This window comes from Micromys minutus, assembly GCF_963924665.1.
Source record: "Micromys minutus genome assembly, chromosome: 25".
NCBI classification, from domain to species: Eukaryota; Metazoa; Chordata; class Mammalia; order Rodentia; family Muridae; genus Micromys; species Micromys minutus.
This window is the reverse complement of record NC_137960.1, coordinates 31,886,345-33,039,777: the sequence shown is the minus strand read 5'-3', so window position 1 is coordinate 33,039,777 and position 1,153,433 is coordinate 31,886,345. Positions and strand designations below refer to the sequence as shown.

Sequence of the window (1,153,433 nt, the reverse complement as noted above, 5' to 3'; positions counted from 1 at the left end):
CTATAGATATACCTTAAAATGTATTAAAAAAAGATGTTTAGTTTGGGTATATAAGATATCAGCTAATGAGAATTTGATACTTTAAGTTAGTAAAGTAAAATTCATTTGGTTTCTAAATGACACAAATGTTAAGTATCTGTATATATTTCAAGATGTACATATAAAATCATTAGGAAGATCTCCAAAACTCTTCAGTATACTATATGAATGATGGTTTATCACCATAAGAGCTGGTTATGCAAAAGATTATATGACTTTTCGTGAGGGTGGTATCCATTTGCATTTGCTCTAGATAGAGAAAACAGTATCACAATGAAGTTACAGTATACCCAGGTACTGTTTTTGAAACAATGGGTTTATCCGGGGGCATAGAAACGGGTGACTCAAAAGTCACTAAAATTAGGCAAGAGTCCATATAAGCAAAGATAATGACTAAAAACTACATCTCTCAACTTGTATTATACAAGTAACATGCACTATTCCCTACAAGTATCCTGTGGTTGTTGAAATGAGAAATGTTCCCATTGGTGGTGTTATTTGAGCAGAGTTAGCTAATGTGGCCATGTTGAGGAAAGATTTCACTGGGAGAAGGCTTTGAAATCCCAAGGCTTTGCCTTTCTCTCAGTCCATATGCTGCTTCATACTTCTTGAAACTATGCTAACTGTTACTCTGTCACACCAATTTCAGAATAGCATGCCTCTTCTCTGCCATCTTGGACACATCTCTCTAGAACCGTATGCACATATAAATTCTTCTTTTATTTGCTTCTGTATATTAATAAAAAGTAATTAATGGTCTTAGTCACTATTCTATTGTTAATGAACACACCAGGATCAAGACAACTCTCATAAAACAAAGAATTTAATTAGGGGTTTGTTTGGAGTTTCAAAGATTTATTCCATCAATTATTATCTTAGGAAGCCTGGCAGTGTGCTAGCAGGTAAAGCAGTAGCTGAGGGCTAGCAGCCTATGGAAAGAGATATAGCCCTCCAAGCATTAGGTGTCTCCTAGAAAGCCCCATGCAAGTGTTGGAGGAAGAACAGAGGGACAAGAATAGGACAGAGATTCCATAGGAAAACCAGGAGTCAACTAACCTGAATGTTTTGGGGTTCCTAGAGACTGACTTCCAGCCAAAGAGTATTCATGGGCTGGCTGGATCTAAGACTCCTGCACATATGTAGCACATGTGCAGCCTGTTCTTCATTTGGGTCCCCCAACAACTTTTGGTTGGTGGTTTAGTCCCTCTGAATTCTATGAATACTCATGAGTTTATGTAGTTAAGTGAAGGTTATCAGAGGCAGTTGAAGCATGAAAATAAGAAGCCAGTATATTAGAATAAATTACCAAGCTTAGGTTAAAACCATGCAGAACAATTCAGTGAAAAGCAAAGAGAAGCCAAATTGAATTAGTCAGCTTGGAGAGGAGTTTGGGCCAGAACAGCTGAGTTGAATGAGCCTTTCTGAATTCAGAAAGAACTAGAAAAGATGAACCTCTAGTAAGTAAATGTCCCAAAATGACATTTACATCAGGCAAACAAAAAGTACTTTTACAAAATTAGTTTTATAACCATTGTTAACAATTGCTTTTAATATTAGTATTTTCTTAAATTAAACTATTGATATTTACTCTGCTTTCAATATTTCATATCTATAATAAACAAAGTTAAAGAAAACTAACAATGTATATATTTAATATGGTATTGTTCAACACTGTTGAAAAATTATACAAGTATTAGTTAATCATAAAGTCCATCCAAATGTTTTGAATATCAATACAAATTAAAATAGTAGTAAATTACATATTATATCAAAATTTCGTCAAATGCCAATTGATGATTTTATACTATATACTAAAAATAGGTGCTTTTAGGACTTTCCCTCCACTCTGTCATTTGACAGAAAGACACCTTTTTGGTGGTGTTGTTCTTATATCAGTCAGGGAAAGAACGGATTGCAGTACATTGTTCATTCTAGCTTGATGCCTCACTTTTTGGCCAATGTTTTCTTAAGACTAGGACTTATACTCACACCACATCACATCAAGTCAAATCCAGGTAGTGCATCATAAGAATTGGGGGACAGATCAAGGTATGTCTTCCCTACAGAGCCCCAATTTCCACCTTGAAACACAGCGCTGGGGAGCAAAACAGTTCTTTAGAATGCCTTAGAACCTAGTGACCCACTTTCCATCACATGCCCTAATTTTCTTGAAGGATGATGTCACCCTGGAGCCTGCCGGCCACATGACCAGCCTATAGCAGGAGGCAACACAGTGTGTGAGTATGTAGAGGTTATATGGGAAAGAATGAGAAGTAGAATAGCTTGAGCATTATAAAGAGAGAAGGAACTAAAGAGTTGGGGGTTCAAAACAGTATCCTATTATAAGTGGCCATTCCTGACACCTGGAGCCATGATGAGGTCTCCTCATCACAAGCTGCCACTGAAGGCGATGTCTAGGTTCATGGTTATGTAGCAGCAGGAGTTGTTACCACTAAAAACATGGTAACATCCCTGGACAGGGCAGCCACCAGGGACCACATAGATGTCCAGGGGCTGTGCAGAACTAGCCTTACCACTCACTGGTTGCTGTGCTCTGAAGACGTGGCCCCACCTTTTGCCAATGGCAGTATTCAGGAAAATTAAACCTGTACTTCATTCAAACAGTACAGAGTAGCTAACACTGGTGACAGAGGTATCAGTAAACTTACCAAGGGCATGAGAGCTGACAACCCCACCCCATCTTTTGTGTGGTGCCAAGAGTAAGAAGTTGAGGCCCTACCCCTACCCCTGACCACCTGTGGTAGTTGGGAGAACTGGTTTCAACATAGTGAGAGCAGAGCTAGCTGTATATGAGTCAATCCCAAGGGCATAAGGGTGGGAGAGCTAACCATGTGTCCTGCCAATAGTAGTGACCTAGCAAGCATGGTGACAAGAAGAACTATTACTCAAGCCTAAATCTAGGGCTCTCAATGGCCACACACACACAAACACACCCACACCCACACAAACACACACACACACACACACACACACACACAATCATATCATCTGCAAACACATAGGGAATGAGAACAGGTCAGTCCAGCTGATGAAGTGTTGTAGGCTTGCTATGAGAAGCACAACAACAGAACAATTGAGAGGATTCAGAGTAGTGTTTCTGTTACTGATGGTGTCACAAAAGACAGAAACCTGAACCAGAGCAAAGACTCACTGCAAAGAACATTTAGAAGTGAAGATGTGTGGACAGATGGATACTGTGGGAACAAATTGTGACATACTGTAGCTTCCATGAAGAGATATTTTTTCTATGCTTTTTGTTTGGTGTGTGTGTGTGTGTGTGTGTGTGTGTGTGTGTGTGTGTGTGTGTGATTCTGAGGAAAGGTTGCAAATGTGAAGTGTATATCTGAGTAGAGGATATAGGTCTGGTTCTTCCAGAACCATTCTTGCAGAAAACAGATACAGACTCAACTTATACTTATAATATATATAATTATATAGAGAGCATACCTTAGCCATAAAGCTATACTCTACTCTGGTGAGATCATAACTAAAATAAACAAATTATTTCTACAAAACATTTTGTCACATGGCTAATTACCTGAGCTCAGATACCATGGATCTGTCTTTTTCGCATTTTCTGGGGACAGAATTCTCACCATACTCTATACCAAACTTTTCTCTCTTCCCAGATATCTGGTCTCCTTTTTCCTACATAAGCCTCGGGATTTATTAGTGGCAAGTATAATGTAAGATATTCTCTCTACAGATGAGAAGATTAGATGAGTGAGAGTGTGTTACAAGATGTGAATTCACAAAAAGAAAAAAAAAGAAAAAGCAATAAAAGATATTAAAGCAGTAGAAGAGGAGGAAGAGGGAAAGGAAAAGGGTGAAGAGGAAGAAGAGGAGGTGGAGAAAGAGGAAGAGGAGGAGGGCAATATTTCTGAGCATCAATGAGGTGAAATCCAGGAAATTTCTAGTAAATCATAGAAAAGTTACATTCCAGACACAACCAAAGAGTTGGTTTTGAAGGCATGGGTAGAGTCATGGAGATCAGCTGAGGCTTGGCACTGTGAAAGGCAGAAAAGCCCACTGGTGAAGGTGCACCCTCAGTGCCAATTGATGGTTCAGGAATGAGGAAGTCATTCAATAAAGTAGTCTTAGCATCAGAAAGAGATAGTGTTGATGAAAGGGAGGCCCAGTTGTACAAAGGTACTTTAGTGATTTTAGAAATACCAGTACCATGGGATAACCATCAAGACCAGCAGCAGCAGTGGGTGGAGCCAATCAGCTCCTAGATGGGAAGCTCTATGTGTGCTACAGAGAGCAAAGCTGGAGAAATATCTCAAACTTTGAAGAAGTCCAGATGGCACCGAGTAGATGCCAGACATTGGACAGTTGGAGTTTGTTTTTTCTTAGTTCAGTTTGTGACTGTGCCCTGATTTTTCCCTCCTGAAGAAATAAAGTCTTTAGTTTATTTTTTTATTTTCCTGGAGTCCAAATTGAAAGACTTTGGATATGAACAGTCTTTTGACTTTAAACAAGATTGTCTCATTTTGAAGGACTAAAATTTTATTAAGTTTGAATTTGTAAGAATGTATATCTTTTAAAGATATTTATGTTTTTAATGTGAAATCTTGGTGATGAATATAAAAGGTAGAAAGAGTTAGGCTTAATAGTGATGTGTTTGTGTGTCAAGGTGACAAGGGTTTGGCTGTACTGGTTTGTTTTGTGTCAACTTGACTATCTAGAGACATAGAAAAAGAAGGAGCTTAAGATGAGGAAATATCTCTAGGAAACCTGACTAAGGCATTTTCTCAATGGGGGAGGGTCTAACCCATTCTCTTTAGTACTTTTGCTGAGATAGTAGTCCTGGGTTCTATATAAAAGCAGACTAAGAAAACCAGGGGAAGCAGGCCAGTAAGGACTACCTCTCTACAGCAACTGCTTCCAGGATCATTCTGTGTTTGAAATTCTGTCTTGCTGTTTTCAAAATGGACTACAGCGAAAGTACAAGTTAAATTAACACTTTCCTCTACAACTTACTTTCATTTATAGTGTTTCATCTTAGCAATAGTAAACAAGGTCTCATGGGTTTTTTTCCCCAATTACCTTGACACATTCCTTAGTGTCTTCCTTATTCAGCTTCCATTTTGGTGGTCATGTTGATAATACTTCAAGAATATAGCTTCTAATGTTACTAGGACACACAATCATTTAACAAGGTTAAGATCTTCTGGATCCTGTAATCTGTCCACTCCCTATTCCAAACTGTTTCCTAAGCCTTATGTGTGGAAGTGTTTTGGGATTGAACTCTACAACTCTTGTACTTCTTGGTTGTGGTTTTCTCTAGTGCTCTCTATCTGATGACAATAACAGATTCCTCAGGAGGGGTAAGAACAGGAAAATTTTTTTTAAAGATTCAATATATTAGTAAAATTTGAAAATTCTGCCCATTACCTAATATCAAATTACCCAATCCATGTATTTTGAGAAAAGTCCATTTTTAGCTTTCTGGTTTTCAATCTTTTTCATAACAGAGAAGTGTTTATGCTAAGAAAGAAATAAAGTATGAATTAAAGATTTGCTGTTCTCATTAAGCACTTTCAATATGCTCTGTTTGAGATGTGAGACAATGCCCATCAATAGTGGAACGAAATGCTGTAAGTCTGTGCTTCTTCAATGTGGTAGGGCCATTGATTATCGGCTGCTGGTTTCATTAGTTGTTACTGTTACCAGAATTCTTAAACTAGACTTCTAAGCAAATTTCTGTAGGGAAGGATTTGTGTTTAATTAACTTTCATAGATTTTAAGGTTTAGATGACAAATCAATTTCCATAATATGCAGAAGTAAAATTGAAGGAAAACACACACACACACACACACACACACACACACCCACAAGATACCTCATCTAGTCTATTGATCTCTTTTAAGTTTTCACTGTTTTATGTTTGTTTGGTTTTTCTTTTATCTTTACTGTCATACTTGGATTGCAGCTTAAGCTTGCAGCCACAGTTGCTCCAGTCTAGCCCTAAAAGTGAAAGAAAAGAAGTACTTTCCTCTTGCTGACCTTTGCGGCCTCAGCTAGAATTAAACAACTTCTTTCTGCCTTTACACCAACGACCTAGCTGCTCCCATCCTGAAAAGTCAGTGCATCCATATGTATTAGACAGAGCACGGAGCACAGGCTGCTCAGTAATGCTTTTCAAGCTCACAACGCTTGCTCACTGTTTATATCTCAACTCACGAAAGAAACAAAAGGCTTAAGACAGCTTCTATTTGTTCTGAGGTCTTAGTCTATTTTTCCAAGTAGAACTACAAGGGGATTTATGTTTCTGTATCTCTTTTGATGGTAAGTCCACAAAGGAAATAAATTATAATGTTTCGCTCCTGATATACTGCCTCTTACCAGAAGAAATATGCTTAAAATTATAGATACTACGAGATTAAATAAACATTCAAATATACTCCCAGTCTCTAGTCAGTCCTTTATAGAGTAGCTATCAGAATTTCATGATTGCTCACCATAAATAAATATTACTTTCCAAATGGAAATAGAAACAAATGAGAATGCAGCCAGGCATTTCCCTCTTGTCAGACCTCATTATTCCAGGACTGAGGAACAGCAGCAGAGCTATGCTGGCCCAACCTCATAGAGTCCAATTCAAAACAACACTAAAGCTGTGAACTTTGCTGCGTTCTTTCACTTTGAACTGGTAAGAAAAGGATCCAATGATGTGTATACGTATTTCATTTTATATTTGCCAAGACTACTACTGAGAGACATCTTGGGTCAAGTACTTTCTTCGTGTTAAGCAAGCCACTAATGAAATGATAATTCATTCATAATCCAGATTCACATTTCTAGAAACTGTATGTTATACATTTTAAAGCTGGATGTTGTGAAGTCTCTTTCCCCCAGATTATAGTGCATTTACTTGTTTATCAAATTTGATCAATTAACATCTGTGCAAATTTCACCACTTACTTCAACCTCTGTGCTTCTGTTTTCTCATAAGCTTATTTGTGATTTGCACGGGTCATTATTAGAAACTTCTACACAATTGATAGATCATGTGCTAGTTAGAAATAGTCAGCACTTGCTATCTGTTTCTCTGTGTGTACACAGTGCTGTGTGTTTGTGTGCCTATTTGTGTACACAACACACTTTTATTAGATTGTGTGTATTTGGGTTTGCTTTATGCTGTGTTTCTTTATTTCACAACAGTCCTCAGAACTGTCCACAGAGACTACTGGATAGAACTGGCTTTCTTCCACATCCTACAAAGCATGTAGCTTGATGCAGCACAGGCATATTTGGTCAGGATTTGGGCAGAAGCAGTGCGGAGACAGCATGATTTATTTAGGTTCACTGTCCATGTGCAGTGGGACATGACAGCTGTCATTTATTAAGAACACATTACTAAGAAAAATTACTTTATACAAGTCATCTTCAAATTCAAATATATGAATAAAACAATAGCAAGAATAACAAAATAGAAATATAGAGCAGGATTTTCTTCTCATCGTTTTAGAGATGTCTTATTTCTCTTCTCTTAAAGTTCTCTATGCAAACTAGAACGGGATATTTGTCATCAAAATTCACATGTGGTAGTTACATTATGATGAAGGTGCTACACTTCATTTTCTCTTCAACATTTTTTTAATTCTTTTCATCATTTACTTATGCAATTTAGATTTTCCGACTGTACTTATTCCAAAGCACATATAAACTTTTCTATAGTAATTTCAATTGTAGGCTTCTTTTCTTATGGCAGCACTATATTACAGCAACAATCTCCTTAGAACAAAAATCTCAAAAGATTATTCTTTTAATTGTTTAATATGTTAAGAATTGAATAGTTGCATCATGTTTTTGACTCAGAGACTCCTACTTACAGTCTCAGGTCAGTTGTGATTTTAATCATCTAAGGGCTCAACTAGCCTGGATTACTATGATGAGTTGCTCATATGAACAGCAGAATATAAAGTGAAAGCTAATCTGTAGTTGTTAGCTGTTATGATTTGTACATGCTTGGCCCCTTGGAGTCCTATTCTTAGAGGTATGGCCCTGTTGGAGTACGTGTGTTCTTGTTGAAATAGTTGTGTCACTCTAGGTGTGGGCTTTAAGACCCTCGTCCTAGCTCCCTGGAAGCCAGTATTCTGCTAGCAGCCTTCAGATGAAGATGTATAACTTTCGGATCCAGTTAAATGTACTATGCCTGCATGGATGGTGCCATGACCCCGCCTTGTTGATAATGTACTGAACCTCTGAACCTGTAAGCTAGCCCTAATTAAATGTAGTCCTTATAAGAGTTGCCTTTGTCATGGTGTCTGTTCATAGCAGTAAAATCCTAACTAAGACATTAGACAAGAGGAATCAAATGTTACCTCTAGTCAGAGTTTGAGCATAAGCTCTGAGATACAGCAAGTGAACACAGTCGAAACTGCAATGCACATTAGAAATCCCAAGTCCAATTTATTTATGATTCAGACGTTATACATGTCTTCTTCTCCAATATGCAAATAAGAAAACATGATTGACTATGTGGTGGAAAGTAAGAAAGTCTAACTATGAAATAATATGTAGGGACTTTGTGGTAGTTTGAATATGTTTGGCTATGTGAATTGGCAATTTTAGGAAGTGTGGCCTTATTAGATTAAGTGTAACCTTGTTAAACAGTCTTTAAGATCTTCTACTGCTCAACTGCCACCCAGTACAGAATAGATACTTCTTCTGGCTGTCTTTACACAAGTTCTTGTCTCCACCTGAAATTCCAGATTTGTACTCCATTGCAAGGACCACAACTCTGCCTGGACACCTAGAGGCCTGTTGCTATTCAGGAAAACAAGGCTTGGAACCCGTTGGGATTCTGTAAACCCCGTCCCTTAATTACCCAACAGTAGTCAGGTATGCTCCGCCCCAGTGATCTGACACAATAAAAGGAGCTGCTTGACCCCTCCTCTCTCTCTAGCTCTTGTGCTCTTGCACCCTTGTTCTCCCACTCCTACCCCTCCTCTTCCCTTCCCTTCCCCCCTCTCCCTCCACCTGCTCATCGCCGGACTCTACTCCTCTATACACTCTCTATATCTATATATATATATATATATATATATATATATATATATATATATATATATATATATATCTGCCTATATCACACTCTTAACTCTCCCATGACCTGAATAAATTCTATTCTGTACTATACCATTGTGTGGCTGGTCCCTCAGGGGGAAGGGATTCCAAACATGGGTCCCACAGAGGCATCTCCCTTGCTTCCCACTCTCTTCATCCTTCCCCTAACAGAACCTCCAACCTGACCTGCAGCTAGAGGCCTTCTAACATTAAGTAATGCCAGATTAGTCAACACTAGGGTCATCCAAATGGTTAAAGACCAGCTTAAGAACACAATTAACAAAAGCCAGAACATTGTGGTACAACTAGATGCCAGCTATCCTACAAGAGCAAATCCTACCTACCCTAACACACCTGAAAGGTAAAATTCTGACCTAAAATCCTCCAATCTCATGAAGATTATAGAGCACATTAAAAGGAATAAAAATAACTCTCATAAAGAAGTCCAGAAAAATACAATTAAATAGGTATCAGCCTTTGACAAGAAAATTAATAAATATAAAGTAATACAGAAGAATACAATCAAATAGATGAAGAGAGTGAATAAAACTGCTCATGGCCTGAAAATAGACAAAGAAGCAATAACGAAAACACAAACTGTGGCAACACTAGAGATTGAAAAAATAACAAAGAAAATAGAAACTACACAAGCATCAACAATGGAATACAAAAGATAGAAAATAGAAAATCAGGCATAAAAGATAAAATAGAAAAAATTGATATAACTGTGAAAATACTAAATCTAAAACATTCACAACAGAAAACATCTAGCGAACTTGCGATACTCTGAACAAACCAAATGTAAGAAGAATACTAATAGAAGGAGAAAATTCTAAGTTCAATGGCCCATAAAGCATCTTCAACAAATCATTGAAGAAAATTATCCTACCCTAAATAAATAGATGCAAATAAATATACAAGAAGTTAAAAGAACATCAAATATAGTGGAAAAAAAAGAAAATTTTTCTGCCACATAAAATCAAAATGCTAAAGGTACAGAACAAAGAAAGAATATTAAAAGCTGCAAAGAGGGAACGGCCAAATAACAGATGAATGCAGGCCAAACAGAATTACAACTGACTTCTCAATAGAGACAGAAGGTCCTATACAGATGTTTTATATACCCAAAGGCACCATAGATGTGGGCCCAGACTACTATACCTGACAAACTTCTAAGTCTTCATAAAGAGAGAAAACAAGATATTCCATGATAAAACCATATTTGAACAATAACTTTCCACTAATCTAGTCTTACAGGGTGTACTAGAAATAAAACTCCAAGGGTAATTCACATATACACAAATGTGCACACACACACATACACACACACACACACACACACACACACACACACACACAGTACCAACACTAAAATAGCAGGAATTGACAACCATTGTTTATTAATATCTCTCAAAATCAATGGATTCAGTTCACCAATAAAAAGACACAGGCTAATCAAAATGTATAAACAGGATCCATCATTCTGCTACAAACATTAAACATACTTTAGCACCAGAGAAAGTCACTAAATCAGAATACAGGGTTGGAAAAAAGGCTTTCTCAATAAATAGCCCCAAGGAACAAGGTGAAGTAACCCGTCTAATTTCCAATAAAATATACTTTCAATCAAAAGAGATGGGAATGGTCACTGCATAGTTATCACAGGAGAAATCCACCAAGATGACATCTCAATTCAGGAAATGTACCCCTAACCCTATGCAAGGGAACCCAAATTCATGAAAGAAATATTACTAAAGTTTATATTACAACTTGGACCGCAATCATTAATAGTGTGAATCTTCACCATTCTACTCCCACTAACAGGCATGTCGTTGAAACAGAAATTAACAGAGAAGTGATATAACTAGTAGACATTATGAATCAAATGGACCTAATAAAGATCTACTGAACACAAATAGAAAAGAATATACTTTCGTTTCAGTGCCTGACAGCACCTGCTCCAAAACTGACCTTATGATCAGTGACACAGCAAGGCTCAACAGATTCAAATAACCATTTATATCTCATCACATCACCACTGATTAAAGCTGGACATCAACAACAACAAAGTGTTTAGATACAAAATTAACTCAAACAAAAAATAAAATAACCGTGCATTATACAATCTCTAAATGGGCTGAAAAAGTAATCAGGGAAATAGTAACCTTCCATAAGTAGTATAAAATATCTTGGCTTAACTATGAACAAGTAAGTGAAACACCCATATGACCAGAACTTTATGTCTTCAAAGAAAGAAATTAAAGCAGATATTAAAAGTCGAAATGATCTCTCATGCTTCTAGGGTATAGAATTAACTCAGGGAAAATGGCTATCTTACCAAAAGAAGCTGCTGACTCAATCAATTCTCCTGAAAATTCCAATATAGTTCTTTACAGACTTCAAAAGAAAAAAAAATCTCAACTTCAGATGTAAAAACAAAAAGTCTGAGATAACTTAAGCAGTTCTGTACAATGAAAGCACCTTTTTGCGCATCACCATCCCAGATTGCAAGCTGTACTACAGAGAAATGGTGCTGAAAACTGAATGATATTGTTATAGAAACAGTCAGGTCGATCAAGAAAATTTAATTGAAGACATAGAAATAAACCTACACACCTAAGGACACTTGATTTTTTACAAAAAAAAAAAAAAAAAAAAAAAAAAAAAAAAAAAAAAAAAAAACTTCAACAGATGGTATTGGTCGTACTGGATATCTGCGTGAAAACAAATACAAATAAACCCATATTTATCACCTTGTACAAAATTCAAGTCCAAATGTATCAAAGACCTCAACATTAAGCCAGATTCACTAAATTTAGTGGAACAGAATAAATGCAGCAGTATAAAAAACCAATAGCTCAGGATCAAATGTCAACAATTAATAAATGAGTCTCATGAAACTGAAAAGAACTGTAAGGCAAAGGACACCATTAATAAGACAAAATGGAAACCCACAGAATGGAGAAAAACTTTTCCCTGACTTTACATCTAACAGAGGGTTAACATCCAAAATGTATAGAAAATACAAGAAGTTAGATAACACAAATAACCCAATCAAAAAATAAGTTATGCTACTAGAGAATTTTCAACAGAGGAATCTCTAATAGAAGAGAAACATTTAAAAATATTTTACATTTTTAGTCATCAGGGAAATTCAAATCTAAATAACATGAGAATCTACCATATACTCAATGGCTAAGATAAAATCCTACAGTATGTGCTGGTGAGGATGTGGAGTAAGGAGAACACTCCTTCATTGTTGTTGGAAGTGAAATTGAACAACAACTTTGGAAATCAATCTTGTTGTTTTTCAGATAATTGGGAAGAATTCTACCAAATGATCCAGCTGTACTATTTCTGGGAATATAATCAAAAAATGCTCCACAAAACCACAATGTTCCACTGTGTTCATAGCAGCTTTTTCTGTAATAGTCAGAAAAGGGAAACAACATAGATGGTCATATGAGTCATAAAGTGCAGGATACCCATGCTACAATGCACAGAGCAAATGATGCCAAGTAACAAGAAAGCCCAAAACATGATACTTGATTTTCCCTCAGAATGGGAAATAAAATTGTCATCAGAGTCAGAAGGAAGAAGAGAAGAAGGTGGAAAAGGGAATGTAATTTTGAAGAGTACTGGAGGATCAGGATCAGGTTGTGTCAAGGAAGGAGAGAGGACCTGGAGAATGAATGGAAATCATCAGCTGGCTGGAGTGGTTGGTAGGAAAAGACATGCCAAAGACCTGGAATGGGATAGGTTCCTGGGAGTCCTCTAAAAGGCTCCACATAACAGTTGACTGAAATAGATGCAGACACCCACAGCCAAATATTGCTCAGATCTACAGAACTCTTGTGGAAGAACAGTGGGAAGAATTGAGGAACCCACAGGGGTCAGAAACTCCACTGGAAGACGAAAAGTCAACTGATCTGTATCTGGGGAACTTTCCAGAGACTGAATTACAAACCAAAGAGCATCCGTGTGAACCTAGGCTTCTGGCACATAGGCAGCAGATGTGCAGCTTAGTTTTCATGAAGGTCCTCCAACAACTAAAGTGGGGGCTGGCCCTAAATTCAATGATTACCTGAGGAAGAATCCTGTTCCCCTTTGTCCCCTTTCTGACATCAGTAGGAAAGGGTTTAATCCTGCAGTGTCTTGATGTGTAAAGAAGAGTAATACCTGGGGGAAGTGTCTCTCCTTTCTCACAGAGGATAGGGAGGAGGGAATGGGGTAGGGCTGTTAGGGGGTCTGACTGGGGTCCAGGGTAGAGTATTGGGACATACAGTAAATAAATTAACAAATGAATGAAAAATGCCTAACAACAAAAACCCAGGATAGGTAAGACAATTCTATACAATAAAAGAACATCTTAAAGGTATCACTATCCTGATTTCAAACTGTCGTAATAAAAACTGTATGGTATTCGCATGAAATTAGAAAAAGATCTTCTATGTAACTGATTAAAAATAAATACACACATCCCTGAAACAAAATTTTTGTTTTATAAAGAAGCCAAAAATAAATAGTGGAAAGAAGAAAGCATATTTAACAAATGGTGCTAGCCAATTATAATGAGTTACAAGGTAGTAAAAAAGTAAGAATATGCCCAAGCTGATGGACCTAGGCAATTATTTATTATTCATTAATCTCAGAGTTTTTAATTCTGGAACTTACATGCAAGTGGAAAAGCTGAGACAACAACTCATCTCTACCTCCCCGTAAGACATGAGTCAAGTATCATATTACTGTCCCAAAGAAACAAAGATTCTAAAAGAACCCATTTATAAATTCTGTCAAGATGAAAAATATTTGAAAAAGCTATCTATCCCTTTCCATGTCCTTGAAGAGTTCTATCAGTTAAATAATATCTATCACTAAGTAAGTGTGATCTGTTTTATAGCACAGATTCTTTACAAGTATAACTATTTTCAAAGCCACAATAACTAAAGAACACAGTGTAAATGCTCAATAGACACTGATTAGATAGCTGATCTTGTTATGTAACAAAGGCAAATGGTCATCCTGAAAACTTATATACAGGTAACATTATAAAATCATATAGACAAAAATATTTTATTTCGAAAACACACACACACACACACACATACAAATCAACAAGAATTGTAAAAAGAGTACATGTATTTGAAAAGAGAGCTGAAAGGTATGGATGAGATTATTTGAAGAAAGGAACCGAGAAAAAAAATATAATTATATTATTATAGTGTCAAAATAAAAGAAATAATAAAATAAAGCATTTGGATTATTTATTATACTCACATTCTCTCATTAAAATACTTTTAAAATGTTCATCATGGGCATGTTAAGTTTAATGTTTGTTAAAAAAGATAGTATATATCTACACATTCATAATGGCTGTAAAAATATGATGAGCATCTATTTAAAAATGTTTTATTCAGTTATTAGATAAAGTTTAATTTTAAAAACAAAGTTATAGAATACAGAATTTACATGTGACAAAAAAGGTGATAATTCCCCTGATTTGTCAGTAAAATTGGAAGCAGAGATTTGCTGAAGGCTGAGAAGCTTCGGAAAAGACTAAAGCAATCTCTGTAAATATGAAGCCATAGAGGCTAGAGACAGTAGTGTGACACTCCGACAGAAATTTGAGAGCACCTTGCATTGGAAAAAGAAACCACAGAGGTAAAAGTATTTCAGCCAGAACCTAGATGGTCTCTCACAATACTGGGTGAACAAAAGTGTTATAAGTTCAGCTAGGTCCTTGGTGAGCACATCACCATGATAGAGGCAAAGAGCTATGAGACACTGTCTGTTCACTACAACTGGACACTGTATTTGGAATTGAACAAATACCTACATATTTACCACTTATACATTTCCCACACATATCAATTCAACATACCTGAATCTAAAAATAAATCAAATCTCCAGTGCCACAGATATCATGATAATACATTTTCATAGACAATTCATCATTCCAAATTCCCAAAACAATTTTTGTTTTGCTTATGAAACAATATACAGTTGCCATCTGAATGATGAACATCTCCTGACAGATATTAATAGTATAGCCTAAAAATCCTTGTAAAATAGGGGTTACAGTAGAAGTGCTTAAGCAATCTTAATTATAGCGCTGGGGAAAGTAACGCTCTAAATGTCTAAATAGTAGATTGTATTTCAAGTGAAGAAACAATAAAACCATCAGCCATGACATACAAATTAAAAAATGAGACATATGTCATATGCATTCAGCCTTGTCTGTAGTATCAATTTTCAGACACAATTGGATTTTGAATCAGATAACTATAGCAGGTACAGAAACCAGTAAAACACAGCTTTAGTGAGGTAAAGGAGACTCATAGGGAAGTTTTCTTAAGGGGTAGCTAAGGCACATGAATTTCCAAACTGTACCTCTATGACAGTACATTAGCACAGTCTTTTTACTTGCCTATATATATATATATTCATATTTGATGCAAGTTACAAATACTAAATCATTTAGACTACTTAGAAATTAAAGAATGAGATGATATATTGATAATCTTGTTTCTTCAATAAGTAAATTACTTGGTTTCTTTAAAAGACTAACTTGCTGGTTTGAATGTAATTGCACTTAAGATAGTTGTACAAAAATATAATTATGCTCACGTATTAGAACTGTGAATCTGATCAAACAAAATATTCAACATTTTGTTTTCATGTCATTTAATGATTCCATTAAAAGAGAAATATTCTGGTTCTCTTATGAAGTTTTATTTATCATGTGACACATAAAACACAAAATAAATTAAATGTACAAAAAGAATGTAACATGTTAAATGCATTATAATATATCTCCAGTAAGATTTATCTAAAGGGTTACAAATACAGAATCAGGTGAGATGCTGGCCACAATTGATTATAGTTTAGTTAAAGTGCCACATAATTTTGAACATAAATTTATCTTTTTGGCATATGTTAACATTTTGTGATTTGTAGCTGAATAATAACTTGCATGGGCAAGGTATATTTGACTTAACCCTTCATTTGTTGCGAGACCATGCATTGTTTCACAACTATTTATTACTTCTTTAATTTTTAAAAGATGTACTATAATTACATCATTTTTTTTTTATTTTCTCCTTCCAATTCTATTTTTTCTTTGTCCTAAACTCTTAGTATATATTTGAAAACAAGCCTCTGATATTTCATTTTTTATTTGCCTTTTCTTGTTCAGCCAGAGATATTTTTATTTAGTACACGAACTATAAGAATAAAAGAAGAAAATGAATAAATACATCTGTATAAAACAAATGCAAACACTTATATGGAGGTGAGTATATTTACAAACATTTTGTAAGTATGGATAGGTTGCACATGCATCACATATATAATGCTTATTTGACATGCACAAATAGAGAATTCAAATAAATGCATACATTTTATATATTACATATTTACACACATCTTATTTACAATTACACAAATAGAGACTATGTGTCTGTGCTCATTACACAATTATGAAAAATGGAAAGATGGCTTAACTTCTATTCAGCATCAGAAAAGCCTTCTTTTTGTTTCACAGTATAAAAGAAGACATATCATGGTGAGACAAAGCAAACACATACTTAAAACTAGAGAAATTTTTATTTATTTTTAGTGACAGGTGAGCACACAAAGGCTTCAAATTGCCTGTGGATATAAAAATATGTGGTATCAGCTTCTCTTTTTCTGCTTTTGTTTTTTATTTTTTTAAATTCTTATATCTTTTTTTATTGTCTAATGGCTATCTCCCTCCCATTCCACCCTCTGACTGTTCCTCATCCCATTCTTTATGACCCTTCTTCAAGATGTCCCCATATTCCCCAGCACTCTACCACATTTTTCCACTCCCTGAGGCCTCAAGTATCTCTAAGCGTAGGTGGTGCTTCTCTCACTGAGGCCACACCAGCCCTCAGTATATATGTGTCAGGGGGTGGGGGTTTTCCTATCAGCTAATGTATGCTTCCTAGTTGGGGGCTTGGTATCTGAGAGATCTCCAGAGTCCAGGCTAGTTGAGATTGCTAGTCTTCCTATGGGGTTCCCCTCCTTCTCAGCTTTTTCCACCCTTTCCCTAAATCAAAAACAGGGATCTCAAGCTTCTGTCCATTGATTGGGTGATAGTATCTGCATCTAACACTTTTAGCTATTTGTTGGGCATCTCTGAGAACTGTCATGCTAGGCTCCTCTCTGTAATCACAACACAGCAACAGTAATAGTGCCAGGCCTTGGAGCCTCCGCTTGAGCTAGATCAAAATGAGGGCCAGTCACTGAACATACTTTCCTGAGTCTCTTTTACATTTTTGATTTTGCAGTTTTTTTAGACAGTAACAAATCTGAGTTAGAAGTTTTGATTCTGGGATTGCAACCCCATCCCACCACTTAATGCCCTGTCTTTTAACTGCAAGTGGATTCTACATGTTCCCTGTACCCACTGTTGGGCATTTTGTCTAAGCTCCCTGCCCTCTTTAAGTCCAAAGAGTGTCTCACCTGCCTAGTCTCTGGTACATTCTAGAGGGCCCATCCCCATATCCTACCTCCCAAGGTTGCCTGTTTTCATTCTTTCTGCTGGTCCTAATTTCTTCAGTCATACACTCACACACACCCAATAACAGATCTGTTTCCCTTTTCCCCTCCCTGTACCCCTCCCTTCCAGGTCCCTCTCTTAATCCCACCCTCACCCCTGTGATTTCCTTCTTTTCTCGTCCAAGTAAAATTGAGGCAACCTTACTTGGGTTCTTCTGCTTGTTAAACTTCTTGAGTTTTCTGGATTGCATCCTGGATATTTGGTACTAGTTTTGGCTATTATCCATTTATAGTTTTGTACCAAAGTCCTGGGCCCCTGGAACATTATAGCAGAGGTCTGCCTGGTATGGCCACAGTGAGAGAACATGCACTCAGTCCTCATGAGATTTGAGACCCCAGGGAAGGGAGAGTCCTGGGAAATGGGAGAAACCTTTCAGAGGCAGGGCAGAGAAGGAATTGGATGTGAAACTGGGGGTCAAGCTGGAAACAAGAGGGTAATGATTGGAATGTAAGTAAATAAAATAACTTATAAAAATGATTATCTGTAAAATAATTTGCATTTAATAATAAATAGGTTTCCTCCTATCAGATAACGATAATGTGTGTCAAGTTAACCTAAAACTATGTATACATAGTAGAATGTTAATTCATGAATATTCTAATAGTTATGTGCAAATAATATTTCTTTCATTATAGAGACTAAAAAAAGTCACAAGAATAATGATGATTATAAATTTATACTAGATATATACTATAAAATGTGCATATTTAAACATTAGTAATTAATAATAAATTGATAGAGAAAATGTATGCAGTTCTGGCATGTGCTTGGAGTTGTCATTTTATAAAATCCTGAGTATTTTTTAAGCTTTATAGTAACCATTAAAAGCATACTCACAGACTAGAAACCGATGACACAGGAAATGTGAGAAACAAAAGAAGTGAGAAAGAATGGTGACAAGATACATTATAAGCAATTAATGAGGTAGCAGTCAGATTTCAATAGTAATAGTTTGACATAAATGTAAATGGGTTAAATTCTTAAATACATATTGAACAACCTATATTTTCACACACACACACACACACACACACACAGAGGCAAACACACACATAGACACATACAACCCCCACACACACAGAGTGAGAGAGAGAGAAAGTGAGAGAAAGAGAGAAAGTGTGAGAAAGAGAGAAAGAGAGGATTTTCCCAATAATATGCTATTAAACATATTAAAGATGAAGGAAAAGTAAAATATTTATGTTATTGATAATCCAAAAGAAAATAATTAGGAACAGTTTTTCATTAGACAAAATATAAAATAGTTCTCACAAATGGCAAACTGTATTATATTAAAAATAATTTATCATAAATGATAACATTTGTAAATGAGTACATAAAGCCACTAATATATGTGTGCATAAAATATAAACATGAAAAACATAAAGCAATTAAAGAATCCAAGTTATAAAAATCAATATGAAATTAATGACAACTTTCGCTTTTTTATTTCAAAGATGACTAGAACATACAGACAGAAAAGAAGTAAGGAATTAGAGATAAAACTATAGACTAAATGAACCTCATAATAAATACAAAATAATTATCACTAGGATTACTAAATTGCTTTATATTTGTGTGCATACATGAAACCTTCTTTAAAAAAACAATGTGATAAGTCACAAAATAACTCTCAAAACCAACCCAAGTGTATTTTCCGCACAATACACTGGAGCTTTATATCCATCATCCTCATAAAAGCCACAGAGCTCAAATTCAGTGCAAATTAAATAATGCCTTCCCAAACACCAATTTCCCAAAGAAGAAATCAAACGAAAATCAATAATAAATATCACTTACTAAAGAAGTCTTATAGAAAGATTAAATGTGATGATTTTGGATGTAAATCTCTTGGAGTTCTAAAGTTCTCTAATGTACAGTTCAGCTTACAAAGAATGTCAGACTTGGCCTATGGAATGAATAATATCTGGCTGAACTTTGAAGGCTTATTGCGTTACATCTTCTCAAGTATATTGCAGGCTGTAGAAATGGTTCATTGGTTAAGAACATTGTTGTTTTTCTAGAGCACCTAGGTTCAATTGACAGCAACCCTATGATAGCTTTTGCCAATGTGTAACTTCAGTCCAAGCGAGATCCAGTTTCCTCTCTGGCCTCTTACTGAATCAGGTGCACAAGCAGTACAGACATACCAGCAAAAAAAATTACTAAATTAAAAATATTATTAATTCTTATAAATAATCTAATACTTAAAAGCAAATGTTTTGCTTCTCAGCATTTTCTTTCTTACTGGTATTAACTCAAGATGAAGTAATTTAAAATATTTGACTTATGGTCAAATATTCAAAAGTGACAAAGAGATAAATGCAATACAATATTAATCTTTTAAAAAGTTCTGCTTAATTTATTTTAACTTAATTTATAGTCTATGTTAATTTACAAGTTAGAAGGTCCACCTTTTTTCTTCAAATTATTTTTACCCAGACTAACAGCAGACTATATCTTTACTTTATCATCAAATATAGGGCCTGGGGAGGTTGAAAAGAGTAGAAAAAACACAACTCTCATAATAACATGAATTTTAAGACAATGTTAATGCATTTGTCCTAATAACCACCCAGAAATATTAAAGCATAACAACAAATTTTATAAGACAAGTGTTTGGAAAGCTTCAAGCAGAGATAGGAATAGAGAGAACTCTTATGAGGGTGAGGATTATAGAAGCACCCAAAGGCTTCCTGTAATTGGCCATATGATTTAAAAATTTCTTCCTTTAGATTTTTCCTTGAGTATGGTGAAGCCAAATTGTAATCCAATAGTGAAAAAAAACAAAACCAAAAAAGAAAAGAAGTCTCTTGGTACAGCCCATAGCTTCATGAATATTAATAGTAAGCTAAACTTAGTACATACAACTACATTTTTATATTATTCTTTTTTCCTATGTATACATTTCATTTGTAAACTTCTATTACATGCTTTGTAACATTTCATTGTTACAAATTATGTGGACTTTTTTTTGAGAAGATATAAACTAATGTGTCCTCACTCCAGGTAAAGTACTAACAGAAGAAATAAAGGTCTAATCACACAGCAGTGCAGCCTGATGAAACAATAAGTTTAATTTAGGCTTTATCCAGGGCTACTGTGAATCAACTACACCACTGAACATAAATATGACTGATATGATATCATTATTATCTCTGGTTCCTCTCCAGGACTTGATTTAAAGACCCTATTGTTAAAAATATCATGACTTAATTTTTTTTAAAAAAAGGAGAAACTAAGTGGGTACTGACCAGAAAATTTTACACTTATTATTTAGCATTCAAGGTGCTATGGATACAACAGAAAAAAAATAGTGATAATCAGTCTTACACAGTTGTGTTATTTGTTATCTACAATAAAGATTGGAGTGGTAAGTTATGTCCATTGGTACCACAGTGACAAAAATATTATGGGAGTTACCAGCCGCTTTCTGAAGGACATAAGTGATACTGCAGGCGATAATACCCATAATGGTGAAGGTTCTCAAGGTCAAATATCTGATGGTAGATAGGTCATAGATCCCAGGGAAAACTCTTACTATTATTATGCTAAGTGAACATAGTACTAAATAATTTCTAGTAGCTTACTGCTATAAATAATCAATTAATGTTTCAGCCTTCATCAGAGAAGTTTCTTCTTGCCATAGATGAAAATTTACAGTGAACCCATAACTGCTCAACACACATAGAGTAAGAGGCTATAGAGTGTTCATCCCTGAATGGAACATACATATCATATTTCTTCTACACAGCTCAGGAAACTTCATGGAAGAGGGAGTGAAAAGAATGTAAGAGCAGAGGTAGTGGACAGGTGCAAGAGAACTGTTTTCTGTCCACAAAGATTAGTTGAACATAACAACTTTCTTGACATCAAGAATACACATTCCCGCAAACAAAACATTAGTTTGGAGTGGGGAATTGCACATAATGTTCAACTTCTAATTGAGAAGCTACTAGGAATTGATAGATGCTAGAAGAGAAAGGATCAGTTTTTGTTCTGGACATGACTCTTCTTATGTTAACAATGCTCCCAAGAGGAGCTCATAGTCAAGTGTACTTGATTAACAGAAATATGAGGATTTAAAAAAGAACACAAAGTTCTATAGGTAAGGTGAGTTGGGGGTTAATCCTGTAGCAGTTGAGGTTGTAAACATGATTAAAATCTATGATATAAAATTATCAAGTAATAAATAAAATACTCTAAAACTTTAGTAGGCTAAATGTCTCCGATTGGTGACTGCTCAGCCATAAATACAGGTATATAACATCAAATGGATTCACTAAGTATACTGATATATAATCACATATATACCTTAATGAATCTATACATTATGTAGTGAATATAATATATATAACATATATATTTATATGTATTCATACATGTGCATATGTGTATACACAGCAAGAAATTGAAGAAAGAAGAGTGAGTGCTAGAAATAATGTAAATTCAGATAATTGTGTGAAAATCTCAAAAAGTAAAAGTTTAAATTTAAAAAAATGATCTTTTAAATATGACTACTATATCCCTATGGGAAGTCTAAGTTCTTTTGAACTCTTCCCAAAGCCTTACAGAGGAGGCAGTTCATTGGGCCAATTTTGCACTGGTATCCTTAGGAAAATCAGCTACTTACAACAAGAAAGGTGCCATGTTGTGCCAAGAAGAGATGGCTTCAGAGGGCTACACTTCTCTTGACTATCCCTTCTCCTGCCTGCTTAGTGAGTAAATGTGAATTCTGGGTTCTAGCTTAGTAGTCACTGGAGTCTCACAACTTTATACTTAAGTAGGAATAGATGGGCATAATGAGTAAGTTGTCACTTAACTAGTGGATTGGAACTAAAGGATGAGCTTATTCACATGAGCTGATGAGTGGAATCAGAAAGATGATGACTACTGACAGAGGATGTATGCTCAAGAGTTTTCATGACCCTTGAATCCAAAGAAAGATCTGAACTAAGAAGGTTAATTGACGTGTATACCAATAACCCTGTAGATTCCCAAACAGAAGAAAATCTTTTGAAGTTGTAAAGCCTGAGTGTATACCACAGTGAGAGTTTGCTTCATAGACTTTATAAAGTCTGAGCTTCAAGAAACAGTGCCACACTGATTATTCAAGTAATGGGGAAAGTTTAATATAGTAGCATGCCTGTAAGGGATTATCATGATTAATTTAATCAGGTAGGAAATCTATATAGTGTAGATGGCACAATTACATGGAAACAAAATTAGCTATGTAAATGGCAAAAGTATAGAAGAAGTATCACACATTTAGTGTCCTATTCCTAATGAATGTGAATACTGATTCCTGTTCCTTCAGACTTTATTTTCCTGCCATTGTAGACTGATGAACTGTAATGATGAGCTGTGAAACAAGTAAACCCTTTCTATCATATATTTCTATTCTAAACATATTTGAACAGAGCTACACTTCGTTTGGGTTTGAATATGTGCCTGGAGTAGACCTGGGGCGCTGACTCCCCACCCATTCCTACAAAACCCAGAGGAAGCTGGAATTCCAAGTACTCTGAGCCACCCAAGATCACAGAACAATCTTGAATACCAGGATATCTGACAATCATTGGAGCTCTGACACACCCAAAATAACAGTTGAGTCCACAACATCTGTTTAGAAATCATGAATATCTGGGATCTCCCATTGCATCCAGAGAAGCAAAAACACCAGTTCAGCCAGAGGCATAGGTACCTTCTTACTGTACCTGTGCCTGAAGTGGACCCAGGGCTCTGGCTCCCCACATACTACTGTAATACCCATAGGCAGCTTGACTTTCAGGAGCTCTGCTATATACACGCTCTCAGGATCATTTGATTCCAGAATCACAGGATTACAGAAACAGATGGACTCCAAGGAGTTTTGACACAGCCAGGTTCATAAAAGAGATAGGCTTCAGTCAGAGATCGTAAAGGCAGTTAGCACTAAAGATAACCAGATGGCTAGGAGCAAGCTCAAGACCATAAGCAAAAGAAACCATGGCTACTTGACAATATCAGGACCCATTACTCCCATCACACCACATCAAGTCCTGAATACCCCAAGACACCTGAAAAGCAATATTCAGATCTAAAAATTACATCTCATTATGATGATAGAGGACTTTAAGAAGGACATAAATAACTTTCTTAAAGAAATACAGGAGAATACAGATAAACAATTAGAAGCCCTAAAACAGAAAAACAAATCTCTTTAAAAAATACAGGAAAATGGGAAGAAACAGGTGAATAAATTGAGCAAAACCATTCCATATCTAAAAGTAGAAATAGAAACATTAAAGAAAACACAAAGGGAAACAACTCTGGAGATAGAAACCTAGGAATGAGATCAGGAGTCACAAATGGAAGCTTCTCTAACAGAATACAAGAGATAGAAAAGAGAATCTCAGGTGTAGAAGATACCTTAGAACAACAGTCAAAGAAAATACAAAAAGCAAAAAACTTTCTCAAAATATTCAAGAAATCCAGGACACAATGAAAAGACTGAACCTAAGAATAATAGTTAAAATAAAAGAGAGTGAATATTCCCAAGTTAAAGGCCAGCAAGCATCTTCAACAAAATTATAGAAGAAAATGTCTCTATCCTAAAGAAAGTTATGTCTATAAACATATAAGAAGCCTGTAGAGATGGGACCAAAAATAAAAATAAAAATCCTCCTGTCACATATTAATCAAAATACCAAATGTACAGAACAAGAAAAAAATATAAAAGGTAGTAAGAGAAAAAGGTCACGAAACATATAAAGGCAGACCTATCAAAATCATAGCAGACTTTTCAACAGAGAGTATAAAAGCCAGAAGACTTGAGCAGATGTCATATAAACCCTAAAAGAACAAAAATGCAAGCCCAAACTACCATACCCAGCAAAATTTTCAATCCCCATACAGGAAGAAGCCAATATATTCTATGACAAAAAAATTAAACAAAATCTTTCTACCAATCCAACCCTACAGAGGATAATAAAAGGAAAACTCCAACACAAGGAGGGGAATTACACACAAGAAAATTCAAGAAACTAACTAACCTCCTCACAACAGATTCAAAAGAAGAGAAACACACAAACATAATTCCACCTCTACCAACAAAAATAACAGGTCCTTAATATCTCTCAACATTAATAGACTCTGTTTCCCCAATCAAGAGAAATCAACTAACAGGCTGGATACATAAACAGGACCCAGCATTTTACAGCATGCAAGAGACACACCTCAGTTTCAAAGACAGACACTACTTTAAACTAAAAGGCTAAGGAAATTTTTTTAAACAAACCGTCCCAAGAACCAAGCTGAAGTAGCAATTCTAGTATCCAGTAATATAGACTTTCAACCAAAAGTTATCAAAAAAGATGGAAAATGACACTACACACTCATTGAAGAAAAAGTTCACCAAGAGGAACTCTCAAAGCACCACTATACATATGTTTTCTGATGCTGTGCTGTATTATTTTATTATATCACTACTTCGGAAAAGTATATGGAAGATCATGGGTTGTAACTCATAACTACATATGCATTTAAAATTATAAAAGAATTTTCTAATAAATATTAAAAATTTAACAGTTAAGTGGGTTTTATTTTTAACCAATAAATTAGGTAAAGCACATCTGTTCATGAAGAATGTATCATAGGTCTCCAGTATCTTAAATCAGAAGTTATCAATGTCTATGTCATTACAGATCAGCTGATAATGGAAGGCAGAAAGATAGAAACAGCCATAACTGAAACATTATTACAAGTATTACATGTTGCTACCATTTCCAAACAATGCCTGACTACACCTTATGAATAAAAATTAATTACACATTAAAATGTGACATTAACCACATTCGTATCGGCTGGATCTTCAACATTGAAAAAACCAACACAGAGTTTCTTTTCTTTGACCATTATGAATTGAAATTTACTTTCACCTTCTTAATGAGGTGCTAATCCTCTTATTATTCATATTTGTATATTACTAGTTACTTTTGGCATTAAGTTATATTCTATTACATGCATAGACACTACTTGTTTTAGAAAGAATTGAAGAAGATTTAATCAAGCAAACATTTTTCAATAAGGTAAAGTTAATATCTTTCTGATTCTAAGGAAGCACTAAGAAAAGTGAAAATAATACAGCATACCTAATAATTAGGAGAGATAAGATGAGTAGAATTCGAGGGGTAGGCTGAAAATTTAGTTATTATACAAATGAGTAAAATTATGCTTGGAATCACAAACAAGGAATGTAGAAAACCACTGATTCTATATGGGGTTTTCAAAGGGATTTTATATATACTATGAAGTCATCATAACTGGCATTCAGAGGAAATGTTTTCTTCAAGCTGGATTTGCCTGTCTTAAGCATTTTACCTTCCTAAGCACTTCAAAATAGATATGTCACAAGTATATTCCTTCATGCATTTATGTATGCCTCCCATTTGAGAAGAGGCAGATTACATGACATTTTCAATTTCAGAATGAAAGAACACTCCTTCAACATTTAGTCACACTTAGGAGGAGGAGGAAAGAAAAAATTCAAATCTATGCATATTTTTCTATAATTTTGCTATAATTATATAAAAAAATCAAAATTTTACAAACTTCTGAGAATAAAACACAGATGTATATTTTTCACCATAAATATTCCAAAGAAATAAAAAAGAAATTATTGCTCAAAATTCTAAAAATGCTGAGCACTTTGAGCTATAAATCTATAATTTATGCATGATAGTCCATGGAAAAGTACCATTTCATCATTACATTAATAGCTAAAGACATATAATGTTTAAGATATGATGAAAAATAAAATGTAACTAATTTATATTATCATCTTACCTATAGGTTTCTTGTTCAAATAGCATAATGTTAATGTGTAAAAAGTTCCATAATATCAAAATATAACATAAAAGTATGTGCATATTATCTCTTTATCTAGATAATGTTACTATCCGAAGAGATTTTATATTAATTTTAAATTAGATATTCTGCATCTATGTAAATTTTAAAGACATTTCATAATACCAAATAAGAAACATAATTCTTATCTCATTGACAAAGTGGTAAAGAATCATCAGATAATTTACAGAAGAGTTAACCATGAAACTGGCCTGAATTATGATTAAAGCTTGTTTATTTTGTTATCTAAACCTGTGTTTAGTGAGAATCCTACACAGTTTAAATTTTTATATCGTTTATAGTCCCAGTAAATAAAATAAAACTGCACTCATATACAACAGATTCTGCTATGAATTAGATCTTTGTTTAATATGATAAAGATGTTTTAAGGTGATAAAAGTATCATATAAACAATAATTAAGTGTTTGTGTTTGAATTTTATTATCCAAATAATTTATTACCAGAAATTACAAGTCTAAATATTTTCCCTTGATAATTCATTGATATGAAAGAATATTTTCAAATATAAAAATGGAAGCATCAATTTACCAAAAAAATATTAGTTGACTTGAAGCTTCAAAATGTAGGTTTTGCATTGCCAAATATTGGATCAGAGTCATGTGGAATTTTAGAAATTATAAACTGGAGAACGGATTGTCAGAAAATGACTATTTCTCATAGAACACCACAAAGACTTCCTTCATTTCTGCTCAGTTTAAATTAAGAATGCTTAACCAAGTTCTATTCTCCACTCAGAACTTGAGATCACATATAATCTTACAGAAAATTTTTTGAATGTCTGAGAAATTTGAAATCAGTAATACTGTATTTATACAATGTGTGCATGAGGTATAATACACAGAACATCCTTTGTTCCTGTATTTTTCCTTTTCCTTTTTGTATAAGTGGCTATGAATTGGAACCAACATAATAATAGTTTTTTGTTACCTGTGTTCACATTTGCACACTTGCTTGAAAAAAAAACAAAAAACAAATAGTTATTGTCGTATAAATTTAGAGTAAAATAGTAATTACAAAGGGAAATAGGTTGTGGGATGTATAAAGATATTGGTCAGTGCACACAAGTAATAAATGATATAGAATCAATAATCAGGAGAGATTTGTTTTAACTCATGATTATAATATATATGTTAGACTTATGCAAGTGTGGTAAAATATCCCATAGAAAACCTCTAAGAAATAACTTATTTTCTTTTGTCTCACATTTTTATAGAGGTATATTCATGGGTCTTGGTTCCATGGATTCTGTGTCCATAGATAGGCAACACATCATGGAAATGTACAACATGGCCAAGGGTATGAGCTTTCTGGAAGACTGGAAGCAGGGAAAAAATAGGATCAAAATGAATCCTGAGCAGTTATGGATGTTTCCACTACATGCTAACTAATCAGGACCTATATTCTAAATTAGTTACTACTTCCTAAGACATACAAATAGCTTATAACCAGAAGCCAACAAATAACCTTGAGACGGACTTTTAGTATTCAATCAATAATATTTAACAGTACTTTGTGCTCTTAAAGAATACTAAAGAGAAAGAGAATATTATATGCCTTGGCTTATAATAACTATATGGTGTGATTCATGTGTCAGTTAGCTAGGTTTTATCACTCAATATTGTGTCCACATTTCCAGACAGTATTCTGCACTTAAGAAATGCATACAATTTTATCTGCCAACTTAAAGTAATTTCTGAGGACACATGAATTCTAACTATTCTACTGTGTATTAGCTGCAATACTGCACTTTTAAAAAATATACAAAAAACAAAATTCTAAATAGAATATTCACATAATTACATCAATAACATTTGAAGAATATATAAATTTCTTTGTGAATTTGCCAATTGTTGCTTCTCATTTTATTGATGTTCTCTTAAGTATACCTTGCTTTGCTGGAGGGTAGCTTTCATGTACCAAAACACTGTTCTTTGTAAAGCCTTTAGCTGTTTACTTTCAGTCTGATGTGATTACCATTCTCCTGTGTAGTGTTATTTATTGTGGTGCATCTAGATTTGAGTCCAAGTACTTCTTAGTTTTGTGCTTCTTCGCTCCTCACACTACTCCATCTCTGTTTCAATTAATTGGCTTCTTAATACCATTGTATTTTTCTCTTCATTTTTCTCTTTAATCAAAAACTTCATCGTTTGATTTTTTAAGCATCTAAATCTCACTAAGTTTTCAACAATCAAGATTAATTTCTCCCATTTTAGAAAAAACACTATATTTAAATAGATCCTCTAGTACCAGTATGTATCTTACCAATGGTTTTAAAAATAAATTTTATAGTCTAAAATTTGAATAATTTGGAGTGTACTTATTAAAGATTACAAATGTGAATATGTAAATGCCCTACTCAGATATTCTGCTGTAAGGAGCAGAGATGACACAAAATACGAGCCCTAAAAATTGGCTTCCATTATTTGCAACAGAACCACGGGAGTATCAGATTGATTTTTGTAGATGGTAGACAGAGAATACAAGTGAATACATACACATTTACTAGGGAGCAGTTTCTCACCATGTGATATGAAACATGTTGGCAAGAACCTCTAGGGATGATGTAAGGTGCTCAGTAGGATGCTTCTATCTTAGAAGCTCAAAAAGATTGATGATCAATGCTGAGCAAAATAGAAATGCAGAAGCTTCCTAGCAGATGGTGCAAGATAAAATATATGTAAGTGAAGATGCGGCATAACCATTTTTTATGGTTCCAAATATATAAGAAAGGTTGTCTTCTCTGTAAGTTCAAAAAGGACATGTAACTCACAAAGAACTTCAGTGATATGTTGGAATATATTTAATCAAAATCCACTAAAATGTCACTGGTTTCTTCTTAATGCCTGGTGAAGTAGTTGCTAGACTGGTTTCTTAATGTCCAGGTAAAAGACAATGTGCTAATATTATAAAGGCTGTATGCCAGTATTTCAGGTCCATACTTAGAAGCCTACAGCTCCCTTATGAGTGATGAGTTGAGATGACCAAATGGCCTGAAAAATTTTTTAGATGTGATTTATATATAAGAGTCTCCCCCTAATACATCTTAGAAAGACTATCCTAGCCACAAAAGGAAAAAAGTGGCTACAACCAAGTCATCCCACATAATCTGCCATAAATGTTTCCATCAATTCCCAGACAAAAACTAACTTTTAGATTCAACATTAAAACTAGAACTGCATTATTTGTATTGAAATAATAGAAATGTAGTCAAGATAAAAATCAACAAAATAATTATTATTTAAAATATCACATATCAACAGCCTTTTCCCAAAGATAAAATCTATAATGGATGATAATATATAAGACAGAAAGAGGATACAATGATTCTCTGTGGTTATTTAGATATTCTGCAAAGAGTCTATCACCATGATCTACTTCTCAGAGTGTGGATATGTATGGACCAAATAATGGACTTTGTAAAATCCTATCATAATCAGCCTTTGGATTCACCCTGCGATAATTTTCCCAGCAAAATTGAGAATAAAATTGGAAATTGTGTACTTTGCAGTCTAGTAACTACAGTTTCTTTTCAGCATAGGTTATTACAATGAGAAAGGCACCATAGAAACCCCAGAGACTAAGTCAAAATCACTTATAATCTAGGGGTAGGGAAGAAACCAGCACCATTATTAAACTTTCAAAAATGGGAGAGCAGAGGCCTGTGCGATAGCAATGTTCAGTCATCAGTTCTGTTCTTGGCAGAAGCAGAATCAATGTCCTGGAGAAGCACTGTTCTCTAAGACAAGATAAACCAAGTGGAAGCTGTAATTACAGCCATTGTACCACACACACCATAATTGCTAGAAACAATTATATATCATATATAAAGTATGACATACACAAGTGGCTTAACAAGTATTCTGTTTTCTATTTTACTTTTGAAGAGTCTTATAAAGGCTTTTCTTTTTTCAATTTAGATAGCCAAAACAATAGCCATTTACCATTTGTCTGAGAGGTTTCTTGCACTAGCATGCAGTTAGAGCCCATATGTCTTTTCATAGTGTATCTATTTCTAGTTATATTGATGGCAATGTTTTGATCCAATAGATCCTTTAAAAGGAGGCCAGAAAAATTCAGATCATTAAGAGAAATACATGATACATGAGAAACCCTAAACACATCGTTGAGGTTTTAAAACCTTGTACTTGGGAACATGCCAAAGCACCTTCATAAACCGGAAAAATGAAATGTAGCATGCTTCATTATCTATTACAATAAAACAGAGTGTAAAAATTTCATGAAAATAAATAATCTTTGTGAACATTAAAATAGATAGGAATATATCTGTTCCAGATTCCAAATTAGCTATTCCATTCTGGTTGTTCTGGATTGTTGTATTCGAAAAATTAGCAACAAAATTAATTCTGAATCAATATCAATATAGTGTTACTTCCTGAGAGCACTGTATAACTTGGGGTCAAGCTGTTTCTCTTGAGCACAATCTTTCCTGGAATGGACAATGTTTGGCTTTACAAGATTATATAAATTCCCTGAGCATAGCTAGCATTCCTTCCTTCAGAGCCTAAGACAGAGCCAATATCTGGAAATATTCACTTTGCTTCATCCACATAGGGAACATGGTATTGAAACTGGCTACAGAATCCAGAGTGAAACACATGTTCCTATTAACCTTGCCATGGTCAGTGGATGCCATTCAGGTCTTTGAAATGAACCCCTCAAAGAATACCTATAGTCACAACTTGGAAGACATTTTTGAGAGTAAGTCAAAACTGGCACATTTCCAGATGTTTGATATGCACCAAGTAAAAAATTTTATTGATCCTATATCACCAGTGTATGTTTACTTGCTATTTTTGTCCCTACTTTTTATATGTTTTTGTTTCTTGTTGTCAATAACATCCACCTTAATAACTTAAGGTATAGCTTTATTTTATGACTTACAACTATCATCATAGGTAACAGATAACATATTTCTCAATATCTATGAATCTAATGTTAAATAAACTCATACACATTTCCTTAATTCTCTTTTAATTTACTTGACCATACTTATTTGCCCTATCAGATACTTTGGAATAATTTTGATATTTTATATAAAAGTTGAATTTTATTTAGTTCCTTTCTAAAATACTAATTATAGTATCATTCTAAGATACTAGTATATGTAGCTGTCATTAGAAGAGATTATTCTTTAAGTGTAATATTAATTCATTTGACAACACAAAATATATTGACAAGTTTTTACTGTGTGAGCAAACTGTTCATGAAAGAAATTCCATTCCCCAAATGGAAGGGCAAGAACTCTGGTTGCTTAAACACTGGTTAACAGCATCTTGAAGGAAGCAGTCTCTTAGCAACACTGCAGAACCTAATTAGAGAGATGGCCTTCACTGTTATCAGTTTACCATGTCTTTCAAAGTAACAAAAGCTCATCTTGATTTATCACATGATCCAGAATTTGAGAGGGATAGGTGGTCTGAGATAAGCCCTTCCTTTGTCAGGAAGGAAGTGAAGTTCTGTTTCTTTATGGATAGAAGAAGCTATTTTACCAGAAAGCATCTGAATGTCTGTCTTAGTCTTCCATTTGTTTTTCTCTGCATCTATTGTATGAAAGCAATCGGAATAAATTATACCTTAAATTCTAACAACTTTTTCTTTTGATGACTGCACTGGCTAGTTTTGTGTCAACTTGACACAGCTGGAATTATCACAGATAAAGGAGCCTCATTTGAGGAAATGCCTCCATGAGATCCAGGTGTAAGGCATTTTCTCAACTAGTAATGAAGGAGGTCAGGACCCCCATTTTAGGTGGTGCCATCCCTGGGCTAGTAGACCTGGGTTCTATAAGAATGCAGGCTGAGCAAAGGAATTAAGCCAGTAAGTAATATCCCTTGTGGCCTTTGCATCAGCTCCTGTTTCCTGACCTGTTTGGGTACAAGTCCTGACTTTCTTTGTTGATGAACAGTGATATGGAAGTGTAAGCTGAATGAATCCTTTCCTCCCCAACTTGCTTACTGGTCATGATGTTGTGCAGGAATAGAAACCCTAACTAAACAATAACTTTTAGGGTGGTAGAATCTGAAGTATCCTGGTAGATCCCATAGCTTATTTTTCACTAACACATTTGTTCCATATTGAAGATTCTGAAACCCAAGATAGGTGGCTTTCTAGGCCTGTAGATCTCAGTTCTAGTGAGTTAGTATTTCCTACATATTTAATTGTAAACAGTAGATTCCTACTTGGTTCTGCTCCTGTTTGGAAAATCATATTTGTTGAGCCTTTTACTAATGTATCTCCTGACAATCTTACACAAAACTCTCTATTCATCATTATTAATCTCAGGAAGTTTAACTTAAAGTAGATGGTCAAAAGTATGAAATAGATCATAGAGTAACAAGGAAGAGAAATAAATCAAGCTAAGAGCAAAAGAAAAGACAGAAAAACAAACAAAACCACATATTGTCATATTTCAGTTGTTCCTGATTTAACATATAATAACATTATCCACATATGTTATTATGTTATATTTATGTAGGCTACAACACTCTTAGCTCTCAAATTTCATCATACTCACTGCGTATCCTAGGAATTCCTACTTGCTATAATCTGGGGAACAAGTTTATTGTAATGAATGAATAAAGTAAACACATTAATGGGTTCATTTTCCTAGAGAATCTTGAATAACACTGTGACTTTACTTAGTAATTTTTTAGATGCTCCAAAATTCTTTTAAGGTTTTCATTTGTTCAGTGAGAAGATAAATATCTGAAAACAACTAGAGAATATGGTTACAGTTACTAATTAGAAGTCTTTATAATTTTTACTGCTTTGTGTTTATATAATTTTAAACAAAAAGCCTTGTCTTCAGAGCTAGAAAGCACTTGCTACCCAACATGAGGACTGGAATTCCTGATTTGATTTCCAAGGCATATGCACATCTGTAACATCAGAACTCATAAGGTTATAAGACTATTGCTGGAATTTCCTATTTGTGAGTCTAGGCAAAATCTTGAGCTCCATGTTCAGTGAAAGACATCATCTCAAAGTATAACACAGTGAGTCATAAGGACATCCAGTGTTCATTTCATAGCTTCTGTGCACACAGGACAAAGTCTGTGCATATAAACATGAGTGTATATTTCAAAGCATAAGGATGTAGATGGAATGTTTGAACATGTAAGTGTAAAAGTGTGGTCTCTGTATTCATCTTTATTTAATATCTGATTATAACTTTGGATTTGGTCAATCTGAAAATAAATGCCTAAAAACTTAGCCTATTGCTTTGAAAGTTATTACTATTATTATCATCAAAGCTATTACTTTTGCATTACAAATCATATAGTTACCTCTCTAAGTCATGAAGATGATAAACCATTATAGTCTATAAAACAGCACTTATCTCAAGTACAAGAATGAATATAATATTCAGATATTCTCATATTATTATTTTTAAAAGTAAAAGTGGGATATTTTTTCTCTTCTATAGGTTGTACTCTTTGATCTTCTTATTCCAAAAATGAGTAGGCTATATTCTTCTCAGCTTTTCTCTCGGTTCTGTATAATCTCTAGAGGAGCTGTGAATATGTTATGCCATATCCTCATCACTGTCTTTATTTTGCCTGTTAGGTTATTATAATTTTTAAGGTAATCATACACTATTCATTTGTAGAAACATGACATAATCTCTATGTATATTTTACCTTTATATTCTTTTCCTCCAGAATGCAGATTATTAAGAGCCAGACAACTGCTTTCTCAGCCAATGATGATGAAGCTCTCCTTTATCTTGATGGCACTATATACATGCCCCACCAGGGGATCCATCCCAGATACAGTCTCCTCAGAGGTTCTGCTATTGCCTGACAAATACAAAGGTGGATACTCATAGCCAACCACTGAACTGAGAACAGAATCCCTCAATGGAGGGTTTAGTAAAAGGACTTAAGGAGCTAGAGGAATTTGCAACCTCAAAAGCAAACAATAATATCAACCAAGCAGACCTCCCAGAGTTCCCAGGGACTAAAGCACCACCCAAAGAGATCACATGGAAGAAACCATGGCCCCAGTCTCACTTGTAGCAGAGGATGATGGCCTTGTCCAGTATCAATGGGAGCGGAGGCCTTGAGTTTTGTGGATGCCTGAGTGTAGGGGAATGCCACAGCAGTGAATCAGGAGGGAGTGGGTTGGTGGGTAGGAGAGCACCCTCATAAAAGCAGGGGGAGGTACAATGAGATAGAGGCTTTCTGGATGGGAAACGGGGAAAGGGAATAACATTTGAAATGTAAATAAAAATATCCAATAAAACATGAATTTGTAGTAGGGTACATTTTATTGTAGGCAAAAATAGTCCCAAAATTTGATTTTTAAGAACCAAAGTCACTTGTGTTGGAACATTCTAACAATGCAAAATAAAATGAAACTAGAGTAATACTACCTTAATTGTGAGACTAACTTATGTTAGAAAAAAATACTGTCTCACATAAGTGAATAAAGTAATAAAATTACATGTATAATACATTGTAATGATAATAGGATCCTGTTAGTTGAATAGTCTATTACCTGTCACTGTGATGTGTGATAAATATTAGGTGTTAAGACACTTTTCTTGAACAGAAGGTTTTAATTATGCATAGATTCCAGTCCTTACTTAAAGTCTATAATAAACTGTATACATTTTTTTTCTTTTTACTAGCTGTATTTTCAGAATACAGAGTCCAATTCTGAGAGGGAATAAAAATTAGTTTAACGACAGATCCCTCATATTTTAAATTATGTCAAATATGACCATTAAATTCCAATATGAACTTCAAGGATGTTCATCCCCTTAGAAGCTTTTTAGTCTGCTTCAGGCTGTGAATACAGAGGCAGTGGTAACGTGATAATAATAGTGATCGAGGGAATGCGCACACTGCTGCAGCCTGCAGAAGAGCGAAATGCTTTACACTGATGCACCTACAGTAATTGGTTTGTTCTGCTCTGAGTTCAATTTAAAATGGCAATTATTTCTTGAATGTGTGATTTAAACCTTCCAAGACATATTACAGTGGAAAGGAAAGAGCTTTAGAATTGAAATGTGGACTCACACAACCAGTTATGGAGGAGGAAATTAGTGCCCACGAGATAACATTTAAACCTCATGTTGTGACTTCAATCAAGAATGAATTTGAATTTTTAGAATGTATTATGAGAGCACATGAATACATAAGACTACCCATCTAAAAATGACTTTCAAACTAGCAGTTAGGCTGTAATTAAAGATAGTCAATGAGGTCTCATTCAATACAGCTGCTGTGCCCCACTCTGAATTTAAAAATATTCATTGATGCCTAATCCCCATGTTTTACATTGTTTCAGCAATTATGTAACCTTATCATGCAGATAAGGTTGTCTATGTTGTGTAGATTAAATGATCTCAAGTTCATTGCTTTCATCTCAAATATGTCTCTGTAAATAAATGAGTAGAAATGAACACTTCAGAAAGAAAACACATGTAGTTTGCCAAAGTGATGAAGCCTGCCAACAAAACTCACAGTGTAAGTTACAAAAAAAAAAAAAAAAAAAAAAAAAAAAAAGTACTGTCATGCTCAGAATACAGTAAGGCAAAAGTGTGGAAGGTCTTTGGCTATATAGTGTGAAAGTTAAAGGGAAAGGAGACTAATGTTGGGAAGTAATAAGGACAAGGAATATTGATAATTATAAAACATACCAAAGATTATTTTATGCATGAAATCAGAGAACTGGTGTGTGGACACTATACAAGAGGCTTAAATAAACACATATTCATATTGTTGTGATTGTATTCCCTAGACCTCCCACCATTTCTCCTTTACACTTTTCAGGAATGTGTCTGCTGTACTATCAAGATTACCAATGTTGATAATATAAACGTATTGTTGGCTCTGGTACTTCTACTAATATTATGTCCTACATTTATACAGAAGTATGAAAAGATTATCTATTTTATGCCATTTTTTTGCATATCGAACATCAACCCTTCAAAGGTATTTAAATTCTATATTTAAAATCCATATGTTTAAATAGCATAAACATAGAACAAAGATACTGCTTAACAGAGCTACAGAACATCTAGAAAAAACAACAAAAAAATGACAGGTGATATTTTTTCACAAATTAAAATGTAATTAAAGACAAAAATATTGAAAGGAATTGCTTTCTATAACATTGTATTCCTATTAAAACATACTTTTGTTTTATTTATTTTTAGATAACAATTGAAAACATTGATTAAAAGTGTAATGTTTAAGAAATGCTTTAGGATTGGCATGCTGGTTCCCACTCTTATTCCCAGAACTTGAGAGAATCAGATAGATCTCAGTGAGTTCATGCCCATTTCAGTCTTCATAGGGAGATTGATGCAGGCCAGCAAGAGCTGCAATCTGAGATCAGTATTTTGAAAACTGCTTTACCATTAGTGTGAAATATCAGAATTTCACACAATTCATGTTTTTATAAATTAGTTTTTGGGATGTATTACCTTTTTAAATTTTGTAAAAACTTCAAGTAGCTTAAAAATACTTAACAAAATATTCAGCATTCCTAGCTAACAGAAAAATGCAAATCACAATTATTTTTAGATTTCATCTTACACATCATAATAGCCACACTCAAATACAAGCAACAACAACAAAACCCAAATTAACAAAACAAAACAAACAAACTAAAGGCCATGATAGAATATCTTTAATCCTAACTTTCAAGAGACAAAGGTGGGGAGATCTCTCTGATTTCAAGGCCAGCCTGTCAACAAAGCCAGGTTTTACAGATTTAGGACACCAATGCTTTTAACACAGAGAAACCCTGTCTTGAAGAGAGAGAGAGAGAGAGAGAGAGAGAGAGAGAGAGAGAGAGAGAGAGAGAGAGAGAGAGAGAGAAAGAATAGTTCAAATTGAATAAATGTGAGGAAACAAAAAGGCTTATTCATTGCTGGAGGAACTAAAAATTTGCACACCCATTAGAGAAATTGGTTTGGTAGTTTCTCAGGAAATCTGGAATAGATCTACCTCTAAGATCAAGGTATGTCCTTCCTGTAAATATATCCAAGGACTAGACATTCTAATACAGAGATATTAGTTTATCAGTTACTACTGCTCTACTCACAATAGGTAGAAAAATGAGCCAAACTATATCTTCAACAACTGCTGAATGTATAATGAATATGTGGTACTTGTACAGAGTAAATTATTATACATCCATATGTTTTAAAAACTTGAAGGTAAATAGATTGGAGAAAAATATTCTAATTGGGTTAACCCATAGTTTCAAAACTATACTCATTCCTCTCAAACTCTTGTTTCAGGTTTGCCAAGTCAAAAAACTGCTGCTCAAACAACACCACGTATTTTCTATATCAAATACTGGGAACTTTTTTTTGCTGCTATCAAGTAAACAATATCACAACTAGCTATGTAGTATTCACATTATATTTGTTATTAGAACATTTTTGGAGATGTGTTTGTGCAATTAGAGTAAGTTATATTTTTATAAAGACTCTGGAAACCAAAATAAAATATATTAAAGAGAATAATGACTAAATTCTCAATTGCTAAATGTGGATCAAACACCAGCAGAATTTGCATATACATTCACTAAAAGTGTCCATGCTTACAAATCTAAATCTGAAGTCATATTTAGGTGCAGTTACATTTGGAAAAACCCAGTCACTATTGCTGATGCCAAGAAGTTCTAGCTGACTGTAGACTGATATGGATGTTTCCTGAGAAGCTCTGCCAGAGTCTTACCAATACAGATGAAGATATTTGCACCTCACCATCTGACTGAGCAGAGGAACCCCAATGGAGGAGTTAGAGAAAAGAATGAAGGAGCTGAAGTGTTTTGCAACTCTATAGGAAGAACAATATCAACCAACCAGACTGCCCTCCACCCAGATTTCTTAGGAACTAAACCAAAGACTACACATTGAGTGACCCATAGATCCAGCTGCATATGTAGCAGAGCATGGGATTGTCTGGCATGATTAGAAAGAGTAACCCTTGGTCCTGTGTAGGCTTAGTTCCCCAGTGTAGGGGAGTGCCAGTTCTGTGAGTTGAGAGTGGGTAAGTGGGAAGGGGAGCATCCTCATAGAAGTAGGGTAAGGGGGGATAGACAAAGAAGGAACCAGAATAGGGAATAACATTTGAAATGCAAATACATAGGGTATTACACTGACTGCATCTTTTATGTATATGTCCAGGAGTGAAATAGCTGGGTCGTCAGGTAGTACTATGTCCAGTTTTCTGAGGAACTGCCAGACTGATTTCCAGAGTGGTTGTACCAGCTTGCAATCTTACCAACAAGGTCAAATAGAGGACCATGGATTGAAGAAAAGATCATTCAGAGACTTCTCACCTTGGGATCCAAACCATATGCAGCCACCAATCCCAATCACTACTGCTGATGTCAAGAAGTATTTATTGTCAGGAACAAGATATGGATGCCTCCTCAGGGTTTTTGCCAGAGTCAGACAAATACAGCTGAGCTTGATTGCAGCTAATCATTGGACTGACATTGGAACCCCATTGAAGGTGGTAGATAAAAGACTAAAGGTGCTGAAAGGATTGGCAACTTCATGGGAAGAACAACATTATCAACCAAACAAACCCTCAAGAACTACTATGGACTAAAACACCAACCATTGAGCACACATGGAAAAATCAATGACACTAGTTGCATATGTAGCAGAAGATAGCAGTATCTGGCATTAAAGGGAGAAGAGGCCTTTGGTCCAGTGTGGGCATATTTTCCCAATATAGGGGAATGCCAAGGCAATGAAGTGTAGAAAGTCAGTAGGAGAGGGTGCACCTTAATGGAAATAAGTAGAACTGGAGGAGAGATGAGAGCAGGGAGTTGGGGGGGGGAGTAATTGGATAACATTTGAAATGTAAATGCAGGGAGTATCCAATAAAAATAAAAAAAATGCACTGACTGCTCTCCCAGAGATCCTGATCTCAATTCTCAGAAAGCACATGGTGGGTAGCAATCATCTGTAATGGGATCAGATGTTTTCTTCTGTTCTGTCAGAAGAGAGTAGCAGCAGTGAATGCACATACATAAAATAAATAAATCATAAAATAGAAATAAATATAAATACATAAAATATCCAATTAAAAATGGAAGAAAAGATTTAGAGAAATTTTTAAGTAGAAGAAGGGTCAGAGGTAAAAGAGTTTATTTACCAGTGTTGACTTACTTTTGATTTTTAGGGTTTTCTTTTTTTTTTCTTTTCTTTTCTTTTTTAACCTTAGAACTACTTAACCTCATAAACATTTTAAAATACATTTAATAGATTTTGTATGTACATCCTAGTGCAAATTGTTCTGATTATAAGGATGCCATTGCTGTTATTTTAATAGAAATTTACAGAATTACTTCTGCAATTATCAGGATTAAAATTTATTACAAGAAAACAAATTATGCATTCCATAAGTTTGTTTGAACAGTTTTTTTTCAAGTATAATTTAAATTTAATAAAACAAAATCAGCAAAAGCACCAGACTGAATAATTTTCCAAATATTTTAAATTGCAGTTAGAAGAGATTACTTCTGTAGATGTGTGTGAAATGAGAGTAACATAAAAGCTAAAATTGGAAAATTCATACACAGTACATTTCTGCACTTGTTCAATGAACCACAACTCATAATCAGAATTAAAAAAAAACAGTGAGAGAGATAATTCTTGACCTTATTTTAAAAATATGACTTTAACATATAATTAAGTCTGATTTTTCTTTAATACATATTTAAAATGGCAAAGATATATAACATAAATTTGAGAACGATCACTGTATATTTTATTTAAAATAAATTTTTTATGTATAAATGCATATAAATCTTTATGGGGTACATACATTCATATTTGATGTTTTTATTATAAATAAAAGTAAATAAAAGTCTATGTGTTTTAAGTATCCTCTTGTATCAGTCAAATTGAGATAACAAAAGCTTAAATACGACTACAGCTTTATCTTTCTTCAACATAAAGGATGTATCTCTTTTTTTAAACTTCATTTTAAAAAACAAAGATAAAAGAAAAAAATTTTAACATTTTTTGCATAAATATATACAAATACATTTTTGTCAGTGCTTGGCTTTTTTTTTTTTAATGTTTGATACTCTGCATTAAGGTCTTACTAGTTACAATGAGCAAAAAGTACATGTAAAACAGGATGTAACCCGGAATTAGTCAACGTTTTCTTGGTGTGTAAGGATTGAGCATAATGTTTTTGTTTGTTTATTTTGTTTTTTTTTTTTCTTTTTTTCTTGAACTTCACACAGTCTGTGAGTTGTTTCTGGGGCAGTCCGAGCCTCTGGGGTTAGCATTCCATTATCAGTGACTACATATTATGTCTGTTCTTTTGTTACCGGGTTATCTCACTCAGGAAGATATTCTCTAGATGCAACCATTTTCTTAAGAATTTGGTTAAGTCATTGTTTCTGATGGCTGAATAGTACTCCATTGTGTAAATGTACCACAATTTTTGTATCCATTCATCTTCTGAAGGACATCTGGGTTCTTTCCAGCTTCTGGCTATTATAAATAGAGCTGCTATGAACATTGTGGTGCATGTATCTTTGTTGTATATTGGAGTGTCTCTGGGGTATATGCCCAGAAGTAGAATAGCTGGATATGAAGGTAGTACTATGTCCAATTTTCTGAGGAATCGCCAGACTGATTTCCAGAGTGGTTGTATCAGTTTACAACCCCACCAACAGTGGAGAAGTGAAGTTTGAACAGTTTTGGATATTATGTTCTACTGACCTGTGGACTGTATGCATTGCTTACACACTTTGAAATTTGCAGTAGCAAAATCACATTTGTGATGTCTTTCAAGGCATTTCTTCCCCACCCTTTTTTTTCTTTTGACTCATACCAATCTGAACTTGAACCAAGGAGAGCAATGCAATTAACTGTGTGTTTAGACTCTGCTGTGATACTTTGCCACTATAAATTTCTGTTGAATATCATAGATATATGGGTAACAGAGTCAAGTCCTGGATTCCTCACAATTAGATAGAAAACATTCTTATTCACTCTGTCCATTTTAGAAGATGTACAAAGACAAATCAAATTCCTAATTATGTGTTGAGTCATTCCTTGAAAGTGTCCTACAGGAAAGCAAACTACAGGAAGAGATGAAAAGAAAAACTTGGTACAGATTAACTTCATCAACCTCATTCAAACTTCAGGGAGTTTAATCACAAGTACATCTCACAGCAGATTCTGACCATCTTGTGACTTACACTGATCCCCTCTTTTCAATTTCAGATAGTCTGGAATCTTGGGTAAAACAAGAGTGGGCCTAAAAGCCTGAAATGACATCACACACATGCTTTTACTGCCTGGATATGAAAATAGAAGCAATAAAGAAAATGGAAACTGAGAGAATTCTGGAGATAAAATGAATAGGAATTCAAACAGGAACTCCAGACGCAGCTTTACTAACAGATCATAAGAAATGGAAGGAAAAATCTGAGGCGTTGAAGACAAATTTTAATGCTTTTTAAATTATTGAAATATTAGATTACAGTACCTACAGCCTGAAAGTGAGCACCTATCACATTCTGATGAAGTATGTTCAAATTCTTTATATGTCCCCCAATAGAGTGCTTAATATTTCTTTAACATAATTTCTTTGATCAAAGTATGTTTTTTATACTTTTGGTAATTGGATGAAGCATGGTTAATATTGTTTTGCTAGATTCACTATCTTTTATATACAGTATTTTATAAATGTATTTTAAGCACCTTTGCTCTCTATTTTGTTTGTTAATTTTTAAATTAGGTAGAAAGTCATGTTATTAAATTACTAAATATTATAATTCTTTTTTATTCGATACATCTTATGTACATTTAAAATATTAATATTTTCTCGGTTTTCCCTCCTTAAAACCCTTATTCCATTATATTCCAAGGATGTTAACATAAATCATGACAGGGTACACAATAAAAACTGAAGTGGAAATTTCTGGTTTCTCTAACCCCTCAGTTGTCTCATATGATGTTTCTGAAAGTCTTATGAGAGAGAATGTGATGTTTTCCTGAAAACTGAGACCTGAAAGCATACATGATTTTCAAAAAGCATATGAGTGGAACCCCACAAACAATGAGATGTTCTTACATTGCTATACCATGAGTACTTTGGAGATAGTAGCAGGCCTTTGCTGGTCTTCATTGGTCTTCACCTCAAAGAGAGAAATGCCCAAAGAATTTATTCATGAATTCCTGCTGATTCTGACTACTAAAATTAACATAGGCAGATTTGGCAGGGTTTTGCTGTTTCTGCTGGATTGTATTGCCACTACTGCTTCATGTTTGGTGTTTGCTATTGGACTGCTTGTATCCTGACAAGGAAAACTGGAATCATGCCAAGGAACTAGTTATAAACATGCCCACAATACCTGTTTTTTATTAACCTATTTTCCCCCCACCTCTGGTCAGCGTATTAGAAAAGAGGTTAACACATTTAAGAACCCTAAATAAAGTAGATTTTCAAGAAACAAATCTAAGCCTACAGAAAAGAGTGACTTAAAAAAAGTTCATAGCACTAAGCTCTACATAAATAAGTTGGAAAAAAATCTCATACTAGCAAATTAATAGCATATTGCTGGAAAGTGTAAGAACAAAACCAAACAAGCATACCCAGGAAGAATAGCTGGCAGGAAATAGTCAAACTCAGGACTGAAAGAATAGAATAGAAACAATGTGAACAATACAAAGAACCAGTTAAAGAAGAATTGTTTCTTTGAGAAAACCAATGATACTGGAACTCCAGGAGTCTTCCCTCACTATAATGGGTTGAAGTAGTACACAGTTCTGGATATAAAGGCAGCTTTAGTGACTGATGATCTCTAGCCTTCTAACTCTCTACACTGATTTCTAAGGCTTCTGTAAAAGTCTAACTTATGTATCCTGTAGTTAAAAACTCCTGGCTTGGAGGATTCACACCTGTTGTTTAACAGTGGGGGATTAAGTTACAGATTAATTGCTAGGATTTTTTTTTCTCTATTGGCAAGAAGCCTCACCTCTCTCTTGTTAGCCCACAGGAGGTTTGGAGCGATAATTTTCGGGGTGGGGCAATGGAACTTTATTGATAGCATTCAAGGGATTAGGGAGAGCTCCCTAGGTCCCTCTTATTATGGGGGTCTGGGATGGGAATTGTGAGGGAGATGCTCAGTGTTGGGGGCGTATCTGGGATGAGGACTCCTCAGCAACTGAGGGAAACTTTCTTGCTCTAAGTGTACTTGCTGAAGCATGGATGGTCTAGAGTTTGTTATTCCTGGAAGGCCATGTAGGTCATGATGTCCACCACCCTGGTGCTGTATCTGTATTCATTCTCATACCAGGAAATGAGCTTCACAAAGTTGTCACTGAGAGCATTGCCAGCATCAAAAGTGGAAGAGTGGGAGTTGCTATTGAAATTGTCCTTTAGTAGCCCCTCAGCTGCCTGCTTCACCACCTTCTTGATGTCATCATACTTAGCATGTTTCTCCAGGTGGTGTGTCAGATTCACAACAGAAGCATTGGGAGTAGCAGCAGAAAAGGCCATTCCAACAAACTTCCCATTCAGCTCTAGGATGACCTTGCCCACAGCCTTATCATCACCAGTAGATTCAGGGATGATGTTCTCGGCTGCCCCACAGTCATCATGCCACAGCTTTCTAGAGGGGTCATCCACAGTCTTCTGAGTGGAAGTGATGGCATGAACTGTGTTCATGAGTCCTCTCACAATATCAAAGTTGTCATGAATGACATTAGCCAGATGGGCTAAGCAGTTGGTGGTGCAGGATACATTGCTGACAATATTGAGTGAGTTGTCATATTTTTCATGGTCCACACTCATCACAAACATGGGGGAACTGATGGAAGAAGCAGAGATGATGACCCTTTTTGCCTCAACCTTCAAGTAGTCCCTAGCTGTCTCCATGGTGGTGAAGATGCCAGTAGACTCCATGATATACTCAGAACCAGCATCACCCCACTTGATGTTAGCGGGATCCTACTCCTGGAAGATGGTAATGGGTTTCCTGTTGATGGAAAGCTTATTATAAAAAGCATGATATTTATTAGTAGAATTTTTGGAATTTTTATAGGATCATCAATATAAATTAAGAAATTATCTATTTGTCTATATAGCATCATAACAAATCAGAACATCTACATTTATTCACGGAAACCTACACAAAAAGTATTTAAAGTAGAAATTTTTCCTAAAATGTAGTCCCTTTTGGCTTTGCCTAGATAGGGCTCATTCATCACGCTTTACATTCCGCAGTGAAACCAGCTCGGGAAGATCACTTGCTAGCTTTAGTCTCCTCTAGATCACTCCTGGAACTAATTCAAACTAACTAAAAGATAGAGATCATCCAAATTACCAAAGTCTCAACTAAAAGGGTGAACAATACAAGAGGTCCCAAAGAAATGCACAGAATGACTCGATCATACTTTAAAATTCTATAATCAGCCAAAGTGTAAAATGAAAAAGAAATGGATGGTATTCTCAATAGGTACCACTTACCAGCATAAAACAAAATCAGATAAGCAACTTAAATAGACCTATAAACCCTAAGAAAAGACCAGCAGTCAATAAAAGTTTTTTTTTTCCCTTTTTTAACAACAGCAGCAACAACAACATAAAGGCACAAAGTCAGAAAGTTTTAGTGTAGACTTCTACCAGACTGTCAAAAAGGGTTAATGCCAATTCTTCTTATATTACTCCACAAGAAAAGAACATTGAGATATTCTATTTGAGTCCAGAGTCCCCTTGCTACCCAAACCACACAAAGATTCAAAGAAAGACAACTTACACACCAATTTTCTTTACAAACATAGATGTAAAATTACTAAACCAAAGACTAGCATACAAAATTCAAGAATACATCAAAAAAATCATCTACCATGATCTACCAGTTTTTATGCCTGATATGCAGGGATAGGTCAACAAATGAAAATTAGTCACTATAATAGACCATATACACAAACTGAAAGAAAAATAATCAAACAAACAAAAAAATAAAACAAAAAGCATTATCATCTCAGTATGTTTACAAATGCCACAATCATTCATGATATAAGTTTTTCTGTGATTAGGAATACAAGGGATTTATGTAAATGTAGAAAAGACAATTTTCAGCAAACCTATAGCAAACATCAAATTAAATGAAGAGAAAGCCAAGGCATTCCACCAAAATCAGGAACAAGAGAAGACTGTCCAATTGTTTTATATCAATCCAATATAGTAATTAAAGTTCTAGGTAGAGCAATATGACAACTGAATGAGAGCAAGAGGAGAGAGATTGTAAAGGAATAAGTCAAAAGTATAACTATTCACAAATGATATGATAGTACCCATCAGCAATCCCAAAAATTTTATCAGGAAACTTCTCCAGCTGATAAAGACCTTTGGAGAGGTGGCTAGATACAATAATATTAAAACAAAACAAAACAAAAATGATAAAAAAACAAAAGCAGTGGTCCTCGTATATATAAATGGCAACCAGACTAAAAATGAAATCCAGAACAACACCTCAATCAATATAAAATATCTTTGGCTAACGCGACCATGAAAGATTTATATGACTAAAACATTAGGGTCTTAGATAGTGAATTTGAAAAAGATAACAAGTCAAATGATTTCCCATGTTCATTAACCAAGAGAATTAACATAGTAAGACATGGCTGAATCCCAAAACAATTTACAGATTCAATGTAATCCCAGTCAATATTCCAATGCAATTCTTTATAAATTGTGGAAAAACAATATTCCAAAATTATATTAATAAAAATCATAAGACATTAGCAGAAAAACAAATATGTTCACCATCAGAATCAAACTGGAGACATGGGCATAAATCCATACACCTATATATTCCTTCATTTTTTATAAAGAAAACAGAAATACACATTGCTTAGAATATATGGAGAATAATACATAAAAAAAGTTCTTGTTATCACACTACTATCAACCCTAAATTCTAAGTTTGTCTTAGTCGGGGTTTGTACTGCACAAAACATTATGACCAAGAAGCAAGGTGGGGAGTAAAAGGTTTATTAAGCTTACACTTCCACGTTGTTATTTCACCACCAAAGGAATTCAAGACAGGAACTCAAACAAGGCAGGAACCTGGAGGCAAGAAGTGATGTAGAGGTCATGGAGGACTGCTGCTTACTGGATTGTTTCCCCTGGCTTGCTCTGTTTGTTTTCTTATAGAACCCAGGACTACCAGCCAAGGGATGGCACTACCAACAATGGATCCTTGCACCATTACTAATTGAGACAATGCCTTACATCTGGATCTCATGGAGGCATTTCCTGAAAAGAGGTTCCTTTCTCTGTGATAATTTATGTTTGTGCCAAGTTGACACATAAAACTAGTAATGTTGATCACAAATCAATATGTAGATATACTTCATTTTAATCATCAAATATAATTAGTCAATATCAAGATTTTTCTGTTTCTGCTATTTGCATCATATTGAATCCAGAGTATTTCTCAAAATAAATAGTTCTTATCTATTAAAGGACCTATGGATATATTCATTCTTATATTCTTCAATGAACATACTATCAATGTTACCAGAATTAGACTAAAAATTAATAATGATAATTAACTAGATATAAAGAGAATGAAACAATTTAGACAAAGAGACAATACTATGCAATGCTGCCTCATGATAGAGAGAAGATGGGTCAAGAAATTATTAATGTAAAAAAAGTAAAGTTTACCTTTACAATTCTTGGGTATATTCCACCATGTCTAACATCAAAGTTGTCAATTTTTTTTCTGTTTCATGCCTAAGCAAGCTACACTTGGGTTAAAAACTTGGCCATATCATGTATTAATTCTAAAGTCTCCCAGAAAAGAACAGCATCAAACTCCATGATGTAGAGATGGGAAATAGTGATTTTCTTGTTATTTTGTTCTGCAGAATTTTTGCCTTAGTTCTAAGAATAGATATTCTTTTAAGATTTGTTCTAATGTATTATCCACAGATCTCTCAGTGTTTGTTAATATTGTTCCTTATAGATGTATGTACTACTTTGTTGTATATTAATATTTTGTACTTAATAAATTCATACTAAATATTGCATGTTTAATTTAGTAATTTTCCCCTGATTACTGAATCTTAAATGATAATAAATACAAATGACATTAAAATATTGTTGTGATAATAGTTGTTTAGGTTTTTTTATCCGTTTTGTTACATTCCATGATCATTTAATTAGCCTTTATTCTCTTCCCTAGACAGTGAGCTCAAGAGAAAACATAAGATAAAAATAAAATTTATGACCCCAAGAAAATAATGAAAAGGAGAGAATTGTGTTATGACTCAAACCTGTCATCTTACTGATTAAAAGTGCTTGCTCACTGGTACACTGTATTTTATTATTTTACTAATTTTCTTTGAGAATTCCATGTAGAATTTGTGTTGTGGATGAAACTATTTAAATTTGTACCACACAGTCCCTTATACTCTATTAGTCTATGTGTACTATAAGAGATTATTTGATGATAAATGAGTTGCAACACATATTTATGGGCACATTTATAGCATATTGCTTTAACTTACAGTGGTTTTAGGAGTTGGGATGGAAGAACAGCAAAATCTGAATGACCAGGATATCTTCTGAATGTTAGTCTTGTAATCTCTTCTATATGTGATAGAAAATGTGTCCATTAAGTTTCAATAATATGGTTTTAAAAAAGCTTAGAAAAGTGATACCACAAATTCAATCCAAATATGGACTTGAAAAAATGTCTCACAAGATCCCATCAATAAATGAAGATCACTAGGAAGTTATTAAGCCCAAAGAATTGTAGAGAATCAATTTGCTGCAGAGAAAACACCATACCAAGCTCATATGGTCAAATCTAAATGTAAAACTAAATATTTAAATGAGCAATACTCAATTAATTCAGCCTTTTGTGTTTTTAAACCTATGTGTGTGAATTATATACATTGTGTTGTGGTGTGTGTGTGTGTGTGTGTGTGTGTAAACTAAGATTAATTAAACAACAAGAGTTCATACATATGAGACAGGAAGAAAGTTAAGGAGAGATGACATAAGAAGTAATTATATGTATGGGAGTATGAAAAAATACTGCTTCAGTCATCTTAATTTATGTATGTATATAGAATATTATGCCACTTGGCACTTTCTTTTATACAACTGAGTTTTATTCAGTGATGTTTCTAATAGACAAAATTTAAGGAATATTTATTGAATTGGATACAAAGATAAACTTCAACCTAGCACAATATGTTACATTAATTTTCAAAATGTATTATTTCTTCACTTAAGAAAGTTAATTTATTGTATTTTACATTGTTATTCTAAACTCCATCAGCATTTCACTTATAAAACACTAGCAACAGTTTTTTTTTTTTTTTTTTTTTTTTTTTTTTGCCAATCTACATTTTCTATTTCCTTATAGTAGTATCTTCTCATGCTTATCTCTTGATAGACTTCTAGCTCTAGGTTGCATTAAACAAAAATATTACCATTCTTCCACCACGTTTTTTAGAGTATAGTCCAAGGTTTGTGTGACTGTGAGCTAGATTTCCATCCCTGGGTCACTTTATGATTTTTTTGTTAATTCTAAAGTTTTCATCATTTTTAATTTAAACTTTTCTTTGGTACACAACTGATTTTATTTCCTTCTTTGCTATTTTTTCCCATTGTACCAAGATGGAAGGACTCATGAGATAGGTAAAAATATTTTCTTTCTAGCTAATGGATGGGAGAGAGGAAGGATTTTTTTTTTTTTTTTTTTTTTTTTTTTTTTTTTTTTTTTTGCTTATTTTCTCAGGGTGTGCTCACTGTCTCATTGAAGCAAATAAATAATTTTGCTCAACACTTTTTTAAATTGAAGCTGAAGATTGAAATATATTTCAGATTTAGAATATAGAACAGTAAGAAAGAATGTGTTTAGCTTGTATTGGGGTCTGGATTTAATCCAGAGCAATATGTAAAGAAGAAAATATTGAGAAAGGGAGGATGTTTGTGCCTCCACTTTCTATTATATATATATATATATATATATATAATTTTGCGTCTTCTTTCAAGACAAAATTTTATATGTAACACAGTCTGGACTTAATTGAGGTTGCTCATCCTTATTCTTGAATGCTTCTGTTGAGGGTATGCACAACAATACGTTACTCTTTTTGCTTCCATTGTGCTGTTTTGATTTATTATATCAGTTGGATATAAAAATTAATCACTAATGGTGTGTCTGAAGACAGTGATAATGTAGTGTACTCACTTATATGAAATTAATTTTTAAAAATTAATAATTAAAACAATTAAATTAGTAATAAAATAAATTAATAATAAAAATAATTAAAAATCATTAATATTATTTTGATATTTTTAGTAAACATTTCTAAATTATTATGAGCCTGTCAAATTGGTTTGTTGTGGTATGTGTCTTCTGTTTTCACAGGCATACTTTGCTATAGACTCAAATCTGTCACTCTCTCATTTTAATGTTAATTACTCTTGTTAACTACACCTATGAATTTACACATAAGTTCTCTTCTACTTGACATTTTGTAGAGATTTATATATCTGTAAATTATTTGCACTGATGAGCTAATATCTATTTTCTTTTCAGGTAATTCTTCTTTTGATTATTCAATAATTATTCTTATTGTCATGAAAAAAAAAATTTCTGACAATTAATTTGTATTTCCAGAAAATTAAGTCATATTTTGCTGCCTGTGTTACTGAATGACCAGATACATCTTAATATCAGTTTTTATTTATTGGAAATCTGTTTCCATTATTTCCTTTTCTTGTGATTGCTCAAAAGAATATTTAGTAATACATATGTATGTGATTTACATATAAGTAGGTAATAACAAGTAGTAGTAAAATGATCCATAAATTTAAAAAAAAAGTAGTATGAGGGAGGGTATTAACAGAAGACAAGGAAGTGTTGGATGATATAACTGTATTATAGTCCAAAATATAAATAATTTTTAAAAGGACAGTGGCAATATCAATGTTAACTTCATATAATTATAGATTTCACATTTTCACAAATACATATTAACGTGTGTATACATTATTTATCCTAACTTCAACCAACGTATACATTTCACTGAAATCTGAATACAGTTTTATAGTATTTGCAAAAGACTTTGGCATTCCAATTTCATTTTATTATGCAGTATGACTAAAATGAACTAGTATTTCACAAAACTTAAATAATAAATTCCTAAAGAAAATGAATCAGTTTCATGTCAAAGTAAATGATTAGAGATAACATAAAAAATATAGTGTTTTTTTCTTATTAGATGTGATAAATATTATGAACATCCAAAAAAAAAAAAAAAAAGGAAACCTTAGGGTACATGACAGTTTACAAGGTAAATGATTTTCAAGCACCACAGTAAGTAGATATATACAATTTTAAGAGAGCCACATTATGTTTTAAATGACTCTTATGATGCAAATTTTGAGGCACATGATCAACTCCCCTCTGCTTATATTTTTCTGCAGTTAGAATCTCTTTTCTCCAGGTGGTATGATATTATACACAGCATTTTAAGTATATTCTCAGTCTTGGTCTAGACAGAAGGGTCATCACCCAAAGTTTCATAACATAATGTCTTTGTGTACCCAAGGGGGTATTTCTTTACTCAAATCTGTTTCTTTGATTGTTGCAACAAAGTCAATGTGTTTTGCCAGGGTTCATCTATCATAAAACAATTTACAGTGCATCACAAAAACCTGCTACCTGGGAAAAATGTTTTTATGTTTTCCTTGACACAGAGTGAACAGCTTAGGTAGTACCATATCCCTAAGGCCTCATCATTCAGACTCACTCCATTTCAGGGAAATTCAGGTAGGTCAGAAACTAAAGAAAAGAAGGACTGTGCTTACATAGCTCAAAGACCTAGTCAAAAACTGCCTGACCAGCAAACCATCTTAGGGATCTAAAGTTAAAAGTATTAGAGTATAAAGGCCTACACTGTAAATCCTATATTATTTAGAATTGTTAAATAAATTTTGTTAAATTTTGAAAAAAAATAACTAATAACATGATAAAATGTATGATCTGTGACTTGTGCCAATATCTACAGAGACAAACATAGCAGTTTTCATGCACATTACATATCAAAATTTACTCTATTATATACTTCTTACATGCAGACAGCATGGGAAGTAAAGGAAGACTTCAGAACTACTTCTTCTTTTAAACCAGCACATCTGTCGTAAAAGCCAATTCAGAACAGCATTGTTGAAAATGTATAGGAAGACATGTCTTTGGAAATATAATTCATTTGCTGATATATTAAAGGTAAGTCAAAACTATATCATTTTCAATTAATTTTTATGTCTTATAGTTTTCTTTGTTAGAATTTCAACCAAGAGAAATAGGAAACACATGTAGAATACAGAAAGAAATAATAACCCACTTTTAAACAATCACTACAGAAAAAAAAAAAAAAAAAAAAACATTTTCCCTTCTTGTTCCAACTCCGAACATTCCCATGTACCCCTCTACTGTCAAAATTATGGCCTCTCTTCTTAACTAATTATTATTACATTCATAATTGGTGAATGTATGTACATATATATTCTTATATATAATCTGTTCAGTCCACATAATATTGTTAGTGTGTATTCTGGACTGACTGTTTTGCCCTTGTTAACCAAGCAGTGTGGTCTTCCCAATTCCATCTTTCTTCAGTTGCCTTCCCAGCTTTTCTCAGTTTCCGTGGGTTCTTTGTGTAAAGGTCAAGTTTTATGGCTTTTATCACCACTTAGTTCGGCATAATTGGTGACAAAAACCTTGTTGGGTCATATTTGGGAATTCACGTTTTTCATGTTTTTATGGGTTTAGCTTCTAATTTTATCAGGCAACACAATCTCAGAACAAACTTTTATATCCTCTGGTTGTTACAATATTTGCATATAGTCCTCTGCATTAATTGAACTTTAGATGTGGAAGTGTTCTGTAGATATATTTCTTGGACCTGAGCAAGACAACTGCATTTTAATTGGTTGTAGTTTCCTTTAGTGGTTTCCCTCATTTGTAAATATAAGCTTCCTTGATGAGGTGTGAAGACTACACATATCATTACTTATAAAGACAAATGTTTATAGCTTGTTGTTAAGAATTCTGCTGACTTACAATATTAGACAATGCATTGTCTCCTTCAATAACCATGACTTCACTTTCTTTGAGTAGTTAATAATGTTTCATATACCAGACACAGTTTCCCACATCTTAAATCCAATAAGAAAGATATACGTATATAGTATGTATGCTACTGCCCTTACTATATACATAGTGCTCTTGACATAGTTATTAAGTGTTAGAATTGGGTAAGATTTTTACTTGCTTCCCTGTTTAAAGAGTTTGAACGGTGCCTTCTAGTAAAATGGATGTCAATACTCAGTGTCCAGATATTCAGTTCAGTTTCAGCCCAGTGTTTTCTGGGATGCAACACTTGTATTTCTTTTTCAAAATATTTTAATTTTAAATCTATTTATGTTTTAGTTGTATGCAGGTCTTTGAACTAAATGTTTACCTAGTTCCTACAGAGACCAGAAAAAGAGTATCAGATGCCCTGGAACTAAAGGTACAGAACATTGCGAGCTGTGATATGGATGCTAGGAATTGAATTAGATCCTCTGGAAGAATATCCAATTCTTTTAACTGTTGAGCTATCTCTTTAGCTCTGTATCTTTAAGAACTATATGAACTATATTTTAGTTAATTAGCTTCTTTTTTGATCGACATAGGATTTTTGTTAGTCTTTGTTGTTTTCTTTCCTATTTTGTTTTGGTTTTTAAATTTGTTGTTCTTTATACATTTTAGAGTTAGCCCTGCTTGTAAAATAGTTATCAAAGAAGTTGTCTTTCCTGCAATCTTTCTTATTACTTTGTTGGTCAGTTCTTCAGTTGCATTAAACATTTATATTTTTTATTCATTTTTCTTTCATATATACACCCTGAGCACAGTTTTGTTTCCCTCGTTCCCTTGCAGTGCCTGTATTTCTCCCCTTTTCCATTCTTCCTCTGCTTCCCTTCAATAAAGGGCATTTTAATATTTTTCTAATTCCTTTTTTTAAATATTGTGTTATTTTTTAAGTACTCAGAGAGTTATTTACAGTGCCAATAGCCTGAAGTAGTTTTCTCTGTCTTTTAACACTTCAGTGTCTCAGACATTAAGTAAAGGTCTTTGATCTCCTTTGAATTTATTTTCACTCAAATTGAAAGATACTGATCTAATTTTATTTTTCTACGGTTAGATGTGAAATTTTGCAAGCATAATTTATTTAATAGGGTGGTATCTTTCAAGTGTATGTACTTGATATTCTACCAAATAAAAAGAGTATCTGGGCTGCGTGGTTTTTATCTGGAATTCTACTGTGTTTTGTTCTCTATATTTCTACATTGTAAGATTAATAAATAATCAGAAAATTCAGTATATGTACATAATAAAATTTTCTCAGCCATAAGAATTACAAATAGGAAAATGTCAAGAATTCATGGATAGAATTGTAATGTATTAAGTGAGGCAGCACCAGATCACTAAAATAGGGAGTCTATGTCATAAGTATCACATATGAATATTTATGAAGACAGATGTTATGAAAATAGAAAAGAAGAAGATGATTCAAGAAAAGATGCTGGGAAATATAGGGAAAAAATGTGATGGAAAGTGGAAATTGCCATAACAGCAGATAAGGCATAAGGAGGTAGAAAATGAAAAGAGATGAATGGCTGGTAGAATTAAGCATGTGAAGTACCCTCCCTAACACATTGGTATGATTCATCGAAGAAAGCCTAACACTACTCTGCTCAGTACTGTTCACACTGCTTGAGATGTGGCGCTTGTTGTACAGTCTGGTGTTCGGGGTCCCTTCAGAGTCCTCTGCTCAAGTCAGAAGCATGCCAGGGTCCAAAGACCTCATGCAGGACTCAGACCTGGCTCACTGGATCCCGAGGAAAGCCTGGAAAGATGAGAGCAGAAACCAGTTTCCTTTAAAAGTGTGTCTGGAGCAATCCTGTTTCCTCCCAGTTGGCAGAGCTACTCTAGAGTTTCTTAAGCCTTGAGAATCTTTAAGAGGATTGCTGGCTGTCGAAAAAGAAATACATCCCTCCCTCCCTCCCTCGCCACCTAGGGAGTAGGAAATGCTGCAGGGTTGTGTGGGAGGCAGGTAGGTTGGTGGTATGTTGGGTGGAAAAGCAAGTTGACCAAGTTCCCTTGAAGATGCTGATTCCTGGAGTCAGTTGGCTATGAGTGGTGTAAGGGATTCACACAACAAATGCACTGTTCTCGTCTCAGAGCAAACTGTACTTCCCAACAGTGCATGTGTCACCAGAACATGTCTACTCCAGAAACTGAGGCCTCTCTTATAGGAAGAGGCAAGGACCTCTCCTGAAGAGACTGTAACCTTCCCGAAGCTTCCCTTCAGGCCTCTTTGGAGCTTGGCTAGATTGGGAGACTTGGGGTCACTTTACCCTGTATCTGCTCTCCTTGGCCCAAGTGTGTGTGTCTCTGTCGAAAGCTGAAGTACAGAGGGCAGGGAAGCAAACACACCAGAGCTCTTTCTGGTCAGATTCCAAGTGTTTGTCCCCAGCCTGGTCCGTATTGTGAAGCTTGGAATGCTGGAGCCAGGTGTGGGAGGGAAAAGCTGTCCCAAGAATGCTTATTTTCTTGTTCTTGTTGGGATCTGTTGTTGGGGAGGGTGGGGTTTGGGGAGCCTTTACCTTGTGTATTCATCAATAAACTCATTTACACAAAATAAAAAAAAAGAATTAAGCATGAGGAAACTTGCAGTTGTTTATTATTAAATATACATAAAAATAGCAAGGTAGAAATAGTGACATATAAAAATATATTTTTGATCAACATGTATTGCCATGATTATTAGCTAAATATTTAGAAAGAAAAACATGTGCATCTTACCCCATTCCAAAAGTAACTCTAATATTGATAAAAACATATGTCTAAATACATACATATTAGACCAAAAACAAAAAAATGTAGATTATACAAGTACCCAAAATATATCAATATAGAATAATTTATCTAAACTCATGATCTGCCTGAGGAAGGCTGAGCTCCCAGAACAGTTTCACAGGTACTCTTCCACCTGAACCAAGGGTGAGCCTAAGGCACAGACCGCGGGGGGTGGAGGATGAGGGCGGTCACACCAGGAATTCTCTGTGTAGAGGAAGTTGCTCTCTGAAAAGGGGTCCTTTCTGGCCTACAGTGAGGGCCAGGTCTCCATTACCAGAACTCAGGATTTGTCCCCAGGAGGCCGAACTCCCAGGTCAGCTGTACATGTACATTTCCACATGGACCTAGGGATATTCTGACACACAGACCCACCAGCTGTCCAGCAAGGAAATGCAGGGAATTCTCAGACTGCAGAGAGTGTGGTGAACTCTGGTCCTTACTGCCGTAGAGAGAGAGCTGGGTCTCTCCCATTAGGAATCTGGACCTGTGGGCAAAGAGCTGAGCTCTCAAAACAGCCTCACAAGAGTTCTCACACCAGAGCCTACAAAGACAGAACTGAGCCACTGCCATCAGAACTCAATACTTGCTCACAAAAGCTGATCACCAAGGAGCAATCTCCCTTCAGACCTACGGGAGAGAAAAGCACCAGACAGAAACAAAAAGATCACCTACAATCACAGACAGCAAGATGACAAGAAGAAAGCACAAGAACCAAAGCAATGGAAACAGGCTGGCAACACCAAAACCCAGGTCTCCCACAACAGCAAGTAGTGGATTTCTCAAAACATCAGAAAAACAGAATCTAGACTTAAAATCATACATCATGATGATGGAGAATTTTGTGAAGCACATTAAGTACTCCTTTAAACAATTACAGGAGAACCAGGAGTAATCACTCAAAGAACTACAGGAAAACACAAACAAAGATGTGAAAGAAGTGAAAAAGGAAATAGATATAGAAATCACAAAAAGAGACAACCCTGGAGATAGAAAACCTAAAAAAGAAATCAGGAGTCAAAGATACAAGCATCATAAACATACTACAAAAGATGAAAGAGAGGATTTCAGGGGCTGAAGACAACATAGAAAACATAGACAAAACAGTCAGAGAAGATGCCAAAACCAAAATGCTCCTAACCCAAAATGTTCAGGAAATTCAGGACACAATAATAATGCCAAACCTAAGGATGATACAATAAGTGTAGAAGAGGGAGAGGAATATTAACTAAAAGGCACAATAAAAATCTTCAACAAAATTGTAGAAGAAAACTTCCCTACTCTTAAGAATATGATGACCATGAATGTACAAGAAACCCACAGAACTCCAAAGAGATTGGACCAGAAAAGAAATTCTTCCCAACATATTAGAGTAAAACCACGAAGTTTTCATAATAAAGAGAGAATACTAAAAACAGTAAGGGAAAAATAAAAACATGTAACATATAAAGGGAGACCAATCAGAGTTACACCAGACCCCTGAACAAAAATTATGAAACCTAGAAGATCCTGGACAGACATCATATAGACTCTAAGAGAACACAAATGCAGCTTAAGTTACTATATCCAGCAAAATTCTCAAATACCATAGATGAGAGATCAAGATATTCCAGATCAAAACCAAATTTACACAGTATTTGTTTATAAACACAGCCCTACAAAGAATAATAGATGGAAAACCCAACAAAAGTAGAGAAACAACACGCTAGAAAAGGCAAGAAAATTACTATACAAGAAAACCAAAAAAAAAAAAAAAAAGTGCAAACATACTTCTATATCTAACACCATATAATGAAAATAATAAGAAACAACAATCATTATTCCTTAATATCTGTTAACATCATAGGACTAAATTCCCCAATAAAGAGACATGGACTATCAGACTGGATACATAAACAGGATCCAGCATTTTACTACATACAGGAACTCATCTCAGAGACAAAGACAAACACTACCTAAGAGTAAAAGGCTGGGAAAAATTCTTCCAAGCAAATGGTCTCAAGAAGCCCTCTGGAGTAGCCATACTAATCTAACTATATCAAATATAATAGATTTTCAAACAAAAGTTATCAAAAAGCATAAAGAAGAAAAGTTTTTACTGATCAGAGAAAATATCTATCAAGATGAAATCTCAATTCTAAACACCTATGCTCCAAATACAAAAGAACAGAAATTCAAAAAAGAAACCCTACTAAAGCTCAAATCACATACTGCACCATCCTCAATAATAGTGGGAGACTTCAACACCTCAATCTCATCAATGGACAGATCATGGGAGCAGAATCTTAAAAGAGAAAAGGCAAAACTAGCAGAAGTTATGAACAAATTGGAATTGACGAATATCTACAGGCATTTCATCCTAAAAAAAAGAATATACATTATTTTTAGCACGTCACAGTACCTTCTCTAAAATTGATGACATAGTTGGTCACAACATAAGCCTCAATAGATGTAAGAAGTTTGAAATACTCCCATGCAACCTATCAAAACACCATGGACTAAGGCCAGTCTTAAATAACAGCAAAGAAAACAAGACGCCCACATTTACATGGAGCTGAACAATTAAATGACAACTTTTTTTTTTATTGAAGAACTTTATTTAAGAAAAAACAAAGATAAATGTACAAATTTTAAGCATTTTTAAAAGGTTTGATACTCTGCATTAAGTGCATTAAGGTCTTACTAGTTACAATGAGCAAAAAGTACATGTAAAGCAGGATGTAACCCGGAATTAGTGAAGGTTTCCTTGGTGTGTAAGGCTTGAGCATAATGTTTTTTTTTTTTTTTTTCTTGAACTTCACACAGTTTATGAGTTGTTTCTGGGGCAGTCCAAGCTTCTGGAGTTAGCATCCCACTATCAGTGACTGCATATTATGTCTGTTCTTTTGTGACTGGGTTATCTCACTAAGGATGATATTCTCTAGATGCAACCATTTTCTTAAGAATTTGGTTAAGTGATTGTTTCTGTAGCTGAGTATTACTCCATTGTGTAAATGTACCACAATTTTTGTATCCATTCATCTACTGAAGGACATCTGGGTTCTTTCCAGCTTCTGACTATTATAAATAGAGCTGCAGTGAACATTGTGGTGCATGTATTTTTGTTATATATTGGAGTGTCTCTGGGGTATATGCCCAGAAGTGGAATACCTGGAACCTCAGAGAGAACTAAGTCCAATTTTCTGAGGAATTGCCAGACTGATTTCCAGAGTGGTTGTATCAGTTTACAACCCCACCAACAGTGGAGAAGTGTTCCTCTTTCTCCACAACCTCGCCAGCATCTGCTGTCATCTGAGTTTTGGATGTTGACCAATCTGACTGGTGTGAGGTAGAATCTCAGGGTTTTTTTTTTTATTTGTATTTCCTTGAGGGCTGAGGATGTTGAGCACTTCCTCAGATGTTTCACAGCCATTCCATATTCCTCAGTTGAGAACATTTTGTTTAGCTCTGTACCCCATTTTTTTAATAGGGTTGTTTGATTCTCTGGTGTCTAGCTTTGTGAGTTCTTTGTATACCTTGAATATTAGGCCTCTATCTGATGTGGAGTTGGTAAAGATCTTTTCCCATTCTGTTAGCTGCCATTTGGTTTTCTTGACAATGTTCTTAGCTTTACAGAAACTTTGCAATCTCATTAGGTCCCATTTGTTAATCTTTGACCTTAGAGCTTGAGCCATTGGTGTTTGGTTCAAAAAATTTTCTCCTGCACCTATGTGTTCTAAGGTTTTCCCTACTTTCTCTTCCAATAGTTTCAGTGTATCTGGTTTAAAGTGGAGATCTTTGATCCACTTACACTTGAGCTTTGTACAAGGAGATAAGAAAGGGTCTATTTTCATTTTTCTGCATGCTGAGTGCCAGTTTGACCAACACCATTTGTTGAATAGGCTGTCCTTTTTTCATTGAATGTTTAAAGCTCCTTTGTCAAAAATCAGGTGACCATATACATGAGGGCTCATTTTTGGATCTTCTATTCTATTCCATTGATCCACGTGCCTATTTCTGTACCAGTACCATGCAGTTTTCAGCACAATTGCCTTGTAATATAGCTTGAGGTCCGGGATAGTGATTCCCACAGGTGTTTCCTTGTTGTTGAGGATGGATTTCGCTATTTTAGGTCTTTTGCTATTCCAGATGAAATTGCATATTGATCTTTCCAACTCAATGATGAACTGGGTTGGAATTTTGATGAGGATTGCATTGAATCTGTAGATTGCTTTTGGTAAGATGGCCATTTTTAAATGTAGATCCTGCCAATACATGAGCATAGGAGATCTTCCTCTATTTCCTTCTTTAGAGGTTTAAAGTTCTTGTCATACAGGTCATTCACTTGCTTAGTTAAAGTCACACCATGGTATTTCATAGTTTTTGAGACTCTTGTGAAAGGTATCTTTTCCCTAATTTCTTTCTCCACTTGATTGTCCTTTGAATATAGGAAGGCTACTAATTTGTTTGAGTTAATTTTATATCCTGCCACTTTGCTGAACTTGTTTATCAGCTGTTCTTCTCTGGTGAAATTTGCGGGGTTGCTTAAGTACACTATCATGCCATCTGCAAAAAGTGAAGTTTTTACTACTTCCTTTCTGATTTGTATCACTTTGATTTCATTTTGCTGTCTAATTGCTTCAGCCAGGACTTCCAGTACTATATTGAATAGGTAGGGGGAGAACAAGTAGCCTTGTCGAGTCCCTGATTTTAGTGGGATTGGTTTAATTTTTTTCACCGTTAAGTTTGATTTTGGCTATTGGATTGCTGTTTATTTCTTTTAGTATGATTAGGCATAGACTTTGGATTCCTGTTTTTTCCAAGACTTTTAACATGAAGGGGTGTTGAATTTTGTCAAATACTTTCTCAGCATTTAGTGAGATGACCATTTGGTTTTTTTTTCTTTGAGTTTGTTTATATGGTGGACTACATTGATGGATTTCCTTATATTAAACCATCCCTGCATCCCAGGGATGAAGCCTACTTGGTCATGGTGAATGATCGTTTTGATGTGTTCTTGGAATCGGTTTGCAAGGTTTTTGTTGAGTATTTTTGCATCAATGTTCATAAGTGAGACTGGTCTGAATTTCTCTTTCCTTGTAGGGTCTTTGTGTGGTTTAGGAATGAGGGTTATTGTAGCCTCAAAAAATGAGTTAGGTAGTATTCCATCTGATTATATTTTGGAATATTTTGAAGAGTATTTGTATTATGTCAGCAATAAATGTCTGATAAAATTCTGCACTGAACCCATCTGGACTTGGGCTTTTTTTGGTTGGGATGCTTTTAATGACTTCTTATATTTCTTTTGGTGTTAATGGGATTATTTAGATGGTTTACCTGGTCCTGGTTTTTCTTTAGAATCTTGTATCTGTCTAGGAATTCATACATTTCCTTCAAATTTTCCAACATTGTGCAGTATAGGCTTTTGTAGTAGGATCTCATGATTTCTTGAATTTCCTCAGTTTCAGTTGTTATGTCTCCTCTTTCCTTTCTGATTTTGTTAATTTGGATACTCTCTCTTTGCCCTCTAGTTAGTCTGGCTAAGGGTTTATCAATCTTGTTGATATTCTCAAAAAAAAACCAGCTCTTGGTTTTGTTGATTCTTTCGATGGTTCTTTTTGTCTCTATTTGGTCTATTTCTGCCCTTAGTTTGATTATTTCTTGCCCTCTACATCTCTTAGGTGTATCTGTTGCCTTTAGTTCTAGAGCTTTCAGCTGTGCTGTCAATGTACTGATATGTTCTCTCCAGTTTGCTATTGGAAGCGCTCAGAACTATGAGTTTTCCTCTCGGTACTGCTTTCATTGCATCCTATAGGTTTGGGTATGTTGTGTTTTTGTTTTCATTGAATTCTAGAAAATCCTTAATTTCTTTATTTATTTCTTCTTTGACCCTGCTATAGTTTAACAAAGCTTTGTTTAGATTCCATGTGTATGTGGGCTTTTTGTTGTCTTTGTTGTTCTTAAAGACTAGCCTTAGACCATGGTGATCTGAGAGGATGCATGGGAGACTTCCAATCTTAATATATCGATTGAGACTCATTCTGTGTCCAATTATGTGGTCAGTTTTCAAGAAGGTACCATGAGGTGCTGAGAAGTAGTTGTATTCTTTTACTTTAGGATGATATGTTTTGTAGATATCTATTAATTCCAGTTGGTTCATAGTCTTTGCTAGTTTTACAGTGTCCTTATTCAGTTTCTGTTTTCATGATCTGTCCCTTGGTGAGAGTGGGATATTAAAGTCTCCCACTATTATTGTGTGGGGTGAAATGTATTTCTTGAGCATTAGTAGGGTTTCTTATATGAATGTGGGCGCTTTTGCATTTGGAGCATATATGTTAAAGATTGAGATGTCCTTCTGACAGATTTCCCCTGTAATAGTAAAAAGTGTTCTTCCTTATCTTTTTTGATAACTTTTGGTTGGAAATTTACTTTATTCGATATTAGAATAACCAATCCAGCTTGCTTTTTGGGGCTGTTTGCTTGGAAGTTTTTTTCCCAACCTTTTACTCTGAGATAGTGTCTGTCTTTGTCTCTGAACTGAGTTTCCTGTATGTAGGAAAATGCTGGATTTTGTTTATGTATTCACTCTGATAGCCTATGTCTTTTTATTGTGGAGTTGAGTCCATATATGTTAATATTTATCAAGGAATAGTGGTTGCTGTTTTCTGCTATTATTGCTTTTGTAGGTTGAGTTATTTAAGTGTCTGTTTTTTTCTTTTGGTTTTCTTGCTTAGGAGTTTTCTTGTTTTTACTAGGATGTAGTTCCCCTCATTTTATTGGGTTTTCCTCCTATAATTCACTGTAGTGCTGTGTTTGTGGTCAGATATTGTGTAAATTTAGATTTGTCTTGAAATATCTTCATCTCTCCATCTATGGTGATTGTTAGTTTTGATGGGTATAGCAACGTGGGCTGACACTTGTGCTCTCTTAGGGTGTGCATGATGTCTGTCCAGGCTCTTCTAGCTTTCATAGTCTCTGTTGAGAAATCGTGTGTGTTTCTGATTGGTCTGCCTTTATATGTTACCTGACCTTTTTCCCTTACTGCTTTTAGTATTCTTTCTTTGGTTTGGGCACTTGTTGTTTTGACTATTATGTGTCGGGAGGAATTTCTTTTCTGGCCCAAACTATTTGGAGTTCTGAAGGCTTCTTTTATGCTCGTGGTCTTCTCATTCTTAAGGGTACGGAAGTTTTCTTCTACAATTTTGTTGAATATATTTAGTGTGCCTCTTAGTTGATATTCTTCTCCCTCTTCTTTTCCTATTATCCTTAGGTTTGGTCTTCTCATTGTGTCCTGGATCTCCTGGACATTATGGGTTAAGAGTTTGTTGGATTTTACATCTTCTCTGACTGTTTTGTCTATGTTTTCAATGTTGTCTTCGGCTCCCGAGATTCTCTCTTCCATCTCTTCTAGTTTGTTGGAAATGTTTGCATCTGTGACTCCTGATTTCTTTTTTAGATTTCTAAAATCCTAAAAATCTCTTTTAGTGTTTTTTTTTTATTGTGTCTATTTCTGTTTTAAATTTCTTCTTCCATTCCTTCATCTCTTTGGTTCTGTTTTCTTATAGTTCTTTGAGTTCTTTGAGTGTTTTTCTTCTTTCTTCTTTAAGAGCTTCTAATTCATTATTCTTTTCCTCCTGTACTTGTTTAAGGATCTCCATCATCATCTTGAAGCAGGATTTCATGTCTGAGTCTTCTTTTTCTGGAGTGTTTTGCATTCTGCTGTTTTCTGTGATGGGAGAGCTGGGTTCTAGTGTTGCCAGGTTGTCTTGGTTTCCCTGGGATATGCTCTTTCACTTTCCTCTTGCCATCTTGTTGTCAGTGATATGTTCTTGCCTTTTCCTTGTACCTGGCCTGTGTCCCTGGATCTCTGCTGGTCCAGATGGTCGATGGTCTGAGACCTTTTCTTTGTCCCAAAGCCTTTGGTTGGGATCAGAGGTCCCAATGATGGGTTTCTGGTCCCTGGGTCAGGCAGGACAGGGGCATGCTTTCTGTGAGCGCTTGGCAGAGATCTCTGAAGAAGAAAATTGAAGATCTTGAAAGATGAAAAGATTTCTCAGGCTCATGGATTGGAAAGAACAACATTGTAAAAAATGGCCATCTTACCAAAAACAATCTACATATTTAATGCAATCCCCATCAAAATCCCAACTCATTTCTTCATAGAGTTAGAAAGAGCAATTTGAAAATTTATCTGGAATGAAAAAAAGTTAGGATAGCAAAATCTACTCTCAACAACAAGAAATCGTCTGCAGGAATCACCATCTCTGACCTCTAGCTACATTATAAAACAATGGTGTTGAAAACCAAATATTATTAATAAAGAGACAGACAGGTTGATCAGTGGAACAAAATTGAAATCCCAGAAATGAACCCTCACACATATGGTCACTTGATCTTTGACAAAGGAGCTAAATACTTTCAGTGGAATAAAGGACAGTCTCTTCAACAATTGGTGTTGGTTCAATTGGCAATCAGAATGCAGAAGAATGTAAATCGATCCTTTCTTATCTCCTGTAAACTTCTCAAGTGGAAGTGGATCAAAAATATCCACAAAAAAACTAGGTACACTGAAACTATTAGAAGACAAAATGGGGAAAAGCTTAGAACACATAGGTACAGGGTAAGATTTCCTGAGCAAAACAACAATGGCCTATACTCTATGATCAAGAATCAATAAATGAGATATCATGATATTGTTAAGTTTCTGTAAGGCTAAGGACACTGTCAAGAAAACAAAATGGCAGCCAACAGGGTGGGAAGATATCTTTACCAATCCCACATCAGATGGAGGTCTAATATCCAATATATACAAAGAACTCATGAAGTCAGATTTCAGATAATCAAACAATCCTATTAAAAATGGGGTACAGAGCTAAACAAAGAACTCTCAACTGAGTAATACTGAATGTCCAATAAACACCTAAAGAAATGCTCAACATCCTGAGTCACCAGGAAAATGCAAATCACAACAACCCTGATATTCCACCTCATACCAGTCCTAATGGCTAAGTTTAAAAACTCAGAGGACAGGAGATGCTGACAAGGATGTGGAGAAAGAGGAACATTCCTCCACTGTAGGTGGGGTTGTAAACTGATACAACAACTCTGGAAATCAGTCTGTGCCTTTGTCAGAAAATTGGACTACCTGAATATCCAACTATTCCACATCTGGACATATACCCCAAAGTTGCTCCAACATAAAACAAGGACACATATTCCACCATGTTCATAGAAGCCTTATTTATAATAGCCAGAAGCTGGATAGAATTCAGTTGTCCATCAACAGAGGAATGGATACAGAAATTGTGGTACATATACACAAGGAGTACTACTCAGCCATTAAAAGCAATGACTTCATGAAATGCCTAGGCAAATGAATAGAACTTGAAGCTATCATCCTGACTGAGGTAACCTATTTAAAAAAGAACACACATGGTATGTACTCACTGATAAGCAGATACTAGCCCGAAAAGCTCAGAATATCCAAGAAACAGTTAACAGAACTTATGAAACTTAAAGAGAAGGAAGGCCAGAAGGTGGATGCCTCAGTCTCTCTTAGAAGGGAGAACAAAACACTTGTTGAAGGACATAATGGGACAAATGGAGGAGCAGGGATTAGAGAAAAGATCATCCAAAGACTCCCTCACCTGGGGCTTCATCCCATTAGCAGCCACTAACCTAAAGCACTAGTGTTGATGCCAAGAAGTGCTAATTAGCAGAAACCTGACATGGATGCCTCCTCAGAGTCTATGCCATAGACATACTCATACAATGGACGATACTTACAGCTAATCCTCAGACTGAACATGAGGACCCCAATGAAGGAAACAGAAAACACTGAAGGAGCTCACAGGGTCTGCAACTTCATGGGATGAACAAAATTATCAACTAACCAAACCCTCCACAAATTTCAGGAACTAAAACATCAACCAATGAGTTCTCATGGAGAGACTGTGGCACCAAATGCATATGCAGCAAAGGATAGCATCTTTTGGCATCAATGGAAGGGGAGGCCTTTGGTCCAGTGATGGCTGGTTTCTCAAGTGTAGGGGAATGCCAAGATGGAGAGAGGGTGGTTGGGAGAGGAAGTACCTTCATGGAGGTGGCAATGGGGGTGGGAGGAAACTGGGAGAAGGGAATAACATCTGAAATGTAAATACAGAGAATATCCAATAAAAATAGGAACAAAAATGTTGAGAAACATTAAGAATATTATAATGCCAAGATTAAATGATAGAGGTAGTAAGAAGAAAAAGAGAAATAAAAGAAAGAGACAGACAAAATTAGGTTTTGGGAAATTAAGCAAACTTATGAGAAATGATCTTTTTTTTTTAAATGACTTTATTTTACAAAACAAAGATAAATGTACAGATTTTAAACATTTTTTTGCTTAAAATTATGCATTTTTGTCAGTACTGTTTTTTCAGACATTGAAATAATTTTTACATAAAACCATGTGAATATACTTTTTTAGTCAGTACTTGATTTTTTTCAAGGGCTTGACAGTATGCATTGAAAACCTAATAGTTACAATAAGTGTAAAGTACGAGAAAGGATCTTTAATGCTACCTTTTTATTCTTTTGGCAAGTATCTTATATATTAATAAACTTAAATAATATTTGAATGTTGTTTTATACAAATTTCACCCAGTAAGAGCACAAGATTTGTAGAGTTAGAATTTCTAACTTTTATTCCTGGATTTACTAATAAAAACATTCTCAAGTTTTGCATTGTATTTCACAGAAAATTTAAAGTATGTTTTGCATCTAAACCAAACCACTCAGTTCTCCTAAAGAAATTCTTCAAAAAGCTTACCCTTATACATGGAAATAGTTTTCTAATATTTCATTGAAATGGAGTCCATAACTACATATAATAAAACTAAACCCAGAAATGGTTTCCTAGACATTCTGAAGATAAACTCAATATGCTACTAGTAAAAAAAATAATTAAACCCTTAATCAAAACACATAGATTTCATATGTTTAAGCATAAGTCTAGCATGGGGATAGGTATTAACTAGGGGATATAAGATAGGGGATTGCTATTAACTAAGATGATGTGAATGAGCTCACAGGCTCAATTTAAACAGAATAGGGGAATTCCTGGGAGGTAGTTATTCTTTATCTTGATGGGTTGGCTCAATCTTTGTAGGTATTGAGATCTTCGGGATTGGCTAGAGCTCTGAGGACATTCCAGAACCTTTGTCCTGGGTGGAGGGTGGATGCAAACTGTTGTTAACTCCTGCTCTTACCTCAAGCCAAGTGGCTTTTCCAATTAAGTAGCTCAGAAACAGAAATTTAAGATCGGTCTCCTGAATTGCCAATTTGAAGCCTGTCAGGGAATCAGACTGTCTCAGTCTTCTCAAAACTATGAGTTTACTTGTACCAATATATTTTAAACAAAATTTAACTAAACTAACCTCATGTGCAGAAATATAAATGCTTATTTTCCTCACATAACTTATAGAAACAGAGTAGAATAGTAGCTATTAGGGAAAGGACTCTGAGTGGACTTATATATAAATACAGAGTGGACTTATGTTCAAATAGGGACAAAAGAAGTGGCATAAAATGAAAAAAAAAACAACTAAAATTTATACTACTATAGGATAGTTGTAGTTACCAATTTACTATATTTGGGATTTCAAAGGCTCTCAACACAAAAAAATGAACATTTGAGACTATGCATATACTAATCACTATAACAAATATATAGATTATACATATATCAAATGATGACAATGAAGACAATAAATATATTTATATATTGCTACAACATACACCATATATATACATATACATATACATATACATATACATATACATACAAATACACATATGCATACACATACGCATATGCATAAGCATAAGCATAAGCATAACCATACATATACATATACATATACATATACATATACATATACATATACATATACATATATATTTATATATACATATATATATGTATACACACACACACACACACACACACACACATATCAATGCCTTCCACTTAAAAGTAGTAAGAGACAAAACATCCAATTTCTCATGTGGGTATTAATTTAAAGTTTTATGACATTATAGAGACTTTTCCAGGTTTTGCGGCTATGTTATCATGTGCAATTTTCCAAGCAATTTCCTTCTCATCATTTTCTTGACATTTCAGTCATTTCTCCCCATCTCCTCCCCCCAAAAAAGCAGAGGATCACTTTGATAGATAAAAGCTGTTTTCTCCCTGCCTAAAATAAAATAAAATGCCTTCATAACTGACAATGATTTTAAAATCTGAAGAGTCATAAAATGTGTTTAACAATATAAATACAACATGGTCTTCTATGATGTAATTTGCTTCTCTTAACAGTGACAGTAGAAAAATTTCATCTTATTTGTGTCCTCAATTGCAAAATTTGAGAATTTATATATTGACATTTACTAGATCACATTAAGAATGAGTATAATAGACAGGTTTCTCCAATATGTATACTGATGGAAATATATTCATTTCTATTACTTTAATCATAGTTACATGGGTCATTTCAAGAGTATCTAATATTTTACTATTATACACTGTAATATTATATAATGTGCATATTAAATCATGGAGTGTTATATATTAGGTTTTTTTAAGTTGCTCAAATAAAGTTGAGTTTTGAGTAAAGCATAATTACACAAAAATTGAAAAATAAAAATCTTGATATATAACTTAGTTTTTAGAGTACTTGCTTAATAGAGTCCTGAGTTCAGTCTCCAGCAAAGCATAAACCATACGTAGGGGTTACCTGTGTGAGGTAGAAAAAAAATGACCTGAAGTTCAGGTCCATAAAGAGTTTGTTATTTTTGGCATTGATTGACTGCATAGTATGCCCAAATTCTTATGCAAATATAGGGTCATGTTGAGAAAATAATTTGATAGAAGGCAGTTATAAATGTGAGATTATAAAGCTTAACCTTTATTAGACTTTTAATAAATTATAGAGAAATATAATATAGAGAGTTAAATAGATGAACTAGATATAATGGGGTGATAGCAAGACAGTTTATTGGGTAAAATATTTGCCTTACAAGGCTAAGGAACAGAGTTTGCATTCCCAGAACATAAATAAAATATGAGTTGGCATGACTGCCAACATGTAAATCCATCTTTACAGGAGGACACATAGAATCTCTAGAACAAGATGGTTAATAAGACTAGATAGGAAAGCAAAATCCAGCTCCAGCAAAAGTCCTTTCCACAGCATATAATGTCAGATATATCAAAGAAGACACTTCATATTATCCTCAAAGATACACAGTCATATACACACACACACACAGAGACACACAAACATACCCCCCCACACATATGTGCACCAAACACATATGTGCTAACACACAGATTTTGGAACACACAGATGAACACATGTGCATGAATACCATAGACACAAGCATATGCTTGTTTAAAGGTCTGCCTTAGAACCTATGATTGAATAGTGTTAGAATATTAAGGAAATAAAGTCAACCTGTATGGCTAGAGTAGATTCTACTTTAAGATTATGGTCAATAAGTTTAAATAAACACTATAGAAATTTTATTCTATATAGGTCATGTATGTAGATTGATGTCTTTTTACAAGGTAAGCTGGCACAAGGCCTGTGATAGTACAGTTTGTCTTATCTAGGTGAAGACAAAATTTTAGAAATGAGGGAGAAGTGAGTGAAGGGAGAAGCAAAATTGAAAAAGTTAAGGATGACTCTCTCTGCATGGCTTTGAAAAGCTACAGGTTGTTATGATTATTTTTAAGTGATGGATTTGTGTAGGGTGATTTTTCTTGTCTCAGTGAGCAAATTATATCATAATATTTAGCTCTGAGTTTATGGTGTGGATGTTTCATGGAGTGTAAAATTTACTGAGAAAATCTGAGATAAAACCATTTTTAAATTACAGGTTTCTGGTTTTAAATTTGTCAGGCTGGTTGGAGTGTGGGTAGAGTTAACAGCTGGCCCTCTGTAGGGAAAGAGATTAATCATAGGGTAGCCACAGATGAGATAAATATGTTAGTTCTATATGGCCTGCTGTTGCTGTAACTAACATGGGGGAGACTGAGTTTGCCCCAGTGTTGTTTTGTTTAAGGTCCTTGTGTTTGAGTCAGCACATTACAACGTCTTCTCAGAGAAACCACCTCTCCCCTTCACTCACTAAGAACTAAATCCATAACTCTCAGGCTAAAATCTAACATTTCTAATAGATTCTTGCCTGCCACTTTGAATTGCCACCAGTTACATAAAATAGAAAGAATAAAACCATCCATGAAATGTTAGCTGCATGTATCCAGCCTGGCCGACAGGCTAATGTGGTCAAATTCTTTGGTTTTAATCAGGGCTGTTTTCTCCTGTCTGACTAAATTCCCATTGGTGTCTGCTGCCATGCATGCCTGGTGTCTCCAAATTCCTGTGACTGGATGCCATGCTCTGGCTTTGCTGTACCTTTCTCTCTGAAACCCAGCTGAGTCACTGTGTGAAGGAAAAACACCACACAATCTTAGTTTAGGATCAACCGCTGGCACAGAACCTAGCATCCTAATTTTGTAAACTAACTTGGTATAAATTCTCCACTCAAACTGACAGCTTCTAGCTTCCTACATTATATTGGCCTCCCTTGTTCCAGCTGTACAAGAGAAAAAACCTTCTGCTTCCCTTTTCCTCTCTCTCACCAGGATGTCCCACCTACTCACCCACAGATTGGTCCCTTGAAATGTTTATTTATTAGGAGATCCTACCACAATGTTCCATGGCTTAATGTGAATAAAAACGCAATTTGTGATTTTTTTCCCTATGCACAAATATGTACATAGATGTTTTTCAAAGATTAACAGTTTAGTATTGAAACGTTGAACTATCTTTTACAGAAGTCAGATGTAGTCACAAGGATAACTTACTAGAGAAAGTTTGCAACCTCAAATTCAAGGAACTGAAAACAGCAAATGAAGAAGCAGACGAATACCTATGAGTATTATTGGGAAGCTGAATATATGTGAGTTTTAAAAAATGCTTGTCTACAACAATGTAAACAAACCAACCCCTCTCCCAGAGCTCCCTGATACTAAAACACCAGCCAATGACTACAAATGGAGTGGGCCATGGCTCTAGTTGCATAAGTAGCAGAGGATGGCAGTGTCTGGAATCAATGGAAGGAGAGGACTTTGGTACCATTAAGGCACGTTTTCCCAGTGTAGAAGAATGGAAAGACACTGAGATGGGAGTGGGTGGTTGAAAGTGGGGAAATCTTCATGAAAGCAAGGGGAGGGAGAGGCAGATGGAAAGAGGGAAAAAGGGAATAACATTTCAAATGTAAATACAGAGAATAGCCAATAAAAATGTACTTGTCTTAAAAGAAGAATGAATAAAAATAATGAAAACACACACACACACACAAAATAAAATAATTCAACCAATTCAAGAAAACATAGTTTCAAGTACAAATGAGAATTTGGAGACTAAGAAATTAATAATTTCCTGAATGAACTTTTGCATAAATAAGCAATCAAAAGCTGTGAGTCCAGGATCACAGTTGTTCAAGTGGGACAACTATCTGTGTAAACACACACACACACACACACACACACACATACACACAGTCATTTTCATGGAGATGACAATGGAGGCAAGAAATATGATAAAAATGTGAAATAATAATTTACTGTGTGAGTTCCTGAGAAGAAAGTAATATAAAGCAATAGTAATAAAATGAAAAGGAGAAAAAGAGTGAAAAGTATAGAATAGAATGGCAAGAATAAGGACAGGCAGACAGAGTGGGAAAGGGACAATGAGAAAACATAGTATATTAAATCATTCTCGGTTTGTCTCTATTTTTTTATTAAAACACTTGAGTTGTGATGACATGTAGCAGTAAACAGAACAAGTGGTAACCTTTTATTCGCCACTAGTTCTGAAACCAGTAGGGCCACATGGCACATGGGTATCTTTATCTCAGTGGCTCCATGCCATCTCCAAGTACTGGCAGAACCCAGGCTTCCTTTGGCCCAGGTGGTCTGCTATACCCGCCCTGGCTGCTTCTGACCTGACTGTTTCTCTAACAGCTGAGAATTTAGCTTACATTCCCAACAGCCCAGTAAAAACATGACTCAACAATAAATAACTTATCAAAGAGATTTATATGTTAATTTCTCCAATTACAATGTATTCACAAAAAAAAAAAAAAAAAAAAAAAAAAAAAAAAAAAAAAACTTACAACCAGTTGACAAAAATATAAATCACACACCTAGGTAAGATAACTTGACCTCTTGAAATCCATACCTTAGACAGGATGCATAACCTATGGCTACTCAGAGCTGCGTGAATGGAGATGGATCATCTTTGTCTTCCATCTTGAATCTCCCACTTTTCCTTCTCCTCCCCTCCTTCCTAGACTTTCCCATCTACCCTTCATTCTTATCCAATGATAGGCTTCACCTTATACTAGATCTGCCTTGTTACATAATAACATCTTCTTATAATAACATACTTTTCTTTTTTCTTTTTACTTCTTTGTTTTTGCTCTAATTGGGGAATTTAAATATCCAGCTTGATAGATCACTCACAATGTATTTTACATATAATTATTTTTATTTCCACTTAGTGAACTAATCAAGTTTGATTAAGCATACCAGGCTTCTTATTTTTTACCACATGACAGTTGATTTCTACTTTTAAATACCTTCTTTTCTCTGTGGAATAAAACATTGTTAAACAATTAATTTAATAATTGTTCATGTAGATTCATATTTTAGGGTAGGTTAAGTAGAAAATATCTCTAAGCAAAAGAGGGATTAGATATAGTGAGAAAAATGAGCAACAATTGACTATAGTGATCTTGGAGAAATTCCAAGACCCAGTGGTACCAGCAAAGCCAATAAGAACTCAGGAAAAGTAGCAAGAATAACAGTTACAGACTGATGTGTTTAGTGACTTGAAATAGAATAGATTGTGCAATCTTTCTAGACATGGGTTACTTTTAATCTCTTAGCTTACTGCTGTGCAGTACTATGACAGTTTTATCTACATCCTTGCTGTTACTGAATAGGAAGATTGAATATGCTTGCTTACACACTTGTAGCACATTCATATTGAAGTTAGTTCTGTTAGTTCTGGAGCCAGTTATTCTTTCTTGTTTCCTCTTGAAGGGTCAGAAATGGAAGAACATTATAGAGTGGTGTTTGGGGAGGGAGATAACTTTGTCTTAAGAAATATTTAAAGTTTCTGTTTTAACAGCAAAACATTTACCTATCTTAAGTCCATCCTTTTACTACTGTAACAAACCTGCCTGGCTTCCTTTGAGACCACAAACTACAATCTCTGGTATTTAGCACCTCATCTTAAAACATCAGGGGATTAAGTAAGGGAGTAATTGCTAGAGCTTTTTCACTTTAGTACAGATGCCTCTGGCTTGTCAGTCTAGGGTCAGGGTTAGAGCAATAAACTTCTTTTGAACCAGTAATAGAGTCACACATCCCCAAGGAAAAACTTTTACATAAACAAATATGGATTAAACTCATATAAATTCATATACAGAGTCATGCACACACATTTATCTATTTCTATTCAAACCAGTTGAGCTCAGCTTATACACTTTCTCATAATTACATACTTACACACACATCAATGCTTACATATGGTATGGAGCAAAAGACAAAGTGCCAATGCAGAAAGAACTCATGCATTCTGGATGAAAAATAAGATACAATCTTTATTGTAAAGAGAAAAAAAAGTGTCTACCATTTTATTGTAAAACAAATTAACACAAGTTTGTAAGAAGAAAGAATTGTTCACTTTAAAAGACCTGTTATGTTCCATAGTAAGGAGAAGCCTGCCCACTCCTCTGTTCTCTCTACAGATTTTTCTTTATTCCTCTTCTCTACCTTTGGCATGTTAATCTCTTAATTTTTTTACCTTGCCTTATAAATTCTAAGTTATTCCACTCTGCATTCTTCTTATAATATTGCTTTCTCCTCCTGATCTGATATAACAATACCCTTCCAATGCCTTACTTCCAAGGCCTTTACTCTCAAAGCCTTTATTCTCAATGCTATGTTCACATTGGTCCCTCTCTCCAATGTTATCCTTGCCAATGTAATCTTGCATTGTCATTTTGTACCTTTTTGAGGATACTAGATCACATGTTATTTCTTTTTTTTAAACAACTTTATTTTATAAAACAAAGATAAATGTACAGATTTTAAACATTTTTTGCTTAAAATTATACATTTTTGTCAGTACTTTTTTTGAGATTTTAACATAATTTTTACATAAAACTATATGAATATATTTTTTAGTCAGTACTTGATTTTTTTCAAGGTTTGATAGTATGCCTTGAAAACTTAATAGTTACAATGAGCATAAAGTACATGTAAAACAAAATGTAACATGGAAATAGTTAAAGTTTTCTTGTTTTGTAAATATTTTTTGTTTTGTTTAGTTTTCTTAATTTCTTGGACTTCATACAGTCTGTGAGTTATTTCTGGGGGAGTGCAAGCCTCTGGGGTTAGCATACCACTATCAGTGACTGCATATTATGTCTGTTCTTTTGTGACTGGGTTATCTCACTCAGGATGATATTCTCTAGATGCAGCCATTTTCTTAAGAATTTGGTTAAGTCATTGTTTCTGGTGGCTGAGTAGTATTCCATTGTGTATATGTACCACAATTTTTGTATCCATTTATCTTCTGAAGGACATCTGGGTTCCTTCCAGCTTCTGGCTATTATAAATAGAGCCTCTATGAACATTGTGGTGCATATATCTTTGTTGTGTATTAAAGTGTCTCTGGGGTATATACCAAGAAGTGGAATACCTGGGTCTTCAGGTAGTACTATATCCAATTTTCTGAGGTATCGCCAGACAGATTTCCAGAGTGGTTGTATTAGTTTGTAACCCCACCAACAGTGGAGAAGGGTTCTTCTTTCTCCGCAACCTCGCCAGCATCTGTTGTCATCTGAGTTTTGGATCTTGGCCAATCTGACTCATGTGAGGTGGAATCTCAGGGTTGTTTTGATTTGCATTTCCCTGATGGCTAAGGATGTCCAGCACTTCCTCAGATATTTCTTGGCCATTCGGTGTTCCTCAACTGAAAACGTTTTGTTTAGCTCTGTACCCCATTTTTTAATAGGGTTATTTGATTCTCTGGTGTTTAACTTTTTGAGTTCCTTATATACCTTGGATATTAGGCCTCTATCTGATGTGGTGTTGGTAAAGATCTTTTCCCATTCTGTTGGTTGCAGTTTTGTTTTCTTGAGGATGTCCTTGGCCTTACAGAAACTTTGTAATCTCATTAAGTCCCATTTGTTAATCTTTGACCTTAGAGCTTGAGCCATTGGTGTTTTGTTCAGGAAATTTTCTCCTGTGCCTATGTGTTCTAAGGTTTTCCCTACTTTCTCATTTTAATAGTTTCAGTGTATCTGGTTTAATGTGGAGATCTTTGATCCACTTACACTTGATCTTTGTACATGTTATTTCTGAGCTTTCGTTTTTTCAAAAGTTCACTAAAACTTCAAATATACATTTAAATCATAAATTCAGTAAAAAAGGTTACAACACAGAATGTTTACATGAATATCCATGAAAAGTAATTATCTTGTTAAATATTCATTAACAATTAATAATTTCAGAGTATCATGGAGAGGGTAAGACCATTATTAAGTTATCATTCAAGTTTTGTATGGATAAACACAGTTGATAGTTTTTAACTTCTGTCCTTGCAGCTATAGTAAATTCTTTTTAATTTTTATAAACTTTAGTTAATTGTAATAGCCTAAGGAGTGTGTCCCTAAGTTGAAATTCCCTTCTTTCCTTCTCTGAAGCAATCGACTCATGGCACTTGAAGACTAGCAGAGTTATATTTGTAGTTTTCATATCAGAGTGGTCCTATTATAAAGAATTTAATTGTTATTAGTATATTTCTAAAAATTCTTATAGTATCATCATTCAGAACTAAGAAATAATCTATTTATCTGCATAGCACCACTATAAGACTTCTTGGTTATGCAGAGATCTGTTCAAAAGGGTGGATTTATGTATATATCTATTATTAATGGCAGGAATCTTTCCTAAAATTAAATTCTTTTCAGGCTTGCCTAAAGAAACAAAACTGTCATTAACTCTAACAACCCATGGTGGAACTATCTCAGGAAGATTATGTGTTACTTCTTTGCTTCTCTTTGATGACTGCTGGCAAACTACACAAAATTTCCATTCGCTGAAGGTTAGCCTTCCCAATTATTTTTCCATTTACATAGTTTTAATTTTATTCAAATGTAATTGGAGGTAGCCACATGGACCAAGATTACAGTTTTCAGTTGAGTATAAGTACTTCTGAAATTTGGGGTATTATATCAAGGCCCATACTTTGAAAAAAGATGAAAGATAATACTTAAACTTGTTATACTTGAATACATTGAAATATAATTAGTGGACAAAAATAAAAATAGTATGCAGAAATTATAAGATTTTGTTTTTAAATAATCCAAAAGGTACACATGGAGTTCCTTATGATAAATGCTGTCTTTCTTTGGATTGCTTGTTCTTCCATGGGTTTGTGTTTAGATATGTTGTCAGTTGAATGATTAAATTATTAATTGCAGAAACTAGAACATTCTACCTTCTTCTTAATCCATTTACTTATACAGTTACTGGTTCATTATAAAGTCATAATGGTGTTGCATTATAGTCTGGTTGCCAATGTTTCTGTATAAACAAAGTGAACTACAGTTCTAATTTTAGTTCAGCATCTACATAAAATAAATGAAATATTTTATACATCACTAATGATTATCTTTTAAAACACTTATTTTGTTATTCTTATATATGTGAATATATGATTCAGTGTGCATATGTCATGTGGTGCAGGTTATATAGGAGATATAACAGAATAAAGGGTTGCCAGAAACTGGTTTGTGGAGACAGAGAGTATGGGTTTCTTGAATTAATTTTAGTGCTGAGAACTGAACTCCAGTCCTCTAAAAGAATAAAGTCCTTCTAATCACTAAACTGTCTCTTCTGTCCCAACCATCACAATTCTTAGCTGTTCAGTTCCTAAAGCTTCTATAATACCCAACATATTTTTGAAATCACTGCTTGGAAATAGAATCTGTCACATGTTCTATTTCAAATTTGGGTATACTCTTTCATGCCATTTTGAGACTTCTAAAATAGATTTGATGATTTTGCAATTTTCATAGAAAAATAACTCCTAGCTTGCTTCTGAGCTAAAAATGTTCCCATATTGTATGGACACTGCACATATCTACTTGCTTCAAATCTTAACTTTTTAAAAAAATAACTGCCCTGTGCTTTAAAACTTCTATGTTTATCATTTATTGCTTTACTTAAAGATTGAAATAGGACTCTCAAGAAAGCTTTTGCTCAAAACACTGTTAACATGTTTGAATGTCTTGAATTTTTATTAATATCTCCAAGCAATATGCATTTAGCAATTATGTTAATCAAAAATTCCATTTTTATTTAAAAGCAGGAAAGAAAATGATGTTTTTCTGCTTGAAAAAATATCAACTTACTTTTCCACAAGCTTCACAAAGTGACTAGAATGCAAAGTGAGTTATTCTTGATGTATGCAGAATAATGTTCATTGAAAAATTAAGAAATGTTTTAAGCATTATATCATCACAACCTAAGTGGATGTTATTAAGGAAATAATAGCAAGATTATCGTAATCTCTTATGCCAGAATACATTTTAAACATATTGACTATTCTACAAAAAGAATTTATTTGTCCAAGATAGAATCATCACTGAAGTTTAACCTCATATTCTCCGTGCATCGACTGGGGAATTATGAAGCATTCAGTTCCAAAGTTTTGGAACTCTAGAATATGGCACAGTTCACATTGTCTATTACAAACTTAAAACAGCCTCTGGAACACATCATGATACTTAATTACATTGGTATTTCATATCAAACTATACATTGTGAGCTGGAAATTTCAATCTAGATATAGAACAGAGGATTGTAATATTTTGTGTTGTAAACTGAAAAAACAAAGATAACATTTTTAAGTTGGCTTTTTGAAAGTAGATTCTTCTCTCATAAAATACCAACCATGTACATTTTCCCTTTGCAGGTTTCCCTACTTTGCAGGTTTCCCTACTTCTGTCCCAGTATGCACTCTCCTTTTATCTACCTTCTGAAAAGAGGAATCCTTGAAGAAAAACCAAACAGGAGAAAATATATAACAGATTTGTAGCTCAGTCTCTATGTAGGTCCCCAACAACTGGAGCAGGGACTATCTTTAAAAATGTTGCCTGTCAGTGGAATTAGATTTACAACAGGTATGCCTTACCTGACTTCCATGGGAGAAGATTCACCTAACCCTGAAGAGACTTGATAAACCAAAGTGGGGAGATACCTAGAGGAGGCTCATACTCTCAGAAGAGAATGGGAGGAAGGTTTGTGGGAGAGGATACTCTGTGAGGGAGTATCTGGAAGGGAGACAGTGACTGGGACACACACACAAATTATTAGTTAAAAAAATACAAAGTAAGACCCTTCATACTGGGTCTGGCTAAGTAACCAAAAAGGAAAAAAAGAGTCCAAAGTGGAGGCAAATGTCAATAATATCCATTTCCATAAGTAGGAGTCCCACAAAACACCCAGCTAACAGTTACAACACATGGTACAGAAGACCTGTTATAGACCCATGAAGTCCCCATATTTACAAATTAAGTTTATGTGAGCCGATACATGCCTAAATTAATTGATTCGATGGACCATGTACTTCTGGTGTCTTTCATATCTTCTGAATCCTAAAATCTATCTGCCCCTTCTTTCATGAGATTTTCTCTAGCTCTGAGGCAAAGTATAGAGAAATTATCATCTAGTACCATGGCTGTTATGCCAAGGGATTACATCTGAAGACATTCTCAGTATATGTAATCTGGCAAGAATGGTGATACAATCTATATTGCTGTAATATCTACCTGGAATGTAGAAACTTTCTTAGTACATAAACTAAATAACTAACAATGGAAGTAAAGATAGTTTGTAGATGGAAGCAGTCTTGTTTGAAAATAACATCTCATTGAGTGGCAGACAAAGTGACAAAACAAAGATTTGAGAATAAGTGGGAGACAAGATATACCCAACACTTACACAACAAGACATAAAGAAAAAATGGCTTAAGAGAAAAACAGAAGTAAGCCTCCAAGATTACAATTACATGTGGCAGATAATGGGTATTTTTACAGGGAAAGACTAAATGAAGACCTCTTGTCTAGACTCTCCACGTAATGACTGGTGGTGACTCTTTGTTTTTGCTTATATCTGATGTGTGAGGAAGCCTCTCTGTTGATAAATGAACAAGGTACCTATCTATGAGTATTACAGAATATCATTACAACTTATGTTGATTATATTATTGTTGTTGTTGTTGTTAGGCTAATTTCGTTTAATTATGTCTTAGGCCTGTGGAATATTCACAGTTCAGTTTCTGATTACTCAGTGTTCGAAATGGGCTTTCTATCATTTTATGGGCCTCAACTTAAATCATACATTGGTTGACTACCCTCACAAGATCAATACCACTATTGCTGTAACATAGCTTGAAAACAGGAAGGACTTTTTAGGTCAAAGGTTCTGAAGGGTGGGCTTTGTCCACATTTCTAAAGATATCCAGTAGAATAACTTCCTATACCAAAGAGTACAGAACACAAGGTGAAGGATCCAAGCATGAACCAGCTTACCCTCTCTAAATTCAAGAGCTATTATTTAAAAAAAATTCAAACATATGATTTTACCAATAAAGACTCAAGAGCCAGATGCTAAGGTGAGGTGAAAGCCAGGTAAGACTGCTAGCTCAGAGATGCAGAGAAAAAAATATCTAATTGACCTTCCTCCTTAGCAGATGTATGAAAAAGAAAAACAAGTGGAACAATTCCAAGAGAAAGAAGTCTGTTACTGTAAAGAAAGCTGAAAAGGTGGTGATCTGGAGAGCCTGTTGACATCAAACATGAAAAAACATGAAGAAGCAGAATTTGAAGTTTGCCTAACTGTTTTTCTGCCTTGGTTTGGCCCAGTATATTTTCACTATGCTTCTTTCCATAAGTTTTGTAATAGGATGTATTCTGTGACATTGTATTTTGGAAGTATGTGATCTATTTTTTTTTTAATTTTAACATTATAGGTAATTACAATTAAAAGAGTGCATGGATTTTAGAAGAGTGACAAGTTATATGAAAGTTTCTAGATATGGCATTTGATGAAGACTCACATGATATTTTGCTCAAGCAAGACCCATGGGAAGACAAGTGATTTTAGAAAAAGTATAAATAGGGCTTAATGAACAGTGATGGTACACTTGTATACCTGCTTCATTAGTTTTTTGTCTTTGATGATGCTGATCTTCACTAGAACAAGAACAACACAACAGAGAACTTCTCCTAGCATTACAACAAGTTCTGCTTGTTCCCTATTCAGGGGAAGACTAGTCATTTCTTCTTGATTGTATCACTGCTGCTGATTTGTATTTGGTATCCTAACACCACTAAACTGGACTGCTGGCATTCTAGCAGAGATTGACATTTTCTATAAAGAACTAGGTCTATACAGGTCCACATCTTTTAGTACTGTTTACCAGTTTTACTCCCCTATGATTGAACAGTGGGCTAGAAGGGGTCAAAACATTTGAAGTTTCTTATTAAACAGAGGTTTTGAATAAAACCTATGCTTAGAGAGGAGACATTGACATTTGGAATTTAAAGATTGAGACTGATAAATTGGACCAAACACATTTTACATTGTTTTGGCTACAAACTTATGTGAAACAGGAAGTGGATTGTAGTAGTTTAAATAGGTGTGATTCCCATAGACTCATGTGTTTGCATAAATGGTCATGGGGGGCACTATTAGGAGGTATGACATTACTGGAATGAATACTGCCTTGTTGAAAGGCATGTGTCACTAGGAATGTGAGCTCATGCTACTCCCATTGTAGAAGATAACAGTCTGATTCTGTTGCTTGTGAATCAAGATATAGAACTCTCAGATTCTTCTTCAACATTATGTGTATTTGTATGTTGCCATCCTAACAACTGTGATGATATGAAATTAAATTCTGACACTGAAAACTAATCCCAATTTAATATTTTTTGTAAGAGTTGCCTTGTTCATGATGTCTCTCCATAGTAATAAAACCCAAAGACACATAGCAATATACATGGAAATTAAGATTTTATGTTTTTGTTGTTTAACAAACATTTTGCCTGTTTCTTTATATTTCTCTTTTTATTGGATGTTCTCTGAATTGGTATTTCAGATGTTACCCTCTTCCTCCCAATCCTATCCCCCACTCCCCTACCCATTGCTTCCATGACAGTGTTCTCTCTTCAACCACTCTCTCCCCCTCATAGCCATTTCATTTCTTTACAATGAGAAAATGAGGATTCACTAAACCAATGGCCTCTCCTCCCGCTGATGGCAGAGAACACCATCCTTTGCTGCGTGTACACCTGTAGCCATGAGTCTCTCCACGCAAACTCATGGGTTGGTGTTTCACTCCCTGGCAGCTGTGATGGGTTTCATTAGTTGATAATTTTGTTCTTCCCATGGTGTTGCAGACCCTTTAAGCTCCTTTAGTCCTTTCTCTAGCTTCTTCAGTGGGGTGCCCATGTTCTGTACGATGGCAAGCTGCAAGCATCTTTCCTTTTATGAGTATGGCTTTGGAACAGCCTTTGAGAAGGCTTCCATATCAGATTCCTGCCAGTACGCACTACTTGGCATCTGCAGTAGTGCTTGGGTTTAGTGGCTGCATATGGGATGGATCCCCAGATGAAGCAATCACTGAATGGACTTTTCTCCAATCCCTGTTCCTCTGTTTGTCTCATTATTTTATCCCTTTAGTGTTTTGTTCACTTTTTTAAGAAGGACCATGGCATCTACATTCTGGTCTTCCTTCTCTTTGAGCTTTATGAGGTCTGTGAATTGTATTTTTGTTATTCTAAGCCTTTGGGGCTAGTATCTGCTAATGGTGGCAAGGGGATGATAACCTTTGGGGCTAGTGGTAGAATCTCAGGTTGTTTTGATTTGCATTTCCTGATGACCAGTAATGTTGAGCATTTTTTTGGGGGTACTTCTCTGCCATTGTGTATTCCTCAGTTGAGAATTCTTTGCTTAGATCTGTACCCCATTTTTAATAGGATTATTTGATTCTCTAGAGTATAACATTTTGAGTTCTTTGTATATATTGGATACTAGCCCTCTATCAGATGTAGGATTGGTAAAGATCTCTTTCCAATATGTTGATTTCCATTTTGTTCTTATGACAGTGTCCGTTGCCTTACAGCTATGCAATTTCATGTGTTCACATTTGTCGATTCTTGCTCTTAAAGCATAAGCCATTGGTGTTCTGTTCAGGAAAATTTCTCTTGTACCTATGTGTTCTAAGATCATCCCTACTCTCTCTTCTAATAGATTTATTGTACTTGGTTTTATGTGGAGGTCTTTGAACCATCCCTGCATCCCTAGAATGATACCTATTTGATCATGGTCAATGATCATTTGAAGTGTTCTTGGATTCTGTTTGCAAGATTTTTTTTTTTTTTTTGAGTATTTTTACATCAATGTGCATAAGGAAAATTGGTATGAAGTTTTCTTTCTTTGTAGGTTCTTTGTGTGGTTTAGGAATAAGCATAATCATGGCTTCAACAAATTTATTGGGTAGTGTTTCCTCTGTTTCTATTTTGTATGATAGTTTGGAGACTTGTGGTATTAGGTCGTCTATGAAGGTCTGATAGAATTCAGGTCTAAAGCCATCTAGGGCTGGACTTTTTATTTTTGGGAGGCTTTTGATGACTGCTTCTATTTCATTATCCCTAATTATGGGGCTGTTGAGATGGTTTATCTGCTTGGAATTTAATATGGGTACCTGGTATCTGTCTAGAGAATTGTCTATTTCCTCTAGATTTTCCAGTTTTGTTGAGTATAGGCTTTTGTAGTAGGATCTGATGACACTTAGCTCCTTCAGTCTTTTTTTTTTTTTAGCACCTTCACTTGGGTCCCCATGTTCAGTCCAATGGTTAGGTGCATGCATGCTTAACTATGTCTAAATGACTATGGCAAATATCCTTAGGAAGCATCTCTATCTGGTTCCTTCCAGTAAGTACTTCTTGTCATCAGCAATAGTGACTGGGTTTGGTGGCTGTATATAGGGTGAATGCCCAGGTTAGACAACCTCAAAATGATCTTTTCTTCAAACCCTGTTCCTCTATTTGACCTTGTACTTTCTCCCTTGAGGTTTTGTTATCGCATCTAGGAAGGACTGAAACATCCAAATTTTGGCCTTCCTTCTTCTTGAGCTTTATAAGTTGTGTAAATTATTTCTTGGGTATTCAGAACTTTCTGGGGCTAGTATCTGATTTTCAGTGCCTGCACATTAAATGTGTTCTTTTGTGACTAGGTTACCTCAATCTGCATGATAGTTTCTAGTTCCATTACCTTTTCAAGGAATTTTACAAAGTCATTGATTCTAATACATGAATAATAAGTACTCCATTGTGTAATTATACCACAATTTCTGTAACAATACTACTGTGGAAAGAAATCTGGGTTCTTTTCAGCTTCTGGATATAAAAAATAAGGCTGCTATGAACATGGTTAAGATTGTGTCCCTGTTATATGTTGTAGCATAATTGTGATATATGCCCAGGAGTGGAATAACTGGGTGTTCAGGTAGGACTATGTCTTATTTTCTGAGGAACTGATAGACTGGTTTCCAGTGTGGTTATACCAGCTTACAACCCCACCAACAATGGAGGAGTCTTCATTATCCTTCACATCCTTGGCAGCATCTGCTGTCATCTGAGTTTTTGATATTAGCCATTCTGACTGGTATGAGGTGGAATCTCAGGGTTGTTCTAATTTGCATTTCCCTGAACGGGGAATTCTGAGCATTTCTTTTGGTGCCTCTCAGCCATTGTGCATTCCTCATTTAAAGCATTTCAAATATGATTGTTTTATTCTCTGGAGTCTAATATCTTGAATTCTTTATATATACTGATTAGGCCTCTATCAGATGTATAATGGGTAAAATCCTTTCCCAATCTGTTGGTTGCCATTTTATCTTCTTGACAGTGTCCTTAACGTTACAGAAACTTTACAATTTCATTAGGTCCCATTTGTCAATTCTTGATCTTAGAGCATAAGCCATTAGTGTTCTGTTCAGAAAACTTTCCTGTGTACCTATGTGTTCTAAGCTCTTACCCACTTTCTCTTCGTTTCAGTGTATTGGGTTTTATGTGGAAGTCTTTGGCCCACTTGCACTTGAACATTGTAAGAGGAGCTAAGAAAGGATTGATTCACATTTTTCTGCACGCTGACTGCCAGTTGAATGAACATCATTTGTTTAAGAGGCTGTCCTTCTTCCATTGAATGTTTTAGCACCTTTGTCAAAGATCAAGTGACCATAGGTGTATGGGTTAATTTTGGGTCGTCAATTATGTTTCATTGATCTAGCTGCCTATCTCTGTACCATTACCATGTGGTTTTTATCACAATTACTTTGGAAGGTAGCTTGAGGTCAGGTATTTTGATTCCACTAAAAGTACTTTTATTGTTTAAGATAGATTTTGTTATCCTATGTGTTTTTGTTATTCCAAATAAATTTGCAAATTGCTCTTTTCAACTCTATGAAGAATTAAGTTAGAATTTTGATGAAAATTACATTGAATCTGTAGATTGCTTTTTGCAAGATAGCCATTTTTACAATGTTGATTATTCCAATCTATGAGCATGGGAGGTCTTTTCATGTTCTGATATCTTCTTCAATTTCCTTCTCCAGAGAATTGAAGTTCTTGTCATACATCTATTTTTACTCAATATTAGGATGGCTGTTTCTGCTTGTTTCTTTGAACCATTTGCTTGGAAAGTTTTTTCCAGCCTTTTACTCTGAGGTCATACTTGTCTTTGTTCCAGAACTATTTTTCCTGTATGGAGAAAAATGTTGGGTCCTGTTTAAGTACCCAGTCTGATAGTCTATGTCTTTTATTGGTGATTTGAGTCCACTGACGTTAATAGATATTAAGAAATAAGGATTGTTGTTTCCTGTTATTTTTGTTGTTTGAGGTAGAATTATGTTTGTGTGATATTTACTTTTGGTTTTGCTGCAAAGAATTATTATCATGCTTTTTCTAGGGTGAAGTTTTCCTCCTTGTGTTGCAGTTTTCCATCTATTGTTTTTGTAGGGCTGGATATGTGGACAGATATTGTGTAAATTTAGTCTTGTTCTCCAATATCTGGTGTTGTCCACTTATAGTAATTGAGTTTTGCTGATATAGTAACCTGGACTGGCATTTGTGTTTTCTTGTGGTCTGTATGATATCTGTCCAAGATATTCTAGCTTTCATAGACTGTTGAGAAGAGTAGTAATTCTGATCAGTCTGCCTTTGTATGGAAATTTGTCCTTTTTCCCTTGCTGCTTTTAGTATTCTTTCTTTGTTTTGAACATTTTATATTTCAACTATGAAGTGTCAGAGGAATTAATTTTTTGGATCAATGTATTTGGAGTTCTATAGACTTCTTGTATATTCATATTTATCTCTTTCTTTAGGTTAGGGAAGTTTACTTCTAGAATTTTGTTGAAGATATTTAATTGACCTTTAGAGCATTTGCACTCTTCTACACCTATTATCCATAAATTTTGTCTTCTCATCATGTCCTGGATTTCCTGGATGTTTTGGGCTAGGAGCTTTTAAATTTTTACATTTTTGCCTAATGCTGTGTTTATGCTTTTTCTGTTATCTACTGCCTCTGAGCTTCTCTCTTCCACCTTTTTTATTCTGTTAGTGATGCTTGTATCTATGACTCCTGACTTCATTTTTAGGTTTTCTATCTCCAGGGTTGTCTTTCTTTGTGTTTTCTTTATTGTTTCCATTTTCATTTTTATATCCTAGATGGTTTTTTCAATTTCTTCATCTGTTTGCATGTGTTTTTCTGTGTTTTCTAAGGGCTTGTACTTGTTTATCTGTGTTCTTCTGTATTTCTTTATGGGAGTTATTCATGTGCTTCTTGAAGCCCTCTATAATCAACATCGGGCAAAATTTTAAGTCCAAATCTTGTTTTTCTCATGTATTGTGAAATAGACTACTTACTGTGGTGGGAAAAATGGGTTCTGATGATGCCAGATTGTGTTGATTTCTGTTGCTTAGATTCTTGTGCTTGCCTCTTGTCATCTTCTTATCTTTGATGTTAGTTGATCCTGTTGTCTCTTAATGAAGCTTGTCTCTTCAGTGTGTCTGTAGGACGTGGGCTCCAGAGGTAAATTTTTCCTGGGTGTTCAGCTATCTATGAACAGGTTGTCAGTTCCTATGGCGGTGAGCTGGCTCTAGTTGTGATTGCATATATGGATGTATGTACAGTTCCAAGTGGTATCATGATACCTATGCCCTAAGAGTTTCCAGAGGTCTCTCCCCAGATAGTCAGTGCAGAGAGAGTGTGGCCTCACCTGTGTGCTCTGGAAGGAAAATGCTGTTGCCTATTATCTGGGTTGTCAGCTCTCTCTGGGGAGTCCACGAGTTCTGATGGTTGTGTGCGAGCACCACCTTGGCTATGAGTACAGGTGAATGCTGGACCAGTCTGATCTCAGACTGCACTGCCAGAAATTTCATATTTAATTTACAGAAATTAAAGGGCAGAAAAAAAGATATTGTAAACATCTTGTGTTCCATGAAAATTTGTATAGTAAAAAAAAAAAATAGCATATGTTATAAAAGTTAATGTAATTACAAAAGTCCACAACTGTATCTACCTTTCTATATGTCCAAAACCTCTATCACATGGTTTGGAAAGGGTTATAGAAAACTTTGTTTCAGGCCTGTAAGATACTTTCAACTTGGTTGTCAACAGTTGGGTTTCAAGTATTTAAAAGCAATTATTCTGTAGTAAATCCAAAGTCTCTAATGCAAAACACTTTTACTGTTAAGGATAAACCCTAGGTAACAAATTAAAATAAAAATAAAACATTTGAGAACATATTTAATATTAAGAACAATATTAGGGAATAAAACTAAACATTTTTATATGTTCATATAATGATGACTAGGAAATAAAAATGAAGCTTTTCATATGTCCAAAGAATGGCTTTAATGAAAAATGTTTGAAAAGTTTGTGAAGGGCCAGACAATCTCTTAATAGGGCAGAATATCTTGATTGATACTTTTTTCTTACCACAATATTTCATCCAAAGCAACTTTTAATTAGCTTCAGTTTTTTCGATGTTGGGTTTGTTTGTCTTATTTATTATTTTATGGTTGTTACTATTATTGTTTACATAAGTTCTTTATTTGGAAACAGAGTATTATGTTACTACAACTAGTTTAGAATTACTTCCAGGCCATATTGTCTTCAACTCACAATCATCATGCCTCAGTGTCTCAGGTATTGGAAGTGTAAGTATATATTACTATGTCTGGGACCAAAATTGCATTTATAGCTTTTTCTTTTTTAATGTCATTAAAGAGTTCCTAATGATCATACATTGAGACAATGAGAATTACACTATTATAGTAGTATTGTGCCATTTGTCCTCTGTAAATCAGTGAGTTTATGGTAGTTTGGGACAGTAAAGAGAAATATATTTTCATATGTTTTCTTCATGTGTACATTGTGTTTAGAGGCACTGATAATTTTTTATGATCTTCCTTCCTGGGAATTGAATTTCTATATACATCTCACTGAACATTGAGTAATTGAAAAAATGTAATTAAATAATATTTTCAATGTACAGGAGTTATTTCTCTACATGAACAACTGTAGGGTAGTAGGCTCTCATGTATCCCACCACAGATAACGATTTTTATGGGAATCAGAATGCTGGTAGTTTGACTTTACTTACTTCAAATGGCTGCTGCTGGGTATGGTGCTGGACTGTGGGGAAGTACCAAGGCATAGTTGGGCATGAGAGAGATAAGTTTTTGGTGTAAGAAAGCTAGAGTTGATTCAGTGGAGGTCTCTGGGCCTGTTATGAGGACAGGGCTGTGGAGTTTTCTGACTTTTGGATATCCAGGAATCACTGGAAATCACTGAAAAGCAGAGAATAGGACCTATGATCTTCCGCTATCCTAGTGAGGGGGTATGGATGGTGAACAGGGTTGGGGAAGCTGGTGAATACAAGCTTGGTGTCAGTTGTGCCTGGGAACTCTGTGAGACCTTCTATGGGATATTAGGCAGTGGCTTTGTTTTAGAAGGCTTTCTTCCTGCCTCTGTATTTCAAATCTTGGTGAAAAAGACAGTCAGTCATTCTAAACAATTTATTGTCATGGAAGACAGTGGTTGCCTAAAACCATAGCCCATTTCTCAGGGCTTTTGTAGGAAGAAGTGTCTAGAAAGCAAAACTTATTGGCTAAGCCTTCTGGGCCTCTAGCTACCTCATTAGCATGGAGAACTCTGTATCAATATTAGATGACTTGTGGTCTTATCACTTTCATGTGAAAAGCACCCCATATGTTCCAATTCAGGAGTCTGGCAGGGAGCTAGGAGTCACCCAAGCTTCAGGTGTGTGCCCATTGAGTCTCCGGGTCTCTACCTGCTAGACCTTACCAAACTTGCTGGCATAGTTTCGCGTCCCACAGACACCCATAAATCTAATGCTCAGACTCACTAGGAAGCAATATAAATGAGTAAAAGCCCAAGTAGAAATAACTATGAGAAGGACAGCATAGACACTTAAAATTTTTAATTATTGTTGTTTTAAATTTATTAGGAAATGAAATGATTTGGTTATATCCATACTGTGTATAGGCTTTGCTTTCTACATTGGGTTTCAGAAAAAGATCGCTATGGGTTGTGGGGTAGGAGGAGGTTAGGAGAGAGTAAGCACAACCATCTGGGAAATAAAAGAAGAAATGAATAATGTAATTCTCTTTTATCCAAAAATAATTAGTTGTTATTGCTTTTATGATATATATATATATATGTGTATATATATATATATATATATATATATATATATATATATATATATATATATATATGGTGATATATATCACAAAGTGAACACTGAATTATACTACATACATACATGCATTGAACATGTCAATGAGATGGATGACACATATAACTTCCAGGAAAAAAAAAAAAAAAAAAAACTTCAATGAAGAAAAGAGTTTTGTTAGGTCTCATTTGACTGATTCTATCTGTAAAAACTACTTTGCTGATAGACTATGGAAAGAAGTACAAAGCTACAGACACATTCACAAATCCAAAGGTAGAAGGCAGACTTTTAGTAAATCTGTTTTTTAGAACAGTTCATAAAATAATAAATGTGCCCAAGGCAAGGCTTAAATTTGTCCAATAATATTGTCTCCATATACTGAAGGAAAATCAAATAAAAATATGTAAAGTTAGAATACATGAAGGATAGGATACTCAGGTCCCAGAGGATAAAGTCCTTTTATTAAATGTTACTAAAAAAAACAGGTACATTATGGGCAATATTTTTTCTAATAAGAAAAATTAATTGTGCAGTAAAGAAATAGATGCTGAGAGTTAAATAATCTAATAAAACTAAGTAAATAAGTGTATTACAGAAAAAAGTATGGTCATATATAATACTTGCAATACAGTCCTTGCTGTTGAATACAAGAAGAGACCCCTTAACTCTAAAATTAGAAAGAACAAAAAAGTAAATGTTAAGTCCTAACCCTGTGAACTCTGACTTGTAAATGACTTTTTTAATGGCCTCTTGGTTGAGTATGAGTGTGCTGCCAAGGGGCGAATAGAAAGTGAAGATATAATCCTTCATGGTCCAAAGTGCTTGTAGTTAAAAAACAAATATCACAACAAAAACACATTTCAATCAAGAAATAGTATAGTGTATGCTTGGCTCAGAGAGTGGCACTATTTGTAGGTGTGGCCTCGTTGGAGGAAATGTGTTATTGTGGGCATGGACGTTAAGTCCCTCTCTTCCTAGTCAGATGAAAGCCAGTTGTCTCCTGCTGGCCTACAAATGAAGATGTAGAACACTAAACTCCCCTGGACCATGTTTGTCTGGATGCAGCAGTACTCCTGCCTTGAAATAAATTGGAGCTATGAACCAGCCCCAATGTTTTTAGAAGATTTACCTTGATCATGGCGTCTTTTCACAGCCGTAAAACCCTAACTAAGGCAAAAGTAATCTTAAGTTAATATATAAACATAATATAATAAAAGGAGATTAAAATTTAAAAAATTAATAGCTATTAACATTTCTCTTTGGCTATTGCTCTATATATCATCCTCATGATCAGCATGTTAATTTCTTGCATACATAAAAATGGAAAAATAATTAGTACAAAATATACATAGCATATAGTGTGTGTGTGTGTGTGTGTGTGTGTATGTGTGTGTAGAAATGTATGTATCAAACATATTTCAATGAAATGTCAAAATATATATAAAATTGTTATCCTAAATATTTTATTTGCATATGGTGAAACAATTCTGCCATGTCTTTTCTTTTTTTAGTAGAATAACATAATTATTTCTCTATTTTATTTATTTTCTTACAACATTATTTAAAGAAAAGAGATACATGTACAGAATTTTAAAAGTATTTTGGCAATTCTTTTAGAGATTTAATAGCATGCATTTAAATCCCACTAGCTACCATAATCATAAAGTACATGTAGGACAGAATGTAACATGGAAACAATCAGGGTTTTCTTGGTGTGTATAAAGTAAACATAAAGAACTTGGATAAGAAAAATTGTCACAAGGCTAAATTCCTAGATCTTGTATTATGAATGATATAAGGACAAGGTGTACCACACTCTGTGAGGGTGCTATACACTTTTTTTCCTAAGAAATACTGAAGCTTTCACTATTCGGCCTTTGATATTCTTGAGCTTCATATGGCCTGAGAGTTGTTTCTGGGGTATTCAGAGCTTTCTGGGGCTAGTAACCAATTATCAGTGACTGCATATTAAGTCTGCTGTTTTGTGACTGAGTTATCTCACTCAGGATGATATTTTCTAGATGTATCCATTTTCCTAGGAATTTCATAAAGTCATTGTTTCTAATATCTGAGTAGTACACCATTGTGTAAATAGATCATAATTTTTGTGTCCATTCATCTACTGAAGGACATCTGGGTTCTTTTCAGCTTCTGGCTATTATAAATAGTACTGCTATGAACATTGTGGTGCATGTGTCTTTGTTGTATGTTGGAGAATCTCTGGGGTAAATGCCCATAAGTGGAATAACTGGGTCTTCAGGTAGTACTATGTCCAATTTTCTGAGGAATTGCCAGAATGATTTCCAGAGTGGTTGTACCAATTTACAACCTTACCAGCAGTGGAGAAGTATTCCTCTTTATCCACATGCTACCAGCTGCTGCTGTCATCTGAGTTTTGGATCTTGGCCAATCTGACTGGTGTGAGGTGGAATCTCAGGGTTGTTTTGATTTGCATTTCCCTGATGACTAGGGATGTTGAGCACTTCCTTAGATGCTTCTCAGCCATTCAATTCTCCTCAGTTGAGAATTTTTTGTTTAGCTCTGTACCCCATTTTTAATAGGATTGTTTGATTCTCTGGAGTCTAACTTCTTAAATTCTTTGTATATATTGGAAATTATACCTCTATCAGATGTGGTTGGTAAAGATCTTTTCCCAATCTGTTGGCCACCATTTTGTTTTATTGACAGTGTCCTTAGCTTTACAGAAACTTTGCAATCTCATTAAGTCCCATTGGTTTTCTGTTCAGGAAATTTTCTCCTGTGCCTATGTGTTCTAAGGTTTTCTTTACTTTCTCTTCTAATAGTTTTCAGGTACCTGGTTTTATGTGGAGATATTTGATCCATTTGCACTTGAACTTTGTACAAGTATATAGATAGGCTCTATTTTGTGGAATAATTCGTAGAGTATTAGTATTAGTTTGTCAATAAATGTCTGATAAAATTCTGCACTTAACCCATCAGCTCCTTTGCTTATTTTGTTGGGAGGCTTTTGATGATTGCTTCTATTCCTTTAGATGTTATGGGATTATTTAGATGGTTTATCTGGTTCTGCTTTAAATTTACTATCTTTTATCTGGCTAGATATTAAGCCATTTCCTCCAGATTTTCCAGTCTGTTGGAGATGCTTGCATCTGTGGATTCTGTTTTTTTTTTTTTTTTTTTTTACCCCCAGCGTTTTCTCTTTTATTGTTTCGTTTATTGTTTCTATTTCCATTTTCAATTCCTTCTTCTCTTTGATTCTGTTTTCCTCTATTTCTTTGAATGATTTTTGTGTTTTCTCTTTAAAAGCTTCTATTTGTTTATGGTTGTTCTTTCTTACTTGTTTAATGGAGTTATTCACACTGTTTTAGAAGATCGTCATCATCATCATGAGGTATAATTTCAGGTCTGATTCTGCTTTTTCTAGAGTGTTTTGCAATCCACTGCTTGTTGTGGAGGGAGAGCTGGGTTCTCCTGTTGCCAGGTTGTCTTGGTTTCCATTGTTTAAGTTTTTTCATTTTCCTCTTGACATCTTGTTGTCTGTGATTATATGTTGTTTTGTTGTCAGTGATTGGTACCTGTCTGTCCTGTAGACCTGAGGGCCCGTGGGCTCAGGAAGAAAACCTCTCCTGAGTGTTCATCTTTTAGTGGACAAGTAGTGTGTTCTGCTAGCTGTAAGTCTTCTCTCTCTTTTTGGGCTCAGGTTTGGAAGCTCTTGTGAGGCTATTCTGGTAACTCCGCTACAGGTACAAAGTACTACTGGCAGGAACCTGGTTCTTTCTCTAGGCCAAAACAAACCCTTTTCCAGATAGCAAAATACTTTCTTCTCTCTGAGAATTTCTGGTGTGCTCTCTATGGGCCCAATTCCAGGATCCCCTCTGGTCCAGGCTTAAGAGAGCCTGTCATGTTGAACTTCAAGCACTGCCTTTCCTGGATAGACTCCAGCTCACACTGACAAGAGACTAAGCCTTACTATGGGCCTATGTGTCTAGTCTGTGAACCTAAGATTTCTGGGCAGACCCCTAGTCCCTCTGCCAGAGGTCTGGTGCTACTGTTGGCCACAGGGGTTCATTTTCAGCATGCTCAGCCCTGCCCTCTCTGTTCTCTGGTCACTCACAGTGAAATCTCACCTGGCCTGTGTACCCAAATCCCCACTGTTCCAGGTGGCCAGTGTAGTTACTTTTATGGATGTGGGTGCCCTTGCATTGGAAGCAAGGATGTCGCACGCCCCACGTCCCGCCAGCAGAAACAGGCGTGCAACAACAAGATTCTTCTGTGAACAACCTTTATTATACAGCACTCTGAGCAGGGGACTTCCTGAGCAGGAAACTTCTCTCTGAGCAAGCAATCTCTCTTGGTGCTTGCCTGGTGGGATCTCCCTGGACAGGCAATCTCCCACGTGCTTGCCTGTATAGAGATCTCCTCCTAAACCCGCGATCTCTCATGGTCAGGGCATCTCCCCTACCTGGTCTTCTCTCCCGAATCTCTCTTACCGAGTCTCTCTCCACGTGGGAGAGAAATGCACTGCTATATATGCCTAAGAGACTTGTGTTGCTACCTGATTGGTGCATCCTCCAGTAGCTCATTCACGTGCCCTGAAATTGGGCTATGACTTATGTGGTTGCCAAGCCACACGAGAGGAAAGGTTTTTGTAAGCTGAATAATGGGCAGGAAGCTGGCGCCATCTATTGGCGCCAACAGCTTCCTACATTTCTCCCTTTTCTCTTAAATAAAAAACATAAAACATGGCCGATCAACCATCAGGCTCTTGTTGGACCTTTAGGGTTCAAGACCATGATCAGTAATAATTTTGGGTAAGGCACCTTCCTGCGTGCAATGGGAACAAGCCCTGCAGGGTGTAAAGGCTGCCTTTGTGTAGGACACCCGATCCTGGTGCAATGCCTTGAAGGCTCAGGGTGCAAGGGCTATCCATACACAGACCCAACATTTTTCCTAAAGCATACTAAACCAAACAGAGGGAGAGGTGCCCATTTCGAGTACAGCAAGAGCTTTGCTATAACCACTTTGTCACAATACTGTTGAGTACGGAGTTTGCACACCATCTAGAGCAGAAACACAGTCTCTCTGCACAAAAGCATGCCAAAATTTATTTGATAAGGCAAGAGTTCTATAATCCCCATAACCCTGCTATCTCTGTGTCTAAGGGCAAGTACAGTACATCAAAGGTTACAATGGTGTCAAGCAAACAAGAAAATAGTTATGCATTAATGTATATGGGCATCGGTTTTGGGAACACTGACAGAATCTTCCAACTCGGTTCCACTTGAATCGTCATGCAAAACAGGCTCATCTGAAGCAAGTGGAACAACTTCTTGTTCTGGTAGCACTCGACGTGTTAGACATTCTGGGATCCAAATTGGACTTTCTTCTCCCTGTGGAAAAACAGAAATAGCTCCCCTGGATCATATTAAAATAGGATCCAGGCCTTTCCAATTACCAGTGAGGACATCTTTCCATTTCACTAGCTCTTTAGGTGGCACAGGCCATTGTCCATGGCGCTCGGCAGCTGAATGGCCATGAGCATCCAAATTTAAAAAATTTAAAGTAAGAAGCATAGTAGAAATGGCCATTTTAGGCGTGGGGGGTACCTCTTCAATTCCCCCTGCTTGTTTGTTTAAATAAACCTTTAAGGTTCGATGAGCACGTTCAATGATGCCTTGACCCTGAGGATTATAAGGCAATCCTGTCAGGAGTGAAACTCCCATATGATGGCAAAATTGCTTGAATTTTGCTGAGGTATATGCAGGAGCATTGTCCGTTTATAACACTTTACGAATGCCCCATGCACTCCACGCTTTAAGACAATAAGTAATAACATGAGAAGCCTTTTTTCCTGATAAAGGAGAAGCAAAAATAACTTGAGCAAGTGTCAATGGACACATGTACAAAATATTGAGATAATTGTTTAAAATAATTTGCAGCTTTAGTAAAATTTTTATACTGAATATTGGTCACACATAATCTTAAGAATTTTTATTGGCAGCCCAGCTGGGCAACCTGCCACAATATATCTATCTGTTTTTGAACCAGATCAATTTTTCTTTTAGGTATTATTATAAACAGTTCCTATATTAGGAGAAAAATTAAAGAGGCCATTAACTGCCCAATGTACTCCCAGAGATTGACAGCCAGTCTAAGGCTGCAGGGCTGAATCTCTTTTTCTTGTATAGAAAGGTGACCACTTAGGTTGGGCTGGAATAAACAAATTACCCTTTGGCTGGGAAATAGGCTGGCAACCGGCAATCTAGGCAATCCAGGTGGCATCAGCCTATCTAGGTTTTTTTGAATAATTAGCAGTAACTCTATAAACTCTGACTCCGCCAACTCTTTGACTTGTTTATGTTCTAGAGGGTGATAACTGCGGATGTTGTTATTCTCCTCAAACACCGGAAACATTTGCCTGAGGGCAAGGCATGTCTCTGGCAGATAAAAGGAGAATTTACACTTTCTCCCTGCATGAGGTGGAAAGGCAGAGACTACCTTTTGTTTTGTTAAAATTTTTTCTCCCCTGAAACTGCTCTGCCCCAAATTCTTTTGTCTCTTGTTTTTCTAAAATTTTCTCTTCAGATTGAAAATCAGTTTGTGATCCTTGTTCTGCCAGCTCTAAGGCTTTTTGCTCCTTTAACAGATACAAAGCATTCTCTCTGGGAAACTTGCACTCTGTTTCCCTGGGCGCTTCTGCCATCTCTCCGTTTCTGACTTGTTTTGAACATGTCTCTCGGAGACTACCTCTTTTAATTTTTTCTGGTGTGCTCCCTTCTTCATTATGTCCCATTTCTGACCCACCTTTTTGGTGTTTTGTGATAACCTTTTGTCTAGATAACTTCCACAATAGTAATGTTACAACAATTACCAGAAATGCAAGCAATACTCCTTCTACTGTCGGAGAAAATCCAAGAAGAGACATGCCTAAGTTTATGGCATGCTCTTTGGGCACCCGTAAAATCCAAAAAAAGACATGTCTCTCGGGACTTACCTTTCAATTTTTCCGCAATTCTGAATCTAGTTCAGCGGCCTGAAGGTTCCGCTTAGCGGCGGCGTGGTTCAGGACTCCCGGGTTCCGGCACCAGACGTCGTGCGCCCCACGTCCCGCCGGCAGAAACAGGCGTGCAACAACAAGATTCTTCTGCGAACAACCTTTATTATACAGCACTCTGAGCAGGGGACTTCCTGAGCAGGAAACTTCTCTCCGAGCAGGTGATCTCTCTTGGTGCTTGCCTGGTGGGATCTCCCTGGACAGGCGATCTCCCACGTGCTTGCCTGTATAGAGATCTCCTCCTAAACCCACGATCTCTCCTGGTCAGGGCATCTCCCCTACCTGGTCTTCTCTCCCGAATCTCTCTTACCGAGTCTCTCTCCACGTGGGAGAGAAATGCACTGCTATATATGCCTAAGAGACTTGTGTTGCTATCTGATTGGTGCACCCTCCAGTAGCTCATTCACGTGCCCCGAGATTGGGCTATACTTATATGGTTGCCAAGCAACACGAGGAGAAAGGTTTTTGTAGGCTGAATAATGGGCGGGAAGCTGCCGCCATCTATTGGTGCCAACGGCTTCCTACACCAGGATGTTGAGAATTGAGAGTTCTTGGTAGATTTTTCCTTTGATGAGTATAAAGTTTTATTTATTATCTTCTTTGATAACTTTGGTTGAAAGTTGCTTTTATTTAATATTACTATGGCAACTCCATTTTGTTTCTTGGGACCATTTGCTTGGATTTTTCCCCCATTCTTTTACTAGGAGGTAGTTTCTGTCTTTGTCATTGAGGTGCGTTTCTTCTCTGCACTAAAGTGCTGGGTACTCTTTAAATATGCAGTCTCTTAGTGTGTGTCTATTTACTGTGAAATTGAGTTCATTAAGGTTAACAGATAGTAAGGAATAGTAATTGTTATTTTTGTTGTTAGAGGTGGAATTATATTTGTGTGGCTTCCTTCTTTTGCATTTGTTGCAAGAAGATTACATTCTTGCTTTCTATAGGGTGTAGTTCTTCTCGTGTTGTAAATTCCCATCTACTATCCTTTTTTGGGCTAGAATTATGGGAAGATATTATATAAATTTGCTTTTGTTCTGTAATATTTTTCTTCATATATGGTAATTGAGAGCTTTGTTGGGTATAGTGGCCTGGGCTGGCATTTGTGTTGTCTTATTGTCTATGTGACACGTGTTCAGGATTTCCTAGATTTCATTGTCTCTATTGAGATGACTGATATAATTATGTCTTTAGATGTTACTTGATGATTTCCCTTGCTGCTTTTAATATTTTTTTTTGTTTTGTGCATTTGGTGTTTTGATTATTATGTTACAAGGGAAATGGGGGATATTTCCTTTTTTTTTTTTTTTTCTGGTCCAATTTATTTGGAGTTTTGTATGCTTTTTTAAGTTTATGGGCATCTCATTTTTAAGTTACGAAAAATTTCTTTTCTAATTTTGTCAAAGATATTTTCTGGTCCTTTAGGTTAGAAATTTTTACACTCTTCTATACCTACTATCCTTAGGTTTGATATGCTCATTGTTTCCTGGATTTTTTGGATGTTTTAGGTTAGGAGTTTTTATGTTTTGCTTTTCCTTTTACTCCTGTTTTCTCTGGTATCTTCTGTGGCCAAGGTTCTCTCTTCTATAACTTTTGCTCTGTGGGTGATATCTGTGTCTATGACTCCTGATCTCTTTACTAGGTTTGTTATTTCCAGGACTGTCTACCTTGGCAATTTTATTGTTGTTTCTAATATTGTTTTAATATCCTGGATGGTTTTGCTCAATTTCTGCACCTGTTTTGGTTGTATTTTCCTATATTTTTATTGAGGGAGTTTTATGTTTCCTCTTTAAGGCTTGTGTTGTCCTGCATTTCTTTAAGAATGCTATTAATGTTTTTCTTAAAGTCCTCTTTTATCATCATGAGATGTGATTTTTAAATCAGAATCTGACTTTTCCAGTGTATTGGGGAATCCAGAGCTTGCTGTGGTGGGTTATGATGAAACCTAATAGCCTTCACTTTTGTTGCTTATATTGTTGTATTTGCATTGCCATCTGGTTATCTGTAGTGTTTTATCCCCCTCTGTCTCTGACTGGAGTTTTTTTTCATGCAAGTCTGTGTGTCAGAATTCCTGGTAGACCATGTCTCTGGTCAGAATTTGGTTATTAAGAGCTGTGGCATCAGGTCAGCTGCTGGTCACAGACAGAAAGAGTAAGAACCCTGTTACTGGCTGTTCTTTCATTTCTGTATATTGAGGGCTCTAGGAAGATACCTTTGTGACCAGGCATTTGAACAGAAGTGGTGGGCTTACCTCTGCTCTCAGGTATGTCATCACTCCTGGGAAACCAACATTCTCCAGATAGGATTTACATAATAGAGCTGGTCTCAGGATCAGCTCTGGGGCATAGATAGAAAGCAGAAAATTCTGTTTCAGACTGCTCCTGGATTTCTGTGTCCTTAGTTTGTAAATCTTTTATTAAAAGGGGCAAACAGTTTTGCCTTGCCCAGAAGCTTCATAATAAAGGATAAGTGTTTTAATGTAACTCTCTAACTATTCCTTCATTTAAATGACAGTACTCATTAATCAACTGCCCGTGTCTCACACTGAGCAATTAGATAGAAAAACAAAAGTAAGATTTAAAGTTTATGTAATGTCTAAGAATAAAATTTTGAAAGTCTACAAGATGTTTGAGGTGTTTTTTAATGTAAGTAATAAAATTTAGTGGATAAAAAATAGATAATGTTAAAAAATGATTCAAGGTATATTAGAGGAACAAAAATGCATCAGATGAAAGGTGTTCGAGGTTGGGAAATAAAGGCTAGAGTGTATAAGAAAGTGCTTTATAATTTTGTAATGTCAGTAAATGCCATTTGTAGAGGTATAAAAAGGGATTAAGATACATGGAGGAAAAATGTTTTGTATTTTGCTCTCCCTCTATGTTATTGTTATACCAAGATTTATGAAAATCAATTTACTCTGAGATTTAGCTGTGCAACTCTTCACATATATCCAAAAATCATTTCATCCTACTACAGTGAAACATATTCAACCAAATTCTATTCTACTTTATTTCTAATAAACAATAATTGAAAACAATCTAGGTGCTCTTCAATAGAAGAATAGAAAAAGAAATTGAGGTACATATACATAATGAAGTATCACTCAACCATGGGTTTGGAGGCAAACTTCAACAATATATTGAAACATTCCAGAATTTCTGGGAAGAAGTGTATTTGATTATGGTGGAAGATGTTTATATGGTGTTCTTGGACTCATTTTGAATCATGTTGAGTATATTTGCCTCTATATTCAGAAGGGAAAAAGGTCTGAAGTTTTCTTTCTTTGTTCAATCTTTGTGTAGCTTAGATATCAGGGTGACTGTGGCCTCATAGCATAAGTTTAGCATTGCTCCTTCTCTTCTTATTTTGTTGAGTAATTTGAAGAGTATTGGTATTCACTCTTCATTGAAAGTTGAGTAGATTTTTGAACTAAAAGGCTCTGGTACTGGGAATTTCTTGAGAGATGTTTAATGACTGCTTCAATCTCATTAAATAGGTTATTGGACTGTAAATAGTATATACATGATCTTTATTTAACTTTGGTAAGTGGTACATATGTAATATATCAACATTTTTTCTTTTACATTTTCCAAAATTGTGGTATACAGGCTTTTGAAGAAAGATCTAAGATGCTTTGCATTTTCTCAATGTATGCTTTTTATGTCTCCCTTTTCATTTTTTTATTTTGTTAATTGGGGCATAGTCTCCCTGCCTTTCATTAAATTTGGCTAAGCATTTGTCTATCTTGTTAATTTTCTCAAAGAACCACTTCTTGGCTTCACTGATTCTTTCTATTGTTCCTGTTTCTAATTGATTTATTTCAGCCTGAAGTGTGATTATTTCCTGCCTTCTAATCCTCTTGGGTGTTTATACTTATCATTTTTCTAGAGCATTCAAGTATACTTTTAAGTTGCTAGTAAGTAACTCTCTAATCTTTTTATTAAGAAACTTAGCACTATGAATTTTCCTCTTGGCACTGAATTTATTGTGTCCCATCAGTTTTTGTTATGTTGTGCCTTTGTTCACATTGAATAATAGAAAGTAATTGATGTCTTTTTATTTCTTTCCAGATCCAGTGACCATTGATTAGAAAGATATACAGTTTTCAGGAGTAAGAAGGCTTTCTTTTTTTTTTTCTTTTTTTTTTTTTTTTTTTTTTCTGATGTTGCAGTACAGGTTAAATTCATATTAGTCTGATAAGATACAAAAAGGTGTTTTCATTTTCTTTTTTCTGTTGAGTCTTCCTTTATAACTGAATATAAAATGAGCTTTTAAGAAGATTCTATGAGGTGCTGAAAAGAAGTATACTCTTTTGCATTAGGGTAAAATGTTCTGTAGTTTCCTGTTATGCCCATTTGATTCATAATCTCTGTTAGTTTCATTATGTTTCTGTTTAGTTTTTGTCATTTGGGGGAAGTGGTATGTTGAAATCTCCCTGCTGATGTGTAAGTTCAATATGCAGTTTAAGCTTTAGTAATGTTTCTTTTAAAAATGTGTGTCCTTTCTTTTTTGGACATAGATGTTCAGAATTGAGATATCATCCTGGTAGATTTGTTTATTTGATGAGTATAAAATCTTCCCCTTCTTTTTTGGTTAATATTGGTTGAAAGTCTATTTTTTGGGTATTATAATGGCTATTCCAGCTTGGGCCATGGGTCTGTTTTCTTAAAAAGAAAAAAAAAATGTCCAGCTACTTCATGAGGTAATGTTTATCTTTGCTGCTGAAATATGTTTCTTATATGCAGCAGAGTGATGGGTGCTGTTGTCATATTCACTCTGTTAGCCTGTGTGTTTTTATTGGATAAATCAGTTCATTGAAGTTGAAAGATATTAATGACCAATTATCGTTAATCCATGTTATTTTGATGTTGTTTTTATTAGAGTGGGCATGAGTACTCCTGTGTGTTTCTCTTAATTTTTTTCTAATATGGAATTATTCATTTTCTCTGTTTACTTCTATATAGTTAACTTCCATGTGTTAAATGTTATCAATATGGCTGGATTTGTGGATAGATATTGTTTAAAGTTTGTTCTGTGTTGAAACATTTGATTTTCTCCATCCATGATGATTTAATGAGTTATGTTCAGTATAGCATTGTAGTTTGGCATCTATCATTTCTTATTTTGTTTGAACAACTTTATTTTAAAAAACAAAGATAAGTGTACAAATTTTAAGCATTTTTTTTTCATAAAACTATACGAGTACATTTTTGTCAGTGCTTGGTTTTTTTTTTTTTTTTTATTTCAAAGGTTTGATAGTGTGCATTAAGGTCTTACTAGTTAAAATGAGCATAAAGTACATGTAAAACAGGATGTAACCCATAATTAGTCAAAGTTTTTTTGGTGTGTAACGATTGAGTATAATGTTTTTTTTTTTCTTTTTTGTCTTTTTTTTTTTTCTTGAACCTTACACATTCTGTGAGTTGTTTCTGGGGTGTACAGAGCTTTCTGAGATTAGTATCCCATTATCAGTGACTGCATATTTTGTCCATTCTTTTGTGACTGGGTTATCTCACTCAGGATGATATTCTCTAGACACATCCATTTTCTTAAGAATTTCATTAAGTCATTGTTTCTGATATCTGAGTAGTACTCCGTTGTGTAAATGTACCACAATTTTTGTATCCATTCATCTACTGAAGAACATCTGTGTTATTTCCAGCTTCTGGCTATTATAAATAGAGCTGCAATGAACATTGTGGTACATATATCTTTGTTGTATGTTGGAGCGTCTCTGGGGTAAATGCACAGAAGTGAAATAACTGGGTTTTCAGGTAGTACTATGTTCATTTTTCTGAGGAATCGCCAGACTGATTTCCAGAGTGGTTGTACAACTTTACAACCCCACTAAAAGTGGAGAAGTGTTCCTCTTTCTCCCCATCCTTACCAGCATCTATCATTTCTGAGAGGCTGTAAAACCTATGTCCAAGACCTGATAGTATTTAGAATCATTTTTGTTGAGACATTAGATGTAATTCTGGTAGACCTGTCTTTGTATGTTACTTGCCATTTTCCCTTGTAGATTTCAATTTTTCTTCTTTGTTTTGCAGTTTTGTCTTTGATCATTATGTTTCAAAATGATTTTCTTTTCTGGTCAAATATAATTTGTTTTTTATAAGTTTACTGCAGTTTTACTAGCATCATTTTCTTTAATTTACAGAAATGTTCTTGTATAATTATGTTGAAAATATTTTGGTGTCTTTGGAGCTATGACTTTTAAATTTTTTCTATTTTTATTATTTTAATTAACTCTTTTCATAGTATCCTGAATTTTCTAGATGCTTTGTATCAGAAAGTTTTTAGATTTAATATTTTATTTGACAGATATAACGATCTCTTCTCTAGTATCTTCTATTTCTGAGAGTATCCCTTCTGTCTCTCATAATCTGTTAGTAATGCTTGCATTTACTTTTATTCTATTTCCTAGGTTTTTCATCACCAGGATTCCCTCATATTATGTTTTATTTATGATATTTTTAGTTTAGATGTTTCTTGTGCAGCAAATCTGATGGGGGCTACCAAAAGAGTGGAGAGACAATGGATTTCTAGCGAGAACCAAAAGTTAGCTCAGAGCACCTGGGCACTTCAGGGGCTTGGCCTGGAAGTGAGGGGTAGGGGATCTGACATGGTTATTCTTTGTTTAGTATACCTAGATGGTCCATTTCAGCAGGTCTGATGGAGGTCAACAGAGAAGTAGGTATGTAACATTACTCTAGGGAGAATGCTCAAGGAGGATGGAGAGAGGAAACTGTGTAAGAGAGGAGATAATGAGAGGAAGAGGGATGGTGATCAGGTATGTGAATGGGGCAGGAGAAGGCTGGGGAAAAGAATGGAAATCAACAGCATCTCTGGGACCATCTGGAGAGCTAACATGGTGGTGGATAAGGCTAGGGAATACAAAGAATGAAGTAGCATCTCTTGTATTCAGTCAGGTCTTTCAGGAAAAAGATGGGGACATCAACTTACCTACAAACCATCAACCCAAATGTACAGTGTCGTGCCTACAAATGCACAAGACTGAGAGAACAGACACACTATGATTGTCCCAACTTGTGACCTATTCCATAGGAAGGAGCCAAACCCTCACATTACAACTAATACTCTGCTATACTTAGAAATATTAGTTTAATATTAATCTAACATGACTGTACCCTGAGAGACTTTCTCCATTAGTGGATATAGAAGTTATGGAGACCCACAGCTAAACATCAAGCAGAGCTCAAAGAGTCTTGTGGAAGAAAGGAGAATAGAATGAAGCAAACTAGATGATCCATGGACATCATAAGAAGACCTACAGAGTCAACTAACCAGGGCCCAAAGAGACTGAGCCACTAACTAAGGAGTATACAGAGGCTGCACATTTGTCCCCTATACATTTTTAGCAAATGTTCAGCTGGTTCTTTATGTGGAACATCTACCAAGCAGGGGCTTGGAAGACTATCTCAGTCTCTGGATTGCCTGGTTGGGCTTCAGTGGGAGATGATGTGTGTAATGTTCCTGATACTGATCGCCTAAATTGGGGTGGTACCCATGGATAGCTTTCACTTTTGGAGTAGGAGAAAGGACCATGGAGGATGGCTTTGTAAGGAAGAACAGTAATAGGAGGATAGTAGGAGAGCTGTAAATAGTATGTAAAGTGAATAAAAGAATTAAATTATTGCATAAAAATCTAAAAAGAAATGTGATCATCATGATGTCTCTAAACGTCAATAGACTATTGACTATTTTAAACATCTTTTCCATTGTTCACATATCAGAAAATTTCTCACAGATAAAAAAATAAGAATAATGTAGTTGATATTTTGAAGTTATTATAATTAAGTAGTATTAGAAAAAAAGAAAATTAAGTATTATGATTATTAATCAATGACAACTCAAAGTCAGGCACAATTATTCATGCTTATGATGTCAGGGTTGGAAGTTTGAAACAAGAGGATCTTCAAAGAAAGACTGTCTAAAGTAAAAAATTTGGCAGTTCAGTGATATATACTTTGTCAATCAATCAAGGTTACATTTAAAAAAAGAAAAAAAAAACTTCATATACATATATTAACTTATCTGAATGCACTGATATGACAATTATCTTAGAGGGATATTTAAAAGAGGATTTTATCCCATAAGTCTCAAAACGAGCTGGAACCATGGAACACTAAGTGTCATCCACAGAAGCCACTAGTGAGAAGCATAGCTGGTGAGACCAGATTAGCGGGCACATAATATAAGCACAGAACCAAGAACAGGTAGGAATTATTAAATTACCCAGGTGAGCAAACACTTTCAAACTTCTGTCGTTCCATTCCAGACTGCTATTCATAAGCTCAAAAGAGGAATGTCTGAGAATCATTCTTTATCAAGTACAGATGACAATACTAAATAATGGTAAATACAAAGACTGTACATGATAACAGAAGTTTCAGTGTATAAAAATGTCCACCTCTAAAATCATGATTTATAAAGCATATTTAAATTTATTCTTTCTTTTATTCATTATTTATACACTTATTTTGTATGTGTGCAGGTCTATAAAAAACTGAAGGTCAAAGATGGATTGTCAGTGTCTTCCTCAGTTACTCCTTGACATTTATTTGTTTTTGAAACAAAATCTCTCATTAAATCTAGACCTAACCAAGTGGCTACATTAGCTAGTCCTTTGTTGGCATTGATCAATCTACTGCTGATTCTCATTCAGTTTTGGATATCCAGAATGTTGCCTTGTGAGCAAGAATGTTTATTTTGAACTTGGCTTCTGAACTCAGGATCAAGCTTTTGGAACAAGCCCTTTCCCAGGTGGGGCAATTCTCTGGCCCCAATCCTTAGTTTTCCAACACATATGCAAGGAGATAGATAAAGTTCCATACCAATTTAATATTCCCCAATTGTTGAAATTTATTTTTAAACTTGAGAAATCAGAGAAAAAAATTATAGTTGTAGTCTCTAAATGTGGATATGTATATATTAAATTCTAAAACTTATGCTAAAGGTTTTCAGTATCAAAACTTTCTTTAAGCATTTTTAGATTCATATTTGGATCATGCTTTTTAAAACTGCATTAAGAAAGATCCTAGGCACAAGCACTCCTTTGTCCTCGTCGTGTGTTCTCCCTTCCTCTGTTCTGCCTCTTCTACCCTTTTGCAGTTAAGTACTACTACAAACCATCAATTCTATATGAAAACAAGTCACAGGGTGAGGAAATTTTACAGAAAAACATTGTGTTGCCCTTTCTCTTGAAAGCACACACTCACACACACACACTCACACACACACACACACAGAGAGAGAGAGAGAGAGAGAGAGAGAGAGAGAGAGAGAGAGAGAGAGAGGAGAGAGAGAGACAGAGACAGAGACAGAGGGAGGGAGGGAGGGAGGGAAGGAGGGATAGAGAAAGGGGAATCTGTGTTCTTGAAAGGCAAATAAAAACTCATATATTTAGGACATTTTACAGTGGAAAAGACTCATCTTTTCCAGGAAGTCAAGTTCTATCTGTTTGTCCATGTCTTTATGAACCTTTCATCATGGCTGTAGCACTTAGGGAAAGAGCTGTTCACTTAGGAAATAAAATATTGCCAGCCATTTAAATGGTAATTTGCCCTTCCTTGCTATGTAACTCAGCCAACTTTGTTTTTGCTTAACCTAGCTACTGATGGCAGCAATGTGTTATAATTCAAGTAATGCTTACACATCTACAGCCATCCCTCCTAATATGTCTTGGAAAAAAAAAGAAGCCAAGAAAATATTAATAATTTATAAGCTGAAAAATATTGATAAATCAAAAACCTGTTCCAGTAAGATGACTGAAGAAAGGAAAAATATTTCATCTTTAGAATTCTCACTCTCATTGATTAATATTATATGCAATTATCCCAGTCCTCACTTTGTACATATGTGATAAGACTGACATTTGCTTTTAATCTACTTACACATCTATAAGGAACAAATGTAAAATGATAAATATGCTGAAATTCTGGTTTGAATTGCTATGTAATATAATGGTTAGATGTAATTGTTTGAATAGTATACCCTGGGAATAAAATAATGATTATTTAAAAGAATAAATGGTGTGAGAATAGTACACATATCCAGTTACCCTGCCCATGTTTTCGAGAGTACAAACTTGTTCTTCTCCCATCTGGGCACTAAGGGATGAGAACCCTTTGTGACTCTCCCTACTCTTCTATGTATTCAGTTTCTGGCTGTTCCAGAAGGGACTAGAAAATGTCAGAAAGCTTAAAAGCAGTTTCTGCATTGTCCGGGTTGTTTTTTCCATTCCTTCCTTACTAAATAAGGCAAAATGGCAAAATTTCCCTCCTCAGTACTTCAGGGCCCTTTCAGGCAAAAATGGTCACAGAAGTGGTAAAAAAAAAAAAAAAAAAAAAAAAAATTCATATGTAGGTTGTTATGTAAATCAAGCAGGGGTTTTTTTTGCCCTTAATAACCTATGAAAACAGAATATTAATAAAAATCAAGAAACTGGTGCAGAGTAGGCATTCAGGTCATCTGCCACCTGGAACAGCGGAGATCCAGGGACACAGGCCTGGAGAGATGGTGTTCCGAGTAGCAGGGAAACAGAGAGATCTCTGCGGATCATGCGGAAAGTGCGCTGCCTCCCCACACACACACACTGCTTGGTTCAGGGAAACAGGAACCCTGCATTGGGCTGTCTGTTTCAGGCCAGTAGACCTCAGATACAGAACAGGAGCTCCACCACAAGGAACAGCAGAGATCCAGGAATACAGGCCTAATGAGAAGGCTTTCCAAGTAGCCAGGGAGCAGAGAGATCTCTGTGAAGCATGCGGAAAATGTGCCTACCCTTCCAACTGATTCAGAGGAACAGGAATCTTGCTTTGGAGTTTTATGTTTCTAGCCTGCAGACCGGGCATGCAGAACAGGCACTCAGGCCATCTGCCACCAGGAACAGCAGAGATTGAGGGACATAGGCCTAGTGAGATGGTGCTCTGAGTAGCCAAGGAACCAAGGAACAGAGAGATCTGTGCCTCTCCCACCCCCAGGCTTGGTTCCAATAAGCAGGAACACTGCTTTGGGCTATCTGTTATCAGCTGGAAGCCCATGCATACAGAAAAGACACTCAGGCCATCTGACACCAGAAACACATGGAGATCCAGGGACAGAGGCCAGGTACAAAGGAGAGGTGAGAACCAATCACTGACAACAAGAACACATATAAACAAAGACATCAAGATGACAAAAGAAAAGCAAAAGAACTTACTCCAGAGAAACCAAGACAACTTGGCAATACCAGAAACCAGCTCTCCCATCACAGCAAAGAGCAGAATGCCAAACACTCCAGAAAAAAAAGACTCAGACCGAAAATCCTACCTCAAGATGATGCTTGAGATCCTTAAACAGAACGGGAGGAAAAGCAGAAGGAATTAGAAGCTTTTAAAGAAGAAACAAGAAAAACATGCAAAGAACTCAAAGAACTGGAGGAATACAGCACCAAAGTGATGAAGGAATAGAAGAAGAAATTTAAAACGTAAATGGACAGAATAAAGGAAACACTAAAAGAGACAATGCTAGAGGTAGAAAACCTAAAGAAGAAGTCAGGAGTCACAGATCCAAGCATTTTCAACAGACTAAAATAGATGGAAGAGAGAATCTCAGGGGACGAAGACAATGTTGAAAACATAGACAAAACTGTCAGAGAAGATGCAAAAACCAAAAAGCTCCTAACCCAAAATGTCCAGGAGATCCAGGACACAATGAGGAGACCAAACCCAAGGATAATAGGAATAGAAGAGGGTGAAAAATATCAACTAAGGGGCATAGCAAATATCTTCAACAAAATTGTAGAAGAAAACTTCCCTACCCTTAAGAATGAGATTACCATGAGCGTAAAAAAAAGCCTACAGAACTCCAAATAGGTTGGACCAAAAAAGAAAATTCCTCCCGACACATAATAGTCAAAACACCAAGTGCCTAAAGCAAAGAAAGAATACTAAAAGCAGTAAGGAAAAAAGATCTTGTAACATATAAAGGCAAACCAATCAGAATCACACCAGATTTCTCAACAGAGACTATGAAAGCTAGAAGATTCTGGGCAGAGATCATGAAGATCCTAAGAGAGCACAAGTGCCAGCCCAAACTGTTATACCCAGCAAAACTCTCAATTACCATAAATGGAGAGATTAAGATATTCCATGACAAAACTAAATTTACACAATATCTGATCACAAAGCCAGCACTACAAGGAATTAAATGTGGAAAACCCAATACAACGAGGGTAACTACTTCCTAGTAAAAACAAGAAAACTTCTATGCAAGAAAACCAGAAGAAGAAAGACACACAGACACAATTCTACCTCCAAAAGCAAAAATAGCAGGAAACAGCAATCACTATTCCTTAATAACTGTTAACATAAATGGACTCAATTTCCCAATAATAATATATAGGCTATCAGACTGGATACATAAACAAAACCCAGCACTTTGGTGCATACACTCTGCATATACCCCAGAGAAGTCCCAAGGTACAACAAAGTCATATGCACCACAATGTTCATAGCAGCTCTATTTATAATAGCCAGAAGCTGGAAAAAAAAAAACCCAGATATCCTTCAGTAGATGAATGGATACAAAAATTTTGGTTCATTTACACAATGGAGTACTACTCAGCTATCAGAAACAATGACTTTATGAAATTCTTAAGAAAATGGCTGCATCTAGAGAATATCATCCTGAGTGAGATAACCCAATCACAAAAGAACAGACATAATATGCAGTCACTGATAATTGGATACTAACCCCAGAAAGCTCTGACCACCCCAGAAACAACTCACAGACTATATGAAGTTCAAGAAAAGAAAAGAAAAAAACCATTATGCTTAATCTTTACACACCAAGAAGACTTTGACTAATTCCAAGTCACATCCTGTTTTACATATACTTTATGCTCATTATAACTAGTAAGATCTTAATGCTCACTATCAAACCTTTAAATAAAAATGAAGCACTGACAAAAATGTATTAGTATACTTTTATGAAAAAAATGCTTAACATTTGTACATTTATCTTTGTTTTTTAAATTAAAGTTGATCAAAAAAAAGGGAGAAACTAATATCCATCAACATTGTCATCAAAAACAGTCTGTTTCCCTGTCTGTCGATTCTCTCTCTTCTTTCTGTCTCTCTGTCTCTTTCTGTGTGTTTCTCTCTCTGTCTCTATCTGTCTCTCTGTCTTCCTCTTTGTGTGTTTCTGTGTGTGTTTGTGTGTGTGTATGTGTGTGTGTGTGTGTGTGTGTGTGTGTGTGTGTGTGCATGTGTGTGTGTGTGTGTGTGTGTGTGTTCAGGGATATATAAACCACCATGCCCGTGTCTAAACCTGAGGATTTTGGTTTTCTGTTCACATCTTGTTGTCCCCAGGTCTTAAACTCAGGTTATCTGTATCAATAGTGATTCCCTTTTCCTCTATTGAAAAATGACCCTAAAGTGTAGATTTTAACCGAGTTTCATCAGTGCCTGGATATTTATGTCTTTTGTATTCCAGGATTCAACATTACATTTTTTTATGAAATAAAATATGATGAGAGTACCTTTTGTATTTCCATGTCATAGGGTGCTCCTGGGTTATTATTTTTTTTTACCCATGCAGCAGACCTGGTGTGACAAGGGTTAATTGGGGAAAAGGGGAGTGACCGAGAACCTGGAGCAAGAAGTAGAAGCAGGAAATGGACACATAGACAGGCAGTACATGGGAGCAGAGCCATGATGGCAAACGAAAGGGGAGGTGCTGGGGACAGAGTCAGAGAGAGCTGGTGAGGATATTAGCAATTGTTAAGTCCCTAAGGACAGGCCAGCAGAATAGCTGCATGCTAACCACATTTGTTGTCATGTATGTTTACCTTTCTTTCACCAAGCAGACTGTTTTAAACATTAATTTTTTTATAACGTGATACTTTAGAAATGGAGTGGGCAATTAGTTTCTAGAATGTCTCTAAATCTGTACCCATCTGATGGTTTCTCATGATTATTGAAGATATCCACTGTACCTTTGTCACTGTATTAGAAAAGGTTGTTCTTATTTTGAACATCAATAGTTTTATTAATGGCATTTATTAGGTCACCCCCAGACAGTAAACTTGCTCATCTCACCTTTGTTGTTTTCACATTTCCTAAAGACACTTGACTAAAGACACTTGAGTCTTTATGAAATTATTTTACTTTCATTTTACTTTTTAATTCACTAGTTTCTGAACAAGGAATGGTTTGTTATTTTTCTTGTCCTCTTTTTCTTTTCTTTCTTTGTTTCCTCTTTTTTGTTCACCATTGAAATTCAGAATGTTTCTATAGGGAAAATATTCTGCCCAGCATTGCTTACTGCTTTACTGATATTTTTAATTATCAGATCGGCCATTTAAATTTTAACTTTATTTGGAAGATTATAATTAGATGCCATAAATACTATCACTATTATTCAAGGCTTTTCAAATTTGATTTGGAAATTGTTTTAGGAAGGTGCCTGTATCCTTTGGTATTAAAAACCAGGTTTAAAAAATACTTATTTCTTTAATTCACATATCATAAGATTCTCTAAACTTCTGTTATGTTTCCTTCACTTTATTTTTCATGTTGCCCATTCTCCAGAGAGCCCAAGTATATTTTTCATGTACATCAATACTTAGAAACCAAACTAAGATATGTTAATCATTATTGTTTAGATAATACTGATGGCATCTCAGCACACACACAAATTAAGCAATATATCCTGCTCAGATAGGCCTTTTATTTTTTGGTCCTAAGTCTCAGATGTAGTCAAGTTGAATACCTAGGGTAGTTATTACACTCTCTTTATCAGATGTTATTTGTGCTTTATAAAAATATTTATGTAATTATGCCTTAAACATTATTATACACACATGTTAATATATATAATTTAATTATCACAAAGAAATTATTTTTTTACAAAGTTACTGTGTTAAATATACCTAAAATAAATTGTGATATATCAAAAAAACCAAAAAATAAAACACACACACATACACACACACACACACACACACACACACACACACAAACTCTTCATTCATAAACCTTAGGGAATAAATTTATCAAATAAAGGTTATGTTTTTGTTTTTATCTTATGTAATATGAAATCAAAATTATATGTTTTGAAATAACATATTTGTTACCATAATTACTGTAAAATATTAATAAGTATCGTAGATTAAGTGCAGATGCAGCAATTCTCATTCACCAGCACAGTGCCGCATCTAGAAGCTAGATTATTTTAAAATATTTCCTTAAATGATTCCTTTTTACTTCCCAGTAACATCAGTGTTCAGTTTTATTTCACCCTTTGTGTCATTGTTTCTGAACATAAACCATGGTTTTCAATTTCTTTTCCCTGTTACCAGGACTGCAGCAGTGTTTTCCAATGCCAAGAATATTTTCAACATGAAACCTTTCCTTTACTTTCAAGGTAATTATTTCTGATGACCATATTTTCAGTTTTGACTTAGTGACTCTGTTAAGTATATAGTGAGCCAAAGTAAAAGAATAGTAGATAGCTAGATAAGATAGACAATACAGCTAGATAGGGAAGAAGATAGAGATAGATAGATGATAGATAGATTATAGATAGATGATAGATAGATAGAAAGAAAGAAAGATAGATAGATAGATAGATAGATAGATAGATAGATAGATAGATAGATAGTAGATAGATGATAGATAGGTGGGTGGGTGGGTGGGTTGGTGGGTAGATGGATGAATGGATGGATGACTATATACATAATACATGCATGCATACATAAATAAATAGAAGTTAGATAGAGAGATAGAGATATAGATAGATGATATAACAAAACATCTAATTAGCTGACAAAAAATATCCAAGAGATAATGATTGGAAAAGTCCCATTTAGGTAGCCAGCTGAAGTTTTTGATAGAAAGTGTTTGGTCCAGATCAAAACTTCCCTTTGGGTGATATTTCCAGGTAAAAGAACAAACAGTAAGCAGCCTTCGGATAAGCAGCTTAAAAGTGAGCAGCAGAAATTCACTGGGGAATCTACTTTACACAGCTCCAGATCAGAGCACAGGAGCACATGAAGGTTACAAGAGGACCCTTTCTTAGAAAGCTTCCAAATGAAAACACAAACATCAAGAAACAGAAGTAACATCATTACGGTCTCTCAAACATGCATCCAATGTCAACTGATAAACTTGAGGATGTCTACTGGAGTTCCCTATTTAGTTTATTCTCAGTAAAGGCCCTCCCTTTTTATTTTATTAGATAAAGAATTGTAACTTTAGCTGAAAGTTGTTTAGCTTCAAGTCATTTTCCAGGAGACAATATGTATATCCTTGTGTCAATTTACACTTGTCTATGCAAGTTTGTTTTTGTGTGTGTGTTGTTGTTATGTTTTTCCTGTGAAAACTCTGGCACATGCCAGACAACAGGCTTTGGAAGTCAATTTGAGAAAAATTTCCTTACTCAGAACTAGGTGTCAGGGTTAAACCTTACTTTGAAGTGAAGCTTGGTGGTCAATCTCATTATGAGAGGTAACTTCTCAATGAGCATAAATGACAATTTACCAATATACTACACAATACAGAAGAGTAAAGCTCTTATATATTAGTAAGGTCAAGAACTCAGTGATATACCTGATAAAAAGTTGTCATCACATATTTTTGAAATCTACAGTTTATATTTTACTTTCTCTTTTCAATCTTGCTACAATTTTGTGAGAATTTTGGTGATCTATATAAAATGACAAAACTCACTTAACCATTAAAGATATTCAGATTCAAATTAAAATATTTAATATATCATAAATAATTTTATTTATGGATAAAAATATCAATTACTTGTAAACACATTATTATTTAAAAAATAACTGCATGGAATGTTGGGTGTTCTTATGTAGTTTCCGACATGAATGTAGTGGTGAGTTTAGTTATACCACTTTGTGCTCCAAATAGGTGTTAGGCACACACCCACCCAAGAGCTATTTAGATACAAGAATGAAAGACACACACTCATGCCAATTAATTTTAACATGCTTTAACCAGGTTATTGGCTGAGCGTTTCTAATCCTTCCCACTGCTAGCAAACAATAAACTATCATCTTAACTCTACATCATCTATTTCAGTAATTATGAGAATATAATATAACTAGTCTTCAATACTGTTAAAAATTTGAGAATGAATTAAATATTGCCTGAGTATTTAGGAAACACAAAAATAGCTTCCCAAACTTAAACAAATTGTAGAGATATCTGACTACCTGGACTGTCCCCTATTCCTCAAATCATCAGTGCATCTGTCTTCAGCCTTCTGGCAGACCTTGAAATGAACCAGGAATATGTTGGACTAGCTAAATATGTAGATCCTTGATCCATTTGTACTTGAGCTTTGTACAGGGAGATAAGTATGGATTGATTTGCATTCTTCTACATTCTGACTGCCAGTTAGACCAGTACCATTTTTTAAAGATGCTGTCTTTGTTTGTTGCTTAGGTTTCTAGAATTGCCTTTGGCCATCTGCTTATCTCTGGTCTTAGCTTGTCTTGCTGATTCTGACAAATGTCTGACCATTTCATAACCTTGTGTGTCAGCACTACTGGGGGACCAGTTCTGTTCCAACAGGGTCTGAGTAGAGATATCTGTAGCTACTCTACTCAGGGTCAGCATAGAACACAGACAGAAACCTGAAAGATCTTGTCCTAGACTATTCTTTAGTTTCTGTGTTCTTATGGCTCCAGGCAGGACCCACAGAGCATAAATGGTGGTCTTACCTGTGCTCTCAAGTGTTCCAGCACTGTTGGGGTCCAGCTAGCTTCTAGCAGGGTCTCCGCATAGCGAGCTTTAGCACAGGGTCAGCTCCAGGCGCAGTCTGAAAATAAAAGGAACTTGTCCCAGACTGATCCTTGGTTCCAGTGTCCTGAGTGCTCAGGGTGGGTTCCTCTTGGGCCAGGAATTTGAGCTAGAGTGGTGGTGTCTCCTATGCTCTCAGGCTTTTCGGCACTTCTGGGGAAACTGCTTTCTCCCTGCAGGATTTGGATATAGAGAGGTGTAGCACAAGGTCAACTCCAGGCACAGGTAGAAACCAGATTTCTCAGGTGTCCTGTTAAGTTGCTAGTGTAAGATCTAATTTCTTTACCAGGGTGTTTAGTTCTACAAATTTTCCTCTTAGCACTGCTTTCCCAGAGTCCCTTTAAGTTTTAGTATGATGTGTCAACATTTTTATTAAATTTTAAGAAGTCTTTAATTTCTTCTTATTATTATTCTCATTATTCCTTCCCTAACCACGTTATTGAATAGAAAGTTGTTCAGTTTTCATGTGCATGTGGGCTTTCTGATGTTTTTGCCGTTATTGAAGACCGGCCTTTGTCAATGATCTGATAGGATACATGGGATTATTTCAATCTTCTCGTATTGGTTGAGGGTTGTTTTGTGACCAATTTTACTGTTGGTATTATAGAAGGTACAATGAAGTGCTGAGAAGGTGTATTCTTTTGCTTTAAGATGAAATGTTCTGGAGATATCTTTTAAATTTATTTGATCACTATTTTTGTGTTTCAAATATCTGTCCATTGGTGAGAGTGGGGTACTGAAGTGTCCTACGATTATTGGGTGGGGTTCAAGCTGGGTTTGAGCTTTAATAAAATTTCTTTTCTGAAAGTGGATGCCCTTGCATTGCAGGTTTAAATGTTCAGAATTGAGACTTTCTCTTCCTGGATTTTCCCTTTGATGAATATTAAGTATCCTTTTTCATCATGTTTGATAACTTTTGGTTGAAAGTCTATTTTATTAAATATTAGTATGGCAACTCCAACTTATTTCTTAGGACCATTTGCATGGAAGACCTTTTTCACAACCTTTTATTTTGAGATAGTGTCTGTATTTGTTATTTAAGTGTTTCTTTTATGCAGGAAACTGTTGGATCCTGCTTGCGTATCCAGTCTGTTAGCTTATATCTTTTTATAAGTGACTCAAGTTCATTAATTTTGAGAGATATTAAAGACAGATGACTGTCAGTTTGTTATGTTTGTTTTGTAGGGGGTTTTATGTGCATGTAATTCTCTCCTATTTGCTTTGTTGTGAGATGCTTAATATCTTCTCTTTTCATTGGTGTAGTACCCTCCTTGTGTTGTTTTCTTCTAGAATCCTTTGTAGGGCTAGATGGGTAGATAGATACTATTTTTTTTTTGTTTTGTTCTGGAGCATTTTGAATTCTCCATCTATATTGATTGAGAGATTTGCTAGGTATAGTAGACTGGGCTGGTATTTGTGTTTTCTTAGACTCTGCATGACCTCTGACTAGCCTCTTCTGGCTATTACTCTTTGTTGAGAAGTCTAGTATAATTCTGATAGGTATACTTTATATGTTAGGTGGCCCCTTTTTCTTTAGTATTCTTTCTTTCTTCTGTGCATTTGGTGTTTTGATTATTATGTGAGAGGATTTTCTTTTCTGGTCCCATTTATTTGGTGTTCTATACATTTCCTGCACATTCATTTTCATGTTTTACTTTAGGTTGGGCAAGTTTTCTTCTATGATTTTGTTGAAGATATTTTCAGGTCCTTCAATTTTGTTTTCTTCTATTATTTTTTAAAGAGATTTATCTGTTTCCTCTTTCAGGGCTTCTACCTGTTTATCTGTGTTTTCCTGTATTTCTTTTAGTGAGTTATTTATACCCCACATAGAGCACTCTATTTTCTTTGTGTGATAGGATTTTAGGTAAGCTTTGATTGTCAGGTGTGTTGGTTTATTCAGGGCTTGCTGTGGTGGAATATCTTGGTTCTGATAATGTCCATGTATATTGGCTTCTGTTCATCATAGTCATTGCTTGCCTCTCACCATCTGTCTATCCCTGGTGTATGTTGGTCTGCATTTCTCTGTCTCTAGTCTACCTCTTTTGTCTCTGAGTCATTTTAGGACTTCTGGTAAGCCTGTGGCCCTGGCTATAGCAGACCTCATGTGAAACATTCTAACTGTGGGGTTTTCAGAGTGGCAGAGAAGGTGCCGATCTCTTGCCTTGCTTGCAGCATATCTCCTGGGTGGCCTTCAGACTTTTGAGCCTTCAAAGAGGCAATCAAGCTGTTGTCCTGTTTTCAGCTGTTCACCGGGCAGACTAGGGACCTATGAACTGCAGTTTCGGTTTTGCTGTGTGCACTGGTATTCCAGGGAGGTTTTCAGTCCTTGGGGTCAGTTACCATGCATGCTATGGAGGCACCAGGGGGTCTTTAGACTGTTGTGTTGGTTACCTGGTTGCCCTATGTAACAAAGTACTGGGATGCCTTCAAGTTGTTATGTCTTCAGTTGAGCAAAAAAAGCTGGTGATAAATTTCTCATTTGCCTATGTGCAGCTGATCTCTGGGATGTCTCAGGCTGAGGTGACAGATGTTCTGAATGCAGTGGATCTCCTGAAATGCCTCAAAATGTCTTTAGTGGAACCAATTTCATTTTTTTTAATGGCTTAATAATACCAATTGTGTAAATTTACCAATTTTCTTTATTTATTCTTTTGCCGATAGATATCAATGTTGTCTTCAAATTCTAGCTTCTATCAATAGGATTTTTCTGTATTTAATAAGATGACTATTTGGCTTTTGTCTTCAGTTTCTTTATACAGATGGCATGTATTGGTTTACATATATTGAATCATTCAAGATCTCTGCTATTTGATTGTGGTGACTTTATTTTTTATATGACTTTGGATTTTATTTTATTGGAAGTTTTTGCTTGAATGTTTATGAAAGGAACTGGTTGCAGATCTCTGGTATTTCTTGGTGTCTCTTATTGTCCCTTATTCTCTCTCCAGCTTTAATTTAGTTTGGATAAGGGCTTGTCAATCTTATTGTCTCAAAAAAATAAAAATTCAATTCATTGATACTTTGTATCAGTTATTTATTTGTTTATTTCTACTTTATTGATGAATATATTTGTTTTTACTATTCTCATTAGTTTTAGTTTAGAGTCTATTTTGTCAGACGTTAAAGTTGATAGAGCAATTTATTTTGTGGGTTCATTTGCTTAGAATATCCTTTTCTATTCTCTACCCTGACATGATATCTATCCTTATTATTAAGGTGTGTTTCTTGATTTCAGAAGGACATATCTTGTTTCTATTCTGTTGATCTGTGTATTTTTTTTAAATTGTAGAATTGAAACATGTGGTGTGAGAGATATCAATGAGCAATATCTTTTTTATTTCTTTTATTTCCCCGTTGTATGTGGGCCTGTGTGTACGTGGTTTTTCTAGTTTGCTTTTTAAAGAATATTTATTATTAAAGTGATTAGCCTTTTTAATTTGGATTTTTCTTCTAGTACCTTCTCTGAAACTAGAATTGTAGGTATATATTTCTTATATTTGATGTTATCATTAACTGTCTCATTTTTTCAATGTACTATTTTTGAACTGTTTGCTATGAATTGTATTTTTCACTGGCATCTGTGATTTCTTAATATCTATAAAACATCTTTCCAGTTTCTTCTGCTTTTTAGTGTCTACTTCATGGATTTATTTTTGTGTTGTTTTAATTGTTCTGTCTTTGTATGCTACTTGGTCTTTTCTCTTGCAGCTTTTAATATTCTTTCTTCATTCTTCACTATGTTTAAGTGACTTCTTTATTATGTACCAAGAGACATTTCCTGTCACATCTATGTGTTTTTTATTTTATGTTTCTTGTATCTTGATTGCCATCTTTTTTCTTAACTCAGGGAAATGTTCTTATAGATTTTGTGCAAATTTATTTTTGGCTTTAACCCAGGTTGTTTCTTCTTCTGCTATTCTTATTCTTTTATTAGTTGTTTTTTCATGACATTCTAGATTTTCTATATATTTTGTACTAGGATTTTTTTTTCTTTTATCAAAGTAATGTTTACTATGTCTTCAATGCCTGAAATTCTCTCTTCAATTTCTTGTATTTTGCTTTTGAAAGCTTGCATGTTAAGTTTCACTTTAATTCATACATTTTGTTTCCAGAATTCTTGTGGTTTGTATTTACTTTATTGGTATTATTACCATTTGAGGGTCTCGACTGTTTTCATTTTTCCTTTCATTTGTTGCTTTGTTTGCACAAATTTATTTAAAGACATCATTATTTTCCTCTTTAAAGAGCTCCATCATACCAGTAAAGACTTTTAAAGATATTTTTCTATTGCTTCAGCTTCTTGAAATTTTCAGAGTGTTCTGTTGTAGAGATCTAATTAAAGCATATTTTTGGGCTCTTAATGAGTCTATTTTTATGCTGATATCTGGGTACCTGGGTTTGAGAAGGTTACAGTTCTAGATGCTGATGTCTGGTCTTGTCCTTTATTATGTGAGTATTTTGCTCCTTGCATTCTGTTGCCTTCTACCACTCTTAGAGAGGTTTGTCACTGTGTGTTGCCTGGTAGAAATTTTTGTTGGATCTTTGGTATGTATGTGAAATGGGATATCTAAATAAAACTTGTTTCTAGGTATTTGAAGTTAGGAATAGTTAGGTCCTAATGAAACAAGGAGTGTGTTAAGTTATACAGGATGGAGGAAAGTAAGATGTTCAACTGGGATCTCTTTAGTGTCCTGACTATGGGGCCAGAGAGTAAAGAGAAGCTGCAATATGGAGTTTGCTAAACTGCCCGGGATGAAACTGTAGATTTAGGATTTTTCCACATGCTTCACTGGCCACCTTTATTTCCTGTCAAACATAGGTAAGATGTTTCCAGTGTGTGACTTCTGTTATGGAGCAAGTTGGAGGAAATGTGCTGTGAGATCCACTAGAGATGGAGAGAGGAGAAGAGGCCTCAGCACATTGTCTGCTCCAGAGTTGTAGGTGAGACTGGAACATTAAATTCATAGGACAAAAGAGAGAAGTAAAAATCTTCAGTTAGGCCACCTGGTTTTCTAGGTAGTGTAGTTGTAGACTTCTAGGGAATCATCATTGTACATGTGTAAAATTACAAGGGTTTATTATTTTAAGAATGTCAGAAGCAATAATATAAATTAATAAGTCATTTTGCCATTTTACATTATATCAAACTCAAACCTATTATCTACTAATGGTTCTGAAAGTTTTATTTTTTAAAAAAAAAACATTATAATAGAAATTTTATTGGATGAAAAGATATGTTTCACAACCGAAGAGGTTTCTTTCAGATGATAGCAGAAATTTACAGTTCAATGCTTTTTCAATAATGCACCTTGTGCTTTTATTTCTTGCTTTATTTGGGGGCAAATAATAATAACACATGGAGGTGACAAAGGTTAACTTGCAATGGAGGTGATAAACTACATCTATATAGAAAGAAAAAAAAGTAATAGAAAAGCCATGTGCCTATTTTATTCTGCAGAGAGCAGAACTTTAAAATAAAAACTGTTCACAGTGATCTACAGAAAACTAGATTTTTGTTCTCATAAATTTGCAATCAATTCTTGATTATCTATACTAATTGGAGGAATGGTTGAACATTATCCTCAAACTCATTTGTGTGAGATGACTGATTTAAGGGCACTTGATAATGTTCAGGGCCTGTTGAGAGTCATAGAGGACCATATTTAAATAATCTAACACTAGTGTTCCAAAACCAGTTCTTCATACTTTTAAAGTGTCCTTGAAGAAACTGAAAAATAGTAAGATAGAGAAATGAACATCTCATTGTAGTTTATTAACTGCCGAGCACGGGACAAGCATGGCAATATTAACTAAAATAAAAATTTCCCTGGGTTGTTCGGCATTGTGCCATTGGAAAATACCACCATTGAAATCACCTGAAGATTTTATTTAAATGAACTAAAAAAAACATTTTTATTAAAATATTCACATGAAATAAGTCCCCTTTTAAAATTAATGGACAATAAAGAATTTAAAAGATTTTTTTAAGCTACATAGTTCAAATTTTAAAATCAATCCAATCATTCTATTAATTTCTAAATATGTATAGCAGAGAGTGTAGATATAAACATATCTGAGTGTAAGTGCCCATGGTGCCCAGAGAAGTTTGCCAAATCTAGATTTAAGGCACTTTTGGACCATCAAATGCAAGTGATGGGAACCAAACACAGGATTTCTGGAAGCGTAATAATCATTCTTAATCCCTCCAGCACTCAAATATGCCACAAATTACAAAGCCTTTAAGACAGTACCTAGAGTAAAGAAGCATCTTGCCCCATGAGGCTTTTGCCTAAAGATATTTAACAATACCTTTCTTCTGAATTTAGTATTTATAATTTCTGGCACTGTCTTCATACGGTTGTGACTATTTTGTGTTCATTGAATTTTTAAATGGAAAAATGTTATTTTATTTGAATGAGAAAATCAGATGTCACTGACACCTACCAGGGAATACTAGGAAATGGTAAATATGAATGTTTTATTATAAGTACCACTGCGAGGCTATTTAAAAAAAAATCATGCAACCTATAAATTAGACTTCATTGTTCATTTCCACCATGTATAATAATGGGTCATTTATAAGTCAGGAAACAGAGCCATATCACTAAATCTTTAAGAACACTGATTTTAGATTATCTACTGGATATGTAGAGTGACCAGCTCTAAAAGAGGAAGCCTGTGATCCAACATAAAAGTAGAAATACAAATACATGGAAGCAAATACTGCACAGATGTTAATATAATGGAAGTTTTAATTAGTGTAACTAATGGAATTAATTTTGCTAATAATTGATTACCTATATAATTCACATTTAAAAATTAAAAGAAAATGATACTGAGATACTTTACTGTTAAAAATAAAATAAAAGGATTTAAATTTTCTCTGTGGTATCTAAAATCTCTTGTTTAGATCTATGTACTCCTTTACTTGAACCTGTATGCCCAAAGCTTCACTTCTGACAATTTTTTTTTTAATAAATCAACTTCAAGAGTTCACATCACATTTCTGAACTCCAGACAACATTATACACTTGTACTATCTGGACCTACGTATTAAGTTTATTTTTATTTGTTTTGATGTATTTGCTAATTTAGTGTTGTGCACATCCTGTGACCACACCCCATGTCTACTAATTATCATCTGTATTCCAGCATGATTTTTATCTCATAGGTCTTCCTAGGATAAATCCCTGCACACAGCTTCTGGAACTCCTTTTAAGTATATAAAAGTTATTAATATTTTTTTGCTTGGAAATTCTCTGACGGGTCTCTCTGTCTCCTTCTCATGGAATCCTCTCACGTTTACTTAAAACCATCCTGCTTATGAGTTTTCTGTTCAGATGTTGCAGGGAAGCCTCTGATTCCCTTTAGTGTGTCATCGTATTGTGGACCATGCTCATGCTTTCCCACCTTAAGTCCTGATATGGGCTTCACAATTCTTATGCCATCTCTCTAATAATGTTCATTTCTGAAGACCAGTTGTATGTCAGTTTATTCTTAAAGCAATGAACTGCTACTACTTTCTCCCGTGTTTCTAATAATACCTTCTAATTAACTCGGTAATGACTCCTCTTTATGTGAAAACTTCTGACTTCATAACACTTTTTTAAATTAATTCTTCCATGGTTTCCTATGTCATAATATTTAACGTCTTCACAGACCTTGATCATTTATCTAGTTTTCAAACTCTGTTTGTCAAATGCCAGTACAATGGCTTAGATTCACTTTAATTGTAGGAACATATGAGCTTTGAAGAACTCTGACATTTGCATATTTAAATTAACAGTTGTTTTGCTCTATCTGTACTACTTTCAAATTAGACTTATTCTGTTCCCTCCAAATCTTTGTCATTCCTTTCAGTCTCAGAAGAATTTAGAAAACAGTCAAACCTTCTTTTCCTAAATGGTGAAGAGATCAGAGTGTCCCTGGTGAGAATGAAATGATTTCAATTATCTAAAGACAGACTGAGCTGACATTGGCGTTTACATCCAGTGATGTCCACTATGCAGACCTATTCACCATTAACTCTCTCTGCCAAAAAGTTTTTATTATAATTATTAGAATACTTACCATTCGGAAATGTGATAGTGTTCATAGAGTCTACATTTTCATCAATCTTTAGGTGGTAAACGTAGCTGCATTGCTTCCATTCTGTTACATGTAATACAGTTTATCAACACACAAAGCCTGTCATGTCAGATTCAACTGTACATTTACAACGTGATGAAGGATACATAGCTGATATTATTAATACTTGAATATCTACCCTATGAGAAATGATGGCACTTAAAAAAAAAAAAAACTCATGAAAGTTCCAAAGTTCCAAGCCTTGTTGGTCTTTCTTACTAGATAATTGGCAAGGTCATTAAATTCTCATTTAAATTTACATATTTGAAAAGCAAAAATAATAATGATGTTTGTCTCAGCATTTTTGAAGATAAATATGATATAATCTGATATATAGTTATACCCATTCATTTGTAAATATAATTTGGGACAAAAGTGTTTGTTTTCAGAATTAGGATTACTAGTTGGTATGGCACATACTATATTACTCAAATTACCCTTACACATGATCTAAAAATACTTTCTAGTGTAATTTTATTTCTCTTCTCAATTTATCAAAACACACAAAAAATTAATCAACATTTACAAGTACATACTCTGTTCTATTTCAGTCTTTTTTCTATCTTACTCTTTAAATTACAAATACACACATACTTATTCATGTGTGCATGTTTCTTTCTACCATACTATTTTATAATATAGAAAACATCAAATGAATTTTTTTAGTTATATTTTTGGATTTTTTTTTCAACAGAGTCAACTACAGAGCTTTCTGAAGCTCAATCCTGCAGTTTCTGGTCTACGAATTCAATCTCAAGTATATTTGTTTTTAACTGGTTATCAAGTGATACCCATGTGGATACAAGGCAAAAAAATAGAAAGTGCTACACATGTGGATGGTACACAGAAGAATGGAGCAGAGATTAAGGTCTGAAAGATCTTACATAGTAGGTAAAAAATTATCATAGGAAAAAGCTCTTTGGTTTGGAATGTTGAAAATCCCCTGGAACAAAGCTTGTATATGCAAATAACCCATTAAAATAACTTAAGTCTTTCAGACTGGGAGTATTGGATTTCTGACCTACCTCTTCTTTCATTACTGAACTACTAAGGCTTTGACCATTATTATATGCTTGTCCAATTCTTCATTCTAGAGCATAAGAACATAAAAACCCTTGATGTTTTACATGAAGTCAGGATTTTGCAGCATCAGTAGGTGAGTTAGGCATCCAGTGGGTAAGATTTAAGATTCAATCTGCCACTATTTCTACTCATTCTAGGAATAAGTGAAAAGAACTATTTGAAATTAGTAGTACTAATGGAACACTGAAGATCCCTCAGGAAAAAAAAAAAAAAAAAAAAACAGCTATGCAGGAAAGTGTCTCCAAATCTCTACAATGCCAACAATGGTGATGATGCTGTACTACAAATCTCAGCATATTTGATCTAGTTTCTCTGGTAAAGTCCTATTCCTTTTAAAAAAAATTTAGATATTCTCTGTATTTACAATTCATTTTAATTGTTATCCAGTGTCACTTAATGCACATCACCCCTCCCCCTCAACTTGCTTCCCTGAAGGTGCTCCATCTTACAAACACCCTCTCTCACCTCAGCACCTTGGCATTCCCTTACACTGGGAAAACCAGACTTCACTTGAACAAAAGCCACTCCTCCAAATGACAGATAACCATATCCTGTAATACATATGCAAATGAAACCATGGGTCTCTACATGGTGGGAGGTAGAATCACTGGTAGGTTTTGATTTTAGAGAGTATTGGTATTAGGTCTTCTGTGAAATCTGGTAGAATTCAGCACTAAAACATGTGGTGTTATGGGACTGTTTACAGGGTTTATCTTGGCTTTGGTCCCTGGTAACTGTCTAAAAATTTGTCCATTTCCTCTAGATTTCCCAGTTATGTTGAGTATAGTTTTTTTTTTTTTTTTTTTTTTTTTTTTTTTTTTTTTTTTTTTTTTTTTTTTTTTAGTAACATCTGATGATTTCTTGAATTTCCTCAGTTTCTGTTGGTATGTGACCCTTTTCATTTCTGATTTTATTAATTTGGAAACTCTCTCTGTACCTTAGTCTGGCTAAGGGTTTATCAATCTTGCTGATTTTTTCAAAAAACCAGCTTCTGCTTTTGCTGATTCTTTGTATAGTTCTTTTTGTTCTTACTTCATTAATATTAGCTCGGAGATTATTTCCTGTCAACTACCTCTCTGGAGTGTATCTACTTTTGTTGTTGTTGTTGTTGTTGTTGTTGTTGTTCTAGAGCTTCAAGGTGTACTGTCAAGCGGCTCTGAGTTTGATTATTTCTTGCCATCTATTCTTCTTGGGTGTATCTGCTTCCTTTTGTTCTAGAGCTTTCATCTGTGCTGTCAAGTTGCTAGTGTATGCTCTCTCTAGTTTCTTTTTGGAGGTACTCAGAGGTATGAGTTTTCCTTAGTACAGATTTCATAGCATCCCATAGGTTTCGGTATGTTTTATCTTCATTTTTTATTAAATTCTAAAAAGTCTATGACTTTTCTTTATTTCTTCCTTGACCAAGATATCATTGAGTAGAGCATTGTTCAGCTTCCATGTGTATGTGGGCTTCAGGTTGTTATTGTTTTTATTGAAGACTAGCTATAGTCCAGGGTGATTTGATAGGATGAATGGGACGATTTCCATCATCTTGTATCTGTTGAGCCCTGTATTGTTTCAATAGGGAGTTGTGAAACTACAGCTCCCTTGTTGAGCCCTGTTTTATGAATAACTATATGATTGATTTTGGAGATGGCATGTGGAGGTTCTGAGAAGAAGGTATATTCTTTTGTTTTATAGTAAAATGTTCTATGGATGTTTGTTAAATATATTCAGTTCATCGCTTTGGTTAGTTTACTGTGTCTTTGTTCAGATTTTACTTCCATGATCTGTCCATTGATGAGAATAGGGTATTGAAGTCTCCTACATTTATGTTCTGATAAAATATATTCTCTGAGCTTTAGTAGAGTTTATTTTATTAATGTGGGTATGCTTTTACTTAGAGCATAGATCTTCAGTTTATCTTGACACATTCCTTTCATTTAATGAGTAAAAAGTATCTTTTGTGTATTTTTTGATTACTTTCAGTTGAAAATCTAATTTGTGCAATATTTAAATAGCTACTACACATTTTACTTTAATCCATTTGCTTGGAACTTATATTCTAGCCTTTTACTCTGAGATATTGACTGTTTTGTGTGTGTGTGTGTGTGTGTGTGTGTGTGTGTGTGTGTGTGTGTGTATGTTTTCCACTGAGATAGTTTTTTTTTTCTATACATAAAATGTTGGGTCCTGTTTAAATATCCAGCCTGATAATCTATGTCTTTTTATCAGGGAATTGAGTCCATTGTTGTTAAGAGATATTAAGAAATAGTGATTATTGTTTCCTGTTATTTTTGATGTTAGCGGTAGAATTATGCTTGTGTGTTTTTGTTGGGGGAGTGTTGCAAGAAGATTAATTTCTTGCTTTTCTTAAAGTGTTGTTTCCCTCTTTACATTGGAGTTATCCTTCTATTATCTGTTGTAGGTCTGGATTTGTGGATAGATAATGTGTAAATTTGGTTTTTTTTCCTGGAATATCTTCTTTTCTCCACCTAAGGTGATTGAGAGTTTTGTTGGTTATAGTAATCTGGGCTGGAACGTGTGTTCTTTTAGGGTCTGTATAACATCTGCCCAGTATCTTGCTTTCATAGACTCTGTTGAAAAGTCTGGTGGAATTCTGATCAATATGATATTAATGTTACTTGACCTTTTCCCCTTAATGTGTTTAGTCTTCTTTCTTTGTTTTCAACATTTGATGTTTTGACTAATATCTGTTGGGAGGAATTTCTTTTCTGGTTCAATCCATTTAAAGTTTTGTAGCCTTGTTATATTTTCATGGCCCTCTCTATCCATAGGTTAGGGAAGTTTTCTTCTTTAATTTTGGTGAAGATATTTTCTGGGCCTTTTAGTTGGGAGTCTTTCTTCCTTTCTACACTCATTATCCTTAGGTTTGGTCTTCTCATTGTGTCCTGGATTTCCTGGATGTTTTGGTTTAGGAACTATTTGATTTTGGCATTTTTTCTGACTTTTATGTCAAGGTTTCTTATAGTATCTTCTGCCCCAGAGATTCTTTCCCTTCCATCTCTTGTATTCTGTTGATGATAGTTTAGTCTATTACTCCTAATTTCTCCTAGGTTTTCTATCTCTAGGGTTGACTTTTTTGATTTTTTTATTGTTTCTATCACCATTTTTACATCCTGGATAATTTTGTTTAATTCGTTTACCTATTCTTTTTTTGTTTTGTTTTGGTTTTTTTTTATTATTTCTTTAAGGGGTGGGGGAGAGAAAAACTGTTTTGTCAGTCTCTGTTCTATAGAGAGAGGTTACAGGTGAAAACAGAATAATCCAGACAATTAGAAGGAGCCAAAAGATTAGAATAGCTTGATAGAGTTGATTTTATACCAAGCACAGCAATGCACTCAGAATCCAGGAATAGCCAGTCTGAATCAGTCATGTTGAAAGATTAGACTGTACAGAGACTAGAAGCTTCCAGATCTAGGCCTAGGGTAGTTAGTTAGAACAAAGATGGAAATTTTCAAAGCTTATCCAATGCAGTTAATTTTTCACATCTTGGCTATGGCTCTCAACCCATTATCAGTGAAAATAAAGTGACATAATGTATCTTTTGACATATGAGGGTTGAATAACTTTTATAGTTGTTTTACTTCTGATGGAACTTTCCACTTTTAACATTTTTAGTAATTTGTCCTAAAATAAATATATGATTTAATTGCTCCTGATAAATCATACTTCGGAAATTTAGTGACCACTCTCTAATTAATAGGTTCAAAAAAAAAAGTTTCCTTTTAGGTAGGGAACATATCACCACTTAACATCAGGAAGGAATTATTAAGACTAAGATCCTTGGAATCACAAGGGACTTACTAATCAGGAAAATAGTGAAGAAACAGAAGTTCAAAAGGCCTTACACAAAGACACCAGTGTTAGGAAGTTAAAGGAAACATTTGACAAATAGGACAGTTTTACATCTCTCTTGCCAAAGGTCCCCATATAATAGAAAAGCCTAAGAAAGCCCATCTGCTGCAAATTATCTATTCAAATGTACCAAAATTTTACATATATTACTGTTGAATTCCTTATAATCTGCTGAACTCCTGCCAATGTCTTTTATAAAAGTGTATTTTTTGCTAATTGATCTGCCTTACCTTCTGCTTCTATTCATTGCTCTGCACAATTTCTTGTTCTAGTACAGAAAAACCTAGAGAGCCAAGCATGTACCACCAAACCCTTTTGTATGCTGATAATATCTAGACTTTGGGCTAGTTGTGGGACAACACTAATAGGGAAACATTCACATAACTAATACTTTTAGACAACATTATTCAATTTTTACATTTAGCCTTTGATGTACTTTCTTCTGTTTTAAAAATATCTACTGTTTATGACATTTATTCTGTGCTCATATACTGAATTCACAGATCTTCTTTTTTTAATATTTGGCTTTCCAAAATGTTAATAGTTATATTATTAATCTATATTTCTAGAAATATATGTATTTAATTATTCAAATTTTCTTTTCATGAAGAATATCTAGACATAAAAATTAACCCTATAATGCACACCTTACAGAACCCTGTAAAGGTATTTTATTTGAGATAACTTGAGGGCTAAAAGAAAGGCTCATTTTGCCTTTGTAGTATTTAAAGAGTTGCAATTAAATCTTTAGTTTATCTAGCAAAACATTTTACAAGTGGAGTATGTTTGGAAAAAGATCCTAAAACCCGATTTTATGTTATCTTTATTTTTTTTAACTACTTATAGTAGCTTAAGTTATAGTTAAATTCTAAAAATGACTTTGCTTATGCATAAGATGTATCTGTCATAATCTAGGCTGACTATAAGATGTTTGGATAGAATATGTGTAGGAAAAAGATGAGCACATTGGATTAAGCTATATTGAAATTTATTATAAGTTTTCAAGTTTATTTTTTCATCATAAGTTTATTCCATAACTAAGAATTATTCTTACAAGGCAAAATACTAATCAGAGAGAGGTATAAAATTTTTCATCTAAAAAATTAACACAATTATTTTTTGTGTGCTCCTCCATTCCTCATGCTGCATTGGGTAGGTATAATTACTTAAGCATCCTCAATGTAGATTGCTGTTTATATGTAGGTGAGGGAAAGCACAAGATAAGGTGAGATTCTGTGGTTAGGCAGTGGAAATGGAAGTCAGAGCTGAGAGTTTTAGAGATAAGTACAGAGAGGCAGAAGAGAAGCCAGAGAGAAGCAGACAAGTTAGAACCTATAGGAGAGGAAGAGGAGCCAGAACCACAGAGTTCTGGGAGCCATAAGTATTGGGGCTTTCTTAGATAAATGATTAAATATTAAGTAGGGTGTGTTTGCCCCATCTAGGTGTGTAACTTGTGTTTATATCAATTGAGGTTTTTGTTCATTTCCTGGGCATTTTCTGGATGGATAATTTCCTAATATAAATTTGACTGATAAATTACAATCCTCTAGAGTTTTGATTTTACCTAGTTATGGAAATTTGTAATACCTAACCACATGGAGCAGATTGCTGGAAATGTGAGCAGAATTAACAGCAAGAGAACCAGTAGATGGGTAGTCACAGTATAGGGTTAGCCATGGAGGCAGTGAAACCTCTGGGACCAAAGAGTATCTGGCGTTAGCACAATGGTGCTTTTTTTTTATTATTTCACACAACACCTCAAGCCAAGATGAGCTACAACTCATACTTTGTAACTTAGTCTTGATTTGTGTTTGAAAAATCAATTAATACCCACACCATAGACTCAGATTTAAATTCTGCTGCCTCTTTATACATTATTTTATAAAATAACACACTTCTTTCATACAAAATACCTTCCAGTCTGTTTTTTCATCATTTTCTCTGAATGTAACCTTCAGGTTTGGAAAGGAAGTACAATAAACCTCACAGCTTTTGTCTGAAAACTCAGTTCATGTTGGTCTGAATCTTAAGTCCAAATTCTTTGCTACTTATACTAATGCCTACTATCTAAATCCTTCCTGCCACTTCCCATAACCTAACACCTGACATAGTACCTGACAAGTATGGATGCTTCCAAGTCTCAGCATAAATAGCCAAGGTGAATACATGGGTCAGATATACTTATGACAACCACAAAAAAATGCTTAATGTGTTTCAGTGAAGTAAATAATGTCTATATTGTTTCAGTCTGACACCTTCAGTGAATGCTTAAATCTTTTCACTTGCATCAGTTTCTAAATTTGTTTCCTTGAAACATTTTTCTTGTCTAATTTTACCAGCCTGAGACCATTAATAATGTCAAATGACCCTCAGCTAATTTACAAGATATTAAAATAGCTTTTACAACTTTTAGGTATCATTTGAAAACGGAGACCATAGAAGTAAGCTATTATCAAAGAATCAATGTGTTATAGAAGGGTTTAGATAAAGCCTGTTATCTTAATTTACACAGAGTAACAAAAATGCAGTGACTTTGTGAATTAGGTACCCATATTGAATCAGCCAAATTAAAAATCATAAAATTTTAGACTTCACAATACATATATGTGTGTGTGTGTGTGTGTGTATATATATGATTAATTCTTTGATTTTAATGAAACTGCCCAACAATGTTAAACTACAATAAGAGAAGAAATAACACCGAAATATGTATTATGAAATTGAAATATCAGTATTTAAACATCTTCAAAGCTGTGATTGCACCAATATGGAAGTTTATACAATAGCTATTACTGGTGCTCATGTATAAAGATTATCTTCCAGAGTCATCATGATGTATTCACTGTGCTTTAAAGATGCCAATTTCTAAACTTCTAATTTGATAACAGCAATCTTTTGTCTCTGTGGAGATTAGAGACATCTGTATAAAAGAGATCCAGCTGCCAAGAGGCACAGACAAATAAGGCTATTTGAGATACAACTGCATTTTCAATTAGGTTAATAAAAAAATACTCAAATTTGCTTGGCAGGAATTTGTCCACATCTTTGATGATTATTTAAGAACTTCTCAATTTTTGCAACTCTAAAATACTTGTATTTCTTTTTAACATTTAGTCTGTTTAAGAACTGGCAGTTTTCTCACAGGTTTCACGAACTTTGGATTCTAATGTTGCTTTTTTAAGTTGAAAGTTTACACAAGATAAACATGTCTCATGAGTATCAAATCTTAATTCATATAGCTCATTAGAAAATAAAATATTGGTATTCTTGGAGTTTCTGATTAATAAACTTTTAATAAGCACTGTAAAGAAGTGTTATATGTTGAAAATTATCCATTCTTAAATATAATTCTCAGGTAAAGCAATACAAATCTTAACTTTGGTTCATCCTATTATTTGACCGTAATATCCACAGTGATCTCAAAATAAACACAATTATGTAACTGTGTTAACATACTGTTGTTGTATTGTATTCTTCTCTATAATTTTAACTTTAATTAGATTCTCTACCTATCAAAAGCCTATAAACAAATCAGAAACAATACATTTTTCTATCTCCCTATAAATAAAATGTATTTATATTTATATCAAATTATAAAGATAAATGTAATCATTGTGTGTGTATAGGCTAATTCTCTTTGGAGTAGCAAGAAGATTTAAGACAGACTTTCCATTACTATAAATATTTAATAATAAAGGTATTATTTTAATAAAATATTGAATTTACTTTTAAAAACTAAAAGTAAATTAAGTCACAAGTTATTATATTAGAGACACCTAGTTCACAAAAGTACAAAATTATTCTGTTTTGAATAAAAACATAATATGACATAAATCTAAGATGTATACAATATATTTATAGCAAACATTAATAGAGATATTTTATCTATGTGTCAAATACTATAAAAAAATGGTGCACTATATTATGCATGAAGCAATCAAGAAGAATATTATATTCCAAAGCCATATAAAATATTCTGTATTTTCTATATACAATTAAGCACATTTCTCTATATTAGTTATATTCTTTTTTTTCTTTCTGATGGAATCTGTCTTTGTAGCCTGGGTGCTATAGAACTCCCTGAATAGCAGAGACTGATTCAAACTATGACATTCTATTCTCTGGTCTCTATAGAATTGTGGCCATATTATAATGAAAGATACTGTTTACCCCACTTCAAAGGAACCCATAGTTCTTCACAGTTTAAAATTTCAGTCTCCTCCATGATTCAAGGTAATTTCTTAATTGTAACCCAATGAAACACACACGTGAAATGGCCTTCTTTCAACATACATACAATGGCACAGCATATACATTACTATTTCAAAAAGAAAGAATGGAAAAATTAGTATAGGGGACAGAGCACGCCAGATAGAAGGAGCCTATAGCAAGTAAGGCGTGAGGGATGCTGAAGAACCTGGTAGCTAAATCTACTTTGATATGCTAAATAGGCACCTCAGTGAGTTATTTTCCTGGATTTTCTTTGAGACCTAGTATCTGCTCTTCTAGCTTTGTTGACTTACTCACAATTCTCTCTCTTGATAATCTTCAGATACATACACAACTAAATCAATAAGTCTCTCAAATTGCACAAAGGTTGGTGTTTACTCCACTGGGAGTTTTGGAGGGTCTGGTTGGTTCATAATTTTATCTTCAGATGAGGTTGCAACCCTTTTCAAGTTCTTATATCCTTTCTTTAGCAACCTTATTGGGAACCCCGAGTTCAGACTGAAGTCAGCTGCAAGCACACTCACCTGTATACATATATATATATATATGTATATATATATATGTATATGTATATATGTTTGTGTGTGTTTGTTTGTGTGTGTGTGTGTGTGTGTATGTGTGTGTATGTGTGTATATATATATGTATATATGACTCAAGCATAGTTCCTGGGGGAGCATCTCTGTCTTGTTCCACCCAGTAAATACTTTTGAGAATCAGCTATAGTGGTTGGATTTGGTGACTGCATATATGGTGAATCTCCAGGTAAGGTGGCTTCTGTGTGATCTTTTCTTCAATCCCTGCTCCTCTATTTGACATTGCATGTACTCCCATGAGAGTTTTAGTGTTTTGTTCTCTTTTCTAAGAAAGACTGAGGCATCCCCAATTTGACCTTCCTACTTTTTGAGCTTCATAATGTCTGTGAATTGTTTCTTGGGTATTGGGTATTCAGAGGTTTCTGGGGCTAGTATCTGCTTATCAATGCCATGTCTGTTTTTTTTTTTTTTTTTTTTTTTTTTTTTTTTTTTTTTTTTTTTTTTTTTTTGGTGTGTGTGTGTGATTGGGTTACCTCACTCAGAATGATATTCTCTATTTCCATTCATTTGCCTATGAATTTCATGAACTCATTGTTTCTAATAGCTGAGTAGTATTCCATTGTATACCACAATTTTTGTATTCATTTTTTGTTGATGGACATCTGGGTTCTTTCCAGCCTCTGGTTATTATAAATTACTCTGCTATTAGCATGGTAGAGCATGTGTCTTTGTTATATGTAGGAGCATCTTGAGGTATATATCCAGGAGTAGAATAGCTGGGTTTTCAGGTAATACTATGTTCAATTTTCTGAGGAACCGCCAAATTGATTTCCAGAGTGGTTGTACCAGCTTACAACCCCACGAAGAGTAAAGAAGTGTTCCTTCTTCTCCACATCCTCGCCAGTATCTGCTGTCACCTGAGTTCTTGAACTTAGCCATTCTAACTGGTGTAAGGTGGAATCTCAGGGTTGTTTAAATTTTCATTTCCCTGATGATTACGGATGTTGAACATTTCTTTAGGTGCTTCTCAGACATTCAATGTTCCTCAGCTGAGAATTCTTTGTTTATCTCTGTATGCCATTTTTAGTAGGATTATTTAATTGTCTATAGTCTACCTTTCTGAGTTTTTGTATATATTGGATACCAGTCCTCTATCAGATATAGAATTGGTAAAGATCCTTTCTGAATCTGTAGGCTGCCATTTTGTCTTCTTAACAGTGTCCTTAGCCTTACAGAAGCTTTGCAATTTCATGAGGTCCCATTTGTTGATTCTTGATCTTAGAGCATAAGCCACTGGTATTCTGTTCAGAAATTTTTCTCCTATGCCTATGTGACCTAAGCTCTTCCCCAATTCTCTTCTAATAATTTCAGTGTACCTGGTTTTATGTGGAGGTGTTTGATCCACTTGGACTTGAACTTTGTACAAGGAGATAAGAAAGGATCGATTTGCCTTCTTCTGCATGCTGACTGCCAGTTAAACCAACACCTTTTGTTGAAGAAGCTGTCCTTTTTCCATTGAATGTTTTTAACTCATTTGTCAAAGATCAAGGGACCATAGGTGTGTGATTTCATTTCTGGGTCCTCAATTCTGTTCCATTGATCTACCTGTCTATCTCTGTACAATACCATGCAGGTTTTATCAATTGCTTTGTAATATAGCTTGAGATCAGGGATGGAGTGTTTTTATTCTTGAGAATATATTTTGGTATTCTAGGTTTTTTGTTATTCCAGATGTATTTGCAAGTTGCTTTTTCCAATTCTATGAAAAATTTTGGTGGTATTTTAATGGGGATTGCATTGACTCTGTAGATTATTTTTGGCCAGATGGCTAGTTTCACAATGTTGATCCTGCCAATCCATCAGCATGGGAGATTTTTCCATTTTCTGAGATCTTCTTCAATTTTCTTCTTCAGAGTTTTAAAGTTCTTGTCATACAGATCCTTCACCTGCTTAGTTAGGGTCACCCCAAGGTATTTTTTAATCATTGTGACTATTATGAAGGGTGTTGATTCATTAATTTCTTTCTCAGCCTATTCATTGCATAGAGAAAGGCAGTTGATTTGAGTTAATTTTTAGCCAGCCTCTTTTAGCCCTCCAACTACCTGTTCTTACTCTGCAACCAAACCCTGCCCTTCATATATATATATATATAGGGTGTTCCTATCACATCTTCTGTTTTGGTAGTGTCAATGTGCCCCATCTCCTCATTGGGAAGGGATACTCTAGTCAATGATAGAGTCAATTTTTTTCTTCTACAATTTGCTTGAAATAAAACATGCTTAGCATCCCTCTTTCTCCTTCTTCTAGTTACACTATCTACCAGCTCTAATGTGTCATTTCCATTTTCAGCCTCCCAAGTGAACCCCCAAGCCTGAAATATGTAGAACTTTTCTACTGTTAAATACTATTCCCATTACCATCCAATTACAATGCCCTACACAGTTCATCACCAAGCTCAAAGCCTCACTAGACTGGATCCTATCATTTCTTCCTTCCTAAGAAAAAAAAATCATCCCACTTTTTCCCCTTTTATTACCACTGTACTTGGAGTTAAGAAACCCAACAGAACCTATCATCTCATCCATGATTTCCAGCTTTGTATTTAATTCTACAGTGGTTCCTCTCTGTCCTATTGTGGCCAACCTTTATACACATCTATCCACTATCAACTCAGGGACCTTTAATTTGCCAGTCCTAGATCTCAAAGATTCATTTTTCTCTATCTCCAGTCACAAAACATATTTGCTTTTACCTGGACTGACTCTGACACTCATCCAATTCACCAGGACTGTTTTACCTTATGGTTCCTCAGCAGCCTACAGCTATTGACCTAGTCTGCTTATCAATCCATGAAACTATCATTATTTATTATATTGATCATATTTTCTTTTATAGTCACTCTCTAGAGATTAGCCAAATTAACACTTCTTCCTTTCTAAATTTCCTGTGCAGCTGAGGCTATAGAATCTACCTTCTAAGGTCCAATTGTTCACCACTCAGGTTACCTACATAAGACTAACTACTACTCCAAGCCACAAAGTCATTTCCTTAGATAGAAAACACCTAATCAAATCTCTCTCATCTTCCTCTCATAGAAAGGAAATTCTATCATTCCTAAGAATAGGTGGCTTTTTACATTTTTGGGTTCCATCTTTTCCCCCTTTTCCCACCCTTATATGAAGCAGACATAGGCCCCTCCCAGGAACTTCTGCTGGGAGCCTGACTGGCCTGGAATGGGTTGAAGTAAAACACAGCCATGAATGTAGAAGTAGCTTTAAAAGCTGATGTATTTTTGTCTTTAAACTCTCTAACTATAATGAATGTTGAATCTGCTGACTTCTAAAAAAAAATCCTAATAACTTTCTTGCTTATTCTGATTTTAAAAATATACTGGCTTTGATGGTTATGATCTGTAACCTAAGAGCAGGGGATCAAATTAATGATTAATTTGATTAATAATTAATTAATTGCTAGAGCTTATTTTTTTTGTCTAGAAATTTTGCTTATTATTTGTTAGGTAGAAGAGTGGTTTGGAGCAATAAATTTTATTGAACCAGGACAAGAGTCACTTGCAGAAAGATGAACCAATAAGTATGCATAAACTCATATAATCATATACAAATTCATGCACACATACTCATACACCTTTATGGATTACAGTTGGGCTCACTTGCTAATCTCATAACTACATATTCACACACATACATATATACTTACATATTCATTATGTAGCAAAAGCCCTAGTATCAATCCAGAAAGAATTTACTCATTCTGGGTGAAAAATGGGTTCAAATAAATTAAACCCATGTCTGACCCAGGTAAGACTAAGCCTGACGTGTTTTAAAGACCTATTCTGCCCAATGGTAATAAGAGACCTGCCTATTCTTTCTTTTCTCTCTGCCTCTTTTTTTTTTTATTCCTATTTCTTTGCATTCTTGGTATTGCTCTCTTTTGCTCCTGCTTTAACATCCATTTTACTCCCAAGGGAAAGTAAAAAAAGAAAAAAAATCAAACTATATGATTTCTTAATTTCTAAGATACTCTACTCACCTTCCTCTCTCTCTCTCTCTCTCTCTCTCTCTCTCTCTCTCTCTCTCTCTCTCTCTCTTTCTCTCTCTTTCTTTATCTCTCTTAATAGAAACTTTGCTCATGACACCAGAGAAGCAATCTTTTCTTTTTTTTTTTAAGATTTATGTATTTTTTATATAAGTACACTGTAGCTGCCTTCAGACACACCAGAAGAGGGCATCAGATCTCATTACAAATGGTTGTAAGCCACCATGTGGTTGCTGGGATTTGAATTCAGGACCTCTGGAAGAACGGTCAGTCTTATTACCCGCTGAGCCATCTCTTCACCCTCTTTCTATTTTTGTTAATAGTGCTCTCTCTTTCTCCTCCTTATTTTGCTCTTTCCTTCTTCTGTAATGCAATGCCATGTAATAAAATTGTTCATTTTTGTACCTTTTCTAGGGTAATAGATAACATCATTGTTTCCCACCTTCCTTTTATTCTCAAATGTTCTCAAAAAGTTCAAACATAAATTCAAACCAAATATCTAATGTCAAAAGGTTCAAACATAACTTCCAATCAAATGTTGAATAATTTTGCAACAAAGATATTGAAATATGTTTTCATTTTGACTAGCTTTCTAGACATTCATTGTCTATCACTAGCTCTACCAGTTCACTGAGAGTTAAAAATCATTTTTGTGACTAAGTTATCATTGAAGCTTATTTAGAAGAACACAGTCAATATTTTATCTTCTCTCCTTGGACTTAGCATAAATTAGTTAGTTCCCATTTATAACCATTGGCTAATTATTTTATAACCTCTTAGAATGTGGTGAAAATTGGGAATGTTCTCTTTCTATCTCAGAAACAATTAACTCATGACACAAGGAGACTGGCAGAATTCTAATTTTAGTTTTTATATCAGAGAGGGCTTTAATGAAAGTCCTATTATAAAGGGCTTAATAACAATAAGTATAATTTTAGGACTTTTTATAGGATCATCATTAATAATTAAGAAATCATCTCTTTGTCTATATAGCATCACTTTAATACAGTACATTTGTGTTGATCTGAAGAAATTTGTTAATAGGGTGGACTGATGCCCAGGAATTATTATATTAATTTTATGATTACAGGAACATGCTCAACAGTCCTTGGAATTTTTGTATTCCACACCACTCCCAGTCCTCAAGAAAGCAGAATGAGGACTCATTAATTACTCATTAATTACAAAGCTCAAAAATTACTCTTATCAAACCTAGTTATAGGAAAACTTGGTTGGGTAAAATTTGTAGTGCTTGCTCTTTTTAGCCTACAGTCTTTCCCCAAGAGACCTCTTTTTATCTCACTTTCGAGCTCATATATGGATGACAAGTTCTGATTTCTGATCTTTCAACCAAACTCTCCTCTCTTCTTGACACACTTGACACACCTACTTCATTGTTATACATCCAAATAGTGCCACTCCCTGGGTTAATATACTCAAACCGCTACAACCCCGTTACTCTGTCCTATCTTCTCCATCCTATGGAACTTTACTGACCACCATCTACCATATCCACACACTACTTCCTGTCTACTCTTTGTCAACATTGCAGATCAGATTCTTCTCTCCTCTGCAGACCATTATTCTTCACCCTTACCCTCCATATGTCAGGGCCCCATCAAGATAATTTTGTAACTCCCTCAGCTAATAAGCTTGAGTGATTCCCTCATTGGATTCACCTGTCTTACCTCAAGGCCTTTACCTCTCCATCTCAAAATAGCTTGTCTAACACATAGACCCCAACAGGACACTGCTCCCTTAAGCTTCAGAGGACACCAAGACAAACCATCTTGTCCCCAATCCTAGATGAATAAGGTTCTAATCTGGCAGTTGTACTTGACCCTGTTGGATTAGACATGGGTTTCTCCTCCTCCTTCTCCTGTTTGTTTCTATCCAGGATACCCTTACATACAGAGATTCAAAGTTTGAGAAACTTGTGCTTACTACTGTCTTTAAATGGGGTTGGAGAATTGCTCTATAGCAGGATGCCTGGATCTGAATTCTCATCACTTTTATATTCACCATTCTTTCTACGTATCATGAACTTTTTATTTGCTTCCTTTTTGACCAGAAAAACAGTTATTGTAAGGAATGGCCTGCTTATATTAGTCTTACCAATTACACATGTCACCATCACGGACCAATCTCCTTTTCTGAATATATTGTCAGACCCTTTTCTTCTAAATCCAGGAACCATGGAATCCCAAGTAGGAAATAAACATTATTAGTTACTTCTACTAAACAAACAAATCTGGGCTCCCGATAAGCATAATTTATATTCATAAAAAATATATCCCAATTATTCATACTTCATTCCATCTTTGATATCCTTGCTCAGAAATAGTCTGCTGGTGAGGATCAACTATGCCTCAATATTAATGGCATTCTTAAAAAGCAGAATGCCGTTGAAGATATCAGGCATTCTTATCTCTGCCTCACCATTACCCACCTTGGTTTCTCCTCTTTATGATAAGGAAAAGAGAATTTAGCAATCAGGCACTATACTGACCAGCCCCAAGGGACTCAGCACAACAGTAATACATGTCACCACTAGCTGTCCAAAGGTGACACAGTCTCTTTGTTGCCACTGTGGCATGTCCTCCTGAGCATGTGCCACAGCCCCAATCAAAATCACCAGTTTACTTCCTCCACACCTTCTTCTCTTCCTCCTTCCAAAGGCAGCCTCTGTTTTCCCCTCACCACACCTTCTTCTCCTTCTTAATAAATCACCCATGTGAGACCTGTTGTAACATGTAATTTTGTCAAAATTGTCCCATGCACTATAAATATTCAGTCTTAAAGATGTTACCTTCATAAAGTCAATCATCTACTTGAAAATGAGAAGAGAAACCAGTTTTTTCCTGGCTGTTGTCAGCAAGAACTTAGTAATATTAAATGTTTACAATAGCAAGTAGAAAATAGAAAGTTTTACAAAAATCATTGGATATTACTTTATGCTACTTTCACCCTATAATACCACCCTAGTTTCACAACTTTGATAGCCTATTATAGAAGTAAAAGGTAAGACAAAAATAAGCATATGACACATCATTATGTAGATTTCCCTGACTTCTGCAAAACCTGTATGAGAATAATAGCTGATATTATCACTGTAAAAATAAAATTTGCCTTCTTACTATGCCACGCAGTCCTCCTTAATTCATACACTATATCTGCTCATATTTTGTAAATTGTTATTTCTAAGTCATTATATGAATATACTAATAAAGGAAATGATGTTAATGGGATAAAAGGTACTATAATTCATATATATATATATATATATATATATATATATATATATATATATATATATATATATAAACATAATGTAATACTGGTGTTCATATCTATTTTTATTTATTTATATCTGAACCAATAGCAAACAGGTATGAAACAAACAAACAAACAAAAACCTATCACTTTTTATTAAATTTTAGAAAACAGCAGCCCCATTTACATTGTTGTATATTAATCATGTTGATATTTATACAGCTGTTTATTATCACATTATAGGCCCATCAAACTTATCATTAATAAAATGCATTCAAATGCGATTGATATACATATATTTTTATTTTATTATATTTTTGAACTGCCTTTAACAGAAATTCATCATTATGTTTACTGAAAAATTAAGCTTTTGTATTTAGAACTAGACACATATATACCAACCACAACAACAATAAAACAACAACGACTAAAGAAAAAGATGTCCCAAAATTGAAAAGGGTTTGTGTGTATGTGTTTGGAGAAAGTAAAAGGAAGGGAAAATAATATAATTGCATAATAATCTCAAAAATATTTCAAAAGTAAGACAGTAGTAATTATAGTTGTATATTTAAAAATAACTTACATACAAATTATAGTTTATTATTTCTTCTGTAGAAAGCAAAAGTAACAGAAGGAAGTGTTAATGAGTTATACTGTAAAACCTTTAAGGCTCCCTAAAAGGTTTTTACTTTGATGCTTATTAACACTTTTGCCAGGAATCCATTAATATAATTGGTTTGCATTACACAGTATACAGAAAGACATCTGCATCAACATTAGATGATACAAAACCTGACAGCTCGGTCGATAGGTTAAAGATAGATAATAACTTGAGTTTATGAAGTAGGTTGAGAAATGAAGAAAATAAATAACCTAGAAAAAAAGTCTCTAATATTCCTCTTTTGTACAACTTGGGTGGTCCTCTGTTACATGAGATAAACAAAAGTGCTAAGAGCATATTAGGATTTTCTATGAATCATAATTTTGAAATAAGAAATTCTATGACAGTAGGGTATTGTATATTCATAAGCTAATAGGAAAAAGAAAGGAATCTATACACATTAATTAGTAATTAATAAGCACTCAAAGTACAGACCACATGCTAAGTACTGATTGAAGAACTGTGATATATTTAAGACAGAAGCATTGTTCTTGTACCAGAGAGTTCCTTAGCACCCTGGGACAGGACAATTCAGACAGATAATCATGTTATAGGTAAGAAGTGCTTTTTAATAATAATTCATTTTATTTTCTTTTATACTTTAGTTTATTGTGAACTAAGTAAAAAGATATAGAAAATGTCCTTCTGGAAAGAGTATGTAAGAAAATGTTTCAGATGCTTCAATCCCACTTGGGATGGAGAAGAAAGTATTCATGGGAGAGAGGGGGAGGGAGGAACCTGAATGAGAAGAGGATTAGAAAGGAGGAACATGATCAGATATGTGAGAGGAAAGAGACTGGAAAAAAGCCCTGGGAGGCAGAAGAATGAATGGAAATATGCAAACTCCGGGGGGGGGGGGGGTGTGGGAGGTGAGAGGCCTTTTTAGAAAATACCAGAGACCTGGGAAGCTGAAAGACTCTCAGGTCTCAAACCTTAGATCAAATGCCCAACAGTGGGAAAAGGGAACACATAGAGTTCACCTCCAGTAGAAAGACACAGCATCAAGTGGATGAATAAGGTTGCAGAACCACAGTGAAAAACACCTACCTCAGGGAAAAAACAAACAAACAAAAAACAAAACAAACAAAAACACCCCACCTACCTGGAACAGTTCTTGTCTAAAAGAGCTGGAGGCACAAAAATGGAGAAGAGACTGGGGGAAAGGAGGTCCAGTGACCAGTTCAAATTGGAATCCAGCTTAAGGCGAAGCTCCAAGACCTGACACTATTCCTGATGTTATGGTGTGCTTACAGTAAGAAGTCTAGTATGGTTCCTCTTCAAGAGGCCCAACAACTAACTGACCAAAACAGATGCAGATACTTACACCTAGCCAATGGACTGGAGTAGGAAAACCCTGAGGTTAAATTTTAAAAAGGCTGGAAAAAGTTGAGGAACAGGGAAATCCCATAGGAAGACCAGCAGTTTCTACAAACCTGGACCCCCTGAGATTACTCAGACATGGACACACCAACCAGGCAGTATACATGAGCTGGTACAAGGCCCCCAACACATACACAGTAAAGGACTGTCTAGTCTGGCCTCTGTATGAAAAATCTTGCCTAGCCCTCAATAGTCTTAAGTCCCCAGGGAGTGAGGAGGCATGGTGGGGGAAGGGGGAGACATTTCCTTAGAGACAGGGTGAGGAACAATGAGATGAGAAACTGTAGGAGGGCCATCAGGAGGTTGTAAAAAAAAGTAATTAAAATGAAAAAAGGAAAGGAAAGGAAGAAAGGGAGGGAAGCAGGGAGAAAAGAAAGGAGAAAAGTAGGGAAAGGATGAGGGAGGGAGGAAGGAAGGGAGGGAAGGAGAGAAGGAGGGAGGAAGGAAGGGAGGGTAGAAGGGAGGAAAAGAGGGAGGGGGAAAAAGAAGAAAGGAAGGAAAGAAAAGACCTCACTTGCATGTAATATCTCAAATGCAAACAGTAAGAAACACAGAGCAAGTATTCTTAAAGTGACTATTTACTACATATTTTATGCTGAAGACTAAAAAAACCATTTCAGCATCCAAGGCTCCATTTATGAAAACCCTAACCATTTCACATCATGGACCTGTGAATATTTAATTGAAGCTTCAAAAAAGCAGGTCTCAGAGTTTCAAATACACATGTGCAATACAAAATTGAATCCCATTATAGTATATACCTCACACAAAATTGAATAAAGCAGACTATACTCTAAAATTGTTATTGTCAGATAAATGCCACATGATATCACTGGAAATGTTTCTTTATCTAAACCACATCAAACTAAATATTGGTCGAGATAACTATTAGTACAGAAAATATAATATAGAGTAATGAAAAACTTTGAGAGAAATTAAAAAAAAATTCTGTGTAGTGTATTATGCCCTGAATTGATACCTCTTCAAGGATAAATTGTAGAAGATTTTTAGTCCAGCAACCTGACTGCTCTGGCAAGGGATTCTATCCAAAGCCTCTGGTATGCGTGACCCAGCTGGAATGGAGACATACCACACATCTTTAATCCCTCTGGCTGAAACACAGGCATCCTTACAGTACACACCTTTAAAGGAAATTAGTTTGTAGAAGAAAACAGTCATATTTGAAAGTGACATCTAATGGAGGGACAGATAAAGTGACAAACCAAAGGAGAATTTGATACAACGAGTTAGAGGTAGGATATGCCTAACTCAAGAGAACAGATGGGGAGAGAAGCTAATTAAGAGCAGCACAAGGAAAGAAAGTGAGTGGGAGTCATCCCAGTTTGCACAGTATAGTTGAGTTCATTTAGGAGTTCGGCTCAGTCTGTAGTTCATGAGGTACTGGTCAACAGAGAAAGTTGAAGATCGAAAGTAAGAAGGAACCAGAAGATTAGAACTAATTGCCAGCATTAATTTGTGGCCAAGATGGACAATTCAGGGAGAATCTGAGAGAAGCCAATTTGAATAAATCAGTTTAGAGAGCAAAGTGAGTCAGAAAAGTTGAGTTGAACCAGTCAGCTAGAGTTCAGAGAAAGCTAGAACATGTGTTCTTATTTAATGGTAAGCCTTTTAGAAGGGAATTGCATCAGGTAAATAGAGGAAACATTTACAGTAGATACATTTAAAGATATATCTACATCACAATAATAAGAAATAAAACTAGTTAAAAGACTGAGTTTCTTAAAACCGTTTCAGTGGGAAGGTTGAATAGTTATTAGATTAGACTGTGAGACCTTACAAATCATTGCTCAAACTTCCTACGACTTTTCACCCAGAATAACAAAATAAACTAAACAACAAGAACAAAAGACCTACTTTATCAGACAATTCTTGTTACTAGTAATTTTTATTAAATGGGCTGTATGTGCTAGTTCTTAGTGTAAGCAATTTTTACACACCTATTTTGAATTTGGCATGTAGAATTAAATGTTTCCATTCAGCAGTAAGCATAACTATAATAAACTGAACACAGCCTTATTTTTATATCTCTAAAAGGCAAATCAATGTGCAGCTTCATAGTTTTCTAAGTAGGGGTTAATACTTTCTTCTAAGGTGAAAGAGCTAAAGTCCTAAGAGACTTTTATCTTACTCATGTATCATACAATGACAGGGTCAGAGTTTGAACCTGCCCAGAATGAATAATAGCTTTTTAAAACTGATGATTTTGCAACCCCTTCTGGGTATGCTTTTCTCAGAATCCTTTGCTTTTAATATTGGCAAATGTCTAACCTCCTAATTAAAGACCCTTTGACAGGTAGTTGTGAAGGGATAAACAAACATATTCACATGTCAAACACTCAACATCTCGGTTAATGTCACCTTGCTTCAAGTTTCTTTTTTTTTGGGGGGGGGGGATACATAAAAAGATACACAGATTTTCTTTTGAATTTTAAAAAATGTAAGTGGCAAGTAAAAAGTCATATAATCCTTTAGTGACAAACGCAAGACTGGATATGTAACCCACATTCAGACTGTTTACTGTATTGTTGTTTTGGTCCTTTTCTAAGTTTATGATTTAAACAAAGAAAATACCCAATTCAAAACCAACAATTATTTTGTGTGTGGGAAGGCACACATACTACAGTGTACATAAAGTCAGAGGACAAGTTCTGGGAGGCAATTCTATCAGGTGGGATCCAGGGATCAAACTTAGTGTACCTTAACCTGCTGAGTCATTTTATTGGTCTTGGGTTTGATATTTATAGTAGAAGTTATCTGATATGTGCTAGTACAAAGTACTAATTTGTTAAAGCTATTTTCATTGTAAGCAGCAATGTAAGGCTTCATTCTTTCTCTGTAGCTTTCTTTAAAACCAACCACTATTTTCTATCTTTTAGAATCTCTTTCCCTAGTAAGTTCATTGAGCCTGTATTTGCACATGCTGTATCAGGTACTCTCCTGGGTTCAGCACCCACAGTGGTGTTGGCATTTAAACTAAAACCCATACTCAGGACATGGTGAGAGACTTCACCAGTAAGACATAGAGGTATGTGCTCAAGGAGTTCCAGAACGGTTTCCTCTGTGTGCATGCATCTGTGGGATATCTAAGTGTTGGATGTGAGAAAGACTTTATAGATAGGACTGTCCTTAAACTCATGGTCCTGCCCCAGTCTCTCAAGTCCTGAATTAGGTATGTGCCACCACACCTGACTCAAATAAATGAATGTTTTTAGTTAGAATAGTGGAGGACTTTGCCATTGTTTTTGAGATAAGGCCCCTATGTGTAGCCAAGTTGGCCTCAAACTTACAAGCCTTCTACCTCAGACTCCCAAGTACTAGCATTTTAGGTGTGTGTGCGTGTGTGTGTGTGTGTGTGTGTGTGTGTGTGTGTGTGTGTTTGCGTGCGCATGTGCATGCGCTCGAGCACTCAAGTATGTGTATGCCACTACATTCAGCTTAAGAATACTTATTAAAAACTGAAAATTACATGAGCCAAGGACACTGAATGTAATTAGGTTGCAACTCTTTCTTCCCAAACAAGTGAAGAATCAAGAGAACCCACTTGCTAGGGTGGAATAAGTAACCCAAGGTCATTTAGCATGTGGGTTAGAGAGAGGGTGCTGAAGGTCTTCGGATTCACCTGGAGCCCTAGTACAAGCTATCTCACTGTGCTTAGAATAGCATTTAACAGCACAATGCACAAGACAATGGGCATCAAAGGGTACTTCAGTGTTGAGCTGGAAGAGACTGCAACAAAGCACACTCTTTCAGTACCCTGTGACGAGTGGACAGTAATTAACTTTACATGAGCAGTAGGTTGGACAGGCAATCATAGAGAAGTTCAAAGAACTGTGTCATTGTTAGTGACTCTTGAAGGTAGGGTCCACAGCACCCTTACATTCCCTACTGATATGCTCTTAAGATTCTGCCACTGCAGACAGTCAACAAACAAAGAATGAGGTTTGACTGGCCAAGTTTTCTCACTTCTTTAACAGCATGCTGCTGATGCCTGACTGAGGGAAAACTAACATCATGCCAGTCAAAACTTATCTCTCCATGATCAGTAAGCACTGGACATCAGTCTCCAAACAGGACATTCAAGAAGGAAGACATGCAGTAAGGACACATGCACCACAGTGTTCATCGCAGCCCTATTTATAATAGCCAAAAGCTGGAAAGAACCCAGATGTCCTTCAGTTGATGAATGGATACAAAAATTGTGGTACATTTACACAATGGAATACTACTCAGATATCAGAAACAATGACATGAAATTCCTATGAAAATGAATGCATCTAGAGAATATCATCCTGAGTGAGATAACCCAGTAACAAAAGAACAGACATAATATGCAGTTACTGATAATTGGATACTAGCCCAAGAAAGCTCCAAATACCCCAGAAATAACTCACAGGCCATATGAAACTAAAGAAAAACAAAGGCCCAAAAGTGAAATCTTCAGTCCTTCTTAGGAAAAAATATAAGTGTATAGCTCCCTCTCAGAGTGTGGTACAACTGGACTTTACATCATTAATAATTATAGAGCTAGGAATATAGCCTTGTGACAATTTTAGGTATTCAAAGATCATTATGTTTAATCTATGCACGCCAAGAAAACTCTGACTGTTTTTAGGTTATGTTCTGTTCTACATGTACTTTATGCTTATGGTAACTAGTGGGATTTCAATGCATACTATCAAACCTGTAAAAGAATTAAGTACTGACAAAAATATATTCATATAGTGTTATGTAAAAATGCTTTTAAAATCTGTACATATATCTCTCTTTAGAAAATAAAGTTGTAAGGAAAAAAAAAGACAAAGGTAAACATGTTTGCCAAAGATAGTACATTTCATTTTTCTTCAAATTTGCTATTGCTACCCTTAGCTTCTCATTAAACCATAGTGTTTTAACATGACACCAGCTCCTTGTCAGTGACTACAAATGGCCTATTTTTGGTTTCAAATAAACAGAGGCAACAATAAAATGTTTAAGGACAACAAGACGATCTAAAAAGAAAAAAAAAATCCATGACACATAGGACTGAAATATCAGCACCACTTTTTTTTTTTTTATTTTTTTGTTTGTTTGTTTTTTTTTTTAATTTTACTCTCTCTGCCTGGATGGCCTTGAATTCACTGTGATCCACTAATTTCAGCACTCAACTGCTAGGATTATACGTATGACTCCTGCCCAACCTCTCCTATCAAATTGGGCATTTAAAATATTCTCTTCTTCACATAAAATGACCAAGGTGATTGTTACCTGATTTATGGTTGCTTTATAAGACAATTTATAAACTTAATTTAACTATTCAATGTAAGAATTTAGCATTTCCTATCAATAAAAATGTTTAAAGAATTATAGTATTAATGATATACATTTAGAAGAAAGTATTTTCCTATTAAATAAGATCCCTATCATGTTTATATACTCAAATAATTTATTACTAATATTTCACAACTAATATTATTTCATTACTATAATCACAAAAATCATAATTTCTGTACAGGAATTATAAGTGAACATTAATCAATGCATTGCTAATTTTCTTCATAATGAGGGAAAACGAAGACTATAAAATTTTCTGGCCTTGCAGTGTACATTTTAGTGCAAGTATTTAAGACACAATAGTGTTCAATTCAGCAAAGTTTTGCAGAATGTCAGGCCACAGTCCACTTAATTCAAAGAAGGTCAGGACATGCAGCTTGTAATAAAATGTCAGCACTTATGTTTTTATATATAAAAAAACCCACATGTAATTCATAAAATATATGGTGGTTTATTTAGATGGTTTCTGGATTATCTCACTGAGGAATCCAATGTCTCTGTAACAGGGATAATACTAGACAATGCCTTTGGCTTCAGGTAGAAATGCCTCCCAGTACTTTATCAGCTGTTGCTGTGTTTGTACTAATGATTCCAAGTACTTGATGATAACAGCTTTAAAATCTTACACTTGTTCTTTCTCGAATCTTTCCACTTCTTTTTCAATTGTTTTAGAGATCTGTTCAAAATCTCTCTCTCCTTGTTGTAATGTGCTTCCCACTCTCTTATTTCATTTTTAGTTTGTTGAATTTTATCTGGTTAGTTAGCAGCCATCATTATTGCTTCAGTTCCCCATTTTTTGAGCAAAGTAATTTGAGCATCTTTCCATTTCTGCCAGCATTCCATCTAATGGTCAAACACAATTTTCACTGTAGCAATGAGATGAATGCTGTCACTAAGAAGTTCTGAGAACATGTAAAAGTAGGCAAAAGCTTGTTCTCGATGTAACTGGTCTATCGTCTCCTCAACATCTGCAAGCTGAGACAAAGCTCTAGAGAGAGCAGTACGGTCCTCAGAATTACCTAGCCATCTTTGCTGGCCTTGCTTCAAGTCTTTATGGTCTACTTGAGTAAATGTATGAGTTTCTAAATCCTTTCTGAAATGTTGTTTTTATTCATTAAAAGCTTAGTTCTGTAGCAATGATAAAAAAATTGTAGTATAAAAAATATTCCAGTGATTCATAATATCACAAGCAAAATATAGACCATTTCTTCCATAAAAGTCTACAATTAAGTGGCTAGTTCAAGGTGGGAAAATTAAAGTATTGGTCTGTACATAGTTTTTAAAGTACAGTTTATTTCTCCTTTTGTGCACCTTAATCATGGCTCCGTGTTTTTTGTTTGTTAGTTTCTTTGTTTCTATCCTCATTAAGTACTTATTGAGGCAGAGTTGTAAATGAAACACTGAGCTTACTTGAACATTTAACAAGGATAACCAGACAGATTTAGTCAGAGAAAGAAAGCTTATAGGATATACACATAGCACGATACACATTTGATGTACATACATATTCACTCATTAGGATGATATGTATAGCATACAAAAAGTAAAACTGAACTTGTGAGGATCATATATGTAACTCTATGTTATTTTTGGCAAATGTATATGACATCAAATTCCATGGGCAAGGTGACGAAGATATCAAGAATAGGAGGGCACTTTGTGGATATTTCAGAAAAAAATTGTGTTCCTATTTCTATCATTATCGCTACCACTCAGACCAGGAAGCTTCATCTCTGAAGTAAGGCTACACAACCAGCAGTAGATCACTAAGATTATTCAAGATATTTTCTCTTAATTAAATGATTTAAAGTCTTGGTTTATATGTCATATTAATTTCTTCATAATAATATCAAAATATAGTTTTTAATGTACTTTAAAAAGGATATATTAAAACCACACTACTTTGGCTTTCATTTGGGTATCATCATGTATATGAGTAAATCACCTCCATTAACCTTTTCTATCAACTATTTTGTCCAACCTTCAAACTTCAACTTTCTCTGCTTCCCTTCTTTTAAACCAATTCAGTTTTGACTGAATATGATGTAGTATAAACTGTCAATATAATCAACAGCCCATCAATAAGTAAGTAAGTAAATAAATAAATAAACAAATAAATACATAAATAAACAAACAAACAGCCTGTGACAGCAAGTTCCCTAGAAACTTGTCTGGTCTACATTTTACCAGCAAACATTAGACTGGCGACTGCCATACTGTTGCAAGAAGTCTGAGGATGAACTATAATAAGCACTCACTATCTCCATCTCATTTCACATTGTCTAGATGTAAGTAAATGCTGAAGCACTATTGAATTTTTCTTAAATTTTCTCTTAGAAGTTGTTTACAGTAGATTTTTTTATAGACACATTCCTGGCTCTTTATCTCTATCTTTAACCTTTGCAAAAGAGATTAAAGGAGACAAGACTAATTAATCAAACATCAATTGCATTTTGCTATAAATACATTTAGTATTAACAAGAAATATCTGCGTATTGTATTACTTTACAGTAAACCAAATTAAAGGCTCATAGGTTCCTTTTAAAACAATAAATCTATGGTGATCATTTACCATGACAGTGTGAGGAATTACAATTAGAAAACAAGATTTATTGGTATCTCTTTATAAGAGAATTGACACTTGAGTGTCAGAATAGAACCCAAGAAAATGCTCGGAATACCATGGGACCAAGAAGAAACAAGGGAAAGAAATAGAAACAATGTAAAGTTGTGATAATAAGATATTCCTAAAAGCCTTTCTTGGGTTTATCCTGTCTAAATTAAAAAGGATGTGCTGAAATTGTAAATAAATCATAGTGTTTTTTAACCTTATTCTTATCAACAGTTGCTTACTTGGCCTCTAGTTTGCTAAAATGATAAAATACTAATAATTTCATGAACATATGTCTTTAATAGAGATGGATTGCAATCTTTACAGGACTGCAAACCTTTGTCACCCAGCACCTGACACTACTAAATGTGTCACTTTATTAAATATTTGTTAAATGAATTACTCAATAAGTGCTGTAAGTAAATTTTCTATAGGCAATATTTGGGTAATATTCATCTGTTTATGTAACCTAGTTCAGAGGACACCTCTGATCTCTGTATGGAATTCTCCTAGGTACTCTATATGGAAATTTTATAACATTCACCTTACCTATTATCTCCCAGGAACAAGGGACTATAACTAGTTAGTTTTCATTTTGGTTAGCTCAGTGAACATTTATTCTGTGTTCTCATATATAAGTAAGCAACCCCAGTCTAGTGTCTGCTTCTCTAGTTTTATATAAAAAAGAGAGAGAAAATATTATAGTCACATTTCAAAGTAAATTCATGCTGATTTCTTGAAACCCATGTAAGATCATAAGAGAGAGCAAGGGAAGTACCTGTTTGAGGATGTGGTGTCATTGTAGCTAACTAGCCTTTAGCAGAGTAATATTTTACTCTATGTTTAATGCATTTTACATATTTATGCAATCTCTACTATGAAGAATTACATTAACCTTGATCAGGATTATGAGAAGGCTCATTAGGGAAAGCTAATTCTCTGGCCTAAATTAAGAGCTAATAGTCCAAGCCACCAAAAACATTAAAAAAAAAAAAAGTCTTGTTAAGCTCAGCTGGGCTGGTCATTAGCACAGCTAAGCAAGAAGTCACTCTTCAAAAATGTTGACTTACACAAGATGTAGTCTACATTGTCTCGTTTATAAACTAGTCAGTTTTGCATCTTATAGAAAATAATCTTAGCCCTTCATTTTGTGTTTGTTAAGGGAACATCTTAGCAATAAAATTATTGCATATGGTCTCAACATACTTCTGTCTGGACCAACATAAGATGAGAGTCTTCCAGACACTAATGACCAGTCATGTGTTGATGGAAATGATAAATCTATGTCCACTAAGACTAAACAATCTTTCTAAGTTATGTATGGATAAATTTAAAAGTGAATTAAGACAAGAATATTAACACTGAATAATACAAAGGCCATAGATTTTCTTTAAAACTTCATTATAAAGAAGAATGAAATAACTCTAAAAAAAAGAGGCCAAAGCTATTTATATTTTATGATATAAGAAAGACCATTTCTTCTTTTTTGTTTATTTATTATTTTATGTTATGAGTACACTGTTGCTGTCTTTAGACACACCCAAAGAGGGCATAAAATCCCATTACAGATGGTTGTGAGCCACTATATCGTTTCTGGGAATTGAACTCAGGACCTTTGGCAGACCAGTCAGTGTTCTTAACTGCTTTTCTATAAAATAAAAAGTCAGTAGGTATTTACACTAAGTTCTAAAATAAATATCCACTAATTAAAATTCTTTTAAATCCTTACATGATAAAGTACCAGCAAATACTTCCATAATTGTTACATATTGCCATACTTTATTTTAAAACCAATGGTTAGCCAAGAAGCCATTATTCATTATCTGGAGAAATGTAACTCCTCATAAACTATTAGAAATATGTTCAAGGGTATGGTAAAGGTAATACTAGAAACAATCCTGTAGCAGAGGGAAACAGAGATCTACAGCCATGCATTATTGAGGCAAACAGAGGAAGGGGACACACCACCCTGGATGAGATGCTTCTATTAAATCTCTTCCCCTCAAAATTCACAGAACCCTTTGGAGATGGAGGTGGAAAGAATGTAAGAGACAGGGGTTGGACGACATGAGGAATACAAGACCTTCTAAGTCAACAGAGTAAAGAATAGGTGAGCTCATAGAGACTGAAGTAGCGAGCACAGGGTGGAAAGGTATGCACCAGGTCTCGGCATGTATGGGGGGTGGGAGCGTGTTTCTGTCTAAAACAGTTTTCAGTTTAGCATTTTTATGAAACTTCTATGTGTGTGAATGAGTTGGTCTCAAATTCTTGTGTCTTCTCTTGTTTTCTCTTTTTCTGTTGGTTTTCTTTGTCTCACTTTGATGTGATGGTTTTTGTCTTATCTTCTCCTGTTCTACTTTGTTATGCTTTGTTGTTAATGTTCAAAAGTTCTTTTCTGATCAGTTACAAAAGTGTATGGGTCTGGATGTGAGAGGAGGTAGTAAGAAACTGGGAATTGTAGAGGAAGGGGAAACTCTCATAAAGATAAAGTTTGTGATAAAATAATTTATATTCAATAATATTGTGGGAGAAGATAATGTACTAAAGTTTTTTTATATATATAATAAAATGTTTTAATTATTTTGTAAAATAGAAAAGCTTATGGAAAATAAAATGTTACACATTATCATGTGAAATCAAAGTGATTTCATCTCTTTCATTTTAAAACTATGGAAAGAGCTTATGTTAAGTTGAATAAATGAAGCTCATAAATTAGAAAAGAATATTGAACTGTATTTTTGCCCTACCCACATGTCAGAGTTGAAATATACATTCTTTTTTGTTTTCTCTCTATTTTCTAATGTTTAACTTCAAAACAAAACTGTCTGTACAGTAAACATCAAAGATAAATTCCTTAAGGACATTTTAAAATTAATTTCAGTATCTGTGAACTAAGCACATAAATTCTTCTAGTTATAACATATGCAAATGAATTTGTGTATATCTTTGAAGTTGTTGTTATTAAATTTAAATGTAGATAAGATCTCTGCTTGGAGCTGAGCATTAAAACTCTTTTTTACAAAATAACAAAAGATGCTATATGTTATTTTCTGGTTGGTTTATTTTATGTAATAAACTTCCTCATACAGAAAATGCATAAAGCACTATAACAAATTTCATAAATTATATCCACAAAATGTAAGTCTCTATATGAACAAAAGTAAAATAAATATCTGCAAACTATGAAGAAAAAAGGAATATAATTAATCTTGGACATAATCCATCTTTAATCAAAAGATCTACTCAGGAAATTTGAATTAGTCATATGGTAAAATAAATTACTCCAAATGATGAAGTGTGTGCAGTTTTTGTTTATCAGAGCCATATTTTTAGTTATGTCCCTAAATGATAAAAATAAACATTTTATCTACATAATATCCAATGAAAAATTATAGATAGTTTCATAATAAAATATGCATTCAAATAAAATAAAATGGTTAAACATTGAGCATAACTCTTTTATTAAATAAGCAATCAATAAAATAGTCACCTAGGCCACCTTGAAATCAATAGTCAGTTTGTTTTCCATGCTATCTTTTGGAGTCAAGAACAGTATTATTCTTCCTTACCATTTACATTGTATAATTTTTGTATGCAAGAAGCACACAATCTGTACTTTTGTGTGTGATATTTTCAGTAAGCATAATTATGTTGATCTCCAAAATATCAAATTATATTTTAGTACTTCATTTTTATATTGCTAAGTAATAACCTTCAATAACAATTTCTTTAAATTTATGGTTAATTCAAAATTTGACCAGGCAATAAACATTTTGGTTATTAGTAGATTGTGGCAATAACAATTTAAACGACAACAAACATTTATGGATGAATTTTTGCTTGAAAGAATACATTGCTATTTTTAAAATATATGTTTAGAAAAAGAATAGCTATGTTATATGCCAGGAGTGTGTGAGAAATATGCTGGTTGTTTTCTCGAGTGCCTATAAAATTTCATATTGCCAGTGGTTCCTCAACAATCTTGCCAACCATTTCATAGCTATTCATTTTCATTTCTGCCATTTTGAAACTTGCAAGCTGGGAATGAATTTTGGTTTCAATGATAGATTTTCTAATTATTAATGGTATTGAGCATCTTTGTATTTACATATTTGCCAGTAGCATATCGTTTTTATGAAGGTTATATTTCAGAAAATTGATAAATCTAACATGAAGGTCATTTTTCTTGAGTTAGTACAAATCTTATACTAACATTTAGAGATTTAGCACATACACACAAGTATATAATTTTACATACAATTATATATGTATGTATATTTATAATGTCCATATATCTTATTTGCAGAAAATGTGACAAATATGAGGATAAAATAATTGACAGGATATATTGAAATTGGCAGTTTAAGTGAGTGACATTTCTATCTTGTTTCTCTTTTTTTCCTAATTTTTATGTAATTGGTAATCTTTGATGCAAGGTAGATAATATGACTTTAATGTAAAGTTATTGGATATTTCTGCATGTTTTTAATAACATTAAATTTATTCTCATGATTCAAGTTATTTGAAATAATTTTATCTTCTCAAAAATTGCTTTTCAAATTCTCAAAAAGTGATACATCTGACATTTATTCAACAACATGGAAAATACAGAAAAAATTCTGACTCCATATAGGGGAATAAATGTCAAACTGATCCTTTCTTAGAAATTTTTAGAAGACATACTAACTTTTGTTTATTGTGTACTACAGAGACTACAATTTCTAAAATTTGAAACAGATTTTTTAAATTATTAACTATATAATATATGTATTATATATATGTATACATATATATGAGGAAAGAATTTCATGGTCACTAGTAGATGTTAATTACACAGACTGAAAATTTAATTGTGACACTTTTACACAGACACATAATATATTTTAGTTTTATTACATTTATGATTCCTATTAGCATATGAAAATAAAGTACATTAATTACAATTATAAAGTGTTAAAATGTGTTCTATAATAAATTTTAGACATTTTCACTTAATAAAACTAAGCAAAACAAGAAGCTTTGATGTCAATTGGAATTTGAATTAAAGGCTTAAATACAGTGCTTAAAAAATTCAAAACAATGAGAAAACTATATAACTATGAAGACAAAAATAATGTGGTGGAATGTGTGAAAAACACAATCAACTTATTCGAGAATAAATTATATATTAAATAATATTAAACATAAAATTCATTTATCCATGTTTTTTTAACATACTTACAGCAAAGTAAACAGAAACAATCCCAGAATAACAGTCAGGATAAAAGTAATCATCAGATGTATCACTAATGCACTGATGTAAAACACATGTACAATGTTTTGTAAGTAAGTACAACATTAAAAAATTTTATCTATTCTAGAGGATACTGAAAAATTATATAAAACACCATTTTGATCAAAATAAGAAATCAATAAGTATGATGATATCTCAACATTCAGAAATATATACTGAAGCTAAAAAGAAAGATCCTTAATAGGTTAAGAATTTTTTAAAAATTCATAATATATTGTTAAGTATTCAGAATGAGAATAATTTACTTATCATGTAAGCAGAGAAATTACCACTTGCATAATAAGTACCTAAGAGTGATTAACAGTCCATTTCCTATGCAGAAGGCAATAATATTCTCCCCCTTAATCATCTGAATAGTGTGACAGAAAAGCATACAAAAATCTTTGAACTTTTATGAGTTAAAAAACATACATATATAAGAATCTTTTTTATATTGTGTGGTCAAGTAAAAGATTTTAGAACTGGAGATGAAAATGTTGCCTACAGAAAGCCAATATTTCTAAACCTGATAAACACTTTCATTAAAGTATGTGTATAGACCAGGAACAGCAGAGACCCAGAGACACAGGCCTGGTGAGAACTGGTTCCAACTAGCCAGTGGACAAAGAGATCTCTGTGAAGCACGCAGAAAGTGCACCCTTGCCCGGATTGATCGAGGAACCAGGAACACTGCACATGCCCTAGGTTCCCAGCCAGTGGCTTTAGGTGCACAACAAGCGCTCAGATCATCCAAGACCAGGAAAAACAAAGACCCAGTGAAACAGGCCTGGTGAGAAAGGGTTCTGACTAGCCAGGGGAAAAAGAGATCTCTGCAGAGCTCACAGAAAGTGTACCCTACCCGGCTTGATCCAGGGACCCAGGAACCCAGCATCACGCCCTCTGTTCCATGTTCAGAGCTTTCTGGGGTTAGCATACCACTATCAGTGACTGCATATTATGTCTGTTCTTTTGTGACTGGGTTGTCTCACTCAGGATGATATTCTCTAGATGTAACCATTTTCTTAAGAATTTAGTTAAGTCGTTGTTTCTGATGGCTGAGTAGTACTCCATTGCGTAAATGTACCACAATTTTTTTATCTATTCATCTACTGAAGGACATTGGGTTCTTTCCAGCTTCTGGCTATTATGAATAGAGCTGCTATGAACATTGTGGTACATGTATCTTTGTTGTATATTGGAGTGTCACTGGGGTATATGCCCAGAAATGAAATAGCTGGATCTTCAATTATTACTATGTCCAATTTTCTGAGGAATCGTCAGAATGATTTCCAGAGTGGTTGTATCAGTTTACAACCCACTAACAGTAGAGAAGTATTCACCTTTCTCCTCAACCTAGCCAGCATCTGCTGTCATCTGAGTTTTGGATCTTGGCCAATCTGAATGGTGTGAGGTGGAATCTCAGGGTTGTTTTGATTTGCATTTCCCTGATGGCTAAGGATGTTGAGCATTTCCTTAGATGTTTCTCAGCCATTCAATATTCCTCAATTGAGACCATTTTGTTTAGCTCTATACCCCATTTTTTAATAGGGTTATTTGATTATCTGGTGTCTAGCTTTTTGAGTTCTTTGTATACCTTGGATATTAGGCCTCTATCTGATGTGAAGTTGGTAAAGATCTTTTCCCATTCTATTGGCTGCCATTTTGTTTTCTTGACAATGTCCTTAGCCTTACAGAAACTTTACAATCTCATTAAGTCCCATTTGTTAATCTTTGACCTTAGAGCTTGATCCATTGGTGTTTTGTTCAGAAAATTCTCTTATGTGCCTATGTGTTCTAAGGTTTTCCCTGCTTTCTCAACTAATTGTTTCAGTGTATCTGGTTTAATGTGGAGATCTTTAATCCACTTACATTTGACCTTTGTACAAGGAAATAAAAAAAGGGTCTATTTTCATTCTTTTGCATGTTGAGTGCGAGTTGAACCAGCACAATTTGTTGAATAGGCTGTCCTTTTTCTATTGAATGTTTACAGCTCCTTTGTCAAAATTAAGGTGACCATATATGTGAGGGCTCATTTCTGGACTTCTAATCTATTCCATTGATCCACGTGTCTATTTCTGTAGAAGTACCATGCAGTTTTCAGCACAATTGGCTTGTAATATAGCTTAAGGTCAGGGATAGGGATTCCAGCAGATGTTTTCTTGTTGTTGAGGATGGATTTCACTATTCTAGGTCTTTTGTTATTCCAGATAAAATTGCATATTGATCTTTCCAACTCAATGAAGAACTGGGTTGGAATTTTGTTGGGGATTGCATTGAATCTCTAGATTGCTTTTGGTAGGATGGCCATTTTAAAAATGTTGATCCTTCCAGTCCATGAGCATGGAGATCTTTCCATTTTCTGAGATCTTGGTCAATTTCCTTTTATAGAGTTTTGAAGTTCTTGTCCTACAGGTTCTTCATTGCTTAGTTAGAGTCACAACAAGGTATTTCATACTTTTGTGACTATTGTGAAGGGTATCTTTTCCCTAATTGTTTTCTCCACATGTTTGTCCTTTGAATATAGGAAGACTACTGATTTGTTTGAGTTAATTTTGTATCCAGCCACTTTGCTGAACTTGTTTATGAGCTGTAGGAGTTCTCTGGTGGAATTTGTGGGAGCAATTATGTACACTATCACATCATCTGCAAAGAGTGATGTTTTTACTTCTTTTTTTCCAATTTGAATCCCCTTGATCTCCTTTTGCTGTGTAATTGCTCCAGCCAGGACTTCCAGTACAATGTTGAATAGGTAGCGGGAGAGTGGGCAGTCTTTTCGAGTCCCTGATTTTAGTGGGATTGCCAATGTTTCAAACTGTTAAGTTTGATGTTGGCTGTTGTTTTGCTGTATAGTTCTTTTATTATGTTTAGGTATGGACTTGGATTCCTGTTCTTTGCAGGACTTTTAACATGAAGGGGTGTTGAATTTTTTCAATTGCTTTCTCAGCATCTAGTAAGATGACCATGTGATTTTGTTCTTTGAATTTTTTTAAATGGTGGATTACATTGATGGATTTCCTTATATTAAACTATCCCTGCATCCCAAGGTTGAAGCCTACTTGGTCATATTGAATGATCATTTTGATGTGTTCTTGAATTCGGTTTGCAAGGATGTTGTTGAGTATTTTTGCATCAATGTTCATAAGTAAGATTAGTCTGAACTTCTCTTTCCTTGTAGGGTATTTGTGTGGTTTAGGTACGAGGGTTATTGTAGCCTCAAAAAATGAGTTTAGTAGTATTCCATCTGATTCTATCTTGTGAAATATTTTGGAGAGTATTGGTGTCATTTCTGCAATAAATATCTGATAAAATTCTGTGCTGAACCTGTCTGGACCTAGGCTTTTTTTTGGTTGGGAGGCTTTTGATGTATTCTTCTACTTCTTTAGGTGTTATGGGATAATTTAGATGGTTTACCTGGTCCTGGTTTAACTTTAGGATCTTGTATATGTCCTAGAATTCTTCCTTTTCCTCCAAATTTTCAAACTCTGTGGAATATAGGCTTTTGTAGTAGGATCTGATGTTTTCTTGAATTTCCTCAGTTTCAATTCTCATGTCTCCACTTTCAATTCTGATTTTGATACTTTGTATACTCTGCCTTTCCCCTCTAGTTAGTCTGGCTAGGAGTTTACCAATCTTGTTGGTTTTCTCAAAGAACCAGCTCTTGGTTTTGTTGATTCTTTCAATGTTTCTTTTTGTTTCTATTTAGTCTATTTCTGCCCTAATTTTGATTATTTCTTGCAGTCTACTCCTCTTGGTTGTATCTGCTTCCTTTTGGTCTAGAGCTTTTAGCTCTGCTGTCAAGTTGCTGATGTATGCTCTCTCCAGTTTCTTTTTGGAAGCACTTAGGGCTATGAGTTTTCCTCTCAGTACGGCTTTCATTGCATCCCATAGGTTTGGGTATGTTGTGTTTTCATTTTCATTGAATTCTAGAAAATCCTTAATTTCTTTCTTTCTTTCTTCTTTGACCCTGCTATCGTTTAACCGAGCATTGTTTAGTTTCCATGTGTATGTGGGCTTTTTGTTGTCTTTGTTGTTGTTAAAGACCAGCTTTATACCATGTTGATCTGATAGGATGCATGGGAGTATTTCAATCTTGTCATATTGATTGAGGCTCGTTCTGTGTTCAAATATGTGGTCAATTTTTGAGAAGGTGCCATGGAGTGCTGAGAAGAAGGTATATTCTTTTACTTTAGGATGATATGTTCTGTAGATATCTATTTATTCCAGCTGTTTCATAGTTTCTGCTAGTTTTACAGTGTCCTTGTTCAGTTTCTGTTTCCATGATCTGTCCATTGGTGAGAGTGGGATATTAAAGTCTCCCACTATTATTGTGTGGGATGAAATGTATTTTTTGAGCTTTAGTAGGGTTTCTTTTATGAATGTGGGTGCTTTTGTATTTAGAGCATATATGTTAAGGATTGAAAGTTCCTCCTGACAGATTTCCCCTGTAATGAGTAAAAAGTGTCCTTCCTTGCTTTTTTGATAACTTTTGTTTAGAAATTTGCTAGAATAACCACTCCTGCTTGCTTCTTGGGGCTGTTTGCTTGGAATTGTTTTTCCCAACCTTATACTCTGAGATAGTGTATGTCTTTGTCTCTGAGATGAGTTTCCTGTATGCAGAAAATGTTGGATTTTGTTTATGTATGCAGTCTGATAGCCTATGTCTCTTTATTGGGGAGTTGAATTAAGTTATGTTAATACATATCAAGAAATAGTGGTTGCTGTTTCCTGCTATTACTGCTTTTGTAGGCTGTGTTGTGTCTGTGTCTCTTTCTTCTTTTTGGTTTCTTGATTAGGAGTTTTCTTGTTTTTACTAGGGTGTACTTCCCCTCATTGTATTGGGTTTTCACCTATAATTCATTGTAGTGCTGGGTTTGTGGTCAGATATTGTGTAAATTTTGATTTGTCTTGAAATATCTTCATCTCTCCATCTATGCTGATTGATAGTTTTGCTGGGTATAGCAGCTTGGCTGGCACATCTGCTCTCTTAGGGTCTGCATGATGTCTGTCCAAGCTCTTCTAGCTTTCATAGTCTCTGTTAAGAAATCATGTGTGATTCTGATTGGTCTGCCTTCATATATTACATGACCTTTTTCCCTTACTGCTTTTAGTATTCTTTCTTTGCTTTGGGCACTTGGTGTTTTAACTATTATGTGACTGGAGGAATTTCTTTTCTGGTCCAACCTATTTGTAGTTCTGAAGGCTTCTTTTATGCTCGTGGTCATCTCATTCTTAATGGTACAAAGTTTTCTTCTACAATTTTGTTGAAGATATTTACTGTGCCTCTTAGTTGATATTCTTCTTCCTCTTCTATTCCTATTATCTTTAGGTTCCTTCTTCTCATTGTGTCCTGGATCTGCTGGACATTTTGAGTTAGGAGCTTTTTTGCTTTTTGCATCTTCTCTGGCTGTTTTTTCTGTGTTTACAATGTTGTCTTAAGCCTCTGAGATTCTCTCTTCAATCTCTTGTAGTCTTCTGGAAATGCTTGTTTCTGTGATTCCTAATTTCTTTTTTAGTTGTTCTACCTCTAGGGTTATCTCTTTTAGTGTTTTCTTTATTGTGTCGATTTCTGTTTTAAATTCTTTCTTCCATTCCTTCATCTCTTTGGTTCTGTTTTCCTCTAGTTCTTTGAGTGTTTTTCTTGTTTCCTTATTAAAAGCTTCTGATTCTTTTTGCTTTTCCTCCAGTTCTTGTTTAAGGATCTCTATCATCATCTTGAGGAGTGATTTTAGGTGTGTGTCTTCTATTTCTGGAGTGTTTGGCATTTCGCTGTTTGTTGAGATGGGAGAGCTGGATACTGGTGTTGCCTGGTTGTCTTGGTTTCCCTGGAATATGCTTTTTCCGCTTTCCTCTTGCCATCTTGTGGTCAGTGATATGTTCTTGTACCTGGTCTGTGTCTCTGTATCTCCACTGGTCCAGGTGGTGGATGGACCAAGCCCTATTCTGCAACCCAAAGCTGCCAGATGGGAACAGAGGTCCCAATGCTTGATTCCTGGTCCCTGGGTCAGGCAGGGCAGGTGTGCGCTTTCCGTGCACACTCGGCAGAGATCTCTCTGCTACCTGGCTGCTCAGATACCCTTCTCACCAGGCCTTAACCTTTGGGAACTGCTCTACTTTGAAGTCTTTAAAAAATTAAAACATATATCAGAAGATAGATAGATCTTCTAAGCTCATGAATCAGTAAGAATACCATAAGTAAAAATGGCCAGTTTATGTAATCTATAGATAAAATGCAATTCCATCAAAATGTCAAGAACATTATTTACAGATTTTGAAAAGACAATTCTCAAAATCTTATGAAAAAAATAACAAATAAATAAGAATAAGGCATCCCAGGATAACTAAAGCAGTCTGGTACAATAAAAGAACTGCAAGAGGTCTCACTATATATGTATATATGTATATATGTATATATATATATATATATATATATATATATATATATATATATATATATATATATATACAATAGCTTTTAGATGAGGAATTTTATGAGATTCCTGTCTGTGAAAACAAGTGGGCCTCTGACTCTTGTGTCTGTTCTGTGACTCATCTCCTTCTGTTGCAATTTTTTTTGTCCAACTTCAATATGGTAGCATTTACTTCATTTTATTATGTTTTTCTTCAGTTTAGTTGTTTTTATCATATATATACATACACACGCACACACACACACACACACACACGTATATATATATATATATATATATATATATATATATATATAGAGAGAGAGAGAGAGAGAGAGAGAGAGAGAGAGAAGAATGGGAGTAAATCCAGAGAGGAGGGATAAGGAGTACATGGGATGAATAGATATGGGAAACAATAATCAGGGTATATTGCAAAAGAACAAAATCTATTTCCAATTTTCAAAAACTTTTTAAAAAGAGAGAAAACTAGAGATAAAGAAACAGTGAGTTTCCCTGAAGAACATCAGTTTAAAAAGTCTCTGGTTACTGTATTTTAGGATACAAATCATCCAGATCAAAAGATTTAAATTAGTTGTGATAAGAACAAGGTTGATAGTAGACATACTTAGATTTAAATGATGGAAACTTGATGAATAAAAGGAATTCTGTGGGAGGAAAAAAAAAACAATGAAACCTTCCACTTCCAGATTATAGAAGAACAGAAGCACTATTTTAACATGAAAGTACATGCTTAAAATGTATTAGAGTTTTCCTTGTATTCTGGACAGAAAAGACTAGTTATATAGTGAAAGTTTATGTGGATATATATATACACACACAAAGAAAGCTACCTACCCACAATCTGTATAAATATTTGTGGGTGTGTGTATATGCATGTGTGTGTATGTGTGTGTGTGTGTGTGCGCGTGCACACACGCACTGTGGGTAGTTATCATTCCTTTTTGCTTCCCTTGTATAGAAATGCCAAAGAAAAGGGCAGAAGCAGAGATGAATAGACAGTATTAAGAAACTAATATCTGACTTAATGGAAAATGAAGAGGAATGTTTCTCACAAGCACAAATATATTGTATTGAGTACCATGAGGAAGACGTATTGCCAACTAGACATCAACATTGAACTTGGATAATCACAAATACAACAGATAGGAATTCTTATGATTATAAACATAATTTATAATTTTATGGAGGATATCCAGTCAAGTTCAAAAGAGAGGTCATATTCTCTGTATTTATTTATGATAGCAATTGTTTTAGGCATATATAGTTCTTCACCACTTAAAAGTGTGGTTAATTTAAATCTGGAAAACATTATTTTATATTGTATATTACCTACATCTATAATTATGTAACCATAATGTTTTGAAAGTTAAGCCACTTTTTTCAACAAAGTTATATATTTTTTGACAAAATTATATACATATATGCACACACATATATTTATGGCTTTTGTGAAGTATACCGGGCAGAAGTAATGTATTTATCTATTTCTGCGAATGCCCTTGAAACCTGGAAATAAGAATTCTCACATCTCAATTTTTCAAGAGGTCTGTAAGCCACAAATAGGCTTATGCCTATTGTTCTATAATTATTAATGGTGTAGCACTTAATCTCAAGCATTTTCTGGTTTGGATGATAAAAGTAATAGCTGAAAAATAGGTCCCCTATAATCACTATCAGAAAAATAAAAAGCATAGAATTCATGGAATGTTTCAAACCAAAAATAGAAACACTAAACATACTCATATATACATGTGGGTATCTGTTCGGTAAATGTAACTTTATAATGAAAGACTTAGAGAGCCTTTGATTTTTAGGAAACCCCCTCTCAAAGAGACATGGAGGCAACAATCGATGCAAAAGCAAGAGGTTTATTAGTTTAGTGCACTGGGGTGGCCTACATCCCAAAGAGAGGTGAATCAGAAAACCTGTTGCAAGCAATTTTTATACTTTTTAGGGGTACAGGCTACATCTACAAGGTTATAATTTAAATTCATTGGCTAAGCATATTGATTTTTAAACCTGCTGGTTAGTGAGCATATGTGTCAGATCCCTGTCTGTGATGAGAGGATCAGATGGCTATCAGTCAGTACATTCTATAAGTTTCCCAAGAATTATTTACTCAAGGACGTCCCTTAAGCCAAGGCAGAATGAACTGCAGGGCCATTTTTTCTGCATGGGTCAAGAGAAGAGGGAGAATTTAAGGAATCTGTAAGTCAGTGAAGCCAAGGGTAGAGAATTACCCTTCTTCAATAATGAACCTGTTTCAGCCTCAGAACTGTCTGGAGTCCAGAAAACTTGCCATAGGCTAAATTTCAAAGTAAGGGAGTAAAAATTTCAGTGGAAAAAATATCAGGACAGAATATCATTGGATTTGTAATTTTCCTATTATCAAGTATATATTAGCTCTATGAAAGAAAGAAAAAATGAAAGAAAGAAAGAGATAAAAGGAAAGAAAGAGCAAAGTGTGTAGAATGACAAGGTCAACAGGTTCTCCAGGGCAGGAGCAAGGATTAAGAAGAAAAAATGACAATTAGACATCACTGTAGCAAGACTCCACTATGTTTGTTTGGGGAACCAAACTCAGTTTTACAAACTACAAACAGCTATTTTCAAGTAGTAAGCCATATCTAAACTTTGAAGGATTCTTATACTCAGCCCTTGCATTAACAGAAGAGAGTCATGAAGACTTATATGCTCTCACCTTTAAACTTCATAAATGTTTTATTAAGAATTTTAATAAATATTGCTGGTAAAAAGCTGAGTTCTGTTCTTTGGGGTCACTAAAATATTCTATCATCTGACAATAGTGATATTTTGACTTTTTCCTTTCCAATCTATATTCCTTTAACTTCCATTTATTCTCTAATTACTCGGGCTAGGAATTCCAGTACATATTAAATAGGTAGAAGGAGAGTGGGCAGTCTTATCTAGTACCTGATTTTAGTGTGATTGCTTCAAGATTCTCATCATTTAGCTTGATGTTGGCTACTGGTTTGGTATATATTAATTCTACTAGATTAAGGTATGGGCCTTGAATCCCTGATATTTCCAAGACTTTTAGCATCCCTTTTAATTGAATTTCTGTTTGTGATTTTTTTAACACATGCTTAAATATTTTTTTCTATTGTAAATTTTCTTGTAAGCAAATTTTGTATTGTAATATAAAGTTTGATAATATAAAGTTTGATTTAAAAAAAGAGGTGTTGAATTATGTGAAATGCTTTCTGAGCATCTAATGAGATGATCTTTTTTTTTTCCTTTGAGCTTATTTATATAGTGTCTTACATTGGTGGATTTTTGGATATTGGTTCATCTTTCCATCCCTGGGATGAAGCCTACTTTAATATGGTGAAAAATCATATTGATGTATCTTTTGATTCAGTTTGCATGAGTTTATTGAGTATTTTTTGCATCATTGATCATGAGGGAACTTGGTCTGTTTCTATTTCTTTGTAGGGTCTTTGTGTAGTTTAGGTGTGAGTGTAATTGTAGCTTTGAAGAATGAGTTGGATAGTGTTTCTTTTGTTTCTATTTTGTAGAATATTTTGCAGAGCATTGGTATTTTGATGTCTATGGAGATAAAATTCTGTACTACATTCATCTGTTTTTTTTTTTTTATTTCTTTCTTTTCTCTTTCTTTTTGTTGTTGATGTTGTTGAGAAGATTTCATTACTGCTTTTATTTCTTAAGGGTTATGGGAGTGTTTAAATGGTTTATCTGATTCTGATTTAACTTTGGTACCTGATATCTGTCTAGAAATGTGTCCGTTTTTTTTTTTCTAGATATTCTAGTTTTGGTGAGTATAGGCTTTTGTAGTAGGATCTGATGATTTTGTGAATTTCCTCAGTTTCTTTATTTCTTTCCTTTCATTTCTGATTTTCTTAATTTTTATACTGTCTCTGTCCCCTCAAGTTAGTATGGCTAAATAATTATCAATCTTGTTGATTTTCTGAAAGAACCAGTTCCTAGTCTTGTTGATTCTTCTCATAGTTCTTTTTGATTTTACCTGTTTGATTTTAGCTCTGAGTTTGATTATTTCCAGCTGTCTACTCCTCTTGGGTGTATCTGCTTTCTATTGTTCTTGAACTTTCAGATGTGCTGTCAAGCAGTTAGTGTATACTCTCTCCAGTTTCTTTATGGAGGCAATCAGAAAGGTGAATTTTCCTCTTAGCACTGCTTTCATTGTTCCCCATAAGTTTTGGTATGTTGTGCCTTAATTTTCATTAAATTCCAAAAAGAATTTAGTTCCTTTTTTTATTTCTTACTTAACCAAGTTATCATTGAGTAGAGCATTGTTCAGCTTCCAAGTGTATGTGAGATTTTTGTTGTTTTTGTGGTTATTGAAGATCAGCCTTTTCCATGGTGATCTGATAGGATAGATGGAATTACTTCAATTTTCTTGTATCTGTGGAGGTCTGTTTTGTGACTGATTGATTGTATGCTTAATTTTTGAGAAGGTACAATGATGTGCTAAGATGAAAGTACATTATTTTGTTTTAGGATAAAATTTTCTATAGATATTTGTTAAATCCATTTAGTTCATAACTTCTGTTAGTTTCACTGTATCTCTGTCCAGTTTCTGATTCCATAAACTGTGCATTGATGACAGTGGGGTCTTTGCAGGCTCCTACTATTATTTTGTGTGGTAGAATATGTGCTTTGAGCTTTAGTGAAGTTTCTTTAATGACTGTGAGTACCCTTGCATTTGGACCATAGATGTTCAGGATTGAGAATTGATCTTGATAGATTTTTTTCCTGTAATGAGTAAAATGTGTTCTTTCTTATATTTTTTGTTGACTTTTGATTGAATGTCAATTTTATTTGATATTAGAATGGCTACTCAAGCTTGTTTCTTAGGACCATGTGCTTGGAAAATTTTTCCTGAGCCTTTTGCTCTAAGATGGTGTTTGTCATTGTCACTAAGGTTAAATTGCTGTATTCTGCAAAATACTGGGTCTTTTTTACATATTCAGCCTGATATATATATATATATATATATATATATATATATATATATATATATATATGTGTGTGTGTGTGTGTGTGTGTGTGTGTGTGTGTGTCTTTTTGGGGGGAATTGAGTGCACTGATGTTAAGAGACATTAAGGAATAATGATTGTTATTTCCTTTTATTTTTCTTGTTATAGGGACAATTATGTTTGTTTGCTTTTCTTCTTTTGGGTTTGTTGCCAGATTTACTTACTTTTCTTAGGGTGTATTTTCCCTGCTTGTGTTGGAGTTTTCCATTTATTATCCTTTGTAGGGCTGGTTTTGTGGATAGATATTGTGTAAATTTGGTTTTGTCTTGGAATATTTTGCTTTTTCATATATGGTAATTGAGTGTTTTGCTTGATATAGTAACCTAGACTGACATTTGTGTTCTCTTAGCGTCTGTATGGCATCAGTCCAGGATCTACTAGCTTTCATATACTCTGATGAGTAATTGTGTAATTCTATTCAGTCTGCTTTATGTATTATTTGACCGTTTTCCCCATGCTTCTTTTAATATTCTTTCTTCATTTTGAATATTTGGAGTTATGACAATTATTTGTCAGGAAGAATTTCTTTTCTAGTAAAATCTATTTAGAATTCTTTAGGCTTCTTGTATGTAAATAACCATCTCTTTCTTTTGGTTAGAGAAGTTTTCTTCTATAATTTTGTTGAAGATATTTTCTGGGCCTTTCATTAGGGAGTCTTCAATCTTTTCTACACCTACTGTTCTTAGGCTTAGGCTTCTCATTGTGTCCAGCATTTTCTGGATGGTTTGGGTTAAGATATTTTGTATTTTGTTTGTTTTTGTTCTGCTTTGTTTTTCATTTTCTCTGACTATTGTGTCAATGCTTTGTATGGTATCTTCTGCTCTAGAGATTCTCTCTTCCATTTCTTGTGTTCTGGTAGAGATGCTTCCGTTTATGACTCCTAATCTTTTTTCTAGGTTTTATATCTCCATGGTTGTCTCCTTTTGCGATTTCTTTACTATTTCTATTTCCAATTTTAGATCCTGGTTAGTTTTGTTTAATCCCTTCACATGTTTGTTTGTGTTTTCCTGTAATTCTATAAAGAATTGTGTGTGTGTGTGTGTGTGTGTGTGTGTGTGTGTGTTCTGCTATAAGGGCTTTCACTTGTTTACCTGAGTTCTATATTTTTTAAGGTGTTATTCATGTGCTTCATGAGTCCCTTCATCAACATGTAGTATGATATCTAAGTACAAATATTATTCTGTTGTGCTGGGATGTCCACAAATTGCTGTAGTGAGAGAACTGGTTTGGATATTGCCAGCTTGTCTTGGTTTCTGTTTCTTGGGTTTGTGCACTTGCCTATTGCCATCTTGTTATCATTGATGCTACTTGATGTAGTAGTCTGTGATGGGAGCTTGTCTCTCCTATGGGCCTGTAGACTGTGTGTTTAAAAATGAAAGTGCAAGGAAGAGCAGAAACCCAGAGACACAAGACCGGTGAGAACAGGGTGAGAACAGGTTCTGACTAGCCAGGGGACAGAGAGATCTCAGCAGAGCACTTGGAAAGTGCGGGCCTGTCCTGCTTGATCCAGTGACCCATGAACCCGGCATCAGGCCCTCTGTTAAGAGCCGGCCCCTTCTGGGGTGCAAAACAGGTGCTTGGAACATCCACCACCAGGAAGAAAGGAGACCCAGAGACACAGGGATGGCGAGAACGGGGTGAGAATGGGTTCTGACTAGCCAGGGGGCGGAGAGATCTCAGCGGAGCATGTGGAAAGTGCACACCTGCCGGTTTGATCTGGGAAACCAAAAACCCAGCATTCAGCCCTCTGCCACCAACAGGCAGCATTTGGGGTGCACAACAGGCACTCAAATCATCTGCCACCAGAAAGAGAGAGACCCAGACACACAGGACTGGCGAGAACGGGGAGAGAGAGAGAGCAGGTTCCGCATAGCCAGGAGGCAGAGAGATCTCAGCAGAGCACACGAAAAGTGGCGCCTACTGGCTTGAACCAGGGACCCAGAAACCCGGATTCAGGCCCTCTGTTCCCAGCCGGAAGTTTTGGGGTGCACAACAGGTGCTTGGAACAACCGCTACCAGAAAGAGCAGAGACCCAGACACAGGACTTGTGAGATCGGGGTGAGAACAGGTTCTGACTAGCCAGGGACAGAGAGATCTATGCAGAGCATGAAGAATGTGGGCGCCTGCCCAGCTTGATCCAGGGACCCAGGAACCTGGCATTGGGCCCTCTGTTCCCAGCCACCAGCATTTGGGGTGCACAACAAGCACTCAGACCATCCACAACCAGGAAGAGCAGAGAGCCAGAGACACAGGCCAGGTACAAGAGAAAGGCAAGAGCAGATCACTGAAAACAAGATGGCAAGAGGAGCCTGAAAGAAAGTACCCCAGAGAAAAGAAGACAACCTGGCAACACAAGAACTCAGCTCTCAAATCACAACAAACAGCGGAATGCCAAACACTCCAGAAAAAGAACACTCAGGCCCGAAATCCTACCTCAAGAGGATGATGCAGAACATTAAACAAGAACAGGAGGAAAGCATAAATAATTAGAAGCTTTTAAAGAAGAAACAAGAAAAATACTCAAATAACTCAAAGAACTAGAAGAAAACAGAACCAAAGAGATGAAGGAGTGGAAGAAATAATTTAAAATGGAAATGGACACAATAAAGAAAACAATAAAAGAGACAAACCTAGAGGTAGAAAACCTAAAAAAGAAATCAGGAGTCACAGATGCAAGCATTTCCAACAGACTACAAGAGATGGAAGAGAGAGTCTCGGGGGCCGAAGACAACATTGAAAACATAGACAAAACAATCAGAGAAGATGCAAAAACTAAAATGCTCCAACCGAAAATTTCCAGATCCAGGACACAATGAGAAGACCAAACCTAAGGATAATAGGAATGGAAGAGGGTGAAGAATATCATCTAAGAGGTACAGTAAATATCTTCAACAAAATTCTGGAAGAAAGCTTCCGTACCCTTAAGAATGAGATGACCACGAGCATGAAAGAAGCTTACAGAATTCCAAATAGGTTGGACCTGAAAAGAAATTCCTCCTGACACATAATAGCCAAAATACAAGTGCCCAAAGCAAAGAAAAAATACTAAAGGTAATAAAGGAAAAAGGTAATGTAACCTATAAAGGCAAAATAATCAGAATCACACCGAATTTCTCAACAGAGACTATGAAAGCTAGAAGAGCCTGGAAAGACATCATGCAGACACTAAGAGAGCACAAATGCCAGCTCAAGTTGCTATACCCAGCAAAACAATCAATCACAATATATGGCGAGAGGAAGATATTCCAAGACAAAACTAAATTCACACAATACATGACCACAAACCCAGAACTACAATAAATCATAGGTGGAAAACCCAATACAATAAAGGGAACCACCTCATAGTAAAAACGAGAAAACTTTTAAGCAAGAAAACCAAAACAAAAAAGACACACAGACACAATTCAAACTACCAAACAATAATAGCAGGAAACAGCAACCTTCATATCTATTAACATAAATGGATTCAACTCCACAAAAAAAGATATAGGCTTTCAGACTGAATATAGAAACAAAACCCAGCATGTTGCTGCATACAGAAAACTCATCTCAGAAACAAAGACAGAAACTATCTCAGAGTAAAAGATTGGAAAAAAAACCTTCCAAGAAAATGGCCCCAAGAAGCAAGCTAGAGTGGCCATTCTAATAGTGAATAAATTAGATTTTCAGCCAAAAGTTATCAAAAAAGATAAGGAAGGACACAGGATACTTTTTACTCATTACAGGTAAAATCTGTCAGGAGGAACTCTCAATCCTTAATATATATGCTTCAAATACAAAAGCACCCATATTCCCAAAGGAAAACCTACTAAAGCTCAAAAAATATATTTTACCCCACACAATAATGGTGGGAGAAATTAATACCCAACTATCACCAAAGGACAGATCATGGAAGCAGAAACTAATCAAAGAAACTGTAAAACTAGCAGAGATTATGAACCAACTGGAATTAAAAAATATCTACAGAACATATCATTTTAAAACAAAAGAATATACCTTCTCAGCACCTCAAGGCACCTTCTGTAAAACTGTCCACATAATTGGACACAGAACAAAACTCACTCGATATAAGAAGATTGAAATACTCCCATGCATCCTTTTAGATCACAATGGACTAAGGTTGTTCATTAATAACTACAAAGACAACAAAAATCCCAAAAACACATAGAAACTAAGAATTCTCTATTAAGCGAAAGCAGGGTCAAAGAAGAAAAAAAGATAGAAATTAAGGACTTTCAAAAATTCAATGAAAATCAAAACACAACATATCCAAACCTATCGGATGCAAATAAGGAATACTGAGAAGAAAACTCATAGCCTTGAGTGCTTCCAAAAAAAAAAAAAAAAACCTGCAGAAAGCATTCACTAACAACCTGAGAGCACAGTTGAAAGATATAGAACAAGAGGAAGCAGATACAACCCAAGAGCAGTAGACAGCAAGAAATAATCAAACTTATGGTAAAAATAGACCAAAGAGAAACAAAAAGAACCATTCAAAGAATCACCAAAACCAAGAGCTGATTATTTGAGAAAATTAACAAAATTGATAAACACTTAGCCATACTAAGTAGAGGGCAAAGAGAGAGTATCCAAATTAACAAAATCAGAAAGGAAAGTAGAGAAATAATGACTGAAACTGAGGAAATTCAAGAAATCATCAGATCCTACTACAAAAGCCTATACTCAACAAAGTTGGAAAATCTGGAAGAAATGGATGAATTCCTAGACAGATACAGGATACCATAGTTAAACCAATACCAGGTAAACCATCTAAATAATCCCATAACACCTAAAGAAATAAAGGCAGTCATCAAAAGCCTCCCAACCAAAAAAAAGCCCAGGTCCAGACGGGTTCAGTGCAGAGTATTATCAGACATTTATTGATGACATAATACCAATACTCTCCAAACTATTTCACAAAATAGAATCAGACAGAACACTACCTAACTTGATTTTTGAGGATACAATAACCCTCAATCCTAAACCACACAAAGACCCTACAGGAAAGAGCACTTCAATCCTATCTCACTTTTGAACATTGATGCAAAAATACCCAACAATATCCTTGCAAAACGAATCCAAGAAAACATGAAAACGATCATTCAACATGATCAAGTAGGCTTCATCCCTGGGATGAAAGAATGGTTTAATATACAGAAATCCATCAATTTAATCTAACATATAAACAAACTCAAAGAACAAAACCACATGTTCATATAACTAGATGCTGAGAAAGCATTTGACAAAAATTCAATACCCCTTCATGTTAAAAGTCTTGGAAAGAACAGGAATCCAAGGCCCATACCTAAAAACAATAAAAGCAATATAAGAGAAACCAACAGCCAACATCAAACTTAACAGTGGGAACGTGAAGCAATCCCACTAAAATCAAGGACTTTACAAGGCTGCCCACTCTCCCCCTACATATTCAACATAGTACTGGAATTCCTGGCTGGAGCACTTAGACAGCAAAAGGAAATAAAAGGGATATAAATTGGAAAGGAAGAAGTAAAAACATCACTATTTGCAGATGACATGATAGTGTACTTAAGCGATCCCACAAACTCCACCAGAGAATTCCTAAAGCTGATAAACAAGTTCAGCAAAGTCACTGGATATAAAATTAACTCAAACAAATCAGTAAACTTCCTATATTCAAAGCACAAACATGTGGAAAAATAAATTAGGGAAAACGTACCCTTCACAATCGTTACAAAAACTATGAAATACCTTGGTGTGACTCGAACTAACAAGTGAAGGACCTGTATGACAAGAAATTAAAACCTCTAAAGAAGGAAATTGAAGAAGATAACAGAAAATGAAACGATCTTTCATGCTCATTAATTGGAAGGATCAACATTTTTAAAATGGCCATCTTACCAAAAGCAATCTACAGATTCAATTCAATCCGCATCAAAATTCCAACCCAGTTCTTCATTGAGTTTGAAAGAGGGATGTGCAATTTTATCAAAATAACAAAACACCTAGAATTGCGAAATCCATCCTCAACAAAAGAAAACATCTGCGGGAATCACTGTCCCTGTCCTCTAGCTATATTTCAAGGCAAGTGTGCTGAAATGTGCATGGTACTGGTACAGAAATAGGAATGTGGATAAATGGAATAGAATAGATGATCCAGAAATGAGCCCTCACGTATATGGTCACCTGATTTTTGACAAAGGAGCTGTAAACATTCAATGGAAAACAGACAGCCTATTCAACAAATGGTGTTGGTCCAACTGGCACTCAGCATGCAGAAGAATGAAAATAGACCCTTTCTTATCTCCTTCTACAAAGCTCAAGTGTAACTGGATTAAAGATCCATACATTAAACCAGGTACACCAAAACTATTTACATGAGAAATTAACGAAAACCTTAGAACATGTAGACAAAGGAGAAAATTTCCTGAACAAAACACCAGTGGCTCTTGCTCTAAGGTCAAACATAGACAAATGAGACTTAAAGAAGTTGCAAAGTTTCTGTTAGGCTAAAGACACTGTCAAGAAAACAAAACAACAGCCAACATAGTGGGCAAAGGTCTTTACCATCCCCACATCAGATAGAGGCCTAATATCCAAGGTATACAAAGAACTCAAAAAGCTAGACACCAGAGAATCAAACAAGCCTATTAAAAAATAATGTGGACAGGCTGAGCAACTGTGACTGGGAACAGATCTTAGGAACTTCTGTTCCCACCCGGAGAGGACTTCAGGACGCAGAGCAGAGCCTGGCCCAACCACCAGCCGGAAAGGTGGCTCATACAGGCTGAGCAACTGGTGAGTGGGAGACCTAGGCTGCGGGGGAGCAGAGGGATCTCTGCGGAGTGCACACGGAAAGGGCACCCCCTGCCCTGACCTGCCCTGTCCTCCCCGATCCAGTGACCGTGAACAGATCTTAGAAACTTCTGTTCCCACCCGGAGACGACTTCAGGACACAGAGCAGGGCCTGGCCCAACAGCCAGCCGGAAAGGTGGCTCGGAGAGGCTGAGCATCTGTGACCACGAACAGATCTTAGGAACGTCTGTTCCCACCCAGGGGCGACTTCAGGACGCAGAGCAGAGCCTGTCCCAGCTGCCACCCAGAACCTGGGCTGCTGGGGAGTAGAGAGATCTCTGAGGAGTGCACACGGAAAGTGTACCAGGGACACAGACCAGATACAAGGGAAAGGCAAGAACATATCACTGACAACAAAATGGCAAGAGGAAAGAGAAAGAGTATATCCCAATGAAACCAAGACAATCTAACAACAACAGAACCCAGCTCTCCGATAGTAGCAAACATAGGAATTCCAAACACTCCAGAGAAAGAAGACACAGACCTGAAAACATGCCTCAAGACGCTGATAGAGTTACTTAAACAAGAAAGGGAGGAAAAGAAAAAAGATTCAGAAGCTTTTAAAGAAGAAACAAGAAAACACTCAAAGAACTCAAAGAATGAGACGAAAACAGAATCAAAGAAATAAAGGAATGGAAGAGGGAAATTAAAACAGAAATTGACACAATAAAGAAAGCGCTAAAAGAGATAACCCTAGAATCAGAACACCAAAAAAAGAAATCAGGAGTCACAGAAGCAAGCATTTCCAACAGATTACAAGAGATCGAGGAGGGAATCTCAGGGGCAGAAGACAACATTGCAAACATAGACAAAACAGCCAGAGAAGATGCAAAAAACAAAAAGCTCCTAACCCAAAATGTCCAGGAAATACAAGACACAATGAGAAGACAGAACCTAAGGATAATAGGAATAGAAGAGAAAGAAGAGTATCAACTAAGAGGCACAGTAAATATCTTCAACAAAATCATAGAAGAAAACTTCTCTACCCTCAAGAATGAGATGACCAGGAGCATAAAAGAAGCCTTCAGAACTCTAAATAGGTTGGACCAGAAAAGAAATACCTCCCGACACATAATAGTAAAAACATCAAGTGCCCAAAGTAAAGAAAGAATACTAAAAGCAGTAAGGGAAAAAGGTCAGGTAACATATAAAGGCAGACCAATCAGACTCACACCCGATTTCTCAACAGAGACTATGAAAGCTAGAAGAGCCTGGACAGACATCATGCACTCCTTAAGACAGCACAAGTGCCAGCCCAAGCTGCTATACCCAGCAAAACTATCAATCACCATCGATGGAGAGACAAAGATATTTCAAGACAAATCAAAATTCACACAATATCTGACCACAAACCCAGCACTACAACAAATTATAGGTGGAAAACCCAATACAAGAAGGGAAAATACAGCCTAGTAAAAACAAGAAAACTCCTAAACAAGAAAACTAAAGAAAAAAACACAGACACAACTCAACCCAAAAAAGCAAAAATGGCAGGAAACAGAAACAATTATTCCTTGATATCTATTAACATAAATGGTCTCAACTCCCCAATAAAGAGACATAGGCTATCAGACTTGATACATAAACAAAATCCAGCCTTTTGCTGCATACAGGAAACTCATCTCAGAGACAGAGACAGACACTATCTCAGAGTAAAAGGGTGGGAAAAAAACTTCCAAGCAAACAGCTCCAAGAAGCAAGCTGGAGTGGCTATTCTAATATCGAATAAAGTAAATTTCCAACCAAAAGTTATCAAAAAAGATAAAGAAGGACACTTTTTACTTATTACCGGGGAAATCTGTCAGGAGGAACTCTCAATCCTTAACATATATGCTCCAAATAAAAAATCACCCACATTCATAAAAGAAACTCTACTAAAGCTCAAAAAATACATTTCACCCCACACAATAATAGTGGGAGACTTTAACACCCCACTCTCACCAATGGACAGATCAGGGAAACAGAAACTGAACAAGGACACTGCAAAACTAGCAGAGACTTTGAACCAACTAGATTATTATATATTAATATATATAATATATAATATATAATATATATATATATTATAATTATATATTATATATTAATAGATATACACAGAACATACTATCCTAAAGTAAAAGAATACACCTTCTTCTCACCACCCCATGGCACCTTCTCGAAAATTGACCACATAATTGGACACAGAATGAGCCTTCATCAATATAAGAAGATTGAAATACTCCCATGCATCCTCTCAGATCACCATGGTCTACGGCTGGTTTTTAACAACAACAAAGACAACAAAATGCCCACATACACATGGAAACTAAACAACACTCTGTTAAAGGATAGCAGGGTCAAAGAAGAAATAAAGAAAGAAATTAAGGATTTTCTAGAATTCAACGAAAACGAAAACACAACATACCCAAACCTATGGGATGCAATGAAAGCAGTATTGAGAGGAAAACTCATTGCCCTAAGTGCTTCCAAGAAGAAACTGGAGAGAGCTCACATCAGCAACCTGACAGCACAGCTAAAAGCACTAGAACAAAAGGAAGCATATATACCCAAAAAGAGTAGACGGCAAGAAATAATCAAAATTAGGGCAGAAATAGACCAAATAGAAACAAAAAAAAAAAAAAAAAAAAAAAAAAACCATTGAAAAAATCAACAAAACAAAGAGTTGGTTCTTTGAGAAAATCAACAAGATTGATAAACCCCTGGCCAGACTAACTAAAGGGCAGAGAGAGAGTATCCAAATTAACAAAACCAGAAAGGAAAGTGGTGACATAACAACTGAAACTAAGGAAATTCAAGAAATCATCAGATCCTACTACAAAAACTTATACTCCACAAAATTGGAAAATCTGGAGGAAATGGACGAATTCCTAGACAGATACAAGGTCCCAAAGTTGAACCAGGACCAAGTAAACCATCTAAATAACCCTATAACACCTAAAGAAATAGAAGAAGTCATCAAAAGCCTCCCTACCAAAAAAAGCCCAGGTCCAGACGGGTTCAGTGCAGAATTTTATCAGACTTTATTGGGGATATCACACCAATATTCGCCAAGCTATTCCAAAAGATAGAATCAGATGGAATATTACCCAACTCATTTTTTGAGGCTACAATAACCCTCGTACCTAAGCCACACAAAGACCCTACAAGGAAAGAGAACTTCAGACCAATCTCACTTATGAACATTGATGCAAAAATACTCAACAAAATCCTTGCAAACCGAATCCAAGAACACATCAAAACCATCATTCATCATGACCAAGTAGGCTTAATCCCTGGGATGCAGGGATGGTTTAACATAAGGAAATCCATCAATGTAATCCACCATATAAACAAACTTAAAGACCAAAATCACATTGTCATCTCACTAGATGCTGAGAAAGCATTCGACAAAATCCAACACCCCTTCATGTTAAAAATCCTGGAAAGAACAGGAATCCAAGGCCCATATTTAAACATAATAAAAGCAATATACAGCAAACCAACAGCCAACATCAAACTTAATGGCGAGAAACTTGAAGCAATCCCACTAAAATCAGGGACTCGACAAGGCTGCCCACTCTCTCCCTACCTATTCAACATAGTACTGGAAGTCCTGGCTGGAGCAATTAGACAGCAAAAGGAGATCAAGGGGATACAAATCGGAAAGGAAGAGATAAAAACATCACTCTTTGCCGATGACATGATAGTGTACTTGAGTGACCCCAAAAATTCCACCAGAGAACTCCTACAGCTGATAAACAAGTTCAGCAAAGTGGCCAGATACAAAATTAACTCAAACAAATCAGTAGCCTTCCTATACTCAAAGGACAAACATGTGGAGAAAGAAATTAGGGAAAAGGAACCCTTCACAATAGTTACAAAAACTATGAAATACCTTGGTGTGACTCTAACTAAGGAAGTAAAGGACCTGTATGACAAGAACTTCAAACCTCTAAAGAAAGAAATTGAGGAGGATCTCAGAAAATGGAAAGATCTCCCATGCTCATGGATTGGAAAGATCAACATCTTAAAAATGGCCATCCTACCAAAAGCAATCTACAGATTCAATGCAATCCCCATCAAAATTCCAACCCAGTTCTTCATGGAATTGGAAAGATCAATGTGCAATTTCATATGGAATAACAAAAGACCTAGAATAGCGAAATCCATCCTCAACAACAAAAAAACATCTGCAGGAATCACTATCCCTGACCTCAAGCTATATTACAAGGCAATTGTGCTGAAAACTGCATGGTACTGGTACAGAAATAGGCAAGTGGATCAATGGAATAGAATAGAAGATCCAGAAATGAGCCCTCATGTATATGGTCACCTGATTTTTGACAAAGGAGCAGTAAACATTCAATGGAAAAAGGACAGCCTATTCAACAAATGGTGCTGGTCCAACTGGCACTCAACATGCAAAAGAATGAAAATAGACCCGTTCTTATCTCCTTGTACAAAGCTCAAGTGTAAGTGGATTAAAGATCTCCACATTAAACCAGATACACTGGAACTATTAGATGAGAAAGTAGGGAAAACCTTAGAACACATAGGCACAGGAGAAAATTTCCTGAACAAAACACCAATGGCTCAAGCTCTAAGGTCAAAGATTAACAAATGGGACTTAATGAGATTGCAAAGTTTCTGTAAGGCTAAAGACATCGTCAAGAAAACAAAACGGCAACCAACAGAATGGGAAAAGATCTTTACCAACACCACATCAGATAGAGGCCTAATATCCAAGGTGTACATGGAACTCAAAAAGCTAGACACCAGAGAATCAAATAACCCTATTAAAAAATGGGGTACAGAGCTAAAAAATCATTTTCAGTTGAGGAACACCGAATGGCCGAGAAACATCTGAAGAAGTGCTCGACATCCTTAGCCATCAGGGAAATGCAAATCAAAACAACCCTAAGATTCCACCTCACACCTGTCAGATTGGCCAAGATCCAAAACTCAGATGACAGCAGATGCTGGCGATGCTGCGGAGAAATAGGAACACTTCTTCACTGTTGGTGGGGTTGCAAGCTAATACAACCACTCTGGAAATCTGTCTGGCGATACCTCAGAAAATTGGATATAGTACTACCTAAAGACCCATCTATTCCACTTCTGGGCATATACCCCAGAGACACTTTAATACACAACAAAGATATATGCACCACAATGTTCATAGCGGCTCTATTTATAATAGCCAGAAGCTGGAAGGAACCCAGATGTCCTTCAGAAGACGAATGGATACAAAAATTGTGGTACATATACACAATGGAATACTACTCAGCTACCAGAAACAATGACTTAACCAAATTCTTAAGAAAATGGCTGCATCTAGAGAAGATCATCCTGAGTGAGATAACCCAGTCACAAAAGAACAGACATAATATGCAGTCACTGATAGTGGGATGCTAACCCCAGAGGCTTGCACTCCCCCAGAAACAACTCACAGACTGTATGAAGTCCAAGAGATAAAGAAAACAAAAACTAGACATATATTCACAAAACAAGAAGACTTTGACTATTTCCATGTTGCGTTTTGTTTTGCATGTACTTTACGCTTATTGCAACTAGTACATTTTCAATGCATACTGTCAAGCCCTTGAAAAAAATCAAGTACTGACTAAAAAACATATTCACATGGTTTTATGTAAAATTTATTTTAATGTCTGAAAAAACAGTACTGACAAAAATGTATAATTTTAAGCAAAAAAATGTTTAAAATCTTTAAAAAAAATCATAAGCTGTTAGTCTTTTGTGTAGATGGAAATATCTCAAGAAACACTTCTTGTTATGATTAATAATTTGAGTCTTATTTGTAACAGATAAGAGACCAATGTATTTTCAATGTATTTTCATGTTAAAAAAAAAATAAATCTTGTTTTGAAGACAAAAAAAAATAAATAAATAAAAAGACATTTTCAAAAAAAAAAAATAATGTGGAGACTTAAACAAAAAGTTATCAATTGAGGAATATCAAATGGCTGAGAAACATCTAAGGAAGTGCTCAACATCCTTAGCCATCAAGGAAATGCAAATCAAAACAACCGGGAGATTTGACCTCACACCAGTCCGATTGGGCAAGATCTAAATCTCAGATGACAAGAGAAGCTGGCAAGGATGTTGTGAATGTGGAACACTTCTCCACTGTTGGTGGGGTTGTAAACTGATACAACCACTCTGGAAATCAGTCTGGCGTTTCTTTAGAGAAATGGACATAGTACTACCTGAAGACCCAGTTATTCCACTTCTGGGCATTTACCACAGAGACACTCCAACAGACAGCAAAGACACATGCAACACAATGGTCATTGCAGCTCTATTTATAATTTCCAGAAGCTGGAAAGAACCCAGATGTCCTTCAGTAGATGAATGGATACAAAAATTGTGGTACATTTACACAATGGAGTACTACACAGCTATCAGAAACAATGACTTAAAGATATTCTTAAGAAAATGGATGCATCTAGAGAATATCATCCTGAGTGAGATAACCCAGTCACAAAAGAAAAGACACAATATTCAGTCACTGATAATGGGATAACCCCAGAAAGCTCTGAACTCCCCAAAAACAACTCACAGACTGTGTCAAATTCAAGAAAAAAAAAGAACATATTTTAATTAAAATAGAATTGTATCACATTCCCCTTTTCTTTCTACAGCCCCTCCTATTTTTTCTCCTATCCCCTCAAATTAATAGCCTCTTTTCCTACATTATTGTTACATAAATACATATGTGTATGTATATGTACCCACAAATACTTAATCACAACCTTAAAAACAATGTATTCCTATACTTTTATGCAAAATTCTGAAAATTTGTACATTTATTTTTTCAAATAAAATTTTTCAATAAAAATATACAAAACAATACAAATAAATAAAAATAAATAAAACAATAAAAATGAGAGTTCTCCTGAGTGCTTAACTGTCTGTAGGTAGGCTGTGCTTCCTGATGGTGGTGATCCTGCCCTAGTTCTGTGGACAACTGAAGCTTGACATTTTTTAAAATGTTTTTCTATAATAAAAGAAGTTTAGAAGATTAAGACATAGAATAACTTTTCCCCTACAAAAAGAATTGAAGATGGTCTGCTGTATAGCATAACCTCTGGAAAGCCATCACATTCTATAAATTACTGAAGAGAGGGATCAACATTTGTTTTTAACTAAATATCTGAGGATTCTTGTTTATTCTCCAGGATTGTTTTGTCTGGGGGAAGCACTAATTATTTACTTTTTAAGTTAATTATAACTGGAAGTTTGACATAAATAAATGTGTAAATCATGTACTGTGCAGGCATGAAGACTCGTGTGTCTGGCTCCAACAGTCATGTGAAGCTAGGTATTTTGGCTAAGGTCTTTAATTTCTGTGCTCCTATGTAGAATAAGATGTGGAGACTAGTGCATACAGGAAGACAAAGGCAAGCTCTCTTGACATTTGCAGCTATGTGCTACAAAATTATCCTGTATAAGACAAGATTCATGGCAGAAGACAACATACATGGCTCTATTACCACTAATATGCTATGGCGTGTATATACTGTACTTACTTACACACATACACACAAATAAACAGACACACACATATATGAACATCAGGTACATATACATATCATAAAAACATTTTTAATTTTAAAAAAATCCCCTAATTAAAAATGGTTATTATCTAGCAAGTTGCAGGGTTTATAGGTGCTGGTTCGAACATGGTCTATGATCTATTTGGTTATGTTCAAATAGTAATAATTTACACACAGGACTAGTATAATCAATTTAGATTCATGTTTGTTTTTATGACATTTATTTTTTTTTAGGCAATTTGAAACATGGGAACTTACAATAAGCTGTCTTTATGCTTCTTAATGTTCATGTCACAAACAATCATATCTTCTTCACTAAGCCTGTTTGAGGTGTTCATTTTTCAGTTTTGCCAAACTTTCTTATAATTATTTCCTTTAATTTTTCATTTCATTTTGCTGTTTTTCATAAATACCTTGTTTCTCTTTTAGATTTTCTTTCTAGATATTAATGTTCATAAACCTTTTGTAGTCCACAAACTTACTTTATATTTTTGTTCTATTTTTGGTGATTATATATATGTATAATATATATATATAATATATATAATATAATATATGTGTGTGTGTGTGTGTGTGTATGTATGTATGTATATGTATGTATCATATTTTATCTGCAATTCAAATGCTATTCTCTTTCTCAGCTTCCTCTCTGCAAACCTACTATCACATCTCTCTGTGATACATTACATTGCTTCTGTGAAGGTGCTCACCTATCCACCCACCCACTCCTGCCTTACATCCCTACTACACTGGGGCATCAAGCCTTTACAGGACAAATGGCATCCCCTCCCACTGATGCCAGATATGGCCCCTTCAGCTCCTTCAATTCTTCTCCTATCTTCTCCATTGGAGTCCCTGCTATCATCCTGATGGTTGGCTTCTAACATCCTCAAATGCATTGGTCAGGATCTGGCAGAGACTCTCAGGAGAGAGTTGTGAGAGGCTCCTGACAACAAGCACTTCTTGACACCAATAATAATGTCTGCATGTGGGATGTATACCCAAGTGGAACACTCTCTGAATGGCTTTTCCTTCAGTCTCTGTCCAACTATTTCTCCTATATTATTTTTTAGACAGGAGCAATTCTGGGTTAAAATTTTGGAGATAATGGATGGCCCCATACATCAACTGGGAAGCCTCTAGATATAGTCTCAACCAGTTCTTCAACATTTTGTAAGGTGTTTCATCTAATGTCATCCCCATGGAGTCCTGGAAGGCTCTTGATTTCCTGGTTTCTGGAATTTTCTGGCTGCTATTCCCACTTCCCCTTCTCCCATTGATACATACATCTCTTCAGTTTTCTGACCCTCTGTACATATCGTTCATATACTCCTATATCTACTTCTGCCCATCTCTTTTTTTACCCCGCCTTTCTTTCTTTTAACTTCTTCCCACACTCTATTTCCCTTGATTATTTTGTATCCTCTTCTTAGTAATAATAAACCATCCAATCTTTGATCTTTTTTCCTCATGAGCTTCATGTGGTTAGTGAGTTGTATTGTGCATATTCCAAGCTTTTTGCCTAATATCTGCTTTTCAGTGAGCACATACCATGTGCGTTTCTTTGTGACTGGGTTATCTCACTCAGAGTGATTTTTTTTTTGTTCCATCTATTTGCCTGTGAATTTCATGAAGTCATTGTTCTTAATACTGAGTGGTTTACCATTTTGTAAATATACCACATTTTCTGTATTCTTTCCTCTGGTGAGAGACATCTGGGTGGTTTTCAGTTTCTGGCTATTATAAATAAGGCTGCTATGAACATAGTGAAATATGTGTCTTTATTTAATGTTGGAGCATCTTTTGGGTACATTTACAGAAATGACTTAACTGGGTCCTCAGGTAGTACAATGACCAATTTTCTGAGAAACCATCAGACTGATTTTCAGAGTGAGGGCTTTTGTATTTGGAGCATATATGTTAAGGATTGAGAGATCCTCCTGACAGATTTCCCCTGTAATGAGTAAAAAGTGTCCTTTCTTACCTTTTTTGATAACTTTTGTTTGAAAATCTACTTTATTCGATATTATAATGGCGACTTCAGTTTGCTTCTTGGGGCCATTTGCTTGGAAGGTTTTTTCCCAACCTTTTACTCTGAGATAGTGTCTGTCTTTGTTTCTGAGATGAGTTTCCTGTATGCAGCAAATTGCTGGGTTTTGTTCATGTATCCAATCTGATAGCCTATGTCTCTTTATTGGGGAGTTGAGTCCATTTATGTTAATAGATATCAAGGAATAGTGGTTGGTGTTTTCTGCTATTATTGCTTTGGTAGGTTGAATTGTGCCTGTGTGTCTTTCTTGTTTTGGTTTTTTTGCTTAAAAGTTTTCTTGTTTTTACTATGAGGTGGTTCCTCTCATTGTATTGGGTTTTCCACCTATACTTTGTTGTAGTTTGTGGTTTGTGATCATGTGTTGTGTGAATTTAGTTTTATCTTGGAATATCTTCATCTTGTCATCTATAGTTATTGATAGTTTTGCTGGGTATAAACCCCTGGCTAGTCAGAACCCATTCTCACCCAGTTCTCACCAGTCCTGTGTCTCTGGGTCTCTGCTCTTCCTGGTGGCGGATGTTCTGAGTGTCTGTTGTGCACCCCAGAAGCTGCCGGCTGGGAACAGTGGTCCCAATGCTGGGTTCCTGGGTCTTTGTATCAAGCCGAGCAGGTGCGCACTTTCCATGTGCTCTCGCTGAGATCTCTCTGCCCCCTGGCTAGTCGGAACCTGTTCTCACCCCTTTCTCCCTAGTCCTTTGTGTCCTGGTCTCTGCTCTTCCTCGAGCGCAGCAATTTTATGAGGCCCCATTTGTCGATTTTGATCTTAGAGCTTAAGCTGTTGGTGTTCTATACGGGAAATTTTCTCCTGTGCCCATGTGTTCAAGGCTTTTCCATACTTTCTCCTCTATTAGATTCAGTAAATTAGTTTTATGTGGAGGCTTTTGATTCATTTGGACTTGAGCTTTGTACAGGGAGATAAGAATGGTTTGATTTGAATTACTCTACATGCTGACTATTAGATGAAACAGAAGCATTTGTTAACAATGTCCATTTTCCACATGATATTTTTAGCTTCTTTGTCAAAGACTAAGTGACCATAGGAGTATGAGTTCATTTATGCGTGTTCAGTTCTATTTCATTGATCTACCTGTCTATCACTCTATCAATACCATGCTGTTTTTACGAATATTGCTCTGTAGTACAGCTTCAGGTCAGGGATGGTGATTCCCTCAAATGTTTATTTTTTGCTGAGAATATATTTTGCTATTCTAGAGTGTTTGTTGTTCCAAATGAATTTGAGAATTGCTATGAAGCAATGAGTTGGAATATTGATGGGGATGCTTTGAATCTGTAGATTGCTCTTGGCAAAATGGCCATTTTTTACTATTTTAATCTTTCTAATCAAATTAGAGGTATTTCAATCTTCTGAGATCTTGGATTTCTTTCTTCAGAGACTTGTAGGTCTTGTCATAGAGATGTTTCACTTGTTTGGGTAAAGTCACCACAAGATATTTTATATTACTATGACTATTGTAAAGGCTGACAAATCCATAATTCCTTTTTTAGCTCATTTATTCTTTGAGTAAAGAAGGCTTCTAATTTGTTTGAGCACATTTTATATCCATCCACATTTCCAAAGTTGTTTATCAGCTGTAGAACTTCTCTGGTAAAATTTTTGGGGTCACTTAAATACAATATCATAGCATTTGCAAATAGTGATTTGTTTACTTTTTCCTTTCTAATTTTTATTTTTGACATATTTTTATTGTATAATTGCTTTAGCTGATATTTCAATCACTATATTGAATAGATAGTGAGAGAATAGGCAGCCTTGTCTAGTCTCTAATTTTAGTGCCTTTGCTTCAAGTTTCTCGCCATTTAGTTTGATTCTGGCTACTAGTTAGCTATATATAGTTTTTAATATGTTTAGGTATGAACCTTTGATTAATTATCTTTCTAAGACTTTTAACATAAAGGGATGATGAATTTTATGAAAGTATTTTTCAGCATTTAGTGAAATGATCAATTCTTTTCTTTCTCCGAATAAGTTTATGTGGTGGATCATGTTGATGGATTTTCCTATGTTGAAATATCCTTGCATCCCTGGGATGAAGCCTACTTGATCATGAAGGATGATTATTTTGATGTGTTCTTGGGCTCAGTCTGTAATAGTTTTATTGACTATTTTTGCCTTGATATTAACAAGGAAAATCGTCTAAAGTTCTCTTTCTTGGTTGCATCTTTGTGTACTTAATGTATATGCATAATTACCTGCTTTATAAAACAAAGTGAATAGTGTTCCCTCTGTTTCAATACTGTGGAATAGTTTAAATAGTATTGGTATTAGATTATCTTTGAAAGTCTGATCAAATTCTGCATTAAACCTATGATCTTAGGATGGTGGTGGCGCTTTTACTTACTACTTTCATTTATTTAAGGGTTTGGGGAAAGTTTAGATGAATAACCCAATCCTGATTTAACATTGGCGCTTGGTACCTGTCTAAAATATTGTTCATTTCATGCATATTTTTTAGTTTTTCTGAGTAAAGTATTTTTATGAAATTGAACAAAATTATTTTAAAAAAAACAAAGATAACTGTACAGATTTTATTTTAGTTTATTATTAAATTTTTTAAAATTTATTTTAAAAAACAAAGATAAAAGAAAAAAATTTAAAACATTTTTGCATAAATGTATATAAATACATATTTGTCAGTGCTTGGATTTTTTTTTTTTTTTTTTTTCGTTTTTCTAAGGTTTGATACTCTGCATTAAAGTCTTACTAGTTACAATGAGCAAAAATTACACGTAAAACAAGATGTAACCCAGAATTAGTAAACGATTTATTGGTGTGTAAGGATTGAGCATAATTTTTTTTGTTTGTTTGTTTTGTTTTCTTTTTTTGTTTTTTTTTTTTTTTCTTGAACTTCACACAGGCTGTGAGTTGTTTCTGGGCCAGGCTGAGCGTCTGGGGTTAGCATCCAACTATCAGTGACTGCATATTATGTCTGTTCTTTTGTGACTGGGTTATCTCACTCAGGATGATATTCTCTAGATGCAAACATTTTCTTAAGAATTTGGTTAAGTCATTGTTGCTGATAGCTGAGTAATACTACATTGTGTAAATGTACCACAATTTTTTGTATCCATTCATCTACTGAAGGACATTTGGGATCTTTCCAGCTTTTGGCTATTATAAATAGAGCTGCAATGAACATTGTGGTACATGTATCTTTGTTGTATATTGGAGTGTCCCTGGGGTAAATGCTCAGAAGTGGAATAGCTAAATCTTCAGGTAGTACTATGTCAAATTTTCTGAGAAATTGCCAAACTGATTTCCAGAGCGGTTGTATCAGTTTACAACTCCACCAACAGTGGAGAAGTGTTACTTTTTCCCTGCAACATCGCAGGCATCTGCTGTCATCTGATTTTTGGATCTGGACAATCTGACTGGTGTGAGGTGGAATCTCAGGGTTGTTTTGATTTGCTTTTCCCTGATGGCTAAGGATGTCTAGCATTTCCTTAGTTGTTTCTCAGCCATTCGATATTCCTCAATTGAGAACGTTTTGTTTAGCTCTGTACCCCATTTTTTAATAGGGTTGTTTGATTATCTGGTGTCAAGCTTTTTGAGTTCTTTGTATACCTTGGATATTAGGCCTCTATCTGATGTGGAGTTGGTAAAAAAAAAAAAAAAAAAAAAAAAAATTCCATTCTGTTGGCTGCCTTTTTGTTTTCTTGACAATGTTCTTAGGCCTACTGAAACTTTGAAATCTCATTAAGTCCCATTTGCTAATCTATGGCCTTAAAGCTTAAGCCATTGGTGTTTTGTGCAGAAAAATTTTTCTGTGCCTATGTGTTCTATGATTTTTCCCTACTTTCTCATCTAATGGTTTTACTGTATCTGGTTTAATGTGGAGATCTTTGATCCACTTACACTTGAGCTTTGTACAAGGAGATAAGAAAGGGTTTATTTTGATTCTTCTGCATGCTGAGTGCCAGTTGGACCAACACCATTTGTTGAATAGGCTGTCTTTTTTCCATTGAGTGTTTACAGCTCCTTTGTCAAAAATCAGGTGACCATATATGTGAGGGCTCATTTCTGGATCTTCTATTCTATTCCATTGATACACATGCCTATTTCTGTACCAGTACCATGTAGTTTTCAGCACAATGGACTTTTAATATAGCTTGAGGTAAGGGATAATGATCCCCTCAGACGTTTTCTGGTCGGTGAGGATGGATTTCACTATTCTAGGTCATTTGTTATACCAGATAAAATTTCACATTGATATTTCCAACTCAATGAAGAACTGGGTTGGAATTTTGATGGGAATTGCATTGAATCATTAGATTACTTTTAGTAGGATCGCCATTTTAAAAATGTTGATCCTTCCAATCCATGAGCATGGAGATCTTTCATTTTCTGAGATCTTCCTCGATTTCCTTCTTTAGAGGTTTGAAGTACTTGTTATACAGGTCCTTCACTTGCTTAGTTAGAGTCACACCAAGGTATTTCATAGTTTTTGTGACTATTGTGAAGGGTATCTTTTTCCTGATTTTTTTTCTCCACAAGATTTCCTTTGGATATAGGAAGGCTACTGATTAGTTTGAATTAATTTTGTATCCCACAACTTTGCTGAACTTGTTTATCAGCTGTAAGTGTTCTCTGGTGGAATTTGTGGGGTCACTTAAGAACACTATCATGTCATCTGCAAAGAGTGATGTTTTTACTTCTTCTTTTCTGATTTGAATCCCCTTGATCTCCTTTTGCTGTCTAATTGCTCCAGCCAGGACTTCCAGTACTATGTTGAATAGGTAAGGGGAGAGTGGGCAGCCTGTTTGAGTCCCTGATTTTAGTGGGATTGCTTCATGTTTCTCACTGTTAAGTTTAATGTTGGCTGTTGGTTTGCTGTATATTGCTTTTAGTGTGTTTAGTTATGGACCCTGGATTTCTGTTCTTTCCATGACTTTTAACATTAAGGAGTGTTGAATTTTCTCAAATGCTTTCACAGCATCTAGTGAGATGACCAAGTGATTTTGTTCTTTGAGTTTCTTTATGTGATGGATTACATTGATGGATTTTCTTATATTAAACCATCCCTGCATCCAAAGGATGACCTACTTGGTCATGGTGGATGATCATTTTGATGTATTTTTGGATTCAGTTTGCAAGAGTATTGTTGAGTATTTTTGCATCAATGTTCATAACGGAGATTGGTCTGAAGTTCTCATTCCTTGTAGGGTCTTTGTGTAGTTTAGGAATGAGGATTATTGAATCCTCAAACAATGAGTTAGGTAGTATTCCATCTGATTCTATCTTGTGGAATAGTTTGTAGAGTATAGGTGTTATGTCCGTAATTAATATCAGATAAAATTCTGTACTGAACCCATCTTGACCTGAACTTTTTTTGGTTGGGAGGCTTTTGATAATTTCTTATATTTCTTTAGGTGTTATGGGATTATTTAGATGGTTTATCTGATCCTGGATTAACATCAGGATCTTGTATATGTCTAGGAATTCATTCATTTCTTCCAGATTTTCCAACTTTGTGGAGTATAGATATTTGTAGTAGGATCTGATGATTTCTTGAATTTCCTAAGTTTCATTTGTTATGTCTCCACTTTCTGATTTTGTTAATTTGTATACTCCCTCTTTGCCATCAATTTAGTCTGGTTAGGGGTTTTTCAATCTTGATGATTTTCTTAAAATACCACCTCTTAGTTTTATTGATTCTTTTGATGGTTCTTTTTGTTTCTACTTGGTCTATTTCTGTCCTAATTTTGATTATTTCTTGCAGTCTAGTCCTCTTGGTTGTATCTGCTTCCTTTTGTTCTAGAGTTTTTAGCTGTGCTGTCAATTTGCTTATGTATGCTCTCTCCAGTTTCTTTTTGGAAGCGCTCAGAGCTATAAGTTTTCCTCCCAGTACTGCTTTCATTGCATCTCATAAGTTTGGGTATGTTGTGTTTTCATTTTCATTGAATTCTAGAAAATCCTTAATTTCTTTCTTTATTTCTTCTTTGACCCTGTTATCGTTTAACAGAGCATTGTTTAGTGTCCATGTGTATGTGGGTTTTTTGTTGTCTTTGTTGTTGTTAAAGACCAGCCGTTGACCATGGTGATCTGAGAGGATGCATGGGAGTATTTCAATCTTCTTATATCGATTGAGGTTTGTTCTGTGCCCAATTATGTGGTCAATTTTCGAAAAGGTGCCATGGGGTGGTGAGAAGAAGGTGTATTCTTTCACTTTAGGATAATAAGTTCTGTATATATCTATTAATTCTTGTTGGTTCAAAGTCTCTGCTAGTTTTGCAGTGTCCTTGTTCAGTTTCTGTTTCCATGATCTGTCCATTGATGAGAGTGGGGTATTAAAGTCTCCCACTATTATTGTGTGGGGTGAAATGTGTTTTTTGAGCTTTAGTAGGTTTTCTTTTATGAATATAGGTGCTTTTTTATTTGGAGCATATATGTTAAGGATTGAGAGTTTCTCCTGACAGATTTCTCTGGTAATGAGTAAAAAGTGTCCTTCCTTATCTTTTTTGATAATTTTTGGTTGGAAATTTATTTTATTTGATATTAGAATAGCCTCTCCAGCTTGCTTCTTGAGGCTGTTTCCTTGGAAGTTTTATTCCTACCCTTTTACTCTGAGATAGTGTCTGTCTTTGTCTCTGAGATGAGTTTCCTGTATGCAGCAAAAGGCTGAATTTTGTTTATGTATCCAGTCTGATAGCCTATGTCTCTTTATTGGGGAGTTGAGTCCATTTATGTTAATAGATATCAAGGAATAGTTGTTTCTGTATCCTGCTCTAATTGCTTTTGTGGGTTGAGTTGTGTCTGTGTCTTTTTCTTCTTTTGGTTTTCTTGTTTAGGAGTTCTTTTTTTTTAACTAGGCTGTATTTTCCCTCATTGTATTGGGTTTTCCACCTATAATTCGTTGTAGTGCTGGGTTTGTGGTCAGATATTGTGTAAATTTTGATTTGTCTTGAAATATCTTCATCTCTCCGTCTATGGTGATTGATAGTTTTGCTGGGTATAGCAGCTTGGGCTGGTACTTGATCTCTCTTAGGGTGTGCATGATGTCTGTCCAGGCGCTTCTAGCTTTCATAGTCTCTGTTGAGAAATCGTGTGTGATTCTGATTGGCCTGCCTTTATATGTTACCTGACCTTTTTTCCTTACTGCTTTTAGTATTCTTTCTTTGCTTTGGGCACTTGGTGTTTTGACTATTATGTGTCGTGAGGTATTTCTTTTCTGGTCCAACCTATTTGTAGTTCTGAAGGCTTCTTTTATGCTCGTGGTCATCTCATTCTTGATGGTAGGGAAGTTTTCTTCTAGGATTTTGTTGAAGATATTTAGTGTGCCTCTTAGCTGATACTCTTCTCCCTCTTCTATTCCTATTATCCTTAGGTTCTGTCTTCTCATTGTGTCCTGGATTTCCTGGACATTTTGGGTTAGGAGATTTTTGTTTTCTGCATCTTCTCTGGTTGTTTTGTCTATGTTTACAATGTTGTCTTCTGCCCCCAAGATTCTCTCTTCGATCTCTTGTAATCTATTGGAAATGCTTGCTTCTGTGACTCCTGATTTCTTTTTTAGGTGTTCTACCCCTAGGGTTATCTCTTTTATTGTTTTCTTTATTGTGTCAATTTCTTTTTTAAATTCCCTCTTCCATTCCTTCGTCTCTTTGGTTGTGTTTTCCACTAGTTCTTTGAGTTCTTTGAGTGTTTCTCTTGTTTCCTTATTAAAAGCTTCAGATTCTTTTTGCTTTTTCTCCCGTTCTTGTTTAAGGATCTCTATCCTTGTCTTGAAGTATGATTTTAGGTCTGAGTCTTCTTTTTCTGGAGTGTTTGGCATTCTGCTGTTTGCTGTGATGGGAGAGCTGGGTACTGTTGTTGCCAGGTTGTCTTGGTTTCTTGGAATATGCTCTTTTGCTGTTCTCTTGCCATCTTGTTGTCAGTGATATGTTTTTGCCTTTCCCTTGTACCTTGTCTGTGTCCCTGGATCTCTGCTGGTCCAGGTGGCAGATGGTCTGAGCCCTGTTCTGTGCCCCAGATCTGTTGGGTGTGAAAAAAGGTCCCAATGCTGGGTTCCTGGTTTTTGGATCAGGCAGGGCAGGGGTGAGCTTTCTGGGTGCACTTGGCGGAGATCTCTCTGCCCCCTGGCAACTCAGATCTCCTTCTCACCAGGCCTTTACCTTTGGGAACTCAAGTGTACAGATTTTAAAGGAATTTTTGCATAAAAGTATATGAATCAATTTTTGTCAGTACTTGATTTTTTAAAGTTTGATAGTATGCATTAAAATCTTACTAGTTACAATGAGCATAAAGTACATGAAAACAAGATATAAAATGGAAACAGTCAAAGTTTTCTTGGTGTGTAAAGATTAAGCATAATGGCTTTTCATTTTCTTTTCCTTCTTTCTTTTTTTCTGGCTCTTTGTTTTTCTTGAACTTCATATACTCTGTGAATTGTTTCTGGGGTGTTCAGAGCATTCTTGGATTAGTATCTAATTATCAGTGACTGCATATTATGTCTGTTCTTTTGTGACTAGGTTATGTCACTCAGGATAATATTCTCTAGATGCATCCATTTTCTTAAAAATTTTATAAAGTCATTGTTGCCGATAGCTGAGTAGCACTCCATTGTGTAAATATACCACATGTTTTGTACCTATTCATCTACTGAAGGACATTTGGGTTCTTTCCAGCTTCTGGCTATTATAAATAGGGCTGCTATGAACATTGTGGTACATGTTTCTTTCAAATATGTTGAAGTATCTCTTGGGTATACGGCCAGAGTGGAATAATTTGGTCTTCAGGTAGTACTATGTGCAATTGTGAGGAATCACCAGACTGATTTCTAGAGTGTTTGTATCAGTTTACAACCCCATCAACAGTTGAAAAGTGTTCCTTTCTCTACATCCTCACCAGCATCAGCCGTCATCTGAATTTTTTATCTTAGCTATTCTGACTGTTGTGAGGTGGAATTTCAGGGTTGTTTTGATTTGCATTTCCCTATATGAAGGATGTTGAGTACTTACTTAAATGCTTCTCAGCATTCAGTATTCCTCAGTTGAGAACATTTTGTTTCACTCTGTACCCCATTTTTAATAGGATTGTTAGATTCTCTGGTGTCTACCTCCTGATTTCTTTTTATACCTATGATATTAGGTCTCTATCAGATGTGGGATTGGTAAATATCTTTTCCCATTCTGTTGGCTGCCATTTTGTTTTCTTGACACTGTCCTTAGTCTTATAGAAAGTTTGCAATCTCATTAAGTCCCATTTGTCAATAATTGACCTTAGAACATGATCCATTGGAGTTTTGTTCAGGAAATTTTCCCCTGTGAGTTTGTGTTCTAAGGTTTTCCCCAATTTATCTTCTAATAGTTTCAGTGTACCAGGTTTAATGTGGAGATCTTTGATCCAAGTACACTTGAGCTTTGTACAAGGAGATAAGAAAGGGTCTATTTTTATTCTTTTGCATGTTGAGTGCCAGTTGGACCAGCACAATTTGTTGAATAGGCTGTCCTATTTCCATGGAATGTTTATGGCTCCTTTGTCAAAAATCAGGTGACCATATACATGAGGGCTCATTCCTTGATCTTCTATTCTATTCCATTGATCCATGTTCCTGTCTCTGTACCAGTACCATGCTGTTTTCAGCACAATTGCCTTGTAATATAGTGTGAGGACAGAGATGGTGATACCTGCTTTATTGTAATTTAGATGGTTTACCTGGTACTGTTTTAACTTTATTATCTTTTATCTGTCTAGGAATCCATCCATTTCCTCCAGATTTTCCAGCATTGTTGCATATATGCTTTTGTGGTAAGATCTGATTGTTTCTTGAATTTCCTCAGATTCAGTTGGTATGTCTCCATTTTCATTTCTAATTTTGTTAATTTGGATATTCTCTCTTTGCCCTCTAGTTAGTTTGGTTAATGGCTTATCAATCTTGTTAATTTTCTCAAAGAACCAGCTCTTGGTTTTGTAGATACTTGGAATGTTTTGTTTGTTTGTTTGTTTGTTTGTTTGTTTGTTTCTCTTTGGTCAAATTTCTGCTATGAGTTTATTTCTTGCCGTCTACTCTTCTTGGATGTATCTGCTTCCTTTTGTTCTCGAGCTTTCAACTGTCCTGTCAAATTGCTTGTATATGCTCTCTCCAGTTGCTTTTTGGAAACATTCAGAGCTATGAATTTTCCTCTCAGTACCTCTTTAATTGCATTTCATAGGTTTGAAATGTTGTGTTTTCATTTTCATTAAATCCTAGAAAATCCTTAATTTCTTTATTTCTTTCTTTCTCCTTTAACCATTCTATTGTTCAATAGAGCATTGTTTAGTTTCAATGTGTATATGGTATTTTTGTTGTCTTTGTTGTTATTAAAGACGAGCCTTAGACCATGGTGATCTGATAGGATACAGAGAGTATTTCAAACTTCTTATATTTATTGAGGCTAGTTTTGTGACCAATTGTTTCATCCATATTTGAGAAGGTGCCATGAGGTGCTGAGAAGAAGGTATATTCTTTTGTTTTAGGATGAAATGTAGCATGTCTATTAATTCCAATTGGTACATAACCCCTGTTAGTTTCACTGCATCCTTGTTCAGTTTCTGTTTCCATGATCTGTCCCTTGATGAGAGTGGGGTGCTAAGGTCTCCCATTATTGTTGTGTGGGGTGGAATCTACTTTTTGAGTTTTAGTAGGGTTTCTTTTATGATATGGATGCTCTTTTATTTGGAGCATATATGTTAACAATTCAGAGTTCATCCTAACAAATTTTCCCTATAATGAGTAAAATTTCCCTGCCTTATCTTTTTTGATAACTTTAGGTTGAAAATCTACTTTATTCTACATTACAATGGCTACTCCAGCTGGTTTCTTGTATCCATTTGCTTGAAAGATTCTTTCCCTACCTTTTACTTTGAGATAATGTCTGTCTTTGTCTCTGAAATGAGTTTCCTGTATGCCGCAAAATGATGAATTCTGTTTATGTGTTCGGTCTGATAGCCTATGCCTTTTTTTTTTTTTTTTTTTTTTTTTTTTTTTTTTTTTTCGGAATTGAGTCCTTTTATATTAACAGATATTAAGGAATACTGGTTGCTGATTTCTGTTATTTTTGCTTTAGAGGTAGAATTGTGCCTGTGTGATTTTCTTCTTTTGGTTTTCTTGTTTAGGTATTTTAATTTTTTTACTAGGATGTAGTTTCCTAGTAAAAAAATGTATTGGGTTTTCCACCTATAATTTATTGTAGTGCTGGGTTTGTGGTCAGATATTGTATATATTTAGTTTTATCCTGGAATATTGTGTTCTCTCCAACTGTGGTGATTGAGAGTTTTGCTGTGTATAGCACCTAGGGCTAACACTTGTGTTCTCTTAGGGTCTGTATGATATCTGTCCAGGATCTTCTAGATTTCACAATCTCTGTTGAGAAGTCAGGTGTGAATCGATTGGTCTGCCTTTATATGTTTTATGATCTTTTTCCTTACTGATTTTAGTATTCTTTCTTTGCTTTGGGCACTTGGCATTTTGATTATTATGTGTTGGGAAGAATTTCTTTTCTGGCACACTCTATTTGGAGTTCTGTAGGCTTGTTTTATATTCATGGTCATCTCATTAAGGGTAGGGAAGTTTTTTTTTCTACAATTTTGTTGAAGATATTTGATATTCTTCACTCTCTTCTATTCCTTTTATCCTCAGGTTTGGTCTTCTCCTTGTGTCCTGAATCTCCTGGACATTTTGGGTTAGGAGATTTTTGGCTTTTGCATCTTCTCTTACTGTTTTGTTTATTTTTCGATGTTGACTTCAGCCAATGAAATTCTCTCTTCCATCTCTTGTAGTCTGTTGGATGTGCTTGCATCTGTGACTCCTGATTCCTGTTTTAGGTTCTCTACCTCTAGTGTTGTTGCTTTTAGTGTTTTCTTTATTGTTTCCATTTCCATTTTAAATTTCTTCTTCAATTCCTTCATCTCTTTGTTTCTGTTTTCCTCTAGTTCTTTGATATCTTTGAGTGTTTTTTGTGTTTCCTTTTTAAAAGCTTCCATTTCTTTTTGCCTTTCCTCCTGTTTTTAAGAATCTCCATCATGTTATTGAGGTATGATTTCAGGTTTGAGTCTTCTTTTTCTGGAGTGTTTGGCATTCTGCTGTTTGCTGTGATTGGAGAGCTGGGTTCTGATGTTGCCATGTTGTCTTGGTTTACATTATGTAAGTTCTTTCACTTTCCTCTTGCCATGTTCTTGTCTGTTATTATATGTGGTCTTGTTGTCACTGATTAGTTCCCATCTCTACCATGTACCTGGCCTGTTTCCCTGGATCTCTGCTGTTTTAGGTGGCAAATGGTTGAGCATTTGGTCCACACGCAAGGGCCTTCTGGGTGGAAACTGAATTTCTATGGAAGATTTCCTGCTTCCCTGAAGCAATCCGGGGGACCACACTTTCTTCATGCTCTGACCAGACCTGTGCCCTGGCTACTTTCAGTGCAATCTCACCAGGCATGTGTCCCTTGATCTCTGCTCTTAGCAGTAGTGTTTTCTCATGGTCTGTATGACATCTGCCAGAATCTTCTAGCTTTTAAATTCTCTGTTGAGAAGTCTGGTGTAATTCTGATATATCTGTCTTTATATGTTACTTAACCCTTTTCCTTTACTGGTAGAAAAGCAGGGATTGAAAATCAGATTATCCAGAGACTTTCTTACCTGGTTCCATTCCATATGCAGCCATCAAACACACACATTATTATTGATTCCAAGAAGTGCTTACTGGTAGGAGCCTGATACTGATGCCTCCTCAGATGTTCTGCCAGAGCCATATTGATACACATGAGGATGCTTGTAACTAACCATTAGACTGAGCACAGGGACCCTAATGAAGGAGCTAAGGAAAAGAAAACCTGAAGGAGCTTTAAGGGTTTGTAACCCCATTGGGGGGGGGCAGCCTTATCAAACAAGAAAACTCTCCAGAAATCTCAGGGACTGCAACACCAACTAATGCATACAAATGGAGAGACTCAATGTTCCAGTTGCATATGTTTTAGAGGACAGTATTGTCTGGCATCAATGGGAAGATAGGCTTTGGTCCAGTGAAGGCTCATTTTCCCAGTGTAGAGAAAGACAAGTTGCTGAGTTGGGAGTGGGTTTTTGGGAGCGGGATCACCTTCATTGATGCATGGGGAGGGGAGGAGAGATGGAAATAAGGGATAATGGGATAACATTTGAAATGTAGATACAGAGAATATTCAATAAAAATGAAAAAAAACAAAATAAAACAAATACCTATTAAACTGGAGAGAACCCTAATAATCCCAAGAGCTGAAGATATAAAGGAACAGAAACTGTCAATTATTACTGGTAGAAATGAAAAATAGTATCATTTAATGGTTTTTTACAAAGCTACCTGATTGTTTCACAATGATTGAGCAATTGTACATAATGCCATGTATATCTGAAATGTAATCCAAATGTCTCAAATCTCTGCGGTAGTATGGATAAGGTTCAAATATATTCCCAAGACTCTCCCATGTTGGAACCTTGAATTCATTGTGAAGATGTTAGTTAATATTAGAAACTAAGAAGTAAGGTTAGTATGACATAATTAATCACCAAAGCAACTTCCCACAGAAGACATTTATATACTTTTTGTGGGACCCTGATTAGCGCCCATTAGTGAATTGTCCCAGAAAGGGGACTCACTCAGGCTCTATCTTCCTGTACCTTCCTTTACTTATGTCCCTGCCATGATGTCATCTGACATTCTGTGTATCATATAGACACATGACCCACAGCAGAAGAAATCAGAAGTTCATGCCATATGTTTGGATTTCTACAACTATGAGATAAGTGAATCTACAAACAACCCAACCTCTAGTTTTACAATAGCAATAGAAAAAAGTCTAATGCATTTTCTTGTGGATGTTTTGTGAAATTCTTTTGTGCAATTGAACTGACATTTAAAAGATTATCACGAGAAAAGTATCCACATTTCATACAAATTTATTTATACTTTATGTATTGGAATTCTTGGAAGAAAATATATATCCAATTCTGAAATTAAAATAAAAGATGAAAGATTTTGTTAAGTTGTCTTCTGTCTTAAATTTTATAATTGTACAAGACAAGTCATGCTGCAACCCTGACTCATCATTGTCTTTAATAACATAACACTTTTCCATGACTATTTTATACTATATGCCACTGAGTAATCTGGCAATGTCAACATTTATGTAAGAAAATTATAATACTTATGATTGCCACATACTTTCCTTAACTGTTAATTGATTTTTAATACTTCTCCAAATTATTTTGTTTTATAGTCCACATACTTGGTAAGGTAACCAGTAAAATATCCAGTTTACAAAAGAAGAAAAATAAATTGCATTACACCAAAAAGAAAAAAAAAATGGTCATGCTTTCTGGAAAGTGCTCTTGTAAGCTTGTGCAATAGTCTGGGTTTTTATAAAGAAGATGTCTCTCAGAAGAAAAGTCTGAAATCAGGAGTTTGGGAGACTCTTTAGGAGTCATATCATGCCTGATGAGATTAAGTAACCAGCTAGGCAAGTGGTGACTATGGCAGTTACATGTTCACATTAGAATCCCTTCAAAGACAATGTAAAGAAAAAGAATATGCTTAGTCCTAGAACTCTGAAATCTGAAGTGTAGCCTGAAATTACAGTGGGGGTTTCACATATCAATGTCTGAAGGAAGGCAAGATCCTGTAGAGATTCCTTTAACGGTGGAGAATGCATGATCATTGGAACAGACAGTGATAATCATATGACCATACTTGCATTTAGAAAATTATCAAGTCATTCTTTCAGTTTTCCTGTTTGTTTGTTTCCACTTTAAGGGCTTCCATTGTTTACCTGTGTTCTCCTGTATTTTTTTCAGGGAGTTATTCATGAGCTTCTTGAAGCCCTCCATCATCATCATGAGGTATAATTTTAAGTTCAAATCTTGTTTGTCTGGTGTGTTGGAATATCCACTCCTTGCTGTGCTGAGAAAACTGGGTTCTGATATTGCCAAGTTGTTTTGGTTTCTGTTATTTATGTTCTTGCACTTGCCTCTTGCCTTCTTGTTATCTGTGATGCTAGTTGATGTTATTGTCTCTGATTGGAACTTTTCTCTCCTACGGGCCTGTGAGCCTGTGAGTTTAGGAATGAGAGTGCACCTGGGTGCTCAGCTCTCTGTGGACAGGCTGTGACTACCTCTAGCTCTGAGCCCAGATGGACAACGGAAGGGTCTGATCCCAGGCAGCATGGATACCGGTGCCCTGAGAGTTCCTGGCAATGTCTTCCCTCTCCTTGGATAGTCAGTAGAGAGAAAGTGGAGACTCATCTGTGGACTCAGAAGGAAGATCACTCTGGGTGCTCAGCTCTCTGTGGACAGGCTGTGAGTCCTTTTTTTTTTTATCTTTCCATGTGATCATACTACTGGCTTAGTGATGTTAATGATATTTTTAATATATATTTTAATATTTTTCATTATTTTTTCTTGACGTTTGTCAGGATCCCTTGACATTTTGGCACTTGTGAATGGCATATATCTTTTCTGCAACTGTGAGCATTTCTTTTAGGTCCCACCCCACAGTTACCTGACAATAGCCAGATAATGCCTGACATATAATAAAAAGGGTTATTTGTCTGCTCGTTGTTCTTTTACTCTCTTATTCTCTTACTCTTTGCTCCATTTCTTCCTGGTCCTTCCCCCTCATTTTCTTCTTCATCTGCCTGTCTCTCTACATGTTCCTGGCTGACCTTCCCTCTCCTCTCTTTCTCTTCCTCTTCCTCTTCTTTTTCCTTCTTCTTACCCCTCCAACTCCCCCTACCTTCTTTCCTACTCTGTCTCTGTCTCTCTCTCTGTCTCTCTGTCGCTGTCTCTGTCTCTGTCTCTGTCTCTCTCTCTCTCTCTGTCTGTCTCTCTCTCTCTCTCTCTCTCTCTCTCTCTCTCTCTCTCTCTCTCTCTCTCTCTCTCTCTCTCCCACTCTCTGCCTTTGTCTTTACTTCACCCTCAACTCACCTCCCTATGCTCTAAATAAACTCTACTATATTCTTTTTGTTGCTGCTACCTCAGGGGAAGAAATGGCTCAGCATGGGCCCTCAGAGGCACCCCTTCCTACTTCACCATACCTCACTCTATAGAACATATCCTTGGCTCATTTCTCTTTACAAAAATAAGTACAACAACAACCTCATAACATTTTTTAAAAATTTAAATGACTAGTGGCTTTTGTTTCTCAGAGATGCTATAGTGTGTGTGTGTGTGTGTGTGTGTGTGTGTGTGTATACACTGCTTCAACATCTAGGTTTATATCCATACTGCTTCTTTCAGTATTTATCAAAGAATCTTTTTACAATGTTACAATGACTGTTAGGAATGCAGACACCTTGGGCTACCTCAGGGTTTTAAAATAACAGGGGAGTGTTCAGTCCTAAACAGAACACATGAAAGAATAAGGGAAGAAGGAATATAAGAATAAGAAGTAGTGAGGAAGTCAGGAAATGCATCTTCTGGAAATGATTCAATCACCAACTCACAACACTTTAAATGGCCCACACCAAACTGGACCTGTCAACAGACTATTGTTGGGGTTCAAACTATTGACTACTGATGTGATTGGAAGGCAATAGTCATTTTCTTCATACATGTATCTACTGTGAGCCTTTCAGGGTCTGCTGAATAGTTCCATAAATACTCATGGTCACATGACATGTGCTGTAGCTAATGAAACAAAACAAAAATACGTTAACAAAGGAAAGTGTTGCAGGATATTTAATAACACTGTGAATCTCAAGATTGGGTTTTTTACTAAAAAAAGATGTTATGTCAAGATTATCAATAAGCAGTCCAGCTATTAGTTATCAATCGTCTCCTTCTGTCACATTTTGCTTCATCAGTTCTTTCTAGAAACACAATACTAGCCCACCAACATGTCTCAACTCCTACTGTGGGTATTATCAAGTCCTGACCTTTTTCTTTGTAAGTTTTACTCTATTGTTAAACTTAAACTTGGGTCATAAAACTCAATCCAAGTCACTTAAATGTTGGCAAAATAAAAGGTTACTGAATGAGCAGAGAATAATAATTATTCAAAACTAATTGCTGATTCCATGCTGTTTCTGGCAGGCTCACCAGCACTGTTTTGTGAACTCTCTACAGTGTTCTTTCTGAATTTGCACTGGGCACACTATGCTTCCCACATGCTGTCATGCCTGACAATGCCAACAAATTGTTTATGATCTCTTTGGCTATGATAATATTATAAAGGGTAGTGGCTTTTCTTAGATAGATAGATAGATAGATAGATAGATAGATAGATAGATAGATAGATAGATAGATACATGCAAAAATAGAGATAAAGATAGATTAGAACTAGAAATAGAGACAGAGACAGAGACAGAGATAGAGATAGAAATATAAATGATATAGATATAGATGATTTAGATAGATAAAGATCAGCAACAAATACAAATACAGACATATATCGGCATTTACAAAAAATGAGGAGTTTTTACAAAACAAATACATTAAAGTTTTCTAACCATGACTAAGTGTAGAAGTATCATATTAGTATAAATTTGGTTTATTTCATATTGAAAGCTTTATGTTTAAATATAACTGTTTAAAGTTGTTAAACTTAATTATATAAACCATTTTTAAATGAATTTTGGCTTGATATTAAAGCAGAATTTCTAACACTATATAAAATGACCCTGAATATAGTAGTATAGATTTATATAAAGTCATATTTTAGTATTAAAGTTTTGAGTACAAATATAGCAAACAGTTCTTAAAATTATTGAAGATGTTTTATACATCCTTTTTAAATAAATTTATTTTATTTATTTGTTTGTAATTTTATTTATTTATTTATTGTTAATCCTTTCATATTACTTTCTATTTTATTGAAAATAGATTTTATTCATACAATATATTCTAATTACAACATTTTACCTCGCAAATTCTCTCAATTTCTACCTGCATCCTCTGCCTTCCAAATAAACACCTTTTCTATTTCTCCTTATAAAACACACAAATATCTGGAAAATAATAGTAAAATAAAGCAAAGAGATTAAACCAACAAATAAGAATAGGACAAAAAACAGAAGAGAAAAGATAAATAAAAAGTACAGAAAGCACATACACACGGAGACATAAGCTTTTATATACCCTGGAATCCCAGAAATAAAACACACCCACAAAAATCCATAAATTTTCATAAAGGGGACTATAAGATTAAAAATTAAACAAATAAGATAAAAGTCTTATTGAAGATGTTCTATACATCTTCTACAGTATTTATGAGGAATTAATTCCATAAGCAAAATAAGTGAGCACACCATAACTAAGTCATTAACATGTAAAATCATTTTAACATAAACTGTGCAATTGTGTATTTATACAATAATTGTTTTAACATATATATCAAGATGTACAAAAATTTGGGATAGAGCAAAAGTTTTTAAGAAACCCTGTATTAGTTCAACTTCAGTCTTCATAGAGTAAATTAGTCTTGAATTTTCATTCATTTCTAGCATTAAAGGGAAGATTGTTTACATTCAAAATGTGTAGTGCATTTTGTAGCTGTGTCAAACAATATAATGCCCTGAGCAATTGGAATTTACTTATTGTATTTTCTCATACAGGCAACAACTAGCCTACAGTAAAAAGTTTAATAGGAAATATGAACATTTTGTGGTAGGATGCAACGTCTTTTGGGTTTATTCTCAGAAGTGGTATAACAAGGTCTTGAGGTTGGTTGATTTCTAATTTTGTAAGAAACCACTACAGTGATTTTGAAAGTGCCTGTATAAGTTAGACTTTCTGCCAGTAATGGAGGGATATTCCTGTCGCTCCACATATTAAGCCACATGAACCATGAACAGCATGGTTTTGATAGTAACCATTCTAACAGTTATAAGTTAGACTCTCAAATTCAGTTTGATTTTCATTTCTTTGATTGATAAGTATGGTAAACATTTTTTTCATGTGCTCTGGGCCTTTTGCAATTGCTCTGCTTAGAATTCTCTGTTTAGTTCTGGAACTATTTTTTAAATGTGTTATTTTTCTCCAGTTTCTTGAGTTCTTTATATATTTTGGAAATAGCTCACTGTCACATATAGAATTGGTGAAGATCTTCTCCCATTCTGTAGGCTGCTGTTTTGTCTTATTGACAGTCATTTTCTTCATAGAACCCTTCAGTTTCATAATATCTCATTTATCAATTGCTGATCTTCAGTGACTGTACTATTATTATTGTGCTCAATAAGTTGCCTCCAGTGTCAATAAGTTCAAGATCATTACCCACTTCTTCTTTTATCAGGCTCAGTGTGTCTGGCTTTATGTGGAGGTCAATCACTCAGTTTGATTCAACTTGACCTAACAGGGGTGACAGACCGGTTTGCATTCTTCTCCAGCACCATTTGTTAAAAGACTTTCTTTTGTTCATTGTATAATTTGGCTTCTTCGTCAAAAAACAGATTTCTGTATCTGGAGTTTCTATTTGTTAGTATTGAACAACTTGGTTATGTCAACTTTGTGTGATTTGTATAACTATAGTTCTGTTGTTGAACTTTAAATCATGAATAGTGAGACTTCTGAAAATTCTTTTATTGTACAGCATTGTTTAATTTCTCCTGGGGTCCTAATTTAGCACAAAACACCTGCTCAAGTATGTTCATTAGAGCTTTATTAATAATAACCAGAAACTGGAAACAATCTAGATGTTCCTCAACTGAAGAATGGATAAATAAAAGGTGGTATAGTTACATAATTGAGTAATATTTAGCTTTTAAAAATCTTAAAATTTGCTAGCAAATGGATAAAGCTTGAAAAAATAATCTTGAGTGAAGTAGCTCAGACCCAAAAGAACAAACATGCTATGTACTCATGTATAAGTGACATTCAATCAACAGACTCAGAGAGGCTAAGTTGCAAGGATATTTCAGAGAGGAAATACTTCACATTATTGAAGCTTGATGTGCTATACTTGGTTTATATTCCTTGATGACCTCCACTTTTCAGAATGGGAAAACAGGACAAGTTGATTGGAAGAAAAAATGTGGATGGCATGGAAAATGTGGGGAGCTGAGGAAGAAAAAGCTGTAGTCAGGATATAATATATGATCGAATAAGTTAATTTTAAGAAAAAAAAAATATATATATACATATTCATACTAGAATGCAGGCAATGGAGAGATACACTCATGGAATCAAGCCTCACATACAGCCTTTTTAGCAGAGGCCTTGTGTTTTTTCTTTTTTAAATCTTAATAAAATCTATGTAATTTCTATTTCAGTAAGATCAATACTACCTCCATAAAAGTCTTTGATAATGATGCTGAACATTGCCATTTTTTTGATGCCAGCACCAAATCTGGGAGACCCATGGTTAGACTATACAGTTTATGTACTACAGAAAAATCTGAGTATCTTTTAGTACTGTGCTTTTTATAACAGTGATGGAAAGCCCTTTAACTCTGTTTTCCTACATTAAAAAACATTAATGTTTGAAAAGTAAAACCACAAATCCACTTTTACATAGGTATGAGGTGGACTTCTCCTAAGGATAAAACACTGAAGTGAAACAGATTTTTATGCCAGCCATGGCCCAATCTACCATAACTTCCTCCTTCAAGTTTTCTTCACATTTATACCATAAAAGTAATTTAAAGGCATTAATTAAAGAATTAATAAATAAAAAGAGAATTAAAACATTCTTCTGGCAGTCCGGAGTAGGGACTATTTAATTTTCAGTAGTAAATAATTTAGGGTCCTCAATTTCTAGTATGTATGATATTGTAAGTTGTTTGTCGATTCATCTTTGTATAATATTGAAAATATTAATTCAGAAGTAACACTGTTCCGTTTACTATATATCTACTCTGTCTATCGCCTTACGAGATCACCTTTCCTGCTCATATCAAAGTATGAAATAGTTAAGTTTTTGTTTTTCTTTGTTTGTTTGTTTGGTTGGTTGGTTGCTTGGTTTGGATTCAGAACCCCAATCTCTTCTCATTGGTGGTCTTTACTGAAACAATCTATCTACATTTCTAGATCCAGTGCAATAGTATCTGTGAGGCTAATTTTAAAATCTTTATTTACTTTAGATTTGAACTCTGATTTATATATATGTAATCAATAAAATATAAAATAATTCCACAGCATTTTAGTTGCTTTGAAATATAAATACATCTCATTCTTACACATATAAATTGTTCCAGACTCTATTATTTTTTAACAGATGAGAAGATAAACCAAGAAGACCTTAAAACTGAAAGAAGTTTCAAAGCTCAGCTGGCATTGTTAGAGTTCCTGAGCTTTCATTTCTTTCAAAAGACATAAGGTCCTAACCAGAGAACTCCAAACAACTACAGTTATCTAAATTCAAAAGTTCAGCTCTGAAAACATACACAACTACCATTACATATGTTAAGCAGGTAATATATATGTGCAAAACAGTTATTCATCAAAGAGGCCATGATTTGAAGAAGGGCAAGAAGGTGTCTGTGGGAGGGCTGAGAAGAAAGAAAGTGGATAAACATAACTTTATAATAATCTCAACATTTTAAAGTAAAAAGAAGAGTGTCACAACTAAATGGGCCAGGTGAAATGCTCAGGATCAAGTCACCACATAATCAAACAATTTGCCATATTGGAGCCTATGAAAATGAAGGTTTGATGTAACTTGTATTTTACAATAGAACAGAGAAATCAAAAGTTGTAGATAATACATGCAAAATCAAAAGCAGAATTTCTAAACATAATAAAAAAATAAATATTTACTTTCTAAATACATTGTTTGTTTTGTGATCAAAGACAAGGTTAACACACACTGAGTTTAGACAGCCTTAAGAATAGAAGAATATATATGTATTGCCCCACTAACAGTTTTTCTAATTTTAAAATGATGAACATCTTGCCATTTAGTGTGTTAATTAGAGAATTGGAGAAAGTCAGTCATAAAAATTACAGCATTATAGTTACCAAGACACACTGGCTTTCAGTTCTTCTAGCATATGCCATGCCTATTGATGTTACCTGCCTTTTTATGAAGAATTCCTGAAAAGTTATGACATAACAATATTTTAAAATTTATGTTTGTTTATTTTCCATATATTTATGCCTAGTCCATATTTAAGTTTACCTCTTACTCATAATTTTCAGATCTATCCTATTATAATCTAAAGACCATAGAGACTAAAATCTCATATCCACTCTGATATCTCTTTTAGCCTTTTTTCAAAATTGTATACCCATTTTTTCTTATGAAATGAAAACCTTATGTAAGTGTTTTTCTGTAAGAAATTTCAAGTTTCCCACTACTCTGTGACTAATGGATGACTTTCTGAGTGCAGTGAGGCCTGGCTTTCAGCTCTTTTTTTTAAGTACCCCAGTGCCCTTACACCCTTCTCATGTCCTCAAGCACACTGTGAGCTCTAAGATTACATGACTTATATTTTGACCCAAATGAGTTTTACAGTCTTTCAGTATATCTTTTCAGTGTGTGAAGTTAGGTTTTAGAACATCGCATATAATTCTAGTACTCACAACAGGTGAGAATTTTCAGATGAGAAAGAGCATGGGAAATACTTTCCTTTACCTATGTGAGGTCAAAGGGAAAATGTTCCACAGTGTGAATACTCAGTGTCAGAGACAATGAGATACATTGGGAAGTTCTACTTTAAACATAATGAGAAATTCCCAAAATGGATAGTAAAATATCAACTAACAATATAATCCATATCTGTATACCCAAGAACATATGATTAGGAATAAATACAACAAAAGTTTGGTATTTCTGTCAGTATGTCATTTTTATTTATTAAATTATCTAATTGACCAATTTAACAACTTAGTGAGAGGCATATCATCAAACAACAGAGTTTGACTTAAGGGAGCTCCTCTCGTAAATGCATTTTCTACTTTGTATTTATACTTAGTGTCATATTTTATTTAAGTCTGCCTCCCCTGAAACCATGATAGGCAACATCAAGACTTATCTTAATCATCACTGGTACCAGAAAATCTTGTTTTTAATGTATGTTAACTGTTTTAATGTGTGTTATGTATTTTAATCCTTTGAAAAGTTTACAGATACATACAATGCATTTTGAAGTCATCTATCTCCTTCTTCCCTTTCTCCAACTCTTGTCAGTGTGGAGCCATCCATGACCATATAACTAAAAAGAAGCAACTCCTATTGATGTCAGACAATGTCATCCTCTGCTATATATGCAGCTTGGGCCTGTGAAAATTCATTTCTCCTGGGTAGGGGAATGTCAGGTTGTTGTGGTGGTAGTGAGTAGGTGGGCAGGGGACCATCCTCATAAAATCAGGAGGAGGGAGATGTGAGAGGGGGTAACTGGGAAAGGGAATAACATTTAAAATGTAAATAAGTAAAATATTCAATTAAGAAAATAAGAAAGAAAATTAACTCTGCCTTCCTCAGTAACCATCACTAACTGTCAATAGCTCTTCATCTTGTGGTGGGGCCTTGGAAAGCACTTCTCCCTCCATTCTTGGATTACTAATATAAACTAGCAAGTTTAGAGTTTGTTCATAGTTTGGCCAAATGTCAACTTTCACTGTAGTGGTGAGGTAAAAGATTGGAAAGTATTTCTTAGAAAACCAAGTGAGTAATGCCCACATAGAGTAGACATATATAAATAAACAAAGATACTCAGCAGGGGAGACAACAAACTGAGGGTTTTTCCTCTCTTGTTAGATTTCAAAAGAGTCATAATAATAACTATACCTTTCTGTTATAAAAAGAGCTGCGTGTATAAATAGGAACATTAAAATTAGAAGGTGCTGATTAATTAAAAAGAAATCATCATAAAATTTAGAGTAAGTAAGCAAAGAAAGTTGACTATCAGAACAGTGCAGAGTATACAAACAGAAATTAGATCCTAGAAAAACCAGGGCAATCAAAATCACAACCAATTTCTTCAATTTTCAAAAAATATTCTCAATAACAGAGCCATTGATTATTTTTTGTAGAATATTTCTGCTTGAATTAATGTCTAATTTTCCCAGATTCCCATATATGAAGGTGGAATATAACTAATTTTTATATTGGTATAATGTATAATGTGTTTTCTCTTGGGAAAATAGACATTTCTTTCTTTAGTATTTCCTTTTACACACACAGAGACACTGTCTTGAGTCATAACACCTATCTTAAACTGTCTAAAAGCTTAAAAAACGCTGAAACACATGGTAAACAATAAATGTTGCTTTACAATATATAAATAATATATTTAATAATTTAATTTATAAATTATATCTAAGATAAAATTATTTAATTTTCAGTGACCTTATCACGTTTAAATGATAAAATTAATCCCATTTCTAAATATTGAAAACTGACAGTTACAAATTTAGCATTATGTGAAAAATCTCTATTAAAATGTAGAAAAGCGGGGATTAGTTTTGATATAAGATAGAGATGCATGTTTAAAATCTCTTTTAAATTAGAGATAATAATATGAATGGAAGATAGTGTGAAGATATACATTAACTCTGATTCTTAAAACCTTACAGTCCCCAAAGTAAGCTTACTAACCTACAGTATCTTAACCTTGTAGCACAGTAACCTACATTTCTTAAGCTTTATTAGGTCAAACTTGGAGTTACCTTAGTGCTTTGAATTAGAGATACACCATTAACACATATATCACAGTAGATTTAAAACATCATTATATTACAGATACTAGAATAGAAATATTTATTTTACAAAAATGTTCTTACATTCTTTTTCTCAGTATTTTTATTAAAGTAAAATTTATTTGAATTGCAAAATTATTTTTTACACATAGAGTTATAATATGATTTTTTAAGAACTAAGTAGTAACAAGTATATACTCTTTTTTTTTTCATTTTAAGAACTAGTCTTATTCTGCATGAATGTACTTATACACAGTACATCCATATTTTATTTGCTTCAAAACTAGATATCTAAATAATGTTTTTTTAAAGAAAGAGTTCTTATTGCAGACAAGAGTGAATGCAGACAAGAATACATAATGCAGATCAAATTTTGTTCTGTATACAAAATTATAATAATTAGAAAATTTAAATATAAAAAGGTAAATAAATGAGGAAAAATGCATCAAAATGTTGAAAGTCTAAGATCATGCTAGCAAGTGATACATGCATACAAAGATGTAAAATTCCTCAAAAGGAGCTAAGTAAAAAACTGGGATTACTCAGTTATGTCAGAAAAACCACCAAGGAAACAGAAAACAGTGATAAAGAATCGATTTAATAGTAGTACAAAATAGAACATAAAATAACAAGGAGTCTTTTAATGAAGGTGGACAATTGTAGCTTTTCTTGAACTTTTTAGTTAGGTTTTAACTTAGCACATAAAAAATTTCATGTGTTTACTTTTAAGTACAGTGTACATATTTCTTTGTCCAAAAGCATTGTTTTTGTTTATACAGAGTCCTAAGCAGTTCAGTGGCAGGAGGAGTGGTATAGGCTTTATTTTCAACCCAGAAGCCTCTATGATGTTGGTTTGGATCAAACACACAGGCAAGTGACATCATGGATTTGGTAAATCGATGACAGTGTTCATTCTCTCTGTGTTAGAAAAACAAGGTGAGTGCCAGTCGGCTTCCATAAGAATCCTGACTCTAGTATTTTCAAGTCTAACTTTTCCAATTTCTATTTTAGGAGGTTTGAAATCAACCAACAACACAGTAGACAGGGGTGTAATTGCATTATCTAAATGTTTATTTAAATGTCAAATCCAAATTTTTCTTCACTTTTTCTTTTCAAGGAATTTGGTTGGTTATGTTGGCTTAACTTCTGCTGCCATTGCTGAAAGCCTACAGTACACTTGAGGACCTTGTTTATAATTTGTAACAGTTAAAATCATACAGAAATGAAGCAGCCTCATTTCATTATTCTGTATGCAGACTTGAGAAGCACCAGCAATTCTTTTACGTAGCATGTCCATAGGAAACTGATAGCCATACTTATCTTTCCACTTAGTTTCCTCGTAGTGTGCCTTCTGTACCTGACATCTGCTGTGAGCTGTCACTTCCATCATTATACATCCAATGCTTTCCATTATCTTGAACAACTGTGTTATTGTGCTGGAATCCAGTAATTTGTCATGTACTTTCTTCTATGTGACAATAACTGAGCAGTCTTTTCCTCTGACAGCTACCAACATAAGTCTACCTTGGCTAATAGGTGTAAATGAATATTCTACTTGGTAGAATTGGCCCTTGGGAGAGAAAATAGTAATGTGATGGTTAAAACAGGCACTGGAACCACGGGACAAGGTGTTCCCACTATTTCAAACACAGTCTGTCATGTGTGCAGGTCTATTTTTAAAAGGGAAAAATGTAGATTCCAGTGTGGAATATATGAGATATAATTAAAAGCAAATTTTCAGAATAAAAGAGACAAAATGGCTTTATTCACCCACGCACAGTGCAGAATTTGGGGTCACAAGCTCTTGACTCTCTCTTTGCTGAAATAGTGGTCAGGATTTCAAGGCATTGGGAATAAAGTTAAAAGACACCTCTCAGCAAATCCTAATATACTCAATAAGGAGAAACCAAGCAGAGGTATTTGGAAGGATTATTCATCAAGTATTTACCTACAGTATCCCTCAACTTGGATGAGCATTCTGTCACAACATACCATAAAAAATGCCAGTGTGATGTTTATTCTACTTTACATCATCATAACGGGAACAGTAAGAGTTGACTGATGACATTTGACAAACAGTGGAATGTCTTTATCAAATTCCACATGCAAAAGAGAAGGTGAGAAGAGTAAAAGAGGAAAAGGGGTAGAGGACATCAGGAAGACAAGTCCCTTCATAACTTAGTGGATTTAAACCTTCCTAAGGCTAGAACCATTAAGCATGCTTTTTCAAGTTGTACTGACCCCCAACCATAGAATTAATTTTGCCTCTACTTTATTAAATATTGCTAGTTATAAATCATAATGTAAACATCTATATTGTCTGATTATACTAGGAAACATTTGACAAAGGGTCATTCTACCTCCAAATGGGCCACTACCCACAGGATAAGAATCAATGTTAATTCAGCTGTGGAAAGTGGAAAAAGAGGGTCTTTAATTCTTCTGCCATCTCTTGAGGCTCTTTTTCTTTTGATGGTTTCTCTTGTCTGACTTGGATGTGATAGTTTTTGCTTGTTTGTTGGGATGTTTGTTTTAAGTTAATATATTATATATTGCTACATTTTGTTGTTATCTCTGTTCTTTTGTATGAGAGACAAAGAGAAAGAAGATAAATGCAGGAAAGAAATTAGGGAAGAACTGGGAGGAGTAATGGGAGGGAAAATAGTTAACTGTTGTCTCAATAATACCTCCAACCGAGGCAAGAAAGTAGACAAGAACACTTGCAGAAAATGCCTAATGATGAGAATATAGAACAATTATGGTAATCTATTATTATTCATGAGATGTCATAAACATTAAACAGTAGCTACCAGAAATTAAAACTATCAAAAATAGGAGAAACAAAAAAAATTAGTCTATAGACTTAAAATAACACTATTTTAGAAAAACAGGAAAGTAAATAGACTGAGGATTCAAAGTTGAGCAATTACAAATCATGAGAACAGATTAGATAGAACAAGGGAAAATGAAGAGAAGAATGCAATGGAGTATTATGTCAAGGTCTTTTCTTAAAATTGAAAAATAATAGCTTCATTAAGGAATAGGTAAGGGCTAGAATAAATTCATACAGACCTACATCTGAGACAGACAGATAGACAGAGAGAGAGAGAGAAAGAGAGAGAGAGAGAGAGAGAGAGAGAGAGAGAGAGAGAGAGAGAGAAAGAGAGAGAGAGAGAGACAGAGACAGAGACAGAGACAGAGAGACAGAGACAGAGAAACAGAGAAAGACAGAGAAACAGAGATAGAGACAAAGAGAGAATGATGATGAATAAAAGAGGATCAGCAGAAAAAAGAGGAGGAGGAGGAGGAGGAGGAGGAGGAGGAGAATTCCAAAGAACCATGACTGACTGAATGTCTATGACTTTAGATTTTCCACAGCAGTCTGAACATTAAAGGAGGAAATAAGAAAAAAATAAACACACACACACACACACACACACACACACACACAGAGAGAGAGAGAGAGAGAGAGAGAGAGAGAGAGAGAGAGAGAGAGAGAGAGAATGAAGAGTGGGATAAAGAGATAAAATGGGGGAAAATAAGGCGAAAAATAGATGATGGGGGAAAACAAATAGTGGAAAGCCTTCAAAATTTAAATTTACAATCAAATATTGTTCAATTAAGATTCAATGCATTGCCAAATAATTACAGACTAGAGTAGAATAAATATACATAAAATTCAGGATTTCTATAAAACTACCAAAACTTGAGAAAAAAAAATCAAATAAGCAAATGAAATATTTTAAGAGAAATAGAAGAATCATTATATTTGAATTTGCATTGAGCCAAATACTGTCACCAGAAGACAAGATGAAGGCTTCACAGTTGTACATGCTTGCAGATCTGGTCATCTTTCAGCTCACAGTTGAGAAGAGTGATTCAAATTTTGTATACATTTATGTAGGATGGGTATAACAAAATTTCATATTGCTATGATTCTACATTTAAAAGCTGCCATAAAATGCCAAGACTGTTTCTCTCCAATGCTACACACACTCTATTGGCATAGTAACAGAAGGATTAATTATGCATTTCATTTTCAAAAATTACTGTAACTTCTTTCTTGCAAATTTCACCAACAAGTCAAATGACCTTCATTGAGCCTGGGTTAAATGACACAATGATTGTGTCTAAAACTAAAGGGCCAGCCACAATTGTTTATATGTATGCCTTGTGTATGCACATTTCTACAATCACAGTATGTTTCAAAGTAAACAGACATCAGAAGCTGTCACAATCCTTAAACATTTTGAAAACCATAACATTCTATATATGTATATATATTACTCAAGGATGGTGGCATGGAATTTGGTTTTGATTACATATGCTGCACTTACATACATATATAAGTGAGCAACAAAATATCTGAAATATTGCCATTAATAAACAGTTCCTTTTACATATTTGTAAACGAGACTATATTTCTCCTGTGCTCCCATACAGTTTTGGGTTGTTCCGTAGTAATTGTGTGTTTCTTTGGTGTGCCCACAGAGTAACTGATTATTCAGATGTAGTAAATATGAATATAAAACCCTGGTGTCTCCATTCTTGTTGGTTTCTATAGCTAAAGTCCATTCATCTTCTCAAGTCATAGGTTTTGATGTTGCCTAGAACAGGTATTATTTTCTCTTTGTTTGTAATTAATCCTCTAGAATATGGTGAGGACTCTCATATACTTCCAACGTAGAGGTTTTTATTGTTTAATATTATGTATGTAGGTAATTAGTGTTTTTATTATCATTAAAATTAATATCTACTATGGCAAGATGTTTTGGAATAACGAAGGGATTGTATATAAATGAAAATATTAATTAGAGTTAGAATGTAAAAAAATATACATTATAAATATCTAATATTATTTATAAAGTTAAACTCTAATAAAGTTGTTACATATTTAAGAACTCAATATTTTAAGAAAATCATTATCAAATTTTACTGGAATCCAAAGTCATTTTTCTTCTGGATGCTTAACAATAAAGTTGTAATTTTATGTCCATTGTTTAAGATTATTAAATTCAGTAATAAATTGAAATTAAAACTTTTAAAGTTAAATTGAAATATGACTAATTAAAGGACTCACATATCTACGTATGAGATTTTCAAATGTTTAAAATGATATTTTTAATACATATTAAAAAATTGTTTAGTGAGAGTTTTTATTAAATGAGTTGTTTCAAGTGATCATTTTTGACACAGTTTTTCATTGAATGTACAAATTTTACTTGTGTCAGATTCAGTATATTCATGGAATTTCTCTATAATATTAATAATGAATGTTTTTTAACTTTAAAAATTCATATTTTTGGAAAATTTAAAATTTGCTTATCAAAAAGAGCATCTTTACAATCTGAGTACTTTATATTATCGTGTTATTTAGACTTGCTTACCACTAAAAACACCAGTACTGCTACTTTAGCAGTAATTTTTATAACCACATTTGTACCTTAAACAAAATTACCATTGAAATCTGATAATCATAGCCCCAAAATATTTAAAGTACTCACATGTATAAATCTTAATTAAAATGAGATAACTTGATTGTGTAATATTTACTATTTTAAGAAATACTTTATGAAAACTTTTCCAGTAGTATTCTGTCAGAGGTTCCAATTATAATTACATACTTAGAGTTAATTATTTAATCAGGAAGATCAATTGAATCTTACAGATTTGATATTCAAAACATAAAAGTGTTACAGTTTGTGTTTTAAAGTTTCTATTAATGTGTTAGGATATAAAATTAGTTGTTAATTCTGAACTTTTTTCTTTTTGTCCCTCTGCTGACATTTATTGAATTATCAATGCACTGAGAAAGTCTGAAATTGGATATGAGTTGAACTTCAAATAGATAAGTAACCATTCCATAGCATAATGCAATAAAATGGACTTAGTCAATTTTCAGTTGTAAATGAGAAAAGATAAAGTTTGTCATCTCTACAATAGTAAAGTTTCTCATTCCAGCTACCCTAATTCCAAAAACTATGTTTATGTGTATGTGTTTGTGTGTTTGTGGGAGTATGTAAATGACACAGAGAGGGAGAGAGAGAGAGAGAGAGAGAGAGAGAGAGAGAGAGACAGAGACAGAGACAGAGAGAGAGACAGACAGACAGACAGAGACAGAGACAGACAGAAACTGATATAAAGACAGAGAGAGAAAGAGACAAAGAAAGAGACAGAGAGACAGGGAGGGAGAGAGAAAGAAGCAACTCCAGGCTGCCCATTTTCTTTATGCTGGAAGTTGGAAAGATCACTTTGAGATCCTAAGACCTCCTGCTGTATATTTTCTACACAAAAGCACATGTTAACATTCATTTAAACATGCAAGAGAAAAACCAAAGCCAAAGCTGAAAGTAAAATGGACATAATTTTAATGGATTTTTGTAAAATTTTTGTGCATTGGATTCAAACAGCAAACTGTGTGCACTCAACTGTTTTCACAATGTTGTCAAGAGGTCTGTGTCCTTTACCATTTTACACACAACTGTTCATTACAATATGGTAACCGCCTTGTGGGACTCAGGGGTGTGGCGTGACAAGCCGTGGTGGTAGTGCACCTAGCTTTTATAGTATCTAACTTGAAAATATTTCTCTTCTATGATTCCTTTTTCTTGATAAAAATAGTTTTCACCAAACGTTGGTGGTGCGCACGCACTACCGTTCATGCTTGACATCACACCCCTGACTGGAACACGTGTTCTTATTTTGTTGATAAAAAGTATTACAAAAATTTCCATACAAAAACTATTTTCATAGAAATCTTGCATTTCCACAAATAAACCTGAACATTTTTTTAAAACAAAACAAAACGAAAGAAAACTGCTCAAGAATTTTGTTCTTTTAACATTGTGACTATTGTTAAATGCAGTCCACCTCAAAGTTCTGTCACCTATTGTATAGGTGACTAGTCCCCATTCTCTTATCAATGGAATCTGCCCAGTTCCCATCAAGGTCCTTTACAGGAGACAGGAGAGTTTCAGTTGACATAGCAGAATGTCATAGTGAAAGCGTCAGTCTTCCATATAACTAGTAACAGTGTGCCCTGTTTTCCAATGCATGGCAAGGGTTGCAAAACATCATCTTTTACATCAGAATCTCTGTACCAATGGTTGCTTTATTTCTTACTTCTTGTGTAGATTAGGGTAAGGGTTACTGGCAGCAAGTTGCATAATAAATAATTGTTATGGGTATTTTAAGAAAAAAATTATTGGCTTGAGTATTGCCATCTATATTACAATCCACAACACAGGTTATTGAAAAAGAAAAGTAACTGAAGGTGTCCTGCTTTCTCTTCCACTTCTATTGATACTGGTGTGTTTTGCATTACATTTTTTCACATTCTATGAGCACATATTATCTATTCAGATGACGATTTTACTGAGTACTGGGGACTAGTAACATTATCATCTCTATTGTGTTGGTGACCAAGGGACTGTACTGTTCCTTGTAATACTACAATTCTTGCTGATTTCAGGCATTAAAAAAAAATTATGGCATTTTTGTTGGTTACCCTTTTGGGCACCATCATTCCATCTCCTGACAACAGTCGAGCTTCAGAAGGAACCGGCAGTTTCTCCCTTGGACTGCATTTGAAACCAGCCACAACATTTGCATGTAACATTCACTCAAAGGAAGGGAGGAACCCATGATAAACAGTGTAACCCCGTGTAACTTGGTTGATCCATGGTGCTTGTAAATCAAGTCTGATCACTGAAACTGCTTAGATCACAGAGTCTCTAGTTCATAGACACAGCGGCATGAGGTAACTCATTTTATTTTGCACAGGTTGCATATTTCCACAGGAAACATTCTCGCTAAATTGTTTGGAAAAAAAAAAAAAAAAAAAAAAGACGACAGTTTGTGCTTGGGCGATTGGCCTCCCAGCTTTATGCCATGGTTTCTTTACCTGGCAACCTTCTGTCGTTAAATGTGTGCATGTTGATAACTTCTTCTGTTTTCACAATAACTGGGGCCTGTGGCTTATGTTTGAGCCGACGCTGGCACTTCAGGGACATTCTCAGTTCTTCCACCATAGCGCTACAGAAGGACCTCTACAGAAGAACACAGAGAGATTGACATTACAAACGTTATAAATGGATATAATGTAACAATCATTCTCAGAGGCTGGCCAGCATGCCAGCCTAATACATTTAGATTATTTTATGATGATTCTAACAAAGTATTATTTTTTAATGCAAGACACACAATAATGAGAATATTGCAACATATGAGATAGTTTAACAAAATCTGCCAACTGAATATGAAACAAATTCTCCATTAATAATTGTTATTATTCAAATAGATTGAACTGGGTTTTCTTATGATGATGTGTAATTTTATTAGAATTATATAGATATCTACTTTATAATTCAAACACAAATCTTTACCAGTTGCTCAGTAGTGTTTTCTAAGTAATCATAATATAAAAGACATATTTTTCAGGTCAGAAGATGAGATACACAAAAATTCTCTAAACATTGTTTTTCTACTGTATATCTCAAAACAACAAAGATGGCACTCAGACAAACAAAATATAAACATAAAATGTGGAATTTATTTACAAGTGTTGTTATTATTATACCTATATAACATTGACAGTGACTAGAAACATATATAATACAGTCATGAAATGGGATCTGGTCACATTTTAAACACTTAAACATTATTTGTAACTCATCATCAATGTCTTCATAAAGAAAGATAAATAGTTTATCCCATGTAGATTGGATAGTTCTATGATTTTCATCTTATTGGCAATAGATTTTTCCCAATTCTGCATACATTAAAGATTCATTAGTTCATCGTCTTACTATTCATATTAAACTCATTTTTGCAAAATAATTTTTATCAATTTCTTTCCTTACTTGATTAAGAGACACAGAGAGCAGTCCCTGTTCCAGCTACATACTATAGATGGAAATTCAGATGGAATGAGTCTATACTTAGAGTCTTCTATACAAAAAATGTACACAAGATACAAAGTTGAACATTTATGAATATTTACTACTCTAAAAATGATATGAAACATGATGAGATAAAAATAGGTATTTTGAGAAATACTATTGAGTTAACCATTGCTGCTTTGCAGTTTATCATGTTAGGATACAGGAAAGAAAGAATGTAATATATGTTTCTGATGTTTTAAAACCTTTCGAGTGTGAAATTGTTTGTGTCACTCAAAGTGTTGTCTCAGTGTCTTGGTGTAAAATAGCTCAGAGGGAATGCAGATTGCAACTCCCCACACACAATCAAACAGCCTGTTTATATTTCTGAAACCTTTTTTTTTTTTTTTTTTTTTTTTTGTACTTCATGGCCACATTCTTGTTTTCTTATAGGTTCTTTAACCTGTTTCTCTTCTGTTGAAACTTTAGTAGAAGAACTGAGGTCTTTAATGTCAATGTTTTTCATCACATAAGAAACAGTTCAAACCTTTCCCTCCTGTTTTCTATCATGAAGAATTCTCTGAGTCAGTCTTCTTCTCATGACTTATGCTCCTGCTGTTTGTCTGCACTCTTTTTCTCCTTTTCATACATTACTTTCTGCTTGGGTGACCATCCCCATGTTCTCTGACTTCTCCTTGTACTTAAACACCCTGTGCTGAGTACTTTAAACCTTAATGTGGATCTAACTTATTTTTTGCCTCACCATAAAAATTCAAGTTTCATTCAGAAAACTCCTTCCACAGCCTACATTATCCTTATTCAGTTGTGATTTATTCCCTCAGTGTGTTGCTCTAATTCTTATTCATTTGTCTCTAGCCTCTGGGTTTCAGTGTCCCATTCTCACTGAAGTGAAAAAATACTGAGTTCTTGTTGCTGGTGCCCATGTATGATTGTCAAACAGCAACATAGTTAACCATAGCTACCTAAGACTCCAGTGCCTTTGTATTGTGCTTCCAAATGAACTGCATAAGGTTTGCTTGCAATTTAGAAGCTTCATAAAATACAATTGAAAATTTCAAGACTTTAATATGTAAAGCAATTGATATATTAGCACTTGTTATACGTGAAGATGATATGCTAGTAAAGATTTCCTCATGGAATACAGAATTATTACTTGGCATTTTTAATATGTGTTAAATTATAGCTTTGAGTTCATGACACGCTTTAATTCAAATCTACAGATACTACTTCCAGCTGGTACATGGGACTGGTTGTGCTTGTTGCTTAATACCTTCTATTAGATGTATGTATTAACAACATGATGATAATGATGATGAAGATGGTGATGATGACAACACGGTAGAAATGGAAAAATCTGATTCCAAAAGGGGAAGGAATACATTGTCTTGAGGTAAGATAGTCTTGACTTTCTGTTGAAACATTTAATAAAAGAATCAATTAATATAATACAGTTATTATAACAAAGTTAGAAGTTGATCCCATTGACATTTAAAAATGGTTTAAAAGGTGAATGTATTTAAGTTGTTTGAAAGATGGCTTTATTTAATACAGAGTTTCTAAATATCAATTAATGGTTAATAGCATTTGCAATCTTAACCTCAGTCTATTTGATCATATACATTTTATAACAAAACAAAATGGAAACATTCATTTTTATATTAAAAGAATAGGCTAAGTAGCTTGATTTCTAGGGAAAAACATCAATGTACATGTAACTTCTACTAGAAAAAAATTTAATCTCCTTGATAATAAGATATTTAATTCCTCATATTTAGTGCTTGCTTCAGACTATACATTAAAACATATGAAAAATTCTGAAGTAATATCATAAAGAGTCAAATATAGGATGCTAACATAAAGCATAAATAAACTATGTAAATAAAATATTCAATTTTTATTTTTATCTCATAATATTAAATAATCTTAATTAATATTTATATATTTTAGGATCATATTAAAACTGTAAACTGTAACCCTCATTTCCAATGGAAGTCAAGTATAAATTAGAAAAAAAATTATCAAATAACTTTTAATTAATCTGTGGTATTTATTACATAATTTCAAAATACCACTATAGTTAATTTTTCTCTCTGAATGAGCTGAAACTTGCCAGTACTTTTTTACCTAGCAGTGTGCCATTACCAATAAGATAGTTTTGTTTCTGAAAAAAAATCACTGCGAGATGAAAGGTTTTCTTCTCCTTTTTTTTTTCATTTCAATGTCTGCTAACCATAAATTTGGAACTATATTTCTGGTTAATTTTTCTTCATTTCTTGACATTTTGAACCATCCTTATCTACCTTAGTTCTGAATCACAAATTTTTCAAGTAGATCTCTTTGTCTCCAGTAAAAACCACACAGTTTTTATGAGCCTTTATTCTTTTAGTCTGTGCTGAAAAAAATTATGAGGAGGTTTAAATATAGCTTTAATTTCATATCATTCAAGAGAGACAGTTCTAAATACGGATTGGGTTTTTTTTTATTTTAATTTGAAATGTCTTTAAAATACTCGTGTGCACTTAATATGACTTTCTTATAATGTCATTTAAAAACAAGAGAAAGAATGACTGGAAAGAGAAGTATGGCTGGAGGTTAAGAGGAAGAAAAAGAGCCAGGAAGAGGGACAGAAAAGTACCTTGCCTTTAACACCCTTTAATGGGGTGAACCCATGTGGTGTGTTCTTCAGTGTGGGAAGTTCCTTAGAGGGCAAAAAACAGTGAAATGTTTCTCCACATTAAAGTAACAGACTACATAAAGGAAAAGAAAGGCACAAGGATACTAACCATTATTAAAAACCTCTTTTAGAAAGTTTCAAAAGTTTACTAAACAGTGTCTGGATGGTATGGTGGCACTAACCAAATAGAAGATTCCTGAAAATGAAAATTTAAATCTTTGAGCTGTTAGCATGTATAATTGCATTAAAATAAGTAAAACTCTTCATAAAATTCACTAAAAACGCAACCTGTTATTTGCACATCCCTGGAAATAAAGAAGGCTTTGATCTACCTCTAAATATGCTCGACACAGAACATTGACATATTTAAAGTTTACTCTATGTTAAAACCAGAAACTGATAAAAAGTAATTAGTTCCTCAGTTTTCAAATTAAAGTTTATTAATCTTTGTTGAATAAATGTATTTGCCCTCTGAGTAAGAGTAATCATACATACATTGACTAACAAACTATATTTTATGTGGCCTGCTGTCCTATTCATGAAATGTAATAATGGAACTCAACATTATTCTACTTTTCATTGAAAAGTGTTTACAATCACTTTGCCTCAAAGGATTGAACATCTATAGATAGATGGTTGAGCATCTATGAGACACTGAAGATCAATCAGAATGTTTTGTTTGTGTTTGTCACTTAAATTATAGGACGGCAAATTATAGATACACAATTTATCCATTGGCATTTCCAGTTACTTTCTGGGTTTATTAGGCATTTACTCAAGAATGGTGAGTCATGTACAGTCCAAATGGTCATTGAGATCAGTCACAGGGAAATCTATCACATTAAGTAATAAGTAATAAAACATGTAAATGTTATATAATATTGATATAAATTTTGGTGTTGTAAGAAAAATAAATGTGTTTAATGTGACTAATTAAAAATATTCTCCTAATTTATCTGACTACAATGGACAGCCCTTAAAGATATATCAAACATCTAATATCTTATATTCCACAAGTGAAGTGACCTAAGGTATAATATAACATAACATGACAGAGAAGCCAAAAACAGCAATGCTCAAACCGTACAGCAACTTTGATGTTAATATTTATTGTTATTTCAACATTTTGAAAATATTTAAATATGTACAAAAGCTTTGTCAGAAGAAAATTCACACATCGGTTTCTGAGAGATTTTTTTTTTTTTTTTTTTTTTTTTTTTGCACAACTGCTATAATTTTAGAGAAAATAAAACTAAGCCTTGAAAAGTCAAGTTTTAGATCTCAGGTTGACACATAATAGTTTCAGAGATCTGCAAATCCTAAAATATACAAGTAGCCTCCTTTTTCGTGAGTTCATAGCCAAGTGAATATTTTCCTAGATTTTCTTCTTAGTAATCTTTTATTCTTGTACACTGTAGTTATAAATCAAACAAAAATATACAAAAAAAAACTGTCAGGACATTAAACAATATAGCATACTACACTCAGCCTAGGTTGTTCTATAATAATAAGCATATTAAGAAATACAAAAATAAAAATAAAGTATTCTCAGAATTTTTTTACTTCAAAGTTTACACATTTTTATAATAAAATTTTGAAATATAACCAGAGTGATAAAAAATACACCATACCACATTTTGTTAAACTTTCTTTACATAAACATGAACATCCAATAAATAAAGGTAGGAAGTTACAGATGCCTTTTAGTTAACACAGTAGTGGATGCTTTTTAAGAAGAAAAGTGCTGATCATCACATTCCTGCTAATAGTCCCCATTCACACAGCCAGGATGCAGGCTCAGGAAGCTTTCATTATTAGCTGAAGTAGATAAGATGTGCCAACTTTATCATTGTTAACCATAATATTAACAGAACAATTGAATCTCATATCACAGCTAAATAAAAATGCTTGATTCTAATTAAGTATGATCTTTTTTTTACTTTAAAACTCTTAACTTTTAAGCCACAAAAACAATTGGGAGACCCAAGAACTGACATAAACTGCTGGCCAGTGTTCATCACACCCTCACTTTCCCCAGGCTCTACTCCCCAACTTCTGAGACTCTAGTTCTAACCTATCAGTAACTTTAGCTATTACACGTGAGTGAGATCATTCTTAACATAAGGGTCTTTCTTTGCAAGTCTGTAAGAAATGACAATCTCAAATCACATCCTTTGAAGCATTTTATGTATAAGTTCATAACTCTATATATTGATTCATTTTTGCAATAAAGGTAGCCTAAGCAATTATAAACCCAGTTACAAATATGATTTGTCTTTCTATGTTTTTGTTTAATTTCTAAAATCAGTGCTTAAAACATTGGTGACCAAAATAATTAAAAATGGAGTATGATCAAAGGCTTTAACATGTTTTTCAGTTTAACAATCTAACTCATAAATGTTCTAAATGCAACTTCAGGGGAAAAGAAACAATCAAAAAACATGTTAACAGAGTCTATAGAGATGACTCAGAAGCTAAGAGTGCTTCCTGCTCTTACAAAGGACCTGAATTCCGTTCCCAGGACCCACATAAGGTGGTCAAATGTCTGACCTCCACAAATACTTGTATTCACATTCAAGGGTCCACAGATACATACACACATAAATGAAATGAAAAGAAACCACTAAATATATATATTTATGTAATTTCAAATAATGAAAAAAAAAGGTCATGAATTTGAAAAAGAGTAATATGAAATTGGGGCAATTGGATAAAGGAAAGAGAGGAATGTAATGAACTTACAATGCCCCCACACCCCCCCACACACATTTTCCAAAGGAGGCAATTGCTTAAACATGTCAGGTTGTGGAAAGCATTAGTAACCCAGAAGATGCATGTTTTCATTTTGCAAATAATAGGTTAAATGGTCTTGGTATTTTTTTTTTTTTAATCTAAAGGAGGAACTATGTCTTAAAACTCCAAAACCACTTATAAAAATAAGATAGAATAATTATTTATCAAGGTACAGCCTTAATTTTAGGATATAGTTTGAAGTGATAAAGAAAATGGGTTATTCCTATCAATTGACAAGAATACATTAACTGATTTGTAATATTAGAGAGGAACATGAAGGCAGGTGCCCTGTTTTAATATAACTGGTGTTTACATAAAAGGCAGTTTTAAATTCATCCATTAGTTTCAATGTCTGTCAATGGGGAAACAAAAGAACACCCTACTCCTAGACTTGACAGAAAAATAATGCCAAGTTAACCATTTACCCAGTTTTACTCACAGTTTGAACTTGAGTTCTAAAGAACTGTATATCTTACCACTAAAATATTTCTATTGACATTCATCCTAGAATTTGTAACTTTTGAACATTTAAATTCAGTTGAATATTGATCATCAAATGTAGCTGTTTAGTCTGCCTTTGGATCTCTTTCCCCTAACCAGTCTGCCTTGCTTCTCCACAATAGATGAGCCTAGTCCTATAGCAATGTGGCATGCCAAATCAGATTAATATCCATGGGACATAGCCTTTTCTGAGGAGAAAGAGAGGAAGGGATAGCTGCCAGAATGTAAGATGAGAGGGAAAGACTGAGAGTAGAGACTATGATAGGGTTGTCAAGTAAATTAATAAATTAGAATTAATTTAAAAGTATAGATACAAAATTAAAAGCATAGTTACTTGCATTTTATTTAGGTATAACTTGTAAAATGTAAATGCAGGATTAAAATCTTTGTGAACAATTTCTGTACTGCTAGACTTTTTATAAATATGGAAATTTTTTAAAAGCGTTACTTCTGTCACATTAATCCTTCAAAATTCTGAAAGTAACACATAAGAAGATATGAGAACAGCCCGTTTTTAGGTTTTGATGTTGATAAAATGTAATTCCCTCAGTTTGAAATGTGTTGTTTTGTTAATAACTCATGATCTTTTGTCCTGCACGTTTAAACCAAATAACTCCAATTTCCCCTTAACAGATATTACACTGAGCAGTTTACTATCTTGGACATCTACCCTTATGTTTACAGCAGTCTTATATATATTTTAAAAACTATAAATAAAGCATTTCTATGTATAGACAAACACTTTGTTTTGATTTACTGAAAAAATATAACATAAATTTCTTGTTTGAAACTGGCCAGTATTTTCTTAGCAACAACTACTTTGACGTACGTGGGCATAACTAAAAAAACTGTCTCTAGTAGTTCTAAGATACTACATTCTTTAAACATGTCTGGAAAAGTTTAAAGAACTTTTCAGGACTGAATAAACACATTATAATTTGAATATCTGAGCATGCAGTTTTACTCTTTAGATTTCAAACACACTAATATCATCTACGTTTTGTACTAAAAAATGATAAAGCTAATATTTTCAGCACCGTTTTATATTTTTATTTCAAGGAATTCAGTATGTTCTATACAGAGTTCAAAATAAAACAATGTGTACAGGAATTTCTTTAGCTTCATAATGAAATGTGTTTTCCTTATATAAGCCAAATAATTGAGAAACTGTTATTCTATTTTTCTAGCTAAAAAGCAAAATAAGGCTGAATTATGCCTTCTCTTGAAAGAAAGACAATGTCAAAATTGCTAAAAAGTGTATTTATGCTTGAGATAAGAAACAGGAAAAGGGGTAACATTTGAAATGTAAGTTAAAAAATCTAATAATAATAATAATAATAATAAATGAATAAAAAATTAACATTATGTTAGAAACAATTTTATGATAATTTAGTGTCTCACAATTTTTTTTAAGTCATCACAATTAAAAGAGTCAAAATTCTTTCAAAATACTATGTAGTCATTATTATATGTGTGGGTATATTTTATGTTATAAATCTGTGCCTTATATTGGTGGCACCCATGAAGAACAGAAGAAGTTATTGGGTCCTTCTAAAAGTAAAGTTATAGATGAAAGAGAGTTACTAGGTAGGTGCTGATATCTGAATCCAGTTTCATTTTGAGACCAACAATAATCTTAACTGTTGAATTATCTTTTCTGAGAATCAACATTCTCTGTTAAGCATTTGCCTTTAAATATGAGGAGTTTTGTAAGGAGTGATTCATTGATCTAATAAAAATAAACATTTTCAGAAATGGGCAATAGTTTCTTTGAATTTTTAATCACATTTAATAGTTACTAAAATCTCAGACAACATATAAAAAGTGAAAAAAAGGCAAAATTAAGTTGAAAATCAAATACACTTACTTATAAATTATTTATCCAGGTAAAACATTTTTATGCCATTCTAAATGGCCAAATAAAATACTGGAATATTAAAAAGAAATAAAGATTTATCTTTATCAAAAGTTAAAATAAATAAACTTACTATTTATATTTATATTAAATTAGTTATTTTGAAAATTATACCATTGAGTTGTTATTTAAAAATACAATTTATAAATTTTAGATCATTAATGTCCACATTCTCTGTTTCATCTTTTATTTTTAACATGCCTCTTTTGTTTAATGTTAAAACATCAGTGATACAAAGAAGGTTTACTTCCAAATTAGTTTCAATTTAATTTTTAGAATATAAGATATCAAAGGCATTTAATTTTTATATTTAAATGGTGTATCTATCATTATAATTTTATTATTATTTCTATAGATCTTAATATACATATACTATTAGCTGTTCACAAAATTTTGATTTATGCATATTATTTATTACAGCTCATTCAAATAAGTATAATTCACTAATTCTTGATAAAATACTAAAATATTGTAGAGTGAATGAAGATGAAGGGAAAATTGACAATGAAGCATTTAAGAGCTGATTATAGAATAACAACTTCTTTTCTGTTTTAACATGTAAAATAACTCACTGCAGATTTCTTAAAAAAATATTCTTTTCTAAAAAAAATTAACTAAGAAACTTTTCAACATTATTAATAAAATCTAAGCTAAAGGAATGACAAATATATAATAAATTAATTTATGTCGAAATATATATATTGATATAGTGATATAGTTCACAGTAAAATCAAGAAGTATGCTTAATAATAGTATTAGCTTTTGCATGATCTAGCCAGACACTTTTTCCAGGAAATAAATAAATAAATAAAATCAAAATCAAAATTATCACAATAAACAGGAGAAATCAATACTAATAAATCAATAATTTTAGTCTAATATATTAAATTATATAAAAACAGTGTTAACTCCCATTTTATATTTTTAAAAATGGGTTCCTATAATGATCTACATTAATAATTTAAATAATAAAAATAAGATAGCTATATTTGAAATACCAGATTGATAGAAGTATAAAAAATATATATATATGAAAGAGAGATGATAGATAGATAGATAGATAGATAGATAGATAGATAGATAGATAGATAGACAGTCAGACAGACAGATAGATGATAGATAAAATTTAACATCGGGTACTGCTTAAGGTTTTGAAGATTTCAAAAGGGTGGTGTGAATTAGGGTTTTAATTCTAAAGGAAAGAATCATATTGAAATTAGAAATGTTAATGCAACTATATTAAAAAGTAAGAAGATGTAATTGGGTAGCTTAATAGACAGGCATAATATTTGAGTACATTTTAGTATGAGAAAAATCACCTTCAAACTATCATAATGTGGGGGTGAATATCTTAAATGGTGCAACATACAGCTACCTCAGCATAAAACAATACCCAGGTCACCTTCTTTTCTATTACAAAGCACCTATATCTTGCAGAAGCAAGCTTATGCCAAGAGACCAGACACATTATTTTTTATTGTGATAAAACTGTTCTGCTCAATATAATGACTAATCTAACGTCCTGGTCTAAAACTACTGGTAGAGATAAATATTCAAGGAAGGAGGAAGGGCAATGGTCACTCCTGTTAAAATAAAAGGTAAGACCTTGGTAACCTGAGGATATTATAAAGTGATAAGAGCACTGAGAAAACTGGAAATAAACTAAAACTACAACTATGGCCGAGGACATTTGCTGCAGGTTCTTATACAGAGTTAGAGAAACCTGGGTTCATTATAAAATTAACATAGATACTGTGAGAATTCACGATCTGGCCAAATATTGTTCACTTTCAATTAGCACAGTCATTCTCCAGCACATATCAATAAATATGAACCTATTTCATCATTTTTTAAAAGTCATAATAAGGCCACAAAATTCTGAAGCTGGGCATTTTGAAGGGTCCAACTGAACCAGTTAGAGTTGATAACAACCATGTAGATTTGTTTTCAAAATTAAATAACCACACTCTTTGAGTTTTAATGGAAAGAAATGATCTTTTTTTTTTAATTATTGAGAACACAGCTCAGGTAAATCAAATGAAGAAACATCTAGACATAATGACAATACAATCCAGTAGTGTCTACATTCAATTTGTTTTATTTTAATATTAAGAGACTTAAGAGAATTATTACATATGGATAGTTAGACATTCTCACTAGAAAACTTAATATTACTTCATAAATATGTGATTTATTTTAAAGTATCCAAAAACCAGTTTTGGCAAATTATTGAAAAATGTCTATTGATATCTTGATGATTTTTTTAAAATTTGGCTAGCCATTTTAATTTGCTTTCCAACCCATTTTCACATCATAGAATAGACCAGAATAACAAAAGTGTACTTATATGTAGCTAATATTAACATAACAGAATTTGGCTTAGCCATGATACCAGAAATATAAAACCTTAATGGTGTGAGAAGATAAGTTCTATCAATGTCTGAAATTTTCAAAATTTACACATGACAATGTCAGATTTTTTTCAAAATATTCATTTGTGAAAGATGAGTAAAAAGGTGTCAAGTATTATAATCAAGTAAAATTTTAAGACATTTTATATACAAATTTCAGGCTCAAGAGTTGGTAAAAATTTATAACATTAAATCATCCAAACTAAAGGAAGATATTTGTCAACTATACTTTTACAAAAATAATTTCTGGTATGTACATTTCAAAGATTATTAGCAGAATGCATTTTACATGTCTTACCATTTCCTACTATATTTTTAAATTCCATTTTCTGCATTGTATTTCTAACAATAAAACTTGATAAACTTTCTAATACTAAAGAGACAAGCTCAATCTCATACATGGAATAAATATCAAAAACTTATATGTTTATTAAAAAAAAAGACGGCTATATACAGAAAACTAAACCCAGCACTGGAAGATAGAAAAATTGCTGCTCACTTCAATGCAGTGATGTAAATGAGCACACAGAGGCAATGTGTCCAATCTGTGGTTTTCATGTTTTTCATAATACTTAGAAAACCAAAGAGATTGTAGAACTAGAAATATGGACGTTAAAAGATCACAAAATTTTTACACTAGAATACAAAGGTATTTGTACAAGTGACTTATTAAAGTACAGAGAAAAATCATGTAGACAATTTTGTGGTTTTACATATTTTCATAAAGATTGTGAATATAGTAATTAAAGAACTAATTGAGAAAAATGTGCAGTGGCAAACTACAATATTTGCATATATATATTAATTTGGAAAATCAAGAATAGTTTTCATAATGCAAAATAAATTGTTCAAACAAAAAATCTGAGAGTAATTCTACTGAAGTTAAACTGTATTTACTATTTAGCTTCAAATGGCTGTTTCTTAAAACCTGAGATTAATTGGGCAGAGCATTTCTACTTTTATAATACCATTTCTGATTTTTCTTTTCTCAGTAACAATATCCTTCCATTAATTTAAGAGCACTGAATGTCAAGTAAATATGTATTTCTCTTAATATATATATATGTATATAAATATATATATATATATATATATATATATATTTGCTCTTTACTTAGTCCTAAATTAGACAAATTTCCATTTTTCTTGCAACTCACAATTAAACATATCAATAAATTTAAATATTATGATGATGATCATGAGTTTTTGTGAAATATACTGATATATTTCACAAAATATACACTTTAGTTATAGAATGAATAATATGAGACAACTAACAGCCACAGTTCAAAGCATTTCTTGTGGTTGGAAATAGCATAAAACAAATTACTTGTGTTTTATCAGAAGAAAAATCAGTGTTTTAAATTGCAAAAATGTGACATTTACCTTTTCCAATTGAGCGTTTTTTTTGGATTTGTATAAAAACTCTCCCACCGCCACAAAAACTGAGAGCACCAAGCCGGCTGCCAGGACAATGAAGATACCACCAATATTCTGCACCCCTAGAGCGCTGGCCTCTTTGCTCTCCTCCTCTGGGCAGCCATTGCCCCGCCACCATTTCTCCTTCATCATGTGCAGCTTGCCTTCTTCCTGCAGCTGAAGAATTGCTATGGTGATTTTGTCTCGATATGGAGAACCTAAGAAAAGAGCATGCCCATTAACTATTTCAAGGAGATCAGCGTTGTACGAATACAGATCATGACTGGAGAACAGAAAATTCACAAATGCTTCCTAATATCAATAAACAGAGTAGAAAAACACAAGAATCAGAATTTTATAAGGCAAGTAAAGCCAGTGATTTCTAGACTTTTTAGTGTGTGTGTATGTTTGTGTGTGTGTGTGTGTGTGTGTGTGTGTGTGTGCGTGTGTGTGTGTGTGTGTATTACAGAATGATGGATTTTTTGATCACAAAGACAAGCAAATACATTTTTTTGGATGACAAAAAAATGACTTCATCAAAAATAAAGACTCGGAGTATTGGCTAATTAATAGGATATTAACTAGAAAGACACTAAAAGAAATGGATAGTGTACAGAGTTTTGTCAAGAAACACCCAGGCAAGTAAAAATGAACACTGCTTTCATTCAGCATTCTCTACTTCTAGGAAAGTTGGGGGAAATCTGACCTCTAGTTTAAACCAGTATGTTAAGCTTGCCATGATTATCAGCAGGTGTCAATGACATGTCATACTCTGTAGACACTAGGCATTTGCTTTCTTCTATTTGATGTCAATAAAATGTCACTGGTTGCTTAACGTGAGATTATAAAAACTATTATGGCAATGTTATTTATAATTTTAGGTGCCTATGGCCCAATAATGTTAATATATCTTAATTGCTGTTAAGTTTTAAGTTTTAGATAGTATTCCTTACAATTAAGATAACAATAATTCTGAAATTTAGTATTTGTGGTTATGAAGATAGAGAGACATAAGCCACTGCATGGTAAGTATGATCTTGCTAACAGAATGGTCAGCCAGAGCATAGACAGAAATATCAAACTCCCTGTACCTTTCAAGATTTGCCACAAAGGACTGGTCTTGTTTATTCCTACAGAAAGAGTTTGTTTTTAAACTTTCTTCTCAGAACACTATATTATATGTTCTTTGGGGTAGGGGTACAAACTACCATGTATAGCTTTTCTGCTTGTAGAAAAACATTAAACCTTTAAAGTTTAATTCAGTGCTGCAAATGATAATATAATAAAGATGTCTCTACTTATAGACCACTTAGCAAAATAAAGAAAAAGGTAAATCTTAGACACAATCCTCTCAGATTCTGTTAAAAATGATAAAGTAGGCACAGAGGTACTCAATTGTGGTTCTAGCACATAGGAAGTGAAGACAAGCAAATCAGAAATGTATGATCATTTCAGGATATAGAGTAAATTCAAGGCCAGCCTTACCTCTCTGAATTCTTTTATCAAGATTTGATTCCAAATCCAGAAAGATAAACATTGCATTTTTTCCTGTGTGTGGATGTTAGCTTTTATGCTTTAGATATTTATGTTTTATTTAGAATACGGAGAGAGGTTATATGACCATTTAGGAGTGAGGATGAGGGAAGAGATCTTCCAAGGAAGAGAAAGGACGTTGGCAGGGCAGGATGGAGAAGAGAATATGGGAAGGGATAACTAACACACAGGGCCTTTAAAGGGGACTGCTCTAGAAGCTTCCTAAAACACACACACACACACACACACACACACACTCACACACACACAATGAAAGAGAGACAGACAGAGAATCAGACAGACAGTGACAGTGAGACAGATGTTTAATATTTTATTATAATATTTAATATATATTATTAAATTATTAGCATATTATTTAATATAATAATATTAAATGTAATATTATATATTAGATATATAATAATAAAATATAGTATATATGTATATGTTACCTTAAAATATGACTCACCACAGCTAAACACTGTATCCTACAAAATGACTAAGCTAATCCTAGGAACTGGCTACATCTTTTTAAATTATTAGATAAAGGGTTGCCATAATCCCTTACAAATACCACAGGCTGGCAGTTATCCTCCACATTGTCTGTAAGGCATCATTCCTAAACGGTACCAAATGTTTATGTAAAAGAATTCTCAAGTTAATATTTCACTTTTATTATTTATTATTCATTGTGCTAGAATGTGCAGTACAGGCTACCAGAGAAAATTAATGATAAATCTTACCCAGTTAAGAAATTTTAAGATATAAAATAACCTGCTTTTGAAAATGCTCACTGATGAAATAGCGGCACAAATGTTATGAAAGATCTCAAAATAAAATTGTATATATACATTTTCAATGACATATATCCTATACCTCATGCTGGCTAATCAAGCAAAAAAAAAAAAAATCTGATACCACATATGTCAAGGGACATAGAAAAAAATCTACTATTATTATTGTGTTAACTTTATGTAGCAAAAAATAACCACTGATGACATTTTGTTATATCCATAGAGAATTGTAAATACTTTTCTCAACAAGATCAATTACCTGTAATCATTCCTCTTTTTGAGGGATGTTATTCTGTAAACTGTTTAAAACTATAACCCTCAAGCATGAATTACTTTAAGTCAGCATATGACTCAACTCTGGGGGTGCTGGCGGGAACAAAGTAAGCAACTATACAATCATTAATATTATTTCTTTTTTAAAGTAAATATTTATTTTCTGTTTATACATACATTAATTTTCATGTACAGAGAGGACTGTGCCACAGCATGTGTACAGAGTTCAAAGGATGATTTTTCAAGATTTTATTTTCTCCTTTACCGTGAGGCTTATGGAGATATAGCTCAGGTTGTCAGGCAGAAAAAGGTTCTATACTGAGTCTTCTCCAGTTCTCATTTATTTAATTTAACAGTATGCTGAGGAATTTGTTTATAAATTCATATGCTTATTTTAATAACTTAAGTTTTTCTCACTCTGTGCCTTGACAATTAAACCTCTGGTAGAAAAATAAACTTGTCTGATTCCAGAATCATTAAGTTTTATGTTTAAGTGAAAATTTTGCTGGCCATACTCAGTTTCATGAATGGAGTCTTTAATTCCTATAGGCATGGATGTACTTGGTCGGTATAGGCATAAAAATTTTGAACAGATTTACATATTTTTTTGAGCTATCCTTTCCATGGTGAAAGTACTAACTTTAGGACCATATCATGGTCCCTCAGTATTGGAAAACGTCTGATCCCTTAGGTCATGGTGATCCTCTTGAAGAAATGTTAATGCAGATGCTGTATCAATTATTGGCATTTTACTTACATTCTATATTATTTTATTTCTATTTTGATTAATATTTGTGTTTGAAAACATGATGCAGTTGTTTTCTTATACTGTAATACTGGTCATAGTTTATTTTGTGCAGTTATTTCTGACAATATTTGATTAATAGCTATCTACTCTGTTAAACTACAAATTATAAAGTGATAAAAATTTATCTTTTTTTAGTATTATTTCTGGCACAAAATAAACATAATATGTGTTAATGCAGTCAGAAATTAAATAATATTTATTTACTGTTTGACCTTCAACAATTTATATGCTTAAACTTATAAGCCATAAATGTATCTATTACAGCATTATCTAATATGTTTGGCAATTATACATGATCACCTTAATATATGTCATTGAAATTCAGGATTTTCTATGTGTACCTATGTAATTTGTATGAGCTCATTTCCAACTACACTTAAATAAACACTAAGTCAGTATTAATATACACATCACTCCTTACACCTTATATGTCTTTAAATATAATTTGAATATAAGTAATTTTTATAAATGACAACAAGAAAGAGTAATTTTATATTAAAAATTGATTCATCAGTTTATTATATTTTCATCACAGAATGCTAAGTAATTTGGAAACATGTGAGCATCTTTTGTGCAATCCATAAGTGTAATCATGTATTTTGCTTGATTGATTCAAATCTATGAGCCTCATTCTTTGCTTAAATTTTTTATAGTACTTAAGAGCTACTTAATATAATATAATAAATATATAATATCAAAAACAAGTCATACTATGTCCTACTTCTATCTCATCTTCTTCTTACTATATTTTACTGAGACATTCAAAAACTATGCCCTTTTGCATTTACCTAAAGATGTTGAAATTTTATATTTAAATAAAAGCCTAGACATGGAGTATACAGATGCTTTATCAACAATGAATAAACTGTAGAAGCATGTAAGGTATCTTTTGGTAGATGTGTATATAAATACGGTATAGTATTTGGTGAAACAGGCAATGCTCCTAACTTTAAAATTACTGAAAATAAAGTCTGATAGCACATATAAATAGTCCAAATACATACTACTACATAAATGTTAAGTGGAAAAGGCCTGGCTACAAGCACATGGAATCTGGAGAAATTTTGGAGCCAGTATAATTATCAATGATTGCCAAGAAATTCAAGGGGAAGAAGAAATACATAGACAAGGTTCAGAATATGATCAGTGAAAATACTCAGTGATACTACAGTGATGATATTAATGGTTACATAGCCCTTCAAATTCATGAATACACAATGTTGGATCTATCCTAAAGTAAACTAAAGACTTTGTGTGATGGTGTGTCAATATAGATCCGTCAACTAACAAATACAATATTTATCTGAAGTACATAATTAGAAGGGAAGCTATGCATATTTTCGGTAGAGAGCTTATAGAAACTCTGTATCGTCTAATCAACTTGGCTGTTCATCTAAGTTCTTCTCTCTATATATATTATATATTGCTAAATGAGATAAAAGAGTTTGTATGATTTAACAATAGCAGTTATATTTCTATATTCATATCAAGCAGTAGAATGTTTTATATAAAAATTTTATTTGATTTATCTGTAGTTATCAAACAATTAGGTCTAGATAACCTGTGTATGAAATTATATAATAAAGTCTACTTGACTAAATATTTGAATAATACTTATATATTAGATTATCTAACATCACAAAAGGATGTTTAAGACCTTGGGTAAGGTAAATAAGATTTATTCAAAATGACAGTAACTTTCTACTGTACCTGAGACACATAGATGACACTAGAATATGAGTAAGTCTCATTATGATGCCCTTTTTTACCATATAGCATGCTAAGAATGTACCTATCACATTAGAACAGTAAGCACCCTAACATAGTGAGTCCTAACATCCCTAGAATGATTGCTTGGCATATTCACTGTGGCTAAATAATTTGAAATAGAATTTGTATTTATGTTCTTGGAGTAAATGGTACAGAACACTAAATGAATTGAATGATCCACCTTTGTATATAAAATCTATACCAATTTTCTGTTTTCATGAAAATTCATCCAGTGTCTACAGAGTTTGGTTAAAACTGGTCATCATATTACAATATTGATGAAGGCTGCTCACACAGTTGCTCCCAATTCATCAAATCTGCTCTGGAAGCTTTATAGGTACCAGCATGCTGAGAGTTGCACTGTCTGTGGAGCAGATTTAACTTACTGATTTCTCATCTGTTTTCAGTGACATGTAATCTAGACATTTAAAATATATCAGGAACACATAGTATCTATGGGTGTAATTTGACTTTTTTTCTGCATAGTTTAGTTACTGAAAATTATTAGATTCTAATTTACACTTGCACAATCACTTTAGTAATATTAAAATTATGCTGCTTTATGCAAAGAAAAATAGAATGCATTTTAATGGAAGAGTTGACCTGCAGAAGAATGAATAATTTGCATCAATTTTGGTGCATTATGTTAAACTAATGAAGACAAATGTACTCATTCATTTTAGTAAAGCTGAAAAACTGAAGGCTGGCAATTTCATGCATCTGTAATGATGAATATTACAGTACTTATTGTGTGATAAATTGGGAATTGTAGAAATGGATGATGAGTAGAACTAGGAGAAAACATGCTTCTCATACTGATTTCTATTTTTATAAACATTGGTGTCTGCCTCAAAAAATCCAATGTGCCTCCTTTGGTAACAATTGCACATCTTATATTTATTAAATAATAAAAAATTCAGCAGTTGTAAATCTCTCGTACCATTAAAAAGCAAACCAGAACAAATGGATATATTTTTTCATGTGTCATGATAGAGAATTACCATCATAAAACTTTGAGACATAGTTCATAGTTGTGTGTAAGATGAGATGAGTACAGATATTATAAGTTAAAACTTGTTTAAGAATGACTGATGTAAGTATTTTACATTCATAATGCAAAATGTTTTATAAGAGTAATATTTATATCTAAATTATTAAATATAATGATGACAAAATATATTTAATAGCAGATGTGCATTAAAATTCCTCAACTGTGATGTTAAGGCAGAAAAAGACATCAACAATTATAAGTCTTTAGGAAGAGGCAGGAGCAGCCCCCACCCTAGGGTTTGGTCTGAGTCAACTGAGAAGCAGGAACAACATTTTCTGTGAAAGTAAAGTTGCCAACATTTATACAATATTCCTTTCATATGTAAATATGTAAAGTGGCAATCAACCAACCTTATGTGTATATTACCTTGGGTATTGTGCTGGCTTGTTTTATGACAACTTGATACAAGCTGGAATCACCAGAGAGGAGGTAGCCTCAACTGAGAGCTGTAGGCAAGCCTGTAGTAACTTTTCTTAATTAATGATTGATGTGGGATGGCCCAACTCTTGTGGATGGGGCTAGCTCTGAACTAGTCAGTTGGGGTTCTATAATAAAGCAGGATGGGCAAGACATTTGTTGTAGCCAGTAAGCAGCAGTCCTCCATATCTTCTGCATCAACTACTATATCTAGGCTCATACCCTAGTTGAGTTCCAATACTGACTTCCTTTAATAATGATGTGAGTGTATAAGCCACATACTCTGTCCTTCCCAATTAATTTTGTTCATCCTGTTTCATCACAGCAACAGCAACCTAAACCAAGACACTTGGGTTGTCATTCCTTTCATTCACACTTTTTTTTTTTTTTTTTTTTTTTTTTTTTTTTTTTTTTTTTTTTTTGCGATCCTGCTCATCCTTGTGATGTTACCAAGTGTCAAGTGCCAAGCAGTAGTCATCATTTTTATTTAGATTTCCTAACCACTCTTCAAAGATGATAAATCAAACCCTTCCAAAAGTCTATATTTGAAATGCTTTAAAAAACTGATTGTTTGTTTATTGCTCTTGTTATTTTTTGTTGTTATTTTTGTTTGGTTTTGGAGAATCTCCTGAGGTTGCCTGTTGCCATTCTTTCTGCTGGCCCTCAGGATTTCAGTCCTGTTCCCCCCAATACTTCATCATATTTCCCCCTTTCCGTCCCTGTCCCCTTTCCCATCCAGGCTTCTCTCTCTTTCTGCCCCAGAGGAGGGCAACCTCACAGGAAGGACATCAGTCTCAACTCATCTGGAGCCCTGAGATCTCTCAGATACTGAACATACAGCAGCTGATATGAGGCAACCTATCACATACAGCAGAGGACTGTTGGATATCAGAGAGAAGGAAAATATGTTTTATTTCAATGGAGCGACAGAGCACACAAGCTTAAGAATAGGAAACCAATACCAAATGGATTCTGGTTTTCTTTTGTGTGGTGTGTGTATGTGTGTGTGTGTGTGTGTGTGTGTGTGTGTGTGTGTGTGTGTGTGTGTGTGTGTTGTTTGTTTGTTTACTAAGAGAGAAAGAATATAAAGTTTTGAGGTGGTACGGATCTGAAAAAAGTAGTTTAGTAGGAAGAATATGACCAAGACATTTTACATGTGAATTAAAATAATTTAATTAAAATAATTTAAAAATATTCTTATTAGTCCTTAGCTCTACTTCACATCAACTAATCTTGGAATTTTTTTTTCTATTTTGTACTCATAAACCTTGTTTGTCTTGAGTCAGGAAGATGAGGGAAAGTCCTCAACTGCTTTAGTTAAGAGTGGTGCTGGGCCTCCTATGTTTCCCTTGATATCACTACTAATTTAGTACTGACAGAAACTCTCTAAAATCTATGTAAAATAACTATGAAGAATTTACTGTTGATTTAAATATGTTTGCAAAGGGGCAAGCACCCAGATCACAGAGACTGTTGACATCATGGAAAACATGCAGAGCCATAAACACAGATCTCCAAATGCTCATCCTGGGACCTCACATTGCACATACAGTGGTTGTGGTGAGAAAAGTTGCAACTGGAAGGAACATGCCACTCATTCATTGCTGTAAAGCGTAATAGTAATGAGACCCTCCAGTCCACTTAAATTTTTTATACCAAAGCAAACTCAACAAAGCAAGGCACAATAATTCTAACTAATAAATTATTGCATTTCTGCCAGCTCACAAGCCTGGTCCTCAAAGTGTAATATGCACTCAGTCTTCCCAAAAGAGAAACCAAACGTTTCTATTAGAGAGAAATGCTCTCTGGTCTTTTTGAAGTGCATTATCGCCTATGATGTATGAAGAGGCAGCTGGTCGCATGTTCTAATATTCTGTAAGGAAACTGCTGTCGTTTGCCTCTCGATTTTCACCTCTCTAAGAGTTGTCCTACAATATTATCTTGAATGAGCTAGGATATTCAGTTAACTTATTCTGAGCAAAAATATCTACAACCTCCAACATGTAACACACAGTAAATGTCACATTAAAATAATATTGCTGCTGTCAGGGAAACTGTGAAAGGGATTTAACACCACCACACACTTAATTAAAGCAGCGAGTGCTTATTTAGGTTTGCCTTCATATCTCCACTAAGGTATTTGTGTAAACAGAGCTGCCCTAATTAAATAGCTTTTCCCCAGGCCACTCTGCATGTTCCCAGCCTACTTTGGGCAGTAATCATAACGCTAAGGGTTATGAATGAAGTGAGGAGGTTCCAAATGAAGCACGCAGAGGAGCCTGGCAGGGTTGCATCTTTGTAAAATGCAAAAACGAATTTGGGGCCAGGGAAACACTAATTTCTCAGATCTGTTTCAGATTGCACATTTCAATAAAGCTATACTATTTTATTTGTAAATTTACTTCCCCAGACTCATACAACTGTATGACAATGTCTAAAAATCTAAGTAATGAAAGAGGAGAAAATACCTAAATAGAAGTATAAAATGAAAGCTTCTTTGACACAGTAGGAGATAATGCTGTCACTGAAGATTACAGTTGTTAAAGACTCCATGGGAATTTCTGGAGGAGCTCTAAATTTTCCATAGCCTAAGCTTGTATTCTATTCCATCCTGTGGATTTATCTCTAACTCTCTCAGAAAAAAAGAAATAATACTTTTTTCATTCCTAAATATATTCCTTTTAATTTTTCTGCTGTTAGCTTATGTGTAAATTAGATTTTAAACTATATAAATACAGTACTAATCTTCAATGTGATCAATCATTAAGAACCAAGTAACTATCTATGAACTGTGGATCCAATTCTTCCTCAAGACTTATTTTATTCAAGTATAAGTTTGTGCCATTGTGTTTACTAATAAATGAGCAAGTATAAATAATTCATAAAACCATACTTGTAGTTGAGGTGTAGACTATGAAGTCACAAATTTCTACCTGGAATATTTTCCTGTAGAATTTTTAAAAGGTACCTGTGAGCTGCTTATTCATACATCAGATCTCCCTGATGAAGTTTGTAGGAGAATCTAAGCCCAAACTTAATGGGCAGAGTTGCAAAAATATTTTGATATTCTTCTTAGATTTATATGAGATAGAACTCACTAAAGTTAAGAACCTGAATGTATCAAAACAAAGAGAAGCAAACAAGGTCTCTTATAAAAGAAGTGTATATACATATATATATATATATATATATATATATATGTATATATATATACATACATACATACATATTTATATATATATTTAATGGCAAGTTATTTCATTCAGAAGTAATATATTTCAGTAAATATCATTTAACAAGAAAAATCAACAATAATAATCTTTTTATACATAGTATATGTGATGTCCAGGTATTGTGCTAATCTTATTTGCACTACTGTTGCATGTGAATATATAAAACTTGGAAGTATTTTGTAAATAATTTCCTAATTTTTAAATATCCTAAAACAAAGCATATAATTCTATACACAACCAATTTTTTTCTGAGATATAGAATATAAACTATATTCTATAAATTTTCAGGCACATTTCCTTATATGTATTAATGAAGATGACTTATAACTAACCCTTTTTTAGAATTGTGAGGGTTGATCTGATCAAACAAGAATTCAACTGCTTAAAATAGTAAAGATTACACTTGCAGTTTGTAGTCAAAATTTGTTTTGTTCTCTTACTTTATTTATAATATGTATTTTTATCTGTGTGATGCAATGATTCTCCTGTGATGCAATCATCCTCATAGAAGCAAACACCTCAATGAAGAAAAAGCCCTCACCACACTGATCTATGACTGATACAGGGATGGCCCAGCTACAACTCCACCAGTGATCCTGTGTGCTATATAAAAGCAGGACATGTAAGCCAAGAAGAGCAATTTAGTAATTGTCATTCCTACATTCCCATACTGCCTCCAGGTTTTATCCTGAATTCCCTTAGAGATAGATTGTGTTGTTGAACTGCAAATAGAAATAAAATCTTTCCTCCTCAGGTTTCTTTTGTTCATAATCTTTATCACAGCAATAGAAAAGTCACTAAGATACAAGATCAGCAAAGTTCTTAAAAAATAAAAGTGTCATCCAGTAGCAGAGGACTGCCTTATTCTGGCATCACTGGGAGAGGAGCCCCTTGGACCTGGGAAGGCTTGATGACCCAGGAAGAGGGAACACTAGGCTGCCGAGGCAGGAGTGGGAGCACCCTCACAGAGGAAAAAAAGGGATGGGGGCTTGTGAAGCAGAAACTGGGAAATGGGGATAACATTTGAAATGTAAATAAATAAAATAACCAGTAAAATATCTAAAATGAAAAAAATACTATATAATGTAGACAATATTTGCTCTAACTAGAAATTTGACATTACATAGTTTTATGTATTCATCAAATTTTATAGTGCTTTATGTTTTCTATAGTAAAATATATTAACACCTTTTTACTGTGTAGAAACAGAAAGATCACAAGTTATTCATTGTATAATTACAAAAACTCTTCAGGCCTTCCTCAAAACTTACTCTTCTGTAATTCTTGTTTTTAAATAAGTATTATCATTTATTACCATGATAAGTCAATGAGCATATGTTCTCTGCTTTGTTTCTAAAACAAGATAATTTATTTAACATATGGTGCTTTTATTGTTTTATTATTAGCTTCCTGTCTCAGCTATATCTAGTTATCATAAAACCAGTGGGTTGACGAAAAACCTTACTCAACAATCTGACAGTTCTCGAGGTCAGAATGCTATGATAGCTATGTCCAAAAGGCCTATGCACCTGTGCTACATAAACTTGTTTTCTTGGCTTTCCGAACCTCTAAAGATCATTTCAGTTTAGAATCTGAGATTGAATTTTCCATTTTTAATATCAGTAGGTGATACTTTAATCTCTCCTTCCTGTTCCTATTTTTTTCTTCACCCCTTTCCTTTCATTTATTTTATATTTCAAATATAATTCCAGCTCCTGTCTGCCTTTCTAACAGCACTGTGATTACGTTTAGACTGACATCATAGATGAGGTTAATTTTTCCATTTTAATAACTTGGATTTAATTATATCTGCAGGGTATTTATTTCTGTTTAAGATATTTATCCATAGGCTTATAGGATTAATACAGGAGAGTCTTTAAGGACCATTTTGTGCGATGATTATATGTTCACATAGGCTATGGTATTTTGTTTAATGCCATTATTTATTTATGTTTATTAAATTTGAGTATATGCATTATAAAATTCTTGTTGATTTTTTTCTAACAAATATTTTTAAATTCTTGTTACCATTTTCATCTTTATTTTGATGTGTCATCTTACAGACCTATCCAGGATTGACTAAAATAATGTAATTCACCATGAAGTTTTAGGAATAGTTAGAACTGCAATATGGCCAAACCATGCCATTTTAAGTTATTTTTATTTCACTTTATCATTAAGATTAAAAATAATTTTAACACATATAAGAAGAGAAAAGTTAAAAACAGTTAAACCTTGGTGTCAAAAATTCTAGATATGTCCCCATTAATTATTCTACTACTAATAACTTCACTCAATGGAGGATCAAATTGTGGATTTTCTTTATAGATAACTGTAAGCTTCAAACTTGGAAAAGAATCCCCTAAATCTGCAATATTTAATTCATTCATAAAATAAAAGTATTTGAGAGCCAGGCAAGGTAAATTTTGCATTATATCTATATTTGCAATATCCTTCATTTGGGAAAGTGATGCAAAAGTATAGTCTGTATGTTTGAAATAAGCATGCACTACATAGTGAGTTTAAGATAAGTCTGGATTGCAGATCATGAATGTACTATTATAAGTTTGAGAATTGAATATTAATAAGATAAAAGTGTTATAAATGTTTCTACCCATTTTCAGTAAAAATATCTACTAGATATCTGATATAAATTAAGTTTTCAATTAACTTTTCATTTGGAAGCAACTGTCCAATTTGTAAAAAAATTTCATACAATGTATTTTGACCATATTCTTTTTCCTATCCTAGTTCTTTGTCATATGTCCAAACCCCAACCTGCTCCTGCAGATTAAAAAGAGTTGCTAAAATGCAGTAAGCTAAGAATTTTCTAGGAACTATGTATCATTCCTTCTTTCCACTCTTCTTAAAACAATTAAGATTAAAGAATAAATACATAGTGGCTGCCAAGTGACCTACCCATGGGCGTGCCAACACCATAGCCTTTGGAATCTATCAGACCGCCAATCTGTGTGAGGTTGCAGTTCCGCTGGGTAACAAACTCGATGGTTGTTGACTCCATTAAGAAAGCATAATCCGAGGTGAGGACTCGTTGGATCCCTTCCTCATTGCTTTTGACAAGCACAGACTGTCTCCTGCTGCTCATAAACGCCCACATTTTATCATACGTTGAGATTTTGGATTTCTGGAGAAAAGTAAAATAAGTGTAAAAGATAATAAAATAATATCTTAGGCTCTACAGAATCCTACATTTAAATACAATAGACAATACTCTATTTTCTAAAATTGTCACATACACACACAAAAATCAAGATTTACAAAACGTGTTTCTATTAACTCATCATATTTCTAGAAATACTACAATTTATTGAACATACCTTAAAGTTTAAATATTCAAATTAATAAATTAAAAAAAATTAGTAAAACACATGAGCGTAATAAAGAGTCATCTGATAAAGTCTCCTGTGGGTATCTTTTTTTTTTTTTTTTAACATTACTTAACATCAAATTTTGAAATGAAAGCTCCTGGACTCAGATTTACACTGTCAGGATGAATTTTCTTTTCTTTTCTTTTTGGTAAATTGCCAATTTGTTGACTATATCACAGAAATCAAATAAATTCCAAAGTTTATAAATCTATAGTTGAAGATACCAGGGCACATTATTGTAGATAAGAAAGTACAAATAAAAATAGCAGTATTTACACTTAGGCATGACACAGTGACCAGAGATGTTCTTTGAGTCTACACAAAACCAATACAACTCTGTAAATCCAGATTTCTGACTAACTATAAACCCTTGAGCCACTCGAATTGAATAGATTTATGTGCAATAGCAAATTCTTAATACGGGTTTACCAGAACTTTATATAAAGGGAATGAGTTTTGTTTAGAGGTTCTGGAATAGCAATATAAGCTACCAATTTTCTTGCCTGCTGGTACAATGTACTTGCAAACCTCTTCACTTTATGTAACCTCTCATACATAGCATGCAAAGAAAATGCTGACCATGTGGATAAAAAGTGTCAAAACCTTGTAGTTTTATTTTCAAAAAGAAATATTAGTTCATGGCATTAAAAATAGAAAAAAGTATTTAAGATTATGCTGAAATTTTTATGAAATCATAAATCCGATAGTGAGATCACATCCATTTACTACTCAAATAAAGATCATGAGACAAGTGAGAGCAGAGGTGTTTGCTTTCTTCTTTCATGACTTTGTTTCTAATTTGGTTTTTTGGCCTCTTAAACCTGAATAAAATAAAAATTAGAGTTCATATGTTGGCATTATGACAGCTTCTACCCCCAGCAATGGTGCCACCCACAGGTGACAGGAACCTGGCACATCCATCACCATGGAAACAGCGAAGCATTCCTAGGATACACTGGTTCAGAAGCCCACCTCCACCTGGGAGCAAATGACATCACTACCCCCATAAAAGACTGAACCTCCCTCCTTTTCTATCTCTCTGTCTTTTCTTCCTCCTCCTCCTCCTTCTTTTCCTCTTCCTCTGCTCTTGACCCCAACCCCTGTCCCTGTTCTTTTAAACCTCTCCATGTTCGACCTTGTTGGTTTGTAGTGGTTTGTCCGGGCACAAATCAGAAAATCTAATTAACAACATTAGTGGCCCGTAAAGGGATCTTAGATTTTTTTTCTCTCAGTCTGCCCATCCTTGGGCCCCTGCCTGGCATGGTGGTAGCTGCTTGACTGGCATTTTGGCCCCTGCTTCCCTTAACCGCCAACACCACTGCCTTGTGTTTTTACAACGTCTTCCAAGCAGCTGATCACCGTCACTCATGCTGCCAACTCCACCCACCTGCCTCCGCCCCTCAAACAACTTCACCTGCTGGCAGCTGCCTGGCTCACAGACTTCCACCACATAAGTTGCTGCTGTGACCAGGGTCCCCCAGATACACTCATGAGCCACTTCCCACTGTGGCCCACCATGTAACAATAGCTCCTGCCATGTGGGCCACTTAGATAGGTCAGCCACACGCCACTTTTCCTGATACCAGATCATGGCTAAGGTTCTTGCATAAGCACCGGCAGATTACTAGAGCAGATTAATAAGGCTTACCACTCCATTTACCAAAGAGAACCTCCAATTTCTTACATCAGGTTTGGCCAGCCTTTGCAAGCAAGGAGGGTTAGTTCCCTGAAGCCAAAATCCAAAATAGACATTGACCACTAGGAAGACCTTCCCTGAAACACTCTTCAATCCCCCCACCCCACCCCACACCCACTCAAGGCTTATGCAGCCTGTTTTCTCGCAGGAGTCCAGGCCTGGTGGAGGCGTTATCTATCATGTCTCAGGCATGATGCAGCCACCTGAGTGACTACTCAGACCTCTGGACATAGACAGATTTTTCTCTCCATACTGAATTTATCTACTTGGTCACTGGTTTGAGATAACTCAGTAATCCCCTCCCCCCACCCCTTCACAATGTCTCAGGACATATCACCAGGCTTCACACTGGGATGTCTCCTAGAAATTTTCAAATCTTTAAAACAAAATTTACACCACCACCTCAGCTTCCAGTCCTGCCACTCTAAACTTTCCAGAACCCTCCCCTCCGCCACTGCCAGACTCACTTGCAGGCATGGACACAACACCTTCCCCAAGCACCGCCGATGCCCCTTTCTGCCCTCTCTCATTCACTCTGCACTGTATCCCCATCCCCAGCCCACCTCCACACATACTAGCTCCCTGCTGCTGTCAACTACAGACAGCTCTATATTGGCACCTAGTTTTACCCCTCCCATTACCTGCTCCGAGGCCACAGCCAAGCTCCCACCAAACTCTTCGTTACCAGAGATGCCAGGCCAAGAACCACTCCTTCCACTAAGGGAGATGACTGGCTGTGATGGACTCGTCTTTGTCCATATTCCTCTCTCACTAAATGAACTCTCTCAAATAGACAGAAGACTGGGTTCCTACAACTCTAACTCATCTGCTTTTATTAAAGAGTTCCAACACATTACCAAATCTTACAGTTTGACTTTCCATGATATACATATGACCCTTACTAATAATTTACTTCCTGAGAAACACTGGTGGGTTTGGGAGCAGGCAAAATTGCATGCAGATGATATCCATCAAACAGGTGGAATATTCCCAATTAGATCTGAGGCAGTACCTTATCAAGATCCCCAATGGTATTATAATTCCACGGGTGGTATTTCAACCAGAGACAGATTCATAATCTGCCTCCTAGATGATCTCCACAGAGCTACCTTAAAACCGGTCCATTTTGAAAATCTCTTAAGAGGTTTTCCATGACACCCCAGAAAATCCATCCCAACTTTTAGAGTACCTCACAAAGACCCTATTGCAATACAATAATTTGGACCCTAAAAACACAGAAGGTAAACAAGTTCTAATGACATATTTTTCCCAGAGCTACCCCGACTTAAGAGACAAAATTAAAAAGCTAGAGAGGGCATCCCTAACTCCACAGGCAGAAGTCTTGGCACTGGCCTTTAAAGTGTATCATAGGAGAGATGATAAGCCTCACAAACAAAAATACCATATGCTGATAAAGACTGTCGGAACAGCCCTAGCCACTGCTACAGACACCTGGTCTCCTAGGGATAAGTAACAACCAGGCCCCTGCTACAGATGTGGTCAACAAGGTCACTGGGTGAAAGCTTGCCTTAACGCCCAACAGGCCCTGGGGGCCATGTCCTAGGTACCATATAGAGGGACACTGAGCTGTCAATAGCCCTTGTGTCATACAGGACAAAGCAACATCACACCCAGGTAACTTTCCAATAGATCTCCTACCTAGGCTTGGCTATAAATGACTGAAGAGGCCTGGGCTCCCTTGACCTAAACAATGGCATAACTAGCAGGGAGACATAGGTAGCTATTGTGGTGTGTGAGTGGCCCATATTCTTCTTCGACACTGAGGCCACTTACTCAGTCCTGACGGAGTTTTAGAAACTCACTTCTCCCATTTTCCTATTGTCAGGGTAGGAGGATAACCTTACTTTCCCCACCAGACCCTACCACTTACTTGCATTTTTAGGGGTGTATCTCTCACCCATTTCTTCTTGGTAGTGCCAACATGCTCAGTTCCCTTATTAGAAAGGGATCTTGTATCTAAGTTGGGGGCCTCTATTCTCTTTGCTCTTCCCATTTGCCTGCACCCAAGATTACCAGCAGCCCCTTTGCTCCTTCTCCTGGTCAGTCAACCTACTAACATAAATATGTTGCTTCCTTAACCAGCTTCTCAGATAGATCCAGAGCCTGAGGCACCCAGAACCTTTCTGTTGCTAAACACAATTCTGTTGACATCCAATTACTAGACCCTACCAAAGACATAAACCAAGCTCAATACCCTCTCTTACTCCAGAATCTCAGGAGACTTAAGCCTGTCATTTTTTACATCTTAAAGAAAATGTTCCTTGACCCCACTTCTTCCCTTTTTAATACTCTTGTACTAGCAGTTAAAAAGCCTAACGGAACCTATGGCTTAGTTCAAAACCTCAGATCCATCAATTCTGCGGTGATTTCCCTCCATCCTGTTGTGGCTAATCTTTATACTCTCCTTGCTGCTATTCCCTTAGGGCCTTCCCATTTCTCAGTCCTAGATATCAAAGATGTGTTCTTCTCCATCCCTCTAGACACATGGTCACAAGACATATTTGCCTTTACCTGGCCAGATCCTTACACTCATTTCTCTACCCAGCTTATATGGGATGTTCTACCTCAGGGGTTCGGGTACAACCCACACATGTTTGGCCAGACCCTAGCTTCTGACTTAACATCTTTGACTCCCCTCAAATCTAAGACCATACCTTACATAAGTTGACCTTCTCTCTAGCCCTTTCTTAAAATTCAGCCAGGGTAACACCTTCATTCTTCTAAACTTCCTCTCCAGTCAAGGGTATGAGGCCTCAGCCTCCAAAGTCCAACTGTTTATTTCTCAGGTCACCTATTTGGGACTAACATTCACCCTAACCCACAAGACTATTATCTTAGAAAAATCTAATTCACATTATGTAACAAATTTTGTGAACCATCATATTTTATAAGACAAAATATAAATAATAAAAACTTAAAAAAAAAATCAAGTACTGACAAAAATGTATTCGTATACTTTTATGCAAAAATGCTTTTAAAACATGTATATTTATGTCAGTTTTTTAAAATAAAGTTGTTCAATTAAAAAAAAAAAAAGAAAAAAAAGAAAAATCTAATTCAGTCTCTAACTGTTCCTTCTACAAAAAAGAAATTTTATAATTCCTAGGGATATCTAGCTTTCTATGTTCCTGGGTTTCTTCCTTTTCCCTTCTTCTTGAACCTTATACAAAGCAACATTAGGTCCTATCTGTGAACCTCTCTTCAAATCTGTTACCAAGCCATTTCAAAGACTCCAATAGGTTTTCCATAAGGCCTCACCCTTATGTCTTCCTGACCTGACTCGCCCTTTATCCCCTCAATGTAACTGAAAAGGAGGAATTTTCCCATAGAGCCCTAGGTCACCAACTGGGATCATCTTTTGTACCTGTATCATAGTTGTCAAAAACACCAGATCTATCCATCCAGGGATGGGCACCCTATATTCATACCTTAGCAGCTGTTGAAATTCTTATTAGAGAGTCACAAAACCTAAACTTTGGGTCACCTATAATTTTCTTCTCTCCTCCTAACCTGTGGTAGCTCCTAACTTGCCAAGGCTTACAGACTCTACCTCTCTCCAGGGTTCTTTACTAATAGAGGACTTCACACTCACCTTCTGAATATACCCACCTCTTAATATTTCCAGTCTTCTTTCTCAACCAAATACTAACTGTTCCCTATCTCACTCCTGCAATGAAATTTTAGAGGAACTACCTCATCCTTCACATATACAGAAAGGTACATTGCCTCAGGCTATTTACACCTAATATACAGATGGAAGTTCCTTTCTACATGAAGGGGGCAGAAGAGCTGGCTAATCCACAGTGTCAGACACAGAAGTGGTAGAGGCACTGGCCCTTACTGCTCATACAAAAATCAACAGGCAGAATTAATAGCCTTTACTCATGCCTTGTAATTGGCACAGGGACAATCCCTTGACATTCACACAGATTTCAAATATGCTTTTCATATCCTCTTGTCCCATGCTGTCATCTGGAAGAAGCATGGGTTACTTAAAACTAAAGGAGGATCAGTAACTGAGGTAAACAGAATTATGGCCATGCCAATGGCCTCCCATGTCCCCAAAGCTATTGAGATTGTCCACTGCAAATCCCACTAGACTGATGATTCCATTGTTTCCAAGGGAAACAACTGAGCTGACAAGGCAGCTAGAGCTGCAGTCCTTAGGGGCCTAGACTTGTCTGACTCTCCCCAAGACATTCTTATACTACAGCCCACAATTCCACCTTCACCCCTGATCCTTGTCAAACTCGGTCCTATCTTCACCAACTCTTCCATCCTAACAGCCAGGTGTTGTCTTATTTTGTTAAGATCCACCTACAGCCTACTCCTGATGACTTAAGTTTCTTAAAATCTATCACGGCTTCTTGCAAAATCTGCCAGACAACAGACGTCAACTCAAAAATTTGTAGCAATTCTTTCCTTACCCATCAGGCCCAAGATTCTCTTCCTGGAACCGACTGGCAACTTGACTCTACCCACATTCCCATTATCAAACTTGCCAGGTACCTCCTGGTCTTGGTAGATACCCTCTTGGGGTAGGTAGAGGTGAAAGACCATGATAAATCCTGACCCTCTAACAGGTAAAGTAGAAGACTCCTAGCAGATAGAGTAGAGCCAAAAATGTAAGAAAGTTGGTTCAGTGACTTTGTTACAGGATCTAACTGACCAGGAAAGTTACAGTGGTTCAGCATCTCTGTTCCAGAAACTGGCTGACCATAAACAGTTAGATTAAAATCTTGTAAACAAACTTGAAAAACCAGGCGTTTCCCTTGTGATTCTTCACTGGTATTCTTGGCATTTTCCAATGATGCCCTCCCTATGCTCTTTGGGTTGTGTCTTTTTCTACCCCTTCTCCCAGCTAAATGGAGTCGAACTCTACCCCTGCGTGGGTTATGAGTCTCAACCCCTGTGCACTGTTTTTTTTTTTTTTTGTTGTTGTTGTTGTTGTTTTTTTTTTTTTTTTTATAAATTTTTAATAATTTCAGCAGGGACAGTCTCTCATGAGTTCTTGGCAGGCTGTGTTATCCTGAGACTTGAATGAGGGTCTCCCTTCTGCAGGGGCCTTTCAGAGGCATTTCCCACAACTAACAAACGGGCTTAGACAGTCTCCAATGTCTTTCTAGGAGATAATATTTCCCTATTCAGTGTCCCAGCTTCCCTCCAGTCAGACAATAGTCCCGACTTTCCCTCCCAAGTCTCTAGACATCCCCTGGCATTTTCATATTCTCTACAAACCTCAATCTTCAGGTAAGGTAGAAAGAACTAACCACTCTTTAAAATCCACCCTTGTCAAGCTGTCCCAGAAACTTCACCTTGATTGGGTAAATCTCCTACCCCTGGGTCTTTTCAGAGTACAAGCAACCTCTCCAGGTCTCAACATTTGAACTCATGTATGGGTATCCAGTCCTAACTCTTGACCATGGACTCACTCCATTAGTTTTCCAATTCCATTATCACCTATGGAGCTTTGCTGACCACCATCTACCTCAGTCACACACTGAACCTTGCCCACTGACTGTTAATATTGGAGATCAAGCTCTTCTATCCCCTCTAGACCATCAACCCTCACCCCTATTTCCTAAATGGCAGGGGTCTTTTATGGTGATCCCTGCAATTTCTATAGCTGCTAAACTTCAGGAACTCCCTCACTGGGCCCACCTATCTCACCCAAACCATTGATCCCTTCACCTAAAAATATTTTATACACATCAACCCTAACAGGACCATGCTCTGTTAAGCCCCAGAAGATGTTGAGATCACCCACCTTGTCCATAGTTCCAGAAAATTAGACTCCACCCTGTCAGCAGAATTCAAGACCACTGGATTATACATGGGCTTCTCATTCTCCCCTTACTGTTTATTTTTGTCCAGGGTAGCCCATACATCTAGAGATTTGAGTTTCAAGAAACTCTGGCAGATAACAGTCTTTCCAAATAGGATCAGGAAACTGCTCCATGGCTGGTTGTCAGGAACCAATCCTAAGTGCTGTCATTCCTGTATAGGTTATCCCATTTAAATACTATGATCTCTGTCTGCTTTCTCTGTGTCCAGACAAAAGATATTTGTAAAAAATTGCGCACAAATATGGAGTCTGCTCATATTTGTCTTGTCATATACATATGCTAAGATCACGGACCCACCACTTCTCCTACCAACATTACAAGACACTCTTTTTCTACATGGGATCTCAGGTGGGAGACAGGAGTTGTTGGTAAGCTCTATTGTAAAAACCAACTAGGATTCCCAGTAAGAACTATCAAAATTCAGAAAAAACTGTATGTCTCAATTGCCCAGCCCCTAGGTATCAAAGGGGTAGGAGAAATAATCAAACACTCCTCTGAGGCCCTTACTTCCTCAACATCCCCTCTCATAAATGGTATCAATTTGTAATTCTACCATTTGCTTAGACTCTTACCTCAGCATACTAACTTCTAAATGTCACCTGAAAGAGCTGCTTTAAATATTTCTAGCTATGTGAACCCCCTGGAACAAGCTCACAGCCTCCCCAGTGATGTTGCCTAATAACTTTACCTCACTTTATCAGCTGTCCTGACTTTGATGTCACCATGACTCCATACCTTTTCTCTATCCCTCTTGTTCACATGACAAACTGTTTTAAGACATTCGGAAAACATTCTTTAGAAATACTAGGCTCCCTAGACTGTAATAAAACCACAACCCTTGAAACCCCATCTCTGCCACAGTGCTCATCAATCCAAAATACATCAGTGCTCTGTGGCATGCAGTATACATGCCTGCCAGCTGGTCAGGAAGCTGCACTTTGGTTCTCCTTTTCACTGAACTAAGGGTAATCAAGGGAAATGAGCCTCTGCCAATCCTAGTTGTAGATATGATATCTGCCTGACATAAGGTCATGTCACTCTTGGTTACTGCAGGAACAGCCATAGGTGCTGGCACTGGGACAGCAGGAATAACTATTTTCATGACTAAACATAAAGAAATCACTTTCACATTCAACAACAGGTTTCAAGAAATGTCTGAAACTTTGTTCACTATTCAAAAACAGATCGATTCCTTGGTAGCTGTGTTCTTCAAAACTAATGGGGACTAGACATCCTGATAGCTAAAGAATGTGGCCGTTGCCTGTTCCTCCAAGAAGGATGCTGTTTCTACATCAACCAATCCAGGATAGTGAGAGATAAAATATCCGGAAGCTACAATCAGTCATACAGAATTCCGGGGAATGTGAGACCTCCAGTTCCTGGACTTTCAAAAACCCTATATGGAAGTGGTTACTTCCTTTTGTAATGCTCCTTCTAGTCTTCTTTCTGGCATTATTAGTCTCCTGCCTTATCAATCCTGTTTCTACATTTCTTCAACAACAGATGCAAAAAAAATTCTAACCAAGCTATCAATCAGTTCCTGTTACAGGATTACAAGCCACTGTCCAATGAAGAGCATGATGTGAATGTTTACCAACTGGAAGCCGATGTTGAAACCCAGCTACTCCCCTACGACATGCCAGGACAGCAGGAAGAAGCCTAAGAGACACAACGCCCCTATTCCCTTTTCATAATCAGCCTCCCTCCTTTTTACTTCTTTTTAATGATAAGAAAAAAGGAGGAATGTTGGCATTAGGACAGCTCTTACCCCCAGAAATGGCACCATCCACATTTACAGGGACCTGACACATTTATTGCCATGGAAACAGCCAAGCATTCCCAAAATACACAGGTTCAGAAGTCCACTTCCACCTGGAAGCAAATGAAGTCACTACCCCATAAACGACTGAACCACCCTTGCCTTTGCTCTCTCCCCCTCCCTTTCTCCCACTCTCCTCTTAATCCAGTCATTCTATTAAAGCTCTCCAGGAGGGACTATGTTAGTTTATGGTGGTTTGTCCAGGCATGAGCTAGAAAATCTAATTAACAGTATATAAATAGAAAGAAATTTCTATAAAATAAAACTGTCAGTTTTGATTTAGGGAATCTGACAGAAAACATAAAAACAAAATCATATAATTGAATTGTTTTGAGTTTTTATAATTATGTGTAGATTAAGTGTCTGAAGACTTATGAAGTAATTTATTTAAAGAATTAAGAGAACTGGATAGGTGTCTTAGTATTTTAGAACACTTTGCTTTTACAGAGGACCTGGGTTTGATTTCCAAAATTTGTATGGTGGCTCACAATACTCTTTCATATTTTCACGGGATTTGAGGTTGTCTTCTGACCTCTATGTATGCCTTTCTCACATGTGGCACACATAAATACATGGAAAGAAATCACTTGTCCAAATAAAACTCAAATACATAAATATACACTTTTTTCCTCTTAATAAGTTGGAGGCTGGAATGACTTCTCAGTGTGTGAGAGCACTGGCGGCTGTTCTAGAGAACATTGTGCTTCTCTCCAGCACTAATAGAGCAGCAAGAAATTGTTTTCAACTCTAATTGCAGGCAGAGGCAAGGTCTTTCTCTGACATCTGGCAGCACTGTGCTCGTGTGATACACATACGTGTGTACAGGCAAAACGCTCTCACATAAACAATAAAACATTAATAACTTTTAAAATAAAGATGTTACTGATTATAAAAAATACATTCTACATGAGGCCAAAGCAGCCGATAAACTTATAACATACAAAAATGATGATTTGATTTATATTAAGCATAAATTTGCTCACATTTTCTTTTGTTTCAGTTACGGGAATATTAGCAAGATATTTTTAATAATTACTGTGTTTTACTCTCTTAAAACATTTACACTTTGGTGAATTAGCTGTGAGTAAATTTAAAGATTAGTATTTTGTCTGAAAGCAAAGGAAGAATAATTATGTTACTAACATTTACAGAGCAGAACTCTATTTATCTCCTTTAAATATTAAAGTCATGCCTATTAACTTGAGCTTTAATTATGCTATATTGAAGAATCTGAGTGGGAAAATTCTCTGCCCTTGAAACTCTTGCCCTCCAGTACAGTGGGAAATTTTCTACCTGGGCATGACACTCCCGCTGTCCACATCCCATAGATTCCCCTTCATGCCTGACAAATAGAGAAGAAGGGACACATTCTGCCTCCACGTAAGGGACTTCCTTGAGTAAATAAGTTTTAGGAGAATCTAGAAAAGTGCTGACTGATAGCCTCTGGAAAGTCCCAGTTAGGGTCCTGACACGTGCTTACTACTCAACAGGTTTAAAGGTCAATATGCTTAGACAATGAATTTAAATTGTAACCTTGCTGATGGAACCTGCACCCCTAAAAAGTCAAAAAACTGCTTTTAACACCCTTTTGGGGTCACATCTTTGCTGGATGTAGGCTACTCCACTGCCCTAGACTAACAAATCTTTTGCTTTTGCATCAATTACTTCCTCTGTGTCTCTTTGGGAGGGGATCTCCCAGATACAAAGGCTCTCTGAGTTTTTCAATATAAAGCACTTAAATTTAAAGGAAAATAACTGTATTTTGGAATGTTATATAGATGTAGCTATACTTATATTTTATGATATTTTATGTAGTAAATACATAAAGCTATTTTTAGTGCAACTGAAAAACAGTAAAATTTGGAAAATATTATTATTTTGTGTCTTACACATACGTTAGTCCCAGAACTAGTGCTTATGTTTGAAATAGAGATCTTTAATATTTACCCTTAGTTTGCAAAATAAATATTTTATGAAATACTCCTGTATTTAAAATGCTAGAAATACATTTCTATGCCAGTTTTCCCTTTTCTGAGCACTTTCTAAATGTTTTGATTAATGTTAATAATGTCTGCCTGTCATCTAATATCTTTCTTTCTTTTTTTTTTTTTTTTTTGTGGCCATTAACTTTTATTAACTGGTGTACTCGAGTAACCAGCATCCAGAACAAGAAATAGGAACCGTACAAGCATCACAAGCTCTTCGGTGTAATGGTTTTAATAACAAAGAGCTTTGTGCTGAGTAATATGGTTTTATGACTGTTGCATCTAGTCTCAAGCTCCAGCATGCCCTGGGCTACAGAGAGAAAATCATGCCAAAATAAAAGCATATGCATGTGGCTTCCATGAGTCTGGAAACATAGCAGCTAGACTAGAGGGAAAGGGAGAAGCATGGTTCTGGGGTTTCTTAGTATGCCCTTATATCTCTGGTAGACTTATTCCCCAGGGCACGAAGGAACCTCCATTTCCTTCCCAGGCCTATCAGTCAGCTCCCCATCACCGTGTCAAATGCTGAGGTCACCCCAGGAGGGAAGGCTTTTCTGGCTTATGGCTCAGCGTGTCATCCAACATCATCGGCTTGTAAGCCCGCGTCTGAAACTGTCCCTTGTTCCCCCTCTCTTTATTTTTTATCTTGGCCTCTCCCTAATCATTTGTACTAAAAGAAGTTCTTCCTGTGTTCTAGTTAACTAGTGATGGGAGGTCAAAGTCCATCACGGTAGAGATGAGCAAGCCCCTGTGACTGAGGAACGACTTCCTCCCCACACAGCACAGATTTCTTCACACTGGAAGTCCTGGAGCTGAAGATGGTAACGAGAAAGTTTTTTCTATTTTCCCCAAGCCTTCCTTTAGTAAATCTATTTCCTCCTACCAGCTTCAGTCTGCCAGGCTTTCGGTTGAGCAGAAAGCCATGCAGATCCTAAGCTCCTGTAAGGGCAACAGGCCTATTACCTCTGGGCCTGTGGTGAGGGAGGCGGGCATCCTGGTGAGGATAATCAACCATGGAAGCCAGGAAAGGAGTGGAGCTGGGGCAGGGAGAAGGAAGGGGTTGACGCTCCTCTTTTTACCTTCAAGTGTACCCTCTCGGGTACTAGTCACAGGGACCTGGCTATTTCTTTAGCATTTCCCATGCTAACTTTTGCTAGTTCCTACAAGAGGATTGTTATAAAACGAGCCAACCATAGCTCCTCCCAGGTCTTCTCACAGCCAGTCTCAGATGCATATACTTGTTCTTACATATAGTCTCACTTTTGTCAACCACACCTCAAGATCATGCCACCAAGGAGAAGCCCTTGTCACGAAACTTTATCATGATGCTTGGACTCTGAACACCACTCTGAACCAGAAGCTAAATTGTAGCTGTATTGGGTACTTCATGGTAGTAAAGCATAACATCACGAGAAGTGATTGTAAATCCAACCTTTTCTTTCTGATACCTCCTCTTCAGGCTACTTTACTTTCTTCTTCTCTGTAGTTCATATTTGTATTCCTTTTAACCCTGTACGTGTCTGTGTTGAGAAAAGAATGGGATGACCTTGTAACTTACCCCCCCCCAGACTTTCAGGGTACATCTTTGTTAGAAGCATACTCCCCAAAAAAACCCTTTCCCTTTAAGTCCAGTTCCAAGATAATCTCAAAACAAACAGTTTTCAAGTCTCCATAGTGAAACCCATCGAGAATCTGTTGGTGGTAGTCATGGCTGGAGGACGTGACAAGAGTCACTCTCTCCTGAGGACAGTCCACTGTGCGTGCTCCTTATACGTCCCCACACAGCCCACCAGCCGTGCTGAGGTAACTACAACTCATTTCACGTCACAAACGAACACAGCAAGGCCTAAGGAAACACTTGTTTCTAACATGTGTTGTGTATACTTTTTGTGTAGCTATTTATCACCCTCCCTGTTTAAGGAAAACATTTACACTTATTTAATTTTTAAAAATTATTTTTAATAATCAATTTGTTTTTATGTGTACATGGTATCTTACCTGCATGCATAATGTACACATGTGAGCAGTGTCTGTGGTAACAGATGAGGATATCAGATCCTCTGGGACTAGAGTGAAACACTGGTAGTTGTACATTAATATTTGGGTGCTCAGAATCAAATCAACATCCTCCAGGAGAGTCAGTGCTCTTAAACACCAAACCTTGTCTCCAGCCTCACACATTTTTATTTGTAAACCACACCCCTCAATTAACTGGCAACAGCCAGGCATACCCCACCCCACAGTTACCTGGCAATAGTCAGGTATGCTTGGCCCCAGTTAACTGACAATATAAAAGTGGCAACTTGTACTCTCCTCTCTCTCTTGCCCTCTTGCTTCCTCTTGGTCTCTTGGCCTCTCCCGCCCCCTTTTTTCCCTTCTCCCCCTTCCCTTTCCTCCTCTCTCTCTCCATGTGTTCAAGGCCAGCCTCTGTTCTCTACTTCTCCTCTCTTTCTCTCTGCCTTTACTACACTCCTAACTTCTCCCATGACACAAATAAACTTTATTTTGTACTATAGCTTTGTGTGGCTGGTTCCTCAAGGGGAAGGGATTCCCACCAGAGGTCCCCCAGAGGCTTCCCCTTTATCTCCAGGCCTCACTGCATCTCCATGAATCATACCCCCCCCCACACACACACCATCTTTTTCCTAACAGTAATAGCATGAAGTAGTCACATTAATTGTTTTCATTTTTACATTAAATGTAAGATCTTAATTTTAACAAGTATGAATGTCTTCTAGTTACTACTACCCACAGACTAGTGTAGGTTAAGCATTTAATAATGTTTTTGGGGGATTGTTATTTACTTTTAACCAAATGATATGGCTCCTGCTCCTGGAATTGGAGCACCTGACAAGGACTTCCAGTAGTGCTGATGGCTGCCACAGGCATAAGTCTAGTTTGTATAATAATGTACATATTTTATATTCCTCTTTTAAGGAAAGTCCTCCTTGTTAACATTAATGACTCATATCAATCAGACAGCAGGATTAAAGAAGGCAAAGGTGTGGCTAATATGTTAGCAAAATGGTAAATGCTGGAACAGCCCTTAAGGTTGTGGAAAAAAGAAAAAAACTCATATACATGAGTTTGAAAATATACAATTCTCAACTATGCAAAAAATAAGGATGAAATATAAATTATATGAGGATCTTTACTAACCTAAAGGAACAAAGGCAGCTGCATTAATGGTCTGGCTTGTCAGAAAAATAAAAAGAATTCAAGGTCAGCCTGGGACACAGCAAGCTCAGACCCAGGTTTGCTAGAAATGGTAATTTCAGGATAAGGTCCCACCCAGCTGGTTAAGCTTAATGTCTTCTCCTTTTTAACAATGCCAAGAAGATCCCTGAATTCTTTGGAAATGTTAAAAGCAACTGTGAGCTTGTTGTTTTCCTTGCATTGATGGCCAGAATTTAGGCCTGGGGTCATGGGTGGATGCTGTTCCTTTGGATAATCAAATGCAAACCTGAAGTAAAATATTCAATTGATATGTAAAATAAAAGTCTGGGCCCCAACCTGCAGAACAGCAACTATCCAAAGAAGTTGTTTTTTTTTTTTTTTTTTTTTGAAATAGCAGCAAGAGAGAACCACTTGGAGAACTGTCTCATGCAGAAAGGGATCTCCAGAAAAATGCAGATTAGAGAAATAAAGCAGAATACGGAGAAATGGGCTAACCATCAGACTATCAGACTGAACATGAGGACCACAATGAATGAGCTAGAGAAAGGACTGAAGGGGCTGAAAGGGTCTGCAAACCTATCAGAAGAACACAATTATCAACTAACCAAACCCACCACACCTCTCAGGGACAACTAAAAACACCAACCAATGAGTTCACAAGGAGAGATCCATGGCCCTAGGTGTACGTGAAGCAGAGGATAGAAGTCTCTGGAATCAATGGGAAGAGAGGCCTTTGGTCCAGGGAAGGCTCCTTTGTTTTCCCAGTATAGGGGAGTACCAAGGTGCTGAAGTGGGAGGTGGTGGTTGGGAGAGGAAGCACCTTCATGAAGGCAATGGGAGGGATGAGGGAGGGGGAGGGGATTGGGGGACAAGGATAACATCTGAAATGTAAATGCAGAGAATATCCAATTTAAAAAAATAAAAAAATAACAAAATTAATAACAAAAATAAAAAAAAAAAAAAAAAGGAAGGAGTCTCCAGCAGAACATAGTGCAACAACTTGGACATTATGATTTGACTCTCAGATTTCCTGTTCCCCAGAGCCCCTTTCCATCTAGATATGAAATGTTGCATCAACAACAAAAACATGGTTAAAAGTGATCAATACCCTGGTGGACTCACACATATGTCTGTCTTTTTATCTATGTTTTTCTCTATGTGCTTTTATGTTTATGTATATCTGTGTATCTCTGTGTATGCATGTGCTTGAAATTGTTCAGCTATTCCAGGACATATGCATCCATACAAGACACCAGGAAATGACCATCTTAGGATTTCAATGATGGCTATGCTTTGACTTCTCATTTACAGAGTCATTTAATTTCTATAAAATGTAATTATATTTCTATGACCTATATTAATCTTTCTCAAAATTTCATAAGAATCAATGCAAATTTGTGAAATTATAACTTACTAAGTTCAACAAATTGTACTGATGTCTATATAAGCATATGAGGAGTGATTAATTCTGAACATCTTTTGAGGATTCTATTACTTTTAATGATGGAGGTGGTATTATTGGATTAGAAACAAAAGTCTTATTAATTGCAAAAAAGTATTCCATTTAAAAGATATTTACAGATGACTACTGAAAAGTATTTTATGTAAACTCTTAGGCTAAATATGAAACTGCTTTTTTTGCAATTAATATAGCCAGTTTTGAATAACTGATTATTTTAAGTAACTTATATAGAAGTTCAGAAGAGATATACTTGGTTTGAAGTAATTATTAATACTTCCATCTTAATGAATCTGTAGCTGCTTAATCTCTTCAATTTTCAGTTTATATTGTCAAATATACTTGCCAGACTCCCAAACTTATTATGAAGATGAAATAGGACACCATGTACACAGGTCACATTATTATTATTAGAGGTTTTCTTTAATTTTATAATTTTTTTAAGTGAGGCAAGTAAAATCAAGTGTTGTGTGGATACAGCCTACTGCTGTGAAAAAGAAGAAACATGAAATTGGAAAGTGAAAGATTGTTAAGAACCCTAGGTGTTTTTGCGAGCCTTACATACCCACGGCCTCAAATCAAGGCTAGGCCAAGTTCCATTCTCTAACCACAATTCTCAGGAGGAGCAGGAACATTCTTGAAAAACTGCAGAATGTACTGACCACAGGTTAGATGGCCAAAAGGAGAACTCATTCAAGTCCTAACCATCCAGTTGGAGGAAGAGTATCAACTCTTTGAGCAAAAGAAGCCCACCTCGGATATGACAGACTGGTGGCTGCAGGCATATCCACAAGCCTGGGCAGAAACTGCAGGAATTGGGGAGGCTGAGAATCAGCCTCCTACCCCCATCCATATAGAACTGAAAAGCCCAGGCTAGCCTAATATGGGTGCATTACTACTCTATGTCAAAGGAGGCATGAGACGAGATCAAACCACACATCACCAGGCTACTCCAATTAGGGGTTCTGAGTAAGTACCAATCACCCTGGAACACACCTTTCCTACTGGTTCGAAAACCTGGAACCAGTTCAAGATCTGCTGGCCAGTTTCAGATCTCTGAGACATAAATAAATGGGTGGCTGATCTCTATCCCACAGTACCTAACCGTTATAACCTGTCAAGCTCATTGCCCCTATTCAGAACCTGGTATACAGTACTGGACTTGAAGAAAATGCATCAATGGACTTTTTGGTACAATCTTTTTGTCACATTCTTTTGTGTGAGATTTGAGGCATCTAATGGGACAACTAGTAGATAACTGTGTGCCAAGTCAGAAGGCAAATGCATGTAGAACTAAGGTAGAAAATGAAAGAGATCGGGGGGGGGGGGGCAAAAGACCTGGGGATTACTGGGAAAATTTACAGAGACTAAGCCAGGAAGATATGGACATAAATATCTATACATTTCTGTAGATACCTTTTTTTGGTGGGTGAAAGCCTTCCCAACAAAGACAGAAATGGTGAAGGTGGTAGCTAAGAAGATTCTAGAACAGATCTATAAGTTTGGCACCCCTAAGGTAATTGGATCAGACAATGGCTTTTGTTGCCCAGGTAAGTCAGATATTAGAGCATTTCTTGGGAACCAATTGGAAAATTCATTGTGATTACCATCTCCAAAGTTCAGGACAGGATAAAAATCTCAATAAAACTCGAAAAGAGACCTTAAACTCAATTGACCTTGGAGACTGGCACAGACTGTGTGATGCTTCTTCCTTTAGCCCTTTATAAGGTTAGTAATACCCCCTCCCACTTCACCCTCCTTTAGATACTATAATGGACCCCTGCTTCTTTCACCCTACTGGTTGATGTTTCTGAATTGACTTGCCATAGTAATAATAGTTTATATGTCACACTTAGATTTCTGACGACAATTCAAAAAGAACTCTGGGCTCTGTTGTCCATTTTAACACCTGATTTGTGTAAATTAGTTGCTGGGGGAAAGTCTACCAGAATGCACGGGTGAAAACACATGATCCCCAAAGCCCTATCCCAGGGGTGGTCTAGAAAGATGAGAATTAGTATGTAGGCACCCTCACCTAAAGAGTAAGTTACACCTCATCCCAGTCTATGTGTGCCCCCAAAATGTGTGAATTAGGGCATGGGCCCATAAGTGTAGAGGAGCTGATGGCTCCTTTTGTAGTGCATAGAGTTGCGAGAGACTACTCTCTCCTCCTCATGGGATTTAATTACTCGAAGAAGGAATTCAACAAGTAGAGAGCTAACACACAGAAGCTTTTACATGGGCCATGGACCAGTAGGGCCTCTGGGTCTTTTGGGGTATTTGGCACCTGCCCTGACATCACTGGAGGAAGTAGTAGCTGAGAAGAAGAAGGGTCCTGTCTTAATTTCTTCTACAACCTCCTCTTTCCTCTTCATCTAATTTATGGAAGCAGAAAACAGAGGACATACTTTAGAAAAAAGAAACACCTAGATACTAAGGCTATATCAATCTGTCTATGATAATGGACTTTTTACCATCTGCTTGCAGATTGAGGACTACCTCCATAGGGTCCAACTCTGTTATAGTCCTGCCACCTCTGGCCCCTTGACCCATTAAGCCAATCCTTACAGTACAGCCCAAGTTGGTGAAGAGTTACTGTGGTAACCAGAGTGGCCTTGTTAATAGAGAATCTGTTGTCTAATGAGGATCCCCAGGGGGATGAGCACCCACTTCTAAACCTTATAGAAAAGTCTTTTCTAGGTATAAACTCAACCAAGCCTTCTCTTACCACCTCTTGTTCCTCTGCTATGATAAGTTTCCTTCATATTATGAAAGAATAGCCACCTTGGGCCCCATAAAACAGAATAACACAGATGAGGGCTGCTGGTGGAGGTCCCAATAATCTCTCACCTTGCAACAAGTGTCCGGGCAAGGACATGCATAGGCACTCTCTTCCCAGAAAAAAAAAAAAAAAAAAGCTTCTTTGTAAGTCTGCTCATGACTATGGTGGATGGGTATTTGATTCTCGCTGAGGATACGTGGTAGGCTTGCTCTTCAAGACTAACACCTTGTGTACATCTTCAGGTGCTGAATCAGACTAAGGGGTTTTGTGTCTTAGATCAGTTGATGCTTCAGTTAGACCTTTTGTTTTTATAGCTAGGGGAGTCATTTTAGTTTCAACCTTCATAGGACCTTTGATCATTCTATGTTTGCTCCTAATGTTTAGTCCTTGTATTTTTAATCACTTAGTTGTATTCATCAAGGAACACCTTAACACTGTGCAAATAATGGTGCTCAAACAACAGTGTGAGGCTGTAGAACAAGATGACCTTTGATTTCAAGATTGAAATAGTGACCTAGAAAAGGGGGAAATGAAGGACCCTAGGAGATTTTACCAGCCTTACACCCACTGCCTCAAATCAAGGCAAGGCCAAGTTCCAATCTTTATCCACAGTTCACGGGAAGAGCAGGAGCATTCTTGAAAAACTGCAGAATGTACTGATTGGTAGTCACCTGTTCCTTTGGTCCCAGATAAAGTTCAAATGTTTGCCACTTGCTTGCTAGTCAATAGATTCAAAGGCCAATATGCTTATCCAATAAGTTTAACTGTTGTAACCTTGCTGATGTAATCTTTACCCTAAAAAAGTATAAAAACAGCTTGTAGCAGCCTTTCAGAGTGACCTCTTCTCTGGATGTAGGCTACCCCAGTGCACTGGACTAATAAGACTTTTGCTTTTGCATTGATTGCTATCTCCATGTCTCTTTGAGAGGGCATCTTCTGCATACAAAGGCTCTCTGAGTCTTTCATTTGGAAGTAAGAGGATTTAAACATGACTCACTCCTGATATTGGGAAATGTTTACATTTTCCTCTCAAAATAGAGTGTACTGAAATTCTACTTTAGTCATTTAAAAACTCAATACCAGTGACTGCTGCATTTTACCCACAAGAAACCTAAGACTATTATCAGGTAGAGAAGTGGGAATGCACTATATTCAATTGGGCCATAAAACATATTGAATCCAGAAGAAACATGCTGACTGCAGCCACCAAAAATGAAGACCATCTGCCTTTATTATCTGTCTCATTTCTTGGAAATCCTACAAAAAGAGCATATATATCCTCATTTGTTTTGGTGGGGGGTTAGCTGTTCTTAACTGGGGAGGATGAAATTTCAGATAACATTTAATTTGCATATCATGCAGGGCTAAGGATCTTGAACACTTTAGAAGTGTTTCTTAGCTATTTGTAGTTTAACTTTTGATAATTTTTTTGTTTAGTCTAATTTCGGTTCCTTTTTTATTGCTTACTTTTTGAGTTCTTTATGTATTAGATACTACCCTCTGTAACATGTATATATGGTAAGGTTCCCCACCGCCAACCAGTGTTTAGAAAAGTCATTTTGCCAGATGACTGTATAATCAAATTATAAAATATTTTTATATACTAAAACATTGTATTTTTATGAACATATATTTATCATGTATTGGCCTAAATGTCTGTGATACTGGCATGATGACTTCTTAGAGAGTCCTTTTTGCCAGTGATTTCAAGCATATTCTTTAACTTTTTCTTCTGTCAAAAGCAGGATACTAGGAATTACGTTGAGGTCTACCATGCACGTGGGCTGAATATTATTAAGGGTGAAAGTTATGAATTAAGTTTCAAATTCCTGTGTGTAATTTTGCATTTAAAGAACACTATTTGTTAATGAAACTGTCTTTGGTCTATTTTGAAATTATTGGCCTGTTTATCTGTAAAGAGGTAACTCATGGTATGTGTGTATTTATGTTGCTTCATAATTCTATTCCATTGATCAGTGGATCTGTTTTTATGCCTATACCATGATAGTCTCATTATTTGAGATATGGGATGGTAATAATGTTAGTTGTAATTTTATTGTTCAGAATTTTTTATTATTAATTAATATTTTTATATTTCTATATAAAATTTAAGGCTATTGTAATTTTCGTGAAGCAGAACATTTCCAGATTGATGATAATAATTACAATATATAAGTAAATATATGGTTATCATTTAATAGATGCCTGTTAATTATTTATTCATCCTAAATCAAATAATTTTTGTAAGAATTTTATTAAATAGTTATTTCAGTCACCATTTTAATAAATTAGCAGAACATAGTGATGCTAATTTTTTAAGCCCACATTCTTGTTTATTTACAAAAACAGGATTAAAACTTGGGTTTGTTTGAGGTATAAGTTTATATTTTTAATCATTATATTTTATGAACTCCATCTAAAGACACAAATATACTGTATTTTCAAGCTATCCTCCTTCCCCATTGCATATTATACAAAGAAACTTGTACTATTCCTATGACTGACAACGATAATTTCTAATGTCTGTTAAATACTGTTAAATATTATTAGTCATGTATGAGTAACTATTTGAAAAGGGAGTCACACATAAGACAAAGATCTAAGGAGTTATATGAACTTTCTCAGTGGTATAAAAGTATGAAAAGAAAATATAAAGAAGGGTAAGGTTATAATGAAAAAGGTACTGTGCAGGGAACGTCTGAAGAAAAATATAAGAACTAATATCTAAAAATTATTAAATAATGCACAATAAGAAGAAGAATGTTCTAGACTGAGTAAACCTCAGCAGGTAAGACATGTTTCTATGGAGTGATCTACATGTGTGGGGTCATCAGACAACCACAAGTCAGACATAGTACTATATTATGATTGAGAAATGGATAGGGTGGTCAAAGTAGACTTAAAACATACCTGATTTCTATTTGCACAATTAATTTTCTACTACAGGCCCTAGATTCCAAACATATCATGGCCACTTCACAATTGAGAGGGACTTCAATAAGGCATGTCTCTTTCCAATTTTTAGATTTTTTTGAAGATATACAAATACAAATATAGAATATGCACAAATATCTATTAGTCTTTTTGAGGTTCAAATCTCTAAAGTTTCTTGGTAGTTTTGTAAACACAAAATACCTATTTCTAGGAGTTGGACATGTAATCTTGCTAATATGTAAATCATGAAGGAGGATCTTCCTTTTTTTTTTTTTTTTTTTTTTTTTGTCAGTTCAAAAGAGTCTTACTTTAGCTAATGGCTCTATCTGAGCCCAAAAACTCTCAATCAAGAAGTTAGTATAAAAACCTGTATTTTTTAAAATAATAGCAATTATTAAAAACACACTGTTACTATTTCCCAGTTTCATCAGCTCTTGTGAACATTTTCCACCCTCATAACTCATCCTGGTCCTATAACCATCCTGAGTTTCAACAGATGTGGGCCTCTCTGTTTTACTGGAATAATCTTTTACTGAACCCTCCTCAGTGTTGACACTGAACTTTTCTCAATGCAACCATAACTGTCATAGGGCCAATAGACTCTTTTATTTAAAATTTGTTGATTTACTTTGACAATCCAGGCATAAATCCACATACAAACCAAAGAACCGAGCAAGCATTTTGATAATGATGAGAGCAACAAAAAAAGGCAATATAGGCTGGATGCTGCTTGTAGAAAAACAATAAAATGAAATAGTCATTCAGAGCCTTCACTAAAGCTGTGAAAGATGGATATTTCATGCTGAAGGTGGGTGAGTTCAAGCATTAAAGACTGTGCTGTGTAGCATCAGAGATGGTAGGGAAGAAACCTTGCTCAGTGAGCTGGGTTGATGATGGAGAGATATTTATCAAGATATAGTGACATATGCAAAATTGAATATGTTTTCTTATTTAAACATAACCTTAACTAAGAGAAAATCCTCTTAAAAAAAAGGTCAAATTTTGGGACAAAATTTATCCAAAGTGATAAATTGAAATTTTATTTGGTAAAGACAGAAATTGCTTTATCAATTTAAACATATAAATGTAATAGATATATGAATTTAGAGTTTAGAGCATGAGCTCAACCTAAAAATGTTACTGGTAAACGTGACAAAATGGTAGATACATGAGAAATATTAAAAAACAAAAACAAAAGACTCCTATGTTCAAAGGTTCTAGAATTTATTTCAGTACTTGCACAGATGGTAAATGCCTTTTAAACTAGATATAAAGAATAGACATAGATGAAGAGGTTTGTTTGAAAACTTCAATATTTCAGAGGTTGAATCAATGGCATATTCTGCAAGGTAGTGAATGTCTGTTCTGATTTCATTAGAAACTTAAAAACACGAAATAACTTCCTTTGAGTTGACACTAGAGAAGTTCTTGAATAATTGTGGGCAGGAAAGCACTTAGAAGGCACCTTGAAGTAGATTAGGAAGGATTTGGGAGAATATAATGGTTCCAGGGAGTGGGGGAAAAAAAGGAAAACATTAAAAGGCCAATCATGAAGAACAAGAGATCAAGGCTAGTAGAAGAAAGGTAGTTTGATTTAAGTAAGATTATTGAAGATTGAAGAGATTTAACCATGTTTAAATGCCATTGGAGGGTGATTTTAAAACAAGGGAAGTATTAAAAAGTCAAAGGATGAACAAGACAAAGAGCCTTTGCTTAACTGCATTTTCTCTATTCCCACGATTGTGACGACCACTTTTCGACATTCTGCTTTTCAGAGCTTACTCTTTCAATTGCATACTTAAGTAATATCTTGCATCATTTGCCTTTGTGTATCTGCCATATATCACTCAGCATTGCAACTACAAATATTTATATTATATATGTGAACATTTAAGTAAGTCTAAAGTATTCTTGTAAAGAAAGAAGTGAAAAATTATCAATAGACTAGTTAACTAGATTATTGTAATAATTTTTAATGTATAAATATGAAACCATCATGTTACTTCATAGAAATTTATGCAATGCTGTATATTATACTTCAACAAATATAGAATAAATAATATCATTTTCAAAGCTTATTGAACAATGTTTATTTCAAATTGAATGAAGATAAATTTAAAACTCAGAATATTTATATGAAACAAAGATAAAACTACAATTGAAATTTAATACATGATATATTTAGGGGAAACGAGAGGCATTGTAAAGTTTTTGTCTTTTTAAATAAGATAGAAGGTTGTTACAATTTTTAAAATAAGAAGAAGTTAAAGTCTTGAAGAAGTCAACAGATGAAATTATGACATTTTAAAAATTATAAATAAAATCTAAGGTTTGTGAATAAGGATTGAAAATGAAACTAGTTTTTATATAAAACATCAATGTTGTGGGTCCATTAAACTTGATAAAAGACATATCAGTTTGAAGCTTAGACTGAGCACTTCAGATGGAAGCACACAGGAATACTGAAAAAAAGTCAATGGCCAATTTTTAATAATAAGTTAATTTTTTATGACTGTTGTTAGTTTAACTCAATGAAGTATCTTATGCCAGAAACTTGAAAAAGCTACATGAGAGAAAAACGGAGAAGAAGGCAGGGAAAAAGGGAAATAGAGACTTTGTGTTTGAGCCAAACTAATACTGCTTTTAAGAACTTCTGGGTACAGCAAAGTGGAAAGACAAGTGAGAGTATACAATGAGAAGAAAGATCCTGGAGTCAAATCTCAGCCTGGCCTGGTCATTGATAGCACTGTATTATTTAAGAAGGATAAGGACATGCCCAAAGGCTCACAGCTTTCATCCCAGCATGTGGAGACAGAGGCAGACCAGGCTGGTCTTCATCATGCTATCTAGGACAACCAGAGCTACATATGAGGAAACACCCATATTTCTTTCAAATGCAAGCAGTAACATGAATATACTATAAAGTAATTGTCTGCAGTGACAGAACTGAGTATGCAATAAAGACAGCACAGAAAAGCTACAGTCAAACATGGCCATGTGAAAGACTGAGCTAGTGCAGAAGAAAACAACGTGTGATCTGCTGCTCCTTTCCTCAGCGAGAACATAAGGCCACTCATTATGGAAACAGTGGCTACTGACAACAGATTGAAATACGGGACATGATTTTTTTTATTGCAGAATTTTTATTACATAAGTAGATAGTAACTTTTTGAAATCACTCCTAAGTATTATCTTCGTAGTACGTGATTCACTAGACAGAGAAAGCCAGCAAGTAGGTTCAAATCCTATATAATAAGTATAAGAAACAAATAAATAAAAACAAAAAACCCAAACACCCAAGATAAAGTAATTCAAGAAAAAATCATTTTACATTGTTTTTTGTATATTCGTATTCTGTCTGCATGTAGGCATGTGCATATGCCTGCTTGCCTTGTGTCTATCGACATCAGAAGAAGGTATCTGATTTCGTGAAACTAGAGTTACAGGTTGTCATTAGACAACATGTGGGTGCTAGGGAAAACTGTGTTTCCACGGTAGAGCAGTCAGTGCTCTTAACTGCTGAGCCATCTCTACAGTTGTGGGAAAAGTTTTAAGTTTTGTAAATAAAATAACCTTATTTTATCCTCCTGTTTATCTTATCTCCCTCTGTAATTATTAGAGTAGATTACAATGATAAGTATCCTTTTCTCAGATCTGCACACACTAATGACAGCTCTGTGCAACTTTAAATTATTTGGGTGTTCCATGTTTAGTAATGTTTATTTGAAAAATGCTGAGGCATGTAAGCTGATCTGACTCTTTCTGAATCAGTGAACAACCAATATAGAATATTCAGAAAAAATTGGCCACTTATAAAAGTAGTTCATGGATTATGAAACATCAAGACAAATAGAAAATAAAGATTACTGGTAAGATAAATACTGAAGGAACAAAAAGTGCAAGACTTGTTAACTCAAGTGATCAAAATACATTTTGTTAAAATAGGACACACAAGATAAAAATGAAGATATCTTAAATACATACCTAATGATTTACAAAGTGAATATATACTTGTTTCATTTAAAATAATAATTGCCATTGAAAACTATTTGCTTCTCAAATCTCAAAAACTGATTAATATATGACAATTTTCTTGAATGTATTAAACACAGAATTTAAAACTGATATATAATATTCACATAAAAATTATACTTCGAATTTTATTTTTATTTAAATAAACGCTCTTAAGACTTAGTGAGAAAGAATTAAACCTGTGATTGCACAGACATTTGTTTTGTTATGCTGTAAGCAATATATTTAAAAATAATTTATTTCTTTTTAGGACAGTGTTTCTTGTTTTCTCTTTGTAGCGTTGGCTGTCCTGGAACTCACCCTGTAGATGAGGCTAGTATTGAACTAAAGAGATCCATTTACCTCTGACAGCCAAGTGCTGAAATTAAAGGTGTATACAACTATTGTCAATTTTATTTTGCATGTAGTATAGGTATTTGTTGTTTTGCTTTATTTATTTATTTGCCTATGTTTATGTAAGAATAGCACATATCTCTAGTTGCCATGGAAATCAAAAAACAGTTTGGGAAATGCCCTGGAAGTGGTCCTTCAGATGTGGTGAGGCACCACTTGAGTTCTGAGACCTGAACCTGGAATTTTTACAAGAGCAGTAAGTGCTCTTCACTTTTGAGCCATGTCTCCAGACCCATAATTTTATATTACCTTTAAACTGATGTTTTCATCTTTAAACATAGTTTTGCATTAAATACATTTTGATAGTGTCTTACTTATGTTGTTTACTATCAAGTATTTACAAACTTTGAAACTGTTAAAAATCTTAAACTGTTAAAAAACAAGAAGACAGTGCTCACGTCAATATTCAACAGTAAGATTTAGAATTTGTTTTTAGATAGTTCTCTTGGAAATGAAGCTGCCTCCATGACTTAAATGGAAATGCTATTAAATTCACTCTATTTTCAATGCTATATGCACAATGCATAGATAGAAAGAAAAGTCAGACCTATTTAATGTTTTATTACTTATAATGTTAGAGATTTTCGACCTCATCAGGAGAGCTAAGATCAACAGAACAGTGACAGCTCATGTCAAGAATATGAAGTAAGGGAAACACTCTCACACTACTGCTGAGACTGCAAAATTGTACAGCCACTATAGAAATAAGCCTGGTATTTCTGCAAGAAGATGGGAATTGATTTGCCTCAAGATCTAGCTAAACTATTTTTGCAAATATACCCAAAGGATGTTTCATTCTACCAGAGTGATACTTGCCCAATCATGTTTATTCTTATTCATAATAAAACCAGAATTTGGGGAAAAACTAAAACCCTTAACAAAAGAATAGATAAAAAATGTGGCGCATTTACATAAATGACTATTACTCAGCTGTCAAAAAAATGCAACCCTGAAATTCACATGTGGACTGACCTAGAAACATTTATCCTAATTGATGTAACCCAAACACAGAAAAAAATATATAGGTTATTTACTTGGATTTCAGTTGTTTGAACCAAGCTGCAATTTGTAAAACCATAGAGGTTAGGTATAGAGTAAGGGACTAGGGGGTACAGAAAGATCTCTTTAGGAAAGGGAACGAGAATAGTTATAGAGAGGTGGAGGAACTAGAATGAGAGGATTATACGGGGAGGCAGAAGAGCAAAGGAGTTTGGGGTTAAAATATGGAAACAGCTAAAATTAAGTTTAATAGAGTAGTAGCTTCCTAAACATATACAAATTTAAAGACAATCTATATGACATCATGAAATAATGAAGGAGACAAAGCCCCAAATGATCATCTAATATCCCAGAATGAAGCTTCAAGTCCTGTAATCAGGTTTGATATAATCGAGTCAGCAAAGGGGTCTAAGGAAAATCTCTGAACAATGCAGCTTGCTGCCAAGACTATAGATTGTTCTGACACAGGGTCTGATTGCTGAAGACAATATATACCCAAGTCACTTAACACGGAGAAGTTCAGCTGGTGTCTACACAGTGCCTTCACCCCTACTCATCACTGGTAAAGGAAAGTATGAGAAAAGTAAATATTAACCCATCTATATATTCTTTAATTTACAAGGTTGCTTAACTATAAGATATGCTAAGACAATGCTGGCCCAATGCCTGCAAGAGTAACCAACTAATAGCTTATTTGACCACCCCATCTGATGAAAGCCATACTCAAAACTGTTAGGCTAGCAATCAGATACTAGATAGTCCAAGGACCTAGAATAAAGCCAAATACTGATGGTTATACCTATAAATCATAGACAAAATGACACAAATCACATTCTTTATATCCCGCAGATCAGTGCCTTGCCTGACCAACATCAGAGAAGCTTCCTTCTGTAGCAGATGAGAAAAAATACAGAGAACCACAGCCAGACATTATGCAGAAAGTAAGAAATCTTTAAAAACTCAGTGCTAAACACAACGAGTACAACAAATAACTTTCTTCAAAGGTCAGGAAATCCTGAGGAGAGGAGATAGAAACAGTGGAAAAGCCAGAGAGGATGGAGAACAAAGAGAAAACAATGCCCTGTAAATCAACAAGATTAGATCTCATGTGATTTCACAGACACTGAAAGCAGCATTCATAGGACCTCCAAGTGTCCAACCATCTCCTCTGGGTTAGATTTCTCAGTGTGTTAATAAGTCAATGTCCAATTCTTGTGCCTACCCATGGGTTCCTTTTCTTTGGTTTCTTTTGTTTGCCATTGATATGTTCATTTTTGGCTTAACCTTTACAAGCCTCTTTTCTTTCTTTTTCTTTCTTACTTTCTCCTTTCTCCTTTCTTTCTTCTTTCTTTCTTTCTTTCTTTCTGTCTTCCTTCCTTTCTTTCATTCATTCTTTCTTTCTTTCTTTTCTCTCTCTGTCTCTCTCTCCCTCCCTCTTTTCCTCTCTTCCTCTCTTTCTTTATCCGCCCACCAGGAAGAAAAGTGAAAAAGCAGAACAAGAGTGTTATATGAAGTTTCTGTACCTCAAGATTTCTAAGTTAATGAGTATAGTTAAAAATTTGTAAAACAAATGAAAAAGTTTACTTCAAACTTTTAACACAGGTTTCTAAGATATTTTAATTATGATAAATTTTTATATGTTGATTTTTGGACTCTAAACATGGTTTAGGTAAAATAAAATTTAAAACAACGATTGCTCAATGGGGTATTAAAGCTACACGTCCATGCATTCATCAATAAAATTATATCTTGTGTTAGCAGCCACACTTCATAAGAGTCACCCAGGAGACATTGATTTTAAATGCACACAGGTATATGAAAAATGAGAAATGTTTCAGATTCCTTTGTCATTCTATGGTATTGTTATACTAAGATTCCAAAGACTCAGAATTTTGACATTAATCAGTGAAGTCGTGATGCGATTTTACTGCAATATGGATTTCATATATATTATGAATAATGGTAACACTAATAATATATCTAATGTTCTTTATCTTTTGTAACTTAAAAAATCATGTAAGTTTCCTTGAACCAAAAAAGTCATAAGGCATGGTCTTACCTCTCAAAAGTCAAATGAAGTCTATATAAATGTAGCCTGTTTCTCTCCCTATTACTTAATATAGCATATCTCTCTATTTTGGTCTTTCAACTCCTCCTATCCCCAAGTTACTATGATTATGGGACTGAAAGTTCCAAATATAATAATTTTCTTTATGTTCCTAAACTTTAACCGAACTTATTTTTCTAGTCTATATCAGACTCAGCAGATTTCCACTTGGCTGAGAGGTCACCATCTAGATATCATCTGCAGACTACATATGGCTGTGACCTTCAGATTTTTTTTTTTTTTTTTGATAGCTGTTGTAAACCCATCCAGTGTACATGATTTGCTCTCTGTGTCTTCATCTGGATCAGCCAACTAATCAAATGCTTTTAATGAATGTCTCATTGCCCAGCCTTTGAGTAGTCTTTCAGCATTCCTGGGCCCTGATAGTGATGGCCGGAAAGTATACACAGATTCGAATACATTGTGCTTTGCTCCTGCAATAAGCTGAAATGCTAAATCAAAAGAATTTTCATTAGAGGACAAAGTGGCTACCTGTAATGATAATTGGCACACCAGAAAAGCCACCTGCAAAACCCAAATAGACCCAGATCAGTCAATAGCTAGATTCATTAGCTTAAAATAGTTCTACAATATTATAGGCCACTTGACCTGCTTTATATAAAACAGAGGGGGCTATTGCATAACCTTAAAAGAAACTTGTTGTTTCTACACAAACTATTGATGAATCATTAGAGATAATCTAGCTATACTCAAAGAAACATTACAAAAAAAGGAAAGTAAAGAAGTGGTGCCCATTTTCATTACCAGGCTCCTTCTGGTATGTCAGCCATTGCAGGGCCTTTGAACCTTCTGTTTCTGGAAATTACTATTGACCCTTCCATCATTAAATCTCTAACTAGAAGTATAAATTTCCATTTGGCTTTTATTAAATTATTGCTCCTCTCTCTTGATAATTTTATTTATCATAATAGTTGGGCACTCTGTATTTCAGTGTATCACCAACCTTATTATGTGGCAGATATTTAGTGCCATAATTCTTTTCTCAACCTCAAACTCTCTCAGAAAATGCTCCCTTATAAAAGACATAAAAATGTTACATAGACTGAGGAAGGAAAATGACTCCAAAATCAGAGATATTGTTCTACTTTCTAATTTTGTAAACCCAATGCATCCTGCAAACTTTAGTTTTTAAATTATGATCGACCAATAACCTCATTATTCATAGCTACATCTTTGCCTTGCTAAAATTCTAACTACCTGTGATGCCACCCCTTCCACACAATATACTCTTCTTCTTATATACCTTATCGGCAGACTTGAGCTTTAGTCTCCCCCACTATTCTGTCCAGGTACTAACAGCTAATTCTCTCAACAACATTCTCTTTCAAACTTAGTCCTTCCCTCACAAAAGGGACATCGAAATGCAGGGAGGTCCTGCTCTCTGAAAACTCAACAAGAGTCAGATGTCTGGCCAGTAACTTGTATACTTCTAAATACAGCTTGCTTTACTCAGAGAGTCTTGGGAAAGATTTTATCTCAGCTCGAACATAAATTAACTCCTTAGAAGGTTGATCAGGTGTTTGCAGCATCATGGAACAAATTTTGCACCACCTTTTTTGAAACAAGTAAATTTTGATTTGTTTAAAAAGTAAGACAGAATTTACAAATCAGTACTTATCTTCTATAGCCTAGGCGAATTAGATAGATTTTGGCACATAAGTAAATATTGGAAATTATTAAAATTGAAAGAATTGCTATTTGTTTTTCTTTGTTAAGTAAATTTGGCAGCATTCTTCCCTATATTTATTATATTGAAACAACTTTTATATTGTAAATATTCTTTCTAGTGCAAAATGTTTCCTTGTTAGTAGGACCATTTATTTAATGCTTAGCAAGATCATGAAACAGATCCAAAAGCCTGGCTTCAGGAAAGATCATAGCATGGGGAAGGACTGTGTGATTAAAATTAGCATTTTAATTTTTTATTACAGTAAATAAATTACCAACAACACTGGAACATATGTGCTAGGTAGGAACAGCTGAGCCCTATCTGGACCCATCTGACCTTGGTCACTATGAAATTAGAGTTAATTCAGGGGAACAGGAATAACACCATATGTGCTTCATACCAAAGGTATATCTGATGCTAGTGAAGCAATCTGAATGGCTTTAGCTATGAGCAAAACTGTCAGTTCATGGAATAACTGTGCCACTTTTATCCCAAAGCATCTGCAAATTTTAAACAGATTATTTGAAAGGAAGGACATGGGAGTACAGAGAATGGTTTTTTGTTACACTGAATTAATAGAGGAGAGAAAGCCATATTTCTGGACATAAAGATAGCCTGCAAGTTCAAAATATCCTGAAAATAGGAGGCTATGTTTACATATTAAAAAGCTATTTTTATCCTTCATTTTGTCCTTCAAAGAGGGTCCTGGCCATTGAATGTTGTTCTTAAACATAGTGACTACTTTTCCTGCAACTGTGTCATCCACACCAAATCTTTCTTCCACATAGAGAGATAGGAATCGAGTTAAAAATTATCACACTCTCGTCTCTTCAATGCCTTGCATAAGACACTAATACCCAGCCATGCCAAATGAAAATAGAAACACCCTATAATCAATAATGAGAATATTCATCTAAAGTGTGTTTGACAAGCCATAAAGATTTCTAGATAATTCAAAATGTTTCAGTGCATGAATTATGTACTTAAAAATAAAGATAATCATCTCATATGCACAATGCACTCTTGGGCTTATAATTTAGAATCTTGCAGGAACACGAAAACATATATTATCTGCCAATTATTTGCAGTGCAAGACTAGCTAAAGCACCTGGAGTGGCATTTTTGCTGTGGAAAGTGCATTTGTAGCTATCCTGGTCTGGAATGCCTTCTGTTCCTATTGAAGAGAGTCAGAACCAATGAGTGTATTGCCTTCCATAGTTCTTTTGCTAGCATATTCCTCCATTGTTTATCCTAATATGTGCTGGGCACCCACACAATATATTGGACCATGCCAGGCACTGAACGTAAGAAAGTAAATAAAAAACAAAAACAAAGCATAAAACCTGTCCTGGAATGACTTAAAAGAACCTACAATTTATGACATGTAGACTAAGAATCTTAACAGAATCTTGTGAGTTCAGGATAAATGATAAATGAGATGTAACCTAACCTTAAAAATTTGGTGTGAGAATGTCAGAAGGAAGAATTTCCACCCTCTATAATCAGTCACAGCATGGCCAAGTGTCTTACTTCACTCTAACCAAAGCACTAAATTACAATGAGGAATTAGAAGAAAGAAAAGGGGGGGGGGGAGAGGGAGGAAGGGAGAGAGGGAAATAAGGAGGGAGGAAGAAACACACAAAACAGCTGCATATTTAAAAGTTCCAAAGAGCTATTTGGAACTTCTCCCTTCTCCTAGTTTAAGGTTTTGGATCTTCTTTGAGTTCATGCCAATCTCATCATACCATGTCAAGTATGGCATTTAGACACATAGTATACTGATGCCTATATTTTTCTTCTTCTTGGTTATGGATCAGTAATTGTTAAACAACTGTAACTCTACAGACAGGAGACTTTCTATGGTAGTATATTGGGTTTGTACATTGTATTTCTATTTTATAGGTTTTGGTGGCTTTATTCCTGCTCCTACTGATTTGAGCTGTAAGACAATTGCCACACAAGTTATAACACTTTTTGAAAGTCAATAGAAATCATCTCCGGCACATGCTTCACGTAAGCCATAAGCTTCTTCTCAGATGCCCCATGGACAACCCCAGTAGCCTTGTTAGTGGCTCTGCCATGCACATCCAATATCATGTTACACTTTTCTGCACAGTAGCACGCTTAGAAAACTATTCTACATAAACTCTTCTATTCTAAACTTACTAAACATCTTTGCTGTTAATATTTTTGCAACAGCTGGTTAACAAATTTTAGCTGTTGACATTAGTTTTCAATCTATTCATGCAAACTTCCATACCACTGTTTCTCGATGTGATGCCTGTATCCTTCCTTCATTCGAATCTTTCTCTTTTTACCTGTAAGCTAGCACCAATTCTAGGTGAACATAACTACAATGTCCTCACAGCAGCTGGAGAGTCACTCATCCCTCGGTGTGAAAAGCTGAAATCCACATTCATTTTTTCCCCAGAAACCCGAATACTTCTCTCAACTTACTCTGTTCCATTTCAGGCTGTCTTTTTCTAAAACTCCAAATCGTCTATGAACTCATTCACTCTTGGTCTCTGCGATACACACAAATTTAAAATTTTCAAAGACCCAAATCCAAGTTCTTCATACTTCAAAAATCTTTTCATTTCAAAACACCTTCACCTTTTGTGTAACCCTCCTACAGCGAGTCCTTCAAGCCTGCCTTTATATTCCATCACGTCTCGGCAGCCATAAAGAACTCTTATACAACTAGTTTTCTATTGTCACTTCCCTTCAACTGACATCTCAGACACATGCTTCCTTTAGTCCCTTGTCTTCAGATTCTTTTGTCTGGTTAATGTATATTCCTATGCCCTTGCCATATTTCTAATCACGCTTTCCATATTGAAATAAGAATTACATTCACTACTGCATTTGTATTTTTCTAGTTATATGCAGTTCCCATATGTCTTCCAATCCATGATTTATTAAAATCAAGCTGAGTAAACCTATTCAAGGAACTCAATAAATTTATTAAAATATAATTTAAGACTCAATTTATTTCCCATTATTTAGGATAAAATGCCTGGCCTATCCCATCATGCTAGAGGAAACTCACATGACAGATCTCATTCTGCCATTGTCTCTTTCTAGGTACTCTTGGTACTCAGGAAGCACAGCTACAATAAAACTTAAGCATGATCATAGCAACCTATATTTTATCACTTTACTTAATCTATAAGCCTCCATATTACTAACATAATAAAAGCCACAGTTGCATATTACTCTTAATTTGAAAAGAAAAACAATGATTGGATAAAGTTCCAGTAGTTGTTTCTAAGTATAATGCTTTTCTTTGTTATTTTTATTCTGTCTAAAAAAATGTGCATGTTCATTTTTTTAGTCATGTACACTATGTACACAGTTGTTTACAAATAATGCACTCAAGAACATTAATGAAATCTTATGATAAGACGATTATGAAACTATTACACATATTTTAGTTGTCATTATATATTTTTAATTCCATGTGAGTAATATCTATCGATCATCAAATTGCAAATTTTAAAGTCATCTAGAAGCGATTGGATTCTGGAATGACTGTGGGATTGTTATTTTGATAGCCTTAATTAGAGTGAGAAAACATGTCCACTGTAAGTGGTATCATTTCATGCATGAATCCTGGTCTATATAATTTTCCAAACGGGTCTGAGAACCAAGCACATATTCACTGGTTTTTAATCCTGAGTATGAATGCCATTATCCTGGAACTGTAACTTAATATAAACCCTTAGTCTCATAAGTTCCTCTTCTAGAGATATTTTTATCATAGTATTAAGAGAAACAAAACAGAAATATTGGTAAATATCAATAATTCCAAATAAAGTAAAATTTGGATTGGCTGTGGTGACTCAGTTGGCCTGGAATTGATCACTAGGATCCATGTAAAAATGACAGTGCAGTGACATATTTATGTAATTCAGCACTGATAGGCAGAGATATGAAAACTGCCAAGGCTTCCTGGTTAGCCTGTGTAGATAATTGGTTAGCTCTAGAAATAAGAAACTGTATCAAAGGAAGAGTACAGCGATACTTGGCATGAAAAATAAAGACTCTTTTAGAGTTTACCTGCATGTACACACACCGGAACAGACACACAGTTATTCAACAATAATTTAATCTTTTAAAAAGATGGTAATATGAGTTGAGGTTTGTGTGTGTGTGTGTGTGTGTGTGTGTGTGTGTGTGTGTGTGTGTATGTGTGTGTGTATGTGATGTGACAGTATATTCAAACTCAATTATATTTCTGACCAAATTTATATAACCCAAACAGTTAAAAAAGAGTGTCTATGATTTTATATGTGCCTTAGGACAAACATCTACTAAGATATTTCAATAATTTAGGATGGCCTATTAAAATATAAAATGGATTTAAACAATTAGTTAACAAGTACATCAGACTCTAAATATGTAGTTACAAAATAATGCTTCTGTTTATGGATGATAAAATTGTACTTAACTGGGAAATGTATTTTCTCCTAATTAATTTAACAAATCACACAAAACTTCATATAATTGTTTATGGAATTAAATTCTAAATGTTAGCTAGTTAACTACACTTTCCTAGTATTTCAAGTTATAAGACAAGAAGGCTCACTTTAGAAAATAGATAACTAGTGGGGGTCATGATTGACACAGCAAATTATCACTCTAAACAATTATTTGAATTAATATCTGTCACTATACTAATAATTAACAACAATATTTTGACAATTTTACATCAAAAAACATCATCTTGATATGAATTAGCATCTGCTTGGACATATTGTACTGAAAGTAAATAAAAAAAAATATGTTCTATAATCTAAATCTCAGCTGAATTTTAGTCACTAACAACATTTTAAAAATCAAAATTCATTTCAGAATGTATTAAGGTTTGAACACATTAAAGAAATTATAACCATATTTTAAACTTCATAATCTCTACACAGAAATGCTGAGCAGTAACTAAAAGTGCATGAAAACAACTAAAAATAAATAGTGCAAAAAAAAAAAAAAAAAAAGTTAGTCCACTTAAGAGTTTTAACAAAAATAGTCAGTGTTGGAGAAAAATAGCAGTTTAATGATAGGATATCCAGCCACTGCTAGTAACGGATATTAACAAGTCATTAAATAATAATTACCAATTTTCTATTGAAAGCCAATTTGTAACACTAGGGATAATTGTAGTAAATATATAAATATTATGTAAAATAAAACTGAAGTCTACCAAACACATTGAGATAGACTTCTCTGCATCTGTTTATATAATTATTTCTCATGCAGAGGAGTACTTTTCCTTTAACACAAGAAAGATGCCAGTTATTTTCATAACATGCTAAAATATTTTACAAACAATTTAATATTTTTTAATTATTACAGTATCAGAAGAAGCTTCTTAAAAATCTTCCTCTGTGGGAATGCTGATCCTTAGTGAGAAATCTACAATATTTATACTCTAGTGTTTTTCAAACTCTGTTATTTTCTTACTATGAGCATATTTATATATCAGACAACTTATTTTCCATAAATGAAGTAAATATCACTTTAAATCTTCTGATACCCATGTGGGTTATATTGAAGAAAATTATATATTTCAGTTGTACATCCATGAAATTACAGATATAAAACACTAAGTAAAATGTGGAAGTTAATCATGAGGAAGTTATATAGTAAGGGATCTAGAAGCTACTGGATATTTCGACTACAAGAACACTTAAAAGTGTAAAGAAGTAGATGAACATAGAATATTTTAATGATTAGAGGAAAACTATGCTCTGTTTTTGAGAGTACTAACTCATCTTTGTCTTTGTGTAAGTTGGTTTTCTAATCAATGTAATGAAGAACATGACCAAAAATAGCATCAGAAGGTACAGACTTATTTGGCTTAAATATCCATCATTAAGAGAAGTCAAAGGGAACTCAAGCAAGGAACAAACTGAAATGCAAGATATTAATCAGAAGCTAAGGAGACCATTTGCACTGCCTGCTTTCTTATAGTCTTATACAACTGGTTCAAGTCTGTCACTTGATCCCAAGGCCCAAGGGAGTCACTGAACCCAGTAAAGTAGGCCTTTCCACATCAACTATTAAGAACATGCCCAGCAGAACAGGTGCTAACCCATCTGCTACCAGGAACAGCAGAGAACAAAGGGACACAGGCCTGGTGAAAAGGTCTTCTGAGTAGCCAGGGGGCAGAGATCTCTGCCAAGCATGCAGAAAGTGCGCCCCTGTACTACTTGGTAGAGAAAACCAGGAACCCAGCATTGGGCTCTCTGTTCCCAGCCAGCAGGTTATGGGTGCATAACAAGCACTTGAACCATCCGCCACCAAGAACAGCAGAGATCCAGGGACACTGACCAGGTACAAGATAAAGGTGAGAACCAATCACTAACAACAAGTTGACAAGAGGAAAGCAAAAGAACGTACCCCAGGGAAACCAAGACAACCTAGCAACACTAGAACCCAGCTCTCCCATAACAGCAAACAGCAGAATGCTAAAAACCCAGAAAAAGAAGACTCATACCCGAAATCCTACCTCAAAATGATGATAGAGATGCTTAAACAAGAACAGAAAGAAAAGCATAAGAAATTAGAAGCTATTAAAGAAGAAACAACAAAAAAAAAAAAGAAAAAAAAAAAACACTCAAAGAACTCAAAGAACTAGAGAAAAAAAGAACCAAAGAGTTGAAGGAATGGAAGAAAGAATTTAAAACCAAAATGGACACAATAAAGAAAACACTAAAAGACACAACCCTAGAGGTAGAAAACCTAAATAAGAAATCAGGAGTACAGATGCAAGCATTTCCAATAGACTACAAGAGATGGAAAAGAGAGTCTCTGGGCTGAAGACAACATTGAAAACATAGACAAAACATTCAGAGAATATGCAAAAACCAAAAAGCTCCTAACCCAAAATGACCAGGAGATCCAGGACACAATGAGAAGACCAAACCTAAGTATAATAGGAATAGAAGAGGGAGAACAATGTCAACTAAGAGGCACAGAAAATATTTTCAACAAAATCATAGAAGAAAACTTGCCTACCCTTAAGAATGAGAAGAACATGAGCATAAAACAAGCCTACCGAACACCAAATAGATTGGACCAGAAAAGAAATTCCTCCCAACACAAAATAGTCAAAACACCACTTGCGCAAAGCAAAGAAAGAATACTCAAAGCAGTAAGGGAAAAAGGTCATGTAAAATAAAAAGGCAAACCAATCAGAATCACACCCGATTTCTCAAAAGAGACTATGAAAGCTAGTAGAGTCTAGACAGACATCATCCAGACACTAAGAGAGCATAAGTGCCAGCCCAAACTGCTATACCCAGAAAAAGTATCAATCACCATAGTTGGAGAGACCAAGATATTCCATGACCTAAATTTATACAATATCTGACCGCAAACCCAGCACTACAAAGAATTATAAGTGAATAACCCAATAAAATGAGGGGAACTGCCTCCTAGTAAAAACAAGAAAACTCCTAAGGAAAAAACCAAGAGCAGAAAGTCACACATGCGCAATTCAACCTACAAAAGCAATAATAGCAGGACACAGCAAGCACTATTCCTTGATATCTGTTAACATAAATGGATTCAACTCCCCCCAAAAATATATAGGCTATCAGGCTGGATACATAAACAAAATGCAGCATTTTGCTGCATGAACGCAACTCTTCTCAGAGACAAAGACAGACACTATCCCAGAGTAAAAGGTTTGGAAAAAAAAAAACTTCCAAGCAAATGGCCCCAAGAAGCAAGCTGGAGTGGTTATTATAATATCGAATAAAGTAAATTTTCAACAAAAGTTATCAAAAAAGATAAGGAAGTACACTTTTTACTTATTACAGGGGAAGTCTGTCAGGAAGAACTCTCAATACTTAAAATATATGCTCCAAATACAACAGCACCATATTTAAAAAAAAAATCATACTAAATCTTAAAAAATACATTTTACCCCACACAATAGTAGTGGGAGACCTTAATACCCTACTCTCACCAATGGACAGATCATGCAAAAAGAAACTGAACACTCTAAAACTGGCAGAGATTAGGAACCAACTGAAATTAATAGATATCTACAGAACATATCATCTTAAAGGAAAAGAATACGCCTTCTTCTCAGCCCTTCTGGCACCTTCTCAAAAATTGACCACATAATTGGTTACAAAACCAACCTCAATAGATATAAGAAGATTGACATACTCACATGCATCCTTTCAGATCACCATGGTCTAAGGTTGGTCTTTAATAACAACAAAGACAAGAAAAATCCAATATACACAAGAAAACTGAACAATGCTCTATTAAACAATAGTAGTGTAAAAGAAAAAAAAAAGAAAGTAATTAAGGATTTTCTAGAATTCAATGAAAATTAAATAACAACATACCCGAACCTATGGGATGCAAACAAAGCAGTACTGAGAGGAAAACTCATACCTCTGAGGGCTTGCTAAAATAAACTTGAGAGAGAATACAGGAGCAACCTGAGAGCACATTTGACAGCTCTAGAAAAAAAGGAAACAGATACACCCAAGACAAGTAGACAGCAAGATATATTCAAACTTAGGGCACAAATAGGCCAAATAGAAACAAAAAGAACCATTCAAAAAATCAAAAAACCAAGAGCTGGTTCTTTGAAAAATTAACAAGGTTGATAAACCCCTAACCAGACTCACGAGAGGGCAAAGAGAGAGTATACAAAATAACAAAATCAGAAAGGAAAGTGGAGACATAACAACTGAAACTGAGAAAATTCAAGAAATCATCAGATCCTACTACAAAAGCCTATACTCAACAAAGCTGGAAAATCTGGAAGAAATGGATGAATTCCCTGACAGATACAAGATATCAAAGTTTATGGAACTTTATGACAAGAACTGCAAGCCTCTAAAGAAGGAAATCGAGGAAGATCTTAGAAAATAGAAAGATCTCCCATGCTCATGGATTGGAAGGATCAACATTTTAAAAATGGCCATCCAACCAGAAGCAATCTCAGATTCAATGCATTCCCCATCAAAATTCCAACCCTGTTCATCATTGAGTTGAAAAGATCAATGCACAATTTCATCTGAAATAACAAAAGACCTAAAATAGAAAAATCCATTCTTAACACAAGAAAACATCTGTGGGAATCACTATCCCTGACCTCAAGCTATATTACAAGGCAATTGTGCTGAAAACTGCATGGTACTTTATGTATCCATTCTGATAGCCTATGTCACTTTATTGGGGAGTTGAGTCCATTTATGTTAATAGATATCAAGGAATAGTCGTTGCTGTTTCCTGCTATTATTGCTTTTGTAGGTTGATTTTTTTTTTGTCTTTTTTTTTTCTTTTCGTTTTCTTGTTAGGAGTTTTCTTGTTTTTACTAGAATGTAGTTCCCCTAATTGTATTGGGTTTTCCAACTACAATTCATTGTAGTGCCTGCTTTTTGTTCATATATTGTGTAAATTTAGATTTGTCTTGAAATATCTTCATCTCTCCATCTATGGTGATTAATAGTTTTGCTGGGTATGGCAGCTTGGGCTGGCACTTGTTCTCTCTTAGGGTGTGCATGATGTCTGTCCAGGCTCTTCTAGCTTTCATAGTCTCTGTTGAGAAATCGGGTGTGATTCTGTTTGGTCTGCCTTTATATGTTACCTGACCTTTTCCCCTTACTGCTTTCAGTATTCTTTCTTTGCTTTGGGCACTTGGTGTTTTGACTATTATGTGTCCAGAGCAATTTCTTTTCTAGTCCAACCTATTTGGAGTTCTGAAGGCTTCTTTTATGCTCGTGGTCATCTCATTCTTAAGGGTAGAGAAGTTTTCTTCTACAATTTTGTTGAAGATATTTACTGTGCTTCTTAGTTGATATTCTTCTCCCTCTTCTATTCCTGTTATCCTTAGGTTTGGTCCAGGATCTCCTGGACAATCTGTTTTAGGAGCTTTTTGGTTTTTGCACCTTCTCTGTTTAGTTTAGTTTTCAATGTTGTCTTCGGCTCCCAAGATTCTTTCTTTCATCTCTTGTAGTCTATTGGAAATGCTTGCATCTGTGACTCCTGATTTCTTTTTTACGTGTTCTACCTCTAGGGTTATGTCTTTTATTGTTTTCTTTAGTGTGTCAATTTCCATTTTAAATTCCTTCTCCCATTCCTTCATCTCTTTGGTGCTGTTTTCCACTAGTTCTTTGAGTTCTTTGAGAGTTTTTCTTGTTTTCTCTTTAAAATCTTCTGATTCTTTTTGCTCTGCCTCCTGTTCTTGTTTAAGGATATCTATCATCATCTTGAGATATGATTTTAGGTCTGTGTCTTCTTTTTCTGGATTTTTTGGCATTCCTCTTTTTGCTGTGATGGGAGAGCTGTGTACTGGTGTTGCCAGGTTGTCTTGGTTTCCTTGGGATATGCTCTTTCACTTTCCTCTTGCCATCTTGTTGTCAGTGATATGTTCTTGCCTTTCCCTTGTACCTGGTCTGTGTCCATGGATCTCCGCTGGTCCAGGTGGCAGATGGTCTGAGCCCTGTTCTACGACCCAAATCTTCCAGGTGGAAACAGAGGTCCCAATTCTGGGTTCCTGGTCCCTGGATCAGGCATGGCAGGGGTGCACTTTCCATGCACACTCGGCAGAGATCTCTCTACCCCCTTTCTACTGGAATCTCCTTCTCACCAAGTCTTTACCTTTGGGAACTGCTGGTCCAGGTGGCAGATGAACCGAACCAGTGCAAAATTTTATCAAACATTTATTGACGACATAACAGCAATACTCTCTAAACTATTCCACAAAATAACATCAGAAGGAACTCTACTTAACACAGTTTTGAGGCTACATAACCCTCATGCCTAAGGCACACAAAAACCATACAAGGAAAGAGACCTTCAAACCAATCTCATTTATTAACATTGATGCAAAAATACTCAACGAATTTCTTGCAAACTGAATCCAAGAACACATCAAATAGATTATTCACCATGACCAAGTAGGTTTCATCCCTGGGGTGCAGGGATGGTTTAATATACAGAAATCCATCATTGTAATCCACCATATAAAGAAACTCAAAGAAAATAAAACCACATGGTCAAGTTGATAAAGCATATGACAAAATTAAAAACACCTTCATGTTAAAAGACTTGGAAAGAACAGGAATCCAAAGCCCATATCTAAACATAATAAAAGCAATGTACAGCAAAACAACAGCCAACATCAAACTTAATGATGGGAATCTTGAAGCAATCCCACTAAAATCAGGACTCAAAAAGCCTGTTAACTCTTCCCCTACTTATTCAACATAGTACTGGAATTCCTGGCTGGAGCAATTAGACAGCAAAAGCAAATCAATGGGATACAAATTGGAAAGGAAGAAGTAAAAATATCACTTTTTGCAGATGACATGGTAGTGTACTTAAGCGACCCCACAAATTCCAGCAGAGAACTTCTACAGCTGATAAACAAGTTCAGGAAAGTGGCTGGATATAAAATTAACTCAAACAAATCAGTAGCCTTCCTACACTCAAAGACTAATATGTGGAGAAACAAATTATGGAAAAGTTATCCTTCACAATATTAACAAATATGAAATACCTTGGTGTGACTCTAACTAAGTAAGTGAAGTACCTGTATGACAAGAACTTTAAACCTCTAAAGAAGAAAATTGAGGAAGATCTCAGAAAATGGAAAGATCTCCCATGCTCATGGATTAGAAGGATCAACATTGTAAAAATGGCCATCTTACCAAAAGCAATCTACATATTCAATGCAATCCCCATCAAAATATCAACCCAATTCTTCATTGAGTTGGAAAGAGCAATGTGCAATTTCATCTGGAATAACAAAAGACGTAGAATAGCGAAATTTATCCTCAACAACAAGAAATCATCTGCCAGAATCACTATTCCCGAACTAAATCTATATTACATGGCAATTGTGGTAAAAACTGCATGGTACTGGTATAGAAATAGGCATGTGGATCAATAGAATAGAAAAGAAGATCCAGAATTGTGCCCTCACATATATGGTAACCTGATTTTTGACAGAGGAAATATAAACATTCAGTAGAAAAAGGACGGCCTATTCAACAAATGATGTTGGTCCAACTGGCACTCAGCATGCAAAAGAATGAAAATTGACCCTTTCTTATCTCCTTGTACAAACAATAGTGCATGTGGATCAAAGGTCTCCACATTAAACCAGGTACACTAATACTATTAGAAGAGAAGAGAAACACTTCTCCACTGTTGGTGGGATTTTAAACTGCCACAATCCCTCTGGAAATAAGTCTGGTGACTCCCCAGAAAATTGGACATAGTCCTACCTGAAGGCCCTGTTATTTTACCTCTGGGCATATACCCCAGAGAAGCTCACACATACAACAAAGATACATGCACCACAATGTTCATAGCAGCCTTATTTATAATAGCCAGAAGCTGGAAAGAACCCAGATGTTTTTCTGTAGGTGAATGGATCCAAAAATTGTGGTACAATTACACAATGGAGTACTACTCAGCCATCAGAATCAATGACTTCACCAAATTCTTAAGAAAATGGCTGCATCTAGAGAATATCATCCTGAGTGTGATAACCCAGTCACAAAAGAACAGACATAATATGCAGTCAGTCATAATGGGATACTAACCTCTGAAAGCTCTGAACACCCCAGAAACAACTCACAGACTGTGTGAAGTTCAAGAAAAGAAAAAAAAAAAAAAGAAAGAAAGAAAAGAAGAAACCATTATGCTCAATTAGTAAATACCAACAAAACTTTGAATAATTCCGGGTTACATCCTGTTTTTCATGTGCTTTATGCTCATTGTAACTAGTAAGACCTTAATGCCCACTGTCAAACCTTTGAAAAAAAAAAGCCAAGCCCTGACAAAAATGTGGTAATATACCTTCATGCAAAGATGCTTATGATTTGTACATTTATCTTGTTTTTTAAAATAAAGTTGTTTTTAAAAAAAGAAAAAGAAAAGAAAAGAAAATGCCTATAGCCAATTTAAAAAAAGTATTTACTTAGTTTATTTAGACCATGGCCTGTGTCAGCCTGATCTTAATAATAATATTAATATCATTATCATTACCAGCGCAAGGTAGATATGAAATATAGCTCATACTTTCTGTTTGTGTTGTACTGATGAAGAAATAAGCAAAAATACCTGCCAACACAAAGAATTGATATTCTTTAATGACAGGAGAAGTAAATGGAAAATTCTGCATATGAGAAGTAAGTGCAATCTATTTTCATGGTGGGAGAAGGTGTAGCTGTGTTCCTAGGATACAGTGGATGCATATGGGTGTGGATGTTAACCTTTGGGGTCATTGTGACTGCCAGTTTTCAAGTGAAGAGGTTCCACTGTGAATAGGAAATCTAGTTTCTAGTTAGCATAGGTTGAACACCTGCTTTGGTAGATGTCAAAGCACCGTCATCAGATGTTTTTGTTGATTGGAAGAAAACTGCAGTTGCCTAAGAGTTCTGCCTTTGCTGACGTTTTGAACTCCTCTCAGAATCAGAAATATGTCAAGAAGGTATTAAAGCAAGATAGCAAAAATGGCAGTTTTACTGATCCAGCTCTATTTTCAGCTGATATGTATTTTTCCAAATACTATTAATGAAATACTTTAGGTAGACTCAAAGGAAACTCTGTCACTATATAAAAGCTGTTGTACAGGCAACAAAGAGCACAGTACAAAATTATTTATTCATATCATTCAAACGCAAAGAGTCCTTGAATATTTATTTCAAACACAAATGCAACTAGAGATCGCAAGTTATTCTGTTCCCCTGAAGACACCACCACTACCAGAAGGTATTCAAGAAGGTCCACTGCACACAGGACAACTGGTAAGAACCCTCCTAAAGGCTCACAGCTATTTTTGGGAGCCCAGTGGATTCCAGATCCATCACCCTGCCCTTTAAATTCCACTGCACTCTGGCGTAAGCTTTCTGCTGGGGCAGATCACCAGCTAGTCTGCTTCCCTAATAAAAACATCAAAGCCTGAATGCATTCCAGTATTGCCTCTGCACATAATGCAAATAAGTAACAGACACCACCTTCTGAAGACCTCCCAGGGACTCCTCTACATGCAGGTCAACTGACCCTACAGTCTGAAAGACTCCCTGTAGTTCTGCTGCCCACAAGTAAACAGAAAACATAGTCTGTAGGCCTCCCCAACTACACAAAGGACAAGAATTTCACTGCTCCTCTGAAGACTGAACAGCTTAAAGGCCACCGAGAAAATCTGCTGCAACCAGGGCAAGAGATAAACAGCTCCTCTGCCCTTCTGAAGACCCCACAGTTCGAAGGTCCCACAGCAGGTCTGCTACAGCCAGGGCCACTGGCTTACCAGGAAACAGGAAGCAACCAAGGGACAAAAGAAGTAGGCTCCAGATGGAGATACTCAGACCAGAGAACACCAGGAATAACCAGATCTTGAGAGCAAGCACAAGGCCATTATCAACAGAAGCTAATACATGTGAGCATCACCAAACCCCATTTCTCCCATCACAGCCGACCTTGAACACAACAACACACCTGAAAATCAGGAAGGCGACCAAAAATTCTATCTCATGAAGATAATAAAGGCCTTTAAAAAGAATATACATAAATCACTAAAAGAATTACGGAAAAAGAATGTAAACATGTAGAAGCCCTTAAAACAGAAACGGAATAAATCCCTTGAAGAAATACAGCAAAACACAAGCAAACAGGTAAAAAAAAAAATTTAAAAGCAGTCTAAGACCTAAGATTGAACGTAGAAATTATAAAGAAAACACAAATTGAAGCAAAGCTGGAAATGGAAAAAGCTAGGAAAGAGGTTAGGAATTATAAATGTAAGTATCACCAACAGAATATAAGAGATAGAATAGAGAATTTCAGATGTAGAAGGTATCTTAGAAGAGATTACCACAACTATCAAAATTCAAAACATAAAATAATCCTAAACCAAAACATCCTGTAAGTCCAGTACACAATGAAAAGACCAAATCAAACAATAATTTGAATAGAAGAGAGCAAAAATTCCCAGCTCAAAGGATCTGAAAATGCCTTAAAAAATGCCTTGAAAAAAATCATAGAAGAAAACTCCCCCAACTTAAAAGAAAGGATGACCATAAAGGTACAAGAAGGGTATAGAACACCAAATAAATGGAACCAGAAAAGAAAATCCTCTCTGTCACATAATAATCAAAACACTAAACCAAAAGAACAAAGAAAGGATATTAAAAACTTCAAGAGAAAGTGGCCAACTAACATAGAAATGTAGACCTAGCCAACTGATACCAGACCTATCAACAGAGACACGAAAAGCCAGATGAGCCTGGTCAAAGGTCATGCAGTCTCTATGGGAGCACAAATGCCAGCCCAGACTACTATACCCAGCAAAACTCACAATCAACCTTCATTGAGAAACCAAAATATTCTAAGACAAAACCAAATTCAAACAGTATCTATCTACCAATCTAGCCCTACAGAGGATTCTAGAAGAAAAATTATAAACAAGCAAACAAACAAAAGACATTAATCATCTTAAAACAAATCCAAGGAGATGACCATATAAACATAATGCCACCTACAAAGCAAACATAACAGGAACTAACAATCATCTATCTTGAATATCTCTCAATATTAATTGACTCAAAAACAATAATAAAAGACATAAGAAGACAGATTGGATATGCAAACAGGATCCTATCATTTTGCAGCATACAAAAAACATACCTCAATAACAAAAACAGACATTAGCCTAGAGTAAAGAGGCTGGAAAAAGGTCTTCCAAGAAAATGGTCCCAAGAAAGAATCTGGATTTGTCATCCTAATATCTAATAAAATAGAACTTTAGCCAAAAGTTATGAAGCAATATGAGACAGGACACTGCATATTGATCAAAGAAAAAAAATCCCCCAAGAGAAAGTCTCAATTTTGAACATCTGTGTCCCAAATGCAATGGTACCCATAATCATAAAAGAAACTTCACTAATGTTATAAGCACACATTGAACCCCACTCAATAATACTGGGAGTCTTTAACATGCCACTCTTACTAATGGACAGGTCATTGAAAACAAACTAAACAGAGACACAGTGAAACCAATAGAGTTCATAAACCAAGTAGATTTAATAAATATCTGCAGAATATTTCACGTTAATACAAAAGAATACACTTTCTCAGCACCTCATGATACCTCCTCTAAAACTGACCATATTATTGGTCACAAAACAATCCTCAACTAATACAAGAAGATTGAAATATTCCTATTCATCCAGTAAGACCTCTATGGCCTAAAGTTGGTCTTCGTTAACAGCAAAACAACAGAAATCCCTCATACACATGGAAACAGAACACCTCTCTCCTCAATGATAACTTGGTCTGGAAAGAAAGAAATTAAAGATTTTTTAGAATTTAATGAAACTGAAGGCACAACATACCCAGACTGAACAGAGAATTCACAACAGAGAAATATCAAAGGTCTGAGAAGCACTTAAAGAAATTTTCAAAGTCTCTAGTGATCAGGAAAATGCAAATCAAAGTATTCCTGAGATTCTACCTTACACCAATCATAATAGCTAAGTCAAAATCTCAGGTGACAACAGATGCTGGCATAGATTTGAAGAAGAACATTTCTCCATTGTTGGTGATTTTGCAAACTGGTACAACCACTCTGGAAATCAATATGAATTTACTTACAAAACTGTAAATAGTTCTTTCTACCTGAGAATTCAGATATAGCACTCTTGGGCATATACCTAGAAGATGCCCCACAATGCTATGGGGGAATGGCTTCCACTATGTTCATAGTGGCCTTGATAGGCAGAAACTGGAAACAACCAAGATATCCTACAACAGAATAATGAACACTGAAAATGTGGTTCATTCATATAATAGTATACTACGCATCTATTAAGAACAAGGAAATCATGTGTTTTGCATGTAAATGAACTAAACTAGAAAATATCAACCTAAGTGATATAACTCATACCTAAAATGAAACACATATTATGTACTCATTAATAACTGGATATTAGCCCAAAGAAGTACAGAATAGCAAGGATATAGTCCACAAAACTTAAAAAGGTAAACAAGCTGAGGAATCCAGGTGAGGATATCTCAATCCCTCTTGGGAGGAAGAAGAAAGCAATCCTAGGAGGGGCAGACTTTGTTGGAAAGGGGACAAAGAGGAGAAGGGAATATGATCAGGTTTTGATGACAGAAATAGGATTGATGTTCTTAGGGCCATCTGAAAGAATGGCAAAAGACAACCTCAGAAGGTAGGATGCAGGTATACCTTCCAGAACATACCAGAGACGTAGGAGGTGGATTCAAAGGGAGGAACAGTATATAAAATGTCCTACAGTGGGAAAAGGAACTTGTGGAGCCCACTTCTAGTAGAAAAACAGGGCATTAAGGAAGGGATGTGGTTGAAATCCCACAGTCAAAAACTCTAATCCATAATTGTTCCAGACTGAAAGACCTGCAGAATCAGAAATAAAGAGGAGCCTCAGGAAAAGGAGGTCTAGCGACAGGCCCAAATTGGGATCCATCTCTAGGGGATGCCCAAAGGCCTGACACTAATACTGAGGCTACGGTGTGCTTACAAAAGGGACCTAGTATGACTGCTCTCTGAAAAACCACACAAGCAGCTAGAAGGACTCAGATGCAGATATTTGTACCCAACTAGTGGACAGAAGCTGCTAGCCCCTGTGGTTGTATTTGGAAAAAGCAGGAAGAAACTGAGGAGGAGAGCAGCCCTGTAGGAGGACCAGTGGTCTCAACTAACCTGGACCCTAATGATCTCTCAGATACTTGACCACAAAACAGGCATCATATAGCAGTTGATATATGAAGTCCCCAACACATATACAACAGAGAAATGCTGGATTTGGATTCAGTTAGAGAAGATGCACCTAAGTATCAAGAGACTGGAGACTTCAGGGAGTGGGGAGGTTGTGGGATGGGGTTGCTGACATCTTTGTGGAGACAGGAGGATGAGAAATGGAATGTGAAACAGTCAGAAGATAAATAGGGATGGGGATAAAATCTGAATTATAAAAAAATGTTAAATAAAATTTAAAAAAGAAGATCTATACCACAATTTATAAATGCATTTAAAGTATTTTATAAAACACTGTGGGTTTTACATGTTTTAGAAAGATAATCTGTATCATTGATAAGTTATTTGATGAGACTCTTCAAAGATGCTTAGAGAAATTCAGTTTCCATCAGCAATTAAGAAACAAGTCTTCCTTCTCTTCTAAGAAGTAAAGTATAAAAAAACCCTGAAAATCAAATAAGAAGATAGTTCACAGGGAGCACAACAATCCTTAAATTTGTAGAGAAATACAGATGTATGCGGGGAGTCTGACTTACTGAAGCAGAAACCCCTGTTGTAAAACCTTTATGTGAACCAGGACTTTAGTGCAACAAGCTTAAGTCTTGTGAATTAATATAACTGGCAGAAGCTTAGAGTAATAGGTCTGACTGGTATAAGCATAAGGAAACAACTTAAAAGGTGCCATTGCCATGATAAGAAGCTAGGACATTCTCACACAGATTATGGTAGAACCTTGACTTGGAATCCAAAGCTAACAGAACTGTAACTCAATACCACCAACATCAATACAACTTTGATGAGGAACAATTTTCAATGCTTCTGAGTATCAAGCTCTTAAAGATTTCCCAAAAGAAACCATTTATCAGAACCGTACTTGATGGGGTTCCACAAAATGCTTATTTATCTGAGAGAGAGGACATATGTAATACAAGCCCTCACTCCAGCCTCTTGCGGTGTATCTTTGAAGATACTGCAGGCTGAGTGGAACTGACCATGCACATTTTTAGCAATAGGTACAGTTCAGACTTCATAACATTATTCATGATGCGCTGCTATGCTTGTGTCCAGGAGCCTACTATGACTGTCTCCTGAGAGGCTTCATCCAGCAGTAGAAGGGAACAGATGCGGAAACCCAGAACAAATATCAGAGAGAGCCTGGGTAGTCTGATTTAAGACTGATGGATAAAAGTGAACAAGTCAGAGATGTCAAGGACATTACAAAAAGACCCACAGATTACCCTTACCTGGAACCATAGGGGTTCCCCGAGCCTGACCACTAACCACAGAGCACGCACAAACTGGACCTAGATCGGCTACATACTTGTAGCAAATGTTCAGCTTGGTTTTCATGTGGTTCACCTAACAACTGGAATGGGGGCTGTCTCAGTTTCTGATCCCTGCCTTTGGATCCCTCTCTCCCTACCTAGACTGCCTGGCTGGGCCTCAGTGGGAGAGGATGTGCCTAATCCTGGTGGAACTAGGTGTCCCAGGATTGGGTGGCATCCAAAGGGTTTCCACTTCTCTGAGAAAAAGGGGAAGGGTCAATGGAAAGACAGATTTTTTAAGGTGGGACTGGAACGAAAGAGAGGAGGGAGTACCACTGTTATTGGTATGTAAATAGAATTAAAACAATTAAGCCATAAAAAAGTAGGTCATCATAAGAAAAAGATGTTAATAGAGAAAAGCAATAAATAGTACTATCCAACAGTTTTAACTATGAATTAATAACAATAACCATCATGGCTAAATATTTTTAAGGTCATGCAGTGGCATTTAAATTTTAATTAATATATTAATATATATTATTTAATATCTATAGCTATATAATATAAAGAATATATATTCTTCATAACCATCCTATAACAATCCTAATTATATATCTTTATATATCTATATCTATATCTATATATATCCTACTATATAGTTATATATATATATATATATATATATATATATATATATATATATATGTCTCCTAATTATACTCAATACCTAATTATCAGTAGAGAACAGGTGCCTGGTACTGTAAAACTACCAAACTACTTACATGTAGTTAGTGAGGCCGTGGATCTTATAGAAAATCTACTACCACTACTTTGCTAAATATAGCATTTTTAACTGGATTATGTATATGTATCCTTATAATCATAGAAAAGTATAGCTCAGCATCAGAGAAACTTCTTATTTAAGCCAAAAGGTGTTATTAATGAAAGCCATATGCAGTCAAAATACAGACAACAGCCTAAAGACAGCATTCCCCACCCAAGTTTAAATACTGCCCTACCCACCCCACACACATTCTTGCACTCAAGGTTCAGAAACTTTCTTAAGAGAAGTAGTTGTATAAGGCAGTGAAATTGTCTCTTTCATTCCTTTTAGGGAACTGACACCCATTAAATATCAAAACCTTATCTATCTAAAGGAGACCTAGACAATTCCAACAACAGCTAATGCCATAACTTATATGAAAGAAATCCAATGGACTTTAGGAGTAGTTTAAGGGCTACAGGAATTAACCGCAGAGAGAGAGAGAGAGAGAGAGAGAGAGAGAGAGAGAGAGAGAGAGAGAGAGAGAGATAGAGAGAGAGAGAGAGACAGAGAGAGACCGACTTAGAGTTATCCACAGACATGTTCTTATTATCAATGCAAATGATTTTAAGGGATTACTACTATTGCCAAAGATTCACTGAACATTGCAGATAATATAGAAGGACAGATATATGAGAAAATACAAAAATTCTGTGGAATATTTAAGTATATGCCATATAACTAGGGTAAGAGACTGATTGCAATTCTGGTCTCTAGCTAGGCAGGAAAGGCAAGACAAGGCAAGACTTCCGGGCCAGAGCTGGTGCCTCAGAGAATTGAGGCAAGAGGATTCAGCAGCATCATATGGAGGAGGGTGGGTTTGCAGGAGTGAGAGAGAGGTAATAGGCCGCGGTGCACACACAGACTAGAATAGGTTAGTTAAGTCTGAGATAGCTGGGAGGTAGTCTTGCCATAGTGACTAAGCTTTTATATGTAATAAGTCTCTGGGTCTTTATTCAGCAGAACCAATACAGCAGAGTGTTCAAAGTTTCTAAAAAGTAGGTGGAGTATTTACAGAGCGAAGTAAGACAAGGAGTAAAGTAAAAGTGCCAATCTAGAATTTTATGCCCTGTGAAGTTATTCTTAATTAGAAAGACCAAACCGAAGGAAGCATATTGAGAGTATGAGTGCATTGAGAACCTGACGTGGGAGGGAAATACGCAAAACTCAGGCCCACTCAGCATTAAGAAAAGCTCTAAGAAAGAACATGTGAAGGTCCAAGAATTCCCATGGTTCATGTTCCTCATGGACTTGATAACTTCCATAGAAATACCGAAAGTAGAGAAAACAGATATAGTCACCGCTTTAAATATTTACTATGTATTTCTCATGCATGCAAGTATAATGTACTGTATATAAATACACACAATGTCTGAGTGAAGTTAAGCCTTGCAAACAGAATAGAGGTTATGCATAGTAGATGTCAGCTAGACAAGATATAGATGAGCAAATAGATGCTGTGATGTAATATCACCGTTGCCACAACCGAGTTAAGGATGCATTGTCAGTCTATAGCGATTGTTACTGAGAATTAATTTGTAGTATCAGAGGGTTAAAATCAGCAAAGCTTCTTTTACTAAAAAGGTGAATACATGATATATGAAAAATACTCAGCAAAGCTATGTCAAATTAGAATCAATAATGTCTACATATCTCTATAAAAACAATTTATAATAAAAACATGATTTTAAAATATTTGTATTGGAATACTGTCTCATATCTTTTATGGATGCCATTCATTTGTGTATTAGTGTGTGTTGCTTGTGTCTATCCATCGGATACAGTTATAGTTAAAAAAGTGTATGATGCATTTTTAGTATCTCCTTGTTGGAAAGGGAAACGGGGGCAGCTTTTGTGGTTCAGTGGCCCTGCCAGCAACAAAGCTGATTGTGTGTGTGTGTGTGTGTGTGTGTGTTTATTTGAGAATATTAAAATAAATAGAACCTCTGGAAAAGTAGTGCAAGCCGAATAAGAAATGAAAATAATTCCACTTACAATTACTTAGATGAACAAAAGGAAATAAATGGTTTCTTATAGTTATTGTTGTTGAAGAATTCTTTTACTTTTTAGAGGCAAAGAAGCCAAAAGAAATTATCAACTTCTTAACAAATTAGCACTTTGAACAAATGGAATACTCCATGTCCATTATGAATGTAAGGAACATTTGCTTTAGAATGTGTGGTAGAAACAGGACAGATTTCATTGTTCATCCCTGGACATATATGGAACCCAGCCATAATAATGATTCAGCCTAACTTTAAAAGTGGTAAATAGATGTTTCTTCTTCTTCTGAGACACTTCTATTTTTCTCCTCTCAAGTGAGGCATTTTCCCAAATATAATAGCATTTATGGTAGAAAACTTTAATGTACATAAGAGTAAAGTAAATGTTAAGCATGCAAATGTAATTAACCATTTCATGTATATGTATCATGCATTGCTATATACTTGAACATCAGTACATTGAGATTTCTAAAACTAGTTAAAGAATACAATTATCTGAGTAATATTTAGCATTATATGGCATTGAATTTCTGGTAAGAATTGGTAGAATAAAAGCTGTAATTTACAATCCAGATTCTGAATACATTTTTATTCCAACCTTCCGTGCATGTTTTTATTCATTTGTTTGTTTGTTTTGTTTTGCTGTTTGTCTGTTTACTTGGTTTGGTTAGGTTTTGCTTTTTAAAATAGGGTTCCTCTGTATAGCTCTGACTGTGCTGGAGTTCACTTAGCAGACCGGGCTGGGCTTGAGTTCCTAACTCCTGAGTGCTGGGATTAAAGTCATCACACTTTGCTTTCAGTCCAACTACTGTCATGTACACTGACAAAACTTGTTTCAAATTCTCTATGAACCATCATCCAAGCGTACATTATTATGATGCTATATGAATGCACTTGTAAAAATTTAAAGGAAAATAGTTTTCTAAGATCATATAAAATACAGTCAAGTTAAGTTATGCTTTATTTAAACTTTGTTATAGTCTTATAATTCCTAATGTGTGCTTCTTATAATAGGATAATAATAAGAATTTTATTCAGGTCATTAGAAATTATTAAATATTCTGAACACATGTAGAGACATAACACACACAGACACACACATATTACACATATGCAATTTACACATATACATACTTTGATTGATGGATTTGAGAGAAATTCATTCTCTGTATAACCTTTAGTGAAAAATAAGCCAAAGATAAAAAGAAACATAAGAGTTTTGTGATTTAGCATGAAAATTATAATAACATTAAATACGTAGATTTTCAAAAGCAACAAAAGATCAAGAAAAATTAATGTGAAAGTTTGTTTCTGAAGTGAATATGTGAACAATCACTAAGCAGTACAGAATATAAATGAGAAGAAGCAGGATAGTGGGATGTAAGGGGGAGTAGCCATGGGTGCTTGCTGCTAAACCGCTGACAACCTGAGTGCCTTTGACACATACGTGCAAACTAATAAGCAAGTAAATATTTGCAGCACACGTAAAAAGGGGTGTGTTCCTGATTCTCTTCATTTCTGTGACCTTTATTCATCTCTGCCCTCCTACTGTCTGTAAACTCAGTATGTTACTGATTGATGAAAGGGTCTTCACTAAACATTTGCCTAAAAGGGAATTAAGTTCTGGGAACATAAGATGTTGAAATATGCTTAAAGCCTCATAAATATTAAAAAAGGTCCTTTAATAATGGCAAGTATTTTAAATACACACACACAAGTATATGCACTGCTTTTTGTGACATAACACATGGCATTCGTGATGCCTGTGTGGGTCTGCACCATGTCTCTGAGTATAGGTCTTCGCTTGGTGTTTTCATGAAACTCCTAACTGTGGGAGCAGGTATGTCTCTGATTCTTTTGACTGCTCTTCTTTTCCTCCTGTTAGGATACCTTATCCAGATTTGGTATGAGGGCTCTTTTCTTGCCTTAATGTATCTTCTTTTCTCATGTTTATTTTTAGTCTCTCTAAGGCCTTCTCTTTTCTAATGAAAAGTGAATGAGAAATTGATCTAAGAAAAGGTAAAAGTTAAGGTAGGGATTCTAAGTGGAGGGAGAGGAAATTGTGGTTAGAATGAGAGAGCAATCTATTTTCAGTAATATATATATATACATATACACATATATACATATATATGTATATATACACAAACACACACACACATATATATACACATATATACATACACATGCATATATACACAAACACTCATACACATAAATACATACAGATATGTATATATGTATATGTAGATAAGTATATGCATATGTACATAATTATTCACATTTAGACATATATACATATATGTGTATACATGCATATAGATGTGTATAATTTTATGTATTATATAAAAAAGTTACTTCAATAACAAAAATTAATGAAATTTCTTAATAATACTAACTTTAAATTTTATTTAATCTTTAGAATATCACCAACAGGTATGCAGCAGGGCCTGCTTGGTCTGTGCTCAGTCAGACAAGATATACCTAACCCTCAAGAGACTTAGGGCCCCAGGGAACTGGAAAGTGTGGTGGGGTGGGGTGATGGGTACATTCTCTTGAGATGGGTGGGATGAGAGTTCTGGGATGTTGAATAGTCAAAGGGTGAACCAGGAGGAGGATAAAGACTAGAATGAAAAAAAAGGCTAAAGAATAATTATAATAAAGGATAACATCACATGTTCTTCAACTAATAAAAACAAACATATAAAAAGTGTTGTTTTTCAGGAAAGTTTATGGAGTGCTGCTTGGCTATGGAGTCGGTACTCACCCATCACGCCTCTGAAACTGAAATCTGACTCTCTGACTTTGTGTTTTATTTTTGTAGTTTCAATATGTCTGAAATCACCAGCTTCTTTTTTCTTTTTCTTTTTTTTTTTTTTTTTGACTTAACCAAATTCCTTCTTCCTATTGACCTCATTCATTTAGCTCTCACTAGAAGACATCTGATTAATATCAAAGTAGTCCTGCCATAAGCATCTCCTTTGATGGCTCATTATCTCTCTTCTTTGTGACTTGTCCTGGAGTGCTTTTTGATGTGTCTACATTCGTTAAAAAACTGACAAGAGGTTTATGGTGATCTTATGCCCTGCTAACTAGGCTTTTATCTGTGCCATCTATGAAGCTACAGCAATGCTAGAAAGCATCACCCTTTTTACCTTGAAAATACAGTGCAATTTTCATTCAAAAAATCATATAATAAGACAAGATTAAGTGGAGGTCATGCTACTGAGTCTTTACTTGAGGATAAAAATCCCGAAGCTCTGTAGAAAAGCTGTTTGCATAGCTCACTTCTGTAGCTGACTGATCCATTCATTTCTAATTCTTTCTTAATTTACATACATTCACCAATAAATAAAGGACATCTGGGGAAAAATCCAAAAATCTCCAGTAATCAGAAATAAAAATGACTTTCCTAGAAATTCATTTCGAGTTTCCAGTAACACACTGACAGCAAAAATTTATGTCATAAACAAACATGTGTATGTATAAAATGTATTGTCCATGACATACATAATAAGTACCATATTCATAAACATTTTCCGAGTAATGCTATGGTAGTATTAATTTGACCCTCATGCATGAGAGAAATTGGTGTGTCTCAGTCCCCAAATGAGCACTGATGTGTTTTGTGTAAAAAAAAAATAGTAAAGAGTTTACAAGTGACTATCATCCTGAGAGTCACAAGATTGTGTGCACTCATGCTGGAAATCTGGAAGCCATCCCATTCTCATCTCTTCATCACTTTTGTAGTCATGTGCTGACTTCTGCATGTAATTTTTTATTTTTCACAGAATGACACCAAGATAGAAAGAATATGGATAATTTAGTGGGAATTTACTGTTACTTTCTGGATTTCCTTGAGAAAATGCTTTATGACATATTAGACTGAAAAACATTGCTATTATTATTTTGATGTATTTAACAGTGTGTTATTATTTATAAAAATAAAGGAATGGGTTGTAGTAAATCATGAGCAAGCTATTGAGCTTCTGCCTCTTGTTCTCAAAATCACAAGGCAAGTTTTTAAACTTATTTAAATATTCTCCTTCTTATCTGTTAACTGTAAGTAAAGAACTAAAGACTAGATTGTGTGGTGAGGAATTTAGCTGATTATTGGGCACTGAGGCAAGACACAGCAAGGAATAGTTCTTTATAGAGAAAAAAAGTGAGTCAGTATTTTTTCTAGGAGATCACAGAATGTTTATGCACACCCTGCCTAATGCATCTTGGACCTGCAGAATCTTCTTTGAAACATGTTATGGACAATAATTACTTTATTATTAACTGATGATAAGCCATTTATTTATTGCACATATTTTTTACCAAGTAAAATATTGTACAATTAGAATATTCTGTTTTTATAAAACATTGATTAATGAAGCTTAATAAAAATTACTACACATATGTTGATAAAATAAATATCTGCATATGTCTTGCCAGGTCTGGCATGGCCTTGGTGGGAGAGAATGAAACGATTCCTAGGCCTAGGACAGGGCCAGCTAACATGTGCCTACATGAATGTCAATGGCTGCCATGGGCATAAGGCTTGATTGTATAATAATGTACATATTTTACCTTTCTCCTTTAGGGAATGTCCTCCTTATTAACATTCTTCACTCCATGAAAATCAGACAGCACAAGTCCAGGAGGTGAAGGTATGGCTAATGTCTTAGCAAATTGATAAGCTTGGGAACCTTCAAGACAGCCCTTAAGGTTATGGAAAAGAACTCTAAAAATATGGATTCAGAATATAACAAAGCAATATAAATTATGAGGGGCTTCATAAATGTATTCATAAAGAAAAAATGCATCTGTACTATGAGCCAACTCATCCAAGAGACACCAAGAAAGGAGATACTGTGATTGAAGCAGCAGTAAATGAAAGATATCCCACTCATCTAAGATTTTTGTTTAATCTTACAAAGGCAGAAAACATTCTTGAGTTCACAATCAGGCTGGAACAGAGCAAGGCTAGACCCTGGTGTGGTAGAAATGGTACCTTCAAGACTGGGACCCACTGAACTAGCTTAGCATCTGTGTCTAACAGGGGCAGGATGACATCTGAACTCTTTTGCAGTGTTAAAAGAACATCTGGATTTCCTGATTCATAAGAGTTAAGGGCCTGAGGTAAAGAGATTCTGCCTCATAGGATAATCAAAAAGAAACCTGAAGTAAATGACTGGATTGCTATGTAGCTATCCAGAGAATTTTTTAGAATACCAAGAAAAAACTGCTTGGAGCAGACAGAAAATAAAGAGAGAGAGAGAGAGAGAGAGAGAGAGAGAGAGAGAGAGAGAGAGAGAGAGAGAGAGAGAGAGAGTTGTCTGGAGATCTCCAGAAAAAGGAGATCAGAGAGGGAAAGAAAGCAGAGCAGAGACAAAGCAGGCTAGAGAGCTGTGTCTAGCAGAGCATCAGTCTCCAGCTTTGATCAATAATTTGATTTGGAGTAATTTGTTTCACCACTACCATTTAATCCTTCTCTCAGAAACCCTGTCCAAGCTGAGGCTGGTCCTTGGTAATGTCTACTTGTAATTTCTGAACATTCACATACTCATCTTTCTAGAAGTAGAGAAAGAAATGTTTTATAAACCAAGACAGTAAGATATCACCTGAATATAGGTGACCAGTTTTAAAAACTTCTTTCTTTAATTATTCCAGTAATATTAGAATAAATTCTGATGGTATTTCTGCTCATGAAGGTGTCTAACTTAACATGTATGTTCATACATGTTTATCATATGTTTGCACGTGTTCTGCATTTCTATGGTCTTTATTTTAATATTGTCTAAAAAATTCAGATTTTGGCTTATGTCTGTTAATATGTATGATCAAGCATGAGCATTATAGTGCCCAGAGAGGCCAGAAGAGGGTCTCAAATCTAGTGGGCAAGAATTGGAAAAGATCGTGAGACAGAATTTGAGTGCTGAGGAACAAGCCCTCTGTAAGAACAGTCAGTACTCTGACCATTGAGAAATATCTCCAGCTGTAACATGATTGATTTAGAGGAAAGCAAATATGAGTTGGAAATTGTTCAGCAGAGAACTCAATCTCAAGCTGAGCTATTTTATGTTATAAAGATGGATCTATGCCTGGTGTGGTGGTTTGATTATGCTTGGTCCAGGGAGTGACACTATTAGGAAGTGTGGCCTTGTTGGACTAGATATGGCTTTGATGAAGGACTGGGAATTGATACCACCCTCAAAGCCATGAGGGAGGCAGTCTTCTCCTAGCTGCCTTTAGAACAGGAGGTGGAACTCTCTGCTTCTCCAGCCCCATGTCTGTGTGGATGCTGCCATGCTTCTGCCTTTAGGATAACAGACCAAACCTCTGAACATGTAAGCTAGCCACAATTAAATTTTATCTTTTAAAAGGGTTGCCTTATTATGAGAACTTCAAATCTCTAAAGAAGGAAATCGAAGATTTCAGAAAATAAAAAATCTCCCATGCTCATGGATTAGAAGAATCAACATTATAAAAATGGCCATCCTACCAAAAGCAATCTACAGATTCAATGCAATTCCCATAAAAATTCCAACCCAATTTTTCATAGAGTTGGAAAGAGCAATGTGCAATTTCATCTGGAATAACAAAAGACCTAGAATAGCAAAATCTATACTCAGCAACAAGAAAACATCTATGGGAATCACAATCCCTAACCTCAAGCTATATTACAAGGCAATCGTGCTAAAAACTGCATGGTACTGGTACAGAGATAGGCACATGGAACAATGGAATAGAATAGAAGATCTAGAAATGAGCCCTCACATATATGGTCACATGATTTTTGACAAAGGAGCTGTAAACATTTAATGGAAAAAGGACAGCCTTTACAACAAATAGTGTTGGTCCAACTGGCACTGAGAATGCAGAAGAATGAAAATAGACCCTTTCTTATCTCCTTGTAGAAAGCTCAAGTGCAAGTGGATCAAAGATCTCCACATTAAAGCAGGTACACTGAAATTATTAGAAGAGAAAGTAGGGAAAACTTAGAACACATAGGCAAAGGAGAAAATTTCTTGAGCAGAATACCAATGGCTCATGCTCTATGGTTAAATATTGACAAATGGGACTTAATGAGATGACAAAGTTTCTGTAAGGCTAAGGACACTGTTAAGAAAACAAAACAGCAGTCAACAGATTGGGAAAAGATCTTTACCAACCCTATATTTGATAAAGGCCTAATATCTAATGTATACAAAAAACTCAAGAAGTTAGACACCAGAGAATCAAACAACCCTATTAAAAATGGGGTACAGAGCTAAACAAAAAGTTCTCAATTGAGGAATATCGAATGGCTGAGAAGCATCTAAGGAAGTGCTCAACATCCTTAGGCATCAGGGAAATGCAAATCAAAACAGCCCTGAGATTCCACTTCACACCAACCAGAATGGCTAAGATCAAAAATTCAGATGACAGCAGATGCTGGCGAGGATGCAGAGAAAAAGGAATACTTCTCCACTGTTGGTAGGGTTCCAAACTGGTACCACCACTCTGGATATCAGACTGCAATTTCTCAGAAAATTGGACATAGTACTATCTGATGACCCAGTTATACCACTTCTGGGCATATACCCCAGAGAAGCTCCAACATACAAGACTCATGCACCATAATGTTCATAGCAGCTTTATTTATAATAGCCAGCAGCTGGAAAGAACCCAGATGTCCTTCAGTAGATGAATGGATGCAAAAATTGTGGTACATTTACACAATGGAGTACTACTCAGCTATAAGAAACAATGACTTTATGAAATTCCTAAGAAAATGGATGCATCTAGAGAATATCATTCTGAGTGAGATAACCCTGTCTCAAAAGAACAAACAGAATTTGCAGTCACTGATAAATGGATACTAATCCCAGAAAGCTCTGAACACCCCAGAAACAACTTACAGACTATATAAAGTTCAAGAAAAGACAAGAAAAAAAAAAAGAAAAAAGAAAATGAAAAACCATTATCTTTCATCTTTACACACCAAGAAAACTTTGACTATTTTCAGGTTTCTTCTTGTTTTATATGTACTTTATGCTAATTGTTACTACTAAAATTTTAATGCATACTATCAAACCGTTAAAAAAATTCAAGAACTGACAAAAATATATTCATATTCTTTTATGTAAAAATGCTTAAAATCTGTATATTTATCTTTGTTTTTTAAAATAAAGTTGTTCAATTTATATAAAAGAAAAGAGTTGCCTTGCTCATGCTGTTTCTTAGTCATAGTAAAGACCTAACTAAGACAGAAATCTAGCCCCACAGCTTTGGCTCTTTAATATTTTGGAGCAAGATTCTGAATTATATAAACTATTGTATAAAATAGTATATTTTAATTGTTTAAATAAGATGGGATAAATTACTTCTTTTATTATTTGAAATTTATTTTAGTAACATAAAATAATTGTACAAAATAGCAATTTTATTATGGCACTTTATACACATGAATCATGTACTTTCTTCAAATTAATTTTTCTGATTATTGCCCTTAGTCTGTCTGTCTGCACTCACACACATGTTTTTACTTTTTATACATAATCCCTTTCCTGCCTACTGTAATCTCCCTCCCCTACCCTCTCTCTCTCTCTCTCTCTCTCTCTCTCTCTCTCTCTCTCTCTCTCTCTCTATCTCTCTCTCTCTCTCTCCCTTACACACACACACACACACACACACACACACACACACACACACATACAAACATGCTCATACAAACTTGATTTTGAGAAAAATATGAATATTTATTCTGCTGATTATGAGGTTCTACTATTTCCCCCACATTACTCTATATCTGAATAAAGCTATATTGTTTATTTAAAACATGTTTTCTGTATCTCTTTATCTGTTGATGGATACTTAACATAAATTAGAATTTGATTATTAGACTGCTCATTTTGTGTCTTTTGTTGGATACATTAACAAAATGCACATAAAATGTATAACATGGGGCCAGGTGAATGCAAGAGGCAAGAGTTCTCCAATCATTGGTATGTTAAAGCAAAATTTTTTCTCCCAAAAAAAAAGAGAAGTGTATATTTGGTAACTGCATATAACTAAAAATATAATAACTTCTGTCTATTATTAGTGTTGAAATAGGGAAAAATTTCAACTCAATAAATATATAAATTTAGAGATCAGGAAAAAATTGGTCAAAAATAAAACTAATAAAACAGAAATTGACACAATAAAGACATAACCCTAGAGGTAGAACACTTAAAAAAGAAATCAGGAGTCACAGATTCAAGCATTTCCAATAGACTACAAGAGATGGAAGAGAGAATCTAGGGGGCAGAAGACAACATTGTAAACATAGACAAAACAGCCAGAGAAGATGCAAAAAACAAAATGTTCCTAAACCAAAATGTCCAGGAAATCCAGGACACAATGAGAAGACCAAACATAAGGAAAATAGGAATGGAAGAGGGAGAAGAGTATCAATTAAGAGGCACAGTAAATATCTTCAACAAAATCATAGAATAAAACTTCCCTACACTTAAGAATGAAATGACCACGAGCATCAAAGAAGCCATCAGAATTCCAAATAGGTTGGACCAGAAAAGAAATATCTCCCGACACATAATAGTAAAAAGACCAAGTGCCCAAAGCAAAGAAAGAATACTAAAAGCAGTAAGGGAAAAAGGTCAGGTAACATATAAAGGCAGACCACTCAGAATCACACTTGATATCTCAACAGAGACTATGAAAGCTAGAAGAGCCTGGACAGACATCATGCACACCCTACGAGAGAACAAGTGCCAGCACAAGCTGCTATACCCAGAAAAACTATCAATTACCATAGATGGAGAGATGAAGATATTTTAAGACAAATCAACATTTACACAATACCTGACCACAAACCCAGAACTACAACGAATTATAGGTGGAAAACTCAATACAATGAAAGGAAATACATCCTAATAAAAACAATAAAACTCCTAAGCAAGGAAACCAAAAGAAGAAAAAGACACAGACACAACTCAACCCACAAAAGCAATAATGGCAGGAAACAGAAACAACTATTCCTTGATATCTATTAACATATATGGACTCAACTCCCCAATAAAGAGACATAGGTTATCAGACTGGATAAATAAACAAAATCCAGCATTTTGCTGCATACAGGAAACTCATCTCAGAGACAAAGACAGACACTATATCAGAGTAACAGGGTGGGGAAAAATCTTCCAAGCAAACAGCCCCAATAAGCAAGCTGGAGTGGCTATTCAAATATTGAATAAAGTACATTACCAACCAAAAGTTATCAAAAAAGAATGAAGGACACTTTTGACACATTACCGGGGAAATCTCACATTAGGAACTCTCAATCCTTAACATATATGTTCCAAATAAGAAGGCACCCTCATTCATAAAAGAAACCCTACTAAAGCTCAAAAAATACATTTCACCCACACTTTAATACCCCACTCTCTCCAATGGACAGATCATGGAAACAGAAACTGAACAAGGACACTGTAAAACTAGCATAGACTTTGAATCAAGTGGAATTAATAGATATCTACAGAACATATAATCCTAAAGTAAAAGAATACACCTTCTTCTCATCACCCCATGGCACCTTCTCGAAAATTGACCACATAATTGGACACAAAACGAGACTCTATCGATATAAGAAGATTGAAATACTCCCATGCATCTTCTCAGATCACCATGGTCTACGGCTGGTCTTTAACAACAACAAAGACAACAAAAAGAACACATACACAAGGAAACTAGACAACGCTTTGTTAAATGATAGCAGGGTCAAAGAAGAAATAAAGAAAGAAATTAAGGATTTTCTGGAATTCAATGAAAACGAAAACACAATATACCCAAACCTATGGGATGCAATGAAAGCAGTATTGAGAGGAAAACTCATAGCCCTAAGTGCTTCCAAAAAGAAACTGGAGAGAGCTATATCAGCAACTTGACAGCACAGCTAAAAGCCCTAGAACAAAAGAAAGCAGATACACCCAAGAAGAATTGAGGGCAAGAAATAATCAAAATTAGGATAAAAATAGACCAAATAGAAACAAAAAGAACCATTGAAAAAATCAACAAAACCAAGAGTTGGTTCTTTGAGAAAATCAACAAGATTGATAAACCCCTAGCCAGACAAACTAGAGGGCAAGAGAGAGTATCCAAATTAACAAAATCAGAAAGGAAAGTGGAGACTTAACAACTGAAACTGAGGAAATTAAAGAAATCTTCAGATCCTACTACAAAAACCTATACTCCACAACGTTGGAAAATCTGGAGGAAATGGATGAATTCCTAGCCAGATACAAGATCCTAAAGTTAAACCAGGACCCAGTAAACCCTCTGAATAATCCCATAACACCTAAAAAAATAGACGAAGTCATCAAAAGCCTCCCAACCAAAAAAAGCCCAGGTCCAGACGGGTTCAGTGCAGAATTTTATCAGACATTTATTGTGGACATAACACCAATACTCTCCAAACTATTCCAGAAGATAGAATCAGATGGAATACTACTTAACTCATTTTTTGAGGCTACAATAACCCTTGTACCTAAACCACACAAAGAGCCTACAAGTAAAGAGAACTTCAGACTAATCCCACTTATGAACATTGATGCAAAAATACTCAACAAAATCCATGCAAACTGAATCCAAAACACATCAAAATGATCATTCACCATGACCAAGTAGGCTTCATCCTTGGGATGCAGGGATGGTTTAATATAAGGAAATCCATCAAATTTAATCCGACATATAATCAAACTCAAAGAACAAAATTACATGGTCATCTCACTAGATCCTGAGAAATCATTTGACAAAATTAAACACACCTTCATGTTAAAAGTCTTGGAAAGAACAGGAATCCAAAGCCCATACCTAAACATAATAAAAGCAATATACAGCAAACCAGCAGCTAACATCAAACTTAATTGTGGGAAACTTGAAGCAATTCCACTAAAATCAGAGACTAGACATGGCTGCCCACTCTCCCCCTACCTATTCAACATAGTACTGGAAATCCTGGCTGGAGCAATTAGACAACAGAAGGAGATCAAGGGGATACAAATCGGAAAGGAAGAGGTAAAAATATCACTCATTGCAAATGACTTGATAGTGTACTTGAGTGATAGCCAGAAGCTGGAAGGAACCCAGATGTCCTTCAGTAGATGAATGGATACAAAAATTTTGGTACATTTACACAATGGAATACTACTCAGCCACCAGAAACAATGACTTAATCAAATTATTAAGAAAATGGTTGCATATCATTCTGAGTGAGATAACCCAGTCACAAAAGAACAGACATAATATGCAGTCACTGATAGTGGGATGCTAACCCCAGAGGCTCGGACTGCTCCAGAAACAACTCACAGACTGTGTGAAGTTCAAGAAAAAACAAAACAAAACAAAACAAAACAAAACCGAAAAAAATAAAAAAGTTTTGTTCAATCCTTACCCACCAAGAACACATTGACAAATTCTGGGTTACACCCTGTATTACATGTACTGTTTGCTCATTGTAAAAAAAAAAAAAAAATCTTTACACACCAAGAAAACTTTGACTATTTCCAGGTTACATCTTGTTTTACATGTACTTTATGTTCATTGTAACTAGTAAGATCTTAATCATACTATCAAACCTTAAAAAAAAAAAAAAAACAAGTACTGACAAAAATGTATTGTATACTTTTATGCAAAAAATGCTTAAAATCTGTACATTTATCTTTGTGTTTTCAAATAAAGTTGTAAAAAAAAAAGATTAGAAGGGCAACAGGATGTGGGATGGAGCTGAATCCTATGTTCAAGGAGATAAATAAAGTGGTGTCCTTGAAAAAGAAAAGAAAAAAATAAAACTAATAATATGTGATGGAAGCACTATCAAATTTAAGCAAAATAAACAAGAAGATTCTCTAATGTAAATCATTATAATATTATAGTTATTACTCTATATGTTCTATTTATCTTAATATTTAATAAACATTTAATTACAGTGTAGAAATTAATGTTATGAAGAATTCATTAATAAGCATATTAACTTGATTTTACACATAATATAGACATGACAGGATATTTTTACTGTTTACACACAAAATATGTTTAATATTTTATTAAATATCAATCTGTATTACACTTACAATTTAGATATCTAATGTTTACTAAAGTAAAATTATACCTAATTACAGGATAAATATAGGATTTACACTTTTTTTCATAGCATTCTGCTTTTGTTTGATATGCTTTGAATTAACAATCTAAAATACACATGGCTTCACTAATGCTAACAATTTTAGAAAGGTTCCCTGTAGGAAATTAGCATAAGAATATGAGTACACCAGTCATGAAGTGAAATCACACCATAATTTTAAGCTAAGAGATATTTTAAATATATTTTATCTATAAAATTGTGTGTTATTGTGGAAGATTCACTTCCAATCAATGGGTGTGATTCATTCTTTTAAGTACTAAGTAGAGAAGAATTTCTAACAGCTGCACAATGGTCAAAAATGGGTCCTGACAACATTTTTCACAGCCTTCTTTGGTTAGGCAAGGAGTGAAGTACTATTATATCAAAATTAACGGAATATGTTTTTCTTTCCTGCATAATTCCAAGACAAAATTTCTCATGACATAATTACCAAGGCTATTGCTCCTTATATGTGTCAGTGTTCATTAATGAAAAGACAGCTCGCTACTAGGGGCAACCTGTGCACAAGGAAGGATGAACACAGAAATGTTTGGTAAATTCAGGGAGGGCACTTAAGCTGTACTGACACCACATATATTACCTGCAGAAGGACCTTCTATTTCCATGACAAAGCACTATTATTAAACAGACATTGAATATGGCAAATTGGATTTAAAAGTATAATTTAGCAATACATTTTTTCCCATTCTTAAAGTTTGTGCTGTAATGTGTTATAAGGAAAAAGTAAATATTTTCCTTTGAGGGGTTTACAATTGTATTTTACTAAATAAAAACATATTTATGAGACAACAGACAAGATTCAAATGATATTTAAAACATATAAACACATTAAGTTCAATTTAATTGGTAATTTCTAAGCCTATGAAAGTAAGACAATGAGATAGAGCTACATAAATTTATATTCAAGTGCCGTTCTTCATGGTATAAAATGCAAATGGCATAAACTATTTAATTTTGTTAAATATTTAACACAATGCTGATAAAATTTGCAATAAAATGTATAGTGTATTTTAAGAAAAAATACATTGTATAATTAAATAGTAAAATTCTAAATACAAACATATCCCAGTGTAAATTTTTATCTCAAGTTATGTATATTTGCAACTGAAACTTATTTGTTGCTCTCTCTTTCATAATGACTTTTTTTTTCTTTTCCATACTTTCTTACAATAATGCATGTGCTATGTTCCTATTCTTAAAACTTTCTTTCATGTTAGTCTTGCCTATTTTTCCAATTTAACATCCCAAATAATATGCAAGTATGATAAAATTTTGTTTTCTATTATTAAGGGCTGAAGTCTACTCTAAGTGATATTAGCATAGTTTCTTTTCAAGGATGAACATTATTTACTGACCATCTTTGCCTCATTAATGAAGGAAGACATATACTGTAGTTGATAATATGCAGATACATATCAAAAGGCCCAAATCTACAAAGCAATAGAATTTTTCATACCCTGCATTCACAAATGTTTTAAAAAGTTTCATAGTCACTGAGACTTTGGAAATATAATTCTCTGGACTTCAGGAGAAAGAATTTTATTATATTACTAGTATTGAATATTAAACAGACTGATAGCCTCTGTGACAACTAATGACTCAAAATGTTCCTTCTAGTAGTGTAAAAATGTATAATCTGAAACATTTCATAAAAGTTCCACTATAGGACAAAATACACTTTATAGAAGTTTTCTTTTCTTCACTTAATATGAAAGCCTTATGAATGAGAAATAATTCTCAAATGCATATAAATATACATTTAGCTACCAGTAGTTTGTGCTGATAAAATGCACTTCATTTCTGTGGTACCTGACCATTCCCTATTTCTACTGATGTCAAAATACATAGCAATGAGTTTCCAGGGTTGAACAGAGAAATCCCTATATTTATAGAGAAGAAAATAGATTATAGATATTAGTAATTTGATTATCAACTTGAGGGGACTTGGAAACAATTAGGAGACAAGCTTTTGTCTGTATCTGTGAGGACATTCCCAAAGAGGTTTAACTGAAAGAAAGTTCCTCTGCCCGGTGGTTGGAATTTCTAACTGAATAAAAGCAATAAGAAAGTTTAAATCCTGCATCCTGACTTTGAGATATAATGGCTGGCCCATCCACCTCAAGTTCCTGCTTTCACAGCCAACAATCCTTCCACAGCAGGATGAACTGCATTCTTCCTTAATCTCTCTGTTGGTGTTTTCTTCTTCTGCCTCTGATTCTTTCTTTTATCTGGTATTTTGTTATAATAAGAAAGTTGTTTTTATTGGACAATGAATACCTCAACATGAATATTTTATAAATATTAACTCAGTATGACTTCATTTTAAAATCATCCATCGCTTCCTTACATTAAAAAAATGGGCAAAATCAGCTGAGTGTGGTGGTTCACGCTTAAAATCACACTAGGTGGAAAGATGAGACAGGATGACTTTGATTTCACATGTAACCTATGTAACATGTCTTGACTCATACCAAAAAATACTACCAACAGTACCACCAGCAAAAATTGATTAATCTAAAAATATGATTTACTTTTATTATTTGAGGTCTTATCTATAGATTGCTTTCCAGAAAATTTTTGTTATAAACACTTTACTTAAGAATAAGTTTTAAAATTTTATTTTCAAATATTCTTTACTTTTGTCCAATACTTAAATAGAAAAAACACTCTGACTTGTAAAAAAATATTCTAAATAATTTGTGAGGGCAAAAGAGAGAGAGAGAGAGAGAGAGAGAGAGAGAGAGAGAGAGAGAGAGAGAGAGAAAGAGAGACATCGAGACAGAGAGAGAGAGACACACACAGAGGACACAATAAATGCACACACACACACACACACATACACACATACAAAAACACATTCCCATACCTCACACACTTATTGTTAGAGTGATTTTTCTAAGCAACTGCTGGACAGAGAATATCAGTGTGATTTGTTTTGCATTAAGAAAATTTGTTTTGCTCATGTAATAGTCGCACTCACTAATATTTTCAGAGTAAGGTGGCAGAATAGAGCCTGGGTAATTATAATGTAATAGAATAGCTATTACTCCATTATGTAAGATTTGACTATATATTTAATATATATTTAATAAAAAAACAAGACAAACAAAGACTGGAAAAGACCCAGAAACATAAGCTATGTGGTCTGACAAAAAAGAAAAAAAAAAGCTTAAATTAATACTTTAGCTCATATATTTTCCAAAAAGTCAGTTTATTTTTTACATTTTTTATTTACTTCACATTCTTGGGTTTAATAACAATACTTCTAAGTGGCTACAGTTGATATTATAGTTTTTTTTTTTTTATAGTAAACATTAGTAAGCTGTGAGAGTAATAATATTTATAAAGTAGGAAATGCATATAAGATTCTCAATTCTGTAGTTAGTTATATAAATATGTGCACTATATATTTAATAAACATTCACAAAACACTATAGAAAATTCATAAACAATCCTAACTTGATATTTGTTTAAAGATGCTTTACTATAGTATCTATAATGAAAATGGGAACAATAGTTTTTTTCCAAAGAATTTTTTTAAACAACTTTATTTTGCAAAACAAAGATAAATGTAAAGATTTTAAACATTTTTTGCTTAAAATTATACATTTTTGTCAGTACTGTTTTTTCAAACATTAAAATAAATTTTACATAAAACCATGTGAATATGTTTTTTAGTCAGTACTTGATTTTTTTCAAAAGCTTGACAGTATGCATTGAAAACGTACTAGTTGCAATAAGCGTAAAGTACATGCAAAACAAAATGCAACATGGAAATAGTCAAAGTCTTCTTGTTTTGTGAATATATGTATATTTTTTGTTTTCTTTATTTCTTGGACTTCATACAGTCTGTGAGTTGTTTCTGGGGGAGTGCAAGCCTCTGGGGTTAGCATCCCACTATCAGTGACAGCATATTATGTCTGTTCTTTTGTGACTGGGTTATCTCACACAGGATGATCTTCTCTAGATGCAGCCATTTTCTTAAGAATTTGGTTAAGTCATTGTTTCTGGTGGCTGAGTAGTATTCCATTGTGTATATGTACCACAAATTTTGTATCCATTCGTCTTCTGAAGGACATCTGGGTTCCTTCCAGCTTCTGGCTATTATAAATAGAGCCGCTATGAACATTGTGGTGCATATATCTTTGTTGTGTATTAAAGTGTCTCTGGGGTATATGCCCAGAAGTGGAATAGCTGGGTCTTCAGGTAGTACTATATCCAATTTTCTGAGGTATTGCCAGACAGATTTCCAGAGTGGTTGTATTAGCTTGCAACCCCACCAACAGTGAAGAAGTGTTCCTATTTCTCCGCAGCCTCGCCAGCATCTGCTGTCATCTGAGTTTTGGATCTTGGCCAATCTGACTGGTGTGAGGTGGAATCTTAGGGTTGTTTTGATTTGCATTTCCCTGATGGCTAAGGATGTCGAGCACTTCCTCAGATGTTTTTCGGCCATACGGTGTTCCTCAACTGAAAATGATTTGTTTAGCTCTGTACCCCATTTTTAATAGGGTTATTTGATTTTCTGGTGTCTAGCTTTTTGAGTTTCTTGTACACCTTGGATATTAGGCCTCTATCTGATGTGGAGTTGGTAAAGATCTTTTTCCATTCTGTTGGTTGCCGTTTTGTTTTCTTGATGATGTCCTTAGCCTTACAGAAACTTTGCAATCTCATTAAGTCCCATTTGTTAATCTTTGACCTTAGAGCTTGAGCCATTGGTGTTTTGTTCAGGAAATTTTCTCCTGTGCCTATGTGTTCTAAGGTTTTCCCTAGTTTCTCATCTAATAGTTCCAGTGTATCTGGTTTAATGTGGAGATCTTTAATCCACTTACACTTGAGCTTTGTACAAGGAGATAAGAACGGGTCTATTTTCATTCTTTTGCATGTTGAGTGCCAGTTGGACCAGCACCATTTGTTGAATAGGCTGTCCTTTTTCCATTGAATGTTTACTGCTCCTTTGTCAAAAATCAGGTGACCATATACATGAGGGCTCATTTCTGGATCTTCTATTCTATTCCATTGATCCACTTGCCTATTTCTGTACCAGTACCATGCAGTTTTCAGCACAATTGCCTTGTAATATAGCTTGAGGTCAGGGATAGTGATTCCCGCAGATGTTTTTTGTTGTTGAGGATGGATTTCGCTATTCTAGGTCTTTTGTTATTCCATATGAAATTGCACATTGATCTTTCCAATTCCATGAAGAACTGGGTTGGAATTTTGATGGGAATTGCATTGAATCTGTAGATTGCTTTTGGTAGGATGGCAAATTATAGCAAGCCAAGAACCATCATGAAATTAATTGAAGAAATACTGAATAAAATTCCACTAGAACTAGGAACAAGGCTGTTCATTTAATCTGTATCTATCAATATAGTACTTTACTTTCTAGCAAGAGCAATAAGACAACTAAATGAAATCAAAAAAATTGACAGGAAAAGACAAAGTATTATTTGAAGACAATGTGATAGTATGCATAAGAGTCCCTAAAAATTATACCAGGAAACTACTAAGGCTGATGAACACCTTAAGAAGTAGCTGGGTACAGGATTAAAAAGGGATAACTAACCCCTTAAAAAATAAAGAACATAATCAATAAGTGAAAAAAATTGAACAAAATCATCCAGGAGCTATTAATATAAACAAAATAATTAAAGAAAACATAAAGGGAAGGAGACAGCCCTGGAGATGGAAGACCTTTAAGAGAAAACAGAAGACACATTACCAACAGAATACAAGAGAAGAGAGAATTTCAGCAGTAGAAGATATCATAAAAGACATTGAAGTAACAGTCAAGGAAAATACAAAAACCAAAAAACTCCTTTCTCAAATAATCAGAAAATCCAGGACAAAATCAAAAAGTCTGCACCTGAGAATAAAAGGTGTAGAAGAGCGTGAATAGTAACAACTCAAAGGGCCAGCAACCATCTTCAAAAAAAATTATAAAAGTTCCCTAACCTAGAGTCAGAAAGTGCATAAACATAAAAGAAGCCTACAAAGAGATGGAACCAAAAAAAATTCCTCCCTTCACATAACAATTAAAATACCAAATGCACAGAACAAAGAAATAATACTGAAAGCAGTAAGGGAAAAAGGATAAGTAACACATAAAAGCAGACCTATTAGAATTACATCAGACTTCTCACCAGAGACTCTAAATACAAGAAGATTCTGGGCAGATGTCATACAGACCCTAGGAGAACAAAAGTGCCAGGCAATGGTACTATACACAGCAAAACTCATAATTACCATCAAAGGAGAAACCAGAATATTCTATGATAAAATCAAATGTACAGAATATCTTTTCACAAATGCAGGCCTATAAAATATAATAGATGGCAAACTCTAACTCAAGGAGGGAAAATGTACTCTAGAAAAAGCAATAAAATAATCTTTTCACAGCAACCAAAAAGTAGAGAAACCCACAAACAAAATTTCATCTCAATAACAAAAATAACAGGAACTTAGAATCTTCGATCTCTAATGTCTCTCAATATTAATAGACTCAATTTCCCAATAAAAACACATAGGCTAACAGATTGATTACATAAACAGGAACCAGCCTTTTGTTACGAACAGGAAACACACTTTAGTGATAAAAATAGACATTACCTCAAAGCAAAAGGATGGGAAACAATTTTCCAATTAAATGTTCCAAAGAAACGAGCTGGAATACCCATTTTAATATTAAAAAAAATGACTTTCAACCAAAAGTTATAAAAACAATGGAGAAGAACACCACATACACATCAAAAAAATTCACAAAGATGAACTCCCAATTCTGAATATCTATGCCCCAAATGCAAGGGCAAACTCATTTTTAAGAGACACATTACTAAAGCTCAAAGCACACATTGAACCTCAGACAGGAATAGTAGAAGATTTCAAATCCTACTTTCACCAATGGACAGATCATAGAAACAGAAACTAAACAGAGACTCAGTGAAACTAAAAGAAGTTAGAGACCAAAATGGATTTAATTGATATTAACAGAAGATTTCATGGGAAAAAAAAAAAAAAAAAACTTTTTCTTCAGCACCTCAATGTACCTTCTCCAAAAATGACCATATAATCAGTCACAAAACAGGCCATAAGACTGAAATAATCCCATGCATCTTACCATATAACCATAGACTAAGATTGGTCTTCAATAATAACAAAAATAACATAAAGCTCACATACACATGGAAGCCGATCAATTGAAGCTATACTCAATAATAAAGTAGTCAAGAAAGAAATTAAAAAAAAAAGAAATTAAAGACACTTTATAATTTAATGAAAAAAAAGGATTAGCATACCAAAACTTGTGGGGCACTATGAAAGCAATGATAAAAGGAAAACTCATAGCTCTGACTGTATCCACAAAGAAACTGGGAGAGAATACAGTAGCAGCTCATCTGTACACCTAAAATCTCTAGAACAGAAAACAAATTAAATAATCATAAGAGGAGTAGATGACAGAAAATAATCACAGTCAGGGCTGAAATTCCTCAGGTAGAAACAAAAAGACCTGTACAAAGAATCAACAAAACCAGGAGCTAGTTATTTGAGAAAATTAACAAGTTTGATTAACCTATAGCCAGACTAACTAGAAGGGCCAGAGACAGTATCAAAATTAACAAAATAAGAAATGAAAAGGAAGACATAACAACAAAAACTGAAAAATTAAAAAAAAATCATCAGATCCTACTAGAAAAGTCGATATTTAACAAAATTAAAAATTCTGGATAAAATGGACAATTTTCTAGACAGAAACCAGAAACCAAAGTTAAATCAGGATCAGATAAACCATATAAACAGTCCAATAACCCCTAAAGAAATAGAATCTGTCATCAAAAGTCAGCCAACCACAAAAAGCCCAGGATCAGATGGATTCAGTCCAGAATTCTGTTAGACCTTAATGGAAAACCTAATACCAATAGTCTCCAAACTATTCCACATGATAGAAACAGAACCAAAACTACCCAATTCCCTCTATGAATCCACTGTATGCTTATATATAACCCATAAAAAGACCCATAAAGAAGAATAGTTCAAACTAATAGTGCTTATAAATTTTGATGCAAAAATCCTCAATAAAATTCTTGCAAACTGAATTCAAGAACACATCAAAACAATCATCTTTCTAGATCAAATAAGTTTAATCATAGAGGTGCAGGGATGGTTAAACATGCAGAAATCTATCAACATAATCTACTATATAGAGAAATCTCAAAAAAAAAAAAAAAAAAAAAAAAAACATGATCATCTCATTAGATGCTGAAAAAGCATTTGATAAAATTCAAGACACCTTCCTGTTAAAAGTCTTAGAAAAATAAGGAATTCAAGGCCCATACCCAAATAGTAAAAGCAATATATAGCAAACCAGTAGCAAACATCAAACTAAACGGTGAGAAACTTGAAGATACCCTCCTGAAATCAGTGATTAGACAAGGCTGCCTACTGTCTACTTATCTATTCTATATAATACTGGAAGTCCTAGCCTGAGCAACTACAAAACAAAAGGAGGTCAAAGAAATACAAAATGGAAAAGAAGAAGTAAAAATATTGCTATTTGTAGATGATAAGATAGTATACTTAAGTGACCCCAAAAATTCCACCAGAGAACTTCTATAGCTGATAAACAACTTCATCAATGTGGCTGGATATAAAATTAACTCAACTCAGTAGCTTTCCTCTACTTGAGAGTTAAACAGGCTGAAAAAGAAATTAGGGAAATGATAGCCTTCAATAGTCACAAATAATATAAAATAACTTGGTGTGACTCTAACCAAGTATGAGAAAGATCTGTATGACAAGATCTTAAAGTTTCTGAAGAAAAAAATTTGAAAAAGATCTCAGAAGATAGAAATATCCCCCATGCTGACACATTGGTAGGAGTAACATAATAAAAATGTCTATCTTACCAAAAACAATCTACAGGTTCAATTTAATCCTCATCAAAATTCTACCCCAAGTATTTAAAGAGTTAGAAAAAGTAATTTACAAATTTATTTGGAGTAATAAAAAGCCCAGAATATTGAAAGCTATTCTCAACAATAAGAGAACTGGGAATTACCATCCCTGACTTCTGCTTTATTATAGAGCAATGGTGATAAAAAACTGTATGGTACTGGTACAAAGACAGGAAGGTAGATCAGTGGAATAGAATAGAGGACCCTGAACCCACACACCTATAGTTACTTGATGTTTAACTAAGGTGTTAAAATCATCCAGTGGAAAAATAATATAGTATTTTCAAAAAATAGTGCAGGTCCAATGGTCAGTCAGCATGAAGAAGAATGCAAATTTCCCCATTCTTATTGCAATGTATAAAGCTCAAGTCCAGGTGGATCAAGGACCTCCATATAAAACCAGATACACTCAAACTAATAGAAGAGCAAGCAGGAAAGAGCCTCGAACAAATGGGTACTGGGGATGATTTCCAGAATAGCATATAAATGGCTTATACTCTAAGATCTAAAGTCTAAAAATGGGACCTTATATAATTGCAAAGCTACTGTAAGGCAAATGACACTGTCATTAGGACAAAATGGCAACCAAAGAATAGGAAAATATTTTTCTCAATTTCATGTCTGACAGAAGGCTAATATTCAGTATATACAAAGAACTTACGAAGTTAGAGTCTAGAGAATCAAATAACCCTATTAAAATTGGGGAACAGAGCTAAACAAAGAATTCTCAACTGAATAATATTAAATTGTAAAGCAGCACCTAAAGAAATGTTCCACATTCTTATTCATTAGGGGAATATAAATTAAAATATTGCTGAGATTCCACCTCATACAAGTAGAATGGCTAAGATCAAAAACTCAGGAGACAGCAGATGCTGGCAAGGATGTAGAGAAAGAGGAACACTTCCTACTATTGGTGGGGTGGTAAGCTGGTACAGCCATTCTGGAAATAAGTCTGTTGGATCCTCAGAAAACTTGACATAATACTACCTGAAAAATCCACTATTCCTTCCCTGGACATATACTACAATGATACTCTAGCATATAGCAAGGACACATACTCCACCATTTTTACAAAAGCTTCATTTATAACAGCCAGAAGGTAGAAAGAACCCAGATTTCTTCAACAGATGAATGGATACAGAAAGTGTGGTACATTTACTCACTGGAGTCCTACTCAGCTATTAGAAACAATGACATCACAAAATTCCTAGGTAAATGGATGGAACTATAGACTATCATCCTGAGTGAGTTAACCCAATCACAAAAGAACACACACAGTATGCACTCACTGATAAGTAGATACAGGTTTCAGATAGCTCTGAATACCCAAGAAACAATTCACAGAAATTATGAAGCTCAATTAGAAGGAAGGTCAAAATGGGGATGCCTCAGTCCTTCTTAGAAAGGAGAACAAAACACTCAAGTGAGGAAATTCAAGGTCAAATAGTGCAACCTGGATGAAGAAAAGATATATCAGAGGCCTCCTGGAGGGTATGGGGGATGGGATCGGATGAAGGGGGTGAGTGATAACATCTCAAATGTAAATACAGAGTATCTAATAAAAAATGAGAACAGAAAAAAGAAAACCAACAAACAAGCAAACAAACAAAAAGAAGTGAGAATAAAACACTCATGGGAGGAAAGGCAAGGTCAAATAGAGAAACGGATTGAAGAAAAGATCATTCAGAGGTCGCCTTACCCAGGGATCCAGCACATATACAGCCACCAAATCCAGGCACTATTGCAGATGCCAAGACATACTTAAGAAACCAGATAGAGATACTTCTAAGGAACTCTGTCAAAGTCATATAGATGCAGCTGAGCATGCTTGCAGCTAACCATCAGACTGAACACAGGGACCCCAATGAAAGTGCTGAAGAATGGACTGAAGGAGCTGAAAGTGATTGCAACTTCATGGGAAGAACAATATTATCAACCAAACAAACCCTCCAAAACTAAAACACCAATCTTTGAGCACACATTTTGAGACCTTGATCCAGTTGCACATTTAGCTGATGATAGTAAATTCTGGCTTCAGTGTCAGAAGAGGCCTTTAGTCCTGGGAGGGCACACATTTCCAATGTTAGGGGAATGCTGAGGCAGTGAGGTAGAGAGGGTGATTAGAAGAGAGTACACCTTCATGAAGTCAAATGGAAGGGTAGGAGCATGGGAGCAGTTCAGGGGAAAGGAAGAACATTTCAAATATAAATACAGAGTATCTAATAAAAAATGAAAAAATCTCCCATAATTTTCACCATTTATGTTCAACAAACAATTTTCTCTAAGTCCTATCATATATTAATATTATGAGGTTTAAAGTCGCAACATACTAGGGTATGATAATTTACCTAAAATTTAATCAAAATTTTATTTAGATGTATTTTGAAAGCAAGTTACAAATTTCATGATTTTATGCAATAGTGATTATATCAACAGTGTGAACAACTTTATATATTATTTGAAAGGCATAAAACAAGCACTGAAGCTTCTCAAACAATAGGACTAGAAAGATTATAACTTCAGCTTTCCTACAGAACATTCTCATGGAAAGTTACTCTTTCTATCTACTACGAATCTATCTCTCAATCTATTGTTTGTGATTCTTTGTTAATATGCAGAACAATTCTCTCCAGCCACCAAACTTGGTTGGGTTTCTTGGACCCCTCAAATGACACATAGGCACAGGAACATTATTGGATAACCCACAATAGAAAGCCCATACAAAAATACAAGATCAAATATCTAATCCTAAAAACATCTCAAATATCATAACTCCCCATGCTCATACATCCCAGTAAAAACACAAACATGAACAACTAAGGTTATATCTGTCTTCCAGAAGTTAGTAACATTATTAAATTAGGCCCCCCAAATTCAATTGATGACTACTCTAGCAAAATGGCTACTTGAGTGAGAGGGACATGAGTTCTATTATCATTAATATTTACTTTTAAATACTTTCAAATAGGGTGGGTTGATCCATATGTCAGTCAACAACAGTTGTGTTTCTTAGTTTCTGTAAAATTATTTATTTCAACTTAAACTCAAAAGTTAAAATTGCTTCAGATGAGCATATTTTGAGGAAAAGCAAACACAATAGAAGAGACCACTTCTGTTTTATATAACTCACATCAGATCTGACAGGTTTATTAATTCACTTATTGAAAAAAATACTTCCTTAATATGCTTAAAAAGATATAAAACATAAATTATGTACTTAAAATGACATACATATACAGTCATGCAAGATGCTACACAGAATAGTGGGCCACAAAGGACCAGAGAAATTATTGATAAAATTGAAACAATTGAGCTGAGAATTGTCTAAAAGATAATTGTCTAAAAATTGTCTAAAAGACAAAACAAAACAAAGGTAAAGAACAACAACAAAAAATTAAACCAAGTAACAAAAAAGTAAAACCAATGAAATCAAGCACTTGCAAATTACTTTCTATGCAAGATACATAAAGTGAAGAAAAAATATCTAAAGGGCTTAGTAAATAGAGCCAAAGAAATAACCAGTCATCTCCCCACTCTCAAAACAAGCATATGTTGACTCGAGACCTTTTACTTACTATTTATCATTACTCTAATTGGTACATGCATTGATGGGAGACATGCATTCATTATAATCTCACAAATTAGTATGTTAAATATTAAATAGTAGTACTACAACTGTATAGTTTATTCATAAGATAATGAATTCCAATAGTAAGTGAAGCTAAATATTCTTTAACGGACATTAATTTTTATGTTATTAAAGTGACTATTGGCTCCTTACTAAGTTTTTGAGAATAGTAATTGCTACTTTCATCCCTTGCCTTGACCTTTACCATTTTATGGGTCAATAAATTACTTAGAGCCATTGTTCATATTTTAATAGATGTTTGTTTTTAACATTACAAGTGACACCAACTATCCCATAAAACTTTCGACCCAATATTTATCTTGCCTACAAGAAATACAGGGAACAGGGATGAGCAGAGATCAAGTGAATGGACAAGTAATAAACAGCCCACAGAGAGTTCCATCCCATGGTCAAGCACCAATCCCTGACACTGCTAATGATACTGTTATGTTTGAAAACAAAATTCTACCATGGCTTTCCTCTGAGAGGTCCATCCAGCAGCTGACTCAGATGCAGAGACCCACGAACAAAATCATTGGCTGGAGCTTGTGAATTCTCACAGAAGAGTAAGGGGAACAACTGAAGCCCTTGGAGGGATAGAAACTGGACAAGAAGACACACGGAGTCAACCAACATGGAGCCTTGAGTTGTCTCTGAGAATGAAACACCTACCAAGAGCATACTTGGGCTGGACCTAGATTCTGTGATCACTGCACAAATGTAGCAGTCTGCATGCACATTCTGAAGAACCAGAGTCTATTCATCATTCTATTGCCAGTTTGTTGAATCTGTTTCTCTAACTTGGCTGTCTTGTCTAGCCTTAGTGAGAAAAAATATAACCTAGCTGTGCAGAGCCTTGATGTTTCAGGATGGAAGGATGTCTAGTGTTGGGAACAGAGAAGACACTGATGGAATAGACACTGGGAGTGGAAACAGCAATCTGGATGTAAAGTAATTTTTTTAAAAAAGCAACATAATATATATTAGTTTTATACCATACAAAATAGGTAAATAAATAACTTTGTACAAATTATTTATTATAATTATCCACAATTTGAAAAAGAGTGTGTTAGATTTTGTCAACTGCATTCTTTCTGCAGACTGCAGAAAAATCATGAAACCCACAACCATATATTCTAGCATATAGGTTGTATTTTTTCCAAATTTAAATTTCATGTACTTCTATTTCTTTTAAAAGTATTGATGTTTTTTATATTTATCATGATGGGAATATAACAAAACAAATAAACAAAGCAAAAGAGGCAAAGAAAAGGCATGATAAACACATACAGATGGAGAGACATACATTTATACACACAAAATTCTGCAAAAGCACAGAGCTAATGTATATGAAACATAAAATGTAACATAATGTATATGAAAAAGACTTGGAAGATTTAAAAAAAACTCTGCAAATCATTATGAGAAAACCAAAATCTCCAAATATGCCATTGGACTCTTTTCACTATTGTCTGGGCTTGGGAATGGCCCATTACAGTGGTTTGTATTCACAATGAGGCTTTTACTATTTTTTTAGAGACAACCTATTTTCCATTTGTGCGTGGTTATTAAAAGTGCATAGGCTTTGGGGTAAGGACAGGGAGTGTTGCATCTACTTTCCTGGCCTTTTCTCTACAGGGTCCTTTCTCGTACATATGCCTGTAGGTACTGTACCTGCTGCTGCATTCTCTGAGTTTATATGTGTACAATTGGCTGTTACCATGTTTGTCCAAGATTTTGGTTGTTAAACATACTTAAGTCCAAGATTTTGGTTTAAACATACTAAAAGTCTTAGGTCTTTTTGCTTTGTTTTGTTTTTTAAATTTTTGGTATTTACTTACAAAGGTACTTAAATTAATTCACCTGGTAAAACCCAACAAATTATTTGTGAAATAAATACTTGTCTGGGCTTATATCCAGGTACTTGTCCCTCCTGGAAAGACTGTCACAACAAGAGAACTTTCTAAATATTGATTCTCCATTTTGTTTTTCTGTTTCTTTAACTTTTTGGGCTGTTTTTGTTTCTAGTTTTTGTATGACTCATGTACTCTTCACTCTTACTGACAGCAATGATTGAGTATTTGGTTTGTTTTTCGTGACCATTTGTGATCTCTGTCACATGAATGAGAAAAGTCTCTTTCCTTTTGAAGGAAAATGACTCAGAATCTACTTTGTAAGTTACTTTATTTGTCTCTTTGTTGAGACCTCAAACTCACTATGACCATATTTTATTCACCCTGTAAAGAAAAGTCATAATATCTATCCTAGAGAGGATTTTTCCTCTGGTTACATGACCACTTTCAGACACAGAGATAAAGAGAAGCTCATCTGCCTCTGAGATCACAGATCCTTTTGTCTTCACCTGGAAAATAAGTGTCTGAAGTGTCATTTTCTAAAGAACACTAATCATGAAACAATAGCACTGTTTATAACAAAACAAAATTGCCAATCTCCTTGTGTTAAAACATTCATATAAATTGAATATTTTTCTTTCTCAGAATTATTTGTTTTACTATTTGTATATGAGTGTTTTTCAGCTACATTTATCTATATATTACATGCAAGTCTGATGCCTAAGAAGGTCAGAAAAGGTTATTTGAAATTTGGGTTAAAGACAGTTTTGAGCCACCATATGGGTTCTGGAAACTGAAACAAGTTATTTTGTAAGAATTGTCAGTGTTCTTAATAACTAAGCCATTCCAGTAGACAAAGAAATAAATATTCTTAAATGACTACAGTCTTTTGTTTTTGTTTTTATCTTATGTATGAAAAGTTATTTTTCAAATTTCATTTTTGGTTTGAAAGGAAAAAAGTATGACTATAATTTACATTAGACATTATAAACCTACCCATTTCATTTTTATAGGAATTGGGTTTGATTTCTAATTACAAATTTATACAATCTAGGTTTATAAAATTTTGTTTGATGTATTTTTTACTTACTCCATGCCTATGAAACATATTCTTATTTGAAAATGGAAAATAAAAGAATGAAAATATGGCACAGCTACTGAGAACGGCATCCAAAGGATACATTTTAAGCTCCACACAGTGGCTCACATCCCTGTATCAATATAAGTTTGGAGGATCCAATCACATATTTTCTGGCCTACACTGTCATTGTACACATGTGGGGCACATGGAGGCAAAATGGCAGAACATACAAATATTGTAAAATAAAATGCTTAAAAATGCAGAATCATTCAGAAGTGGTTGGTGAAGGTAGTGAGGTTTGGAAAAACATTATCTCACACCTTGTTTGCTTGCATGAAATGGCCATTTGTAGCTGAGTTTAATAACCAAAACCCTTAAAATAAAAATGATCATTTTTATAATGTATATAAGTGTTAATAAGTATTATTTAAAAACAAAAATAGTAAAATCAATCATTCTGTTATATAAAATTTGCCTTTTAATGTAAAATAAATGATTATATGACATTAATGCCCAATTATATACTGCCTAAATAGAGAAGCTATATGTTTAACAAAATAAGTATCTGAGTCTATAGTAATTTATAAACATATTATCTAATATTATTTAAATTTTAAAAATGTATACGTAAATTATTGTCTAGGAAATACAAATGAAGAGCTTATTTTTTCAGATATTGGGCATTATAGCTTAATATTATACAATCTAATTTAATCTAATTAGGTTTGAAAATTCATTTTTCATTAGAGGCAAATAGAATTGTATTCTCTATACTTATTATAATTTTATTATCTATCCATCCATTCATAACTAGGTTGATTCTACTTTCTTGCTATAGAAAAGGAATATCAATAAACAGTAATATACTACTCTCTGTGGTAGGATATGGAGCTGCCTTCTTTTTTTTTTTCTGTGACATTTAATTTCTCTTCTTTGAAAAATTTGGACTTTAGATCCTTCATTTGTAGTACACCTGGAAAAGCTTTGCTACCTTTTTGTAGGTGTTACTGGGACCTTCTGATAGTTCTATTTGCTGTGCAGAACTTTTTAATTTCATGTAAAACTAGAAAGAAAGGGCAGTATTGGCTGAGGAGAAGACTGGAATGTGGGCAAGGGACAAATGAGTCACAAAAGAGGATCTAAAGTCAATTGACTTTCTCATTTTAACTCTGGATTGTTGGGTTTTGGTGTACAAATAAACAACAATGTAATTGATAAAATATAGAAAATTGAAAGTGAAAGTCAATCTTAATAGAATGAATATTCTAACTATATGGAATTGAGAAATTCAGTGAGTTTTACAGACTTGGAGAAAGTGTAAGAATTTATTTCTTTGGATACAGTAATTGAACTGCATGATTTTTGCATGTTATTTATAATAGTTTTTATTTAAAATATCGCCTTAATAAGTTAAGATATGAAACCCATCCTGAGGAAGAGACAGAACTCCCGAATCCATCTTGTATCTAGAGACAGCTTGACTCTCTGGAGGTCCATCACTACCACACTCACAGGTAAGACATCTCCAACACAACTGCCCCAATACCAGCCCTACCTGGGCCTAAAGATATATCTTCCTTCCAGACCTCAACTCTGACACTGGGCAGAGCCAGCATTCCTAACACCTAGCACAACTTGAGTTCTAGGAGGCCTATCATGAACAGGCTTGAAGGCTCACAAGAGGGAAAAGCTCCAGATAGAGACAACAAGGGCAGTTAAGACCAGAGATAGCCAGATGCTGAGAGTCAAGCACAAGAACAGAAGCAACAGGGGCTGGAGAGATGGCTCAGTGGTTAAGAACACTGACTGCTCTTCTACAGTTCCTAAATTCAACTCCCAGCAACCACATGGTAGCTCACAATCATCTGTAATGGGATCTGGTGCACTCTTCTGCTGTGTCTGAGAAAAAGCTACAGTGTACTTATATAAAATAAATAAATCTTAAAAAAATAGAAGTAACAGAAACCAATGCTACATGATATCATCAGAACCCTGTTCTCCCATGAGAACAAGCCCTGGTTACCCTAACATACCTAAAAAAATCGAGATTCTGACCTAAAATCTCATCTCAAGAAGATGGTAGAGGACCTTAAGGAAAACATAACTCCCTTAAAGAAATACAGGAGAATGAAGGTAAACAGGTAGCAGCCTTTAGAGAGAAAACACATTGAATACCTAGAGGAAATACAGGAAAACACAATGAAAAGATGAAGTAATTGAACAAAAATATCTACTATATAAATGTAGAAATAGAATAAATGGAGAAGGCTCAAAGGGAGGCTACTCTAGAGATAAAAATCCTAGGAGAGAGCAAAAGAGTTACAGATGCAAATGTCACCAACAGAATACAAGTGAAAGAAGAGAGAATCTCAGGCTTGGAATATACTGTGGACAATATTGACTCAACAGTCCAAGAAAATACAAGCTTCAAAACTTTCCTAACCCAAAATACCAACAAAATTAAGCACACTATGAAAAAAAATTAATAATAATAGGAATGTAAGAGAATGAGGCTTACCAATTGAAAGGCCAGAAAACATCTTCGACAAAATTACAGAAGAAAACTTCCCTAACCTAAAGAAAAAGATGGCAATAAATGTACAAGAAGCCCACAGAATACCAAATAAATTGTACCAGAAAAATTCTCCTGTCACATAATAATTAAAACAATAGATACACAAAATAAAAAATATTAAAAACAGTAAGATAAAAGGTCCACTCATATATTGGCAGACCTATCACAACTCCACCAGACTTCTTAATAGAGACTCTAAAGCCAGACGATCTTAGACAGATGTCATGCAGACCATAAGAGAACATAAATGCCAACCCAGGCTACAATTAATAATCAAAACTATTAATAATCATAGATGGAGAAACCACTTTCAACCATGGAAAATCCACTTTAAACAATATCTTTCAAATAATCTAGCCCTACAGAGGACAATAGAAGGAAAACTCCAACATAAGAAAAAAACTACACACAGGGAAAACCAAGAAATTAATAGTGTCATAACAAACACCAAAAAAGAGAACCACATAAACATAATACCACCTCTAACAACAAAAATAACAAAACTAACAATCATAGGTCTTTAATATTTCTCAAAATCAATGAACTCAGTTCATCAATAAAAAGACATAGGCAAGCAGACTGTAAAAATAAACAAAATCTAGGACATTATTGTATACTGGAGATACATATGAGTGACAAAGATATACACTGACTCAAATTAAAGGCTGGAAAAATCTTTTCAAGAATGGTTTCAAGAAACAATCTGGAGGACCCATCCTAATATTGAATAAAATAGATTTTAAACCAAAATTAAGACAAAGAGCTGAGGAAAGCCACTTTATATTCATCAAAGGAAAAGTCCACCAAAATAAACTTGCAATTCTGAATGTCTATGCCCCAAATGCAAGTGTACCCACACCCATAAAAGAACCTTTACTAAAGCTCATAGTGTATATTGCACTTCACACAATAATAGTGGGAGACTCCAACAACCCATTCTCGCCAATGGACAATCATGGAAACAGAAACTTAACAGAGATGCAATGAAACTGCAGAAGTCATGAACCAGATGAATCTGACAGCTACTGAATATTTCATGCTAAAACAAAAGAATATACCTTCTCTTCAGGACCTCATGGTACCTTCTTCAAAACTGACCATATAATTGAACACAAAAAAGACTCACATGATACAAGAAGATAGAAATAATCTCATGTATTCTATCTGACCACCAGGGACTAAGGCTTGTCTTAAAACAAACAAACAAACAAACAAACAAAAAAAAACAAAAAAAAAAAAAAAAAAGAAACAACAGAAAGCCCACATTCTCATGGAAAATGAACAAATATTTACTCAATGGTAGCTTGGTTGGAGAAGAAATAATGAAAAAAATTATAGACTTTCTAGAAATTAATAAAAATGAAAGCACAAAATACCTTAACTCATGGGACACTATGGAAGCAGTGCGAAGAAGAAAATTCATAGCACTGAGTCCCTATAAATAATCTGGAGACAAACTACACTTTCAATTTAATAGCACATCTGAAAGCTCTAGAACAAAAAGAAGCAAACACACACTAGATGAATAGACAGTGGAAAATAGTAAAACTAAGGGCTGAAATCAACCAAGTAGAAACAAACAAACAAAAAACCTATACAAAGAATCAAAAAAAAACTAACAGTTGGTCTCTTGAAAAAATCAACTACATAGATAAATCCCTAGACAAATTAACTAAAAAGCAAAGACACAGTATCCAAATTAAATTAGAAATTAAAAAAGAGACATAACAACAGAACCTGAGATCCTACTACAAAAGCATATTCTCAAGAAAACTGAAAAAATCTACATAAAATGGATAATTATTTTAAAAAATTCCAGGTTCCAGAGTTAACTTAGGACCAGAGAAACTAAATGGTCCATAACACATAAAGAAATAGAAGCAGTCATTAAAAGTCTTCCAACCAAAAAGAGCTCAGGGCCAGATGATTTTAGTGCAAAGTTTCATTGGACCTTCAAAGAATACCAAATACCAATACTTATTAAACTATTCCACAAAATAGAAACAGAAATAATACTAAATAACTCATTCCATGAAGCCACAGTTATGCCGATACATAAACAAACAAACAAACAAAAAAAAAAAAACAACAAAGAGACATTTAGGCCAATTTTGCTTAAGAAAATAGATGTGAAAATAATCAATAAAAAATTTTTGCAAACTGAATCCAAAAACACTCAAAGTTATAATTCACTATGATGATGTAGGCTTCATCCCAGGGATGCGGGAATGGTTCAATATACACATATTTTTCAATGTAATTCATTATATAAACAAAGTCAAAGAAAAAAATATCACACGATCTTCTCATTAGATGTTGAAAAGGCTGACCAAATAAAACACACCTTCATTTTAAATGTCTTGGAAAATTCTGGAATTCGGGGCCCATACCTAAATATAGTTAAGGCAACATACAACACACCAACCACCACTATCAAATTAAATAAAAAAAAACTTGAATTCCTATTTGAAGTTATCATTAGAGCAATTACACAACAGCAGAGATGAAATAGGTATTAATTGGAAATGAAGAAGTCAAGGTATCACTATTTGCAGATAATATGACAGTATACCTAAGTGATCCCAAAAATTCTACCAGAGAACTCCTAAGCCTGGTAAACAACTTTATCAAAGTGGCTGGATATAAAATTAGCTCAAACAAATTTTAATCCTTCATCTATACACAGGATAATCGAGCTGAGAAAGAAATTAGGGAAATAACACCCTTCACAATTGTCACAAATACTACAAAACATCTTGATGTATCTATAACCAAGCAACTGTCCAATCTGTCTGAAAAGAACTTCAAGTGTCTGAAGAAAGAAACCAATGAAGTTCTCAAAAAAATGGGAAGATCTCTCATTCTGATGGATTGATAGGATTAACAGAGTAAAAATGATAATCTTCCCCAACACAATCTACAGATTCAATGCAGTTCCCATCAAAATTCCAGCACAGTTATTCACAGAGACAGAGCATTTTTCAACTTTATCTAGAATAACAAAATAATAGCAAAAACAATTCTCAACAATAAAAGAACTTCTTGGGGGAAGGGTGATTTCCATCCCTAACCTCAAGCTGTACTAGTGATAAAGAATCACATGATTCTGGTACAGAGACAGGCAGGTAGATCAATGAAATAGAATTGAAGACCCTTGCAGAGGGCAGGGGGGTGGGATTTTCAAGAAATAGTACTGGTCTAAGTGGCATTTTGCATGTGGAAGAAAGCAGATTGATCCATTTTTATTTCCTTGTATAAAGCAGAAAATCAAGTGGATCCCTGACCTCTACATAGAACTGTATACAATGAATCTAATAGAAGAGAATATGGGAAATAGCCTCAAACACATCTGCACAGAAAAAAAATATTCTGAACAGAACACGAATGGCTCAGGCTTGAAGGTCAACAATTGCTAAATAGGAACTCATGAAACGAAACAGCTTCTATAAGAGAAAGAATGCTGTCAGTAGGACTAAGCTTCAACCTTCAGATTGGGAAAATATCTTTACCAACCCTACATCTGATAGATGGCTAATATCTAATATATGCAAATAACTCAAGAAGTTAGACTCCAGAAAAACATTAACCCAATTAAAAATGGGGTACAAAGTTAAGCAAAGAACTCTCAACTAAGGAAACTAGAATTACCAAGAAGAACCTAAAGAAATGTTCAACATCCTTAGTCATCAGGGAAATGCAAATTAAAATGATCCTCACATTCCACCTTATACAATTCAGAATGGCTAAGATTAATAACTCAGTTGACAACAGAAGCTGGTGAGGTTGTTGAGAAAGAAGAACATTCCTCTATTGCTACTGGGAATGCAAGCTGGTACAACCACTCTGGAAATCAATTTGGTGATTTCTTAGAATACTGAAAATAGTTCTACCTGAAGACACAGGTATACCACTCTTGTGCATGTATCCAAAAGATTCTCCAACATATAAAAAGATACATACTCCACTATGTTCAAAGAAACCTTATTTCTAACAGGCAGAACCTGGAGACAGCCCAGATTCTTCTCAATAAAAGATTGGATACAGAAAATGTGGTACTTTTGCATAGTGCAATACTACTCAGGGATTAAAAATTATGACTTCATGAATTTTATAGGCACATGGATGAAACTAGAAAATATCATACTGAATGTTGGAACCCAGACTCAAAAGGTCACACATGGTATGAACTCACTGATAAGTGGGTATTAGCCCCAAATCTCAGAATACCCATAATACAACTCACAGACCATATGAAACTTATCAAGATGGAAATTGAAAGTGTGGATGCTTTAATCCCACTTAGGAAGTGCAATAAAATAAATACAGAGAGGCAGAGCTAGAAAGGTTCTTGGGTAGAAGGGGAAGCAGGAGGAGACACTGTTGCTGATGCCAAAATGTTTTTATAGATGGGAGTCTGGTATGGTTATGCCAGCACTGAACTAAGGCAGATGTATATGCTCACAACCAGCTATTTGACTGAGTTATGGGGGATGCTAAATGGAAGATTAAGTGGAAGAACTGAAGGGGTGAAGGGGATTGCAACCCCATAGGGAGAACAATAACATCAATTATGAATTGTCTGATACATAACTAATTTATGCAATTAAACCCCTCATCACTCCCAGGGTCTAAACCACCAACCAAAGAGTACACTTGAGTGGGTCCATGGCTCCTGCTACATATGTAGTAGAGGAGTACCAATCTGGCATCAAGGGGACAGGAAGTGCTTGCTTATGCAGAGGCTTGTTGCCCCAGCAAAGGGGAATGCTGGAGGGATGAGGCATTAGTGGATGAATCCTTGGAGGAGCATCTTATTGGAGGTAAGAGGGGAGGTGAAAAGGGTGGTAAGTTTGTGTAGGGAAGACTTGAAAGAGGAACATTTGAAATGTAAATAAATTAATTAATAATAAAGCATTAAGCAATGCATTACCTCCTTGTGCTCTTTGAAAATAATTCTTCTATTTTTAACTTTTTCTTTTATTTTTGAGATTGCAATGTAATTGGGTTATTCTCTCCTCCTTTTTATCTGTCCAAATAAACTCATATATAAATATCCTATCTCTTTTCCAAATTCATGGCTTTTCTCTTCAGTGTTGTTACATCTTATGTAAGTAATTATATAATTATTCATGTATTATGCTTTATATAGAAATAAAATGTCTTCTGATAAGTTGATTTTGTTTTAATGAGAAAGCAATTTATACATCAAAGGAAACTAATAATACACACACACACACACACACACACACTTAGTCATGTGTGTGCACATGCACATACACACACATATATATATATATACCACATCACCGTACAACCTATGTGGTTGCTATAAAATAAAACACCCTTGTTCTTATTGTTTCCTTAAAAATATCAAAGCTTGATGTTTGCCTTTGTGATTCTTACTTCCAAATTACTTTGGCCCTAAGCTGAGCTTAGCATAGGTCCAATGATTCAGTCAGATGGAATTCTTGAACAGTGTGTGTAGAATAATTTAAATCCTATTTGTCAGTGTGTGTAGAATAAATTAAGTCCTGTTCTTCAGTATGTGTGGCATAGATTAAATCCGATTGGTGGAAGCATCAGAGAAGCTCTAAAGAATGTACATGGCCTCCTTGTCTTTTCACAGTTTTTACATTTAGGTAACATATTAATCAAACTTTTATAAATTACTTATGTATCAGAGAACTCAGAGTTGTATAGCTCTTTAATTTCAGATTGTGACTAAAATAATGTAACATTTTTATCTTCAGGATAGATTTTCAATCTTTATCAAACATTTTTGGAGCCTTGGGAGAAGGCTGCACTGTGTGCTTTGGCTTTATCCTATTTATGATAGTATAACTTTACAGGTTATAAGCCAGAAAATTCTCCATTTGTGTCAATTGACTTAGTCAGGAGATTTCAGGTTCTTTCTCACAAATAACAAACATTCTATATAAAAGTGAGTTATTGTTATTCCACAATCAAAAGAAAGGAGAATTGATAATAAAAAATTAATTCTTGTGAACAATTTAATCAAGACTATATGTCCTTCAGATTGTCAACATATTGGCTCATGTGGTTCTTTTTATGAGACTATGAGGAAACTTTTAAGCTTATTTATTTGCTGTGTAACAATTTCTTCTGCCATTGAAACCTTCCATCCTGCAGGTGAGCTCTTTAAACAAGAAAGTTAAACATCTCAAAATAGTTTCAAAAGTTAGCGAAACTGACAAGATTCATGAGATAACTCCCTGCCAATGGATGTAAATAGACATCTGAGAATCATTCTTAGACAACACAAGCTGTAATACTCAGACAAACTAAGGTGCAAAGAAAAGTCTGAGACTATGCCAGGTACCTGGAGAATCATAAACCATCTGGACTACCTGGAAAAGATATAGGCCAGCCAAGTAACTCAGAAAGAATATTCTCCTGTTTGTTAAAAGATGCCTATGAATTTCATGAAGTCATTGTTTCTAATACCTAAATAGTACTCCATTGTGCAAAATCCACAGGCAAATGGATGGAACTAGAGACTATCATCCTGAGTGAGGTAACACAGCTACAAAGGAACACACATGGTAGGCACACACTGATAAGCAGATACTAGTTGCTGAAAGCTCTGAATACCCAAGAAACAATTCACAGACCTTATGAAGCCCCCCAACAAGGAAGGCCAAAATGGGGGATGTTGCAGTCCTTCTTAGAAGGGAGAACAAAATAATCATGGGAAGAAATATAAGGTCAAATAGAAGAACAGGGATTGAAGAAAAGATCATCCAGAAACTGCCTGGGATCCACCCCACATGCTGCCACCAAACCAAAGCACTATTGCTGATGCCAAGAAGTGCTTTCTGGCAGAAACCAAATTAAGATGCCTCCTCAGGGGCTCTGCCAGAGTCATACAGATAAAGCTGAGCATTCTTGCAGCTAACTATGAGAATGAACATGGGGACTCCAAAGAAGTTGCTAAAGAAAGGACTGAAGGACTGAAAGGGGTTGCAATCTAATGAGAAAAGCAACATTATCAACCAACTAAACCCTCCAGAACTTTCATGGACTAAAACACCAACTATTGAGCATACATTGAGAGAACTATGGCTCCACGTGCATATGTAGCTGAAGATAGCAGTGTCTGGCATTAATGTGACAAGAGGCCTTGGGTCCAGGGATGGCACATTTTTCTAATGCAGGGGAATGCCAAGGCAATGGGATGGAGAGGGTGATTAGGAGGGAGTGCACCTTCCTGAAAACAAGTGGAGGGGGAGGGTGGATAGGAGAGGGTGGGGGGGAGCATAACATTTCAAATGTAAATACAGAGAGTATGTAATAAAAAATAAACTTTGCTCAAACTCTTAAGTCAAAATATGATCAGACAATGTTATAGCTTACCCTGATCCCACTTGGTTTTTTATTCTTTTATCTTGTCTTTTAAATTTTTCAGGAGTTTAGTTTATTTTTAAGTTACAATTGTCAGTGCTTTCAATATATTCAATACATTAAATCCAGTGACATTTGTATTGTCCTTTATAAATGCTGTGAAGTTTCTCTTTTGGGTTACAGTACATCTCTTGAGTCTCTACAGTAGCTATGATTGATCAATAGCATCCTGAGTAAAATAAACGTTTGCCATCTGCTTTAATACTGAGATGAATGTTCACCAAGTGTCTCTCCTCAAGAATATTCTGGTATGAACTCTGAGTTGAAAATTGATGACTGTGGATCTCAGCCATGTCTGCATGGTACCACATATCAGGATGCTTATGAGGCTTAATTCAGTGACTGTGCACCTGGATTTCTTGAAGATCACTGTGAACTCAACTTTGATGAATGTTCTAATCAGTCGAGTCTCCTGGAGGTCCACGTGTAGAAGGAGAAAACAACCACTACTGTGTCTTCAGGAGTAGTGGCTTCACAGGGACACACTGTGAGGCCTTGATACTTGTATATTGGTCAAAGCCTTGTCACAATGGTGCAACAAGAGACAACAGTGTTGATAGCTATATTTGTTACAGCTGGCCTGATTACACAGGTACCCTGTGTGAGACAGACATAAATGAATGCAGTAGCAGTCTGCCAGTTTGGAGGGGAATGTGTTGAGTTGTCTTGAGAAGATTTATGCAGATACATTGCTGGCTTGCCTTCCTCCTTCAACCACCATGGAGCCTCAGGCTATGTTTGTATCTTTAGCCTGGATTCACAAATTGGAGTCTAGGGTAACTCCTCAAAGAGCATCTGACCAAAGCACAGGCAGAGACTCACAGCCAAACATTAGACATTGCTAAGGAAGTCTTGTGACAGGGTTATGGGAAGGACTGAGGAACGTGGAAGGGGCTGGGCCTCTACAAGATGACCAACAGAATCAACTAACATGGACCCTTGAGGGCTCCCAGATACTGAACCACCAACCAAAGAACTTAAAAGAGCTAGACCTAGGTCTGATTAACAGATGTAGCAGATGTGCAGTTTTGTGTTTTTTATGGGTTCCCAATAACTGGCACTGGGCTGTCTCTAAAGCTGATCTGTCTGTGTGGATCGTGTTCCTCTAGCTGGGCTGTTTTGTCTGCTGTTGATGTACCTAGCTCTGCAGTGACTTGAGGTGCAAGTGTGTGTTTGTTCCCAAGGAAGGACCTTATCGTTCTCAGAGGGAAAGAGGAGGGAAGAGGCAGAAATGAGTCTTGTAAGGATGACAGGAAGGACTGTGATTGGTATGTAAATTAAATTAATTAATTAATGGCAAAAAGATGGATCAGTTCCAAAGTCTGTGCTGTTGTCCTTGACTCCTCTGTTTTTGAAGCCTAACTGAAATAAAGGTCTTGCTTTGCTGGACTCTGCTGTGACTGCTTGGGTTGTTTCATTATTTTGGATGCAAACATAGTAACCCAAGGAAAACACTTTGGTTTACCAAGCTGGAATTTCTTGGTATCTGTACCTTGATTTGTTATAGGTTCTATAACTTGGGTGTGTGTAGTGCCTCCACAGAAAAAAAATTCGTCACCCAGCATTATTTTTGTAGATTGTAATATCTCACTTTACATAGCATTATTTAACCTCAGATGAAAAGATCATTATTAAAAGTAATAGCTGACTTTCTATGTACAGTCAGTAACTAAAATACCTCCTAGAACAAATGGTCTCAAAGGTACATGCAATTATTTCAGGGCTCTACATATTGTAATCTCAAGAGGATTTTCACTAAACAGAAACTTGTTAAGGGTAAAAATATTGGCAAAAGTCTCCTAGCCTTGCTTAGATACAGCCTTTTTAGTATGTAAGACTTTATAATAACTTTTATATCTAGAAATTAGTACCCTTAAAACAGTGCGTATGTCTAAATATGCAAAGAAAACTCAGCAAAGCTTACCTAGAAAAACTCATTCTGTGTATATTTATTCACCTTTAACCTAATGAGAGCCATATTTTTCTGGCCAAAATAATAATCATTCATAATTGTAAAGACTCACAGTCGAGGATACACCAAAGAAATATTGCCCAATACAAGGAACTTGTATTATTTAGAGATCATCTGTTTGCCTGAGACTATGTTTAAACTCTACACCAACTAAACTATTTGGAAAGACACTGTTATATAGTAAACAACAATGAAGGGAACATTTATTTTTGTCTCTAAAATATATGTACTGAATATGCAACAAATCTGAGTTATATACATCAGAAACGGACAAATATACACCTGGTTAAATTGTGGAAATTGTAACCTATTTTCATATAATTTTACAATCTGATTTTTTTCTCCATGAGATAAAATAGTTGGTGCATATTCTTTGTATGTTACAAACATGCATGCTTTATTTTGGCAAATGTAATTAAGAGTTACAAGTATTTTAAAAGTTAACCATTTCTTTAATCCCCACTTGAAATTTAAAAACCAGACTTCTATTTAGTTATTTATTTATTTAGTTATTTATTTAACCATTTCTCCTGCACTCCAGGAAGGTCTTGGGCTTTTATAGCCAAGATGACCTCAAAATTTGACTCTCCTCTTTTCTCCTGAGTGGTAAGTTGTCATTTGATCATTTGATGCCATTCCCTATTTAAGCTGAGTAGAACTACAGTTAAGTTTTATCTAGACAAATACCAGAGAGAAAGACAGACAAATAAAGGGTAAGTAGATGGACAGTTGATAAAGGAATTGATAGAGAGATAGATAGATAGATAGATAGATAGATAGATAGATGATAGATAGATAGATAGATAGATAGATAGATTGATAGATAGATAGATGAAAGATAGGTAAGATTCTCTACTAAGGCCTATCACCTAGTACAAGAGATGCTTCTAAGCAGAAATTAAAACTATTTTATGACATTAGCCGTAATTCTTATACATTTCAGTATAATTGATACATAATGCACAGATAAATAAAAGCTGGAATTGGGTCTTATAAATTAAATTATGAAGGATCTAGGCTTTATAATTTGTTTTCCTTTGTTGTTGTATATTTGTTTCTTGTGCTACAAATTTTAAGGCCTAGCTGGGATCAAGCACAGCTGAGCATAGGTGGGAGAAAGTTGCATTTCCATTCCTTCTGTAGGAGTTCTACATCCTGCAGGAGTTATTCTTTAATATATTTAAAGTTTGTTACTAGTTGTCTGTATAATTTTCAACATGCACATTTTCATACAGGTACAAGGAAACCAGAAAAGTACATGATATTCCCCTAGGTCTGGAATTATAGACAGCTGTAAGTTGCCTGAGATGGTTGTTATGAACTATTACTCCTTTTGTGTTTTATGAGACCCAAGTGTACCGTTAAACAAGCAGCCCTTTTTCAGTCTCCTGGAATTTACATTTTAAGAGAAAGGGTTTCTTAACTTTATAAACAATTTAAAGTACTTTTCTTCTAAAGCCAACCATTTTTAATTGTTACAATTCTTTTAACACCCAACATTTTTTCATCTAAAATTAAAAACATATAAGTGCTATTTTCTTCTTAAAACTTGAAACATCCTCCAAACTGACTTAGCACCTTGTTCTCCATAGACTGTTTCATCATTTATATTTATCCAAATAAAAAAATTTTTCAACTCTTTTTTTTCCTGAAGGTTACTGTAGATTCAACTTATAAACTATGCTCTATTAAGATATGCATAGAGCCAGGTGGCACATGCCTTTAATTTCAGCCTTCAGAAGGCAGAGGTAGTGAGATCTCTGTGAGACTGAGGCTACCCTGGAAAGAAAGAAAGAAAGAAAGAAAGAAAGAAAGAGAGAGAGAGAGAGAGAGAGAGAGGGAGGGAGGGAGGGAGGGAGGGAGAGAGGGAGGGAGGGAGGGAGGGAGGGAGGGAGGAAGGAAGGAATAAAGAAAAAAGAAAGAAAGAAAGAAAAAAAGAAAGAAAGAAAGAAAGAAAGAAAGAAAGAAAGAAAGAAAGAAAAAAAGAAAGAAAGAAAGAAAGGAAGGAAGGAAGGAAGGAAGGAAGGTAGGAAGAAAGAAAGAAAGAAAGAAAGAAAGAAGGAAGGAAGGAAGGAAGGAAGGAAAGAGAAGAGAAGAGAAGAGAAGAGAAGAGAAGAGAAGAGAAGAGAAGAGAAGAGAAGAGAAGAGAAGAAAGAGAGAGGACAGCCAGTCAGCTGCTCTAGACTGGAAGGTTAAGTTGATTACCAACCTAGTTCAGCATCTTGCAGGAAAAATGTAATGTTTTTTTTAAGGAATATGAAGATAACGGGAAGGTGTCATTGACTGAATTCGATTTGAACCTGTCCCCAAAACAGCTACAGGATTTCAGAAGTTGAATCAATGTTATCAGATGAATTAGAATCCAAACCAGAGCTCCTGGTTCTGCTTTTCTCAGAATACCAACCCGCCACCCACTGGGACAAAAGCTAGTGGAATCAGAAGCTAAAGGCATGACTTGCTTATCCCTCCTTCCAGTGACCTAGGCCTCAGAATGTAGATGGCTACTAGTCATGCTAATTCCTCCAATGAGGTCCCTTCTTCATCCGTTTTGGGGAGCGTTCAGGTAAATGTGGGACAGGCAAAGAGGAGGCAAGACTGTACAGATGTCTCCAGAATTCCTGCCAACACCAGAGTCACCTAGCTTGTTGCAAGATCTATGGTAAAGTAGTAGCACTTCGTTCATTTTTCTCAAACTATTGAGAGCAGGTCTGGGCTCTTCTGCTGAGAACATTGTGTTTGTACAGGATGAAACAGAGGATTCAGGGACTGACTTTCTCTGGTGAGAGCACAGACAGTAGTAGCCCATGCTTCTTCCAGGTTCAGGAACTGGCCCGTGACAGTTTGATCGCGGCTCCACGTGCATAGTTATTTAAAGTGAGAAGATATTATTACCAAAGTCTAGCATAGGTGAACGGTAAGGAGCTGGGTATGGTCAGAGAAGAGAAACAAGGGAATAAGCAAAGAATGTTCTCTTTCACCTGTATCAATATCCCCACTTCCCTTGTGATGATTCCCTATACTTTTGCAAGATGTTACTTCCCAGGAAAATGAATGAAATGAATGACATTAAAAAAAAATCTGTAGAGTACAAGTCACCACTAGATAAAAATCTTGGCTCACAACTAACTTTCTAGAATAAATTTTGCAATACTCACAAGTTATATCAAAGACCACCCATTTTAGTTCCACAGTTATTAACTCCCAGTGTGTAGATGGTGGTAAGATGATTAAAAGATGGATTTAATCAACTTTGTTGAGAAAATGTAATGTGCTATTGTCCTTGGCTTGCCATGCTGAGAATCGTCCTACAAATCTTGGAAGGGAGTTTGCTTCCAAGTTTTAGTGCACAAAGGGATGAACTCAACCTGAACTGTTAATCCAATCCCTTTCAGTTAAATTTGGCAAAAGGAAAACTAACAAAAAATTGAAAATATGAACAAGAAATGGGGAGATGAATATGATCGTGATGAAAGATCATATTTCAAGCAGAAAAAAAAGAGAAATATTTTAGTCCCTGTCATGTAAAATTAAAAAAAAATATTTAAAAAGTGAGTAAAGTTAAAGTAAAAACAAGTGGGAAAATTCAGAAATATCAGTAAATACAAAAGAGAAACCAAATAAAGTAAGTATTATGGGCAGTAAATGTAGAATGATATTTTGAAATTAAATAATGCCTAAAATAGTACAAATTGCAATGCGCTTTAATACTCAGGTCATAAAATTGCACCTCACTCCCACTGTTGTTGGTGTTTCTGATACCAAATCAAAAATTAATGAATTTTATAAAAATCTTGCCTAACCTCTGAACATAGTCATAAATGTGCACTTAGAAATCCAATGCAAGCAAAGAAGAGCCCGTGTCTCTAACCAGCTGCTTCATCCCAGCCACCTGTGAAGGCCACATGCACATTAAAAATTTCATACACTCTTTTCTGGATTCCTTTACATTGGCAAGATTTTCTTAATCAGTGGGAGGGAAAATTTAATTTGACTAAATAATTCTTTTAAATGCTGGGCTTACTTATTCAGAACACAGTTTTATACATCATGGGAACTGTAACTGGAGGGCATTGTACATTTAGTGAAACTCCTACAACTATGTATCAAGGGATCATAAGTGAACCCAGGTACAAATTAAATTAGTCCTATGTTTGCCTCAGAGTGGCCATCATACACCCACTTACTTATTTGTGTAATGAAGATAGGTTGCTTGTGTTTTTTTTAAACCTTTAGATGTTAGATTATGTTCTTAAGAACTTTATCTTCATATCCATTAAGTCACATGTACAAAATAATATACAGGTGTATCTAATGAAATTAGTGCAAGAAAGATCTAAAACTGTAGTGTGGCCAGTCATACCAGAAAACCATGCTGTTTGGCTTTTTATAAAATATGAAAGCAAATGAAGAAACACTACCAAAAAGAAAAACTGGGGTTGTAAGCTGGTACAACCACTCTGGAAATCAGTCTGTCTCGGTTCCTCAGAAAATTGGACATAGTTCTACCTGATTACCCAGGTATTCCACTTCTGGGCATATACACCAAAGATGATCCAACATACAATAAGGGCACATGCTCCACCATGTTCATAGCAGCCTTAGTTATAATAGTCAGAAGCTGGAAACAACCCAGATGTCCTTCAGTAGATAAATGGATACAGAAATTGTGGTACATTTACACAATGGAGTACTACTCAGCTATCAGAAACAATGGCTCTATGATATTCCTAGGAAAATGGCTGCATCTAGAGAATATCACCCTGAGTGAGTTAATCCAATCACAAAAGAACAGACATAATATGCAGTCACTAATAATTGGATTCTAGCCCCAGAAAGCTCTGAGTACCCAATGCCGGGTTTCTGGGTCCCTGGATCAAGCAGGGCAGGCTCGCACTTTCCACGTGCTCTGCTGAGATCTCTCTGCCCCCTGACTAGTCGGAACCAGTTCTCACCCTGTTCTCAGCAGGCCTGTGTCTCTGGGTCTCCAACTAGTAAGATTTCAATGCATACTATCAAATATTTTTAAAAAGTCAAGTACTGACAAAAATATATTCATATAGTTTTATGCCAAAATACTTTCAAAAATCTGTATATGTATCTCTCTTTTTTAAAAATAAAGTTGTAAAAAAAGACAAAAAATAGAAAAACTATGAAGATAGAAATGCATATATAAATATTCAAGACTATACAAACCATGTCATATGCATTTGATTGTCACTTTCCACCATGTGAATTCCAGGTATTGAACTATAGTCAACATTCTTTGTCACAAGAGCCTTTACTTGTTGACCTATCATGTATCTCTCTCTCTCTCTCTGTGTGTGTGTTTGTGTGTGTGTGTGTGTGTGTGTATGTATATGTATATGTATATGTATATATATGTATGTATGTATACACATACATGCATTTTTAGTAATGCCAATTCATGTTCTTTGTCCATTTTGAAAAAGGTTATTTTGCTACTGTTGTGTAGTTATTCAAGTTCATCATATACTTAGGTATAAATTACCAGATATCTCAGATAAAGAATATTTCTCTTAGTTTATGAGAATACTTGTCACTATTTTGTTTTATTTGATGACAATTTGAGGAAAAATTAAATTTACTAAAATCATTTAAAGTCCCCAAACATTTGTTTTATTATTTTTAAAGAACAATTTCCCTGAGTCACATAATTTTTGTTTTGTGTTTGCTTTTTTTTTTTGTTTTTACTCAGATGTTGGACCTATTTACATGATAATTTCACCAACTAATAAATTGGTTATTTGACACTAATAAGAAGAAATTGATTATATCATTTTCTATGTGTCTATTGAGATGATGACTTGATAATGACCATTTAAACATATCTTTATAAGTCATTTTATGCTACAAAATCCCAACACTTTAACTTCAACTTGTTGCAAAATTTGTAATTGCTCTTAGTATAAAACCTGCATTGTATTTACATTCAGCTTTTACTATTCCTTTTGGGTTACTAACTCCATAAATACCTTTAATAAGACTTAGAAATAAAATTCTCTTAATTTTTAAATGAAAGCTATTAACTAATTTAAGGACATAATTTATTTAACCATAAGTAATAAATATTATAATAGAAATATATTTTAACTGACTAATAATACTGAAAATTTTCTTGATAGATCTGAAATGCATTTGTTATCTAAACAGTAGGAAACTGCAGTATGAAGTTACAAAGTTTGAGGCAAGTTTGAGATTAAACAGAAATATACCAGCTAAAGACAAAGGTATGAGGAACATAAATCAAACTATGCATATTCATGAAGTGCCACATGATATTTTGATATGAATCTCATGATGTTTAAATCAGGCTAAATATTTTTAACTTTTCAAAAATGTATCACTCATGTGAGTATATACCAAGTCTGTCTTTTTAGTCTTCTGAAAGAATTAGCATTATTTTTAGTCACATTCATTCAGTAGGATTACAGAATTATTATTATAATTAACTATATCTGAGTAACTGTACTTGAATTTTAAATTTGAAAAATTATCCTTCTGTTTTTTTGCAATGAAAATAATTTACTTTAAATTTTTTATATTGATAGTATATATTTCAATATAATTATAAGGTATAGTCAAATAGTGTTCACTTTAAAACTTGTCCTATTTGCATAAATATGCATATAAGTAGCTAATGCAACATCTGAAGGAAAAACAAAACATTTTGATTAAAGAAATTAATTGCCACTGACTATAGGACTGACATATCTGTGGATTACACTGGAAATATATCCTGAAGAGAAGACATACTCTTCAATACAACTCATATAAGACCAAGAATAAATTTGAATATGTTTTTGACTATGATGGCTTACACTAGCTCATGTTTAAAACTTTAAGTTTTGGTTTTGTAACTATTGTGAAGGGTACCTTTTCCCCAATTTTTTTCTCCACATGTTTGTTTTTTGAGTATAGGAATGCTACTAATTTGTTTGAGTTAATTTTGTATCCGGCCACTTTGCTGAACTTGTTTATCAGCTGTAGGAGTTCTCTGGTGGAATTTTTGGGGTCACTCAAGTACACTATCATGTCATCGGCAAAGAGTGATGTTTTTATCTCTTCCTTTCCGATTTGTATCCCCTTGATCTCCTTTTGCTGTCTAATTGCTCCAGCCAGGACTTCCAGTACTATGTTGAATAGGTAGGGAGAGAGTGGGCAACCTTGTCTTAACCAAATTCTTAAGAAAATGGCTGCATCTAGAGAAGATCAACCTGAGTGAGATAACCCAGTCACAAAAGAACAGACATAATATGCAGTCACTGATAGTGGGATGCTAACCCCAGAGGCTTGCACTCCCCCAGAAACAACTCACAGACTGTATGAAGTCCAAGAAATAAAGAAAACAAAAACTATACATATATTCACAAAACAAGAAGACTTTGACTATTTCCATGTTGCGTTTTGTTTTGCATGTACTTTACGCTTATTGCAACTAGTATGTTTTCAATGCATACTGTCAAGCCCTTGAAAAAAATCAAGTACCGACTAAAAAACATATTCACATGGTTTTATGTAAAATTTATTTTAATGTCTGAAAAAACAGTACTGACAAAAATGTATAATTTTAAGCAAAAAATGTTTAAAATCTTTACATCTATCTTTGTTTTGAAAAATAAAATCGTTAAAAAAAATAAAACTTTAAGTTTTTTAATTACATTTAACTATGTGTCACCTTTCTTTCTCAGTTGTAGCACTCACTTTTTTTTTGCTTAACAATAAAAATATATTTTATTTCTTTTTACTAAATATAATACTTCTTTGAAAGTTTTATAGCATACAATATTTAAACAATTCTTGAGCCAGAAGAAAGGGCAAATGAAAAGAACTAAGGAGAGGGGTAAAAATAAAATGTTTAGAAATATACTAATGGTTTATATATTATTGCAACCACATTTTAGGGCACATCAAGAGAGGCACAATTAGGAGCAAAGAACCCCAGTTTGAGAAGTGAAAATATGGCTCTTGGAGTCCATTAACAAACATAGAGATATATGGGAACACTTTAGCTACATGTTTTATTTTGTGAGATTATGTATATATAATTTTATTTTATGAAAGCCCAACTTTAGGTTGATTTGCAGAAAAATAGTCCAATAAAGTCAACTCTCTTCCTAAAAGCAATCACACCAAATCATAGGCAGTAAGATTTTTGAAAGACAGTTGACTTTATTGTACTTTTTTTTGAAAAATCAACATGAAGATGAACTTTCATAACTTAAAATTGTCTATAGGAATTAATGATTTTACAAAATTCCTGATTTGATCTAAATAGTTTTGGGAAGCTAGTATAATTGAGAGAAAGTTAAAGGAGATGGTTTAAGTTGCTTTGCAAAGAGATATAATAAAGTTAGCATTAAGAGTAGAATGTGCACCCTCCCTTGTAGAATAGGGAGGGCTGCATAGGTTATGAAAGAAGTACAGTGACATTTCATGAATGCATACTATAAGCATGTACTAGTACTTGGAAGAGAAATGTAAGCTTGGGACAAGTTAATGATCAAGGAAAATATTTCACTATAGAGTCAGACGGTGTGGGTTAATTTATATATGCAGGTGAGGACAGGCACAAGATAAGGTAAGGCCTGTGAATGGGAAGTGAACAAGAAATGCGGGTCCAGATTTTTGAGAGGTGAAAGAGATATGAGAAGAGAGAAGAACCAAGATGGAGGAAGAGCAGGATGACCCAGAACCACGAGTAACTAAGAATATCTTATAAGAAATGGATTATTACAGGACAATTTGTCTTATCTAGGTGTGTAGCTTATATCAATTGGCTTTGAGTTTACTGTATGTGTGTTTTGTAGGGTGAGAATTTTAACCACAGGGGGCAGATGCTGAGAATGTGAACAGAGTCTACAGCAAGAAAGCTGTGAGATAGGCAGAATCCAAATGAGGCTATAATGTCAGGGATCCAGCATAGGGCTAGCCATGGAGCCAGAGAAATGATCACTAGGGCTAGAGAGTAGCCGGTGGTAGCATGACATGGTGCTTGGTATGTGTGTGTGTATGTGTGTGTGTGTGTGTGTGTGTGTGTGTGTGTATGTGTGTGAGAGAGAGAGAGAGAGAGAGTGTGTGTGTGTGTGTGTGTGTGTGTGTGTGTGTGTGATGTATATTAGCAAATGTGTATGTGTATATGTATGTTTAAAATAATTTATCACTACAGGTCCTAGTTTATGGATCTTGTCATCTAAGAATGTGGCCACACGTTTAGTGTTTATCATAAAATAATAGGATTATCAATAAAGAGTGAATAATTTTATTGTGTGTATAAAACTAGAAAATAAATGATTGGGCAGTTTAGCAGAAGATTTTAAAATTAAGATGTGAGATGAATATCTGTTTCTTAAAAAAATTAAATTCTTATCAGCTAAGCCTAGTTAAAAACTTGGCATTATAGACTTGATTATTTAAACATTATTAATTAATTACAAAAGAGTTATTACTTTTAGGTTGTGATGGACTTGTGCAGAAAAAGACAGATGGAAAATATTTAGTTAGCTATGATTTTTATAAGAAAAATAACTAATAATCTTGTAATTTTTGTGTAATGATTTTTTAATTATGTTTAATCTTTTTGAAGAATATGTTCTCATGGTGATTGCTTTTTGAGAATATATCACTTGTAGCTATAAGGTAATCTTTTTTCTTACATATAAAACTTTTATCTTGGGTGGTATAAAAAGGCTAACAGAAAAAATAAACTTGGAGTATACTTCATCTACCAAATGGATGTCTTGTGCTCCCAATTTACACTTTTATGGATTCTACATCCCAACCTTGACTTGCTAAAAACACTTTCAGAGTCGGTTTTCAACAGCTGCTTCTGCCTATCAAGTAGTTTTGTTTCCAAAAAAAAAAAAAAAAAAAAAAAAAAAAAAAAAAATCATAGTGAACATTTCATCCTATTGACAGTGTGTCCTTTGCTTTACAGAAACTTTTCAATTTTATGAGGTCCCTTTTTTTAATTGTTGATTTTAGAGCATGAGACATTGGTATTCAGTGTAGGAGATTTTCCCCTGTGCTAATGTATTGAAAGTTCTTCCCTGCTTTCTCTTCTATGAGTTTCAGTGTATATGGGTTTTTGTGCAGTTCCTTGATCCTGTTGGACTTGAGATTTGTACAAGGAGATAAGAATGTATGAAACTATATTCTTGTACATTCCCACTGCCAGTTTGAACAGCACCATTTGTTGAAAATTCTGTCCTTATTTTACTGGATTGTTTTTGCTTCTTTGCCAAGATTGGAGAAAGATCTTAACTAACCCTAACTCCAATAGATGGCTGATATCCAAACTATACAAAGGACTCAAGACATTTGACTCCAGAAAACCAAATAACCTAATTCAGACAAAGCTAAGCAAAGCATTCTCAACCGAGGAATCTCAAATAGCGGAAAAGCTCCTGAAGAAATGTTCAACATCTTTAGTCATCAGGGAAATGTGAATCAAAATCACCCTGAGATTCCATGTTATATCAGCCAGAATAGCTAAGATAAAAAACGAACAAACAATCAACCAAAAAAAGAAAAATAAACCAGGTGACAGCAGATGCTGCTGAGGATGTGACGAAAAAGAAACACTTCTCCCCTGCTTATGGGATTGCAAGTCGGTACAAGCACTCTGGAAATGAGTTTAGAAGATCATGAGAAAAAATGGAAACAGGACCCAGCTATACCACTCCTGGGCATATACCCAAAATATGTTCTATCATATAACAAGGACACGTGCTCCAGTATGTTCATAAATATATAGAAGCTTTATTTACAATAACCAGAAGCTGTAAAGAACCTAGATGTTCAACAGAGGAATGGATACAGAAAATGTGGTACATTTACACAATGAAGTATTACTCAACTACTAAAAACAATGTCTTCATGAAGTCCTTAGGAAAATGGCTGGAACTAGAAAATATCATTCTGAGTGAGGTAACCAAGTCATAAAAAACATAGATGGTATATACTCAATGATAAGTGGATATTAAAAACAAGCAAACAAACTCTGAATATCCATGATACAAGTCACAGATTACATGAAACCTAAGAAGAAGGAAGACCAATGTGTGGATACTTCAGTCCTACTCAGAAGGAGGAAGAAAATAATAACCAGAGATAGAGGGAGGGAGGCATCTGAGAAGGAGACAGAAGGAGAAAGGGAAAGATGACAGTATCAGTTGGGGAAAAAGATGATGAAGAAGTACAGAGTCAGGAAATAGAATAGAAACATGCAGGTGTGGGCAATGGGGAACTGGGAGTAGCTGCTAGAAATCTCAAATGCCAGGGACTTAAGAGATTCCCCAGAACCAAAGGAGATGACATTAGCTGAAATACCCAAACGGGGGACATAGAACTTTTAGAGACCATATCCAGTGAATGGACATGGCCCTCAGTTGAAGGAAAAAGCCAGTTTTCTCCCCCCATCTCAAAAATATTAATTCAGAATTGCCCCTGTCAAAGGGAAATGCAGAAACAAAAAGTGGAGCACAGAATGAAGAAACGGCCACCCAGAAATCCCCCACCTATGACTTTATACCATTTGCAGACACCAAACAGGCACTATTGCTGATCCCAAAAGGCATTTTTCTGATAGGAGCCTAGCATAGCTGTCCCCTAAGAGGCTGTGTCAGAGCCTGGCAAATACAGATGTAGATGCTTGCAGCCAACCATTTGGCTGAATTCAGGGACTCTAATGGAGGAGTTAGGGGTAAGACTGAAGGAGTTGAAAGGGTTAGCAATCCCATAAGAGGAACAGAAATATCAATCAACCAGATTCCTTCCCTCCTAGAGCTCCCAGGGACTAAACCACCAACCAAAGAATACACATGGTGGAACCCTTGGCTCCAGCTTCATATGTAGCAGAGGATGGCCTTATCTGGCATCAATGGGAAGGGAGCCTCTTCATCCTGTGGAGTCAATACTCTAGTGTAGGGAAATGCTAGTGCCTGAGGTAGGGGAGCACTCTCACAGAAGCAGTGGAAAGGGCAAAGGGATACAGGCCTTGTGTGAAGTGGGATAACATTTGAAATGTAAATAAATAAAGGAACCAATTAAAATCATAGTCAACTTAAACTCACCTGTCATAATTCTCTCAACATCAATTTTGGATTCTATTATGAAACATTACTGTAATTAGTAAAACATGCAAGGCAGCCCCTAAGAAATGTTTGTAGCTATTATTTGACTGATTTTGCCATGTGAGTCATAACTATCCACTTCTTTCCTTTGCTTCCCATGTGTTGGTTATAATAAGACTAGAGATTAATTTCTAGTGATAAAAAGAAAGTCAATTATTTGGGTGATATGAGAGACTGGAAACAAAGGTCATTTGAAATCAAGAATCTAAATAACAGTATCGACAAAATAATATTTTATTTAAAAACATATAAAATGTCAAATATTAAAGATTTTATTATAAATAAGAGGTATTCAATAATGCTGTGAACAATTTTTGTAGGATAAAGAATTAAATGTTAATTAAAAGCCATATATACTGAATCTGAGAAACACAAATGCTTCTACACCGTGTTCCTACTTCTTTCATGTAGAAATAGAATTATGTCCTTTGCATTTATTTGTACTTACTAAGCTATATAAACATCTTAAGTGTCTACCTACTATTGACTAGATCAGAAAATGTGTTTATGTTTCTACTAGAAATGAATCAAGTCCTGTCTTTTAGGACAACATAGATGAGAGCAAAATGAGAGTGGTGTGTATGTGTGTTTGTGTGTGTATGTTTGTGCTCGTGTATGTGGGTGTTGTGTGTGCAAATTTGTATGTGTGTGTGTTTTTCTTTCTATTAATAATAAAAAAAGCATTGCCATTTAGGACAACATGGGTGAGCACAAGAAACTTCATGTTTAATGAAATAATCCAATCAGAGAGGCAATGTTATTACATATCATCGATGTAGGATGCCTAAACAGCTTAATTTTTATCTCTTTTTATTATATACTCTGTATTTATATTTGAGATGTTATCCATTTACCTTGCCCTGCTTTCATCCCTGCTCCCCCTCCAGTTGCATTCACAAAGGTGCACTCCCTTTTGATCCACCTCTCCACCCCATTGCTTTGTCATTCCCCTGCAAAAGAATATACTTTCTTCTCAGCACGTCATGGTATCTTCTCCAAAATTGACCATATAGTTGGTCACAAAACAGGCCTCAGCAGATACAAGAAGATTGAAATACTCCCATGCATCCTGTCAGATCACCATGGTCTAAGGCTGCTCTTCAATAACAATAAAAACATGAAAAAGCTCATATGCACATAGAAGCTGAACAATGCTCTGCTCAATGATAACATGGTCAAGGAAGAAATAAAGAAAGAAATCAAGGTTTTTTTTTCTTTTAGAATTCAACAAAAATGACACCACTACATACCCAAACTTATGGGATGCAATGAAACCAGGACTGAGAAGAAAGCTCATAGCCCTGAGTGCCTCCAAAAGGAAACTGCATAGAGCATACACTAGCAGCTTGACAGCACAGCTGAAAGCACTAGAACAATAAGAAGCAGATACACCCAAGAGGAGTAGACAGCAGGAAATAATCAAACTCAGAGCAGAAACAGAAAAAACACTAGCCAACTTGTTCTTCAAAGCCACAAGTATGCTCATGCCTAAATAACAAAAAGACACTACAAAGAAAGAGAACTTCAGACCAATTTTTCTCATGAACATCGATGCAAAAATACTCAATAAAGTTCTTGCAAATCACATCCAAGAACACATCAAAACAATCATCCACCATGACCAAGTAAGCTTTATCCAAGGGATGTGGGAATGGTTCAAGTTATAGAAATCCCTCAAAGTAATCCACCATATAAACAAACTCAATTAAACACACACACACACACACACACACACACACACACACACACACACACACATGATCCTCTCACTAGATGCTGAGAAAGCATTCAATAAAATTCAACAGCCCTTCATGATAAAAGTCTTGGAAAGATCAGAAATCCAAGGCCCATACCTTAACATAGTAAAAGCAATACACAGCAAACCAGCAGCCAACATCAAACTAAATGGAGAGAAACTTGAAGCAATCCCATTTAGAATTAAATTAAATTAAAATCAGGGACTAGACAAGACTGTCCACTCTTCCCCTACCTATTCAATATAGTACTAGAAGTCCTGGCAAGACTAATTAGACAGCAAAAAGAAATCAAAAGGATTCACATAGAAAAGGAAGAAGTTAAAATATCACTATTTGCAGATGATATGATACTATACTTAAGTTACCCCAAAAATTCCACCAGAGAATTTTTACAACTAATAAACAACTTCATTCAGCAAAGTGGCTGGCTATAAAATTAACTCAAACAAAACAACCACCTTCCTCTACCCAATGGATAAATGGGCTGAGAAAGAAATATTGAATTGACACCCTTCACAATAGTCACAATGGCTATAAAATACCTTGTGGTGACCCTAACCAAGAAAGTAAAAGAACTATGTGACAAGAACTTCAAGACTCTGAAAAAGAAAATTGAAGAAGATCCCAGAAAATGGAAAGATCATATTCATGGATTGGCAGGATCAACATTGTAAAAATGGCCACCTTGCCAAAAGCAATCTATAGATTCAGTGCAATTCTCATCAAAATTTCAACTCAATTCTTCATAGAATTGGAGAAACTAATTTGCAAATTAATCTGGAATAAGAATAAACCTAGAATAGCAAAACCTATTCTCAAGAATAAAAACAATTCTGGGGGATTCATCTTCTGTGATCTCAAGCTATACTAAACAGTTTATTTAATACATAGAATAGAAACAGAAGCCAGGATAATAGTTGCTGGCCATCAAGGGGGGGAGCAAATTGAAAAATTTTGGTAAAAGTGTCCAACATTTAAGGAATCAGACAAGTAAATCAGATGACTATATAGCACAGTAGCTGTAGTTCATACTTAATCACTGTGTACTTAAAATTTGGTAAATATGCATATTTTTATAGCAATGAAAGGTAATATGCATGTTTATTAGCCTGATTGCTAAATACATAATGAGTTATATATGTATAAAACAACATATTATACTACTTTTTGAACTTATCAAACAGGTTTATTTATTAAATTCTCAATCTACAAACCCTCTGTAGTAGAGGCTGTATCTGTGTTTCTTTTTTGTAAGACATTATGTAACTCATCGTGGTGGTGGCCCAATTTTAGTTAGAAAATAAAACATTTTCTCTAACTCCTTAACTTTTAGTAGTTTCTTCCCTGACACGATGTTGTCTCCGGTTATGGTAAATATCAAAAAGGTGGCTTAACCTTTTATTCCGAGTTAGTGCTGGCTCCTGCTCATGAGATATCTGGCACTTCAGGGATCTCTCTAGCTTGGAGCTCTATGCTGCCTGTAAGATGGTGCAGTTCAATCCACCATCCCTGTTGCTTCTGTCCTGGGTGTATATGACACCTCAGCGTGCTCCTTTCCTCCACAGCTCAGCACAAACATGTCTCAAATTATCAACTTATCAAACAGGTTTATATGTTAAATTATCAATCTACAAGTCCTCTACACAAGATAACAACAAGCGGACAAAAATACAAATTGTGCATCCAGAAAAAATAAATTAGAATCATAGATACTCTTAGAAATAATCATAACAACTTCATCAAGCTAGAGATGTGTTGAGAGAAATATATGTGTCTGTTTCTTTCCTATTCTTCTGACCACATTATATGATTTCAATGTACACAGATTTTACTATGAAATTATACCTTAATTAGTCTGGAGAGAAGAAATATAAAAACTTTGTAAATTGGAGCTTCTATACAAATAAAATATTATATAATCTTATCTTTAAATAGTATTAATATAATGTAATAACTGGAAAGCCATAATTGTTTCAAGTATTTCCTTTACAAAATCGTTTTTTTTTTTTTTTCAGTTAATGATACTAGAAGTCATAAATTATTTTGTAATGTAAAATTTATGCCTTTTCACTTTAAGATATAACTTGAAATATTTTTTAAACTGAGTATTTGAAAGAGTTCCCATGCCTTGTTTTGATGCACTAATGAGCTCTTTTTGGACAGTTGCACACAACTTCTGTAAACATATATTTCTATATATATTTACATAACCATAGTACAAAATTTTACATTGACAAGTTTGGAATGTGTTTTGAACTTATTAAAACAGCTTCCTGCATTGCATTTTGTTTCAAGGAATCATTTTGGTAACTCATAGCAGTAGTTTTAAAATTCCAGGTAAATAACACACACACACACACACACACACACACACACACACAAAACACACACACACACACTTGAAATATAGTCTTAAAATATTATTACCAGTTTTCAGTAAAATATAGAAGAATTTGAATAGTTATGTTGAGGCTAGCAGTGTTTATCATGGAAATAGGAGAAAAACAATGAAATAGTATATATTTAAAGAGGAAAATCATGACACTATTTTCGGGATATTAAATATTATCTTTACTAGTTAAGCTTTGACAGTTTTCCTTTATTAAAAATTATATAGTTCATGAGAATTCACTAGTTATAAGAAAAGAATCTTGTGCAAAATAACAATTGTTACTATTTTCAGAGGGGAATATCATCAAAATACATTTTTCTTATTTTCTGAGCACAAATTCAGTGTATCAATTATGTATTACTTTTAATACATTTCTAAGTGTTTGAATTCAAGACAAATTTTCTACAATCAAGCTACCCCTCCAATCCTTTTGAAACCAAATTCCATGAACATATAGACTGGTTTGAGAAAGTGCAGCTTAGAGTGTATAGGGCAGCAGAGTACACTATGATGTTGAACAGAAGGATTATAAAACTGGAAAAAAAAACATTTGAAAATAATACTAAGAGCCCTGATGCAAATAATGTATTCTAAGCAATGGTACATAAAGCTTGTTTTGTGTATTATACTGAATGTACCATTATGGTAAAAGATGTTGACAATGCAAGAAATTATTCATGTATCTAAATAGGCACTTTATAGAGAACTATATTTATGTCCGGTTTGAAATCACATTTGAATGTCACTATAGCAAGTCTATCAAAAAGAAACTATCTATATGTATATCTATCTGTATATCTATCTATCTAACTATATATATATATATCATCTATATCTATAATAGACAATGATTCATTTATTTTATTTCTATAATGTCAGAGAACTATGTATATTGATAAATTATATCTGATTGCAAGCAATTAATGAAATAATAATCAAACAGTGTGTTAGATCATTCTGCCAAGGTAAATTGATTGTATTTCTAGGAGTAAAACTATATATAATGAGTAAAAATATTTAACCTATTATAGAAATTTAATAAGTCAACAGTACTGCTCTGCACAATAAGATATCTAGTCAGTAAATACTATAATACTGTTATATATTGAGTTTGTATATAAGTAATTGACAATACCATTAATTATACACCCCAGTATATATATATATATATATATGTATATGTATGTATTCATATTTATATGCATATATATAGATATACATACATACATTATAGAAGCTGAGACAAGCCAAATATATCATGAATGAGATAAAATGTACCATTTTACCCAATATCTAATCTATAAATGCATTTATAGTACTAGATTTTTATATTAAACCAAATTATTTATAACTAATAATGCCTTTTTCTATTCTTTGGGTTTGTATAATTGTACTGTAATAACTTAAAATGAAGAAAAATCTGAGAGAGTATTGAAAACAGTCAAGGGACCTAGAAAGCAAACTAATTTATTGTGTAACTTCTAATGAGCAATAATTACAACATTTAATAAATGAAATACCTATACTTAGAGATGTCAAATCTCTCCCATGAACTCCACTAGTGCTGAAGTCTATGCCTCAGGCCAATAATAATCAAATGCATTATTCAAATGCTGTCAGGAGGAGATAAAGAATAATTTATTTTCAACCTTTAACTCCACTTTCTCTAATATAGATTTAATATGATCTTGGTGTAAGAACTAAATAATACATCATCCATATTTATGTCCCATTAAAACAGCATATCTTAGTCCTTTAGGCCACACTCATGCACATACATTAGCCAAGGCTCTATCCTAAAATTTAGTCATTTACTATTTTGTTATTTATGATGTTAACCAAAAATTTCTCTGAATATATCAGGTGCATATCTATACATTAGGCCAACAGCACTAAGTACAAGCTGAGCTACTGATATCAGAATGAAATAATATCAGAATGAAGACAGCTTCAGTTTGTTTCATAATATGAAACATTCAAGAATAAAACATTTGTCATTTTACTTTTAATATTTAACTTTAATTTATATTCTAGTATTTATCTTTTATTTTTAAAGCATCATTATTTTAATCTAAGCTGAGATCAGTGTAATCTGGGGTTTGAGTAAAGCATATGAAAGCATGGGGTCAGGTGATGAATTGACTCCCTTTTCTCCTTGTGAATATCTCTAAAATTCATTTTCAGCGTGCATCAAAAGGAAGCATGACTTGATATCTTGTCCCTCTCAAGACCCAAACAATCCTTCATTGTTAAAGTAAAATTTTAACTTTGAAGATGACAGCAGGTGTAAAAGTATATACTCTACTTTCACTTTATGAGTCCAAAAGGAAAGTCTTAATTAGTGCTTAGAGCCTTCTATCCACTTTTCCTAAGACAGAACAAAGTAATATTAATTATAATATTACTACCTATATCCACATTCATCTGTGAACCCAGTGACAGAGAGGCAGAGACAGAGAGGTCACTGGAGTTTCTTAGTCAGCTAGTAACAGAATAGGTAAGTTCCAGGGTGAAAAAAATGATACGGTTCTAAAAATAAAGGGGAGAACATTTGCAGAAGACACGTGATATAGTGTTTTGGCTGCTACATTCTCTCTTTCCCTATCTCTATCTCTGTCTCTGTTTCCTCTCTCTCTCTCTCTCTCTCTCTCTCTCTCTCTCTCTCCCCCTTTCCTTCTCTCTCACACATACAAGTACACACAGCTATACTTAGATACCTGTAAACCTATATGGTTTATTCTTAAAAAATCAGTTGGCCAAATCTGAAAGTTATTTTCAATATGTGTACATATAAAAAAGCTCAGCTTTCTCCTGCAGAAAGCAAAAATGCCTCCAAAAGAAAGAATGCTGCCTATCCAGGAGATAATGAATTAATGATAATTTCAGAAAAATATTCTTATAATTAGTGAACTGCCAGTAAAAACACTATATTATAAAATACTCTAATGTTGGACTCACTCCTGAAAAAGAAAAACAAAGAAAGAAAAAAGTAAATAAAAGAAGAAAGGGAGTCACAAAACAGGACTCGGCCCATCCGCCACTGGCACCAGCAGTTCCTAAAGGTTTAAAGACTGGTGAGAAGGAGATCTGGGCAGCCAGGGAGCAGAGAGATCTCTGCCGAGTGCACATGGAAAGTGCACCCCCCAGCCCTGCCTGATCCAGGGACCAGGAACCCAGCATTGGGAACTCTGTTCCCACCCGGCTACTTTGGGGCACAGAACAGGGCTAGGCCCATCTGCCACCAGGACCAGCAGTTCCCAAAGGTTTAAAGATTGGTGAGTAGGGGATCTGGGCAGCCAGGGAGCAGAGAGATCTCTGCAGAGTGTGCACTGAAAGTGTGCCCCCTCCCTGCCTGATCCAGGGACCAGAAACCCAGCACTGGGACCTCTGTTCCCATCTGGCAGCTTTGGGTTGCAGAATAGGGCTTGGCCCATCCACCACCTGGACCAGTGGAGATACAGGGACACAGACCAGATAAAAGAGAAAGGCAAGAACATATCACTGACAAAAAGTTGGCAAAAGGAAAGCGAAAGAGTATATCCCAAGAAAACCAAGACAACCTGGCAACCTGATGGGAGAGCAGTACCCAGCTCTCCCATCACAGCAAACATTTGAATGCCAAACACTCCAGAAAAATAAGACGCAGACCTAAAATCATACCTAAAGATGCTGGAGGAAAAGCAAAAAGAATCAGAGGCTTTTAAAGAGGAAACAAAAAAAAAAATTTAAATAACTCAAAGAACTAGAGGAAAACAGAACCAAAGAGATGAAGGAATAGAAGAAAGAATTTAAAATGGAAATTGACACAATAAAGAAAACACTAAAAGAGATAACCCTTGAGGTAGAACACCTAAAAAAGAAATCAGGAGTCACAGAATCAAGCATTTCCAATAGACTACAAGAGATGGAAGAGAGAATCTCCAGGTTAGAAGACAACATTGTAAACATAGACAAAACAGTCAGAGAAGATGCAAAAACCAAAAGCTCCTAACCCAAAATGTCCAGGATATCCAGGACACAATGAGAAGACCATACCTAATGATAATAGGAATAGAAGAGGGAGAAGAGAATCAACTAAGAGGCACAGTAAATATCTTCAACAAAATTGTAGAAGAAAACTTCCCTACCCTCAAGAATGAGATGACCACGAGCATAAAAGAAGCCTTCAGAACTCCAAATAGGTTGGACCAGAAAAGAAATTCCTCCCGACACATAATAGTCAAAACAACAAGTGCCGAAAGCAAAGAAAGAATACTAAAAGCATTAAGGGAAAAAGGTCAGGTGACATATAAAAGCAGACCAATCAGAATCACACCCGATTTCTCAACAGAGACTATGAAAGCTAGAAGAGCCTGGACAGACATCATGCACACCCTAAGAGAGAACAAGTGCCAGCCCAAGCTGCTATACCCAGCAAAACTATCAATCACCATAGATGGAGAGATGAAGATATTTCAAGACAAATCAAAATTTACACAATATCTGACCACAAACACAGCACTACAACAAATTATAGGTAGAAAACTTAATACAATGAGGGGAACTACATCCTAGTAAAAACAGGAAAACTCCTAAGCAAGAAAAGCAAAAGAAGAAAAAGACACAGACGCAACTCAACCTACAAAAGCAATAATAGCAGGAAAGAGAAACCACTATTCCTTGATATCTATTAACATAAATGGACTCAACTCCCCAATAAAGAGACATAGGCTATCAGACTGGACACATAAACAAAACCCAGCATTTTCCTGCATACAGGAAACTCATGTCAGAGACAAAGACAGACACTATCTCAGAATAAAAGTGTGGGAAAAAAACTTCCAAGGAAACAGCCTCAAGAAGCAAGCTGGATAGGCTATTCTAATATCGAATAAAATAAATTTCCAATGAAAAGTTATCAAAAAAAAGATAAGGAACACTTTTTACTCATTACCTGGGAAATCTGTCAGGAGAAACTCTCAATCCTTAACACATATGCTCCACATACAAAAGCACACACATTCATAAAAGAAACCCTACTAAAGCTCAAAAAATACATTTCACCCCACACAATAATAGTGGGAGACTTTAATACCCCACTCTCTCCAATGGACAGATCATGGAAACAGAAACTGAACAAGGACACTGTAAAACTAGCAGAGACTATGAACCAACTGGAATTAATAGAATTCTACAGAACATATCATCCTAAAGCAAAAGAATACACCTTCTTCTCAGTACCCCATGGCACCTTCTCGAAAATTGACCACGTAATTGTGTTGAGGGCCGAAGGCTGAGCCCTTAACAAGATGGTGCTGGTTTCAGTTGCCAATATTCAGCTAAAGTGTGGTAAATAACCACTGGGCACATGTCCAAAGAGTGGTGCAAGCCAAGTCACCGCCCATCCTGGGGCGTCACAATCAGACCACTAATGGGCATCCAATCACACAGCAACACGCCACCCTTGGGGGTATAAATTAGGGTGCCTTTTCCTCCTCGGTGACTTCCTCTTCAAGATGCAATAAAGGTTTTGCTGCAGAAGGATCTTGGTGTTCTGCGTGTGTTCTTGCTGGCGAGACGGTAGTGCGGGACATTTGGTGCCGAAACCCGGGACAAGCCTTATCATCGCTGGCGGCACTGAGGAGACCCTCCGTTTATGGAGAAGATCCAGAACTACAGGACGAAGGTAAGCTCTGAGAGACATGTTTGGTCTTGACCTCTCCCATCTCTCTCTCTCTCTCCACTGAAGGCGCGGTAGAAGCTTTTATTCTTGTTTTCTTTGTCTTGATTTTTTTCTCTTGGTTTTGTTAGAAAATAAAGCCTATTGTGCTATGATAGCGGCAGGACAGGGAGCTTTAGAGGAGTTGCAAGACAACATGTCAGAAACAGAGCGAGATGAAAGATTAAAGAGTTCAAAGAGAAAAGGTGTACCTAAGAAAAAAGACCCTTCCAAGGACCTTGTATCCAAGGAAGTGAGAGATAAGGGAAAGGACGCCCTGGGTGAGAGACAGGAGAAAGAGGAAAAGCTTGAGGACAAAAGCATCCGGGGAGAGAAACAGGGAAAGGAGGAGAAAAACCCCGAAAAGTAAAAGCCTTTATCCGGTAAATGAGTTAGAGGCTTTGGGGCTTGATAGTTCAGAAACAGACGAGCTTAGCCCGTCTGAGGAAGAGGATTTAGAAGATGAGGCAGCTTGCTATGAAGAAGAAAGCTATCACCCAAATGAACTATGAGCTAACAGATTGGGTAAAAAACAGAAGAAAGTAGGAGATGGAAACCACGCAGTTTCCCAGCCTATAGGCCCCAGCACCCCTCCACCTTGTCCTTATTCAGGCAGAAAAGAGATTTTGGAATAACAGCGGCTGTGGTAGTGGCGATGGCTGCTGCGGCAGCTGCAGCAACTGACGTTGGGGCTGCCATGGCAATCACAGTTCAAACAGGCACAGCCTTAAATCAATTGTCAGCCACAGTGGCAGATGCTGTTGATTTTCATACCTCCCTCCAATGCCCAGTTAAAGGACGGATTAATGATTGTTAACTAACGCCTAGGCCTGGTAGAGGAAAGATTAGATTTTCTCTTTCACTTGGCCCAATTGGGACATGAGAGAAAATTGGGGGCGCTTTGCATTACCAGCGTACAATATGAAAATTTTACCTAGCAGCTAATCTGTCTAGATTGTATCTTGCAGGAAATTGGTCAGCAGGATTTGACGAGACTCTCGAGTCTTTGAGGGCAACAGTGTTGGCTATCAACTAAACACAAGTGGACCTGTCTTTGACAGAAGGCCTCTCCACCTGAATCTCTTCGATTTTCTCCTATTTTAAGGAATGGGTAGGGGTGGGGTTTTTTGTGCAATATTTTGCTGTGGGTTGGTGTTCCTGCTGTGGTTGGTTTGCAGACTCCGGTCTCAACAGAAAAGTGACAAGGTCGTTATCACTCAAGCACTTGTGGCCATTGAACAAGGGGCCTCCCCTAAAATTTGGTTATCTATGCTCAAACCTTAAAAAAAAAAAAAGGAAAAAGAAAGTGAAACACTGACACAATTGTATTTGTATACATTTATGCAAAAAATATTTAAATTTTTTTTATCTTTGTTTTTTAAAATAAAGTTTAAAAAATGAATAAAAAGAATAAAAGAAGAAAGCTAGGCAGACAAAACAAAAAAGAAAAAGAAAAAAAAAACTAAAAAAATAAAGAAAAAAGTAAAAGAAAAATCAGAGGGACCAAGAACAGGAGTAGCAAATTTACCTTCTTCAAACTGAATTCAGGTCCTTTTTAATTAAAAATGCTAAAGTTCTATGTTTTATTCAAAAATGTATGTAACATTAGGATTTTCCATTTTACCTATTTGTATGTAACAAATAATATTACATATATATTTAAAATTCATGGAGGTATTTTTGGATAATAGTTATCTCAGTTTATCTCTTGCTTTCAGATATATGGTGTATTTGTATTTCTTTCAATATTCTCTTTCTTGGCTGTAAACTCTTACATTGATAACTATTACACATTATCCAGGCACTTGACATTCCAGTTCAAAGTAATTATATTAACTGATTTTAGAACTGTTTCAGTCCCTAGGGGACCTTTGTCCCTAAGACTGATGAGGTGTGACACCTCATTTTATGCTGCCCTCCAAACATGATAAACAGCAGGGATAGTGGTTATCCTGTGTGGAGAAGGGGATGCCAGGGTGAGAGAGACCCATACTGCACCCTGCACTTGCAGCCACTTCAGACACTTGCCTTCCAAGCCAATTAAAACATTGCTTAGCAGATTTTACACTTCAGTCGAACACATAACTTCTTTCTTCAATTAAAGTGTCCCAAGGCTGCATTAGTACACATTGTAAACATAACAATTAGAAAGGGATTAAACTTCTGTCCTCCAGATAGTTTAGAGAAGCTACTTTCTAAGATAAAAGTTGCTGCTCTTCCAAGTTTAAATACACTAACACTCAAATCACTTCTTATAATTCTGAAAATGGCATTATGGCTTTCTTTTTAACTATTGAATTCTCTCTGGCAGAGCCAGGGCAATAAAACCCATCATATACTAATTTCCAGACAGCTTGATAGAACCAATGTTCTCACTATAGATAAAGTGTAATGAAGCACGTTCTTTCCCATAGGAAAGTCTTTGACTCATATTCTTCGATGCCAAGTAGCCTTCACATCTGCTGCTTTTCCATTGATGGCTTTAACTTGGCATGCTAAACTGGTGTCTGATGAAGCAGTTTTACTCAAAGGCACCATTTTATTTCTTGCAATGGGAATGTAGTAAATCCCTGTAATAAACATAGGGTCAGGCGCATATACAATAAGTTGTGTTTTATAGAAGAAAAGAGGGAGGGAGCCATTCTCCTTTGGTAAAAATAATTCCTGTTTATAGAAATACAACAAAACACATACTAAAGAATTGGTTTAATATTATTTACAGAAGAATTTATTTAAATAAAATCATAGTAGGCATTAGTAAATAAGATTGCAACATTGGTTTAAAACTATCAAACTATTTTTAACACATTGGGTCTTAATGTTACTTTTAATGAATTGCCTATAACCAATATTTCTGTGTAATTAACAAAGCAGTAATAATCTTTGAGGGTCAGAGAAGACATATGACTATAAGAAATCTTCAATTAGGTATTTTTTGTTAAAAATGAACACCATGTAGAGATATCAATATTTCAGTTATAGTACTGAAAAGTAAGGTAACACAATTGCTCTGATAGATCAATGCTCAAACATATAAATATTTAAATTGCTTTATTTTGTTGCAGTAAATATTAAAAAATAATAATTGGTTTATCTCTCTATTGGTCTTGAGGTCTCACTCCTTAGGCCTGACCCTGATATGGAACCCCATGCACCTCTGGCGCTTGTTCCCAGCCAATACGTCCCAAATTATCCATGGAACTTCCTTCCCTTGATGGCTTACTACCACCTGTTCTCTGCCTCTGTCCCGGGTGTTTCTGTACCCCAAAATCCCACAAACACAACACTACAGTCCAATAGCTTTTCACACAGGTTTATATATTCAACTCTCAATCCACAAACCCTCTACACAACAAGACTGCATCAAATAGACAAAGATAAAAACTGCCCTTCTATATGAGATATTAGACCTGTAAAATTCTTAATGTTCATAGATTTTTAACACCAATCAGTATCACCTGGGTCTAGCTGTTCCGTGGGAAGCTCCATGTTGCCACGACCTTCTCCCTCGATCCTCTGGCCTTCTCTGACCTCTCAGCCATCTCTACCTCCCTCGCCCGACCCTGTCATCAGCTTTCTTTTATTTTATTAATTAAAATGGGAAGGTTCAATTGGAGTCATGTGACTAGGCAGCCTGTCTTGGGGAAGTGGAAGTAACATTAAAATACAAATAGCTTCAGGACAATCTACATTATTTATTTAAGTATGTGCAAATAAAAAGAAAAATTATAGAAACACACTGTATTTAGTTACTTATGAATTCCTCACTTTCAAAACATTGTTGAATAGTTAGGAGTTTGGAAGGCCTAAATATGTGATGTTTTTAAGTGACTACATTGGAAGAGAATTTAATGCTTGACACACAGACTGTTAATATCTGAAAAGAGGTACTAAAAAATTCTCAACTAAGGAAAAAAGCACAAGTTAGGAGTGTGTGGTAACTGACCCATCAATTACCTACAACAGAGACAGACGTATCATTCCTATAGGAGAAAAAGGTGTTGGTTGAAGTAGTTCCTTGTACTGCAGGGCAGGGCAACAAGTATGGAGATAAGATACACAATTCTGCATTTGAACTCTCTCCCTCAAGTTCTAACTCATGACAAGTCCACATGTGATTGATGCTGCCTCTTTAATATCAACAATTACATTTCTTCCATTTTCTTTCCAATAATATAATCTTTTCTTTCAAAATTTTATTCTTTGATAAATTCATATGTGTACACTGTATCTAGCTTATATTCATTTTCAATCACTTCTACCAAGTCCTCTGGATTTTACCTCCAATCTATGTAGATTTCAAGGAAAACACAAAGTATCATTTATGTAATGAATTTTGCTTTCCTCTGTGTGCTGATATGAAAGGAGAATTTAATTACTCAGAATGGCTCATAGTGCATGAGAGTGATCTGAAACAAAGAACACTACAGGCTGAAGCACCTCTATCGATAGGGCTACTGTCATGTGATTCTGTGCCATTTGTTGCAAGAAATAATCTCTGCACTTACTGAAGTGCCAAAAAGAATTTCTAATAATTCTACTGTTTAATCATCCTTCCTGCACAGTGCCAGGAAATATTGAGAACCTGAGTCATCATAGCAACTATGTTCATAGAAAAAACAATGACCCATTTTCTATTCAAGTGCTAAGACTTATTCTTTTATAGTAAATATAAATGTTTTATAATGTTATTATAAAAATATGTTGGTTTTGCACTACTATCACAGGTCTTACAATAAGATAAATAAAGGTAGAATTCTTATTTGAAATTACTAAATAATTAGAACTGCAAATATAAATATATTTAATAAATCTAGCTATTAACTAAGCACATGTTGTCAGTTAAAACTATTTCATGTCTATAATTCAATTCAAAATTTACTTACCTTCATTTTATACATTAGAAAATGATATCTGCAGAGGAATTTTAGTCCAGACACATGGCTGCTTTGGTTGGAATATGGAAGTTAATTGTAACAATACATGTAAGGTTAGTTTGTAAAAGAAAACAGACCTGTTTGAAAGGGACACCTAACTGAAAAAGAGACAAAGTGGCAAATTACAGAAAGATTTGACAAATTGAGTGAGAGATAAGATACAAGCAATTGTCAAGGAAAGAGAAGCTATTTAAAAGCAGTGCAGAGAGAGGGAATCTGTCCTGTGCACAGCACTGGAGTGAGTTTGGAGTCATTCATAAGTTCATGAACTTCAGTACAGGTCAGCAGAGTCAAAGCCTGAAAATACAAAGGATCTAGCATTTAGAACAAACTGTAAGACTTAGTTTAAGGCCAAGCAGAGTAATTCATTGAGAAACTGAGAGAGTCCAGTTGAGTCATTCAGCTTGGAGAGGAGATTGAGGCAGAACAACCATACAGAGTTTAGAAAGAACTAGAAAGGGTGAGCTTATTCAGGAGTAAGCCTCTGAGACAACCATTAGATCAGAAAAAGAAAGGTTACTTTTACAAATATTCCTTAAGAACTTAATTGCTGCAGCAATATGAAAGCTACTCAAGTTTCAAACCCACAGTGTGATTTAATTTGGGAGATCACTAAATTGATGAGCCCAGATAACAAATGGTAAAGGCATGTGATGTCTGCATATGCCCAACTGGTACAAATAAAATATCAAATAAACCCAGTTTGAACAAAGACCTGAAGTAGATCTCTGGGACTCACAAGAAAAGAAGGGGGTGAAGCAGAAAAGGAGGAAGAAAAAGTAAATGGGGCGGGGAGAATGCAACAGAAGAAAAAGAAATACTACTGTTACTTCATAGGAAAAGTTACAATGTTTTGCTCCGGAAAAATTTTCAACCAGTTTTACCTTTTACGTTATTCATGTACACTTTCAAACACACTGACTTTCAAAATAGAAATGCATTTAACACAACTATTTGTCAGAAGTTTTTTTTTTTTTTATAGGTGGCTAAATTTTTCATTTCACTCATGAATAATTGTAAAAAATTACTGAAGTAGGCACAGATAACAGGAAAAAGAAGTCATTGGAGGAGGCTAAAATCTACTGGTCTATGCAAACAGGTGAAATATTTTATATTGTCTCTCTCTCTCTCTCTCTCTCTCTCTCTCTCTGTGTGTGTGTGTGTGTGTGTGTGTGCATGTATAAGGTTCTGGTTAGATATATAATACCAAGATAAATTAAAAACAAAAATAAGATGTTAAAATATTTTCAGTTGTATTTGTAAAACAAGTATCTTTTTGTAAAAGAAACTAATTTCATTAATATTACGGAAAAATCTACTAAGTACCTGCCTCACTAATATGCTAAATAAAACACATTAAAAATAACTAAGGGATTTTCATTTTTATAAAATAACATCATCATGAAAATAAATAGTATGAGAAAAATATTGACAGTACTGATGACGACCGCAGAGTAAGAGAAACTGATGAGAGTTCTTAGGCTCCAATTTCCCTGCTGTGTGTGAGCAGTATATTGGCAGCAAGTGAGGACCAAAATAATGTATTTTGATGGATGATTTAGTGAATATTAGAAGGAAAATATTGGGTAAGCACAAGGAAGCAGAAAAGTAGAAGAAAGAGAAGGAAAAGATGAGAATGAACATAAGGAAGAAAATGGATGAGGAGGGATGGAATAAAAGATTAAAAGAGGAGGAGGAGGAGAAAAACATGAGAAGACAAGGGAGGAGGAGGAGGACAAAGGAGAAACGAGAAGCAAAGGAAGGAGGAGGACGAGGAGGAGGAAGAGTACCATCTTCTCATCTAAAGTTAAGAAATTTTTTTCCATAGGTAAAGGAAGAATAATTAGGGCTTAGGAAATAAGAAGGCTACAGTTAAACAAGGTTGTTAAGGCAGGATTATGAAACAATAGTTCTTTAAACACTGGAGAAATAAAAAAGTGTTTGTGTGTAACTGGTGGGAGAAAAATGGATAGGAAGTAAAGAGCAAGACTTCACAGTGCTTTGTAAACTTTCAAGATGCTAAATTCTTATGCTAAAGCTTATGATACATGACTACTTTAAAGAACTGGAATTTAATTTAGTAACAATGTAGCAAATATTAGACAAAGAACTGGGAAACTGAGCATTAAGATACATATGGGAAAGATGGTTCAGAAATGACTCTGCTTTTGACTGAGAAGGCAGAGACAAAGTTGATGCATAGCAGGTAAATGGGCAGGTTCTTGTGTGTACTGGGAGGTGTATAATATCTGTTTATAATGAATACATAAATTCCTGATGCAGAGAAGATGGTATGCATTTACTGAAAGAAAGTGTAATATCTTATAATTGAACATCCATATCCTAATGGAACATAAGTTACATAGTGATACTAATAGACACAGACATCACAATAATTACTATATTAATAATTTATATGATTGATCTTTATTAAAGATTGAGAGAAAACTTCCCAAAGATCTCCATGTTATACCTTGATGGTGCATGATTTCAGAATATACTAACCTAGTCATCTAGAAGATCCTAAGAAAATTATCTATAGATTTTTTTGTTTCACTTATATTATTTTTATATACATTAGAAATCAGAATATTTAAGAACTATGTGAGGCAAATATCATCTAATATGTTTTTTAATTGGATATTCTCTGTATTTACATTTCAAATGTTATCCCCTTTCCCCCTACTTCCACCCCTCCCCCTCTTGTTTCCATGAAGATGATTCCTCTCCCAATCACCCTCTGCACCTAGTGCCTCGGCATTCTACTACACTGGGAGAATGTGCCTTCACTGGACCAAAGACCTCTTCTCCCTTTGATGCCAGACAATGCCATCCTCAGCTACATATGCAATTGGTACCACGTGTCTCTTCATGTGTGCTCATTGGTTGGTGTTTTAGTCCCTGGGAGTTCTGTGCATGATGGTTGATATTGTTGTTCTTCCCATGGCGTTGCAGACCCTTTCAGCTCTTTCTTTTTCTCTAACTCCTTCATTTGGGTCCCTGTGTTCAGTACGATGGTTAGCTACAAGCGTCCTCAACTGTATCTGTATGACTCTGGCAGAGCCTCTGAGTAGTCATCCATATCTGGTTCCTGCCAGTAAGCACTACTTGGCATCAGGAATAGTGCTTGGGTTTGGTGGCTGCATATGGGGTGGATCCCCACATTTTTAACAATACTTACAAATTATTTAATTGTTGTTCATGAATAAAGATAGCTTATTTCACATACTCTATTTGTAAATGTGGTGAAGTCAGAAACTGAAGAAAGGCCAAACATAAAAAAAAAAAAAAAAAAAAAAAAAAAAAAAAAAAAAAAAAAAAAATCAATGGATTAGAATGTTGAGTCATACGCAGGGTCATTCTAAATTTTGAAATTTAAATTTTTCTTATAACCTAGTAATTGGTATATTTAATATCTCTGAGAGTGCTACAGTCTTTACTATGACATATCTTTATTAAGTGAAGTTTTATTCAATAGTTAACATTTACATAATGAGAAGTTATCTGTTTGTCATTTCAACAAGGCTTACAAGAGTCAGGCAGCAGTAGTATACCAAGTAGTGGGAAAATCAAGAACTCAATTCAGTCTCTTTGATTCTACAGTTATAGGCTCCTGAACTACCTTCTAGTAGTAACACGTTTTTGAAAGCAATTGCACTGTTTATTAAAGAAAACTACATTACAAAAGTTTGTTTTTTCAATATACAAATAGCACAAATAGTAGTAAATGTGTCTAGGTCAGAATTTGAATTTGACAAGTCTGTGAAGTTTGGGACCTCAAGTCAAGAATTCGACATAAACAAGGTTATTTTCAAAAAACTTTGTGAAAACACACACACACACACACACACACACATACACACACACACACATTTTTATTCTCTTAATCTGTATACTGATAGAGAAAAAAAAGTTCTGTTGCTTAGCAACAGTTTCCATAATATTTAGCCCTTGGGTATGGTTTAATTCTACTATACAAATTATCATATTTTAAGAAAGAGGTTCAATTTAATTTTGGTGTTTTTGAGATATCAACCTCTATCTCTCCCCTTCATTATCTAAGTACGGATAAGGGTATCTTGGGCGATACTCTGCAGGTATAGACCATGATTATAGAATCGCTGCCATTGGTATCGGTGCCATTCAATGGTTGTGGAAAGAAATAATAGGAACACTTTTGTTCAGCCCATGTCCACAGGAGCTCAATGAACAAAAGTATCATTTCTTTGGGTATGGAATTAAGCAATGTATTAGAGCTCCATCTCCACAAAACAAAAACTTACCTTCAAAGCTAGATGTTTTGAGGTTTCTTCTTGCTTGAACTAACAAAATTACACTATTTTAAAACAGGTCTCTGAAACTGAGCATTTCAGCACAATCAGATAGCAGTAGGTGCTTGTTTAATTAGAAATATATGATTAAAATTCCTTAAAAAATCAATACTTCTTAGAATAAGATATTATTTTCTTAAACAAAATTTTAATTTTTTAAAATATATATATCTCCCACACTTCAAAAGTCAAAATTCCCTGGTTAGTTGCAGAGATCCAAAAGATTAGGGGCTAGTCTGACTTCTTTGTTACTAGGTTTTCAAATAAGCATACCATGTCTAGTATATTAGTAGGGTTTAAGTAGCAAAAACAAGAAATTGAATTTAAAATATTTATAGTATCAAAATTATATCTAAAATAAAATCTTTATGATTCTCATAAGCTATATTTTCTTTTGGTTTTAACATGAAAAAATCAACATGTGATACAATTAGCAATGTGATGTAATTGTTAGCTCAATAATTATTCCTTGTGGTTTTTACTGCACCCTGTGTACATTACAGAAGATTTCAGCTCTAAGGGATTTCTGTACTGTTCAAAATAGAAAAGTTGCTTTACGTCAGTTTCTGCATGTACTAGAGGCATGCATTTGTGAATGCCAGAAGAACAGAAGATGAAAGTGTAGGCAGCAAAGTCAGTGTGGCAAGGCAGAGTGTAAGCAGACACACATGCCACAGTAGAAAACAAAAACGGTAAGACACAGCAAAGATTGAATAGATAGCCATGAAAGTGAGTTCAAACAAGGAGACAAAGAGAATTATGGTTTTGAATAGTTTTGTGTTCTTTAATATGAGCTTTGCAATTAATGAATGGGGACTTTGAAACAAGAGTGCTTTAAAAATAAAAATTAAAAAAAATTAAAATCCCTGAGTCCTTAGGGCAGAGAAATGAGTCATTTCTGGTGTCAAATCAGTATATTGGGCACTTGATCTGTCTAATTAAAATAACTCAGCTCTAGAAGTTTCTTGAGCACAGGAATAATTAAGACTCATTACATTTCACCACCTACTAAGTATTTGACATTGACTATGTGCATTTAGCCATTTCTCCAACTGATGTTTGTAAGAAAATACTTCAAATTAAAGAATAATTTTATAATAAAATATTTTGTAAGAACTCCATAAAATTAGAAAATTGATCAATTATATTTGATGTAACCAAAATGCCACATTAAATTAAATGCTTAAATGATCTATGATTAATAAATTTGAATATTATTTTAGCTATCAAAGTCCAGTGAAAAAATAAATATTTAAAATGATATGTAGCTAAGTAAATGAAATATGATTAATATGTGGAAATTTAATTAACTTTAGAATTCTACTCTTAAAGGCTAGTCCAGTTTTATAATACTTTTTCAGAAAAATTCATCTTTAGGATGCTTATGGTTTAAGTAATAATAATGTCACTGTGAATCCATAATGGAACTTCTGTATCCTTGGAATCAATAACTAGACGATAGTTTACCTGCCGTGTTTCAGGCAATGAGTGGGGATATCTCTGGCCCTCATAGGCTCTTGAAGCATGTTTGATAAAATAATTTAATAATGTGCAACAATTTTTTTCAAATAAAAATTTATACTTTACATTGGCTATAAGTTGCATAGGAAAGAATCATGAAGGCGTTTGCCAGTACTTTCAAAATTTTCCAATCTAGAAAACAAGTACTTGATAAGCTACAAAGGTAAAGATGAAGGGCACTAAACACCTAAGTGGAAATACCCTTTCTGCTGCGTTATTTTCTGGTGAAAAAGCAGGAATTAAAAGACGAAGAAAGAAAAAGCAGGAATTAAAAGATGAAGAAAGAGGATTGTGAGTTATTCAGTGTTAGGAAGAGAATACAATTACACCACCCACAGAAATGTGGCACAGGTGTGAAACTGATTGGATAACTGTACAAATAATAAGAACCGACTCTTTCCTGAGTTATTATAACCTACTTCATGTCTAATGAATCAAAAGCATGCATGGAAAACAAGTTTTTCAACCTTGAAGATGTATAGGATTTGGTATTTGCAGTTACTCAATTTTCAGAAACAGTATTACTTATCTACTCAAAGATAACATTGAGTTAAATCCATTACCTTTGGGGGAAAATTTTCCTTACTATCAATTAGAAAATACACTATATATTTCATTTTTACTCTTTTTTTTTTCGTTTCTATGTAGAGATTTATTAAATAAAATATAAGTTTAAGACGTCATTTTCCAGAAGTCTCACACACAGTTTTTATGACTTTCTGTTGAAATAAATTAGAAATATAAAAGTGTAAGAGATATAAAAGTCCTCACAAGAGACTGTTGCATTTATAAATATGGCTTCCTGTTTTGCAAATGCCTCACACCACATCATCATTTCTTTGAATAATAAAGAAAACGGTAGTGGTCCTCTGCTTTTTCTCCTGGGCTCTCACTGGCTCCCTCTAGTGTCTGCACTCAGCTATTTTTTGAGAGAGGTGATTGGCCAGACTGGAGTGGCTACACTCACACAACCTGGTGATCTCTGGCATTCAGAGTGTTACCACGTTGATGCTGGTCATATCTCAAGCAAATATCTTGTCTGATGAAGCCAAGCCCACTCATCACGGAAACAATCCAGCCAGACAAAAAGGAACATTTGGGACCTTTTATAAGCTACCCCAACAGTACTGACAACCCACCTAAACATACCAGTGAAAATCCTTAAAGTCAGGGTACGGAGCAAACCTACTACTTAACTGCTGGCACAGTAACAAAAAAAAAAAAAAAAAAAAAAAAAAAAAAGAAAGAAAGAAAGAATAAAATTCACCTTTCTATCCAGTTTCTATCATTTTTTTTTTTTAAAAATCAAAACCTGTAGGCTAAATAATAGAAATCTTAGAAAATTAATATGGCTGGAATAACAATTAGGATATAAGCCAACTGTATTCCTAAAAATCAGCGAGACATAATTAGCAAAAAAGAATGTAAAAGATCACATTTGTTACGGCAGCAAAAATTATAATTCTTTTATAAGATTTAGTATACTTCGATATAATACAAATGTCACTGAACAAACATTTTTAAATTTTTAAAATATGCAATAAACAGCACCAGAGCATTCGTACTTCCCACTGTCTCAAGTGTTGATAAGATTAGACATAATGGACAGATACTTAGCTGTAAGACTCTGTCTCTTACACTAGATGCTGCTATCTACATGGAATAAAAAAAAGCATCACTACAGACTTCCATTTATAAATAAGAGGGACAGTTTGTGGTTTTGTGCGTAGATTTCAGTAGCAAGCAAGGCTTACCTTGAAAAACGTCATGGTTGCGCCGTCCTCTACTGCTCCATACTCTATCTTGGTTTGCTTAGCTAAGTCGTCAGCAGAGTCAATGGGCGACTCCATACGTTCCACGGTCAGAAAGGCGGCTAGGTTAGCGGTATACGAAGAAATGATGATAAGTGTGAAAAACCACCAAATGCCTCCCACTATCCTGGTGGAGAGTGCTTTGGGCATGAGCTCAGAACCTAACAGAGAGTGGGGGGGAAAGGTGAAACGAATACAGACAGTTTGATCAGTAGTCAGACATATTTGGTCACAGTGGGAGAACGGGATCGCTGCTTAATAGGATCTAAGCCAGAGATTGACACAGTGCTTCAGCAATCGATCAACAGTGCTCGGGAGAGCGGAGGCCAATTGTACTACTATGCCACTTACGGAAAGAGCATATCAAGAATGGTGACTAGCCTTACCTGAGATGGTGCCACGTGACAAGTAGAATAGTAATGTGTAAAAGGTCTTAGGAACTTAACATTCGAAACAGAGTACAAAGCTTCTTTAGTTTATAAACCGCATGCAAATTTGATACTATTTTTTTATCATTTCAGTTGTTTTCAGAAGTAATTATTCAATGTAGATTCAGAACTAGTTTCTTAGTAAGTTTACAAAAGGTCTTTTTTAAAAGTACTCAAGTATGTCTGCTTCATTATTTACCTTTGACCTCAGGTAAACGGCAAAGAAGCAATACTTCTCAGTTTAAAATAATATGGTGTAGTAATAAAATATTTTATTTAATCACAGTCTCTATAAGGTCTAATGTGTTAGTCCTGTGCTTATTTTAAAACAAAGTAACAAATTATTTACTTGTGTTAAAAAATATTTCCCATTCTGAATGTTAGCTTCCATGAAGGCAATGGAATGGGCATACATTTATCTTTATGCATATGGAAAACTACATAAATGTATCACAGCTAAATGGCTGGAGTTGCCTGCCCATATATTAAGAGGAGAATGGTATTAGAGAAATATATTTTAGTTCCTATTATTCTTAATTTTAGGTTATTTAGTGTATAAACATTTTAAAATGCAAAATTTTGTCTCTTATTTAAATTTTAATTATAACTTTATATCAGTATGTGTATTCTTGTTTAATGTATATAGTATATTCTATATACATTATTATATATTGTATATTAATATAGATATATATTAATGTATATATATACTAAAAACAGTGCCATCCAGTTTTAATCATTTTGAATCTATAATCAAAAAAGCATGGTTATGAAGTGGTTAATATTTTATAGAGCTTGAGTAAAATGTAACCAAGGAAAGATGGACTCATTTTGCAGATTTGTTTTACAGTCTTATCGTTAATGTAATCGCCATACAGTGAGAGAATAACTTTTAAGAAGCAGTGAAAAGAAAAACAAATTATTAACGCTAACACTGAAAAAAAATGTGCAATTATGACCATCTTTTAGAAAATGGCCCATCTCACACTTCATTTCATCTTACCCTAGCAATTTTAAAGACACAAAATCTTAAAAGCAGACAGACTTGGGCACCAGAGCCAACTCCAGCTCCAGACTCTTGTCTACCACTCTGCAAAGAAAAAAATAAAAGCAAAGCAAAGCAAAGCAAAACAAATCAAAATGGAGAGGTACCTTTCTGGTGTAGTTGCTCCTAGGCCCTGCCAGATACACACTCTGACACTGAAATGCTAACACACCCAAGATGACCAGCAGCTTTGGGTACACATTGCACTGTTTGTTTATTTAAAAGTAAAACACCAATGAAGTCTAGAGAGACTAGGAAATAAAAGCATAGTGGATGGAGACATTTGACAAGGCTGTCCCAATTACCACAAGTTCGTTTCTTACCCACAGACTGAAATTCAGCAGACACCTTCTACGCTTGTCAATCAGAGCCTGGTTAGGGGCTGACTGTCATGTACTCAAGGCAACGTCATGTCCAGCACTATATCCCACTAATTCCTGGGGATTGTGGCATCAGCCAGACAAGATGGGTTCCTCTTTCATGTATCCACCAGCCGTGAAGTGAGGACATGGCCAAGCAAATGTGTATCTGAATTTACCATTGTTTTAATTACTTAGCTTTAGGGATGCTACTGATAGACATACAATCACTATCACTAATAATCAAGCTCACCTTGCAAATGGGGGCCAACTCTCAAAGAGTTCCAAGGATTGTAGGAAATATAAATTTCAAAAGAGAATATTTTATGGCTCACGTTGGTAGCAAAATTTGAGCGTGAAATGTGCTATTATGGTCTGGCCTTGATTGTAAAGATGAGTTAATGCGGACCCCTGAGGTTAATGGTTAGCAGATTGCCTGGGTAGACTATACTACTTTACTCCATGTCTGACAATGTGTACCCCACCAGACCTGAGAGAACTCCAGTGTCATCAGCCCAGTGAAGAAAGAAGCCCTTCCTTACCTTTGACCAAAATTGAAGAAAGGCAAAAATGCAACTATTGACTGTTCATCAGTATTATTTAGGAAGAGATTCCAAAATATATATTTATTCATAATGTATATTCCTAACTTTAGAGAAAGGGATTATTGCAACTAAGTAGTATTTCCTTATAGCATGTATTAACTATTATTTACTAGTAATTTAGAATTTTTTTCTTCCAACAATTATTCTCACTTTAGAAAATATATTATAAATGGAATTATTTTGACATAATGGGTTTATACAGAATATTAAACATGCAATAGCATAGTAGTTTTTAAATAGTCCTTTTTAATTACACAGTAAATATTTACTTTCTGTATTTTAATGTCATCATTAAATGAATTTCTCCAAAATGAATACTAAATACATCACTAAAATATAAAGTAAAAGCTTTTGAACTTAGGGATAATACAAGATGATTTTTCTCCTTATTCCACTTATTGTCCGTTGCTGAAATTTTTTGATATTTTGCTATAGTTAGTATATTTAAACTTAAATTTTTACATATGCAATACATAAAATGATGTAGCACTGGCCAAAATATCAATTGTGTGTCTAGTCTAAAATTTAAATTTTATGTAAATATTATAATATTACCAAAATAAACAGCATAAAAATAAAAACTCTACCTAGAAAAGTCAATAATGAATAGATATTGCAAACAATATAGCCACGTTAGTTCATGTACTCTGTCATTTTTCTAATCTATATCTTTTACTTTTAACCTTTATATTATGAATTTTAATTAATTATAAAAATATTCTTGCATTCACTCTTAAGCATGCAGTATTTTCTATTCATATAATTATCAAGTATAGTTAATAATTTATCTAAGAACATAGCTTTAAATGGATTAATATTTAACTTTACAAATTTATATGCAATCGATTTATTGGTCATGCAATACAAATGCATCTAATAAAGAATTAATATGAAAGAGGAGAATATTTTACATCAAATTGAGACAGGAAACAGGCATAATGAACTGGATTCTTGCCTCAAGAAGATGTAATTTTAGTGTTACTTCATTGAAGCTTCTAGCTAATGAATTGGGTTAGCTTGCTTATCTATGGAATAATGTGCCTGCTGTGGGTTAATAAAATATTAGATGATTATATTCTATGTGGATTTGCAGAGCTGTTTTCTCAGAATCTCTCTCAATGGGATTTGAGAAGGCCTAAATGCATTAAATAGATGGAAAAAGCTGGGTTATGGTTACATGCACAGAGGCTACCCATGCAAGCGACTTGTGCCAGTGAGAGCTGTCACCCCCAGCAAAGAGTGGGACATGGTGCCCAAGGGAAATAGCAGGCTGAATCGTATACCTTGCTGCATGAGAGCTCCAACTCCAAACCAGAAACTATTTAGCAAGGTAAAATTGTTTTCCACCACGTCTGAGTCAGGGTTGCAAGGGTGTGGATTATACCACTCATAGGGACTAAACCTGTGGTAATTGACAGAGAAAAAAGAATATATTTAAATAGCAGTGAGTAGATTCTATCCAACATTCTTGCTGCAAAAGAAACAGAAACAATATAGGTAAGATTAAGGAAAACCAGAAATCAGGTATTCTTATCACAAGGTTTTATAAGTCTTTCAACAGTGTGAATTTCAAATGTCAGTATAGTTCTTTTTCCCACTAGGTCTCATGACTGTAATTTACTTGTAAGAAGAAAGTCTATATATCACTTAATTAAGCTCGTTTAAAGTGTAAGAGTCTATCAATATAATATTGTCTTAACAATAATTTTAAAAATCATTAAGATTAATAATCATTAAAACAAATTACTTCAACAAACTCAAATTATGACACAAAACCAAAAACTCCTATATTTTCATAAGTTTCTAGCATTCCTCCAAGAGCCAGAGAACATATCAATATTCACAATATCAAAAAATAGTAGAAACAGAAAGGCGTACTAAGGCTGGCCATGATCTACTTATGTGTTTTCAAGTTTGTAATTCAATTGAATCATGTTTTACAAGTAAAATATTTGTATCTTAAAGACAGTTACTGATTATTTTTAGAACTATTGTTAGTAATTTGTCAGTAAGTCACAGGAAAAGATCAAAATTAGCATCTATATAATTGGTTTATGCTAATTATAATCTAAATACAGTTATCAATTAATATAACTATTCAAAATACCATTCCTGTAATTAAGTACATTTTGTTTAGTTATTAGACTAACAAAATAGTTTTCCCAATATCTCAAATTTTAAAGCCACTCTTCTATAAACTAAATTATCATGTTTCTTTTAGGAAAGTATTTGATAAATCTTACTTTTTATCAAAGTTGTTAATGTATTTGTCCTTTCAGAGAGCCCAATTTTCTTCACAATAATATTCTGACATTAAAATTGAAAAGATCAAACAAAGCATTTTCATCTCTCCAATGCAGTTTTGTAACATTTTTGTTTTAATAGTTCTGGCTTGACAAACGAACAAAAACTGTTTTGCTTGGTTCTCTACATTGAACTGACACAGTGAACAGAAAAGTTGATTAAATAGTAATTAAACATTCTGATACAATTTGTTAATTGTTTCACTACAATAGACCTGACTTTTTGGTTGATGTCAATTTTATTTAAATCGCTTTACTTTTTTTACCCTACCGAGAAGCGTCTATGCTATTTAAACATATTTCTGAGCACTAGAATATTGGCAATCATCTTTATATTAGTTTTATGCCTTTAAAAATTAGCATTATAAAGAGTCAAAAGCCTACTTTCAAGTGATCTTTATCATAGAGGAAGGTTCTGTTATTGGAAGATATATCTCCATACCTAATAACCAAATACCCAACTCCTATAACTAAATAAACAATTTAGTCAAAAGACTTAACTCCCCAGAATGTTAAAAGCAACATAATAATTATTATAGTGAACATATTTTTGATAATTTGGCACAATAAAAGCATTATATAAATATTATAGAATATTATGATTTCCCTTAAGCTATATATTTATTTTATAAAAGTAAATGCTGAAAATTAAAATATTTTTTTCCTATTCTTGAAAGTAAGCATAAAGCTGGTTTGTGAAGAGAGGTTTATTGTTTGCAAATTGAAGGTTTTAGAGACATAACCAGAAATCATCAGAACATTATCATAGTGCGTTCACTATGTTCTTGAGATTTATGAGCTTTGAACTTGACAAGGACAACATTAGGAGGGATTGTTATAAAGGGAGTAGAGAGGTGGCACGGTGAGGCCAGAGAGGTGAAAGCATAAATACAAATGGTTCTACTTCCCCTCTCACAGACAAGGAAGTTATATGGAGGGAGGGAAAGAAAGACTGAGGGTGTGAGCCAAAGAATAGAGAAAAGAAGGAAGGGAGAAAAATGGAAGAGAGAAAAGAATGAAGGGAGGAAGTTCCCAGCACTACCTCTGTATTTCTAATGATTTTGCTTCAATCAACATTGATACTCCCCTCCCTGTTTCTCCAGATTCATATTCAGATCATGATATGCTTTTCAATTTATTTTTCCAGATATAAGAATTATTTATTTCCATAATTTTTCACATTAATTTCTTGATATAATGTGAGTTTTCAAAAATTCAGTATTGTACTTGACAATTCTGAAATGTCCAATATTAATTCACAGTGGTTCTTCCATCTTTTCCTCTTATTTATTGACTCAATCTCAACTGATAGCAACAGCTTCTGGCAACTTTACATGAACAGCAGAAGGCATGCTACAAACCATTTGCTAAGTGAGATTCAACATCCTTCGAGTCTTCTCTTTTTTACATTCTGTTACCACAACAACATAACATAAACATTTATCAATTTATATCAGCATCTCTCCACGATATCCTCAATCACAACCATTGTGTATCATGCTAGCTAAAGGTTCCCCAGAGGGCAGCAATAGATTTATAGAGATTATATTTATTTCAAATGTTTCTTTCTTTTTAAATACTGTTTTTGATCAGATTAATTGTAGAATAATTAATGTGTAATTTCAGCTATGTTTAATAATAAAAGTGTGGAAGTAAGTTTAAAGCCTTCAAAGGAAAAAAATCTGGACTTTAAGAATAGAATTCAAGAACATTTTGTATTGTGTTTCAAAATAGCATTCTTGTAAACCGTGACCTATGCTATTCTACTGGCCCTTTAAAAATAAACAGTTATTTGAAAATTAAAATCCTTGTTTTTATCAAGGATTAATATCACATTTTCCTCTCTTGTGCAGTTCATTCTGCAATCCCAATATTGGTTAATGGATGTCTACATCCTACTGTCATCTTTGAATTCCACTCTCTCTGTACCGCTTTTCTGATGTCCACTCTCTTCCTTGAAGAAGAACGATGCCAAAGACAGAGATTGGTGGCTCATCCTCATTTTCTATTTACATACCTTAGGACTTTTAAATAAAAGGCCCCCTAACTAATGTTCACTTTCTACTTTCCTTCCTATACAACATGCTTTGAAATTTAGTAGGTGGGATGAAAACACATGCATATTAAGTTTAAGAGTTTTTGTCATGAACTGGGTTTTTCATCTTGTGTCAGGAAATGGTGCTGAGCAGAAAAAGATTTAGAGGAACCAAGACATGGTTAATAGATCCACTATGCCAGGCATCCACTGAATGGGAAACTACCAGTGTCTTTTTAAATTCTTTGGGATATATTTCTTACAGAAGTTTACTAACACTTTCGTTTTCTTTCTTTGTCTCTTTTCCACATCTTTGTCATTGAGGACATCAGGCCATACCTACCATTACTTAATTCTTTCAGTATAAACCAATTATATTTTTCCTTGCTATTACCTTGTAAACTAATGCATGTTATACAGTGTCTTATTTAGCTTTGTGTGCTTTACAATTTCTAGAACAAGTTTTAAAATATAGTCAGCATTTAAGTAATTCAGTAACTTTAGTGTTTCTCCTACTTTTTCTTAGTCTGGACCAACATAACACCCCTGACAATCTTGTTTGTCTATATCTATTTTCTCCTCAACACTAATTTTCTCTCTCTGTGAAATATTAATGTTGATAATTTTCTCTAAAGCCTGTGTTTGATGATTTTTAACATCTAACAACATTATTATTGAACACTGCTATCTATGTTAATTCTCAAATAGTTTTTAGTCTTCTTACTATGTTTCCAATTGGTTTTGGATTGGCCACAGCTCTAAGAATCTTCTTGTATTCTTCATCACCTTATTCCTTTGTGACTTTTAAACATTGTAGTAATGCTTATAAAATTCCAAACTCAACTCCATTTATTCTCTTTGTGTTTATTCTTTTAATTCTTTAGAATTAAGTATTTTTCTATTTAAATCTATAATTTTCTTCCTGGATGACTACCAATGTTAAAAATAAGTCCAGTGACTTTTAACATATTAGCTCTCCATCCTGATTTTATTCTAATTTAATAGGTATACCATTTTCCTCTCTGAATTTTTAAGATTTAAAGTATTTTCTCAAGGAGATAAGAATGGATCAACTTGCACTCTACGACCTGGTGATTGTTACTTGAGCCATTTGTTGAATATGCTGTCTTTTGTCAATTGGATGGTTTTGGCTTCTTTGTCAAAGATCAGGTGACCATAGGTGTATGTGTTTAATTTTAGGTCTTCAATTTTATTCTCTTGATCTGCCTGTCTGTTTCTGTACCAGTGTTTTATTTTTCATTTTTGTTTTTATCATTATTGCTCTATAATAGAGTTTGAGGTCAAGTCCAAATGGATAAAGAACCTCCACATATAACCAGATACACTGAATCTACTAGAAAAGAGAGTGGAAAAAAAAATTAGAACACATTGGCACAGGGGAAAATTTCCTGAATAGAACATTAATAGCTCATGCACTAAGGTCAAGTGTAGACAAATGGGATCTTAAAAACTTGTAAATCTTCAAAAAGGCAAAGGGCACTGAAAACAGGATAACAACAGCAATCTACAGATTGAGAAAATATCTTCATTAAACCTACATAATATAGGTAGAGGGCTAATATCTAATATATACAGAGAACTCAGGAAGTTAGACTCCAGAGAACAAAATAACCCGTATAAAATTGGGGTACAGGGGGTGGTTGGGGAGGGATCACCTTCATGGAGGCAAGGGGAGTGGGAGGAGAGAAGGGAGTGGGAGGAAAGGAAATAAGATTTGAAATGCAAATACAATATGAAAAAATGGGGTACAGACTAAACAAAGAGTTTTTAACTGAAGAATCTTGAATGGCCTAGAAACACCTAAAGAAATTTTCAACATATTTAGTCATGGGAGAAATGCAAATCAAAATGACCCTGAGATTCTAACTAGTACAAATTAGAATGGCTAAGATAAATCTCAGGCAATAGCAGATGGTGGTGAAAGATGTGGAGAAAGAGGAATACTTCTCCATTGCTGGTAGAATTCCAAACTGATAAAACCACTTTGGAAATCAATCTGGATGTTACTCAAAAAATTGAAAATAGATCCACCTAAAGACCTAGCTACACCCCTCTTGCGCATATACCCAAAAGATACCCCACCATGCCAAAGGGGTATGTACTCTACTATGTTCATAGTGGTCTTGTTTGTGAAAGCCAGAAGATGGAAACAAAAAACTTCAAATCTCTGAAGAAGGAAATTGAAGATTTTAGAAGATGGAAAGATCTCAAATGCTCATGGATTGGAAAGATCAACATTGTAAAAATGGACATCTTGCTGAAAACAATCTACAGATTCAATGCAATCCCCATCAAAATTCCAATTCAATGCTTCATAGAATTAGAGCAATTTGCAAATTCATTTTGAATAACAAAAATTCCAGGATAGTGAAAAAGATTTTCAACAATAAAAAGTAAAATAAAATTAAAAAAAAAAAACTTCTGGGGGAATTATCATCGCTAACTTCAAGCTATATTGCAGATGAATCATGATAAAATGCATGATATCGGTAAAGATAACAACTGCATGAAATTGGTACAGAAATGAACAGACAGATTAATGCAATAGAATTGTAGACACAGAAATGAACCCACACACATATAGTCACTTGATCTTTGACAACGGATTTAAAACCATTCACTGGAAAAAGGACAGCTTTCTTAACATATGGCATTGGTTCAACTGGCAGTCAGCATGCAGAAGAATGCAAATAGATTCATTCTTATCTATTTGTAAAAATCTCAAGTGCAAGTAGATCAAACACCTCCACATACAATCAGGTACACTGAAACTAAAAGAATAGAAACTAGAGAAAAGCTTAGAGAATACAGGCATAGGGGAAATTTTCCAGAACAGAACACCAATGGTTTATGGTCAATTATCAAGTATTGGTAAATGGAACCTCATGAAATTGCAAAGTTTCTGTAAGGCTAAGACCACAGTCAAAATGACAAAACAGCAGCCAACAAATTGGGAAATCCTTTACCAATCCTATATCTGATAGATGGCTAGTATCCAATATATACAAAGAACTCAAAAAGTTAGACTCCAGAGAATCAAATACACCTATTTTAAAATAAAAATGGGGTACAGAGTTAAACAAAGAATTCTCAACTGGGGAATAGCAAATGGATGAGAGACTCCTAAGCATGCTCATAATCCCCAGTCATCAGGGAAATGCAAATCAAAAAAAACCCTGAGATTCCACCTCACACCAGTCAGAATGGTTAAGATCAAAAACTCAGGTGACAACAGATGCTGGTGAGGATGTGGAGAAAGAGGAACACTTCTCCACTGTTGGTGGGATTGCAAGCTGGTACAACCACTCTGGAAATCAGTTTGGCAGTTCCTCAGAAAACTAGACATAGTGCAGCCTGAAGACTCAGATATTCCACTCCTGGGCATATATTCAAAAGTTGTTCTAACCTATACCAAGCAACCATGCTCCATCATATCCATACCAGCTTTATTTATAAGAGCCAGAAGATGTCCTTCCACAGAGGAAAGGATATAGAAAGTATAGTACATTTACTCAATCGAGTACTATTCAGCTATTAGAAACAATGTCTTTACGAAATTCCTGGACAAATGGATGAAACTAGAGACTATCATCCTGAGTGAGGTAACCCAGTTACAAAAGAACACACATGGCATGCAGTCACTGATAAGTTGATACTAACCCCAAATGCTTTGAATATCCATGAACAAAATCACAGACCTTATGAAGCTCCAAAGAAGGAATGCCAGAATATGGATGACTCAGTCCTTCTTAGAAAAGAGAACTAAACACTCACTGGAAGAAATACAAGGTCAAATAAAGAAGTAGGGATTGAAGAAAAGATCAACCAGAGACTGCCTCACTTGGGGATTCACCCCATATGCAGCCACCAAACCCAAGCACTATCTCTGATGCTAAGATGTGCTTACTGCCAGGAATCAGATATTGATGCCTCCTCAGAGGCTCTGCCAGAGCCATACAGATACAGCTGAGAATGCTTGCAGCTAACCATGGGACTGAATAGGAAGACCTCAGTGAAGGTTCTTGAGAAAAAACTGAAGGAGCTTAAGGGTTTGCAACCTCATGAGAAGAACAATATTATAAACCAAGCAAACCCTTCACAATTTCCATGGATTAAATTACCAACCATTGAATTTATCCCATCTGCAGACACAAAACCCAGTCACTGTTGCTGATGCCAAGAAATGCTTGCTGATATGAACCTGGTATAGCTGCCCCAGAGCCTTACCAATACAGATGCACATGCTCACAGACAACCATCTGACTAGGCATGGGGACCCCAATGGCAGACTTAGGGGAAGGATTAAAAGAGATGAAGGGGTTTCAACCCCATAACTAGAACACCAATACCAACCAACCAGACACCCCATAGCTCTCAGGAACTAAACCACCAACCAAAAAATATACTTTGGAAGGGGGGCATGGCTCTAGATGCATATGAAGGAGAGGATTGCTTTATCTGAATTCAGTGGGAGGAGAGGCCCTAGGTTCTGTGGAGCTGTGAAGCCCTGGCCTAAGTGAATGCTAGGGTAGTGAGGCAAAAGTGAGTTGGCTGAGGGTGGAGAATCCTTATAGAAGCAGGGGAGACAGGAAATATTATAGAGCATAAAAAATTTTGAGAGAGAGAGAGAGAGAGGGAGGGAGGGAGGAAGAAAGAAAGGGTAGGAGGGAGAGAGGTAGGAGGGAGGTAGGGAGAGAGATAAAGAGGCACAGAGAGAGAGAGAGAGAGAGAGAGAGAGAACCAGTAGTTCAGCCACTGAATAAATTACAGAAACTAAACTTTAAATCTCTATAGCCAGGATGTAGTAATAGCAAGATATATATTCAGGTAACTTTGTTAACTGACATGAATTTTTATCCTAAAAATAATCTATAAATTCAATGCACTCCCCATCAAAATTCCAACCCAATTCTTTTTTTTTTAATTGAACAACTTTATTTTAAAAAACAAAGATAAATGTACAGGTTTTAAGGATTTTTGCATAAAAGTGTATGAATACATTTTTGTCAGTGCTTGGTATTTTTAAAGTTTTGATAGAGTGCATTAAGATCTTACTAGTTACAATGAGCATAAAGTACATGTAAAGCAAGATGTTCTTCATAGAGTTGGAAAGAGCAATGTGAAATTTCATCTGAATTGACAAAAGACCTAGAATAGAGAAATCTATCCTCAACAACAAAAAAATATTTGTGGGAAACACCATCCTTGACCTCAAGCTATATTATAAGGCAACTGTGTTAAAAACTACATGGTACTGGTACAAAGATAGGCAAGTGGATCAATGGAATAAAATAGAAGATCCAGAAATAAGCTCTCACATATATGGTCACTAGATTTTGGACAAAGGAACTGTAAACATTCAATGTAAAAAGGACAGCCTATTCAACAAATGGTGTTGGTCTAACTGGTACTAAGCATGCAGAAGAATGAAAATAGACCCTTTCTTATCTCCTTGTACAAAGCTCTAGTGCAAGTGGATCAAAGATCTTCACATTAAACCAGGTACACTGAATCTATTAGATGAGAAAGTAGGGAAAACCTTAGAACACATAGGCACAGGAGAAAATTTCATGAACAGAACACCAATGGCTCATGATTTAAAGTCAAATATTGACAAATGGGACTTAATGAGATTGCAAAGCTTCTGTAAGGCTAAAGGCACTGTCAAGAAAACAAAACAGCAGCCAATAGATTGGGAAAAGTTCTTTACCAACCCCACATCTGATAGAGGCCTAATATCCAAGGTATACAAAGAACTCAAGAAGTTAGACACCAGAGAATCATACAACCCTATTACAAATAGGGTGCAGAGCTAAACGAAAAGTTCTCAATTGAGGAATATTGAATGGTTGAGAAGCATCTAAGGAAGTGCTGGACATCCTTAGCCACTGGGGAAATGCAAATCAAAACAACCCTGAGATTCCACCTCACATCATTCAGAATGGCTAAGATCAAAAATTCAGATGACAGCAGATGCTGGCGATAATGTGAAGAAAGAGAAACACTTCTCCACTGTTGGTAGGGTTGTAAACTGGTACAACCACTCTGGAAATAAGTCTGGCCATTCCTCAGAAAATTGGACATAATAATACCTGAAGACCCAGTTATTCCACTTCTGGGCATATACCCAAGAGATGTTCCAACATACAACAAAGACACATGCACCACAATGTTCATAGCAGCACTATATATAATAGCCGGAAGCTGGAAATAACCCAGATGTCCTTTAGTAGATGAATGGATACAAAAACTGTGGTATATTTACACAATGGAGTACTACTCAGCTATCAGAAACAGTGACTTTATGAAATTCTTAAGAAAATGAATGCATCTAGAAAATATCATCCTGAGTGAGGTAACCCAGTCACAAAAGAACACACATAATATGCAGTCACTGATAATTGGATACTAACCCCAGAAAGCTCTGAGCACCTCAAAAACAACTCACAGACTATATGAAGTTCAAGAATATCAAAGGCCAAAAAAAAAGAAAAAGAAAAAAAAAAAAGAAAAATCATTATGCTTAATCCTTTCACACCAAAAAAACTTTGACAATTTCCAGGTTACATCTTGTTTTACATGCACTTTATGCTCATTGTATTTAGTAAGACTGTAAGGCATTCTATCAAACCTTTCAAAAACTCAAGTACTGACAAACATGTGTTTATGTACTTTTATGCAAAAATGCTTTTAAAATCTGTACACTTATATTTGCTTTTTAAATTAAAATTGTTCAATTAAAAAAGATTATAAACTCAAAAAACAAAAAATTATGCACATATTTTATATTTAGTATCTTTGTGAGCGTTCTTATGATAGTTTGTTGTTGTTTTTATTTTTATTTTTCTCTTATTTTGCCATAACTACTGTGACTGAATATTTAAATATTATTCATGTTTTTCTAGCTTTCACTTAGAAATAATTTTTTATTATTTATAGAAAAAGTTTCTGAGGTACAAAAAAATTGGTCTAGCCACCATAAAAAATATAGTATATTCTTATCTTTTTTACATCTTTTTCCTCCTTAAATAGAAGCTACAAGCAAGCTCCAGCAGAGGCATATCTGTGTTTTGTGAGCTGCTTCCATGGTGGGTTTCAGCAGCCTTCACTGTACTTTGGTCTTATTTTCCTATCATGGACTTCTGTGCAGAGAAACCCTCTTGTTTCTTATGTGGTACATTTCAAGGTACTAAATGATCTTTTCACTAAATTATGCATCCTCTCACTTCTTCCAATTTCTACTATCTACAGAGTCAATAGAGGATTTTTTTTCATTTTCTTAAAAATTGACACCAGTATTAACTTACAAACTTCATCACATTAAAAGGAAAATTTTATTACAGATATTGAAGAGTTGAAAACTAGGATGGTACATATTAGCTCAGACTGATGTAACTGCACACCTTTAAGTACATTTTTCCTATTTCACCCTTAAGTGGAAGTGACCTCCCTATTTTATAGCTATATTCCATTACTAGGTGTTATTTCACTGTTATTATTACCAAACAATCAATAAGAGCCTGCAACTGATACAACAAAATCCAAGACAAACCTTGAAAATTTGATCATGGTCACTGTGCTATTCTGAGATTTTTATTCAGTCTTATCATGCTTAATTACTCTGACTATGTTTTACCTTTAATGACCATATGATTAAACTGAGAATTTGAGAACAAGTGATCCTGTACAAATATTTACCTGAGATTTCAAGTAAGAAAAAAAATATAGTACTTTAATTTTCTATGATGTTTCAATAGCTTGTGAATCAAATATTATTTTGGATGATGATAATTATTCTTTGAAAAAAAATTAAAAATTTCTTAAAGGAAAATAAGATTAATAAAATATTGTATTGTCTATTATTGTTATAGATACAGTAGTAAAATGATGTTTTAGGGAAGAAAACTACAGTATATATCCATATGCATTTTAAGTATGTTTTTAATGGACTTGGCATAGCAGTGAATCATACAAAGAATATTCATGCTATAATATTTTTAAATAATCAGACGGCTGTTGATAATACTTTCTTGATATTTTTGTCTTCTGAAGTCACTATGGCAGATGCTCATTGTGACCCGATGCTGTGTCTTCAGCTGCACTTTTGTGCATTGTTTATTTACTTTTTAAAGGTCACTGATACTTAGTTAAGCCATGTCCTTTCCCAACACAGATGGCTCAACCATGTTTGTGCCAACACCAACATCATGGACCCCTGGTGGTTTTATGACTTAGCATTTTCTTATGAGGTGAAGAAGAGTGGAAAAATTTATAGCTTTCCTACCAGGACAAGAAGCTGTAAATAAAGTACTATGTCTTTACAAGACACCTGGGTACACTAAGTGACTCAAGAACAACTTTACTCATAAGGAAGCACGATATTATTAACCACACTAGCTCAGAGAAACTATGATGTGTTACAGTGGGCAGAAAGGGAGACTGAGGGAGGGGAAGCACCTTCAAGGAGGCAATGTAAGGGGGAGGGGAGAAGCGACTGAGGGAAAGAATAACATCTGGAATGTAAATGCAGAGCATATCCAATAAAAAAATATGGAGACTGAAATTTAGGAAAGAAGAAAAATGTCTTTCCAGGTTATAGAAAATCTAACTGCATCTTTGGCCCGTGATTTACTATATATCCTTTTCAAACTATGCTATTTTAATGATCTTCCTGAAAGGAGCAGGTGTAAAATGAGATTTTTTTCCAGCTACTGAAAGGGAAACATGCCTTTCACTAAATTTGTCTTATTAAGAGTAGGCATGACCAATTAAAATGACTTCAGACCAGATAAATTTAAACAATGAGCTCCAGAAAATGAGAAACAATTATCATTTTATTTTGTGTCATCGTGCCAATTAAAAACCACAGAGCTGTGTTAGCTCATCTTGAATTGTGACACATTATGTTATTATCATTAGTATAAAGGAGAAGTGGAAATAGATACTGGTTCCCAAGAATGCATGAAAGGTCATAGTCAGGTCTGTAACAGTTCTCAGCGAGCCAGACTTACCTCAATGGGAGTCCATCTCAGCTTGCTTGGCAATCTTTATATTCCCCAAAGAAACAGAAAAGCAAATTCTTATGATCAAATTAAGTTTATATTGATGGAGGAATAGTCTTTCTAGTTTTTCCTAATCCTCAAAATGAGGAACTTTTTCATGTTCACTCAAAACAGAAGACACAGCTGAGTACATTTGTATACCACATGTTTTGGAACCAAATCCTCCACATTTACAATCAATTTGTAATGACAAGGGCTGGAGAGATTGCTCAGAGGTTAAGAGCACCTGCTGTTCATCTAGAGCACCAAAGCTCAGTTCCCAGCACCCACACACCAGCCGCGTATGGCTGTCTGTCATTCTAATTTTAGGAAACAGCCCCTCTGACCTCCTCGGGCACCCAGCAAGCACATAGCGCCCTTATGTCCATGCAATAAAAACACAAAAACACATTGAATAAAACAAAGTGCTTAAAAATGTTTCAACAACATATGAGATTTAATCAGAACCTAGGGTAATTCACAAGCATTTGGGAAACGACTGTGCTTAAATTAGTAAGTGTATTGGTAACATCCAATTTCCCTTAAGACATATTCTAAAACAGACTTTTTTTTTCTTGTACTACCATAAATGTCCTGATAATACACCTGCTTAATTTTAAAATTATTATGCATAGATTTAAAAGATTTAATCTTTAATATGTATTTAGTGTATGTGTGTGTGTGTGTGTGTGTGTGTGTGTGTGTGTATGTGTGTGTGCATTTGTATTTTCACATCTAGACACATTGTGCCATATTATTTGTATGGAATTCAGAGAAAAAAATATAGGAGTTGTTCTTTATGTAATTTCCAGGGATCAAATATAGGTTTGTTGGAGAATATTGTTGCCTTTATAAAATACTAATTATCAGAACTGTAAAATTATTGTTAGCATTTTTTCTTTGCCTTTTCACTTTGTTATGAAATATAACTATTTTTTTACATTAGACACAGTGTTTCTTATTTATATGCTCAGTAAAAGTCATCTTGAATCCATTAAGAAATACTAAAGTATTAACAATCTTACGGAGTCATCATTGCATCAATGGTAAAGTAAATCATATTAAAGGAATTAAACAACTATAAGACTAAAATTACTTTATAGGGTGGGCTTTTTTACTTGACAAGAGCTTTAATTATTAACTTTCCACAGAAAAGACTATACAAATTGATTTTAAATATTTTGCCTGCACAATAACCAGCTTTCGATCCTAGTGTCAAGCAGTTTTAGATAAAACACTGTATCAAAACCACTTTACCAAATTGGTGGTACATGCTCCACATTCTAAGTGATGATTCCATCAGGCAGCTTGTGTACAGCTACCTTTAGTTACTTTACTGCTAAGTAAAAAGAGAGACAAGATCCTAGAAGAGCTTTTTGTTTCACTTTGGACAAAATAATAATTTTTTCAGCAAATTGCAACACTTGACAAATTGCTTTATAGATACAATCTGCTTATAAGTGGCAAGTATTATTTTATGTGTATATTTCATTGTTTCATATTTTCTTTTTGTTAATTTTCTTAATTTTGAACACTTACATGTCATAAAATTTGTATTTTATTCAACTCTTGGTTGTTTACATAATTTATTATTTATTATTCGCTAACTTATTTATTGACTTTTGATTCTGATCTCAGTTCCCACTCCTTCCTTTCTTTCCAGTCCTTCATTCTCATATTACCTCCCGCCTATTCAACAATCTTCCCCTTACATGCTCTTAAATCATTTAAATCTCTCAAACCGAAGGATGCAGTTATTTAAGATCAGCTGACTTTACATATCCAACACTCTTACAATATTAAAAAATACCTCACATATTTTCAATCGTACCATGAACTAAATTTGTATTCATTGTTTATGCAGTTCCACATGAGATACATTAGTGTATGAAGAATTTTTAACTTGTCCATTTCCACGGCAATTTAAGAATTATTTTCCTTGCTAGGCAGTAGCTCAGTAATAGTAGGGTACTTGACAAGCATGTGGAAGGCCTTCAGTTCAATCAGCAGCACTGAAAAAGAAGAGTTCCGGAGCAAAACAATCCCCTAGCGAAAATTGACAGAAGGCACTTTCCAAATTATTAATGAGCAGGATATTAGCTAAGACTGCACTGTGTCTTCTATACTAAAATGCAGAAGGCTTCATAATGTGAGACAATAACAATGAGGTTGACGTCAATGAAGTTAAATTATGACTATAAAAGAATGATAGGAAAATGGAACAAGAAACATTATATAATATAGGATATAACTACACACATGTTTATAAAGTAGTTCATTCTCCATGAAATAAACACAGGTTAATATAAATATTTGTGTAGGTAAATGGACTTTAAAGGTTTTATAGGCTCATGATTCCACGTGAAAGAGATAATTTATGCTTTTGTAAAATATTCCTGATAAAATAAGGTGACTTAATTAGCACTCAGAAGTCAGGTGCCACACTGTACAAACTTTCAAGTCTTCATGAATTATCATAATTTCTAGCATGGTATAGCTGGCCTTTTTTAGTCCTTTTCAATGTATATATTTATTGAACAAGTGTTAAGTGGAACACAATGCTAAAAATCACTGGTATTATAACTATTTTAAATCTCTGCTTTACTGTGAGATACCTCGACTTTACTGACCTTCCAGCTGTCACACCCATAGATCCCATATTAAGCTTATCATTAGCCCTAAAGTAAGCAGTTCTTGTTTGTGCAGGAAATCAGTTCGGCAAACATTGTCAAAGAATTAAAGTAAAAATTATCAGTCATTTGTCTGTATCCAGTTAATCACCAAATTTTCTTACATTTGTTTTCCAGAGTAATTCATAGCTTTTTTTCATACCTGTTTCAGAATCCATTTACTCCTATAATTTTATTTTAGGCCTTGAATATGTTTTTCCCAAATTTTTATGAGTCCCTAATGTACACTGTTTTGTTCTATCCTATATATGGCTATTAGAAAATTGCTCCCAAACATTATCTTCTTTTACTACTCAATTAAAAATCTACAAAATAATCACTTTTATCTTTGACTCAATTATAATCTTTGTTCCTAATTTTCTAGACCGTAGAAGCCACCATGGTTGTATTAGTACCATAAATTCTCCAAAAAAAGCCAATAAATAACGCACCAAATATTTTCATGTTAAACTATTTTTTGGCATTCATATTAACACCTCCACATTTTTGTTGATTTTTCTTCTCAGATAAAATGCTTCTCTATTACATCCAATAAATTAGCATCCTCTTTATACTTTAAGAGTGAAAACTATTGAATGATTAGATCTTTGCCTGAAAAACTATGTCATACTTATTTCATTCTTCACTGTTTGAAATGCTATCACAGTTATTGCATGCTTATTACCATTTTCCCTGTTAATGACTAATTTACATATTGAGATAATAGACCTCTTAAAGAAGAGAAGTATGCTCCATTATATCTTTTTTATCCCTCAGAACCTTGGAGTAATACTGGAAATAGGTAAATATTTAATAAATAATACAATTTCATTTAGTTTGTACATACTGAAAAAAAGACCCTATCCTGCTTTGTTCTTCTTACTTGGAAGATGTTGCACAGTTGCATACTGAAGACTCAGATTGGAGCTGCATTCTTAGCGAATAATGACAATGTGTCTCCCTAAATAATACATGAAGTTTCTTAGGTATAATGTGGAACTATGAGGCTTATAAAATGATAAAGTTGTTTATATGTTCTCATTTTTATTTTTCTGAGCAACTGAAAAATTGATATCTCTTGGTAGTTGATATTCAGAATTTTTATAATCAGTATTTGTCTTAAACCTGTTTACATGTCTCTCTGTGTATTTGATCTCTTTCTGAGGCAGGATATTTTCTTCAAATATTGATGGACAATAACTTATTGCCTTAAATCTAGAAATAATAAAATATGTTGAGAAGCATATCATTTTTATCGTATGTAGTTAATTTTTTTCTCTAAAGAATAAGTAAATTGCCTGGACTACAGCTATGCAGAAGTTAAATAGAGGGAGAAGTGTTCTCTAACACTTAAATTTTCTTGCTTGAGTAACTACTGAAATCTGTCATAATTTCGTTCATAAGATATATTCTCATTAAGAGAAGAGAAAAACATTAACCTTAGACAAGTGATCATTACGTGACTCACTGCAAAAAGAATAAAATAATTAGAGAACCACAGAATATTTTCTAATAACACAACAAAAATACAAATTCCTGAGAGTAGCTGCTGTTGTTCAGCACAAGAACTAAGAAGCAAATCTCTCCAGGAGACTGCAGAGCGTGAACACTAATACCCACCCATTAGCAGAATCTTGGCTCTGAATGAAAGCACAGCTTTCAACTGTGCACAGAGAGAAAAGAGTCTGGGCCATTATTCTGTTCTTTCAGGCACAGCTTTCCCACTGTTGGCAATCACTGTTGATAACATAATCCTTGAACATGAAGGGAAGCAGTTAGTGTAATTGAGGAGAGCTCACAGGAATGTAGGACTGACTGGAATCCTTGTCACACTCAGGAATGCTAAGTTTTGTGAGATGAAAATGCTGTTTTAAAGGGGTATTGAAATTTTCCTGTCCTGAAGAAAATAATACAAATATTCTGCTCTCTCTGCAATCATCTAGCAGAAGGTAACCTCTGCTGGGCATTTTAAAGTCCAGAGTGCCTCCAAGTGCCTATAAAATTCAACTGGACGTCTAAAGAAAACATGCAATTCAACACTTGTCCTGAGAAAATAAGTCACAAAGGCTTATCTTTGGTACTGCAGCTCTGTCTCTGTTTCTGTCTCTGTCTCTGTTTCTGTTTCTGCTGTGTCTCTGTCTGTGTCCGGTTCTCCTTCTTTCTCTATTTCTGTCCCCTTCTCTAAAAATATTATTTGAGGCAAAGTGCTCTCAAGTTGTCTTCACTCTCCCAATGTGGTATGTATGTTGAATAAAGAATGCTTTGTAACTAAGTTAGATAAGACAATTATTGAAAGTGATTAATATGAAGTTCCTGAGAATAAGAGAAAGCTTCCATTGGGATAGACTTAGGAAAGGGAAAGAAGGATCAATGCTAAATGACATTTATTTAAATAAGATATTTAAGGGTTCAACCATCTAAAATACATAACCTAAGTGTTAACATATATAATAACACATGTGCTATTTGATACTTACTTTAATCTTTGATTAAACAGTAGGATATTCTGGAACTGTAGTAGATACACTAAAAATAACCCAGTTAATTAATATTCTCATAGAATTGTCTTAAGTTTTGTTTAAAGTTTTAGAAAATTTTAATTACTTTATAGGTCAGTTTTTCTTTCATTCAGTAGAGATAGTATTAATATATACTGTTATAAAATTCTTTAAAATACTTATTAAATATTTATGAAATTATATGTTTATATAACATTTCAGAATCAGAATTATTCAGTACTGCTCTAAATGACCTTAAGATTATTTTATATATTTATGTATATAATATATATAATATATATTTAATAAAAATATTTTAAAATCCCTTACATTAATCTACCGTTTTGAATTCAATGTTATCCTACACATATATCTTGTTATATATTGATCAAGTCTACTTCTCTAGATACTTTCTTGATACAATTTAGTACATGCTTGCATCTTGATGCTGCTGGATGAAAGGACTAGAAAATGTGTTCATTTTGAAAACAAACTGTAAATGATCACTGTAGTGGTTTCTCATTATACAGAAATGTATAAATCAAAGTAATCATGATCTCAATTATAATCCTTATGTCCCTATGTGTATTTTTATATCCCTAGAGAGATCTATAATTCCTAAAATATCATTAGTCAAATAAAAATAAATGACTAAGGTGTTATCAGCTATGCCTGAGTACTATACCATGCAATAAATGCTTGGCTTGTGCTGAGACAGTTACCCATATCTTTAAAAATTGTACCATACTGAGATATTTCCTCAACAGCAATAAAGAAAATGTCTTAAATTGTTTTATTGACAATGGGACAAGCTATAGAATGTAATAAGACCCTGCTTCAAATTTAGTATTTTATAAAATTGCATATATTTATTAAGTAGATAATCATTCTAATTATTTTAATTAATACAACAAACATAGATTTGATACTGTCTAACACATAGAATGATATTGACTCCTGGTCAAAAATTATAATTTATTTACATACACAATTGCAAGTAAGCATTTTGAGTAGATTTGGGTGCAAATTGGCATACGCAACTTACTTATATACTAGACTATAATAAAAAATTCTTGTGATTTCTAATGTAGAAAAACTACTTTTATTAACATTAAATATATCACTTAATCTGTAAAAAAACAATATTAAAGTACTTTTAAAGAATCATATTCTATAAATTTAAAATTAAAAAATGACTTTTCTTGTATAGTAATTATCCATTGTGTAAGCAACATAATAATTACTTAACAAAAATTTAGTGTTTTTTTTAATTTTACTTTTGAACTTTTATATAATTATTATAGCAAGTTCTCTGTACTAGGACTGGTCTGCCTTGCTGATATAAGTTCAGCAGCTTTTCCAAATTTTTCTTTTGTTTTTCATGTGTATAAAATAAAATCATCATTTTTTTTTTAATTCACACAGATTTTTATATATGTGTTTGACATTCTTCTTCACTTGGGTGTCTCTCCTTCTCAAGATGTACAGCCCATATTTTCTATCTTTTTACATTATTGGAGAATTACTTTCATGTGACTGTGCAACTGACAGTGAGAAAACACTGTCCATTATCTTTAGTGAATTATAATTAATATGATTATTCATAAAATTATTTACTAGTTCTCCTTATTCTTTTCATTTATGATCTTCCTTGCCTTCTGCTCACCTCCTCTTTGGCAAAATGAACTTATAATTCCTGAACTTATCAATTAACTTGCTAATTTCATGAAAGAATGATATTTGTATTAATTATAAATGTATCAATCATAGTGGAAATGAGTGGAAAATTTTATTTTATTCAATGTAGATAAAGGCATTGTCACTATAATAAGGCTCTGGAAAAGATAATAATTTGCGAATTTTATAATCATAGTCAGAAAAAATTCACATAGTAAGGTCACACAAAAAAATTCTTCTGGACAGTGTAAGACAATATATAAATGTGATATTGTCAGATTTCTAATGAGATCCATACCAAACAGCTGCTTTTGTCAAAATAATTAACCACTGAGAGAAATGGCTAATGAGAGAAGCAGGACAATAGGAACAGAGGAATTCAGAAACTACACTTCATATTGATTAAAAGATGACAAGAGAGACTTCCAGTAAGAAAACAAATTCAAATGGTCTTTCCTGTCACATTTTATCTGTGCAATAGTCTGAAAATGGGGAGCACATGTTAGCCATGCACTTTAGAAGTTCAAGGCTACAGGTTCAAGACCATGGGCTTTAACTTTACTTTTCCTTGCAGACCTGAAGTCTCTTGTCTAGTGGGTGCAAGCTGTCATTAGCTGGGCTTCAGTTCTTAGATCATATTACATGGCAGGTTGTTACACATCTTGAGAATTCTTTTTTCCAGCCCTAGATTCTATCATTTATATGCTTAACATTATTATTTAGTCAAGACTTTGGAACCTTGAGACTATCATATTTTTGAAATAGTAAGTGCCTTGTTTACCTAGATGCCATACTGATTTTTAAATCTTACATATAGACCATGCCTGCTATCCCAGTGATCTAAAATTTTTTTCCTACTTTAAGATTGTACAAAAGCTTTCTTTATTATTGAAGAGCATACTTTCAAAGTTTTAGTTTAACATTATTTAACTGATTTGTGCCCCTTTCCACTTTATCTATTTGCTGATATTGTACCAAGACTCTCATTGCTTTCACAGTGGGTAAATCCAGTCCATATATTTATAATCATTGTGTCTGTTCAGAAAGCTTAGAATAATGGAAAAACTTCCAGGAAAAATGTTAGAAAAAGTTTAATTAAATTAACTGATTCATTTATTGAACAATATTCATTGTAATGTCAGAAGTGCATCAGATTAATCAATACCCAGACTGACCTTAATTGGCCATAGAGGTCTTCCCTCTTCCCACAGGGGATTTTATTTAAAAGATGCTATTTTGTAAAAGGTGTCCTATTATATATCATAATTCATTATCACATGAGGGATGGTAAAATGCTTCACAATCATTTCATTATGGCGTAAAACATTTGAAAAATATTTCTCTCAGAATATTCCACGTTAAAGAAGACTTTTGTCAACACTGAATATTTTATGGTACTATTTAAAATGTTCAAGTGACACCTGAAAGTAAATTGATAAATTCTTACATATTAATATAAACCTTTACTTATGCCTATAATCCTAGCATTTGAGAGGCTGAGGAAAATTATCATAAGTTCGAGTAGAGCTTTGCCACAGGCTAATTCAAGGCCAGACTGGACAATTATATGAGTTGCTATTTAGCTCTTAGATACTATTTTGCTCTTTGCTAAGATTCTGTGGCAGTAACTGCCAATCCTATGGTATCATCAATTTTCTGCCCTACTCTTGAGATCACAATATGCTATAGAAAATTCTCAATCACTAATAATTTTAAATATTAATATATGAATAAAGGAAGTGTTTCTTCCTAATGAGAAAACAAGAGCTTGAACTGCAGAGAGAGCTCATTGGTTAAGAGTATTAGACAGGGGCTGGAGAGATGGCTCAGTGGTTAGAGCATTGAACAGGGGCTGGAGTGATGGCTCAGTGATTAGAGCATTGGACAGGGGCTGGAGAGATGGCTCAGTGGTTAGAGCATTAGATACTCCTGCAGAGGACTTTGGTGGGAATCTAGTACACACATGTCAGCTTTCAGGCCTCTAAACTCAATTTCTAATATCACATTCTGTCTTCCATGAGCAAAAGCTTTTGTTTTCTGTTGTCTTTTTGGGCATGGGATATAGATGACGACTAGCATTTCAGTCGACATCTTGTAACTATGAGGTTGAAACCGTTAATGTAGGGATAGTGCTGACAGCAACCTAAAATGAGATGTTTAAGTATTTATCTATAGCAATCTCTCTGTCTCTGTCTCTGTCTCTGTCTCTCTCTCTCTCTCTCTCTCTCTCTCTCTCTCTCTCTCTCTCTCTCTCACACACACACACACACACACACACACCTATTAAAATAAAGATTTGGTCAAGTTTCTGATTAACCACGAAACTTTAAACACAACCAAACGAGGCTCTGAACCGATTGCTAAGCTTGCAGAGGTCAACTCTCAGTTCTGGTGATAAAGTTATTGAGTATTTAAGAACAATCAGAATAAATTATTAAAATTATCACTATGTAGAGTTTTATGATGTGAAATTATCCAGTAAAAATCAATTCCATATTAGTAATAAAAAAAAGCACAATTTATAAACAATGGCTCAACAAAATGAAATCATCAAAAAATGAATTCTTTATGACATATTTTCTTCACTTCCAAGATAGTTTCATAGGTAGTTATCTTTATACAACACCTTAATAATTATTCAAAACACATTGATACTCCATACCCTTAAAGATATCAGTTTATACACATGTTAAATAAGGCTAACCAGAATTTGTGTTTACAGGTGCTTCACATAACTCAGTGAAACACAATTGCTCTGCCATGCTTTCCAGACTCTAGACTTCCCCACTAGTTTCTAAAAATGATTTTCTTATAGTCCACATAGCTGAGCATTAGCACTTTCTGCATGGTCTGCTTCAGTTCCTTTTCAACCTTAGTTTTCTATTCTTCTGGGAATGTCGAGGAGTGGCATGCTGAAGTCCCCTCACCCCAAACATAGACAATCCCATGTAACTTTCCAAATGCTGTGTCCAGAGACGCCTTTGCTACAGTGATGATTGTACTTGGACTATTCAAACTATGAAATTTTGCTACGCTTATGAAGCAAAAACTTTTTCATCGACACGAGCAATTTATAAGTTACCTGTATAGTACTAAAAACATACAATATTCCTGAATAAATATGAATAATTGAGTACATTTTTCATCATTTAACATGGGCATCAACTGGTGCCTTTAATGCCAGTAAGTTATTTGAAATCTATAAATGGACCAAAAGAGATTAATGAAATGATCAGAATGATAATATTCACAGATTTGTAATGTATCAATAAAAATTAATTTATGGAAAAGGAACTAAACATAATAAAATAATGAACATCTTTGAAATATAGGGCTTTCTGAAGAAGACTCATACTTGAAAATGACATTTGTAGAAAATTAATTTCCACAACAGAGTATAGTACACTGATAAGTATGTTAATATATTTGTTTATATATAATTGTTTTTATTTCATGGTTTAAAAAATATTTATTATAGTCATCTATATATTATGCAAAAATTTAGGAATATTGTTGCTATAGAGATTTTATATGAATAGATTACAAAATAAAAATATTAATTTTATTCTTTAAACTAGAATCTACTTTTGAAATTATACAGTGGTTTTTATGTTATTCCATCATTATTATACATTCAAATAAGAGTGGCTTTAAATTGAGAATTACTAAAGAAATGGCTTAGATTTCAGTACTGCCTAAAAAATTTAACTTTAATTTACCCAGTTAAATATTTTAGTAACATTCTAAACATTAAAACTGTTATTTTAATAAAAAATCATCACTTTCATTTAAATTGTTCTTGTAGACTCATAGAGTAGACACAAGTGAGTAGCTTGTAATATACACACTAGATGTATGTACAGCCTTAAGTCCAGCATCAAAACCTTAGGGCTGTCTGGTTGATACCACAGGTCATGGGGTGTATAATACTAAGGCATAAAATATACTATTTCTTTTTATATAAAAGTGACATTCAAAAACGAGGTAATGTCTGATATATGCATCATTGATGCATTAAAATGATTTAACTGATGTTATCAGAATTACAGAACATATTAATCATCAGCAGACATAGGCATGCAAGTCATATAATTTCTTTTTTAACTAACATTATAATAATAAATTTTATTTTTGCAAGAACTTTCTGAGGTTTTTCACTTTTAGACTTTCAGCTTTTCCACCTAAGAATTCAGACATGTCTTGAAAATATACTGTGTTGTTTAAACCAATAAGGTGTCTTAATGTTACAATATAAAATAATGAATCTTCAAATCATAAAGTATCTTAATATACATAAGTATACTCTTTATGATGTATATAAAAAGAAAATGTATCTTAATTATAATATAATATGTTGTATCAACAAATCATAAAGTGTCTTAATGTTAGGTATATATATATTGTGTATGTATTATATTAACAAATCATGAGTGTCTCAGTATTACAATGTAGCATATTGTATCAACAAATCAGTAAGGGATCTTAATATCATATATGTACACTGTGAATACCTCAAAGTTCCTAAGAAAGCTGAAGTATGTTTGATAATCAATTTTAGTTTTTTTTTTTACATTATCCAAATTAAGAACTACCAAAATGAGCATTGTTAAATTCTCTACAACTAAATTTGAAACAACTTCCAATCCTTTTCAATTAAACGATTGATTTGAAGGCCTAATTAAAACTGAACGAGTGATATGAAACATTTAATAATGAACATTTTTCTAGCAGTGGGACTCTTTTTATATCAACCTATAAACAAAATTCAGGTTTTATTGGTTATTTTCATAACAAGTCAGTCTAGCAATTGGATAAACTTACATTAAAACAAGCCACCCACCACCCCCAAGCTGCACACCAGTAAGAGTAAGGGAAGGCAGGAAACACTTACCTAATTTTATTATGTTAAAGTAATATTCAGGTGCATATTCTGAACCAACTTAGATGACAGTTGTAGCCCAACTGTTTATAATATTTATCATGCCAGTAACATTGGAAACCTACCATTTCACCTTTGCTTCAAATATTAAATGCATTAACTTAATAGGTTTGTATGTAAGCTCATTTGCTTCATTTTACCATCGTGGAATGGAAAGAATTCATAACAGAAGGGAATAAATCTGTTTTGTCAAATAATTATTTTAGGTCTCTATACTATTTTTCTAAGATAACAAATACCTGTAATATCCAAGCTAGAAAAACTGTAAAATTTGGCTTTCTGTAGATTAGAAATAAAAGTCTGTATTCAACATAAATTAGGTTAAATACATTAATTTTAGTTTTAAAGTATGGATAATTGTAATTGCTTCATTAGTGAGATATGTTTTTAAATCACAAAGAGTATGAGGTTAATCTCTGTATTTTAATGTACACATATGCAACAGGATTGATATGAAAACAATTCAGTTTGAATGATGTAATTATGTAATGGAATGTAAAAAATTATAGCAATTAAGGTGCTGTGGCATGCTCTAATGAATGAAGTTGTACTGGCTGATGATGCTGTATCTCCTACTCATTAATAATTTGGATAGAGTGCATTATTTCACATAACTTGAAGAAATAAAGTCATAAATCATCATTAATTATTTCTTTTAGTTTCCATTTAATATTCATGGAACTTCTCCCACACACATACATTATGAGGGAATCAAATAATATAAAACAGAATTTGATTTTCTTCAGAATTTTACAAAGACTTGCTTTTTTAAAATCAAATTAAACTAACAAGTTTTATAAAGAGAATGTAAGTACGTCCAGAGGACAAGCATATACGGCACCAGGTTTTACTGTTATCTTTGTCTACATGCTGAACTTTCTGGAAATATGTTTCAACATTTATTTGTAAGGCTAGTAAGAAAGTGACATGCTTTTTCCATGTACCCAAAAGTTATTTCAAGAAACTCTCTGTTTTTTTATAGGAGTATATAGATAATGTAGACAAGAGAATGCTCAAGCATTGTTTGAAAACTAAAAGTTATGATAAAAGTTTTTATTTATTTTAAGGAAAATTAGAAAATAAGTTTAACACTTTAAAAAAACAACAAAGTGAAAATTTTTATTATTATGTATCTTCAGTGAGTTTTTAAAGTGCAATTTCTTTAGAAAAACCTTCCTCTCTGTAATAACAAATCAGAACTTTAAAAAAAATCTTTACTTATTTTTGTGTGTGGCAGAGGCAGGTAACAGGGCTTGCTGTATGTTACTCTATAAAAACACAATTAAGTACGTTGATTAAAATATAATAAATCATTTTCTCTGTGATTCTCAGTGTAACCTGTCTGCATACTTTTCAGACTACTTTTACTCTCTTTCATAACTTCACTCCACATAGATTAGGGGCAAAAGGCTTCATACACAAGAACATGTGTATTTTGGAAAACTCATGAAATAATGGAATGACTGTAAGGCAATAAGTAGCTTTAAGTCAAGCATTGTACTGAGAATGGGAACCAAAATGGAGGACTTAGGGAAAGGACTGAAGGAGTTGAAAGGGTTTGCAATCCCATAGGAAGACAATATGAACCAACCAGAACCCCCCTATCTTCAGAGCTCCCAGGGATGAAACCACTATCCAAACAGTACATATTGAGAGACCCATGGCTCTAGCTACACATGTAGCAGAGGATAGCCTTGTCTGGCATCAATGGGAGGAGAGGTCCTTGGTTCTGTGAATGCTCAATGCCCCAGTGTAGGGGTATGTCAGGGTGGTGAGGGTGAGGTGGGAGTGGGTGGAGGTTACCCTCATAGTGGCAGGGAGTGAGGGATGGGATAACAGGTTTACAGAGGGGATACCAGGAAAGGGGACAACATTTGAAAGTAAATAAAATATCTAATAAAAAATAGAGATACAATTAAAAGTCACATTTACAATGAAAAATACCTAAAATATATTTTTATGTTTTTGAAGGAAAAAATGCCTTTGAGGAGAAAACCTTTTTGTTGTTGGAAACTACACAGAAAAGACTAGTGTATTTTCTGTGGGTGTGTTAATGGTCTTCCTGTACACACTCCATTGTTTCAAAGTAGAGCAGCATATAATACTTTTGGCCTGTCTGGGGTAAGAGTGGAGATTTAACTGCTTCACATGGAATAAAACAAAAGTGTGGTGTCTTCTGTAGGCCAGTAAATTAAGAATCTTTGTTAGTGTGATTGTGTAATCAGCTTCCCTTCCATACAAACAATTTTTCCAGTGTCTGTGGAAAACAGAAGCATTGTTTTGAAAGCTGACAAGATTGGGCCCATGTAAGGTTGGGAGAGGGGTGCTTCTGAGGAGCCTTTTCCAGAGCCTTCAGCTGAGGAAACGAAGCTGCTTGGAAACTAAGAAACATGGAGGATTAAGTATATGATTTGTGGAAAGTAGGCTTCATTTCCCTTAGCTTATTGGAGCTTCCTAATCGACTCATAATAAAGTTTCTTTCTCAAAGTCTAAAAAGAGAAATTAATAGATTTACATAGAGTTGAACAGAATAGAGGTGGGTTTGAGAGAGACAGGTCTTTACAGAACAGAATGGAATGGAATAAAAGGAACAAGAATGGAAGCAAACAGAATGGAGTAGAATGAATAGAAGAGATGAAAGGGCAGAGAAAGAAACCTTGTGGAGTACTGTTCTGGGTTTGCTAACAGCTCAGCCTAAGCTAACTGATGGTATATAAGGCAATATAGTAGCAACTCCCGAGGCCAAACTACTCTGCACACACTAAATTTTTTAATGTAACAACTGGATGAGGATTAAACTTCAATACACTTAAATAGTATATTCACTGTATAAGATTTTGATTATATATATATATATAATATATAATATATATATATATATATATATATATATATATATATATATATATATTGCCTTAATGAAAACAAGTCATTACAGGCTAAACATATATCTCAGAATCTCTTTGTCATCATAGGTGTGAAATGGACATACTGGACAATAACCTAGAAATGATAGTCATCCTGATGTAGGAGGCTCTGTTATCAGTTGTGTCACTAAATTAAGAATAAACATCAAAGGCAAATGAGGCATACACAACATTAGAAAAACTGGACTATCAGATATCTTCTTGTGTATTGATATTCATTTTGTCTTAACATTAAGAAGAAATGATTTGGAAGCCTGACTCTGCATCAGTGGCTCATCATTTGCCCAGCATGGACAAGGCCTTGAGTTTGGCTCAAAGGACTATAAGCAAGTAGAATGAAGGGAAAGGTAATAATTTAATTTCATTGAGAAAGTAATTTTGTAGACATATAAAAATATAAAAAGATGTGAAAATTTCCTCCAAACAAAATGGCTACCATTATTTGATTACAGAAGGCTACTTAAAAATTCACTGAAATTTTATATTGTATTTGCATTACTTATTTTACTTCTAATTTCTATTTTTAATGATCTGAAATTATAAAACCGAGAGTTGAAAGACATGATTATTACTACCTCTAGGAATTAGAATTGACCTCAGTCAAGATCCCTGTTGCCTGAAATACTTATATAACATCTTTATCATAGGTGATTCCCTCAGTCCCAACTGGCTTTGTTCTACTAACACAACAAATGAAGTCATAATATCAACTTTACAACCATGACCATTTTCTAAATTGAAGTTGAAAGGATGTGTTGTTTTCCAATGGAACTAGCAAGAAACTACTGAGATATGGAAATAAGTTCCCTGTAGCCTAAGCTTCATGATGGATAAAGCCATTTCAGCCTTTAGTTTGAATGTGTCTTTAGATTAAATCTGTGCTGATCACTAGGCAAATCTTAATACATAATCAGTTTTAATGATCCTTCTCATGTGTGTAAGAGGCATATTAGAACAACAATTACTAAATACCAATTTTTAAAAATATTCTAGGAAGATTGCTAAACAAGAAGAAAAATAGCAAATGTGTTTTCATAAAATTTACCTCTATAGAAAATAACATTTTAAAAAATACAACAAAGTCTTAACTAAGACATGATAAAAAACAGGTAAAATTTAAATGGTTTCCTGAATAAGCAGTTGGAAACTTAGTGTTACAGTCACACAACAAAATTGGCATTTTACTTTCATGTGGCAACAGTCTTTCTGAGAGCCAATTACTTTACCATTGAACATCTACCAAAACAGTTATCCATTCCTAAGTACATAAAAATCTATTGTTTCCAGTGTATATAACATGCCACAATCATTGCAAAGGGATATAAAAGCTATGGCATATGTCTCAGGAACCAAAATCAATGATGCCAGTGTGAGCATTTTGGACATGGGATTCCAAAGTCAGGAAACCATCAAAGATACTGTGTAAAACCAATGAGTTCTAAGAGAAACAGTTTTGCTTTTAAATTATAAGGACTACACAGGAGATAAAAGCTTGATATTTTTGTTACCAAAAGCCATGTTAAAACTAAACATAGTGCAAGTCACTTCAAGAGATAACTGCAATTATAAACCTTTAAGTAGATGTTAAGAATCAATTTTTTGCTGCTTTACTCAAAAATGTGAGTTATTTTTCTCATATTCTAAAAATCATAAATAGTAATGTCTATAAAATTTATATTGTTTTAACTTAGAAAATAAGATTTTATATATTCAGCACATCAAATATTCTTTAGTTTGCTATTTTGTTGAACAAACAAATTAGTTAATATTATTTAGTTTCATTTTTACTTTCCTGTGGGTGATCATATTGTTTTGTTCAGATAAAAAGCCTAAAGTATAGTTGTGTATCAAGATTCTCATAAAAGTTGGTGTTTATTTTCAGGTTGTTTACATGTTGATTACTTCATTTCTTGACTAGTGCTCAGTCAGTATGTGTTTGGGTGACATCAATCCTGTTGGAAAAAAATGTGTACATGACTACCCCTTCATTTGGGTGTTGATATTTATAATGCATCTCTGTATTACAAACTCTAAATACCCCAAAACAAAATTTGGATACAGAATTTCAGAAGGTCTGGTTGCCCCTGAGATATCTATGGTTGAAAGAAATTCTGTGCTATCTATGAGAATTTAATTTAATGATAACTTAGGTTTACCCATTTTATAAATGAGTTGTTAGTAGTCTGTATTTGTTTAATGTGGCATATATTTGAAGCAAGGTGAAAAACATATCTTGGGTGGGTGCCATGATCAGCCTTTTCACGTGACTAACTATATCTCTCTAGTACTATAACTAAATTAAAGCAATGATAAAGAAAGATCTGAATAAAATAAAGAACTAGCATAATTAATGAATCCTATCACAGAGAAGACTTATTTCTGTCTGTCACGTGTAACTGCTAAGATGTGTGGAACAGGGATATTTGCTGTTTCAAAAGCAATATTCTAACCTCACTTCTATGCCTAAACAAGTTCTTTACTAATTCAGAGAAGGATGCTGATTGTGTCATTATGCTACAAATAATATTTCAGTTGTTTATAAAGGCCACATGACATGGTACACAACACAGAGGTATCTGAAACATCTTTTTCTTGGTGACCATTAAATGCACCTAGAAAATTTATAAAGTACTTGTAGGTGTATGTTTCTTTGTAATCAAAGGATGGCAAAGATATTTTAATGAATAAACAAAGTTATATAATTTAAAATAAAGCTTTAAACAAATAAATGTTACCAAACTGTATCATTTAAAATTTTCATAAAACTAATATTCTTAATATGACAATAGAGCTTGTATCCACTAGGTAATAGGAGAATTGCCAATAATCTGCATATTGTCTATGTTTAATAGTTGACCTTTTATATGTTTTAATATATGTCATTTTATGAATATATTTTTGGAATCCTTATGAATGTAGGTATAGACATATTTTATATATTTATTAGATTTCTAAATGCATATATATATATAGTGTTTAATGAAAAAATATATCAAAACAAATACTTTCTTTAAAGTACCATATGTTAGAAATCTTAACACAAAATAAACAATATCTACATATTTACATATGTATATAAAAGATAAGTATTATGTGTATATAAACCTATAAATACATGTGTATACCTGTGGAGAAATGTATTTTTACATTAACAGAAGTGGGAAGACCATCTTAAGTGTAGATTTAACAAATTTTCTGGCCTAATCTCTTAGACTGTATAAGAAAGACTAAGCTACACATAGATTTTATTGTTATATGCTATGTACAGGTGTATTGTAACCAGCTGCTTGATGCTTTGTTGATGCAACTTCCTACCAACAATATGTGCGACTTCTAATATGGGTTAAAAAGTAAACTCTTTCTCCTTTAATGTGATGGACACTGCATATTATTACAGCAAAATTAACAAAAACTAAGATATAAATCTGAATGTTCTGTTTGTTTGTTTGTTTACTGGGTTGCTTTCCACACTAGGGTTGGAAAATTCTCGGCATGTGCCCTGTAAGTAAACTACACCACCATTAAGGAAGTTTCTTTCTCCTTTTCATAGTAATGTAATATTAAAGACAACACTTAAAACATAAATATTAAAAATTACATTAGGTAATAATGTCAGTGATTCACTGTATATCTTTTTTATATAATTTTATCTCATAAGTAAAATAAAAATGGAACTTTTTATAGTTTAAGACAAGTATTATAATTCCACTTGATTTAGCACAATTATACCCTACCAATGCATTTCTTTTGAACATTTATTTCACAGGCTGCATTCATACTAGAAGAACAAATTTTATGCAAACTTGTTTGAATTTGGGGCTCACTCTAGACATTGACCTGAGCTTATCCATTCTTCTGTTAATCTTAATTTTAAGCACTTATTTTTTTAAAAAAATTGGATATACTTTAGACAAGGCATCATTATTAATGATAAACAAACATATTCTGAGAAATTACATATATCTTTAAACTTTTTGGACTATTAAATATCACATATTTATTAATAAAATACCTATGAGTTTTCTGATAAAATTTTGGTTTGCTTTAGGTTTTTTGATACTTGTTAGATTATTTTTCCATATTTGTATTGGAAACTACAGCAGAATAATTTCAAATTTGTTCATTAAATAACTAATAGTAGTTAGAAATGCTCTTAAGCATAAAGGCAATAGAAAATTGCAAACTATGTGACTTTACATATTCAAATGCCATAAAAAAGTAATTTCTTTCAATGGGGTTTCCCTTATCTATTTAATCAATAAAGGTAACACCTCCAATTAGCATCTCTTTTTGATAAAAACTGAATTATAGAAGTATTTTGAACAGTTAGAAAAATCTTACATGGACCCATGATTTTTATTAGTTAATTCATCTGAAGCTGGAAAATCAACTCAAGATTCTAGTTCATATGTTCCAAGATATGTAGTATTTTTTTTAACATAACTAGTTTCTCCAATGCTTACGCAAGACAGTGTTAGCAACCTTTCTTCTGGGCTTTATTTATGCAGAATAGGTTCACATGAAGACTCAAAAGAATGGTTGCTCTGTGTCCAAGTGAAAAGTATTCCAATATTGCACTAATTCTACAAATACTTGGTCTTGATTCTCTGAACACTTATGAAGTAATATGGCTTGTGTTGGTAATGAAACAAATATTGTATTTATCCAAAGATATTACAAATTATTTTGATTTATTTTCATTGATCATAGAAAAGTGGAAACTAAAAGGTTATGTACTTCAATCTCTAAATTCTAACATGATGAAGAATAAAAAACTATGAAAAAACTTTAATAAGTTCTATTATACAATTTAAATTGTTATATGGCTGCTTGCTACAAACAAATGCAAACTGTAGTGGTCTTAGGTTGTCAAATCAGAGTGTTAAACTAATTACGTAAAATGATGAATTAAAAATAATTATGTATATATTTATCATAATATAAATATGCAAAATATGTGATATACACTTTATTTTAAATTATTTTCTAAATCAAATACTAAGTTATACTGATAGAAAAAGTACATTGACTTTACGATATAATTTCAAAAGAGGACAAAGATTTTCAAAGACATCTTAGTAACAAAACTGAAAAAAAGATGACTTCATACTTAACTTTGACTGTGGGGCACACAAAGGCATATAGTCATAGATTATAAAATTTCTATAGACATAGAGCTACACATCTAAAATTTTAAGTCTCTTTGCCACAAAATATATGATCTCAAAAACATAATCAATTTCAGTGTCACTATGGCAGCCATAAAATTATGATTTTGAGACACAATTACCATCTCAATGAAAACAGAAAAGGACTGTGTCTTAATAATTTGGACTCCTTTTAGATTTTGGTTAAAAAGAGAAAAATACTTCCTACCATGTTTGCAGCTTACTGACACAACCAGCATAGTTTTATCCCAAAAGGGAGAATACTTATGTGAATCTTAATCTTAAGCACCCCAGGAGAAAGAAAGATATGAAAGGAAATTGTGACTTTTGACAATTATTAGTTAGAAAAAGAGGTAACAATTGCCAAAAAAATCACAAAAGTGAGCATGTTACCTGGCTATGACAAAGAGCACACAACTGACACCCAAGTAAGCCAGCAGAATATACATCCAGATATCAGGGGAGAGAGGATTCAGGAAGGAGAAGACGCCTGGGTTTGTACCATTGGGCTTCCGGTACAAAATACTTATTCCAAGTGTCATAAACGGCTTTGAAAAGTCGATGACCTTCTCACGAACGTAGGTAATAGCCAGTGGGGCAACGGCAAGGTCAGCTTTCTGTAGAGATAAACATAAAAAGGGAAAAAAGAATGAAAGTGGTGCTCAGTCACCCATAAAACATCTATGATTAAAGGCTTTACATATAAAAATTTCTGTGATGATCATGGAAAGATCAATAACATTCTTTACCCCAAAGAGTTGACTTAATATTTAATAAGTTACCTATTCCAACATGCTTTCAGATTTTTACCTCAGTCTTGATAAAAACTAGGGAGAAAGAGAAAATAAAATTTTGGGGTTAAAAATAAAAACTATTGTATATATAGTAAATGACGTTCATATTGAAACATCACTTTTTAAAAACTCTACACCTTAAAAATAAATTTATATCTATTATATCTGTCTACATTTTTGGTTGAATTTCAATAATAATTATTTCAAACAATTTAACTTAGAATCAAAGAAATATTTTCTGGGCTATCAGGATGGCTCAGCAGGTATAGAAACTTGCTACTATGCCTAACAACCTGAGGTCTATCCCACAGACCCATATGGTAAGAAAACACAGACACCCACAAGTAGTCATCTGACTTCTATATGCATAGGACCATAGTGCCAACAATAACACATACAGATGATTATGCATTTATGCACGTGCACACATATTTCAAAAATACAGAAGAGTTTGTCTCAAACATGTAATCTTTAGGTGAGTAAGTGATTTTTAAGTCATTGATATATGATTGCTCTATACTACCCCAACATTTTATCCAAAGGCCTGACACTATTACGGATGCTATGGTCTGCTTATAGGCAGAAGTCTAGCATGGCAATTCTCTAAGATTCCCCACAAGCAGCTGACTGAGACAGATAGAGATACACTCATCAATTGGACTGTGGTCTGGGACATTTGTAGTTGAATTAGAGAAAGGTTGGAAGAAACTGAGGTGGACTGTAACCCCAAAGGAAGAACAGCAGTCTCAATGAGCCAAAATCTCTGAGACTCTCAGATAGTGAATCAACAACCAGATAGCATTCATGTCTGGTCAGAAGTCCCTTACAAATATACAGCAAATGGCTGCCTAGTCTAGTCTTAGTGGGAGAAGATGTCCCTAACCTGTGAGAGATTTAAGGTGCAAGGAAGTGAGGAGGTCCAGAAGTGGGGCATCCTTTTGGAGATGGGGTGAGAAGGAATGAGATGAGGAACTGTGGGAGGATTGATATGATTGTAAAACAATAAAGTTAATAAAAAATAATAAAAAAAAACATTTAAGAAAATGGCTGCATCTAGAGAATATCATCCTGAGTGAGATAACCCAGTCACAAAAGAACAGACATAATATGCAGTCACTGATAGTGGGATGCTAACCCCAGAGGCTTGCACTCCCTCAGAAACAACTCACAGACTGTATGAAGTCCAAGAAATAAAGAAAACAAAACAAAACAAAAAAAATATTTACAAAACAAGAAAACTTTAACTATTTCCATGTTACATTTTGTTTTACATGTACTTTATGCTCATTGTAACTATTAAGTTTTCAAGGCATACTATCAAACCTTGAAAAAAATCAAGTAGTGACTAAAAAATATATTCATATAGTTTATGTAAAAATTATGTTAAAATCTGAAAAAAAGTACTGACGAAAATGTATAATTTTAAGCAAAAAATGTTTAAAATCTGTACATTTATCTTTGTTTTGTAAAATAAAGTTGTTTTAAAAAAGTCAAAAAAAAAAAAACATTTAGCATCCTTAGTCATCAGGGAAATGTAAAACCAAACAATCCTGACATTTCAACTTATACCAATCAGCATGGCTGTGATAAAAAACTCAAGTGACAACACATGCTGGCAAGAATGTGAAGAAAGGAGAAGAGTCCTCCATTGTTGGTGTGATTGGCAATTTGTAAAAACACTCTGGAAGTCAATCTGGAGTTTTCTCAGAAAACTAGAGATAGATCTACCTGAAGACTCAGCTATATAGCACCTTGGCATATATCCTAAAGATGCACCACCATCTTACAACAAAAGAAAACAAAAAAAACAAAAAAAACAAAAAAAAAAAAAAAAAAAAAAAAAAAACTGGCCCACTATGTTCAGAGCAGCCTTGTTTATAAAAGCCAGGAGCTAGTAGCAATGCAGATGTCCCTTAACTAAAGAATGGATGCAGAAAATGTGGTCCATTTACACAATGGAATAGTATTCGGCTATTAGAAATGAGAGCATCATGAAATTGCAAGCAAATGGATATTACAAAATATCATCCTGAGTGATGTAACCCTGACCCAGAAGAACATCCATGGTGTGTAGATGGTGAAAAGTGGATAATTAGCCAAATAGTACAGAATACCCGTAATACATCCCATAAACCCAAAAAATTATATACTTAGGTAGGCCCAAGTAAGAATGCATCAGTCCGACTTAGAAGGGAGAACTAAATAATCACAAGAGACAGCTAGAGCTAGAATCCTGGGTAGAAGAAGAGAGGAGGATAGGACAATGGGAACACGATTGGGTATAAAGGGGACCAGAAGAATTAATGGCAATAATCACTTCCAGGAGTAGGAAATGGAGGGAACCTGTAAAAGTCCTAGAGACATGAGATGCTAGAGGCTCTTAGGATTCATTGTGGATGACCTTATCTGAAATGCCCAAGAGTATGGAGAAAAAGTGAAGAATACAACTCCAGGAGTTTGACAGAGAACCCAGTGGAGAGATCATGGTATCAACTCAGCTTAAAAAAAATTTGACCCAAAATTGTTCCTGTCTAGAAGAACTCCAGGGACAAAAATGGGACAGAGACTGAAGAACTGGCCAAAAAAATTGTGGCACAACTTGGGTTTTATTGCATGGCAGGCACCAAACTCCGATCCTATTACTGATGCCTTGTTGTGGTTGCAAAAAGGAACCTAGCATGGATGTCCTCTGAAAGGCTCTGCCACCAGCTCACTGAGTCAGATGCAGATACTCTCAGTCAACCATTAAACTTCAGTCATGATTCCCTATAAAAGAGTTATGAGAAGGGTTGAAGGAACTAAAGGGGGGGGGGGGCAACACCACAGTAAAACCAATATTAGTAATTAACCAAGGCCCCTGGGAGCTTCAGGAGACTAATCCAGCAACCTAGGAGCATACAGAGGCCCCTGGCATATATAAAGAAGAGGGATTACTGTCTTATATAGTCTCAGTGGGTAAGGATGTTCCTAATCCTATAGAAACTTATTGATCCTAGAGAAGGGGGATGTTGGGGAGGGAGGCACCACATCAGAGGTGAAGGGGAGTGTGGAAGGGGAAAAGAACACTAGGACAGGAGGACTGAGAGGTTGCTTTAGGATTTGGAATGTAAATAAATAAAAGTTAATTTAAAAAAATATGTTCCCAGAAATAAAGAATTTAAGAAAATGAAAATGTTCTATAATCTGAAGCATAAAGAACTGTAAACAAACAAAAAACAAAAACAGAAAAAAAATAAAAATGAAGAAATGACAGAGATGGAAAATCTAGGTAACAGAAAGTACAAACACAGTGTCACTAACAGAATACTAGGTGAAGAGGGATTCTTTGTCATAGCAGATAAAAGAAATTGATATATCTGTCAAAAATGTTCAGTTTTAAAAGTTCCTGACACAAAACATCAAGTACATTTGAGACACTATAAAAATATCAAGCAAAAAATTAATAGGAATAGAAGAAAATGATGTAAGTTCAAAGGACTAAGTATATTTTTAATAATATCACTGAAAAAAATTTCTTAACCTTAAGTGCACATGGCTATAAAGGTACAAGAAGCTTACAGAAGAGCAAATAGATTGGAGCAGAAAGCAAGTTTTCCACACCACATAATAAGTAAAACACTAAAAATACAAAACAAAGAAAGAATATTCATAACTACTAAGGAAAATATACAAGTAATACATGAAGTCACGAATATAAGAATTATACCCAACTCCTGAAAGGAGACACTAAAAGCTAGAAAGACCAGGACATGTAGACCACAGATGGTAGCCCAGACTACTATATCCAGCAAAACTTTTGATCACCATAAATGAACAAAACAAGATATTCTATACGAAATACAACTTAAATAATATCTCTCTATAAATCCAACCCTACAAAAGTTATTGCAAGAAAAACTACCTTAAGAAGATAACTACACCCAAGAAAACACACAAAATTCTCACAAAAGCAAATGTAAAAGAAGGGAAGCATTCTCCCTCCCTCCCTCTCTCCCTCATGCCTTCTCTACCTCATTACCTCTCTACTTCTCCCTGTTCTCTCTCTCTGTCTCTGTCTCTCTGTCTCTATCTCTCCCCCACCTTTCTTTCTCCTCTTTCGCTTTCTCTCAAAACCAGCCCCCAAACAAAATATCAAAAATTCACAAATTCACAATAATTTAATATACAAAACACACCTAGCAATAAAGGATAGACATTACCTCAGAGTTAAAGGCAGGAAAAATTTGTCAATCAAATGGAAACAAGAAATAAGCTGATGTAACCATTCTAATATCAAAATAAAATCTACTTTCAACCAGAATTATTTAAACAGGATGGGAAGGACTCTTTGTATGCATCAAACAAAAGTCCACGAAGATAATGTCATTATAAGAGCTGCTTTAGGAGTGCACACTTCCGGCCCAATCCAGACCTGGCCCAGTTTCATCAGGACCTGTGGCCCATCCACCCACAGGTGCTTGGGAGCTCGGAGAGTGCTCCAGGAGTGCTATTCATTCTAAGTGGAAGGGTGAGTCAAATTCTTTTGCTCACTTTTTACCCCAGGAGACGCCGACCAGAACTCTCTCAGCACAGGCAGAGATAATGCCTGGTATTGCACACTTCCAGCCCAAGGCCATACCTGGCCCAGATACATCAGGACTGGGCTCTGCTATCATGATTCACAATGAACCCTGAGAGAGGAACACCAAGAAACAATCTTCCTCTTGAGACCACAGGCCCACAGACCCAGAAGAGAGACAAGCTTCAGTAAGAGACAATAATATCACCTAGCATCATCTATAAAAAATGGCAAGAGGCAAGCACAAGACTCTAAGAAATGGAAACCAAGACAACTTGGCAACATCAAAACCCAGTTCACCCACCAGGGCAAATAGTGAATATACCAACTTACCAGAAAAACAAGATTTAGAATAAAAATCATACTTCATAATGATGATGGAGATTTTTGAGAAGCACATAAATAACACACATGAAGTATAAGAAAACCAGGAGAATACATAAAGACAAGTTGAAGCCCTTAAAGAGGAAAATAAAAAATCACTTAAAGAGCTAAAGGAAAGCACAAACAACCAGGTGAAAGAACTGAAAAGAGAAATAGAACAAATGAAGCAAAAACTAAAAGAGACAACACAGAAATTGAAAAACCTAGTAAGAAGGCATTTGGAGTAGCTAGGGGGCAGAGAGATCTCTGCAAGCACACAGAAAGTATGCTCCTGTCCAGCTTGATCCAGGAAACCAGGAACCCAACATTGGACTCTCTGTTCCCAGCCAGTGGGTTTGGATAAAGAACAGGCACTCAGACCATCCTCCACCAGGAACAGAAGAGACTCAAAGACACAGGCCTGGTGAGAAGGCCTTCTGAATAGCTAGAGGGCAGAGAAATTTCTGATGAGTGCACAGAAAGTGCACCCCTGCCTGGCTTGAACCAGGAAACCAGGAACCCGGTAATGGGCTCTCTGTTCCCAGCTGGCAGCTTTTGGGTACAGAGCAGGTACTCAGACCATCCACCACCAGGAAGAGAGGAGATTCAGAGACACAGGCCAGGTACAAGGGAAAGGCAAGAACCAATCACTGACAACAAGATGGCTAGAGGAAAGCGAAAGAACATACCACAGGGAAACCAAGACAACCTGGCAACACTAAAACCCAGCTCTCCCATCACAACAAACAGCAGAATGCAAAACACTCCAGAAAAAGGAGACTAAGACTCGAAATCCTACCTCAAGATGATGATAGAGATCATTAAACAAGAATGGGAGGCAAAGCATAAAGAATTAGATGCTTTTATAGAAGAAACAAGAAAAAACATTCAAAGAACTAGAAGAACACAGAACCAAAGAGATGAAGGAATGGAAAAAGGAATTTAAAACTGAAATGGACACAATAAAGAAAATATTAAAAGAGAAAGCCATAGAGGTAGAAAACCTAAATAAAAATCAGGAGTCACAGATGAAAGCATTTCCAATAGACTATAAGAGATGGAAGAGAGAATATTGGGGACTGAAGACAACATTGAAAACATAGAAAAAACAGTCAGAGAAGATGCAAAAACCAAAATACTCCTAACCCAAAATGTCCAGGAGATCCAGGACACAATGAGAAGACCAAACCTAAGGATAATAGGAATAGAAGAGGGTGAAGAATATCAACTAAGGGGCACAGTAAATATCTTCAACAAAATCGTAGAAGAAAACTTCCCAACCTTAAGAATGAGATGACCATGAGTGTAAAAGAAGCCTACAGAACTCCAAATAAGTTGGACCAGAAAAGAAATTCCTCCTGACACATAAAAGTCAAAACACCAAGTGCCCAAAGCAAGGAAAGAATACTAAAAGCAGTAAGTGAAACAGGTCATGTGACATATAAAGGCAGACCAATCATAATCACACCCGATTTCTCAACAGAGACTATGAAAGCTAGAAGAGCCTGGACAGACATCATGTAGACACTAAGAGAGCATAAGTGCCAGCCAAAGCAGATATACCCAGCAAAACTATCAATCACCATAGATGGAGAGACTAAGATATTCCAAGACAAAACTAAATTTACACAATATTTGACCCAAAACACAACAGTACAACGAATTATAGGTGGAAAACACAATACAATGAGGGGAACTACCTCATAGTAATACCAAGTAAACTCCTAAGCAAGAAAACCAAAAGAAGAAAGACACACAGGCACAATTCAACCTATAGAAGCAATAATAGCAGGAAACAGCAACCACTATTCCTTGATATCTGTTAACATAAATGGACTCAACTCCACAATAAAAAGATATAGGCTATCAGATTGAATACATAAACAAAACCCAGCATTTTGCTGCCTACAGGAAACTCATCTAGGAGACAAAGACAGATGCTATCTCAGAGTAAAAGGTTGGGAAAAAGACTTCCAAGCAAACAACCCCAAGAAGCAGGCTGGAATGGACATTCTAATATCAAATAATGGAAAATTTTAACCAAAAGTTATCAAAAAAGATAAGAAAGGACACCTTTTACTCATCACAGGGGAAATCTATCAGGAGGAACTCTCAATCCTTAACATATATGCTCCAAATACAAAAGCACCCATATTCATAAAAAACATTACTAAAGCTCAAAAATACATTTCTCCCCACAAAATAATAGTAGGAGACCTTAATACCCAACTCTCACCAAAACAGATAATGAAAACAAAAACTGAACAAGGAAACTGTAATATTAGCAGAGGTTAAGAACCAATTGGAATTAATAAATATCTGCTGAACATATCATCATAAAAAAAAGAATACATCTTCTTCTCAGTACTTCAAGTCACCTTCTCAAAAATTGACCGCATAATTGGTCACAAAACCAGATCCAATCGATATAAGAATACTGAAATACTCCCATGCATCCTTTCAGATCACAATATTCTAAGGCTGGTGTTTATTAACAAAAAAAACAACAAAAAGCCCATATACACGTGGAAACTAAACAATGTTTTATTAGTGGACAGCAGGGTCAAAGAAGAAATAAAAAAAAGAAATTAAGCATTTTATAGAATTCAATGAAAATGAAAACACGACATACCTAAACCTATGGGATTCAATGAAAGCAATACTGAGAGGAAAACTCATAGGGCTGAGTGCTTCCAAAAAGAAACTTGTGAGAGCATACAGTAGCAACTTGACAGCACAGCTAAAAGCTCTAAAACAAAAGAAAGCAGATACATGCAAGAGGAATAGACAGCAAGAATTAATCAAAATTAGGGCAGAGATAGACCAAATAGAAACAAAAAGAACCATACAAAGAATCAAGGAAACCAAGAGCTGGTTCTTAGAGAAAATTAAAATGATAGATAAACCCTTAGCCACATTAACTAAAGGGCAAAGGGAAAGTATCCAAATTAACAAAATCAGAACTGAATGTAGAGACATATTTACTGAAACTGAGGAAATTCAAGAAATCATCAGATCCTACTATAAATGCCTATAATCAACAAGGCTGAAAAATCTGGAGGAAATGGATGAATTCCTAGACAGATACCAGATACGAAAGTTAAACCAGGACCAAGTTTAACTTTCTAAATAATAATAATAATAATAATAATAATAATAATAACAACAATAATAATAATAGTTATCATTATTATTATTGTTATTATTATTATTATTATTATTATTTCCATAACACTTAAAGATATAGAAGCAGTCGTCAAAAGCCTCCCAACCAAAATAAAGCCCAGGTCCAGATGGGTCCAGTGCAGAATTTTATGAAACATTTATTGACCACCTAACAACAATACTCTCCAAACTATTCCACAAAATAGAATCAGAAGGTACTCTACCTAACACATTTTTTGAGACTAAAATAACCCTCGTTCCTAAAGCACACAAATACCCTACAAGGACGAGAACTCCAGACCAATATCACTTATGAACATTGATGCAAAAATACTCAACAAAATCCTTGCAAACCAAATCTAAGAACACATCAAAACTATCATTCACCATGATCAAGTAGGTTTCATCCCTGGGATGCAAGGACTGATTAATATACAAAAACCCATCAATGACATCCACCTTATAAATACACACAAAGAAAAAAAAAAAACACATGGTCATCTCACTAGATGCTGAGAAAGCATTTGACAAAATTCAACACCTCTTCATGTTAAAAGTCTTGGAAAGAACAGAAATCCAAGGCCCATACCTAAATATAATAAAAGCAATATACAACAAACCAACAGCTAACATCAAACTTAACTGTGGGAAACTAGAAGCAATCCCACTAAAATAAGGGACTCGACAAGGCTGCCCACTCTCCCCCTACCTATTCCACATAGTACTGGAAGTACTGGCTGAAGCAATTAGACAGCAAAAAGAAATCAAAGGGATAAAATTGGAAAGGAAGAAGTAAAAACATCACTATTTGTAGATGACATGATAATATACTTATGTGACTCCACAAATTGTGCCAGAGAACTCCTACAGCTGATAAACAAGTTCAGCGAAGTGGCTGGATATAAAATTAACTCAAATAAATCAGTAGCCTTCCTCTACTCAAAGGACAAACATGTGGAGGAAAAAAATAGGGAAAAGATACCCTTCACAATAGTCACAAAAACTATGAAATACCTTGGTGCGACTCTAAGCAAGTGAAGAACCTGTATGACAAGAACTTCAAACTTCTAAATAAAAAAATTGAAGAAGATCTCAGAAAATGGACAGATCTCCCATGCTCATGGATTGGAAGAATCAACATTTTAAAAATGACCATCTTACCAAAAGCAATTTACAAATTCAATCCAATCCCTATCAAAATATCAACCCAATTCTTTACTGAGTTGGAAAGAGCAATGTGCAATTTCATTTGGAATAACAAAAGACCTAGAATAGCGAAATCCATCCTCAAAAATAAGAAAACATCTGTGAGAATCACTATCCCTGACCTCAAGCTATATTACCAGGTGATTGTGCTAAAAACTGCATGCTACTTGTACAGAAATAGGCACATGGTTCTATGAAATAAAATAGAAGATCCAGAAATGAGCCTTCACCTACATGGTCACCTCCTTTTTGACAAGGGAGCTGTAACATTAAGTGGAAAAAAGACAGCCTCTTCAACAAGTGATGTTGGTCCAACTGGCACTCAGCCTGAAAAAGAATGAAAATATACCCTTTCTTATCTACTTGTTCAAAGCTCAAGTGAAAGTGTATTAAAGATTTCTACTTTGAACCATGTACACTGAAACTACTAGATGAAAATGTGGGAAAACCCTTAGAAAACATAGACACAGGAAAAGATTTCCTGAACAGAAAACCAATGGCTCGTGCTCTAATGTTAAAGATTGACAAATGGGACTTAATGAGATTGCAAAGTTTCTGTAAGGATAAGGACATTGTCAAAAAAACCAAAAGGCAGCCAACAGTGTGAGTAAATATCTTTACCAACCCCATATCTGATAGAGGCCTAATAATACAAGGTATACAAAGAACTCAAAAAACTAGACACCAGAGAATCGAACAACCTTGTTAAAAAATGGGGTATAGAGCTAAACAAAAAGTTCTTAATTTAGGAATATCGCATGGTTGTGAAGCATGTAAGAAAGTGCTCAACATTCTAAGCCATCATGGAAATGCAAATCTAAACATTCCTTAGATTCCACCTCACACCATTCAGATTGGCCAAGATATAAAACTCAGATGACTGCATATGCTAGTGAAGATGTGGAGAAAGAGGAAAACTTCTCCACTGTTGGTGGGGTTGTAAACTGATACAACCAATCTGGAAATCAATCTGGCAATTCCTTTGACAGTTGGACATAGTATCACCTGAAGATTCAATTATTCCAGTTCTGGGCATATACCCCAGAGAAGCTCCAACATACAACAAAGACACATGCACCACAATGTTTGTAGCAGCTCTATTTATAATAGCCAGAAGCTGGAAAGAACCCTGATGTCCTTCAGTAGGTGAATGGATACAACAATTGTGGTACATTTAAACGATGGCATACTACTCAGCTATCAGAAACAATGACTTTATGAAACTCTTAAGAAAATGGATGCATCTAGAGAATATTATCTTGAGTGAGATAACCCAGTCACAAAAGAAAAGACATAATGTGCATTCACTGATAATTGCATAGTAACCCCAGAAAGCTCTGAACACCCCAGAAACAACTCCCAGACTGTGTAAAGTTCAAGAAAAAAATAGAAAAAGAAAATCTATTATGTTCAATCCTTACACACTAAGAAAATTTTGACTAATTAGGGTTACATCCTGTTTTACATGTACCTTATGCTCGTTGTAACTAGTAAGAGCTTAATGCACCCTATCAAACCTTTGAAAAAAATTAAAAAATAAAAAAAATAAGATATCGGCAATCATAGTTGCTAGAATCAAAAACAGACTACAAGAGATGGAGAAGAGAATCTCATGAACAGAAGATAACATAAAAATCATTGAAACAACCATCAGAGAAAATGCAAAAAATCAAAAAGATTCTAAGCCAAACTATCCAGAAAATTCAGGACATAATGAAAAGACCAAACCTAAGGACAATAAGTATCGAAGAGTATGATGAAAGTCAACTGAAAGGCACAGTAAACATCTTCAACAAAATTATAGGAAAAAAAAATTCCTAACCAAAAAAAGAAAAAAGAAAAAAGAAAAAAAAAAAAAAAAGACAAGGCCATGAACATACAGAACTTTAATATATCGGCCCAGAAAAAAATTCTTTCTGACACATGGTAGTCAAAAATGCAAATTCTTCAAACAAACAAACAAACAAAAAGAATACTAAAAGAAGAGAAAAAGGACAGGTAACATATAAAGGCAGACTGAACAGAATTACAGCAGACTTTTCAACAGACTGACATTATACAGACCCAAAGGGAAAACAAGTTCCAGCCCAGGTTACTATATTCAGCAAAAGTCTCAATCACAATAGGTGGAGAAAACATCATGTTCCAGGAGAAAAACAAATTTACATAATATCTTTTCACAGATCCAGCTTTACAAAGGATAATAGATGAAAAACTTGGAGAATCTTGCAGAAAGGGGAAGAATGTATTTTAGGAGCCAGGGTTGTCAAAAACTCCACAAGAAAAATGCACAGAAAGAACTCACATGGGATTCTAGGGGCCCACAAAGACCAAACCAACCATCAGGAGGCTGCATGGTTCTGACCTAGGCCCTCTGGTTATGTTATGGCTCTGCCTCTTGGATATCCTTAAGGACTCCTAAATGTGGGAAGAAGGGCTGTCTCTGATTCTTCTGGTTTGGAAACCATTTTTTTCCTACTGGGTTGGATTATCCATTCTTAATATGAGGGCAAGTGCCTCATCTTATTTCTTCGTTATATGTCATGTTTGGTTGATGATCCTGGGAAGCCGGCTTTTTTTTTTTTTTTTTTTTTTTTTTTCTGAAGAGAAAAGGAGGAAGAATGGATTTGGATAGGGAAGTGACTGGTAAGGACTGGTAGGGGGAAAGATAGTAGAAACATCAAGGTCATGTTAAAATGTGAAAAAAGAATAAGAAACAGACATTATAGGAAGTCACTATAATATTCCAATGTGTGTAGCACATCATTATAATGATCTAATGCACTGCATGATGTCCAAATACTCTAGTACGGTATTGATTCCTATGCTAAGAAGCTTTATTTGTGCACTCAATTTATTTTGATAAACATAAAGATCTTTCCGAGACAAACATGTTCTTTTTAGTGAATACCAAAAAATGCAGTTAGCTCCTTCAAAGTATTGTTTACAATACTTTGGTAGCAATATTGTTCTCTAGGCTTTCATATGCTGATGGATGTGAGGGCTGAGAAACATTTCCTTGTATTAAGAATGGCTTCTTCCAAAACTGAGAAAAAAATGTGCTTCATCATACTCTGTTTAATTATGATCATCTTTCATGTTCATAAATCAGTAAAAGGCCAGCTATAAAATAATCATTGAAGTACTTACTCTTTGATTATTTTATGTAACTCAGGTATCATATTAAGAACTTCATATAAATTACTACATTTAATCATCAGACAAACCCACTATTATTTCTTTTTCGAAGAAAGGAAAATTCATCTTAAGAACATGGAAAATGTATTCATTCTTATGGGGCAGACTCAACAATGGGAACAAGCTACACACAGAAACAATTAGAGCCTACTCCTAGAACAGAGACACTCCACACATCTAGGAAACCAGCAAGGAATTCATAGTAGAGTCGGTTGACATTCATTTACTTACTCATTCATGTATCCATTCAAAAAAGAGTTTGGAAATGCAGTAGATATAGCAAGGCAAGGCCTACAAGTGATAGATCACAATCTGAGAAAATTCAAGGTTGAGAAAAGAAAGTTTTATGTAGGAAGGACAGAAAAGAAAGTAACTTTTGAATGAGAAAGATAGCAACATTATTAAAGTAAGAAAATGACAACTTAACAAATACAGATTATAAATAAAACGAAGTGAGCCTCAAGATCTTGACTTTGCTTCTATTGTTGGAGTTGTAAACAAACCACACTGCATTTATTTATCAATCCACTTTGATAGTTCATCTCCATATCAATGGAAAGCCAGCTGTTATTACTTATAAAGTAACCAGGTAAAGACACTGTATAGTGAATATTTTTACTTTCTTAGATAAAACTACATTTCTGGTATATTATGTGATGTTTACATATATGGGTAGAGTAACTAATTCTAACCAGCTCTATTTTGTATATTACTGCCACAAATCTTTCTTTTGGTTCATACTGAGAACAACTTAGCATGAAATGAGAGATGTTATATTACTCAAATACATATGATGAATGCACACATATTTCAAATTAACTTAGCATTTGATTCCAAAATATAAAAAAAACAGAGAAATTACACATTAATTTCTGCCCAAGAGTAGAATATACAGAGAGATAATCTCATTTCTCCATGTGGTATGGAAGTTCATATAACCTTGCTATGTTATACATTGCATTATCCCTATTCTGACTAAAGAAACATGCTACTAAATCCTTTGCCTAAACATGGATGCTCAAGAAAAGAGCCTTAGTTTGGCATTCTCCTTCTATGAAATATAGAGTGACAAACCTGCTCAATTAATAAGCTTTGCCACTAACTATGTGGACATGGCTTCCAAAAAATGATGATAACTAAAGAATACATTACAATTTCTGAAAATTAGCCAATCCGAGGCAGGATCATATTCTGGCAATAGCATTGGTACCACTGCCTTATTTTCATCAGTAAGACACACTAAGTAGCCTGAGGTTTCTGTCTAAGAAAAATATATAGCAGCTTTATGACGAATAAAAAAAATTAGCCAGAAAAATAGAAAAATGGGTGATAAAATGGAGGTGTTTGCTTTCCATTTCTTTTTAAAATGACTTTTATTAGATAGTCTATGTTTTTAAATGTAAAATATTATCCCCTTTCTCCTCCTCCTATCTCCCTCCCCTCTTTGCTTGCTTTCATGAAGATGCTCTCACTCTCAAGAACCCTCTCTCACCTCATCACCTTTGCATTGCCCTACACTGGGAAAACCAGCCTTTATTGGACCAAAGGCTTCTCCTTCCATTGACACCACAGTGCTGTCCTCTAAATATGCAGCTGGAGCCATGTGTCTCTCCATGTGTACTCATTGGTTGATGTTTTAGTCCCTGAGAGATCTGAACTATTTGCTTGGTTGATATTGTGTTCTTACCATGGAGTTACAAACCCTTTCAGCTCCTTCAGTCTTTTCTCTAGGTAATGCATTGGGGTCTCTGTGCTTAGTCCAATGGTTAGCTGCAAGCATCATCATGAATATCAGTATGGCTCTGGAAGATCCTCTGAGGATACATATATACCAGGCTCCTGTCAGCAAGCACTTCTTGTTTTGAGCAACAGTGACAAGGTTTGGTGGCTGCATATGAGATGGATCCCTAGGTGAATTAGTCTCCTCTTCAGTCCCTCTTCCACTACTTGTCCCTGCATTTCCTCCCATGAGTATTTTGTTCTCCCTTCTATGTGAAGGACTGAATCATCATCTACATTTTGGTCTTCCTTCTTCTAGAGTTTAATAAGGTCTGTGAATTGTTTCTTGAATATTCTAAGTTATTTTGTCTAGTATCCACTTATCAGTGAGTGTTTCTTTGTGACTGAGTTACCTCACTCAGGATGATATATTCTAGTTCAATACATTTGCCTAAGAATTTCATGAAGTCAATGTTTTTAATAGCTGAGTAGTACTCCATTGTATAAATGAACCACATTGGTTTGCATCAATTCCTCTGTTAAATGATGAGTAGGCTTTTTTCAGATATTGGCTATTTTAAATAAGGCTACTATAAACATAGTGGAGCATGTGTCCTTGTTATATGTTGGAGTATATGCCCAGGAGTGGTATAGCTGGTTCCTCAGATAGTACTATGTCCAATTTTCTGAGGAACAGCCAGACTAACAAAGTTTATCAGTACTAGCTAAGGGGCTCCCTAAGAGGTTTGGAATAGAAAGGATCAGAGAGGATACTCTGTGGTTACCTTTAATTGAGAGGAAGGGAAAGTTTATTATTCAGGAAATCTTAAATTTTCTGTGTCTGAACTACTTGAATTATGATACATTTTACAGTATCTAACAATCTAGCTCATGAGGCAGTTTTTCTGTGGGGAACCTAAGTAATGTAACAACTCAACCTTCTTTAAGAAAAATCCTGCATAATCCAAGGAAGCCTGAGGGAAATCATTGTCTAACAGATGAGCTCATAAATATTATTAATGACAGTTTGATTTTATCATCCAAGGCTTTTATGAAAGCAGAGTTTGAAAGATGATTTAAGAAAAACAGAGGCCTTACTGATAAACTTGGACATAAGGAAGGCCAGGTTTGATGCATATTTTATTGGTTCAGAGAGGAACATGTTTAGAACAGTTAAGAAAGAAGACTGGTCTGGTGATTTAGTAGAGTTCCCTGGACACATGCAGAGGCAAGATACATTTTGGTGGAAATAAAAGAGTTAAAAATCGGCTAAATCAGTTGCAAGGTGGAACAAAAGCAAATTATGGGAACTGTCTGATTACTCAACAGCAAATATGTTAAGATTTGTGTCAAATTAGAGATCCCAAAGAAAACACAAACAAAAATTAGATGTATAGCCAGATGTTGTGCTGTATTTTTTATTGGTTATTTTATTTGTTGACATTTAAAATGTTGTTATCCTTGCCAGTTTCCCCTATGTAAGCCCACAAACCCATTCCCCTTCCCTGCCTCTACGCTTTCCCTTCCACCCACTCAACCTTTGCTGAGGCATTCAGCCTTCACAGGACCAAGAGCCTCCCCTCCCAGATAAGGAAATCCTCTGTTACACCTGTGGCTGTAGCCATGGGGTACTTCCATGTATAATCTTTGGTTGGTGGTTTAGTTTCTGAAAGCTCTGGGAGTTCAGTTAGTTGATACTGTTGTTCCTCCTGTGGGGTTGCATTCCCTTCAGCTCCTTCAGTACTTCCTCTAACTTTTCTTGTGAGGTCTTTGTGCTCAGTCTGATAGTTGGCTGGGAGCATCTGCATCTGGTTTGATCAGGCTCTGGCAGAGCCTCTTGGGGGACTATAGGGTTTCCAGAAGACCATTCCTTTCTTTGCAAAATACAATATCCTAGGGTAGAAACCGCTATCATTGCTTTGCTGACAGAGTAGTATATGAAAGCTTAAACTGTATATAGAGTTCTGAGAGGATTTTTTTAGTCACCTATTAATGTGCAAAATATTAGAATATTAGTGGATAGTTGGAACAAGTATATCTTAATTTGGGGCATACATTAAAGCACCAGGGAAAAATGGCAATGTTGTACGGGTATAGAAAAAGAATTCTGAGGGAAAGAGGACTAAATAGGTTCTAGTCATGGATTACATTATGTGCATTTCTCCACAGCAAGAGAACATTGAAGGTATAGATGTGCTGGTGTATATAAAATAACTGGGGAATTTCCCCTGAGAATGTGAACTGCATATGAAATTGTGCATTAGGCAAAACTAGAACTTGTTCACTTCCAAGTAAGGCCCTGAGTGAAAAATGGGAAAGAATTCCTGAGAGCTAGCATTAAATTACAGAAACCATTAGCTAGTAAAAAAGTACAAAACTGTTCTAGCCGGAAGCCCAATGTGGCCTGTGAAAAAGATTGACAGTTTCTAGAAAATACAGTGTATTTCAGAGAGCTATGTCTCTGTATTCAATATTGGTATTTTGAATAAAAGAGGGAAGGGTAATGAAATATTTCCGTGATGTCTTGAACTATGCAAATGCTTCTTATAGTATTTCTTTATCTGTTGTATACTAAGGCCAATTTGTCATGGATAGAAGACTTTCCTAGAATTCCTCCAAGCAGGTAATTCCCACAACTGCTATTTGTCATGAGATGCAGGCTGGGGACACTGTCTTATTAATTTGCACACCTTCATTAAAAGCAATTTCATCCTATAAACAAAATAAGGCTAATCTCTAAGTGTTTTATAGGTTAAGAAAGTCATACAAGTTCGTCTAAAATAATAATGATGTAAGTCTCATGAGTTGAAACAGCCTGATAGAACTCTAAAATTCTTGGAAATATAGCACAGCTCATGTCCATAAATCTAAAACAGCTGCAAAGGACTTCATGGTATTGTTAAATGTTCATACCTGATATTTCCTAAGTTATACACTCTGTGTAACTGTTATAAGATGTTCCATGTGAGATTGAATTTAAATAAAAGAATAGACAAGGCTTTTGAGTTCATGAAGAAACTTTTAGAAGAAGTTAAATGGATGTATGTCAAAACCTGTTTCTCTTCATGTTACAAATCATTAGAATCTCAGTTGGCTATAGTTGGAGTCTGTTTGCAAACAGAGACAAACCCTAAGCAAACTGAACAATTTCAGTAGAATTTAGCTACAGTCATTAAGCGGGGCAGAAGTTCAGTATCCAGCACAAGAATAACAATTGCTTGTTGCAGGTTAAGCATTGCAGCAGATAGAGCCCAGGAATACTTCTACTTCAATTCAAATGAAACAATAAAAATGTTATTCAAATTAGACAACTAAGCACTCGTTCAAAGGTTGATTGGTTATATTTTTCTAAAATAAAACAAAATTAGACTCTGTAAAGTGACCTGAATAGATATTTTAGTGCTCACAAGCATTGCCAATTAATGCCATTCGGAATGTGTTGAGACCATTGTATGCCGCTGAGCTCTTGTCTAAAATTGCAGGAACATCCAACTACAACAGGTACTGCTCATCCTTGTAAGTGACTTGCACAGCGATGGCATTGTTAAGGATAACAAACCAGCTTAAATTGCTACAGTAATAACTTGTGTCTTTGAGTTACTAGCCAGCAAGTCCTTTGAGGTCCCTAAATTCTGTGTTCCCTGTTCTTGAATGCTCCCCTAAGTTAAACACTTAAGACACCCTACAGATGGGTTATAATAGGACATGGAGAAACAAACAAGAGACTGAGTTTGAAACATTCTCTGCTTTCTAGGTTTTACAAAACTGAAAGGCAAAATAACATCACAGAGGAGAAATGTCGCTAAATTTTTTACTTGGTTATGTAGCCCACATACTATGCCAGCAATGTAACAAGTAACATACCCTGTTGACTAAGGAGTAACATAAATTGTACGGGCCAAAGGACTTTTATTTTGAGTTAAAGCACATTACTCTGAAGGAATCATGTCTAGTACTGTAAAATCTGTCAAAATTCTGTGGTTGAGGAGGTCATAGGCTAAAACAAGGAAGTTACTGCTCATGTTATTTTGTTAAGTAAACATGACATGAATTCAAAATTGCCTTGCAAAAAATATTTAGATGTAGAACCATGAATTATTTCTACTGTCAACCCTGGAAAAACAAACTTCTTTATGCACTGGGCAGTACACTCACCTGAGAGTAAGTGATTATGAATTCAAATGGGTACCAATATCACTCAAGGCTTAGTGAATATTGTTGCAAATTGAGGATTTGTACAGTTAGCCAATACTAGACAGTGCTTATAGGTTCTAGCCTCAGGTTTTACAGGAAATTAACAATTTCTGTAGAGAGATTTATGAGGCCACTCCTTCTCCAAGGATTTATACTGGGTTACCAGTTGCTAGAATAGAAAGAATATTTTCCCCAAGTGAGGTAACTGTCCATAAGTTACTTATTTGTCTCTACATAATTCTGAATAAACCCATTGCTTCATTTAATAACACTTGAGAGACACTGTATCTTTTTTTTTTTTTTTTTTGGTTTTTTGTTTTTGTTTTTTGTTTGTTTTATAGCTGTTTCCTCTGGAGCATCTCAGAAAGCATTCACGGAGCACTGGATGGTGATATAGCGATAGTTAGCTAATAACCAATATAGTAAAAATGTTCATAAGGTAAATCCAAATAATGTTCTAATTGAAGGTGTTTATAATAGAAGTTGATTTGTCGAGTAGTTTTGCAGTATTGAGGTTTAGCATTTAAAGGCAATGCCTTTTGGACAACTCGGTAATAAACCCCTATTTCTCTATACATTGAATTGTGTTACATTTTATCTGGTTATTTCTTTAAAATAGACTCAGTGATTATAATGTATTGCATTGACTAGTTACAGCTTGGTCATTAATATTAATAATGGAACATGAAGTATGATTCCTAATATATGAGCCTCTGAATTCTGAATTGACTGATGTGACTTATACAGAGGGTCCTTTGTAATCCCTCATTTTGACATTCTTTAATTCCATATCATATTTTGAATTTAATCATAAAATGCATCATCATTTGATAAGCTTTCCATTAGAAGGTAATTCTCTTTGGAGTAAGGTATTTTTTGGGTGTATCTAATCTGTATCTCTTTTGTCTTCTATAGTACCTGGCATATCATAATTCTTAAATATTTGCATGTAATGAATAAAGCAATCATTATTGTAAATTTTACATTTCTTTATAAAAATGTATTTTTGAAGTTTACATTTTAATTGATTCTTACCACAAATAATTTATTTAGATTGGCTGTTGTCTCATAGTAGCATAGTAACAAAGACATAGCTAGAAAAAAGAATAACTATACTTCTATTACATGCAAAACACAGCTCACTAGATTTGTACTAATTCATGTCTCTGACCAATAAAGCAAACATATTAATCAAACATTACATACTTAACACTGGACTTGTAAAATCGTGACAGTTCCCAAATACATATTCTTTTTTTTTGTCTTCCTGCTATGAGAAAATATTTAATCATCTATCTAATGTCTCATAATGCCACAATATCATGGAAATTAGTTTAATTATTAAAATATTTAAAGCATTACCTCATTGTTACTATTATGTTAGTATTTATTAGATAGGTCAGTTGAAGTGGCTAAAACTGAATATGTTACATAAATGAGAAAAATCAATCTCCTATAAAATTTAAATGTATACTATACTGAATTTGCTTCTGGCTTATGAAAATATGAAATATTATTTAACAAAATCTTATATTTTCACAAACCCAAGCTATCAGTCCATAGCATAGAGGTCAAAGTGCACAAATGAGCTATAAGATATAGAAAATTTTCTCACATTTGTGAAAATAAGTAACTAAAAAAAATGAAACACAGGAGTACATTTAGCCAATATTTCAAAAACTTCCTTCTTAATGCTTAAAAACAACCAGCTGATGATTTCAAACAGCATAGACCATCTACTAGTTCATCATTGATATTTCATCAAAAAAAAAAAAAAATGCCAACAGTCTTCATAAAAGGTATTTTTTATCTAGGTTCCTTCCAACTTCTGGCTATTAGAAATAAGGCTGCCATGAACATGGTAGAGCATATATTCTCGTTATATGATGGAGCATTTTTGGGTATATGCCCAGGAGTGATATAGCTGGGTCCTCGGGTTACTATGTACAATTTTGTGAGGAACCACTAGACCGATTTCAAGAGTTGTTGTACCAGTTTGCACTCTCACAAACAATAGAGGAGTGTTCCTATTTCTCTGCATCCTCACCAGCATCTGCTGTCACCTGAGATTATTTTGTTTTGTTTTGTTTTTCCATTTTATTTTAGCCATTCTGACTTGTGTGAGATGGAATCTCCTTCAACAGAGGAATGGATACAGAAATTGTGGTACGTTTACACAGTGGAATATTCCTCAGCTATTAAAAACAGTGACTTCATGAAATTACTAAGCAAATGGATAAAACTAGAAAATATTATCCTGAGTGAGGTACATCAGTAACAAAAGAGCACTCATCTGCACTCACTGATTAGCAGATACTAGCCCAAAAAGTTTGGAATACCTAAGAAACAATCATAGATCTTATGAAACTCCAAAAGAAGAAAGGCCAGAATGTTGATGCTTCAGTCCTTTTTATAAGGAAGAAAAAAAATCACTCACAGGAGGAAATACAGGGACACATAGAGGAGCAGAGATTGAAGAAAATATCATTCAGAGACTGCCTCACCTAGAGATCTATCCCATATGCAGTCACCAAACCCAAGCACTATTGCTATTTCCAAGAAGTTCTTACTGGTAGTAGCCCCATATGGACTTTTCAGAAGTCCATACTGATACAGAGGAAGATGCTAACAATTGGACTGAATGCAGGGTCCCCAATGGAGAATCTAGAAAAAGGACTGAAGGAGTTGAAAAAGTTTGCATTCTCATGGGAAGAACATTATCAACCAACCAAACCCTCTATAGCTCCCAGAGACTAAAACAACAACCAATGAAGACATATGGAGAGACCATGGATTCATTTGCATATGTAGCAGAGACTAGCCTTGTCTGGCATCAGTGAGTGAAAAGACCTTTGTTCCAGTGAAATCATGCTTTCCCATTGTAGGGGAATACCAAGGCACTGAAGTGCAAGAGGGTAGTTGGGAGAGGGAGCACTTTTTTTGAAACAAGTGGAGGGGGGCAAGGATGCCAGTGGGTGGAAAGGAGATAACATTTGAAATATAAATACAGAGAATATCCAATAAAAATTAAAAAAGAAAAAAAAATAAACAAAAAAGGCAGTATTTTTAAAAAATGTTTCTAGTATTTAGTGAATTTTTCTTCCTATGAGAAAAACATTTGCATTGCTTTGTTTTCTTCTGTTTAAATGTTTAGCAAGATCCATTTTGGTATACATTCTTACTTAGTATTCAAATATTCCTATTACACCTCAGTAAATGTAACAATATTGATAAACTGATACTAAAGTTTAATTAAAAATATGTTACATAATATATATATTATGTAACATATATATATATATATATATATATATATATATATATATATATAATCAAACTATGAATTCATAGAATTGCTTTTTGTGAACATATAACAGAAGGAAACTTGAGGTCTCTGAAAGTCCTTCTTTCTATTGGTGTACTGGTGACAGCTTAATGCCAAGACCATCTTTTAAAAAATTCTTTGTGTTTTATTTTAAATTTATTATGGGCAGAAATGTGTATGAATCTGTGGATGGTAATCTCAATTCTCTAGAATTCATAGAACATTGGGAGGATTTCACCATTCACCAGAGAGTTCAGAATTTTGGTTGAGATAATTATAAGTTCTGTTATGCTGAAAAATTAACAGCTTGCCCCATTTGGTCCATGACTGATAAAAACAGGTAGTTTTACTATTTATATTAATTTCACACACCCTGAAGTTGATGTAGAACCAATACAAATATAAATTAGTTATGAAAATAAGGTATATTGTATGCATGAGGAAAAAAGGGCTAGGCATTATAGAATATGCTGTAGGTTCTGAATATCTGTTTTAAAATCTGAAAATTTAAAAACTGTATGGATATAAGAACATTTTTTATCCTGGTCAGTAAGATAAGAAATGTTCTCAGTTGACCCTTACTTTACTTTTATCCTGTAAAGTATAAATAGAAATTAGACAATTTCCCCAAATCAAACCTTTTTTACTTTAAAAAAATATTTAAAATTTAGTTTTGAAAATACGTGTAAAACAGTTTGTGTGGTGTTCTACTTATTTATTTTAAAAGACTATCGCAGGATGGAGCTATTATATTATATAACCTATACTGGCCTAAACATTTTAGTGTCTAAGTAGTACATTTTTTTTCTATCTTAAAGTATGTACTAGGAATAGTTTAGTGCAGTTGAAAGCAGTTTTAACAAACTTTTCACCTTTCAAAGAAGATGGTGACTTTTTTTCTTTACAGAACAGAGCTATGCTAGAAATTATTCATTCCCAGTGCACATGGTGTCACCCTTAAAAGGCAGAGGCATGATGATAGAGTCAGAGGTCATAATCAATTATGCCAGAGTAGTGTCAACCGTTTTGTTTTCTAGTTCATGAGACCCTGACTATGAAGGACTCCCCCATCTTCATGCTCAGGGTAATTTAAAGAGCAGAAAGATAGCAACAACTAGAGGCTATGAATGAAAACATGGAACTGTTTTCAAGATACAGTAGTACAGTAAATAAACTCATATAGATTTCACTAGTATACTTAATACCTGTAAAAGATCACACCTGACAAAATATTGGCATGAAAAGGGAGGGTAGGCACAATGTCCCAAATAGGAGATATTGTCAATTCATAGCTACTGAAAATAACAAAATAAAACAATAACAAAATCAAGTGTCAGTTTACTTTCAGAGTGCTGTCTTGGATAGATTGACCCTCACACGCGGAAGGTCACTCATCATATGATGCAGGAGCAGCAATAATTGGATTTCAATATATAAAAAGAAAACAAAATACCAAATTGATTTAGGTTTCGAAACCAGTATGGATCTGCAAGAAATTGGGGTTGGGCTTACTATAATTAAAATAAATTAAATGACATTATCAAAGAATTGATGTCTTAGTTACTATTCTATTACTATGAGGAGACACCATATTAAGGCAACAAATAAAATAAAGCATTTAATGAGAGCTTGCTTACATATTGAGGGAGTTAGTCCATTTCCAAGTGCATATGGGCTTTTTGTTGTCTTTGTTGTTATTAAAGACCAGCCTTAGACCATGGTAATCTGATAGGATGCATGAAAGTATTTCAATCTTCTTATATCTATTGAGGCTTGTTTTGTACCGATTATATGGTCAAATTTGGAGAAGGTGCCATGAGGTGCTGAGAAGAAAGTGTGTTCTTTTGTTTTAGGATGAAATGTTCTGTAGATGTCTATTAATTCCAACTGGTTCATAACCTCTGCTAGTTTTACAGTGTCCTTGTTCAGTTTCTGTTTCCATGATATGTCTATTGATGAGAGTTGGATGTTGAGGTCTCCCACTATTATTGTGTGGGTTGCAATGTATTTTTGAGCATTAGTAGTGTTTCTCTTATGAATATGGGTACTCTTGCACTTGGAGCATATATGTTAAGGATTGAGAGTTCTTCCTGACAAATTTTCCCTGTAATGAGTAAAAAGTGTCCTTCCTTATCATTTTGGATAACTTTTGGTAGAAAATCTACTTTATTGGATATTAGAATGGCCACTCCAGCTTGCTTCTTGAGGCCGTTTGCTTGGCAGTTTTTCATTCCAAACTTTTACTCTGAGATAGTGTCTGTCCTTGTCTCTGAGATGAGTTTACTATATGCATCAAATTCTGGATTTTGTTTATGTATCCAGTCTGATAACCTATATCTTTTTATTGGGGAATTGAGTCTATTTATGTTAACAGATATCAAGGAATAGTGGTTGCTGTTTCCTGTTCTTTTTGCTTTTAGAGATAGAAGTGTGCCTGTGTGTCTTTCTCCTTTTGGTTTTCTTGCTTAGGTATTTTCGTGTCTTTACTTGAATGTAGTTTACCTCTTGTATAGTGTTTTCCACCTATAATTTGTTGTAGTGCTGGATTTGTGGTCAGATATTGTGTAAATTTAGTTTTGTCTGGGAATATCTTGGTCTCTCCATCTATGGTGATTGAGAATTTTTCTGGGTATAGGAGCTTGGCCTGACACTTGTGTTCTCTTAGGGTCTTTATATCTGTCCAGGATTTTTAGCTTTCATAGTCTCTGTTGAGAAGTCGGGTGTGATTCTAATTTGTCTGCCTTTATATGTTACATGACCTTTTCCCCTTACTGCTTGAAGTATTCTTTCTGTGCTTTGGGCACTTGTCATTTTGACTATTATGTGTCGGGAGGAATTTCTTTTCTGTTCCACTCTGTTTGGAGTTCTGTAGGTTTCTTTTATGCTCATGGTCATCTCATTCTTAAGTGTTGAATTATTTTCTTCTATGATTTTGTTGAAGGTATTTACTCTGCCACTTAGTTGATATTCTTTGCCTTCTTCTATTCCTACTATCCTTAGGTTTGGTATTCTCATTTCGTTCTGGATCTCCTGGACATTTTGGATTCGGAGCTTTTTGGCTTTTGTTTCTTCTCTGACTGTTTTTTTCTATGTTTTCAATGTTGTCTTCGGCCCCCGAGATTCTCTTTTCCATCTCTTGTAGTCTGTTGGAGATGCTTGCATCTGTAACTCCTGATTTCTTTTTTAGATTTTCTACTTCCAGGGTTGTCCCTTTATAGTGTTTTCTTTATTATTTCCATTTCAATTTTAATTTTTTTCTTCAATTCCTTCATCTTTTTGTTTCTGTTTTCCTCTAGTTCTTTGATTTCTTTGAGTGTTTTTCTTGTTTCCTCTTTAAAAAGCTTCTATTTCTTTATGCTTTTCCTCCCATTCTTGTTTAAGGATCTCTATCATCATCTTGAGGTATGATTTTTGGTCTGAGTCTTTTTTTTTTCTGGAGTATTTGGCATTCTGCTGTTTGCTGTGATGGGAGAGCTGGGTTCTTGTGTTGCCAGGCTGTCTTGGTTTCCCTTGGGCAAGTTCTTTTGCTTTCCTCTTGCCATCTTGTTTTCTGTGATTATATGCGGTTTTGTTGTCAGTTATTGGTTCCCGTCTCTCCCTTGTACCTTACCTGTGTTCCTGGATTTGTGCTATTCCAGGTGGCAGATGTCCTGAGTGCCTGTTCTCCATGCATGGGCCTTCTAGGTGGAAACTGACACCCTAAGGAAGAGTTCCTGCTCCCCTGAACCAATGAGCAGGGGCTTTTGCGTGCACTCAAGCCAGACCTCTCTGTACCTGGGCTACTTGCAGTACAGTTTCACCAGGCCAGTGTCCGTGGATCTCAGCTGTTCCTGGTGGCAGGTGGCCTGAGCACCTGTTCTGCATGCATGGGCCCTCCTGGTGAAAACAGAGACACTATGGCAGAGTTCTTGCTCCCCTGAACCAATTGGGGGGGCACACTTTCTGGGCACTCAGCCCAGACCTCTTTGTGCCCCGCGTACTTGCAGTATAGTCTCACCAGGCCTCTGTCCCTGGATCTCTGCTATTCCAGGTAATAGATGTCCTGAGCACCTGTTCTGCATGTACGGACCTGCCAGGTGGAAACCAAGACCCTAAGGCAGAGTTCCTGCTCCCCTAAACCAATCATGGGGGGGCGCTTTCTGGGCACTCGACCCAGACCTCTCTGCACCCCAGCTACTCACAGCCCAGTCTCACCAGGACTGTGTCCCTGGATCTCAGCTGTTCCTCATGGGAGATGGCCTGAGTGCCTGTTCTGCACGCATGGGCCTGTTGGTTGGAAACTGACACCCTATGTCAGAGTTCTTGCTCCCCTGAACCAGTGGGCAGTAGTGCTCTCTGAGCACTTGACCCATACCTTTCTGTGCCCCAACTACTCGCAGTGCAGTCTCACCAGGCCTGTGTTCCAGGATCTCTTCTTCCCCTTTTTCATTAATTGTTGCTAGTTATATGTATGTATGTATAAACTTCAAAATGTGTACATATACCCAGCTCAGTCTATTCTATGTTATTTGTAAGTAAATGATGGAAAAATAATCTTCCCCAGAAAGAAGGCAGCATTTAATTGTGACTATTGTCATTACCAATTTTTATCTTTCTCATGAGTTTTGCTCATGTAGTTTGGAAATAAATGAGAAGGAACAAATTTCAACCTGATATCTTTAAGTTTATAAGACCTATACCTTAGAAAAATATAATAGCCTTGAATGTTTATTTTAATAAGTGAATTGCAATTTCTTAATTGATTTTAAAACTTACATCAACATATTCATATAAAAGTGGAACAAGTTACTCTTTTTAAACCATTAAAATCTATGAGAGCTCTATTAATTCATATTTAGTGATAGACTAGGTTGAGTATAGTACACAGCTAAATTTGATTCTGCCTGAACTCCTATAATGCTCCTTGAAGGAATCACCACAGGAACTATTATATCACAATAAATTACATGAAGAAGAAATCAATGAAGTATTTCGGAGATTCACAGAATACTTGAGGCAGATTCTGAGCAAGAAAACCAATATTGTAGTTAATAAATATGGATTCTGAACTCACCTGTGATTCAAACTGTCTACTCTGCAGCCACAATTTGCTTTTATTGTTGACTGTTCCAGAGACAGATCTATTCAAGCTGCCTTTCTGTAGCTTTCAAGAGTAGACCACATATCCAAGCAATTCATAACTGTCCAAGTCATTGCTAACATGAAGAGGAATGCTTGAGGTTCCATATGTTAATTAGCATACCTACATCCAGTTCTGGGCTCCCTTGGCTAGTACTGCTACTAGATAGCCACTCTTGCCTATCAACCACGGACATGTATTCCCCTATCAGTAAAAAAAGCCCTAAAACTTCAAAAAATTTCTATGTAGAAGAGTAGAATTACCCTGAATGGATGCTTACCACTTTTCATGTAAGGCAGAGATGCCAATAAATTTTTAAAGACCAACGTTACTTCACAAACAATTTCTATTACAATAACTTTCGATTTGAAAATAAAGCAAGAATTCCTAGACAGATACAAGATACCAAAGTTAAACCAGGAACAGGTAAACCATCTAAATAATCCCATAACACCTAAAGAAATAGAAGCAGTCATCAAAAGCCTCTCAAAAAAAAAAAAAAAAAAAAAAAAAAAAAAAAAAAAAAAAAAAAAAGCCCAGGTCCAGATGAGTTCAGTGCAGAGATTTATCAGACATTTATTGACGACATAATACCAATACTCTCCAAACTATTCCATAAAATAGAATCAGATGGAAAACTACCTAACTCATTTCTTGAGGCCACAATAACAACATATAGACCCTACAAGGAGAGAGAACTTCAGACCAATTTCACTTATGAACATTGATGCAAAAATTCTCGACAAAATCCTTGCAAACTGAATCCAAGAACACATAAAAATGATCATTCACCATGATCAAGAAGGTTTCATCCCTGGGATGCAGAGATGGATTAATATAAAAAAATCCATCAATGTAATCTACCATATAAACAAACTTAAACAAGAAAACCACATGGTTATTCCACTAGATGCTGAGAAAGCATTTGACAAAATTCAACACCACTTCATGTTAAAAATCTTGGAAAGAACAGGAATCCAAGGCCCACACCTAAGTATAATAAAAGCAATATAGAGCAAACCAATAGCCAACATCAAACTTAACGGTGGGAAACTTGAAGCAATACCACTAAAATCAGGTACTCGACAAGGCTGCCCACTCTCCCTCTACCTATTCAACATAGTATTGGAAATCATGACTGGAGAAATTAGACAGCAAAAGGAAATCAAAGGGATACAAATTGGAAAGGAAGAAGTAAAAACATCACTATTTGCAGATGACATGATAGTGTACTTAAGCAAAGACACAAATTCCACCAGAAAACTACTACAGCTGATAAACAAGTTCAGCAAAGCAGCTGGATATAAAATTAACTCAAACAAATCAGTAGCCTTCTAATATTCAAAAGACAAACATGGGGAGAAAGAAATTAGGGAAAAGATACTCTTCACAACAGTCACAAAAACTATGAAATACATTGGTGTGACTCTAACTAAGCAAGTGAAGGACCTGTATGACAAAAACTTCAAACCTCTAAAGAAGAAAATCGAGAAAGAACTGAGAAAATGGAAATATCTCCCATGCTCATGGATTAGAAGGAAAAACATTTTAAAAATAGCCATCTTACCAAAATCAATCTACCAAAATCAATGCAATCGCCATCAAAATTTTAATCGAGATCAAAGTGGATCAAAGATCTTCACATTCAATCGGGTACACTGAAACTATTAGATGAGAAAGTAGAGAAAACCTTAGAACTCATAAGCACAGGAGAAAATTTCTTGAACAGAACAACAATACCTTGTGCTCTAATGTTAAAGATTGACAAATGGGACTTAATGAGATTGGAAAGTTTCTGTAAGGCTAAAGACACTGTCAAGAAAACAAAATGGCAGCCAAAAGAGTGGAAAAAGATCTTTACCAAGGCCACATCAGAAAGAGGCCTAATATCCAAGATATACAAAGAACTCAAAAAGCTAGAAACCAGAGAATTAAACAACCCTATTAAAAAATGGAGTTCAGACTTAAACAAAAAGTTCTCAATCGAGGAATATCAAATGCCTGAGAAACATCTAAGCAAGTGCTCAACATCCTTAGCCATCAGAGAAATGCAAATCAAAAAACCCCTGAGATTCCACCTCACACCAGTAAGATTGTCTAAGATCCAAACCTCTGATGTCAACAGATGCTGGTGAGGTTGTGGAGAAAGAGGAACACTTCTCCACTGTTGGAGGGGTTGTAAACTGATAGAACCACTCTGGAAATCAAACTTGCAGTTTCTCAGAAAAATGGATATAGTATTACCTGAAGACCCAGTTATTCCACTTCTGGGCATTTACCCAAGGGATGTTCCAACACACAACAAAGATACTTGTACCACAATGTTCAGAGCAGCTCTATTTATAATAGCTAGAAGCTGGAAAAAACCCAGATGTCCTTCAGTAGATGAGTGGATACAAAAATTGTGGTACATTTACACAACGAAGTACTACTCAGCTATCAGAAACAATGACTTAACGAAATTCTTAAGAAAATGGATGCATCTAGAGAATATCATCCTGAGTGAGATAACCCAGTCACAAAAGAACAGAAATAATATGCAGTCACTGATAGTGGGATGCTAACCCCAGAAAGCTCTGAACAACTCAGAAACAACTCACAGACTGTGTGAAGTTCAACAACAAAAAAAGGAATATATTTTAATTAAAAATGAACTGTATAACTTCCCTCTTTTTTCCCTACAGCCTGTCCTAGTTTCTCTCCTATCCTCTCAATTTATAGCCTCTTTTCCTATATTATTGTTACACACACACACACACCCATACACACACACACACATATATGTATGTATATGTACCCACAAATTTGTATACTTTTATGCAAAAATGCTGAAAATTTGTACCTTTATCTTTGTTTTTTAAATAAAGTTTAAAAAATAATGTATTGTTACTTAAGACCACTTGGCAGAGTAATAGCTTACAGGGTACAACATTTAAAGCTAGATTAGGTGCTTTTGTACATCAACATTTCAGGGCTACTGTGATCTGAAAAAAGTATCAGTGGATCCTAGGGTTTTGTCTACATCATGTTCTTGACACCGTCCCATGGTAAGTCAGGAGGCTTAAAATGAGTCGTTTGTCCTTGAAATTAAACCACTGACATTTACTACCTATATTGTGATGATTTACAGGACATCACACATGTCATGATACTATAGGTATATGTATGTGTATATGATGTATATGTATATTATGTATATGTAAATATATTTATAAGTATATATATGGGTAAGTATATACATATGTGTTTGTATATATATATATATATATATATATATATGGCAATTTTAAAGGTGTCTTAGATACTAGACCAGTGTACCAGTGATGGAATGAAGAAAGACTCTTGTTTTGATCTGTTGATGAATGCTGAATATCATGAGAACATGTATACCTACTCTCTCTGTATATGAGCAACAGATGTTGATGCTTTACAGAACATTACTAGTTTCTGTCCTTGAAAGGGTGCCTTTGAATTCAACTCCTCAGTGCTCTTTTCGAATTTCTATACAGTATTTACTAATTAAAAAAAAAGAAAAAAGGAAAAGATAATAAAGCATATGTGAAAATAGTTGTGGAGAATCTATAGTGCTGTTATTTAAGTATAATTTTCATAACACTGACACTGCCTTTACTCAAATCACAGACATCATCATTACCACACTATTTGATCAGCGTTCAAATAATCATTAGCAGGCAGTAGATAAAAGACCATTAATCAGACTCATTGCTCAATACTGGGTTAATAGCAGTTGATAAAGTGGTCTTACAAAACTAAGCTGTGCATCCACTGTCCTTGCTTCTCCCATAGCTGTGCCAGTGTCCTTGTTCCTGTCTCAGTGGAGATATTAAAATTTATTATCATCTGTATATTTCATGGCTTTCATTCACAGATAGACTGAAAATGTGTCTGGAATTTTTAATGTTTCATTTGCTTCTTTGCATTTGGGTGTATAACTGTGAAATATATTTATTTTTATATATTACTTTTATCAGATTAAAGTTTTGATTTTAGTAGTAAATATTTCTCCTCTATAAGTCTATGCTGTTCTTCCTCCATATACAATACATAGGTAGACATATCTTTTATGTCTCTTGATCTTTTCAATGACTCTTTTAATTATTCTGCAGTGACTGCTGCTTAAGTTAAAGAGTATTTCTTTATGTAATCAATTCACTCTGATCAATATAACTGAGTGAGCAGTTTTTATGTTCAAAATAACTTAGTCAAGCTTTTATTGTTAAATTATTTGCCTGATTGTTTATATTTATTGTGTTGTGGCATTTATTATTCCTTTAAGAATACACCATAGACCTTAAGATATTGCTATCTATAGCCCATTATTTAAAATTATTAGTCAAAAATTACAATAAATTACATTTATGATGATTGAATGTACTTTCAGATAATAAATCTTAAGTTATATTCTATATGAAAGCTAATTTCATCTAGCTTTAACATGTTTTTATATTGTAAGTTTCTTTCCCTCTCATATTTCATCTTTTCTCACATACATTAACATGTCATTTTACTTGATTTCTTATTTTCTCACTAAGTATTTTTTTCCCACTATTCAAAATATCAGCTCTGCTCTTTGAAGATCATTTGTAGTTCACAAGTTACATTTTTATTGTTAACCCTTTTCCAACCTAGTGTCAAAACCATTAAGCATCTTACAGAAACAATAGTTAAATGACTAATCTTTATCTATTTAGTGTTCTTTCAATGCCAATGGAGAAACATATTCCAAAGAAATTAGAAAAGATAACTCAAGAGAGACATGAGAGAGATCAGATAGATTTATAGATCATCAATAAATAGATAGATAGATGATAGTAAAATCATATATAAACTAGTATATATTGTGTGTGAGGTATCAATTCATAATAATAAACAGTGAACAAAATTAAAAAAAACTACCTAAAAGAGACAGCTAAAACATTATGTGGCCAATAAAGTAATTATATTATTTAATAGAAACCCAATAATTTAAAAAATAATAAAAATAAATCATTTGAAAAAAGGCTGATGTCTTTAGGAAAAAAAGAGATAAGCTGCACAAGTTCCTGAACATAAAATTCAAACCAGAAACAAAAGAAAAACTGGCACATCATATAGTGAATCACATCAAGAAGAAAGGAGAGGGAAACCCATGAAATATCTCACTGCTTGTCACTGTGTCGTGAAAGGCCAAGGAAGAGCATTCTGATACAGAAGTTTATTTTCAAAATAGAAGAGCAGCTCTACAGCATATGGAGTTTTTTTTTTTTTTTTAATACATCAACAACTACATGATGGAAAGGTAGAGGGGAAATTTAGAACAGCATCACAACATGTAATACAGAGTGGTAGCTACATTGACATGTGGGGAGCATACCACAGCACTTGAGATCTCAGTGTATTTCATAGAGATTTATTTTTCCTATCTCATTGACATTCTTGATCCTAGTATGTGTTTATTAATAACAAACAGCAAAACAGATAGTATAGGGTTAGTTTTATATAGTGTTGGGTGCTATGAAACACATAAAAATGAATTAAGCCCTAGAGGTAGTAGTAGTAGTCAGACATGTAAAGTACACTGGTATAGAAAAATATAAAGAATGGCACAAATGACCCATTAACTTGTGCATTTGCTACAATCAAAACTAGTGTAGAATGGTAGAGTTAACAATATAAGCAAAACATAAGGTTGAATTTATGTAATATTAAAAGTGGTGTGGTTCGGATGTAGCAATAGTTATCACATTGACTATTGAGAGGTATCTAGGAAGCATTTGAGAGGTATCTAGACATGATTTCAGGAAGCTTTAATTTTCAGTGGTCGGTGATCCTTTATAAGGACACCGAATTCACCAAGAATAATGAAGTTGAGTATCTTCAAAGAAAGGCTGAGTCAGCTGCCAACCTTCACAGTAGATGAGTAATTGTAAAAGTTTGTAGGTGAGAACATAATGAGAAAATTGGTGCACACAGAAGAATAAACGTCCCAAAAATATTTCTTTCCCGGGATCAAAGAAACATCAGTTTTTATTGTAAAATGAAAGATACATTAGAGGCTCTGGGCCACACTCAGAGGGACTGTTTCAGAGGACAAAAATTTCTCTTTATTCTCCCAGTTTAATTTCACTTATTATGATTTGCCTCGGTTAAGTACACATCAGATTAAAAAGATCTTTCTGGATAAATATTTTATGATAGGATGAAATATAAGGAGAGGAAGTAAAATTATCATATCAAGGATGGGCAAGGCAAACCTACATGAGAAAAAGAGCCACAAGAACAGTCCAAAGAATCAGTCAGGAATCCCATAAAAATACTAAGCTAAAAGCTCTAACATGAGAGTCCTGATGTTGACTTCTGCAGCAACTGGGATTATGGTTTCAGTGACTGAAAGCATTTCGTACAAAGGAACTTGTTAGCATTTTCTCTGGCTCTTTTCTTTTTGAGGTAACATCAATTTATTAGAAAATATGTAAGATTTTCAATCTCTTAATATTTTACTCGTAAGATTTTTTTTCAAGACTTTTATACATTATTACTGTTTTGGTGTAATCAAGTTTCTTGTCTTCCTCTTTTCTGAAAATAAAATTAGAGCAGTAGATCAATATATAAAGCCAACACAACAACAACTGCAACAAAAGTTAAATTAGAGAAATGAACAAATGTCCTAAAAGCTGAAAGGAAAAATATACAGATGAAGTAAAATACAAATAATAACTCAACTAGTGTCTCGGTTTTAAGTTAAAACTGATAGTCCCAGCATCAGGGGCTTGGGAGAGCTTATTTCCAATGTACTATGAAAAAAAAGAAAAAATTAATATATCTCCTTCTTACACAATTCTTTGTGTAGCATTTTACATTGTTTGTTTACATTTTTTAAAATAAGATGGTCTTGTATAAATCACAATAGAAAAATAAAAATAATTTTAGAATTCCTGGACTAATATATGATTCTTCTAGAACTAGATATTTAAATTTGTAGGCAAATATTTCATTGTTATCAATTTGAATAATAAGTTATATTAATATTTTCAGACATTGGATTTTAAGTTTTATGAGAATATATATTACTAACATATAATATGTTGAAAGAGATTCTAGAATCACACTTTGTAACAAGAGGTTTTGGAAGATCACATGTACACACACACACACACACACACACACACAAACACACACAAACACACACAGAGACACAAATCTATACATCCTTACAATGAGAAAAATATGTTTAAGATCTTCTGGCTCTTATTTGATTTTTTTTTACCCTTAACCCTTTATTTAAAAAAAAATGAGGAATACATTTACAGATTTTTAAAGGCATTTTGGCATAACATTATATGAATAATTTTGTCAGTACTTAATTATTTTTGAGGTTTGATAGCATGCATAGGAATCCCAATAGTTAACATGAGCATGAAGTACATATAGGACAAAATACAGCACGGAAACAGATTACTTGTTGGGAACAGATTAAGCAAAATGATCTGGAATAACAAAAATTGCCACGAGGCTATTATCATAGTTCTTGCATTATTAATGATTTGAGCCCCAGGTGTACCATACTCTGAGAGGGTGCTATACATTTATTTTTTCCCTAAGAAGAACTGAGGTTTTTTGGGGGGGGAGTATGGTTTTCTTGAACTTCACACAGTCTGTGAGTTGTTTCTGGGGTGTTCAGAGCTTTCTGGGGTTAGTATCCAATTATCAGTGACTGCATATTATGTCTGTTCTTTTGTGACCGGGTTACCTCACTCAGGATAATATTCTCTAGATGCAACCATTTTCTGAAGAATTTCATAAAGTCATTGATTCTGATAGTTGAGTAGTACGCCATTGTGCAAATACACCACAATTACTGTATCCATTCATCTACTGAAGGTAGAATTGTGCCTGTGTGTCTTTCATCTTTTGGTTTTCTTGTTTAGGTATTTTCTTGTTTTTACTAGGATGTAGTCCCTCCTTGTATTGGGTTTTCCAGCTATAATTTGTTGTAGTGCTGGAATTTTGGTCACATATATTGTAAATTTAATTTTGTCCTGGAATATCTTGGTCTCTCCTCTATGGTGATTGAGAGTTTTGCTGGGTATAGCAGACTGTGCTGACACCTGTGTTCTCTTATTGTCTGCATGATATCATTTCAGGATCATCTAGCTCTCATTGTCTCTTTTGATAAGTTTGGTGTAATTCTGATTGTTAGGCCTTTAAATGTTACATGACCTTTTTCTCTTACTGGTTTTAGTATTCTGTCTTTGGACACTTGACATTTTATCTCTTTAGATTTCTGTAGGTTTTTTTTTTTTTTTTTTTTTTTTTATGCTCATGGTCATCTCATTGTTAATGGTAGGGTAGTTTTCTTCTTTGATTTTGTTGAAGATATTTACTGTGCCTCTTAGTTGATATTATTCGCCCTCTTCTATTCCTATTATTTTTAGGTTTGGTCTTCTCATTGTGCCCTGGATCTCCTGGGTATTTTGAGTTAGGAGCTTTTTGACTTTTGCATCTTCTCTGATTTTTTTTGTCTTCTTTCAATGTCGTCTTCAGCCCTGGAGATTCTCTCTTCCATCTCTTGTAGTTTGTTGATGATGTTCCCATCTGTGACTCCTGATTTCTTTTTTTTTTTTTTTTTTTCTTTTTTTTTTGTTTTTCCCCTTCAGAGTTTTCTCTTTTAGTGTTTTTATTATTGTTTCCATTTCCATTTTCATTTCCTTCTCAAATTTCTTCATCTCTTTGGTTTTGTTTTCCTCTAGTTCTTTGATTTCTTTTTTTTTTTTTTTTTTTTTTTTTGTGTTTCCACTTTAGAAGCTTATATTTAATTTTTGTCCTCCAGTTCTTATTTAAGTGAGCTATTCACGCTCTTCTCAAAGATTTCCATCATCATCTTGAGGTATGATTTTTGGTCTGAGTCTTCTTTTTCTGGAGTGCTGAGCATTCTGTTGCTTCCTGTGATGATCGAGATGGGTTCTGATGTTGCCAGGTTGTCTTGGTTTCCATAGAGTAAGTTCTTTTACTTTCCTCTTTCCATCTTGTTTTCTGTGATTATATGTGGTCTTGTTGTCAGTGATTAGTTCCCGTCTCTCCCTTGTACCTTGCCTGTGTCCTTAGATTGCCACTGTTTTCAGTGACAAATGGCTTGAGTGTTTTGAATGCATGCAAGGGCCTTCTGGGCAGACACTGACTCCCTAAGGCAGATATCTTGCTCACCTGAACCAACTGGAGGGCTGCACCTACTGCGTGCTAGGCCTAGCCCTTTTTGTGTCGCGGCCACTCACAGAGCAGTCTCACCCTGCCTGTGTCCCTGGATCTCTGCTGTTCCCAGTTGCAAATGGCCTGAGTGTTTGGTCCACATGTGATGGCTTTCTGGACAGATACCAAGTCCCTGTTCAAGGGTTCCTATTCCCGTGAACCAATCGGGGTTGGAGGCATGCTTCCCTTGTGCTTGGCCCAGACTTCTCTGTGCCCTGGCCCCTCACGGCACAGTCTCATCAGGCCTGCATCCTGGATTTCTACTTGTAAGATTTTTACACATTTCATTATCTTCCATGAATTAAAAACACAAAGAGGATGAAAGTATTTTTTCTAGATAACCTTGTCTGAATCATTAAAATTAAATGAAGCCTGTGACTTATACTCGGAGGGGCCTAATGTGTGTTCTTACAGTAAGAGGCAAGTAATTCTTCTATTATTAGGGTTTCATCGGTTTCCAATTTATTTTTTTTGTTAGATATTCTATGTATTTACATTTCAAATGTTATTCCCTTTTCCCCAATTCTAATTATTTACATTTCAAATGTAATCCCTTTCCCCCCAATTCCTATTACCCTTCCCCTTCCCTTACATCCTTCTCCCAACTACCCTCTCCCACCTGAGTGCTTTGGCATTTTATTACACTGGGAAGACGTGCCTTTCCTGGACCAAAGGCCACTTCTCCAAGAGATGCCAGGCAATGCTATTCTCTGCTACATATACAACTAAAGCCATGGGTCTCTCTGTGTGTACTTATTAGTTGGTGTTTTGGTCCCTACAAGCTCTGGGGGATTTGGTTGGTTGACATTGTTGTTCTTTCCATGGGGTTGCAGAGCCTTCAGTTCTTTCTCAGGCTCCTTTATTGGGGTTCTTGTGTTCAGTCCAATCATTAACTGAAAGCATCCTCAACTGAATCAGTATGACTCTGGCAGAGCCTCTGAGACACCATATCAGATACCTGCCAGCAAGTACTTCTTGGCATCAGCAATAGTGCTTGTGTTTGGTGGCTGCATATGAGGTAAATTCCCATGTGAGGCAGTCCTGAATGATCTTTTCTTCAATCCCTGCTCCTCTTTTGGTCTCTGTATTTCCTCCCATAAGTGTTTTGTTCTCTCTTCTAAGAAGGACTCAAATAAACCTACATACCTATGGTCACTTATCTTTGAATAGGAGCCAAAAGCATTTAATAAAAAAAGTACAGCAGTTTGAACAATTGTTGATGGTTCAACCGGAAGTCAGCATGGAGAAGAATGCAAATCAATCCTTTCTTATCTCCTTGTACAAAATTCAAGTAAAAGTGGATCAAAGACCTCCATATAAAACCAGATAGACTGAAACTAATAGAACAGAAAGTGTGGAAGAATCTAGAACACATAGGTACAGGAAAAAAATTTTTATACAAAACACCAATGGCTTGTGCTCTAAGATCAATAATCAAAAACTGGAACCTCCTAAAATTGAAAGACTTTTGAATGTAATTTGTAAGGCAAAGTACATTTTCCATAGGACAAAATGACAACCAACAGATTGGAAAAATATCTTTACCAATCCTCTATCTGATAGGGCTAATATCCAATATATACAAAGAACTCAGTAAGTTAGACTTCAGAGAATCAAATAATCCTATTAAAAATGGCGTACAGAGTTAAACAAAGATTTTTCAACTGAGGAATATTGAATGGCTGAGAAGTACCTAAAGAAATGATCAACATCCTGAGTCATCAGAGAAGCACAAATCAAAACAACCCTGAGATTCCACCTCACACCAGGCAGAGTGGCTAAGATAAAAAACTCAGGTGACAGCAGTTGCTGGTGAGGATGTGGAGAAAGAGGAACATTCTTCCACTGTTGGTGGATTTGTAAGCTGGTACAAGCACTTTAGAAATCAGTCTGGCAATTTCTCAGAAAATTGGACATAGTACTACCTGAAGACCCAGCTATACCACTGCTGGGCATATATCCAAAAGACTCTCCAACATATAATAAGGACAGACACTCTACCATCTTCATAGAAGTCTTATTTATAATTATCAGAATCTAGAAAGAATCCAGATGTCCTTCAAAAGAGGAATGGATACAGAAATTGTGTTGAATCTATAGAATGGAGTACTACTCACCTATTAAGAACAATGGCTTCAAGAAATAAGTATGCAAATGGACAGAGCTAGAAAACATCATCCTGATGGATGCAACCCAGTCACAAAGAGCACTCATGGTGTGTACTCACTCCTAAGCAGATACTAGCCCAAAAAGCTTGAAATACCCAAGATATAACAGACCTTATGCAACTCAAAAAGAAGCAATGCCAGAATGTGGATACCTCAGCTTTCAATTTCTTGACATATACACTTAGGCAGCACCATGCTAGTTAGAATTTTTCACTAACTCAAGTTATTCAGTGTGCTTTGGTGTCTTTTTCATTTTCTCTCTCTCTCTGTCTCTTAAAAAAATGTCAAGTTCTGTATTTTCTGTGTAGAGACAAGCATATTTAGACAATGGGTACACAATTCCTACTCAGAAATTTACTGAAAAGTATTTTTCCATCTCATTCCTCTTCCTGTTCTGTAAAATATAGTAAACTTTTCAGGGAGGGATTTATTGACAATCTTCAAATTAGATGTAATTTTTCTCTAGCTGTAGGTTTCTGAATCTGCTTCCACGTGCTTTCAGATAAATCCTCTCTAATCACAAGTAGATAAGGCATTGATCTGAGTGTGGCAGAATATCATTAAGAATCACCTTATTGATTTTTAAAGACAACTTGTGTCTTGGTTTACCTGAGGCTTCCAGGCTATCTAATCTCTGATTCTTGATTATTCAAGCTGTGTCTGTCATGTGTTTCTTCTTGTGGAAGCTTAATTGAGTAGAGCTTAAATAAATCAGATATTAGTTAACTACCTTTCATGAGTTTTGTGCCATTGCCCTAGCATATGTTGCAAGTACAACAGAATGCAGATGAAAAGGTTGTGGCTAGGATGGTATCCAGGTTTCTCTTTTGGTAGCCTCTTATACGGAGGACACTAGAATGCAGGGGTGAATTCTCCATGCAGTCACCAACTGAACTTCTCCGTGCTCTGTGAGCTGTGTGGAATTTGAGTTCAGCAATGGGGATCTCACTGTCAGTTTGCAGACATCAACCTTTTAACATAGCATCAGCCTGAGTGAATTAGAAATTTCCCAAGACCTATCCCCACTTCTTCCCAGCTTCCCTATGCCAACAACTTAATTGAACGAACCAATTTGTACCACTGGAAGTCTTCCTTGCCTGGGAAATAGCTAGTTGACCCTCCATATGCTTTATTACTAGGATTCCTTGATAGGATCACCATCATGGATTCCGTAAAATTTCCACTGCCTAAGGTAATCTACAAATTCAGTGCTATCCCCATCAAAATTCTAACTCAATTCTTCATAGAGGTAGAAAGAGTAACTTGTAAATTCACTTGGAATATAAAACCTAGGATAGCAAAAACCATTCTTAACAATTAAAAATAAAAAAAAAAAAAAACCTTGAGTGAGATAACCCAGTCACAAAAGAACAGACATAATATGCAGTCAGTGACAATTGGATACTAACCCCAAAAAGCTCACAACACCCCAGAAACAACTCATAGACTATATGAAGTTCAGTCAAGAAAAAGAAAATGCAAAACCATTATGCTTAATCTTTACACACAAAGAAAAACTTGACTAATTCCAGGTTACATCTTGTTTTACATGTACTTTATGCTCATTGTAACTAGTAATATTTTAATGCACACTATCACACCTTTATAAAAAACCAAGTACTGACAAAAATATATTCATATACTTTTGTGCAAAACTGCTTAAAATCTGTATATTTATCTTGTTTTTTTTATAATAAAGTTGCTCAATTTAAAAAAATAAAAAAATAAAATTGTGTCAAGGAATATAAAACTAAAGTGGATTTCTATATGATGAGCAAATATGGAAATGTCAAGACTTAAGCAAATTATTCTAGCTCCACAATGACATTTACAAAGAGGTATTGTACTTAAAAACATGGAAAATATTATCTATATAATCATTGTTTTATTCTCAGATATTTTATTAATAGTTATATAAATGTAGATTGATATATGATTTCATATACATATATATTAATAGATATAGTACATACATGAACAATTTATTTATGCATATAACCATATTACTACATATCTATAGTATGTAACATACTGCAAATTTTTACTTTTAAAAATCAAGGACAAATTTGGTTTCCTTTAAATGTAATATGATTTTTATGGACGCTGTTTAAAAGCATGTTTCTGGATGTTTTTTGAAGTTTAATGAATATCTATATTATATATTTTATTAATTTTATTAAATTAGCTATTCAACCTGAGTTATAAGTAAAACGTATGTTAGATGATTTGATAAAGGATATGTGTAAATGAGTACATTCACATTAATGCCTATCTAGCAGTAATATTGTTCATTCAGGGTAGTGAAATGATTTAGAGTAACTGACAGACAAAAACAATTCATCCTATTTCAAAAAATATTTTACACCACCATGATAGATTAATTTGAAAACAGGACATTAGGCATTTTGTTACTGGGACTTTTCCTGGCAGTCATCCAAGGACTGCAACTGTACAACCTCACAAACAGCAAGGGATTAACTGCCTCAACAACAAGACTCTGCAGGGCAATGAGGATTACACATTAATTCTCACTGTGCATTGATGAGTTCTATTTGAACTTTGCCAGGGCTTAAACAATGGTGACAGGTCTCTGGCACTTTCAGAATTATGTGTGTCCTGAGCAAAGCTGCAGAGATAAGATTTGTGCATGCCTAACTTTCTCTTTCCTTTTTTAGTTTACCATTGCAGGGAAATATATCTTAATAATTTGATTGTTTCTTGTATCAACTAGAACTGTTGTCCTATTGAAGCTTATAAAACTTAAGGTATGAATACTTGCCCCATTTTTATATAAATGAATTAATTTAAAACCTAAATTCTTAGGTAAAAAGATATTTGTTAACATTTTAATGACAAAAGAGAGAAAATACATAAACAAGATCGTATCGATTTGTATATATTGTTTTTATTGTAACTAACAAAAGTGGAAGTGTGCTGTCTTCGCCTATTTATATAAATACTTATAAATAAAAATAAAAAGTTTATTCCAAAGGAAATATTTGTCTTCTTAAATTTCGTGTATCAAATATTTTACTTAAACTTGACTTGCAATTACATCTTTATTATCAATGTTGATCAAGAAAATCCATACATTGTGTGGTCTATGTTTTTGTGAGTCTGTGTTTTTCTAGTAATAAAGATATTCAACATAAAGAAGTCTGTGATGAAGATAATACAATGATAATAAATGAAAAGTAAAGCAAATGAGTATCTCAACTAGACCAATAATGGTGATATAAAATAATAAAATATTAATTTATGATTTTTAATATTGAAGAAGAATCAGGTTAAAAATACAAGTTAAATGATACTTAATAATTCTAATTTTCTCATAATGAATCTATCATGGCATATAGATTCAACTAAATGCACAGATAAAAAAGAGCATTCATTTCTAGCCACCAGTGTAAAAAGAATAGGCCAAAAGAAAGATGCATATCAAGTTAATATATAATTATTTGTTTACTATTTCTGTAAGAACTGGGGTCCTAAAGTAGGGTAGGTATATTTAAAGGGATAGAAAAATGAGTTAAAATTTTGCCTGTCTTCATTCTAACATTGATATTCACAAATAGAAACCAAACCATTTAAATATTACTCATATCTGTATGGGATTAAAACAAACCCTCTTCACATATGCCTTAATAAAAATTAATCTCCAAAATTTAAAATATATAAACAACTATTTAATAGCATTAAATATTAAAACAAATACAATAAAATAAAATAAATATAAGTAAAAGTTTATTAATTTATAAAGCTCACAATCTCTCTGCTCTACCAATTATTTAAATTAGGAAATATTTTTTTTTAAAAAATTGACAGAAGAAAACCTAATTAAATGTGTAAAAGTACACTTTAGTATGTTGGCTGTAATATTACCATACTAAAGGTCCGGAAGTGCCTGGAACACATAAAGGTTAATTAGAATTGATTTATAAATTATGTATGTGATAGTTAAGGATTATGACTTGAAACAATTGTTTATATTTTAGATAAAAAATTAGGAAACAAATGCTCATATATTAGGTAATCAGGAAAGGGCAGTTTCTATAGACAGTTCATAACTGATTTAAAAAGATACAATAGAATTTCTTGAAATTTTTTCTTTTTATCTTTTATTGAAGAACTTTAAAAAACAAAGATAAATGTACAAATTTTAAGCATTTTTGCATAAAAATATATGAATACATTTTTGTCATTGCTTGGCTTTTTTTTTAAGGTTTGATAGTGTGCATTAAGATCTTACTAGTTACAATAAGCATAAAGTACATGTAAAACAGGATGTAACCTGGAATTAGTCAAAGTTTTCTTGGTGTGTAAGGAGTAAACATAATGTTTTTTTTCTTTTCTTTTTATTCCTTCCTTGAACTTAACATAGTCTGTGAATTGTTTCTGGGGTGTTCAGAGCTTTCTGGGGTTAGTATCCAATTATCAGTGACTGTATGTTATGTCTGTTCTTTTGTGACTGGGTTGTCTCACTCAGGATGATATTCTCTAGATGCTATTGTAGAGAATATTGTAGAATCTTAGGCATTCATCTCTTTAAAGTTTTTGTTTCTTTTTTGCTTTAATATTTTATTGGGTATTTTATTTATTTACAGTTCAAATGTTATCCCCTTTCCAGATTCAAACTAGTTTGTCATAAATTAAGTTGATCTTCAATACAAAAAACTGAACCTGAGCAAATCATATTTCATGTTTCACTCACATGGGACAGTATGTAATTTACCTCCCTCATGTGCAAGTATGTGTTGAAATTAACAGCAATGACTTTATACAAACATCTGTCACTTTATTAAAGTGTAACAATAACACATTCCCTGGCTGTGGTTCTTGTAAAGAATTTTTGATATGCCACCATGTCCTCAAAAAAAAAAAAAAAAAAAAAAAAAAAACAACATATCTTCAGTATTTTGTTTTGTGTAAGTTATAAGAGAACAATGTCTATCTTACCAACAATGCATACTTTTAAATCCTATGATCCTAAAACCATGATTGACATAAAACTACTGAATTAATAATACTAAATCATACATCTATTTAGGAATATTATAAAGAATATTTTATTAAAACAACTGGATTATTCAATACATCAAAAGTGCTTTGACAAAAAAAAACATATAAAATGAAATATTCGGTTTTATCAATAAAGAAATAATATTTTTCAATTAAGAAGGCACAGTTATTATACTGTTATTAAAAACAGTAATGAGTCTTTTGCTTCATGTTTGGTGTTTTTTTTTGGGGGGGGCAGTCTTGGTTTCTGTTTAGATTTTTCTGTGTTCTAAAGAACAAGGTCTCCTGAAAAATAGTTTGTTTATATCTGTTTTAAGAATCCTGTTACTACCATATCTCTATTAATAACAGATGCCAGTCAGCATTCACTATTTAATCGCAGGCAAATGTTCTGGACTCCATAGCCAAATTATCCATCCCATTGCTCCTGCTCTGGTTCTGTAAACTCACGATCTGGATCAAGACTTCATATTGGCTTTTGATTAAAAGAGCGCCAGTGTGCTGGACAGGCTGCGCAGGCAGCTTCTTTTGAGGATACCTTTAGCCTCAATGTATATTTCTATTTTTATTTTTTTGTAAGATGTTAATTTTGAGTTAACAAAATTCATCCATAAGTCCTTTGCATCTAAGTCTACTGTGTTCATTTGCAAAGATTTTAGAAGCTTAAAAAAAATTCTGTCCAGATTCCATTAACAAAATGATTCTCTGTGCTGCAAAGAGATGCTGATTACTGACTCATTCTCTATCAGAAAAATTGTATAGAAAATGTCTGTCCAACTTTCCTAATATACTTGTCTGAACTCTCTAGGAGTTTCAAATTATCATTAAGAAAGAAATCTCTATCAAAATAGTTTTACAATGTCAGGTATGGTGGCAATATACATATCTCTAAATTTGGGAAGGTTACACAAAACTTGTTTACAAACGAATACATAAACAATATTTTTAACACACACACACACACACACACACACACACTATAAAGCCTTTTTTAAAGTGGTAAGACTAATTTTTCATACATTTCCTGTATTTTTCTTTTATATTTTAGTGTCTAATGTAAGTAAATATTTTTTTCCTTTTATTTCTTCTTTTATACTTTTTTTGAAATGCTCTTATATACACCCTTTACAACATTTTAAATTTATCTTTTGTATATGCTTATATATATATATATATATATATATATATATATTAGAAATACATAATATCTAGTAATAAATTATTCCTAAATGTATATTTAAATTGCATATATTAATTACAACCAATTCATTCTATAAGTTACTTGTACATATATCTTCAGGGCTGAACATAGGAAATGTATTAGGTAATCATCTCTGGAAAGGTCTGTTTTTCCCACTTAGCACATTTCTTAGCTTCTTGTAGTTCTTTGTACAAAGTTGATGCCACCTTGTCTTTCCTCCTTTGACTTTGGCATGCTCATTGCTGTTCTCCTTGCTTATCTCATATTTAGAAAGCTAAATAAGTGATAATTTATGGACATAGAATTTCCTATGGTAATGTGTATATAGACAACATTCATGGGTTGGAATAAACACATATATTTAGAATGGAGTTAGGACTTGTGCTGGTTTATTAAAGTGATACCCGCACGTTTTCCTCCAAGACCCATGATATCACTAGCCCTCAATAGTTGGCAAGGTTTCTTGGATTAGGCATGATGTTTTCCTTGTTGAGTGACATTTAAGCACAATTAGAGAGTTGTTGGTTATAGTCAAGTTATACATGCCTAACTGTACCCTTAGGTTTATACGGGCAAGCAAGTAATTGTGTGGTTTATAGGCATCATACATTATACATTGAACGGGACTGTTTATAGCTTACCTTTTCTACAAGCTTTCATGGTACTTCTAGCACCAATGTTTAAGGTGTTTAAAGTGCAGGGTGTCTTTAGGAATAGTTACCCTATATTTTTTTTAAATGCCATATGCTTTTTCTATTTTCTTCAGTTACAAAATTTAGGAAAGAAAGGAACAAGTTATCATGGAATTAAAATTTAAACCACTATGATTGCATTTGTCACCAACATATGAACCAAATTTAATTAGTGAGAAATGTAAATTATAAATCATGTTAGAATGAAATAGTATCATTCATCAGCTACTTGAGCAAATGTCAGTTGGTTAAATAGTCTGTGGTACAAACATGTCAGCATCTAAAGCCACTGTAAATACATTCTTGGTGCTCAAAATCTCCTTGTATGTACCATTAAGGAAGCTCTTCCAAGTTCTCTAAGATAAAGCTGGAAACTTTATCATGTATCTGTGCTAGAACACTTCTGCAATAGGCTGAACTGTTTTGTAGGATGTCAGAGTTCAGTGTCGCCGTTCTATAGTAAAGTAATAAAGATCAAGCTAGTAGAATACAGCCAATATTAAGACTAGTTATGGAGTGGGAGACCTAGGCTGCAGGGAAGCAGAGGGATCTCTGCGGAGTGCACACGGAAAGGGCACCCCCTGCCCTGACCTGCCCTGTCCTCCCTATCCAGTGACCGGGAACAGATCTTAGGAACTTCTGTTCCCACCCAGAGACGACTTCAGGACACAGAGCAGAGCCTGGCCCAACAGCCAGCCAAAAAGGTGGCTCGTACAGGCTGAGCAACTGTGACCAGGAACAGATCTTAGGAACTACTGTTCCCACCTGGAGACGACTTCAGGACACAGAGCAAAGCCTGGCCCAACTGCCAGCCAGAAAGGCTGCTCATACAGGCTGAGCAACTGGTGAGTGGGAGACCTAGGCTGCGGGGGAGCAGAGGGATCTCTGCGAAGTGCACACGGAAAGGACACCCCCTGCCCTGACCTGCCCTGTCCTCCCCGATCCAGTGACCGGGAACAGATCTTAGGAACTTCTGTTCCCACCCGGAGACGACTTCAGGACACAGAGCAGAGCCTGGCCCACCTGCCAGCTGGAAAGGTGGCTCGAAGAGGCTGAGCATCTGTGACCAGGAACAGATCTTAGGAACGTCTGTTCCCACCCGGAGGCGACTTCAATACGCAGAGCAGAGCCTGGCCCAGCTGCCACCCAGAACCTGGGCTGCCGGGGAGTAGAGAGATCTCTGCGAAGTGCACACGTAAAGTGTACCAGGGACATAGACCAGATACAAGGGAAAGGCAAGAACATATCACTGACAACAAAATGGCAAGAGGAAAGAGAAAGAGTATATCCCAAGGAAACCAAGACAATCTAGCAACACCAGAACCCAGCTCTCTGATAGTAGCAAACATCGGAATTCCAAACACTCCAGAGAAAGAAGACACAGACCTGAAATCATGCCTCAATACGCTGATAGAGTTACTTAAACAAGAAAGGGAGGAAAAGCAAAAAGATTCAGAAGCTTTTAAAGAAGAAACAAGATAAACACTCAAAGAACTCAAAGAATGAGACGAAAACAGAACCAAAGAAATAAAGGAATGGAAGAGGGAAATTAAAACAGAAATTGACACAATAAAGAAAGCGCTAAAAGAGATAACCCTAGAGTCAGAACACCAAAAAAAGAAATCAGGAGTCACAGAAGCAAGCATTTCAAACAGATTACAAGAGATCGAGGAGAGAATCTCGGGGGCAGAAGACCACATTGCAAACATAGACAAAACAGCCAGAGAAGATGCAAAAAACAAAAAGCTCCTAACCCAAAATGTCCAGGAAATACAAGACACAATGAGAAGACCGAACCTAAGGATAATAGGAATAGAAGAGGGAGAAGAGTATAAACTAAGAGGCACAGTAAATATCTTCAACAAAATCATAGAAAAAAACTTCCCTACCCACAAGAATGAGATGACCACGAGCATAAAAGAAGCCTTTAGAACTCCAAATAGGTTGGACCAGAAAAGAAATACCTCCCGACACATAATAGTAAAAACATCAAGTGCCCAAAGTAAAGAAAGAATACTAAAAGCAGTAAGGGAAAAAGGTCAGGTAACATATAAAGGCAGACCAATCAGACTCACACCCGATTTCTCAACAGAGACTATGAAAGCTAGAAGAGCCTAGACAGACATCATGCACTCCTTAAGAGAGCACAAGTGCCAGCCCAAGCTGCTATACCCAGCAAAACTATCAATCACCATCGATGGAGAGACAAAGATATTTCAAGACAAATCAAAATTAACACAATATCTGACCACAAACCCAGCACTACAACGAATTATAGGTGGAAAACCCAATACAAGGAGGAAAAATACAGCCTAGTAAAAACAAGAAAACTCCTAAACAAGAAAACTAAAAGAAGAAAAAAACACAGACACAACTCAACCCAAAAAAGCAAAAATGGCAGGAAACAGAAACAATTATTCCTTGATATCTATTAACATAAATGGTCTCAACTCCCCAATAAAGAGACATAGACTATCAGACTGGATACATAAACAAAATCCAGCCTTTTGCTGCATACAGGAAACTCATCTCAGAGACAAGACAGACACTATCTCAGAGTAAAAGGGTGGGAAAAAAACTTCCAAGCAAACAGCTCCAAGAAGCAAGCTGGAGTGGCTATTCTAATATCGAATAAAGTAAATTTCCAACCAAAAGTTATCAAAAAAGATAAAGAAGGACACTTTTTACTCATTACCGGAAAAATCTGTCAGGAGGAACTCTCAATACTTAACATATATGCTCCAAATAAAAAAATCACCCACATTCATAAAAGAAACTCTACTAAAGCTCAAAAAATACATTTCACCCCACACAATAATAGTGGGAGACTTTAACACCCCACTCTCACGAATGGACAGATCAGGAAAACAGAAACTGAACAAGGACACTGCAAAACTAGCAGAGACTTTGAACCAACTAGAATTAATAGATATATACAGAACATACTATCCTAAAGTAAAAGAATACACCTTCTTCTCACCACCCATGGCACATTCTCGAAAATTGACCACATAATTGGACACAGAACGAGCCTTCATCGATATAAGAAGATTGAAATACTCCCATGCATCCTCTCAGATCACCATGGTCTACGGCTGGTCTTTAACAACAACAAAGACAACAAAATGCCCACATACACATGGAAACTAAACAACGCTCTGTTAAAGGATAGCAGGGTCAAAGAAGAAATAAAGAAAGAAATTAAGGACTTTCTAGAATTCAACGAAAATGATAACACAACATACCCAAACCTATGGGATGCAATGAAAGCAGTATTGAGAGGAAAACTCATTGCCCTAAGTGCTTCCAAGAAGAAACTGGAGAGAGCTCACATCAGCAACCTGACAGCACAGCTAAAAGCACTAGAACAAAAGGAAGCAGATATACCCAAAAAGAGTAGACGGCAAGAAATAATCAAAATTAGGGCAGAAATAGACCAAATAGAAACAAAAAAAACCATTGAAAAAATGAACAAAACAAAGAGTTGGTTCTTTGAGAAAATCAACAAGATTGATAAACCCCTACCCAGACTAACTAAAGGGCAAAGAGAGAGTATCCAAATTAACAAAATCAGAAAGGAAAGTGGTGAAATAACAACTGAAACTAAGGAAATTCAAGAAATCATCAGATCCTACTACAAAAACTTATACTCCCCAAAATTGGAAAATCTGGAGGAAATGGACGAATTCCTAGACAGATACAAGGTCCCAAAGTTTAACCAGGACCTAGTAAACCATCTAAATAACCCTATAACACCTAAAGAAATAGAAGAAGTCATCAAAAGCCTCCCAACCAAAAAAAGCCCAGGTCCAGACGGCTTCAGTGCAGAATTTTATCAGACATTTATTGGGGATATAACACCAATATTCGCCAAACTATTCCAAAAGATAGAATCAGATGGAATATTACCCAACTCATTTTTTGAGGCTACAATAACCCTCGTACCTCAGCCACACAAAGACCCTACAAGGAAAGAGAACTTCAGACCAATCTCACTTATGAACATTGATGCAAAAACACTCAACAAAATCCTTGCAAACCGAATCCAAGAACACATCAAAACCATCATTCATCATGACCAAGTAGGCTTCACCCCTGGGATGAAGGGATGGTTTAACATAAGGAAATCCATCAATGTAATCCACCATATAAACAAACTTAAAGACCAAAATCACATGGTCATCTCACTAGATGCTAAGAAAGCATTCGACAAAATCCAACACCCCTTCATGTTAAAAGTCCTGGAAAGAACAGGAATCCAATGCCTATATTTAAACATAATAAAAGCAATATACAGCAAACCAACAGCCAACATCAAACTTAATGGCGAGAAACTTGAAGCAATCCCACCAAAATCAGGGACTCGACAAGGCTGCCCACTCTCTCCCTACCTATTCAATGTAGTACTGGAAGTCCTGGCTGGAGCAATTAGACAGCAAAAGGAGATCAAGGGGATACAAATCGGAAAGGAAGAGATAAAAACATCACTCTTTGCCGATGACATGATAGTGTACTTGAGTGACCCCAAAAATTCCACCAGAGAACTCCTACAGCTGATAAACAAGTTCAGGAAAGTGGCCGGATACAAAATTAACTCAAACAAATCAGTAGCCTTCCTATACTCAAAGGACAAACATGTGGAGAAAGAAATTAGAGAAAAGGTACCCTTCACAATAGTTACAAAAACTATGAAATACCTTGGTGTGACTCTAACTAAGGAAGTGAAGGACCTGTATGACAAGAACTTCAAACCTCTAAAGAAAGAAATTGAGGAGGATCTCAGAAAATGGAAAGATCTCCCATGCTCATGGATTGGAAAGATCATCATCTTAAAAATGGCCATTCTACCAAAAGCAATCTACAGATTCAATGCAATCCCCATCAAAATTCCAACCCAGTTCTTCATGGAATTGGAAAGATCAATGTGCAATTTCATATGGAATAACAAAAGACCTAGAATAGAGAAATCCATCCTCAACAACAAAAAAACATCTGCGGGAATCACTATCCCTGACCTCAAGCTATATTACAAGGCAATTGTGCTAAAAACTGCATGGTACTGGTACAGAAATAGGCAAGTGGATCACTGGAATAGAATAGAAGATCCAGAAATGAGCCCTCATGTATATGGTCACCTGATTTTTGACAAAGGAGCAGTAAACATTCAATGGAAAAAGGACAGCCTATTCAACAAATGGTGCTGGTCCAACTGGCACTCAACATGCAAAAGAATAAAAATAGACCCGTTCTTATCTCCTTGTACAAAGCTAAAGTGTAAGTGGATTAAAGATCTCCACATTAAACCAGATACACTGGAACTATTAGATGAGAAAGTAGGGAAAACCTTAGAACACATAGGCACAGGAGAAAATTTCCTGTACAAAACACCAATGGCTCAAGCTCTAAGGTCAAAGATTAACAAATGGGACTTAATGAGATTGCAAAGTTTATGTAAGGCTAAGGACATTGTCAAGAACACAAAACGGCAACCAACAGAATGGGAAAAGATCTTTACCAACACCACATCAGATAGAGGCCTAATATCCAAGGTGTACAAGGAACTCAAAAAGCTAGACACCAGAGAATCAAATAACCCTATTAAAAAATGGGGTACAGAGCTAAACAAATCATTTTCAGTTGAGGAACACCGAATGGCTGAAAAACACCTGAGGAAGTGCTCGACATCCTTAGCCATCAGCGAAATGCAAATCAAAACATCCCTAAGATTCCACCTCACACCAGTCAGATTGGCCAAGATCCAAAACTCAGATGACAGCAGATGTTGGCGAGGCTGTGGAGAAAGAGGAACACTTCTCCACTGTTGGTGGGGTTGCAAGCTAATACAACCACTCTGGAAATCTGTCTGGCGATACCTCAGAAAATTGGATATAGTACTACCTGAAGACCCAGCTATTCCACTTCTGGGCATATACCCCAGAGACACTTTAATACACAACAAAGATATATGCACCACAATGTTCATAGCGGCTCTATTTATAATAGCCAGAAGCTGGAAGGAACCCAGATGTCCTTCAGAAGACGAATGGATACAAAAATTGTGGTACATATACACAATGGAATACTACTCAGCCACCAGAAACAATGACTTAACCAAATTCTTAAGAAAATGGCTGCATGTAGAGAAGATCATCCTGAGTGAGATAACCCAGACACAAAAGAACAGACATAATATGCAGTCACTGATATTGGGATGCTAACCCCAGAGGCTTGCACTCCCCCAGAAACAACTCACAGACTGTATGAAGTCCAAGAAATAAAGAAAACAAAAAATATACATATATTCACAAAACAAGAAGACTTTGACTATTTCCATGTTGCGTTTTGTTTTGCATGTACTTTACGCTTATTGCAACTAGTAGGTTTTCAATGCATACTGTCAAGCCCTTGAAAAAAATCAAGTACTGACTAAAAAACATATTCACATGGTTTTATGTAAAATTTATTTTAATGTCTGAAAAAACAGTACTGACAAAAATGTATAATTTTAAGCAAAAAATGTTTAAAATCTTTACATTTATCTTTGTTTTTCAAAATAGTCGTTTAAAAAAAAAAAAAGACTAGTTATGTACCACAACTGATATATGGGATATGATTAAATTTTTATGATCAACTTGAAAAATTACTAAACTGACCAACTTAAAAAAGTTAAACTGTATATGTAATGCTTTATATATTTTCAGTAAGAGAGATACATCAGAAAAATATAATATGCTCATTAACAGTCATAAACGTAGGATCATAAGAAATCTGGGATAAACTCATACATCTAATTTTTTTAGTTAACTTTTCAGAAATTAATTAATAATAATCATATGTGTTTCACAAATCCACTTTTTTGATTGTGGGTGGTGTTTTTCTTGTTTGTGCACTCTCTTAAATTCTACACTAGTGTGTGTGAGTGTGTGTGTAGGGGGGATCCAGTGGCATCCTATCAGAGTTCAAAGCAATATGGACCAACTCTACCTGCTATTCAAATAAACATGATTTTATTTAGTTTTTCCCATTTTTGTAATTACACCCAGGGCATTGTTTTAGTTTCCTAAAAACCCAATATTTTACTTCCTTCCTGATATATAATAACAGAGCAATCAGAATGTAAAGCAAAGTGCTTGAGCTGCTTTACATCTCATTTATGACTCATAAAATGTTTGATAATGTTTAACACCAATTGAAATGCCATTGCTGCATGCTGAGAAGCATTCAGACAGCTGGGCCAGCAGAACATGGTGGGTCTTCTAAAAAAAAGACATAAAATGTGTGTGAATTACATTTAAAAGGCCTGATTTTCTCATAGGTGTTTATATAACAAAATAGATTTTTTTCATTCTTTGTTCTTTTTTTAATAAATGTGGCTAACTATTCAAGTGTTTTCTTTTAAACACGAATAGCAATTGAATTAACCAAAAGATACTTTTAAAATAAGAGAACTAGTTTAAATATAATCTGGATTAACAACAATGCTATAAATGGATGCACAGTATTTAATAAGAAAGAAAAAGTATTATGATATAAACATAATCACTGTATTGACTGTGATAATTGTAATAGTCACCTTGAATGACTCTTACTTGCCATGTAGTATAGTAAGGCATATATACTGCATTCATGTTTTAAATTAGTTAGCTTTTCCACACTCATGTGAGATGCTTAAATAGTCCAGCTACAGAGGCAACATTTATTTATTTATATATATTGTAATTTGATTAGTACCCTATATATCAATTAGATTTTGCTGTATGTATAATATTTATAAGCTATAATTAAATAAATCTTGCTAATGTACAAAATCTCTAATTTCTTTGAAAGATGATATTTTAATTGAGAAATTGACTCTTATCAGTAGAAATAGCATCAATAAAGAACCCCAACTGAGAAAAATCTAGAAACAAAACACTTAAGACATTAATGAGGAATCTCAGAAGCCAGTTTCCCAACAGAATAAACGAGGGAGAAGAAGAAAATCTCAAACACTGAAGACAAGAGTTTAGAAATGGATATTTTAGTAAAAGAAAATATCAAATTTCAAAAAAAAATCCTTGAGGAAATCTTCAGCAAATCTAGAACAGTATGAAAATATAAATCTATGAATAATTAGAATAAAGTAAGGAGAAGAAACCTATGCCCAAGTTTCAGAAAATATTTAATATAAATTAATTTTTAATCTAATTTAAAGACGGAGTACCTATCAAATTATAAGAATCTTATAGAACACTAAATAGACTAGACAAGAAAATAATAATGTCTACTCAACATAAAACAATCAAAACACTAAATGTACAGAACAAAGAAAGAATCTTAAAAGCTGCAAAGGAAAAAGACCAAGTAATATTATTGTGGCAGACCTATTAGAATTAAACCTGACTTATCAATGGAGAGTCTAAAGGTTGTCCAAATGCCAGTGCTGGATAGTATACCAACTCAATCACAATAGATGGAGGAAAGAACATATTTCATGATAAAAAACCAAATTTAAGCAATATTTATATACATATTCAGCCTGAACAGGAGGTATTAAGAGAAAAATTCCAATATAAAGAGGTTAATACAGGCAAGAACATACAATCAATTAAGAAATTCAAGAATATTTGGTGGAATCTAAGTATAAAGTCAAAAACAATGATCCTCACACACACACACACACACACACACACACACACACACACACACATACACGGTGGGGGGTGAGAGGGAGAGATCATATAACATAAAACAACAACAATAACAATGACAAAGACAACAAAATAAAAGGTATCAAGAAATAAAGGTCATTAATATCTGTCAACATCCATGGTTCCAATTGTCTAATAAAGAGACATGGACTATTAGAATGGATGTGAAAATGAAATCTGTCCTTCAGCTAAATCAAAAGGAAACAGTTTAATGTCAAGTATACATATCACCTCAGGATAAAAGGATGGAATAAGATATTTCAAGTAACCAACTTAACAAGAAAGATATTGGGAAAATATTAATGTCTAATAAAATAGACTTTAAATAAAAAATAGACAAAAGAGATAGGAAAAGACACTATATCATAATCATAAAGGAAACAATGAAACAAGAGAACAGTATTATTTTTAACATCTGTTCAGTAAACATATTGGCAACTAAGAAAACAGGGAAACACAATTAAGACACATTTGCCCTTTCAGACATGATGAAAGACTTCAATATTTCTCTTTTGCCAATAGACAGGTCATCTAGACAAAACTATATAAATAAAATCTAGAGATAACTACTGTTATAAACCAAATAAGCTGAACAGATACTTATATAGCCTTTCAACCAAAAATAAGAGAAGATACCTTCTTCTGAAAACCTCAGAGGTTATTTTTTCAAAATTTAATTACATAATTAGGCAAAAATCACGTCTCAACAGACACAAGAAAACTAAATAACACCTTGAATTCTATATGGTCAGGATGTATTGGAAGCTTGGTATTAATAAAAACAGAAATAATACATATCTTTCCAATTCATGAAAGCCAAACAGCATATTACTCAATGTAAAATTTGCCATGGCAGTAACTACTTTCTAGAATTGAAAGAAAAATTTAAAATGCAGAGAAAAAATATCAAAATTATGAAAGTTAGAAATGGAAAGAGAGTTCTTCCACTCACCATTTGTGCCCAAAGCTGGAGTTATCTCATGGCACTCCGGACCCAAAAGATGCCCACAGAGAGTTCGTCTCCCAAGAATACTTTCACTCATAAGCCAACAGGTGAGAACTTACATTTGCTCCACTGACTGTCCAATGAGCAACTCGTTGGAAGCACTCAGAGTACAGAAACTGTGAGGTGGCTTGGGAAAGGACACTTCAGGTCTCCATCTGTGCCCAGAACTAAGGCTGTCCCACAGAACTCAAGACACAAACCAGCCCGAAGAGAGCAGGTCCCCCAGAAGTGCTCTCACTCCTAAGATTACAAGCTCACAGGCTCACAGGCCCACAGGAGGGACAAGCTCCAGTCATAGTCAACAAGACCAACTCTCATCAAGGATAAGATGATGGCAAGAGGCAAGGACAAGAACCCAAGCAACAGAAACCAAGACAACATTTCATCAACTGAACACAGTTCTCCAAGCACAGCAAATGCTGGATATTCCAACACACCAGAAAAACAAGATTTAAATTTAAAAACCACCTCTCATGATAATGATAGCGGACTTTAAGACAAAAATAAATATCAAATGTTATCCTCTTTTCTGGTTTTCTCCTGGATATCCCCTATACCACCCCATGCCCCACTTTTATGAGGGTATTCTCCATCCTACACAACCACCCCCTCCAGCCTCACTGCCTTTTTACTGGGGCATTGATCCTTGGCAGGATCATGAGCTTCTCCTCCCATGATACCCAACAAGACCATCCTCTGCTACATCTTTGGATGTTGGTTTAGTCTCTGGAAGCTCTAGTTGTTTGGTATTGTTGTTCTTAGGAGGTTAACAAACCCCTTCAGCTCCTTCAATTCTTTCTCTAACTCCTCTATTGGAGACCCTGTTTTCAGTTCAATAGTTGGCTGTGAGCCTCTGCCTCTGTATGTTTACTTGGGCAGAGCCTCTCAAAAAGGCAGATGTATCAGGCTCCTGTCTGCATGTACGTTTTGGCATCAGCAATACTGCCTGGGTTTGGTGGCTGCATACGGGCTGAATCCCGAGGTGGGGTAGTCTCTGGCTGGCTTTTCCTTCAGTCTCTACTCCAAATTTTATCTGTACTTATTTTTTTCCTGTGAGTATTTTTGTTCCCCCTTGTAAGAAGGACTGAAGTATCTGTTGTTTGGTCATCCTTTTTCTTGAGCTTCATGTTGTCTATGAATTGTATCTTGGATATTCCCATTTGGGGCTAATATACACTTATCAGTGAATACATTCCATGGTTGGGTTTTTTTGAGTTTTTTGTTTGTTTGTTTGTTTTCTTTTGTTTTGTTTTTGTTTTTCCTGATTGGGTTACCTAACTCAGGATATTTTCTAGCTCCATCCATTTGCCTAAGGATTTCTTGAAGTCATTGTTTTTAGTAGGTGAGTAGTACTCCATTTTGTAAATGTGCCATACTTTCTGTATCCATTCCTCTGTTGAAGGACATCTTCATTCTTTCCAGCTTTTGGCTATCATAAATAAAAGTGCTATGAACATATTGGAGCATGTGTTCTTGTTATATGTTAGAGCATCTTTTGGGTATATGCCCAGGAGTGTTATAGCTGGGCCCTCAGGTAGTATGTCCAATTTTCTGAGGAACTGCCGGACTGATTTCCACAGTGGTTATACTAGCTTGCAATCCCAGAAAAGAAGCTCTTCTTAAATGTTTCACAATCTAAATAAATAAATGCCAAGAGACAGATGATTTTTCACACAGAATACTATCAAACTTTCTAAGAAGCATTAACACCAATGTTTCTCAAAGTATTTAACTAGAAAAAAAGCAGAAGGAAGATTGTCAAATTTATTTACAAGGCCAGAGTTATTCTGTTTTCCAAGCCATTTAACATCCAACAAAGACAATAATTACAGGCAAATTTTTCTTATGAACATAAGTTCAAAAATTCTTCATCAAACATTTGCATGTACAATAAGAACAGATAAAAATTTATTCATCATGCACAATTTCAGCTTCACATGCAAATATAAAAATGCGAAGAATGCTGAAACAATCCAAAACATTAAATGGTATCACCATCACAAACATCCAATTGTACTGCAGAACTCTAGTAGTAAAAGCACCATGATAGTACCACAAATTGACTCATTGATTAAAGTCATTAAATTGAATAACCACAAAAATTTTCATAACTATTAACTTCAGATTTTGATAAAAAACAGAAATACAGCATCTTTTTCAAATGTTGCTTGTTAAAATGCAACAAGCTTTCTGTGGAATAATCCAAATAAAGTATACTTATTATTCTGCAAAACCCTAAAATACAAGTGGATCAAAGACTTCAACATAAAACAAAATGGACTGAACATGATAAGAAAGAAAGATAAAAATGGCCTTCAACTTAAGGCATAGAACATAAATTTTCTGAAGAGAACCTTGTTAGCATTGACACTGAGATCTACAATTCATAAATGAGCCCTCACTATACTAAAATTTTTACTTAGCAAAGAAAACAATTCTTTAGATAAGGATGTAGCCTACACTATGGACAATATATTTTTTTTACCAAATACTCATTTAATAGTTGAATAATATCCAAAAATTTATAGAGAACTAAGAAAATAGATATTAAGAAAACAATTATATTAATTAAAAATAAGATACAGTTCTAAATAGAAGTCTCTCAATAGAGGAATAGCAAATAACTGAGAAAAAATTTAAAAAGTATTCACTTTCTTTAGCCATCATTAAATACAAATCAAAACCTCTTTAAGATCCCATCTTACATCTGTCAGAATAGCTGAGATCAATATAATAAATTACAGCTCATTCTGACAGGTAATAGTAAAGGGTACAGTTATCCATTAGCTACTTTTGTAGTAGTGAAAACTTTCAAAGCCACTATGAAAGTTAGTATAACAGTGCCTCAGCATGAGAACTTATCTACATTAAGATTTAATTATAACTATCTTGATTATACCAAGGAAAGCTTTAACCCACCACAGAGACACTTGCTCAACGCTATTCATTGCTGTACTCTTCATAATAGACAGAAATTGGAAACAACCTAGATTGTTTTCAACATAAGGAATGAAAAAGAAAATTATTGTGTTTACACAATGTAATATAACTCAACTGTTAAAATAAACAACATCATAAAATTAGCGGGCAAATGGCTGGAACTAGAACAAATATCCAGAGTGAGTCAAACCAAACAAGGAGGCTAACATAGTATGTAGTCTCCTATATATGTATTATTATCTCAAAAGTCAATGATAAAGAAGCTAAAATTTGTAGATACACAGAATTAGGTGTAGAGATAGGACCAATGATGGACAGATTGATCTCTCTAGGAACATAAAATAAAACAGGGACTTATGGATGGTATAGAAAGAAGCTGGAATTAAAGAATCAAAGATAGAGGAAGAGGGAAGATGTTGACAAGAGATGGAACATGGGGAGATACAAAGAAAATTAAAAGCCATTTGAGAGGGAACATGGAAATATAATATAGTTCAAGCTTCTTAAAATACACAGATATTTAAATTTGATCTAAATGAAATTGCCAAATAAGGGAGAAATTCAGGGCTCCAATTGAACATCTCTTGTCCCCATTTAGATGTACTACCTCTAACTGAGTTGTTCGTACAATGGGTTCCATGAAAATCCACAAAATACCTAGATTATTGACAAGACTGTAGGATGTTCTCTACAAACTTATCACAAGGTAGAATTGCTTAATAACAAACAGAACTCATGGAACATGGAGCAGTTGATGTGGTGCCTATATGTAGTCTTCATCCATGTGTGGGAGTATCTTTGGTACAGGTAGATACACTGCACACTATCAATGAACAACCAATCAATCAATCAATAAATCAATACTTAAACTATAGGACTCAAATAACTCTACTTTTTAACCTCTAAATATCTGGACTTTAGACATTTTTTTGGTAACCTGAAAATTTGTTTTTGCAATAGATCTTAGCAGTGTCAAGGACTATTGATTGGTGTAATAGTTATTATTTAATTGGAAGCCCTAAAAGCAAAGGACAAGTGGCCCAATAACCCAGGAAACTAAATGACCATTTGATGGGTAGTATACATAATAGTGCTAATATATTGAAACAAAACAAATGTATTCATAAAGATAGAAGAAAAAGAAGAGTATAAGACATTATTCATAATGAGTTGCCATTCAATACTTACAAATAGCTTAGTTCTGGAAATTTCCACTTAATATTATTAGATTAGTTAATTACAGGTAAGAGATACCACACACAGCAAGAACTCTGCTAGAACATGGTGATTCCTAGTTCCACATGCATCCAGAAAATATAATTTACCAGTACCATTAAACACTGAAAAAAATTAAATTTGATGTCTCAAAATTATCAAAAATAATACTCTAATTCCTCATAGCCTTCTTATTGAGGTAGAATATCTTCCATTTATTTTCAACAAACACATAGACAAAATAAGTACTAATACAAAATGTAAATAATTTATAAATTCATACTAATAATTTCCCCCTCAATTATCATATCTATTACATATTTTATAATGGAAAAACTTTATAATTTAAGATATAATGCTCAAGAAATTGAATACAAGGACATAAGATTTTTTTGCCTTACCTGGTACTGTCTAGTATATTATGTTGTTGAGTAAAATAATTTTAGAAGGATCTTTCAAAATCATGCAGGTTTATGACAAGCCTTGGTAAGTTCCTGAAGGCAAATTTAGCTGTTTTTGAAACTCCGATGTTCCTACACTGTTTACAGAATTGTAATAAAGATAGGGATTATATTGAAACAAGAATTCAAGAAAGAAAGAGAGGAAGATATCCTGGGTTAGTGAAATGCCTGCCTTCCTGAATAAACTTGTCAGACCAGAACTTTACTAATAGACTACCCTTGCTTATGCAAAGGGGCAAAACAATATTTTAAGAACAAAGTAAAAAAACAGTGGTCTTATGCCAAATATAAAAGTAATATAGAGGAAAGAAAGGGAGAGTTAAGTAAGGGTTAAAGATTGAATAGGTAGTAGGGAATGAATAACTTTTGATCTTGTGCCAAACTGAAACAAAATCAAATTTGAGTAGAGTCATTCTGCCTAGAATTTTTGTAATCACAAGATTTTATGACACCAATCTTAAGGAGAAGATATTCAGTTTAATGAAAATTGATTCATCATAATGTTAATTTTTAGTTCCTATAAAATTACTGTTCCTTTGATTGCTTTGTTTCTTTTTCAATATCCTTACGTAATCAAGAAAGATTTTAGAAGAGAATGCACTTTGAAAAGCTGTGTAATTAATGTGCAAGATTTCTGAGGAAATGATTTTATATATAAATAAAGTTTGAAAGAGGCAAAAGTTGTCAGAGTAGGAAAAGCTATACTGAGATGTGATTTCTCTCTGTCCCTCCTCTCACGAAGAAAATGATTTTGCATTTGTGATCTTTCTGTTTCCTTGCCACTCTTGTTTCCACCCTTCTCGAGATTCTGTCCTCAGCTAAGTATAGTCCCCAGAAAAGCATCACCAACAAAATACAAGAGATAGAATTTCAGGCATAGAAATTAATATTTTTTATATAATGTAAAACCAAAAAGAAATTCAGGCTACAATGAAAACATCAAACCTAAGAATAATAGAAATGTAAGGAAATGAGGATTCCCAATTCAGAGGGCCAGAAAACATCATCAACAAAATCATAGAAGAAAACTTCCCTAACCTCAAGAAAAAGATGGCCGTAAATACACAAGAAGCCTACAGAACATGAACTAGATTGAACCAGAAAATAAAATGTCACATAGCAGTAAATAAACCAAATAAATAAATAAATAAATAAATAAATAAATAAATAAAACAAAGAGAGAATATTAAAAACTGTGAAGAAAAAAAGGTCAAAGAACATGTAAAGGTAGACCTATTATATTTATATCAGACTTCGCAACAGAAACTCTAAAGGTTATAAAATTCTGTACAGGTGTCATACAGATCATAAGAGAACACAAATGCCATCCATGGCAACTATATCTAGCAAAAACCTCAATCACCATAGATGGACAAACCTAGATATTTCATGACAAAATTAAAATTAAACAATATATTCTACCAACTCTACAGAGGATACTGGAAGAAAAACTGTAACACAAAGAGGGTAATTATACCCAAGAAAACACAGAAAATTAAACATCTCATAACAAACCCAAAAGAAGAAAAGCACACACACACACACACACACATACACACACACACACACACACACACACACACTGACTTCCAGCAACAAAAATAAAAGGAACTAAGGATCATCTGTCTTTAATATCTCTCAACATAAACAGACTCAATTTCCCAATAAAAAGATACAGAATAACAGACTAGATATATAAACAAGTTCCAGCATTTTGCTGTATAGAAGAATCACATTTCTTTTTTTTAATTGAACAGCTTTATTTTAAAAAACTAAGATAAATGTACAGATTTTAAGCATTTTTGCATAAAAATATATGAATACATTTTTGTCAGTACTTGAGTTATTTAAAGGTTTGATAGTATGCATTAAAATCTTACTAGTTACAATGAGCATTAAGTACATGTAAAACAAGATATAACCTGGAAATAGTCAAAATTCAATGACAAAAATAGGTACTACCTCAGAGTAAAGTGCTACAAAAAAAAGGGTTTCACAGCAAATGGTCCAAGAAACAAACGAGAGTAGTCATTCTAATGTCCAATAAAATAAATTTTCAAATAAAATTTATTAAATGAGATGGGTAGGAACACTTCATAATCATCAACAGAAACATCCACCAAGAGGAAGTTTTAGATCTGAACATATATACCTGAAATATTATATCAACCATATTCATAAAAGAATTTATACTAAAGCTCAAATTCCACTTTGAACTTCACACATTAATGCTGGGAAGCTTCACCACCTTATCACCAAAGGACAGGCCATTGAAACAGAAACTAAATAGAGACAGTGTAACTGAGAGAAGTTATGAGCCAAATAGGTTTAACAGATATCTACAAAATTTCACACTCAAACAAAATAATTTACCTTATTCTCAGCACCTCATGGAACCTTCTCCCAATCTGACTACAAAATCAGACACAAAAGAAGACTCAACAGATACAAGAAGATCAAAATAATACTAAACATTCTATTAGATAACCATGAACTAAGGCTTGTCTTCAATAACAACAACTTCTACAACAAAAACCCAGAAAGTCCACATACTTAGAAAATCTGAACAGCTCTCTACTCACTGATAACTTGACCAGGGAAGTAATAAAGAAAAATATTAAAGACTCTTTAGAATTTAATGACAATAAAGGCTAATATCCCAGATATATAAAATTAAAGAGAAAAACCTTCATTCTCAAGGACATGAAAATAGGTCCTGTAAGTATTATCTTAAATAAAAATTAATCATTAATGTTTAAGTATCTTTTGAAGCTAAGAACTTAACTTCCAAATAACTTGACTTCAAGTTGCAAAATGTCCTGCCGTGAAATTTTTAAGTTATTTTTTCTTTGGATAAAATCAGATATCCTAACACAGATGGTTAACACATGAATTTCGAACAAATCTTCAGTCTGCACTCTCAAACTATATTTTCACCAGTGAGGCTCTATGTCACAAATTTCCACAAGAGCAACCCCAACGAGGGAAGCTCATATTTAAATATGTGTTTCTCTGTGGACCCAACATTATTCAAATCAACACATCACTGTTTTGCTCTATAAAAGACTGGGAATGCTCTGTTGTTGAAATCTCATATCAGATTGCTAGTGATAATTATCATGTTTTCTTTAATTATGATACAATAATAAAATTTTTATCATTAACTTTGTGGGTAGGTTTTTCTAAATTAGAAAATTTTATATTTAATCATATTTCTAGACTGAAAGGTAAATAAATGGAAATTTGGGTGGTTTTCAACATTTTTAATCACACTTTTCACTACTTATGCTTTTGAGCATTGTTAAACCTTTCATTTCCATCTTAGTCTTTCTGTAACATCCATTTTCATTAAACATTCTTTGCCTGATGTAGCAATATAATATAGTTTGGGAGTCTAGAAAAACCTAGTCAAGTATTAACTGTTTGTACACTAAGGTTCACATAAATGACTCTAAGTCTGATGTAAATGTCCTTACTGGATCTCACAGATCCAAACATGGGATGGTTATTTAAACTGTCCTCTCCAAGTCCAGCCTGTGGATTACTTCTAAAATGAACATGTTTGAAGATGAATCCAGTTATCCATTCCACCAATATGCACGCTTTCATTTTGCTAACCCTAACCCTAACCCCAGTCTCATTGTGTAGTTCAGGCTGGTCTAAAGCTTGAAACTCTACTATCTCTGACCCTTAATTATCTAGAACTATAGATGTTTGCCTCCATACTTAGCTTCCTGGCACATTTTAAACCTTTTTTCTAGGGATGCTTTAACTGAGCACAGTTAACATTAGTTTATATATTTGAGGGTTTAATATTATGTGCATATTATATATATATATGTATATTAAGTAAGGCATATTTTTAAATAAAATATTTTCAAGTAAAATATATTAAAACCATAACTAAAATAATGTGTGCTAGATGTTATATATAAAAAGAGAGTGGACATATAACATAGGTGCCTTTTTGGAGACTGATAATGCTGCTGTAGTTTTTCTAAAAATAAGGAATGCAATTCAAAGGACATGAATTGAATAAAGGATGAAGACAGTAGTGTGCAAGGAGAACTGGCTTACATTATGATATTAAAGGAACATCAGTCTACACAGATATAGCTGGGAAAATCAGAAGAAGTGGAAATACAAAGGCAGGTCAATTAAGATCTCAGGAAACATACAGAATACACTCAAGTGTCCTCCCTGGAACAAGAAATACATTGAGTATTGAGAGCATGGGGAAGAAACAGTGATTTCACACATCAGAGAACACAACTGTCACTCATTCACCTACCTGTTATAGCTCTCTGGCCCTGCTTCAAAGTTTCTCATTTAGAAACTTTCAGGGCAGAGACTCAAATGCATTTTTATCAAGTGTAAGTGGTGCCCAGTCAGTAACATTGCCATTCACAAGTTGAGAGCCATAGAGAAAAAAAAAATGAAGATATGGTTGAAGGTACTAGGAGTAGACATCTAACAAAGAACTGTAAGGGAACAGTTCAGATAACAGAACTTTAAAGATAAAAGAGCCTTTTTTTGTAACAGGCATCAAAAGTAGGATCTATGGCATTCAATGCATCAGCATCATAATGAGGCAGCATCTCAAGAAGAAAGGAGGGAAATAAAGACTAGGTCCTCATTTTCCTTCCTCTGTACACCTGTAGTTGGGAAGCCTTATCAATTCAGTCCCTATGGAAGAGCCTGCTAAAACAAAGGTCAATGAGAAAGTTTGGGAGCAAATTATGAATAACTAAAACAATGAAGTGTTTTTTTTTAGAAGTAAACTGTTATTTGAATTTTTTGCAGGCTTGTATATATTTTATTGTGGTCATATATCTTTAGAGCACTGTAAATTCCTGAAAAACTTTAAGCAATGGTAATAAAATTTCTCTTTCTGTAACAGGACTCCACAGAACATAATTCAGATGATAGATTTAGAATGAAAATATCATTATGCGGAAATATTAACATTGACAGGGTTGAGTAGCATTCTGAGTTACTTAAGAAACATGTTGAGTAAGCTATGAAGGATTGAGATATAATTTGAAAATGACTACTAAATTTTTGATTGGAAAATATATTGACATAACATATACAGGCACAAGTCTTCAAAAACAGTAGATTCCAGGGGAGATAAATGATGAATTATGCTTGGGAATCACTGCTTTTGAGGTATTTGTGAGACAATCATAATAAATACATATTAGATGGAATACAAAAACTATAAAACTCAGCCTTGCAGATACATAGTGGTGAAAGCTTGGCATAAAAGTTCTGACTAAGCTCACCTTGAGACAAGAATGTGACGTTCATGGTGCTGGTTGGTTACTAGCATGAATTACTAAATTAGGCAGAAAAGTGCATATTCTGACTTATGCTGACTATGATTACCTTAGTTTAGTATGAGCACTAAATGTTCAAAGCTGGGGTAAAAGAAAACATAGAAACATGAGGAATTCACTGCTGAAACTGTGTAAGAGTGGACTATTGTCCAGCTACAAATATGATAAATTAGGTTATGACAGCAAGAATACAGTAAATAAAAATCTAGAATATATACCAGTGGACTCAATGTAAATAATGCTTTTTCAGAAATATGTAAATAATAATGTCCCCTGTTCTTCTGTTTGTTTGGGTGTTTGTTTTTGTGTGAGTTGGGGAGTTGTGTTGTGGCTGTGCATTGTATCTACCTGTGTGTGTGTAAGGCCCTTGTGAATTCTAATCAATAATCACACTACTAATCTATGGCTGTGGTCTCTAGTCAATCAACTGATATGCCATTTTGAATGATTCTAACATATTATTTCCTAGTTACCATTTTTGGCTCTTTAATTTCTTTGAATAAAAATATATACAGATAATGACTATATTAGACTGTAAAAACTAATAATATTTTTAAGTGACTTAATCCTGCAAAGTCCAAATATAAGTGTTGATAATATATGTGGAGACAGTTTATACATTAAAAAGTCTGTGAGCTGAAATTGCCATCAGACGAACTATCAGAAGTTTTGAGTGAGTACTTATTGAAATGACTGGAGCAATTGCTACACATTCTTATGAATAAGCACCCTGATTTCTATTTGAAAACCAACTTTCTACATGCATATTGTATATGGATTTAATGAACCTAATCCTGCATTATAGACTGTTGCTTCAGTTAAATATTTCATACATACCTCAGCTATTCTTAATAGTACTTTTTGCTGCACTGGATAGTTGTTGCAAAATTTAGTTTATAAACTGGGCCAGAACAATAAACGCAATTTAAGTCTTTTATAAATGTCTCATGGAAAAGTTAGTATATTTGTTCTTTGACAATATAGACAAGCAGATACACATCAGACACGACATCGTGATACTTTGGAGAGAAGGATAAAAGGTACATCTTTTATCTCTGACTTTACAAAAATCAAAACCAATAAACAGTCATTTTTAGTTTAACAGTCTCAGGTAATACCGTAATTAGCCACCATAATTATCATTAGTAATTGATAGTAATAATAAATATTAAATGAATAGTAATAGAACATTTAATATTTTACATTTGGCTTAAAGGCAAATAAACAAGTTAATATTTTATGATGTTCTGAAAAGTATGTAATATTGAAATATAAATGTTCTATTTAAGCAGAACTTCAGGTAAATAGCTGATGAACTACACAACTTGAGATTTTATTGAGTAAATCCTAAACAAATAATATAAATATAAAAATATTTCAAAATAAGTAAACAATTTATTTGTAATGATCTTTACTTTCTATTCAGTTCCAAACATATTCTCCCTACCCCCTTTCTGATAGAAAACTCGTATAAGACACTAATTTAGTAAGAATAAAGTGATAAATAGGCAAAGGTTGATAGTGACAAGACCCTTACATCGAGACTAGAATAAGAGGTTCTCCCTGTCCTGGAATATGTATATCAGCAGGTATGAAGACCAGAGAAAATGTTTCATCTTCTTCAGTTATGTAGCCACAGGTAACCTGTTCATTCTCCACTAAATAACCTCCCATCCATGTTTATGTAAAAAATTCTAATTAGACCCAACAGGTGAGACATTAAAAATAAAAAAAAATAAAAACATGAAAAGAGAGGACAGTGAGTTTCAAAGAATTTTAGCAGAAAATGGAGAGAATAAAGAGGATAGGGAGCTACTACGGCTAGATTCATTATATATATAAGTGAAACTTTTAAAGAACAAAAATCCAGTAAAATTTGATAAAATAATTATGAGTATAATATCTATAAATAATACTGGCATTGGTCAGAACTTTTGCTGAGATAATAGTCATAAAGGTATTTCTTTTCTTTTCTTTCTTTTTTTTAAATTTTTTTCAATATTGGTAATTGAGCATAAAACGTTTCAAATGCCAGGCAAGGAATTTTTCACTTTACTTCATCCTAAACTTTTTTTCCTTTTATTTTAAAATAGATTCCCACTAAGCTGCCTTAGTTTGTTTTGAACTTGTGATCCTATTGCCCCGTACCCCCAAGTATCTGGCAATATTGACCTGCATTACCAGGCTTATAAACAAAATATCTTTTTAAATGAATCATTTACATTATTTTCTATAATTCTTACTTTAGTAATAGTAAGCCTATTTATTATGTATCATTAGCTGTGTTATGCCTATTACCAAGGACATTCTCAAACAAAACAAATGTCACAAATATATGAACTAAAATGCAATTCCATACCATAAAAATTTAATTCAAGGAAAACTGTCAACTAAGAAATTCTAAAGTAGTTATTTTCTGACTCACAAGGAATTCCTACTTTGTCAATGAAATCAAATTAATAGCAAGTATTTAAGACTTTAGTCAGAAGAGAAAGATTCTTGCAGCTAACCATTGAACTGAACACGGGGATCCCAAGGAAGGAGCAAGAGAAAGGACTAAAGGAGCTGAAAGGGTTCGTAACTCCATAGGAAGAACAAAATTATCAACTAACAAAACCCACCACAGCTCCCAGGAACTAAAACACCAACTATTGAGCACATATGGAGAGACCCATGGCTCCAGGTATATATGCAACAGAGGATAGCCGTGTCTGGCATCAATGGGAGAAGAGGCCTTTAATCCAGTTAAAGTGCATTTTCCCAGTGTAGGGAATGTTACAGCACTGAGGTGGGAGAGGATGGTTGGGAGAGGGAGCATCTTCATAGAGGCAATGGGAGGGGGGAGGTGAGATTGGACTTGGGGGGGGGCAGAGTAACATCTGAAATGTAAATACAGAGAATATCTAATAAATTTTTTTAAAAAGACTTTAGTCAGATAATAAGTCTATTCTTATGATTAAATGTGCCTATATTTTTCTTGTTATGCAGTATTAGATTTTTTTCATAGATATAATGATCTTATCTCAGAGCATCTTCTCTGAACTTAAGAAATTTAGAATTTGCATTCTGTTTTGTTCTCTGTTGATAAAGAAGTAAGCCCTGTGGAAATGAAGATTCACTGTTGTAAAAATCACATCAAAATAACAAAATTAAGACCAGCTAACTGAAAATATTAAACCACTTAATTCAAAATAACTCATTGTGGTTCATTTTTGAAGAAGAATATAGAATATTTGTAGATTTGATCTGTTTGTGACAAAAATATTGACTTTAAGATATACAACAGTACAATAGTGATTTACAAAAAACCATGATATTGGTACAGAGACAGACACATAGATCTATGAAATAGATTTGAAGACCCCAATATAAACTCACACACCTATGGGTCCCTTGGTCTTTGACAAAGAATTTAAAACCATACAAAGGAAAAGAGAAAGCATCTTTATTAGATGGTGCTGATCTAACTGGTAGTCTGCATGTACATGAATGCAAATTGATGCATTTTTATCTCCTTGAATAAAGCTAAACTCCAAGACGATCAAGAACTTCCATATGAAATCAGATACACAGAATGTAATAGAACAAATAGTAGGAAAATGCCTGGAACACATCGGCATAGGGCAAATTTTCCAGAACAGAACACAAATGGCAAACCCTCTAAGCCATTTGACAACAACTTACTAATGGGAACTCATGAAACTGAAAAGCTACTGTAAGGCAGAAGACAGTGTCAATATGACAAAATGGCAATGTACAGATTGGGAAAAGACTTTACTAACCCTCTATCTGATAGAAAGCTAATATTCAATACATACAAAGTACTCAAGAAATTAGACTTATAAAACCACATAACCCAATTAAAAATAAGGTACAGAGATAAACAAAGTATTTAAAACTGAGGAGTCTCAAATGACTAAGAAGTACCTAAAGTAATGTTCAACATTCTTAGTCATTAGAGAAATGCAAATCAAAATTATCCTGAGATTCCACCTTACACCAATCAGACTGGCTAAGATCAAAAACTCAAGTGCCAGCAGATGTTGGCAAGGATGTGGAGAAAGAAGAATACTCCTCCACTGCTGATCAGATTGCAAGCTGCTACAACCACTTTAGGAATCAATGTAGAGGTTTCCCAGAAAATTAAAAATCATTCTACCTGAGCACCAATCTATCTTACTCCTGGGCATATACCCAAAAGTTACTCCACCATATCACAAGGACACATTGTCATTATGTATATAGCAGCTTTATTTATAATGGCCAGAAGCTGGAAACAACCAAAATATTTCTCAACTGAAGAATACATACAGAAAATGTGTTTCATTTACACAATAGACTACTATACTGCTCAGCTATAAAAAAATGAGGACTTCTCAAATTATGCAGGCAAATGTATGGAACTAGAAAATATTATCCTGAGTGAGTTAACCCAAACCCAAATAGATATACATAATATGTACATACTGATAAGTGGACATTAGCCTCAATGCTCAGAATACCCACAATACAACTCACAGACCATATGAAGCTTAATAAGAAGGAAGGACAAAGTGTGGATGCTCCAGTTTCACTTAGAAGGGGAAATGAAGTATTGATGGGAAACAAAAGAAAGTGGATAGAAAAACAGGGAGCAGTTGCAGGTGTAAGAGGAGACAAGAGATAACCCCACGGGGCCAGGCAAAAGAATGGAAGTATGTAGCAGTGAGGGATGGGGGTGTGGGAAACCACTAGAAAGTTCCAGAGCCCATGGATGAAAGATAATACCAGGACCCACTTGGATATTGTTAGCTGAAATGCCCAACAATGGGGAGATAAAACCTGAAGAGACCATCTTGAGTAGATAGACAAGGCCCACAGTTGAGTGATAAGACCACCCATTTGTCTCTAAAATTGTAAAGGTTCCTGTCTAATGAAAATACACGGACAAAAAATGGAGCAGAGACTGAAGTCCTTATAGCAACTGCCCCACCTTTGGATGCATTCCCTGCAGACACCAAACCCAGGCACCATTGCTAAGCTAATGCTAGAGTATTTTTACAGACAGGAGCTTGTTATAGATGTTGCCTAAGAAGTTTTACCAGCATCTGTCTAATACAGATGTAGATGATACTTACAGCCAACCATTGGACTAAGCCCAGGGACCTCAGTGGAAGAGTTAGGGGAAAGACTGAAGGTGCTAAAGGGAATTGCAACTCCATATTAAGAACAATATTAACCAACTTGACAAACCAAACAATGAGCATACCTGGAGGGATCTATGGCTCCAGATACATATGAAGCAGAGAATTGACTAATCTGTCAACAGTGGGAGGAGAGGCACTTGTTCCTGGGAAGGCTTGATCCCCAGAGAAGGGGGATGCTAGAGGTTGATATGGGAATGGGTGGATGTGTGGAGGAGCACCTTCTTAGAGGCAAAAAAGAGGGGTAAGGGGGCATATGTTCTGTGGACGAAAGACTGTGAATGGGTACAGTAATTGAAAAGCATAAAAAAGGGAAATATGCTTTTAATTAAATGATTGAAAATATATAATAGTCAAGTAAAAATGTTAGTAATATTGAAAAGATACTCACATGATCGATTAGTTCACGAACCATTCCATTCCATTGTCCATTCACATCATCCTGAGCTCCATATTTCCCATCTTCCACAAGCCTAATCTCATATGTAAAGCCAAGAATTGTAGATAACTCTCGTAGAAGATCAATACAGTAGCCTTCAAATCGATCATTCCCATAGAGAGGTTTGTCAGACTTCTTAAACAGGACATATGGCTCTTCCTGAAACATAAAACATGGAACAGTGATACATCTGTCAAACAAGACACAGTATCAGAACAATGGATTTTCTTTGAAGAAAGAAAATGTTTCATTAATTTACAACAGCAGTAAATTTAATTTTCTTTTTATTCTTTTTAACATAGTTTAAATATTAAAATTGAAGATATTGATCTTTCTTAAGGAATATGTGTGACCTACAAGAGAATATTTGACTATAAAGCCTCACTGTGTAAATACAGTACCTAATACTATAATTTGGGATGTAAAATAAAATTAATATGTAAATTTGCCATGCTTATAATAAAAATTTGAATTATACTACCTATTCAATAGCTGTTGTACAGTGTCAATCAGATCTATGAATAAGAAAGAATGCTAAATTTTTGTTTCCTATGTAAAATTTGGGAGAATACATATAACTGATATTAACCTTTATCATAAAACAGTGAAGTTGTGAGTACTACAATAAACTGTAGGTGAAAATGCAGATGCTTTCTTAAATCATAGAGACACAGTGTGATGATCAATATTTCCACAAATACTTAGTCTATTTCTATAGTGAGTAATCTCAATTTCTACATGAAAGGGAAGTCATTGAGCCAAGGCTTTTATGCCATACCACATATTAAATGCATATATAGAACACATAACTTCAGATGAAGATTAGTGAAAAAGATAAATAAGATATGTCAGTAGAATAGAGAAATACTGTAAAGTAAGTGCAAGGCAAGAGAACACAAAGGAAAATTTAATTTTTTTTCTTAAAGCTTTTACTAAGGAGGTACATCCAAGTTAGGAAAAGGCGGCAAGATATTCAGAACTTTGAAAGTAAGATTTAGGATATGAGTGATAGTAGGCTTGGAGATAAGTAAGACATAAAAATGTTCATGAAAAGAACAATGGGTATTATGTATTTAACCTGATGTTCAGTGCAGAGAGGTAGAAGAAGTATAGCTCAGACTGAGAATGAGAAATTGAGGAGTCAAGCCCTGTGAGTCTCTAATGCAGAAGTCAGTATAAATATATACATCCTCAGGTACAACCAGAGTCTACATTCAATCCACACTGAATGTGTCCAATCTCGCCAAGTGCAAATAGAAGTCAGACTCTAGTACATTTTGAGGAGTAGATGGTATTAACACATGACATGTTATCCTTGTGACTGCCTGTTCTCATCAAACTCATATCAGCCATTAATTAATTTAACATCTCTTTATCAAAACTTTATATAAAATAAAGCATGTAATCTTCTCAGACTGGTTTCCCATCATTTGTAGTGTAAATTTAGGATTCTTCCATGTCTGCTTTAGGCTGATCGCTCATATTCTGTTAGGGCTGAAGAATATTGAATGGTTCATGATTACCTTAATTATTTGTCCATTTGATTAAAGTTCTGAGAACCATATGTTTCAAATCGTATGTCAACACATAACTCTAAAGTGTATTTGTATATACAGCAAGGAACATGAATGCTGTATCTTTGATAAGAAGTGCTATACTTCACAATAATCTACATTTCAAACCAGTGTGAGAAATTTTGAGCCTTGTGAAATTCTTCATCAATACCATAGTCAGTTGCAGACTTTGGAATATTCTATTGGCTTGTTATGACCTCTCACTATGTTTTCAATTTGCAATTCCCTGATGACTTTCAATGTTGAACAGGTTTTCAGAAAGTTCAAAAGTGTTATATCAGGACAGTTTTATACTTACCACTTAAATTTCTGGTGAGGCTAAATACATATCCCAAGTCTATAAGCTAAAACAATTGTGAACATCTGAAAGTAGTCAAAGCAGTTTAAACCTGTTGAGTCATTTTTAATTACATAAAATGTATTTTATCAGCTTTTCTATCTTGATTTCTACACCAATAGGTTATTTGAAAGAAACCATAATTGGTAATTTTATGTAAAATTAGATAAAAGAGATAAGAACCAGAAATCATTCTATATGTATTCTAAGAGCAAGAAACTTGGGTTTCCTCTAAGATAAGTTGTTTGCTGCAATATCACCAAATTTATAAACATCATTTAGCATAGTTAAAATGTATTCTTTACAGGCAAATAAATTATTGCAAGTATGGCATGTACTCTTCCAACAAAGGACACATCCCGTTTCCCTCTGGCTTTCCAGTTCAACATATTCGAGAACACTGTTCTGTGAAGCCCATTCTATGTATGTTTCCTTTATGCTTTAAAATGGAAGGCAGCGAAAGACTAACAGCACATTTTCCATCATATCTAATTATTTCTTCTGTTAATCCCCCCACTAACTTTAAATAGTTTTAGGCATATGCTATATTTGGTAGTTATACATATATATTGAGTCTATACAAACAAAGAATAGAACAGACTACATATTGAAAATGCACATAGCAGAACAGTCAACTTTGCATCAAAAGTATGAAACACTGCATGGCATATAATGGGTAAAATGACTACTGCAGTGGATGGAGGAAATGAAAGCTCTACTAAAAAAGAAAATCATGGTTCTTGAACTGGAATAAAACAAATACTAGAAACTTCTGAGATATATACATACTTCTATTCTGTTATAGTATGGTAGTAACAAATCCATAGTTCCTGAAGTCATATAAAGAGAGCTGAATATAAAGAGAGGAGAAAAATCACAAGACCCAGTAGAGAACAGAATAAACTAAAAATTCTTGGCAGTTAGAATGATAGTCAAGTGAATCATGTAAGTACAGGAAACTAATTTTACAGAGTTCATACTCAGATTTTAATCATATTACTATTTGTAAGTAAATTAATGTTTGGTTGTCTTTATTCCAATGGCACAAATAAGCAATAATGCTAGTTGAGGTTTTCCTAAGCACTGAATTCAATGCTTGCACATGCTCTAAGTCTTTTAATTGTGTATTTTTATAATGACTACATGGTATCAGAGGCATTATATTTTCATTTTTCAGAAGAGAAACTGAAAGAGACAATGTTAAGATTTTTTTTTTGTAAAAGATCTGCAGCCAGTGGTTATTCATACTCCAAGAACACTTAAGAACAAGACTCCCTATTAATTTATCCTTAGCAATCATTTTACACTCCCTATGAATCCATAATTATGTATAACTCATCATGTAACTGAAAACATGTTGTATTGCTTTATGATTTTTAATCAACTGGGATTAGACATTAGGCTACACTACATGCAAATGGTATTATTTATTGAACAATATAATCAAGATATCATTACAAAAGAATCCAAGGACAACTTTACAAAAGAGAATAAGGAATAAAAGCATAATAAAGAAAATTAATTTCCTAGATGACAAATTAACACCCTTTTAAGAACAAAATCACATCTTTTTAAAATGAAGATCTTTAAACAATTGTGAAAATAGCATGTTATTTATCTGGTTAAAACAGCAATAACTGGGTATTTCTACTCTTAAAATTAAGTCATAATTGGTACTACTTTTTATTTTTATTCCAAAATATTGTTTTTCAATGGAAATGAATATTTTTGATATACTAGAAAACATTAACAACTAATGATGAAGTTTATTTAATGAGGTATATAAAGGATATGCATAAGAAATTAAAATAGTAAAATAACTTCCAAAGTTTTATGACATTTAATTTTATTCATCTGATTTTCTAATTGGACATTCTAACTACTAATTTAATTTTATGTATTTATGAGCCAATAAAAAAGCTTTTGTCAAAGAAAAATAAATTTATTGATTCCTAGCTTATTAAAAACTTTTAAACACCATGCACACCACTAGAGAAAAATTTAGGACATATGTACCTTGCAGGTATTTATGGTTCTCCACAGTGTCAGATGTTACTGTTTTCATATTTAATTCTGATAACTCAGCCATAGTTTTCCACCTGGAATTTTTATCTACAGCTATATTGTGTCAAACATCGTTTTGTATCAAGTCATGACTCTTTTAAAGTCAGTTTCACTGTTTCACATGGCATATAGATAAATAGCAATCTTGTATACAAGAAAGAAAAATGGTACCAGAAGCAATTATTGTATCACACACCAAGTTCAGTGAATAATATGAAAAAATCTCCCGGGCAACTTCAACAATTTCTCATATGCTCCCATATCTGCACATCAGCCTTTGCTGGAAGTAAAGGCACCTTATTCCTCTGGCATGAGTAATAGGATTTTTCAGCATTTTCAAGGTCAAGTCCAATTTTAAGAAACATCCCAATATCTCATGTATTCTTATCTGCATTAGACTGAGAGTTGGCATAGAATGAAACTATAATGAATTTCTGAAGACATGATATGATTTAAGGATAAAGAGAACAAAATGTTTTATAAAATAAAATAAAACTAATAACTTAAAAATATCTATAAATTATATGTTCCTAGGGTCTTATCTCAGGTTCTGTCATTTTCAAAGATTGGCTCACCATTTACTACCATTCCATAATATTCAAAAATATGTTAAAAGACAGTCAAGTAGATCAATGGAATAGAATCAAAGACCCAGAATTGAACCCACATACTTGTGGTCATTTGATCTTTGACAAAAGAGCTAAGAACATTCAAAGGGAAAAGGACAGCCTCCTCATAAAATGGTGATGGTTCAACTGGCAGTCAGCATTCAGAAGAATGCAAATTGATTCCTTATCATCTTGTACAAAGCTCAAGTCCAAGTGGATCAAAGACCTCCCCATAAAACCAGGTAAACTGAAACTAAGAGAACAGAAAGTGGGGAAGAACACATAGAACACATAGGCACAGAGGAAAATAACCTGAACAGAACTTATGCTTATGCTCTATGTTCAAAAATTGACAAATGGGACTATATAAAATTTCAAAGCTCCTGAAGGACCAGGAACACTGTCCAAAGAACAAAATGCCAACCAACAGATTGGGAAAAGATCGTTACCAATCCCACATCTGATAGAGGGCTAATATCCAATATATACAAAGAACTAAAAAAATTATATTCTAGAAAATTAAATAATTATATTAAAAATGGAATACACAGCTAAACAAATACTTTTTGACTGAGGAATATAGAATGGCTGAGAAGTACCTAAAGAAATCATCCCTAGTCATCAGGGAGATGAAAGTCAAAACAACTCTGAGATTCAACCACACACCAGTCAGAATGGCTAAGATCAAAAACTCAGGTGACAGCAGATGCTGGAGAAAGAGGAACACTCCTCCACTGTTGGTGGGGTTGTAAACTGGTGCAACCACTCTGGAAATCAGTCTGGCAGTTTCTCAAAAAATTGGACATATTACTACCTGAGGAAACAGCTATAACACTCCTTGGCATATACTGAAAAGGAGCTCCAGTATCTAACAAGGACACATGTTCAACCATGCTCATGACAGCCTTATTTATAATAGCCAGAGGCTGGAAAAAATCTAGATGTTCTTCAACAGAGGAATGGATACAAAAATTGTGATACATATACTTAATGGATACTACTCAGCTATTAAAAGCCATGAGTTCATGAAAATCAAAGGTAAATTTATGGAACTTGAAGCTATTATTCTGAGTGAGATAACCCAGTCACAAAAGAACACTCATGGCATGTACTCACTTATATGCGAACACTAGCCAGTACATACCTACATGTAGCCATTCTCCCTACCTTGATGATTGTGGACTAAAGCTCTGAAACTTTAAACAATCCCCCCCCCCCAAAAAAAAAAGAAAGAAAGAAAGAAAAAACAAAACAAATCAAAACAAAAAACAAACACTGGCTAAGCAATTAGTAATTTTGTTTAACTTTGTATTTCTAAACTTCACTTAGGCATAAAATCATCTTAGGGCATTCTACAACTTAACTACAAAACTATTGCCAGCATCATAAAATTATGAAGAAAATAATAAACACAGAAAGTATAGCTACTGCATACAGAAAACTAGTGTTGTGCTATGAACGTTCTGTTCTGTTTCAAGATTATAGAAAATTTTACAGTCTAACAAATATATAACTTTAAAAGTTCAAAACAACAAATACAAATTAGGCCACATTTGTAAAGATAAAATTGAAACATATATGAAATTATACATTGTATTGTCTTTGTTTCCAATTAAAGATGAGGAAAGAAGAAACCATTTTCTATGAAATATGAAATGTTTTTCAACATCATTTAAAAGTTGGGTAAAATAGAAACACAAACAAAAACCCAACAAAAAATTGCATCTTAGGTTTATTCTAAAAAGTTGGCAAAAATTATGAAGTATATTGATTTATTAGCAACAATATATAGAGGTGAAACAAATATTACTGCATATAATTTGTGAGATTCAAATTCATAAGAATGTTTGTTTCTTTCAGGTATTATTTAATAACATCATCCACAAACTTCAACAGAAATATAACTAATAAATTAAATGGTAAATAAAGACATACAAACATCATATTTTATGGAGTTATGAATAAAAAGTATTCTTAGCAATTTTAAGGAAGATAAAATGGTGCTTTCTGTTGAGCAACACAATATTTACTTCCCTCCAGGTCTAAGAGTGTAAGGCTTAATTAGAGTAAGAGAATAATCTGTCACTGAGTCTGTGCCAGAAAACCCATGGAAAGACAATTAAAAATTTAAATCAGATAAGACTATCATATTTAAAACTCAGGATCTCAGGTCATAGGAATTAGATATCTGTAAGAAAGAGGAGACAGACTGGAAAACCACGACCTAGTTGAGTATTTACTTGATCTTAAATGCATCATGATTATAAAGTCACAATAAATATCCCTTCTATACACAGTGACTTCTGAACCCACTTTACAGGCAGTGCTAGTCAGTCCCTGGCTTATGGAGTTTTAATTTACCATATGAGGACTGCAATGGCTTAAAAGCAAGGCTTATTCAACAACCCTGTTTTTCATATTTATTTATGATTTTTTTGGTTTTCTTAGCAATGAAGCAATGTACAGCATGATAATTTTTTGTAGCATGCGTAACATCAACAACCATTTTTCTGCCACCTCATGACTATGGTTACAATGGACTCATGAAGATACCATATTATTGAAAAACAAGAGCAACCTGCTTATTATTTTCTGTCTCAAAATTGTTTAATCTCATTTGTCAATACTGTATTATATTTGTATATCAAGCCAAAAAATATTTGTTAAGAAAAACCAACAAAAAATATACAAAACTCTTGGCATGAGCAATCACAGGAAAATGAACAATGCCAGCCTCTACTGTATTTTATCCTTATTTCAATGGAACCATTCTTAGGAGCTCAAAAACTGCATATATAAACTCCACATACATAAAAATGTCACCAAAATAACAAAATAATATGTAATTAAAATTGTACTCATCTACTCCTTCAAATTTGCTCTTTCCACTTAATTCCATTTTAACTATGTTTAAGAGAAAAAAAAAAAAAGGTTTATCTTCAGTTGGCAAACTGGTAACCTTCCCCTCCTCCTCCTTGAGGCAATTCTCTTCTGGGTGTGTTCAACTATCACTGTAATTGAGACTTCATCAACTCTTGCTTTTGCCATATTGTCTCAGCTCTTTGGGCCAAATTCTCTCTCATAAACAGTTTAATCTCTAATATTGAGAATTTTTTTTAAAAAATCCCAAGTTGATTATGTTGTCAACACAGTTAAAATCCTTCAAGATTATATTATAATTAATATCATTAATGTTGATTTTCATTGTGAGATTTACAAAGGCCCCTTGCATTGATACTGTCAGATGCTTACCCTTACCCAGCTACTGACAACACATGCTCAGAGTGTTATCAGTAATGGAATACTGATAGTTATTCATAAACTCTGAGAGCCTTCAGGCATGTATGCCTGTAAGCAATTTTTTTCAATCCACTATTCTCTCTGTTTTACTGAGTTTGACATTTTAAAAATTGTTCTTATAATTGAAATGATGTTTTATTGAATCCAAATTATATGTTGCTATGCTTATAGAAGAGTGTGTCATTCTGTCATTCATACTGAATCTGAGAAGCTTCTTGTAGTATGCAGAAATTTACGAAGAGGCCTGCCACTGGACAATGTGATGAAAATGGGAAACTGGAGGAGTCGGTCCTAAATGAGATGTCATCATCAAACCATGACTCTCAGAAAACTATGTGGAAGAGGAGGAATAAGAATTGTAAGAGTCACAGTGGCAAATAACTCCAAAGAAATAGCAGGTACAAGACTATAGGGTCCCAGCACTGAAAGAGTAAGTAGACACAAAATGCCACACCAACCATGAAACTACTTGCCACCAATACTCGCTGATAAAGATGAAAATCAGTTTTCACCTATGGATGTGTCACTGGTTATATAAACCATATTATAGCAGGCTCCATGACCTCAAGTAGTTGCTCAACACAAAACAAAGTTGATGGATTTGTGAGTGTGAGGGCGAATAGGTTTTTATTCCATTGAGTCTAACCTGGCAATTGTTTCTCATTGAGTTTTTGTTTGGTTTTTGTTTTTGTGTTTGGGGATTTAGTTCTGGAAAAAAAAAAACAGAGAAAAATATGTTGGGTTGGTAAGTAGTAGGTTAAGCAATAGCAAAGAAAAAAAAGTGATCAAAATAAAACGTATGAAAATATTTTAACAGTAAAAATAAATGAATAAAGAAATTAAAATCTATAGCAGTGGTTACAGGTCCTCGAGAAGAATATCCTATTGTTATTTTTCTCAATATCATGTTGACAAATTACTTCTAAACATTTACATTTATATTCACAGAACTGAGCTGATCTCTGCTTTGTTCAGAAAAATTCTTTTTGAATGGAGAGACAGCCATCAGAAAGATGAATAACTGGCCAAAGGATTAGGAGGATGAGAACGAATTTTCAGCTATAAATTGGATATCTATATCAAACTTCCCACAAGTCAAGTCTCAGAGAACATCTCCCAATATGAAGCTGAAAAAGTGTAAGATCCAGAGGATATTTAGAACTACTATAAAATTCTGTCTTCCAGATATTATGTGATCACTTCAATTATGAATTAATAGCAGGTTTTTAATCTGCATAAAACAAGCAAAACAATTAATCCAGCCAGAATTCTAGCATAGGTGAGGGAGAAATTCTCCAGGTTTCACGGTTTGCTTATTAGATACCGAGAGTTGTTAGGTGATGGGAAAGATTCACTGATTTTTGAAAGCTATGGGCATAGGTGTCCTATGCTCAGTGGATGACATCATACCCATGCATGTGGGGAAAAATAGTTGTGAGATGCATACAATCTAATTTTTTAAAAATATTGGTGAAATTCTCAAAACTGAGGAATCATCACATAAATTGAATTAATAACTATAGAGTTTGGGATGAGAAACATTGCCCATAGTCTTGGACATTTGAATACCTGATCCTTTATTGGTGGTGGTATTTAAAAGATTTAAATAGTGTAGTCTCTCTGGAGGCATATGTCAGTGATCAGAAACATTTAAAAATGAGCCTCACATAATTATAGTGTACTCTTTCTGCATTATTGGTCCTGAACTCCAAGGTGTAGGCCCTCAGCTCTCTGCACATGCTGATGCTGTCTATTTTAGCCCACATTCTGGAATGCAAACAATTTCCTTGGTCATAGTTTTTCTTATTATTATAACAACAGAAAAAAACTAATAGAATAAAGATTTTTTATTGAAAAATGACAGGAATTAGTGGACTAAAAACAAAATTAAAGAGAACATATAAATTATAAAATAAATGCAAAAGAAAATATTTGAAATGTGACACCTTTGTAGTACCACTAGACTCATCAATGGGGAACCATTCTTGGTAGTAGCTATGACTCCACCACTGTCATCAATGAAGAAAGATCATAAACATCAGTCTAAATAAACAGGGTGTAAATGTCTTTCAAGAACAAACAAGAAATAATTAGGGAAGATGATTTCAAACAAAGTAAAATATTTTATCAAATAAATCAGAATATAGATGTGGTTGGCATCTTGGCATCTATATTTAAAACAAAGAAACTATGAAGAGAATGAACAGTTCTCAAAAGAAGCAAAACCAATAATTATGCCAAAATATGTTCTTAGCTATCAAAGTAATACAAGTCAAAACTGCTGTGAAAGTCTATTTTACTGTATTAAGCATGTATAACATTCTAATGTTGGAAAAAGGGAAAAGAAGAATTCTGCTTACTGTTTCTTGGTTGTAATGGTTGATTTCTGTGAAAATCAGTTTAGGAAGCTCTCAAAATACTAAAAACAAAACTATATATGACCTAGCTAAAACTACAAACGAGTATATTACTCCAATGCCTCTAGGTTACCACGGCTAAGAGATAGAATGTGCCCTGCACATTCAAATTTATTGCTATATTATTCACAACATAAAGGAATTGTCACCAAATCTAGATTTCCATCAACAGGGAGAAGGATAAAGAAAATTTGAAAATACAGTACAGGGTAAATGAAAGGTAAAATGGAAAAAAATGGCATTTAAAGCACGCACACACTCTCTAGAAATCAGTCTTTTGGTTCCTCAAAAAATTGGAGATATTACAACCTGAAGACTCAGCTCATCCACTCCTGAGCATATATCCCAAAGATGCTCCAACATCTAACAAGGATACATGCTCCACCATGTTTATAGCAGCCTTATTTATAATATTCAGAATCTGGAAAGAACCTAGTTGTACTTCACAGAGGAATGAATACAAAAAGTGTGGCACATTTTCACAATAGAGTACTAATCAGCTGTTAGCAACAATGGCTTCATGAAATTCCTAGGCAAATGGATGGAACTAGAGACTATCATACTGTATAAGGTAACCCAGGCACAAAAGAACACACATGGTATGCACTCACAGCTAAACAGGTACAAGCCTGAGAAAGCTCAGAATACCTAAGAAACAATCCACATACTTTAGGAAGCTCAAAAAGAAGAAAAACTAAAATGGGGATGTCTCAGTCCTTCTAAGAAGGGAGATCAAAACAATCAGGGGAAGAAATACAAGGTCAAATAGAGGAATAGGGATTGAAGAAAAGATCATTCAGAGGCTGCCTCACTCAGAGATCTACCCAATATGCAACCACCAAACCACAAGCACTATTGCTGATGCCAAGAAGTACTTACTGACTGGCACCAGATAAAGATGCCTCCTTAGAGGGTCTGCCAGAGTCATACTGATGCACCTGAATATGCTTGTAGCTAACCATCGGACTGAACGTAGAGACCCCAGTGTAGGTGCTAAAGAAAGTACTGAAGGAGCTGAAAGGAATTGCAACCTCATGGGAAGAATAGCATTATCAACCAATCAACCCCTCCCACAACTCCTATGGAGTAAAACACCAATCATTGATCACACATCGAGAGACCTATGGCTTCAAGTACATAAGTAGTAGTAGATAGCAATATCTGACATCACTGGGAGAAGAGGTCTTTGGGCCAAGAGAGGGTAATTAGAAGCCGGTGCACCTTCCTGAAGTCAAGGGAGAGGGTGGGGAGAAAGGGGAAGGGAAAACCATTTTAAATAAATTAATATCTAATAAAAAACAAATAAGGCAAAGCAAAAAAACTAAAGCACACACATATGTAGTAAAAGTTGAAAGAAGAATTATTATTAGAGGGAGAAAGAGCATAAGCAAAAAAGGAGAATAGGAGTAGTGAAAGAACAATAAAAGGAGACAAGTGTAAATAAAATATATTGTCATATATATATATATATATATATATATATATATATATATAGTAGAAAAACACAATTTAAACATTAAAATATATAAATACATAAAAGTTCAGCCAAAAGATGAATAATAATCAGAAGTTGTTATCTGATTTATATAAATCAGGTTGGACAAAAATTTAATATATAATTTATCTATATACATATTTATTCATAACAAGGCAAATAATTAAGGCCAAATAATTTGAATATATAAAAATTTGACATTTTAGTCAGATAGTTATGAATGTCATCAGTGAAGAAAATTGATAAAATTGCATAGTTTTTTTAATGTGTATAGTCAAAATATTCACCACCCAAAAGCTAAAATGCTCTTTTCAACTTAAAGTCTTTTTAAAACATTTGTCATAGAAAATGTCATCTCTGTATGAATTTATTAAACAAAAGTTAATTAATGCATCATCAAAATCTCAGAAAATTATCTTCTAGTTCTTCTAAATTGTGTAATATATTGTTACAAAATATAAACAATCTCCTATGCTCTAGAACACCAAAAGTTACTCTCCCTAATTAGCCTGTTAAATAAAAACAAAAAAACAAACAAAAATAAAAAACAAACAAACAAAAAAACATATCTTTGTTCCATTGAGCAACTTGTGAGTAGTTGAGAATGCCTCTCTTTGTGAGAAAAAACCTGAGGAGAAGCTCCTATACACCAGTTATAGACCTATGTGACAGAATCTGAAGCCTCGACTGTCTTTACTAGGTATAACACTATATATGGTCTTGGAAGTTGTATCTGTCATTTTGTTTTTTTTTCTGGGTATGGTAATGTATTCATACAAATTAGTTAATAATTTCATGGTAGATTTATTTAAAACCATATGAAGGAATTGAGATGATAAGTATTGAACCAACTAAAAACTTAGAGACAATTCTATGAAGATCAATAAAAATAATACAGTTTCCACAGGTGGGAACCCACTTTTGCCCCAATAACTGTCCAAAGAGGGACCCACCAGGTACACACAGGCCAAAGGAACACCAGAGCTGCCTCAGACAGGATCCAGTCTCCACCTGTACCTAGAGCTAATGCTTTCTAATACCCCTCTTAACTGAAAACATGTCTAGAGAGAATGAACTCCCAGGCATGCTTTCACTCCTAGGACCTTACAGGCTCACAAGCTCCAATCAGAGACAGTAAGACAAACTAACACTAGAGATTATCAGATGGTGAAAGGCAAGTTCAAGAACATAAGCAAGAGAGAACAAGTCTATTTGGCATTATCAGAACCCAGTTCTCCCAACACAGCAATCCTGGATAACTCAACACACCAGAAAAGCAAAAGTTGAATTAAAAAAATCACATCACCTGATAACGATAGAGGACTTTAAAAGGTATATAAATAACTTTCTTAAAGAAATACAGGAGAACACTGATAAACAAGTAGAATCCCTTAAAGAGGAAATACAAAAGTTCATTAAAGAATTAAAGAAAAACACCACAAAACAGTTAAAGGAAATTAACAAAAGCAATAAGTAGAAGATAAAAGTGGAAATATAAGAAATAACACAATCCCAAAAAAGACAACCCTGGAGATAGAAAAGCTAGGAAAGAAATTAGAATCATAGAAATAAGCATCATCAACAGAATACAAGAGATAGAAGAGAGAATCTCAGGTGAAGAATACCATAGAAAACATTGATACAAACATCCAGAAAATCCAGGAAACAATGCAAAGAACAAACCTAAGAAAAATAGGTTGAGAAGAAAGTGAAGACTTCCATCTTAAAGGGTCAGTAAATATCTTCAACAAAATTATATAAGAAAACTTCTCTATCCTAAAGAGAAACATGCCCTTGAATATACAAGAAGCCTACAGAACTACAAATAGATTGGACCAGAAAAGTAATTTCTTCCATCACATAATAGTCAAATCACCAAGTACACAAAACGAATAAAAGCAATAAGGGAAACAGGTTGAGTAACATATAAAGACAGATCTATGAGAATCACACTAGACTTCTCAACAGAGACAATAAAATCTACAAGATCAAGGGCAGATGTCATACGGAACATAAGAGAACACAAATGCTATTCCAGGCTACTATATCTAGCAAAATATTCAATTACCATATATGAAGAAACCAAGATATTTTATGAAAAAACAAATTTATATACAACCTTTCCATAAATCCAGCCCTACAAAAGATAATAGATGGAAAACCCCAAAACAAGGAACAAAACAACACCCTGGAAAAAGCAAGAAAGTAACCTTTTTTCAATAAACTCAAAAGAAGATAGCTAGACATTCAGAATGATACCTCTAACAACAAAAATAACAGGAAGCAACAATCACTATTTCTTAAATATATCTTAATATCAAGGGATTCAGTTTCCCAATAAAGATACATAGACTATCAGACTAGATACATAAACTGGATGCATTTATATAGGCCAATTTATCTTATCTAGGTGGGCGGTTTATATATTTGTCAATGGGCTGTAATTTTATTGTGTGAATGGATTGTGGATTGAGAATTTAACATATAGATCTGTTTGATAAATTACTGATTGTTAAGTCATGTTTTTACTAAGCTATGGAGTATCTGAGCCAAGTCCCTGGCTGATAGAAAGAAAGCTGGGTAGGATGGTTTGCAGACCATGTGGTAGAGAAAAAGACCAGGTGCCTGGGCTTCACACTAGAGCGGCTCCTGGAATGTGAACTCCACTTGGAGTGAGACAGCATGGAACTGGTTACTGTAGATTCATTTTTTAAAAAATATTTACTGTAACAGTTTAGTAAAAATGATCACATCTACAGAGATGTCAAAATCTCAAGTATTTCGAAAATAGAGCTTTGTCAAGAATCAAAATGATTGTTTAGCACAGAAATAAAAATAGTTTATTATCAAATTAAAACTTGTAGGTGTTTAAGAGCTCATAAGTTTAAATATTTGCCTGGGACAAAAAAGAAAAAAGTTATATTCTGGCTTCTTGAAACATGTTTGAGAAAATAAAAACTGAAACTATATGCCATTTGACTTTGAAATAACTAGAGAAAGACTTGAAATATTCAGTGCCATTTCTTGTACAACAAGCTATACAACTTTATTACACCGCAATTACATCCTTGTGGTCTTTGAAATGCATTGGATCTTGACTCTAGCATTAGATGTATTTATTTAATCTTTACATCATTTAAGCCTTATTTACACTTTTATAACCACTATCGTAATTTATATAACTGTGAACACACAGGATATTTTGCTAAAATTAATAGCCATGTTAAAAAATAATTTATAAAATAATGTACTATAAAATTAACAGAAAGAGCCTATTAGTGTAAATTATAAAATTTGACACTTAAAATCTAGACTATTAAAATTGAACTCCTGGCTTTGTTTTAATGTGCTATGTAAGTTGGCTAAAAAAACACGTAATATAGAATAAAATAAGTAGGTCAATAACTCCAAGAGAAATTCTAAAAATGTTTTACGTCATCTTTACAGGGGAAAATGTTTTACAATGTGACTTTTTTTAAAAAGAATCTAGTCTTATGACAAATGGACTAATACCATGTACGGCAAGACCTCATACAGCAGTTCCTCAGTTTTCACATTCTTTGACATTCTGAAAATAAAGAAATAGCAAATATCTAACACTGTGGTAAACTGAGTGTAGGGGCGGCTTGTGGATCCAGTGATACTGCCCTGGTGCCCTGCTCCACACTAGAGTTGCTCCCGTGGAGTGAGATCATGGTGCTTGTAACAACAGAACCATATTTTAATATTTACCCCAAAAGTCCAACAATAGTATGACTTCAGTATAGTCACCACTGAATATCCTTCAACACAATGTTCAAATAATAACTAAAGTTTATTGAAATATATTTCAACTATTATAAATTTTATTTATGTCTGAATTAAACAATTTTTATTATATATTTTTTTATTTTTGGAGACAGGGTCTTTTTTTGTTTATACCTGGCTGTTCTTGAACTCTGTCGACCAGAGTGACCTAACAAGAATTGATCCTATTCCTGCCCCTGCCTACCAAGTGCTGAGATTAGAGGCATATGTCACCATGCCTGGCATAAAATTTATTAATAAACTTTACTATATTTTTCTCAGTTACAAATACAAAAGATTAATTAAAATTAAAATTTCTACACTGGTGCTATGAATATAAAAAATAAGAGCAATCAGTGTCGTCACACAATAGGAAAAAAAGAGTCTACCAACAGCGTTACAAAATGAGTTTATAAAACCATAATTTTTAAAAATTAATTTGCATTGTTTATCCAGAGGTAAAATTATGAAAAGTTAAAGGTATTTTACAAGATTAGTGGTGTCACCAGTCACCATCACCGCCACTGAGAAAATTTTGTTCAGCTAGCTTATTCTAATATTTCTGTTCTTTTAAAGTCCCTCTAGACTTAACATAAAAAGGAGCATCAATCTGAAAAGGTGAATTACAGATGAAGCATGGGAGGAACACATAAAACAGCATGTCAGGCTCTTCAGGAAAGGAAATATTGTGTTTTATGACTTTAGCTCCTGTTTTCCTTCAGGTCCAACTTGGGGATACCCTAAGTGGCTGTTCTAAATTCACTGCCCAGTCTACCTCATCAATTTGACACCTGACACAGGAAAGAAGCCATTTGTAAGACAGGCTCTAAGCCATGATCAAACTTGTTTGAATAAAATGTAGAGCTGTAAATCTCACATCCTATTAACAATGGCCACTCGCTTTTTCGGGAAAATGTTTATTACACGGAGCTTGAAAACACAGTTGTTAAAATACTGTTGCTCTTATTCTTTAATAATATCTCATTATGAAACATGATGATGAGAAATAAGAGATTTTTATTCTTAGTCAACATTTGATTACTATTTATGAATGGAAAGGCATCTCATAATTCAATGATGATTTCAAAAACTATATTATCAATATTAGGAAGCATAACATTTAAGTGTTTATTTGATCAAGTAAATGAAAGAAGTTTGAACTTCTTTCAAAAGTATATCAGCAAGAAACCAGTTAAATTATATCAATAAAAGTCCTTCTGAGACATGCGATTACATCACTTAGTAAACAAATTTAAAATGAAAAGAAAATCAATGAGTCCAATATTGCTAATATTCATAAAAGTAATTACTTTTTTATTAACTTGTATTCCTTCTCAAGGACTGTAGATAATTTTGTACTTGTGATTTCAGTTGAATTCTCATAATAATTAATGCCACTGATCCAAATTATATTTACCATTCTAAACTGATCTTCAATCATTTATCCTTAAGCTAAATTGAGGATGATTCATAAAAAACATAGGAAGCATTGATTCACAAAGAAAAGAAAGAAAGGAAGGAAGGAAGGAAGGAAGGAAGGAAGGAAGAAAAATTTACCAGAGGATATTATTTGACAGTAAGTTTAACTAGAAGTCATTTTGGAGCATCTTAATGCTTCAAAATCCCCTCATTTTGGATGGTGGAAGAAGTATGCAGAAAACAAATAGTACAAGGGTAAAGTAAATTTCCATAACATAGACACAAGAAAAGAAAAGGATGAAAGCTAAGCAATCTATAATACAAATAAAGATGCAATTGACTACTACTGCTTCTTTAATGGTACTAACACTTAGTTACTTTTACTCAAGTTTCCTCATTCTTTTTCTCCCATTTTTAATTAGATACTCTCTGTATTTACATTTGAAGTGTTATCCCCTTCCCCCACCCCAGAACCCATCCCTCTCCCCCTCTACATGTCTTCACAAAGGTGTACTTACTCCTAATAACCATCTCCACCTAAGTGCCTTGGCATTACACTATATTGGAAAAACATGCCCTCTGTGGACCAAAGACTTCTTGTCACTTTGATGCAAGACACTGTTATCTTCAGCTCCATATGTACCTAGAGTCATAGGTCTCTCAATGTGTGCTCAATGGTCGGTGTTTTAGCCCATGAGAGTTTTGAAGGCTTTGGTTGGTTGATAATGTTGTTCATCCCATGAAGTTGCAAACCGTTCTAGCTCCTTCAGTTCTTTCTTTAGCACATTCATTGAGGTCCCTGTATTCAGTTTGATGGTTAGCTGCAATCATCCTTACCTGTAACTGTATGACTCTGGCAGAGCCCCTGAGGAAGCATCTTTATCTGGTTCCTGCTAATATGTTCTTCATGGCATCAGCAATAGCACTTGGGTTTCATGGCTGCATATTGGGTGATTCCCTGTGTGAGGCAGCCTCTGAATGATCTGTTCTTCAATCCCTCTTTCTTTATTTGGCCTTGTATTTCCTCCCGTGATTGTTTTGTTCTCCTAAGATAAACTGAGGCATCCCCATTTTGGCCTTCATTATTTCTGAGAAATCATTTCCTTTATTAGGTCTATGAATTGTTTCATGTGTATTAAGAACTTTCTGGGGTTAGTATCTACTTATAAGTGAGTGCATACCATGTGTGTTCTTTTGTGACTGGGTTAACTCACTCAGGATGATCGTCTCTAGTTCCATCCATTTGCCTATGAATTACAGGAAATCCTTGTTTCTAATAGCTGAGTAGTACTCTATTGTGTACATGTACCACACTTTCTTTATCCATTCCTCTATTGAAGAACATCATGGTTCTTTCCACTATCTGGCAATTATAAAGAAGGCTGCTAAAAACATGGTAGATCATGTGTCCTTTGTTATATATTGAAGCATCTTTGGGGTATATGTTAGTACTATGTCAAATTTTCTGAGGAACTGCAAAACTGATTTCCAGAGTGGTTCTATCATCGTACAAGCCCACAAACAATGGAGGAGTGTTCTTCTTTCTCTAAGTTCTCCTCAGCATCAGCTGTCATCTGAGTTATTGATCTTAACCATTCTGACTGGTGTGAGATGGAATCTCAGGGTTGTTTTGATTTGCATTTCCCTGATGACTACTGATGTTGAGCATTTCATTAGGTGCTTCTCAGCCATTCAATATTCCTAGGTGGAGAATTCTTTGTTTAGCTCTGTACACCATTTTTAAAAATAGGATTATTTGATTCTCTGGAGTCTGATTTCTTGCCTTGTTTATATTATATTGCATATTAGCCCTCTATCAGATGTAGGATTGGTAAGGAACTTTTCATAATCTATTGGCTGCTATTTTGTCTTCTTGACAGTGTCCTTAGTCTTAAAGAAACTTTGGAATTTCATGAGATCCCATTTGTTGATTCTTGATCTTAGAGCATAAGCCATTGGTGTTCTGTTGAAGAAAAATATACTCGTGCCTATATTTTCTAAGCTCTTCCACACTTTCTTTTCTAATAGTTTCAGTGTGCCTGGGTTTATGTGGAGGTTTTTGATCCCCTTGGACTTAAGCTTTGTACAAGGAGATAAGAAAAGATCAATTTGCATTCTTTTGCACCATGGCTGCTACTTGAAACAACCCATTTGTTGAAGAGGCGGTCTTTTTTCCCATTGAATGTTTTTAGATCTTTTGTCAAATACCAAGTGATCATAGGAGTGTGCGTTCATTTTTGCAACGTCAATTAAGTTCTATTGATCTACCTGTCTATCTCTGTACCAATACCATGCATTTTTTTAATCACAATTTCTATGTAATATATCTTGAGGACAGGAATGGTGACTAGTTTTTGTTTTTTGTTTTTTTTTTTTGTTTGTTTGTTTTGTTTTGTTTTGCTTTTTTGAGAATTAATTTTACTATCTTAGGTTTTGGTTGTTCCAGATGAATTTGCAGATTGCTTTTCCAACACCATTAAGAATTGATTTGGAATTTTAATGGGAATGGCATTGAATCCATGGATCGCTTTTGGCAAGATAGCCATTTCTCTAATGTTTATCCTCCCAATTCATGAGCATGGGGTATTTTTTATCTTCTGAGATCTTCTTCAATTTCCTTCTTCAGAGAGTTTTAGTTTTGTTATATAGATCTTTCACTTGCTTAATTAGGGTCACACCAAGTTATTTTATATTATTTGTAACTACTGTGAAGGGTGTATTTTCCCTAATTTCTTTCTCAGCATGTTTATCCTTTGAGTAGTGGAAGACTACTGATTTGATTGAGTAAACTATATATATATAGCCACATTGCTGAAGTTGTTTATCAGCTGTAAAAGATCTCTGATAGAATTTTTGGGGTCACTTAAGTATACTATCATATCATCTGCAAATAGTAATATTTTGAATTCTTTCTTTCCAATTTGTATCCCTTTTACTTTTTTTGTTGTCTAATTACTCTGTCCAGGACTTCCAGTACTACATTGAATAGGTATGGACAGAGTGGACAGTATTGTCTACTCCCTGATTTTAGTGAGATTGCTTTGAGTTTCTTACCATTTTGTTTGATGTGGGCTACTGGCTTGTTGTATATTGCTTTACCTGTGTTTTGATATGGGTTTTGGATTCCCAATCCTTCCAAACTTTTAACATGATGGGGTTTTAAATTTTGTCAATTGATTTCTCAGCATCTAGTGAGGTGATTATGTTGTTTTTTTCTTTGAGTTTGTTTATATGGTGGCTTATGTTGATTGATTTTTTTATATTGAATTATTCCTGCATCCTAGGGATGAAACCTACTTGACCATGGTGAATGGTCATTTTGTTGTGTTCTTGGATTTGGTTTAAAGGAATTTTATTGAGTATTTTTGCAATGATGTTCATAACTAAAATTGTTCTGAAGTTACCTTTCTTTCTAGGGTGCCCTTATACTTGAAGTATAGCTATTCAGGATTGAGAGTTAATCTTGATAGATTTTTCCTGTGATGAGAAAAAAGTGTTTTTCCTCACATTTTTGATAACTTTTGGTTGAAAATCTATTTTATTTGATTTTGAATTTGATATTTGATATCCAACTGGTTTTCTGGTACCATTTGCTTAATTTTTATTTACCAACCTTTTACTCTGTCTTTGTCTCTAAAATGAGTTTCCTGCATGCAGCAAAATGCTAGATACTGTTAACTATCTAGTCCGATAGTCTATGTCTTCTTTTGGGAATTGAGTCCATTTATATTAAGAGATATTAATGAATAGTGATTGTTGTTTTTCAGTTGTTTTCTGTTGTTCTTGCTGTCAGAGGTAGAATTATGTTTGTGTGCTTTTCTTCTTTAGGTTTTCTTGCATAATTATTTTCTTGTTTTTTCTTGGGTGTAGTTTTCCTCCATGTGTTGAATTTTTCCATATATTGTCCTTTGTATAGATGGACTTGTTGACAGATATTGTGTTTGCTTTTGTCCTAGAATATCTTGGTTTTTCCATCTATAGTAATTGAGAGTTTTTTGTGTTCTTAGGGTCTGTATGATGTCTCTCTAGAATCTTCTAGCTTTCATAGTCTCTGTTAAGATGCCTTTTATAAATCAGACTCTTCTGCCCTCTTCTACACCTATTATCCTTAGGTTTTTGTCTTCTCATTTTGTCATGGATATCCTGGATGTTTTGTGTTCGGAGCGTTTTGTATTTTGCAATTTCATTGAATGCTGTTTCAATGTTCTATATGTTGTCTTTGGCCCCTAAAATCCTCTGTTCCATCTCTTGTAGTCTGTTGATGATGCTTTCACCTATGACTCCTGATATTTTTCTTAGGTTTTCTATCTCCAGGGTTGTACCTTTTGTGATTTCTTTATTGTTTCTCTTTCCATTTTCAATTCCTTCACATGTTTGGTTTTGCTTTCCTGTAGTTTTTTTTTTTTTTTTTTTTTTTTTTTTTTTTTTTTTTTTTAGTGATTTTTGTGTTTCTTCTTGAAGAGCTTCTATATGTTTATGTGTTTTCTTCTGATTCTCCTGCAGTTGTTTGTGTTATTCATGTGCTTTTTGAAGGTCTCCATCATCATCATGAAGTATGATTTTATGTCTAAATCTTGTTCTTCTTGTCTATTAGGAAATTCACTACTTGCTTTGTTGGGAGAACTGGGTTCTGATATTGTCAAGTTGTTTTGGTTTGCATTGCTTAGGTTCCTGTGCTTTCCTCTTGTTGTCTTATTATCTGTGATTATAGGTATTCTTATCTCTGACAGAAGTTTGTCTCTCCTGTGGGTGTGAGGGCCTGTGGGCTCAGGAAGGAGATTGATCCTTGGTGTTTGTCTCTTATTGGGCAGGCAGTGAGTTCTGATGGAAGTTACTTGGTTGTGTCTCTGTGGAATCAGGTGGTAGAGACCTTGTGAGGTTGTTCTGTAGCTCAGCTTCCTGAAGCAGGTTCTGGGTCCTGATGGTGGTCACCCTCCCCCTTTTGGGGCCAAAAAAAAAAAAAAAAAAACAACTCTATTCCTGTGTGTACCATGCTATCTGTGCACTTTGAGTTCCTGGAGTTTCCTCTCTAGATAGCCAGTTGGGATGTCAGGCAGGCTCACTGTGTGCTCAGGCAAGTGATTACTTGTAAGGCTGTTATGTGAGATATGCCATCTGCCTGCAAGACTTGAGTTATGATGGTGGTTACCCAGCCCTCTCTCAGTCTTCTTCTTTTTTTAATAAATGTGCTTTTTCTAGAATAAAGTTAGAATTCATACCTTCCATTGTTGTATCTAGTCTGTCAATTACCTTTTATTCCTGCTGGTTCTTAAAGTGAGAATTCTGCCATAGCCCATTAGCACACATATCAGAAACCTAGGGTGAACTACAGGTTATCACAATGGGAAATGAAAGGGCCAGGAGGAAAATAGAAAGCCCTTACAGCTGCCATTAGGAAACATAACAAGAAGTAAAAACTAAAACACCATAAAATTATGAGGATCAAAACTTATGAGAAAGTGCTCTCACATAGGCTCATAAACTTTTCTCTTTTCAGAAAAAAATTATATCTAAATATATTTAATTTGTATATATTGTAAATAGTATCTCAGGATACTATTAAAAAGACATTTGACAGGTATTCACATTGAGAGGCATCTTATAATTTGTGACTTAAATTTCAACAATATCATTATTTAACAGGGCTGTAGAATGGGACCTCAATATTTAATCAATGTTTAATGGATAATGTTTATTAGTTTTTTCTTTATTTTTTTCATAGGTGTAGTCTAAGGGAATCTAGAAAGCTAGTTTGTGGTTCGTTGGTTGATTAGTTTATTGTGGTCATCAAGACACCCAAAATATTCTTTATATTCTATATTTTTAATACATATTATAATAAGTTAGTAAATTATGAAGTCACAATCACATTTTTATTTACTGCAGCTTGGTTTTGTCTACTTTCAGAAAAACAAATTTAATGAGTTTTCAAAATATACAAAGTAAATATTCCTAAATTTTGTTGCGAATGACTATCGTCTTAATAAAGACTTCTTATTTTGCTCATATGACTACAGAAAATCAACCATAATCTTAGAAGGGAAAAGCATGTCTGTGTTACAGAAAGCAGTATCCATTCAAATAGTAACTTTGTTTTAGAGTGTCTGTGAGGCATACTTGAAATAGCTTTTATAGAAAGGACAAATGCTTGCTATTATACTATTTATTCATACTTTAGTAAGCATAGCAGTGTCAGAAAAACAAATATTTAAGTGGAAATTGGTATCTAGATTAAAATGAATACTTACATAAAGAAAATGCTATGATTCATTAAATATGGTAGGCCACTAACTCCAGTCTTGGATAAAACCATGTATACATACAGCACATAAAAAATATAAAAAACATATCAGGCCAAGAAGGAATTAAAAAGCTGTACTTCAAGTTCTAAAAGATCATCATTGCTAACTTGGACTATTGTACCAAGAAAGAGTATTTGCTAGAATTTAAAGGTAAATAAAAACATTGCATGATACAAGCAGAATAAAAGATTAATGACTATAAAATTGAGCAAATGATACTATCAAAAGAAATACAAAAACTAACACCACAGAGGATACAAACAATACCTGGACCATTAATACTAATTGGCTAAGAAGATATGATAGATACAACAAGGTAGACCATCCACCAACTATTGTGAATATTAATTGTCTCAATTCTCCAATAAAAAATTCAGAATTTTTCAGAACACAGAACCCATTACTAACTGCTTCCAAAAATTACAACTCACTAGCACGGAATGACATCAATTACGGGTAAAAGGATGAATGAAGAATGCTATTCCAAGGAAAGAGACCTAGGAAGTAAACAGATGTAACTATTCAATATATGAAAAAAAATATTTCATAATTAACAACCATGGAATTTAAAATTTTTAATAATTTTCAGCATAGTAGAAAATTAAGAAAAATGTTAAGAATATATATGAGCATTTGTGTATATATGTTGGTGATTTAGAAAGCTTTAAAATTAAGATAATAGAGTTTTAAAATGGTTTCTAATTTTCTTTAAAATATCAACAGTGTCTTTGCTTTTTCACCTTTACTTTTAAATTTAATTTATTTTGAGCACTTTATATATAAATACAACACCTACAGCATTCCCCACTATTTTCCAGTTCATGACACCTTCTCTTTACTAATTAATTTTTCACACACATACACAAAGAAAGAGTGGGGAGAAAGGGTATAGGAGTGGAAATGGGGAAGAGAGAATGATAGAAAGAACTACGGAATCTGTTTAGTTATGTTATATGAGCATATATCCAAAACTAGATAACCAATATGAGAGCTTATATCTAAAGAAATCAGATACTTCCTCTCTTACTAGCTGTTGGTCATCTGTTCTTCAACAAAATGTGGAAAACTATGGAATGTCTCTTGCCTATATTGACATGTCAAACTGTGCCCTTATTCAGGATTTGTTTATGCCACCATTCTGTTGAATTTTAATGGGTACAGTTTCCAGGTCATGCCTAGATACATTATCTATTTACTGGTATCTGGTACTCTGATTTGTAATCTTTCCACAACATCTTTCTTGATTATCTCTGAGCTTTTGTTCTAGTAATTACTACATACCTTTATATTTATCTAGCAAGAAAATGACAAAAAAATATTAGAACTAAATATGCTGGTGTAAGAAATTAAGAATGAGAAGGGAGAAATATAAAGCCATCCCAATCCTTCAAATATAACAAGAATATAGTGTGAAAAACTATACTGCCTACAAATAAGTAATTTAAATGAGTGAACAGATAAGGCAATGAAAGTTGAGTATCTATCATCCTGTATGTTAACTGTTAAGCTCTATAAATTATGTACATGTGATATATATTTTTAAACTGTCTTGATCTCATTATTTCTGAAATATATGTATAAAGCTACCTAAAATTGTATATAACTTGTAAAGATAAAACCTTGTTCTTTGTAAACTGCAGTGTCTGGATTTCCAAGCCTGAACACTATACAACTCTCTGAGAAGAATAACACACATGATTGATTGTCTTTCTTTCACAATAGTAAGGGGAGTATAAGAGTAGTAAGTCATTGACAACAGGTATATATACCTGCTTTAGTTGATGTCACCAGGAAACTATTTAGGTGATGTCTTACTCACATCCTTCTTTTGTATTCTGGACCCTTCTATTGTTTCTATTTTTTTTTTAAACAAATAAGTTTGTATCTAAAGGTTACGGGTAAAAATAGCTTTAGAAACATAAGCAAGTTAACTGGACATCGGAATAGACAACCTTCTAGAGTGCTCAAGGATAAAAGATTATGTTGTAGGGGCAGATGCACTTGTTAAATTCGTTGAACTGGGAAGAGTCTCCCAGACTGAAAATGATTTCCTTGAGAAGGCTGTAGAGTTCCAAGGCTGTTATTGCTATATTAAGAGCTACTAGTGAGGAAGGGAAGTGAATATACAGTGACATTTAAAGGCAAGCAATTCCTTGATGGGAAAAATCAATTCCTATACAAAGCAAATATATTTTGATAGGAGGTAGAGTATTGAAATAAAGACCCTGAACAAAAAAAAAAACAGGCATTACTCATATGAACTTACATAAAGTATCAAACATGGAAATAAAACCCTAAATTTGAAAACTGAATAAAGAGAATTCAATGAATAATTACATGTGAAATTTGAAGAAAGAAGTAATGTGGAATATCGTTACAAAGTTGAGAAAGGTGAGGAATTGAGTATGAGATGGACAATTATCAATTCATACATCTTCAAATATGTAATATCATCCATATTATTTTAAATGTTAAAGATATAAGCATTTAAAATGTTTACTGATTTCTAAAATAAATTTTCTTCATGGTATGAATTCATAGCTCCTATCGATGAAAAAATAATCTAAAAGTATTGATAAATATTCTAGATCATCTCTTTCAGTTTAGAAGAGGAAACAGTGACAAAGCCTCATATATTTTATTTGTTTAGGGAAACGAGAGATTGTTGTTCCAAAAGGCTAAAAGAAAAGTGTGTTATATTGGATAAGTATGGAAATGAGAAGCCTCACAAAATATTCAGAAAAAATGTATGAAATAACTGTCTTACATAAAGAAGAATAAGTGGCTATCTAAGGATGCCCCAAAAGACAAATACTTTTCTAGTATATATGGGACCTGAAAGTGACAAGTATTGTTTTAGGAAAGTAATATTTATTCAAGGCACTGTTTTGTTTATAACTGTAGTTCTTTCTTCTTTTCCTTCATAGATTACAAAACAATTATACAAATATGAATTTATAGTATCAGGAGTTTATGTTTGCTAGATATTTTGGGGGGAAATACTGCATTCTTCATTCCAGGTGGGTAATCATGAGTAATGTATAATCTTTATACCATATTGATAGTTTATACATTATTTTTCTCACTTATAAACTATAAATCATGGTAGTTAGTTCAATATTATTATAAAAAATTATGGCTTTCTTGAGAGGTGACTCAGTTGTGAAGGACATATACTCATCTTCCAAAGGACCTGGAGTCAGTTCCAAGCAATTATGTGATGACTCAAAACCACCTATAACTGAAGTTCTAGGAGATTAGATTTCCCTTTTCTGTCTTCCTTGTACATTGAGCATACACATGGTGCAGATATGCATGTAAGCAGAACATTCATTAACATAAAATGAAGAAATAAAGGAGCAAAACACAAAAGAATAACAATCATCCAATTTGCATAAAGTAGTCAGAGACCTACAAGAGGAAGTAGAAACAATAAAGAAAACAATAAAGAAAGGCATTCCTGGAAACTGAATACTTAGGAAAGAGGCCAGGAATTACAGATGTAAGTATCACCAAAGGAATATTAAAAAAAAAAATAGAAGAGTGAATCTAAGATGTAGAAGATACCTTAGAAGATATTGACACAACTTTCATGGAAAATTCAAAACATTAAAATCTCCTGACCCAAAACAGCCAAAAAATTCAGGACACAATGAAAAGACCAAATCTAAGAATAATTGGAATAAAGAAGAACATAGATTTCTAGCTCAAAGGACCTGAAAATATCTTCAACAAAATCAGAGATGAAAACTTCCCCAACTTAAAGAAAATGTGAAAATAAAGGTATAAGACACCTATAGAATAAATGGAACCAGGAAAACCAAAAGAAATTTTCTCATCCCATATTAATCAAAACACTTAACCTTGAAAACAAAGGAAAAAATACTAAAAGCTGCAAGGGAAAAAGACCAAGTGCCATACAAAGATAGAAATATTAGAATTATACCATCCTTCTCAACCAAGACTATGAAAGTCAGAAGAGGCTGTTCAGAGGTCATGCAGATTCTGAGAGAACACATATGCCACTACAGGCTACTATACACAGAAAAACTCTAAATCAATATAGATGGAGAAACCAAAACATTCTAGGACAAAACCAAATTTAAACAGTATCTATCAACCAATCCAGCTCTACAGAAGATCCTAAAAGGAAAACTCCAACACAAAAAGGTACCTGCAACAAAGGAAAAACAAGATATTAAGTATCTCACAACACAGTCAAAAGGAGAGCACCACAAACATATAAAGCCACTTACTAAAACAAGCATAACAGGAATCAAGGGTCATCAGTCTTTAATATCTCTCAATATTAATGGACTAAATTCACCTATAAAATGACATAAACAATGAAGATCCAGCATTTTGCTGCATACAACAAACATACCTCAATAACAAGGACAGAAACTATCTTAGAGTAAAAGGACAGTAAAGTTGTTCTAAGCAAATGGTCCCAAGGAGCAAGGTGGAGTTGCCATTGTAATATCCAATAAAATAGACTTTCAACCAAAAGTTTTTATGTGTGATGAGGAAGAACACTTCATATTCATCAAAGAGAAAATTCACAAAGGAAAAGTCTCAATTCTGAAAATCTATGCCCCAAATTTAAGGGCAGCTACATTCATAAAAGGAACTGTACTAAAGCTCAAAACATACATTGAACCCCACACAATAATAGTTGGAGTCTTCAACACCCCAATCAGGTTATAAACCAATTGGAATTAACGTATATATGCAGAATATTTAATCCTAAGACAAAAGAATACACATTCTCAGCACCTTATAGTACCTTCCTCAAAATGGCCATCTTACTAAAGGAGATCTAAAGATACAGTGCAATACCTATCAAAATCCAAACACTATTCTTCAAAGATATGAAAGAAATAATTCTCAGATTCATCTGGAAAGGCAAAAAACTCAGAATAGTGGAAACAATTCTGAACAATAAAAATACAGCTGGGGGACTCACCATCTCTGACTTCAAGCTCCACAACAGAACAATAGTGAGAAAAACTGGTATTCATACAGAGACAGACAGGTTGATCAATGGAATAAAATAAAAGACCAACAAATAAAACTACATACTTACAAACACTTGATCTTTGACAAAAAACCCCAAAACTATACAATAGATAAAATAAATCATCTTTAATAAATGGTTCTGTCTGGAACTCTGGAAATCAATTTGGAGGTTCTTTAGAAAATTGAAAATAGATATACCTATAAGACTCAGCAATACTTCTCTTGGGAATATTCCCAAAATATGCCCGACCATGCCACAAAGGCACATGTTCTACTATGTTCATAGTGGCCTTATTTACAATCGCCAGGAGCTAGCAACAACTCACATGTCCCACAATAGAAGAATGGATATAGATAATGTGGTTCATTTATACAGTGGAATACTGCACAGCCATTAAGAACAAGGGTATTCTAAGTTTTGCTGCAAATGGATAGAAGTAGAAAATATCATCCTGAGTGAGGTAACTCAAACCCAAAAGTACATGCACACTATGTACTCACTATTATGTGCATATTAGTCAAAAATTAAACAAACAGAACTATAGAATACCCAAAATATAATTTACAGAACTCAAATAGATCAACAAGCTGAGAATCCCAATTGAGCATGCTTAAGTCCTACTTGTAACAAAGAAGAGAGCAACCACAGAGAGGAAGGGAGGGATATGGAAGGGAAAGGGGATGGGGAGGAGAAAATTATTTCATATTGGGTGAGGGAAAGCTCTAAAGTCCAGCAGAAAGAATGGAAACAGGCAACACAGGAAGATAAGATGTTGTGAGGACCCTCCAGAATGTACCAGAGACCTGGAAGATAAGATACCCTCGGGAATCAAAGGGTAGAGACCCTAGAGGCAATGCCCTACAGTGGGAAGAGGGAAATTGTTGAGCCCACTTTCTGCAGAAAGACAAGGAATCAAGAAAGAAATGGGGTTGAAATCCCACAGTCAAAACTCTGACCCATAATTGCTTCTGTCTGGAAACAAAACAAAACAAAACTTCAGGAATTGAAATGGAGCAGATCCTGAGGAAAAGGAGTTCCAGGAAAAGGCCCTAAATGGGATCCATTTCAAGAAGTGGTCCCAGGACCTGATACCATTACTGAGGCTATAGAGTGCTTACCAAAAGGGACCTATTCTGCCCTCTGCAAAACCCAACAAGCAGTTGAGTCAGATGCAGATATTACACCCAATCGACCAACAGAAGGTGCTGACCCTTGTGTTGAATTAGGGAGAACTGGAGGAAACTGAGGAGGAGGGTGATTTTGTTAGAGGACCAGTAGCCACAATTAACCTGGACCCCTGAGACCTCTCAGACACTGGATCACCAACCAGGCAGTATACACTAACTGATAAAAGTCCCCCAACTCATATAGAGCAGAAGACTCTCAGGTCTGGGTTCAGTCAGAGGAGATGTACCTAACCCTCAAGAGTCTGGAGGTCTTAGGGAATTTAGCAGTCTGGTGTGGTGGGTGCATCCTTATGGAGATGGCTTGGGGGATTGGGGGATTGGGGAGAGTGTTGGGGAGGAGGTAAGGAATGTGGACTAGTAGCAGTGTGGACTGGGAGAGGAATAAAATATTGAGTGTAAAAAAATACCCAATTTAGCTAGTATAATATACTTTTATTTATCTTTAAAAAAACATTAAAACTGTGAAAGCAAAAATGCATGGGAAACACTTTGATCTATGTGAAGCACCACAAAACATACTATAAAATGTCTGCTATTATAGATTGTAATTGATCACATAAACTTATTTAGATAATGGGTCCTCGAGAACAAGAGTGTGCCAACCTGTTCTTGTGCTAAGTATCTGAAGTGGTCTTTGTGTTAGTGAATTTACAGACACTGCTCTCACTTCTTATATTGAGTCTTTCTTAAATTTTGTGTTTTAGCTGTTGTACTGGGTGTCTTTTGTCAACTTGACACAAACTTAGACATACCCAGGAAATCTTCCTTAAGAACTTTCCTTTAGATCAGCTTGTAGTTGATATACATAGTACAGGACATGTGTGTGCATGTGTGTGTGTGTGTGTGTGTGTGTGTGTGTGTGTGTGTGTGTGTGTGTGTGTGGTATAGTAGAGAGCCTTTTGAGTATATGTCTAGGAGCAATATATCTGTATCTTTGGGTAGAAGTATTTCCAATTTTCTTAGAAACTAACAGATTGATTTTGAGAGTGATTGTGCGACTTTGCAAATAACACCAGCAATGGAGGAATGTTCTCCTTTCTCCACATCCTTGCCAGCATGTTTTGCCACTTGGGTTTTTAATCTTAGCCACTGTGACTGGTATAAGACAGAATCTCAGGGCTGCTTTAATTTGCATTTCTCTAATGACTAAGACTGTTAACAATTCTTTAAATGCTTCAACACTACTGGAGAGTCCTCTGCTGGGAATTCTTTGTTTAGCTCCGTATCCTATTTTTAAATTGGGTTACTTGGTTTGCTGGAGTCTAACTTCTTGAGTCACATATATATTGTGCATATTATCCCTCTATCATATATAAGGTTAGTGAAGATTTTCCCCGATATATAGGTTGCTGTTTTGTCCTATTAACAGTGTCCTTTGTCTTACAGAATCATTTCAGCATCATGAAGTCCCATTTTCAACTGCAGTTCTAAGAGTCTGAGCCACTGGTGTTCTGTTAAAGAAATTATCTCCTGTACTAATGGATTCAAAGCTATTACCCACCTTCTCTTCTATTTGTTTTAGTGTAGCAGTTTTATGTCGTGGTCCCCGATTGATTTGAACTTCAGTTTGGTGCAGGGTGATAGATATGTATATATTTGAGGAAGCTCTATTTTTTGTATCAAAAGATTTTGCCTTGTGTTTTTTTTTTTTTTCAAAAATCAAGAGTCTATAACTATGTGCAAGTTTATTTCTGTATCTTTGATTCTATTACATGGATTAACCTGGCAGTACCAATACCATGCACTTTTTATGACCATTGTCCTGTAGCTTTTTTCTATAAGAAATAGAAAATGGAACCAACCTAGATATCCTTCAGCCAATGAATGGATCCATAAAATGTGGTTTATTTACACAATCAGAGATTATGCACCTACCAAATACAAGGACATCATGTATTTTGTAGGCAAATGGCTATAAAATAACATCCTGAGTGAGGCAACTCAGACTAAATGGAACATGCATGGTATGTAAGCACTGATTAGTAGATATTAGTCAAAATGCACAGAATACCCATGATACAATCTACAGACCCAAAGTAGTTAAACAATCAGAAAAAAACAAGTAAAGATGCTTGAATCACACTTAGAAGGGATGTGGGGGAAAATATAGTCATAGGAGGCAGAGGGAAAGAATTGTATGGGAAAGGAGAGACAGAAGGGAATAGAGGAGCAAGATAAGGCACAGGAAGAAGCATGAGAAAGGTACAGGACACCAAGAGAGTGAATGGAAATCTGTAGCTGCCAGGGCTGGGAAGAGTGGGAGGAATCTTTAATAAATCTCGGGATCTGGGATGGAAGAGGCTTCCAAGAGATGGCATATAAAATGTCAAGAGGATTGTTTCTGTAGCCAGGCATGACTGAACCCCAGTGGAAAGATAAGGTCACCAACCTACCCACAATACTTTTGACTTAAAATTTGTCCTGTCTAAATAAAATGCTGGGAGAAAGGTAGAGAAGAGACTGAATGACCAAGCAATAACTGGACAAAGGTGAATCCCATTTCACATAAAAACACCAATCCTTGGTATTTTTAATGATGTTCTGTTATGCTTGTGGGCAAAAGCCTAGCATAACTATCCTCTGAGAGTATCTACCTAGCAGCTGACATTGAAAACAATGCAGATACCCACAGCCAAACTTTGGTCAGAGGATGGAGACTCTTATAGAAGAGTTAGGAGAATGTTTGAAGGTCCCGTAGTACAGGAGTACCATAGGAAGACCAACAGAGTCAATTAACTAAGACTCATGGAAAATCTCGGAGACTGAGCCACGGAGCAAAGATCTTACATGGGCTGGAATGAGGCCCTTGGCACATATGTTGTAGCAGTAAAGCTCAATCCACACACAGGTCCTCCAACAACTGCAGTAGAGGCTCTCCTTAAAGATGGGGTATCCATTCCCCAACAAGGCTGTTTTGTCTGCCTTTAGGGAAAGAGGATATACCTAATCTGCCAGATTTGATTCTCACTAGGGTAGGTGGATACCCAGTGGGTGCCCCACAATCTCATAGGAGAAGGGGATGAAGGATGAGAGAGTGACACTGTTATGGGAAACCAGGATGGGGATAGCATTTTGGATATAAGTTCTTTCCTCGAGGTTTCTTCCCTGATTTGATTTCTTTCCTCATTTATTTTATTCAAGGAATCAGCTATTGCCCACAATTGTACAATAAATCAAACTGTTTGTTACCTAAGTTGCTTTAGATGAAGGAGTTTATTATCGCAAATGAAACTCCAACTAAGAGAGCTGTCTTTATTTTATAGTATGTTTCTCCTTCCACTTTCCCTTCTACAAACACTCTAATACCAATTCCCACAATTTACCATTTCAAATACCTGGCCTCTTTTTAAACTTTTATTCCAGCATGCATACATGTATGTGCATATACATATATTTTTCTTAAATATACCCCACTCCATATACATAATACTACTTGAATATATGTTTTTAGGGTTAGCCATTTGGAACTGAAAGTACAATTGGTGTGTTCTTATAGAGGTAAGACAAATATATAGTTCAGCACAATTTTTTTGTGTGTATCATTATTTTTTCAATAAGTAGTTGCCTATAATAATAGGATATGGTGATAAAAACAGAAAAATGTGAAGAAGGGTTCCAATTTGGGAGAAGGATGTCAGTACGACACAGGAAAAATTAAATGTAAAGCCTTATAAAATCATATTATTTTCAATTATACAATACATATAAGTGTATTTATGCACAATTGTTTCTCAATCTCTCTCTATCTCTCTCTCTCTCTCTCTCTCTCTCTCTCTCTCTCTCTCTGTGTGTGTGTGTGTGTGTGTGTGTGTGTGTGTGTGTGTGTATGAGCACATATAGATAGCTTTTGCTTAAAGGGGGTTAAGCCATTTGGCCTGAGAATGATCTTCACAAATATCCTAGACTAATAAAAAACAGAATCAGGCGTAAGAACCCTCCATTCATTGTATCTGAGAGGCTTCATCTAGAATCTTATGCAGACACACATAGACACCCACATCCAATGCATGGGCAGAGCCTGAAGATGCTTATGAAAGAAGAAGATGGAGAACTGCAGGCAGGAAGGGGACAGAAACTCCACAGGAAGACCAACTGACCTGGACTTTGGTGCCCTCAGAAAGTGAACCACCAACCAAAGAAAATGCACCGGCTGGACCTAGGCCTCCCCACACATATGTAGGAGATGCACAGTTTGGTCCTCATATAGATCCCAAACAACTGGAGGGGTAGTTATGGGAGTTATCCAAGAAGCTCTGCCTGTAGATGGAATATGTTCATCTTCCTGGGCTATCTCAGCAGGAGAAGAAGCACCTAGACTTGCAAAGCCTTGAAGTGCCAGAGTGAGTGGGATGCGCTGGGGGAGGGGCCACATACTGAGAGGACAAGGGGAGAAGGAAGGGCAGTAGAAGCCAGTGTTCAAGAGAGCAGCAGTGAGCAGGATGTAAAGTGAAACTAACTATATACATATTTATTTTACTTTTTAATGAACCTTCCTTTCAAAGAGTTGGTAAAGTAATACATGTAACTCTTTAAACATTATAAACTATTGATACAGCCCTTGGTTGCCTCTTAATACTTACAGTAAGTCCATATTGCTAAAGACACTGGACATTCAGATCACAGGACATGGAGGGTTATAGCCAAGTCTAATCTAAAAGCCTGTTTATTGCTGTCTCCCTTCCATGGTGCCAGAAATACTATGAAAGCTGCCAAGGGCGGCAAATAATTAATAGTTCTACTGAGATGTTGCACCTATAAACTACAGCAGTGACCTGCCGGGGAAAGCACCGAAATGGTACACTATAACCATGATCAACGATCCATTTTAGTTCATTCTGTTCTTTAGTATTAATACATGATAACCAGAGCTTTTAGGGAAAAAATCAATTAGGGGATTTAGAGAGAAGATGATTTAATTTTTCCCTTTAGGAAATGGTAGAATCTTTTTTTTAAACAACTTTATTTTACAAAACAAAGATAAATGTACAGATTTTAAACATATTTTGCTTAAAATTATACATTTTTGTCAGTACTTTTTTCAGATTATAACATAATATTTACATAAAATTATATGAATATATTTTTAGTCAGTACTTGATTTTTTTAAAGGTTTGATAGTATGCCTTGAAATCTTAATAGTTACAATGAGCATAAAGTACATGTAAAAAAAATGTAACATCGAAATAGTTAAAGTTTTCTTGTTTTGTGAATTTTTTTTTTTTTGTTTTGCTTTGTTTTGTGTTCTTTATTTCTTGGACTTCATAGAGTCTGTGAGTTGTTTCTGGGGGAGTGCAAGTCTCTGGGGTTAGCATCCCACTATCAGTGACTGCATATTATGTCTGTTCTTTTGTGACTGGGTTATCTCACTCAGGATGATATTCTCTAGATGCAGCCACTTTCTTAAGAATTTGGTTAAGTCCTTGATTCTGGTGGCTGAGTAGTATTCCATTGTGTATATGTACCACAATTTTTGTATCCATTCACCTTCTGAAGGACATCTGGGTTCCTTACAGCGTCTGGCTATTATAAATAGAGCTGCTATGAACATTGTGGTGCATATATCTTTGTTGTGTATTAAAGTGTCTCTGGGGTATATGCCCAGAAGTAGAATAGCTGGGTCTTCAGGTACTACTATATCCAATTTTCTGAGGTATCGGCAGACTGATTTCCAGAGTGGTTCTATTAGCTTGCAACCCCACCAACAGTGGAGAAGTGTTCCTCTTTCTCCGTAGCCTCGCCAGCATCTGCTGTCATCTGAGTTTTGGACCTTGGCCAATCTGACTGGTGTGAGGTGGAATCTCAGGGTTGTTTTGATTTGCATTTCCCAGATGGCTAAGGATGTCGAGCACTTCCTCAGATGTTTCTCGGCTATTTAGTGTTCCTCAACTGAAAACGTTTTGTTTAGCTCTATACCCCATTTTTTAATAGGATTATTTGATTCTCTGGTGTCTAGCTTTTTGAGTTCTTTGTATACCTTGGATATTAGGCCTTTAGATGATGTGGTGTTGGTAAAGATCTTTTCCCATTCTGTTGGCTGCTGTTTTGTTTTCTTGACAATGTCCTTAGCCTTACAGAAACTTTGCAATCTCATTAAGTCCCATTTGTTAATCTTTGACCTTAGAGCTTGAGCCATTGGTGTTTTGTTCAGGAAATTTTCTCCTGTGCCTATGTGTTCTAAGGTTTTCCCTACTTTCTCATCTAATAGTTTCAGTGTATCTGGTTTAATGTGGAGATCTTTGATCCACTTACACTTGAGCTTTCTACAAGGAGATAAGAAAGGGTCTATTTTCATTCTTTTGCATGCTGAGTGCCAGTTGGTCCACCACCATTTGTTGAATAGGCTGTCCTTTTTCCATTGAATGTTTACGGCTCCTTTGTCAAAAATCAGGTGACCATATATGTGAGGGCTCATTTCTGGATCTTCTATTCTATTCCATTGATCCACATGCCTATTTCTGTACCAGTACCATGCAGTTTTCAGCACAATTGCCTTGTAATATAGCTTGAGGTCAGGGATAGTGATTCCCGCAGATGTTTTTTTGTTGTTGAGGATGGATTTCGCTATTCTAGGTGTTTTGTTATTCCATATGAAATTGCACATTGATCTTTCCAATTCCATGAAGAACTGGGTTGGAATTTTGATGGGGATTGCATTGAATCTGTAGATTGCTTTTGGTAGGATGGCCATTTTTAAGATGTTGATTTTTCCAATCCATGAGCATGGGAGATCTTTCCATTTTCTGAGATCCTCCTCAATTTTTTTCTTTAGAGGTTTGAAGTTCTTCTCATACAGGTCTTTCACTTGCTTAGTTAGAGTCACACAAAGGTATTTCATAGTTTTTGTGACAATTGTGAAGGGTACCTTTTCCCTAATTTTTTTCTCCACGTTTGTCCTTTGAGTATAGGAAAGCTACTGATTTGTTTGAGTTAATTTTGTATCCAGCCACTTTGCTGAACTTGTTTATCAGCTGTAGGAGTTCTCTGGTGGAATTTTTGGGGTCACTCAAGTACACTATCATGTCATCTGCAAAGAGTGATGTTTTTATCTCTTCCTTTCCAATTTGTATCCCCTTGATCTGCTTTTGCTGTCTAATTGCTCCAGCCAGGAATTCCAGTACTATGTTGAATAGGTAGGGGGAGAGTGGGCAGCCTTGTCGATTCCCTGATTTTAGTGGGAATGCTTCAAGTTGCCCGCCATTAAGTTTAATGTTGGCTGTTGGTTTGCTGTATATTGCTTTTATTGTGTTTAAGTATGGACCTTGGATTCCTGTTCTTTCCAGGACTTTTAACATGAAGAGTTGTTGGATTTTGTCGAATGCTTTCACAGTGTCTAGTGAGATGACCATGTGATTTTGATCTTTGAGTTTGTTTATATGGTGGATCACGTTGATGAATTTCCTTATGTTAAACCATCCTGCATTCCAGGGATGAAGCCTACTTGGTCATGATGAATGATCGTTTTGATGCGTTCTTAGGTTTGGTTTGCAAGGATTTTGTTGAGTTTTTTTGTATCAGTGTTCATAAGTGAGATTGTTCTGAAGTTCTCTTTTTTTGTAGGGTCTTTGTGTGGTTTAGGTATGAGGGTTATTGTAGCATCAAAAAATTAGTTGGGTAATATTCCATCTGATTCTATCTTTTGGAATAGTTTGGAGAGTATTGGTGTTATATCCCCAATAAATGTCTGATAAAATTCTGCACTGAACCCGTCTGGACCTGGGCCTTTTTTGGTTGGGAGGCTTTTGATGACTTCTTCTATTTCTTTAGGTGTTATAGGGTCATTTAGATGGTTTACTTGGTCCTGGTTTAAGTTTGGGATCTTGTATCTGTCTAGGAATTCGTCCATTTCCTCCAGATTTTCCAATTTTGTGGAGTATAAGTTTTTGTAGTAGGATCTGATGATTTCTTGAATTTCCTCAGTTTCAGTTGTTATGTCGCCACTTTCCTTTCTGATTTTGTTAATTTGGATACTCTCTCTTTGCCCTCTAGTTAGTCTGGCTAGGGGTTTATCAATCTTGTTGATTTTCTCAAATAACCAACTCTTGGTTTTTTTTGATTTTTTCAATGGTTTTTTGTTTGTTTGTTTGTTTGTTTGTTTCTATTTGGTCTATTTCTTCCCTAATTTTGATTATTTCTTGCCCTCTACTCTTTTTGGGTATATCTGCTTCCTTTTGTTCTAGGGCTTTTAGCTGTGCTGTCAGGTTGCTGATGTAAGCTCTCTCCAGTTTCTTTTTGGAAGCATTTAGAGCTATGAGTTTTCCTCTCAATACTGCTTTCATTGCATCCCATAGGTTTGGGTATGCTGTGTTTTCATTTTCCTTGAATTCTAGAAAATCCTTAATTTCTTTCTTTATTTCTTCTTTGACCCTGCTATCGTTTAACAGAGTGTTGTTTAGTTTCCATGTGTATGTGGGCTTATTGTTGTCTTTGTTGTTGTTAAAGACCAGCAGTAGACCATGGTGATCTGAGTGGATGCATGGGAGTATTTCAATCTTCTTATATCGATGGAGGCTCGTTTTGTGTTTAATTATCTGGTCAATTTTTGGAGAAGGTGCCATGGGGTGCTGAGAAGAATGTGTATTCTTTTACTTTAGGATAATATGTTCCGTATATATCTATTAATTCTAGTTGGTTCTAAGTCTCTGCTAGTTTTGCAGTGGCCTTGTTCAGTTTCTGTTTCCATGATCTGTCCATTGGTGGGAGTGGGGTATTAAAGTCTCCCACTATTATTGTGTGAAATGAAATGTATTTTTTGAGTTTTAGTAGGGTTTCTTTTATGAATGTGGGTGCTTTTTTATTTGGAGCATATATGTTAAGGATTGAGATTTCCTCCTGACAGATTTCCCCAGTAATGAGTAAAAAGTGTCCTTCCTTATCGTTTTTGATAACTTTTGGTTGGAAATTTACTTTATTCGATATTAGAATAGCCACTCCAGCTTGCTTCTTGGAGCTGTTTGCTTGGAAGTTTTTAAAAACTAATGCAGTTAAATACTCTAAAATACACATAGTATCCCTATAAAATCTAACCACCATAGATTATTGTATTTGTTATAAGAAATATTGAACTAGTTGGTAGTTGTCAAGCATCACTGAAAATCACTACTGTCTAGGCAAATCTTAAACACATTATATCAAATGCTTTAGGTTTGCTTTGAGCATTGTAGCGATACTATCCTTGCAGCTCCATGATGGCGATGATATATCTTTAATTTACCTAGGCTTGCTGATGCACGTCTATATACCCAACTACAAAGGAGGATAAGCTAGATCCACAAGTCATAGATATACTGGGGTGTAACTAGAACTCAGGACTGGCTTTGGAATTTAGCAAGACCATCTCCTAAAACAATAATCAGAAGAGGACAGGTGATACTGGTACAAGTGCTGGCACTATTGTCTAGGACATGCACTAAGTAAAACTGAACCCCCAGTACCAAAGAACTAATAAATAAAAACTATAGCTAAGTGGCATGTGTATATAAATTAAAAACTTCTTTTATGAATATTGACGTATATAATAATCACTTTTGAAGTAGTTCCAAGTAATTAAGCAATGATGAAAATATGTGAATTTAATTATTTCATTTTATTATACAAATGTAGTAACCTGAACATTTACTAATATTTGATTACAGTTATTTAAAAGGGAGTGCTTTCTGTAATTCTTAAGTAATTCTGAAGTAAACTAGATATCATTTTTATATTTTACAACATGAATATTCATTGAGTATGTTATCAATAGATTTTATCTGTAGCAGTTAAACAAAAAAAAATGTTAAAAGCATATGGAGTCTGATACTTTGCCTGTGTAGGAAAAGAGACTGTAAAAGGCCAAGGAGAAAAGAATAGCTATCAGCAAGATAACTGCTTGTTTACTGAACAGTTTTTACAGAAAGTTGTGGCATGAGGAACAAATGGTTTGATGAACAAGAAGTCAGGTGTGCTGTTGTCTATAGTGATGTTGTTCCAGTTTGATGTATATAAGGTCTGCGTTTGGAAAAAACAGCAGAATACTTAATATTAATTTGAAGAGGAAGGACCTCAAAGTTCCATATATGAGACAAAAGAGTCTGAAGACTTTAGGCAGAAAATTAAAAACCTCACCACCCCAAGCATGTTAGGTCGCTGTTAACAAAACTGCTTCATTGCTGAAAGCTTTTAATACAACATAACCTATTTTGACATGCTTTCAGTTCTTACATGTGTTCTGTTACTAAAATACAAGAAGTTTTTTTTCTAACCTGATTTAGCACTCATTGTATTCATATATATACAGGTTTGTAAGTGTTAATTATGCTTTCCTGAGATCTAGCTTCAGTCTTCTCTTGTCAAGGGAGACATAGAAAGTTTACTTGTAAACTCTTTTGCAAGTAAGTAATACTAATAAATAATCTAAAAGCTCCTATTTATACTAAAATGAAGGTCCTCCCTTGCAAATGTCATGAGTGACCATAACTGGCAATTTAATTAAAACATGGAATTACAATATTTGTAAAAAGAATAGCTACATTATCAATAAAAATTTAATTATGGTGCTAGTAAAAAGGTTTCTCATTTTTAAAATTTTCTATTATATTTCATTAAGGAAATTAGTAAAATTTGTGCTATTACTAATTCCAGCTGAAAACAATAAATTGAAATAAGATTATCATGTAATTATTATAGAAAATATTGAAAACAATTTTTATATAATTTGGGATACATTTTCAGCAAGAGAAGAGAGTTTGTTTGGGTGTTCATTTAACTATCTGCATGTCTATTTCTTCTCCAAATCCTGACATTGGCAATTCATCCATATCAACAAGTTCATGAAGCTGATTAATCACTGGATATGCTTCTAATACGTTTTATATTACTGAAGATTAGCAAAGTAAAATTTTATGTGGGCTAACATTGATCTTTTGTGTTACAAAAATTGCTAAATGACTATAAGACATGTTGCATTCTATTCATTTGTATTCCAATTAAAATGTTTTTATCTACATCCATAGTATCCACATTTTTCTAAAAGAATCGAAAAACAAATACTTACCAAAATGGTGGTAACAATCAGAGAACGATTAGACAAAGAGTCTGTGATATTCGCTGGCTTTCCTTTCTGACTTTCTGTCATATTCAGGCCACTGGCTGGATCCCAAGTTCCAATCTATTAAACAACAAATGTAATTTGTAAATTGCTAATCAGACACCTGTGAGGGAGTGCTGAAAAGGAAAGTTACAGTTACTAGCCCTGTTCATCTCTGCAGCAATATGTGTTGCCATTAGGCTACGCTCTGTAAGAGTGATTCGCTATGCTGAGAAGTGTGACTAGTGACATTAAAGAAGAAAACAATACACCATAGTGCTACCATCCATGTGGGAGCTTTATTTTCTATTTAAACTTTCATTCTCCAAGAAGAAACATGTTTGATGATACATTGGTAGCTTCCAGAAACTCACAAATTGAGTAAATCCTTTAGTATAATGGATCTCTCATTCTCTCATTATACAAAGAGCACTGTACATCACAGACAAGCAAAAGACTAGGAAAACTTTGAAGATACTGGACAAATTAATAAATATCTAGTTAATCAAGCTCAGTTTTTCCTCTTGTACTCTATTTCAACAGAGTTTTATTTAACCAAATTTCCTCTCATAGTTGGGGCCAAATACATTTTGTTTGCAGACATTTTATCCCATTGAACACAGTGGCTGGAGTGACAAAGTCAGTTTCTGTGGAAGACATATATAAACACAAAACTTCACAAAAGGCACAGCTTGGTTGTTTAGTGATTACTCTAAGAAGATATTGTTTCAAAAATGTTAAAAGATGAGAAATACCAAAAGCAAATTATTACAAATATTGGCATGGGTGTAGAGAGAAGGAAACAGGTATAGCTATTGTGATAGCTACCTGGTAGAAGCATTGTAGAAATCAGTCTAGAGGTTCCACAAAAATCATAAAACATATGTTCCATATGATCAAGCTGTACCAAATTTGAGAATATACCTAAGGACTTCATATCCTACTCTAGAGATACCTACTCATATATGATCATTGCTGTTTTACTCTAAATACCAATGAATATGAAGCAGCTTTGATACCCATTAACCGATGGATAGAAATAAAAATGCCATGTATTTATGCAATGCAATATTATACACCAATTAAGAAAAAAAGATCTTATGAAATTCACAGGTAAGTATCTAAAAGTAGAAACCATTAGAATGAGGTGACCAGATGCAGAAATATGAATGACCTACGTTTTATTTTATCAGTGGACATTATTTTGAATCTTCATATTTTTATGATGCATTTTGGATTACTCTCAAAAGTAAAAACAAAAGTTGACAGGGGATCAGAGAGAGATGGAGGGGGAGACGGAATGCACTAATATAAGGGGTTAAAGGAGAACAATGCATCGTAAAAGTTCAACTAGGACAGAAGAACAAATTGAAGATTAGGGGAGAGATAAGTAACACCAAAGCTGTTTTTAGAAAAACCTACTACTGATTTACTATGTTAGAAGCTTCATATATAAATTCATTCTTCATCCTTTCATATTGCTGAAGATATCACATGACAAAAACACATGAGTCTAATGAATCAAGTAGCTTTCATCTAAAAGTTTCCTTCCTGTTGTCTAGTTTCTATAATACCTAAAAGCACTATGCATTTTGCCAAGGAAGGGAAGCAATTAAAAGTCCTATTAATTGCACCACCTATTAGGAATATGGCCAAATATTACTAAAATTGAGGTAAATGACAGTCACATATCAGTGGTAACTACCAGCTGTCTAATTAAACTTGAGTCCCACTTACTGTCAATAAAATCACAAATGGTGCTAGGTGTGATTTTCAAAATTTCAAATTATGCTACACCCACATAAATTCTTACTGCAATTTAAAGCTTACAAACAGATAAGAATAGCTAACTCTCCTCATTAAGACTTCCTCTTACAAAAGAGAACATAATGTTTAAATGGACACAAACACACACACAGAATATATATTTACATACATATAAATAAAAATAATAATTAAAGAAAAGGTTACTATCTGTTAGAGAGTGGGAAAGTCATGAGAGGAATTCAAAAGAGCTGGAATGACAAAAGAGGAGAAGAAAACTTATATGATTCTGGATTACTAAAGTATGTTTAATATTGTTTCAAGGAATAAGGAACCAAAATAAATTATCACATCCCAAATCTTTCATTTAAAAAATGTACATTTAATATAAACACACACACACACACACACACACACACACACACACACACACACACACACACTTTGAAGAAAAATGACTAAAACATATCAAGACCTGAAAGTGAAATAGAATTAATAGAAAACACAAACTCAAAGGGGTACCTTAGAAAACAGCCTCAACAACAAATAAAAGACATGAAAGAAAGTACCTCAAGCACTGAGGACAGAAGAGCAGAATGGGAAAAGAGTCTGATGGTCAACTTTTCTCTGTTTTCCTGGAGGCCTACTGGCACCAAAGATACTAGGTAAACCACAACACTAAACCCAATGCTGAAGACTGACCTAAAACCACACCTGACAGCAATAAGTTTTCACTCCATACCCTGAGCTCTATTTCCTCCTTTAAAACTGCCTGCATTCCTGAAGGCCTTCCAGAACCAGGGACAAGGAAGCAGGTAAGAAATGTGGCTCTTGCCTGCCATATTTTCCTAGAACACAACCCTCAGTTTTAAGCTGCACTCTATTACTTGAATTTAATTTTCCAGCATACCACCCACCCTGATTTCCAGAGGCAAGCTTGGATTCCAAAATATGGACTTTTTACAAATTTTATAAGTTTAGATGTTGATTATTTTGGTTTATCTTCGTTGCATGTGTGCTTGGAAATGTTTGTTCCCCTTGGTTTCTGTTTCCTCTCTGTATAGTGGCCTAAATGAGTAGCTAGCCTTTGGGTGTAATAGGATATCTCCCATGGCTATTCTCTGGACTGTTGTTCCTCTAAAGTTTAAACAAAATCAACAATAGCCAGGGGAATATGGCAACACCAGAGAGCAGCTATTCTACTACAATAAACCCTGGATATCCTAACACAGATGAAGTAAAGGAAAATGATTTTAAATCCAATTGTATGGAGATGGTAAGGCCCTTAAAGAGAAAATGATTTAATCACATAAGGAAATATAAAAAATACAATAAAACAGGTAAATGAAATGAGTAAAATTATTCTATACCTAAACATGGGAATAGAAGCAATAAAGAAAACACAAACTGAATGTATACTGTAGATTTAAAAAACCTAAGGAAAACAAAACTATCACCAACAGAATACAAGATATGGAAGACAGAATCTTAGGCTTAGCAGATAAGAGAGAAGACGTCATACATGGGCCAAAGAAAATGTTAAATTTGAAACGTTCCTTACCCAAACATCCAGGAGATTTGGGACAGTATAAAAAGACAAAACCTAAAAATAATAGGAGCATAATAAGGAAAATATTGCTAGTTTAATTGTCCAGAAAATATTTTCAAAATAACAGAAGAAAGTTTCCATAAGCTAAAGAAAGGATGCTTACAAACATATAAGAATATTACAGTACACCAAATAGATTGGGCCAAAAGAGAAAATCTTTCTGCCACACAATAATCAAAACATAAAATAAACAGAGAAAAAAAATGAAAGAATATTATATGTTACAAGGGAAAAAGCAGAAGGCCTTTGACAGATATCTTGCAGTCTCTAAGAAACCACAAATGCAATTGCAGATTATTAGGAACAGATTAACTTACAAATACCACCGAAAGTGAAATCAAAATATTCCATGAGAGAACCAAATTTAGACAGTATCCATTCATAAATACAGCTCAAAGAATGGAATAGAAAGAAAACTCCAACCCAAGTAGGTTAACTACACCCAAAAAAACACAGGATCCTACACTAGCAAAACAAAAGAAAGATCTCTCTCTCTCTCTCTCTCACTCTCTCTCTCTCTCTCTCTCTCTCTCTCTCTCTCTCTCTCTCTCTCTCACACACACACACACACACACACACACACACACACACACACACACACACAAATTAGGTACATTACTTTCAAAATAACAGGAATTAGCAATCATTTGTTGTTAATATCGATCAACAATGAAGGACTCAGTTTCCCAATAAAAACACAGGCTGACTGAATGGATGTAGAACAGGATCCATAATTCTGCTGCATACGTAAAAACATACCTTAGTAATAAAGAACCTCGGGATAATGGGTTTAAAAACAAGCTTTTCAAGTAAATGTACCCAAGAAAAAAGATGGAATATCTATACTAATATCTGATAAAATAGACGTAAGACCAAAATATAAACAAGAGACAAGGAAAGACACTTCATACTCATCAAAGGAAAAATCCAGAAAGGTGATATCTCAATTCTGAATACCTATACCCCAAATGCAAGGCAACCCACATTTGTTAAAGAAACATAACCCAATTTAAATCACAAATAAACTTCACATATTAATATTTGGAGACTAAACACCTCAATCTCACCAAAGGACAGATCATGGTGACAGTAACTAAACAGAGAAATAAAAAAACTAGCAAGTGTTATGAATCAAATGTACCTAACACATATATGCATAACATTTTACGTAAACATAAAGGAATATATATTCTTCTGAACACCTCACAGACCGTCTCAAAAATTGATCATATATTTGAATACAATGCAAGTTTCAAAAGATACAACAAAATAGAAACAATTCTCTGTATCATATCAGACCATTATGGAATAAAGCTATACTTCAAAAACAGAAACAACATAAACCCTGAAAACCTATGGAACTTAAACAAATCCTTATTCAGTGACACCTTGGTCAAAAAAAAAAAAAAAAAAAAAAAAAAAAAAAGAAAAGAAAGAAATAAACAAAAAAACTTATAGGACATAATGTTGGCAGTTCTATGAAGAAAGTTCATAGCACTAAATGCCTTCATAAATAAATTTGTGAGAGTTCATACTAGCCACTTTATAGCATACCTGAAACATCTGAAGAAAAAGAAGCAAAAAAAGTTGGGGTAGGTCTCAAAAAATAATCAAATAAAATCAAATAAAGCTATACTTCAAAAACAGAAACAACATAAACCCTGAAAACCTATGGAACTTAAACAAATCCTTATTCAGTGACACTTTGGTCCAAAAAAAAAAAAAAAAAAAAAAAAAAAAAAAAAAAAAAAAAAAAAAAGAAAAAGAAAAAAAAGAAATAAACAAAAAAACTTATAGGACATAATGTTGGCAGTTCTATGAAGAAAGTTCATAGCACTAAATGCCTTCATAAATAAATTTGTGAGAGTTCATACTAGCCACTTTATAGCATACCTGAAACATCTGAAGAAAAAGAAGCAAAAAAAGTTGGGGTAGGTCTCATAAAATAATCAAATTCAGGATAAAATAATAAATTACAAAGTAAAAAGACAAAAATCTACAAAAGCAAGAGATGGTTCTTTGAAAAAAATCAATGAGATAGAAAAGCCAACCAAACTAAAAAAATAGAATATACAAATTTTCAAAATTCAGAAAATAATATAATGGCAGTGTGAAAATCCAAAGAAACTTTAGGTCTTATTTCAATAATCTGTATTCAACAAAATTGGAAAAATCTAGGTATTGGAAAATAAAAAATTGAATGGATATTTTCTTGATAGATGCTTTTTACCAAAGTTAAATCATGTTCAGGTAAACAATTTATAGACCTATAATCCCCATGTTATAGAAGTACTCATTAATATTCTCCAATAAAACCACCAGATAGGTTTAGAGTACAATTTTACCATAGTTTTAAAGAAGATATAATACTAATACTCCACAAATTACTCAACAATAGAAACAGAAGGAACACTACAAAACTCATTCTTTGAAAGTACAGTAACCTGGATACATAAATCACACAAGGACTAAACCGAGAAAGAATTCCAGACCAATTTTCCATAAGAACATTATACAAAAATACTAAATAAAATAAACCAAATTTAATATGATAATAGATGAAAAGTACCATCTACCATCATTGAATCGGATTCATATCTGATATGCAAAGATGTTTCAGCATATGCAAATCGATCAAGTTAATCCATGATATAAACAAACTTCAAGAAAATAAATAAAATTCAACATATTCCATGATAAAAGCCTAGAAAGAAGAGGGATAAAAGGTGTATACCAAACACAATAAAGGCAATACACAGCTAGTCAATAGCCAACACAAAATTAAATGAAAAGAAAAATTAAAGTAATTTCACTAACATCAGGGGAACAAAAAATTCTGTCCACTCTTTCCATACCAATTCAATATAGTACTTGATTTTTTACCTAGAGTCATAGGACAACTAAAGTAGATGAATGGGGTTACAAATTGGGAAATAACAAGTCAAAACTTCACTGTGTGCAGATGATATGATAGCATATATAAGTGACTCCCTAAATTCTACCATAAAACTCCTAAAGCTGATAAACTCCTTCAGGAAAATGGCCAGATATAACATTAACACAAAATACAAAAGTAATAGCCTTACTTCATAAAAAGGTAAATGGTCTGAAAAGAATTTAGAGAACCAACATCCTTCACAATAGCTATAAATAATATTAAATATCTTTGTTTAGTTGAAACCAAGAATCTGAAAGACATGTATAACCAACTAGAAGTCTTTGAAGAAAAACATTGAGAAAATATCTGAAGACAAAAACAATTCTCATGCTCATGAAACAGTAGGATTAACACAGTAAAAATATCCATCGAACTAAAAGCCATCCACATATTCAATGAAATCCTTATCAAAATTCCAACACAATTATTTATGAACTTTGAAAGAACAAAACTCAACTTCATATGAGAAAATTAGAAACCCAAACAATCTTGTACAAAAGAACTTCTTGAAGTATCACCATTTCTGATTTTAAGTTGTATTACATAACAATAGTATGAAAAACTAAATGGAATTGGTATAAAAACAGACAGGTTGAGGGCGCAGAACAGAGCCCAGCCCATCTGCACTCGGACCAGCAGCTCCTAAAGGTTGAAAACTGGTGAGTAAGAGATCTAGACAGCCAGGGAGCAGAGAGATCTTTGCACAGTGTGCACGCAAAGCACACCCTCTGACCTGCCTGATCCAGGGACCAGGAACAGAATTTTGGAACTTCTGTTTCCACCCGGTGGCGACTTCAGGGCACAGACCAGAGCCCGGCCAATCTGTCACTTGGACTGGGAGCTCCTAAAGGTTGAAAAACTGGTGAGTAGGAGATCTAGGCAGCAGGGAGCAGAAAGATATCTGCAGAGTGCACACTCAAAGAGCACCCACAGATATGCCTGTTCCAAGGACCAGGAACAGAACTTTGGAATTTCTGTGCCCACCCAGTGACTCTGAGGCATAGAACAGGGCTCGGCCCATCTGCCACCTGGACCAGTGGAGATCCAAGGACACAGACCAGATACAAGGGGAAGGCGAGAACATATCACTGAAAACAAAATGGCAAGAGGAAAGAGAAAGAGTATATCCCAAGGAAAACAAGAAAACATGACAACACCAGAACCTAGCTCTCCCATCACAGCAAACATCGGAATGCCAAACACTCCAGAAAAAGAAGACACAGACCAGAAATAATACATCAAGATGCTGATAGAGATACTTAAACAAGAACCGAAGGAAAAGCAAAAAGATTCAGAAGCTTTTAAAGAGGAAACAAGAAAAACACTCAAAGAGCTCAAAGAACTAGAGGAAAACAGAACAAAAGAGACGAAGGAATGGAAGAGGGAATTTAAAATGGAAATTGACACAATAAAGAGAACACTAAAAGAGATACCCCTAGAGGTAGAACACCTAAAAAAGAAATCAGGAGTCATAGAAGCAAGCATTTCCAATAGATTACAAGAGATGGAAGAGAGAATCTCAGGGGCAGGAGACAACATTGTAAACATAGACAAAACAGGCAGAGAAGATGCAAAAAAAACAAAAAGCTCCTAACCCAAAATGTCCAGGAAATCCAGGACACAATGAGAAGACCGAACCTAAGGATAACAGGAATAGAAGAGGGAGAAGAGTATCAACTAAGAGGCACAGTAAATATTTTCAAAAAATTCATAGAAGAAAACTTCCCTACCCTCAAGAATGAGATGACCACGAGCATAAAAGAAGCCTTCAGAACTCCAAATAGGTTGGACCAGAAAAAAAATACCTCCCAACACATAATAGTAAAAACACAAAGTGCCCAAAGCAAAGAAAGAATACTAAAAGCAGTAAGGGAAAAAGGTCAGGTAACATATAAAGGCAGTCCAATCAGAATCACACCCGATTTCTCAACAGAGAGTATGAAAGCTAGAAAAGCCTGGACACACATCACTCAGACCCTTAGAGAGCACAAGTGCCAGCGCAAGCTGCTATACCCAGCAAAACTATCAATCACCATAGATGGAGATGTGTAGATATTTCAAGACAAATCAAAATTCACACAATATCTGACCACGAACCCAGCACTACAACGAATTATAGGTGGAAAACCCAATACAATGAGGGAAAATACAGCGTAGTAAAAAAATGAAAACTCCTAAACAAGAAAACTAAAAGAAGAAAAAGACACGGACAAACTCAACCCACAAAAGCAATAATAGCAGGAAACAGAAACAATTATTCCTTGATATCCATTAACATAAATGGACTCAACTCCCCAATAAAGAGACATAGGCTATCAGAATGGATACATAAACAAAATCCAGCCTTTTGCTGCATACAGGAAACTCATCTCAGAGACAAAGACAGACACTATCTCAGAGTAAAAGGGTGGGAAAAATCTTCCAAGCAAACAGCCCCAAGAAGCAAGCTGGAGTGGCTATTCTAATATTGAATAAAGTAAATTTCCAACCAAAAGTTATCAAAAAAGATAAGGAAGGACACTTTTTACACATTACCGGGGAAATCTGTCAGGAGAAACTCTCAATCCTTAACATATATACTCCAAATAAAAAAGCACCCACATTCATAAAAGAAACTCTACTAAAGCTCAAAAAATACATTTCACCCCACCCAATAATAGTGGGAGACTTTAATACCCCACTCTCACCAATGGATAGATCATGGAAACAGAAACTGAACAAGGACACTGAAAAACTAGCAGAGACTTTGAACCAACTAGAATTAATAGATATCTACAGAACATATCATCCTAAAGTAAAAGAATACACCTTCTTCTCAGCACCTCATGGAACCTTCTCCAAAATTGACCACATAATTGGTCACAGAACGAGCGTCAATAGATATAAGAAGATTGAAATACTCCCATGCATCCTCTCTGATCACCAAGGACTACGGGTGGTCTTTAACAAAAACAAAGACAACAAAAAGCCCACACACTCATGGAAACTAAGCAACACTCTATTAATCGATTGCAGGGTCAAAGAAGAAATAAAGAAAGAAATTAAGGGTTTTTCTAGAATTCAACGAACACGAAAACACAACATATGCAAACCTATGTGATGCAATGAAAGCAGTACTGAGAGGAAAACTCATAGCCCTACGTGCTTCCAAAAAGAAACTGGAGAGATCTTACATCAGCAACCTGTCAGCACAACTAAAAGCCCTAAAATAAAAGGAAGCAGATATACCCAAAAATAGTAGACGGCAAGAAATAATCAAAATTAGTGCAGAAATAGACCAAATAGAAAAAAAAAGAACCATTGAAAAAATCAACAAATCAAGAGTTGGTTCTTTGAAAAAATCAACATGATTGATAAACCCCTAGACAGATTAACTAGAGGGCAAAGAGAGAATACACAAATTAACAAAATCAGAAAGGAAAGTAGAGACATACCAACTGAAACTGAGGAAATTCAAGAAATCATCAGATCCTACTTATCTCCTTGTACAAAGCTCGAGTGTAAGTGGATCAATGATCTCCACATTAAACCAGATACACTGAAACTATTAGATGAGAAAGTACGGAAAATCATAGAACACATAGGCACAGGAGAAAATTTCCTGAACAAAACACCAATGGCTCCAGCTCTAAGGTCAAAGATCTATAAATGGGACTTAATGAGATTGCAAAGTTTCTGTAAGGCTAAGGACATTGTCAAGAAAACAATGGCAACCAGCAGAATGGGAAAAGATTTTTACCAATTCCACATCAGATAGAGGCCTAATATCCAAGGTATACAAAGAACTCAAAAAGCTAGACACCATAGAATCATATGACCCTATTAAAAAATGGGGTACAGAGCTAAACAAAACGTTCTCAGTTGAGGAACATCGAATGGCTGAGAAACATCTGAGGAAGTGCTCTACATCCTTAGCCATCATGGAAATGCAAATCAAACCAACCCTGAGATTCCACCTCACACCAGACTGATTGGCCAAGATCGAAAAGTCAGATGACAGCATATGCTGGCAAGGTTGCAGAGAAAGAGGAACCCTTCTCCACTGTTGGTGGGGTTGCAAACTAATACAACCACTCTGGAAATCAGTCTGGCGATACCTCAGAAAATTGGACATAATACTACCTGAAGAACCAGCTATTCCACTTCTGGGCATATACCCCAGAGACACCTTAGAACACAACAAAGATATATGCACCACAATGTTCATAGCAGCTCTATTTCTAATAGCCAGAAGCTGGAAAGAACCCAGATATCCTTCAGAAGATGAATGGATACAAAAATTGTGGTATATTTACACAATGAAATACTACTCAGCCACCAGAAACAAGGACTTAACCAAATTCTTAAGAAAATGGCTGCATCTAGACAATATCATCCTGAGTGAGATAACCCAGTCCCAAAAGATCAGACATAATATGCAGTCACTGATTGTGGGATGCTAACCCCAGAGGCTCGCAAGGCCTCAGAAACAACTCACAGAATGTATGAAGTCCAGGAAATAAAGAAAACAAATTAAATTTTAATGAGATATATTAATATGATATATTCAATTTTACAATATAAATCCTAAAGTTGGAGAAGTAAGAAGGTCTTTCTCCTTGGGATATATTTTAATATATATATATATATATATATAAATATATATATATTAAAATATTTAATATATATATATATATATATATACACACACACACACACACACACACAGATATATATATATATATATATACTATTGTAAGGTTATTCAAATAGAAAATGTGCTATTTGAGGTAGAATAGGGCTTAAATTTACCCTGTAGCCCAAATGACTGGTGACTGTTCTCTTTCTGATGAAAAGAAAAAAAAAAAAAAAAAAAGAAAAAGAAAAAAAAAAAGAAACAATAAGAAATGCCTGAGTTTTCAACCTTGGAAAACACATGATTATCTGATGACAGAAGAAATACTAACACTAATACTAACTAAATGATTTCATTATTTGATTATATCTTCTGAAAATAGATTTGCTTAAGGTAACATCTCAGGGAATCACTATCCCTGACCTCAAGCTATATTACAAGGCAATTGTGCTGAAAACTGCATGGCAATGGTACAGAAATAGGCATGTAAATCAATGGAATAGAATAGAAGATCTAGGAATGAGCTCTCACATATATGGTCACCTGATTTTTGACAAAGGAGCTGTAAACATTCAATGGAAAAAGATCAGCCTCTTCAACAAATGGTGTTCGTCCAACTGGCACTTAGCATGAAGAAGAATTAAAAGAGACCCTTTCTTATCTCCTTGTACAAAGCTCAAGTGTAAGCAAATAAAAGATCTCCACATTAAACCAGTTACACTGAAACTATTAGATGACAATGTAGGGAAAACCTTAGAACACATAGGCACAGGAGAAAATTTCTTGAACAAAGCACCAATGGCTCAAGCTCTAAGGTCAAAGATTAACAAATGGGACTTAATGAGATTGCAAAGTTTCTGTAAGGCTAAGGACAATGTCAAAAAAACAAAATGGCAACCAACAGAGTGGGAAAAGATCTTAACCAACCCCACATCAGATAGAGGCCTAATATCCAAGGTATACAATGCATACAAAAAGCTAGACACCAGAGAATCAAACAACCCTACTAAAAGTGGGGTACAGAGCTAAACAAAAAGTTCTTAGTTGAGGAATATCAAATGGCGGAGAAACATCTAAGGAAGTGCTTGACATCCTTAGCCCTAGGGTAGTGCAAATGTAAACAACCCTGAGATTCCACCTCACACCAGTCAGATTGACCAAGATCCAAAACTCAGATGACAGCAGATGCTGGTGAGGATGTGGAGAAAGAGGAACACTACTTTACTGTTGGTGGGGTTGCAAACTGATATAACCACTCTCGAACTCAGTCTGGTGATTTTTCAGAAAATTGGACATAGTACTACCTAAAGATTCAGCTATTTCACTCCTGGGCATATACCACAGAGACACTCCAATATACAACAAAGACGTATGCACCACAATGTTCATAGTAGCTCTATTTATAATAGCCAGAAGCTGGAAAGAAACCAGATGTCCTTTAGTAGATGAATGGATACATACATTGTGGTACATTTACACAATGAAGTACTACTCAGCTATCAGAAACAATGACTTAACCAAATTCTTAAGAAAATGGATGCATCTAGAGAATATCATCCTGAGTGAGATAACCCAGTCACAAAAGAACAGACATAATATGCAGTCACTGATAATGGAATACTAACCCCAGAAAGCTCTGAACACCCCAGAAACAACTCACAGACTCTGTGAGGTTCAACAAAACAAAAGAAAAAAAAAGGGAAAAGAAAAAACCATTATGCTCCATCCTTACACACCAAGAAAACGTTGACTAATTCCAGGTTACATCCTGTTTTACATGTACTTTACTCTCATTTTAATTAGTAAGATCTTACTGCACACTATCAAACCTTTGGAAAAAAAGAATGCCAAGCACTGACAAAAATATATTGGTATATTTTATGCAAAAAATCTTAAAATTTGTTCATTTATCTTTGGTTTTTAAAATGAAGTTGTTCAAAAAAAAATAAAAGAGGCAACATTTCAGATGGTAGATTCCTGATTACCTACAAAATAAGCTATAAGATGACATTTCTCCTTTCAATAGATAGGCTAGCTGGAAGACAAGTGTGAATATGCCACACATACACTACTTGCATTGAAACTAGAATCAGGGTATATAGTATCTTCTTTAGATATTCATATACTAAATAGTTTTTAATCTCCATTTTATCTAGAGCCTAGTGTAATTCACAGGCTTCTTTTTTTCCTAGTATGAGTTCTTACCAGTGTCTAGTGCCTGGAGAGAAATAAAGATGCCCTAAATAGATAGTCTATGTGTATTGCAAAGAGTCTTGCTCATCTGATGAATTATAAATACAAAAATACAAATACTTTATATAGAAGCGAAGCTAAAGTGTGCTAGTCACTACCACGATATTGGCTGAGGCAGGAGTATTACTATAGTCACCTAACCCAAGCACTATTGTAGATGCCAAAAGGTGCATGCTGACAGGAGCCTGATATAGCTGTCATCTGAGAGGCTCTGCCAGAGCCTGACAAATGCAGCGGAAACTGCTTGAAGGCAACTTTTGGATTGAGAACAGGGTTTCCAATGGAGGAGATAGAGAAAGGACTGAAGAAGCTGAAGGTTTGCAATTCCAAATTAAGAATGAAATATCAACCAGCCAGAGCCCCAGATCTCCCAGGGACTAAATCACCAGCCAAAGAGTACACATGGAATAAACCCACGAGTTTAGCCACATATGTAGCAGATGACCTTGTTTGGCATCAGTGAAAGGAGAGGCCTGTGGTTCTGTGACACCTTGATACCCCAGTATAGGGAAATGCCAGATTGGGGAGTTGGTAGGTTGTGGGTAGGGAAAACACCCTTATTGAAGCAGGGAGAGGGAGAGGGAGGTTCTGTAGGGGTGCGGAAAAGGTGATAACTAACATTTGAATTGTAAATAAAGAAATATCCAATAAAAGAAAAAACAGAGAGTTTAAATAAAGCCTGAGTTATGTAATGACACTCTAGCCATCTTGGGTTACAGGATGAGATGCCCTAGAAAGAAGAGAGGGACAAAGAGACCCAGAATGAATCACTATGGGGTGGCAAAGGAGAACTGAAAAGCATAGAGTCTCCATTCTAAGAAAAAGAAACAATTATCAAAATCATTTAGATTTTAGTCTTCAGCTTCATGATAGAAACCAGCATTGTGCTGAAATGTATATTAACAGAATGGGTCAATTTCATATAAACTTCTTAGAACAATCTTCCACTTCCGTAAAGCATAACTTAAAACAAAAGTTACACTTTTTGTCATACTCAAAACAATTTCCTTCCAACGAGACTTCCAGAGTGATCAACAAATGCATAAAAAACCCTCTGACAACCGTGTAGATACTAAATCTTTTTTTTTTTTTTTGCTTGTAAATAATTTATTTCAAACCAAGTGATCTTTGTCGACCTTTTTTTTTTCTTTTTTTTAACATCTTTATTTTACAAAACAAAGATAAATGTACAGATTTCAAGCATTTTTTGTGTAAAATTATACAATACATTTTTGTCACTACCTTTTTTTCAGATTTTAAAATAATTTTTACATAAATCTATATGAATAGTCAGTACTTGATCTTTTTATAGGTTTGACTGTATGCATCGAAAACCCAATAGTTACAATCTTAAAGCAAGTCTAAAATTCAGTTCAAGACTACAGTTAGTATTTGAAATAAATTTGCTTTTCTTTGAAAAAAAAAAGACTACTCTCTAATAGTGGTAACTACTTTGTTTAGTTTACCATAGGAAAGTGTCTTTTGCTTGTGATATCATTAACAAAGCCAAAATGCGTTTTCTGAAAATCTTTCCAACTTTTTTTCATGTAAATGCAATTCTATCCAATAATATTTAGAATATATTTTAAATACACTTATATATCTATTTATGTCATTAGACATGTGTTTTTCTATGTAAAATTCAAGCTCACAGAGACACCTGAGAGAACAATGTAAGTTAGGACTAAACTATATTCTGTTGCACATCATATTCTAATTTCATTTTCTCTAATAATAAATATCATTTTAAAAGCTTGAAGACATCCCACTACTTCTGAATTAACCAAAAGTTTTGTTCCTTAGCAATTTTTAACAAATTCTTTCTTTCTCCAAATGACTTCAGGAATTCTATTTCCCCACTGAACATGCAAATAAACAATATCAAAATATTTCTGTTATTTTGATCAAGGACTTCTGAAGAAAGCATTGTAGAAGTCCTATAACATATGTAATGATCTTCAGAGAATGATCATCATTCATTTCATAAAATTCTGTAAATCACAGCTTCCCTTTGTGCTGACAGTCTTAAAACTTTTGACTGAGTCAAACATGTCCAATATGCCTGTAAACAACATCCAAGGTGCTAATTTCTAAGTAATTATTTTTCTGGTTTCTTATGGTAGCAACTTTTAATCAAAGTATAATTGAACATTCCTGATTCCCAAAAATACAATGTTCTAACCTTTTGTCTGCCTCTGTGTTTGGTTTAAGAACAGAAGGTGGATTTCTACATAGATCACTAAAAATAATAAATAAAAATTTGGGGTAATATTTTTATTGCCACAAAGAGAAACATCTATAAAAAAACCCCAATGTTTCTATATTTTCAATGAACATTAAAGAATCTCATATTTGAAATGTTATCATTAGGGGTCACATTTTAAACATGTGTAGTATGAAATATTTTTTCCAGATATCACCTCATCTGCATTATAAAATGCTCTAATCCCTTGAAAATGCTGACCATAGTCTTAGGCATCTGAAACACTACTGTTGTCATTTTCTGTTCCCAAAGCAATTTCAAAAGATAACCTTTCCTTAGACATTGTAGTAAATAAATGCTTTATGTGAGGGAAGCCACACATGTTTAAACCACTGATTCTCAACTTACCTAATGTCATGACCCTTTAATTTCTTCCCTCGGGTTGTGGTGAACCTATGAATTAAGATGGTTTTGGAGGACTCCATCATCACTATATTTGTGGCTGGAGATAATGTTCCCTGGGGATAATGGTATCAGTGGATGTGTTAATATTCTAAGAGCATTTGGGAAGCACAATAGACAATATGCCCTCTGTTCACATCAGAATAAGTTAATAAAACTACTGGTTTTCATTTCCATAACCTTGAACAGTGTCTAGAAGCCTCTTTCATACAAAATTATCTGTCTTATTGTCTAGCATAGATGTCTAGAATTGTACCCAATGTCCTTTTCTCTGCTTGAATGGAGGCTCCATCTACAGATACATTAATAGAGGTGGTATTTGTTATCTTTTTTGGTCTACTAGGAATCACACAAGGTTCTAATCAATGCCTTTGTGAAATAGCTACAAAAATCAGACAATTTTGTTCTAATTTGTAGTTATTAGTGCTCAATGAACTAAAGATATCACATGTCTTTTACTCTTTAATGAGAACTTACTTGTTATTTCTGGATTATCTTCTACATAACTGAAAAACCTAAGGAGTGTGGGTTTATTTTTCCAACTATATATTCTAATTAGACCTATGTTTCAGAAATGACTAAAATGTATCTGTTGCTTTTCTCATGCTACTGCACAATTAGTAACTTAAGTAATTGATGGTTAGGGTTGGCTCACAGTTTGAGGTTCAGTTGATCACAGTGGGAAAATTTGGCAATAGAAGTATGGTCATATTTCACCCTATTTCTGTAGTGAGTCTTCCTCTCAAAACTTTCCAGAAAATACCCTAAACTTCATTCTTAGAGTCTCCCCAAACCCTGAAAGAAGAGTCTAGACCCTATCAAACTGATAGCCTTAAACATTACAATTTTGCACTGAGATTCTCATAATAAAATGTGTTTGGGGTTGGAGATAGGGCTCATTTGAAAAATGTTTGACTAATATTCATAAAGCTTCAGGTTTAAAGTACAAACCCACATCAGTTTAGCACAATAACACATGCGTTTAAGAACCCAGAAGAGGAAGGCAGCAATAGCAAAAGTTCAGTGTCTTTCCCTGTTACATTAGTGAGGACTGAGGGCAGTCTGCCATACACGACATCTGTCTTTAAAGAAAAGAAAAGTGAAATAAATTTAACTCATCTCGAAACTCTGCATAATCTCAAACATTTCCAATACAGTTCATGAGTCGACATTTTTCTGAAATTCAAGGCAATCTTTTAACTATCAGTATCTATAAATTGACAAACAAGCTGCATAGTTCTAACATATAATCATACAAAGAGAAATTTTCATCTCCAAAAAGATAAATGAAAACATTTCACAGAAAAAAATGGACCAAAGCAAGACACAATCCTAGTGGGAGAAAACATCTACCTCTGCAAGTCCACATCTCACATCTGGAAATCATGATAAATTATGACAGTTCCCATGGAATAAGAAGACCCAGCTTGTATTACTCTTGGCTCATATCACTACACGCTACTGTCTCTCATGCTGGGAACCTAGATAAGAGCTAAGCGTAGATAATAATGTGGAGATGTTTCTTCTGCCAATAGAATTAGAATATTTTAAAGCTTTGGTTAACTTTTCAGAACATAAACAGAAAGCAGGCTAGACATATTATCTCAGCTCCCAGTAGAGTCCTTGTTTCTCTCTGAGATCCCATAAGTCAGAAAGAACTCTATTATCCACATTTACCTTTGCAGTAAAACCTATCAAAATTGCCCAATAGTGTTTTATTAAACTCTATATACAGCATTTTAGTCTAAAATTAAAAAAAAAAACAAAAAACAATTAACATGTCTCTTACAGACCAGTTCCAAAAGGCTCTGAAGCACATGGAATTGTTTATCATGTCTGTCAGTATTCACACTAAAAATAAATAGCTCATAAGTTATTCCTCTCTCATTAGTGCATTAGCCAAATTTGTATCAAAATCCCTGACTTATTTAATACTTAAATATTCCTTTATTCTTATGTGATTGGGATCAGTTAAAGTAACAAATATTTGTCCATGTTTTAGTTCTCCCACACATGGTTAAACAGAATTAAGACTGTTAAAATCACCAGACTCCATGTCTGTAAAGATTCTTCTAGCACATTATTTTATATTCTTTGATACTCCTAACTACTTCTGCAACAAAACCTTCATATTAATTTTAGATGAAAAATTAGAAAATATAGGTTGAGTAAAAGAACAAATTTCACAGATTCAATCATCATAAAATTTGATACAGAATTAATCCCTTCTGAGAGCTTTGCTGGATATAATAAACTGGGATGGCATTTATGTTATCTTGGAGTTCATATCATATCTGTCCAGTATCTTCTAGCTTTCATAGTCTCTGTTGAGAAGTCTGGTGTAATTCTGATTGGTCTGCCTTATATATTACTTGTTCTTTTTTGTCTGGAGAAAATTATTTTCTAGTTAAATCTATTTGGAGTTTTGTAGGGTTCTTGTATGTTCATGGTCATCTCTTTAGGTTAAGAAATCTTCTGTAATTTTGTAGAAGATATTTAGTAAACCTTCTAGTTGGGGGTCTTTACTCTCTCCTACACCTGTTACCCTTAGGATTGTTCTTCTAATTGTGTCCTGGATTTTCTGGATATATTTGGTTAGGAGAATTTTACATTTTCTTTGACTGCTGTACCAATGTTTTCTCTGGTATTTTCTACCCCTGAGATTCTCTCTTCCATCTCTTTTATTCTGTTGGTGATGCTTGTGTATATGGCTTGTAAACTCTTTCCTAGGTTTTGTATCTCCCGGCTTATCTCTCTTTGTGTTTTATTTATTGTTTCTATTTTAGTTCTTAGATCCTGGATGGTTTTGTTCAATTCCTTCACTTGATAGCTTGTTATCTTGGTAGGTGTTTCTATTTGTGCACAAAATATCATGACCAAGAAGCAAGTTGGCGAGGAAGAGGTTTATTCGGCTTATACTTCCATATCACTCAGCTTGCTTTCTTATAGAACCCAGGTCAACCAGCCCAGGGATGGCACCACCCACAATGGCCTGGGCCTTCTCCCCTTGAACACTAGCTGAGAAAATACCTTACAGCTGGATTTTATGGAGGTGTTTCCCCAACTGAGGCTCTGTGATAACTCCAGGGTGTGTCAAGTTAGGTGCTCGGCTTTCTCCGAGTAGGACTTGAGTCCTGTTGAGCTGGTTCTGGCTCTGGGCTCAGATGAAACTAACTCAGCCTTTTTATGTGTAGGTTAATTATATGTTTTAGAAAATAAAACAAATCACCAAGATGATTAATCTTCATATGTAGCAACTGCTATTGCCACACATAGATTTGAAGATACCGTTGTAGAGTAATTAAAATATAGCCTAGAATACACATGACTGAGGATAGATTTTAGACAATTATTTCTAAGTGTAGACATTTGCTAATTGTCTGAAACCTCTCTGTATTGTAAGAAATGATGAATCAATATCATTATAGAATTAATTTTCTCCTTTGCTATCATTTTTCTTCTTATCCCTTAATTTAACTCTTACAATGAGTGTCAACTTTGTTTGCCATGGGGTTCCTTCAATTTTCTTTAAAGATATAACAATGATGTTCTGTCAGTCTTTGTCATGGTCACATTGCTAAAGGTTTAGTGAATGCTTTTTGTTACTGATTCTATATATTCTAGTTCTATTTAGAATAATTATAAATTAATAATCGCATGACAAAATTATTTGAAGTTATGATGTTTATACAGATCCCGTATATGAGTTAAAGATAGTATTTTTATTTCAACTCTTACTCCTATTTTTCAAATACATGTATGGTTATAAGTAATTTTTAAATGCACATAAAATTATTGACTCAAATCCTGTGCAATACATTTGTCCATACTGAGCAATTATGAAGTAAGTCAGTTTCTACTCATTAGTAATTTACCACAAGAAATGTTCTCTTTCATCTTAGAAACAAGATAATTCAGAAGTCACTGTGTCGTAACTGTTGTATCCCTGTTCCTTAAAATGTGTTTCTCACTTTACATTGTATTATCAAATGATAAATTTTGAAAAAGCTCAGTAGGATGAAGCAATTGTTTTTCACCCAAGTAATCTATTGGTCCTGATGTATACACATTTGTTTTCATGACACTATGAAAGAAAAGTTTGCTTTTCTTCTCTCCTGTGTCATTTGAGGCTTCATATATGCTTATTTCTCAGGATGGACAAACTAGTATTTTAACTCAACTCCATGTGCAATTGCTGGATGAAATCTACCTTACCTTCTTAAAGGCAAAACTATTCAAGTAAAATAGAACTTTTTAAAGCCATCATCATGACATTTGTTTATCTAGGCACTTCAGAAAACTAAAAACCTTCCTCTATTCAAAAAATAAACAGGCTGACAAAAAATATAGTGAAATGACACCTTTCACAATAGTCAGAAACAATATTAAATACCTTGGTGTGACTCTAACCAAGCAAGAGAAAGATTTGTGTGAAAAAAAAACTTTAAGTTTCTGAAGAAAGAAATCCGGGAAGATCTCAGAAGATAGAAAGATCACTCATAGCTGGGTCTTCAGGTAGTATTATGTCCAATTTTCTGAGGTATCACCAGACTGATTTCCAGAGTAGTTGTATTAGTTTGCAACCCCACCAACAGTGGATAAGTGTTCCTCTTTCTCTGCAACCTCGCCAGCATCTGTTGTCATCTGTGTTTTGGATCTTGGCCAATCTGACTGGTGTGAGGTGGAATCTCAGGGTTGTTTTGATTTGCATTTCTCTGATGGCTAAGGATGTCGATCACTTCCTCAGATGTTTCTTGGCCATTCGGTGTTCCTCAACTGAGAACGTTTTGTTTAGCTCTATACCCCATTTTATTATTGGATTATTTGATTCTCTGGTGTCTAGCTTTATGAGTTCTTTGTACACTTTGGATATTAGGCCTCTATCTGATGTGGAGTTGGTAAAGATTTTTTTTCCCATTCTGTTAGTTGCCGTTTTGTTTTCTTGACAATGTCTTTAGCCTGACAGAAACTTTGCAATCTCATTAAGTCCCATTTGTTAATCTTTGACCTTAGAGCTTGAGCCATTGGTGTTTTGTTCAGAAAATTTTCTCCTGTGCCTAAGTGTTCTAAGGTTTTCCCTAGTTTCTCATCTAATAGTTTCAGTGTATCTGGTTTAATGTGGAGATCTTTGATCCACTTACACTGAAGACCCAGCTATTCCACTTCTGGGCATATACCCCAGAGACACCTTAGAGCACAACAAAGATATATGCACCACAATGTTCTTAGCGGCTCTATTTATAATAGCCAGAAGCTGGAGAGAACCCAGATGTCCTTCAGAAGATGAATGGGTACAAAAATTGTGGTACATTTACACAATGGAATACTACTCAGCCACCAGAAACAATGACTTGACCAAATTCTTAAGAAAATGGCTGCATCTAGAAAATATCATCCTGAGTGAGATAACCCAGTCACAAAAGAACAGACATAATATGCAGTCACTGACAGTGGGATGCTAACCCCAGAAGCTTGCACTGCCCCAGAAACAACTCACAGACTGTATGAAGTCCAAGAAATAAAGAAAATAAAACAAAACAAAAAAAAAAATAGTCATGCTCAATCCTTACCCACCAAGAACACATTGACAAATTCCGGGTTGTACCCTGTATTACATGTACTGTCTGCTCATTGTAAAAAAAAAAAAAAAAAAAAATCTTTACACACTAAGAAAACTTTGACTATATCCAGGTTGCATCTTGTTTTACATGTACTTTATGCTCATTGTTACTGGTGGGATCTTAATCACACTATCAAACCTTTAAAAAAAAAAGTACTGACAAAAATGTATTGTATAGTTTTATGCAAAAAATGCTTAAAATCTGTACATTTATCTTTGTTTTGTAAAATAAAGTTGTTTAAAAAAAGATATTACAACATTTTTTAACTGGGTCATAAAATAGTTTCTTTTTAATCAGCATATAATTGTTTATTTTTTTACAAAATAAAAATATATTTATTGGCTTAGACTTAAAAAAAAAAAAAAGAAAAGAAAAGAAAACGAAAGCAGCTGAGCAAGCCAGGTGAAGCAAGCAGGAAAAAAAAAAAGAAAAGAAAGATCTCCCATGCTCATGAATTGGCACGATTAATATAGTTAAAATAGCCATCTTGCCAAAAGCAAACTATACATTCAATGCAATTTTATCAAAATTCTATCTCACTTCTTCATAAAGTCAGAAAGAGCAATTTGCATATGCATTTGAAATAACAAATAACCTAGTATAGAGAAAACTGTTTACAACAATAGTAGACATTCTGGCGGAATCAAGATCCTCAACCTCAAGCTGTATTGCAGAAAATTCATGAAAAAAAAAAATAACCTGTTTGGGATTGGTACAGAAACAGTCATGCAGATCAATGAAATAGAACTGAAGACCCACAAATGAACCCACATGTTGTGGTAGCTTCTCCATCCCAAAGAAGCCACATAAAACCATATATATTCAAACTATGAGAAGAGAAAGTGGGTAAGAGCCTGGAACACATGGACACAGGGAAAGTTTTCCTGAATAGCACACCAGCGGCTTATGCTCTAAAATCAAGAATTGACAATTGGGAACTTATAAAACTACAAATCTTCTAGAAGGCAAAGGATACTGTCATTAGGACAAAATGACAACCAACAGGTTGGGGAAAAAAAAACTTTACTAATCCTACATCTGATAGTGGCCTAATATCCAATTTATATAAAACTTGAGAAGTTAGACCCCCCAAAAAAAGAATTTAAAACCCAGAGAATCAAATAACCCTATTAAAAATAGGGTTCAGAGCTAAACAATGAATTGTAAACTGAGAAATATTAAATGGCTGAGAAGTACCTAAAGAAATGTTCAACATCCTTAGTCATCAGGAAAATGCAAATCAAAACAACCCTGAGTTTCCACCTCACACCTGTCAGAAAAAAAAAAAAAAAAAAAAAAAAAAAAAAAAAAAACTCAGGTGAAAGCAGATGGTGGCTAAGATGTAGAAAAAACAGGAACACTTCTACATTTTTGGTGGGATTGCAAGGTGGTGCAATCACTCTGGAAATGACTCTCATGGTTTCATAGAAAATTAGACATAGTGCTACCTGAAGATCCAGCTGTCCCATTTCTGGATATATACTCAAAAGTTTATCCAACATATAACAAGGACACATACTCCACTATGTTCATAGCAATCTTATTTATAATAGACAGAAGCTGGTAAGAGCCAAGGTGTCATCCAATAGTGGAATGGATACACAAAATATGGTACATTTACACAATGGAGTACTACTCAGCTATTAAAAGCAATGACTTCATGAAATTCTTAGGCAAATAGATAAAATTAGAAGGTATCATCCTAAGTGAAGTATTCCAGACACAAAAGAATACACATGATACACACTCACTGATGAGTGGATAATATCCCCAAAACTTGGGTTAACCAAGATATAATCCAGAGACCACATGAGGCAGAAGGGTAAGGAAGACCAAAGAGTAGTTGCTTCAGTCCTTCTTAGAAGAAGGGCAAAATACTCAATGGAGGAAAAGAATGAGTCAAATTGTAGAGTAAAGGCTGAAGAGAAGGTCATACAGAAACTGCCAACCTGGTATTTATCCCATATATAGTCACCAAACCCAGACAATATTTCAGATGCTATGAAGTGCATACTGACAAAAGCCTGAAATAGATGCCTCCTAAGAGGTTTTGCCAGAGCCTGACAAATATAGAGGTAGTAGATGCTCTCAGCTAACCATTCATTGGACTAAAAACAGGGTTCTCAATGGAGGAGTGTCAGAAAAGACTGAAGGAGCTGAAGGGGATGGCAACCAACCAGACACCCTCCCACCCCCAGCGCTCTCAGAGACTAAACAACTAACTAAAGAGTTTATATGGAGAAACCCATGGGTTCAACTGCAAATGTATTAGCAGGTGTTCTTATGGGGCAGCAACTGGAGGAGAGGCCCTTGATCCTGTAAAGACTTGATGCTCCAGTATAGAGGAATATCAGGAGGTGGGAGGGAGTGAATGGTTCAATAGGTGAGCACTCTCACAGAATAGAGGCAGGGGGAGAGAGGATAGGAATAAGGGGATTTCAGAGTGGAAACTGGGAAAAGGGATCACATTTGAAATATAAGTAAAATAAATCCAATCAAAAAGAAAATAAACACCTAATTAATACATCACAAATACTATCAGACTACAGCATTGTGATATCAATAGACATGTAGACCATAGACACAGAATCAAGGGGAGCCAGTGTTACACCTTCCATTCATCCACCTAATTTATATTTTTATTAATTTAGATGTTTTATTTTAAAATAATCCAGCATGAAAAATGTTTTGTTGATGTCGTAGTTTTGGGTTTTTTTTTTTTTTGTTGTTGTTGTTGTACATTTTCTTTGATTCTATTGTGTTTATTGTTTTAAAGCCAGACTTTAAATAGAGAACAGTTACATGTGATTCTTAGCAGCAAATGGCAGCCAGAATCCTCAGTGCCTCCAGCTTCTGATCATAACAGGCACTCGGCATGATCATGCTATAAATATATAGAAGTATGTGCACAGAAAAAAATCATTCATACACAAATAAATACATCCTTTTAAAAATTAAAGCTAACCCTTAGTCTTAAATCTTAGTTGTCAGCTATTGGACTAATATATTGATGAATTGCATGAAATTTACTTAATAAAGTTTAAGAAAAACATGAAATGTGCCTTTAATAAAGATGTCATCTTTTTGTCATAAGTTTTCATAAAATTATTAAATATTCAAAATGACGAGCTCATATACCTTCTCCAGACCTTCTTCCTTGAGACTGATTACATCCAAATCAAAATCTGTCCGTAAGCCATTGGTTTTGTTAAATGTTATTCTGCCTGTGAGACCTTCCCAGTGAGCCTGGAAAAAAAGAAAAACCAAAACTCATAATTAACAAGAAATATTTTTCATAATTACTAGAAAAGAAAGCTACTTTCTTTCCTTCTCAAAAATTATTTGGAATTACATTTTTAACTATATTTTGTTTTGAAATGTGAAGAATTTAATTTTCTCTCTGATAATTTCCCAACTTAAATACAATTGCTTAACTTATCAATTCATGTTGATAGATTTTTCCTTCGATATATTTAATGATTTTGGTTTATATACTAGGTGTTCCTTAACAAAAAATATATTATAGTGTTTGATTTATTGAATACAACATTCAGGATTATTCCAAACTATAATTTACTCCCTAAATTCATAACAGCAATAAACATGCTACTTTGATGAAACATGGAGTCCACAAAAGTCTGTTATACTTTTTCAGTTAACAATCCTCCCTTAAAATAAATATTGTAAATAACATTTCCTGAAGAAGTTAAGGCATATATTTCATAATTATTCTATATCAGTTATAATGCCTGTAAAACATATTCTCAGTGAAGCATGAGGTAGAATGTTATGCCTCCAAAGTGAATAAATGAGTAGATTTTATTTTAAATAAAAATATTTTCCAAATTTTATGGTATTTACCAAAATTGTCTATTTCCAATATATGGCATTTAGACATTGCTTAAATAATTATCACTTGAAAGTTTTAATGCTGTAACATATACATGTATCTGCAAAGTTTGAAATAATATACACCAGTAGCCGAAACACAGGATTCTTAAAAGATTAAAGTTAGTATTTCAATAGTGAATGTAAATGAGCATCATTGCTACCCTAGTTTTTAGTCACCCTATTTGCTTCTTTGATGCTAGTGTGTGGGCCTTTCAAACTAGTTTTCAGACACTAAATTAAAAATGAAATAGAAATCATGGTTATTATCTGTGTCATATTACAATATGTACTGAATAAATTTAAGCAGGCAATAAATGTGTTAGAAAAGAGTTTATCCAATTTCTTCAAAAGAAAAATTATTCAGAACACTAGTAAAATACTTAAAATAATGTAATAACATATAAAAGAATCAGAAAGCATCAGAATATATGTAGAGAACAGCAAAATAAAACTAGGGAGAAAGGAGTAAAACTTTAAGATCCCAAACCAGACAAGTAATAAACATTCTCTAACTTACTCAATTTTAAACTTCCTAGCAACCTAAGCAGAAAGGGAAAAAATGATTGAATTGTAATATGCAGGGTTCATATTTTGGAGTCATACAAGCTGCCTGAGATAAACAGCCTCTCCTGGTATGGAGAACTCAAAGGACTTTCTTCTGTTGGTCCTCTTAAGGGGAATACTGTGATTTAGTGGACAAAGCTCTCAATTATACTCTACAATAAATACAGTGGGAATTGTCATAGAGCTGTTTCTTTCAGGGCTAGCTAACACACATCTCAGCCATAATGCTCAAATGCTGAGTTCAGGAAAATCAATTCTTTCACCACAGAGACCTGTGATCTATGTCCAGAGCTCCAAGAGTGCTGAGTGCTTTAAACAAGAACTTAATGTAGAATGTGAAGCAACTAATAAAGAGCTATTCTTCAGGGAAAACCAGTAACCCCGAATTGAGTCTGACAAATGTTAGAGAATGGAAATGCATGGAGACTGTCTAAGAATATTGTGAGATTCCCACTCATGATCCTATTTGCATTTTTATTCCACGATAAAATAGATGGTTAATCTATTAGCAATGTTGAAAAATCTTAAGTGTGCCAATGCTTGTGATTGTTTTAATAGTTAAGACAATCGACCACATAAATTTTTATCCAAGAGAAATGGTCTAAGCAAACAAAGGACTGCCATTCTTAGGAGGAAGAGAAAACTGCAAAAAAAAAAAAAAAAAAAAAAACTGTGTGCGCATATGCATAAATGAGTCACTTTCCACTTGTTTTTTCTACTTCTGGTCAATATCAGAAGAGGGACAATACATTGTCTTAAGCATTACTCCATTACACAGTGTGAAGTAAGTTTTGTACTTTGTGAATCTATATATTATTTTCAGCTTTGTGTTTCAAAGTGATGGGAATTGAACTTGCGACTCACATATGCTCAACAAGCAGTCTGCCATGGAACTACATTTCTAGTCTTGTTATGTAGAATATTTGTACATTTTGTTTCCTACAGTTCTATAGATAAAATAGCCATGTCACACAAATTAATTTTAAATTTATTGGAGCCTAAATGACATTCAAGTTAAAAAAAAAATACTTCCTAGTTCATTGGCTAACATACAACATTTATTTAGACAGCAACCTCTCTATAAAATGTCAGAAAAACAGATTTTCAAAAATAAGATTAATACCATCAATCAAGCTTTAAATGGGTCATTAGGCTTCATAAGCTTAGGTCATCAGAGATATGTTGATGGATATTGAACTAATGTATGACTAAAATAATAATTTGTATTTAATTGTCTTTTTGCATTTTGGCTTTTCCTGTTTAGCTGTTGTCTCTTGGAGGCCTGCTTTTTCCTTAGGAGGAAATGGAGAAAATGTGGATCTGGGAAAGAGGAAATTTGAGGGGAGTGAGAAGGAGTGGAGGAAAAGGAAACGGTAGATGGCATATATTATACAAAAGTAGAATCTGTTAAGAAATGAAGTTTCAATTAAAACATAAAAGTGTGTGCTAGGATGACTTCACTGTCCTTCGCCAGTCTCTTCTCCACTTACCTCTTTAATTAGGCTCATGAAGCGGGTCCCAAAGCGCCAGGGTTTGTGTCGATTGCATTGCAAGGAGCTGACTGTCATCTGGGGAAACTGTTGCACAGCCACAGACACAACGTGCACTGCATCATACATCAGAGCCGCATCAGTCTGGAAGCAGAGAAAGGGCATATATGTTCATAAACACAGCATGCAAGAATGGTCGACTAAGAAGTGTTCTTTACATTAGAGCAAACAATTTCCTCTACATTTTGTGGCTCTTTCTCAGATAAGACACTGTGACCATATTACTACAGCTCTTTTAGCACAGTTGACCCACATGGCCTTTCTCTGCTAAATCAATACAGACCCTGGTATTGCCTTTTTAGCTGGAAATACATAAAGACACTTTATTGGTCTTCTCACTTTCCCTTGGTCTATCTTACTCTGTCTCACCACACACACACACACACACACACACACACACACACACACACACACACACACACACACACAAAGTACACTGGCTGAAACTGTGACATTTAGAATTATTATATATCTCACATAATATTTATAGAAGTGAACAGTTCTCCTGTGCAGGAGGAAGAAAAGAGATTTTTAAAAAAGAGTCACTTTAGAAAGCTTAAGATATAAGCCCAGATCTTGTCTTCAGCTCTAATTTCAAATATCCATTCTCAGTCATGATGCATCATCCCAAAGACAGAATCTCAGTGTATGTGTTAATCCCTTTTCAAGAACCTAAGCTTAATCTCTTGTGCTGTTTTCTTCACTCAAAATTACTATATCAATAAAAGTTCATTTAGCTTTGCAAATAAAATGAATATGAATTTAACTGTTCAGTACCTGATCAAATGACCAGCTACTTTCTGAGTCAATGATAAAAATAACGCCTATGAAATTCATAAAAAACAAGAGGTTCAGAGACTCTCAATCATTCAGCTCACACAATTTGCTCACCATGTGTTTTGGATCCATGCCAGTTCACATACCTACAAGAGATGGGCACACTCACAGGGCTACTATCAGTGATCTTTGAGCCATCTGTTTGGCATGATTTAGAATAAAAGCATGTAGTTCCTTTCCTCATTCATACAATTAGTGGGCTGTGAAGTGAATTCTAAACTGAATAGGAACCCTGTAGATCATATTGTGTGCCACAGTACAAGACAAAATGAGATTTTATTTTCCATTCAGATAGATCCTATGAGTTTTATCACAGGAAATAGAAAATGACTAAACAGAACATTGCAATATGAGAGTGCAGGAACAGTCATTTTGTCTTTTTAAGTCTTTGAGAAATGTAAATGCATATCTACAAACATTGTTTTATAAATAACAGATGACTAATTTTGCATGCCATGTTAGCTGCATAGTAAATAACGAGAAGACTGAATTTGATACAGGGTACCAAATATGAACCTGACAATATGAACCACTGTTTGGTTTGGATCTAAGTTAAAATTTATCACATATAAGACTTCTGGCCCTAGAAGTCATTATCAAATTTGAAAAATGTATTTTTTCTAAAACACCATGAAATATTAGACCATGCACCTGCTGAGAAAAGAAGACAGAAGTGAAATCTTTCAGGTATTACTGGCAGGCTAGTTTCATAATATTACCACAGAAATACACCTCAAAGTATCAAGTTTCTTCCTAAATTCAAATTTCATTCCTGATGGAATGCATTGTCAACTTGGCTATATTAGTTCTCCTAGGAGGCAGGCCTTGTAGAATTTTGAGTGAGAAGGTCATCTCTAACTGAGAAAGAAAATTATAATCTGAACACTGAATATGGGTGGGACCATCTCACAGTATAGTATACTCAGCTGAATTAGAAAAAAAAAAAAAAAAGACAAGAAAAGTCCATTGTTCTTTCCCTTACATACTGACTACAAATAGAAAATAGCTGTTACATTTGGTTACCACTTTAGCCTCAAGATTTTGTAACCATTTGCCAAAACATACTCTTCCCTCCTTACATTATTTTCTTCAAAATTTTGTCAGAGCAAAAAAAACAAGAATTTAATGTATCAAAGTCTGGAATAATCCTAGTAAGGACAAAATTGTTACCATAAATTTTTAATAGTATTTTAAAATTAGAATTCTATTACATATCATTATTGCCTCTAATACAATAAAATATAGAAGTTTAAAAGAAAATAAATAATCTTTGGAAACCATACAAGTAGAGGAGAATCAATTCATTTGGAACAACCAAATGATGAGAGGCAAGTACAAGAACCTAAGCAACAGAAACCAGGGCCATTTGGATCTTCAGAATGCAGTTTTCCTACTTCAGAAATCCTGAATAACATAGCACACCAGTAAAGCAAGATTCTGATATTATACCACATCTCATAATGATAATAGATGACTTTAAGAAGGACAAAAAACTATTCTCAACAATAAAAGAACTTCCAGGGGAAAAACATTCTTGACTTCAAGCTGTATTACAGATCAATTGTGATTAAAAACTGCATGATATTGGTACAGACACAAGCAGGTAGATCAATGGAACAAAACTGAGGACCCAGAAATGAATGCATGCACCCATGGTCACTTGATTTTTACAAAGGAACTAAAAACATTCAATGGAAAAAGGACAGCCTCTTCAACAAATGATGCTGGTTCAACTGGCAGTCAGCATGTAGAAGAATGCAAATTGATTCTTTCTTATCTCCTTGTATAGAGCTCAAGTCCAAGTGGATTAAAGACCTCCACATAAAACTAGGTACACTGAAACTAATAAAATAGTAAATAGGAAAGATCTGAGAACATATGGGCACAGGAGAAATTTCCTGAACAGAACATCAGTGGCTTAAGTTCTAAGATCAAAAATTGACAAATGGGACCTCATGAACTTCCAAAGCTTCTGTAAGGCAAAGGGCACTGGCAAAAGGATAAAATGGCAATGAACAAATTGAGAAAGGATCTTTACCAATTCTACATCTGATAGAAGACTAGTATCCAATATATGCAAAGAACTCAAGAAGTTAGACTCCAGAGAATCACATAATCCTATTAAAAATGGGGAACAGAGCTAAACAAGCAATTCTCAGCTAAAGAATATTGAATGGCCGAGAAACACCTAAAGAAATGCTCAACATCCCTAGTCATCAGAGAAATGGAAATCAAAACAACCCTGAGATTCTACCATACACCAGTCAGAATGGGTAAGATCAAAAACTCAGGTGACAGCAGATACTAGTGAGGTCGTGAAGAAAGAAGAACACTCCTCCACTGCTGGTGAGATTGTAAACTGGTACAACTATTCTGGAAATCAGTCTGGTGGTTCCTCAGAAAATTGGACATAGTAGTAAATGAGGACCTAACTACATGACTCTTAGGCATATACCCAAAAGAAACTTCAACATAAAACAAGGACACATGCTCCACCATGTTCATAGCAGCCTTATTTATAGTAGCCAGAAGCTGGAAAGAACCCAGATGTCCTTCAACAGAGAAGTGGATACAGAAATTGTGGTACAAATACACTTAGCTATTAAAAACAATGACTTCATGAAATTCCTAGGCAAGTGGATAGAACTTGAAGGTATCATCCTGAGTAAGATAACCCAGTCACAAAAGAGCAATCCTGGTATATACTCACTTATAAGCAGATACTAACCCCAAAAGCTTGAATACCCAAGAAACAGTTTATACAACTTATGAAACTCAAAGAGAAGGAATACCAGAAGGTGGATCCTTCAGTCCTTCATAGAAGAGGGAACCAAACTCTCCTAGGAAGAAGTAAAGGGACAAATACAGGAGCAGGGATTAGAGAAAAAAATCACTTAGTGACTGCCTCACCAGATGATCCACCACATATGCAGCCACTAAACCCAAGCACTATTGCTGATATCAAATAATTCTAACTGCCAGGAACATGATATGGGTGCCTCCTCATTGGCTCTTCTGGAGCAATACTGATACAGAGGAAAATACTTGTTGCTAACCATCAGACTGAACACAATGACCCCATTGAAGAATCTGTAGAAAGGACAGAAGGAGTTGAAATGTACCATATAATCTGTCACAAAACAGTCCTCAACAGATAGAAGAAGATGGAAATAATCTCATGCATTCTATTCGATCACCATGGAATAACACTAGTCTTCAATAACAACAAAAACAACAGAAAGCCCACATATACATGGAAGCTGAACAGTATTCTACACTTTGATAAACTGGTCAAGAAAGAAATAAAGAAATATTAAAGACTTTCTAGAATTTAACAGAAATGAAGGCACAACATACCAAAACTTATGGATATAATGAAAGCAGTGCAAAGAGGAAAACTCACAGCACTGTGTGTCTCCGAAAAGAAACTGGAGAGAGCATACACTAGCAGATTAACAGCATATATATATATATATATATATATATATATATATATATATATATATATATATATATATATAAAAGGTCTAGAAGAAAAACAAAAGCAAATACGTACAAAAGTAGATGGCAGAGAAAAAAACAAAAAACAAACAAACAAACAAACAAAAAACAACTCAGGGCTGTAATCAACCAAGTAGAAACAAAAAGAACTAAACAAAAACTCAACAAACCTAGGAGCTGGTTCTTAGAGAAAATCAACTAGATAAATAAACCATTAGCTATACTAACCGGAGGGCACAGTATTCAAATTAACAAAATCAAAAAATGAAAACGGAGACATAACAACAGAAACTGAGGAAATTATAATAACTATCAGATTTTACTACAAAATTCCATACTCAGCAAAACTGGAAAATCTGGATGAAATGGATATTTTTTAAGGCATATCGAGGTACCAAAGTTAGATCAAGATCAGATAAACCATCTAAACAGTTCCATATCTGCTACTGAAATAAAAGTAGTCATTAAAAGTCTCCTATCCAGGCCACAAAACTCAGGACCAGATGGTTTTAGTGCATATGATGACCTTATCCAGCTTCAGTGGGAGGACCAGCCTTTTTTCCTGTAGGGGAATAGATGGGTGGGTAGGGGAGTACCCTCAAGAAAGCAGGGAGGGGGAGATGTGGTAGGAAGTGTGTGGAGGGGATAGAACTAGAAAATATCATTCTAAGTGAGGTAACCCAGTCACAAAAGAATACACATAGTATATGCTCACTGATAAGTGGATATTATCCTATGAGCATGTGATTCCAAAGACACAATTCACCCACAACCTGAAGGTTAAGAAGGAGAAAGACCAAAGTGCTGATGCTTTAATCTCTCTTAGAAGGGGGAACAAAATCCTCAAGAAAGAAAATATGGATACAAAATGTGCAGCTGAGACTGAAGGAAAGGCCATCCAGAGACTTTCCCAACTGTGGATCCATCCCATATCTAGTCACCAAACCCAGACGCTATTGTAGACACCAAAAAGTGCAAGCTGACAGAAGCCTGATGTAACTGTCTCCTGAGAGGCTTTTCCAGAACCCGATAAATACAGAGGTTTATGCTTACAGGCCATCATTGCACTGAGCACAGGGTCCCCAAAGGAGGAGTTAGAGAAAGAACTGAAGGAGCTGAAGGGGTTTGCACCCCATTGGATGAACAATATCAGTCAACCAGACCCACCCGAGCTCCCATCACTAAACTACCAACCAAAATTTGCACGTGGAGGGACCCATGACTTTGGCTGCATATGTAGCAGAGGATGGCCTTGTGGGACATCAGTGGGTAAGATTTGATACCCCAGTGCATGGAAATACCACAGCAGGGAGGCAGGCGTCAGTGTGTGTTGTGGTAAATAATAAAAGTGGTGGCTACTAGTTCCTGGGTGGTTTCACTCTGCATGGAGCCATGAGGTCTGTGAGCTGCAGAGCTGCCTTTCTGCCATGCTGCTATCACTTATTGTCCCCTTGGTGAGTAGTTACCATGCCTGACTCACACATTAATCCAGTAGCCCCAGGTACTCTCTAGATGCCCTCTCCCAGCTATCTCTTTACCAGCCAGGAATTCTGCTCACATTCCCTGTAGCCCAGTAAAATCAAAGTTTTAGAAACTCGTAATTTATCAATCAGATTTATATATTAAATTCTCAATCCACAATACATCTATACAGTAAACCCACAGCTAATTAATAAAGATATAAAGTGCCCACATGGATAAGATAAATTGACATATGGAGATCCATTCCTTAAAAAAAACATATACATAACTGTCTAGGGCCAATTGAGATCACCTGGGTCTGGATCATCCTTCCCTTTCTCCATCTTAATTCTCCTCTTCTTCTCCTTCTCTTCTGCCTTACAAAAACTTTGTCCCCACCTTAATTTTCACAGTTCAATCATGTATGTTCTTGATCTAATTTGTGCCATGCTTCATCTGCATATAGACATCAACCAACAAGTATAGTTTGGGGAGCAGCCTCATAGACGCAGAGAGAGAGAGGACGGTATAGGGGGTTCCAGAGAAGATACCTAGAAAGGAGATACCATTTTAAATGTGAATAAATAAAATATTTAACAAAACTTTTCAAAATTGTTTAAAAAAATATTACCCTCCGTGAGGCAATTCAGAACCAAAAGGACATGTATGATATATAGTTAGACTGCCTCAGTTCTACTTGGGAGGGAGATGAAAGGAATCACAGGAGGGAAAGGGAGAGAGGGACCTGAGTAGAAGAGAGGATAGAGAGGGGAGAAGGAAACATAATCAGGTATTGGGGGGAAACAGTACTGAAGCCCTGAGGGCCGGCAGAAAATATGGGAAAAGGTAGGTGAACCTCTAGAATGTACCAGAGACCTGAGAAGTAAGAGAATCTCAGGCCTTAAAGGGAGAGACCTGAGATGAAGTGCCCAACAGCGGCCAGAGGGTCCTTGTAGAGTATAGTAGAAAGACAAGACATCAAGTATAGGGATGGGGCTGTCATCCCACAGTCAAAAACTCTGACCAGAATTGTCCCTGTCTAAAAGAACTACAGGGACAAAAATGGAAAAGAGAAGGAAGAAAAGGAGATCCAATGACAAGCCCAATTTGGGATTGAACTCAAGGAGATGCTCGAAGGCTTGACATGATTACTGATTATGATGATCATGGTGTGCTTACAGACATGAGCTTAGTTAGCATGGCTGCCTGTCTAGAGGCTCAATAAGTAGCTGAAAAATTCAGATGTGGATGCTTACATCCAATCAATGGACAGAAGCCAGAGATACCTGTGGATGAATTAAGAAAAAGTTGGAAGAAACTGAGGAGGAGGATGACCTGTTAGGAAGACCAGCAGTCTCAACTAACCTGGACCCTGTGATATCTCAGACACTGAGCCACCAACCAGGCAAATACAGCAGCTCATATGAGGCTGCTAACACATATACAACAAAGGACTGCCTGTTCTGGGTTCAGTCAGAGAAGATGCACCTAACCCTTCAGAGACATGAAGGCCACAGGAGGCCTGGGGGTGTACAAGTCTGGGATGGGGTCCTACTCTTGTTGATGGGGGTGGATATATGGGATGGAGAACAGTCAGAGGGCAAAAGTGATAGAGAATGACTAGATGGTAAAAAAAAGATTAAAAAATAAAAAAAATAGAACAAAATGCCTTCAACTTTTAATTTACCATAAATTCAAAAAGAAAAGTCTTCCTGAATCCTATTCTCAGACCAAAACTACACTGATAATAAAACAAGGCAGGATCATCATACAACAATGGTTGCCAGCTAACATAACTGATGAACTCAGACAAAGAAATCCTCAAGAAAATATTAGCAATCAATGTGTTTAATATAAACAGTACACTAAAAATACTAAAGGTGAGTTTATTGGCATCTGCATATACAAGCACATGTCTGCATGAATGTGTACATAACACACACACACACACACACACACACACACACACACACACCACCCACACACACTTTTTCAACATGATCAAGATCAGGGTTTTAAGTATTTGTGAGGGTGGTTGAATGTGCATTGTTCAATAAACAGGATATCTTTATATAACACACCAACAGAGGAATGAAAAAGTCATGGTCATCTTACCAGACACAGAACTTGCATGTGATAAAATTTAGCATCATTTATGGTAAAAACTTTAAATGATTTAGTTTAACAGAGTTGAAAGTAACAATGCCTATTTATAACATGGTAACAGCTCACAACATATTGAATGCTAGATATCTGATAGTGGTGTCCTAAGTTGCAGGAAGATAAAGATGGCCACTTCTGTCGCTTTTATCCAAGATGACATTAGCAGTAATATCCAGAGTAATTATGCAAGACAATGAAATAAATGGTACCTAAATTGGAATAAAAAAAAAACAGAAAAATGTTTTCTATTTACAGATGACATAGCCATATATAGAAACACCAAACACATCATTAAAACACTATTAGAGTTAATAAAACAATTCAACAGAGCAGCAGGGTATAAAGTCAACATCACAATAAATTGCAGTGTGATATAGCTATAGTCAGTTGTGTGAGTTATAATACAGCTAAGCAAGCCTGCTTAAAACAGCTGCAAAAATAAAATAAAATGCATTCAATTATATTTAAGCAAAAGCCAAATACTTCTACAGTATGACTATGACAAAGGCTGGAATACAATGAAACTGACACAAATGAATAGAAGTACACCCGTCTTAATAGATTAGAAGAGTTAATATTGCTGAAATTTCGATAACAGCTAAAGTGAATGACAGAATCAAGATAATCGTTATCAAAATAGCTATGACTTTCTTCAAAGAACCAGACAAATAAACACCAAAATGTGTATGGAACTATACAAGATCCTGAATTACCAAACAGTTTTGGGTCAAAAGAATATAGAGGTCTTAAACAACATGAATACAAAATGTGCTTTCAAAATAGCATGAAAGTGACATCAAATCCATACCCACAAAAGGAATGAGATAGAGGAGAAAAGCCAGACATTTACAGTCAACTCAGTTTTGACAAAGGTGGAACTACAGGCAATGCAAAAAGGGCAAACACTTCAGTAAACATTGCTTACAAACCACTCATAAAGTGAAAATGGAAGTCCTTCTCTCACTGGTTACAACATTTTTTTAATTGAACAACTTTATTTTAAAAAACAAAGATAAATGTACAGATTTTAAGCATTTTTGCATAAAAGTATATGAATACATCAAACTACTAAAAGAAGCAATAATGATGATTCCATCTGAATGAATAACATTAAAAAAGACAAAATTAAAAATGCATAAATATAATTATACAAAACTTAAAAAAATGTTCATTGAAGGAAACTAACAAAATAATGCTACCTTACAGCAATGGAAACAATGCCCTATATACAGGAGGAAGGTAATAGCCAGCTATCGATCTAAAAGAAAAGTTATGGGTACATCCAAGCACAAGTATGTGTGTGTGTGTGTGTGTGTGTGTGTGTGTGTGTGTGTGTGTGTGTGTGTGCTGGGGTAGGGGGAGGAGGCAGCTAGCAGCATTCTGCAAAGCTTAGTGATAGAACTAAGTATACATCTGTGAAAGAACTATAGATCTACTTATGTCTAGATGAGTCCTCAAAAGGAACCTCAAACATGCCAGAAATTCCTTAGTCATCAGATGAGCAGAATTCAGAGTGACAATGGTATATCACCATCTACAGTCAGAGTAGATACTATCTGAAAACAAAATATAAAAGGCTATGACATAGACATTGAGAAAGCAAAGATTTTACACACTGTTGGTGATATTTAAATTTGCATAATACTATGAAAAGCAGAAGAAAGTTAAGCAATGGTTAAAAATAGAGCAATGATTAGATTCAGCAATCGTTCATATTTGGGGAGTTCTTATGGGAACTAAATGCTTACAACTGTGTTACTCTTTGAAATTAACTCTCTGACAGAGAATTGAAATTAATTATGACTTTGACCCTAATTTAATTTTCATTATATGTTTTGTCAATTCTAAGGAGTATTTGAAAGTTAAATGATATAATTTTTAATATTATTCGAAAACTGAGCAGATGAACTACTTTCTTGCTAAACCATTTACTTACTAAATCCAGATGATTTAGTTAGAAAAATTCAGATTTATTTGTACTCTGAACATTTAAGTACAGTCAACCACATGTGTAGAAGTATGTATGGTGGTCATGTATATTTGAATGGTAAAACTGTTCATTTTGGGATTCATACCAGAAGAAAGAAGCACAATTAGAATATTCTTCATTTCAGACAAAAGTAGACATTAGAAAGTTAAATATTAGGCCCAATAAGTCAGAAAAGGGGTCAAGCATCTATCAGCAAGAATGGAAATTATCCTGATAGACTGTATTCGACTTCAGAGCTTTAAAATTATTTACAACAAATTACCTAAAATACACAAAAATACCTGAGTCCAAAATATGTCTTTCAACCCTTTAAAATTGTGAAATATGACAATTGGGCTAGGCATTGATCTATGAATATTAGCAGAACATTATTAACAATCATTTCCTTGAATAATTTACCCCAGTTTGGTTCTATGCTGGGTCTCTGGGTTATAAAGCCTCTGGTTCCCGGCCATCCATGTGACCTAGGTCTCAAGTTGGACGAGTCATTAGTTTACCACTTCTACCAGGTCTTTGCCACCATTACACCCACATACCTTGGATTCAGAACAAATAATAGGTTGAAACTTTTGTGGCTGGGTTGGTGCCCCAGTCCAACTGTTAGCAGCTTTGCGGGATTATAGAAGATATCCTGTATCTCCGTGGTTAGGGGCCTTTCCTAGGGTCAATCTGGAATATGCTAGAGAGTTTCTACTGTAGTACTTTTACACATTTGCACTTCAAATGTCCCCAATTTCAATCATTTGTCTTAGTGCTTCCCCCCTCCACAGCCTCTTCCTGATCCCTGCTTTTCCCATTTTCATCCATCCCCATCCACTCACATCATCTATTCTAAATTCCCCTACCCAGGAAGATCAGAGTGATTTATTGTTAGTTCCATTTGCTTGGAAATTTCATGTTGTCTTTAACATCTGAGTAATACCATTGAGTAATAACATCTGAGTATATCCATTGTATAAATATACTACATGGTTGGGAAAGTATCCTTATGGTAGGATGAACACTAGGAAGAACAGTGGAACTGCAGAGTAAAAGTGGAGAAATCCAGATAGAACATAGCCCACAGAATCAACTAAACAAGGCTCACAGGAGATCACAGAGATGGAAGCAATGATTATGGATTCTGCATGGGTCTCAACTAGGTCCTCTGCATACAAGTTATGGCTGTATAGGTTGGTATTCCTGCAGAAGTCCTAACGGTGGGAGTGACATTTTCTTTGACCCTATCGCCTCCTTTTGGGACCTTTCCCATCCTATTAATTTGCCTCATGCATCCATGGTTTAAGGGGTTTTACCTACTCTTATTTTAATTGTTATGCTATGTTTAGTTGATATCCCCTGGGAGGCTTATTCCCATCTCCTGCTACCGAAGGAAACCAGAGATGTAGATCTTGGAGAGAGAAGAGGTTGGGGGAGGACCGAAAAGAGTAGATGGAAGAAATTGCAGTCGGGATTGTTGAGACAAGAATAAAATGGAGAAAATTGCAGTGTGATCCAAAACAGGTCAATTCACCTTATTTAAACTTTCAACATGGGTGTCATGGAATGATCATAATATACCCTTGCAGTGCACATCAGTATGAGATGATTTTAGATTTTTAGTTTTCTTCAAGTGAAAAAATGAGGGGCAAGCAAACCTTAGATCTCTGCTGAGCAATTAAACTTCAAAGATTCAGCTATCAACAATAAATAGTGGCTCTTTGCTGAAAAACCAAAACTTACTTCCTAGAAGTCATTAATATCTTCTGACTTATCTTTTGCTCATTTTAATGAAATCCAACTCTGCACCAAATATTTAAAAACCATAATGTTCTAGTTATTGATTCTTATTTCAAACATATCCTGACATATGACATAAAACAGAATGTTTTGACATCTAAAATATTTGTATATATAGATTTTAGTTTGCTTTACTAAGTAGCAAATTCTAGACAGGTCTATATTTTATCTGTACATTTTTCTTATTTTTGTTGTAATAATATTGAATCTTTTCCTAATATTCCAAAAATAAGCACTCTAAGATAGTTATTCCCCCCCCCCAATTAGACTGCTGATTGGTTTTGTATCAATGATGCAGTTAAGACAAAAAAAACCCTCCAGACATGCATACATAAACAAAAACACAGAAATAGGTCTAAATTATACCAAAGAATCCTTTAAGCAAAACTTCATGAAAATATTTTTACTTCTGATAGTTGTGGCATTTTTAAATACAACCCTGCCTCAGATAATAATGACCTTGAAATATTTCTATTAAACATTCAACTGAGATAAAATAGGTCAGGGTCAGGTGGCATATACCTTTAATGACAGCACTCAAGAGGCAAAGGCAGGCAGAGTGTTATGAGTCACAGGCCAGCCTGTTCTACAAGATAAGTTCTAAGATAGCCAAGACTATATAAAAACCTGTGTCAAATAAATAAATGTCAACATCACCAACAAAAGTGAGGCATAGTTTTGTTTAAAGTATTTTCTTTATAATTCTTAAAACATAATTTGATAAGAATGGCTCTGTGTATGTATGTGTGTGCATATGTGTGTTTGAGCGTGTATATGTGTGTGTGAATGTATGTGTGTGTGTGAGTGTGTGTGTTTATGTGCTCTTGGATTGAACTAAAATTTTACCATTTAGCAACTGTTCTATAGGAAATATTTAACTTTTTCTTTCTTTCTTTTCTTTTTTTTCTTTCTTTCTTTCTTTTTTTTTTTTTTTTTTTTTTTGCTGGTTTACCTGCTCACACTAACATTGTTGTCTTACACATATGCTGCCTTGCATATAGCAAGTGTGTAATCACATTTCTAAGAATAAATACATAATATAAGTTCTGCCAGAACGTTTGCTTTAGGATTAAAAGAAATAGGTCTTGGGGTACTCTGAATAACAATTGCACTCTGTCACTTCTCTAGAATACATGACCTCCCAAAGGTACCTTGAACCAAATCTGCCAGCAACTCCAGCCTGGGAGGAATTCGAGCACAGCCTCTGTCCCAGTTCCAAATGAATTTATAGTAACAGTTCTGTGAACACATTTATCTTTCTATTAAATAAGTGTAGGCAGGTCCCCTCTGAGATCTGAAGCTAGCTGGCAGGTGGCAGATCCATTCTGGAACTCCTATGTTTCAGATTTTGCTTATTTCTGAACTCCCATCTGAGGTACAAGGCGCAGCACAAAGAGCTGCTGGGTCCCAAGAAAGAAAGATAAGTCTAAAGATTTTGACTCTTTCATTGACTTGGCCTCTTAACTGACACAAATAATCAAAGCTTAAAGCAATACATTTTTTCCTTGTTTCCTCATTTTTCATAAAATAATGTCAATAATAATAATAGTAGTAGTAATAGTAATAATAATAAAGGCTTTTCAAACCACTGATTCTTGGTAAAAAATAATTACTTTTTTAAAAGTATTTGCAGTTAAAAAGTAATTGTATGTGTTAGTTTTTAAACTAGAAGGCATGGATATGAATTGTGATGGGTAAAGGGAAGAATATTGGCACTGGAGTCTTCTGTGCACAGTCAGCAGCATTGCAAATGGGACTGAGAAACATGCACCTCTTTGATAACAGAAGGTTGAACACAGGAAGGGAAAGCTGACACACTCAGCTGGCACACTGTGCCCAGGCCCCAGACCTTCACAATGCTAGTACATGAGACCTGATAATGGAAGTGAATGGTGAGAACTGCCCTCAGAACCAATCAGGGACCAATTGTGAAACAATTCCCCAATAACTGCAGCTGCCATTGTGTGGGCTCTGCTGCCAGCTCTTTGTCCCACTCTGAACAAGAGTTCTTCATCAGCAGCTGTGTGAACCACATGGGCTGCATGAGGTAATACATTAAAGTAGTTTGCATAGTTTCTGGCACACGGGGTATAGCAGGTGTCATCAGATAGTGTTGGTGATCGCCAGAAGAGGAGTAATCTCTTCAAGGTGGACAGGATCCCAAATTAGGGGCCTGTTTAAAAAGTACAATGTTGCAAATTTTCTGCACATGTGATAGGCCTAAATGGGGGATAGGCATATGGTATTCAAGAAAACAAAATAGGACGCGTAAAGAAAAAAGCAGGAGGGCATTATCATTGAAACTTTATTTCTATACAATGAACTATATCCCTGATACTATAATTCAATAAAAATCATAGTTAAAAAATTGCCATACCTGTGGTTTACTGTCAAATTTAGAAATAATGCAAAAGATACACAAAAAACTATTTTTGCCTTATATTAATGTATACAATAATATGTATTACTATACAATAATGTTAAGCATCACTGTTGGGAAGATAACTTCATACAAGCAATGCAACCCTAGCCAAGTGTGACTCAATGTATTGTTGTTTGACAGGGAATCAATTAGGTTGACTAAAGGTATCTGCTGTAGTTTTATTTCTTTTGCTGTGATTAAAACCCCTGGAAAAGCAATTTAGGTTAGAAAGGGTTTATTTATCTTACAATTTCAATTGACATCTAAATTTTCAAGGAAGACACACAGGTAGGTACTAGAGACCATTGCCCTGTGTGTACTTATTAATCTTTCATCTCAACATTGGATAAACATTTGAAAATTAGGAAATGCTGTTCATTTTTCTTCTTCCATGTCTATATACAAATTTTCTCTATTCTGTCCTCATGACCAAAATTTATTCATCTGTGTGTTCTAGCTTTTAATTTTTTGTTTTGTTTTGAGCACAATTGATCTTAACCACATTAAAACTCTTCTAGCTCCCTGATATTCTGAAAGATAGTGATGCATGCTCCTTTCTGTTTTCCCTTTTTAATGGATATTCTCTGTATTTACATTTCAGATGTTATTCTTTTTCCCTCTTCCCCCTTCCCCCTCTCCTTGCTTCCATGAAGGTACTCTTTCCTGCAATCACCCTCTCTCACCTCAGTGCCTTGGCATTCCCTACACTGAAAAAAAAAAAATGAGCCTTCACTGGACCAAAGGACTCTCTTCCCATTGATACCAGGTAATGCTATCTTCTGCTACCTACACAGTTAGAGCCTTGGGTCTCTCCATGTGTGCTCATTGGTTTAGTCTCTGGGAGCTTTGGACAGTTTGGTTGGTTGATAATGCTGTTCTTCTCATAGGGTTGCAAAACCTTTCAGCTCCTTCAGTTCTTTTTCTAGCTCCTTTATTGGTGTCCCTGTGTTCAGTCTGATGGTTAGCTGCAAGCATCCTCATCTGTATCATTATTGCTCTAGCAGAGCCTCTGAAAAGGCATCCATATCAGGCTCCTGCCAGTAAGCACTTCTTGGCATCAACAATAGTGAATGGGTTTGGTGACTACATATGGGGTGGATCCCCAGGTGAGGCAGTCTCTGAATTATCTTTTCATCAATTCATGTTCCTCTATTTGACTTTGTATTTCCTCCCATGAATGTTTTTTTTCTCCCTTTTACTAAGGACTGGGGATATGTATATTTAACTACCAAAATGATAGTTTAGTATCTCAGTATTTTCCCTCCTCTTACACTATTTGGTGTATAGATCTATGCTTCACGTTTTTTATCTAACCAATGATATTTTTGTATTAAAAATCTGTGGAATTAAAGTTATTTCAGGAAATTATTTTTTTTCAAATTAAACATTGAAAACAACTTTGATATACATGAGTGTTAGAAGAGACAAGAGACAATACAAGAACACATAAAAGTAAAGAGAGAGAAATAATAGAACAGATAAGGTCTCATGGTCAAATTGATGACTTAAAAAGAAAACTCAGATTCAAATCAGCTCTGACAATTGTGTGAAAAGCTTATGCCTGCATGGTAGTGTTTGGTGATCACAGGTAACAACTAATCAATTTATTTTGTGTTCCTGTGACTTCACACATTTAAGTAGCTCTCTCTAAAGCAATACCTTCTTATTCAAACAACAAGGGCAATAAAAACAGTAAATACTGACTAGCTTGTTCTGATTAATATGCAAAATACAGATTAAGATATGATTTCAATTAGTTGAATAATAATTAGTATTTAATGCATAAGTATATAATATATGAATAATACACACACATATATATTTATATACATCACACATATGTATATAAAAATAGAAAAAGGCCTTTTATGACTATTTATCGTTATAAATTTTGGAGATTTCATTCTTACTAAAACATGTGTTGAATGCCACTACCCTTAAGAAGATACAAGATCATTTGAAAGAGCATTATCTTTTAGAGGTTTTAGAGGTTTATAAGTAATAAAGTACAGTGCATGAGGTTTAACTTAGAATCATAAAAATTTTTGATTGTGACACTTCTGAACTCTAAGAGTTACTATTAATAGTGTAAATGTAATTTCTTCTGACATATATTTAAATGGGCTGTTCTACATTTAAGAAGATCCTGCCTATGTTTTTGTTTTGCCATAATTTCTAAATACTTTTTAAACATTTGCATATGGATCCCAAACTATTTAGATGTTTTTTTAAATACCATGTGGGAAAACTTTTCATTTAAAGATATAAATGATTAGGTGACAGCTGCAAAGCAGGGTGGAAAATGCCACCAGATTTTCAATTAAAAATTCCATTAAGCTAATGTAATTATTCTTACCTAATTAAATTTTTTTTCTCACTAAAAGGAGTCTATTGAGATATCTTTTCCTCTTTTAAATTGTTCCATGACGCTCTTACCAATATCCACAAACCATACAGTATTGATGGTGTTGTTAATGAACTCTCCAGCAACAATACTCCAGTCCTAATCATTTAGATCCTGTTAAATCTTGTCTGATATTTATTACATTTGGAACTGCTATTGATCTTGAGAAGAATCAATATCAAGGGGAAGTATTTCTGCATTATCTTTTGGCCTCAAATACATTTAATTTTCTTGATATTTACTACTCAGATTATCTTTTTGTATTTAATAAATATATCTTCATCAATATTTTTATAGTTAATGTTTGTAGTATCATGAATAGTAATTGTTTTTCTGGTGTTAATAGATTTTGATTCATTGTAAGTTGATATCTGGGAATATGTAACAACTAAAATAAATCAGTCACATGGGTACATATTCTTAAAACATTATGGAAACACTAATTTCTAATATCAACAGTGATTGATAACATAAAGCTTCCAATATGACCTATCCATAGAAAAGCTAAAATTATGATAAGGACCTATTCAGAAAATATTTTTGAACAAAGTTATATGTTAAAATAATACTAACATACATGCTTTCTTCTCCCTAGTGTTCATGTTTATTATTTGCTTGTTTCTCTGCATAGCAACTTCTCATAAAAATTACAATTAATAGTTTTAAATAGATGTAGAATATGACCTAATAACTTTTAGAACTCTTGTTGTTTGTGAATATTTTCATCTTTAAAAAGACTGGCGTTCCTCAAAGTTGTACAGATAGGTACATATTTGTCAGTAGATCATAATTATGACACTTATTAATTGAAAGCACTGAATATGTTAAAAATAAATATTTTAGTTTAAATTATATAAAAAACTTTCACAGAGAAGAATGGGAACTGGACTACATCAGGATTGAGGAATTGCCTAGAATATGTGAGAACCTCAGTCGGTACATACTTTGAATGTTGAATGATTATTGTTTTATTGCTACAAAAAATGTCTTGCACTTGCTTATTCTAAAGTTACTTCAATACTTTACTAAATTTAATGACTTTTCTTCATTTTTTCTATAAGTTCACTAGACTGCTTGGTTTACTACCACAAGACCCATGTTTATAGTGTGTTGTTCACAACAAATATCATAATGTGCTACATGAAAATAGAGACATCAAAGATGATTTGATTCATGCCTCTAAATAAACTATTCTTTATATAATATAAAATAAAAGTTAAAACATGGCATATCAAATTTCTTTTATACTGATATATCCGAGTTGAAGAATAGTTATTTGGAAGACTTATCTATTAACATTTTTAACCTCTGAAAATAAAAGTAATTAAAAAATTAATAGAGCTAAATTTAGAAAGATTGAGTTAGGTAAAAACTCAATTCATAAGTCTCACTAATATTAACAGAGATTACATTAACCTATTCACATAATATAGTCTTTGATTTTAGCATCTTATTATAAATGAACAAAATTTTAATGCTTCCTCACTGTGAACACTAAGAAAAGCATCAAAAGACCTAGAATAGCGAAATCCATCCTCAACAACAAAAAGCATTTGCGGGAATCACTATCCCTGACCTCAAGCTATATTACAAAGCAATTGTGCTGAAAACTGCATGGTACTGGTACAGAAATAGGCATGTGGATCAATAGAATAGAATAGAAGATCCAGAAATGAGCCCTCATGTATATGGTCACCTGATTTTTGACAAAGGAGCAGTAAACATTCAATGGAAAAAAACCAGCCTATTCAACAAATGGTGCTGGTCCAACTGGCACTCAGCATGCAAAAGAATGAAAATAGACCCGTTCTTATCTCCTTGTACAAAGCTCAAGTGTAAGTGGATCAAAGATCTCCACATTAAACCAGATACACTGAAACTATTAGATGAGAAAGTAGGGAAAACCTTAGAACACATAGGCACAGGAGAAAATTTCCTGAAAAAAACACCAATGGCTCAAGTTCTAAGGTCAAAGATTAACAAATGGGACTTAATGAGATTGCAAAGTTTCTGTAAGGCTAAGGACATCATCAAGAAAACAAAACGGCAACCAACAGAATGGGAAAAGATCTTTACCAACACCACATCAGATAGAGGCCTAATATCCAAGGTGTATAAGGAACTCAAAAAGCTAGACACCAGAGAATCAAATAACCCTATTAAAAAATGGGGTACAGAGCTAAACAAAACGTTTTCAGTTGAGGAACACCGAATGGCCGAGAAACATCTGAGGAAGTGCTCAACATCCTTAGCCATCAGGGAAATGCAAATCAAAACAACCCTGAGATTCCACCTCACACCACTCAGATTGGCCAAGATCCAAAACTCAGATGACAGCAGATGCTGGCGAGGCTGTGGAGAAAGAGGAACACTTCTCCACTGTTGGTGGGGTTGCAAGCTAATACAACCACTCTGGAAATCTGTCTGGCGATACCTCAGAAAATTGGATATAGTACTACCTGAAGACCCAGCTATTCCACTTCTGGGCATATACCCCAGAGACACTTTAATACACAACAAAGATATATGCACCACAATGTTCATAGCAGCTCTATTTATAATAGCCAGAAGCTGGAAGGAACCCAGATGTCCTTCAGAAGATGAATGGATAAAAAAATCGTGGTACATATACACAATGGAATACTACTCAGCCACCAGAAACAATGACTTAATCAAATTCTTAAGAAAATGGCTACATTAGAGAATATCATCCTGAGTGAGGTAACCCAGTCACAAAAGAACAGACATAATATGCAGTCACTGATAATGTGATGCTAACTCCAGAGGGTTGCACTCCCCCAGAAACAACTCACACACTGTATGAAGTCCAAGAAATAAAGAAAACAAAACAAAACAAAAAAATATTTATAAAACAAGAAAACTTTAACTATTTCCATGTTACATTTTGTTTTACTTTAGCTCATTGTAACTATTAAGTTTTCAAGGCATACAATCAAACCTTGAAAAAAATCAAGTACTGACTAAAAAATATATTCATATAGTTTTATGTAAAAATTATGTTAAAATCTGAAAAAAAGTACTGACAAAAAATGTATAATATTAAGCAAAAAATGTTAAAATCTGTACATTTATCTTGGTTTTGTAAAATAAAGTTGTTTAAAAAAAAAGAGAAAAGCATCATATAATACTCCAAACCAAATGAAAACTAATATGTCGCCATGCTCTTTCATGCAGAAAAAACAAAAAATAAAAAACAAAACTAAAATGCCAACAATCAATTAGAGTGTATTACTTAACTCTTGATATTCATTCAAAAGTTTTAAACTTGCTTGGGAAAATCAGAAATAACAAACCAAAACAAAATATTATTTCCTTTTATCAATATCTTATGCTAATGGAAATATTAATTCAAATAAAGAGGGGGTAAGCATAATGGGACTTAGTAGGAAAAATGTAGGATGCCACCAATCTAAATTGTTTGGTATCCTAACTGCACAGCAACAACACAGGTAAAAAGAATTAAATTCTTGCTAAGTTTAAGGAAAATCATAACAAAAAACCATGTACAAAGACTTGAGCCACAGAGGATGTGGGCAGTAGAGAAATGCTGTCAGAGGGAACTATTAAGGAACTCAAACTGATCAGGCAGTCCACAGGAAGTCTACTGCGGGGCTCCCAGAGACTAAACAAACAACCAGAGTATGCAAGGGCTAGACCTAGACCCATCTCCTACACACATATGTTGCATAGGAGCACCTTTGTCTCCCTGGGAGCCCCCAAACACCTGGAGCACGGGGTTATCTTGCCTGTTGCTTTCCTGTGTTTATTACTCTCCTAACTGGACTATCTTGTCTTATCTGAGTGGAGATGGATGTCACTTAAGGAGCCAGGATGGATTTGTTCTCCAGGAGGGACTTCACCCTTTTCAGAGGTAAAGGGGGCAGGATGAAGGGAGGAGCTATGTGCTGGGGCACTGAGAAGTGGTGAATGGCTATGATCTAAAGTGAAAAATAATCAAATAAAAAGAAAAAAATAAACATATTGTGGTGATCTGAATAAAAATAGCTCCCTGTAGAATGATAGGGAGTGGCATATTAGAAATGTGGCTTTCTCCAGTAGTTGTGGCCCTTTTGGACAAAGTGCATCATTGGGAGGGAGAGGGCTTTTTAGGCCTCAGAAGCCCAAGCAAGACAAGGTGGCACATTCTCATTTCTGCTGAATGTTGCTCTGGATATAGAACTTTTAGTTACTTCTCCAGCATTACTTCTTTTTCTTACCAGGCTACTTCATACTAATATATAGTCCTCTAAACTAGAAGCCAGCCTCAACTAAAATCTTTGGCGTAAAATTGTTGCCACAGTTATGGTGTCTCTTTACAGCAAATAGACCCCAAAATAAGACATCCAATATTTCCTAAGAAAAAGGTTGTACTTACCTTTCATACAAAGCAGTATTAAAGTCTATTTTGTATTCTTGAAATTAGTTGAAGCCCTATGACCTAAAATTGAGTGAGATTTATTGTGACAACTATATGCATAGAAAATGTATTATTAATTTAACATAGGTAAATTTTTAACTATTTAGTCTCTAAGATAAGTTACTTTTAAATCAGAAAAAAACATTATATTTAACAAAGAAAAGTTTTTGCTATCTATAATGTTTTCTTCCTTGAACTACATGGTCTATACTTTTTAAGTATTATTAATTTAATTATCTACACTAGATAAATAGTGAAATGCAGATCATGACGACCAAAGCATCTAACCAGCATTTAGACCACGCCACTGAATTCCAAATATTCTACTTGATTATTTACTGCTGAATCAAGATAGTATAAATAAATGAATCAGTGATTTATGTGTCTGAAGCAGTTCTGCCTAAAATGTCATATAGACAGCAGGTTAAACACTAACGTCTCTCAAGTTAAAAATACAATATAATTTATAGTTTTGGTTGTGAACCTAGCCTTTAAGGTCTGAGCCATCTCTCCATCCTGAAGTACAGAGGGTCATAAAAATAGATAGAAATATGTAGCAGTGGGGGATGGAGAAATGGGATTAGCCACTAGAATGTCCCAGATGCCAAGGAAGAGAGAGGTTCCCAGGAACCAACAGAGATGACATTAGCCAAAAAAACCAACAAAGGGGAGATAGAACCTATAGAGACCACCTTCAGTAGATAAGCATGGCCCTTAGTTGAGGTGTGCGATCACCCACCCATGTCAAATATTTTAATCCAGAATTGTTCCTGTCTAAAGAAAATGCAGGAACAAAAAAATGGAGCAGAGACTGAAGGAAGGCCATCCAGAGACAACTCCACCTAGACGTAAAACCCATCTGCAGGCACCAAACACCAAGATGTCAAAAAGTGTTTGCTGAGAGTAGCCTGGTATAGCTGTCCACTGAAAGGCTCTACCAGCACCTGATTAATACATATGCAGATACTCACAGCCAACTATGAGACTTAGCCTGAGGACTCCAATGGAGTACTTAGGAGAGGAAATGAAGGAGCTGAAGAAACTCGCAAACCTATAGAAAGAACAAGAACTAACTGGACCTCTCAGAACTCTCAGGAACTAAAGCACCACCCCAGAAAATATGCATAGAGGGACCCATGGCTTCAGCTACTCACTTAGCAAAGGTTGCCTTCTCTGGCATCAATGGGAGGGGAGGGCCTTGGTCCTATGTATATTTGATACCCTGGGGTAGAGTGTTACTAGAGTGGTGAGGAAGGAGTTGTTGGGTGGGTGGAAGAACACTCTCATGGGGTAAAGGGGAAGAGGTATGGTTTGGGAGGTTGGGGAGGAAAGACTGAGAAGGAGTATATTTGAAATATAAATAAATAGAATAACAAAATAAAATAAATAAAAAATTAAACAATGAAAAGCTAAAGAAAATTTTGTTTTATAAAAGGAAGCTTATTCAACACAGCTATCTTCCTGTGTTATCTCAATTTTGTAGTCAGGAAACAAGAAGGAGTCAATACCATTTCTAGATGAGAAAAAGCAATGTTCTCACATCACATAACTGAATGAAGAAATATGAATGCCCATGATGGGTAACTTAAAAATTGAAAATACTATGATAAAGAATAATTTCAAAATATGCATTAAGCATGAAGAGAAGCATTATGATGTGACTTAGAGCAGAGTATAAAGAAACAAAAGAGTATGTGTATATGTGCATTATAATGGGCCTTATGTTTTTCACAAAGTGTAACATCCTAAATATTCCTGAGTAAGATTCAACAAACACATCTATAATTAAATATTCAAATAGTATTTCAATAGTTATCTGGAGCTACACTCACAGATATGCAATGATATATATATATATATATATATATATATATATATATATATATATATAATTTTTTCTATTTATATTTATAATTTATATTTCTTAAACTATATAATTTAATAAATACATATAATAAGAAACAGATAAACCCATAAATATTTCTGAGTCTGTCACTAAAGTTCCTAAGTTTTTATAAAATTACTCTCAATATTATTTATTTGTGAAAACACATAGCAAATACTGTATTAATTTTTATTCCCTTAGTAAAATGCAAGAAAATATATAACTTTCAAAATAAATCTAATTTATATGTATATATATTCTTAATAGCACACTGATAGTATTTAAAATTAAATTGATTTTGTAACCATTCTAAAATGGCAGATCATGTATGGAATTAAATATAATTTATGGCAGCATAATGATTAATTTGTAGTCATCTAACTTTACAAGTAAACAAGAAGGTAAAGATTATGATAAATAAAAAATATCAAAATATTAATGAAATATTAAACTTTAAAATTTACCTTTTATTTATATTAAAAGTATTGTGCCTATAAAACTCTAAATTCATGGACCAAAGGCAAGTAAAAATTATAATTAAAAATAAGCTGCTTATTTTCAATTCTAGAGAGTATTTACAGTTTACCTGTATTACTTTCAATTTTCTGGTTAAATTTACATATACGAACTAAACAAGAAGTAAGCTAATCCCAAGGCTGCCAAGTGATACTAAAAACAAACAAACCTAGTTATGTAATATTCCAATTTAACAATACCTCCATGGATAGACATAAAGAACTGGCTGAGACATCTACCATGTCAGAAGATAAATTATTTCCTAAGTATGCACATCAAAAGAAAGAATTAGTCACTCAATATCTTAAGGCTTTTTCAAAGCATTGTTCAGTTAATTAACAAGGTGCCTTAATTCCTGTCATTGAAGCCCTGAGATATTAAATAATATTACAGCACCACTCATTCAGAATGGGAATCCTTTGGAAGAGCATTAAATACTTCCCTCTTCTCTGGAACTAGCTTGTCAGCAGCCAGCTCAGATCTGGAGATCAATGCTCCTATTAGATACTTAGTCTTGAAGACATGCTCTACTTAACTAAGATAGTTTGACATCTATATGTTATAACTCAATTTTTGAGACACATGTAGTTTATAAATTTATGTATGCTCAAATTTAAGACTAAAACATAATGTATGGCTGTCAAAGCTGATATTATTCTCCTATTTGGTTCCTATAAAAATTCAAAGTATTCATTTGTATTGCACTTGACATTGAGGCGTAAAGTGTTTCAGGATTGCTCATGGAACCTCTGGATATATCAATATAAAAATTTCAAGTATGAGTTGTTTCTAAAATATTAAAAGGAGATCCAGGCACAAACCTTTCCAACATTTAGGGGACAAACACATGCAGTTCTTTATAAGTTCAAAGCTGGTCTCTTTTATATAGTGAATTTCAGCCTAGCCAGGGTTATATAATTAGACTTAACATAGAAAGTAATACAAAGTAACTATTAGCAATTATTAGTAAAATACACCTAATGATATGGCCAACTGCTTTTAAAATTTTTTATTAAGACTTATTTTTTCTAGTTTTTATAAAACAAAAGACTTAATGTATATAGCAGTTATAAATATAGATGAGATATATTCATAAAATATGTGAATTAAATATAATTTTAGACTGTTAATTATCTTATCAAAATAAATATGACTTTCATATATAAAATATCTTAAACTGTGTTAGATCTTTACTATGATTAATCCCTTATCCAAAATTAAATATATCTTAGAATGTTTAATCAAGACACATTGATAATTTAATAATTTACATATATTTTTACATATTTTTATTATTTTAAAATTTATTCATATTTATTCACTGTATATATTACATCCCAATGTCAGACCCCCATTTTCCCTGTATCCATTAATGCAGATCCTTCCTCATTCTCCCCTCCTATTCTCCTCTGAGAAGGGTGAGCTCCCTATGAGTATCACAACTCCCATTTCCCCAACCTCAGCATTCTGCTACCCCTAATACATCAAGTCACTTTAAAACTAGTTGTATCCTCTCCCACTGTGACCACACAAAGTGTCCCACTTAGGGGAACAGGATTACCTGTTACTCAATAAATTCAGGGACAGTCGCTGGTTCAGTTGTTGGAGAACCCATATTAAGACCAAGCTACATGTCTGCTACATATGTGGGTGTGTGTATGTGGGTCTACATCCAGCCTATGCTCAATCTATTGTTGCTGGTTCAGTCTTAGGGAAGCTCCAACACAATAAGAACAATATACAGCAAGCAAATAACCCACATGAAGTTGAATGAAGAAAAATTAAAGAAATCCACTGAAATTAGGAAAAAGAAAAGGCTATCCATTCTCTACTTATCTCCTCAAAATAGTGCTTGAAGGTTGAGCTGGACTACTAAGACAAATAAAGGAGATAAAGAGGATTAAAATTTTAAAGTAAGAAGTCAAAGTGTCACTATTCACAAATGGTATTATAGTTACCAGAAAATTCCTACAGCTTATAAGCCCCTTCAGCAAATTGGCAGGATACCAAATTAACTAAAAAACAAATAAACATACAAACACAAAACAGTAACCTTCCCATATAAATGATACATGGTCCCAAAAAAAATGTTAAGGAGACAATATACTATAGAATAACTACAAGGAATATAAACTATATTGGTGTGACGCTAAGCAAGCAAGTGAAAGACCTTCATCATAAGAACTGCAAGTCTCTGAAGAAATTGATGAAGATATCAGAAGATGGAGAGATTTTCCATAATCGTGTCAGTAAAGTTAACAGTAAAAATGACCATGTTACTAAAAGCAATTTAAAGATTCAAATAAATTCCCATCGAAATTTCCATATATATTTTTTATAATTCTTGAAGGAACAATTCTCAACTTTAAATGGAAAATCAAAGTAACTTATATTTTATGTGGTATGTTCTATGTATTACACTACGTGAATTCTAAGCATGTAAACATTGATATATAGTCAAATCCAGTTAGTTAATAGCTTTAAGTAAATGGCGAGGCCCAAAATTTCTGTATATATCTTAGTAGGCAGAACAAATTGAAGGTCAAGGTCCAAGGCTGGGTTTGTATGCCAATAACTAAACTAGCACAGACATTGTGAGAACAGTCAAGCAATGACTGGTCCAGTTGGAGACCCATGCACTGAGAGAGAAAGAGAGAGCCCACCCCTGACATTGTCTGAAGGTCCAGTACCCAGATACAAGTTAGTTCAGAAATCTAGCATAGAAAATGTTCCCTAACAATATTTTTCTATACTCATAACTTATGAGTACAGAAGGTAAGAATTGGGTGCATATCCCAATTGTCATCTGAGAGGCTTCATCTAAAAATTGATGGAAATAGATGTAGAGATTCACAGTCAATTATTAGGCAGAGCTTGGGCAATCCTACAGAGGATAGGAGAAAAGATCCAAGGAGCCAGAAGTGTCAAGGACGACATAAGAATACCCATTGAATCAACCAACCTTGGGGTGCAGCTGCTTACAGAGATTAATGTGACAACCAGAGAAATTACATGGGATTGACCTGGGCCCTCTGCATACATATTACAGTCATGTAGCTTGGTCTTCTTGTGGGACTCCTAATAGTTGGAGGACAGACCATCTCTGTCTCCGAAATAATATCCTCCTGGGTTGCCTCATTCAGCCTCAATGCAAGGGAAGGTGTGTGCCCAGCCTTACTGCAACTTGATATGGCATTTTTAGTTGACTTCCACAGGAAGCATGCCCTTTTCTGAAAAGAAATGGAAGATGAGTAGGTGAGCAGTGGTACAAAAGGGAGAAAGAAGATGGGTAACACTGGGCCGAGAAGAGAATGAGGAAAGTATAAATGAGATGTAAAAAACGAACCAGAAATATCAAGAAGAACTAAAAAAGAAGGGTATTTATATAAAAATAATAAAAATCACCTAGATGATAGAAACAATGGTGAAACCACATAATTTTACATTTATCCCTTTTCTAGAATGTATTAAGTCATCATTAACTACAGTCACCATGCTGATCAGAGGCATGTGGTGAGACTGTTCTTCCCATATGGTTACAGTTCTTCCTGTCAACATATCTCATGTCTTTCCTTAAAGTCACAGGATTCAGTAAACACTGTTCTTAGAAAATTTACTTTTAAAGTTTTTTTTAGAAATTCCATATATGTGTGGTTCATACAGGTTTTTTGTTTGTTGTTGTTGCTTTTTGTTTGTTTGTTCGTTTCATTTTATTTTGTTTTTTTGTCTTTCCATACCTGGATTACATTATTTGTTCTCTTTCTGGTTAACCCTTCTTAACAATTTTTGCAAGACTGTTTCTCCTTTAAAGACATGATGAGTATCATACATTGTGCTCCTATATATTTTATGTGGTGATATATCGGTGGACATTTATACTAATTAAATGTTTTTAACTCTTATGAGATGCACATGGGAGCTCAGATGTCTTCTTGATATGCTGTATGTCTTTTGACTACACACCTAAATGCAAAATGCTCAATCTGTTCAAGAGGATTGTTTGCTTTCTAATGATTTTAAACTCATCTAACATTTAAAAAATTAAGGCATTCTTGTCATATTCACAAAATCCACAATTCTATAAAAATCATCTGTATCACATTTTGAGAAATAAAGTTTCAATGAATATATAAAAATGCAAATTTGTCATTTGTTTTATTGATTTATAAATAAAGGTTTACATAATAGTATGAATCCTTTTTAACCCTATTTCATGATAGGATAATGTTGAAAGAATATAGAGAACAAATTTAATTTCTGCTTCATAGAAACATGGGTTGAATGACAGAAGACAATGACTTTGTGTCATATGATTTCTATATGGAACATGTCTGATTTATGCAAAACAAATTAATATTAAATGAGAACAATAATATATTAAACCAGAAATCTTTTGTAAATAGGAACATAAAAGCAGTATGTAAATGCAATAGCAATTTGAAATAATTAATTCATTTCACCATTCTTCATAGAAATTTGTTAACTCTAAAGGCTCTATACAATGTATCTAACTCTATAAGCATTTGTATCTAGATAGTATTTCATTATCATATTCACAATAACATTTAAATTAAAAAAGAAATAAACACAATAGACAAACATCCCATATGCATTCAGCACACAGCTGTTCTCTACTAGATATTGTGCTAATGTAGAAGACACCGGCCTAACCAGAACAGACATAGCACATGTCCTCATGAGGCTCATTGCTTTGAAAATGTTCATTATTCAGTGGAATTTAGTATGCTAAATACTAAGTAGAAAAAGTTTAAAAGATACTATAACAGGCATATCCCAGAAACATGAATGAAGTTTGAAACATGCATAGAAGGTAAAAGCAGTGATGTTGACATAAAGGAAGCGGGATTGTCTGAAAAGAAAAAAGGTGTGCTTACTCAAAAGTTGAGAACAATAGCACCATTTAAGGTGGTTGCTCACAGTTATAAGTATGGATAAACCAGAAACACAAAAATGGAGGTTTCATTACCCATATCCTGTCATGTAGATTTTATCTTGAAGATGCAAAACCACTAAAGTGATATCAGGGGAGATATGATCAACTGTTTTCTAATGTGGGAAAAAGAAACAAGCAAAATGCAAAATCAAAAGTTGAAAAAAACTTCAGTAAACTCTAAGCTATTTTCAGGAAGATAAATGGGTAAGTTCTAGAGAAGTTTGAAAGTAGGCTTCATTGTGAACTACTCAGAGTGCTCCTGAAGATAGCAATGGTACACAGTGAGAAAATTTCATTAATGCCCGGGTTTGTAGATAGATTCAGTGGGATACCATAGTCACTGAGATTGCATAAATTACATCAATGATATCAGAAGTGTGAGTCTCTAATATTGCTCTTCATCCCCTTGCTTCTTAACTTTTCTTCTGGGAGTATGCATACACACAGTATGGTAATGTTTCCCTCTACTTTAGGACTGTCCCTATGTGATTGATTATTTTATCTGCATTTCCAGACAGGGCTTTGCATGAAAAACAGTATTATTACATTTAACTTTTCATCAAGTGTTTCAAGTAGAGGTACCCAAGATGAATATTTGTTCCTCTATCAAATCAGACAACTGATTTTAAGGTGCCTTTAGGTTAAAACTTGTGAACTATGCGATCTCTGACTCTATTTAAAGTTTGATAACAAAGTATGTGTTTTTATTTTTTTTTTTTAATTTACAGAGTCTGGTGAAAAAACACAAAGTCATGGCTTTCTACTCAAACATTATTAGTTTAAAAAAGGACCTGAATAACTGTTTAGGTGACAGATATATGAACTAGTCCTGGGGAAAAATTTCAAAGTTTTAATCAAGTTTATATGAATTAGATTAATAATGTCCTATTTTGTGCAGATTTACCCATATTTTCATTCACCATTATTTCAAAAACCTTGTGCAACTAAAAAACAATTAACAAAAATAAGACAAATTACATGACTTTCATGTAGTTGTAGTGTAACAGTTTCTATGGAGATTAAAATATTCCGTCCTGCAGGGACTATCTTTAAGCATGTATATAAATACCCCAAAATAGCTTCAGGAAATCTCTGCTTCCTGGAACAGGCTTAGACCAACTGAGTCCCTTGAAGGTGACATTCTACAACTGTTGAACTGCCTGAAGGCTATGAGTGTTCTCCAGATTCCTGGAAATTATGTACTTTCACCTGTGCTGTGTGGGCTTTGGAAATGCATCTGCCTTTGATTCATTTCTGCTATTTTTAACAACCTCTTCCCCACATTCTTATAAGTAACTCTGACAAAATTCACGGTTCCCCACAGTGGACTTCGGTGATATCCATACTTTGGTTTGTCATGGCTCACAACTAGGGTGAATAGATATGTAGGGCCTCCTCAGAAAAAGTTTTGTCACATAACATTTATAGAAGTAGATATAAACAATTTTTTCAAAGAAGATTTTAATTGGTTGACTAATTTTATTTGATAATAAGATGCTAACGTTCTTACAATAAGGGAAATTTGAAAAAGAAATGTGTATTTTCTAAGTGACATAAACTTTTATGGCACTATCAGTCAGTCTGCCAGTTAGTTTGCGTTGTGTGATCTGAGCCTAACCAATAATAGAGAGGGAATAAATAAAATCAATATTTCATTTCTAGAAACTTCAGATGCCAAGCTATTTTCAGAGCTGAGTAAATTAGGACAATTACACCAGTTGGTTGCTCTGGTGTCAAGGGAATCACTGAGTTGTTAAAAACAAATTCTGCTACTGTAGTGTTCTTACCACATTTTCACTGAATGAAAGCAATGGGGGCATCCCCTGGGATTTCCTGCCAAGGCCCTAGATCTGTAGATTGTCCGTTTGTCATTTCTTGCTCCTTTGGAGTTTGACCTTGATGTTCTTTTAAACATTATTTCATTTGTACATAAACATCTCCAAGGAACACCCAGCATGATTTGTCCTGGAACAGCAGCCCTAGTAGATAGCTCCGAGATTTGCAGCTGCTGCTGAGGCTACCTAGTTTCATTCTAAAGGATGTAGAGGGAAAGTGAGATCTTTATATCCAATGATTCATGTGAACAGAATTTTCTCATTGAATAATTACATGATGCAAAGATGATATAAAATCTACTGATAACGTTATACTTTGATGATCACATTAGATAGCTTCTAGTTTACATGCATATAAGTAGATCTGTACCTGACCCATCTGACAAACATAATTTTAACTGTATGTTAAAGAGATAAAAACATATAATTTAGTATCTTGATATTTATCAAACTTCAAGCCCTGTTGTTTGAAACATATACATATTGACATAACTTTTCAGTATGATTCTCTCATGAAAACAAACAAGGGAAATACTTCTTATGACTGAATATGTAAGGAGCCAGTGAGAGCTCAAGCCCAGTGCATTCATCCTTAGTTGGATTAGGAAAATCTATTTTTTTGATTAGAGGTATCATAGCATGTTATAGGACTATTTGTACAGCTGGTTTTATTATAACTATAACAGTAGAACGTTTTTGTCAGGAGTGTTTTCCCAATAAGTTTGAAAATGTGTATGCTATTGGAGAATATAATTGAAAATAAAAATTAATGCTGTGGAGTTTGGCAGACTTTATAATAAGGGAACAAATGGGAAATGGTATAGAGGTTCTGAATCATAAACAACAGAGGCAGACAAGTCTCATGTCAGGAACTTTTAGGGAAATAAAAGGACTATACTTTAAATACATTTTTCTCCCATATCCATTTCATAGTGGGCTTGTGGCTTTTGCCTCTAGAGGACCTAGAGCACAAATAGCTAAATAAAAAACAAGAAAGAAAAGATGAAATCGATAGAGTATGACAGGCATAATGCACCAGTCCTTTCTTTTTGCCGTTATAAATGCTCATTCAGAGACCTAACTAAAATCACTACCCAAGGAGTCACACCATTTCAGTCTGAAACCATGTGATTTGACAAGGAGAGAAGCCTGTATGCAGATATGATTGACACAATGAGTATGTGGCCAGTGGTCCTCCGTTGCTCTTTCCTGGGTATAAAACAGAAGCCATAGTCCCACTCTTGTTTCCTGTACAAGTTTATTATACAGGTAAGATTGTTGTTGTTGTTGTTATTTTATTATTATTATTATTATTATTATTATTATTATTATTATTATTATTATTACTATTATTATTCAGTGTGTGTCATGACTTATACTCACACCAAAATTTCTATTGATTTATATTTAACACAATTGGTGAATATAAAAACATTAGATCTTCAATTAAACATTAGATCTTCAATTAAAGTTTCCTGTGAGAGAAGTATATAGTGGCCAAATAAAAGGACCAAGATACATTTATACTACTTGGTGTACATAACTGAAATGTCTCCCTTGTTGTCATGCATCACTTAATGGGAAAATTGACAATTCTCTCCAAGTACAAATAAATACAGAGTTTATCATAGTAACCTCTCAGGAAAATTGATAGACTACCTATAGAAAATAGGATTAGATTCATATTTTTAATCTTATATACCTTTTGTCACATATGTTTACATGTGTGTGTGTGTGTGTGTGTGTGTGTGTGTGTGTGTGTGTGTGTGTGTAATAACCAAATAAATAACATCCATAGATTTGAGACAGGACAAGGGATGTTCCCATAAGGACTTAAGGAGAAGTAGGAAAAAGGAAGAAATACTATGGCATAATCCAAATATTAAAAAATAATTTTTAGAAACATCAAACCTGTTAGAATAAAAGCAAAAAAGATACCCTTCATAATGCTTCGGTTGGCAAGAACTGTTTCAAGCAGAAGAAAAGCAGCATTTGAACTAATCACTGTTAGTCATAAATGAGATGGCACTACATGGAAATGAAATTCCCGTACAGCAAAAGAAACAATCAGCAGACTAAATAGCATGCGAGAAAATATTTTCTAGTTATACCTCAGACAATGGGCTAGCATCCAAAACTTAAAAAGCTCTGTGGAAATTAAATAGTATGGTAATAAAACTGCCAATCAACAAATGGGCAATTAAACTGAACAAAAAATAAAATTAGAAATGGCCAAGGACTATTGTAAAAGTGTTCAATATCTCTATTCACAAGGAAAAGCAAACTGAAGCTACTTTGAGAAAATACCATGCCCCAGTCAGAATGGCTATCATCAACAAACCTGACAAAAATTTTGGAGAATATGTGGAGAGAAAGAACTCATATTCACTTTTGATATGGGTGCAAATTAGTATAGCCAATGTGAAAATAAGTTTTAATGTTTTATGACATCTCTATAAAATAGAAATATTTGTTATTATTTTTTTCATCACTAAAGGAAAAGTTTTGAATCAACCTAATTGTCTACAAACAAATAAACAGATAATAAAATTAGGATGTTCTAAAACATACATATGTACATACAATAGATTCAGTTATGAAAACTGAAGGAAAAGAATGGACTTAGAATGTATAATACTAAATGAAGTCACACAAATCTCAGAATAACAACTAATCCAACTCATTTCCTCTCACTACAGAATGCTGCCTATAATATATGTCTTTACATAAACAAATGTGGCTAGACTATAACATAAAAAAGGGAACAGGAGAAGCAAAGTATCAAGAGGAAAGGAAAGATGATATGCAGGAAATAGGCATGAATTATGAAGCAAGCTAAAAAGTTAAGATTTTCTAGTTATAATTCTGCCATCCTTTTGTTGTATTTGATGGTGGATAACTGCATAAAATATATTCAATATTGGTTATATAAATGTTATCACGATGTCTCACAGTCTCCATTGCAAAACCATATTTTAACTGTATAGAAATTTAAAAAAATAGAAGAGAGACTAGTGGAGGAGCCAACCAGGGACTGCCCCACCTGTAGATCCATCATGTCTGCAGACATCAAACCCAACACCAAGAGGTGCCTAGTGTGGCTGGTCCTGAGGAATCTGGTCAGCAACTGACCAATGCAGATGTGGATGCTTGAAGCCAACCATCAGAAGGAGCTCAGGGAACCTAGAGGGGAGCTGGTGGAAGGACTGGAGAAGAGGAAAGAGATTGCAACCCCATTAGAAGAACAACATAAGCTGGCCTGAACAACCAGTTCTTCCAGAGTCTAGACCACCAACCAAGAAATGTATCTGGTGAGATCCATGGCTCTAAATACATAGATAGTGAAGGATGCCTTTGCCTTACAGCAATGGGAAGGGAGTCCATTGGTCACTTGTAGGCTTGATACCCGAGCATAGAAGGATGCTGGAGTGGTGGAATGGGAGAGTGTAGGTAGTTGGGGGAACACTCTTATATAGTCAAGGGGTAGCTGGAGGGCAGATGTGGGATGGGGGACTGGTGGAAGGTTAACTGGAAAGTGAGATATCATAGGATTGGGTTGGTAGAGAGAGTAATCTGGAAGTGCATCATCATTTCAGATGTAAACGAATGGAATGATTAATAAGAAATATCAATTAAATTATTCCTAATTATATTCTACTATACGCATAGATAGTGCCTTGTGTAGTCATCATCAGAGAGTCTTCTTCTGGCAGCAGATGGGAGCAGATGAAAAGACCTACAGACAGACACCATGCAGAGAGTGTCTAAATTAAAGGTCTCTATATGGCCCCTTTGTAGTGTTTACAGAACCTGTTTGAAGATGGGTAGAAAAGATTGCAGGGGTCAGGGGTATAAAGGAAACCAGAATGTGGACCACTGTATCAACTGAGCAGGGTTCACATAGGCTCACAGACACTAAAGCTGCAAAGAATACAGCCTACGTGACCTTACACCAGGTCTTCTGCATTTTTGTCATGACAGTTAGGTTGGTGTTTTTGTAAATCTACTAAAAGTGGAAATGAGTATCACTGACACTTTTGCTATCTTTGGAGACTCTTCTAGTGTGTTCTCTTTTTCAACACAGATATGAAATTTCCTTGTCATACTGTATCTTGTTTTGTCTTGCCTGGTACTCTCCTGGAGATCTGCTCTTTGATGAAGAGAATATAGAGGGGAATGTGTCTTGGGGACAGAGGAGGTTTACAGGGACCTGGGAGGAGTGAAAAATGTCATTGTGATAAATCATATGACAGAAAAAATTTATTTCATGTAGAAAATAAAATAAATATTTTAAAATAGAGAAAAATTTATTGATTAGTGTAGACTTTCAGCCTGGATAATATAAATGGGTCATGTTTTATTTATTTTCAAGTTTTTATAATGAAGTTTATAAAATTTAAATGTTAATTCGAAATAAAGAAAAATAAATAAGATAAAATGTCTAAGATATGTTTAATTTACTAAATGATATGAAATAAAATTAAAATCATAGCAACATGTCTTGTCATAAATGTCAATTTTCTCGGACTATGAAATAAATATATATTGCAACATTTCAATCATAATTTATATGAGATTTTACTCATACAAATTTATAGCTTTGGAACTAACAAAATAAAAACTTTGTTTCTTAATTTTATATTGTTTCGAAAGGCTTTTGGATGTGAGACAATCATTTTGAAAGAATGAATTAAGAAAAAAATAGCCTTTAAAAGACGACTAATTTCCCACTTTATTGGGTAATAAACTCTATTATTCTTGAATTCATTTCACTTAATTTTCACTTGTTCCTATATCTCATACTCTATTTTTGCTGAATGAAATTTAACAAATGTCCTAGCCTATGATTAAATTTTATTGTTTTATAAACTGTTAAATTATGTTGTATCCTTATTAAGCATAGCATCCTGTCTTCTAGACACATTTATATTGCTATCCTGAAGCACAATTAAACAAACAACTGAGGTTTGGTTTTCATCCTGAGGTATCTTCCAAGTGGGCGCAATAGATAAGCATCAGCAAGTCTTTCAGGTGCTAATAGTGTGTTCTTAATAATTTATACCTGCCTTAAACAACATAAAGTATGTTTAAAAAGATAAGGCACTGAATAAATAATAATGTTCATCATAACTTATGATTCAGAGACAAAATAGATTATAGAGTTATACAACAGATAATACATCAACATCCTCTTATGACCTTCATAATATACTAATGTAGGTTACATAGAAATATACATGCAGGCTGGAGAGATGGCTCAGTGGTTAAAAGTACTGACTGCTCTTCCAGAAGTCTTGAGTTTAATTCCCAGAAACCACATTGTGACTCACAACCATCTCTAATGTGATTTGATACCCTCTCCTGGTGTGTCTGAAGACAGTGGCAGTGAACTCATATACATAAGATAAAGAAATAAATATTTTAAAAAGGAATATACATGGCCTGTCATAATTGTATGCTTCTTTTATTCTTAGGATTAAAATAAATTAATGTATAATTCATATAGAAATTTTAAAACATACTTCTAAAGAATACAGGATAAAACAGTGTGGTATTATATTCATTTTTCTTTGGGTAGCCAAGAAAGGAGGGTCTTGAGTTTCAGGCCAGTCTGACTATACATTAAACCAATATTGTTTTCAATTTCCAGTAATCCATACTTTATAAAATTTTATATTAAAAGTCTTTAATACTACACAATGGAGAGTATAATTTCTTTTAATGCTTTCTAGGATCAATTCCAATTTTTTAGTAGACAGAAGGAAGACAGGATTCATTTACTAGGCAAGATGTGTGTTTGAAAAGTTCCTCATCTTCTCTGAACACTGGCAAATAACCAATGACCCAGAACAATAATGCTATTGACTTCATCTTGATATTATGAAAATTGGCAAAATTTAGTCACATATTAAAAATTAAAATTATATAATGCACAGTGTCTACTTGGCAATACCAAACATGTATGTATATGTAAAGGACATGCATGGTATGTACTCACTAATAAGTGGATATTGGCCAAATAAATACAGAATACCCAGGACACAACCCAGCGGACAGAAGAAGTTTAACACACCAAAGGACCCAAGTGAGGATGCCTCAATCCCACTTGAGAGGGGAAAGCAGTCATAGGGGTGGGGAACTGAAGGGGGGGAGGGACCTAGGTGGGAGTGGTGACAAGGACAAGAAGAGGAGAATATGATCGGGTATTAGGGGTTGGAACAGGACTGAAGTCCTGAGGGGCAGCATAAAAATGGAAACAGGCAACCTCAGGAGGTAGAAGGTGGGGGCACCCTCTAGAATACACTAGAGACCTGAAATGTGAGAACCTCTTACTACTCAAAAAGGGTGATCTTGAATAAAGTGATCTACATTGGGGAGGAGGAACTTGCAATGTCAAGTTCCAGAAGAAAGTCAAGATATCAAGTACAGGGATGGTGTTGCCATTCCACAGTCAAAAGATCTGACCCAGAATTGTTACTGTCTGAAGGAACTTTAGGGACACAAATGGAGAAGAACCAGAGAGAAAGAAGGTCCAGTGACAGGCCCAAATTGGGATGCAGCTCAAGAGGAGGCCTGGGGTCTTGATAGTGCTACTGATGATGTGGTGTGCATACAGACAGGAGCCTAGCATGGTTGTCCTCTGAGAGGCCCAACAAGTAGCTGAAAGTGTCAGAACAAGACACTAGCACGCAAATAATGCACAGAAGTCAGGGACCCCTGTGGTTGAATTCTGGAAAAGCTGAAAGAAGCTGAGGAGGAGGGTGGCCCCATGAGAAGACCAGCACTCTCAACTAACCTGGACCCCTGGGATCTCTCAGACACTAAACCACCAACCAAGCAGCATACACCAACTAATATGAGGCCCCAGATGCATATACAGCAGAGGACTGCCTGCTCTAGCCTCAGTGAGAGAATATACATCTAACCCTGGAGAGACTTGAGGCCTCAGGGAGTGGGAGGAGGTATGGGATGGGAAGTGGTCTGGGGCAAACTGGGAGGGGGTTGAAGTCTTGACTGTAAAAAAGGATTAAAAAATAAAAATAAATGAATTAAAAATGGTTTGCCTTAGTATTTAAATTAAATTTGATTTTCAACATTGGAATGGTATATTTAGAGTTTCCTTTTATACTATTATATGTTCCTCAAAGAACTGAGCTTCACCGAACCATTCTATTTCCCACATACATTTGTGGAATAGTAAAGATTATCTGATTGAATCTCAAAAGTGTTCATAACTACAGCATCTAAATATCTTTTATTCCAAAATATTTTGATGTTGATGGAAAATGCATCATAGGGCTTCAACATTTATTAATTTAAAGGCACAAACCATGGTAACCCTTATCATGATATCAAGGACCACAACTATGTTTTCTTTTCTACCTTTATGCCGATTCCATAGGCCCTACAATCATCTTATGGAAATGGAAGTTTAAATTTGGTATATCATCTGAAACAAAAGGCTGTATTTCAGCAAACCTAGAACGTTAGACTATTACCTGACTACTAGCTGTCAGACCAACTCTATGTTTTACATCAAAAAATAAATTAAAACTTAGTTGTCTAATAAGCTATTTTATAGCTGTACTTTAAATTGAAAATATTTAGATGACTAATATTTAAAATTTTGGAGATGACTTAGCATCGCAGACTCTTTTGATGAAAACATAAAAACTGGTCAAGATGAATTTTTAGTGGAACAACTTCTGAGATTTATGTTTGGCACAAAGCATTTGAAGCATAAGAATATTTTATAATGTTGTAAAATGTTTACAATACAGATTGTGTATACTTGTATTTATTTATATATTTTAAATATATATGTACATATTGTATGTCTTATATATGCATAAATATATTTGTAATATATAATATTGCCAATGCAGACTGCTGCAAAACAATTTTCATCTGAAAAATAATTATCCAAACATTTTACATTTGTGGAGGAAAGACTATGTAATAAACCGTGTTTGCCCTTGCCCAAATTGCTCACTTTTGCTCCTGTTTGTTTTATCTTGACTCTAATTTGGTCTCTAAATATCCCAGTGTCTCCCTCAATTTAATTAACTTTCTAACTGTTCCCTTAGAGAAGCTTACCTCTTCCCTGGGCGTCATTCTGTTGTGCAGCAGCCACGCTAACAAGGGAGGGCATTGTGCTGGTCTCAGATGTTATTATGAAACACAAATCAGATGGAGTGAGGGCCACATCCACTGAAATGTCTTTCTGCTTAAAACATTTCAAATGAAATGCCTACAGGATCACTCTCAATAGACGCTTGTATTTATAAATACACTTACTTCTAGGATTAAAGTCATTGTGTTCAATACCCAATCAGAGAAATATAATGCTATACCAACGTTTCATAAATTGCTTTTTTTTGATGAAATGGATCACATTAATCAGCTTGACCAACAGACTAGACATAGGTCTAAAAGAACAACATTCTCCACAATACTTAACAATTCTGCCATGTTCCCCTTGATCTTATACTATTGTACCTCATACTCTGCTGCTCCAAAGAGACAAAAGCCATGTTTCCACAGATTTTGCATAATGGGGAGATAGGGCTTATTTTCTCCCATTATTTTTACAAGAGAAGAATGTCTTTAACTCTTGCTTGGAGTAGTCTAGGTAGAGAAACCTTCAATATAGCAACATGAATAAGTCCCAATGATATAATACAGAAAGTAAGTCAGACACCAAAAGACAAATAAGATCTCAGTACTATGTGGAGAAAACAAAATACTTATCCAAAAGTTGTTATTTGTAGAATGGTAGTTACAATGAGGGAGTGTGTCATGTGGACAGAGTGATAGGTAAAGAAAGTGCAATCTCCGGAAAAAGTTCATGAGCACTTATAAAAGTTATGGTAAGTTCAAATTATAATAATGTATTATACTATTGAATAATGTCGAGTGAGTGACAGGTTACCAAAAAGATGACTTTGTTATTATTACCACGTACAAATAAGCTAAGTTTATCCACTGCACAATACATATGAATTTCATAGCAGCATGTTTTACACTGTCAGTACACACAATTATATTTGTCCATTTAATAAACAAGAAATAAAAGTTTTTAAAGAGGCAATCAATTAGGAACATTGTGATAGAAAGAATGGTTTAAGAAGTGACATATGCTAACACTGATATAAACTATGGTGACTTTCAAGGATATACTCTATTTCTTGTTTCAGTTAGAATCCATTTTTCAGCCTGAAGGAATTTAAATAGAGTTTTCAAGGGCACATGAGTGCGGGTAAGTTCAAACAATTTCACAGTGTGATGTATGACGAAAGACCCATGCAGTCTAATCTTTTTCTCACTCCTCCCTTTCAATGGGTCACTGTTCCTAATCATTTTATCTGTACAGCTCAGCCACAAAGTAGCCATGTCATCTTACCTCTGAATCTTTGCTCCTGATGTTCCTACAAAATGCTTCCTTGCTCTTCACAGCTGAGGTCTCTGTTTCCTCAGGCCTGACCTCTGAGCTCTAGGAAGTCTTTGTGTGTGTTACCAGGCACTATCCTGCCTTTGCATTGCTGCTCATCACACTTTATGAACAAGTCTGTGCCTTTGCCAGAGTCTTTCGTGGGACTTAGAGTGCTGTAAGCCGAGGATCATGGCTTCTCTGTACCTTTATTCTTTGTTTGCATATGGGAAGCCAGAAAACACACAACTAAATGGTACCACATATAAATCAAAAATGGTCTGCTATCTAACTCATTTCTCACTATGTTTTTGCACACTTAGTTTCCTTAAGCATATTTGAGTTAGGATTACAGTATAACTTAAGTAGTTATTCATATTTCAAAATGGTTGTGAATTTGATACAAATTAAGGAACTATTTGGAGTTACATTACAACTTATTATTTGTCTGTAAAAAAAAAAAAACTTTAGAGTATTATTGTTCTTCACTAAATGGTTATCTAGTACCAAATGGTAAACCTTAAGAATATACAAACAAGCAAAATTATACAGAGTAAACACGTTGTATTTTATTTTTTGAGGAAAATATGTTATATACATATATGTATCTAAAAACACTTGATGGGCGAAGAGGGTATGGGTTTTTAAAAAAAAATAGCAAAAAGAGCATATGGGAGTATTTGTAAAAAGAAAGGAAACTAAGAAAAATGTAAATATATCATAATCAAAAAGATTAAATACATTTTAAAAAGAACAATATTATGATTAAATCCATGTCAATTTTGGAAAATATTGCCCTATGTTAATGACAGTGGAAAAAGAGTGAGAAAGTTTTACAATGAAATTCTAAACTCTGAAAATGAATAAGGAAATAATATAAACCAATCATATACATTTGAGATCATCAATCCAGTATTGTTTATAGAAAGAGAAGTCTTCATGGAGATAAGAAGATGATGCAACATTTGTTTTCCAGTAATAAAAGTAAACTTAAAGTATCATTATCTTTTACATCCTTGATAAATTAATCTAAATTTAGCATTACTTAACAACTTATAAATAACCAACAACATTAAACCAAAAATGCCAGCATCTGTAAACATTCTTAATTAATAAAATTTGAGTTAACAGAAGGCTGTGACCATTACTATAAGACTTCCTTGTTTCGTATTATTTTATTCTATTCTATATATTAAAATCCATATTACCTTATATAGTAGAAAGCAAAAGACATACCCGATTTTAATATCAAGAAACTAACGGCTAGTATTCAGCAAAAATATGACACATTTTCTCTGGAGACCTTGTTATTTTGTTTCCTTCACCTTTGTCGCAATTCTTACTCAATTTGTGTTATTAATTTTTAAAAGTCAGACAAGAACAGATGTTTAAGTGCAATATCTAGAAAGCAGTCATCAGATTTCTTGGCTTCTTTTTATAATGATAGATGGATCTCACCCCCGTCCCAGTGACTTACCCTCTATTGTAATTTTATATAAAGGACACATCAGACTGTATTAAAGTTGTTAAATAAAGATAAGTGGCTTACAATTTCATATCTTGTTGAAAATATTCAATTTTGCTAAGTTTCAAACAAACAATTCTAAGTTTGTCTAACATTGTAAGTTTTTCTTTCAATTTGTATTGAATGTTTAATATTTTTCCCACTATGGGGATATATGGAAGTATTACAGAATGACACCTCAAAAGCTCCTAAGTCTAATAGACAATGCTGTCTTCATAGTGCATTCTTTATGATTATTGTCCTGACACATGACATGTGGTCATGCTGGTGTTCACATCATTAATATTCAACTACTGAGAAAAACAACTATAACAACAATATGTTTTGTACATACAAAATACAAAAAAAAAAATACATAATAAGAACCAGAGGTTGGCAATAGCAACCCATAATCAATGGAACTTGTTTAAATTCCACATATACATTTACTATAAAAAATATAAAATTAATGAGAAAATTTGTAATGATAGCACTGTATAATTCCTGATGTGAGGTAATTCTTTTTTTTAGTGTTTCTTTGTTTATTTTTTTTTCAGAAAAATCTAACTGCTCTTTATTTTTATTGAACAACTTTATTTTAAAAAACAAAGATAAATGTGCAAATTTTAAGCATTTTTGCATAAAAATATAGGAATACATTTTTTTCAGTGCTTGTTTTTTTTAAAGGTTTGACAGTGTGCATTAAGACTTTACTAGTTACAATGAGCATAAAGTACATGTAAAACAAAATGTAAGTTTTCTTGGTGTGTAAAGATTAAGCAAAGTGGTTTTTCATTTTCTTTCTTTCTTTCTTTTTTCTTGAACTGCCTATAGTCTGTGAGTTGTTTCTGGAGTTTTCAGAGCTTTCTGGGGTTAGTATCCAATAATCAGTGACTGCATATCATGGTCTGTTGTTTTGTGACTGGGTTATCTCACTCAGGATGATATTCTCTAGATGCATCCATTTTCTTGAGAATTTCATAAAGTCATTGTTTCTGATAGCTGAGTAGTACTCCACTGTGTAAATTATGATTATGAAATATGGGCTTCCAATTCAGTAAAACAGGTTCAAATACTAGCTCTGCCATCTCCCTGCTGTGTATCACTGGGAAAGTTGAGCTCCTCAAGCAATAACAAAAATCGAAATAAAGTAATTGAAGGGGGTAGGAAGGTTGCATGGGAGCAGAGTATAAGGATGTATCACAGAAGTCAGCACACACTTGTCTAGGGGGTGACAGTTTCCAAGTGTTGCCCTTACGACAATTCAAGGAAGACAATACATTAAAAAATATTGAACAATCTTGATTTATTAATAATGCATCCCTGAAATGGAGGAAATGCAAAGTTATCTGTACTGTTTACATAAAAATAAGATATTTACATAAAGTATGTCCAGCATATGACAGTACCAGGGAAACTGCTGTGAAGAAATAGTAGGGAATCCCTGGGTGAAGAAAACTTCATGTCAGATTTGCTTCAGGTAATCAGGGACTGGTTAATGGCTTCATGTACTCATTCAACTCCTCAGTTCCCAGTTTAAAAATCCATTTACTACAAATCATTACTCTTTGGAATGTATAAGTTTAATTGTACATCTAAGTTTATCTTTCCTGTTGTGGAAACTTAATGACAGGGTCCATCCCTTGCCCCTTTTTAGTTTCTTATTTTTTAACAATATTAGTAATAATTGTGAATGAAATAGGTCATATTTCTTTTAAGGTATTTGTTACAAATTTAATACTTATTTTCAGACCAAACTTCTAGAATTTTTTCTAAGCTAATATTCTTCCAGATTAAAAAGGTAAACATTTCAAAAAGATACATAAGTTTTAATATTTTTATAAGCCTTGTAATGATGTAGAACATAACTCATAATTTAAAAACATACATATTTCTTTTTGCACAGAGTCACTCAACACATTAGATGAAACCAACTGAGGACAATCTCCAGTTTTTATACAAATGATTCCTGTATTTGACATCTTAATACCTGTTAGAATTCTGTTCATGTTGTGGATATGGTGACCAGTAACCCTGCTCTACTAAATATCATAAAACGGTGGAAATTAGTTCACATAAATATTTATGCTGCAAATAATATATTAACTACTATTAAAATGTGCCATATGAAATTATAGAAGCCAATGCATCTTAATTATGAAATGGAAACTTTATATAAGTAAATGTTGATTATAATATATTATATGATGTTACATATATAGAATGCAATATATAATATATATTATTTATAATATCTATAACAGTTATTTTAGTGTAATTGGACTTTACCAAAGATTATTATTACTCTACTCTTTACTTGAACAACAATAGTCAACAAATAGAATGATGGTGTAATAAAGAATTCATCTTTGCCCATTTCTTTTACAGCCTTTAAGATAAGAAGTTGCTTGGGATGGAGAGATGGCTCAGCCATTAAAGGCCAGGCTCACAACCAAAAATAAAAGATGAAGAGTTGCTAACTTCAAAGTTGTCACTTATTTTGTCTGCATGAGTAGTTTTTATTCTGTAACCGCCTAAGTCCACATTATCTGCTCATTTGTTAACCCAGAAAGTATTTGGATTTGCTTAATAAATTCTCAGGAGGCATTCGAGCAATCACAGTGCCAGGATCCTTGCTTGCTGTCTATTTTTGACTTGGCAATATCTGAAAACTTTCTACAGAAACCCTGGCCCCCATTCTCCCAAGTGCATGCCTGCCAGCCACAGAACAAAGATGTAAATAATCATTGTATAATAATATATGTTAATACAATGATGTGTCCTAAATTGTTCCCTCTCCTTTATTATTTACATTCTTAAGATTGCTTAACACAGGGACAGAATTTCTCTTCATTTCTATCTAAATTTAATGAGCAACCATGTGCCCTTTCTACCTCCCCATTAACGATTAATGATACAATATACACATTTTAAGGTTATTTTTGAAAGATAGTATTAGTATTGACTCCGGAAACTAAGGAGGTCCATATATTTGAGTTACAACCTTCATATATCGAGAACAAATGTTCCAGAAGATCCAAAGATCAAAACTTAATAAGTCATGTGAAAATTTTCTGTTTCAAAAAGAGAGAGAAAATTTTGTCATCTAATTGAATAATGACAGTATCTCATTAATGAGAGAGCAGCATATGAAATAGCATGGCAGGCAGAGCATTATTTCTAGAGCATGCTACCACAACACAGCAGACCTATTGCCAAATCTCACCACAGTTGCTGACAAATGCTCATTCTTGCTGGTGCGTGAGGTTAACACTAATGTCAGATAACAAATGAAACCATTCTTAGAAACCTTAATGACATAGACAGAAAGTTAAAGGGCTTCAGGTACAGAGGGGTTTAGAACTCTTCTGCTGATTCAAGATATGATTAAAGAAAAAACAAAATAGTTAGCAGCTGCCTTTATAGGAAGTGGAATAATTATAACTTTAGGTTCTCAAATTGGTGTTTATTGACCAGGAGTCATCTGTGAGAGGGAAGAGTGCTATTTATCTAGTAAATCATTTATCTAATCCAGATGCTTTTAAAATAGCCTTATGGGTGGTAATAATGAACAAGCAGATTGTAAAAATGTGGTTATTTATATTGATATCATTTTTCAAAAATCAAAAGGGAAATACCACAATAATAAATGATCCAAATTAAAAGGAAGTAAAAATATGTAAAAAGATCTTTGGGTTGTCTCCTGCATGACTATTTTAAAGGCATTTGGTAAAAAAAAAAAAGATAGAATTATGAAAGTATTATATTTTTTGTTCCAGTTTAGAGTTTGTAAGAGGCATCAACTTGAAGACCACCAAAGAAAACAAGAAAACTAAATTTTATCTTATAATTTTATACTGTACATATGTGTGTGTGTGTGTGTGTTCATCACTCACCCTCTTTTACTATGTACATTTTTTTCCAGGAGGTTTCCCACAGTGCCTGTGGGTGCCCTTCACAATATCAGGCTTTGGTCCCAGCACTTTGTTTTGAGAGTGTTATCCGAATCTAACTTCCGTGAACAATACTTGAAGGTGGCTCTGTATAATTTTAGTTTCCCCTGAAATTCTCCCTAAGTCACATGATTCTAACTTTTGATCTCTAAATGTATGCTTCTAATTTAGAAATCTCTTTTGCCTTAAATGACAAGGTGACATTATGTCAACAACTTTTATCCAGTGTGACTATAAAACATCCAGAGATGAGACTCTTAGGACTCAAGGAGGGTCCATAGATGAAGCGCCCTACACTGGGGAGAGGGAACTTGTAGTGTCTATCTCCAGGAGAAAGACAGAGCATCAAGTTAGGAAAATGGGCTTGTCATCCACAGCCAAAACCTATGACCCACAATTGTTGCTGTGTAAATGAACTGAAGGGACAAAAATGGAGAAGATCCTGGGGGTAAGGAGGCCCAGTGACAGGCCCAGGTTGGGATCCAGCTCAACAGGAGGAACAAAGGCCCACAAACAGGAGCATAGCATGACTGAGCTCCTAGGGGCTCAACAAGCAGATGAAAGAGTCAGATGCAAATATTTACATCCAACCAATGGACAGAAACCTGTCACCACTGTGGCTGAATTAGGGAAAAGCAGGAAGAATCTGATGAGGAGAGTGACTCCATAAGAAGACCAGCAGTCTCAACTAACGTGGACCCCGGGATCTCTCAGACACTGAGCCACCACCCAGGCCCCATACACCAGCTAATATGAGGCAACTAACACATATACAGCAGGGGACTGACTGTCTGGACTTAAAAGATGAACTTAACCTTCAAGACACCTGAGGCCCCAGGGAATGGGGAGGTCTGGTTGGGTGGGGGTGGGGATAGAGCTGGGGGTGAGGGTGGGGGTAGGGGTGGGGGTGAGAATGGGAGTGGGGGTGGGGATGGGGGTGGGGTGGGGGTGGGGTTGGAGGTGAGGGTAAGGGTGGGGGTGGGGTGGGGATGGGATTGGGGGTGAGGGTGGGGATGGGGGTGGGTTGGGATGGGGATGGGAGTGGGTGTGGGGGTAGGGGTGGGGGTGGGGTTGGGGGTGGGGGTGGGGTTGGGGATGGGGATGGGTGTGAGGGTGGGGATGGGGGTGGGGTGGGGGTGGGTGTGGGGGCATCCTCTTAGACATAGGGGGAGAAGGTATGGGACAAGGATCAGGCAGAGGGAAGACCTGAAGGTAGATAAAGACTAAACTGTAAAAATAGATTAAAGATTATGAAAAAAACTTTTTATATTATTCAAAGTAATAGCACCCCTTTAGTCACAGTAGGAATTAATTATTGGACAAAATTCAGAAGTGTTCATATTTAAAATGGGGCTCAGAATTAAATAGTGTTCAGATTAATTTAATACATGAAATTAATGATATTATTCTCATGGACTAATAAAAATATTCTTTTTTTTTATTTTGAGTAAGGAAAAAAAGGGAGAAATGATAGGACCTAACACAGAAGGAGATTTGTATTAATGCAGTCTAGGTACCACAGGCAGAATAAAATGTGCAGAATTCCAGTTTCCCTTCTGGTTACTTTTCACATGTGAAAATGTAAATACTTAACACATAATGGGGTTCGGGGATGGAGACTCTATTACTTCTTGAAATAAGTTTCCATGGTAGAAAGAAATTTTCATATCACATGATAAAATCATTATGCCTAGTTAGAAACACACATTTGATTTTTGCTTGAATCATAGATATGTTCAGATAGTTGTCATACACCCCACACACAAAAATACATGTGCATACACACACACACACACACACACACACACACACACACACACACACACACAAACCAAACAAACAAACAAAACCCTCCAAACCAGAACTAGTTTCCAGCTTATGATTCGTAAGACACTAAAGGAGTAGAGTGCTCACTAGTGAATGTTAACAATATAGAGGAGCAAGACAAGTGGCCCAGTGCTTAGGGGGAGTCCACTGATCTTGCTTATGATTCAGGTTCATTCCAAATCTCTATATCAAATATAACTCTAGTTCCAGAGATAACTGACACCTCTGACCTCCACTGGAAGAAGCATTCACTTGTACGTGTGCACATAGACTTTCACCTGCCCCCCAGCTCTCTTTAAAGAAACAAAATGACATAGCAGCACTGCTCTGGTGTCCCATGTACCTGGTTCAATCCTGGCTATTTTGCCGATTAACTGTTGATCACATATTAACTGACTAAACAAAATTAGCACAGAGCAATCACTCAGCTCTGCCACACTAATATTTTTATGAGGCAGTTTTGGTTCCTCTTATGATTATCTCTAGTTTTCTGAGTCATGAGATGCAAAGACATTACATTTGACATAAAGACTATTTGTATATGAAATCATTGGCACTACACATGGAAAGCAGATCAGATGTGAACATGCTTATCTGACTATGACAGAATGTCCTCAAAAAACAGCTAACATTAACCCAGTTTATAGGGCTTTTCTGTCAACTCACGACCTGAAAACAAACTGCCTATTCTTGTCAGTATTAAAATCCTGGATCCCCTTGACAATTTCACTCGGAGCCTGAGATAGAAAACATAGTCTCTTAAAATGACATTTGCCTCTTTTTTTCTTTTCAGCCAGATTCTTACCACAGCATACTCCCATATGCTCATAGGCATATGTAACAACATTTATCCTTTCTTCTGATAATCAGGATATTAACTCAATGTTCCCCAAGAATTTAAATTTAAAGAGTAGAGAAAAAGATGACACCTTACAGTTGGAATTTGGACGTACCTGTGCCTGAATTTCCACAGAAGACTTGTGTAAAAACTTTAGTCGTATATGATATATTCAAGTGAATTTTATTATCTAATTAGGTAGTGGTGCATGACCCACCTTCCCATTATTGTCACTTGAATCATTTAAAAGTATTTCAGAAACTAGGTCATACATACTCTTGGCCAGAGAATATGATCACATTGGAAATCAGTACAATGAAAGGAACATTCCCCAGTATCCTAGAACATGTGTGTATTCCCAATAGTATCCTCCTCAATTTAGTTACAGCATATACCATTTCAGCTTGTTTTTTTTTTTAAATTTTACTTTACCTGAAAAGGAAAACCATCAATCCCTACTAAGATAAAAGACCATTAGCTTAAACACAGGGTCAGACTAATAATATAGAAGAAAAAGAGATATAAACATTAAGTTCTGTATGTTAAATTTAAAAATAAAATAAATGTAATTATATCCCAAACACAGATCTTAGTGATAAAATGAGACTTTAGTTTTTTGTTTCTTTTTTTTAAATTTTCTTTTCTGTTTTTGTCATATTTTGTGTATCAGGAATTATGGAAAAATTATAACAGGTATTGATATGTACCATTTATCATGGAGTATTCTAAATGATGTGTATACATCACCACATCTGATTCTTCCAACAAGTCATGAACAGCCAATAGAATGCTGACCTATAAAGCAAGGTCTTCTTCAGGGTCATTTGTAATATGTAATTTGAGAAGGATAAGGCAGCACAGACAGCTGGATTTTGAGAGCAGAACCTGCTAACTGAATATCTCTTATCACAGCACATGCATACTAGACTCAAAGTACATTCAATCTAGACAATATAAAATGTGCATTTTCAAATAGAAAATGAGACGAAGGATATTGGAGTATGTACACACAACCATCCATTCTATACTCCCACTTACTGTTTGGAGAAGTACAAACTTCTGCCATTAGATGATAAACTATTAGAAAATAATCACTTTTTAAAAACTTGAGGATCAAGAACTTGAGTCACTGATTAAAAACAAGTGATTTGTTTTGTTAATCAGTTAACAAAACTCCTATTAACTGTATGTAGATAAAACTGTTTTAAGGAGAGACTTGGGGAAAACTAGAGACAGTCTCCATTCTAGCTCATGCTTTTAGGAAACCAAGAGTACACTTCAAAATTATTCAATTGAACTGTGCCAACCAGAAGTGTTTCTGTTTGCCATAATTTCTTGTTAAACTTTTGTTCTGTGTTCTTAAACTATAAATGCCTAGAACTCTAGAATCTTTAATACAGGAATGATTTGTCTCTTAGAACATGTACATGCATAGGGTTACCGAATTAAACCTCCTTGATCCCTTGGCTTAGGAAGATAATTGCATTGCCAGTAACTGAGCATTCTTCTTTATTACTATGGGTAGTAACCTTTTCTTCTTGTTAGTTTCTGCCTGTGCTTATGTTTGCCCTTGTCAAAATGCTAACCTACTACCTGATTCAGCATCACTATACTTCTTTTGTAGGCCATAACACACAGAAAATTCCACTTAGATTTTAGCCACGCATAAGACATACTGGTGAAATTTTCCTGAACAGAACACCAATAGCTTCTGCTCTAAAATGGGACCTTACAAATTTGCAAAGCTTCTGTAATGCAAAGGACACTGTCATTAGGACAAAATGGCAACCCACAGAATGAAAAAAAAAGCTTTTGCTAATTCCACATTGGAATGAGGACTAATATTCAATATATACAAAGAACTCAAGAAGTTAGACTCCAGAGAATCAAAAAACCCAACTAAAAATGGGGTACAGAGCTAAACAAAAAATTCTCAACTGAGGAATATCAAATGGCTGAGAAATATCTAAATAAATATTCAACATTTTTAGTCATCAGGAAAATACAAGTCAAAACAATTCTGAGATTCTACCATACATTAGTCAGAATGGCTAAGATCAAAACTCAGGTGACAGCAAATGCTGGTGATAATGTTGAGAAAGAGGAACATTTCTCCATTGTTAGTGGGATTGCAAGCTGGTACAACCACTCTAGAAATCAGTCTGAAAGTTTCTCAGAAAACTGGACAAAGTACTACCTGAGGAACCATATATACAGCTTTTGTGCATATAACCAAAAGATAATCCAATATATAACAAAGACACATGCTCCTCTATGTTCATAGCAGCCTTATTTATAATACCCAGAAGCTGAAGAGAACCCAGATGTCCTTCAACAGAGGAATGGATAAAGAAAACGGTGCATTTACACGATGGAGTACTACCCAGCTCTTAAAAACAATGACTTTATGAAATTTTTAGGCACATGGATAGCATGAGAATATATCATCCTAAGTGAAGTAACCCAATCACATAAAAAAAGCCACACATTTCTGCACTCACTGATAAGTGGATATTCGCCCAAAAGCTTGGACTACCCAAGAAACAATTCACAGACCATATGACACTGAAGAAGGATGACCAAAGTGCAGATGCTTCAGTCCCTTTCAGAAGAGGAGACAACAATATTCACAGCAGAAAATACGGAGGCACCGTTTGAAGCAGAAATGGAAGCAAAGGCCATCCAGAGACTGTGCCACATAGAGATCCAGCCCAGATATAGCCACAAAACACAGACACATTGCTGAGACCAGGAAGTACAGGTTGACAGGAGCCTGATACAGCTGTCTCCTGAGAAGGTCGGCCAGATCATTACAAATACAAAGTGCATTCTCACAGACCATCATTGAACTGAGAACAGGGTACCCAATGGAGGAGTTTAAGAAAGTATTAAAAGAGCAGAAGGGGTTTGCAACCTCATAAGAAGAGCAATACCAACCAAAGTTCCCAGGGACTAAACCACTATTCAAATAGTACACATGGACAGAACCATGACTCCAGCTGCATATGTAGCAGAAGATGGCCTTGCTGTGCATCAATAGGGAAAGAAGGCCTTGGTCCTGCCAAAGCTCAATTACCCAGTACAGGGGAATGTCGTGGGGGGGGAGATAGAAGAGGGTTGATGGGTGGGGGCAGACTCATAGAAGCAGGGGATAGGGGGCTTATGGAGGAAAAACCAGGAAAGGGAATAATATTTGAAATGTAAATAAATATATTAAATAAAGTAACATAAATAAATAAATAATGCAAGTGTGGTAGTCTAATGTATGAAATGATTGGCCAAGTGTCCTGAAATCAGTCCATACAGAACCTAAGCCTGCATCCAATTGTTAAATTCCACTGTCTTCTCATTAGGCATTACGCCAAACACATTCCTGGCAATTCTATTCTCTAAAAATGGTAGATATGCCTCATAATCAATGAAATAATGTGATAAACATAAATTAGCAGGCAGCTTTAAATGACTATAACCTCCAAAACCCAATGTACCATATATGGGTTTATGTGACTTGTTGATTCTTGAGTTTCTCTGTGACAGACATAACACAGTGAAATCAACTGTGCATGATAGCACATTTGAAGTTATAAATACTCTAACCATTTGAGATGCTTGACATATTCAAAAGCATCTAACTATGACTGCAACATTTTGTAAATAGTCACGAGCCAGAAATAATTTAATCATGCAAATAATATATCAATCTCTAGCCTTAATTGGCAAATTCACAGACAGTCTTTCAGTGAATGACATGTATCTGTGCAAAGAGAAATGGAGCTTTTACACTCTTGTGTCATGTAGAAAGCTTTACTTGCAAGGTTTTGGAGCATCTGCACTGTTCTCTCTCCTACCACAGTCCCTCTTCTAATTCTTAACAGCACATGTCACCACCAGCTTTATACCATGTCATATTTATTTACCATCTACCTCCTACCTCTAAAACTGGAATTCTCTGTAGGATAGAATTTTGCCCTTTGTTGCCATTTAATACTGCCTGTGGACCACCCAATCAGAATTAGCAGCACTGTAGCTGCTATTGTACAATGTATATTGTGTAGAAAGACACATTCTCACATGCATGATTTAACATATATATATAGCCTTACTTCATAATTAAAGATCTGAAAACAGAGATTCTCTATTACCCTGGAAAAGTTTCTACCACATATGAAAAGATGGATGTTGCCAGTGTCAGAGAACAAAGAAGCCAGATGTTCAATATCCGTGAAAATAGGTCAGATAAAAATACTAAAGCAATTCTCAGGGACAAATACAATGTTGAAAATTTCCCTATAGATTCTAAGCACATATCTTGTTCAAAGGGAAAATATGGCAATGTGTTACTACTTTCTTGATTTTTAAAATACGTTAAGCTAATTGTGAAATAATTAAAATATGAGATAATTTTAATAGAAGATATGTACATATATTTTCATGCACATTAAGTATCATTTAATATTTAACCTATAATGCTATGAAAATTTTCCAGAGCTTTTTCATAATTTAACTTTCCATTTTATTAAAGAAAATTTGTCTAATCTCACTAGATAAAAGAAGAAAAAGAATAAGATATGCGTCTATATTTTTGCAGAATATATATTTGTAAATAATTGTTTCCTCACATCTCTCAGAGCTTATTTAACAGGTATCATCCTAAATATTCATGTGGCAACATATATTAATGGTTATTACATTTGGCATGACTTGATTATTTGAACAACCTCTTCTTCCTACAGAGTAAATGGTGTCATGATTTCACTATTTCTTCACAAAGATATTTGGAAGATATTATTTAAGCAGTGATCTATTCCAATATGTCAAAGAATGACATTTCTTCTGGTGCTCATTCTAAATACTAGGTTCTTTAATATCAGATTGTCTGTATCTTTTATTTATGTGTTTTCTGCTTAGAAGATAATGGTGATTTACTATGAAAAAAAGCAGCAAGATAACACAATAAAGGCTGAACTAGTCAAATATCTAATTTTTAATAAGAAAGTGATGCTCTCTACTAAACTGACTGCAATGTGTGTACAGAGAACATTTAAATATATTTAGTATGCTTTTAATTTCATAATTGAGAGCCCAATAAATTTTCAATTATTTGCTTACATAAAATATACATTTGCATGTCTACTCAACACTCTATAAAAGAAGCCACCTGTGAGCATATGTGTCTGTTATCTCTGCAGTTTTAAGTCTAAAACGTCCTAAATGTTGTTTCTGAGTTGTGCAATCCTGTGTGTCTTGTTTCCTTAATTAAAGGTGGTCAGATGGAGATTATGTATGGTAAGAACTATCGTCAGTGCTGAAGAGAATATGGGGAGAGAAGTACTTATCCACTGCTGATGGGCATTTAACTAGTGTAGCTACTATGGGTAAAAAGTTTTCCCTAAAATTAAAATGGTACTTCCATAGGACACTGCTATATCACTCACTCCTAAACATTTATCCAAAGAAGTCAACATCTAACTACAGCAATATTTACATATTTATAACTATGCACAGTAGTAAGGAAATACAACTTGGTATCCTTCAGCATAAAAAGTTGGTCAGGAAAGTGTCATTTTAACCCAGCTATAAAAAGAGAAGAAATTGGTAGAAAACAAAAGTATCAGACTGAAGATAATTTTATTAAACTAAGTGATAGCTATTCAGAAAGACAAAAATAGAATGTTCTCTCTTAATGAAAAGTCTAAATTTTAATGTTTGTTTGTATGCGAATAACCAGTTGGGAGAGGAAATTACTACAAAATCATATGGGAAAGTACAAGAGGGGAATGAAGAGGGTTGCCGGACAAACATTGCCAGACAAGGAGAAGAGAGGGGAGGGAACTAGAAACAAAGAGAGAATAAAGGAGTTACAAAAGTAGATTTGTTTGAAACCACATAAGGCAACCTTTAATTCAATAAAAGAGTAGTAAATAAAAGGATTATATTAAAACTAGGATCAACATGTACTAAAACATGGTGTTAATTTAGGGACAGGCAAGCATATCTGTCAGAGCCTATTTCAGCACGTTTTTCTTCATTTCAATCGTCATCTCGGAAGAAGCAGAAAGCTAAATCATCTCAGGTATCTATGAACTTTGAATTCATACAGTAACTCTTTTGTTTCCCTTGCAGCTACCACTGGAATAGGCTTTTCAATGTGATTTGTGATGTGTGTGTGTGTGTGTGTGTGTGTGTGTGTGTGTGTGTGTGTGTGTGTGGTTTACTTTTGAGACAAAGTCTTACTATACTGTTCAGGCCAGCTTTGAACCCACTTCATATTCCAGAATGACTTTCAGCTTCTTTTTTCCTGAAACCTGTCTTGAGTAGTTAAGATCATGGACTTGCACTACCAGGACTAGCTTAAAATAAATACTCTCAAGTCATATATCAGATGAGTAACATTCTTGTAGAATCACAAATGTGCACACATGTTTTCTAATACAGGTTCTTTACTTAGGTGTTGTACATTGCTGATTGGCTGCTCGATATTATTTGGGCCATACAAGAGAGTAAACCCAAGGCCCCAAACATGTGAGACATACGCTCTAACTCTGAGTCATCACCCCAGTTCTATTCTTCACTTTACTCACACAAAATTATCAAAAGAGCTTCTTTTTCTCTTACTACTGCTACAGTTCTTAGATATGAGACAGAGCATCAGTATATCTGAATCCTGTAGACACAAGTTGTGGTTTTGTTTAATGAAACTATGAGCTAATAAAAGATTACCTGGTTTATCCTTAGTTAATATTTTATAATCCTCTAAATCCGCAAGTGACATTTCATTTATTAGAATTCATAGATATAAAAAACTTTAAGCCGTTTACAATAAATTACAAATAATTATGTGAACACTGACTTAATTATCAACTAACTGTTGTTCCTAAAATATACCACTGCTGCCTCTAACCAGCACACAGACAACGCCATGGTCTCTAACGCTGCCTATAAAAAAAAATTAAAGGTAAATTTTAAAAAATTGCAAATCTTCCTGAACAAATACTTTCAGAAAAACAATCTGAGAAACAGTACACATCACTCTGTGATTGATATGTCATGTTCCGTGATGAGAAATAGCAGTATTCTTTCTCTCTCTGTTTTTTCCCACTCTGTTTCTTTTCTTTCTGCACCCCTCCCTCCAACCCAAACTTCATGATCTTGTCTTTTGCTTTGCTGTTATATTTCAGTGACTGCCAAATTCTACTGAAGACAGAAAACGCTACCCTGCTTTCCACTCAGCCCCTTTTTATGTTAGAGGCTGTAAACTGAGGCCCAAGGGATGGCCAATCTCAGGAACAGCTTCCCTACTCTGACCACTTCTGCTCTGCTGTTTGTAGGGGTCTACTATCCCCATCCTAGGGGGTTTCCTTTTCTCCAAGTGATGTCATAGAATCTAGGCTTGCATTCTTTTAAAAAAATCCCTAAAGCCTAACTACAAAGGTCACTTTCTCTCCTGTTTCTTTAAAACTCTTAGTACAGAAGAGTCATTCCCTACTCCCTGGAAGATAGGAAATTTCAAAGACTAAACTATCCAAATAAATAGTCTGTCCTGGGTTTCCTCATTGTCCTGAAGAACATCTTTCTTGTGATGGCAAATTTTGTGGGACTGATGATTCTCTTTAAATTAAAACTCAAAAAGTGTCTTCCTTTTTCTTCTACTTTTCCTTTCTGAAGATTCCCAGGTCACTTAAAATAACCATTAAATAAGAAATTTTTTTTCCACTGCCTTTTGTTATCCGAATGTTGTTTAAAACCTAAGGACACAAAAGTTTTTGCCAGTACTACAAGTTATTCTTTCAGGGCCTGACAATTCTGTGAAATGATAATTAATAAGCAAGTGTTTCATTCAGCTAATACAGACACAAGCTAAAATATATGTAAAAGTACTATAAAATAGAAACTTATTCATATATAAAACATTCAACCTACTTGTTCTAAGTCAAACATATACTATAATTTCATAATTACTACTTTCTTTACCTACTCTTCTGAACAATCGGTAAAAGAATTTCAATTATTTCAAGGCAATAAACTGAATATATAAGAATGGTTTTGAATAGAAACAGACACCCTCAGGAGGTAGGATGGGGTTGCGGGGGGTCTAGAATGTAGCAGACACCTGAGAGGGGAGAGACTCTCAAGTCTCAAAGGAAGGGAGGAGCTTAGATGAAGTGCCCTACAGTTGCCAGGGAGAACTTCTAGATTCGTCCTCCAGTGGAAAGACAGGGCATCAAGTGGAAGGATGGGGTGGCCATCCCACAGTCAAAACTCTGATCATAATTGTTCCTGTTTGAAAAAGCTGCAGGGATGGAAATGGAAAGAAGCTTGAGGAAAATAAGGTCCAGCAACAAACCCAAAGTGGGATCCAGCTCAAGGGGAGGCCCCAAGGCCAGACAGTATTCCTGAGGGAATTGAGTGCTCACAAAGAGGCACCTATTATGACTGCCTTCCGAAAGACCCAAAAAGCAGCTGGAACAGATGGATGCAGACATTTACATTGAACAAAAGCACAGAAGCTGATGACTTCTGTGGTTAAATTAGGGAAAATCTGGAAGAAGTTGAGGAGGAGGGTGACCTTGCAGGAAGATGAACAGTCTCAACTAACCTGGGGTCTCTCAGACTCTGAGCCATCAACAAGGCAGCACACACCAGCTAACATGAGGCCCTCAACATATACACAGCAGAGCACTGCCAGGTCTGGACTGTCAGAGAAGATATACCTAACCCTCGAGAAAGACTTGGAGCCCCAGAGAGTGGGGAGGTCTAGTGGACTCGGAGTGGGGGTTTGGGTGGGGGTGAGGACACATTCTTGGAGATGGCAGGAAGAGGAGTGGGATGTAGAACAGTCAGAGGGTAGCCTGGGAAGAGAATAAAATCTAAACTATAAAAAAAGATTAAAGAATAAATTTTTAAAAATTAGTTAAAGAAAAATGGCTTTATATAAATCTGAATGCTCATATGTAATAATAAAATGCACATGTATAAATAATACACTTGAAGATTAATATATAAATTACTTTATGTGCATACATACATACATACATACATAGTTGCATAGAATAAAATAAAAATGTGGAAACTACATACTTACCTAATTATATATAAAATTATGGATGTTAGTACATGTTACTGATGCTAAATAGTTTTTATTTTAATGAGCCATTTTAAATGAAATGCTTGCCTGCAATTAGACATCTGCAATTCAAGGAAAGCTAGCCTACTCTGTATTCTGGCTGCCAAAATTACAGTGCATTTATTCCTCTACAGGACAATAAAAAGAAAGGATAATTGTAATTATAACATATACATCTTTAGTGCTTCATGGATGGAAGAATGTGCAAAACAAGCCTTGCTGATGTATTTAATTGCACAGTGCTAATAAATGGCTGTTCAAAGGGTCGCTTTTAACGAATCTGTAATGCATTAGCAATATTACCAAGCAATATTCACAAGGCACCTACGTCAAAAAGGAATGATCATGAAAAAGTGGTAAATGACTCATTTGGCTTAGGCTTCTATGTGTGGGGTCCCAACAGTGTTGAGATGATTGCCCTTATGCTATTCTTGATTTGATGACAATTTCAACCTGTCTTCAAACAGTTGGATGACCAGCCATAGCGTTATACTAGTCACAGATGACTCGTCCACAAGTCACATGACATACTGTACATATTACTACTCTCTTGTTACAAACAAGGAATCACAGACTGAGATAGGTAATTTGTACAAATCCACACAGCTACTGCATATTCCTGGCTATCAGTGTTAAGTTGTGTCTAGCTTATGTTAAAGCACTTGCTCTCTTTACTACTGTTAGTTCATTTTTCCTACTTTTCAAAAATAATATTTGTATTAGAAATGTAGGTATAAATATGTCATTGTACTTTGTGATTAAGGCAACTTTGTCTCTGCAATCACCGTTTTCAAAATATATAATGCTGTGTTGCTTACATCATTAAGTGACAATGTCAAAAATGTCTAGTGGCAGTATATAGTCCATTATTTTTAATTAGTTGTTGAAAGTTTATAGATTACTTATCTTTTATGTGTTTGGTATATATGATAATAATATTAATTTCAAATATCATTGTTTGCCTTCCAACTGAGAATTCTCTAAGCACTTCCATGAAATAAGGTTGTATTCTCTGAGACAGGGTCTCACTGTATACTATAGTTGGAGCGTGAACCTCGTGGCTCTATCATCTACCAAGGACTGTGACTAAGGCATTTGGATAAGGACAGTGTTTATAAATACAACATTTTTTCATGTGAGCAGGAAATTTGTGACAAATAATTCACAACCATAATCACATGGTTCATTTTGGGTCAGGCTTGATTCACTAGGTTCTGTTTAGTATTTGCCTCTATGTACATATGCTTCAAATACCAACAGATAACTGCCAATTGTTCATGTGTTAAATGTTCCCGTCTCAGTACCCACATCCCCACCCCAATCTTTTTTCACATGCTCACTTTCTGTTCATTGTTTTATTTTGCGATCTGTTCAGAAAAACCCAGAAACCTCGATTTTAAATAACTCTACTGCACTCCCAAGGAACATAAAAAATCAGACAGAAAAAGCATTTATAGATAAAAAGATGGAAAGAAGTGAGTGGCAAGAGAGGTGCCTATTATAAACCGCCTGCAAACAGACAGCAGCACAGGCAGCACAGGAGCCTGGGGCAGGGCTGGCTGCCACACAGACTCTCAAAATTCCTGTCATCATAGGATTCTCTGCAGCCATGGGATCAGACACTGGCTTTATTCATTAAAATAAAGTGGTTTTCTTTTTTGTTGTTTTTCTTTTCTGTTGTTTTACCAAATGTCCTGTTCTGTTTTTATTTCCTAGTTCTATTTTACCTAAAATTATCAACAGAAAGCTCTAAATACCCAAGAAACAACTCACAGATCATATGAAGCTCAAAAAAAGAAAGGCCACAAAGTAGAAGCCTCAGTCCTTCTTTTAAAAAAATAATAAGTGTATAACACCCTCTCAGAGAGGTGTACACCTAGACCTTAAACCATTAATAACTCAAGAGCTAAGAAGATAGATTTATGGCAATTTTTGGTAGTTAAAAATCATTATGTTTAGTCTTTACATACCAAAAACTTTGACTATTTCCATGTTATGTTTTGTTTTACATATACTTTATGATCTTTGTAAATAGTAAGATTTCAATGCATATTATCAAAACCTTTAAAAAATCAAGTACTGTGAAAAATATATTCAAATATATTTACACTAAAATGATTTTAATAATTGTATATGTATCTCTGATTTTTAAATGAAGGTGAAAAATGTAAAATTAAAAAAATCATTTGTTAGCTTGGTGGAAACCTTTGTTACAATTTTTTAAAACAACAAATTCTATCTTTGCATTAGGAAGGCTTGATATTTCTATTAATCAAATAGACTATTCAAGAATTAGCATTTTCTATGAATATTATCTCTGGACACTGCATAATGGGTTATCTAATACATGAGGGTTATTTTTCAAGTTTAACTATGAAATAAAATTGCTAATTTATATAAGAGAAAGCCTAGCATTGCCATGTATTTCAGCATTTTCTCATTACAAAAAATGCAGCAATAGTTTATTTAATTAACTGTCTGACCTTAAAGAATTATTTTTAGTTAACTTCTATAAAAATGGGCTCTATAAAAATTATCATGCACATTTACTGTGAAAAGCAAAGAAAATATCATTTATTGTAAGATTCATTACACACACACATACACACACACACACACACACACACACACACACACAAACTTTGGATTGCATGTAACTAGTGAAATAATATTTCTCTGCAATAGTCTAGAAATCTGAGAGCTTAAAAGGACTAAAGGTTAAAGTATACAGTTAAAGCAATTATGCTGCAGCTAAGGTAACAGTTAAATTAAACAAGTAGTCACCAAGTCTTCCTAAGCTAATGCTGTCTAAAGAACAACATTCATATTCTGTTTTCTGAGCAAGCAATCTATAAACATAAAAAGAAAATGTTTTTTCTATTATAATTTAAAAAATCAACATACCTATTCGATCAAAATTGCAGAATACATAGAAATACTTCACTTTTTACTGCCTAACAACCCATTTCCCCCAGTTTTGCAGGAATGTCATTTCATGTTCAATTGAGAATAGAGAAATATTTCAGGAATTATAATAGCGATGACTCAAATTTTAGCAGTTGTATAATAAATACCACATACTTAAAGTCGCATAACCTCCAAACTATGTTGAAATCAACTATTCAAATATTTTGATGAGGTTATTTTTAAAGCTCTACCATGGAGAAAAAAGGTCAAGCTTTACTAACATTCTCTTGGAAGGACCATGTGTGCTACAAGGAAGAGCAGCTCTTGAATCAGTGTATGACTATTACCTGTAAAATTCTACAACTCTAATTATTGTCTTAAAACATCACCAATAATAAACCCACAGGGAAAATAAAAAAAAAAAAAAAAAAAACCTGTATGAGAGAGACAGTGTTGGAGGCTGTGGCACAGCATAGATGCCTATATTCTCAAATACAGGGACAGTAGAATTTTTTAAAAAGGTATTAAAGGGAAATCTGGATTTCTTGAATCTTTCTGGGCATATGAGTTTGTTATAGAAATTTAGGATGGCTTTAAGGGAAAGGGGGCAATGCTCACTGTCTCAGACCATGAACTTTCTTCCTTTCTGAAATATTTTATTCACTGTACATATAATGTAATCTGTTGCTTTAAAATGTAGCACATTCACCATTTGAATATGTCTTCTTCCCACCCACATTCATGTTTAAACTTTCCAAATACAGAATGTGTGCTTTGATGATCTCAAACTAACAATTCCATGCTCAGCCACACTCTCACAGGCACATTTTCTTTGCCATGTGAGAGTGCCATCTGAAATGTGAGCAAATATAATACCAATACAGATGCTGTTTATACTTATTATCAAGACGGAAAATCTTTTAGAGTAGGGGACTGTCTTATTAATTATTACTTATTACTGTCTTAATATTATTATTATTGAAGTACTAAGAATATAAAGAGCAAATCAGAACACACAACTCTCATCCAAAAACAACAAACAAACAAGCCTGTAGCCACAATAAAGTATATCCAGTATTTTAAAAAGAAGATTATGTAGAAGTTACACATATATGTGCCAAAAGCATATGCTTTGACATTTTGCTACCTTATAAGAAAATTTTCAGACAGGAAAATCAGGCACACGTCCATCAGGACTCAAGGCCTGCCCGCAGAGAATTGAGCACCAAAAGGAAATGCAGGAGAGCTCTCTATACTGAGCTCATGGGTGAGCCCAAACTCTCTTTCCACTGATTATCAGGGGAGAGACCTCTTAGAATGTTCAGGGCACAGGGATCTCAGCACAGTCTGGGATTAGACTTAACAGGCCTCCATCTCTGCCCAGAGCTAAAGGCAGAGTAGGAACACAGCCTATCAGGACTCGCAGCCAGCCTGCAGAGAACTGAGCACCAAGAGGAGAATCAGGAGCTCTCTCCCTCCTGAATCCATAGGTGAATCCATACTCTTTCTCAACTGATTATCTGGGGAGAGACCTCCAGGAACTCTCAGGGCAGAGTTATCACTGTCACACTACTGCTGGGGTCTGTGCTCTTCAGACACCCATCTGCACCCAGAGAAAGAGCCTGTCCATCATCATCGGAACTCACAGCCTGCCCATCATCATCGGAACTCACAGCCTGCCCATAGAGAGCTGAACTCACAGCCTGTCCATCATCATCGGAACTCACAGGCTGTCTATCATCATCGGAACTCACAGCCTGTCCATCATCATCGGAACTCACAGCCTGCCCATAGAGAGCTGAACTCACAGACTGCTCACAGAAAGCTGAACACTCAAGACCAATTTCCCTCTGGAACACACAGCCCACAGACACACAAGAAAGACAAGCTCCATTCAGAGAAAAAAAGATTATCTAATATCAAAGATAAGAAGATGGCAAGAGGCAAACACAAGAACATAAGCAACAGAATCTAAGACAACCTGGCAACATCAAAACCCAGCTCTCCGAACACAGCAAGTAGTGTATATCCCAACACACAAGTAAAACAAGATTTAGACTTAAATTCGTGCCTCATGCTGATGATAGAGAGCTTCAAGAAGCACATGAACAATTCCCTTAAAGAAATACAAGAGAACACAGAAAAACAGGTACAAACCCTTAAAGAAACACAAGAAAAAACAAGCAAAGAGATGAAAGAATTGAACAAAACCATCCAGGACCTAAAACCAGAAGTGGAAGCAATAAAGGAAACAGAGAGACAACCCTGGAGATTAAAAAAAGAAAACAAAAGAACATAGGAAAAGTGTCAGGACTTGTAGACACAAGGGTCACCAAAGAATACAAAAGATGGAAGAGAGAATCTCAGGAGCAGAAGATAACATAGAAAGCATTGGCAAAAAGATAGCTGAGAATGTCAGAATTTAAAAGCTCCTAGCCCAAAACATCCAGAAAATCCACGACACAATGAGAAGACAAAACCTAAGAATATAGGTGTAGAAGACAGTGAAGACCTCCAACTGAAAGGTCCAGTAAATATCTTCAACAAAAATATAAAAGAACACTTTCATAAACTAAAGAAAGAGATAACCATGAACACACAAGAAGCCTACAGAATTCCAAATAGATTGGAACAGAAAAGAAATTCCTCCTGACTCATAATAGTCAAAACATCAAATTTTTCAAAACAAAGAAAGTATATTAAAAAGCAATAAGGGAAGAAGGACAAGTAATATACAAAGGCAGACCAATAAGAATTACAATAGACTTCTCAACAGAAACTATGAAAGCTAGAATATCTAGGACAGACATCATACACACCCTAAGAGAACACAAATGCCAGGCCAGGTTACTATATACAGCAAAACTTTCAGTTACTATAGATGGAGAAAACAAGATATTCCAGGACAAGACCAAATATACACAATATCTGTCCACAAATCTGGCCTTACAAAAGATAATATATGGAAAACTCTAACACAAGGAAGGAAACTACAGCATAAGAAAATCAATAAAATAATCTCCTTGCAGCAAAACCAAAGAAGAAAGAGGCATACAAACATTATTCTAACTCTAAAAACAAAAAATAACAGGAAACAAAAATTTTTAATCCTTAACATCTAACTTCAAGGGATTCATTTCTCCAATAAAAAGATAGAGACTATTGATCTAGATAAGAAACAGGACCCAGCATTTTTCTTCATACAAGAAACTTAGTAAATAAGACAGGGACTACCTCAGAGTAAAAGGCTAGGAAAAGCTTTCCAAGCAAACGGTCCCAACCAACAAGCTGGAGTAGCCATACTAATATTGAGAAAAAAAAAAAGATTTTCAACCAAAAGTCATCAAAAAGGATGAGGAACGACACTTTTTATTCTTGAAAGGTAAAACCTATCAAGATGAACTCTCAATCCGGATGATGTATGATCCAAATACAAGGGCACCCACATTCAAAAAACAAACTTTACTAAAGCTCAAAGCATATACTGTACCACAGACAATAATAGTGAAAGATTTCAACACCCCATTCTCATCAGTGGAAACAGAAATTGAACAAAGATGAAGTGAAACTAACAGAAGTTATGAACCAAATGGTTTTAACAGACATCTATAGAATATTACATCTTAAAAAACTATATAACTTTCCTCAGCACCTTATGGCACCTTCTCCAAAATTGAGCATATAGTCAGTCACAAAAAAGGCCTCAACAAGTACATCAAAATAATCCTGTGCATTCTATCAGACCACCATGGACTAAGGCTGGTTTTCAATAACAACAAAACAACAAAAAGTCCTTATCCACATGGAAGATGAACAATGTTCTACTAAATGATAGCTTGGTCAAAGAAGAAATAAAGAAATAAACCAAAGACTTTTTACAATTTAATGAAAATGAAGGCACAACATACCCAAATGTGCAGGACACAATGAAAACAGGGCTAAGAAGAAAAATCATAGCTCTGAGAGCCTTCAAAAAGAAACTATAGTAAACATACACTAACACCTTGACAGCAAATCTAAAATCTATAGAACAACAGCAACAAACAAACAAACAAACAAACAAACAAAACCCCAAAACAGATACATCCAAGAGGAGTAGATAGCAGGAAATAATCAAATTCAGAGCTGTAATCAACCAAATAGAAATAAGAACTATACAAAGAATCAACAAAACCAGAAGTTGTTTCTTTGAGAAAATCAACAAGATTGAAAACTCTTAGCCAGACTTACCAGAGGATACAGAGAAAAGTATTCAAATTAACAAAATCAGAAATGAAAGGGGAGACATAATAACAGAAACATGAAGAAATTCAAGAACTCATCAGATCCTACTACAAAAGCCTATACTCAACAAAACTGAAAAATCAAGAAGAAATGAACAATTTTCTAGACATATACCAGGTACTAAAATTAAATCAAGATCAGATAAACAATCTAAACAGCCCCACAACCCCTAAAGAAATGGAAGCAATCATCAAAAGCCTCCCAGCTACGAAAAGCCCAGGACCAAATGTGTTTAGTACTAAATTCTGTCAGACCTTCATAGAAGACCTAATACCAATATAATCCAAGCTATTCCACAAAATAAAAACAGAGGGTACCCTACCCAATTCATTTTTGAAGCCACAATTACACTCAGTCCTATACCACAAAATGACCCTACAAAGAAAAAAATTCAGACCAATTTTCCTCACGAACACTGATGCAAAAATACTCAATAAAATTCTTGAAAACCAAATTTGGCCACACATCAAAATGACAGAGCAATTTGTAAATTCATTTGGAATAATAAAAAAAACTAGGATAGCAAAAACTATTCTCAACAATAAAATAGTTCTGGGGGAATCGCCATCCATGACCCAAGGTATATTACAGATCAATTGAGATAAAAACTGCATGATATTAGTACAGAGACAGGCAGGTAGATCAATGAAATAGAATTGAAAACCCATAGATGTACTCACACAACTGTGGTCACTTGATTTTGACAAAGGAGCTAAAAACATTTAATGGAAAAGGACAGCCTCTTCAACAAGTGGTGCTGGTTCAACTGACAGTCAGCATGCAGAAGAATGCAAAACTATCATTTCTTATCTTATTGTACAAAGCTCAAGTTCAAGTGGATCAAAGATATCCACATAAAACCAGGAACACTGAAACTAATAGAAGAGAAAGTGGGGAAGAGCTTAGAACACATAGGGAAAGGGGAAATTTTCCTGAATAGAACACCAATGGCTTATGCTTTAAGAACAAAAATCAACAAATGTGACCTCTTGAAATTGCAAAGCTTCTATAAGACAAAGGACACTACCAAAAGGATAAAATGGCAACCAACAGACTGAGAAAGTATCTTTACCAATGCTACATATGATAGTGGGTTAGTATCCAATAAATAAAATAACTCAAGAAGTTAGACTCTAGAAAAATCAAATAATCACATTAAAAATGGGTTATAGAGCTAAACAAATATTTTTAGCTGAAGAATATAGAATGGCCGAGAAGCACCCAAAGAAATGTTCAACATCCCTAGTCATCAGGGAAATGACAGGAAAAAAAAAATGATCCTGAGATTCTACCTCAGACCAGTTAAAATGGCTAAGATCAAAAACTCAGGATACAGCAGATGCTGGAGAGGATGTAAAGAAAGAGGAACACTCCTCCCCTGTTGGTGGGGTAGTAACCTGGTACAACAGCTCTGGAATTTGGTCTGGCAGTTCATTAGAAAATTGGACATAGTACTACCTGAGGACCCAGATACACAGCTCATGGGCATATACCCAAAAGAAGCTCCAAAATCAAACAAGAACATATGTTCGACCATGTTCATAGTGAAAGACCCCTGGATTGGGGAAGCCCCTCACTCTAGTACCGGGAGATCTCGAACCCAAGAACTCACAGAATTCTTATCTTGCTGCAATCAGGCAAGAGGTTTATTCGGGGGTGGGGAAGGCCAGAGCTCTGGGGAAGACACATATCTTACACAGGACATAGAGAAGTCGACCTGAACTCAATTAGGGGGACATATTTATAGGGAAAATTACATAGGCAGTTAGCAACAGGCACATAACACTTTCATAGGTTTATTCAAATTGGCACATTCTGGCTGCTTTTGGATAGGATTCAACTCCATATCACCCTGTTTTGGGGCACACTGACCTTCATACTAGTTTTTCTCAGGACTGCAGAGTCAGACCTTATTGAGACCAGGTGGTCTACGGTTTTTGTTCTCAGCCCTGAGACATACTTGTCCTCAAGGCAGGGTTAGTGGAGTCTAACTTGAAACTTTAACTCTTTCAGGAGTACTACTAAGCTATTAAAAACAATAGCTTCAAGAAATTCCTAGGCAAATGGATGGAACTTGAAGCTATCATATTGAATGAGGTAACCCAGTCACAAAAGAATACTTATGGTATGTACTCACTTTTAAGCAGATATTAGCCCCCCAAGCTCTGAATACCCAAGAAACAATTCACAGAAATTATGAAGTTCAATGTAAAGAAATGCCAGAAGGTAGATGCCTCAGACATTCTTAGAAGTGAGAACAAACACTCATGGGATGACATAATGGGACAAATAGAGGAGCAGGGATTGGAGAAAAGATCATCCAGAGACTTCCTCACCGAGGGATCCATCCATATGCAACCACTAAACCCACACACACTACTTCTGACACTAAGTTGTGCTTACTGGCAAGAATCTGATCTGAATGCCTCCTCAGAGGCTCTTTCAGAGCAGTACTGCTGCATAGGAAGATGCTTACAACTAATCATCGGATTGAACATGGCGATCTTAATGAAGGAACTAGAGAAGGGGATCATAAGAACTGAAAGGGTTTGGAACCCCATGGGAAGAACAAAATTATTAACAGACCAAACTCACATCTCCCAGGGACTACAACACCAACCAGTGAGTTTGCATGGACAGACCCATGGATCTAGGTGCAAATTTAGGTGAGGATCTCATTCTCTGGTATCAAGGATAGGAGAGGACTTTGGTCCAGTGAAGGCAGTCTAGTAGCAGAATGCCAATGTGCTAGTGTAGGAGAGGGAGGTGGATAGAGGGAGTACTTTCATGGGGGCAATGGGAAAGGGGAGGGGATGGGATTGGCAAAAAGGGGATAACATCTGAAATGTAAATACAAACCATGTCCAATAAAAATAAAGATAAAAAGAAACCTTTTCTTATTACCTGGATCTCAGGAATATAACTTATTCTATGACAGTCACTTTTCCTTTACTTAATGGATCCTGTAAGATGTTAAGCATATCATGGTTTTTCTAACCCCTAAACATGTTAGAGTGAATAAAATCCCAAGCAAACAAATAACAACAAAAACTAACAGTGGAGAGATTCCAAGTTTTTTTTAATTTTTCCTGTACAACACACACACACACACACACACACACACACACACACACCATAATGATCTCTGACTGACTGCTATAGTCCTTGTACAATTATTTGGAGTCTGCAACATTCAGTAGAAGTATAAGGTTAGTATGATGGTGTCTTTGAGAATGGCCCCCTTTGAGTGACCCACATATTTACATGCTAATCACCAGCGAGTGGAACTCTATGAAAGATTATAAGTTGAAGTAAGCCTAGAGCCTGGCTTTATTGGAGTATGTGTGCCTTTGTTGAAGTCCTCTCTCTCTCTCTCTCTCTCTCTCTCTCTCTCTCTCTCTCTCTCTCTCTCTCTCTCCAGCCTACAGATCAATATGTAATTCTCATCTACTGTTCCATTGCCTTGTCTGCCTGCATGTGGCCATGTTCCCTGCTAGGATCATAATGAATTAAATCTTGGAAAATGTAATTAAGCCTCAATTAAATGTATTCTGCTATAAAAGTTGTCTTGTTCAGGGTTTTTCCTCTCAGTAAAAGAACAGGGATTATGACAACTAGTAACTTTGCTATCTGATTTCACAACTTCATTATATGACTGGTTTTTGGTTTGTAAATATCTGACAAATAATTATAATTGTTGGTAAAGGTTTTACTGCCCTCCCCTGAACACGAAAATTTATACCCAAGGCTAAAGAAATATTGAAGGAAAGAAAATAAGGAGAACAAATTGGGGAGGCTGTGCAATTGTGTCACTTAGTAATAACAGAAGGTCACCCATAAAGTCTCACCAACATGACTGCCCAACTGTGAGCTAAAAAAGTAACCCCAACGGACATGACAGGAATTACAGGGTCTTACTCCACCGTGGGAAAGCTGAGAGCAGGAGAAGTAGCATTTCTCAGAGAAGAGCACAAAATTCGTTCTCCAGGACCAAATGATCACCCCTAAGAACATAACTACATACAGCATTATATCAATTGGACAGGTTATATTTAGGAATGCACTGTGTGTGTGTGTGTGTGTGTGTGTGTGTATGTGTGTGTGTGTGTGCATGTGTGTGCATGTATATGATGCATATGCATGGAAGAACAACAACTGTAGGAAGAGGTCATAAATTTGAAGATCAGAGAGGGGTATATGGGAAGAGTTAGCATGGGAGAAAATAAAGAGACAAAGAGTGGAACAGAGACTGAAAGAAAGGCCATCTAGAGACTGCTCCACCTGGGGATTCATCCACTATGCAGCCACCAAACCCAGTCACTATTGTTGATGCCAAGAAGTGCTTGCTGACAGGAGTCTGATATAGCTGTCTTCTGAGAGACTTTACCAGAGCCTCACAAATAGAGAGATAGATACTCGTAACCAACCATTGGACTGAGCATGGGGACCCCAGTGGAGGAGTTAAGCGAAGGACTAAAGGAGCTGAAGAAGTTTGCAACCTCATAGGAAAAACAACAATATTAACCAACCAGATTCCCCAGAGCTCCCAGGGACTAAACCACAAACCAAAGAATATACATAGAGAGACCCATAGCTCTAGTCGCATATATAGCAAGGGATGGCCTTTTTGGGGCATCAATGGTAGGAGAGGTCCTTGGTCCCATGAATCATCAATGCTTCAGAGTAGAAGCATGCTAGTGCAGGGAGGCAGGAGGGAGTGAGTAGGTGGGTAGGAAAGCACTTTCATGGAGGCAGGGGGAGGATTGATTGGATAGGGAAATTCTAGAGGGGAAATAGGGAAAGGGGATGACATTTAAATGTAAATAAAGAAAATAGTCAATAAAAAAATCCCAATTACGTGCAGATTAAAAGAAGTGACTCAATTAAAAGAGCAGCAAATTATTTAACTTCCATCACCATGAAAAGCAAAGACCTTATCTAAAAGCTTACATCTGGGCATTTAGTGTTGTCAGTATACTGAGAAATTGCACTATTACTTTTATTTTTACTTTTTTTATTGGATATTTTATATATTTACATTTCAAATGTTATCCTCTTACCCCTCTCTTGTACCCCCTACCCCCTGATTCTATGAAGATGTCCCCACTGCCACCTCAACACTCTGGCATTTTCCTACACTGGGGAAAAAATGTCTTCTGATTCAGTTAATAAGCTTTGAGAAAATTAGTACTTTTAAGGTGCAGGATTCTAGTCATTAATATAAAAAATATAAATGCTAATTTTCTATCTTTAAGAGTGATGGTTTATATTTGAAATTTTTGGAGGAGTTTTTAAAAATTGGATATATTTTATTTATATTTCAAAATTTTGAAAATTATTTTATAGGATATTTTCTGTATCTCCTGTCCCAGTTTCTCATCCATAAACCCCCTATCTCATCTTCCCTCCCCCTATTTCTATGAAGGTGCTCTCCTATCTACCCCTTTCCATCTCTCCACCCTGAGATTATCCTACACTGGGGCATTGAGCTTTGCCTGGACCAAGAGTTTCTCCTCCAATTAATCCCCACAAAGGCCATCCTCTGTTACATATGAAGCTGGGACCATGGGACCATCCACGTGTACTCTTTAGATAGTGGCTTAGTCCCTCATAGCTCTGGTTGGTTGGTATGGTTGGTGTTATGAGGTTTCAAACCTTGAGTTCCTTCAATTCTTTCTCTAACTCCTCCATTGGGGACCCTGTTCTCAGTTCAATGGTTGGTTGTGAGCATCTGCCTCTGTATTTGTCCTGATCTGGCAGAGCCTCTCAGAGATGGCTCAGCTGTTAAAGGCTAGGCTCACAACCCAAAATATTTTGAAATTTCTTAACATGAAATCAGTTCCTTCTTCTACAAGATAAAGAAGAAAATTAGCTGGATTTTGGTTATATTTTAGTAGTGCACAGTACATTTACCAGAAACCCCTTTAATTGCTGACATCTCAGGAGTTTGGGTTTTTTTTTGTTTGGTTGTTTGTTTGTTTGTTTGTTTTAAATACAGCTACATGAAAATAAACATTTTCTATCTAAGCAGAAATTAAATGACCAATTTTTAATTATAGTTAAATTTTCAGAAGTACATAAGTATATGTGCTAAGAGGTGAAGGGATGTTAGTAAACATGCAGCCTGAAGTAGAATGCTTCATGAGAGAAATACCAGTACCATGGTTTCATCTTTCAAGAACACAATGGCATCACCACTTCATTTGTTCTCAAACTTAATTGAGTGTAGCTGTATTAGATGAATAGAATATTTATTCAAAAGGAAAAAATGACTTAGGATATAGTTGGCAGACTGTTTATGTACCATCTGCACGGCCCTGGACTTTCTTTCCAATACATAATAAAACCAGAAATTGTAGAAGACAACTATAAAGCAAACACCACAGAGAGGGATATAGGAACATCCTTAACTGGGAAAGAGTTGAAGGTATCCTAAGAAACATGATGCATTTTGCTCAAACACAAATATAAGAGGCAAATAAATATTTTGCCTAAACAAAAGAAACACAATGTTAAAGTGTGCTTGGTAATATAGTATTGGAGCATAAAACACACAAAGGTGAGGAAAAGTTGTTAAGAAATGTTTTAGCTGGTATACAAATTAAAGTTTGAATTGCAAAGCTGGGTTATAGTCACTCATACTAGTGACTTATTAGTGATACAGAGTCTGTTTCTGTAACTATGAAGTGGCTCCCCGCAGGATGAATTACATGAGAAAGGGCAAGGAAAAAAATTCATTCCCCAACAAGAACAAAAGTAAAACATCTCTTTTAGAGCCATAATTGAATCAATTGCATTTATGCTTACTGCCAAACTTTGTGTTGCTTCCATGCCCCTCCTTTCTCTCTGAAAATTGTAATATCTCAAACATATTAAAATACCCCATGCTTCAGAAGAGTGACATACCATGGAAGCTCTCAGAGGAGAGTCAACGGACTAAGAAATCGGAAATCATATTCTTAGATTTCTCTTAGCCACCATTGCCTTTCCCCAGAGAGTCTTCATCTGGTAGAAATGGTCTTAATCACTTTCTGTGCTGGCAGAAAACCACCATGCATTTAGCATAGCTATTCATATCTTACTTTTCAATTACTTCCTCAGAGAAGTTCCAACCCAAACCTATGTTTAACTTCCAGCCCAGCATTGCCGTTCCTGCCTTTAGCTGTCCACTTAACTCCAAAGATGTGATGGATTTATACTCTAGGTTGTTTAAGGTTGGGGGGGGAGCTGGGGAGAAGGATTTATTTTAGTTCATAGTTTGAGAGGGCACAGTTCAGCATAGAAGGTAGAGTTCAGGGTGGAAATGACTTTCATGTAGAATTCTTCATTTTTATGAAGATTGAGAAGCAAAGGAAAGGAAACGCTGACCCTCTTCCTCTCTTTTATCCACTTTTCTTTAAATTAAAATGCATTTGAAGGCATATAGTCACCTTTCCCCTAACACACACCTCTTTCTCCCCTTCCTATGGGTGGTAGTTATTTCGTATACAACTTATGGACATTAGCGAATAGAGTAAAATCAAATGAGGTTACGGATGTTGCTTGCCTAGCAGTAAAAGTATATTCTGTTTAAAAGTGTTCTGCTTTCGCTGCTCTATAGTTATTCAAACAGTAGCCCATGAGCCTGCCGAGAATGGTCCTCATTGTTTCCCAGAGCAGCTGCTACTGGATTCAGGAAGTTTGCCATGCAACAAATTAAAAATGCTTAGGACAATTGCGTAGTCATGAAAAGACTTTGCACCATGTTGCAATTTTACAAAGTGCATTTGTATGGCTTCTTTAGATCGCAGTTCAGTTGAAAAAAAAAATGTCATAAGAAATGTTCTTGGCAAATTCAATGGCACAGTCAAGGTCGAGAATGGGAAGCTTGTCATCAATGAGAAGCCATCTTCCAGGAGCAAGATCCAACTAATATCAAATGGGGTGATGCTGGTACTTAGCATGTTGTGGAATCTACTGACATCTTCATCACTATGGAGAAAGCCGGGACCCACTTAAAGGGTTGGGCCAAAAGGATCATCATCTTCGCCCCTTTGGCCAATGCCGCCATGTTTGTGATGTGTGAGAACCATGAGAAATATGACAACTCGGTCAACATTGTCATATGCATCCTACACCACCAACTGCTTAGTCCCCCTGGCTAAGGTCATCATGACAACACTGGCATCATGGAAGGGCTCATGACCACAGTTCACTGCCACTCAGAAGACTTTGGCACCCCTCTAAAATGCTGTAGTGTGATGGCTGTGGGGTTGCCCAGAATGTCATCCCTGCATCCACTGGTGCTGCCAAGGCTGTGGGCAAGGTCATCCCAGAGCTGAATGGGAAGCTCACTGGCATGGCCTTCTGTGTTGCTATCCTCAATGTATCTGTTGTGGATCTGACATGCTGTCTGAGAAGCCTGTCAAGTATGATGACATCAAGAAGGTGGTGAAGCAGACAGCTGAGGACCCACTAAAGGGCATCCTGGGCTACACTGAGGACCAGGTTGTCTTCTGCAACTTCAACAGCAACTCCAACTCTTCCACACTTGATGGAGGAACTGGCATTGCTCTTAATGACAACTTTGTGAAGCTTATTTCCTGGTATGACAATGAATACAGCTACAGCAACAGGGTGGTGGACCTCATGGCCTACATGGCCTCTAATGAGTAAGAGACCCTGGATGACGCATGTCCCAGCAAGGACACTGAGAGCAAGAGAGAGCCCCTGAGTTGCTGAGGAGTCTCATCCCAACTCAGCCCGCAGCACTGAGCATCTCCCTCACAATTTCCATCCCAGACCCCATAAGAATAGGAGGGCCTAAGGAGCCCTCCCTACTCTCTTCAATGCTATCAATACAGTTCTGCTGAACCCACAAAAGAAAGAAAGAAAGAAACCAACCAACCAAAAAACAAACAAACCAACAAAAGAAAGAAAGAAAGAAAGAAAATGTGCTCAGAAAACATTGTGAGGAATCAGTGGATTTGAATGACAGGATGAAATTATTGAAGGAATATACACTGAATGCATCATTAAACTTACATTGAAAAATATTAAATAACTGTGGAAATTTCATCAAGTTGGTCATATGACTAGCTTACTGGATAAATGATCTAATTAAGTAATCACTTTATTTAAAACATAAAGAACCAATAGATTACATTTGTACATGACATAAGGGATTCCCCTACCGTTTATGTGTCAGCGATTTGCTCTCCAGTGTGATAGTGTTCAATAGGGTTAAGCATTAAGAAACAAAATTACTGCATGGGTCTTAGCTATGCCCTGAGCATATATTGCAATTGGATAGCTTGTTTTTCTTGTGGTACTCCTAGCCGCTGGACTAGGGGCTGTCTTTTACTCTTTCACCTGCTTTTTAGACTAGTTTATCCCCATTGAATTTACATATTCAGTCTCACTGGATATGGAAGGAGGTGCCTATTCTTCTTTTTTTTTTTCAGATTTATTTATTCATTATATTTAAGTACACTGTAGCTGTCTTCAGACACACCAGAAGATGGCATCAGATCTCATTACAGAGAGTTGTTGAGATTTGAAATCAGGACCTTTGGAAGAGGAGTCAGTGCTCTTAACCATTGAGCCATCTCTCCAGCCAGGAGGTGCCTATCCTTAATGCAACTTTATATGTCATCTTTGGCTGATATCCCTGGGAGGCCTGTTCTTTTCTACAGGGAGCTAGAGGAGAATGGGTCAAGGGCCTGGATGAGTGGTGTCCATGGTCAAGTAGTAATGTATGAGAGAAATATAAATAAATTTTAAAATAAATTTAAAAAAACAGAAGAAAAGAAACAAGCTGTAGGGACAGTGGTTAGGTCAGTGGATGATACTCTTGGTAGAAATTCTTGTTTCCAATAACCTGTTAATTACATAAGAGGAGATTGTCACAAAAGGAGAAGGTCTGCCTACTATGTCTGCCTGGATGCCTTCTTGTTTGTCAGATAACCTGCTCCTTCTCTTCCTACATTATTCCTCTTCTCTGTGATATGACAGAGCAACAAGACAGTTTGGACCATATATCAACTCCCATGTTCAGTCATAGAAATGTTCCTACTTTATTAAGTAAAAACCCTTGGTTATTTGTTATTGTTAAAAATAGATTAAAATGACAACGGGATTCATACTCTGTCTTTATTGAAAGATCACAAAAACAAATGTCATATTACATGTTCATTTCTAGGAAAAACTGGAACAGGACTCTAAAATTCTTTCTGTGTGCCCGTTTGTCTGAAATAAAGACAGGGAATCTTCACCAGGCCCTTCCCTGTACTAAAGATAATAGACAGGTCAACATAATAACAAACTCATCTCACAAAAGCTGCACATAACATGCTAGAATGGACACAGGCTAGATGAGGGAACACTGGGCAAATGTATGCTTTGAAATGCATAATTGTTTCTCCTTCTACAAAAAGTAGAGCAATTTGCAGTACTTACATTTGACTGCCTGTGGAGGAACAGTACATAGTCATTGAAAAATGAAATGTCTTACTTTTGTCTTTTTATGAGTTATTAGTCAATATTTTTATGTTTATAATAAAATGGCTTTTACATTTCTTACCATAATATTATATCTGGGATTAAGTTGTTTTCTACCAGTATTATGATATAAATATGGCCCAAATATTATAATCACCTAAAATGCAGCAAATATAATTTCTAAGGACAACTAGAGTAAGACAAGTGAGTTTTCCAGTAGCCATTTTAAATCTTGCTGGTTTTCTCAGTAAGATCAGTATTATTTATTTTGATAAATGAAGCATAGTAATCAATGATGTGAATCCAAAAGTAATTTTGTGGCTTGAAGAAGAGAGCAATGCCTGGCAAAATATTGTGAGCAACAGGATAAATGATATCTTATTAATAAAAACATTTATATACTTGAAATGAGTGGCTAATAAAATTTAATATGGTACTGTGTAATTTATAGAAAATTGTGATTAATGAAACTGAAAGGCAATGTTCAGAGGCAGCGAGAAAGATTTCCCAAATATATACAAGTATTGATAACTTATAAAAACTTGCTTATTAAAGTCATAAAAAGAGAATTAAGGTAGGTGTAACATATGTTCTTAATATTCTGTTATATAGTTATATTATATATACATATATCATTGGTATAAATTTAATATTTAAAGAAAGTAGTAGCTTTAGCCCATTAAATTGCATTCCAGATAACACTTTTCTACGAAGAAATCTCATCATATATTGCTGGAATTTGTTTCCTCACAATCAAAAGTGGCATATGTTAAGTTTCGACTCATCAATGAATCAATATTAGGTATTTAAGCTTGAAATTATGTATTTATAATTAGGAGAATATCTCAGTTCTCTAAAACATGAGATAAAACTACTTTTATTTCTCTTTCTGTCTCTACCTCTCTCTGTTGCTCTCTCTTTGTGTGTGTGTACATATTTTAAGAGTTACTATGAGTAAAGATAAAGCCTGAAAGGCAGATTCCTTCCCCAGGAAGGTCTCAGAGTCTCTGTTTTTCATTCTCTTGGCTTTGATTTCACTTGTTGCAGTCCTGGATCTCTTTTGCTTACCTCATTCGCACGGATTTCTGAATCATAAAAACTCAGAAAACAACTGCAGCAACAACAACAACAAAAATGTTTTCAATTCTTCTTTCAAAACCAGTTGCTTCATAAAGATATTTAATTAGATGGAAGTAAGGTACTAATTTGCTAAGGAAGAAAGATTATTTGCATATCAATTTACATACCTTTCTCCCAAGTATTTATAATTAGGTAGCAATCATCAAGCATTTGAAAGCTGATAGGAAGGAAAAGTAATTCCTGTGGAGTGGATGGAGGCCGAGAGAAAGGTAAAGGAAAGGCCCAGCACAAAAGCCAAGTGCTTCCAAGTGGTGCATATAATTTAACCTTTGAAAATAGCACCTTATTAGCCAAATAATGGGGATAACTGTGCTTACTGTAAATCTTTCATAGGCAGAGATTCCATTTCACAGAAATAATTTCACAGCACCTTATATGCTTAATGGCTCAGTATAAAGAAATCTCTTAGGTCAGTGAAGTGGACAGAAAGCTATTTTAAGCCTCCCTTTGCTTACAATTCTACTATAAACAGAAATAATATATCTACTCCTGAAGTACAAGGGAAACCTTCAGCTATTAGAGAGAGAGAGAGAGAGAGAGAGAGAGAGAGAGAGAGAGAGAGAGAGAGAGAGAGAGAGACCAAAAGAAGGGGTCCTACTTTCATCACCTTGTGCCTGTTTTAAGGAGGCATGGTATATTTTTCAGCCTAGTATTTGTGGGGTTTGTTTTGGGGGGGGCAGTCCAGAAGCCAGCAAGGCACAGAAACAGATTACCTCATCTTTAACACCCTAGATGCTGGAGGTGCAAGCTACACAGTTTATTACATAGAATCTGAGATCTATATTTGTGCCTCATCATAGTGTGCCAAGCAATCTCAACCACTTTCATTTCTCTAGGTCATCAATTACTATATTAGTGTCAAATATCATTGTGCCATTGTGACTTGCTTAATCATTCAGATATCACAAATATCAAGAACTTCCTCTGGCAATTCCCCTGTTTCATTATGCCACACCTCTGTTCAGTATGGATTATCTGTACTGAAGGGGAAGTATCTAACTGATTTCAGGTATGTTTACATAGCATAGTCTCCCAACCACCCCACCAACAAGTTCACCTCTCTTCCCTCTCTCCTTTTCTTTTAATAGTTACAGTATTGTTAACCATTTTTTCAGATAATGAAAGAACAGTTTAAAAACATCTAGAAATAACAGGGCAACTAACTTTCAAATTAGTTTGTGTGTGTGTGTGTGTGTGTGTGTGTGTGTGTGTGTGTGTGTGTGTGTTTAATATATAGGTGCTGACAAGAAAGATAATTTCAAAACTTATAAAGGCACAAGAAGGAAAGGTTACATGCAAGGTCCTGGGAATGGGGAAAGCCTGGGATAGTGTTGAATTGTAGGCACTGGATTTCACCACTCCTGTCATCCACTTCCATCAGACACTCTTTTCTTAACTTTGACTTCACAGCTATTTTTTTATCACACATACAAAGATAAAAATTTTATTGATGTTTAAGTAATGTAATGACAACATTATTTTATCTTAGGGGTTTATAAACTAGACTTAGAAACAATATCAAAATATGCAATATTGTGTAACTCATCATTTGATTCTTTTCTTCTAGCTACTTCTATAATATTTCCTGTTTGCCAGACTTTTGGTCATATTACACATATTTCTTCTTACACATATTGTATAATGAAGAAAATAACATGAAAACATACATAGACCTTAGAATTTTATGGACAGTTGTTTCAACTGTATTATTTTTTGAATTAACAAAAGGCATGTTTGAGAAGCAAGTTCATGCAGATATAAAATAAACTAAACCCCTAGTAGTTTTCTACACGTACCTGTGTGTGTGTGTGTATGTGTGTGTGTGTGTGTGTTATGCATCACTAGTACTTTGCAGAACTCTGAAACATCAATTTCTTGAACAAGGATTTCTTCTCTGCTCTCCTTTGAGTTTCAAGCCGTTTAAGTTGACTTTATTTGTATCTTACCAGTTCCTAGATTTTTTTCCATTTATAGATTTCTTTTAGACATGTACTTGGTAACCTGAGAGACTTTTATTAATTTGGCCCAGACTACCCAGCAATACACTGCATTATTTTATCTTTATAAATTACATGCTTACAAAAATGTAATTCAATGTAAAAAAATCCATGAAGTTCTTCAAAATAATTTGATCATAAGAAGGGATTTGCAAATGTTTATGAAACACTCAGGAATTTTATTCAAATAAAAACAGATTCTCTTAATTATTATTGTTGTTGTTGCTTAAATTTATCTCATGTGACATACATCTGAGTCTGTAATTTTTAATAAGACTTTAAAATTATGTTATAGTAAATATTGTAGTCACCAAGGTGTACCTTAGTATTAACAATTCTTATTTACTTTATATATTATATTAGTACTTTTGTTTAGACAATAATTGCCATTAACCTTGGAAACACTTCAGGTGACTTCACCATGTTTAATACCATAACAAATTGTTTGAGTTTTTACTTTAGATAGGGTCTCATGTAGGTCTGAATTACAGTATAGTAAAATGAGCTTTAAATTTGTCATAATACCTTTGCCTCTGCGTCCTAAGTACTAGAATTACAGCAGTATGTTCCTCTGCACAGAAAGTGCTCACTCTGTATGAGATTATTTCCAAATTAGATTTTCTTATTGGAAATTAGAAACAAACATCACTAAGAGTTTTAAGAGAAGATGTAAAAAAAATCTGTACATTTATCTTTGTTTTGCAAAATAAAGTCGTTTAAAAAAAAAAAGAGAAGATGTATGCCACATTGAAGAAAAAAACACAAAAATAAAAAAGCTCAAATATTTGTAATGTAAAATATTAGTAGTTTAATTTGACTTTTGAAAAAAAAATAAAAGTATGGGAGAAAGTTCTATCTAAAAACAGAGACACAACTATTGTGATAATCCCTAAAGAGAACTCTGAAAACAAAAGTCGAAGGTTAATGCAGAAGACAATTATTAAGGAAGAATCTCTTTCAACCAAGAAATGTAGAGAGTGAGAGAAATAGTCATCTCTAAAAGATTTTAGTAAGTAATGATTTGGGAATATCGTAAGGTGGGGGATTAGCCAGGCAGAGGTTAGAAAGAGGCCCAGCCATTGAGTTGTTTAAGGCATATAAAAATATAAAGGCCCGGGTGTATGTGTCTTTAATTGGGGTACCAAGGGTTACCAAAAGCATTGGGGCAGATAGCAAGGAACATGCTGGGATCAATATGAGTAATTTAAATGGGTACTGCTATGCTTTCGTATATCACTTCTCTTTTGTTTCCAATTTATGGCCATTTTTTTATTCTTTTCCTTTTTTTTTCTTTTCTTTTTGATTGCTTTTTTATGATGTGCTCTTTCTTAGTGGAGATTGTTTCTCCCACTGTCAGCATTCCTTTGTAGCTTATAGTTTTTGTGTCTGTGTGGTTTGACACCACAGATATATTTTACAATGTTTAAAAAATCATATTCATCATGGGTTTAACCACAGTTGATTTATCACCAGCTTCATAATATTCATATAAATATAAAATTCAAACACACACATAAAGATGTATATATATATATATATATATATATATATATATATATATATATATATAGAGAGAGAGAGAGAGAGAGAGAGAGAGAGAGAGAAAGAGAGAGATACTATGATCCTGGTTAATACACACACATACACACTTATTGTCAAAAAGATAGTTTTATACTAGTATAGAAGTTAGCAAGAAAATGTCTGGTTATACAGTTTGCCTGAGTAGGAAAAAGAGTGGAAAACAACCTGGAGGAAAAAATATTACGAAAGCTTACAGAAACTTCATAGGAATACATTCGGCCTTTCCTCTCTTTCCTTGATAAACATACTTTTGTTCAGTGAAATAGACATGAGAAATTACATAGTTATACATTTGCAAACACAGAAGCACTTGGACTTGGTGCTTCAGTGAACCCATCACCTTAAGGAAATTAGAACAGAGTGCTGTCAGGGATCAAAAGTACCATTTAATCAGGCCTTAAGGAAGCTGCTTTCACAGAAGGTATAAAACTTAGAGAAGAAAAGGTCAGGAGAGTTTTTCATGCATACAAATCAGTAATGATGACAGACATCATGCCTCTTAGTGAATTAATGGTGTAATTTTTCTTTGTAACATGCACTGTTCTCACAACCTGAAAGACAGTAGCTGTGGCCTTTGTCCACAGTTCCTCCCAAATTCTTTAACCTTTGGACAAATTTCCAGTATTAAAAGAGAAAATATGAAGGCTTTTTTACTTTTATTCTCATGTGAATTTTTATCACATTCTTTAGTGCTATGCGTTTTGCTTAGAACCTCAACTAAGGTTGAGGTCAAGTTGTAATTATATGTTTGTGTCCTTTTAAATTATCTTAAAACATGAAATAGTCTTTTGCCTAAAGTCAAATTGCAACCTTAAACAAACTAAGATGTGCTGTTGAAGACTGAATTATGTAAAAAGTAGACATTAACACTGCTTTATCTGAGAAAGCTGTGTCCCTTCCTAGAACTAAGACACTATGTTAATTCTGGTTATGTGAATAGTTTCAAATCTGACTAAAAAACAATGTTCAGCTACTGTAAAGCAAGATGATTATTAAGAATTTCTCTAGCTTTTAAAAAATTATTTATTTACATTTCAATGTTGTCCTCTTTCCATGTCCCCTCTTCACAAACCCCGCCCCATCACACCTCCATTCGCCTCTAAGAGGATGCTCTTTCCACTCGCCCATACACTCTCACCTCAGCCCTCTACCTGGAGCATCATGTCTCCACAGGACCAAATATATCCCTTTCCCTGAGGACAGAAGAGGCAATCCTATGCTACATATGTAGTAGGGGCCAAGAACAGGCCCAGGCATGCTTTTTGGTTGGTGGTTTAGTCTCCTGGAGTTCTGAGGGCGTCTCGTCTCGTAAGTTGATACTGATGTTCTTCTTATGGGATTGCAATCCCCATCAGCTCCTTCAGTCTTCTCCTAACTCTTTCATAAGCATCTCAGAACTCCGCCCAATGGTTGTCTAAAACTATCTACATCTGTCTTAGTCAGGTGCTGGTAGAGTCTTTCAGAGGTCAGCCATGCCAAATTCCTGTCTGCAAGCACAACATAGCATCTGCAATAGTGTTAGGGTTTGGTGCCAGTGCATGTGATGGGTCCCAGGTTGGGGAGGTCTCTGGATGGTCTTACCTTTTTTTTTTTTTTTTCTGATTTCGTTAACTGCATTTTTGTCCCTTCATTTTCTTTAGACAGGAACAATGAAACAATTCTGGGCTAAAATTTATATATGTATGGGTTCCTCCACAAGTGGCCATGTCTTTCTATGGAGATTTTCTTTTCAAGTTCTTTTAGAAAAAGTATTTGGCATTTTTAATCTAGCATGTAAAGACAACCAAGTCTTTAGATGATAGATAAATAGATAGATGACAGATAGATAGATATATAGATAGATAGATAGATAGATAGATAGATAGACAGAGAGATAGACAGAAGATAGATAATAAATAATAAATACATGATAGAATTATTTATGAGAAAAATCAACATTTTACATTATCTACTTTGGTAAGTAATTTATGTCATTATGAAAAAATATTAGCAAGAAAACCACTTTATTTTTTTTTTACTTTAATGCATCTATCAAACACTAAAGATCATGTTATATGTCAGATAAAATTTGAAGTTGAGATTATCTATTTCTCTATCAATATTCATGTATCTGAGTACAGAAATGACATGATCACAAGTGAATCACCTAGACTACCAGAAGACTGTTGTGTATTAAGAAGGTAATTATTATTTTTCTATGATTGCATTCATTACATTTTAGTAAAGTTTCTAGAATCAATTTTTTTGCTTTGCTACAAGTTAATTTGGCTATCTGGAGATAATTTGACCATGATAAAGGTCATTTGTGGTTAGAATTTAGTAATTGCAGTAAATTTGAAACATAATATAAATATATTTTCAGCATTTATTACAATAAAGTATTAACAGAAATAACTCTGATAATCATTTTTTTTGATATGAGGTATAATGCTGAATAATTATTTTTTCACTCTTACAACTTTATTTTAAAAAGAGAGGGATACATATACAGATTTTTAAAGGCATTTTGGAATAACACTATATGGATATTTCTTGTCAGTGCGTAATTCTTTTAGAGGTTTGATAGCATGCATTGAAATCCCACTAGTTACCATAAGCATAAAGTACTTGTAGAACAGAACATAACATGGAAACAGATTTCCTGCTGAGTATAGATGAAGCATAATGATCTGTGAATACCAAAAATTGGCACAAGGCTACATTCTTAGCTTTTGGACTATTAGTGATTTATGGTCCAGGTGTACCACACTCTGAGAGGGTGTTACATATATATATATATATTCCCTAAGGACTGAGGCTTTCATTATTTATTTATTTTTTTGGCCTTTATTTTTCTTGAGCTTCATATGTCCTGTGAGTTGTTTCTGGGGTGTTCAGAGTTTTCTGGGGTTAGTATCCAATTATCAGTGACTGCATATTATGTCTGCTCTTTTGTGATTAGGTTACGTCACTCAGGATAAGAGTAAATCTTATTTGCAATGCTTTGTCTGATGGTTACTTCTTTGTAAGTACTGAGTAAAGGAAATACAATTATCTTTTCATTTGTAATTCTTCATTAGCAGAACATGGAATTCTATGTTGATGCTATCATTTTTAACACCTACCCTTTGAAAATTAGTATTTTAACATTAACACACAATGTATTTCTCTCATAAATATCTCATCTGTCAAATCCATTGAGATCTATCTCCTTTGCCCTACTCACCTAATTTGTGGTCTTTTTATTTTTCATAAAAAAGAAATAAAAATAAAAATAAATCATGTATCATCTTTGATCCTAACACACGTGTTTCATTTGAAATATTTCTATATACTTCTTTTTATGAATTTACATTAAATTAAAAGCCTGTACTGACAACTATATTACCATCAAAGCATAAACAAACTTTATTTGATTCCTTGTTCCAAAAGGACTGATCATTTCTTTCCCTGGGAAATTCAATATAGATAAGGACAAAAGTTATTTAAACACAATTGTGTCTTTTATTAGAAATTATTACATTATGCGGTTTATTTATATTGTGAATACATAATCAGGAATAATGAACATAGCATATGGCCATGAATATTACTCTTTAGAATTCCATTAAAAATTCATCAAATTTTTGTATCTCAAATCATGAAATCAAATTCAAAACACAGATGGACAAAACATAAGTTTGGAATGTCTTTTAAATATTTTTACAGATTTTTTTTTTTTGGTATTTTCTCTATAGTGAATAGCTTCTTTGATTATATCAGATATGTTTTCAAGAATGATGATCTGCTAAATTATTCTAAAACTCAATTTACATTTTGAAAATTTTCAATCTGATTTTGACAAGAATCTCTCAAGATTTTATGTGATAAAACTGAAACCATTAACTAATTGATTAAATGATTCAGAACTGGGATGCAGTGGTGAGCAAATCTGTTGAGGTCCTTGCTCTCTCAGTTGGTCAAAAAAAATAAAAGTGAGAGATTCTGTAGTCTATAACACACTAACAGAAACGGCTATGTGGATAGTAAAATAGGTAACAAGAAGATGACTCAAAGGAAGTGCTTAAGCATGGAGGATTCCCAAGATGTGGAATAATGAGATCAAGGAAACAGAACAGCAAGGATGGATGCGTGGAGAAAGGAAGAGGAATATTACCTATCTAAATACACTATGAATGCAAGGGAAGAAACCCTTTGAAATATTGGAGGCAAGTATCTAAGGTATGTATCTTCCTTGTATTAAAATACAGATGAATTTATAGAATTATTTCTTTATATATAGATAAGGCTGAGCATGCTTGTAGATAATCATTAGACTGAACATGGGATCCCCAATTAAGGTGCTAAAGAAAGGACTGAAGTAGCTAAAAGGGGTTGTTCCCTCATGGGAAGAACAACATTATCAAGCAACCAAACCCTCCACAACTCACATAAACTAAAACACAGAACTTTGAGCACACACTGAGAGACCTATTGATCTGGTTGCATATATAGCTGAAGATACCAGTGTCTGGCATCAATGTGAGAAGAGGCCTTTGGTCCAGGGAGGGCATGTTTTCCCAATATAAGGGAATACCAAGGCAATGGGCGAAGAGGGAGATTAGGAGGGAGTGCACCTTTGTGAAAGAAAATGGAGGGGGAAGGGAGAATGGAGTGAGGTGGGCAAAAAGTGATTACATCTCAAAGGTAAATACAGAGTATCTAATAAAAAGTAAAAATGTACACATCTCAGATAAGGAAACAATGAATCTTCTGAAATATAATAACAGTAGCTCTGTGGTACTTCAATTCATTTTCTAGGAAAATAGAAAGTATCTATGCTGGGGTTTGTTTGTTTGTTTGTTTGTTTTTCTTTAAAGACCTTATTTAGCTCACATATTCTTTAATGGTTAGGATGGTAAGTTCAAGTGTCAGCGATTTTTAAAAAGAGTCCTTTACAAATTTTGTATTTGTTGCATTTATTCACAACTCACCAAAAATTGCCTCCATCATAAGGGCCTCTGAGTGTAAGGAGCTGACTCATTTCTTTTCTCCACTGTTTATTATTAAATTTAAAATTTATGTTTCATTGCTTGACTATCACACTGGCCTGTCTATCAGTGTACAGTCCTCTATAGATGGAGGCCATTAAGAAGGATTTTAAGTGTGGAGAGCTGGTGTACCTGAAGTCCAAAAATGGCGCTTGGGACTCTGGCCTAGTCTTGTGACTAGCACCTGACTCCCCCCCCCCACCCCCACCTCCCGCCAGAGATTAGCCACTCCCACCGTGCGAGTTGCACAGCGCCACCCATGACAGGAGATCAGGCCAGATGATGCAGACCTATGAACTGCAGCCATGCAACATAAACTGAGGAGGAAGAGTTGAGAGAGGATAAAGGGACTGTGCTTGGGGGCGGAGATGAGGAGAAAGAGAAACAGAAAGGGGACTGAAAGATTTTCATTTGCATTCTGTAAGGTTCCTGAATAAACCACTTGGAGAAGAATGCGGTGCCGTTGCTCCTTTTCTGCTGGTCGGAGATGGTAGAGAAAATTAAGGGCATGCTACCCTTTAAATGTTTCCAAAGATCGAATCCTTACAGATTGCTTTATCATGGTTACTGTAAGACTGCAAAATGATCCTTTAGAAAGCATGTGATCCTGCAAAGCATACTGGGCACCCAAAAGCAAGAAGACTCTACTAGGCAGGGAAGTCTTGGAGCTGAAGTAAAGTGAGATATTTTCAGGACTAGAAAACCGATGAGTATAATCTCCACCTGTGAGCAATAGATCCTCTTAATTTTTCTACAGCTTTAGTTACTATATGGTTGTTATTTTAATCCTCAGTTTTAAACATTGCTCAGAGACACCTAATAATATAATAAAGTAGTAAAGGCCATAGATCCTCTGACTCTTCCCTTAAGCTAGAGATGCTAGAGTATAATCATTTCTCATTTTCACAACACCAATACTCCAAAATGCTACTATAAGGTCAGTCTCTACTGTCACACTTTTAGTTGTACCTGCTGGTCCCATTTGACTGATAAAATAATACAAGGTCACACCAGCATCCAAAAGTCCACAAGTAGTTAACTGTCTGCATGAAGCTTGACCTAAATTTGTAATATTACCAGATAAATTTTGGCTCTTTCGTTTCCCTAGAAGAAGAAATTTTCAATGCATTGTTTCTGAACAGACTTCATAACTAGGATCTCTATTATGTGCACTCTATTACTTGCAGCATATTAGATGTCATTCTGGTCTACTCAACCCAAAACAAACCATATGACGGCGGTATTGTACTTAGGAGAATTTTATGAACTTTTGCCTCTCAAGAGATAATTCCCAGAAGCTAAGACAAGCTTTACCTGGACTGACACTGATAGGGCCCCTTTGTAACCACCAAATCATTATATAGTTCCCCATTTTAGCCAAGCTCCTATGAGAGAGGAACAGAACATTTAATGACAAAAATTCTCTCCCTTTCATCACAAAGACGGAAGATGATTGTGTGCCATCTTCAACCCATGCCAAACCCTGAAACTAAGTGATAAGAGACTTGCCAAGAGTCCAAGAGTCGGAAGCACAAGTTTGAACTCTGCAGGCCAGTCACTGCTAGAGCCATCAGCTTAAATACTTGAATTTAGCAAGGCCCAGTGACTCAGCTGGAAGCATGTCACAAGCTTAGCCACTTAGCTATTCAAAGAAAATTTCTATCTCTTTAATTTTAAGCATGTTTTTTTTTTTCCTTTTCTCATAGTGCCTGGAGAAAATAATGTAAAACGGATTAAAGAAATATGGCTTGAGGATAACTACCTATAAGAACATACGTGGACAGATAAAGTTATAATTCTCTACATTCTATATAATAAACCCCATACAGTTTAAAATGTATTAGCCATTGCTTTTATCTATAGTCTTATTTTGATATTATTAAAATAAAAAATAAGTAATGCAAAGCAAGCAAAAAGCCAGAAGAAGACAAAAATCCTCCTGGTTAAGTGAGCAGAATGTCTGGCCTGGATTAAGACCCACGAATCCAGTTGGATCAAAAATTTCAATTTCTCAATAAATCTTCTCTAGATAGGAACCCTCACCTGAAGTCCTACTAAAAAATAGGCAGAATAATTAGTTCTTTAATGAGAAACTATACTTTTCCTGTCCAGAATTCCTACAATTAGTTGAGTATCTTACTAGGCTAGAATGATGTAGTTTTCTAAGTCAGCCTGGCTTTGTTAATATTTTCCATCTCTTTACTCAGAGAAAACAAATGTCACTATATGTTGACTCATTGTCCCTTTCTATGTAACAGGATAGTGACAGAAAAATTCATACAACACTTTTTCTTCAAAGGTCTAGTGTGCCATCAACCAACAAAATGTCCTATGCTTCTTCATTAACACTCATTTCCCAATTTCAAGGAACATGTTTCTCTATTTCCTCTTAAACATTTGTCACTCTGTACATGTGGATTAAGGGTCCTGCCAGAAGCCATAGATAACGAGTGAACTTAACAGCACCAGGTATGGAACATCTTGCTATATATCAATAAAAACTCAGAATATAGGCCTATATCTATGTTGTCTGGATTTCTTCAAATCTGGAAGTATCTATGATATTCTTACTAGTTAGGGTACTCTGGAATGTTTAAATTAAAATGGAGTTCATGGCCCCTTCATGTGGCCTGAATAATGGGATTCCTTTATGAGTTCCAGAACGCACCTTAGGAGGTGGGCTTTAAAACAGATACAGCAAAGGAAGCAAATCTTTTCCTCCTATTTTGGCTTGTCATGAACTCAAGATGTTGACCTTATGTGAACCTGAACTAGAATCTATACTGTAAAAAATTAGTAGATTCATATAAATATACCATTTTCTATAGATATCCATTATTGTATTTTAATTAATTAGCTAATTAGGTGTTAACTAACTAGGTACTAATGTGTGTGTGTGTGTGTGTGTGTGTATAATATGTGTAATTTTTTCGCTTATTCTCCATATAATCTGCTATCACATATTTTATATACTTATTTATAGAATGAACAAATAAACACAGTACACAAATTTTATAAAGAATTGACTTTGTACCACTTTAGCATCTGGGCTGTTTAATAACTTTACTTTTCTCTTCTGGTTCAATTTGGTCACAGGGTATTCCGAAGATTAATGAATAAAATATTTATGAGTTCTTTTAGAAAGGCAAATGAAAGATCAACATAATATTTCCTCTCTGAATATTAAAGCAAAAGAATTCCTAATATCCCTTAGGCAAATTCACCTAAAACTCCTCATTTCATTTTGTCTGAAATATTCTTTTGATTTATTAATGTGGATTTAAAGAGTACTGGTCTGAGCACAGTTTGGAAATGAAAGCATCAAAGTAGAACCATCCACATTTCTCAAAACTTTATATCTCAAAAATGCATAGACTATATTTTTTTTCAAATTAAGCTTCTCAAATTCCATTTATCATTCATACTTTTTACACACTTATTACTGCAGCTTTAAAGTAAGCAAATGTGTATGCTTTTTTGTAGAACCTCTGCATTTACACTGGTATTCACTTGTTGCAGTATTATAGAAATAGAGTATCAAGACTGTGATATTATTAAATTAGAAAGTTTACCATGGGCAGAAACAGCACACCGGTGAGCAGGAATAGCATTTGGATTGTAATAATGGATGCCTTTTATGGAGAAGTCCCTATGTCCCAGATACTACCTTTGATCTGTATAAATATGACATATTTAATATAGAGATTTACAGTATGATCCAGTCATTACATGTTTATTGAATAGATGAAGTGACTGGGCTCTGTGGTACTAAAAGTTAATGGAAGCTTAGAGACAGTGTAATTGCAGACTTTAGTTTTTATGGCCAGAGTCTGACCACAGACCTCTTGTACTGAGACAGAAGTATAACATATTTGTAGTCATACAACAGGCTTAGAAAATCTAAGACTCTATACTTTAATCCTGTGCTCAACAAGATGTGACTAGACATTGAGAAAAAGCACTGTCACATACTTTCCTCACAAAGTTGTATTTAAACTGAATTAACTGTTGCAGAGTGTTACCATGATAATAAATATCTTTAAATTGTTGTAGTTGAACTTGGTTTTGGAAGTATTCAAAATCAATGCATACTGTGTTTGAAATCTTGATAAGAATCCTCTGTTAATAAATCCAGGAAAACACAGAGACATGGATACTGCAGTGTTATCGCATATCAGAGGAAAATAAAGAACATTTTAATGAACTATAATGTATTGTGTAAAATTTGTATGTAAACATATGCTAAATAAAAATAAGCAATACCAAAATAATTTTAAAACACTAAATGATTTTCTATCATTTCACATGTTAAATATTTATTTATTTATTTATTTATTTATCTTAGGACAATCATAAAGTATGTATCTTCCATCTGACAAATGAGTTTCAAGAAATTAAATTGTCTAAAGTAACAACACAATGAAATTTGGATATAGTACTCCCGTATTGATTTATCCTCTCCTAATGATGCTAAGGTATATGGGAAGGACCATGAAGAATACTGTACATAACTATATGCTACAAAGAAGAATCTACATAACAAATTTAGGAACATCTCCTTGTGTTTCAGTACTTGCCCATATAGTTATCTTCTCATAATTTGCTACCTCAGCTTCACGTTCTGTAAGATCAAAATTTCATTGTATTGTTATCTTTCCACAAATTACTGTTCTTGTTTATAAGCCACAAGTCACTAATCCTCTGAGCTATTTGTCTATGAGTTCTGTACATTTTTTGTGTACTGTGCTTATGGATAAACTACATTCTTTGTTAGTTTTCTTTTCCAATTTACGAATAAGATCCCAGAAAAGAATCCTACAATAGGCTGAAAAAAAATCAATGTTTTCCTTTTCCCTTAAAAGTATATTTTTAAGGGAAATAAAAATTAAATTAAATTAAATTTAATCTAAAAAAAATAAAAGAAAAATATGCTTTCCTTTTTCCTTCTACTTATAATTAGAAAACATAAAGAAAAAGAAAAACAGCAACAGAAGATGCTTGAATAAACTGTAATTAGGATCTGCTTAACTTTTACTATTCTAGATTACAAAATATACAGCAATATTTTGAAAATATATTTTGCCTACATATAAGCAAAGTGACCATTGTTTATATGTAGGACAATATTACAACTGTTATACATTTTTACATAAAGAAAAATCACTTAAAACAAAAATTTATCTCTTCTCCACTTCATATAAATTCTGATTGTCTAATCTGCCAGTGAACAAAGATGTAATAATAAATATTAATGACACAATATAGATTTTAGGTCATGTCAGTTTTTCATTATCAGATTTAACTTGCTGATTGGTCAGTCTGAGAAATTAATAGATTGTAACATGGAGATTTATTGCTTCATACTACCTGTTACTGGATCAATCTTTTGTAAGAATAATGAAGGAAGGCTGTGTTTATTACTTCATTACACACTATAAAATATCATGTACAATTTTCTGTCATGTTTGACTGTATTGCTGACTTCAAGGTCTTTTTTTTTGTCATGGTGACAAGAATAAATCCAACAGTTATAAAATGTATGTTAATAAATCTTTAAAACTCCATTTGTTTCTAGCAAAAAACTAAGAAGTTAGAAAGTACCTGGAAAAAAACTTTCCGTGGTAAAGTTTCTGGTCAAATTTTGAAATGAGATCCTCTAATAGCCCTCAGTGCACAAGCTAGCCCAAATGGAGTCACTTACTCTGCATGATTTTACCCAACATTTAAGGAGCTAGCTAGGGTCACAGGAATAGTTGGTGGTTTTCTACTATTTCTATTACTGTTTGCGTTTCATTTTGGATTTGCTTTTTGTATGCATCATAAGGTAATCTGTATAAATAGTTAGAATAAAGACAATTCTCTGTTTTGATCATACATGGGTAGTCTAAAGTAGCCTAACTTGTTAGTCTTATATCAACTTGATACACAAAGTAGAGGTAGGTGACTGGAGGAAATCTCAACTGAGAGAATGCCTCCTTAACTTCTGGATATAAAGCATTTTCTTAATTAGTGATTATGAGGGATGATCCAGCCCATTGTAGGTGCTGTCATCACTGGGCTCATGGTCCTAGCTTCTTGAAAACAGGCTGTGCAAGCCACAGGGAGCAAGCCTATAAGGAGCACACTTCTATGGCCTCTGTATCAGCCCCTGAATCCATGTTCCTATCCTGTTTGATTTCCTGTCCTGAGTTCCCTTGATTATTGTGAGGGACATTGAAATTTAAGCCAAATAATCCCTTTCTTTCCAACTTGCTGTTTCTGTCACTGCGTTTCACTGAAGAAACAGGAACCCTAAGACACCACAGGTTAACTAATCAGAGGTTTTTTTTTTTTTTGTTTGTTTGTTTCCTGTTTTATGGCTTCTTATTTCCACTTTACAGGTCTACTGCTGTACTATTACCAGGTAGGGTCCTTTATCTTATTTTGTAGAATACAAGGCTTTCGTGCTAATCAATACCAAATAAAAGCGAATTAATTATATATCAAATATGTTGCAATATTTTGTAATGTTGACTGTTGCTTATATTTATTATCACGGAAAACAGTATATTTCTATACAATAAATTGTTGAAAATGGGGAATCAGGTAAAAGAAATATGAAATTTTGAGACTGTCAACAACTAGATTTAAAATGGGCCAACAAAGATAGGAGATGTGGTCTTCTACTATTTCGAGGCTTTCACATTGCACATTCATACTAACATTGTCTTACTAACCATATAAAATTGTCTTGGATAAGTATAATTCTGTTCCAGTTCAGAGAGAAACTCAGGTCATGACTATCAAGACTCAGCGAATGCCCACAGACAACTGAGCACCCAGAAGAGCCTCAGAAGCACTCTCCCACCTGAGCCCACAGTTAAAACCTCCACTACCCCAACACTGATCTGGGAAAGACCACTGGGAACTCTCAGGGCACAGGGAGCATAGTGCTGTCTGACAACGGGTCTGTTCTAGCTCATAGAGAAGGTCCGGTCAACACCATCTGGAATCAGGGCTTGTCTACAGACTGCTGAGGACTCAAAAGTACCTCAGAATTTCTCTGCCACCTGACCCCACAGAGACAGAGCCAGGAAACTGCCATCAGAACTCACTGCCTGCCCGCAAAGAACACCCAGGAAAAATTTCCCTCCAGAGCTCAAGGGCCCTCAGACCCACAGGAGAAACAAGCTCCTGTCAGAGACAACAAAATCACAACAAGACAGAGAGCAAGATGGCAATAGGCAAGCACAAGAACCTAAGCAATGCAAACCAACACAATATGTCAACATCAAAACACAGTTCTCCCTCCAGAGAAAGTAGTGGATACCCCAAACACACCATAAAAACAAGATATGGACTTAGAATCATACTTCATGGTGATAATGGAGGTCCTTGAAAAGTATATGAATAATTTTTATATAATTATGAGGGAACCAGGAGAACACATGTAAACAAGTAGAAGCTCTTAAAGAGGAAACACAAGAATCACTTAAACAGCTACAGGAAAACACAACCAAACAAAACATGTGAAGAAATTGAAGATAGAAATAGAAACAATAAAGAAATCAGAAAAGGAGACAATGCTGGAGATAGAAAACCTAGAAAAGAGATCAGCAGTCATAGATGCAATCACCACCAACAACTACAAGAAATGGAAGACAGGCCCACAGTAGCAGAAAATAACATATAAAACATCGACAGTTCTGTAGGCTTCTTTTATGCTGGTGGACATATCACTTTTATGGGTAGGGAAGTTTTCTTCCAGAATTTTGTTGAAGATATTTATTGTACCTCTTAACTGATATTCTTCACCCTCTTCTATTCCTATTATCATTAGGTTTCGTCTTCTCATTGTGTCCTGGATCTCCTGGACATTTTGGGTTAGGAGCTTTTTGGATTGTGCATCTTCTCTGATTCTTTTGTCTGTTTGCCATGTTGTCTTCGGCCCTGGAGATTCTCTCTTCCATCTCTTGTAGTCTGTTGGAAATGCTTGCATCTGTGACTCCTGATTTCTTTTTTAGGATTTCTACCTCTAGGGTTGTCTCTTTTAGTGTTTTCTTTATTGTGTCCATTTCCGTTTTAAATTCCTTCTTCAATTCCCTCATCTCTTTGGTTCTGTTTTCTTCTAGTTCTTTGAGTTGAGTGTTTTTCTCGTTTCTTCTTTAAAAGCTTCTAATTCTTTATGCTTTTCCTTCTGTTCTTATTTAAGGATCTCTATCATCATCGTGAGGTAGGATTTTGTGTCTGAGTCTTCTTTTTCTGGAGTGTTTGCATTCCACTGTTTGTTGTGATGAGAGAGCTGGGTTCTAGTGTTGCCAGGTTGTCTTGGTTTCCCTGGGGCATGTTCTTTTGCTTTCCTCTTGCTATCTTGTTGTCAGTGATAGGTTCTTGCCTTTCCCTTGTACCTGACCTGTGTCCCTGGATATCTGCTGTTCCTGGTGGTGGATGGTCCAAGCACCTGTTGTGTACCCCAAAAGCCGCTGGTGGGAACAGAGGGCCCAATGCCGGGTTCCTGGGTCCCTGGATCAAGCTTCGCAGGCGCACACTTTCCGCATACTCCGCTGAGATCTCTCTGTCCCCTGGCTAGTCGGAAAATATTCTCACCTGGTTTGCGCCAGTCCGGTGTGTGATAAGCCAATACTAGCCCCCAAAAGTTCTGAATACCCAAGAAACAATTCACAGAACTTATGACGCTCAAAATAAAGAAAGACCAAAATGTGGATGCCTCAGTCCTTTTTAGAAGGTTGAACAAACACTCACGGAAGAAATACAAAGTAAAATAGAGGAGGAGGTATTGAAGAAAGGATCAATCAGAGACTATCTTACCCAGGGATCAACCCCATATGCAACCACTAACCCCAAGTACTACTGGAAATGTCAAGAAGTGCTTACTGTCAGGAACCAGAACTGGGTGCCTCCTCAGGGGCTCTGCCAAAGTCACTCAGATACAACTGAGGATGCTTGCAGCTAACTGTAGGATTGAACAAGGGGACCCCAATGAAGGTACTATAGAAATGGCTAAAGGAGCTGAAAGGGTTTGCAACCTCATGGAAACAACATTATCAACTAACCACATGCTCCGCAACACCAACCATTGAGCACACATGGAGAGACCCATGGCTCCAGTTGCATATGCAGCAGAGGATAGCATTGTCTGGCATCCATGGGAGAAGAGGCTTTTGTTCCAATGAAAGCACATTTTCTTGGTGTAGGGGTATGCCAAGGCACTGAGGTGGAGAGTGTGACTGGGAGAATGTGGTTGGGAGAGGGAGCATCTCTATGGAAACAATTGGAGAGAGAGGGGTTATGTGAATGGAAGAGAGAGGATTTTGTTTAAAATGTAAATACTGAGAATATACAAGAAAATAATTTAAAAAGAAAAAGTACAATTAAATTATTATTCTGTCACTTTTAAACATTTAGTTTTTGAGGAGTTTGTGCATGTGAAATTTATAAGCTTTTTCAAAAAGCCTTCAGTGTTTACAAAATAGTCACTTAATTTGGTCTACTGTACAGAAAATTCTTGTGAATAGTCTTCATCTAGTTGGGAATTTTAATCTTAATTCTTATTACATTAAAGAAAAACAGCTACACCTAAGTAAAATGAGTAGGCATAAGCAAGGATTGGTAGTATTCCTACAATACTAGTAAGAAATAACTTGTCTTCTTATTAACTGCTATTTTTTTGTGTTTTCTCTTTCTTCTGTCTCTACTTTGGTACAGTGTACTAACTAAATAGAGCTTTTGCAGTTAATTTCATGCTGTGAGTCATGTGGAGAAAATGTGTATCTTTAATTTAAGACAATTAAACAATAAAAGAAATTTTAAAATCATTTGATTACAGCCCTGGCCTTTAGTTTCTCCCAGCATTCCCCAGCCCAGAGACTGGCATGTTTCTACCCTAAAAGCCTTTCCCTATATATGGAGAGATTTTGCTTCTCTCACCTCCCCCTGTCTGTCTCTCTCAGTCCTCTCCTCCCCTCCTCCTTCCTTCCTGTCCCCTCCCCTCACCCCTCCCCTCCTCTTCCCTCAGCTCTCTTCTTTGCACCTCTTATCTTCTTTCTCTGTATGGGTCCTTTCTCTCTCTCCCCCTAACTCTTGGGACCAGTGAACTTTCCTCAATTCTTCAAACCAGTGAACCTACCCATAAACTTAACTTTAGTTCGCCGTAATCTGTCGTAAACTGTCATATTTCACTAGTGCAGAAGTAACCTATCAATTATGTCTTGGCTTGTTGCTGAGGAAATGGGTTTTAGAATCAATTTAAACTCAAAGTCACCTCTCAGGTGAACAGAAGTTTCTGCACCAAATGAGCTAGTTCTTGGATTTCAAAGGTAATACCATCCAGTTGCGGTACCCCAAACTAGCACCCTTAATCTATTGAAAAAGCCTATGAAAGCAAACAGAATAATTAGAGTTAATTTTGTCCCAATGAAGTTCCCTCCTCTCAGCACACTCTAGTTTGAGTTTCAAGTTGACATATGTCTAGACATTATATCGGACTATTTATGTATCTTTATGATCCAAACAGATAATTGTCTCTATTCTAAATATTCAGACAGATAACAATAAGATGTGTTCATAAAGCAAAGCAAAAATGTAAGATATTCAAAATGATTGCATTGTTAATAATATACAAAGTACATAAAGGAAGGATTATATTTACAAAGTATCTAGAGGATTTAACTAACTCAAAGGAAAGGAAACTAGACCGTCAGAAATTTATTGTGATATAGGAGTATGTTTTGATGTTTGCAGTAAGTGTGGGATGGAAGATATATGTTTGACAATTATTATATAATTTAGTGAACCATGGATGCATTCTCACTAACATTTGTGGGCAAACTGGGATAACTGTACATGTTTTCTAAGTTGTATCTAGACTATTCAAACTTTAATCAAAGGTTTCCACTGAATTTAGTACTCTTGTATAAAATTACTATAAATTCAACAAATTAAGAATGATAAAACCATCAAAACTAAATGTGCTTCTAACCTATAGTAACTGCACTAAGTGAATTTTCAATTGAGGATAATTGTCTATTGATTATAGAAGGTATCTGCACAGGGAATGACAGCTAATTAGATAGCGATGATTTTGCAACATCCACAATGGCAAAAGCACAAATAAACATTATTCTTCAATACAGAATGAAAACCAGAGTACTGCAGTTAGAGCTCATGTCTAGGAAGCTGAGAGATATGTGGTCATACCTACCAATGATAAGACCAGTGCTTATACTGGAAGAAAGTAAAACTGCAGAAGTGGTCTTGCTTTTAATAGTAATTTAGATAAATAATAGTTATCTTAGGATGACAATTAAGATGCTAACTCATCCAGAAGAAGAAAGAGTTGTGAATCCAATTTCTTGTTTCCTTTTATAGTTCTGACATAAAGAATGTAGAACTCTAACATTATGATCTTACGAGGTGGCAAATGACTATGATACTGATAATGACAGGCCTTGTTTCAAGGACTAAGAACTTTGCTGATAATTCTGTTCTCATGGAGTCATGGGGGGCAGGGGGAGAAAAGCAAATACATAAATACTGTGATCTCATGAGGGAGGATTGCCAACGCCATACTGCCAGGCTATAATTCGTCTTTCTTTTCTGATTCATGTCATCTTCGCTTTCTGGCTCTATTCATTCTGGAGGAAACTCTGCATTGCTTTCCTCTCTTACATGTATAATGACTTACTATAAATAGTATGTGAGAAAAAAACATATTGATACAAGGCATAAATATACTGATTTTCATCTATATCTAACACAGAGATATTTTTATAAAAATTAAATGTATTTCATATGAGTAACTACTATTGCATAATAAAAATCTTTTGGGCAGGGATATAACAGAGTACTTGCCTAGTTATTATAATATAAAAATATACAGATTTAATCCTCAGCACACCCAAATATGTATTTTTACATCATAATAATGAAAATCCATTGTGTATTTATATATATTATCAAAATTCCAACATGAAGATTGTGAAAAAACAGACTGTATCAACCTTGTGAAAATCAAAGCCTTTGATCCTAAAACTTATGCCTACTTTCAGATATTCTATGGTGATACAATGCTTACCTTAAAGATGCTATCTGACAAGCCTTATCAGTCCTTACAGCTACTGAGAACTCAAAACACATGGATAAAGAGGTAATTATAAATTACATAGATGAATTTTACACATTTATATGCCCCTTGAAAAGTATCTCAGGACTCTATCAAACAAATATTTGCTACATGAAAATCTCTTTCAAATTCAGTTTTTCTGCCTTAATTTCCATAATTTTCAATAAATCAGTCGCAGACCGTTTCAATTCTACCTTGCACTCACTCCCAGAGAATTACCTGCAAATTCAGAAGATCAAGATCGGAGAGAATGGGAAGGAACTCTGAGTATGGAGAGAATGAAAACATGTGTTCTTCTCAACACTTGCTTCTCCTGATCTAGAAATTTAAGTCTCCCAAGCAACTTTTGCTCTCCAGAGGAGAAATCAATACACATTCTCCTTTATTTATCTGTTTTGTAATCATTCACATAAGTTGCTACAAGTCAATACATGACCCATTTCAGGTCCCACATGTAGAAACAGTATGAACCAGTCATTATCTGATAACCTTGAATAATATCATGATTCCCATGCAGAAATCCATTTGCTAATTCTGGAACTACAAGCATAATTCTCAGAAAAAAAATAGTGCTAGGACTATAGTCTATTAACCAGCTTTACTAAAATAATTTAAAAGTAGTTTTTTAACATCAGTGTTGATATCTATTTTGAAATGCGGCCCCATGGGAAGACCAGCACTCTCAACTGACCTGGTCCCCAGAGATCTCTCATACACTGAGCCACCAACCAGACAGAGTACACCAGCTAACTTGAGGCCTTTGACACATATACAGCAGAGGACTGCCTGGTCTGGCCTCAGTGAGAGAAGATGCACCCAACCTTTGAGAGACTTTAGGCCCCAGGGAGTGGGAAGGTCTGGCTGTGTGGGGGTGGTGACATCCTCTTGGAGACAGCAGTGGGTGAGGAGAAGGTATAAGACAGGATGTAATGGGGATTGGGGATCAGTCAGGGTCAGACCTGGAGGGGGATGAAGTCTGGACTGTAAAAAAGAATTAATGAATAAAAATAAATAAATTTTTAAAAAATTATAAAAAATTCAGAACACATAAAATTATACAATTATAATAAAAACTTAAAGTATATCTAGTTTAATTATTCTAATACCATTGCCTTCTGTCCCAAATTTTCATTTATCATCTTCAACACCATAGTAAAATTGGTTGGGACATTTTGTGATAGAGTTCATTTTAAACCTGAAATACTTTGGAGGAAAATACTTTTAAGCTATTTAAATACTTTTCTTCTAATAAACAATCTCACATTTAATTTATATCACAATCAAATGACTAGAATTACTCAACTGTTGCTTTATGTTTGAAGAGGTATAAAATTCCTCACAGTATTAAGTTTTAAAGAAAAGGATATTTATATTTCTGGAAGTTATTTTTATGATTAGAACAAAAGAACCATTTTGCAATGTTATACTGGTGGTGTTTAAATAATAACTACCTTTATTCCAGTCCATGCAATGTATGGTAACTTGGGAAAACCAAATTTCTGTTTGCTTTTTTTCAACTTTGTAAACATGCTTTGAAGCCCCACTGAAGGAATGAATAGGAACACACTATCATAATAAAAAATCATTTTGTAGAAATAAGTATACAGCATGTTTATAAATTTAATGTTAATTTAATACTTATAAAAACAGTTGGCAATGACCTATGAAATGTAGTCATTACCCAAGATTTGAATATTTTTTAAAATTATAGCAGTAATTTGATCTACAAAAATATTCAATGAGAACATATCAAGCTTTCATAACTCATAAGTGTTTGGAAAAATTCTCTGTAGCTTACAGAAAATCAGAGCCATAATGGCTGCTGAGAAAAAAAAAATGACCACGAGTTTTACTAATCTGATTTAATGTGTGTGATCTCAAGTACCCATCAATTGAAAAAAGACAATTGAAAGAAAATTACGTACAAATACCTACATATATTTTGTGCTATTTACCAAGTGCAAAAAATTACCTTTGATAGTGTACATAAACAAAATTAAATAAGACTATTTAAAACCTATCTGGTTTTGATGTATATATTATTTAACATTGTAATTAAAACAATTTAAATGATTATGTGTCATTTAGATATGCATCATAGCATCTGTATCAACAAATAAATTTACACAAGAATGGACTCTCTGAAAGTTTATTCATATTAAATTTTCTAGAATTTGAATGTGAATTTAAATGTATATAATTGCTAATATGGTTTTTAGACATTCCCAGTTCCTTCAGTGAAATGTGGCCCATTAAAATGGTCAAAATTGTTGATTAGCTGCAAGCATCCTCAGCTGTATCTGAATGAGTCTGGCAGAGTCTCTAAGTTCCTGCCAGTAAGCACATCTTGGCACCAGCAATAGTACTTGGGTTTGGGTTTGTTGGCTGCATGTGGGGTGGATTCCCAGGTGAGGCAGTCTCTGAATGATCTTTTCTTTAATCCCTCCTCCTCTATTTGATTTTGTAGTTCCTTTCATGAGCGTTTTGTTCTCTCTTCTAAGGACTAAGGCATCCGAATTTTGACCTTCCTAATTTTTGAGTTTCATAAGGTCTGTGAATTGTTTCTTGGGTATTCAGAGCTTTTGAGGAATAGTATCTGTTTATCAGTGAGTACAAACCATGTATGTTCTTTTATGACTAGGTAACCTCACTCAGGATGATAGTTTCTAGTTCAATCCATTTGCCTAGGAATTTCATAAAATCATTGTTTCAAATAACTGAGTAGTATTCTATTATGTAAATGTACCACAATTTCTGTAGCCATTCTTCTCTAGAAGGACATATGGGTTTGTTCTAGCTTCTTGTTATTATGAATAAGGTTGCTATGACCATGGTGGAGTATGTGTCCTTGTTATATGAATGACTAGAGAAAGGACTGGAGGAGCTGAAAGTGTTTGCTACCTCCTTGGAAGAAAAATATTATCAACAACCAAACACTCCACAACTTCCATGGACTAAAACACCAACCATTGAGCACACATGCAGAGACCCATGGCTCCAGGTGCATATGTAGCAGAGAACAGCTTTGTCTCGCATCAATGGGAGAAGAGGTCTTTTTCCAGTGAAAGCATATATTCCAAGGGAATACCAAGGCCCTGAGGTAGAGAGGATGGTTAGGAGAGAGAGCACCTTCGTGAAAGGAAGGAGAGGAGGAATGAGATGGGATTGGGGGGGGATGAGATAATATTTGAAATGTAAATACAGAGAATATCCAATAAAATATTTTTTAAAATGTTCAAAGCCTCAGACTAGGAGTGATCCTGGAATTGTCACTTATAAAATGCAGACAGGTACTGGTAGATGGGTATCAATAAATTATCAGTTGCATAATATATATCCTGCAGCCCTCATACATATTATAGTTGCAGCTATGTATAGTTGGATGAAAATTGATAAGGATCTGACTTTGAGTGTGGTTTAATAAAGTTATAAAAGGTCCCTCTGAGCCTTATGCTGATTTCATAGGAAGAGTCAACAATGGTATTAAGAAACAAGTAAAAGGAGAAATAAAGTCAATAGACATTATTAAAACAGCTGGCATTTGGTTATTTGAAAATTGCCAATAGTCAGAATGAGAGAGAGAGAGAGATAGAGAGAGAGAGAGAGAGAGAGAGAGAGAGAGAGAGAGAGAGAGAGAGAGAGAGAGAGAGAGAGAGGCAGAGGGAGAGGCAGAAGGAGGGGGAGAGGGAGAGGAAAAGAGAGGAATGGAGTAAGGGAATATTGTGGATTCTATAAAGTTTTGTAGAAATATGGAGACCAACAAACAGTTGTTCAAAGATACATGTCAGCAAAATGTTTCAATTGTGGCTGATCTTGCTACAAAGTAATACTGAAAAATTATAATTACTCTTATGACAAATGAATGCTCAGAATCAGCGAGATCCTGGATTATGCCCTAAATTAAAGAAAGGTAAACACTGAGCTAAGGAGTGCCCATCTAAATATGATAAGGCTGGCAATTCGCTGCCTAGCAACAGTAACTATACCAGTCAACAGCTGGGAAGATGATTGCCCCCCTCTCCAGGCCCTGTAAAATAAGAGAGTTTAAATCCAATAACAATAACATTTGTGCCACCTTCTGATTGGAAATCAATCTGATATTTTATTACAAGATTTGACTCAAGGATGCATTACTATTGACATTCACTACCCTAAAGATATTGTCATTTCCCATCTTCAATGTCCTTTTAAGTTACACACAGGATACTGAGGACTTATACTGCCTGGAACAGTTGATTTCTATTTGGTCTCAGTAAGTTATCCATGACAAGAATTGTTCATAAAGGAGTCATCAATGAAGATTATATAGGGAAAACGGCAGTCATGATTACTTCACCCGCTGATTAGCAATTTAAAGCAGGAGAAAAAATTGCGCAATTATCATTTTTGCTTTATGTAGCCACTTTCCCCCAAAAAATGTCTTTCCCAAGGAAGTATTTGTTAGTACAGATAAAACTGCAGCTTTAAGTACTTTATTAAAGAATGTAATAAGCCATTATTAGATTTAAAATTGCAGAAAAGCTTTTCCAGGATTAAGTGATTCTGGAGCTTATGTCTCTATTATAACAATAGAATAACTACCGTAAAAATGGCCTGTTATGGAGGTAAATTCAATTCTAATGGGGTTGGGGACAGTGAGCTCTAAGAAAACAGAGTACTACAGAATTATAATGTATAAGTGTAGGAAGACAGAATGGCAGTCCTACAGCCTCATGCTCCTATGTTCCAATATATATTGTGGAAAAGACTTTCTAAAACAAATTAATGCAGGAATCTATATCCCTGTCTCGAATGCTACCTATTCTCTACAATGACTAATGGGAAGAAAGGGATATCAAAAAAGGAAAGGATTAGGTGAAATGTTGTGAGATACTATTGAACCTATATTTTCCCAAGGACAAAACCATAAACATAAATTGGGATTTTTATAGGACCCATTAAAATAAATTCCACCTATAAAAATTACCTAAGAATATGAGGCTGTTTGAACACCTCAAAGACCCCTTTTAAAGAAAAGTGAAAGTTCTTCACCAGTTATTCAGTGACAGGTTGGAAAATGGGCATAATACTCTCTTTTCCATCTAGAAATTCTCTTGATTTTTGTAATTAAAAAGAAAACTGCTGACCTGGAATAGCAGAGATCCAGGGACGCAGGCCTGGTGAGAGTGCGTTGCAAGTACCCTGGGCACTGAGAGGTCTGGGTCGAGCATGCAGAAAGCACGTTCCTCCCACCTCCATAAGATCAGGGGAGCAGGAACTCTGCTGTACGGACTTGGTTTCCACCCAGAGGGCCCGTGCTTGCGGAATAAACATTCAGGCCATCTTCCACATGGAACAGCAGAGATCCAGGAACACAGGCCAGGTGAGAATGCACTGTGAGTAGCCTAGGCACAGAGAGGTCTGGGCCAAGCATATAGAAAACACACACACACCCCGGCCCCACTTGGTTCAGGGGAACAGGAACTCTAACATAGAGACTCGGTTTCCACCCGGAGGGCCCCTGCATGCAGACCAAACGCTCAGGCCATCTGCCACCTAAAACAGTGGAGATCCAAGGAAACCAGCAAGGCACACTGGAGAGATGGGAACCAATCACTGACAAGACCACGTACAATCACAGACAACAAGGTGGCAAGAGGAAATCAATAGAAATAACCCAGTGGAAACCAAGACAACCTGGCAACCCCAGAACCCAACTCTCCAATCACAGCAAAAACCGGAATGCCGAACACTCCAGAAAAAGAAGACTCAGACCTGAAATCATACCTCAAGAACATGATGGAGATTCTTAAACAAGAACAGGAGGAAAAGCATAAAGAAATAGAAGCTTTTAAAGAGGAAACAAGAAAAACACTCAAAGAAATCAAAGAACTAGAGGGAAACGGAACCAAAGAGATGAAGGAATTGAAGAAGGAATTTAAAATGGAAATGGAAACAATAAAGAAAACACAAAAAGAGACAACCCTGGAGGTAGAAAACATAAAAAAAAATGAGTAGTCACAGACGCAAGCATCTCCAACAGACTACAAGAGATAGAAGAGAGAATCTCCAGGGCCGAAGACAACATAGAAAACATAGACAAAACAGTCAGAGAAGATACAAAAGCCAAGAAGCTCCTAACCCAAAACATCCAAGACATCCAGGATGCAATGAGAAGACCAAATGTAAGGATAGTAGGAATAGAAGAGGGTAAAAAATATCAACTAAGAGGCACAGTAAATATCTTCAACAAAATCATAGAAGAAAACTTCCCTATCCTTAAGAATGAGATGACCATGAGCATAAAAAAAGCCTACAGAACTCCAAATAGATTGGAACAAAAAAGAAATTCCTCCCGACACATAACAGTCAAAACACCAAGTGCCCAAAGCAAAGAAAGAATACTAAAAGCAGTAAGGGAAAAGGGTCGTGTAACATATAAAGGCAGACAATTCAGAATCACACTCGATTTCTCAACAGAGACTTTAAAAGCTAGAAGAGCCTGGACAGACATCATGCAGACCCTAAGAGAACCCAAGTGTCAGCCCAAGCTTCTATACCCAGCAAAACTATCAAACACCATAGGTGGAAAGAACAAGATATTCCAGGACAAAACAATGTGCAATTTCATCTGAAATAACAAAAGACCTAGAATAGCTAAATCCATCCTCAACAAGAAAACATCTGTGGGAATCACCATCCCTGACCTCAAACTATATTACAAGGCAATTGTGTTGAAAAACTGCATGATACTAGTACAGAGATAGACATGTGGATCAATGGAATAGAATAAAAGATCCAGGAATGAGCCCTCACATATATGGTCACTTGATTTTTGACAAAGGATTCAATGGAAAAAGGACAGCCTCTTCAACAAATAGGGTTGATCAAACTGGCATTCAGCATACAGAAGAATGAAAATAGACCCTTTCTTATCTCCTTGTACAAAGCTCAAGTGCAAGTGGATCAACGATTTTCACATTAAACCCAGTAGACTGAAATCATTAGAAGAGAAAGTAGGGGAAACCTTAGAACACATAAACACAGGAGAAAATTTCCTGAACAGAACACCAGTGGCTCATGCTCTAAGGTCAAATATCAATAAATGAGACTTAATGAGATTCCAAAGTTTCTGTAAGGCTAAGGACACTGTCAAGAGAACAAAATAGCAGCCAACAGAGTGGGAAAAGTTCTTTACCAACCCCATATATGATAGAGGCCTACTATCCAAGGTATACAAAGAACTCAAGAAATTAGACACCAGAGTATCAAACAACCCTATTAAAAATGGGGTACAGAGCTAAACAAAAAGTTCTCAATTAAGGAATATCAAATGGCTGAGAAGCATCTAAGGAAGTGCTGGACATCATTAGCCATCAGGGAAATGTAAATCAAAACAACCCTGAGATTCCACCTCATACCAGTCAGAATGGCTAAGATCAAAAATTCAGATGACAGCAGATACTGGCAAGAATGTAGAGAAAGAGGAACACATCTCCACTGTTTGTGGTGTTGTAAATTGGTACAACCACTCTGGAAATCAGTCTGGTGATTCCTCAGAAAATTCCACATAGTACTACCTGAAGACCCAGTTATTCCTCTTCTGTGCCTATACCCCAGAGACGCTCCAACACACAACAAAGACACATGCACCACAATGTTCAGAGCAGCAGTATTTATAATAGCCAGAATTTGGAAAGAACCCAGATGTCCTTCAGTAGAAAAATGGATACAAAAATTGTGGTATATTTACACAATGGAGTACTACTCAGCTATCAGAAACAATGACTTTATGAAATTCTTAAGAAAATAGATGCATCTAGAGAATATTATCCTGAGTGAGGTAGCCCAGACACAAAAGAAGAGACATAATATGCAGTCACTGATAATTGGATACTAACCCCAGAAAGCTGTGAACACCCCAGAAACAACTCACATACTTATGAAGTTCAAAAAAAAAAAAAAAACCAAAGGCCAAAAAAATGAAAAATCATCATGCTTAATCTTTACACACCAAGAAAACTTTGAATATTTCTAGATTACATCTTGTTTTACATGTACTTTGTGCTCATTGTAACTAGTAATATTTTAAGGCATACTATCAAACCATTAAAAAATCAAGTACTAACAAAAATGTATTCATATAATGTTATGAAAAAAATGCTTTTAAAATCTGTACATTTGTTATTGTTTTTAAAATAAAGTTGTTCAATTAAAAAAGAAGAAATCTAAATGGAGATTGTTGATTGACTTACAGAATGTTAATGCCACCATGTGGCCATTGGGAGGTTTACAGCCTGGTTTACCTATATTCATAACTATTCCTAAATTTTAGCCATGAATAGTTTGAGAGTGAGAAGATTGGTGATAAATTACATTTTACCTTTTCTTTTATCTTAACAATTCATAAAGAACATCAATAGAGATGTCAATAGGCTGTATTCCTTTATGGCATGAAAACTCCTACAATATGTTAATACTATTTAGGAAATGTTTTCGAGTCTTTGAGATAGGCCTTTCCAACCTCACATAAGGTAGGCCCATATTAATCATTATTTGGAGGACATCTTAGTAGACACTTCTAAAGATGAAGAGTTACAATCCAAATAGTACATGACTCAGGATATGCTATATAAAAAGTGGCTTATTATTACACCTGAAAAAGGTATAAAAATCAGATGTGCTATATTTGTGACAACTAGTAGGTAGAGAAAATTTTAGCACACACATCTGAATACTCACACACTCGTGCACACATGCATGCAGGCACATATGTACATGTATCCAAACTCCATTAAACAAGACAGGTTAAAAATCCTTAACAACTTCCTGATGTTACTGGGGAATATTAATTGGCTGTTTTCTACTTTAGGAATACCCAGTTATGTCTTAACAAACCAGTTTAAAATTCTAGGAGAGTATATGCCAAATAGTCTTTGCAGAATATCCTGAAGGGCAAATGCAGTTCGAGATTTATTTGAATTCAGACCAATGGCATCATTTGTGTATTATGTGGATCCTTCCCTTCCTTTACACATAATTATTTGTCCCATTAAATTTTTCCCACTGCTGTTAGAGCACACTAGCAAACATCTCTGAAATAAACTTATTTAAACCCCAAGGGCCACAAAATACTAAGTGTTTACTCTTATTGCTTAATCAGTAAGTCATGGGGAGAGATATCAACATTTATAGAAATTTAATTCTTTCTGTATTATATTCATCTAAATTGACAATAATCTTTAAGAGCTTTACAAAACTCTATGGATTTTCCAATTTCATTTTCAGATTACTAGGTATGGATAGGAAATCATCATCCATCTGATAAACCATGGAATTTTCTGGTACAAAGTGAATTAGTGATTACGAAGATTATCCAGTCCTCTCACAATTTAAAGGCTCTACTTATTCTGTTAATGGCACATTTATGGGCATAAAAGAGATTCATAGTCCAGACAACCAGCAGTTTATAAAGATTTCTTTTTTTCTCAGTTTAATGAGTGGAACTAGCTGCTTTGATTCATCTATTATGGTTAATTCATAAATCTTTAAATATTGTTTTAGATGCTGCTTATGTTTTAGGATTAATTACAACAATAGAATGCACTTTAATTTTGTCTTTCCATTCTATTATACTCCCATTTCTACAAGAACTACAACATGTACCTAATACTCACATGTATTCTTTGTTTATTACTCATACTGTGCATATCTAACCTCCCTTGTTTTATTTCAGAGGTAAATTGTATAGATGATCCATTAGCCTACCTTACTTTTACTTCTCTAGAATAGGAACATCAACATATATATACTAATGCTAATAGACTTCATGTGTAATACCACAGCCCAGCTGGACAAGAGAGAAAAATTGAACAGTGATGACCATTGGTGCTTCCAAACAGTGTCATAATAATATAGATGGACTTAATTCCAGAGATAAAAATACTCACAAATTATGATATGTGGTGTTAGTACCTTTCGTTTTGTGCCTCAGATGCCATACCTCAATGCTTGCACTGACACATATTCAAACTTTCTTTCATTCATTCATTCATTTATAAAATCTTTTTGCAATATACTCTTTTCTTATATTAACTTTTCCGCTTACATGAGTGTGTACTTCCATTAAAATGGACAATGAACCAGCCTATGGTGGAAAAAAGTTTAAAACTTCTCTAAAGAATGTTATAATAAACATATTATAAGCATTATATAGGAGCATATAGAACATTTGACCAGCAGCTATTAAAAACTAAGAATGGGGGAGCACCAAGGGATCTTTTTGCACTTTCCCTTTTACTTTTACTCTATCTAAATTGCCTCAAGGTACTGTATGTTCAAGAGCTCAAAGCAGAGCCTTCTGAAGTACCTTCAGCTATCCCTGTGTAGTTTAAGCATCTGACATTGCAAATGGACTTACTGAAATGTTATAGATCCCTTTTCAGATCCTTCAGCCCTAGGCCATCAAGGACAACAGCAAAGGGTGAAGGGGACATAGAAGTCATCACAAACCTAGTGAACCTTCAGCTAAAGGGCAAAGGAATGTGTCAACTGTATCATCAGAAGTCATGTCTGCCCAGCTAGGGCCTGGTTACAGCACAATGCAACAAGAGAAAAGTGACTTTACTAAGGACTCGGGTTTCTGCCTTAACCTTGAGACCATGATAGAGTCATTCATCCATCTGAAGAAGAAGCATTTAATTTTTCCTTCAGATTTGAATCACTTCCATTTCCATAGGACATCATAACATTTGTATTCCTATTGGAGATACGTATGTACTAACATTTTACAAAATAAAAGAACTACAATATGCTACACTTCTGGGCATTTACCCCAGAGACGCTCCAACATACAGCAAAGACACATGCACCACAATGTTCATTGCAGCTCTATTTATAATACCCAGAAGCTGGAAAGAACCCAGATGTCCTTCAGTAGATGAATGGATACAAAAGTTGTAGTATATTTACACAATGGAGTACTACTCAGCTATCAGAAAAAATGACCTTATGAAATTATTAAGAAAATGGTTGCATCTAGAGAATATTATCCTGAGCGAGATAACCCAGTCACAAAAGAACAGACATAATATGCAGTCACTGATAATTGGATACTAACCGCAGAAAGCTCTGAACACTCCAGAAACAACTCACAGACTGTGTAGAGTTTAAGAAAAACAGAAGAAAAAAAAACATTATGTTTACTCCTTGCACACCAAGAAAACTTTGACTAATTCCAGGTTACATCCTGTTTTGTATGTACTTTGTGCTCATTGTGGATGGTGGGATTTTGATGAACACTATCAGACCCTCAAAAAACAAAAAAAAAGAGCCAAGCAATGACAGAGGTGTGGTTGTATGCTTTTATGCAAAAATGCCTGAGATTTGTACATTTATCTTTTTTTTAAATAAAGTTCTTCAATTAAAAAAATGATTCATGTTTGAAGAAATGCAGAAAAAAATGTGTGTCTCTTTTCAAACTATTCTCTACATCTTTCTGAACAATATAATAATGTAACTAATAGTAATGGGCATACTTTGGATCACTGTTTTTGATAGCAGAGTATAATAGTAAACAATACTTTCACTCTCTTAATATTATTCATTGTGTTGATGATTCTTTATATGATAAGAATGTATCAAATAATGATTAAGTTTTCTGTACCATATCAAGCCAAAGCCACTTTAGATATTCTACAATAAGTAAATAAAATATAAGGAGGGTATCAGAACATAGTTAAGGGGGGAAAATGTCAGAACATGGTTGGGGAAATGTCAGAACATGTTTGGGGGATTGTCAGAATGTGGTTAAGGGGGTGGGTGTCAGAATGTGTTTTAGGGGGAGGATGTCAGAATGTGGTTAATGGGAGATGTTTGAATGTGGTTAAGGGGTATGTGGAATGTCAGGACATGGTTCATCAATGAAGTCCTATGAAGAGAATTCTGAGTGCTTGTAAGAAACCTGGAAGAAACAGGACAAGAATCTTATGACCGCGATTTCATTAGAACACAAAATTGTTCTTGGAATGTGTTTACATATTTCTCCAAGGTAGAGCATATAGGAGAGGATTTCTTCAGATCACTTACCATTGCTTGCCATTCCTGTTGAATTAAATGTTTGAACCCCTGTTTGTAATTTTTTTGGCATATGTGGCTTGTCCTTGTGATTGTATACAGTTTGAACTCATGACGACTTTGCTTATGAAACATTTTTTTTAACCATCTGCGTATAAATTTTCCAAGGCACTGTAAATTTAGCTATTACATTAGACTTTAGACTATGTCTTTTATCAGTTCCATTCTCCAAGGCCCCAACTCTCTATAGTGCATGGGCCACGTGAAGCTAATAGAATTATTTACAACAGGACTTCTGATGCTATATTTTCTATCAAAACATCAAATTACGGTTTACACCCATGTGGTTGAAAGATGTATGCAATAGTATTTAGAAACCTTCAAAGTGATTTTTTTTTTAATAGTAACTCATACCGTCATAAATCCATCCAGCAAACCTGAGTCAGGTTTTGGAGGTGCCTGTAACCGTTCCATAGACCACTTTTCGATGATGGAGGAGACTTGGGTATTCTCTGTATTTAGTATTCTGAACCCTGTCATATTTACACCACTGTATCTGTAGGGCTCCACATCCAGAGCAAAGAGGTCCTGAAACAAAACAAAAAGTAGATTTTATCAACAAGTTTACAATGGTGACTTTGTCACTGTTGATTTTTATAAGTATCCTCCAAGCATTGTATCTAAAGGTATACAAAACATAACAAATCAATTAGATCCAAACCAACTCTCCTAAGTTTACACAAAGTAAATGTGTTTGCTTTGCACATGAACGCAAGTGTATCAATTATATTATAATTTAGGGAACATAATAATAAACAATTCTGTAATATACATTTACTATTTCTATAATCTTTCTTTTGTTAATGATAACTTGATCTCATATTTTATGCAATGGTATATTCTTGGTCCTACTTTTTTGCCACTTAGTCACATTTTTCTTATTTTTTTCTAGTTATCATTTTCTTTTCTTCTTGCTTTTACGTGGAGAATCCAGTTGTGAAATAAGGCTGCAACTAGCAATAACTATAAGAAAAAATAACCATTAACATTACTGATATTGTGCTTGTAGGAAATTTGCACTTCGTATGTGTCATATGTCTCATCTGGAGTTTCACCATGATGAACATTGTTTCTATTGTCCCTTCAAATCTGTACATCATGAAAATCCTATTCTGCATGATAATTATCTTGAGAGACACAAAGCCAACTCTACCAAGGAAGTTGAATGCCATTATAGGGTCACACAGTATGTGAGACATCTATCCACTTTCTAAAACTTCTTTTAGCTTTTCCTGGACAGTCTAATATCCAAGGCACACGAATTTCACTGATCCAATATACCTCGTTCTTGCTACTCCCACTCCTATACCTTCCAGGGAGCAGGCATAAAATCCAGTGGCACATTACATTACATTATCCTGAGTTGTATTCTGTACTGCAGAGTAATCTTTAAACTTTCAGTGTTCAACTTGTATTATGTAACCAAAGAGAGGTTATATATTTTCATCAAGATGTAAACAATTATTATATGGCAATATATAGCAAACAAAAATATTAAAATGATAAGTGAAATTGAAATTGAAATGAAAAAGCAACAAGCCACTTGGAAATGTTTGTGGTGAATTATACTTCACAAAGTAAATAAGATCTGAGTTTTAATGTGAATCAAAGCACTCTACACAAAATTCAGAGGCTTGCCATACTGAATATTTGAAGATGAAAGAAAAGGAATAGTGTAAAAGAAAAAAACTTACCCTCTAACCTCTCAATTTTCTCTCTTAGAGTGGGCTGTAAAAGATTTGTTTTGGTCTACAACCTTTAAAAAGTGCTCATAAGAGTCTTATATTCTCCTCCATATACTATCTCATTGCTGAAGCAGCACTTCCAGACAGTAAACACTGCAGAACTCAGAAACTCCTGGCTACTCAAAGTATTTAGCATAAATGATTACATAGTGTTTCCTGCTTAACAGGATATTTATACCACCTACTCTAAGTCTCAGTGAACAAAAAGAAAGAGACTTAAAAGAATAGAGCATGAAAACTGAATGAAAGATTGTTAAAATGTTCAAAGATGCAGATGTACACAGCCAACCATCAGATTGAGCGTTGGAACCCCATTGGAGAATGTGACAAGGACTGTAGGAGCTCAAGGGGTCTGCAACCCCATAGAATGAACAATAATATTAACCAACCAGATCCCCCAAAGCTCTCAGGGATCAAACCACCAACAAAAGGGTACACATGGGGGGGTCCCATGCGTCCAGCTGGATATATACCAGAGGATTGTTTTATTGGGCAATACTGGGTTGGGAGCCCTTTGGTTCTGTGGAGGCTTGATGACCTAGGGTAGGGGAATGCTAGGGTGCTGAGGCAAAAGTGGATGGGTGGGTCGAAGAGCACACTGAGAGAGGCAGGGGAGGGAAAGGAAATTGAAGGTTTGTGGAAGGGAAACTGGGATGTGGGATAACATTTGAAATGTAAATAAATGAAATAACCAATTAAAAAATGGGAAAAAAAAGATGTTCTCTTAAAGGTATAGAACAGTCTTTGCAAACATCTCTGCAACTGTAGTTGTTTACACTAGGCTTGCATGAGACTCAGCCTGTCAACAACCAATTATGAACATGGAACTGGGCCTCCTGTTGATCCATTTGTTCTCTATGGGTTTTAAAGGATTGTTTTCCTTCATCTACCAAACACTGAGCTGGTCAGTAGGAGTTCTAAAATCACTGGCACTCAAACTGTCCTAATTATAATTTACAGGTCACAAAACAAAACAGAGAGACATGAACAGAGAAAAGGGATCTGCAAACAAGATAGTAGGGCATTCTAGCGGTACAAGAAAGATTGGGGGCAGTAAGAAAAAACAGAATATACGATAAATGTTTATGAAACTTTCAAAGAAAAAAAATCTAATCAATAACAAAGATATGCAGGGATGGCCTTCCCTCTAGAAGATTGCTGCCCACAAGAACAAACAAAAAAAGAGCAGAGATAATCACATAAGGCATGATGGTTGCCTAATGCACTGAATTTTTAGCAAGGCAATTTTAAAATCTATTATGCTCTGAAAGTTTCTGAGGTCACATGAAACAGACATACAATATTTTCAATTGATATTTGAAAAAATATTCTTTCCAAATCATCAGCTTCCTCTCAAGTGTTATTAGTTCTGTCTCATATTCCTTCCAGGTTGAATCAAAATGAGATAAAGCACAAAGTAGAAAAGTGTTACTCATTTTATTATTTCTCACTCAAAACACATTTCCACCCTTCTGAAGAGGCATGAGCATAACATCTACAGTATATTTTCATGTCTTAATAAATTACTTACCAGAGTCGTAAATATATAGTGATAGTATTCTGTCATCATTCCCATAGCTAATGCCTAAGAGGCAAAGAAATAAAAAAAAGATTAATATTGAAAGTGAACACAATGGGAAATGCATTATTTTAGTATGGCATGTAATGGTAAAAATAGTACAATTTGATGAACAATTAACCTCAGTTATTCCTGGTACAAAAAGTCGGATCACATTGAGCTTTACCAATTAGTAAGAAAAAAAATAGTTGTTATTAGAGAAATTGTGAACTAATCTTTCTGATATCAAAGCGCTAATTATTGAATGTTTACAATTGTAAAGATTATCGCATAACATTTTTAATGGCATTAAGGTTAAAACTAGCATGTCTGTTCCTTACATTTCTAGCAGTCTCAGTACAAACAATCTAGTGTTATGCATCTATTTGATTAGCTTCATTGATCAGTTAGAAGACCTGCAAAGAACAGTACAAAATAGCACTCCCCTCCCCCCAAGCATGTTAGGCATGATTGTAACATTAAGGAAATGTAAATCGTAGCTTTAAAATGGGTGTGGATAATTAGCAGAATATTTTAAACTTTGTTCAAAGATTAGAGGAAAATTCATTTTCTATTTTTTTTTTACAATGCTTATCAATTTTTAACTGTCAATGAACGTAGATAAAGTTCTTTTCCTATTGAAATTTACATTGAGGAGTAATGTCCCTGTCATTTTCATCTCTGTAAAAGTAAGATAAATTAATAATAATTTACAGAACCAAAAATGAATGTATTTGTAGACTGAAAAAAGAGCTCCTAGCTGAAAGTATTTTCATCTCAATCTCCCCCACACTACTAAATATGACTAATCATTTTCTTAGTAGTTTTCCCAGCTAGAATATGTGTGCAATGAACAAGAAAGCTTAACAGACATAGGCAGACATTTGCCAATTAAACTGAAAAAATAATTATAACTTATTTTTTTATCAATTTCATTTTAAAAAGTATATATTGTATATTCTTAAACATGTTTACTCTTTTTTGAAAAACAATTAATTCTAAGAATTCTAAAACGAACATTCCCTTTGCCTTCATAAATTATATCTCCTCGCAATTCAAGACAGCATGTGTGAAACTGTGTGGGACACTAGGGATGAGAGCTAAGCCCAACGTAAAGGGGTGAGGCTGGGACTGTTTCTGACAGGAGCGTCTACTAGAGCAATGGCTTTCTTTTTATCACCTTGAAGAGAAGTCTGTAGCAATAACTGGAGTAGTTTATGACTTTATTTGACATTTTCCCAAACTCTGATTTTGGAGCAAAAAATCAACAATAAACTATATTATTGAAAAATAAGCAAAAATATACGTACTGGTCTGGTAACCTGTCAAGCTTAACTAGATGACTATTATCTGAAAAGATTATTTAATTTATATTTTTTTAGTTTAAAAAACAAAGATAAATGCACAAATTTTCAGTATTTTTGCATAAAAGTATACAAATACATTTTTAAGTTTGTAATTAAGTATTTGTGGGTACATATACATACACATATGTATATATGTAACAATAATATGGGAAAAGAGGTTATTAATTTGAGGGGATAGGAGAGAAGCTGGGAGGAGCTGTAGGAAGAAAAGGGGGATGTGATACAGTTCTATTTTAATTAAAATATATTCTTTTTGTTGTTGTTGTTGTTGAACTTCACATAGTCTGTGAGTTGTTTCTGGGGTGTTCAGAGCTTTCTGGGGTTAGTATCCCATTATCAGTGACTGCCCATTATGTCTGTTTTTTTGTGACTGGGTTATCTCACTCAGGATGATATTTTAATAGCCACTCTCTGTATCTTAATTGCACATCAATATATCTTCCTACACCTCAAACTACATAAAAGGGAACATAACTTTATCTTCTTATGTGTGAATATTATTTGGGAAGCCTTAAAAATACATTGTGACATACATTATATGTTATGAAGACACAGATTATTTGTTTAAAATAAACTCATAGGAATCTTCAGTATTAAGCTTGTTATTTTGTTTGTCATCTAGGCATATAATTTGCAATTTATTCTGCCAGTTAGATTCAGAAATTACATTGCTCATGTCTAATGAAAGTGAAGGGGAAATATTTAGTCACATCAATACTAATTTGATTTTATGACTTGCAGTTGTGGGTATATTTGCATCAGCTTTTAAATTTTCTTCAAGATTAATGTTTTTTTTTTTTTCACTCTCTGATCTGAACTTTGAGGTTCTTGATCATGGTGTCCCTATATGATAGAAAATACTTGTAAGTGGCTTACTCGTTACTTCAGAGTGTCTTGGCTCTGCCCTAAGGAAGTCTCTGTCAGAAATCTGAATAGATGTAGAATTATCTGCTGCTAAAGCATGGCCTTCGATTAAAGCACTTCAACTTGCCTTGGAGGAAACTTGATCAGCCCTGAGCTCCATTCACTTTTAAAGCTTTCAGACAAAAATGCCTGCTTTGAATTCTATGTTTCTTGGGGTTTTATAAAACTGCAGTTAGGTTGAATAAATGTTTAAAAATTTTGAGGAAACAAGGTACAACTGAGGACATCATTCTGTGGTTTTTATTCTAATACTTGTTCTTAGACGAAGCACATTTTCTGGAAGCTTATCCACTTTCGGTTCAGCTCTGAATGGTATATCTTTGGTTATCCACAGCAGCCAAAGATTCTGAGTTGATGAATCTCAGAAGCACACCAGACATGCACACACGCACACACACACACACACACATACACACACACACACACACACACAAACACACACACACAATCATATATCACACCATACCAAATCACATCCGGTACTACTTGGCTATACATTACTTTTATAAACACGAATACCCAACACAATTTAGTGAAGGAAAGGGTTTATTTGGCTTTTGCTTTAGAACAGTGATTCTTAACTTGTAGTTCCTAACCTCTATACAGGAGTCAGCTAAAACCATTAGAAACCACAGATATTTTCATTACGATTCATAACAGTAGCCACATTACAGTTATAAAGTAGCAAAGAAAATAATTTTCTGGATATGTTTCACCACAACAGGAGGAATTCTCATATATATATATATATATATATATATATATATATATATATATATATATATGAGAATATAGGCATATTCTATCAATGAGGGATGCAGGGAATGACCTAGAGGCAGGAATTGAGAAACAGGAAGAAAGAGTGCTTTCTGTGGTCTCTGGCTTAGTCTCAGGCAGCTTTCGTATATACCCTCGGATCACCTACCCAGGAATTGCACTGCCCCAGTTAGTTAGGCCCTGATGATATCAATCAGGAATCAAGGAAATGCTTCACAGGTCAGTCTGATGGAGGAAATTCCCTGAGTAGAATTAAATATTATTTCATGAGGAAAAGTATATCATAATTGATATACCCAATATAAGGCAGAATACACACTGTATTATCAGAGGCTTTCCCATTTTTCCAAACTGCAAGAAAAATCTGATCTATTGGTTGCTTGCTGTTAGCCCAGAGAACAGGTGCAAGTCCATTGTCTGCCTCACCAGTAAAAGCAAAGCTTCCTTTCTAAATGTGATCAAACGTTGCTTGAAAATTACAGGAAAAATATCTTCACTTGAGATTTAGTGTTTATTTCATTTTTACGTTCATTCTTAAACAAACAAAAATCAACATCAAGCATTATCCTTCATATTTTATTGCCCACATATAAAGTTAGAACAATGTCAAATCAATGAATTTTTTATAGTACTAAAGCTGACCATTATACTGGAATGTTGGACAAGCATGTGCTTAATAAACTAACCATATAATAGCAAGCATTTGCTGTTGGTCTTTATATTTAATGAAATGTCATTTGTTATCTGAATCTTTATAACTCTTCACTACAGGTTTTTTTCCTATGCTTAAAGGCTTTAGCACAATTTACAAATTTACCTAAACCACTATAATATCAGCCCAATATTTTATAAGACTAAAGACAGAAACATAAAGATTCGAGTTCAGATCCACATTCAACAACTCAGTAAGTGCAGCTCATTCTGCATTTATTCTCCAGTACTGTTCCCTCATTTATAAGAGAGACTACTAAATAATTCCTACTCTCTATAGTGCAATTAGGACAATATAGTGTTGGAATAACAATCGTTTACTGAAAAACCAATGGGTTTTAAAATGTCCTTTTTGGTGGGCAAGGCTCTATTCTGCAATAAATATGGAGAACATCATTAAGGGGCTTCTGAATTTTCTGCTTCGTCATTGCCAGTACACCTCACCAAGTCTCTCTGAGATTAGACTGTGAGAAACCCTTTTCCTTTGGTTGTGGAGATAATGAAAAAGGAGTTGAATCTGTGTCATAGTATCTTTTTTCATCCTACTGGCTTGATATGCTATCCATGGGCTCTTTTACCCCTCGTTCTGAATCTGTTAAAATCTTCAATATTTACGTCTTTGAAAATGAGTTTAGTGAAAGCCTTTGTCAGGGTCTCTATGATAAAATTGTATCAAGATGATGTCTTTGACCAGTTAATTAGGTAGCTCTAAATTATTACCTTTAAAACGTGGTGAAAAACTTTTTGGAAGGAAACTAAGAATTTAAGTAATGCCAAGTTTACCTGCTTTAAAATGCCCGCTGCCATCTCATGGCTGCAGTCGAAGATCACGTGGAACTCTTTGCCTCTTTTCATCTCTTTCAGCAAAGGCTTTGCATCTTTTGTATCGGCTGGTAGCTGACGAATTTTAAGTCGAAGATTGTACCTTGATGGAGCTTTGATGAGCTCTTGCAAGCGAATGAGACCTTTAATTAAAGAGAAAAAAAAATGGGTGGAAGCAAATCAGAGTAGCTCATAGAATTATGAAATACAAGCACGCGGTGTGATTTTTCTTGGTCACATGTAGGTACTTAATGCCATGTCACTAGCAATAAATCCCTTTATTTTTATCTATTTTTATACAGTGTTTTACTATGTGTTATAGCATGGCCTGAAACACTATGTAGAGCAAACTGGCTACGAAGTGATCCTTGTGCCTCAATATCATAAATTCTGTTTAACATTGTAATGTAAATATTAACACAATATATAACTATTCAAATATTAATGAATTCATTCTTCCCCTGAAAAACATCTTTAAGTTATAGCTTAAAATATACCAAATTATTGATCTACTTTAGTAAATCATCAGTTATTTTAAAATAGATTGTTATTTTTTAATGTAAAGAGTTTTCAAGTACTGAAATACATTTAATATTTGATACACAAAACCCTGCTCCTTAAAAAATGCAGGATTGAAATATTTTGTGGTGTTGGTCAATTCAAGAAATTTCCTGTCTCCTATATTTCATTCTTATATCTGTAAAAAAAAACAAAAACCCATATATTTCTTTCCCTGTGTTTCTACTTCCTCTGAGGAACTACTTTAATTAAAATCAGTAAATTGGTAGAACAAGGAAAGATTGGTAATTAACTAATGTCCTGAATTTGTTTTCTCTTCCTTCTATACATATTTGCATGGTATTATAATTACATTTGGTCACAGGGATGGAGACAAACTTCACAACTAAAAATCTACTGTGTATTCATAGTCTGCTATATCATGAGAATAAAACCATAATTTATATTTTAACCAATAACAAATATTCTAAAATGTTCTTTTTCTGTCAACATTGAATTACGATCATATGACAATACGATGAATGATTTTGGAGATCCAAACACTTACAAAAAATGTAAAGCAAAATATTTAAAATTTACTCATTTAAATATTTTTGTTGCTTTTTACCTAAATGACTACCTTCTTCAGAAAATTACATAAATGCAATTAAAATAATCTATTAACCTTGGCAGGGCAAACATAAGGAAGTTACTCAGCCTATTACTTTACAAGACTTCATTATAACTAAATGCAACGTTTACTCAGTCTTGAGTATTGTGTTTGTATCTGAATTCAACAATTTATAATCTCTGTATCTTTTTGCAAGGCTCTAATTATCTCTAAGAGGATCACAGTACCCATGAATTAACGTGCAAAACACAAAAATTAACTTGCCTAAATTGGCCTTTAATAAATGACAATTTACCTTTGTGGTTATACTGGCCAACAAGGGGAAAATATATGTTTTATTTTAAGTTGGTTATTAGAAGATATTTTGACACTGATTTGGACAGAAAACCTAATCTCAAAAATTTAAGGACATTTTGGGAGATTAATGCATTAACACAAGTAAAAAATAGCTATCAAGTTACAGATTAACTCAACTGTTTGTACTGAAAAGGCTCAACAAAGTCAGACATTTTCACAAGAGTAGCGTTTTCAGGGCTCATCCTAAATATAAAACCTGCCAAGTATTTTCAAGTCTTTAAAGAGCTCATGTGGATAGTTCATTGAACCATCAGGTACAATAAATGTTTACTTATTCTCTTTACACACACACACATATATATCCCTGCTGGCATTAATGGAACAGGCTTCAGTTTGCCAGCTTGCCTGGGAAATGGTATTGAAGAGGGAAAAGAATAAATCACCAGTGTTAGTAGGAGCTGTCGTCTCCTATGTGGGAATCTGAGTGAAAGGTTGTCTTCAATTATTCCTCTGACACATGTTTTGTGCATATTACTCCTGTGACATGAGTTCTGCATGGAAGATCCTTTCATGGATAAATACAATCATTGAAATAACTGTTTTAACCTGTCTTCAGATGCATCTGATACGGATGATGAAAGCATTTCTGTACACATGGTTCCCATTTGCTTTTCACCTTCAAATACCTGAACAAAACTGGCTCACTCTGTCCTTAAGAAAGGAGGAATCTAGAGAGCAGTTTGAAAGTCAAGTGGAATCATGGTTTTCTCTTCTTGCTTTCCTTCAACTCCTACATGAGGTGGCTGGAGTGAGTCCTTTTATAAATTCTTAGCCTCCAATTGCTCCGTTACATGATATAATTTCTCATTGTCCCACACGTCTGCTCAGTTTTCCTGCCTTTTCTTTATCCAAGAGTTTTAGCAGAGATTCCTCTCTGAATTCTAGTATTTAGAGTATTGTGGATAAATGGGAAAGGCTTAGCAAAGTAGTTCCTGATCCATTCAAGACACCAAGAGAATGAATATTTTCCTACTTATTGTATGTGGAATATTTGATAGCATTCCACTAATATAATTGATGGGATGCATTTTTATTTCATTGTATTTTATTCGTTTGTTTGTTTGTTTGAGATTGTATATAATTAAACCATCCCCTTTTTCATCCCTCTGAACCCTCTTATATACCCTGTTTTCTGTCTTTCAAATTTACAGAATCTTTTTTTAATATATGCTTTTTTATACATTTTGGTGTGCATATATGTGCATACATATATAATTGCAGCCTAAACATGAGCTGAGCATTTAGAAAGTAGGCATGGTAACTATGGCAACTAATGAAACAAACAAACTAATGAAACTTTCCGGTAAATGTGTTAGAGCCTTTCCCAGAAAAGGTTCTGTCAATTCGTTTATTTAATTTTTTATGGTAGATACTCATTGTTAAAGTTACTGTGTTCCTTAAGGGCCAGTCGAACATGTACACATCGTACCTTAAACTATCCTACCCCACCATCAAGTCACCATACCTTCCAGGTAGGATAAAGATTTTCTCCAAAGGAAAATGAGATTATATCTTAACAAAATCTATAATTATAAAATTAGCCATGTGTTTTCTTTGTGCATGATTATTCATTACTCTGCATAGCCCAAATACCCTGTCCTTTGCAATTTATGATAAATAATGGGCTACATTTTTTCTTACAAGATGATCTTACACAAACCTAACATGTGCAAAAAAAAGTGCTTTCTTACATGGAATCTATAAAATCTATAAGATTTTTAAATTCATTTTTTTCTTTAACTAAGAGGAAACTCTTTCAAAGCACTTGGCACAGCTCACATATAATCCTGCCTTATATTCACCTGATGATAATGGAAAAAAACGTACTATAATACATTTATTAGATTTAATGAGCAGTGCAATCATTTTGCCACCCATGTGCTTTATACAAATAGTTTGCAAATAACATTTCAGAACTAATGTTTACTTAAAAAATCTGGCAGCCAATTACGTAATAACAAAATAGAATTGCAACTGTTTAAAACAGACTTTTAATTAAATCCTCCCTTTTCTCTAATGTAATTAGTTTATACATTGATAATAGAAAGAAACATTGCACACACAGATGGGTCTCTAAAATCTAACAAGAAAAGCGGACTGCAATTACTTCCTTATTTGGTAGATGAAAAACATCCTGTTTCCTCTGAATCTACCACTATGTGCTTGGAATCTTTTGTTTTTAGATTTTTTTATACTCTCCTTTAATCTAGCAGTGAATGAAACCAAGATTTTCTCTATCATTTAGGGACAAAGGTCTGAACTGCTCTTTTGAGACATTGCCATTGATTTAGCTTTTAAGGAGAATCCAGAAGGAGCAATTTATACACACTCCAGTTGGCATCCTCCTCTACAGAGATCAATCACACCACAGCTCAGGTAGGCTCCTGCTTCCCTAGCACCAGGAAGGGAGTTCCCACATTCCTGCTACACCCAGGAACTATTTCAGTAGCCAAATGAAGTAGAGTTTTGCCACCTGGCTAAGCAGACAGACCTATTTATCACTTCGGTTAATGTGGTCTTTGTGCAAGTAAAGTAAGACTCCTACCAAATAGATTTTAGAATTATCAATGTGAAATATAACATCTCTGGATTAAAGATTTCATAATCACCCCTTTGTTTAAACTAAAAGAATAATCAATACATAAGAAGCCAAAATGTATTATTTTGATGGGTTCTTTTTATTAGAAAATTTTAGGCAAAATAGGTAATTCAAAAGACACTGAGTAATCTATGTAAACCTATAAAATGCTCTTTTTAACATATGTTTAAATATTTGAATATATATTTATATCTATATTCAATGCATACAATATAGAAAATAACTAACTAGAACACTTTCTATAAGTTTCTAACTACCAAATGTAAAAGTCTTGCTGGACTCTTTCTCCAAACCACAGACAACAAATTCCCCTTTCATTGTTGGCATTTGTGATTTTTGCTATTGGCTCCAGTGAGGTAATACCTAGGACTGCTTAATTTTCTGCCTTGGAAGAAAATTTTACTGGACTAGATTTCTTGGGCTAACATGGGAGAATATAATGATGTATTGGGGATGGAGGGCAATGACTTGTTTTATATTAGCTCTGTCCATACAGTGTCTGATGTTCATGTCAATGCAATGAATTGTTATTCATCTCTATAGAGTCAAAACCCAATTTAAAAAAAAATGGAGATTGCATGCATTTCAGCTTCTCTGATTGGCAATACTACATAAACATTTTTATAGACAAATGCTTAAAAATAAACATAGTCAATAAACACTGTGAGAGAAAAACAGGGAAATAGGTATTTGGTCTTCTTCTAGATTTGGTCACTGGTGTCTCTGGTATGAGCTAGTAGTAATCTGATTGTCTTAGTTGCCATGAATTGTAACAGTGAGTTTAAGGGAACTTGTGAGTAATTCATATTTGAGAATGATCTTCAATAAACTTGAAATTACAGATTGTGACATATGTTAGAGTCATGATGGGGGCTACTGAACTTTGAGTTTGTTGCAAAGGCAAGGGTTATATAGGAGGACATTGAATTCCAGAACAATAGTATGAACATGCTGCTGTCTCATAGATAGATGTGCACTTCTACTGCCTGACTCCTGCTCATTTGTTTTCATCCAGGATATTGAAAAATATAACTTTTATATCTACAAGTAAAATCCAATGGTGGTGTCTTCTCTGAATACTCTATTTCTGACATGCGTCAGAAATATCTTTTTTTCTAGCAAATCCTTTCACAGTTATTTAAAATACTTCCCAAAAATTACTGACCCTGGTATTCTTGAGACACACATTATCTAAGTTTTTGGTTATTTATTAAGAAAGTGTTTTAAAATAACCTTTGTACATGTGCTCATCTAGCAATAGCCTACGAGATTCATACTTTTTGTTTTTATAGAGCATATTTGGAAATGGGGAAGGCATACACAGAATTTTGTTGCAAAAAAGGACACCGTGAGTGTCCTTAAACTTACAAAGTTTTAAATTTGATTAAATATAAGAAAAATTTTAGTACAGGATACATTAGGATGTAAGGGTGTCTTGTGACTCTCTAGACCTATCAAGGGAACCAGGGTAGATATTGGCAAACAGTGCTAGCAATAACCTGCAGTCTTACTGGCTAGAGTCTCAAGCTCATCAGTTCTGTCTTGGTTTGATGGAAAGTTTACAAGATTGTCAGGCATAAAATGAACAGAGTCTGCAGCTGTATGGCTGAAGCTTGGTTCAGGCTGAAGGATGAACTTCATATTGCTTCATGATTGGGCTGACAAATGGAATCGACATAATATGAGGACTGTGCTTGGGATGCTAGCAGGAAAACCCCAAGGTAAACAGAGGCTTCAAGTCTAACTCTTATCCTTAAAGTCAAAACTAGAATATGCTGCCCTTGGTTTGTCTTTCTTTCAAGCAAATATTCCATTTTAAAAAATATATATTGTGAATTTTAGCAATACCACAAATTAAACCCTTTCAGCTTCTTGATGAGTATATGAGGTTACCAAAATAACATATTATTCAGAATGCTTCAATTTCTGAGGAGGCAACAAAAATAATGTATAATCATTTATCTTGTCTATTTTTATTAAAATTTGTCTATTTCTCAATCATGGCATTGGTGTCTTATTCAAATAGAGCGCTCACTAAGGACACTATAGTCATAGTATGTGGCTAGTACAGTGTTAGGTATATCTTTTATCTAAAGTTCCTTTATCACATTCATGCATGTTACACATGAGCTGGTATTTATTATGAGAAAATTTGGCAGATAAAAATTGGTTAGTTTAATTAGAAGGTAGATATATTTGTCAGTACTCTAGTGCTAATGATATCTTCATATGATGTTCAAACTATACTGAACTGGAAAGTCACAAGCTACCTGTCATACTGAAACTGAATTTTATGATAAAACAAGGAATTCTGGCTTTGAGAAATGTTATTCCACTAAAATGGTCCCATCTCTACTTAACCTCTCCAATATTAAAGACATATTACTAATATCATATCAGGCCACTGATAAGAAACTTATGAATTTTTCTGTCATGATCTGAGGACTAAATATTCCCTACAGTGGGTTGTTTGCACGAAGGAATAACTGAAATCGGAAGCTTATGTCTGTGCCATCAAGACTAATGAAAAAAAAATAACTTCTTCTGAATGTTTCATATCAATAATTCCCATGAGTGACTCAAGGTAAATAAACATAAATAAATAGAAAGTCACAACACAACAATATTTTAGAAACTCTGCAAACATAAACATTGCAAACAAACTTTTGCCAGAATTTGGTAATTTGATTCTTTGGTTGTTTATAACAACACTGGTATTTTTCAATAGACTGTAAACGTCTTAAGAACAATAGAAATGACTGCCATTACTAAGGATGCCAAGAATAAACCACTGACATCTTGGTTATGCTAGAAGCTCATATCCTGCTCTTCCTAGTATAATTTCTGTCTCCTTACACATAATCTATCACCCTTTATCCCGGCTGTACAACTGCCTCTTCCCCAGTGGGGATCATATACCTCATTGTTCAATTTTGATAGCTACATTGCAAGTTCCTTTGTCTCCTGCCAATTGGCTCAGATATACACCTGTCCCTCTGTTACTCTCACTTCCCTCTCAGTTTGTGGTCGCCCAACTCAAGCTATCTGGACAGTGGCTGATTAGGTAGCCTGCTGTCCTCTAATCCCCACTTGTGTCCAGGTCAGTGCATTTATGAAGCAGCAAATGATCCTTCACAGCTCTAATGTTGGCTATGTCTCAGGATGCTGCTGTTATTGGTTTTATCCTGCCACTTAATACATCAAATATGATTTAAGGTTGACATTGACAAAACAGCTTAAGAAGCTTTATGTGGTTACACTCATGACTGACAATAGTTATCAGACTACTGTGTTCTGGCGAAAATAAGAAGCAGACAGTGACTCTTTAAAAACGTGGATTTTATCTTATTTTTTTCTTGTTCCAGAAGAAAACCCAAATTATCAGTAACTATGCTCACTGAAGATGCAGCTTATATTACGAAGGTATGAAGAAATTGAATGTATCAGGGACAGATGACAGAATGGACTACATGATTTGTACTATAATGCAAAAATGAAAATAAAGTATGAAGATTAGATATAGTCTTATAAGAGTACAGAGTACGTAGAGTATAGAGTAGTGATAAAATAGATATTCCAATACAGATACTACAGTATAAATGCAGACAATTAACTTGTTTTGTTTATCCTATTTAATTATTAAGGCAAATTCTTTTAGAAAAAATATTCGCCCCTTACAGAATTAGTGAATTAAGTTCTTATAACACAACTTTTATTTTTACAGAAATTTCCACCAGAAAATACACTTAGCACTTGTGTTCTATTGATATATTTGTCCTGTCTCTTATGTTTCCTGGACATCCCCTAATGACCCATATGAGGAAGGAATGCTCCTCAAACTGGCACCCCTGGCAGGTAATAGAACCTTTAATAAAGGAAACCTAGTAGGAGATTTTTAGGTCATTGAGTCATTCTGTGAATTAGTATTGTAGCCATTTTTGCCTCACACAGTATTTGAAGCTGGAAGATTGAGATGAGGAAAACAACTTGATTAAATATTACTAAAGCTTTTATATTAGTACCCTCACAAGAATGAAAGAAAGTAAGATAGCCCCCTATCTCTTATTGACAGGAATATTAATTCTATTTATTGGGGTTACTCCATATCCCAATTGGATTACACCACCCATACTTCTAAAACTCATCACAGTTTGATAACCTTCATTGTATATTATGGAAGACACAATTCACCCAATGTACTTCACAATTTTTATTTACTCTTATTGTCTTCCACATTCTGTCTCATTCACATCACTGAAAGTACTATCTTCTAGGTTGGTAAATTCTGTACACATCCTGCCTTCATTTTCCTTAACATATAAGCGATATTATTACTAGTTTAATATAATCCTCTTCCTTAACATATAAGCAATACTATTTATTATTGTACTAGTTTAAAACCATCTATTCTCTTGGCTCCAGGAGGGTCCATGCTCTTTTTACTGCCTCTACTTCTTATCTCCCAAGCTTCTGTGTCTACACCCACTTCTGAGTTTATCTAACTCATCATGTGGCTCAGTACTGATCTCGAATAAATATACCAGCCAGCCCTGAACTTGCTCAGTATCAGACACCTATGGCCATTGTTTTATTTCAACACACTTGGATGGTGGCAGGATCATCAGACTTAACATATTTCCAAAACTGAGCTTTTTCTGTCCGTATCTTGGCTCCTTAATGGTAACTCTAGAGGATCCTATTTTGAAGTGTGTGTTCAACCTAAATTGTTTTTCTCTTTGTGAGCATGCTCTCTTATGAATGACAGGCATCCTACTGAAAACATAAGACCTCATTTTATTCTTCTGAGTCTTCATATATTGTTCTTAAGTCTGATGTGCTAACCATTTTCAACATATTCTATATTTCTATATTTGTAACACTGACTTTTAAACTCTGTATCTCTCCACGAGAATATAAACTTTATACTGGGATGTACTTTTGTTTGAATAAGTTTCGAAAGATGTTCAAATACATTTGTTAAATGAATGAATGACATGACATGATCTTTAGTCCCAAGAAGCTTGCAATCCACTTTGAAAATAAATTATATGTTAGAAAAAAAAAAAGGAATTTCTGCCAGTGTGAAACAGATGTGCCAAATGATAACTAAGTAGAACAGACCCAAAGTGCTCAGGCATCGTTTTCTAAGGATTCAGAAGACTGGGCTCAATTTGAATAATTCATTCCAGGAGAAAATTGATCATAATCTAGGGAAGTAAAGATGGGAGTAAAACATTTCAGATGACAGCAATTTAAGGCTTCAATGACATTTCTTATTGTAATTTAAGAGAAAGCTGTTTGTAGAATGCACAAACACACACACACACACACACACAAACACACACAATTTTATTTGAACTGGAGTTCTCTTCTTTGTCTGTTGAATAGAAAAATTCCCCACTAAGAGGTCCATTGGTTAATACATATGTGACATATGTCATTAGGTCTTAGGGGAGGGCTGCCCAGAAAGATAGGAGAGAGCCATTTGTAAGCATCATTTCAGATGAGATTTTTTTTTTTCTAGTCAGAAAAAGCAAAATCAGGATGGGGAGAAAAATGAAATACTTACTTAGAAACAAAAGAAAAAAATAGAAGTGGGCCAAGGGAAAAGCTTTTAGCAACTGTGGAAAAAAAGTCATGCTGGCACCGATGATGGGCCACTTAGTACTGATTATTTCTAATGGAGCAAAGAAGACAAGCTGGCGCTTGGAGGCACAGGCAGGATTCTTCCCAAAGAGGCACTGGGCTTGCCAACTGTCACTGTGATGTGGGGCTTGAACTGACTTTCTGCTCATATATCTTACCTTCTCCATGAGCTGATATTGGGCACAGATTATGAGATCAAACAGTTTATCTTTAGCATCTCTTTAGGAAGATTTTTTTTTTTTTTGACACGTCAGCTGGACTAAATTGAATCAGAAATGGATACGTCATTCAGTTTCTCCCAAATCCTTCCCTGTCTTTTCCTCATGTGCTTCACGAAACTTGACTTTCCCTTATCTAAACAACAGAAGATGGCTCTGGCCATTTAGACAGGAAGCATATTAATCATTTTCTACTATTGTTCCTCTCTTGGGATTACTATATGTTAAATCTTGCCTGTTCAGTAATCATTAGAAAAATACTGTGGTTTTTAAAGGTGCATTCTGGTAGCAGAGTTGATTCTATATGGGCCCTATTCTAGTGACTGTTAAGTTACTGTGAAAACTAAGACGTATAAAACTTATAAAAAGGAACCAGCTTACACCCAAGGTGAGGGTACCTACAGTTTCAAAGGGCTTGTTCATAGCTATCAGACCAGGGAACATGAAAGGCAGGCATGGTGCTGTAGAAGCAGCTTTCTCACCTGTTTCTCTCACAGCATGACAAAAAAGATAAATAGTGGTCCTGACTTAAACCTTTGAAACCTCAACTCCCTCTTTCTACCCAGTGACAAACCAACCTCAACAAGTGCATATGCCCCCAATCCTTCCTACACAGTCAACCAACTGGAAGCAAACATTCACATAGAAGCATATGAACAACATCCTCACTCTGACCACCATATGCCCTGAATTGTTTTAGATTGCCTTACTCACAGCAACCTTCAAGTCATGTGGTGCTCCCAGATAGTGTAACAGAAAACTGAATCAACTTTGACCTCATGGAACATTTTTGGCAGATCTAGGGCTCTGATGTTTTCTTCTGCACTACAAATACAATGTCAGTATTTAAGGCTTGTGATGAGATATCACTGAATGACCACTTGCCCTTTCTCTGTACCCTCTGAATTCTTTTTTTTTCTTTTATTGCTCTTGGCAATGGTCTTGTTTAGTTATTTTCTTATTATCTTTAATAATCATTTTTTATAATTCAGTCGTTATCCCCTCCTCTTCTGCCCTCCTCTGACAGTTCCTTATCCCATTCCTCCTCCCCTGTCTTTAAGAGGATGTCACCACACCCCTAAACCCCACACCATGCAAGGCCCCTCCACTTCCTGGAGACTCAAATCTCTTGAGGGTTAGGTGCATCTTCTCTCACTGAGGCAAGAGCAGGCAGTCCTCTGCTGCACATGTCTCAGGGGACTCATTTAAGCTGGGGTATATTGCCTGGCTGGTGACTCAGTGTGTGAGAGATCTCAAGGGTCCTGGTTAGTTGCGATTGCATGGAGCTGCCATCCTCCCATAGTTCTATCCTTTCTCTAGTTCAACCACGGGGGTCCCCAACATCAGTCCATTTGTTGGGTGTAGGTATCTGCATCTGTCACAGTGAGCTGCTTGTTGGGCTTCTCAGAGGACAGCCATGCTAGGCTCCTTTCTGTAAGCACACCACAGCATCAATAATAGTGTTAGGCTTTGGAGTCTCCCCCTTGAGATGGGTCCCAATTTGGGCCAGTCACTGGGCTTCCTTTTCCTCAGGCCATTCTCAATTTTTATCCATGCAGTTTTTATGCACAGGAACAATTCTGGGTCAGAGTTTTATTACTGTGGGATGGCAACCTCATCCCTCCACTTGATGCCCTGTCTTTCTATTGGAGGGGGATTTTAAAAGATCTTTCTCCCCACAGTTGGACATTTTATCTAAGGACCCTTTCTTGGGTCCTGAGATCCCCTTCCCAGGTCTAAATAACTGCCCTCTCTTCCTTTATTTTGCTACATAATGGCAGACTTAAGTGACACAGGCTTACACTATTTTTTTTATGATTAAACTAGTCCAGTTCCCCTGATCCTGCATGGAAACACATCAACTTTGCTTGTGTCTTATACATTCGATAAAATTAGTTTCCTGTTTGTTGTGTTAACTGTGCAGTCTAAGGTCACACAACCATCTAAAAACGTAGGCAGCAAAGTGAGTTAGCATCATATGGGAAATAGAGGAAAAATCCAACAGCCTTCTGTATAGCTTCTAATTAAAGATTTACTGAGGACTCGTGGAAATGGGCTAGTTATTAACAAGTAAAAAACTCTTAGGTTGTAGTGAATATTAGTTATTAATTATAATAGAATTTTTTATTTAAGATTTTATATATATATATATATATATATATATATATATATATATATATTCCCAAACTACCATGGTTCAATGATTTGTATGTTGAAAAATTACATCAGAGAATTTATTTTAAAAAGTCAAAATAATATGTCAAGTCCTATGTGATTTTAAATAAATTGCAGCGCTTCTTTATCATTTTCGATTTTTTGTGACTTCTCAAATCATTAATAAGAGGTCATATATAAAATGTATACAGCTTCTAAAACAGTATTTATGACACTTTCTTGCTTATGTTTGTTTTGATATAATTCCCTCAAATCATTCTTGAAAGGAAGCATAAAAGAAAGAACTTGGTGCTTTTAGAAAAGAGAATGATTATAGGCATTATCACTAACAATTTGCTCCTTCATTGTTTCTCTGAAAATAGTAATATTTTCACAAAACAGAATTGCCATCTCATATAGGAAATATGTGAGATTATAGCTCAATGAACTATCTTTTTAGCTTCAGTTTATCAGGCAATTTATTCATTCATCTTTTGGATTGAGAATGATAAATATGATGTATGGTATATGGCTCATGTCTCTTAAAAACTGTGAAACATTTTAGTGGAAATTTTATAATCATTTCCCAGAAAAATCAAAATTAAGCAAACATTTTAACACAGTTATGAAGCACTAGTGTTCTGGGATTTCTGATGATCTAACATAGTTTGGACACTCTAGAGAACCTGTATAAATGCATTGATCATGTTGTCTCTGGATTTACTTATGTCATTTACTTTTGTGTCTATAAACCTGGAATAATGACATTACTTAAACATTAATAATAAATAATTAATAACCCATAGATTAATTGCCTAACAGGAGTTTATGCCCTAAGTAAATATAGTCATTCTTATCCCAACACCAATGGCTCAGCCAATATTTCTAAGCCAGATTCACATAAATCTGTAGGCTATCTCTTACATATGTGCATCCAATAAACAAAAATGCTTAGGAACATACTTCTAAAAGTTTCTCAATCTTTAGATTATTATCCTGGGAGTCATTTAGATATACTGAACATACTTTGATCATTATAAGTATAGTTAGATTTACCAGTAAGATTTTGTGGGAACATCAAGAAATACTGTTAAAAAACTTGTAATATACTACCTGTCCCCATAGCCCATATTTACCTGTCCTCAGTCCAAATAATGGTTGGGCTGAGACTCTGTGGTCTAAACACAGATATCCATGGTGCACTTTACCCATCACTGTCTTGTATAATGCTGCTTCTGCGGCTGGATGCTTTATGAGCTAGTTCCTTGTATGTGTAGTCTATCCATTTAGGCATATGTTTTTACGGCTGAACTTTTCTTTGCTCGTCCATTTGTAGTATGGCAGGGATTATTCATCCTTTGCTCAAAACTGCTGAATGGGTTGTATAAGGCACATGAAGCATCTCCATGCTGACAGTAGGCTGTTTCAGATATAATCTTTATCCTCTGTAAAGCTAGAGATGCTATATACCATTTACTCATTTCTGCTTATCTCTTATTTTTTTCCTGGCTCCAGTTTCTTATGTCTCATAAAACAAATCCTGGCTAAAAGTACTCATCTTAAAGTACTGGAAGAAACTTTAGATAATCAAAAGTGAATGCTATATGGAAGTTGCAAGAATAGCTCAAGTTATTACCACCACTTAATACATTCTGGATGTCTTGGTAGTTTCCTATCTCAAGCTTCCTTTTGCAAAGATGGGCATTGATAGGAGGAATGTTGGGCTCTTATATAGCATCAGCTGTCTATAGAGACATATGGTTGTCTGTTATCATTCCTTTCTTCTTTCATATTCATATCTTCTGTAAGGACAAAGTTATACTGAGGAAAGTGAGCACTGTATTCACCATTTTTAAGCCTGATTCCTAACTGTGACATTTGTTAGTATTTTCTTAAGGCATTTTCTTCATGTCATACAGACTCCTATTATATTTGTGTACATGAAATCAATGTAAGAGTTGTCATAAAAAATACAGCAACCAACACTAAGCAGACCTGACAAGCAGAAAGAACTGCAAGGCTTGGAAGCTCAAAAAACAAAATTAAAAAACAAAAAAGTAAAAGCAACTTTGTGGATTAGAGCAAAGTAGTGTCTATTGAGTTGCTTGGTAGAAGACTGGGACACACCAGCATAAGCAGACCATTAGAATTCAGAAACTGGGATGGAGAGGAGGAAAACAAAACAAAAAAATTAAAAATAAAAAGCAAAACCACCCCGGAGTGGCTAGAACATAGTAGCACAAAAAGGGGGCCCTCCTCACCCACGGCCCCACCATTTCACCTCATACAGGAAATGACAGCTTTGAAAGCAGGAACACGTGATACATGTACCCAACACGTGGATGTCCATTGTCGCAAGCTGCCCAACCAATAACTGAACCAACTTGAAACCCATCTCATTGTCAAACACCAACTCCTGACAGTTTTAAATGATACTTTGTATGCTTGCTAATAGGAATCGAGCATAACTGTCCTCTGAGAGCCTTTAGCAAGCAGGTGACTTTATCAGATTCCGATACCCACAGCCAAACTGGACAGAAGTCAGGGACTACTATGAAAGAAGAGCTGAGAGAAGGACTAAAGGCCATGAAAGGGATGGGAACCCCTCAGGAGGACCAACAGAGTCCATAATCCTGTACCTCTGGGAGCTCTCAGAAATGAAGCCAACAACCAAAGAACTCACAGAGGCTTGAATGAGGCCCTAGGCTCATGTGTGACAAATATGTAGGCTCAAGTGGAGAGGAGACTCTCCTTAAAGCCATAGCCTTACTCTGGTACCAGTTCCCCAACAGGGCTGCATTTTCTGGCAGAAAGAGAGAAGATATGCCTATCCTGATAGAAATTAGATATACCAGGTTAAAAGGGTTACCCAGAGAGTGCCCCACCCTCTCAGAAGAGAAAGGAAAAGGGAATAGGAGGGGGGTCTCTGTTAGGGGGCTCTGAGAAAGAGGACAATGGTTGGTATAAATAAATTAACTAATTAAAAAAATAGAGTTGTCATACAAAGAAAAAGACAGAAAACATGTTAACTGCTTAGATTATACCATTTTATTAAGTTTTGCTTTGACCATTATTAGCATTTATTTCTCCTGGATTATCTTTCTTATCACAATATTTTTTAATAATTTCCTCCCTAAAATATATCTTATAAATCTCCCTTTCTATCAAATTCTAGTTGAATTTTGGACACTTTATACAGATTCTAATTTGTAAAGTATTACAAAGTTGATTTGCTTCTCTTCCTTACATTATTGGGCAATGAAAAATCATACGGAAAGACTCTTCCATTGCTGGTAGGATTGCAACCTGGTACAATCTCTCTGGAAATCAATCTAGAGGTTCCTCAGAAAATTGGAAATATGTCTACCTGAAGACACAGCTGTACCACTGTTGGACATTTATCCAAAAAACACCCCACCATGCCACATGGCACAAGTTCCATTATGTTCACAGAGGAGTTATTTATGATAGACAGAAGAAATAAACAACCCAGATGCCTGATAACCAAAAAACTGATTAAAAAAACTGTGGTTTATTTCTACAATGTAATATTACTCAGCTATTAAGAACTAGGACATCATGAGTTTTGCAGAAAAATGGGTAGATGTAGAAAATATCCTGAGTGAGGTAACTCAGAACCAAAAGGACATGTAAGGTTTGTACTCACTAATGAGTGCATATTTGCCAAAAAGTACAGAATACCCGGGATATAATTCATAGAACTCAAAAATGTTAACAAGTTGAAGGACCCAATCGAGAATGCCACAGTCCCGCTTGGGAGGGAGAAGAAAGCAATCATACAAGGTACAGGGAGGGAGGAAATGGGGTGCAAGAGACAGCAGGAAGAGGAAAAGGGGCATGTGATCAGGTATTGAAGGGGACGAAACAGGACTAATGTCCCGAGAGCCAGCAGAAAGAATGGAAACCGGCAACCTCAGGAAGTATGAGATGTGGAAACCCTCTTGAATGTACCAGAAACCCTAGATGTGAAAGACTCGCAGAAAGCAAAGGGAGGGGGCTTAGAAAAATGTCCTACCTTGGGTAGAGTGGACTTGGGAGTCCACCTCCAATAGAAAGACAGAACATCAAGTGGAGGGATGAGGTTGCCATCCCACAGTCAAAAACTGACCTAGAATTATTCATGTCTAAAAGAACACTAGAGACAAAAGTAGGGAAAATGACTAAGGAAAAGAAGATCTAGTAAGAGATCCAAATTGACATCCAGGTCAAGGGGAGGCTCCAAGGCCTGTCATTTTTCCTGATGCTATGGTGTGCTTACAGACAGGAGTCTAGCAGACGATACTCCAAGGGGACAAAGACAAGTAGCTAAAAGAGTCAGATGCAGATACTTATACCAAACCAACGGACATAAGCCAGGGACCCCTATGGTTGAATTAGGAAAAGTTGGAAGAACCTGAGATGGATGGTGACCCTGTAGGAAAGCCAGCAGTTTCAACTAACCTGGACCCCAGAGATTTCTCACACACTGAGCCACCAATCAGGCAGCATATACTCACTAATATAAAGCTCCTGACACAAATAGACCAAAGAACTGCCTGGTTTGAACTCAGTGAGAGAAGATGTACCTAACACTTGAGAGACTTGAGGTACAAGGGATTGGAGAGGTCTAGTGGGATGGGATAGAAGGTGGGAAATTTGTTTCAGAGACTGTGGGGGGTATGGGGTGGGGGACAGTTAGAGGGCAAACAGGGAGGGTAATAATGACTGGACTGTAAAAAAGATTAAATAATAATAATAATAATAATAATAATAATAATAATAATAATAATAAATATTTGAAAGCACTAAAAAGAAAATTACATGGAATTAACTAACTTCAGGGGATAGCACAATGCATTTCTGTCCTATGTTTGAAAACAGACATAGACTAAGAAATTGTTTCTATACATGCTTGAAGGTAATGATGAAACTATTTTAAACAAATATTTTCCATCTCTCACTAATAAACAGGCTTATTATTTTGACCCAAAGAGTAAAACATTTCAATTAGACACATCAAAGAAGACAGTGAGTCACTGATACCTAAAAAAAATCAATTATATAAAATACAGAAATAAAATGTTATTAAAAATAATCATTAGATAAGATGCATAGTATCTAATAATAATAGAAACATTAAGAAAAGAAAGACAGGGATGAGAAAGATATAAGAAGAAAATGTTAAGAGAGGAGGAGAAAGAGGAAACTAATAGTAAAGAAAATCAGTCTACCTATGACCTCTGCTTAGCTATCAACTTGTGTGAATGTGGTTTGCTCTTTGCTGCAATGTTGAGCTTTGTAAACAGTGCAAAACTAAGACATAAAGGGTGTTACAATTTTCTTTGCCTCCACATACCCTAAAACATCACGTGTGATTCTGTTTGAGTGTAGACTTATTGTAACATTCATACATGCATATTCTGAGTCTTGTTCAAATACATCAAACAATCACTTTAAATATTCCACATCATTTTACCACTTTCCTTTCTAACTTCATGGGCATGCTCATTTTATGTATTCATGTTTTAAAATACACTGTTGTCTGTACGTATTTTAGTGGGAGCAGACATCTATGGGACCAAGGGCAGCCTCTTAGTATCTGTATCTCTGAAGAAAATGAGTTCCCCTTCCACCAGCATCCATCAACTACTAACAAAACCTGTGATTGGGCAAAACTTTAAAAGACCCTTCCTCATCCACACCAGTAATTTAATTGGCTTGCTCTTGTGAAACCTCTGTGCACAAGTCCCAGACATGTGAACTATGTTATCCTTCCCTGCAAATATTATTTAGATGTAGACATCTACTTCCCCTTGCTCCTATATTCTTCTTTCCTCCCCTTCTTTCATGATAATCCCTGAATTTGGGCAGAAAGAAGAAAAATATGGATATCTCGTTTAGGTCTGAACACTAAAGTTTTTATTGTCTAAATGTTGAAAATATACCTCTCAATGGATACTTTAACATTGATTTGCGCAAGTGGTGCTTTACTTGGTTTCCAATAGTAACTCATGGCATTTTGGAAAACTAGCATAATTTGTCATTTTCGTTTTCTTGGTATGGCAGCTCTCTGACCTTTGGTCATATTTTGAAAAAGATAAATAGAGTTTGTCATTCATTATTATATAATTAGTAGAGTAATTAAGATGCTGTGCTCAGATTTCAAGTGCTGACTTAATTTTCTTTTTAATGCCAACCCAATTTAGCTGAACTGGATAAAAATTTCACTGTGAAGATGGAAAGGAAGAATTTTGAAAACTGTTTGATTAACCAGTCAGAATCACTATCATCACAATTAGCACTGTGGAAAATTATTTGGAAATTAAATAAAATCTACTTATAATATTATACAAAATAGCTACAAAGCATTAATTCAATGCTTTAGGAATTCTAAGTCTTTAGATTTTACATTTGACAATTTCTGCTGCACATAAGTTGAATAATCTTTCTTTACCATTAAAATAAATACACAATTATTTTACATGTATTTATTTGGGCATGTAGTATAACATAAGAACATTTGTCAGTCAGTTCTTTCCTTCCATCATATAACTCATACACACTATTTTAAATAAATCAAAGACAAGAGTATTTAATAGAATTGAAGCAATTTAGTATGGAAGTTTCAAAATAACTATTTTATAAACATGATTGATAGTTTTGCCAATGACATCATTATAAAACCAAACATTCTAATTTTACCTATAATTCATAGTTGCATTCACTAGTGATACCACTGTGTGGTGCATTAACAGTGATTTACCAATGTTAATTATTTCAAAATATGAAATGTTTGTATTTGTCAAGATCATGTAGATCAAAAATTAGTAACTTATGGTTACTCAATGACCTATGACTTTGAAAAGCTGTTACTGTATAACACCTTTTATCTGTCACATTACAAACTAAAAGTAAAGTTTTAAAATTAAGCCTTCTTAATGATTTCAGTACATGTTTAAATATGAAAAACATGAGAAATTTTCAAACCTTTTACTAATTATAGTAATTTAACAGGGCATGGTATATCTCAAAGAGCAAGGAGTGATATGGGTCCAAATAATTTTTTAGAAGAACAAGCTTTAGTATTTTGTTTAAAATATTTTAGGATACATTGAACTTTTACCATCATTGCTGTGACTAAAAATAAATAGTCTGATGAAATAAAGGCCAGGCAATAAAATGCTTCCATACAGACACTTACAACACCATTGTCACATTTTATTGACTAAAGATGTTTACTTACTCATAGTTGAACTTACTTACTCATACATTGAACAATTGTAATACAATATAGGTTAATATTGAAGCAATCAGGTACTTGGAAACATCAGCAATGCCTACTGCTGTTAAACTACTATTATTAGTGTATCTTGCCACAAATATAAACTCCTATATGATTAACACTGCAGTTACTAATTTCAAAGGTTGAATGGAAAAACTCTAGTTTTAACATTAGCTCAGATAATTCCATTCAGTGGGAACAATTAAATTTAAGAACCAGAGGTTTTATTATCATTTCATTAGATTTTAAATAATATATTTTATTAATGTGATGATTATTAAGCTTGTAGAACACAATTATATGTGAATAGTAAAGTCAGGTCTTGAATTGTGCTGTTGTAATACAAAGAGTTAAATATTGGGCTTTGTATTTCTATTAACATCTACTAATCAGGGATTTATTTATAACACAATAGGTTTTTAATGCACTCAATATATTCACACATAAATTATTTCATATGTTTTTTATATATTATGATTATTACTGAAATTTCATCTTAGGACTGGTGAAGTTGCTCAGCAGGAAAAGATGCCACAAAGCTTGGTGGCTTGATTTTATTCTCAATATCCTGCATGTTCAAAGGTGAAAACCAGCTTCTACAAGTTGTCCTTTGACTACAAATATGTTTTGTAGCTCTCCTACAAACAAGGAAATATACAATATACCATGTGCTCACTAATATACCTCTACAACTAAATAACCTAATAAACTAATAAACCTCTGCAACTAATTGCTAAAACCAAAATCAAAATATAAATAAATTAAACTAAACTGGCATTGATATCCATAGGCATTCCCCAGAAGATAAACAAATCCCACTACATAAATGATAAACCTAATCATCATCACTTATTAAGTAAAAAATGCAAATTAAGGCTATGATGAAATCTCATATTACCCCAGTTACTACTACAAATACCAATACATGCAAAGAAAAAATTTACAAAGAAAACGTTTAAACACTGTTAATAAAGAATATAACTTGGTATATTCACTAAGAAAACCAATGTGGAATTTTTAGGAAACACTAAATGTAGGATAAAAGCTGTGAGTTGCAGCATGGTCTTACTCTCAGCACTTAATAAACTGATTGAACTGATAAGGATCAGGCTGAGACAACGTGATAAAAAGGGAAATTAAAGGAAAATACAAATCTTGTGGTGCTCAAAGACTAGGTATGCATGTTGGCTTACTCATGTCTGAAGATTATAGATAAACAGAGAACTGGCTGCCTGAAGTTTGTCTTCAGAGGTAGCTTTGTGAGTCTGTAGCATGTGGAGATGGAAGGATGTAAAGCTTACATGAGGTATTTTATAGAGAGAAAGGAACCAAGTGAGACATAAGTAATGCCAGAAACAAACCCTTGAACAACATGGACATTTAAAGAGCAAATAAGAAGCTTAAGAGGATGAGAATGGTTTCTTTTTTATCAAGGCCCAGCAGTAAAGATTGAGGACTTCAAACTGAGCTCTGTGATGCAATCCTTGTGGCTGAGATATTACACTGGTCACCTTCATGACTGAGTAGACGAAAATGTCAATATTTAGGTAACTAATGTTAGTACCATATCATAGTTCCTGGATGTGATACTGTCTAACTCTTGAAACAAGTCTATCATGATGTAAAAACAAACAAGCGAGACCAACTATAGCAAGATACCATGTTCTACAGAGATCATTTCCAATTTGTTCGTGATGTCATCTCCCCACATAAGCATTTTCTATTCAAAGTCCGGGCCTAGAAGCTGTACCCCTTAGATGGAGGCAGGTTTTGTAGGCCACTACATTCGGCCTTTATCTCTTACCCAAACAGACTGTGTCTGGATCCCAAGACAAACTAAACAAGCAGTGGAATATTCTAAATGTATATTCAGGATCGAAGTGACTTGGAAGAGGAGCTGTCTACTTCTACCCAACACCAGCAAATCTCTCACCATTGCTAATGACTGGGATAAGCCGTAGAAGATATAAATTTGTGCTAGCAGTATTAGCCATACAACTGTCTGAACAGTGGGAAACTTTCTAAAGGATCTCCATGGTGTAGATGCATAGAGGATGTCTCTATGCTTCCGAGTGATCATGCTTTGCTTGAAATTTTAATGATGACACATTCATACACTAGGTGATAGGTGTGTGATGCAGGTTCTCTGCTACAGCCCTAAGTGCTTTTGGCTCTCTTCTGCTGTATGATTCAGGCTCAAGAGTTGGAACTTGGAGAGAAAGATCTCTACACATGAATAACATGGAAAAGCCACCAGTTACACTTCTCTGGCCTTGTCTGCTGATGAATAAACTACTTCCTGAAAAAACAACATGTTGTACATATAGCAGGAAACTATAGAAACACAATAGAGTTTATATTAGAGTTCTAGTAATAAAATTTGTTTTCTGAGAATATATTTTAAAAAGTATGATAAAATAATGGGTATGAATTGCAGAAAATGAGGAGAGAGTGATAGCATCTAGGACAAATAGATTTTTTTCATATTTAGAATTATCTATGTAAACAATCTACAAGGTACACCAGAAAAATCATCAAAGTTTGGACTGCACATTGAGGAATACAAACAGATAAGGAACCACCATGTCTTTTTTCCAGGGTGTTTATATTTGGGAAAGCTTCAGTTTAGAGAAACAGAGGAGGTCTGGTTACATTCACTAAAATTATTATCCTTTATAGTATCTCTGTTTTTGATAAGTAAAGCACAAATTACTCATTACTGAGGCTTTCTAAAAAACTTCTTTGCAATTTTATACCCGTGTATCTTTATTATACATAATAGAATTTAATTTTGTGTTACTGAATGGTACTTCTTTAAAAGGCTGAAAAACTTGAATAATTTGTCTTATAAATACATTTAAAATAGCACCTCATTATCAAACTCTAGGAAATAATATTATAAGTAATTTCATGTATTTAAAATTGAGATTAAAAATGTTCAAACATAACTAACTGTGAAAACAGTATTATGTCAGACTATGTAATCAACTATATCCAAATAATTAGGTTTAACATGTAATTGCTAATTGTATTTGCATTTGGAATTATAGAATACAGAAATTACAGCTTTGTTCTTAAAATATACAACATATAATCATCTTAGACCTAAATTACCCCACTCCCTAAAATAATTTCAGTTTTTTTGTTGCATAATACAAAAATTGTAATATTATTCAAAATTAGTATCTTCCAGGAATGTATATTATTAAATTAACTTACTCTATTGGGTCTCTTTATTTTAGTGTATCCAATTTAAATGTACATTTTAGAAAATACAACAGTCATTCTTTGACTTTTTATCTCAATCAATCTCACCTTAAAAGTAACTAAAAATATATACAAAATTCAGTGTATAAATATACCCCACCCAAATTAATACAAAAATATTGTTGGCTTTTGCTTGAGACAAAGTTCTTGGACTTCCTTTTCACTTATAACTGTATCATAATGAAGGAGGTGGATAATGCTTTGATTAGGACTTTTTATGTGAAGGCAGAAGGTTCTGTTCCTCAACTTTTTTTTTTCTTACAACTTTATTTAAAAGTAACAGAAATACATGTACAGATTATTAAAACTATTTTAGCATAAATATATATGAATATATTTCGTCATTACTTTATTTTTTAAAGGTTTGATAGTATGCATTGAAATCTTACTATTACAAATTTTGATCAATAAAGATATCCCTGGCTAATGGTTCCAGTTTTCCACAGTCAGGGTAGGAGGAGCAGGAGGAAGAAAGGGAAATACCTTGCTGTGGAGGAAGAGAGAGATTCACCAGCCATGAGAGATCTCAGCTGGAATGGACACTGGCCACTTCTCCAGGTGGGAGATTATAAATGCAACTAAGATGAGGACAGATGTAGGATGCTGAGCACTGAATAAAGAAAAATGTACACTAGCTACAGGCAACTTATAAGAGTACAGCCGCTGAGTCATAAGGCAGTTTAAAAAAGTGCTATATGTGTTTATGTGTGTTTCATCCACAGATCCAAGGGAACTATGATGGTAGCTGGTAACAGAGTCCACCCAGAGCTTAAAGCAGGGTAGTAGAAACTATATGATACATCATAAAAATGAATTAAAACTTTATCCCAAACTATGAAAATTTACATCTCTCTCCTTAGTTTTTCTCATTCTAACTAATTATAATAAAATAAGAAAGACCACTATTTAGAGTAGGGTATGGATATGTGGAATAAGGAAATACCAGAGTTCTGTTAGTGAGTGATTGTCTACTCACAAAAAAAAAAAAAAAAAAAAAAAAAACCCCTCTGGTCATTCTTATACTACACACTTGAACATCCAAAGCTCTTGGTGATCCATCACCATTAGCCTTTTATATGAATTTTTCTTCACCTTTTTTTCCCCCCAATAGCGTCTCCGAGTGAAGTACCGGTGATTTCTAACAACCTGTCACCTTTGGACATCCTTATATTTGCATGACCCCTTGCAGCTTTTTCTCCAGTTGAGATGCTTCTACTTTGCATTACTCCATCAGTCAGTAAAAGATCAGTCAGATGTGCAGAATCTCCTCTGACCCTCCCAAGGAGCTCTAGCCTCCTGTCAGGAGCCACCACTCATATGTGTTTTCCTCGCCATTCCCTTAGCTTGTTGCACTAAACATGTATTGAGGTTACTGAGTCTCCTCCCTGCCCTTTCCCTCAGTTTTGGGGGGCAAAGTTTTACCCATAATCCTGTGACCTCTTGCCCAGGTGATTTATGAAAATGGGTCTGTATATAATTGTTTGAAAATAACATGTTTCATTGTAAATGAAATAAATGAATGCAATTCTCACTACTTTTCTTTGGAAATAATGGAAGAAATGATGTGCACCCAAAAACTTTTCCCGGATTAATAATACCAAATAAGTATTTCAAAGTTACTCACTGAATTTAACTTTGGCCAAATTACCTAATTCAATGAAGTGCAATTTCCCCCCTACACAATTATACATTATCATATTCACGTATTTATATTAAAATTTTCAGTCAGATACTTTTATGGACTAAGATAGGTTACAAGCTTATGATAAAATGAACATGATTAGAGTCTATTCTACTTATAAGTCTTTATCCAGCATAAGTAGAGCCAGAGCCAGCAAAGCCAACACACAGTAACTGTTACCTGGTGCTAGAAGGGAATACTTGGAAGAACCATTCAAACATGGGAAAGAAAACCAGGAAAGTATGCATGTGGGGCATTAAAGACAAATAGTCTATTTGTGAAAATGCGCACACACAGGTATGAATATACCAAAATCAGGCCTGGGCTAGAAATTTTGCTTTCCTTGTGAACATAAAACTATGTTTAGCATGTGAAAGAAGTTTGATGATTCTGTTGCATAAAGGTAAGTTGAATATTTAGACTCAAACATTGAGAGGAGCTTCAGAAACAAATTTATTTACAGATTACTTTAACTAATGGCTGCATTTCAGGCCCAAGAAGTTATTAAGGGAGAAAACAGGCCAAATTTCATTAAACATAACCTAAGTTATGAGATCACATAAAGTTAGTAACATAAGCCATGAGAGATGGTGCATATTTTGACCTGAGAGTTAGCATAACATAGAGCACAGTAGGTTTTTTTGTTGTTGTTCTTGTTGTTGTTGTTGTTTTTTGTTTGTTTGTTTGGTCTTTTGAGAATTCAGAGTGGTAAAGAATTGGCAATTGGGACTTAATTGTGAACCCCAAGCAAGGACTGAACTGAAGGAGATAATTTATATTTCTAAGGTTGCTACCCTGCAGGAAGCTCAGATAGCAAACTGGCCTGATGAAGTGATAACCTGTTTTCTTTGCAACTAAGTATCTAATACATAATAGCTCATCTCTAATCATTCCTATTCCCTTACTTTCTTTCCCAATGTTTTCCAGTAATTTAGCTGCAAGACTGGGACAAAATCCTAGACTTCTGCTTACCATCCCAGAGTTCTTTGTTAATGGACTGCTGATCTATAAACAAAGATGAAACACATGAATTTTTAAAGCAAATAGTCATAATTTATCCTGGAATTGCTTACAAGCTGACAGCTTTCCAATGTATTTTCAGTTTATATTTAAAATGAATCATATGTTCTGAAATGATTGACAAAAACAGCTTTGTTTCTGAAGCCAAGTCATTTTCATCATTTTTGGACACCATTCAGAGCTATAACAGACTTTGGTGGTGTTTAAAAGTATTTGTCCAGGACAACAACAAATGCTAATTATCGTAAAAATAAATAGCTCCTGATAACAGAATTTTAAGAAGATCTTCTAGTCCAGAAATACACTTCATCTAACACCCACCCATTAGTGTGCGAGAGCCTGAGGTGGATGAAGTTTTAATAAGATGGACAATACAACAAAATGGATATGAACGGGGGATGGCACGTGTAGTTAAGTCTGGAAAGGGACATGCAAATGAAGATGGCACTTGTCTCTCCTTCAGTAACTCAAGTCAATGCTCTTTAACTTGGCGAGTGTGACAACAGGGGTCACTTTCAGTCTACAGTCTTATAATTGCATTCTTCACGCAACTTCAAGCTGTAATCTACTCTACTTGGGCAGTTCACATTAAAATAAAATCCCTTGTATCAGTGATAATTTGAGACATAATATTGCATGCGACAAAATTTTATATGCTTATGAATATGTTTCAAAAGATTTTTCTGTATATCTGCAAGTCATTTCTGTTATATTAAAGAACGAAAGACAAATTTTCAAAAGTAAAAAAAATCGAAACTACGAAAAGATAAAAATATTTAGTTACCAGTGTAATTTGCTAATTAAAATATAATACAAGATCCTGAATAATGAAATCTCCATAAACGTGCCTTGGAAGCACAAAGGTGGGACCTTTGTTTCCTCTAATATTATTTTTAATATCAATGTATATTATATACAAAACCAAATAATTCTGAAATGTCTATGTAACTTTCAAGACAATAATAATGAAGTATCTTGTTTTAGAAAAAATAGGTAAATTTTAGACAATGTTTCACTTTATCACAGGCTAGCCTAGGACTTGCTATGTAGGCCAGGCTGACATTAACAGTGGTAATCTTACCAATGTTAGGGCTTGGATATAGCAAAGAGACATTACCATGCCCAGGTATAAAGCTTTTAAAAATAAATGTGAAACGTTTTTAATAAATATAATTTGAGGTCAAGGTCTGCACAAGTGTACGAATGAAATTGAATATATATATATGTGTGTACTGGTTATGATAAAAATATTTAGAAAATTATTAATAATTTAGAAAACCGTGTGTGAGCATTTGCTTAACTAATTGTGATATAAACTGGTTACAAATCCTATTCTTTGTTAGTATGTCATATATGAAGGAACATTTTCATATACTATAGTAAAGAAACATAGTATGTCTATTCATTCTTCAATCATTTGCAAACTGCTTTCAAATCATAGACAGTGTGAAATAATTAATATGAAATAGAACATGCAATCCTATATATGTATATATACAAGTGCATATATGTAAAAATAAGTATGTATCCTGCCTAGACAACAAGTGCTCAAATTTATTAAAAGAGAATAGGAAAATGACTAGATCCATGTTCTATATTTCTGTATATGGCCATTTATTGACATAAATACAGGAGGATTAATTTGTGTCTGAAGATTCCTTGGGTATTACAAATTATGCAAACTCAGGAAAACTGTTAAGACACAGCTTTGTAGGAGGATTTTATCATTTATATAAAGGAAATAGTTTGAGGAGAAAACAATCCTTGAAAAGTCTAATTTAAGTTCAAAAACCTATTTAAAAATACTTGTGATATTATAGATTTTACTGAAAAATATAAAAGCCAAGTTTATTAAAGCATTTAAAAATTTTCATCAGGATAAATCAGGTTATTAGCTTTTTTGAAGCTAGCTCTTTTTTAAATCAGTAAAAGTACCTTTAATAACGATTTTTATTGTTCGTACAAGTTTGAAACTCTTTGTTCTCTTAGCAGAGTTTCTATCTTTCCATTTGCATTGATAATTTCATTATAAAAGGGATAAATTTCTACACAAAGTTTTGTTCATTGCCAGCATACAAAGTGAGTGGGAACAAAGCATGTTCCTGCCATATTTGGAGAGAATTTAAATTCAAATGAATTTCAATCTCAATGTAAATTTCAGGGAGTAGTGAAAAGGCCCAAAATAAAATGTTTTGCATTCTAATTTAAAACAATATTTAGAATACTGAAAAATATTCCTAAATGTTATCAATTACCATGATGAACATATTTACCTCACCAAAATAACTGTCAGCAGAAAACTAAAAGTTTGATTTTATTCTTTACTTTCTTATGTTTCTGAGACACATTTAAAATTAATAATTCACAATAACATTCAACCAAACTTAACAATCATTAAAACAATTCAATATAAACAACCACTGTACAACAAATATTTATTAAATTTTTCTAAGGCAGTGACATAAAATTCATCAAATTTAATTTCATTAAATTGTATTTCTAATTCTAGTTTTTTAAAGTTTCTAAGTAGTATTTATTTATACAAAAGTAGTTCTCCAAAGCTTGAATATTTAATACTACTTATTCCACGTTTTAGAAAATAAAAGTTTGGATTTCAGCACACTACTTAAACCTGTGGATTCTCTCTCTCTCTCTCTCTCTCTCTCTCTCTCTCTCTCTCTCTCTCTCTCTCTCTTCTCTCTTTCATCTCCTTTGATCCTTTGCATAAAATTCTATGCTGAAATTGTAAATTTGTTGATGTTCACTGACATTCATGAGACTTTGCTGTAGAAACTATAACCAGAATTATTTACATAGAATAATATGATATCATTATCAATGATATTCATATTATCTCAATCTTTGAATGCATGTTGAAATCTTCTGATGCTTATTTTATAAGTAAAGAGAAATTGTACATGATTAGGCTGTTATTTTTCCGGAAAACAAGTGTTGGCATTTGACTCCAAATGTCTTTCAGCCTCTTCACATAGTGATAATAATAATAATAATAATAATAATAGTAGTAGTAGTAGTAGTAGTAGTAGTAGTAGTAGTAGTAGTAGTAGTAGTAGTAAAGAAACAACAAAAAATTAAATTAATAAAAGAAAACAAACCGCAAGAAACAGAAAGAAGTTGGGATATGCTCTAGGCAAGGATGTGTGGAAGTCAGCCACAGAAGCTGCTGCTCTTACCGGTGCTGTCGTCATACACAACTGTGACAGTTTTCCACTTAAAAAACTGCACCAAATCCAAGATGGCACGGCTGAGGGAAGAGAAGTCTGGGTAGAGACTGACATAGAAGGAATCCTTGTTGTCTGACACCTGGTGCTTCCAGCGGGTCTGTATGTGAGGAACCCCCAGGGCGTTACAGATGGACTGCACAGCATTCGCTGATGAACTGTGGGAAGGACCGAAGATAGCGGCCACCCCGAGAGACAGCTGATCGCATGCTGAAGGGGAAAAAGAAGTTGGTCAATAGAGAGACTGAGGCCATGCGTTGCTACTAGATCCCATAAATTCTTCCTGGCAAAGATTTTTTTTCTTCTTTACTAAAATCTACATTGCATGTTATTTCTTCATTCCCTTTGCTCCCTCCTAGCCCTATCCCATGTTCCTTTCCTCTTGCTTGCTTTCAAATGTATGGCCTATATTTATTTAACTGTTGGTCTGTGTATTTGTGCATATTCCTATATACATAAATAAGACCTGCGGAGTTTATCAAATATTATGTGTGTGTATGTTTACCAGGCTGACCATTTGAAATAGAATAACCGACTGTTGTGCTCTTTCATGGATGAAGTTGTTTCCTTCATGTTCAGCTTCTCTATAGCTACGGAATTATTTCCTAAATATTTTCAGGAAAGCCAATTCAGCCAATTACCTGGGAACAAAATTTCAAGTAATTCTGTAAATAATGTCAAGGAAGTGGGAAAAAACTAAAAAGAATTGAAGGATTTTTTCAGCCTAGAATATGTGATACATAAACACCCAAGTATAGACTTATTAAAAATTAGATAAAATTTGTTTTTTTTTAAAAACAACACTTGCTTTACTTCCTTAAGCATTCAATATGATATGATTAAATCTGAACATACTGATTGCTGTTTTTCTAATTAATGATCAGATTTCTTGAGGGGTTGGCTACCCACCCATCTCAAAAGTATTAATCCAGAATTATTGTCTGTCCAAAGAAAATGCAGGGATAAAGAGTGGAGCAGAGACTGAAGGACAAGACATCCAGAGACTGCCCCACCTTGTGATCCACTGAATCTGCAGACACCAAACTCAGACACTATTGCAGATGCCAAGGGCACTTGTTGACAGGAACCTGATACAGCTGTTCCCTGTGAGGCTCTGCCAGAGCCTGACAAACACAGATGGAGATGCTCACAACCAACCATCAGACAGAGCATGGGCACCCCATTGTAGGATTTAGGAGAAAGACTAAAGGTGTTAAATGGGTTGGCAACGCCATAGGAAAAACAACAATATCAACCAACCAGATCCCCCAAAGCTCCCAGGGACTAAACTAAGAACCAAAATATACACATGAAGGGACTAGAGTACATAAGTAGTAGATAATGGCCTCATCTAGCATCAATGGGAGGGGAGCTCCAAGGTTCTCTGGAAGAGAGAATGGTGTGGGAAGGTGGGAAGAGCACCCTCATAGATAAAGGGGAGGAGGTGGGATGGAATAGAGGGTTTTGGGAAGAAAAATGTGAAGGGGGATAACATTTAAAATGTAAATAAATAAAATAATCAAGAAGAAAAGTATACATCCAATTCTGAAATTTCACTCAAAATGGAGTTTTAATTCATATATTTTGAAACTGACGGCTTGCCTGAAAAAAATCAAAATCTAAGAAAACATAAAAATACCTGGATTAATCCTGTGTTTTTAAATAACACAGATGTTTCTTTTTTTCCTTTTTGTTTCTTTGTGCATAGGTTTTCCTGTGCTAATCAGGCTGGACTAATCTTAATTTCAGAGTTATGTAGGAAAAGAGACTTGTAACACCTGCTTAGCTAAGCAGGAATCACTTAAAAGTACTGTATGAATCAATTAATAATTCAATTCTAAGACATCAAAGTATTCATTGATGAAGCAGAGTATTTGTATGTTTTTGTGCTGAACATTTGATATTGAATAACAAATTGATATGCTCTTCCCTAGGGAAGACTTTCTGCCACTTTCAGCTTACATTAGTTGATTATGTTTAGGTCATTTTCTAGGGTTGAAGCCTCATGAATTTAAGACTAAATATTTTCAGTTTATTACAAAATAGTTACCTCAGTGAATATGGCTTATATAAAATATATAAGAAAAAGCATCAACATAGCTAAAATTTAATATCTTGACATATAAAATGATTAAAATTACTTTAAAATCCCTCAGTTGATAACTATTTCAAAGTTAATAATATTTATATATAATGATGATTTTGGACATTTGTAGAGACACTGTAAGATTAAAAATATACTTGGATCTCACTTTTTACTTATTTCTTTATTTGATAAGCAATAATAGCTGACCAAACAAGATAGGAATGAGAATAATCCCCTGTTTTACATTTTGTGAAGACAGTAGCTTATTTGAGTATCCCTAGCTCTGGGCTAGATTTCTAATGGGCTTATATAGATGCTTAATCTGGAAAATGTCTTATACACCATGTACTTTATTGCCTAAGGATTGTGCTAGGCCATCCATGAACAGTATTCTGTTTGTTGTCAGAAAAATTTGAATCTATATTTCTACATTGAACCTTCGAAATCAACATTAAGAGTTCTACTAATATTTTATCTATAATTTTCCTGCTCCTTATATTTTAATCTGAATGTTTTTATTAGCAGCAATTTCTTATTTATTAATGGAAATATCATGAGCAATGTTACTAACCAAATGCACTTGTCTTGAATTTAATGACTTAGTTTGCATTTGTTGTGACAAACAGAATATTTTGCAGTCAACTCTAACCTTTCCCTCCAGTCTTGTAAACCTTTTATCACCATGACATGGATCTGAAATTTGCAAACTAATTTGTATTCTCAAAAATCTAAATTCAAATGTCAAGCAGAATAAGACTTTGAGAAGCACAGATTAGCATCTGGGGAAAATAAAGTCTTCCATCTTAAGAAACTTTGTACCTTATCAGCTGCCATTAATATTAATAAGCTTGGAAGACAAATTATTCATAGTAGATCTACAAATATTATATATGCTTCCATCAATGTCAGATAACTATTAAGACAATATTAGCATCACATAGAGGTAAATATTGTTTGAAAGAACATGATGATACCAAATGTATTAGTCACTATTAAGTGAAGCTATATTACAGAAGGCAACATCTTCTACATAAATGCTACCTATGCCAAAGACGAGACCTGCTCTCCTACAGTGAAATCTACAAATATACAAATGATTACCTATATAGCACAATTTAAACATAGTCACTGTTGAAACTGTTGTTTGCATAATACATGCTTGGTTAATGCTCCTTGTTTAGACTGCTTAATGCTTTTATTTAATGTGTATTGGTGTTTTGTTGTTGCTTATGTTCTCGTATCAAGTCTAGGCAGTGTCCTTAGAAGCCAGAGAGTGATTCTTATTGAGCTGGAACTAGAGTTACAAATAATTATTCATTGGCAGGTGGATGCTAAAAATTTAACCTGAGTCCACTGGACAAAGAACCATATTTTACCATTTATATTAGCTAATTGATTAAAATTTAATAACAATGAAAGTAGAATATAAGAAAAACAATTCATCTACCACAATGTAATTTCACTTAAAATTGGATTTGTTTAAATAAAAGTTAATGAAAATTTATAAAACAAACATTTTCTCTAATAGAATGTATGAGATATTGAAGACAATTTCTTTTATATAAATGTTCTTAATAATTTATTGACAACATAAGGGAATCAAGAACTTTATGTACCCCTAGAAATCTGAAATCTAGGAACCATAGTATACAGCCATTAATTACCTTTCTTAGATGCTTCAAAACTGTCATAGAGATTGATCTTCTGAGTATCATAAGTTAAAGTGGTATTGGGCAGCAGAGTTCTGTTCCTGTTGATGGTATTCACAGCAAATCTGAATGCAAGTTCTTCAGCTCCCATGGGGCCAGATTCTACATATTCAAATATACCACCTAGAAAAACGAATAATTAAAGAGGTGTTAGAATAGGGTTTAAATGTTTTTAAACATTATACATGTATAAGTAAGAGACACACATAGAGGGAAAGAGAGACAGGGAGAGAATGGGGGATTTGTTTCATAATGAGATTTTTACCTACCTTTTCTACAAAACTTTATTTATAAGAAACTATAACAAAACTTTGGAATTTTTGCTTAATTTAATGTTGTTTAGGGGTATTTTTTCTTTATATCTTATGATTACTTATTTTAAAACAATACACAGAACACAAAATTATCTGCTCATTTTTATATATTAACACCGAACTGTCAATAGTGAATAATGCCAAACTGTAGTGCTTACTATGCAGAAGGCTGAATTACATTTGTAATTAAATAACCACAAATATTTACCTAAATGTATATATTTACAATGGCAATATATCCGAAATGATGCAATAGTGGCAATTACATCTCAACAAATATAAAATTAGGCTTAAGGACCACTTTACAGGAGGTAACTCATGATGGATACTATAAACCTAGTCAATTGTCTAGACAGATCATAGTCCCCAAAGGCAAACCTACTATTGCTTGTTTTTCGAAGCAAATACAATCTTTTCCTGTATTATAAATAGTTATACTTTTGTACAAAGATATCTATAGCTCTCATTCATCAAAAAATAAAAATAGAAATAAAAACCAAAAAAAAACTTTTTGTAGCAGACAGAAGCTACTACAGAGCTCTATATATTACTAAAATACAGGGATTATCTGACTTTAGGGAGTATATCCAGTTAGTATATCTACAATACAACAAATAAAACACCCACACGTAATTCAGAGAACATTGCAGAAGAATGTGTAGAAATATTGTAAGAGGCAGAGGAGCAGAATATACACTACCTACTAAATAGTATCTACTAGACTTGACAGGGATCCTGGACCCATGACACTGTATCAACATGGTGGCCTAAATCAGACATGTATAGTGACAATACCAGTTACCATACCAATTTTGTTGATGAAATTTTGTAAGACCTCTCTCCTAGATGAATAATTACAGGTAGTCAGTGGCTGCTGAAGAAGGGAAAGACAGTTTTCTCCAGGATTAGGATCCTGAGACGAGCTATCCAATTCAAAGCATACTCATGTACGGAATTGTTAGAAATACATTAAGTATTTATATAAATGAAAATGCACCAAGGTATCTAAAATGCAAATTTTGGCTTTTTTTCTACAAAAGAAATTGAACAAAGTAGAATTGCTCTTTAATTTTACTGTAAGTACCCTTTCAGAAGACATGACAGTCATGAGTACTGCGGCTTCAAAACAAAGCCCCTCTATTATCTGACTTAATGCTCTGTGAGTAATTCAGTGTGTTTTACAAATGTAGCCCACACTCTGTTACTCTGCATAAATAGCTCCCCAACCCCCAAGCCCTCTTCTTCATCCTTGCTCCTGCCTTCCTCTTCTCTGGTATCACTAACACCTCCTTATATGGAATTAGATGCCTGACCATAGTAGAATCTTTTTTTCTATTGTTATCTTGATGAATCGGAGTAAAAGGGGCCATATCTGCACCTGAATTCCTTCCAACCCCTGTCACTGAGAAGCAAGTGTTTGAAACATGAAGAATATTTCTCTTTTCGCCTTTTCAATCTACACTATATACTCTCAGTACAATCATACCCAAATCAAACTTCCATGAATGAATCAGTTCATAGTTGACTACTCTTATCTTATCGACTGGAGACATGGAGCAGTTTACTAATTCCAAAACAAGATAGAAAGTTATTTTTTATTGGTCTGAAATACTGAAATGATCAATATTTGATGACTTTGACTTCAACCTTTTTTATTCTCACTCCTCCTTACAAATAATTCAGATAAAATATTACTTTCACATATTACCATTGTTTCAAATATTTAAAGAAATCTTTTTAAAATATTTGGAACAAGTCATTTTACCTTAATTAAATAAAATGAATAATTAATTGTATTGACTTAACATCAGATTCTAATATTTATCTATTCTAAAAGCAGTCAAAATTTCTTCTTGGAAAGCCACCCAACACTATTACCTGTAGAGAATAACATGAACAACGCCCCACTTTAACATGTTCAAATTTTAATAGGAAGGAACCTCCCCCTAAAGATTTTCTTAAAACATCAAAGAAAATTTGAACTCATATCAAAAATCCAGGATTGCATTTCAGGGTGGGATTAAATTTGATTTATTTAAACATTGATAAATAAACTAATAACACACTAACATGATAATAGAAAAAGGATTACTATAATAGTAATGTTCACATTAATGCCTATCGTATTTTACTATGTAAGATACTTAAGTATTCTTAGTCTAATATTGTATGAGATATCAAAATTTTAGAAATGTTCCACATTAACTTGTACCTTTGCAACAATAAGTATGGACTGGCACTTCTATGTGGTGAAGGGTCTTATTTGGATGGCTGACAGAGACCTGAATGAGTACATTTGGGAAAGTGACTAAAACATACAATCAGGGAGAGTTGTACCACAGGACAAATGATGGATACACAAAGAGTGTTTTTGATTCAGGTCATGGCAAGAAAAAAAGACCAGAATTTATGCTACACACTGAAAGAAGGCAAAGTCTATTACTAATTGAAAACTGTAAAACAGATCTATTTCCCTGTTGTTAACTAAAAAAAAAAAAAAAAAGAAAGAAAAAAAAAAAGTTCCTTATTTCATCAATAGCCTTGTCTGTTTTCTAGAAATACCTTTACAAATAATATTCTTTGCTAGGTCTGGTGACATTTCAGTACACCAGAGACAAAACCAAAGTTTTTTGGTGATGCTATTTTTTTTTTTTGGAAATTTGAGGCGATAAATTTGAGACTAACCTGATCTATAGACTTCCAGATGATATGGGGCTGTACAAAGAGATCATGTCAGTAACAAGGGCAGTGAGAGCTATATAATAAGACACTGTCGATAATAGGAAGTGATAATTCAAAATAATAAGAAAAATATTTTAACTTGATCAATCAGGTTTGGGTCCAGAAACACTGGAATTTAAGATTCTTTCTCTTCAAAGCTGTGGTTCTGTTCCCTTTTTAAATACACAACTTTCTTCTTTTTAATATCCATTTTTGCTTCATTTTATTTTTAAATAAAGTTCTTAGGAATTAGATATTCACAGAGAGGCCACAGCAATTTTAAACACATGAATAACTACAGGAAAGGTAAGTTTGTTGTATAATTTCAATTAATATTAACTAAAAAGTAATAATATTCATGTCTTAAGAAGTGTGTAATGTAGATGTTAACATATGTGAAGTAACCATGATACAGAATTTTTAAAATAAATAAAATTAAAATTGTTCATTTTCTAGTAGCATTAGTAGAAAAATAAAATGATGTTTCAGCATAGCCATTCATATATATTCTCAATGTTTTACTGTTGTGAAAATGGACTGTGATTTTTCTTTAAGTAACAATATTCTTTAAACATTAAAAAATAATGTTTATGTGTATCATAGGTCTTCTTTAAAAGTGTTAATAACTAAGTTTATACATTTTACAATAAGATATCAGAACTTCACAGAATATTTTAAAAACGTATATTTCATAAAGAAATATATATAGAGTTTACAAATCATAATTAGTATGGAAAGTCTAGAGTAATAAATATATTGAAGCTGTTTCTTAGTAATCTATAATTGTGATCATGCTGGACTCAATCATCTAGTTTCAATTTTGGGGATTCTAGGGTCACTTATTTTTCAGTCTTTACTCTCTACAGGATCCAGACAACTTTCTTTGCCTTTCTGTGCTTACATTTAGATTTCTCACATAGAAAATTATAATCTAATTGTTCTCAAAATTTTTCAGGAGGTTTTTTGTGAATTCAAAACAGGATGTTATATTTTATGTGCACTATTTCAAATAACAAAATACTTGCAGTTATTTTCTAGGCTTATACTAAAAGTCAATCAACCTCAATCATAACTTGTTAGAGGAAGAACAGGAGACTCATGGGAGAATGACATAGTTTCCCTGTTTTTTATCACAGACACGGAAGACTAAATGGTAAGAGGTTTCTGGCTTAAATAAAACAAACAATGCTGAAACATTTTTCGTAAAACTCTGACTCACAAACATCATTTTGCAATACTAAAATGAAAGACTTATTAATCAGTTGCTGAAACTTTGCCAAGGCTTGTCTTCTTTAGATCAATATTAACTACTACAGATGATTGTCGGACTCATAAACCTATGATGAATGTGACAGACAACAAAACCTTTAATCCCTAAGACTTTCAGGAGGTCCCACTTTAAAGTGAATACAATCACTGCATTATAGACTTTAAATTTAACATGACAGTCAATGTTCTGAATAACAAATTTCCATTGCTCTCCCAAAGTATGCATTTGTTGTTTTAAGAAATTGTTATACAAAACCTATTTTCCATGCACAATGGAATAGGTGTCTCATCATTTGTAATTTTATATAATAATTATTGGGAAGATGAAATAATTAAGTGTTTTAAATTTTGATTAACAACAGTTTGTTGTTAAACTATATGCTATATAAATATTTGTTTTGGTAATTTATAATAAAATCATATAATATCACATTTTTCTTTCCAAACTCTCCCATATATAACCTATGTTGTTTACAATAATTCATAGTATCTTTCCTATTATTTTATCATATATCTATGTGTATACATAGAAGTTACAAAATATAATAGTGTGCTCAGTCTACATAATGTTACTTATATGTGGATTTCCAGGGTGGACCACTTGGTATGGTTTAGCCAATAGGTGGGCTTTCCCTTTAGAAATACTGTTTCTCTTTTCTCAGCATTCCTTTCATTGCCTATAGGTCTTAATGTAAGAGTGTATTCTTCCAGGCTTTCTTCAGTCACTTCAGCATGTCTGTTCTTGTCATTATTCAGTTCTTGCTGAATTCAGACATGTTGGTGAGATTTTATTGGTATAGTTTTTAAATATTTTAGATGTAAATGACATTAGATAGGTAATTTTTCTCCTCAAGAAAATAATTACAGCTAGATATAGAAAAAGACGGCAGATAATTGATAAATACATAGATGATAGATAGATAGATAGACAGACAGACAGACAGACAGATAGATAGATAATCAGATGAGAGATAAGATAAAGAAAGAGAAGATAAAACATACTGTTTTGTCAAATCCTTTTCTGAAAACATTCAGGTATAATGTGTAATAAAATCAAATGTAGAAAAATCTTAACTATAATCTAGAGTATATGAGAATGTATTTTATTTAATTTTCTCATAATCTAAATGTTCACCATAAAGGTCTAGAAGAGAGAAGGAAAATATCAGGAACTAAAATGTCTATACTTATTTCATTTTATAGTGATATATTGGAAGAAGTTCTTAAATTATCATTAATTGAGCTGCAAATGTATATATGCTATATTTTAAGTTGTTGTTACTGCATGTGAAATAATTACACACATTTAAAATTTTTCTTGTCTTTTACTTCTCTGCATAGTTTGTTTGCCTTTTGACTTAGTATTTCTTGCACTAATATGTCCAGTAAAGGCAAACTTGCTACTATTCTGAAGCTATCCGTCCTCACCTCTCTGCAGAACACTACATGCTTTCCATCTCCAGGACTTGTGTAGAAGCCAAAAAATAGAATAAAATTATTTTTTCTCACAATGTGCGCATTTACCTTATAAATATGTCTAGTGAATGTAGATTTCTTTAATTTGAATTTCAAGTTAGCTTCCTGCTTTTTTGTGTCTCTCCTGATGTTAATTTTAACTGAGTAGTTTTAATAAAACAATGTCATATATTCTGTGTTGTGTTTTAAAATGTTTTCAATTTATTATAATGTAATAATAGGATTTGATTTTGCTTACAAATATGGAATTAAAAAACTATCTAGGGATGCTCTTCTGTATATTCAACTCATTTGCCAACACAAGACATAAACATGGCTTTTTGTAATCATAAAAATTTTTAAAGAAGTAATCATGGTTCCTATTGGCCACTACTATTTAGAAGCAAACTGATAAATGTTGTATAGAACAAAGATCTATATGACACAGAGTGAGAAGAAAATCTCTCAAAAATACAATTTAATTATGAACCATACTTAAAATAGCTTGATATTTTTGAAGAGCATCCATATACATACATACACACACAGCATTAATGCAATGTCTTATAATCAAATGAAATTACTTTAGGACCTTGTGAGTTCTTTATGGATAATAAGATCACACATAATTGTAAGCACACACACACACACACACACACACACACACACACACACACACGAGACATACACACAGAGAGAGAATCACTCACACAGATCTATAAAACAGATTTTTATAAAAATTACAATACTTCAAACTTCTCATGGTAATTGAACTGTAAGTTGTAAGATAGGAACTTAATATGTTTTTGTATATAGGTGTTTTGCATACATGCATGTACGTCTATATACCACTTGTGTGGCTGATGTCACTAGTGGCCAAAAGAGGACATGGAACTGGAGTCACAGGTGATATTGTGCCACCAAGTGGTTAATGGGGATAGAAACCTGATCCTTATAATGGCAGCCAATGCTGGTAACTAGTGAGTTCTCTCTCTAGATCCTCAAGTGAGGTTTCATAAACATTTCTTCTAACACTCATTTAAGATATTTAAATCCACATAAAGGATGCAGACCTTTATGTATTTGTTCCATTTTAAAACTACAGCTCTTTGCAGAATATTGCCCAGTAGGTATTTCTTACATTAACATAATTTTATTGATTTTTGAACAATCAAGAAACAGGCTTTGAGGAAGAAAATATCTGATTCAAAGTTTTATTGACAGAAATGTGAGTTTTATTGCAAGTATATTAAATACTATCTGTGTACAAATATTATCATTATGTAATTATCTTAAAAGCCAAAATAAATTGCAGCCTAAATGTGCATATATCTGTGATGGTTATTTGTAAAATTATAAGCTACTAAAGAACATTATGTAATCATTAAAATACTTAGATAAACATGTATTTTCATAGAAATTGTTCAGGCTATATTGTTAATAAAACAGTGTATGGATGATACAGTGTGAAATAATAAAGCCTGGGAGTGAGTCTTCTCTCCTCATAGTCAAGCTTAGTCATTATGTCATTCTGCTCACACACTTGGGAAATTACCTAAACTTGTCTATTTTGCTTTACATCTGAAGAAAATGCTACATTATTAAAATCACTTAGACTATCTTCACAGGATTGTAAAGATTGAGAGAATTTCATTAAATTCTAGTTATTTAATTTCACCTTAATACATTTACTTTCATAGAAAAAATAATATGAAATGAATAAATACATAAGAAATCTTTCTTCGCTAATAAGAACAATAGCCAACATGTTCAACTAACAAGCAATACTATTCTCTTGAAGACAGATGTGATTTAAACTCCAGTACTTAGGTGGTGAAATCGGGAAAATCAAGGAGAGTTTGGGGCCAGTTAAGACTGTATAGTATCTTCTGAGAGAAAAAAATACTTGGACAAAGTAAAAAGGAAAAAAAATTAATCAGATAAAATTCAAATATTGATCCAAGTATTCATTAAAGGAAATAATTACATGAACTTTCCACAATAATTTCCTGAAGGTTAAACAAAAAGATAATTTACTTTTAGACTGATACTGTGGGCAGGCAAATATAATGTCACCTTTTATCTGAGAGCAAAGCAATCTTCAAAGTATATCAATAACTTGTTTATCAAAACTGTCTTCTATGTTCTCAGTGATTCAAAATAAACTGTTAAGTTGAAAGCAAATTATCATGTTTAATTTGAAAAATTAAATATATCTTAAAGTAAATGCAAAACGATAATGTGAAATGAATTTTAAGGTCGTGTCAAAAGATTGTTCCTCTTCAGGCAAGGGACTAAAGGGAACGATACCTACCTGAGAATTCTGCTGAATAGGCTGTCTTGATATGGTAAAGAGAGGTTTGCAACAATCACAGAAACTGGTGAAATTTTTTTAGAGTGAGATAGGAACTGTCTACAATAAGTGAAGGTTCATAGGTGGGCTTCCAGGCTGTAGCCCACCACTTTTACATGGCCTATAATGGTTGAGCTTTATGAGGCAAGGTCCCAAAGAAACTTCATTCCAGAATTTTTTCTTGCAGCTTATATGCCTTTCCTGCAATTACTAAGTATATATAAGAATCACTAGGTATCGGCTCATCTTATTGAGCAGATTCTTGCAGGAAAACGAAGATATGCTCTGTTGTAGTGATGTTATGTACATATTCATATGAAATCCTATAAGAATTTCTAAATTTATCCTAGTACTCATTAAGCTCTTTAGAATAGAACTACTGTTACAGCCCTCTCTGACATGGAAACAGCAATTTGAACTCTGCCAGTCTCGATGTGTAAGGGGGTAATAGTTTCTGAGATAAAAAGCAGCCGTTTACAACTTAATCCACAATGTAAGAGGTTAAAACAATTAACCAAAGGTCATAAGGAAAAAAAAACTAAGAATGTATTGGAAGTGAAAGGACAGAAGATCAAATACCAACTGGGTTAATTTATATAAAATGTCAATGATAACTTAGAAAAATTATGTGTTTTTTTTACTCTCCAGAGCAATGACAGGAAATTAATGTTTACTCAGATAATTTTAATAAAAATATTGGTAAATATTTCTGTTGTAAACTTCTTGTTCAAGTTTTGATTTGAAATTATGTTTGAACTTACACCAGACTTCTCACCAGAGACTCTAAAAACCAAAAAATCCTAGGAAGATGTCATACAGACCCTAAGAGAACACAAGTGCCAATCTATACTACTATACCCAGCAAAATTATCAGTTTATGTAGATGGAGAAACCGAGGTATTCGATGACAAAAAATTTACACAAAATCTTTGCACAAACCCAGACCTCCAAAGGATAATGGATGGGAAATTCCAACACAACGAGGAAAACTACACTCAAGAAAAGTAGGAACATAATTGCTTTTCAACAAACCAAAAAGTATATAGCCACACAAATATAATTCCACATCTAAAAAAATAAAAGGAAGCAATAATCATTTTTTCTTAATATCTCTTAACATTCATAAGTTCAATTCCACATTAAAACAATGTATACTAACTGACTAGATATGTGAAGAGGACTCAGCATTTTGTCATATACAGGAAATACACTTCAGTAATAAAGACAGAGATTACCTCAAAGTAAAAAAGTAAAATGTAAGGAAGGACACTCCATACTCATCAAAGAAAAAAAAATTTACCAAGGTGAACTCTTAATTTCGAACTTTTGTGCTCCAAATGTAAGAAAACCCACATTCATAGAAGAAACTTTACTAAAGGTCAGAGCACACATTGAATCTCACACAATAATGGTGGAAGACTTCAATACCACACTCTCAGCAATGGACAGATCATGAAAACAGAAACTAAACAGAGACACAGTGATACTAAGAGAAGTTATGAACCATATGGACTTAACGAATATCTATAGAACATTTCATCCTGAAACAAAAGAATACGGGTTCTTTGCAGCAACTCATGGTACCCTTTCCCAAAATGACCATTCACAAGTCAAGTCTCAACAAGATACAAGATGATTGAAATAATCCCATACATACTATTAGATCAGCACAAAAAAGACTGGTTTTCAATAACAACAAAAACAACAAAAGCCCACATACACATGGAAGGTGAACAATGCTCTACTCAATGATAATTTGGTAAAGGAAAAAATAAAGAAATTAAAGAGTTTTTTTTACAATTTAATGATAATGAAGGCCTAACATATTCAAACTTTAGGGACACAAGGAAAACAGTGTAAGAGGAAAACCCATACCGCTCAGTGACTTTGAAAAGAAACTGGAGAGAGCATATACTAACAGAAGATCTGAAAGCCCAAGAACAAAAAGATGCAATATACCCAAGAGAAGTACATGGCAGAAAATAATCAAACTCGGGGCTAAAATCAACCAAGTAGAAACAAAAAGGACTAAGGAAAAAATTAACAAAACTGGGAGCTGTTTTTTTTTTTTTTTTTGAGATAATCAACAAGATAGAATAACACTTAGCAAGACTAACCAGAGGGAACAGAGATAGTATTCAAATTAACAAAATCAGAAATGAAAAGGGGACATAATAACCAAAAAGAAAATAAAGCATCATCAGATCCTACTACAAAAATGTATACTCAATAAAACTCGTAAATCTGGATGAAGTGGACAATTTTGTAGACAGATTCCAGGTAACAAAGCAAGAATATGGAGAAAGAGGAACACTTCTCCATTGTAGGAGGGATTGCAAGCTGGTACAACCATTCTGGAAATCATTCTGATGGTTCCTCAAAAAATTGGACATAGTATTACCTGAGGACCTAGCAATACCTCTCGTGGGCATATATCCAAATGATGGTCCAACATATAACAAGGACACATGCTTGACTATGTTCATTGCAGCCTTATTTATACCAGTCGGAAGCTGGAAATAACCCAGAAGTTCTTTAACAGAGGAATGGATATAGAAATTGAGGTATATTTGTACGGTGGAGTACAACTCAGCTATAGAAAACAATGTATTCATAAAATTCTTAGGCAAATGGATGGAACGAGAAAATATTATCCTGAGTGATAGAATCTAGTTGCAAAACAACACACAAGGTATGAACTCGCAAACAAGTGAATATTAGCTCAAAAGCTCAGAATACCCAAGATACAATTCATAGACCATATCAAGGTCAAGAAGGAAGATTGAAACGTGGATGCTTCAGTTCTGCTTAGAAGGGGGTAGAAAATATTCAAGGGAGGTAGAAGGTTGGAGGGACTTGGGAGAAAGGAAGGGGGATAGGAGGCCAGGTTCGGTGTGAGAATAGGACCCAACAGGGATGAGATTAGCTGAAAAGCCCAACAAAGGGGAGAGAGAACCTGTAGAGAGCATATCCAGAGGTTAGCCATGGCTCTTGGTTGGGGCATGAGGACACCCATTGTTCTCAAAATCTTAATCCAGAATTGCTCTTGTCTAAAGAAAATACAATGACAAAAAGTGAAACAGAAACTGAAGGTAAAGCCATCCAGAGACTGCCCGACTGGTGGATCCATCCCATATGCAGCAACTAAACCCAATTACTATTGGTGATGCCAAAAAGGGCTTGTTGACAGGAGCCTGATATGGATGTCTTCTGGGAGGCTCCGCTAGAGCTTTACTGATACAGATGATAATGTTTGCAGCAATGACAGAGCAAGGGAAACCAATGGAGGAATTAGAGAAAAGACTGAAAGAGCTAAAGAGGTTTGCAACCACATAGAAAGAACAATATCAACCAACCAGACCTCCAGATCTCCCAGGGACTAAACCATAAACCAAAGAGGGACCTATGGCTCCATCCACATATGTACCAGATGATGGCACGTTTTGGCACCAATAGCAGGATAAACCCTTGGTCATTTGAAGGCTTTATACCCCACTGCAGGGGAATACCAGGGCAGGGAGGTGGCAGTGTTTGTGTGGGAAGGGGAACATCCTCATAGAAGCAGAAGGTGTATGAGAGAAGGTGGATTCAGGAAAGGGAATAACATTTGAAATGTAAAATACTTAAAATATCTAATAAAAAAGAATGTTTGGGAAAACTACATGATCTATTCTCCTAATAAGGTACAAAAAGCTAGGAACAATTGTTGCATAGCATTATTATTTCAGATAAGAAGGAGAAAGAAAGATTATGAGGAGCAAGGAGGACAGAAGAGTAGACTAATTTGAAATTAAACGAGAACTTAGAAATTAAGTGACCAACATGCAGAATACATAGAGAAAGCAAGAAAAAGTAGGACCCATAGAGAAAGCAGAAAGAGCAAGCCTATTATGGGGTTTAATTTTTAACAGCAAGGAAGGCTTAGTCTTATTAAAGAAAACAGTCTTTATTTATTTTTTCTTATAAACACGGGTTTAATTCACTTACCAGTAAAAGGTTAGAGACATTTTCTTTTTCTATGTATTAGAAATTGTAGCTCATACTGCATCCAGAATGACTGAGTTCTTTCTGCACTGGCAGGAGAGCTTTTGCTCCCTATGCATATGTAACTATGAATGTTTGTATGTACTTATTATGTTAGTATGAAATAAGTAGCTGACCCCATCAGAATACATTAAGGTATATGAATATACAAGCATGAGTTTGTATATGAATGCAGGGCAGTTTATGCACCCTTCCTTGTGTAAAAGTTTTTCTTTCTGTGCGTGAGTGACTCATTTCAAACCTCCCTCCCACCTGACAAGTGAGAGGAGAGACTTCTGGTCAAGCAAGGAAAACAGCCCTTGTTTTTACTTAATCATTTACCTAATCCCCTGCTGTTTTACAATGTGGTGCTAATAGCCAGAGCCTACAGTTTTATCCTCAGAGGAAAGAAGAGGGGTGGGCAAGACTAACACTGCAAAATAAGTAAACATCAAGAAAGATAATTATTTTTTATAATAAAAGCAACCCTAATACCTTGCAAGACCAATCTTGTCCCCACTGAAGCTTTTTACCCTTGGCTACCTTCAAAATTGAAACAGATTTCTGATAGCCCTGTGCTTAGTGTTTAGAGAACTACCTTTTATTTAAAAGGAAAAATGATAAAAGTATGATTTATTTTTATCAAGTTTCACCCTATAGCTAGCTTTTGGCTGCTTAGACCAAAATGTATCAGGCATGTGTAGAAGCTAGAGAACTCCACGAGACAAATGTCTTGTTAGTGAAAGTCTCTTTAGACAGAAATGGTGCCTTTAGCCTCTACTAGCCCATCCTCCCTAGATGCAATACTGCTATACAACTTAATATAAAGTATAACTTTATTGATTTCAACAAAGATAGAAATTTCCCTTCATAACATCAGAAGACTGAAGAGCATCCAAGAGTTTCTCTGATGGTGAGTTACAAAATGCCAGATTAAAGCAAGACTTTCAAGCACCCCCATTCACATAGAGACATACAGCTCAGAAGAGTGACTTTTAGTGTTTTACAATTAGAATAAAATACCATTCCCTGTTTCATTTAACATATCAGGTATTCTGATTACCATTCCCTGGTCATCATCTACATGTGCATATTTCTATAATTGCAAGAGAAAAGAGGTGAAAACATGTGCCTAACCCAATATTGACAGCATGAACTGATAGAAAGTCTCATATTGGGGAATTAAGAGAGAGTGAGAGAGAGAGAGCAAATGTAATCCCTATAATTATACATAAACAACAAACAAAATTCTTTTCTAACCCACCTTCAAATATGGATTCTTCCCAGTAGACATATGAAAAGCGACATACATCCTTATCTGCCTGGTGTGAACTAATTGAAAGCAGTCTAGGAGCAAGTGAGGAATTCGCACTGCATTTATATGATGTCATGAATATGGATGTCACTTGTTTCAGAAGATAACAAATAATCCATACTCTTAACTTGAGTAAAAGTGCCATTTGTTTTGCTCCTTGCATACCTCTTTGTCCCACAGAAGATGTGGCACAAAGCACACATGGAGTAAAGCCGAGAAAACATAATTTACGGGCGCATGCACAGAGTGAAGGCAAATACAAAGTGGTACAAATGTAAGGACAGATACTCTATTGTCTAGAGCATTAAGGATGTTTGGGCTATTACATACACCATACAGTCCACCAGAGAGTTTTATCTAGTATCTATTGACCATTAATACATATGAGTGCTGGTACCCACAGAAGACAGAGATATCAGATACCCAGGAGCTACAGTAACAAACTGCTGTGAGCTGCTAACTTAATGCCAGTAACAGAACTGGGTTCTCTTCTAAGAGCTGAGGCACATTTTTAGTTGCTGAGAGATCTGTTTAACCCAAGACCAAGATTGTAATCCCATTTGTGACATCAACTAACTGAAATTTAAGCTAGGCAATTAGGTTCTATTGCCTGAGTTTACATGGATGTGAGCAGAGGAGCTTCAAGGATCAAAGTAGGGAGAGATCTTTGCTGGTCTTTTCTTCAGTCTGATTCCCACACCCAGCATAAAAGCACAGAACACAGAAGACATTTATTAAGCCATGATGAAAATGAAAGAGTGGGTGATTTAGAAAAACAATAAATGAGATCTTTGCCAGTCTAGACTCCTTTTGACATGTTGTAGTTTATTCTCATGACAAGCAAAATTGCCTGGTTCAAAAGCACAAGGTAGAGAAATAGGGAAAAGTCAAACTCCAATTCTAACTTGAAGCAGCAAACAACTCTGCTGTATTTCAGCATCTCTACAAAGGTAACAGATAGACTTATAAATATATAAACATCTGCTACATAGACAGAGTTGAGACCAAATGACATTTAGGAACTCAATTTTAAATGCAAACTTTATTTTTCATTAATTCTGTCATGGAGTCTGCCTGCTCTATGAATCTGCCAAAACTTACAGGCAATAATCAATAAATTGGTTTCATCTCCTATTAAAGATAAAAAAAAAAACATCTGAAATTGTGAGCCCTTCATTTTTTGATATTGTATGTGCTGTTTCTCTAGTTTTCTAGATATACTTTAAATTTAAAGTTTCAGGCCACTCACACTGGTTTGCAGATTCACAAAGTTTCATTGTACCTAAAAAAGGAGCTATTTTATCTTCTGTTTTAAATATTACATATTGCAATATAGAAATTATATTTTGCTTAACAAAATCAAATAAAATAAAAAATTAAAAAGGTGTTCATTATAAAATAGGTCATTACATATTTATTTAAATAATGTATCAGATTCTAAAACTGTCATTATGCAGAAAATTAACCAATCTTTTTATTTTCTATCAGCCCTTAGAAGTGATCAGCATAACTGACCAGTCTCAGCTCTCAGATTGACTAAGATGAGTAAAAAGACTATTCCAGAAACCAGAAACTCGGTATTCTTCTTAAAGCAGGTATTTACTTCTGTCTGATTTTGGTATTTATCACTTAATTATAAACCTTATTTCAGTTAATATTTCATATGCATTAAACTAGGCTAAAAACCTCATGGCTCATTATGAAAAGCAGTAGGTATTTTCATCTGAAAAGTTGATTTATTGTTTATCTCAGTGGTTATCAATATGATAGGTTAGATAAATCCTTACCCGCATACTTCCTGCCACACAGTGATTACATGCAATAGCAAGCCTTTATTTTGAAATACTTGAAAAATTGTTTCAAATGGTATTAACTACTGAAAGAGAAAGAAGGGATTAAACATGCTTTTTCTTTTTTATTAAATAAAGTGTAACTTATTTCTCTACTACTTAGAGAAATCGATTCTCAATAGATTTTATTTTCAACTGTATATCTTCATTTTATTAAATATCTAAACATCTAATTTTATAATTAATATAATTATTGTAATATAAATATTATAATACACACACACACACACACACACATATATATATATATATATACATATATATATACATATATATATATATACATTTTCAGAACAGTATCTGCCCAAACTTAAAATATACTCTGAATCTAAACTGCAAATGTAAAACTTTAAAAAAAATCCTGCTACCTATTCCTTAGCAATTTAAGAGTAATTATGAAAAAGATTATTGGTCAAATATGTGAAACTCCCACTTTTTAAAACCCTAGCTCACATATTTTGCTTTAGTTCAGTATGTCATATAATGCATAGTTCTCTAATATCATTTAACCTATAAGTTGGGCTTCTGACCCTTTCTACAGTGAAACAGAAAATGCAGAGAATAGGATTCATTACAAATTCATGGAATTTCTAAAACATGAAAGATGCTTGTTATAATTCATTTGCAAATTATTGGCAGTTCATGAAAGGGGGTGTCTTTGCCAAAATAGAGTCAAAAGTAAAACACATCAAGTCACTGCATTATCCTTAGACTTTGCTGAGTTTGGACTTAAGGACTTTAGAGTTTCAGTCTCGGGACTACTCGGCCTCATCACTTAAGCAGCTTTTGAGTTCTCTTCAGGTGGACTTCCATATTAAATCCAGAATCCCATTTGGAAAATTGCGTGTTTATGGTCTTTTCTATTGCAATAATGTACACAACTCCATGCATCCAACAGACCAAGCTCTTTCTCACTTCCTTCAGATCTCTAAACAGTGGCTACTTTTTTCCTGTAATTGCTGTAATTATGCCATTTGAATTATTTACCTACTTTGGCTTCATATGGATAGACTAGAATTTGTGAATTATAACCTATGTGAAGTAGAAACTGCTTCTGTACATGTTCATCCACGTACTTTTTGATTCCTCACCTACTACATTTGCTTATGTTACAAGATCATTCACAGAAGACATTGTATCCTTTGGCCTTATTCCTTCCAAGACCAACTTAAAATATTGAAATAAGAATTTGGACACTTGGCAAATGGGGGCAACACTAGAATATACCCAGTAAAGAGTGGTTTGAACATTTTATTGAATATGAATAAATAAAAGTTATGGACAAGTAGGCAGCGATCTTAATTCAAAACACGAGTTTCCTTGATTAAGATTAGATCCCTTAGAAAATGGATGCATCTAAAAAATATCATCATGAGTGAGGTAACACAGTCACAAAAGCACAGACATAATAGGCAGTCACTGATAATTGGACACTAACCCCAGACAGCTCTGAACACCACAGAAACAACTCACAGACTATATGAAGCTCAAGAAAAACAAAGGCAAAAAAAAAAAAGCAAAGCTTCAGTCATTCTTAGGGGAAAAATGTATAGCACCCTCTCAGAGTGTGGTATAACTGGACCTCAAAATACTAATAATCCAAGAGCTAAGATAATAGCCCTGTGGCAATTTTTGGTATTCACAGATTATTATGCTTAATCTATACCCAACAAGAAATCTGTTTCCATGTTACATTCTGTCCTACATGTACTTCATGCTTATGGTAACTAGTGGGATTTGTATGCATGCTATCAAACCTCTAAAAGAATTAAGTACTGACAAAATTATTCATATAATGTTATGCCAAAATGCCTTTAAAATCTGTAAATGTATCCTTCCTTTTTAAAAATAAAGCAGTAAGGAACAATAATTAAAAAAAAGAAGAATGTGATAGAAATCACATTTAGAAAACAAAAACACAAAGCAAGTATCTATGTGATTTGAGTATGTTAATAAATTACAAAGGTTTGAAATTAGATTTTTTAAAATAGTTAATCCAGTTCTTTGATTATTATATCACAAAATATGTTTAATTAAATACTTAATATTTTCAGGACCAAAAATAAAAACATAAGCAGAGAAGTTTGGAGATGAAGGGGTGAACTAAGTACAAAAGATTAAAAAAAAAAAAAACCCCAAGTATTAAAAGAGTTAGAAAGCTCAGGGAAAAAACAATTAAGAATCATAAGTATGACAGAGTATAGTTGAAATTCAAGAGTAAATGAGAAAATGTCCACTTAATTATGAGATTTCAGGGACGGAAGCAAAAGAATATCAGAACAGAGATGATCAAAAGAAAACAGGTCTTCAAATGTAAGAATAAAATGACCTAATTTTATTCCAAAAGGTAGAGAGCTGAATTGACTTTGCGTATATGAACACATATTTGCATACATGTAAACGAGTATATAAATATAAGTATGTGTTTCGTGTATACGGATACACATATTTAGACCGACAGAATGACAGATTGTGAGGATTAGGTTTCAGTAAATTAGATTTTAGGAATAGTATGAGTAGTTTAGCATTTTTGTGATACTTTGCTGGAACAGAACACTCACATATGAAAGGCTTCTGCGTGACAAGGAATACCAGAACACAGGCAACACGTAAAGCAGTTGAGACATACAGAGTTCACCCTGTAGTCCTTCCTTCCTCTCTGATGCCCTTTGCATCTACCTTTTGTTCTCTTTCTCCCATTTTGTCCTGCTCACATTTAATTTTTCTCTTTGTTATTACCTTGCTTTTTACTCCAATCATGTTCTTAAAACTCACTACTCAAAACTTCAGGATGTTCAAATTTATTGAAGCACTTAAGTATCCCCCTTGAGGTTTCTCTGTACTTTTACCCAACTGCACTGCATATTTATGTTACCCCAAGATTACAACCTACCCCTGCCCTGATAAAGTAGCTTTCATAGTTTACTATTTTGCATAAATTTTTTCCAGTTCTTATTTATGAACAAAATTTGTGTATTCTTCCATGAATGCTGCATAAAAGTCCTCGCAGTTCCTTGGATTTTTAAGTCACAAATCTTTCTTTATAAACAGCTTATATATTACTGCCTCTGCCTCATTACTACAAACACTACCATCTGGCTTTGCCCTGAGTACACTCAATTCTTCTGTAGACACACCAAGAAAAAACCATCAGCAGCAAATGTCTATTTTCTCTTTAAAACGTTTCAGTAATAGGTTTTATTGTATCAGAGTTAAAACTTTTTTCTTACTTTCTGAGACTAAAAGCTTTACTTGTGTTGAGATAAAAGCATATGCTATGCTTCTTGTTGGATTGTTTTCTTATTTTACTTTGTAAAAATAAGGTTTGTCTGTGTGAGTGTTTGACAAAAGCCATATTTACTTCATGTTCTTATACAAAAAATACATCAAATACCCCTTTACCAGAGAATAAGGCCTAGGAAGGCAGACAAATGTTTTTCATATGGTTCTGTTTCCAACATCTATTACAAATCTAATATTAAGTATAGCTGAATAAATGTTATTATTTCTGAAAAAAGATCCAGAGGCCATGCATTTTGTTTATTTTAGACATTTCTCATTTTGCTGGAACAAACAACAAAGACAGAAAACCACTCACTGGCTTTTGAATGCTTGGATTTATCTTTGCAAATAACTTCAATTCTATTACAAATTTTTGTATAATTTTCCATATTTTAAGGTATCATAAGAAAGGGAATATATTGCCAAATTAAGAAAACATGTTGTAAAATTAATGATAGAATTAGTAGAGAAATTATATTCACTTAAATGTAATGTCCAATATAAAGCAATTCATAATATTAGGCTTACATTCATATTTTGAGATAAACAGATACATATCTAGTTTTATCAGTGCATGTTGATTTGAGGAAATAGCTATTGTACAGCCATCCAAAAGTTCTGGAGTTTTGTAAATAATTGTAAGGAGAAAAGCTCATCCCCTACCATTACTATTGTATTATGTCCAAGATAACAAATAAAGGTGTCTTTGGCTCAGAAAGAATTTGATTATGTTTAAGCAAAAAAAAAAAAAAAAAAGTCAGATTTCACAAAACATGAGTCATCTTTTTGGCAGTAACACCTATGCCACCTAATTTTTTGAGCTTCAACTCATCCCACAAGTCTTTGCTCACTAGCCTCCCATTCTTGACTCTGTAGGGCTAGAATTGTTTTAAATTTATTGTCAAGGGGGAATTAAAAGAAAACAACCAGACTAAAGTGTTCAAATCTAAACATGGAGATAAAACTTCTAGCCATAGTCAGCTAACTGAATGCTTGGAGAAGTCATACAGATAGATAAAGCATTCTAGGAAATATAAAAGTCTATGAAAACTCCAATTGCTATTATGGTCAGCTCATGACAGCAAATTATATGTAGCCCAACTATAGAAAACATACTAAGGTCTGAGGAAGAATAGAGTGGGAAGAACCATTTGGAGCAGAGGTAATGAAAGTCTGTTTATTTAAGCTGGTATTTCCAGGTATAATCTTTGTTGTTTTTTTTATTGTTTTCTTTATATGTTAGGTTTTTAAAATTTTCCATTTTTGTATCCTTTTTATTAATTTTAATATTGTACAGTCCAGCCATTGCCTTCCCCCATCTCACCTTCCATATTACCTCATCCCATTCCTCCTTGCCCTATCTACAAGAGGATGTTCCATCTTCCTATAAGAACTCCCAACTGCCTGGGGCTTGAAGTCTCTAGAAGGTCAGGCTGTTTCACCCACTGAAGCCAGACCTGGGAGTCCTCTATTATATGTGTGTCAGGAACCTCGGACCAGCTTGTGTATGCTGTCCATTTGGTGGCTCAGTGTCGAAGAGATCTCAAAGGTCCAGGTTAGTTGAGACTGTTTGTCTTCAGGCAGCCTATTCTCCTTTAATCTATTCATTATAGGAATAGTTCTAGCTTAGCAATAAGACAACAAAAGTAGACCAAGGGAATACAAATTGGCAAAAAATAAGGTATCACTATTTGCAGATGATATGATAGTATGTATAAGCAACCTCAAAGTTCTATCACAGAACTTCTACAGCTGATAAATAACTTCATCAAAGTGGCTTGATATAAAATTAACCCAAACTGATCAGTAGCCTTCCTTTATGCAAATGATAAAGGGGATAAGAAAGAAAATAGTGAAATAACACCCTTCACAATAGTCACAATAAAATATCTTGGTGTAACTCTAACTAAACAAGTGAAAGATCTGTATGACAAGAACTTCAAGTCTCTCAAGAAAAAAAAAATCATAGAAAACATCAGAAAAATCGAGAGGTCTCTTATGCCCATAGGTTGGTAGGATAGATATAATAAATTTGGCCATTCTACCAAGAGCAATCTACAGATCCAACACAATCTCAATACAAGTTCCAACATAATTCTATACCGACATGGAAAAAACAATTTTCAATTTCATATGAAAAAAACAGGATATTAAAAAATAATAACAATAAAAGAACTTCTGGGGCAAATAACATCTCTGACTCAAGTTGTACTGCAGAGCAATAGTGATATCCACCAACATCTGCAATACTCACACATAACCCAAACACTCCAATTGAAGAGTTAGGGTAAGGACTTAAAGGGCAGAAGAAGATTGCAATAGGAAGAACAACAAAATGAACAAATCAGACCCTCCCGAGCTCCCAAGGACTAAACCACCAACCAAAGAGTTCACATGTGTGAGTCTATGATCCCAGCTACATATGTAGCAGAGGACTGCCTTATCTGGCATCAATGGGAGGACAGGCCTTTGGTCCTTTTAAGTCATGTTGCCACAGTGGATGGGGATGCTAGAAGGTTGAGGTGGAAGTGGGTGGCTGAGTGGGGAAATCTCTATCTCAGAGGCAAAGTGGAGGGGAGTGGGATGGGATGGATTTGCATAGGTTCAGAGACCAGTAAAGAAGACAACACTTAAAATGTAAATTAATAAATAACCAATTATTTTTTAAAAACTGCATGGTATTTTTACAAAAATAGACAGGTGGGTCAATGAAGTAGAACTGAAGACCAAGAAAGAAGCCCACTCACTTATGGTCACTTGATCTTTAACAAAGAAGGCAAAAATATGCAATAAAAAATAAAGCATCTTCAATAAATGGGGCAGGTGTAACTGGTAGTCTGCATGTAAAGATATGAAAGTAGATACATATTTTCACAAAGCTTAAATCCAAGTGGATCAATGAGGTGAAAGTCTTTATTACCAAAATGATTTCTTTCTTGTCATTCTCTTTGTCACCACCTACAGAGTCTTAAAAAATTACCTATCAGTTGCCTAATAGACCCAGTTATTCCATTAGCTAATTAACTGTACAACCACAAGGCCAAGCTTTTACTATATTATCCACAATCTTGATAAACATCATCTAACATGTCTACATTTCTTACTTTGAAATATTTCAGCGCTATCACCAACTGTTCAGTTTCTCTAACTTTCCCTTCAACAAATTTCTTAAGAATAATTGCTGTTATCATTGATATGGCAATTTGTTTTTATTTGTTCCAGCAAAGACTTAATATGGCTCATTTGGCAATTAATCATGTAGTGAGGTATATTATTCCCCATGGCATCTGTTCTGATTTTTTTATCAACTATTATTCATGCTTTCCTTTCCTTCATATACTTGTTTTGGTCTCCTAATCAGACACCAGGGCCTTTACAAATGGGACACACTTTGAGTTTCTAGACACAAGCACATCTCCAGGCTCATTCATGACTTTACTTCAATTTTAACCTTAAAAATGAACACAGCAGCACATTCCTATCTAATTGTGATAATAGACAATTATCTGTAAGAAACACCAACACCAAAAACACCACACACACACAAAATATTAGTAATTCAGCCTTGCACCTCACACATTCTCCTTAAAATTCCTCATCAGCTAGGAAGTTACCAATTGCTCTCAACAATTGGCATTGATGCCTCTTTTTCCCAAAGCTCATCTTCTTTCCAGGACAGTTCATATAAAATAGCTGATCAAGGACAAGTTGCAAGTATCAGCCCCATCACCCTAACTATGACAGCTCTAAGAGCCACATCAGCTTAGATTGGCTGTAGTACTAGTTCATTGAATGAGTGACTCTTTTGTTTCTTGGTTATTAATTTTTCAAATACTATTTCCCTTTCTTCTACAGAATCTCTACTGCTAATATCCACTTCACAGAAAATTTTAAATAAACACAAACTACATCATCATCTTTTGTCTTATTTACCCACCAGAATCTCTTAATTAAACTTAATAGTTAGTTAAAATTAATTCTCTTCAAGCCAGTATGATGACCTAGAGGGCAAAGTATAGAAGAAAAAAGAGTACTCTTAAAAGAAGAACAAAATGCCTCTTTAGTTAACTATTTATTTATAGTCATGAAAAGATACTTTTATAGAAACTGAAGATGAATTTTGAGATGTTAGCATTTGGCAGGGAGAAGTAAAGAGGCAGAAGAAAATCTGAGGACAGAATACAGACCTACATGAGAATTTAGACATAAAAGCAATCATAACATAAGACAAATCAATTTCTTTAGTATACACATGTTTGCAACATTGCCTATTTCAAAATTCCAACCATTCAATAACCATCAAAAATAATTTATCTGCTTTTTCTATCTCAGTGGATAAGAGACCTTTCACTCTATTATCCTCATAAGCCCATCTAAACTATTCTCAAGATTATGCTTGGTGAGAAGGAGAAAGATAGTTGAAAAACAACATTCATTCATGTTTCTGCATTCTGACTGTGGATACAATATGACCAGCAGTCTCAAGCTTCTGCTACTGGCTTTATCATCATGACTGACTGTCCCCTCCAGATGGAAGCCAAAGTAAACACTTCCTCTCTTTGATTCTCTAAGTCATTGTATCACATCACTAAGTAAAAGATAAACCTACACAAATTCTATCTTTGTGCTCCGTCCACTATAGTCAGAACAATATTACAACATGAACTAATCAAGACATCTAATTTTGAGTTGGGGGAAGAATTGAGAAACCCAGAGAGGATAGGAACTCCACAGGAAGACCAACCAAGTCAACTAACCTGAACACTCGGGGATCCCAGAGAAAAAACACCAATCTAAGAGCATACTTGGGATAGACTGATCCCGACCCCTGGACATATGCAGCAGGTATGCAGTTCAGCCTTTATGTGGGTTCTCCCAACAACTGATTGGGGGCTGTTTTTGACTATGCTGCCTGCCTGTGGATCCTGTTCCCCTGACTGGGCTACTTTGTCTGACCTCAGTGGAGAGAATGTGCCCAGTACTGCAATAACTTGATGTGTCAGGGAGAATTGGTAGCCAATGGGGAACCCCATTCTCAGAGTTGAATGTTAGAGGGGATGTAGAAAAGGACTTAAGTGAGTAGCCATGATCAGGATGTAAAATGAACAAATAAATTAACAAAAGAATCAACCTATTGGAAGTATGAAGATTTATACAATTCTTAATCATATCTCGAGCTTCATTGAATTGTCTCCTCCCTAATCTTATATACATTGTATACATCAGTTTAGTCTTTTGCAAGTTCAGCTTGTACATATACATTCTTTGTATGAGCTTTTTAAAGCTTTTACTCATATTTATTGTATAAGCAGCTTGATCAATATTTTACTTCTCTCAATGTTTTAATTAGCATAGAAGTTACAAGTATGTATATAATGATAACTCATATATTTAATTTAAATTTATAAGGGTAGAGGTCCAGAATCCTACATAAGTAACTATAGTCTACTAAGGAATAACCAGAATACGAGAAGTAGTCTTCCCCAGGGAAGAGGTACAGAATTGCCAATGCTCATCCCTGAACACATACATATAATTATGGCTATACGGACTGAAAAATTTGCAACTATATATTTAGGAATGTATATGTATACATATATGCATGAAAAGATTTTGGTGAAGGAGGAAGGTCTGTATATTATTATATTATCAGGTCTGACATACACACACATATGCATAAAGACACACACACACAATTATATATGACTACAATTAATTAAGTAAGAAGTCATGAGTTTAAAAGAGAGCAAAGACCAATATATGAGAGAGTTCAGAGGGAAGAAAGGTAAAGGGAAAATGATGGATTATATTATAATCTCAAAAAAATAAAAATATAATTAAAAATTAAAATATTGCAGCCGAACCAAGCAAAAGATAGTGAAAATTTACATCCTCCTCAGTAATTCAGTCATGATAATATAATACTGTAAGCTCATCATTCCTAATTATGTTTCCTTTCTATCCTATATTTTATGAATCTCTCCACTTTATATGCTCCAAAGATATGTTCAGATTTGCCAATTATTTAATTTTGCCTATTTGTATATCAGTTCTTTGTCAATTGTTAATAAGTAATAGTATCAATGTTTAGTGGCTTCCTCCCCACTCTCCAAGGAATGGATTTCAAGTTGGGTAAGTCACTGGTAAGCCATTCCTTCAGCCTCTGCTCCTTTCTTGTCCCTCTATTTCTTTTAGACAGGAGCAATTTGGGGATAAATAATTTGTGAGTGGGTTGGTGTGCCCATCTGTTCACTGGGGGTCCTGTCTGGCTACTGGAGGTGATCTTTTAAGGTTCTACATCCACACTGTTGGGCATTTCAGCTGAGGTCACCTGCCTTGAGTTCAGGGAGCCTCCCAAATCTCAGGTGTCTGTGACTTCCTAGAGATTCACTCAATCCCCACCTGGGGCTGCAGATTTCCCTTCATTCTCCTGGGCTTCTGGTTGTCTCTCTATCTTACTAATTTATTAATATTGACTGATTTTGGATTTTTCTTTTCTTTTCTATAAATTATAATCTTAGTGGTATATTGGCAAGCTATTATTAATTTGGTCAATTATTTCTCTACCCAAGAATTAAGTAATTATACTAGAAGATGCTTCCTTTTCCTGTTCAACTACAAAGGGTATTTGATTCAAGATAAGAAAACTTTTGATTGAAAAGCTACAACCCTTGTTGAGGTAGTTAACACTCCACCTCTGGAGTTTGATCATTATGTGCACAGCTTCCATCCATGTATCCAAGAGAACCCAAAGGACTGACAGCACAGCACACCCAGGGACATTAGAGAAGGGTAGGAAGAACTACATGCTACATATGCTGTGCCATGTGGAAGGTGAGAACCTACTATTAATTCATGAAATTCTCAGATGGATCACACACACATGATACAGTTCAATTTCGGGGAGAGCTGATTTCTCAGTGGAGCAAATCTGAGTAACATGGCTCCAGCACATGAAACTAAAACAAAGGACACAGCTGCTGCCAGAGAGAGCTGAAACTAAGAGGCTGAGAACTGTTGTGCAAACAGGCTTTCTGGTTCCCCAAGTGCTTGGGGGAAGACAGTGAGAAACAGAGAGCAGATCGTAGTTCCTGCAAACAAAAATTAATCCAGTGATATAGAACTACTGAGGCTTTGGATCTTAAAAATGGTAGGACAAAAGCAGGAGGTAAGGAGCCTAGCCTATCTCAGACAGCAGAGACTTAGGCCTTGAGAATTATTCATAGAGAAAGAAAGGGACATACTACAATATGCACCCACAGAGATGTTAATCTTCATAGTAGGGAGGATTCAAGTTTGCGCAGCTGTATAGGTAATTTAGTCCTTAAACTCATGTAGGTTGGAACAGAAGACAGGAGAAACACTATCTCAACATACAATATTTGTTGAGATTGCTTTAATCATTTTGAAAATTTTAATTATCAGATTTAATGTAGTTATGATTTGGGTGGTTATATGAAAAATTTCTCTGGGAGAATATCAAGCTTAATGAATTCTTGTTACTAGACCAAGGGCTTGCTATTTTGGGGGAGATTCTCTATATTTATATTGACAGAAAAGGTGAAATGGCTTTGGACCCCTTCCAGAATGATATGGATCAGATATGAAATGGGAAGATTGCCTAAAGTTCTCGAAAAATTCAATAAAATCAAACAAAACAGGTAACTTTGATGCTTGTGATTTTAAAAAGAACATAAGCTCGCTCCCACTAGGTTCTGAAATCAACTGCTGCCAACCAGCGAGTCAGCCCCCACGGCAGCCTATGCTTTCCCTAGATCTCAGCGAGGTTCTAAGAACACCCACTACCTGCACTGACAAGAGCACCAGTTCTTTCTAGGAGCATCCCACCAACAGACCTACCACCAACACACCAATGACCATTCCGCTGTGGTGCTCTCTCACTCTCTCTTGCCCACCTGGGTCGTGAAGGATGGAAATAACCAGCCAATCTTAATATTTAGAAATCACCCAGATGACACAAGGACTGGGAGCAGAATCTATGGTCCTAAGCTCTTCACCTATCTTGGGTTGGAAATCTTTGGTAGCAGAAGCCATCACCAGGTCTAACAGCGCCCACCCCCCTACTGTACATGGTGTCTATGCCCCTTTCTCTACTGCCTGGCTGAAAAGACCTTTATCTCTACCGTGTCCTCCTCTTCCTCTGTCGGACCCAAAAAAACCCACCTCCGTGGGATTGCCCAATGACTATCTTTTGTTGTCTTCATTTAGCCAACCAAACAATTAGAAAACCTCTGCCTACCTCACCCCTCGACATGGGAACAGCTCAATAATAAGTGTCTTACACATAAAAAATGACGTCTAGCCAAAACTTCAACTAAACTTAGACAATGAATCTTGTTGGTTATAAAATCCTTAAGATTCTTTATGTTACCCTTCATATAGCATTAACAAACGCTTATTAAAATTGGTTATTAATAAGAATAACTCATAAAGGAAAGAAATTAAGGATTTTCTAGAATTCAACGAAAACGAAAACACAACATACCCAAACCTATGGGATGCAATGAAAGCAGTATTGAGAGGAAAACTCATTGCTCTAAGTGCTTCCAAGAAGAAACTGGAGAGAGCTCACATCAGCAACCTGACAGCACAGCTAAAAGCCCTAGAACAAAAGGAAGCAGATTTACCCAAAAAGAGTAGACGGCAAGAAATAATCAAAATTAGGGCAGAAATAGACCAAATAGAAACAAAAAAAAACCATTGAAAAAATCAACAAAACAAAGAGTTGGTTCTTTGAGAAAATCAACAAGATTGATAAACCCCTAGCCAGACTAACTAAAGGGCAAAGAGAGAGTATCCAAATTAACAAAATCAGAAAGGAAAGTGGTGACATAACAACTGAAACTAAGGAAATTCAAGAAATCATCAGATCCTACTACAAAAACTTATACTCCACAAAATTGGAAAATCTGGAGGAAATGGACGAATTCCTAGACAGATACAAGGTACCAAAGTTGAACCAGGACCAAGTAAACCATCTAAATAACCCTACAACACCTAAAGAAATAGAAGAAGTCATCAAAAGCCTCCCAACCAAAAAAAGCCCAGGTCCAGACGGGTTCAGTGCAGAATTTTATCAGACATTTATTGGGGATATAACACCAATATTCACCAAGCTATTCCAAAAGATAGAATCAGATGGAATATTACCCAACTCATTTTTTGAGGCTACAATAACCCTCGTACCTAAGCCACACAAAGACCCTACAAGGAAAGAGAACTTCAGACCAATCTCACTTATGAACATTGATGCAAAAATACTCAACAAAATCCTTGCAAACCGAATCCAAGAACACATCAAAACCATCATTCATCATGACCAAGTAGGCTTCATCCCTGGGATGCAGGGATGGTTTAACATAAGGAAATCCATCAATGTAATCCACCATATAAACAAACTTAAAGACCAAAATCACATGGTCATCTCACTAGACGCTGAGAAAGCATTCGACAAAATCCAACACCCCTTCATGTTAAAAGTCCTGGAAAGAACAGGAATCCAAGGCCCATATTTAAACATAATAAAAGCAATATACAGCAAACCAACAGCCAACATCAAACTTAATGGCGAGAAACTTGAAGCAATCCCACTAAAATCAGGGACTCGACAAGGCTGCCCACTCTCTCCCTACCTATTCAACATAGTACTGGAAGTCCTGGCTGGAGCAATTAGACAGCAAAAGGAGATCAAGGGGATACAAATCGGAAAGGAAGAGATAAAAACATCACTCTTTGCCGATGACATGATAGTGTACTTTAGTGACCCCAAAAATTCCACCAGAGAACTCCTACAGCTGATAAACAAGTTCAGCAAAGTGGCCGGATACAAAATTAACTCAAACAAATCAGTAGCATTCCTATACTCAAAAAACAAACATGTGGAGAAAGAAATTGGGGAAAAGGTACCCTTCACAATAGTTACAAAAACTATGAAATACCTTGGTGTGACTCTAACTAAGGAAGTGAAGGACCTGTATGACAAGAACTTCAAACCTCTGAAGAAAGAAATTGAGGAGGATCTCAGAAAATGGAAAGATCTCCCATGCTCATGGATTGGAAAGATCAACATCTTAAAAATGGCCATCCTACCAAAAGCAATCTACAGATTCAATGCAATCCCCATCAAAATTCCAACCCAGTTCTTCATGGAATTGGAAAGATCAATGTGCAATTTCATCTGGAATAACAAAAGACCTAGAATAGCGAAAACCATCCTCAACAACAAAAAAACATCAGCGGGAATCACTATCCCTGACCTCAAGCTATATTACAAGGCAATTGTGCTGAAAACTGCATGGTACTGGTACAGAAATAGGCAAGTGGATCAATGGAATAGAATAGAAGATTCAGAAATGAGCCCTCATGTATATGGTCACCTGATTTTTGACAAAGGAGCAGTAAACATTCAATGGAAAAAGGACAGCCTATTCAACAAATGGTGCTGGTCCAACTGGCACTCAACATGCAAAAGAATGAAAATAGACCCGTTCTTATCTCCTTGTACAAAGCTCAAGTGTAAGTGGATTAAAGATCTCCACATTAAACCTGATACACTGGAATTATTAGATGAGAAAGTAGGGAAAACCTTAGAACACATAGGCACAGGAGAAAATTTCCTAAACAAAACACCAATGGCTCAAGCTCTAAGGTCAAAGATTAACAAATGGGACTTAATGAGATTGCAAAGTTTCTGTAAGGCTAAGGACATCGTCAAGAAAACAAAACGGCAACCAACAGAATGGGAAAAGATCTTTACCAACACCACATCAGATAGAGGCCTAATATCTAAGGTGTACAAGGAACTCAAAAAGCTCGACACCAGAGAATCAAATAACCCTATTAAAAAATGGGGTACAGAGCTAAACAAATCTTTTTCAGTTGAGGAACTCCGAATGGCCGAAAAACATCTGAGGAAGTGCTCGACATCCTTAGCCATCAGGGAAATGCAAATCAAAACAACCCTAAGATTCCACCTCACTCCAGTCAGATTGGCCAAGATCCAAAACTCAGATGACAGCAGATCCTGGCTAGGCTGCGGAGAAATAGGAACACTTCTCCACTGTTGGTGGGGTTGCAAGCTAATACAACCACTCTGGAAATCGGTCTGGCGATACCTCAGAAAATTGGATATAGTACTACCTGAAGACCCAGCTATTCCACTTCTGGGCATATACCCCAGAGACACTTTAATACACAACAAAGATATATGCACCACAATGTTCATAGCGGCTCTATTTATAATAGCCAGAAGCTGGAAGGAACCCAGATGTCCTTCAGAAGACGAATGGATACAAAAATTGTGGTACATATACACAATGGAATACTACTCAGCCACCAGAAACAATGACTTAACCAAATTCTTAAGAAAATGGCTGCATCTAGAGAAGATCATCCTGAGTGAGATAACCCAGTCACAAAAAAACAGACATAATATGCAGTCACTGATAGTGGGATGCTAACCCCAGAGGCTTGCACTCCCCCAGAAACAACTCACAGACTGTATGAAGTCCAAGAAATAAAGAAAACAAAAACTATACATATATTCACAAAACAAGAAGACTTTGACTATTTCCATGTTGCGTTTTGTTTTGCATGTACTTTACGCTTATTGCAACTAGTACGTTTTCAATGCATACTGTCAAGCCCGTGAAAAAAATCAAGTACCGACTAAAAAACATATTCACATGGTTTTATGTAAAATTTATTTTAATGTCTGAAAAAACAGTACTGACAAAAATGTATAATTTTAAGCAAAAAATGTTTAAAATCTTTACATCTATCTTTGTTTTGAAAAATAAAATCGTTTAAAAAAAAAAAAAGAATTTCTTAACCCCTTAATTAACAGGAAGAAGCCATGGAGTCATGAGCCTGATATCTTGCTTGGTCTTGGGTGTCGGGTTATGGTTATTTTACACATTATAGATATATTGTTGTTTTAAGGGATCATTTGGAAATGGTCATGAATTTGAACAGAGAGAAAATAAATGAGATGGAATAATTAATTTATTCTTAAGCAGGACATTGTGTAGCCATAAACTTACATTGGTAAAAAAATCTTAGAAACTGATAGAAAATTAAAGTTATAATTTCTAAAATTTGTATACAATTTATATATTAATATAAAATTAAGATGTTTTGGTGTGAATTTTTATATTGATACAAAATTTGAAATTACTATTGTTACTCTTAGATCTGTATTGTACCTATGCAACTCATTTAAGAACAAGATGATTAAATAACACAAGTATCCATATATATATATATGGATATATATATTCCATTCACAGATCTGAGATAGGTCCTGGGTTGGTATATGCCTGTGACTCAACAATGTACCTGGAAGCCTAGATCTATTATCTTGTATTTTTGCATCTTTTGACACATGCATATATTTAAGTAAGTGACTATCAATATTTTTCTAAATGCATTGCATTAATGCTCATTTGGCCACTGTCTCTGGATGTGAAAGAAATATTTCCTGAAGAAGAAGAATGTATTAGATTTTGTTAGATGTGTAAAAATAAATAAATAGGTTCTATAAAATTATATTAAATAACCATTTTATTTAAAAATTAATAGTCATGAGGTACTATACAGAAAAAAATTCCTTCAGAGGAAAATAATTGGAATTCTATTAATGCACACTGTAGCTTAAATTATGTTTGGTAGATGGAAACACTAAATGAGGGGGGATGTTTTATTAATATCAATATTGATTTTAAAAGAAATAGAATTCATCATTTTTCTGTGTTAGAAATATAAACTTATATAATGCTATAATTAATTATCTTTTATTATTTCAGTAGAAGAATTAAACAACAGTAAGTAAATGGCAGAAAATATTCATCTCTCATTTTAGTTATGTACATAATAACTAGTGTTCCAACCATCACACCACTATCCAATGACAGATGGTACATGATCTAGAGAAGCCTCATTATATACATCCATACTGCATTAAATATGCTATATTAAAAAGGCTTTTGCCCATATTAAAACTGCTTCTAAATTTCATCTGTCAGAGTAAGCAATTTATTAGGTAGCATGTTTGATGAGAGCAATTAAACTCACATTCTTTTCCAGGATGGTGACATCTCCTAGACATAGAACACACAGCACCAAACAAAAGCACCAAATATAATCAAAGGCAGAAAAGTCTGTTTTGTAAATTTTCAGTAAAGTTTTTTTTCCTATTTTTCCAGCTGTCAGAAATACAATAGGCTACTTTGTAATATTAATATATAATATGTAAAAACTGCAGTTGATCATCCAATAGAAAAAACTGTTTTATGATATTCCCCACAAAACATTTAATTAGACTTTTTCTGGAATATAATCAAAAGAAAATATGTCTTACTAATACAATCAAATTGTGAGGATTAATAATAGGGACAATCTTAACCTGGGGAGCATTTGACATAGTTGTACAGGCAACAGGGCAGCAAGACTTCTCTGATTTGGCCTGTGTAATAAAGGACCTACAATGCTCAACCAATAGCTGAATGGACTGTAGTTGATGTGTCTGCTCAGTTTCAATATACATCATTAGCATGGCTTAGGAGTTAACCAAGAACTAGTGTCTCTCAGGATCTCTTTGGGATGTTCTCCTTTAATATCAGTGTGGTCTTCATGGTTTTTATACTTTCCTCAGGATAATCAGCTTTATTTCAGATATTCATAAATGACAGCATCTTTGTCCTTACATAGACCTCTGACAACTATTTTTCAGCTTTCCCTCTGCTTCTTATTTTTTCTTGACATTTCTGTTGCATATTTGTCATTAATCTTAAAAAATAATACAGTAAAGTACTCTGACCAAAAGCAATGGATAGAAAGGAGGATTTATCTAACTTACACATTCATATCACCATTCATGATTGAAGAAAGTAGGACAGCACCCAGAGGAGTTTGAATGACACACTAGGAAGAAATACTGCTTTCTGTCTTGTTGATATTTTCTAGCTTTGCTAGTCTTCTTATACAGCCCAAGATCACTTGCCCGGGTAATAGCACAGTGGACCAAGGGAGATTAAATCAGTTAACAATCAGGACAACCCCATCAAACCATACCCACAGTCCAATCTGATATAGATAATTCTTCAATCACGACCCCATTCTCAAGGGTTTGTAGGCTTTGTTGACCTGAAAGTTAAAGCTAACAAGTATAAGTTAGGAAAGTGGACAAGTAGCACAAAGATTATGTAGTTTGCCTTGACCATGTATCAGCTTCAGAGATGCCTCCCTTTGCAAAGGAACTACGTGTGAACCCACATTGCTTACGTGTAACTGGCATCTCATACTCCCTGAATGTACTTATTGTATGCTCATCTCAAATTTCAACACAAACTATTTTCTCTCTATAACCTGTATGCACTCATATCTCTAGAGATTAGTTCCATATTTTTCATGTATCCATAATTCTAACCATTTACATATATCACTAAAAACTCTATTTTTAAACACCAGGAAATAAAAAAATACCCTATATCTTCTTCCTGGTATTTTAGAGCTATATGACAATCCTGTTGTAGTTTACATACTAAATGTGTTTTATTTGCAAAATTCCATTTTGATATTTCTTTAAAAAATGGAAAATCCCCTTCCTCTCTGTCCTAAGTGCCACACAGGCTAATAAATTTTATTTAGGGTTCAGTAAATACTCAATGTAATTATGATATAATACTTACTGAATATCTTAGATCTTTGAGACAGGGTTGTAATTGCTGGTGTCTGCATTAGTGAACCACAGAAGAGAGAAAAGGGCCTAATATATATATATGTATATGTATATGTATATGTATATGTATATGTATATGTATATGTATATGTATATGTATATGTATATGTATATGTATATGTATATGTATATGTATATGTATATGTATATGTATATGTATATGTATATGTATATGTATATGTATATGTATATGTATATGTATATGTATATGTATATGTATATGTATATGTATATGTATATGTATATGTATATGTATATATATTTCCACTGATATACAATGCAGAGCTCCTATGAAAGGGAATGGCTACTTGCCAGTCCCCATTGGAGAAAGTGTGCCTGGTATGTCCACGAAAAAATAAGTATGTCTAATGAGTGCAGAAGAAAAGTGACATGAAGGTTGAGGGCAGAGATATCAGAGATACTATGGCCTTAGTGTCAGTTTGGAGGATGTCCAGTAGAGCACCATGACTCTTCTATTTCAGAAAAATAGTTTTGGCTTTTTTGTCACTAAGAAAGAAATGGCAGCCCACCAGAATCTTCCTTCATTGCTTCTGTCAAAATGGTGGTAAGAGATGATAATGATATTTCTAAATAAAGTATGTTAAAGGTGGTGAGAACTGCTCCAAATCTGGTTATTATCTGAAGATGAAGAACACAGTTTGGGTGACAGGTCTCATGTTGATATTAATGGAAAGAGAAAATTTACCAAATATAAGTCCCTTATTTTAAAGGGCTTTGTGATTAAAAGGATACTACAGACAATTATTATTTCAGAGGAAAATATAAAAGGCCAATAAACAAAAACTTTGGACTGAGGAGCCATATAGGAATAGAACGCTAGGATTAAGGTACGAATTTCAGATTCATCAGACTATGGGAAAGCCTTTAAGTTTTAAGTATTGTATGAAAAATACCAAGTAATAACAATAATAACAACAACAATAAAGATTACAGGAAAGATATGGAAAGATAATCCAAGAAATGGGAGTTGGGAAGTTTTCCAAATATAGGAAAGAGATTTATAAAATCTGAATAGTGGGCAAGAAAGAACACTTGTGATTGAATAAAACTGGAGAGTACTGGGGCCCAGAGATTAAAAAATTTATTTTTTGGAAAAGAGGGTAGAGGATACAGAATTTTCAATACCTAGAAGTACGGTCAGTGATTACAGGTCAGGGTATAGGAAGCGGAACGGTAGAGGGCTACTGTTAGGAAAGTAATTGTGAAATAATATTCAGGGTGGGAAATGAAAACACATGAAATTAAGGGTAAAACTATAGAAAGATAGAAAATGAATCACAATCAGACACCAACAATTCAAATAACTCAATTAAGGATTAGGGTAAAAAAGCTAAATAGAGAATTCTCAATAGAGCAACAGAGCAATCATAAAATGGCTGAGAAACACTGAAAGAAATGTTCAATGTCTTTAGTCTTAAGGGAAATGCAACTCAAAATGACCCTGAAATTCCATCTTATACCCATCAGAATAACTTATATTAAAAACTCAGGTGACTGATGACGGTGTTGCTCTTCCCATGAGGTTGCAAGCCCTTCAGCTCTTTCAGTCATTTCTCTAGCTCTTTCATTGGGGTCCCTGTGTTCAGTTTGATTTTTAGCTGCAAGCATGCTCATCTATATCTATATGACTCTGGGAGAGCCTCTGAGGAGACATCTTTGTCTGGTTCCTGCCAGTAAACACTTGTTGGCATCAGCAATAGTGCCTGGGTTTGATGGCTGTATATGAGGTGGTTCTCCAGGTGAGGCAGTCTCTGTAGATCATTTCTTCAATCCCTCCTTCATTTTTTTTTGTGGGGCAGGTAGTATCTGCTTATTAGTGAGTGCATACCATGAGTGATCTTTTGTGACTGGGTTACCTCACTCAGGAGGATGGCTTCAAGTTCCGTCCATGTGCCTAGAAATTTCATGAATTCCTTGATTTTAATAGCTGAGTACTACTCCATTGTGTAAATATACCACAATTTTTGCATCCATTCTTCTGTGGAAGTGCATCTAGATTCTTTCTAGCTTTTGGCTGTTATAAATAAGGCTGCTATGAACATTGTTGAGCATATGTCCTCGTTACGTGTTGGAGCTACTTTTGGGTATATGCCCAGGAGTGGTATCCTCAGGTAGCACTGTGTTCAGTTTTCTGAAGAACATCCAGACTGATTTCTAGAGTGGTTGTACCAGTTTACAATCCCACCAACAGTGGAGGAGTGTTCCTCTTTTCCACATCCTCACCAGCATCTGCTGTCATCGGAGTTTTTTATCTTATCCATTTTGACTGGTGTGAGGTGGAATCATCAGCCCAGGCACTGAAGTATAGAGAGTGATTGGGAGAGGGAGCAGCTTCATGGAAGCAAGTTGAGGAGGTGAAGGAAGGGGTCGGGGGAATGGTATAATATTTGAAATGTAAATACAGAGAATATGCAATAAAATTGGAGAGAGAGAGAGAGAGAGAGAGAGAGAGAGAGAGAGAGAGAGAGAGAGAGAGACCAAAGACAGGTAATTCCAGAAAGCCATGGGTATGTTATTATGTAAAAAGAGTAGGTCATTGGTGTGGGATCTTGTGTTACTGTCTTAGAAGAGATAAAAGAAAAGAATAAGGATTTTGTTTCTGTTGAAAAAAAAACCTCAGTATAGATTTATGTTAATTCAATGCATGATTGGACAGGGAGAGGAGGTGGGAAAAAGAAGAGGAAATGGAAGAGGGGGAGTCAGGGAGTAAAACAGAAAAGGAGGAGTCAGAGGAGAATGAGAGGAAAGAACAGGAACAGGAGGCCAGTTAACAGCTAGTTATAAGGGATCCTCTAGGAGGGGAACAGAGAGTGTAGTGGTAAATCTCCTGGTATAGGTGCTATAGATGCACAGTTCATGTTCTTAACTACTGAGTTATGTTTTCATTGAATGGGTTTATTTGGGTTGAGAGGATATCGCAACACTCAGGTGACAACACATGTTGCTAGAATATGGAGAAAGAGGAACACTCCTCCACTAGTGGGAGGGCAAACTTATACAAGCACTCTGGAATTCAATTTGCCAGTTTCTGCTGTACAAAATATTCAGTCCCAATCCAGGATTTCTGCCCTGACTTTGAGTATTCAGTTCCCACATAAAAGACACACATGATCTTTATATTTGCAATAAGCCTTTATCAGCATTAATGCTGTGCCAAAATACACGGTCTGTTATTAACTTTCATTTCCTGTTGATAACCCCGAGTTATTACTTACTATGTAATCTGGAATGTTTATAACTCCAATTGGCCAACTCTAAGGGCCATGCTTTCTTGACTCCTAACATTTGGCATGTTCCTCCTCTCCTCCTTCATCTCTCTTTCCTAAAGGTCTCCTCTGACTCAAAGGTTATGAACATTATGCCTATCTCAATTCTGCCAAGCTTGTCTGGAGGAAAACAACCAACCACTCAAACAAACAAGAGGAATCCATAAAATATTTTTTACATAAATAATAAATTAGGGATAAATGTGGTCACTATAAAAAATATGGGCATCTGACGATTTCCTTGCTTTTGTAAACAGTTACTAGGTATTACCTTCACAACATAGCTTACTACTGGACAACTCTTTATTAACATATCTATGTAGATCCATTTTTGTCTAAATAATGAAAACTAAGGTGATTATAAAAAGAAAACTAATCACAAAGTTTCTCTCTTCCTCCCTCCCTCATCCCCCCCCCCTCTCTTTTTTAAGAGAAAGCAACTGCCTATGTAATAGTAATATTTTGCTTAATGGATTGGTGACTTTGTGATAACATGTTTCTAATGTATTTTTAATGTGCTAAGTATTGGTTTAGGTTTACATTCATGCATTCATTTTCTTTTAGCCCTAAAATGATGACATCAATCTTCATTTCACTGATGAAGAAAATGAAGCACAAGAAAGTTAAGCACCAGTAGCCATACACTAGAACATTGCAGGGACCGTGATGCAGACTTGTGAGATTTGTCTTCCCAGTTGCTCTTAACTACTATTTAATTTTGCATCTCAAGAATTATAATTCATATGTTGCCTGAGGCATATGAGAAATTCCACAGATATTCTCTGAGTTTGACAGTAGGACCTCAGCAAGATTTTGATTCTCAAATAGAAATAATGTTTCATCAAGGATTTCATGGGCATGTTATAAAATCATTCAAGGAGCTCAAGAAAAGTTTTCAGGTAGAGAATACAAGAATGCCAAAGGGTACAATCTGGGCCACTTACAGATAGAGTGGTAACAGCTGTTCATACCCTGAATGACTACCTCTCTTTTTGAAAGCAAAACCCAAATGCATCTGAAGCAGTCCAAATGTAAAACCAGGTAGTTAACATCCATTTACTCGTTGAAATGCCCCTTATGCTAGACTCTGATTAGTTTTCTTGGCACCAACGTGCATACTAATCTAGACTGGTTGCTTTCTGGCTGTGGTATTCTGTAATAAAGTGAAGCAGAGAGACAAACAAAATAAAATGTCAGATCAGTTCCATTCTGATCATCCCATTTCATTCAGAGTTCAGCTTTCAACTAGAGCCCTAGCGGGACTTCTGAGAAACCCTCAGTAATAAACTGGTAACATTCTTTAGCTTCCCCCTGATTCTTCAGTGCGTTTCTTTCAGAGTAGGCTCACTTTTATGTTGGCCAGAGAAATAGTGAAAAGGTGCTTTTTGACACTGTGTAAAACTAGGTACCTCCACCTATGAAACATACTAGTGGATATACAAGCAGCACAGGCAACTGGGATATCAATGTCCCTATACTAGTAACCCATTTCTTAGAAACAATCTGAGGTTAAAAATAATGAATTAAATATTATCCCCAACAGAATGGGTGAGCTGACAAATGCATACAGCACACCTGATTTGGGTCAAGAAGCCACCCTTTTTACAGTCATCCTGTACCCCTTCCTGATGCCATTCCCTCCTTCCACAGGAAGACAGAACATCTTTGTCCAATTATCGGATTAATAGCATCTTTCTGTCTATATGTCCCTCTCAAGGTGATGTTTATAGAAGGAAAGGATTTTATATTGTATTGCCTTCCTAAGTCTCAGTCAACGTGATGAGATCCAATATTATATTGACCACTGAATCACATGAAGGACAATACATTTAATAACTCATGCAGTATTGTTGTCTGTGGAATTGACATATTTTTGATTAAGGATATTACTAAGATAAAATCTATATGCAGATATCTGTAAATCAAGTCTCAAAAAAGCAAACCAAGTCTGATAAACCTAATATGTGATATCTAAAGGCACCAGTAAAATAGCCAGTTCTACTATGCAAGCATCTTTTCCTTGTTAACTTAATTATTTTAAACTCACAGATAAGATTATATGTATTTATCATCTATGATATTTTGCACCTGCATTAAATTATGTTTATTTTCAGTTTTGAATTAATAGTTAAATTTTATGCAGGTATCGTCCACATGGTATTTTGATATATTGCACATATAATATGTAATAGCTAAATAAAATGTGCACTATCACACAGCTGTTTGTCTTAAACAAGGTGGAACATACCATCATTGATTTTTAAAGAGAAGGTATGTTAGATTTAAAAAGTAAAACATTTACATTATATATTTATAGAAGATGGCTATACACGTCACAAGGACACTCTATGTACTGAAATACTTACTTTTCTGACTCCATAGTAGTTACTATAACAAAACACTGATTTTGTTTCTTCTTTATTGGATAGTTTATCTATTAGCATTTCAAATGTTAACCCCTTTCCTGGTCCTTCCTCTCCTTTTTCCCCTTCCCTGATTCTGTGAGGATGCTTTCCCTCCCACTTCCCTACTCTCACCTCAACACCATGACATTCCCCTACAATGAGGAAATGAACCTTCTTAGGATGAAGGGCTTTGCCTCCCATTGTTGTCAGACACTGCCATACTCTGCTACATATATGGCTGAAGCCATGAGTTTCCCCCATTGTGTACTCTTTGGTTGGTGGGTCAGTCCCTGGGAGCTCTGGTGGGGGGGGGTTCCAAAATACTGACTTAAAAACAACATTGAAACAACAGATAAGCCATTATTACAAAATGTTCATGCTCCGGCACCTTACATGTTTCAGAATATTCTCTCCATAGAGGCGATTAATCCAGTGACATGACTGCTCTGAAAAGGAATTACATCCAAAGACTTAGGTCTGTGTGATCCAGACGGAATGCAGACATGCCACACACCTTGAAACCGCTCTAGTTTTAATACAGATACACTGTCAATCATCTTAAGGCAAAATGATTCTGCAGAAGGATGCAGCTGTGTTTGAAAACTAGTGTTTAATTGAATGGCAGACAAAGTGATGAATCAGAGAAAGATTTACAGAATGAGTCTGGGATAGGATATGCCCAACTCTTAAAAGAGTAGTCAGGAAAGATGGCTACAAAAGAGTAACACTGAGTTCAGTCAGTTTGTTCTCAAGAGTCAGTCAGTCGGGAGTCAGTGCAATGCAGAGTGTGCAGTGCAGGTCAGCAGGGCAGAATGAAGATGGAGCCTGAGAAGGAGGATCTCGTTCCGGGTGGTCCTAATTGGCAATAGTAGATACGAATATTTTCAAAGGTTTCTATAGGTCAATGTGTCTTATCGATGTGGGCGGTGTGTATCTTTGTTAACTGGTTGTAAACTTATTGTGTGGATGGATTGTGGATTGAGAATTTAACATATAAATCTGATTGACAATTTATCGATTATGAGTTATGACTTTACAGGGCTATGGGGAATGTGAGCAAAGTTGCCATCTGGAAGAGAGACAGCCAGGAGAGGGTGGCTAGAAGACTGCCAGGTTGGGAAGCTATGAGAAGGGATCCGGCTTCCTATATATGCGTGGAGAGAGAACGCATGGGAACCCGAAGCCACCGCTCATTTTTTACTGCAACAAGTCTCCAGAATTAATTCAACTAATAAAATCAAGAAAAAAAAAGCACACAATTGAAAATCATGGTTCAACTTAAAAAAGAAAACACATTCAATATGCAAGCAAAGTTCTGTCATGTTATGATGATAAAATACATATGTTTTTACTCATAATGTGGGCTAATTACCCCTACAATGTCTCTAAAATTGTGAATAAGATTAATGGGTTACCAAATGATTATCTAAGTGTTCTCAAGTTACATACATTTTTTTCACAGGTGGTATTTAATTAAGGCAATTACTGAAATAACATTTACCTTTTCATATATATTTATTTAAAATATTTGTTTAATATAAAATATTCGTAAATTGCTTGTTTTAATTATTTAATTACATTAGGTAATTTTATTATCTAAATTTATTCAATGCATAAATAATTGATAAATTTAATCTTTTGGGCACTGGATCAAATTTTTATTATCTTTTATCCATTATTTTTCAAAATTATAAAAACCAAGTAGCATAATTTGTAGGCAAAAAGCAATAATACTAAAGCATAACCTAGACGCATTGTAGTACTGAATAATATCAGGTGAACATATTTGCATTTGAAAAGGTAAGCATTCATAAGATTGTCAAAGTGTGTATTTTCTTATTATTTGCCAAGCATATTTAAAAGATATATGAATACATTTAATTATCTATTCACTTGTTATCTGGCTTTGTGTTTATATGTTCTGACCAATAATTTGTTTAATTTGTTTATCAGAACACCATACAATCTACATATCCACTTTTACTACAAGTGGACATATGGATTACTTCATTTGGAAGCTCTTATGAATTAAGCCATTGTCAACCTCTAGTTTTATATAAGTGGGCACTACATGCATTTGGCAGTATGGGTAGATGAAGTTCTTCAAAATTCAACTGCTAGGTTATCATGAAGCTTATCTCAGCTTTAACTGAATACCATATTTAACTGAAAATCTGATGTAAACTTTGTCATCAATTTCTGAAAAAAGTACTTATTATGATCACTTCATTATTATATCCATTATACTAAAATGTTATTTTAGCTTGAAATTTGTTCTATGTTCACCTTTCTCCAGTTAAACATCTACAAAAGCAGGTGTTATTATACCTTACACTGCCTGTCTTATATTTCTTTATAGCTTAAATATCTCTGTTGCTAGGCAACCTTAATTCAAAGAGCTGAGGACTAGGGATACCTAAATAAACACGAAGCTGCAAACTGGCTACCTAGCAAATATGAATTCTTGTATATGTATACATACACACACACACACAGAGACAGACATATATATGTGTGTGTGTGTGTGTGTGCGTGTGTGTGTGTGTGTGTAGTTTTGAAAACCCTTCATTTAATGTTTATTTTGCCTTAATAAGTAGATTTACTTATTTTAAATACATTTTGAAAAAATACATATATTTAGCAACTTTTTAAATTCTGTAGTTTAAAATAAACTTATCTTTGCTACCTTGGATTTTGAATTTATTTTTAAAATAAATATTTAATATAGGCATCTATAATTCACTCTTTTTATTTAAAAGAATGTTTTATTAGAATATATCTTGTTCATATTCTCTCTGCTCTCAATTCCTGCTATATCATCCCATACACCTGTACTTGCAACTTTATGTTCTTTCTCCTTCTCTTCCTAAAAAAATCATGAACTAGAAAAAATAATAAAGTAAACTCCTGAAACAAAACAAAAAGCACAAGCATATTAATAAATGTTGTTCATTTACTTTGGCCATAGGTTATTGATTGATACATCCCATGATATCCACTTGGAGAAAACTGATTTTCCCCTTCCCAGTAGGTATCAACTGCAAATATCTTCTTGTTTAGAGTGAGACTTTGTATCTACTTCCCTTTCCCCATGCTTGAATTTTTCCAATTTGAACATGAACATGTCTTGAGCATGCTGTTATCAAATGTGAGAGTTCATATATGAATCAATTATGTTGTGTCTAGAAGACAAAATTTTCTTGTCATACATCACCTCTAACTCCTATCATCTTTCTACCTCTGTTTCCATATAGATGCCATGAGTCTTCAGGGGAAGGATTTAATAAAAATCCATCTGCCTGCAGGATAAACTAGTATATGGAAGGAACCAATCACTTCCATCTATACCTGATAGTCCTAAAATGGCTAAGATCCTGAAACTTGATTGGTCATAGACCATAGGGAAAAACCTAATATCATTATTCTACTGAAGGAACATAGCAAGAAAATATTATTAATGCATTACTATTCACATTTATTGGTGTCCTGAATGTTTCTCTTTATTTACAAAATTTAAAAGACACCCAGCTCTACCATTACTGGGCATATACCCAAAAGAAGCTCCAACATCTAACAAGAACACACATTTCACGTTGTTCATAGCAGCCTTATTTATGATAGCCAGAAGCTGGAAAGAACCCAGATGTCTCTCAACAGAGGAATGGATACAGAAATTGTGGTACATATACACAATGGAGTACTACTCAGCTAATAAAAACAATGACTTCATGAAATTCCTACCCAAATGGGTGGAACTTAGAGCTATCATCCTGAGTGAGGCAGCCCAGTCACAAAAGAGCATTCTCGGTTTGTATTCACTTATAAGAGGATAATAGTCTAAAAAGGTCAGAATACTTATGAAGCTCAAATTTAAAAAAAAAAAAAAAGACCAGATGTTAGATAGATACCTCAGTCCTACTTAGGAGAAAAAAACAAAACATTCATGGGAGAAAATAAAGGGACAAATGAAGGAGGAAAGATTGAAGAAAAGATCATCCAGAGACTGCCTCACCTGGGGATCCACCCCATATGCAGCCACTAAACCCATACACTATTGCTGATCCCAAGTAGTGCTTACTGGCAGTAATCTGATATGGATGCCTTCTCAGAGGCTCTGCCAGAGACATACAGATACAGAGGAGGATGCTTGCAGCTAACCATCAGACTGAACACGAGGATCCCAATGAAGGAGCTAGAGAAAGGACTGAAGGAGCTGAAAGGGTCTGCAACCCCATGGGAAGAACAAAATCATCAACTAACCAAACCCACCACTGCTCCCAGGAACTAAACCACCAACCAATGAGTTTGCATGGAGAGACCCATGGCCCCAGGTGTATATGCAGCAGAGGATAACATTTTCTGACATCATTGATAAGAGAGGCCTTTGGTGCAGTGAAGGTTTGTTTACCCAGTGTAGGGGGACATCAAGGTGCTGAGGTGGAAGTGGGTAGTTGGGCGGGGCAGCACCTTCATGGAGGCAATGGGAGGGGAAGAGGTATGTGATTAGGGGAAAGGGGATAACATGTAAATGTAAATGCAGAGAATATCCAATAAAAAAATAAATAAAAATACACTTCTAAAAGAAAATTAATATTTATAAATGTGATATTTTGAAATTATGTAACATGCATGGAGCTACCATTAAATAATCAATGGCATTAAAATTTTATTTATTTATTTATAGTGAAGTTTATATCCTCTGGATAAGCTCAAGGCTTATGGGCTATCCTAGTAGGATGTTTGTAAGACTTTGGTACGGAGAGTGATTTGAATTGAGTGGACCTGGCCTAAGAACTTTCAGTGGAGAAATTTAGTACATGGCATAGAGACTGTTTTTGTGGTATTTTGGTGAGGAATGTAGCTACTTTTTGCCCTTGTCTGAAGAGTCTGCCTGAGGCTAAGGTGAAGAGACTCTGATCAATTGTACTGACAAAGGAAGTCTCAGAAATGTTTATTTGGATTTTATTCTCTGGTTAAGTCTCATGAAGAACCTTTTATACAAGCATAGCAAACTGAGAAAAGAAATATATGAAATATGTGGCCCAAGGATTAAAGGGGCACCAGATGTAAAATGGAACTGAATCCTGCATTTAAGGATATTAGATAGAATTTAGGGAGTAGTGCTCTTGGGGCAAGTTCCCGCCCAGCTAAATTTAGGTACAGGCATGGAAGTACAGGCCTTTAATCCCAGGAGGTGAAGACAAGCAGTTCTTGGAGTCCAAGGCCAGCCTAGAACAAAGCAAGTTCTACGTGAAGAAAAACTTAAATCCAGGTTTGGTGCACAGCACATTTAATCCCAGTGCTTAGGAGCCAGGCATGCAGATCTCTGAGTTCAATGTCAGTCTACAGATCAAGTTCTAGGACAGCCAGGCTTAGGCAATGCAGGAGCTGGAAAACTGCAAGCTGCTGATAATGTAATAGGAAAAGGGGGCAGGTTCCAGCCGCAGCAAGCAACAGAACTCAGCAAATCTGGCCACATGGCTCTGGCTTTATACTTACAAGTTATAGTTCACTATGACAGATTATTTAAACCACATCGAATTGTATACCCAGCCAGAAGTAGAGAAGAATGAATGAATGAACGGATGAAAACTACCATTTTATCACCACCTTCTCTACTCTTACATACCACAGACTACCTTCCCTAAGGAATGGTACAAGGGCATGGCTTCACACATCAGTGAGTATAATCAAATTAGTCTCTCACCCAACCTCCAAGACCCACTGTCAATGTGATTTTAGATTGCTTTACGTTGACAATGAGCACAGCTCTTTTTTTTTTTTTTTTTTTTTTGGAGTGGGATGTGGGATTGAAAATATTTTAAGTACTTACAGTTCTAATGTTATCACTTTTCCCTGTTCCCCACTCTTCCATTCCTCCTCCCCCTGTTTCTATGACAATGCTCTGCCTCCCACCCACACACTCCCACCTCACTGTCCTTGCATTACCTTACACAGGGGTATTACACCTTCATAGGACCAAGGGCTTCTTCACCTGTTGATTCCAGACAGGGCCATCCTCTGCCATGTGGGTGGAGTCATGGGTCCCTCCATGTGTAATACTCTTTGGTTAGTACCAGGAAGTTCTGGGGGGTCTGGTTTGTTGATATTGTTGGTCTTCCTATGGGCTTGCAAACACCTTCAGCTTCTTCAGTTCTTTCTCTAACTCCTCCAGTGGGGTCCCTGTGCTCAGTGTCATTGTTAGCTGCAAGCATCCTCGTCTGTATCAGTAAGACTCTGGTAGAGCTTGTCAGAAGTCATCCATAGCAGGCTTCTGTCAGCAAGCATTTCTTGGCATCATCAATGGTGACAGGGTTTAGTTGCTACATATGGGATGGATCTACCATGTGAGGTAGTCTCTGGATGGCCTTTCCTTCTTTCTATGCTCTACTCTTTGTCCCTGTATTTCCTTTAGAATGTTGCAATTCTGGGCTAAAATTTTGAGAAGGGGGTGGCCTTATTCCCCAACTGGGGGCCTTGCCTAACCTCTGAATATGGTTTCTACAGGTTCTCCCTCCCTTTTTTGGGGTATTTCAGCTAATCTCATCCCTTTTAGTTTCTGTCTCTTAAGGTGATGACAATCACTGAATAAGATAAAGTATTTCAAAGTAAGGGCTGTTAAATTTTAACATATTTTGTAATTTGAGATTAGATGAAAACTCACATTTGACACTAAGAGGTCAGGCACAAAATGTTACAAAGATTTGTAAACTGCAGTATACAGAACAATAGCTGAGGACATAAAGAATGCAATGTGACAGAGGACAAACCACAGGATGATGTCATTTGAGAAAAAGACTTCATTCTGAGGACAGATTTCAGAAGAATGAGAATTGGCACTGGAAATGGCAATAAAAACAAATAAGCACAGAGATAAGAGAGAAAAGATTTAAAAATACCCACAGCAACCGCTGAACTCCTTCTAACCCCCTACCATTATACATGACCTGAACCCTAGTGGCCGCAAAGTCAAACCACACTCACTATTTTGAAATCATACTGCACTTGTTTTCAGTTCTCTGTCCTCTGGCCCTGTTTATTCTGCTATAATTATTGCAAATTTTATAAATTCTCACAAACCGCTTTTCTTGGTTGCAATCACCTTTACCCTCTGCTCTACAATGTGTTTCTTACTTTGTGTTGTGAGCACAGAGGATATGAAACTGGGTTTGGTTATTTAGAATTAAGTGATGACCTTTACAGGAACAATTCTATTGTACTTCAGGCAGAAGCCAAAACTAAGAGTTAAAAAAGGAGTGGGTGGTAGACAGAAAACTCTGAATGCAGAGTTAGCTTCTGGAGGCAGCTGAGAGATGAGATAGTGACTTTAAGAAAACACAACCAAAGCATGAAGTAAAGAATTAAAGGTGAAGTTTATGTTGGGAAAATTTATCAGCTGAGAGAAAATATTTAAAATATGAAATAGTAGATGTAATTGTGTGGCACAAATATTTAAAGAAGGATGATAAATATAACTAAAAGAGAGAGGGAGATTTTTTCTAGACTAAAAGGGAAAGAGAAGATGTTACCACAAAAAATTTTGTTTAGACGGAGAAAAGAAGACACTTCCATATTGATTGAGGGCCTTTTGTTCTTTTTCAAGCTCTTATAATCATACAACAAAATAATCACTAAATTGTAATCATAAGAACTTAATAAAATGACATAAAAACTTGGGATAAATAATAAAGGAAAACTATGTGACTAGAAAGTGAAAAACAAAGTACTCAAGTTACTAAACCGAATACAAGAATCATATGAAAAGACCTGGAGCTAAGAAGCAAAGTTATAAATATTAACATTTTCATTTTACATAATAGAAATTAATTGTAAAATGCCAGATTTAACAAGGAGTTATGTAAGTCAGAAACTGGTGTAATTACCATAGGATTTATTTAAGCTGTTTCAAACAGTAAGGATAGAGACATTGTATTTGTGTAACAAAGAAGTATATGGGCCTTGGTCTGTCTCAGGCTCAGGATTTTGCTGTTTTCACATCACTAAATTGTCTAAAAATAAGATATTCAAGTCAGCAATGGTCCAGAAAACAATAATTAACGGTGTATTATATTATGAACATGAGCTTACTATTTTAGAATCTTAAAAATAAACTCTTATTAAGTCTAAGCTGACAGCATTACAATCAGAATATTAATTTTTTTTTAAAATATTAGAATGTATTCACACAGAAACCTTCCTAAACACTTAAAGCTACCTTTCTTGATTAAAATACTTCAGGATAGACAACAGAGTAGTTCAAAACTGAAACACACGTAAAACTAAAAATAACTCGGATAATTTTCAAAAACAGCTTACAATTTACAGTGACAAAAATATTTTTGTTATTTTAACCCACTCTCAAATACCTCAAGTTAGTCACATCATTTCTCTTTCTCAAAATATCACAATCAAGCCGTTCACTAAAATACAGTGTGGTGTTTAAGAGCAGGAGAGGCCGCTGCTGAATACTCAGTCTACCTCTTAGTGGCAAAGTGGTCTTGGCAATATGATTTCAAAGTTCACACCTACTATTGCTTTTGTGGAAAAAAAAAGAAAATAAAACACATCAATAACACAATAGTTTTCATGAGACTAAACAGCCCGCTGTATAAAAAAATGTCAGTAGGACAGGCAGTACAATGTAAGATTTTAGAAAATGGTGACTGGCTATTCATTTCAACAATGTCCTCTACAACTTAAGTCTTTTGTTTACAGGTTTTTCCAATAATTGTAAAATAGTTTTAAAGATTAATTGCAATCTTAAGAACTGCTTGGTAATTTTTGAAACAATTTAAAAATATTACCAGCATGTTAAGTAGCCACATGGTATTTTTTGACAAATAGGTAAGCATACCTATGATACACTGCTAAAACTCCCGAAATTAAATGAGAGATGAGAGGCTTATTGTTAAAACATTACAGAAAAAATATCTTTTTTTTACAATGGAAAAATATTGTTTCCAAAATAGCATGTTTTTTATGATCTGTTTATAAAGATGTGTTGATATTTGCAACTTGGAGATGCAAGTGTAATATACATATCATTAAAAATAACAATATCATCATTCAAATGTTTATTGATGAAATGTTAATGTGGAAGATTGCAATCAGTTACTGAAATTTGGTGTGAAATGCTTCATCCATAACCTGGATCCAATTGTTCTCCTTCACCTTCATTATTCATTAATTTATTTTGATTTTCTCTCTCATATGAATACAGTGTTTCGGGAGTGATTCAGATTTTACTCTACCCAAGAGATATTTTTGCTCAAAATTCTCCTTTCGATTACCACTTTGTTATTCAGAGGTGCCTCAATAAAATATGATAAAAATTTTTACTAAAAAAATATGTCAAAATGAGAAAATAAATAGCACTTGTTTTTTTTTAACTTTATAGATTACTGGATCATAAAAATACAATTGAAATGATAGCATTTAGTGAAGCAGTTCATATGTAAATGTTTTAAGTTACTCTATATTAATGAATGAGTTTAAAAGTGTATTTTTGAAGCTGAAGGGTGTAGGTCAAAAGTAGAGGCATTGCTTAGAATGCGAAAGGCACTGTTCTCCATCTTTGTAACCAAAATAAACAAACATTTCCTGAACTTTGTAAGAGGAAGAATGTTCCCAACGCAAGGACTATTACATAATATTTTTTAGAAAAGGTTCATGATATCTATGTATCCTTTGTCCCAGCTAACCTTGAGGTGTATATCCCTCTGGATGGAGGACTTATTCAAAAATATCTACTGTCTCATATGCAAATATGTCACACTTGACATTGAAAAGAAGAGTCAAGAGCATGAGCCAGATGTTTTCTGAAAATTGAAGGCTCATAGCCATAATGATGATAGGAGGGGGTACCCTCTACGCCGACTACAGGGTAACAGATTGGGGGTGAGAGAGTGAGATGCTACAAGCTGAACCATTCTGAGAAACCCCCCTGCACTTAATAGTCTAGTGAAACTATTGTTTCCAGTTATCAGCTTAGCAGGAGAAGTTACCTTACTGAGACAAAGCATTAAAATCATAATCTCAAGACCAGTTGTGGAGGGAACTGAAAGTGTAATGAGCACCTGGGGAAACGAGTCTGAACAACAAACTCCCTTTCAGCTTTGTTGAAATTTCAACCATTACTAGTTTCTACTAGAAATACTTAGACAGAAGGAAAAGCACAACTGAATTAAATTTAGTTATAATTTGGTTTTATGTGGATTCTCTACTATGCCATAAGCTATAGGAATGAACTACCATTCAGCTATTACATAGGATTTAAATACTACTTATTCAACTTCTGAATGGTTAAGTGCAACCAAAGTTGATGTAGGGGGAACAGCATTTACCCACAAATAAGGTCCTTTCCATGCACTTGCACAACTGCTTCTTCAACAAATACACATAAGGAATGATTTCAGTTCTAGGATTTGGGGGGCAACATTCTGGACAGTATAAGAGGAAGAATAAGCAATTTACAACCTCCTCGTTAGAAGACTATGTTGTAGAAGAGATTCACGGCATGATCTCACACAGAGATTTTCAAAGCCCTCAAGAGTCTCATGACAATGATAGAGTTTGGGAGATAACAATGCAAAGGCACAGAGAAAATGTACAAGAAGATATGGGTGAAGCAAGGATAGGAAAAGCAATTTAATTTGATTTTTTCCAAATATTATTGTGGAATTATTTTGAACCTAGATACTTTGAATATATATATATATATATATATATATATATATATATATATATATATTTTTTTTTTTTTTTTTTAATTTTTTTCTTTTCTTATTTTATTGATTTACATTACAAATGTTTTCCCCTTTCCTGGTCTCCCCTCCATAAACCCCTTACCCTATAACTCCTCCATTTTGACTAAAAGATATTTCTCCAGCCACCCACCTCACCTCCTGCCTCACCCCTTTAGCTAGCACTCCTCTTCACTGGAGCATAAAGCCTCCATAGGACCAAGCATCTCCCCTCCCATTGATGCCAAATAAAAAGTCCTCTGCTACATATGTAGCTGAAGCCATGGACTGGCCCATGTGTACTCTTTGGTTGTTGGCTTAGTCCCTGGGAATTCTGAGGGGTCTGGTTAGTGATACGGTTGTTCTTCCTATGGGGTTGCAATCCCTTCATCTCCTTCAGACCTTCCCCTAACTCCTCCATTGGAGACCATGGGCTAAGTCCAATGGTTGGCTGTGAATATCTGCATCTGTATTAGTCATGTGCTGGCAGAACCTTTCAGAGGACAGCCATACACCAAGCTCCTGTCTGCTAGCATATCTTGGTATCAGTAATAGTACCTGGGTTTGGTATCTGTGGATGAGATATATCCCAAGGTGGGGCAGTTTCCAGGTGACCTTTCCTTAAGTCTCTGTTCCATTTTGTCTCTGCATTTCCTTTAGACAGAAACAATTCTGGGTTAAGAAATTTGCGATGTGGTGGGGGTGTCCCTTTCCTTCAACTGGGTGCCATGTCAATCTACTGGAGGTGGTCTCTTCAGGTTTTACCTCCCTGTTGTTGGGTATTCCAGCTAATATTATCCTCATTTGGTCTTGGGAACCAAGTAGAATCCCTGGAGTCTGGGACTTTCTAGCGGTTTCTCCTGTCCTCCACACCCACTTCTATAAAATGCCCCCATACTGCTCTTCATTTTCTGGGTCCCCTGGACTTTTGTGCTGTCTCCCCCATAACTAATCCTGCTTCCCTTTTTCTCTCCTTCTCACACACAAGTCACTCCCTCCCACTGCCACCAGTGATTATTTTATGCCCTTCTAATAGGGATTGAAGCCTTCACACTTTGCCCTTTCTTCTTGTTAAGCTTCATGTTGCCTGTGAGTTGTGTCCTCGGTATGTGAGCTTTGGGACTAATGTACACTTGTCAATGAGTACACTCTATGAATGTCCTTTTGGGTCAGCATTACCTCACTCAGGATATATTTATAGTATTAATTATACCTAAAATTTGGATATTTAGGCTTGTTAAACTTTTATAAAATTTTATTAATAATATATTTTAATACAATATATTTAATTTATTTCCAGATCCTCTCCACCTCCTTACCCATCGAACTTTATTTTTTTCATGCACACACACACACACACACACACACACACACACACACACACACACACACAAATACTCAATAAGAAAAACTGCCCAAAGAAAAATGAGACAAAAGTTCTATAAAATATATTAATTAAGTCCATGTTGTGTTGAACAACTACTCCTGGGCATGGGCCCTGTACAGAGGTGTGGTTAATATACCTACTGAGAACCACTGTAGCTATAATTTTTTCCCTTTGCCAGTAGGCACCACTTGTATATAGCTTTTTGGTTTCAGTGGGATTCCCTGTTTACTTTTCTCACTTCTGAGATCCCTTAACTGATTCCAAATATATCCCAATAATAACAAGCTTGTACTTGTAAATACTTTAACTGTTAGAGAAAAAATATTTGCCTGAATCAGCTCTAAAAGTGTTAACAAAAATCTTTTTTATGTAAAAGAGTAGGGGAAAGTAAGGACAATTTCATAGAACTAAGCACTGGGACAGATTTCAGAAGCATCAGCAAACCTGTATTCATCTCGAAGCAAGCAATTGCTTCCTCTCTTTTTCATTGGATCTCTGTTGCTCCTGCATAGCAATCTACTTTTTGTGTGTGTGTGATTGCTCTATTTTCTGCCTCCATCAGAACATTATTATTGAACCTTTCCACATTATACTTTTGCAATTTACCTGTAGACACAGCTCAGTTTCTCCTGCTAGATAAGAAATAGGAATACAGGTTGTCTGTCCTTAGGGGTCTCAGTTCAGCAGAATCTGTCCAGGTGCAGACAAAGAAGAGGCCCAACAACACCTTCTCCTGGAAGAGTCTGTGTCCTTTGGTAGAGACAGTTGCTTTGGAAGATGATATAGACAGGCAAACATGAGCTGACATGATGGGCAAAACTCCCTGACAAGATTTAAGTTACCTCTTGCCCTTCCTGACATGACCCTTGATTTCATTCACCTTCTAGAGACATAAAGCTCTGTTTAGTTCTCTAAAATTTAATCTATGTCAAGCAGATTCAGACTGGGAAAACCTTCAATACTTAAGTCAGTATGTTTAATCAAAATGAGCACACTTTCTATTTACAGGTACAATTGTTGTCCCTGTAAACATAGGCATGTACTTGGAACCGAGCATTTTCTGCACTGTAATAAAGACATACATATCTTTGCCTTGCATTTTTTAATAATAAAAAAATTTAATTGCCTATAGAAGGAATGAAACTTGAACCTTAGTATTTCAGAATTTACTATGTCAATTTTTGTGTCTAGTTAACAAATTATACCTGTATGTAAACTCTCTGTGGTCACTTCTTTGTGACTTTAGAATGAAATTCTTCATTACATTCTTAGTTTTGTTCATTGGTTATTATATATACTCACATTGTGTCAAAAGATGCCCTAAAACAAACTCTGGAGCCAAAAACTAACATTAAACTTGCTGTTAGCCTTCTACATAAGCCTACTGAATTCTAGTGTTTCAGAGGCGCACCTATCACTATCACTATGGTATTCATAACCACTGCCAGCACTCACCCTCCAGTTTAATATAAAGAAAAATGTATAAGTCATTAGATATTAATAAACTGGTGAGGATTGTATGGTGAAAAAAACAAATGAAGCAATTTTTTATTAAACAGAAATTCCATCAAAACAAGATACTTGAAATACGACAATGCAAGAGAGTACAATAGACCCTTTGTATTATATATTTGAAGTGATTATTTTATGGTAAACCTGATATATCCAAAACCATAAGAATGACATTCTTTACTTTTCTCTTTTTTTATGATCAAAATATCTTAAATAAAGAAGAAAAGTTTATTTTGACTCCAGGTTGCTGAGGGCTCATTTATGGTATGCTTTCTCGTCACTGAGACTGAATTCCTGACATCAAAACCAACCAAACAAATAAACAAAATATTAAGAGGAATAATGTTAACTTTGACTCAAGGTTTTAGAGAGTTTAGTCCATGATAGTTTGATATCATTGGCAAGGCAGAATCTTGTGATAATGGGAGTGTATTAAGGAGAAGATTCTTCACCAAACTGAAAACAGATAAAGGACATACAGCAAAGGAAAGGCCAGAACATGATCTAGTGCAAAGTCATGACCCCAGTGATACATTTTCACCAAGTAGATACTACCATCTACAATCCAACACTTCCCAATGATACCATAATATTTTGAGTACATCGAGAAATTTATCTACTGATTAGATCATAACACATAGAAGCCAGTCACTTCCCAAAGCACATTAGCTGGGAGTCAACCCTAAGAAGACAGCTTAGATTGGTTGTTTCATATTTAAAACAAATTGGTTATTTGGCAGTGTCTTTTTGAGCCCATTGTAAAGTAGGACATGGGCCTACTTTAGAGTAATAGGAGGTGAGGTTGCTCACATCATAGTGGACAGTCAGCACAGAGTGAAGAGGAGTCTTGAAGTCAAGCATAACTTTTTGATCATACTCCCACTCACCTACTATTTCTAGCTAGATGTCAGCTGTTTATGCTTACATGAAAATTCTACAGAAGCACCACCAACTAAGCATTCAACACAAGGATGATTTCACATTCAAACATAACATGAATGATGGACCCACTTAGCTACTTCCAAATAAAACTATAATCATACAAACATCATTTATGGCCCAATAAACCTATAATACTCACTTCATAAATTTTTACAATGTTTAATATGCTATATTTTGATTGCTTCTGTTATCTCCCTATACTCTCAAATTGAATTTCTTTTGAAATGTTAAATAACTCCTGATAAGTCAAAACTCTTCAGTGACTGTGAATGAAGTAGTGAACCTGATAGCTTTGATACAAAAGTATTGTACCCATTCTCATTTTCAAACTTACTATAATTTAAAATTAAAAAGCATTTTACTGTGAATTGTCGCGCGCCCCACTTCCCGCTGGCAGGAAAAGGCGTGCAACAACAGGATTCTTCTGCGAACAACCTTTATTGTATCTTGAAGAGGAAGACACCAGGCAGGAAAAGGAACCCTAATTTATACCCCCCAAGGGTGGCATGTCGCTGTGTGATTGGCTGCCCGCCAGTGGTCTGATTGTGACGCCCGGAGATGGGCGGTGACTTGGCTCGCACCACTCTTTGCACATGTGCCCAGTGGTTATTTACCACACTTTAGCTGATTCATGACACCTGAAACCAGCACCATCTTGTAAGGGCGCAGCCTTCAGCCCTCAACAGTGAATATCTATCCAAATTTATGAGATTTTATTAAATTAAAATTCAGGTTCAGTGTTTGAGATTAGTCCATATTGATCAGCCATGACCACCAATTAAATTGTCAGAGGAAGGCTCAGGTAATAGGGATATCTTGATCAAGTGTATTTGAAGCATCTAGAGATATAATATCATCACAGTATGTTAAATCACCCCTCTTCATTCCATGTGTAGGAACAGCATTGTAGATACTTATGTGCTGAACAATGCTCTGTGTACAGCAAAGCGCCCCAGAAATCTAAAAAGCTCACATTACATGAAACTTTCATTTCCATATCTAACACTATTGAGAGACAAGGTAGAAACTTAAGTAAAGAAAAATTGAAAATTAAAAAGCTCTTACGCATATTTTCTCTAACTATAGAATTATTGCCTTTATAATACAATGCAAGAGTAACCAGGGAAGTATAGGATCCATCCTAAAGGACCACAAAAAGAAGAAAGGGGAGAGGTGACAAAAAATGCTTGATAGGCAAACATAAGCATCTTAGTTTGATCCTTACTGCATTCTCTTTTTTATTGGATATTTTATTTATTTACATTTCATATGTTATCCCCTTTCCCTGTTTCCCTTCTGCAAACCCCATATACCATTTCATTTCCCCCTGCTTCTATGAGATTGCTCCTCCCTTCCACCTTTCTGCCCTGTCAGTCCCCTACACTGAGAAATTGAGCCTTCACAGAACTAAGGGACCCTTCTCCCATTGATTCCAGATAAGGTCATCCTCTGCTACATATGCAGCTGGAGCCATGGATACTCCAGGTGTATTCTTTGGTTGGTCGTTTAATCCCTGGGAGCTCTGGAGAATCTGATTGGTTGGTATTGTACTGCCTACAGTGTTGCAAACCCCTTCAGTGCCTTCAGTCCTTTTCCTATCTTCTTCACTGGGGTCCCCATGCTTATTCCAATAGTTCATTGTGAGCATCCACCTCTGTATTTGTCAGGCTTTGGGAAATTTTCTCAGGAAACATCCTTATCAGGCTCCTGTCAGCAAGCATTTCTGACAGCAAGGTTTCTGTCAGCAATAGTGACTGGGTTTATTTGCTGCATATGGGATGGAGCCCCAGCTGACCCAATCTCTGTATGGCTTTTTCTTCAGTCTATGTGCTACTCTTTGTCACTGTATTTCCTTTAGACAGAAGCAATTCTGGGTTAATATTTTGAGAAGGGTGAGTGGCCCCATCACCCAACCAGAATACTTGCCTAACCTCTGTATATTGTCTGTGAAGGTTCTCCCACCCCTTTGTTGGTCATTTCAGCTAATCTCATCCCCTTTGGGTCCTGGGAGCCTCTTGCTTTCCTGGTATCTGGAACTTCCTGGTGGCTACCCCCAGTTCTCCATCCCCCATTGCTACATACCTCTGTTCTATTTCTTGAGAGATAAGTGTGATGGCGGATAACTGTAATCCTTTTGCTGAGGTGGGAGACATAAGAAAAGCTGGAGCTTGTCTGTCATCCAGTCTAGCTGAATCCATAAACCTCAGGTACAGAGGAAATATTGTGCCTCCAAGAGAAAGTTGAAGAGGCCATGTGACATTCACTTCTGTCCTTAACATCTATACAGACACTTGAACACACACAGCCTAAGTAGTAAAATCATCACATAAGCCTAATAAAATATTGATGATGGGACAGGAACGAAAGGAATATAGATACTCTGGGTTAATATTTAGGATTAGCATCTTAAAAGCCATGAGGTTAAAACCTCATAATTTCATTTTTCAAGTACCAAGGACCTGCACAGAGATTTTTTATGCAATTCTGACATGTCATTTGAGATCTTTCAACTGAAATTTTCTAAACTGCCAAATGGTGATAGTGTGAATTGATTTTTTATCCAACACTTCTATGAGCTTCCTCAAAGTTTCATGGCACTCTCTTTCCCTACAATACAAAAGATGGTCTGTTTCTTCCATACAGCACAGGAACAGATACACAAGCCTGCTTCAATCTTGGCCACTCTCTATAAAGCTAAGCCTGCTCACAGAACAAATTAAAATTCATCAAAAACTTTTCATTTCTTAGTTTATTTTCTCAGGTTGGCTCGAAGCTTGAGGCTGAAGCTTTAAACTAACCCTCCCGATGTATAACCCTTGCCACATTATCAGAAAGTGAGAGGCCCCTATAATCATATCTTGCCTGATGTTTTAATACATTGCTATTTCCTGGTAGTATCCATTTGGCTTTTGAGACAAGATAGGATTCCAGCAATGAAAAGAGCAAAGTTGATGGGAACGTAGCATGAATAGGCAGAAGGATTGTGTCCAGGAATGACAGCTTATACCTCAACATTCAACATTCCTAACGTGTGTCTGGCTGAATCAGAGAAAGACTTGCTCTTTTTCACCTGTTTTCCAGGACCTAAACAGTGCCACGTACTTTCGAAGAAGTAAAGAAGATTTATTTGTTAAATGAATCAAGAAAATAATAACTGCATGTCCATGAATAAGCATTAAGTATATAGATTATTATATGACACATCCCTAGCCTGGCATGCAACTCACAACTAGTGTGCTCAAAAGTAGCAGCATTCAAAAATGCAAAAAGGGTTTAGGGGATCAACAAATGATCAGCTCCAGTCATCTAGAGCAAAGATGTCACCCTAGCCACTAATTTTTCCAATGTTATGAAAAGCACTCTAAAATAATTATAACACTGAAGAATTGATAGATGAATACCACTTATAAAAAGAAAAATATTCTCTTCTTTTAAATTTTATTCTGAGTGGCTTTTTGATGATGTATCAGGCATAACTTTCAGCATATTGTAGCAGGAAGAATTTTGGGATCACATAAAGCTGCCCATTCTTGAGTACAGTGTAGTATCGTTCAATGAATCATATGTGTTCAAACCCAAGATTTTCAACATCCTTCCAAACAAGGGGAATGTAGAAAGAACAGCAAAATTCATGATATCATAAAACTTATATAATACTATTTCACCTACCAAAACAAATATAACAGTCTTATTTTTTTTATAAATAAGAAAATAAAAACCAAAGAGGTAGAGACAGATCCAAGGTATTCAACCTCCTAGTGACAGTATATGGTTTAAAAAGAAAGTATAGCTACAGCATGCTTGTAATATGCGTACATTACAGTGACAATGTAAAAGCTAGTGATGCTTTATTAAAAAGGTACCATTGGGACAAATAATATTTAATATTTCATTATAATAGTACATTTACCTTCCACATTCAGAGAATAGGCATAACGAAAGACAGCTTGGAACCCCTGAGGATATCCAAACTGTCACAATTGAGGAAAAGATTTAAGTATCCTGCAGTGTAAGACCTACTCAATGACATTACAAAGCTGATTCAAAATACCATTTTTGCTGGCTTCTCAATATCCAATCTATGAACAATAGGCATAATTAAATACAGAAAGCTGTAAATTAAGCAAGCAAAATGATAGAGCAAATCATTTCATGTTCGCACCTGTGAAGTACAGTATCCCGTTATTATTTCTCAAAGAACACAGAACAGGCTTGTGCATGGACAATTATCAAAAGGGTTCAGAGCAGCAGCAGCAGCAGCTATACGGGACAATAGATTTCTTTTCAAAGACTAAAAAGATAGCAATGAATGTAGTTTTCAAGTCAAAGTGAGGATATACAGCTACTGCCAAGGATTCTTTTTCATGTAGTTCAATGTTTCTAATTAAAAGGAAAACTCAAGTCTCCTCTGCTCAAGCTCGTAGAAACTGGAGAACACCCAGACACGCATGTGCACACAAATATATGCACACACACATACAATGCAATCTAAAATTTTGCATGTCTTAGAAAAAGAGCTTTTTAATACATGTTTCTGTTCATGTTCACAGAAAATAGTTTATACAATAAAGCCCCTGGTTGAGAGACGTCTATATGAAAGTAAGTGGTGTGATGGTTAAAGCATAGGTTCTGGATAGAAAGGACTTATTGAAAGTCCTATTTGTTTACATTTTTTGTGATCTTAAGTAAGCTAATTATTTTTTATTTCTTTTTCTTTTCTTGGTAAACTAGGGGTAATTATAGTTTATCCTATCAGTGGTCCAATAAGAGAAAATTAAAACTAAGTATCTATGTAAAATGTTTCAGCGTTTCAGAAATTTTACACAGCAAGTGCTATCTTTTATTATTTGGTAATAATAAATGTGTATCTGCAAATGTTCCACATATATGCAACCAAGAAAAGGAGTTGAAATAAATATCACTACCTTGGCACTTACACAGTTCAAAATCATAATAGCAGAGACAGAAGTCCCACTAGTTAAATATTTCACTATAATTTAAAAGAAAAGTGTTTCTTCACTGAAATCAGATGGAAATCAAATGAAAATATTTTCTAGCGTGTACTGGAAAAACCTTGGCAAGGTGAGCAAGGTCACTGCCAGCAGAGAGACAGTGTCACCTCCGGTTTGGATTAAACTAAAAGAGCCAAGCGAAAGATCTGCCAATGAGCCCACCATGAAGGAACATAAAACCACCTGCAATCTCCATTCTAGCATCTGTCTCTGGGAAGTGCCAAGCCTCCTCCCCCACACTACCCAGCTGGCCTCTTGCACACAGAGCACTTCTACAGGCTATCATTGTTGTGATTCATTGTAGCTGGGCCTCTTACATTTGATTGTCCTAGAGGTATTCTGTGAATCCTGACACAGAAACTCACTCTCCTTTCATGCCACAATGGACGCTGTGCGTGCTTCTGCCTCTAATTCAGTGTCTGCCAAAACCCCAGACCGATCCATGGATTCAATCACTGAACACGTTCACCATTCCCCCAGCCCATCCTCAGTGCTGTCCTGAAGAAAATGATGAGCATTAGGTTTGTCATCCACTCATTGGCCATTTTCAAATACAAATCAAATTAGAGAAGGAACGTCTTGTGTTTGAAGGAATAGTGCAACTACAAGGGTTATGTTGAGACCATGAGAGAGGGTCATGATGAACTCAGAGGAATCCTGACATTTCTAAATTTCCGTGTATATGATGGAATAATGATGTATCAGACTTTACATAGCATTTAGGAAGAGTAAATGATTTAGTAAATGTAAAGTGCTTACATAAGTTTCTCAAAATCCTAAATATGTCATAACTATTAATGAGGTTATAATCATCAACATGACTAGGAAGACTATGATAACAGCTATGTAGAAAGAAATGGACCACCCAGGTGACACCATGTTGCAACTAACATATGTTTGTAATTTAGAGAAGGGTCATTAGAAAATTTCTCTGCTTGCAGTGGATTTACATTTTGCAGGATAAAAGAGTCAAATGCAATAATGTACATAAAAAGAATCCACTTCAGAGTGAAACATGTGATAAAGTTAGGTAAAACTGATGTGAATTACAAGAAAATAGAAAAGGCAGAATGTGAGAAGCCCTAAAACCACATAGGTATCAACTAGTTTAATTCAAGAAGTAATAAAATAGTGTAAATATTCATAAATAGCTATGCAACAACCATGGTGTATAGGTCATTTGTATTTTTGAACAAAGTATGTAAATGCTAAATTACTAATTTTTGTACTAATTATTTGTAAAATTATCTTGACAATAAAAATAAACTAATATGTACACATATAAACTAATTTATTCCAAACAGACCTCCAACAATTCTATATAATAAAATCTTTTGTTATTTTCAAAATTACAATACAGAATTATTAAGAAGTACTGTCAGAAGCCATAATGGAACAAGCTAATAACCAGCAAGTGATCTTCCTGAGATGGCCTGCTCCAGGTTATTATATAATCTGCATCAAATTCACTCTTATTAGGCAAGGCTGTATGAAATCTCATTTTGGGAAAGATTCCTAATATTAATGTGATTTTTGTTATTATAAAACATATATAACAATACTTAGGTGCTATCCCACCTCTTTGGAGCAGATCTCTGTAGATCTATGAAGTTGCACTGTCTAGTAGTGATGGTATATAAACAAATAGATGATTTCTTACATCTTAATGATGATACTATAAGAATTCCTAATATTATATCATTGATCATTAGGCTTTTTTATAGTAAGAACTGCTATTAAATCCTTTTCTGATAGTCAAAACTGAAGTGAGAATTCTTCCATTCTTCTCAAGTGGCACCAGTTAATTTCTCTTAGATAGTAAACAGACTTTCTCCTACTCTGAGCATTCCAACAAGTAGTAATACAATTAACCTAAGGTCATAAAAAGGGAACTAACAATTTATTATGGGCGCTAGGACAGAAGATAAAATAACTGGGTTTATCTATATAAAACATCACTAATAACTTAGTTATGGTTTTAAACCTTCAGTGAACCTGTGGAGCTGAGACAGGTGATGGATGTTTAGCCAGATAATTACTCCTAATGGATATGTATATAAACATTCTCTGTTGTAAAGTTCTATTTCAATTTATGATTTGATTTTTGTGTGAACTTGTAATGAAGTTTGTAACATGTGATTGTGTATTCTGAAAGATGTGTAAGTACTGACAAATAGAAAAGAATTCTTTTCCCTGAGAAAAATTTTTCTCATTTAGAATCTTTCTACTTTTCCTCTTTTTTTCTTAGATAGTTTTAATAGAAAACTTTAAAAAAATATTTATTTTATAAAATATTATTATATCTCACGAAATATGTTACACATTTTTTTCTTTTTCTTTTCTTTTCTTTTTTTTTCTAAAATGAACTGAAGCTTCCACATTTTGAGCTTCCTTCTTCTTGAGCTTCATAAGGTCTGTGAGTTGTTTCTTGGGTATTCAGAGCTTTCTGGGGCTATTATCCAACTATGAATGGGTGCATATCATGTGTGTTCCTTTGTGACTGAGTTAACCTCATTTAGGATGATAATCTCTAGTTCCATCCATTTGCCTAGGAATTTTGTAAAGTCATTGCTTTTAATAGCTAAGTAGTACTTTGTTGTGTATATGTATCACAATTTCTATATCCATTCCTCTGTTGAAGGACACGTGGGTTCTTTCCAGCTTCTGGCTTTTATAAATAAGGCTGCTATGAACATAGTGGAGCATGTGTCTTTATTGTATGTTGGAGCATATTTGGGAAAGTTTTACAATATATAATAAGTTGTATAATCACTTTTCAAAGTATCTCTTTTTCTTCCTGTGACTTCCTCCTAGCAGGCTGAAAGATAGGGCTGCTCAGTTCCTGCTGAGATAGTGCTCAGTCAATTTACTTAACCTTTACTGTATAAGAAAGAGGTGTTAAGTGCCAGATACTACTGCAGTTTTTGGCCTCAGAGGATCACAGAAGCCAGGTCAGCTATAGAAACATAGCAACTTAGACATAGATAAGTAAACATTTTACTATTATACAGCAACCCTAAATATATCATATATAGTAAGACAAAGTCTTACCCACAAATCTTGTAAAATAAAGTCTTACCCTCTGCTGACTATCTTTCCCTCTGCTGCCTCAAGAAGAGCTGACAAGAAAAAAGAACTCAGCTGGGGCTGGCCCCCAGCAAAAAACGTTTTCTGAAAAATCACATCACTGTAAAGTGACATTTGATTAACAAAGGAAAGACAATGGAAGATGAGAAAGGAATTTCACATCTTGAATTTATTCCAGTCTTCCCTTTAATCTTCCGCACTGTAGTGCCTTTCAAATATAAAATAGAAGACATCTATAATAACTTTAACATCTAATAGACAAAGTAGAGATAAGATATGGAATATGTTCACAGAACCAGCATAGGGCATCAGGTTAATCACTCTGGAATGCTACCTTGCAATGCTTTAGTGAAAAGATTCTGACCTAGGAAATAAATGTTTATCACTCTGGCTGAAATCACTTTTGGGGGCACTGTAATAGTCATATTCTCTTTCAGAACTAAAGATGTTAACTCCACAAAACTCCTTTTTCATTTTTATTGTTTTCCCATTTCAGTAGTATGCTGGCCTTTTGTATATTAATCACAACAACCATGTAATTTTATGCAGCATAGTTAATACTTGAGTAAAGACTGTATTTAACTTTGCAGAATGGGAGAAATGGGTTTGGCACATGGTAAAGAGGAACAGGAACCAGAGAAGGACTTGTTCATAAAAAGTACTAAGCATGATATGTCAGGGAAAATAAAAACAATATGTAGATTTCATGGAAATAAGACAAGAAAGTTAAAAGAATAAAAACAGAATATGAAATAATATCAATTATATAGTTAATGTAAGAGTTTGATGTTTATCCAAAGAGATTTTAGGAAATTGATGTCTTTAGTATTGTAGGTTAAGATCCGGATAGCTACACTCCTAGTATGCCACAACTGAAAAGCTTTACTCAGTTGAGACCTGTTTGTTTATGATGAAAGGTGCCATCCATATTTGCACCATATTTGTTTCCTACTTTGGTCATAATATACTTCTCATATTCTCAAAAATCAAGATGTATCTATGAAAGACGAAAAATTTACTTTTCTGTTTTATTATTGTACAGTGTTACATGTTCTCAGAAACATTTCCATAGTTCAGATTTGAAGGTTCTTACATAAAACAGAATTTTTTTCACTATGATGGTTCTCTCTTTTTCACTAAATGTGGTGCCTGAAGGAGAGTTCAAATGTATAATGGGTTACTGGCCTTGAATGGACACTGGGGAGTGCTTTGATCCTGAGGGCTATAACCTTTCCAATAATTATTCTCTAGAAGAACCCAAAATATGAAAGCATTATCAGCTGGGTATAGGAAATGTGGCCTAGAGTAGGTGTGATTGGGTAGGTGAATCATTTGGCCTATGCCAAGTCTCAGTTGCCTTCCTGTCTACAAATCTACATGTACTACATAATATGAGCTCTACTCCTTACTTCTTTCTTCAGCCTTCACGCTCTGCCCCATATCATGCCTGAGGTTGATTTAGCCAACTGACCAAGAACCAGATCCTTAAAAACGTGAGCCTACATAACTGCTTCCTTCCTTGTTCTCTCAGATAGTTTGTCAGGGTGGTACAACCCTGTGCTGTGTGTGATTTCTCAGAATAAACAAAGGAGGATCTGGCTTGATTTTCAGAAGAGTGTAAGAATATTTTTTTTAATTTCTGCAAGTTTATCATAGAGGAGAATGCATAAATTAGAGGTTAAAATGAGTATTTAGAGAATCGTTCCTGAAGAACAGGCCATTTGGGGACTATTTAAATGAATAGGTTGCCTATAGCCTCAGTCTCAGGTTTTTATTGATTTTTAGGAAAATAAAACCCGAAATCAGTTCTTGGTCTTGTCATCTGAAGCAAACAATACTGAGATAGTGTGTGATGTTTCCTGTACATACTGCAAGTTGAAGATCAGAGAGGCACTTACACTCAGAGGCAGGCCGGGAATCATATGACTCTCTATGAGCTTCTCTCCAGCAACTTGCACATATACCACTAGAGAAATATTAAGAAATCTAAAACAGTTATAAGCAGTTTTGGGGTCTTAAAAGGATTGAAAGTTGGGAGGCATAAAATCAAAGGGAGAAAGCATGCTAGAGATAAAAATGTGGACTGTTGAAATATACTACATAGGAAAACAGAGCTTGTGAGGCTGGGTCCTAGCAGAAAACTCTACTTCACGATGCTTATCTATATCCTTTGAGCAAAACTCAACCAGGGTTTTTATGAAATCTCCAGCTATTAATATATAATAAAAGAGTACAAAGTTTCAATTTTATAAATACCTGATTGTATGGATTTGGGAAAGTTAAGTTGATTTATTTTTCTAAATCTGTTTCTCCAAATGTATAATAAAATGAGTGTTGCCTGTATCTAAAAGTTATAAGGATCAGAGTATAAAAAAAATACAGAAGAGACAAAGAAGAGAACTTAAAGTTGAAGACGAAACTAGCATCAGGCATTAAGGAAGATATATTATAACAATGGGAGCCAAGATAAGATCATAATTGAGAGAATAGGCAGTGGTCATAAGCCTTCTCCTGGAGACCTACTCAACAAAAGTATTAGAGAGACAAAAGCTAGAGTCATGAATCATCAGTCAGGCAGAGCAACAGACCAGTTTTCATTCTCTGAAATACAAACAGAGCCCACCACCACACAAAAAACTCTCAAGAGGATTTGATGATCCAAGAAAAAAGACTATCCCACTATGTTTTTAAGGATGACGTGATATAGGAGTACTGAAAAATTCTATGCAGAGCATAAAATACCTTATACAACAAAAAAACCAGTCCAACCCCATTATTTTTAAGTAACTTTTCAATACTGACAAATTGTGTGACTCTTTTCTCCTAGGTAACCATTTTCCTCATTTTTATTTAATAAAGGGAATGAAGGATGGGTAGTAGGAAGATACAAAGAAGAAATATGGTAAAAGATTCTAACAAGAAAGATCCAAGAATACTGATGCTTTGATATTCTTCTGTCAAGAGATCCAGCTGTCAAGAAACTTTGTACAGCTGTGATCCTATGCTCCTCACCTAGGCCCAGTCAGTGCCCCACAGAGATCCCAGCACATGTCTGCTACACTATCCTCTGCTTGCTAAATTCTCCTCATTGCTGGATATCATTTTAGGTTGAGAATACAAACCAGTCTTTTGGTTTTGCATTCTTTTTCAATTGGTTAATTTATCGTTTGAAGTATATTTTTACCTCATGCAGAAATGTATGCAGCATTGTACTAATACCAGTAAATATTTGAATACTTTTAAAAAACCACTATTAATCCTTCTTAATCTAAAAGCAAACGATGACCATCTCCACGTTACAATGACAAAATCCAGATTGACGGATGTAGAAACACCTTACTAGGTCCAAAGAGCTAAATGATCAACTTGAGTTGGGCCCTAACTCAGAACTATGCGCCTTTACATAGCCCTTCAGATAGGATCAAATGAATAGAAATGCAACGCACATTCATTCTCATATGGCCTATTTGACATGTGTCACTGGTCAAACTTATTGCTAGTATTTTGCTTAAGAGGTAAAATTTTTGTTTTTTCTTTTTTTAAAAATTACTTCTAAGCATAGTTAACAGAGGGTAAAAGAACAGATAATCATCTTGCCACAGAGGTTTTTGAAATTTTCAATTTTTATTGAGTTCCAAATACATAAATATATGTGATTTTGATTTATTCATCAAGGTTTACTTGTAACGCTGAATTCAAAGCAGATGTCTCACTGGACTAATCTATTAGCTATGTCTGCTGCTTCGCCCTCAGAGATTACAGCTTTAAATCAGCAAGCCTTTCAGCACCATTTCAGTAGCATTAGCCAAAACAGACAAAGAATCAAACATACCTCTCTGGAAACCATCTATAATTTAACAATCAATCAAAAATTGGACATTAAACCTTATACCAGGGAACAGTCACTGGGATCTTGGCAACTTAGCACTAAATGTGTACATTCAGTTGATGCTTCAGTACTAAACCTTTTAAGCTTAGATGTATATCCAGTTTCTGTATGTTAATATAAGCCTTATACTGGTGTGGCCAACCAGAAAATCGAAAAGGAGATTGGTCGGCGAAGAAAACCTGGATTGGGTCTACAGGCCTTCCAGAATTAAGGACTTGCAAAGATTAGAAGGCAAGCCTTGGGGACGGGGATTGGGAATTGCATAAAAGAAAGTATAAAGATCTTACCAAACGCATAGGATGGAAGAAAGTTTGCAAGTCATAACACCTTTTGTACTTTGATAATATATTGCTATCTCCTCAGTAGCCTCTAAGACCCTTGATGTCAAAGAGAATTTCTTGCTTATGGCAAAATCATTACCAACTATTGCAGTCCTTGGTGCTTATTAAGTCCATGCAGTAAATATTTGAAGATGATCTCAACTGAATTAGGAATAAATAAATTGAGTAACATAGGTTGGAAGTTGACTGGACAAAATACTTTGGTACAAATGTAGATTGATAAGCAAATTGTTGATGCTCAACCTTCAGAGCCTTTTAAAACACTTGTCAGATAATGCATACTGAAGGGTAACACTTTATTGTTTGATCTTTCTTTATATCCTTTCTCCCTTGGTTCCCCCTTACTTCTCTCTACCCTTCCTTTCACCTGTTCTTGTTTTCTTATAATATATAAAAATTATAAGCCATATGACAAAATAAATCTATTTCCTTGATTAACAAAGTGTAATTTAATGCAAGTTATTCTATTTGTATTTCTAGAACAACCTAACACTGCAAATGGACCTTATGTCTTGCTGCCAAATGTCTTTGATTTTAAGGTATTTCTATGGTTTTCCACGTAAAAGGAAAGCAGTAATGAAGTCTGACATTTAATACTTTATAAGCTTCACTGACATCCAGTTCAAAAGTAAATGAAGCCATAGTTTATAATCAAATTAATATTTTTATTAATTTAATGAAAACAATTCAGACACATAGATGGATTCTAAGACTTTTAATGAGACTAAGACTATCATTGAAATCTTAAATGACTATCTTAAAAACTAGTACCAAATATATCATATGCACTGGACCATCATTTTAAAAAAGATCATCAGTAAGTCAAGACGTTTAGAATTTCTCTAGTACATAACCTGCATAAATGCTTTTATATCAGTAAGATAAACATTTTTAAAAAATGTCACTATATCAAGAATATGTCTGATGCACAATGCCTAAAAGTAGTAGCATTTTCCTTTAAAATGTTTTTCTCTATCAGTAAATATGCATAAAAATAATGGGTCACACTATTTCAAGTACTATATGTAAGTTAAAATATTCAGACACAAGCATCCTTTAAACTCTACTTACAAATAGCTATGTGGCAAAACCACAAAGCAATTATGGAACTTTTGTAACTCTATCATTTTATTATAACTGTGACAGCTATAATAAAATATTAAACTATAAGACACTGGTGCTTGTTTAATAAATAAAGATAACAATGATCCTGTTGTATATTTAAGATGTCATCAATAGCTACTTGATGACATTTTTAGATTCCCTAAGCCTTTGTTGTCAGAGAGGCCAAACACAAAGAATAACTGAAACTATTAGTCTGTTAATGGAGACTTTTCTCTGTGATGAGCCACACAAAGAACAATTTTAATTTATTAAAAAAAAGACTGTATTTGTTACTACCTTTACTTTAGAAACACATCCCTAGAACAGGTAATTCCAGCATCATTTAAAAAAAATAAGCAAACAGAGAAAGGACAAACTAAGAAAATTATAGATTTCCTGCACATCTAGATCAATGTTGTAAGTACCTGGAAGATACTAATGCAAGCAAAAAATCAATATGACTCCATGAGGGACATTTCTTGTTAGATTAATCTAACATCCTCTGTGCCAGAGTGACAGACCATGTGTACCATCAGAATCCACAGTCCTAGTACAGCCTGAGTTAGGGAAGACTCTCTTTTATTCCGACCCATATCAGTGCTTAGGCCTTTGGAGAGTTCACAGCACAGGAGAAAACCCTATCTTTAATGCTACTAGTTTCTGGAAAGTTCTGTCAGTTAATGAAGGCTTGTTTCCTCAGACATCTTTATCTTTTTTTTTTTTTTTTTTTTTTTTTTTGTCTGTAGCATTGTGGGTTTTTTTTTTCTTTAATTGAACAACTTTATTTTAAAAAACAAAGATAAATGTACAGATTTTAAAAGCATTTTGCACAAAAGTATATGAATACATTTTTGTCAGTACTTGATTTTTTTTAAAGGTTTGATAGTTTGCATTAAAATCTTACTAGTTACGGTGAGCATAAAGTACATGTAAAACAAGATGTAACCTGGAAATAGTCAAAGTTTTTTGGTGTGTAAAGATTAAGCATAATGATTTTTTCTTTTTGGGGGGAGGCTTTGTTTTTCTTGAACATCATATAGTCTGTAAGACATTCATATCTTATAACTTCAACATGTTCTTTGCTATTTCTACAAAGGCCTAACTTTAATTTCATCGCTTCATTAACAGCCAGCCTTCTTATGGTTATCAGAAAAGACTCAATCTCTTACAAAGTCGATTGGCAAAAAGTATATGCAGCTTAACAGAGCACAATCTTGACCAAAGAAAAATAGCCATACATGAGTGGATATCAAAAAAAGCAAAATAATAAATAAAAAAATTAATTAATTAATTAATTAAAATTATAAAAATGCAAGCATAAGCAAAGCCAAGAAGTGTTGACCTTTTGTGACCAGCTGCTACCAACATGAATATGATGAATGTGTCTTTGCGGGTAACCAGATTCAAAGGCTAAATATCAAGGATATACACTCATCCTCCATAATTTATGTAATTCGGTGAATTCCAGTACCAAAAAGAGCTTTCAGATAATGCCGACAAAACCTTATCATTCTGCTGCATAAAGACAGAGGCAGAGGAACTATCTGCGAATTTCTAAACAAAATCAACAGCTTTGAAAACCCAAACCTGCAGGATAAAATGTCTGGCACTTTAACACATGACAAAACATTAAGCTAAAAAATAATCAAACAAAACAAACCTTCCCTTGACTTAGGCTCTTAGGATAAAAATGTTTAAAGTCCCTGACTTTTCCGGACACAACACAGCAAGCACACACAGGAACTCACAGAGATTGTGGCAGTTTGGACAAGACCAGCACAAGATCAGCCTGACAAAATCCCAGCACCAAGAAATGGGCACAAAGTCCCATCCCTAGCTAGGAATCTATTTTCTGCTAGCAGCTGCTATGGAAGGGAAAAATCAGTCTTCTTCAACAAATGAACACTGAGTCTATCAACAACTCTTGACTATTGGACTTACTATGCACCAGAGTTGTTGGCCAATACAAATCAGTTCTTTCTGGAGAGCAGGGGGTTGGTTTAGATATTTTTTAAGATAAAGAATATGAAGTAGGGTAAATAGAAAGGTGGAGGAGAACCTGGATGGAGCTAAAGAATAGAAAGGATTAAAACATAATATATAAAATTATTAAAGAATAAATAGTAACATTTTGAAGAATTCATCCTTGACAATTAAAATACCAGAAAAATAAATGGTATTTCCACTAGAAAAGGACATTGAGAGATGAAGATTCAGGTTTGCATGTATCTTATTTTATATTAATTAAATTAATAAAATATAAATTTAATTTAATTAAACATATAAAATAGATAAAGTGAAGCACAAACGTATTACCAAACATAAAACTTTTACATGAATAATTGAACTAATTAAAGTTGCTAGTTTTTAAAGAATAGTTTTGTGTACATTTAAAATTATGCCAAAGAGCAGGTACCATATTACAACAAATCAACTTGAGTTCTATGACTTAGACTTCACACTAAAATTAGTCGAACCCCTTCAAGTTTAGTTGTCAGGATTATTCTTACATTGAGGAAGATTTTATATTCTAAAAAACCTAATTAAGTTTTATTTTATCTTAAAGCCACGATAAGCTTTTATCCTACAAGCATGAATCACAAGTATCCTACACATAAGAACAAAACCATATGACTCTGTCCAGAAAGAGGTGTTACCTTATGATGTAGTGTTATTAGGGCTCTTATGTTTCAAATGTTACAGTGTATGAGTCCTTGTTTCTATGGCAATGCATAGCTCCCTTATTGGAACTTTGTTACCATCAATGTAAACCTCAATTTTTCATCTTTTCTATACTTTGAAGTTCTTTATGCAAACACTATGCAAATAGGTTAAGAAAACATCGTGATAGTATATGTTAAGACATGCTTGCTTGTTGCAAGGTAGTCCCTCAATCTTTGTTCCATAGCCTATGTAGAGCAATGTGCATGAAAACAGTATCTTAGGTGATCTCCCAGACTGTGAGGGTCACATAATAATGACAGTCATGTTTCAATAATTAACTCATAAGATCGTTCTTATGAGCGCACAGGAAGAGGCTGGCCTCAAAGTCAGAACTCAGCCTGCCTCTGCCTCCTGACTGCTGGAATAAAAGGCCTCCACTGCCACACCCACCATCAGCTATACAGGAAAACTTTACAAAATTTTATTAATTCTTCTCTTGTATGTTACAGGGGACCCCAGTTTTTCCTCCCTAATCTACTCCAGTTCTTTCCCTCCATCTGCACCCTCCTCCCCTGATCTGCTTCTTCTCCATTTCTGAGAAGGGCAGGCCTTTCATGTATATCAACCAAATCATGATATATCAAGTTCCATTAAGACTAGGCACCTTCCCTTATATTAAGACTGAAGGAGGCAACCCAGTATGAGGGTCCTAAAAGGGTTGCAGAAGCTAGCCCAAGAGGCAAATACTGCTCCTGCTGTCAATGTTTGGAGTTCCACAAGACCAAACAACACAATTGTAACATTTATGCAGATGGCCTAGGTCTGATCCATGCAGGCTTCCTGGTTCTTGGTTTCATCTCTGGGAACCCGGATGAGCCCAGGTAGTTGAGTCTGTGAGTTTTCTTGTGATGTTCTACAAGATGTACTGAGATAAATATGACAAGAAATTGTGAGAGCAGCCAAACAATGCCTATGTTAGCTTGAGACCATTGCCACAAAACAGATTACAGTTCACAGTGTGTGGATGGCCAGGACCCAAAGGCTAGATACCTCAGAGATCTACGATAGACTGAAATGCAAAACATCTCCCCCATCCACAAAAAAACAAAAGTCAATGGAATGATACTCTGCTATACTCAGATTTGTGCGTAGTCTAATTATCATCAGAGAGGCTTCATCCCGCAACTAATAGAAACAGATGCAGAGACTCACAGTCAAACATAGGCAGAGCTTGGGGAATCCTCAGAAGAGAGGGTGGAAGGATTGGAGGAGCCAGAGTGCTCATGTACAGGAAATCTAAAGTCTTTCCATTCCATTCCATTTGTCACCACTATAATCCTCTCTTTGTATTACACAGAGACTTTGGGTCAAATGCTGTACAAAGTTGTTCCTTGCACTTCCATCAACCTATGGAACACTGAAATATGGTCATTGCTGTTTCTTCCCTTCTGCATCCCTCCCTTCTCCTACCCTGTCTGACACTCCATCTTTTCTCTAGTCTACAATTTGTAGAAATAAAATAGATGAAGAAATAGTAATTGATCCATTAGCACAGTGACAGTTTTCAGTAAACCAAATGAAGCTACTCCCGTTCTATCTCAATAATATTAAACTGAAACAAATTTCTTTTTTTTTCTTTTGTAATGAAAAGAATGGCTCATATTCAATATTAATAGCAAATAACAAGGCGCCATCATGAAAAGCCAAAAGTGCTACATGACAATGAGTGAGTCACTTCAGAAGTACTTTTCTCCTCAGTCTACCTGGATGTTGCCCTGGCTGTGAATAGAGAGTTACCACTACTCAGTATATTTCAAACTGTAAACCAAACAACAGCATCTGACCACTCATTTCAAAACCCATATATTTAGAATGTTTGTTCCCTTAACATTAAAATAAAAATTACAAAGATAATTTATGGAAATGTGAACTTCATTAAAATTGCAATAATATAGAGGGAGGATAACTGAGAGGTAGTAGAAGAAGAAAAGTGTTGAAATTGATGTACTTCTTCAATAAAATATAATGTAGGAGTGCCTGATAGAAAAAGAATAAATACTCATTGGAATAGTCTCAATGGCAATGGAGCCAGTTCAGCCAAAGAAAAGTTTCATAACTAGAATAATTTGGCTATGACTTAAAACATTTAGGAAATATGTATTTAAAGCTATAAGGCATAAATCTGACACAAAGCTTTTTTTTTTATTCATAGACCGCTTAGAACAACTTAAGTCTCTCCGCTAAATAAAAAGAAATCAAAAAAGCATAGTAATGAGAAGAAAGTAATTGTTACAAGTCCCACATGCGTTTTTTCTTATCTATGTATGTGCTATTTCTTCCTCCATTCCATATTGCTAGATTTTTGTATTTAGGGAAAACTGAATATACAGGTTTCCTTCTAACTCAACCTAACATTTATCCTGAGGTAGAGAAAGATAGACATTTAAGAAAAGGAATTATACTGGATATATTAGGAATGACTCTTAAAATTTGAATGCCTCAAAAATGTATAATTTTAAGCAAAAAATGTTTAAAATCTTTACATTTATCTTTGTTTTGCAAAATAAAGTCGTTTAAAAAAATAAAAAAATAAATATTTAAAATATGTCAAAAAAAATTTGAATGCCTCTTCTCTAGCTTAATGGCATTCTATTAATTTCTAGCGAATTATGGAAACCTTCTAACTTCTGACATACAATGTGAATGAAGTTTGCTGAAGAAATATGTAACATTCCTGGGTATTTTTTATTGTGAAAGAAACAATGGATAATTTAAAAGCAAATTCACAGACAATAACCACTTTCAACTTATCCCTTTAAAAAGTGTCAGTGAAACTAATAGTAAGTGGAATTAAAAACAGGTAATTAGTATAAGTTACTTAAGATGACCGTGAAATTTTAATTTAGATCTGCTGTCACATACCGGGAAGAAGGTGAGAAGGGGGTGTGAAAAGGATGCATTAAGATCTGCTAGCTGATTGTGTATTTTATCTTTCAAGCCTGGCTTGTTAATTGGTATGATGTTTCCCTTAAACACTGAAGTGTGTGTGACCAAAACATTGTCACAATGCTTCATTTAGGTGCTTACTGCCTCCTGTAAAAAGCAACTCTCTGCATTGAGATAGTCTGTCTTCATAGAATATGTCAACATAGTGAGCGAAAAGGAAAACACAGTATGTGAACTGTTCACAAAGACTCATTCACATTGGATATAATTATAATCTGACAGCTGCCTTGTTAGAAGAAGAGACTACAATGAGCATGTAATGTGGATGTGCTTATAGTGGACACTGAACCTAATTTACTGTAGGGCAGACAGGATGTGAGAAAATTGAGCGAGGATGACAAGATGAGCCCAGCTAACCATTTGATTAGCATTTTAATTAAAAAATGATCAGCTATTTGTTTACCTCCTGCTTACCAAACAAGGTCATCTTGTAATATATATACATACACCATATGGACAAAATAAGAATTATATCCTAGATCAAAGAGTGGATTTTCATTTTCTCATGGTCCAAGCAGGCAATTCTGTTCTGCTCGGTGACAAGTACGATATTGCTTCCATACTGATGTAATCTCAGCTTAAGCCCAATATTTCATGAATGTTTCGCATTTCTATCCAAGATTTAGAGATATCAACAGTAAACACATCATGCTTTTATGGAGGTTTTCCTTCCCCTCTGACACATCATTTTAATGATACATTTTGTTACATTAATAGAGTTCTACTGGTTCTTTTTTTCTGCAAGGCTGAAGTAATACTTAGCTATTTTCAGAGAAATCACACTCTATATTACTTGTAGAAAATATGGGGTATTATGCCACAAAATGAAACTACTTTGCTTTTAGTAATAAGCAATATGTTAATGACGCAGCTCAGAGCCCAGCAAAATAATGTCAAAGTAATCTGCAATCTGCCCAGAAAAAAATGAAATGTCAGCCAATTCCACCAAATGGCAAATGATTGTGCTGTTCGAGTACATGGCTTATAAATCTGCTGGTTTCATGTAAGAATAAAAGAAAAAGGAAAATCAAAAGCCTTGGAAAGAATCAATATGATAGTGATCTTTTGTTCTTCCTCAGAGGGAAACACTGAGATTCTGTTGATGATTTTTAATTGCTGAATTATTTTTGCTTTGTTCTCAATGCACTTACAGTAATTGATATACAACCATACTTTAGGGTTCATAGAATAATTTGATTTAAAAGATGCTTACACAAAGAAAGTCTTTCTCAGACTTTATTTTCAAAAAATTCTTACAACTAAAGCCAGGAAATTAAACCTAGTACATAAAGTCCCCTGTCTATGTCAGCACTCAAAAGATTTCCAGATTGCAGTGAAGTGCATTTTACCGACAAATAAAACTGTTAAAAATGAAATAAAATAAAAAGCATTTCTTTTACACATAGATAGGATAATCTGCGTTGACCTCAAAACCATTTAACATCATATGAAAATGAAAATTTAATATTTTAAGGAAGGTAAACAAACTGCTACATAAGAGAAAAGACTAATTTAAGACATATTTTGCTTTCTTTGAAATTTGAGTACAACAAATAGGTTTTCAGAAAGAAATAATTTCTGTTTTAGAAATATACACAGAAAATATTCAATAGAGCTCCTGAATATAAACAAAATAAAATAAATCTAATGACTGTCATGATTAGTGGGAAATACAAAACTGTGAAACCATTTTTATTAAAAATATTTTGTAAAACTAGAAATATTTGATTTTGAAAAGTACATTAGTAAAAACCTCAAACTTACTTTTCTATCACAGCATCAATATTTTTACTCCAACTATGTTTTAAAATATTTATATTTAAATATTTTATTATACAATATGTTAGATTCTATTCTTTCTCAAATCTTCCTGAATCATCCCCTCTTCTCTTACCCTCCCACCAAAATCCATTTCTCTCTTCAAAAATATTTTTTAATCCATAAAAAATAAAAATGGAAAACAGTCAAGCAAACAATCAAATATGTAAGACAAAAAAGGTTACTGAAAGATAAGCTCCCCAAGGTTGGGGGTGGAGATGGGAACAGGAGAGATCTGGTATGGGAGGCACTAAGGGGAAGTACTGAGAGAGACAACTGGAATCAGGGAGTTAGGGACATCTCTGGAACAGGCTAGAAACGTAGGACGATATAAACTCCCAGGAAACCACAAGAATGACTCTAGCTAAGCCTCCTAGCAAATGGGTGATATGGAAACTAAACCCACCATCTCTAGTAATCAGACCAGGTTGCCAATGAAAAGATAGGTACACCAGCCCAGCCACAAAACTCGAATGTACAATTTGTCATGTCCAAAAGATGTGCAGGAATGGGAGCCTCACAGCCGCGGCTTCTCCCACAAACTTATGGAAACGGATGCAGAGATTCACAAACAAACATTATGTAAAGCTATGGAAATTCTGTGGAAGAGGAGAGGAAGGATTACAGGAACCCAGGGAGTGAAGAACACCACAAGAAAACCTACAGAACCAACTAACCTGAGCCCACAGGGCCTCATTAATACTGAATGTTCAACCAGGGAGCTAGCATGTATGGGATTGACTTAGGACCACTGCACATATCTAACAATCCTGTAGCTTGGTCTTCCCACTCTTAACTGTGGGAGCAGGGGCTGTCTCTGTCTCTATCTCTGTTGCCTGCCTGTGGCACCATTTCCTCCTACTGGGTTACCTCTTTTAGCCTTAATAGGAAAAAAGATGCCTAGTCCTACTGCAATGTGATAATCCAACGCTGCTTGATATCCAGGGAACGTTTACCCGTTTTTGAAGACAAGGGGAGAAGTGGATAAGTTTAAAGGAGGAAGAGAGGAAAAAGCTAGAAGGAGGGGGGAAACTTCAGTTGGGGTGTAAAGTAATTTAAAAATTGATTAATAAAAAGCATGCAGTCTGATGTTTTGGTGAACCATTACTCACAGGTCCTGGAGTGTGGTTGATGTAGTATATAATTAGCGATACTCTATTGAAGGAGAAAACAAAACCAACTAAAACATGAAGACCTTTACTGTACAACATATGGAGAGAAAGACTGGAGTATCCAGCCCTAAGCAGAATGTTTTTATCAATGTTTTACCAAAAACCCCAAGGGTTAGAGAGCTATGTGAAATGATTGTAAAGGCCTGAGGTAATGGATGATTGCAAGGGGAAACATCTTTCAGACACAACAGGGCTCATGCACATGTGACCTCACAGAGACTGTAACATCATTCACAAAGATTGTGAGAGCATGCACAAGACCTGTCAAATTCAAACCAGACAACATCCTGGCCCTGAGAGAGAAGGTAATCACTAAGTCCCACTCCTAACTAAGAAACGGTTTGTAATTCATATCTGTCGGGAAGAGGGAAATCAGTTTCCTCTAACAGCTTCTACTTCTAATTAGCTCACTGTTACTCATTTAGATAGCAAAGGAGCCATTTTTATAACCTTAGCCAAGATACAGTATGAATCGTTTATCTGGAAATTGATTTCTCTTCGTGCCCATAAGGAAAGAAAACATTAAAGAAAGGCAACAGATAACAGAATGCTATCTTCAAACATTGGCTAGGACAAATGCAAAACAAATCCAGAAAAGCCAGAAAGCAACTGTGAATTCCAGTGGATATTTAGAGACTGTGATTTACCATGCAGGCAAATTTTAATTTCTTCATAATGAAAATAAACGGTGCCACAGCTGCCATATAGTAAATCACTATGCTCTTACGAGTTTGCAATGACTCTCAAATCCAGAGCACCTCTGACATCTACTCTACAGGGACCCAACAACCTACATGAATGATCTATCAACACAATTAGGATACAACGCAGGATAGTCCTACATGACCCCTTTCTTCTGCTACTTGAAAAGATCATTTATATAATTCAAGAAGGCTTGCCTTCTCTACACAGTTATGAAAGTATAAAATTAAGCTTATGATTTATACTACCTTTAATGGTATTGTTCTAATAAATGAGAAATATTCATTCTTTCCAATTGGAATCACCCCTCTCCTATTGTCCTATCATGTGGTGTGCCTCTCTGCTAGCAGTGGGTGTGCCAGCAAGGCTGGAGGAGGCAGGGCAGACGCAGTCTGCTTTTTCCTTAAGGGCATGAGACTCTGGAACAAAGTCTGTTTCTCCTCTCTTCTCTTAGGCACTAGGCAGCACCCACCTCCAGAGAAAATGAAAAACAGGTTTCATGGACCACATTTTCCCTTGGGGGAAATTCTCTGCACCAGGCAGAGAAGAGGAAGAAGAGGCTCAGACACTGAGCTGCATTTTTGTACAATGAGAGTTCCTAGTAAGCCCGGAGTAGATGGGTGTAATCTGGTCTAACCGAATTAGTACCTGGGTACCAGAGGAGCTGCAGAAGAGAAAGTCCTTAGGGACAGCTCCTTTCAGTGAAGGCCTTCCACTTTGCAGCAAAGTATCATTAACGAAGCAGTTCCCTGAAACAATTATTCCTTGGTCAGATTGCTTTAGTTGGTAAAGGAAGTAAACACATATACTTTATTTGGAATGAACCAGGAATTGTATACCTGTTGAGAGAAGGAATACACAGAAAGGTAAAGTCATAGGCTGAAGGCTCAAAGTTAGAGCTGACTGACTGAGTATGGTCCTCTTGGTGGTTACGGAGCAAGCACACAGACAGGTTGGGGGTTGTTCCATGTCTGCCACACTCACATTTCTGAGATCCCAGGGGTTGGAGCTTATTCATCCTTACTAGCTCCTATGCCTGTCTGCTGGCACAGTCCCTCATGCCCTACATATTATAGGCTCCAGGCAACTGATCTCCAGTGGCTATCTTTATATAGAACATGACTGTTTCTTTCTGAACATCCTAAAATATTAATTTCTGTATTCTTACTTGTGTTTTAACATTTTATCGGGTGGCCAGTTGTGGTTCCTGGAGATGTTCTCACGTTTTACAGGCTTTTGTTATAATGATACTGAACCACATTCTTTACATACAAGCCTTTCATTGTCACTACATAAGACTATATCCCTTACATACAAGCCTTTCATTGTCATGACACAAGAGCTCATTCCTTACAGTCAAGGCTTTTATAGTCATGACACTGGAGTGAATGCCTTACATACAAGCCTTTTATTGTCTTGCCTCTAGACTCACGCCTTATACACAAGCTTCTTGCTGCATAGGCTCTTCTCTAGTATTCCACAGCCTTGGATCCCCCTGTGTGAAAACTCTATAGAGTTCCAAATTTGTTGGCTTTCACATACAGGTATTCAGCCACTGAACCTGAGCTATCATTCTTTTATACCTAGCTGTTCCGGACCTGTATGTAACTCTACTCATAACTAAAATTATTCTATTATAATAGCACATAATATTTTTATTTAATTATGTTAAATAAATGTGAAATGATTGAATACTGATTTTATATCTGATCCTAGTGCCAGAGTAAACAGTTAGTCTCTTAAAGTTTATGGTATAACACCTCACCTCATAGGCATAAGAATGTAGTAATGAAAAATAAAAGGGGAAATTTTAAGTCACATTAATGGATTATTAAGAGAAGTTATCAAGTGGTACTCTTATGAGCTCATTTTATTGATGAAAAGAAGTTCTTCAGAACAGAAGAAAGAACACTCCAGAGAAAGAAATTAGCAAAGAATACAACTTAAAAAAAAAACATGTGAAGTTTTAGGAGCTATGATATGGTAAGGATTGTTGAAGCAGTAAAAATATAACAAATAGAATCAGAGTGGTAGACATACTGAAACATAAGGAACAACCACCACAATAAGAATGTGGTTTGTACCCTATGTAGTTAGGATCTATTGGACTTTTTTCAAAGGAAAAACAAAAAAAGCCTATATTTTAAAGGTTATCTTGTTCTCTAATGGGATGAGAGTAAATCTGGAGGAAGAGAAACAATAACAGTAAGTTATTACAGTGTTCTAGTAAATGACTAGGAGCAGAATAGCATTAGAGAAGAAAAATTATAAATGTAATAAATACTCAGAAAGAGTATCTGATAAAACAGTAATCATATTGTGATGCAAATAAATGTGAATTCCAGTATTTTTGACACACTGGATAATGTTGCTATTGATTAATATCCAACTTAGGAAGAGCAAGTAGGAAGAACCTGAATCGTTATGGTGAAAATCCTTCAGTACCAATTTCCTAATGTTAAGGGAACTTTTCAGAATGATAACTTGCCTGAAATGCAGGAGAGACACTGAGCTGCATTTTTGTACAATGAGAGTTCTTAGTAAGCCAGGAGTAGATGGGTAGAAAGATGGTAGACAGGATCGAGCACATAGAGAGATCTTTAATCCCTTGGGTACTTGAATTTCAAAAGCATCTATTATTCCTTCCAAGGTGATTCTCATCTAAATCTTCTTTATCACTTTTCATTTATTCATATATATATTACATATACTATATAGGATGTATTTATACAATATATACATATAGATAATGTATATATAATTTTCATGTATCTTTCAAAGGTTTATATAAAGATATATATTTTCATTAATGAATCCAATAATACAAATCGATAAAATATAATTTAGTAAATGCTATATTGGTAGTATGTATAATTAAGTGGAATAATAGTGGCATCATGTATTTTATCTAAGGGAAAATGTTAGCCTTTGAAGGTTTTTGACATATGACAGTATTGTCATAAGTTGCCCCATTCAACTTAAAACTTAAATAGTTACAGAGGCAATTGAAAATCTATACATAGTAGGAAAAATCATTATCCTCCCTTTATTTCCTCATGTATGATAGGACTCGCACAGATCTAACATTATCTAGTTTCTTCATTTCATTCATTTAATTTACCTATCATTTTGGTCACATATGCTGCATCTTAATTAAGACAAAAATAGAGCTATAACTCTTACTTACTGCCTTTCCTAATTTATCACTAGCTATCAAAATATTATTACAATGATTTATAACATTATCTATTATCTATCTATCTATCATCTATCTATCCATCATCTATCATCTATTTGACTATGCATATCTATATGCACAAACAGTATCTTCAGTAACTAGAGAAGAGCAGTGAATCTCATGAAGCTGGAGCTATAAGAAACTATAAACCACCTAATGTGGATGCTAGACACTGAACTCAAGGCCTCCAAAAGAGCAGGAAGCATACTTAACCATGACATTTTTTTCACTATACAGTTAACAAAACATTCTTGACATAATTATTTTCCAAAGACTTAGACAGGTATGATCTCAGCTTTCCTCTGAATTCCTAAAAGCCCCTTACCCATGCAACTATAGTCATTTATTTGAAAACATTAACCTGTAATTCTAGCTTTATTTTCCCCAAAATAAAATAAAAACTCCTTTAAGTGAAAAATGCTTTTAAATATTCAACAGTAGTTAGACAAATGATTTGCACATTATAAACATTCAAAACTTGTGTGTGGAATAAAATGGTTGAATTAATTAATGCCAAAAATAGATCAGTAGAGAACATTATATCACAAGGGCCATTCAGCATTCAGCATGTTGAAACCATTTGCAAATGCTAAAATAAATTATGTAACTTATCCTAAATTATCTAGTCAGTAAATTAGGATCTGTCAATGACAGTACAAGAAAAGGGGAGAAAAATCTATCAAACCGTAATTTCTCATAAAGCAATAAGAAAGCTAGTAATGAGTGGTAAGCCTTGAAAAACCAAATAGAATTTTGGGGTGTGAATATATTTGTTTAACCATCATTTCTAAATATGTCAGAAAAATCCTACAATGTAAGCTTACTGATTATTCTCAGGTCTTAGAAATCCTAGATAAAACAGGAGACACATAAATAGAATTTGCACTGTATTGTGAGTTTTCCCACTATCAGAAGACCCACAATAGAACTTTGAAATTAGAAATACACATACTCATAATAATTAATGTTTAACATTTAGGTAGCTTAGGGCTATTAGGCACTCTTGTTTTTAACTGATGAGAGAAAATACTCAACATTATCTCGAAGGAACCAAGTAAACCTCCTGGATCAATAATCAGGCAAGAAGCAAGATATGTATTTTACATCTAAGAGACTATATTCATAGACAAGGCCACAGCATCACTCAACTTCATACTTGGGCAAATAGGCTGTTCCTCACTGCAAATTAGGTCCTACATTTTGTCTAAATTTCTTTTGTAAAGTACTTTTATTGAAAACAGAATTTCTTACATACCATAAATTGTGATTACAGTTTCTCCCTCCCCAACTCATCCCAGATACTTCCCACTTCCCAAGTCACTCAAAATTTTCTTTCTCGTTAAAACACAAGGAGGCATCTAAAAACTAATAACAAAGAATTATTATAATAAAATAATTTAATAGCCAGAATACTGTGATTTTGAAATGCTGCCAAATAGAGAGAGTGAAGAGAAGATAAATTATAAATTGGGGTTTCTCAATACAGATAGTTGAATAATTATTTAATATTTTTTAATCTAGAACTTTATATTCAAACTTTACAAAATCAGGCCATACAGACACTAATGCCTGATACTATCAAGTGCACAGACATTGAAAATTAAGCAAAGGAACTTGGCAGCTGATTCCCTGCCTCTAGGCATGAGGCCTTCCCTGACTTCCTTTAGAATATGGATGGGGAAAAAACGTGGAATCTCTAGAGCTTGATGAATTAACATATCTGCATGATATATATATATATATATATATATATATATATATATATATATATATATATATAATAAAATATTATATATATAATATAAAAAAAAGATTATATATATATATATGATATATATATAATCTTTCGTACAGCAAAGTAAGACTAGCTTATGAGTATATGTTCTAAGAGTCAGAGAAATGCTTGTAAATAAACCTATTCTTCCACATGTATTATCTATTCAGTATTTGTTGCCTACTATTACTCTTATGCTAGCAAGCTTGATACAATGGTTCTGCTACAATTTTCAGTAACATATGTATCATGGTGTGGTAGAGTCACATTATGTATAGGAACAGCAGAAATTATAATCCGCATTTTTTTAGGAAAAGTGCTGTCTTCTATGAACCAAGACAAGGACTGGTTTTCCCAAGGTCATTGGCTAAATAAATTATTCTTTTCAGCCTCTGGACCAATTATTTGGGTGATAACCTGAGTGCAGAGCAAGACTCTATCTTATAGGATCCTAATAATAGGTTTTGTTGGGAGTAAAAACAGAAGGTAACCATTACCTACAGTAATATTTACAATTATCTGGGAGCTAGGAGGGCTGTAGAGGAAATGGAGTGTGCTCTCAGCTGTTAATACTTCTAGACATGTAGACAAGAGCAATCAGTTACCCATTGTCACTCCTGCCTTGTCTGGTTCTCCATACTAAGTGTCAGAGTCCTAATGTCACTTCTGTAAGTTTTTCATTTTTCTTTCTTCATCACATCATATTCTTTATAGTATGGGCAGCTCTTCCGTTCTTATTTGATTTCCCATTTTCTTCCTTTTTTATTCACAACACTATATAATACATTAAACTATGCCAGTAGTAGAGGAGGAGAGTGTGGGGAAAATTTGATTTTTCTCCCTCACATAACAATAATTACCCAATACAATATTTTCCTAAAGCTGTTAACAAAAGTTTTATTTGAAATTGATAGTGTGCCTCTCATATTTTTTAAAATGAGTTCTACATACAAATAAAAACATGACTCATGTCAAAAGATGAGCATATAGAAATTGTGTGAAGGTGTGTTCATTATTTCAGGAATTTGACCACTTAAGAATTTCAAGGTTCTTTCTTTAAACCCCAGTTTCAGAAACTGTAGCATATGGCAAGAACAGGCATGCGCGTCCGTGTGCACACAGGACCACACACACACAACACAACACACGTTATCAGTAAAGGTTTCTGGAGACACAAGAACTAAAAATCATATCAGAATCCAACATGTAATGAATATATGGACGGTTCAATCAGATCAGTGTTTATCCATATTTGCATGCTACACTCTATCAAATTTTACTGTAGAGCTCAGGTTCTGAACATATTCTCTGCATATGACATCATATCACATAATGCTGACCAACAGTCCTCATGCATCTTGGCCCAGATTCAAACTGGCAGTATTTTATGAAGTGAAATGTGTACCAAACAATTCTTTTAATGTTTTCTCTGCTACTTTTCACAACATGCATTATCAAATTTATATATAATTAGCTTGCACTGTGTGGAAATATTTAACTTTATATACTGCTAACTTAAATTTCATTTAACGGTCATTATATGAGTTATATCCTGGGATGAGAATGGCAATTTTGATAGCCGAAGGCTCTAAATGTACATATGCCATTTTGTGCTAAATAGTTATATGAAATAGAGTTCAGGGTATTGAATATTATAAAATAAAAATGTCTTCAGCATAATTCTTCAAAGACATTAAAGGGAAATTCTTTATTTCATGTGGAAAAACAAACAAAAAAAAAAAAACCCATTAGGGTGAAAACAATTTTTAATAGTGAAAGAACTTCTGTTGGAATCACCATCCCTGACCTCAAGTTGCACTACAAAGCAATAGTTATGAAAACTGTGTGGTATTGGTACAAAGACAAAAATGTTGGTCAATGGAATAGAATTAAAGACCCAGAAATAAAACTATATACTTACTAATATTTGATCTTTAAGAAAGAAGCCAAAAATATACAATAGTGAAGAGAAAACACCTTCAATAAATGTTGCTTGTCTGGCTGGTAGTTATTATGAAGAAAAATGAAAGTAAATTTGTATTTGTCACCTTGCACAAGTCACAAGTCCAAGGGGATTGAGGGCCTCAACATAAAAAAGATACACTGAATCTAATGGAAGAGAAAGTAGAAAAGAATATGAACTCATTGGCATGGAATGGGGTGGGGAGTGCAGAGGGCATATTTCCCAAAGAGAACATCAATGGTTCAGGATCTAAGATCAAAAATTCATAAATTCATGAAACCAAAAGGCTTCTGTAAGGCAAAGAACATAGTCAATAGGACAAGTTAACAACCTACAGATTTAGAAAAACATCTTCACTAACGCCACATATTTAAAGAACTCAAGAAGCTAACCTTCAAAACACCCAAACAAATCCAGTAAAAAAAAAAAAAAAAAAAAAAAAAAAAACAATAAAACAAAACAAACAAACAAAAAACAGGGTATAGAACTAAACAAAGAATTTACAACAGAGGAATCTTGAATGGCTGAAAAGCACTTAAAGAAAGGTCCAAAGTCCATAGTGATCAAGAAAATGCAAATCAAAATGAAGCTGATATTCCAATTTACAACCATCAGAATGGATAAGATCGAAATCTCAGGTGACAACACATATTAGAGAGGATGTAGATAAAGATGAACACTCTTCCACTGTTGTTTGGATTCCAAACAGGTACAGCCACTCAACCCCATAGAAAGATCAGCAGTCTCAACTAACCTTGACTCCCAAGATCTCTATCCCAGAGGCACCAACTGGAAACTGATATTAAAACTATTGTTTTACAACTGAACAAAATGTTAGGAAAATTGGTTCAAAACTTGAAACTGGGCAGAAGAGATTGTTGGTGTGTTCTCAGTGGCATTCTGGAGATTGTCCAGAAAGTTTACAGTGGCATGCTGGGTATTGCCCATAAATTGTGTCTTTTGATTGGCTTTTTATTGACTAAGATAGTTCACAGAGCATTCACTAGCTGATATGAGGCCTTCAACACATATAGCAGAGGACTGCCTACTCTTACTTCAGTAAGAGAAGACACACATAACCCTCGAGAAATTTGAGGTCCCAGGGATTGGGAAGGTCTGGGGGTGGGAGAGGTATGGGATGTGGGAACATACTCTTGAATATGAGGAAAGAGAGAGGGTGAAGAATAATGAGAGGGCTGAACAGAAGGGGAATAAAGACTGGAATGTAAATTATATATATATATATATATATATTGGAGAACTCTAAATAGAGAAAGGAAAAGAAGGTCAACACAAAAATAGGAGGATTAGGAATAAGTACCACCATATTTGATTTATTCTAGTCAAGGAGGGGACTAGAGAGAGGGCTTAAAGGATAAGAACTGTGTCTGCTCTACCAGAGGTCCTGAGTTTAATTCTGAGTAACCACATGTTGGTTTATAAGCATCTATACTGAAACCTGGTACCCTCTTGTGGTCTGCAATCAATAATGCTGGAAGAACACTGTAGAAGAAAGAAAGAAAGAAAGAAAGAAAGAAAGAAAGAAAGAAAGAAAGAAAGAAAGAAAGAAAGAAAGGAAGGAAGGAAGGAAGGAAGGAAGGAAGGAAGGAAGGAGGAAGAAAGGAAGGAAAAGAATAAAAAAATAAAAATAAAATGTTAACCAACTTTAAAAAAAGTTGACAATATATTCTGTACATATATTTATCCAAGAATTAAATCTTTGCATAACAGAATCTAAGCAATCCACCACTTCAGAATGCAAATATGCTTTGATATTTTATAAATGAAACAATTGCAAGTATATGAAACTTATTGTTGTCAGGAAATGTTTGATTTATATGCTATTTTATAAGCCTGTATACAGAGGATAGCATAAATTTTATTAACCAAAAGGCACTGTCAGGACTTAGGACTCAAAAGGATCACAATTTTGAGACTACTTTGCACTACATACTGATACTTTGCAAATAAATAAATGAATCAAAACAAAATTACACAAATCAGTAAACCTATCAGATGATTAAATTAAAGGGTAAATATAACTTATATCATATATTTCTGTATAAATATGAATTTACTATTTATATTTTCTAAAAATAGTCTTTGGCATTCAAGAAAGTTAAAAGATCCTAACTTGTTGCACATTCTAATGAATTAAGCTTCTTTCCTTAATATAATAATAATATAAAAGTAATTTCTAATATTGGATCATCTCTTCTTTCTGAGAAGCCTGGATCAGAAGGAGAATAGGAAGTAGTTATATTACAAGAAAATGAGTAAATACAGTTATTTCAGAATCTTCTCACCTACCATTAAGAAAGGTAGACAGAGGTGGTATTGGTGGCACATGATGGGAGGATTTGGGGGAGAAGACAGAGAGGCAAGAAAATCGGAAAAGGTATATGGTTACCCTCTATATAATACTTTCTTTAAGGGAAAATGTACTTTCATATTTTATTCCATCTTATTTAAAAATGTATATTATACTTTTTTCTGCTTAATACAAATGTGACTTTTTTGAGACAAAATCTTACATGTATTCCTGAATGACATGTAACCCACATGTAAAATAAGGCAGGTCTCAAACCAGTGAAAATCCTGGTGCTTCTGTATTCAAAACTCAGATATTATGGGTATATGACACCAGATTTGGCAGAACAAAGGTGATTTTTTGAAAGAAAATTTTAAAATCTCAAATAATAGCAATTTAGAAACTTCAACCATGATCGAATGTTTACAAAATATTCGTAAAAGACTTTAAGAGAAATAACAAATTATATGTAAATATAAAAAATTTCACTCGGCTAACCCCTGGAACTTATATTTCATGAAATAATCATTACTAAAACATGTAGAAAAATCTCACAGGTTTCAATTAATTAATAAAGTTAATACTTTGTCTCAATAACTTTAATAAATTTTGATCTAGTATTAAAACAGTAGAAATTCTGTTAAAACTTGATGAGGTTAAGTTATAAAATAAGGGTTTTAGAGCAAAACTAGAAACTAAAATTCTAGTTGTTAGGAATTAAAATTAACATTAATCATTATAATTGAATTGCTATATTTTATTTATTAATAATTATAGAAAAATCATTGCAAGCATTTTAAACTAAAAGCCCCATTGTCCTCCAGAGCCATATAGGGATGTACTATGTAGAAAAATCAAACACGTCCAAACACTTCATACTTCCCTTTTCTACTCCACTCATTTCTGTTTGAATTTTGGAAAGGGTTTAGCTAGAAATTAAACTTCTAAAGTGCATAACATTAGCATCCTAGTGTGCATGTGGAATGGTGTCTGAACAAAACTCTGAATAATATGCTATGTGTTTTCTGTGAAAATAATCAGAAGCAACTTTGAGTTTTTCCTTGAGTTCCCCAGACACTGTTCTGCTTTATTGCATGGAAGAACGCAATATTTCATTTCACAGTACTGAATTGTGGGTAACATTTTAGAATATTGAATTTTATTCTTTTAGGGCCACAGAAGCATTACAGTTTTGTTTTCATAATAAAAGCTGTTTTTCAGACTGTTAAATGTAACAGATAATTTTCTCAGAAAGGAGTTGAGAAAGGTGACAGATAAATGTTGGAACCACATAAACAAGAAGTCCTGGCCTATTTTCTGCTTTTAATGGTTTGGGGGATTTTTGAAGCAAAACATACTGATGTTTTGATTGTACTATATGAGCTACTCACTCATTAACTACTTCTCTTATTTGGCAATACTGTGCTTGCACAGAAACATCAATTCACTAATAACCATGCTGTTCCCCGTTCATAAATTTCTGCTGCCTACAGAACTCTATACAGTATTTCAGATGGTTGTTCTTTCCAAGAATAAGAAAACAGCAAAGAGGGCTTTCAATGTTATAGAGAAATACTTTTCAAGCAGTAACAATTAGCGAATAAACTTCATCAAAAAATTGGAGAAATATAGATACTTTAAATTTATGAAGGATAATGAAAATTCATTTTATATTTAGAATAATGTGAAAAATAATAACAGTAAAAGTCCCCATATACTAGAAGGGGGTGGCTTAGTGGCGAATCATGCTCTCTCTGAAAGTTAGACTACCTTGAGTTCAAATCCACAGCATAAACATAAGCCAGTCCTAGTTCCTTGTGATTATAACCCCAATAGAGCTTGGGCAAAGACAGTTGGTTTTGAGCTATCCTATCAGCATGTGAGCTTCAGGTTTAGTTAGAAACCTTGTATCAAATTAATATAATGAAGATTGGCAGAGCAAGATGTCCAAATTACTTTATCTCTGCATCTGCACAGTCATGTTCATGTGTCACAAATATCACACACACAAACACACACACACACACACAAACACATACACACTTTTAATACTTTACTCATTACAATAAAATAAAATGATAAAGAATAGAGAGAGGGAGAGGGAAAGGGAAGAGAGAGAAATCACTTTGGAATTTTCTTTATCTCCATATGATTTTGAAGCAATCTATTTCTTGCTCAATCTTTTATATTGGGCATATTCTGATATCAAGAACTAGTATACCAGTTATCTCAATTATTGACAAATTTTCTTAAACTTTATGAAAATCATCTAAACTGGTGCATATCCATGTTGGAAAATTATCTCTTAGAAAGAACAAATAATCAAAGTCCAGATATGTCGTCAATCTGGCTCCATTTTGAAAACAGAAGTTTAGAATTTGCAGTCTCTATTTAATTAAATTTATTATTCATTTCTTTACTTACTTTCTTTTCACACTCCAACCACAGTTTCCCTTCCCTGCTCCCCACCCTATTCCTCTTGTTCATGTACTTTCTTCGGGCATCCCATTCACTCCACCATTTCTCTTTGGAAAATGTCAGGCCACCCATGCATATCAACCTTCTTGGCAAATCAAACTGCAGTAAGAACAGTAGGTACCTCCTATCCTATTAAGGCTAAAAGAGGCTATCCAATGGTAAGAAAGTGTCCTAATGGCAAGAATCAGAGAGAGAAACAGATCCTGTTCCCACAACTAAACCAAGCTACACACTTGAAACATAAATGAGTAAAACCTAAGTTAGTCCCACTCATGCTTGCTGCCTGCCAAGTCACTCTCGTTGATCCCCTATGGTCCCAGGATAGTTGGTTCTATGGATTTTGATGTGGTGTCCTTGACCTCTATGGCTCCTATAGTCCTTTTTGCCACTTTTCTGCATAATTCTACAAGCATCACTTAATGATTATCTGTGGGTTACTGCATCAGTTTTTATCAGTTAATGGATCAAACCTCAGTGATGACAACTGGACTAGGCACCAAAAGACACAACACCTTTCACAATAGTCACAAATTACATAAAATATATTTTAAAACTCTGTATAAAATGTCATGGAATGACTAACCAAGCAGGTAAAGATCTGTATGACAAGAACTTCAAATTTTTAAAGGAGGAAATTGAAGACAAAAACAGGAGGTGGAAATATCCACCATGTTCATGGACCAATAGGATTAAGAGAGTAAAGATGGCTATCTTACATTTCAAATGTAAATACAGAGAATATCCAGTAAAATTAAAAAATACAACTATTAAAAGTATTACCAATGACAATTTATTAAGGAATATATACCATAAAAAATAAAATATGAAAAAGATACCATTTGTTCAAAAAACACAGAAACTTATGGTGAGTATAATAAATATGTTAGATTTGTTTATTTCAAAGAAAAAAATGATGACCATCTTACCAAAAGCTATTTATAGATTCAAAGCAATTTCTATCAAAATTCCAACACAATCCTTTACAGACCTGATAAAAAAACACAATATTCAATTTCATGTGAAAATTTTAAAAAGCCAACAACAACAACAAAAAAACCTCAGGATATCTAAAACTATCCTATAAAAAGAAGAACTCAAGAAGGTATAACCATTCTTGATCTAAAGCTGTATTACAGAATTATAGTAATAAACCCACATGCCATTGGCATAAAAACAAACAGGTTGAATAATGGAATTGAGTAAAATACCCAGAAGTAAATCCACTCACCTATAGACACTTGATTTGTGACAAAGAAGCCAAAATTATACAATGGAAAACAAAATACATCTTCAACAAATAGTTCTGGTCTAACTGCATGTCAGATTATAGAATGCAAGTAGACCCATACTTTCCACCCTGTATAAAACTCAAGTTCAAGTGTATTAAAGGTCTATAATATGAGGCATACTAAACCTGAAAGAAGAAAAACTGTGTAAAGCCTTGAATACATTGGCATAAAAGACAACTTCTTGAGAAAAACACCAACAGCTCAGGAACAAAAATCCAGTCTCATTTATGAATGTTATGAATATAATTCAAATGCCCACATTGATTTGTAGCCTTTCCTATTTGTATTTCCCATTTGTAACCCAATCAGAGTGAATTTCAGTACAGTTGGACAGAAAATCAATTTCTCTTGAGGAGATTTATAACAACAACAATTCTCTTTGTATTCTGGGACCTATCTGATACTCTTACACGGTACAGCAAGGTAACATAGGTTTCCAAAGGGTTGAACCAATCTCTATTGCTCACAAACAACTTGACCCCAGGAAGATTACACAAGACTTCAGTTACTAGGCTTAAACAATGTAAAGTTGGGAATGTTAGTGTGTATGTTAACATAACAAGTAAAATTTTAAAACCTTTCATTAATTCCGTAATTTTCTAATTGTTTGTTTTGGACTTGGAATTTAAAGTAAACTGCATACTGATAATGATGTCACTTGTTAAATTACTGCCTTCATACCACATCTAGTAATGGTCTAGTAATACATTTCTGCCTTTTTTTTTATTGCTTTTCCCTTATTCCTAACAGAATACTCATACACTCTTAATGTTTGTATCCTGTATTTTATGATTTGGTGCATCCTTAGAGATATTACAAACACCAATGAGCATGCTGATGAGATTATTCTTGGTTCATAAAGTAGGCTTATATACCAAAAATTTTTGATCATTTGTAAATTCCTTGAAGCAGGAAGCTAAAGCCAAAGAGCATTTACATTTTTATATGTTTTGTAAAATTTTCTCCCAAATTATAACAATTTCTCATGGCCTCAAAAATGCATCCTTAAATAAAACATTGTTTTAACATCCATATGTACTATTTAAAAGTATTTTCACATCAAGAGCATACTCTGTTGAAGGAACTTGAATCTTTTTAATTTTCTTCTCTTATTTTGAGATTATATTATTATTACACTATTTTTGCTTATCCCATTTCTTTCTCTAAACTCTCTAACATACCGCTTCTTGCAATATTTCACATTTAGGGCCTCTATTTTTTAAAATTGTTGTTCACATCGGTGAAGGTGGTGGTATGTGTGTGCAAAAGGAGGAGGAGGGTAGGAGAGGAGAAGTAGGAAGAAAAGGGCATCTCAGCATAACATTGCTTGTATGTATTTAACTGACATTTTTTTTGTTTGATGTTCACTTAATGAAGGAGGCATCCAGATCATGGTTGAAAGTGGCCTAGTACACTGGTAGTCAGATAATTTTTATGAAGGTGTTTTTAATACTCTTCATTTAATAAAATGATTCTGAAAATCTCTCAAAGAAATAAACATTGACCCTCATGTTTTAAAGCTCAGTTTAACAGGCAGTCTTCCCCTATAAGGAAGTAGTGCTTTATAGAATATTTTAGGAAGATCTGCCCAGTGTCACTAGCTTCATTATTTTTCCACACATCAACTAGTTATTTAATTGGGAGCATTTATTGTTCTTCTAACATGGTAATGATATGCAGCATACCTTGTCTTAAAATATTTGCACTCAGAACAACTATACCATATACTGCAGAGCAGGTACCATTTGATTGTTGCCAATTAGATGACAAATCACATGTTTAACGAAGAAAGAAAGGACTCATGCTAGACATTCAAAAGTGTTCTAGTGTATGATTTAATTATATAAGCAAGACTCAAAGCTCAACCCATCTTTTTAACTAATGAAAATGCTTGTTGCTTTTACCACACACAGAAGTACCATTAAAAGCTGTTTTTCATTAACAGTGGCTATTTCTTACCACTAAAATTAAACAAACATTTGCAATAACACATTTGTAACTTTATGGCCAACATATTTGTACTAACAAGACACATTCCAATAAATGTTCTACCTTACAATCTTAATAACTCAAAACACTTAGGGGCATCACATGGCTCTATTTATTACAAGTAAAAATATTTTTCACACTTAAAAATGATTAACTGCAAGAAGGAAAGGCTGTAGCTTAAAATAGTCACATAAGTTTGTATTTATGCGAAAGGACAGAGCTAATTCCTAAGTATGAGTAATGTATAAAAACAGAATTAACCTCAGCAGTATGACTGCTGAACTTGAGTAAGGATAACACTATAAACATGCTAAGAAGTAAGAGAGAAATCTCAAATCTCAAATGGTCCCAACACTAGACAAAGAAATAAAGACAACTTCAAAATGCTGATGGTGGGAAAATTATACTTCCCCGAGATGTACTTCTTAACTTACAATACCAGTTGGTTGGCATTGAATTATAATTTAAATAGGTTTTTAGAAACAGAAGTTTGCCAAAGTGGTAGTGACTCACCAGTTGAGAACCACTGAGTTAAATGAATTGTGTTTCTATTTGTAAATTTTAAACTGTGATAGAAAAATGAAGCAAAGTATGATTAAGATATATTTTAAAACTTCACATACACATTTTAAACAAATAACAAAGATGTAAAATTGTATAAACTTAAGGTGGTTCTTGGTTTGGTCATTTTCTGGAAAGAATTGGGCAGAAGAGGGGAAGGGAGAGATGAAAATGTCAACTATACATGTCGCACTGTTCTGCACATAGTGGTGACATTCCTAGAGTCAATTCTATTGTTCATACTAAGAGAGCTAAGGTCTAGACAACAAAATAGCAAATTCTAAATAATCCAGATATCATTTGGAATTCATGTGCTGCCTCCTAGTTGATTATAAATACCAGTGGTATTTGAGAACTTACAGGCAAGTCATTGAACTGACTAACAAAGCCGACATTAATCCCAAACTGGAAAACAGATGGAAACTTTCCCAGATTCTTCATCTTCTCTTTGGATCATTTCCTGTCGGTGGCATCCTTCTCTGAATCCAGAGAAACAAAAACCTCACTGATCTCAGTAATTTCTTTCTAAAGGTTTAGCAGGGGACAGAAGGACAACTGCCTATTTTCTTCAAATCGTACTTACACATATTCTAATAATTAAACTTTAAAGTTGTCTTATAAAATCTTTGACCTTTAGCTACTCACAAATGGTTTATTTACAAGTTCAGTCACCTAATACATTCAATGTTCCAAGACTTGAAAATCATTAGTTAAGTGGATTAAAAGACATCTAGTTTGCACATACTGAAGGCCTTATTCTTAGTGGCTTAAATCTTATCCAGCACAGTTTCCAGGTCAGGGTAACTACATGCTCAGTAGAACATGATGGTATGGAACTGTCTAGAAGATAATATTATACGCCTCAATTTCTCTACTTTGTGAATGAAAGAAATTGAGGCTTAGATTACTTAACAGTATACTTAAAACTATGGAGATAGAATGAATATGTAAATATACTATCCTCATCTCCATCTAAAGAGAATAATTTATTAAATATGGATAAGTCATAATGCCAGCCAGCAAAATGGCTTCTATCATCTTCTTAAATATTTTTCAAAAAAAAAAACAAACATTGCTATTTTTTCATTTAATTGATACATTTCTTTGTTATTAGTTCTAAAAAGAAACTCCTAAGGTTATGATTGTATATTATTTTATGAATGCACAAAGAAAATAATTGATCAAATTAATAAGAATTTTCACTATGTTTACAGAAAGTGGTATATAAACCTTTGCTTTATTTGTTCTCTTATAATAGGACATAAAAGAACACACCATGAAAAAAATGTCCTTTACTTGAATTTACCTGACACTGTGTGGTTTCATAATCTGTAGGAATTAGAGTAGTAGAGACATTTATCCTCTTTCTTTCACTGACTTCTAAGTTCGAAAATGAGCAGCAATTTGTCTCACACACTGAGTCAGCACCAACCAGACCCTTACCTGACAGGTAACCAGTGAAATCAATAAGGATTTGTTACATTTAATTTTCTCTAATGCAATTGGTTCTAAAGTGGCCTCACCTTTGAAGTGTAAATTAAAGTATAATACCTTTGAAATAGGATTATTCAGTCTTTCAACAATTATTACAAAGGCCAGTATTTTTATGTGCACATAAAATCCACCTAATTGTCAAAATGTTGCAATTCTAAAGCATATAAAATGACAGATAGGCAGAAAATTCCTGCTGTCTTCCAGCTTTTGTGTTATGCAGTATTTAATGAATCAAAAATAATAGATGTTAGTGTGAGCCATAGAGCACCACAATAAAACTCTTAACATTTACTATTGACTTAACTGTTGCCTCCTTGTGGGAGGGTTCATCCTCAGGTTTGTTTACCTTGCTATCTCCATTTGGATAAGTGCATCATGACTTAAAATATTGATAAATAAAACAATGTATAGATTTTAAGTTGGTGTAAGCCTTATTATAATGGGATGGACCTCGATGTTTCTGTGATTTGGGATTTTCACTTCAGTTATGATTCTATATTTCTGCATTCTTTAAGCTGTGATGAAATAACAGTTTTCAATGAATAAGAATATATATATATATATATATATATATATATATATATATATATATATATATATATATATATTATATATACATATTTACCATTTGAGGCTTGTGGAGATTTTTGAGCTTAAGTTTTCTATTTGATCTTTCAGAAGAAACTTAGTCATACGACAAAAAAACCTCATTGTTTGAAAAATAGTTAACACAAGAAACAATAATAGAATGTGTTTGAGCATAGAAGCAAATAAATTCCCCTTTAGCCATTATTAAACAAGCATAATCTCTTTGAAGCAAATAAAATTGTATGTTCCTTTTATTGTAACAACCTGTGTTCTATATGAAAGTAGATATCCAGATGTTTAATATGCAGAGACCTTTAGAAAAGACAAACATTCCAAACCAATAGTAATGTTTTACACAAAGTAAATTGAATTAGACTCTGCAAATATAACACAAAATGATAATCAGAGCAGTCAAATCAGAAAATTTAGAAGTCCATAAAAAGTAAAATAATCTACCATCATGTTTAAATAAAAATACAATTACTTGATTTAGATAAACCTCAAGTCTTTAATAGTTTATTTTAAATGAAAACCTACATGATGATTGATATAGATTTGCAAATTCTACCTGAAATTATTCAACACAAATTCTTTACAAAATTTGCCCTTAAGGTTCTGTTGTGGGGTCTTTTAAAGTATAAAGCATTGAAGCAGACCATGGCCTTCTAATATCAACAGCTATTTCCAAAATTTGGAAGGAATTGATCCTGTCGACGACTAGTCTACATAATCAAGAGAAAAAGCAAGGATACCTCCAAGTGACGATTGCAATGATCGTGACAAAAAACTCTAGTCTTTCACAGCATGCTGACTTAGAAGGTGTACATAGAGTGTCGAGCATGAGTAAAAGTGGGAAATGTTAGCTTTCTGAAACTAAATAATTAGAAATATACATAGACAATGTTATTTATTATTGAATATTACATTACATTAAATATTGCATTAAAGAAAGGAAATGATGCAGTTTTTTTTTTCCCCACAGGAGAATCGGTTTATTTATTTAAGAGAAACATTCACTCTAATGTCTCTCAACTGGGAAGACATAAACATACCTTTTGCATCTAGTGCTAATACCCAGCAGCAATCATCCTGACTTAGAAGGGCTCAGAGTTTGGGAAGTAAAGCCACTTTCTCTAGATTTGTACTGAATCTGCGTCTGTTCCTAATTGCGTAATGGGGGATAAAACATGAACTATGATATGAATGAATGTTTCTCTATAAAATGAAAGTAAAATGACCACAAGATTTATATTTTGATTAAAATTTTTCATGTGTGCACAGATGTCTAATAGTATGTTCTTTCCTAATTTAAAGCTTTTTATTCTCAATTTGATTTTTAATGTATTGCAGCTTTTACGTATCAAGGAAATAATTACAGAAAAGTACTTTTTTACTCCTTTTTTTATATTGAAAACGTGAATGTCTTCTGCTTCTTTTACCACCATTTGCAGTATGCAGGACCCTGGCATCTTGGAACCTTAAAGTGACTGGATGGATCCTCACTACCTCTTTATTTCTTCTCACATTATTTTGAGATCTTAACCACAAATACTTTCTGCATTCTGTGAAACTAACAGTAAACAAATAGCAGAGAATGCTATGTTCTGGGGGTTAGTACCTCTACTATGTGTACTAAAAAAGCTAATCACATTTTTATTAGTAACTGCAGACTTTTAGAGGAGTCAGAGATAACAGATGCTTGAAAGAGAAAAAAGGAGCAGAGTTGGATATAAAAGATCCTTTTGCAGGAAGTATCAAGCTATTGTCAGTGAGTAATGTAAGTTGTCATCATGTCATGGGCGTAAGCATGAGCAATGTTTTAAACACAAGAAAATTGACATATCATAGAAGATGTGAAAACAGTACAATAAAAAACTCACAGGGAAGATGAAACATGAGAGAAAAAAACATAAAAATGTATGTTAAGTGAGCTGTATAACTGATTTTAAAAATGGCAATTTTCAACAATACAATAATCAAATTCAACAAATAATAAATAGATAAAATTTGAAAACATAATACAAATTACCCTAGACATACTTTATCATATGAGGCTGCTCCTCAAATAAAAACACAAAGATGATATTTTGAGTCTGTCCACTTCAAACTCTACCAAATGAATAGCATGTATGACACTTGGATTTGAAAAATTAATCATTTCTCATTCACCTTTGTTACTCATCAGGTTTGTGTCCCAGCACATATTATTTTGACACGGTTCTGATGGTATGTGCATAAAACACAGGCCACATGGAGGGGTTCTTAATCATAAATTTGTAAGCAATTTCTCTCTTGAATAAAATTTTACTTTTATTTTTTATATTTATATATATACATAGTTCATACAATATATTTCAAAGATAATACATTTAAGTTATAGCTTATGATTGACATACACAATATATAGTCATAAATATATTTGCATTGTACATAATTTGTATTTACTTCTAGTTTTCACATATCCTAATGTTAGTTAGGTCATTCTATTTTATGGGAGATTGCATATTTGAGCATATTTGCATACATTTATGAATATTAATATGCATGTGTTTTAAAGTAAGCATGAATGGTTGTAATAGTTATAAGTGGTTAAGTGTCTTCCTCAATGGCTTCTGCAGGTTACATTCTGAAATAAGTCTCTCAATTAACTTGGAACTCACCGAATGTGCAAGGCAATATGACCAGCCAGCCATAGATATCATTCTGTCTTGGCCTCATTAGCAGTGGAATGATTGATACACATTGTACCCAAAATTTTATGGCATATCGTGTTTCTAAACTCAGGTCCTCATTGTGGAATTTCAAATACTTTATTAAGTGTTCCATTATATTTTTCTAGTTGCTTCAAATGAAAAAATTAATTAAGTCACAAACACATTAAAAATTATCATGATCATGTGTCAATTACTGTAATATTTTCTCAGTTTCTCATATCAAATTTTCTATAATTAAGTATTAAATCAGAAAGTAATAATTCTTTGATCTAGAAACATGATTTATAGCTATAAATTTAGCATAATATTGTTGGAAAACTTACAATCACTTTATGATCAAATAAGCTTCATCTAGATATCAAAAAAGGTACAAAACGTGGTTTGCTTGTTGCAAAATAGTAACTTAAGTATAAACAAAGATACATAAAATTTAGAAGATGACCTATTTTTAAATTTATATACATATAGAACGCAGGCATATAAATGACTATGCATATAATTAAGGAAATTATTTAGAAGCACCTAGTTTTCCATTTCATAAAATGCCCAGGTAAGTCTTTAGGCTAAACCTCCTTGTTTTACAGTGTTTTGAACAAGCTCTTTTTTATTTATTTACACAAGCTATCAGCCCATCTTTTGCTTACACATGTTCATGCTATTTTCTTGTCTAGTTAAGTAGTTTAAAAGGAGGGGATAGAACTCAGTAGAAAGAGGCAGAAGGAAAATTAAACTTTTGGTATCTACAAAACAAAGGAAGACTATCAATATAAGAAATTTGGGTTAAGAAAGAAAAATGTTGAAAACGCGGAATGTTGGTAACTACGATTTTAACAATCATCTTTGTAGGCTCAGACAAAAAATATTGAAATTAGAGCAATGTATTGTCTTTGGAAACCTTCCAAGAAAAACTAATTACAAACTGAATGTTTAAAGAATAGAATTGATTTGCTCTTTTGCTTAATCACTTGATGCTTGAACATTTACCAAAACTGGTGCCTCTGGATGGGTGTCAAAGATTTAAAGTTACTTTAAAAATTAGCTAAATACAACAAAATGAGAGGTAGAAACTTTTTTCTTTTTCTTCTCCCCTCCCTCCTGGGATTAAATATTTTGAAAAGGAGTGGACCACAGTGTATTTCTTCCCTGACAATCAGCTTCATTTTACATACTGTGTTAGTGAATATAAAATATACAATAGACATTGATTATTTTATATTCTTATAGTTCCTATTTCTTCCCATTCAAATAATACAATATATCCTATATTCTTTAGAAGATTCCCAATTTTGTTTCTCATTTTTATCTAATTCAATATCATCTCATTTATGTGGCTTGACTAGGACATGAATATTTTAACTGTTCCTAAAAATAAGTGTCTTAGTCTTTGCAAAGTTATTATAAATGGCATTCAAATAAACCCCTTATATAGAAATTATATTTTATGCCAATGCATATCTGAAGAATATATTACAAGAAACTATACCATAAATTAAAGAGGATATAGATTTTGCTGTATAAGAAGTTATTCTCTATTTCTCTGACAGTGTTCCGATGGTGAATGCTCTCACAAGTAACTTATAAAATTATAAAAAGTTCTTGTATTAGCTGCAAATATTTTGGCAACAATATAAGTATAAAATACATATTAGTAATGAGTATAATAATGCGCTTGAGAGAATAAAATTTAGGAAAGTTATAAAAGAGACAATTCAAACATCAGATGGTTAGGAAGCCTTAAACTTACACTTCAAGTCCAATTAGTTTAATTGAAAGACTTTGTTGCCTTAAATAAAACGTACAAGTGTGTAAGCCAAATGTAGAGTCTACAGAACATATTGGCCTAACTTGGCCATTTGAGTGTGAAGTCCATCACACTATGTTTAGACATCGTGTGGCTATGGAGTAAATAAACATACCATATGTTGCCTCTAAAGGATCTGTATAGCAATTATAAAACCTGCAATTACAAGTTAGCTAATTGAAGTAATTGAAAAAAAAATCATTACTTAAGACATTGTTTTCAAAGTCCATACTCCATGCACAATATTGACTGATACAAGAATTTTTAATTACTGATAAGATGTAAAAAATAAGAAACTAGCTTAAAGCCTCAGGCTCTTTTATTAGTTTGGAAAATTATGAAAATACATGCACGTGTGCTCACACGCACACAAACACACACACACACACACACACACACACACACACACACACATTTAGAAGGGTAATTTTCTGATGGTTAAGGTCCTATTACTGGACACAACACCTACACTGTACACTGAACATGAAGAAGTGAGGCTAGTACCCATCAAAGGCCTTTACCATTGTGGACTAGTACACATGGTACTAGAAGATACTCTGCACAATACCAAAAAAGAAAAGTAAATAATATCCAGATACACATTTATTGATCTACAATGATGATCTGCCTATGAGATGAACTACTAAAATAGGGGAACAAGGTTTGTAGGAGTCGTCAAACAATATATCATTTGATTAAAGGCCCACTCTCTACAAGCTATCCCAATACTGCTGGAGTGACCAAGAACTTGAATCTAGATAGCCCAGTACCATGAAGAAAATCAAATGCTACTGTTCTACCAAAGAAACATGGTAATTAAATGACTCAATGGCATTTCTCTATACTCACAGACAAATGTTTTGCTCAGCCATCATCAGAGAAGTTTTCTTTCTACAGCAGATGAGAAGAAATACAAAGTCCTACAGCCAAACAATATGCAAAGTAAGAGCCCTCAGAACACTCAGCCTGGTGACACCATCAAATTTCTCTGCTCAGGGCTTAGGGAACCCCACAGAAGAGCATTTAGAGGGAATATAAGATCTAGAGGTGAAGGAGAACAAAAACAAACAAACAAACAAACAAATAAACAAACAAGAAATCCCAAGGTCCCCAAGATGGGGTCATAAAAAGAAAACACAAGTGACCATATGTCCCCACTACTAACCCAGAATCAAAGTTCAATTGATAACCCCTTGCAACAAACTGAAAACTAGTTCTCCCAAAGTAATCTTACAAGGAATGTAAATCATACTTAACAGCAAGTCACATGGCCAGAAATAGAAGACCACCACAAAACAAATTCAATGGCACCTTTTTTATATAGATTCAATGTCTTCTAGTGTTTTGCCAGGGCTTTTGCTTCCCTTAAAGGTTCTTTATATATTATGTCTTCTGGGTTTGTTTTTATGGGATTATATTACACAGAAACCTGTGTGTCTCTGTGTTTCCTTTGCTTTTCTTTGGCAATTTTTCTTTGGTTGTTTTGTTTCACTCCAGTATATTTGCTTTTGTTTTATCTTATTTAGATTTGTCTTTCTGTTCTACAGATAGAGAAATGATGTGAGTTCAGAATGGCAATTTAAAAAACCCAGTTATAGAATGGGAATCTGTTTCGTTTTAATCCCAGGTGTGAAATAAGAGCCTCCTTCAGAGAATGTGATTATGATCTGCATCATACTCTAGCATGGCTGTGGTTTTGACTGCTGCTGATAGTTTCTGCAAGTGTGTGACTTTTGGAATTCTGAGAACTGTTCAAAGGGTAAAAATGCCAGCCAGGGCTATGAGAGGGTCTGGGTGCACTCTAAGAAAGATGCTGGTTTCTGCTGCTATGGTTTGACAAGTAAGATTTATCAACGTGATAAGTAGGAGTTCAAGACAATGAAGATTGAACTAGCCCACAAAACTCTATAGTCATCAAGAAGTATTTAAGAAAAGGGGAAAGACCTACTTTGCCCTCTAACCTTCTTTCTCTCCTACCTAGTGTTTTGGAGTTTCCTGTAAAAGATTAGAGTGGAATACGAGTTGAAAGGGGGCAGGTATAAGAGCTATAAATCCATGAGAAAAAGTATGTGTACAATATATTATATAAGAAAAAAATCTATTTTATATTTAAAAAAATAGCGAAAAATAGACAGTGAAAAGGAGGTCAATTTTCATTCTCTATGTGGATTTATGTCTAGACCTGAGATAAATGTAAGGCAGAGTTCTAATTAACAGTAACTGTTAACTTGATACAGCCTAGAGTCACCTGAGAAAAATGTCTGATAGAAGAATTGTTACTGGCTCATGATTATGATGTGGCAGATTGTCTTGATTAGTAATGATTTAGGAATTCCCATCCTACTCTGGATGGTACTATTTTTAAGCTAGTAAAATAGGCATATACAAAATCTTGCTGTCTTAATCAAGGTTTCTGTTGCTGGTATAAAATACCAATACTTAAAGCAACTCAGAAAGAATGGGATTTATTTCATCACATAGCTAGTAGTCCATCACACAGGAATACAAGTGCAGGGATTCAAAACAAGAGTTCTGACCCATAGGCTTTGGTATTGACCAATATGGCAAGAGAGTTTTCTTATTTGAGGTACCCTTTTCCTAAATGACTCATGCTTGTTTAAAGTTCACATAAAATTAAACAGCTCACTAGCTAAGGAGAAGAAATCTGGGTTTCAGAAAATATCAACTATTATAAGTCACAAATTATTAAATTCAATTACTATTCTTTTCTAATCCCAAGCATGTATTTGGCACTGTTGGAAATTTCTACATCCTTAATAACATTATCTATTAGTAAAGTATTATTTTCAAATTGAAATTTGTTAGCCATGTTTTTTTTAGTTGGTAATGTTTGAACATGTGTATGATATCTAACAATGTTTCTATTTTCTTGGAGAAAGTTGTTACTGACGGCCACCATCTATGTATAACTCATACTTTCTAAATCTCTTTGATAAGCTCCTAAGTTCTTTTTGGAAATGATAAGTATAAACAAACTGTCATTTCCTAAATCATATCTTTTTTTTCTCCTAGTGACCCTTATACTGTAATTGTCATTGCCCTTCTTAACCTCCTTTCTTCAGGAGCTCTCGGCCCTTGTAGGTAACACCTGGTGTCACAGGTAGCCACTGATGTTTCTGGTTCTCTGCAGAGATCTTTAAAGATTACAGAGAGGCTTCATAAAATGCTTCAAACAGCTTTTTTAAAAAAGGTATAGAGACAGTTTTTCTTATTAATAAAATTTAAGTCACTCTCAAACATGACTAGTAGGAATAGGAACATGAAAATATAAATGACTGTATTACACAGGTTCTCCCAAAAATGTATTTAAGTCAAGATGTGGCACTGTTCCAATTACCCAGTCACACAATTACAATTTTATATATATAAGTCTTGTTAAAATTTAGTAATAATAAACATGTCATTTTGAGCAAGAGGGATGAAACCACTGCTTGTCATGTTATATGAAATAAGCCAGTTTCTAAGAGATATATATTTTATATTCCTCTCATACATAAAATCAAGATTTTCAAACTAGGTGGAAATAGAAGAGCTGATAGGTACGGAGAGAGAGGCATTAAAGGGAGTAATGAAGAATGACTATAGTCAGAGGACATTATTATACGTATATAAACATAATTTATGCTGAATTTATAAACGCTATTAAAATGAGGTATTTACCTTTAAAGGACATTCTCATAGGACTGTTGAGTTAGCTAGTCTCCAAGTGGAGAAAATATATCAATGTGTAAAAGATAACACAATGTTATGTTTATCTCAGTAGACAAGAGAATCTTAATCTTTAGGAACATAAGAATACATACATATTATCAATAGTAACTAACATTATACAGAATCTCATGAGACAGTGATCTAATCTCTGTTCTAACTTATGTTGCTCTACATTAAAACTTTGTAGGACAGGAAAAGTTAAACTTAAGTTGCTGTTATCATCAGTGTGACCAAGCAATATTCACGGTGTTGAACAAAAACCCTAGTTTGAATTCTAAACACGTGTTCTACTGAGCTACAGAGCTAAAGACGCAGTAAGAGCTATTGATTGATAATAAGAACTACCAAAGAGCATGAACTAAAAAAAAGTCATTGAAGAAAAATGATTTCCAAAAATTGGTTTTAATTTTTTAGAGATTTGTTTCTTACTGATGCCATTCACTATATTAGTACTCCTTGGAAAGATGAATAAAGGAATTTCATTTTTATCCCTTGTCAAGATACCGAAATTGACTCAAAATAAATTTAATTCATATTAAAAATTGATCTAGATTGGGATAAAAATCATTAAACAACATGTTTCTGGAGAATCAGGCAACTTTGTTTGAATAAATTCATTTGAATCATAAGAACAGCATAGATATTTAGAAAATGGAAAAAATCACCCTACATCTTAAAATTTTGAGAGTTTTAATATTTTATGTTTACATAAACTGAATACTTATGTGTCGTACATTTTAACTTACCATTACACTGGTGTCTACAAGTAACTGAGATTCTTTGCTTCTAGACTCAACTCACATTTTATCCAAAATTGCAAAAATAAGTGACACCTGGTTAAACTAAAGAAGTACAAACTTTCATATTATTGGCAGACATACTTAAAGACAAATAAGAATGTGTATATTATCAGGAAGCTCAGAGACAGAATCATGAGCTCAAGACAAGTCTAGGCTGCAGCATTTGTTACAGACCAAATTTAAGCTACACTGGAAGAGTATATATCAAATGCCTACCCACACAAATATTTGAATATCACTGTCACTTACACAAACCAATATAACAGATAAATTATATTTTTATGAATTGAATTGAATGATTTAAAACAGAATTCTTATCAGAAAAGCAACAAAATATATTAATATACTGACAAAGATGACAACATTTGCTATGTAAATGGTTTCTTTTAGATTAAGAAAGACATTTACATGGTAAAGGGAAGCCAAGAGTATTGCTACTTTAGATAGTTTCAGTTTAGCTTGAGTCAAACTTTATCACGGCATAGTGAGGTATTTTTAAAAGGATCATATCCCTATGATATTTTAGTACTATTTATCAACAAGATTTAAAATACTTAGCATTTAGATAAGAACATTCGTTCAGCATAATTTAGAACATCTTAACAATAAATCTACTTATTTTAAAGTAAAATGTGATAAAACTTTCAAAATGCATAGTATGAACTTAACTTTAAATTTGCTGTGAGGGTGAGCATATGGCATTTTTTAGATAAGAAAAAAAATTGTTGGTGCCAAATAAGAAACTTTATTATATTAGACATAAACAAAGAGCAACAATAAAATGCATAGTATGAAGATCAGTTTTTCGGCTTCATACTTCCATCTGGTGGAATGAAAATGTTATTACTTCACTTTCGAAATTTAGATCCAAAGTAGAAAACACCATCTATCATATTTAAACAAAATACAGCAGCATGTGATCGTAGTCAATCCCTATTCAAGCAAAGTACAGTAACATGTGAACATAGTCAATCCCCAAGAGAGATGTCTCTCTTTTCTCAATAAGGTTACAAGTTCTTGGTTAACTCATTTAATGCTGATGCTTTTTTAAGACATAAGTATTTGATATATATGAGAGAGATACCCATATATATATATGGTATCCACATATGTATATATATGCTCAATGAAGTATTTATTGAGTAGCTTCAATATTCTTGGCAACATCACTCAAGTGGGGAAGGCAGACTGAAGGTTGAAAAGGTGTACAGAATCCATCGGACTTATCATACAACTACATGAGACATTGAATGACCAAAGAAATGAAAAAATGATGCAGAATTCTAGATGTTTATAAGATAATGAAGAGAAACAAAGAGTGAAAAGAAAGAGTAGACTTTCCTAAACTAACTTTCTGATGTTGTAGTTACGAGGATATAAAAAAGGAACAGTTCTATAAGGTTTGTGGGTCGAACAGAATCCAGTGAGGGTTGGAAGGCTACACAAGAGTGACTGGAAAAGGCCAGGATAATTTCTATTTAGCTTCTTTAAAATATATTTTTTACTAAAATTAATCAGCAGCTGAGTTAATTCTTTTTCAAAAGTAGTAAACAGGAATCATTAAGAAACAAAGTTATTTTTCAAATTAGGTTGGGCACATTTCACAGCTTTATTTAAACCCTAAATTTTAAACGATCTTCTAATTTTAAGTGTGTTATACAAAGATCTAAAATTAATAACATTTTAAACCAAAGGTAACTACAGAATTTTTAATTGAAACTCCAGAACATTTCTTTTGAGTACAATCTTAGTCAATGATCATTTAAACTTTAAAACATCCTTGGACAAATTCCTATCCACCAAAGGTAAAAGCAATATATTATATTTGATGGCTGCTTAGCTGCTCTACAAATGATCTACTTTGAAAGGAACAGATTCTGATTTCCTTGGGTGCTGAGAATAAAGCAGTTTTTACATGCCAAGTTAAATCTTGTTGGCAAAATATGTACCGTGCATAGTGTTTGTGCAATTTGTAACTACAAACTGACACCCACTGACAACACTTAATAGCTCCTACCCTAGAAAGCATTTCCAAATAGCTAAGACATTGTCTGATCCCATAAGACATGTCATTAGCTTTCATTATTACTAATGGGAGTTATGGGCAGAACTCCAAAGTAAATCACAGGCATTGTGTCACACCACTGCACCTAAAAAGGCATTATTTTCAGGTTGGATATTTTTAAGCATGTATAAAAGGTGCTGTTTTATTATTCTTTTTAGAAAAATGCCAGATATATACAGTATCAGAGAAATAACCACATAAATTCTACTTTACTTATTCTGTTCTCTTTTCAGCATGCTAAGGAAAGAAGAGGAAAATATTCGTATATAGGAATTACAGGAAAACGGGTATGTGTTAACAATAGGAACACAACCTGAGTAGCTGAAATATTTTACTACTTATAGCAATATATTGACATGAGTCAGATGTCTTAGGACACCACAACCCCTCATTCAATCATTTCACACTTTATTTACCATGAGAAGATAACTAGATGTGAGCATTGGCCCAAGAGTTTCCAATCTTGAGAAGTTTATGGACACTCTGCAACTGGAAACCAAGCTCAGACCTGAGGCTAAAAAAAAATGACATATGCAGTAGGCGATCAGTCAAGAATTCGTTCTAAAATGTATGGACATGTGTAAAATTTATTATGAACTACACAATTATAAACAGCAAATTATGACAAATATTTTACAAAGTATATTATCAGTTTCATTTGTCACTTTTAAACTGAAAAATGTTCTTTCTATTCTGAATTCCTTTTTAAAATCAAATTTCTATGTGGGCAAGAACCCCCAATCTTGTTGGTAGGACCATGTCATGTTCTTCTGTCTGAACTTTGCTGTCTATCTATGTGAAAACTTTAGATTTATGTTTGATTATTTTTGTAGTTGTCTTAAAAGTTGTATCATACACATTACCAGAATTAGGTTCAGAGGGTCAGTGAAGAGATAATAATCATCCTAACTCATGTAACTGTCATAGAAACATATGTGCTGTCTTCATCTTCTATTTGTGTTTGTAGATATGTCTGTTTGATATATTTCTTTATTTCACTCCATACATTTTATAGTATATTTTGGTCATGATTTTGCCCACCTGATCACTTTCCATGTCCTTCCTCCTTCCTCCACATCTGACTTCCTGTTTTCTCTTCTTTTTGAGCTTTCTCTTTCAAGATGTAAAAAGAAACCAAAACAAAGAACAACCGAACGAGTAAGACAAAATATGCCAAAACAAAATAAAATCATGCTGTCCATTTTACATGGGACAACTACTCTTGGTCATGTGGCTTGGCATGGGATATGGTTGACGGATTCTGGGTATATTGTCAGTCACAGGGAAAATTGATTTTTCCCTTTCCTAGCAACACTTAATTGAAAATCATTTCTTAGGAAGGAATGGGAATATGTATGTGTTCACTTGCTTTCTTGAAGTTTTGTTTGTTTTGAAATTTCTTGCTCTTATATGTGGTGTTACAGTCTCCTTAGTTAAAATATGTATTATCCCTAGCTCTTTCCATGGAGACATAGCCACCTCTGTCTGTGTGTGTGTGTGCTTACATGAGTGCATGCACATGTGTGTGTGCCTGTGTGCATGCATAGGAACCTGTGCATGCATCTGTGCCTTTGTAGTATATAATTTGCATTGTCTTGGTAATCAGTGATGTTGGGCCCTCTTTCTGTCACATGACATTTTTTGTCATTTTTAAAGAAATATTTATTGAAACTCTGGTACTGAATAATTTTTCCATTGGGTTATATATTTGCTTTCTATTATATTGTATGGTTTACTTATCAATCATTGACAGTAACCCTTTATCGAATAGTTTGCAAATGTTTTTCCCAAAATGTAAATTGTCGTTCAGTTTATTGACTGGTTAGGGAGTTTTTGTTTGGTTTTATTGGGTTTTGTTTTGTTTATTTATTTGTTTTGTGTTCTTTTGTGGTTTTGTTTGTTTGTTTTTATTGTGACCAAATTTTACTAGGAAAGCAAGTAGATAATTATGCATCTCCAAACACACATAAATGTGTTTACCTAAATATATAAAAAATTCTAGGTCTGTAACAAAAAGGAGCTGTTTTTCCTATGACACCTCAGGCTACACAAAATGAGTTTCTGAAAACAAATAACAGCATATAAAATTAGATTGTTACTAATGCAGTTTTGACTCTGATGTAATAATTTAGAAAGACTCTAGGAAGAAATTTATGGAAAACAACCCAACAGTCATTCTCAACAAGGGAAAGAAATGGGAAAAAAGTGTCTTCCTTTAGATATTCCTGGAAAAGGATTATATGTTAATAACATTCTCTGAAGACTGGCAGCTTAGAAAAACATCAATCATTACAATAGATAAATATCAATGAATAGTTATTAAATATCAATCAGTATAAACCAATTCTCAATAAGGTAATTAATAACACCTGCAATGATGTAACAAATAAGTTAGCCTTGGTGGTAACCACTCAACTGGAAGTAAGAAAGAGTTGGTATTAACAAAAGCAAAATAAGTTACTTAAAATAAATTCAGTTAGAGGAGCTACCCTAATTGACTGACTGACATGAGGATCAGTAACAGAATAATGTCAAAATCTCTGTACCCCAGGTCAGATGCAAAATAGAATTCATAAAAGAAGCAATTTATGACAATAATTTCAAATCATGCCTAATAAATATTTAGAGCTAACTTTAATACATACATATGCTTAATAAACTATGGAAAACACTAGCTGTAGAAATCTAATACTGTGATGAATCATACTTCATTTGATAAAGGTAAAAGTACATTATACACATTGAATACATACTGTATGTTTATATACAAACATACCTGTGAGTAAAGTATAAACTCTACAAAAGAGAACCAGAGAGGCTAAATATTAGAAGGCAAAATAGACATAATATAGGCAAGAAACCTGAGTTATGAAAAGGAAGCACCTCTAAATGGATTTCTAGTTATAACTCTGCATCTGATTTGTCAGTTTTGGTGATGGGTAACCACAAAAATATTCTACTTAATAGTAACAGCATTAAATCCACTGTGGAATTTCAAAACTTCAGTTGTAAATGGATGTTCAAACTGTATAAAATTTGATTCAGTTGTACAGTTTTTGGGTCTGATCAATTTTACATTGTGATGTTTTTTTAAATATTGGAATATATAAATAATAAGGTTTAAAATTAAGTTCTTAAATATAGTAAATACTAACTTCTGGAGATATTATTAAATATTTATATGTAAGATGTGTGGCTTTATAATTACAAATGAATAATTTATCATATAAAATACAGGGACAGAGGTGAGACAGAATACAAATTGTGAAAAATACTGACAATTTTAAGAATCTAAGTGGTAGGGATATAATTATTCATTATATTTTTATTTTTATACTTATGTTGTATTTTTATGCTGGAATCATTCTTATTTAAATCTATTATAAAAAGCAGGACTGTGTTTATATCTTTCAAGAACCTGGATTATAATTTAAGATATGATGTATCCTAGGTATTCTGTACTTTTGGCTTATGTCCACTTATTAGTAAATTTATACCATGCATGTACTTTTGGGTCTCAGTTACTTCATTAAGGGTAGTATTTTCTAGTTCCATCCATTTGCCTGACCAACTCATGATGTCCTCCTTCTTAATAACTGAATAGTATTCTATTTTGTAAACACTTGAAGTACTAGAAACTACTCATAATTCCCACGGGGTAGGTTAAATTAAAAGGCCCATGAGAGCTGTTAAGTACTGTAACTATTGAATTTATCTTCTCCACCTTGAAACAAGGTTTTTAATGACAAACAGGCGTATTTCTGTATTCAAGCCAAACGAGCTTTTTTGTTCTAGTTATTTTAGTCTCTTGGAGATTTCAGCTTTATAGAAGATATTGTCCATCCAACTGTTACTTGCCTGAAAACATGTCTGTCTGTGATCTACACATGCATTTATTCTATAATCTTAGAGTCATTTTACAATGTTAGCTCTCACCCTGTTTTTCTTTTCTAAAACCTTATCCTAATTCCTCAAAACAGGTTTGCTTTTAACCTAATACATTTAGGAAGACATCAAATCTGTATGAGTTGGTGTCTTTCTGACTCTGAGCCTTCATTTCTTCCACCACAATTAGAAATTAAAACTCAAGAGAAAGTTGTAAAACGTATCCTACATGAAACTTAACATTCAGACTATATTGGATTTGCTACCAGTCTTCTCAGTACTTCTGTAAGGTTACTGTACTACAGTTGCTTTCTCCTTGTTGAAAAAGACTGTTAATGAGGGGAAGCCAAACCAAAGAGAAGAAATGCATCTAGTCAATCAATAGGCAAAATGTCATATTTAATGTAATGAAATCTCCTGTATCAAAACTATTCTTAGAGTAATGCCTCTCACAAAGACAATACTCTCTCAATAACATTTTGTTAATATGTCTTCACTGTCTTCAGAACATACATTTCAAACAGCGTGAAAAGCAACTCTATCTTTCATAACCTAAATGTCTTTTAAATACCCAGGAAAAACTCTTGTCTAGACTTTGCCTTTTTGCAAAGGATGGTAGTTAGAAACCTTGACTATAGTCAAGATGCTCAACATATGACAGTCTCAGCAATGTATCTGTGTCCTTTGCTTGGAAAGATTTTCTAACTATGGCTTTGATGTTAGCAATCCCATTGCATATGACTGCATACATTCCCAAATGAGATGGGCAAAGAAGGGTCTTTTACATAGCATTCATTATGTTTTAAATAATTTGTTATTCAGTTCTAGCTTTTATTATGTCTCTGCTTCATCTTTTCATGAATAGGACAAGATTCCAATCAAGAAAGATTATGGTACACAGTGTGTCATATTTCAAATGGAACTATAATATTTTTGGAATTTAAAAGACTCTATATTCAGATAACATATAATGTTATTTAAGAATATTACTCCCTTTGACATTTCATTTTGCTAAGAATCAATCATTTTAGATGCTAGTGCTGAGATCTTATCATTCAAGGAAACTTATAAATAACTCATTTAATTGGGGGCTGGTTATAGTTTTAGAGAGTGAGTCCATTACATCATGGCAGGGAACACATCAGCAGACTAGCAGCCATAGCACTGGAATAGTAGATGAGAGCTTGAATCTATATTTTCAGGGTGGAGACAGACAGAAAGAATGAGACACTAGGCCTGGCATGGGTTCTTGCCCAATCTTGAGAACATTCACTAAATGGTGGGATTCATAATTCATAATCACCTGTTAGATAATTTGTGGATGCTTGGGCTTACTTGTCATCTCTAAAATTATATCATGATTTTTAAAATTTTATTTACTCTTTTTTCACACTCCAGATTTTATTCCCCTCCTTGTCTACTCTCTGACTATATATTTATTTGTGTATGTTCATGTAATAATAATATTTACAAATATTATATATGTAAATTTAAATGTTTACTAAAATAATTTGGACAGGTGCATTGTTTGGCCTAGGTAAATTTTAAGATAAAAACAGAGAAGAAATAACCCCTCACAGTTTTTATAAATATTAATAACATCCTATATACATATTTACCTGTTCACCCATAAATGTATCTACTCATTCATTTATTATACATTGGTATATTAATAAGAAATGGCCTCAAAATTAAAACTGTTACTTTTCTCAAATAACCTCTTAGGTAAACATTAGAAAAAATTCATTTTCACCTTTTGACAAATTTCTTATACATTTAGAGCATAAAAATTTTTTTCTGATATTTACCACATTATGAAAAAATGACAACTTAACTTCCTCAATATGATTTTGTTTTCTGGACTATTTTAATATCATGCAAATTCAATTGATACTTATGCTATCAGATAGAAAGAGTACAATGTTCTCAGAAACACTGTATATTCTAGATCAGTAATTAAATAATACAAAATAACTTAGATAAATACAGGTCAGGATGATTGTTAGAAGAACATATAAAATCATAAAATATTATGAGAAACATTATTGATGCCTAAAATATTTTGAAATTAGTCTATTTAGAGATTCCAAGTATTAAGTCCTAACGTATAACCCAAACAGAAGAAAAAAACTTGTGACTTCTTAATTTACGATAACATCCATCTAAACACAATTATTGCCAAATGGAAAATAATAAAGTTCTCATTCTTTTTAACTTTTGTGAAATTAGAGTGGTTCTATGTCTCTTGTTAATTAAAACAAAACCCATACATTTTTAATAGGTAGTGTTTTCTCTAAAAAAGTACCTAAGTAAAATTCTAAGACTTATTTTAGAATTGATGTGCAATTTTCTTCTATGTTCTGGAAAGAGTAAAATATACTTTATTTCCAATTCTGCTATTGTTTGGTTTTTCTGTTTTCAGTATTAGAAGATAACACAGTGTAGGGTTTTTGTTTGTTTGTTTAATTTTTATTTCTGATAAGTAACTGCAGAATTGCAAAAAAGTTTCACTTTCCTGGAGATGATTAAATAGTTGGTTGTTCCCCCCTCCATGTTTCTCTCATCTGATTGTTTCTTTGTTTTGATGTCTCTATGTCCTGTAGTGGCACAAATGAGAATGATTTCACAAAGGTTCTGTGGGTGGTACACATTTAGAAAGACCATGGAGTCCTGAGGAAGTGGAATTTTGCTGGTGAAAGTTTATCACTAGAGGTGGGCTTTAGAGTTTATGACTTCCCCTCACATACCCTCCGATTTCCTGCTTTCTCTGTGTTGCTAGAGATGCTTGCTCAGCTTCCCACCCAGACTCCTGCAGCCAGCCCCCTCCCACTACTATGGACTCTGCTCCAAGGAAAATCTTACTTTCATAAGTTGCTTTGGTCATGAAGTTTATTACAACAGCAACAATAACAACAAAAGCAAACCAACAAAATAATATTTTAAAAAACTGGAATATAAGGAAAATTATTGTTACCAAAATAGAATTTTAGGAAAAACAGATTAGAAGGTTACTATTCATATACTATAACATTGTAACAGTCAGCAAGAGTTTCCAGAAAGGTATTTTAAATGATTTCGAAAGCTGATATGTTATGTTGAAGATGAACTGACTAAAGATGTATCTTTAATACCTATAGTAGCATGTGGTATTGTTAGTATAGCAAATTAACAAATATCAAATGATTAAATGAATTATATAAAAACAAAGAGGGGCTACTAAGTATACTGTTCATGAAGTGATTCCTGGTTACAAGTCTCATTGTATTCCTTCTCACAGGAAACATAAGTTACATGGTATCTCTTATTATGTGTAACTTACATAGTGTTAAAGCTATTAACATTAGGTTCTACATGAAGAATTGCAGTTCAAATGGTCTGGGTTATTGCACACTCTAAGCTTGGGTGTAAAGTGACATTTAAATGACATTTAAATACTGTGTTTATTTCTGTAAATTATCATGGTTTCTCCCATGGTTTATGTGAAAATACTTAGGAAATTTTAGCCCCACTACATTAAAAATTAGTGAACATTAAATTTTATATTATGGTTATTGTATTATAATAGTTTACCAAAACATTGCTCCCCGTGTACTGTTTCCATTGTGAGTAAACACATTTAGGGCATTTATCATGTTAGATGATTAAACTAAATAAATGCAAAGGCACAGAGAATAGTCATCTGTTGAATGTTTTAAAAGAACATGCCAGCCCATAGTATTCTCAAATTCTTCCAGATTTATGGTTATACTGAGTAAAATAAGGAAGTTTGGGCTAATGACAGTTTCCCCAATAAGTAATGCTGCCAAGAATAGATTCCAAGGCCAAATGTCCTATAACCAAGTATATATACACATAATTTGAATATTTAATCTTGTTTTGTGCTTTTAATTCTCATATTTTATATGATAGAAATAATTTTACAATATGTCATCATGAACACAGAAGCTACAAGAAGCAAACACTTCATAATTGCTACAAAGAATTTTACACATGCAAGAATTGTAAGTAAACTATGAAGTATAAACTGTACCTTTTGTTCTGTATTCTCAACTCATCTAGAGAGAGGTTCATAGAGACATATAATCAGAGAAATATGGAAACACATGTCTGTCTCTGTACCAATACCATGCAGGTTTTCTCTCTATGGCTCTGTAGTACAGCTTGAAGGCAGGGATGTGATTTCTCTAAAAGTTTTTTTTCAGTAAAGAGTTGTTTTTCCTATCCTGTTTTTGTTTGTTTATTTGTTTTTCATATAAAATTGAGAATTGCTCTTTTCATGTCTTTGAAAAATTGTGCTGGAATTTTGATGGGGATTGCATTGAATATGTAGATTGTTTATAGCCTTTTATTCTCAATTTTATTGGATATTCTCTGTACTTACATTTCAAATGTTATACCCTACCCCAACTCCTCTCCCTCCTCCCTCTCAACTTGCTGCCATGAAGGTGCTCCCTCTCCACCTAGTGCCTTGGTTGGTTGATGATGTTGTTCTTCTCATAATGTTGCAAAGCTTTCGGCTTTTCTAGTCCTTTCTCTAGCTCTTTCATTGGGGTCCCTGTGTTCAGTCTAATGTTTAGCTGCAAGAATTCTCTGGGAGAACCTCTGAGGACACATCCATATCTGGACCTGACAGTAAACACTTCTTATAGTGCTTGGGTTTGGTGGCTGCATATGTCGTGGTTCTCCAGGTTAGGCAGTCTCTGTAGATATTTTTTTTTAATATCTGCTCCTCTATTTAGCCTTGTATTTCCTCCCCTGTTTTGTTCTCCCTCCTAAGAAGGACTGAAACATCCACATTCTGATAATCCTTTTTTTTTTTTTTTTTTTTTTGTTAGCTATAAGTTCTGTGATGGTTTCTTGGGTATTCTGAGCTTTTGTTTTGTTTGTTTTGCTTTTTGTTTTTGTTTTTGTTGTTGTTGTTGTTGTTTGGGAGGGGGATAGTATCTGCTTATAAGTGAGTACATACCATGAATGCTCTTTTTGACTGGGTTATATCACTGAGGGTGGTAGATTCTGATTTCATCCATTTGTTTAGGAATTTCATGAACTTGTTGTTTTAAATAGCTGAGTAGTTCCCACTGTGTCTATGTACCACAATTTCTGTATCCATTCCTCTGTTGAAGGGCATCTGAGTTCTTTCCAGATCCCGGCTTTTATAAATAAGTCTGCTGTGAACATTGCTGAGCATGTGTACTTGTTAGATGTAGGAGTTACTTTTGGGTATATGCCTAGGAGTGGTATATCTGGGTCCTCAGGTAGTACTATATCCAATTTTTAGAGGAACCATCAGACTGAGTTCCAGAGTAGTTGTACGAGCTTAGAATCCCACCAAAAGTGGAGGAGTGTTCTTTCCCCACATCCTTGGCAGCATCTGCTGTCAGTTGAGTTTTTTATCTTATCCATTATGACTGGTATGAGGTGGAATCTTAGATTTAAGATTTAAAAGTGCTTGACTCAAGGGAATGGAATGAGGTAAAAAGAAAAAGAAAGGGGGATGTATTGGTGTGTTGACAATTAGTCTAGACAAATGGCAAGGTCAGTTTTAGTGAGAGAGTGCATCTTACAAAAGAAGGTGATGAGTCATAGAGAAAGACATCTGTCTTTTAAAATTTTTTAAATTTTAATATGTATTCTGGGAATCTGGACTCAGATCCTTATGACTTCATTGCAAGCATTTCACCAACTAATTTACTTGTCCAATATTCATTCATTTTACTTGATGAAAATTGTGCATAACTTAGACATGGTACCAACTTGTAATCATAGCTAAGGCAAGATGATTCCAAATTTGAAGCCACTTTGAGGTACATAGCATGATTCTATCAACAACCAAAATAATGAAGGAAAAAAGAGGACAAAAGGAAGAAAGGAAGGGAGGGAGGGAGGGAGGGAGAAAGGTAAGGAAGGAAGGATGGAAAAAAGAAAATTAAAAGAAAGAAAAAAGAAAGAAAGAAAGAAAGAAAGAAAGAAAGAAAGAAAGAAAGAAAGAAAGAAAGAAAGAAAGAAGAGGGAGGGAGGGACTGAGTTGAGAATGCAGCTCCTCTACAGGCATTAAAATATTTTCCTTGCATGTGTAAAACTATGGATTCCACCAACAGTACTGAAAAAAAATTGAAGGAGACTATAATCATGTGAGCATAGTTTCCCTCAATCTACATTTTCCAGGTAAACATATATCTTTAGGATTACCAATTTTCACCAATCTCATTCCAAAATTGGGAAAGAATAAAGCTTACACTATTATAGAACAGAATATCTAGAAATCCATAGGTTTTTATATCATAGTGAAATTAATAAATAAATGCATACTCCAAACTACCTCCTAAAGACAAGTAAATCTATTTTACTAAAAACGGAATTAAATAACAGGATCATCTAATTAACATTTTCTACCAATCAGAAATGTGGTGGCATAAATGGAAAATATAAAACTTCCTTGAATTACATGCCATAGCTTAAAAGAACTATGGTTTTTCTTTGCCCATTATGCAGAAATATGGCTATAATTGTGTTATTTTTCTTAAACAAATATTTATATTAAAGGCTTTCATTTTATATTCATGTTTTATCTTCCAAATATATTTCAATATAATGGCCCTTTTCCCTTTAAAGCCTCCCCAACTAGTGTAATCAAATCATTAATATTTATGGGGTATATCCTTCTCTAAATTCTGCAAGAATTACTTTCCAGAATTAATGACTAAACCAAACTATAAGCATACAAGTTTATCACTATGTTTTATATAACTTTCACAGAGCAAGTTTTCTAAATTGTTCCATGTACATTTCTATATAATGATTAAGCTTTTCTGTTACTTATATGTAAAATTCACATAAAGAAGAAAGGATTTGTCATTCAAATTAGCTTATTACTCCTAAATTAATTAAGTTTAATTCAATACTCAAAGCATATTGGTTTGGACTAGAGTCATGAGTCATGTGCTATATCTGTACACAGCCACTATGCAGCTGCCTTATCTTACAAAAACAATTTCTCTTGTTTGGAACTTTGGTATTATCATCTATAAAATTAAGAAACTAATTAAAATTTTTATTCAAGTCCCTTAACAATATATGATTCCAAATCTTTAATTAATGTCATTGTTTGAACACAAAATTTCCCCTATGACCTGACGACTCATGTTTGAATTATGGACCAGCTTGGTCTCCAGATTTTGGACACTGTTTTGGAAGGTTGTTAAAACTTCAGAAGGTGTGGCCTAATGGAAGAAAGGAAATGATTGAGATTTTGCCTTGCCTGCAAAGTCATTCTAGGACTGTATTCTACCCTCCTCTCTTTTCCTTTAAGGAAGAAACCCAGCTGCAACCATGTGTACCCCCCATGTACATAGGGTCATATGCAACCAGGAGCCAAAAGGAGCCAGCTTTTCGCAATATGTTTTCACAGAATATTTGGTCATATAAACCAGGAACATAACAAATGTAGCTAATTTATATAAGTTGGAGGGCAATGGAGAGTTTATTGTGTTGATATTTAAACCTATCCATTTTGCTGAGGCAAATATTTTACATGAAGTCAAGGTTGTTGTTGCCAATCTTTGTAAAGTCAAGGGTGTTTGAAGCTATTTCATTTTCCTGGTAGGGCAAACATATTTCACTTGAATGATGACAATTTCTGCAGCTGCATTTCTTCAAGACTGTAGCAGTCTGTTGTCTGTTGTCTGTCAGCTATGCCAATAAAAGTGACAAACGTTTCCAACAATTAATTTACTTACCAATAACAACAGAAGAATTTTAAAATAAAAAATCCTGTACCCATAATTTTATAATTGCCTAAAAATGTATGAGCTACATACACATTGAAATAAAAAGGTATTGCTAAAACAAACAGTATATTTTTTAGATTAAAGAAATATATATATATTTAATTTTAGTTTCTCTAATGTCTGAAATAGTCTGATAATTAAACACAATATGAATACAATACTTAAAATTCTTCCTATTCTTTGAAACAGTTGCTGAAGTCTCATGTTAACATTTTAAAAGCCAGTATTTTCTCATACTAATTTGGCAAATCATGTTTGTGTGTGTGTGTGTGTGTGTGTGTGTGTGTGTGTGTGTGTGTTTGTGTGTGTGTGTGAGAGAGAGAGAGAGAGAGAGAGAGAGAGAGAGAGAGAGAGAGAGAGAATGTGTGTGTCTAGGTATTTTAAGTATTATAAAACTACGTTGTAGGAATCACTTAACATTATTTTAAAATGTAATATATTTTTAAAGCAATAGACATTCCAAAGACATCCTTTTAGAAGGGAAATTATGTGTCAAATTATAGTATATAGGCTGTAGCAGTCCTTGGAGAGAATACCCAATGCTCTCTTCAGCTTTCATTGAGAAACTAAATAAACAAACCACATGCAACAGGGTAGTTTTCCCTCAGGAATGAGATGGTTATAGATGTATTAAGGAATAAAGCGCATGCTATTATATATGAATTGTGAATAATTCATGTGTGCTATCAAAGGAGCTGAACAACTGAGACCTTTCACTACTATAATTCTCATTTCTCATTTTCTTCTTTGTGTCTGTTGCCATCAGTAGACTTAATACTTAGAGTAAGTGAAGAAAAGCCTAACTAGAAGTGGTAAAAGTAAAAAGGAATAAATAAGCAAGGCTCTAAGCCAATTGCAACACAATTCCTTACATATAAAAATATTTGTGAAGCAATTTTGCAGGTGTCTAGACTCTTGTCATGATCTAAGCCATGTGTGCATAATTTATCCATATTAATTTTTGGATTAACTCTTTGGGGAGATAGGGAGTGTAGATTAATAAAACCATGACAGAGTACCAGAGGAATAGTTAAAAGATTATTTCTGTTGCATTCAAAAGCATATAGGAGTGGAAGCATATTACACATTCTAATAAAAAAATGACACATGGATATGCAAGCTCATGGCTGGAAAACTATTATTTAGATGCTTGTGGTATCTAATCTATCATAAATTCAAAAAAGTAAAATGAAACATTGCTTGGCACCATAATAACACTAAAAATGATTTTAATAGACTGGAAAAGTCCTTATTCAATAAGAATTCTTTAGTAATAAAACAATCACCGAGAAGTACCATTGTCTATAACCCAGTACAGCAGGCCAAGGGAAAAGAAGTTGCTAGAAAGAGTGTACAAGCCTGAGGCATTCAGTGACTACAATGAAACATCCAGACCCAACAGGGTAGCTTCTTATATGAACTGACAATGGATGAGAGAGCATGCACAAAACCTGTACAAGTCCAAGCCAGGTTAAAACCAGACCTAATTGTGGAGGTATTTGTAACTGTTAGCTCCTGTGAGAAGAAAAGAGAGTGTTCTCTACGAGTGTAGCCCTGATACATGGACCATTCTGCAGTGGAAGAGCAGCATCTAAGACTATTTGGGAAGCAAAATTATTCTTGAAGGGTTTAAAAGGAATACAAACTTGTGTGGGTAAGTACAGTGTGTGGATCTCGGAAGAGTTTGAATAGGGGTGAATATAAACAAAGCATATTTTATGGGTCTTTCAAAGAACTAATAAAAGGTAAAATAAATAATGTAAAAGCCTTTGTGAATTATTCACTGTTTTACTATAAGCTCTGTGGCATTTGATTTTTAAATAAAACTTTTGTTTTGCCAATTCCATACATGTATGTAAAGCATTTTGCTTACTATCACCATACCTTTTGTTCTCTCTCTCTGACATCATCAAGCCCCTCCTACCTATATGTATGACGTGAGCATCAAAGAGTATGTTCCTCATTCTACATCTACAAAGAATGATTTTTTCAAATATGCTCTCTGCTCTTGACAAATTAGAGGGGCTAACCTAGGAACTTTGAATGTAATTGTAATTCATTTTACCTAAATTTTTGAACAACATGGTTCGTGTGCAAGAGCTGCATACTAGGTAAAATAAAACTCTTATTGTAATTATCAACAACAGAATAATTGCTTGTCTCTCTTTGAACCTTTTATTAAAATAAAATACATACATGAAATAAAATTTATACATATTAAAAGAAAGCAGTTTTTAAGTGGTGTGGATAATAGACAAGATTATTTACAAATCTTGCTTTAGGATTTTTATTAGCAGTACATCCTCCATCATACTGGGTCTCCATGCCTTTCACACATGCATTATTTCCCTACTCCCATCCAGGCTGCTATTTCTTATCTGGCTTTTTTAATAATATTAATCTCTATACTGTATATGCCCTACATTAAAAATGTCTAAAAACTCTAATTCCTGAAATGATGTTCCTAAAGTATAGATCTGATTATATTGTATGTTTCAAGAGCTGTGCTCCCAGACCTTAGCTTGAATCAAACGTTTTTCCTTTTCTCATGCGTGTCTTCCTTGTAACAGCTGCAAGCAAATTCTCCCCTTTAACAGAATGCACCACCTGATGCAGTTTAACAACACAAGATGGTGTCTCACCTGAAACCTTTGCTCACGGTGCAAATATAAACGTTCCTAGAACCATTTACAATAACATGGCTTCTAATGCTCATTTCTTATCATCTGCTTTGTGGAACTTCACAGACTGTCATAGATCCCCACCTACTGCAGCTTTCCTAATGACAGCAGCTACATGTCATCTACTAATGTTGGCCAGTGTCTTAGCTACTGAAGAAATGAGTAGCATTCGCTTCCAGAGGAAGCATGATCATTGCGTTTCTTTCCACTGTTCAATATAGGCCTAGTAACAGTAGATCCTGAACATTTATTTGTGTGTGTGGGTGTATGATTAAAAATTAATTGAAAATATAATATAGTTAGAAGAAAATATAATAAAAATTAATATGTATGAAGCTTGATCTGAATTTCCAATAAAATAAATATTTGGTTGTGACTTCTCAAGCATGGGTAAAAATGTGTGACAGCTGAGTTTATTAACTGAAATTGAATTCAAATCCAGTACCTTCTACACGGCAAAATGTATTTGAACTATTTCTTAAGTTGACCTTCATTATTTCTAATTTAAGGAACAAAATTGTATTCCCTGGATACTTTCTTTTTTTCCCTTTTAAAAAAATTGAATATTCTGTACTTACATTTCAGATGTTATCCCCTTTCCCCCAACACTTATCCCCCCTCCCTTTTCCTTTGCTTCCATGAAGATGCTCTCTCTCCCAACTGCCCTCTCCACTTCAGTGCCTTGGCATTCCCTCTACACTGGATAAACATAAACATGCCTTCACTGGACCAAAGGCCTCTCCTCCCTTTGAGATCAGGCAATGTTATCCTCTGCTACATATGCAGCTGGAGCCACAGGTCTCTCCATGTGTACTCATTGGTTAGTGTTTTAATCCCTGTGAATTCTGGAGGCTTTGATGGTTGATAATGTTGTTCTTCCCATGAGGTTGCAAACCCTTTCAGCCCCTCAGTCTTTTCTCTATATACTTCACTGGGGTCCTGGGGTCCAGTCTTATGGTTAGCTGCAAGCATCCTCAACTGTAACTATATGACTCTGGCTGAGCCTCTGCAGGTTTATCCATATCTGTTTCCTCCCTGTATATTTTAATTTGATACATTTAATACTGAAAAATATCCTGGATATTTCTTGTAGCTTGACACAAACGAGTCCAAACTTTAAATGAATAAAATATTCTTAAAATATAAACATGCATCTTTTATAGCTGCTGTCCTATTAGCAGTTCTTGTTGTCATCCAATAGTTGACATATTACACTCCAGGTACTTATATGTGGGGGAAAATTACTTTGTTGTTAAATAGTAAGTCTCTCATTAGTGGTGATAAAATATGAATTTTTCTATGGAATTTATGATGTGTCTGCTGGCATAAACTATCCTGCATTCATTCTAAATTTAAAAAGCAAGCTTATAAATTTCCTTTATAAAAAAGCAAGGTTAAAATTATGAATTTTCTAAGCCTATCTTTCAAAGGTCTATGAAATACCACATATTTTCTCAGTTATATTAAAGATTATTAATTCCAAACTGTCACTAATGATTCTGTCTAATCGCATGAAATTCAGAATAAAATGGATGATTGGCAGAGTTATTTAAAATTCAAAATATTCCCTGTGTTCACAGGAGACCCTATGTAGAACAGCAAAATGTGTCTTGTAATAGTCTTTCTTCACTCTGCTGATGACTAGATGTAAGTTGGAAAGCAGAAAGCATAACTCTATCTGTATGTGTCTGTGATATTTTTTTTCTGAGAAGATTAACTGACAGAGAACGACTCACCCTGAGTAAGTTGCAACAATTGAGCTTAGGGCCCTGGATGGAGAAAAATAGAAAAAATCCAACTAAGGAGGAGCACAAACCACACTTTCAGCTCTCTGGTCAACCAACAAATGAAGAGCTTTAACACATATCCATGTTAGAGTTGTTCTATCGGAAAACATGAAATCAAGGAAACACTGACTTAACCTTTTGAGACCATGAGCTGAATATGATTCTTTCTGCCTTTAAGTAGTTTTTGTAAAGAATTCATATAGAATTCTATTTGGGTAATCAAGAACCACATACTAGATAGTGCAGAGACCTAGGGTAAAACTAAAGACTATCAGTCTTTTTTTAAAAAATCATTGAAATGATTCCTAATGTTACTCTACTATACTTAAAAATCAGTGCCATATCTAGTCATCATCAGAAAGTCTTCTGCTGTCAGCAAATGAGAACACATACAGAAACTACAGCCAGCGTCATGCAAAGACAAAGTCTAAGTAAGAGGTATCTACAAAATCTCTCCCCTGAGAGCTCAGAAACCCATGGACGACGGGGGAAAGACTAGGAGTTAGAGGAGTTAGAGGATACCAGGAGAATGCAGCCCACCAAATTAACTAAGCTAGGAGAATATGAGCTCACAAAGATTGAAGCCCCAAGCACAGAGCCTACATATATCTGCATTTATGTATTCTGCAAAAATAATATAGCTTTTAGCTCATAGTATTAGTATTTTTATGGAAATCCAGACTGTGAGAAAGAGTATGTCAGCTCTTAGGACTCTTCCTTCTGTTAGCTTACTGTGTCCAAATTTGATATGACAGTATTTGCTCCATTTTATTATATTTAATTTTGTAATTTTTGTTATCCTTTAGAAGTCTGTTTTTTTTCTAATGAGGGATTAAAAGAAGACAGATTCATAGAGTAGGGAAGGTGAGAAAGAATTGGATGAAAGAGGAGCTATAATTGGTATAGATTGTATGAGATAAGAATCTATTTTCAATGAAAGATAAAAATTAGTTGATTGTTACCTAAAATTGATATACATATTAGTACATTTATATAACATATTTAAATACTAATAATATAAAAATTACCCTGACTCATTATTGTCTTTTTATCTACCATAAATTATATAAATGAGCATTAAAAATAGGCACACAATAGAAGCTTTAAAGACATTATAAGGTATACAAGATGGACTTTAGAAAGCATTATAAGGTTAGTATGAAAGTCACGTTAATTCTATGATTTAAAAACAATTATTTCTTACTGAAAATGGAATATACATTATATAACTACACCAAACCCAGGAAACAAATAAAATCACTTCATGCCAGTAACCTCATGATCATTGCTAATAAAGTTAGAATAAATGGTAAAAACTCTGAAGTTGTAAAGGTTACAGAAAAAAATGAGGTCAAAGAAATGAGATTAGTAGCCAATGAAATAGGAAAAAGAATTCGAGCCTGTCTAGACCTTTCCTTTCTAATTTGTATCATTTTAAAAGAACAAGCTTTAAAATCAAAATAAAATAAAAAGGTGCTACCAAATTGTTGGCTCACTCTTTTTGACTGCTGTTCACTTATTTTGCTCTGAACTGAAAGCTTCTACTTCAATGAATTGATATGTGTGTGAAAATTTAAGGCTGTATGGCATTAATAGCAAAGCAAGTAGGAAATAAGATGTGGATAAAAACAGCTGTTCATTAATATTAAATGTAGACTTTAAATTTTATCATTTCTTTTAAAATACATGTTGTAAAAGGCTTAATGAAAGAATAAGATCAATGGTTTGCATTCTTTTTTTAACTCAATTTTCTTGTTTAACATGGTGGCTTAGCATTGGCTGTATCATTATCATAAAAATCCAAGGACCAGAGATTGATCCCAGGGGACACCAGCTGGAAGGACAGAATTCACTCCTAAATACAATGACACTTGTTTTTCCCAGCACACAGAGAAGTGCAGAAATACTAAAATATAAAAATACAGAAATATATTTTAAAGGTATATATATATATATATATATATATATATATATATATATATATATATATGTGTGTGTATATATATATATATGAATATATATGTGTATATATATATATATGAATATATGTGTATATATATATCCAGAAACCATTAATCATAATTAAAAAACACTAAAAATAATATTACTTACTATACAAAATACAAATATGTAAGCAAAAATGTTATTGAATATTTTAGATGTCATTTCCCATGTAAAATTGAGAGCCCCAGATTTTATAAGTATCTAATAATTTACAAAGATTTATTAATGCAATAATTTTGCATTCATTTATTAGCTTTTATTAGTTTTCAATGAATTTGTTCATCATAAAATTATTCCATTAATATTAATAGCTGCAGTAAAAACCTACATTTTAGTAAAAATATTAGCCTAAGGCCTTTTCTAAAACATTCAAATATACATTCTCAAGTCCTCAGCTAAAGTTTCAAGTGGTATCTTGCCCAAACAGCATGTTGTTTCCTAAAGATATCTAAATGCCTAAAAGTTACCATAATGCTATCCCAAGAGATGGCAAATCATTACACACTTGTATTTTTAATGGCTGTTATTGTGAAGCTGTCAAAATAAAATATAAATTGTGATCTAAAAGATAAGACGAGAAACTGATCTCCATTTAATCCACAGGAGGTTCATTTTGAAAGCCTCAAAGAATGAAACACACCTCAATCCTGGTATGCATTTGATACTGGCATTGCATTTGATATTGGGATTTCTCTGTGACAGATGGTGACCTTACCCAATGCTTCAGCTAAGAAGTTTTGATTAAGGCTAAACAAGTGTGAACAGTGCTAATTTCTTGCAGCAGGCTAATATGAATAAATCTCTAGAACAAGTGTAAGTGCCCTGACTTACCATATGGCCAAATTCCATATCTTGCCAATAGAATGGCCTGAGATTTTTCCAATACACTTAAATCTTGCCTCAAATTCCATGCCTCATGATGGCCACAAAGTCTAATAACAGCTACATAGGAAGCAAGATTGTATAAAAGAACCATAATTTAATGTATTATGCAATGGACTAAGCTTTAAAAAGATGGAAAATTTATAAAGTTTTCTTTTCAGTTTCTCAGTATACGTGTGACAAAATGCCATTTTCTTCCTAATATCGACTTCTTGGGGTTTTTTTGCCTTCAACACACAATTCAAAAGTTTGATTGTGCTTTCTTTCACTCCACACATAACTCTTAACTGGCCCTTCATTCATGTTGCTCACTCTTAAAATGGAGCATAGACTTAAGTGCATTGTCTCTTGGGATACCCAAGAAACAATTCAAAGAATTTATGAAGCTCGAAGAGAAGGAAGGTCAGAAGGTGGATGCCTCAGTCCTTCTTAGAAAGGAGAAACAAACAGCCATGGAAGGAAATAATGGGAAAATATAGGAGCAGGGATTGGAAAAAAAAGATTATCCAAAACAGCCTCACCTGGGGATCCATCCCATATGCAGCCACTGAACCCACGCACCATTACTAATGCCAAGTAGTGCTTCCTAGCAGGAACTGATATGTATGCCTCCTCAAAGGCTGTGCCAGAGCCTTACTGATTCAGTGAGGGATGCTTATAGCTAATCATTGGACTGAACATGGGGAACTCCAATGTAGGGGCTAGAGAAAAGACAGAGGGAGCTGAAAGGGTCTGCAACCCCATGGAAAGAACAAAATTATCAATGAACCAAACCGAAAACAGCTCCCAGGGATTGAAACACCAACCAATGAGTTGTTATGGAGAGACCCACAGCTCCAGGTGCATATGCAGCAGAGAATATCATTCTGTGGCATCAATGAGAGGAGAGGACTTTGGTCCAGCAAAGGGTTGTTTTCTAGTATAGGGAAATGCCGACGTAGGAGGAGGAGGTTGGAAGAGGGAGTACCTTCATGGAGGCAATGGGAGTGGGCAGAGGGATGGGAATTGGTGGAAAGAGGTTAAAACCCAAATTGTAAATACAGAGACTATCCAATAAAAAAGAAAAAAACAAGAATGTGGCTATTTGAGGTTATATTTTTAAATTTATTTATATATTTTAAATATATGCATATTGATAACTGTCAAATCTTATAGTCCTAGAGAACAACAACAATAATAATAATAATAGTAATATATAATATATAATATATAATATAATATAATATATTGTCTTATAGGCTATGGACATCAGTACCTTTATATAATCACCTTTAAATGTCACTACATTCTTGTGGCAAATTGTTGTTTGATATTTTAATATAATATAAGTTGCTTGATGCATTGACTAGATTACTTCGGTGATACTCTAAGAGCTTATGACCTTGATTTCCCAAAACACTAAAAAATATCATTTATAAAGTTTGCCTAATGTTGCGTAGCTGGAACATGGTATGAATACACGTTGACCAGAAAAAATTACCAGATCTTTCAAAAGAGAAGAGAGCATCATTTTAAAGGGTATGAAAATAAGATTCTTCAATTAGTAGACATTCTTATGAGAGCAGTTTTTAAGGAAACATTCTAAAATCTCAGTCCTTATTTTCCCAACCACTATATAATTACCAAACAAGCAACATTCAGTAAAAATTCTCGCATATTTTAAGCTCTTTATGTGTGTTGTTTCCTAAAAAGTACTAAAAAACTAAAAAAATGTAATTATGCCTACTCTTTAGATTGAAAGTTAAGAAGACACAGTCTGTAGTCAGTCTTTGAGACATGGAGACTTTTCTTTTCATTGCCACAAAATACTATCAACTTTTTCTCCTTGTCAAGAAAAGAATTCTTGCAGTTAACTCTCTAAAAACTGGATCCTTCTCCTAAGAATATTTAAGTTCTCTATATAAACCCAAAATAGACAATGATAAAACCAAAAATTACAGATTTGTTAGGAAGAACCAAACACTTCTGAAATAAATACTTTTTTGGTGGAAGACAGAAAACGACAACATCATGACACAAGGGACTAATCTTCTCAGAGTACCATTTTCTTCAGGAGAGAACACGCACTTGACTGAGTTAATGAAATGGTGTTCTTTGGTTTGGTTTTATAACCATTGAAAGGCAAATGTAGAAAGAGTACATTAAACATTTTAATGAATATTTCACAGTGGGACTGAAGAGATGGCTCAGAAGAGTCCTGACTCTTTCTTCTTCCAGAGGTCCTGAGTTAAACTCCCAGCAAACACAAGGTAGCTCACACCCATCTGTAATGGAATCTGACGCCTCTTCTGGTGTGTCTGAAGACAGCTACAGTGTACTCATATACGTAAAAATATGTAAAAGAATATTTCACAACAATAATTAAAGATTGAAAATGGAACACATAAAATTGTTTTTAACATGCATGGACTCATTTTGACTCCCACCCTTAACGCCAATCAACTACAGTGATATGTGCATGATTCTTTTTCATGAATTCATTACACATGAAAGTCTATATTCTTTTATATGCAAATATAATAAACAACTACTCATCTGAGCTTAATCTGCTTGAACTCTTTCAAGTTCAGTAGAGTACCTGGTTGGTGTGTACCTCAATCCTCCTTCCTAGCCTTCACCAAATATATGCTGTAATTATACTAAATACCTCAGAAACATTCTTTTTGTTTACATTCCCACATTATATACATGTGTCATCATTAATATATTTCATAAACTATCAGATTTTGCTACTAAACCATTTGAGATGAAAAGAACAGAAGCAGTATAATAAATATTCAGGAGGTACAATACAGAGCCTAACAATAAACAAAACAAAAACCTGTGTAAACCATTTGAATTGGAAAAAATTTAAATAAGGTTGCTATGGACATAGTGGAACATGTCCTTGTTATATGTTGGAGCATCTGTTGGCTATATGCCCAGGAGTGGTATGTCTGGGTCCTCAGGTAGGACTATGTACAATTTTCAGAGAAAACCTCCAGACTGATTTCCAGAGTGATTGTGACAACTTGCAGTCTCACCAACAATGGAAGAGTGTTCCTCTTTTTCCATATCCTCACAGGCATCTGTTGTCACCTGAGTTTTTGATCTTAGCCATTCTGACAGGTATGAGGTGGAATCTCAGGGTTGTTTTGATTTGCATTTTTCTCATGACTAAGGATGTTGAGCATTTCATTAGGTGCTTCTTGGCCATTAGATATCCCTCAGTTGAGAGTCTCTGTGTAGCTCTATACCCCATTTTAATAGTGTTATTTGATTCTCTGAGAGTCTAACTTCTTGAGTTTTTTGTATAACTTGGATATTAGCCATCTATCAGATGTAGGGTTGGTAAAGGTCTCAATGTGATTATAGAATACTACTCAGCTATTTAAAACAATGACTTCATGAAATTCTTAGGCCAACGAATGGAACTAAAAAATATCAATCTGAGTGAGGTAAACCAATCACAAAAGAACACACATGGTATACACTCAGAAATAAGTGGATATTAGCCCAAAAGCTTGGAATACCCAAGATACATTCCACAAACCACATGAAACTTAATGGGACTTAATGAAATTGCAAAGTTTCTGTAAGTTTAAGAACACTGTCAAGAAAACAAAACAGCAGGCAACAGATTGGGAAAAGATCTTTACCAACCCCACATCTGATAGAGGTCTAATATCCAATATATACAAAGAACTCAAGAAGTTAGACCCAGAGAAACAATCCTATTAAAAAATGGGGTACAGAGCTAAACAAAAAATTCTCAACTGAGGAATATCGCATGGTTGAGAAGCATTTAAGAAAGTGCTCAACATCCCTAGTCATCAGGGAAATGCAAATCAAAACAACTCTGAGATTCTACCTCACACCAGTCAAAATGGCTAAGATCAAAAACTCAGATGACAGCAGATGCTGGCAAGGATGCAGAGAATGAGGAACACTCCTCCGTTGTTGGTGGGGTTGTAAACTGGTACAACCACTCTGGAAATCAGTCTGGAGGTTCCTCAGAAAATTGGACATAATCCTACCTGAAGACCCAGTTTTTCCACTTCTGGGCATTTACCAGAGACACTCCAACATACAACAAAGATACGTCCACCACAGTGTTCATTGCAGCTCTATTTATAATAGCCAGAAGCTGGAAAGAACCCAGATGTCCTTCAGTAGATGAATAGATATAACAATTGTAGTATATTTACACAATGGAGAACTACTCAGCTTTTAGAAACAATGACTTTACGAAACTTCTAGGAAAATAGATGCATCTAGAGAATATCATCCTAAGTTAGGTAGCCCAGTCACAAAAGAGCAGACATAATATGCAGTCACTGATAATTGAATACTAGCTCCAGAAAGCTCTGCATACCCCAGAAACAACTCACAGGCCATAAGAACCTTAAGAATAACAAAGGCCAAATAGTGAAAGCCTCAGTCCTTCTCAGGAAAAAGAAATAAGTGTACAGCACCCTCTCAGAATGTGGTACACCTAGACCTTAAATCATTAATAATTCAAAAGCTAGGAATACAGCCTTTGTGGCAATTTTTGGTACTAAAAAATCATTAAGTTTAATTTATACACACCAAGAAAACTCTGACTGTTTCCATGTTACATTCTGTTCTACATGTCCTTTATGCTTATGGTAACAATTGGGATTTTAATACATGCTATCAAACCTCTAAAAGAAATGCCAAAATGCTTATAAAAATCTGTACATGTATCTCTCTTCTTTAAATAAAGTTGTAAGAAAAAAAATGAAGTTCAATAAGATGGAAGTCCAAAGAGTGGATGCTTCAATCCTTTTTAGAAGGGGGAACAAAATATTCACAGGAGGAAATATAGAGACAAAATGTGAAACAGAGACTGAAGAAAAGGTTACTTAGAGACTGCCCCACCTGGGGATCCATCCCATATACAGACACCACACCCAGACAATATTGTGGATGCCAAGAAGTGCTCACTGACAGGAGCCTAAAATAGCTCTCTACTGAGAGGCTCTGACAGATGCTGACAGATAAAGTGGTGGATGCGCTCAACCAACCATTAGACTGAGAACAGGGTCCTCAATGGAGGAGTTAGAAAAAGGACAGAAGGGCTTGAAAGGGTTTGCAACCTCATAGGAAGAACAACAATATCAACCAACCAGACCCTCTAGAGCTCCCAGAGACTAAACCAATAACCCAAGAGTACACATGGAGGAACCCATTGCTTCAGCTGTATATGTAGCAATGTAGCAGAGGACGGCCTTATCAGGCATCAAAGAGTGGAGAAATCCTTGGCCTTGTGAAAGATCAAAGCCCCAGTGTAGGGGAATGACAGGGCCAGTGCAGTGAGTTGGGACACAATGGGTGGGTGGATGGGTGGAGCACTCTATGACTGCTGTAAAGATATGTGTTTCAGATGATCTACCAAGTTATATTAGAATGGGGAAAGCCACTGAATGTTATTTTTTTAAATAACCAAGGTATAGTCAAGTATTTCTATTATTTTTATAAACTATGTCACATCAAATTTACACAATGTGAACTGGTCAGTGTAAAGTTGGAATAAAGATATACTGTCATTCTATTTCTTAGTACAGAATCTGTATTTATTTCACTGACTTAAGTGTGATAAATGATCCATCTAATTCCTTAGTGTGTTCATGAAAATTAAGGGTCATAGAATAAGTCCATCATTAAAAAATAACATTTACAGGTGTCGCGCTTTTATTTATATTAAATCAAGACAGGGCTTTTTATAATACATAAAACATTTTGACTCTGATGTTTTTAAGAAAATTTATGACATTAAAACTAATTAACAATAAAAATGTGTTAGAACATTTCCCCACATTCTACCCATTTCTGCCAACTTCAGACAAACACACTCTAATATTTATTTTCTATGACTTGAAAAATGAAATGCTGCCACTTTAAATCTCCCATTCTATTGATTAGGGCATTTTAAATGTGCATTTAAACATTAGAGGCCAAAACCTGATGATTTTAAATGGAGAACTGACAATAACACTTATTTTCATCTGAATGCTTTTCAGCTCAGAAGGGAAAGTCCCTCCCCACACCACAACTACTATCTCAGCTAGCAAACATTAATACAGGGATCCGAGAGGTATGCCACTGTCAGAGAGAGTAGCCATGGAATTGACAATAAACCAGGTGGCTAAGAAGACAACAGGTAATAGAACTCTTTAGACATAAAATAGAGAATTCTCTGTCCCAAATTTATGCTAAATTGAAATTAAATTAAATAAATACTTTTATATTTTAATTTGTGTTGTGTAAAAAAAAATGCAAAATGTGAAAAATAGCATTTTACTACTTGTTTTTGTGCCTTTCTATGATTAATTCTCCTGCTCAGAGCCAGTGACTGTGTTTTGCTTTGTGATTCAGCAGACAAATAAAATGTGTAATAAACCCCAGGGCATTTAGTGTATTGAAAATGTGACTAAAAGTAGAGACATAACTAACTGCTAATGGAATCAACTGATTGTTACTTAGTTCCAGAACAAAAATACAAGCTATCTCAATAGTAGGGAGTTATTCCCCATCAAAATCAGTCATGAGACCCATTCATTCTCTACTCTGTTACTTTACATGTAGAAGAAAATACCTGTTTTCCAATGCAGAATTTCAGAACAAAAAAGCCCAAAGTGTTAGTGTGAAAATTTCAACCCAACAGAATATTTTGCATGCTGACTATTTATGTGGTCTGAGCCAAAACAAAAAGTCCTTTACTATGTGGTAAAATGGTAACATAAACAAATACAAGTAAATATTGGGGTTGTATAGCCCTAAAATTCTCAAAAGATAAATGAGAAAATGGACTCTGAAAACTGAAATCAATTAATTTATTTTTCTGGAGCAGAAGGTCAGAGTCTGAATAAAACATAGAATTTCCGAAAAACTTGTATCCATTGTTCTGTGGTGTGCACGTTTCAATATGCAATTTTATAAAAACTCGTGACAATGGAAGAATTTCTTTGAAGTGGGCTAACTCAAAACAACGAGTAAAGCACTACTAGGAAATGTCTGCATTTTAGGTAATCGAGCCGCCTTTTTTTCTCTTTCCTCACATCTATTCTAAAGATTCTATTAAAGTTAAAAAAAATTGAAAACGAACATAATTTTTTGCTCTCCAAATCCTGAATATACAACACTTCTCATTCTGAAATGAGTATAAGCCTTTAAAATTAGCAATCAAAGAACTTTGAGAGAGGACAGTGAAACAAACCGCATAATGATTTTAAATCACTAGAAGAAACTGGTGCCAATCAGCTAATTGTAATTATGCATTGTGCGGGCTTAAAAAGAACCTGAAATGGAAATTGTTTCTTATTCAACACTTAAAAATAAATTTTGGTTTGTACAATCTTCATGAATTTTGAGGAGTCCTTGGGTTGTCTATTACCTCTCTCAAGCCATGAAGACTGCATATCTTTAAGAGAACATGGTGATATGTTTCTGTTTCTACAAATCTTACAGATTATTTGTTTTAAATGCATATATACAGGGTGAGGAATCCATGATGTGTCTCTTAGGATTTTTTCACTAAATGCTGTAATCAAAGTAAATAACCCTAGGTATTTTGCAAAATGCCAGAAGAAAAGGTAAACTTAAATATCATTGTAACTAAACAGTATTGTATCTCTAAGGAAAATTAAATTCAAGCAAAAATGGGGGTGTAAAAGAAAGAAATTTCCAAGGAAATCTTTTGGTATAGAAATTTTCAAATGGCAAGCTATCAAAAAGGAGGAGCTTGGGGAAAAAATTCAAATGCCTGCAAACAAAAACCGCCTCAGGAAATGATAATCATCTAGGAGGATTCATAATCTTTAGAAAAGGTGGTTTCTGTGCAGCAAACAAATGCTCTGACTATGATCTAGGCTAAATTGCAACAAAACGCTTAGCAATGCAAATCTCACAGTGATGTCCTTGTAAGGAAAACATTGCATTAAATGTGGTTTGGCAGGCAGGAAGAGTTCCTTACTGAGAAAACACCCTTGCCATAATACCGTACATGGAATCTCGAACACATGCTGGCCTCCCTCCTTTTGAAACCAGTGTGAACTGAACATTGCTATTAATGACAGAGCACGTGAACCGGAAATGATTTTTCCAGATGATCGGCAACTACAGGATACTGATCCTTTGCTCAGAGATTTAAGCTATTACTTTAAAAAATTGGGAAATTAAGTATTTCAATAGAATATACCACATGTTCATACTTTCAAAGTAATAATTACTACAAAGCTTAAACATATGAAAATAGTAATTTTTTAAAATCAATGGACTTTATATTTTAATTAAAGTAACTCAGTTTGAGATTACCTTCTATTAATATTTTTCCAAGTTATTATAATTACTAGTATTTATCTATACAATCTGCCTCTAATTTTACTTCTAAAGTAACAGATGTCAGTAACCAAAATCATTAACTTAACTCAGACATTTGATGATCCACCTTACAAACGTTTCTCTAAAATTATAGATCCCAATGAGCCTGTTGGGAGCTGAGGAATAGCAGATGACACATATTGATCAAACACATTAAATTATCCACTCAACATCATTCTCTCAACAACAGGCACTAGTTTTCAGCATGAGAGGATGAATAAATTTCTAAATTGTTGGCATGAAGCTGTGGAGCAAAACTCAAGAAGGTATGAGAACATTCCAAAATCACCTAGCAACATGATCACAAGGATGAATTTAGATATGAACTCTGTTGAAACATATTAAGTTCAGGAGCTGTCCTAATGCATATAAAAATGAGACATGTTGGTTTCATAATAAGAAGACTAGATGAAAACAGAGAGCTGATTAAACCGCATTATTTTTGTTTTAAATGATAAAAAATAGTGAAGTAAACATCATGTTTTCTTTACAGAAGCACCTTACCACTTCCCCCCAATACATACTGCTGTTTATATCTCTGTGCTTACACTGTGGACCACTCTACATGCTTTATATGCATGAAAGGAATACCAAGTTGAAGAACACTTCTTATTCTGTGTAAAATGTTAACTAAGAATCTTTTCCAGTTATTTTTTTCCATATTTCCTTTATACAGCTTAATACTCGTGAGTAGGAGGACATTGACAGGCTATTTCCTGTTTCTCAGAAACTGGTGAGTAAGCTTACAGACTAGGGACAAAGGCTCCCTAAATCTGAAGGAAATGATCTTCCTGTAAGCATTGAAGGCACACTGTTCCAAAAAAAATGTCACCTGCCCTTCCCCATCTCCAGGATGTAAGTTCCCCAACAAACAGTGTTTCCAGAAGTGGCAGGTGTTTTGAAATAAAGGGGCTCCTGAAAACTGAGGCTTCACCAGGTAGGAGAAGTCATTTTTCTCCTTTGACTGTCTGCTTCCAGGACACGTTCCCTAACTGTTCCTCTACATTAATAAACAAAATAAGGGGAGGACTACACTAAGTAGCTTTCTTCTCCATCCACTGTCAGAACAGGGATGAAAGGTCACCATATAGGTCTTCCTGGGAGGACTCCAACCAAGAAGGGTCATTAAAGAAATGTGAACAACAAGGAACTGAAAAGTTGCCTGAGACAGAAATCAAATGAAAGAAAGTAGAACTAAGAGAAAACAGATCTTCCTTATCCAGGGGCCAAGTGGAAGGTACTGATCAATGTGAATGTACCCCAGCCTTACCATGTACCCCAGGCTGGCCATGTACCCCAGGCTGGCTATACAAAGGGTTGTGTTATCCATAAAACCTCTGATTACTGCTGATAGGAATGTCTGCAGTCATTAGGGAAGGGAAGAATGTTTTTTTCCTCTGTCATTCCGTGTCATGGGGCAGCCAGTTTCTGGGTTGAAGAGGACTGTCTGGGTGGAGATGACATGCAAAAATGCAAGTGTTACTCTAAGAAGGCACTTTTTACTCAGGTCTGCACAGAATAAGAGGAATATTGGAAACAAAACTGGTCTACTTCTTTAGAACTGAAACAACTACAAAGTAATGGAAAGTTTTCAAGCTAGTCTTGAAAAATAGGAAGAAAATATTCAAGGCCATGTCGGTGAATATTCACTGATGAACCACAAGCCCAATTAGCATTCAGCACTCAGTATCCTGCTCTCCACTGAAGTCAGAGTTTAAAAAAGCGTTCCCTTGCAAATGTTCTGTCTGTTGTTGACGCTAAACATTTAATAGCCTAGAAATATTCCTTAAGAACAACATTCATTTTTAAATTGTGGGTGTGCACATGTGTTCAGAAATACAAGTGTGTGAGTGTGAGTATGTGTGTGTGTGTTTGTGTGTGTATGTGTGTGCGTGTGTGTGTGTGTATCACACCATGCATGTGGAGGTGAGAGCATACCTCAAAATTCTGAGTTTTCTCCTTCTACAAATTGAACTCTAGTAGTCAGGTCTGGCCACAAATATCTTTACCCACTGAGCCCAACCATATAACTTTTCATAAGTCGTAATGAAAATTATACCTGGGAATTATTTTAATCTAATAGTTTCTGTGAAGGCAGATCTCTAGAACAAGAGAACAATATGTTTTGATTAATATGGGTCTTGAGCTAAAGACTATGAAAACATGGTTTCTTACTTTGGATTTCAGTAACTTGTTCTCCCCTTATTCATCTTCATGATCATTCAACAGCATTAAAATATAGATCACATTTGTTGGAGGACATAGTTTAGATTATTGATCAGGATAAAATAATCTGGAACAAAATTTTAGTAATATCAAATGAACCACTTAATTTTCTCAATTATGGAATTGCTTTCAGAAAACCTTCTAGTTGGGAGATTGTTGTGGAACATAGTCAGAACAATGGAGTTCTATTTCTGATGATTACTGTCCCCTTTCCGGGAACAGTCTCCTGTCTCACATACTCACCCCTCTGCCCATGGATCTTTATTCATGACTACCTAATGAAATAAGTTCAGTGATTTATGTTGGAAGAGAAGAGTAAAATGGAGATTATTGAAAGTGTGGGAAATGTTACAACACATGCTCAGTCAGACTTAGAAAAGAATATTAACTAATTCCATGGTTTGATGGTCATCATATTTCAAGGAAAGGTCCTTAGATTCTATCTGCTAAATGTTACTACCTTTCCCATGCATAGTTCTGTCATGCAAAAACTGTAATGAAGTGGAGCAAGCAACACACATGTATCTCACACCGTGGCTATAAAACGGTCTTTACAACTTATTTCAAAACCTACATACAAGTTACCTGCACTGTGCAAGTCTCTCCTTTAACATCATGTGGTACCTTTTTAATCAAAGTCAATCTTTCTAGAATTTTCTTTAAGTTTTCAATATAATCCCCATGGCTAATGCCCTCAAAAATGAACATGAACACCCATAGTAAAAAGATGAACAAGGTAACTGGTCTTTAAAAATGAGAATAAAATATGCCAGAACTTTCAATTAATAAAAGCCAGGGTGTTAGCATAACCTGAGAAATGACCTTCCTAGGGTCTTATCACCTTTGCTCTTCACTCTAACAAGTGAGAACAACACTGAACAACCAGAGCAAGAATCCCACATTTATTATCTAAAAAAATTCCCTATTCTGCATTTGAATCATTATACATTTTTAGCAAACTAAATAGAAACATTGAAAACCTTGTCTCAGAGCCAAATCTTGAAAGCTTTTTATTTTGTATAAAATCTCTGACTAGGAAGCCCAGTCCATTATTGGCCTATCGATGTGACTTTAGCACCTGGCAGTTTTACAGACTTGACTAAAAGTATATGTTTAAAGCCCACTAGTGTATAATTAAATGAAAGTTGGCTTTATTTAAAACTGCAAATGAGTTCTTGGCTTTTTCTCCTCTTCGCATTTCAATTATTTATGTGTTTCCCATTCATAGTGGTTCTTTTTTTTTTTTTTTTTTTTTACAGAAACAATACAATTTAAAAATATTCTATGTTTTAAAATTTATCATGAAAATTGCCTTAAATACTATGAAGTATGTTTTAGAGAGAGGAAAGGCTATAAAAAAGGCTATAAAAATTATTTTGTTACCAAACATTTCTGACAAAGGCCTGGGATGCCTCAAGAAACAATTGACAGGAAGGCTTCTCCCTGATGAGTAGCTTTCACGGCACCGGGAGGAACTATGCAAGTGGTAAAGGTGTAGAAAATACTGCCTGGCTGCATGTCCATGGGCCTCAAGAATAACCAGAATGGCCAGGGTATATGAAGGGTGCATCGTGACACATGCTCTGGGCAGTAACCTGCAGCTGTCCAGCTGGGATTGAGCCATGTTCTCTAAGAGAAAACTCATGCCAGGTACTACAAAGCCATATATATATATATATATATATATATATATATATATAGCTGGTAAGGCCCTTACGCTGGAAGCGAACCTACTTCTTTAAACCAAAATGATTGTCAACCCTGCTGTATTTACCATTACAGTCACAGTGAGTTGGGTTCTCTACCCCTCATCCAAAAAAGAAAAAAAAAATTGTCTTGGTTAAAGACAGTGACTATAAGAAAAATGCAAAGAACAAGTGAGTGAGTGTTGGGTGTGAATGTCTAATTTTTACTACATAACCCCCAACTAAAGCTCAGAGAATATCATTAAATGGGCAGGAGGGTTATAAAATCCAGAAGGCCAGGAGTCTGTTGTAATATCTTGCCTACTATAGATGATGGGGAAGTTGAACCTACAGCATCTCATAAATGTAGTAACAAAGATAATACCTGAAAAATGGCAACACTAATTTACCTGCCATTGTGAAAGGGAGAAGTCTCACAATTAAAAAAATTATCTATTTATACTCCTGCATAAAAATCTATAGGTAATTAGTGGATGCTAGGAGAGAGTAAGCCAGTCTTATCCAGAACAAGCTCTTGATACACACACACACACACACACACACACACACACAAACACACACACACACACACATACACACACACACTTCTAAGAAAAATGTGCTAATATAATTTAGCATGAGTAGTACTGTGAGTCTGTGTGTGTGTGTGTCTGTCTGTCTGTCTGTCTGTCTGTCTGTCTGTGTGGCGCATGCTAGTCTTTAGAAAAATATCTTCCTGATCAGTGTTTGCCTGATTCCTCTGATAATCACTGAAGAATAAGATGCCATGAATTTGAGAAAAATTTGAACATGGCTTGAGAGAAACTGGAGAGCAAAGCTATAAAGTGATAAAAAAAAAAACACAGCACTCCAACAGAAAACTTAAAAATAAGTTAAGTTTAAAATCTGTTTTCTGACATGTAACTAGACAAACCAGGAATGAAAAAATGAAACTTCTGCTTTTGTGTCACATGATACAACTACTGCTGGTGTTTGTAGCAGGTGTGTAGGCCAAGTACCAAAATAAGCTATTTTTAATGTCATTGGAAGGCAATAAATAAACACCTTCAAAATCCATCCATCCTTTAAAATCCAACTAAAAATTTTCCAGTCCCATACTTATAGACAACAACAAACATTTCTAGATTTCTACCTCCATGTCCTACCAAAAATGCTTGGTAAAATTTCTAAACTCAGACACTAACTTTTTCTAGGTACAACAGTTTTTAAATGGAGTTATTGGCATCTGCACAGTCTCCACTGAGCAGAGCTTAGTGCCTAGAGAAAGCTATGTACTAACTGTCATAAGTTAATGCATAACTGAAGGAGAGAAAAAATAGCTTTGCAAGTAAGAGTGCAGAAGCAGCTTTTCAGAGAGTGCCAGACTTTTCAGCTAATAACCCAAAGACAAAGAACCTGCCTTACTGGCCCTAAAGTATAAAAAGTCTGTAAACAGCAACTCTCAGATAATCTACTGATTGTAGGTCAGTTTTCTTGCTGTCCAATGCTTTATAACACTTGGTAGTAGTAGTATTACAAATAAAGTAAAAAAAAAAAAATACCACAAATCAAATGTTAGCTGTCATAATTTATATATTAAGTAAAAATAAATAAAATAGAATAGGCTACTATAAATTATATTGAAAATACAACTGGGTCATTTGAGGCAAACAGAGTTGATAGCACAACAGTTTAGCTCCAGTGCTGGATACATTTTAAGTTTCAAGGTGAAGGCATCACGGCCCAGAAAAAGCCACTTTGACAAATTGAGAACACTGCCAATGACAACAAAAGATATATTTTTGGAATAGCTGAGTACGTGAGGATCATGACAGCACACATTGTGACTGACCACAGTACATGAGGATCATGACAGCACACAGTGTAACTGACCACAGTACATGAGAATCATGACAACACACAGTGTGACTGACCACAGTACATGAGAATCATGACAACACACAGTGTGACTGACCACAGCACTGGCTGCAAACCAAGATTCAAACTAACCTGACTCGGATTTACTTATGTTCTTATTTTTTAGCTCATTTTTACCTCATGCTTTTGACATATATATATATATATATATATATATATACATATACATATATATATATACGTATATATATATACATATATATATACTTTCTAGTCAAACTTTATTCAACCCCCACATGACTTGAACTAATTTATTCTTATTCTCAAAATTAGGGATAATTTTAGTTCTGAAAATGTTACTTAACACTTAAAATGACTTGCATTGTAATTTATGTGAATTTTCTTGATTTAAATAACGTAAGTGTCCTGTTTGATGTTCCCCATGTAAAGGAACAATCTTTTGCAACCAAGACTTTTCAGAAGTTTCATCACAATGGTCTCTGAGCCTGTTACCATAGAACCCACCTGGGAAATTCATCAAAAATATAGAGCCCTGAATCCCACTGTAGATCTACTAAGTCAGCTTCTCTAAATCTGGGTTCTGACAATACACTTTTATAATGAGTTCTCCAAGGAAAGTCAAGATTGACTTGTTCTCAAATCAATGACCTACTTGCCTACACTGCATCTCAAGACTACCAAAAGGCAAGCACTGCAATAGTGGAGGTTGAATTCAGGAGCTCTGCTGTTGGGTGGCTTATAAAATCTACTGATCTAATTCCCTGATAGATTCCATCTCTGCTAGTTGTAAATCCTTTCAAAGGCCTGTGTTATTCTACCTTGAAGACTTCACCAAAGCCTTTTTATAAGAAGATGTGATGAAAATGTCTATGAAATACAATGCAATGACCCATGGCTAAGAGCAAAGATTACAGCTGTACCACTGAATAGCCATTTTCCAAGAAGAACAAACAACTGTATTTTAAAACAGATTGTACTGTAAAGAAAAATAAATTTCCAGATCTTGAAAATTTCTCCTTAAAACTTCACCCTGATTTATCTGAAGTAAAAATAATAGTGACTGTTAACAAAAGAATCTACTCAGCTTTCTTTTTTCTCTAAAGAAATATGAACTATCCTTCCGGTTTGAAACAATAGCTTCCTATAACAACCATTTGTCAATCAGTTACCAGGTTATCTAAAAATTGGCTCCACTATTAGATGGAATCTAATATCAGAATAAAAGAGGATTTTTTAATTGAGGGCATTGGATTATGCAAAAGCTATGTTTGGTTTTAGAATAATCATGCTGTACAGTGGTAAGAAAAACCTGGCTACTCTAATTGGACAGACATTAACATACTAACAGTTAACATCGTGAAGAGGACCCAGTTGTTCCTCTACTTTTCCTAAGCGAAGTTAGTCACAGATGGATCACCTAAATTCCAAAGATGATTCTAAAGTTCAAAACCATATAGCTCAGGACTAAGATCAAACTTAGACATCCTCTGAAGCAGTGTTAACATTGTCAGGGGACATACCACTTTAATAGGCTGATTTCATGGCTAGACCGTTAGATTTCAGGAATATTGGGATTGGGAATTTAAAAACAAACTAAGTGTTATCTAAGGGGTTTATTGTTGTTATTGTTGTGGTAGCGGTGGTGATTGTTTTGTTTGGTTTTGTTTTTGTTTGTTTGAGGATCTTTTTAAGGGGAAAGCAAGGTTTGAGTCAAATTGATAATCTCACAGTAAATCCTGATGGTAAGTACTTAATAAAAACTGAGAATTGTAAAAATTCCATTCTTTGGCTTGCTGTATAAAGAAGGTACTTCTTAGCCTGTGTACACATTCATCAGAGGAATGTTAACATATGGAACAACATGATGATCCAGTTGTGATTAAGGCACAAACTAGATGTATGCATATCACATTCTATCCTGGAGGGTCTGACCCTATAAAATTTCCAATTCGATAAATAATTGAAAATGGAAAATGTTTTCTGAGAAAATATAATGAGATGTTGACTGGCTCTCACTAATTTAATAGCTTTTAAAATAGTTTTATAAAAAAGAAACTCTGAAAATTCCCCCATTTAAACTATATATCTCAGTGTTGCTGTTTTAACTAGTTAAGGATGGCATTCATTAATTTGAGAATATTTTTTAGTATCTTCCAAAAAGCTATTGGTAGTGGCTGCCATTGGCTTCAGTCCTTCCCTATTCTCACATACAGCACTCTCTCACCATAGTTCTTCACCTGTATTGTACATTTACTTAAGATCCTATAATTTCCAAACAAATCAGCAGCCAACAGAGTGGGACAAGATCTTTACCAACCCCACATCAGATAGAGGCATAATATCCAAGGTATACAAAGAACTCAAGAAGATAGACACCAGAGAATCAAACAAACCCATTAAAAATGGGGTACAGAGCTAAAAAAAAGTTCTCAATTAAGGAATATCGAATGGCTGAGAAGTATCTAAAGAAGTGCTGTACATCAATAGCCATCAGGGAAATGCAAATCAAAACAACCCTGAGATTCCACCTCACACCAGTCAGATTGGCAAAGATCAGAAATTCAGATGACAGCAGATGCTGGTGAGGATGTACAGAAAGAGGAATACTCCTCCACTGTTGGTGGGGTTGTAAACTAGTACAACCACTCTGGAAATCAGTCTAACGGTTCCTCAGAAAATTGGACATAATCCTACCTGAAGACCCAATTATTCCACTTCTGGGCATATAACCTAGAGAAACCCAACATAGAACAAAGACACATGCACCACAAAGTTTATAGCAGCCATATTTATAAAAGCCAGAAGCTGGAAGGAACCCAGATGTCCTTCAGTAGATGAATGGATACAAAAATTGTGGTACATTTACTCAGCTATCAGAAACAATGACTACATGAAATTTTTAAGAAAATGGATGCATCTAGAGAATATCATCCTGAGTGAGGTAACCCAGTCACAAAAGAACAAACATAATATGCAGTCACTGATAATTGGATACTAACCCCAAAAAGCTCTGAATACCCCAGAAACAACTCACAGACTATATGAAGTTCAAAAAGAAAAAAAAAAAAAAAGAGAGAGAGAGAGAGAGGAAAAAACCATTATGCTTAATCCTTACACACCAAGAAAACTTTGACTAATTCCAGGTAACATCCTGTTTTACATGTACTTTATGCTTATTGTAACTAGCAAGATCTTAATGCACACTATCAAACCTTTAAAATAAAAAATAAATAAATACATAAATATAAGTAATAAAAAATGAAAATAAAAAAGTAAATAAATAAATAAAAATAATGTTTAGAAATAAGGTTGCTTGTGTGTTAGACGAAGCATGTAGTTATTTTTTAAAAAATCCTATAATTTCACAGATTTTTCTTGCCATCACATTTTCATTAACCACTCATATCTTTGGTGATTGCCATTCTAGTCTCTCTTTAAATACATAAAAATCTTTGATTTCATGTATGAGTAAGGTGATGTGGCCATGCCCGGTGTCAGAAACAACTCACAGACTGTGTGAAGTTCAAGAAAAAAAGAAAACAAAAACTAAAAAATAAAAAGTCATGTAAGTCGTAAGTAGTGAGACCTTAATGCAGAGTATCAATCCTTAAAAGAAAAAAGCCAAGCACTGACAAAAAATGTATTCGTATACATTTATACAAAAATGCTTAAAATTTGTTCTTTTATTTTTGTGTTTTAAAATAAAGTTAATGGGGCAGTGCGAGCCTCTGGGGTTAGCATCCCACTATCAGTGACTGCATATTATGTCTGTTCTTTTGTGACTGGGTTATCTCACTCAGGATGATATTCTCTAAATGCAACCATTTTCTTAAGAATTTGGTTAAGTCATTGTTTCTGGTGGCTGAGTAGTACTCCATTGTGTAAATGTACCACAATTTTTGTACCCATTCTTCTACTGAAGGACATCTGGGTTCTTTCCAGCTTCTGGCTATTATAAATAGAGCTACTATGAACATTGTGGTGCATTTATCTTTATTGTATATTAAAGTGTCTCTGGGGTATATGCCCAGAAGTGGAATAGCTGGGTACTCAGGTAGTACTATGTCCAAATTTCTGAGGTATCGCCAGACAGATTTCCAGAGTGGTTGTATCAGTTTACAACCCCCCCAACAGTGGAGAAGTGTTCCTCTTTCTCAACAACCTCGCCAGCATCTGCTGTCATCTGAGTTTTGGATCTTGGCCAATCTGACTGGTGTGAGGTGGAATCTGAGGGTTGTTTTGATTTGCATTTCCCTGATGGCTAAGGATGTTGAGCACTTCCTCAGATGTTTCTCAGCTATTCGATATTCCTCAATTGAGAACATTTTGTTTAGCTCTGTACCCCATTTTTAATAGGGTTGTTTGATTCTCTGGTGTCTAGCTTCTTGAGTTTCTTGTATACCTTGGATATTAGGCCTCTATCTGATGTGGGGTTGGTAAAGATCTTTTCCCATTCTGTTGGCTGCCATTTTGTTTTCTTGACAAGAGGCTTGCACTGCTCCAGAAACAACTCACAGACAGTGTGAAGTCCAAGAATAAAAGAAAACAAAACAAAAAAAAAAAAAAAAAAAAAAAAAGAAAGAAAGAAAAAAAAGAAAATTCATGCTCAATCCTTACACACCAAGAACACATTGACAAATTTCGGGTTACACCCTGTATTACATATACTTTTTGCTCATTGTAAAAAAAAAAAAAAGAAAAGAAAAAAGAAAAAAATTTGTATTGATTGATATTTTCTACAACATTCTTTTCTTTCTGTTAAGCTCTCTAAAATGTTTTTCTAAAGTCTTGGACAACCAGCGGACTATTGCCTGCAAATTTTTCACTGCCTTATTTACCATGTGGAAAGAGTTTGGTTAAATTCTGTGTATTAGAAACACTGTGCTTCTTTTTTAGATGTTTTGTGTACTATTGTTTTTTCTAGGAAACTCCATTGTGGTTTTTATTGTTTCTATGTGCCCTTTTACCAATAAAAGACGGTCTATGAAAAAAAAAAAAAAAAAACTCAGATGACAGTAGGTGCTGGCCAGGATGGGGAGAAAGAGAAACACTCCTCCACTGTTGATGGGGTTGTAAGCTTGTACAACCACTCTGGAAATCAGTCTGGAAGTTCCTCAGAAAATTGGACATAGTACTACCTGAAGACCCAGTAATTCCACTTCTGGGCATATACCCCAGAGATGCTCCAACAAACAATAAAAATACATGCACCACAAATAAAAATAAATAAATAAATAAAGTTTTTTTAAAAAGGAAAAAAAAAAAGAAACTAGGAACCAGGAAGCTACCACACACTTCCGTTTTTCAAAAAAGAGAAAAGAATTCTCACCGTTTCTCCACATTACCTCATCCTTTTATCTCTGCTGATGTATAGAATTATATCACACATACTGGGCATATACACTGCTACAAACAGTATTGTTATTAAAAACAGTTTTATGCCCACTCTAGCACTCATCATAGAATGCGTATCTACATAAATTTCATTACAAGGAGTCAAATTGTTGTTAAGTCAAAATAAAAAAGGCAGATGACTTCTCATCAAAAGAACAACTGGCTTGTTCCAAATGCTCTTCTGCTTTTCCTTGGGCATCAAAGGACAATATTTGATGTTAGTAAGCCTGTGTGTAATTTTTTAGGTATTCTTCCAAAAAGAATAAAAAACTGCATAGTGAAAATTGAAAATTCTCTACAAAGCAATAACCCCCTGTTGTTTAAGAATTAAATGCAAATTTCTACCAGGATGAAACTGCAAATATCCTCTCTATCTTCATAAAATGAACCAACTTGCAATGTGATAACGTACTGTATCAGTCTTACTATATTAATAAGTAGTCCAAACTCTAAAGACTATCCTAGCTTATTTGCAATAGCTTTTTCCTCTCTGTGTTAAGAATGCATACTGCTACAAATTAGATTATAAACTTTTATTATATATTATTTATATATAAGTTTACACATATATATACATATATGTTTACATATATATATATATATATATATATATATATATATATATATATATAATGTAAGTTTTTGTGTTATTTCCATTTAAGAAGAAGCTGCCAGTTAAGAAATAACACCTTCTCCATAATTATATCAGAATGTTCTACATAGAGTCTTCTGAATGCTGCAATAGTTAATATTCTAGAAGAGTGGTTTGAAACCTCTAGTTTGTGACCCCTTTGGGGTCAAATGACCTTTTTTTAGAGGTCACCTAAGACCATCCTGTGTGTCAGAAATTTTACATTATAATTCATAACAGTAGCGAAATTACGGTTATGAATTAGTAATAAAAACAGTTTTGTGGATGGAGTCATCACAAGAGGAGGAACTCGGCTAAAGAGTTGCCACTTTAGGAAGCTTTGGAACTCTCAAGGGAACTTTTTACTCCTTTCAGTGTTTGTGCAAGAATAAATGTGTTTCAATGGCCTCAAAGAAAACATGGTAGGACAAAGCTTGAGGGACTTGGAAGATGAAAAGCTAGGCAGAAGCCAGGAAGTACTTCACAGAAACGGTGGCATTCGCCGAATTTAAAAGATATAGTATAATTAAGAACAAAGATGTAGAGTTCCTATGTCCCATGTCAATGTGCTGTTGAAAAAGAAATGGCAACAGTGATCTTACTCAGTTCTGAACTCTTCATTCTACAATAACAATATGCCAGTCAAGATATGCTCACTGCTATGATGGTGCCAAGATGTTTCATGGAATTAGAAATAGCTCCTTCACTTGGATGTGAAGCCTGCTCTACTGGAGGGAATTCATACCTGATAATGCAAGCAAGGTCAAAATTCAAGGTCAAGGAAGACATAGGCCCAAGGAGAAAGAGAGAAACTATAGGTGTTATTTTACTGAATAGTAATGTTGTCAATCTTCATTCTTAGTATTTATATTTATACATACAGATTTGTGCTATTCTCAACTTTACTCAGAGCAGTGACACATACGTCCAGGTAATGGCTAACACAGAATCCTGTCATAATTCAAAGTGAAGAGAATAATCAACAGTGAGTGAGCAGCCACTCTGTCAGTGAGTTAGGAACCACATGTCCTGGGTCTCAGGAAACATGGCAGGAAGGGGTGTGGCAAGAAGGTTAAGAGCCAGAAGATGAGGAGCAGTGATGTGGACTGCTGTCTTCTGAAACTCACATACCTCTTGCACCCATGAATTCACAGCAGCTGTGATCATCTGCACAAAATGTAAACACCAGGAAGCCAGTTAAAATTCCAGCACTGGAGTGGGGTACTATTGTTGGCTGCTGGGGAAGGTGTTATTACATTTCCACAGTGAGAGATACTGACCCACATGCTAGTGATGACCCCACACTTCTGCCCGTATAGGTAGCACTAACTAAATAACTTACAAAATAACGTATAGGACATAAAATTGGGAGGAGAATATACTGACAAAGAGCTAGTGGGAGCTGGAGGGAAGTAATGAGGGTAAAAATGATCAAGATATAATGTATAGGTTTATTAAATTCTTAAAGGAAAATTTTAAAATATAAAATTTGTAAGGGACAAATTCTAAAACAGTCTTTCTCTTTAGTGAGAACTATATTGTTAATATACTTACAAACACCAACAAAGTCTAATGAAATCTAACACATAATTAGATTTCATTAAGAAACATAGTAAATATATTTGAACCCTCAAAGTGCAAGACTAAATAATTTCTGTCAGAAACACAAAAATTGCAATGTATGGCTATTAGCTTTTTCTCTTGAGACTGAGTCTCACATGTTTTAAAATTGCAACATTCAAAAGTTCAGTCTAATTTAGGTAATCATCACAAATCCCAACTACTTTTCAAAAGATCATTGGAGCCTGCCAAATTGGTCTAGAAATTATGCATGTACGTTTTCCATTATATGTACGCTGACAGCTCCTGCTTCTTCTCAATAAGAATTCTATACCTGCAAATAAGGAAAATAATTTTTTAATGTATGCTGGTATCCTTAATTCTGTACCCTTAGTCCCCAAATAGCCACCAGGGAGAAAGTAAGAGACTAAGGAGTTTATTTTCAATAATTATGATTTCTACTTTGATGGTAAAATGATGTCTTAAAAGTTTGTAGTTTTCTAAACATTAGAGTCATATAAACTTTTATGATCATAAGCACAAAGGTATTTTTAAAAGTCATATTCTTTAGCCGATATCATTCTTATTTCAAATCAATAAATCTCTGACCACCTAAACTGAAAATATTGCATATAATATATTGAGTATAATAATAAGTACTTTGAGTGTAATAAATGAGCCTCTTTGGGAGCTACTACCTTCTTGCTAAAGGGGTCATATCCCAGAACTGTAAGCTCTAATAAAAGGTGCTGATGGGATTTGCTATGAACATTTAGACAGATACGGATATAGAGGGTGATAAGCATCTGGGATGGAGCTGTGTAATACTGTTTCAAAGAGGCTTCATCAATAGCAAGAGCTTCAGCTATATCAGAGACTCTCAACAGGTACCAGTTTGGGGTCCGCTGTAGGAAGCTGGCAGACATAGGCTAGCAGTTTCCATATGTTAGCATCCTTGCACTGATCCCTTAAGAATCTATGTGCCACGGCATGAAGGATAGATACCTGGAGCACTAAATTGAGGAACTGAGTATCATCATCAACAGTATCTAACAAAATACCAAAAAGACATATGTCACAGTTTCTTGCAAACATGTGATAGGTAAAGTTATTTCATTAAAGTTAAGGATTCCAAAAATTTTCTATGAGAACATCAGATGTCCTCTCTGAAAAAGTTAAATGCACACACACATGCATGAATGCATGCACTCACGCACACACAGACATGCACACGCACAAATATATATGCAAAATATATAAGTAATATACCTGATACTTTGTATATTTTCAATATGGTTCATAATTATACATTGTGTATATTTGTGTGTGAGGAAAATAAAGAGCAAGCAAAGAGTTACTTAATTTCCTGAATAAATTGCACCAAGTACCATTCACTTGTGGTGATGCCAGCTATATATTGATTTATATTTTACACATATACACACATAATGTGTATAGATAGCAATAATAATATTTTCTAATAAAATGGCCAAAATCTCTATAGTAACTTGTTTCAATGAAACAGAAAATTTTTTATTGGAGCACTTGATTTTTTACAGAAGAACCTTTACAAAGCTATGGTGGAATGTGTATTTAGTTTTTTGCTTTCCAAAGTAATTTAGTTTCAAGTCTAGAAAAGGCATTTCATAAGTTTGAATGAAATTATTGTAGAAGTATTCACAGCTGTAAAATACTGTACATTTTTTTTTTTGTATCTCATTGTTGGTCCCTTGCATTCGTTTTCAGGATGGAAACTCGGGATTCCATATTATCCAAAGAGCTACTTAATGAAACCTGGTGCTCTTTGTATGTCATTCTAGAGCGAATATAAAATACATAAGAATATTTAACAAATGGTGTTTTGAAGTATTAAAGTCATACATGTCAATGCAGTTATAATTCCTAATTCAATAAAATAATATGATCGTGGACATTCCCACACGCCTGAATTAATGAGGCTGGGGAGAGTGAAGCAGAAAGATGCAAAGACTGAGGAAAGCCTGGGCCTCACAGGAAGTACAAGAGAGCCCTGAAATATAGAATTAGGCCCCATGTTGAAAATAAAGAGAAGTTTGAAACAACCCATTGAACTTTAATAGATGCTTAAGGGAGAAATAGCAATGGAAAAAGTTAATATATATGAACAAAGTGAGCACAAACCATTGAGACAAATAATATATACAGAAGGGCAGGGAGTGATTGACATCTCCTTTATGCCTTTATGCCGTACTGCCATGCTGTTAATCTTCACTGGTGCACTCCACGCCAGTTTCTACAAGCATATACACTATTAAAACTACACCTCAGAGCTAACCAGCTCTGCGTGTAGTTAGTAAGTGACCTTTACATGTGTCAGTTGATGGCATATGCTTATGTAGACTACTAAACACAACTACCTAAGTTATGGTGTCAATGCTTGATATTGAAATCGTATGCATGAAAGTAGAAACAGAATTTGCTCAAAATCTCCTGTATAAATATAAATCTGATTGTTACATATTTGCAGATTAATAAAATACTAATTTTACTGAAATAAACATTGCCTAGGCTTTATTTTCCCTTTCATTTCATAATCAGTACAACTCAAATGCCACATTCTGTCATTGTTAACTTCAATCAGGCAACTGTTACTTACATTTGGACAAAAGAGCACTCATGGTATGTACTCACTTATAAGCAGATACTACCCCCCCCAAAAAAAAAAAACTTAGAATACTCAAGAAACCATCCACAGAACTTATGAAGCTCAAAATGAAGGATGACCAGAATGAAGATGCTTCAGTCCTTCTTAAAAGGGAGAACAAAACAGGGGAGGAAATACAAGGTCAGATAGAGGAGCAGGGATTGAAGAAAAGATCTACAGAGACTGCCTCACATGGAGAACCACTCCATATGCAGCCACCAAACCCTAGCACTATTGTTGATGCCAAGAAGTGTTTACTGGCAGGAATCAGATATGAATGTCTCTTCAGCGGTTCTCCCAGTCATATAAATACAGATGAGGATTCTTGCAGCTAAACATCAGACTGAACATGGGGACCCCAATGAACAAGCTAGAGAAAGGACTGAAAGCTGAAAGGTTTGCAACCTCATGGAAAGAATGACATCATCAACCAGCCAAGGCACTGAGGTGGAGAGGGTGATTTCGAGAGGGAGTACCTTCATGGAAGCAAGTTGATGGAGAGGAAGGTGGAAGTGGTGTGTGTGGGGGGGGGGTGATGATTTGCATATGCTTGGCCCAGGGAGTGGCACTATTAGAAGGTGTGGCCTTGTTGGAGGAGGTGTGTCATTATGGGGTGGGCTTGGAGACACTCCTCCTAGCTGCCTGAGGATAGTCAGTCTGTTCCTGGCTTTCTTTGAATGAAGATGTGGAATTTTCACTTCCTCCTGCACCATGCCTGCCTGGATGCTGCCATGCTCTTGTCTTGATGATAATGGACTGCACCTCTGAACCTGTAAGCCAGCCTCAATTAAATGTTGTTATTTGTAAGGCTTGCCTTGGTTATGGTGTCTGTTCACAGCAATAAATCCCTAACTAAGACAGGGGTATAACATTTGAAATGTAAATACGGAGAATATCCAATAAAATTGAAAAAACAATAAAATGAAAATAATTTTCAAAAAATTGAAAATCACCTCATCTCTGACTTTACCCTGTATCATTGTTTGTCCACATATATTTTAAACCAAAAAAGCAATTTATGTTTTTTTTTTCTTGATGAAAACATATTGTGGGTATGATGATTTGAAAAAGATTGGCCTCTACAGGTCCATAGGAGTAGCACTATGACAAAGTGTGGCCATTTTAGAGCAGATGGTGCAGTGTTGGAGGAAATGTGTCATCATTGGGGTGGGCTTTGAGATCTTATATGCTCAAGTTATGCCCAGTAGGACTCACAGTCTCCTCCTGTCGCCTTGGATGAAGATGTAGAACTCTAGGCTCCTTCTCAAGTACTATGTCTGCCTGCACACTGCCTTGTATCCTGTCATGACTAAACTGAATTGTAAACCAGCTCCAGTTAAGTATTTTTTTTCTTATAAGAGTTGCCATGGTATGGTGTCTCTTTACAGAAATAAAGCCATAAATAAGACAAGGGTCTGGAGAGAATGCTCACAACCATCTAAAACTCCATTTCCAGGGGAATGGATCCCTCTTCTGACCTCCCTAATCACAAGGCATAAACATGGTATATATACACAAGTCCAGGCAAAAAAACAAAGCAAAACACTTATATATATGAAATAAAAAATATGTATGTAAATAAAACATATTTAAAAATATAAGTAAGTTGTAAGTGAAAATTTCTACCTGGTAGCTCAAAAGCACAAATTTTATTAAACCCAGAAATGCAGAAATTAATCTAGTTTTATAACATTATTTTTATACAAAATTATACAAGGGCCAATAAACACATGTAGCAAAAACACATTTTAAACTCTATTAAAATATTAATTTTATTCAACAAATCTTACGATCCATTTACTAGGTTCAATGTATTTTTTTTACAACTGCAAAAGGCAGAATGCTTATTTTTTAAAATTACTTGGTATTTAACAAAAAAATTTTTGTTTTATTTTGCAGAATCTTATTTTGAAGAGTATGATTATTAAGACTTTGTTTCTGTACTATCCACTTCCTGCCTCTAAGTCTCTTTCTTGACAAATAAGATTTAGCATAAACAACAGCAAGTGTAAATTATCAAGAAGTAACCATTCTGACTCAAATTTAAAATGTGTCAGTAGCTATTTCTACATTCTACTATAGTACACCTGATTCCTAGAATGTAACAGTATCCTTTCTTGTTTTTCCTATGCCATGTGTAATAAGAGAAATCTTAATTTTAACAAGGCTTGCTTTTGCTACATTCTCGTGTCCACATATCCTTTTCCATATAAAACTGTTCCAATTCCTGCGACATTCGAATAGTTTACTGATCCAAGGCCACAAGACCACCGGCTCTCTATCAAAAACAACTCACATCCAAAATTAAGTTCTTTAATCAAACATGTGAAGTTATTGACCCTTTTGAAATATTCTGAACATTGACTAGGGGCCTGGTCTGGGTTGGGCCCAGCATCAACATCCCCCTCCAGGATGTCTTTCTAATGAGCAAAACAGGTTGATCTGAAAAACTGAGATATATGCTAATATGTCCTACTGAGATAATTGATTACTTTTTACTGTACAGTATTACATGATAATGGAAACTATCTGGTAACAGTGCCTTAACCTGCAGGAATTATTACAACAGTTGAAATTTCACACATTAAGACAACCCTACTTTTAATGGTCATTTCATATCTTGAGTGTATTTCAAAACCATGATACAGAATACATTCATTTGTATATCTGGAATCTGAGCCAAAATTGTTTCTTAATCTTCTTAAAAACTTGTATCTAGTCCCTCAAAAAATAAATGTAACCTCTGCCTTAATTTCATGCTCACCCACTGACTTTTTATCTCAATTCCAAATAAGGTGTGAGCTGTCCACTCACTTATGTGTTGTGCTGGTGAAGACATAGCTTCTGATGGCAGCTACCATCAAAGGTACAACAGTATATCACACATGCACAGAAAACAAGGCACCCGTCCAGTAACAAACACCTCTCATTTTGTTCCTCTCCCCATTATAAAATTCTTGGAATATCTAAGGAGGAGTGTATGATTGATGTGATTTTATATCACTTTTTATGCTTTCTAAATTAACTCATCAGCTTTGGTGAAGTCATATACCACTGAACAATATTTCTCAGTCTGTAAATATCCCCCAAGTATCTACATCTCATTGGGATTAACACAAGCATAAATATAGCCTAGGTATAATGATTATGGAGCACAGTAACATATAAGTGTTACATTCATCCTCCTTGGCCCATGGCTTTCTAGAAGCAGTGATATGGGAACAATTTGAGAGAATGGGGAGGCAGTTAGAAAACAAAAATTTCTGGTTTTCTGGTCTTTTAATGGCTTCCTACTACCAACTCCAAACTTCTAGTGATAATTTCTTTGCTAGTGTTCTGGGCATGTAATAGATATTATCTTGAATTGTGAGGTTTTTCTTGGAAAGAAGCATCATCCTATATAGTGTGCTACTGAAAGTCATTACAAATGAATAGGAAGATATACTCTGCTATACACTACATATTTTCACTTTTTATTTCTATTTTTGATGCATAAGACAAAAAATAGCAAAACAAAATAAAGTATGTCACTTTGTCGCAAACCATCTCTGCTTTCTTCAGTAGCCCATCCTTCCAGGCTGCATGCGATGTGCGTGGCTTGGCCAGCAAGCACAGACTCACCAAAGTGATGAATTACCAATACTTTTTTGAATTATAGCACCCTAAATCTTATTTCAAACATCATAAAATTCAACAGTTCATGGTAAATAGTAGTAAAGAAATAGTACTATTGATGTGAGCATGCTGGCTACTTCTGAGAATCCTGAGTACTCAGATACATTGATAGAATTAACATCTGTTAGTCTAACTCAAGAATCTACTGAATTTAATTTAATCATAAGATTTTCTAAGCTAAACACAAGACTACTGTTCATGGGATCCTTCCAGATCCTGCCTCAAAGGATTTTTGCCCAGTTAACATACACACATATACACACACATACACACACACACACACACACACACACATACACACACACACACACACATACACACACACATACACACACATACACACATACACTCACACATACACACACACATACAAACACACACACACATACACACACACACACATACACACACACACATACACACACACATACAAACACACACACACATACACACACACACATACACACACACATACAAACACACACACACATACACACACACATACACACACACAAACACACATGCAAGCACACACACATGCACACACATAAACCCTAATTTGTAGTTTCTCTATAAACAAATTTATTCAAACTTGTCTTTTTTTTTCTCTTACAACTTTATTTTTAAAAAAAGAGGGATACATGTACAGATTTTTAAAGGCATTTTGGCATAACACTATATGAATATATTTTTGTCAGTACTTAATTCTTTTAGAGGATTGATAGCATGCATTGAAATACCACTAGTTACCATAAGCATAAAGTACATGTAGGGCAGAACGTAACGTGGAAACAGTCAATTTTCCTGGTGTGTATAGATTGTCTTTAATAAAACAAATAAAGCAGAATTCAATGTAAACTACTGGTTGGATTAGAGTCCAAATGTTTTGTTTAAGAATTTTAAATATTCACTGTAGTGTTCCACCCTTTTATAATAACTAGTTAATCTCTTAGGTTGAAATCAGAGCATTTAACTAGAAGGCATAAAACAGCCCAAGTCCTGCCCCTGCTGTGAAGGTTTAGCATGTTTGACCACATCCATTTGACAGCTAGAAGAGGAACAATAGAGGTTTTCACTGGTGTCTCATGAATTTATATTGAATTTCTCAGAATGCTTTAAAATGTTCCAACTCATAAATCATTGTTCATTCTACTATTATTAGAAGCTATAATTGTAAACGTAGAGCATGGCATTCTGGGACTTATAAATTCTGAATACTTTCTTTGTCTAGAGAGAAAGTGAAAGTAATATGCCTGTTTTCTACCAAATCAGGTGCTTTAAGTATGCAAGCATTTGTGCTGCCATGGAAGCATAGGGGGAGCCTCAGGGCAAGGAAGGGCGAAGGAACTGCGAATAGGAGAATCATCAGATCATCTGGCCTTAGTCTATGAGAAGATAATGAAATCCTCTTCTGCAGAAGTCCACCCTCTCCTTTGTGTGCTCGAGATCATGTAATGGTTTCTGTGTTCAGGGTTTCTTAACTGGCTCTTTTTATATGTCATATTTAATCAATGAAAACCCTCAGAACATGTTGGAACTTAAATAAATGTTTTATATGAAGTTTAAAATGTGTTTGCGTATGTAATTTGTATATAAGATGTGCATCTCTCTCTGTGAACCCAGAGCTAGGCTGGCATCAAGAAGCCTCACCAATCTCGCCTCCAAAACCACAGGCGATGCAGACACATGCATGACTATGGCTAGCATTTTACTTGGGTTCTGGATTATTTAAATTCAGGTCCTCCTGCTTAAGTAACAAGTGTTCATACCTCCTGAGCTATATCCCCAAGGCACATATACATTTTTGAAGAAGCAAGTCAGAAAAGCAAATGATAAAATTCACTTATTAAAATGTAGCCCAAATCTGATCTAAGGGACTTACACAATCAAGAAGAGAACAGTGACACCTGGAATGAATCTACAACATTTAAGCAACACTAGGAGTTAATTCTAGTATGTGTTTCAAGAAAATAGGATAGAGTTACATTGCTATACTATGCTGATTTGAAAAGTGTAAACAAATGACAGATTGGGATGCATCACAACTAATGAGACAGAAAACTTTTCCACATTAAACTAAGTTAACTATCCATTCAAAGTGTACTTCTGATAGTTCAAATACATTTTTGGCCATGTAATCTTAAACGGTTTCAAATTTCTCTAAACCATAATAAGAGCTTAACATGAATATGTAAGCAGCTTTGCCTTGATTTAAATATATTTGCTGAGGATATTCTGGCAGCAACCCAGAATGTAGTTTAATACCCTCAAAGCTGGCAATTCGAAACTCATTTAAGAAAGCAGATAATATGGGCTGGCAGCATTAAAGCAAATAAAGTCAATTATTTTTTTTCTTAATTTGTTTCTTCTAGCTAGGAATTGCCAAGGACAGATAAATCTGAAGATTTTTTTTTTTTTTTTTTTTTTTTTTTTTACAAAAGGAAATTACTGGGTCCAGAACAAAAGCACAATGAAGGGGTGGGAGAGGTTGAGTAGCCAATATAAAGTACTCTTTCTTTTTCTACTCTTAATAGCAGCTTGCTGCTAAATAATGACATTAGCTTTTGGAGGTCACTGCAATGTAGGAAGTGATATCCATTTTGGAGTGCGAAAGTGTAGGATGGACACCATCCACAAGCAATCTTTTTCACACAAACACATTACAGACATTGCATTTTTTATAGTAACTGAGAGAGGCAAGCTTATCATCAAAACAAAACTGCCATGTTTTTATGATGATTTGTTACAAGGTTAGAAAGGTAATACTTGTGATGTGGAGACTTAGAGGGAGCTGATGTATCTGTGGATTACATTTAAATAGCTCTGTCAGCGTTTCACCGAACGTCCTCAAACCATATGGGTTTACATTGCAACTATTGAGTTTTTATTCCTTAAAATGGGAAAGGAATAAAGAAAGCATACTAAATGGAATCTTAACTTGCGCTGGAGTAAAAAACAGAGTTTGCATTATTTAGGATTTGCTTTAAGGAACCTCAATTTTTGATGCTTAAAACTACCTTAAGTATATGGCAAACATCTTTCATACTATCATTACCACCTTTCTAGGGGCAAAATATAGTTTCAAGTCATTTTGGAGAAACTTAAAGGGATGTTTCTCATTTGATACTTAAGAGCACTAGTTATTTATCCTGGCTACATAATAGGAAATCAAGAAAAGGGAAAATTCTACCTGAGCTGAGACCCAGATCAATTAAGTGGTCTTCAAGTAAAAGTTCAGGCATTACTAAGAAGTAAAGATTCTTGTAATTCTGGTGAGTGGTCCACCACAAGAAAAATTGTTTTAAAGGTAATATTTTCATGAACTATTATTAACCCTTTGACTTTTGTCAAATGAAAACTTAGAGGATTTAATTTACTACAACAAATCATGATAAAATATTTAGAAATGTAGTGAACCTTTTATGACATTGACCTTACAATAAATATTAATAAACACTGGGTGTTTTCTAAGGAAAATCTACAATATACACAAACTCACACAAATAGACGTTTAGTACATAATGTCAAAACACTTTTCAATGGTCTTTTTGTTTTATGTTAGAATATACACAGTATGAGTGAATACAAAAATCATTCTACCTGATGAGACAAAATATTTCACATTTCATAATCATAACCAGTATATCCTTTCCTTTCTACTCAAGTAAAATGGTCTTTCAGCATCAGAATACCTGATGAGAAGCAAACAAAGATAAAAATCCACATCTGGTCCTGCAATGGGACAAGCCAGAAGCCTGTTTATTGACAATTAAGGAAATCTTGTAAAAAAAAAGTAGCCTTGCTCTAATAAAAGACTTATTGACTTACAGGTTACTACTATTATCCTCACTGCTGATGACAGTATCTCTTCTATTGGTGCAGTTCTTATGGAAGGCTATTACACTCATATAAAAATCTTCACTTATGGTTATGATATTGTTCAGGCTCAAAACCTGGCATTTACTTTTAGAAAACTATTGAAGCAGGAAAGTGCCTCTAAGCTGATTTTTCTCAATTAGTGATCAAGGGTGAGAAGGCCCGTTGTGGGTGGACACATCCCTGGGCTGGTAGACCTTGGTTCTATAAGAAAGCAAGCTATGCAACCAAGGGGTACCAAGCCAGTTAAGTACCATTCCTCCATGGCCTGTGCATCAGCTCCTGCTTCCTGACCTGCTGAGTTCCTGACCTAACTTTCTTTGGTCATGAACAGCGATATGGAAGTGTAAACTGAATAAGCCCTTTCCTCTGTAACTTTCTTTTTGGACATGATGTTTTGTGCAGAAATAGAAACCCTGACTAAGAAACTATGCAACTCTTTATCAAAACTCAACATGAAAACAGAAAATTTCACATTTGTTTCTTCTTTTTAAAGGCTTGTATATCATAAAACTTGCATGAAATAAGTTTTGAAGATATTTTTTTGTTTCTTGTAAAACAAAAAATGCCCAATATAATGGCTTAAAGGATGGAAGATCTATGTAATTCTTGCCTTAAAGGGTTTCTCTATGATAGTGGGCATGTGAGGCAGAACAGCTCTCTTCACAACAGTCAGCAAGAAAACAGGAATGCATTTAGTAAGAATTTTGCTTTCCTTGAAAAGCACAGGAACATTATGAAATAATATGTTTACATTTTAAGCCCGAGTGAAATATGGGGCTACTTCAGATTGTCTAAAGCAGGTGATTATGATTTGCCTCAGGCTCTAGCAGAAGCATGATCTTGACAGATGCAGAAAGTTTCTGCAAGTGGGTAGGTTTTGAAATTCTGGGAATTCCAGAGAATATATAAATGCTAGGGATCCTAAGAGACAGGGCTATTGTGGATTGTTGGCCAATTGGTAGTTGGATACTGTTGTTTGTAGTTGGTTGTGGTTTGTCAAGTTATGTGTGAGTAGACAAAAGAGAAAATTAGATATCCTGACAGCAAAAAGCAAACTTGCCCCAAGGAACTTGATGGTCCTAATCACCACTAAGAAGTCTAATGATAATGTCGTTCCCTTTTCCTTCTATCTTCCTTTTCTATCCTAGCTAGTATTAGAAGATTGAAACAGAGTTGTGCCAATTTCACAATGCAAAATTCAGTTAATTCATTTCTAAAAATTCCTAAACTCTTAAAAATCCCACTTTTTTTTTCAACAGTTCAAGTAAAGCTCTCTTCTGAAATACAAGGAAAACCATGTGGTTTTAGAATGAGGCTCTGTAAAGTCAAAATGAACATGACTCACTTTTAGCATATTATGTCAGAAAGTAAGATCTCCCATTCCAAAATGAAAACATAAAGGATTAAAAAGCAAGACTAAAACCAAACAAGGGAGGCATTAAATCCTGTACCTCCATCCCCAGTAATTAGGAGAAATGGCATTATAATATGAGCTCCAGAGGTGAGCAGTCTTACTAGTTGGAGCCTAAAAATCCTTGTAGTAGATGTACCTACTTCTACTACAAATGGGCCTTACTCCATACACCTGTAACTCCTTCAGGATTATGCAGCTGAATATTCACCCTAAGAGTTTCATGAACCTCATTCTCAGTGTCTGCCTACAACTCTGACACTCTCATACATTGCCTGACCTTTCAAGCTCTTCTTTGAAATACCATCGAAAGCACCAGGGACCCCATAACTCTGTTTTAGAGATGCCTTTATATCCATCAATACCTGAATTTTATCAAGGTTTCCCTGCAGGTCAGTCATTAGCTAAGCCTCATAGGTTCTTTGGCCTCTAAGTCCCTAGGTAGCTAAGTTAAAAGAGATCCATAGAAAAAACTTTTAGGGAGATCTGTGTTATGCAGGTGCCAAAGAAGCATGTTCTGTTCTCAAAAAAAAAAATCTTTTAAGTGATCTTAGTCCTTCATACTCCTGCTGTTTTGATTGGTATAGTTTGATCAATTCCTGGGGTGCTCCTAAAGTACCCTTCCTGCTGTTTCAATTAAAGATCCTTGGCCTGTTTTTAAAGTTCTAATCACTTCAGTAATCATGCCTTTTTAAGTCCAACTTTAAACAGACATTTTTTGCCATAACTACAAGATTTTTACAGGCTATTCTGCTTTTTGAATCCACTTATCACTACATTCCTTGCAAAAAGCAGTCAATCACAACCAAGCCACCATCTTTATCCTAACCTGCCATCAAAATTTCTTTCCACTAGGTAATTTGTTCATCAAAATTAAACTAACTTCCCCTGAATCACCAGGAAATGGATTAAACATAGTAAATTCCCTGTCAGCATATAACAAAAATATCCTCTGGACAAGTTACCAATAGCTTTCTCATTTCCACCAGAAATTCGATGAGCAACCTAACATTCTATTCCACTTCCATCTTCATTCCAAGATCCCACCAGAAATATCCACTGAGCTGTGCTTATGACATTTACGTTTTTTTCAAATTTATCTCATAAAACAGTTCTAAATGCTTAAGAACTACATTATCATGTTCACAGCAGCGATAAGACCATTCTCTGGCATCAATTGATTTAGTTGTTCAGTTATTTTAATATCTTGGCATAATACCCGACAAAAACAATTTGTGTGGAGGAGTCATTTGCTTTGGTGCATGTCATTGGAGGTTTTAATCTCTGAGTCCTTGGAATTGTGGGCCTCCCATTGAGTAGGCAATCATTATGGCAGGAACCCAGAAAAGAAGCTGAATACTTCATGGTGGCCAAGAATAAGGAGGAAAGTCTGTGGATCAGCTATAAAAAGGAAACTGACAAAAGTCTACTTTCTTCAGTGAGACTCTACCATTTAAAGTTTATACCTCCCAAAATAACATAATGCATGGACCTTCTGAATATATTTATTTTAAACCTTGACACTTTTAGTCATTTTAGCTTTTGTAACAGGTATCTCAGTCAAAAAAACTATTGTTGCAAAAAAAAAAAAAAAACCTATCATATCTGCTTGCTAACATTGTTAATGGTTAAGTTGTTAAATGTTCAGGTATTTGGAAAGATAAGTTATGTTCTATGCTGATTTCAATTACAAAGCAATAATTTTTTAAAGTTATTTTATCTTATTAAAGTTATTTGATTTTATTGTTAACTTTCTGTATTATCATCTGTTTTACTGAAGTCACACCGCTGTGAAAGAGTAATTTTAGAAATGATGACTTATAAAACTTTTAAAACTCTTGGTACACAAATACCCAGGATTTGACAATAAATAAAAGCAACGAATATATTTATGCATATATTTCGTTTGGTATATAATTCATTTAACAAGAGAAGACTGGTTTATTAAATAATTTAGAAACTATCAAAAGATTACAAATCAAGGAAAGGCACAAGATCCACACATGTTGAAGTGCTGACTGGTTACATGACAAAATTCAGATCATCAAGGGCACTGGATCACAACACCCTGTCTCAAAAGTGGGAGGCAGAGGGGAGGAAAGTACGTGAAGTTAGTTTCTCAAACTTCCATTTATAGGAGGCTTTCCAGATACTGATATGAGGTAGCAGTTCTCACAGCAACCTAAGAATTTACATTCTGTCAGAACTAGTGTTCTGAAAAGACTTCTATGAGCACCTTAAAAATCCACAGAGAACAAAACTTCATATACTATCAAATTTTAATTTGATCATTTCAGTTGTTCCTGATAATGTACTCTTCACTGAAAACATATAAGTAATATTTGAAATTATAAAAAAAATTCTTACTCTTAGCAAAAGTAGGATTTTCTAAATTAAGAATGTTTTGCTTCTAACAGTAAAAATATATTGAAAGTCGCATGTATGTAGCAGCTTTAAGTTTATCCAGACAGATTCTATCTGCCAAGTCTCTCTGTCTCTGTCTCCATTTCCAACATATTTCTCTATCCCCTCTCTCTCCATATGTGTGTGTTTATGTGTGTAAATAATATATATAAATAAATATATAGGTGACATCACCACAAACAAATGGCACGTTGTTTAAGTTATTTGGGAAATTAAGCAACTGTTTGCTTTCTTTTTAAGGGAGGGTGGAAGCAGGGCTGGGTAAAGGAATAACATCTCAAATGTAAATACAGAGTATCTAATTTTTTAAAAAAGTTTAAAAAAAAATGGATGTGTCAGCCACTAGAAACAATGACTTAACCAAATTCTTAAGAAAATGGCTGCATCTAGAGAATATCATCCTGAGTGAGATAACCCAGTCACAAAAGAACAGACATAATATGCAGTCACTGATAGTGGGATGCTAACCCCAGAGGCTTGCACTCCCCCAGAAACAACTCACAGACTGTATGAAGTCCAAGAAATAAAGAAAACAAAACAAAACAAAACAAAATATTTACAAAACAAGAAAACTTTAACTATTTCCATGTTACATTTTGTTTTACATGTACTTTATGCTCATTGTAACTATTAAGTTTTCAAGGCATACTATCAAACCTTGAAAAAAATCAAGTACTGACTAAAAAATATATTCATATTGTTTTATGTAAAAATCATGTTAAAATATGAAAAAAAGTACTGACAAAAATGTATAATTTTAAGCAAAAAATGTTTAAAATCTGTACATTTATCTTTGCTTTGTAAAATAAAGTTGTTTAAAAAATGGATGTGTTTGTACACGGTGTGATGCTGTGTGTATGGAGTGTCAGGAAAGAGAAAGAGACAGAAAAAGGGAGAAGGGAGAGCAATCAGGTTTAAAAGGCACATAACTAAGACTTCCAATACTCAGAGAATGAAACTTTACAAAAATGGATATGAATTTAATCATTAACATGAAGTTTTTCTAAGTATAGTTCTCCACTGCACTTTAACCTCATGACTGTGGTTTATCTCTGATGTTTCTGTGGAACTCTCAGAAGTCTGAAGGGTTAGCCAGTGCTACACCCCAGAGATTTCTTCAGCAGCTCCAAATGCAATTGGTTTGGGGTACTATTTAGTCAAAATATCAATTCCAGAACTAAAAAGTAACTTCAACAACATAACTTCCTCTATGAGTTGAAAATAATTAACGCTATCAACAGAGGTGTCCAAGATGGCATTAGAAGAAAAGATAATTGCTGGAATTTTTGAAAGATGTGACAGTTAAACTAGATGACTGCTCAGATCCTGTTCATATTTCTACACAACAACAAACATCTGTACAACTCACATTTCTCATAGGTACCTTAGAAAAATATTGTGCATTGTATAATCAATAACTGACCTAAATGAGTAAGGTTCCAAATTATCCACATAAATTATTTATAGTAAAATCCTTAGGAACCAGCTATTCCAAGAATATCAAGAAAGAAATTAGAATTCTCTATTAAACTTGTGTCATGAAATAAATACTATTAGAAAAAAAGTGTCAAAAATATTAGGTGTTATTAAGTAAATATCTGGTAAAATTCAAATATATAATTTAAATTTCCCACTGAAAACTTGTGTAAAGGGAACACCATTTTGGGGACAAAAACAATTCCTTCCAGATCACCCATGTTCTGATTCTCCCATGACATTGTGATAAGAAAGCAATGACTCGTAAAGCTGCCTTTCTTGAAGGATGTATTGGCAAAACAAAAGGTGAAGTACCACATCATGTATATGTAGTGCATGCATAAAGTCCTTTCTAGAGTCAGTGTGTCATAATTCAAAGCAAAGAGAAAAGATGACTGTGGTGACTCTGCTAAAACACCGTGGAGGTTTCCATAAATTTTCTCCCAAATATACTAATAAAACCATATGGATAGACTGTTTGTAAAATTGTTTTGACACTTAATCCAGTTGTCCTTCAAGGTTCAGAATTTTTAAGGGCAATTTTGAAAATATATAGTTCATTTGAGTGAAGTTGTTCTTTCCAGATAGAAGGTGATAAAAGTAGTTTATCAACTGCTTTTCTTTCTCAGGGCTTGTTCAGAAATCTGATTTATTAGTATGTGTCAGAGAACCTGACATGGCCTAGCTCTATCAGAAGGTTCCTAATTTATGCTACTAAGACCATAAGATTAATATTATATATAAGAGGGGGATTACCACTGGATAATAGAACTCAGAACCTTGTTGAAACCAAAAACACTGTTTGATTCATTTTAGGTATTACATTTATTCTTTGTATTTAAGCATAACCATGAACTGTTTAAATAAAGATGGAGAATCCACAAAGTCCTATAATCCACACTCAGTCACACCTTTAAAAACATGATTTCAATTCACAAAATGTATCCTTCAATTTAATTTAGTGCAGCAAAAATTTATTCAGCTAGCTTCAGCAGAGCACTGAACTATGTACCACTAGTGTCTAGGAGTGAGGAATTTTACAGCAGGATTTTCTAAGATAGATATATCAAATCATTTAAAATAGTCAGAATGTGTTATGGTAAGTTTGCAGTGATACAGAAAAAGAAAATAGTATGTAAGCTCTCTCCCGAAGTTTGGGCAATGCTGTCATGAACACAGATACCAGAATGAATAAAACAGAGACGTAGCTGGGAGTAAAATGAACCTATGAGACGACACTAATACTACATATACAGTGCTACTGGGACAATCCATTCTCACTCACTTCTAGTTGGGTCCACATTCAACAGAACCATACAGAAACAATTTCTAAGTGTGTTGGTAAGAGGAAACATCCCACCAGTCCTGAAAATTGGACAGGCTGTTGGGCCACACAGAGACTTGGTGCATGGAACATAGGAAATGTGGCTGAGTTCCAATTCCCATTAAAGTTGTATGGATTTGCACTGGAGTTAGTCAGGCAGCATTAATTTGGGACTATAATCCATATCAATAAAATGTATTGGCCCATTGCAAAAGAAAATAGCACAGGAGAATACACTGGGCCATGGGAAGATGAAAGAATTTGGTAAAGAATCAAAGGGATAATAGTTTCTAAAGTGGATGCATATGGTTTGAAGTGACTGTCCCTATGGTAAAAGCTGAGCATTTAAGCAGATAAACCAGAAGGAATAAGATGTAGAGGGCATATGAGAAGGACAGAAAGTCTCTGGGGGCAGGAAATAATGAGAAGGTTTTTTTTTTTTATGAGAGTAAGATGCAGGGTTCATAGAAACTGGATTCAGACATCTTACACATGGAATATGTACAATTTAGGAGAGTACCATCATAATGATGGAAAGCTCAGAGGGGTTGAGACCAAAAAATAGGCCTTTGGGGGTAGGGACAGTGAGAGGCAAAAACTATGAGTCCATATCCAAATACAATGGCAGACAATGCTCCTGAAGCAACTCTGCTACTAGAAGGAGAGGTGACAGTTTGTAGAGAGTCTTTTAGCTGTAAGACTATCAGTAATATCATTAAAGTGATCAAGAAACAACTTCACATGAAGAGGAATTGCAAGGCTGTAGTCATATCTTGAGGCATAAGATGTGTTATCAAAGTGGTGGAGTCTGTAAAGGAACTTGCCACAACGACTAAATTTTGACTTAATACAAGGGTCCACATGGTAGAAAGAGAGGACCAGATTCTCTGGGTTGTCCTCTAATTAGATATACAGGATCTGCACATGTGCCTGTCCACCCAACGTAAATAGATAAATGTGATTTTTAAGAGAAAAGACAGAAAAACATCCAAGAAAAAAATTTAGATTAATGATGAGCTTGTCCCCCTATTTAATGAGACAATCATGTAATAAAGAGGGGACGCGTGGAGAAGATAAGTTCTGAGGACTTGCAGGCCAGAGATGGCAGATCATAAGAAAACAAGACACTATGGTAGGAAGAACTTTCCATTAGGGAGCAGACTAATGCCCACAGTTCAATAGAGAAACAGAAGTAAGTAGATAGAAAGATCTTAATGAAGAAGCTTTTAGTAGCAAGCACCCTGTGGGGAAGGTAAACACCTGTTCTTTTATCCTAATAAAACACAGACATGAAATAATTGCAAAGAACCACTACACCATGCTGTAAATTATTACCCAGTGAATAAGTATTATAGTCTTATAACAAAATGTAATTAAAATAAACTTTGCATCTAAATTAAAAGTATTTTATTAAATGATTCATTATGGCACTTAAAATTTATATTCCAATAGTCACCAAAGTATATTATAAAAAATGTTTCCTGTGTGGATTCAAAATCCTTTATATATTTATCACATCATATCTTTATTTGAAAGATAGCAATGTTGTATTCCACTTTTAGAGATGAAATATTGAACAGATCATCATATTAGTATGAATGTAATTATATGGATAAATGCAAATATAGGCTCAATATTTTACCTCAGTGTATGAAAAAATTATACCTTAAAAAATTAAAAACAATTTAAGAAATATACTTTCAGATGAGATATAGCTAATGATGTCTACAATAGAACAAATGTTTTAAGAAGAATTGTATTTAAAGAGAAAATAAGTAAGAAAAAGAGTAGAAAACTATTTCTTAACTTCAGTTGGAAATTATTTTAATATATGTACATATTCAAAAATCTAACCTACTATTTCTACATATAATATATACTTAGATATAATATAAATATTCACATTTAAATAATAGAAATTGAATAGTAACATTTATTATTGATATATAAGAATGATAACATTTAAAACAATTTTAATAATGTTTCCTTTCTCCTAAAATTTGTACCACTTTACTTTTCTCTTCCCTCAGAACAAATGATTTGATTGCATGACTAAAATTCAAAAACACATATCCATTTCTTGGCCCTGGGAAATAATCACAATATCACTATATACTTTATATTTTGGTGTTTGTTGTATTCTAACTTTCTGTCAGCTACCTTGTAACATTTTCTATACAAGAGTATTTTAGTTTTATAAGTGGAATTAAATGATTTAGTTTATGATACCTACTTGGTGGTAATTTCCTTTTGAGTCCATCACAAGTGAGCTATTTGCTTCCTAATAAGAAAAGCAAATACAGCTGTTCACTCTTTTACCTGCACATAGAATGCTTTTAGTGTCCCTTGTTCCTAAACTGCATGTTTCTTTTAACCTGAGTGCCTTTTCTTGAAGACCCCTTTTATACTTTGGATATTTACAAATAAGAATGAGTCAATCTCAAGGTGATGTTCTGGGACATATTCTATTACCTCAAGAAGTGTGATGGAAATGCAATCATAGAAAGCAAACAGAGAGAAGAATAAAATCAAAACTATTCATATCCAATTCTATAGGGAGCATTTTAAATAAAGAAAGAACAACACAAGATCTGTCTTGTTTCCTTTGCTGTTATGAGACACCATAATTATCTTGTCTCTGTATTGCGGAAAGCCTGCTAGATAACAGGAGGCCCGACAAACATGCTGATTCCTATATCTGGAAAAAGTCTAGCAAGAAGTAAAATGCACCACAGTGAGACCAAATTTGCCCATCATCTAATTTTGTAAATGAAACTATATTGTTAGGATACACAAAACACATTTCTGGCATGTCTTTCCAGAGATTTGTCAGCAAACAGAGCAAGAACCAAGTTTCAGAACTCCTCTGTAGCTAAAGCCAAGACTATACACTGTCCATTTGTTGGCATCTAGAAGACTTCACAATTTCCGCCAACCTAGCTTCCTTCTTTAAAACTATCTACTACTCACCCTTATCTCTAAATGTGCTCTATATCTAAAGAGTTTAAAAAAAAACTCTTTGCGTGTGTACCTTTCTTTAGTAAAACAATAGGTAGCTCAACTTTACTCTGAGAAGTTGATTTGCTCTAAATGTACTCTCAAGTAGATAAATCATCTTTTATATCATATCACCATGGTTTGGGTCATACAATCATACTTCATGATAAACTAAACAAAACACACACACACACACACACACACACACACACACACACACACACACAAAACAAACAATCAAAAAAAAAAAAAAAAACAAAACTAGTCCCCTCACTAGATTCAGGAAAAAAATTTTCTAGGAAAATAGCAAATTATGATGCCCTTTCCTTTCTCTATAGTATCAAAATTGAACCAAATTGACGAGCATTCCTAAGTATCTAGACTGGTCTGGAAGGGTCCAACCCTTCAAGAGCAAGAATACTAGACAGGAGACAAACACTAAACTCTTGAGAATAAATCACAAAGCAGGGCACAAAATATGCAGTCATACTGAGCTCAGAGAGGACAAAAAAGACATATTTGTAGAAAATCCCTAGGCTGAAATCTAACATATTCCATCTATGAGTCTCCAATGCTGCTATTTTTATAAACCCTTTTTTTCTATGGAATTTGACAATGAGGATAATAACCATTCCTGACTTATGAGGGCAGTCAGTCAAGCAGGATGAAGTGCCATGTTGTACAACTGTACAAAAATCTTTGATCCATTTTAGGTTAAACTCAGTCTTAATGGAATTGTGTGAGTATGTTCCAGATTTGAGGATGGCATCAATTAGAATGAGAGGATCACTTTTAATTATTTAACTGGAAAAAACTAGGGAAATATGGCATGCTCTTTGCCTGTCAAGGTAATGATTCCCTCGGGTTGCAGTTTCTAGTTCCTTGGTCTAGTTACTTCCGACTGTAATTGATACTCTTCCCAAATGATTTTCCTTCAAAGTTGACTGGTCTCAGAATGGACTAACTAACCCGATTGACTGTATGAGCATTTGTCCTAAGTTTCTTGTGGTTCTAACCCACTGGGTAAGGAAATGGAGATTCAAGTGCCTCAGCAGGATTATTGCAATTACTGATTAAGCTAAAGAACTGAGCTAAATCTCAACTTTATTTATTTTTTTTGTTATCAAATCTAGTATTTCTTTCTAATTTTATGGACATCAATTGACTCTTGTCACATAAGATTGGTTCCTGGAATGTCTCAATCCTAATCATCTTGAAAGCTTGTCTGTTCAATTGCATCTTGGACATTTCTTGCTATTGCATTATTTTATAGACTACGTTTCAAGTATTTTTCCATGTGAAATATTTGTATTTATCATTTTTGTACAAGTACATATATATGATCTTAAGTATGCTTTTTGGAAATTAAAATATTTCTTCTACTAACACTTTGAATATTTGCTTGTAAGTATTTTCAAAGTATTATAGTGTCCATTTTCCAATAAAATAATGATTGTAATAGCAGTAGTACTTAAACACAGATTTCCACTAAGATAAAAATCTGTAGGGTCTTTTCAAGGTCTTCTTTCACTAAGCCTATCTCAGTGACCAACTGAAATTAGAACAGTATCTAAATATTATCATCTAATAGGTAACCTTATTGCTTAGATTACTTGTACAATATGAATGTGTCTTATTATTTTTGTTATTTCAACAACATATTTCAAATTTAATGTTCATTATACATATTTTAGTATAAAAACAATTTTAATCAAAAAGTTTAAAAGATAATTGATTAGAGTCAGTATCATATAATACTTCATATATTTGGCACTGATTTTAATTCCTAATTCTATGAATTTTTATAAATTATATAGATATGATATTATGATTTTAGAGCCCATGCAGTAGTACAGAGCTTCCAAAATGTTTTCTGTGTTCAGTAGCTAGAAGCCAAAATTCATTCTGCCAAAAGTTTGAGACACACTCAAAACAATCCTTGCTTTCTAGGGCAATGCTAACTAGACAAGGGATGGATGCCCAACTAAAAGACAAATCTAAGTAATCTTACTTCTCAGGTAAATGTAATGGAAGATGATCAACAGTGTTAACCCATGTGATTAAAAAACACATATGTACAACAAAATCCGTTTTCAAGATTAAAATTGCAGATTGTCCCACGAAGGTAGTCAAGAAGCTATGGCTATCAACTGAATTCAGATAAGCCATTAACTAACCTGTGCAAACTCTTTAACTTCTTATGCTAAGAACATCTAAAAGAAAATTGGAACTCAGGTCTGTGAAGCAAAGGCCAGCTACATTTTATCTTCATAAAAATAATTACAAGGGCAGGAGAAAGGACTTGGTGGTTAAGAGCCCTGGTTGCACTCTCAGGAAACATATATTAGATTCCCAACAACCAAAGGTAGGTCACAAGTGTCTAAAACACCATTCACAGGGAAACCAACACCCTCTTTTGGGCTCACAAGTGCCAGGCATTCAAGTGATGCACAGGCATACATGTAGGCACAACATCTGTATTTATATAATAAAAAATAAAGGTCAAAAACTTTATTTAATCACTACAGCTTAGTGAAGTACATGTCAATATAGATCTGTCCTTCCTAATCAATCTAAACTGTTCTGAAAGATACATTATAATTTGTGTGCTAATGATTCTCAAAGTCTCCTTGTTTAGAACTTGTTTTCAAACAAAATTGAAAACAAGTTTTACTTATTTACTTTGTTTACTTATTACTTTGCTTAGAAAATACTAATCACCTTTGATATGTCACTTTTACATGTTCATGAGGTTAGATTTACCGAGGACCTAGGGTAAAACTAAGTATTAAAAGAACAAAACAAACAAACAAACAAAAAAGACAATAATAAAAAAATGTAGTGATCTAATGATATTCTGCAATACTAAGATCAGTGCCTTGTTCAGCTACCATCTCATTAGAGAAGCTTCGTCCTGCATCAGATTGGGGAAAAAAATATCCAGAGACCTACAGACAGACACTATGCAGAGAGAATATTCAGTCCTACATGTGATGTCTCCATCAAATACCTTCCCTCTGAGCCCTGGGAACAAAAGAGGAACCAGAAAGAGTGCCAGAGCCAGAGGGCTTAGAGGACAACAAAATCCAGGTCTTCTAAACATGAGGAATGCACATATAAACTCAGAGGCATAAGAAGCTTCCAGAGTCCGGTTGCAAGGCTGCATCGGGCCCTCTGAAGCTGTATTATGGATACCAGCATAGTTTTTTATGGGATTCCTGATTGTGCACGTGAGTGGATCTCTGATAACTGTTTCTTCTCTTGAGCTCTTTTCCTTCTGTTTGTCTTGTCCTACTGGTTTGGGATGGGTTTTGTTTTATCTTATGTTATGATAATTTCTTGTTATTTCTTAGAAGACTGCTCTTTTCTAATGAAATAAAGAAAAAGGAAGTGGATCTGGAGGAGATAGGAAGAGAAGAGGAAGTGGGCGAATAACAGGAAGGGAAAACATAATCAGGATTTACTATGTGCAAAGAGAATCTATTTTCAATAAAAAAATTATGAGAATTTTTTTAAATAGAAGAAGAAATAAGAAGAAAAAGAAGACAACGATGACATTTGTTGATGAAGATTTCAAGTGACACCTGTTTCCAGAGAATCCAGTATTTGAAAGATCTATGTTCTATTCAGGAATTCCACACAAAACCTGATTAGTGCATATTGAAGCTGTTCACAAGACACATTGTGCTTTGATTTAAATCTCTCAAATAAAACTCATCTAAAGAAGTAAAGCAATTAAATTAACAGGCACTGTCACTTCATAACAAATTGTTCTGGTCAACTATGTCATTGTGTGAAAAATTAAAGCATTTTGCTTCACTCGGATCAAACATTTTTTGAAAATGTCATCGCTTGAGCAAGAAAAATAGTAATTATCTTCTAAAATCTATTCTATGCACCCAGATCCACCACATATTCCATAATCACTTATTTAAATCCATAAGGACTGCTAAGAGTTCATGAAAGTGTTGGTGAACCTTCCTCTTTATATAACACATTTGGTATTTCATCAACAAATACTCAGCTAATCCTTTGCATGATTAATAAAAAAGGAGACCCAGAATGACCTTGTGATCAAACAAAGATCTTACAGCTGTTAGTGACAAAATTAGACCTTTTAGAAATTTGGTATGTATGGAGGTATGAATTTCTTCCAAGGTTTTTTCCCACTATACCATTTAATTATTGCTTTATGTCATAGTTCCTTGTTAGCTTATGACTGGGTTTGTTTCTCACAATGATTACGCACACTAATTGAGAAAAGGTGGGGACGTTAACAGTGATCTGGAAAATGTCTACAAAGGACAATGTTAGGTGCTCTGTTAGAGGCATCTCACATGCTACCATTTCTTCCACTTTCTGTAGTGACCCTACCTCTCTTTATGTTCAGTGAGAAACAGTATGCGACATTATGTTTAATTCTCAAGGTCACTTAGAAGACAAATTAGACACTTTGGCCACTATAGAAAAACAAATAATATTGCAAACTATAGGGTATATTAAAATCAGTACGCTGCTCTTTCCCACTCCGTAAAGTGTTATGAACATGCCTATATTTATTTATAACACTGTGTTATAAATCCTGTGAGATTACATGTTTTCAAACATAATAATAAAGAAACAGTAGGACTTTTAAATAATAATAATTACTCTATGGCAACTAAAAATATTAGACAGGTCTCTGAAGTAACTGAAATAGAGCAATTCTTTTTGCCCTAACTTATGAAGCACTGCTCTTTGCAGGTGTAAAATATACAGATATATACCACATTTGCTCCTGAGATGAAGGTAAATCATTATCAATAAAACTAAATAGAAAACACTAAGGTTTCCATTAAAGAATTAGGTCTCATAAAGAATGCAAAGGAATCCTTTTACTAATATCCTTTGGGTTGTGAATAGAAAAAAACTGAAGTACTTTTTTCTAAATACAAAATAAGCCAGAAATATGACTTGTTTAGTTGTTTCTCTTCACCAATTGACAGGAATTTTATTTCTCTCTCTTTTGCCTTTGGTAAATGTGGGGGATTTGGCATTATTGATCACAATAAGGAAACAGTTATTTTTTAAGTGCCTTATTAAATGCAATATGTATGTTTATTGAACCCTAAATATAATAATTTTAACCTATATTTAAAAGATAGTTTGGCAATAACCTTTTAGCACCTAAAGATCTTAATTTAACATTTTAAGATCTAAAATCTGGTTATTTAGTCCTAGAAAAACATATACATGTAATCAGCTGAAAGGAATCTGCAGTTCTGCTGGAGATACCAGCTCCCCCAAATTACTTCATTTTTGTCCTTGCTCACCACGAAACAATCTTGCTGTAGTAATGCATGGCCAACATAAATTAAGGATCTAAATATGAGGGGAGAGAGCAAATTATCTAGTATATCCCACTATGTCTAAGATTGGCCACAGACATGTTTTCATGAGACAAATGCTAAATGCTTCAGTACATAGCCTTGTAGCCAAAAAAAAAAAAATAAGAGTTAACAATGTCACTAAGAGTTCAATTAGGCAATTAGGAAAACAAATAAAAACCATGTCACAGAGGCTTTCTGACTTATACTGTTCCAGAATACGTCAGTGAAGATACCACAGAGGTCCAGTGGTGCGAAAACCTCTACCATAGCTTAATCCCATTGGCTACTTATGACATAAAAATTCACAAAATATCACTATGTGAATGTTTTGTAGTGTTGCTTATGAAGTTTTTTGACTTGGTAAGATGTTTGTTAATCAAACCATATTGAAAATTCAACAGGGATGACTATGTTTAGAGAGTCTTAGATTTAGTTTTGTAATTGAGAAGCATATTAACAGATAGTGTGTATGTTTCAATATTTTAATCAAGATTTTTTTTAGTAAAAAATACAAAGAAACAAATTAGACAGTAAAACAATATTATCAATCAGCAGTGCTACACATGCCTGCTTTCTGTATGAAGACATTCTAGGTCCAGGAAGTATAGGAGTGTGATATATGTCTACGTTTGAAAACTATGCACAAGAAAGGAATAAAAAAGTCAGAAAAATAAGTTCAAATGATAAAAGAACCTCAGTGACAGCACTCTGAAGAGTGAACTCTGGGCAGACAAAATGGGTAATCTTTTAACCTGCGAAATCAGAGGAATGTTAGTAATAACCTAGAGCCTTAGGAATCATATCTGCAAGGATATTCTCTGTTTGATTGACATAGAAGCAATGGTGAAGATAGTGGTCTAGAGGTGTTTCCAGCAACATGTGGGATGGTAGTGAAAGAAAAACTGGATTGATAATGCACAGTTTGGGTGGGTAAAATGACTGATATATCCCGCTTTCAAAATGTCTGTTTCAAACACTCTTCCACCAAAAATAAACTTCTTTGTCTTTGTAATGCAATTAATTTGAACAATTGTCTTCTTTAGGACGTGGTTAAACCAGGGACCTTGAAACGTTTCCTTGGAGGCTTGATCTCTGCTCTGAATGGCAGATGATAACAACATGGACAGAAATCTAACAATTGCTTCATAACAGACAGATACCGTGGAACTGAACACAGGACACAAGGAGTCTGGCTGTACCACCTGATATCACCAAAGAATAGAACAGAAACAAAGCCTCTAGTTCTGAATGAAAGCATTTAAATACCTGATCTAGAAACACATATCTAAAGAGCAGGAGTAGCATCAATAGACAAGAAAGAAAAACAATTTTAGCTCTAAGAACTGGGACTATGTGACCTATTGCTTTCTTTGTTATTGGCTCAGGTTGAACAGCCTAAATTACACAGGACAAAAATTTCTTTTCTCTTTAGAATCCTCTTCAATAACAAAACCAGATGTACCAAGGACCCACATATTCTCCTGAACATAGAAATAAGCAAGCACTATGTATTTCTTATAGAACTTTTTCCTTATCCAGGAACCCCAGTCTTCCACTTGGGAGAGAAGTGTCTTATTTATAATAAGCCTCTACTCATTATATTTGCTTTTATTTGTTTATATGTTTATATTTGATCTTAAAATAAAAGGGGTATTCACATGAAAGCCTGGTTGTGTAACAGCAGACAGGCACAGAGAAGTTGAGTAAAGTCCCCTCCCTTTAAAAAGTTTTTATCTTCTTCCATAAACTGATGGGGTGAGAGAAAACTTATTCGAGCCATTGAATGCAGTAGGTGTAAGTAAGTAGTTTTGCCCAAGGTTCATAAACCTCTCATAGAAAAGAAAATACAAATGACTTACTCCTGTCTCCTCTAAACCAAATAAATTTTTAAGTTAAGAAGAAATGTCCTTGTTTCATGGGTTCTTTCTCCCGAACCAGACACCTACAATGCATGATGGTGTTTACTCTGGGGTTCATTCAAGATCATATGCAGAACAGATTCTGTGAAGGATAACCTGAAACTTTCTTTAAGGAGTCTTTGCTCACAAATGCTGCTAGGACTTGTGGCCATTGCTCCTCATCTTTCTTCCAGCCAGGCTACTTTCTAGCATTCTGCCACACAGGGGATCCATCCCATCTATAGGAAAACAAGCAGGCAGGGAAGCACACTCTCTCCACTTTTTCTACCCATGTGTAAAATAAGCCATGGCCAGATGCATTTATGTATTCAATAGTGACCTTCGGTTCCTCTATATCACTGTAGGTCAGAAGGCTACAAAGGGATTCGGGGCTACTGGGTTGCTGTGACTAGTTATGGACTGTTTATTCTAACATAAAAAGGAAAGATTTCTGGTTGTGAGCCTAATGTTTAATGGCTGAGCCATCCCTCCAGCCTAAAGATTTCAAATCACTATTACCTATTTTAAGATTTATTCCAGGTTCGTAAAGCTCATGAAGTGGTCATTAATACTCTTGTGAGGAATTTACATAGGCAACTGGTGGTTATTATTTTTGGTGACTGCAAATTCAAGTAAATAGGGAATGGATAAATATAGACCTTTCTCTTTTAATCCAACTGCTTACCTCTAGACACAATAAAGTCTTCTTACCTTCCCAACCATTAATTCCATCTTGAAATTTTAAAATATATCTTGCTCTTCAAAGTACAGAAGATAAAATTAGATAAATAGGGGAAGTTATAAGTAAGATATGTACCTTTTAATGAAGAAAAATTATAGGAAATTTTTGGACAAATAAGAAAACAAAGAAAAATATAAATTACTATTTTCAAAGAGACTAGGCATTTACTGAGTTTCTACCATGCACTAAACTTAGATTGTTACGTATGTCCTCAGCAATCACAAGTGTCATACAATGTAGGTACTAATATCACCTTCATTTTGCAGATGAAGGCAATGATGTTTATAGGGGTTAAGTAATTTGTTCAAGGTCACATAGTCATACCAACTTCCTTTTTATGCTTGAAGAATGCATTCAGCCACACCAAATCATAACTAGAGAACATGTGGCATTCACTTCTACTTCACAAGACATTCCACATGTGTGTTTTTGGATACTTTATATGCTATGTACTATAGAGTTGTCTTAGCTTCCACTACTGCCTTAAATTTACCATAAAAAGCTCATGTGTGGTCCTGCAAGTCTTGAAGCTTCTGCCACAGGTTACCTCAACCTACTGGAAGCTCACAGGCTGTGACACAAATGGCTGAAGTCAGGTGTTCAAGAAATATTTACAGAGTAGACTTTTGTTAACTGTTAACTGTCAAATACATATCATTGAAAACAATTTTGGGAACTTATACCATAGACAAAGCATCAACAAATTCATTTCTTAGAATAACTATATTAAGACCAGCTTTAAAATGTGAGAGAATAAAGACATGTCATTCTAGTAAGTGCCCAAGACAGATTCAGGAGCAGAAGAGAAAAATTCAGAGAAGCAGAAGAGAAAATTCTAAAGCATAAGAATATATGGAAAGAGACCTAATTGAATTATAGGTAAATAAGTAGGCTCAGGAAACAACCCAAGGAAGGTGGGTACACATGGGAGGCCCCCAAGTTGCTTTCTGTTGTTGTGATGAAACAATGGAAAACAATTTAAGGAGGAAAGCTTCTATACTACTAACACTTCATGCCACAGTCTATCATTGATGGACGTCAGGGCTGGAACCAGGAAGCTGGGACTAAAAATCAGCAGAACACTGCTGACTGTCTCATTCCACATTCCTTATGCAGCCAATGTCTACCAGCCTAGGGATGACACCACCCACAGAGGGCTGGACCACTTGTACCAATTAGCAATCAACAAAATGACCCGTAGATATGCCCACAGGCCTGTCTGATAAGAGCAATTCTTCAATTCAGATTTCCTCTTCCCAAGTGTTCTGGCTAGTTTTCTGACCACGTCACAAAAGCCAAAGTCCTCTAACAGAAGACAACTTCAGTGGAGAAAATGCCTTTGTAAGATCAAGCCCTAAGCAAACTTGTAGGGCATTTTCTCAATTAGTGATTGCCATGAGATGGTCTAGTCCATTGTTGCTGGTAACACCCAAAGCTCGTAGTCCTGGGTTCTGAAGAATGATCATGTATGGAATGCAGAAGGTTCTCTAGGACTTGATGTTACCATGTCCTGTGCTTAAAATTGACGGGAAACTACAGTAACCTAACTAGAAAGCAGGCTGAGAAAGTCAGTAAGAAGCACCTGCTCTATGGCCTCAGCATAAGCGGGAGTCTCCGATTTCCTGTTAGGTTTAAATTTTGTCTTTGCTTCACTCAGTGGACTATGACTCTGAATGTATGAGCCAAACAAATTCTTTTCTTTTTAAATTACTTTTGATTATCACGTATTCATTACAGAAACATTAACCTAACAAAGATACTAGATTTGTGTCAAGTTGACAAAAACTTGCTATCCGTGGCAAGGAGAAAGGGTCTATCCAATAATAGGAGAGCAACAATTGGCAACTCCAGGATTCCTAATTTTGTGTTTTGATTTCATTAAAATCTGCTCTGTGGATCAGAGAAGAAAATGAAGATACAATTCTCCAATGAAGAATTTTTTATTGGATACTATTTATTTATTTATTTATTTATTTATTTATTTATGTTACATTTCAAATGTTATCATCTTTTCTGACTCCCCTTCTGCAAACCCTCTATCCTATTGTCCCACCACCTGCTCCTCTGAATGTGTTCCCACATTCACCCTCCCATTCCCACCTCACTTCCCTGGTGTCTTCCTACACTGGGGCATCAAGCCTTCACAGGAACAAGGGTCTCCCCTCCCATTGATGTCCAACCAGACAATCCTCTGCTACACATGCGCAGATGGAGCCATGGGTCCTTCCATGTGTACTCTTTGATTGGAGATTTAGTTCCTGGGAGCTCTGGAGGGTCTGTTTGGATGATGTTGTTCTTTCTTTGGGGTTACAAACCCCTTCAGCTCCTTCAGTCCTTTCTCTAATTCCTCCATTAGGAACCCAGTGCTAAGTCCAATGGTTGGCTATGAGCATCTGCCTCTCTATTTGTCAGGCTCTGGCAGAGCCTCTCAGGAGACAGCTATATCAGGCTCCTGTCAGCAAGCACTTTTTGGTATCTTCCCAAGTGTCTGGATCTGGTGTCTGTATGTGGAATGGATCTCCATGTTGGGCAGTCTCTGGATGGCATTTTCTTGAGGGTAACGTCTATCTATCTGTCTGAAGAAAATTATTCAGGACTACACTAAAGAGTGATGTCTGTGAGGGAGTTTTGCCCTTAAACTAAGTACCTCGTGTCTCACAAAGGCCTCTCTCCATACTGAATAGTCAGTCAGCAGTTACAGGTATGCATGTAGTTGGGATGACAAGCTTGTGTCAACACACCCCTTCTTGTAACCCCTTGCTTAAAAAAGATCAAACTGATGTCAGACAGGAGTTTTTATCTGAAGTGAATACAGTTATCTTTGATCCCTATCCCTTTCATTTTTACATGTTCACAGAACACACAACTAAGTAAAACCCTCCTATGGAAAGAGATCTGGTTTATTTGGTTTTCTTGATTGGTTGGTTGGTTGGTTGAGTTTGGTTTTCATCTCTCCTTCTCCTACTTATAAGGCTGGAGACTTCTGTATGGCTTCAGACCAAGACCCTCTTCCAGGCTGTCACTGAGAGAGATGTTAATTATCTAGTTTGCACTTTCTCTTCAGGCTCTAGGTACTAACTGCTCTTTGTATCTTTGCCAGCTCATTTCTTGGTCTGTTATCCAAACCTCTGAAGCCCTTACGTGCTCATTCTCAGACACAGCTGTAAATTATTCTTCTCAAAAGACAAAGAAAAAGCAGTGCAAATGTAGTAAGTGTATGCCATCTCTCTCCTGAGGTAATGAAACACAAGTGAAAAGGGTGCCCCTGCTCCTGTGTGAACGTGTTCGTTCATCAGATAGTGAGTCTCCTCTTAAAGCGCTACGAAGCCTCAATTAGGAATGCAAGCTAAGCTGCTACTCAGGGAATATTTTGCCCAGGGATCTTTTCCCCTTTAGATAGTGAAGAATATTAAGCCATGGATGTTTGACATCCTCAAGGTAACGTGAAATGAACTGTCAACATTCAGACAGTTTTATAGTTTGCATTAATTTGTTGGATTTTTTTTTTCTTTTCGTTTTTTGTTTTGATGTCTTGAGATGAGGTTGTAGTACATTTTCTAAGGTGACTTGAAACTCTGTCTGTAGGCCAGGATGGCCTACACTTTAGCACCTTCCTGCCCCAGCTTCCTGAGTACTGGGATTAAAAGCATATAAAAGGAAATCACAGAGTTTCCACAAGGGTTTAGATTTAATCATCAGCATTTAAAAGTAGAGTTTAACGGAGAAACAGATTGATTGATTTATTACAAAAAATTAATTCAAGTAAAATGAGAAGCCATTAATTTTCTCAGAATTTTTTTTTATCTCAGAGTTTGACTTAGCCATTTCTAAGATAGAAACCTAAAGGAAGGGGCACCAAGCAGTTAAGAGAACTTACTGCTCTTTCAGAGGACTCAAATTCTATTACTAACACCCACATTGTAACCCACAGCAATCCAGTTCTGGGGAATCAGAGACATTTGTCCTCCAAAGGCACTTGCACTCATGATCGAAGATTCAAACACAGACACACACACATAAACACACATGCATACACACACACACACACACACACACACACACACACACACACACACAAATTTAAAAAAAAACACTTAAATTATTTTTTTCAAATTTGTGAAAAAACCTAATGACTGCATGTGGGGTGGACCAAGTTTCTGTCTTAGCATAGAGAGGAAAAGGTAATGGCCAGAGGAAAGAAGACAATTAGGAGAGAAAAGGAGGAAATAAGAGGAAAGGAGAAGAGGAAGAAATGGAAAAAAGCAGGAAAGAACGGGTATAAAAGGAAGATGGATAAGAAGGGAACAGATTAAACTGCTATTGTCTCCTGAGTCTTGGTTCAAAAGTTCCTTCAGCAACATTATCAAACAACCAAACTTTCCAAAACTCCCATGGACTAAAATACCAACTTTTGAACACACATTGAGAGACCTATTGATCTGGTTGCATGTGTAGCTGAAGAATGCAGTGTCTGGCATCAATGTGAGAAGAGGCTTTTGACTCAGGGAGAGCATGTTTTCACAGTATAGGGGAATGCCAAGGCAATGGGGTGGAGAGGGTGATTAGGAGGGATTGGGAGTCCCTTTGTGAAGGGAAATGGAGGGAGAGGAAGGATGGGAGCTGGGAAGAGAAAAGGGATAACATCTCAAATGTAAATACAAAGTATCTAATAAAAAATTATGAAAACAAACAAAAGCTTTGAAAAAAAGGTCCTTCAGTTCCCAGCTCTGTTCCTCCAGCACCCTGGCCTGTGCCTTATTCACTGCAGCTTCAATGCATTGTTAGACTTTTTAATTCCTTTCAACCTCTGAATCCCTGACACCAGCCTTCATATGTCTTTTCCCCCTTTTTCTTTCATTAGATATTTTATTTACATTTCAACTGTTATCCTCTTTTCCAAGTTCCCCTCCAGAAGCCCCCTAGCCCATCCTTCCTCCTCCTGTTTCTATGAGAGTGCTCCCCCACTCACCCACTCCTATCCAACTCTCTGCTAACTAGATCATTACATTTGCATTGACTGTGGAGGTGGTGTCTATAGCTAGTAGAGATTTTCACTCACCCTTGGTTGTTTATTGAAGTAGACATCTCCAAAATATTGCCAATTCCCTTACATAATTTTTTTATGAACTCAAAATAGTTTTCTTCACCACTTATCAAAGTTTCCATGAATCTTTTAAAAATCAAATGAGAAATATCCTACTGTGATTTTTAAAATTATATCACAAAGGTTAGATTTTTTTTATAAGCTGAAAGCTTTCAGCCTTTTCTTCTATGTGAACAAAATGCATGTTCAATTTTGTTCTTTTTACTTAATGCTACAAAAATAGCCCCCATTAGCAGAAATGCATTGCTCTAATTCTGATCTGAATGGTAGTAACATTAAAAGCTTTGTGTTAACAAATCAAAGTTGTGTTGAAGAATTCTCAAGACATAGATAACCGACAGAGCTGACCAAGCACTCTCCAAAGTCAAAAGAACCCTGGATTTAGATTTAGATTTTCTTTTAATATCAGCAATTTTTGAATGAATTATTTTGAAGTCTGATTCATATGAAAAAAATCAATGACATATTTGTTTATAGATGATAAAGTAATGGACTGTTGCCTCAAATAGACAGTTATTCCTAATCATAGAGTACAATGAATAAGACATGTTTCTAGACCTTCTTCTAAGTTAGAACTTAGAAAAGCAGTTGCAACATTGTCTTAGTAAAATTGTCCCTGAGCTGACCAGATCACTTCAGAGACTTCACAAAAACATAAAGACAATAAGTATACTTTACCTGTGAATCATTGGTACTCATTGAAGAATAAAGAAAGTGAATGAATGAAGGAATGAATGAATGAATGAATGAATGAATGAATGAATGATATACAAAATTAGTAGCAGCCTGACAAAGAACAGAATGATACAGAATTGGGATTAGGTGAATGACCTATTTATCTAAATGAGTTATTTAATTTAAATTTCTTTTTTCTTAATTTTTATCAGGTATTCTCTGTATTTACATTTTAAATGCTATCCCCTTCCCCCCCCCCAATGCCATCACTCCTCTTCCTCCCCTTGCTTTCAGGAAGATGCTCCCTCTCCCAACCACCCTCTCCACCTCAGTGCCTTGGCATTCCCCTACACTGAGAAAACTCACCTCCACTGGGTGAAGGCCTCTTCTCCCATTGATGCCAGACAATGCCATCCTCTGCTACATATGCAACTGGAGTCATGGGTCTCTACATGTGAGTGCAATGGTTGGTGTTTTAGTCCCTGGGAGCTCTGGGGGGTGGGGGTTGGTTGTCTGATAATGTTGTTCTTCCCACGGGGTTGCAAACCATTTTAGCTCCTTCAGGCCTTATTCTAGATCTTTCACTGGGGTCCCCATGTTTAGTCCGATGGTTAGCTGCAAGCATTCTCAACTCTACCTGTATGACTCTAGAAAAGCCTCTGAGGAGTCATTCATGACAGGCTCCTGCCAGTAAGCACTTCTTGGCATCAGCAATAGTGCTTGGGTTTGGTGGCTACATATAGGGTGAATCCCCAGATGAGACAGTCTTTTCTCAAATCCCTGCTCCTCTATTAGCCCCTGTATTAACCCTAACCCTAACCCTAACCCTAACCCTAACCCTAACCCTAACCCTAACCCTAACCCTAACCCTAACCCTAACCCTTGAGTGTTTTGTTATGGTATCTAAGAAGGACTGAGGCATCCACATTCTGGTCTTCCTTTGTTTGAGCTTCATAAGGTCTCTGAAGTGTTCCTTTGGTATTCAAAGATTTTTGAACTAGTATCTGCTTATCAGTGAGTGCATACTATGAGTGTTCTTTTGTGACTGAGTTACCTCACTCAGGATGATAGCTTTTAGTTGCATCCATTCACTTAGAAATTTCATGAAGTCAACAATGTGTAAAATACCATCATAATCCAGAACTAATAATTGTTATTCCATGTTCAAAAAAAATTAAAAGCTCAAAAGTATTAAACCACAACAAATAGAAAGGAAGTATAAAAATGTGCTCGCTTAAGAAAACTTTTACTAATTCCAGGTTACATCCTGTTTTACATGTACTTTATGCTCATTGTAACTAGCAAGATCTTAATGCACACTATCAAACCTTTAAAATAAAAAAAAATTAGATGGTCACAGGGCTAGAATGTTTGTGTAGCATGTGAAAGGTCCTGAATTAAACTAAATTCGAAGAATCAGAGACTTGAGAATGGAGAGAAGGAAGGAGGTAGAGAGAGAGAGGGAGGAAAGAAGGGGAAAAGAAAGAAGAAAAGGAGAAGAAGGAAGAGGAGGACGAGAAGGGGAAGAGGGAGAGGAAGGGAAAGGAGGAGGAGGAGGAAGGGGAAGAAGAAGAAGAAGAAGAAGAAGAAGAAGAAGAAGAAGAAGAAGAAGAAGAAGAAGAAGAAGAAGAAGAAGAAGAAGAAGAAGAAGAAGAAGAAGAAGAATGGTCTATTGCTTAGATCTTACTGTCAGAGGAGGTGCTAATGACACATTAGGGCTAAACCAATGAATAAACGAACAGATAATTCACACAGTGCTTTCCTATAGAACATAAAGCCTAGCATGTTGAGCTTTAAGCAAAACACTAGATCATGACATCAATTCCATACTGGATTTTACTTAATTCAGAAGGTAAGTCTGTAAGAGGTCATGAATGGTTTTATTTTTATATTGGATATATCATACCATAATGCTTACTTAAAGTTTAGACAAACCTTATGTTGAAGTGGACATGCATAGCAAAAGTGCACAAGTTATGGTTGCAAAGCCTGATAAAGTGTTTACAAATCTCATGCTCTTGCGCAACTGACAACATATCAGAGGACTCCACATTACCCTTGCAAGTTTAACCACTATCTTAAGCTTTTACACTATAAATTACTTTTGACAATTCCTGAGCCTCAATAAATATATATATATATATAATATATATATAAACATTATATATATTATATATAATTATATATATATAATCAATAAATATTATATATATATAATAATAACATATAAAAACTGTGCTGGTTCAGTGAATCACTCAGCAAATACTGACTGTCTAAAATTGCCCCACACTATAGGTACACAATAGGTGCACAAGCCCTGCCTTTAAGCAGGTTCCAATTACTCCTCAATCATATGTGTTCATATAGATAATTAACAACAAAAGGGCAAAACGTGTAACTACTAAAGCAGAATTATTTTAAAGGCTATGGAATTTCAGAAAGTTAAAACAATGAACACAGTAGTTACTTCTCACCTGGCTCTACTTAAATGTATGAGTACTTTGGAGCACATTCTAAGAACAGCAATGTAATGAGATTAGTATCTGCTGTAAGCTGCTCTTTAGTCAGTATGCCTCAGCTCACCCATATAGGATGTTGAAAGGCGCAGACACTTTTATCTTAGCAAGTGGTAATTGGCTTCTGCCCCAATGTTCCACAGGGTGATCTCAGATGCGTAGTACTCTTTCATCTGACCTGCCACAATAAAGGAACTACAGTTCTGATGCCTACTTTCCTAACATTCAGATTCAGCTTATGGTCTATGCCAATTTGTTACAAGATACTACATGGGTTGTGTTTTACCTTTAAACTAGGTAATGTTAAGAAAAAGCGATATGTCATTGTATGCACAACAAACGACTACTTGAAACAGTACTGAAATAGGATTGTATAGGACTTGACATGCCAACCTGAGAAGACCTCATTTAGTAAATCGGAGTTGGAAGCTGATAGGAAACAAAAGGCAAGAAACCAATGAGCCCCAACAAAATTCCATCTTAGGAAAATCAGCTTGCCAGTGCACAGGCTAGATCATAGAAGGAAAGGAAGGAATCAGCTATGATAGTCACATTTTTGATTGCCTAGCATCTATTTGATACTGTACAGTCTTAAAAAGTGTGAATTCTTGTATTCACCATTCTACAGACCAGAGGTGTGTGTAAGGTCACACCAATAGAACAGAATGCTCTCCAAGGATTGGAAGCACCACCAGAGTGTATGCTTCTCCTCAGCAAGTAAAGAAGGAAATTAAAAAATTAGAATTAGGAATTGTAACACTGGAGTTACAGTTCCTGTGTCACTGTAGCACAGAGTTAACTGTGAGGTAACAGTGTGGCATTTCAGGAGAAACAGAGACTGGGGGGTGGGGGGGCAGTAAAAATCAAAGAGCTTCCCAGTTTTCAAGTCCGGAAGAAGGGAAGCTCTCAGGATAAGATAGTTTAGGAATAACAGATGATTACCTTGGATCCAACAAAACCCACACTCAATCAGATTCCTAGGAAGATACAAATGTTCAGAAGGCAGAGCTGAGGTCTCTAAGAACAAGCAGACAATCAAACCATGTTACTACACACTAGAACAGTTCATCATTTCAACATAAGTGTGCTCACTGACTTTAAGTTTCAATCTGTTTACTTCATGTCTCCTACATACAAAGTGAAAATTTTTAGCTAAAACTTAGAAATATTTTTATTTATGTGAAAATGAATATGAGGCCCCTATCATATATACAGCAGAGGTCTGGGTTCAATCAGAAAAGATGCACCTAACCCTCATGAGAGGCCCCAGGGAGTTTAGAGGTCTGGTGGGGTGGGTAGGGTGGGGACATCCGAATGAATTCTAGGGGTGGGGTAGGGAGGAGGTATGGGATGTGGAACAGAGGGTGGACCTGGAGGGGAATAAAATCTGGAGTGTAAAAAAAATAATTAAATAAAAAAAGAAAAAGTATTCTAAAATATTATCAGAGTTACCTGAGGTGCTGCAAAAAAAAACAAAACAAAAACAAAAACAAAAAACAAAACAAACAAACAAAAAAAAAAACAATGTGGGAACTACAGTCCTCACTAGAAATGGCATCTTAAAATGTGAATTTTATATGGTTAATGTGACTTGATTATATAAATTTATAAAAAGCATTTTTAAGCATAAGGAGTCAAAGTATCCTTACTGTACATTATATGATTTGTAAATGGTAAAACTATAAAGAATCTACCAGAAAACTCCTATTGCTAACAAACATATTAAGCAAAGTAGCAGGATAAAGTTTAATACACAAAAATGACTGTCCTCTCTATATAGAAACAACAAGCAAACTGAGAAAGAAATCATGGAAAGAATAACATTCCAAATGGCCTCAATTTTTTTGAAATCAAGGAAGTGTAAAACTAGATTAATAAAAAAAAAACTTTAAGACATTTTAAGTAGGAACTAAAGATAAAACCAGAAGCTGAGAAGATCTCCCATACTTGCAGGTTGGTGGGATTAATATTGTGCTGGTAACTATCCTACTAAAAACAACCTGCACTTTAGGCATGATTCCCACTGAAAGAAACATGGAAGCCCAAAAGTCCCAGGACAGACTGAATAAATCCTGAAAGGTAACAACCCTGCTGAAGGTACAACCATACCAGATTATGAATAATATTAGAAAATAATAACAATTCAAACAGCATGGTAATGGAGAGAGAGAGAGAGAGAGACAGAGAGACAGACAGAGACAGAGATAGAGAGACAGAGACAGAGAGAGACAGAGAGAGACAGAGAGAGAGACAGAGAGAGACAGAAACAGAGAGAGAGAGACAGAGAGACAGACAGAGATAGAGAGACAGAGACAGAGAGAGACAGAGAGAGAGACAGAGAGAGACAGAAACAGAGAGAGAGAGACAGAGAGACAGACAGAGACAGAGATAGAGAGACAGAGACAGAGAGACAGAGAGAGACAGAGATAGAGAGACAGAGACAGAGAGAGACAGAGAGAGAGACAGAGAGGGACAGAGACAGAGAGACAGAGAGAGACAGAGAGAGAGACAGAGAGGAAAAGTTAAATTGTGTTGACCCTATAATAGGATGGAAATGTCTCTTCGAGAAATCACAGGCTGAAAAAATGCTAAGAATAGATTTTCTTTTTTGAAGTTATCGGACAAGGACGTTCCTTAGTTCTCTAAACTTTATAAGCTATTGGCAATACTAGAGATGTCATGCACAGTACCCCAAGAGAAAAGTAATCATCAGTCTTACCCAGCTGTGAAATCTATGTGCTACCATGATAACTGATGTAGCACAAGACCTGTGCAAGCTCAAGGCAAACTGATCACCAGCATGTAGAGGAGATGCAGGCATAAAGCCCGCCCAGTGGCCAAGAGGCTAAGAGAATTAATAGCTTCTGGAAGAGAGTTAGTTTTTTTAGGTGTGTAGCCACTGGTATGTCAACCACATGCCAGTAGAAGGACACACATCTATCTATAAATATGTGGGTAGCACAAATAGGATTGGTGTGTGTGTGTGTGTGTGTGTGTGTGTGTGTTCATAGGTGTGGGGGTTTATGTATGAGTGTCCGAGTCTTCGTCTTGATTCCATTAATCCATGTGGTTGTGGTCATTTTTATGCCAATATGTTGTTTCTTTTTATTACTATAGTTTTGTAGTATAACTTGAAATCAGGGACAGTGACACCTCAAGCAGCTCTTTGATTTATCAGAATTGTTTTAGCTATAACAGTTTGTGTGTGGTGGGTGAGTATGTTTCTATATGAAGCTGAAAATTGTCCTGTCAAGATTTGGCAGATCTAATTGTGTTAGAATTTTAATGCAGGAGGATACACACACACACACACACACACACAGGAACACACACACACACACACAGGAACACACACACACACACACAGGAACACACACACACGTGAGTAGGGAAGCATGTGTGGATCTTGAAAGAACTGATGAATGTGATTTAAATTTTAACAAAAACATGAAACTCAGAAAGACCTAATAATATATTTGTATTGGCACACCACAGAGCTACAAAATGTAACAAGCTTTTCTAGTCTTCATTACACTGACTATTTCTACTAAATTTGGGTAGAGTAAGATTTACAGTGCTTTCTATGTAAGACAGGCTACTGAAAATTAGTTCCCCGTTTCTTTTCATGCATAGTAAGCGCTGGTGCTGCCCACTGCCTTCAGAGAAGACGGCCAGCTCTGAAGCTTCTCCTCTGACTCTTAGACACTCTTTTCCTCCACAGCTCCCTGCACTGCTGATGTGGAAAAACTTTACATAGGAAGAGATCTATACTATCTGAAATGTCAGCGTTTTAATGAATACTTCATTAAAAATGAAAAAGCTGCCCCAGATTGTAAGAAAGAACCTAATTCTCTACAAATGCCAAAGACCATTGTACCCATAGACTTGTGATCTACTCTACAAAATGTGGATAATGAGCTGCCTAAGTCAGAATTTGTTCAGTTCAGTTTGGCCCTAGCTCTCTCACCTCTGCTCCTACTGGGACGAATCTCAGCTGAATGTCAACACGGAGAAATGGTGTCTGCTCTCCAGCAACCGTCATTCTGGGATTCATAAACGCATCACTCCACACCCGGTGACCTGCTCCCATTCTCCCCAGAACCCCTGTGTCTAAGCATTTCCTTTTTCTCCTCCTCTGACCCCTGTCAAGATGGCGGGCGGGAATCAGCCTAAATAATTGAGTAATGACCAATAATGAGTCGCAGGAAAATTTGCAACTCCATTTTCTCTCTTTGTACATATTCATGTGTGCGTGTGATTACATGTATTTGTCATATTTACTAATGATGTGTCTATATAAGTATATATGTGATGTACATAGCATATGTATGAAACCACATATACACACAAGTGATCATGCCACTTCTTTCCCTGCCTTTTTCTTTTTCTTTTTTTACTCCTCTGTTTTCTCCAAATATCTGCAATCTCCAGATGTATCTGTGTCCTCTTCCCCCCAAACATTCATGCTAACAATGAGTGAGGTTGTTACTTATGTCGGGATAATCTTATGTAGATTTGTACTTACTCGTGAATGAAGATAAAACACCCATAGTACACAATATGCAATGACATCAAATACAGGGTTTTGTGATAGTTGAAAAAAATCGAATAAAAATTATATTATTTATAGTTTTTTTCCCATTTATCTCAACAGGCAATTACTTTCAGAAATTCTTCCAACTCGTTGGTGTAATCTTAATAATTTCATTAACATGTGATATGTTTTGTGAATATACTATGATTTATTCTCTGAATATCTTCCTAATGAAATTTATTTTTTTGCCATAACACACAACACTGAAACAAATGCTCATTCACTTATGTCTTCAGAGATAGTACTTCTAATTCTATACGATAAGATCTCCTAAGTATATTCTTTGTGTCTGTGTGTGTGTGTGTGTGTGTGTGTGTGTAATTTTGATAGATACCGCCAGATTGCTTTCCAAAGTGCTTGTGTTGTTCATATTTCCATCCACAATATATGAAAGCACACATTCCCCACACCGCAGACCCTAGCGGACCTGATAGCTCTCTTTCATTGCAGACTAATGAGTGTGAAATGATATATTGCTTGTCTTCAGTTGCCTTTCTCAGGCTGATGGGAAACTCTGTGGATATTTTCATATGTATGTTGACCAAATGCCACAAAAAATAAGGAAAACTCACTTCTGTCTCTAGAAAATACCCTCCTAATTTTTTCTTTTCGTAATGGCATTAGTAACCACCTTTAACTCACTGTGCATTTACCCTCCAGTCAAATGTAAGTAAACAATACTGTTAACTTTGACTGCATTTTTGTACAGTAAAATCCTACAACTAAGTCATCAAGCAAAAGGGTGTAGCTACTAAATAGTAGCTATTTCTTTTGGTTTCTCAAATCTCTAGAAACCACCATTTTTTCTCCGCTCCATGAAAAGGACTCATTTAGATTCCTCATGTAAATGTAATTGTCTAGCATATATCCTGTATGTTTATAATTTTCTCAAGATCCATCCATGTTTTCACATAATAGGCATTTACACTTTTTTGAGATTATAATTTAAATATATTTTGCCCTTCTCTTTTTCCCTTAAAGCCCTACTATATACCCTTCCCCATTCTCCTTCACTTCATGGGCTCTTTTCTTATTTACTATTATTACATACACATACGTGTATATTCTTAAATACAATCTAAGTCTGTATAATGCTACCTGCATTATATTTTCAGGGTTGACTGTTTGACTCTGGGAAACCATTTCTTCCCTGGGCAAAGCTACCTCTCCCATTCCCAGCTTCCTACATTTCTTTCTGTGGGGCTGAGTCCTGTGGGCTTGTCTCTGTGTAGTTCAGCACATTCACCACTGTCATCCTTGTTTAGTTCAAGTCTGAGCATCATGGCATGATAACCTTAAAGGTATGGTAGTGGCACATATACCTTCTTGGTAACCACCAGCTAATTAAACTTGAGGCCTGTTCAGCAAGAGGAAGACCATGCTTAATATTATAAACTGAGTAAACTAATCAGTACTAGTATAATTGGTACAACACTAATTTACTAACTCGACATCACTTACAAGAACAATATACAATCATCTGTCCTTACACCCACATATAAGTACGGTCTTCACCCCTTATCAAGGAAACTTCTCTTTGCAACAGATGGAGACCACTACAGAAAACCCTAACCAATCAAAATACAGAGTTGTGAAGCTCAGTTCCAATAAATATCTATACACACCGCTTCTGCACCAAGGACTCGGGGAACAATGTGGAGGAGGAGACAGAAAGATTTATAAGTATTAAGGAGTTTGTTTTCAGAGTTTGTCTCCTAGTAATATCAGAAGCTCCAACCATAAAGCCTCACCAATAGTACTTTATTTTTTAAAGCTTAATAATATTCTAATATACATATGTTGTGTGTTTGTGTGAGTGTTATATTTTTGTCACCTGTCTTTTTCCAAAATCTGGCTATTTAAAATAATGCTGCAATGAACTTGAGGCTATAAGTAGTCCTTGGAGCTTCTATTTTAATAATTCTGAATGAATTTTCAAAAACTGGACTGGTAATTATAATTGATTAAGATCCAACACATACAAGGAACATCTACAACTCAAAAAGAACAAGAATAATCTTATTTTAACATTGTAACATGAACTATGAATAGACAGTTCTCCAAAAAATACATAGAAATGGCCAACAAGCATATGAAAAAGATTTTTCTCAATATTATTTATCAATAAAAAAATACAAGTTAAAACTACAATGTGAAGCCACCTCACACATAGCAGATTATTATTTTTAAATGTCCTTAAATCATGCTAAAAATATGGAGACACTGTAACCATTTTATGTTGCTTCTGGCTTATAGAATGACAGGTCTAGGACAGAAAATGGTATTTAGGGCTCATAAAATCCCATCTCCTCACCACAGTCCCACATGGCAACTTTGTAAATGAGAGAACCCTGAGGTGTTATGGCTATGTGAATGTTTGTGCAAGTTACTATAAAAAATCTGCCACAAACTCACAGTAAAAAAATGCACAAAAGTGGACAAAGTTCAAAATAATGTCTATGTATATTTTCTTAAAACAGCTTTTCCTGGTTAAAAATAAATTGAAATATTAAGTTACTTGAGGAAGATATTTATATGCCATGAAAATTATGTCACTTGATTTTTTTAATGGTAAAAAATAGTGGTGAGTAAGAAATTAAGTTTATATTCAAGAATGACTTCTATTCAAGTGTGGGATTAGAGCAAACAGGAAAGCCTACGAATACTTCCTTCCAAGAATATAATCAGGGAAATTTCTAACTTGAAGTATTTCTCTAAAAGGTCTGAACATGAAGGGAGTTCTTCATCAGGTGGGTCATAAAACTGCTCAACATTGTAGAATCACAGCTGTAATGATGCTCAAATTAGCTTCCCTAAGGAGGGGATTCTGGCCGCAGCCTTTGTTAAGTGCCGTAATGTGTATAGAATAAAATGAATTATTCATGTAATACTTGTGCATACTCTGGGAATTTCTGAAGGACTTCAGAAGGAAAAAAAAAAAATGTGATTTGTCTTTCAGGCAATGAGAAGAATCTGGATCCTGGATTCAAGCAAATAACAGCATCCAAGGGCAGCCTGCATTGATTTCATAACCTTTCCAATCCCCCCACATTAAAGCATGGGGAATCTAACTCAATCACTGGAATAGGAGCCTCTGCTGATGATCTGAATGCTCCACTGAATTCTTACAGATGGCGCTTCCACTCTTCATCCCTGACATGCATTTGAGTTTCCTTTCACTAAGTTCACAGTTACTGCTATTTGTATGTAGGAGTAATTTCTCTTGAAGCAAGGCCAGAATTACACCTGGAAATGTAATGCAAATTAAATATAATAATTATGGACAACCTTTTTCATGTCATAAAAAGTGTCATCTGTACTTATAGGGTAAATTGCTACAAAGTACCCTTCCTCTTTCTGCATATAGTCAGACCCTAATGCCATCATAAATATTCTGCCAGCTTCTTAACATGTTGCAAGTAGTAGGGAGGATATCTAAATGAGAATCGGGACTCATTTTCTTGGATTTTCATTAAATTCCTAGTTTTAAGAAACCATTCAACAGAAATTATTTCTTTTGGAGATAGTGATTCAGTGATGAGTTTTAAGTTCGGCTTTGTTCAAGCTACATGATGTGTGCTTAAATGTTTGCTTGAGAAATGTTGATTAGTAAGATTTTAAAAATATGAACCTTAACAATCATTATGACTTCAACAATAATATTTGGTGTTCTTCCAATCTTCAAGAACTGTGAACTTTGGTGAATGCGAGAGTATTAAGAGCATCCCACTTTCTCCTTTTGGGGTTATTAAGTGAATAGTAAACATAACACCTCATCAGTGAGAAGGCTGCATACTCCTGTTCATACCCATTGAACCCTTACTGCCCCATCTTTCTTCATGGGGACTAAACACAACTGTAACCCATGGACTGCAAAAAGCAGTGTCAGCATCCAACCCATATTAAATGCCTTACCAAAGGAAGATAGTTTTAGAGTAAAGTCTGTTCTGAATCATTGCCATCTGCCAAACAAATGGAGCTTATTGGTACAGAAAGTAGCAGCAGTTGGGTAGCCGGTCCAACCGGATGGTAGAGGCTGACCAAACCTCATTTCAGTACTCTTAATTGTAGTGTTCTTATGTATGGACTTACTTCCTCTTTATTATTCCAGCATGTCCCCAATGTGAACAGAACCTAATAGAAATAGAATGATGGATCACAAAGGAAAGAAGAACAAAATGTATGCATTTGATGACACTAACCGCTGAGCACTTTCTCTATTTTATCCCAAAGCCAGAATATGTTCATAGAGAGGAACAGAGAACAGTGGCACCATAGCCAGAGAAAACTACTGATATTCTGAGTCTGATACAAGAATAGAAATATGAAGTGAGTCACTTTTCTTCCCAAAGTCTTAGTTTCCTCACTTTCTAAATTGACAAAGAAGTCACTTTGAATGTTAGTTGAAATAATGTTTCAAAACTCCATAGTACCTGACTTCTGAGATACTTGAGTGAGTATAATCATCGCCATTATTAAATTTATCATTAGTGTTACCACTTTGATACTGGCATACACTCTAGAGACCAGATAATGGATACTCTTCTATATATTTTCTGCATGTAAGAAGTAAACCACAATTGGAAAGGGATTTATTTGCGATTTAATTTTAAAGGGCTTATCCTGCTAAGTGTAATAGTCTTGATACATCCACTATGTGGGCAATATCTACTCTTGATACATCAGAGACAAAATCAAACAGTAGTGATATGCAAGAAAGTGCAACTAAAACCTGTTGAAATGAACAGAGCACAGGGCGATGTCAAACCTCTAAAACAGCTCCCAAGACCTCGAGATTTGGGACATTTGGAGAAAGTTACCTATCTTTTTTTTTTTTTTTTTTTTTACTTCAATGTCCTTGCATGTAACACGAAGCTAATTACAACGACTTTTGCACAGTTATGATACAAAAAGTAAACACTGTGTGTGCAATTGCGCAAATGTTATTTAATTATACAATAAAGAAGCATATGTTGGAATCACACTATTCTATTGTCCTTCTATTCTGCCCAACCAGCCATATCTGTGGGTCAATTCAGGACCTAAAATATGGTCTCTGTAGCTTCCACAGCCATACTTGTGTGTGATCAGTGAGTGTCCAAGTTTGGTCTCTGGCATCTGCACAAGCCTGTATGTCACAGTTGAACTAAGCTACTCACTACAAAAAAAGGAAAGAACAAGTCTCAAAAATGATGTTTTTGGGCATAAGTGAGTGAGAAGCAGGAAAGTGGGAGAAACCTGGGAATACATGTACCTACCTTAAGGAAGACAAATGACAAGGCAACATGTTTCTCCATCAGAGTGAATAAGAACATGTAAGTCAAAGAGAGTCAGTGTGAAATCCATGATTTTCATCTTACTGCCCTGGATACAGCTATCTAACATTTACCTCTGTTCCTAAACTCCAGGGAAGTCATATGGACAAGAAAATGTTTAAGGAATAAAACAGCATACTTAATAAATTCTGGGAAGGTTTTTAAGTCTCCTTATCGCATTCTGACTCTGTTGTTGGAATTCTCAGCTAAAGGAAGGGAAATGGAACATAGCATGAGTTAAGGAGATCAATTGCTTTTGATTTCATAAACATTTTGCAGACGCTGTTTAGAGATGAGTTTTCCCACTTAATCAGTGTTGAGCATAGAATTCTGTTCCCATGCTTTAGAAGAGTAGGAACGAATAGATTAACTGCTGAAAATAGATTACCTCTAGGAACAAATTCATCCTTGTACTAGCTTCCTTCACCTGCACAATTATGAGCCTCAAAGAAAGTCTAACTATCCACAAAGCCCCTGTTAGATAGAGCAAGTCAGTAGATCTCATCATGACCAATCCTGAAGAAAGGAACTGAAGAAATGAGACAATAATCTGCAAAGCATAGAGTCTTATAGTTCTATGGAGCAATATTCTTAATCATGGATCCTCAAATCTAAGATTTTTGCAAATGTCAGTGGAAAAGACATCTTCACTCCATCCTTCCATGTATAATCTAGTAACATCCATAAAAGGGCTGTCATACTCTGTACATAACAGTTTGTAAAAACGGATCATTTATCTACTACAAAAGTACCCCTGCACATCTGTGGAGACTCTCAGCTTATTTTAGGATGGATAATAGGAGGAGAAACACGTTGGAAACTGTTGCCTATTATCTCCAGAATCACTACAGCACTACCAAAGCCAAGCAGCCCGGAAAAGTCCTAATGCACTATGCAGTTCAGCTGCAGCTCATCACTGCCAATATAATTACAGGTGCCTGCCTGCCTTTACCCTCTCAGATCTGTGGATAAAGTCCCAAGGCTGAATTTGTATCTCAGCTGCACAGAAGCTGAAGGTAGTAGTCAATAAACACATAGAACAGAACCTGACAGGCAGGCTCTTGCAGAATACATAGCGACTTGCTGTTCTAAAGCTCCTCCAACCCCAAATTTTCAGAAGCACTATAAAAAAAAAAAAAACAGAAGCAATTTAGATTCTTTCCAAAATGAAGAGATTTTGTTTTATACACTCCTAGAACAAATGCAAAAGCCAGTACTGATTAATCTTCTTTCTCAAGAAAGAACTGTAGCTCAAGGTTTGAGTAACTTGTCTCAAAGTGATAGGACTGGTCCCAGAAGCACAATTGCCTAGCCACACTTTCTGTGGCTTTTCTAGACTACTCTAACAGCTCCTGACAAAGTAGATGATGAACAGTTGTGTTTTCTGTGATTTGAAAATGTCCCTGGAGAACTAATGCATGGCAAGGATCAGAAGAGAATTCTGTAGTTCTAAGACTTAAGGGAGGATACTGTGTTTACGTTCATTATATTTGTGTACAAGAAAAGCAGGCAACACTAAGTTTGAAATAAAACTGAAAGGATTGGAAGAATCCCTAATAAATATAGATAAGGGGGCATATAGAAGGCACCGTGTGCCGGGCAACATCTGTCTAGAATTCCTGCCTTATTAAAACAGGAAGGGAAACATTTGTGCTGAGATTGTAGGTTCTACTGGGACCACATGTAAATTCACCTTCTTACACATGATCAGGTTGTCCATGTATTTACACTGAGTTCTCCTGCATTCACACTGAATGCACCTCTATGGGTAAACTGAGAACTGGGTTGTAATCTCCTCTCCACAAAGGACAGCGCTGGTCTGTCTCAAACACTGAAGCTATACATTACATTTTGTGGCATTTTTACTAGAGACTTGTGAAGCTTTAATACCCTCAACTTTTAAAAATCAAATCTCAAGTTAATTGAACAAATAAATTCTCTATTTAAAAGAAGAATTCCTAAAGGAAGGGGGGGCGGAGAACTGAGTAAACTCACCAAGCAAGAAACCCTGAGGAATTACCCATTTCAAAATGTTAATTGTTATGTGGAAGTGGCTTTTGAAGTTCAATTTAATTTCCTGAAAGCCTCAAACAACTCTATTTCCCTACAGAAAATAATTAAGCATCAAGGATAATAGTGTGATTAGCAAGTAAGACATGGAATTTGCTCAACAAATCAGAAATGGAAGACTCCTATTCACAGCACCATACTCCTTGACCCATCATATCTGAACCAACACTAAGCAAGAAAAAACAAGTAGGCTACACTCCAAAGAGCCAGTCTGGCACACACCTCAATTACAGACATTGCTTTATCTGCCTCTGAAAGGACTCTATCTCTCCTTCAGTGGTGGAGAGACTCTGATATCTGTCACCATTTATGACTCCATATAAGCCCTTGTTTCTTGGTATTTGAGATGGCCTGGAAGTTCATGGGTTTAGGGCTTAACTGCCATCATATGGCCTTTTAGAAAGTGCTGTACCCTGATATCTCTGGTGTTATCCATGGATTGATCTCTTGGTAGGTTTAAGACTTTGTGACATGAGAAGATGAGATTTGGGTGGAAAATGTGGGTCTTTGCAAGCTTCTCTCCCTCCCTTACCCAATCCTGTACCTTTCTCTGAGAACAATGAGCATGTGCTCTACTGTGCCCAATCTCCCAAGATGTACTTCTTACTCACAGGCAAACAGAAATTGGGCCAGAACACCTTAGACTAAATTTTCTGCAACAACAAGCCAAAATCACATTTAAGATAATTCCTTAAAATTGTTTTTCTCAGGTATTTCTCACAGCAACAACAACAAAAGTAGACACACACACACACACACACACACACACACACACACACACACACACACGATACCAGGAATGAGGCCATGAAGTTACTATCCCTGATAACATAAGTGGGAAAGCATTTCGAAAGTTTGTGCGGTGAATTTAGGAAAGAGAGGAGAAGGGGGTAGAATAATCCCAGAATAATACTGATAAAAATATGAATAGTAGGATACAGTGACTAAAGTTACTTAAGGGAGCCAGGCTTGCCTCTTGGCTCACAGCTCCCTGTAACATTTCATCATGTTAGGGAACTCACAGTGACAGGAGCTTGAGGGACATAACATAAAATCCATAAGGAGCCTCACAGAACAATGAATATGTGAATCCAATACAGCTCCCATCTCCACTTACACAGTCTATGATGTTAGTCACCAAATGTGCCATGGTAGGCCTTTCCACCTCAATTAATGTAATCAAGACAACTGCCCTCAGGCATGCTCACAGGCCCATCTCTTAAGCGATTCTAGACCCTGTCATGTTGACAATTATGCTACCTCTCACAGCTGGTGAGCACCATGCTCACGAGATTTCAGGAAGGAATGAGGATCCTATTGGGTATTGTACCAGAAACCATGTATGCCATAACCTGTCAAATAAACCATTTACATTTTATCTATTCCGTAAGATGTAATGAGTGAATAAACTGGAAGGAAATGGATTAATTAATTTGCCAAAGAAAATTTTCAGAAAGTTCACCCCTCAGGCTGTTACGTAGTTATTACAATCTGCTTTTATAGCACTAACAGTGAGAATCAAGAGCCAAAAGCATTTCAGAAGTACAAAACCTTGCAGTGTGATTTAATTGCCCAGTATAAAGCTGTGACAAAGGACAATATTATTGGTCAAGAAATTAAAATGACTGCAGAAAGCCAAGCACTGGAATACTTGGCTGTGAGAAAAGAGCAAAAGATGCTTTGAGGATGCCCCAAGAATCAATGACCAACCCATGACACGGCCAAGGATGTAAGAGCCTAGGCACATTCGGGAAAACTCTTACAAGAGATCACTGCAGTGACCTGCTGCACAGAGCCTCTCTTGAGTTGCTCTCTTGGGGTTAACTTCACAATGCTCAGTGCCAGGAGGTTGCTGTAGTCATTTGTGCAAAGGGGCACTGCCATCTCATGAGCTGGCAGTGAAGACTTAGTCATTATTTATGTGATGCTGACTTTGGAAAAACATACAGTGTAAGAGATAAGGGATCATAAAGGGTTCCATTCCGACTGCAAGGAAAAGTCTTGAGAGGCCAGGGAATCCATAGTAAGATCAGTTTCCAACGGATGCACCTCCTATGGAGGCAATGGACAGTGCTAGAGGAGTGATGCTAAATACGCAGTAGAAATTCCAAGAAGTGAGAGATGGTAGAGAAACCAACTGCCTGTCAAGAACAAGCCAAGGAGCAAGGGTTGGGGGAAGCAAAAGTCAAAGCTACAAGTAGCACGGGGCAGCCCCATTTTCGTGTCTGACATGGCATGTTTAATCAAATGTTTTACGTGAATAATTGAAGAATTAAAACAATAAAATCTAAGCCGGAAAATCGATTGCTTGAACAAACTCAGATATGCAATCATATGTATATGTATGTAGTAGTATAAGTTCTAAGTACAAAAGGATAAACGTCTCCAAATATAATTAAGTATTGCTAAAGTATATTAAAACAAATGTCTAAGGTAAAAGTTAACAAGTGGTTAGTACAAGCCTCTTTTGTGGAAAGTTGAGTGAAAAAGGCCTTGTGATCATGCATCATCTTAGACAATGTTTATGAAACAGCGGTGTTTTTGGATTACTTTGAACCATGAAGTGGGATGTACAAATATTCTATGTGCTCAGCCTTAAAGAATGAGTTGTCCCTTCAGAGGCTTGCTGACAGACCAGCACTGTTTTCTATGAGTGATATAATATTCAATTCCCAGTGTCTACCAAGTTTACTCATTGTTCGGCATAACTTAGACATAGCTATCAACGGTCAACCTAACCTGCCAGTCATAAATACAGGGAAACTAATTTTAAAATTATAAAGTGAATCTCATTCAGAAAGTTACTCATCTACCTAGAAGAGGCTTGTTTTATTTGTCTTGTTAAGCACAGTTTCTTAGAGGAAGCAAGAAAAGAAGAAAAGGCCTATGCCATAGAACTATGAAATTTGCATAAAATACTAAGAAATAAATTTAACCACACATGTAAAAAATTAACACAGTAGGAAAGGAACTAAAGAAAGATCAAGAAAAAAAATGCCACAAGTCCATGAAAAAGTTATCTTCAACAACAGAAACCTCATCATTGGGATCACGATTCAAAGTATTTATCCTCTTCCACTTCTGTTGTGAGAAGAAAAATGGAGAACTATGCGCCCAAAGAAAATGTCTAAGTGCTTGAGTGTATGTGCCACTGCACCTGTTTAAAATTCTACCTTTTAAAGAAAACAAATGAGATTAATGTGAAATTAAAGGAAGACAAAGAATTTGAAAAGAACCAAAGATTAGTGAAACAGTTAAAGAAAAAACCTAGACTTAGCTTAAAATTGCATATATTTTTATAATAATAGAATGTAGTCTATTTCTACACTTCCACTAGAAAAAAAAAACTCATGACTGCCTCTTACACTTTTGCAAACTAATCATTTAAAAACTCACTGGCACATATCATTGTGGCACATGCCTTTAATTCTATCACTTGAGAGACTGGTGAATCTCCAAGAGTTAGAGACCAGCCTTGTTTACCTAGTGACCTAGTGAGATCCAGGACACTGGAAGCTATTAAGTAAGACTCAAAATAAAATAAAATTAATTAATTAATTGAAGTATTAGGTAATAGTCAGAAAAGTTTTCTACTCAAAACCATGTTATAAATGCTTTAAATAAATTTATAACTTAAATAAATTATGTAATGCTTTAAATAACATATAATTTATATATATATATGCTTAATATATAATAAATATATATATATATAAATAATTATATATGTAATCATATTTACTTCATTTTATTTTCCAAATGGTCTACTTATTCTAAGTGATAGCATTTGTTGAGAGGATTGGCTGCTCATCACTCACTTCTTACTATCCTGTATGCTTATTCCTCAACAATGGATCATATATTTATGTAAATTACTAATAGTACCTCACAGTAGCCTTAGGAAGTAATGGTGAGACAAACTGTGTAGACCAGTCTGTTCACCTTACAGAAGAGTCCTAAAATATTGCCTAAGACAACTCCTAGTTGAAGCACTCGCCGAAACCACAAAACAAGTTTGCATGTTAGAAAGTTTGAAACATTCTTGATTCATTACAGTCACTAGCTTATTTTTCAGCACTGAGTAAAAACCTACTTTCTTATATACCAAGGTGAAACATAAACCATGGGCAGAAGCAAACACAGCCTTTCAGAAGTGCTCTGTGTGTATATGTTCTTGTGAAGAAGTAAAAAGCCTTTAAGCCACCTGACTCAGCATGAATTATTTGATTATTCTTTTCTTTTGCTTTCAACTTCTTTTCTGGATATTTGAGAAGAACAGTGAAAGTGCTGATACTGAAAAGTGAAGCAGAAACTGTAGACCTTCTCTTCCATGAATCTAATCAACCAGAAAGAAATTGGTTCTGTTGCTCAAGAAAGCATTTTCTGGTTATTTGTAATAGACTTTAGTGCATTTTAAGAAAGACTATCAAGAGTAATTTGGAGAATTAGATTACCTTAAATGTTTAGACACAGTTTTAGGAAACTGAACAAAAAGTCCATGAGTGATAACAGTAGTTTATTCCACATATACCTACTAAATCACAAACCTAACTTCAGTTTAAAAAAATAAAAAAGAACCTTTACAGACAAAAAATGTGAAGGTCTATGAATTTTTTATTAATTCCAACACCCTTGAAGCTTAACAGATGGAAAGTAATAAACATTCTCCAGAAAGAAGATTTAATTATACCTCCTAATTTATGACTTCCATACGATTAGAACTTACACTATTAAATTCACAATACAAGCTCTTGAGTTCAAGTATAATTATAACTATTTCACTTAAATATTTTAAATTTGATTTTAAATACTCAACTCAGTTTTGAAAGTTGACACAAATTATATACATAATGATGTATATAATTATTAATTACATACATAGATATAAGTTGGATGTTTCAAGTACTAGAACTGTCTTAGACCAAGGCAGAAGACACAGAGAATTCTCTAATGATAATTTACTATATTCTTCAAAGAAGGAAATAATACTTTTAAGTTGTTTTTCAATGCACTTTTCTTCAGATTAACTAACACACTTACTGGCTTAACTACCTCATCTGGTTACCCACTAAATAAACCAGCCTTTACTTTCTGTCAGAATTTTGCTCAGGAATAATCTTCATGATGGATTATTTTCTGTGGAGCACAGAATACTCAGACATTTGTTCAAACATTCTGGAAGTGACTATAATAATACCTCTTGATGAGGTTCACTTTTCAATAATAGGGAAAGCAGATCACCTTCCCTAAGTAGATCCTGTTTCTCAATCTGTAATCTCAAATGAAGAACATTTTTTTTTCAGTACTAGAGTTTAAAACCCTTGTGTACACTAGGTAAGCACTCTACCATTGACACATATTCTGATCACCTAGGTTGTTAGAGATTTCAGTGATGAAATACAAGAATGGTCCTTGCATTCATTTCAGCCATATACTCAAAAGTCCTTCATCTTTGCTAGGAGCATGACAAAAGAAAAAGACAGACTTATCACTTGGCAGCTTGCTGCTTCAGTTTTAGTGGCTTTCCAGGATCCCCACAGGTGTTCACACCATGTAACCAAGATACTAAAGCTCCACACAATGGGGGGGGGGGGGGTATTTATGTCACCATAGAGCCTGTCTATTGACTCTGATAATTCGTACCTAAGTTCTTTCCCTCATTTTTTCTTATCCTCTTCCATATATGTGTTTGTTAGTCCCCGAGGAAAGTCTCAACTACTATAGAAAAATCAAAAGCATAACTTCCTTCTAAAGATATGCTGATACATTTCCCATGTAAATGTCACATAATATGTGTACACCTTTTCTCTTTAATTTTAAAGTAACAAATCGCTCTTCATATCCTAGTTCTTAATTGCCTGACCCTGTTTGTTGAATGGGTAGATGTGGCAAAAGCTTTAAGCACTGGGAAGTGGAAGGCAAACACAGGTTTGAAAAGAGCTTCAAACTTAATAACCTATAAGCATGTTCTGTAAAAGAAAAGATGGAGAAAATAAAGAACGCAAATGTCTAGGGAGAAAATGCAATCCATCCTTTCCACTCACACAGATACAAAGCAGAAGGAGGCAGAGATCACGCCGAGAGAATGACATAATTCAGGGGAAAACAATACTAGACCAGCCTAAAATAAGACAGAGTATGAGCAGGCTGCTTAACTTTCTCAATGGATTCATCTCTCAACTTAGAACACAAGTCCTGGTCTCCATAGTCCACTTGGTTCATATAATTTAAGGTCCTATACTTTTCATTTATCTTGCAAGTTCCTGTTTCATTTCTTCATTCTAGGGATGAAAGGACTTGAACTCATGAGGAGCTGATATATTGTTCATACAAATGCAGATGGTTCAGTAAGTAAAAAGAAAGATAATCAGACCAACAGCCCAGGGATTAAATGTTTATGAATACGCTAGAACTTCAAAAGTGGAAATTTTCTTTTCTATCTGCTTTGTTTATCTTACAATCTATAACAAGCAATATCCCCAGAGCATAGAAGATAGATGGGCTAGAGTTAGAAATGGAAACTGGAGGAAATACCTTCCAGATGCTCGCCTAAGTCAGTGAAGGGAAGTTAACTGACTGTTTTAAAAAGAGGTTGAAAAACGTAATGTATTTTTGTTTGTTTTTCATGATTAGTAAAAATATGTTAATATAACATCAGTCACATTGTATTCTTGTTTAATGTGTATTAAATAATCACATGTGCTCAAATATTTCCACTAATTTTTTTTTAAAAGCTAAATTGCAAAACACGGAGATATGTGGCAGGTTACCCAGAAATCATGTCATTTAGCTTCTGTCCTTTCTCAGTCACCAACCCATATCAGTGCTAAATACTCAGCACTCACATTACCACCAAGTATCCTTTGTATGTGAGCATCTTGTCATATACTGAACCAGTAAATCTAATAAACTCCTCCTAACTATACGGTATATTCCAGAATATTATCTTAAAACAAGGCCACTGGAGACAGCAAACACTTAGTCAAAAAGAATGACTGGTCAAATTACATGCACTGGTAGGGAAAATGTCTGAAAGACAGAACCTTCTCAGACATTTTTTTTCTCAGATTTTCACACACAGACCCCCACTGGCTAGTAAACTGGCTCTCTACAAAATACAGATGAGACTGTTCAGTTTTAATTGGAGAACAAATGGTTTAAGTTGATCAATAAGAATAATCCAAGAACAAAATTTTATTTGAACACCACCATCATTGAACAAAATCTTCAAAGGTCAAATACAAAACTAAGATAAAATTTCAAAAGTAAAATCTTACAGGAAGGCTTTCTGGGTCTTCCCTAAGCACTTAGTCACATTACCAAGACTGATTTTTATCAGACTAGCTAATTGTTTGGTGTAATAGATGTGAGCCAAAAGGCAAATAAACTTCTCTGTTTATGTATCAGTGAGATGGCCAGGTGAGCCCTAGGAAACCTACTGTTATTGTCAAGAATCTGTGGAAAGAACAGTGTCTTTTGGTATCTCTTGCTTCCCTACCACAAGCACGGTTTGTTTCTAACAAAACAAACCAACAAACAAATGATTACATCAAAACTGGCAAAGGGAAGTCAAGCCTGTTTGCTTGCCTCATTTCATGTTACAGTTACAGCAAAGGAAAGATTTTCCCTGGAGACTAACCCTTTATGTGCCTGAAAATTTTGAAATGTTCTTTGCTTTTGAGATGAGAGGGACCTATAATTCCATTTATTAAGTCAACTCTTAAAAATATTTCTTTATTAAAACTTGGTCCTAAACCAAGTTTCACAGTACATGATGAAGGTCTAAGGAAGACTTATTTAACCTACATTAAATCTTGATAATGCTTTAATGAGTATTTTAAGGGGATAATTTTAATTCCCCAATCTTCAACCATAAAGACTATATAGTGCTAATCTGCCTTGCCCTTTCAATTAAACTTGTTAAGGGCTTTCTATTTAGTCAGCACCCTGAATGGGCCATTAAAATTCTTGTTCGGTAAGAGTTGTGCTCAGTGCTCTGTTGTTTTAAATTCCATTAAATCCAAATGGTCTTTATCGCCCCATGACCACTGTGACTTCAATCAGCCAATTTAATTACCTTACACAATTGTCAGCAGAAGCAGCAAAGAAAAACACGAAGCTGCGTGACGTTATCAGATGTGTCTACCTCTCCCTCCTTTAATCTAGTGTAGTCAATGATGATGTGTAGCCACTTCCTTCCTTTCCTTTCGGGAGGCTTTTGACCTCCTCTTTCCTGCTAAGATTTAGACTTTAAGATTCATTCTGAGCATTCCTGATACTTTGATGAGTGGACATAAATAAATAAATAAATAAATAAATAAATAAATAAATAAATAAATGCCCTTGGAAAATAAAAGTCCACCACACAAACATGCAACATTTACAACCCAACACATGCTACCATGATAGCAAAAAGATCTGTGCACCTCAAGGAGTATGCATGCAGGGGATGCTTTATGTCTAACATATTTGAACGACAGTAGACTATATTTGCCTTGCTGTGTAAAAATGGGCATTAAATATTCCAAAAAATGTATAGGACCAAGGCTATAGTAGCAGAGTAAATCCTAAGTACAGCAATTCATTTATCTATGTAAATGTGAGGTTTGCACCACAAATGAGAAAATCATTATCTTTATCACAAATTATGATAACTAAATACCACAAAAGATCACATCATCTTATCACAGGCAATACTTAATTATCTGCGGGATATTAAAAGACTCGGATAATCCATGTTGCTTCTTCATTCATCTATCCCAGTGGTTCTGAACCTGTTGGCTGTGACCCCTTTGGCAAACCTTTATTGTTAAAAATGTTACAATTCATAATAGTAGCAGAATTACCATTATGAAGAAGCATGGATATAATTTTATGGTTGGGGGTCACCACAGCATGAAGAAGTGCATTAAAGGGTTGCTGCATTAGAGAAGCCAAGAAGCACCAGTCTATAGCACTTTTTCTTTACTGTGGAAGCGGAAGAAATGTCCATTGATAATATAAACTTGTTCTCTTCTGAACGACAGCCTTATAAAGCCAGAAAACACATTGAGTTCCATGTGACTGGGTGGAGAGCTATTTCTAGAGGATGGAAAGATCATTTTTCAAAGTCATTTTCTAAAATGATCATGCCTCCCTTGATGGATCATACCAAGTTCTTCTTTGAGGCTTTAAAACTAAGCTAGAACGTATCAGGAAAACGGATCTGTATAAAAAGCCATGCCTGCTGGTGATCCTTGCAAAGATTTCCCTCTCCTGCCATCCACAGCTCAGATGAGCAAATTTTATCTTTTGCAGAGATACCGGCTGCTATCACACCCATCTCCTCTCTCAAGAGTCAGTTTTCAAGCTCCCAGACTTAAGGCCACTCCTCCGTCCCTCCCACTTTACCTCCCAAAGGAAGAAAACTCTCTTTCAAAGAGCTTGTGGAAAGTGGCAGCTTCCCAGCTCCCAGTCACTGAGCTCAGTTCCTAGATGGTGAAGTACATCTGTCACAGAGTGTTGTCTCTGGGAGCACATGAGATTTTCCATGAGAACTGGTTTCGTTCCTTCCACGGTGCGGGTTTTATCTAGTGGGCTGCTCCTGACTGAGCTGACCTCTTGCCTTCTCCTAGGGCTCTTGCACTAGGTATGCAAAGGTGAAGCTATAGTAGACTGAGGCACAGTGCTTAGAATAATCTCCGCTCATCTGGGAGGGAACACCTAAACTCTTTTGAACAAAAACACTCTGCCAACTGGTTTAAGGAAAAATAAAAAGTCAAAGCAAAACAGAAGAAAACAGTGAGCATTTTCTGATTGCATCGAAAAGGACCGCCTTAGAGATGCTGCTCAGTCTCAAAGTTTTGGTTGATGTCTTTGCTCCCCGCGTCCTAAATTGCAATTGAGATTAAGACTTTGAATAATAATCCGACCTCAAGATCAGAGACAGTAGTCCTTTGGGCAGTGTCGCCTATAAAAATGTTCAAACAAGCCAGAACCCAGAGTGCAGGAGGCCAGCCAGTGCAGCAATGAAGCCTGTTTGCAGTTTGCATGTTCCTGGGGAGTGGGGGGGTGGGTACTGGGAACATAGACAGCAAAGTAGAAGCCTCAGGAAGAAGACCCATTGAAGAAATGTCTTAGGCAGTGCTGTTGCTCCTGGGCCTCATTCTGAAGGCAACAGCCACTTGGGCATTGCCTTTGACCACTTTGAGATGCAGCTGTATATGAACAAAGATGTCTCATTTCTATATGGCTGGGCACTGGAGTGTGACTGCTGGAGAAATGTTTGGGGGCAGTGGTGGGTTTAGTACCCAATGGGGGAGAATGCAGATGTCTGACCTGACCTGGGCTGAGGGACTGACTTTCTGTAGCACAGTTTACACCTGGAAAACCTGCTTGACTTCCCCCTCCTCTACCCACCATCTGAAGAAGCCCAGTTGTTTCTCAGAATTTGAGGCTCAAGACAAAAGACCCCTATAGCCAGGCCTCTCAGCTCACTGGCCAGTAGTTAATATGTAGCCGACACTTGGGTAGACTTTCTTACTACTCCATGTGACCTTACAGCTTTGGAAGTGTGTCCAAGGATCAGTGCTGCAGAGTGATTTGCCTAGCAGCTACTTTCAGAGTGCACAGCCTGCCCAAAGTCTGGCCTAGGAAAAGGCTGCCTTGCTGCGGCAAAGTTATCTAGAGTATCTTAGAAAGTCCCTGTGGCTGAGGCTAAGATTGCCTGAGATCACCATCCCTGATCAGGAGCCCCTCCCAAACCTCCCTTCCCCAGACCTTTCTAAGTCACTGTCATTCTGTGTTTGGGGGCAGAGAGAGGAAAAGCCACAGGGTGTTGGGAGCTGGGGTGGGGGCTGGGGAGAGGAGGGTGGCCTGGAGAAGGCAGAAATTCATAGGCAGGGAAGGGAAGAATCTCCAGGGTGGAGACACCCTGCTCTGTGGGAAAGCTTAGTTTCCCAGGTGAAAGGGAGAGAAAGGGTCAATCTACTGACTTCTGGGAGAATACCACATAGTTTAGGAAGGTGAATTTTCATCATCAGCTGAGGGGAAGAGGAGGTAGAATGGCCTCACGCTTTATGGTTGCCATAGCACCAGAAGCCTGGCAGCTCCAAGCCTTTTTCCAGGATAGACTGCTGAGCTTCACTCTATTCTGCCTCCTGGGAGACACCTGAGGCAAAGCTGTGGCTTTCACCCACACCCAGCTGTCCACCCCAGCCCAAGGACAGCTGCTCAACAACAGTTCCAACTCTTTCCTCCCAGGGTAGGAGGGCAGGAATGTCTGAACTTCATAGAGTGAAAGTTTAAAATAAACATTTTCAAGAGGTACTTATAGGCATTTCACTAACCATCCAATCCACTCAGTACATTTTTACCCCAGAAGAAAGTAAAAACTCCCACCACTGCATCAAAATAGTCTCAACAGGGAAATGCTCCAATGATTACAACTGTTCATAATCAGATTTAGGGAAAATGAAGCTCCAGGTGGAAGGCGTTTGATAAGAACATAGAAAACAAAACAAACAAGCAAACAAAAACAGATCATCTACAAAGGAGGATGTTTGTCTAGGGTGTCAAGGGACTGGAGTGGAGATCTTTGCCTAGTATCCTGTTTCTTAAGAACATTCTTAAGAGTTTGCCTAGAAAACTGTGTGTGTGTGTGTGTGTGTGTGTGTGTGTGTGTGTGTGTGTGTGTTTTCTTTTGGAAAGCTGCTACACTGCCACAGATGCCAAGACTTTTTTTTTTTTAATATGAAGATATGAAATGATCAGCAAATGTAACAATCTAATGATTCAGCAATTATTGTGCCTCACGACCAGAGCAGCAATAATTAAATCCTGAGAGTATTAGTGGTAGTTTTCAGGCACCAATTCATCCCCCACCAGTCATGTACATTCTTACCAATGAACACAGATGAACACAAGAAGATATACAAGATCACTGGTGTGCTTTAATTTATTCAAAATAATGTGTAGATGTGTGTGGGGGGGGGGTTAATTCCATAGGATAGCCTTTCCCATATTAGTGACCAAATTGCTGTGGAACACATACTAAGCATGTCTTCACACACAGTCCCCAGGACTATAAGGACTTCTTTAATCCTGTCTAAAGAAGCAGGCATTCCTGTGGATGCTTGTTGCTAAGAGCAACATGCTTAAGTACCATCTAAAGACAGAAAAGAAGAAGAAAAAAAAAAAAGCAGGAAAATACTCCAGCTAGAATCTAGCTATACTCCATTGTCTCTTGTTATTACCAGTCTTCTTGGCTGTGGGTGACATATAGGGAGGGGCCACCTTTTCAAAAGCATGTAAAAGCATTCGTATTTTATTTGCACAAAGGTTGGGAGTGACAGTGAATTTTATCACTAAAGAAAGATCACTTGGGGAAAAAATAAGAGAGGCTGCTCGTGTTAGAGAAGGGGCAGGCAACCTCTGCTATACATCAGAGAGAATAACTTAATGTGTCTAATTTTATTTCGAAGACACATACTCTGTATTACATGCTTTCTACCCTTTCTGGCTTAAATCCCCTTAGAACTGACAGAGGCAGCACTAAGAGTAGGATCTTTTGCCCTGTTGACTCTTTCCCAATGCTCTTCTTTGGGGAACTTCCCCTAATGAGTCCTGCTCTTAACTAAAAATCCCAGTTGGTCATCCTGAGCAGCCAAGCATTTCCTACACTTCACTTTCTTCAAACAAACCTCAGGACAGGGTATATATTGGAAACCCACGTTTAGATTTTCCTTCAGTAGAAAAAGAAGCCCAGATTCTGGGGACAGCTATAAATCCTTCTCAAATGTGACTATCTGGGGTCTTTTATCCATGTCAGAGTGAAACAAAGATGCACTTAGACCCACACACTCAACACCCCTCCTCCCTCTGCCTCCAGTTACTAGGTTCCTTATTTATTAGGTCCCGACTCTGTGCAGGGGCGGCGCAGGGGGGGGGGGGGGGGGTTGTGGAGGCGTGGAGAGCAGTGAAAGAACTCAGCAAGTTAAAAACAAAACAAACAAGAAGCCTGTCATGATTGCGCTATTTCGCTGCGCGCTGAGTGACATCTTCCCGTTACTAATAAAGCCTGAAATTATACAGCAGTATTTCTTAAAGCTCTGCATATCAGAAAGACCATCAAGGAGGGGGAAAAAAATTCAACTAGCCAATAAGCTTCTCTTACAAAAGAAATCAAAAGGGCTGGTGCCTTCTGGTTGCAAGTGAGGACCTAGGCAGGTCCCGGCAGAAGCGGACACGTACAACTCAGGAAAGAGTTACCAGACATTAACTCTTCCATAGCACAGGCTACAGATTTACCAGCCCTAGAGCTTGCTTTGATTCAGACCGCGGCACCCAGACAGCCAGCCGGAAGGTTCCCAGGGAGACCAAAGCAGCCTAGGCTGGCTGTGCCACCCATCACTGCGATACCGGTGGCCTGGCGCGGGCTAGGATGAGGCGATGCATCCAGCTAGTAGTACCACGCACGGGTATCTCCTTCACTCTCCCGGGACCCAAAATAAAATGAAGATAAATAGAGAGGATAAATGAAAGCAGGGGGCGGTCTTTAAAACCCAGGAGGGATCGGGTCTAGAGGCGGAAAGCCCACGCCAGGCAGAGCGACCGCCTGTTTACATCCGGCGCCTCAGAGCCTACACCAGGCGACAGTGAGATGCGGGGAATCTTACCGAATCTTAACACATGTGTGGTTCCTTGCGAATATCCGATCCACAATAAGCAGAGCAGGACTTTAATGGAGCGACTGAAGACTAGATTACTTAGAACTGGGGAAATAATCTTCATGATGTTTCCGTGCCTGCGCGCGCGGCACCCACTTCCCCGATCTAGCGTTAGGCTCCGGGTTTGGAGGAGAAGGAGGATGCGTGGAGTAGTGGCCGCAGATACAATCACGGCATGGTCACAGAAAGAGGAAGGAGTCTCCGCTTCCCAAACCCATTAGCAGTCGCTGCATGTTCTTCACTCACTGCGCCAAGGAGCAAGCTTCCACTGCAAGGGATGGTGGGACATCCATGTTAGTCCGGGAGCATCCGGAAAAATCCAGCAAGCACAATGTCCAGCCGTGCGAGCCTGGGAGAGCACAAGAAGAGGAAAATCAAAAGGAAGTCCAGCCTTGCAAGGACTAGGTGTTGAAAGCTAGCCACAGTCCCAACACAAAGGGAGCTTTGCTCGCAAGGGTTTCGCCAGGCCCTTATTCCACTGCACTGCTGCACAGCTTCTGACGTTAGGCCAAGATAAAGTGAGAAAAATTGAGATAGCTGCTTCCTGCCACTGAGCTTCCCAATATATATTATGCAACCGTTCTGATAGCCCGCCTTGAGTAGCAAAAAAGGGAGATGTATTACATGATTCGATGAAAACTGCTTTGATTTTTAGTAAGACCCTACAGAGTGCCTGGTGTATGCAAACAGACTCCGTACAATCAGCTGATTAATTTTAATAATTGACTAGCTAAGTCAAAGTCACTTTGTCTAGGAGTTGTATTTCAAAAAAGAAAACTGCCCCAAAACAGAGGGCTGTGCTGTCGATCTAACTTGCTATTAAGCTGCAGAAGTCTTATACTAATTTTTGGGTCGAGAAGAATCCACAGTGGGATACAATTGGAGAGCTTACTGTGGGCTTTATAACTTGAGTGGAATATTTCTTGATGAGTGAAGAGAAATCTCTTCAGGTGGATTTGTAGGGGGAAATGAGGAAATCATTTCTTTCCCTACACTTTTTTCACTTCTAAGAAAATCTTATTCAAGACAATGGTGTTTAAGGTACAGTAGCATATTACAAAGGCTTTGTGCTCATATTTTCTCCTATTTAAAATGTATTTTTATCCATAAAATGCAATATCAGATCAAAGTTTTGTCTAAAAAAAAATCTCATCATAGGCTAGTTTTCTGAAGGGAGTTTTAAAATTCATTTCCTCTCTTGACACGAGTAGAAATTTATACCAGTGGAAACATAGAAACACACATTGCTGTTAATATGAAAAGATACTGAAATAGGCAATACACTGCCGAAGGACTACAGTCATCCCCGAATCCACAAGTACCATTTACAACAGGGAGAGACAGTGAGGAAAAGGATAAGTTCACCACTGGTGACACTATAACCTTATGAAGAAGTGCAAAGGGCAAACTGTTGAACTTCATTTTACTATCAGCCTCTGTTCATTATCAACAAATTGGGTATAAGTTAGATCTCATAACATCACACAAGCTCATTCTATTGAAGACTGTCTAATTTTCAAAGCTTGGCATAAGTACTGAGTTCTTATATCACTATGGTTATATTTTCTCTAAAGAGCAAGAAGATGCCACAATGTACACGTTTCATCAGAGAGGTGTTTACTATATATATTGTTTCTTAACACATTATTATAAAATGGTGATTAGAAAAATATACACTTTCAAATGCACTAAGGGACATTGATTTTTTTTAAAAGATGGAGGCATAACTGCAGTGTCAAAAATAAGTGTCATGAAATGGTAGTTCTGCAGTCTAGCAGGCAATCGCATCAAACAATTCCACTATCTGAGCACTTAAAAAGGAACACCTAGTGCTGAAACCAAGGGTATCTAGCGACTCCTTCAGTCCATGTTTGAAACATCACTTCTGAAACATGTTGAAGCCCAACATATCTTGTCTTGTATTTACTGTATCATTTTTCTCCATTCTATTTGTTCATTTTATTTCTTCACTCTAGTAGAGATAATGACAACAGCCAGGGCAAAATACACATCCTTGGTTGTTTTCATTTCCCAATATAATTGTTCCTACTACCTGAAAACAGCATGTTCTGCTTTTACTGATCAAATGCCTGCAGTTTTTGCAATGTGGCTGGCATTTCACGGAACCAGAGTAGGCAAACTATGCCACAATTTCTTCTGCATGCATTATTTTCACATGACAGTATTTGTCACAGCATCTGTCATCTGCCTACTTACAAGTAGCACTTTCATCTACTTATGTGGTGTCATTGCTATCTGGTGGGAAAGTGAAAAAACAAAAGCCATGGGTTCATGAAATTTGTAAAAAATAAACTTTAAAAAGATCTAATATAAATTTTTCTTAGTACTCAGTTATCTCCAAAGAACCAGATCTGCACATATTTTAAATTGGGCTCATTTGTATCCATTAACTAAGTTCAAAAGCTTTATCTTAACTGATACCAACTTCACCTGTCCAATGGAACTTCTGAGATACCCGGAGCAAACCTTTTATTCAGGACCTTGGACAGCGCAGCACACATTCTTGGTTAATGAAAATAATAAAAGGAATGAATAATGTGCCACTTGAAGAGACAGTGTGCATATTCCTACTACAGAGTCAAGTACTTTGAACCATTGCAGAACACATTGTAAATATATCAATTTTGTGAAATATGTTTTATACGTCTTTCGATGTGAGTCATGCGTTGTTTAACACATCTGAGACATACTAACAGTGATGTCTTTGCTGTTAGTACTACCACAAAATCCACAAACGTTCACTTGAGACTCCTCAGGGTGATTAAAAAACTCATTTTCTGGTGCAAAAAAAAAATCAACATGAAAAAAATTTAAATGCTGAACAATGTTGCCAATATTTAGTGGCTTAAAACATTTTAGAAATGTACTATTTGTTATCACTTTTAATCACCCACCTCCAGATTTCCATCTGTGAAGAGGGAAAACAGATTAATAGCACCATTTCTATTAAGCTGCACTCTTCAGATCAATAGCATCAACTCAGTAAATTTACCATTCACACACACACACACACACACACACACACACACACACACACACTGATCTAGCATTATTGGAGATGCTATTTACCATATGGATATTTTTAAGTTATTGCAAATATCTCCTCAATACTGACACTATTATCATAGTTGTGAAGATTAATAGTTCTTAATCTCTATCATACTGATCACATTTAATTATCTTAAAATTGTGGCAGTTGTATATTTGCTTGCTTCTTAATAGAACGTGAAAAATACTTGATTTTGATTTCAGTGAGCCCAGAAATATGTGCTTTATCCTATAGGTTCATCTACTTTGTAGTTATTTCAGCCACATGGCAATTCTTGTTGCTGAAAGCTCAGAAGGGTTCCAAGGTCAAAGCAGAGATGGAAAACTGCAAGCACACACGTGTATGCTCACACAGAGAAACGCTATATCTAGAAGAAGGCCTTAAAATATCAAAGAAGGATAAAACGAAGAACTACCAAGCCTATGGTGAATAATAGAGGAGGGAAATGTTTATCCTGTGCATGCCAAGCTTGTTCTTACAACAGCCACAACAGTGAGAGCGGCGAAAGACATTAGCTCCATCTTTCACTGCACTTTTGTATTACCTGACACTAATGACCTCTTCTTCTTGGGCACTATTACTTTAGAAGCAATTTTAGTTTCCTAGTCTCTGGGTGAAAATGAATCTTATTCTAGTTAGCTGCCACCTGCTGGGGCATGAACAAATGTGTAATAATCCTTGTAGCAGAACATTTAAAAGACAATTCCTATACTTTGGCTAGAGACAGCAAATGTGTATTGTAGAACTCTCTGAATTTTACAATCATCTCAAAGGTTCTTCCATGCCATATATGCAGTGCATTTAAATTTTCTCACACATGAGAGGCTTCTGCTTGCGCTCTCAATGTTGTCCTGCTGTAATGGGACCTTTGAGAAACCTCACTGCATAGTAACACCTAAGGCAGTATTCCATGCAAGTGCCCTATTTTGTTGAAGCTAAGCTAAAATAAACAGCCTACTGAATCATGCCATTAAAGGGGAAAGAGAATGAAGTCTAAGGCAGAGAGATCAGCTGAAACCACACTGTTGAATACTCATCTATGATTTCAATGTTATTTCTTGGAATTCTGAACATATTATCAACTGTTCCATTACCATTCTGCTACATTGGTGGCTAATGATGTTTTTAATTTTAAGTATTATTTTGATGCTTAAAATGTATATTAATTAAGAAATTGAACCAAAGAGGTTTGTGTCTGCTAAGCTCCTTAAAGAAAAAAAAAAATTCAGCATGTGCAATCTTCAGTGGATTTAAATTTAAAAGAAAATACATAGGTGTTTTACTATTTAGTCCTTTTCTGTTTTATCTTTCCCTGTACATTTCAATTCTTTAACTCCTAAGTTTCTAAGGTCATTGGGAGTTGATAAGCTTACTTTATTACTGCAGGAGTCTATTCTCCAAAGTTATTAAGTAAGGAAGTAAAACAAGACCAAATTAAGATACCACTGCATATCTTTCAGCAGCTAAACTGCAGATTTATTTAAATGAGTTAATCATATTCTTGTGAGATGAAAAATCAATCTATCAGGTAATTTTGATGAGAGATACTTACAGTATGAAGATGCAGAAATGATAAACGGTAATCTGTTCGTTCCGTTGCCAGAGGGTTGTTTCTAATATCTTCCAACCCCTAAATCCAAAATCATTATCTTAGAAGCACTAGTCCTAGTCCCCCCCACCTCTCTCTCTCTCTCTCTCTCTCTCTCTCTCTCTCTCTCTCTCTCTCTCTCTCTCTCTCTCTCTCTCCTTCCCTCCCTCCCTCTCTCCTTCCCTCTAACCCTCTCCCTCTCTCTCTGGCTGCTACTGCCACACACACACACACACACACACACACACACACACACACTTACACACACACACACACACAGAGCTCCCTATACCCCTGAAGCTAAAAATACTAGAAAATGCGGTTTTTAAAAGTTCTGAATCTTTATGATCCACCTTGGAGATGCAGTTAGTCCTTACTCCTGTGGGATGCCCTGAGAGTTTCCCCCCCACCCCAGAAGCTTTTAATACTGTCTTCAGTTAAAATAATCTCAACTTTCCCAGCCCAGAGTTATGGATCCGAGATGGTGGAACTGGCGGACTAAAGAGGGGCGAGGAGTTGTTAGGACACAAAGATACACAGCTTTTCTGCGTCTCTTCGCCTTGAGCTTGAGTCCCGGGAACTGAGGACACATCTGACAGATCCACTTATTCAAATATTTTACGTGCAGAACACCAGAGCGCCGGGAGCCAAATGAGCCACTTGCATCCTTGCCGGGAACTGGCTGCAGCAAGTGGGACAAAGCCCTCCAAGCGACTGCATCCAGCAGGTGCCTGGAGCGCACCGACTCAGCCGCGCGGCCGCTCGCCTCTTCCTTTCCTTCCCGCGGCCAGCGCTCCTCGCCGGTCCGCAGTGCCTCCGGACCCACGGCGCACGCCCTGGGCTGGAGCTCCAGGGAGGGTCCGCCGCTGGCGAGTGCTTACCTGCGGCTAGAGTGAAGAGGAGGGGTAGGGACTGGGGCAGTCCTCTGGGAGCCGCAGCGGGAGGAGGCTCAGCGGGATGTCCCCGGCTCCCAGCCTCGGCCAAGCAGCCGGCCGCGAGAGCGCAAGTGAAGGCGGCGGAGCCCGAGACCGTGGAGCCGCAGCGGAGGCGCTGGAGAGAGACACGCCTCCTGGCGGGGGTTCCTCGCCTCTTGCTTTAAAGGCGCCGCGCTTCTTTCCACGCTGCTGGTACTACCTCCAGGGCACCCAGGCCCACCCGGGAGCAAGGCGCACTCTTTATTTCAAGAACTCCAGAGAGAGAATGCCCGGTGCTGACCGTGTAGTGCTTCCGGAAACCTCGGCCTGATTTTCGTCCCCTGCCAGCAAGCACATCCACATCCAGGCATAGGGGAACAGGGACAGAGATGCTCTGAATTATAGTGGGTAAGGCAAAAGGGGCCCAGGAAATTGCCAGCCCTGCGAAGCTACCAGAAGTCTTAGCCTCTGCTTCTGGGTGGCTGCTTTTATGCTGCTCTGAAACCATGGCAACAAGACTTCTCTGTTGCTAGCATCTGGGGAGCAGCTGGTTGTCTCCAAAGTGACCCTTTTGGTTCAACTACTGCATTTTCCATTGAGGTTTGTGAGGATCACCTTGATTTATGCTCTCTCTACTTTTATCCCACTTAGCTGACTACATGGGTTTTGGTCTCTCCTGGTCTTCCAACAAGAAATGGACTTCCAACAGCAATAAGCCGGCGGGCCATCTCAGCACGGGCCTAGCCCTTTAATCTCTGATTCTGTTCTTCAAGCTTGGTCCCTGAACTCTGAGGGAATTTGAGACCTTGCAAGCACAGAACCTGGGGTCCTAGCTGTCATGGTTGGAAGACTGAGCATGTAAAGTACTTAAATTTGAGATATTGAAAGATGTGTTTTAAGGGTAAGTGGGAGGGGGAGGCTAAGCCCTAGGGTCTTCCCAAAGGTTGCTTCCTGCAGTGAGGGGTGGGGACAGGAGGCAGAGAGCACCACAGACTCCTCAGGCTTCTCTGGGGGAGCGATTAGCTTCTGCAAACAATCCCGGATTTGCTCTCCTCTGGGTCAGAAAAGTCAACATCTATTCAATACCTTTGCTACTTTATACTCAGCCCTGCAATATTAACTAGAGTGGAGATTTAACAGGTCCCCCAGAGTACAGTGGTGATACTATTCTCTAGGAGGTTTAAGAGAGGCCAAGCTTGAACAGGCTGCTCATACCAGCTCAGGAGACAAATTTCAAAGGGATTGTAATGGGAAGCGGGCAAGGTGGAATTCCTAAACTCACTGGAGCCAGAGGCAACTGCAGCCCCAGCAGCCCTCCAGTCTAATTCTGAAGGTCTGGCTCACCCTCCAGCAGACCAAGAGGCTGCAGAGAAGCATTTGTTCTTTTGCTGTATTTTGTTGGTTCATTTGTTTGTTTTGTTTTCCCTGCAGCCATTGCTATCCCAGAAGAGTAAAATCTTTCGTGAACCTGTCTCCGGTCCAGGAAAGATTTTACTGCACACCCTGGGCTAGCATCTCACTCAGTCCTACCCAAATCCTCAGCCTTTACTACTGTGTTCACCATCTTAGGTTCTCTACACCCTATCACACATACACCACGCACTTATCCGTGTTTAGCTGCCTCTGGGAGACATGGGCTTAAGTTAAAAAGAGATGACTTAGTGGCATGGAGTGTCTATTTGTAGTTTAAAGATCCCAAGAATGGCTGGAAGGTTCCTGTAATTAAGGCAACAGCGGCCTTGTTGTCCGAAGAGAATAAATGATCAATGACGGTATTGTGCACCGTGGACGGCACGGCACAGACGCGTGACCAGCTCCAGGCGCCTGGGCTCCAGCTGCTGTGACCTGCAGCCTAATAGGCCCTCCAAGAACAGCGCAGTTCTGGCCAGGCTCAGGGAAAACTGCTCCATTCAGGCTTCTTGCCTGATGAGAGTAATGAAGACAACTTGTCTACTAGCCAAGGACACACTCCCCATGTCATCTGAATCTCCACACGCCCCCATTCAGGAAAAAAGACAAAACACCTGCCAGTACATCCAATGGAACTCCCTAGGTGAAAGCGCCCAGCTGCTTTGTGGTGATTCTGAGAGTGTGGTCCAGGGAAAGTCTTACTATTCTTTAAGTGTCTGACACTCAAGCTGGCCTGAAGGTGCTGGGATCAGCCTTCCCCACTGCTGAACTCTGGCCCATATTGTATCTGGGGAGGGAAGGCTTAAGGAAAAATCTCTCTTAGTGGATGTTTGTTCTTAGAATCTAATTATGGATTTCCTTTCCAAGACAGACTTTGCACACTGAGAGAGCACTAGGTAACTGTAACAGAGCCTACGGAGGCAGAGAGGGAAGGGTTAAGAGCTGAGAAAAGAGGGGAATAAAATCAAAAGTATGCGCGTTGTGACAAATTTGTTTTCTCTAAAGCAAACTGGAGACTGACAAAAACCAAAACATGATAGTGTACATTTTTATTTAACCCTTCCAGACCCTCTCTACTACTACAGAGATATTTCTTATAATTTATTTAAAAATCTATGAGTTATACATCTAAGGATTTGGAGTCCAGTTCTTTTCTGAGGAAACCATAAATATCTACACCCTCAGCCACCCTAAGGGCACGTTCCATATTTTAAAAAGTCACCCCATCCCTGAGTCTTCTACAGGAAGCTCCCTCACCTGTTTTCGGACTACTCAAGGTGCTGGACTCTTGGGATATTAGTAGCTTCTTAAGATCCAACAGGGCCCACCTTGAACTGTCCAACTCACTGTTGAGATTTGTTGGTTTTTTTTGCTTTGTTTTATTTCAACCTGTCTCTTTTGAGTTGGATGTAGAAAGTGTTATTTTGAATCATCTGATCCAATGCTGCCATTTTACAATTAGTACAATCCCCACAGAAGGGAATAAGGGTGACCTGCTCAGAGTGTGGAGCTCAGACAGAGACAGGACTGTCTTCTAGCTGTGCACAGCAGCCCGGGAGCATCTTCAATCACTGACTTTAAATTTTAGACAAATGTAAAGTTAGGACTAAAATAAACCTCAATGGAATGGTGTATGGTCCAGCAGGCAAGTGGACCAAGTGATCACAAGGCTTTGAGTTTGATCTCTTGCACCAGACCGCCCCTCACCCAAACCAGAAGCCCCTTCTAGAGCAGTATTTGTTTCACATATATTTTAAGTGACTTGCATAGAAATCCATTTATATATGTATCAAATTTTTGCATATGATAAATAACATACAAATACCTTATGAAACCCATAGGGTATCAGTAGACCCCAGATTGAGAATTGCTGGTCTAGTCAAATATCACTTGACAAATGAGAAAATTTAAACAACAACAACAAAAATAAATGTGTTTAGAACCAGAGTGGGTTAATGACTCTTCTAGACTAGAAACTAGCTATTCTGATTTTTACCTAATTCTATTACCTTGAAGTGTGTGTGTGTGTGTGTGTGTGTGTGTGTGTGTGTGTACAAGTTATATGTAACTATTAATGACCTACAAAGGCCTGGATAGATGGAACTTTCATTTATTTCTGAATGCTCTTGGCTACTTTAGTTCATTACATACTATTAACAGTGCACTATCCTAACTTTCTAAAAACAAAACATTAAAATATGGTCCTCAATAAGAATTTGAGCTAGACAACAAAAGAGTAAACAAACAAACAAACGGAAAACAGGTAATGTCAGATAATAAGGAGCACTGCAGAAAAAAAGTAAGAAATAGTGAATAAAATAGGGCCTGGTGGGAAGGCAAGGGTGATGAATGTGTTATCTGGGGAAACACTGGTATTGTCCTCTGAGTCCGTTGATATTACAGCAGATACCTGAAGATTGGTACATATGTAGCTTTGGAGGAAAATGGTTCTAAATAGAAAAATAAAGAGCTGGAGGTCAAACCAGGTATGAAGTTTTCAATGAAGACCAAATAAGTCAGTTGCCAAAGATTAGGCACAAACTGGTTTGAAATCCAGAGGAGTGGAAGGTCATGTCCTGGGAAGTCTGTGGTTTATTTTTCTTGTGGCAGCATGGAGGAGAGGTACGCCTGACACATGAGAGGAAATGAACCACCTTTCCTGTTTTACTGAGGCAGAATAGTCACAGTGAAGTTCAGGGTAAAAGCAAAGCAACCAAACCAGGGAAACACGACTCTAATAACCAGCTGATAGCCATTAGATATGCAACTAAGATAATGGCATAAAAATAAAGATGGTGACTGAAGTTAGGTGTATGTTTAAGTAAAGCTGGGAAACTGTAGCTAGGCCAAATAAAAATTGACTATAATTTTTAATCTTAACATTTTTATTCTTTATTGAAATAATGAGAACATAAGCAGGTTTGGCAGGAATCTGTTGGGTAATGAGCAAAGATTTGGATATACTTTTGACTGACTTTTAACAAAGAGATATTAAAAAGGAAGATCTACACTATGAACTGGTTCAGAGATGAAATACATACATATATATATATATATATATATATATATATATGTATATATATCAATAATATCAAAGAGATGGCTTTATAGAGGAGATGACTGTAAACAAGAAACAAGAATTTTCAGAATAAGAACAAAATATTTTGAAACATATACATGGGAGAAAGTGTGTGAAATATCAGCCACTGTAGTAAACTAGTTAAAGTGCTGGCATAGCCCCACAAAGAAATCACTGCTCAATTGAGCTAAATGTTAGAGACTGAATACCAAGAACTCGCCCTGTGACATGCTGGGGTATGGTAGGAGCAGACTTAGAGTATGGCAGGTATGGATTAAAGCTTGTCTTCAAAGTTTAAGAAAGAGGAGAACTGAAGTAGGATAAACCATTGCTTCCAAGGGACTTTGCTCTTTAGAAGAGAGGATAATGAGAATGTATCAGAAGGACAAGAGAAGATCAAGGGAGCTGAAAAAAAGATTGCTGACACAGCACGGTAGCATCCTAACTAGGAAAGAGGGAACACTAATCCAAACAGACGAGGAAGGGTCAGTTTATCCAAATGATTAAAAGATGGGTCGCATGTAAGATACAAAGGCCAACTGTTTCTACATGTGGTGTTCAGAGGTCACTTTTCCTAAGTGAGCACTAGAACCTCACATTGGATGACATTGCTCCCAAACCACTTTAGCCCATGTTCTATTATCTCCACTCTTCTGGTCATGAACTTATTCATTCATTTTGCATCTCCATGGCAATGACCCCTCCCTCCTCCCTTCCAGGTCCTACCCTTACAAATCCCTCCTCCCATTACTCCTCCTGTTCTCCTCCCAGTGGTATTTTCTCCTTTCTCACTGCAATGCTATTTCATTTGTCCCACACCATCAATTCAGGGCTGAACTTCACAGGAAGAGAAAGTGAAAAAAAAAAAAAAAAACATAAGAACAGGAAGATGATAGGAGGTCTTCTTGATGCCTGTGTGTGTGTGTGTGTGTGTGTGTGTGTGTGTGTATGTGTGTGTGTGTTTGTGTATGTGTGTGTCTTTCTATAGTAAGAATATAAAACATGCTGCAAGTCTTAAGGGAAGAAGATATTAGATCCTTAACGAGAATAAAGTGTGGCATTTTTATCTAGAAGCATGGAAGTCTGAAAGGATAATGAAATCTAGTTGGATTCTTGGCCAGCACTCCGGGCCACTCTATTTTTATGACTTGCAAGTATTTGAGTGTTCCAACAACTCAATCGTGCTTTCTGTAAGTGTAATAGCTAGACTCTGAGGTTTTTAATTCTATGCACTGCCTCCCCTCATCCATCTCTTTGTTATTGGTTCCACTTTCACTGACTCACAAACTACCGGGTCCTGTTTCAACTGCTAACGTAATTCATTTATGCTTTTAGCATGTTTTTACCAAGTACTGTAGTGTGCCACAGAAATAAAGACAGTGTATGAAGAAAAGTGAGCAATATACTTGGGAAGATATTTCTGAAGGCACGTGGTAAATTCTGTTACTAGATTCTGACACTTCCTGGTCTTCATTCTACAGAAAGCACTGAGGAAAAGCAGCAGTGCATTGGAAGAACATACAGAAGTGTTATCTATTAGAGGGGTATCTGGTATGGGAATAGTAGATAATATTGTTACACTAGATTCCCCATCCTGTGGCATACAAAGTAGGAAAACAGGCTGTTAAGATTGTACAGAACATAGGAAAGCAGGCAGAACCTCTCACTCAAGTTGCTTAGGAAAACACACATTAGAAGTGTACATTTCCCAAAATCTAAGGAGTTAATTTCCAACACCCTCCAAATACAGATCTCTAGGATTGCTTCCTCATCCATCCTGGCTCTCTTCCACATGCTGAAAGAAAAATTCTTGGAAAAGTATTATTTATCTAAAATGTTCTCTGTTCTCTGCTTATTTTCATACAAAATGCTGCATGTATTTTTTTTCAAATGGTACTGTTATGCAAAATATTTTATAGTAAAGATAAGAAAGTTAAAAACAAGGAGGTCATACAATTTGCCTATCAGAACACTGCTTATGAAGAGACAACTGGGATTCAAGACGATGTACGTGCTGGGGATGTGGGCTGGGAGGAGGAGCATCTTTCCTAGATGTGGGTTCTAGAATTCGAGGGATAATTCTCTTCAGAGCACCTAGCACTATGACAGCCACAGGAAGATACAAAGCAGTTTAGGTTGAACAAAACTGCTTCCTCCTCTCTAACCTGTGTCCAGACTTTGGAACAAAACACACAACAAAAAGGCAAAAAAGCTGGCTTAAAAGCAAATGGAAGTCTTTCTCTTGGTCTTTGTGAAATTCATGCAAAACTCCTGTTTATGACCTGAACAACTAAGAGATTTTTTAATTTTTTTTTTTTTTTTTTTTTTTAGTTTGTTTTGTTTTTCAACAAAACCTAAAATACAGACTCTGTTAATAGGGGGATTTTTTTTTGTTTGTTAATTTTTTTGTTTTTTTTTTTTATTTGTTTGTTTGTTTGTTTTTAGCAAGGACTCACTACACACCTACATTGGGTGGGTCTCTTTACCATCACAGTGGTGCCCTTTTAGGTATCTGTACGTTTTATTACTTCCCACTCCAGTAAAGGCTAAACGGGACATAGAGACAGTTTTTAGTAATATTGTGTTGATAGATTGTTTTAGCAATATTACAGAACTCAGTAACTTATGTCACAGGAGTCAAGCCAAGAAAACCATTCAGAATACTTACTATAACTTTTATAGATTCATTTGAGCAAATGTGAGGAATTCTACATACTACTTTGATATACATGCACAAGGTTGGAATGAAAGCTAACCATGATAACCCCTCGCACAGTTAGCTTTTTGTTGTCATTACGGAACTACCTAACTGTAGCGATTGCCTATCTCACCGGCAAGGAAGACGCGCCACAACAGGATCCTTCTACAGGCGTCTATTGCGGGTTTGTTTGCAGTGGCGAAAGACCCCGAGCCCAGAAACCAGCCCTCCTTATATATGCTTAGGAGGACTGTGTCGCCACCTGATTGGTGCATTCTGTGCGCCCTAATTAGCATACTGGGAGTCAGCATGAGTCAGCAAAACAGGCAAGTGTGCATGCGCACTTAGGTTGTTTATCTCAAAACTGGCCACCCTCCCTTCGAGCTGGGCGCCATCTTGTAATGGCAAATGCGGTGGCTTCCCACACCTAACATCTACTTTTTCAGTAATTTATAGAGTTCACCATAAAGCAAATTGTTTCAGTGCAGAATTGAAAATGCTCCACAATAGGCCCTTTCTGCACAGGTTACCTATGCTTTAGGAAAGCTGTTGTGGTGGACTTTAGGAGCTAAATGACCGGTGCTAACTGCTTGTTTTCCTATGATTAAAATAGTGACTTAAATCGCATAGTTTCAAATCTCTATGGCTCGTAAGCTCAGCCTTAAGGGCGAATTTTCATTAGAGCATGGTCACTGTGGTGGCCACCTACATTCCACATATTCCCCCTGCTGAAGAGTCAGGGCAGCTATGGCTTGGCACAGGCATACATGGCTGGAAAGTACACAAAAGAGGTAATTGAATTCAGTTACGGTTCTTAATTCTGTAAATTGATGGATGAAGGAATGAGTTTAAAAGGAAAGGGAAACAAACAGAGAAGAGGGTGGAATAAAAATGTGGGTGCACACTCTTTCTATGATAATGAGAAATTTGAATGAGGAAATAAACATTTATTCTGCAGTCTGTCGTCCTAACAAACTTTTGATACCTGTCTATTTCAAGCCACTGTTGGTCAGCATCCCTCTGTAAACACGTACTAAATCTGAACAAAAAGGGATGGCAACAGCAAAGCATCCCTTACCTGCATCAATATTTTATGTAGCTGATCATGTAAAACTCAGAAACAGATTTGCTCTTGTGTGTGGACTGTAGAGACTAAGAGTTTGTTGATTGCATTTTCACTTCATGAACAGGGCTATCCAACCATGGCTTGTTTGCAAACTAGAAATGTTTAAACACATTGTCCCCGTGCTCTTCCAAACGACAGAGTTGTATTTTTACTGTTTTTGGTTAAAAAAAAAAACACATATAACTAAAACGGAAGAAAACATTCTGCATATTGAAATAACAAACCTCTATATAATAGAAATTACTGTTTTCATGGTTAAATAAGGAATTTAATTATTCTGTTTCAATATTCATTCACTTGAAACAAAGCATTACATTTGATACGTATATGCATACATTTTACGATGACACAGAAAAAGAATTAGGAATGAGGGTACAAATAAAGTAAGGTTTATGGGTATTGGTCTGACTTGTACTTGGGTAGAAATTAGCAGTTATAAAACATTTTACTTATTTCTTACTGCCCTCCACACACATACACAAACACACACACACACACACACACACACACACACACAAGTATTACTCACTTTGTAAATTAGACAAAGTCTCAGATCAAGTTCGATTTTTTTATTTAAACAACTTTATTATAAAGACAGAGATTTCTTAAAACGTTTTTTCATAAAATTATACAAATGTATTTTTGTCAGTACCTGATTTTGTTTAAAGGTTTGATAGTATACATTGAAATCTTACTAGTTACAATGAGCATAAAGTACATGTAAAACAAAACGTAACATGGAAATAGTCAAAGTTTTCATGGTGTGTAAAGATTAAACATAATGATATTTTTAATTTACAACTTTATTTTAAAAAACAAAGATAAATGTACAGATTTAAAAAGCATTTTGCATAACAGTATATGAATACATTTTTTGCCAGTTCTTGATTTTTTTAAAGGATTGACTGTATGTCTTAAATTTTTACTAGTTACAATGAGCATATAGTACATGTAAAACAAGATGTAACCTGGAAATAGTCAAAATTTTCTTGGTGTGTAAATATTAAGCATAATGATATTTTTTGGCCTTTGTTTTTTTGAACTTCATATAGTCTGTAAGTTGTTTCTGGGGTGTTCAGAGCTTTCTGGGGTTAGTATCCAATTATCAGTGACTGCATATCATGTCTGTTCTTTTGTGACTGGGTTACCTCACTCAGGATGATATTTTCTAGATGCATCCATTTTCTTAAGAATTTCATAAAGTCATTGTTTCTGATAGCTGAGTAGCACTCCATTGTGTAAATGTACCACAATTTTTGTATCTATGAAGTACATCTTGGATCTTTCCAGCTTCTGGCTATTATAAATAGAGCTGCTGTGAACATTGTGGTGCATGTGTCTTTGTTGTATGCTGGAGCTTCTCTGGGGTATAACTGGGTCTTCAGGTAATACTATGTCCAATTTTCTGAGGAATCGCCAGACTGATTACCAGAGTGGTTGTACCAGTTTACAACCCCACCAACAGTAGAGAAGTGTTCCTCTTTCTCAGCATCCTCACCAGCATCTGCTGTAATCTGAATTTTTGATCTTAGGCATTCTGACTGGTATGAGGTGGAATCTCTGGGTTGTTTTGATTTGCATTTCCCTGATGGCTAATGATGTCCAGCACATTCTAATATGCTTCTCCACCACTGAATATTCCTAACTGAGAACTTTTTGTTTAGCTCTTTACCCCATTTTTAATAGGGTTGTTTGATTCTCTGGTGTCTAACTTCTTGAGTTCTTTGTATACCTTGGATATTAGGCCTTTATCAGATGTGGGCTTGATAAAAAATCTTTCCCAATCTGTTGGCTGCCATTTTGTTTTCTTGACAATGTGCTTAGCCTTACAGAAACTTTGCAGTCTCATTAAGTCCCATTCATAGATATTTGACCTTAGAGCAGCAGCCATTGGTGTTCTGTTCAGGAAATTTTCTCCTGTACCTATGTGTTCCAAGGTTTTCCCTACTTTCTCTAATAATAGTTTCAGTGGACCTGGTTTAATGTGGAGATCTTTGATCCACTTACACTTGAGCTTTGTACAAGGAGATAAGAAAGTGTCTATTTTCATTCTTTTGCCTGCTGAGTGCCAGTTGGACCAACACCATTTGTTGAATAGGCTGTTCTTTTTCCATTGAATGTTTACAGCTCCTTTGTCAAAAATCAGGTGACTATATACATGAGAGCTTATTTCTGGATCTTCTATTCTATTCCATTGATCCACGTGCGTATTTCTGTACCAGTACCATGCAGTTTTCAGCACAATTGCCTTGTAATAGAGCTTGAGTTCAGGGATAATGATTCCTGCAGATGTTTTCTTGTTGTTGAGGATGGATTTTGCTATTCTAGTTCTTTTGTTATTCCAGATGAAATTGCACATTGCTCTTTCCAACTCTATGAAGAATTGAGGTGGAATTTTGATGGGGATTGCATTGAATATGTAGTTTGCTTTTGGTAAGATTGCCATTTTTATAATGTTGATCCTTCCAATCCATGAGCATGGGAGATCTTTCTATTTTCTCAGATCTTCTTCAATTTCCTTCTTTAGAGATTTGAAGTTCTTGTCATACAAGACCTTCATTTGCTTAGTTAGAGTCACATAATGGTATTTCATATTGTTTGTGACCATTGTGAAGGCTATCTTTTCCCTAATTTTTTCTCTGCATGTTTGTTTTTTGAGAAGAGAAAAGCTACTGATTTGGTTTAGTTAATTTTATATCCAGCCACTTTGCTGAAATTGTTTATCAGCTATAGAAGTTCTCTGGTAGAATTTTTGGGGTCATTTATGTATACTATCATGACATCTGCAAACAGTGATGTTTTACTTCTTTCTTTCCAATTTGTATCCCTTCGACATCCATTTGCTGTCTAATTGCTCTGGCCAGGATTTCCTGTACTATGTTGAATAAGTAGGGGAGAATGGGCAGCCTTGTCTAGTCCCTGGTTTTAGTAGGATTGCTTCAAGTTTTTCACTGTTAAGTTTGATGTTGGCTATTGGTTTGCTGTTTATTGCTCATATTATGTTTAGGTATGAGCCTTGGATTCCTGTTCTTTCGAAGGTTTTTAACATGAAGAGGTATTGAATTTTGTCAAATTCTTTCTCAGCATCTAGTGAGATGACATTGTGTTTTTTTTTTTTTTTTTTTTTTTTTTTGAGTTTGTTTATACGGTGGATTACATTGACTGATTTCTGTATATTAAACCATCCCTGCACCCCAGGGATAAAGCCTACTTGATCATGGTGAATGATTGTTTTAATGTGTTTTAAATTCGGTTGGTAAGGATTTTGTTGAGTATTTTAGCACCAATGTTCATAAGTGAGGTTGGTCTGAAGTTCTCTTTCCTTGTAGGGGCTTTGTGTGGTTTAGGAATGAGAGTTATCATGGCCTCAAAAAATGAGTCAGGTAGTGTTCCATCTGACTCTATTTTGTGAAATACATTGGAGAGTATTGGTATTAGGTTGTCAATAAATGCCTGATAGAATTCTGCACTGAATCCATCTGGACCTGGGCTTTTTTTGGTTGAGAGGCTTTTTATCACTGTTTCTATTCCTTTAGGTGTTATTGGATTATTTAGATGGTTTACCTGATCCTGGCTTAACTTTAGTATCTGATATCTGTCTAAGAATTCATCCATTTCCTCCAGATTTTCTAGTTGTTGAGTATAGGCTGCTGTAGTAGGATTTGATGATTTCTTGAATTTTATCAGTTTCAGTTGTTATGTCTCCACTTTCATTTCTGATTTTGTTAATTTGGATACTCTCTCTTTGCCCTCTAGTTAGTCTGGCTAAGGTTTTATCAATCTTGGAAATTTTCTCAAAGAACCAGCTCTTGGCATTGTTAATTCTTTGAATGTTTATTTGTGTTTCTATTTGGTGAATTTCTTCTGAGTTTGATTATTTCTTGTGGTCTACTCTTCTTGGGTGTATCTGCTTCCTTTTGTTCTAGAGCTTTCAACTGTGATGTCAAGTTGCTAATGTATGCTCTCTCCAGTTTCATTTTAGAAGCACTCATCGCTATGAGTTTTCCTCATAGTGCAACATTCCTTACATCCCATAGGTTTGGTTTTGTTGTGTTTTCATTTTCATTAAATTCCATAAAATCCTTAATTTTTTTCTTTATTTCTTTTTTGACCATGGTGATCTGATAAGATGCATGGGAGTGTTTCAATCTTCTTATATCTACTGAGGCTTATTCTGTGACCGATTATATGGTCAATTTTGGATAAGGTGCCCTGAGGTGCTGAGAAGAAGTTGTATTCTTTTGTTTTAGGATGAAATGCTCTGTAGTTGTCTATTAATTCCAAGGTTCATAACCTCTGCGAGTTTCATGGTGTCCTTGTTCAGTTTCTGTTTGCATGATCTGTCCATTGATGAGAATGGGGTGTTGAGGTCTCCCACTATTATTGTGTGGGGTGTATTTTTTGAGCTTTAGTAGAGTTTCTTTTATGAGTATGGGTGCTCTTGTGTTTTGAGCATATATGTTTGATTGAGAGTTGGTCCTGACAAATTTTCCTTGTAATGAGTAAAAAGTGTCCTTCCTTATCTTTTATGATAACTTTTGGTTGAAAATCTACTTTATTCGATTTTAGAATGGCCACTCCAGCTTGCTTCTTGGGGCTGTTTGTTTGGAAGTTTTTTCCCCACCTTTTACTCTGAGATAGTGTCTGTCTTTTTCTCTGAGATGAGTTTCATCTATGCAGCAAAATGCTGGATTCTGTTTATGTATCCAGTCTGATAGCCTATGTTTTTTTTTTTAAATTGGGGAATTGAGTCCATTTATGTTAACAGATATTAAGGAACAGTGGTTGTTGTTTCCTGCTATATTTTCTTTTAGAGGTAGAATTGTGTCTGTGTATCTTTCTCCTTTTGGTTTTCTTGCTTAGATATTTTCTTGTTTTTACGAGATGTAGTTTCCCTCCTTGTATTGGGTTTTCCACCTATAATTCGTTGTTGTGCTGTTTTTGTGGTCAGATATTGAGTAAATTTAATTTTGTCTTGGAATATCTTGGTCTCTCCATGTATGGTGATTGAGAGTTTTTCTGAGTATAGCAGCTTGTGTTCTCTTAGGGTCTGCATGATGTCTGTCCAGGATCTTGTAGCTTTCATAGTCTCTGTTGAGAAGTTGAGTGTTGTTCTGATTGGTCTGCCTTTATATGTTATATGACCTTTTTCCCCTACTGCTTTTAGTATTCTTTCTTTGCTTTGGGCACTTGGCATTTTGACTATTATGTGTCCGGAGGAATTTCTTTTCTGGTCCATTCTATTTGGAGTTTTGTAGGCTTCTTTTATGCCTATGGTCATCTCATTCTTAAGGGTAGGGGAGTTTTCTTCTATGATTTTGTTGAAAATATTTACTGTGCCTCTTAGTTGATATTCTTCTTCCTCTTCTATTCCTATTATCCTTAGGTTTGGTCTTCTCATTGTGTCCTGGATCTCCTGGACATTTTGGGTTAAGAACTTTTTGGTTTTTGCATCTTCTCTGACTGTTTTGTCTATGTTTTCCATGTTGTCTTCGGCCCCAAAGATTCTCTCTTCCATCTCTTGTAGTCTGTTGGAGTTGCTTGCATTTGTGACTAATGATTTTTTTTTAGGTTTTCTACCTCCAGGGTTGTCTCTTTTAGTGTTTTCTTTATTTTATCCATTTCCATTTTAAATTTCTTCTTTAATTCCTTCATCTCTTTGGTTCTGTTTTCCTCTAGTTCTTTGATTTCTTTCAGTGTTTTTTTTTGTTTCCTCTTTAAAAGCTTCTATTTCTTCATGCTTTTCCTCCTGTTCTTGTTTAAGGATTTCTATCATCATCTTGAGGTAATATTTAGGGTCTGAGTCTTCTTTTTCTGGTGTGTTTGACATTCTGCTGTTTGCTGTGATTGGAGAGCTGGGTTCTGGTGTTGCCAGGTTGTCTTGGTTTCCATTAGGCAAGTTCTTTTGCTTTCCTCTTGCCATCTTTTTGTCTGTGAGTATATGTGGTCTTGTTGTCAGTTATTGGTTCCTGTCTCTCCTGTGTACCTTGCCTGTGTCCCTGAATCTCTGCTGTTCCAGCTGGTAGATAGCCTGAGCGTTTGCTTTGCAAGTGTGGCCTTCCCAGTGGAAACTGAGTCCCTAAGGCAAAGTTTCTGCTCCCCTGAATCAATTGGGGGTGTGCGCTTTAAGTGCGCTCTGCCCAGACCTCTCTGTGTCTTGGATACTCACTGTGCAGTCTCACCAGGCCTGGGTTCCTGGATCTGTGCTTTTCTTGTTACCTCAGATCAATTTCAAATCATAAAAACAATAGCACAGGACTCAGTGTCCTGCAAATTGAACCTCTATTCAAATGCACTGCTATTGTAAATCAATCAGGATCTTTTGTGTTTCAGTTTTCTCAATTCCACAGTCAGCACCAGACATTTGTTTGGAATTTCGTGAGGTGCTTGCCATTATAAACAATGGAACAATGGTGTGGGTGTATTTTCAGGACTAGGGACATATTGTGGTCTCCATTACAATGAAGTGAATCTTCAGAGCTATTTACTTTCTTTATTGTGTTAAGGATGAAATCCAGAGCTAAGCCACAGTGGCTGGGGTTATAAATGAGTATAGTACTTACCTCTCTCTCAGGAAAGACCCAGTTTCCATGCTGTGTGCAAAAAGCCAAACCATGCAAAGTATAGAAAGTTTAAAAGTGGACCTCATTTAAAACAACCAGAAATGAGAAAACTTTCAACTGAACTTAAAGTAACTTTGTTTAAAAGATTGATCTATCCATCCAGTTTTCTGTATGAGTGCTTTATTTTCATGTGTGCCTGAATGACAGAAGAGGGTATCAGAATTATTATTCATGGTTGTAAACCTCCATGTGGTTACTGGGAATTGAACACAGGATGTCTGGAAGAACAACAGTCAGTTCTCTTAAACTCTATGCCATCTCTCCAGGCTCCAAAATGACTTCTTTCAAAAACAAACAAACAACAACAACAACAACAAAAACCTGAGTTGTATATACTAAAGAAATCACTAAACTTTTAATTTAGTCATTAAATGACTAAAATGTATATAAACAGAAAAAGGGTCATAGTGCTGTTTGTAAATATCAGACTGATTAAAGCCAAACATCTTCTTGCATGTATCCAAATAACTGAACATTTTGGAGAAAATATGTGGCAGAACCTACAAGAAAGAAACAACTGGGCTATAGTGTTTTAGATCAAATCTCACGTCTATTGGGCATCTGTGAATAGGAATGAGACATTGTTTGTAAAGATGGTGTTATCATGAACAGTTTTATACTGGTTATGATGAATCCCACACCCTACATGAAAAAATATTCCAGTATAATAGGAAATTTAAGTACAATCATACATAGGGAAGGATGTTAAATATTAACATTAAAAATTGCTAGCACTGCTGGGTGTGATGGCACACACAAACACACACACACACACACACACACACACACATACACACATTTAATGTCAGCACTTAGGTAGCAAAAGCAAGAAAATATCTGAGTTTCAGGACAGCCTAATCTACTAAGAAATTTGCAGAAAAAAGAAAATGCTACTTAGAAAAACACTATCTTAACACCTCCCCTCTCAACTTCCAGCAAACATCAGAAGCTAGAAAAAATATGGCCAGACTTCTATGTTTGTATAACAGTTTTCTTAAGGTATTAGCTACCTAACAGTTTAAATTTCTGATTTCTGGACTCTAGAACTGCAATAAACTAAATATATTCTGTTTGCAAACACCCCTCCCACATAGTAGTACTCTGTTTTAGCAGCCTGAGGAAAAATATATAGATATTAACAAAAGTTAACATTAATAACTGTACATTCAAATTATTTTGACTTTGTTCATTTTTGACATTTAGGCATGTAATTCAACTTTCTTTTCTTCGCCCACAAAACTTCACTTCAATTTCTAATATGCTTCATTTATACTTGAGACTAAAGGAGCCATCTAATGGAATTCTTTAATCTGTCATAAGTAAGCACATTCCGTTGTACCACCTTTGCATATCATGATGCATAGTTAATCTTCTAAGGGCTCCCTCTATTAAAGTCATCTTGCAGAGCTGGATAAGATGGTGAGTAAGTGATTGCTATGCAAGCTTGTGGACCGTAGATTAAATTCCCATAACCCACATGAAAATCTGCATGGGAATTAGGCCTCCTATAACTCTAGTGCTGTGAGAAATGGACAGGTAACTTACTAATGTGTGCTGGGGACTAGCTTACACTGGGAAGTAAGCTGAGCGATTCTGTCCCTTAAGAATAACTTGTTAAATAATAATGTGCAGAATATCTTGTTCTAGCTTTCCTATGAACAACCACATGCACATCTATATGCATGTACACACACACACACACACACACACACACACACACACACAGAGAGAGAGAGAGAGAGAGAGAGAGAGAGAGACAGAGAGAGACAGAGAGAGACAAAGAGAGACAGAGCGAAATGGAGGGAGGGAGGCAGGGGAAGGCAGATGGAGAAAGTAAGGAGGGAGGGAGGGGGACAGGGAGAGGGAGACAGAGAAGGAAGGGAAGGAGGGAGGGAGTGGGAGAGGGAGAGGAAGAGAGAGAAGGGTGGGAGGGAGGGAGGGAGGAAGTAGGAGGAAGAGAGAGAGAGTCACCATTTTACTGGTGACCTGGATTCACATTCTTCTGAATCTCAACCAATTCATTTGGTCCACCTTCTTTTTTTTAAAAAGGGATAAGAGGGGTAACAATTGTTCACCATTATATGGTAACTCCTTTTAAATTCCGTTTATATATCTGGAAGCTTGGACAGCAATAGGCTTCTGTACGGATTTTCAAAAGTTCTTTTGTGTCAGTTGTCCCTTGCCATGTTTCCTGCTCTGTCTTGCCCTCCCCCTCCAGTCCCGTTTACTCACTTTGCTCTAATGTCCTCCATGACACCTTTAGAACACTATGTCCTATTATTCCAAATAAACATGCTATCAAATAAAACCCTAGTATCAAGAGTCTGTTACATCTCTTTGAGTTATTAGAGGGCTCCCTCAAAGCATTTAAAACTATGACAAAAGCTCATGGTTACCTTCCACAACTTAATGGTAAGACATGACAATAGATGCTAACATTATAGAAGATGGAGAAATTGAGCTGGCACTGAATTTACACACTCTGACTAGTGTTTATGTTGCTGAAAGATACAACATGTGCTCCTGGATAGAAAAACTAATCATCAGCCTCACTCAGCTGTGATCTATGAGAGCTATTTGTCAACATGTCTGCAAGATATAACAGCTGATGCAACTGTGGCACAAATGTTAGTGGAGTAACCAACCAGTTTTCTGTTAGATATGCGGCACATTCTTTGAGATGGAACAGAGATGTGACACTGTTAATGGGGACAAGAATATAAGACTGTACGGATCACGAGCCTTAGGAGACAATCAATTAGTACTGTTCTGTTAAATGAAAATAGCAGTGGAACAACTCCTAGTAACATATTGCTGTAGTCATAAACCATTGCACTGCTCAACCCTAAATGATTTGTGTTTAGCACACTCTCCCCTCCATACTTAGAGACATATGCTGAAGAGGAAGCAGAAAGACTATGAGAGCTAGAGGGGAATGGATGAATCCAAAGAAACGGTGTGTGCTCAGAATTCATTCAGAGTGTTCCAGAAACAACATAAATTCACAATAGACTGTGACAGTATGTCTAAGACCTGCAGAAGTTCAAGCCAAGCCCTAGCATGTAGAAGATGGAGGGAAAACAGCCCAAGCCAAGACCTGTTTGCAGCTGAGGGTTGTTGAAAGACTGAAAATAAATTTTCTTCAATGGAGTGGCACTGGGTATATCAACCTCAGATCTGCTCTATCAGTCTTCATGTGGAAGGAGTAATTAGCTAATGCAAATGTGACTCTGTAATTTTAGAGTGCATGTTGTGGGTGTCTGCACCTTTGTCTGTGTGTGTGTTTTGTTTTGCTTTGCTTAACAGAGAAAAAAATTGGGAATTTTGGTGGATTAAAAGGGTGAAATGTTTTGGAGATGTTAGGGAAGTGAAAGTAATTTCGAAATGAAAATTAATAAAGATTTATGGAAATTTAAAACATAAGACAAGATATAAGGAAGGAGATACCATTGCATTTCATGTCTCCCACTCATTATACCAGTACTTGTTTTATAATCTTCATAGGCAAACTCCTTTAGTGGGGGATGGTGTTATTGTAAGTTCCTTACCTCACCTTCTTGAAAAATATATCTTAGTGGTTGAAACTATTAGATTTGGAAACAAATGGTTTATCTGCCAAGTCCTACCTTCAGTCCTGAAGAGCAATCCTTTTATGCTGAACTACTGCATTTCCTAGTAAAGCTTTCAACATTAATGTTTACAATAGCATATTTTATAACTTTTGTTTTCCAGTTTTCTGACTCCTACCTTGTCTTCTTGATACATGCATGTTAGAATTATAATTTCAGATCTTCTCTTTTACTGCTAAGTTAATTTATCTATATATCACAGATTGTTGTTTAATTCAAAAGCACTTTTTCTCCTTTGCCAGCCAGAGAGGACATCTCAAAGATGGTAATAACTGAATGAAGATTATAAAGTGAGATTAACTTGACTAAAGAAAGTTTTAGAATGTCTAGTAGGACCAAGTCACTAACAGAGCCCTGTTCTATTCCCCAAAGACTTTCAAGGCCTTTTTCATAGCTGTAAGTGGCAGCAAATTAGGTTCATTATCCCATTATTCAAACCCAAATTCCCAGTTACTCATAGTACTCCTTTGCTGATTTCCAACCTCAGAATCTTCTTCACTAATCTAGCATATTTTACTTTTAAAATACATCCAAATTCTGATTTAAAAAATCCACACTTGTTATTCTATTAGTTCTTTGAGAATTGCATACAGTATATTTTGAACATATTCATCCTCAAATCCTCTATTCAATTCTACTTCCCTACTCACCCAACTGAATGTCCTGCTTAATGTTTTTAATCAATTTTATTTACTGATTTATTTATTATTTTTATGTTTATGGGTGCTAGGTTTGCCTGTTTGTACAAATACCACATGTATACAATGCCTGTGGAAGCTAGAAAATCGCTTCAGATACTTTGAAACTGGAGTTATAGTCAGTTGTTAGCAACCATGTGGGTGTTTGGAAATGAACTCTGATCCTCTGGAAGAAGAATCAATGTTCTTCCCCCCCCCTTATATATACATTTTTATTTAAATGTCAAATGTTATCATCATTCCTGTAAATGGTCCCGCAGCAGTTTTGTATTTTGATATTAATGCTTAGTCACATACTCATGAAGGTGACTTCATCTGAACCTTCCCATTTTAATTAGTAAAATAAAGGCGAGCCAGTGATTGGGCAGAGGAAGGGAGGTGGAGAAGAAAAGGGAGAGCAAAAGGGAGGACTGGGAGAGAAGTTCCATGATGGACTTCAGAAAGACTGAATTAGATCCAGGTGAGCTTAACTGGCGTTAGGTAGCTATAAATATTTTAAGGATCTTATAGGCCTTTCATCACATACAGAAGGGCAGTTTGTATCTTTGTCCTTTTGATGTAATCTTGCTGGTTTGTGGATTGAGAATTGAATATATAAACCTGTGTGAAAAGCTATCTGGTCTTAGAGTCCTGTTTGTGTTGGGATTTGGGATAAAGAAACACCCCAGGACGAAGTCAGTAGGGCAGGCGGAGTAAAACCACCAGGGAAGGGAGTCATTCAAACAGAGTGAGACACGTGGGGGCAGCTCAGACCCAGTGATGGAGGCCCAGAGTCCATACACCCACCGTCTCTGTACTAGAAGCAGGCTGCAGAGTGAGACCCCAGGGCAGATAAAGAGATAAGCCTTCCCATTTTTATTTTTTTAAAAAAAATATTTACTGCAACAGGTGGCATACAAATGTGTTAGGCAAGAATGCACATAAGGGTTTACTGCTATCAGCCTAAAAGTTTGTTACAAAGTGTTTATTTTCTGAGTAAGAGGGGGTCATTGCCATGATGAGTCATGTGATGTCTCAAGTGTGGGAACCTTAAACAGAGACAGCCTTTGCTGGCAGGCTGTGGTGTCCTGCAGCTAAAAAACAGAAAATCATGGACACACACACACACACACATACACACACACACGCACACACACACACACACACACACAGGCACACACACACATACACTGGGGGGGATATACACTGGGGGGGGGGATTAGTAGCTATTTGGTTCCTTAAAAAAATATTTTCAAAGATTATGAAGCTTATTTGTTTGCTTTAACATGGTATAAAGACTTGATATACAAGAAAAGTTTTTTTGTTTTTTTTTTTTTGTTTGTTTGTTTTGTTTTGTTAGAAGAAGAGAGTATAGAACTTACCCGAATCACCTGGGAATTTTCACCAGCTGGTTGAAACTAAGATAGAAGTCTGTACACCAGACAGAGTGAGTGCAGACATATGCTAGATTAGGTATTAATAAGTAAAGATCTGACACTCCAGATTGAGAGAAGTACAGATCGATATTCTTTGGACTGAAGTCCTGGTTTTATAGTATTGTTTAGAGATATTAAACAATACTATATGTATTAAAAAATATTTGTTTGTTTTAAGGATGGTATACAGAATTAAATTAATGATCAAGTCAAGTGTTTTTTCTTCTTTATTTTCTTTTTTTTAGGTAGAACAAGAGATTACAGAGTTTACCTGGATCATGTGGGGGATTTTCACATGTGGTTCAGAACTAAGAGTCTGTACACTAGAAGAGTGAATACAGCCATGTACTAGATTATGTATTAATAAATAAAGATCTGATGCTCCAGACTAAGAGAAGGACATGTAAAATCATTTTAAACTAAGGTCCTGGTTTTACAAATTGCTTACTTATTGATCTGTAAGTGATAGTTTGTTTTGTGAATTATCCCGCTAAGGCCACGTGGCTCATCAGATGCCAGCTCGAGAGGCTTTATCCTTATCTTGCTTATTTTGTTTCAAAATAAATATGATGCTGAGTTTTGTGTTTATATTATTTCTCTGAGAGAAAATACACGAAATTCTAGTTGCCAACCAAGGGACACAACTAAGGGATTGAGTGCAAGTGGATCAAAGATCTCCACATAAAACCAGGTACACTGAAACTGTCAGAAGAGAAAGTGAGGAAAACCTTAGAACACATAGGCACAGGGGACAATTTCCTGAACAGAACTCGAATGGCTTGTGTTCTAAGACCAAGGATCGAGAAATGGGACTTAATGAGATTGCAAAGTTTCTGTAAGGCTAAGGCCACTGTCAAAAATTCAAAATGGAGGCGAACAGATTGGGAAAAGATCTTTACCAACCCCACATCTGATAGAGGCCTAATATCCAAGACATACAAAGAACTCAATAGGTTAGATGCCAGAGAATCAAACAATCCTATTAAAAATGGGGTACAGAGCTAACCAAAGAATTCTCAATTGAGGAATATTGAATGTCTGAGAAGGATCTAAGGAAGTGCTAAACATCCCTAGTCATTAGGGAAATGCAAATCAAAATAACCCTGAGATTCCCCTTCACACCAGTCAGAATAGCTAAGATCAAAAACTCAGATGATAGCAGATGCTGGCAAGGATGCGGAGAAAGCAGAACACTGTTCCAGTCTTGGTAGGGTTGTGAGCTGCTACAACCACTTTGGAAATTCGTCTGGCAGTTCCTCAGAAAATTGGACATAGTTTTACCTGAAAACCCAGTTTTTCCACTTCTGGGCATATAAACCCCAGAGATGCTCCAACATACAATAAGGACACATGCACCACAATATTCATAGCAGCCCTATTTATAACAGCCAGAAGCTGGAAAGAACCCAGATGTCCTTCAGTAGATGAATGGATACAAAAATTATGGTACATTTACACAATGGAGTGCTACTCAGTTATTAGAAATAATGACTTTATGAAATTCGTAGTAAAATGGATGCATCTAGAGAATATCATCCTGAGTGAAGTAACCTACTCACAAAAGAATAGACATGATATGCAGTCACTGATAATTGTATACTAGCCCCGGAGAGCTCTGAGTACCCCAGAAACAACTCACAGGCCATATGAAGCTAAAGAAAAACAAAGGCCAAAAAGTGAAAGCCTCAGTCCTTCTTAGGAAAAAAATAAGTGTATAGCACTCTCTCAGAGGGTGGTACACCTAGACCTTAAATCATTAGTAATCCAAGAGCTAGGAATATAGCCTTGTGGCAAATTTTTGTATCCAAAAATTATTATGTTTAATCTATATACACCAAGAAAACTCTAACTGTTTATATGTTATGTTCTGTTTTACATGTACTTTATGCTTATGGTAACTAGTGGAATTTCAATGCATTCTATCAAACCTCTAAAAGAATTAAGTACTGACAAATATATATGCATATAGTGTTATACCAAAATGCTTTTGAAAATCTGTGCATGTATCTCTCTTTTTTAAATAAAGTTGTAAGGCAAAAAAAAAGAGAGAATTGAATATAAAAACTTGTATGAAAAGCTATCTGGTCTTAGAGTTGTGTTTGTGTTGGGATTTCTGGTAAAGAAACACCCCAAGACGGAGGCAGTAGGGCAGATGAAGTAAACAGGGTTTGTGTGCCAGCTCCATGCTAGAAGCAGTGCTGACAGAGCGACACCTGGGGGCCAATATAGAGATAAGCCTTTCCATTTTTTAGTATTTACTGCAATACATTTCTGGTTTCACCTCTGGAAACTCCCATCCCAGTCACCCTTCCTACTTCTATGAGAGTCCTCCCCCACCAATATGTCCACTGCCTCCTGCCTCCCAAGTGGATGATTACTCCTGTGAGAATTTTGTTTCTCATTCTAAGAAGAACTGAAATATTTACACTTTGTTCTTCCTTCTTTTTCAGCTTCATGAGGTCTGTGAATTGTATTTCAGGTAATCCAAGATTTTGGGCTAATGTTCACTTATCAGGGAGTACATCCCATGTATGGTTTTTTTTTTTTTTTTTTTTTTTTTTTTTTGGTTTTTGTTTTGTTTTGTTTTTTGGTTGAGTTATGTCATTCAGGATGATTTCTACTTCCATCTATTTGCCTAAGAATTTCATGAAGTCAATGTTTTAAATAGCTGAGTAGTACTCCATGGTGTAAATGTACCACATTTTTTGTATCCTTTCCTCTATTGAAGAACATCTGGGTTCTTTCCAGCATCTGGATATTATAAATAAGGCTTCTATAAACATGGTGAAGCATGTGCCCTTGTTATATGTTGGAGCATCTTTTAGGTATGTGCCCATGAATGATATAGCTGGGTCCTCAGGTAGTACTATCTTCAATTTTCTGAGGAACCACAGATTAATTTCCACAGTGGTTGAACAAGCTTTCGATTCTGCCAACAATGGAGGAGTGTTCCTCTTTCTACACATCCCTACCATCATCTGCTGCCACCTGGGTTTCTGACTTAAGTCATTCTAACTAGTGTGAGGTGGAATCTCTGGGTTGTTATGATTAGCATTTCCCTGATGACTAAGGATCTTAAATATTTCTTTAGACACTTCTCAGCCATCTGATATTTCTCAGCAAAGAATTTTTATTTAGCTCTGTACCCCATTATTAATAGAGTTATTTGATTCTCTGGAATGTACAACTTCTTGTATTCTTTGTATATATTTGATATTAGCCCTCTATCTAATATTAAATTGTTAAAAATCTTTTTTCAATCTGTTGATTGTCACTTTTTCTTATTGACAGCATTCCTTGCCTTACAGAAGCTTTGCAATTTTATGAGGTCCTATTTGTTTATTGTTGATCTTAGAGCATAAGCCATTATTATGTTTAAAAATATTTCTCACGTGCCTATGTGTTTGAGGTTCTTCCCTAATGTCTCATCTATTAGTTTCAGTTTATCTAGGTTTTGTCAAGCAAGGTCCATGATCCACTTGGATTTGAGCTTTGTACAAGGAAATAAGGAGTTATCAATTTGCATTCTTCTACATACTGATCTCCAGTTAAACCAGCACCTTTTGTCGACAGTTTTAGCTTTTTTGTCATAGATCAAGTGATCATAGGTATGTGGTTTCATTTCTTGGTCTTCATCTATTCCACTGATCTACCTGCTTCTCTCTGTACCAAACAGGTAGGGAGAGATTGTGCAGCCTTATCTAGTCCCTGATTTTAATGGGTTATCTTCATGTTTCTCTCCATTTAGTTTGGTGTTGGCTATTGTTTTGCTGTATAATGCTTTTACTATGTTGAGATATGGGTCTTGAATTGCTGATCTTTCCAAGACATTTATCAGAAAGGGGAGTTTAATTTTTTCAAATGCTTTCGAGGCATCTAATGAGATGAGCATTTGGGTTTCTTTGAGCTTGTTTGCATAGTACCTATCTTGATGGATTTCTGTATATTGAACCATCCCTGCATCCCTTGGATGAAATTCTACTTAGTCAGGATGGATCATTGTTTTGATGTGTCCTTGGATTCAGTTTCCAAGTATTTTATTTGAGTATTTTTGCTTTGATATACATAAAGGAATTTGTTCTAATGTTCTTTTTCTTTGTTGGGTCAAGCCAGTAAATAACATTCCTTCATGGCCTCTGCATCAGATCCTGCTTCCTGACCTGCTTGGGTTCCAGTCCTGACTGTCTTTGGTGATAAACAGCAATATGGAAGTGTAAGCTGAATAAATGCTTTCTTCCCAACTTGCTTCTTGTTAATGTTTGTGCAGGAATAGAAACCCTGACCAAGACAATGTGTATGTGGGTTTTTACTTATTTATTTATTTATTTATTTATTTATTTTGTTATTGAAGACTGGCCTTAGTCTGTGTTTACCCGATAGAATGCATGGGATTATGTCAATCTTCTTGTATCCGTTGAGACCAGTTGTGTGACCAATTATATGGTCAATATTGGAGAAATTACCAAGAGAAAAAGAACCCATGTTTTGGGATGAAATGTTCTGTAGATATCTGTTAAATATATTTGCTGTATATCTTCTCTTAGTTTTACTAGAAAGAACCTGTACCTCTTCTTGTTGGGCAAGGTCTTGTGTTTCCTTGGTTCTTAGTGGTGTCCCAGTTAGGCGGAGTATTGGAAAAGATACTTCAGCTTCAACTTGAGTTGTGTCAGAACTGCAGTGTTCCTGGGTGTCTGTCCAATATCCTGGTAGTTGAGCTTTCTCTGTGATCCTGTGACCCTGAGTGTTTCAGGGTACCTGGGATTCTGGCTTCCTCTAGGTGTTTTGGGAGTGGGTACAGAGCCAGTGCCCCAGGTCTGCTCTGGATACAGGTACAAACTGTGATCCTGGGTGTTGTGGAGCACCTGGGAGTGGAGCTTCCTCTGGGGGTTATGGAACTGAATGCAGAACCAGTGCCCAAGTTCTGCTCAGGGTACAGGTTCAGGCAGTCAATCTTCTTACCAGCTGAGCCATCTTGCCAATTTCATGTCCTCCCTTTTAGTTTTTTGTTTTTAAAGTCCCATCATATCTAATTAGTAATTTTAAAATATACTTGTATGGGAGGTTCATTTCCTGGCACATAGTTGATCTGTCTACCAGGGGATGTCCTCTCAAAGCTGATTATACCTTTTTCACAAGCTATCAACTGCATGCTAGAATTTTCGTTGGCTTGAATTTGCACAGGTTTTGCCATACTAACACAATCATTGTAAGTTTGCATGTACAGTTGACCTGTTGTGTCTTGAAAATGCTGTTTTTTTTCCAGTTATCCTTTACCTCTGGCTCTTACAATCTTTGCATTAGCGTTTTCAATGATTTCTGAGACTTCAGAGAAGGATGTATGATATAGACCTTTTATTTGGAGATGAGCACTCTGTGGTCTGATTCTTTGCATTTCAGCAGCTGTGCATCCTGTGTTAATTGCTATATTAGAAAAAGATTTTTCTGGTGAGATTTGAGGGATATACTAATCTATGGATATAGAAATAATAATTTGTACTCATTTTGCAGAATAACTGGAGTAGATTCTCCCTTAGGGTCTATGTCCTATTTAGCCACACATTTTTAGTCAGGTATGAGTTTTACTTTATAGAATAGGCTTTTAATCCAATAAGAAAGTGCTTTGTCTCCCATTATGTTTCTGTCACCATTGCACCAATGAATAAATTGTGTCAGAGGAGTCTGCATTGTAGCCTACAGAGTTAAATGACTACATGAGACTAAGAAACACTTTTCTCAGTAGTAATGTGCACAGTACCTTAAATCACTAAGAAAGCTATCCAGTAGCAATAAAGGTTCCATTTCAGAATCTGGTTGATTTCACCATATTGTATATGATTTAAGTGTGTTGTGCCTTAAGCACTAGATCCTTACTATCAAATTCTAGAAGGTAACCAAAAGCATGGGCAACAACCTGTAATATTTGAGAGTCCATAGGACATAACTAGCAAAAAAATTCCAAAATAGGTAACCCCTTCCTAGCACTGGGGCCTTTATTTATTATTCTGTACTGTCTAGTAGGGGCATTGCTGTCCTACTAAATGGTAACTACATTTAAATTACTGACATGAATGTGTACATTTTAAGAAGTTTTCCCAGTAGTATGTTTCCAAATGACTGTTTTGAAGCCTTTAGCATTAATTATCCGTCACTACAGTACACTCCATTTAACTCTTTCTTTTACACTATTCTCAGTTATGTAGTTATACTACTATGTTCTATCTCTTCTTTCCCAAGAGCATCCCCATGACACCTTACGAAGTTCCTAATCTCTCTAAGTATTTCAAATGAAATGCAGATATCTAGAGATTCAAAGCTAACCTTCATACATGAGAGAAAACAAAGACATTTCTTTCTTTCTTTTTCTTTCTTTCTTTTTTTTTTTTTTTTCTCGCTCTGTTTCCCTGATTTAGAATCACTGACTTCAGTCTCCTCCATTCACCTGCATATAAATCTAATTTCATAAGTGAAAGGATTGTAAAATGAAAACTTTAAGATACTGAAAAAGCAATTGAAAACAATATTGAAGGTGGGTAAGATCTTCCATGCTCATGGAGTGCTATGATTAATGTGGTGAAAATGGTTGTCCTACCAAAAGTAATGTATAAATTCAACAGAATTCACATCAAGACTGTAATACATTCCTCACAGACATTGGAATAATAATCTTAAGTTTCAGATGGAAACAAAAAGGACTCAGGATAGTCTAAACAATCTTGATCAACAACAAAAATGTGTTGGACGCATGCCAGATTTCAAGTTATAGTGTACTATAACTTTTGTTTGAGAGCTATTGTTAGAAAAAGAGCACAGTATTGGTATAAAAAAGACTCACTGATTAATGGAATATAATTAAAGATCCACATATGTATTTACATGATTATTTATAAGATGTCAAAATATATACCAGAGAAAAGGTAGACGGTGCCTAACTAATGGAACTGGTCAAACTATAAATAGAAGAAATGAACCTGGATGTTCACCTTTTAACATACACTAAACTCAATTCCAGATGGACCAAAGACATTAACATGCATCTGATATTTCAAATCTGATTGAGGAAGGAGTAGGAAATTCCTTTAAACTTATTGGCATGAGAAAGAATTTTCTGATCTGAACCCTGATAGCTCATAATTTAAGAACAGTAATTGATAAATGAGATCTTATGAAGTTAATAATTTCTGTAAAGTAAAGGACATCACCATTTAAGTTAAAAGGCAGCCTACAGAAGGAAAAATAATTCTTTACCAGCTATACATATTACAGATCTTTATTGTCTCATATATTGAAAGTGTGATGTCCAATTTGTTATTTTATTCTTTGAGGTCCTTGAAACCTTAGAAAGTAACGTCTAGTAGAAAAATCAGGTCAGCTGGATGTGTCTGTGGGAATTTCACATATTCTTCAACCCTTCCTCACTCTCCTTCCTGTACTACATAAAGTGGAGACCCTGTTTTGTCCACAGGCTCTTGTTGCCATGTTTATTTCCCTCAAGCACATGGAGGCAACCATCTACGAACCATCTAAAGTTTTAATCTATGAACAAAACCAATCATTACTTGTCAGTGCCAAGTATTGAATGATGCAAAAGTCATTAATACAGTTACCAAAAAATTTACCCAAGTCACAGTCAACTATTTCTTAGTTGCCACAACATATTAAATTAGGCTCTTGTCTCTTCTCTTGCCCTTTTGATCCATTCTCCACATAGCCACAAATTGAACCCGCATTATTACATCTTCTTGCTTAAAGCCCTCTGCACCTGCCTCCCTTTAATGAATTCTTGTAATTCCTGACCTCTTTAAGTAGTTCTGCAAAGTCTACTCATGGTTTTAAACTTAATTTCCTTCCAATGGTCCTGTTAAAATAATAGATTTTATTCCTTTTCCGGAATATACTATGATTCTTCTGCCCTCGTGGGCTTTATGCTTACTGTTTTCTGTGCTGTATCTCCTTTCTTTTCTCTGCCTGGAGCTCACTTGCTCTAGATTTTCATGTAGTCGAGTTATTTTTACTTCGAAGATCTTAGTTGTTACGTTCTCCAAGATAGCCTTTCTGGACATCCAGTCCCAGCTGTATCCCTGACTTGGTTGTTCTCTTTATCTTTTTCTCAGCATTCACTGCACTGGAATTTAAACCCCTTCACTGAAAAGTTTTCTTTCCCAAGAGTCTGATATTAAACTGGTAAACAATAGGCAGGCCAGATTGTTCAGTGGATACAGGTTTTTCTGGCCAAGTCCAAACGCACACTAAGGTTGGATCCCTAGATGCCACATTGTAAAAGGAAAGAACACATTCTTATAAGTTGCTTCTTGACTTTCACATGGACAGGATAGTACACATACTGTCCCCCAACATAGTACAATTATAAAAGAGTAGGTAAAAAATAAATACTTGCTGACAGAGACATAAGTGCTGTGTAATATATAATCAAACTAATCACAAAAGATGTTATTTCTAACACATTGCGTTTATCATGTTTTGTGTACATTTACAGTTTTCAGTTAAGATATAATAATAGTTAAGGTCAATTTAAAATATATTTATTCTTTTAGCCTATAAACTCCAAATCTGGTCTGTTCCTTTTATTTTTAAGGACACACTCACTTTAATTGCATAAAAATTACATGGTGACCGTTATACAAGACCAAGTTTTAAATATAGACCTCTATTTCTGGTACTTTGATAACAATTTTAAGGATTGAAATTCCATGTGTTTGTGCTCAGAAGAGCCAAGATGTCTAATAGTTATTCAATGTATTTATTGCTACTAAATCAAAATCACGAATATATTATGTACCTCTTACTTATTTTCTACTTCTTAAGATTATTAATTTATGACTATTTAGGTCTCTGTCAGACATTCCACATTTAACTTTTTCCTACCAATTCTGACATGAGTTAATAAAGAAGAGAAGAGGTAACATAGTTTTAATGCATTCTTGCATATTTATTTGTCTTCACTTCTGAAAACAAGAGAAAAGATGGATCTCTAATGAATAAGCATTGTATGAAAAGACTGTTAGTATTTTGCACATTTCATCTCAAGTCTCCTTACACTCTCAAAGAAGTCATTAACAGTATGTCCCCGGGGCTTCAGACACGCAGCCTGTTCATTTGTTGTTGAGTGCGGCTGTGTTTACTTCCAAAGTTTATATTCCTTCAAAGCACTTGCTGAAAATAACTTTGATATCAAAGAAATGTCATTTTTAAAATTAAATCTAAGCTAGATAGGAACCCTCCTGTCTGAATGTACATACGGGGTTTCAGACTAATATCACAAGGAATCTTCAAAGTAGTATTTTCCTATTTTCTGTAAAGCTTGTTTTTATTTCATAACTCTCAAACTGAGTAAGAATAAACTAATTTTCAGGGCTTTATCTAAGTATATTGTTGAAATGTCATGTTTCCACGTCAGTTTTCTCCATTTCTAAAGGACAACAAAAATTGTGGCTGATTTTTCTCTCTATTTGAAATAGCTTTTAAATAGAAAAAAAAAATCTCAAGTTCAAAACTGATTTTTGGTTTTTCAGTTTCTAGGCCTGCAACATAAAGGTGAAGAGAATATAAGAACAGACCTTCGAGTGCAGGAACGTTCAATTTGCCGACATCGGATGGTGTGAATTTCAGCTCACCTGCAAAATCTGCTGCAAATAAGCAGGTTTTAGAAGACTGAAGATATTGAAAAACTTCAACTGTGATTCAGATGCGTGTTAATTTATTAATGAACATAATTCTTGTGTGCTCTTTCATGCAGCATTAAAATGTCTAATCAGAATACAGGACAAGGTAATTAAAATCAGATAAGTTCCTAAATTTTAAAATTATGTTTCACAGACAAATGCACATTTCTTTCTTCATGCTTTCCCTATCTAATCCTTAAGCTCCCCTGCTTCTTTTAACAGTACACAGACATACAGCAATTTGTTACTTTTTGTCAGCAAAAGTGCTACACTTTCTAAAGCTGCCCATTGAGTGTTTCTGAGCTCTAGCCAAGAGCTATTTCAAAATGAGGACAGATTTCTTTTCTCCCCAGGGACAGACAGCATGATGCTTCTTCAGCCCTGCATGCCAAGCCTTTCTGCCTTAGATCTTGCCCAATATCAGAAGCAAAAGAGATTACTGCTATAATGCTGACCAAAAAACAAGGTGGGATTAAATCCATTTCTATTTATTTCATGTTAAACTAAATCATCAGTGGGTTTATAACACCGTATTTAGCAATTCCCTTACAGGGAAACAAAAGAGATTTAACAACTCCATCAGTCTGGAAACAACCGCCAAACTGTTCTCAGAGATGCGTTGACAACACATCATTGTTAATGCAGTTGAACGTAATTCTGACATACATTCATAATCCTGGCACTGTCTGCATTCTCATCAGAGAACATTCAAAGAGAGTACTGTGGCTGCCAAAGGTTACAACTGTCTCATTTTCCTGTCACATCTCTGTTAGTCAAGCCTGTTCCCCTCTCCTTTCATTCACACCTGCTGCAGTAAAGAACAGCAGAATTTGGTACACTTGTAAACTTTCCCAATACAGAGACCTTTTCATGTTTTCACAGGACCTACACAAGTCACAGATAAATTACCGCATCTTTTTAGAGGTTCTTCATAGATTCAAAAACAAACTGCAGGTATGAAATTTGCATCACTAGGGAGAAACCGAGGAAGAACCCAATGCATTCCTCAGAGTCTTTTGTCACAATATCACATTATGTCTCTGAGAGGCAAAACCTTAGTCACAAATTAGATAAAAGAGCTGAATGAGCAATACTGAGTATGATATTTACAATGCCAGGCAAACGCTGGCTCTCTTGATCTCCCTAACTTTCTAGATTTGGAGCACCCAGGAAAGTACTAGCAGGATTCTTCACGTATTTAACCCTACCTAGAAGAGAACAGAAAAGGGCATAAAGGAGACTGATACGCTGTGCATGTGAATTATTTGCTCAAAACTTGATGAATGCTAATAGATAATTTTTAAATAATCCTACAACTAAGATTGTAAAATTAAGACTATGTTACTATTTTTCTATTTTATATATACTTGTTCTAATATGTGTCTGCATGTCTGACTTTTTAAAAGATTTCATTTTTATTTTTACTTATATGTCTGTCTGTGTGCAGAGGCTAGAATGAAGACTTGCCTTCAGTATTTTCCTAGTTTTGTTGAATTGTTAATTTATAAGACATGCTCTCATGTCCCTTCAAATACCTGATTCTGCCCCCCTTTTCCCTTCCCCCTCTTCTTTCCCTCCCAGGTCCTTCCCTCCCTCTACCTCCTGTGATTATTTTGTTATCACTTGTATGTAGGACTGAAACATCCACACTTTGGTCTTCCTTCTTCTTGAGCTACATATGGTTTGTGGGTTGTATTGTGGGTATTGTGAGCTTTTGGGCTAATATCTACTTATCAGTGAGTACATGCCATGTGTGTTCTTTTGTGTCTGAGTTACCTCACTCAGAATGTTATTTTCAAGTTCCATCCAATGCCTGCAAATTGATGAAGTCATTGTTTTGAATAGCAGTGTGAAAATGTATTTTCTGTATCCATTCCTCTGTTGAGGGACATCTGGGTTATTTCCAGCTTCTGACTATTATAAATAAAGCTGCTATAAACATAGTGGAGCATGTGTTTTTGTTATATGTTAAAGCATGTTTGGGGTATATGTCCAGTAGTGATATAGCTGGGTCTTCGGGTAGAACTATTTCAATTTTCTGAGCAACCATCAGATCAATTTTCAAAGTGGTTTTACCAGCTTCCAATCCAACCAACAATAAAGAAGTGTTCCTCTTTCTCCACATCCTGGCTAGCATCTGCCATCACCTGCGTTTTTGATCTTGGCCATTCTGTTTGGTGTGAGGTAGAATGTCAGGGTCTTTTTGATTTACATTTCCCTGATAACTAAGGATGTTGAATATTTCTTTAAGTGATTCTCATCCATTCAATATTTCTCAGTTGAGATTTCTTTGTTTAGCTCTGTACCCCATTTTTAATAGAATTATTTGGTTCTCTGGAGTCTAACTTCTTAGGTATTGGAAAAGACAGGAGAAAAGTACAGAGGGTCAAGAAATCCACTAGAAAAAATGCAGCAGTGGGAGAAGAAGAACTGGAAGTAACCGCTAGAAAGACCCAGGTGCCAGGGAAGCAAGAGGCTCCCAGGATCCAGTGGGGAGGACTTTATCTGAGAGATGCAACAAAGGGGAGACAAAAGCAGCAGAGACCACCTTCAGTAGATAGGCATGGCCCCCAGTAGGAGAATGGGGCCACCCATCCATCTCAAAAATTTAAACCATAAATTTTCATGTCCAAAAGAAAGGACAAAGAAGGAGGAGGAGGAGGAGGAGGAGGAGGAGGAGGAGGAGGAGGAAGAAGAGGAGGAAGAAGAAGAAGGAGAAGGAGGAGGAGGAGGAGGAGAAGGAGGAGAAGGAAGAAGAAGGAGAAGGAGGAGGAGGAGGAGGAGGAGGAGGAGGAGGAGGAAGAGGAGGAGGAGGAGGAGGAGCAACCCCAGAGGAAAGTCCATCCAAAGACTGCCTCACTTAGGGATCCATCCCATCTGCACACACCAAACCAGACACTACTGCTGATGCCAAAATAGCATGCTGACAGGAGCCTCTTATTGCTGTTCCCTGAGAGGTTTTACCAGCACCCGACCAATTCAGATATATATATACTCACAGCCAACCATCAGGCTGAGCCCTGGGACCCCAATGGAGGATTTAGGAGAAGGAATGAAGGAGCTGAAGAGGATTGTAGTCCCATAGAAAGAGCAGTATCAACTACCAGGACCACGCAGAACTCCCAGAGATGAAACCAGCAACTAAAGAGTATACAGAGAGGGATCTATGGCTCTAGATATATATGCAGCATTGTATGGTTTTAGTTGACAGCAATAGGAGGGGAGGCCCTTGGGCCTGAGGTGGTTTAATGGCCCAGCAAAGGGGGATCCTAGAGGGGTGAGACAGGAGTGGGTGGGAGGGGGAGCCCCCTCATAGAGGCAAAGAGAAGGGGGAGACAGGAGAATGACATGGGGTGTTGTGCAGGGGTAACTGGGAAAGAGGATATCATTTGAAATGTAAACGATTAAAATGATTAATAAAATATTAAATAAAATATTTCCTGGAAGGGCACAGAATTTAAAAACATAACAAAGCAAAACAACAACAACAAAAATATTCTCCATGTATTCAAGTATCTTTTCTAGAATAACTCAATGGTTGCAATGGGTAGACTCAAGGTTATATTCCAGGGAATTGTGCTCCAGAGACCTCTGAAGAAATATGTAGCAGCTTCCCACATTTTCTTAGTGAAGACAAGGAAAAAGGAAGCAGTGTGAGGTGAAGATTCTGCCTCTGTGATGACAGACATCCACGTACTCAGAAGAAAGCAGTTGCTACTTGTAGCCTCAGAAAGAAAACACAGAAAATTCTGTTTGACATGATACTTAAATCGACAACCATAACGGTAACTAAAATTGGCCTTATTTTAATTAAAGGAAAATTAAAATTTCCATGCATACAAAGAAAGAAATCTGAGATTTCCACTAGAAATGGAATTCTGAAGAAGGGGTGTTTCAGGGTAGATATAAAAGTAAGGAATTGCATTAACCCCTTGATAACCTACTGTGACACTAAAGTGAACCTAGAATGTAACTGCCATACCTCTCCAGTGTGGCAGTAGTCCTGGTTACTCTCCTACCTCACATGATCTCTCTGTAAGAAGCAACTTCTTGCCATATATGTATATCCTAAGAACTTCTTGTAACACCTTTTAATACTGATTCACTACTGCTACATATAAATATCACTTATCGACTTTCAATATATAATGCATATTCAAACTTGGTAAGTAATCCATGTGTGGTAGCACATGCCTTTAGTCCCAGCATCCAAGGACAGGCAAATCTCAGTGAGTTTGAGGCCAGCCTGGTTCACATAGTAAGTTCTAGGACAGTTAAGACTACATAGAGGGACTCTGCTCAAACAAAATATAAAGAAATTAGTAGCTAATTCAATAAAGGTCCTGAAACAAGCACAGATGATGAAATTTTGTAATTTGGAAACTACAGTCTGTTCATCCAAAATTGTATGATGTCGCATTTCTCACAACTACTCAGAAACTGGTGTATGTAAATTTAAAATAAGAATAAATTGATTTTTATATTATTATTTTTCTGACTAAGGTATTTCAAATTATTTTCATTGCCTTCATTTTTTGCTTTAATTTATAAGGGACATTTTTCCCATTTATTAAAAGCTTATTCTTTTCTCATACAATATACCTGATTACAGTTTTTCATCTCACTCCCTCTCCTCCTCCTAGTTTCTCCCCAGCAATTCTCTCATCCAGATCCACCCACTTTCTGTTTCTCATTAAAAACAAACAAGCTCTTAATATATAACAACAAAACACAATGTAATAAAACATAATAAGATTAAAAATCTATTATATTGAAGTTTGACCAACAAAAAAAACAAACAAAAACAAAACAAAACAAAATAAACAACAACAACAACAACAACAATAACAACAACAAAAAATAAAAACAGAAGGAAAAGAGCCCAAGGAAAGGCACAGGAATCAGAGACCCACTCATTGTCATACTTAGTAGTCTCATACAAATAGTAAATGAAAAGCTATAACACATTCATAGAAGACCTGGTGCAGACCCAGGCAGGCCTTGGGATGGCTGCCTCTGTCTCTGTGAGTTCAAATGAGCCTTGCTCAGTTGATTTGAAAACCCTGTTCTCTTGCTCTCCTCCATACCCTCCAGCTCTGTACTATTTCTGCCTCCTTTGTCCGTGAGCTCTGTGTGCAGGCATCCCATTTCGATTTCTCTTTCTCTCCCTCTCAGTCCCCTGTTTCGTGTGTGTGTGTGTGTGTGTGTGTGTGTGTGTGAGAGAGAGAGAGAGAGAGAGAGAGAGAGAGAGAGAGAGAGAGAGAGAGAGAGAGAGGGAGAGAGGGAGAGAGGGAGAGAGGGAGAGGGGGAGGGAGAGGGAGAGGGAGAGGGAGAGAGGGAGAGAGGGAGAGAGGAAGAGAGGGAGAGAGGGAGAGGGGGAGAGAGAGGGAGAGGGAGAGGGAGAGGGAGAGGGAGAGGGAGAGGGAGAGGAAGAGGGAGAGGGAGGGAGGGAGGGGGAGGGAAGGAGGGACAGAGAGAGAGATAGAGAGAGAGGGAGAGAGAGGGAGAGAGGGAGGGAGGGAGAGGGAAGGAGGGAGGGGTGGGGATGGAGTGGCTGCTCTTCTGTATTTGTTGCCATCTACTGTAGGATGAAGTTTCTCTGATAATGGCTAAATAAGGCACAGGATTTTGAGTATAGCAGAATATCAGTTGAAGTTATTTTATCACTACTTTTTTTTTTAAAGACAAGTAGAATTTGCTTTATCTTAGATCATTGGGATATCTAGTTTTGTTTCCTGGTCACCAATGCAGTATCTAGTATGAATTTCCATCTTGTTGAGTGGGCCTTAACTAAATCAGACATTAGTTGGTTACTCTAAAAAGTTTTGTGCCACCCCATTGCTCCAGCATATTTTGCAGGCACTATAGATCAGAGGCTTGTGGTCGGATTGCTATTTACTTTTCTATTTTGGTAGCCTACACAGTGTCTTCCTATACTAAGAACACTATACTGGCTCAACTTCTTCATGTTCAATGAGTTGTGTGTGTGTGGGGGGGGGATTCTTGCTGTCAGTTTGTGTCTTGTCAACTAGCTGGGTAGTTTGGGGAGATCCATGGGGCATCTTTGACAACCAACTCAATTGGCTATAAGAGTCCTATTGGGACTTTATCTCCCACATTATTGGAAACTTCATTACAGTCACCTTCACAGATTTTAGGATGTATCCAATGCACTAGATTTCCATAAAATGCCCTTCCAATCTAGCTATCTTCCCCCCTAATTTGAATTTTTATATCATAACATCATGCTTATAAGATTTTAAAGAGAAATATCTGTATACTTGGCTATAAAGTATATATGAAACTCCAGAGAAATATCTGTACACTTGGCTAGTATGTTCCAAGAAATATGTTCCAAGTCCTTTTTTCAGTTTCATTCCATAGATGTTTTTTAACTAAATGATGAAACCATCTTCCTTGCTACTTCTTTTATAAGACTTTTATTATATTGTTTATAAATACAATTTCTTAGGAAATAGAATAAAGTATAAAAATTATATTTAGCAACGTTTCTGTTTATATTGGTATAAACCCACACATTTGCAATGTGAGGGCCAAGAATATATGTCTGAAACATCCATCCTCTGGGCTACTCCATGTTGTGGTAATCCTCTTCTGGAAAACACACAATTCTCATTTTTATTCCTGCCAAATATAAATACTACCTTCACTAGGAATTTAGACAGCTTCTCTTTCCAGTGTAAGTGAACCTAGGAAGCTGGTCTCCTGAGTATGCAAAAAAAAAAAAAAAAACCCACTCTCTGCTACCTTATCCAAGAATAGTTTTCATCAGATGGGACTTGGCCAGATTATTGTATTCAAGGTAGAAAAATTTAATCACTATCACTTTGATTTTATAACTAGGTTTCCAGAGTCAGTTTTAAATGGAATACTTTTAAGTGCATTAAACCTGGAGATTTTCAAAATGGAGACAGGATCTTGGAGCATATGTCTAGACTCCCTTTACCTCTTTTTACTCACTCTCCTGCCTAACCATGCTCTCACCAAAATGCCTAGCTGCTGAAATAATTTCTACAAAAACGCACAAGGCCTGGTAAACAACAAGTGAGATTAATTTCCTTCTCAAACATTAAGACATAATGATTCAAATGACTCCCCATGGCTAGGTGAGTGGAAGCTCTCCCAGTGTGTGTTCATTGTGGTGCCCTTCTCCATGAGCATTCTACCAACCTATTGCAGCCAGCATCCAAATTCACACAATTGCAGTGCCATCCATCCAAGCTCCTTTGCCATTAAAACCATCTCCATTTCCCTGAATGGAACAGTGAAATCATCTTGTAAACATAATGTGGAAAGTATACAAATATAATTTTTTTACTGTAAATTTTCTTTTTTTGTTTTACATTCTATATTTTTGCTTTGCTGTAAATCTCATGATCAAAATCTGGAATGAGCTAACTCTTCATTGTTCTTACCATTTTTCAAATGAATCTGTCCTTCCATCAAACTACCACCAGATTTGAAAACCTCCAAGATATAATCCAATTTTTCCCCATTCTGTTCTAATCACCAAATGATCATACCCTTGCATTATTTTAATCAGAATATGACTTTGGTGAAAAAGTTCGTTATTTTGATAGAAATCTCATTCTGCCAGGAATTATGAATAGTCAGTATTTCCTCATTTGTCACACTGTTCATCTATAATAACCCATTTATTCAAAGAGATTTTTTATATTACCACCAGCTCCTGTTTGTACTGTCAAAGGTGATTTAAAAATACTATATTTATTAAGCTATTCTAACTAGGTAAATACAAAGTGTATATAGAGATGAACCAGTGAGTATACTCTCCTGTAACTGTAAATGAAAGCACAGGGCTGTAAAACAGCCACAGAAACCTTCAGGAACCACATGGTAGCAAACCATGACTGGGATTCAAGGCTACCCTTTTGCAGCACTTTTTTTCCCCTTAGAAATTGTATGAAAGTGTTCACTCCTTCATATCTTTGACAACTGTCAGTGTTACGGTTCCATTAAATGCAAATTTGACCTTTTATAAAAGCATGTTTAAAGTTAATATCACAGTGCATCAATTAGACTTCGTATGCTCTTAAGAGGCTGAATAAGTGCAGTCATTTAGAAGCTACCTTGTGAATTTTTTGTAAAAGGAGTGTCACCAAGTTTGCTAATTACACTGAGAGTAAAATTCCATCTCTGAACTGTAAGAAAATCTGTCCCACTATTTACTTCCTTGCGTGGTTCCTTTTCCCCAAGAATTCTGCTAGAAATCAACAGCACCTGACATTTTCTGCAGTACCCTTCTAGTTGCCAGGCATTAGGAATGTGGAATCATCTTTTAAAGGGAAATTTAAGGGCATTTTAATTAGTATGTTCAAAGTTTAGACATTTTAGTCATAGCAATAAACTTTTCCAAATATTTTCATACATTTTAATCATGCAAGGAATGTACATTATTTTCATCTGATTTTGATCCTCTCTAGGTCTATGCAAATTACGAGGAAGTGGTATGTTCACCGTCTAAAACATGTAGAAGTTTAACTACTTCTATAGAGGTTTCATTTAATTTTGTCAATTGAACACACAGTCCAAGAATCCAGGGTTTTAGACTCTACAACATATCTTCATTTTGTTAGCAAATTTTCCTGGATAAATCTAAAAAGGTTTTTTGAACTGCTGACAAATGCATTGTTATATTCTATTGCTTTCACAAAAGCTCTTCCCGTTAAGGATACCTGGAGGGTTACTGAGCTGTGGCTGTCCTTTCAATAAAGGTTCTCTTGGGAGATTGCTGCATAGTGAAGGATGTCTTTCTTTTTTACTTCACTCATTGTCTGTAGATTTTCCCATGACTGTCAAGTTGAACCCTCATCACTTTGGAATTCCAGTGGTACTTCAAACAACAGCTCTTTATTTCTTGTACTAATCCTCTGTGTCTCAGCCATGCTTAGACTCTCATACTAAACATCCGGAGACCACAATTTCCCCATTCATCTTGATGATGTGCATACCCACCTAACATTTTCTGAAACTTTTTTTTTCTGTTTTCATCACTGGTTGTTTTCAGCAGGTTCTCCACCATTCGCACTGAATATTTGGAAGTGTGCATATGTAGTCATTTTGAGTTTTGAATCTGCAGTTAATCCAAACTGATTACAAATTTAAAAAGATATTGCTGCTCTAAAAATAACATTTTTTTTCCCTGAATACATACCACTTATTGAGAAATAAAATGAGAGAAAGTAAATCTCCGTGGGACAACTGAAATAATGCTGAGGACAGATTTATTTATGGCAATAATAGTACAGAATTTTTTTTTTAGATTCCCTGTGCTATTTAATACAAATATAAAGTAAATAACAATCGCATCAGCATGGTTAAGGTAGAAGCTTTCTTTTGAAGAGTGATTTAGAACACTTTGACTTGGTGTGGCAAATAGAAAATGAATGTTGTGGAACAATAACCCTTTTTGTAACAGGATATTTTTCATCTCTATACATAATCCCCACACAGAATAATGAGTTCTATCATGAGCTTATTCCAGAAACAAAAGCTACCATGAACTCCCCATGTTTTCAAGCATGTAGCCATGAAAATGATTGTGACATTTCAGTACGTAGCAACCTCAAAATGAAGTACAAATTTTCACTGGACTTTGCCCATTGGAAAAAATAACATTTTAAAGCATACCATTTGGACTTCATAGAGAAAGGTGCTAGAAATAAAAGCTCAAATCTTTGTGTAGCAATTGAACTCAAGATTTGTACAAAAATATTGTATCTAAGGTCCCAAATTTGGTACTGTTCCATGCTTACAGTACCAAAATGAAAATCACCTTCTCCAAACCGACTGATATATGGAGAATATCATTGTTTTTCACCAAGTACTAGAGAAAGGCTGATGATGTAGCTCAATTGACAGGTGGCCTTGCATGCAGAAACCGTTAGGGTTCATCCCCAGCAACATATAAAACTTTATATTATTGCATGCCTATGTCTTTCCACACTTGAGAGGTGGAGGCAGGAGAATCAGGTATTCAAGGTCCTTCTTGACTATGTAGTGGGATCGAAGCAGTGAGATAGTATTTTATAGAGCAGTTGCTATATGAAGTCAAAGCAGTTGTGAGCATGTTTATGCTCAAACTCTTAAAGGAGATGTGAGATAGTGAGAACAGTCCAGAAGTTTTCAGGCCAGTGGTATATGGGCAGAAACTAGAGAGACCATGCACACACACACAGAAGGAGAGAGACAAAGACAGAAAGAGACACATGGAGAGAGACAGAAGCAGAGAGATAGAGACAGGGACAGAGACACAGAGAGAGACAGTTGGAGAGAAAATATCTTCCTTTAAATTATAATGTAGCTTTGACACGGAAGAAAGTCATTCCCAGATGCATGCATTTTTATCTATATCTAAGAGTTTTATAAGTACAAAATAGCAGGTGGAAATGTGAAATCCTTTTTACAATTATTTTGTACATTTGATTTAATTTACTTTCAACTAAATATGGTTGGTACCAGCTAGAACATCTTGTCAGTAGGCACTTAATAGTCCAAAGTAAACAATATAAGCATTAATGCTTATACTAACTTAAGTAAAGCATGTACCTCCATCAGGCAAGTAAAAATTTATGAATCTTATCTATTGTAGGATGTTCCTGAAAATGCTTCCAGATGACAGAGAAACAACCTTCAAGAGAGACAGAAGAAGGACTTAAGTTAGTTGGTATTGGTTCAAATTCATAGTGTCAGCCCCTAGGCAGTTAATTTTAGCCATATAAAATAATATGTCATATAGCACAGCACAATTTTGGGGAAAAAAAGGTTCCTGATATTAACTCAGTTCCATGTATGCAAAGCTTAACACATGTTTACATTGAAAATCTTTATAGAGTTACATATGGCTTCTTCCATAAGGATGGGTTCTAATGACCCAGAAACAATGATCAGGGTAATGTTTCAAGACAATGATTCTCAATCTTCTTGATGCTATAATCCCCAACCAAAAAATTATTTTTATTGCTACTTCATGATTTTCCTACTGTTATGAATTGAAAATATTTTTGGAGATAGTGGCTTGCCAAGGGAGTCCCAAGCCATTGGTTGAGAACCACAGTTCTACAGAGAATGTCTAAGGTAAACAAAGTAGCCGATGGAAATTGGGGATGGTTTGGCCTGAAATATCACAGAAGTTACTTAGGTTGCTGCAAACTACAGGTAACATTTCTCATAAGGATGGGTTTTATGGCCCAAGAAGCAATGTTCAAGATCTATAGGGGAATATCTGGGATAAGCAAGCTTTTGGGTGAAGCCTGGGCTACTGATAGAAGAAGTTACTAGGTTGTAAATTATATCCACTCACAGAATTCTGTGTGGAGAGCAGGTAAACATTCCCTTTCTTTAAGGAGATACACATTTGTGTTTAACTTTCCTGGGTTTTCTAATGCTTATCTCTGTACACAAGGATCATAAAGCTATATAAATTGATCAAAGGTGAAAATTTGCAAGATTCTCTACAGCATTTTAATGCTGTGATTTAATGTCAAGAGTAAATTTTGTTACCATTTAATAATTAGCATCCTTTTAAGAGGAAATAAATTTATAATCAAAATACTTCCTAGGTTTCAGTTCAACGTCTTGATATTTCTCACAGATGATTCTGAACTTTTATAACCTGAGGAAAATCTACTCAACATACATGAAGTATAATGTATATTTTTACAAATGGTTAAGTTATGTAAAAAATTAAATTTCACATATTTTGGGGAGATGAGAAAATATCCCATTCTTTACTAGATGCAATTCTGTGCTATGTTGGTGCTTACCACCCTCTAATGGGTATTGAGACTGTTCATAAAACAAGGTTCATTTGAAGAGCTTGTCATGTGTCATGTGGTTGCTAACCAAAATTTGCTTATTTTTACATAAGGTAGGCAATGCTGTAGCCAGTCCAGTCATCTCTTCTTCCCTTCCTTAAGGGAAATAAAACTAAAAACCTACTATAAAACTGGGCAGAAAGATCCTGAAAACAAAGCAAACAACAATAAAACCCATTCATAAAACCTTATTCAAATGAGTAACAGAAACAGACGGTAATAGTTGATTAAACTTCATTGTCTGCATTTTTGTTTTAAATTATAAAGAGGAAAATAATCTTTGGACATGTAACTTTAAATTGTTTTCAAAGAGCAAAATCCAAATCCTAAAAGTTGAAGAGCGTTAAATATATATATATATATATATATATATATATATATATATATACATATATATATTTGGAAAACAGATTTGGTTTTAACAAGCTTCTTCTCTTTACACACTTTAGGAAATTCAGAATATGCTTAGTATAAGAAGATTTAAATGTGGAATGATTTCATGTCCCAAGTGTGCAACTAGAATATTTAATGTTTCATAGACTATCTATGCTAAGTACTTTGAACTTAGAGGCAACCATAAGCCATCCCCACTAGAAACCATCAGTGGTTCAGTAGCAGAAATGAAAAGGAAGAAAACATTTGAGTTCACTAAGAAGTGACTACTTAGAAAGACTTGGAATTGGCTTTATTGAGGGAACCGTGGCTTCCAATTAAGTCATTTTTCTACTGAGTTCAATTGAATAGATTTTATTTTTTAAATTTATTTATCTGCTTTATAGTTTGTTAATGCCTATTGATGGGATTGTGAAAAGCAAAACGTAATGAAAACATTATCATCTCTCCATAGAAACCTAGGGAAAATGTTGTTAACTTGATGAGTTTGGGTAATAGGGACCCAAACTGGACATTTTAGAAATACATAAGATAAAAAAATAATAAAATAAAATAACAAAGACCCAAACCAAAATCCTCATTTTTAAGATTGCAGCAGTCCCCCTCACCTGATGACCATGGTGCAGCTCTGAAACTGAGAGACTGAGAGATGGATTTCCTTTGGGAAGTGCAGCAGCCAATGAACCATCTGCGTAGCACAGAGTCTCTCCAGAACAACTAATGAACAAGTTCGGTCTTACAGGAAGATGCTTTTAAAAAGTGGAATCACCAAAGGAAAGATAGCAGCCCAGAGCCTCAAGCTTGGTAACAAATGGCAAAACTAGACCCATGGCTGGAAAGGATATGGGAGCATAGGCCAGACAAACCAGGAACAAGTCAGTTCTGCATAGGGCTGTCCTCACCCTCACATGCCAGCCACCTGGAACCATGGAGTCACCTCTGCTGAAGCCACACTGCTAAGCCTTCTGGGAGGAGGGGAATCTAATGCCACTGCTCTCTCCACAGGCTACAAGTGCAATGGTTGTAGCAGATGAGCCTCTGGGTGGCCAGCAGAGCAGACAGAGAGGTGTGGTGTGGCCTGGAGCTTGAATACTTCTCCCCTCGAATTTCTTAAGCCCTGCCCAGCCACAAGAGCCCTCTGCAACCTCTGGGCAAAAGCAGAATATCCTAGATGATTTTTCCATGATGGTCCAGTCTTTATGGTGCTTCAGAAACCTGAAACCTTAAATCAGACAAATATCTTGTGGTAATGAGAATTTGCATGTAAAGGTTAAGGCAAATACACACAAACTCTCTCTCTCTCTCTCTCTCTCTCTCTTTCTCTCTCTCTCTCTCTCTCTCTCTCTCTCTGTAGCATACTGCAGTTTATAATTCAACTATAATAACAAGTAAAAATGGAGGGGTGGGAAAGATGGAAAATATCTAAGCTACATATGAGAGATATATAGAAGCAGAAGTAGAGACTCAATGGCTTTGAGAGGTATGGCAGAAGGCTGTTCAGGAGGGTCTACAGGGTGGTAGGCAGCAGGAAGCACTATAAAGTCTGAGATAGAATGGTTCATTTAATGGAAAGACCTCCATGGTCCATGCTCTTCTGGAGGCCATGTTAATGTCAATGGTCAGTGACTATCCCAAGTTGATGTCCATGTATTATATGAATGTCTGCAGTCTGTACTGCTTCCTGTAACAATATGATGGGACACCTGATCTATGCTGCAGCTCAGGTCCACGTTGATGTCTGTGGCCTGCGTTGCTGTTAGCGGCCATGATGGTGTCAGTGTGTTACCATCGGAGACCATGTTGTAATTTGTAATCAATGCTGTCACCAGAGAACACGTGGAAGTTCGTGATCCAATTTTTCTACTGACTATGAACTACATGGAAAATTCTTCTACAGTGGTATCTATGACTTTAGACTTACAGTTGAGAATGTAAGACAGAAAACTGTGTGACAACCTCTCCCCACCATGCTCTGGCCTCAAAGAAACTGTCTAGACAGGAAGCCTTTAATGAAAACTTTTGAAAATTGTGATAGGTATGTTGAAATGTAACCCTTCCCAGATAATGACTTCTAGCAAGTGTTGGGCAGGTAGGGATCAGTTTTCTTTAAGGGTGTACTAATAATAGTTTAATAAATCCCAGTATGGGAGGTTGCCTCCTGCCTTAATGGTTTATGTTTCCAAATGAAAAAAATACCACACACGCAGCTTTTATATTTTAATATGCCTTAAGCAGCACAATAACTTTGCCACTGATAGACTCCATGCTGCTAGAATCTACCTCCCACTGATAATTTTAAGTTACTACTTACTGATTTCAGCGCTTCATCTTGGATGCTTTTAATTCAATTGAGCATCCGTTTGGGCCATGCTCTCCCAGCCACTTTAAGTGGTGGCTTTGGGCTTTGCCTCTCTGTCCTACACTCATCTCCAGAATCTCTCCTCCTTCCTGCCTTGCAGTTTCAAGTCCTGGAAACCTAAACCCTACCCCCAACCACCAACTCTTTCTCTTCTCCTCAGTTATTGGCTGCTGGAATCTTTATTTACCAATCAGAATCAATTGGGGAAGGATTCTGAGAAACTTCCTGCAAACTCTACTCAGCAAACAGATTTGGGGATCAAATTAGCCTTAGAATGAAAGCAGCTACAAAGGGGCTCAGCTTTGGGAGTTTGACCATGCTCTGCTGACAACGTGCTCTATGGACAACACGTATTAGACTTGGTGTCTTTTTAAAATTTTTTCTTCTTTTGGAGGAGAGGTAACAAGGGTGTAGGAAGGCCTTGGGAAGATTGATTAAGGTACACTTTGTGAAATTCCAAAATAATCAATAACAATGTTTTATTGAAAAAAACAAAAAGCCAAATTTTTGTAAAGCTCAAATTACAAATTGAATAAAAAAACCCATGAGCAATTTTGGATTAAAATTTCTGAGATGGGTTGGTAACCCCATTCTTTAACAAGGGGCAGTACCTAACCTCTGTATATAATCTTTATAGGTTTTCTCTCCCCTTTGTTGTGTATTTCAGATAATGTCATTCACACTGGGTCCTGGGAGCCTTTTGCTTTCCTGGTATGTGGGGTTTTCTGTTGGCTAACCCCTGTTCGCTATCCCCCACAGTATACACCTCTGTTCAATTTCCTGACCATTGGTAAATCTCTTAGGATCTTAAAACTTTAATTTCTAAGTAGTTTTAATATTACTCAGGTATATGTTTACTAATACATATCATTAATAAAAAATACTTCCATCAAACATGATGGAAATCTAGTTCTATTCAGTTGTCTACCTCAAAATCAATTTATAATCTAAAAATTAATATCAATATACAGTTATTTTTGAGGTTATAAATATTAATCTGTATTGTTATGTACTTTGCTCATTCCTATGTCTCTAGCACCAGTTTGGGGCATCAAACTGTTTCTACAAGATAGCTGAATGCTGAATGAGCATATTCGTTTCCCTGTTTTTCTGGAGGCAGATCTGTAGTTCATTCCCTCTGTACCAAGGCTTTTACGAGCCAGGTTACAAAGTTTGACTTTTCCATATAGTTCATGTTGTTTTTATTTAACATTTTCTCGCTCAAGTGTGCCGTTGTTTTCAGAAATAAGGTTTCATTTTTATTACAGGATGATGCTCTTAATCACGTTTATTGCAAAATCTCCTAGAATTTATTAAGTTGCTTACATGTGGCTCTTTAAAGCTCCCTGGTAACTTTCTTCTCAAGGAAGTGCACTGGTTGAGTGCAAATGTTCTAGTTTATTCAGTGTAACTAGGAGACTGTTGTGTGCTACGAGGTTAAAGTGTTCCAAGGATTACCATTTCAAAAGACAGATATTGCTAAGTCCTTTTCTAATGCTCCATATATTGATTGTATTTCTCTAATATTAGGAAACATGAAAACCTCAAAGAACAAAATAAACACAATCAGAACCATTATACACATTATCTTTTCTTTTAGCACTGATAATAATTAACAAGCACAACAGTAGCTGGGGCATGGTGGTTTACAACTGTCATCCCTGTCTGCGGCAAGAGGATACACAAGTTTAAGGCCAGCCTGACTTGTAAATTGAGACACCTGCCTCAAAACAAGACAAGATAGAACCAAAAAAAATACATGCCCTAGTGGATGATTCTAAACTCAAGGAAGTATGAAAAGCAGGAACTGGACTTAGCAGATTGCCCGAAAAGAAGAGGAAAGAGGAACAGAGGAGGAGGAGAACTAGGAGGAGGAAAAGCAGTGGAGACAGGGAAAAAGTGAACGTAAGAAGGAGACATTGTGTTGAGGAGATATGATGAATTAGAGAGGGGTGTGAGAGGTGGACATGACCATATTTCATTGTATATGGAAAGGACATTCTTAAATAATAAAACTATTTACATAAAAATTATATTTAGACATGAAATTTGTATAGAAAAAAATTAAATCATGAAGATCATTTTCTTCAATGTAATGTATATTCTGGACCAAATAGAAAAGAAGTCAGATTTCATATCCTACAATCTATCACCCAGAAGTAATTATCATTTTTCATCTCACTGAATCTATGTTTACAGATGCTTTGCACTTTCTTTAGTTGAGTTTTGGGCCTGAATCTCTTAAATGTGGAAAATACTTACATATTTCTGAAATAAGAGGATATATTCATATTTATGAACCCCTTCACGTTTTTTTGAAACTCAAAATACAGTCTCTTTGTCAAAAACTGCAAATAGTAAGAAATTATAGGGGTTTCACCTCCCATTTGGGAGGCAGAGTCTAATGTATCTCCATGAATTTTTACATACTGGGTTCTAGAACAACCAGCACTAAACACTAAGAACACATCTTGAAAAAAATTCTACCCAAAAAGAACATATTATCTCCCAAAATAACAACAAATATATTTACATTTTACTCTGTGTATATAAATATATAACTATGTTATACATTTAGACAGATAACTGTATATATATATATATATATATATATATATATATATATATATATCGAGAATAATAAATCCATGCTAAAGGATATTATGACACTTCTTGTTTTCATCAGACAATGAATTTCAAACAATCCCAATTAATATAAATAAAATATTTCCTATGAAAAGGAGCAGAACAGCCCTTTGTAACTATACCATGTGATGTGGTTTCATTCAGTGTGCTAAATGATTGTTCTTTTTTTCCTTGTCTAAATGAGCATACCTGAAGGAAGGAGTGTGTGTGTGTTTGTGTGTGTTTGTGTGTGTGTTCAAATTTCTATAAAAAAACTTATAGTCCCTTTCAAAGACTAATTATTAGTTTCTATTATCTATAATATAACTAATTTCCCTCATGTTATAAAAGCTATTTTTATTTTATATGAAATGCCCATTTATTGGCAGCAAAGACTTTTGGAATATAAAGTGAGTAATGTGAAGGATTTGGTGGGCAGTCGGGATCAAGTGCTTACTGCACAAGAACAAGCTGGTAGAAGAGAAATAAAAGGGGAGACCCTGGGGCGATGCCTGGAGCACTTTATTCTGTGGTGAGCCCAGTTCTCAGCCTCTGAGTGATTTTATTAGTATGTGTACATTCATGATGGGGCAGGGAGTATAACAGACCACATAAGGAGGTCAGACAACTTTGTGCAGTTGGTTCTCTCCTAGTTCTATATGGGTTATGAGTATCTAACTCAGGTTCACCAGTGCCTTCACCCACTGAGCCATTTTGCTAGCTCTACTGGCTTCCTTTATCTTGTTAGTTTCTTTGTTATTATCTAAAGATACAAAGTTGTAATTTTTCATCATTTAACTTTTTTCCTCATTTCATTCTCTTATTAAATTGTCTTGCCATTTTGGATCTCATCATCTTATTTGATATCTATTCCAAATAATCTCTAACTATTTATCTGCAATGATAAGAAATTCATTTATTCACAGAATTAATCTAAAGTTACTATTTGGTTTTAACTCATTGATCCTACCAATGTGACCGGTTTCATTGAAATAGCACCAGTGTGCATAAGGGAGTCCCAAGCTCTTCTCTCATCAGGCAGAATGAAGAGAGCTAGAGTTGTGGATGATTACAAGCAAAAGGCAGAAGACCCCATGCAAAGTCTGGGGAGAAACTGCAGCAGGGAGAAATTAATTGTGAGGGAGGATCAATGGAGGCAGTAGGGGATCGCTGCCTTGCTCTAGCAGACTGCTCAAGACATCAGCTCACCACTGAGATCAGTAAAGATAGCAGTTGTCAAAATGTGTTGAGTCAGGCCTCAAAGTAACACAAGGTTTGTGCTATGAATGTCATATTTTGCATCATAAACCCAAATATTTCATTCTATATATTTCAGTGCATATTTTCTATCAAGAGTTACTGAACTATTTATTGGATGAGGGCAACCAATAACCTGCCCAAATATACAAAATGTGACATGTGTCTTTTTTTTTTCCTCTTTAATGTTCTCATTTTTATTTAAAAAGACTTAAGGGAGGCGCCCAATAATCAGTGGATGCAACCTTAGCTCTGACTCAAGACAATGGGGATATGGAGCTTGGAGAGGTCACCTCCTGTATTCAGACAGGAACCCCAGTAGAGAGATAGGGGCACTAACACACCCACAAAACTTTTTTTTTTTTTTACAAAACAAAGATAAATGTACAGATTTTAAACATTTTTTGCTTAAAATTATACATTTTTTGAAAGAAAACAAGACATGTGTCTTAAAGGAATTTATGTTTGCAACAATGAGCCTCTGAAATCATAGTGAAAGCTAGTAAGAAACAAAAGACCATTAGAAAGAAAAAGAAAGACTTTTGTCAGGCAAAATAGGACACTTCTCTTATATCCAATGCCATGGTACTCTAGGGATAGTGGTGCTCAGGTGCTGGAGAGCAAACCTTGATTTGGCAACAGAATGTCAATAAGAGTCCAATAATATGCTATGTTTCATTAATGTAAGCAGTTTTACATTTCTACTGTGTTTCATCCTTCATTATGCCAGATGCTCTCTTGACTGAAGCCACTATCAAAAATATTTACCACCTCTCCAGAAGAAAAAAAAAATCCTAGTGGTATGTTTTCAAATAAAAAGTATTTTTTAATTGTATTTAAATGGAGAGAGGACAAAATTACACAAAAGGAAGTTTCATAAGTATCTAAAGCTATCAAATTTTAGCACTGCTGCAGTTCCAATGTAGGCTTGTTGCAGAGTCAGTTTTTCTCCAAGAGCGAGGGCTTGGATTGACTTCTAGTCCTGCAAAGCCACTCTCAGGACAATTTCTGGAAAGCCAGATAAAACAACCACAACATTTCATGCAACTGTTTAGTTCATGCAATCTCCAGTCTCTGAGCATGACTTTGATCCTCAGAATCCCTCTTCCCTCTATAAGAGTTTTCTCTTCTGTTTGTAATAGAAATAATATGTTAAAAGATCAGGTTCTTGGCAGTGTCCTCATTCCAAGGACATGCTAGAGAGCAAAGGTCTTCAACCCCCTTTAGTATATTGAGGCTCATAACAACCATTCTATTTCTAGGTACCACAGTCAGAGCTCACTTCAGGACTAATGTTTGGGAACTCAGTGTAGGCTGCATAGGCTATTTCCAATGCCACCCATGTAGGTGAGGAGAAGTGTCCATATGTAGTCCTCACTAGCAGACAGTCAGTAGCTGCAGAAAAAAAAACTGATCAGAAGAAAGTAGCCATGTCCCCGAGTCTTCCCCAGAACTATAACTGAAATCATTCTCTTTGCCAAGCATTGATTTGAAACAAAATAACTGTAGAACAGTATTGGACAAATTAATGGTAAGGCTTTATTACCTAAAGATCAGGAGAGACAGGACTTGTTCTGTAAAGTCCTCTACACCACAGTGTTAATCTTTTCAGCCTTGGGTGAGCTAGGACCAGTGTGTAGACTACAGTGAAGACAGTAAGCTAACACCAGCTTCCTCAGAATTTAACACTGTTCTGGAACTGACTCTTCTAAAGCAACCTTTTCTGTAGTGGTATTTGTCTGCTGCAAAGAGATGCTTCTTTAGTGACAGTAAAGACTATTTTATCTGGGTGTATAAGAACCAAACTGCATGGGAAAGAACTAAAGAGGCATCAACCCTACTTAAAAAAATCTAGGAAGCTGAGTAAAACTGAAAGTGGGAGACGTGGCAGTAGATCACATCAATTGGCCAGTCAGTGAAAAGGCCCTGAAAACATTTATACAAATACCATTATATGAACTTAACAGTTATATTTGGGAGCATTCATGTATATACAATTGCATATACGCATGTAATAACAAATGGTGATTAAAGAGACCATGAATTTGAAGAACATTAAGGAGGAATATTAGGTAGAATTTAGAGGAAGAGATAATGTGGTACAAACTCCAAACACAGTACAATCACAAAACTAAGATAAAAGTAATTTAAGTGAATGGCCTCTAGAACTTGTGACCTTGCTTTGCCCTCTCACTTGTGACATAGAAACAATATGTCACTTCACTTCATAGAAATAAAATGGAAGTGCTTAGCCCTATAGCTCAGACATCCATGTGCTCAATATAAACACAGATAATTTTCACTTTATAGAGGGTAAAATCATAGAAAATTTTCAAATCACCATATAAAAACTATCAAAAACTAAATATCAAGCTAAAAACTCAATACTTTGTAAATTTATATATGTAAAAGCATAATACTAAGATTTTTCTACCAATACTCATGTCCTTATATTATATATTCATATCTTATAATATTTTATATATTATTAATATTATTAAAGATAGTAATTTTCACTGTAAGGGTTATAATGTGCTAATACAACATGACATATTTAAAATTTCTGTTAAGTGACATGTATATTCAAACCATTATTGTTTGAAAAATGATAAGATACATACATTTTTATTGAAATACTGAACTGAATTGATTTTTATATTCTAAGCAGTATTCTTGATCATTAGAAATTATACTTCTGCCTCTTCACACGTGACTTAGAAGATCTTGTCCTTACTTCATTGGAGACTATTGATCAGAACACACCACCCAGCATTGAGTCTCACCTTTAAAAATAATTGAAAATGTATAACTAATATGTAAATTTAAATAAAATATCTCTGTTTATGATGACTTGTAGACTTTTTTTTTTAAACATAAAACCTGAAATGCGTTTTTTGGGGGGGAGAAAGGGCAGTCTCTGAATTTACATTTCAAATATTATCCACTTTCCACCACAGCCATACTGCCATTCTCCACTCCCGCTCCACTTACATCTATGAAGGTGCTCCCTCTCCCAACCACCCTCTTCCAACCTTCCTCTCCACCTCAGTGTCCTTGCATTCCCCTATACTGAGAAAACATGCCTTCACTGGACCAAAGGTCTCTCCTCCCATTGGTGCCAGATGATTCTATCCTCTGCTAATTATGCAACTGGAGCTATGGGTCTCTCCATGTGTGCACGTTGGTTGGTGTTTTAATCACTGGAAGCTCTGAAGAGTTTGGTTGGTTGATAATGTTGTTCTTCCCATGAGGTTGCAAACCCTTTCAGCTCCTTCAGTCCTTTCTCTAGCTCCTTCCTTGGGGTTCCCATGTTCAGTCTAATGGTTAGTTGCATATATCAACTGTATCTGTTTGACTCAAGAGCCTCTAAGGAGGCATCTATATCTGGTTCTTGCCAGTAAGCACTTGTTGACATCAGCAATAGAGCTTGGTTTTAGTGGCTGCCTATGACGTGGATCCCAAGGAGACTCAGTCTCTGAATGATATTTTCTTCAATCCCTGTTTTTCTGTTTCTCCCTTTATTTTCTCCTGTTAGTGTTTTGTTACCATTAGAGGAAAAACTGAGGCATCCACTTTCTGAACTTTCTTCTATTTGAGCTTCAAAATTTCTGTGAATTGTTTCTTGAGTATTCTGAGTTTTTGGGAGCTAGTATGGAAGTATCAGTGAGTATTCTTTTGTGACTGGGTGACCTCACTCAGGATGATAAATTCTCATGCCACCCATTTGCCTAAGAATTTTACGAAGTCATTGTTTTTAATAGTTGAATAGCACTCCATTGTGTAAATGTATCACAATTTATGTATCCATTCCTGTGTTGATGGACATCTGGGTTCTTTCTAGATTCTGGCTATTATAAATAAAGCTGTTATGGACATGGTAGAACATAAATCCTTGATACATGTTGGAGCTTCTTGTTTTGGTATATGGCCAAAAGTGGTATAGCTGGGTCCTCAGATAATATTATTTCTAAATTTCTGAGGAATGGTCAGACTGATTTTCAGAATGATTACCAGCTTGTAACTCCACCAGTGATAGAGGAGTTTTCCTCTTTCTCCACATTCTTGCCAGAATCTGCTGTCACCAGAATTTTTGTTTCTAATCATTCTGACTGGTGTGAGATAGAATCTCAGTGTTGTTTTGATTTGAATTTCACTGATGACTAAAAATGTTGAATATTTCTTTAAGATGCTTCTTCTCTGCCATTTGAAATTTCTCAGTTGAAATTTTGTGCTCTGTATCTTAGTTTTAATAGTATTATTTGGTTCCTTGGAGGCTAACCACTTGAGTTTATTGTATATATTAAATATTAGCCCTTCACTGAATGTAGGATTGCTAAAGATCTTTCTCCATTCTGTTGGTAGTCATTTTGTGTTATAGACAGTGTCCTTTGCCTTACAAAAGCTTTGCACTTTTTGAGGTCCCATTTGTCGACTGTTGATCTTAGAGCATAACTGGTGTTCTGTTCTGGGGGGTGGGGGTTCTTGCTGTCTCTGATTGGAGCCTATCTCTCCTTTGAGCCTTTGAGCATATGATCATATGTGTGACAGCGCTCCTGGGAGACCAGTCCCCTCTGGGTGGTGTGTGCCAGAGGGTTAATTCCTGAATTCAGATAGAGACCAGAAGGATCCTGTTTCCAGTTGCTTCATGTTTCCTGATCCATGTGGTCTCTTGGAGCAAAAATGTTTGTTTCACTTTTGGACTTAGAACTAACAGCACTCCTTGGAGACCAGCTCCCTCAGGGTGAAATTTGGGTCTGGAGCTTTGCCATAGAGTTAACTCCTGGGTGCAGATGGATATCTGAAGAATCTTGTCCGTCATTCATGTATCAAGTGTATAAAGAAGGGCCACTAACTTTTTGTTGTTGTTGTTACTACTTATGTATTGAACCACTTTGTTGAAGGTGTTTATCAGTTATAGGAAGTCTCTTTTAGAATTTTGGGGGTGATTTATTTATATTAAACATAACCTGCATATACCAATACTTTTCCTTCTTTTTTTCTAGGTAGTATCTCCTTGATAGCTCTTAGTTATCTTATTGCTCTAATAAGAACTTCAAGTGATATATTAAATAGATGGGGGAGAGAGGGCATCCTTTCAATATTGTTCTTTTTCTTTTGTTCTGAAGAGTTTGTGTTTTGATTATTATATGGGTGCATTTCCTTTTCTGGTTCAATCTAATTACCATTCTGGAAGCTCCATGAATAAGGTTTCTCTTTCTTTAGAATGGGGAAATTTTCTTTTATGATCTCATTGAAAATATTTTCTGGTCCATGGAGCTGGGACTCTTTACTTTCTTCTATTCCTACTATTCCTTGGTTAGGTCTTTTCATATTTCCTGTATGTTTTGTTTCAAAACTTTTTTTTTTAATTAATGCTTTCTTTGACTGAAGAATTGAATTCTTGTATTATATCATATCTTCTATACCTGAGATTCTTTCTTCCATTTCTCCTATTCTGTTGGTGATTCATGAGTCTGTTGTCCTTATTCTTCCCTAGTATTTTCATCTCCAGAGTTCCATAAGTTTGCTTCTATTGTTTCTATTTCCCTTTTTAGGTCATAAACAGTTTTATTTATTTTCTTATCTGTCTAATTTTTCCTCCTGTATTTCTTTCCAGTATTTATTTTATCTTTAGGCCTCCACTTGTTTAATTGTATTTTTCCAGAAAGGCGGCTCGTACAGGCTGAGCAACTGGTGAGTGGGAGACCTAGGCTGCTGGGGAGCAGAGGGATCTCTGCGGAGTGCACACGGAAAGGGCACCCCCTGCCCTGACCTGCCCTGTCCTCCCCGATCCAGTGACCGGGAACAGATCTTAGGAACATCTGCTCCCACCCAGAGACGACTTCAGGACGCAGAGCAGAGCCTGGCCCAACTGCCAGCCGGAAAGGCAGCTCGTACAGGCTGAGCAACTGTGACCTGGAACAGATCTTAGGAACTTCTGTTCCCACCCGGAGACGACTTCAGGATGCAGAGCGGAGCCTGGTTCACCTGCCAGCTGGAAAGGTGGCTCGAGGAGGCTGAGCATCTGTGACCAGGAACAGATCTCAGGAACGTCTGTTCCCACCCGGAGACGAATTCAGGACGCAGAGCGGAGCCTGGCCCAGCTGCCACCCGGAACCTGGGCTGCTGGGGAGTAGAGAGATCTCTGCAGAGTGCACACGGAAAGTGTACCAGGGACACAGACCAGACACAAGGGAAAGGCAAGAACATATCACTGACAAAAAAATGACAAGAGGAAAGAGAAAGAGTATATCCCAAGGAAACCAAGACAATCTAGCAACACCAGAACCCAGCTCTCCGATAGTAGCAAACATCGGAATTCCAAACACTCCAGAGAAAGAAGACACAGACCTGAAATCATGCCTCAAGACGCTGATAGAGTTACTTAAACAAGAAAGGGAGGAAAAGCAAAAAGATTCAGAAGCTTTTAAAGAAGAAACAAGAAAAACACTCAAAGAACTCAAAGAACGAGAGGAAAACAGAACCAAAGAAATAAAGGAATGGAAGAGGGAAATTAAAACAGAAATTGACACAATAAAGACAGCGCTAAAAGAGATAACCCTAGAGTCAGAACACCAAAAAAAGAAATCAGGAGTCACAGAAGCAAGCATTTCCAACAGATTACAAGAGATCGAGGAGAGAATCTCGGGGGTAGAAGACAACATTGCAAACATAGACAAAACAGCCAGAGAAGATGCAAAAAACAAAAAGATCCTAACCCAAAATGTCCAGGAAATACAAGACACAATGAGAAGACCGAACCTAAGGATAATAGGAATAGAAGAGGGAGAAGAGTATCAACTAAGAGGCACAGTAAATATCTTCAACAAAATCATAGAAGAAAACTTCCCTACCCTCAAGAATGAGATGACCACGAGCATAAAAGAAGCCTTCAGAACTCCAAATAGGTTGGACCAGAAAAGAAATACCTCCCGACACATAATAGTAAAAACATCAAGTGCCCAAAGTAAAGAAAGAATACTAAAAGCAGTAAGGGAAAAAGGTCAGGTAACATATAAAGGCAGACCAATCAGACTCACACCCTATTTCTCAACAGAGACTATGAAAGCTAGAAGAGCCTGGACAGACATCATGCACTCCTTAAGAGAGCACAAGTGCCAGCCCAAGCTGCTATATCCAGCAAAACTATCAATCACCATCGATGGAGAGACAAAGATATTTCAAGACAAATCAAAATTCACACAATATCTGACCACAAACCCAGCACTACAACTACAACGAATTATAGGTGGAAAACCCAGTACAAGGAGGGAAAACACAGCCTAGTAAAAACAAGAAAACTCCTAAACAAGAAAACTAAAAAAAGAAAAAAACACAGACACAACTCAACCCAAAAAAGCAAAAATGGCAGGAAACAGAAACAATTATTCCTTGATATCTATTAACATAAATGGTCTCAACTCCCCAATAAAGAGACATAGACTATCAGACTGGATACATAAACAAAATCCAGCCTTTTGCTTCATACAGGAAACTCATCTCAGAGACAGAGACAGACATTATCTCAGAGTAAAAGGGTGGGAAAAAACTTCCAAGCAAACAGCTCCAAGAAACAAGCTGGAGTGGCTATTCTAATATCGAATAAAGTAAATTTCCAACCAAAAGTTATCAAAAAAAATAAAGAAGGACACTTTTTACTCATTACCGGGGAAATCTGTCAGGAGGAACTCTCAATCCTTAACATATATGCTCCAAATAAAAAAATCACCCACATTCATAAAAGAAACTCTACTAAAGCTCAAAAATTACATTTCACCCCACACAATAATAGTGGGACACTTTAATACCCCACTCTCACCAATGGACAGATCAGGGAAACAGGAACTGAACAAGGACACTGCAAAACTAGCAGAGACTTTGAACCAACTAGAATTAATAGATATATACAGAACATACTATACTAAAGTAAAAGAATACACCTTCTTCTCACCACCCCATGGCACCTTCTCGAAAATTGACCACATAATTGGACACAGAATGAGCCTTCATCGATATAAGAAGATTGAAATACTCCCATGCATCCTCTCAGATCACCATGGTCTACAGCTGGTCTTTACACAACAACAAAGACAACAAAATGCCCACATACACATGGAAACTAAACAATGCTCTGTTAAAAAATAGCAGGGTCAAAGGAGAAATAAAGAAAGAAATTAAGGACTTTCTAGAATTCAACGAAAATGATAACACAACATACCCAAACCTATGGGATGCAATGAAAGCAGTATTGAGAGGAAAACTCATAGCCCTAAGTGCTTCCAAAAAGAAACTGGAGAGAGCTCACATCAGCAACCTGACAGCACAGCTAAAAGCCCTAGAACAAAAGGAAGCAGATATACCCAAAAAGAGTAGATGGCAAGAAATAATCAAAATTAGGGCAGAAATAGACCAAATAGAAACAAAAAGAACCATTGAAAAAATCAACAAAACAAAGAGTTGGTTCTTTGAGAAAATCAACAAGATTGATAAACCCCTAGCAGACTAACTAAAGGGCAAAGAGAGAGTATCCAAATTAACAAAATCAGAAAGAAAGGGGTGACATAACAACTGAAACTAAGGAAATTCAAGAAATCATCAGATCCTACTACAAAAACTTATACTCCACAAAATTGGAAAATCTGGAGGAAATGGACGAATTCCTAGACAGATACAAGGTCCCAAAGTTTAACCAGGACCAAGTAAACCATCTAAATAACCCTATAACACCTAAAGAAATAGAAGAAGTCATCAAAAGCCTCCCAACCAAAAAAAGCCCAGGTCCAGACGGGTTCAGTGCAGAATTTTATCAGACATTTATTGGGGATATAACACCAATATTCTCAAAACTATTCCAAAAGATAGAATCAGATGGAATATTACCCAACTCATTTTTTGAGGCTATAATAACCCTCGTACCTAAGCCACACAAAGACCCTACAAGGAAAGAGAACTTCAGACCAATCTCACTTATGAACATTGATGCAAAAATACTCAACAAAATCCTTGCAAACCGAATCCAAGAACACATCAAAACCATCATTCATCATGACCAAGTAGGCTTCATCCCTGGGATGCAGGGATGGTTTAACATAAGGAAATCCATCAATGTAATCCACCATATAAACAAACGTAAAGACCAAAATCACATGGTCATCTCACTAGACGCTGAGAAAGCATTCGACAAAATCCAACACCCCTTCATGTTAAAAGTCCTGAAAAGAACAGGAATCCAAGGCCCATATTTAAACATAATCAAAGCAATATACAGCAAACCAACAGCCAACATCAAACTTAATGGCGAGAAACTTGAAGCAACCCCTCTTAAATCAGGGACTCGACAAGGCTGCCCACTCTCTCCCTACCTATTCAACATAGTACTGGAAGTCCTGGCTTGAGCAATTAGACAGCAAAAGGAGATCAAGGGGATACAAATCGGAAAGGAAGAGATAAAAACATCACTCTTTGCCGATGACATGATAGTGTACTTGAGTGACCCCAAAAATTCCACCAGAGAACTCCTACAGCTGATAAACAAGTTCAGCAAAGTGGCCGGATACAAAATTAACTCAAACAAATCAGTAGCCTTCCTATACTCAAAGGACAAACATGTGGAGAAAGAAATTAGAGAAAAGGTACCCTTCACAATCATTACAAAAACTATGAAATACCTTGGTGTGACTCTAACTAAGGAAGTGAAGGACCTGTATGACAAGAACTTCAAACCTCTAAAGAAAGAAATTGAGGAGGATCTCAGAAAATGGAAAGATCTCCCATGCTCATGGATTGGAAAGATCAACATCTTAAAAATGGCCATCCTACCAAAAGCAATCTACAGATTCAATGCAATCCCCATCAAAATTCTAACCCAGTTCTTCATGGAATTGGAAAGATCAATGTGCAATTTCATATGGAATAACAAAAGACCTAGAATACGAAATCCATCCTCAACAACAAAAAAACATCTGCGGGAATCACTATCCCTGACCTCAAGCTTTATTACAAGGCAATTGTTCTGAAAACTGCATGGTACTGATACAGAAATAGGCAAGTGGATCAATGGAATAGAATAGAAGATCCAGAAATGAGCCCTCATGTATATGGTCACCTGATTTTTGACAAAGGAGCAGTAAACATTCAATGGAAAAAGGACAGCCTATTCAACAAATGGTGCTGGTCCAACTGGCACTCAACATGCAAAAGAACGAAAATAGACCCGTTCTTATCTCCTTGTAGAAAGCTCAAGTGTAAATGGATTAAAGGTCTCCACATTAAACCAGATACACTGAAACTATTAGATGAGAAAGTAGGGAAAACCTTAGAACACATAGGCACAGGAGAAAATTTCCTGAACAAAACACCAATGGCTCAAGCTCTAAGGCCAAAGATTAACAAATGGGACTTAATGAGATTGCAAAGTTTCTGTAAGGCTAAGGACATCGTCAAGAAAACAAAACGGGAACCAACAGAATGGGAAAAGATCTTTACCAACACCACATCAGATAGAGGCCTAATATCCAAGGTGTACAAAGAACTCAAAAAGCTAGACACCAGAGAATCAAATAACCCTATTAAAAAATGGGGTACAGAGCTAAACAAATCATTTTCAGTTGAGGAACACCGAATGGCCGAAAAACATCTGAGGAAGTGCTAGACATCCTTAGCCATCAGGGAAATGCAAATCAAAACAACCCTAAGATTCCACCTCACACCAGTCAGATTGGCCAAGATCCAAAACTCAGATGACAGCAGATGCTGGCGAGGCTGTGGAGAAAGAGGAACTCTTCTCCACTGTTGGTGGGGTTGCAAGCTAATACAACCACTCTGGAAATCTGTCTGGCGATACCTCAGAAAATTGGATATAGTACTACCTGAAGACCCAGCTATTCCACTTCTGGGCATATACCCCAGAGACACTTTAATACACAACAAAGATATATGCACCACAATGTTCATAGCGGCTCTATTTATAATAGCCAGAAGCTGGAAGGAACCCAGATATTCTTCAGAAGACGAATGGATACAAAAATTGTGGTACATATACACAATGGAATACTACTCAGCCACCAGAAAAATGACTTACCCAAATTGTTAAGAAAATGGCTGCATCTAGAGAAGATCATCCTGAGTGAGATAACCCAGTCACAAAAGAACAGACATAATATGCAGTCGCTGATAGTGGGATGCTAACCCCAGAGGCTTGCACTCCCCCAGAAACAACTCACAGACTGTATGAAGTCCAAGAAATAAAGAAAACAAAAAATATACATATATTCACAAAACAAGAAGACTTTGACTATTTCCATGTTGCGTTTTGTTTTGCATGTACTTTACGCTTATTGCAACTAGTAGGTTTTCAATGCATACTGTCAAGCCCTTGAAAAAAATCAAGTACTGACTAAAAAACATATTCACATGGTTTTATGTAAAATTTCTTTTAATGTCTGAAAAAACAGTACTGACAAAAATATATAATTTTAAGTAAAAAATGTTTAAAATCTGTACATTTATCTTTGTTTTGCAAAATAAAGTCCTTTAAAAAAAAGTAAAAAATAAAGCATTATATTTAGAGAGCTCCCATGGGGATTGGATACACTGTAGTTAGGCACAAAGGAGCAGTTGGCTTTCTCTGAGGACTTGTGAGAGAACAGTAGTTTCTCTGTAGTTCAAGAAAAAGACAGGTTGTTCTCAATATGATATTTTACATTATCTTTAATTTGGGGAAAATAAACAAGCTGCATGATATTAAAAAAAGAGATTTATTCATTTTTGAAAGGCTAATATTATTTTAATAAGATTGAATTTAAGGTCATTTCCTTGTGTGTTGGTTGTGCTAGAATATCCATGGTTTGTAGTAGTAGTATAGCAGTGTTCTGAATGTATCGTATTGCCATAGCTCTTATTAAAAGTGTATTTATGTTGGCTTTTATTCATCTGGTTGTCTCTGGATGTTCCTTTATTGTTTCAGATTTAGCAGGTCTCATGAAGTCAGGGAGAGAGATAGCAAGACTATGAAACTGGTGGACAGAGAGTAAAAGTTAAAGACAGCAAGTCAGTGAGGTCACGTGGGAGTGTTCCAGAAGATTCTGTGGCAGAAGAAAGAGAATGGGTGTAGGGAAGAAATCTATCCTGTATGCTTCTACCTCAGCATGTCTAATAAAGGTCATAGACTTTCAATGACTGCTTCTATTTCCTTAGGTGTTATAAGACTATTTAAATAGTTTACTTGATCTGTATTTACCTTAAATAAGTGGAATCTAGCCAGAAAATTATGCATTTCACAGCCATCAGGCCTTATGGCCTGACTGAAAAGAGCTGAGCACCCAGAGTAGACACAGGAACACTCTCCCTCCTGAGCTCATGGGTGACCCCACACTTTCTCTACACTGACTGTCTGGGGAGAGACCACTGGGAACTCTCAGGGTGCACCTATTGCAGTGCAGTCTGGGATCAAATTGATCTGGCCTCCATTTGTGCCCAAAGTCACAGGCAGAGCCTGTATACAGCTATCAGGATTCAAGGCCTGCATGCAGAGTTCTGAGCACCCAGAGGAGACACAGGAATTCTCTACCTCCTGAGCCTGGGGATGAGCCCACACTCTACTTCCACTGATTATCTGGAAAGAGACATCCAGGAACTCTAAGGGAGCAGGTAACACTGTACCGCTTGGGTCTGTATACTTCAGGCCTCCATCTGTACCTAGAGCTAGAGCTGGCCAATCACCTTCAGAAACTCACAGCCTGCCCATATAGAGCTGAACACCTGGGATCAATTTCAATCCACAGCTCATGTCCCACACATGTATAGGAGAGATAAGCTCCACTCAGGAAAAACAAGATCAACTAACATCAAAGATATAAAGGTGTCAAGATACAAGCACAAGAATCTAAGCAACAGAAACCAAGACAACCTAGCAACGCCAGAACCAAGCTCTTCAACCAGAGCAAGTAGTATATATCCTAACACTCAAGAAAAACAAGATTTGGACTTAAAATCGTGCCTCATGTTGATGAGAGGGGGTTTGAAGAAGCCGATGAATAACTCCTTTAAAGAAAAACAGGTGAACACAGATAAACAAGTACAAGCCATCAGAGGAACACAGGAAAACACAAGCAAGAGATGAAGAAATTTAACAAAGCCATCCAAGATCTAAAAATGGAAATGGAAAGAGAAAGAAAGGACAAAGAGAGACAACCCTGAAGATAGAAAACCTAGTAACTAGGTCAGGAGTCAAAGACATAAATATCCCAAATAGAATACAAAAGATGAAAGAGACAATCTCAGGGCCAGAAGATAACATAGAAAGCACTGGCACAACAGTGAGAGAAAATGTAAAAATTAAAAAGTTTATAACCCAAAACATCCAGGAAATCCAGGACACAATGAGGAGACCATTCTTAAGAATAATACATGTAGAAGAGAGTGAAGATTCCCAAATAAGGGCCCAGTAAATCTCTTCAACAAAATTATAGAAGAAAACTTTCCTAACCTAAAGAAGGAGACAACCATGAATATACAAGAATTCTACAATACTTCAAATGGATTGGACCAGAAAAGAAATTTATACCAACACACAATAGTCAAAATACCAAATGTTCAAAACAAGAAAATGTACTAAGAAAAGTAAGGGAAAAAGGACAAGTAACACATAAAGACAGGCCAATCAGAAACAATTCACAGAAATTATGAAGCTCAAGTAGTAGGAATGCTAGAATTAGGATGCCCTAGTCCTTCTTAGAACACTCGTGGGAGGAAATAATGGGGCAAATAAGGAAGCACAAATTTGAGAAAAGACCATCCAGAGACTGCCTCAACTGGAGATTCATCCTATATACAACCACTAAACCCACACACTATCCATCAACCATCTATCATATTAAAAATAACCTGAAAGAAAAAGAGACATAAGTTCATGTCACTAGATACTGAAAGTACTTTTGACATAATCTACCACCTTTTTATGTTAAAAGTCTTGGGGAGATTAGAAATATACAAGGCACATAACTGAACAAAATAAAGTGGATAATAAGCAAGCCAATGGTTAAAATTAAATCAAAAAAGAAAAAGAAACTTAAATTAATTCTAGTAAAATCGGTGGTAAGTCAGGCCTATGCACTCTGTCCTTTCTTCAGTAAAATATTTGAAGTTCTAGATGGAGCAATAAGACTCCTAACAGAGATCAAGAGGGATACAAATTGGAAAGAAGAAATCAAAATGTAATTATTTGCAGGTTATATGAACTTATACATAAATGGCTGCCAAATTTCTACCAGAGAACGCCTAGTGTTGATAAACTCCTTCACCAAAGTGGCTGGATACAGAATTAACTCAAAAAAAAAAATCAGTAACCTTTTTTATATGAATGATTAATGGGTTAAAAAAATGGAGGAAAACAACACATTTCACAATAGCCACAAATACTATAAAATATCTTGGTATAACTCCAACTAAGCAAGTTAAAAACCTGTATGACAAGTGGATCACTTCTCTGAAGAAAGAAGTTGAAGATGTCAGAGGATGAAAAGATCTCCTTTGCTCATGGGTCAATAGGGTTAAAATAGTAAAAATGGCCATCTTACCAAAAGCAGTCTACAGATTCAAATCAATCTCTATCAAAATTTCAACACAATTATTTATAGATTATAAAATAATGATTCTCACTTTTATATGAAAAACAAAGAAAAACAAAAAAAAAAAAAAAAAAACCAAACCAAAAAAAAAAAAAAAAAAAAAAAAACACAGGACACTTAGACAGGCCCTTACAATGTAAGAGCTTCTGGAGGTTTTACCATACATAATCTCAAGCTGTGCTACAGAGAAATTGCAATACAAAAACACATGGTATTTGTCTTTCAGTTGGAATAGACTACTAGCTAGTCTGCTCCCTTGAAGACACATATCCTGAGGCATCCCAGGAGATCTACTTCACTAAGAGCATTTGGTAAGAACCCAAAGTCCCACAGCTACTTATGGGAGCCCATTATACTCAAATCCCCTCTCACCAAATTTCACTTCCCTTCTGAGAGAAAAGACAAGATATTAAGCATCTCATAATAAAGCCAAAAGGAGATAATCACAAGCACATAAAGCCCCCTACAAAAACAAATATAAATAGAACAGAAACAAATAGCCATCCTGTCTTTAATATTTCAAAATATTAGTGGGCTCAACTCACCTATAAAAAGATAGAAGTTAACAGACTGAATATGCAAACAAGATCCAGCATTTTGCTGCATACACAAACACACCTCAATAAGAAAGACAGACACTATCTCAGAGTACAAGAATGGAAGAAGGTCTTCTAAGCAAATGATTCCCAACAAACAGGTGGAGTTGCCATCCTAATATCCAATAAAATAAACTTTCAACCAAAAGTAATTAAGTGTGATGAGGAAGGACACTTCATATTCACCAAAGGGAAAATTCACTAAGAGAAAGTCTCAATTCTGAACATATATGCCCCAAATTCAAGGGCATCCACATTCATAAAATCAAATTTACTAAAGCTCAAAATACACATTAAACCCTATCCAACAACAGTGGGAGACTTCAACAACCCACTCTCACCAATGGCAGGTCACTGAAACAGAAACTAAACAGAGACGAGCTGAAACAAATAGAGGTTATGAACCGAATAGATTTAACAGATATTCAAAATATTTCACCCTTAAACAAAAGAATACACCTTTTCCTCAACATGTCATGGTACATTCTACAAAATTGACCATATAATTGGTCACAAAACAACCCTCAACCACTGCAAGAAGAATGAAATAATCCCACATGTCCTATCAGATCACCATGGCTTAAGGTTGGTTTTCAAAATCAGAAAAAATAAGAGAAATCCCACATACATATGAAAACTGAACAATTCTCTACTCAATGAGAACTTGGTCAGAAAAAAATAACAAAGAAATAAATAAAAGACTTCCTGGAATTTAAGAAAAATGTTGACATACAATGACTAAACGTATGGGACACAATGAAAGCGTTACTAAAAAGAAAATGTATAGTACTAAGTGCCATAGCAAAGAAACCAGAGAGATCTCACACCAGCAAGTTAACAGTACCCCTGAGAGCTCTAGAACAAACAGAAGCAAACTCACCCAAGAGGAGTGGAAGGCAGGAAATAATCAATCTCAAGGCTGAAATCAACCAAATAGAAACAAAGAGAACAATAGAAAACATCAAGAAAACAAAAATCTGTTTCTTTGAGAGAATCTACCAGATGGACAAGCCCCTAGCCAAACTAACTGAAGGGCCCAGAGTCAGTATGCATTTAACAAAATCAGAAATAAAAAGGGAGACACAAAAACAGAAAGGAGGAAATTCAAAGAATTATCAAATCTTACTACAAAAGCCTATACTCAACAAAACTTGAAAATCTGGTAGAAATGGCCAGTATTCTAGACATATACCACATACAACAATTATATCAAGAGCATGTAAACTATATAAACAGGCCCATATCCTATAAGAAAATAAAAGAAGTCATCAAAAACCTCTCAACCAAAAAAGAAAAAAACAAAAACAAAAACAAAAACAAAAAAAACAAAAAAGGAGGGGGCAGATGGATTTATTGTAGAATTCTACCAGAACTTCAAAAAAGACTTCATACTAATATTCCTCAAACTATTCCATAAAATCAAAACAGAAGGAACAGTACCTAACTCATTATATGAAGCCACATTACTCAGATACCTAAACTACACAAGGAATCAACCAAAATAGAGATCTTCAGACCAGTCTCGCTTATGAATATCAATGCAATCATACTTAATTAAATTTTTGCAAATCTGTGGGGCTGTGTGGGCTGTGAAAGGTATCCTGATTTCTGGTCTAGATAGGTTGAAGCTCAAGGGACCCTAAGAGATGGTAAGAAGTTTCCTTATCTCCCAGGAATTCAGGCCTCTCTCACATAGCAACTGACCTCCACAGCTCTCTGTAGAGAGGATTGAATCACATAGGGCAAGGCCCCAAGCCTCTCCTCCACAGGTGAGAATATGACCACAGGTCACATAGGCTCAAGATAGGCCAGTCAAGTAGAAGCAGGACTTCACCCCCAAATATGAAGATGAGGTATTCCCAGGCTCCAAGGCCAAGCCAATAGGAAGTACCTGTTGTTAGACACTGACCCATCCCCAAACTGAATATTAGAATCCTGTTTAGAAGGATTAAAAGATACAGGAATAACTCCATCATCAGAGAGATTCTGTCCTAAGAGCTGTAACACCACCATTTGAGGAAGAGATATCCTCTCCTGAAATCACCGTTAGAAGCTCTTTGGCATCCCTCAAAGGCTAGTTAGTCTCCTAACTGGCTCAGCCTGGCCCAGCATCTTATGGCACCATCAGAAGAGGAGGCAGGACAGCACCAGCAGCAGAAGTGGCAGAAACAGTTACCCCTCCCTGCCCTAGTCCTCTCCCCTTTGCCTGAACCTGCAAACCTAGCAAGACCAGAGATCTCTGTTTGAGGCCTCTATAATGCAGGCCAGCACAAAATGAATCCAAGAACACATCAAAATAATCATTCATCGTGATCAAGTAGGCTTCATCCCAGGGATGTAAGTTTGGTTCAATATAGAAAAATCCATTAATGAAATCCATTATATAAACAAACTCAAAGGAAAAAAAATTATAGAATTATCTCAATAGGTGCAGAAAAAGCATTTGACAAAATACAACGCTCCTTCATGTTAAAAGTGTTGGAGAGATCAGGAATTCAAGGCCCATAAGTAATTATAATAAAAGCAATTTACTGCAAGCCAACAGCCAATATCAAATTAAGTGGAGATACCTGAAGCAATCCCACTAAAATTGAGGGCAAGACAAGGACGACCACTCTCTTCCTACCTATGCAATATAGTACTCAAAATGGTAGCTAGAACAATAAGACAATAAAAAGAGATCAAGGAGATGGAAATTGACAAAAAATATAAATAAAGATATCACTATTTGCAAATGATATAATGGTATACATAAGAGACCCAAAAATTTTTGCCAGAGATTTTATCCAGCTGATAAACAACTTCAGAAAAGTGGCAGGATATAAAATTAACTCAAACAAATCAGTACCCTTTCTTTATACAAATGATAAACAGGCTAAGAAATAAATTATGGAAATAGCTCCCTCCACAATAGCCACAAATAAATATCTTGGGGTAACACAAACTAAACAAGTGAAAGTTCTGTATGACAATAATGTCAAGTCTCTTAAGAACGAAATCGAAGATCTCAGAAAATGAACAGATCTTCCATTCTCATGGATTGGCAGAATTAACATAGTAAAAATGACCATTCTATCAAAGGCAATCTAAAGATTCAGTGCAATCCCTATCAAAATACCAAAACAATTCCTCAGTTGCTGGGAAGGGACACTGTAACCATGGAAACTTTTTAAAAAAGCATTTAATTTGGAGCTTGCTACAATTGCAGAGGTTTAGTCTGTTATCATCAAGGTGGGAACATAGCAGTATATATGGTACTAGAGCAAACATTGAGACGTATATTTTGACCAACAGGCAGACATTAGACTTGTCATGGGTTTGAATACCTTAAGGCTTACCACCAATGACACACTTTCTGCTAATTCCTGGAATCCTTTTAAAAAGTGTCACTCTTAAATGACATTCAAATCTGTGAGCCTAAACCACACATTCTCATCAAATCACCACAGTCAGCATTTCTGATGATCCTTTTAAACTTTAAGGCTAGAATCCTGTTTGTTTCTCTGCCTTCCCTTCTGTTTGTTTTCCATTTTTCTGAAGTGCTAATGACATACATTGCTTTGGGGATTTATCAGATTAGCACTATTATAACAGTTTATAGTGTTACATTTTCCAAGATTCACTTAATATCATTTTAATTACAACTAAAAATGGCTTTTAGTCATGAAAGTACTCTTAACAATCCCAAGTTATATCTACCTTAAATTAAAAGTCAGGCTATACAATTAATCATATTTTTATAAAATGAGAATATTGTGCTCAGTAGTTCGATATTGAAATATTCACATTTTCGATAACGAAATTTTTTTAGGTTTTTAAAACTGCCAAATAAGGTAAATTTTTTGCGTTACTTTACAGCATTGTAAATGTACTGGTATAACAATCACAGGTTACTAAGCACGCTATTTGAGGAAAAAAGGTTTAGTTTGGATTCCAAGCATGGTAGCACCATGTAGCACCCTGAAATGCTATCATAAGTGTGATGGCAGAAAGGGTGCATATTCCATCGATGTCAACACCATGAAGACTGGGCTCACCAAATACATCCAGCCAAGTTTGGACCGTTGAGAAGAGAGTAACTTCCAAAAGCTTTAAAAATGCTCCTGGGGAGATCAGCATTGCTGATATCCTTGAAGACATTTTAAAATTTAAAGAGGGAAGATTCTAATTATAGTTTTATTCCAATCCAAACCAATCTAAAAGGTAGGTATTTATCATTTTAAGTAAATACCTTTTATTTCCAAAACAGGTTGTATGATTGGTACCTACCATCTAAATTGTTAAGGTTCTTTCCTCTTCTTGTGTCATTTTATTCTCTCTCTCCCTCTTCTCTCCCTCCCTCCCTCCCTCCCTTTCTCCCTCCCTCTCTCTCTCTCTCCCTCCCTCCCTCCCTCCCTCTCTCTCTCTGTGTGATGCATGTTTATGAGGACATATGTGTGAGACCACAAGTTTAGCATAGATAAAATTTTTTCGGACTCTTCCACCTTATTCTTTCAGGGTAGCTGTTTTAATGAAACACAGACATGATCTATATAACCAGTCTCCCTAGCAGTTCTGGGGATCTCTGCTCTTCAACACTAGCATTACAATCAAACCTTCTTACCCAACCAGCATTGTGGGTTGTAAGTATCCAAACTCTGTTGTTGTTGTTGTTATTATTATTATTATTATTATTATTATTATTATTATTTGGTTGGACATCAACTACTGTAATTGCTGCACAGTCTTCCCAGCTCCTTTCTCTCTCTCTCTCTCTCTCTCTCTCTCTCTCTCTCTCTCTCTCTCTCTCTCTCTCTCTCTTATTAAGATGGTTCAGTATTTTCTAATTGCCCATACCTATTATGTATTATGTAACTATGCATGTATTATGTCATGTGAGTTTAAAGATCTTAATGGGGTTGGAGGATGACTCATTGCATAAAAACTTTTGTCTTTTAAGCCTCATGACCTGAGTATAATCCCCAGAACCCACTTAAAAACAAGAGGGTGGTATGCTGTGCTCCCAAAGCGGGAGGGAGGAACAGGAGACCTTGCCTCCATCCTGGCTGTCAGCTCACCTGGGACACCGCACAGTGACAGGCAAAACATGACCGATGCAAATTCTCTCACTGACATGAGCACAGCCACTGTGACTTGTACACTCTCTCACACACACAAGTAAAAAGTTAATATATTAAACTTAATAGATAAAAGAAAACACAAGATCCTACACAGTGGAATCTAAGCAAAAATAATTATTTTTCACTAGAAGCGTTATAGCAATGGCAAAGACAGAAAACACGAGTAACATAAAGCAGAAGATTCCAGCGACGACAGAGGCAGATATCAATATGGGGACAGATTAACAGGAGAAAATAAAAATAGGGACAAAGTCACAACTAGAGAAATTCTGTATTTTATCAAAATTAAATTCAAGAATTCTGTCAAGGTAGTGGGTTGGGGTTGGCTGTAATATAAAGTGTCATATTCAAAAATATGGCAGTGGGTCTTAAAGAACTACCTTTGAGAAGTTGGTTCCGGGATAGTAATTTTATTCTCCAAGAATTGAGGGACACGCAAAGTAATCTAGATGAAAACTTATTCGTGTAAACCTCACAGGAGTTTGCTCAGCAGGGTCTGAGGGCTAATCCAAGAATTAACTCTCTTATTCACAAACATGGGTTCAGACAAGGAAAGGATGCTTAAGAAGAAAAGAAGCAAACACCTTGAATCTTGATTGGCTGAGCATTCAGCAACAGACTCTTTAGCTTATAATCAGGAGGATCAATTATAAATATGGCTGAAAAAGTCTCACTCATCTGGACAAATGATAACAAAAAATTAAAATCTCCATTACATACCTCTCCTGGCTGGCCTCAGCTTTGTTCCCTGAATCCCCATAGTAAATATTATTTCCTTCATTTCCTTGCCATTGAGAATATGCTTTCCAAGTATGGTCCAAATGCATCTTTATGTCAATGATTCTTCTTTCTTGAAGTCTGAGAGAAGAATTTTCAAGTCAGATGCCATTAATTTATCAGAAGTATTAGTGCAGATTTATAGAAAATGGAGATGTTATAAGACAGACTGGGGGAGTGGAAAGACACAGACTTGAAAAAAAAATATGAAATGCGTGGCTAACCATTCTGAAGGAAGGAGGTAAACTTATCTACCTTAGAAACCAGGTATTGCTACAGTGAGTTTCCAAATATCAAATAAACAGTTGTTTAACACAACCCCATACTTTAAATTCTTGCCAAGGGTGTGTCACATTTCTCAATATTATGAAAGTGGAGGAGACAGATGAGAGTAGATAGCAGTATGATTAACTTAAAAGTATTTAAATGAGCAGAATTTTCAAAAATCATCTTTCAGATACTTATAGAAAAAGTGATTAAATACATTGAAAGGAGAAAATTTTTAAGAGGCTTTAAAAGTGTATGATTAAACCCAAATGAATGGAAGGAAGAAAAGGAAATGAGCCTCAAAATCAGGAAAGATTTTAGCAGCAGAGCCATTATCCTAAAGTACAGAGAGGCAGAAAGATTAAGGATTCTGTGAATAGACAAAACTTCTCGTTGCCGAAGTGAACAAACTAGATTTCTAAGTTAATCTTTTCCCATACAAGCAGAGAGATGCTTTGTAAACTAATTGGCACTATTGTGGTTATGAAAAAGCTGCTTAAAAGAGAGTTTATGTTTATGAAAGGATTGGTGATTTTCTGCCTCAGAATTCCATCTTCCATCTTCTCTTCCTTTATGCTGGTGGAGGCTGATGCATCTCTACCCAAGCACAAAGTGCATAGACACACACAGAACAGAAACGTAGTGATCTATGTTCCATTCGGCTTTGGGAGATAAACTTTGAGATACCTAACTTTCAAGTCTCATTTGCTGACATGACTCCTGAATCCTGTTAACATGCATGAGAAAAAATAAATAAAAAGGAATCACCTATCATAATTTTTTCATAAGCTGGTCTTAGTGACTGAAGTATGTGTGTCAAGGGGTATTTCCACTGCTGAGAATATTCTACCTAACTCCATTTCCCAGGGAAAGAAGAGCAGACCTGGTGATAGGAACTTTCTTTAGCAACTGAAATGTGATAACAAAAATTAAAACAGAAGAGAAGATACACATCTAAGACTCCCTTGTGTGTTATACCAGAGCCTCTCTCTAGGTAGAAAAGCAGATCTGAGGATGCATAGCTTTCCATTAGTACGCTGGAAGCAATCTTTATGCTCTCCCTAAACAGCCTAACTTGTACACTTTACATTTAAATGAGGTAGTGGAAAATTAATGAGGTAAAGGTACTTGCTTGGGCACTTCTGCTTGGGTAGCAGTATTCAGAGCAACAACACCTCTCACTGTGGAACTAAGCCTTATTATTTTTCCATCAGTAATGGGCATTGAACCCAGGGCCTTACACAGACCAGGCAAGTGCTCTGCCAATTTCACTTGCACTTCTTTCTTCTACTCACTCTTTCACTTTTGTGCCTTGACCCCTTCAGTCTCTTATTCATAAATAGGTGATGTTCATCCACCATGTTCCATATGCCATTCCATATAAGACCAGGTTCTGTGATCTAAACAAACAAACAAACCAAAAAAGTCATTTAGAAGAAATATAGAGAACTATATAGATCATGACTTCCTGAGAGAATACACGCTTGTGGTTTAACCTATATCATATAAGGAGAATGGTAGATTTAACTGAATTATTTTCTACTTTATTACCTTTATGAATTTATGTTTGTTGGAGAAATTTCTGGGTATTAAGAGTATAGTGATGAATAAAATAAGCATTGCAGACTTGCTTTCCAAGAGCAAGGCTGCATTATCCAAACATGTTTCCCCCTCCCCACTACAAGCATATTTAAGTCATGGTTTCCACAGATCTTTATGCTGACCATTCCTGCCCTTTACCTTAGAGTGGTATGTTATTCCAGGGAAAGGTCTTAGAACTTCTATCCACTTATCTAAGAATCAATTAGATCCAGCAAAGGCTGACTCTGCCAGTGTTGCTTCCCCTCCCCCCTTTTACTTTTTCTGTTAGCACTTGCTGTGATCCCTGGGCAGTACAGGTAAGGGACCTGCTGTGACAGAGATTAGAAGTCACTTTGCTCTTAAGGCCCCAACTGGAGCACAGAAGATATAAAAGGTACTATGTCTTTCATAAAGCTAACTAATATAGATCTATCCACTGTAAGTAACTCAGGTCCAGTATGTTCAAAAGATAAATAAATAAAAGATTACAAACTCAGATAGTCCACTTAGTTTTATTTTGGTTTAAGTGATCTGGTGTGCTGAAGATTTAGTTCTAAGGTAACAGAATAAAATTTTGTAAATCAATTAGCAAGTCATTTTCTCTGCATTTATTAACTTTGCTTTTCTATAATACAATTTATCAGCATTTTTGGACTCTCTAATTGTAGTCACTTAAACTTGATTTCATGAAGAATATTAATATTAGGTTACTGTGAATTGGCATACTATTTGTAAGTAATACAGTCGCCAACTAAACAATGTATCAAAATTCCATATGTATATTTTTATTTCTAAACTTCATGATTTATTTATTGCTCCAGAGATATTTCTGTGTACCTCTGAAAGCCAAGGAAAGAGCAGAGGCCTGCGCTCTCCTTAATCAACAAATATTTATGTGATAAATAGAATGCTTTTGGCTAGGAACTCAACATGTTGACTTGCATCCTGATGAAAATTTGAATAGCTGATTAAACCTTTCAAATACAGGACTGATAATGGATGCCACTGTTACTTTGCAAAGTAATGTAATGCACATTTAGTGCAATTATTATGTGCTCTCTTTTCATGAGGAGACCCAGCTGTGAATCTGTAAGTAGAAGAAAAGGAGCAATTGGTAAAGGGCAACAGTTTTGAGATCTCTGTGAAGAAGGTCTTCTGAGCCTTACTTCACTTAAGATATACAAATGTAGCTTTAGAAAAGCTTCACGTTGTTGCTACTATATATTGTGTGCACATTGAGCTAAGTAGATAAACAAATATAATCTCTAGTACCCAACAATGATAAAAACACATTTGAAAGTTCTTATCACTAATTAGATAAACAGACTCAAATGAGCCCATTCCTCTGGCACAGTCTTCAATAGATCATCAAGAAGCAAGTAATCTAAACACACAGGAAGATATCAAAGTAGTGGCTTATAATGGAGAGTGAAAGCACATGAGAGCACACACAACATAAAAGGAAGACAAGACAAAGTAAATAATTTTCTGTATCCAGATAAACCAAAAGTATCTAAAGCCTTTTTGGTAATGCCAAAAAAAAAAAAAAAAAAAAAAAAAAAAAAACCTTACTAAACGTTCCAGATTTCACTTTCTGCAGTATTTGCATATGGATTCTTCTGGTTATTAGTATAATTGCTTTTCACTTTGAGTTCATGTTTGTCTCAAATGTTCTAATAACCTCTGGAAATTTTCTACTATATCAGTTTTTACCAAGGAATCATAAAACATGGTGTTTTACACAGCAAAAAGGATGAGGTGATGATTTCTCATCCTTTTCGGTGATTGAAAATAACTTCATGAAATTCACAGGAAAATGGATGGAACTAGAAAATATCATCCTGAGAGAGGTAACACAGTCACAAAAGAACAGACAAGATTTGTACTCACCGAAAAGTGGATATTAAGAAAAAAGCTTGGAATATCCATGATACAACTTACAGACCAAATGTAGGTGAAGAAAAAGGAAGATTAAAGTGTGGGTGACTCAGTCCTTCTTAGAAGGGCAAACAAAATAATCACAGAAGTTAGAGGGTGAGAGGTACTTGGGAGGAAAAAACGAGGGAGAAAGAGAAAAGGAGGGCAGAATCAGATGTAGGAGGCCCTGCGGGAGATGCACAGAAGGCCCAGAAATTGAACAGAGGTGTGTAGCAGCAGGGGATCAGGAACTGGTGGTAGCCAACAGAAAGTTCCAGAATCCAGGAAAACAAGACTCTTCGAGGACCCAACAGGGATGACATTAGCTGAAAGACTTACCAAAGGGGAAAGAGAACACATAGAGACCATATTCAGATGTTAAGCATGGCCCCAGGTTGACAGACGGGGCCACCCACCATTCTCAGATATTTAACCCAGAATTGCTCCTGGCTAAAGGAAATGCAAGGACAAGGAGTGGAGCAGAGACTGAAGCAAAGGCCACACAGAGGCTACTCCACCATAGGACCCATCCTGTTTGCAGACACTAAATCCAGACACTGTTGTTGATGCAAAGAATTGCTTGCTGACAGGAGCCTGATATGGATGTCTCCTGAGAGGCTTAAATACAAAGGTGGATGCTTGCAGCTAACAATCAGACTGAGCATGGAGACTCCAATGGAGGAATTAGAGAAAGGACTGAAGGAGCTGAAGAGGTTTGCAACACTACAGGAAGAACAACAGTATCAACCAACCAGACCCTCCAGAGCTCCCAGAAACTAAACCACTGACCAAAGAGGACACATGGCTCCAGCTGTATATGATGGCCTTAACTGGCATCAGTGGGAAACAAGGCTCTTAGTCCTGTAAGGCTCAATGCCCCACTGTAGGGGAATGCTAAGATAGTGAGTCAGGAATGGATGGGTGGGTGGGGAAGCACCCTCATTGGAACAGACAGAAGAGTGATGAAATAGGGGGGTTGTGGATGGGAAATCTGGAAAGGCGACAACGTTTGAAATGTAAATAAATAAAATTATCTAATTAAAATATAAAAGGAAAAGAAGAAAAACAAAATTGGTGTGAAGCTGGCCAATGTACTTTATTGTTTATATTTAAGTCTGCAGTTAGCACTACCAACATATTCTCATATATTTTATGAGAGAACAATTTATTTACAGATTTTATTTGATATACTTTCTTTCTGGTGCTTTGAATGAAGACTGCTCTGCCGATTCTCCAGTCCATTTGTTTATTATTTACTCACAGTGCTTAGGCTATGTGTAGAAGTTTGAAGAGTCCCTCTTCTGTGAGCTCCTGAAATCCTACCAGCATTATTGCTTCTCCCAAGAATATATAGTAAATACCCTGGTTCTCTAAGGCCCATGTAAATTGACATGTTTAGACTACTGGTGAAAAATATGTCAAGTATTGCCTTTCTTTTAAATGAAATCCAAGATTACCTGTATAAAATGAAAACAATTGAGTTTCATTTGGAGTGGCAGCCAGCCTGAAGAGCCACAGGAGGGTTCTCATACCTGAACCCAAGCATGAGTCCACACTCCCTCCCCACTGACTATGCCCAAAGAGACTGCCCAGAATAATCAGTGCATGGTGCTTCCTGGGAACAAACACTTCTGGCCCAAGTCCAGAGTCGGCCCAGTTTCATCAGGACTAGCAGCCTGCTCTCAGGTTGCTGGGCTCCCAGAAAAGCTGTAGAAGGGCTCTAACTCCTGAGCTCAGGGATGAGTCCACACTCCCTCTCTACTGACTATCCCAGAAGGGACCACCCAGAACTCTCATGTGAAGGTAGCAGTGCAACCTGGGAAAAGACTCTTTCAGCCCAAGGACAGAGCTGGCCCAGTTTCACAAGACTGGGCACTGCCATCGAAACTCAAAGCCTACCATGAGAGCTGAAAACACAGGAGCAATCTCCCTCTAAAGACCATGGACCCAGAGACCCACAAGAGAGACGAGCTCCAGTCAGAGAAAACAAGATCACCTAGCATCATGGATGGTAAGATGGCAAGAGGTAAGCACATGAAACTAAGAAACATAAACCAAGACAACCTGGCAACATCAGAACCTAGTTCTCCCACCACAGCAAATAGTGGACATCCCAACAGACTAGAAAAACAAGATCTAGACTTAAAATCATACTTCATAACGATGGAGGTCCTCGAGAAGCACATAAATAATGTACTCAAAGGAAGTACAGGAAAGCCAGAAGAATACACACAAACAAGTTGAATCCCTGAAAGGGGAAACACAAAAATCACTTGGAGAGCTACAGGAAAGCAAAACCAAACAGGTGAAGGAATTGAAAACAGAAATGGGAACAATAAAAAAAAAATCACAAAAGGAGACAACCATGAAATTGGAAAACATAGAAAAGACATTGGGGGTCATAGACACAAACATCTCCAACAGAATAAAAATGATGGAGGAGAGAATCTCAGGGAACAATGATACCATAGAAAGCATTGACCCAGCAATCATAGAAAATCCAAAAATCAAAAAGTTTCTAACACAAAACACCCAGCAAATCCAGAACACAATAAAAAGACCAAACCTAAGGCTAAGAGATATAGATGAGAGCAAAGACTCCCAAGTAAAAGGCCCAGTAAATACCTTCAACAAAATTATAGAAGAAAACTTCTCTGACCTAAAGCTATGACCACCAACATACAAGACGCCTACAAAATCCCAAATAGATTATACCTGAAAAAAATCTTCCTGACACATAATAGTCAAAACACCAAATGTTAAAAAAAAAGGAAGAAAGAATACTAAAAGCAGAAAAAGAGAAAGGACAGGTAGAAGAAGACTAATCACAATTACACAAGACTTTTGAACAGAGAACTTGAAAGCTAGAAGATCCTGGACAGATGACATACAGACCAGAAAAGAACACAAATGCCAGTCCAGGTTACTATATCCAGCAAAACTCTCAATTATCATAGATGGAGAAACCAAAATATACCAGGAAAAATGCAAATTTACACAACATCTGTCCTCAAATCCAGCCCTACAAAAATAATAGATGGAAAACTCCACCAAAAGGAGGAAAACTTATACCTAGGAAAAGCAAGAAATTGATCTTCTTGTAACATACCCTCAAGTACAAAAGCACACAATCATAATTCTATGTCTAATAACAAAAATAGCAAGAAACAACAAACATTATTTCTTAATATTTCTTAACATCAATAGACTCAATTCCCCAATTAAAAGACACAGACTATCAGAATGGATAAGTAAACAGGATTCAGCACTTTGCTTCATACGGGAAACTCATCTCAGCAATGAATATAGTCACTACCTCAGAGTAAACGTTTGGGAAAAAACTTTCCAAGAAAATGGTTCCAAGAAACAAGTTGGAGTAGCCATCCTAATATCAAATATAGGTTTTCAACCAAAGGTCAGAAGATAAAGATAAAGATAAAGAAGGATACTTTTATTCAACAAAAGAAAAATCTATCAAGATGAACTCTCAATCCTAAACATCTTTTATCCAAACACAAGGGCACCGAATTCATAGAAGAAACTCTATTAAATATATTTCACCACACACAATAATAGTGGGAAACTTCAACACTTTTATCAATGGACAGATTATGGAAGCAGAAACTATACAGAGGCACAATGAAACTAATAGAAATCATGAACCAATTGGATTTATCAGATATCTATATAATATTTCATCCTAAAACAAAAAAATATGCCTTCTTCTTAGCACCTCACAGCTTCTCCAAAATTGACCATATAGTCACAAAACAGGCCACAACAAATATAAGAAAATCAAAATAATCCCATGGTTACTTTAAGATTATCATGGAATAAGGCTGGTCTTCAATAACAACAACAACAAAAACCCAACAACATGAAAGCTAAACAATTCTATACTCATGAAAACTTGGTCAAAGAAGAAATAAAGACAGAAATAATTTTTTTTTTCAAATTTAAATAAAATGAAGGCGCAACATACCCAAACATAGGGGATAAAAAGAAAGCAGTGCTAAGAGGAAAACTCATAGTTCTGAGCACTTCCACAAAAAAACTGCTTGAATGTTCTGGAACAAAAAGAAGCAGATACACCTTAAAGGAGTAGATGGCAGAAAATAAGCAAACACAGAGCTGAAATGAACCAAATAGAAACAAAAAGAACAATACAAAGAATCTACAAAACCAAGAACTGGTTCTTTGAGAAAATCAACAAGATAGATAAGCTCTTAGACAGACTAATTAGAGTGTGCAGAGAGTTTCCAAATTAACAAAATCAGAAAGGAAAGGACATAACAACAGAAACTGAGAATATGCTAGAAATCATCAGATTCTACTACAAAAGCCTATACTCCACAAAATTAGAAAATATAAAGGAAATGGACAATTATCTACACAGGTATTAGGTGTCAAAGTTAAATCAGGATCAGATAAAGCATGTAAACAGCCCCATAACACCTAAAGAAATAGAAGCAGTCATCAAAACTTCCCAACCAAAAAAGAAAAAAAAAAAAAAAAAAAAAAAAAAAAAAAAAAGAAAGAAAGAAAAGAAAAAGAAAAAAATCAAAAAACAAAAAACCAAAGCAGTCCAGGACCAGATAGATTTAGTGCAGAATTCTATCAGACCTTCATAAAAGACCTAATACCAATACTCTCCAAACTATTTCACAAAATAAAAACAGGGAATTCTACCAAACTCATTCTTCAAAACCACAATAACTCATTCCCAAACCACAAAAAGACACTACAAAGAAAGAGAACTTTAGACCAATTTTTTTTTATGAATGTTGATTTTAAAATACTCTGTAAAATTCATGGAAACCAAATCCAAGAACATAGTAAAATGATTATTCACCATGATAAAGTAGGCTTCATCCCAGGGATGCAAGGATGGTTCAATATATGGAAATTCATCAATGTAATCCACAATGTAGACAAACTCAAAGAAAAACAATCATATTATCATCTCATTAGATGCTGAGAAAGCATTTGACAAAATTCAACATCCCTTCATGTTAAAAGTCTTGCAAAGATCAGAAATTAAATGATCATACTTAAACTCAGTAAAAGCAATATACAGAAAACCAACAGCCAACATTAAACTAAATGGTGAGAAACTTGAAGTAATCCTACTAAAATCAGGGATTAGACAAGGCTGCCTACTCTCCGCCTACCCATTCAATATAGTACTGGATGTACTAGCCAAAGCAATTAAACAACAAAAGGAAGTCAAATGGATACAAAGTGGAAAGAAATAAGTCAAAATATCACTATTTGCAGATGTCATGAGAGTATACTTAAGTGACCCCAAAAATCCCACCAGAGAAGTTTTACAGCTGATAAACAACTGGATATAAAATCCACTGGATCAAATCAGTAGCCTGTAGGGAGCCGTTTGTGCTGCACCCAAACATGATGCAGGCTTCCCGCCGAGAACTCAGCAAACAGAGCTGTTGCCCAGCCAAGAGACTTAATGCGCATGCACCACATAAGTCATAGCCCACTTTTGGGGCACGTGATTGAGCTACAGGAGGATGCACCAATCAGGTAGCAACACAAGTCTCCTAGGCATGTATAGCAGTGCATTTTCTCCCCCACGTGAGAAGAAGAGGAAGACAGTGGGGAGATTGCGGGAGACCCCACGTGGAGGGATGGCGGAGAGGCACCACGTGGAGAGAGACTCGGTAAAAGAGATTGCGGGAGGTCCCACGTGGACAGAGACTGGACAGAGAGATCGTTTGTGGGGGACTGCGCGTGAGAGGCCGTCTAGACAGTAGAACTCGGTAGGGAGTCCCCGACTCAGAGACAAGTTTCCTGCTCATGAAGCCCCTGCTCAAAGTGCTGTTCAATAAAGGTTATCCGCAGAAGAAGCTGTTTGTTTTGTTGCACGCCTGTTCCTATCGGCGGGAAGCGTGGGCGCGTGACAGTAGCCTTCCTCTACTCAAAGAATAAACAGAATGAGAAAGAAATTAGAAAATCAACACCCTTCACAATAATATAATATACCTTGGTGTGATCCTAATCGAGCAAGTGAAGGATCTGTATGGAAAGAACATCAAGTCTTTGAAGAAGAAATTGAAGAAGACCTAAGAAGGTAGAAAGATCTCCCATTCTCATAGATTGGAAAAATAAAAATAGTAAAAATGGCCATCTTGCATAAGGCAATCTACAAATTCAATGCAATCCTCTTCTAAATTCCAACTCAATTCTTTATAGAGTTAGAAAGAGCAATTTGCAAATATATTTGGAATAATAATAAACCCAGGATAGAAAATACTATTCTCAACAGTAAAAGAACTTTCAGGGGAATCACCATTCCTGACCTCAAACTGTATTACAGATTAATGGTCATAAAAACCTGCAGGGTATTAGTACATAAACAGGCAAGTAGATCAGTGGAATAGAATCAAAGACCCAGAAATGAACCCACACACCTATGGTCACTAAATATTTGACAAAAGACCTAAAATGATTCAGTGAAAAATAGACAGCCTCTTCAACAAATGGTGCTGGTTCAACTGGCAGTCAACATGCAGAAGAATGCAAATTGATTCTTTCTCAATTCCTTGTACGAAGCTCAAGAGTAGTGTATCAAAGACCTCCACATGAAAGCAGATACACTGAAACTAACAGAATACAAAGTGTGGAAGAGCTTAGATCACATAGGCACAGGGGAAATTTTCCTGAACAGAACACCAGTGACTTATGCTCTAAGATCAAGAATCCACTAATGAGACCTCATGAAATTGAAATGCTTCTGCAAGGCAATGGACACCAGCAAAAGGACAAAACGGCAACCAATAGTGATTTTTTTAAACCAATTCTCAAAGAGGGCTATTATCCCATATATACAAAGAACTCAAGAAATTATATTCCACAGAATCAAATAATTCTTTTTAAAGTGGGATACAGAGATAAAAGAAAGAACTCTCAACTGAGAAATAGAGGATGTCTGAGTAGCACCTAAAAAATGCTCAACATCCCCAGTCATCTGAGAAATGCAAATCAAAACAACTCTGATATTCCCCCTCATACCAGTCAGAATGGCTAAGATCAAAAACTCTGGTGACAGCAGATGATGGCACAGATGTGGAGAAAGATCTATTCACTGCTGGTGAAATTACAAATTGTTACAATCACTCTGGAAATCAGTCTGGTGGTTCCTCAGAAAAATGGATATAATACTACCTGAGGACACAGCTATACCACTCCTGGGCATATACTAAAAGAAGCTCAAACATCTAACAAGAACACATGCTGCATCATGTTCATAGCAGCCTTATTTATAATAGGCAGAAGCTGCAAAAACCCTAGATGTCCTTAAACAGAGGAGTGGATATATTAATTGTGGTACATATACACAATGGAGTACTACTCAGCTATTAAAAACAATGAATTCATAAAATTCCTAGGCCATTGAATGGAACTAGAAGATATTATCCTGAGTGAGGTAACCCAGTCACCAAAGAACTCTCATTATATGTACTCACTTATAAGTGGATATTAGACAAAAAGCTAGGAATACCCAAGAAACAATTCACAGAACTTATGAAGCTCAAAGAAAAGTAAGTCCAGAAGGTAGATGCCTCAGTCCTTCTTAGAAGGTAGAACAAAACACTCATGGGAGGAAATAATGGGACAAATAGATAAGCAGGGCTTAGAGAAAAGATAATCCCGAGAGTGCTTCACCTCGGGATTCACCCCTTGTGCAGCCACTAATACCCAAGCACTATTGCTGATGCCAGGTAGTGCTTACTGGCAGGAATTTGATATGAAATCTTCCTCACAGGGTCTGCCAGAGCAGTACTGATACAGAGGAGGATGCTTGCAGTTAACCATGAGACTGAACATGAGGATCCCAATGAAGGAGCTAGAGGAAGGACTGAAGGAGCTGAAAAGGTCTGCAACCCCATGGGAAGAACAAAATTATCAACTCATCAAAACCACCATAGCTCCCAGGAACTAAATCACCAACCAATGAGTTTGCGCAGAGACCCAAGGCCCCAGGTGCATATGCAGCAGAGATTAGCACTTTCTGGCATCAGTGAGAGGAGAAGCCTTGGACTAACAAAGGCTCATTTTTCCAGTGTAGGGGAATGCCAAGGTGCTGAGGTGGGAGAGAGTTGTCTGAAAAGGGAGCACTTTCATGCTGGGAATGGGAGGAGAAGCAGGATGGAATTGGGGAAGAATATAACATCTGAAATGTTAATGCAAAGAACATCCAATAAAAATGGAAACAATGGAAGAAAACTAATATAGAAAAATATTTTCTGACAAAAACCTTATTATTTGTCTATTGTATGAATTTAGGAAGGTGACTGCACTATCTTTAGCAATAAGGCATTCAGCACAGTTATTCTCTTCAGCTTGGTATTCTTGGAAGGAAGGCACTATTAACAAAAGGAAAATTGTTCTTCCTTCCTTTAGTGGAAGAATATGTAGAGAAAGCACTGAGCAGTATTGAAGAGTGGTATTAGGTAAAACATTCTGTCCTTTGGAATTTCCACAAAAGTTTATGCCTTGCTTAAATTCCTGAGTCTACCCTCCTGCCTTTGTGCTGAGACAGAATGTAGCTAGAGGGAAACCAGAAGATACTCAGGGCCTGTTCCATATTTCACTTATGTCCTCTAAGCTCTGCAGCTCCAATTTTATCTGGCAGGCTTTGCACTCTGTGTTTAATAACTGCAGCTGACTTCATCACAGAATGCTTACTCCTTTTTATTTAAGTAAGATAAAAAAGGGAGAGGAAGCACTCTGTCTTTCAGTAGTTCCACAGGGAAGTACAACTTGGAAAAGAAGAGGACTAAGGCAACGAGGCACTGAAGACAGGAGGCCAAAGAAATAAGTAAACTGGGAAAAATTTGAATAGATTTCCTTAAAGTATATAAGTTTTAGCTATCTGTCTTTTACATTGATAGAAAAGAATGTGAATCTTTCTAAAGAGCACCAGTGGCTCAGAAAAATGGTTCAGTAGAAGACTTGCTGCCAACCTAACAAACCAAGTCCAATCCCTGGAATCCATAGAAAGCAACTACCCAAAGTTGTTCTCTAATTTCTATACACATGTTGTAGAATTCAACACACATATTGTATGTGCTTGTGTGTGTGAATAGATATATAGATAAATAACTAGCTAGCTAGATAGATAGTTAGATATATAGATAAAATATGATTGTGAAAAATGTTAAAAATAGTGGAGTAAGAAACTAATGGACTTTCTTGCCAAATTCACCTGGATTGGGTTTTTACAGACTAATATTTACTTTTATTTTTCACATCTTTGGCTTTTATTTCTTTTTTTTTCTCTCTTTATTACAGCTTTATTTTAAAAAAAGAAGGATGCATATACAGATTTTAAAGGCATTTTGGCATACCACTATATGAATATTTTTAGTAAGTACTTAATTCTTTTAGAGGTTTGATAACATACATTGAAATCCCACTAGTTACCATAAGCATAAAGTACATGTAGGACAGAATGTAACATGGAAACAGTTTTCTTGGTGAGTATAGATTAAGCATAATGATCTTTGAATACTATAAATTGCTACAAGGCTATATATTCTTACCTCTTGGGTTATTAATAGTTTAAGGTCCAGGTGTACCACACTCTGAGAGGGTGCTATACATTTATTTATTTACTAAGAAGGACTGAGGCTTTTATTTTTTGGCCTTTGTTTTTTTGAGCTTCATATGGCCTGTGAGTTGTTTCTGGGGTGTTCAGTGCTTTCTGGGGTTAGTATTCAATATCAGTGACTGCATATTATGTCTGTTTTTTTGTGATTGGGTTATCTCACTCAGGATGATATTCTCTAGATGCGTCCATTTTCCTAGGAATTTCATAAAGTCATTGTTTCTGATAGCTGAGTAGTACTCCATTGTGTAAATATACCACAATTTTTGTATTCATTCATTCATCTACTGAAGGACATCTGGGTTCTTTCCAGCTTCTGGCTATTATACATAGGGCTGCTATAAACATTATGGTGCATGTGCCCTTATTGTATGTTGGAGCATCTCTGGGGTATATTCCCAGAAGTGGAAAAACTGGGTCTTCAGGTAGGACTATGTCCAATTTTCTGAGGAATCACCAGACTGATTTCCAGAGTGGTTGTACCAGTTTACAACCCCACCAACAGCAGAAGTGTTCCTCTTTCTCCACAATCTTGCCAGCATGTGCTGTCATCTGAGTTTTTGATCTTAGCCATTCTTTAAAGAATGTTTTATACAGATGTATCAGATACTTCCACTATTTGGGACTTGAATGATGCATTTTTGAAATAAACTAAAATCCTCATTTCTCCTTGAAGATCCTGATCCACTGCCTCCTACATATTGACATTGTTCTCTCTCTCTCTCTCTCTCTCTCTCTCTCTTTCCCTCTGTCTATCTATCTGAACCTCACAGCAAACATCTTGATCCCACCCACCCTTTGGCAATATCCCTTGAGCCTACAAAGAGGGTTGTTTTGTAGTTTATTCACTGGATCTGGTCTTCCCGTGACCAGTTGTCACCTGAATTTTGGCCATTTATGGATCTCTGCAACATTGTCTATCTGATGCAGAAAGAAACTTTTTTGATGAGCGAAGATCTGTGTACTACATATTTAGAATGTAGTTTGATATTATATTGGTTTAGGAAAGTGGTGGAAGTGGGATATCTTCTAAGTTCCATTTTGACTAAATTTACAGCACATAACATATAAGTACACTTTAGGGAATTGCTTTTTTACTGTTAACTTGGTGACTGTTGTTTTATAGATGTTATAGATGGATAGGACTATTGGTACTTGTATTGCTTCTTCTGGTACTAGGAGAGCTAGTCCTCAGGGAGGAGGTTGCCTCATCAGTTCCTGATTGGTTTTTCTAAGTGTCTGCCTTAACTTTGTAGTGTGTTTAGCAGGGTTGTACATTGTTTTTGTAGAAGTCAACAAACAGCAGTGGCAATAACTTACATGGTTTTGGGAGTGGGGGCAATCTTAGATTCCCCTGACCAACAACACAAAGGGAGGTTTCCCATTTTGGTATTGGAATTCTTGTTAGATTGGGGATTGTAACCTCAAGTTACAAGAAACACACACACACACACACACACACACACACACACACACACACACTGAATATGCATATATGTACCCTGATACATTATATGTAATTTTGAGTAAACATAAAGCAATGTAACTACCTGTGAGTCTTTTAAACATTGTTCACAGTATTTCTCTCCTTTCCGTCTTTGTCACTCCCCACACCAACCTCCTGCCCCCCTTTCCCTATTTATCCATTTTTAAGAATTATGTCCTACTATTTATTGCATCCTTTCCAACTGTAACTCCAGCATGAAGATTACCATTTTTGTCATGAAGCTCTACTGAGCTCTTAGACATAAGATATAAATTATGAGTGAATGTCATATTCCCTTTTAAAACTGACCAAGATCACTATCTAAGCATTCATGAACAGATGTGATCTGTACAATACTCATTAGAAATTTTAATTTAATTGAGATGAAGTCTACTGACTTTAAAAATGCTTGTCCACTATTTAATCTGTTCATAATATGTGGATTTTTATGAAAAAAGAAATTATGTGGCAGACTTGATCAATCCGATTGGGTTTTTTAGTTTTGAATATATTATAATGAAAAGGGGCTTTATAGCAAGTGAGAAATCGAATAGCAGATTGTTCTAAACTTTGTGAGCTATAAACCTAGCCAGAGGGTCCTTCCTGCTCTCCCCAAACAGTATGTGTTTTCCAATCTACCTCTCTCTTCGTCTTCCTCTTTCTCTTCTTCTCCTTCTTCTTTCTTTTATTTTTGGTTCTCCTTCTCCCTTTTATTTTTGATTTTTGGCAAACAACGTTGGCTTATAAAGTGTGTAAAAGTTACAGTCCTGGTACTCTCCTTTCATACAAGGAAGGGTTATAGTATACTTTGAGATGCAAGTTCTTCACTAATTTGAGATATACCAAGAGACTAGTCAAAGACAGAGGTAGTGAGGATCAACAAGCCCTTGAGGATTGGAAGAAGTCACATCACCAAGACTCTCTTAGAAGCACGGTGAGTGGGAACAATGTAAGAACAAAAATCTGGTTAATAGTTGAAACAATACTTGTTTGGGTGCATCACAATGAAAAGGCTTAGAGGAGAGGGATAACTGGTATAAGCAAGCCACAATAGGCTACATGGTGACAATTCTAATCATAAATGACTCAGCTTGGGTTCACGTAAATACTGTCATTAAGAGTGCCTGCGCATAGTTTGTTTGTTTGTTTATTTGTTTGTTTTGTTTTTTGTAAGAGAACAGAGTATATTTTCTTTTTTTTCTTGAAAAAGTTTTATTAGATAATTTATGTATTTACATTTCTTTTTTCCTGGATATATTTTATTTACATTTCAAATGTTATCCCCTTTTTTTTTTGGTTTACTTCCATAACCCCCCTATCCCATTCCCCTCTCTCCCTGCTTCTATGAGGGTGCTCCCCCACCCATTCAACCCCTCCCACTTCCCTGTGATGACATTCACAACACTGGGGCATTGAGCCTTGGAAGGACAAAGGGTTTCTCCTCCCATTGATGCCAACAAGGCCATCCTTTACTACATACATATGAAGCTGGGGTCATGGGTTCATTCATGTGTACTCTTTAGATAGTGGTCTAGTCCCTGGGGGCTCTGGTTGGTTGACATCGTTGTTCTTATAGGGTTACAAGTCTCTTCAATCCTTTCTCTACTCTCCCATTGGGAACCCATTTCTCAATTCAATGGTTGGCTGTGAGCATCCACCTCTGTATTTGTCATGATCTGACAGAGACTTTTAGGAGACAGCTATATCAGGCTTCTGTCAGCATGTACTTCTTGGCATCAGTAATATTGTTCTGGTTTTTGGCTGTATATGAACTGGATCTCTAGGTGGGACAGTCTGTAGATGGCCTTTGTTTCAGTCTCAGCTTCAAATTGTGTCTCCATATTTTTTTCCTGTGAATTTTTTTGTTCCCCCTTCTAAGAAAAACAAAAAAATCTGCATGTTGCTTTTTCTTATTCATGTGGTCTATGAATTATATCTTGGGCAATCCAAGTTTTTGGCCTAATATCCACTTATCAATAAGTGCATACCATGTGTGGCTTTTTTGTGATTGAATTATCTCACTCGAGTTGATATTTTCTTGTTCCATCCATTTACCTAAGAATTTTATAAAGTCATTTTTTATAGCTGAGTAGCAATGTACTACATTTTCTGTATGCATTCATCTGTTGAAGAACATCTGGGTTCTTTCCAGCTTCTGGCTATTATAAATAAGGCTGCTATGAACATAGTGGAGCATGTGTCCTTGTTATATGTTGGAGTATCTTTTGGGTATATGCCCAGAAGTGGTAATTCTGGGTCCTCAGGTAGTACTATGTCCAGTTTCCTGAGGAACAGCCACACTGATTTTCAGAGTAATTGTACCAACTTGCAATCCTATCAACAATGGAGGAGTCTTCCTCTTTCTCTACAAACTTGCCAGCTTCTGCTATCGTCTCTGTTTTTTACCTTAGACATTCTGACTGTTGTGAGATAGAATCCCAGGGTTGTTTTGATTTACATGTCAATGGTGACTAAGGATGTTGAACATTTTTAAGTGCTGTGTTTTATTGTGTACCCCATTATTTACTGTATCATCTTTTGTTTAAATGTTGCCTTCTTAAGAATGAAATACTTGATCCACTTTCATGACATAATGCAGAAACTCTTTCCTGATGAGAAAATACTTAGCAAGTTTACAATATGTATCTTTCATAAGTAAAAATATCTATCCTTTAAGTTTGACAGCCATTCCAAAATGTCTTGACCCCAAATAAATGATAAACATCCATTAGAAGCAGAACTCTAAAAATATCCCATCACTTACAATAAGACATTTTTAAATAAAAACATATTAGATTGTACTTATGGAAAAAATTACCTCATAGCAATAAGTGTTATGCAAACTATGATTCTATCAGGAGATATCAAAATCACATGAAAAAGAACAGTATTCCCAACACCTCTACTTCCCTGACCCCTGCAGGCTGCTTCAAGGTCATCTTTACCTTCAAGATTTCAGGGAATTTTGGGTCCAGTGTTAATTCATATGATTAATGGCAAAGCTTATCTTTATATATTAAAATATTATGAAGAGAAGCTCTGATTATTTACTGATTAATGACATCATACAGTGCAGAGACCAAGGTCACTCTGAAACTACTGAAGGAATCACAATAGGCATTATTATGTACAATCATTTTGAATACCTGAGCAAATGAACTGGAGAAGATCAAGGAAAACACATTAACCCCTAACCAAACCATTTCGTATCCAGGCTTTGCAGTGTAAGGGGTTTATAGCCTTTCACATTCACCAAGCTAAGTCCACGACAGAAGTAAAACAAAACAAACCAATATTATTAGGAATTTGGAAGCCACCATAGAAAGCAGATTGTTCAGTTTTGTTCGAGGCCAAACAACCTTATCATCTGCTCATTCTAGGTAGTTTCTAGAGTTGACCAGAATATCATGTTCTATTTTCCAAGAAGGATCTGAAGAGAAAGAATGCATGATGACCTGAATCATTTCCATTTTTCCAAATTCAGACAATAAAAACAAAGTTTTTAACATTGGCCAGGACACTCCATCTTCTTTCAGCTATGATGACAACTCATCTTCCTTTCTGGTCATTTCTATTTCTTTCTTTAAAAAAGAACATGACCACTTTGAGTTAAGTGAAGATATTTCACAAAGTAAAAATCCTCTAAGTGTGAAGATGGATCTAGTTGAATGAAAGGACAAAGAACTAGAAACAGAATAATCAAACAAAAAATTTCAAATCAAATCAACCCATCATTTTCAACAACAAAAAACAACAACAACAACAAAAAAAAACTCATCAACCAAATACTAAACTAAAACAACACAAAACAATAACAACAAAAACAAAAGACAGAACTGATGGTAACTAGTGGGTTCAGAGAGAAAAAATATATATTCAAAGAGACAATTTCAAAGAAACTGGTTTTCAATTCCCAGCTAGGGTGGATATAGCTGTTCCACCCACAGCCAGCTGTGCACACAGAAAACCTAGTCCCTATATTGGGTGGCACCTGGTCTGCCTAGAAAGTTTGAAGAACAGTTCTATTTCTGGGCATCTTAAAGCTCCCCAAGCACTCCTCCACAACGCGCAATTTAAGCAGTAGCACTTTTGTTGGACCTCCTGTCATGTCTTCAATCCTACTATGTACTCTAAACTTTCCAATAGAAAATCAAAGATGTCTCTTTAAGTCCCATTTTTGTCTTTGCAAAAAGTTAAGTATAACATGGAGAAATAAACTGGCCGAAAGGCACACAGACAACTACATACACACAAACACAAACACACACACTCACACACACACACACACACACAGGCAGAGAGAGAGAAGGAGGGGAGAATGAAAGGTAAAGGGAGAGAATCTTGTCTTAGAATGCTGTCTTTTGTTATACAAACCCTAGGACTTCATTTTTACAGAATTTCTTATGAAAGTCTTTCAATTAATGTTATGTGTAAATGATAAATGAAATGAATAGCATAATTTATTACATAGCTCTCTTCTCTTTGCAATAAGTCAGAAGACTGACATGCTTCTTTTATAAAATGCTCACACATAACACATCTGATTGTAAGTCTGATCTCTGTGTGCTATACATCTGAAAAATCATGTATTATGTAATACACCTGAAAATAAACTTCAGATAAAATTATGAATCAATTTCTTCATTTTAATTCTACTGCTCCATTTTCTCATGCTCTTTCCCACATCATGTCTACAGTAAATCTTAGTTCATTTTAGCCTCACCTCACTGCCTGTTCCTGTCCGTTATCATTTAACTGTAGTTGTTTTCAGGCAGGCCATAAGCTGAGTCCCCATCTATCTTAAACTCCTGAACATTAGACATAATCACCTCGTACAAGACATTTCTGGCATTGACTTCGGACAACATGTCTTACTACCCTCTGAATATAGTGTGCAGTCTCATATCTCTGCTTCGCTCTGCCTGGACTGTTATTTCTGGAAAATGAATAGATTTTTATAAAGTACTAAAGAAAAATCCTCTACCCCTTAGAACAACCTTTCCCATTCTCAGTCATACCCAACCCTGCTTCCTTCAGCAGGACAAGTCCTCTCACCACAAATGAAACTTGCAGTTCTTCCCTCCCGTCTACCACAGCATTAGGTGATTGTGTTGCATTTTAATCATCTCTATGTATAGATAACAAGTGAGATCATCAGTCCCTTGAATTCTAATACAGAAAATTCTTCATAAACATCTTATGAAAGAAACTATTGTAAATACTACATGGAATTCTATAATAAAAAGAAATAATTTCTTATAAAACTACAAAAAGATTTGAAAAATATATTTCAATTTACTTTTACTTTTAAAATATTTATGAATATTCCTCCACAACCATCTCTCCGACTATTTTTAGTGACCCTATCCTTTCTTCACCCAGATTAATGTTCTCTTTTTATTTATTTATTGTTTTTCCTAATAATCTTGTTTTCAGTTAGCATTGTCCATATGTACATGAGTGGATCCCATCCACTGGGTCATGAATAACTTAATGGCAGCCATGTTCCCAAGATACAGTGATTCTCCTTCAGTACCCGTTAATAGTGCCTTCATTGGGGGTAAGGGCTTGAAAGCTCCCCCCCCCCGTGTTAGAATTTTAAACAGCGCAGTCTTGAACAGTGCTTTCTGTAGGTAACCTCAGAGTTCATGAACATAACATCCATGACATGTGCTACAGAAAGCATTTAACAGAACTTCCCATCTGTCAGTTCTTACATTCTTTCAGCCCTATCTTCTGTGAAGTTCCTTGATCTTTGAGTGCTCTAGAACAGTAGTTTCAGCGTGTGGGTCATGACCTTCTTTGTGAGTCATATATCAAATATATTACATATTGGATATTTACATTATAATTCATCATGTAGGAAAATTATAGTTACACAGTAGAAACAAAATAAGCTTAAGTTTGGGAGTCACCACCACATGAGAAACCATATTAAAGGGTCACAGCACTAGAAAGGTTGAAAGCTGCTTCTCTAGAGGCACCCAAAACAACACAGGGTTGCTGCTATTGCTGTTAGTGACTCTCCATAACCAGGAAGTAAGACTGTATTGTGCAAACACCCACTAAATTTGCAGGTAGGATGTAGAGAAACCAATCTCTGGCTGCAAACCTTCTACCTGCTGGCTAGTATACTTCCTGGCAGAATATGCCATTTGGGTTGTTTAGAAAGAAAAGCTATCAATGGTCTTGCACAACACTGGAGTCTTCATGATGCTATATCAACCAGCTGGCAAATTGTGCCCAATAATGCAATAGTGGTAACCATTTTCTAGTTAGATATGAGATTTGCTTCCCAGGAAAGACTTGATGCCTGGTACTATAACCTGGTTAAAAGCCAATGTATATTATAGGCCCTGGCCTGGGGAACCTCCTGACTGTTGCTGCCTTGCTAAATGGTTACTCTGTCGAACTGTATTCTAAATATTTGTGTTTATAACCATCGATTTGTGTTGCTCCCAACCTTGGTTAGAGAAACTTCTTTTTGCGGTTGATAGTGATTAGTACAGAGACTTGTGGCTGCTCAAAGTGTTAAGTATAAAAAATTCTAGAGACACTCTGAACAAAACTACCAGAATTGAGACTTTTTTAATTTAATAACCATTGTCCCTGGGAACAACATTGTCTACCAGTACAGTGCATTCATGCTTAAATTCCATTTCAACACATACACACACACACACACACTCACTCACACACACACACACACACACACACACACACACACACACACAAACATGAATGTATTTTAATTAGATTATAAACTAGTGGATTTCCATTAATTATCTTTAATTTTGGCTGATCACCCATTATGTCTCCTGTCCCCAACCCCATTATTACATCTTAAACTGACCATGTTACAAGTGAGAGATACCAGGATTGTCCACAGCCTGTATAATAATTGCAGAATCCTCTAACTAATTCACCCATTTTGTATTCTTGATCTAACGCTTCTTTGTCTTAATCTCTCCTTTGACTTTTGTCACAATGACTCAAACGATGTGAACATACATATTTTTTCATTTTTTAACATGCTTCGTATTAACCTAAGGGTTTTGTGATGGCTTTGCCAGTTTAGACTGGATGGTTGCTGGAAACTCACTCCCTGCCTGAACATTCCTCAGGGGTTGCAAGCTTTGGCTAACAGCTTATCAAGTCTTAATATGAAGTCTTACTCATGTTTCTCATTAAAGCTTATAATGACAGCAATTAGGTAGAAATGACTTTCCCTATCATTGTCAATGTTACCTTAACTACATTTTCTTAGAAATGGAGAAAAACAGAGTCTTACAAGTTACTCTTAGGAGAATTTTTATACAACCTTAGTTCCAGATTCAATAAGAAGTAACAGTAAATAGAAACCTTTAGAGAGTACTTAATGGCCAGAATGAATCCCACTTATTACCTCTACTACATTTTCAATGTGGTAGCATAAAACTATCTTGTTTCAAGTAAATTATAAGTGTAGTTGAATAAAATGTCAGTACAGGGGAAGAAAGATGGAAAATGTCTGTTTAAAGTCAATTTCCAATAGCAAGCCAAGTGCTTAGTCAGAGAGCTATTATTTCGGTAAAAGGGCCATATCCATAATTGTCTAGTTGGTGGTAGTTGTTTATATCACTACATTACTTAAGAGAATTGTTTTAGTTGTTTCTATTTTCATATAAACTAAGGTCCTCAAGATTGTCTGTAAGTGCCCTTCTACAATACTCTATCGTGTTATGGCATCATTTTTTAGCCCATATATATAATGCTCCATTTTAAACTATATTTTAGCTGATATGTAAAATCTTATAAGTTATCATCAGTTACTGAAATGTAATATTTAATGTATATGTACATATAATATATAGATATTTAAAACACTTGTGATTTCTGTATGGTGATGACTTTCAATATTCTTTCTTCTAGCATTCCAAAATGTCAAGTGTGTTGCTGTTATCTTTAGCTACGCTGTTATAAAATATCATACCAGAATTTTATTAAGAGGTACGATACCAGAACTTCTTCCTTCTATTTCCCTGTAACTTAATACCAACCAAGAAGGCATTACATTATCTTCTGGTATCCTATCTCTTAATAATATTTTGGTTGAAAGCTGGAGGGACCTAGAAAATTTGTATCAACTCCAAAAAAATGTTGGAAAAAATGATTGGCTGATTTAAAATGATCTTCCTGCAAGGCCATAGGCTCTACTACATTTTCACTGAACCATCAATAAGATTACTGAACTTTAATGTTTCTGATTCAAGGCATCCTTTTGGGTTTTTTAATTAGTCTTTAAGTGTATACATGTTCATTCTGTAATTTATCTAAATTAATCATCACCTAAATCAATAAATTTATCTACAAATTACCTGAGCAAACATAGTTTTAAAAATGGACAACAAGTATATGAAGAATAATGCTGTGGCAATGGGAAAAGCACTGAACACTTCACTATGCACATTGTCAGCAGTACAGAATGTAATGAACTCTGGCAAATGAGAGGAAGAGAGAATATAGGTTGGTAGCAGAAATGTAAATTAGAATATTTACTATTGTAAACAGAATAAAATTCCTTTAAAATAGGTTCAGAACTATTATATTATATTATGTTATAATTATATTATATCTACCCATTTCAATATATGGAAGGGAGAAAGTTGGCATGACAAAGAGATACCCAAATACCTGCCAGTTTTTTTTTTTAATTGGCTATTTTATTTATTTATATTTCAAATGTTATCCCCCTTTTCAGTTTTCCTCCTGCAAAACTCCTATCCCATCCTCCTTTACCTTGCTTCTATAAGGGTGCTCCCCCACCCATCCACCCACTCCCACCTCACCACCCTAACATTCCTCTACACTGGAACATTCAGCCTTCACAGAGTTAAGGGGCTCCCCTCCCATTCATGTCAGAGAAGGCTCCTTCAGTTCCTTCAGTCCTTCACTGGGGTCCCTGTGATCAGTCCAATGGTTGGCTCTGAGTATCCACATCTGTTTTGGTCAGGATCTGGCAGGCCTTCTCAGGAGACAGCTATATCAAGCTCCTGTCAGCATGCACTTCATGGCATCAACAATAGTTTTGAGGTTTGGTGGCTGCATGTAGGATGAATCCCCAGGTGGGGCATTCTCTGGAAGGCCTTTCCTTCAGTCTGTGCTCTATTCTTTGTCCTTGTATTTCTTTTAGAGATGAGCAATTCAGGGTTAAAATCTTGGAGATGTGTGGGTGGCCCCACCCCTCAATCAGGGGGCCATGCCTAACTTCTGTATTTGGTTTTGACAAGTTATCCCTCCTCTGTATTCCCTGTATTGTACTTTGGCTAATGTCATCCCTGTGGGGTCCTGGAAGGTCCTTGCTTTTCTTGCATCTTGGACATTTTGGTTGCTACCTCCATTTCCCCATCCCCCTTTGCTACACCCAGAGACTGCCTCACTTAGGTATTTATCCTATATGCCGCCACTAAACCCACACACTATTGCTGATGCCAGGTAATGGTTACTGACAGCAACCTGATATGGATACCACAGAGGCTTTGCTGGAACCACATGGATAAAGATTAAGAGGCTTGCAGCTAACTATCGGACTGAACACGAGGACCCCAAAGAAGGAGCTAAAGAAAGGACTGAAGAAACTGAAAGGGTCTGTAACCCCATGGGAAGAAAACGATTATCTATAGACCAAACCCACCACAGCTTCCTGGGAATAAAACACCAAGCAATGAGTTTCCATGGAGAGATCCATGGCCTCAGGTGCACACGCTGCAAAGGACAGTATTCCCTGGCATCAATACGAAGAGAAGAAGCCTTTGGTCCAGCGAAGGTTCATTTTCCCAGTGTAGGGGAATGCCAAAGTGCTGAGGTGGAAGAGGGTAGTAGAGAGAGGAAGCACCTTAATGGAGACAATGGGAGGGGGAGAGTTGATGGGATTGGGGGAAAGGGGATAACACCTGAAATGTAAATACAGAGAATATTCAATAAGAATATATAAAATATAAAAATAAAGAAGCTTTCTAAAATTTTTCTTACTGACTGAACCAATTTGCTTTTTTACTTTGGATATACAAAGTTATCCAGTTTCCTACAGCCCGTCCAACAATTTTACCTTTATCATAGGCACTCTAATTGGAATGAAGAGGTGATACCGTGTTTAGATTTACATTTTTCTGATGCTACAAGATATCACTATTGTTTCTATATACCTACTAGCCATTTGAACACCTTTTTCAAGAAATCCATTAAGATACATTAGAATTCATTCTCCATTTTTAAAGTTGACATATTCTTGATTTTGAGTTGTTTTAGTTACTGATAAATCTTGCATATTAATTCCTAATCATGGGTAGAAACTCATGAGCCTTTCCCCTATCCATGTTGAAATTTTGACAGTCTTGATCTTGTGTAGATCTTTTGAAGGTAGCCATAGCTGTTGTAAGTTTATGAGTACAACTGCTGTGCTACATCAAGAGAACAGCATTACCCAGCATTCATTTCTATCCTCTAGGTCTCACACTCTTTTCATACTCCATCCCTCAATGCTTTCTGAGTCTCATTTTGGAAAGTAGCACAGACATCTTATTTAGTGGTGAGGCTCCTGTTACTTACTTTTAGCAGTGTGAGTAGTTATGAATCTCTGCTTTAACAACTAAACAATTCAGAAAGATTTCTCAGACCAAATTTAAGTTGAACTAAAATGTATAAACTCAGTGTTTAGACGGCAGTTGAATAGCATAATTATTTAGCACAATAATGATAGTAGACCTTGGAAGTCTTGGGCTGTTGACCAAATTTACTGTTCCTGGTATGATTCTAATATCATTGCAATCCTGCTATTGTTGTTCCATTGGGTACATCTTGCCTGGCAGGATTTTTTAGGTGGCAGGGTCAGTGATAGTAAAACCATCCATGTCATTTGTTTTCCCTCTAGAGGCCTGCATAGAAACATCCTTTACCAGGAAAGCTGGCCAGAGTACAGGAATCTTCATGTTTGGTTTCAGATTGATCTTAAAAGAAAAAAGAACCAAGTCTGGGGGAAAAACAAACAAAACAAAATGAACAAAAATATAAACAACAAAAAATCTTTAATTGAATAATTGTCTAGATCAGATTGTTTGGTCTGTGGACATGTGTTTAGAGAGTTACCTTGATTACTAATTGGTGTAGAAAGACCCAGCACATTGTGGGCAGAATGGTTCCCTATATAGAGGATCCTGATCATTACATAATAAACAGAAAGCTAGATAGCCAAAGGCACTGTACACTCTTACAAGTATGTATTAGCCATTTGCATTTTTTATTTTCAGAACTGCATGTTTGCTTCCCATTTTTGAACTGGATGTTTGTTGACTTTTTTACTATGAACCATATGATTTGTGCCTGTAACCCGGAGAAGGAACAATAAGAGAATGAAAAAAAGAACCAAAACAAAATCAGACACGTGTACAGAAAAGCTGGGGCCAGGATGGATGTGTGTCCTTTGATGGAGCAGCGGCTAATCTAGAACGCCAATCTTTATATTAAATAGAGCACAGGGGAGGAGAGTTGGTTAGTTAGTCTAGGTAGGAGATGAGATGTCTGTTGGTGATCAGTCTGAGGATGCAAACATTTGTGTAGAGGAAGCTGCAGTTGCTAGCTTGTATACACAATGGTCAATCATTTGTAAATATTTCTATTTACACCTGATCAGGGCTTTGCCTTTCCAAGCCTGACCAATGTGGGGAGCCTTTGTCAGTTCCCCATAGGTCTGAACTCAGCCTCAGTCCTTGACATGTCTTTGCTCTTGTTAACAATAGAGGCTATGGTGATTTGAATATTCTTGGCCTAGGGAGTGACACTATTAAGAGGTGTGACCTTGTTAAAGTGGGTGTGGTCTTGTAGGAGGAAGTATATTACTGGAGGATTGTGCTTTGAGACCCTCTTCCTATCTACCTGGGAAAGAATCTGCTCCTGGCTTCCTTTGGATGAAGATGTAAAACTCTCAGCTCCTCCAGCACCAAGTCTGCCTGAACATACCATGCTTCCTTCTGTGATGATAATGGACTGAACCTCTGAAAGTAGAAACCTGTCCCAGGTAAATGTCCTTTATAAAAACTGCATTGGTATGTGGTCTCTTCACAGGCATGGAAACCCTAACTAAGAGACATACTCACTCAGGATTTTGTCAAGGCTTTTGTAGCTGCATATGTGTAGGGGCCTCAGTTCAGCCTGTGTATGCCCTTCAGGAACTTCTATCCTCTCTCCAATTCTTGCATAAAAGCCCCTGACCTCCATCCAATGTTTGGCTATGGGTGTCTACATTTGTTTTAGTTGGGTACTGAGTAGTGCTTCTCAGAGGACAGTTACTTTAGACTCCTATCTATAAGTGTAGCAGAATGCCTTTAATAGTGTCAGGGATTGGTGCTTGCCCATAAGATGGGTCTCAAGTTGCTCCTGTTATTGGTTGACTATTTATTCAGTCTCTGCTCCATCTTTGTCCCTGCCCTTCTTTCAGACCAGACAAACTTGGGTTGGAAGTTTTTTCGGTGGGTTGGTGATCTTATTCCTCCACTAGAAGTGCAGCCTGGCTATAAGAGGTAGCCTCTTCTGGTTTCGTGTCTCCACTATTAGGCAACTTGGATATGGTTAATCACATTGATTCCTGAGAGCCTCCCCCATCCAAGGTCTCTGCAGCTTCTTCGAGATTCCCCCCAAGTCTTCTACCCCACCACTGCAGATTACATCTCTCTCTCTCTCTCTCTCTCTCTCTCTCTCTCTCTCTCTCTCTCTCTCTCTCTCTCTCTGTTTCTCTCTATACCTGATACTGATACCACCCCAATTCCTTTCTATATCACTCTACTTCATGGGTCCATCCTTCCCTCTGCCTCCTATGATTTTATTTGCCCTTTTAAGTGAGATCTGCCTGGGCCTTCCTGTTTTTTAACTTCCCAGGGTCTATAAGGTGCATCATGTATATCTTATACTTTATAGCAAATATCCACTTATAAGTGAGTACATGCCATGCATGTCCTTTTGGATCTGGGTTATCTCATTCAGAATGATATTTTCTAGTTCCATCCATTTTCCTGCAAAACCCATGATGCCCTCAGTCTTAATAGCTGAATAGTATTCCATTGTGTAAATGAACTATATTTTCTGTATTCATTCTATGGTTGAGGGAACATCTTGGTTGTTTCCAGTTTCTGGCTGTTAGGAATCAAGCTGCTATGAACATAGTAGAGCATGTGTCCTTGTGGGATGTTGGAAAATCTTTTGGATATGAGCCCAGGAGTGGCATAGTTGAGTCTTAAAGTAGAACCATTTCCAATTTTCTGAGGAAATGCCAAATTGATTTCCAGAATGGTTGTATAAGTTTTCAATTTCACCAGCATTGGAGAAGTGTTCATTTTTCTCCACATCCTCACAAGCATGTGCTTTCCTGTCAGTTATTGATCTTAGACATTCTGATTAGTGTGTAAGTTAAATCTCAGGGTCATTTTGATTTGCAGTTCCCTGATAACTAAAGATGTTTTACAGTGCTTCTCAGCTATTTGAGATTTCTTTGTTGAGAATTCTCCATTTAACTCTGTACTGCCATTTTAAGTTGGGTTATTTGGTTTGTTGAAGATTTAACTTATTGAGTTCTTCATATATTTTTGGCTATTAACCCTCTGACAGATGTAGAATTAAAGGAGATATTATAAAAATGTATTGGCTGCCATTTTGTCCTACTGATAGTGTTTTTTGTCTTATAGGAGTGTTTCAGTTTCATGAATTCTCATTTATCAATTGTTAATCATAAAGCCTAAGTCATTGGTTTTCTGTCCAGGAAAATTTCCCCCATACTGGTACATTCAAGATTATTTTCCACTTTCACTTTATTTAGATTTAGTATATCCAATAGTGTGTTGAGGTCTTTAATCTACTTGGACATAGGGATAAATATGGATCTTTGTCTATCCTTCTACATGCAGAAGGACCAGCACCATTTGTTGAAGATACTTGTTTTATGTTTCTGATTTTTCCCCCCACATAGAATGGTTTTGGATGCTGTGTCAAAAATGAAGTGTTAATAGGTAAATGGGTTTATATCTGGGTCTTTGATTTAAATCCATTTATCAGCCTGTTTGCCTCTATACCAATAGGAAACAATTTTTATCACTAATACTTTATAGTCCAGCTTGAGATCAGGGATAGTGATACCTCTAGAAGTTATTTCATTGTTCTAGATATCCTATTTTTCCTTTGTTTTTATATGAAGTTGAGAACTGTTCTTTTAGGTCAGTTAAAAAACTTGTTTAACTTTTGATGGGAATTACATTATATCTGTATTTTGCTTTGGGTAAGATGGCCAATTTCAGTAAGTTAATCCTCCCAATACTTGACTGTGGGAGATATTTACATCTTCTGATGTCTTCCTAAATTTCTTTTTTTAGGGACTTGAAGAAAAGCCAGAATTTAGATGCCCCAGTTTTTCTTAAAAGGGAGGAAAAGCATGGGAGAAAATACAAGGACAAATAGAGGAGTAGTTATTGAAGTAAAATCATTGAGAAAGTGCCTCACCCATATGCATCCACCAAACCCATGCACTGTTGCTGATTCCAAAAAGTGCTTACTGGCAGGAGTCTCATAAGGATCTCTCCTCGGAGGCTCTGCCACCTACAGTTAAGAATGCTTCAGCTAAACATTAGAGTGAAAAGGAGGACACCAATGAAAGAGCTAGAGGATGGAGTGAAGGAGGTGAAAGGGTTTGCAACTGCATAGGAAGAACATGATCAACCAACCAAACCCTCCAGAGCTCCCAGGAACTAAAACACCAACCAAGGAGCACACATAGAGAGACCTATGGCTCCAGTTGGAAATGTAGCAGAGAAAAGAATTGTCTGGCATCAATAGTAGAAGAGGACTTTGGTCCATAAAGGTGCATTTCCCCTGAATAGGGGAATGCCAAGGGGCTGAGGTTCAGAGGGTGGTTGGGAAAGGGGGCTCCTTCATGAAAGCAAGTGAAGGGTGTGGGAAGATGGGAATTGGGGGAGAGGGGATAACATTTAAAATGTAAATACAAAGAATATCAATTTTTAAAAAGTATATATAAATTCAACATCTTTTCTTTTGACTGTAGATGCTTACAAACATCAATTATTCCTGAGTGCTCTGCTGAATGTCCTATATAATTGCCCTCTTTTTATAAAGTTATAGTAACACTTTTCTGGTATTTATTATTTCATGACTAAAAATCATAATAAAACCATGAATCTAACATTTGTAAATTTTCCTCTATCTATATCATACTCAACAGGTGATTATGACAAATCATTTTCTACATATTTTTAAGCTAGAAATGAAACAGTAGGGTTGAAATTTATATGTATTTTTATACTAGAAATAAAAGAGTAGGGTTGAAATTTCTCAAAGACTTGGTTTTTAGTGCTACAGTAATTCTTAAGACCTGCTTGCTTTGCCTGAGAATATTGTTACACGGAGAATAGTAATTTTGAAAACATTAAAATTCATTGCTTCTCCTGATAGCTCTTGACCTTGGGAGAAAAGTACAAAAGCATAGACAAAAGTCAGGGTTATAATTTTATCTTTAAAATTAGCAAAAAAAAAAAAAAAAAAAAAAATACAGCTGTTGCTCCAAAATAAGAAGGCACACAAAGAACATTGCACCATATTTTTTAAAGACAGGAACTAGATTCAACTGTTGGTGTCAGGTTAAGGTTTTCCGAAACTAAGGTTTTTGAAATGTGTACTTTGAATTCTTTTCTATAGTTTTTTGAGTTATGTTTTGATTTTGTTATAGAGGCTAACTGCCTTCTTTTGTATAACCAGCCATATAGCACATTTGCTACATTCTCTGTTTATCCTGTTGAATGGTAATGATAAATGTATCTAAAATTAATAGATTTTTACTATACAATGGCATCTTTCTTTTCCACCTCTCAGTCTACTGGACACAAAGCCCTTGATCATTTTTTCTTTACCGTACACTTTTCTTGGGACATGGGAAATTTTTCACTCAGTTCCTTTTTTAATACTCTTCTTGTCCATTTTGTACTCTTGAATTTTTATCAAAATGTTTAGAATTATCTTATAGCTTATTTGTTTTGATGAAAAAGCAGTTAAAATTTTTGGTGAGGTTTTCTTGAATGTGTAGACAATTTGATATGTGTAAGATACATCAGTTTGGGAAATGCTCCTTCTCTAATGACAAAAAATATTTCAATGTCATGAACTGGTTGGTAACTATGTATTTAGATCTTTTGCATTTCTTTCAATGAAAATTTCATTTTTATAATATTCTATGTTTTCAGTACATAAGGCTTTTGCTTCATTTGTTAAATTTATTTCAATGTTTTTTTTTTACTCTCTTGAGATGGTTTTGAAGATAAACTTGTCCTGTAAATTCTATTTTTAAATTGTTTGTAATTAGTATATTGAAATACAATTACTTTTATGTCTTGCAAGGCAGGTGACCACACTGAGCACTAAGGGTGTTTATGATAGTGTCATAAGAACTCAGCATCAGTACATGTCTGATTTTCTTGATACCATTCATTATTGTTGCTCTCATGCATTTTACATGTAAATATATGTAAAATTTTACAAAAAAATTCACTAGTGTCTACTTCTATGCACACTCTACAGTCTACTTAGAAGGTTTCTGCTCTCTGCCTCTGTTCAGAGCTTTTGTTTCATTCTGTGTATCCAGGACCATTACTCAACTGTGTATTCCAGAGGTAGCCATGGAAGCTTCCTTGGGTTGATGTCTTCCTTTCAACTGTCTAAGCATCCATGGACTCTCAGGTATGCACTGTAGTTGAATATCCCCTCTTTGTCCTCTTCCTAGAAAATTCAGCAATGAGTCACAGCAAACACAGCTGACTTTAGTGTCTGAAATTCCACCCTCTAGTATCTGTTTTATTTCTTCATTATTTCAAGAGATGGGGCAAATCCGCTTTCTCTTTCTCTCAGACATGAAGCTTGTTTACTTTTAAATAAGAGATTTAAGGATTTTAAATGTTAGTTTCATTTATGTACAATTTTTAAAGGAATTTTTCAGTTTATTGCAGTGATTAATCATATCCTTTAACATTATTTAAACTGCTTTATCTGTCATATAGGACTTACTACTAATATTTTCTTTGATCTTGTGATACAATTTTTCTATTTTCTTAGAATTTTTGATAAAGAGCAATAGTTTTGTTTCGAGCAAGGAGAACATAGACTGACCTACTTTAATCTAATGGTGTTATAAATGTATATATTATTTTAAATTGAAATATAAGTCTATCATTTCTTCCCTTCCCATTCCTTTATTCACCTTCTCATACTTATCTTCCACTTCTTCTCAAATTCACAGCCTCTGTTTTTTATTTGTTATTGTTACATAAATGTATAAGTACATAAATGTAAAACTACAAACTGCTCAGTCTGCATAGTGTTGCGTGCACAGGTGTGTATGTGAGTGTGTGTGTGTGTGTGTGTGTGTGTGTGTGTGTGTGTGTGTGTGATTTCAGGGCTTACCATTTAGAATTGAACAACCAGTTAAAAGGATCATCCTTTAAGTTTCGATATAATTACTTTACTTTTTACGTTTCCTTTCTCAGCACCAAAGACAACTAGCCAATACTTAGTCGAATATTAATACATCTCAATATATTATCATTGTCATCTAAGGATTTTCTGATTTCAGATGCAATTTTTTCCTTCCCTTTGCTCATACATTATTTAGAAACAATGGTTTTTAGTTCATCTTTCTATGGGACTTGCTGTTTGCTCTTCTGAGTTTGTCCCTCTGGCAAAGCTCTTTGGTCTTCCAGAATCAACTATGTTATTTTTCTTGCTCTCACCAGTTTAGAGTTCAGCTTTGTAGTTTTTCTGGTTTAAGTGGTTTTGCCCTGATGTTAAGAGTTGTGTTTCCGTCAACTCTTTTTTATTTATGCTATCTTCTATTTTTCCTTAGGGCATATTGCTTCCTGTGGTGCTGCAGTGGATAGTGAATACTTATTGTAAACCTCCATTCAGGTACGTACCACCTCCTCATCAATGAGGAGTGAGGGGACTTATTTCTCCATACTCATTTTCTCTTTATTAAAAATAGTTTTATTTCTCAGATTGTATATCTTGATGAATATTTTTAACCCAGAAACCCTGGTTTGTGACTCGGATATAGGCGTTAACCTTTTGTAAGCTGAAATACCAAAATGTTTTGATAATTGCTCCTTCTCTGTGTTAGGACATTTTAGTTTCTATCCACTTAAAGTCATTTTCTAAGTGTGAAGAATAGTGGATCCTGGCAGTAGTAACAAATTTACATTGGGCCCACAAACATGAACATTTGTGTCCCATGTTTGACCAGCTGTGGTGAAACAAGGAAATCTGAGAGTTGACTAGAAGAGATCACTGTTGTGCAGTGGACTGCTTGTGAGATTCTCCTTGTGGTAGAGAGTTTACGTAGAGCAAGAATCAGCTGGTACTGAGGAGTTTCCAATAATGAGGAGGAAGAAACAGAAGGTTGGGAATGTAACTCCACCTGATTAATATATTGCTTTTTCTTAAACTCTGCCTGTGGACTTGAGAAAATTCAGAAGTCCCTGAAGAAACCATTCAGTAGCTTAAGAACTGCTTTCTCTTGGTGCTTCTTAGGCCTTGCAGAAAATAACTATTTTACCTAATTAAAGCAACACCAGCTATTTGTTAGCCTTAATTAACATTTTTGTTGTGGTTCATCAACAAAAAGTGGCAGGTTGTCTCTGAAATAACTTGGATGTTGTTTTCAAAACAATAGAATTCTGAAGAGCACGGAAGAAAACTTATTTGTTCTCACAAATCATGGACTTTCTTATGTTTTAGAGCATAGAGAAACACTGAATGCATATTGACTTCCTATTTGCAAAACCCACACCTTGGGAGTGTGAAATAGGTAATGAAGTGTTGGCAGAAGGCCTTGCATGACAAAGCTTCTGTAAACTTATGACATTCCAACCATAGTGAGAAAGGCAAAAGAGGGACCAGTAGAACACAACAGATATAAAAGGACATTTTTGCCTTGTCATCTTGATTATTGAAAGTATGTTAAGCATCTTGAGAGAATCCATTAATCAATCAATTCAATTAAGTTTGGGATTGGTCATATAAAATTTATCTGTCTTATAATGAAAAAAGCATGTCATTTTACTATGCACTTTCAATTACTTCTGGGATAACTAAGAAAGCAAAGACTAAGTAAGGGGATATTTCTACTGTAACACATTTGCCTAGCATGTTAAAGCCTTCATGTTAATTTCAACAGAGAGAAAGGAGAGAGGAAAAGGAAAGAGGGAAGAATATATGTAACGATTTTTAAATTAACTATGAAAGGTATAAGGTAAAATATCACACTTTTGAGGCATTCATATAAGAAGTAGTTATCCGGTGCAAAAATTCCCATTAAAATATTATACCAAATCCCACATTATAATATCTCGTTTTGGTTAAAAGTTCTTTCCAAGGATGCAAGGCTGGTGCATGTATATATATATATATATATGTATATATAAATGCAACACACCAGGTCAATGTAATGAAGCAAAACATACATGTATTTTCAGTAAATGTAAAAAAAAAAGCATTTGATAAAATCAAACATTTTTCATAATAAAATTATAAATTTTGTATAAAGAAAATGTACTGTTCAATTATAAAGAATATGTATAAAAAAGGAGTATCAAACATTACACTGAAAGCATTACATATAATATCTGGTATTAGACAAAGATGACCACTCTCAAATACTTATTCAGTATATTACTTGGGGTTAGCATGATAGCTCAATAAGGGAAGACACTTTTCACCAAGCCTGAAAACTTCAATTAGATCCCAAGGGCTCTGTGCCTCAAATGTGTCCCATCACACATCCCCCCCCCCACAAACATATACACCCTGTCACACAAACAAGCAATCATCTAATAGCATGTAACCATATAAAGACTACTTCACTAGACACCCCAACCTGAATAATTCAGGAGTAGAAAGAAACAAAGAAAATCCAAACTTGAAGATGAAAATCCAAATATCTCTGATTGTGAGGGATGGGGTATTACCTATAGAAAACATTATATCTATTAGTGATCATTGATGCTACCAAAAAGGTTATTACATAAGTAATAAGTTCAACAAAGTTCTAGGTAATATACTTAAATCTGTAGTATTATTATATGTCAATAGCACATGCACACACCTGTGCATGCATGCAATCAATTGGTTCCCTAACACAAGGGGATAAGGCCTAAAATCATATAGACTCAAGCAGCAATGAACTCAGCATGTCATAGTTATATACTTGCGCATATGTCTGTTTAAGAAAAATAGAAAGAGCACATCAATTTGAGTAGGGAGGAATCATAGGGATTTAAGAGAGAAGAAACAGAGGAACTAGAGAGAGACAAATGTGAGGAAAGTGACATAGTACATATTAATTAAAATGTATTTCATTGAAAAAAATCAGAAGAATGAAGAAAGACCTAGGAGAAAATATCTGGAAACTGTAGCTTTTATACGGGCTGCTATTGGTATTTGAGTAGAATTTAAAAATTCATCAAGATTCAAATAACCAAATCAGTAAAAGCACTAAGCCTAATTTGAAATATCTCAAAGAAAGAACAACAGATACGGAGAAGAAAAGAAAGCAACTCAGCATCACTGAAAACTGAAGAAGTGCACTTTGAAAATTCCATCTTCCTATCATTAGCATGGCTACTGTCCATACTATAAAAGACAGCAAGCACCAGGAAGAATAAAATGGGATTGGAATCTGGCACACCATTCTCTAGAATAGCAATTGGTATACCTAATAACACCTGATGTGCTATATAGTCTAAGGAATTCCACTACTATGTACATATCCAAAGGACTTGAAATCTGAATCACAAAGAGACCATCTGCATTCCTTTGTTCATTGAAAAACTACTCATAACAACAACAACTGAAAGGAACAAGTGAAAGAAGCATCATTTGATAAAGAAAGAAAGCATGATGCACATATTGAATGGGAGAGTCCTCACACACAAAAGCATGGAATTCTGCTATTTGAGATGCCATGGGTAATCATTATGTTCTGTGAATTAGACAGACACAAGAAGACAAGTTGTATATTATCTCACTTCTTGAAATCAAACTAAGCTGATGTCAGACCAGGGAAAGAAATTGCTTTAAAGATACATATTTGTCAAAAATAATAGACTATTTTTAAACTGCAAATGAAATAGTTGTTTTGAGAATTTCAAAGTTGAATACTGCTTTATATAATTTTCAGTTTTCTTTCCCTCTTTCCAACTCTTCCTATGCCCTCCCTTGTTTCTCAATAGTCTAATATGCATTCTCTGTAGGTTTACTTCTTTATCATTTCCAAGAGAAAGAGCTATATAATTTGTGGAGTCTATTACAAGTAAAATCACAAAATACCTTGCTTGAATTTTTTTTTTAATGTTGTGACCCATGAGCCTTAAACCAAATGCATAACACCCTCTCTCACCACAGGCACATTTGCGAACATACATGTCACATGCCCACAAAGTCAACTCGGCTTGCAAATGCAGGACTGGTGAGAGGCCAAACCTAGACTATCTTGGAACCAGTCTTCAGCTTAAAGCAGAACAAAGAAAAGCCTTGAGAACTTGACCTGCAAGAAACCCAAGTACCAGAAAGGACCTATGGCTTGCCATTGGTCAGAATTACTCCCTAGTTACTTCCTAGCAACAGTTAATCAAAGATTAGTTGATTGTTTCAAATGTACTGTTTGTGATTTTACATGGTCTTGCTTCAAAGCACCCATCTCTTGGCTTACAATAGACATTGAGTTAGCTGTTCTCCAGTCTGGATGCTCCCTCTTTAACCTCTGCCCTTGCTTGCCACCTCTTATGTCCAGTAAGATGCCTCCTATGCCTTGTCCCAGTAAAAGCTCTGGGCTACCTCACTGCCCAAAAGCTCTCTGGATTTCTAAATGAAACACACACACACACACACACACACACACACACACACCAGCTAATTTTGATATGCTTGACTAATTCAATGACTGGGCCCTTCAAAATCTCCCCACAGCTAGCATATACTCCACTCCTTTATTCCTGGCTTAACACATTCTAAATCTACAATTTATCTTTGCTTTCCTGTTTCCTTTTGGACAGCACCCCCTCCTTATAGGGCTGCTTTCCCTTTATACCTATCTCTAGTCAAATTACCTTTAATAATAAATTAACATTAAGTGTGATATTCTGTGGATTTCTTATGTTTTTGAAAACTACAAAATATTTCTGAATTTTTACACATTGTCTACTCTTAGGTATTTCTATTTGACAAAGCACCTTAATATAATTATATCAGAATCTAATGTATGAGTTTATTATTTGGCCCTTAACTTGCATAACTTAATCACTGTAAACAATTTGTAATAGTATTTATTAGAAGACCTAGGTCTAAGCCTTGTATTTTTAGATGAGCTGCATCATAGGTACTATGCATATCTAAGGGTAACAATGTAGGATGTGGAGAAAGAAGAGCACTCCTCCATTGCTGGTGGGACTTCAAGCTGGTAAAACTACTTTAAAAATCAATCTGGTGGTTCCCGAGAAAATTGGAAATAATTCTACATGAAGACCAAACTATACCACTACTGGGCATATACCCAAAAGATGCTGCAACATATAAAAAAGACACATGCTCCATTATGTTTATAACCACCTGATTTACAATAGCCGGAAGTTGGAAACAACCCAGATGTCCCTCAACAGAAGAATGGATACAAAAGATGTGATTCATTTCCACAATGGAGTACTACTCAGCTATTAAAAACAATGACTACATGAAATTCACAGGCAAGGGGATGGAAGTAGAAAATATCCTGAGTGAGGGGTAACCCCAACACAAAGGAACACACATGATATGTACTCAGTGATAAGTGGATATTAGCCCTAAAGCTTACAATGCCCATGATACCACCCACAGATCATATGAAGCTTAGGAGGAAGGAAGACCAGGGTATGGAAGCCTCAGTTCTGTAATGAGGCAGGAACAGTATGATTGCAAGAGGTGGAGGGAGAGAGGACCTGAAAGGGAGGGAGAAAGGAGGGGGAAGAAATAAGGGGAAATAAGGGGGATGAAATATTAGGTACTGAAAGGAACAGGAAAGAGGTACAGAAGATCAGGTAATCAAATAAAAACATGTAAGGGGGGAAGAGAAATAGCTACTGGAGGGTCCCAGACATCATGGAAAAGAGAGGCTCCCAGGACCCAATGGGGATGACTTTAGCAGAGAAGAGGAGATAGCACCTTTAGAAACCACCTCCAGTAGTTAGGCATGGCTCCTGGTTGAGGGATGGGGCTACTCACCCATTTCAAAGTTTTAATCCAGAAATGTTCTATTCCAAAGGAAGAATAGGAGCAAAATATGGAGCAGAGACTGGTGGAAGGGCCATCCAGTGAGTGTACCACCTGGGGATCCAACCTTTCTTTATACAAGGAACCCATCAGGACACTGTTGCCATTTCCAAAAGGCACTTTCTCACAGGAACCTGGTGTGGCTGCTCCTTAGGAGGTTCAACCAACAACACCTGACCAATGCAGATGTGGATGCTTTGATTAGACTTTGCCAAGCACCAGACTGAGCTCAGGGACCCTGGTGGGGGAGCTGAGGAAGATTGCAACCCCACAGGAAGAACATCATCAGCTGGTTGGACCACCCAGTGTTCTCAGGGACTAGACCACCAACCAAGAAGTACACCAGGAAGAATGCGTGGCTCCTGATAAGTAGATAGCCAAGAATGACCTTGCCTGACCTCATTGAGACAGGAGGCCCTTGTTTCTGTGAATGTTTGATGCCTCAACCCAGGGAGATGCTGGAGTGATGGGGCAGGAGATGTTAGGTTAGGTGGGCTAGTGGAACGGTAACCGGGAAGTGGGATATCACTCGAGATGTAAATGAGTATAATGATTAATAAAAAGTAAAATTTATATCAATGAAAACCGAAATCTACATCAATGTATCTATTCTGTACCAATGTAAAATTATAACTTTCATTTGTTTCAATTATAAAGATTTCTACTAATGTAAGCTTGTGGCTGTATATGCTTAGCATTTGACAAAAGTTCTGACTGGATCCTTCTGAGAGTTTGGATGAAGCAAGGCCAGCTGAAATCACTGGTTATTCCTGAAGCTGTTTTGGAAGCAATTCTCTGGAACAATCATTAGCATGGTAGAACAGCATGCCGTTTCAACATACTGAGGAGGTAACTTACCAGAGGTGTACATTCTGTAATATGAATCTCACAACCAAAATTTTAGTATTATTATGATATTCGTATGGATTGTGTAAAGTACATAAATCAATTAAGGACAAATTTTGTCCCTTTTGAGCAGGATAACTCAAAAGATAATTATACTTTTATGAGTTAATTTGATCAATAATCAATTGTAATAAATCTTCATTCACCCCATGTGAAGAGGGTACAAAGAATCTCAAAGATTCCATAACCAATAAGATTTATTGTCTAAATTTAGCTGAATTTTTGGTTAGAGACAGTTTTATGTCTAAGCAAGTTATTGAGCTGTTTCCTCGTCAAGGAATCAAGTTTCTCTCCTGTTTGATTTTCTCAAATTTTTCTTTTCTATAGCCAAGATCTTCAGGGGATATTGCCCTGTCATATCTGATCCATATCGTTCTGGAAGGGGTCCAAAGACTTTCCTGTCAACACAAACAGAAAGTCTCTCTCCCACAATAACAGGCCTGGTCCACAAACCAGAAATCATCAAAGATATAGATGGAATTATTTTTATTGCTCGACCTTTCTCCCAGAGGATTTTAATATCATAAATACTAACACTTATACTCATCTTCATTTTAATAATTAAAACAATCCAAAGCAATTAAAACAATCTAAACAAATATAATCTATTGGGATATATATATTCTCCACTATCTCCTGTTTTGTCCTTACATGAATTGGATCCTAGGTTGTCTTTTGGGATTCATGAACCCTTCCTGGTATAACACAAGGAGAAACATTGTTTTCTTTGTTTTAATACAAAGCAGAAAACAGGATTCCCATTCAGCTACACTGACAAAACAAAGGATACCTCCTTTGAGACTCGGAAATTAATAATTAGGGGTCCTAGATACTGGACAATCCTGGTATGTAGTGCACTGGTTGTTACTAAGACATTGTGGACCCACACAACATTCCCAATATCTTTTGAAAATGTTTTCCTAGATGAGAGCTCAATCCCTGTGCCACCTGTCATTAGAAGCATTCAAGGCAAGCTGGTGTGAGCTTCAAATGATTTTCTCCATCCAGCAAGATCCTTATTTTGGCTCTTTCAGTTGTTTCTTTATCTAAAAGGATAATTGTTGACAATTCAAGTACTTTATACTTTAGATAGAATAAATGTGTACTTTATACTCATTGTAACTAGTAAGATCTTAATGCACGCTATCAAACCTTTAAAAAAACCAAGTACTGACAAAAATGTATTCGTATACTTTTATGCAAAAATGCTTAAAATCTGTACATTTATCTTTGTTTTTTAAAATAAAGTTGTTCAATTAAAAAAAAAGAGTAAATGCTTGAACTTAAAAACAAATCCAAAATGTGAAAGTACATTTTTTAATATTTTTAAATTGTGTATATTTAGAGTGTGTGCATGTGAACGTGTATCTGCATGTCTAGCATGGAGCATGGATGGAGACCAAAAGACAATTCACAAAAGTGGGTTCTCCTTCTATCCTATGAGTTTTGGAGATAAATTCAGATCATGAGGCTTAGAAACAGGTACCTCTATTCACTGAGACATTGAATGAGTTCTGTGAAAATATTTTTGACAAACACATCTTAAAAGCTGTTTCTTTCAGTGCTCTCAGATCAGCTTTGATTTCAGGGAGTGAGATAATGTACTACTTGTCTCCTTGTGTCTCTCTAATTCACAGAACATAATGATTCCCCATAGTGTCTCAAATAGCAGTATTCCATCCTTTTGTGTGTGAGTGCTGTCCTAATGAATATGTGTATCACATCACATTTTCTTTATCAATGGCTGGATTCCTCACTTGTTTCTGGGTTTTTTTTTTTTTTTACTTTCTTTTGTTATTATGAGGAGTTTTGTAATAAATGAAGGAGTGCAGATTGTCTTTTGCCACACTGATTTCAATTCCTTTGAATATGTACTCATTTGTGTGACATTTAAAAATGTTTAAATTGTATACCTGTTTGTGTTTGTTTGTTTAAGATAGAGTCTTGTGATCTACACTTACAGTAATTTGCATTTTGCTGCCTCCTGAGTGCTGGGATTAAAGATTACTGTTGTACACAAGATCAAACTTTTATCCATATATCTATAGATCTACCTACCTACCTACCTGCCTACCTATCTAGTTATCTGTCTGTCTGTCTTTCTGTCTATCTATCTATCTATCTATCTATCTATCTATCTATCTACCTATTTATATTCACTTTCTTTGAGACTCGCTAGGGATTTTAAGTGTCTCTGTCTCTGCATCCTCAATGCAAGGAGTGACTCTGTGATACCTTACGCCATTGCATTGGATATTTTCAACATCCCCATTTGATTTTTCTTGGAATTTATAAATAGTCAACAAATTTTAGGACTGACATAGGGCTCACAGCAACTGAACCATGAACCAAAAAGCATAACTAGACTGGACTTAGGCCCCTTACATATTTGTAGCAAATGGGCAGCATGGTCTTCATGTGGTTCCACTAATAATTATAACAGGAGCTGTCCCCGACTTGGACTATGTTGCTTTCACATTTTCCCCTAGCTGGGTTACTTTGTCTGCCCTCACTGGGAGAGGATGTGCTTGGCCCAGATGTAACTTGTTGTGCCAGGGCTGGTTGGAACTCATATGTGTTTGTGGGGTTGGGAGATGGTCCCCTTCTCTTCAGAGGGAGGAATGAATGGAGAAAAGAGGATGGGAATGTAGGACCAGAGGACATGACAGAAGTGGAAATAAATAAATAAATAAAAATTTACACCTTAATTAAAACCTCATACTCAAGACTTAATTTTTCTTTTGCTTACAATTTAATAAAATTATTATCAGATTAGAAATTTTAGAACACAAAATCATCCAAGAAAATTGGTTAAAAAAATCCTTGTAGAACTGTATATTTTAAAGCCAAGTAATAATTGAATCCCTGCAGACTAAACAATATCACTTAGCAGCCTGCAGAACGTGAAAGACTAAAAGCTTTTAATTAGACTTTTACTCAATAGGGGAGAAAAAATAATTTAAAAGATGGAGGGCTAATGCTGAATTGTTAGTTTTAACTTTGAACACAATGAAGGAACAATTTGACTAAATTAGTTTAGCTGTGTATTCATTAGCCCTTAATAGAAATGTGAATGCAAACTGACTTCAGGTTATTGTAGTAAGAGCCAGCTTTTTAATTAGTGATTGGCAAAATGTTTATCTGGTTTGTTGTTGGAATGTTGAACCATTTGCACAATAGGACTGCTGTAAACCTTTATGTAATCTTAATTGAATCTTTTGGGAGAACAAGATTTTGTGTACATAAAATAAAGCATATAGCAATAAAGTTGGTGATTTATATCTAACCTGGCTTTGAGGAGCAGGAAGTTATGCTATATGACTCTGCGAAGAAGACAAATGGTTAATAAGCAGTGTAGACTGAACACTAAGATTCTTCAGTTTCTATAGCTCAAACTATGGAATTTTCCAGCAGTATAAGCAATATGTGATTTGTATTGTCAATTTTGTTTCAACAGTTATAATGTTACATTTTTACACTCTGAATTTAAGAATAAGTGATGTTCTGATGAATTGTAGCAAACCTCTCATTTACTTGAACTAACACAGACACCATTTTCAGATGCTAAGTAGTTTATTAGCTTCTCCTAACCTTTGTTCTAATCTGTAATCTATTAAACTCACTTTGTATAATTACCGCACCAAGAAAAGCCCTGCTGTAAATACACAGAACATGGTAATAGTCATTGCCATTGTAATCATTGTAATCCTCATGATCTGCTTTTCTTCACTTTTAATATATCAATGCTTTGACAAGATATGTTAGTTTGGGGTTTATTGCTGTGAAGAGATTTCATGACCATAGAAACCCTTATCAAGGAAAACGTTTAACTCAGGCTGGTTTAGAGTTCACAGGTTTAGTCAGTTATATCATGTCAGGAAGCACGGTGGCATGCAGGCAGATGTGGTGCTGGAGAGGTATCCAAATTCTTCCAGTAGGTAAGAGGTAAAGCCAACAACACTACCCTGCTTGAGGATTTAAAACCTAAAAATACAAACAAATAAAAACAAATATCATTGTACAGTTCCTCCAACAATGCCACACCTACTCCAATAAGAGTAGTAGCCTCCTAATAGTACTAGTTCATTTGAACAGAAAAGTACCAGTCCTCTGAATTTATGGGGGGCAATTTTCATTCAAGTTACTACACTATAAAAAGTAAAAAATAATAATACAAAATCAAGAGGGCAGAAATGTATATACAGACAAGTACCTTACAAATCACAAATAATGTGCTGTATTGTACACATCAAGTTAGTATGTCATAAATATGTGTCAATAATTATATGACTCATATAATAGCAATATCATTCTATGTAAATATGCATAATTTTTCTCACTTCTTTTAATTAAACAGAACACTGTTTTTTTTGCTTTGGGTAAGTGGTGATTATTTACTGAAATTGCCTGTTACCCAGAAGGTTTTATACCCATATACAACTGATATAACTTTAGTAACTATATGTTGTGGTAATTAGCTTACACTTTTAAGTTATTCCTGTCAGTCAGTAATTTAGACATATAAATATTGGCAATTTTGTTTATAACCATATTTACATATTCCTCCATTTATACTTTTACGTATAGCCTTTTTCTATGATTCTCAATTTCTGACAAATATATGTTTATTTCTCTTCTCATTTGTGGATGAAATCAGTCAACATGTTATTTGTCTTATTTTATTCTTCATAATGTTGCAGTATTATTGGTTTTACAAAAATAATTCTTGTATGTGTTTCATTATGATGGGTTTTCTTTTTTTTTTTTTTTCCAAGTTTGTATCTCCTCATTTTTCTTCTCAGCTTTTTTTGGCTAATGTTTTCTGGTTTGTGAGCATTTAAAAATAGGTGTAAGCTCAATTGTTCTTGACCACTTCAAAAGTAGTATTGTATTAATACAGATATGTATTAATATCTGTATGTACTTAAATCAATTTAAGATTATTGCTTCATCTTATAAGCCACTTAGGTTAGAATATGTAATGTTCTCTATAAAAAACACATGCTTGAACAATTGATTCCTAATGGTGGCTCTGTTTTGGGAGGCTGTATAACTTACGAGGTAGAGACTTAGGAAGTAAGTCCTTGGAGTATATTTGGAGGTTTGAGAAAACTATCCAACTTTCTGATGTTTCTCTGTTTCTTGATAGCAGGTGCAAAGGGAATAAGCCCTACCACCATGCCTTCCTTTACGTAATGGGTTATATTTCCTCTTAAACTGCAGTCCAAAATAAACTCTTCTGTCTATAAATTGCTACTAATCAAGTATTTGGTTAAGGAAATGAAAAAAGTACCTAACAAGATGCCTTTCTTCACTCTTTTCTTCATGTCAAAATTTTAAACTGTAAGAAAAATAAAATTCCATTTACCAGAAAAGAATTTTATCTGTATTATATTGGAAGTTCTATATTTGAAATCTATGTTATTTGGTACATAGTTATTCATGACTGTTAAGTATTTTCTGAGTCCTGTCATAAATGTACTCTGTATCATTTATGTATTTTGCACTCAATTTTTCTAAGCAAGAAACTAGCATGTGTTAGTTTCAAGTCCTCTGAAACCTTTCAGATAAACATACCCATTGTGTGGGGTACTTAGGGACTACAGAACATGACTACATTTATACTGATAATTTTAATAAGAGGTTGAATTAACAAACTATTTGAAAGAAAAAAAGTTAATTTAAGAAAAGTAAATATAACACTTATAGTGAGAATTTTGGAATTTTGCTTTCTTTAAAAATACACAGAAGGCAGAGATCCAGGGACACAGGCCTGGAGAGGCTGCACTACAAGTAGCCAGGGTGCAGAGATGTCTGGGCTAAATGCCAGGAAAGTACGTCCCCCCATTGGTTCACAGGAGCAGGAACTCTGCCTTAGGGTCACAGTTTCCACCCTGCAGGCCTGTGCTTGCAAAACAGGCACTCAGGCCATCTGAAACAAGAAACAGCTGAGATCCAGGGATGCAGGCCTGGTGAGACTGCTCTGCAAGTAGATGAAACACAAAGAGGTCTGGGTCCAGCAACAGGAAAGGGCGTACCCCCAACCCATTGATTCAAGAGCAGGAACTCTGCCAAAGGGTCTTGGTTTCCTCCAGCAGGCCCATGTGTGCAGAACAGGAACTCAGGCCATAAGCCACCAGGAACAGCAGAGATACAGGGACACAAGCCAGGTACACGGGAGAGATGAGAACCAATCATTTGACAACAAGACCACATATATAATGGCAGAGAAGATGGCAAGAGGAAAGCAAAAGAAATTACCCCAGGGAAATCAAAACAACCTGGCAACACCAGAACCCAGCTCTCCCATCACAACAAACAGCAGAATGTCAACCACCCCAGAAAAAGAAGACTCAGACCCAAAATCATACTTCAAGATGATGATAGAGATCCTTAAATAAGAACGGGAGGAAAAGCATAAAGAAATAGAAGCTTTAAAAGAGAAAACAAGAAAAACACTTAAGGAAAACAAAAAACTAGAGGGAAACAGAACCAAAGATATGAAAGAATTGAAGAAGGAATTTAAAATGGAAATGGAAACAATAAAGAAAACATTGAGAGAGACAACCCTAGAGGTAGAAAACCTAAAAAAGAAATCAGGAGTCACAGATGCAAGCATCTCCAATAGACTACAAGAGATGGAAGAGAGAGTCTCCGGGGCAAAGACAACATTAAAAACATAGACAAAACAGTCAGAGAAGATGCAAAACCAAAAAGCTCCTAACCCAAAATGTCCAGGAGATCCAGGACACAATAAGAAGACCAAATCTAAGGATAATAGGAATAGAAGAGGGTGAAGAATATTAACTAAGAGACACCATAAATATCTTCAACAAAATCGTAGAAAAAAGCTTGCCTACCCTTAAAAATAAGATGATCATAAGCATAAAAGAAGCCTACAGAACTTCAAATAGAGTGGAACAGAAAAGAAATTTATCCCGACACATAAGAGTTAAAACACCAAGTGCCCAAAGCAAAGAAAGAATACTAAAAGCAGTAAGGGAAAAGGGTCATGTAACATATAAAGGCAGACCAATCAGAATCTCACCCAACCTCTCAGCAGAGACAATGAAAGCTAGAAGATTCTGGACAGACAACAGGCAGACCCTAATAGAACACAAGTGTCAGCCCAAGCTGTTATACCCAACAAAACTCTCAATCACCATAGATGGAGAGATCAAGATATTCCAAGACAAAACTAAATTTACACAATATCTGACCACAAACCGAGCTCTACAACGAATTATAGGTGGAAAACACAATACAATGAGGGGAACTACATCCTAGTAAAAACAAGAAAATATCTAAGCAAGAAAACCAAAAGAAGAAGGATACACAGGCACAATTCTACCTCTAAAAGGAAATTTAGCAGGAAACAACAACCACTATTCCTTATTATCTGTTAACATAAATGGACTCAATTCCCCAATAAAATACAGATACAAGATATTAAAGTTAAACAAACACCAGGCAAACCACCTAAATAATCCCAAAACACCTAAAAAAAATAGAAGCAATCATCAAAAGCCTTCCAATTAAAAAATCCCAGGTCCAGATGGGTTCAGTGCAGAATTCTATCAGACATTTATTTATGACCTAATACCAATACTCTCCAAACTATTCCACAAAATACAGTCAGATGGAACACTACCTAAATCATTTTTCGAAGCCACAGTAACCATTGTTCCTAAACCACACAAGGACCCTACAAGGAAAGAAAAATTCAGACCAATATCACTTATGAATATTGATACAAACATACTCAAGAAAATCCTTACAAACTGTATTCAAGAACACAAAAAATGATCATTTACCATGATCAAGTAGGCTTCATCCCTGGAATGCAGGGATGGTTTAATATACAGAAATCCATCAATTTAATCTACCATATAAACAAAATCAAAAAAAAAAAAAAAAAAAAAAAAAAAAAAAAAAAAAAAAAAAAACATGGTCATCTCACTAGATGCTGAGAAAGCATTTACTAAATTCAGCACCCCTTCATGTTAAAAGTATTGGAAATAACGGGAATCCAAGGGCAACACCTAAACATTATAAATGAAATAAACAGCAAACCAATAGTCAACATAAAATTTAACGATGAGAAAATTGAAGCAATCCCAATAAATGACAGACTAGACAAGGCTGCCCACATTCCCCCTACCTATTCAACAGAGTACTAGAAGTCCTGTCCAGAGCAATTAGACAGCAAAAGGAAATCAAAGGGATACAAATTGAAAAGGAAGAAGTAAAAACATCACTGTTTGCAGATGACATGATAATGTACGTACGTGACCCCAAAATTCCACCAGAGAACTTCTACAGCTGATAAACAAGTTCAGCAAAGTGGCTGGATATAAAATTAACTCAAACAAACCAGTAACCTTCCTCTACTCACAGGACAAACATGCGGAGAAAGAAATTAGGAAAAAATACCCTTCACAATAGTCACAAACAATATGAAATAGTTTGGTGTGACTCTAACTAAGAAAGTGAAGAACCTGTATGACAAGGACTTCAAATCTCTAAAGAAGGAAATCGAGAAAGATCTCAGAATATAGAAAGATCTCCCATTCTCATGGATTGGAATGATCAACATTTTAATAATGGCCATCTTACCAAAAGATATCCACAGATTCAATGAAATCCTCATCAAAATTCCAACCCAATTCTTCATAGAGTTGGAAAGAGCAATATGCATTTTCATCTGGAATAACAAAAGACCTAGAATAGTAAAATCCATCCTCAACAACAAGAAAACATCTGCAGGAATCACTATCCCTGACCTCAAGCTATATTACAGGGCCATTGTACTAAAAACTGCATGGTACTGGTACAGAGATAGGCATGTGAATCAATGAAATAGAATAGATGATCCAGAAATGAGCCCTCACATATATATTCACTTGATTTTTGACAAAGGAGCTGTAAACATTCAATGGAAAAAGGACAGCCTCTTCAACAAATTGTGTTGGTTCAACTGGTACTCAACATGCAGAAGAATGAAAATAGATCCTTTCTTATTTATCTCCTTGTACAAAGCTCAAGTGAAAGTGGATCAAAGATCGCCACTTTAAACCAGGTACACTAAAATTATTAGAAGAGAAAGTATGGAAATCCTTAGAACACATAGGTTCAGGAGAAAATTTCCTGAACAGAACACCAATGGCTCGTGCTCTAAGGTCAAATGTCAACAAATGGGACTTAATGAGATTGCAAAGTTTCTGTAAGGTTAAGGACACTGTCAAAACAACAAAATGTCAGCCAGCAGATTGTGAAAAGGTCTTTACCAAGCCCACATCTGATAGAGGCCTAATATCCAATGTATACACAGGAACACAAGAGGTTAGACACCAGAGAATCAAACAACTCTATTAAAAAATGCTGTACAGAGCTAAACAAAATGTTCTCAATTGAGGAATATTGAATGGCTGAGAAGCATCTAAGGGAGTTCTCGACATCATTAGCCCTCAGGGAAATGCATATCAAAACAACCCTGTGATTCCACTTCATACCAACCAGAATGGCTAAGATCAAAAATTCAGATGACAGCAGATGCTGGTGAGGATGTGGAGAAAGCAGAACACTTCTCCACTCTTGATGGGGTTGTAAACTTGTACAATCACTCTTGAAATCAGTCTGGAGATTCCTTAGAAAAATGGACATAGTACTACCTGAAGACCTAGTTATTCCACTTCTGGCATATACCCCAGAGAAGCTCCAACATACAATAAAGACACATGCACCACAATGTTCATAGCAGCTCTATTTATAATAGCAAGAAACTTCAAAGAACCCAGATTTCCTTCAGTAGAAGAATGAATACCAAAATTTTGGAATATTTACTACTCAGCTATCAGAAACAATGACTTTATGAAATTCATAAGAAAATGGATGCATCTAGAGAATATCATCCTGAGTGTGGTAACCCAGTAACAAAATAACAGACATAATATGCAGTCACTGGTAAGTGGATACTAACCCCAGAAAGCTCTGAACACCCCAGAAACAACTCACAGACTATATGAAGTTCAAGAAAAAACAAAGGCCAAAAAAAATGAAAATTCACAATGCTTAATCTTTACACACCAAGAAAATTTTGACTCTTTCCAGGTTACATCCTGTTTTATATATACTTTATGCTCATTGTAACTAGTAAGATCATAATGCACACTATCAAACCTTTACAAAAATCCAGTACTGACAAAAAATGTCTTCATATACTTTTATGCAAAAATGTTTAAAATCTGTACATTTATCTTTGTTTTTTAAAATAAAGCTGTTTAATTTAAAACAAATACAAATACTAAACAAAACAAACAAAAATACAGAGAAATATGATAAGAATTTGCTTTTTTGTTTTAAGCCCATTTGTGTGATAGGGGCTGCTGCACACTGTCTACTGCAGGAAACTGTTTGCTCCATCCTCTCCATCCTCTAATCCATGATTCTGCCAACTGCAGATAGTTGATGGAATGTTTGACATTTTGTAATTCTGCATACTTTTTAGAAGTTATGTAAGTGCTAATGCTCTGAGAGGCAAAGGGGGTTGTTGGTTTTTGGTTGTTTGTTGGTTGCTGTGTGTCAACGTTTAGTAAAATATCTTACACAAATAAACAACTAAATAATTAGATAACCTGAAGGCAGCGATTAAACTTATCCCAAGAAACTTGATTTTTCTGTTCAGCAGGAAGTAGTCTAATGAAAATGCTGTTCCCTTTCCTCTCTGTCTTTTCTCTCTCTCATCTAGTGTTAGGTGGGAAGGGTGAAAGAAGGATCATCCCAAACATTAGCCGAATTCCAGCTACAAAGTAGCATATTAATGTTTCTTAGTTCACAGTCATGTAAAGAAGATCACATGCCCAGAAGATGTAAATTATGGATTATATACATGACTTATGGGATGAATAATATCCAAAGAACATTAAATACTTTCACAATGTTTAAAATGTGGTAAATTTTTCTAACTCATTTTGTACTGACATTTTTCTGGGTTGGGCTGAGCGCTTGGAATTCAGAGGTAGAGGGATCTCTGTGAGTTCAAGGCCAGTCTTCTCTATATAGCAAGTTCCACCACATCCAGGACTATGTAGAGAGATGCTGACTCAAACAAATAAACAATCAAACATCCATTTGCTAAGGTCAGATATTATAAGCACCTTTCTTTCTGTATCTCCCTTTTAGGGTATTACTTTTTAATTGTTTTACTTATTTACATTTCAAATTTTGGACCCCTCTGATACTTCTTCATCCCATCCTCCCTCTTTTTGCTTCTGAATGGTGCTCCATGACTCCCTTCACCTCAACCTGCACCTCTGAATTTCCCTTCCCTGGGGCATCAATTTTCTACAAGATTAAACACATGGTTTCTCACTGAGACCATACAAGGCAGTCTTCTACATATGTGCCTGGAACCACAGATGAAGCCATGTATGTTCTTCATTTGGTGGCGTAGTCTCTGGGGACCCTGACGAGTCCAGATTTGTTGATACTGTTAGTCTTTCTATGTGGTTGCCATCCCTTTCAGCAACTTTAATTCTTTCCGTACTTCTTCTATGGGAGTCCCCAATTTTGCCCAAATTTGTCTCTAAGTATCTCCATCTGTCTCAGTCAGCAGCCGGTAGAACCTCTCAGAGGACAGGTCTTCTAAGGTCCTGTCTAAAAGCACAGAATAGCTACAGTAATAGTGTCAGAGTTTGACTCAGTGCCTGTTCAAATCCAGGAGACAATGAGAAGATTCCTTCATATACCAATCAGAATGACAAAAATAAAAAACTCAAGTGACATCTCATGCTTGAGAGGATGTGGAAAAAGAGGAACACTCCTCCATTGCTGGTGAGAATACAAACTGGTACAACCACTCTGGAAATCAAGTTTGTAGTTCTTCAGAAAATTGAAAATACTTCTACCTGAAGACCCAGGTATACCACTCCTGTGCATATACCCTGGTCTATTCTCCTGTGTTTGAAATAGTTTATAATGTTTTTAAGGTCCGTTTGATGTATAATGTCTGTTAATTTTATTTTGTTCCTGTTTAGTTCTTGTCTAGGTTTCCTGTCCATCTGTGAGAGTGGAATGTTAAAATCTCCCATTATTATTGTTTGGGGTTTGATTTGTGACATTATCTTCTAGCAATGTTTCATTTACTAATGTGAGTGCACTTGTCTTTTATCATAGGTGTTCAAAATTGAGATACCATCTTGGTAGATTTTATCTTTGATGAGTATGAAGTGTCTTTCCCTCTCTCTTTTGATTAATTGTGGTTAAAAAACATAATTCATTAGATAGTAGCATGGCTATTACGGGTTGCTTCTTGGATCCATTTGCTTGGAAAAAGTTTTTCTAGCCCTTAATCATTACCTTTACCAGGTAATATCTACCATTATGGCTGAAGCATGTTTCTTGTATTCATAAGACTGATGGATCCTGTTTCCAAACCCATTCTGTTAGCATGTTTCTTTTTTTGCCTTACCGCTTTATTTAAAAAAAAATGGAGGGATACATTTACAGATTTTTAAAGGCATTTTGACACAACATTATATGAATAATTTTGTCAGTACTTAATTTTTTAGAGGTTTGATAGCATAGAAATCCCACTAGTTACCATAAGCATGAAGTACATGTAGGACAGAACATAACATGGAAACAGATTTCTTGTTGAGTATAGATTAAGCATAATGATCTGTGAATACTAAAAATTACCGCAAGGCTATTATCTTAGCACTTGTATTATTAATGGTTTGAGGTGTGGCAAATTGAGCCAATTGGTGTTGAGAGATATTAAATACCAGCAATTGCTAGTTCCTGTTATTTTAAGAAATGCCTCTGTGATATCCAGATAGTGATCAAAGTGGAAGAGCTCATTGTGGGTGGTACCATCCCTGGGCTGATAGACCTGGGTTCTATAAGAAAGTAAGCTGAGCATGTCAGGGGAAGCAAGACAGTAAGTAAGCAGCACTCCTCCAGGGCCTCTGCATCAACTTATGCCTCCAAGCTTTGTTATTCCTGCCCTGTGTGAATTCCTGTCTTGACACTTCCTTTGGTGATGAACAGCAATGTGAAACTGTAAGCTGAATAATAAGCCCTCTCCTCCCTAACCTGCTTCATGATGTTTTGTGCAGGAATACAAACCCTGACTAAGATAGTAGTGTAAGTGTGTGTGTGTGTGTGTGTATGTGTGTGTCTGTGTGTGTGTGTGTATTTTTCCTTGTTTTGTTAGTATGCAATTACTTATTTCCTGTGCCTTCTTAGATGTAGTTATCCTTCTTGGATTTACGTTATTCTTCTAGAATTTTCTGTAGGACTAGATTTGTGGATAGATATTGTTTCGATTTGGATTTGTCTTGAAATATCTTGTTTTATTCATCTATATTGATTGAGATTTTTACTGAGTATCATAATCTATAATGGCACCTGTGATATTTTCAAGAGGTTGCAATTATATTTGTCCAGGACCTTCTAGCTTTTAGAGTCTCTGTTGAGAAATCAAGTGTAATTCTATTAGATCTCCTTTTGTATGTTACCTAGCCTTTAAGCCTTTATCCGTTGCTGCTTTTAATATTCTCTCTTTGTTCTATAGATATTGTGTTTTGATTATTATGTATTGGGAGGATTTTCTTTTTGGTCCAGTCAAATTATTGTTCAATAAGCTTCTTCTTCATCTTCTTCTTCTTTTAATAAGCATCTCTTTCTTTAGGTCAGAAAATGTTTCTTCTATGATTTTATTGGAGATATTTACTGGCCATTTAACTTGGAAATCTTCACTCTTGGATACCTATTATCCTTAGCTTTGATCTTCTTATTGTATCCTAGATTTCCTGCATATTTTGGGTTAGGAGATTTTTACTTTTTGCATTTTCTTTGACTGTTGTGTTAGTGTTTTTTATAGAATCTTCTGTACCTGAGATTATCTCTTCTATCTCTGTATTCTGTTGGTGATGTTAGCATCTATGATTCCTGATCTCTTTCTTAGTTATTCTATCTCCAGGGATGTCTCCACATTGTTCGTCCATGGTATCCTACATTTCTTGGATGTTTTGTCAAGAATTTTTTAGTTTAATATTTTCCTTGACGGATGAATCAATTTCTTCTATTACATCTCGTATAGCTAAAATTCTTTCTTCCATCTTCTGTGTTATTTTGGTGATGCTTACATCTGTTGTACCTGACCCCTTCCTCAGGATTTTCTAAGTTTGCTTATATTTTATTGATTTTTTTCCATTTTCAGGTCTTGCACAGTCTCATTTATTTTCTTCACCTTTTAAATTGTATTTTTATAAACCACATTAAGAGATTTATTTGTTTCCTCCATAAAGACTTTTAACTGTTTGACTGTATTTTCTTTTATTTATTTAAGGGCTTTATTAATTTAATCTTTAAAGACCTATATAATCTTTACAATATTGGATTTAAGATAATTTTCATGTGTTTGGGTTGTGATAAAATATTCAGGACTTGCTATAGTTGGGTAGCTGTGCTTTGGAGGGACTATATTGCCCTGGCTATGGTTGGTTGTGTTGTTTTGAGGGTGTTTAGTTATCTGGCTAATTTTGGTTGTGAATGTTTTTGTTGTAGTAGGTATTGGTAGTGAGGTGAACCTTGATGATCCTAATGTGTTAAGCCTTTAATAGATATTCTTGATTGTATATGGTTCTGGACCTGCAGTTCTCTATGTTTCAGGAGCCTCATGTCACATGAAGTTAGGTGGAGAGGTGACAAAAGGATGGACATCTCCCTTGAAAGGCAGGGTTCTCGGGAAACCTTGTCTTGGCCTAGAAGTCACAGAGAACAAAGATGAGTGGAGGAAGGGAAGCTTACCTCTATGGTTCAGGAGTCTGATGGAGGCAGAAGAGGGGCTGTGGGAAAATGGAGGTCCCTCTGTGATAGCAGACTGCTCAGGGCAGCTTGGCTTGGCTCAGAGGGCACACAGAGCTGCATATATAGTTCTGAAGTCTCTGGTCTGATGTAGGTGGAGAGAGAGGCAATGGAAAATGGAGATAGATGTGTCTGGATTTAATACTTTTTCTCTTCTTGAATACAAGACTTGGTTCCATTATACATTCTGGTGCTTCTTTTCTCCACAAACTATACAGTTTGTATTTCTCTTTCTCTAGCTTGTTTCTTTCCGTTATAGATCTTCATAAAACAGACCTTTAATGAGCACATGGCACAGTTAATTCTATGCTGCCTTGAAATTTTCTATGTCAATACCATTAATCCAAACCTTGTGGATTTTTAGGACAAATGAAAAAAGCAACCATACTCTGACAAGATGTCACAAGATGATCTCTAGGCCATTTACAAATTCTCTTCCTGAGCTAGGCAAAAGACCTTCAGGGCTGTCTCCTATGCCCATACCAGGATGACACAATAAACTCCACTTAAAGCATCCAACAACATTTCTAGTCCTAAGTTCCAAAGCATTCACTATTCCTCCAACAAACACCATTATCAGGCCTGTTATAATAATACCCCAGTCCCTGGTAACAACTTCCGCTTTGGTCACTGGTCTATTGCTGTAAAGAAAGACTGTGGTTGATATGTAGGTGAAGGCAGGCATAAAATAATGCAAGGGCTGTGATTGGGCAGTGAAAAAATGTAGGCAGGGACAGAACTTTGAAAAGGCAGATGAAAAAAGCCAGGATAGAAGAAGCCAAGATGGAGTCGGAAGAAGATGATCCATATCTGTGTGGCTTCAAATATTTACAGATAGCTATGACTATTTTATAAAAATAGATAATAATAGGACAATTTTTCTTATCTAGGTGGGCAGCTTATACCAATATCAATTGGCTCTACGTTTATTGTGTGGTTGTTTTATGGAGTGGGAATTTAATGATATAAATCTGCTGAATGAATTACAAGCCTCAAGAATTTTGATTTTACCTGGTTGCTAGTAATATAAGCAGAGTCTACACATGGAGCTGCTGCCACTGCTAGAACCAAAGAATAGCTGGCTGCAGATTGAGATGGAAATTGGGAACTTAACAAATCAGGTGGAGTCATTTTGCTGTTTGAGATGAAAATGCCCCCACAAATGCCATGTGGTTTTGATGCTGGCAATAGTGAGGGTTGGTACAACTTTTTAAAAATATGTACAACAAAACACCATGTCTAAGGCAAATCTTATGAAAGAATGTATTTAATTTTGGGCCTGCTTAGACCTTCAGAAGTTTTGTCTATTATCATGGCAAGAAGCAAGGAAGCATTCTGATCTACTGACAAAGACATAAAGAGAGACACCACGTCTTGTGTGGGCTTTTGAAATCTCAAAGCAACTCCCAGTTGCACACCTTCTCCAACAAGGTCACACCTCTCAGTCCTTTTTCAAATGGTGCCTCTCCATATATGACTGCTTTGGGCACTTTCTTATTCAAACCATCACAAAGCTATTTTTCTCTGAGAGACAAACAGAGTTAACAAAACAAACTATGATCTTCAAGTCAGAGGATGGCTTTAATAGACCAAGGAAGTAAAAGCCAAATAATATGGCATAATTTTTATATTTTTATATTTAGTAAATAATTTAAGTAAAAATTAATCAGAAGAGATACAGATGACCATTACATATCAGTAGTGAGAACAATGCACTAAGAAGTTGTAATAACTGTAAATTTTTATGCATAAACTATTAGGCAACTAAAAATACAAAATAAATGAAAAATGATTATATAGAATCTGTCATGATAATAGTATGAGACGTCAGTTGTATATTTATTTGATTTTGTGGCTACACTCTGCTTTCCCTCTGTTACACCTTCATCCATCCTAGGCTCTGCACTGCAGCTGAGGCTAAACCTTTACCAGTGGCTTCTCCTGGCCTCTCATTTTGTCAAACTTCAGCTGTTCTCCATGACCCCTTAAAACAATCATTCTTCACCTTCCTAATGGTTACCCTTCAAAACAGTTGCACATGGCATAGTGACCCCCAACCATTATTTTTCTTGCTATTTAATAGCAGTAAATTTATTGCTGTTATGAATTGAAATGTAAATATTTTTGGAGATTGGAATTTGCCAAGGGGGTTGATCCACAGGCTGGGAGCCAATAAAGTTAATAAAACTATTACTGAATGTTAGGTTCTTGTAAATTATAAGTTTGGCTACCAGCCTGAGATTGCAACCTAGCTCTACCTTTACCACTTCTGTGTGCCAACCCTAAAGAATGTTTTTCAGAAAATAAAGCACCAGTTAATGCCTGTCTTTTAGTAATAACAGCTGAGTTTTTGAACTTCAGCTAACGAGCAGCTAATGTGCCAGTAAAGGAACAAAGATTCTATTTCCACGGTTTCAGTTTAAATTTTTGGCCCTGACAGAATCTTTGAGTAACTTTCACACTTTCTGCTGAGACTTCATAAGGTAAACTTTTGTAATCTGAATTTTTTCAGAAATTTATATTTACTTTAAATTAAAATATTATTATATAATTTTCCTCTTTTCTCTTTCTTTCTCCAACTCAGTCTCTATACCTCCTTGTACCTTCTCAAATTCATAGCCATTTTTTTTTATTTATTGTAAAGCACAGACATATGTCTAAAGATACAAATACAATCTGTTCAGTCCATTAAATCAGAAATAGTGTTACTCGGGTTTGATCTCCCTAATTGGTTTTCCAGGTCAAAGTTGTCATTCCTGAAATTTCTCAGCATTACTATTTTTCAAGCTTCTATAACAATCTCTTATTGAACTCTGTGTACTCTATTGTTTTTTTCAGTCCAAAGTTGGAAATGCTTCCCCAACCTTCCCAATAGTATGGTCACGTCTGTTATAGCAAAATCCCACTCTTTGATACAAACTTCTGTGTTAGTTTGCTTCTCTACTACTATAGTAGAACACTGACCCTAAACAGCTTGGTTTTGAGTAGAAATAGTTTATATCGGGTTACAGTCTATAGTCCATCATGGGAGGAAGCAAAGGCGGATCTCAAGATTGTAAGTGAAGCAGAGGCAACGAGAAATGCTGCTTATTGCCTTATTTATGCTGTCTTTCAACGATTTGTCTTAGTTCTGGCTTCATTGCTGTGATTACCATGACCAAGGTAACATTCATAAAGGACAGCACTTAACTGAAGCTGGCTTACAGTTTCAGAGGTTTAGTCCATTATTATAGAAGAAAGGATGGAAATTTCCTGGCAGACAAGGTAGTAGAGAAGGAGCTGAGAGTTCTGCATTTTGGTGAAAAGGCACCCAGAAGACTGTCTTTGAGTCAGCTAGGAGAAGGGTTTCAAAGCCTACCAAAATGTGACCCATTTCCTCCAAGGCCACATCTTATAATAGTGCCAGTTCCTAGGCCAACTATATTCAAACAACCACATTCTACTCTCAGACCTCCCCCAATAGGCTCTGTACATGAATCTATGGGAAACATACTGAGCCATAGTATAATATAAAATGCAATATACAAAATACATAATACAATGGAGTTAGTCCTACTTTAAAGTCCTGTAGTCTACAACAGTTTCAACAATGTTAAATGTCCAAAGTCCAAAGTCTTTTCTGAGATTCATCCAAACTCTTAACTGAAATCCCCTACAAAATCTAACTGAAAAAGCAGATCACATACTTCCAACATTACAAAATATACATTACCTTTCCAAAACATCATAGGGAGAAAATAGTGGACCAAAACAAAACAGAAAGAACTGAGCAAACTCCAAACTCTGCAACTCCATGTCTGTTATCAAAGCATTCTTTATTCAGATCTACAACTCCCTTCAACTTTGTTGACTACAACTTCTTTCTCTTGGGCTGGTTCCTCTCTTTGTTAGAAGCTTACATTAGCAAGTATTCCATGGCTCTAGCATCTCTAACATCCTGGGGTATCAACGACAACTTAAACTTTACAGTTTCTCGTTCCAGTGACTGGGATCTACACATGTTTTCTGAGCTCCTCCAAAGGTTTGGGTCATATCTCCAGGCCTCTCCTCTGTAGCACTCCAGGTTCTGTTTGATTCCACTCAATTGCTGCTGCTGTTCTTGGAGGTCATCCCATCATACTGGCATCTATAATACCTTGGGACTTTTTACTGTGACTAAACCTCACCGTAAGCCTTTCAAACTAGCTTCATGGTGTCAAGTCTCAACTTCTTTGCATGACCTTTCCAGTCCTGGATTATCAACTGCAACTGAGGCTGCACTTTTACCAATAGCTTTCCCTGGCCTCTCACAGTGCCTAGACTCAGCTGCTCTCCATGATCCCTTCATACATTCAAACAAGTACCACAAGGGTGACTCTTACACATTGCCAAATCCAATGGCACCACAATGTACAACCTTGGCTATTTCTGGAACATAGTTCTTTTTGTGCTCTCAGAAAACACTTCTAAGAAGATTTTATCTTGGTGATGCTGGACTTTTAATCACCACTAATTTCTTAATTCCAGCTAACCAGCATCGTCACTCTTATTTTTGACTCTAAAGCCAGAACTGCGTGGCCACCAAGAGAAGCCTCAGAAACAGCATAAATACTTGAAAATTGAATATCAAACATTTGAATGAATAGTGAATTACTTTAGAAAATAGGTAGGAACAGGAAATTTCCTATAATCAAATGAAAATGATAACATAACCTACTAGAAAGTAGCAAAGGGCATCCTCAATGGAAATTTTATATATACAAGTACTTTTGCATTAAAATACCAAATACTATATCTCAAGATTTCACAAACACAAGAAATAGCCAAGCCCAAATCCAGTAAACAGAAAAAAATAATATAGATAGTGGCAGAAATTAACTAAATAGAAATTAAAAGAAGATATAGAGTCAATAAAAATCTATTGTTTCTTTAAAATGATTTCTAGGCATATTAGTCAAAATAGAGGTTAATAGAGGAAAAACTGAAATTAATAAAATTAAAGGTGAATCAGGAGTGTATAATAGAAACCCATGGAATCTGGAAAATCACTCAGAAATGCTTTGAAAACATATCCCAGAGAGATACAAAAACCTAGCATGCCCAGTGATGTGCTGAGTAGAAGTATATTCTTTGGGGTGAAATGTTCTGTAAATATCTGTTAGGTCCATTTGGCTCATAGCATCAATTAGCACCAGCATTTCCCTATTTAGTTTTTGTCTAGATGACCTGTCAATTAGAAAGAGATGGTTATTAACATTTTCTATTATGAGTTTGTTAAATCAATATGCAATTTGGCTTTAGTGGTGTTTTTTTTGTTTGTTTTTTTGTTTGTTTTTTAAAGTGGGTGCTTTGTGCTTGGAGCAAAGATGCAAAGATGTGAAGAATTGAAGTGTTATTGTGCTGGATTTCCCCTGTGTTGAGAAAGTGATGACCTCTATTGCTTAGAGCATATATTTTTCCCAACATTTTCCTCTAAGGTAATGTTAAAGTGTGTTTCTTGGATGTGTCAGGAGGATACATCTTGTTTTTTATTCTGTTAATCTGTGTCTTTTTATTAGGAATTGAGAACACCAATATTGAAAAATATCAATCACCAGAGATTCTGGATTCCGCTTACTCTGTTGCTGGTGTTGGTATTAGTATGAGTTGCTTAAATTTTTGTGTTTGAAACACACACAGAGAGAGAGAGAGAGAGAGAGAGAGAGAGAGAGAGAGAGAGAGAGAGAGAGAGAGAGAGAGAGAGAGAGACAGACAGACAGAGAGACAGACAGACAGAGAGACAGACAGACAGACAGACAGACAGAGAGAGAGAGAGAGAGAGAGAGAGAGAGAGAGAGAGAGAGAGCTTCTTTTGTTTTTAGTGGTTTGATATTATTTATTCCTTATGTTTTCATGTTTTTAATTGACCTCTTTCAGTTGTATTTTTTTTTAGCGCACCTTCTATAGGTCTCGATTTGAAATAGCTACTACTTAAATTTGGCTTTATTACAGAATATTTTATTTTCTCTATCTTTGATGATTAAAAGTTTGAGTATAAAAGTCTGGGCTAGTATTCTTGTTCTGTTAAAGTCTACAGCACATTTGACCAATTAGAGTCTTCACTGAGAAATATGTTGTAATTCTAACATTTCTGCCTGGTGGTCTTTATATGTTACTTGCTCCCCTTACAGCTTTTAATATTCTTTCTCAATTCTGTACATTTAGTGTTTTAGTTATGTGCTGAGGTGACTTTCTTGTCTGGCATAATCTATTTGATATTATATATGGTTCTTATAGCATTATAGGCATCTCCTTCCTTAGGATAGAATTTTTTTTATGATTGTTGAAAATATTTTCTGAGCATTTGACATGGATTTCTTCTTCTTCAACTCTATTACTATTATTCTTAGATGTGATCTTTCATGGTATTCCAGATTTTCTGATTGTTTTGTCTTGGGAGATTTTGGAGTTAACATTTTCTTTGACAGATGTATCCATGACTTCTCTCTTCGGAGCCTGAGATTTTCTCTTCCATCTCTTGTATTCTACTGTTGAAGCCTGCCCTCTGTAGGTTTTGTTTGAATCCCTAAATTTTTCACTCCCAAAATTTCCTGCTTGGTTTTAAAAAATTAATCTATTTCCATTTTTGGGTCTTAAGCAGTTTTATTCACTTTTCTATTATATTTGTTTATGCTTTCCTAGACCTGTTTAAGGAATTTATTTATTTTCTCTTGTATTTATTTGTGTTTTCCTGTATTTATCTTAGGTATTTATTCATCTCCTCTTTAATGACCTGTGTCATTCATATGGGCTTGTTTAAGGTCCTTTTTTAACGTGTGTTCCAACTACATTGCAATGTTTTAGAACTTGTGGTAGAATCACTGGGTTCTAGTAGTGACTGTGTTCTTGTTATAGATTGTGTTTTTATGCTGGCATCTAGGCATTTGGGAAAGAGATAATTATAGGTCTCAGTGCTGATATCTGTTGATGTCTTTGTCAGGTGGTTGTTTTGTTTCTTCGTTTTGTTTCCTCTTTGGGTTTTAGGAGAGCATGACGGCTGTGTGTTGCCTAATGGCAATTTTTCTGTTGACTTGTTTCCTTGGCTCTTTCAGCTTGTGTGCTCCCAGATAATGCCTGCTTGTGTTGGAAAGAGTAGGGGGAAGAAAATTTGGAAGAGGAGATTTTTGTGATATATTGGAAATTGGGTCATACAAGAACGTGATATGTAACAGGTTTTCTGCTACAGAATTAGAGATGCGATTAGAAATTTGGTCTGGAGAAGTAGCAGAGGTGAACATCTACAGTCAGCCTACCTGGTTTGTAATGAAGAATGGTCTCTGGGCTACCAGGATGTCCCTTTGGGGTCTGGGGGCAGGCATAAAGCAATGAGTGTTGGGGGGGGGGGAGATGTAGATCCACAAAGGATGGAGACAGGGGACAGGCAAGGCTTTCATAAGTACTGAGGAGCTGTGGATGACTTTAAAAGATTGGATCTAGTAGAACAAATGATCTGCCTATCTGGTTCAATATTTAATTATTTTAATGTAAATAACATGAAGAGACTCTGTGCTGGATATGCTATTGAGTTGAAAACACTTAGCTGACACTAAATAAATTGTCTCCCCACATCTAGGCAAGGTCTAGTATAAAAGGTATACACTTTAAGTAGTATAATATAAGATGTTGCCTCACGATATATTTCTCTAGGACATCTATCTGATATCTGAATTTATGAAGATACAGGAAATAACCTTCTTTACTCAAATGGAAATGGGGTTATATAACCTGATTTTTTCTGTGTATGTAAATTATATACTCTGCATGTAAGTTATATACTATATATGTAGATTATACATTTCTATTTCCATTTCCCGAGCGACTGTCAATGGAGTGGCAAGGAATACAGACCATCCTTTGTGGAGTATTTGGGGAGTAGAATGTTTAGTCCTTAGGTGATAGCTGAGTAGCTATCCTTCGCACTGACCTTCCACAGTTGTTAAAGCAGTTGACATACTCACTGTCAATTAATAAAAATATAAACCGCCCACTTAAACAAGATAAAACTGATCTAATTCACCTTGATCTGAACCACTGTCCTCTGTCACCTCCATCATAAATCTCCCACTTTCTCCTCCTCTTCCGCTTTACCAAAACTTTATTTCTGCCAACTCTCTTCTGTCCAATCTTGTATCTCTTTGACATCAATCTACACTAATCCAATGAGGCTGCTACTACCCAGGCAGGACATTTACCAGCATGTGAATCTTACATTGGTTTGCTCTGGGCTATTTGTATTTTCACAACTACTTTATGATTGTGACTTCATTGTGAATTTTCCTGGTTCTACGACATGGTCTCTCTATACCTCCTCCTCATCGTCCGTCTCTACTGTCTCTACTCTGTTCTTTCTGAGACCACTTGGTTCAGATTTGAAGTCCTGTCTTTTTCTCTTCTGCCCAGTTAATTGCTTGATCATCTCTTCATCAACTAATCCAAGGTGATGGAAAACCATTTTTATGTAACGTAGAGCCTAAAGGTGCTTGAAGATGCCAATGTCTGGATGTAAGCCATATATGGACATAAAAATAAGCATCTGAAGGAATAATAGACAAAACCATCCCACAACACAGAGCTACATAAGAAATATAAATGTTTTGTGTTATTTTTATAAGAAATGATAAACTACACATTTGAAATGTAGACATATAAGTTTACTTAATATAATAAAAAGTAAAGATTTGGAATTTTTTCCTATTCTCTTTAGCTCATTTCTCCTTTGAAATAGGGAATAAAATGAAAATAGAAATGATATTGCTTCTTTTCGTTTCCTTCCTTTTTATTAATTAATTAATTTACTTTACATTCCAATCATAGCTAGCGATACTAGGCAGTAGTGGCACATGCCTTAATTCCCAGCACATTGGAGAAAGAGGTAGGTGGACCTCTGTGAGTTTGAAGCAAGCCTGGTCTACAGGGATAGTTCCAGGAGATCAAGGGACAAACCATGTCTTAAAAACACCAAAACAAAACAAAAACTAAAATGGTCACCCATGATACTGCCTTAATGAGTGAGAAGAAGGAATGATGCTGGGCATATCAGACAGCCTTCACAGAAAAGGAACATTTAAACTACTGCTTGCTCCATTAGATAAGGTTTAGAAGAAAAAGGAAAAACTGTAGCATTTGAGGGTAACTCTGCCAGTAAAGAAGAAATGATGGTCTTTGAGATGAGAAGTATACCATCACTGGCAAATACATACAATGTTAGATTTGGATGGGACTGCAAAGACATCAAATGTCATTATGTAAAATTCAGAATTTGTAAGTCACCTTATAGATAGAAATAATTTTTGACCAAGACAGTGATTGGTAAGAATATTCTTTCTTCAGAGAATACTCTTCTTCATTAAATATTCTGATAATGATGAAGAGACCAACTTGAGCTTGACAGACTAATGTTTTAAGTGTGAGGTGCTTAACTCATTTGGAATAAAGACTCAGATTTTGGCCACTACCAAGTGTTCTTATTTGTGTACTATCACAAAAGATCAGGAAGTGATGCTAATTAATCTATGACACAATCTAAACGTACCGTACCATGGATTATAAAATGTGCTAACTTCAGAGATGTTGATCGAGTGGGAAATAAAAGAACCAAACATGAAGCACATATTTTAAATTTTCTTTATTTCAGCTTCAAAAAATGTAAAATATTAAAAAGAACATGACTCAACTTCTAGCTATTATTGTCAATCAGAAAATAGGAAATATGAACTACAGCTCAAAAGCATGGTTGTCATTTTGCCGTGATATTTTAAAATCATTAATGCGTGTAATTTCTGAAGTTATAGGGATATTTGTGCTGAGTCCCTTACAAGACTAAAGAAAGAAGACAACAAGTATGGAGACACAAACCTATATGTTTTGGAGAAAGAATAAAACTTCACATATTCAAATATATATTATATACAAATAAACCCAGCCATGTAGTATTTTCAAGATCAAAAATACATTCAAAATTCAGGCAATAAATGAAAAGGTGTAAGGGGTAGATAAAAGAAAGTGATTCTGTTTCAACAAAAGTTAAGTAAATGAAGTTAAGATTTTACATTCTAAAAAATAGTCTCAAAGAAACACACTGAACAGATTTTATGTTCTTTTCTTTTTTGAGAATTTTCCAACATTTATGAGAGACACATTTTATTTTAAAAGCTAAAATATAGGTGTTTCGAATCTGCCCAAATTTATAAAAGCTAATGCATGCAATTTACCAGTAATCCTAACCAAATCTGAGACATAACTGTCATAATAACTCCTTTAGTTCCCAGTACTGCAGATGGTAGTCAGAATTTTCATAAAGAAAGTAGTATTCAGAGAAATAAAAGCAAAGAGCCAAACATTTTGCTAAATGAATGAATAAATACTAATTTAAATTGTATCACAATGTTTTCTTTTAACAGGCTAAGGATACCTGATATATATTATTCTAAGGTCAAAACCCCACAAAGCAAACCCTGGAGTGAGCAGAATTTCCTTGGGAGGAGAAATTTAAAGTCATCAGCTTCTTTCTCAATCTGCTTAGTTACATGAAGTGAAAAACAGAACTTTTACATCTTCACAGATATATATACCTGATTCATGTCAACATTTTTCCAGCTTCTATCATATTTTCATAAGAACCTAAAGATTATCGGGGCTCCAAATCATGTCTAGGAAAAGGAAGGGAGACTGGGGGAAACAAATCACTTTATTCAAACAGTTACATCCTGTACACAATAAAATAAACACTGGGAGAAGTCTTAGACAGAAAATATAGATTCAAAAACTAAGGCCAAATATGCTTGGGGGAGATATCACAAAGTCCCCTTCTGAGATGAAGAACTATAGGAAACAAAAGAGAATAAGAATTATTTTTCACCAGAAACAAGACCACAATAGGTTACAGAATGTCAAGCAGCCATCCCTAAACATACAAATGAGTAACATGAAATGAATTCATCAAATTATGTGTGTTCGTGTATGATTGAGTTTATATATAAAATTCTAAATTTGAGGAGTGTTGGGATATGGCAGAAGTTAGAGCAGAGAGAGGTAAAAGTTGAAACAATGTAAATGTAGTTATTAAATGATATATTCATGTTTAAATTCTAAAAAAAAAACCCCTAGGGGCAGACACTAATAATTAAGAGTTTGACTGTCAGCTAAATTTTCTATGAGATATTCTGGACATATTATTTGACTTTATTCTATAAAAGATAATGTGGATTATAGACTACTAGTCACATAAAAGCGGTAGTGTTTTTACAGTTTTGTCAAGAATATTTATACAGCAGGTAAGAATTGAGCAATTTTGCAAGAAAAACAATGGGATAGGAGCAAAATTATCCCACTAAAATCTATTTGACAGAGGCCTCTAGAGTGTATCTCTTTATATAGAAACAGCTACAAATAAACTGTTTTGTCTAGTTACAGACAGTTGTCTTAAAAAGGATTTTGAGTATTTAGAGCTTTCTGGGGTAAGTATCTGCTTATCAGTGAGTGCATACCATGTGTGTTCTTTCATGACTGGTTACCTCACTCAGGATGATAGTCTCTAGTTCCATCCATTTGCCTACAAATTTCATGAAGTCATTGTTTCTAATAGCTGAGTAGTACTCTATTGTGTAAATGTACCACACGTTCGGTATCCATTCCTCTGTAGAAGGACATCTGAGTTCTTTCCAGCTTCTGTCTATAATAAATAAGGCTGCTATAAACCTGGTGGAGCATGTGTCCTTGATATATGTTGGAGCATCTTTGGAATATATGCCCAGAAGTGGGTTTTCAGGTAGTACTAAGTCCAATTTTCTGAGGAACTGTCAGGCTGATTTCCAGAGTGGTTGTACCATCTTACAATCCTACCAACAGTGGAAGAGTGTTTCTCTCTCTCCTCATCCTAGCCAGCATCTTCTATCACCTGACTTTTTGATCTGAGCTATTCTAACTGGTGTGAGGTGGAATCTCAGGATTATTTTGATTTGCATTTTTCTGATGATTAGAGATGTTGAGCATTTCTTTAGGTGCTTCTCAGCCATTGGATATTCCTCTGCTGTGAATTCTTTGTTTGGGTGTGTACCCCATTTTTAATAGGATTATTTGAATACCCAAAAAACAATTCACAGACATTATGAAGCTCAAAAAGAAAAAAGCCAAAATAGGGATGACTCATTCCTACTTAGAAGGGAGAACAAAACACTCACGGGAGGAAATGCAAGGTCAAATAGAGGAATAGGGATTGAAAAAAAATCACTCAGAAGCCACCTCACCTTGTGACCCACCATATATGCAGCCACCAAATCCTAGTCCTATATCTAATCCCACAGAGTACTTACTGGTAGAAACCAGATAGAGATGCCTCCTCAGGAACTATGTTAGAGTCATATAGATACAGCTGAGCATGCTTGCAGCTAACCATAAGACAGAACTCGAGGACCCCAATGAGGGTGCTAAAGAAAGGACCTAAGAAGCTGAAAAGGGTTGTAACCTAATGGGAAGATCATTATCAACCAAGCAAACCTTCCAAAACTCCTATGGACTAAAACACCAACCTTTGTGCACACACTGAGAGACCCATCCAAAGAAGTGTTCAGATGAGGATGTAGTTCAGCTGCTGATAGAAAAAATTTCCCATAATAAGGTCATGATTGGTCGATAAATGTGTATATTTCTTATAGAAATAATTCATTAATGTACTACAAAATAGTTCTAAATTTAGATTTTAAAGGCAAATATTTAAGAAACTTTTACTGACAAAAATGTATAATTTTAAGCAAAAAATGTTTAAAATCTGTATATTTATCTTTGTTTTGTAAAATAAAGTTGTTTAAAAAAATAAATTAAAAAAAGAAACTTTTACTGTTACTTTAAAACTCAAAATATAACTAACATAAGTAGAAATTTAGAATGATATGAATATACCAAGAACTATAAACTGTATCAGTTTTATAAGGTGAAAAACACTTATTTAAAAATTAGAAAAATGATCCCTAAACTACAACTAAAACATATTAATATACATATTAACTTATCTCGTGTTATCTTCCCAGATTACATATTTTTAAATATACTATTTATATTTATTTATATCTCCTTAGACTTACTTATATAAACCTTAATATATTCATATTCACAAAATTTTTCAAAATGAAAGACTACCTTTTTAGACGTTTTGTTGGCTTATATGCTTGTATCAATATGTGTGAATGTGTGGTTATATGTGTTTTTAAATATATGAGAGTATATTGTTTATATGTGTGTTTGTATGTGTATATGAGTTTATACAGTATATACAATATGTTCATATATTTGTGTATATATAGACACACGTGTATGTGTATATGTGTGTATAGTTATGCCTGTATGTATATTTCTATATGTATGCATGTCTGTTTGTGTATATAAATTTCCAAGTGTGTTCAGGTTTGTATAAGCATGCCTGTGTATATGTGTTTCCATGTGTAAATACATGCATGTGTGCATGGCTGTGCATATGTTTGTGCCTGTATGTATATTATACACTTGTATGAACATATGTGTCTGTCTTCTATGTGTAAATATAGGAACCACACCCAAAATATTAAGATGAGCAGCAGGAGACACCAAGTGTCATGACTACTGCTAAATACTGTAGAGATTTGTTAACTTAATTAAAATTCTGGGCTGTGATTCAGAAAAGTAACTGAAGTTTAGGCTTCCACTATATTCCAACCTGGTTAAAAGAAAATGTATCGATATATGCTCATTAATCAATAATGAATTTAGAAGGACCTGGTGGGAAAACAAGAAATTATATCCTGGATATGAAACATAACCATACCATAATTCAATAATAATCCATTTTGTTTGTTCATAGGCTGACATTGTTATTATTATATCACTTAAAGAACATAGTGTTCAAGAAATTCTCCCTCCCTCCCTCCGTCCCTCCCTTCCTCCCTCTGTGTGTGTGTGTGTGTGTGTGTGTGTGTGTGTGTCCTTGTGTCTCTCCCCTTATATTATACAGCACTGTGTGACAACTGAAAAAAAATTAAACTATAATTCATACCCACTCCCTACTTCAATGAAGAAAACATGCTTGGCTACATTTTATGTGTAGGAGCAACAGTGCAACCCATTGATGAGAAGAAATGCAAAGTGAAACAAACAGGGTTCTTTCAGAGAAAGCAACACTAATAAGGATAACTAAGCGTCACTGCTTTATCACTCATTACAAAGTGCACTGAAGAATATGTCACGCTCTTCGGGTAACAGCTCTTTGACCCTGGGAGGAGTCATCTTCTGTAGAAACTCTGCCGCACTTACCCTGGCAAAGCTGGTTATGTTCATTTTTCTGTTCACATTCATGAGAACAATACAAAAACAATTGCACAGTGAGTTTTGCCTCTGATACCCCAGCCAACAAATTGTAAAAATGGCATATGGTGAGAAGCAAGCTGCAGATGGCCCAACAACCGCAGTGCACATCTGGCATATAGCTGTTCGAGTTTATATTTGCCAACTTGCCAGATGACTCTTTCTGGAGAGAATCCCAATAAGAAAAACCCACTTGTTTCTTTTCTCCTACAGGCTCAATGTTTTGGCCACTTTTCTCACCCTTATCTGTACATCTGAAAACAATTATGAAATTTTAGTGCTTTAAAGAAGAAAAATATATTTATATACATACAAATAATTTTACAACCTCTGTAACTAACTTAAAGCCTTATCTTTGGAAAACACATAGTCTATAAAATGAAAGAACATTTGGTGTAATGATTATGAAGGGTAAGAATAACTGGTAGGAATTCAAGAATATCACTTTCCTCCAAAAGCTTTTGCAGTTAGATATTAGAATCAAGCTGTCACGCTATTTAAAATCTTACCCAGTTTGACACCAGAAGTCTAATTATAATAGAAATCACTTTTGTTGCAAAATGATTTGGTATACTAGACTTTCATGATCTAGGAAATTAGCTATTACAATCTTTAAGTATAAGTTACAGACATCATATGTCTTTGGTAGCTGGGTTTTGTTTGTTTAGTTGGTTGGTTTTGTTTTTTGACCAGTCCTTCATTATTAATACTCTTCCAATTTTCATACAAGTGTGACTGATCATTAGCTAGGGAGCTTGCTTAAACTAAGAACATTTCATGCAAATGTCATGTGCCAAGATGTAGTTAACCACAGTTCCTTCCCACTAATAAAGTAACCTTGGTGTCACATGCCTACAAACTGCAGCTCTCACCTGAGACTCAGCATGATCAGAATGTGCGGAGCTTTGCTACCAACTCTCTTTGAACACACCAAATGAGTAAGATACTTCCTATTAATCTCTGCAAGTTAGGGTATTTTGACTATGCCATTAACCTATCCTTATTAATACAAAGTTAAATGTAAATTTCATGAATTTAATAACCTCAATCTTAAGCTTAGTGAAAAAGGGGTGATTTAAAAACTAGTTACCAAGAAAACAGCTTTATATAGTGCTATCAAAGGATTAGCATTTGAAGTCCAGAGTCTTCAGTTTATGTAATGATTCCTCTTTCTTCCTCCTTTGCCTCAGAGATGACATTAGAAAAACTAAAATGAATAATAATAAATTGTTAGAATCAACCATTTATTTTCCGTTCACATTATTGTAAAAACTAAACCTTAATAATCAGAAAACATGGGAGCCCAAGTATTGTAATATTTGATGAGTTTGTTAAATGAGCATTTTAGAGCCAAGGGTATTTTTAAAATTCATATCTTAATTTCTCCCCTAATGATAAAAATCACAGTAAAATATGGACAAAATAAAGTGGTGACTTCTCAGTATGTCTGACTGACAAAGGGCTCTTTGGGTATCACCATTCCCATCTGAAGTCATCTTCCATGTCTCATATTTAGCCTGTTGAAAGTGAAACAAAGACTTCCTTTCTCCTGCTGTATTATTTCCCAGTAACACTATCAGAATCACTGCCACTTGGGGTTCAGGAGAAGTGATAGATCTATGACCTGTGCTTAGCTTCTTCATATTTCTTTCTCAATATGGTCTTCTCAGCCCCAATTCTATTTTTTCTCTCCTCTCACTATAACTTCTGAAGCTTGAGGTCAAACTTGTGCTGCATTTCACTGGGATTGTGCTGTAGTCAGTTAACATTCCCTTGATTTCAGACTTGCCTCTCAACTGTATACCCCTTCTGGTTATACCATTAATTTTAGACTGCTTGACTCTGTTTTTTCCCATCAAGGTACACATTAATATATAGCTTTGCAACAATATCCTATTCACTAATTGTGTTTTTTTTTTTTTTACTTTATTCATATGGATCTTACTATTGTGACAATTTCCCATTACTCACTGAAATGTTTCCATTCTTTGAGAGAATAAACAAAGTTGGGCACATGCAGTCTGCAAAGGAACTGAAGACAGTTTTAAATCTCAAAGTAATCCCTGAAGTAAAGTCTACATGTTCATGGTTAATTAATAGTGTTTCCTAACGTAAGAGTGATCTAACTTTATAGTATCTACTTCTCACTTGGTATGCCTTTCTCCTACCAATCCCTACCCCAACACTAGCATATGTGCTCCTATGTTACCACACAATGACATCATTCTAATATGAAACATTGCCCATTTAATGAAAACTCCCATTCTTTTCTTTTATGCTCATTCCCCAAAATTGCTTCATCCCCTCTTTATGTTTTCACCATGGCCCAAGTATTACATTTTATTATTATTAAAAGAAAAAATATTGGACAATGTTTTTTGATGTGTCAAATGATTTTAATTATATAACTTCAATTAAAAATTATTATATATTTTATTGTGTTTTTCTCTCCAAACTCCTATCAGACATTCCCTCACTCACTATCTGCCAAATATATATTCTTTCTCTCTTTCAGAAAGAAAATAAAGCAAAAATAGAAAAACAAAGAAAATAAAACAAGAAACAAGAACCCATAAATAACAAAAATAAAATCAAATATTCAATAGACAAGTAAGAAAAAAAACAAATAAATAAACAACAATAACAGCAAAGACCAGTGCCAAAACAAAAATTTAAAAAGAAGAGGTCATGCATTTATAGAGAGTTATATTGGTACAAGGAAGAGATTGAAGGGAAGAAAGGGAAAGGGTAGATGATGTATTTATATGATAATATCAAAACTTATGTGACTGGAGTCCTGGGTTCCTCCATGTGTACTCTTTAGTTAGAGGTTTATTACCCAGGAGCTCTGGGAGATTTGGCTGGTTGATATTGTTGTTCTTCCTGTGAGGCTGCAAACACTATCAGCTCCTTCAGTCCTTTCTCTACCTCCTTAATTGGGGTCCATGTACTCAGTATCATAGTTAGCTGCAAGCATAATCATCTGTATCAGAAGGTCCTGGCAGAACCTCTCAGGAGACATCCATATCAGGCTCCTGTAAGCAAGCAATTCTTGCCATCAATATAGTGACTGGATTTGGTGGATCCATAGGATGGATACACAGGTAGAGCAGTCTCTGAATAAACTTTTTTTCAGTCCCTGCTCCAGTTTTTGTTCCTGTATTTCTTCCTGTGAGTGTTTTGTTACCCCTTCTAAGAAGAACTGAGGCATCTACATTTTGTCTTTCCTTCTTTTTGAGTTTCATATGGTCTATGAATTGTTTCTTGGGTATCCCAAGCTTTATGGGCTAGTATCAGCTTATCAGTGAGTACATACCATGTGTGTTCTTTTTTGTCCGGGTTACCTCACTCAAGATGATAGCTTCTAGTTCTATCAATTTGCCTAGAAATTTCATGAAGCCATTGTTTCTAATAGCTAAGTAGTATGGCGTTACGTAAATGTACCACATTTTCTGTATCCTTTCCTACGTTGAAGGATATCTGGGTTCTTTCTAGCTTCTGGCTATTATAAATAAGGCTGCTATGAAAATGGTGGAGCATGTGTCCTTGTAAAATGTTGGGGCTTCTTTTGGGTATATGCCCAGGAATGGTATAGCTGGGTTCTCAAGTAGTACTATGTCCAATTTTCTGAGGAACAGCCAGACTAATTTACAGAGTATTGTAGTAGCTTGCAATCCCACCAGCAATGAAGGAGTGTTCCTCTTTTTCCACATTCTCACCAGCACCTGCTGTCACCTGAGTTTTTGATCTTAGCCATTCTGACTCGTGTGAGGTGGAATCTCAGGGTTGTTTTGATTTGTATTTTCCTGATGAATAAGGATGTTGAACATTTCATCAGGTGCTTCTCAGCCATTCGGTATTCTTCCACTGAGCATTAATATTTAGCTGTGTACTCCATTTTTAATAGGATTATTTGATTCTCTGGCATCTAACTTCTTGAGTTCTTTGTATATATTGGATATTATCCCTCTAGTGAATGTAGGTTTGGTAAAGATCTTTTCCCACTCTTTTGGTTTCGGTTTTGTTTTCTTGAGAGTGTTCTTTGCTTTTGAGAAGCTTTGCAAATTTATGGGTCCCATTTGTCAGTTCTTATTCTTTGAACATAAGCTGTTTCTGTTTTGTTCAGAAATTTTTTCTCTATTCCTATGATTTCTAAGGTCTTCTCCACTATCTTTTCTATTAATTTCAGTGTATGTGGTTTTATGTGGAAGCCTTTGATCCACTTGGACTTGAGGCTTGTACAAGGAGATATGGGTGAATTGATTTGCATTCTTCTACAGGCTGACTGCCAATTGAACCAGCATTATTTGTTGAAGATTCTTATTTTTTCCCTTAAATGTTTTTAGCTCCTTTGTCAAAGATCACCTAACCATAGGCATGTAGGTTTGTTTCTGGGTCTTCAATTCTATTCCAGTGATCTACCTGATTGTCTCTGTACCAATACTATGCAGTTTTTATCACCAATGAACTATTGTGAAGGGTGTTGTTTTTCTAATTTCTTTCTCAGCCTGTTTATCTTTTGAGTAGAGGAAGGCTACTAATTTGTTGGAGTTAATTTTATATCCACCCACTTGACTGAAGTTGTTTATTAGGTTTAAGACGTTCTCTGTTGTAATTTTTGTGGTCACTTAAGTATACTCTTATATCATCTGTAAATTGTAATATTGTGAATTCTTCCTTTCCAATTTGTGTCCTTTTGGCCTCCATTAGCTCTAGCTAGGACTTCAAGTACTATATTTAATAAGTATGGAGAGAATATGCAGACTTGTCTAGTCTGTGATTTTAGTGGCATTGCTTCACATTTCTTTCCATTTAGTTTGGTATTAGCTACTGGTTTATTGTATATTGCTTTTAGTATATTATGTATGGGCTGTGAATTCCTGATCTTTCCAATACTTTTAACATGAAGGGGTATTGAGTTTTGTCAAATGCTTTCTCAGTATCTAATAAGATGTTCGTATTTTTTTTTTTTTTATGTAGTGGATTATGTTGGTGAATTTCTGTATATTGAACCATCTCTGCATCCTTGGGATGAAGCCTATTTGGTCATGGTGAATGATTGTTTTTATGTATTCTTGGGTTCAGTGTGTCAGAAATTTATTTAGTAATTCTGCATTGACATAAATGAGGAAAATTGGTTTGAAATTTTCTTTTTTTCTTGGGTTTTTATGTGGTTTAGATATAAGCGTAACTGTGGCTTCAAAGAATGAATTGGGTAGTGTTCTTTCTGTTTCTATTTGGTGGAATAGTTTCAAGAGTGTTTGTATTAGGTCTTTTTTGAATATCTGATAGATTTCTGCACTAAGCCAATTGGGTCTTTGACTTTCTTTGTTTGGGAGACTTTCAATGGCCACTTTTATTTCTTTAGGAGTTATGGAAGGGTTTAATGGTTTATCTTATCCTGATTTAACTTTGGTACTCAGTATCTGTCTAAAAATTGTTTATTTCCTCTACATTTTCCAGTTTTTTTAAGTATAGGCTTTTGCACTAGAATCTGATTTTTTTTAATTTCCTAAGTTTTCATTATTATGTCCCCCAGTTTTTTTTTTTTTTTTTTTTTTTTTTTTTTTTTTTTTTGGTTAGTCTGGATACTCTTTATGGGCCCTCCTATTACTCTGGCTAAGAATTTATCTATCTTGTTGATTTTCTTAAGAACCAGTTTTCTTTGTTTCTATTTGTTTGATTTCAGCTCTGAGTTTGATTATTTCCTTCCTTCTACTGTTCTTGTGTTCAGTTTCTTATTTTTTCTAGAGCTCTCAGCTGTGCTGTCCAGCTGTTTGTGTATGCTCTCTGTCATTTCTTTTAGGAGGCATTCCAAGCTATGAGTTTTCCACTAAGCACTGTTTCTCTTCTATCCAATAGGTTTGGGCATGTTGTTCCTTAATTTTCATTAAATTCTAAAAAGTTTAATTTCTTTTTTATTTCTTCCTGAACAAGTTATCATTGACTAGAGAGTTGTTCAGCTTCCATGAGTATGTGGGATTACTGGGTTTTGTTGTTGTTGTTGTTGTTGTTGTTGAAGAGCAGCCTTAGTCCACAAAGATCTGATAGGATGCATGGGATTATTTCAATCTTCCTTATCTTTTGAGGCCTGTTTTTTGGCCAACTATATGGTCAATTTTGGAAAGGTACCATGAGGTGCTGAGAAAGAAGTATTCTCTTTTGTTTTAGATTGAAATGTTCTATAGATAGTTGTGAAATCCATTTGGTTTATAACTTTTGTTAGTTTCACTGTGTCTCTGATTAGTTTCTGTTTCCATAATCTGTCCATTAATGAGAGTAACGTGTTGAAGTTTCTCACTATTAATGTGTGTGGAGCAACGTATGCTTTGAGCTTTAGTAAACTTTTTTTTATGAGTGTGGGTGGTGCCCTTGAATTTGGAGCATAAACATTCAGAATTGAGAGCTCCTTTGGCAGATGTTTTTTCTTGATGAGTATGAAGTGTTCTCTCTTATCTTTCTTGATAACTTGTGGTTGAAAGTCAATTTATTCAATATTAGAATAGCTACTTTAGATTTCTTGTTGAGACTATTTGCTTTGTAGATGTTTTCTAGCCTTTTACTTTGAGGTAGTGTCTGTCTTTTTCACTGAGTTGAATTTCCTGTGTCCAGAAAAATGCTGGGTCCTATTTATGTATCCAATCTGTTAGTCTATGTCCATTTATTGGGGAATTGAGTCCATTGATGTTAAGAGATATTAAGCAATGATGGCTGTTTCCTGTTATTTTTGTTGTTAGAGGTGCAATTATCTTTGTTTGTGTGTCTTCTCTTGGGTTTGTTGAAAGAAGATTACTTTCTTGCTTTTTCTAGGGTGTAGTTTCCCTCCTTATTTTGGAGTTTTCCATCTATTATCCTTTGTAGGGCTGTATCTGTGGAAAGGTACTGTGTAAATTTGATTTTGTCATGAAATATCTTGGTTGCTCCATCTCGAACAATTGGAAGTTTTGCTAAATATAGTATCCTGGACTGGCATTTGTGTTTTTTAGGGTCTGTATGACATCTGCCCTGGGTCCTCTGGCTTTTAGAGTCTCTGGTGAGAAGTCTGGTGTAATTCTGATCTCTCTGCCTTTATAGGTTACTTGATATTTTCCACTTACTGCTTTTAATATCTTTGTTTTGTGTAGTTGGCATTTTGATTATTAAGTGACAAGAAGAATTTCTTTTCTTGTTCAATCTATTTGAAGTTCTGTAGGCTTTATGTATGTTTATGGACATCTCTTGCTTTATGTTAGGGAACTTTTCTTCTATGATCTGGTTAAAGATACTTACTAGAATCGATGGAAACTGGAAGTATCCTGTCCCCAGATGCTCCAATGTTCCTGTGCCCAGTGGACTCCAGAAGGGTCCCTTTTCAGACAGGTATTGGAGCAATAGTGGTGGCCTCACCTGTGATCTTAGGTGTGTCAGCACTTCTTGGAGATCAGCTCTCTCTGTCTGAGATTCAGTATTCATATCTAAGGGTTAGCTTCAGGTTGCAGATTGAAACCAGAATGCTAAGACTCTCTTCTTACAACAATATTATTATGATTTGGTTATGTTTTTAAAGATTATCTACAAAAATACAGTACAAAGCCAGTTCTGTTGTGGTTATAATTAGAGGTTAGGATATAAATATATAAATGTTAGTCAGAAGTGGAGAGATCACCACATCATGAATACATTATTCAAATTTTTTTGTTTGTTGCATCTTTCTACTTTCAAGCAAACTCAAAAATGAAAATTTAGAGAAACATCTCAAAGCCTTTTTCCTAGAAATAATTAGGCAAGAAGGAAAACTGTAAATATACCTTTTGTAACAGTAAAATGTCTGAGAAGGTACCAGTGTACAAAATTCAGTCCATGACCAAAGTTTTTATTTTGTCCTATTCTTATGCAGGCAGAGTTTGAAAGCAGAATCAAAGCGGCTACTAAAAATGTTATTATCTCCAGAGGTAAAACAAATTTCGTCATAACTTTTGAGAAGCTAAGACAAAATAAGAAAGTACATCTACAAATAAAAATTACGGGACAGTTACTGAAGGGGGTAGATCTGTAAGAAATCTAGGCAGAGGAAATGAACATCATCATAACACAATGTGAAACTCTCCCAGAATTAATTTAAAACTCTGCATTATCATATGAAACAACCCATGCACCTAAGTTTTGTTGGGGTTTGCTAAACTTGGTTTAGATTTCTATCATCCTCAGCCCCCCTTTTGTGGATGAGATTCAAGTCAGCTTCAGGTCTGAAGAGAAGAGATATTTTCATGGTGACAAACATCTCATGATCAATTCAGATTACAATGAAGGGTACAAATAAGATGAAAAATCACTGCTTTTTTCGTAGGATGGGAAGGAGTAGCACATAAGAGTAAAAATAGTCATGAATTTAGAAGTGCTGATAAAGTATAGGAATTCATTAAAATTCACACACAAGGAAGTTACTTCATATCTTCCCCAGTACAAGGCTTTTTGTCCTGTATTTAATTTTCTCTCACATACATCTCAGTATAGACAACGCTTTGCATTGATCATGACAGTCTGCTCACTGTACTTTGAAACTTCCTCTTACTTCAGAATTCTTGCTCATTTCCCTGTAAAGATGACAAAGTCTATAGTTATATCATAGATTAGTGTATCTGGAATGGAGTATATGGTGCATAGTACTCACTAAGTAAATAGATATTATTGTTTAATGAGTGAGAATTATGTCCTTTGATTAGTGACAATCTTCTCAGAGTTAAGTAATGAGGTTAATCCTGGAGAGTTGTAAAAACTAGGAATAGGAAGATGGATGCTGAACTTGTGACTGTTGATAGATATTCAAATATGGGCCAACATCAAATATTGATAGTTAAATGATCCCAATGTTTAGTGTGACTGAAATGAAAGTAACTAGAAACATAGTAAATGATAAATATGATTCCATGTATATAGAATAGGTCAGATAATGATACCCATTATAGAAATTATTCTTTTAAATGTGTGATAGAATATCCATGAGATAGGATACCATGCTATTGCTATTTTATAAGTAATAAAATTGTTGTCACAATAAGTAGAAAATACAGCCCCTAAAGTTCTCTGCTTTAAAAAAATTATGGCAACTGTGTCTATGTGATGACATCACAGATTCCCTTTTGTTTCTTTTTTTTCTGTTCTTGTTCCCTTGGGCCACAAGGACTAGAAATCTGGAATAAGCCCTTTGTCAACAATTCTTGTTACTTTGGGTCATTATGACCTTAAGAACCCTTGAAAACAACAGAGATCTTTCATAAAAGTCTCTAAACCCTTTAAATATAATTTCCTTTACTCTCTGTATTTTGTTTGGGTTTTGGTAATCTTACTTTTGATATCATGTCTCATCTTCTGTCTTATAATAGACAACTGCATTCCTGGATCTATGTACATCTAGCTAAATTTATAATCTCTTTACTATATAAAATTAGGTTATCTGTACGTAGATTAGAAATGCTTGTACAGTAGCCAATGTGGACTTATATTGTGCTTTGAAGCTTTTAATATTCCTATCAGAAGCAGTAGTAATAAATTGCACTATGGATTTCATCATCCAATCTGTTTTGTTCCCTCTTATTTTAATAAGAGCATTTCAGACAAGAAGACACGTTTTCCAAGTAACCCTCAAAAATCTAATCTCCTGTTTTGGTTCCTATGCCTAGCATATATGTAGACACTCATAGCCTGACAGTCGATATAAAGCAAGTCTATTTGTCATTATAGGGCTGGACCCCAGACAAGTTTCTTTATTCTTTGCATTAAAGGAAAGCCTAAGTATGAGCAAAGAAATGACAGCTGACATATTATCTGACTAAAATGGTAATCAGACTTAGAATCTATAGTTGCAGTGCTTGTGGCAATACTAGAAAATTGAGGATGTTTGTGATCTGTGATTGTGTCTGTTCTGTGATTTATTTTTTTAATTCTCTATTCTTAGGACTTGCAAGGCCTGGTCTTGGGATAACGGACCACAAGATAAGCTTTCTCTTTAAGATTTTACTACCAATGTTGCAATCTTTATAAACCTTTTACATTTTCGAAAATAGAAATTCACTACTCTACCCCAGCAAATAAGTAAGATTTAGCTTTGTGTTTGAAAGTTATTTAAAAATTGGTCAGTCATTTTGTGGGGAAGCTTAAATAAATATTAACTCCAGTCTGTTTTCTTTCTCCTCATTTACAGCTCTAAATGTGAATCATTTTTTGACATATTTAATGTGGTTCCTTTCACTCATAATTTTACATATGACTGGTTAAATATAAAACGGCAGATAAATCAAAGTTAAGTAAATAATAATCACAAAGTCAAAGCAAAAAAAATGACCCATACAAATCAGGTATTTTATGAAGTAGGTATAGCAGCAACTGAGACTCGCATTTAAAAACAGCTGCTCCAGCCAACAACTCTGAAGAAGTAAATATCTATGTTCTAATCAGATTTGATCTTAATGGGAAATGTCATGCAGGAAATACCCATGTGTTAGAAGATCTAAGTTCAAGGCTCTGGAATTAATCGTATACTAAATCGGCACATCAAACTTCATGCACTTCAGCTGAAGTTGCAAAAGGCAATTTTAGAAACTGTGAGTAGATAATTTATGATGCAGTTTGAAGTAAAGGACTTTCTATACCTAAACAACCCAAAGGGATGAATTTACTGTTGTCAATTGCTTTTATAAAACAACAAGGTCAGCCTTTGCCCCCAATTACTCAGGTGTACAAACAGAAGATGTAGCAAGAAGATCAGCAGAACTCCAAAATTGTTAAAGAAAAATCTGGAAGTAGTCAGGTAAAATAACACTACTCTCCTCTTCTTCTTTTAGGGGTACCAGAAATACTACAAGACCTCAAGCAACTTGTAATCGATCATGTCTGTATTGTCGGTTAGAGAACGCCTTGCTCCCTATTGATTAGAAGGGATAGTATGGAAAATAACTAAAAAAAAAATGTTTGTAATGTCTGTATATTTCAACTGATGAATGAATAGGTTACTTCTCTGTATCCAAGTAACTGACATGTAAAAAAATTCTCTGGAGGAGGCAGGGGGTAGTTTTCACACATAAGTTAAACAAGATAGAGTACTTCCCTATATATAGAACATGTCAGTTCTACCTAGAAAACCAAGACAAAAGGTAAATCCATAAACCTACCAAAGCACAGATCCTGCCATTAGTCAGTTCCCACAGTTCACTTTCTGTGCTTGTTGAGAGTATGGCCAGGAAATGTTAATCACATCCTTAAAAATCTGCTTCAGTCATTTTCAATTATGCTCCAGCATCTAGTATGTCTCCTATTACCTCTTTCAATCCTGGAATTTCTGAATTTATTAGATGCATATAATCAGGGTCCCAGGTTGTTTTTATTAGAATTAAAAGACCTAGTTTACCTTTTTTTTTTTTTGAAAATTGCTGTACAAGTGGAACATTGAACATGTCTTTAACCTTCACTTACACTCTTGAACTGCTCTTGAACAGACAAAAGAGCAGGAAGAGGAGATATTACATAAAATGCAGATAAATTATGAACAGACATAGATGTCCTGGCTTCAGTTTTTCTCTGTAGATCTTCATTCATCACATGAAAGATGGCATCGAGGAGCTTAGGAATTAGGTAACTTTAATGTTTTTCTTTCTTTTTATTGCATATTCTCTATTTACATTTCAGATGTTATCTTCTTTCCTCCAAGGGCATCCCACTACCCCTCCCAGTGACTCCATGAAAGTGCTCCTTCTCCCAACCACCTTCTCTCAGCGCCTTTTCTCCATCCCTGCTCCTCTATTTGTCCCATTATTTCCTCCCATGAGTGTTTTGTTCTACCTTCTAAAAAAGATTGAGGCATCCACATTCTGGCCTTCTTTCTTTTTTACCTTCATAATTTCTGTGAATTGCTTCTTGAGTATTCAGAGCACTCTAAGACTGGTATGCACTTATCAATAAGTGCATACCATGTATGTTCTTTTGTGACTGGGATACTTCACTCAGGATGACTGCTTCAAGTTCCATCCATTTGCCTAGGAATTTCATGAAGTCATTGTTTTTAGTCATTTAGCTGAGTAGTACTCCATTGCGTAGATGTACAAAAATTTCTGCATCCATTCCTCTGTTGAAGGACATCTGGGTTCTTTCCAACTTCTGTCTGTTATAAATAAGGCTGCTATAAACATTGTTGAGCATTTGTCCTTGTTAGATGTTGGAGATAATTTTGGGCATATGCCCAGAAGTGGTATATCTGGGGATCCTCAGGTATTACTATGTCCAATATTCTGTACACCATTTTAATTAGGATTATTTGATTCTCTAGAGCCTAACATCTTGAGTTCTTTGTATCTATTGGATGCAAGTCCTCTATCAGATGTAGGATTGGTAAAACTCTTTTCCTAATTTGCTAGTTATCATTTTGTCCTTCTGACAATGGCCTTTGCCTTAGAGAGGTTTTGCAATTTCATGAGGTTCCATTTGTCTATTCTTGATCTTAGAAAATAAGCCATTGGTGTCTGTTCAGGAAACTTTCCTACACCTATGTGTTCTAAGTTCATCTCCACTTTCTGTTCTGTTAGCTTCTGTGTAGCTGGTTGTACACTGAGGTCTTTGATCCACTTGGACATGAATATTGTACAGGAGATAAGAAAGGGTCAATTTGCATTCTTCTGCATGCTGACTGCCAGTTGAACCAGCACCATTTGTTGAAGAGGCTGCCCTTTTCCACTGAGTGTTTTTAGCTCCTTTGTCAAAGATCAAGTGACTATAGGTGTGTGGGTTCATTTTTGGGTTGTCAGTTCTATTCCATTGATATACCTGCCTGTCTTTGTACCAATACCATGCAATTTTTATCACAATTATCTGTAATACACCTTGATGTCAGAGATGGTGATTCCCTTGGAAGTTTGTTTTACTGTTGAGAATAATTTTTGCTATTTTTTTATTATTCCAAATGAATTTGCAAATTGATCCTTCTAACTTGATAAAGAATTGAGTTGGAATTTTGATGGGGATTGCAATGAAACTGTAGATTGATTTAGGCAAGATGGCCATTTTTGCAATGTTAATTCTTCCAATCCATGAGCATGGGAGATCTTTCCACCTTCTGAGTTCTTCAATTTTCTTCCACAGAGACTTGAAGTATTTGTCATACAAATTCTTCACTTGCTTGTTTAGGGTCACCCCAAGGTATTTAATAGTATTTGTGACTATTGTGAAGGGTGTTGATTTCCTAATTTCTTTGTCAGCCTGCTTATCCATTGAGTAGAGAAAGGCAGTTGATTTGTTTGAGTTAATTTTATAACCAGCCACTTATCTGAAGTTTTTTATTAGTTGTAAAAGTTCTCTGGTGGATTTTTGGGGATAAGTTAAGTACATTATTACATTATCTGCAAATAGCAGTATTTTCACTTCTTATTTTCCAATTTCTATCTCTTGGATTTAGCTGTCTGATTGCTCTGGCTAGTACTTTTTTTTTTTTTTTTTTTTTTTTTTTTTTTTTTTTTTTAGTACTTTCAATACAATATTGAACACTTAGGGGAAGAGTGGGCAACCTTGTCTAGTCCCCGATTTTAGTGAAATTGCTTCAAGTTTCTCACCATTTAGTTTGATGTTGGCTACTTTTTTGCTATATATTAATTTTACTATTTTTAAGAATGGCCTTGGATTCCTGCACTTTCCATGACTTTTAACATGAAGGGGGTATTGAATTTTGTCAAATGTTTTCTCTGCATCTAAAGAGATGATCATGTGTTTATTTTTTCTTTGAGTTTATTTATGTAGAGGATTATGTTGATAAATTTTCATATATTGAACCATTCTTGCATCACTCAAATGAAGCCTGCTTGATCATGGTGAAAATTGTTTTGATGTGTTCTTGGATTCAGTTTGTAGGAATTCTATTTTTTCTGCATCAATGTTCATAAGGGAAATTGGTCTGAAGTTCTCTTTCTTTGTAGGGTCTTTGTGTGGTTTAGGAATAAGCATAATTGTGGCTTCAAAGAATGAGTTAGATAGTGTTCCCTCTGTTTCTATTTTGTGAAATATCTTGAAGAATATTGGTATTAGGTCTTTTATGAGGGTCTGACAGAATTCTGCACTAAACTCATCTGGTTCTGGGCTTTTTTGGTTGGGAGGCTTTTAATGACTGCTTTTATTTCTTTAGAGATTATGGAGTTGTTTAGATGGTTTATCTGTTCCTGTTTTAACTTTGGTACCTGGGATCTGTCTAGAAAATTGTCCATTTCCTCTAGATTTTTTGAGTTTTGTTAAGAATAGGCTTTTGTAGTAGGATCTGATATCTCTCTGAATTTCTTTTATTTCTGTTGTTATGTCTCCACTTTTATTTTGCATTTTGTTAATTTGGATACTCTCTCTGTGCCCTTTGGTTAGTCTGGCTAAGTGTTTATCAATCTTGTTGATTTTTTCAAAGAATCATCTCTTGGTTCTGCTGGTTCTCTATTTAGTTCTTTTTGGTTCTATTTGGTTGATTTCAGCTCTGGGTTTGATTATTTCCTGCTCTCTACTTCTCTTGCCTGTGTTTGCTTCTTTTTGTTCTAAAGATTTTAGGTGTTCTGTCAAGCTGCTAGTTTATGCTCTCTTTAGTTTCTATTCAGAGATGCTCAAAGCTGTCAGTTTTGTTCTTAGCACTGCTTTCATTGTGTCCCTTGAGTGTGAGTATGTTGTGCCTTCATTTTCTTAAATTCTAAAACGTCTTTGATTTCTTTCTTTATGTCTTCCTTGATGAAGCTATCATTGTTTAGAGTATTGTTCAGCTTCCATGCATATGTGGGCTTATTGTTTTTGTTGTTATTGAAGACTAGCTTTAGTACATGATGATCTGATAGGATGTATAGGATAATTTTGATGGTCTTCTATCTGTTGAGGCATGCTTTGTGACCGACTATATGGTCAGTTTTGGAGAAGGTGCCATGAGGTACTGAGGAGAAGGTATATTCTCTTGTTTTAGGAATGAAATACTCTATAGATGTCTGCCAAATCCATTTGGTTCATTACTTCTCTTAGTTTCACCGTGTCTCTTTTCAGTTTCTGCTTCTATGATCTGTCCACTGATGAGAGTGGAATGTTGAAGTCTTCCACTATTATTGTGTTTGATGCAATATATGCTTTGAGCTTTAGTAGAATTTATTTATGAATGTGCTTGCTCTTTTATTTTATTTATTTATTTATATTTTTTGGAGCATGGATGCTCAGAATTGAGAGTTTATCTTGATAGATTTTTTTTTTTGATGAATAAAAAGTAGCCTTCCTTACCTTTCTTGATAACTTTTGGTTGAAAATCTGTTTTATTCAATATTAGTATGATTTCTCCAGCTTTTTTCTTCGACCTTTGCTTGGAAAGAATTTTTTACAACCTTTTATTCTGAGGAAATGCCTGTCTTTGTTGCTGAGATGAGTTTCCTGTATGCAGCAAAATGCTGGGTCTTGTTTTTATATCCAGTCTCATATTCTATGTATTTTATTGGGGAATTGAGGCTATGAGTGTTATAAGATATTGAGGAATGATTGTTGTTTCCTATTATTTTTGTTTTAGAGGTAGAATTATGTTTGTGTGCCTTTCTTCCTTTGGTTTTGTTGCAAGAAGGTGTTTCCCCCTAGGGTTTAGTTTCCTTCCTTGTGCTGGAGTTTGCATCTATTATTTTATTTATGGCTGGATTTGTTCACAGATATTATGTAAATTTGGTCTTGTTCTGGATTATCTTGTTTTCTCCACCTATAGTAACTGAGAGTTTTGCTGGATATCGTAACCTTGACTGGAATTTGTGTTGCCAAAGGCTCTATATTATGTCTGTCCAGGATCTTCTAGCATTTGTAGTTTCTGTTGAGAAATCTGGTGTAATTCTGATTGGTCTGCCTTTATTTGTTACTTGTCCTTTTTCCCTTACTGCTTTTAGGACTTTTCTTTGTTTTGAACATTTTGTGTTTTGACAATTATGTGTGAGGAGGAATTTTCTTTCTTGTCCTACCTATTTGGAGTTTTGTAGGCTTCTTGTATGTTCATGGTCATATCATTCCTTGGGTAGGGAAATTTTTTTTCTATAATTTTGTTGAAGATATTTACTGGGTCTTTTAGTCTAGAGTCTTTGCTCTCTTCTATACCTATTATCCTTAGGTTTGGTCTCCTCATTGTATCCTGTGTTTCCTGGATGTTTTGCTTTAAGAGGTTTTTAATTTTTACATTTTCTTTGACAATTGTGTCAGTGCTTTCTATGTTATCTTCTGCCCCTGAGATTCTTTCTTCCATCTTTTGTATTCTGTTGGTGAAGCTATGTCTATGACTCCTGATTTTTTTCCCCTAGGTTTTCTATCTCCAGGGTTGTCTTTCCATGTGTTTTCTTTCTTTTTTTTCATTTTTGTTTTTAGATTCTGGATAGTTTTGTTCAATTCCTTCCTCTGTTTGCTTGTGTTTTTCTGTGTTTCTCTAAGGGCTTCTACTTGTTTATCTGTGTACTCCTGTATTTCTTTATGGGAGTTATTCATGTGCTTCTTGAGAACCTCTGTCATCAGCATGAGGCACAATTTTAAGTCCAAATCTTGTTTATCTGGTGCGTTTGGATGTACACTACTTGCTGTGGTAGAATAGCTATGTACTGATGTTGCCTAGTTGTCCTGATTTCTGTTGCTTTGATTCTTGTGATTGCCTCTTGCCATTTCTTAACTTTGATGTTAGTTAATCTTGTCTCTGAATGGAACTTGTCTCTCCTGTGGGTCTGTGGGCTGTGGGCTCAGGAGGGAGATCAGTCCTGAGTGTTAAGCTCTCTACATGCAGGCTCTGAGTTCTGATGGGAATGCCCCAGTCTTTTTTAGAAGGGAGAACAAAATACAAAGAAGTACAAGGTCAAATAGAGGAACATAAATTAAAGATCATTCAGAGGCTGCCTCACCTGGGGATCCACTCCTTATGCAGCCACCAAACCCAAGCAATATTGCTGATGCTAAGAATTACTTACTAGAAGGAGAGAAACAGAAGTGCCTCCTCAGTGGTTCTTCCAGAGTCATACAGATACAGCTGAGCATGCTAGCTGCTAACAATCAGACTGAACACTGAGACCCCAATAAAGGTGCTTAAAAAAGAATTGATAGAGGTGAAAGAGGTTGCAACCTCATGGGAAGAACATTATCAACCAAACAAACCCTCCAGAACACCCAGACACTAAAACACGAACCTTTGTGCACATATTGAGAGATCTGTTTAACTGCATGCATATGTAGCTGAAAATAGCAGTGTCTGGCATCAATGTGAGAAGAGGCCTTTTGGTACAGAGAGGGCATGTTTTCCCAATATAGGGGAATGCCAAGGCACTGGGGTGGAGAGGGTAATTAGAAGCAAGTGTACCTTTATGAAGACAAGTGGAGGGGTAGAAGGGATGGGAATGAAATGGGGGAAGGGGATAACATTTCAAATGTAATTAGAGACAGTATCTAATAAAAAAGAGTCAATAAACTCAGGCTGGGACATGAGAAAACTCTTCCAAAGTCCTAAAGATGATGGCAGTTCTGCACAGAGGATACTCCTAAACAACACAGTGCTATGCATATAGCTTCTCCCAGTTTTATATGCACACACCAATATAAGAACTGCTCTGAAGCAGATTTTTACAGATACAATTAAGAACCCAAACCCATTAATTTAAAATTGGGCAGATTGATATTGTGTCATCTAATCTGTGCACAAGGCCCTATAAATGCAGATGTAGAGGTCAGTGAAAGAGAAGTCAAGAAGTCTAGTCACTTGACTAAATAAAAGATGGAAGCAAAATGGTAAAAAAAAATATGGCTGTTTTTAGAAGTTTTGTCTTTTTTATTAAAAATAAATTATTTTCTCATATACATATCATGATTATAGCTCCCTCTTCTTGAACTCCTCCCAGTTCATCTCTACCTTCTCTTTCATGCAGTCCTCTCATTAGAAAAGAACAAGCTTTAAAGCAAGAGCTAAAACAAAGCATATCAAAATAAAATAGAATGAGATAAAAACTCTTCAAGTTGAACAAGGGAAATCAACAAAAGGAAAGGAGTACCAAGAGATTGTACAAGAAGACAAAAGGAGAGGGATGGGGGATGGTTATGAGTCTTCTTATGAGTTCCCATCTGATGTAGGAGGAAGCTTCTCTGATGGTGGGTGAATAAAACACTAGTTCATGAGCAAGCCATAATACCATTAGGAGTTATTTTATTACTACTTTTCTTTCAAAGACTGGTAGTATTTAGTTTCACCATAGCTCTCCAGGATATCTACTATCTGTTTCTTGGTCACCAAGCATTAGATGGTATGACTATCATCTCATGGTGTGGGCCTGAAGTCAAATCAGACAGTGTTTGTTTCTCCTACACACATTATGTCACCATTGCCCCAACGTATTTTACAGGCAGGCAAACATCTGAGGCCAAAGGTTTTGTGGCTAGATTGGTATATGTGTTTTTCTTTGGTAAACTGAACACTACCTTTCTATAACAAAACATGGTGTGTGTGTATGTGTGTGTGTGTGTGTGTGTGTGTGTGTGTGTGTGTGTGGTTCTTTATGGCCAACAATTCAATTTGAATAAACCAGTCTCAGTACTGGAAGCTTCATTTAGTGACCAGAGATGTCTTCCTCATTGTTTTGAAATTTAATTATGATCATCTTCATTTATATTGAAAAATTTCCAACACATGGTTTCCATACTACCCTTTAAATGCCCCTCAGTTCTAGCTATTTCTCCCAACAACTCATTCCTCAATCCCATGTTCCCTCTTTCTCCTCAACTTATCCTGCCATTTCAGTGCCCAGACTCCTAGTTTACAAATTAAAATATGTTCCATTTCTTCATCTCAGGGATATCCATTTGTTCCCCCAGTCCTTCTATACCTAATATCTTATATATAAAATGTTTCATGGTTTTCATTTACTTAGCAATTAATATACACATGTAAGTTTATACATACCATATTTGTCTTTCAGGGTATGGGTTACTCACTCAAGATGATGTGTTTATAGTTACTTCCATTTGTATGCAAATTTAATGGATTTTTAACAGCTAAATAATACTCCATTGTATGATTATACATTTTCTTTATACATTCTTCAGTTCAGAATCATCAATTTTCTTTCCAATTTCTATTTAAAAAAAAAAAAACAATGAGGATCATATGGTGTATCATCTTTTGGGTATATTCCTAAAATTGGTATTGAGAAATCTTGAGTTAGATAAATCTCCAGATTTCCTAGGAACACTCATATGATTCTATAGCAGATATATAAGTTTGCACTTGCATTAGCAATGGATGTATGTCTCACTAACACAGCCTTACAGCATTAACTGTCACTTATGTTATCAATCTTCGCCATTTTGGCAGGTGTAAAATAGAATTTCAAAGTAGTTTTGATTTGCAGTTTCCTGATAGCTAAGGATACTGGATACTTCTTTTGTGTTTCTCAGCCAGTCGAGTTCCTCTCTTTAAACAGAGAATTTTCTATCTAGGTCTGAAGCCGATTTCTAGTTATTTGTTTTCTTGGTAACTAGTTTTTAAATTATTTGTATATTGTTATATTAGTCCTTTATCAGGTGCAGAGTTAGTAAAAACCTACTTCCTTTTGTAGACCACCGCTTTGTCCAGTTGTCTGTGTCCTTTGCTTTACATGAGCTTTTCAATTTCTTGTTGTGCCATTTGTTCATTGTCTATTGGTGCTAATGTCTACACTAATAGTATTCTGCTCAGAACATCTTCTCCTATGCAAATTAGTTTAATGTTATTTGTATCTGTCTTTGTGTTGAGGTCTTTGATGCACTTGGATATGAGTTTTGGCACAGCGTTGCACATATGTTTGCATTATTCTACACGCGGAAACCCAGTTTGCTTAGTACCATTCATTTAGACTCCTTCTTTTTAAAGTTGATATTTCTGGCTTCTTTATCAATGTTTGTGTCAATAGTCCTGTAAGTTTATGTTCAGGTCTTAAATCTGTTTCCACTGATAAGTGGCTGCTTTTGTGTCAACACCATGCTGTTTTTTATTACCCAGTTTTATAGTACAATTAGAAATCCAAAATGGTGAGACCTTCTCCTCTAGGCTAACAGCTCAAAGGCATTTTGATTTGCATATTAGCAATTTAAATATATACCCAAATCAGGTTTTCTCAATTGTGAATAAAAGAGAATGTCAATTAACCTACAGTAACTTACCAAAAGTCATAATTATAGGACATCCATCCATCTAGTCTAAATGTTAGCAACATCACCTACAAAGCTTCACATTTGCATAAATAGCAAAAACATCAGTGTGAAAGCAGTTGTACTATCTATATCAATATTAGGTTGGTTGATGACCTTGAGAGACTTTGATACTTGCTCAAAAATGGAGAACCAGTGCTTAATTCTATGGTGTCAACAGAAAACCATCTTTTCCAGCTAGATTAGAATTTCTCTACAGTAGAAAAAAAAAAAAGATGAAACAGCTAAGCTAAGGGTCTGAACCTTGGCATCATGCAGAACATGCAAAAGACATGGCCATTTGTCAGTATGACACAGGGAGACTTTAAGGAAGTTGAAATATCATCCAGCACATTAGAATTCTGGAAGAGAAAAGTGAAAATCACCCTGTCACTTAGTGGAACTGAAGGCTAGAAAAATTAGACTTCCTCATGATTAATGTTAGTACTGTCATCTTCCACTCTGTCACCTACTTCTATGGAAACTGAGTTTGCATCACAGGCAGGAAGAAGCCATTAAAGTAAGCATCAAAGCAAAAACAGAACCAGTGTATAAAGAAAGATTGCTTTAACACTTTCGAAGAACCTCCCCTTTCATATATATCTTGTCTCTTTCTGTAGCTGGCTCGATCACTGAGGATAATTAGACTGAATCTCTGGTGGCAAGGCAGGTGGCAGCTGAATGGCTAGAAAATTACACACTTTGCTTCTATACTGCCAGAAGCTACCACTTTCATCTTTCTGAATTTTTATTATTGAAAAAAAGTTTTCTTTTTCCAAAGAACAAATTTAAGTACTGCTACATTCAAAAAGCTTTACACTACATCTATTATCATACAAAGGCAGTTTATAATTATTGGATATAATTGAATATGATGACTCCATTAGAAAATATAATGTTAATACTAAGCAGGTTAGAAAGAAGCAGTGATATAAATTTACATTAATTATTTCAAATGCATAAAAATCTAATCATATTTATCTATCTCATGAATTGAAGACAAGATCTTAATCCTTAACCCCTCAAGTAGGCTCTTAAAAATTAACTAAATTTGTGAATCATCTCCTTAGAAAAATTATATGCAAACATTTATGGTGGAGTATTAGCACTTATAGATGTCTAGAAATATTAGTTTCAAATATTTCTCTGTTAGGATTTTATTCATAGTGCATAAAACTTGATTTTCCAGCCACTTCTCTACCTGCCTACACCAGGCACTAAGCACCAGGAACATGGAGGTTAGATACCTTACCTGCTTCACTTCCCTACACACGGAGTGCCTGAGGGCATTCCCAACTGCTGAGAGTGATATGCTGTCTCCCAAAGCTTTATTATCCAGCTGCCTCTTGTCTTTCTTTCACCAGGTCTCCAACACCAGGAAAACACAAGTTAGATTCTTTCCTCAGCTCCATTCCCTTGCCCACTGTGGGCTGCCTGCTCCTGAGCATGCCCAGATGCTATGAGATATGCTTTTCCTGCTGAGTTCCATTGTCTAATCCAAAGTGATCCATTGGAAGCCTGCTGTACTGGAAACATCCAGAAACAATCATATGGCTAAATGCCAGCTGAAGAACCCAATCAGCAAAAGCTAGAACAATATGGTACTTTGAGAGTACAGAGTAGGACTGGAAAATAGCTTCCAAACAAGTGATCTCCAAAGCAAGCTGGAGTAGCAGTTCTTCTGCTCCAAGGTCAAAGATCAAGAAATGGGAATTAATGAGATTGCTAAGTTTCTGTAAGGCTAAGGACACTGTCAAGAAAACAAAAAAGATCTTTACCAACCCCACATCTGATAGAGGTCTAATATCCAAGGTATACAAAGAACTCAAGAAGTTAGACGCCAGACAATCAAACAGTCCTATCAAAAAATGGGGCACAGAGATAAACAAAAAATTCTCAATTGAGGAATATCGAATGGCTGAGAAGTGTCTAAGGAAGTACTCAACATCCCTAGTCATCAAGGAAATACAAATCAAAACAACCCTGAGATTCCACCTCACACCAGTCAGAATAACTAAGATCAAAAACTCAGATGACAGCAGATGCTGGCGAGGATGCAGAGAAAGAGGAACACTTCTCCACTGTTGGTGGGGTTGTAAACTAGTACAACCACTCTAGAAATCAATTTGGCGATTCCTCAGAAAATTGGACATAATACTTCCTGAAGACCCAGTTATTCCATTTCTGGGCATATACCGCAGAGAAACTCCAATATACAACAAAGACACATGCAATTCAATGTTCATAGCCACTCTATTTATGATAGCCAGAAGCTGAAAAGAACCCAAATGTCCTTCAGAAGATGAATGGATACAAAAAGTGTGGTATATTTACACAATGGAGTACTACTCAGCTATCAGAAGCAATGCCTTTATGAAATTCCTAAGAAAATGGTTGCATCTAGAGAATATCATCCTGAGTGAGATAACCGAGTCACAAAAGAACAGACATAATATGCAGTCACTGATAATTGCTTACACAGAATAACACAAATGATCAATGAAACCAAGAGCTGTCTCTTTAGAAAATTATCATGATAGACAAGCCTTTAGCCAAACCAGTTAAAAGGCAGAGAGAGTATAAAAAAATAATACAATTAAAAATGAAGAGGGAAACATACCAATAGACACTAAGAAAATTCAAAGAATCATTAAAAGCAACTTACTAAAGTTAAAACAAAATTAGGCAAACTATGTAAATGTTATTAAACTACCAAAGAAATAGAGGCACTTATTAAAAGTCCCCCAACCAAAAATAGCCCGAGGCAAGATTGTTTCAGTGCAGAATTCTACCAGACTTTCAAAGAAAACCTAATACCAATACTCAAACTATTCCACAAAATAAAAACAGAACATTGCCAAACTCATTTTATGAGGCCACAGTCACACTGATATCTAATCCAGACAAAGACTCACCAAAGAGAGCAAATTTCAGAACAATGTGCCTTATGAAAATTGATACAAAAATACTCAAAATACTTGTAAAGTGAATCCAAGAACACATTAAAGACTTTATTCACTATTGCTCTAGCCCTTGGGAATAGAGGGCAAGTCAGCACCGAACCAACGAGACAGACTCCTGGATTCAGGTGCAAAGCATAAGCCGACATGTTTATTGTGGGATTGGGGTGTGTCTTTAGACCCTCCACCCCTACACCATTAGTCATATGACATATCTTGCTTCCTGTCACTGGCACCATTCAATTAGTTGTTCTGGTCACAAACACTATTATCATTTGTCTCCAGGCATTTCATGGTTACCAGATGTGGAAGTAGCTGTTGTGCATGTGTGAGCCACTATGGCACTCCAGTCATGATATGATGGCTTATTCTTCCTATAATATCACCATGATCAATAGGCTTCATCTCTGGGATGCAGGGATGGTTTAATATATGAAAATCCATCAATGTAATCTACCCTACAAACAAGCTGAATAGAACAATCACATGAACATTTTATTAGATGCTGAAAAAGTTTTTCACAACCCAACAGTTAATGGTTTTGGAGAAATCATGAATTCAAGGTACATACTAAACATAATAAATGCAGTATACAGCAAGCCAATGGCTAACACTTCTCTGTTAAATGGAGAAGACTTTCTAGCAATTCCACTAAAATCAGAAGCAAGACATAGCTGGCCCTATTCTCACTATCTCATTAACACAGTGCTCCAAGTTGTAGCTAGAACAGTAAGACAACTAAATGATATCAAAGAAATACAAAATGGAAAGAAAGAATTCAAACTATTACCATTCTCAGATGATATGACAGTATACATAGGGTTCCTTAAATTAAAGCAGAGAACTCCTACAGCTGATAAACACCTTCAGCGAAGTGGCTGGATACAAAATTAACTCAAAAACAAAACATCAGTAGCCTTTCTTTATGAAAATGATAAACAGGCTGAGAAAGAAATAAGAAAAACAACACCCTTTAGGTACAAATAATACAAAGAATGTGGGCGTGACACTAAGCAAATGAAAGGCCTGTATGACAACTTCAAATCTCCAAGGAACGAAATTAAGGAAGATCTCAGAAGATGCGAAGATTGTCCATGCTCATGAATCAGTGGGGTTAATATAGTAAAATTGGACAGCTTACCTAAAGCAATATAAGAAATTAGACACCAACAAGAAAAATATCCCAATTTAAAAACATGGGGTCCAGAGCTAAACAGAATTCACAATAGAGGAATCTCTTATGTCTTAGAAGTACTTAAAGAAATGTTCTAAGTCCTCAATTATCAAAAAAAAAAAAAAACAAAAAAAAAAAAAAAAACAAAAAAACTGCAGATCAAAACAACATTGGGATTTTATCTAACCATCATGAGAATTGCTGAGAAAAAATCCCAAGTAATAGCACATGCTCTCAAGGATGTGTTGAAAGGGAAGCACTCCTCTATTGCTGGAGGGATTGCAATCTTGTACAATCACTTTGCAAACCAATTTTGTGTTCTCTCAGAAAATTAGGAATAATTATACCCCCAAACCCAGCTATACTGCCCCTGTGCATTTACCCAAAAGAAGCCCTCACTGTAATACAAGGCTACTTGCTCAATAATGTTTATAGCTGCTTTATTCTTAGTAGCCAGAAACTGGAAATAATGTAAATGTCCCTCAATTGAAAAATGGATAAAGAAAATCTTATACATCTATACAATGGAATACTATTCAGATATTAAAAACAGGACAATATGAAATGTGCAGGCAAATAGATAGAACTAGAACATATCGTCATGAGTGAGGTAACCTAGACCCAGAAACTTAAGTATGGTTATGTATTCTCTTATAAGTGGACAATAGCAATAAACTAGGGGATAACCAGGCTACAATCCACAGACTCGAAGACACTAAGACATAAGGAGGGCATAACAAAGAATGTATGCATCGCCCTCAGAAGAGGAAACAAAATTGTGACAGGAGATGATAGAGAAGAGGAATTGGGTGCGAGATGGGGTGAGAAGAGGGAATGGGGATGAGCATCAAGTTTAGGGAGAGATGGCTGGGAGTAAGAATTGAAATTAGTGGAGGAGGAAGGCATCTCTGGAATTATTTGAATATCTGGGGCAAGGAAGGCTCCCAGGTGTCTGTGGAGGTGACCTAGCTAAGACTCTTATCAGTAGGGCATACAGAAACGGAAGTGGACACCACATATATCCCTGTGGGACTTCCAGTAAAAGGAGTGAGGTATCAACCCACCACAAAACTTTAATCCTGTATTTTTTTTCCTGCCTACAAGACAACCAAAGACTGCTCCAATGTGAGATCCATGTCATGTGAAAGAACCAACCTCTCACACTATTAATAATACTCTGCTATGCTTGCAGATAGGAACCTAGCATAACTGTTTCCTAAGAGGCTTCCTCCAGCAGGGAATGGAGAAAGATGCATAGACCTGGAGCCCAAACATCAGGCAGAGGTTGAAAGTCTTTTGGAAGAGTGTAGGATAAAATTCAACAAGCCAGAGGAAGCCAGAGAAAGCCAAGAACACCACAAGAAGACTCTCAGAGTCAACTAACCTGGGGCCATAGAGCCTCACAGACACTGAATGATCAACCCAAGCAACTGTTGGGCCTGCACAGAGGCCACCTACACATTTGGAACAGATATGCTTGGGTCCCCTAACATTTGGAGCCGAGGCTGTCATTGACTCTGTTGCCTGCCATTGGATCCCATCACTTAACTGGACTGCCTTGTTGACCTTACTGGGAAAAGACATACTTAGTCTTGCTTGGACTAGATGTCCCAGGAGGAAGTGGTACCTAAGGGGTGGGGCTCCCTTTCTCTGTGGAAAAATGGAGTAAGCCAAAGAGGAGAGGAATTAGTGGGACTGTGAGAAGAGGAAGGGAGTTGTAATTGGAATTTAAAGTAAATAAATAAAAACTAGTTTTCACACTGAAGCACATGATCATTAATTAATTAATTAATTAATTTTAATTTTTAAAATTTTGGTATTTTATTAGTTTACGTGACAAATGTTATCCCCTTTTCTGATTTCCCCCTGTAAACCCCCTATCCCCTTTCCCCTTACCCTGCTTCCATGAGGTTGCTCCCCCACCCATCCACCCACTCTAGCCTCACCACCCTAGGATATTTCTACACTGGAGCATCAAGCCTTCACTGGATAAAGGGCCTCCTCTCCCACTAATACCAGATAAGGCCCCTTCACTCCTCCATTGGGGTCCCTGTGATCAGTCTTATAATTGGCTTCAAGCATCCAACTCTGTATTGGACAGGATCTGGCAGAACCTCTCAGAAGCCAATATTAGGTTCCTGTCAGCAAGCACGTTTTGGCATCAGTAATAGTCCCTGGGTTTGGTATCTGCATATGAGATGGACCCCCAGGTAAGGCAGTCTCTGGATGGCCTTTTCTTCAGTCTCTGTCCCACCCTTTGTCCCTGTATCTTCTTTAGACAGGAGCAAGTCTGGGTTAAATTTTTGGAGATGGGTGGAGAGCCCCATCCGTCAAACAGGGGGCCATGCCTGACCTCAGGATATGGTTTTGACAGGTTCTCGGGTATTTCAGCTAATGTAATTTCTATGAGATCCTGGGAGCCTATTGTTTCCTAGCAACTTGGACTTTCTGGTTGCTACCCCCAGTTTCCCATATCTCATTGTTACACACCTCTGTTAAATTTCCTGACCCTCTCTATTTCTCCATTTCCTCCCATAACTGATTCTACCCCTCTTTTTTCCCCTTCCCCCATCCTCTTCCTCACAAATCTCCCCCACCCTCTACTTCCCTTGATTATTTAGTTCCTTTCTCTAAGTAGAACTAAAGTATCCACTCTTTGCTCTTTTTTTCTTTGGAACTTCACATGGTCTGTGAGTTGTAACATGGGTGTTCTAAGCTCTTTGCCTAAAATCCACATATCAGTAATTATATACCATGTGTGTTCTTTTGTGAATGAGTTATCTCACTCAGGATGCTATTTTCTAGATCTGTCCATTTGCCTAAAAATTTCATGAAATAATTTTAAATAGCTGAGTAGTATTCTATTGTGTAAATATACCACAATTTCTGTTTCCATTCCACTGTTGACAGACATCTGGGTTCTTTCCAGCTTCTGGCTATTATAAATATGGCTGCTATGAACATAGTGGAGCATGTGTCCTTATTATATGTTGTAGCATCTCTTGAGCATATGCCTAGGAGTGGCATGACTGGGTCCTCAGGTAGTACTAGGTTCAATTTTCTGAGGAACCACTAGACTGATTTTCAGAGTGAATCTACCAGTTTGCAATCCCATCAGCAATGAAGGAGTGTTCCTCTTTCTCCACATCTTCGCCAGCCTCTGCTGTCACTTTAGTTTTTTTATCTCAGCCATTCTGACTGATGTGAGGTGGAATCTCAGGATTGTTTTAATTTGCATTTTCCTGATGACTAAGAGTGTTGGACATTTCTTTAGGTGCTTCTCGGGCATTTTAGTTTCCTCAGCTGAGAATTCTCTATTTAGCACTGGTCCCCACTTTTTAATAGGGTTATTTGGTGAATTGTAGTTGTAAAGAACAATCTCTTTTGTGAAAATGTATGTAAATATTTGTAAAAGTGTGTTATCTTATAAATTGAAGAACAACTTTTTTAAAAGAAGAGTTTGAATTAGAAGATGTTTGAATTAAGGATCATTTCCACCAGACCTATTCCTCTGTGGTAGTTTGAATAAGAGAGCCTGCAATAGGTTCATATGTTTGAGTGTGTGTGTGGTGTCTGGTTGGTATAACTATTTGGGAAAGATTAAGAATTTTTTTCCTTATAGGAGGGTTGTGTGACTTGGAGTTAGCCTATAGGCCTGAATTCTCTCTCCTCCTTTCCCTCTCCCTCTCCATCTCCTCTTCCTTTTCCTTCTTCCTCTCTATCCCCTTCCCTCTTTCTCTGTCCCTCTCTTTATATCTGTGTCTTTTTTTCTGTTTTTTTTTTTAAATTGGATATTCTCTGCATTTACATTTCAGATACTATCCCTTTCTCTCAATCAAATCTAAGCTCCCCCTCCCATTGCCTCCATGACAGTGCTCTCTCTTCCCCTTGCCTACAGATAGGAAATAAGTTCTCAGCTACCCCTCCAGCATGCAGATTACAAAATAACCATCTGAAACTGTAAGCAAGGCCTCAGTTAAATGCTTTTACCTGCTTTGGTAGTGTAATGATGGAATAGAACAGTAACAAATACCCGCTGGCCAGTGAACTATTTGCTTCTGGTGGAGTCTTGAGAAATTGAAATGATAAATTGTCTTCCCATGTATCTACTGATGAACCTACAAGAGTCTATTGGATAAATCCAAACCAATAGTCAGAGAGATGGCCTAGACTAAAGTCTATGGGTTCCAGAGACATTAAAGTCATAAGCATAGAAAAGAAAGCTGTAGAGGAGAGTTAAGAGGGGCAGAATGGCGGTAAGAGTAAATTTGGGAGTGTAGATGTACAAAACTATCAAAGAACAAACTGAATTAATCTTTTTTTAAATGGATGACAAGGAGTAACAAATTCAAAGAAAAAGAAAGGGTGGGAAGGGAATTTGACAAGGCTCTTGTGCTTGGAGAAAGCAAACAGAGGGGATGGTTGTCTGGACAGAGTCAAAGAAAAGGACAATGGATATATAAAGACACATAGAACACTGAAAGAGTACTCAGTTGCTGAAAAAAGAATCTATTGCAAAGAGCAACAGATGGGCATGTGAAAACTAGGAAGGGTGAGGTGCATTTTCAACATGGTTTCAGAAGGAACAAACAGAGAAATTTGAAAATTAAAGTTGCTGGGAAAGAAAGATTATTTGGCTTACAGATAGAAGACTAGAATCTAGAAATGAGCAGAAGAAAAGGCAGTGAGCCATGTCAGGGTTCCTCAACCACATAGCCAGACATCTTCAAGACTTTCTAGAATGAATGTCCCTATAAATACCTCCTCATACTGATGAGATAGATTCTCTCCTTTTGGGGAAATTAAACACACTACCTTCTGTATACTAGAAAAACAGTTTGTTATGGGGTACATTTTCATCTTCTTTAGATGGCTTTAAAGCTTGCATTTTATTCTCTAACAAGCATCCTTTGATTTTATGAATAGAAGTATGTATATTTGCAGTGAATCTCTTCTCTTCACACCTGATCTGTTTCTCTGTTTTGAATTAAGACTCAGTGCTCACTATTCTGACTCTAACACTCTCCTCTCTCTCTCTCTCTCTCTCTCTCTCTCTCTCTCTCTCTCTCTCTCTCTCTCTCTCTCTCTCTCTTTCCCTCTCCCTCTCCCTCTCTTCTTCCCCTTTCCACTCTCCCTCTCCCTCTCCTGTTCCCCCATCCCTATTTTTCCTCTCCCCATCTTTTATGTTTGCAGTTTCCTACTGGTATGTCCATGAAAAGAAAAAAGACTTGTCAACATGGAATAGATAATCTCTCATTATATCTGCCTCACCTGTTTCATTTTTCTTGTTAAGACAATTCTACTTAGTTCCCCAATACAAAACTTATCATTGCTACATCTGGTTTTTATGCCAGTTTGGTCATTTCACAAATAGTTACTCTAGAAATATGCCTTGAATCTGGAACCTTTAGCTCACTACTACTATACTTCAGTTTAACATGCACTGCTTATCTAAACATGCCCAATGACATCATTGTTGAACTCATTGTTGCTAGGCTGATCTTTCTCTAAACCACCTTTTATAATGTCCAGATATGGATATTTTTCAAGACCAAACACATATAGGAAGTCATAGAACTCTTTTGCATAAAAGAATTCATCATGTACAATTTCTGGCATCAGGTATTAAGATTTGCAATCATAAAAAGTAAGCCCCTTCAGAATCCGAATCTAGCTAATCTTCCCAGATTGGGACCCCACTTGTAGCAAAATAGTGCTATCAAATATAGTTAGTGCTGTGTCAGTCTGACAAGCAAAACTCTATTTTTCACACACCTTAAGTACCACATTTTACAAACTCCTGCTCTTCCAAGAAGTCACCACTGATTCCACCCTCCCACTTCTAAAATATTTCTCTATTTTAAAATAGCCCATTTCTATCTTAACTCTCTCTCTCCTAGGTATTTGGATGCACCATCTTGTAAAACACATTTTTCAGTTTACAACAAATGCTACAATCTCAGATTTCTAATTCAACACAAAATACTGTGTGCATGTGTGAGTGTGTGTATGTGTGTGTATTTTGACTATTTTCTCCAATGTGCAGTCAGATTATAAAGTCAAAGTGAGATATGTATAAATATTTTACCAGGTGCTTATAAATAGGAAAATAAGTACAAGCATACATAATTGGTTTTGTCATAATTTTAATGGGTGGATCTGCAACTGGACAAGTTCAAATATAACGTGACATACATTTAAAAGTATAAATTTACGTGTAATGAAATATATAATTATTAAATTTTAATCAAAGCACATTGAGAAAATAACTGTTTTTTCAAATAACTAAAAATGAAACAGGATAAATATAAGCATATGCTACATGAAATTATTGAATCAGTATGAATGTTATCACTGTGTATAAAGCATGTCACTCAAAAGAAAGTTATAGGATAGCAGCAACAAGAAAGGTTGCTATGAAGACAGTACATGTGATGCAGAAAAAGACTGATGACAGAAGCACTTTTTGGTTAGACATAGTGCTGATCTGTCTAGAGTATTTTCACTCTGAACTTGTATCTAACAAACTCTCCAACATGGATGCTATCACACATTATTTCTATTCAACTAGCAAATATTGTCTTCATTATAATCATTTCTATCCAAGAACTTTATGCTGACATGCACTCAGGCAGAGCAGGCCATAAGAAATATCTAATCTTTCCAAAAGCTATATTTCTATTTTTAAATTATTTGCTACATTATTATTTTATATGTTGGTCTTTTTGTGTGATCTGTTAACATGATTCAACATGTCTGTATCATGTCTTTGGGGAATACAGTTGAGATTGAGTTCCTGTCTTGGGAAAGTGAATGCTAGATTTGTTGCTTGCTTCTAATACCTTTATAGCTACACACTTTTTCTAAATATATATGTGAACCATTAAAAAATGTGAACTATAGAATTGATACTAGTTAGAAAAAAACAAACTCTTGAGATAATTTGGATGCATAAAACCATACTAGTTTTATATAAAAGTCAACGTATAATTCCAAAACAATAAAAGTTTTAGGGGAGGAGGAGTTCTGTCCTTAGATTCTCAAGTGTTACTTCAAAGAGGAAAAGTAAACAAAACCATGATTAACTACAAAAAAGGTGAATCTGACATTATAATTTAGAATTGGTAATTAGGATATACTGTTTAAGAAAACAGAAATTAGAAAACTGAGATCAGAATAAATGCAGTAAAACCTGTTAATGAGTATTTTAATGCACAAGGAAAGGATGATAAAGGAAGACTTACACAAATAGAAGGAGAACTATTTTGATTTCAGATCAACAGCAACCCCATTCTAAGAGCTGAGGAGATGGCTCAGGGTTAAAATCACTGGCTGCTTTCTCAAAAGACCAGTGTTCAATTTCCAACCCCCATGTGATGGTTTATAACCATCTGTAGGTCTAGATGTTCACATGATTTGATGCTCTCTTCTGGGCTTCCTGGGCACCAGGCACACATGTGATGCATATATATCACATATGCATACAAACATACATACTCATACAGGCAAAACATTTACACAATGAAACTTTAAAACATTCTGATCATGAAGACACAAAGATGACTATGTTCATATTCCAGGAAAACAGTCATTAAAATGGTTAATGATAATAAGAAAAAGGAGAAGGAAAGATAGGAAGATAAAGAAGAAGGAAGGGGGAAGGAAAGAAAAGGAAAGAAGAGACCAATGTCAACTCAATAGATTAAAATATATTCTCAATTCCTGATCATTTACTTGCTAAACCAACCTTGAAAAGGAAAAAGGATCAAAGCTTACATATTACTGAGGATGCATTATCAGGGCAGGCACCAAGACTGGCCTTCTTCCAGCACAAACTGTCACACCTGGCTTAAAGTTAGAAGTTCAAACTTTGTCACCAATTACAACAGTCACGTCAAATTTTACAAAACTAAGGAGTGTTTAATTCACTGTAAATGTATTTCAATCCCTCTTACACAAAGAAAATGCTCACTATTTTTGAAATAAAAATGAAATGAGGATCAGTAATATACACTTGACAGAGATGACCTAAGCCATCTTATAAGTGTCTTATCTGGGTTTATCTAGCTAATAATATTTAGAATATTTTATAATTTAAATATGGAGTGGGGATAAGCTCAGTTATTTGTTCTCTAAAGTGGCCTCCTAAAACAAATAGTCCAAGTTGAATAATTTAGATTTTTTGAAGTTAAACTAAAAATTACATATAAGACCACTGAAAAGGTAATTCTTTGTTGGCACAGGACGAAAACACCAAACAGTTCTTTTTTAATCTTTTATTTCTACACAAGTGATACAAATTTTAAGTCTTTTCAACCTCTGTAGGATTGGACAAACATAACAGTATGTTTTCCAGACCCTGATGAAACCTCTCTTAAAGGAATGCTCTGTGCTCTGACACTTTATCATAGCTGAGTGAGCACCAAGCTTTGGAGCAAATTACTTTGTTTAGTTTTTCAGAAAGCTGGTGCAGTAAAAAATGAAGACATAAAAATAAGACAGAAATGCAGACTACATTTAATCATTACAAGTGTGAATCAATAAACTGTACGTCAGTTTTCAAAGCAAAGATAAGAAAAATTGGAAATTATATATCAAACTTTTGTTAATATATCTACTTAATTATTAATTCCTAAAATGTTACCTGTATGCCTTAGTTCAAAATAAAAAATAATACACATTCATACATAGTGGACAAACACACACACACACACACACACACACACAACTACCTTAATGCCCAAAGAATTTCATATACTTTCAAGACTGGAAGGAAGAACCATGTGTCTACCCTGACAAGTTTCCTCATCCCTTCACACTATAATCTTTCATTCTTTCCTCATTTAGAAGTCATATTTCCACACTATTTATCTTATCATTTCAATAAAGTCTCCCAAGCATAAGATTATATTTATGTTCCTTTTACAAGTAAAGTCTTTACTTACAGAAACACAAATGTGCTACCTGCTTTTTTAATCTTTGAGTGGTATTTTACTCACACTGGAATGATGGAGGGTGAACTGAGTCTTGTGTCACCCAAATAAGTTAGTTACTGACTACCAAAGGACTATGACCTAATTTTCCAGAGGTAAAACTTTTGCTTAAGAATTCAATAATTTATAAAATAAATAGTCAAGTTCCCTGAGCATGGGTGGGGTGCAACAATGAAATTCTATCTACTATTTTTTTTAAATAAATAAAACAGAAAATAACTGTGTGATCTAGTGATGAGGAGCCAAAGCAGACGGCAATTTTATATAGAGCTGAAGGGATTATAAAATATTAAAAACATGTTTTAAAAGGTTTAGGCAGTTTACTATATAATGAGTATATGCCTATATCAGAATGCAATATTTTCATACGTCTGTATTTATTCATGTGGAAAGGACACATGAATTCATTCAAAACCTTGTTGACATGCTAAATCATCTTTATTTACAAATATCAAGAAAGTGGTAAACAACCTAAATAATTATCATCAGAAAAGCAGATAAGCCATATGTAGTGTAATTATTAAAAAAGAACACACTGTACTAAACATATAAAATTTTAATAGCTGAATACCCTAAACACTATATTGAATGAAATAAGTCAATTAACACAGGAGTACATACCATGCATTTCAATTAATATTAAAAACAGAATGAGCCAGAAGTAAAATAAGAGATGTTATTATCTCTGTGGGAAGAAATGAATGCACACTCACTTTGAAATTTCACAGACAAAACAATATTATAAACCAAACAAATCCTCTAGAACTACCATGGACTAAAACCCTAACAATTGAGTACACATGGAAGGACCCATGGCTCCAGTTGCATATGTATCAGAGGATAGCATTGTCTGGCATCCATGGGAGAAAAGGCCCTTGGTCCAATGAAGGCATGTTTTCTCAGTTTAGGAGAATGCCAAGGCACTGAGGTGGAGAAGGAGGTTGGGAGAGAGAGCAGCTTCATGAAAACTAGTGGAGAGGAAGGGGGGATAGGATGGGAAAGAGGTAACATTTGAAATGTAAATACATGAGAATATCCAATAAAATAATTAAAAAAGAAAACATTGATATGACAGTTAAAGAAAATGCTAAATGCAAAAAGATTCAAACCCAAAACATCCAGAAAATTCCAGAACACAATGAAAAGATGAACCCAAAAGATAATTGGTGTAGAAGAGAGTGAAAATTCCCAAATCAAAGGGCCAGTAAACATCTTCAAGAAAATACAGGAGAAACCTTTCCTAAGCTAAAGAAAGAGATGCCCATAAACATACAACTAGGCTACAGAACCCCAAATACATTAGACCAGAAAAAAATTCCTTCCCTGTAGAAATAAGAGTAGATATTTCGGTTCCCACCTGGTGGCTTTGGGGCTCAGAACAGGGCTCAGACAATCTGTCACCTGGAGCAGGAGTCCCCAAAGGTTTAAAGACTGGTGAGGAGGAGATCTGGGCAGCCAGGGAGCAGAGAGATCTCTGCCGAGTGCTCACGGAAAGCACGCCCCTGCCCTGCCTTATCCAGGGACCAGGAACCCAGTGTTGGGACCTCTGTTCCCACCCGGCCGCTTTGGGGCTCAGAACAGGGCTCGACCCATCTGCCACCTAGAACAGCAGTTCCCAAAGGTTAAGGCCTGGTGAGAAGGAGATCCGAGCAGCCAGGGGGCAGAGAGATCTCTACTTAGTGCTCACAGAAAATGTGCCCCTGCTCCGCCTGATCCAGGACCAGGAACCCAGCATTGGGACCTCTGTAACCACGCGGCGACTTTGGGGCACAGAACAGGGCTAGACCATCTGCCACCTAGACCAGTAGAGATCCAGGGTCACAGACCAGGAACAAGGGAAAAGCAAGAACATATCACTGACAACAAGATGGCAAGAGGAAAGAGAAAGAGCATATCCCAAGGAAACCCAGACAACCTGGCAACACCAGTACCCAGCTATCCCATCACAGCAAACATTGGAATGCCAAACACTCCAGAAAAAGAAGACACAGACCTAAAATCATACCTCAAGAAGACGATAGAGATCCTTAAGCAAGAACAGGAGGAAAAGCAAAAAGAATCAGAAGCTTTTAAAGAGGATACAAGAAAAACACTCAAAGAACTCAAAGAACTAGAGGAAAACAGAACCAAAGTAATGAAGAAATGGAACAAGGAATTTAAAATGGAAATTGACACAATAAAGAAAACACTAAAAGACATAACACTAGAGGTAGAACACCTAAAAAAGAAACCAAGTGTCACAGAAGCAAGCATTTCCAATAGACTACAAAAGATGGAAGAGAGAATCTCAGGGGCTGAAGACAACATTGTAAACATAGACAAAACAGTCAGAGGAGATGCAAAACGAAAAAGCTCCTAACACAAAATGTCCAGGAGATCCAGGACACAAGGAGATGACCAAACCTAAGGATAATAGGAATAGAAGAAGGAGAAGAGTATCAACTAAGAGGCACAGTATATATCTTCAACAAAATTGTAGAGGAAAACTTCCCTACCCTTAAGAATGAGATGACCACAAGCATAAAAGAAGCCTTCAGAACTCCAAATAGGTTGGACCAGAAAAGAAATTCTTCCTGACACATTATAGTCAAAACACCAAGTAAGTGCCCAAAGCAAAGAAAGAATACTAAAAGCAGTAAGGAAAAAAGGTCAGGTAACATATAAAGGCAGACCAATCAGAATCACTCCCGATATTTCAACAGAGACTATGAAAGCTAGAAGAGCCTGGACAGAAATCATGCAGACCCTAAAAGAGCACAAGTGCCAGCCCAAGCTGCTATACCCAGCAAAACTATCAATCACCATAGATGGAGAGATAAAGATATTTCAAGACAAATCTAAATTTACACAATATCTGACCACAAACCCAGCACTACAACGAATTATAGGTGGAAAACCCAATACAATGAGGGCAACTACATCCTAGTAAAAATGAGAAAACTCCTAAGCAAGAAAACTAAAAGAAGAAAGAGACACAGACCCAACTCAACCTACAAAAGCAATAATAGTAGGAAACAGAAACCACTATTCCTTGATATCTATTAAAATAAATGGACTCAACTCCCCAATAAAGAGACACAGGCTATCAGACTGGATACATAAACAAAATCCAGCCTTTTGCTGCATACACAAAACTCATCTCAGAGACAAAGACAGACATTATCTCAGAGTAAAAGGGTGGGAAATAACTTCCAAGCAAACGGCCCCAAGAAGCAAGCTGAAGTGGCTATTCTAATATCGAATAATGTAAATTTCCAACCAAAAGTTATCAAAAAAGATAAGGAAGGACACTTTTTACTCATTACCGGGGAAATCTGTCAGGAGGAACTCTCAATCCTTAACATATATGCTCCAAATAAAAAATCACCCACATTCATAAAAGAAACTCTACTAAAGCTCAAAAAATACATTTCACCCCACACAATAATAGTGGGAGACTTTAACACCCCACTCTCACCAATGGACAGATCAGGGAAACAGAAACTGAACAAGGACACTGCAAAACTAGCAGAGACTTTGAACCAACTAGAATTAATAGATATATACAGAACATACTATCCCAAAGTAAAAGAATACACCTTCTCACCACCCCATGGCACCTTCTCAAAAATTGACCATATAATTGGACACAGAACGAGCCTCAATCAATATAAGAAGATTGAAATACTCCCATGCATCCTCTCAGAGCACCATTGTCTAGTCTGGTCTTTAACAACAACAAAGACAACAAAAAGCCCACATACACATGGAAACTAAACAACGCTCTGTTAAATGATAGCAGGGTCAAAGAAGAAATAAAGAAAGAAATTAAGGATTTTCTAGAATTCAATGAAAACGAAAACACAACATACCCAAGCCTATGGGACACAGTAAAAGCAGTACTGAGAGGAAAACTCATAGCTCTGAGTGCTTCCAAAAAGAAACTGGAGAGAGCATACATCAGCAACTTGACAGCACAGCTAAAAGCCCTAGAACAAAAGGAAGCAGATATACCCAAGAGAAGTAGGCAGCAAGAAATAATCATACTTAGGGCAGAAATAGACCAAATAGAAACAAAAACAACCATCGAAAGATCAACAAAACTAAGAGCTGGTTCTTTGAGAAAATCAACAAGATTGATAAACCCCTTGCTGACAAACTATAGGGCAAAGAGAGTATACAAATTAACAAAATCAGGAAGGAGACTGGAGATAGAACAAGTGAAATGGAGGAAATTCAAGAATTCATCAGATCCTACTACAAAAGCCTACACTCCAAAACGTTGGAATATCAGGAGGAAATGGATGAATTCCTACACAGATACAAGATCCTAAAGTTAAACCAGGACCAGGTAAACCATCTAAATAATCCCATAACACCTAAAGAAATAGAAGAAGAAATCAAAAGCCTCTCAACCAAAAAAAGCCCAGGTCCAGACAGGTTCAGTGCGGAATTTTTTAGATATTTATTGCAGACACAACACCAATACTATTCAAACTATTCCACAAGATAGAATCAGATGGAACACTACCTAAGTCATTTTTGAGGCCACAATAACCCTCGTTTCTAAAGCACACAAAGACAGTACAAGTAAAGAGAACTTCAGACCAATCTCACTTATGAACATTGATGCAAAATTACTCAACAAAATCCTTGCAAACCGAATCCAAGAACACATCAAAACGATCATTCACCATGATCAAGTAGGTTTCATCCCAGGGATGCAGGGATGATTTAATATAAGGAAATCCATCAATGTAATCCACCATATAAACAAACTCAAAGAACAAAATCCCATGGTCATCTCACTAGATGCTGAGAAAACATTTGACAAAATTCAACACCCCTTCATGTTAAAAGTCCTGGAAAGAACAGGAATCCAAGGTCCATACCTAAACATAATAAAAGCAATATACAGCAAACCAACAGCCAACAACACTTAAAGGTGAGAAACTTGAAGCAATCCCACTAAAATCAGGGACTCGACAAGGCAGCCCACTGTCCCCCCTACCTGTTCAACATAGTACTGGAAGTCCTGGCTGGAGAAATTAGACAGCAAAAGGAAATCAAAGGGATACAAATGGGAAAGGAAGAAGTAAAAATAGCATTCTTTGCAGATGACATGATAATGTACTTAAGTGACCCCACAAATTCCACCAGAGAGCTCCTACAGCTAATAATCAAGTTCAGCAACATGGCTGGATATAAAATTATCTCAAACAAATCAGTAGCCTTCCTATATCCAAAGGAAAAACATGTGGAAAAGAAATTAGGGAAAAGATACCCTTCACAATAGTCAAAAATCTATGAAATCCCTTGGTATGACAATAACTAAGCTATTGAAGGACCTGTAAAACAAGAACTTCAAACCTCTAAAGAAGGAAATTGAGGAAGATCTCAGAAAATGGAAAGATCTACCATGCACATGGATTGGAAGGATCAACATTTTAAAAATGGCCATCCTACCAAAAGCAATCTACACACCAAGAAAACTTTGACTAATTCCAGATTACATCCTGTTTTACATGTACTTTTTGCTCATTGTAACAAGTATGACCTTAATGCAGAGTATCAAACCTTAAAAAAAAGAAAAAAAAAAAAGCTAAGCACAGACACAATTGTATTTGTATACATTCATGCAAAATTGTTTAAATTTTTTTCTTTTATCTTTGTTTTTTAAAATAAAGTTTAAAAAAAGAACATTAGGCATCCTTTAGAAACAAAAAGAAAAAAAGGAAAAAAAGAGTAGATATTTCTGTTCTACTTGATAGGAGGAACTAAATAATCAAGGGAAGTCTGAGAGGAGATAGAGATGTACAAATGGTCAGGAAATTGAACAGTTGTGTAGCCATGGGGGTTGGAGAAATGGATGTAGCAACCAGAAAGTCTCAGATACAAGGAAAGCAAAAGATGAGGTTAGGTATGGCCCATTATTTAAGAATTGGGGCCACCTACCCATCTACAAACTTTAAACTCAAAATTGCTTCTGTCAAGATGAAATACAGGGACAAAGCTTTGAGCAGAGACAGAAGGAAAGGCCATCTAGAGACTGCCCACCTGGGGATCCATCTCATATACAGACACCAAACCCAGACACTATTGCTGATGCCAAGCAGTACCTGGTGACTGGAGCCTGTTATAGTTGCCTCCTAAGAGGCTCCACCAGAGCCTGACCAATACTGATGCAGATGCTGGCAGCCAACCATGTGCCTGAACCCAAAGACCCCAATGGAGGAGTTAGGGGAAGGACTGAAGGATCTGAAGGGTTTTGCAACCCCATAGCATAAACAATATAAATGAACCAGACCTCCCCCACAGAGCTCTCAGTGACTAAACCACCAACCAAAGAATAAACATGGAGGGACCTATGGCTCCAGCTGCATATATAGCAGAGGACAGCCTTATCTGGCATCAGTGGCAGGGGAGGCCCTTGGTCCTATGAAGGCTTGATGCCCCAGCATAGTGAAATGCTAGAGTGCTGAGGCAGATGTGGGTAGGTGGGTATGGAGTAGAAGCAGGGGGAGGGGCATGGAGTAGGAGGTTTGTGGAGGGGAAACCAGGAAGGGGGATAACATTTGAAATGTAAATAAAGTAGCCAATGGAAAAAAAAGAGAAAGTATCTAATCTTAAACACAATGTTGGTACATTTGGGGTATATTTATTGAAAATTTGTTAAAAGGCATATTTAAAATCTGTACATTTCACTTGCCAAATTGCATGACAGTTGCATGACTTTGGAATCTTGCTATTGACATTGACTTTACGTCTAATGCAACAGTAAGAAAGATCAAGGACCTAATGAAAATAGAGAGAAATTGGAGGGAAAGGGCCAAGAACCCATCTATCACACAGACTTTGCACTGGCTAGCTTTATATTACATTGATGTAAGACAGATTTATTTGTGTGGAAAAAATGATCACATAAAAAAATGTCTCCACCAGATTGGCCTATGAGGAAGTGATACCACACTTGATCTCTTGGTTGTTCATTTTTGTAGGCATTCCCAGCTCAGTGTTAATGGTGCCACTTCTGGGATGTTGATTCTGGTACTATAAGAAAGTAAGTTAAGACAGAAATAGTAAACCAGTAAAGAGCCTTCCTTTGTAAGGCCTCTTGCCTCTGTTTTTCCACCTTTTGTTCCTGGCATGGCTTCTCTTGGTGATTGACAAGTTTCTCTTGGTTACAGTGTTTTTCATAGGAATAGAAACCCTCACTAAAACAAACATATTCCAAATGTAGACCTCTATGACATAGATTGGCTAGCTACTATTACCTTCTAAAGTCAAACTGTTTTTCTTACACATTTACATATTTATTTTTATATTTATAGTTTTCCATTAAATTATTTATTCACATTATATCCCAATTGATTTCTCACTATTCCCAGCCCCCCCCTCACCTAGTCCCTCTGACCATTGCTCACTCTCCTGTCTCCTCCTCTGAGAAGGGACAGCACCCCTCTCCCCTGACACCAACCACCCTGGCATATCCAGACACTGCAATACTAGACACATTCTCTAATCCTCTCCCACTAAGGCAAGGTAATCCCTTGTTAGGAGAACAGGATCCTCAGGTAGTCAACAGAGTCAGGGATAGCCTCCACTCCAGTTATTGGAGGATTTGCATTAAGACCAAGCTGCACATCTGCTACAAATGTTCGATGTTGGGGAGTGTATGGAAGGCTAGGTTCATTCTTTTGTTGGTGATTCAGTCTTTCAGAGCCCACAAGGGTCCAGGTTAGTTGACTCTTTTGGTCTTCTCCTGGAGTCCCTATCCCCTCCCAGTCCCTCAGTTCTTCCCCCAACTCCTCCCTAATACTCCCAGAGCTCCGTCTAATGTTTGGCTCTGAATCTCTGCATCGATTTTAGTCATCTGCTGGGTGGAGCCTCTCAAAGGAATGTTATGGTAGGCTATTATCAGCAAGATAAGCATAGTATAGTTAATAATGTCAGGGACTGGTATTTACAAATGGACTAGGTCTTAAGTTGGGCTAGTTGTTGTTTGGCCATTCTCTCAATCTCTGCTCCATCTTTGTCCCTGCACTTCTTATAGCAGAATTAACTTTGCGTCAAAGGCATCATAGGTGTGTTGGTGTCCTTATGCCTTCACTGGGAGTCCTGAGTAGCTACAGGAGGTGACCATTTCAGAATCCATATACCCCTATTCTAGGAGTCTCTGCGGGAATCATCCTCATAGACTCCCTTGAGCCTCTGCCATCACAGATCTCTAGTACATAATAGAGGTGTCCCCCATCCCTGCCTGCAACCTATTTCTACTCATTATCGATGTCCTCTCTCCCTGGCTCTCCATACACTTGATACCCTTTTCCCAACTTCTTACCCCATTCCCTTCCTTCACCTATCTCTCATGACTATTTCCACTTCCGAGTGACATTTGGCATCCTCCCTTGAGCCTTCCTTGTCTTTTAGCTTCCTTGGGTCTGTGGACTGAAGTGCGGTTATCCTGTACTTTATGGGTAATATCTTCTTATAAGTAAGTACACAGCATGCATGTTCTTTTGGGTCTCGGGTCCCTCAAATAGGATGACATTTTCTAGTTCCATCTATTTGCCTGCAAAATTTTTGCTGTTCTTGTTTTTAGTAGCTGAATAGTATTCCATTGTGTAAATCAATCACATTATTTTCCCCACCTTTTTTCTGAGAAGCATCTGGGTTGCTACCAGTTTCTGGCTATTATGAATAAAACTACTATAAGCATACTAGTTCATGATACCTTATAGTAGTTTCTGTCCTTATAATATGGTGGATCATCTCTTGGATGTAGGCCCAAGAGTGAAATAGCTCTGTTTTGAGGTAGGACTATTCCAAATTTTCTGAGAAAATACCAAAGTGATTTACAGAGTTTATGCATAAGTTAGTATTCCCACCAATAATGTAGGAATGTACTCCTTGATCCACATCCCCTCCAGTATGTGTTGTTGCATAAATTTTATATCTTAGCCATTCTGATGGGTTTAAGAAGGAATTTCAAAGGCTTTTTGATTAGCATTTCATTCTGGAGGTATTATAGTTATTTATTTCTATCTGTACAAAGCAAAGAGGTCAAAATGCTTTTTAGCATTTATGTCTTTAAATTTAGTTTCTCTCTCTTGTCTCACATGAATTCTAACTAGCTTATTCTCTGTAATATAGCATTAAACACTTCCACAGAGCTATTAGACCCCATTATTTTCTTTCTTACCCAATGTATCAGTGTTAGCTCTTTACTTCAGTGCATCTACAAGCAACAAGATTTAGAATTCAATACAGAAATTTTTACTAAAATATAAAGCATATTGAAGCAGATGTATTTCCTAAGTTCCAGTGGAAAATTTTAGCTTTATAATTCCCATTTTTATTGTGCCTCATTGTAAATATTCATAGAGAAGTGTCTTACACCCTGGCATGTTATTCTAAAAATGGTTCAACAGAGTGAATAAAAGAAAGAGGAACACTTCTCCACTGTTGGTGGGGTTGCAAACTAATACAACCACTCTGGAAATCAGCCTGGCGATACCTCAGAAAATTGGACATAGTACTACCTGAAGACCCAGCTATTCCACATCTGGGCATATACCCCAGAGACACCTTAGTACACAACAAAGATATATGCACCACAATGTTCATAGTGGCTCTATTTATAATAGCCAGAAGCTGGAAGGAACCCAGATGTCCTTCAGAAGATGAATGGACACAAAAATTGTGGTACATATACACAATGGAATACTACTCAGCCACCAGAAACAATGACTTAACCAAATTCTTAAGAAAATGGCAGCATCTAGAGAATATCATCCTGAGTGAGATAACCCAGTCACAAAAGAACAGACATAATATGCAGTCACTGATAGTGGGATGCTAACCCCAGAGGCTCGCACGGCCGCAGAAACAACTCACAGACTGTATGAAGTCCAAGAAATAAAGAAAAAAAAAACCAAAACAACAAAAAAATCTACACAACAAGAAAACTTTGACTAGTTCCATGTTACATTTTGCTTTGCATGTACTTTATGCTCATTGTAACTATTAAGTTTTCAATGCATACTATCAAACCTTTAAAAAAATCAAGTACTGACTAAAAAATATATTCATATAGTTTTGTGTAAAAATTATTTTAAAATCTGAAAAAAAAGTACTGACAAAAATGTATTGTATAATTTTATGCAAAAAAATGCTTAAAATCTGTACATTTATCTTTGTTTTGTAAAATAAAGTTGTTAAAAAAAGAGAATCAACAAAACTGCAGTTCTTGTTCGAGAAAGTCATAGAAAGAATGCAGAGAAAAAAAAAGAAAAGACAGGGTGAACAAAAATGTGCGAGAATGAGGACACAGGATGAGTGAAAGATTAGTCTACTGACTTTTATCCCTCAAAATGTAAGAACAAATTTATTACAGAAGGATTTAACTGGATAAAAGTTCTGTTTTGTTTGGGACATGGTAATTTTACTTTAATAGCAGAATACTAGTTAGGAATCCAATATAGCAGATGAAGATGGAAACTAAAATGAAGGCTATAGTCAATGAAATTGATCTGTATTAATTAATTAAATAAATAATTCAGTACAAGGCAAAACTTTAAGGATGCCTAAAATACAGGAAATAGGATATAACTGAACAGTGCATGTTAAGGAATGTCCTCAAAGAGATTACAAATAAGTGAATGTGCCAATTACGGATCCAACTCTGAGAAGTTTTTCATTCAACTTCAATATCTTCACCAACCACAACATGACACTTCATTTACTTTCATGAGTCCAGGGCATAGACCAAGTGCATAAGCCACATCCTTTGCGATGATCTTGCCATGGAGCTCACCATCAATACACACTTATGTATTAAATCTAAATCAATAGAAACCAAGGATATCTAATTGTATTCTTTTCTATCTAATCAGATTGTTTTGTGGGTACAATGTTCATCATGTTACACCTCCCATCTGAATTCATCTTCTGCCCCCTCTTCTATACTTTCCTACAGCTAAGTATAATTATTCCAACCTACAAATGAATTGCTTAACTTCCAATTTTTGTTTTCTTTACAAGAAATCAGTTTTCCTACACATTTATCTAACTATATTCATTAAGGGGTTTGATTTAGTTTGGTATTTCTGTTTGTCTTCTCTTTCTTTTATTTTAGTGAAACTAGATTTTTGGCACATAGCATACCCAGTATATAAAATCCTCCTCCTGTCTCCTCCCAGTTTCTCCCTTCCCTTTTGGGTCTACCACTTCTCCGTCTCTCATTAGAAAACAGACATCTATGAAATGATACTAATTAAACATAACATAATAATGTAAAATTAATAATATAGAACTAAAAATAAATATTGTAATTAGACAGATCAAACAGAGGAAAAGAGCCCAAGAGAAGGTTGAAGAATCACAGACCAATTTATTGTATATTCGGGAATCCCATAAAAGCACATAACTGAAGCAGTAATATGCACTGCAGACCTGGTACAGACGTGTCTTTTCCCTATATATGTGTCAGTTCCTGTGAGTTCATATGAGCTTGGTTCATGTTGATGAACAGCCCTTTGTTCTCCTGATGTTCTTTGTCCCTTCTGGCTCTTAGACTTTTACCACTTTCTATTCCACAAGGGGATTGAATGAAGACATCCCATTTAGGGCTGAGTGTTCCAAATTCTATCACTAGTGGCATAATGTCTGGCTATAGGTCTTTGTATTTTTCCCCATATGTTTTGGGATGAAATTTCTCTGATAATGACTGAGTGATCTATACATATACTGGCTGGTTTTGTGTCAGCTTGACACAGGCTTGAGTTATCACAGAGAAAGGAGCCTCAGTTGGGAAGTGCCTCCACGAGATCCAACTGAAATAATTGAAAGGTTTGCACCCTCATGGGAAGAACAACATCATCATCAGACAAGGCACTGAGGTGGAAAGGGTGATTGGGAAAGGAAGAAACCTTCATGGAATCAAGTTGAGGGGGAGGAAGGAGTGGATTGGAGGGGAAGGGTGTAACATATGAAATGTAAATACAAAGAATATCCAATAAAATTGAAAAAAAACCCAAAATACCAGTACTACTAAAGCAAGAACTTTGCATTACTGGGACAATTGATGCTGGTCAGCTTGAGCTAAGAAATTAGTGGTGATTAAGAAGAGACCAGCATCAATGAGGTGGAATCTTCTGGGAAGTGTTTCTTGGGAGCACACATAAGCTGTGTCAGAGATAGTCAAGGTTGTACCTCTGTGGCTGGACTTGATAATGTGTAAGAGTCACCCAGGTGGTTCTGGTTTTGAAGGCATAAATGGGTCATGGAGAGCAGCTGAGGCATAATGTCTGGCTATAGATCATTGTATTGTTCCCATGTTTCAGGATGAAGCTTCTCTGATAATAATTGAGTGAGGCACTGATGTAGAAGTATAGTAGAATGCCATTAGAAGTCATTCTTTAAAAAATATTTTTGAATAATAGTATTTGGTTTTACCCTAGAGTCCTGAGTTGCCTTATATAAGATTCTTGGTTACCCAAGTAATTTCATATATGAGACCCATCTGAGGGTCTGATTTTGAGTAAAATCAGATATTTGTTGGTTTCTCCTAAAATTTGCGCCACCATTACCCTAGTATATCTTACAGTCAAGACACCATTGTAGATCAAAGGCTTTGTGACAGGCTTGATGCATATTCTATTTTGGTGACTGGCATGGTCTATTTTTATACTTTGGTAGCTTGCAGAGTACTTATATGTACCACAGATGAGAGAGCATAGAGTAAAGGTTGTATGCAGGCTTTGCTTCTCCACATTACTTTGTATAGTTGTTGTGTTCAGCAATGGAGTCTTACAGTCTGTTTGTGGAGAGGAACCTATAACCTTGACAACAGCCTGGGTTGTTTGAGTTTCCCTTTTGGATCCCTTTGACCAACAATTTAATAAGAAAAATACTCCATTCCAGTACTATAAGCTTTATTTCTTGGTAAGAAGTGACCATTTGAGATTGTGGATGCCCAATTAGTTGTGGATTTAATTTAAACAACTTTCATATATGTATATATTTTATAATACTTCTACTGTACTATTTTCATACTGTCCTTCAAATGGTCCTTATTTTTATCAGTCTCTCTTTGTATTTTTTCCCTTATCACCTTCTTGCCTCACCTACCTAATATGCCTATTCCAGTCTTCTCCAATCCATTCATAACTACCTATTCTAGTTCCCTTTATTAACAAGATCTATCTGTGCCATCCAGATTCTTAATCTATATCTAACATTTGAGTTTCAAGGAAATCTAGCATGGTTATCAACTTACAGCTAATATACACATATAACTAAATGCATATCATTTCTTTCTGGGTCTCAGATACCTCAATCAAGGATGATTCTTTCCTAGTTCTATCTATTTACCTGTGAATTTTAATATTTCATATTTCTGTTTTTATAGCTTCATTGTATAAATGCACAATTTCACTACCTATTCTGTTGAGCAGCATATAGGTTGTATATATTTCTTGTTACTATGAATAGAGCAGTGATAAACATAGTTGAGGAAGTGTCCATGTTACAGGATCAAATGTCCTTTGGGTACATGCCCAAGGGGGCTAAAGCTGGATCTTGGAGCAGATTGATTTCCATATTACTCAGGAAATGTTATATTGATTTCCAGTACCTACACATTGTACTCCTGCTAACAATGGGTGCTCTCCTAATTTTCTATTCTCAATAGCATAAAGTTTCAATCATGTTACTGATGTTAGTCAGCCTGATAAGTAAAAGATGAAATCTCAAGTAGTTTTGATTTGCATTTCCCTGATGATTAATTATGCTGAACATTTCTTTAAGTGTTTTCTCAGCCAGTTAAGATTCATCTATTGAAAATATTCTGTTTCAATTTGAATCCTATTTTGTAAATGTGTTATTTGTTTTCTTGATATCATAGGTATACTTTTTTAAACTTTTCCTGTGATGTAAGATGCCACTTTCTTCAAATGATAGTGTCCATTGCATCATAAAATATTTTTGGCTTTGTGAGGTCCCATTTGATAATTATCAATCTTAGTGCTGTTTTAAAGGTGATCTATTTAGGAAGTCTTCTCCTGTGCCAGTGTACTAAGACTACTCCCTATTTTCTCTTCTATCGGGGTCAGTGTATCTGATTTTGTATTGAGAACTTTGATCCATTAATTAAGTTTTGTTCAAAGTGACAAGCATTTTCATTCTCCTACATGTAGATGTTCAGTTTACCAGCAGCATTTGTTGAAGATGCTTTTTCCTTGCTCATTTATAACAAACCTCTTGTTTTTATATGTAAAAATTAATAACTGAGTATTTAAATCAATTCTATGGATCTACATGTCTGTTTGGAGCCAATGATACATTATTTTTATTACTATAGCTCTGTAGTACAATTTGAAATCAGGAATAATGATACCTCCTACAGTTATTTTGTTATTTAAGATTTTTTAGTTATTCTGAGATATTTTTCTCTTTCCATATTAATTGGGCTGCAATTTTGATGGGGGTTTCACTGAATCTGTAGAATGCTTTTGGTAGGATTTTTATTTATTAATACTGATTCATGAGCATGGAAGATATCATTTTCTGATATCTTCTTCAGTTTATTTCTATAATATCTTAAATATCATACAAGTATTTAATTTGGATGGCTAGAGGTATCCAAGACATTTTACATTATTTGAGGTTATCATGAAATATTAGTTCCTTGTCTTCTTTCTGTTACTGTTTATTATCTGTATAAGGGGGACTACTGATATTCAAGAGTTAATCTTGTATTTATCTATTTTGCTTTAAATGTTTAATAGATGCATTGTATTTAATGGTAGACTTTTTGGGGTCACTTTTGAATACTAGCATATCATCTGCAAATAAAGATATGATGAATTCTTACTTTCTAATTTGATCTTCATTTGTCTTACCGATCTAGCTATGACTTTAAGTAGTATATTGGGCAAGTATGAAGAGAGTAAACAACCTATGTTTTACCTAGTTTTAGTGGAGTAACTTTGAGTTTCTCTCCACTTACTTTGATATTGGCTATAACCTTGCTGCAAACTAATTTTAATATTTTTAGGTGCATTCCTAGTATCCCAAATATCTTCAGGACTCTTATCATGACACAATGTTGAACTTTTTCAAGTCTTTTCTGTATCTAGTAAAATTATCATGTAGAATTTATTTCAGTTTTTTTATATGGTGGATTTATTGACCTTGTATATTGAACCATATCTGCATCTCTGGCATAAAACCTTCTTGAGCATAGTGGATGATCATTCTTTCTTTCTTTTAATTGAATATTTTTTGTATTTACATTTCAGATGTCATCCCTTTCCCCCAATTCCTTCTCCCTCCCCCTCTCATTGCCTCCATGAAGGTACTTCCTCTCTCAAAAACCCTCTCCCTCCTCAGAACATTAGTATTCCCTTACACTGGGAAAACTAGTCTTCACTGGGCCAAAGACCTCTTTTCCCATTGATGCCAGAGTATGCTATAATCTGCTGCATATGCACGTCAAGCAATGGGTCTCTCCATGCAAACTCATTGGTTGGTGTTTCAGTCCCTGGGGGTTGTGGTGGGTTTGGTTAGTTGATAATTTTGTTCTTCCCGTGGGATTGCAAACCCTTTCAGCTACTTCAGTTCTTCTTCTAGCTCCATTATTAGGGTCCTTGTGTTCAGTCTGATGATTAGCTGCAAGCATCCTCCTCTGTATTAATATGGCTCTGACAAAGCCTCTTATGAGATATCCATATCAGATTCTTGCCAGTAACCATTACTAGGCATCAACAATAGTGCTTGGGTTTAGTGGCCTCATATGGGGTGGATCTCCATGTGAGGCAGTCTCTGGATAATCTTTTCTCCAATCCCAGGGCCCTGGTAGTACTATGTCCTATTTTCTGAAGCACTGACAGACTGATTTCCAGAGTGGTTGTACCAGTTCACAATTGCACCAACAGTGGAGGAGTGTTCCTCTTTCTCCTCATTCTTGCCAGCATCTGCTGTTACCTCTGTTTTTTTATCTTAGCCATTCTGACTGGTGTGAAGTAAAATCTCAGCTTTGTTTTGATTTGCATTTCCCTGGTGACTAGGGATGTTGAGCATTTCTTTAGATGCTTCTCAGCCATTTGGTATTCCTCAGTTAAGAATTCTTTGTTTAGCTCTACCCCATTTTTAATAGGATAATTTGATTCTCTAGATTCTAACTTCTTGAGTTCTTTGTATATATTGGATATTAGCCATCTTTCAGATATATGGTTGGTAAAAATCATTTTCCAATCTGTTGATTGCCATTTTGTTCTCTTGACAGTGTCCTTTGTCTTACAGATGCTTTCAAATTTCATGAGGTCCCATTTGTCGATTCTTGAAATTAGAGCATAAGCCATTGGTTTTCTTTTCAGGAAATTTTGCTCTGTGCCTATGTGTTCTCAGGTCTTCCTCACTTTCTGTTCTATTAGTTTCAGTGTATCTGGTCTTATGTGGAGATCTTTGACCCACTTGGACTTGAACTTTGTACCAGGAGATAAGAAAGAATAGATTTGCATTCTTCTGCATGCTGACTTCCAGTTGAACCAGCACTACTTGTTAAAGAGGCAGTTCTCTTTTCATTGAATATTTTTAGCTCCTTTGTCATGTATGAAGTTATCATAGGTGTGTGGGTTCATTTCTGGCTCTTCAATTCTATTCCACTGATATACCTGCCTGTCTCTGTACAAATACCATGCAGTTTTTATCACAGTTGATCTGTAATATAGTGTGAGGTCATGGATGGTGATTCCCTTGTAAGTTTTTTTTTTTTTTTTTTTTTTTTTTTTTTTTTTTTTTTTTTTGGTTTTTTGGTTTTTTTTTTTTTTGTTTGTTTTTTTGTTTTGTTTTGTAGAGAATGGTTTTCTCTATCCTGGTTTTTCATTATTTCAAATTAATTTGCAAATTGCTTTCTCTAACTCTATGAAAAAAATGACTTAGAATTTTAATGGGAATTACAATGAATCTGGAGACTGCTTAAGGTAAGATGGCCATTTTTACTATGTTGATCCTTCCAATCCTTGAGCATGGGAGATATTTCCACCATCTGAGTTCTTCTTCAATTTCCTTCTCAGAGACTTGAAGTTCTTGTCATACAGATCTTTCACTTGCTTGGTTAGGGTCACACCAAGGTATTTTATATTCTTTGTGACTATTGTGATGAGTGTTGATTCTCTAATTTTTTCTAATATGTTCTTGTATTTAGTTTGTTAGTATTTTCACATTTATGTTCATAAGGATAATTGATTTTTATTTTTCTTTTTTCATTGTGTCTTTATGTGGTTTATATATTTGTGTAACTGGCCTTATAAATCAAATAGGATAATATTCTTTCTTTTTCTACTTTATGAAATAGCTTAAAGTGTATTAATTTATCTTTTCTTTGAAACTGCTCTAAAACCATTTGGCACAGGGTTCTTGCTTATTGGGAGATTTATTGCCTGTTTTTATTTTACTGGTATATGTGTGTGTGTGTGTGTGTGTGTGTGTGTGCGCGTGTGTATGTGTGTGTGTGTGTTTGTGTATGTGTGTGTGTTTAAGTTCCTCAACTGAACTTATTTTAACTCTGGTAAGTGCTAGAAACAATTTTTTAATCTAGATAGTTATTTATTTCATTTAGATTTTCATATTTGGTGTAGTAGAGAAATTTAAAGTATATCCTTATTAGTTTTATTTGCCCTATATAATCATAAGTCTTGGAGGCTTACTGCTCAATAAATATACCGTTTTTAGCTCTTTCTGAACTCTGGCTGGCTCATTCAAATCAACTCTTCTGGTTCAAACTCCTCTTTAAGCTGAATTATTCAAATTGGCTTCTCTCACCTTTTAACTCAATTGTTCTGAGTAGAAAAATAGCTGCCAAAATTCAAAAACTGAATTGACTGCAAAAACTGAATCAAACTGATCAGACCTTCACAAACTCAGTTGTATTCAACTGAATCACATCGAATTGCATTTAACTGGAAATCAACTGTACTCTACTGATTTCCGGAACTCAACTGACCTGGACTCACTGAACTGCCTTCTATTTTTTATTTGCAAGTAATTTTTGTCTTGGAGCTTACTGGTGATAAACTCATCTGTTCTAGCTCTTTCTGAACTCTGGGTGGCTGGTTCAACTTAGCTGTTCTGGCCCAACCTCCTCTCCAAGTTGACTGATTCAAATTGATTTCTCTTGGCTTCTGACTAAATTGTTCTGCTTAGAATCACACTAACTCTGGCAATTTGTTCTAATCTGGCTCCTCATTCACTATCTCATTCTGTCTTTACCTTCAACCTATTTCTCCAAACTATCCCAGTAAATACTTCTTCTCTTTTTTTCTCTCTCTTTGTGATGCTCTCTCAAGTAACCCCCTGTTCCTGTCTTTTGTCATGAAAAATAGGGTCCTTCTGATTTATGCTCTCAAATCTTTCTTTGATTCATCACTTTGTCTACCCATAAATTAGATGTCTCTTTTAAACATGGCACTTCCTTCTACAAACTAACTTTTTCTTCATTGCTTTGGATTAAAAATGTATACTCAGGGCATGTCTTTGTCCATATTTCAGCCAGAAAGAGTAAAGGTATGTTATTCCAAACAGATTATACATACATAGAAGGTCTTTGGATGTGATCCCTTGCCAGATTGGCCATGTTGATAAATAGTTATTCCTTTACACTTGATGATTTTTGTTTTTAAATAACTGTTTCTTTGGAATATTATTTTTATTGTGTCCTAAAAGTTAGAATCGTGGTGTATTCATTTTCATTTAATTCTAGATTTTATGTTTGATTGTTTAGCTTTGATATTTACTTGTTTTTCATTTTGTTGTGATTTCTTCAGTTCCCATTGGTACATAAGATTTTTGTTGTTTCTATTGTGGTAAATATTCACCTTTAATCTATATAGAAGGCAGAACATTATTTTAGTTTTTTGTATTTATTAATACTTTATTTGTGTCCTCTTATGTGATCAATTTTGGATAAAGTTCCATGATGTAAAGAGAAGGTTTATTCTTTTGTGTTGGGTCCTGAAGTCTGTCATTCTCAATATGTGAGGTGCAATATGTAATTTCAGCTATAGCATTGTTTCTTTAACAAACTCTGGTAGGCTTGTGTTTGGTGCACAGATCTTAAGAACTGCAGCATCCTCTTAGTAAAGTTTTTTCTTTGATCAGTATACATGTCTTTCATATGTTGTGTTGGAAGTCTATTTTGTCAAATATTAAAATGTCTATATCAACTTTACTCTTATATAGGTAAAACATCTTTTGAGGTTATGTCTGTCTTTGAGATTAAGGTATATTTCTTAGATGCTGCAGAATAGATTCTATCTTTATATATGTTCTATTAGTTTTTTCTTTTTATTTTGGAATTGAGGCTATTAATGCTGTGTAATATCAATGAGCAGCATTTGTTGATTCATCTTGAAGTACCTTTTATACTGCTACATTTGTAGATAAATATAATTTAAACTTGTGTTATCATGGAATGTCTAATTTTATCTATTTATTTTCATTCAGAGTTTTGCTGGTTCTTGTAGCCTAGTATTACAATACATTCTTTTAGAGTTTATTGAATATATGTAGTTGCCTTTTTGGGTTTTAGGATATCTATAGACAAATCAGGTGTTATTTTAATAACTTTGCATTTGTATTTTACGTGAACATTTTTTTGCAGCTTAAATATTCTTTCTTTGTTCTGACATTTTGAATTTTGCTTATTGCTTGTTGAAGGGACTTTTTTCTTTTAGGCAAAGAAGAATGTTATGTATGCTTCTTGTAGATTGATACTTCTTTAGGTAAAGACATATACTTCTATAATTTGGTTGAAATTATTTTTTGTGACTTAGACTTGGGTTTGTTCTTCTTCCTTTATTCATAATATTCTTAGATTTGATATCTTCATGGTGTCATATATTTCTTAGGAGTTTTGACTAAGGAGATTGCGTTTGTCTTATTTTTGTTTGTTTTTGCTTTCATAATATTCTTAGTGATTATTTGGAAATTTTACATAATAAATCTTTTATTATACCTCCTCTATAAAAGAAAAAAGAAGAAAAAAGTTTAATTTGTGTTGCCCATATACTCACTGCATTATGGTCAAACTCCTAGTGGACAGCTCATTAAAATAAACTGAATCTTTCCCCACCTATACCCCACCAGAAGCCATCAACTGTTGAGTGTTACACTTCAGCATCCTTATTGCAATTTGTATGCATTCTTTTTGATGGACTAATGCCTAATTGAGATTGTCACTTTGGAGAAAGGCAGGGATTGTCACAGAGATTGTTTATGTCTTTTCCTCAACTGTGAATCTGCAGTCCTCAATATAACAAAAAAATAAAACAAACAAAATCCTACCTTCTTTGCCTTTTACAGTCAGCAGAAATATGTGATATTCTGCAGGTAGAGGTGTAGGGATTGTTGAACTCCTCAGAGAAACAAAAACCATGCCAATGAAAGGAGTTCTCCATAGAGTGCCAAGGCCAAGAAGGCTGACTGGTCAGTGGTAGATTTTGACCTTAATTATCAGAGTTTTCCCACAGTGACCCATGTTCCTTGTGACTTGTTGTAGGCTTTGAGCAACACTGTGGTTCTATGTTTTTCACCAACCAGCCAGGCAAGAAGCACGGGCTCCAGTTTTCCAGTAGGCCTAGAGCCAGCCCTCTTCAATATTGACCTGTTTCTACAGGAACTCCAGGCCACAGCACATCTCCCCATCACTGGTGCTGGCCCTACAGTTATTTCTGGGTGAAACACTACAGCAAAGGGTTACATTCTCCACAGCACTTGGCTTTATTCAGCCACCTTTCTTTCCAAGTTTATGAGTCCCTTTAAAAAATATCTTCCCATAAGCCTTCTGTTTATTTTTCTTGATTATTTTGGAGCTATTTTGGACTCATAAAATTTATTCTCTGCTGCTGTGTCACCATTCAGAGTATTCCTGGGTCTCTCAGATACCCTGTACCTCCACCAAGACTACCACCTCTACCATTTTTGTTTTTTCCTCTTGCCCTTACATCTTTATTATATAGATAAAAACCCTGACAAGTTCAATATTTCCTCACATCATGCTTCAAGTTAAGGCTCCACCAGACACAAGCTGGAATCTGTTCTACCTACTCAGAACGATTTTAATTTAACATAATTTTTTGATAAAGGTATCCATTTCTTCTACTATGCCTTCAATGCCTGAAATTCTCTCTTCCATCTTCTGCATTCCACTAGTGAGACTTGCCTCTGAGGTTCCTGTTTCAGTTTCTAAATTTTTCATTTCCATATTTTCCTCTGTTTTTTTATTGTTATATTTTTGTGTTCCCATCTTGAAATGGCTTATTCATTTCCTTCCACTATTTCTTAGTGCTTACATGGATTTTATTTCCTTATTTGTTCATTTGGTATTTTTATTGTTTTTTTTTTTTTTTTTTTTTTTTTTGAACCAGAATTTCTCTGTGTAGCCTTGGATGCCCTAGCACTCACTCTGTAGTAGAGGTTGCATTCAAACTCACAAAAGCTGCCTATCTCTGTATCCTGAGTGCTGGGATTAAAAACATGCACCAGCACTGCCTAGTTTCATAACTGTAGTTAAAGGATTTATTCATTTTCTCTGTAGTGACTGCTCTACCATGTTTATAAAGGCTACTTTACGGTGTGTGTGTGTGTGTGTGTGTGTGTGTGTGTGTGTGTGTGTGTGTGCGCGTGCGCATGTGTGCATGCTACATTTACGTTGTAGTCTTGATGGGGGAGCTGTTGTAGTTGGCTTGCTTGCCTCTAATGGTGACATATGATCCTATTTGTTATTGCTTTTGTTTTTATACTGGCATCTAGGCATCTAGGTTTGGGAAGATTATAATTTAAGGGGTGATATCTTTTCTTGTCTTTGTTGGGTAGGTATTTTGATTCTCAGTTTCTGTTGGACCTCTCTAGTTCTTAGGAGAGTATAGTAGATGTCTATTGCCCGATAGAGAATTCTTCTGTGATCCTATTGAATGTGGCCACTGGCGGGGCAGGGGAGGTTCAGGATAAATATATTTCTAGACATGGATAGCTGACATTTAAGAGTGGGGATGGCCTGCTGAGAGAGAGCTAAGTAAGTACACAAGAAGGAGTAAGAAACAGGGTTCCACTAGGGTCACCTTAGTCCCCTGAAAAGAGAGTGAGGAGAGGCTACACAGAAAGTCTTCTGTAGAAGGTGGGGTGATATTGAAGGATTAGATTGTGAGGAGTTGAGGGAGAATTGAAGGGCTGCAGTTTACCTACCTGCTTTCCTGGTAGACTGGCCTGGGACTTCACAGGTTGTTCCTGTTGGAGTTGAAGACTGGGGTAAACAATGAGTTGGAGAGGAAAGTTAGTTGGAGGATTGCTGTGTGGAGACAGTGTCGGTTGAGAAGGGGTGTCTCAGCATTTGGTCTGCTATTAAATTAGAGATAAAGTTTGGTTTGTGGGGAGCTGAGGGAGGGTAAAGACACTCAGTACCTACTGGTTTCTCTTACTGGAGTTTGGTTTGGCATTTTTTCAGAGTTTCTAACTATACAATTATCCTTACCTAGATTTCATTACATAGCCTATGCTCACCTTAAGTTCTTCATTCTCTTGCCTTAGGCTCCTGGGTGCTGCTATTATAGGCATGTGTCCCATGCCGAGCCCTCACTCATCAAGTTAATAACAAATATTGATTGCTTAAATAAATACTTATATTGGATTCCTATCCTGAGTTAAAAGTAACTTAGGTAGGTGTGTTTTATGGAAGCAATTTGCCAAACCCTTTCCCAACTCTAGTTTTAGTGACATCAAGTTGAAACCCACAAATCATCTATATTAGCAGAAGCATTTACATTCTAAACTAAAATAACTAGTGCACAACACATACTGAACCATTAGAACCACACTGCTTACAGGTCCCTTCCCTTTATTCCATCATCCCAACCCCTACCATGAACCATCTTATCACAAATATTACCTCAGAGCTTTAAAATCATCTTACACACCTCTCATTTCCTAAACCTTGAGTTTCTCAACAATTTAGATTTCATATCCTTAACTCAATTATACATACTAAGCATTCTACAAATATTTACTAAATGAACCAATGAATAAAACCATAATCACTTATGCAATAGCACTTTTAAGTATGAGTTTCTACTTAGTATATTAGACTTATTACTATAAGGCTTGAACCTGAGTTATTTGGCCTGAGTCTCTAGATAGGAAACTAAACTTGTAAGAGCTTGAAAGCATGAAAATCAGAAGCCATACCGACAGTAGCATTAATATAAAGCACAGGTTTGGGGAAGATTCAGATTATCAGTCACAAAGGAAGCAAGTATCTAAGAAAAGTTTCAGAACTGAACTCAGTAATAATCAAAATACTACATCTAGAAAGAGACAATTTTTATCAAAATGTGAATAAGCAATAATTAATCTGTAATTGATAATATTTAAAAAGAAGAATTTATCCAAGTGTTATCCCCAACATGCTGAAATGTTACCCTGAAGATATACATGAAATCTACCTACAGTAAAATCAGGTAGTAAAAGAAACAGCATTAAAATCACCCACTATATTTTTTCTCATTTAGTAAAATAGAAGTGAAAACTTGTTATATTTTTTGACCAGGGATTTTAATTTAATACATGAATAACACAGCATTTGTGGGATTATAAAATAAATACGTATACCCAAAGCATTAAACTTAAACCCCAAACTGTATTCATCTGTTTACAATATATTTTAATGGTAGAAAGACATTTTAGGTTAAAATGCATTTCAAAGCAGTATTATATACTATTAATCAGTAAACACCTGATTAATATTTTATTGTAGACTAATTATAGGAATGCACATTAAATAGTAGATGTTGAATCTTAATTTGAGAAGATGTGGAGTCAGTTAAAAGAAAAAAACCTCTGCCATTTCAATAAAGGTCAAGTGAGGTAAAAAACCCCTCCCTAAATGCAGGAACATCTTTAGATGGGCTGAAGACCCATCCTGAGTGAAAAGGAAGACAGGAGCTCAGCACTGGCATTCTGCTTCCTAACTGCACCAGTTGCTTCCTGTTTCTGCCGCCGACTACCCTGCCATTACTGACAGCATGTGGAACTCTGAGCCAATACAGACCTTCCGCTCCTTGAGTTGCTTTTGTCACGTATTCTGTCACAGAAAAAATATCATATTATTCATATCATATTTGATATATAATTTATATATTATATAGGTCACTTCATCTTAAATATTTTTAAATCTACTTTAAAAATCTCTACTAAAAGAGTTGTTTATTTACTTTGTTGTACAAGCAACCTCAAAATTTTTCTTGTCTTCGACATTCAAAGTTTTTATTATCCAGAAAACAAAGAGTGCATTTCTCTTTTTCCTACCTCTCTTTCAATCTTATTCTTTATTTCAAAGTTTAATTATTCCACGTAAAGCACACACACATGAAATAAAACAGTGTTTGCCTTTTTTGTGCTCATCTTATTCTCTTAGCATCATTTCATTAACCTCCATCCATGTGGTAACCTGTGACAAAAATTACTGTTGAATGCTGAGCAACAATCTGTTGTGCATGCATATGGCACCAAATACACACTCACACCTCTAAGCACACTCAAGTTGCTTCGATCTTTTGCGCATTGTGAGTCATACTATTATAAATATGGATGTGCTCAAAATATTCCAAAAATTTTTTAAGAGTTATAAATGACAATTATATTGGAAGTCAACAAAACTATAAACCAATAAATTAAACATTATGTTCTTGACAATCGATTAACAAAAGTCTCTACATTAAGTAAAAAACAGTCAATTTAGCAGTTTTTGTCAAGTTCAGCATCAAATGCCATATGTTTGCCAGATACATAATTAGTAGAAACTTTTGGAAAATGAAAATAATGTGCTTCAATTTTACATATATTACATATGTAAACACTTTAAATGCTACTGAATTTATTGAATAATTAAAAACTATACATGCACAAAACTATTGATTAAATTGTTTAATGTGATACAACATTTTTTTTGTTCTTCATTATGATAAAAAAAAATCCCACAAAATAAATGGTGTGGATTCATAATAGTGATCATTGTAAGTACTCCCTGAGCTATTTGTAAAATAGAACCTGAAGGCTCTAAAAAAACTATACATGTTGGATGAGAAAAACAACCTAAACATATGGCTACTTCTACAGCTATATCTTAGCAGATGGTTAATACTAAGCTTAAAAAAGCTGAAATGAATTTCTTAGCATCTTAATATACCGCGTGATCTCATTTACCTGCTCAATGAATTTACATCTTTCCATATACATTGCTTAAAACTTGGCTGTAAGAGCCAAGACCATAGAAAACACTAAGAACAGAAACCAAATGAAACCATAACAAGTGACCCCAACAGACTCTTACCTGATTTGCTCCTAAATCTTGAAACAAAATTGCAATCATACATCAACAGAGTAACCTTGTGACAAATTCTGCTAGGTTATTCCCACCCAGCCAAACTCATACAATATAGGAAACTGATAAAGGGGGGAGGGTTAATGTTAATTATCTGTTCTATAAATGGAGAGACTAAGAATTTGTAAGAGTAATGGCCTATTCAAGAAAGTAAGCACCCTCCCTAGACAATTTCTAACGTTTAGCATTAAGTTACAAAACTAAGTATTATAGTCCAGAAAGAACAAAAGTTTTCCATTTTAATTATTTACAGTACAGATATTTTAGTTATCTGTGCATAAAAGACAAATTATTTTTATTGTTATTAAATGAAACAAGCAAGGATTTCACAAAAAAACAATTATATTCTTCAGGTAAATAAATGTCTAGCAGATATAAAGAGGATTACTCACTGAAAAAAGAGAGCAAAATTTGTGGAGATAAATCATCAGTTAAATACACTCTGTTTCTTCTCACCATTTCCCAAACTTATGTTCTAGTGGACCCTGAACTACTATAAGAAATTTAAGATTGATTCTGGTGATAATATGATCACCATATTCTCAGTAATTAAAACACCACTTGCATTTTATATCCTTTGTGCTGTTCCAGGCAAACTGGTGACTTTAATCAGGGCTGAACATTCTTTCATTCTCCTTTCTATTACATCGCACATCACTGTTTTGTTATTTTCTTCCCTGTTCCCATGTTATTAAAAATAGGCTCTTTTCTCATACAAAGTAACTTAATTACAGTTTTCCCTACTCCTCCCAACATGACCAGATCCCTATCTGTCTCTCAGAAAAGAACAGGCTTCTAAATGAGAAAAAGGAAGCACAGCAAAATAAAATAGAATAACACAAGACAAAATCCATCATATCAAAGTTGAACAAGGCAGACCAATAGAATTAAAGAGCCTGAAAAGGGCCCAAGAATCAAAGATACTAGGGAGTACTGTAAAAATACTAAACTGAAAGCCGCAATACCTATGCAGAGGACCTGGTGCACACTCCTGCAGCCCCTAGCACTTCACTTGTATTTTTTAAAATGCTTCTGTATCATCACAATCTGCAGAACCCTCTGCACTTGGCCATTTCACATTTTCTCACATCGGATGGCCTATTGCAGCATATAAGGTATTCAGCACACTGTACATGTTTCCAAAGCTGGGATGCAGCCATGACTTTGCTTTCAGCTTCATAAAAATGCCATGTAGTAGTCTTGGGGTAGTTTTAATATGCTTGGTCCAGGGAGTTGAACTATTAGGAGTTGTGGTCTGGCTGAAGAAGATGTGTCCTTGTTGGAGGAAGTGTCTCACTGTGAGGGTGGGCTTTGAAAATCCACCCACACCCAAGGGTAAATGCCTCAGTCCCACTTGGGAGGGATAAGAAAGCAACCACAAAGGGGGTAAAGGTAGGAGGAACCTGGGAGGGAAATGAGAGAGAGAGGGGTAGGGTGGAGGGGAACATGATCTGGTACAGGGTGAGGGAAAAGAACTGAAGTCCTGTGGGACAGCAGAAAGAATGAAAACAGTCAGTCTTTGGAGATAGAAATTTGAGAGGTCCTTCCAGAATGTACCAGAGACCTGAAAGGTGAGAGACTCTCAGAACTCAAAAGGAGGGACCCTAGATGAAATGCCCTACAGTAGAAAGAAGGAACTTGTAGAGTCCACCTCCAGCAGAAGGACAGGGCATCAAGTGTGGAATGGATTGCTATCCTACTGTCAAAACTCTGACCCATATTTGTTCCTGTCTGAAAGAACTGCAGGGACAGAGATGGAGAAGAGCCTGAGGAAAAGAAGGTCCAGTGACAGGCCCAAAATGGAATCCAGCTCAAAGGGAGGCCCCAAGGTCTGACATCATTACTGAGGCTAAGCAGCACTGAAAACAAAGAGACCTATCTTGACTGTTTTGCAAAAGAACAACAACAACAAGCAGCTGAAAGAGTCAGATGCAAATATTTGCACCCAAACCATGAACAGAAGCTGCTGCCCCCTATGGTTAAATTAGGGAACAGCAGGAAGAAGCTAAGGAGGAGGTCTACCCTGTAAAATGACCAACGGTCTCAATTTAGCCTGCACCTCTGAGATCTCTCAGACACTGGATCACCCACCAGGCAGCTTACACCAGCTGGCATGTGTCCCCAAACACATATACAGCAGAAGACTTCTGGGTCTGGGTTCAGTCAGAGAAGATGCACCTAACCCACAAGAGACTAGAGGCCCTAGGGAGTTTAGAAGTCTTGTGGGTATGGGGTAGGGACATCCTCTTGGAGACAGGCAGGGGGCAGTGGGAAGGAGGTAGAAATGTGGAACAGTTGAGGGTGGAGCAGGGGGGTAATAAAATCTGGAGTGTTAAAAAAAGCAAAAGAAAAAATGTAAATACATAAAATATCCAATTAAAAGAAAAGAGAGAAGGGATGAGAAAAGAAGAGAAGAGGAGAGGAGAGGAGAAGGGAGGGGAGGGGAGGAGAGGAGAGGAGAGGAGAGGAGAGGAGAGGAGAGGAGAGGAGAGGAGAGGAGAGGAGAGGAGAGGAGAGGAGAGGAGAGGAGAGGAGAGGAGAGGAGAGGAGAGGAGAGAAATTCTCAGCACCACCAGCTCCTCATCCGCCTGGATGCTGCCATGTTTCCTACCATGGTGATAAAGGACTAAACCTCTGAAACTGTAGGCCTGCCCTGGTTAAACATTTGCATTTATAAGAGTTGCCTTGGTCATGCTGTCTCTTCACAGCAATGGAAACATTAACTAAGACATACCCTTTTGAAAAAGTTGTTTGTGGAATGCCTTTATAGGCAGACCAAAGGTTGGGTTTCTTTGTTTTTGTTTTGCTTTTGCTCATTTGTTCGTCTGTGGCTGTGCAGTGTTCTTGATCAATCAATGTTTCTCTTATGGCAAACACCTCTAGAGCTTAAGCCCAAAAGAAGCTTAGACCATGCTCATATTTTTCCGATAAGGCACATCCCAGACAACCTGCGCTTTAGAACACTAGACAGCAAGCACATTGCACCAGGCAAGGAAATGATTTAAAAATAAAAACACTGAAGAAAGTGTAAACTATGGGAAATACGGCACCAACAAGATCTAAAAAGAAAATCGTGTATATGAAGAAAGCAAGGAAAGACAATGTCACATTCCTTTACCAAGAATGTGTATGGCACATGTACATAAATAAATATAAAGTACAAAATATTAATTTTGAATTGCAAATATACATTCTTAAATAAACAGAAAGTTTGAGCTAGGCTTTAAGGCACAAGGCTGAAAAAATTACATTATTGTTATAGGTTTCAGAACTACATAGATACAGAACTTGTCAGGATCCAGTTTCACATAGTACTAACTGCAGGGTCTGCCTGTAAACAGCTGTTTCTTAATGCCATATTTAATTAAGTTCAACACAGAGTAGGAAGTCAAAATCGTACAAATAACTGATTTTCATGCTTTTCTCACTTAAAAGTTAGATCAAAAATTTTTAAATGTTTACAACTGAAAAAGTTAAATGGCATTCGAGGTTAGTCGTAAATCATGGACCTGTAAGTGAACTTGAATTTTCTGCTTTTATTTTTCACTAGAAGAGGTTACTAACATCTCATCCAAAATTATGGCTCAGCCAGACCTGTGAAAATTCCAACCCAAGGCTCCACTGATCCCTAGGGCAAGGCCACTGGAGTCTAGCTCTAGAGCCCAGATTAAGTACAAATGCAAGGAACGGGAGCATTGTGGCATTTCATCTCTCTGACAGCAGGAATAGCTGCACTGCCCTTTCTCTCTCCATGTAACTGTTCACCGGAGATTTAGAAACGTAATAAGTTCCAGAAGGACTGATCTTTAAAACAAGCTAATCGTGAAAAGTCAATATAAAATAAACTTAATTTGTGTAAAAAATTTATTTTTGTAGTTTTGATGTATATATGAGCCCATGAAATTATTATTAGAATTATGGTCATAAATATATGACCTTGAGAATCCATAACCTTTCCTTCTAACCCAGTCTCACCTATCTCCTCAGCTCCTGTTCACATGATCTGATTTTTGTCACTATTAATTCATTTTATCTTCTACAATTTTATTTAACTAGAATAGATAACCTGGGATGAGAGTACTGTGCATTTTTTATAGAACAGATTTTTGAGATTCATTGTTGTAGTGGCATATGTCAAGAGCACAGTTTTTTTTTATTGTTGATTTCAATTAATTTGTGTGTGCTGTATTTAGTGCAATTGTTAGTTTGTTGACCTCTTGACAAACATTTGAGTTGTATCCTCTTGAGGGCTACTGAAAAAAAAGTGGCTTAAAACAACTGTAAAGTTTTGCAAGAACAATACTTCTCCAAAGATTTTCCTTTCTTGAACAGTCAGGATTTCTGGAACAAAGTGAGCTGGCCCTGAAGTTAAGGTGTGAGCTTGCAACCCTGAAAACATTAAACTGTTTTACAAAATTGTCTTCTTTTACATTCAAATCAGCAGAATGTGAAGACATCCATTTCTTTGCCTTCTCTGTCACTGGTATTTCCCAACCCTCTCCACTTTAGCTACTCCAGGAACTATGTAGTGTGCTCTGGCTGTAATTTTCATTTTCTAAATGAATAACTACACTTAGAGTCTTTTCACATATTTGCCATGTATAAATATTCTTTACTGTGTGACTGTTCAATTTTATGGCTTGTTTCATTTCTTTTAAATTTAATTTTATGTGTATTGATGTCTTGGCTACATGTGTACAGGTGCAACACATGCTAATCTGGTGCCTGGGGTGGCCAACAAAGGGCACAGGACACTCCCTGTCTCTGAGCTAGAGTCACAGGTGGGTACTGTGAATGAAATTCTAGTCCTCCAGACATTAGGACACATAACTGCTGTCACTGAAGGAAAAGAAAGTATCTGAAGCAATTAGTGCTTGAAAAGTTAAATGTCCACATGAAGAGGAAAGAAATGAAATCTATATTTATCATCTTACACAAAAACTAACTCCAAAGGGGTAAATGTTAACTTCACTTTTTTTTTTCTATTTGAGTTTTTTTTTTTTTTTTAATTGAGGTGTTTCACGCTTTAATCTGAATTTTGTAGTCAATTTATTAGTTGCCAAGGAGATAGACTTCTTTGGGGTTTAATTTTGATTTCACTATATTTGTAGGTCAACATTTGGATCAATAACACTATTAATTATGTGAATCATCAACATATTATGTGGCTACATGAATTTAGGAAGTTAACTTTTTTCTACAATGTGGTATAATCTGTGAGCAGGCCAAAATGCTTTTTTATTATATAGATTCATTTTCCTTGCTTTTACATTGTTTTCCAGTTTCAGTTTTAATTATTCATCACCAGCATGTAGAAATAAAATCAGTGGTTGTATATCAATTATTTCATAGCCTCATTTTGTTCACTATGGCCTTTTTTCTTACTTACTTCCTTTTTTCCATTCTTTTTTCCTTACTCCCCTCCTCTTCTTCCTCCTCTTCATCTTCTTCTTTTTCATGTGCTCCTGGTCCACCATGTTTAAAAAAAAAATCCTGTTCTCTCTACTTTCTTTTCCTTGCTTCCTCCTTCTCCTCTTTTATTCTTATGACACAAATATATCATATAATGTTTTAATGGCAGATTATTAAAATGTTGGTAGCCTGTCTTTAAATAAACACATTTAAAATAAAGCATTAAGTATTCACAGATGTCCTCAGAGATTCAAGTCCTCTTCAATAGCTTAAGTCTTATATTTTGTTGAAAAGTAGTTATATAGTTGACTAGGAATGCTATCTCTTATGTGAGTGTAAAAAAAGAGAACAGATCTATACTGTTACTTGAAAGATTCTAAAACCATGTTAACTAAATAGGAGCAGCAAATAAGGTAATTCCTCAGTGGCAGGAAAAAGGTGGGTAATAATATTCACATTAGAGAATTTCAGAGCAAGTTATACTTAAAATAACTTGGTACATATTTATGAAATAAATTTTTTCAGATACTGGACATTAAGCAATAATAAGCCTTTAAATTTGAAAGACAGAGTTCTTGTAATAGTTTCAGTCTTTTGTCTTGGCAGATTTTTTAGGCTGGGCTGAGGAAAAGGAAGACAAAAGTGGAGTGTAACTGACCACAAAAGATTGGGTTTGTAGGGGAGACCATTGTACTCTTTGGATCAAAAATGCCCTCCTTAGTCCACTTAAAATAAAGGTGTGGGTGTAAACCTGCAATATGTAGGGCCTTTGGTTATTGTGAGGCTCACTCTCAACAGTATCTACAGGAGTCAAGGTTCTTTCTTCAACTCCTCCACATTTCCTGCTGTAGGCCTAAAGCAGAAAGCAAAGAAAGCTTGAAATTTTCTATTTTTATTTATTTTCACAGACATTTTTTTACCATAATGGAGAATGTATCAACAAAGGCCCAAAATGGTGTACAAGAAAGAGATGACACTTATTGAGTAGATGAAGACAGATGGATGTTTAATTAAGGTGATGGGAAGAAGCAGCTGAAGAAGCAGAAGCCAATAGAATCCAATGATTAACATAGGAAAATCAGATCAACAGTTTTATTCTGAGTTGCCAAGTTCTTTGGGAGGAAACTCATTTAAGCCACTTCCAAGGCACCAGACAAATGAAAAATGAAATAAAAAGGAAAGAAAAGGACGTGACTTCTCTGAGGAATGGTGGAGAAGAAAGTTTATTATGTGTATGTGGGAGGGCATAGCCAAAGTCCAAAACAACCTGAGAGACTCCAGAGTGGAGATAACCAGAATGGGCTGGTCCATTTGAGAGGTGCAGAAAATAAAGGAGAGGAAAAACTAGTTTTATCAGTCAGGAAGGCAAATGTACAAAGGTGCAGGGTATGCCAGCTATGCTCTGAAATAGGGAGAGACTGAAGGTTCCTGGGAGAACCTGGATGTGAAGTCTACTTTAATATATTAAACAGGAACCTCAGCTGTTTGTCCCAGGTTTGAATCTTAACATATTGTGTGTGTGTGTGTGTGTGTGTGTGTGTGTGTGTGTGTGTGTGAATTATATATTACTTAACATCATGAAATTTATACATTCTTTATTTTTCATTAACTAGCAAATAAGTTCATATGTATTTAATTGTTGGTGTTGGTGTTGGTCTGGTACTATGCATTTAAATGTTAAATTCTGAATTCCAATATCTGGTTGCCCCCAACAGAGTAAATTCTCACATGCACCAGCCTTTGTTGTGTAAACTTTGCTCTCAATATTGGTGAAATAAAAGTTGCTATACCCTCCCACCCCCACCCCCTAGAGAGTGAAATAGTAAGAACTTGGGAAGCAGAGCTGAGTAAATAACAGTCTAGCATATAGGAAAATAAATTAAGGGTAACTTGTTCAGTAATTCTGTTAAAGCTGATTAAATAAAACCTTAGAACTTTGCCTTGAATACTGGGGCATTGGCCAGGTCATATTAAGAACTATAGGAATAATTAATAATGTTTAAAGAAATATTTATCATATGAAAATGATATTTGCAAATATACATAGATAGTGCAAAATCTAATCTAGTTAACATATATATTAACTCAGCATTTGTATTATTAAGTCATGGTCTTCACACACAGAATTTTCCTGAAATAGAATATATCATCTTTAATTATAATTACCAGGGGGTATATTAGATTGCTTGAATTTATTTTTTATAGAAATAATTTTACGTTCTTTTAACAAGCTTTCCAGCCCATATCACCATCCCAACATCTTCAACTCTTAGCTTTTATCAAATTAGTGGTTCAGACTCCACTGTTATCACTGAGGTTGTAAAACATTTGTCTTCCTCGTGCTGACTTATTTTACTTAGCATAATACCCAGAACGATACACATTCACCGCAAAGGTAGGTAAACAGTTTTTCATCCTAAATATCTACCAAATTCCTTCATATTCCTTATTCTTTCAGTTGAAATGTGAGGTCACAAAACAGTTTAGATAGAATTGCTAAGCTTGTACCAATTAAACAATACCCTCTCAAAGAATCTATTCAATATTTAGAAATTATGAGGTTTTTCAATCTAGTTCATAGGACACTTATAATTCTGTATGTGTTCAACCTGTCTCATTATTATTATTATTATTATTATTATTATTATTATTATTATTATTTCAAGGTGGTTCTCTATCCAAACAATTTTCTAGTGTGTATGTACTGATTTGTTTGCTAAATACCTGAAAAAATACATCTCAGAACTATGGCTTGCTTTCTGTTCATACCCCTAGCATGTCTATTTCTTTATTCTGAGAACCCTGGGTGCCCTTACATCTTCTGTTCCACCTCCTCAAAGTCAGACACCTCCAGACTCTGTAAGTGTTCCTCAGCCTACGCTGCAGCCTAGAAGCTGTCACAGAGTGGCATCCTGAACCAGCAGACAGGCTTATCTCATATTTCCTGCCACTCAGGAATTACCTTGTTTGCTGTTCGTATTTAGATAGTTAGCCTGATACCTGGTTTTAATATCTTTCAAGTAACATTACTGATTTGTTCTCTTGTTTTACATTCACATGAAAGATAGCATTCCTGGTCAAATACATAACTACTTTTCAGCAAAATGTAAGATTTAAGCTATTAAAGAAGACTTGAATCTCTGCGATCATCTGTGAATACCTAATGTTTAACTTTAAATGTGTTTATTTAAAAATAGGCTACCAACATTTTAATAATCTGTCAATAGAGATTATAGAAAACTTTCAAAGTAGTAGCCACTCAATTCCATCAATTTTATGGTAAATTTAATATAATTAAAAGCTGTTACGTTTCAAACCTGGGACAAATAGCTAAGGTTAATATTTATTTTTTTTCAGGTCATTTGTGAACATTCTCTCTCTCTCTCTCTCTCTCTCTCTCTCTCTCTCTCTCTCACTCACTCACTCATTCTCTTTTATTAGGTACTCTGTATTTACATTTGAGATGTTATCCCTTTACCCAGCTTTGCTTCCATCTTCCATCCCCTTCCAGTTGCAGTGTCTGGCATCAATATGAGAAGAGGCTTTTGTTTCAAAGAGGGCATATTTTCCCAATATAGGGAAATTCCAAGGCAATGGGATGGAGAGAGGAATCAGAAGGATCCAATTTAATATGTCAAAGAGGATATGGCCTCTAGGTTCTCTCAGTACCCTTAGTCCCTCCCAGTGACCAATGTATAGCTGGCAGACATGTAGGCTTAGATTTTTTAAACCTACTTCTAATAAGTGTTCTTAAATGCTTTAACCTCCCTTCTAGCCCAGCACCCACCAGAGGTAGTGGGAAGGAAAAGTGAATAGAGCAAAGGAGGATGTGGAATGTTTAGAAATAGTTTTCTGGAGCAAACTGCTGTGGTCAGGATACACAACTCAGTTCATACAACTCAGCAGTGGCAACTTGATCCACTCGCAAACATCATTCATGAATCAGCAACAGCAGGTTGGTCCAGAAGAAACTGCAAGGCTCTGCCAATTGGCCTGAGTCTGTGGAAATAGCCGAAAGCCACCAGAACACCACCAGATGATTTTTGGTACATTTCTCTCTGTGAAGTCATGATAAACAATGATCAATAAAGATTGGTAAGGCATGTCAATACCATATAGCATAGTCAGTGAAGACCAGCTTTAGCAAAACCCAACAATAACTATCAAAGAAGGGCAAGGCATACTAATACCATTCAGCCTTGTCCCCTAGCTGTTGGGCTATATTTATATCTCTTCCAAATATGTATTCTCTCAAGCATCCACTCTACTAAAATATCATGTGTCTGTTCCTGGCAAAGCATCTTACCACATGTCTGTTTCAGAAAAACCATTCTCTCCTAAGGCAGTTTCCTGACAACCTGACATAACTGAATCTCCAAAGAAACTAGAAATTTCCACTTTACATGACCTACCTTTTTGTAACTTTGCCCTCTTGGCTTCTACACCTGGTTTCTTTCTCTCTCTCCCTTCTTCCTTTCCCTCTTCTTCTCCCCACATGGACCAGCTCAGTCTGGTCATTTCCACAGTGGACTCTTCCAGATGTTTCTGACTTTCCCTATGCTCTCCCATACATCAACAACAAGCTTTTTTATCCACCAAATATCAGAGTACTTATGTCCATTTCTTTTTCTTCTTACTTATTTTTTTTCTCATTTATCTGGTGGCAAAGTCCTGGGAGTAGCTTAAGTTAGTTCCATTTCAAAGAAGTTGTTGCTCACAATCAAACTGTTGTTCTAACTTTCCTATGGTATATCTCTGCTTGTGTGTGTGTGTGTGTGTGTGTGTGTGTGTGTGTGTGCACCTTTTCAGCTGCTTCTTCCTACCACCTTAATTAAACATCCATCTCTGTTTACATATTCAGTAAGTGTCTACTTTCCATACTACACTATTTTGGGCTACCAACAATGGGACATATCCTCTCTTGCCCTTGTAGGCCCCAATATATGAGTAATTCTTTTTACTAGGACATGTGGAGAGAATAAATTCTGCAACATGACTGCTCTGCCAAAGGACCACATACCTTTGATCCATATGTCTGTAATATATATATATATATATATATATATGCTCTTCTTACAAATATTTGTGGTAAAGTTAGTTTATAGATGGAAACAGCCATGTTGGAAAGTAAATTCTAATTGGAGGGCAGATAAAGTGATGATTCAGAGAAAGATTTGACAGAATGAGTCAGAGAGAGGATACACCCAATTCACAAGAGAACAGCTCAGAAAAGAAAAGGTATTCCAGAGCAGTGCAGGGAGAGAGTTGGTCAGTTTTGTTCTGTCCATTGAGTTCAGCTGAGTGAAGTAAGTTCAGTCATTCAGGAAGGAGTCAGTACAGTGAGTGCAGTGCAGAGGAGGTGAATTCATTCCTGGCATTATGAAGCTCAGTACAAGCCACTAGAGGTAGCTGAAGCTAGAGAATAGGAAGCTAGAAAATTAGAACAAGTTGCCAGAGATAGTTTGAAGGCCAAGTAGAGCAAGTCAGGAAGAAGCTGAGAGCATCCAGATTCAATATGTAGGCTTAGAGAAGAGTTTGTGCCAGAATAGCCTAGTTGAACCACCCAACCAATGTTCAGAGAGAATAAAATGGGTGACCTTATGTAGCATTAAGCCTTTGAGACAACAATTAAATCAAGAGAATAACTGTGACTTTCACAAATTCACTTGTACTTCTCCTGTTGTTTTCTCCTTAACCACTTGTTTCTACTCAATAAAGAAGCTCCTTGTGTGCTGAGGTGGGAGAGAGTGGTTGGAAAGGGAGCACCTTCTTGAAGTCAGTGGGAGGGGAAGGGGGAAATAGGAGTGAGGGAAGGGGATAACATCTGAAATGTAGATGAAAAAAATATCCAATTTAAAAATAAAAAAAGCTCCTTGCTGTGACTAACTTTGATAGGAAAGCCACACTGGTTTCCCTGAGTAATTCCTTTTACCATACCCAGCCCCCAACATGTGGAAATCACATCTTTTTTGTGATTTGGGACATTTTGCTCTAACAAGGCTCTCACTCTACTTGGGGACACTCCAGATTGAAATTCTTGTTACTGTGACACTTGCCTCCCCCACTCTATCATGGCTAGCCTCAGGATTTTCCTAGAACTTTTTTAACCTTCCCCTAGAAGCTTCCTACACACTACTGTGTCTGTGACCCTTTCCTTGCCCCCTCCCCTTGGAGCTATTTGGACAATTTCCCCCCCCCGCCCCCCAGCTCATAAATTGCTAGTTTCCTTGCCTTCTACTAGGAGCTCCTAAGTCCTACAGCTTCTCTATGATGCCTTAATGGCTTCTGCAATATTGGAACCCCCATTTCTGGTGAACTCCTTATTTGTTCCACTTTGCCCCTTATAACTACATTGTTCTCTGTATCTTAGCCACCTAACTCTCCCTAAAGCAGAGTTGTTTTTGTGACTCTTCCACATTTCCTCCTTGGACTTAATTCCTTTCTTGAACTCAGAGATTTTCTTAAAGCCTCTGTGTTTTATAGAAAACAACTTGGCCTTAGTATAGATTGCTGGTCAAAGTCCACACACTTGGGTTTTAAAATTTCCCAGATTATAACAATTTTGGCCACAGTACCACCAAATTGTTTCTTATCTCTAAGATTCTACAACTTTCCACTCTAACATCTTTTGTCTCTATGATTTCTCTGTGCTCTGATCTCAAGAAATCTTTTATGTCTGTTAGGTAAACAGTTTTCATCATGAGATTCATAAATTCATTATATATGATTAAAGAATTTGTAAAATATGTAACAAAATTTGTTTTAAAACTTGTAACAAAAGCTTATAGTTAAAACCTATACATATGAATTTTAATTTGCTACAATATCTTATATGTGTGATTCAACTCTGGATTAGAGTATACTGTATATGTTACTTGTATTCAAGTCTTTTTTAAAAAATAGATCTACTGGAAAAACATGTTTCTTATCAAAGCTGATGAACTCATCAAGATGTAAGCAGCCACATGACTGGCAGCCATCTTTACTAATGTTAAAGAATACATTGCAAATGACTTCACTATTATAAGTTGATCAGTTGGCATAAAGCAACAATTAGAAAGTTTCTAAGTCATAGGAACCCTTAATTTATCATAGCATCACATTTTATAGATTAAGGAAACAACAAGTGTTCAAAATATTTTGGATTAGCATGAATTTTTGTAAAATGATAAAAATTTAAGGTTATATTTTTATGACAACTGTGTATGTGGTTCAACTCTGGTTTATAATATATCTCTGTATGTAGCAGAATGCCCCCCCCCCATTGATTAACTAATAAAGACAACAGGAAACCAATCACTGGGTGAGGAGGCCTTCCTGACTCCAAGAGAGGAAGAAGAAAGACAGAAGGAGGGCAAAGGGCACTTTTTTCTTCTTTTTTTGACAGAGAGCGTGGGGGCAAAATGGAGAAGCTGTAGTCTAGGGACTGATAGTTCGGGTCACAGAATCTATCAGGATCTGCCACCAGAAGATTCTTAGCATAGAATATTTCCATGCTCAGAGATTGTGCTATCTGTTGATTCTAGACTAAGATTGTCTCACGTTTTCCATTCCAAAACGATACAAGGTGGGCCAGAGGGAAAGAACATAGCAGTGGCAAAATTCAGCCAGGCTTTGGAACAACTGGGCAGTGATTGGGCAAGGACTGAGCTTCCGGGGGAAAGTTGAAAGTGGAGCAGAGTCTAGTGAGAGTCTGTCCACCCCAGCTAGTCACAGAAATTTGGGATTGCTGAAGGTTTGGCAGCAGCCAACCGCAGGGTTTAGATGACTGGGAACAGCAATTCAACAGCAAATAAACTGTGAGAAGTTGAGCAGAGCATACATGGGGTTAGCCACAGAGATGGGGAGATTTCCGGGGCCAGAGCGTAGCTGGCAATAGCGTGGATTGACTTTTTTAATTATTACATGTAACATCTGTGTGGTGATAAAATTTCAAGTTTGTAAGGGTCTATTCAGATTATAGATTAACGTCTATGTACTTATTTCCTTGCTAACAGTTTAACACCAAGCTTCTAAAATCATGCTTGATAAATAAGGTATATTTAATAAATAAGTTATGTTTGATTTATTTTAAGGCTCAGCCTAACAGAAATAAAGCTGAAAAATCTTGATCTTATAAAGGTTACTGACTATTAAAGATTGCTAACATATGAACTTTGCCCTGGAACTCTGAACATTGAATTCTTTCCAACTACTAAGAAGGAATCTAGGGTGATTGTCCAGGTAGCTGGCAAATTTTGGTCATGTTTAAAAGATTGAGGAGCTGCCCCATCTGTACTTCCTAGCTACTCTGGTGAAATGTATGCTTCTCAGCTCTCTGACTAGATTGATACTTAGGCTCCTGATAGATTTAATAGCAGCTTCCTCTTCAGTTCTTTTCTCATGTAAAATCAGGCCTTAAGCCTCAGTTTTCTAGGTCTCTCTAGCTTAGAAAGAAACAGTTCAACTTGCTGTGTGAGTCTAAGGAGAGATATGCTCACAAAACAGGTTTTGTAGTAATTTTCTACTAGGCCTTTATTTAAAGTAACTTGCTTTACAATGTCTCTGACTCTGGCTATGTTCCCTCACATGACTACAATAAACTTTCTCCTCCATCATACTTAGGAACAGTCATGTCCTTTTCATTTTCTTCCTTTCTTTCTTTTCTTCCTTCCTTCCTTCATTTCTTCCTTCCTTCTTTCTTTTCTTTTTATTTAATTTAGGGACATTTAAAAAAAATACCTTGAAAAATAAAATTACATGTTGGAGCTACCTAAATGAATGAAAAACAAAATGAAGAAAAGGGCCGATTGTTTGGTCAACTGACATTCTGACTTATTGTTTTAGAATATTTAGGCAAAGGGAAGAAAAGTTAAGGACTCTCCTAGAGTGTCAGATGAAGTTTTGGGTGGCTGAAATAGAAGTAGAGATAAGTAAGAATTATCCAGTCATGATGAAGATGGCAAAACCATACAGCTTGCATTGATGTAGCCATTGGGATGGAAAGGATTACTCGATTTAACTTGATGAGCTGCTTTATAATTCCCTGTAAGCAACCATTCTCTCAGGAAAATAATATCAGATGAATAGAAAGCTCAAGCACACCTACAGAAAATACTCTGGTGCATGTAAATGTAGCTATTCATACTCAGGTAATTATAACAGTTTGAAATTATGAGTGCCTTGTCAGAAGTAAGCCAGGTGCAAATTAAAAGCATCCAGTACGGTGACCTCCAGCTAGTACTTTCTGATAAGCATCCCATTGTTCTGCAAACTAGGCAAATAAAAAAAAATCTTTAGATCACAGGATTTTTGATGGAAAAAAATTCTTAGTCCAGTACTTTTTCAAGGTGTAAAATAATTTCATGCTGTGTTGAGCAGCTGGAGTTGGAAGAGAAAAGGTCTCTAATATAAGCTGCATGATTACCAGTTACTTGTAAAACCAGTGTTTTAAATAACACGCTTCAGTTTTATTTTAATGGTGATTCTACATTGAAAGTAAATGTAGACATGGTCTTTGAAGAAATAAGTAATGTACACTATGAAAATCTTACTCATTTTCTTCAGAGAAATGTTTGTCTCCAATAATTTAAAAGTATATGAAAAGGAAGAAATGAGTACTTCACTTCACAATGGGTTTGTATTTATCCATTCTAATATTTAACATAAAATAAGCTACAGAGGTATTTATAAACTACAGAGGTATTAAAAAACAGATACACTGAAGTTCTCTAGATGTGGTCTTCATAAAGTCCTAAGGAAGCATCTCTTTTGAATGCTGCCTCACAAAAAACCAAAAACCCTAAGTGTTTACTCACCTCATAGCAGCCTGTGAAATACAACCAAAATGTTATAAAGGTGCAATGAGTGACTAATAGACGCACAATTATGATCAGAAGATCTTTATAGATATCAAGCTTTTATTTATTATTTGACAATTTTATTCACATGTGTATGTGTATGTACATGTTATATATGTATGCATGTATGTATATTGCATTCTGGGTATTCACATTCCCATCCTTCCCTGTGTTTCTTACAACCCTGCCAACCCCACTCCTTCAACAATTAAGTCTCTTTCTCACATTCCAAACTTTTTGTTTTGTCATATGACCCACCAAATTTAACCAGGAATTTCTGTTTGACCATGAGCTTTGAACTGTCAGTTAGATCCTGGAAAGTTTGCCTGTGGGTACAGAAATTAGAAAAATGATTTATTTTCCCCAGGAATCTACCGGTAGCCAACAGTTCAGTAGGGTGGGGTATTATCCCATGAGGCTTCCCATTATCTATGACTTACTGATGACAGGCTCAGTTCTTGTACAAGCCTGAATTAGTCAACCACAGCTAATGTGAGTTGATTTTAATGGCTGTGTGTTCTCCAGAATATAACAGATTGTAGTCCTTTCCCCATGTTCCTTAAGTTTGAGAGAAAGTGGTATAAATACCTGCACAGGTTGATGACTCAACTTTCAGTTATTGTCAGGACTTTGAGAATTCCACATATTTCTCAACATTCACCACAGTTCACTACAAAGAGAAACATCTCAAATCAAGGCTGAAGCCAGAGTTTTGAATGTTTATCTTTTAATAGCTGAAAAAAAAAATAGACAAACACATAAGCTATCCAGATTACAAGTATTTTAAGTACATATGAAATTTTAATAAATAGCTCTTATTTTTACCAAAAATCCTCAATAAATTTAAAAAAATCTAAATCATGCAGTATATGGTTGCTTTAAAAATAATTTTAAAAATTAACTTTATTTCCAAACTTCGAAAAATAAATAATACATTAAAAATGTGTGAGTCATTCATCCCACATGCAGACACCAAATCCAGACACTATTGCTGATGCCAAGAAGTGCTTGCTGACAGGAGCCTGATACAGCTGTCTCCTGAGGGGTTCTGCCAGAGCCTGACCAATACAGATGCTGATCTTCAGAACCAAACACTGGACTACTTTCTGGGACTTTAATGGAGGAGTTAGAGGAAGGACTGAAGGAGCTGAAGGGGCCTTATCTGGTATCAGTGGGAGGGGAGACCCTTGGTCCTGTGAAGGCTCAGTGCCCCAGTGTAGAGGAAAGAATGCCTAGGGCAGTGAGGCTGGAGTGGGTGGGTGGGGGAGCACCCTCATAGAAGCAGAGGAAGAGGGAATGGGATAAGGGGGTTCTGGAGGGGAAACAGGAAAAGAGGATAACATTTGAAATGTAAATAAATAAAATATCTAATTTAAAAAAGAAATCTGTGAGTCAAAAATAAATTTACAGGAATTATATAAACATTTCAAACTAAGAATGAAACATAAGTGATTTAAAACATGGAGCTAAAATAGGAAAGTGGTAGGAAATTTATAGTACTAAATGAACATATCAGAGTAAATGAAAAGCATAATGAAAAATTTCATTGATATCAATATGATAAGGTGATATTATGTATAGCTTCATGCCAATAAAGATAAATACTTTGAAGAAACAAATCAAGTCATATAAATATATGAACTATAAATATTCTCTGACAAGCAGTTATTTTGACTGGCTTAACAGACTTCTATCCAAAAAAACTTCAGTATCAAATCAGTTAACCCGTGTTTTTTTTTCAGAGTCCAGAGAAGTAAATATTTTCTAACCTATCCATTGAAGCTGCTCATTCCAGAAAGTTAAAGAAAGATGAGAGAATACAAGAAAAAATTAATATTTACCCTTCATGTAGATGTAAAATTATCACAAAATTTAGCAACTTTGATAACTTACAATGATAGAGAAAAAGACAAATCGTTTTGAACGAGTAGAATGTATCTCAAAAGCTTTGTATGTTAATCAAAGATCTGTCAATAGGTCACACTCTTGCTGCAACAGACTACCAGCTGCAGCCTTCCTCACCCTTCTCCCACATCTCCTATGCATCCCAGAGCTCATTTCTTACTACCTTGCTTCCTTCACTCCTCACCCAACTTCATCAGACACACCCTGGCTAGCCAACTGGTCACACCAGTCAGAAAAAACGAGTAGGCAGCAGACAGATAGCAGATCTCTTCTCCCTTTGTTCTCCCAAATCCAGTCCCCCAGGCTAATGGCCAGCTCTGCACAACTGTGACAACTCTTACTGCCACTGTGTTCACATTTCCTGTGGATCCCACAAACCTGCCACCCCTCACCTCCACTGCTTCTTGCTTTACCTGAGCCCTTAACCCCAGCTAACCCAGAGAATAGTGGTTTCCTGAGACCAGAGAAGAGACAAGACAGGAAAAGGAAAAGAAGTCTCTGAGAATGTCAGATAGGTCTGTTAAGTACATAAATGGATAAACATATATCCAACTGCACAATTTAAATATGTACAGCTACGGCACATAATAAACTATTTTAAATGTGTAACACAAACAGGAGACTGACATTTAATATAGCTGGGCTGTAAAGATTGCCCCACCCCAGCAAATTACCTTAGATTTATACTGTTCTCTGAAATAAAAAAATAATATGATGAGTGTTTTTTATCTGATACTCTAATGTAAATTGTCATTATCCAAATGGTAAAGATTACATGAACAAGTTGAGATTTATTGTAGTTGGTGACATGCCGACAGTCTTACAAAGGTCCCCTTACTTGGTTTTATTCTTGGTAACCATGGGCTACATTGACAGGGACTGCATTCTTCACCCCAGGAGACCTGGTTGTATCTGCTGAGGAGGAACTGGCCTTCTCCACACTAGATTCCCCTAGCATTGTCAGTAAGTGAAAATAGCAGTTTTATGGGCCACACGTAGAATAAGGCATTAGTTGTTCATCTGAAATTCAAATGCAACTAATAACACAGTAGCTTATCTAGCAATCCTTGGTAATATAAACAGTACCAGATTTCTCTCTTTGACAGTCCATATCCTGCAAACATTTCTGCTACCAAACATAAAGTCAAGCCAAATGGAATTGGATAAAGAAATCTCTGAGTATAAAGATATTTGAAAGCAGGAAGAAGGCCTCTTTATCTCTCAATTTTATTACTAGACTACAGGGAAATCTGGTTAGATCAGGAACTACCAGTTACACAGTGACAGCCTCGCTACTAACCAGGATTCAATTTATATGGTACCCTCCAGGAAGGCCCAGGTTTTTTGACTATGGTAGATTAACAATATTCTATGTCTCAAAGCTTCCCCTGATGAATAAAGATTTCACTTGGTGAGGAGTAGGCGGGACTTCCAATCTGAAGTGGGAAGAACAGAGGCAGCAGAAGGAAACTGGCTTTTGGATGGGAAGGACAATGGAGACAAGATGTAGGTAGGGGAACACCATCTCCCACCCCTTACTTTCCCACCCCCATCCCCCACTCCCTCACCCTGTTCAGGTGGCTGATCTATTGGATCCACTACCAGAGGATTTATAACTTCGAAAGGCTTACAAATTAGAATGCTAGCTGCTGCGCTCAGTGATTGCTGTTACCTGTTGATTCTAAACTAAGATTGTGTTGTTTTCCCTCACTTGGTAACTCAACTGAGTTCCACAGAAAGGTATGGTGGTGGAACGCACCAAGCTCGCCAAGAAATTGGGATGCATGCTGCTACGGGAACTTGTTAAGTCCAGAGGAGCAATTTTAGAGCAAAGGTTCAGAGAGTCTACAGAGATGAGAACATCCCGCTCTCGTGCCATGTGGCCAGCTGGTGCTAGCTACTCTTAGTTGTAGAACAATGTTTCCTTCTGCCCTCACACATTCCAAGCCTCATTAGCTCTCTTTCACTAGTGGAAACCACCATAGCAATAATTCTAGCTAATTTTATTTCCAGTGCAGTGAATGAAAAGTATGAACGAATAGGAACCAATGCTAATATGTCTGATATTTAAGAAAACAAAAAATAATGTTCTAGAACACAATATTATTTTAATAATAAAATTCTTTTGAAGGGACTGGACAAATGGCTCAGTGGTTAGGAGCACTCACTGGCTACTCTTCCAGAGGTCCTTAGTTCAACTCCCAACCACCACATCGTGGCTCATAATCATTTGTATTGGGATATGATATCCTCTTCTGACATGTGTGAAGACAGGTGTAGTGTTTCCATATACATCAAATAATAATCTTTACACATGCATACACACACACACACACACACACACACACACAAACACACACACACACACACACACAAATTCACAAAGAGTCTAGGTTTAATCTTCAGTTGCATACAGCTTAAAATGCTTTTGAGTAATTTGTGATATTTTGAAATAACTAGAATCTATCTTTAAAACTGAAAGACAGTCTGTGGTAGTTGTTAAACTAGAAGTAATAATAGGTAAGAATCATACATAGTTAGTTGCTACACTATTAAATTTACACCATTAAAATTTTAACATTCTTGCTGATCTAAGATCAACAGTCTTAGACTATACATAAACTAAAATGAAAGACAAGCTTTGATTTGTAGCAAAAATTATTTAGATGATAAAATATAATAAAGTAAATGCATATAACATTCTTATCAATCCAAAATTAAAAAAAAACACATTCCATAATACCATTAAATTTTCTCGTTTTATTGGCTTTGCCTAAAAAACAAAACAAAATAAGATGCTGCCCTGTTTATTTCCAAGGTTTCCAATCCAATAGTATTACCACTCCCCCCCAGCTACCTCATGTTAGTAGAGTAGAAAATTACATACCATGAGTGAATACTTCAAGGTTTTATCCTGTTATATTTCAATCACAAACAGATTTTGTTAGAGAGATTAAATGTTGTACAGCATATGACAGGCAAATTAGAATATCCATTTAAGGTTTGGTGCCTACTACTCGCTGCCATTCTTCCTCTACACTCCTCTGACTGCTACTGAATGATCTCCCACCCTCCTGCCTCAGCCTGAGTCATGTCATATGTCAATCAAAGTCTGTCTCCTATTCATTTGGAAGTGCCCATCTGTAGTCTTCAATAGAAAACCAGCACAGTTTCTCATGAGGAGGAGAAGGGACCACCTACATGAGAAAGACATTTAATTTCTTTCCAACTGTCATCTTGTCTTTTCCACCTCCATGCTATGTAGGCAGAGTAGGTTCATTCAGACAGTGTCCTCATGTACCTCAGGAAAGCCCCGAAAGGAACCCTCACCTTCCTCATGGCACATTTGTGCCATTTTCAGTTTGCTGGATACTCTCTTGCGGTTCATGCACAGTACTGTGATGCAAAGTGTCAGACAAGGACAGTTCTTGTGAATCTTTGCAATGAGACCACAGGAACAGGCAATCCATAAAGGACACCAGCCATTATCAGAAGGCTCGTGCTCCTCACTCTCCTTTTGATATCATAACCAGTGCCTTATTTCAACAATGCAGATATTTGATGCATTGAATGCATCACTGAAGAGTTGTAAGAGATCATCTTCAAATATTTTCTAGAATTCAGTATTTTATCTCTCATTCCAAGATGACTGTATATTTTCTATCCAAACTATTAAGTCTTCTTCCCCTTTTCAAGTTCTAATATTTGGTATTCGTTCCCTGGTTTTATATTATTATTATTATCATCATGTATTATTAATATCATAATTATCATCATTATTGTCAGTCTCCCTGCCCTCTTCTCTCCCTTTCTCCTTCCTTCCAGGTCCCCCCTCTCTTTCTCTTTCTCTCTCTCTTTTCTCTGTGAACAGCTTTCAGTAGATGGTTCTCTTCTACCATGGGTTCTAAGAATAAAATCAGGTTGACAGACTTGCACAGCAAGTGTTTTTACAGGCTGGGCCCTCTTTCCAGCTGCTAGTTTTATCCTTTAGTGACTTCTGAACTCATTTTAAAACAGACTACAATTGTCCTTCTATTCTTTCTCACACACATCTAAATGGGCTCATGTTTCCTTATGCGACTGCCATTCACTTCAAGATTCTTTACTGTACGTAACACCTGATTTCTTGTGTTTGTCCCTTTTCATCATAATGCAGTTATATGCCGTTGTCATCTTTTAATTGTTTATGTTTTAATGCTTATGCTGACCTTTTCCATCTATGATTGCAACAAATTCAATATGCAGAGAGGCAAGAAGTCCAAGATGATTCTCAAGGTATAAACCTTGCTTTTGTCCTCAAGTATATCATTGCTCCACTGTGACCTTGCATAATTCATTTGGATGCTGTCTGAAGTTGCTTCTAGGCACGAACTATATAAATCCACAATCTTGTAATTCTAGCTCACTATTTCTGTCTATTTCCAACCTACTTATCCACCTGCCTGCCTATCACTTGTCTCCCTATTGCCTTCATTTGGTTTGTGAAACTAAAGTACACTTAACTTTTTTCATCTGTTACTTTCCAGCAATATGTTCTTCAATATTCTGGTACCTGTTATGATTGTTTACATTAACTTGTATTTTACTTGGATGAATCTTTTTGATTTACATGTCTACTTCAGAAAGATGGAATGTATAGTTTGTAAATGTCCTGATTCGTCAGTTTGAGAACTTTCACTTATTCTGTTACCCCATTCTTGAACATGTGCTCAGATACACACACATGAGGAAACACATATACAAACACATGCATACACATACATAAGCACATATAAACATATAGGCACATATACACTTATATACACATTATACACAGACATACAAACACATATATATACATACCCTCATACACATATACACAAACATATACATACTTCTGAACTCATTTTAAAACAGACTACAATAAAGTCAAAACATTCATAGACTTATACACTTATACACATATATAATATATATATACACACATAACATAAATATATATTCACACAGATATACATATATACATATATACATATATACAGATATACAGATATACAGATATACATATATACATATATACATATATAAATACATACACATAAAGACATACAGATACACATATATAAATACATACACATAAAGACATACAGATACACATATACACATGCTGACTTTTATTTTCTGCCTCTGACTAACACAGATGAGAGCTCATATAACCTCTATATACTTATGGATAAGTTCCTTTATGGCCACCCTTAGTCATCTCATGTAGTGGTTTGAATGACAATAACCCCCATAGTTTCATATATGTTTACACATAGGAAATGGCACTACTAAAAGGATTAGAAGATGAGACTTTGTTGGAGTAGGTGTGGTCTTGTTGGAGTAAGTGCCATTAACCATAAATTGAGGTTTCAAAATCCCAAGCCTTCAACAGTGGTTTGGTCTCAGATCCTTCTCCAAGACCATGTCTGACTGTGTTCTACCATGTTTTCTGCCATGATAATAATATACTAAGCCTAAAACTAAAAGCAAGCATCAATTAAAGCTTTCTTTGAAAAAATTGCCTTGGGCACTGACTAAAACTTCTCATATGAAAAGATCACCGGAAACAGCAGAGATCCAGGGACACAGGCCTGGTGAAACTGTGCTGCAAGTAGACAGGGTGTAGAAAGGTCTGGGCCTAGCTCACCGAAAGCAGCACCACCCAATTGGTTCAGGGGAACAGAAACTGTGTCATAAGGACCCGGTTTCCACCCGGAGTGCCCGTGCATGCAGACCAAACACTCAGGCCATCTACCACTGAGAACAGCAGAAATCCAGGGACACAGGCAAGGTACATGTGAGAGATGGGAACAGACCACATATAATCACAGACAACAAAATGGGAAGAGGAAAGCGAAAGAACTTACCCAATGGAAACCAAGACAACCTGGCAGCAACAAAACCCAGCTTGCCCATCACAGCAAACAGCAGAATACAAAACACTCCAGAAAAAGAAGAATCAGACCCGAAATCATAGTTTAACATGATGATAGAGATCCTTAAATAAGAATGGGAGGCAAAGCATAAAGAAATAGAAGCTTTTAGAGAGAAAACAAGAAAAACACTCAAAGAAATCAAAGAACTAGAGGAAAACAGAACCAAAGAGGTGAAAAAAAATTTAAAAAAGAAATGGAAACAATAAAGAAAACACTAAAAGAGATAACCCTGGAGGTAGAAAACCTAAAAAGGAAATTAGTAGTCACAGATGCAAGCATCTCCAACAGAATACATGAGATGGAAGAGAGAATCTCAGGGGCTGAAGACAACTGTTATAGAGATAGGCACGTGGATCAATGGAATAGAATAGAAGATCCAGAAATGAGTCCTCATGTATATGGTCACCTGATTTTTGACAAAGAAGCTGTAAACATTCAATGAAAAAGAACAGCCTCTTCAACAAATGTTGTTGGTCCAACTGGCACTCAGCATACAGAAGAATGAAAATAGACCCTTTCTTATCTCCTGTACAAAGCTCAAGTGTAAGTGGATCAAAGATCTCCACATTAAACCAGGTACACTGAAACTATTAAAAGAGAAAGTAGGGAAAACCTTAGAACATATAGGCACAGGAGAAAATTTCCTGAACAGAACACCAGTGACTCATGCTCTAAGGTCAAATATCGACAAATGGGACTTAATAAGATTGCACAGTTTCTATAAGGCTAAGTACACTGTCAAGAAAACAAAATGGCAGCCAAGAGATGGGAAAAAGATCTTTACCAAGCCCACATGTGATAGAGGTCTAATATCCAAGGTATACAAAGAACTCAAGAAATTAGACACCAGAGAATCAAACAACCCTATTAAAAATGGGGTACAGAGCTAAACAAAAAGTTCTCAATCGAGGAATATTGAATGGCAGAGAAGCATCTAAGGAAGTGTTCGACATTTTTAGCCATCAGGGAAATGCAAATCAAAACTATCCTGAGATTCCACCTCACACCAGTCAGAATGGCTAAGATCAAAAATTCAGATGACGGCAGATTCCGGTGAGGATGGAGAGAAAAAGGAACACTTCTCCACTGTTGGTGGGGTTGTAAACTGGTACAACCACTCTGGAAATCAGTCTGGCAGTTCCTCAGAAAATTGGACATAGTTCTACCTAAAGAACCAGTTATTCCACTTCTGGGCATATACCCCAGAGACGCTCCAACATACAACAAAGACACCTGCACCTCAATGTTCATAGCAGCTCTATTTATAATAGCCAGAAGATGGAAAGAACCCAGATGTTTTTCAGTAGAAGAATCGATACAAAAATTGTGGTATATTTACACAATGGAGTACTACTCAGCTATCAGAAACAATGACTTAACCAAGTTCTTAAGAAAATGGATGCATCGAGAGAAATCCTGAGTGAGGTAACCCAGTCACAAAAGAACAGACATAATATGCAGTCACTGATAATTGGATACTAACTCCAGAAAGCTCTGAACATCCCAGAAACAACTTACACACTATATGAAGTTCAAGAAAAACAAAGGCCAAAAATAAAATGAAAAATCATTATGCTTAATCTTTACACGCCAAAAAAACTTTGACTATTTCCAGGTTACATCTTGTTTTACTTGTATTTTATGCTCACTGTAACTAGTAAGATTTTAAGGCATACTATCAAACCTTTAAAAAAATATCAAGCACTGAGAAAAATGTATTCATATACTATTATGCAAAAATGCTTTAAAAATCTGTACATTCATCTTTGTTTTTTAAAATAAAGTTGTTCAATTTTACAAATGTTAATAAATGAAAGTAAAAAAAGAAAAAATAAGGTAATATTCATATCTCAGAGATCTTGTAGGATAAATATTACAATTGTCCAACACAATGCTGGCCTGTAACAAGTCCTTACTTACTGTTCTTCAAGCTCGTCATTCTCATTAGTAACACTAATTCCAATGTAACAGGGTTCCTGAAAAGGAATCTGCATTATTGGACTTCTAGCAGGAAGTAACTGCAACCTGGTAGGCACGTTGAGTTCTCAAGATAGACTTTTAGTAACCTCTGGAAAGGTTCTTATTTGAAGATTTTCAGGAAATGATAAGGGGATTTGTTGTCAATAACTGACTCCACATTCCATATGGAAAAATGCTGAAAGTTTATTATAGGCTATGAATGTAATCTGGGGTTCATATCTCCAGTGAGGAAGTCCCTTATCTCACAGCCAAAATCATCAAGGTTGCCACTGTGCTTGTTTGGGTTCTGCAGGAAGACCTCCAGGGTTAGTTTCATACAGATTCACACTTCTTCATACACATAGTATTACTTTTATTTCCACAAACCAAATCAATGGGAATTTTCTTCTCTGTCAGTAATAATGTTCAGAGTACTTCCTCCACGAGCCTAGCCAGTGTGTTAAAAGTAAACTTTGCCCATCACTTCTCTTTTTCTAACTTCTAAAGATCATCAATAATTTCTCCTGCCTCTCAGCTTCCAAGAGGACTTTTCATTAGCTTCCTTTCAAATAGCTGTCTACCAACCAAAATTTCAATGCAGCTGTACTTGATAGCTGTATTTTTCTATTTGTTTCTTTAGACAGGGGTTTACTAATAGTCCCAGTTGGTATGAAACTCACAGAGAGAGCTACCTCTGTCCTGCAAGTGCCTGTCTCCCAGCCTGTTCTTTTTTTTGCTTCAGTGACATTAAGCACATGTTCATTGTAGTGAACCATACTGAAGAAAGAAAGAACTTTCTGTCAAGAATTACTTTGAACTTCCTCTTTCTGGTGTCACTGAGTCCTATCATATTTTCACCAGAAGGTTCTATCACATTCTATTTTGACCTTTGGATTCAGATGCTGTATTTCTACCACAGCCACAGCCATCTGCCTTTAACTTTCACCACTGCCACCCACACCCTACAACACCTGTATTTTGCTTCCTGAAATTCCTTAATCTTTCCCCATTCACATTAGTAAATAACTAAAAACAGGAGCAGACATCCGGATCTTCCCTAAAGTGAGATCCACCTTCTCTCTATCTAATCTCATGCTTATAAGCAATCCATTATTGGAAAGTTTTTTAATTATCCCAGATGTGCCTATTGCTGTCCTTGCTGTGCACCTGACTTTCTAATGAGCCTCCCCTGGTTTGAATGGATTTCCTAGTGCCATGTGTCACTTCCCTCAAAGGCATCCCAGCAGCCAAGCCTTTGTAGATTGAGCAACTCCTTTTTTTTTTTTTTTTTTTTTTTTTTGTGGGACAACTACATTTTTTATTGGATATTCTCTGTATTTACATTTCAAATGTTATTCCCTTTCCCCCAACTCCCATTGCCCCCCTTTCTTTCTACACTTGCTTCCATGAAGGTGTTCCCTCTCCCAACCACCATCTCCACCTCAATGCTTGACATTTCCCTATACGGGGAAAATGTGGCTTCACTGCTGGCCTCTTCTTCCATTGGCAACAGGAAATACTATCCTTTGCTTCATATGCAACTGAAGCCATGGGTCTCTGCATGTGTGCTCATTGGTTGATGTTTTAGTCACTGGGAGTTCTGGAGGGTTTGGTTGATTGATAATGTTGTTCTTTTTTTAACTTTATTTTAAAAAACAAAGATAAAAGAACAAATTTTAAGCATTTTTGCATAAATGAATACGAATACATTTTTGTCAGTGCTAGGCTTTTTTTTTTTTTAAGGTTTGATACTCTGCATTAAGGTCTTACTAGTTACAATGAGCAAAAAGTGCATGTAAAACAAGATGTAACCTGGAATTAGTCAGCGTTTTCTTGGTGTGTAAGGATTGAGCATAATGTGGTTTTTTTTTTGTTTGTTTGTTTTTGTTTTTGTTTTTTTTTTTTTTTTTTCTTGAACTTCACACAGTCTGTGAATTGTTTCTGGGGCAGTCCGAGCCCTCTGGGGTTAGCATCCCACTATCAGTGACTGCATATTATGTCTTTTCTTTTGTGACTGGGTTATCTCACTCAGGATGATATTCTCTAGATGCAACCATTTTCTTAAGAATTTGGTTAAGTCATTGTTTCTGATAGCTGAGTAGTACTCCATTGTGTAAATGTACCACAATTTTTGTATCCATTCATCTACTGAAGGACATCTGGGTTCTTTCTAGCTTCTGGCTATTATAAATAGAGCTTCTATGAACATTGTGGTGCATGTATCTTTGTTGTATATTGGAGTGTCTCTGGAGTATATGCCTAGAAGTGGAATAGCTGGATCTTCAGGTAGTACTATGTCCAATTTTCTGAGGAATCGCCAGAATGATTTCCAGAGTGGTTGTATCAGTTTACAACCCCACGAACAGTGGAGAAGTGTACCTCTTTCTCCACAACCTCACCAGCATCTGCAGTCATCTGAATTTTGGATTTTGGCCAATCTGATTGGTGTGAGGTGGAATCTCAGGGTAGTTTTGATTTGCATTTCCCTGATGGCTAAGTATGTCGAGAACTTCCTTACATATTTCTCAGCCATTTGATATTCCTCAATTGAGAACTTTTTGTTTAGCTCTGTACCCCATTTTTAATAGGATTGTTTGATTCTCTGGTGTCTAACTTTTTGAGTTCTTTGTATACCTTAGATATTAGGCCTCTATCTGATGTGGAGTTGGTAAAGACCTTTTCCCATTCTGTTAGCTGCCGTTTTGGTTTCTTGACAATGTCCTTAGCCTTACAGAAACTTTGCAATCTCATTAAGTCCCATTTGTTAATCTTTGACCTTAGAGCTTGAGCCATTGGTGTTTTGTTCAGAAAATTTTCTCCTGTGCCTATGTGTTCTAAGGTTTTCCCTACTTTCTCATCTAATAGTGTCCGTGTATCTGGTTTAATGTGGAGATCTTGATCCACTTACACTTGAGCTTTGTACAAGGAGATAAGAAAGGGTCTATTTTCATTCTTCTGCATGCTGAGTGCCAGTTGGATCAACACCATTTGTTGAATAGGCTGTCCTTTTTCCATTGAATGTTTACAGCCCCTTTGTCAAAAATCAGGTGAACTTATATGTGAGCGCTCATTTCTGAATCTTCTATTCTATTCCACTGATCCACATGCCTATTTCTGTACCAGTACCATGCAGTTTTCAGCACACTTGCCTTGTACTATAGCTTGAGGTCAGGGATAGTAGTGATTCCCGCAGATGTTTTCTTGTTGTTGAGGATGGATTACGCTATTCTAGGTCTTTTGTTATTCCAGATAAAATTGCATATTGCTCTTTCTAACTCAATGAAGAACTGGGTTGGAATTTTGATGGCGATTGCATTGAATCTGTAGATTGCCTTTTGTAGGATGGCCATTTTTAAAATGTTGTGAACACACCTGATCTCGTCTAAGCAACTCATTCCACTCTTCCTGGGATGCTCCTCCCTATGCTAGCCCTTACCCAGAATCACAACAGCTAAGTCAATCAGACAAATTTACCTTCCTCACCTTCCTTTGTTTCTCTTTTCCTACGGACTCAGTGTGTTAGAGAAGGTCAACATTTGCAGCTGGCCTAGACACTGGCAGAGAGCCTGCTTACATGTAGAAGCATTACCGAGCTGTCATTTACAGGCAAATTGCCTGTGGCCAGCTCCACTGTGGCTCTTCCATAGGCAGACTTCCTTTCTTAAGGAGAAGCCTCAGCATGTACTATGCCCTCACTTCCTGTGAACCCTCCAATAACTGAACTTCCTGAGCTTCTGCCTGACATCAAAGAACACAACTATTTTAGAACACAACCCTTTTCTCTTGGTGCCATTTCTAAATTAAGCTCTTCTGCTTCTTCACTCTTTGCTCCTTCTTTACCTCACATCCGAGATAGTCATGCTGTCTCATCAGAACTACAAGCCTCCTACACAGGTAAAAGAAGATCACAGGATAAATTTAGTAGGGATTTTATTTAAGATATACTGGCTGTAGAATATGTAATTATTTCCAATCTGAAAATTACAGGGGTCTGTTGGGATCTAGTCAGGTATGGCATCACAATCATAGAAATTGTCAAACAAAATTAAATAAAAATCGCTAATAATCTGTTCTTACCTCTTAAGAAAACAGGAAAGAAACAGGGAAATAGAGTTAAGGCTCTTCTTAGCAAATACTGCCATGCTCTCTGTTCTTCATACAATGAAGATCCTCACAAACCTCAACACGCTCATTTGTTTCCTACTCCTGTGTTTTAGTTTCTGTGTCACTAACTAAAAGGTAGTGCTTCAGCTCACCAGTGCAGCAACACTCCTGTACATGATACTTCCTAATTTCCCACCCTTCATTTTCTAATACCATCCATACCTGGCCATCCATCCCCAGAAACCCAAACCGTCTGCTCTTGAGTTATTCTTCATGCAGAAGAAATGTGCAGGGCAGTCTACTTCACTCCCAGTGATGACACCATCAGACTCTAGTCAATGAAGGAAAGCCCAGAAACTTTCCAAATATACACACCTGTTTTAATATGGATCAGGGCATGTAATGGTTAATTTTTATTATCAGCTTGATTGGAGATAGAATTTCGAGGAAGTATGTCTCTGGATATGTTTATAAGGGTATTTACAGAATGTTGTAACTGAGGAGACAACTCTAACTCTGAGTGTATCATCACAAAAAGAAGAAATGATGAGAAAGGGAGGGTGCTGAACACCAGAATTCTTCTATCTGCTTTCTGCCTACAGATGTGAGGTGGTATCAGCCTTCCTGCCACAACAGACTGTATCCTCCAGAGCATCACTAGTTCCTCCTAAGTTAATTTGCTTATTGTCAGATATTAAGTCACAACAAGAAAGAAAAAATACTAATACAAAGAAAGAAATAATAATACAAGGATATGTATTAGATTTTCTTTTAAAGTTCAAATTCATTTCAGTTGTCTATCCCAACTGACCTAAGCAAAAAGAGATGGGAGAGAAATTTTATGAATCCTTCTTTTCCTATGTTATTTGTTTAATGTAACCTTACTACATAAAGGTCTGAATCTAATAAACTTAAAGCCAGATACTGGAACGCATTAATGAAAGCCCTGTTGTCTCCATTGCAATGACATTTAACAAGTCATTTTTTTTGGTCTTAGTTTGGGTTTCTCAAAAAACACATGCTAGTTTAAATATTCCACTACAATCAGCTGGAGCGGAAAGTGATTCCCAAATGCCAGTATCTGAGTGGAAACCAACGAAAGAGATTTATAACAAATGTGTTTTGAATCAAGATATTCTGGTAAGTAACTGGGGCTTAAACTTTGTGAACTGGAGGAGAAGATAGACTTCTAAGATTAGTAAGGTATGGGATTTAATTTCCATCTAAAAATCAGGAGGGTATTGACATTGTATATATGCCAAGATGAAGGCATGCAGGCAAAGAAGCATCTGCTGGCATCAGAAGCTTACATGCAAAGAGCCAGAAGTTCTACAAGGTGGAAGAAGAGGTGAGATCTGTGAAGATACTAAACTACGGTGGGTATCTTTCTACTTCTCCCTGGACAGCTCATATTCACTCACACCATGTGAAAGTCCCCCATCACATCACCTATTCACATTGCCTTTTCTAAAAGTACAGCGCTAGTGCGAGTGGAATAGAGTGAACGGTTAGAGTCTGAAACCAGAAATGGCATGCACCGGCTTTTCCCTTTATTCCTTGCTCTGTGTCTTCCTAAGAAGCTCGCCTGGCTAGTGCTGCTGCTTCTCTTGGTGCTTATGATGTAGAGTCACCCACAGTCTCATTCCTGAGATTCAGTCTAGTGTAGTGTGCTCTGGTCAGATAGAGTTTCTGCAGTGTCCACTCACCTTTATCATTAGTCATGAAGGAGTGAAGGGAACCTGACAAAATTCCATGATTATCTACAGCAACAATGTTATCTACCCTTGACAACAAGGACCATAGTGATGTCTTTGAATCATAATGATAAGTTGGTTCTTCGGTGGCTCATCTGCTACTATAAAATCACAAAGTAATCATGTGCAAACCAGAGCTATGATTTAGTGACACACTTAGCACATCCATAGGGAGAAGCCATGCTTCCTGTTCTTGAGAACAGCTAAAACATGCATTTGACCTTTCCCAAAATCTTGTATGTAAAAGAAGTGACTCACATATTGACAATATGTATATGAGCATATTGTAGCTGTCTTCAGACACACCAGAAGAGGGCATCAGATCCCATTACAGATGGTTGTGAGCCACCATGTGGTTGCTGGGAATGGAACTTCAGAAGCATAGTCAGTGCTCTTAACCACTGAGCCATCTCTCCTGCCCTATCATTCTTTTCTTCCATAATTTGATCCTTTTTCACAATCTCAAACCAACAGGATCAGTGACTGTATACAAGGACCTCTGAAACCAGGGGTCGAATTAATCCGTTTCCCATTACCTGATGGTTAATTTAGGTGTTTGAGAATATGGTGACAGCCACAGGAATATGGCCTCTAATCTAGAAAGTTTTAAGTTTTGGGCAGAGGAACCACAAATACAATCAGACAGACACCAATTTATGCACTTTTTACTTATATTTCTTACTTCTCTTTCTATCTACAACATCTTATAATGGCTCTACCTTTATAGAGTTGGTCCCCAAGATAGTGTCATATGCTTAAGAACAGAATGACATAATATTTAACAAGGGCATGTAGTTCAGTAATACAATAATGGAATTAACAGATACTGAGGTCATGTGTCTACCATAGGACTTCCATTGCTGCTAGTGGATCTCATAGAATAAACATCACCATATAGAATTCCATTAGAATAAACCAGTCACTCACTCTATAGGATGTGACTATCATTAGGAAGGTCCATAGTCATATTCATTGGCATACTGGATGTCAGCTCAGGTCAAAAGGGCACTGGTGGGCAATGGCAGGAATCTTACTTTCTTCATGTATTATTTGGACCCAATAATACTGGATCAACAACGATTCATATTTTATTCAAATTTTATGGCTGTAATATCTTGTAATAGAAGCTAAAAATATTACTCCAAATTTTAGAAAAAGAAAACAAGCCCTGTATTGTGTTATATTTCGTTCTTTATTTTACTTAGCTACCACCCTTGGGCAATTTGTAAATTTAGACCTAAAAAATAAAAATTAGTTGACCTTAAAATAGCCATACATGAAAAACAAAAAACTTATTTAATCAATTTCCAAAAACATTCCAATTTATAACATATGCAAAAACTAGATGAAATTAATTTGAAATATAGTGTGATTGAGAAGTTCACCAACAGGAGAGGGAAGGTCATTAGTTAATGCAAGCTTAATTAATATTTTACCTAATCTATTAAGTTAAAACAATTGGTTATGTAATTATGATTACTTTTCAATACCGTTAATTCCTACGATCTTAAAAGGAGTTATTATATTTTTAAAACATTACTTTAAAAAAATTTCAGAATTAACTTTCATGTCTCGCTTGTATTTTCTCCCAGTTTGGAAACAAAAATAGCTCTAACTATTTTATTTTCAGTAAGTGCACATCTGTTTCTAATTAAAACATGTTTGTTTTCCTCTTTAAATTAATCAGTGTGAATGTTGGTTGAAACTATAGGGGAAAAAACTATGGGGTACCCTTTGTGAGGAATTCATAGTGTGAAGTCAAGGGACCAGTGAAGTAACAAGAAAAGGCCCACTAGGAAAATGTCTGGTGGGACCAGGAGGCTTCACTGATGCTGTAAGAGCAAAGAGGACATCCAGCTGCAGGGAGAGGACATGGTGGGGTCCACTGTTATACAAAGGAAGCACAGGTCCAGCTGATTATCCCATATAGTACGAGGAACAAGTGACATAATCTTGCAGAGTTCTCCCACAAGAGAGACAGGCTAATGCCCTCGTCAGGTTGGCTTTTAATTGTATCTTTGAAAGAAATGCGATTTTTAAAAATTGAATAGACAGCTTCCATTTTTATATTTTTTTTCTATTTTTCTTTCTGGCGACTTTTTGACATTATAGTCAAATATACTTACTTTAACTAAATATGTATGCACACATATATTGTTTTTAAGCAAACTTTGGTGGCAATTTTATGCTAAAATAGTATAAGGATCTATTTTTACATTCCTGAGTCTGTTCAGTTATTCAACTATAACTAAGAAATGCCTAGTATTTTGTCTCTCTCAGTGCCAGTAATGAAAAAGTGAGCATAGAACTGTGGATGCATCTGAAGAGTCGAGCTGGAAATACCTCAAACCTCAAAGCAATAAGACAAATAATGGGCAAAGTCACACTAGGAAAAGAACATGTGTTGAAATCCTTCATGTCCTTTACAAAGGGCAAAGATGAAAAGGAAAAAGTCATTAGTGACAACAAACACCTGTCACCAGGCACAGGGCTTGACAAACCACAACTTATAACTACACCAGCATTCAAGATTAATGTTCTCTTTTGTTCACATGGAGAGCCTAAGACATGATTAAAGGTCTGTTCCTCTGTCACACTCTCACGCTCTACCCATAAACACAGACATGTCTTCTTCATGAGCATTGGAAAAGGCTATTCCATATTCTCATCTTTACACTCAGAAAATAAAAATGTTACTGTAAGGTGAATTGTCCTTTGGTATCTCACTCCTCACACACATAGGTGTGTGTGCATACACCCACACCCACACATATGTACACACAAAAGGGGGGAGGGAGGGAGGGAGGGAAAGAGAGGGGGTAGGGAGAGATGGAGGGGGAGGGAGGGAGAATGAGTGGGTGAGAGAAAGAGAGAGAGAGAGAGAGAGAGAGAGAGAGAGAGAGAGAGAGAGAGAGATAAGAAGAGAGAGTGGGGGGAGGAAGTGAGGGAGGAAAGGAAAGAGGGAGAGAGAGAGAGAGATTACATTTTTTTACTTGTGGATGCTTTTCTTTTACCACCAAAGATGTCTATATTCATATTCCAGAGTCAATCTTTAAAAACCAGTGTTTCTGAGTACTTGGCATGTTGGGGAGTGTCCAGGATAAAGTAGTTTTATTCTTTTCTACTCCTATTTCCAAACACTTCCTAGAATATTTCATTAAGTAACTAAGACAGGCAAAGAAGAATACCTCACATTCTTGGTCATATATGCTCATCAAAGCCAAGAGTGTACTTTAAACTTTGATGGAATCTTGTAACTAATTTCCCTTCAGACACAATAGATAGCTGTCTTTCTACTCTGAGCACAAGAAAGGAGTGTACACACTTCAGACTCTACCTTTTCCAGAAGCTAGTTTCAGAGAATTTCATTGTCTCAATATAGACACTTAATGTGGAAAAGTCCATAATCACTGAATAGAGGTATGGACAGAGAAAGATATTTTCTTTCAAATAACTGCAATGTGGAATTTCACTGTAATGACACATTAGTCTCACAAATACAGTCTCAAATATAGCATGTTCCTAATACAATTCCATTTATCCAGTCTTACTCATCTCAGAAAGTAGAGCATCAACCACTGCACTTTAAAGTCAAAAACCTAGTGTTACCATGACAACTTCCATTTCTAAAGTTCAAAGCAACTAATGTGAACTCCTTGCCTAAAACCCTGCAGCTATTCATCAGTGCACTGAGACACAATTTCACATTTCTTACTACTGTCCTACCCTGTGAGACACAATGGTGCCACAGACACCTCTAGTCCTCTAGCCCAGATTCCTGGCAACCTTCCAGCTCCCAGACACCACAATCCTTCCTACCACAAACTCAGAATTATAAGTTTTGATCTGCTTAATTGCTTAATTTAGGACTCAATCCAAATACTTTTTTAATATGGTATTTCCAAGCTCAGACCTCTGTCTCCTCCTCTCTCTCTCTCTCTCTCTCTCTCTCTCTCTCTCTCTCTCTCTCTCTCTCTCTCTCTCTCTGTGTGTGTGTGTGTGTGTGTGTGTGTCTGTCTGTTAGTGTCTCTCTCATGTTTCTCTCTCTCTCCTTTTATTGCCTTTTCCTTCTCTCCTCTATTTTAGTCTCTTTCCTCCATAATGTGTTTTATTTGATTTTGTTAGTTTTTACTTGTATATCTTTCACTTTCTTCTACCCTTTTCTGTTTGCTTTGCTTCCTTATTTATTTGTAGTCATAGGGACTAAACACATGACCTTGTGTATTTATGTACAGACACTCTGAGCTATATTCTAGTCTTATAGTACTTATTATATTTAAGAATATATACATATTTCCCTCCTTTCACTCAATGCCTATTTATCTACTAAGCAGCTTCTCACATGAGAAGCAGGAGACAAAGGTTGTTCATTATTATAACTTTGATTTCTGTATTTTTAATCTTATCCCATTTGTATTTATCCTTAAATTGCTTTTTAATATACCTCATATACTACTAGAATACTGTAGGAATGTGATTTATAAATAAGTGTATATATGTTAGCACACAGCTCTGATCATAGAAGTTGGAAGCAAGAGAAACTCAATGTGAGCATCAAACAAATTGCAAATTTGACACCACCCTGAGCTACATGTGACCCTCTCTCAAGAAATCCAGAAACTATGAATATTAATGTAATGTACATTCCTGTATATAAAGACATTCCATTAAATTCTGTGACTCTAGAGAACCCCAACTAATACAATTAATGATATATTTGTTTCAAGCATATTTGCAAACACAATTAAGCAAATAAAGATTAAAAAAAATAGACTGAAAAAAAAAAAACTCCAAAATAAAAACTATGGTGTCTGTCTCTGAATCATTCATGGGACTTTTCACACTTTTCAACTAATACTTATTTAGCAGTTGAATAACTAATAAACATAGCCAATTCAGTCTTTAATTAGTTGGAATTATTTTATGTATGCAAGAGTAACTAAAACTATATTTATAAAAACAAATTAGTCTAGGCTTGCCTTATGAGACAAAAATCAATTCACATATAATAGCATCTATTTGCATATAAACAATGTTATAAAGTCTTCTAAAATCATGTTGTCTCTTTTATAAAGGTTAAATGCCCCCCCTCCATCTTCTTTAAGCTATTCATCAATTCTGTGAAAATGTTCAAGATAATGCAAAAAGAAATGTCATCCAGAAAACGATCACAAATTCTAAATTAAGTAGAATCTGAATTAACAAGGCTTTTTTTCTTATCTATGCAACTACAAAATCACTTATAATGCTCAAGGTCAGTACTTTCATTTTTTTTTAATGATAAATTTGACTTTTAAGTAAATTTATTTTCATTAGTGACTCTCAAAGCTTGATGTCACATCATAGCTTGGAAGTCATTAAAATAATAATTGTTGTTAAAAGTCATAGTTTCCCAAAACCAGACACATTTTGATAATTTTCATATTATGGTTGCTTTCTTGTTCTCTTTATTCAAACCCCCACTAGACACACTAAAAATAGGAATCCATTTCCTACTTGGAAATTTTTATTTGTATACAACAATATTTTGTTTCAATATATTCTAATTGTCTATTCTAGTGCTATGTTTTCCTCTCCTTATTTCTTTGTAAGCCATAAACATGTTACATCATTCTACAAAAACTACTATAAAAAGCCCAGAGGCCCTTAGTCTCTGATATCTCCCATTTGTCTTTCTGAAATCAATTCAGGAACAATAGGTTGAGTAATGAAATTTAGTAAGTGGTAGAAGTTACTAGTAAAAGTCATTCAGAAGTCAGTGTTTATACAAAATGTTATAAATTCAGGAGGAAACTCAGATTTGGCACCTCTTTCCCTTCAGTTAAAACATGAATATGGCCAAAGAATTTTATACCTGCAAATATACAAATTTACCTTTGAAATATAAATTAATTGATAATATTTTAGCCACAGATTTATGACTTTATAAGCAACAAATCAAAATAGGTTACCTTTAAAATTCAATTTCAATTTTATCTGGCTGGCTAAGAATGAGGTGAAGCCTCCTGATTAGTCCCGATGCGATTGAGTCTTGGTTTAGCAGTACCACGCTACACCTGCATGTCTCCCATCACTCTTGAGCTCTGCATTCTTCGGGATTGAATACAACAATAACAACAACATCAAAAACCTACACTGGACAAAGTGGAGCATGGTAGTTAAAGGAAGTTAAGTTTAAGTTTTCTTGTGTAAGAACAGTTCTGAAGATGGGAGGATGAGAGGCAATGGAGTCACATGACAAATCCTGGGTATTCAGACACTAAGACCAGCATCAGGGTGCAGATCTGAGTTCATTGCTCAGTGCATAAGCTTATAGAGAGTGTTTGAACCAATCCCAAGCCCCTAAGTCCTTGGCCAATCATATCATCAATATGCCTCGATAAATTCCCTGCCTGGTGAGGCAACTCAGAAGGAAGAGGGTGAGCGTTGTCATCTGTTATGACTTTCTTGAAGATGGAGAAGCAGCCAACTGCCATACACTTGGTTTTAGTTTGTTTATTTTGTTGTTTGTTTTTTGCTGTCTCACTGGTATGCCAGGAGTCCTCTTAGGTCTAATGTCGAACCTGGAAGATCAGGACTCTTCAAGGACTCACAGGAGGCTGCGGTACCTCACTCTCCGTCCAGCTCTTTCCTTCACAGGGTTGACTTAAACAGTCCCACATTGTAATATGTGTAAATAGTGAGATCCTTAGTACTCAGCACATTTAGAACATTAAGAGGTAGTATTTTAACATATAAGAACAAAAATGCAGAGAATGCAATCAAAATTAGTACACACATACACACACACATGTTAGTTTACATACATATATGATTTACATAGTCAACTTCAATCAGGACCCTTCAAACTAAAGTATCTTAATACCACAGAGTTGTAATATCCAAAAAAAAGAAAGAAAAAAAAAGAACCTCCAACATACTGTTAATATACACAAATATCAGGACAAAATAGCATTTTTGGTTATGTATTCTTCATATTACTGTTATCAGAAGCAGATGATATCCTTATATAAAAATTCAGGGAAGCTGAGCCTCGTGGTAGAGGCTTGAATTCCAGCCTCTGAGCTTTAGGCAAAAGATCTCCAGTTCCAGGCCAGCATGAGACATCTTTTTAGATCCTGTCTCAAAAGTATGAAAGTGGACTGGAGCCTTATCTGGTGGTCGATAGCTTCCTTCACCCACAAGAGGTCTTGGTAGTCAGTACCCCAAACAAAACAGATCATAGGTATATTTACAAATTGTTTTCTAAATATTTAGGCTCCCCAGGGCAATGCTGGTAGGTTATACTAAGGTACACTTTTATTATACTTATTATTTACTGGCCTAATAGCACTATAAGATTATATTGGTTTCTCAACTTTTCTAGAGAGATGTTTTTGCATAATGAAAATATTAAAAACCACAATGAATATTCAGTTACCACCTAGGGTAATTTAAGTCTCTGAATCAATCTGTGAGATTATAGAAAACTAGAATATTTTAGTGAAGAAATAAAGAAGACTGACCAATTTGGCAGTTTCAATTCTTTATTTGTTTTCAGAGGTAATTCAGCAATATATACATTTTTATTAATAGGTGGCCATAATTCATTAGCCATATGCTAGGAAAGCACTTTATCCTACATGCTAAACATATCCTAACAAACACCAAGTATGAAAGAATAGATTTCCTTTCTAGAGAGAGTTTATTACCTTAATTCAATTTTCCTATGGTTTAAACATCGCTGCATACTTAGAACTCCCATTCCAGACCACAGAATACAGCCAAGCATTATACTCCACTATAGTCTATTAGTGGTGCTACATACAGTCCCTGTTGTGGTTTTGATCTGTAATGTGCCCTGTGAGGTCAGGTATCAAATGATTGTTTCCAGAAGGTGGTCTTATTCTTGTGGGCCATGGAGCCCTTAGGAGGTAGGAGCTGTTTAGAAAGAGGAAGAGGTTATACCAGAGCCTCTGGTACCGACCTGCTTCTCCTACTTTCTGGCTGAAGTGTGATCACAAGTGTCTCTATCACACACTCCTGTTGCTGTGAGTTCTGTACTTCCTTCAGTGTAATTGACCAGACTGCTGAAACTCTGAGCTCGAACAAGGTCCTTTCCCCTTAAATTGTTCTGTTTGGATTTTTTTTTTTTTTTGCCATAAAAATGCTAAAAGCAGCTAGTATGTATTCATACTCAAAAGACTTCATTTCTAAACATGCTAGTGAGCAGCTGAGAAGCAGCCACCCAAAGTCCGTCAGCTGCTTCTTGGTGTGATGACTGCTCATTTATAAAGGAATGGTTGCTAAAGGCTAAAACACTGGTTATTTCTTAAAGCGACAGTGAATGAAGTCAGACAAATGGGCTCTTCTAAAGCAAAGAGTTTTCTTGTAACATGCAGTGCTGTTGGGTAGCATGTTTTATATGCTATCACTTCTTTCAAAGGTAGAGTCAGTCCTCCAAACCCTTGGCACTGCTTTATCAGCTAAGTTCACATGAAATCCTAACCCCTGTCAGCAGTCTCTGCAATGATTACTCCACCCTCATTCAGGGATAGTTGTTCTTTGGGCACCCATTAGAAATAACTCCTCATTTGTTACAGTCTTGTCATGGGATTATATCAAATCGAAAGCATCTCTCAGTTCCATTTGTACATTGAAAATCTACAAAGCTAATCACCTTCACCAATTGTTTTATCTAGATTTCCTGCATCACTTGGGTTTCACCTTGGAGTTTTATACTTTGGGAGATTACTTGTCCTTATTCCTTATAAATTAACCTGGGTTAGCTCCAAGCTTCTCAGCTGCACTGTCCTCATCTTTCTCACCATTACAATAAACCTAAATAAAGTTGCTGTTTTGCTTTAAAGTTATCTTTGGTTTAAAGGATGTTTTTCTCTTCTGTCCAGACTACTAAAACTCTCCCCCACAGCAGCGAGTGGCTGTTTCATTTTCTTATCATTCATGAGCTCACTGGAGTAGCACTTTTAATTTTCCTTAAGAAGCTGTCCTTTGCATTTATAAATCAGTACCTGTTTGTCACAAGTCTATGTCAGAATTCAACATGCCTTCTACACTATGTTTCATTCTTTAGTTTTTATTTAAAGTAGGGTATATGTGATTCTTTTACTTGAACTATTAGGGGCCATTGCAGGGTTGTTAATTGACATACTGTTATTAGTATATTGACAGGGGTTATGGAAGTTGACAAAAAAAGATAGATGAACTGCCAAAATACATTTAACAATTAAGCTTACCACTTTTATATTGGCAAAATTGATGAGATCTTATAATGATTACAATACAAATATGAAAGACTACAGGCCACATATCATTATGCAGAAATACTGACGATTGAAATATTGGAAGAAATTCAAAAGTGTGAAATGGACACAGAAAGTGAGATCTTGTCATCGGGCAAATGGCGCTAATGGATTTGCATGAATCGGGCCACCACATGCCATCAACTCTTAAGAAAATCTCCATGTGAAGCACAGAAAAGCAAAACGCACTGACGATGACATAGAAATAGATATAAGTAAATAAAGGCAAGGACCAAAAGTCTACTCTGCTAACAAGTCTAAGTACATCTCAGTTCAAGTTTTAACATGAGATTCTCTGGTATGTGCAGTTGGAGTCAATCTGTGGCAACTTAGAAATTCTAATAGACTTTCTATGGGACATAAGATCAAGAATGAAAACTTAAAGGCTGTAAAGCTTGGAAGTTCAGACAATCAGCATGAATAACTCAGCTGAAGAAAACACAAAGCACAAGTCTACTCACACTCGTAGGAGCCTGAGTAGATGGAAATGGGACCTGGGAAAGGGAACACCTCACAGAGCAAGAAGCTCCAAATACATGTTTTCTTTTTTCAATGTGGTATTGAAAACTCATAAAATAAACTTCAGAAAAGAGCTTAGTATGTGTAAAGAACTAAATATAATCAAGTAGATACCTCAGCCTGTAAGTGCAGAACAGAGTGATCTTTCGGACAGTTCTCCAGATTTGCTCCAACTACATAGAGCTTCATCAGATTCATTCCTTATGTTTCACCTTACTTGTTTTAAGGTGATGGTATGTGGAAAACAGCAAAGTACAGAAAAATTTAAATAAAAAATAAGAGGAAAAAATTAAGCTTAAAAATAGGCAGTTAATTTTTAAAAACATGCTTTAAAATGCTACCCACTTGCTGGACAAGGAACGTAAATTTTAACTAGCATCCAGCAAGCACTGACAGCAGCATTAGTTACTTAAGTTGCATGGCCTATAATATAAACTTGCTGCTAGGAATAAACACAAATAAATACTTGTTTGTAACTCCCTATGGGGATTTAGCCATAGTTTTGTTTTTGAGAGAATAAATTGTAAACAACAGCCTTATAGTGTGCACAGGAATATATCTCATTGGACTGCTCCACACAAGACCTTTTAGTGTGCCTTAATATGACTATGTCAAAGTACAGTTAATTCAAAATACAGAGAGAAGAGGACAAAAAAATTCACTCTGTAGGAGTCATTCCCTGGTTTTTCTAGAGGCTGAGGATTTAAAGAACAACAAAAAAGAATATTTTAAAGAAATTTTTTGGTTTCTTTCACAAAAGTTTGATACATATCAAGTAATAGTTTTCTTACTGTCTCATGAGTACATAAATATTTTTAAAGGTAAGAAAATTAAAACTCCTGATACATATATGTAATCCTTGATAAAATATTTTCTTTTTGTACTTTGCTAAATAGGGAAAGTAACTGTAAAGAGTTTTGATTAAATAATGACTCAGTTCCATGTTGTATTAGTGTGTCAGAGCAGTTGTTTCACAGTAGTGTTTACTTACGTAATGTGTAATATAATAATTAGTGTTTGCTTACATAATGCTGTACTCGCTTTGTAGTCTTCATTAGAATGTGAGCTCTGAAAGCGGGAGTTGTAGAAGTTCATCTGTCACAGTGGGGGCAACACAGATACTTACAACCTGCCACAAACAACAGAGTCAAGTCATAAATGGAACATGGTAATGTAAATTCAGGTTTGTTCGAGATGAGACACAAAATATCATATATTTTAGACATCCTTTGCAGCTATTAATCAATACAATAATTTAAGTGAATTTAAAATGTTCTACTTAGAGGACTATCTAAAAAAGTTAGAGGAGGGAAAAGTAATAATTAAATATATTGTATGAAATAGCAAAAAGTATGAGTAGATACAGTATTTTAAAACAGTCTATCTGTTCCATAATTGAAATATTATAATTTGATAATCAACATAATTCTAGTTATTTGGTTGATCATTAAATTGTAGATTTGGCTAAGGGCCAAAATATAGAGACAGGTTTGTTTTTGTTGTTGGTGTTAGTTTGTTTTATTGTTGGTGTTATTTTTTTTTTTTTTAATTTTTGATAGAGCCAAGGACAGGATTTCCTTCTCAATTGTTTACTTCCTTTAACTTAAAACTTTAATTGTATGTCTGGAGCAGGTATGTTTGCTTTATAAACTGTAAAATGTAAATTTTCCAGGTGGTAATTAAAGGTGTTGCACTTGTTAAACAAACAACTCTGAATGATGGAAAGGTCGGCAGCTGTGTAGCTCATTTCTACGGTCCTTGGGTTCCCTCACCAAGTGGTAGATGCTATGGTGAAAAATACAAGAAAAAGGAATATATGAGCTCCTGTCCATCACACATAGTTACATTTAACATCATACACAATGTTTTCTAGTATGTGGACTACATTATCACGTATTCCCCACTCTGTATCTTTGGATATTTGTTGAAATTCCAAGAATGGAGCTGTATGACAATTCTGAGGGCTGGTGAGAGAACTCTAAGAAAACAGGACATAAATTTTGTGAGCCCAGATTCTTCACAATATCTAATTGTTTTTAGAATGTGTTTTCAGGCTCCTCCCAGGTATAGCTGATAGAGGTGGTATGTAAGCTGCTATTATTCATATGACTTTATGGAAAAACATATTTTTGTCGAATGCAGCTTATCCTTGAGATTATTCACTTTTGTTCCTAACCCTCAGAGTATTCTGATGCTCTGAATAATGTAGCCTAATGCATGAGACTTTAGTCTACCTCATTTTAGGCCCCACTGTCCTGGATTAATGGCATCAACTAATGGTAAATGGATAATGGATAAACCAAATGGTAAATGGATACTACTATGTTTCATACTCTAAATGAACTGTCGCATTCTTTACATCACTTAACCAGATCTAGTAGATAGTATATTTTGCCTGGATAAGATAGCAAAATAATTTGGTTTTTTTTTTTTTTTTTTTTTTTTTTTTTGAGATTTCAGTATCTTTTACCATTCATATTTTGCAAAATCCAGAAATTATGGTAATATTGTAATAAAATCTTGAAATCCTGACTCAGTGTAAATTTTTTTATTAATGTGAGTTTTGTTTGTTTGTTTTGCTTTCTGGAACAGATATAATCAGATAACCTTATTCAGATAGTAGCATGCTTTTGCATGATCAAGGACCAATATTACTTTGATAATATATATCCTGTGACCAGTCAGTGGTTCTAAACCTTCCTAATGCTTTGACCCTGTAATTCAGTTCTTTATGTTGCAGTGACCTCCGACTATAAATTTTTTGCTTAGTAATTGTAATTTTGCTGCTGTTGTGAAGCATGATATAATCATCTGTGCTTTCTGACGGCCTTAGATAAACCTTGTAAATGGGCCATCCATCCTCCAAAGTGGGTTTGACTCAGAAGTTGAGAAACACTGCCTACAGGAACAGAGCCAATTGAATGAATATATTTGTTTACAAGCAGTTTAATAGATAGATTTACAAAATACCATCTTTGTAGTCCAACAATGGATATCTGTACGCTGGTTGAAATTATAGTAGCTGCTCAGTCTTTAAGCCTGGATACCTCAACAAAGCCAGTCTGGCTAAGAAGGCCTCAAGGATAACAGGATAGCTATTGGCCTTCTGTCTACACCAAAAGCTCGAAGAAACTGGCCTCTGATATTTGCAGATAATGGCAGTGGTAAACAAGGTAGATGAATTTCCTGGCAAGAGCCAAAGGCAAGTGGGCAAGCAGCTAAGAAGCAGAAAGCTTTCCCTGTGGACGTCCTTTTATCTGTGCTGCTACTGGAAGAAGCTGCTACATTCAGAGTCAGTGTATTCACTTAGCCTTTCTGCTTCAGTTAGCCTGATGGTGGAAGCCCCTCACAGCTATGACCAGTCAGTTGCCAGTCGAGATTAACAATCATACATAGTGCAACTAAATATCATAGCTAAATATATATTAGTCTATAATTATGCTAATATGACCTTAGTATTTGTGAGAGAAATCTTTGTAATTATGGTGGAATTTAATTTTTTTCTATTTAATTCAAGATGCAATACTGAGTTCAGCTGTTTTTATTTATTTATGCTTCAGCAAAAAAGTAAAAATGCTAGCTTTCCTGACCACTAGATAAAAAATGATTATTTATAAATAAATGAACAAACTATTTCCCTGTATACATTTATGTATACATGAAGTTTCATTTGAACTTATCCTACGGCCTGAAGTAACCCAGCATATTCTTGGGATGCTGATAACATGTCACTTCTCACTTCTCACAGAATTCCAAAGTCAGAGAAGGTTAAAATATTTCGGAAGCAAATGAAGAACAAAGGCCTTGAGCCTTTAGGAAAGCCCTTTGGGAGTTTTCAAGAAAATATTCTCTACGCTTTGAATCAAAACTATTTGAGTGCTTCTCGTATGGCAACATTCTAGGTGTCACTACACTGTCCATTCCATATAATTGAGGACACAGACACAGATCTTAAGCATCCAAAATGTTGCATGACTGAAAAACAGGTATAATGGAAAATGTAGAGACAGAGATGGTTATGAGTAATTGAGCAGGCAGAAAATATCAATGGGAAAGCTGTGGAGATGAAAATACATCAGTTGAATGAGTCCAGACATTTCACTCTGTATGTCAGTCAGCTGGCAGTCAGCATAAAGAAGAATGCAAACTGTGAGTGATATAACCCACTCACAAAAGAAAACTCATGGTATGTATTCACTTAGAAGCAGATACTAAACCCCCCCCCGAAAAAAAAAATAAAGAGCTCAGAATACCCAAGAAACCATTCACAGAACTTATGAAGCTCAAAAAGAAGGAAGACCAGAATGTGGATGCATCGGTCCTTCTTAGAAGGGAGAACAAAACAGGGGAGGAAATACAAGGTCAAATAGGGGAGCAGAGAATGAAGAAAAGATCTACAGAGACTGCCTCACCTGGAGAATTGCCCCATATGCAGCCACCAAACCCAAGCACTATTCCTGATGCCAAGAAGTGTTTACTCCAGGAACCAGACATGGATGTCTCCTCAGAGGCTCTGCCAGAGTCATATAGATACAGATAAGGATGCTTGCAGCTAAGCATTACACTGAACACAGGTACCCAAATGAAGGAGGTAGGGAAAGGACTGAAAGAGCTGAAAAATTTGCAACCTCATGGGAAGAGCAAAAACATCAACCAACCAATGCACTGAGGTGGAGAGGTTGATTGGGAGAGGGAGCACCATCATGGAAGCACATTGAGAGGAAGGAGAAAAGGCAGTGTGTGTGGGGGGGGGGGAGTATAACATTTGAAATGTAAATACAAAGAATATCCAATAAAACTTTAAAAAATGCAAGTCGATCCATTCTTATCTCTTTGTACAAAGCTCAAGTCTAAGTGGATCAAAGACCTCCACATAAAATCAGGTACACTATACTAATAGAGGAGAAAGTAGGAAAGAGCTTAGAACACATAGGTACAGGGGAAATTTTTCTGAACAGAACACCAATGGCTTATTCTCTAAGAGCAAGAATCAACAAATGGGACCTAATGAAATTGCAAAGTTTCTGTAATGCAAAAAACACTGTCAAGAGGGCAATACCGCAACCAACATATTGGAAAATTCTCTTTACCACCCATACATCTGATAGAGGTCTAATATCCAATATATACAAAAAAAACTCAAGAAGTTAGACTCCAGAGGATCAAATAATCCTATTCAAAATGGGGTACAGAGGTAAACAAACAATCTCAACTGAGGAATACCAAATGACTGAGAAGCACCTAAAGAAATGTTCAACATCCTTAGTCATCAGAGAAATGCAAATCAAAACAAGCCTGAGATTTCACCTCACACCAGTCAGAATGGATAAGATCAAAAGCCCAGGTAACAGCAGATGCTGGCAAGGATGTGGACAAAGAGAAAACCTCCCCCCATTGTTGGTGGGATTGCAAGCTAGTACAACCACTCTGGAAATCAGTCTGGAAGTTGCTCAGAAAATTGGACAAAGTACTACCTGAAGACCCAGCTATACCACTCCTGGAAATATACCCAAAAAATGTACCACTCCAACATATAACAAAGACACATGATCCTCCATTTTCATAGCAGTTTATTTATAATATCCAGAAGCTGGAAAGAACCCAGTTGTCCTTCAACAGAAGAATGGATACAGAAAATGTGGTGCATTTACTCAGTGGATTACTACTCAGCTATTAGAAACAATGACTTTATGAAATTCTTAGGCAAATGGATTGAACTAGAAAATATTATCTTGAGTGAGGTAACCCAATCACAAACACACACACACACACACACACACACACACACACACACACACACACACAGAGTATGCACTCACTGATAAGCAGATATTAGCCTAAAAATCTCTGAATAACCAAGAAACAAGCCACAGACCTTATGAAGCTGGAAAAGAAGGAAGGCCAGAATGTGAATGCCTCAGTCTTTCTTAGAAGGGAGCACAAAATACTCATGAGAGGAAATACAGAGACAAATAGAGGTGCAGGGATTAGAGAAAAGATCATTCAGAGACTGCCTCACCTGGGGATCTACTGCATATGCAGCCACCAAACCCAAGTACTATTGCTGCTGCCAAGAAGTGCTTACTGGCAGGAACCAGATATGGATGCCTCCTCAGAGGCTCTGCCAGAGCCATATTGATACAGAGCAGGATGCTTGCAGCTAACCTGAACATGAGGACCGCAATGAAGGAGCTAGAGAAAGGACTGAAGGAGTTGAAAGGAGCTGCAACTCCATGGGAAGAACAACATTATCAACCAACCAAACCCTCCAGAGCTCCAAGGTACTAAAACACCAACCAATGAGCACACATGGAGAGACCCATGGCTCCAATTGCCCATGCAACAGAGGATAGCAGTGTCTGGCATCAATGGGATAAGAGGCCTTTGTTCCAGTAAAGGTGCATTTTCTCAGTGTAGAGGAATGTCAAGGCTCTGAGGTGGAGAGAGTGGTTGGGAGAGGAAGCATCTTCATGGAAACAAGTGGAGCGGGAGGGGATGGGATTACAGGGAAAGGGAATAACCTTCAATATGTAAATACACACAATGTCCAATAAAAACAAAAGCAAAGAACAAAAAAAAATGAAAAACCACATTAGTTAAATGAGTCCAAACACTTCACTCTCTGTAAGTCACTCTGTGCTGATGGAGAAATAAATTCCCTACCAAGGTGTATATGGCAGCTTGAGTCACAGCTCTTAAGGAATCAGGTATGAGTGTATGGTAACTATGCCTTCCTCTTGTAGCAGATCTAGAACATGTGTATTTTTAAATGCCTAATATCCCCTACACCAGGTATCCTTGTTTTAGAATTACTTATGATGTGAACTAAGTTTGTATCAGCAGAACCAGTTTTTAGTACTAATTTTTATTTTTATTTGCTTACAATTCTCTCTCTCTCTCTCTCTCTCTCTCTCTCTCTCTCTCTCTCTCTCTCTCTCTCTCTCTCTCTCTCTCTCTCTCTCTCTCTGTGTGTGTGTGTGTGTGTTTCTGTGTATGTATTAAAACAAAGATCCCCATATTGCCTTCCCTATCATCCTCTTCCTCATGCCCTTCTACTTACTTGTACTTTCATGGTGACCCAGATTTTGTTTATTTGATAAAATGTCTAGTATTGTGTATAATCTAAAAAGAAAGGTCACTGTGAGACAGGCCACATTTCAGGCTCTGGGCCCTGTGCACATGGTCATTTCTATGCCTCTCTTTCACCAGTGCTATTTGAGAAACTGCTGTGGCTCTTCCATTCTTATCAAAGTTAAGTGTCACATGTATCCTCGGCCCTTGCCCTTGCTGAGCCTCTCTGCAGGTGTATGTCCTCCTTCTGTCACTTGCCTGTTGCCCCCTGCTTACTCAAACAACATGCTTCAGAACCCACCTAGGGACATTTGTCAGAGAAATGCCAGAACGTGTGTATAATTTTATAAGTGCCAACTGAGACCTTTATAAAAAAATAGATTATCACTATCACAAACACCTATTATACTTTCTGAAACAGCTTAGAAAATATGTGTTAAATACATGAACCACGATGAATTACAAAGAAAATCAGTCTACCTTTTTCTTCACTAAATTGTGTATTTTTCTTATTAATGATACTGATTTATGCTTCTCTATATATAATGTACACAAAATTTTTCCTCCACTGCAATATAACTATTCCCTAACCTATGATATTCTACAATTTGAATCTGAATAAAGTTTTTAAATACACATAGCAAATTTGTAGGCCGAATGCTCTTTACTAAAAGCTATTTTGACCCAAAATTCATATTTTCTTTATGTAGCCAACGATAACTAGGCTAACATGTCCTAAATTAAATTTTACAAGATACCAAATTGATTGAAACAAAGTTACTAGGCTGTTTAAAATTCTGACTTCTTTTAATGCTTTGAGATAATTATAACAATATAACAAGAAAATGGAAGAGGCACTTTTCTCCACTGTTAGGCAGACATGACCTTTCAACCCTAATAGTTCATAATTTCCACAAATGGCAAATGGCTGTTACTAGTCACCCACAGCTGTCATAGGTTATAGAGCAATTAAGACCTTCTCAAGAGATCATAATGATTATTTTTCCTTTGGAACACCATGGCAAGAAACAAATGACATCCAGCTACACTTAAGTCATTTTAATGATTTGATTGGATCACATTTGTCATTAGAAGAGAAAACATACAGGGCACATCTTAACAATCTCTCTACAAATGAGCACTTCGATTTCATTACTTGTCAGGATGCTCTCAGTTTCTATGTGAAACAAAATAATGGTACCCTGAGATGTTACCATTATTTCATCACTTTATATTGATGCATTAATAACAACCCACCTCTCTGCACTTTAAGGGCTTCATCCTCTTTCTCCATAAGGTCTTCCTAACGTATATATTGTATGCATTAGAAAGACATGTAGCTATGACCAGAAGAAATCATTTTGGAATCAGCCAGAATCATACCTAAGACTTGAAAATGACTTTGGAGACAAGAGTAATGAACAAACCTCTGTGACTGACTAGAATGACAGGGACCAGATAAAGTCAAGCTCTGGTTATCATGAAAGGACTCGATGAAGCTCAGTGTTTAAGACAAGCAAGCAGAAGTGCTGCCCTAAGGCCCCTCAGCAAACACTGAGGTCTAGATGACAGCTTCCATTTTCACCTCCTGCTCTCAAAAGATGAATGGCAAGTGCTAGATGAAGGAAAATGATGGACACATACAGAGCAAGTTCCAGAAGGTTCCTTATGAATGCTAAGCTTGCTTTTACATCTCAAATCCATATATAGTGTTAAATTGGAGGCAATGATCTTATATTATAAATTATGTGAACGCACATTAATTAAAATCATGAAAGCTAAAAGTGGGTTAAAGAAGAGAGATCTGAAATTTAAATATCATTATTTAATATTTAATTATTTAATATCTAATTGATATTGTAGGCAGTGTGTCTGCCCTCTTTTACCTCTATAAAGTTGGGGTCTTATTTCTTTTGTTTTTTGTTTTGTTTCTTTGTCGTTGTTTTGGTGCTTGTTTGGTTTTTGTTTGTTTGTTTTAAGAATTCTGAAGCTACCTTCTTCATGGCCATGGAGAGCTGTTTTCTGCTGTTAAGATGTTCCATTGTTGCTTCCCCTGGAAGGGGTGAATGTTGTTATAGCCTCACATAGCAGAAGAGATAGATGACAAAGAGACTATTACCTTTAACCTAGAGGGTAAAAGATTCCAGAGGAAGTGCTAACTGAGTAATCATAAAGCTCTCATGACATCATTACTTCCCTAAGCCTATATCTCTTTTTTCTTTTTTCCTTGTTATTTAAAACCATTTTATACAGTATATTTTGATCACATTCTTTTCCCTCCTCCAACTTCTCTCAGATTCTACCCATCTCTCTGTATGCATAATCTTTCTCCCTTCTTCCTCCCCATCACTCCAGCCCTGAAGCACTACCTTCTTTTTTCTCAAAAAGGAAAACCAAAACGAACAAAAACTAATTCCAAACTAACAAGCCCATGAATGGCATGGAGTCCATTTTGTAATGGCCAGTTCCTCCTGGGCATGAGGCCTGTATTGGAGTGTGATTGATATTTCCAATGTCATTCCAATGGAGGAAATTAATCTTCTCTTTCCCAACAGAAATCAATTGTAAATAGCTTCTTGATAAGGTTAGGACTTCCCGTTCACTTTCTCTTTTCGCTGTTGGAGATTTATCTGGCTTAAACTTGTGCAGGTTTTATGAATTCTCCCATGCACCATCTCTGAATTTATTTGTATAACAGCCCTGATGTGTTTTTAACAGCCCTGTTATGTCCCGTTCTATGGAGTCATCCTCCAGGTCTGGCTCTTAACAATCTTTCTGCTTCCTCTTCCTCATAAATCCCTAATTCCTGATGGGAGGACATTCTCTTTAGGGTTTAGTCCCCTGAAGTCTCACTCTCTGGGCATTGTCCAGATGTTGATCTCTTCATTAATTACCATACGCTGCCAAAAAGAAGCTTCTCTGATGAGTGCTGAGCAATGAACTGATCTATGTGTATAGCGATATGCCCATATGTGTATTTTATGAGTATGCTATGTTTGTTTAGAAAAATAATAGTAGTAGATTTTCCTAGAAAGCCTATGACCTATCAAGTTTTA

At 35.3% G+C, this 1,153,433-nt stretch overlaps 2 protein-coding genes across 3 annotated transcripts; both read right to left on the bottom strand.

The window, feature by feature from the left end:
- Positions 1 to 43,873: 43,873 nt before the first annotated feature.
- LOC308437143 (glyceraldehyde-3-phosphate dehydrogenase-like) lies at positions 43,874 to 44,452 on the bottom strand (the record flags this gene model as incomplete). The annotated part of the gene is made up of 1 exon (XM_080938201.1): positions 43,874 to 44,452. The coding sequence occupies one exon, from the start codon at positions 44,450 to 44,452 to the stop codon at positions 43,874 to 43,876; it is 579 nt and encodes a 192-aa protein (XP_080794327.1).
- A 169,738-nt stretch (positions 44,453 to 214,190) lies between these two features.
- Positions 214,191 to 899,962, bottom strand: GRIK2 (glutamate ionotropic receptor kainate type subunit 2; the record flags this gene model as incomplete). 2 transcript variants are annotated; one of them, XM_080937894.1, is made up of 16 exons in its annotated part: positions 214,191 to 214,355; positions 226,888 to 227,138; positions 239,719 to 239,944; positions 368,191 to 368,408; positions 371,968 to 372,086; positions 404,356 to 404,579; positions 475,155 to 475,361; positions 515,741 to 515,854; positions 540,377 to 540,484; positions 543,184 to 543,327; positions 652,091 to 652,264; positions 655,013 to 655,066; positions 659,602 to 659,783; positions 688,188 to 688,445; positions 691,986 to 692,153; positions 899,848 to 899,962. In XM_080937894.1, 16 exons carry the CDS (start codon positions 899,960 to 899,962, stop codon positions 214,191 to 214,193), a joined length of 2,727 nt encoding a protein of 908 aa, XP_080794020.1. The 2 variants fall into 2 exon arrangements, with proteins under 2 accessions (XP_080794020.1, XP_080794021.1); XM_080937895.1 differs by lacking the exon at positions 214,191 to 214,355 and adding an exon at positions 218,030 to 218,077.
- Positions 899,963 to 1,153,433: the final 253,471 nt, after the last annotated feature.